This window comes from Tenrec ecaudatus, chromosome 5, assembly GCF_050624435.1.
Source record: "Tenrec ecaudatus isolate mTenEca1 chromosome 5, mTenEca1.hap1, whole genome shotgun sequence".
In the NCBI taxonomy this organism is placed as follows: Eukaryota; Metazoa; Chordata; class Mammalia; order Afrosoricida; family Tenrecidae; genus Tenrec; species Tenrec ecaudatus.
The window spans coordinates 184,031,324-185,168,792 of NC_134534.1; the positions used below are offsets into that span (position 1 = coordinate 184,031,324).

General features: G+C 49.4%; 2 protein-coding genes, 3 non-coding genes and 3 pseudogenes across 10 annotated transcripts; 6 read left to right on the plus strand and 2 right to left on the minus strand.

Moving 5' to 3' along the window:
* The first annotated feature begins 16,305 nt into the window (after positions 1-16,305).
* On the plus strand, positions 16,306-36,568 carry LOC142448464 (uncharacterized). Of its 6 annotated transcripts, none has more exons than XM_075550482.1 (6): positions 16,306-16,414; positions 23,217-23,510; positions 23,627-23,671; positions 24,467-24,533; positions 29,833-29,959; positions 31,960-36,568. In XM_075550482.1, the coding sequence occupies exons 4-6, from the start codon at positions 24,480-24,482 to the stop codon at positions 33,204-33,206; spliced, it is 1,428 nt and encodes a 475-aa protein (XP_075406597.1). In that variant the 5' UTR covers positions 16,306-16,414; positions 23,217-23,510; positions 23,627-23,671; positions 24,467-24,479; the 3' UTR covers positions 33,207-36,568. The 6 variants fall into 6 exon arrangements, with proteins under 6 accessions (XP_075406597.1, XP_075406600.1, XP_075406596.1 ...); XM_075550485.1 differs by having other exon boundaries at positions 24,467-24,482; XM_075550481.1 differs by having other exon boundaries at positions 23,217-23,455.
* Positions 36,569-152,132: 115,564 nt separating this feature from the next.
* On the plus strand, positions 152,133-915,214 carry ERC2 (ELKS/RAB6-interacting/CAST family member 2). The gene is made up of 17 exons (XM_075550919.1): positions 152,133-152,873; positions 290,481-290,897; positions 404,568-404,642; positions 439,714-439,869; positions 458,572-458,739; positions 542,834-543,001; positions 585,404-585,541; positions 595,316-595,456; positions 598,136-598,276; positions 602,377-602,412; positions 615,381-615,574; positions 621,638-621,649; positions 659,403-659,538; positions 727,367-727,527; positions 872,546-872,693; positions 914,648-914,782; positions 915,095-915,214. Exons 1-17 carry the CDS (start codon positions 152,220-152,222, stop codon positions 915,212-915,214), a joined length of 3,000 nt encoding a protein of 999 aa, XP_075407034.1. The 5' UTR covers positions 152,133-152,219.
* Positions 237,760-239,873, plus strand: LOC142448542 (sodium channel modifier 1-like; annotated as a pseudogene).
* Positions 313,592-314,090, plus strand: LOC142448543 (large ribosomal subunit protein uL23-like; annotated as a pseudogene).
* LOC142449586 (small nucleolar RNA SNORA72) lies at positions 781,133-781,264 on the minus strand. Its single transcript, XR_012784725.1, has one exon. It is a non-coding gene; the product is annotated as a small nucleolar RNA SNORA72 (small nucleolar RNA).
* On the plus strand, positions 896,971-897,109 carry LOC142449441 (U4 spliceosomal RNA). Its single transcript, XR_012784611.1, has one exon. It is a non-coding gene; the product is annotated as a U4 spliceosomal RNA (small nuclear RNA).
* Positions 897,266-897,529, plus strand: LOC142448544 (FXYD domain-containing ion transport regulator 4 pseudogene; annotated as a pseudogene).
* A 19,362-nt stretch (positions 915,215-934,576) lies between the features above and the next one.
* On the minus strand, positions 934,577-934,696 carry LOC142449674 (small nucleolar RNA SNORA61). The gene has a single exon (XR_012784797.1). It is a non-coding gene; the product is annotated as a small nucleolar RNA SNORA61 (small nucleolar RNA).
* Positions 934,697-1,137,469: the final 202,773 nt, after the last annotated feature.

Below are 1,137,469 nucleotides of genomic sequence, written 5' to 3' on the forward strand. Positions count from 1 at the left end.
CCCTGCTGTGACCAGGAAACTGCAGCCCCCCCACCCAATCCATGTCATCTGGTGCCTGGTCCTTTCTCCTTCCTCTCAAGCCTCAGTTTTCCCCACTCCCCTGCCAGCATGTGCCTCCCACCGCATGCTCTCCCATAGCAGCGTGGGGCCGTGCCTGCCATGCCTAGACGGGAACACTCTCCCTACTCCCCCTCCCTCAACCCTCACCAGAGCTACTGTTCCCCGTCTTCTGCTGTGGGTTCCTCCAGCCTGCACACTGCATTGTTCCCTTAAGCAGCGGTTCTCACCCTTCCTGATGCTGCCACCCTTTCATACAGTTCCTCATGTGGTGGTGACCCCCAACCATAACATTATTTTTGTTGCTACTTCATAACTGTCATTTTGTTACTGTTCTTAATCGGGCGACCCCTGTGAAAGGGTCGTTTGACCCCCAAAGGGGTCGAGACCCACAGGTTGAGAACCACTGCCCTTAAGGACACGCCACCCTACACTACCCTGCTTCACAACGGAGTTTGCAAATGTTGACCACGTCTCCCAAACTGTCCTCCTCTGAGCACGCCGACACTGCTGCTCACCGACGGGCAGTCTGGGGGCCCATGTCCTGCAGAACAAAGCGCCACCTGGTCTCATGCCATCTTCGTGGAGGGTGGGTGGGTGGACTTCCCTGTATGGCCATGGCCACGGGACACATGCTCTTGCTATTGTCCAGGAGTGGACAAGGCAAACCCCACTCCTGAGGAGAGAGGCCAGGCTGGCCGCCTGGGAAGGGGACCATCACCTGGCACCACGTGGGCCGGCGAGACACAGCGTCAACACCCTTGTCTACTAATGGAAAGGCTCGAGGGTGGAGTTCAGCCAGCCACTCCTCAGGAGAAACACCTGCTTTCAAACCCCCAGCCCCTGAACGCCGTGGGGCACGGCTCTGCTTGGACTCGTGCGGTCATGGCAGGTCGGGGCCGTGGGAGGAGGGGTGGCTGTCTGGACAGAAGGAATAAGAAAGGAAGGACACGTGTCCTCGTGAATACAAGGGTGAGTGGGCAGGGAAATGGACCGAGGGACAAGCAGGTCATGGACAACGGGAGTGAGATATGGGCAGGGTGGGGGGAGGCGAAGAGGAAGACAGGAAGCAAACTTCCCCGAACAGAACAACTTGCTTCCATGGAGTTCCTCGTACAGCGACCCGAGAGTCAGGACCGGGTAGAACTGGCCCACAGGGTCTCCAAGGCTGTCACCCTGATGCGACCCTTGAGGAGCAGCTGGTGAGTTTGAACTGCTCAGCTATTGGTGCAGTGCCCGAACCTCCGTGCCCCCAGCCTCACAACGACGAGGAGGGTAGGTCGGCTAATAAACAAACACACGGACGGACGGGGGCCGGTAGATTTAGAAGAACAGAAACCGGGACAGACAGATGGGAGGGAGCTGGCCCTTTCTCCGTCCTTAGGGGAGAAATCCTTGGATCCGAGGCTTGGAAATCCGCTGAGCCTGCCCTTCACCCTCCTTGCTAATGTTCCCAACAGTTGGGAACAAGTGCGTGGGGTCGGGAATAATGGGAATCCAAAGATACCTCCCCTGGAGCACCCGCTTGGAGTGCAAATAAGCTCATAGACATAGCAGGTGGGAGGAGAGTTCCCCCAGCGACAGACTGACATCTGAGGGCTTGGTGCTCACAGACACCCTTGGGGTTTACCAAGCACCTGGTTCAGTGTCTGCGTGCAGTGGGACGTCTGACTCAGTGTCTGCCTGCAATGGGGGGTCTGGTTCAGTGTCTGCCTGTAGTGGGGGGTCTGGTTCAGTGTCTACGTGCAGTGGGGGGTCTGGTTCAGTGTCTGCGTGCAGTAGGGCATCTGGTTCAGTGTCTGCCTGCAGGTGGGGGTCTGGTTCAGTGTCTGCGTGCAGTGGGGGGTCTGGTTCAGTGTCTGCGTGCAGTGGGGAGTCTGGCTCAGTGTCTGCCTGCAGTGGGGGGGGGTCTGGTTCAGTGTCTGCCTGCAGTGGGGGGTCTAGTTCAGTGTCTGCCTACAGTGGGGGGCCTGGTTCAGTGTCTGCGTGCAGTGGAGGGCCTGGTTCAGTGTCTGCCTGCAGTGAAGAGTCCATCTGGACTCCTAGCAATCGGATAGGGCAGAGTAGAACTGCCCTGTGTGTTTCCACCACGATCACTGTCTACAGGAGTAAAAGGGAAACCTCGTTCTCCTGTGAAGCAGTGAATGAGTGGTTTTGAACGGCTGACCTTGTAGTTAGCAGCCCAATGCATACCCACTATGCTGCCAGGAAAGTAGAGCCAGACCTATGAAGTCTGGAATGAGGAGGGGGTCGCTCCCCTGTCGTCAGGGGTCCCTGCTGGTCTCTCCTCCAGGGCCATACACGGCAGATGTTGACATTGGAGGACTTTCTCCAGAACAGAAGCCTCAGCACCCTCCCCATTTCCCCAACAAGCCTGTGCAGTGGGGTTGGGCTCCATTGGGTAGGGTTGGCACCCACATGTATCCAAGTGTTCTTAATACTGACCAGCCCTGTCTCCATCACCTCCCCTTCCTCCTCCTTGGTGGGGGCCTTCCATATGCTTCAAACTCTGCAGGACATGGTCCCTGGCATCTGATTACCTCCAGGAGACCCCGGCCCCTTTCTGCTGCCCCTCAGGCTTCAGTGAGCATCTCTCCCAGCATGAAGGCTCCCTGCCACAGGCAGCCATACTACCGTGGTGCTTGGCTGCCATCTGGTGTCTATGCAGGGTTCAGCGGCCAGGGAGGAAAGAGCAGGGTGAGGGGGTCTCAGCACCTCCCCTCACAGTCTCCTCCCCAGCCAGGAGCAGGAGACAGGAGATCATTCTGCCTGAGCTCGCCTCTGCGACTGAGAGGCTTGTTCCAGGGGCGCTGATGCAGTCAGTTCTCACGTTACAAAACAAAAACACATCTCTGTGAGTGGGTACCCACTCATAGTAGCCCTTAAAAACAACCACAAAAACCCCAAATCCCGTAAAACCAATTGGACTCACAGTGACCTAGTGGCCCTGCGGGACAGAGTAGAACTGCCCCTGCCCCCCATGGGTGTCCCAGGCTGTGAGTGTCTATATGAGAGCAGGCTTTCCTTGTGGTCCTTATGCCACTGAGCCACCAGGCACTGAGGATGGCGTGGAATGTCCCTGCAGGGATCCCAAGGCAGTAAATTGGCCCATTGTCTCCCACAGAGGCGGGTTTGAACTGCTGGCCTCTGGTTAGCAGCTGGGTGCTTCATCCCCTGTGCCACCACAGCTCCTATCCTCACGTCAGTCCCACAAAATCGACCCCACTCTGCCATACCGTGGACACTCGCATGCGGCTGGGAGGCTGGTGGCTCAGGCCATATGGCAGCTGGACCACCCATGGGGGGCAGGTCTCAGTGGGGCTTCCAGACTCAGACTAGGAAGAGAAGGCAAAGAAGATGAAAAGATCAGACGGTGGTCTGTGTTAGCAAGGAGGAAGGGGGGAGAGAGAGAGAGAGAGAGAGAGAGAGAGAGAGAGAGAGAGAGAGAGAGAGAGAGAGAGAGAGAGGATGGAGCTCTCTGGGGTGGGCTAATCTGTGGGGCCTCTCGGGGGAGGTGCTAGTCCGTGCTCTTCCCAGCATCCCTGCGACGTTTGTGCAGCCACTGCCCCTGCTTCACAAATGGGGGCTCGGCTCAGGTGCTCAGAACTGTGTTTGGGGCTGTGAGATTTCTCGGGTGGGTAATACCTCGGTTCTTGGCTTCGCAGAATAAAGTATTCACACCAAAGCCTGGTTTGTGATCCAAGTGGGTTTTCTACAAAGGACCGAAGATGTTTCAGGTGTTACAGTCCACGCTGCTTCGGAGAAACATGCCAATGGCACGTAACATGCTTCGGAGAAAGATGCCAAATGGCACGTAAACTGTGCCGGGGCTCACCACTATACTACGGGTCACCTTGTGGGACTGCACACCCACACGCAGTAGCCTGGGGCCACAAAGACCGTGGCACCGCCCAGCAGGCACAGGACAGGAACTGAAAGGCAAAGAAGAAAGGCCAGTGGTCCCTAGGTCAAGGTATTTGAGGCCGCTAGCTGGGAGGCCCGGTCGAAGGAATTGGTTGACCCCACTGGCTGAATTAAGCCCACCTGGGCCTAGTTTTGGCCGCCCAGCTGTACCATCCACCTGGCTCAGTGTTGAATTAGTCTTTATGGCTAGCTAAAGCTTGCCTGATTCTCTTCCAACCTCCTGCAGGGGGCCTTCAGGCATGTGGAGGGGCAGCCTCCGTCCCTATTTCTTCCTACATAACAGTTTCAACTGCTGCAAAGTGGCCCAGCCTGGATGTGTATCCAGGTCGGTCAATGTCCATCCTAGGGGCTCCTATGGTGCCATGCGGACATGAGGGAGTAATGCAGTCTGTCAGTCCACTCTCAGAGGATCCCCCTGAGGACCAACCGCTTCCCTCGGCCTCAGCAAGGAACCAGGTGTGCGTGGAGGTAGGATCAGCAGGTGGGGCCACTGCCTGACTCAGGCAGCCTGCAGAGAAACCAGAGTGCAGCCCAGACCCGACTGGGACAGGGGGTCTGGTTGCAGGGGAGATGAAGCAAAGGGCTTCAGACAATGAAAAGTTTGCAGGATACTGCAGTGCCCTGCCTGCTGGGCAGACAGGCTGGCTTTAGGATCCCAGAGCTGTGCCCCTGTGGACCAACGCCCTGTCCCCTTAACTCTGCTACCAATGGAGCCATGGGTTCTCACCCCACCTGTCTTGGGGGGGGGGAGTCAGGAGTGGGTGAACAAATCCACTCCGTATTCAATGATCTTTCACGAGCGCTCACTATGTGCTAGGCGTTGAGGATTCAGACAGCAGCACAGAGACCGCAGACTGCCCATTCCAGCAGGGACACAGACAGGGAGCAAGAGAAAGGAGCGTCTACTGTGTTGGGGAACATGAGAAGGAGGAAAAGGGCGCAGCCGAGAGGCCGGAGGCTAAGGGGTGGTTTCTGTTTTCGCGGCTCCACAATCAGTGCGGGCGAGCAGCAGCCGTGAGCTCAAAGGCTGCATGGTATGTGAGCCCTGTCTGCTCATCGGTAAGCGTCAGAAAGCAAAGGTCTCTCTTTGGAGGAGGGAGGCAGGACGGACGTGTTCAGTCTCCTCCAGTACGTGTGAAAACAGGGTCTTGAATAAGCACAGCCAGGGGAACCGATGCCGTCCCATGACGAACAGACCACGGACTCCCGCTCCAGTGGCAGTGGAAGCATCTCCAGGCTTCTGACCGCTGTCAACATGGCTCCCCGTGGCTTGTTAACAGGAAGGTGGAGCAGAGAGAGAGAGAGAGAGAGAGAGGCCGCCTCTTCTGACAGCAGAAGCCTCATGATTACGCTACTCCCACAAGGAGGCATCTTCAGGCTGGGACCTAATTGACAGGTTAAGCTCCACCCCTTCATTCTGTTTTTAAGTTGACATGAAATTGTGTGACTCCTACAGAGCGTAGTGAAAATGGTCCTCCGGCATCTTTACAACCAGCGCCCCCTAACCCTGCACATGTCACCAGCCCTGTCGCAGGCACTGCCCGTCGGAAACTCACGAGGCAACCGGGCAGCGGCGTCCGTGGAAACTGGGGCTGGAATCTCTTGTCAAGCTAATCGGACAGAACTGGCATGTGGACCCAGACATCCTGCTATAAAGCCTGCGCTCTTGTCCCTCCAATAGCTGCCGGCCTCGAAGAAGTCCAGGCAGGGACCCAGAGACTGCAGACCTCCCCTGCACTGGGGTCTGGGGACACATGTGCTGGCCCACTGGGCTGGTGCCTGTCTGCTCACACCACACAGACTCACACACAGGAAGGCTTCCAGAACTTGCGTAGTGCATGCATGTGCTTTCCGAGAGTGAGTACTCAAGCAGTGTGACAGTTGGGGTGTTCTGTGCCAACATGGCTTCCGTAGGAACATGTGGGCGGAGTTTCATCTGTCAGTCAGGTTGTAGATTGATTGGCGGGCCACTGAGATAAATAGCTTTCTGGGACTCCCTGTCTCTCTCGGCTTTAGCCTTCCTTCTGGCAAGCCACGTGGAACCACGCTGAGTCCTGCAAGAGTGCTGGAGATGCTGCCACCACCACTGGATCCACGAGACTTTGCACCCACCAGCCTGTGATCTTTCTGCATTTTGCATCATTGCATGTGCTGCATGAGTCTGAAGAGGGACTTATGGGCTAATAGCAGACTAACGGGTTACTATCCCATAATTACGGGTTAATATTCCATATGGACTGATCTGGCCTGGCCTGGAGTGTTTTCTTGTTATTCAATGACTTCTTGATATGAAGCTCTTTCTTTCACATCTGATTTGTTTCTCTAGTCAACCTGGCCTATTACAAGCAGGCTCACACTGATGCTCATAAACTCACTCTCCTAGTGTCACCTTAACAAAAAAATGACACAATTGGATGGCTTAAAATAGGAGACGTTCATTTTATCATCATTCAGGAGGCTAAAAGTCTAGTGATTTCTACCATTTCCTCTACTCAGTCTCTGTCTGGCTGGTATCTGCCAGCCATCCTTGACATTCCATTGCTGTAGACCAGGGGTTTTCAAACTACGGCCCTGCCAAGGACATTTATCCAGCCCGCCGGGTGGTGTTGCCCATTTTGGTTTTTTACTTCAAAATAAGGTCTGTGCAGTGTGTATAGGAATTTGTTCATAGTTTTTTTTAACCATAGTGGGCCCTCCAACAGTCTGAGGGCCAGTGAACTGGCCCCTGTTTAAAAAGTCTGAGGACCCTGCGGTAGACCATCGTCGACATCTGTCTCTGCCCTGTGGGTACCTGTGTCTATTCCACCCTTTTTGTAATACAGAAGCGATTAGGTGTGGGACCCACTCTATGCTAGCGTGGCCTCACGAACATACCCAGATAACAACCCTAGGTCCAAACAGATGCAGGGGCTAGGACTTTAATACATAATTGTAGGGGACACCATTCAATCCGTAGTATACAACTATGCCCAACACACGTATTTGTATGCTTAAACACACTTATTTTCATACACAAGTGCACCCCCCCACGCACACGATCAGACATAGAACTGATTCCTTTAATATCCCAGTTCACCAATCTCACACACACAAGTTCTGTTGCCATGTGTTCCTGCAGCATCTCAATGCTAAGAGATGGAAGTTGGTTCCCGCCCACTGAATATGGCTGAGGGGCCCTGGGGAGGTAATCGTTAAGCTTTGAGGAGGACACTCTTCCTTGGGATCTGGAGGGCCTTCCGACCTGAGGGGTTCGCCCTTCGGCAAGATTATCCAGTCACGTCCTGCTGCTGGTGACAAGGTTTCCAGTGTTGAGCTCCTCAGAAGTAGACAGCCGATTGCTTCTTCCCAGTCTGCTCTTAGTCCGAGAGCCCCACAGAAACGTGCTCGCAGGTGGCCCTGGCATCTGAAATGCCAGAGTCAGAACTTCCGGTGTCACGGAAACATCTCCAGCCACCGCAGTACGGCAGACTGACAGGTGGGTGGTCGGAGCCATCTTATGCTGTCAAAGTTTTATCTATTGCTTGGTTAGTCGGTCCTTGTCAGATTGTGGTTTCTATGATAATCTCCCAGTTGGCAGTTTGTCCTCCACTGTTTGGCAGTCTTGATGGCCACGGTTCTGAATCATATGAGGTCCCATTTATCTTGCATCTTTTGCTGTGTGTGTTTCTGTTATGATTTCAGATAATCCATTGTTCAAAGCTGGGCATTACCCTCGGCTTTGTTTCTAAGACTTTCATGGTTTCAGTTTGCACAGTTAGATCCTTCACCTGATTTGAATTGTGTGTGTGTGTGTGTGTGTGTGTGTGTGTGACGAGCGGTGTGGGTTCTCATTCATTTTCCTGCGAGCAGAAATCCATGCTTCCCAGCACCACTCACCGGAGAGATGCTTTCTTCCCAACTGAATGGACTTACCGCCCTTGCCAGCTATCAATTGGCTATTGATGGAGGTGTGTCTATTGTTGCACTCTCGGTTTGAAGCCGTCGTGGTGTGCCTCCTGCCAACCTGTGCCGCTTCGACGCTTGTAGCCATGCGCTGTCATGTGCTTCAGAGTCAGAAAGTGAGAGTCTTCCTGCTTTTCTTTTTCCGTTTCAGCATTGTTTTAGAAATGAGAATGATGCTGTGGCAGAAAGACACATAAGCATAAGAACACAGGCTCTAGAGTCAAGCCGTCCGGTCAAATCTGGTGGATCGACCTGAGCCATGCTCAGGTATCTTCTCTGGGCCTCATTTCCTGATCTGCATGGGTGCTCCTTCCTTCATTGATTAGGCTGCTGTTGGGCTTTAGTGGGGGACACACAGGGTCTAAACAGTCCAGGGCTCAATACGCATTACTACAGGGAGGGTCAGGCTCGAAGACACCGGTGGACACTGCAGGGTGGATGCTTTGACAAGGAACAAGCCTCTCCCTCCCAGAGACACATCTGAAGGAGACAAGATGGGGCTGGACACAGGTAACCCCAAACCCAACCCACTGCCATTGAGTCAAGTCTGACTCACAGTGACCTTGCCTGGGGTTTCCAAGGCTGCACATTTTTATAGAAACATGGCTTCATGCTTATCCAGTGGAGTGGCTGGTCATTCGTCACCATGGGCCGTGTAGTGAGGAGTCCCATGCTGACCTCACCATGCCCCCAGAAGCTCTCAGAGACGGATTAGAGGGAAAGGAGAGAATGCACTTCCTGAAACCTGGAGTTTTACATCCTAGGATTCTGGCCTTGACGAGCTGTTTGCATTGGGGAAACGATTCCTTGGTAGGGATGTGGGGATGGGAAGGGAAGCACGTCTCGCAGCTGGGAGACGGGACACTGGGGAGGCTTCCGACGATCGTGCTGGAGATGAACCTGGGCCGGGCCAAGGAACACGAAGCAGCAGTCAAAGCAGTCCGTTGGCTGGGTGTCTGTGAAGGTTAAACCTAGCACATTCCTGTGGGTCCCTTCTGACCCAGAGGTCATCCGTCCTGGATTTGAGAGATACTGCAGTGCATCAGTCTTTCTCTTTTAATAACTGGTACCAGCAGAACGGAAGGGTCGCATTTAATCATGGGGATCAACCCTTAGGGATGCCCACCCCAGGCCTCGCTCGGGTGGAGAATTTGTCTCCTACCAATGCCTTTGGTAGACATGCAATTCAAAGAAAAGTAAAATAGAAATTGGATAAGGGTCCGAGAGGTCAGAGCATGTAACCGCTAGGGTTCTCTAACTGTGGGCAACACAAACATGCTCTGGCTCATTTTGGTGAAAAGTCAGCCTTTTTGCCGTGGCTCACAGCTTTCAAAGGAGCATCTCAAAGAACCAGGTCCCAGTGAAGATGGACCCAGGGGCCAGTTCAGATCCTGACAGAAGGAACACTCTAGGGTCATGGCCTTACCGGTTTGCCCTCCAAAGGCACAGTCCTGAGACAGAAGGCAGATTTGATCAGCTTCTCTGGAGGCCCAAGGTCACCGCCAGGTTTCTTTCTGATGGTGGGACGTTAGTCCCGGGTATATGCTCTCAGGGCAGCCAGCCGGAGGGAGCCCTGGTGGCATCAGGGTCACGCACTTGGCCCCCGATCCAAAGATGGTGGTGGGAGCCCTCGAGCTGCTCCATGCAGGGGACAAGGCTGCAGTCTGCATCCTTCAAGATCACAGCCTCTGACAGCTGGCGGACAGCGGCTCTAATGGCAGCCATGAGCAAGAGCTGCCTCCATGCCACGTGCTGCGCTGGACTGGAGAGAGGGCGCCCAGGGGAAGAGTCCGTGGGCTGATTTCCTTCTTCAAGCACCGCATTATGCATGGTGGGAGAAGAGTTCCTCTCAGTGGTAAGCAAAACCAGACACAGTCCTTGCTTCCCAAAGTGTAAGACTGAACAAGATAACACTGACATCAATCTGACACTGAACTTCATGGCTATGCAATTACAAACCCAAGATATGTCCGAAGGAAGGAAATGCTTCCAGGAAATGGAGCGGCAAAGGAGTTGGCCTGCCCTGGGGCATGGGGGAAGACTCGGAGGCAGAGAGCTGAGGGATGAGAGAGAAGCATGGTCTGTTAGTCCGGGTTGACTAGAAAAATCACTTTTTTGACACTCATATGTGTGTAAGAGCAAACTTTATATCAAGAAGTAATTATGCACCAATGAAACATCCCAGCCCAGTCCAGATCAAGTCCATGCATCCCATACTAGCCCACTAATTACATGTCAGACTCCCATTGCTGAATGCAGGATGGTCACAGGTCAGTCCATGGGAAGTCCTGTGGATCCAGTGGTGCTGGAAGCATCTCCAGAACTCTGACTGCCATCAGCGTGGCTCCATGTGGCTCTTCAATAGGAAGGTGAAGCAGAGAGTTCCCAGAATCCTCATGAGAAGGCCACATTCACAGGGAGGGATTAGGCTGTGACAGGACTGACAGACTAGACTCCACCCCTTCCTTCTTATTTCTCAAGTTGACGTGAAATTGTGTAATTGCCACACTACAAATAGAGTAGTGTCCAGGCAAAGTGGTCCCCTGATGGCAGCCCCACCAAGCTCAGCCGGAAAATGGAGCTTCTCTCTCTTAGCAATGGCCCAGTTTGACATAGCATGGGCATATAGGTGGCTATAGCATTTGTACACAAATAAGAGGCAAATGTATGTTAACTGAGCAACAACACCCCCCCCTTGTGCACTAATGGTCCCTATGTGCGCTGGGCTGTTAATTGAAAGAATTAGCAGTTCATCATCACCAGGTGCTCCTCAGAAGAAAGGCGGGGATTTATACTCCCCTAAAGAGGTATAGTCAGCCAAGCCCAATCCCCCAGGGATATGTACGGTGGCCAACTAAATAAGAGGAGGAAAGAAAGAGAAAAAAAGAAGACATGGGGGGTGGGGTGGAGCAGGGCACTAACCCATCCAAGGGGAGGGTTTATATTTCCATAGGGGAGGGAGGGAGGGAGGGAGGGAGGGAGAGAGAGAGAGAGAGAGAGAGAGAGAGAGAGAGAGCAGGCTTCAACCCAATTCGCCAAGACATGAATACACGATACCTGCAAGCACCAGGGAACCAACAGAGAGGTCTGTGGGGCAGCCCCAATCCCAAAGATGTGGACATCCCCCACACTCTCAGAGGAATGCACTTCAGAGGACAGCACTGGGGCTACAGCTTGGGGAACAGGGTATGTCTGATTAGAGCACAGGGGAGAAATGCAAAGGGATGGACAGGGAGGGGAAGACACCCTGGCCCAACAAGCCCAGAGGACGATGTTCCTGCTCAGAGCAGACAATGCATGGGGAGGACTATAGGGCGGCCCCACCATGGGACACGGCATCCCTGACTAAACCATGGTGCTGCGGGGACAGCACAGGAGACACAGTGTGGGAATTATGCACAATCTGACACCATTACGCTTGAGCAAAACACAAGGGCATGCAACAGAGCAGCAAAGAAAGCAAAGTGATGGAATCCCCAAGGAATACCAAAAAATAGACTTTGGGGACAGAGTGTGGCACCCCATCAGACTTGACTGGAAAGCACTTGTAAAGGCCAACAAACAGACCTTGAACTTTTTATAGCCTTTTCCATTTTTGTCAGTGTCTTTCTTTTTGTTGTTTTTGTTTTATTATTTTGTTGGTCTTGACTTCCTTTGTTGTTTTATTTAGATTTGCCTGGGTTTTGCTCTTATGAATGTATCTGCATGTCTATCTAGATTAGAGAGGCAGGATAAATAATTCAGAGATGAAAAGAACAGGACCAATGGCTCCAGGGGGGATATTGGAGAAGGGGAGGTGGGAGAAAGGAAGGGGACAGTGGGGGCACCAATACAGGGACAAGGGAACAATAAGTGAACTGAAATCAGTGGAGAGAAGGGCATAGGATGGGGTTTGATCAGGGAAATGTAGCAGTGAGGAATTACTAAATCTGAATGAAGGCCAAACATGATAGTGGAACAAGAGGAAAGTAAAGGGAAACAGAGGAAAGAACCAGGAAGCAAAGGGCATTTATAGAGGTCTAAATACAGGCATGTACATATGTAAATATATATATGATGAGGGAATATAACTATGCACTCATATCTATATATTAAGAATTAAGGTTGCAGATGGACATTGGGTCTCAACTCCAGTACTCCCCCAACACAAGAACACTTTGTTTTAACAATCCGGCATTCTGCAATGCTCATCTTCCTGAAACGATCGCTAAAGACAAAATGGGTACTTAAGTAAATGTGGTGAAGAGAGCTGATGGTGCCCGACTATCAAAAGAGATAGCATCTGTGGTCTTAAAAGTTTGAAGATAAACAAGTGGCTATCTAGCTGAGATGCAACAAAGCCCACATGGAAGAATCACACCAGTCTGTGTGATCATGAGGTGTTGATGAGATCAGGTGTCAGGCATCTAAGACCCAGAACAAAATCATATCCAATGTGCATGGGGGTAGGGCATGGAGTGGACACCCAATGCCCCTCTGTAGATTATTGGGCATCTCCTCCCAGAGGGGTCATAAGGAAGAGATGAGCCAGTCAGGGTGCAGTATAGCACCAATGAAACACACAACTTTCCTCTAGTTCTTTGGTGCTTCCTTCCCCCCACTATCATGACCTCAGTTCTACCTTACAAATTGGATTAGACCAGAATATGTACACTGATACAGATAAGAGACTTGACACAGGGAATCCAGGATATATAAACCTCTCAGGGCTAACAATGAGAGATGATATACCAGGAAGATGAGGGGAAGGTGTGGGGAGAAAGGGGCAATCGATCACAAGGATCTAACTGTAACCCCCTCCCAGAGGGACAAACAGAAAAGTTGATGAGGGGTGATGGGGGGCAATGTAAGATATGGAAACAATAATCTATAACTTATCAAGGGTTCATGAAGGAGGACAGGTGGGGGAGGGAGGGGAAGATATGGGGAGCTGAAATCAGGGGCTCAAGTGGGAAGAGAAGGCTTTGAAAATGGTGGCAGCATATTGCACATGTACTTGGCACACTGGATGAATGCACGCATTGTGCTAAGAGATGTAAGAGCCCTCAATAGAAGTATTTAAAAAGCCAAAAGAACAAGAGTGACAGTCTCAGATCCTCATGGACAGTTCTACCCTGTCCTCTAGGACTGCCCTCAGTGGGCATTGGCTCAACGGCAGTGAGTGGGTTTTTAAAATGCACATTATGCATGTGATACGTGTGTGTTCTTTACATGGGTGTATTATATGCAAAGATACAGTACAGTTGCTCTTGGTTGTGACGTTCATGCACTTCAATGGACAAAGGAAAATTTTAAGGTGAGTTCATGAATTCACCTACTTTTCCTGAGAATGCAAAGGATTACATTTTCTGCATATCAGCTGATTTATAGACATCAAGTATAAATTTTGCAGTAAAATTTTATCAAGCCAGAGCTTGATAATAAGGACCATTTTATATGACTCACCATCAAGAAAATCATCATTCAAATCAAGCTTTAAATTCTTATTTTAGTTGGCTTGTTCTCTGCAGAGAATAATTATATGGAATTTGTACAAACTACAAGAGCCAAGATAGATGTTTTCATATCTGTGTATATAATTATTAATTAAATATGGTGAAAACATCTACTAAATAGAATGTCTGTTTGTCATAGACATAATCATTTCATCTGCACCTTAGAAATTCTAGCATGATATTGTTAACAGTAAGATTTAATAGTCATGAAAATGTAGATGAAAAATTTAGTTGTTCTTTCGAGGCATTTCTTTAGTATATGTGCTGCCAAAGTGAGCACCAGAAGCATCTCTTAGGCGCACATACCTAGTCCACATAAAAATTGATCCACCAAAGCATTTTTAATATCAGCACAATGCTTAAATATCACGGTGGACCTTATGCTTCAATTCATAGGATTCAGAGAAAAAATATGCAAAAGTATTTATTGCTGTCATCCAGTTTTAGAATACTTCCACTCCAAAATATGCCTTCTGAAATTTATTTTTCTTTGCAAAGAGAAAGCTGGAGAGTAATTATGTGCAAATGACTAGACTATAAAATATTTACTGTTGGATCAACAAACCAATTGACCTCAAAGATCCTATCTGAAAAATGAATGATATCTAATTCATGTTCCTACACCTGGTCCCATGTAAGCACTGATCAAGGTTCTGTTCCCAGAGAAGCTCTTGACCTAGTTAAATTCAAACTGAACAGGAGCAAAGTGTGGGAGAATTCCTAGGTCCAGTTTAACATGTAGCCATGTTTGCTAATAGTTTCTCTAAAAATAAAATCCCTGGGACATACAAGGAGGCTTCAAAAAGTCTGTAGAAAAATTGAATGAAAAGATCATGGGATTTCTCTATGAATTTTTAATAACCTTTTTTATCATGAATTAGGTGGGTGTTTACATTTCAGATCATCAACTTTGTATTCAACAGTTTCAACTACTAATCAACCCCCCAATAGTTTACCCACCCCCATCATTGATCCCTGTTCTCCATTTGTGGATCACCATCTTCCACTTCATCCAAGTCAACACCTGTCAACTGTCTAGGCCAGCGGTTCTCAGCCTGGGGGTTGCAACTCCTTTGGGGGTCGAACAACCCTTCCACAGGGGTCACCCAATTAATAACAGTAGCAAAATTACAGTGATGAAGTAGCAACAAAAATAATTTTATGGTTGGGGGTCACCACAACATGAGGAACTTTATTAAAGGGTCGGGGTATGAGGAAGGTGGAGAACCACTGCTCCAGTCTGTTGTTTTATCTCCCCTCCCCTTCTTTCCCCGCTTCGGCCAACTCCAACGTCTGTTCCCTTTGGTATGGAAGCCTTTATAGCAGAGGTCTCATATTTGTTTTTATGTGATTGGCTAAAGCTCCTCAGCATGATGCTTTCCAGGTCCATCCATGCCATGAGATACGTCATGATTTCACCATGGTTTTTAGGGATGCAGAATATTCCATTATGGGTACCAAAGTTTCTCTATACATTCTTCTTCTGATGGGCTTTCAGCTTGCTTCCATCTTCACACTATTGTGAATAGTGCTGTGTACATGTCTGTTGGTGTTATGACTTGTCTTTACGACATACATCAGCAGAGGGATTACTGGATTGCATGGACTTTCTATTCCCTGTTGTTTAAGGTAGCGCCACACCCTCTGCAAAGTGGTTGAACATATCTACAGTCCCATCAGGAAGCTTGTACTGGGACAAGGGTAAATACATATCTTAATTAAACAGAAGACCCTGAGTAAATCCACCCAGGTACAGACAACTGATCTTCAACAAAGGGTCAAATGGCATTAAATGAGAGACATAGTCTTTTCAATGCAAGGTGCTGGGAAATTTGGATCTTGACCTGTGGATGATCCCCACCATGTCTCTGTCTGTTTGTGGTACCGTGGTGGCTTCTGTGATGCTGGAAACTATGTCAGCAGGGTCACGCAAAGTGAACCGGTTTCAGTAGCGCTTCCAGACTAAGACAACAGACAATGAAGAGGGTCTGGGGTCCCCACTTCAGAGGAAGAAACTTCTGAAAACCTTATGCATAGCTTTGGAGCATGTTCAGACATTAAAAGCCTGAACAGAGGAAGCAGAACATTGTTGGAGAGTCTGCTGGAAGATGGGCCCCTCAGGTCTGACGGACTGAGAGCACTAGAGATGTGACTGAAGAAGGGCTGATTTCTTGGAGGGGAGTCGACCATCGACCATGGTGACGCGAGTCAAGTAAAGGCAGGCACTATTCCCATTGATAGCTGGCACCATCTTTTCTCTTCCCCCTCACTTTGCTGCCGCACCCACCTCGTCGGTGAGCATTTCAGGAAGGCCAGTATGGAGCAGAGCCACCATACCAGAAATTATCCATCTGCTTATCCACAGAATGAGCACGACTGAGGTGTGCTTTGGTGGTTGGCTTATGACAAAATCAAACCTCCATAGGGCCAACTACACCAGCACCAGCAAGAAACCAACCAAAAGAAAAAAACAAGCTAAAGCCAGGAAAACAAAAAAGTCACATAAACAAAAAGCAAGGTCACTCGTCCCCCTGGGGTCAGTCTTCTATTTCCTGCAAGCTCCATGATAGCTTGTTGGTGACAAAAGGGCTGGGGGGGGGGGGCGGGCGGAGAGGAACACAATCAGGAAGCACTGGAGGTGAGGGTAAAACTCGACGGAGACGGCGAGAGTCCGCTTCGCTCTTCCACCTGTTTCCTTTTAGCCAAGGGCAGGCTCTTGGCGCTTCCCCACAAGGACTCAGGGTTCCAGAACCCGGATGCAGCCACCTGGGTTCCACTTGAGCAGGAAGTTCGGTGTAAACAACACTTCCCAGCCGACCCGTAGGGGGCGCCTCGCGCCAGGCCTGACGCACGGGCGCGTCTCCGACGTCATCACGCGCCCAGGGGCGGGGCCCGGGCGCCGCGAGAAGGCGCGCTTGGAACTTCCGGCCGGTGAGGCTTTGGAGAGAGAGGCGGCCGGGAGAGTTCGCGGACAAGTCGCTGCGGCTCGTGAGCAGGTAGTTTGAGGGAGGGGCCGGCGAGCCGAGGACGCAGTCCCTGGGGGTGGCGTTGGTGGGGAAGGGCGCTCTGCGGGAGACGCGTTAGGGGCGGGGAGAGCCCGTGGGAGGCGGCCTAGGTCCTGCAGCTGCGGGGCGCTCCGTGGCCCTTCGGCCCTGGGCTGTGGCTGGGCCGGAGCGACCCCGAGCTTTGAAGTGCTTTTCTTTGCTTTTCTACGAGTTTCTGTTTGAGGCTGCGGGATGGCCCAGGACAAAGAACAGAGAGCGGGCTACTCGGGCCGTGCGTTTCCGGGTGTTTGGGCTTGGGGGATGGGCGCAGACGCACCAAGTAGACTCCCATCCCCTCGCGGTGGGGGCGCGGCGAGGGTCCCAAGCCTGGCAGTTTTGTGGTGGGGGACGCTTAACGGGGGCTGCACTTCGTGGTCGTGGTGGGATTCCGGCATTGGGCCGGTAAGTAAGGTGCGGAGACGGCCCCGATAGTGGTTGAGTTGGGACAGGGTCGGAGTGCCGCGTTTCATGCTGGCATAGCGGAGAGGTGTAGGAGGTCATGATCTGTTGGCATAACGTCCCTTGGGGGTGTGGGAGAGCCTGCCAGGTCTGCATGTAGTTCTGGAGATTTGAGAGGCGGGAGAGATTTTAAGAACGGTTAGAGCTGGCCTGACCCCTTCTTGTGACTTGGATCCAATTTTCCGTGCTATTGAATTGAAACAAAAACAAAACTGAACAAAGTCACAAAACTCATGCATGTTCTATTCGGGAGACAACGGGGATACTCTTTGTGGTTTAACATTCGGAAACCCCATTTTGTTGCTATCCAGACAGGTTAGGAGGGCTGGCCAACTCCCCTTTGAAACCAAAAACTAAACTTGTACCCACTCAATCCCTGGTGACTGGTGAGTTATTCTTGGGGCTGCTAACCACAGGGTCGGCAAGCGAAACCACCAGCCACTTCCCAAGGGCAGGATGGGGCTTTCTCCTCACATAAATACTTCCAGTCTCCGACACTCACAGGGGGACATTAAAATACGGTCAACTGTTTGAAAAATCTGTCCAGTTCCCTGTTCCAGTTTCGATGAGGAAGATCCCAGCTCCCTTCTATGCAAATGATACAGGTTTTGGCCCACAGTTTCCTGTCTAAAGCAGGTGGCCAGTGCCTAGAGAGATGGTAATTGGGTGCATGGTGATGACGGTTACCTGTTAGAATGGTTCAGAGACTCTTCCTCTATGGCTGTCAGTTACAGGTGTGTCTCTTAGACCACAGGACCTTTGGGGCCCTGTGGCTAATCTCTGGGTGGTCTGGAAGATGCCTGTCCTCCAAACCTTGTAAGGTAGTCTTCCTCTGCCCGAGGGTTGCTGTGCGTGGGAGTTGCTTGTTTACAGCTCATTTCTATTTTGATAGGTGACTGTGTCACATACAACTCACTGCTGTCCGGACAATGCTGACCCCTGGTCCCCCTCTGGGAAAGGGTAGAAATGCTTCCAGGAGTGGAAAGTCCTGTTTTTCTGCCTCCGAGCAGCTGGTCGTTCGGAACTGCTGGCTTTCTGGTTCGCAGACCAACTAGTCACCACCACCCCGCCAGGGCTCCTTTTGAGGGCTCCTTTGTCACTGAGGGGTTAAATATTTTTATTTTTCACTCCAAATTCCAACATTCTGATAGGAGTTGGATTTTTTTTAAGCGACACCTGGACTCTGTGGACTGTGTAAAACAAGGCCTTCACCCTCGTGCATGGGTAGGTGACCTTGGTGTGTGCAAGCCCAGCTTTGTACCTTCCCCCAGAGGTTTCTGTTCCGGTGGCATGGCCAGGCATTCACGGGAGACAACTCGTTTTGTCCCTAATCTTCCTACCTCTTCAGAAAATCAGCTCATGGGCAGTGGGTTTTTGGGGTGGAGATTTTAGTAGTGTTGGGCAGGGCCCATGCTGTGCTTCAAAGGATCCCTCACAGGATGGACAAGTGTCCCAGGGGTGGGGCCAGGGTGCAGTGAGAGACTGACTCAATGTTCTCACTCCAACAGCCAATTACCAATACCAAGTAGTTCCCTGGCTCTCCCCCCCCCCCCCCAAAATACTTCTGGCCTCTCCGTAGGGTGAGCACCAAGCATGAGGAGGCCCCGTGTCTCCCAGAGAACTATGCTCCATAGGCTTTTTTCTGGCTAATTATTTAAGGAGTGGGTTGCCAGACTTTTATAATGAATTCTGTAATTCTTTGTGTGAAAAAACTCCTTCAGTGGGAAAAACACCTCCAGACTGGCTTATTGGACTTGCAGTCCGCATTCAACCATGGTTTTTCTTATGCAAACAGACTTGTGCTTTCTCCAAATTGGCCAGACTGTGTTTTAATGATCGAAAGCATTCGGAAGTACTTTAAGGACCTAAACGTAGCCTCAGTTTATGTGAAGGTCCTGCACGGAGTCGGGGTTCCAAGTGCAGACCACAATACCTCACAAACCAAATGCTTTTAGATTGTAGACTCTAATGTCCGTTCCATGGAACCCCCTTCTGACTCAGCATTTACTAATCCATAGCCAATCTTGTTTCAGCAGTCGCTTCTTACCCCTGTGTGTGGAATACACACCGAGAATTGTCTCACCCCACAGGGAACATCCATTCCTGGCACTGCCATCGGCCTCACTGGCTGTCAGTGCTGCAACCCGTAGCCGGAGTTCACCTGTAGGGGCTTCAATTCAGGGTGGAGAACTCTTTTAAAAGTGTAAATAGCTTCACTGAGACAGAATCCCCTGTCATTCACTTTTGTGGTTCCGTTGTATTAAAAAGGTTGTTTAAATCCGTTCTAAACCATTTTTTCCGTCTTGTATTCATTATTCCCATTTCCCTCCAGCCTCCCCTCCTGTACCCCCAGTAAGCATTACTTCAGTTCCTGTCCTCACAGATTTACCATTCCTGATCTTCATCTATTAGAAAACATACAAATAAACAACAACAAAAAAGCTGGCAGGAAAAGATCAACAACTATATCAAAATAAACAGGAAGTGGCGCAGAAAAAAAGAAAGATACAAGAGTAATAAACGGGAAGAAGAAAAATGTCAATTGAAAAGAAAACAGGAAATATTACAAACTTAAAATGCATCAAAAGAGAAATAAAATGATCAGGTGTTAGATTTTAACCTCTTTAGTTCTGCCATAATCCAATTTCTAATACTCCGCATGATGGCGAGACCTCGCACGTGCCTCTACTGTGGTTGGAGGGGACTGGCCCAGCAGAGACTTAGAGGGGCCCTGTTCCCTGGACTCCCACTGTCATCCGCAACTTCTGCATACGGAGTCTCACAGTTTAGGCTCTGATACCGTTCCCGCCTTCCGATGTGGATTTTATTATTTGCACCCTTGCCTCACAAGCAGATAGATGTGCTTCTTCCATGTAGACGTGAGTTGATACCTCACTAGATGGCTGCTTGTTTGAAGACCACCAACCTTTAAGACCCCAGATGCTATTATTGGGTTTTTTGTTGTTTTGTTTTTGATAGCTGGACACCATCCAATGTCTTCACGACAGTTGGCTATGACAACCATACTTTCAGCCATCTCTTCCTGAGGTGAGCACCAGCCAGGGTCTTGTCATGAGAACTACTTGTTCTTACATAGGTGCTAGAATGAAGTCCAAACCCACTCACACATGTATGATTTATGAACAGCTCTGGTTCACTGTAGAGACCTCGTGATTATTTTATGACAAAATTATCAATCATCCCCTGGGCATAAAATCATCAGTTAATAGTGTAGTTAGTTTATCCAATGGAATAGAATTAAACACTATTGAGGGAAGTAAGGTATAAGAGTATAAAGTGAACCCCAATCCATGTACAGATAAAACTCTTAGATGATGGAGCATTACTTGGCAGTTGGTGATAGGACAGACTTTCTCCCTTTTAAAATTACTTTATTGGTGGTTCGTACAACTCTTACCACAATCCATACATCCATCCATTGTGTCAAGCACATTTGTTGCCATTGTCATTTTCAAAACATTTTCTTTCTACTTGAACCCTTGGTATCAGCTTCTCATTTTTCCCCTCCCTCCCCCACCCTCCTTGCCTCATGAACCCTTTATAAATTATTAATTTTTCATGTCTTATACTGACCGATGTTTCTCTTCACCCACTTTTCTGTTGTCCATCCTCCTGGGATGGGGTTATATGTAGATCATTGTGATCGGTTCCTCCTTTCATCCCCCAACTTCTCCTTCCCCTCCTGGTATTGCTCTGGTCTAGCTGGATTTGTAAGATAGAATTCGGGTCACAATAGTGGGGAGGGAGGAAGCATTAAAAAAACTATAGGAAAGTTCTATATTTCAACAGTGCTATATTGCACCCTGACTGGTTGTCTCAAGACCCTTCTGTAAGGGGTTGTCCATTTGCCTACAGATGGGCTTTGGGTCTCCACTCCTCACTCCCCCTCATGCACAGTGATAGGATTTTCTGTTCTGGGTCTTTGATGCCTGATACCTGATCCCATCAACACCTCATGATCACACAGGCTGGTGTGATTCTTCCATGTGGACTTTGTTGATTCTCAGCTAGGTGGCTGCGTGTTTATCTTCAAGCCTTTAAGACCCCAGATGCTATATTTTTTGATAGCTGGGCACCATCAACTTTTTTCACCACATTGGCTTATGCGCCGACTTTGTCTTCAGCAGTCGTGTTGGGAAGGTGAACATCATGGAATGCCAGATTATTAGAACAAAGTTCTTGCATTGAGGGTGTACTTGAATAGAGGCTCAGTGTCTTTCTGCTGCCTTAATACTAAACCTATAAATATATGTATATAGATCTATTTCCCCATCATCATATATAAATATATTTATATAAGTACATTCCTGTAGTTAGACCTATAAATTCTCTTTGCCTCTTAGTTCTTTCCTCTTGTCCCATTATCATGTTTGGCCTTCCTTTGGGTTTCAGTAGTTCCTCTCAGTTACATTGCCTTTGATCAAGCTCTACCAGGCCTCCTACACCCTCCTTTCCATCTATTTTATTTTTAGATCACTGTTGTTCCCTTGTCCCTGGGTTGGTTAACACCTACTTCCTCCCCCTCTCCCCCTCCTGTGTCCTCCGGGAACCACCATGGGTCCTGTTGTTTTCTCCTCTGGATTGTTTACAATGCCTGTCTTATCTAGAGACATGCAGAGACAATAAACACAAAAACAAGACTGAGCAAAACAAAGCAACAAAAGAAAACAAAACGAAGACCAAGAAAAGAAAAGCCTATAAATAGTTTAGGGTCTGTTTGTTGACCTTTAGGAGTGTTTTCCAGTTCAGCCTGATGTGGTGCCACGCCCTGGCCCCACAGGCTATTTTTGGTATTCCCTGGGGACTTACTGCTCTGTTCCCCTTGCTGTTCTGTTGCGTGGATAGGGCAAGCTTTCTAAGGGAAACATGCCTATCAGCGCTGCTGTCATGGTTCAGCAAGGAGGGTATTAAAGTAGTAGATGCATGTGCGCCATCGTTTCTCACACCAGGGACTGAGTCCAAGGGCTGCCGGCCAGTTTGAGGTAGAACACATTTCCATTAGTGGGGTGTCCACACTGAGCCCTGCTGTGGCCTGTGAAAGGATGTGTCCTTGAAAGGACAGAGCCTAGTTCTGAGAATGATGAGGGCAATGAATGTACAAATGTGCTTTACACAATTGATGTATGTATGGATTGTGGTCAGAGTTGTATGGAACCCCTAATAAAATGATTTAAAGAAGAAAGGACGGAGCCTAAAGTGATGGTAGTTTTTAGCGCATGGCCTGGGTCACCACAAGCTGGGTAGAAATGGGGTCCAAAGTGTCTAATTATTAACGCAACACTGGACTGTTCTCCCCTTGGGGCCTACATAAGGGTGGTTAAGCATTTCCTGGCGGGAGGTTCCTTCTCCCGCTTGCCCACCAAGGGAAGGGGAAATGTTTCCTCTGAGACACACATGCTACCCCCTTCCCCCATCTTGACCTGAGATGGTGAAAAAGAAGAAAGAATATAAAAGGAAAACCTAGGAAAAAGAAAGAGAAAGCACCGGAGAGAAGGGAGTTGGTTGGCAGGGCCAGAGTGGGACAGAATGTCCAAAAGAAGGACAGTGTGCCCGGCCAGTCACTGCCCTTTGCTGGCCTCGAAGACATGTGAGAGACATCATCTCTTGATCAAGAGAAAGTTCTTGTGTGTTCAAAGAACAGGCAGGGGCATCCCACCTGGTCCTGGAAGCAGTTCCACTTATCCATGGGTTGCCTGCAGGGGCCAGGCTGCAGATGTAGGGCTGTGGTTCTTCTGGTCTCTGCAAGCAGGGGATGCCACACCCTAGGTGATGTCCAGCCAGCACTCAGTGCAGCACAAGCCCCGTCTCGCGTCACATGGAGTAGGTGTGGCAGAGTGTGTGTTGCCACTCACCACTGAGAGGTGAGGACTTGAGCTGACCTTCCTTTGCTCCTCAGCCTTCACTGTAGGGCTTTGCTGGTCCAGGGTGACAAGGGATTTATCATCAGGTGACAGTCCCTACCAGACACTGCTTGTGACAGTTAACAGTGGTTGTACTGTGTCAGACCCGCTGACAGTTCAGCTGCTCTGTCTGTGTCCTCACCACTTCAGTCTGAGCTGTTTAGGTGAGGAGGGTGCAGTTAGGTTTTCCAGAGAACAGACGTGAGAGCTTCTAGACCAGAAGGGAACCAAGGTAGAAAATCCAGAGAACCCAAATAGACTGCCACCTCTGTTGACTGAGGACAATGTGACAAGACAGGAGCCCTGGGAAGAGGCCTGGGTTTGAGGGCACAACAAAGGATCCAGCAGCATCTAATTGCTTCTCCATCCCACAGGTCCTGGGTGCCTGAAAATAAGAGAAGCTTTCCAGAGGAGGCATGACATCACCCCCACAGGCAGCAGAGATCCATGCAGAGATGAAGTAACTTCCCACTGGCTCTGTGGCAGAATTTCCAGGCAGCCACTGCACTGACTGCATTACGTGTCCTGGTCCTTATCCTCAGCAAGAGAAGGCCTGGAAATACCCTCGCTTGAAGGAGCAGGGAAGCTCTAGACACTGAAGACGCTCGCAGAGGTGAGAGTTGTTGATCTTCTGCAGAGGTGAGAGGGGACCCAGGCTCCAGATTGAGGTGAGAACCCTTTAGAGACCACAGCTGAGGGAGTGGCTCCGGTTTCCCTGCTGCAGTTGCAGCTGCCGACACAGTGTTCCGGGTGTTCTTTCTCAGCCTCTCCTTTCCTTACTTAGGTTTCTTCTCGTGATACTGACGGCCCGGGAGAAGGACAGAAGCTGGTGAGTTTGAATTCGCTCTTTGTTCTGAACTCCGGTTTCACTTCTAGAAAAGAGGCCTAGCTCTGTCTCACAGTAAGAAAAGGTGACCACCACTTACACGGTCTATGCTATGTGCCGTAGTAGTAATTTTTTTTAAAAATCATCTTATTGGGAGCTCTTACAGATGTTACAACATTCCATAGTTCAATCACATCAAGCAGCATTGCACAATTGCTACCTCAGTCAGTTTCAAAATACTCTCTTCCATCTTGAACTCCTTGATATCAGCTCCCTTTATCCCCACCCTACCCCCCCAGGATCCCTTATCATTATTATTACCTACACACACACCAGCCCCCTACCCCACCCCCTCTCTTCTGGTACCCTCAGGGGACCATTGCTCCTGTCTCTGAGGGGTCAACCATCTTGACATCATGTACTAAGCGATCTTATATATACACATGAACATGTGCAAATCTAACATGATTAATGAGGTAAAACAAAAACCATAATTGTAAGGGGGGGAAATATTAGATAATTAGTGCTATACTACACCCTGCACCCTGGATTGATCATCCCTTCTGAGAGGGCCTGTCGCATTATCGTACAGGTGGGTTTGGGTCCCCACTATATCCACTGCTGGTACCTCTTCCCCTGGACACCTCGTGATCACACAGGCTGGTGGGCGTTGCGGCGTCCCTGCTAGATCACTGCTTGTTTAACTACAAGTCTACAAGACCCAGATGCTGTAGCGTGTAATAGCCGGGCCCAGCAGCTTTCTTCACCACATTGCTTATGCACTCATTTTGTCTTCAGCAATCCTGACGGGATGGTGAGTGTCACACAGTGCTGCATTATTAGAACAAACCGTTCATGTACTGAGGTAAGATTTAAGTAGAGGCGCAAGGTCCATCTGCTTCCTTATTGTATCTGCTTATATTTATATAATATAAACAAATGCACATATATTTACATACTATACATATATGATTTCTTCCTGCTTTCCTCTTCTTATTCCTCTTGCCTCACTGTCATCTTTACCCATCGCTCATTTGCCATTTTTGCATTTTATTTTTGTTGTTGGGAAGCATACCCAAGATGAGGAATCTGGGGAAATCTAAGAAATACTTTTTAAAAAACAGATTATTTCTATTTTTTAATGTACTAACTAAATTACTCTACCAGAAAACCCACATCACTGTCATTGAGTTGATTGCTATTCATAGGGATATTATAGGACAGGGTCGAGCTGCCCCTTTAGGTTTCTGAGACTGTGTATCTTCTTTTTCCTTTTGCATTTTTATCGGGGCATAATCCACATGTCATGCAATTCAATGTCAAGAAGAATTGTACAGTCACCACCAGTCAATTTCAGAACATTTTCTTTCTCTTCCCCCTGATTAAATCACCTTTACTATCAGTGTGTAATCACTTTCAGTTCTAGTGCTTCCTCCCTCCCCCAACTATGTTATATACTCCAGAAATCTCCTCCCCCTCCCACCCCTATCCCTCTATCCCCTACAAACACTTGCATCAGCTATTGTCTCTATGCACCCACCCCTTCTGTGCTTCACAAACTGATAAACCCAACAGAAACAATAAAGAACAAAAACAAGATGAAATGGTAAGGATAAAACTATAGTAATATGAAGATGAAGTACCAACAATGAGTGAGCAAGAAAGAAAAGAACTCCTCAATATTTTAAAAGCCAAGGAAGGACTTTTTGACATGGAACAAGCAAGAGATCCTTTCACCTAGAACAAATTCAGTTTGGGTCTAGAGAGCGGTCAGCTGACCAAGTAACAAGGTTGCTCCAGCATATTCGGGGTTACAGTGATCTGTTTGATAATAAGGCTTTTCCAGAACCTTGCCTGTGGCTAGAGGGGATCTTCTAGAAATTGAAAGTGACTAGATCCTCTGCAGATGGGGGTGGGCTCCCACTGTCCTCCAAAGCCGGCCACAAGTCGGGGTTCACAATTGTAGCTCTGATACTTGTCCCTTCCGTGTATTTGGATTTTGTTACGGTCATCTTTGATTCGTAGCAGCGATGTGCTTCTTGGCATAGACGGCTGCTTGTTTGGATGCGAGCCTTTAGTAGCCTGGGCGCTACTGCAGTCCTGTTGTCTCCACTCCACTCGCTGCAACGCCCTTCTCTTCAGTGGTCACAGAGCCACGTGTCAGAGTGAACCGTTCTCGGGATAGGCTGGAGAGAAGTGGGCTAGAATCCATCTGCTTCTCCATGGAATGTGCAGCAATGAGTGCATTTGGTGGTTGGCTTACGACAAAATCGAACCCCCATAGGACCTTCTACATCAGCACCAGCAAGAAACCAATGGGCAGACAAACAAACAAAGAGAATTTAAAAAATAAAGCTATACGCAGGAAAGCAAAAACTCATACACGAAAAAGCACAACCTTGTCCATTCTGCCCCACCCCGGCACACAGGCCATTGCACTGAGGACATTGATTTGCCCAATGACCCAGCACGCCCAGATTTACATTAAGAGGTAAATATTCCTCCCCCCAATCCAGCTTTGTAATTTTATGTATGTTACATAGACATAAAAACAAAAATTTTCTTTCTGCTTGAGCCCTTGGTATCAGCTCCTCGTTTCCTTTCCATCCCTCCCCCATGAACCCTTGATAAGTTGTAAATTATTATTTTCATATCTCACATCAGCAACAAATATGTACACATGTGCTTGACCAATGGATGTATGGATTGTGATAAAAGCTGTACAAGCCCCAATAATATGATTGCTTCTTTTAAAATGATGTCATCATCTGTACAAGTTCACTTGATATAGTTGATTTACGGCTTGTTATAATATTTATTAAAAAACCCCCAAAAATGATTGATTAAAAAATTGTTAATGTCTCCAGACGTTGATCCATTCTTTATCTCTCATAAGTAGATGGATCCTAACAGTAGTCTTTTTTAAAGATCCTTTTTTGGCGCTGTTACAACTCTTGTTACAATCCATACAGCAATTGTGTCAGACTTATGTGTACATGTATTGCCATCCTTCTTTACTTTCTATTGAACGCTTGGGATCAGCGGCTCTTTTTTCCCCTCCCCACCCCCTACCTTCGTGAGTCCTTGATAGATTGTAGATCTCACACTGACCTCTGTCTCCCTTTCCCTATGGTTTCTGTTCTTCCCCCTGGAGGGGATGTGTGTGGTTATGTGCCATTCATTGCAGTTGACAACTCCTTCCTCTTCCCCCTTCCCCCTACCCTTTGTTATCACTATTCCTGTTCCTGGATTCTGTATGTTGTGAGCTTTATCTTTTGCCTATCCCTCTGTACATGGTCCAGTTCAGAGTGGGAACAGCACTGGGGTCATGATAATGGGGAGTGAGGAAGCCTCAAGGAACCAGAGGTCTATTGTGGGAACCATCAGTGCTCTACTGCACCCCATTGACTCATCCCTTCCCTGCAAACCCTCAATGGGGCGGTGTTCCATTGTCTACAGATGAGCTTTGGGCCTCCACTGCGACTCCCCTCATTCTCACCAACATGTTTTTGTTTGTTGTTTGTTATGAATCTTCTGATGCCCGGTTCCGATGATACCTCATGGTTGCACAGGTTGGCATGCTGTTTCCATGTGGGCTTGTTGCTTCACTGTTGGATGGCTGCTTGTTTAACTTCAAGCCTTTAAGACCCCAGACACTATCTTTTAATAGCTGGGTACCATCCGCTGTCTTCACCACATCTGCTTATGCACCCATTTTTGTTAGAACACAGTATTCTTGTGTTGAGGGAGGGTATGAGCTGAGGCCCAGGACCCATCTGCAGCCTCAGTGTATTGCCTTGTAAATATATGTACATAGGCCAATATCTCTTTATGGTTTAATATATTTACATAAGTACACACCTCTGTTGATACCTCTACCTATAGCTTTACTTCCTAGGGCCTTCCTCTATTTTCTTTTGCCTCCTCCTGCTCCACCATCACGTTCCCCCTCTTAGTCCTTCCTCTCCGCTCGATTGCTGTTGCTCTAATACCCGCTGGATCTCTACAACCTCCTCGATGTTGGTTTTAATTCCCTAGTTGTTCCCCTGTCTTTAGTGTTGTTTGCTCATCACCCCCTGCCCCACCTTCTCCTCCCAAGACCCTCCAGGGCATTGGCCCCATTGCTTTCTCCCTGAGCTTTCTTCCCATGTCTATCTTATATAAGTAGACAAACCAGCAATGTCCCAGTCCAAACAATAAGAAAACAAGAGGTTGAAAAAAGCAAACCATAGATAGTTCCAGGTATGTCCGCTGGCCTTTATGAATCTCTACCCCCTGGTCCTGGAGGGGTTCTGGGGACTGCCCCTCCTAGCCTGAAGTCTATTTGGGGGGTTCTTTAGGGGCTTTGTGGATTGGCTTTGTTCCAACTGCTGCTCTGTCATGCTCCCTTGGTTTGTCCTGCTGCGGGGGATTCAGGCCACATTATCTCCACGATGTGTGTCCCTATTACTGTCCTCTGTCTCCATGTGCTCCAGTTAGGGGACATCATGTCTTGCGTTGTAGGCAGCCCTGCAGTCCTCTCTGTGCCTTAGCAGCTCTGCAGGGACCTCACCCTCCGGCTTGTCCCTTTCTCCTTTTCCTTCTTGATTTGCTTCCATGTGGGCGTGGTAGGTCGGCTCCTCTCCCCCACCTGAAGGTTTAGTGTTCGCTGCCACAGACTTCTAGAGTAGGGGTCAGATTGGTTCTGGTTGGGGCCCAATCTTTTCATGCTGCCTCCACGTGATTATGTTGCCCTCCTGGTTTGTTTCGCCGTGGTGGGGTCAGCATGCACACTCCCAATCCTGGGCGTCATCTCGACTCTTCTACCTAAGATGTAAATCTTTAATAGGATGGAGAGCCTCATCTTTCTCTCCCATTGTGGCTAGTGGTTTCGAACTATTGACTTTATGTTAGTAACTCACTGTGCCTCCAAAATGCTATGCATCTGTGGACATAATACACTATGACCTGTATACTGGGTTTCTTTTTGCTTATAATTATTGATCTTTTCAAATAGTAGAAATCGTGTCGTAACAATAGACTTTTCTCAGCTACCATCCTGCCGCTTCAGCAGGCATCTGTAATGGGCAGTCTTAGCCCCAGAGTATGAGACAGTGTCAACTCGAATGTCCGTGCTTCTACTTTCCTGTTCCTTTCTGGTCCCGCCGTAACAGCTAGCACTCCCTGTCAGGGAGCTGTTCCCACTCCCAGGCATCCTGTGGAACAGGGAAGACGTGCTCCTGGGGGCTTCCTGCTCTGTCAGTCTTTGCCAGAGTCGACGCCCTCATTATGGCCTTGCTCTGACCCTACCCACCTGGAACTAGAGTTCGGTCAGGTCTAATCAGCTCAAAGGGACTGTCTTTCACATTGCCACGGGGACAGATTCTCGGTTCAAATTTGGGAGTCCACACAACACCCTCCCTTGCCTGCTGCCTACAAATTTAGAGTGTCCCTTTACCCTTCAGGATTTCAGCCTCAAACTTGGTGTTCATCCCTGGGCTCTGTGGGAAAGCCACATGGAGGTACCTCTGACCTCCCCTGTGTGGAGAAAGAATTTCCAACTCTGAGCCCAGCTCAAGGACAATTTCCACCAGGCAACAGCCACCCATCCTCCTGCCCTCCATTGCCCTTACCCTGCTCTGAGCCCAGCCATTCCTCCCAAGGCACCCTTCTTGTCTGCTGGCTGTGATGATCTACAGCAGCGCCTCTGCTCAGCATCCCTCTCTGCTCCTCATAGACCTAGGTATTCAGTCACGACCAGAGGCCTTGTAAAAAGAATGGTGCTCTAGAAAGAATCAGAGGAACTCCATCAGATGTAGACTCCTCGGGGTGAACTCTCCGAGTGCAAACCTCCAGTGATGCACTGATGGGTCACTGTCCTTTTGTTGTTCTTAGAAGATGTGTGTGATCCGGAAGAAGTTCTTTTGAGCTCGGAGGGCAGCCCACTGGCCCCATCGGAGTTCCTGCCTGTCCAAGGGTTGGTCATCTGGTGCCGTGGATCTCGATCACTGTGTTCCCCACAGGGTTTGTCTCATCTGGGGTCCAGGCATGTCCATCAGGTGTGGAGGCCTGGCTTTGGAAGAGCTAGAAGAAACTGCTCAGATGCAGATCCTTCAGGGCCCCCAGAGAACTCTGGCTGTGAGGGTTGGTGGTGTTTTGCTGCATTGACTTCTTATTCTTTCTAGGAGCCGGTTACGATCGAGGATGTCACGGTGCTTTTCTCAGAGGCAGAATGGAAGACTCTGAGCGCAGAGCAGAAGACCCTGTACAGGGATGTGATGCTGGAGATTTACAGGAACCTGCTCTCCTTAGGTGAGGGTACACTGTTCGCCCTTTTTTAACTCAGCGCATATTTATTGGCCACCTACTGTGTGCCAAAGAAGGAGCCCTGGTGCTACTCCCCGAACCAGGGTTCAGAACATCATCTTTATGAGCCACGTTATGCCAGTTGACTCAGCTGTCCCCTTACCATGGAGACAACTTTAACCCCTTTAATTAGGCGAGCCAATCCAGTGAGTTACTTGTGTATGTCTAGGAAATCTCCACAATTGTGCTTGTGTGCTTTATTACATACATGAGTACATATGCAGCACACAAACATGTTTGTGTTTGTGCCGTCCTGTGCGTGTATATGCGCACACATACATACTTATGATTGTTTCATTTTGAGGATAAGCTATTGAACAGCATGGTTTTGATCTTCTCTGTTTGGTCATAAACCATAAAGTGCTGCCCTTTAACTGCAGTGCCGCCCGCCGGGGTTACCTGACAAACCCTGTTGGAGTAGAGTCCACAGGCTCCAGAGGAAATGGAGGGTTTGCAGAGGAGATTGGTGGTACTGGGGGCTGTACCTGTGGAGCAAGGAGCCTTAGTGGCACTGTAGTTTCAGAATTGTGTGAACCCCCAGGTCCGACAGCCCACAGACTATTTTTCCAGAGAGGAAACTGAGGCAGGAAAAGCACCAAGGGACAAGGAATCCCCCAAAGAGACTTAAAACTGGAGACAGGGAGAGACTTTGAAATGCCCAGGTCTGAGATGGGCCATGTGTAAGTTAGTGGGGACATTCGGCAGGGCCAAGCAGGGGGTTTTCTTCTGGGGGCAACAGGACACCTGCACCATGGGGAGGAGCTGCCCGAAGCAGGGAGACTGCCGACACATCTCCTAATCCTCAGCTGTAGCCTGTCCCTGAATCAATCCCCCACCTCACAGGATGGTCTGTGAGATCCCTAGACACAGCAGTGAATTATCACCCCTGGAGGAGGAGGAGAGTGTGCCTTGGGGAGGCTGACTACTCTCAGAATTCTGAAAGAGTTGTAGGTTAGAGGAACGACTGGCCACTATGTCATGTTTATCAGCATGGGGTGGTCCTCACCGTCATTCACTCAGTGGGCAGATGCACGTGCTGTACTTCTGCTTAGAAGCCCAGCAGATTAAGTGGCTGTGTATTCTATCAATCCCTCTGTATAATAAGAAAAGCCATCCCAGGAACTGTTATTTCCAAGTCATAGCTAATGGTGGGGGCAGAATGTGTCAGTGTGCGCCTTGCGGCCGAGAGGGTTCTGGCGAAGCAGCAGACCAGCTGTAGGGGAAGCTGTGGATGGAGCACGCACAGCATCTGCTCCTTCCTTGAGAGATGCTAATCTGGCCGACGGTGCAGAGGTTGCCAGTACGGAGTCTGGATGACGGTAACTAAACCCACTGTCGTCGAGTTAGACCAGCTCACAGCAGCCCTGTGAACAGAACATGGTCGAGCTGACCCGGAAGGTCTCCCAGGCTGTAAATTCCGACAGCAACCTGCCACAGCATTCCGCTTTGCAGATCCTGGTGGGTGGGCCATCGTCTGTTGGAATTGCAGCCCAGGGCTTTAACCACTGCCCCACTAGAATCCTCTGGATCACATGAGAAGGGTAACTGATGAAAATGGCACACGAGTGACCAGTTGGTAGGAGACACAGTGAGTTGGATCTATTGTGAATGACGAATGTGAGCGCAGGATTGTTGCTAGTTGCCACCGAGAGTGTCTAAATCTCAGTGAACACGTGGTCGCCATGGTGGGTTAGCACGCACCCGAGGGCTTTCAAGCCCATGGCCATCTAGGTGCAGATTGTCAAGAAACCATTGGCTTCTCTTCCGAACCATCACCCTTTCAGCTAACAGTCGGGTGTGTAACTGGGTGTGCGTGCGTGCGTGCATGTGTGGGACTGTTTCGCGGGAACTCCAGCAGTGAGATACTGTCTGTCATAAGAGAAGGCAGCATGGTCCAGGTGCTCCACACATCGCTGCTCTAACAGAACATTCTCTCCCTCCTGCAGACCCAGAGTATGAAATACTCTCCTGTTCCTCCTGCCTCCTGGATTTCCCTTGTCAACAATTCCTCCGGCAGCACGTGCTTCGGATCTTCCCCGACTTGTGTGCAGAGAATCACTTCCACCCAGGAGATGCCAACCCAGGGCAGCCCGAGCATCAGAACTTCAGGAGTGAAAACACAGAAGGGTGGGAGCGAGATGTCTCCAAACCCTTATGTGGGAGCCCAGGAGAGAGAACAACCTCAAGGGCCTTCTCCAGCCCAGCCTGGGGGGGGTCAGCAAGCCCCAGAGAAGGCAGCCCATGGGTGGGAATGGAGGCCCACTCAGACTTCACAGCCCAGGCGGCTCCTTCCTGGGAAAAGCCACCTTTGTACAGTGAGTGTTGCCAAGGCCTTTCCCAGAACTCCTATTTCCTATGTCAACAGAGCACCCACTCCAGTGAGAAACCTGACGTGTGTGAGGAGTACGAGCCCGGCTACAGCCTCAAGTCAGCTCTCATCACACACGAGGGGAAACATTCAGGGGAGAAGCCGCATGTGTGCAGTGAGTGTGGGCGCGGCTTTAGGCTAAAATTGACGCTCATTATACACCAGAGAACACATACAGGGGAGAAGCCGCATGTGTGCAAGGAGTGTGGGCAAGCCTTTAGCTGGAGGTCAGATCTCAGCAAACACCAAAGCTTACACTCAGTGGAGAAGCCTCATGTGTGCAGTGAGTGTGGACGAGGCTTTAGGCTAAAACTGACGCTTATTATACACCAGAGAACACATTCAGGGGAGAAGCCACATGTGTGCAAGGAGTGTGGGCGAGCCTTTAGCCAACTGTCACATCTCAGAAAACACCAGCGGATACACTCAGGGGAGAAACCACATGTGTGTGAGGAGTGTGGGCGAGCCTTTAGCGACAAGTCAACTCTGAGCACGCACCAGAGGACCCACACGGGGGAGAAGCCTTATGCGTGTAAGGACTGCGGGCGAGATTTCAGTGACAAGTCCAATCTCATTGCACACCAGCGGATACACTCAGGGGAGAAGCCCCACGTGTGTAAGGAGTGTGGGCGAGCCTTTACCTGGAAGTCAGGTCTCAACCAACACCAGAGGATGCACTCGGGGGAGAAGCCGCATGTCTGCCCGGAGTGCGGGCGAGGCTTCAGCCGGAAGTCACACCTCCTGAGACACCAGAGGACACACGCTGGCGAGAAGCCTTACATAAGCCATGTGGGAGACGCTCTCAAGTCCGGTCAGTTCTCGTGACACACTAGAGGACACACTCGGGAAACTTACATGCGGAAAGAATGTGGGCAAGGCTTTTCCTGCAAAGCAGACCTCTCATCACACACCAGAGGGCACACTCGGGTGAAGCCACGTGCGTGAGGATTGTGGGCCAGCTTTTCGCTGGAATCAACTCTCATCACACACCAAAGCACACGCTCAGGGGAGAAGGCGCCTGTGCGCCAGGAGCTTGGGCAAGCCTTTAACCTGAAGTCAGCTCTTGGCAAGCACCAAAGGACACATTGAGGAGAGAGTGTGGGCAAGGCAATGCCCATGGCACGTCAGTTGATACACTTGAGGAAGCCACATGAGTCTCACACACCAGAGGACATACAGCATGGGAGACCGTGTTGGTGAGGCTAAGGCCAAAAGTGGCATCTCACCAAACACCCAAGGATCCGCTCGGGTGGGAGACCACATGGACCAGGACTGGGCGAGGCTTTAGCTCCAAATTCAACTGCCCTTGCACATCCGAGGGTACACTCGGACGCCCCAGGTGTACGGAGTGTAGGTGAGGTTTGTTGGGACATAGGAACATCACTTTGGTATTGGAATGGGAGCAAGACTTCAGTTACCAGTGGAACTTTTTCCCACCAGAGGACACGCACAGAAGTCACCGGTGTGCAGTGTGGGTGGGAAATCTGTAGCTCTAAGCAGACTCACTGAACATGCGGTGCTCATTCCAGAGAAGCCCTGGGCTTGCAGTGAGGGTGTGTGCAGGCTTTAGCTGCAGTTCTCACTTCCTACAACATAGGAAACAGAACCGAAGCTTTGTGTGCCAGGGGAATGCACTGGAATTTAGGACAAGGGCACACTTCAGTGGACCTCAGAGAACAAGGAGAATATGACATGAATCATACTCCTCTTGCACCACAAGCCCTGAGGCACGGCAAGCAGTCTGCCCACAGGCATCAAGCAGCAGGGTGGGTCAGCAACAGTAGCTCCAGAGCTGAGCAAAGCAGTGCAAGGGGATAGGATCCCCCCAGCCTCAAGCTCAGTGATGTACGCACTAGCCTCATGGAGAAGCAGGTCTCAGGAACCTCAAGCTCGTAGGGCAGGAGCCTCGAGTTGCTTGGCCTGGCCCCCAGTTGGTGTAGCTCCCAGCTTGAGACAGACAACTAGCAGAGCAGCAGCGTGCTCCAGCACACTGCTCACCTGAGGGAATGTGGGGGGGGGGGGCTTGCAGAGCCATTGATCTCTGCCCTCCAATCAAACTGACCTGATTAATCCCACAGGTTCCTATTGTCCAGGTTCGCACAATAAACCTATCACGACTACCTAGGTTGTTCTTGAATTCTGTATAGTGATAGCTGAGTTGTCCAGCTCGATTTGTTCCAAAGGAGTGTTTGAACACTGAAAAGTTTGAGAACTAAACATATTTTCCCCCTAAGAAATATTGGAAAAACCAAATAATTGGTTCTGAGACCCCAAAACTGCACTTAGGAATTCACTGAGAACTTCAAGCCTTCTCATGATCACTGTCTGATACATTGTCATCATCAAGTTACTTCTGATATATCCAATGTACAGTAACTTTTCAGCCTTTTTGATTATCTGGTGGTTTTGTGGTTAATGATTTCACATGTTTGGCTACATTTGTGGCTTTAATCGCCCCCAAAAGTTTATAGTGTTGACTTAGCAATATTGTATTGAGTTCCCAAATCAGGTGTCCTGGATTCAAATTCTCAGTGATTTCTGTTAGGTAGCTCTCAGTTTCCCTCTTGGCTTTACTGCTGGTCTCACCAACTTCTTTGCATCTGTGGTAACACATTTAGCACAGAGAGCAAATAAAGACCCAAGGGCTGTATTCAAGACCCATGTTGGCTGATGCAACTCGTGACCTGCATGTTTTTCCAGATGAATTATCAGTTCAACCATAAAACAGTTATTTTTCAAACTACTGTCCCAGTAGTGGAAAGGTAAGGCTTGGAGCTGTTGACACCCCAAGTATCACGATCAGTATCTTCATGTTCTAGCAGTCTTCTGGGGCATGTTTCTGTTCTGTTACTATGTTTCAAAGGTTTGTTCATAAACCTTTGTGTTCCTTCATTGCCACATCCAAAGCTCAGCCCACTGCCACCAAGTTGATTTCCATGCATAAAGGCCCTACGGGCAAACCCAGAACTTTGCCATCGCCTTTCCAAGGTGATAATCTTTAAGGAAGCTGGCTGCCACCTTTCTCCCGGAGTGGCCCTATAGGACAGCCCATGTGTTTTCATCTTTGTTTTCCACTGTGAAGCACTGGCCTCTTGGTTATCAACCGAGTAGAATCACTGCACCCCAGGTTCGTTGCAGTGTTACAGGGCGTAATTGTATGCACAATATGCAATTAAAAATCCATTTACCACTGTACAAGCCCCCAATAAAATGATTTTTTTTAATCCATTCACCTATTGGAACATTGATTACTTACACTTGTTTTGGTCAGTATCTCTGCCATAATGCTGCTCTTAAGAAAAATACTTGTTTTCTGGGCACAGTACCTGATTTTAAAACAAAAACCACTGCCATTGAGCCAGTTGCAACTCTGACTACATGGGCTTTCTCAGACTAAATCTTTACGGGGTTATAGTGCCTCAGTTTTTCCTCACGGAGCAGCTAGTGGGTTTAAACTGCGCACCGTATGGTTAGCGCCTGAACACTTAACCTGACAGGGCCAGCAGGATTCCAGTCACGGCAGATACACAGGGTGGAATTCAGAGAATCAGAAAAACTACTGGTTCACTGCCCTAATGGATCATTTTAAGTATGAAAAAGGTATACTGAAAGGTAGTTTATTATTTCATACAGTCAATACTTAACTAACAGCAATAAGAGATATATAAAAATAGGTTATGTTATGTTAAAATATTAATAAAAATATTAAATACCTGACCCAAAAACCCAATAAGATATCTCTTGCTTCTTGATTAGCAACTTCGTTTGTAACATTCTTGGCTGTTACCCAAATATCATGGGTTGTGTGGTTTTTAACCATCTTCTCACTGTTAGAGTAGGATCGCATCCGTGAGAGATAGGCCACTTAGACAGTAGGCCTTGTGTTTGATGTATTAGAAATAGGCGACTTCTCTCAACCTAATGGGTTCATCTTTGTAAAACCCTTTTCTGCTTCTGCTGAACCTGGAGCAGTTCTGGCAATATTTAGAGCTCGTTGAACACTTTCAGGAATTGCATAATTCACTCAATATGGGAACTGGAGAGTAACAAAGCTGAAACATGACAGCATGTCACCTCCGGTTGTTTGGCACTTTTATGTTACATGTTTGCTTACTGAAGTGACAAGGGAATAAAAATGTATATCATCAAAAGTACAATGATTTTTATGAACTAAATAAATACATATTACCAGCATAGTTTCATCTAATTTTTTTTATACCTATAGACAATGAACATGACTACTGGCGTGTAGAAAATGCTGTTGAGCAGATGAACTTTTGGAAAGAGCAAGAAATGTAAATTTGAGATTGCTATATTGGGCAGCGATCTGGACAGCCCCTCCCTCCTCAGAACGCTGCTTTGCAAGCGCCATTGCCGTTGCGCTTTGCCCAACGCAGCAAAGAATTAGGCAGGGTTGTGTGGAGCTGGTGTGCTCTGGCTGAATCTGCCACTGTGTGTGTGTGTGTGTGTGTGTGTGTGTGTGTCCTCAATTTCACCACCGAGGACCACTGTTTTCACAATGTTTTTCCAGTTACACTCGCCAGCATTCCGGTTGCTGCAAGTCCTCACCAACATTTGGTTTTCAGATGCATTATTTTTGTCCCAATCTGGAGACTGTATAATGGTGTCTCTTTGGTTTTGACAGGTCCTTCCCTACGTATTAATTGCGTGCCTCGTCTTTGCATATGTTTGCACCTGTGTATCTATGAAACATAAATCCCATCTTACCCTTTTTTGTTTTGTTGGCTCTTCTCTCTTGATAGCAGGTCTGCCTTTTCCTTCTTGACATCAGCCTCACGTACCCTCTGAACCCGGATCCTCGGTGCTTGCCTGCACCCCGTTGTGACTTATTTTCACCCTCTCTGCAATGCACTTATAGCAGATGTTCTGAATATTAACACAGTAAAAGGCACATTTTCTTGTGCTAGGTGCATGTTTTGTCTCGAAGTCATCTTTCTCTACACTAGACTTTACTTTAAACATGGAAAGATCTTTATTTCACCTGTAACTGATTCTGCATGGGGCATGATTTGGGAATCCTCTCACCGGTCTGCAATGCCATTTCTGTCACATCTCAACGTTCCATCTGCTTGGGGGCCTGTTTGGGGGCTTTTCCTGTGACTACATCTGCTTATCTCTGTGCCAACACCTCGTTGTCTGATTGGCTAGACCTTTTAAATAGGTCTGGATTTCCAGTCTATCCACTTTGATTTTCTTCTTGGAATATCTTTTCCATATAAAATTTAATAGCATGTTGTTTTGAGAATTGTGTTGCAGCTTACATATCAGTGTTGGAAGAACTAAAATCTTTATAATGTAGTCCTCCTATTGACACAGGGCATATATCTTCACTCATGTTAGTCTTTAAAAGGAGCTTTCAGAGAATTTTATAATTTTCTTAATAGAAGTCTTGGGCATCTGTTGATAGATTTATTTCGACATAGCTCAGAACTTTTGTTGGCTTTACAACTATGATGTCTTGAGCTGTGTTTGCTTTTGTAAATAGCATCCTGAAAGTAATTGTAGTTACATAATCTGTTGTCAGATGCATCTTATGAACATTCTAACATCCACCTCGCTTTCATGAGGTGAATGTCAAAGGTATTTGCTGTAAGATATTTTGTAGTTATCCCTTTGCAGGTTAAAGAAGTTCACTGCCCTCCCCAAGTTGATGAAAACTTTTTGTTGTGTATGTTGAATGTGATCAAACACTTTTCCTGAATTTGTTGGGTTGACTGTGTGAATCTTCCTCCTTAAGCTAAAATGCCGGTAAATGCACTCACGTGTTTTTCTTGTGTTAAGCCAGTGTCGGATAAACTTGCGTTGGCCATGATGTACTGAGAGATAATTGAGCTTACCAATATTTTGTTGCGAATTCTCGTTTGGGTGTGCATGAATGTAATCGACCTGGAATCTTCTATTTTGGTATTCCTTTATCTTGCTTTGATATCAAGACTATATTAAGTTTAGAACATGACTTGAAAGTTGTTCCTCCTTTTTATATTCTCCAGAGAAGCTTGTGCAAGATTAGAATTGTTTGTTCATTGGAAATGTTCCTTCCTGCCTGTACCTTTATCTTACCGGTAACCATCAAAGTTAGGTGGAGAAAGAGAGACATATGGGGACTGACATTTGCAGGGCTGAATAATAAATCAGGATAGGAATCATTGGTGTCAACAACTCAGTCTTCCTACGGCATGCACAACATGCAACTGACGGAGGAGAGAGAGCAATGACGAATGGAAAGGCTCTTCTCTGATGCCTGATGCTTTCTTGGTGAGTGCGTGTGCACAGAGGAGACACAAACGAAGAGACTCCTTATTGCCAGCAGGCAAGCGAGCTGATTGCCCCTTTCTCCAGGCACACGTCTCGCTCCTCTCGCCATCAGCTGGCACGGCCAGCTGGACGCACGCCGTGCTGCTGTGGTTCCCTGACTGTCGTGTTGCCATAGACACTGCCCCATTGGCTTATCCCCGTTCTCTCGCACAGTCCCCTTCACAAGAGGAGTGCTGATTAAGTTCAAGCAGCATGTGCATGCAAGATGCACACATCGAAGGGGAAGCACAATTAGAATCCGACCCTCTTCCCTTCTTAACCCCTCCCTCCAGTTTCTTTTCTTAGGTCCTGGGAAGTCACTTGGTTAACGGCCTATACAGCTCTGTACTGTCTCTCTAAGCCCATTCAGTAGTGGGTGAAGTACAAGGTAGCTGGAAAAGTAAAAGACCCCCTATAGGACAGAGAAGAGCCGCCCTGCTGGTTTCTGTGCTGGAGCTGACAGACAGCCTCCTCGCTCTCCTGCAGAGTTCCTGGTGGGTTTGAACTGCTGACCTAGTGCATAGTGTAATCCGCCCCGCCACAGTTCCTCGGAAGAGTCAAGGCTGTGTGAAATTGAAAAGCTCTCTCACAGACGTGTTCCTTACACAGCTGCACCACTGTTTTTGTTACCCTGGACAGCATCGCGCGTCATCCCGCCTTGCATTACTGTTGTATCTCACAGACTAGAACCGCATTTCTAACGGAGTGAGCCCCAGGGCACAGTGGTTAAGAGCTCATTTAACTGAAAGGTCAGGGGTTTGAGCCCCCCGGCTCGCCTGGGGGAGAACGATGTGGCAGTGCGCTGCTGAAAGATGATGGCGTCGGGAGCCTGTGAGGTACTTCTACTCTGACCTACCGTGTGCCCCTGAGTCGCAACCGACTTGAAGGCTGTGGGTTTTATGGGTGTTATTATTAAATAGTATTCCCATGTTTGCCCAGTGCTATCCCGGGACACAGACGAGGGGTAGCTCTTCCATTTTCCAAATGGAAAATCAGGCTGAGTCGTCACATAGTTCCTACTGGTGATAAGATGCTGTCTGTCCTCTGCACCTGGCGCAGCATGCGCTGGTAGGTGCCAGGGAGCCAGTTGCACACCCAGGGACTCCGTGTGCAGCAGAAGCACAGGCTGACTCCACTGTTGCCATCCTCTTCCTCATCTCCGTGCTCCGCCCCTTGTTGCTGCCACGTATCAGTCCACTTCATTGGTGTGAACATTATCGAGAACTTGCTTAGAATTACTTCAATGACACCTAGTCTTTCTTAAAAAAAAAACCGACTTGTGAGAAGCAAAAAAAATCTCAACATCTTAACCCCTTATGGCCGCAAAAGCAAAATGCATCACGGAACTGCCTGTCTAAGGGCGAGTCTCCTTTCATTGTGCGCTACTGATGGGAACATTCAGAGGCTGTTGGGCCAGTCAAGAACTGCCCTGCAAACAATGGCTCTGACAGGGAGGGAGGCCAGGTCATTGGTGAGAGGCAGTGTTGGGCTGCTTCAGTTGCCAAAGCCACAAATTGAGGCTTTCAGAAAGGAGTCCTCTTTGCACTGAAAAAAAGCAAAGATTGGCATTTACCTATAAATACCCGGTGACTCATGAATAGCACCCTCTGTTTGGGAAATGGCCCCAAATGAGCTGCTCATTACCCAGCACTTGACTGAGCCCCACATGCAGAAGCCCGCGGGGACTCAGGCACATCTGCAAGTTAACAATGAGTTATAAACAGCTCTCCGTCCTTTTCCTGGGCCTTTCTCCAAGAGGAATTATTTAATTTGGAATGGATTTGCATATCAAAATGAATGCTTAATAAAGTGATTCTCCCCCGCCCAAGACAGTAAACCAACGAGAAAAATATTGCTCATTAATTAACCTGCATAGACCAAAACCCATAACTGGCCTCGAAGTCCAAATTGCCACCGTGTTGGGCTGTTTTCTTACCCACCACCATGGCTATCTCTGCCCTCTTCTGCCGGTGGGGCCTCCAGGTCACTTGATTTGATTTTAAAATCAGAGCAAGGATTTCACAGCAAGAAAACCAAACCAAATCCATTGCTGTTAAGTGGGTTCCAACTCCTGGTGACCTTACAGGACAGAGTCGCTCTGCCCTAGAGGGCTGCCACGACGTTGGCGTCTTTACGGAAGCAAGTCGCCAGCCATCTCATTGTTCCCCTGAGTGGCTGGTGGATTTGACCCCCTGGCGCTCTGATTTGCAGCTCAGCACTCAACACCAGGTGACTCCATTTACTGGTCAGCCAGCACCGGGTAAGTGATGCGTCTGCCTCTTCTCACTCAGTCCGGTGATCCGTCCATCCTGAGAGCACTATTGGAATCGATGTCCTGGAGGTGGTGTTCCAGGGGGTGTAAACAGTCAGTGCTCACTGTGAACCCAAAGCCTGGAAGTGTGACTCCCAGAGGACCCTCTGTCAAAAGCCACGAGGGTCTGCTTGGGAACCCCATGGAGATGCAGCTGCTCGGTGTCTGCATCGACTCTGCGGCAGCTGAAGTCCCATAGGTGAGTCAATAGGCTCGGAAGGGTCCAGGGACTCGTCCAGAGCCAGGCAGGGACAGACATGGCACTGAAAGCCAAGCCTGTCTGATGACAAAGCCTGTCCGCTAGTTAGACTCCCTCCTTGGGCAGCTGTGACCCACCGGCCTGCACATCTTCAGTCCTTTGTAAGACTTCTCACCTCGTTGTGACCCTCCTGGTTTCCAGGCCAAGGGAAGGTGCGCCCTTGAGAGGGGATGGGAACTCAGTGTCCACATGTTCCTTTAGCTTTTCATTAATCCCGCATGTCTGATTGCTTCTGATTTTTCTCTGTGCCTACACCTCGTCTTTCCTCCAATTTCTGCTAGATTGTTCACCCAGCCAAGTCAAACCTGGACCATGGTTCCGAGAGAGGCTGGGCAGCAGCTTCTGGAGAGAGTGCCTGCGTCTGCTGAGTGGGTCCTTCCCCGTGTGACAGGAAGGCCACTCCACAGGGTGTCCTGGGCTGAGTGCCAGGGCTTTCTCCCGCATGGTTGCTGGTGGTTTGAAGTAGCTATCTCTCTAACAGCAGCGCTGTGCTTATCCAGGGTGCCAGCCGGGCTCCCTAGCAGAGGTATCTACTACCGAGTGTTCTGACTTACACAAAATTCACCAATAAGACAGTTTTAACTCAAGATGATTAATTCTAATCCTTATGACCACCCATGCTCTTCGTGTTCATCCTCACACTCAGTGTATCATTTTCTGAGGTCCCAAGGCAAGTCAGCTTCCGTGAGGCAGGAGAGAAATACGATAGGATTGAAAGTGTAGATTGCTGTTTTCTTCTGAGATAGCGGAGTTGGGATGCAGGTTTCAATCATCCAATGCTCAGCTAGAGGTCACTAGACAGATGGCAGTGGCATTCCTGTTGGAGGTGTGGGAAGTATTTTAGGGTGTTTCCATTTATCACAAACGTTATCACTCACTGCGATGGAGTCGATGCTGACTCATAGTGACCCAAGAGGACAGGGCAGAATCATCACGTTGAGTTTCTGAGGCCGTGATTGTTAATGGGAGGAGCGCACCCCGCCTTTCTCCCCCATGATAAACTACAGCTGGGCTTTCACAAGACCTTAAAGAAGCAAAGTGGAACAGGAGGCAGGCTCTGATTCCATCCAACTCTGTGTAGCTTTAATCCAAGTCCTCTTTCCCAGAGCTGCCTTGTAGAAGTGTCCACCCCTTCCACAGGTCTTTATCAAGCAGGTAGCCGAGGATTCAGGGAGACTTGCTGCGTTCCCTCAAAGAACGTAATCTGCTGGGGAGGACAGCCAATTAAGCACATATGCTGTGAAGTGTAATCAGAACGTTGGCATTTGGGAAGCGGCAGCACAGACATCTTGACTATGTTAATCCTTCCAATCCCTGACACATATGCTTCTTTGCTTAGTTTGGTCTTCTTTAATTTCTTTCATTAGCATCTTGCGAATTTTAGCATACAGATCCTAGACACGTCTTCAGTGTATACCTGTCTCATTTTATTTAGAGTAATTATAAATGATACTACATTTTAAATGTTTTTTTCTCCCATGCTCATTGTTAGTGTGAAAATATCGAATTTTCTTTTCCCGGAGTTAATCTTGTGAAAAACAAAACAACAAAAACAAACACTTGCCAGTGCAAACCCATCCCCGGAGCTGGAGAAGCAGAGGACACCTTGGTTACCGTCCAGCTCCAACCCCTAATTTACAGATCTGGAAACTGAGTGCAAAGAGAAGCAACCCGCTCTTAGTAACTATGCAGGATGAAAACACGCATTTCTATTTCCCACATTGGCATTTGGGAGCGGGGAGGCATCGACTACACTTTCTTGTTGGCCTAGTTGATAACTTGGTCTCTGGTTTCAGTTTCTCTGTTAGTCACATAAAAGGCAGCTTGGTTGCCCACAAACCAGAGAGGGGTTCTGGCCATCATGCAGGCTGTTTACCATGTGGGCGTCCCAGGGAGCTTCAAGTGAAGGACAGCCAGCTGCTGGCCCAGCCTTATCTTCCAAGGGGGATCTTCCCTCTGACCTGCCCTCGGGTGGAGTCTGGCGTGGTGGAGGAAGGCACGCATGCTTCTAGCAGGTCTTTGATTGACTCCAACATCATCCCTTTCTTCCCAGACCAACCTTACACCTGATACCTTCACATTCACTGACCAATTTAGCCTCTCTGTGCCACAGCTGCCTGTGAAGACTAGTAGCATCTTACTGCCCACGGGACGATACAAAGAAAACCATAGTTTCCTTTTCAGCATGCATTGGGTCCAGACCACATAGCAATTGGCAGTTCCGTGGATTTCTTTCTCTTTTATGTGACATGAGTAAGGCAAGCAGAAGTGTGTCTGGTTTTATATGTCAACAGAGTGACCACCAGCAGCAGATCCTGGTTTGAGGGATCTGGAATGACCTGACCTGGAGGCCATCAGAAACCACACAGTAACAGGGCTTGAAGGTGCTGGAAAGAGGTTCAGGTTTCCTGCCGGTAGGCATGGGTGGGCGCTGATCCTGGATTGGCCCACCTAGGCCAGGTGAATTCAATTCAGCCAATGGGGTTGATCAGGGGTCATCTGCAACGCCTCCCCGTGGAATCCTTGAAAAGGCAGGAGCCCAGAGTCCAGACAGACCACTTTTGCGTGATACCGCCAGCTTCCGCCAGGCTGCATGGTCGGGAGGAGTCCTATGGGTGCCGTGTAAACCTGAAACTTCTTCTAACTCTCATATAACTCACTTGGATCATGAACTAGGCTTCGGGTGAATTCCTTCTTGCATGGGGCCAAGGACCGAGGTATAGCTCTAGCTCCAGAGAGCTCTAACACCACGTCTCTCCCCCTGCAGAGAGACATCTGAAGTCTTGCTTTGGTGGTAATGGCATGAGTAAGGGTATCAGCAAGGATAAGCATATGTAACCACTTAGGATCATCTTTGGGATCACACATTTCACTAGATGGTGCCAAGGCATTTCTTCCCATAGGATCAGAACTCCAGAGCAAGCAGCATCTTGGGCAGGGGCTTGAGAGTCCTCAAGTCTGTCAGGGCAATCTGAATCTCACACGCATGATGCGAGGGGGTCCAGAGCAAACCGTGGAGGTCTTGAAGCTACAGGGAAGTGAAGGGACCCCTAGACAAAGGAAAAGGAACAGGGGAGGGTTGTGAGCAAAAGGTGATCAGCGTGTTTGGGGAACTGCCGGCTTCCTTCCTATAGGATGCAGAAACAGGGCGACTTGGCAGTTGTTTGTAGACTGGATTTCAAGTGGGAAGGTAAAGCTACCAACCTGGGTGTAGGGAACAGTCAGCGCCATGCATCTAGACAGTGCTTCTTGAGAGAATGCATCGCCAAAGGAATGCCCCAGGCAAGCCTGGACTGTCCACAATTTAAGGGAAGATGAGAGGAAGGATGAAAAAGTGGGCAGAGGACATGAACAGACACTTCACCGAAGAAGACATTTAGGCAGCCAACAAACACATGAAGAAACGACCTCGTTATCCGCCATTAGCGAAAGGCAGATTAAAGTCACAATGTGATATCATCTCACCCCTGTATTAGTCGCGAAGTTCAAAAACCCAGGAAGCAACAAATACTGGTGAGTGTGGAGAGACAGGAACGCTCACACATTGCTGGTAGGATTGTAAAATAAAACAACCACTGTGGGAAACAGGATGGCACATCCTTAGAAAGTTAGCGATAGAAATACCTTAAGGTCCAGCCACCCCACTCCTTGGTAAGCATGCTAGAGAAAGAAGAGCCAAGACACGAATGGATTTATGCACCCCTGTGTTCATCGCAGCACGGCTCCCAATAAAAAACAGATGAGGGCACTCTTAAGTGCCCACCAACTGAAGAATGACTAAACACAATAAAGTACGGCGCATGCAGTGAAGCGCTCCACCACATGACAGAACAATCACAATGAAGCTGCAAGACACCTCGTGACACTGGGGAGCCTGGAGGGCATCAGGCCGGAGTGAAATCAGCCAGTCACCAAGCACAAAGATTGTGTGAGACCACATCGAGTATAGGTTTCCCACAGGGTAAGAGGAAAGGGAAGGGAAATAACCAAGGAGAGGGTGGACACCTGCTCACCTGGGGGAACGGCGAGACCACGTGTCCCAGGGGACCAAGTGCAGGGGAGACAGTGAAGGAAGGGAGACAACGAGAGGCAGCAGGGGGAGCACTGCTACAGACACAGTCTCACAACAGTCATCTCTGAGTGGCTACGCAGGAGCCCTGGCGGCCTAGTGGGTGATGCGTTGGACAGCAGTTCAAAACCACCAGCTGCTCGAAGAGAGAAAGATGAGGCTTTCTCCTCCCATAAAGATGTACCATCTCAGAAACCCACAAGAGCAGTTCTATTCTGCCCCATGAAGGACGCTATGAGTTGGAATCGATTAGATGGCGGTACGTTTTGGTTCTATGAATGTATAGATAGACACACAAACTGCATAGGTGGAAAAAGAGTGAGAGAAATAGAATGGCTAAAGGTCAAGGTCGTCCAAGGTTTAGCTCTACTGATATTGGAGGCCAGATATGAGGGAGCTTCAAAAAGTTCATGGGAAAAATCTATTGCTTTTTATTTCATTTTTCCATGAATTTTAAAGCCCTCTTTTTTCAAAAAAAAATAATTTTATTGGGGCTATTACAGCTCTTATAACAATCTATATATCAATTATATCAAACACATTTATGCATATGTTTCCATCACCATTTTCAAAACATTTTCTTCCAACTTGAGCCCTTGGTATCAGCTCATTTTTCCCTCCCTTCTCCACCCTCCTACCATCATGAACCCTGTGTAAATGATAAATTATTATTTTCATATGTATTTTAAATCACTTTATTGAGGGCTTGTCCAACTCTTATCACAGTCCATACATCCATCCATTGTGTCAAGCACATTTGTACATTTGTTGCCATCCTCACTCTCAAAACATTCGCTTTATACTTGAGCCCTTGGTATCAGCTTCTCATTTTCCCCTCCCTCCTTGCTCCCACCTCCCTCACGAATCCTTGATAATTTATAAAGTATGATTATTTTGTCATATCTTACATTGTCTGATATCTCCCTTCACCCAATTTCCTGTTGTCCATCTCCCAGGGAGGAGGTTATATATGTAGATCCTTGTCATTGTTTCCCCCTTTCCACCCCACCGTCCAGTATCGCCACTCTCTCCACTGGTCCTGAAGGGATCATCCGTCCTGGATTCCCTGTGTTCCCAGTTCCTATCTGTACCAGTGTACATCCTCTGGTCTAGCCGGATTTGTAAGGTAGAATTGGAATCGTGATAGGGAGTGGGGGAGAGAGGAAGCATGTAGGAACTAGAGGGAAGTTGTATGGCAGGTATTTTGCAGGGATTGGTCAAGAGATAATGCAGATGAAGTAAGTTTTAGCCTCATGCAAATGACGTCTGTGTGGCCTAGCAAGAGGGGTTTGGTCAGTTTGCGCTGGGAGAGGCCATGCTCTGAAATGAACAAGGAAGGGTGTGTGTGTGTGTGTGTGTGCGCGCGCGCATGTATTCGTGTATGTGTGTGCATGGGTGTGTGCGTGTGCGTGCAGGTGTGGGGTGTGTATGTGTATGCTTGTTTGCATGTGTGTGTATGTCTGGATGTGCATGTGTGTAGGTAAGGGTGTCTGCATGTGTATATGTATGTCTGGCTGTGCCTGTGTGTAAGTAAGGATGTCTGTATGTGTGTGTATGTCTATGTGCATGTGTATATGTGTGTATGTCTGGGTGTGTATGTGTGTAGGTAAGGGTGTCTGTGTGTATTTGTGTGTACGTGTCTATGTACGTGTGTGTGTCCAGCTCCACAGAGATTTTTCAGAAGGAGGAGAAAGTCTGTCAACACTGCAGGAGGTGAATGAAGGGCCCCCAGGGTCTCGAAGCAGCGCCCCTGGTGACAGACGGCAAGGCCTGGTGGAGCCTGCGCTGGGGAGAAAGGCGTGCTGAAGGCAGACAGAACACAGTGTTAGAGGTGGAGTGGGACATGCGGAGATCCGGCACGTAAGTGACCTCTGTCTGGTAGGAATTGACTTTATGCTTATTCTTTTTATAGGATAATTTGTATTGTGATCTGTGTGTGTGTGAGGGGGTACATTTCAGATACTAAGGTATGCGTCAACGCTCCCCGCCCGCCCCCCACCCCCACAGACCCTGGCCCTCCCCTGACTCCTCGATTGCTTACTCTTTCTAGTGGAATACCTTCTTCTCCCGCCCCCAGGGACACTGTCGGCCCTCTAGTCCAGTGCTCCCACTTCCACCCGCGTCTTCCTCTCTGCCCTCGGGAACCTCCCAAGTCTGCTTTTGTCGGGATGGAAACTCTCGTCTTGAGTTTGATCTCACAGCCGTGGTCTCATGGAGTGTCTGTCCGTTTGTCATCGACCGATTTCACTCGGCTGACTGTGCTTCACATCTGTCCACACCAGCAGGGGCTTCATATCTTCATCACGATTCTTCAGCGTCTTGTAGTGCTGTGTGTGTGTGTGTGTGTGTGTGTGTGTGTGTGTAGTTTCGTATCCACCCTTCTCCTGATGGGCCTGTAGGGGTGCTCCTCTCTTGCTGTGACTAAGAGGACTGCAGTGAGCAGGCGTGTGCACAGGCCTCTTCATGCCAGGGCTCTTCCTAACATGAAGGATGGCTGTGTGACATGGGATCTCTAGCCCCGGTGTTTGGGGTGGCACCATGTCACTTCCCACAGTGGATGCGTGTTTTTCAGTCCAGCAGCGGCGTGCAAGGCTCTAATATCGGCATCATCACCGGCTTTGTTTGCGTCCTGATTTTGCATCTCGCTGCCCGGGCAGGTGGAAGGTGGTCGTATCCGCTGATGGTTGTGACAAGCAGCTCTTGGATGGCCAGTGGCCAAGAGCATTAGTTCGTGTTTGTTGACCACATGGAGATTACATGTATTTGGTTTTTATGCTGATTCCTGTACTTGAAGTTATCGGCATGACTAAGGACCTTTAGTATGCAGATGACAGAAACTAGTTTGCTGAACATTGAGAGGGCTTGAAGCACTTGTTGGTGCAGAGCAAGGACCCCAGCCTTCCGTATGGGTGACAGTGCAATGTAAAGAGAGCTAGAATCCTCACCACTGGGCCAGGAGACAACATGAGGGTAAATGGAGAAAAGATGGACAGACGTTGTCCAGGATTTCACTTTGCTTGGATCCCTGGTCAGTGCTCATGGAAACAGCAGTCAAGAGATCAGTGACAAATTACACTGGGAAAATCTGTGGCATGGGACCTCTTTAGAATCCTGCAGAGCAGGGATGTCCCTGTGGATACGGTGGTGTGACTGACTCCAGCCAGGATCTTTTCAGTCACCTTACTTGCAGGTGAGAGTTGGACAGTCAGAAAGACCGACGAGTGGACACATTAAAGGATGGTGTTGTGTGAGACTATTGAAAACACCTGGGCTGTCAGAGGAACAGCACCTGTCGGAAGGACAGCCAGACTGCTCCTAGAAGCGAGGATGATGGGACTCTATCACACACAGTGTGGGCCTGTTCCCAGGAGGCAGCAGACCCCAGACAAGGAGGTCCAGCTTGGCACCAGAGGAAGACCCTAGATGAGGCAGACTGCCAGCGTGGCTGCGACAGTGGGCTGAAACAGAACCGTTGTGAGGAGAGGTGAGGTCCAGCAAGCCCTGTTTGGCTGTGCACAGGGTCACGTCGAGTCGAACCGACTTGCTGGCCCCTACCAACCCCAATGGCAGGATTTCTGGATTTAGGAAATCCCCAAGAAACACATACAGGAACCAAGCAAGCAAACGAGCAGACTTCAACCAATCTGAGCAAAACACAAAAACAAAACCAGAATTTCATGGAAAGATGTGGGATAGCCAAAGGACAGGACTCCAGCCACGGCCTGGGGTCTGACTGGTGCCAAGCGAAGCTAAAACATGTGGGGGTGGGGGGGCACTATTAGAATGCTTGCACCCCTATAAAGTCCAATGCATGGCCCTGCTTGAGACAAAAGGACATCTCTGCGGCCCGGCCGTCAAAAGATACGGCGTCTGGGGGCTGAAAGGCTTGAAGATAAACAAGTGGCCACCTAGCTGACAAGCAACAAAGCCCACAGGGAAGAAGCACATCAGACTGTCGAAGGGATCAGGGATCAGGCATCAAAGAACCAAAAATCATACTGTGAATGAGGGGGAGTGCAGAGTGGAGACCCAAAATCCATCTGTAGGCAACTGGACATCCCTACTGAAGGGTCACTGGGAGGAGATGAGCCAGTCAGGGTGCAGTAGAGCAACGATGAAATATACAACTTTCCTCTAATGCTTCTCCCCCCCCCCACCCCCACTATCATTACCCCAATTCTACCTTACAAATCCAGCTAGACCAGAGCATGGACACTGGTACAGATCAGAGCTGGAAACACAGGGAGTCCAGGACAGATAAACCCCTCAGGACCAATAATGAGAGTAGCGATACCAAGAGGGGAAGGGGAAGGTGGGGTAGAAAGGGGGAACCAGTCACAATGATCTGCATATAACCCTCTCCCTGGGGCATGGACAATAGAAAAGTGGGTGAAGGGAGACATTGGACAGTGTAAGACATGAAAAAATAATAATTTATAAATTATCAAGGGCTCATGAGGGAGGGAGAGAGGGTGGGTAGGGAGAGGGAAAATGAGCAGCTGATACCAAGGGCTCAAGTAGAAAGAAAATATTTTTAGAATGATGATGGCAACAAATGTACAAATGTGCTTGACACAATGTATGGATTGTGATAAGAGTTGTATGAACCCCCAATAAAATGATTTTTTTAAGCCATCTCTGGGTTGGCCAGGGCCATGATAGTCCACTGAGATGGCTGCCAGTGGGTTCTGATGAAAACCAGGGTGCAGTTCCCTAAAAGAACAAAGATGCTCAGCAGAAAACAGCAGCAAACGTCTCTAGGACCCCTTTCTTTCGAGGACGCTGCGCGCATTGACGGCCAGGCCAGGCAGGGAGTTCGGTTCCATTGCCCCTCTGGCCGCTGTAGCGTGATGTCCACTCCGTCAGGGAGGGGCAGCCGGACACATCTGCCTCCACAACGGAGCCCAGGGTTTATGCAAACTACTTTATCCTACCTACATGTATCTAGATGATCTTTCGTATGTGTGGTCTTTTATTTACTGTAGGCTTGAATTGTGAAAACCAATATTTTGACATTTATTTTCAGGATTATAACAGCCTTGGAAGCCGTAGACAAAGTTTGTCTTCAAGGTCAAAGCGCTGGAATATATGTCAGGAAGGCGATAAAACCCAGAGAGATTGTTATGCACCAACTGTGTAGAGCGCATTGGAGCCGTACAATTTTAATCAGATGCGAGAGCAGTCAGGAGATGATACATACAGAAAGTAGAATCTAATAAGGACAATTCCACCAGCTCCGGATCAATTGTTTGCCTATTCATTTAGCCAGTCTTTAAGTATTAACCACATGCCTATTCCTACCAGGTATCAGGCTAGGCCCTGGGGGGTGACGTAACGCTGGCCGCCTGTGTCTTTAAGGCACTACGTTTTAGGGTGACAATGCGAGAGCAGGAGCAACCGCTGACGAGTGCAGAGCCCATAAGGTCACAAGAATGCTAACGGGCCCACAGCCCGGGTAGCATGGGAGTCAGCTTTCCTTTCTTGGACAAAGAACGTGAGTGCCTGCTTTGTGCTGGACAAAGATCCTGATTTTATTCCACACAGTCACCGTTCTACATATAAGTAGCACGCACGTGGTGTTGTTTCCAGCTGCCTCCCGGGGGCTCTGCCTCACGACGACTCCTTCTGCAGTAGATCAAGACACTGCCACTGTCACCATTGTTGGTGTGTCCAAACCCGTGGCTGCACCCCTGTCAACCCAGTTCGTCGAGGGTCTTCCTCTTGCTGCTGCTCCGCTACTTCACCAACCACGACGCCCCCCTCCAGCAACTGGTCTCTCGTGCCCATCTGTCCAGAGTATATGAGATGAAGGCTCACCTTGCCTCGAAGGAGCACCGGGCTGTACTTCTCCCACCACAGATTTCTTGTTCTTTCTGCAGTCCGTGGGACTTCTAACCCTTCACCGGCACCATGATGCATGTGCATAGACTCTCTTTTGGTCTTCCTCTGTCGTGTCTGCTTTTCACGTGGCTAGGAGGCAGTTGAAAGTGCCAAGGCTTGAGCCAGACCCATGATCCTCCCAGGGACCTTCTCGCTCTCCACACATCAAAGAGGTCTTGTGCAGCAGATGTAACCAGTGCAGTCAATGCGTTGTTTGAGTTCACGACTGCTATTTCTCTGAGCATTGACTGTGGATCCAAACAGGATAGCATCCTTGACAACTTAATTCCCCCACTGGTCACACATAATCATCCACTTGTGAGGATTTTTATTTTCTTTGCATTCAGTTGTAATCCATTGGGTATACACATGTACACATTTTTCTTTAATTTTTTTCTTCCATATTTCAGAATCTGACAGGGCAAAGGATAACATTTTATTACAAACCACACCAAATTTTACATTTCCTGATCCCAAGAATAAAATAAAAATGGCTTTAAAAACCAAACTCATTGCCATCAAGTCAGTTCTGACTATAGTGACCAGATAGGACAAGGTGGAATTAAAACAAAATCAGGCCAACACAGACCACCAAGGATAACGAAGGAGACACACACAGCGGAAGACGAGGTAAAGGACTAGGGCATGTTCAATACATCACTTATGCATATCAAAATATTTCATAAAAAGAGTAAAATGAGAGCCCATAGATTGGGGAATTTTTTTTTGACAAGGACACATCAGGCAAGGGTCTAATTATCCAAATCTACAGAACTCTAGGGCAACTCAGTCAGAAACTAACCAACTGCCCAATTAAGAAGTGGGTAAAGACGTGCATATGAACAAACAATTCACCCAAAATGAAATCCCAATGGCTACCAGACACAGAACAAAATACGCAGAATCACCAGATGCAAATTAAAACCACAATGAGATAACTATCACCGTATACTCATAGTGATAGTCCAATTAAAAAACAAAAGCAGAAAAAAGCAAATGCTGGTGAGATTCTGGAGAGAATGAAACTGGAATGCACTGTGGCGGCCTTGTAGACGCGCCCCACGACGGTGGGAAATGACACGGCAGGCCTTAAAGCACCTGGGAATGGGAATCCCACAGGACCCAGCCATGCCGCTAGTAGACGTGCGCCCCGAGGAGATAAGGGACACACACAGGGCACGTGTGCTCTCCTGTGTTCATAGCAGCACAGTGCGCAATACCAAGAAACGAAGCAGCCCAGACGTCCAACAGCGGAAGAACGGGTAAAGAAATGGTGGTGCATGCACACAACGGAAAACTACGTGTCCCTAAAAAGACAGTGCTGAACGCGTGAAGCACCACATATCATGGAAAGGTCTGGAAACCATTCTGCTGAGTGAAATTAACCAGTCACAAAAGGACAAATATTGCATGAGTCCACTACTTTAAGGAGAAACACCAATTGAACAAATCTTAGAGACTAATTCCCAAAGGGGCAAAAAAATCTGCCTACCAGCCATAAACGATACATCACCCCCTTAAAAGAGCCTCCTCAAAGAAGAGACCTGGCGTCGGCTGGGGTCGCTCCTTCAAGAAGGGCAGATAACCATCAACCTGATGCCACCCCACACTGAGCCAGGCTGTGAAAGTCAACAGGCCTCCATGGGACTGAGAGGAGAGAGTTCCTGGGAAACCGAGTCAAGACCCCGGGGGGGGGTGCATTGACATTCCCAAGGAGGCCCTGGTATTTCCTTTGGTGGGTCTGGTGGTAATGGGGGAGGAGCACCCTCATATTGGGAAGGGGTGCTACATGGTAATTGTAGGACACCCAAGGAGAGGTCCCATGTTCCTGGGTAGACACGCTGAATAAGTTCCAGTCCTTGGTGAACCACACTGTAGACTAAGTATTATGGTGACCTTAGACAATGGCCTTATAAGGAACCTGGTATCCCTCCAAGGGGCACCCAGAGGGGCTCCGTGTGGAAGCCCAACAGGACACACTTGGCCCTACTTCAAAACTACCTGTAGCCCTTAACTTAGGACTGAACTTCCCTGATCAGAGAGGAAGCAAATCCTGGCCACTCCCAGACTGTGCAAATGGTGGTGGTTGGGCCTTGAGTGGGACCCCTGGCTCAGTGGGTGTCCCATGAAAGGCGTCTCCGAACCACAATAGCTTTCGTATCTCAGTGCGCTCCTTGAATTAATATGACAAGTGTTCATCTGGTAGAGAAGAACCTGGCCTTGTGAGGAATGTTCCAGGAACATCTCGCCTAGCACCAGCCCCCTGGTCAATGTCAACCGAGCTCCAACATTTAATGATTCCGTCTGTGCAAAGCAACGACTCATGGTTGGTAGTTCATAGCTGGAGTACACGCGCAGAAACTCATGTCAACAGCACCCTGGAGTCTGCCATTGGATAAATTAATGTTACTCCCATATACCCCAGGGGCTGACTGACAATTTGTGTGTGTGTGTGTGTGTGCGCGCATTTTGTTGTCTTGTCATGAAATGATAATGCCACTAAAATAAATGAGAGCCATATATCATCCATGGACAAGCAGATGGATTCTGGATTCCCACTTAATCCCAGCCCTATCCAAGAACAGTTCGTACTTATGACATGGCCCAGCTCAACACTCACCTTCACCAAGAGGTCACTGGAGAAAGGTGCTACAGAGAGTGTGGAGAAGAAAGCAGATGGTGGCCAGCTATCAGATAGCATCTGGGTCCTAAAGGCTTGCATTCAAACAGCCGTGTAAGTGAGGCATCACCTACATCCACACTGAAGAAGCACACCAACCTGTGTGGAGCCAGTGGGAGCCAAAAATCCACATGCAGAGTATCTGGTCCGATCATACCTCTGGCCTCAGGCAAGAGGCCCGGACAGCTTTGCTGTCAGACAGAGATCACTGTAAATTTGATGATGGCGGACCGAACTGTGATACAGTATGGTACTTGGACAGTTGACCTCCCTCTTGACCCAACCTCTAGGCTTAAACACTACTCACTTGGTCCATGACAGACATACCTTGACTTTTAAAAAATATCGTGCATGGTCTTCTCTTTCTGACTCTTTATTTTTATCTTTATTGTTTTTTCTGTTTAGTTTCTGTGTTTTATAATTTCTGTGAGGTTTCCCAGGTCATGAAGCACAGACGGAATGGATGAATAGAGACAATGACTGACGCAGGAGTTTATCAGTGATGGGGTGGGGAGGTGAGGAGAATTGGGGAGCAAACAATGAATGCGGGAGGGAGGAGAGAGCACCAGAATTGATTGTGACGATGTCTATACAACTCTTTTAAAAGCAATTTAACTGTAGAAGTGTATGATAACTTTATATCAATATATATATATATTTTAAAAGGAACCAGAGAGAGAGAGAGATGCTTGACAACATGGCAGAGCAAAGGTGCTCTGCACAAAACTTTGTCCTTAGCATTTGGTATCCTTAATAACCTGAATAACCACGAGTAAGGAAATAAAAAAAAAAAACACCAAGACTAGAGGGAGGTCCTTTCTTGTCTGTCCACCTCTGCTCATCCCAGGAGTTGCTTGGCTTTTAGTGAGGGCATCATTCCATTGTCACATGCCCGTGTTCCCTCTGTCTGTCCATCTGTCAGTCTGTGTGAGAGCCTGGCTAGTACATGCCACATGCCCCTATCTTTGAGCTGCTGCTGTCCTGGGCTTGCTGGGGGACGCCCGTGTGACCATATAGCTCATTTCCAAATGTCTCACTTCCCTGTTGTTGCTGTAGCACAAAATAGGAATGCCTTAAAGATCCAAGATCTGTCTCCCACAGCTCTGGAGGCTCTAAGTCTCAGCCAGGTCCCAGCACATTGTTTCCTTCCGTGGCCTCTTTCTTAGTTTCGAGTGGCTGCTAGGAGAACAAGAGGGGCTTTCTACCCCCGTAGATGGTTGCAGTCTGTGCCCTTTGGTATGAAAGTCTTCATCTTTACATGTGTGTGCGTTTCCCCTGGTAACTGAGGTGTCATCTTTGTCTTTGTGTCACTGGCCAATTTCATTCCGAGTGATTTCTGATTAAGAAGAGAGAGGCAAACGGGGGGAATGCTTTAACTTTTTGGAAGGAGGGATTCGCCTGGTTCTAGCACCTCTTCAGAAGCCAGATGGTGAAGTGGGTGCTAGGAGTCGCACACCTTGTGGCCCAGGGAGAAATGCTGACGAACTGAAGGCTGCAGACAGGAAGGATGGATCTAGCCTACGGTCCTGGTGGCCCTTTGGAACCAACGCGTACTGGGACTTCTGTGGCGCTCACAGTAGTCGCCCTCTGGTCCAAACGCTGTACGTTAGGTTGACTGTGGTCTGCTCCTGGAGGTGGTCACCCGGACTCGTGAGACTGTGTCCTGTCCTGCTCCGATGCCCTCGCCCATTTCGGCACAGCTCAATGATGTATCGTGATGATGAGTGGGAGTCCTTAAAAGATACTTCTACGTATCTTAAACCTCACCTAACGTAACGTAACCATCACTGCCTGGTTGGCCAGTGTCCTGACTTCATGACCAATTCTTGATTACAGGTTAACCTTTGACCTGCAGAAGAGATTCTGCATTCCAGCTGTGACTATTCAGGAATTGTTATTTTCAGATTTTTTTTTATTTCGCACTTTTAGTAATTAAGAAAGGTTTCCGCACCCCCATTTCTTATATCAGCAGTGGCAAATGGATTTGTCCTTACTCACCACGACTGATCGATTGGGTTGCCTGTAGTGTCACATAAAGGATTCCGAGGTCAACCTGGGACCTGAGGGAAGGCTACCATAGGTGACATCCAAATCGTGTCATCTTGACTGAACGAGTTGGGAGGACAGCCCTTGGTCTGTGTAATTTCCACTGCCCTCTGCTCCATAAGCTCTAATGTCAGGGCAGCAGTACTTTTCTGTGACTGCCGGCGGCATCTGCAAGCCAGGGGGGTTGTCAGCAGACCCACCATGGAGGGCCATTTGCTAACTAGGTGACACCATGGCCTGAAAAGAAAGCGTTGACGTCTGATTTCGTACCAGAAATAGGAAGACCGAGGGTCACTACGAGTCAGATTGACCTGATGGCAGAAGCATCGACAAATGAACACTGAGTTGTGCGGTTTGCGTGTTCGCGTCATTGGTGTCGAGACTGCAGAATGCAGGAAGAAGGCTCGTTAGCCAGTCAGGGTTGGTGCCAAATGGCCACCGTTTGCAGTTAGTCAGTAATTCATGCTCTTGCTCCAGGGCTCGGTTTTCTCACCTCTAAAGTGAGAACAGTCATGACCTGTCCTAGAGTAATAAGCAATTTTAAAATTACAAAGTAATTTTTAAATAAAATCACAAAACATCATCATTGAGTCGTTTCAACTCACGATGAGCCTGTGGCATAAGAACGGAACTGTGCTCGCTGGGCTGACCTTTTGAAAGAGATAACCAGGCCTTTCCTCTGCGGTTTCTTGGTACAGACTCAAATTTCCCACTGCCAGTGACCAGGTGAGCACACAAACCGAGGGCACCGCCCGGGAATCGCAGTCATCACCAGGAACACGCGTCTGCGGCCTGGCAGCGAGCAGCAGCTCAGGTGCTGTAGGCGCTGTTGCCACACAAGTGTACGCTGCGGTTCCCTCGAACACACCGTCTGAAGGAGTTTCTCAACACACATGCCTTTTTAAGTTTTGCTTGTTTTCCCTCTAAGCATACTTTGGTCTCGTTCCGAGTCAGGAAGGCTGAGCATGCTGGCGACTGCTGACTTTGTAAATATTTCTCCACATCCCCACAAAGCAACTTCACCTGCCAGGAGGGGGCCAGCTCAGGTAGGCGGTTGCCGTTAGTTGGAATTGCGGACAGGAAACGGGCCTTTGAAAGGATACGCATATCCCATGCAAGCTTTGGCATGTGTTGCTCCGGGCAACCCTGTGGATTAGGGGAATCTGGACTTTTGCTGAGCTGCCAGTCCATCCGAGTCCAGGCTTTATCCCCCAGACTTAAGCAGACTGCCCCTCGATGCTTCCGCTGCCCTGGGCTAGCTCTCTCACGGCCCTGGCAGCAGAACACTTGGCCCAGGAGGAGTGAGTCAGGACAGACGGACAGCGCAGCGCACAGGCAGACTCCTGGGGAAAGAGGTCTGGGCCGCGCTTTGACCTGGCTCCGGGGATTCGGCTGCTCTGAGAAAGCTCTCTCATTGGAAGTTGCTTGTTTTTTTGCCCAGTCATGTTTCGATTTACCTGCAGAGGGCTGCAGCCGAGAAGGGCTGTACAAAGGCTGCTTGTGGAGTAGGATGGTTTTCGAGCTCCGCTTGGCATCCCAGAGGTGGGAATGAGGTGTAGGACACGATCAATGGGGATGAAGATGGCTGTGTCTGCAGAGAGATCTCCCCTCGGGCCATGGCTGCGCGTCGCCCTCATGCCCAAGAACAGCCTTGAGCGGCAGCCTCGAAACAGCCACAATCCTAGATCTCAAGGGCGGGAAAGCTATGCTGCTTAGTTCGTTTTGGGAACAGGAAGATCAAAAAGACAGAGTGGGCAGTTGTGTTTTAAGATATTTCAAGAACCTCTCTACTTGCGCCCCCATTGAGTCCCTCTGGGCTCACGGGGAGCCTGTAGGGCAGGGTAGGACTGCTCCCCGGGGTTCTGAGACTGTCACTCTTTGCAGGAGCAGAAAGCCTCATCTTTCTCCCATGGAGTGGCTGGTGGTTTCAAACAATGCATAACCGCTGTGCCACCAGGGATCCTAGCTAGATGACCAGAAACAATGTACTGTGAAGAAGTCAGAGGAGTAAGCCACAGTCAGGTGATGAAAACGTACGTGTGAGAAGAGAAAGGTACCTAGAAATGCGAGATCAACGAGTTTTAAAATAATTGCTTATTTTATTTTGCTGACTCGGGAAGCAATAGAGCTGTGTGGTTGAAGAAGTGGGCCCCTCCCCCAACCCCCTGACTTCCCGGCCATTCCCAATCCATCCTATTTCCAGCTCACAGCCCACTCCTTCCTGTCAGTTGTTGGGATTGTCCTGAGTGAAGGTGGAGGACCATTGTGGAACTTTTAAGGGGCACGATGGTTAAAGCGCTCTTCTGCTATCTGGAAGGTCAGTGGTTGCCCCGGGAGTAAGATGACCCAGCGATCTGCTATGGAAAGGACTTCTGCCTGGGAAACTTCAGGCCACCTCCCTCGGACGCTGTGGGGTCAGCTCTAGGGGGCACCGGCAAGAGCAAGGGTTGCCTCCTCACCCCGCTGTCCCCTCAGCCCTCCTGCACCCCTAGGAGGCTAAGGGCCACATCCGGGCTTTGGGCTCATCCTTTCCTGCATCTCAGTGTCATATCGGTTGTGTTCTGTGTGTGCAGCCCCTGTGTGCCCTTCCAGGCCAGGCTCAAATCTCCTGTCTCCACAGGCTGTGCCTGATGACTTTGGCCTCTGGCCCAGTCCTCCGCAGTTGTCAGCAGTGGAGTCTGGCAGCTCAGCCAGCGGACCTGAGAGCTGATGGATGGATGTTCTCTCCATGGACTGTGGGGTTGGGGCCAAGCGTCTGGCCGGCCTGTCCTTGTGAGGACAACATCCCTAGTAGGTAGACTGGTTGAGAGGGGAAATTGCTGTTCTTAGGCCCACCTAGCCTTGCAGAGAGAGGCTATCATGTTCTAGTTATTTCGTGCGGGTGTGTGTGTTTTAACTGTCCAAGCAGAATTAGGCTCCTTAGAGAAGAGGTTGGTGTAGTAAACGTTCCCTCTGCCCTTGCCAGTGACAGATTGTTTGTAGATGCCCAAGAGACACTACGAATTGCATTAGGAACGACTCTGCTGCTAAGTACGCAAAGTACACACCTACTAAGTGCACACCTACTAAGTACACAAAGTGCACACCTACTAAGTATGCAAAGTACACACCTACTAAGTACACAACGTATACACTAATTCCTGCAGTGCTTATGTTAGAGTCCCTGCCTGGTGCAAGTCGTTAGCAAGCTCCATTGGAGGTTTGTCCACTCAGTTACACCTCACAGTGAAGGCCTGGCAATCTACTTCTGCAGAGTCAGCCACTGACACCCCTGGGGGCCCATGGGGGTTCCCCTGAGTCAGAGTGGGCCCTGTGCCAATGGCTAAAACCAAGCTCAATGGGCAGCCAGTCAGTTCTGACTCAGGACAACCCCAGGGGACAGGGTAGACCTGTCCTGGGTTTCCAAGATTGTCCGTCTTCACAGGAGCAGACACCTCAGCTTTCTCCTGAGGAGCGGCTAGTGAGTTTGAACCGCCGGACATTCCCATTAGCAGCCCAGCATGTAATCCACCACAGCACCAGGGCTTCTAACAATCTCCCCCAGTGCACGGGGTTGTCCCCTCCGGGAATTCCAACAATAAGTGTGCAATGGCAACAGGCTGCCCGCTGCTCTAAGGACCGGAGTGCTGGTTTCTGCCAGGGACTGGTGGGGACGTCGTCTGAGGATGTGCTTAGAAGCACAGGGGGACCTCAGAGGGCTCACGGGTCCGATGGCCCCCGTTTCTGTTTGATATCACCCTCAGCGGAGGTGCTTCATGGTGAGGGGAGCTAGGCGGCTAACCACATGGTCAGCAGTTCAAAACCACCAGTCAGTCCACGGGCGAAAGCTGAGGCTTTCTACTCCTGTGAAGAGTGACAGGCTGAAAGCCCACAGGGCAGCTCGCCCCTGTCCCTGAGAGTCAGCATGGCCTGGATGGCAGTGGATTCGGTTGGTTTGGGTGACTCTCGGTGTTGTCGGCTAGAGACGCCGTTTGGACTCAGACCATGGGTCCAGTCCCAAGTCAGTGTGTGCCACTCATTAGGCCAGGCGCCCTCAGACTATGGCCCATGGGCCACATGAGGACATTTACCCGGCCCACCGGATGTTTTTGCCCATTTGTTTTTTTATTTCAAAATAAGATGTGTGCAGTGTGCATAGGAATTTGTTCATGCTTTTTTTTAAAAACTATAGTCCGGCCCTCCAATGGTCTGAGGGACAGTGAACTGGCCCCCTGTTTAAAAAGTCTGAGGACCCCTGCCTTAGGCTTTGGTTCCACGTTGTGTCTCTGTAATGTGGATAAAATGATAGGACCTTGCCTATGGAATTGCTATGAGATTTTATACACACACACTCACATACACACATCCTTCCTGACACTGTTCCTGCACATGAGCTGTACATGTTAGGGATTCAGATTTTTTAAAAACAAACTCAAAAACAGAACCAAAACAACCCGCATCTTTTTCAGTGTTTCCTTAAATTGACTAGGAAGCAAACGTGGAGGAACACCTGAATGACAGCGAGACCACAGAGAGTGGGGAACGAAAGATCACTGTGGAACAGGGAGCAGCTCCCTGGGGTCCTGTCTCCTATCTGGGTGTCTGTCTACCCAGGGTGAAGGTGATCGGGCAACGGTCAGCCCAGAACTTCCTGGCTCCGCATTGTACTGAATTGACGCTGTGGACAATAGCATCCAGGGACAACCAAGAGCAAAAGGGCAGCATGTCCCGAGGACGCTGTTGAGAGGGTTAGAAAGGGGAGAAAGGGAACCAGACATGCCAGGAGAAAGTGGGGTGCGGGATGGGACTGGAAGGCACCCTGCGCTGAAGCAAAATGTCTATGGATTGTTGACTGGAAACCAGAAGACCTGCTCTGGAAACCATCACCAAATTCCCACGAAGAAGTAAGAAAGCCAGTCTGCAGAACACCAGCCACAGTGAGAACTCGTCCGGTCGAAAGACAGTGTCTTCACATATCCAGTAAGAAGTGGGTCCCGGGGTGGTGAGATTAGGAGTGACCCGGATTTCTAGTCTCCCTCTGTGTGCTCTTCACGAACAGCCAGTGGCTTTGCCCCTTCCTCTTCTCCAGCAGAACTCCACTTGGTATAGGCGTCCATCCTCTTCGGTGAGAAATGTCCCCAGGCCCTGTCGCCCAAGCTGTTGGTGGTAGGTCCACTGACAATTGGCTCTGGCCAATCACGAATGAACAATCCAGAGTGTGCCGGAGACTCTAAATGAGGAGGTCGCGTGAAGGCACAGGGCTGTTTGCGGTTGCTGTTTGGTGGACTATGATCATACCTGGACAGCCTAGCGGCTCAGTGGCTCAGCGCTTGGCTGCTGGTGGAAAGGCTGGTGGTGATCCCCCCTCAGCAGTCCTGTGGGGAAGGCTGGACATCCAACCTTGTGATGGGTCTCTCTTTTCCCCCCTCTCCTCCTCCGCCCCCACTATCCCCTTACATCATCATCCCTCTAGTTCCTGAATGCTTCCTCCCCGCCACTACCATGACCCAGTTCTACCTGACAAGTCTGGCTAGGTCGGAATAGACACATTGGCACAGATAAGGGTCTTGACACATGAACTTCAGGACAGATAAAGCCCTCAGGAACAGTAGTGGGAGTAGCGATATCTTGAAAGACTGTATTCTTTTTTTTATAACTGTTTTATTAGGGGCTGATACAACTCTTATCACAATCCATACATACAATTGTGTAAAGCACATTCGTACATTCATTGCCCTCATCATTCTCAAAACATTGGCTCTCCACTTAAGTCCCTGGCATCAGCTCCTCATTTACCCCCTCTCTCCCAGCTCCCCTCTCCCTCATGAACCCTTGATAATTTATAAATTATTTTGTCATATCTTGCACCTTCCAATGTCTCCCTTCACCCACTTTTCTGTTGTCTGTCCCCCAGGGAGGAGGTTATAGATAGATCCTTGTAATTGGTTCCTCATTTCCAACACACCCTCCCTCCACCCTCCCAGTTTTGCCACTCACATCACTGGTCATGAAGGAGTCATCTGTCTTGGATTCCCTGTGTTTCCAGTTCCTGTCTATACCAATGTACATCCTCTGGTCTAGCCAGATTTGTAAGGTAGAATTGGGATCATGATAGTGGGGGGGGGCGGTGGGGAGGAAGCTTTTAGAAAATAGAGAAAGTTGTATGTTTCATAGTTGCTACATTGCACCCTGACTGGCTTGTCTCTTCCCCACGACCCTTCTGTAAGGGGGTGTCCAATTGCCCACAGATGGGCTTTGAGTCTGCACCCTGCACTCCCCCTCATTCACAATGATATGATTTTTTTGTTCTGATGGTGCCTGATATCTGATCCCTTCAGCACCTTGTGATCTCACGGGCTGATGTGCTTCTTCCCTGTGGGCTTTGTTGCTTCTGAGCTAGATGGCCACTTGTTTACTTTCAAGTTTTAAGATCCCAGATGCTATATCTTTTGATAGCTGGGCACCATCAGCTTTCTTTGCCACATTTGCTTATGCACCCATTGAGACTGTAATTCTTTATAGGAGTAAAACCCTTGTTTTTCTTCTGAGGAGTGGCTGGGGCTTAGAACCATTGACCTGTGGTTTGCAGTCCAGGCTGTAACCTGTTATGCCATCAGGGTGTATAGCAACTTCAAGGATGACTTAGTTGAGCAGCTAGTGCTTCCAGGTGGACAACACTCGAGAGCCCAGGACTCTGTTCTGGGGGAAGGCAACGGTAGCTATTAAGCTGAAGATGTTATGCCCTCCCACAAAAATATTTTGATTAAGGTAAGGGGGATAAGGATTAAGCAATTAAAAATGCAGCCCATATATAGGTCAGTGTTGAGGAAGAGCCTGGGGGTGGGTACAGGACTCGCCTTTTTGAAGCTGGGAGAGAAAGTAATAGAAAATCGAGGCCTGTTCTAACACAGCTACTGTGGCTTTTTTTCTTCCTTCCTTATGATTCACTGAGGTTCGTTTCTGACTTCATTTTTAGTAATACCATCCCCACTGAGAAGCATTTGTGAACTGCCCTGTCCCGACACCCCAAGCCCAGTCCACGCTGTGTCCACACTGCGACTTGTCTCTCTCCCTGGCGTTTATGGGGACAGACATCTCTTTGGGGAAATAGCCTCCCAGTTGTCTCGCTCACAGTCAGCCAATGTTGTGGCCTCGGTGAAGCTCTGGAAGTCAGCTGAGCAGTTTCCTCCTGGGGATGGAGGGGCAAAAAGACATAGCCAATAAAGCGTTCACGAGAGCCCTGTTTCTAGTAGAGGTCAACTAGAACACCGCCAAGGGCTATGGAGCAGGGGTGATGGCGCAATACATGACGCTTTCCTACTGTGGTGGCGGAGTGGGGTATGCATCGTGTTGCAATCATAAGGGCAGCAGTTCAGAAGCACAGGCTGCTCTGGGGGAGAGCGAGGAGGCTTTCTGTGCCTCTATAGAGTGGCAGTCTCAGAAAGCCACAGGGCAGCTCTAGCCTGTCCCAGAGGGTTGCTATGAGTCAGACTTGGCGCGAGGGCAGGGAGGTTTTGAGGACACTCTGAAGAGTTATATGCTAGTAATAGTGATCGCAACACTGGCCAACACACACTTTGGTGCCTCGAGTGTTAGCCTTGTTTCTGGTCTGTTTGACCTGCTGACTCTGCAATGGCTCTGGTCTCCCGAGACACGGAGCAGGCGCCCTGCACCACGCGTTACTCTGCCCGCCCAGAGCACACGCGGATCGTTCAGTGCCACACTGGCCTGAGATAGAGGAAGTGCACTCAGGCTCTATTTAAAGTCGTTGGTGTTGCACTAACTAGTTAGGTCAAGTTATACTTTGCACGGTGTCTTTTGATACAAAGATATATTTGAACAGTGAAATTGCACGAACGTGGCTTTTTCTGCAAGTATCACTTCACCTTTATTAGGAATGGAATAGCAGGCAGCCCCACATTATTATCTTACAAAGGGGCCAGAGAGGAGGGTGTAGAATGCCTGGTGGGTTTCGATCAAGTGCAATGTATCCGAGAGGAATTGCTGAGAGCTGACTGGAAGGTGAACATGATTGTGGGACAGGAGGAAAGGAAAAGGAAAAAGAAGGCAAAAGCTCTTTATGGAGGTGTAAATATAGGCATGTAAACATATTCATTTATAAGACAGGGATATAGGTCTATGTACATATTTTACATGTTAAGTATTCAGATATGAGATAGTTAAGGTTTATTGTGCCAACTTGGCTGATAAACACATGTGGGGTTAATTGAAGTGTGGGGAGATAAATGGCTCGGTGGGCCTCACCTTTCTAGTTCTCTGGTATCTTGCTTTCTGATGGTTGGACCAGGGTGCAGCTGCCTTAGACAGTTCTCTGCTTCAGCTTGCAAGGCTCACTTCCTGCAAGACATTCCTGAGGAGAAGCCACATGGACCTACTCTGGTGCAGCCCTGGGTGCTGGAGTAGCCGTGTGGAGACCCCTGCCAGCGCTGAGATGCTTACATGCTCTCTGACTCGGCTTCTCTCCTGCAGTCGGCATGAGTGTGTTTTGTGAGATAGAGGACTTTGTGGATTGATGTCGGACATATGGGCCAATGTTGGACTTGTGGGCTTGGGCAACACTGGGTTGGGATGTTTTCTTGATGTGCACTTACCCTTTATATAAAACTCTCTCTCATACATATGAGTTTCTGTGGATTTGTTTCTCTAATGTACCCAGACTAACACAAGATAGCAGACAGACATTGGGCCTCTACTCAAGTCCTCCCTCAACACAGGAACACTTTGTTCTAATGACCCGGCATTCTGTGATACTCACCTTCCTGACACGATCACTGAAGACTAAATGGTTGCATAAGCAAGGGTAGAAAGGAAAGCAGATGATACCCAGCTTTCAAAAGATATAGCTTCTGTGGTCTTAAAGGTTTTCAGTTAAACAAATGACCATCTAGCAGGCAAGCAACAAAGCCCACATGGAAGAAGCACATCAACCTGTGTGACCCTGAGGTGTCTACGAGATCAGGTATCAAAAGATCCAAAACAAACAATTATATTGATGTGAATGAGAGGGGTTGGAGTAGAGACTCAAAGTCCATCTGTAGACAATTGGATATTCCCTCTTAGAAGGGTCACACAGCAGGGACAATTCAGCCAGGGTGCAGTACAGCACTGACGAAACACACAACATTCCTCTAGTTCTTGAATGCTTCCACCATCCCCACCCCACCCCCACTACCATGACCTCAGTTCTACCTTACAAACCCTGCTAGACCAGAGCACTTACATTGGTCCAGCTAAAAGCTCTCAACACATGGTCTCCAGGACAGATCAACCCTCAGGAACAGCAGTGGGAGTAGACATACCCTGAAGACAGGGGGAGGGTTGGAAGAGAGAGAAAGGGGGATCTGATCATAATGATGGCTATATACGCCCCACAAAGGAGGGCAAATAACAGGAATGTGGGTGAAGGAAGACAGTGGATGGTGTAAGAAATGAAAACAACAATATATAATTTATCAGGTGGGGGTAGGGAGAGGAGCTGATACCAAGGGCTCAAACAGAAAGAAAATGTTTTGAAAGTGATGATGGCAACATATGTACAAGTGTTCTTGATACAATTAATTTATGGATTGTTCCAAGATCTGTAAGAGCCCTCCCTAAAATGATTCTAAAAGGTGGAGCATAAATAGGAGTTGCTGTTGCTTACAGTAAGTAAGGAGCCCTGTTGGTGCAGTGAGCTGTGCGTTTCACTGCTCTCCACAAGGCCAGCTCTCTGAGCCCACCAGCCACTCTGCAAGGGAAAGATGAGGCTCTGCTCCCATAACGATCTACAGCCTCAGAACCCCCCAAGAGACATTTCACGCTGTCCTGTAGGAGGGATGAGTTGTCCTTGACTGGTAGTGAATTTGGTATCATTAATAGAGATTCAAATGCTCTGAAACCCCAAATGGGCCCATCAGGGTTCAAACTCCTTTATAAAAATTAAAATGTTCCTGTCTTAGCATAATGTAGCACAACTTCTTCACCTCTGCACAGAAACTCTTAAAAGTTAGAATTTTTCTTATAAGGAAGCTTGGAGAACCTCTGAAACTTCTGAACCAAGAAAACTTAGCCATCAAATTTTATATATGAAAGTGTGTTCTGAAATGTTTATTGCATAATTTAGAAGAAAAATTAAGGCCTTCAAAATATTTCTAAAAATTGTTATGAAGTCTTAGGTTTTGGCTCTAAATTGCCCTCACACCTTCCATACAGGTGCTTTTTCAGTTTTCTACTTTATTTCCTACTTTTCTCGAGCTGTGTTCTGGCTTTGCAGAATCCAACCTGTAGTCTCTGCTTACATTGTCAGCCTCCCACACCAAAAAGAAAACCTGCTTCTGTCTAATCAGTTCTAACTCACAGGGACCCTACAGGGTTGAGAAGTGCCCCATTAACTTTCAAAACCTTTCCATTTTTTAAAGGCTGCAGTGTGGTGGATTCGAACCACCGACCTTATGATTGGGAGCTCAGTGTGAAACCAACTAGCCACCATGGAGTGGTGTACAGCTTCCCTGGAAGTCCCTTAATACCTACTTCTTTAAAAACATCTCTTCCCTGGTTTTGTCTTACTCTGTAACTTGTGGGTATGAATTCTTCTTTAACAAGTCTGTTGTCGTCAGGCGCTGTCGTTAGCTCTGACCCATATAGACTCTATGCACAACAGGACTGGCCACGGCCCAATCCCGTGGCTTCCTGTGCCTGACCCACAGTTACAGCCACGGTGTCAATCCATCTCCTTGAGGGCCTTCCTCTATTTCACTGCCCCTCCACTCAACCAAGCACGATGTCCTTCTCCAGGGACTGCTGTCTCCTGACAACGTGTCCAAAGTATGTGCGACAAAGCCTTGGAATACTTTCCTCTAAGGAGTGCTCTGGTCATACCTCTTCCAACACAGATCGGTTTGTCCTTTTAAAACTGGGATGAAAAATGAATAAATTAGCATAACTTCCCGGTTCAAAATAGAGTCAGGCATCACAGCTAAGAAACTCTAAGAGCTGATGCGGTCTACCTAATGCAATATTCTGCATCAGCGGCCCAGAGAGCCCCGGGAACAGGCCTGAAAACAGACACCATGAAAAAAATATTTTTGGTCGGGCTGTGTGACAGTTCACAATTGTTGGATGCTTAGCTATAGTCTATCATTTATTTCCCCTAACACTCCCCTGAGCTAGGTACCCGCCTGCCTCATCCGTACATCACACATCAGTGAGCTGAGATTCAGCGTCTTGGGCAAGGTCAGGCAATGATCCAGACACACGTCGTGATATGCTGTCACGACGTAGCAGTTAGGACCCAGGATCCGTACGATGCTAGTGTCCATGCGTCCAATTGCTCCTCCGTGCTGCCTTTTAGGAACATGTAAGAGCTTCGTGGTGGGGTAAAACGAATCTCCAAGGAATGCTACTAACTGGTAATGAAAATAAGTCCATTGAGAATGAGACCACTCCCCAAACCAAAGGTGTCGGGAAGTAAACGTGTGTGTTGTGTATTATCGATGTTTGCCTCTGGGCGCGGAGGCGGGTGAGAATGGATGAAGCCATGAGAACGTGTAAGTTTTACTCTATATTCTTTAGATGCTTGGATATTTTACAGCAATGTGTTGAGAAATTTTAAAATGGTGTGCAACGCATGTTGCGACCACTAGAGGGCTCAAGAAGCGGTTCGCTGTGATTTCCCTGGAGCCAGTGCTGGTGGCGCTGTCCAACTGCTGAAACATGAGGCCGGAGCAGTTGCTCCTACCGCTTTGAGCGTCAGTTTGAGGTCTGTGCTGGCCTGTGTCTTGCTGGGATGCTGGAAGCTATGCCACAGGTATTTCAAGTGCCAGCAGGGTCACCCAAAGTGAGCAGGCTTTGGCGGAGCCTCCAGATGAAGAACAGCCGGTGAGGTGAGGAAGGACTTGGAGGACTACGGAGACCCCGACGGCACCATGGAGGTCTCGGTTGCAGCATCTGCATGGGAACGCTGGACACTGAGTAAGGAAGGCAGACGAAGATCAGTGTACCTGAATGGTGGTGCTGGAGAAGCATACTGAAAGTGCCATGGACTGCTAACAGGACCAAAAGCAATCTGTCTTGGAAGAAGTACAGCCCGAGTCTCCTTAGAGGCTAGGATGGTGAGACTTTGTCTCACGTACTTTGGGCATGTTGTCAGTGAGACCAGTCCCTGGAGAGGGACATCATGCTCAGTAAAGTAGAGGGGCAGCGAAGGGGAGGAAGGGCCCCAAGGGCCCCAAGGAGATGGGTGGACACAGTGGCTGCATCAGTGGGCTCAGGCAGGGGGACATTTGTGTGGATGGCACAGGGCCGACCGGCAGTGTTTTGTTCTGTGAGCATCAGACCTCTATGGGGCCAAACTGACCCGATGGCACCAACCACCACCACCAGGTGCTCATTGCCATCAGGTGGGCTCTGAGTCATGGCACCTGTGTACAACACAATGAGATGTTGCCCTTCCAGCGCCATCTTCACCACGTTGGTCAGCTCAACTCCATGGTGGTGGCCATGGTACATTTTGAAGGACACTCATCCTAGGGAGATGTATCTTCCGCATTCTTTTGGATAATATGTTATGATTCATACGCTTTTCTTAGGCTCATTGGTCATCAGAAGGAGATGAGCAGGTCTCGTTTGTCCTGGCGTTTTCATCTGGAAGCTCCGCTGACATGTACCCACCGTGAATGACCCTGCTGGTGTTTAACACTGAGGGCAAAGCTCCCAGCAGCACCATTGCACCATGCAAACCACCACCGTCTGACAACCTAGCAGATGGGTGGGCGGTAGGAGGAGGAGCTCGCGGCGAGGGCACTGGGGCACCCAGAAAGCTCCGTGGAGCTGTCATGGCCAAGTTCTGTCGCTGGAAACAGAAAACACTTGGCTGGTGTTAAGGCTGAAAGATAGGGTTTTGCCTAATTCTTTAGTCCCTCTGTCACTTCACTGTGAACCAGCTCCGGCACACCAGGGAAGGCTCCTGGACCAGTGATAGTATTTTGATATGCTCTTCACCCAAGCAGAGGGTTGATCCCGCCCTTGGGAATTCTGGGGAGATTCTCCTCGCTGAAAACCTGGGTGAATGCTGCAGCTTCAGCTGCTGCCAGCAAGTCTCAAATACTTGGGAGAAGACAGGGTCCAGGCAAAGACAGAAAGCTTACAAAAGAAAGAAGCTTTCCTGCCCCCGATTACATTGAATCATGTGAAACTTGCACTCCTTTGTCCCATACCTTTAATTGTAAACAGCAATTTGTACACTGTTTTAGAAGGCACTGTGAATGTAAACCTAAAAGATTACATAAGTAAAAACTGACTACAGGGCTCAGGGTTGGTGGGGAGTTGGAAAATGGACATGGGTGTACAAGTTTACATTGTTCCCACCTTTGGGGGAGTAATTTTTCAGACCCTATAAAAATATCAACGGGGATTCTTTGTGTCCCATCGATTCCACTGTATGAATTTAACCTAGAAATATATTTATAAGTATGCAATATCTTGACATTTCCATCATGCAAACTATTATTGTTTGCTATGGTTAAAATAAAACCACAGCCGGAGCCGGCGTACCTGTTATTGGTGGGAGACGGTTTACCAAGGACTCGTGTTAATTCTGCAGTCACATAAAAGGCTTAGAGGTGAGACAGATCAGGAAAGTTACCTGTAATGTTTTGTTAAATTAATAAAAACAGGGCACATGAGGTACGTATAGGATGGCATGACATACTCTACTAAGGTCAAGGTATTTGTATATAAGTGCTCTTATGTATATGGAGAGAAGAATCTGGAAGACCAGACAGTAAAGTGTTAACAGTAGCTTTTATTTAGAAACTGGGAGGGCTGGGGTTGGGGGTGTGCTGAGGGAATTTTCATTTTCTACTTGAGACACACTTACATTATTATTTATACCTGCACAGAGCAACGCCATTTAGACTTATAAAAGGATACAGATGATTTGTGTGCATCAAAATATTTAGGTAGGACATATTACTACTCCCTGTATCTGAATCCTTAAATATATTTTTTTTCAGTTTTATTCTTAACCCCTCTCATCTGTCAGCTTGCTTTACAGTGGTGGCCTGTGTGTTGCCGAAAGCTAGGCCACCACTGTCTTCAAACCAGCAGGATCACTCACGGTGGACAGGCTTCCGCAGATCTTCCAGCCGAAGAACAGACTGCAAAGAAGAAAGAGGGACTGGCCACCGAAAAGCTTAGGAATCGCAGCGGAACACTGTCTGATGTCGTGTTCGTTCTCCATCAGGTGAGTCATTGAGGTTGGAAGGCCTGTCCACCGTTGAGCCGACCATAATGAAGTGAGCTGAGCAAAGCTGTCAGAACCTTCGGCTCCCGATGGGGCGTGACTCCAAATGAGAGGGAACACCTGGAACCATCGTTAGTCATCAGAAGGCGGGATGTATGATGGACAAATCTAGGAGAATCATCAATATGAAATCGGATGTATATCAATATCCTAGGCATTCGTGGGCTGAAATGACTGGTACCAGTCACTTTAAATCAGACAATCGTATGGTTTTCTATGCCAGAATGACAAACTCTAGAGGAATGGCATCACAGTCAACATCAAAAGCACATGGAGATCTGTGTTGAAGTGCGATGCTGCTTGTGTTAGGGTAATATCTATATGCCTACAAGGAAGCCCAGCGAATACACTCATTGTTCCAATTTACACACCAACCACTAAAACTTATTATGAAGGAACTGAAGAATTCCAACGTGCCCTTTTCCAACAACATAAACGGAGTCTGTGTATTTAGACCTTGCCGTGCTGAATGTATGACAGTGGAGAAGCTCGATATCATCAGCCAAAACAAGGACAAGGGCTGACTGTGGAACAGACCATCGATTGCTCTTATGTAAGTTCGGTTGAAGCCGAAGAAAATTAAAGCAAGTTCATGAAAGCCAAAACTGCAACCTGGAATCTGTCCTAGCTGAGTTTAGAAGCCATCTCAACACCTGGAGCACCAATGATGGAAAACCTGGTGAGCTACGTGATGGCAGCAGGGCATCGTCCATGGACAAAGCCAGGGTCCTCAAAAAGACAGGACAGAAAGAAACCATCAAAATGATGTTAGAAGAGACTTTAAAACTTGCTCTTGAGCATAGAGCCATGAAAGAAAATGGGAAAATGGTGAAGTAAAATTGCTGAACAGAAAATTTCAAAGTGCAGCTCAAGAAGACAAGTAAATCATTCTAACACAACAAACAAAGAATTACAAAAAATTACAAGCCAAGAGAAAAGAGCATGCTCAGCTTTTCTCAGGCTGAAAAACCCAAGAAAAACACAAGCCTCCTGTTGAACAATTGAAAGATTCTATGAGCAACATATTGAACCATGCAGGAAGCAAGAAAGCAAATGGAAAGAACACACAGCAACTCCGTTCCAAAAATAATTGGTTAATATTCAACCATCTCAAAAGGTAGCTTATGGCCAAGAACCAATAATATTGAAGGGAGAAGTTCAAGGCATTGTGAAAAATAAGACTCTAGGGGTTGGTGGAATACCAATGGGAATGTTTCCCCAAGCTGATGAAGCCCTGGAAGCACTCCCTTGTCTATGCCAAGAAACACGGAAGACGGAAGACTAGAGGAGGTCCATTTGTTACCATGCTAAAGAAAGGTGACCCAATAGAACGCAGAAATCATGGAATAACGTCACATGTAAATAACATTTTGCTGAAGAGCATTCAAAATTATTGCAGCAGTACATTGAGAGGGACCTGACAGGAATTCAAGCTGGATTCATAAGAGTCTGTGGCCCAAGGAATATTCCTGCTGAGGTCAGCTAGCTGTCTGCTGAAAGCAGAGAATCCCAGAAAGATGTTTGCTTGTGTTTCATTGAGCGTGTAAAGGCATCTGTGTGGATCATAACAAACCATGGATGGTATTTTGAAGGCTAGAAGTTCCAGAACACTCCTTTGTGCTCCCTCGTGTGGAACTGGTGCAGAGGCCCAGGGACAATCATTCGGACAGAACAAGAGCATCCCACGTATCTTAAAGTCGGGAAAGGTATGCGTTGGTATCCTCTATGGTCTGTACACAATCAACAAGGCTGGTATATGAAGAAGGGGCATGCATTAGAATCAGAGGAAGACTGCCTATCAACATGCCAAAAGCAGATGGCACAACTTTGCTGGCTGGAAGTGAGGAGGACTTCAGACATTGCTGATGATTAAAAAATGGTAGCCTTTGGTATGATTGCAGTTCACTGTAAAGAAAACACTGCCCCACCTTGAACTGGACCATCAGACAACATCATGATAAATAGAGAAAAGATTGAAGTTGTCTTAAGGATTTCATTTAACTTGGAGCTACAATAAATGCTCGTTTATAATCAAATGGTGGATTGCATTATGCAAATCTGCTCTACAAGACCTCTTTAAAGTGTTAAGGGCAAAGCTGTCACTTAGCAGACGGAGGTGCACGCACCTGAACCTAGCCGTGGGATTTCCAATCGAGTGCTCTGCACGTGGGGGCTGGGCATTGGACTGTGGGGCTGATGAAGCATGTTGCATCTTCGCTGCACTGCCGGAAGAACACCAAGATCCGACTGGGAGGAAGTCCATCGAGAATGCTCTTCAGAAGCAGGGACTTTGTACGGGCACGAGGCGAGGAGAGGCCATTTCCTGGGAAAGAACGTCATACTTGCAGTGGCAGCCAGCAGAGGACCGCCGCAGTGATGGCCACATGAGCTGAGACACAGCGGCAGCAGCGAGGGTGGCGGCTGGTGCAGGGCTGGGCAGTGCATTGTGCTGCTAACAGCAGCCAAAGCGATTGTGTTCTCTGGTTTGTTGCCCTTATGGTCTCCTGCAAGGGAATTGATCTGAAGCCCTTTTCAAAGTGAGATGGGCACCTCCCTAGAAGTTCCTCACCGAGAAGTGAATCACAGGAGTCTCTTGGCAGCTCAACACTCACTGCCAAGGAGCAGATGGCGACTCCAGGACCCTAGAGTATAGGCCAGCTCTGCCCCTGTGGTGTTCTGGGACGGTGTGTTAGGCTGGGTGGACTAGAGAAACCAAGCTCACAGACTTTCATGCGAGTGTAACAAAGAGCTTTACATACAAGAGCAATTGAATAGTGAGAAAATATCCCAGCCCCATCCAGGTCAAGCTCATAAGTTCGATATTAGCCCATATGTCCAAACCAATCTATAAATTCCTCTTCAGGCTCATGAAACACATGCAACGATGCCAAACACGATCACAGGCCAGTGGGTGGGAAGTCTTGTGGACCCAGTAGCCATGTAAGCACCTCAGCATTGGCAGGGGTCTCCCCATGGCTTCTTCAACTCAGGGCACTAGCATAATTTCATGTGTCTTATCAACTGCAATGTCTCCCAAGGGGTGAGCAGAGAGACAGAGTGTCTCCTGCCTCCAAGGAAGAATACAGGAGTTCCCAGAATCCTCAGGAGAAAGTCATTCCCACACAGAGGCTCATGGGCTGCATCCTGATTGACAGGCTAGCCCCCACCCCTTCACTCTTAATCCTCAAAATGACAACAGATTACATAACTACCACAGATGGTTATTTCTTACTGTAGTAGAAAGCACCATCTCTCTTGCTAATACGTCAGCTAATACGTCCATCCTGTAAGAGTTATGGAAACATAGTTCAAGAGTGTGTACACCAGCCACCAAGATTTTTGGTGTTGATCTACTGACTCCAAGAATCTGAGAAAACATGGCTTGGGTTTGTGCCAACTTGTAAGCCATCTTTCAACAGCTGTGTGCCAAGTTCAATTGCTATTGATTAAACCCTTGATTTTGGAAGGGGCAGTGAGGTTATGGAGAGTAGAGATCCCTGTGGTATCAGAAAGATTCCTGAGCCAGCTGCAGAAGGACTGCATGGTAAAGATTGTAAATCAGAGGATGAGTGTGGAAATAGAACCTTCATAAAGATGGTCTGAGACAGCAGATTTATCAATGCTTGCAAATTGTCGAATCACGGGATAATTGTCCTGACCTATGTTGTGGTTGGGGCACCAGGAGCAGGAATCACTGAGAAAGCTGAAGACCAACCATTCCCCCATCTGTTTGTAGGTTATTAAAGGTTTTCTAATATGATGTTATTATGGACTTAATTATGTTCCCCAGAATCACTCCTAAGTGGGGAGCAGAGCTGTCACAGGGCAAGAGAGTAGCCAAGGCATCTGAAAATATCCAAGGAACCAGGAAACAGAAACGGAAGAGACAAAGATCTTTCTCCAGAGCCAGGAGAGAGAGAGAGAGAGAGAGAGAGAGAGAGAGAGAGAGAGAGAGAGAGAGAGAGAGAGAGAGAGAGAGAGAGAGAGAGCCTTCCCTTACAGCAAGGGTGGGGTGCCTTTTTCTCAGCCAAGTGCCATTTCCATACTTAGATCATCGCTCATGGTCATGCAAGTCAAACATTTAATTAACTCACCCTGATGTGATGGATGGCTGGACCTTCTTTTCCTTGGTGAGGTGTGTGATGGTAGCGCGTGTGGATGATTTATTTCAAGGCCCTATGATGGCCTGAAAGGAGTCAAGGCAGCTGAGGGTTTTCATATCGGCCAGCTAATCACAAGGTTAGCAATTCAAAACCACCAGCTGCTTCATGGGAGGACAATGAGGCTTTCTACTCCAGTAAAGAGTTACAGTCTCAGAAACCCACCGGGGCGGTTCTACCCTGTCCTGTAGGGATACTGTGATGGTTAGGGACCTGTAGGGACTTGCGGATAGAGTTTATCCTGTCAACCAGGTTGCATCCTGGTGACTTCCCTTGGAGGCATGGCCTAGATATGAGAGGTACCCCCCCAAAAAAAACTGGACAAAAGCTCCACAGGGAGGAGTTTTCACAGTATGCCTTTTTGCCCCCCTGCTAGGCAAGCATCCAGCAACTCTCTTAGTGCACCCAGTGGTATCGGCTGGGAAGGTTCTATCTTGTCAAGGTGAATTTTTTCATAAAAGCATTTTGCTCAAACCTTATTTTTTTGTGATGGCTGATTTAAGAGAACAGCGTTCAGCTGTGCAATTTTGTTTCCTGCTCAGGAAAAACGTCGCAGAAACTGTTGTGATGTTGAACACAATTTAGAGGGATAGCACTATGGGAAAAACTCGAGTGTATGAGTGGTTCTCATTTCAAAAAAGGCGAAATGCTATTTGATGACAAAACTCATTCTGTCCGTCACCTTCCCATAGGGATGAAAATGCCGACGCGTCGTGCATTTGGAGTTCCTTCCACCAGGTCACACTGTTCAGCAAGCTGTCTATTTAGAGGTTCTGAAACGCTTGCATAACAGTGTGTGACCAAAAGAGCCTGATTTGTGGCAGACGGAGGACTGGTTTTGCCACCACAGCAATGCACCTGCTCATGCAGCCATCTCAGTGCACCAGTTTTTGCCAGAAAACAACATTCTCTCTTATCCTATGCACCTTACTCACCTGATCTCGCTCCATGCCACTTTTTGTTTCCATGAATGAAGAGGGACACGAAAGGAGAGCAATTTGATAACATAGAGGAGTTGGAGAAAAACCGAGAGAGGTGCTGTCAGCCATCCAAACAGATGAGTCTGAAAAATGTTTCCAAGGATGACAAATGCATGAAGTGTCATGGAGAGTATTTTGAAGGTGATAAGGTTGTTTGTAAAAAAAAAAAAAAAAAAACTTAAATACATAGCTTTGGGGGTGGAGGGAATTCCAGTTTGGGGGTACCCCTCGTATAACGGTATTATAGAGGCTGGGCTCTCCTGCTGTCTCCCTTCTTGTGGGTCCCATGCAGATGACTTGCCCCACCAGTGTGCTGTGCACCTGTGGCTACTTCACCTGCCTCAGCATGCCATGCCACCTTACTGTGCCACACTACCTGTGGGTCACCTCACCTTGAGTCTGTGCCACGATTCGCCACGCCACTTGACCACTCACAGTGCCACGCCTCCTGTGGGCTGACTCATCTGACCTCAACACACCACCCCTCCAGCCACACCGGAGGGTCCAAGGGGCTTGCTCCGCCCCACTGGGCACTGGCATGTGGGGCACGTCACCACCTCACTGGCCATCCTACTGTCAGCTTCTTTGGCCTTGGGGCCTTGTGGCTGCGTGAGCTGAAATGACCTTTGGCATATTAACTGATGCGCAAGAGTGAGTCCGACTGAGCTCTTGCCCTGTGCTGTGGGCTGCTCTGCGGTTATAATTCCTTTTCCATAGCCACTGACCCACTCACGGATGTTCGAGGCGCCTGGTTTTGCGACCCTAGAGCACCTTGTCTCCCGCAGTCTCGGTGAGTCGGATCCCACTGGGTGGCGGTGCATAAAATACGTATACGCTTTCCCGGCATGCCCTTCCCCCGCCCCACAGCCAAGCTTCCCGCCTCCTAGCATCCCCGCCCCGCAAAAAAAAACCCAGCCCCCCAATATCATGACCATTGATTCTGACTCCGATTTTAAATCTTTGTGGGAGCAAAGACCATCCTTCCCCCACAGAGCGACGCCGGGTTCAAAACCACTGGCCTTGTGGTTAGCTGCTTGGCGTATAACTCACCAGCCACCTGCTGAGCCTCCTGAGCAGTGAGGGCGCCCCACTCTCTGTCAGTCACCCACGCAGCACTTCCTCAGCGGCAGACCACCACGGCAGCTGTTGGCACCACCATCTTTCTGAACAGTGAGCTCAGAATTGGGATGTTGGGAAGTTTGTAAAAGAAAAAAATCCAGGGCCTTCACATTCTGGGGAGCCCCGGTGGTGTTGTGGCTACGCACTGGGCTGTGATCCGCATGGTCGCCAGTTCGAAACCACTGGCAGCTCCTTGGGAGAAAGACTGGGCTCTCTACTCCCGTGAGCGGTCTCGGACATCCTCCGCCTTTCCGTACTCTTCTTGGGCACTGACTGCAGGGCAGTGAGGCTGTTCTGAGTGTCTCATCCTGGAGGTGCTAAATCCACCTTTCCCATGCTTCTGCTTAATTACGTAAACAGCACACTGGATGCTCGTGGTTTGAACACATCAAATTGCTACCTAAACATCACCACTGACAAGACTAGAAAGTGTCCCTAAGTAAGGACCCCACCCCCCCACCCCGAAGCCTGCCTCACAGAGGAGAGAAGCCTGGCTCCGCTGTTATCTCTTCTGCCCAGGGCAGTTCCGTCCCCCAAGAGGAGGGAGAGGTGGCTACTCAGTCCTCCTCCATCAGAGGGCTGAACCAGCAGCAGTTTTGTGCCTTCCGGGTCGTGTGATTTTTCATTCCCAGAGCAGAACAGCAACGTTGGCAGTTCATGCTGTGAAGGAATGCTTGCCCTGGGCCGCACCTTTGCCTCACGCAGTCCTCATCCGAGACATTCTGTGCGTATCCCCCCTCACAGATGGGAAAACGGAGGATGAATTTATCGGAGCTTATGCAGCTGACGACTGGCAGCCGTAGCTGAATGGACACTGATTAGGGCGACTTGACTATCAAATACCCACCGTCCCCACGCTTCCTTCTAGGCGTTCCCAACGAGAGGGACCTGTACAAGCTGCTCTTCATTCCCAGGAGTTAGTGATGCACTTGGGAGATAAGACATGTCTTGATCAAGCCCGTGGGATGGGTGAACGAGGGGGCATTGTACGGGATGGACTTAAATTGAATTAGAGACAGATAACAGGGCAGTGTGAACTACGAAAGATGCATGTCGGGCAGTGTGGTCAGTGAAGGCTTCCTGGCAGAGGAGGGCTATGCGAGAGGAATACAGGATGGACATGCAGAGAAGACAGGAAGATGGGGTGGTGTTGGAGGAATGGGTGCTGAGACAGAACGGTGTGTGTGTGTGTGTGTGTGTGTGTGTGTGTGTGTGTGTGTGAGGGGGGGATTTTGATTAGGGGTGAGATTGAGGTGGTGGGAAGGGAACTCCTGCTTTCTTTAGTGAGGAGAGAGGATGGTGACTGCCCCCCGATTACATATTCATAGTAGTATCTTCGTATCTCCCCTTGGGGATGAGTGGTAACCTCCATCCCACCTACTGGAGTGGGCTATTCGGGAAGGCAAGCCAGGTGACTACAACCAAGGCAATAGGGTTCCTAACCTGTCAGCAACCCGGGACACAGGACCGAATCACCAGCAACAGGTGCTCTGTGGCTTCCCTGTCCAGGGTCCCTCCTGTAGAGAGCCCGAGAGCAAAGGCGTGCGAGACATGCCCCAAAGCTCTGTTGATCTCCTCTTGTCCCTTTTTATTGACAACTCGAATTGTTTTCCACATAAGCTCAGCTGTCGCCTTTTGTTCCTATTGCTCCCACATGCTATATCAGGGCTTCTTTCTCTCTGGGGGCCTGAGACCATCAAAACACATCTCCCTCTTCATCCTGTCTCTTCCTTGGTTGGGCTGAGTCCTCATATTGGTCCAATTTTACTGACCAACAAATGCAAAAGACAACAAAAATGGTTGTAGACATCTATGTATATACAGTCATAATATAATCAGACCTTCCTGTAAACACAACTTCTCACAAACCTGATCAATAACACAATCTATCTACATTATGTTTATTAATGTATTTACATCCGTGTTATTCCAGAGCAGGAACAGAGGTGATCAAGAGCCAGGGTTTGAGGCTTTGAGGGGGCAGAAGTCCAGGGAAGTGGCCCATCTGATTGAGAGATAATGCTTGCTGACAGACAGTGCTTGCTGAGACCCTTCTCGGTGCTGGCCACAGTGGTAGGGAAAGGAGTGTGGGAGACACATGCCACCATTTGCTCCTCAGGACATGCCTCTCACAAGGGAGGAAACCGATGCATGCAGACATATACTGGTTAGGAGAAAGATGGGGGGCATAGAGAGGGAAACGGAATACAGGCTGAAGAGTCCTCACACTAGCCTTTACCCCTTTCTAGTGCTATGACCTTGAACAAGTTTTTGTGACCTTGGGCAATCTAGCTCCATCCCATCTCCTATCTGGAAACCGAGCATGATAATACCTATTCTCATCAAGGTTAACGTTAGGATGACCTGAACCCACTGACACCGAGTTCCTTCCGATTCCTAGGGTCCCCGGGTAGGGTTCTCAAGGTCGTGATCTTTGTGGGAGGAGCTAGGCTCATCTCTCCAATAGAACGGCTGATGGGTTTATGTCGCTCACCTCTAGTGCTACATACTATGAGATAACGCAGAGCTTGGTACATAGTGGTCAGCGAGGTGCAGTTGACACGACATTTGTTATGACAGCGTTTGTGGGGTTTAAAGTGTTTCAGAGAGGCAGTCTGGGGGGCAGTGAGTTCTGGCGGGGGCTCAGGGGAAGCTTGCCTGGGGGACGGTGCTGTGGCAGTGGCTACCTCTGTGGAGCATCGGTCAGAGATAACTGGAAGAAAACTCACCGGACAGCGTTTGATGACGTGACACCCAAGCCCATTGAACATCGGCTCCTGGGGATTAGTCCGGGAGCTCTCCACTGGGGAGACTATCAGGCGGAGCCCTTGATAAACACTCTTGACCGTGTGGAATGAGCTGACGTTGCTAAATTGATCCTTCCGGTGCATAAACAAATGATTGTTCTTTGCCCTTTGATGCAGAGAGTGTACTAGGTAGGCTTCTACCACTTTCTAAGATTCCTAAACCCCAGAAGGTCAAAGGTTGTGCTTTCTTGGATTATGACATTTATAACCTGTCTTGAGGGGCATTCCATTTTCAATTGGTTCTGATTTTTCAAACGTATTGAAACTTTGAGCATGAACCAAACGTCAGGTGGTTAGCAGCCTGCTGTGTGCTTAGCATACATCTCTAATAACCTGAGACAGACAGGTACCTTGGTGGTACCGTCAAGAAAGCTTTGCACGATTAATCACAAGGTCCGGGGTTCAAACCCACCAGCCTCTCTGAGGGAGAAAGATGAAGCTATCCATTCTAGTTAAGCGAGACCGCCTCAAAAGCCCTACATTGGGGTGCTGTGAGTCTGGACAGATGGCAGTGTGTGGAGACAAGCAACAACACCTTTGCTCAGAATGGTTTCTTATCACACAATGATAGCAACACAAAAGCACGCTGTGCTTCCTGGTTCCCAAGGGGAGCCCCCAGCTTTGCAAGCCAGTCAGTCAGCAAGGCTCAGGCAGTAGGAACTTGGGGGACAACACAGGGCTGTCATCCGATCTCTCCCATTTGCTCCTCAATACCAGTGCCCACAGTGGCAAACCTTGTGTTCCCCGGTGACCTTGAATTTCTATGGATGGTGTGCACGAAGGTGCAAAGTCAATATCTGTGGTTCAAGGTCAACAGACCATAAGGCGCTGAAGGAAAAAGGACTGCTGTGTTTTGCCGGCATCTCAGGCCATGGCGGTGGAGTCAGCCAGTTCTTGAGAAGACAACTCCCGGGGAGGACTCTCAGCAACTGCAGACCTCTTACTCAGCACATGCTGTGACTCATGCAGATGGGCGGGGGGAGGGCAGTATGACTCAGGCGCCAAGTCAGCAGTGCTTCCAGCCTATAGTTCACACTAATGGGGAAAATCCTGAACAGGATTAACTCCTAAAGGATGGAACACCCGTATTCTGTTGGGAGAGCACCCCCAGAGGTAAGGTTTGTTCTGGGCCACGGGACGCCATTGGTCCAAATCAAGGGCACAGCTCGAGCGGAGATGAAATGCATCCTCTCCAAATTATACTCGTCCACCAGCTGTGGAGACCTGGACACCGCTGGTGTTGGAGGTGAACGTGGATGAAGTGCTTGCCATCTCGCTGCCTCCCTCAGTTTCCCCTACCTCTAGAATGGGAATAGCAGCGCTAACAGTGCTTGCTTGGGAAGTATCCTAAAGGACTAAGTGATACAGTGTTTGGAAACGTCATTATAAAAAATGCTAAGCACTGCCATCAAACTGATTGGGACGCACAGCCACCGGTAGAGGATTTCTGAGGCTGTGGGTCTTTTCAGGAGCCAATAGCATCATCTTTCCGTTGAAGAGGGGCTGGAGGTTTGAACTGCTGCCCTTGACCTGTGGTTGGCTGTCCAGTGCTCACCACTAGTGCCACCCAAACCAACCGAACTCAATTCCACTGCATCGATGCCAACTCATAGTGGCCACATAGGACAGGGTAGAACTGTCTCTGTGAGTTTCCAAGCCTGGACCTGTTTACAGGAGTAGAACGCCTCACATTTCCTCCAGGCAGTGGCAGGTGGTTTTGAACTGCTGACCTTGTGTTTGGCAGCCCAACGCACAACTACGACCCCACCAGGACTCCTTAATCATACCACCAGGGCTCAGCAAGCATAAGTGATAATTAAGATAGTCCTTCAAGGTACCCTGTTAACATTCAGAACAACACACATTTCATTAGCAGTCCCTCTGAAGCGACTAGGCATCATTCCTCATGTTTACTTTTAGGCACTGTGTGAGTCTGGGCTGACTAGAGAAACAAATTCATAGACACTTATATGTGTGTTATAGAGAACTTTATATCAAAGAGAGATTGTATATTAAGAAAACATCCCGGCCCAGTCTAAATCAAGTCCATAAGTCTGATATTGGCCCATATGTCCAATACCAATCTATAAATTCCTCTTCAGACTCACGCAACACATGCAATGATGCTGAAGGCAGGGAGATCACAGGCCAGTGGATGGAAAGTCTTGTGGCTCCAGTGGTGGTGGAAGCATCTCAGTGCTGGCGTGGTCTCCACATGGCTCCTCCAGCTCCAGGGCTCTGCCATCAGCATGGCTCCATGTGGCTTGTCAACAGGATTTTCTGCCAGAGGCGGGGGGAAGGGGTGTCCCACCTCCAGGGATGAAACCGGGAGTTCCAAGAATTCTCAGGAGAAGGCAGTGCCCATACAGAGGCCTCGTTGACTGTGACCCGATTGATAGGCCAGATCCACTCCTTCACAAGTTGACAGGAGATTATGTATCTGCCATAGACTGTGTACGTCGAGATTACAAAACAAACAAGCAAAAAACCTAGAGAGGACTATGGAGAGAGTGTTAGAAATGGAATAGGAAGTTCCCACCAGTAGTCTGTGCAGATGATCGGCATTACCCTGGGATCTTAAGATTGGAATCTAATGCTTATGATTCCATTTGTCCCAACTAGGGTTCTTACTGAAACACAATATGACAGTCTTGATGCTGAGGGCTAGGGTGTCTGGACGCTTCATCACAGGATCCACTACATCTTTCCAACCTCTCTGTCAATGGTAGCCACTGGGATTTTGTTTCTCAAATGCAAATCTGATCCTATCACACTGCTGTTTCCAACCCTGCAGTGGTGCCCTCTGAACCTGAGATAAACCCCAAGCAACCCCACCAGGGCCCTGCATCCATGTCACGTGGCTCTCCCCACCTCCCGCCTCTTGATGCTCCACACTCCACTGTCTAGGTTTCTCCCACGGAGGACTGCCTTCCGCTCCTGCCCGTCCTGGAGCAGGGCGTTGCCACCGCTAACCTGGAATGTTCTCCCCCATCTCTCTGCCTTCCCAACTCCTCCTCACTCTTCAGCCTTCCTGACCTTTCTCAGATCTGTGACACCGCCCTGAGTGGTTTGTCCCACCGCACACCCCACACCCCACATCTTACTGAACCAACAAGTACACATTCCTGCCTGTGATCCTGAGAGTGGGCTAGCTTGTTCTGCGCATTGCACCTGGGGTCCCTTACGCGGTGCAGGTTGACTTGGGACTGGGCTCTGCTGGGATAGGCAGCTTTGTCTCTTTCCAGAATACCTTTTAACCCAGCTTCTTCGTAGTATGATGAGTCCCAAGAGGTTGAACATAGAAGCTAAAGTTCTCCTGAGGTCTCAGCTTTGGAGCATGCATTATATATACATCTGCCACTTCCTATTGGTCAGATTTCAAGAGTGGGAAGCAGACTCCACCTCGTAAATGGCCGAGCAACAAGGACTTTGTGGTTATAGCCTGGGCTTCAAAAATGTTGTGGGAAAATGGAATCCAAGGATAATAGAATTTCCTCATGAATTTGTAAAAGCAATTTGTTTTACTATTGTGGGGTGCAGACCAGGCAATTCCGATGTATAGCAACCCATGTGACAGAGTAGAACAGCCCCATAGGTTTGCTGTGTCTGTAATCTTTAAGGAAGCAAATTGCCAGCTCTTTCTTCTGTGGGGCCAACTTTTCATGTAGCAGCTGAAACTATTTCATGTAACTATTGTGCCTCCAGGGTGTCTTGTGAAGGACGCATGCTCATCTCTTCCTTGCCACATTCTACTTTCCCTTCATAGCTCTTCTGTTACATTTTGTAATGATTTGTGTCTAATTGGTATCCCATGACATGAGCTCTGAGAGGATAGATATCATGCCATTTTTGGTCAATAGACCAAGGGGATAAATAATCTTTACCCCAGACAGAGTGCAATGGAAAAGTAGATCACTACAGATAAAGTTGGGGGGCTTTGTGAATGAATGTTGGGCTTTCACTGTCATCCATATCCTTCTGCAAACTTGTTGCTCAGAATTTCAGCTCTAATACAGTCTCTTCCCTGATCTTGGATTTTACTGTTAATAATCCTCTGATCACACTGGTTAATGTGTAGCCTCTTCTGTGTAAGCTTAGCTGACACCTCACTTATCTGGCTGCTTGGTTGCAGTCTTTGAGACCCCAGATGCTATTCTTTCTGATATAATTAGGTTAAAATTTAATATCTTTCCATTGTTTCTCTCGCTTTAAAAAAATGAATATTTTATTGGGAACTCTTACAGATATTATTGCAATCCTTAGTTCCATTAGATCAGGTGTAGTTGTACAATTGTTGCCATCATCATTTACAATCCATTTTTTTTCTCTTTGGATCCTTTTTTCTTTTTTCACTATCTCTATAGATGGACCTATTATGGATATTATATACAGAAAAATATTTTTTAAAAACTAACAATGACAACAAAGTAAAACAGAGAAAAATCTCAATAAAAAGGAAAGTATAGAATATTAAAACTAGAACAAATTTAATGGGTCCAACAGGGTGTTAAATTCTGATCTAACCGCATCAGTAACAATACACTTTCAAATGCACATTTGGTGATGGCCAGGCTACTCACCAAGTTGGTCCGTGGTCAGAGGGGATTCATCAGAGGCTTAATTCATGGGCATGTCCCTTCCCCCCACCCTTTTTGAAAAGCTGGAACAACTTTAAAACTGGTCAAAGTGGAGATCAAGTGATATTACAGTTTAACCTAACTACATCTACCATGATTGACTTTAGGATGCTCTGTCTAGTAAGCAAGCTAGTCACATCCTTTCACGATGCTCAGAGGGCATTAACGCGAGGCGTAATCCATGTGTGGACCCTGCACAGGGATTTTGGGCATTTGCTTTTATCCATAACCTTGTGCAAACCGGGTGTTCATAATTTAAACTCGGATACCATTCCTTCTTTTGGATTTGGATTTAAGTACAATCCTTGGATCATACAGGCTGGTGTGCTCTTTCTATGTGGACTTAGTTCATGCCTCACTTAGATGGCTGCTTGTTTAAAGACAAGCCTTTAAGAGCCCAGACACTATTCTTTCTGACCCAGGCACCATCTAGTTTCTGTCCTCATATTTCATGAGGGTGAGCCTCGAGCAGGGCCATGTCATACGGACTAATGGTGCTTAGGCTGGGGCTAGAATTAAGCACAGCTCAAAATCCATTCATGTATCTATGGTTTTTATCTGTCATTGGTTCACTTTAGAGACATCATTGTCATTTTGTGTTGGAGAACATTATCAATCGTCCCCATGTCATAAGGCAATTCTATTGCTAGTGTCATTAACTTAGCCATTGGTATTAAATTTAAAACACTACTGAGCAAAGGACATTATACAAATATAGGCGGGCTACAAACCACGTTCCATAAATTGTTGACTTGTACATATTCAACTCCTAAGGGACTGACTCTTTTTAAACAAACAATGGATGTCGGAGAGTTAAGCACACATTTAATGAATAAGGTTTATCTGCTGCTGCAATACTTCATTTGCTCAGAACTTTAATTGGTTGATGAGTACTGGGAATCTCTAGCAGTGGTTATAGGATATAGCCCCTGTTCCAGGTGCATCTCATGATACTAACACTGGATTCTTGAGAGAAACAGTACTCTAACCATGCAGTATAAGAAGTTGCAAAAAAAAAAATCACAAAACATTACAACCTAGATAATAATTCCTTGAAAAAAAATTTTTATAAAACCAAATATAAGTTTACCATATGACCCATCAATAACGTTCTTAGCTATTTACCTAAACAAGTTAAAAGTGTATGTCTGCATAAAAAGCTGCCATGAATGTTCATAGTAGCCTTAGACTTGGGAAAACTGGGTACAAGCTAAATGCTGTTCGCCCACTGAACGGACAAACACTGTGGTAACATGATGCAACTGAGTATGATTCACCAATGACAAGAAATGGGCTGCCCAGCTACGGAGAGACATGCGGGGACCTTCAGTTTATCTTGCTAAGTGCAAGAAGCCACAGACGAGGGTTCCAGCTCTCTGGCACTCTGGAAAAGGCGCACCTGTAGCGACAGCCACAGATCAGCAGTTGCAGTTGCGGGAGGGCAGGGGGAGGAGGCGGGGCACAAGGCATTTTTCAGGCAGTGCAACTATTGTGCAGGACCGGGTCACGTGGATGTGTGATGCTTGGCACTTGTCAACACTCAGAGGACTGGGCAGCACAAAGAGAGACCCTCAGTGAGCTACGCACTTCATCCCGTAACAACCTAGCCACTTTCGTTACGCCAGCCATCATACGGGCACCACTGGAATGCAGTATGCTACTTAGAGGCGGACGGACAGTAGGCAGAGTGAAGAGGGAGGCTGTGGAACTTTATTTTCTGCATAATTTCTAAAGAAACCCAAAGTAATCCTAAGACTACTATACAAAATAAGATCTATTTAAAAACAAGTCTATTTAACCCCGCCCACCAAATCTAAATGTTAAACTCAAAAGGATAGGTGGTGGAGGGAGACTTGTAGCTGATTCAGGTCTAGAAGAAGTTTGAGGTTTCAGCAACAGTAGTGTTATCAATTAATGAGTTGATAAACCATTATTAGTGTTATTTTCAAAGTTGTCCAATTTACAGATGAGAAAACAGAGGTTCAGAGAGGGCACAGGCTGGCCAAAGTCATGAGGTGATGGAGGTGAACCTCGTGTAAGATGTGTGGCTCAGGACAAGTTGAAAAAGCAGCAGCAGCTGGGAGATGCAGGTGTGCAGGAGTTTCCTGTCAGGATTTCTGAAGGGTCTGTGTCGGTCGCTCTCCCTGGGGTCTTTTCAATGGCCTCTAGGAACCAGGTAACCGCAGCAGGGGCATTACTACATCCTTACCTGGTGTAGGGGCATGACTACGCCCTTACCCGGTGTAGGAGCACTTGCTTTTTCAGCCCTGCCTGTTACTGGTACTCCTCAACCCAGACAGAGAAGACACCCTGTGCACGCTGGGACACCATCTGTGGATGCTCCAGTCCCATTTCTTCAGTGCCGGGAAGTGGCAGCTCCCCGTGGTCCTCATCTGGCGCGCCTGCACGCCTGGGCTCGTGTGCTAAAGGAAGAGAGCTCATAAATCAGAGCTGTCCACACCGCACTGGCGGTGCTGTCTCAGCTTTCTGATGACCAAGCAGAAGCAACCGCCATTCTAGAAATGACTCCACAGTCCTCTCCAATAAACACAGTCGCAAATCTGTGGGTCTAACACGCAGGAATTGTGCCTGCCCTAAGCCCACTATGCCCAAGCCAGCCACTGGGAGCATGCAGCAGAGCAGCGGGGGAGCAGAGCTAGGAAGTCCCCAGGGTAGGCCATGGATAGATGTGGGGCCAAGGCATGGCACCCCATCAGACTTGACTGGAAAGCACTCATAAAAGACAACAAATAGACCTTGAACTATTTATAGCATTTTTTGTTGTTGTAGCTATTGTTTTATTTTCTATTGTTGCTTTGTTGTACTCAGTCTTGTGATGGTGCATATTGTTGTTGCTGTATGTCCACCTGGAAGGGATAGGTGGGAAAAGAAAGTCGGAAGAGAGAACAACCAGGTGATCACAGTTCTGGGGAGACACGGGAGAGGGGCAGAAGGGGGAAAGGAAGTGGGTGTTAACAAACCCAGGGGAAAGGGAACAACAAGTGATCCAAAATCAGTGGCAAGGAGGGTGTAGGAGGCCTGGCAGGGCTGGATCAAGGACAATGTAACCGAGAGGAATTCCTGAAACCTAAATGAAGGCTGAACATGATAGTGGGACAAGAGGAAAGTATAAAGAAATAGAGGAAAGAATTAGGAGGCAAAGGGCATTTATGGAGATCTAAATACAGGCATATACAGATGTAAATATATTTATATATGATGAGGGGGAAATAGATCTATGTACATATATTTATAGGCTTAATATTAAGGAAACAGATGGACAGTGGGCCCCTACTCAAGTACTCCCTCAACACAATCACACTTTGTTCCAGCAATTCGGCAGTGTGAGATGGTCACCTTCCTGGCACAATCACTGAAGACAATGGGTGCACAAGCAAATGTGGTGAAGAAAGCTGATGGTGCCCAGCTATCAAAAGATATAGCATCTGGGGTCTTAAAGGCCTAAAGATAAACAAGTGGGCATCTAGTTGAGAAACAACAAAACCCACATGGAAGAAGCACAACAGCCTGTCCCAATACGAATGCTGAAGACAAATGGGTGCACAAGCATATGTGGTGAAGAAAGCTGATGGTGCCCGGCTACCAAAAGATATAGAGTCTGGGGTCCTATAGGCTTGAAGATAAACAGGGAGCCATCTAACTGAGAAACAACAAAGCCCGCATGGAAGAAGTGCACCAGTCTGTGAGATCATGAGGCGTTGAAGGGATCAGGTATTAGACATTCAAGAACAACAACAAAAAAAATCATAGCATTGTGAATGAGGGGGAGTGCAGAGTGGGGACCCAAAGCCCATCTGTGGGCAACTGGACATCCCCTTGAAGAAGGGCTGTGGGGAGGAGACGAGCCAGGCGGGGTGCAGTGTAGCAATGATGAAATATACAATTTTCCTCTAGTTCTTTTTTAAAAATTGTTTTATTAGGGGCTCATACAACTCTTATCACAATCCATACACAAATCAATTGTGTAAAGCACATTTGTACATTCATTGCCCTCATTATTCTCAAAACCTTTGCTCTCCACTTAGGCCCCTGGCATCAGATCCTCATTTTTCCTCTCCCTCCCCTTTCCCCGCTCCCTCATGAACCCTTGATAATTTATAAATTATTATTTTGTCATATCTTGCCCTGTCCGACGTCTCCCTTCATCCACTTTTCTGTTGCCCATCCCCCAGGGAGGAGATCACATGTAGATCCCTACCCCCTACGTTCTCAGTATCGCTACTCACATCACTAGTCCTGAAGGGATCATCTGCCCTGCATTCCCTGTGTTTCTGCTTCCTATCTGTACCAGTGTACATCATCTGGTCTAGCCAGAATTGCAAGGTAGAATTTGGATCATGATAGTGGGGTTGGGGGTGGGGAGAGAAGCATTTAGGAACTAGAGGAAAGTTGTATTTTTCATCATTGCTACATTGCACCTTGACTGGCTCGTCTCCTCCCCGAGACCCCTCTGCAAGGGATTCTGCAGTGGCCTACAAATGGGCTTTGGGTCTCCTCATTCACTATGGTAAGATTTTTTGTTCTGATGATGCTTGATACCTGATCCTTTTAATACCTCGTGATCGCACAGGCTGGTGTGCTTCCATGTGAGCTTTGTTGCTTCTGAGCTAGATGGCTACTTGTTTACCTTCAAGCCTTTAAGACCCCAGATGCTATATCTTTTAATAGCCGGACACCATCAGCTTCCTTCACCACATTTGCTTATGCACCCATTTGTCTTCAGCAATTGTATCATGGAGGTGAGCACACGATGACATGATTTTTTTTTTCTTTGATGCCTGATAACTATTCCCTTTGGTACCTCGTGATCACACAGGCTGGTGTGCTTCTTATATATGGGCTTTGTTCTTCCCAGAGACTTTCAGACTCCAGATGCTGTATCTTTTGATAGCCGGGCACCATCAGCTTTCTTCACCACATTTGCTTATTCACCCACTTTGTCTTTAGCGGTTGTGTCGGGAAGGTGAGCATCATAGAATGCCAATTTAATAGAAGAAAGTATTCTTGCATTGAGGGAGTACTTGAGTGGAGGCCCAATGTCCGTTTGCTACCTCAATACTAAACCTCTAAATAAATATACATAGATCTCTTTCCCCATACATATATATGTATATATTTGCATATATACATGTCTTTATCTAGACCTCTATAAATGCCCTTTTCCTCCCAGCTCTTTCCTCTATTTCCCTTGACTTTCCTCCTGTCCCACTATCATGGTCAGTCCCCACCAGGGTTTCAGAAATCCCTCTTTGTTACATTACCCTTGATCATGCCCTACCAGGCCTCCCACACCCTGCTCACCACCAATTTGGATCACTTGTTGTTCCCTTGTCCCTGGGTTTATTAACACCACTTCCTTTCCCCCCACTTCCCTCTATCCCATGTCCCCCCAGAACTGTCAGTCCCATTTTTCCTCTAGTTCTGTAATGCTTCCTCTCACCCACTATCATGATCCCAATTCTACCTTACAAATCTGACTGGACTGAAGGATGTACACTGGTACAGATAGGAACTGGAAACACAGGGAATCTAGGACAGATGAACCCCTCAGGACCAGTGGTGAGAGTGGTGATGCTGGGAGTGTGGAGGGAAGGTGATGGAGAAAGGGGGAACAGATTACAGGGATCTACATATGGCCTCCTCTCTGGGGAATGGACAGCAGAGAAGTGGGTGAAGGGAGACATTGGACAGTGTAAGATATGACAAAATAATAATAATTTATAAATTATCAAGGGTTCATGGGGGCAGGGGGAGCAGGGAAGGAGGGGAAAATGAGGAGCTGATACCAAGGGCTCAAGTAGAAAGCAAATGTTTTGAGAATGCTGAGGGAAACAAATGTACAAAAGTGCTTGACACAATGGATGGATGGATGGATTGTATGAGCCACCAATAAAATGCTTTTAAAAAAATCTGTGGGTCTAGGGGAAAAAACAACATAACCAAACACCCATCAATAGGATGAGGTTATGAACGCAGATGAGCCTACAAAGTTACCATCTGAATTCAAAACCTTTTACTTATTACCACCACGCCCCTCTGGTTTATTGTTAGCAGTATCATGAGGTGAACGTGATGTACTAGCAGGCTTCTTCGTTTACAGCCCACCTTGTTGCAAGAGCTGTGCTAAGTGCTGCCCGTTTGGCTGACTTCTCACGACAGGTGGCCTGACAGTATCCCCAATGTGCGGATGAGGAGCTGAGGCTCAGAAAGGCTCTCACGCATGGACGCGGATCAACAGCCCTACCCGGCTGTCTAGGAATCAGCTGTCCTGTGGAAACACCTGCTTTTGTCCTTGGCAGAATCTGAAGACAATGTACTTCAAAATTGTATTCAAGTTGTTGCTGTGCTTGGGACAGCACACAGCGAACCATACATCAATCCAGCAGTTTCTCTATGAACCGTTTAGTGAAGCGATTACGTTCTTCGACTGGTGAAACCCTTCTCAATCTGTTTCTCAGATTTATTCCTCCTTTATTAGCATAAATTCACTGGGGCCCATGGTTCCTTTCTGATCTTTCTAGTGACTCTCGTCCATTCGATCCCCATGCTGCTTGATCCAAAAAACATAGCACTCAACACCAGCATTCCTTTTACTAGCCAAGCTCAACTGGTGTTTGGCTTCAAGAAGACTTTAGTGGCTACTTTTTTGTTTAAGGTTTAAAGATTATCTCAGGGCAATAGTTTTAGGGGTTCATTCAATCTTGATGGCTCTAGGGAATCTGAAATCCCAAATATTTTGAAATTCTATACTGCGTCCCCACCCCACCGAACCTCTTTAATTGGGATTTTTCTATAAACTCTTTGATCACAATGTTTAGTCATGATAATTGGGCACCCTCCAGTCCTTCTAGTCTTGTGGCAAAGGTGGCAACTTAGCATGGAAGCAATTAGCCACACATTGCAGCTCTTCCTCCTACTCCCGACCCTCCTTCCCTTGCTCCCGGTGAATAGAGACAAACTGACCCTTGGATGGCTGTGGCAAGCGTTTAAGACTCTGACACTACACAATAAGTTAGGAGAGTGAATAGCAGCACTCAACTAGGTCAATTAACTGGGGTTTCCCATAAAAAAACCTAAACCTATCCTATGACCGTACACCTCTCCAGCTCATGAACCCAAATCTCATGAGGTCTTTTGTTGTATGAAGCAGCCTCACCAGCTACTCTTCTTTGTCACTGTTGTAAATATGTTTCTCAGACACCTTTTACGGGTGTGCACCTTATTGGCACCAAGTATAATCACTAACTGTGCACCCCTGCCCTTAATGAATTCAATATTACCATCATCTTTGATACCTGGACTTCAGCCTTCGGTATGGATTGCAACTCAGTGTCCAGAAGACCAAAATCCTCACTACTGGATCAATAGATACCATCATAATACATGAAGAAAGGGTTGTAGTTGTCTAGGATTGTGCCTTGCTTAGATCCACACTCAGTGCTCATGGAAGCAGCAGTCAAGAGATTAAAGATGCCTTGCATTGGGTAAACCTGCTGCACAAGACTTCTTTAGAGTATTGAAAAGCAAGAATGGACTTTAAAGGCAATTTTCAATTGCCTCAGATGTATGTAAAAGTTGGATATTGAATAAAAAGGACCAAAGAAAAATGGATGCATTTGAATTGTGATGCTGGTGAGGAATATTAAACGTATCATGGACTGCCTAAGGGACAAACAAAATCTGTTTTGGAAGAAGTACAACCAATACATTCCTTAGAGGCAAGGATGGTGAGACTTTATCTTGCGTGCTTCGGAGACCAGTCCCTGGAGAAGGACATCACTCTTAGTAAAGTAGAGGGGCAGCGAACAAGAGGAAGGGCCTCTGCACGATGAACTGACACAGTGGCTGCAGCAATGGGCTGAAGCAGCGGAGCAGTTGTGAGGATGGCGCAGGACCGCACGATGTTGCCTTCTGCTGCGCTGTGCGTCAGAGCCAGCCCGATGGCCCCTAACACCAGCAGCTCACTTCGGGTAACCACTAATGAACTTTGTTCCCTAAACGTTTGTCATTTGTCATTATATATAATCAGGTCGTATGTTACTTCTTTTTGTGATTGACTTATTTCATTCAGCGGGTCTTCAAGATCCATCCACAGTGTACCCCGTATCAAGACTTTGCTCTTTCTGCCGACTGAGCAGTCATGCAATGTATGTACCTACCACGTTGGCTTCTCTCTGTATTGGTTCATGGGCATTTAGATGGTTTTCCTCTCGTGGTGATACTGTGAATAGTTCTGTAATGGATGCTGGTGTATCAGCTTCTGCTGGAGTTTCTGTGTTCAAGACTTTTAGGGGTACACGTAGGAGTGGAATTGCTGGGTCATATGATAGTTCTATTTTTAGTTATTATTAATTTTTAAAAAGAAACCACCCCACTGCTCTCCACCATGGCTATATCTTTTTGCATCTGTACCAACAACAAGTCAGAGTTCCAATTTCCCTACATGCTCGCCCACCTGTGCTCTTTCCTTCCAGCCTTCACCATCCTGGTGTGAGTGAGATGTACCTCACTGTGCTTCTGATCTTCATCTCTGTGACGGTCCCTGGCTCGGAGCATCTTTTCTTCATGTCCTCTCGACATCAGTGTCTCCTCGGGTCCTTTGCCCACTTTCTGATTGATTTGTCTTTTTGTCATTACATTGCTGAAGTTTCATCTCTCTTTTTGGCGATTCGATTCTGATCAGGTGCCTGGTGTCCTGTTCAGGGAAAGTTTTTCGGTGGACACGAGTTTCTAAAGTGTTTGAGGTCCCATTTATTTATTTTGCCTTCCGGTGATGGTTCCATTGTTATTATGTGAGCAAATCTACTACTCAAAACTAGGCTTTGCACCCCCTGCTGGTTCTTCTAAGAAGGTTGTGCTTTTAGTTTGTACCCTTAGCTCCTCCATCCATTTGAATTTGGTTTGGGCATGATATGAGGCATGGATCCTGTTTGATTTCTCTGCATGTGGACCCATAACATATGTGAAGGCTCAGACCACTGAATAATGTTTTATTTCAAGCTTTTTATTGTGATGTGGGTGAAGGTTATTTAAAGAGCAGGTCAGTTTTCCGCTTAACAATTCAGACACATTGGATTCATCTCTCTGATGGCAATCCCCATGGTGTGACATCACTTCCTCTCCGACTTTTATGTATCTAGTGTCCCCTCTCTCCTCGGAACCTTGCACTTGAGTAAATGCCACCCTTTGGATCTCAAAAGGCTGGTTATTCTAAGGTGTGTGCACCTCCCGGGTGTTCTACTGAATTACTTCCAAGAAATGCCGTTCCTTCCTCTGACCCACTAACTACAGGGCGCAGCGTGGTGTTTCAGTGTGCTGTGCTGGCTTTGCTGTGAGAAATGGTGAGATTTGGGGACAGTTACTTAAAGTGTGAGATGCGATCCCTCATCTTGCAGGTGGAGAGAACTACATCCCACCTACCAGGATGGGGATGAGTGCTAAATTAGGAGGTGGCTGCGCAGCCCTTGGCCACGTGTCTGGCACACAGCAGGTGGTGTGGCGGCTTCTATTCTGATGACGGGAGGCCTTGAAGCTCACCCGTGGATCATCTACCCCGTTCTAGGTTCCACAGCTTGGTGGGCACTTTCGTTTATGTAAGGCTCGCATCACACCATCTTCTAGGAAGTTTTCAAGACCGGGGCCCTCCATCCATCTTGGCACAAGCCTGGTTGGCTATAATTTGTTGGGAGGCCAGTGGTTCAACCCCAACCCCAACCCCATTCCTGGGAGCTAGACCAGCTCCGTGGCTCCGTTTCCTTAGGTGTCCATGAGATCAGGATCCGCGCCCTGGTCCTCAAAGGATTGGTAAAATGAAATAAAGCCAACAAATGTGAAGCGAAACATCTGCTCCCAGTGGGCACTGATGCCTGCTTCTGGCAGTCTCTGGGCAGGGTCTGCAGCAGGGGATGGCTGCACACCAACGCAGGCCTTCCTTGTGTGGCGTTGGGCCTCCATGTGTCAAGGGCCCAGGTCAGCCACCCTGCTTTCTACTTCCTCTCACAACACCTTCCACTACGAGGGCTCACCTAAGGGGAAGGCAGGTCGGGAGGGAGCGACCAGCCAGACGTCTCCTGGTCTCCCGGGTTGACTTAGGACACGGAAGTGCCTCAGCCCTGTGGCGTGAACGTCCTATAAGCCAGGAGGAAGTGTGCGAGGACTCAGGAAACACAGCAAGCGTGTCTCAATCCGTGTTCCCAACGCAGGATGTGTTTCCAGTGACTAACAGTCAAGGCCCATGTAGTGTTTTGTGTCCTAGAAGCCAGTGTCGTGGAAGAAAGATGTTCTTTTGACCCATTCTCTCTCTGGGGACCACATCTGCTCCCCAGGCCCTGCCTGCCTGCGTTCCGCAGCATTTCCTGCGGCCTTTTCTCAGAGAGCGGGTGCTGAATGGCCTGGCTTTCTTGGACGCCGCTGCAGAGGATTAAAATTGGAACACCCAGTCGCACCGCCCACTCCGAGGGGCTGGGATCCATTTATATCCTGTGGCTGTGTGGGCAGCACCTTCTGAGGTGGCAGTTGCTGTTTTTTCTTTGAAGGCTGGGACGGGCGTGCTGGAGCTTCAGATGTGTTGGATTGTGGGAGGCTCAGTTGTCTAGCGGCTGGTTAGGAGCCTGGACTTGGGAGACAGATGGCCCAGTTCGCGTCCTGCTGCACAAGCTGTGCACGGTTGGGCGAGTCCCTTTACCTTTCTGGGCTCCCCCTTTCCTTCTCTTTGTCGTGTGAAAAGCCATTTCTTGAGCTTTGTGTGAAAGTTTACACAGCAAACCAGGTTCTCATTCGGCCGTGTCCCCACGTAGCGTCCAGCGACACTGGTGACTTCCACATCATGTCAACATTCCCATGATTTTCATCCTGGTTGCTTTCCGTTCTTCCTTCCCTCCCCGCCCTGCTCTCCTCTTTTCCGCACGAGGGTGAAACTTGCCTGTCTGGTGTCCAATAGATGACAGCTTTTTAAAATAAGAGACGGCCAGTACTCGGTGCCCGCGGTGACAATGCTCACTGTACCGTTCGAGCTGTCCTTTCGTTGCCTCCTGGAGGGCTCAGGTCAGAGTTTAGAGAGCATCGCAGGGCGTCGTGGTGACACTCTGGCTGTGATCCGCAAGGACAGAAGTTGGCTCCAGCAGCCGCTCGGCTGGAGCAGTCTCAGTCTCAGGGCAGCGCCCCCTGCCCCATAGGGTTGCTATGTGTGGGCATTGATCCAGAGCTGTGAGTTTGGTTGTTTTTGATGGGGCAGTTTTCAGGGTGATAGTCTTAAGGGTCTTTGTCCAGTAAGCCTAGCCTTTTTTGTTTTTTTAAGAGTTTGAATTTGGTTTTACCATGTCTTGTCTTTCTCTTATCCTCTCTTTTCTGAGGGGGCCGGTGGATGTTCCTTGATCTGAAGCATTCTAAGCAGTTGCACTAGAGCCTGCTGGATGGCGAGCCGTGAGCATTGGTCACTGTCCTTGTGGGTGCGGTAAGTGTGTGGCTCTGCCATGTACGGGAAGAGAGGCTGCCCCAGCTGCCCTCTGCCGATGGCAAGAATCCCTGAGCCAGCCTGCCCCTGCCCCTTTGTCTCCTGGGGCCCCTACCGAGTGGGGGGGCCTCCATCACTTCCTGCTCTCAGTCCTGCCCTTTCTGCGCAGGACGCAGGACGGGACTCAAACGTGACTTGGGAGGCAGTTGGGGTGCGGGGGGAGACAGGCTCCAAGAGGCCCTACCCACTCTCAGTTGTTTGCCAAGACTAGTGTTAACCCTCTCTGTCGTCTCCTTGCCAACAACCTCCCCACCCCATCCCTGATGGAAGCTGGGAAAATTCATTCCTGCTCCTCCTGAAACATGTCATAGATGCACACCAGAACTCAAAGACACATTGCGTCACATTCTCAGCATCAGTTTGGGTCAGAACTGAGCTAGGTGTTCTCTGGCTGTGGATTAGATTCATCAGGGGGTCGGGGGATGGCCTTCAGTCAGTGCCCCACTGTCGGCAATCGTTCTGTCTATGGGGTGGTCATAGATGTCTGTCCCACAGCCCACACTCTTTGGGTGTTGACTTTGGGTCGCAGGTCATAAAGAACTTTCCATGCACTGGGTCACAGGCCCCTGGAAGCAGTCATGCCAGGAGTAGACTTACTCCAGGTTTACAGCTTGGCTAAGGATGCGGTTAGGTCAGTTGTCTCAGTAAGAGGTGGCACTTGGGTAGCACGAGGGTCTCTTGATCTCCAGAGCAACGGCCTCTTAGTCACTGAGCTGCTCCACTCCAAATGCTTCAAGAGCGTCCTAATAGCCGAGCTTCCCGGATGTGCTCACACACGGTGCTGTTGGCAAGAGGTCCCGACCGCCCACATGGGCGGATGCTTGATTTGAGCGGTGAGGTCAGAGGGGAGGTGGGTGGTGTTGAGGCGATAACCACCATATTGACGCCCCCGCCCACGCTCCATCTGCAGACATCGCAAGGTGAGGCAGGCGCTAGCTGTGTTCCCAGAGACCTGGGGTGAATCAGGCACTCACTTTACTTAGAAGCAATTAATAAATTACTGCTTATGGTGGGAGTATCTCCTTGCCCGGAGAAGAAAGGTTTTGGATGGTAGCAAAACAGAAATATTTGACTTTTCCTCATCATTCTATTAATAACGCCCCATACTCCCTCCTTCAGCCTAGAATACATTTTTGTCCCTAGAATACATTTTGGTTTTGAATGTGTCAAAGACTTGGATCATAAAATATTTGCCATTGTACACCCATGACTTTGCCCAGCATCCTGTTTTCAAGACTCATCTATGTCATAGCATGTGTTAAACTTCACTGCTCTCTACATGTAGCTTGAGGGTGCAGGACAAAGTCAATGTCATTCATGAGTGGTTACCATCTCATGGCAAGGCAGGGCACACACTGTCACGCCTGTGTGTGGTGGTTTGGCCAAGGGAAGCCCAGGGGACTTATTCCCTTCCTAATCAGCGTGGCCCACCAGCAGGCCAGGGGATCCGGTAGACCAGATGTTTCCTGAAGTGGGTCAAGCCTGTGACAGTCTCTGCAGCATCTACGTGGGCAGTCTGGTGAAATGAGAGCTGGAGAGGAGCGGGGCAGGCAGCCTGGGGGCCTTGTCGGTTCTGTTTGCCTGTGCAGAGCCCAGCACTTAGCCTGCGGCCACGTGGGCTTTGTTTGGTGCAATTAGCTGGTTCTGACCCAGAGCACCCCTGCGAACATCAAAACCAAACCCCGCCGGTCCTCACAGCCTCACTGCTGTGGTGAACTGTAGGCCGCAGTGGCTGTATCCATCTGTCTCATCAGTCTTCCTCTTTCCCGCCGACCTTCTGCTTTACGAGACACAGCATGTCTGTCTGTCTGTGTCCTCCTTCCTTCCTTCCTTCCTTTCTCTCTCTCTCTCTCTCTCTCTCTCTCTCTCTCTCTCTTTTCAGGGACCGTGCTTTCCAGTTCACACGCCCAAAGTCCGTGAGATGAAGTCTCACCAGCTGTGCCTCCCAGGAGGACTCTGACTGTGCTTCTGCGATGGACTTGGCTGTTCTTTGGGCAGCTCAGGGGAGTTTCGACGTTCCTCTCTGGTCTTCTTTATTGGTTGCCTAACTTCACACGCACAGGAGGCAATCGACAAGAGCAGGGCATGAGCCAGGTGCACCTTTTGTCTCGAAAGTGTCAGCTTGCCTCTTCAACTCTTGAAAGAGATTTGGGGCAGGAGATAGTTAAGGTTTATTGTGCCACCCTGGCCGATAACCACATGTGGGGTTAATTGAAGGGAGGAGCGATTAATGGCTCAGTGAGCCTGACCTTTCTAGTTCTCAGGTCTCTTGCTTTCTGATGGTTGGACCAGGGTGCAGCTGCCTTAGCCAGTTTCCTGCTTCAGCTGGCAAGGCTCACTTACTGTGAGACATCCCTGGGGAGAAGCCACATGGACCTACCCCAATGCAGCCCTGGGTGCTGGAGCAGCAACGTGGACACCCCTGCCTGCCAGTACTGAGATGCCTACACATTCACTGACTCAGCTTTCCTCTTGCAGTTGGCATCATGGCGTGTGTTTTGTGAGATAGAGGACGACTTTGTGGATTGGTGTTGGACAAATGGGCTAATGTTGGACTTTAGGCTAATGTTGGACTTATGGTTTTGAACAACACTGGGTTGGGATGCTTTCTTAATGTATACTTACCCTTTATATGAAACACATATGAGTTTCTGTGGATTTGTTCCTCTAATCTACCTGCCCAGTACAATACAACCTCTGGTTTCCTTAGGCTGCTTCCATGAGCATTGATGGGGACCCAAGCAGCCTGAACTCTTTGGATACCGTAGTGCTGGGCTTCTTGGTAGGCATAGAGAGATCATCCTATCTCGGACAGGGGTGAATTTCAAGATAGAGCTTGAAATGTTCTTTGTGATGACAAATGTGCCATCATTCCTCTTGAACTTGTCATTCCTGGCACGGTAACCATACAATTGTCTGATTGAAAATGATTTCAGCTCACAGATACCTTGGACATTGAACTTTATGTGTCCCATTTCCTTTGGGCTAACTTCTAATTTTCCTGGATTCATCTTCATCTATCACACACTGTAAAGGGGTTTTTGTGAGTGGGTTTTCGCAGTGGTTTCTTCTCATTTTGAGTCGTGCCTTATCAGCAAAAGAGCATCACAAACGGGCCACTTCCTCCCTTCATTATGGCCATCTCCACTTCGAGGAGGACGCCCTTAACCATCCTGGTTTGATGGCCTTCCCACTGCAGGGACTCATCGCCAGCACTCTATCTGGAAGCTTTCACTGCTGTGTAAACGTTTCAGTGGATACTCCCTGAGGGTTGGGAGGCCAAGTCCTTCTTCCTACTCTGTTTGTAGTCTGGAAACACTGCTAAGAGCTGGTCATGGTGGGTGGCCATGTTGATCTTTGAAATGCTGGTGACATACAGCTGCCAGCATCACAAGCACACACAAGTCATTCTGTGGAATAGTGGCTGGGTTTTAACTGCTCACCTTGGGGTTAGCAGCCCAACACATAGCCACTAGGTCAACAGGCCTCCTCCTAAGGAGAGACCCATCCCTGGAAAGGGACAGTGTGCTCCCTTTCCAGAGGGGAAAGAGGAAGAAGACCCTTGATAAGGGGTGGCAACTGTGGCCTTGAACCTAACAACAAGTGTGCGGCTGGCAGGAGATAAGGTTGTGTGTTGTGCATAAGGTTGCTGTGAATTGGAACTGACTTGACTGTACCTAACAGCCACAACAATGTGACACTGACCAGCAAGGGGTCATAGAGAATCTTGCTGAAAAAATGGCTTGGAGAGTAGGGGAGCCTTAGCCTAAAAAAAACCAAAACACTAACCTTGGCCATGGCCTTATGATGTCTGAGTGCTTGCGATCTGGAAGGAGGAATAAGAAGAGCCCTCGTCAGCCCGTGTCATCAGCCACGCAGTGGGCTAAGCATTTGATGTGCATTATGTTTCTTCATCTTGACCACAGAGGAAGATGAAATGTCCAGGTTATGAAACGGAGGCTTAGATGGGGAAATGCTTTGCTCCAAATCACATAGCTACTGAGGCTCCAATGTGAGTCCACCTAACCCCAATCTGTTCACCTTGGCGCACCTGTCGGGGAGTGGGGTGCCTTAGATGGGTGGAATTAGAGCCAGGCAACTGTTGGTCTTAAGATAGAAGAAACCTTTCCTAACCTTTCCAACCAGTTAGTGAGGGCTGGACTGCCTGTGTAGGTGTGTAACCTCCATCACGGGTGGAACCATGCAGCTGGTCCTTGGGACGGGGGAGGGGGCGGCTCGGGGAAGCTGTTTCACAACTTCTTCCAACTCCGTGTTGTACCGAAAGCCCACCCCTGCAGTGCTTCCAGGCAGGGCACGCACCAGCGGAGAGCCTCTGCACTTAGGCTGTGCTCAGGAGGCTCTGCTTACTGGGATGGCACACTTTTCAAGTCTCCTCTTTTCTTAGTCTCTTTCAACTACTTTTTTGTATCCAGCGAGTTACACAGTCAATTAGTGCCAATTGTTATCATGATCACTTTCTCTCCTCAAGCTGGTAAGCAATTAATTTCATAGAATGTCAATGGAATGACATCAGAGAGCTGTAGCTTTTCTTCTGGTCATTTCATGGGATAAAGGCATTCTTCGGGCCTTCACAAGGTGAGCTCCTTGCAAAATTAGCTACACTTTGAGTTTCCAAAGTTTATAGTAGAATTACATTGAATAAAACATTTTTTTTTTTTGTTACCAAATTTTCTTTACTTTTCTTTTCTCTCCCTACCTTCCGCCACTCTTCTGGTGTCGCTACTCTCATTATTGGTCCTGAGGGGTTTATCTGTTCTGGATTCCCTGCGTTTCTACCTCTTATCTGTACCCAGGTACATGCTCTGGTCTAGCTAGACTTGTGAAGTAGAATTGGGGTCATGATAGTGGTGGGGAGGAAGCATTAGAGAACTAGAGGAAAGTTGTATGTTTCATTGTTGGTACACTGCACCCTGCCTGGCTCATCTCTTCCTTGTGACCCTTCTGTGAGGGGCTGTCCAGTTGTCTACAGATGAGCTTTGTTTCTCGACATGGATATGATTTTTTTTTCTGGGTCTTTGATGCCTGATACCTGATCCCATCGACACCTCATGAGGTTAACAAATTTGCAACAGAGCTTTGCTGTCTCACTGCAAGGACCTTGACCTTGGCCTCTGTACTACAGAGGCGGCTCCCGCCCTGAGGAGCTGGAGCGCAGAGATGAGTGTGTGTGGCAGCAGCCTGGAGTCCACAGGTGAACAGCTTACTTCATGATGGTTGGGCTGGACCCCATGGAGGAGTAGTGGGCAGTAAGATGAACCCACGGTCCCCTGCCTGCTCAGGGAGGGCTTCGGGAGGAAACGTCTGAATTGAGGCTGAAGGATACATGGCAGGTATGGGGGAGGAGAAGGTGGCTAGCAGTGGAGGTGGCAAGAAGGATCCCATTTCTTGGAAGCAGTCAAGTGGGATCCCAAGCCAGACTGGGCTGTTTGCTTCAGCGAATGTTGGATGAATGATGAGTCTGAATTCCCAAGGGAGGCCTCGGAGCTATCAGGGGAAAACGGTTCTCAGATTCCATCAAAACCAAACAGAAACTGTAAGGCTCCAGGAGACTGTCATTTTTGTAGTTGTTTGCACTTTTCCCCATCCAGGATGAGCCTCGGGGCTCCGGGGACTGTCAGCAAACAGGGGACCCTCCCTCAGTGCCAGCCCCAAACACCTGTGAGACAAGCCCCCAGAACATGCGGCGTGTTCCCCACGTGCTAAGAAGGGCGCTGGCTGCCCCAGCGACATCTGACCTGCATCCTGCCCCAGTACCCTTCACTGTGGAACAAGGTCACACAAAGGACACATCCGACCTCTGTGCACAGCATAACTGCACTCTTCAAGAGAAACTCAACATTCAGAAGCTCAAGCATCCTTTGCTTATTTTTAGGACGTTTTGCTTCTAAATGTTTCCGGGCTAGCACCCAGCCTTCCATGCGCGCTCCTTGGAATTTGAGAAAGAAGAGTTTGGGAAGTCGCATGGCAGTTGGAAGCCCAGCAAGGCAGGAAGAGTATCGACCGGATATACTGGGATGAGATGGTGGTTCCAGCCTCCATCCACTGAACGTTGACCCCAGGCCTAGCGGGAGCCCAGGAATCCTGCAGGTCGTTTCTCCTTTGGATCCTCACAAGATCCTGATGAAGCAAGCAATACTAGCTGACCCCGCCCCCACCACTTTCCACACCAATGAGAACAGGCTCAGAGGGGCTGGTAAATTGCTGGTGACCTCATCGCCAAGCGCAGGGATTGGGACTTGACCGCACCTCTGTGATCCCGCAGGCCCAGGATCACCTTTGATGACGGCTGTTCTGCGTGTAGCATTGGAAACAATGGGGACCCGACTTTTAGAAGAATTTAAATGTGGTGCTAATTGGGCTTAAGGCCTTAGGTCCCCACCTAGCGCCAACAGAACCTCCACTTCATTCAGTGTGTGTCTGAGAGTGCTTTTGAGAGAGTGTGATGGAGTTCAAGGCTACAGCGCCAGGTGGGCTGGGGAGACTGGTATGCGCAAGGCAGTCTTGAGATGGTAATAAAGGCTGCACATTGCTCTCAGTAGGACGGGCATGGCGGGTGCTGCAGGGTGGCTCTCAGTAGGACGGGCATGGTGGGCGCTGCAGGGTGACTGGGGACTAAGTGCTCCTTAGATGTCATTGGCACTGGCCTCTTGTTGACATAAGCAGCACCACGACTCTGGATGTGGCTGTCACTTTTCCAGCCGAATGTAATGTTCTGTGTTTAGCGCTTATAAACCCTCCCTGGCTTCCTGGCTCTAGAAACAAGGTCACGGACATTCCTCTGTACAAGGGACTCTTATTGCTGGCCATTGGGAAGGACAAAGGGGGTGTGGCCGGCCAAGGTAGTGCTCCCTGACTGACACATCATGGAGAGGCCCTGCTGATGCAGTAGCATGTAGCAGCTAACCGAAAGGTGGGCGGTTTGAACTTGCCAGTTGCTCTGTGGGAGAAAGAAGAGGCTGACCCATGGGTGTGTCAATGTAAGAGCACATGTGTGCCAGTGGAAATGATGCTGTTTATTCTTCCCAGTGGGCATTTAAAAAAATAGGTCTCCAGACCTTTCTTCCTGTGTCCCTCTGAGAGGACTTGCATTCCAGCCCTTTGGTGTACCACGCAGGGACTCCTAATGGTATTTGGTTGGGTCCAGTCAATTTTAAAATATATCCTATGAAACACCAGGGAATGTGCGCCAGGCTCTTGAAAGTAGTCAGTCATCTCTGAGGAGAGGCTTGTGCGTTTCCTGGAACATTTGAACTTTATCTTAGCACACGATCCTAGTATTTCTGTGCATTGGTGGGAGCCGTGGGTGCGGGGACGGAATTATGATGTTTATTAAAAGGTTAAGTAAGAAATGTCCTAAACCTTTAAACACATTATTTGTTCAGCTGATAATGTGTCTCATGAATCAAACCCGGGAGCAATCAACAGAAACCTGTTGCCAGTTGGGCACATATTTCCCCCCCCCCCACCTTATTTTCAATAACTTACTTTCTCTCATTTGCCTCCTCCCTCTCATTTCATTGTGCTGTGAAGGCTTGTGTAGAGGAGAATACTGTTTCTCAGCGCGGATCCAGAGGCTGTCTCGAGAACTGGATGCGTTTTGGGCACCACTGGTTTGCAGCTTTGTCCTGGCTCTATCAGGGCTGCCCAGTGCTACAGCATTCAGTAATCCCAGTCACTCTTGTGGGAGGAGGATGTGCTCCTAGTGCTTGGAAGGAAAGCCGACACCCTCTCCCCGTTTCCTGGGCCCGTGCCCTGCTCTTCCTTTATCTAACTTTGGCCCCGTCCTGAGGCAGACTGATTAATGGGCTCATCCTTAGGATCTTTGCAGTACAACTGTAGCATCTACTCTGCAAGGAGCGTGGACCATCCTCCTACCACTGAACATTGGCACAAGTTTGCCTAGTTTATTCAAACATTCATCTCATTCCCTCTTCCAATCTGCAGACTGAAGCAGGAATGGGATAGATCTTGGGTGCTTGGTTAAATGAGGCAAACAAGAAGCATTCTGGGTGGCTTGTGGCCCTATGTCTCCCCTTTGACCAGATGTTTTTCTCCTGCCTTGAGACACGCCAAGCTGTGAACACACCAGGTGAACACACAGAGGTGCTGGAATCGGGAAGCAGGCAGCTACTTCAAAGCCCGGTATTAGAATTTCTTGAAACTGCAGATCCCCTTTGGTCTTGATTTATTTTTTTTCTCCCTTAGTTTTCACTTGATGAGTGCCAATAAAACTTTATTTACTAAAAAAAAAAAATACAAGTGGCCAGCCCATGCACCGTAGTTGGCTGATTTTTAAAAAATAAATATTGTATTCCTATGATTTATGTACTGAGTATACTATCACTTCCAGTAGAGTAGGAGTCTGGGTGTCATAGTGCTTATGCAGTTGGCTGCTAACCACAAGGTCAGCAGTTTGAAACCCATGGCCTTTCCTCGGGGGAGAATGAGGCTTTCTACCCTCTTAAAGAATGGTAGTCTCAGAAGCCCACAGGTCACCTGTCTACCCAGGCTAACCGGTTTCTGTGAGTGGCATTCATCAGTGGCAGTGAGTTTGGTTTGGTTTTTGCCAGTGGAACACACAGATCAGTCTTAGAAGAAGTGCAGCCGGAATGATTCCTAGAAGTGAGGGTGGTGAGACTTGGGCACATCTCTCTGGAACGCGGGTCCCTAGAACAAGACATCCTGGGTGGGGGGTGGGGGGGGAGTAGAGGGTCAGGCATTGAGGGGCCCTGTGTGTTAGATCTTAAACTCTGAGGACTCAGTGTCTGGAAGACTTCTGCAAGTTATAGCTGGGGAGGCCCGGTCCACTTTGAGTCATGCATGCAGCCTCCTTTGAGTCCTTTCTGACCACTGGCGGCCAGTGCACATAGCTTTGCCCCAGGCAGCGTGTTTGCCACTCCTTCCCTGGCCCGCCCAGAAAGGGCCAGTCTCACCCTCCAGGGCTTACCTGGGCATGCCTGTGGTGGCAATGAAGGCACCAGGGTCTCAGGGTCATGAGCCATGCCCCCACCAAGCTGACCGGAGGGCCTCAGACCCAACCCTGTGGACTTTTCTCATCTGCAGTATCTGCGTGTCCCAGTCATGGTCCCTTTCCTGGGTCTATCCCCCCCTGTCCCGCCTCTGACTGTGATTGGTTGGTTCGTCACCAACCCGAACTCTTTGAAGAAGGCCCTTTGCTTTCAGGTTTGCTCATTTAGCCGGGGGAGGGAGGGAGGGAGTGTGTGTGTGTGTGTGTGTGTGTGTGTGTGTGTCCTCTGAACACCATTATGGCTTGGTCTTGTCTCTGTCCTGTTTAAGACTTAATAAGGTGGTTTCTATAAAGTCCATTTGAGCGTGGGGTCCTTTTCTCCCTAGAACACCCTCAGTGGGATGGATTGGCACGCTAACCATACCACTGGGCTGAAGTATAGCCAGTGATTATCATGACGGCATAGGACCAGGCACCTGCTTTGTTCGGTTATATACGAGGTCGCCATGAGTTAGAGCCGGCTTGCAATTAACACACAGATATATTGATTATGGAGATTTTTGTGCCTCCTAAATTTTGTGCCAAAGATAAGTATCTCATTTGTCTGACTTGAGGGCTCACCATTAGGCATGGAATTTCACAGAGTAATTTAAAACTCCCAAGACTGTTATATGTCCATTCGGTGTTTCTTTTTCTTTAATAAGATCATTATTATGGGTATAGGAGCCACAGTGCCACATGCCAGGCCCTGGTCCAAGCACTTTCTCCACATAGATCTATTTTATACCCAGCATGGGCATGTTGGGATGGATGTTGAGTTATTCCCCTTGTACAGATATGGAGACTGAAATTTGAAGTGAGTAACTTGTCTGACTATTAAGGCCAAATGTTTGCCACGATGAAGGAGAAGAGAGAAAAGACGGGGTTGTGCTGTTACTATTAAAGAAGACTGCTCTGTTTTATATTATGAGCCTTGTTGGTGCTATTGGGTAAGCTCCACAAGGTTGGTGGTTCAAACCCACCAGCTATTCCAAGGAAGAGAGGGGAGGCTCTGCTCTGGTGAAGATCCACAGCCTTGGAGACCCTGAATAGGGTGGCTTTGAGTAAGACTGCACTTGATGGCAATACATTTGGTTGGATATGTTTTACATATCTCAAACACATTTCATATTTCTACAAAAATCACCTTGTTATTTCTCTCTCGTGTAATTAATCCCAAGATTAGCTTCTTAAAAAAATGTCCTGGAGCAAGCAATCATATCATTGTGAATAAGGGGGAGTGCGGAGTGGAGATCCAAAACCCATCTGTAGACAACTGGACCTCCCCTTACAGAATGGTTGAGGGGAGGAGATGAGCCAGCCAGTCAGGGTGCAGTGTAGCACCGATGAAATGTACAACTTTCCTTTAGTTTTTTAATGCTCCCCCCCTCCCCCACTACCATGATCCCAATTCTACCTTAAAAATCTGGCTAGATCAGAGGATGTACACTGGTACAGATAAAAGTAGAAACACAGGGAATCCAGGGCGGATAAACCCATCAGGAAAAATAATGAGATTAGGGATGCCAGGAGGGGAGTGGAAGGCCGGGTAGAAAGGGGGAACTGATCAGGGTGATCTACATATAATCCCCTCCCTGAGGGACAGACAATAGAAAAGTGGGTGAAGGGAGACACTGGACAGTGTAAGACATAAAAAAATAAGAATAATGTATAAATTATCAAGGGCTCGTGAGGGAGGTAGGGTAGGGAGGGGGTAATGAGGAGCTGATACCAAGGGCTCAAGTAGAAAGAAAATGTTTTGAGAATTATGATGACAACAAATGTACAAATGTGCTTGGATTTTGACAAGAGTTGTATGAGCCCCCAATAAAATGATTTTAAAAAAATGTCCTGAGTGGGGTCCCTTTCAGAGTGCAGAGGGATGGATGAAAAAGCAGACAGAAATCAGGCAAGAACACACCAAGCTTTTCTAGAACGGCTTCCTTCTTCATAAAACCACTACCTTTTAGGATAAGGTGATCAGACGCCCCGCTTTTGGCAGGACAGTCCTGATATTTAACACTTTTCCCCATGTCCCACAGCATTTAAAAAAGTCCCTATTTTTGGAAAGAATGCACGACAAGCTAGGTTATATGATTTTCGGCTGCCATGTGGCTATTTCGCCAGGATATGAGTTTTATCAATGGTGTCCCACTAGTGTCCCGCTTTACCAATGTTAAAATCTGGTCGTACCCCCCCCCAAAAAAAAAAAACTGCTTCAGAAGCAGAAAGCCTTTCTCCACGTGGTTATGTTGCCCTCAAGGTTTGGTGTGCCGTGGCGGGGACTGTATGCACACTCCCAATTCTGTGGAGACATAACCAATACTCTCCCCCTGGGTGGAGTAATGCCCTGCTCCCCGGTGCCATCATCCCCCCCGCCTTTTGTCTCTCCCCTCCCCCCTTTTTGTATTAGATTAGCATGTGCATCCTTGGGTTGGTCTGCCCTCCCCCCGACTGCCTGTACCTCCACCCATGTAGTGTGCGGTAAGTGGCTTTTCTTCTACACCTATTGGGCTGATTGTACTTACCTTCTTGCCTAACTTCCCTTAGCATGATTCCCTCCGACTCTGCTCATGAAACGATGTGCTTCATGTGATCATCCGTGCTGTTGGGTGGTGTGTGGTGCTCCATTATGTGTATGTGCCAGAGTTCACTAATCCACTTGTCTATCGATGGAAATTTAGGTTGTTTCCAATTCTTCGTGACCGTGAATTGTGTCACAATAAACATCGATGCGCAGATGACTGATTATAGTTTGCGTCTTACCTGTTCTGAAAAAATGCCTAGTAGAAGGGTCATAAGGTAGTTCAATGTCATCTTGCTTTAAATATCACCAGATTGCTTTCCACAGAGACTGTACGTATCTGCACGACCCCCAGCAGTGGAGGAGCGTTCCTGTCTCGCCACAGCCCCTCCAACATGTGTTGCTCTCTGCTCTTCTGATTTGCGCTAACCTCAAGGGTGTTAGATGGTGCCTCATAGTTGCTTTGATTCGTATTTCTCTGATCGATAATGATTGGGAGCATGTTCTCATATGTTTATTGCTTATTCACGCCTCCTCCCTTGGGAAGCTTCTGTTCAGGTCTTTTGCCCACGTCCTCTTTTTGTAGGCTAGGAGGGTACTGAAGAATTTACTAATAAGCCCTTTGTCTGTTGTGTCATTGCTAAAAATCCTCTCCCAGGCTGTGAGTTCTTTTGCTACTGTCTTGGTGAAGTCTTTCTATGTGCCAAGGTGGGGGAGTTGAGGAAGAGAGCAGTGAGCAAGCAACACCATAAGACAGGGAACAACTAGGGAATTAAAATCAACAACAACAAGGATATAGAGATTCTGGGGGTGTTGTAACAACAGCAATCTAGCTGAGAGGAATTACTAAGAGGCAGAAGAAGGGCGAGTGTGATGATGGAACAGGAGGAAGGTGAAAGGAAACAGAGGAACGATCTAGGAAGCAAAGCTATGAGCAGGGGGGCTCTGCTCATACCCTCCCTCAACGCAAGAACACTTGTCCTAACAACCTGACATTCCATGATGCTCACCCTCACAGTACAATTGCTGAAGACAAAATGGGTGCATAAGCAAATGTGAAGAAATCTGATGGTGCCCTGCTATCAAAAGATAGAGTGTCTTGGGTCCTAAAGGCTTGAAGGTAAGCAAGCATCCATCTAGCAGGGAAGCAACAAGCCCACATGGAAGAAGCACACCAGCCTGTGCAATCATGAGGTGTTGTTGGGAACGGGTAACAGGCATCAGAAGACCCAAAACAAACAAACACACACACAAACAAACAAAATATATTGTTGAGAACAAGGGGAGTCGGAGCAGAGACCCAAAGCCCATGTGTAGACAATGGGACATCCTCTCACAGAAGGGTCACAGGGAAAGGATGAGTCTATCCGGTTGTAGTATAACTACTCCTCTGGTTCCTTGAGACTTCCTCATGCCCCATTACCATGACCCCAGTCCTGCCTTTCACTGTGGGCTAGACTGGAGCATGTGCACAGATACAGATAAGACACAAGAACTCACAACACCTGGAATCCAGGAACAGGAATGGGAATATTGATACCAGGAGGGCAGGGGGAAGGTGGTGAGAGGAGGGGAGGAAGGGGGGACCGATCACCATGATTGCCACATAACCACCCCTCCACCCACATGGGGGAACCAACAACAGAAACTGTGGGGGAAGGGAGACAGCTTTTGGTATAAGATATGAAAATAATAATAATTTATAATTTATCAAGGAGCCACAAGGGAAGGGGTGGGAGGGAGACGCGGGAAAGAGGAGCTGACACCAAGGGCTCAATAGAAAATAAATCTCTAGAAAATAATGATGACAACATATGTACAAATGTGCTTGGCACAATTGATGTATGGATTGTTATAAGAGCTGTAAGAGCCCTTAATAAAATATTTAATAAAAACGAAAGAAAGAAAAGCAGAAACCACAGGTCTAAAGGACCGGGGATTTGAAGCAGGTTCCTAAGAACATGTGAGGCTACAGCTGTCTGGAGATTTTAAAACTGGCAGCAGTCACTCTTCAGCCCTGGGGACCTCCAAGAGACCTTTTCCACGTGCAAGTGGTTCTTGATGGCATTGAGGGACCCCTCAACTTCTCTGGGATTGGTTATTTTGTAGGCTTGCTCCTCCCATCAGGACCACAGGCTGACCAATCCCCTCGGTAGGCCATAGACCCAAATCATCCAATCTTTTTGCAAGATGGTGGCCTAGGAAATTATCTTGGCAGAACTGCAAACCCAGGGCCAGCGAGGCCCTGCAGAGAGAAAATCTCATTGCGCCCTAGCACCCCAAACTCAGACTTCAGTTAATGTATCAACAATACTGTGCTACAATATCTTTAACAGCGTTTTCTGTTTTAACTATGTTTCAGTGACATTTAATTACATTAAGGTGTAAAGGTCACCACTATTTCTAAAACTTCCTCACCGCTCCGTGCTGACGCTCAGTTCCTCTTCCTCACCCCTCTGCACTGACACTCAGTTCCTCTTAAGCGATGACTCCCTGTTCCCCACAGCCCCTGGTAACTGCAAGTTTTGTTTCTATGCATTTGCCTCGCATGATTTGAAGGAACATCCATACTGATCAGAAATAAATCAGAACTTGCATTCTCCGTGTGGCTGGATGATAGCCCATTGTGGGGATGTACTATTATTCATTTTTCCAGTCACTTGTCATGATCACTTGAGTTGTTTTCTCCTTTTGGCTATTGCCATGTTTTGTTTTTAAATGTAATTTAATGCCAAGTACCAGCAATGACTCTCTCTCTACGGCAGGCTCCCGTTGCTCCTTTGTTATAGAATCCCTTCGGGTGCGTCCATTGCACGGCAACTTGGCCCTCCTGCTCCTCACCAGGCAGGTTTACGAGACTTGACACTGGGGAGCAAGCTAATCAGACAGTGTGTCTGATTACATACAGTTGTGTCTTTTAATGGTAGAGATGGATATATATATACTTGAGTCAAAAACGACACATAGGGATATACCTCTTTTTTTGCCTCAGACCCAGAGGACTCAGTGGAGCCCCCGTCAGAGCTGCCTGAGCCGGCTGATGGCAGGGGTGGGTGGTAGAAGCCAAAGGAGGCATCCACAGTGCTCCCGAGAGACTGCGTGAGTGGTGACGGCAGTAACCAATTGGTAGGTGGCCTTGGGAGAGACACAGATCTAGAGCATGAAACTCTAAAATCCTGTTTAGGGCTGGTCAAGTTGGAGATGCCATTAGGAGTGGTGAGTAGGCAGTGGGACAGCAAGTCTTTGAGGTCTTTAGGAATCTCTGCTCATGTCCATCTTCCTCACTACATTGTACATGCCAGGGTTGGTGCTCGGTGATACTGGTCCAAATAAAGAATGGATAAATGTGGGAGAAGAAGTGCCTGCCATGGAAGTGGTTTGCTGGGGAAGGAAGGCCATGGGGGCCACGACAACACAGGCGCAAAAACCAAAATCACAGCAAAACAGAGAGCAAGGTAGACAGCCTTTCTTCCCAATAATATGCAAAGTATTTGTAAAACAAACTTGACATGTGCTTTGGGCTGATCATGACATCAATCCATGTCATGTTTTATAATTTTCTGTTTTGAGAGTGAGGGTCTGCAATGGCTACTAGTTAGCATTCTGAGTGGTGTGTGTGTGTGTGGGGGGTGTCTGTGTATTGTCTATACTGTAACGTTGTTAGGAGTTTTTATCTGGAGCACACAGTTCAGCTCTTGACTACTAGCGGAAAGGCTTTCTAGCTGAAAAGCTGGCAGTTCAACTTGGGCTTGCTTCTGAAGAAAGGCCCAGAGATCTGCTTCCAACGAGTCCAAGCCTTAAGGTCCCTGTGGGGTGCAGCTCTACTTTGTTACAGATGGGGTCACCGTGACTTGGAATTTCCTTGGCAACAAGTAGCATAACATTAAGTTAGAGAATGTTGGAAAGGATCTTAATATTCTTCAGTTCAGTTTTTTTTTAATTTTTAAATTTCTTAGAATGGAAAAGTAAGAAGGTATAATGACTTGTTTGAGACCCCCCATACTTCCAGTTTCCTGATCCTTGCTGCAGTCTATAAAGTCAGTGTCTATAAAGTGATGATCCTTCAACTCTTCTGGTTCAGGATCCACTTTGGAAGAGGTCTGTTGAGAAGACAGATCTCCCCCTTGGGGAGAAATGTGCAGAGCTGGACACAGGAGAATTTGTCCTCCAGAAGTCTACAGATTCACAGGAAAAGAGAAGGGGCAGCCAAGAACAGTGAACACTGTCCATAGATGTATTTTTAAATCTCTGGGTCACCTTGGATATGCTACTTGACTTTTCTGAAAGATGGGCAAGCATCTTACAGAGATTCTGTGAGAGTTTGGTGTGAGCAGATAAGTGTCTGCACCCAGGAGGTTCTCCAGCAGTGTTGGTCACATTCCAAAAGAGAGGAGATGTATGTGTGTGTGTGTGTATATATATATATATACACAATTCTCCAAAGGCCCTTCACAAGGCTTTTTATGACAAGACCATTCAGCTGAGGTTGTTAAGGATGCACAGGAGAAACGAAATATAATAGATGGAGCTTGGCTTGCTTCTAGAATATTCTGATCAGGAGAAAGCAAAAACCGAAACAGAAAAGAAAAGCCTGTGTTCATCATGCCCATTACAGCTCAAGGTGCCGGCACTGTCTGAGGAGCTGCCCTAGGCTGTCATGCGTGTGGGAGCAGGTCTCCTGTCCTTTCTCCCACGGCGCTGCTGCACGCGTTCAAACTGCCAACCCTTCCATGGCCAGCTGAGTCCCTTGGTCAGAAGGAGGGTTGATTTCTTTGGTGCTTGAGTGAAAACAAAGAATGAGGGCAGAGGCCATTGGGGCTCATGAGTCCGTGAAAAAGCTTAGCCCCAGAGGTGTCAGAGGAAGGCAAAAGGCAGGGAGCATTTCTGCAGGAGGAAGAAGGCATCCCAGTCTTTCAGCCAGGGATCCTGTGATCCTTGCATCCCCACTAGGTGGGGAAAGAGGCGCTATCTCCTAGTACGTGAGCCAATCCATCCCTGGGCTTGCCCTTAAAAGAGCCTGTGCTTGTGGTGAAGATGGTTAGCACTCAATGACTAGCCAACAGATCCTTGGGTGCAGCCCACCCTGAGGAGCTTGGACCCTAGGCTTGCCAGGGGGTGTCTGAACAAATACGGCCTGGGGAACCCTACAGAGAAGCTCGACTGCATACTTGGGGTCTCCTCCGTGAGTTTGGATGGACTAGGTGTCAATCAACAGCTGCTCAGTCACACAGCCAGACCTGAAATCGTAGGAGTGCCCCAGTGAGGAGAGGCACATAGGCGGCCACTGAGATTGCTGGAAACAAGCCGCACCAGGCCAGGGAGGCAGTCACTGTGCTGGTCCTGCTGCTCGGTGTCTCAGAGACCGAGAGAGACCCAGTCCAGAGATGCCCAGGCCGCTCCCCGCGCCTCCACTCCCTCAGTGCGGCTGGGGCGGCCAAGCCACCTGTGGAGTGGAAGCTGTTTCCACGAAAGAACGCGCCCTAGCCTCGTGTGTTACCTTGGGCGGTATGCGATCCTGAGGTGTGTGGCTGTGTGGCAGGGTTCCAGCGGCTCAGTGACCATCTTCCTCCATGAAGGGGACATCTGAAGGCAAAGAGGAGACTCCCTGAATGAATGATAGCCCCTCGCTGACCCTCTATCTTCGCACCCTCTGCTTCTACCAGGGAGGAATCACAGCGAAAGCAGTAAGGTTCTGCATTCCGTTTACCCCCTTCCTCCGGCAGGAGAAGCCAGGGGAGCACTCAGTGGTGGGGACCCACTCCCATTTCAGGCTTGACTTGAAAGACAGTTGCTCCCACCTCAGCCAGGTGCCACCCCTGTCCCTCTTACGGAAGCCATCTGCCCAGTCCCTGCGTCCCTGCGGCTTTGGGTTTGGGGAGGGGTGCACCGCGAGGGGCTGTGCTAGGAGCCCAAAATGCGGCCTTTCGGGTGTGTATGGGGTGGCGGGAGGCGGGGGTGCTGCAAAGACCCCCTGGCCCCCAGCCCGACAGCCCCGCGCTCTCTGCTGCCCCCCGCGGAGGCTCCCGCGTGTGGGGGGGCCCGCAGCCCCAGCCGCCGCCGCTCAGCTCGGGAATGCTGGGAATGTGAGTCAGGGCCGTGGCGGGCAGGCGGGTGGGCGGGTGGGGGGCCCGGAGCGCAGCGCGTCGCGAGCGCGCGCCTCGGGACTGCGGCGGGCGCCGCCCCCTCGGCCGCCGGCCCCGCCCGGCCCGGCCCTGGAGCGCCGTTCCCAGTCCTCCGCCCCCCAGCCCCTCCCGGCCCCTCCTGGTCCCTCCCCGCGGCTCCCCGCGGCCCCGGGCCGAGGCAAGCCGGGAGTCGGAGCCCGTGTGGGGCGCCGGGCAGCATCGGGAAGGTGAGCGCCGCGCCGGGCCCCCTGGCTGGTGGGGAGCTGCATTGCGCTATCAGGGCGCCGGGCGGCGGAGCGCGCGCGCCGCCGCGGGGAAGGACTGGGGCGGCCTAGGGGCGGATTTGCCGGGGGCGCCTGCGGGGATTGGAGCAAGTGCAGGGCCCTGGCGGCCCGCGCCCCCCGCCCCCCCGCAATCCCAAGCCACCTCCCGCCGCCTCGCGTTGCCCCAGCTCTCCGTCTGTCACTTGCCTGCCTCCTCTTTCTACCAGGAGTGGGGTGTCCGCCAGGGTGGGGATCGCGGGGAACCCCAAGCCCAACAAAGTGGATAAAGGTGGAGCCCCGGCCCAGGGGTGGGGGCCTGTCTTCTTGGTGGTGGTGGTGAGGGTTCAGGGTGGGGGACGGGAGGAAAAAAAATCCTGTTGGGGAAAATGAAGCTGGATTTATTGGGGAGGGGCAGGGAGGGTGGTGGTGTGTGAAGTGGAATACTAGGTGCAGTAAAACCGAAAGGCGTTCTCCCCCTTCCCACCCTTCCGCGAATTATCCAAGGGGAGCGGGCTCTGGCCATTCTCTTCCATTAATTAATTAATTAACGAGGGCCGGAGCCTTTGGGAGATGGATCGTCTTAGGACAGGGAAGATGCAAGGCTGTCTCGGTGGGAGGTACGAAGACAGCGCTCTCAGTAAACTCTCTACCGGCCCTGCCTTATTTATTTTGTACTTAAAGGGTCTCGGGTTTTCCTGGCCAGAGAGGGAGGGTCCCCTCGGAGAGGAGCTGATCGATTTTAGGCGGCTACCTGCCTTTGCTGGCTGAAAGGCAATTTACTCCCAGAGCGGTGACTTGTCAGTTCCCTCTGTGATTGACAGCCACACCTGCCACTTACGTGAGCCGTATGAGGACCGGTGGAACCCCAAGAGCCAATCACTGCCCGGGAGGGGAGGGCAGCTCCCCCTTGCTTTGGCTAGTTTCCTGGTTGGCTTTTTAAATCAGCGGTTTTCAACTTAACCATTGGTGTGCACCAGGTCTGCGGCTCCAACGAGAAGAGGCAGACACGCCGGGAGAAAAGCCTCTTCGAAAATGAGCTTGGAAGCAAGTATGCTGGACCTGTGTCCCTCGTATGCTGGACCTGTGTCCCTCTGTCCACCCTCCCACCCCCAACCCTTATTAGTCGTTGTAGTTAGGGACGCTGAGGCCGTAGGTGAATAGCTAAAACGGAATGAATGAACCGGGGTGAGCGTGTGCGTGTTGCGGCTTCGAACTGCGGACCTCTGCTTCTAGGTATGGCAGCAGGCTTTACCGGTGAGCTACGAGGAGAAGGGTGTGGTCATGTCCCTTTCAGTCCTTGTGGAGTGCCAGTGCTACTGGGCGACGGGGCTTGGCTGCCTAGGGTGGCTGTCTCGGGTATTTTTGAAGCATGTCAGCCTGCTTTGTGAGGATGACCCGAAGAGGAGGGAGCCCTCTTTGGACTGAAATTCAACTTCTGCCCAAGGAGGCTGCCTCCCTCTCTCTAGCTGCATGTCAGGTTGGAGGCGGCGTGGAGTGTAGACGGAATCCTTCTGGAGGGTGGAAGCTCTTAGGGGAGCCATCTAGTTGGGCTGTTGGGTGCTTCCATAAAGCCAAGGACAGTTGGGGAGTTAGGGGGAAGGGACTGGGTCAGGGATAGAGCTGGCTTTTCCCAGCCTGGCTTTCAGGGGTCGATGGTTAGTGGACAGCTCTGGCCTTCTCGATGCTCTTCTAGCCAAAGGGTGGTTATCCTCAACGTGTCCCTAAATTATTGGTTAATCTAGAGAGTGGTACCCTGGTAAAAGCTGCACTTGAATGTGACTGTAAAGCCGTGAATCCAGCCTTTTGTGAGTAGACTGTGAGCCGGAAGACACTGCTTGGAATGAATGTGGTACGGGCATCCGGTTCGGCACAGCGGACTAGTACTGGGAGGGTTATCACTGGGATCGCCACCCCTACACTAGGCACTGTGCTAGGTACTTTATATGCACTAGTAGTCTTAAACCTCGTAGAGGTAGGTACCATCCTCAATCTATTGATGAGGAGCCAAGAGGAATTCAGGGCAAATTTGAGCCCAGTCTTGTCTGATTCGGAGTCCACGATCTTGGCCACAGACTTGGATTCAAATTTTGATTTGGAAGCTTATTTGTGTTCATTTTGATGTCGCTGTTCCTCGCACTGTCCTGCATACCTCTTGGTTTGAAGGCTGTTGCTTCCACCAGCAGGTCAAGGTAGCCACTCTGTGCACTATGCCAATTCACTAAGCCCTGGATAGCTGCGAGAGTGTCACTCTGAGTTGGCATCGACTAGATGGCAGTGGGTCGTGCTGGTTTAGTTGGAATATTGGTAAAGAAAGTACTGGTCATACTTTGGAGCAGACTAGTTTTGATCCAATGGAACCAATGGAATCCAATGATTCCAAATCTAGAAGCATCTTTCATTGGATGCATGATGATTTAATGATGCTTATTTAAAAGAAGGAAAAACATACCCTAGTCAGTTGACCACCCACACCCTCCTTTCATTTGCTAAGGTTGGGGATATTTACTGACCCTTTGGCCAACTATTACCATTGAATTTCAGCAATGGGAAGACACAGGCTTAAATCTTGTATATTTCCAATATAATAAAGCAAGAGGACTATACTATTTAAATGGAATAATTTTAAATATGATTATGCTTCATCACTGACAAAGATACCCCTTTTCATTAGTGATTGAGTGTAATCCTATTTAAAATCATTCCACTAAACTGCGCCCTTCTTGTTTTATTACATTGGAAATTCCATGCAAGGTTTAGGTCTTCCTAGCGTCGTCTCATTGCTGGTGCTCGGCCATGACACTCGCCACAACAAGAAATGTCCGGAAAGCTCAGTTTATGACATTGGTGTCAGTGTCCACCAATTTACGTGAGTAGACTGGACTAGATTGATTGCTGGACAATTTGCATTGTTTGTTTTACTAGGACATCTTTTCATCCTTTTTATAAGCAAACATGCTAACATTCTGACCCACACGGGCAACCGACCTGCCAGCTCCAGCTCAGTGTTTATATTATTCCTTGATGCTATACTGTAGTTTTCTATATTTCAGAAAGCTAGTAGGAATAACATCCCCCTGGTGGTGCTATTGGGCGAGTGTTGGACTGGAAGTCACGAGGTCTGTAGTTCAGATCCACCAGTGCTCTTAGGTAGAAAGAGGAGGGTATCAGCTCACACAAATATTGACAAAGCCTTGGAATCCCCTAGAGGGTTGCTATGAATTTGACTTGATGGCAGTGGGGCTTTATTGCCCCCCCCCACCCCGTGGGTTTGGTGGGAATAATGGAAAAGAAGGCTTTGCTATAGCAATTGATGACCTCATCAACTTAAAAGACATGATCCAAAGGTGGAAATCAATGAGTGTTCAAAGGTCGAGATGCCTCAGCCTGTTCTTTCTTGCGCGAAGAGAAAGAACAAAATGAACAAGTGAAAGAAATGCGCAAGCTTTCAGAAGTGCAGATATTACTCACTCACTGTTGGCTGTGGAGCAAGACTGACTTGAGCCTCCAGGTTCCTGTGATCCCCTGAGCTAGGCGGGGCTGGGGGGGTGTTCTGCTGTGGATGGCAGGCTTGCTTCAGGCCTGCTCCTCCTGTGTTCTGAAGGGATAGCGACTCCTCTCAGCTTGCCCTCTCTCAGCTGATCCCTGGAGGCAGGCGCCAAGTCACACTGCCTAGGCCAGTACCGCGACCCTTCCATACGGTTCCTTATGTGGTGGTGACACCCCAACCGTAAAATTATTTTCATTGCTGCTTCATCACTGTCATTTTGCTACTGTTATGATTCGGGCGACCCCTGTGAAAGGGTCATTCAATCCCCAAAGGGATCAAAAGCCACAAGCGGGTTGAGACCCGCTGGCCTAGGCCGTGAGGAGGCCTCTTGCTCGGGTCATTGCCACGCACAGCCTTTTGGGGAAAAGCAGGTCACATGGTGAAGTCCAGTGCCTGTGGGTGAAAGTATACTCTGCTTATGGTCATGGAGAGAATATTTGCTAAACCAAAGCCCCAGCTTCCAGAACATCCAAGAGGTATGGTGTGACCAGACCACTTTGTATCCATGTGTATTTCCCCCCTTTGGCAATGAGACTTTCTCGTCCTTACCCCCACCCATTCCTTCTGACACACTAGCCCACTTTGATCTTTTGTATTATCAGAAGGTGCCACGCTCGATTCCAGAGGACTAATTGTTGAAGCAAGTGTGTCTGCTTATCGGGGCACTATTTATTAGAGCTTACTGTGTTCCGGAAGGACAGCCCTGCTTGCAAGGGCAAACCCTGAGCTGCTAACTGAAAGGCCAGCAGTTTGAACCCTCCCGCTGCCCCACGGAAGAAAGAGGTGGCAGACTGCCTCCCTAGCGATCACAGACTTGATACCTCGTGTGGCAGCTCTGCTCGGCGTGTGGGGTTGGCATGAGTCAGAACTAACCTGATGGCATTAGGTTTGGCTTTGTTCACTGTATTTGGTTTACTTTGTTCCAGGAGACCTTGCGTGGCCCAAACTGTTCACATGCTCAGCTGCTAATGGCGAGGTTCGAGGTTTGAGTCCACCCAGAGGCACCTTGGGAGAACGGGCTGGCCATCTTGACTTTGAAAGCTCAGCCATTAAGCACAGTTCTATCTTGACACCCATGCCTTGTGATGGGTTGGATTCAACTCAACAGCCACTGGCTGCACTCTGTTTCAAGGGACTGTGCAGGTCTCAAACTTCATGGTGCCTTAGCACCACGGTCCCTGCCATTAGGAGCAGCCACCCGCCAAGTCTTCACTGATGAAATGGCGTTTGCCAGGACCTTGAAGCCGGGGTAGGGCTGGTGATGCCAATAGAGCTGTGGGAGAAATGTGACATGTACAGACCCGTCTCGATCTCACGCACCGCTCCATTTAGCCACATGATAAGACAGGGGAATCATAGCAATGATAATGATTCTTCATGGAGTAATGTTCATAGCTTAGCTTTATTGAGCACTCACTGTGCACCAGGCCTAAGCACTTTTAATGCCTAAAATAATACTGGAACGCAGACGGCTGCTTGTCTGCCCAGTCTCCAATCTCGCTCTCTGTCTAACTGACTGAGTCCCACCTTTCCTTGAGGTGCTAATATGCTCATTCCCCCTTCCCAGACTCCTTTGCAGTCTAGAGTGGCTGACAATAATGCAAGTGGAAGGTGTTGGGTGGGAGATTTCCTAGGAGCTTCGTGAAGGGTAGACCCCAGCGACTCGTTGCTCCTGGGAACACGGCTCCAGGCCTGTAGGGGCAGCAGTGAACTTCAGTGAGGGTGAAACCATGTGTTAGCGTGGCAGAACTGGAGACAGGGGAATTGCCATCTTGAGGATGTATTGTTGAGTCATAGCACCAGCTCGACTCTCTTCTCCTGTGTTTCAGACTGCACACAACGATGGCTTCCTTACTTATAAAGCACCACGTGCTGCTTACAGCCTAACACCTCTCCATTGAGGCGCAGCCCGCCATGGGGCTCTTCAAGTGGCTGGGTCCCACCTGTTCTGCAGGTCAGGACACTGAGACTCAGAGAAAATAAGGAGTAAGGCTCGGATCTCCTATCTAAAAAATAAAGTGGCTGGGATTCAAAACCACATTGTCCTTGACTTCAAGACTAGATGCCAGGTTGAAACGTTTGGGCTTTGTTTCAAGGGCCAGCAAGATGGTGTGGCAAAGACAGAGACCGGAGGTTGGGAGACCTTTGAGGCTCAAGTCCTTGACACATGGTGTCTTAATGTGAACGAAGGAGGCGGGACGGGCTGGGCACAAAGCAGGGCTGGGAACATGAGATGAGAATGGAACTGGGTGAACCGCGAACCTGTAATCTTCTGAGAACAAAACGAAAGTCCCCTGAAGGTTAGTATTAACTCCTCCTGATGGCGTCACATGTGCCAGGAAGCAGGGATGAGTCATGTAGAGAATTGCTAAGGGGTGTGAACCATTACTGAGCGAGGCACAGTGGGGACTTCCCCTCGCACCATCCACTGAGCCCTGGATGACCTTGTAGGACATGATTTTTGTCCAGGTCTAGCTCTGTTGGGCCAGTCCAGGTAGCGGGCACAGAAAGGGTGGCCGGGGCCATGGGGGCAGGGCTGGGTGTGCCACACGTCCTGCCAGCGGAGGTGTGGCTGTCGCCTGTGGGATTCCAGAGCTTTCTTGGCAGAGGAGCTAACGATTGGTGCCTCTCCTTCTCCCCCCTCCCTCTTCTGTCAAGGGCTTGGCTTACATTATGCCGTTTCAGATGTTTTCCAGCTGTAGGAAAAAGTTTGTTTGTTTGTTTTCCCCTTAAAAAAAACCCAACTATATGGCGGTCAGCACACTCCTAGGGAGCATCAGCATTTCCTTGGATGCCTTCATGCTGACTCATGCACTGCGGGACCCCACCCACCCTTCAAGGTTCAGGGTTCTGGGGACCCCCTGGTTGCCCAGAGGTTTTCTGCATGCATCGATACAGGAATTCCTTGGTATTCCACAGCCTCGTGACTTTGAATCACTGGCATAATAGCCGCTGTTCCTCTCCTTCCAGGTGTATGTGGGGAGTGACTTGTCTCAGGCCCAGGCAGAGCAGTGTGAGACCTCCCAGGCTCTCCCTCCTGTGTCGGCCATGGAGGCACCTGTGCCCTGAGCTGCTCCATGAGCAGGCCCGCCAGCCAACTGATGTTGGGCATGTAGCTCGAGAGAGGAACAAACCTCTGCTGTTTTAAGCCACCGGGGTCTTGTGAGGGTTTGTTACTGCAGCTTATCTTCACTTCTCCGGGCCCAGACACCATCGTCTAGCACACCGTCTGCTATGCCGGATTCGATTCTTTGAGGGATTTCTTTAACCCGAATCGCTCAAGAGATCGGCCACCTTGTCCTTCCTTTGAATTTAGGAGCATAGTAGGCATCTGTATCAACTTTTCTTCCAGGTCTCCACATTCATAGACTTTATATATACATATACATACATACATATATTAGTTGAAATCCTTAAGCTCAGTTACATTTGTTTTCGTGTTAGAAAAGGAGAAAATCTATAGATAAATTGTGTAGTATATCTTGCCTTTCTTATGAATTAGTTTTAAAAGAGCCCTTGTAGAGAATAGGGTAGAGGAGTCCTGGTTGCCCGTACTATAAGACGGACTGCTGTTGACTAATGTCCCTTCGTTGTGGAACGTGGACGGGGCAGGTGGAGTTTCAGGTGTGGGGCACCTGCTTGCGTTGTCCGGTGATGGCCAGGATTCGTTGCACATTCACTCTGTGTCAGGCACTGTGTGTCTCTGTGCGGGTAGCAGGCTTCTTATGTTCCCTTTGTAGATGAGGCTAAGAAAGCTTGGTCAACTCCATGGAGATGGGAACTTTTGCCTCGTGCTGTGTCCCTAGTGCCTACAAGAGCGACACAGTGATTATGCACTTGACCGAATGAGTGAATGAATGGATAGAAAACACGCTCCAAGGTAGAGCTAAGGCTAGAATGAGGGCGGAGCCCACACCTGTCTCTCCCATTCTGGAGCCGTGCGTGGGCCCACCATCCTGACCCCTCCCAGTGTCCACACCAACGGCACCAGGAAGACCGGGCTGTCTCTCACAGCCAGGGCAGGATGGTTCTGCCCTTCTCTCAGCTTGGGAAGCTCAAGACCCCTGCCTCCCTGACTTAATTGGTGATGTCCTCGGTTTAGCACCCGCCCCTGCTGGATTTCCACCGCTCTTGACTGCCCGTTCCCAGCATGCTGTCTCCCTGTTCAGCTCAGAGCTTTGGGGCATGTCCTCCCCCTGGACTTCATCCGACTTATCTCTTCGAGGTTCCACTCTCTTTACTGAATGCCTATCAACACTGCCAAGCTGGGTTCATCTTGGTCAGAGCCTGGGAAGTCTCTGGTTGCTTGGCACCTACTGGCCACTCAACAAAATTAAAAAAAGAAGAAAGAAAGGCAGCCAGCCAGCACTTTCAGGAAGGGACTGTGCGATTGTGACCACTGTTTCCTGGAAGTCCACCAGGGGGACAGAGGCCCTACTGGACAAGGAGCGTGGGTTGAAGGGTGTCTGTGGGATGGACCTGTAGGCTGACGTTGTGGGCGGCATTCATAGGTACCTTTGGCTGGCAGCTTGACTTTGCCTGGTGACGGAGTGGGTTGCACAGGGGCCTCTACTCACAAGGTCAGCAGTTCAAGCCCTCCCATGGGAGCAAGATGAGGCTGTTGCTTCTGCCCAGAGTTACAGCCTTAGAATCCCTTGGTAGCAGCACTGTGGCTTGGAATCGCCCGGATGACAGCGGGGATGTATGAAATGAGATGATAGAGGAGATTGACAGCCATTTGCAAGTGGCCTGTAGGCACAGCCCAGGGAAGGAGCAGATGTCGTGCAGGGCAGGCCTGCAGGCAGAGTGGGTGAGCAGGGGCTGCAGGGAGCAGACTTGGTGGTCACTGGAGGGGCGAGGGGGTCCCTGGTTCCTGCAAGAGGACAGGCTAGGTTCGTTTACATGGTGTGTGGGCTGGCAAGAAGGTGAGACCATCAGCACAGGGACGGGGTGATGTGTAGGTGTCCTCTTGGGGAGCTCACCCCTGGGGAGAAGAGGGACCGGGGTGAGCCCTGTTGGGGCCCATGAGGTGCAGAGATGCTGAGGCAGCCTTTGAGTCTTCTGATTGGTGCTTCAAGTTCAATATTTGAGAAATTTCTTAGTTTTCAGAGTCTGCATTTCATTCATCTCTGTCTTTCTCTGTGTGTTGGGGAGGAGGGGGAAGGGGCATGTGTGGGTAGTGCCCCTGTTCTCATCCCATCTTCTGGAGGTCATGGCCACTCCGTGATGGTAGGCTCTGAATGAATCACAGACAGTGAAATGCATCCCCTGGAAATGCAGTAAGAGCAAAACCATTCATTCTAGGCGACGTCTTCATGAGTCAGAAAAGCAGAGTTGAAGGGGAATCCGGGACCAGTAGGACTGTTCTTCAGGAGTACTCTCAGGTCCAGCATGGACCCAGAGGGGCGTGGCTGCTGCAGCGGTGTGGCTCATCATAGCAAGAGCGAGCACAGTTTAGGGAGCCTGAGAGATGAAAACCGGCTCTTCAGTGAGCAATGTTTCCCAACAAGGTGAGTGTGGTCAGGCGGGGGCAGGGTGGTGGTGGTGGTGGTCCCAGGCCAAGTGCATTGAGTGTAGGGTTGGGACCTGGGAGTGCTCTGGAGGAGGGGGTGGAGTGGGGGTGAGAGGCAGCCCTGCTCTGAAGTGGAGAGGTGGAGCGGCTATGTAAGGTGTGAGACTGAGACTGGGTTGGTCTCACCAGGACCCCTGTGGCGTTTTTGGTGTATTCAGTGTATCGCAGATTGATTCTGAGCTCCAGTCAGACTCGGGTCTGGGTCAGGGACATAGAACATGGTGGGGCAGGGCCAGGGCTTTCAGTGCTCCTGCCCTTCCGGGAGCATTTTGAGGCGCTCCCCGCCCTCTGGTGGTGCATGCATGGGTGCTCTGCCCCTGAAGCCTAGAGGATTCCAGCCTGCCCCTCCTCATTTTCCTGTGTGGGCTCTTCATCCTGGCTCCTGAAGCTTCTTTATGGGGTGCAGTGGGTGGGGGGCCCGGGAGTTGGGTAGTGGCTGGAAGGGTAGCTTAGCATCCTCAGAGGGGTGTTGAAAATGGGCCCTGTTTGATGCTGGCTATTCGGTGGCAGCGGAGGATCAGGCCTGAGTGGAGGGTAGTTAGTGGTTACCAAGGGGATGTGGGTCAGGCTGAGTGGAGGGTAGTTAGTGGTTAGCAGGGGGATGTGGGTCAGGCTGAGTGGAGGCTAGTTAGTGGTTAGCAGGGGGATGTGGGTCAGGCTGAGTGGAGGCTAGTTAGTGGTTAGCAGGGGGATGTGGGTCAGGCTGTGTGGAGGGTAGTTAGTAGTTAGCAGGGGGATGTGGGTCAGGCCGAGTGGGGGGCAGTTAGTGGTGAGCATTGAGAGGCAAGGGAAGAGGTGTCCATGGGTGTCTCGGTTGAGAATGACTGTCCTCTCATGCTCACGTGCATACAGTCCGCCCTGAGTTCCCCTCCACAAAGATATGCTTGGAAGAACCTCAGAGGGAATCGGGGACCAAGAGACCTAAGCTCGGCTTCGTGCTTGGACACTCTCCTGATCTCCATGTGGACCGCTCGTGCCTCCAGGGCCATCGAAGTCCTGTAGTCTGCTTTCCCTCACAGCCCTGTTCTGGACCCGCAGGAGAACTTAGAAAGCCATTTCTCACACAAAGGACCCACTAACAGCGGTCGTTTTATGCGTGGGTGCTGCTGTCTTTTGGAGAGGAAGAATGGCCCTGGGCTGGGGGATGGGTTGTGGCCGCAAATCATTCAAACCAGCTGCGTCGTGGGCGGTGCTCTGACTCTGGTGGCACCACGTGTCTCAGAGTCCAGCTGGGCTCCCATGGGTCCGTTTCTTGGAATTTTATTTCCAGACCTTTCCTCGGAAGTCCCTGTGGGAAACTTGTATTGCCTACCTTGTAAAACCATTTGCATCATTGCGGGGCCCACATTGGGCTGCTCACTGCAAGGTCAGTGGTTCAAACCCACTGGCTGCCCCACAGGAGACAGATGAGGCTGTCTGATCCTGTGAAAACGTCTAGCCTTGGAAATCCAGTCTGTGGTTTTATAAAAAGGGAAGCTATTGTGTGAGGGGGCTCTAAAGTGTGTATGTGAATTGTTAAGTCTCCTTTAATCCCATTTCCCCCCTGAACTTTTGGAAACCCTCTGGCTCATGGTGTGTCGGCATGTGCATGTTCTTCTAGGGCTTCTGCAAGGCACAGGAGGTGCATCTGCAGACAGAGGAGCCATGCTGGGGGCTCTGGGATGGTAGCATTCGGTGAGGTAGGAGACAAGGAGGTAGGCTGTTGTAGGCCCCCAGCTGATGGGCACAGGTCGCTCTCAGGAGGGAGATGGGGCAGGCGTTACTGGACACGTTAGGGTGGAGGATGAAGAAATTAGGGAAGGGAGCATTCAAGGTGTACCTCAAGGGGTGGCGTGGGTGGTGGGGAGGGAGGAATCGACTTCTGTGTTTGTCTTTCATGGTGGCAAACTCATACCATATACAATTTAACCCTTCAATCATTTTAAGAAGAGTGCTTCAAGCATCGCCACCCTCAATTCCACCTTCTTCCCATACTCACTGTTGTTTCCCCCCCATTTCCGCCCCCCTCCGTCCTCCCCTGTCGAGCCCTGGGCAACGATCAATCCGGTTTCCATCTCTACAGACCCACCAGTCCCAGATTTCGTATATAGAAAGTCACACAAAACAAAATCAGGAAGCAAACCAACACACAGAACCAACCCACCAGTTATGACTGGAAAAAACATAGGAAAATGTCCATCAAAACCCAGAAAATATTAAAAACAACCTTAAAATGGGTCCAAAGGGACAGAGAATGATAAGGCATCATGCTTTCACCTAACGCCATCGGCCGTCATGGGTTTTGCGAGCTCCCTATCTGGGAGCGAGGACGGCGAGGGATGACGGCGAGGGAAGGTAGCCGTCGTGGCCGGGAGGGCTCTACCAGGCCCTGAACACCCTTGATTTCATCCCAGTGAAAATCCGGCTGCCACTGGCCACTTCCAGTTCATGCCGAGCCCACGTGTGGCCGAGTCGACTAGGCCCCGGCAGGTTTCGGTGGCTGATTGTTGAGAAGCAGGGCAGCGGGCTTTCCTTCGGAGGCGCGTCTGGCTCGCAGCGCAGGGGTTAATGTTGACCCCACCCGGTGGCTTTGTGCGAAGAGCACGGTGCTAGGCAGAGTCGGGCTTGACATCGGATGGAGGGCGTAGGGTTGTGAGACTGAATATGGATTTCGGGAATCTGAGTCAAACTCATGCTGACTTCATGGACCAGACACAACTTGTGCTGCTTTGATCACTTCAGACGACCATTGTCAAGGCAGGCCTGGGACTCCGACACAGCGCGCTGGTCTTTGGAATCTCTGTACAGTGAGTTCGAAGCAGAGCATGCGAGTATTGATCTTGCTTTAAACTCTCTGCAAATGTTCACAGTTGATATGTGGCGTTTGACTGACTCAACCGAATCGAGGGACCTACTTGGGGTAAGTCGTAGTGCAGGGCCTCTGAGAGGGGGTGAGAGACTTCACTAACGGACATGGTCTAATTGGTGCACATGGTTAGGGCCTATGTGCCGGAACTGCCTGCAGGGCCACATGCATAGAGAGCTGACGCTGGCGTGATTTTTGTATGACGCACGTATGGCTCCCTGTGTGGTGGAAGACACCTCAGCTCCCTCTCGTAGGTGAGTCTGGACTCTGCGTCTCAGTTCCAGAACAATGTTCGGGGCGATGGCGGCATAGTCTTTCCTGACAACACACAGTTTTCTTTCAGCCGGCACGCTGATGCAATGCTTGAATGACAAAGCTTACACCGTGTTTGAACAGCTCTTGCCGTTTGCTCTCCCTCGGGGAAGAGTAAGCAGACGATCGAGAGAAAACATGCCGACCGAAGGCCATTGAGTCCAAGGTGGAAACTCTTAGCCACGCGCCCATGATGGCTGGACTGCCACTGTGTACAGACAGCTTTGGTTTTAGGCTGGCCAACTCTACAGGACGGCTTCAGATCGTTCAGGGGCACATGGAAGGAAAGGGTACTGGGTCTTTCCACCACCTTGTTGAAGCTCCTTCATCCATCACTGGATAGATACGGACACACTCAGAGGCTGCTCATGGCCTGGTGGAACCGAGCCTGGAGCTTATGGGAATGGGCGGGATGCGACTTGGGCTTTATGATTTGTTGGGGTTAACAGCACCCCCTTTTCTCACTAAGGCTAGTCAGCGTTGGATGCGCTTTGTGTTTCAAAGAATACTTGCCCAGAACAACATTTCCCACGAAAGTGGGGTTGCAGGCTGGCGTTCCTCACCTGCCGGTTAAAAAGTTGCCCCCAGAGCCGGTTTGACCATTGGCCTGGCTGACCCCTGTACCAACCTCACATGCTGCGAGTTTGGGCATACAAGGGAGGACACAAGAGCAAACGCAATGATCCGTAGCAAGGACGCGCCGCCCGGGATTGTCACGGCCCTGCACTTCCACTGCTAGCACGGTGCCCTGCGGGGCGAGTGCCACCCAGACGCTCAAACGCACTGCCATCGAGTGGGTGCCGCCTCACAGCGACCCCATAGGACAGTGCAGACCAGAGCCCGCTTACGAATCTAGGAGGCTACCTTTAGGGCCTAGAAGAAAGGGGGCTAAAAGCAGAGGGGTGTGTGTGCACGGCATTCTAATTCCTCCAGCTCCGGGGATCTGTTTTCCCTAGAGAGTCTAACTGACTGCTGGGGAAGCTTGTGTCACCTCGGTGGTGGGTGCAAAGGCTTGCGGGAGACGCACCATCTCATGTCCCTTGACTCCCTCTGGTTGAGCAGCGGCATCAGCAAGGACAACAACACTTCCATCAGCCCGTTCTGCTGCATGGCAACCCCACAGAGGGCTCTGAGGCTGGGGGAGAAAGGGAGCAGAGAGCTTCACCAGGCTCCACAGAGCAGCTGGTGGGTTTGAACCCCCAACCTTACCTAAAAGCATCACCAGGCTTCCTGTGGTCGAAGTACCAAACTCACTGCCGTCGGGTCGGCGCTGACTGCTGGGTTTGGGTGGTAGATGGTAACTCATCCAAGGTGCTAGTCAAGTAGAGCAAATTAGCTCCAGGATTTTAAAATAAATCATTTTATTGGGGGCTAATAAAACTTATCAAATCCATACATACAGCCGTTGTATGGCAAGCACATTTGTATATTTGTTGCCTTCATCATTCTCAAACATTTGCTCTCCACTTAAGCCCTTGGTATCAGCTCCTCATCTTCCCCCTCCCTTGCTGCTCTCCTTCCCTCATCAAGCCTTGATAATTTATAAATTATTGTTATTTTGTCATATCTTACACTGTCTGATGTCTCCCTTCACCCACTTTTCTGTTGTCCATCCCCCAGGGAGGAGGTTATACATAGATCTTTATAATCGGTTCCCCCTTTCTTGCCCACCTTCTGTCTACCCTCTGGTATCGCCACTCTCACCACTGGTCATGAAGGGTTCATCTGTCCTGGATTCCCTGTGTTTCCGGTTCCTATCTGTACCAGTGTACATCCTTTGGTCTAGCTGGATTTGTAAGGTGCAGTTGGGATCATAATAGTGGGGATGGGGGGTGAGGAGAGGAAGCATTTAAGATAAGGTGACCAGATTTTAACACTGGTAAAGCGGGACACCAGCGGGACACCATTGATAAAACTTATATCCTGGCGAAATAGTCACATGGCAGCCGAAAACCATGTACCCTAGCTTGTCACGCATTCTTTCCCAAAATCGGGACTTTTAAAAATGCTTCGGGATGCAGGAAAAATTGTTAAAAATCAGGAATGTCCTGCCAAAAGCAGGACATCTGGTCACCTTAAGAGCTAGAGGAAAGGTGTATGTTTCCTCATTGCTACACTGCACCCTGACTGGCTCATCTCCTCCCAGCGACCCTTCAGTAATGGGATTGCCAGTTGCCTACAGATGGGTTTTGGGTCCCCAATCTGTATTCCCCCTCATTTACAATGATATGATTTTTTGTTCTTTAATGTCTGATACCTGATCCCTTCAATACCTTGTGGTCACACAGGCTGGTGTGCTTCTTCCACGTGGGCTTTGTTGCTTCTGAGCTAGATGGCTGCTTGTTTACCTTCAAGGCTCTAAAACCGCAGCCGCTATATCTTTTGATAGCCGGGCACCATCAGCTTTCTTCACATTTGCTTATGCACCTGCTTTGCCTTCAGAGATTTTGTCAGGAAGGTGAGCATCCTGGAATGCCAGTTTAATAGAACAAAGTGTTCTTTCATTGAGGGAGTACTTGAGTGGAGGCTCAATGTCTTTCTGCTGCCTTAATACTAAATCTATAAATATATGCATGTACATCTATTTCCTATATTTATGTAAATATAAATATATTTACATATGTACATGCCTGTATTTAGACCTCTCTAAATTCCCTTTGCCTCCTAATTCTTTCCTCTATTTCTTTTTACTTTCCTCTTGTCCCACTATCATGCTCAGCTTTCATTTGGGTTTTCAGTAATTCCTCTCGGTTATATTGCCCTTGATCATGCCCTACCAGGCCTCTCACCACCTCCATGCCACTAATTTTGGATCACTTGTTGTTCCCTTGTCCCTGGGTTGGTCAACGCCATCTCCTTTCCCCCACCTCCCCCTCCCCCATGACCACTGGAACCATTGGTCCCTTTGTTTTCTCCTCCAGACTATTCATCCAGCCTATTTTATGTAGATCGACCTGCAATGATAATAATATGCACACAAAAACAAGACATAACAAGGCAAAGTGACAAAAGAAACAAAACCATGACAACAAATGACTAATAAATAAAAGTACAAATAAAAAAAAGGAAAAACCTGTCAATAGTTCAGGTCTGTTTGTTGACCTCTAGGTGTGTCCTCCAGTCAAGTCTGATGGGGTACCATGCCCTGGCCCCAAAGTCTATCCTTTGCCTTCCCTTGGGACCTCCCTGCTCTGCTCCCCCCACTGCTCTGCTGCACACCCTTAGTGTTTTGCCTCGGTGTGGTGGGGCCAGACAGGCCAGTCCCGACGTTGTGTCTCTAGTGTTGTTCCCCATAGGGCCATGTGTCAGTGAGGGACATCGTGTCTTATAGTGGGGCTAGCCTTATGGTCCACTCTGTGCATTGACTGTTCTGAGCAGGAATATCGTCCTCCAGGCCTGGTGGCTCCACTCTCTCTTCCTCCCCTTTCATTTGCTCCCATGTGCTCTGACCCGACATGCCCCTCTCCAAGTAGCTCTGGGGTTTTTAACCTCTTCTTGAAGTGGAGAGATGTGATGCTGACTGAAGCAAGGATGGTCTCTCTTTTATCCCAAAGGAAGATCACTATTGGACCAGAAGGCCAAGAAATTCATGTCAAGCACTATGCTAATCACTTTAAGAATCGTCTGATCCATGGGGAGAACAGGGCACTAACCCACGCAGGGGGAGAGTATTGGTTGTGTCCCCACAAAATTGGAATGTGCATACAGACCCCACCGTGACGCGTCAAACAAGGAGGGCAATGTAACATGTGGAGGAATCCATAAAAAGACTGGACTATAGAGCCGGCCCCAACCAGAACCAGCCTGACTCCCTCCATGGAAGGGTGTGTCATGGAGAATGACAAAAGATCCTCTGGTGAGGGAAAGGAACCTAACTGCCAGACCCAGATGGAAGCAGAAGCAAATGAAGAGGGAGAAGGGAGTGGAGCGCACCCTGGCCCACCAAACCTTGAGGACAATAGCCCCGCTTGCTCAGAGCAGCCAATACACAGAGAGGACCATAGCCTGACTCCACTAGGAGACGTGACATCCTGCACTGACCCACAGCCCTATGGGGGACAACACTGGAGACACAGTGTGGGAGGTGTGACTGAGCTGACTCCATCACACCGAGGCAAAACACTAAGGGCGTACAACAGAGCAGCAAGGGGAGCAGAACAAGGAAGTCCTGAGGAAGTATCAAAAATAGACTTTGGGGCCAGGGTGGGCACTCCATCAGGCCCAACCAGAAAACACTTCTAAAGTCAGCAAACAGACCTTGAACTATTTACAGGCTTTTCTTTCTTTTTTAAAAATTTTATTTTTGATTTTGTGTGTCTTTGGCTTTGTGTTGTTGTTGCTGTCGTTTTGTTTTTCTGTGGCACTTTGTGTAGCACTGTCTTGTTTTTGTGTGCAGGTCTCTGCAGGTCGATCTACATAAGATAGGCTGGATGAACAGTCTGGAGGAGAAAACAATGGGACCAATGGTTCTGGTGGACGTGGGGGAGGGGGAGGTGGGGGAAAGGAGGTGGTGTTGACCAACCCAGGGGCAAGGGAACAACAAGTGATCCAAAATTAGTGGCATGGAGGCGGTGAGAGGCCTGCTAGGGAGTGATCAAGGGCAATGTAACCGAGAGGAATTACTGTAACCCAAATGGGGAAATATATATATATGTTTAGCATTAAGGGAGCAGATGGACATTGGGCCTCCACTCAAGTACTTTATCAATTCAAGAACATTTTGTTCTATTAAACTGACATTCCATGATGCACACCTTCCTGACAGGATCGCTGAAGACAAAACAGGTGCATAAACAAATATGGTGAAGAACACTGATGGTGCCCAGCTATCAAAAGATACAGCACTTGGGGGTCTTAAAGGCTTGAAGCAGCCATCTAGCTGAGAATCAACAAAGCCCACATGGAAGAAGCACACTAGCCTGTGTGATCACAAGTTGTTGAAGGGATCAGGTAGCAGACATCAAAGAACAAAAAATCACCATCGTTTGCTCACCTTCCCCGTATGAACACTGAAGACAAATGGGCGCATAAGCAAGTGTGGTGAAGAAGGGTGATGGGCCCCTCAGAGTCAGCAGCTCGAACCCAATCAGGAGAAACAATCGTTGGCCCACAGATGGGTCCTCTAGCTTCTGTTCGGCGGTGGCCTGGTTAAACTAACCATTTCATTGGCTAAATGAAAGCCTAATGTCCACGAGGAGGTGGATGGTTGCCTGCAGGAAAGGCTTGAGGGCGGAGCTGCCTGGTGAGGGGCCGCTCACCTCTTGAGCCAAGGAGCAACTGATGGCCTCCACTTACATCCACTCTGGAGCACGTGTTGCTTAGCAACCTTTCCTAAGCGGCTAATCAATGCGGACCCTTTGCAAGACGTTAACATTTCTGTTTTACTTAGAAGGGAAGGAAGACAGCACTAAAAGGTGTGATTTCCTGTCAGGGCCCTCTGAAAACCACACGCACGGCTGGAATCACGATTCCTAATACTTCCATCTACAAGAACTGCTCACCAGAGTGATTGCCTTTCTTACAGGATCAGGGGCAGTTAGTAGAGGGCAGAGAACTAATTGTTACGGCAGAAGGGCCGTCCTGATAGAAACACGTGCGGGCGTCCGTGGTGCACGGTGGCTGATGGGAGCAGGCAGTGACTGCTTTGGAAGCCCCAGGCGCTGGGGGAGCCTCTGCATGGGTTTAATTGTTGCTCACCTTAGTTTAGGTCAAGCAGCTGCTGTGCTCTTGGGGCCAACTCAACTTACTTAGGCACAGAGAGGGTGGTTCACCGGCCCAAGGTCAACCATAATACGTGCCAGATTCGGACTCAGACCCAGGGGAACTCACTCGGGCACTGCTGTCGAGTCGGTTCTGGCTCACAGCAACCCATAGGAGAGAGCTGAGCTACACCTGGGGGTTTCTGAAACGGTACATCTTTATGGGAGTAGAAGCCTCGTCTTTCTCCCAGGGAGTGGCTGGTGATTTCAAACTGCTGACCTTGTGGACCAGCCCTCATGCTTAATATTATTAATATTAGGCTTAATCACTCATCCATGGCTTCTCCAGTTTGCGCAAGATGCCCTGTAAAGGAACTGCTTTCTTGAGAACCCCAGGCTTGACTGAGATTATGGCTACTGAAACAACCTTTCTGATGGCGTAATATAAAACAGTCTCTTCTTTTGTTTTTTAGCTCTTTCAGATTTCTAAGACCTAAATCAATTTCCAAATGAAGTACACCTCATCTTACTAGTGTGAAGTCACACCGTTAATTTAGCCACATTAACTCACCCAGCGGCTCCCCAGGACTAGAACGTGGTATTGACTATTCTGGGTGGTTCTGGCTTGGTCAGATGGTCTGCCTGCTGTGTCCTGGATGATGGTTCCATTCGCCCCATTCTCAGGGTGCTCCACGTCCATTATGTTTGGGGGGCTTCTCCATCCCTAACCTTTCACCCAGTTGTGATCCCATTCCACCCCTTTTCTCATTGACCTATGGTGGGACCCTAGGCGGCGGCTTCATGCTTCAAAGCACACGGTGACTATCACGAGCAAGAGTAGCCTCCCATGATGCGTTCGCGACTGTGGATGTTCTAACGATGATTTGTCAACTCCTTTCATATTGGAGCTTTAAAAAGCTCCTGGAAAAATCCCATTATCTTTCAGTTCTATTTCCCCATGAACTTTCAGGAAGGAACCCAGTGGTTACTGGGTCCGCTGCTACCCCAAAGGTCAGCAGTTTGAACCCCCAGCTGCTCTGTGGGAGAAAGATGTAGCAGTCTGCTTCCACACAGGCTGCGCCTTGAAGGACGTCAGTGAGGGTTGTGTCACGTGAAGACTACAGTCAACGACACTAGATTTATACACGTAGAAGTTGTTGAATCGGTGAATATTTTGTTGTGCATATTTTTGCCACCACTAAAGAAATGACACCAATCACAAGGAGTTCAGGAAGACTACTTTCTAAAATGGATGTGGTCACGATTGTCCAACTCTTCTTGATATGATCGAACTATTGAGTTGTATGATAGGTGGTTGAAATGCCAATGAAACAGTTAAGAGAAAAAACAAAGCAGATTGCACCTCGAGACCCTCACGCAGCAGGTCTCCCCTGTCCTCCAAGGCTGTTAGAGTCAGAACTCAGCTCCACACCCTCCTGCCCGGCGCCTTCGCTTCCCACCCAGGTTGAAGCCCTCCTTCCGCTCCCTGGTCTGACTCTACCTTTTCCTCATGGGGGGAGGGGGCAGTGGGGTCAGTCAAAATCCCCACCCCGGCCACTCAGGGGGAGAATGCCGAGGCTTGATTCTCTTGTATAGATGTCCAGCCTTGGAGACCAACCGGGACAGCTTCACTCTGTCCTATGAGGTCATTAAGAGTTGTCATCGACTCTTCTTGCCCGTCCACTGCTCCCCCAGTGGACTCTCCGTCTGAGACCACACCCAACCGCTCCAGAGGGCCCTCACCCACCTTGTGCTCACGGCTCCTGCCAGCCTTCTACAAGGGAGTAGATCCAAGTCAAGGGGCCTGCTCTCCCCTTTTCATGGTGAATGCAAAATTCAAAATTCTTTAGACAGTCAGAAACCACTGTACAGATTTACATCCTAGAAAGTATGTCGAATTCACTTGACGCCCTCGAACCAAACCTCAACACACTTCACAACAAAACCTGTTTCTGTGGGGTCTGCTCCGACTGAATGACCCTGCACCACCGAGGGGTGGGTCCATGGCATCTCAAGGCTGTCCGTCCTCAGGGAAGCAGACTGCCCGTCTCTCTCCTGCTGACCACGGTGTGTCTAAACCTTGGTTTTCAGTCAAATGCTTACTTGGGATCATAGTAGTGAACCGTGTCCCATGCTGTTTCAATTGATTTCTTTTTGTAGTACATAGAGTAGATGGTGTGTCCACTCCCAGGTTTGACTCCGTTAGATTTCTGAGTGCCTTCCAGCCCTTGCTAAAGGCTCAGATGTGACTATTTCACAGTTATTAATCAGGTTTTTGAGAGAACTAAGAGCAAGGGGATAAAGCATTATTCTTTTATTCTTTCCAGAATACACAGATGAATGTTGGTTTTACAATTTCCACATGTAAGCCTCGCTCAGTCCCTGCTCAATGGTGGTCTTCACTGTGGTTATTTGCTGGAACGTTCTCTGTACGTGAGATTATGTGCCTATTCTTGTCTGGTAACAGCCTACTTAGATATCATTCTGACATGTTGGTTTTTTTATATAGAAACATTTTGTGTGAGTGAATTTTGGGGACAGTAGGGTAGAGTTCTTCTTTGACTGTTCTGTCATTTTCTCTGAGACATCTATTAGTGGGCAGGGTGAGAATTTTCAGTATAAGATCCAATAATTCCAGAATATTCTTTTTTGTACATGCATGGTAGCCAAAGCACTGGAAGATTAAAGAAAATGCACTGATGCTGTAAAAATGAGCCTGAAAAATCTTATTTATATCTTCAGTGAAACCAGTTTAACTGATGAATTTAATTTATGAGACTTTATGAGGCAACGGATAATGTTGCTATCATCTATATATTATATTAACCATAGCTGTTATTTTAATTTTATTTAGCATCCCATTTTCCCCCTCTTTCCATTGCTTATTACTTGGGATCTTGCTATATTTTTACCTTGCAAATCCAGGTATCGACTCGATGAGAAATCTACTACTTTATTAACGTCTTTTGTTCTTTTCCATTAGCAGTTTCGGAGCTGGAGTTACAACAAAGAGTGGCTAATGGAAAGAGCAGTTATTTAATACTGCAGTATATAAACAGTCCTTACCTTGTGGTGCAGTGGGTTAGGGGTGAGCTGTCAACCTCAAGGCCAGCAGTTTGCACACACCAGCCGGTCTCCAGGAGAAAGGCGAGGCTCTTCTGGTCCTGTGAGGGTTGAGTCTCAGAAACCCACAGGGTCCGTTCTCCTCTGCCTTATAGGATCACTGCGAGGCTGCAGCGCCTGGATGGCAGTGAGTTTGTTTTTCTGGTTTGTTTGTTTGTTTACCTTGTAGTCTGGAAGAGAGTCAGCATCCTCACTCACTCTTTGCCTCAGCAGAGAAGCCAACGGGGCTGAACCTGCCATCAGGCTAGAGGTGCCATCGAGCCCATTCGGACTCATAGTGACCCTATAAGACAGACAAGAACCCCCTGTGGAAACTCTTTATGGGAGTAGAAATCCCCATCTTCTCCCAGTGAGCGCCTGGTGCTTTCGAACGGTTTACCCTGTGGTTAGCTGCCCAATTCGTAACCACTCTGCCACCAGGGCTCCCTGTCTAAAGCAAATAATCGTTATTAGGTGATTTGGGGAGGAACTAAAGGAGAGCGTAGTGACCCGTGGAAGGAGGTGTGCAAGTTGCAAGTTGCAAGTGTGCAAGTTGATGGGAAATCTCTGCTAAGTCAAGGTGGACCTTTGGGTCTCCTGCCGTTTTCAGATTAAACGGGCTATTTCTGGAGCTCCCAACACCCACAGATCCATATGGAATTGTAACCCAAAGGCCCCTTTCCTTTCCTTTCATCCCAGGTTTAAAGCCTGGTTGGTCCTGGGGTATTGTGAGCAGAGCATCCAACAGGTGACGTTCAGTTGGCTGAGCGAGTCCTAAGAGGACCTTCAACGTTAGCTTCCTTGGAGCATTAGCTAAGCGCCGTGTTTTCTCCTAACTCACTTAATCTTTTCCAAAGTTCTGTGGAGGGCAGCCCTGCTGGTGCAGTGGTTGCCCTTGATCCGAGTCTGCATGGCCGACAGTTGGAAACCATGCCCAGTAGCTCCTGGGAGAAAGAAAGGCTTTCTACTCCTTCCCCAAACAGCAAGAGTCTCAGAAGCCCACTGGGAGCCATCCCTCTGCGTCAGCGTGGGCTTGATGGCAGTGCGCTTGGCTTTTAGAGAGAGTCTCAAGAGAAGCCCTGGATCATCCCACTGTACAGGCGAAGGCCGAGCTCGCACCCATGGGAGGGAGGCTCCCGCCAGAGCTGGTTTTGAAGCCCCTTTCTGCTGTGTCCTTCCTCTCTGTCTACAGACAGATGAGGGCAGCATGGTCACCTCACCTCTCCAGAAGCCTTTTCAGCAGTAGGATGGGAATAGCATGGCCTTGAAGAACGAGCTTTAGACTCTGGAACATGATTGTGAATGTCCCCTTACTCCCTGCCATTGGGTGGATTCTGATTCATAGCGCCCCGATGGGACTGCCCTTTTGGGCGTCTAAGACTTTTAAATCTTCACAGGATCAGAAAGTGGGATGCCACTGCTGGGTTTGAACCACTGACGGTGTGGCTGGCAGCTCACAGTGTGATCTACTTGTCTCCAGGGCCCCATAGACGTAGGCAAGAAGAGCCCTGGACAGAACCTTCCTTAGCTGGTGGGGAGCTGTTTTTGGGGGGTGGTAGAGCCTTTAGGTTCAAGTGGAGAAACCCACCTGGTGCCCATGCCAAGAATTCCAGAGTCAGTAGGCTCTGGGTAACCAAAGTTGCAGGACGTCACTGCCCGAAGGCCCGAGTCACCTTCTCGAGTTTGCCGGTGCTCCTTAGCTTGGTCCCCTCCTGAGGCATGACCAGCCTCCCCGTGTGCAGGACTCCAGACTAAGGGGCACCCCATCGAGACCATGGAGCCTAGAGTCAGCCGAACACAGCCTGCCATTTGCTTCACAAATCAAGTTGCATGGTCCGCCAGGGTGTGCATTGTCTGTGGCTGCTTCCACAGCGCATCAACCCAGTTGAAGAACTGAGACAGAGACTGAGCGGCCTACCAAGCCTGGGCTTTTGACAGGAATAATTGCCAATCCCGGGTGGATGCAGCTGGTCCAGCATGCGGGCCACAGAATCCCTGGGATGTGATGGAGCCAGGGGGAGGGAGAACAGGTGTGGAGTGGGGCAGGCCGCCCTCTCATCTCCATGGTTTGGTCGTGTCTCTGGAGAGCCCAACCTTCTTAGTTGAACCCTCACACCAAGCCTTCCACGCTTCCGTGTTTGCCACGGTAAAGAGACAGTAGTATATTTCCTCACTTTGGTGTTTGCCACGGTAAAGAGACACAGTAGTATATCTTATTTTGCCGTGTGGGTGATTGGTTCGCGGCTTCAATGTGTAGACAGACTTATGATTCTTGTGGCTCTTGCCTGGCAAGCGTTGGAGCTAATGATGAACTCTGGCTGACGGTCATGGAGGCCTGCCGGTCGCACGGAAGAGACTCCAGCTAGTAATCACACACGTGAAGGAAGCCTTCTAAAGTGTGCAGGTGCTTTGGGGTTATATATGGTTTATTCAGAAACCTTGTTTTGAGTCTCACTTGTCCAAATTTAAGTGGAAAATGCGGGAACTCACCAGTTCATGGATTTCCTCACCAGGCTCTTCCCGCCCCCAGCGTGGACTGTCCGGCCTGGAGATGGGACCAGCCAACTGCCCTTCACAGGGCTGCCCTGGATGCCACCAGGTGGTGCTGTGACAGCAGCCCCTCAGGCTGGACCATGGGTGCCCTTTGTGGTCTCCACTCTATGTATGTAGCTCAAAACTGTATGTAGCCCTGTATGTAGCTAAAAACTCAGTGCCCTCCAGTCAATTCTGACTCATAGAGACCCCACGGGACAGGGTGGAGCTGCCTCTGTGGACAATGTCTCTTTACCAGAGTAAAAAGCCTCATCTTACTCCCACGGAGCACCTGGTGTTTTCAAACTGCTGACCTTGCACTGAGCTTCTGAACACATATCCACTGTGCCCCCAGGGAGGGCCACCCCCATCTCCCAGCATCCCAGCTAGCCTTGGTGTGCTATGGGCTGGCCCCACCACCACCTCTCAGCACTCCTGCATGGTGGGAGAGTGAGTGAGAGCTTTCTCGTGCCAAGAGCAGCCTTGGCCAACGGCGGGTGGATTGCTTACCCTTCTGGAGGGGCCCCAGGCCTCTCAGAGCTTCTTCAGCAGGCCTGGGCCAGTCACGGCACACAGTAGAAACTGCCTTTTAAAAGTCTCCGTTTCTTCATGTCCTCCCCATCTCTGTGACTTTGTGCGCAAACCCTCCCTCTGTGTTTCCTGAGCGAGCCATCAGTCCCAGAGGCCTGGTCCCTGGGCCCCCTGGTGGGGAGCCTGGCCTAAGACACACGACTTCCTCTTCAGACTCAGTTATGTGCACCGGCGGTGGGCTCCACGCAGTGGGGCAGGCCCACGGGCTTCCAGCCGCAGCCACGCAGTGTGGCCGTGCCTCTGTGGCTGGTGAACCACTTGTTTTGAGTCTGGTCATGCAGGCTCCCTCTTAAAGCAATTATGCAATTACTTAATGTCTGGGGGATTCAGCCCTATGTGTAACCAGGTATCTTCATTCCTATAGATCTCACTTTCCCTGAATCCCAGGCAACCAAGACTGGGGTGTCAGTGTCTCCCCTTCCTTAGTGCTCTGGGGTCTTCATACCTGGTGATTCCTCAATTCCATTGTTTCCATTTGCAAACCAGGGAACTGAGGAGGGGCAGCTGACTGGATCACAAACGGCTTTCTTACACCCTTGCCGCCACTGACCCATGGTAGAAAAGATAACAGATTATTTTTTTTGGGGGGGGGTGGGTAGGGGGTAGTAGTATCTACTAACTAGAATTTTCTTTTTTACAGTTTTATTGGCCTGTAATCCACATACCATAAATTCAAAAGTTCAATCAAACCAAGAAGATTTGTGCAATCAATCATTAGCACAATCAGCTTTAGAACATTTTCTTCTTTTGTTAACAGTTTTATTGGTGCATCATTTACATATCCTACAATTCCATCATTCTGTCATATCAAGGAGAATTGCTCAATCCCTACCCCATCAATCCCAGAAAGATTCTTTTATTAAAAAATGAGAAGAAGAGTCAGAGTTCATGCCTACACCCTGACCAAGTGCTTTGTGGTTTTGTGGTCTGAGAGAGTGGGAGGGAGCTCCTGACCCCATAGGGCTGGACCTTGCAGTGCGTGAGCCAGACAGGGAGCAGGAGCTCACCCTGCGTAGAAGCTCGCATACGAAGACACAAGCCAGAGGGGCTTGATGCCTCCGGAGGAAAGAAATTCTGGGCAGAACTGGTGCTGATGAGAGCAGCTTCTGAAGAGACAGGCTGGTGGGCACATACCAGCTTCCCACTGAGCTCCAGACCATGAGAAGGCTCTGGTCTAAGTCCAGAAAGCACTGGGAAACTTGAAGGGCTTTTAAGTGGAGGCAAGGGAGGTGGTTTGACCGATGCAGGGAATGTGGACAAGGAAAGAGCGCAGTCCCCCAGCTGCCAGGTCAAGTCCGACTACAGCAGCCCTGTCGGACTCAGGGAGCTGGGGCTGGGGCTCGCACAGACTCGTGGGCTCACACCACTAAGCTTCGGGTTAGTGGCCAAGCACTCGGCCACAGGGCCAGCAGGGATCCTCAGGAAAACCGAATACAGGAACAAAGGGGAAGGCCTTTTAGGAGCACGTGGGCTGGGCAGGGGAAGAGCCTCACTGTGATGGAGGTGGCCGTTGGTGTGAAGCCCAAGAAACAAGACTCCAGGGAGAGCTTGTGGTAGGATGGGTGGGACTTGGTGGCAGCTTGAAGCTGGCAGCAAAGAAGACTGGGTCCCTTTGGCACTCTTTTCTACGGGGGTGGGGTGGGGGTCGGGGAAGGGTTTGGGTCGTGCAGGAGTGAAGAGACTTGCCTACTTGTCAAACTATTGGAACTCGGAGTCCAATCGGAGGCACCTGTGAAGGAAGGGCCCAGTATTGTAATTGTGGGACCGAGCATCTGACGCTGAGGAAAGCACTTTGCACACAGTCCCTAGTGGCCACACACAGGGTCTTCAGGAATCGGAGTGCAGCACAAGACCACTAACTACAAACCCAAGTGCCTTTGAGGCCATCCCTGAGGTGAGAGCCGGGCTTCCTAGAAGCTAGCAGGATGTGTGGGGGATGGCCGCCCTCAGGGGGGTTTGTACCCTCCCCTCTTGAAGGGGTAGTCATTGTCGATTCCAAGGAGCTAAGGGAAGGGAAGATGTCAGGCCAGGTGTTGCCCGGTTTCCCCAGAGAATCCAGGATCTGGATCTGGGTAGGAAAGGCCTCTATGTGTCACGTTCTGCCTGTGCGGAGACAGGATTCTAACGCTCGCCACGGCAGCCGCGGGCGGCCCCTCTGCAGGCAGCGTCGGGCCAGGGGCGCCTCTCCTGGTTTGGCTCAGTTCCCCACCAGGCCTTCTCCAGGAAGGATTTTAGAATTAAATGGAGTTGGTGACTCCGAATTTAAAAAAAAAAAAAGAGTTAGGAATGCTAATCAGAACAGAAAGAAAAAGAGGCTATTTTAAGTTTGCGAAATCTTAGGTGATAACTGATGATCTCAGCTCACACGGTCTGTCAGCAGGGCTCAGGGGTTGGGCTGAGGCTGAGACCTGTGGAAATAAACGTAACCTAATTTAGAGCAGCGAGCAGGGTGTGTTTTGTCTGAAAATAGACTGTTCCAGAACACAGTAGTCTGAGCTATTTGAGGTGGAGGGATATCAAGGGTCTTCTAGTGCCCCCTCCCGCCCGAGTGTACTATTCAAGAGTCCTTTAGCCTTTTCAGGGAGTGAGTGGATGGCGTCTGTTTTATTTATGAATCTGTATGCAGTTAGAAAAGGCAGTCGCATCAGTCAGAGAAACCATCCTTTATTGTACTTAGTCCGTGAATCTTCAGTGGAATGGACCCGGGGCCCCGGGGTCTTTATTCATGAGGTGCCTTTTCAAGTGGCAGATGTTGTACAATTAATGTCTTTGGTGCCAGGCTCAGCAGCCTTAGTCCATTTCTGCCCACAGCTGGATCTCATCAATAATTGATCCTCCTTCTGGCTGCAAATCACCAAGATGTCAGCTTGACAGGTACTTTTAAGAGTTTATAAGGGAGCCCGATGGCTGGACCTCCTGTGACTTCATCCCCATTCCTAACGACTTCCTTACTTCCTGGGATGCATTTATAGTTGGTGGGAAAGCTTAGGAAAGAGTTTCAGGAGGTCAGTCATGGGGAATCAGAGACACCCCCCCTTTTTTTTTTGCATTATTGATTACTGTCGGAGGTTGTTCTGCTCTTTCTCAGGGACTCATTTTATATATATAAAAAAATCAGGGTAGACAAGAAATCAGGAGACGATGGACGACCAAAAAAAAGCCCAAGTGTCAAAACAAGTGCCTAAAAATACAGCAGGCGGCTTACATGCAGCTGAAGGGGTGGGGCGCCACCAGTGACTCAGTAGAACACATTGCAGTCATGTGACTCAGGAGGGCAGTGGCAGCCAGGGAACCCGCCTTCACCCGCTTCACCGCACCACCGAAGCTCACGGGTAGAATTGCCCCAGGACGCCCTGCGTGCCTGCCTGCCCTCTGTGTGTGTGTGGAGGGGAATCCTTCCCCACAATGCTGGGCCTAGGGTTGCTAATTAAAACCCATTGTTCGGAGGGAGGTCAGATTGCTGGACACACAGCGACAATACCCTGTGCTGGCCCCTGATCTCTACCTGCGTTTGAGTCAGAATCTGCTCGGAACACTCTGTCCGCTGTGGACTTGGTGAGGAAGCCACATCAGGCCCTGTGGAGACTGCCACGGGCCTCCTTCTCCTTCCCTTACGGGGGCGTTTGGGAAATGAGTGCAGAATTGGGTGTCTTTCCTTGGCCAGGAGGGCCCACACTCCCAAACTCCCACCAGGTATGATTGTGGTCTTCTACAAGGTCTCCTTACTGATCGTGTCTGTGTTTCTGGCGGGTGATCATTGGGCTCAGTTGCTACCTGAAAGGTCCAAGTTCACCCGGAGGCACCTTGGAAGAAAGGCCTGGCAGTCTATTGCTGGAAAAATCAGTCATCACACACCCTGTGGAGCAGAGTTCTCTGACACACAGGGGGCCACCATGAGCCAGGCCAACCCGAGAGCAGTGGTCCTGGTGTTGGTGGCCCTTCATGTAGCACCTGGTTCTTGCATCCATCCTCCTCACAGGCTCCATTAGACCCAAGAGGAAGGCAGTTGTGTCCAAGAAAGTCCACTCCAGTGGGCAAACGCCCTGCAGACAGGGTCCTGTCTCTTTCAATGGCTGCTTCATCCACAGTGCCCGCCCATCTAACCCATAGCGGATGCTGATAACGTACACATGCACAAATGCGTCCTGTTGCTCAGTGCAATGTTTGCAGGTCTGCCTACAGGGAGAGGGTTCTCTTACCTGGTGAGGGTTGCAGTGGCTACTTTCTGTCCTTGCTGGTAGGGGCCCTGGTGGTAGCACTCAGCTCCCCACCAGAATGCCTGCGGCTGAAGACCATGGTTGCTCAGCTGGAGAAAGGTGTGACAGTCTGTTTTCCTAGAGGTGCTCAGCCTCAGAAACCCCATGGGCCGGTTATGCCCTCCCTGTGGGGCACAAGGAGCCAGCATGGGCACCATGACAAGGCGAATGCTTCAGGAGTCCACGTGACGTGGCACAGTGGTTAAGTGTTGGGCTGCTAACAGAATGAACCCACTAGCTGCTCTCTTGGAGAAATGGGGGGGGGGGTCCCTGTCCCCATAGATGGCGTCCTTGGGAAGGCTGTGTGTCCTCCATGCTGTAGGGTCTCTGAGAATGGGAATTGGCTGATGGCAGTGGGTTTGTCTTGCCCAGTATTTGATTTTGAATTAGTCACAACACACGATAGCGTCCCAATGCCTTGGAAACATCTTGGTATAAATTGAAACCCTGGTTTGGCTCTGTGCCCCAAACTCCGCAAGGAAGACAGGCTTAGAACAGGGCTGGCTTAGCACAAGAGTGGCACTTAGTACGTTTATCTTTAAGGATTTTCATGAACATTTGGCTCCAGGACAGGTTGGGACTACAGAGTAGAGGCTTTACAGCAACATAGTCAAGGATCCAGGGATCAAGATAGACTGTTGTACTTTAGTTTGGGGGCAGTTTTGATAGTGGGTAATAAGAGCCTTAAAAGTATTCATGTCTTTTAGTTTTGTAATTCTACTTCTAGAAATGGATACTAGGAAGAGAGATGCATACAAAGCCTTGGCAATGATGATTTTGTTTCCATTCAAAGCATGAAAGGCATGAATTTTCCACAGTAGGTGACTGTGTTGTTGTAGACTGCTGTGAGTGGGCCTGGAGCAGGCCACTGTGGTCCACAGGGTTTTCCTTGGGAGATTTGTGGCATTAGATGGCCGGGTCTTAGTTCCTAGTCTGTCTTCTGGAAGTCCTGGGGAAACCTGGAAGTCCTGGGGAAACCTGTCCGGAATCACAGCAGCATGACAACCTCTGGTGACTGATGTGGAGACTGTGGTGAGAGGGTTCACAGTGGAGATGGTGGTGTGAGAGAATTCTGTCACCAAATCAGAGGTGCTAGGTGATTGGTTAAATAAATTATGGATGGTTCCACAAAACATTAAATGACCATTTCAGTTCTGCGACCATGCGATAAGCCATCTCAAAGCTCAGATAACTCTACACAACCCTTTCTTAGGTTTGGTGGGTTGATTGCTGCCACCCCCCCTCCTAGTTGTACACGGGGTGGCTGACCCTTTGTGAATTGATTTTAGATGGTGGCCAGACTGGGCTTGCCTCTTGCACCTGGGGTCCTGGTGTGCCTGGCTGTGTGCTGGGATGCCTTGGTAGTCTTCCACAGGGCCTTTTTCCCCACACGTTGTCTTATTTCCCAGGGATTTTTTTTTTTGGTGTAGTTTATCCTTGTAGGGAGGAGCCCTGGTGGTGTTGTAGTGATATGTGGGGCTGAGATCTGCATGGTCAGTAGTTTGAAACCACCAGCAATTCAACAGGAGAAAGTATGGGCTTTTATTCCAGTCAGGAGCTTGTCTTAGACACCTACAGGGGACTGCTGTGAGTCAGCAGCGTGAATGGTGTCAGTCCCGCTCTAGCAGGATAGCTTGGACTCAGCCATAGATACTTAATTTCCTATCGACTTCATAAATAGAGTGCAGGGGTGGAGTCTAGTCTGTCAATCAGGTCACAGCCTAATGGCACCTCCTTGTGGGCATGGCCTTCTGTTAAGGAGGGTTCTGGGAACCTCCCCCTTCTCTCTGCCTTCAACTTCCTGTTACCAGTCACTCGGAGAGCTGCCAGATCACAGCTGCTAGATTCACGGGACTTTGTGCCCACCAGCCTGTGCTCTTCCTGAATGCTGCATCATTGCATGTGGCTTTGTGAGTGTGGAGAGGGACTTGTGGATTAGTATCAGACTTTTGGATTTGAGTTGGACTGGGCTGGGATGTTTTCTTGATATATAATTACTTCTTGATATAAAGCTCTTTCTTACACATATGAGTGTCTGTGGATTTGTTTCTCTAGTCAACTGGTCTCACGCACACTACTTTCCATCCTGGTGGCTGAGTTTTTAGAGAACAAAAGTTAGAAGCTTCCAGATGTTTATAAACATCATTGAATCTGGTTGTTGAACATCACCCGTTTCTCCCGGACAGTCAGTGACACAGTGACATTGATCACAGCCTTCGGGGTGACCTCCACTCTCAGCCTCCTTTCCTGGGTTGTTGCTTACCTGTTAGCATGCACTGCTGTCCCCCAGGCTGCTGTCTAACCTTCTGTGTTGGTGTGGCCGCCACCCACAGTGAGTTCGAGGAGGAGCACAGTATGCTTAGAGACAAGGCCAGAGCTGGGGCAGTGTGGCCTTCCTGCACCTGTGGCGGCTGTGCCTGCTTACGTGTTGGGCTGCAATCCGCAAGGTCAGCAGTCCGAAACCGTCAGCCTCTCTTCCAGAGAAAGACTGGCGTTTCTACTCCCATAAATAGTTTCAGAAACTCACAGGGGCAGTTCCACCCGTCCTATGGGGTCTCTATGCATCGACATCGACTTGATGGCAGTGAGTTTTTACAAATTCACAGAAATTTACTTTTGGATTTTGGCTTGGTCAGTCAAAGCAGGTCATAAGACCAGTCCAGACTGAGGGGGGAGGGAACTGGACTCCACATCTTCCTTGGAGACGGGGCAGGTTTGTGCAGAAAGAAGAGACGTGTCGGGGCCTTTCTTTGGAGACTCAAAGTGAGCAGTTAAAAAAAATCACACTTTTTCAAACTCAGGCACCTATATGGTATGTGGAGAGATGCAGGAACAGAAGGAAATGGAGAGCAGGAGGAGGAGGACATTGTGTATGAGGTCCCCCATCCCCAGGAGGAGCAGATACTAATAGCATTAGGAAGGAGGGGGGCGCATGCGGAGGGATGAGGACTACACAGAGCTGCGCCAGCCAGATGAACAACTCTCTGTGGAAGGACACGCCGTGCGGAGCACGACTTACACGGCATGGGCAGTGGGCCCGCACTGTGAGTAAACAGAGCGAAAACGGAAAGGTTCTGTGTTGGTCTGGGTCGTCTAGAGAAACAAATCCACGAACACATGTGTGTATAAGAAAGAGATTTATATACAAGAGCAATCGAACATTCAGAAAACACCACAGCCCAGTCCAGATCAAGTCCATAAGTCCAACACTAGCCCATATGTCCGATAGCAATTTATAATGGCTCTTCAGACTCATGAAACACACACAATGATGCCGAATGTAGACGATCACAGGCCAGTGGGTAGAAAGCCCTTGGATTCAATGGCATTGTAAGCATCTCAGCACTGGCAGGGGTCTCTCTGTGGCTTCTCCAGCTTCAGAGGTCTGGTTGCGTCCATGCGGCTTGTTGGGCTCAGGCTAATAGGGTAGTTCCATGTGTCTTGTCAGGTGCAATGTCTCCCAGGGAGTGGCAGAGAGAAAGATGTGTTTCCCTCCTCCAAGGAGGAAGTTACCGGATTTCCCAGAATTCTCAGAAGAAGGCCATGCCCACACAGAGGCCTCATTGTCTGTGATCTGATTGACAGGCTAGACTCCACCCCCACACTCTTAATCCTCAAATTGACAAATGATTATATATCTGCCACAGGAGCAGTGGGGTTCTGCCTTGCAGTGGGGTTTGCTGTGTGACTGCTACCAAACACTCAGGGACAGAGGGGCTCGTGTTACGTGTTAGCAGGGCACGCTTCCCAAATCACCCTGGGCCACCAGCGTCCACCTGCGACTAACCCTAGGCCAGAAGAGCCCACAGACCCTGTCAGCCCAGGTCAACACACATGCCTTGTAAAATAAAGAAACATTGTGTGTGTGTGTTTCTGAAAGGAGCGGATCTACTTCTCCATGTGCTGGTTATTCCAGCTCCCCCAAGCCTTGGCCCACTGGACTGTTAACCACTGGAGAGTGAGTGCAGAAGGGCGTCCATCTCACTGCGTTGGGGACGGGCACCTCTGGCTCCCAGGGCAGAGTTACCGGAGGACAGGAGTCAGTCGTGTCTGCTGAGACAGCTGTCTGTGTGAAAGCGCGATGGAGGTGTGAATCTGGAACCTAGAGCAGAGACTCTGATCCTAGGCGTGTGAAGAGATCACGTGAGTGTAAGGTTGGAGTCATGGAAGGAAAGCCCCAAGAGCGTGTCTTTCATCTGACTTGGCATCCCACTGCCGTGTCCATGTTGGCATTGCCACCCCCTTCTCTTCTCTGAGTCAGTGTTGTGTGTTTTACAAATGTGTGAGTAAATCATGAAAGTGCAGTCTGCTTCCCCTGCCCCACCAGCACTAACCATTCACGTACCAGGCACGCGGATCCCCTGTCTGGCTGTCTCTGGTCTGGCTGTCTCGCTCATCATTGATGTAAATGATCTCCAAACGGTGAGGCCTTTAGTACCCTCTTCCCCACCAAAGTGATTTACTCATGCAAACACCTCAGCAACAAGCGAGTTTTGTCTATTTCCAAGTGGAACACATTTAAACGTTGGGCACTGTAACCATTCTTTAGTAGCAAGAGCTGCTTGAATCATTTTAGGGAAAGTACAACCTTTTAAAAAAGATCATTTTATTGGGGGCTCATACAACTCTTATCACAATCCACACATCCAACCATTGTGTCAAGCACTTTTTTACATTTGTTTCCCTTGAAACATTTGCTTTATACTTGAGTCCTTCGTATCAGCTCCTCATTTCCCCCCTCCCTCCCTGCTTTCCCTCCCCCATGAACCCTTGATAATCTTACACTGTCTGACGTCTTACTTCACCCACGTCTCTGTTAGCCATCCCCCAGGGAGAAGGTCATATGTAGATCCTTTTAATCTGTTCCCCCTTTATCCCTCTCCTCCCCTCCACCCTCCTGGTATTGCCACTCTGACCACTGGTCCTGAAGGGTTCATCTATCTTGGATTTCCTGTTTTTCCAGTTCCTATCTGTACCAGTGTACATTCTCCGGTCCAGCCGGGTTTGTAAGGTGGAATTGGGATCATGATATTGGGGGGTGGATTAGGAAGCATTCAAGAACTAGAGGAAAATTGTATGTTTCATTATTGCTCCATTGCTCCCTGATTGGCTCATCTCCTCCCTGCGGCCCTTCTGCAAGGGGATGTCCAATTTCCCACAGATGGGCTTTGGGTCCCCACTCTGCACTCCCCTTTATTCACAATGCTATGATTTTTTTTGGTCTTTGATTCCTGCTACTTGATCTCTTTGATGCTTTGTGATCTCACAGGCTAGTGTGCTTCTTCCACGTGGGCTTTGTTGTTTCTCAATTAGATGGCCCCTTGTTTATCTTCCAGCCTATAGGACCCCATATTCTGTATCTTTTGATAGCTGGGAACCATCAGCTTTCTTCACCACATTTGCTTGTGGACCTGCCTTGTCTTCAGCAATCGAGTTGGGAAAGGTTGGTGTGCTTCCTCCATGTGAGTTTTGTTGTTTCTTAACTTGTTTTATCTTCAGGCCTTTAAGACCTCAGATGCTATATCTTTTGATAGTAGGGCACCATCAGCTTTCTTCACCACATTTGCGTGTGGACCCATTGTCTTCAGCGATTGTGCCAGGAAGGTGAACATCTCAGACTGCTTAATTGTTAGAATAAAGTGTTCTTGTGTTGAGAGAGTACTTGAGTAGGGACCCACTGGAAAGGACAACCTTTATTGGAAATGTTTTTCCACCGAATATGCGAGGACTCTCTTGGCCAGTTTTCCAGGGTAGACCTCTCACCCCCTTGGCGGTGCTGAAATGAGATGACAGGGGCTCAAAAGCAGGTGCTCACACTTTACCCTGGGTTTGTGGGCTGCAGCACACAATTCTTAATGGCCACTAGGGCACATAGTAGCCTTTTTCTGAACAGGGATCAGTAGACCACGTAAGTTTGGGAACCTCTACTCTAGGTCCCAGTTGGCATGGGATCAAATAAAAAGGAAAACTTATTGGCAAATATATCAGTTTGTGGTTGCCCAAGTGATGCTGTAAATGGAAACATTTACAAAATATTGGTGACGTACTGCCTGGAGCGGTTATGTTAGGATGTTTGACCCCTTAGTCTCTGGGCTCAGAGGGGCTGGCTCATGCGTTGTTGATGGTCAGCTGCTGGTTGGTTAGGCAGCTCTGCTGACCTTGGCCAGACTTGCTCACATGGCTTGTGGTTGGTTGCCTTTCAGTTGGCGCAGTATGGCTCTGTTTGATGTTTTCAAATTCCCACAGGCTAGGTTGAACATGTTCTCATTGCTAAGGCAGAGAGAGCAGGAGAGGAAGCCCCCAAACACTATTTCAGGACTCTACTTCATATTTGTTAGCGCCTTGCTAACAAAGCAGATGTGTTAGGCTGGGTTGACTAGAGAAACAAATGCAGACACACATTATGTTTAAGAAAGTTTTATACTCCCCCAATGTAAGAACACTTTGTTCTATTAAACTGGCATTCCATGATGCTCCCCTTCCCGACATGATTGCTGAAGACAAATGTGTACATAAGCAAATGTGGTAAGAAAGCTGATGGTGCTAGGCTATCAAAAGATATAACCTCTGGGGTCTTAAAGGCTTTATGGTAAACAAGCAGCCATCTAGCTCAGAAGCCCACATGGAAGAAGTACACCAGCCTGTGTCATCAGGAGGTGTCGAAGGAATCAGGTATCAGGCATCAAAAAAGCAAAAATCATATCATTGTGAATGAGGGGGAGTGTGGAGTAGGGACTCAAAGCCCACCTGTAGACAACTGGACATCCCCTTACGAAGGGTCATAGGGAGGAGAGGAGCCAGTCGGGGTGCAGTGTAGCAATGAGGAAACATGGAACTTTCCTCTAGTTCTTAAATGCTTCCTCTCCACCAATATCATGATCCCAGTTCTACCTTACAAATCCGGCTAGACCAGAGGATGTACACTGGTACAGATAGGAACTGGAAACACAGGGAATCCAGGACAGATGAACCCTTTAGGACCTCTGGTGAGAGTGGCGACACTGGAGGGTGGAGGGAAGGTGGGGCAGAAAGGGGGAACCGATTACAAGGATCTACATATAACCCTCTCCCTAGGGGATGGCCAACAGAAAAGTGGGTGAAGGGAGATGTTGGACAGTGTAAGACATGACAAAATAATAATAATTTATAAATTATCAAGGGTTCATGAGGGAGGAGGGCCGGGGCGGGACAGGATAAATGAGGAGCTGATACTAAGGGCTCAAGTATAAAGCAAATGTTTTGAGAATGATGAGGGCAACAAATATACGAATGTGCTTGACACAATGGATGGATGTATGGATTGCGATGAGTTGTACAAGCCCCTAATAAAATGATTTTTTTTAAAAGAAAGAGCTTTATGTCAAGAAGGAGTTATATATCAAGAAAACATCCCAGCCCAGTCCAACTGAAGGCTCTAAGCCGGATTCTAGTCCACAAGTCCCTCTTCAGACTCTCGAAGCCACATGCAGTGATGCAGAATGCAGGAAGATCGTGGACCAGTGGGTGCAGAGTTCCATGAATCCAATGGCGGTGGTCACAGGTCCAGAGCTCTGGCAGGTCCCAGAGTGACTCCTCCACAGAAAGGTGAAGGTGGAGAGAGTGAGGGAGGTTCTCAGGGTCTTCCTTATGAGAAGGCCACGTCCAAAAGCAGGCACCACCAGGCTGTGATCTGACTGACAGCTTAAACTCCATCCCTACACTGTGATATAGCTTCAAGGTGACATCAAATGATGGAACTGCCCCAGCAGATCACACGACTGAACTCAAAGCCCAGGTGGAAGGCCATCCTCAAGGTCGTGGATGCGGGAAGGGGTAAATAATTGGGCCCTTACTGCAGTCAGTCTGCTCTAGCAGAGGTAACTGACCTGGGTGGGATAGATGTCGCTTCAGCTCCTGATGGAGCCAGTGTGTGGACTGATGGCGCCTGGAGCGGTCTCTTCCCAGGCTGGCTGGGCTTTGCTCTGTGCTAGCTCAGGGTTCAGGAAGGCCTTTTTGCAAAATGGGATCCCAGGGCTCCAACAGGAAGGCAAGTAATTCTAGTTGAAAACACTCACTTTCTACTTGTTCCAGCTAAGCTCTTGGTAGGTCTTTTTGGATCAATGTGTGTCACCTAAGAAACCCTGGTGGAACAGCAAGCTAAGCATTGGACTGCCAATTCCAGGACTGGCTGTTCAAGCCCACCTGCCGCTCTGTGTGAGAAAGACGAGGCTGTCTGCACCACAGACCTATGGCCATCAGCTCAGTGCTGACTAGAGGGCAGTACCGGGCTCAGTTTGAGGGCAGCAAGGGCCAGGCGGGCGTTCGTTCTTTCGCTGAGTCAGAACGGGTTTGACAGTGCTAACACCAACAGCATGGAGGGGAGACAGGACGATCGTGATAATTGGATAATGTGCTCAGGACATTCCGCTAGTCAGCATGGAAGTCGAGACCTGAGCCTCGCTTCCCCTCTTACAGGCCTTTCCTTTAGGCCTCTGTTATTGCCTCAAAGCTAAAGGCAAAGAAAGAACACTGTAGACACCCAAGAAGAGCAGGAGGCCACCTGGCACCTTCATAAAGGAATTTGGGTCTTTGCCAACCCCCACACAGGGCTTATTAAGTCCAATCTGATGCATAGCCATCCTGTGTGGGGTTTTGTAGGCAGTGAAGCTTTATGGGAGAAGTCAGCCTCATTTTTCTCCCACGCAGCAACTTGGGCCTTTCCATTAAAAGGACCCGCATAACCCTGGAACCCAGCTCCCCATGAACCACTGTGCCCGAGGGACCAGGAGGGGATGCTTCCACTCCTCCTCTGTGGGGGTTATATGACCAGGGACATGCACATAGGCTACTCGAGTTAGTTTATTGTGCCAACCTGCCTGAAAAACACATGTGGGGTTAATTGAAGGGCGGTGGGATAAATGGCTCGGTGAGCCTCACCTTTCTAGTTCTCGTGTCTCTTGCTTTCTGATGGTTGGGCCAAGGTGCAGCTGCCTTAGCCAGTTCCCTGCTTCAGCTGGCAAGGCTCACTTCCTGCAAGACATCCCTGAGAAGTCACATGGACCGACCCCGATGCAGCCCTGGGTGCTGGAGCACCCATGTAGAGACCCCTGCCAGTGCTGAGATGCTTACACATTCACTGACTCGGCTTTCCTCCTGCAGTCGGCATCATTGTGTCGAAGATGAAGGACTTTGTGGATTGGTGTCGGACATATATATGGGTTAATGTTGGACTTGTGGCTTGGGCAGCACTGGGTTGGGATGTTTTCTTATTGCACCCTTACCGTTTATATAAAACTCCCTCTTATACATGTGTTTCTGTGAATTTGTTTCTCTAAAGTACCTAGACTGACACACTATGAGTCCCCCGAGCCATTGCTATACAGGTGTGAAGTTTTTCGTGTGACTGCTAAGGCCAGTTAAAGTGAAGAAGCCCCAGAAGGTTGCCTTCGTGTGGATGTGTGTGGAAGGCATCTTGGGTACCTAAGGCTGCCTTGACAGGAATGTTCCTAGTGGGTAAAGGACAGAGAGGCACTTCCCACAGTTCAGGAGGCTGTACGTCTGAGCTCACTGTGGGTGCTAGGGGAGGTTGTTCATGATCTAGTTCAGCCTTACTGTGCCAGCTTTATTCCTAGGAGGTTGCCTGCCCCAGGAGCCTGTGCAAGCCCGTCTCCCCTGAGGCCATGTGCCTCTGTGTCCAGTGTAGGAGTTGAGATGGCTGAGTTACCTGTTTTTCTATTTTTAGCTTAAACATGGCTAATAAGGATCCATCCACGTGATGGATTAGAGCTACCATGGGTGCAGGAAGGGGATGTGACAAATACATGTGTGCCAAGTTTCTGACCTCCCAGGGAACAGGGGCAATGTCTTCTCCAAGTCCCTGTCTCGTCACTTGTGTATTGGGGGTGGGGTGGGCCACGCCCCCTCAAGATGAATTAGTTGTGCAGCTAGGGTTTCCGTGACAGTGACTCCACAGTGTAGTCTCTGGAGCTCCAGATTCTTAGTTTGTGCAAACCAGAATGCTGAGCTCCGTTTTCCTAACGAGAAGGGAGCATCTCATGTCCCTGAGTATGCATGAAGGCTTAGGGGGTGTTGGGGATTTGCAGAATCTCTCCACACCATAGGTATAATGTGGGAGCTGCTTTTCTTTCTAAGGGTGATGTACCTACCTGCCTACATCTTAAAACACTAGCCATTATCGTCAGAGTTCTGAAGCAGCGTGTTCTGAATTATCGCCCTTCCTGTTTTGCAGATCTCTGATTGGAGTCCTTCCCGGGTACAAACTATGCACAGAAGGCAGTGAGCACTGTGGCCCCCAGTGGAACGATTGACTTCCTCTCCCACCGAGGACAGCGTTTCTTCTCTTCTGCGGCACCTGGTAACAGAAGGAAGATGTACGGCAGCGCCAGAGCCCTCGGTAACCTGGAAGGCAGCCCTTCCAGGTCGCCTCGCTTGCCAAGGTCCCCTCGGCTGGGCCACCGAAGAACCAGCAGTGGGGGAGGGGGAGGGACGGGCAAGACGCTGTCCATGGAAAATATCCAGTCCCTGAACGCGGCCTATGCCACGTCGGGACCTATGTATCTGAGCGACCACGAGGGCGTGGCCTCCACGGCGTATCCCAAGGGCACCATGACCCTGGGGAGGGCCACGAACCGAGCCGTGTACGGAGGCCGCGTGACCGCCATGGGGAGCAGTCCCAACATTGCGTCTGCCGGGCTGTCCCACACAGACGTCCTTTCCTACACAGACCAGCACGGGGGTCTGACCTCCTCCCACCACCACCACCACCAGGCCCCCTCCGTGCTGAGGCAGGTGCGGGACAGCAGCGTGTTGGATTTCCACGCGCAGCTCAGGGAGCTCCAGCGGGAGAACGAGCTCCTCCGCAAAGAGCTGGACATCAAGGACAGTAAGTTGGGCTCGTCCATGAACAGCATCAAGACCTTCTGGAGCCCCGAGCTCAAGAAGGAGAGGGTGCTGAGGAAGGAGGAGGCCGCCCGGATGTCGGTCCTCAAGGAGCAGATGAGAGTGTCCCATGAGGAGAATCAGGTAGGTGATGCGTCGCCTCTGGGCTTCGGCCTCCGCCCCTCCCCGAGAGGCTGGAGCGGTGCAGAGGGGAGGTCGGCAGCGAGGACGCGGTCCCGGTGTCTGACATGGGCGCTAGAGGAAGCAAGGAAGTATGAAGTGATAGCTTGTGATTTTCCCTTTTTCTAAAAGGTGCCCCCAAACCCCGTGGACCCTGCAGAGGATGGGGGAGTAGCTGCTCACTGCCTAACGGGTGTCTGCCAACCGGTTAACTTTGTTTTCTTTCTCCAGTCCTGGCAGCAGGGGTTCAGAGGTCCGTACCTCTGAATAGAAGAGGATGGTTACTTTGGGCAAGACTAGGCACTTTCACCGCACATGTGACCAGTGAATGGATTGGGTGTGGAAGCTCCAGCAGAACCACTTCCTTCTGCTGCTGGACCCCATGGAGTTTGTTTCCTTGGGAGCAAACTGAGCAGTATCAAGTTGCATTGTGTAGAACAGGTTTGTGTATTTTGCCTGGCCAATCTCAGCCTGGTCATTTCTGCCTCCGCTCACTCAATATGAACGAAACACCGGCTTGGTGCCAAGCACATTCTTGCTGTTCCTTTCTCTGCCCTCCCCACTGTAGCAGGTGTTGCTTTCTGACTGTCTAGCTGATGGTCCCATTCCCGTTTGAAAGGCCTCGGGCCATGCACATTACCTTCAGGACAAAGTGGGCATCCATGGATGAGTCTACAAGCACCTTCCATGGAAGGCCTGCGTCAGCTTTCCAGCCTCATCCTGGAGGACCTCTGCCTCTCCTGGGCTGCCAACAGCACTCCTTGTGACGGCTCCGTGCTGTGACGTGACTGTTCTGGTGCCTTCCGTCAGAGGCCTGCTTAGCAGCCGGACCCTCCTCCCCCTGGTTTCCTGCCAGTCACAGCTGGTTCCTGTTTTCAAATCCTACCTGCTCGGAGACTGTTGAGACACTGCATTGTCCAAAGGGAAGTGAGAGTCAGACATACCTTCCGTCCATCCCAGTTTCCGTCCTTCTTGCCGGTTAGGGACGTGCGAACGGAAGGGAAGTACGCAGTGCTGAGCCATCTGCCTGACACATCCCAGGTACCACTTAGTGTCTTCGAGATAGATAGGGGTCACTCTAATGTGGACTGCACTGGAGTCTCAGAAACCCACAGGGGCTCAGTATTGGCCCAAGAGCGGCGCGTTTGGGGAAGTGACTCTCTGATCCTTGGCCTTGCTCTAAGGAAGCATTCTGTCTTTCTTGGGGTCACCTGGGGACCCTCCATCTGTTTTCCTATCATCCTTTGGCTTCCAAGTGTCCACGGGAGCACTGGGATCTGTGTGTAGAATCTGCTCCTTGCTCCTCCTTGTAAGCTGGGGACGCTGCCACCGCATCCCTTTGCTCTCTGACGGAGCAGTGCTGGGTTTCCCGTGTGGACATGTGGACGGTGGTTGGAACAGAAAGTTGTCCTTCTCTCCCACAGCCAATGAACGCTCTTCCCTGTTGTCTGCTTTCTTTCTAACGTGGCTGGTTCACTAAACCCTTACAAACCTGTCACTGCAGCGTGTCATTCTCTCCTTCCGTGGAAATGTTTGGAAGACAGGTAAAGCAGTTTAGGAATGATACACACAGCATGGACATTTTGAAAGTGATTCTCTAAAACCATATTACTTCAAATTTGTGCTCTTCATCCTTATGATGTTTTGATTACAGGTCTCTAATCATAGGTGCGCTTTGTCAGAAAAGTACCTGATGAATCAAGCCAGGTGTCTTACGTGTCACAACGATCTAATGTAAATCGAGGGGAAAACACATTGTGGTGATTTCTAATGACACACAAAATCCTTTTGTTCTTTCTGAGAATATTTCAAAGGGCTTGTGCATTGCATTAGAGCCCGCTTGGTTGAGAGCTGAGTAAGACCCCAAATTGCCCTGGACCATGTTGTTCTCTTGGAAGCCTTGAAGGCTCGAGGGGCCCCGGGGCCCAGCGCTGTTCTTTTTGGGACCCTCCTGTGACCACCAGGTGTCTTGGACAGCATGGGTGATGCATAGTCAAGTGACATGTGACCCTGTGAAAGCCCCACGAATGCTAATCTGTGTGCTAAGTGGAAGCAAAGTACATTTAATTCCTCTCCAAGGTTACAACACAGTTAAGGCACAGAGAATGCAGGACAGATGAACCCCTCAGGACCAGTGGTGAGAGTGGAGGGAAGGTAGGGTAGAAAGAGGGAACCGATTATAAGGATCTACATTTAACCCCCTCCCTGGGGGGCGGACAACAGAAAAGTGGGTGAAGGGAGACATTGGACAGTGTAAGGTATGACACAATAATAATAATAATTTATAAATTATCAAGGTTTCATGAGGAAGGGGGTAGGGAGGGAGGGGGAAATGAGGAGCTGATACAAAGAGCTCAAGTAGAAAGCAAATACTTTGAGAATGATGATGGCAACAAATGTATGAATGTGCTTGAAACATGGATGGATGGATGGATTGTGATAAGAGTTGTACAAGCCCCGCAATAAAATTATTTTTAAAAAAGTAAAGTCAAAAGAAGCACTGAAAATTTGAAATGTCAGTTTGACTTGTGTTGTAATGCATCACAACGAACCAAAGTTCAGATTCACAGAAAGCAAGTCATGCTGAAATAACCGACCACTGCTTCTTCACGCCCAAGGAGCAGGAGTACCTGATGTTAGCATCTCCCTCGGGGCTATTTGAGTGTCTCTTGGTCGGGATAGTTTCTGCAGCATCCACAGCTCTTAAATATTTGTGGCTCGACAATCAGGGGGTTGTTTCTTGCTTAAGGAAGGTCTGAAGCCGGTCAGCTCGGTCTCCAGAGAAGCTTTGCTCCACGAAGCGACTCAAGCATCGAGGCTTCCTGCAGGTTGACATGTGACTTCACAGGGACAACGGCAGGGAAGAGTCTGGAGACGACATCTCGGCTCTTCAGTTCCGTGGACTGAAAGTGTCCAACGGGATGGGACATGTAGTCTTATCTTCATTCCAGGGAAAAAAAGGCAAAACAGATGATGGGCGAACACTAGAGAGTTCCACCATGAGGCTTTCTGTTTGCCAAGAAGTGGGATTAGGTCAAATAACATGAATTCGTGTTTGGGAACAGCTGTCATTCTTCCCCCTCGGCACAGCCACTGCTGCCAGCAGACGTCTCCTGAGGCTCCCTAGCAGCCTTGACATTAGAGCTTTGCACACAGCACTGCCTTCAGTCTGCATCTCAGCCGTCTGGGAAGACTAGGGATTTCTGCAGTTTAAGAGCAGGTGCAAATGTAGAGAGGATAAGCACCTTGCCAACGCTCATCACTGGCAAGACAGACCTTGGTTTAGGCCAGGGCAAAGCCTAAGATCTTCTTCCCTTGCCCCTGGAAGGGCTATTTTATCAGGGAAGCCAGTAGGCCCCCACAAGCCAAGATCAGATACGTCATTGGACCAGGGCAACTCTTCTCCTCAGCCAGCAGCCAGGTGTCTCTCCAGTCCTCCACCTCCCAGCCTCCTAGTTCCTGGGCCTCTGTCTCCATGCACCTGGAAGCCAGCCCACAGTTCTGCCTCCTGATTCCAGGGTCTCAGAGCCCCTCCTCTGTTTAGTCTCAGGGTCTCCTTGCCTTGGCCTGGGGTGCCTCTGCTCCGGGCCTCGCCACTTCAGACAGAAATATCCGATGTCCCCTGGCAGTTCTCGTGGGCTTCCTCAGAGCCTAACATCTCGTTTGTTTCAGCACTCTTGTTGGCTGTGCTTCACATGTCCTGCAATTCAATAGTCCAATCACATCAAGAAGAGCTGTACACTCATCACCATAGTCAGTTTGAGAACATGCCTTCTTTCTTGTTCTCATCCTTATTAGCCCCCCATTTTCCCCAAACTACCACACCCCCAAGGAAACATTTCATCCATTTACTGTCTCTACAGATTCGTCTGTCCTGGATGTCGCATACAGAAAGAATATTAAAAACAAAAACTAACAAGAATAGCCAAGTAAAACAGATAAAAACCTCAGTAGAAAAGAAAGCAGAAAATAATATTAAAAACTGGAACACATTTAAATGGATCATAAGGGAGATCACATGATGGGGTGCTAACTTTTAACCTATCTGCATCTGTGACAATCCACATCTCAGTGCACTCTGCAGACTAGCAGGGTGATGCACATCCCTGGCCCATGACCAGAGGGGCGTAATCCACATCCCAGTGCACTCTGCAGGCTAGCAGGGTGATGCACATCACTGGCCCATGACCAGAGGGGTGTAATCCACATGTATTTCCCCTTCACTTTTTTTAAATACATGGAAACAGCTTTAAACTGGGTCAAAAGAGAGAGCAGATGATATTACATTTTGACCTACCCACGTCTGCCGTAATCAACTTTACAATGCTCTGTGTCTTATCCCAAGGCCTCTCACACCTCTCAATGCTCGTCAGAGGGCATTCCCCAGAGGTTCAATCTACGTGGGGACCCTGTAACTGGATGTTGGGCTTCCACTGTCATCCATAACCTTCCACTGTCAATATAGCCCATCCAGGTGTTCACAGGGTAACCTCTGATGCCATTTCCTCTTTAGATTTAGGTTCCATTATTTACAATCCTTGGACCCCACGGGCTGGTGTGCTTCTTCCTTGTGGACTTGGTTGATGCTTCACTTAGATGGCTGCTTGTTTGAAAACAAGCCTTTAAGACCCCAGACACAATTCTTTCTGATAGCTGGGCCCCATCTAGTTTCTTGTTCACAGTTGACTGTAGCGCCCATATCTTCAGTGATCCCTTCATGACGGGCGAGTATCAAGCTGGACCATGTCATAAGAACTAATAGTTCTTAGATTGGGGCTAGAATTAAGTGCAACCCAAAACCTATTCTTGTATCTAGGGTTTACATGTATACCTGTTCACCTTAGGTACTTCATTGTCATTTTATGTTAGAGAGCATTATCATCCATTCCACTGGGGTATCACTTTCACTGCCATCAGCCAAATGCTGACTCATAGCAATCCTGCACGGCAGGAAGAACTGGCCCTGGGAGTCTCAGAGCCTGTAATCATCCCAAGAGTAGAAAGCTTAATCTTTCCCCTGCAGAACTGGCTGGTGGTTTCAAACTGCTGACCTTGGGTTAGCAGCCAAATGTATAACCACCACACACTGATAAAGTCATTACTTTAGCCAGTGATACAGGATTTAAAACACTGTTGAGAAAGGGAAATTCTATGAATAGAGGCCAGCTATGAGCTGCAATGCATGAGTGGTTGTGTGGCACAGATTAAACTCTTAAGCGACTGGACACTGTTGACTCAAACATTGGGGTTGGTCATAGGGCGGCTCTTCCAATAACATTCGTTCATAACAGCAGGGCCACGCCTACCAGCTTCATGCATGTCCTAACGAGGCAGGGAGGGCATTAAGATACTAAGTAGATGGTAGTTCCAGACACCACTCATCGGGCCCCTCAAGGCGAGGGATTCGAACCGAATCCAGTGTCCATCAGTTCTCTGTCCTTGAGTCATCTGCTGCGACCACAGGTCAGTGGGGGTAAAGCCAGTTCCCTTAGTGGGTTTTCCATATTAAGTCCTGCTGGTGTGGCCTGTGGAGTATGCCTTGTGCCGCAAAAGAACAAACTTTAAAGTCCCGGGAGACTATATAGAGCACAGGGACCGGGTCTCCAAGGGCTGCATAGGTCAAAAGCGTCCAAAAACTAGGTCAAAAGCGTCCAATCAGGAGCTTAGCACAAAATGCCTAAGGTCTCGCCTGTTATGCTTATTGCCTTTTGAGAGGATCACTGTGTTCTGGATAGAATCTTAGCATAAAAGGAAGTCATACTTTGTATAAAGAATGCGAACTTTTGGTCGATGATTTAGAATGTGATTGAGGTTTGGGAAATGTTGATGGCAACATAGGTACAAGTGTGCCTAATACTATTGAACGATGGATTGTTGTAAGATTTGTAAGAGCCCCCCCCCCAATAAAGTGATTAATAAAAATAAAATAAAATCCATTACCATAAAGACAGGGATTTAGTTTAAGTAGGAGTTTTCTTCTTAGTGTATTCCAGCTTAGATTCTGAGCACCCTGTTGCAGAAGGCTCTGGGTGACTGGAAGTTTCAAACCTGCTTGCAGGGTCCTCAAGCAGATGAAGCCGCCAGGGAATTCCTTCTGATCATTGAGCAAGGACTGGATTGCCCTCCGGCAGAATTCACAGGAACGGCGGATCACCTCCCACTCTCCAGCCAGCCCAGGGAGGGACAGTCTTTTGGGGGCTTACCTACGTGTCCTGGCTGGAGATCACTGTCCTGGGGACAGTACAGAAGATTGACTTGTCAGGAGTCCTGCCCACACTGCCTTGGTGAAGGGCCCTGGACAAATCTTGTAAGTTCTTCTATCTAATATAATGTAGAGGTCCCAATCATGGCCCTGGTTCTGATTCTGTAGTCCCACCTGTAAGTGTGATGTATTGATCTGCCACCAGTGATGAATTTGTGGCAGTTAATTGCCTTTGTCCCTTGCCTTATTAAACTAGTGTCCTGCCTGTATCCTCAGATGCCATTATGGCCTGTGTTAATGGCCTCCTTCATTCAGATGAGGTGTTGATGGCTCTGTGTTGTCCTGGTCCCCTTGAAGACTCAATAAATGCTCTTCTTAAACATTGAGATTGGGACCCTCTTCTACCCTAAGATATTAGGAATCTACCATTCCTAGCAATGGGTTTTGTGCTGTCAAGGGTTTACAAGTGGAGCATGACACAGGCAATCGGAGTATATGTCATCATTTATCCAACTTCGTCTTTCAGACGAAAGACTATGGGAAAAAATTTTTAAATCATTTTATTGGGGGCTCATACAACTCTTATCACAATCCATCCATCCATCCATCCATCCATCCATCCATCCATCCATCCATCCATCCATCTATCCACACATCCATCCACCCACACATCCATCCATCCATCCACCCATCCATCCACCCATCCATCCATCCATCCATCCATCCATCCATCCATCCATCCATCCATCCATCCACCCATTGTGTCAAGCACATTCGTACATTTGTTTCCCTCATCATTCTCAAATGTTTGCTTTCTACTTGAGCCCTTGGTATCAGCTCCTCATTTCTCCCTCCCTCCCAAGACCCTCCCTCATGAACCTTTGATCATTTATAAATTATTTTTATTTTGTGATATCTTACACTGTCCGACGTCTCCCTTCAACTACTTTTCTGTTGTCCTCCCCCCAGAGAGGAAGTTATGTAGATCTCTGTAACTGGCTCCCCCTTCCCACCCCTCATCCCTCCACCCTCCCTGTTTCACCACTCTCAGCACTGGTCCTGAAGGGAACATCTCTCCTGGATCCCGTGTTTCCAGTTCCTATCTGTACTAGTGTACCTCCTCTGGTCTAGCCAGATTTGTAAAGTAGAATTAGGATCATGATAGTGTGGGGGGAGGAAGCATTTAGGAACTTGAGGAAAGTTGTATGTTTCATCAGAGCTATACTGCACCCTGACTGGCTCGTCTCCTCCCCATAACCCTTCTGTAAGGGGATGTCCAGTTGCCCAATCTGCACTCCCCACCTCATTCACAATTATTTAATTTTTTTGTTCTTTGATGCCTGATATCTCATCCTTTTGACACCTCGTGATCACATAGGCGGTGTGCTTCTTCCATGTGGGCTTTGTTGCTTCTGAGCTAGATGGCTGCTTGTTTGCCTTCTAGTCTTTAAGACTAGATTATATCTTTTGATAGCTGGGCACCATCAGCTTTCTTCACCACATTTGCTTATGCACACATTTGTCTTCAGCGATCATATTGGGGAGGCGAGCACACAATGATATGATGTTTTTGTTCTTTGATGTCTGATCCCTTCAACACCTCATGATCACACAGGCTGGTGTGCTTCTTTGACTATGGGAAATTTTTAATGAAACAAATTTTAAGAAAATATTTTATGAAAAACAAATTTTTGGAATCATTTTATGGGAGCAATTACAGAAAGAATGCAAATGAGGTATGGTGCCCTTGATTGTTCTGTCTTTCCAAAAAGCAGATTGCGTCCGCACATCCAGTCCCACCAGGAGATAGTGCGGTTATGAGGGTTTGCTGACCTAAACATAAATCTTCTCGACCGGTTCAAACTATACGATGTGAAGGGAAACAGAAAGCAGATCCACCTTGGACAGAGGTGAGAAGACATCAGCCGCTGTCCAATAGGATCTCCACGGTTCCGTGCACTGGATGCTCTCTAGTGCAGGGGCCTCACCCCCAGCACACAGTGGTACAGGAGCACTTCCCCTCCGTGATTTCATGGCAGTGGAGTTTAAAGTGCACATGATCTGGTAAAGGGAACAATGCAGCTTTGGCTCATGTATATTGGTCATTTTATCAGAGGCACTTGTCCCTGGAACAGGACATCAGACCCGGTGAAGCAGAAGGTCGGTGAAAGAGAGGAAGACCCTCGAGGAGATGGATGGTCACCGTGGCTGCAGCCAGGGGCTCAGACCTGCCAATGACTGTGAAGATGGTGCAGGACTGGGCAGTGTGCACTGTGCCGTACACAGAGTCACTGTGAGGCGGAGGCAGCACCTAATGACAAAAACCCATGTCTCAGGGAAGGTGTGCAGAAACCTGCTTGTGTTAGAGCAGCGGTTCTCAACCTTCCTAAGGCCGTGACCCTTTCATACACTTCCTCATGTGGTGGTGACTCCCCAACCATGACATTATTTCATTGCTACTTCATCACTGTAATCTTGCTACTGTGATGGATCAGGCGACCCCTGTGAAAGGGTCCTTCAACCCCCAAGGGGTCACGATTCACAGGTTGAGAACCGCTGTCCTAGAGGACATACAGGGTTGTTTGGAACCTTCAAGTCCATGGTAAGCCGGCTGGAACCATACCCCGATTTCTGGGTGGGTGGGTGGGTTGTATGTTGATCATTGCGCTTAGTTCCCCTTTTCTATCCCTTCTCTCCCCTCCTTCCCCTACTCTCATGGCATCATTACTCTCATTATTAGTCCCGAGGGGTTTATCTGTCCTGTATTCTGTGTGTCGAGAGCTCTTATCTGTACCGGTGTACATGCTCTGGTCTAGTGGATTTGTAAGGTAGAACTGGGGTCATAATATTGGGGGGATAGAGGAAGCATTAAAGAACTAGAGCAGTGGCTCTTCAGCCTTCCTAATGCCACGGCCCTTTAATACAGTTCATCATGTTGTGGTGACCCCCCCAACCATAAAATTATTTTTGTTGCTACTTCATAACTGTAATTTTGCTACTGTGATGAATCAGGTGACCCCTGTGAAAGGGTCGTTCTACTCCCAAAGGGGTCGTGACCCACAGGTTGAGAACTGCTAAACTAGAGGAATGTTGTTCTTAAGATACTTACGTAACCTATAAATATATGTACCTAGACCTATATCCCTATTGTTACACATTAATATATTTACATATGTACATGCCTATGTTTATACCTTTATAAATGTCTTTTGCCCCCTAGTTCTTTTCTCTATTTCCTTTTTACTTTCCTCCTGTCCCACTATCATGTTCGGCCTTCATTTGGCTCACTGTACATCCTCTGGGCGACATTGCACTTGATTGAACCCCACCAGGCATTCTATGCCCTCCTCACCATCGATTTCAGATATCTTGTTGTTCCTTAGTCCTTGCGTTTGTTGGCTCCCCCTTTCCCCCCTACCACCTACTCCTCTCCCCGTCCACGTCGGAACTTTTGGCGCCATTGTTTTCTCCTTGGGATGGGCAGCTTATTCGTTGGCTGGCATGGCATGGTCCCATAGTCCCTGCTCTCAGTATAATAGCTGTACAGTGATGTGGGGTGTTTGGGCATATTGACCTTGCCCATCAGGTCTTTGTGAAGAGGAGAGATGATTGACAATAGAAACTCTACTGACTCTTGAGGCAGCTCTCTTATTTTTCATGGGTTATCATTTGGAGAAGGAGGCCCGGTGCTCCGGTGAGTTAAGCATTGGATGCTCACCGCAGTGTTCGCATGTCCAAATCCACCAGCCACTCTGTGGGAGCAAGGCATGGCATTCTGCTCCCACACAGACGGAAGGTCTTGGGAACCCTGGAGAGCAGCTCTGCTCTGGCCTGTTGGGTTGCTGTGAGTTGTAATCAATACAGCTGCAATGGGATTGGTTTTGGCTTGATGGGTTGAATTGAGGCTGTAGGATAAGGGACTATAACCACAGGAAGTAGAGTAACTTGATTTTTCCCCTTTCTAAATGGATATAGGTGTTTTTGTTTGCTTGTTTGCCTTCTTCTTCATAGCCTCACTCTCATATTTACCCATGAGATGGGGGCAGAGGGGAAAACAAAACAACGCGGTAGATAACACATGTTTTAAAAGCCCAGGAAGACTTATGCCTTATGTTTTGGTGCATATAGGTTACTAGCTCTTCATATGTCTGAATTTTTGTGTAATTCTCAACTGTATCTTTAATGAATCATCTTTACAGATTAGTTGTACACAGGCAGTTTTCAGATATTTTCCTCACTTGTGCATGGCTAACCAAAAATATGCATGGATATCAATAGCATCCCACGTAGGAAATTGCACTGGATCTAGCATTCGCCCATATTACCCATGTGTGCAGAAGTGGGGCAAGGTCATCGGCAAGCAGCCTAAGAAGCCTAAGTGGACCTGTTGTGAACTAAATGGCTTTTCACAAGGGTTATGTGATCATTTCTATTTCTGGCCTATCACAATGGCAGAGAATCCACTCTAAAGCCATCTGAAGATTCTTGATGAGTTTGAGACAATGTCAACATATGACTTATTGATTCTCATTTTGAGTTTTCAAGGTCAAGGTGGACCATACTTCTGTATTGTCTTTATTATTATCTTCTCCTTTCATTTGCACAACTGCCATTCCCCTCTCTCCGAAAACCCGGATTCCATTCTGAGAGCCCAGGGATGAAGATTGTTCCCTTGGGAAGCGAGTGATGAGTTGACTTTATCTCCTGCTGAGAAGGTGATGGAGCACCTGCAGGAGGAGGGGTGTCTGCTGACAGTTAAATGCAGCTGCCGCCACTTGAGGACTGACAGCTGGTGGAAGGAAGCCTGAGCCGCGGAGTGGAGGTCTTACTGCTAGTTCCTACTCAGATCTGTCTTCTCTCTAGACCTTCTTCCTGGCTCCTTGCATTTGACTCTGATGCAGCCTGAGAAGCCGTGGATCTCTCAACATCAGCCATTCCAAGGTGTGTCCAGGCTAACAATGCTCCCCAGAGGGGTTTCCAGGCAAATCAGCTTGAGACCGGACACATTAGATACTCTTGTCCTGGGGCCCACGATGCGTATCAGCAAGTGATGCTCATTATGGATTTAACTCTTACAGCAGTTAAAAAAAGTATTTTTTCATGTTGCTTAGCCCAGCAGGGTCCAAACTCAGCTGTCCGTGAAACTCGAATATAAATGGAGCGCCCATATGTTGGGCAGCTACTGCTGCATGAATTCTGTCGAAAAAACGGTCCCAGAACTCAGTACCTTAAAACTCAGTACCTTGTCTCCCTCATATATCCAGAGGCTGTCTGCAATGTTCTGGGTCTGGGCTGGGCATTGGTCAGGCTTTTGGTGGTAGGCTGTCGGCTGCAAGTGGGGGTTAGATATTTTCAGGCGGCTTCCCATCATGCTCCTCTGATCAGCGACCACCCTGACCTTGATCTGCTCCGCATGAGGGATCGGATGCCAACTGTCATGCCAAACCACACTCTTCGGCTTCATCCAGTCCAGTAATATTCCACTGGATTCAAGGCAGGTCCTATGGGCAAACCCAACATCAACGAGCTGGGAAGGAAGTCTGCTCCCTGCCAAAGCAGAGGGAGGAGCATGAATAATTTCTGCACAAGAGTCCCATCCGCCACAAGTCAAATATCCTTAGAGCCAAGAGCCTACAAGCCACACTTTGGACAAGGTTGATTGTGGAGCATCCGTACAAGTGACTCTTACAGGACCCAGTGACAGCCAGTGAGAACTTAAGGGTAGCCCAAAGGTCTTTTAGTGGTTGCACCTTCTCCAGTGCTCTGATGATGTCCCATAACGTCTTCTCTTTCTCAAGCATTTGGCTCGTGAAACCCAACGGGATGTACAGAGGATTCTGGGAAAGTGTTTGTTTCCTTAATCCAACGAGCACACATCACTAGCAGTGCCCTTTCCTTCTCCATCCGGCCTTGAATGCAGGTGTGATCTCTGCAGCTGTATCAGCCATGAAGACTCAGCCCAGACACACATGGAGGCATGGGCTCTGCCATCTCTGAGCAGCCACATCAGCACCGACAATGGCCTGTCTCTGGACAACTTGTCATGTGGAAAATAAACCCCGAAGTGTTTAAGACACCGGTGGTTTGGTGTTCTATTCTATTGCTTGCAGTTCAACTGATAAGACATACTAGGAGATCCTGACTTGGTTGCTACTTTTCATCATCATCACCAATTGTGATAACAGAACCGCAAATGCGTTTCAGTGAGGTGGTGCCATTCCCAAGGACCGACCTTATACTGGAGGATGATGAAAATGATGTAATAATTGTGTAGAGCATTGTGTTAGTCCGGGTTGACCAGAGAAACAAATCCAGGGAGACTCCTATGTGTGTAAGAAAGAGCTTTATACAAAAGAGCAATTGAATATGGCAGAAAACATCCCAGCCCAGTCCAGAGCAAGTCCATAAGTCCGGTATTAGCCCATATGTGTGACACCAATCTATAAATTCCTCTTCAGGCTCACGCAACACATCCAATGATGCCAAATGCAGGAAGATGACAGGCCAGTGGGTGGGAAGTCTTGTGGATCCAGTGGCAGTGGAAGCATCTCAACGTGGCAGGGTTTCCATGTGCCTTCTCCAGTTCCAGGGCTCTAGCGTAGCTCCATGTGTCTTGTCAGCAGGAAGAAGAAGAAGCAGAGGGTCTGTGTGTATGTGGCCTCCTGTGAGCCATTCATCTCCGCGGTGCCTCCATATGAGGTCATCAATCCGTTACCTGATTGACAGGCTAGATTCCACCCCTCCCCAAGTTGACACCAGATTATATAACTGCCACAGGGATCAAAGCCCATGTAAATAAGAAAGAGGGGTTTGGTTCCTGTAATGAAATCATAGCAAGGCTTTACTGGGGAGCTTGGACTTGACAGGATCCAGGGTCTCATGCAGTACCAGGGCTTTGCTGCTCCTGGCCACTTCAGCTCTGGTTCTTGGTGTTTGTCTCTGTCTCTGGGTAAGCCTCGCTTTCTCCTTCACATAGTAGGTACTCTCAGCTGTCAGCTAGCACCGCAAACTAGAAAGAAGAGGAAGAAAGTCCTGTGTCCACGTCTTACTCATGGAGGGGTCCTGTGGTCCTGCCTTGGTTATATCCTCTCTCTGGGACTGTGTGTGTGTGGGGGGGGGGGGGCGGGGCTTGAGGTGGGGAGAATGAGAAGGGAAAGGGCTGGCTGGGTGGGCTGTGAGAAGGAGCTACCATGGCTGGTGATGTTATTGGAATCTTGGTTTGGAGAGGAGCTATCCTTTGGACCCTCTCCGGATATTTTAAGGATGTATTGGTTGTAGTAGCTGAGTGATTAAGAAAATCAGTTGTCTTTCGTCTTAATTTCAAATTGCAGTATGAGTGAATGTGCTTTCCCCTATGTTTTATATATATTGAATTGACTGCTCTCAAGTCAATTCTGAGTCAGAGTGACATGCTAGGACAGAGTAGAACTGCCCCATAAGTGGAACGCTAGATCTTCCTCCCGCGGAGGAGCTGCTTTGGGCAAACCTTTTGGATAGTAGCTGAGTGCTTAAGCACTGTACCAGCACGGTTCGTGCATGTGATGCGGACATGGGGGTGAAGGACTGGAGAACACAACGAAGTTATCACCACCAGCTAATTGGAAATGCTGAATCGTAGGATGAGAAAACATAGACACATTTTCCTCCTCCTGGAAGTCTTCCTTAACTCCTTAGGGGGCCAAACCACTTCAGAAAGCTGCAGAGATGTGGTCCAGAGGGGGGTGGTTACCTCCTTCGATAGAGATGACAGTTTTTAAGTGCATTTCATAGACAGGTAAGAACTTCCGTTGGCTCTGAAGACAGATGAGACGGTGAGGCCCTAACAGTTGATTCCTCTGTTTGCCAGAATACGGAAGAATGGCTTGAAATGAACAATGCACCCTTGTCACAGATGTCAGCTGGCTTCTGCCTCGGCAGCCTTGCACTCAGCTCTAGGCTCAGCCGTGTGCAGCACAGCAGTAGCCTCACGGATGTCTGCTTTTGGGTTTTCCAGAGAAAGACTTTGCTAACCGGAAGAAAATCTGCATCCTTGCATGCTGGACCTTGGGGAGCTCAATGACTCCCATCTGCCCTGTTCTCTCTGACTCACCGTGTCCTGGCGATGATATGGCACCAATGCCCAATCAATCCGAGTTGACACTTGGAACATTTCAATGAGTAGATTATTCTAGCCTCACTTATGCCAAAAATACTTATTAAAACCAAGCTTAGGCAGGGAGGCAGGGGAGTGGTCCCACTTACCTCTCCTCTGGCATTCTCTGCTTAATGAGATACCCCACAGACAAGTCCGCAGAGGATGTTCAGAGTGAAGTCTATGTTGACAGAAGCAAAGGAAGAATAATTTAAAGAAATCACATTTTACTGGGGCTCGTACAACTCTTATCACAATCCATCCATCCATCCATCCATCCATCCATCCATCCATCCATCCATGTGTCAAGCACATTTGTACATTTGTTGCCATCATCATTCTCAAAACATTTCTATGTGAGCCCCTCCCTTCCCCTCCCCCTCCCTCATGAACCCTTGATAATTTATGAATTATTATTATTTTGTTCGACATCTCCCTTCACCCACTTTTCTGTTGTCCACCCCCCAGGGAGGAGGTTATATGTAGATTCTTGTCATCGGTTCCCCCTTTCTACCCCACTCTCCCTTCACCCTCCTGGTATCACCACTCTCAGCACTGGTCCTGAAGGGATCATTCGCCCTGGATTCCCTGTGTTTCCAGTTCCTATCTGTACCAGTGTATATCCTCTGGTGTAGCCGAATTTGTAAGGGAGAATTGGGATCATGATAGTCGGCGGAGGAAGCAGGAAGAATACTTTTAAGGGCCAGAGCAGATGGGGTGGGTTCGGAGCCTGAGGGGTTTAGTTGCCCGGGTGGGGCTCTGGAGTCTGCGGGCGCCTGTGTGGAAATTCCCATCACCCGCAGTTGGCATTTGGCCTCCCTGAAGGACTAGGCATGACAGGCCTGTAGGAAAGTCTGACTCTGTTTCACACACATACATGGAAGATAGCTGCTCTAAAGGTCAGGTTCTGAATGCCGGGAGCAGCGTTGGAAAAGTTTGGGAAGGAGATTTTCAGGCAGAGTGTGGGCATGTAGCCAATTGCTGGGCTGGCCTCACAAATAGCCTTCTGGTGCTGCAACCCACCCCACCCCCACTCTGCTCTGTTTCTCTGGGATTGTTTCTTGGAAGAGCTGAGTGGCCATTTTGGTTTCCAGTAGACAAGGTCTGGGGAGAATCAAGATGGAGGCAGTTAGGTCTCGTCTTCTCAGTTTGCAGACCGGCGTGGGTTTCCTGGTGGGTGTGCAGGCCGATCGCGGTTAACTCAGTGGTGAAAACCCACGGCGATCTTCTCTCCTGCTGAGCCGGTCTGGCAATGTCTAGAGACAGATTGGGTTGTCACTACTGGGGGGAGGGTTGATGAGCATCTTCATGGGCATGGGCCAGGGGTCCCACTGCACATGCCCAGGACAGCCCTCGCAAGCAGACTGCACATGCTGTTGGTTCAGACTGCGACCTTACCTTACTCTCTGCCCTCTGCCGTGAGCCTGGCCCACGCTGTGCTTTCATGTTGTGGTGAATCACCAGGAATGCTTTTCTGTTGAAATGATTTCTATGGAAAGGAGGTATAACAAGCATTTTAAAGAATCTGGTGGTGGTATAGGAGGCCTGGTAGTGTGGTGGTTATACATTCGACTGCGATCCAGATGGTTAGCAGTTTGAAACCACCAGCTGCTCCGATGGAACAAAGACTGGACTTTCTACTCTTATGATAAGTTGCAGCCTCAGACCCCCCGGCGAGTTGCTAGAAACCGGCTTGGACTCCAATTGGACTAGATGGCGGTGAGTTTGGTGGAGTTGGTTTGGCGGTGCAGTGGGTTTTGCATTGGGCTGCGAAGTGGGACATCAGAAGTTTGAAAGCCACTAGGTACTCTGCATGAGCAGGTGAGGCTTTCTCCTCCTGGAAAGAGCTACCGTCTCAGAGGCCCCAGGGGCAGTTCTAGCTCGTCCTAGGAAGTCACTCTGAGTTGGAATCGACTAGATGGCAGCGAGAGTGTCTGTTTGTGTTTGTTCCTTGCGTGCAAGCTCAGGAGCTGTGGGAGGCGTGGGACACGCTCCTTTCACAAAGCGGAAACAATGCACAGAGGGATTAAGTGTCTGTCTCACCACTAGCTCGGGCTGGGTTTGATCAGGGGCAGGCTACGCTCGCCAACTCTGCTCCTTCCACCGTCTTGAAGGTAAAAGCAACCGGTTTCTTAACAACCCAGGGCTGGCTGCTGAAACGGAAGCTCTCCTCTGGAGTGGTAGCAGCAGCTGCGCTGTCTGGCAGCATCTCAAGGGCGCTGTCCATGAAGTGCAGGGAAAGGCAGAAACGAGGAGGAGGAGGAGGAGGAGGAGGAGGAGGAGGAGGAGGAGGGCACGCAGGAGGGAGCAGATGCACTCTTGTCAAGTCAGTAAGCAAGGAGACTGTCCAAGAACACACCTACCTCAGAAACCCATCCGCTAGGAAGGGGTCAAGGAGGCCGGCTGACTGCAGAATGGAAACCACAGGCGGCAGAGGGCTGGGACAGACCCTCTTTCAGGAGGATGGTTAAAGGCCTGCAAAAGCCAGGTGGGCGGTCATGACATGGGCAGACGTACTGGATTCATCTGAGCAGAGCTTCAGGGCCAGGGAGCAGGTGAGCGGACTCCCACGAGGGTCTCTCAGTCTGGTGAGAATTCTCCATGGCCGTGCCTTCGTCTCAGGAATGTCAGTGTTATCCCCGCTGGCAGGCCCAGGAAGGAGTCCCTCCGGCGTAGCCATCTCCCTACTTCTTCCTCAGGGGAGTTCTGTCTCAGCAGGGCGATGGCACCTCTTGCATCACGGCCTCCCTGATGGCTGCCTCTGTGGTCTCTTGCCCCTACAAACCCTCTTCCCTGGCTTTTTGGAGAGTCCAGAGCATTTATTCACTAATTCATTCATCGGCACCTTGTGGAGGTCCCAGCTGTAGAAACCCACGCTAGTAGCTTGAAGGGACAAAGGGAAGGGTTGATTGGCTACACCGAAGGGTTTCTGCCAGAGTCTAAGGGTAGATGGGGCAGCCAGGCATCATGAAGGACTAGAACCGGGAGTCAAAAGGTAATTAGGAGTAAGAACAAAATCTATATCCATCTGTGGGTCTAATCTCATCTCTCTCTCTTTTTAAAAATCACTTTTTGAGGTGAAAGTCACATCACATAAACTTCGCCACGTTTCATGTCGACTGGTGCACCCATAACGTAGTAACACTGCCACGTCTATCGATCCAAAGCATTCTCCTGGCCCCAAAGTAAAGCTCTTCCGAAACCACTGAAGCAGGTTTTCTCCATTGCTTCCTCTTCCCACCCTCAGTTGACTTTCGTTGACGGCTTTATGTGCGTTGAATGTTTATATGAATGGAGGCACGGACCTCTTTTGCCTGGCTCCCTTTGCGCCACGTGATGTTTTGGAGGCCCGTCCACGTTGCAGCTTGTATCAGGCCTCCATTCATAAATGTCCATCCTTCTGTTGATGGCTATTGTGAGCAGTGTTCTCATGGACATGCATGACCCTGGACTGCTTTCTGTTCTTGGGGTGCAGACCTAGGAGGGGATCATGGAGTCAGATGGCAAACCGATGATCACCCTTTGAGGAGTTGCTTATTATTCTCTGGGGGTGCTCCTTAGGCTGCTAACTACAAGATCAGAAGTTTGACTTCACCAGCCTTCATGGGTGGGGGGGGAGCCTTCTGAGCCTATAATGATGCCCAACTTTGGAAGTGCAAAGGGGCCCTTCTGTTCTGTGCTCTGGGGTCTCACTATGAGTTGGCATTGACCCACAGTTTTTGCTTTGTGAAAAAGTGGAAGTCCTGGGTCTACTTTATTCCATTGTCATACAGGGACTCCTGCGAGTGGCTGTGTTTCAGTTTCACATGCTCAGAACTGAGAATCTGATTGGCCCTGTTTGAATCAGGAGTCTGTTCTAGATCCAATCAGCCATGGCTAAAGAAGTGAGGTCATGAGATCTAGCCCTCCCTCTCTCTGAGAAAGAGGTGTGATGGATAGATTCTTTAATGAGGGAGTGTGCAAGGTAGGTGACATCAACAAAAGAACAGCGATTGCTTGGGAAGATGTTTGTTTAACACAAAATTAGGAACTTGTCCTGTTTCAGGTACTAGGAAGACCAAGAGATAGCAATTCAGAAACTCTTGGAGTTAACCATTGTCACCTGTGTCTATAACCAGCATTTCAGCAACAACTTCAGTAGTTTCCTGGAATCTCTTGACCTTAACCCCCACCTTGTCAATCCCTACCTCTGATTGTGCCTACTGGAGAAGTTCTCGAAGAGGCATTGGGCGTGTTATCATTGATACCTTCTACCTGGAGGTCTGATGGTTACCCTGAGTTCTAAAATATATATAGGCTTCTAAATCTCACTGATTTTGTCTCTTAGAGAAGCTGTGTGCAATATCATGCACGTTTTCTGTGAATGTGGAGACCAGCCGAAATAAGTCAGTGGAAGTGATAGGACGCTGGAGAAGACACACGATGACTGAATTTGAACCCTGGTAAAATGAAGGAGTGCAGCAAACAATAATGAAAATTCTTTCTCGAATGTTTAGAACCTCTGCCTGTAGCTTTTACTTTTGTGTTGCGGCCAATATGCTTTGAGAGTCCTGTACAAACATCATCGTTTCCTCCTAGAAGAACATATATAACCTGAATTGCACACCGCGTTTTCCTGCCTCATGTGTATTCCCAACGCCCAGGGCACCCAAGGGTATCTAGGTCAAGAAGCCATCTTTACCTGGTTCCGTTTGCTATTGAATCTCCCTTGTGTATTAGCAATAGGTAGTTCCCTAGGGTAGTTGATAAAGTGATTGCATTTTTCCTAATGTGAGACATGTTTTAACCCACTCTTACTCAACTTGTGCTGTGAAGCCCGAAGTCTGTGCCAGGTTTGGGGGATAGTGGAAGTGTCTGTAGGTGTCTAGTTGGACACCTGTGGGTGGGTTGCACTACGTCCACTAAGTGTCTTCAGGTGAATACATTCATATTGGAAGTGGTAGATCTCAGTTCACATTCAGTGCTCAGTTACCATGAAAGTTGTTGAATCGTATTTGGTACTGTAGTAAAGTACATGTTTAAATATTTTCCCTACAGACTTTTAATTGATTAGGTTTGTCCTGGGGGTCTAAAATTCCCAGTTTACCTCAAATAATTCTACTTTACTTCTTGTAACTCAAAATCTGATCATGCACATTGAATTTTGCTGTAGGCATTTGTGATAGAACAAGGAACACTTTCTTTGGATGAGGTATCACGAGGGATTAGTTATGTACCAACCAGGTTCCAGGAGTCCCTGGGTGGGGCAAATGGTCCATGTGTGTGGCTGCCAACAGAAAGGTTGGAGGTTCAAGGCCAACCAGAGACATCTCAGAAGAAAAACCCGGTTATCTGCTTCCAACCCCTCAGCCACTGAAAACACTATGGAGCAAACAACCCTCTTCTGAAGTACACGGCGTCACCAGAAGTTGAAATCAGCCCAGTGGCGCTGCAGTCGGGCTGTGGCCCTGGTTGGGTGGGCTGAAGAAGACTGTCTCCTCCCCGTCTAGTAAGAACCACGGGCGATTCATTTCCTTTTCCTCTGTAGAAAATGGATGGGGAACACAGCATGGATGGAGCTTGATTTTGATGGGCATTCAAGTCTGCTTTGGAAATTTTCTTGAGCACGAAGGTTGATCTAGACAACGTTAAGAAGGAGGTCACCCAAAATGTTTACCTTCCCGGGGAGAGCTGTAACTGACCTTTCTGTCTCTTCTGTCGGAACCTGGCCGGAATTTGTAAACACGGGCATCTGGCCTCCCGAAGCCCAGCTAATGCAGGTCTAGAAGGGAGACCCGTGTCCTGCCTTTCTCAGAAAAACAAGTGAATCATTTCTCCCTTAGCACGCCTGCCTGATTTCAATGTGGGAACAGAAGCGATCAGTATAGATCATGAGGCACTTCCTCCGTGCATTCGCAAATGAAATAATGCTACACGACAGTGTGTGTCTAGTGCCCATGATGGTGCTGCTACCACACTCATGTGCAGTATCTCACTTCACACTCGTGTTGACCCTGCGGAGTAGGTGCTGTTAACACGATTCCTGTTTTCCACGAGGGAAAAACAAGACCCAGCAGGAAATCACTTGTGCCCGGTTACAGTTGACAGGGGGCAGAGCTGGAATTGAACCAGGCGGATTAGCACAAAAGGTGGTGTCCAGAGTTAAGATTGACTATAGCATAGGGTCGCTAGATCTTGAAAAGTAAGGTAATTTAAGGACAGGCATGGTACGGAACGACTTCCAGGTCCAAGAGAAAGTTGGTACTCCCAGGAGCTTCAATGGGAAAGTTTCAATTTGGTGCCAGTCTTGAACACTTTCCCATCGGTGTGTCCTGCCTTCACCGTCTCATGGACAACGTGCCGTGGCATTTTAACACAATGCTTACGTTATAGTTCTGACAGCTCTAGTTTTCATGTGCTATGTGGTCCATTAAAAGCATTTCAGGGAGCAGTCTAGCACTGTGCTATTAGTAGTTATCTTAGACTGGGTTTTCTAGAGAAGCCAAACCAGTGAAGCTTACGTATGTAAGTTCCAAGCCCATGGGTCAGGTATTAGGCTGGAGGCTTCTTCTGACTCACATAGTTGAGGGGCTGATGAACCAAATACCAACAAATCAGCTTCCAGGCTTCTGGCTGCAAGACAAACAAGTCCAAGGTCAGCGGTCTGCTGACAATCCTCAATACCAGCAGTTAATAAAACAGTCTGCTGGCCCAAGTCCAAAGAACTGGCAGCCAGATGATGATCCAGAGGCAGGCTCTAGATCCAGCAAGAAGCAAGCAAACCTTTCCATGGTGTCCACTTAGATGGGAAGCAGGCCACACTCCTGAGAAAACATCCTTTCAATTGATTGGCTATTCACAGCAGATCTCAGCATGGAGGTCATGACATTATGTTTGATCTTATTCTAAGGGAATTCACTTCAGTACACTCACTGCCAGTGAGTCAGTGCCAACTCATATAGTGACCCTGTGGGACAGGGTAGAGCTCCCCGTGAGTTTCCGAGACTGACGGTTTCTTCATCTTTCTCCTGCAGAGCTGGGGGTTTCAAGATGCTGACCACCTTGTAGCCCTGATGCCACCAAACCTCCTCAGGAGGAATGACTATGTCTCAACTGCTAACCCACTGAGCATCCTGGCGTGGCCAGGTTGACAGAAAACTTTAAGGATCACAGGTGTGCCTGCCCTCTTGGTTCTGGCTCCTTAGTTTTGAGAGTGGTCAACTGGGTCCATCCAGAGGTATGGACCTGCAGTGAGGGATGACCTGAAGAGAAAGAGTGGCCAGTGGACTGATGACCCAAAGGCAAATTTTATTTCCAAACTACAGCTTTATATGTAATGAGGCAAGGGTACATAGCATGCACATGGTAACAACAACATCGTAATAAAATTGCTCTGAGCAGAAACAGTTCCTTGGCACTAATCTTATCTTAACAAATGCAGCTGCATTCTCAGTGTACATAGGGCATTGGAATATGGGAAAAGAGATGACCATTGTCCCAGCGTTCCAGATTTCAGTGTCCCTAAAATTTGGTGACTCTCTCTAGTCAACAAGACCAGTTTTGGAGATGGGTTGCTTGTATTTCATCTCCACCTGTAGTTTTTCAGGCAACTTACTATCTCTGTGAGCTTGTTTCCAGTCATAGAAGTGTACTGAGAGTACCTGTTTTATAAGGTTAAAGTTTAAAAGATGAAATGAGAGTTTATTTAAAATAGCACCGTGCTGGCTTGAGAAGGTACCGAATCCTGAACGATGATGAGGGAAGCTGATGCAAAGACCACGTCAACAGACGGAAGAGAGTCTATCAGAAAATGGCGGTGAAATGGAGCTCAGAGCCTTGGTTGCTTTGGAGCCTGACCCCCCTGGGTTTCCTGCCCTTTTCATGTGCCAGGTTGTAAGGACGTTTTGTTTCTTGTTGTCAAAACCATGTCAATTGAAAGAGCCTCTTATATTTCTGCTTAGAAACTCTGTGGTTTCCCAAACCGAGTAGGTCTTAAAATAAAATCTAGCTGGGGAGGCAGTTTGCATGAGTTCTGTATTGGGGCTGCTGGCTCCAAAGACCTCAAGTTCACTGGCTGAAAGCAACCTATTCTCTTACAGATCAGGTGGCAACAAGTCTGAAATCGGGGTGTCAGCGGCGTGGAGTCTTTCTGGGGCCTCCGAGGGAGAATCTGCCCCATGTCTGTCTTCTAGATTCTTCCTGTAGACGCAGTCCTCTGGACTCTGCATCCGTTTTACCGGGTGTTCTTCCTGGGCTGTGCCTTCTCTTCCTCTTCTTACCAGGGCACAGGTCTTAAAGAGATCAGGGCCCTCCCTAACCCAGTGTGGCCAGCGTCATGCTTAGTAATTACATCTGCAATGGCCCATCCTATTTGCGAGCAAGGACACATTCTGGGGTTCAGGAGCCTAGAACGTGAAACTGTGTTTTCTTGTGAGGGGATACAGTAAGTTGTAACTGCTATTGTAGTTCAGGAAAGGCAGAGATGAGGGGCACTCCGTTCAGGGAAAGTACCATTGGTGATTGGTGCCAGGATAGAATAGTCTTTGTAAGCATACACCATGGGGAACAGGGATGGGTGGTGGGTGTCCAAGTTCTCATCAGAAGGGAAAGACCAAGAGAAAATGGGTCCCTGGAGACTTGGGATAGGGATGAAGAGACTACAGGATTCGTATTGTATTTCCATTTGTTTAAGTGAAAACGTTGTATTTTCTTAGAAGCCTTTGCTTGGATTGAATCAGAAGTTTGTGTGGTACGTCATGTAATGTGGAGACACACATTGGAACAAATTCTATTTTGCTCCTATGCTTTCTGTGTTCCCAGCTCTGTAAATCCCTCTGGGATTGACATGGTATGACAGAAGGAGAAGCTTGACAAATGCTCCTGTCAGCATGCTGTTGGTCAAAGGGATAGGTGTCTGCAGAATCAACAGGAGCTCCGGGTCTGTCGAATTGAACACAGTCTAATTTTTCTTTCTTAATTTATTTGTGTGTCTTTTTCTCCTCCTCCTTCGTGTGTGTGTGTGTGTGTGTGTGTGTGTGTTGTGTGCCTCAGAGGGAGAGTGCAGGAGAGAGAGAGAGAGCGAGCTGGTGAGAGACTTGCCATCATTACTACCTCCATAATGTCAATGTTGGAAGCACAGGTATTGTTTCATGACAAAGAGATGCCACAGCACAATCTTGGGCAAGATTTCCCTTGTTTCCCAATGCTTTTTCTTCCCTGCAGAGTCAGTGGAATTAGAGTTCCTCAACCTTGGTTCCAGTTTGGACGAGCTGCTCAGGGTTGGCTGGGAGAGATTCCCTGGCCCAGGTGCTGACTCCCAGAGCTGACTCCCAGTAGTTCATGTTGGTTTGCACACGGCTTTCCTGGATGATTTGGGGACACAGCCAGACCTTTTGCTTGTTAAACATTTGTTATAAAAAAATAAGGAAGACTCACCAGACAATTTCCTGCTGCATGTTGAAATAATTCCCATGGCGTGAGAGGATCACTGAAAAATTCCTCGGATTAATATTAAATGAAAATGAAAAGTAATTCCCAGTAAACACTGTGTCTGGATCCATAGGAAGAGCAGCTCTCTGCTGGCCCAAAGAGCTCACACGGTGTCCAGGCCTAGCTGACTGCACATCCCTCCATCCGGTGGGCATGCTGAGCCCTCAGAGGAGTTGTCCTGGTTGACGGGCTTTTGCTAATAGCTTGCTTTGCTCATCTGCCGACTAAACCTCCTGCTGCGTAAGCACTGGGCAGCCACAACTCTTGGAATGGCACTTTAGGGAATGGTGGCCCAAATCTCCCCCAAATCTCGCCTCCAGTCTTTAGACATAGCTGTCAACTTTTACTGGAGGGCCATGCCATTGGTACTCCCCACCCCACCCTACCCCCACCCCAAATTGTCAAATAAGGTGATCTTTGAAGGGCGAAATGGATCAAGTCGATCCACCACAGACTGTTGAGGAGAAAGAAGAGCTGAGAAACAGGGAGCGATGTCCCCAAGATTGTGATGTGGCACTCATTTGACCTGTCACAAAGCCGCCCATGCTTCCAACACTGCCCTCCCACGGTGTCCTCATGGGAAAGGTGAGGGTGACCATCTTCAATGACAATGTTGACTTTTCTACTCTCCCCTTGAGGAGCTTGACGGTGCGGGGTGGCCACTGGAGGGGTGCAGAGTTAGGGAAGCCCCCTGCGATGTATGCCACATCTGACCACATTTTCAGTGTGTAGGGAATGACTAGCAGAGGGAAGGGTCATCCAGGGAAGGGTCTATGGACGAGGAGGAGGAAGGGAAGACCCACCTAGAGAAGGAGGTGAGATCTCTATTCCTGAAACCCAGAGAGCAGGGAGTCAGAACGTTCAGAGACGCTGTGCATCAGAGAGGACTTGGAACCTAATACGATGGTTTCCTTTAGCAGCCAGACGAAGCCCCAAACTAGGGATTACCTATTTGGATTTGATGCTACATAGGATGTGATGTCGACCAAATCATCTTCTCTCGATGGCCTTCATTTCCCCGCTGCACGGAAATACTGGGTAGATTCAACCTGCCTATCATACTGTGCCTTGTGGGTGCAGTTTGATGGAAACACGGGGCTAGGGCAGGCTGTGTGGTCGAAGTGTGCAAAGACAGACAGGCTGGCAGTCCTGCTCGAAGTGCTGGGGTTTTATTCAGTTGCGATGGAAGGGGCAGTTGGCTTGCTCTGGGGTGACACAACAAGCCCATTATCTGGCTTAGTGGAGACGGGAGCCATCAGCATTTCCCCAGGAGAAATTTTACAAGTGAAGGCTAATTTTACTTTTGCTGTTGATGGCATTTCTCGGCTATCCTAATTACCGTCCTGAAAGAAACACTGCAGAAATAGACCCTCTGCTCCCAAGTGTGCAGAGGGGAAAGGAGCCTTCTCTTAAATAATCCAAGGAAAGGTCTTGGGTTCCAGCTAACGCCTGTCCTCCCTCTGGCTCGGCTTGCGGAAGCGGCAGCCTTTCATAGGGCTTCTGAGTTTGCCTTGCTTTCAGCTCTCAGCATCTGCGGTCCCTCCTCTACTTGGTGTCCAAGGCCAATAAAATCAGTGCAGGAAGGGAAGTGACAATTCCTGATCACATGTTGGGTCTTGGTTTATTTTGGAGTCATTTTGTAAACGTAAGCATTATGTTTTGCTTTGTCACTCCGTTCCAGTTTTCTACCCACTCACCTACCTACCCGCCCACTCTCCCATCCATCCCTTCATTCCCCCGCCCATCTCTCCCCTTACTAAGACAGCATGCTTGGATGCCACTTGTCTCATAAGCAGCCGTCATGGGAAATGCATGAGAGCTTATAGGGTTAGGACCTCTTATGCTCCATGCGGCCAGGAGGCCTGGATCGAGTTCTTGCTTCGCACGAGTTGACTGTGTGACATTGGAAATTAGTTGTTAACATTGAACAGTTGGGAGGCGTCATATAAGAACCTGGGTTTCTAGAGTTCCTGGATCCCTTGGGTCGTTCTTAGCCCATCGAGCGGAGTCAAGCAGTTTTTCTTTCCTTGGGTGGCCTGTTGTCCATCCAGGTGGCTAGAGCAATGTTAGTGGACAGAGGTACAGTCTCAGCTTACACATGAAGTGAAAAGGCATTTTCAATGTAAAGATGTTAGTCACATGTGAGCATCTCTTGGTCTTGCAGAGTTTGTATAAGATCCCTGCTTCTACCTGTAGGAGGGAGCGAGCAGGTCTCAGGAGGCATCGAGGAGGACTGGGAAATGGAGAAGGGCATCTCTTTGAACTTCAGGGAAAGTAGAAATAATGTGGGTTCGTGGGGCCTCAAGTCCTTCGGTGGCACCTACAGGTGAGCCCTTGGCTACGGACCAAAGAGGCACCAGTCTGAGTCCATCCAGAGGGGTCGCGTAAGACTTGACACTCTGCCCTGAAACATCAGCCACCATGGGGTCAAGTCCCAGAGTGTGACACACGGGGTGGCCATGAGTGGGCATTGACTAGTGGCAACACGCTTGTTGGCAGGCTGGTGGGTTTGAGTGTGGACATCAGTTCGTTGGCTAAAGTCAGAGACACTGGCTCGTTGGGGTGGAAACCTGGGCTTGGCTGGAGTGAAAGTGGTCTAGCTTTCCAAACGATCAGGAACAAAGCAGAGAGGGAACGTCGATGAAGGTTTGCCGTCGATGAAGGTGCACCTCGTGTGCTGAGCAGGCAGATGCCAAGGCCCTTCTAGGGGCCTTGCTTTCAAAAGGAGCTGCTTTGTTTGCTCTGCTGAGGACGACCTGTGTGTCCAGAGTTGCTCGTGGTTCTTGAACTTCCTGCGGAAAGTGGGCGCGCGCGCACACACACACACACACACACACACACACACACACACACACACACACACACACACGAGCTCAGCAGCCCAGCCTGCCTTTCCCGAGGACACCATCATCCCAACAGTATCTCGCTTTGTCCCAGCAGTCAGGCTTGATTTGGTAATGAGATGTTGGTGAGTTGGTTCTGGCTCACAGCAACCCAGTGAGCAACAGACGCACATGCTGCCCAGTCTGATGGCCGCGGCCCTTGTGTGGGTCTTCCTCGTGTCCAGTGGCCCCTATTGAACAAGCATGATGTCCCTCTCTAGGGAGCTGTCCTCCTAAGAGCGTGCTGAAAAACAGGAGAAGAAGGCTTGCTATTCTCACTTCTTAGGGGCCTTCTGTCTCTATTTCTTAAAGGAAGACGGTTCATTTTTCTGAAAGTCACAGTGTCCTTACTATTCTTCACCAACACTACAGAGTACATCGAAAGTCCCTCTTTGGTCTTCGTTGTTCATAGTTGCACTTTCAAACTCCCGTGAAACAGCGGATGTGGCAGAGCTACTGCACTTTTGCCCCCAAAGTGACATCTTTGCGTCTTCACTCTTTAAAGACATCGTTGGCAGCAGATTTACCCAGTGCAAAGCAAGCGGTGCAGCGTGTACCTGTATGTCCATGTGTGCATGCGGGAAGTGTGTGTGCATGCACGTGTGTGCGAGCTAGCCCACCAAATACTATGATTAGAGCAGGATATCAGTACAGCAGATGGATGGCTGTTTGGTTTGGGAAGAAATTGCTTTATTTTTCCCAGGTGTTTCATTTTCTCAGTATTCTTTACGTCTGCGGCGTCGTGCTGATGCCCAGTTATATCAGAGGGCACATTTTGATGAGGGACATTCTTTGAATGTTGGCAGTGCAGAGCAGTGCTGTGCACTTCCCAGCGTGAAGTAACATGGATTCCTTAGGAAGTTGATGGTGTTCTGGTGTCTGAATGTTAGCGCCCTGTCCTCTCCTGAGGATCTCACTCAGGGGCTACACACCTCAAGACCACCAACAATCAATAACCTCCGGGGAGGGGCTCAGCGTCCCTCCACACAGGGAAGGATTGATTAGACAAGAGAGCATGGAGTTCAAGCCCAGCAGTTTGACCAAGTTTGTCCTCCCTCCCCATTCCACCCCTCCCCAGCCCCAAGATGTCCAGTCAAGAGCATGTGGATGACCCTGGGCTCTGCCAAACTGGAGCAGGGGGTGAGCAAAGTCAGGGGTGGTAAGAGGAGGAGGCGCTGGTACATGGGAAAGGCTCTGCTCAGAGTGGTGCCCAAGGAAATTCTGTTTGGGGGAACTGAGCATATGGGGGTGGGAGGTTGGGGGTGGCTTCCTCCACAATTGGGAGAGAGGCTGTGGGCTCAAGCCATGGGCCATTTATATTCCACTTAGCCTGTCCACCAGCACACGGTGTCCCCATAGACATCCTGGTCACTGACCACTCCGAGGAGGCAGAGGGGAACAAGTGCGGAGGGGTAGATGTTAGCGCTGGTCATTTTGCTTTCTGTTGGTGAAAGGGAGCTGGTAGCATCCATGCCCATATACCCCACGCGATGGGATTGCAACACAGAATTGCATGAGAATGGAACTATTGGATTGTGTAAGATATGGCCAAACAAGCAAACAACTATTATAGGGTAAAAAAGGGTCTGTAGGGTGGGGGGGGGGGAGGGATAAAGGGGAGCCGATATCAAGGAGTTTGAGAAGAAAGACAATATTTTGGAACTGATGGTGGTAGCAATTGTACAATACTGCTTGATGTGATTGAACCAGGATCATCATCATATCTGTAAGAGGTCCTGATAAAATCATTAGAAATGTAAAAAATAGAAATGACAGCAAAGAAAGAAAGTACATGAAGAGACTTCAAAAAATGTGTTGAAAAATGGAAGGGAAAGACCATGAAGATTTCCCAAGAACTCTCTGAAGCAGTGTAATTCACAAGGAAATGTACAGCAGTTTCTGCGTTCACTGTCGGTTACAGCTCCAGGTGGCACCGCCTTCTCTCTTAGTCAGTTTCTACTGGCATATAATCCGTGCAATTCCGTATTCAGCCACATCAAGAACGGCCGTGCCACCAGCACTGTCCAGTTCCTCGTCTGTACTCACTGTGGCTAGCACCCTGCTTCCCTCACCTCCCCTGCCTTAACCCCCGGAGCCTGTCCATCCGTAGACTTGCCTATCGTGGATTTCATGTAAAGAAAATCATACAGCCCCCAAGCAACAATAACAAAAACTACGTAGAAAAATCTCAATGCAGGAGAAACAAGAAAGTAATGAAAACCAGAACAAGTTAAAAATGGGTCGAACTGGAAAACAAATAATAAGGTGTAAGAATCCCATCTACCGGCAGCTGCATTAATTCTCTCTCTGCTGCGCTCTGTCTTGGGCAGGGCTGGTCACACCCCTGGACTGGGTCTGGGCGAGGCCCATGGCGGCCCCACCCCCTGGGAGATTGTGCACATGGGATTGGGCTTTCGCTGGCATCCATAGGAAACAACAGCAGACACCATGAAACAAAGGAACTCACTGCCGTCGCGTCGAGGCTAACTTGTATCAGCCCGAGAGGACAGGGTAGAACTGCCCCTGTGAGTTTCCGAGACTGTGGCTCTGTAAAAGCGTACAAAGCCCTGTCATTCTCCCTTGGAGCAGATGGTGGATTTGAACTTCTGACTTCACAGTTAATAGCCCAGCTCACAACCACCACACCACCAGGGCTCCTGGCATCCATAGTTGCGTGCAACCCATTGTGCCCCATTTCTTTTTTTAAAAAAATCATTTTATTGGGGGCTCGTACATCTCTTACCACCATCCATCCATTCCATCCATTGTGTCAGGCACATTGGTACACTTGTTACCGTCATCATTGTCAAAACATTTGCTTTCTAGCTGAGCCCTTGCTATCAGCTCCTCATGTTCCTCCCTCCCTCCTCTACTCTCCATCCCTCACGAACTCTTGATAATTTATAAATTATTATTTTTCATGTCTTCTGTCTGATGTCTCCCTTCACCCACTTTTCTGTTTTCCATCCCCCCGGGAGGAAATTATATGTAGATCCCTGTAATTGGTCCCCCCTTTCTATCCTACCTTCCCCTCCCCTCCTGGTATTGCCACTCTTATTTATTGGTCCTGAGGGGTGTATCTGTCCTGGACTCCATGTGTTTCTAGCTCCAGTCTGTACCAGTGTCCATGCTCTGGTCTAGCTGGATTTGTAAGGTAGAATTGGGGTCATGATAGTGGGGGGAAAGTAGCATTAAAGAACTAGAGGAAAGTTATATGTTTCATCAATGGTATACTGCACCCTGACTGGCTCATCTCCTCCCTGAGACCCTTCTGTAAGGGGGTGTCCAGTTGCCTACAGATGGGCTTTGAGTCCCCACTCCACACTCCCCCTCATTCTCAATGATATGGTTTTTGTTCTTTGAGGCCTGATACCTGATCCTTTCTACACCTTGTGATCGCACAGGCTGGTGTGCGTCTTCCATGTCATGTGGGCTTTGTTGCTTCTCAGCTAGATGGCCACTTGTGGCACATTTCTTGCCACCACGTGATAACCAGTATGCGTACAGCACCCCCCCCCCCCACCGCCCCACGCTTCCCATGTTGCCTGTCGGGTTGCTGTTCTTCATTTGAAGGCATCACGTCTGTCTCTGTCGATCTCTTCACCTGGTGTATCTGCTGTGTTTCTCTCCGTGTCGAAACCCCCTCTGCCTCTGTGTTCTCAGGACACTTGCCCCTGGAGTGGATTCTGGTGCATAGCGACCCTGTGTAGCAGGGCTGGGGAGCCTTTATACTGGCAAGGGCCATTTGGATATTTATAAGCTCCTTCCTTGTCAAATCTTTAATTAACTCACCTCTCATGTGATGGCTGGGAGGCTTCTCATTGGTGAGGCGTGTGAGGTGAGCTGCTAGTGATGGTCTCCTGGCCCTTAGGAGGCGCGCAGATCAGGCAGCCCCCACCCTGCTCAATGGATCCCCGAGGCTGTGGCTTTATGTGAGCGGAGGGCCTCATCTTTCTTCCAAGGAGCAGCTGGTGGGCTTGAACCACTGATCTTGTGGTTAACAAAGCCCCCAGGGCTCCCTCTTGGATGTTCTCATGTTTAGGTCCTTGTCTGCGTTACACCCACAAAGGTCCTTTTCCCAATAAGAGCACAGGTGTATAGATGTGGGAGGTTAAGACTTGGACATGCCCTTTGGGTGGATGCTATTCCACCTGCTATAGGACCCTCCAGATTTTTGCCTGATTGACTACTGGTCTCAGAGAGGAAAGGGTTATATGAAGGGACTGGCTGGCGCTGCCTGGGTAACCCAGTGCCCAGGGGTGAAGATGTCAACGCTGAAGTGCAGAGCTCTGGCTTGCAGTGCTGGGTCTTCTCTCCAGCCCTGTGACTTCAGCAAAGATTTAGCCCCTGCCAGGCCTCAATTTCCTCCTCTGAGAAATTAGGCTGAGGATCATAGCAATACGTGTGTCTCCATAGATCACTGTGTTCCCTGCCAGCTGCTGCGGTTGTTTTGGCTCATGTTACTTCCATCTAGAGCAGCGGTTCTCAATCTGTGGGTCGTGACCCTTTGGGGGGCTTGGTCGAACCACCCTTTCACAGGGGTAGCCTAAGACCATCGGGAAACACGTATTTCCCATGGTCTTAGGAACTAAGACACCGCTCCTCTATCCGTCTCCAGGCGGGTCCGCCCGCATGCAGATATGCCCACCTACAAGAACCCAGCGTGAAGACCATGTTTTAAGGCAAAATTTCATTTATTTGTCATTAGAAATAAATATCTCACAATATATAATTATATATTGTTTTTGTGATTCATCACGATGCTTTAATTATATTCAATTTGTAACAATGAAAATACATCCCGCATATCAGATATTTACATGATGATTCAGAACAGTAGCAACATGACAGTTATGAAGTAGCAACGAAAGTAATTTTATGGTTGGGGGTCACGACCACCTGAGGGACTGTGTGAAAGGGGTGCAGCATGGGGAAGCTTGAGCACCGCTGGTCTAGAGGTTAGACTTGTGCCCACGATTTTAAGGAAGAAGTGGATTTTGTAGGGGATGCTTTTAAGATGAAGCAAGAGAGCAGCCCACAGGAATGCTCTTCTCCCACCATCTGGGTCAGGACTGGGAGGACTTGTGCTTTCCAGCGTGCTGAGACCAGTTGGGGCTCAGTCTTTTTGGGCATCCAGATCAGCCGCTGGCAGGGGGAGGCTGGCTCGTGCAGGGAGAGGCGGGAGAGCAGATGGACGGTGGCGGCAGAGCTGGTTGGTGTGCGTGTGGAGGAGGCGTTAATATTTCGACATCGTCCTTGTTATTTACAGATGATTTTTATGGGAGGTTTTCAGAGCTGCTCCGTTTTTTCCTATTCCTCAGAGTGGCACCAAGCTGTCACCAATCCATCTGTCCCCGAGAGTGGAAGAATGCCGCACCCTCCTCCCGCAGTTTCTGGGTGGACTACCTGTCGTCGAAGAGGTGTTCAACTAGAGCAACGTTTTAGCTTTCTGGAGCCCGGGGGGATGTGTGACAGCCGCATCGCTAGCACCGTGAACCTCCCAAGGCAACACGTGTCGTGGTTAGGTTCTGCCAAGTCTGCGCTGGTTCACCGCCGGCCACTCTGGCCACTGCTCTGAGGTGGAGCCCATTGCTGCAGCCGCTGGGTCAGCCCGTCGTGTTGAGGGTCGCGCTCCCTTTCCCTGATCTTCCGCTGTGCCCCGGGTGACGTCCTCCTCCAGGGACCAGTCTCTCCTGCTAACTCAGCAGGGCTGATTGTCGCCTGAGAGTGTGCTGCTTCGCTCACCAGCTGCTGGATCTCTGTGCTCGGTTGCCTGTCAATGGGGCTCTCGGGCTGCGAGGCAGGAACGGGATGCTGTAGTCAGAGCGCTCAGTGCGGTGCATGGGGCAGACTAGTCCAGTTGCTACTGAGCCCATGGAGTCTTCAACAGCCTAAGGTTTGGAATCTCAGCCACCAGAGCTTTCTTCCCAGGCAGCTCTGCCTGGACCCGGACCTCCATCTTTCTGGTGAGCAGCTGGCCAGGCTGATCCTCTGCACCCCCTGAGACACTGGTACATAGGAGGCGCTTAATGACCGTGAGCTGTGATTATGTCACAGACAGAGTGCCGGGGGGCCGTCTACAGAGGGATTTTTGCTCATTCACTGGGGTGCTTTCCTGCTTACGAACCACATTGCAGGGGACATGTAACGAGGGCGTGTCCATACCTGTCTTTAAAATGCTTACCCAAGTGCATTCCCTAACTAGGGGTTCTGGGTCACCGGGCCCTAGATTTTAAAGTCAGTTCACACTGTGTATTTATCCCGAAAGTTGGCATTTCGAGCACTGCTGTACATTTCATTGGCTCTAAAGGCATCTCCACAAATCCGGGCACTAGTTGTGAAGGCGCTCCTGGTACCCAGGCACCGAGCAGCTTGCAGTGAGCAGGGCCTCACTTGGACCAACTCTGGTGACGTGGGTGCTCGTCTGCGGTCGGGGAAGCAGTGTGCTCAGTGACACAGACCGTCAGGGCCCAAGGTCTGCCCACTCCAGATGTGTGACTTTGGGTAACTGTGTTACACCTGATTGACTAGAGAAACAAATTCATTGCCACTCATCTATGTGTCACAGAGAACTTTATATCAAGAGGTAATTATGTATCAATAAAACATCCCAGCCCAGTCCAGATCAAGTCCATACATGATATTAGCCCATAAGTCTGATATTAGCCCATGAGTTCCTCTTCAGACTCATGCAGCACATGCAATGAGGCTGAATGCAGGGAGATCACAGGCTGGTGGGTGGAAAGTCCCATGGATCCAATGGCGGTAGACGCATCTCCAGGGCTCTGGCTGCCATCAGTGGGGCTCCATGTGGCTTGTCAACAGGAAGGGGAAGCAGAGAGTGCGAGAGAGTGTGTCCCACCTCCAGGGAGGAAGAGAGGGAGTTTCCAGAATCCTCGCGATTAGGCCACTTCCATAAGGAGACATCTTAGGCTGTGACATGATCGACAGGCTGCATTGCACCCCTCCTTTCTTTAATTCAGTTGACATGAAATTGTGTAGCCCCCAGAGTAGCAAAGCCACCTTCTTGGGGAGACTCTTTAGTGATAGAACTGACCATGGTGATTTTGCCCAGCACTCTGTAGGGAGAGTTACAAGAGGACAGAGCACAGAGTTGAGTGGTCAACAGCCACTGGTCATCCTCGGATGGTACTACAACAGCTGGAATATTCTAGAAATCTGAGCACGGGGACCTTGCAGCGTGCAGCCAGTCCTGAGGAAGCAGGTTACATGGCCGCGCTGGGTCTGGGACGGTGGTCCTTAGCTGCTCTTGAGTCCGTTCTAAATTCGGGGTGCACACAGACCCTCTTGTATCTGGGTTGTGATCACAGGCTTTTCAGCGGCTGAGTTTCTGAAGTCGACCACCAGGCCCTTCCTCCTAGTCTGCCTTCTTCGTCGGGAGGCCCCGCAGACTACTCAGCGGTGCACAGTGGGCGTGGCTTCTTTTCTCGAACAAATTCCCCATCACACAATAGCTGGGACTCTGCAGGGCATTCCAGGTGGTGCAGACAGTCCAGACGAATGGACTGCACTTAGGTTGGCACCATGGGCTGCTCGGGAAGTCTCCCCTGAGGACATGGCACCGGAGCTGAAGTGTGACAAGGAGGGGCAGTTACTAAGGCCGGCATGAGCCTGCAATGGTGGTGGAGGCACAGAGTAGGCAAAGGCCCTCATGTGGGACCAAGCCGGGAGCAGTGTGGCTGGGACGTGACTGAGAGGCGTCTGTGAGACTCACTCTTATTTCACAGAGAGGGAAACAGGTGCCTGGGCCCCGATACCCAGGGTTCAGATTTAATTGCCAGGTACAGCCTGGGCATCCCTGGATAAAGCCAGGGTGGGACCACTGCTCAGAATATCACCTGGGACCCTCAGCCCCACTCATCCCTGCAGGGCCAGACCTGCTTTCAACAAGACCCCAGGTGGTTTGCGCGCACAGGGCAGCGGGAAGGTGCTGTTATCTATGTCTGATTGGTGCTCGAGTCACCAGATGCTGCTGCACAAAAGGATACAATCTGAGTCCTGGCCCCAAAAATGCTGATTCAGAAGGTCCAGAGAAGGGCCCTGGAATCGGTGTTTTAAAGAAGCCATCAAGGGCGTTCTGAAGCCATTGGTCTGAGACCAGACTGCAGCAGAGTCTCTTGAGAAGCTCAGGCTGGGAGTTGCTTCCAGAGGATGTGTGTAGGGTGTGGGCTTAGACGCAGAGTGCTCCTGGCTGAGCCAGGCTGCAGGCTCCCTCCTATGAGTCTGTGTGCAGAATACGAATGCTTCTGGGTCTGCTCCGCTTTGAAGAAAGCTCAGGAAAAGGGCCGTGTTCACAGTAAGAATGCTAATTAATAGTCTATTAGATTCGGGGTGGGTGGAAGTGGTTGGGGGTAGCAAGATTAGTGGTCTGGGTCCTTCTGGTATAGTCTTTATCAGCTCGTGAGACCAACTGCTTTGTGTAGCTCAGAATAATAGAAAGACACTTATCCTGTCTGTCTTAATTTCCCCGATGGCCTCCAGGAAAGGGTCCAAGCAGAAATCACATTTATTCAGCTCAAGAACCCACTGGGAAGATGACATGGTCATGGCAAAAGCCAAACTCTCATCGACTTTCAACTTGGTGTTTTTCTCTCTAGGTTTTTAAAACGTAATTTGCTCTTCCCCCCGCCCCGCCCCCCCACATACACACCCCGCTTTTCCTGGCTCTGCTCATCTCCGTGCCGTAGTTCCCTGGTCTTGGTAGGACCACTAAAGGACAGTTTGATCATGACTTTCTTTTTTTATTAGACAGTGTGCTCTTTCAGAATGCATTTATTGTGGATTTCATTTGGCGTTTCTCTACAAGGATAGAGTTACCCGCATCCCCAAGACAGCCCCCATCTCTGAAGCCATTTGTGAAGCTAGGGGGCAGATCAAAAAACTACACTCACTTCTGACCCCGCGTGCAAGTTCAGGGCTCTCTAAGACCACTGTTGTTGTTTTTAGCTGCCCTTGAGCTGATTCTGACCCATAGCGAGACCCTGTGCACAACGGAAGGAAACAGTGCTCAGGTCTGCGTGTGTGCCAGCCACGTCAGTGCTGCCAGGCCGGGTCTCTTTGTTTCAGTGACGGGTCAATCTGTCTCCTTAAGTGGCCGCTTCTTTTTCAAACCTGATGTCCTTCGCTGGGGGCTGACCACAGGTCCAAAGTCCCTGGATACAGTCTTCCTTTCTCACGTCTCAGGAGGACCCTGGCTGTACTTCCCCTAAGACGGACTGCTTTGTTCTTCTGGCGCGCCATGGTATTTCCAGTCTTCGTCAACAATACCATAATTCAAATGCATCAACTCTTCTGCGGTCGCTGCATTCACGGTCGCGCTCTCACAAGTATGTGAGGCGATGACAGCACCATGGTATGACAGCACTTCGTCCTCAAAATGACATCCTTGTTCCTCCATACTTTAATGAGGTCTCGTGTCGCAGGTTCCCCAAACCGCCATGTCATTTGGCTTCTTGATGACTGCTTGCGTGAGTGCTGATGGTGGGTCTGAGCACAATGAAGCCCGAGACCACCCCGAGGCACCACACTGCACTGCACGGATCCACCGAACTCACTGAAAGCCTCCCTACTCGTGGTTCGGCAGCTAGAGGATACGGAGTAAAACCAGCCAAGGGAAGCAGTGTGTCGGGTGGGGTCCAGAACAGTTCCCAGTGGTCCTCCCCGGGTGGAGGCATGGACACATCCCTGTACACCCAGGCGTGACTGCACACACTGAGAACTGCCAACCAGAGAAGCTAAACTTAGCTTGAATGTCCAGTGTCTCGACTGAGACTCCATTAGGTGGATGTGGTTGACTGCCCACCGGGCTGGCCCAGTCTCCAGCCCTCAGCTCTGCCCTTATTTGCCACCACTCTCCCTCTGCTACGTCCAGAGCAGAGCCATGCCTGTCTGCCCACCATGTTTCCACCCCTTTCTTGGTCTGTCAGGGCTGCCTCCAAACCTTGACCTGATCTGTGCACTGAAATCCTTCCTATACATCAAAGCAGCTCAAATACTGCCTCTGACAAGTTGGTTCTTTGACCTTCAATTTTTCTCAGCCAGAAACTGAGTGCTCCCGCTCCTGAATCCTCGGCATCATGTTGGCAGTTTTACCTGGGCAGCACGCTGGGTATGTTCGGCGTCCTATTTTATGTGTGAATCTTCTCTTCTCTGGTGGGTTATTCGTCCCTCAAGAAGGACCTATTATCTTGCCATCGTTGAATCATCTACATTGTGCCCCTTAAAGAGGCATTTGATATGTACTTTCCTAGTTTACATGTTCAATTCATATGAGGGGGTACCCCAAAAACCTGATGCTTATTTGTTGTTGTTGTTTTTATGTGAGGCGGGCAGTGCATTTGGAGTTCGTTCCACCAGGTCAGGCTGTTCATCAAGCTTTCTGTTTAGTGCTTCTGACGCGATGGGGTGACAGTGTGGGACATAAAACACAGTGCTGCTTTGTGGCAGACGGGGCACTGGTTTTGCCACCACGACAATGCACCTGCTCAGGCAGCCATCTCAGTGTGCCAGTTTGGTGTAAAAAACAGCACGTTTCTCTTGCCCCCTACACCTGACTACCCTGACCTTGCTCCATGAAGCTTCTTTTTGTTTCCATGAATGTAGAGGGACATGAAAGGACAGTGATTTGATAATGTAGAAAAGGTTAAGAAGAAAAAAATGAAGGAGGTGCTATCAGCAATCCAAGTTGAGTTTGAAAAATATTTCCAAGAGTGGAATCACTTATTTGTCAAATGCATTTAGTTTAATGGAGAGTACTTTGAAGGTGGTAGATTGTTTTGTAAAATAAAAATTAAATACGTTGCTTTGAAGAAAAATTCCGTCTTTGGGGGTTACCCCCTTGCATGCGTAATGAGAGCATCACACATAGGAAGTTTCTAGGGATAAGGCAGAAACGAAGAAACAAAATTCGAAGGGGATACAAAGGAATGTAAAAACTTTACATCTCTAGAATTAATGTAGTGGAAGGATAAAGAAACAGCTTTAACTGATTTGCAAATGAGAGGCCTCTTGTGGGTATTGTCATGGTCCCTGCTCCTCCTCGGGTTCATCATTTATTGTTGCTGTGGAATATATTTGTAAACACAAGAAGGAGAGCATTGCGAGCCTCACAGACACTCTGAGTAATGGGAGGTGGTGGTGTTGAGTGGGTTCTGACCCAGTTCGACCTTCTGTACAACAGACAATACCCTCTCTGGTCCTGGACCACCCTCAGAATTGGGCTTCTCTTTGAACCCATCGATGCAGCCACTGTGCCAATCCATCCTGTGGAAGGCCGTCCTTGTTCTCTGCTGAGCCGCTACCTTATTAAGCATGATGGCCTTTTCCAAGGACTGGGCTCCCCTGGCAATATGTCCAAAATGTGTAAGAACAGTCTCGCTGTCCTGGCCTCTAGGGAACATCCGGCAGTTCTTCTTCAAGGCAGATTTGTTTGTTGTGGCAGCAGCCGATGCTACTCTGAATATTCATCAACACCATAATCAAAGCACATAGACTCTTCTTCAGTGCCCAACTTCCACATGTGCGTGAGCTGACTGAAAATGCCATGGCTTTCATCAGGCGCCCCTTAGTCCTCAAAGTAATATTCTTGCTTTCCAACACTGAAAGTCTGGTGCAGCAGATTTCCCCACTACGATGCGTCACTCGGTCCCTTAGCTGCTGTTTCCGTGAAGACTGATGGTTGACCCAGGCAAGAGGAAATTCTCCACAGCTTCAACCTCTTCTCCATTTATCATGAGAGTCCCGATGAGTCCAGTTGTGCGGGTTTGGGTTTCCTTTGCAGGGAACTGTAATCCACAGTGGATCCCTTGTTCACCATCAACAAGGACTTCAAGTCCTCCTCACTTTGCCTGGGATAGCAGTGATACTGTTTTAAAACTTGAGCATTCAATTGAGTCACCTTTTTTAGTGTGTATGTTCAATTCATATGTTCAATTCATATGCTTAATGAGATGAGAAATATGCCCGTGTGCTTTCTTTATGCATAGGAGAATTGATTACATGACAGTCACAGACTAAGCATTGATAACACACACACACACACACACACACACTAGTTGTTGGCGAGGTCATGCCAGTTCATGGACGCTCCATGTGCAGGGAGTAGATGGTGTTCTCTGAGGCTTTCAGAGGCTGCAGCCTTTCAGAAGCATATTGTCAGATGCTTCTTTTGAGGAGCCTGTGTGAGTTCAGACTGCCAGCCTTTCTGTTTGTAGCCTCGTGCTTAACGGTTTGTGCTTCCCAGGACTCTGTCATGTAGATGTGTCCTCCTCCTTTACTTAACGTCTGTGCGGACACTTGTATGTCTCTCAGTGAGAAGGCAGTCCTCGTGGCTGACCCACTTTGGGGACTGAACATAAACGAGAGGGGTTCGGGCTTTTGTCCCCCAGGATGGGTGGTGTGAGAGGAGGTGGGAGAGCAAAGCTGGTCTTCAGTCTGCGAGACCGAATAAACCTCGAATCCCAGTTTGCGTCCTAGAAGTGTTCGCTGGGCTTCTGACCCAATACGTGGCAGAGTTGGGGGTTTTCAGGCTAGGCTAGGAGGATGAGTAAGTGGGTCAGGAACCAGAACCACACTTCTAAGTGGATTCGTGTCAGGCAGGAGGAAGTGGATGGTATTGAGTTTGGGGCTTCTCTTTTATGCTTACTGTGTTTAACACGTTTGAACTTTATTTTATCTTCCGGAAAGATAGAGGTATTAATCATTGGATTTCCAGATCAAGCTGGCATGAAAGAATCAGGATGCATTAAAGTAGCCAATTTGTAGATGAATCCAAAAGACAAAGGACAAGAAAGTTAAATTTAACCTCGAGAACATAGGTTCAGACCATCACCTACACAATTCTTTGGTTCGCGTGACTTGACTGCTGTCTCATGAAGAGGGCTAAGGACAGGCATTAGTGTAGCCGCTGCCGCCGCTGAGAAATGACACACCCAGGACTAAGCTCGTCCATGCTGAGCTCTTGTTGCCCGGAGCTTGGGGTTCAAAGAAGGGGAGGGTCACCCTTTCAGCTTCTCCTGGAGCAGGACAGAGTGGCAGACAAGAGAGAGCAGCAATACATTGGGCTAGTGAGGGTTTGGAAAGTAGCTCTTATGATGTAAGACCGAAGAGATTTAGTTTGGAGAATGAGAGATTACTTGATCTCTGACCACGGAGGTTTGAGTCCTTCTCCGATGTGTGTGCACGCGAATCACCTGAGCATCTTCTTACAGGAGGATCCAGATGTTGTAGGTCCAGGGTGGGGCCTGAGACATTGTACTGCTAGACAGCATTACTGGGCAAGTTGATACTGGGTCTGTGGTCCATACTTGCAGGGGACAAGGTTCCTGGGCCATCCTAACACGTGTAACTTTCCACAATGAAGGCATGCTCTATTCCTGTTCAGTCTGCTGCAGGAAGTGCAGGAAGAAGAGAAAGCTCTCTGCTCTGTGGTCCCAGGAGCCTGAAGGAGCAGGTCAGTTCTGTCCTTTAGGGCTGCTCGCAGTTGAAGTCAACTCGACAGCCGTGGGATGCTTTGGTTTGGGGTTTTTTTTTTGCACTTTTTGATATGGTGCTCACTAGACCAGTGTTTCTCTCCCCGGGCAGTGTCCCAGGGAGCCTGGATGATTCAGCGGCAAGAGAATACATCTGTACTCTAACCTGGGGGAGGGGCTAGAGCATAAAAGTTTCCAGTTGCCAGGCGGTACTGAGTAAATTTTTTTTTTCTGAGAAGAGGGTGATAGGCCAAATAAGTTTGGGAGTCTGTACTAGAAACATGGGGCTGTCACCCTTTTGAAATGAAATGTGACTAGTGGGACTAAGGAATCACATTTTAAATTCTATATATTTTTACTTAAAATGGACCTTCTGTATTTTAGAGCAGCCATTCTCAACCTGAGTCATGACCCCCTTGGGGGTCGAACGACCCTTTCACAGGGGTCACCTGATTCATAACAGTAGCAAAATGACAGCAATGAAGTAGCAACAAAAATAATGTGATGGTTGGGGGTGGGGTCACCAGCACATGAGGAACTGTGTGAAAGGGTTGTGGTGTGAGGAAGGTTGAGAACCACTGATTTAGAGGGTTTAACTATAAGATGCAGGGTTGGAACTTTTGCCCGCCGTGTAAGGCTTGGTGCAAACACAGCTGTTCAGCATTGGCAGGACTGCCTAGAAAATTAGCTTTAAGGTGACAACCATCTGGAACCCAGACCAGCCTCAATGTCATCATGGCATTGCTGACTCACAGTTAACTGTTTACAGGAGTAGAAAGCCCAGTCTTTCTTCCATCGAGCTGCTGGTGGTTTCGAACTGCCAACCATGCGGATTGCAGCCCAAAGGGCTACCATGACACTACCAGGGTTCCATCTGGAAGGCATATTGAAAAGGGGGTGCTTCCACTCGGACGGGAAATGGGGCCATGTCTCCAAGAGGCAGCGCATGTAATTGAAGCAGCCGGTTAACCACTTAGTATAATGGATGTCAGCGGGGACAGTTTTACCCTCCAGGGATCTTGGCCAATGTCTGGAGACCTTTCTGTTTGCCACAAGGAAGGAAATGCTGCTAGCGATCACTGGGTAGAGGCCAGGGCGACTTCTGAAAACTCTACAATCCCTTCACTAAAGCATCAGTGCTGAGTGGCTCTCCATCGATCCCCCTCTCCGGGTGCCTGGACTGAGCAATGATGTGCTTGTAAGAGACATGGGACATTGGTCACTGCCAGCCTATCTCTGACCTCATGTAGAGCTCATGGGCATGGCTGAGGGCCTTCGGGGCTGTGGTGTACAGCTGTGGGCCGACCTGGGGAGCCCACCGGCTCTTTCCATGGGCACTGTGTGCATCGTATGGCACCGGGCTTGCCTGCGTCCTCCTTGTCAGGCGACTTCGAGAGGTCCAAAACCAGCATAGAGTGGAAATAGATAAAGGGGACGCCACACTGGGCAATACTTTGTTTATTAAAAGGGTATGGATTTTCATTAAGGCTCGTAGGAATGGATCCACTGTATGGCTATTGAGGTTTCTCCCTCGTAACTTTTCTTTTAAGTTTGGAGCGTAGGTTTCTTAACTTCGGAGCCAAGACTTCTTCTCACTCCTGCCGAGTCGATTCGGACTCCTGCTGTTGCTCAGTGGGGTCAAGTCAGTGCCCACCCACAGGGCCTCTGCACCACCCAGTGGCGGCACGCCCGCTGCCCAGCCCTGTGCCCGTCTCACGGGGGATCCTACGCCTGGGCCCATTGTTGCAGCCAAGGCACCAGCCCATGTCCTTGAAGGCCTGCTTTCTGTGCTGCCCTTAGTCACTCAGACTTTACCAACCATGAGGTCCTTCCCCAGGGACTGGACTCTCCCGACAACATGTCCAAAGAATGTCAAACCAACTCTGATCCTACCTGCCTCTAAGAGCAGTCTGGTCAGACTTCTCCCCAGACAGACTTGCTTGTCCGTTTAACCGTCCATAGTGCTTTCAGTTTTCTTCGCCAGCACGTCAATCAGGGCAAGTGCATCAATTCTTCGTCAGTCTTCCTTATGCAGTGTCCAACTTTCACATGCATACGAGGCAGTGGAAAAGACCGTGGCTTGGGTCAGATGCACCTTAGTCCCTAAAGTAACATCCTTGCTTGTCAACACTCGAAAGTGTGTGTGCAGCAAATGTGCCCAATCAACATGGATTTTTATCTCTCGACTGCTGCTTCTATGAGCATTGATTGTGGATCTGAAATAGGCAGAATCCTTACAATTACAATCTCTTCTCCATTTATCATGATGACACCTGTTGGTGCAGTGGTGGGGTCCAGTTCTGCCTCGGAGTGACCCCAAAGGACTGGAGAATAGAGCTGCTCCTCAGGGTTTCTGAAGTGGGTCATCTTGGCGGCAGGAGAGTGCTTCCTCTTCCCCACTGGAGCAGCTGATGGTTAGAACTGCTGGCCTTTTGGTTAGCAAGCAACCCAACACTTAATACTCTGCACCACTAGGTCACTTAGCTTCTGTTGAAAGCAGCTTCATGACTCTTCTCTTTTAATATTTGATTGATGCCCCAATTATGTATCAGGCTAACAGTTAGACTGCAGTAAAAACAAGCATTAGCAAAGTCATTCATGTTTACAATGGATTGGTGGGAAATAGGCACTGGTTTTTAGGAGTGATGTCTTAAGGCTGGTTTACGGGCAATGTAAATGTGTTTGAAACAACCTTATAAAAGCTTGTGGATTGCCATCCAATCCCGTCTGCCCTGCAGTGACCACAGGACTCAGGAGAATCTTCTTGTAACAGGGGACCTCACCTGACCCGTGCCATTCTCCTGCCCACTAGCGTGCTGGGCCCATTGCTGCAGGGATATGGCAGCCCATCTCCACGAGGCTCTCCCTGACGTTGCTGGCCCTCTACTGTGCGGATCATGATGCCTTTTCTCGAGTGACCTGCTTTTTCCGCGTAGATGTCCAAAGGAAGCAAGAAGAGGTCTGGCGAGCTTAACTTCTAAGGCATGCTGGCCATCAGGTGTTTCTTGCCAAATTTCGGAAGGAGAGTGCCAAATTTTTCTTCTCGGACTCTCTTTGTCTGCACATCTTCCTAACACTCGCCCATGGGGGACCCTGCTGGTACTCGAAATGCCAGTGTGGTTTCCAGCTGTGGAGAAACCTACAAGCCCCCCCCCTTTGTAATCAGTTCCCCCTTTGTAATCAGTTCCCCCTTTCCAACCCACTCTCCCAGTATCGCCATTCACACCATTCAATGCCATTCACTGGTCCTGAAGGGATCATCCATCCTGGATTCCTTGTGTTTCCAGTTCCTATCTGTTCCAGTGTACATCCTCTGGTCTAGCCAGACTTACAAGATAGAATTTGGATCATGATAATGGGTGGGGGGTGGGGGGGAGGAAGCATTTAGGAACTAGAGGAAAGTTGTATTTTTCATCATTGCTACATTACATCCTGACTAGCTCATCTCCTCCTAGAGACCCCTCTGCAAGGGGATGTCCAGTGGCCTACAAATGGGCTTTGAGTCTCCACTCTGCATTCCCCACCTCATTCACTATGGTAAGATCTTTTGTTCTGATGATGCCTGATAACTGACCCCTTCAGCACCTCGTGATCACACAGGCTGGTGTGCTTCTTCCATGTGGGCTTTGTTGCTTCTGAGCTAGATGGCCACTTGTTTACCTTCAAGCTTTTAAGACCCCAGGCGCTATATCTTTTGATAGCTGGGCACCATCAGCTTTCTTCACCACATTTGCTTTTTTACCTACTTTGTCTCCAGAGGTTGTGTCAGGAAGGTGAGCATCATAGAATGCCAATTTAATAGAAGAAAGTATTCTTGCATTAAGGGAGTACTTGAGTGGAGGCCCAATGTCCTTCCTGCTACCTTAATACTAAATCTATAAATATATTCACATAGATCTATTTCCCCATCCTCATATATAAATATATTTGCTTATGTACATGTCTTTATCTAGACCTCTATAAATGCCCTTTGCCTCCCAGCCCTTTCCTCTATTTCCCTTGACTTTCCTCTTGTCCCTTTATCATGCTCAGGCCCCACCAGGGTTTCAGCAATTCTTCTTTGTTACATTACCATTTGTCATACCCTACCAGGCCTCCCACACCCACCTTACCACCAATTTGGATCAATTCTTGTTCCCTTGTCCCTGGGTTTGTTAACACCACTTCCTTTCCCCCTACCTCCCCCTCTCCCATGTCCCCCTGGAACTGTCAGTCCCATTGTTTTCTCCTCCAGATTGTTCATCCAGCCTATCTTATTTAGACAGACCTGCAGAAATAATAACATGCACAAAAACAAGACAGAGCAAAACCAAGCAACAATATATAACAAAACAACAACAAACCAATGACAAAAAAACAAAACAAAACACAACAAGAAAGAAAAGTTTGTAGTTAGTTCAAGGATCGTTTGTTGGCCTTTAGGAGTGTTTTCCAGTCCAGTCTGTTGGGGCACCACGCCCTGGCCCCAAAGTCCACCTTCAGTATTCCCTGGGACCTTGCCGCTCCATTCCCTTGCTGTTCTGTTGCACCCCCTTAGTGTTTTGCCTTGGTGTGGTGGGATCAGATTAGGTGCAATTCCCACGCTGTGTCTCTGATGGTGTCCCCTGTAGTGCTATGGGTCAGTGAGGGGCATCATGTCTCATAGTGGGGCTGGCCATGTGGTCCTCTCTGTGGACTGGCTACTCTGAGTGGGAACATCATCCTCAAGGCCTGGTGGGCCAGGATGTGCTCCATTCTCTTCTCTTCCCCCTTCATCTGCTCCCGTGTGCTCTGATCAGATATGTCCCTCTCCCGGAGCTGCAGATTCAATGCCGTCTTTTGAAATAAATTCTTCTTGGGGGAGGGGCAGGTGTCCACTTAGTATTTGGGACTGGGACCAGCCCCCAGACCTCTCCACTGGTTTCCTACTTCATGCTAGAATGTTGCATTCACACCTTGGGGCACTGGGTTGAAGTCTGGTCCCTCTTTCCCTGTGGAAATATAAACAATACCCTCCCCTGGGTGGGTTAGTACCCTGTGCCCCCGCTCCCCTTTTCTTTATTATTATTATTTTTTCCTTTCCCCACCTCCTTTTTAGTTGTCTACCATGTGTATCCCTGTATTTGATCTGGTTCCTGCCATATTACCTGGCCCTCACCCCAGGAATGTTTTTATAGAGTAGCTTTTCCCCTATGCCCCTTTTGCATTTTTTTTAAAAGCTTCCCTCAGCAGACTCATGTTGTACTTGCCCTTTTGTGCCTGACTTACCTCGCTTAGCATGATTTCCTCCAGTTCTTCCCATGCCGCTATGTGCCTCATACATTCCTCACTGCTTTTTAGTGATACGTAGTATTCCATTGTATGTATGTACCACAGTTTTTAATCCAATCGTCAGTTGATGGAAATTTGGGTTGCTTCCAACTCCTTGAAATTGTGAACTGTGCCTCAATGAACATTGGAGCACAGATGTCTGGCCTTGGTTTGTTTCTTGTCTCTTCTGGGTATATGCCCAGTAGGGGGACTGCTGGGTCTTATGGTAACTCGATTTCCATCTGTTTTAGATATCGCCAGATTGATTTCCATAGTGGCTGTACATACTTACATTCCCACCAGCAGTGGATGAGAGTTCCTGTCTCCCCACAGCCCCTACCAATTCATCCATAAATACTTCTTTCTCTATCTTTAAAGAATAGAGGCCTTTTACAAGTTTCCAAGCATAATAAAATTAATCACGTGTCCTGAAGAACGGCTGCGATGTCCTTAACAGAAGCCCATTCTTAGGCCGTGTGCACGTTTCCAATCATCTCAGAGCCACCGTTTTGTGACCGTGTGTTTGAATCACAGTTGAAGCAAAGATCACGTGTTGTGATTGGTGCATGATTTTTAAGTCTCATTCGTCCCCCCCCCCCCATTTGATATTTAGTTATAAGGGGCTAGGGGACCAGCTGTTGGTCCTGTAGCTTTCTCTACAGTCTGGGCTTTTGTTGATTGCACCCCTGCAGAGTAGTTTAGGAGACTTCACTGTTCTTTGTGTTTCCTGGAAATTGGTAGCTGGATGGAGAGACTGGGAGTACCAGTTTCTTTTTCTTTTTCCTTTCTGGGGAAGAATGTTGAAGTTTGGAAAGTTGAGCCTGCAGGTGGCTCTCTCCCAGGGGAGTAATAACCATTCACCAAAAAGCTCACAACCATTGAATTGATTTGCGGTGACATCCCCCCTCCCCCCTGTGAGCCTCTGAGATGATAAAACCTTCTGCGAGGAGAGAGCCTCATGTTTCTCCTGCAGAGATGCTGGTGGTTTCGAACTGCTTACCCTACTATGACGCCAGAGTTCTCTGATGGCAGTGAGTTTTAGGGTTTTGTTGGGGGCATACTGTGTCAAAGCTGATTCATAACAAATGTGCTTCAAAGCAACGGTTCCTGACTTCTTGGTAGATGGTGAGCCGGTGCCTGTAAAGGCTTGCTCAAGGGGAAATTCGGTAGAGTTCGTCAGCGGCTTGTGGGCGTGCTTATAGTCAGGGTGAGGGGACAGGAGGCAGTCCACATTGTGGCTGAGGCTTTAATGTTTGAAGCCATACGGAGAGCAGGTAATCAAATCTATTTTCTAGCAAACTTGAGCTTTCCAGTGCGATTCTCTATCCCCAGACATGATGACTACTTACTAAGAAGTGGCTGTGAGTTTCCAAAGGGGGCTCGGAGTGTCCAGTGCTTCTGTGTCCCGTGCTCGGACTCTTCTCTGCACGTGTAATCAGCCAGAAACTCGGACACGAGCTGCCTCCCGAGCCCGCACTGATTTCAGGCTCCTTTGTTTTCTGAATCAAGGGCACAATGGTGCTAGTGGCTTTTGGATGGAAGGCATCAGCTTTAACCTCCATGGAACTGTTGGCTTGCCGCTCCTGTTTCCACGGCGTGGAGGAATTCCGTTCGTTTTAGGCACGTGGCGTGAATAGCCTGGTGACTGGGCCCTTGGAAAAACTCACCCGCGTGGGAAGGTATTTTCTTTGTCTCGTGTTGTTGCTGCACTCGGTTGCCCTGGATCCCTTGATTAATGGGTACCGAGTGTCACCTGAGAAGGCTGTGTTGTACACTAGAAATACTAGGGGTTGGTCTGAAGTCAAGAGATCAGAATTCTTGCCAGATCAGATATCCAGGATGCCCGATAAACTTGACGTTCAGGTGAGCAGCAAATAACTTTTCAGTACAGGGAGTTTTTGGGTTACGGATGAGTTCTGTCTTTAAGTAGAATTTGTATGCAAGTGAGAAAAGTTAGGTGTGGTTTCTGTCTAATGTCAGTTAGTCAAAAGTTGTCTTAGTCTATAGCGTACCTCTTGGTGCATAAATAAAGTACTAAGAAACACTACCAGATATGCTAACACATCTTTGTCATAACAACACAGCAATAATGATACTTTTTCTCTGTGTTGCAAAGTTATAATGAACTATTGTCTATACCTCAAGTTTTCAATATAATAGAATCTTGAGGGTTAGTTTTTCTGCAGGTTGTATGCTATTGGATGTTTTTAACCTTGAATAAATATGTCAATCTATTGCATGTGACTGGCTTAGTTACTTGCTGTCTCCTTGAAGCTGAAATCTTATTGGCGTCTTGGATTTTATTTGGCCGCTCTGCTCTGCTGAGAACTTGTGATATGACTTTTGACAAGTCGCTTTACCTCTTTGGGTGATAAGCCTGCTCTGCAGAAGGAAGACATTGCAGTAGGCTTCCCAAAGCTTGTCCTGTGAATCTCTTAAAGAGCGGCCCTGCCCTAGAGTCTCCATTCTGAGCTCTAAGTTTGCAGAAGCCATGGGATTACAAGGACAGCGTGACACCCAGTTGAGAATCTCCACCTGGATAAAGCCTCTCTTGAATTCCTTCTGGACATTCCCTGGTTTTGTGGACAGCTCTGCACTCAGGCAGAGTGCATTAGAAAGTAGATTGCTACCATTCACCTAGCCAGCCCAGAGGAGTTAGGGGTTTGCCTTTGATGAAATTGGGGTACTAGGGCCAGGTAGTCTTAGTCAGACCCCAGTGCCTTTGGTGGAGGGCCCTGGGCCAATCTTGTAAACTGCTCTGCCCAGCATGATAGACCTGTCTCAACCGCGGTCTATTAGTCCTGCCTGCAAATGCGATGTACTGTGCGCTGCCAGTCTTGCTTTTGAGACAGTCTCCTTTGTCTTTCTGTGTCCTATTTAAGCCACCAGTTTTCTGTAGATCCTTGGATCCCACTATGATCTCCTGCTGATGGCTCCCTTATCTGGATGATGTCTTTGTCTTGCAGTTGTCCCCTTTAAGATTCAATAAATGTTCTTTTAATTTCTATTTGGGACTTGCGGTCTCTTTTGTCACCTGCAGCAGCTCGAAGAGCCTTATATAAGTGTATCAACGCCCCGCCCCGCAAAAAACCCACCAAGATAAACAAGCTGGTTGCCCTTCTAGTTAATGTGAAACCATGGTAACCTCCTGTGGGTCAAGAGAAGAATGGCGCCCCCTAGTGTTTTCAATGGTCATGAACTTTCAGAGGTAGAACTGGTCTTTCTGCTGAGGCGCCCACAGAGGACCCTGAACTGTGAACCTTCCGTCAGTAAGCAAGCACTCGGGATATTCTTTGCCACCTGGTTTGATTTTCAAAAGATAGGGAGCAACTGGCAGTAGAGATTGCATCAGCCCCAATATATGTCTGCCCTTCCTTAGCTTGGGTGGCGAAGCGCATCTTGAGCTGTGATGGCACTGCCCGGCCTCCTTTACAAACGAGCGCAGGCATGCGAGTAAGGCCTGGGAGCTGGTGTGACATGCTGCGTGCTTTGTGGGGAGACGCGCCTTTCGCCTCTCGTCCCTCGCGGTGGTTGCAGGGTGTGTGTTGTGACCAGAACCGGAGCAGCCACCTCGAACCATGAGGGAAAGTTACGATTTATCAGCCTGGGAGGGGACATAGGTGTCCCACACTGCAGACTACTAGATGAGCCTTGGGGCACTGACATTTTTTGATCTTGTTCAAGACTGTCTTGAGTACAGCTAGACTTGATCCTAAATAATATGTAAACTAAATATCTTTCAGGAAGAGACTGTCTGGATCAGCTATGATTCATCTATACAATGCACTGTTGAGCTGCCTTTAATAAGATTAATAAGGCATTATTAGTTAGACATGAGGAGAAGTAAGAGAATATTGCCTCAAAGTCATAGAAACCTTTATTAAACAAAAATAGGAAGCTATTACTTCTTGACATATCTCCTATTGACTTCTGAAGGGGGTGCTTCCAATCTTATAAGCTTTCCTCAAATAATTTTGCATTCTGACTTATACCACGTCAAAAAAGTAATTTGTCAGTTTTGAGAGACTAATATCACATTCCTTTAAGTATATATATATGTGTATATATATGTGTATATATATGTGTATATATATGTGTATGTGTATGTATATATATATATATATATATATATATTTGCTATGAGTCATGAATTAGTTAGTCTGTGCCAACCTGGCTGATAAACACAAGTGGGGTTAATTGAAGTGTGGAGGGATAAATGGCTCAGTGAGCCTTGCCTTTCTAGTTCTCAGGTCTCTTGCTTTGTGATGGTTGCACCAGGGTGCAGCTGCCTTAGCAATTCCCGCTTCAGCTTGCAAGGCTGACTTCCTGCAAGATATCCCTGAGGAGAAGGCACATGGACCTACCCCAATGCAGCCCTGGGTGCTGGAACACCTGTGTGGAGACCCCTGCCAGCGCTGGGATGCTTACACATCCACTGATTCAGCTTTCCTCCTGCAGTTGGCATCATTGTGTCTGTTTTGTGAGATGGAGGAGGACTTTGTGGATTGGTGTCAGACATATGGGTTAATGTTGGACTCGTGGGCTTGGGAAGCACTGGGTTGGGATGTTTTCTTGATGCACACTTAACCTTTATATAAAACTCTCTTATACATGAGTTTCTGTGGATTTGTTTCTCTAATGTCCCCAGACTAATACAAGTCAGATGGGGGTGGGGGGCAGGAATTCCTGGACTTAGTCCCACCAAGGCAGTTTTCAGTTTTCTTAAAATGTCTTCATGAAAAATCTTCCATGAGAATCTATTTCCAAGAACATCTATCAGAATCACCCTTTGGAATTCCAGAGAACGGTCCTCCTAACAATCCGTTCTGAGTTGCTCTCTCTCATCTTGAACTTGACCCAAGAGATCCCTTTGGAATCACGGTCTGGTGGAACCTGGCTTGCTGAATCCTAATGGATTCCAGACATGTCCTTAGTGATGACTCATCCCATAAAATCATCTCCGCCAGCTTTCTTCTTCCTCGAAGGACTGATGGCAAGGTCAGTCCTGTGAGCCAGCATCAGGGCTCTAGTCACCCATTGAGCTGATAGTCTGCCGAGGCAAAGATGTCCACTTGACATCAGAAAGGCTGAGCCCTGTGGTCCCGCCATCAATGGCTGGTCCTGCTATCGTGGTTTCCCCACTTGTAGAGACTGATGGTCCTCCCTCTCTTGGCTCATCGTCAGACTTTCCTTGAAAGGCTGATCAATCATGGGGGCCAGTGTTTCCCTAAACTTATTGCGAGGCTCCAGTGTGGGAAGATGCCCACTAGAGTTTTATTAAACATTTGATATTGGTCCTGCTCGCAAGATTGATGTTTTCTGTGGCACCAAACTAATGTCCATTTTTCCGGCCCCGAGCGAGATGAAGTTTAGCGTGTTGTGGAGAGCTGCAGCCATCCCCTGGCCTCCGGAGAGGCGCTGACAGGGGCCCCATTGGGAGTAAACCCTGCATGTGTGACGTAGAAGCCCTGGAAGCAGTGCTCTTTGATTTGCCCTTGCGGGAATTTAAAATGGAGGACCCGATATGGAACAGGTGCATGATGACATTAGATGAAGAAGAGGCTACTCTTTGTGCATGAAAGGGGATCTTAGGAACACGTGTGTGTCTGGACTACCTCTGCAGGAATAGACCGCACAGGGCACTCAGGGACTGAAACTCGAGAGGGGGAGGGAGCGGGAGTCCCTTTTGGCTCTATTCCTTGATACTGTTTGGATTTTTTAAAATCTGAACCATTTAGAAGATCTATCTCTAAGGTAGTGAATTGACAACATCAACCCAGATGATTAGATGTGACTCTTAGCGGGTTATAGCAATGGAAGGATAACTCAGAAAAAAGTGTAATCAGTACCACTTAATTGCACCTATAAAAACTGTTAAGCTGGCATATGTCTTACTATGATGTTCTTAAACAATTCAACAGCAACAAAGAAAAATAAATGAATGGATTTTAAAGATGAGTCTGGAAGGAGGAAGTAAGGGGGAGGTAGAACTTGTAACTGCCTCTGATCAGTCTCCTATCTTCCATTGTAAGGTCACACACACGCCACATACGTCTCCTCTCCCACAGCCCTTCCTTCCTCTACTCTCAAACTTCACTACTTTCTACCCTGGACTCCCAAGAGGCGATCAGGTCTCCTGCCCCAGCCTCCTGCTCAAGGCAGACTTTCTGCCCTAGTTAAGCTCAACGATTGTTCCGGGAGAAGAAGACTTTCGTGGAAATGTTTGGATTAAGGCTTAAGGATTCCAACCACATTTTTCAGTAAGCCAGTCAAAAGGAGAAAACAATCTTTTAAAAATATTTTTCTCTCTGTTTGCAGAAATAGTGTATATTGTTTATAAGAAAATATGAACTTGAAAGAAAGCTTAACACAGAAAATGGAAACCCAACACCCTAAGACAGCCACCATTGAAGTTGGAGTATTCCTTCACCTTGTTCTTATGCAGTTGTTGTGTTATATACACACATTGTAGTCTAGCTGGCTCTTTGTTTAATGACACATCTTGGGCAGCTTTTCATAGGATCGCACATCAAGACAGCTCATAGTTGATAATCTGTCCAGTGGCGGGATTATTTATTTTCCAACCAGTTGCTTATTGTGAACATCAGGTTTGTTTCTGGTTTTTCTGTGTTATAAAGACCCAGTCGATCAAGCTTTTCTGACCTGAATAAAGACCTAGAAAGAGAATTTATGCACATTCCTGCCCGTCCGTGTAGACGGAGCGATCTAAACGGACTGCTGAGAATCTTCCCTTTTGAACACCTCCTTCAGAAGATTGCCTCTCCAGTGGGATCCTTTCTTAAGAGCCAGAAGCTCTGCCAATTTCTGTTTCAACAATTGAAGATGGACCCCAAGTGGGCGTTGAAGGAACATGGGATGGGGATGAGGGGCTTAATCACTTGGCCACTTTGCTTTTCATAGCTCAGACTGTGATTTTAAAATCATATGACAGCTTTATTGAGCTGCAATTCACACTCCACGCAATCTGCTCATTAACCGTGTACAATTCAGTGGTCTTCAGTGTATTCACAAACTGGCACCACTATTGCTGATGTCAATTTTATTTATTTATTATTTTATCATTTATTAAAATCATTTTACTGGGGGCTCCTACAGTTCTTATAACATTCCACACATCAATTGTATCAAGCATATTGGTACATATGTTGCCATCGTTGTTTTCTAAACATTTACTTTCTTTTTGAGCCCTTGGTATCAGCTCCTCTTTTTGCCCTTTCCTCTCCCCCTGACCCTCATGGCCCCCTAAAAATTATGAATTGTTATTGTTTTCATATCTTACACCGACGGCTGTCTCCCTTCACCCAATTTCCTGCTGGTCATCCCCTGGGGGCGGGGGGGGGGATTATGCGTCAATCAAAGCACTCAGTTCCGCTTCCTCCCCTTCTCCCCCTTCCTTCCCTCTGCCTTCCTGGTATCAGTATTCCCATGCCGGTCCTGGAGGGGTTTAGCTACCTGGATGAATTTTAGAACATTTTCATTGCTTAAATTAGCGGTGCTCAACCTTCCTGATACCGCTTCCCTTTCATACAGTTCCTCATGTTGTGGTGACCCCAACCATAAAAGTATTTTTGTTGCTACTTCAGAACTGTAATTTTTATCCTGTTATGAGTCATCATGTAAATATCTGATATGCAGAATGTATTTTCATTATTACAAATTGAACATAATTAAAGCATAGTGATTAATCACAAAACAATATGTAATTATACACTGTGAAATATTTGTGTGTGTTCCGATGGTCTTGGGAAACCCCTGGGAAAGGGTCACTGGACCCCCAAAGGTTGAGGACTGCTGGCTGACATGAGCCACTCCTCACCCACTAGTGGTCATTCCCTATTTCTCTCAAACCTCCCTGCTGGAGGCACCTGGCGATATACTTCCTGTCTCTGGGAATTTGTATACTCTGGGTGTTTCCTAGAAGCATGATTTTTTTCTTATAATGGATTTATTTAACTAGCATTAAGTTTTCATTATTCATCTGTTTTCGTACTTATCAATACTTCATTCCTTTTTATTGCCAATTAATAATCCAGCTACGACTATACTATGTTTTATTTGTTCCTTAATCAGGTGGCAGATATTGGACTATTTCCACTTACTGCCCATTAGAATGCTTCTGTGAACAGGTGTGTGTTGTTCTGGGTGTGCTGATATGGACACGTGTTTTCCGTTTTGTTGGGCATGTCCCGAGTGGTGGACTGAACACTTGTGATCGTTTGCACTTTTGATTGCAGTTATCCCAAAGGTATGTTTTAGTTTGATTTGCATTTATTTGATGCTTAATAATGCTGAACTTTCTGCTGCTATTGGCAGAAGTTCCCTCCTCTTCCTCCCCTCCCCCCTCCATTTATGCCTCCACTTTTTCTTGGCGAAATATCCATTCCAATCCTTTGCCCATTTTTATTTGCCCTATTTTCGGTCTCTGTTATTCATTTTGAAGATCCTTTACATTTGGTAGATTATGTTGGTTTTTACACCTTAAAAAGTCAGACAGGTCAGAATGAATGAGCATTGATTTTCTTCTACTGTAAATTGTAGTTTTTAGGTTTATAAAATTGTATAAACAGTTACTTTATTTGAAGTATTAATAGTGTTGAGAATGTGAGTTTTCCCAAGAAAAGTGATTTTTTTTCTTCTTCTTCTTCTTCTGTTTTCTGAGGTTGTCCTTGTCAGAGTTTTAGCCTGGAGAGTTTCGAAACGAATGAACGAACAAATGCACCGCCGCCGGTCACTTCCGGCTCACAGTGAGCCTGTGGGGCTGAGAGCAGAGCTGCTCCTGTGGTTTCCGAGATGCTAACTCTTGATGGGAGTAGAAAGCTTCACCTTTCTCCCAAGGAGTGTCGGCTGGTTTAGAACTGCTGACCTTGTGCTTAGCAGCCCAGCATGCAACCACTACTCCACCAGAGCTCCTTCCTCCTTTTAGGCCTCCGGTTGTATTCTTGCCCACAACCTAGCCATTTCCACTTCTGTTTTGGCAAATATGCAGTCTTGCTGTGAACATGCTCCCTGACCTTGGACAAGCAAGCACGGCCCATGAGAATTCCTCGCTTAGACCTTGTGTTGACAAGGACACTGCTAACCCTAGGCGGTCAGTTGGAGGCCAGACCAGCCCTCCAAGGATAGAGGGAACTTGCAGGGAGGACAAGACGGCGAGAATTCCTGTCTCATTTCTCTCCACCCCAGGCCTGGAAGGAGTTGGCGAATTCCCTGTCTAAGTAGTCCGGGGCTGAGCTGTGCTGATACACCTGGTGATTTGCTGATCGTGGTTCTCAGTCAGTTTGATCGTGTTTGATTCAGGCCAAGAATTTGAGGAGAAAGGTTCTTAGTTAGAAAGCTCTCTAGTTATTAAATTTAAGTAGCTTGTTTTCTCAGTCATTCAAGATGTTTGTTACATTCTTTATTATGTGCCAGAAATGGTCTTAATCATTAGAGATGTGGAGGTAAAAAACGGAACAATTCACTGCCCGGAGTCAACGTGGCCTCGCCACACAGTACAGGACACGCTGGAACTGCCCCATGGACTTCGGAGGCCGTCACTGGGGGGAGCCGGGCAGCTGGTGGCTTTGACCTGCTGCATTGGTGGTCGCCAGCCCACTGTACCACCAAAGCTGGCCTTCATTCTTGAACTCAAGTGTGAAGAGTGGAGGCTGACACGTCGTAGCCAGACGGTTCACACACCATCAGATGGCGTTCTGTGAAGTGGTGGAAAGAGAAGTTTGGAATTTTTGAATCCTCGTGCTTGTAGGAGACAGGGAAGGCTTCTCTGAGGGGATGTCATTAGTCTGGCGGGAAGCACTAAGGTGGGCAGGGATGGGATGGGGGACAGAACACTCTGGAACGGGATGGCCGGCATGACCACCTCGAGGTAGGAAGTGGGATTTGTAAATGAGGGTGAACCAGAGAGGGGGCCCCTTCAGATGTGGTTGTGATGATTGCTGGTGGCCATTATCAAGTGGGGCCTTGTCTTGCTTTCCAAAGGCCACCATAACAAGATAAACACCGCACAAAGTGGATTTGGCTCAGCATGGAGACCCACAGATGCCAGTGAGCTATTTCCATAGTTTATGGGCCAGGAAAGCAGGGGCCTTGGCCCAGGGTAAGGCCATTGGTTCGAAACCCCTGGCCACTCCCCAGGAGAAAAATGGGCTTTTTACTCTGGTAAAGACGTACAGACTCAGAAACCCAGAGGGACAGTCCTCCTCGGTCCTGTGGAGTCGCTGTGAGGTGGAATGGGCCCGATGACAGTGCGTTGGACTGTGAAAGGCCCGAGGTGGCGTGAAGACAATGGAACTCTGGTGGGGGCCCATCAGGGCTCCACATGCATTCATGCTCACACACACATGAACACACGCTCTGGGGCACATCCACTTGTGTGTTGATAAACCAGATGCTTGACATCTTTCTTTAAAAGCCTTCCTTTGAGTGGGCTTGTCTCGTTAAGTGACTCTGCCCCTGGGAAAGAGCTCAGGCAGCATCGTGGGTTCTGCTTTGGGCTACTAACCACAAGGTCAGTGGGTTCAGACCCAGCCTCTGCACCGAGGGGGAAAGATGAGGTTTTCTGATTTCAGATCCACAGCCTTGGAGACCCACAGGGCAGTTCCCTTCTGTCCTGTAGGGGCTGACTCCAGGGCAGCGGGTGTGTGTGTGTCCAGCTGAGGGGAGCATTTTCGCTGTTGCTTGTGCTACAGGATTCTGACACATGTACTTGAATGCGTTCCACGGTGCATCATCCGCCATGCCATTGCTATTTGATTTGGCTTAAAATTCAATAGCATTCATGGAATGGAAACACCAATCTCCCATCAGGTATGATCTGGGGTGTATGATGCCCAGGGGCCAGTGAAGGTTATTTTTCATGTTTTTTTCCTTAAACCCATGGGTAGATTTTAATTTGGGGGGAAAATCTGAGTCCAGGCACGTTTTTCTTCCCCCCAGAGAGATGTTCTCCAGTCTCATTAGTAACCCATTCCTGTGCGTGTCAGGCTATGCTCCCTGTTATGAAACCATAATTCTCACTCTGTCTTTGAGCTCGTTTTCTGTGAGTCCTTCTTCAAGGAAGAGCAAGAAGGCAGGGCCATCACCATTCGACGGTCACGATTTATCTCCCAAATGGAGTTGACAGTCCTTACCTGAAAGAGGAGATATGGCATGGCAATTAGAATCAAGGCCAAACCTTTTCCCTGGCCTGCCCTCCATTCACCACGGGGGGCAGGGGGCGGGCAGGTACACCCTCATCGTCAAAGTAACATCCTTGACTTTCAACACTTTAAAGGCTTTGTGGAGCCAGTTGACCCAGGGCAGTGCGTCGCGATCTCTTGATTGCTCAGTCCATTGCTGTGGATCCAAGCAAGACAAAATCCTGATAATGTCAACCTTTTCTCCACCTACCATGATGCTACCGGCTGGTCCAGTTGTGAGGATTTGGTTCTTTTTTACATTGAATCACAATCCATCCCGAAGGCTACAATCCTTGATCTTTATTGGCAGATGCTTCGAGTCCTCCTCACTTTCAGCAGCAAGGCTGTGCCTTCTGCACGTTGCAGGTTGTGAGTAAGCCTGCCTCCAATCCTGCTGCCACTGTTTCCTTCATATCAGCGAGGTGCTCCCGGGATTTTCTCAGGATACGGACTGGACAAGGATGGCGAGAAGGTGCCCCTGGCCCCAGCGCTGGCACCCTCCATTCAATCCTATGCATGTGAAAGTTGGACAGGGAATCCGGGAAACTGTGGAAGAATCGATGCATTGGAATTGTGCTGGAGGAGAATATGGATAGGAGGATGGGCAACTGAAAGGAAAGACCGGCTGTGTTGGAAGAGGTGTGGCCAGGGTGCTCCTGAGAGGCGAGGACGGTGAGACTTCCTCTCATACTTTGCACGTGTTGTCAGGAGAGACCAGTCCCTGGGGAAGGACCCCTTGCTTGGTAAGATAATGGGGCCGTGAAGAAGGGGGAGATGGACGGACACTGGGCTGCTTCCATGGGCCCAGGCACAGGGACCGTGGTGAGGACGGCGCAGGGCGGGCAGGGCTTCCTTCTATTGTGCTCAGGGTCACCATGGATGCCGTGGAGCCACCTGGATGACACTACCCCCAGGAAGCGTTTTGTTCAGTTGGGCATGGTGTCCTCATGAGTTGAAGGCCTAATCTACGGCAGCCACCAACAGCAATGCCCCCGTGCTCCAGCAGCCAGTCACTGCCACTGCCACTGCCGCCCCTGTTGCTCTCACTGTTAAGGCAACTTCATAGTGTTCCCATCACTTCGTCACTAAGGTGGGGGAGTGACCTAGAGTTAGCTCAGCTTGAAAAGCCAGGGATGAGAAGAAAGACGTGAGCTGGTACTTTGAGTGGCAGTGTGGGAACATTATTAGTGACCCGGTGTTGAGTGGTTGTGATATCCCCCCCTCCCCCGAAACTCAGCGGGAGGATTTCCAAGAAGTTGAGTGATAGATCTTTTGTGCATGGGAAAATATACCCAATAGAGAAGCTGATGGAACAGGGAATTAACAAACGGTTACTAATGAGGGCATTTGGGCCCGGCGAGAGAAGCTTTGAAAAATAATGTTTGGTTTTTTCATGGCAAAAATACATTATTGCATTCCCAAGTTCAACACGGTCATTTATTTTGCCGGCTGCTACAAACTGCCTCAGAATGGTGAGAGGAATTATTATCTGAGGTGAGTTTCATTGTTAAAATTGAAGCTCTCTTTTAGGCTCCTTTCCGAGTCAGGTGTACTATTCCTGCCGAAATTCAGCAGCTCTTGTGAAGGTGGATGCATGTCACTACTGCTAGTGGCCATTGCTGGCTCCCTGTTCTCACCCCGCCTAGATGAGCCTGGTCTCCTAGGACAAGTCAGGGCAGGTTCCTGCAGGTGTCTTCACCAAGAGCCCCAGGAAAGTGACCATCTGCAGGAGCTCAGCCTGGGCTCCTTGGTTTCTAGGCTTTTCCTTCCCAGCAGCAGAATCATGATAATGAGCTGACGGGACTGGGCAATAGCATGATTTACCACCTCTGCTGACTCCAGCTGACGTCAGCTGGAGAAGCAGCAAGCCAGGGCCCTGGAGAACACAGGCTCGGCCTGGCCTTCCTTCCTGAGGCATGGGTCTGTATGGGCAAGACCTTCACAGGACGGCTGGGCCATGCGTGGGCCTTGCCTGGCATCCCTGTTCTTTGCATTAGCAGGTGGCTTTTCTCATTCTCATGCCACTGCCAGGAATCAGGGCACCCTTGGCAACCCAAACCCAACCCAACTCATTGCCATTGAGTTGAAACCAACTCAAAGCAACCCGATGTAGGATTACCGGAAGATACATCTTTCTAGGAACAGATAACTTCCTGTCTCTCCCAAGGGGTGGCTGGTTGGTTTGAACCACTGGCCTTGTGGTTGGCAGTCCAATACCCTGAAGGACAACTGAATTGATGTATGAAGTTCTGGAGAGGGAGTGCTTCTCAGTTCACTCCCCCCTGTGGCCTTCACTTTGGCAGTTACAGGATTGCAAGTCATTCCATCTGCTTTTTGTCCAATACCCGCTCCCCCCCAGCCCTCTCTCTGCATCAAGTGCTAGTCTTACCTCAAATTCTGGCTGACACCCAGTTTCTCCTGCATTTGATATAGTCCCCTCTTGCAGGAAATGGATTTCCATAGCGATCAATACTTCACACCTTCCAGCTATTGCTTCACTGGCTTAGAGGCTTTGCTCCTTCCCATGTATTTGCGCTGTGGCCGGACTAGGCGAGCCTTTCCCATGCTGACCAGCGGGGTGTGGACCGTGCGCACTGTTTGTACAGCCCTTGTCTCTGAAGGCATCGCATGCCCACTGCTCCGCCATCCTCATGGTCATGGACGAGCTATGTGCAGGCGTGCCAGACAAAGTAGAAAAGGATTCAGAGGAAAAGGAGAGTGTGGGTAGAGTAGATGGGTGTGCCGAATAAGCAAAGGTGTCCTGAGGGAGGGTGGCATTTAAATTAGCCACTGGGAGGCAAGATTTTAAGCCCGGGAAGTCTAGGTTTTAAGCTCCATGAAGACAAGGCGTGTGAGCTCTCGTGGATACCACTGCAGCCCCGGTGTCGAGTAGTCTTCATCTAATAATAGTCCTGGCAATGATGGTGCCCACTGCCATGGAGTGAGCTGCGACGCATGCTGCTCTGTGGACAGGGCGGATCTGCCCCTGTGGCTTTCTGAGGCTGTAACTCTTTACTGGAGTAAAAGGCCTCGTCTTTCTTCCCGGGAGCGGCTGGTGGTTTTGAACTGCTCCCCGAGAGGTGTTCCATAAGGATTATTTTACAGAAAGGTGAGCTCGAATTTGGATATGCCAAGGTGATCCCACGGAGGTCTTCACGGAAGGGCATGGAGTGATTGTAGCATGGAGGGATCAAATGGAAGATGAAAACAGGAGACCAACGTGTAATAAGGAGACATTCATCTGTCAATTCAAGCCTTCTGCATACACTGAATGGTTCTAGCCTCCAGCAGCGAACCTTTATTGGAAAGGACAGTGAGAGACAGGGACGTGGGGCGTACTCTGTCCCTCCGTATAGCTGTGTCTCTCCTGCATTGGTGGCCGGGGCTGCGCTTCTTGAGAGGGCGCTCTGCGGAAGAAGGAGGTAACAGAGGGCACTGACAGTCTTCTTTCAGATGGACTCGATTGCCCTCGCCCCTGGTAAGGGGGCAAGGAGCGTTCCAATCGGAGGTCATACAACTCCTCTTCCTTCCAAGGCCTTCCCAGGGCTTGGACGCCCGAGCAGAGGTGACTCTGTTGCCATGGCAACGGGATGTCATCCTGCACCTGCCTGACCTCCGTTCAGGCGTCACAGCCGCACAGCGCAGAGCACCTGCAGTCACCCCAGGAGGGAGGGGCGGGAGGAGGACAATCTTGGGGACGCCATTGTCCATCGGTGGGCACGCTCGTTTTAGAGGATTCCAAAAAGATCACCTTGCACAGACACCCCGGAATCCGTGATGCTTGATGTCAGCAGAATGAGGCAAAGCCCAAACTGTTACATTTTTCATAGGCAGTTTTTTAAGCATCTGAAGTTCTATAATCATGCTAACAAATAATTGAACGCTTTCACACTGATGTTTAATGATGCCAATGTAGAACGATTTTGCATTTTCAAAGTGGATCTGAGATTCCTGACTATCTATCAGCTGCATACTGTGAGTTCCATGTGAATATGTGTTGATTTTAGTATTCATACTGAGGTCTTACAACAGTGGCTTTCCTAGAGATGTTGTTTCGACACAGCGCAGTGATGTGCCTTTTATACAACGCAGATGCATACATTATGATGTGCCTCAAAGCTGGCTGTGTGTGGTCAATCCTTTCCTGAGCATGGCTCCTGGAGCTGGGGAGAGCCAGTAGGCGCTCCAACTCCAGCCCCCAGGGGGTTGGTACAGCGTGCGGCACTGCACAGTCCTCCCGAAGTGATGGGATTCAGTGAGAGTCCAGAGTGCCGTCATTCTGTTGTGGTGGCATTTATTTATCCTGGGCCAGGAGAGTTGTGGCAGACACCATCTTTATACTCAACAACTCCGGGCCACCGTCTGTCTCAATACCGGGCCTGCTTTTGTTTGGGTGCGCACTATGCCCAGGCTGGGGAGATGAATCATGATCGATGAAGACGACTCAGGGCAGTGGCCAGATGCTTCTTAGCAGCGAGGACGGAGCGATTCAAGTTCTTTGAACATGGTTTGAGGAGGAATGATTCCCTGGAAAAGGATCGCATGCTTGGTGCAGCAGAGGCTCCGCAGCGAGGTGGAGTGCACAGTGACAGGGACGGTGGGCTGGCACAGCCACACTTGTGCGGCTGGCGCAGGACCGGGCAGTGTTTCCCTCTGCTGTCCATCAGCTAGGAGTCGGAACCCACTCCGTGGCGCCTCACCACAAGGGGGCGGCCGTGTGTCCTCTGGTAGAGTTTAAATTTCCCAGTGCCCCTTGATGCCGGGTGGTCAAGTGATTGCTCCTTGACCCGGAGCATAGGGACCCCTGGGAAAGCTGCTGTCCCTCCTTTCCCTCTTCCCTTCGCCACGGTGGGTCGTGGCTGTTTTGTTGTGATGGGGACTCGGGTATGGAGATCAGGCTGCGGAAAGGTAGAGAGCACCCAGGTCATTCGCGTCACGAAGGCCAGCAAGAGCCTCCGCTTGGCAGGAAAAGAAACGGTTCTCGCTGTGGCCGCTGCAGTGGGCTGGCTGCTGCTACTGGATTGAAACAGAGACGGCATCGGGAGGGAGCGGACCTCCGGCAGATTTTCTTTTTGTCTTAGGAGTGCCTGGAATGGGTGAACACTTGAAGAACCCCCCCTGAGCCCCTCTCAGGGCTGCTTGTCTCTCTGGAAGAGTCTCAGGCTCTCCTGCACTGCCTTTCTTAGCGCTGTCTGCTCTTCTGGGAGGAAATGGCTTTACCCGGTCCCAATCTTGTGATGTGCAGTGTGATGTTGCATTGTTAGCATTGCATTGTGTATGCTCTCCCATGCTTCTACGTGGTCCAGCAATTCATTATTTTTTTAAAATATTTTTTTCAATTTTTACAAGATTTTGTTTTACTTACATTGTAGGAATGAGAATATACAAACAAAATATACACCGACCCCCGCCTCTCCATGTAGACACTCAGCGGCATGAGTCACGCTCTCATCCCCCTCCTCTGAGCTTTCTTCTCCAGCAGTGGTCTCCCTCCCATGACACGATACTGCTGCTCTCTGTCATCTGCACAACCAGGTGCCAACACTGTCTCTTGCGTGTAGGTTTTGGGCCAGCGGTTTCCAGGCTCACCTTATCAGAATTACCTGGAAAGTAAACTCGAAATGCCAACACCAGATAAAACCTGGTTGCATGGTGCAGGGCTGGTAAGAACCTCTGCTATAATGAGCAAACCAGGATGGCCTCTGATTTCAATTTATGTGCCACCTCTGATGGCGGTAGCGGCTGCCCAGACTGTTGTGTTGAAAAGAATTTTGAAGGATTCAGAATGCTCCAGCTCATGGAAAATGGTGCTGAGATGGATTGGTGATGTCTTCACAGGATATAGTTTAGGGGACTGTGGCATGTATGCTACTTCTTTGCTATCGCTGCTTTTGGGATCTGTTCATTTTTATGTTTGGGGGAATGGAAGCGGGAGAGGCCAAGAGACTTGTTCAAAGAAACAGGTGCATAATGACGGAGACGACATAGACTTTCTATCTCAGACATAATTTGGTGCTTTTATTGCTCTTCTGCCTCTGTTCATCCATCCATCATGCTTTGTTGAGTGTCTTCTATGAACCAGACACTGTTCTAGATGCTGGGGATACAGTGGTGCACGGAACAATCAAAACTCTTGTCTTCTCGGAGGTTATATGCTAGCAGCGCAAACAGGCAACAAACAACACAGGAGTACACTATCTGAGACACAAGACGGTAATACATGGTATGAGGAGAAGGAAGCAGGGCTATTGGGCCAGAGGTGTAATCATGGAAGGTGCTGTTGTTTTGCGCTACTTGAAATTACATCGGAGTTTTGTGTTTAACTGAAGAGAAATGGGATGTTTTAAAAGGATCCCTCCACAAATTATAAGAGTCTCATGGTAGAAGCAGAAGAGCAGAGGAAAGTGAGAGGTTGGTGACTTGGGTCAGTATGGCAGCAGTGGCGGTAGAGGGAAATGGCTGGATTCTGGGTGTATTTTGATGACAAAAACAGAGTGGATGATGAATTGGACGTGGGTGGGAGCTGAAGAGGAAGATAGTGATTGAGAATGAGTTCCAAGTTTGGGGTCTGAGCAAGGGGTAGGATGGAGTTGCCATTCATTGATAGGGGTGTGACAGAGTAGATTTGGAGGGTGAAATTAGGGAGGTAATGTTGGCCATCTATAGCTTGAAACGTCGCATCCACATCTAGTGGAGATGACACGTTAGTTGGCCCTCTGGTCTGGAATGGAGAGGAGAGAACCAGGCAAGATTATAGATGTGGGCAGCATCGACAGCAAGACTCAGTGGGGTCATCAAAAGGATGGATACACATAGAGACAAGGAGATGCCAAAGACTGGGCCCTGGGATATCTCACAGTAAAGAGACTGAGTAGATGAGGTGGGATGGAAAGAGAAGTGTTTCATCCAGGAGGGAATCATCAATGGATTAGGCAATATGAGGACAGATCAATGTTATGGGTTGAACTGTGTTCCCCTCCCCCCAAAATTGTGTCCAAGACTTACTTACCCCTGCTATGTACACATATGACCTCATTGGGAACTCGGAACACTGCAGGCACAGTGAGCTATCGTGATATTACTGCAGTGGGTCCGCATTTCTTTGTGACTGGGGTCCTTAAAGGAAGAGGAGAGACAGGCAGGCACAGAGGAAGGTGAGCAGGACAACAGGGAAGCAGAGGTTTGAGTTACCCTGCTACAACCCGAGGGAGGACAGAGAAAACCGTAAGCTCAGGCAGCTTCCTCAAGCTGGTTTTCTGTAAAGGGACATGGAAGAAAATGGGCCCATCCCATGGGTAGAAGAGGAAGTGAGGGTCAAGGGAGGGTGATTCTGAGATGAGGGCGACCTCACTGCTGACCAGTGGGAACATGGGCATTGCTGGAGTGGGAGGAGGGAACAGGGGCTGGGATCTAGTACACCAGAGGAGGGGTCGGTGGACAATAGGGACAGACAAGTGTCTGGGTTCATGGCGAGTCTGTGAGTTGATGAGATGGCGCAGGCCACAGTACTGCCCTTGCTGGGGGAGGTGGGGAGGAAGACCACTTGCTGAAGGAAGATTTGAGAAAGAAAGTGTGAAGTGTTTGTCCAAGAGAGCCGGAAGGTGAGCTGATGAAGGTATGGAAAGGAATCACTCTCATAACGGCAGAGGTTCTTGGTCGTGAAGGCCTAGGGCCCCGGAGGACACCCTTAAGGGAAGCTGAGAGCTGAGAAATGGAGAGAGGTGGGCCTAGCAGAGAAGGCACCAAGCTGTGGAGAGATCCGAGTCGCACAGAAAGACCAGAATGACCGTGTGGGTAAACATTTCCTTTCTTTCCTAGTTGCCCCTTTTTCACCACCACCACCCCATTTCTTTGTTTTTCATGTTCTTGGCCGCATCTTTGTGATATTAAGAACCGGCTACTTCTTTGTTACTGGCCAACACATTTTTTTGGTTAGTAAATTAGCAAATTAGCATGAATACGAAAGTAGTGTGACTGCAAAGACTCTCCTGAGACTTGGTTGGCACAGGATGAAGTCATCCACCAAATCACACCACACCATAAACACATTAAATGACAAGGTAGTCATTTTATTTTTCCTTTAAGAAAAAATGAAGAAACCCCCCCACAAACACCACTGGGATTCTGGCTGGTTTTGAGAGGAGGGAGCAGGTTTGATGGTGCAGTGGGCTACACACTGGACTGCTGACCACAGAGTCAGTGGTTCAAACCACCAGCAGCTCCTTGGGGGAAAGAGGAGGCTTTTTCTGCTCCCGTAAAGAGGTGCAGCCTCGGACACCCACAGAGGCAGCTCTACTCTGTCCTGTAGGCTCCCTCAATGTGGTCAGGATGGACTAAGGGCAGTAAGTTTGCTTTTTCTTGGTGGAGGTGGGTGGGGTGGGGGGGAGTGTGAGATTCTAGAGTTTTCCCGGTCATACGCAAAACTCTCAGTCCTCCAAAAGCATCTCCTTATTCGTCGGATGTGTGCAGTTAACCTTCCCTGGTTTTCGCCTTGGGGACTGACGGTTGAGAGTGGAGGCACAGGCCAGCCATTTTCTTCTCTTCTCTGGTTGTCCTAGTTTCCTGGCGGTTTCTCAGGGCTTGTAGGTGTAAATTGGCCTAGTTTGGTAGTCAATTACTGTTTAAAATAATTTTGAATTGTTTAACAAGGCAGATTATAAGTAATTTTCACATATTAAAATAGGACAAAATAATTAGCTTCTGTTTCCCATGCGGTTAGACTTTCAAGAACAAATCTTGTAACTTTCACAGCAGTTGAACTTCAATTTGAATTGACGTTTGCAAGGATCAGTCAGTCACACCGCATCTTCCTATCAAGGGTGGTATGCTGAAGCCGTGTCTTCTCCCAAACACGTGTCTGTGCCTGTTAATTGCCGCTGGCTGGACTTCTGTATATGAACACTTGGGAACTGAGGACTCATTTTCTGAAAGTACGTATTCCGCCTTTAAACCCTCATGTGTTCACTGATGCCATGCTTCCTTCGCGGATGGCAATGACCGGTGAGAACGCGGTCGTCAGGGAGCGGGAGGAAGAGGACGAGGCACAGAGGGGACTGTGGCACAGGGAGGAACCCCGGGGGTGCAGTGGTTAACACTCGGTCACCGCCCCAAAGGTTGGCAATGTGAACCATCAGCCAACCGGGGAAGAAAGACCAGGCTGCCATCTCCCGCCAAGCTGTGCCGGCTCCGAAGTCCTTCTGGGCAGCTCCACTCTGTCTGGCGCGAGACTCCTCCCAGAGTTGCTGGGAGTCTGAATCGTCCATTCGAGAACTTCTCCGTGAGGGCCCCATCGCTTCTGTTCCACGATTCCTTCTGGCCTCCTGGGCGTGGGGGTGGGGGTGGGGGTGGGGGAGGGGGGAACAGTACAACCTGCTTCACCATCAGACTAAACCTGGCTTTCCGTCCAAGCTCCCATCGGACGCTCGGCTGCCTCATTTGGAGTGAGGTGAACCAAGTGCTTCTCTGCTGCTTCAGCGCTGTGAGGACGCGACGGGAGGAGTAGGTGGTTGTTGTGGTTGTGGTTGTTGTGGGATGGCGTCCAGCAGTCCCAGCTCACAGCAACCCGGTGCGCTGCAGCACGAGAGGCTGCCCAGCCCCGCGCCATCCTCACAGATTGTGGTGAAGCTTGAGCCCTCGGTGCCGCCACTGGGCCAATCCCTTGCCGAGGGCCGGCCTCTGTTTCACTGCCCCTCTCTTCTACCGAGCATAATAGCCTTTTCCAGGGATGCCCCTCTTGACGATCTCACCGAAGTCCATCGGACAAAATCTTACCTTCCGTGCTTCCAAGGAGCATTCTGGATGTGTCTGTTCCCAAGAGTTGCCATCTCTTCTGGAATTCCATCATATATTCAATACGTTCTCTAACATCATAAGTCTTCTTCTTCAGTCTTTCTTACCCGGTTTCCCCATTTCACATGCCTAGGAAGTGAGTGGAAAGACTACAGCTTGGATCAGGCGCGCCTCAGTCCTCAAAAGGACACCCTGCCTCTTCAACACAACACACCGCCCAATACAAGGCGCCATCGATCCCTGGACTGCTGCTTCCCTGAGCACTAGTGGCAGACCCAAGCAAGTCTGTGACCACGTCCACCTGTCTCCGTTCATCCTGGGTTGTCTGTTGATCCAGCTGGGAGGCTTTCGGTTTTCTTTACACCGAGTTGCCATTCAGATTGAGGCCTGCAGTCCTCAATCTTCACCAGTGAGAGGTTCTCTACTGGGGATGGTTTTGTCTGCTCGCAGATGTTCAGCAGAGTCGAGAGATGTTTTGTCTTCGGTTGTCACACCTATGGGGGTGGAGGACTGTTACTGACGCATGCCACCTGAATAAACACTGCGGTCATTGTTGACACCCAAACTCATAGCTACTTGCCCGTTATCGTTTCCTCTTGGACAGGTTTCTCACCTCTTCCTTATCCCGCAGCTGACATTCTCTGTCTCCAGGATAAACTTCCAGCCTTTTCAAACAGTTTGCTGAACCTTTTCTGATCTGTACACACCTGGTGGATGCATCTTTCTTGTGTCTCCTCCCAGAAGCCCCTTAGCTTCCTGCGCTTTCTGCTGGAGAGCGAGTGCGCTGGATAGCGGTGCATGTTCTGAAGCCTCTGTTGGGAGCCCTGGAGCCAATTCTCACCCACCAGATCCTGGGTGGCATTATAAAACTGCTCCACGGGGCTCCCTGGTCTGTAGACTTCATGGGACAAGACTGTCAGTTCCCCCCCACGGAGACACCGAGTGGGCTCAAACCGCCCACCTTTGGGGGAGCAGCTCAGCACTTAATCAGTCAGACATGGCGGGAATCCACGCACCATCGCCCGTTGAAGGAATGACTTCTGACAGTTTAAGGGATGGGCCTCGACCTCCCTGTCCAGTGGGGATTCGTGGTGTGCCTTCTTGGGGACTGTCCTGCACACTGAATTAAGCCCCAGCGTGCTCTTGACTCAGTGCTGGGCCTGAGGAAGGTGCTTGGTCCTCTACCTGGGTGAGCGGATAGAAGTGACACCAGGTTGTTTGGATTTTAATCTTTATGTGCTCAGCTTTGGTCAGAATTCAGGAGCAATGAGCTCTTTGGATAAGTATGAACCACCAGGAAAAGCCACTCCTGGGTCATCAGGTGGGAGCAGCGGGGTGGGAACTTGCTCTGTCCGTATCTGTAGCAATGAGCCACGCTTGGTTACTGAGCACTTGACGTAAGGGCTGTCCCCAGCAAGATATGCTGTTTGTCAGACACACCACGTTGGAGAGAGTAAAAAAAGGGGTGAAACATTTCTCTGATCTTTCATAGTGCTTTCTTGTCAGGATGATGTTCTGCGGGGATCTAGTGGGTCGAATGAAGTAGATTATTACAATGGGTTTCACCTCTGGGCAATTTTAAAAAGAACAGCTACATTACACGTGTGACATTGCGTAGGTGGCCCTCATTTTATTCCTGCTGGACAGTGTCAGGCTCTGCTCACACAGGCAGGTCTGACAGAGGCTAAGAGCCCCGCAGTAGCCGTCCTTTCCTGGAACAGGCTCTGGCTCACGGAAATGAAATCATGACAAAGCCGGAATGGGGTCTGCCTCTGGGCTTGATGCGCCTGGCTCATTTGGTGACGTTCTAAATCTGGGGCCACAGGGATGACTTTGAGCTCTCTTTGGAATTTGAAATCACATGGAAGAACTGTTTCCTATCTATCTGCATCTAGAGGACATCTGAGGGACTGGTCTCAGGCGGCTTCCTTTGTTTCGGAACTAGAGGTTAGTGAGCTGCTGGGAGGACGTCTTCTCTCTGCTGGTCCGTGATCTGGCCCAGGGAATAGAGATAAGGATCACACACACACACACACACACACACACTCCCCTTCCACACCACATACTGCATTTGGGGGGTCTCTTATGATGACTGAATACCCCAGTGCATGTAAAAGTTGGTTAGAATCAATCTCTCGGCATGATCCCAAGATTCCCTGGTGGTTATTTTAAAATACAATATGTTTTCCCATTTGATAACCTTTTCTGGCACCTAACATGTGAGGTGATCGATTCCACTTAAAGCTAAAAATCAATGGTGACTGCATGCATGATACTGCTCTGCAGGTATCAATCTGTTCCTTCACACACATTCGAAAGTCTCCACCAGAGGCTTCAGCATTGAGGTTGTTGGTTGACCAGTCGGCCAGGGAGACGATAATTATTGCAAACAAAGCCTTGGTATTTGCAGAGTGGTGGCAGTGTGTTAGTTCAGGTAACTAGAGAAACAAATCCATAGAACTCGCATGTGACTAAGAGACAGTTTTATGTAAAGGATAATTGTACATTAAGAAAGTATCCCAACCCAGTCCAGTCCAAGCCCATAAGTCCAATATTAGCCCATATGTCTGATACCAATCTATGAAGTCCTCTTCAGACTCATGAAACACATGCAATGATGCCCAATGTATGGTTCACAGGCCAGTGGACAGGAAGTCTTCGGATCCAGTGGAGGTAGAAGAATCTCAGTGCCGGCAAGGGTCTCCATGTGGTCCCTCCAGCTCCAGAGGTTTGCATCAGGGTTGGTCCATGTGGCTTCTCCTCAGGGATGTCTCTCAGCAGAGAGAGAGACTGTTCTCGCCTCTGGGAAGGAAATCCCAGAGTTCCCAGAATTCTCAAGAGAAGGCCATGCCCACACAGAGGCCTCATTAGTTATATCCTGATTGACAGGCCAGACTCCACCCCTTCATTCCTAATCCTCTCAAATTGACACCAAATTATGTAACGACCACAGGTAGCAACCTCAGGAGTACAAGATTGTCCACATAATCTGCCCAGATTCAAGGAAAACATAGAAAATGCTGTGTTAGGGTAAGGTCCGATATTTATTTTTCTCAACAGCGTAGACCTTTTCCAGGAGCCTTGGTGTGGTGCAGTGGTGACCTGTTGGGCTATGGTCCTCTAGGTCACCAATTTGAAACCACTACCTGCTCTGCTGGAGAAAGATGAGCTTTCTTCTAGAAAGAGTTACAGTCGCAGGAACTCACAGGCACAGTTCTACCCTGTCTTATTAGGTCACTGTGAGTTGGCAGTGATTGTGTTTAGGTTTTTTAATAAACATTTTGGAAAATGCAGACATGCTGATCAAGGAAATAACCAGGCTCATCATTGGCGGCCGTCTAGTGGTCTTCATCCTTTATGTTTTGATGCATTTCACCCTGGTCCTTTTCCCTGTTTTCTGCTCCGAAGGTGGGAGTGTACTTCACTCGCTGGGAGTTACAGTTTGAATTCTTACCAAGTCGCAGGCTCTGTGTTAGACACTGAGATCGGAGTGGGGGCAGGGAAACATGGGCCTGCCATGCCTATGGGAGAAACTGACTGAGAACTATGCTAAGGGATTTTTGGTGGGGAACACGGGTGCTATAGCAATGCTGGGGAGCCCTGGCGGTATAGTGGGTGACATGTGGGGCTGCTGACAAGGTTAGCAGCTCGAAACCCCCCAGCCGCTCTGCGGGAGAATGATGAGGCTGTATACGCCTGCAGAGTTCCTGAGAAGAGTGACAGGCTTGGACACCCACGAGGCGGTTCTCAGTCCTGCAGAGCCGCTGTCAGTCAGCATTGTCCCGATGGCCGTGAGTTTCGTTTGGGGTTTTGTTGGCAGCAGTAAAGAACTGGTATTATCATGCCCACACCTTGCAATTCTCAGCCATTGAGTTGGGCCCAGTCATGGTGACCCATGCCCAATGGGATGGGACTGTTGTGACCCATCGGCTTCCCATTGGCTGATTTTCAGAGGTCTATCACCGGTCTTCATTCCTCATCTGTGAGTCTGGAAGCTCTGCGGAGTCTCTTTTGTAGCATAGCAACCTAGAAACCTCGCCTGCCGGGTGGATGTGGCTGTGCCTGCCATGTGTGGCTTAGGGTCAAATCCAGGCCGTCTCCACGGAGGACAGTGATTCTGCCACGGAACCACGGCAGGGAGGACCCAGTTGATCTGGTTCCTTTTGAATTGTACTTTAGAAGCCACCTCCTGTTCTGTTGTGATGTCTTCCTCTACTGCAATCTTCTGCCAGTTCTTACACTGGTTCTACGACACATCTCCCCTATTGGGCCCACTCCTCCACCCAGCTTGTGGCCGTGAGAGGCGACTTGGCTCTTCTGCTCATTTGGTGAAAATGGAGCTCATGTGAGGTTCCATATCACCTGGCTGGAATCCACTCAGCCTCCCCCAGGAGGATGACTTCCAGGGGTACCATCACCGTGGCGCTGCCACAGCCCCTGCATCTCGGCACGAAATACCCAGGATCTGTTTCTCTTATGAGAAACAAGAGGAATGGGAAACAGTTAGATGTGTACTTTTGGGCCACCTCGCTTGACATCGACATTAGTTATTGATTGCTGCATGATCAATCTCCCCCAACTCAGAGACTTAACACAATGACATTTTATTATCTCACAGCTTCTGTGAGGCAGGAATCTGGGAGCCTCTTATCTGAGTTTCCGGCTGGGGAGTCTAACAGGTTATGATCAACATATCATCTGCAGCTCCAGCCTTCTGAGGCTTGGTTAAGGGAAGGTCCATTTCCAAGCTCCATTCTAGATTATTGGCAGAATTCACTTCCCCAGGGGCTATTGACCTGGTGTTGCCCTCAGTTCCTTGCCACTTGGTTCTCTCTTTGGGGTGGCTAAGGAACCCTGGTGGTACACTGGCTAAAGCACTTGGCTACTAGACACAGGCTGGCAGTTAAAACTCCAGCTGGTCCATGGGAGAAAGATGTGGCATACATGCACGATCCTGAGAATGAAAGCCCAGCCAAGTTGACACAGACTTTTGGAGTATACGATTCAATCCATAACAGCTACCAACCGAATGGTTGACAGTTCAAGCCCAACAATGGTGATGCAGGTTCAAGACCATCTGGCAATCTGCCTCGGTAAGATTCCAGCCTTGGAAACTCTTGGGCAGTTCTACCTTGGCACATGGGGTGGTTATGAGTTGAAATTGTCAATAGCTATTATGCCTCGATTCAAACTGCGCTGTCTTGCTACTTACCAGTGTCATGACCTTGGGCACACGTTGCTTCAGTTCCCTGAGCTTTAGTTTCTTTATCTGTTAATGGAATAATGACGGAGCCCATTTTACAGATGGAGGGGAAGAATACTGTAAGTAAAATGGCATGCTTATCATCCTTAACCCCAAGCCTGATGGATCCCTGGGAAGTATTAGCTATGTTTATTGTTTGGAAAGAAATATGGATGGCCCCTTTGCTGTTTCCCCTTCACACCAGGTGGGAACTTGACTGAGGGTGTGATGACAGACAACACTGGGGAGCAATTCTGCTCCCCAAACTGGACAACAAACTGGGCCCCAAGGGCCAATGGTCTTTCACTGCCTGCTTTTGTCCAGCCCAAAGCTAAGATGGATTTTACATTTATTTATGAACGGTAAGAAGAGCACATTAGAATTAGTTGACACTCCGATGGTCATGTCCAGAGACTCGTAGCTGTTGGTTGAATAGGACTCCCAGTGACCGCATAGGACAGAATAATACTGTGCTGTGGGGATTCCAGGGCTGTGGATCTTCATGAAGCATCTTTCTTCTGTGGACACACTGGGCGACCCAAGCCCAGGGCCAGCTCAGCTCTCAGCCACTCTGCCACCAGGCCTCCTTCTGTGTCTGTACATAAAGCATTATCGAGACCAGCTGCACTCTCTGGTCTGGTTGACGTTCCTTTCATGCTCCAGTGGAAGAATGAGCAGTTCTGAGGGTCAGCGACCAACCCTCGAAGACTGAAATACTCACTCCGTAGACCTGTGACGGAAAGAGCGCCAAATCCTGCCTCAGACTCTGTGCTGCTCTCTGCCTCAGTCCACAAGTTGAGAGGAGATGGGTGGTGGCATGTAGAAACCACAACGTTCTTCAACTAGTCAGACATTGACTTAGAAGTATGCACTAACTGTATGGAGATGTTCTAGACTATCGGTGTCCTTTATTCAAATACAAGAAGTAACACGTCTTAAGACCTGCTAAATGATTTTCAGATTTCCCTCCCCCTCTGCTTTATAGAAATTGATGATAAAAATATCAACTTCTTGAATTGACTTCTACAGTAGCACTCAATTATTAATGTGATTTGTAGATGCCTTCTGTTAATGACATCCTAGCTTTCATATAAGTTTAGTGGATCATATGAATGAAAATGTATCAGTTCAATTCTCATTCACATTGCTGAAAAATGCTGATGAAATGCTGGGATGGCACATAAAGTAGACTCTTACCACATGTGCAGTTACTCAGTAGCTCCCATCCCAAATGATTTGGAAGACAATTGCTGACTCAAAGTTCGTTTTTAAAACATGGTAAATTGAAACATTAAAAGGAGCTTATACATCGCATCAGAATGCAGCACATGAAGCTCATCAGAAGTTGACATAATATAATAGCTGGCTGGCTGTGGATTCGAATTTAATTTTCAGTTGCATAATAGGATTGCTCTCCTTTGCTTGGCCCTTGGTACTTGTTTTTCTTCCCGTTTAGTGCCCACATCCAAGTTGCTTGTGTTCAGGGCCAGTCAAGAAGGCTTCTACCCAGCATGGTGTGTAGGACAGGTGCAGGGTCATCGACTCCAGTGGAGCTTAGCAGGCTAGCGCTGGGCTCTAGCCTCTCCTCCGCCATGTGGCCTCCTACCAGGTTTCTCAGCTTCCGTTTTCTCATCTGCACAATAGGTTCATCAATGGACTCAGCAGCATCAGGCTGTTGACGGTTCACAGAGAACACACCTGGGAAGTAACTGGAATAGTGACCGAGAAGGGTCGGGGGACTTATTTGATAGACTGTGATCATGAGGATCCTTAGCAATATCACCTCAGGTTTCAGATGTCCATCCACCAGTGGGAATGTGAGTGTACACTGGGCCCCATGACCTGGAGTCATGCCGTAGCCTGCAGCTTTTGGGGCTCAGATGTTGAGAGTGCCTCTCATCTGGGGCATCTCTCTGCATCAGAAGCCTCGTGTGTGTGTATCTGTGTCTATGCATATATGTGTGTGTATGTATGCATGTGTGTAAGTGTGTATATGTGTGTCTATATACATGTGTCTGTGTGTGTATGCGCGCGTGAGTGTGTGTGTGGTCGGGTTAGTATGGAAAGATGTGAAGGTGACCCAGAGGAGAATAAACCATTCACCTGCGAGTGTGTTGTACTGTGGTCACTTGCATATCACTTGGTACTGGGAGCAAGACCAGTATTTCGAACATCAGCAGGCTCACTCATGGTGGCCCTGTTTCAGTGGAGCTTCCAGACAAATGTACCAGGAAGAAAAGCCTGACGTTCATTTCTGAAACATAGCCAAGGACAGCCTGTGGACCACCACAGATAACAGCATGTGGGACATGGCCCTGGCTCAGAAGGTCCGCATGGCACATGAGAGGCTCAGCACAGCTGTGACATGAGAGCGTGGAGGGGAGGGAGGAAGGGCCAGGAAGCCCTTGGACCTGCTGCACTTGGGGAGGCCAGGACTGGGGCTGGCTCACGGCAACTTACAGCCACACGGGCATGGAGAGCACGCTACAGAAACAAGCCAGGAGTGCGGTGCAAAGGCTTCGCTGTGAATGAAAGGAGGCTCTGGGGTGCGCTGCTTGGGGGGGGGCTGAGGAAGGTGGGGTCTGTTAACTAGAGGAAGGAAGGCAGTGTCTTGTGGGCTGGACTTGGGGGCGTCTCTGATTGCTTCTGCATTGGAAGAGGGTATGGAGCCTGAAGGCCCGTCATTTCGACGGAGCCTAGCTGTTGAGGGCAGTGCGGAGGTGGAGATGCTGAGAGACGCGGGAAGGAGCTCCCGGCAGGCACGGCCTTGTATTCAGACACAGGCTCGAGCCCAGTTCCTTGGAGATTCCCAGCTGCTGCAGGGGGACCATCGCTTGTCTCTCCTCGACCACTTTCTCCGCTCGTGAGGGCTTGGGGGACGTTTCTTGTCGAGAGCTGATGCTACACACGTCAGTCTTTGCAGCCAATCTCTGTTTGAACTCACCACCTCAAAGTTGCAGCCTGAAAGCAGACATGTATGTTTATTTTTTCCTTTGAATAAAGTCCTGGCTTTGTAGCCTGAAAGTAGCCACGTATGCTATGCGGTGGTGTTTTGTTTCTCCTTAAATCAGGTCCTGGCTGTGCTGCAATAAAGCCTTTTTATGGACACTGAAGTTTTAATGTCCTATGTTTTCATGTACCAAAAATACTCTTTTTTTTAATTTTCCCAACTGCTTTAAAGTGTACAAGCCAGCCTTCGTTTGTGGGGCAAAGGAAAACAGGCAGTGTGGTCGCCGTGGACTGATTTCCTGTCCCAGAAGGGGATGATCCGAACACCGCGTGAGTGTCATGTGGCAACACTACGCACCCAGATGATGCCGGTGGGTGTTAGGCCGAGGCCCTGGGTGCCGGACATTGTTCTGACCCCTCCCCACATTCATCTCACAGGAGGAAGATGAGAAGCCCCACCAGCCGCCCTCAGCCCCACCCTGATTCAGAATGAGCACGTGGGTCAGTGCTGGACTGTGCTCATTGGGTTTACTTTGAACGGCTGAGCATTTTTCAGAAAAGGTCACCAGGGTTTGCTTCTGAAGTGCCTCTAGGTAGATTTGAACTGCCAACCTTTTAATTAGTGGTCGAGTGTATAACCATTTGTGCCACCCCCGTGCCTTCTAATGACATTGTTAACCTTCCTCATGACTGTTATGTGATAGGGACCATTTATTATGCCCATTGCCCAGATGAGGAAACAGAGGCTCAAGAACAGTGGTTCTCAACCTTCCTAATGCCTTGACCCTTTAATACAGTTCCTCATGTGGTAAAGAACCCCAACCATAAAATTGTTTTCGTTGCTACTTCAGAACTGTCATTTTGCAACTGTTATGAATCAGGTGACCCCCGTGAAAGGGTCGTCCGAGACCCACTGGTTCAGAACCACTGCTCTAGGTCATGGGGTTGGGGCCATCGGGCCGCCTCAGGCCTGCAAAGTCATCAATCCCGGCTCACATCACACACCTCCCCAAGGAGAGGCCAGCCCGGCCATCCTGTTAGGAGTGACTTAATTACACGTTTGACCAGCCTGGCCCTTGAATGACGTTACAAATATTCAGTGGTCCCCCCATCCCAGCTCTGGGAAGTGCTTGGTAAGATTAGGAAGCTCTGCCGTGGGGTCTGTGGCCACTGAGATGTACACAGACACCCTGCAGTGACACTGGACACAGAGCAGGCGTGCACCCTCTCCACGGGAGAGAGAGTGTCAGGTCTGTGTCTTCTGGAAGGTTCCAAAGTCTTTACGATGCCTCAGCGAGTTACAGTGGGGGTGCAGCCCAAGCTGCTGTGAGGACTTGGGGGACATGAAGGAAACCCAAATGAAAAGAAAAGCTGGCATTGCATTTGGCTACAGGCAGCCCATCCCAGCGCCCCAGGCGCACCCTGCTGTTTCTCCCACACATTCATTGATTGTCCATGTATCATGTCACTCGACTGCTTCCTTTACCAGCCTCTGGTGAGCCTGTTTCCTCATTAGGCAGGGGCTGCGCAGGACAAAGGGGGCTGAGTTTTCAACCCCCACCCTCCGGCAGCAGCCCCCAACAAGTTTGCGTTTTCTTGGCCGGGCGGGGAGGGAATCGCGCAGATCTTCCTGTTCTCTCTCTCTAAGCATGAGGGCCTCTGTTTGGCGGTCAGCACTCGCATGGACATGCGGGAGGAGGCCCAGGGCTCCGTGATGTTGGCACTCGCATCCTCAGACTGGGGGTGTGCGTGGAATGGACGCGCAGGCGCAGATTCCTGGCCCCGTGTCAGAGGCGCCCTCCAATTGGGTCTTGACGAAACCAGGGGCTCTGTGCTCTATGCCCCTGTCCCTCGGGGTGAGTCCTAGGCAGACAGCCTGCAGACTCTAGCTTGGGCTCCAGATTGGAGGGCTGATTTGCAGTCCTGACCCACTTGACTTTTTTAATCATCATCCCGAGAGATAAGGTGCCATTCTACCTGAAGTGAAGCAGAAGTCACCCTCTAGTTGCACACGTTGCAACACAGAGAACATGACTGTGGGGCGAGGGCAGGGAGGGTGTGGATTGGCTTTGACCCTAGAAAGAAAGAGACCGAGGCTCCTGGTGACGGCCTTGGGACTTGGCTCCTCCTTGCTGGAAGATGTGCACGCCTGACTTGGATTTCTTCCTTACTTTGGGTAAAGGCCTGCTTCGCTCTTCTTTCTGGTGTTCCACACCTTTGCTGCCAGGGGCGGCAGCCCCCAGCCCCGTGAGATTAATTGATTTGAAAACAAGGGTTTAAATGGCAGGTGTGCGTTTTGGGGTGCTGTGCAGAGGTGCCCTCCTGGTGGGTTGGTTACATGTTGGGCTGCAATCCTCATGGTCAGCAGTTCAAAACCATGAGCAGATCAGAGGAAGGGGTTTTCTCCTCCTGTCAGCAGTGTCCATCTCTGGAGCCCATAGGGGTCACCATGAGCCAGCTGGTCTGGACAGCAGCGAGGGCACGGGCGGCTCAAGGGGAGCTTCCACACCCCTGTGTCTACTCTCAGACAACGGCCGTTCCTGTGCACCAGCGTTCTCTTCTCCCGGAGGAAGGAGGCCAGGTTCGAGCGCATGCTGTTCCTGCTCTCTGGTCTCCTTGTCTCTTTGTCTGTTTAAGTATCAGCCCCACAAACACATGTCCTTCTTGATCTCTGTATGTAAAACTATCACGCAGCAATGATGTCCGTGCACTGCACTCTAGTCAGCGACTGTCGCTTTCCACGTGTGGCTGGCTGTTCTCAAAGTCCGCTGCGACCGTGCCATTGTCCTCTCCCCGAGGACTCTGGGCTCCCAGGAGCCAGCATCCTTCTCCCGGCCAGTCTGCCAATGGCTGGGCAGATTTCTGAGCATTCCAGAAAGCTCAGGCTCAACACCCCCAACACAGACTGCACTGCAAAACAGGAGGAGCCTCCTCCCAGCTGTCGACAGCACTTCCCAAGCAAGGCCCCCTCTGCTGAGGGAGGCGGATGGCATCTGCCAGGAAGAGCCCCCGTGTCTCTTCTGAAGAGGCCTGTGCCTAATTGTCCCTGCATCTTCATGAGAGACAAAGCAACCCGTCACCCAAGTGGACCCGCTGACCCAACGGGAGCAGCTGTGAGAGTGGATCTGAAAGGAGGGTGGGCTCTCCACCCACCCAGTGCCCACATCAGTGATTCAATGATTCCAAAACCAGGGGGCTCTCCTTCCTAGCATCTGTGCCCTTGTGAATTCCTGACTTCTAAACCCACGCGAGGAGTTTGGATCCACAAGTGGAGGGGACAGGGTAGGTGGGTGGGCTGACAGGCTCTAGGAGGGGCAGCACCTGGGAGTGGAAGATGGGAGACCTGGTTCCATCATTCTCTCTCCCTCCCGCTCCTGTCAACTCACTGGGTGAGACTAGGCTGGGGGTGCTCGTTTCTGAACGTGTGGAACGGGAGCTGGACAGGAAGGTTGCTGAGACCCCCACCTTGACTACATGTTCACTGGGCCAGTGGGTGTTTCTCCTCGGCCCCCTCTTGTCGGGTGGGCCAGGGTCTTTCCTCCCGCTCAACAGGAGGTTGTGTCGGATGCTAGCTGTGTCCCTGGGAATTCTCCTGAGCCCTGCAGATGCAGATGGAGGCTTGGCTGCTTGCTCTGCCTGTCTGACTGGAGCCGATGTGGAGCTCGCTACTGAGATGCAGCTGTCTTTGCATCCTGAGCCTGCTGTGACAAATGACCTCTGCGGTGGCCGCGGCGGCATCCTCCCGGTTCTGGAGACCAGGGCTCCAATGCCGGCTCTTGGCCAGTGTTCTGCATGCCTCTCTTGATTTCTGGTGGCTGATGACAGCCGTGGCGTCCCTTGCTTGTAGACAGATCCTTCCTTCCATGCTGCCTTCCCCCGTGTGTGCTAAAGCCCACTTTACTCTGCCGAGTCTTCTCTTTGACACAACCCCACTCAAAACGGGCCGGGATCCATGCTGTTTGTGATGGATTGAAATGTGTTGTCCTGAAAGGGGTGTGCGGATCCTCCCATGCCGGCGGTGTGGACGCCATCTGGGAATAGCATCTCTTTGTCCTGTATTGGTGTAGGGGCGCCTCAAGCCAGTCTCTTCTGAGATGTGAAACAGCAGAACTAGCAATGTGCCGAGAGGAGCACAGGACACATTCCTCCTGGTCGCCAGCCACCTGCTCCCTGCCCAGACATGGGGCTCCCAGCCCGGACCGGGGGCTCCCAGCCTCCCAAACTGTGAGGGAATGCGTTCCTATTTGTCAAAGGCACCCCCGTGGGGCCTGGCTCTGCTGGCAGCGCTGAGGAACTCAGGCTATTCCAGGATGGCTCCCTTAGCTTACTGCTCACACCTGAAGAGAGAAAACCATTTCCCCACAGGAGGTGCCACCACTAGGGCTAGGCCGTGAGTGCATCTTTTGGGGGAACACAATGCAATCCACCACTAGGACTTTCTGCAAGAAACCGTAATTCCTGAGTCATGACATGCAGCCAGCACCCTGGTACACGTCGCAGGCTCCCTCCCGTGCAAGGAAGCTACGCTGTTATTGCAGGACTGAGTTCTGTTTGGGGGCAGAACGGGTCACAGGGCGTGGCCGGACCCCATATGAGGTGTGATCTATGGAGTCACTCTCATAGGGCACCTGCTCTGTGGATAGCGGGATGCACCCATCCCTGCTGTGGTTTGCAGCGTCTCAGTCTGGTTGACCGTGGTCCACCCTTGCTGCTGGTGTTGGTTTACTTGCCGACATCTCTGCCTGCGCCCCATGGTTCTGAGACTTCCCGCGGTGGTGTCTGCCTGTCTGGGTCGGTTTCACTTTCTTATTCCAATGAGCTCAGTTCCCCTGAGCACATACTGAGATGGAGTCCTGACCTGGAGCTCTCTAGAGAAGATCATGTGCTAGGCTGCCTCACTTCCGCTCTCCCAAGTCTCTCTCCCTTTTTTCTTAACTGGCGTAGCTACCACATGCACTATTGACTCACTCTGTCTTCTCCATTCCGGGTCCTGAGTAGCGAAGATCCTAAGCAGCTCTTATTTCTCTTCTGCACTGCACTTATTTAATCGAACCCTCTCTTCCCGGGCATCCACACTCCTCCCTGGGGGTTTGCATCAGACTTGACATTGTTAGGATGACCCAACCCTTGAATGTGCCCTGGATTTATCCTGCTGTCCTTGTCCACATCTTCTCTTGTCTGTCTAGTGAGGCCCCTCTAGGCTCCCAGCAGGACCATGAAATGCTCAGAGTTGTCTCCTGGTCCTGCCTATAGCCCTTCTCCATCGCCTTCACCACTCAGCCCTATACCTTCCATCTCCCTGCCTCCAGCTCAGGCCAGCTTTCACAGCGCCGTGCCTATGTGTGCAGGACTCCCTCCAGACCCGGGGGCCCCTCTCCCACTGTCCAGGACCTCACTTTTGTGTGGCTTTCTTCACCATGCTGAGTTCCTTCAGTGCAGCTTCTGGGACTTGCTGTCCTTGAGCCTGCAAAGCAGGTTTGCTCACACAGGAACATCCTTGCTGACATCTGTCCTTTCTGCCCTGTAATAGACTGGGAATGTTCTTGAGTAGGTAGAGGCAAACTTTGTTTCCATAGACCACCCCCTGCCCCCAAGCCCTGTCACAGAACCCGGGAAGTCAAACACTACTGTCTAGTTGACTCTGACCGTAGTGACCCTACAGGACAATAGGACTCCCTTGTGAGTTCCCGAGACTGCCACTTTGTGTGGGCACAGAAAGCCTCCTTGTTTTCCCGAGGATCAGTCAGTGGTTTCATACTGTTGACCTTGAGGTTTGCAGCCCCACAGGAAGCCCACTTCTCCGGGTTTCAGTCGGAAGTGTTTACGGGACCAGAGGAACGATGTCAATTCTAACTCTACTGTATCAGCCATGGCCTTGAACATGTCCCCTGCCTGTAAGAGCCCTTGTTTTGCTGATCCATCCAAATGGGGGAATAGAAACAAGTGCCTTGCGTTTGGTTATGACAATCAGAGCTCCGGACATGGAACCGCTAGCTCAGAATCTGGTGCACAGCAGGCCACAGTGTCTATTGCGTGAATGATCGTCTAATCGGAAGATGCTGCTGCCTGATTACTTTCTCTGAAATTCTTGTTTTCCTAGGTCTTTCTCTCTCCCTTTTATTCTCCCCCTCCATTTCTCATTTCCGGGCTGTGTATTCTCGGCGTGGCGAGCAGGTTCATTTGTGGGAGGGTGACAAAAAGGAGAAGGAGAAAGGAAATGAGAGGCCGCCTTCATCTGGATAACGGGATCCAATTTTAACTCGGCAGTTGCTCCATGACAGACGCCTTGGTCTTGTCAGCCACGCGTGGCATGGTGACGACGTGGCGGGTTTCAACAGAGGTGCCAGACTCTGCTCGTGCGCACACACGGAAACAAAGTCCCGACTGGCCGAGGTCCCTCTGATTCTCCCCAGCGTTTTGCTGTCCCCACGCACTCTGCTCTCACGGACACTCGGGTCTCCTTAGTGACCACAGCTCGCCATTAATAAGTCCACGAGGAATAGAGTTAGCAGTTTGGTTCGAGCTCAGCTGCTAACTGGAAGGTGTGTGGATCAGCCCCAGGCAGTGGCTCCGAGGAAGAAAGACCTGGTGACCCTCTCCTTTAGAGATGACAGCCCAGAAATCTCTTTGTGCGCCCTCCCGCCCTGCCTCGTGCATGGGCCAGTATGAGTTGAAACCAAGCATCTGCCACACACAGCTCTGAGTCTCTGCTGTTGATTCTTTACGGTCCCCCGAGCAGGGCCTTTAAAGCTTCATGTCCATGGTTTCATGTCAGCCTTACAGCCTCTGGGGCAGACACCACCACCCCTTATCACAGAGCCGAGCACAAGGACCCAAGGGGCAAGGGGCTGTCCACGCTCACAGGGAGGGGTGAGGGGCAGGGATGGGATGGGAGCCAAGGAACCAGGCGCCCACTCCATTGCCTCAGCAACCTGGATGAGGGGTATTCACTGCCCACTTGGCACAGACTTGCCTTGGGAAAGCAGGCTTCGATGGGCCAATCCACGGGTAGCCGTCCCAGGTCACCCGCAGAGAGCACATGAGATGATTGACCTGTGCTTTGCTCCATGAGCCATATCACACACTTGACTCCGGACTCAGAAGCAGTCCAGGAAGACTGTGACTGTGGATGACTCCAAGGTACCTGCGCCACACAGGGCCTTGTTTACCGTTGGCTGATCACCTGGGACGTTTGAGAGGCTACACAAGAAACGTACGGCAGAAACAGAAGCAAAGCAAGAGCCGGCACAGCCGATACTACACTCATGTGCAGGGAGGCGGGAGGGCGGAGCCGAGTGTTGGCTCTGGTCCCTCTATAAATATGACCTGGTTCACATGGGCACAGATGGTAGATGTGGTCCCAAGGTGAACTGAGTCGCCTGTGTCTTTGGACTGTGCATGGGGATAGTGGGGAAAAGATGTAGATTTGGCCGTGCATTTTGCCGCCCAAAAGTACTTAATAAAAAATTTAAAAATGATTATTTTTCCCTATTTAATCAAGCACCTCGTAGCTCGGTCACTCTTGTTCCTTGTTCTTGATCACTGAGGTTCCAGGCTATTCCAGCAAGGAGCCAACCGCCTGCTTCTGAAGCTGGGTTTGCTCCGTCAGCCCCGTCAGTCGCAGACTGACTCACAGGGGGAAGATGGATCTGGTCCTTCCCCCCATTTCTCTGCGCAGCCACCGTGGGGATATTTGCAGAATGAAGGCAGACGTCTTCTGATTAAGGAGGCGGGGTCCTTGGGACTGTGGAGTTTGATGTGGCAGGGTGGCAGCCCTCAGGAAGGGAGTGGGTGTGACCCATGAGGCCCTTGATGTGGGCGTGGTTTACTTTTCTTTCATCACATGGCAAGGGGCGGGATCTTGGACATCCCAGACCGTCCATCTCCCTGACTGCGGTGCCTCACAACAGTGTCCCCAGGGAGTCTAAAGTCTGAAGTTAGGTCTCTGGAAATGGCCTTGGGTCTTCAGTCACCCAGCATCCACTCAGCCTGTTTCCAGATGACGGGAGGGGCTGCCTGTGCTCCTGTCTGCACGAAAGCCCTGTGGGCGGCGGTGTGATGCCTTGGGGAAACACACAGAGTGTGGCTTCTAACAAAACGTGGCCCTGCCAGCCTCCCTCGTTAACCTAGAGCTGTGCTCCCGGGGCCGTCACTGACAATGTCAGACAGGGCTCTCCAGAGAAGCAAAACCACAACACTTATGACTTTATATATATGTTTATAGATAGACAGCACAGAAATAAACAGCCAATTAGTCTAGAGAGCAGTACAAATGGCTCAGTGCAACTCACTTCCGTGAGACAGCTAATCACTGGCACTCCTTTAAGTCTTGAGAGCCGCTGGGTAGTCCTCTGTAGAGCAATTCAGGCTATCCAGCCACAGGCAGCAAACAGCACGGCAGGTCACCTACAGTCAGCCAGATGACATGGTCCCACAGTCCCCAGCTCAAGAGATGTATATTCCAGTAGCGTGATGAAGCAGGTCTTGAAGGAACCTTAAACCAGCGACATAATCCACAGGCTAGGTGTCCCACAGGTAGTGTAGCTCGCAAATTGAGGCTGAGAACCAGCTAAGGCAGCCGCACTGGTCCAATCATCAAAAAGCAAGAGACAAGAAGCCATTTATCTCTCTGCCCTTCAATTAATCCCACATGTGGTCATTGACCAGGTTGGCACAATAAACCTACCTGTCACACTGACCTTTCTTGGCCAGGACTTTCTTCTGAGGCATCTCTCTGTGGACTGTAGTCTTTACTTTTTCCCTTAGCAGCCAACTGCCTTAGCTTGTACCCTATTCACCCCCTCTCCGAGCACTCTTGGCTCCTATCAAGCCCCTCCTACAGGTTGCTGTGAATGTGGGCAGGACCTGAACTGGCTCTGCTGGAGGGGGGTAGCATTGTTAACGGGCTTGGAGGCCATGGACCCCGCCATGGGGAGATGTTTATGCAGTCCCCGAGGCTCGTGCTTTCATGTGGTTGGCTGAGCTGAGAAAGGCCATTTCTGTATTTGTGTCAGAGCGGACCTGTGGCCTAACGCGGGACCTTTCCGACTCCAGTTTACCGCTCAGGCTAATGGGGGCTTGAATCCTACCTGCTAACTAGCGGTATGAACTGAGGCAAGATGCTTTGCTTCTCTGAGCCTGCGTTTCTTCCCGTGTGAAATGAGGGTGGTGACATTTCCTGGCGGGAGAAAATTAAGTGGGTACGTTCTGCCAAGATACTTTGCTTCTCTGAACCTGGGTTTCCTCATCTGTAAAGTGGGGGTGGTAATATTCCCTGGCACAAGAGGATTAAGCCAGGTGACTTCTCTCGGGAGACCTGGGCGCAGTGCCTTGGGGAAGTGTGATCAGCGAGCAGCTGTTCTGATGCCAGGCTGCTGGCTCTTGGAGGCATTCAGGGAATTGGCGAGGCTGGGTGACTGGCATTGGTCAGGGTTGGCTCCTCGGAGGAAGGAGAGCCTGCTGTGGGCCCCGGAGTCATGGAAGTGTGTAGTGTCTGAGCTAGCTTTGTTCAGGAAGCTGACAGCAGCCCTGGGAATCTTCCAGCAAACTCAGACTCAAGGCCACGTGTGAGAGGAAACACTCAGCAGACAGAGAGAAGGCTAGTCATCCTGGGGGTGCACCAGTTAAGTGCCTAATGGCGCTCTAAATGTTTGGTGACTCTGACTCGCTAGCTGCTCCCGGGAGAAAGGTGTGCCGCTGTAAAGATGGCTGCCCTGGAGACCCACGGCCAGTTCTCTGGCCCGCAGGGTTGCGAGGGGTCAGAATTGATTTGGCAGCACGGGCTGGATTTCTAAGCTAACAGAAGCAGGTTGCCACGTCTTCATCCCACGGAGCCGCCGGCGGTGAGCATCCAGGGCACTTCCTTAAGGATGGCAGCCCAGGGAGCCCGGTCACCCGAGGTCGCTGTGAGTCAGAGTCGACTGCACAGCGCACCCCAGCGGGAAACACGTTCAAATTAGCCTGAGAAAATCTCATTTCAGAAGTTTCACTTGCCGTCTCCGACAAAACAACCTTGGTTGAATTACAATGGGACACGTAGTGGTGTGGGGGCTCCCGCTGGCTGGCTGGCTGGCTGGCCTGCCTCGCCGGGCTACAAAGACTCCTGGGCAGATTGTGCCAAGTGGCCACTGCTTTCCCCAGGAGCCTGAGTCTGCTCTGAGAGTGCTGGGACCCCGCAGGAGCTAATGGCCTTGCCTCCCTGCAGACCGAGATGGGGCTGCGGGGGAGCTGGGTGAGTCACCAGGCTGCTGTGTGCAGCCTCACTAATTGGGGCAATCAAGACTCTCCTAAGGAATGGCAGTGCTCATGTGGTCCCGTCAGTCCGATTCATCAGCCCCCCGTGGAAAGGACAGTGCTGGGACAGGCGGGGCCACATTGGGACCTTCACAGATGTGGGGGCGGGGGCCCAGAGGCTCGAGGTTATTTGGGGATTCAATGGACTTGTATTCTGTGTATCGGAGAGGGGAAGAAGAAACCGCCTGTATCCTCAGCTTGGGTCACAGGGGTGCGCACCTCCACAAGAGACGTTTCCCTGCTTGAAGATGCAACAGGAGCTCAAGGTTTAACTCAGTCTAAAATGTAACTAAATTCAAGCTCACTGCCACCAGCCCATCCTGAGCAGAAGGAAGGGTGTACCCCAAGGCCTCAGGGCTGTGACCCTTTGGAGGCGGGATGCCAGCCCTTTCTTCCTAGGTGCCTCGAGGTGGCTTTGAATGGTTTATAGCCAAGCACTTAATTCTCGTGCCGCTCCGGAGCCTGTCGCCGTTTGAGGATGGGTTTAAATTCATGTTTGCTGAAGACGAAACACTAGTACATTCTCCTTACTCTCCTTGCTGGTGCAAAAGAAAGATAGGCTACATTCATCCGTCAGCAAATAGGTCTGATGTGCTTTAGAACAAAATGATCTTCTCTCCCCGTGATCCACAATATTTTGTAAGGTTCGGTTCTGGTCATTCATCCGCTATGCACCAAACATTAAGATCAAAGGTACAGAGACTGGAGAAGTTGCTTAACTTCTGTAATCTGACACTGATCCAACATGCAAATCAAGATGCATTGGTAATTACTGGTGATCAAAATGCCAAAGGTGGAAACAGAGAAGACGTATGAATAAGTTGAAAAATATGAGCTTGATGATAGAAATGATGCTGGGAATTACATTATAGAACTTTGCAAGATAATGCCTCACTCATTGGAAATCCCGCCTTTTCAATGCCGCAACGCAATGACTACACGCGTGTCTCTTGCCGGAAGCCTTGCACTGGAATCAGGTCAATGTCATTTGTGCAAAGAGACATAGAGAAGCTCACCCTCATCAGCTAGCACATGGCCAGGGGCTGGGTTTGGAACTGACCATCCGTTGCTCATATGCAAGTTCAAGTTGAAAAAAATTAAAACAACTGAGTCAAAATATGACCCTAGTATATCTGTTCCAGATTGAGAGGTAATATCAAGAGTAGATTTGACACGTTGGCTACTAGGAAGATCCCACAGTTGTGAGGTGTCATCAAGGACATTGTCTTAGTCTGGGTACTTTGGAGAAACAAATCCACAGAAACTCATATGTATAAGAAAGAATTTTATATAAAAGCTAAGTGCGAATGTGCTCAAAGTAAGCGCCAGAGGAGAGGGTCTGGAGCAGCTTCAGCCGCCTCTGAAGATGATGAAGGAGCTGTGTGTGGTTGCTCTGAAAACAGCTCCAGGTGGTGCGGGGCGAGCGGGAGTCCGGCTACTAGAGCTCCTCCTGTGGTCCCTGGTCCCCTTTGGTCCTTAGTCCCTTTGACTCCTCGTCCCGTCGTTTCCTCTCCAGTTTTCCCTCCTGTCCCGCTAATCCCATCCAGACTTCTCCCCCTACCCCCTTCAGAAACGAATAGTCTGGGACTTGCTGGCCAGTTATATACTGGAGGATGAGGCACTGTTGCTCCGGGACGGACGGCTTGCAGCGTTTCTTTGGCAAGAAACAACCAGGCAAGGGGACGGAACAGCTTCCAAGATAGCAGAACGAACTGAGGGACAATACCAAAGCTGAGATCTGAAGCCCCTGGTCCCTCAGTCTCCACGACCCCTTTGCCACCCCCAGAGGTTGAACTCCAAAAGGAGAAGATCAGCAGGGAATCTGAGCCTGAAGAAGGTCCACAGGCCAAGAAGTCAGCAACCGCCCCAGCCCCCGCCCCCATCAGCCCCACACGGAGACGGGCCCTGGATCATTACCTCACCCTTCGAAGCTCTGGATGGCTCCCAGATGGACAAGGCTGATGGGTGAAAGATGAGAATGTTGAGTTTGACTCTGATGAGGAGGAACCCCCAGGCCTCCCCTTGGACTGATGCCATCCCTCCCCTTCAGTTCCCCAATAAACGACCACAGGCACTGGGAGCCCCCCCCCTCAAAAAAAAAGCTAAGTGCACATGAAGAAAACATCCCAACCCAGTGCTGCCCAAGCCCACAAGTCCAACATTAACCCATATGTCTGATGCAAATCCTCAAGGTCTTCCTTCCTCCATCTCACAAAACAGATGCAATGATGGCAACTGCAGGAGGAAAGCTGAGTGAGTGAATGTGTAAGCATCTCAGCACTGGCAGGGGTCTCCACACGGTGCTCCAGCACCCAGGCTGCATCGGGGTAGGTCTATGTGGCTTCTCCTTGGAGATGCACTGCAGGAAGTGAGCTTTGCCAGCTGAAGCAGGGAACTGGCTAAGGCAGCTGCACCCTGGTCTGACCATCACAAAGCAAGAGACCCCAGAGCTAGAAAGGCGAGGTCTGCCGAGCCATTTATCCCTCCTCCCTTCAATTAACTCCACATGTGTTTATTGGCCAGTGGCACAATAAACTAACTACCTCAGACATCATATAGAAGAATCTAGAAAGCAGTTAGACAGAATGTAAAAAGAGATCAAAATGGATGTCAGAAGAGACTTGGAGACTTACTCTTGAACCTAGAGTAGCTAACATGGAAGGAAGAAATGATGAAGTCACAGAGCTGGCCTGATTTCAGAGGAAGGCTCAAGAAGATTATCCTGAGATGCGCAAAGACCCACGTTGAGGAAACCGCCAGGGAAGAGCACACGTGGCACTGCTCAAGCTGAAAGACCTGGAAAACAGAGAGTCACATTGTGACATTGATGGGTTCTTCAGGCAGAAAACAACCCCGAAGGAGGCAGGAGGCATCTCGAGAAGGCAGAAGGAGCTCACAGGATCACTGTGCCCAAAGGAACTGGTGGGCATTCCATCGCTTCAGGACATTCGGCCATGAGCACGTGATCCAGAACTGTGGCCCTGAAGGAAGAGCGGTGCACAAGCTGTACTGGGTGAGGGCCCCGGCGGACAGCTGGTCCAGCACTTGATGGACGGCCAGTTGAGATATTTCAACTATGGATACAGCAGGGTTTTGATGAACGCTTGCTACGTGAACCAATGAGCGAGCGAGGGAACGGATGAATCCAATGCCAGTGGGCATCTGTACTTTCCTTCTCCAGGTGGCATGCTGCCACCTTCTCTGAAAAACCTCAAAATAGTCCCTGCCTTTCTGGGTGTGAACCTCCTTCCCCTTCACATCTGTTTCTTCCAGTGTGATTCTGCAGGATTTGGAAAGGAACATGTCATAAGGGGTCTTGTTTTCTGAGTTGTTAGTCTCTCTCTCTCTCTCTCTCTCTCTCTCTCTCTCTCTCTCTCTCTCTCTCTCTCTCTCTCTCTCTCTCTCTCTCTCTCTCTCCCCCTACCTGTCCTTTTTCTTTTGCAAAGTCATGATGTTTCATATCCTCAGCACAAATATAGTTTCCAGGGGAGGGTCTGTGGATGACGTGGTGTTGCCAAGAGTGGTCCTCACTGTGATGTTGCTGTGAACTCTGCTGCCACAGGCCCTGAGGGTGGGCAGGAGACCATCTAGGCATCCCCACCCTCCATTTCCAGCGTCGTCTAGTTAGAATGTGCAGTCTGCTTTTCTATATCTTATTCATCACCGGCAATGTGCACCACACGTAGTGTGGCAGCCTGCGCTTTGCTAACGTCCACAGGCTTATACGGCAAGTAGTGAGATATGACTACCTACGTGTGGAAAGGAAACCACCATAGTGATGGTCTAACTTGCCCTCTTAGTGATTTTCTGACTACAGACTCCATCTCCACACTCAGCAATAACCCAGGTGATGCTGACCCAGGTCCTGCAGTGTCACAGAATGCCCCACATCTCCCTGCCGGCACTGTCTGCTCACTGCAAGGTCGGAGGTTCCAACCCACAAGATGCTGCTCCACAGGAGTGAGGGGGAGGCTTCCTGGTCTCCTAAAGATGCGGCTATAAACCTCAGAAACATGAGAGACGGTCACTAGGAGTTTGACCCCAGTTCTTAGTCACCAGAGTACATGCTCAGGATCTGTGTATCTTTTCCTGGGCTTCTGCATCAAAATACTGACACACGGTGCCCATGTCCACGATCTGTCCTGGGAGAAAGATGTGACCTTGATGTTGTGTGCCAGGTGATAACGTGTGGGAGGCTCTCACTGCCACTGCCGTCGGGGCAGCTGGCGGACCAGAGGGAGGAGTGCTGACATGGGTCCTGGCTGCAGGGAGGCTGTGGTAGTTACGTAATCTGGTATCAACCTGTGAAAGGGTGGCGTCTAGCCTGTCAATTGGGTTGCAGCTTGATGACCTCATTTGGAGGTGCCAGGGAGAGAAATAGCTTGCTGGAGGCCAGATACAGACAGACTCTCTGCTTGTCTTCCTGTTGACAAGACACATGGAGCTATGCTAGAGACCTGGAGCTCAAGGAGCCACATGCAGACACCTGCCAGCTCTGAGATGCTTCTACCGCCACTGGATCCATAAGACGTTCCACTCAGTGGCCTGTGCTCTTCCTGAATTCAGCATCATTGCATGTCTTTCATGAGTCCAAAGAGGACTTTCTAGATTGGTGTCGGACATATGGGCTAACATCAGGCTTATGGACTAGGCTGGCTTATGGACTAGGCTGGCATATTTCTCAATATTCAACTGCTCTGGTATATAAAGCTCTTTCTTATACCTATATGAATCTCCCTCTATTTGTTTCTCTCATCTACCTAGACTAACACAGTGGCTTTGGAAGCAGGTGAGGAGATGTGGGTGAGGATGGAGTATACCAGGGTTTCCCTGCCTGCTGTTCCATCCACCTGAGCAGAAGACATTGCCTGGACTCCACCCCTTCTTCAGCCACCACCCACCTGCCTGCTAGACAGAGTCTGAGAGCCTCTTCCCAGGTCCATGTTCTCTGTCCAACCCACCTGGACCACCCCATAGCCCACTCCTGCGAGATTCTTGGCTTGAGGCCTTTTAAACCATTAAAAATGCACCGCCAAGGAGTTGATGCCAACTCACAGCGACCCTGTCAGAGTCCCTGAGAACCCTGTGAGGGAGGTGACTTTCCCACCGGAGAGCTGCTTCCCTGCACAGAGCAGGCCTTGTATCCACAGGAGGGTGCTGCCGGCAGATCTGAAGTGTAGGTGCCCTTCTTATAAGCCACAAAGACCAGCAAGGCTTGGATTTGTGCAGATAATGTTGAGAGAAGGCAGCAGCAGGCCAAAGATGGGGTTGGCTTCCTAACGGAGCCATGTGAGCAGAGCACCATCATGGGCTGGGGCTACCCTAAGTACAGAACTCCTGGTTTCCTCCCCCCACTAGCTCTGCCTTGTTGTCCTTCCCCGCAGGGCGGCCGTTGTTTAGAAAACAGCACTCCCTTGGCCTGTCACAATAGCTGCCGACGGTCTCTTCCATGGGGAAAGGCATGCTTTAAAACCTTGCGGTGTCTTCATCTGTGAGATGGGGCAGCGACCGCGGCTCTGTAGGCTTGTTCTAGGGAAGGAGCAGGCAGGCACATTCACCAGGGGCCCAGGAGGCACTGCCTTGAGCGCTGAGGCTGCTCGAGCGAGCATGGCCTGCGTCCTGCGAGGGCAGTGATGGGCTCGGCATGTGGGCAGCAGGGACGTAGGGCTTCTGGTATCCGTCAACTGAACCAGCCTTTTGACTGAGGCCTTCTCCCTCCCCCAGGCCGGGCGTTAGGAACACGCGGGCTTGGAATTCAATTCGGGCTCGGATCCTCTGTGAGCCTCTAGGAACTCACATGTAAAACGGACACGAGAGCCCGCCTCATGGTGTTGCTGAGAGGCAGAGGTGAGCATGCACCAGAAGCATGTGGGGCCACCCCTGGAAGACTTAAATAAACAAACAAGCAAACCTCGTTGCCTTCGGGTTGCTTCAACTCACAGTGACCCCACAGGACAGGGTGGAACTGCCCCATGGGTTTCCAGGCTGTGACTCTTTATGGGAGTAGAAAGCCTCATTTTTCTCCTGCAGAGCTGGCTGGTGGCTTTGAACTGCTGATGGCGTCGTCAGCATTGGTTCCTGTGGATCTGCGTGTGCATGTTTTCTGCCTTGTCCTCCTTTCCTTGGCACTGGTATCTTTGCAACTTTTTAAAAAATTATGATGAGCGATCGTTTCCCTGGGAGCTCTGACAGAGAGTATAACAATCCATCATTCAGTTAGACCGAGCATCGCTTTACAATTGCTACCACCATCAGTTTCAAAACATCTCTTTCTTCTTGAACTCTTTCATATCTGAGAGCATCTTTGCAACTTTGGACTCATGGCCCGGACCCTTTAAGGCCCACTCTGGCCAGGAGACCCATTCTTTCTTCTCTCCAGCATGTCTACTTTTCTCGTGAGCACAGTGGTGTTTCTGGGACCAGGAAGACGAGCCTGACAACCTAGTTCTGAATATTAGCCAGGGGAGCCTTCAGGAAGAGAGCAGACTCCTGCTGTCCTGGAGCATGCACCTCCTCAGTTGGGCGGTTCTCAGTGCCCAGTGGCTGAGCAGCGGGCTGAGCACCGCATCGTGGTGGTGGTGCGAACCTGGGCCGTGTCTTTCTGTCGTTGCTGGGGCTGCCGCCACTGGCGTCCACTCGATGGCTGCTAACACCCACAGCATGTCCGCTGGTTTTTCTGATGTTCACAATACACACATGTTCTCGTCTCTTTCATCTGCTTTTGCTTGGTCTCCGTACTGAAATGTGTGTCTACCACATCTGCTCCGTGAGCTTCGGAATCCACTAGGCTGCAGACCATTCTGTGCCAAGGACTAGTCACTGGACCGCCCAGGACAGTGGGTCTCTGAGGAGCCTTTAGGGCACGGCCTTTGTGTCAACCCCTTTTACTCCACAGAGGCCTTGGGCAGCTCCTCGCCAGCTCTGGGCGGGTGGCATCATGGGCTTGCCACCGGTCAGCCCTTCATGATCTTGATGGCTAGCACTTCCTGGAGCTGAGCAAAATGACTTGCCCCAAGACACTTTTCCTTTCTTCCTCCAGTAGGGTTGTTGGAATAAGAAACGAGAAACCAACCTCTTCCTCACTACCCCCAGCCCCTGCAGGCCTTGCGCTGCCCCCAGCATGGCTGCTCTGGGCAGTCGCAAGTCCCCTGGTGCGGATGGCACTGCTGCGGTGTGGAGCTGGCTCCCGGGCTGAGAGAGCATGGAGCGGGGATGGGGCTTAGCCTTCCAGAGGCCCGACTTCCCTCCTCTCATGGCTGGTAATTATAGGCCAGGCTGTCTTTCTCTTGCAGACTGGGGAATTGTACGTGGAAGGGATGGGGGTAAGTGGGTGTGTGGTCTTGCACATACCCAATAAAGGGTCGGCTTACTCAAAGGACGCCTGCCTTCGCCGTGTGGGGGGGTACCTAGGTGTTGGGACGCCGAGCAGACGGAGCCCTAATTTCATTGTCACCACTGTGGCATGTGTGTCCCGGCCCACTCTATTTGTGTCACACGGGACTCCAGAACAAATTGTTCTGCAAAGTTTACTTAAAGAAATGATGATGATGCAACCCTGCCACCTTCTTCTAAAATAGACCCGAGGACTTCGCTTCTTCGGAGCTATTTTCTTCTGTTGGCTTTTGTTGGCTTTCAAGGGTTGGAGCCCAGAGTTTCTGCGGGTCTAAATCAAGTCGTGTTTTGTTACTCGGTTCTCTCTTTCCCCCCCTCATCGCTGCTCTTGTCTTTCCTTTTGGTGGACTCTGGAAATCTTGACAGGAAGAGTACTGGAGGAGTAGGGGGTAGCGCTTCGGACCGCTAACCGCAAGGTCTGGTGTTCAAAACCCCATCATTCTGCACAAGGAAGATGAGGCTTCCCACTCTGGTAATGAGTACGCGCTCTGAACCCCACAGGGGTGTCCGACCCCACCTCGTAGGATTTCTGAGTCTGAATCAACGTGATGCCAGTGAAGGTGAGTTTTGGTTTGGAGAAAGTGACAGGGAAACGGATGGCAGCACTTTGGGTTTGCTGGTCTACCCCAGCGTTTCGTAGGTAACACCAGCAAACCGTGGCAGCCATCAAACCCCTGTTGATGGAGTGTTGTGCATGCAGGAGTGTTGTGTGCACTGTGGCTAGCAGAAGACAGCCTTGCAGGCTGAGCCCCCAGGTCCTGGCCTGTATCACTTAGTCTGCACCCTGTTGAATGAGCCAATGCCTTAGCACATGGAGATCGCACGGAACAATCTTGAGTTCTGCCTTTCCCCAGAGGTGGAGGCTCTGGCATCCAGCAAGGACCAGTACTGTGTGGCCACCACAGCCCCCAGCTCTCTCCACTCATCTCGGATGTCTGGCCGAGGCCAGGTGTGGGTGCACTGTTAGGTCCGCTGAGTCGGTCCCACCACAGCAACCCTGGCTTCTCCCAAGACAGACTTGTTTGTTCTTTTCAGACCTAAGTATGATGGTGTGGGGGTCCCAGATTTCTTGGGCCCCATCAGCTTTCCGTCTTCTGCTGGTGGGCATTTCAGATCGCAGCCCCAGCTTGAATTGAAGCTCTAGAGCCCTGGATGCTGTAGGCTCGGCACTGCCACTTTCTGAAGCTCCTTCTCTCTGCTGGAACACTCTTGGGCTTCCATTGCTGGAGGACAACAAGGAAAAGACAGGGGTGAGGGGAGAGATGGAGGGGCGGGAAGCAGGAGGCAGGAGGAGGAGCCAAGGCCACAGGGAAAAGTTCCAGGGGAGGATGGCTTTTGAGGGTTCTCCCCGGAGACAGCTGGAGTAGTGCAGAGGAGAGGATGGCGTTTTCAGAAATTCAGCATCGTGCGGCTTCTCCACAGAATTCAAGAACCACACTGCAGGGTTTGGCTCACTTTGAAACTGCTGGGCTGTATTTGTACGGACAAGGTCAAGTCAGGAGACAGAAACTACACCAATTACGTTAAGAGAGAGGATGTAATATGAAGAATGGTTTACAGGTACTGAGGTCAGATTTAAGTCGAGGCCCAAAGGCCATCTGCTTCCTTGTTGTATTTACATATATATACACACACCTATCTTCATATATTCATATATTTACATAGACACATATCTATATGTATACCTATACATAACTAGCATTTTCTTCTTCTCTCCTCTTTCCTCCTGCCCCACTTTCATGTCTATCTATAACCCTACTCAAGGGGAATGAAAAACAAAATTGCAGGTGAACATCTGTGAACATGGGATTGTGTAAGATATGGCAAATAATAATAATTATAATAAAAATAATAAGAGTTCCTGCGGGGGTATGTTGGGGGAGGAAGGGGATAAAGGGGACCTGGTATTACAGAGTCCAAGAAGAAAGAAAATGTACTGGAACTGATGGTGTTGGCATTTATAAAATTATGCTTGACCTAATTGAAATGGATTGTTATAATGCACATAAGAACTCCCAAGACAATGATTAATAATAAAAAAAGAATCATTTACTGGTATCGGAGAACGGAACAGGCAGCAAGAGAACACTGAGGTTCCCCAGAAGCAGCAAGTGTGTGTGGGGGGGAGCTGATTTCCCAGGGACGGGATAGAAGTCCCTGGAGGGTGAGATCAGTGAAGCGCTAGGCTGTTTGGATCCACCAGGAAACACCTCCCAGACAGGTGTGTCCATGTGGTTTTGAGGGTCACAGCCACTGGTAGCCCTGTGGCATGTGGTCCCCTCTGACATCTGTGGGGTCACCGGGAGCCACCTCCTCAGCAGCTAACCACCACGACGGGCTTTGTCTGGGTGTCCTTCCAGAGCACGTGCTTTGGCTTGCCCTGCACTCATTGAGACTGGGCATGGCTGATGCCACGCTTATCTAGCTTTATTTCTGGGCTATTCCTAGAGGCTCAGCAGGACATATACCTCGTCCCGGCCTGTGCGTCGTGAGCACAGCGATGGACACCAATTCTGGCCCCTAGAATGTGATCGTCGGAGTGTGAATCTTCGCATCCTCTCCCCTGGACATCCAGCGGTGTCCCAGATGGTAAACCTTCCTTCCAGTACCTTGGGCTCCAGAGAGGGGCTTAGTCAACTCCCGTAAAGACACAGCATGAGGGAGAACTTTGTCTTTGCTCTTTCAGTCATTGAGGTTTGGTACCATAGCATATCCCAATCTAGCCTGACCGTTACAGAGCGTCCAGCCTGAGCTTGTTATTCCTCCCCCAAACCTTGTTTGTGCCTTAACTCATAGGATGGCATTACTGAAGTTAACTTGTGAAAATATATATATATATATACCTTCTCTCTTGTTATTCCCCACATGTAGTCAATGACTGGAATCTTGAATGCCAGTTTCCTTAATGTCACCCCTTTTGTAGCTTCCATGCTAATTCCTGGTGGGGTGGTGGCTTTAGCACTGGGCAAGCTCAGCTGTTGGACCCGCTAGTTGCTCCACAGGAGAACGATGAGGTAATTTGCTGCTGTAAAGATCGGCGGTGTTGGAAGCTTGGAGGGGCCGTTTGACCCTGTCCTGCAAGGTGTCCATGGGTCGGATTAGACCTGATGGCAGAGTTTGTTTTCGGTTTGGTCTTGCTTCCCACTGCTGTAACCTGTTGGCTAGACTATGATTAGACTATTATTTTCAAACTGCTCTTTCTGTTTATCATGTGTCTACTCCGGTCATAGGTGACACGCAAATTAGATCATGCCCCTTCGTTTATCATAAGTTGTCAAGGGTTCTAAGTTGTTCCCAAATGAAAGTCCAACTACTCAGCTTGGTGGACAAACGTCTCTGTTTTTGTCACACACGTGTGTGTTGTCCATGCTGGATGGCCGTTAGCACCCTCTGTCTTCAAGGACTTTTCTGTCTCTCTTAAAACTCTCTTCCATGTCCTTCAAGGTTTCGCTTCAAACATGGAAGCCCTCACCGACTTTCCAAGATGGGCTTAGATGCCCCTTTCCCAGCATTCCTCTTGTTCTCTGTACAAACGTCTTTCCGTAGACTAACCGATGGAATATGACAATGGCTGAGCGAATGAATGCCTCCTTCCTACCAAAGACATCTTCTTGTTGACAGCAGGGTCTGCATTTTGTCGACATGATCTCCACATGACTGACACATAGAACTCAAAGAGCCAACCTCAAGCTGGCGGGCATCAAGTCGATTCAGACTCAGCGCGACCCTCTGAACAATGTAGGGCTGCCCCTTGGGGCTTTTGGAGACCATCACTCCGCCCAGCAGCAGAAAGCCCTGTCCTTTTCCCAAGCGAAGCAGCGGGTGGTCTGGAATTGCTGAGCCTGTTATTGTTGATGGAATGATGTGCTGTGACTTTTACCTACAGAACACACATGCCTAAGAAATAACAACACACCAAAGAACAAGCAAGCAAAAACTACATTCAGTAACAATAACAAAAACACCCATTCCAAGAGTTTCTCCCCCAAATTCTATTGCCTTTATAAGATAGGAAATGATTCAGACTAAAATTATTACTCTCTTCTCAGACCCCGCCGCCCCACCTGGGAGCATAGCAAGCATTTTAACAATCATCAAGAGCTGGTTCAACAAGGTAGCTAAGTTAGCCTTCTCTCAATATCCGTAAAACTTATTTTGCTCCATTTTGTGGTTTCCTAGAAAGACGAGGGACCTTATTTTAATAACCACATTGAATGGACCCATATCAGTTTTAAAATCACCTGCTGGCAGGGAGAAGATTGAAAATACTGGCACTGCCAGGAAGGCAGCATTTCAGTCATTTTAGCCTGAAAAATATGTTCACAAGTTCAGAAAGGCAGCTTTTTTAAAAAAAACATTTTATTAGGGGCTCATACAACTCTTATCACAATCCATGCATATACATACATCAATTGTATAAAGCATATCTGTACATTCTTTGCCCTAATCATTTTCTTTCTTTATTTTCTTTTCTTTTTTTTACATTTTATTAGGGCTCATACAACTCTTATTATAATCCACACATATACATACATCAATTGTATAAAGCACATCTGTACATTCTTTGCCCTAATCACTCTCAAAGCATTTGCTCTCCACTTAAGCCCTCTGCATCAGGTCCTAATCATTTTTTTCTCTTTTCTTCTTTTTCATTTTATTAGGACAACTCTTACCACAATCCATACATATACATACATCAATTGTATAAAGCACATCCATACATTCCCTGCCCCAATCATTCTCAAGGCATTTGCTCTCCACTTAAGCCCCTTGCATCAGGTCCTCTTTTTTCCCCCCCTCCCTCCCCATTCCCCCCTCCCTCATATGCCCTTGGTAATTTATACATCGTTGTTTTGTCATATCTTGCCCTATCCGGAGTCTCCCTTCCCCCCTTCTCTGCTGTCCCTCTCCCAGGGAAGAGGTCACATGTGGATCCTTGTAATCAGTTCCCCCTTTCCAACCCACTCACCCTCCACTCTCCCAGCATCGTCCCTCACACCCTTGGTCCTGAAGGTATCATCCACTCTGGATTCCCTGTACCTCCAACCCTCATATGCACCAGTGTACAGCCTCTGTCCTATCCAGCCCTGCAAGGTAGAATTCGGATCATGGTAGTTGGGGGGAGGAAGCATCCAGGATCTGGGGGAAAGCTGTGTTCTTCATCGGTACTACCTTGCACCCTGACTGACCCGTCTCCTCTCCTAAACCCCTCTGTGAGGGGATCTCCAGTGGTCGACACTTGGGCCTTGGGTCTCCACTCTGCACTTCCCCCTTCATTCACTATGGTATATATTCTTTTTTTTTTTTTGCATGATGCCTTATACCTGGTCCCTTTGACACCTCGTGATCGCACCGGCTGGTGTGCTTCTTCCATGTGGGCTTTATTGCTTCTGAGCTAGATGGCCGCTTGTTCACCTTTAAGCGAAAGGCAGCTTTTTAAATACACGTAACATGCCCTTTAAATTGAAAGTGCTGTACTGAATTCTACAGAGACCCTAAGTAACTCAAGAAGCTAAACAGAGATGAACAGAGTACACGGAAAGCCTCCAATGGATTCATAACCTAAGACACAGTGGCTTGTTTTCTAAGCACTGCACAGAAAGGGCCTCGATGTGGGAAACACCTTATCTTGAAATTACAGTATGCAGTGCTATGGAAGGAAGCTCTCTCTAACTTAGCTGCTTCAAATAAGAGTGTGCTGTCATCTCTCTCGGGCTCAGGGCCCGAGGGCTCGACTGAGCACTGCTCGCCTGGCCGGATCCCTATGGCTGCAGTCAGCTATCTGCAGGGCGCAGCCATCAGATGGGATGTGGGAGGGGCTGGGCACCCGAGAGGGCCTCTGCACCCCTGGGTGGCTGATTGTTGGCCGGGGCTGTGGCTTGGTGTGCCTGCACATGCTTCTCCACATAGCATAAGGTTTCTCATCAGAGACCCCTTAGATCATGACACTTCTGAGATGGTGGCTGGCTTCTGAGCAGGGGTCAGTGCTTCACTTGGAACTGCCACAATGCTACATCTCCCACCTGCTATTGGCCAAAGTGACCGCAGGACCTACCACGATTCAAGCTCAGGGAAAAATGTGGAGACAGCCTAGATACCCAGCAGTATGGGAATGAGGGGGCAGGATGATGATAGATAAAACCAAGCCAAACACCTCCCTGCATGGAGTCAGTGCCGACTCCTAGCGACCCCCTGCGGGTTTTGGAGACTGTAGCTTTTTTTTCAGGAGGGAGAAGAAAGCCCAGTCTTTCTCTTGTAGAGCCTCTTGTGGTTTCGAACTGCCGAACATGTGGATTGCAGTCCAATGTGTAGCCACTACACCACCAGGGCTCCTAAGGGATAGATTGCACTCTCTAATTAGTGGGATATTAGATTAAGTAATGGGGAAAGAGGGGGGGGGGTCAGAAACAACCTAAATATCTAACAGTAAGGGCATGAGGGAGTCAATGAGAGCGCTCTCTGATGAATAGGATAGCCCATGTTCATAAAAGCTACAGTAACAAAGATGTCTTGATTACATGAGAAGGAGTGGATTGCTTAACCACCTGTGCCATCCTGGCGTCGTCCTGATCTTTGGGTGGCCCCCATGATTCCCACCCTGCTGTGTCCATGCTTTGATTATTCTCCCTTTGGTTGTAGGCAGGGCAGTGGTTTGCTTCTTTCATATCAAGTGCTGCAAAGATGAAGGGCGTTTGCTGATAGCATCAAGGATCCGTGTTCATGAAAAGAATGGGCCTGACTGATCCGGGCTTCGCCGAGGTGAGAGGCTCTCCTTGCTTCCCGAAGAAGCAGCAAGCCCTCGCACTCCCCAAGAAGAGGACGTGGTAAGAGCAGAGCTGAGAGGCTCCGTCACAGAGTCACAGCAAGATTCATTTGGCTAGCAACAGGAAGGCGTCTGAAAGTACACTCTTGCCTGGTTGAAGCACTGATGCACAGACAGCCTTGACAGACACCTGACTGCAGACCTTGAGCAATGGACCCAGCCATGCCGCAAGTTCAAGGACACACGAGAAGCAATGGGCACGCGCCCTTTGCAGGTCCTGGTTCCTACACAGCAATAGAAAACAGTGTCATTGGCATTTCAGTCTCCATTTCCCCCTCGGAATGAAGCATTTTGTTCCAAAAGCATCATAGGGATAGAGGTAGTCAGAGATGTAAAGCATGGATGTCTATCTGGTAGTGTGTCCCTGGGACTTCTCTCTTGAAGGATCCTGTAGGGGAGGGGTCACGCGCACTGCTCTCCTGAGATGCGGTCTGAAACTCAAAATGTGAACCTTTCCCCGTCGTCCCGGTAGTCTCTATTTGTGCTCCCCAGAGCTATTCTCTCTCTCTCTCTCCAATTCCTTGTTTTTGTCATTTTCGTATGGTACTTGGAGTTGACCCCAAGTTGAAAAGAACGGAGAATTATTCCATGTGTTCTAGTTTTCATTTAAAGGTTAGTCTCCAAGAACATGTCCTCCTTCTTGTTTATATAAAGCTTTGTGGTGACGGCTTCTTGGGCCCCAGAGAACAAGGACACAAAGTCAGCTCACGTGGCGTGTGTAACAGCCACCACAATGACAACAGACATGTGCACTGGTCCTTAAGAAAGGGGCCATGGAGGGCCACAGTGTACAACCGTGTCATCAATGGTGTTCCGTGGCCACCTTTTCCTGACGCACTTCTTCTGCCGTAGCTGGGAGCAGCGAGCCCTTGCATGTAAGAGCTGTGGGGTCAGCCTCCTCTAGGCCTGGCCTCTGTCCTCCGGGCATCAGGGGTGCAGTGGGCAGTAGTGAGAATCTTGGGGTTTGTCTGACTCTCCTACCATGTACCAGCTGTGGGGAAGCCATTTGACTTCTTCACCTGCCTCCAGCTCTCTCTGTGAGTGATGAGGACAATGATTGTTTGGAGAAGAAAGAGGACAATGAGGCACAAAGGTTATCATGGCGGTCTGCAGGGAGGGATCAGGGACCCAGGAAACAGAGAGGCCAGTCACTGCCCCCAAGGATGCTTGTTGGTTGTTGTTGGTGGTAGTCTCCTTGCAAGAGAGGGGGTGTCCCCAAAATACTCACCAGGAAGAAGCTTGGAGAGCTGTGTGAGGTAGCTTCATTCACCTTTGGTCTGGCAGAGCCAGCAGGCAGGCATGCAGTGATGGAGGCATGCAGTGATGAAGGCATGCAGTAATGATGGATGTGTGCAGTGATGGAGGCGTGCAGGGATGCAGGCATGCAGTGATGATGCAGGTGTGCAGTGATGCCGGTGTGCAGTGATGGAGGCATGCAGTGATGATGGATGTGTGCAGTGATGGAGGCGTGCAGGGATGCAGGTGTGCAGTGATGATGCAGGTGTGCAGTGATGCAGGTGTGCAGTGAAGCAAGCATGCAGTAACACAAGTGTGCAGTGATGGAGGCATGCAGTGATGATACAGGTGTGCAGTGATGCAGGTGTGCAGTGATACAAGTGTGCAGTGATGGAGGCATGCAGTGATGATGCAGGTGTGCAGTGATGCAAGCATGCAGTGATACAAGTGTGCAGTGATGGAGGCATGCAGTGATGTAGGCGTGCAGTGCTGGAGGTATGCAGTGATACAGGCATGCAGTGATGATGCAGGTGTGAGTGATGCAGGTGTGCAGTGATGCAAGCATGCAGTGATACAAGTGTGCAGTGATGGAGGCATGCAGTGATGCAGGCGTGCAGTGATGGAGGTATCTAGTGATACAGGCATGCAGTGATGATGGAGGTGTGCAGCAATGGAGGCATGCAGTGATGATGGAGGCGTGCAGTGATGATGGAGGTGTTCAGTGATGCAGGTGTACAGTGATGCAGGTGTACAATCATAATGCAGGTGTGCAGTGATGCAGTGATGCAGGGGTGCAGTGATGGAGGTGTGTAGTGATACAGTGATGCAGGCATGCAGTGATGCAGGTGTACAGTGATGATGCAGGTGTGCAGTGATGATTCAGACATGCAGTGATGGAGGCGTGCAGTGATGGAGGTGTGCAGTGATAGAGGCGTGTAGTGATACAGTGATGCAGGCATGCAGTGATGATGGAGGTGTGCAGTGATGCAGGCGTGCAGCCCCTGTGACCCCCTGGAGAGCCTCTGCACACCATACCTTACTGGTTACTTTGCTGTGCTTGCTCAACTACCCCATCATACCTTCAAGGGATCGCGGGGGGCGGGGGTGGGAGAAGAGGGGATCTCGGCACCAGGTCACAGCTTGGAGACCTTTCCCGGGACTCTTGCACATAAACTCACCATGGAACCTTCCCGCTGTGCCCTGCGCTCTCAGCTGAGTTTCCGGACAGTTGAATTTGGTGGCATCACTTTTCCCTCCGCCCCACTCAGTCTTCCCTTTCTGTGAAACTGCCCCCATGGGTTTTAACTGGGCGGACAAGCTTGCTTCACCTCAGCAGGGCCCACTTGTTTTCTCTTTCGCCTCATGAACGGCCATCTTCATCAACAGCCCCGTCTCCCTGCCAAGGTTGTTCCTGGAACCCAGCACGGCGTGCATCTTGGCTGAGTGTTCGTCTCCCTGCTCTGGGCTCTAAGCTGCATGAAGGCAGGGCTGCGTCTTTTCCAGGGCTGCGTGCCCAGCACTGGGGACAGCATAGGCGTCCCGCACAGGCTGTTCAGTTGATGAGCATGCAAGACACACTGACCATAAACCCACGCTCAGACTTGACCCTTTTCCGACGGGCCTGTGGATTCCTGCAGCACGACTTGGTGTTACACGTGATCTGGAGGAAAAGGCACCTGCACCCGGGGCAGTGGCCCTTTGACTTCCCTTGGTTGGCTGTGCAGCTCTCCCCTGCCTGCGTGATGGGCGGGCACTGTGCTTGCAGTTGGGACACCCCATCCCTGTCCTTGAGGTACAGGTACTCTGCTAGCCCAAGTGGTCAAGTGATTGCTAGTCTAGAGGCTGGCGGTTGGCATCCAGTAGCCGCCCTCTGGGAGAGAGATGGGGCGGTCTACCTCTGTGTCCATGGAAAGCCTTGGAAACTCCATGGTGGTGGTTCCTTGAGACGCCTGGCACTGAGCTGAAGTGCCCAGCTGGCCTTGCTGAGAGAGTGGCCCCCTTTCACTGGGTTGGGTGGGAGTCCACTGATGTCCCACAAGTGGACAAGCTCCAGCCCTTCTTCGTGGGTGAGTGGTGTGATGGACACTTTTCTAAGAGAAAAAGACGTAAGGCAACGGAAGGGATGGCTGCAGTGGGCTCTGCAGTCAGTGTGCTGGGATCTGGTGTCAAGGCCGGCTTTCCTTACAGGGTGGTCATTGTCCTTTGAGAATGCTTCAGGTTGCCCTGCTGGGGGCCGGAGGACCAGCTCCCACCTCTTCATGGTGCCTGGTTGCAGTGACTGTGAACTTGACCATGTGCAGGCTCCTCACTGTCAGGCGCCCTCGGGTGCTACTGGGGACTGGGTGGGGAGGGGGACAGAGGGGGGAGGAGGGGAGGACCCTGGAGGCAGGGCAGTGGATGCCTGGTTTTGCTCCCAGCTGAAGGGCTCCCGTGAGTGTCTTCCCCACCGACATCTGGCATTTCCAGAGTCCCCGGGCCCTTTCCCTCCATTCGATTCTTTGCTTTCTGCTTCTTGCAGCGTTCTCCAGGAGATGTGAGCAACCAAATACTGTTTACTTTTATGAATGTAAGAGGATATTTTGCTTAAGGTGATATTTGGAAAACCCATCCTTGTCTCTGCCTGTTTACTCCAGTGAGACCCACTAACACAGGGACAGCTGGGTTCACCTGGAGCCCGGATCAGGCTGGGGGTCTTCCAGGGGGAAAAAGAGGATAGAATGTTGAATTTCAATGGAACACACTTTCTTTGTTGTTAGTGAGTTCTTCTGTCTGGTGTCATCTTATGGCTTCTGAATACCAAGCCGGGACATGGTGAAGTTCAGGAGGACATGATTCTGTGAGGGGGGGACTTCATGGCTAAGACCATGACAACGCCTTTACACTGAGAAGCAGCCAGCCGCCAGCCTGTCTGTGCCTCACGCGGGGGTGTTTCCTTACTCCGCGGGAGCGCTTGGGGGCTGGCTTTCAGCTGACACATGGTCCTTCCATGAGGAAGGTAAATCGGCCAAGGAGTCCAGCTCCATCCTTTGACAGTGGTTTATTGACGTCTGTCAGGGGTGCAGGCACTGGAGCCCCGGGATGAGTAGGACAGGGTGCTTATCACCCTTAGAGGTTACGTTCCAGTGGGAAAGCTCATGCAGTGAAGATTTAAGCACAGTCCAGGATATATGTGTCATGCATGTGTCACACATTCATGCATGCATATGTATGCCATGCATGTGTGTGGTGTGTATTGTGTGGCGTATATGTGTTTATGTGTGTTGTGTAGGTGTGTGACATGTATGGTGTATGTTGTGTATCATGTATGTATACGTGCATGTCATGTGTGACGTGTGTGTTGTATGATGTATGTGTGGTGTGTGTATGACTTGTGTTGTGTACCATGTATGTGTGTGTGTGAACTTGAAGGCTACACAAAGGGATGGCCCCTTAGCAAAACCATCAGAGGGAGCCCACCGGAGCCCACAGCCTGCTGGCCAGCCTCTGGGACGGCCTTTCTGGTGGGCTGTGTGGGCTCACAAAGCCCCTTTGCAAGCGTCCGGCCAGGGCCTGTGTCTCTGGAATCAAGCCTCCTGCATGCAATCTGAGCATGGGTTGGAAAGAGGGCAAGATGGAAAGAGGGAGCAAGAAGTTCCCCCGTGTTTCCTGGACTCACCCTTGGTTTGGAGAGGTTACATTGGACAGTGTTCCCTTGGTGGCCTAGTGCTCTGGAATCTACACGCATGACTCAGGAATTGGCAACGGGATTAGAGAACCTTTTAGAGGCTCCCGGTGGAATGACCTACAGCCCGTGGGCTCCGAGAGGAACTGCTGTGCCTTGCTCCATTTGGTGTCCTGCGGTCCCTTTCTCTCTAGAAGGAGGGTGAGCTGCTGACATGACCCTTGGCCAGTGCTCCCTCTCACCTGTGGTGATGGGCAGGTGTCTCATCCTAGCAGCAAGCTTTCCCTCCTCGGGTGAGCAGGAAACAGGGCCCTTGCAGGAGGCTTTTGCGCTCCATCCAACCTCTGCCGGTGCAAAGTGAGAGGCTCAGCTCCCAGGGACCGGTGCACATCGTTTTAATTGGCAGGAAGATCCCCTAACCCAACAGCGAGGCATTGTGTCTATTCCCAGAATGTCTCTTCCCAGAACACTGCTCATTATATCTCAGAGCACAGAGCCCTCGCCCGCCTGGACCCGCACACCCCAGAACATCCTTTGTGCGATGGAGAGGATGGAGCGGGTCCTAATAATAGACTTCATCCTTTTAAAAACTCATGACCTGTGACATTAAGTATTAATTGCTCATCTGTTTCCATTTTTTAAATAACTTTCAGTTCTTGAAAGATTTACACCAGCCTCATCTCAGCCTCATCAAGTCCATTTTAAAATGAAGGAATCTCTGGGTACCATGGCGTGTGTTAAATGAGGTCCAGAATTTTCCCCTCCGAGAAGTGGGGCATTTATTTTTAGGATTTGATCACTCCTCCCCACCACCATCCCCACCTTCCACTGTGGAAAACTCTGCAGAGCGAGAGCAGGGCTATCTTGAGAGGCCTGCCCACTTGGAGAGTTTGCTCACAGACCACCGCAATCCCTTGTAGCTCTTGCACCCTGCCGGGAGCTGAGGGGCTTCTCTCTGTGGACCCCGCTCCTTGTTTAGGCTGCCTCGATCCAGAGATCCAGCAGCGTCTGCTGGCCAGTTGCCCCCTGACTTTACAAGATCAGAAAGCCCCTCGCTTCCTCTGGGCATGAGTTTGGTGCCATCTTGTGGACGCTTGTCAGATTACTCTGCTTGGCATTCAAGAACAAGCAATGTCTCCCAGGCGATTAAAAAGGCTTAGGAATATGTTCTGGATGTTAATTAATTAGATTAAACCTCCACTCCCCCAAACGAACAAACAAAAGTACCTCAGCCATGTGCTGACTAGTTTCACAACCTTGCTTGAGAACCAGTATTGCCGCCATATTTCCAGGGCTGCTCGCTGTATTTCTTCAGAGGGGTTTGTGAGGCCTGCTGAGGTCACCAGTCACTGTAGGAAAGGTCATCTAGCCGTTTCCTTTGTTCCAGGCGCTACAGCAGTGGTTCTCCACCTTCCTCATGCCACGGCCCTTTACTACAGCTCCTCATGTTGAGGTGACCCCCCAACCATAAAATTATTTTTGTTGCTACTTCATAACTGTCATTTTGCTACTGTTATGAATTGGACAACCCCTGTGAAAGGGTCATTCGACCCCCAAAGGGGTCACAACCCACAGGTTGAGAACCGTGGCTCTACAGGGTCCCATACCCGAGCAGCCCTTCCATTTTCAGCTCCATGTCAGCTATCTATGAGTATCTATCGTTACAACTTGAATGATGAGGGCGGGGTTTCTTTCCATCGCCAGGTCGCATGCTGTCCTTATCAGAAAGCTGTCGGCTCCACACAGATCACCACAAACATGCTGTTGGGCGTGCATAGGGATGAGGAGCCCTTGCTCATTCATCTTGTGAAGAACAGCCAGACTGCTCCTTAGATGCAAGGGTGGCCAGGCGTACAGGCCTTGGACATATGGTCAGGAGAGGCCAATTCCCTGAAAGGACACGATGCTGGGTGTTGAACCAGCAGAAGGGCAGCCAAGAACAGGAAGGCCTTGGGCGAGACACATGGGCGGGGGGCGATCGCTGGGGCTCAAACACGCCAGGAGCTATCTCACCCACATGGTCTCACTATGAAGAGCCGGGGTGAGGCTGCGTTGCCTTGGGGGGAATCTCCGGGAGATCACTGGTGATTTGAGCTCTCAGAGCATCCTTTCGACCCTGCTGGTCTGCGTTCCTCTTGACATGAGAGTGCTCACCTCCTCTTGCTCCATCTCGCATACCCCCTGTGGCTCTCTTTGTTCCTTCTGCCCAGGGCTGCCTCCAGTGACTGGGGAAGGAGGTGCTTCTCAAAAAGCCCTAGGCAGGTTCCCACAGCCTGTCAGTGGGGGGAGGGGGGATGTGAGGGGGTATTGTCCTCTTCCTCCATAGATACACATTGATCACACATCGATCTTCTCACTGGCATCTGGTGGTGCTGACTCACAGCGACCCCCTGTGGGCTTCAGAGATGTCACCGTGGATGGGAGTTAAAAGCCCAGTCTTTCTCCCGAGGAGCTGCTGGTGGTTTCAAACTGTTGACCATGTGGGTCGCAGCCCAACGTGTATAACCACTACACCACCAGGGTTCCCTTTAGGAGGGGTCTGTCCTGCTTGGGTCATATGCCTACCCCCAGGAGAGTCATCACGCATTAGCACTGAGGGTGTGTCATCGGAACAGCCCCCACGGGGTCTCTTCCTGTCTCAACAGTGACGTGATACCAGATTGGTGCCAACCGCTGGCTGGCATAGGCACCGAGGCACAAATGAAAGGCGAGATGGTTCCCTGTGTACAGACACCGTGGGTGGGACGCTCCCCTTCCTCTGCCTCTCATACCCCAGCCCCATAAAGCGGGAGGTTTGTGGGAGCTGATTGACTCATTGCAGTACGTCACGTGACCTCTTGATTGCCCATTCCATGAGCATTGGCTGAGGATCCAAGAAAAGACACAATCCCTGACAACTTCAACCTTCTCTCCACTTAGCATGACGTTCCCTGTTGGTCCAGTTGTGAGGAGTTGGGTCTTCTGTACGCTGCGTAATAGTCCACACTGAAGGCTACAGGCCTTGATCTTCACCAGCAAGTGCTCCAAGTCCTCCGCATTTTCAGCCAGGCTGTGCATTCTGCATATCACGAGTTGTTAATAAGCCTTCCTCCCATTCTGATGCCACACTCTTCTTAAGATAAGCCAGGTTCTCGGCTGACATGCTCAGCACGCAGATTGGACATGTATGATGCGAGGATACCACCCTAAACCATGTGGTATTTCTTTGTTCTGTTCACACCACTGCCTCTTGAGCCACGCGCAAGTTCCACATGAGCACAATGGAGTATTCTGAAATTTCCATTGTTCTCAAGGTTGTATCTAGTTTATTATGGTCCACATAGTTATGGTCCGCATAATTAATGACAAGCACAACATCATCTTTCTGGTGTTGTCTGCTTTGAGCCAGGATCCACCTGACACCAGCAAGGATTTCCCCAGTTCCACATCCTATCCTGAATCCGACCTGAACCTCTGGCCATTGTTGGGTGGTCTTCAGCAAGATGCTACTTGCATGTGACGTCAGTGACATTGTCCTATAGCTTGAGTGTCTCAGGTCCCTTGGGCCTGAGGGACCCACCCTCCGGCAGGCATGCACTGTCCCTGGCAATGTTCTACTTCCATTGGTTGGGCCTTCAAATAATGATTCAAAACTCTGCCCAAGTTTTTCATCAGCTTCTTCCTCTGAAATGGACAGCAGGGTCCTTCTTCACCATCTGTCCTTAGTCTGGAAGCTCCACGGAGACCTGCTCACGTTGGCTGACCCTGCTGGCATTTCACCTACCAACGAACGAGTGCACAGCATCACAGTGACACACCAGCCACCACAGCACAGCATCCTGACAGACAAGTGGTGATCCCTTCGCATTTGCTGCGTGAAGTATTTTCTTTTGATGGCCACTGCATTTAGGTGGGATGTACTCAGTGTCTTACTTTGGCTCTCCTGGACTGCTTTTAATTATCTTCAACTTTAACTTAAAATTCACTTGCACATGTGAAATGGATAGTCTCTTCTATCGTCTACCTCTGGCTTGGCCTGACTAGTGGTACTGAACTACTTCATGGTCTCTTTCCATAGATAGTCAGTTTGATTTCTGTGTATTCTCTCTGGCAAGGTCCGTGTGCATAGTCTCTGTTTAGGTTGTTGAAAGAGTGAAGTTCTATCATATTATCATCCTTTAGTGCTTCTCTGATCCCAAAGCTCAGTGTTCCAACTGCAGGTCCTTCGCTGTCTCCAACTTTGGCCTTTCACCAACGGTTGGTAAAAATCTCCACTTTCTTAATCTTGGACATTTGTGGTTAGTATTTGAAACTTACTGATAGTCATCTCAGTAGGTCTTTCTCATAGACAGATAAGGTGTTATCCTGTTACTCACAGTGCTGAGCTTACGATGTTCTTCTTGGTGACGGGCGCAGTGCCGTGTGTCTTCAATTTGTTGTTTGCGGCATCTTAGATCATGGGATTGTCCAATGAAGCGTGACCGATACATACGTTAATTACCTTGCCATGAAACCATTTTAAAGGGTCAGTGCCAGTCCATTTCAGGCCACTTATGCCTCAGAGACTGACCATCAAGGCTCCATTTCAATGTGGACAACTTTCCAAAGGTATAGTTCTTAATGGATGTTTCCCGAGGCTTCTTCCATTTGGAGTCAGGCCACATCCGCCAATGGGAACCCTAAACGTTGCTCCCTCCGGGTCCTTAGAGTTGACTCTGCTCCGAGGGCACAGTCCTCCTACAGGCGTCTCTCTGTGGCTGCCTATCAAAGGGGCTCATCTCGGGGTGAGTTTGCAGACAATGTCCCCTAAATGCCTGAGGTATTTTCTGGCTAATGTATTGAGGAGCTTGTCTGGCCCTTCTTCCTAGCGATCTGAGTCTGCCCCGCCTCCCCAAACCCTGTTCAACAAGGGTGACCCTGCTGGTCCTGGAAATGCTGGTGCCCGAGCACCCAGCCTCACAGAAGCACGGAGCCCCCACAGTGCGCCGCACTGAATGCCTCGTTTGATGCTGCGGTACAAATCTGCCTACTGGCCCAATGCTTACCGTCCTGCCACCGCTTTGGTCTCTTCTTGCAAAACAGGACAGTGTTCTGTTCCACACCTGCCCCAGAGGCTGCAGAAAGCAAGGAGGCATACACCCAAGGACCTGGAAAACGAGGACGGATTAATGTTTGCCTCTAATAAAAATCTGCATTAACTTTAAAGCGTTTCTTTGAAAGTTAGCAGAATGGTAATATTTTTCTTGCTTTATTAGCATCAGCCTGTAGATGGGACATAGGTAGAGCTTTCGCGAGATTAGCAGCTGATGACGGAATTTATTTATAGTGATTATAATAATAGTCAGCAAATAAAGCATATTTGCCTTGTGGCTGAGTCTGGATGCTTTTAATATCAGAGTGTGATTCAAGAGGAAAAACAAATAGATGCAAAGGGCAAGGCATGTATTTCTTGCTCCTTTGCAGAGAAGCAGGTGGTAAATGGATTATATTTTCAAAGCAGAAAACTGTCAGTTGTGTCCACCTCAGAACATGGTGGACCTTTAAGATCTACCCATAGCCAAGGCTTCAGATGCATTCGAGCTGCTCAGCCATGGCCACAGGCAAAATCGTAGTAGGCCCCCAAATTGGGATGAGACCAAACAATAGCTGGGACGGGAAATCAGAGGGCAGAGCCTGGAATGGGATAACTGGGGAGCTGGAATGAGCCCCATCAGAGGCCAGCATGAAAGATTAGATCATCGGCGGAGCTGTAGAGAGGGGCACACACTCAAAGTGGCCCTTAGAGCTGGCACGTTGTTGCTGCGACACACACACACACACACACACACACACACACTTCTCATGCGTAGTGTGAGTTTTTACTAGCGCACTGATGCACGGTTGGTTCTACGTCGACCTTTGTACAGATTCAGGTTCGTCCTGATTTCATTTGCTGACCGTGCCACGAAGAAGTGGCTTGAAGACCCTGGAGAGCTAGCACCCCCTAGGAACCATCGGCTTACGTTAAGCACGAGATGAATATCGGCTTACATTAAGCACGAGATGAATATTTAAGCAGTCCTTGCTTCACAGTGTTTCCGTGGGCATTTTAAAAAGCGCCACCAAGCTGGATCATCTTAATGGTTAGGCACTGGGCATAACTGGATTTGTTTCTGATTTACATTTCACACGGAGTTAAAGAATATAAAAGGAAACTCTTAACCTCAAGCAGAATTCGTACCCCTCTTCGGACTTTGCAAAACAACATCTGCCCGGCATTGGAAGGCACTTCACACTAATTTGCCTAAAACGCTTTTGCTTTCAGTTACTTCCAGGACCCTCAACCATATTTCTGAAGGAACATGAAATGTCTCTGGAGGTGGCTGGGGTGGTGGGTGGGGCACCGTGGGTAGAAACGGGCGTGTCCCAGGTGAAATGTCCTAGCACTTGGCCCCGGCTCTGTGTCCCACTCCTTGTACTGGCATTCCGTTGAGGGCTCCAGAGGCCGTACACTTGTCTCTCACAAACACCAGCTCTAGGCTTCTTCCTCTCGTCGTCCAAGGGCCACTCGTTCTTTCTGGATTTAGTGTTGGGGGTGACGAAAGTGTCCACCTCTGACATCAGACTCCTGCCTGGCGCATGCCCTCCACAGGGTGGGACCCGGCCTGATTGGCTGCTCCACCCACACCTGGTTCCTCGCCTGTGCAATAGGAGTGACAATATGACTCCCTTTAAAGGGACTGGGCGTGGGAGAAAGAGGAGCCTTTCTCCTCCCGTAGAGAGTTACATTCTCGGGAACTGACAGGTGCCGGTCTACTCGCTCTTAGGAGGTCGCTATGCGTCATTGTTGCCTCAGTGGCCGAGGGTGGTCTGGGTTTCAGCGTGCCCCGGAGGATTAAATGAGAGAGTGCAACTGAGACTCCCAGCCTGGTGCCGCGCTCGTGGTCAAGCTTCAGTAATGTGGGTGACCCATGTCTCTATCCCCCTCGCCTCTACCACTCTCCCTCCCTCGGCTGCTTTGCACACTCGTATCCTTGCACATGAGCGATTCTGGAAAGTCCCACCGGCAGCGTGTCCTTCTCTAGGCTGGTGTGGGGTGTCCCACTCATTGGTAGTGCAGGTTCAAACACCAGGCACATGTATTTCTTTCACCGAGCACATCCCGTGGGCTAAGGACCCTGTTCGACATGGAAAACCCAGAGGAAAACCACAGGGGAGAGTGCTGGCTCTGAGGTGGTTGGTCTGTTGGGAAAACGAGGAGGCCAATGGACCAGTGAGGAGAGTGAAGAAGAAGCAGGCTCTTTTTTAGCTGTGAGGTCCTACAGCCAGGTGAGCAGCCTGACCTGGGAGGTCTCAGCCTTCTCCTGAGCCTAAGTAGGCCCTTCCAGGATAAACCAACATTCCATCCTCCCTCCAGGAAGCCCTCGGGTCTCATTAGCTCCTCTTCACCTGGAGTGCTGAGACAGGTGTTCAGTGGTCTTTGAGTCCGTTCCCATTCTTCACTGTCAGAGGGGAACTCTGCCCCAGAGGTTTCAGCGGGTGTTGCCCGTCGAGGAGCCCTTTCTTCTGCGGAGCCTCTGGGTGGACTTGAACATACAGCCTTTTGGTTTTCAGCTAGGTGTGTGAACCTTTTGTACAACCCCCCAACCCCCTCCCCCCAAGGTCTTTCCTTTACCTCTGCTCTGGGTGTAACATGTGTAAATACCTGTCATCGTATGTAAATATGTGGGTCTCTCTCCCACTGAGCTCTGGATGTCTTGAAGGTGAAGGGGGGAATGTACTCAATGTTCTATGATCACAGCTTCCCACACAACAACACTGCTCACCTGCTCACAGCTTCCTGTGTGACACCGCTCAGCTCACTGCTCATAGCTTCCTGTAGAACACTGCTCACTGCTCACAGCTTCCTATAGAACACTGCTCACCTGCTCACAGCTTCCTGTAGAACACCACTCACTGCTTCCTGTGTGACACCGCTCACTGCTCACAGCTTCCTATAGAACACTGCTCACCTGCTCACAGCTTCCTGTAGAACACCACTCACTGCTTCCTGTGTGACACCGCTCACTGCTCACAGCTTCCTGTAGGACACTGCTCACCCAGTGGGCATCTTCCTTACCTCACCCCCATTGCTCCTGCCGACCTTCCTTAGTCATTCTTGGCTGACTTTCCCCCATTTCCTCCTTGCCTTGTGATAAGCCGGCTTCATCCTGTGCCATCAAGAAGAACCAAGTGACGGTCGTTTGGTTGGGCTTGCTCTGATCCCCTCCATCTTGGGGGAGACTGGTGTCACGTGCCTGGCAGTTTGACTGAGGGCTTCCAGCCGTGCCGTGTGAACACAGAGTCATTCTCTTCCATGCTCCAACCAGGTGACATGGGATTTGGGAGTGAGCGGGAACTGGGCACAAATGGAGTTAGGCAGCAGCCCTCATGTGCTCTGGCTAGACTGGCCGCCCGGCGTTGTGGAGCTTCGGTGGGAAGAACTGGGGCCCGTAACCTTGTGGAATCCAGACAGGCGAGTCTGCAGCCTCAGTTTGATGGGCCAGGGAGGGATTCTGGTAGAAAGCTAGATTGCAGGAGATCATGGGACCCTCGAGGAAAGGATTCACGGTGAGGGAGGAGAGTTCACGGAGAGGGGAGCCAGCCGAGCCCGGCCGGCCCCAGCCTGCTGCTTCCTGGAGGCGAGGGCGCTGCTGTGAATTAAGGAATGGGAGTCACCAGAGTCTCCTGGAAGGAATCCCTGCTGAAATCGCTGTACATCTACATGGCCAGGCATGCTTCAAAAAATTCATGGAAAAACGGAGGTAAAAGATATGGAATTTTCCCCACAGACATTTTGGGAAGCTATCTTGTAATGTTTCCAACCCCCCAAAGACAAAGATCGAATTGATAAAGGCACTGATAATAAAAGGCAATAATGATGAAAATTTTTTAAAAGCAAAGGCAGTTGACTTCCATCAGGGCTAATCTATGAAGTAGCTGCTGGCACAGTGCCCTGTAGCGAGTGTGCAAGCCACTCACCAGAGGACAGCGGTGGACTGCTCCGCTGTGCCCAGGGGGCTTGCTGCTGGGGACACGACATGCCCACGGAGCCAGAACACACCACGGCTGGTCCCAGAGCAGGGAGTCCCTTAGTGAGGAAGACATGGACACTTCGTCAGCAGAATTTGGGGCTGCTTCCCAGTGGAGGTGACATCTGAACCTGGGTATTTTAGCGTGCTCGATTCTTGACAAGCTCTGCCACAGTGCTTTCCACTCTCTCCGAGCTGAGAAGGCTGGGCCTCTCGCTGCAGCTGGGCCTGCCTGGCTGCTTTTAGGAATGTGTTGGATGGGTGGACATTCACCGCTCGTCTTTGTGTACAAGACCTTGTTTGAGATATCCTGTGAATTATGCTCCTAGGACTCCCAACATGGGGAAAATGGCTAGCTCACACAGCCTGCCTGAGCCGCACAGAGGCACAGATCAACAGCACGGCGTGGTGATGGATCTACTTTGGAAAGGTCGGTCCCCAGGGAGCACAGTTCTCCTCTGACGCACCTACGGTTGCCACATGTCGGAACCAACTCGACGGCAGCTCAGGTTTACAATCAGCCTCAAACCTGGCGGGCCAGAGCAATGGTTGTTCCATTTGTTGGTGACTCTGAGCGCCACTCATTTTGTCAACTTTGTCGAGGGTCATTCGTGAGGCTGTAGTCATGGTGATTCTACAGTTGTTTGGTGTAAGATGGCTGAGGGTTTTGCCAGCTTTGGGCTGGACCTCTTGTCTCCTACTCTCCCGTCTTCTACGAAGGCAGCTTACGTTTCTTCATAGCATGGTGCTGTGTTCCAAGAAGGCAGAAGTGTCGCTTCTAAAATATTGTTTTCCTGTCCCCTTTCAGTAACCAGCTTAATCCTCAAGGAAGACTCCAGACAGCCCTCTTCCCTGTGACTCTTGCTGATGTGACCTCTCCAGACCCCCAGCTTCCTCTCTTAAAACTAGATGACCCCAGGGCTTTGCCCCAGAAATCCCATCCACGTGCAGCAGCCTGGAATCCCTTACGAGTCATGGGCTGGGACCTCATGCTTGGGGAAATGAAGGGGCCGTAGAAAAGAGGAAGGGCCTTCACGAGAGGATTGACTCCATCGCCAGGACACTGGGCTCAGGCTTGGAAACATTGTGTGGGCGGCACAGGACCGGGCAGTGTGTCCTTCTCTGTGTCTGGGGTCGTGGTGGGTCTGAACCGGCGCCATGGCACCTAACCACCACAGCACTCTCGCCCATTCTTCCCACAGCGGCTGGGCTGCTTCTCACAAGATCCCATCGTGCAGTTGACCTTGGGGGAATCCTGGCCCCGCCCAGTTGATTTATAACCTAAGTAGCACAGCCATGGTGTCCTGAGCTCCTGGAGCAGCATTGGGAGCCTGTAACAATGCACAGAGATTATTTTCTTTTTCTGTAATTTGCTTCTCAATGCAACCCATATCCCAACTCAAAAGCTCCCTGCCGTCAAGTCCCTTCTGACTCACAGAGAACACAGGCCTCTCGGGATGCATTTGGGTTGTCCATTCATCCTGCTGTTTCTCCATGGGCAGCCTCCTCCTTATCGTCCTCTTTCGTTTTTCACCTTCCCAGCAGAATTGGAATTTTCTCCCTCTCCCTCCCCCCTTTTTGTTCTTTTGCTATTGTCCTTAAAATGTGGACTCATTCAAATTTAAGTCTTAAGTTGGCGTATTTTCTTTTCTCAGAAAAACAAATATCCCCCAAATAAAATATAAGGGACTTGGAACATTTTAACGCCCGCTGCCTGACGTCTGACCTACATGTTCCCGTTGGAACACCCTTTGGGGACAGGGGAGCCCCTTTGGCTCAGTGGCTCATGCAGCGGCTCTGCTCCGACCTGCAAGGTCGGCAGCTCGCCCCCCCAGCTGTGCGTGGGAGAACGCCTTGGCAGCGGCTTCCCTAGAGAGTGCAGCCGCGGCCCCGTGATGCAGTCCATGCCGTTTGTAGGGATCAGTTCCATGGCAGCAGGCTGGGGAACACGGTAGGCTTGTGCGTTCCTGCCCGCTTTGCAATTGGCCATTCCCATGTGACGCTACACTGCGAGTAGAACGCTTAAGGGGTCAGCGTGTGTTTCACCCTGTCAATGGCCCTGATGGTTGAGCTCTGAGATTACACCTGTAACTGGCTTGGATGCTCCTGAACCACATTAAGAATAACGAGAAATGCGCATGTGTTGCTGCAAGCCATAGCGATTTGGGGCTTGTTAGTTACCACAGCCTAAGATGGTCACCCTGACTAATGACACTACTGATCCCCTCCCCAGTTAGTCATTAGTCATCATTATTGTGGTATAGAACCAATGCTTAGAATGACAACATCTGCTGAGTTTATTGTATTTATTATTATATTTGTACGATGAAAGGTGAGGGCCCTACAGAAGGAGACTTTGTGGTCCTGTGGGTTAGTTTGGGCGGACATCGGCACAGCCAGTGATTCAAGCCCACCTGCTGCTCTGCCGGAGAGAGAAGGGGCTGGCTGCTTTCAGACAGATTTACAGCCTGGGGACTCCCTTTAGGATTCCAAGGAAACCTTCATCAACATCAGTAGGAATCTACTCTCTTCGACGCTATGACAGGGACAGTTTCCATCTCTCTTCATCTTCATTCTTTCTCTTGAAGTTTCTGCTTGTCAGTGGTCCCGGGGGGGATAAAACATGATTTGAAGCCTTTGCTAATTTCCATGGTGTAAATACTCTCACTGTTCCTGGTTACGAATGGCCAACATGTTGGCAATTGGCTTGAAACATTTCTGAAAATGTGACCGTTCACGCTTATACTCCAGTGCCAACATAGCGCTGTTTCGGGTGGATCTCCATAGTCACAACACAAGGGTCCAGCGCCCCGCGGCTAACCACTAGGTTGGTGGTTCCCTGCTCCCACTGCCCACCCATCCCCTCTACTGCCTCGTCCTGCAGGGAGAGACCTGGTGACTTGTTTCTGCAGAGGCCGGACCAACGGAGACCCGGTAGGGCAGTTGTCTCTGTCACATACGTTGGGATAGAGTTGATGGCACCAGTAACGTGTTTGTGGTAAACGCTGTGTTTGCCTGGAAAATCTTTAGTTTACCCTTATTTGTAAATGGCAGACTCACTCTAGTTATTTGCTCTTAGTACCTTCAGGCTGTTGTTGAAATAACATTGAGATGTCTGGGTGAGGCAACAGGTGAAGTGCGTGCCTCCCAACAGGGGCTGGCAGTGTGAACCCATGCAGCTCTCAGCTGGGGAATGTTTTCATTTTCTTTGTTTTCCATTTTAAGGACCTTTAGACACTGTGAGCTGAGCCCCAAACTCATATGAGGATGGAATCCATGGAACATCTTTCTCATTGCCCTGAGCTCAGAGCTTAGACTCCCGTCTCTTTCGGCTGGTTTCTACCCTGGTGTTGGCCCAGTGTGTACCAAGGCCTCCGCTCTAACATGCCCAGAGCCTTCCTCCTGCCCTGCTTCCCAGGCTTCAGCCCAAGCTCCTCCCCCTGCCTCAATTCTCAACCTTGGCAGTCAAAGGCCCCTTTGTCACAAATTTGTTTTAAATCTTGTCTTAGTTTTCGGTTACCTCTTACTGTGATGCTCATATGTGTATAGCAAGATGGCACACGTGAACGTTTCTCCAGCTTTCCAGGAGTTTGTAGTTAGCATCGTGCCAGAGACAGAGGTGCAGGCAACGCTCTAGGGCCCCACCAGCCTTTCCCTGGGATCATTTCAACGCCTCCCTCTCTGGTTTCTGCGCCTGCAGGTCTCCTGACCTCTTTAGACCTTCCTCTTGTTCTGCAATAGCCTTTTCTTATTAACAAAGTATCCTGCCTAGAATGAAAAAAACAACCAAACAATTCTTACAGATCCTAACGCATGTTTGTGACAACTCTGGGGAAGGACACGCTTGCTCCGTGAAAGCGTCTTCTAAACACCTTATTTCCTTCAGCTGTTGCTCAAATGTCGTGCCAAAGGAGGTCTTCCCTGACAACGCCGTATAAGAGCAGCACCCTAGCCATTCGCCCTGCACCCTTTTCTGATGACCACTGTGGCAGCTACATCATCTCCTGTCAACTCTGAAAAGGGGTGGAGCCTAGCCTGTCAATCAGACCATAGCCAATGAGGCCTGTGTGTGGGCGTGGCCTTCTCCGGAGGTTTCTGTGAATCCCTATCTTCCTCCCTGGAGGAGGGACACACACTCTCCCTTTGAGACATTCCTGTTGACAAGCCACATGGAGCTATGTTAATGGAGTCAGAGCCCTGGAGCTGGAGGAGCCACGTGCCAGTGCTGAGATGCTTCCACCACCACTAGATCTACAAGACTTTGCACCCACTGACCTGTGGTCTTCCTGCAATTGGCATCATTGCATGTGTTGTGTGAGTCTGAAGAGGAATTTATAGATTGGTATCAGACATGTGGGCTAATATCGGACATATGGACTTGACTGGACTGGGCTGGTATGTTTTCTTAATATACAATTACTCTTTGATATAAAGATCTTTCCTATGCACATGTGAGTTTCCCTGAATTTGTTTCTCTAGTCTCCCTGGACTAACACAATCATCTTTTATTGATCTGTGCAGCATTTACTATCACCCAACATGTTGTGTTCATATTTGTTTACGGATTGCCTCCCGTTATTATTCCATAAGAAGCTTGGCGGCTCTGTGGGTTAGCCATTGGACTGATAAGCTCTGGGTTGGCAGTTCAAACCTATCAGCCTCTCTGTGGAGAAGAAAAGATCTTCTCTTAAAAATGTACAGTCTTGGAAACTATAGACAGAGTGAGTAAGAGTCAGAACAGAAGTGGTGGCAGTTGGTTGACTGCTCTGCGGTCATTCCCTTTGTCTCTTGGTCCATTGTTCTGTGCACACGGCCTGCTGGATTATCACTGCTGTGACTGGCACATAGCAGACACTGCATTAATATTTTTGTATTAATGAATGGAATACCAGTCCAAAATAACTTTTTCCCTTATAATCTGCTAGTTTTATTTTCCAGTTTATCATTGTGTTAGTCTGAGTAGACTAGAGAAACAAATTCATAGATGCTCATATGTGTATAAGAAAGAGCTTTCTATAAATGAACAACTGTATGTTGAGAAAACATCCCAGCCCAGTCCAGATCAAGTCTGTAAGTCCGATACTAGCCCATCTGTCTGATACCAGTCTATAAAGTCCTCTTCAGACTCTCACACCACATGCAATGACGCCGAGTGCAGGGAGATGACAGGCCAGTGGGTGGATAGTCTTATAGATCCAGTGGCGGGAGAAACATCTCAGTGCTGGCACAGGTCTCCATGTGGCTCCTCAGGGCTCTGGCTCCATCAGTGCAGTTCCACATGTCTTGTCAGCAGGAAGACGAAGCAGACAGAGAGTGTGTCTGGCCTCCAGTGAGCTATTTATCCCCTTAGCGCTCCCAAACGAGGTCAGCAAGCTGCAACCTGATCGGCAGGCTAGACCCCGCCCCTTCCTCAAGTTGACAGTAGATTACCTACCTGCCACAATCATGTAAACTAAAATGAAGGACTTTTGAATGTTACAGAAGCACAGACCTCTGAGAATAAACTCATCGGTCCAGTTAGCAGTGGGTGGTACTAAACACTCCATTGCCACCACTTCCTGCTCTATCGTCTGCGTTGCATTTTGGACCCACTAATGGTGAGCAATCAAACTCCCTGCTCTTTTCCTATCTTATAGGCTCCGCCCAAACCAAGAAACAAACAAACAAAACCACGTGCTTTTCCCCATGTCCTTTTCCCTACCTGGAAAACTTTATCTCTACAGAAATTCTCCTTTCTTTAGATTCTGCTAAAAATTCACTTCTATGGTCATGGGCCCTCCCTCGTGCCCACCCAGAGTAAGGCTTTCAGTCTCTGTGTTCCCTCAGCACGCTGTCCAGGCTCCCTGGTACTACTGTGACCGTTAGTCTCCACACTTGGTGGTGCCCTTGACAAAGAGCACCTCCAGGGTATGGAGGACCCTGCCCCCCGCCCCCTCCCCCACCCCTCCCCCCAGCCCCCCTCCCCCCCGCCCCCCGGCTCGCTCTCTTTGTCTTTCCATCCGGATGCCTGAGTGTAGCCTGCACTCCATGGCGTGGCACCAGGTGGAACTGAAAGTACTGTGTCACAGAGTAGAACTCTCCCACAGGGCTCCAAGGCTGCAAATCCTTATAGTCTTTCTGAAAGGAGACTGCCTCCTCTGTCTCCTGTGCAGTAGCTGGCGGGTTTGAACAGCTGACCTTTCAGCTAGCAGCTGAGTGCCTAACCACTGGGCCACCAGGATGGCACGCCCTTTATGCTGAGCACACTGAGCAAATGCTGAGGCAGAGTGAGCCGGGAGGCTGCCGCAGAGATGAATGACAACATCTGCTCCCCAAGACGCCGAGTTTCTCAGAGTAAAGGAAGGGTTCTCCCTGGAGTGATCGTGTGTAGCCATCCAGAGAGACTGGGCCACGCCTAACTTGTTTCTATCTTTAAAAAAGTACCGTTTGCCGTGTTCACTGGAGAAGTTGCTAACTGGTTTTTACCAGTGTACTAAACCACTCCCCCTTTTAATACTAATTATAACACAAATACACTAATATTTATGGAGTTCGTGTATATGTGTGCGTGTGTGTGTGTGAGAGAGTGTATAAAACTTGCTAAAGATGAAACTATATAGAACCAGGTTTTGCTTGATGCCAGGCTCAGGTTCTTAACTAGCCTCCCCATTGGAACTCAGCCATCCTCAGCATAACTGTGTTCTCTATCTATCTATCTGTATGTCTATATAAGTATGGATATATACAGAAATACCCAGCTATTGATATGTATATGCATAGATCTTTGTACCTGTATTTATATATAACACACACATATGGTTTATATATGTATGTATATATATATCTTTTAGAAAAAGATTTAAAAACTACTTGAAGGGATAGACAAGGAATTTCTTCCCAAACATTGTAAACTATAAACCCACCCTCTGTTTCTTATTTCCTTCCTTCTAAAATCACAGACCTTACGATTTCCCCTCTCTTGCTCTTACTTCCATTTGGGTTTTAAAACTAAAGAAACAAATAAACACAAACCTCGCTGTCACAGACTTGGTTCCGACGCACAGTGGCCCACACATGATCGCTGTTCATTGCTGTGGAGTTGCCCCCGGTCCTGCACCAACCTCACAGTTGTTCTGGAGTCTGAGCCCACTGTGGCTGCCCCTGTGTCCACTCACCTCTTCTCGGCCCTTCCTCTCTGCTGTGGCCCTCGGCCTTGCCGAGCAGCATGTCCTTTTCCAGGCACTGGTCTCTGCTGACACATGCCACAGAGTCTCGCCGTCCGTCCTCTCTTCTAAGGAGCTTTCTGGCTGCCCTTCTTCACACCCGCCACTTCTCCAATACACCCACCGCCGCTCCAACACACCCACCGCCGCTCCAACACACCCACCGCCGCTCCAACACACCCACCGCCGCTCCAACACACCCACCATTCCAATACACCCACTATTCTTTAGTCTTCCCTGTTCAAGGCGCGTCCTTCCCTGCATCTGGTGACTGCTGTGCCCTGTATGGAAACAGAATCAGTTTCCCGTCATCCAGTTGATGCCGACTCAGTGACCCTGTAGGACAGGGTAGAGTTTCCCTGGGAGTTTCTCGGATTTTACCTTCTACGGGAGTAGAAATCCCCATCTTTCTTCCTGAGAGCATGTGGTGGTTTTGAACTGCAGACCTTTTGGACCACACTCAAACGCAGAGCCACTCCACCACCAGAGCTCCTTATATAAAGACAGCAAAAACAAGCCGACAAATAAGCAAGCCAGCGAATCAAGCAATGCCACCAACGAAACCCGCTCATCTCCCATCTCGCGGGCCCTTGTTGCTGTGCATTGTGGACAGCCCGCTCTTCCTAGTCCCCAGTGAGGGGCTTGAAGGGCAGGTTTAATAGGGCACAGACACGTGGGTGTGAGAGGACTACAGGCCTGCCTGTCCCTTAAGGAGAGCCCGAAGGAGGCTGACATGAATGTAATTCCAGAGCCAGAGTCCATCTTATTTGGAAAGGGGCCAGCCAGACCTGGCGCTAGCACGGTCTTATGTGAGGGCTTGCTTCCATTTACATCCTTCTCCCATTCAATCATGCTTTTGTTCCAGGTCCGGGCAGGGTCTGCACGTGTCCATATTTTCCTTATATCCCTGTTGGACTTGATAGGTGAGCTCAGCTCCAGACTCAAATTTGAAGGAAGTCGTCCCCCTGCCCCCCTCCCCTTTCCCCTGACCTGCTTAAAGGTCTCAAATGAATTGTAAAGTAAAATAAATTTCCAGGGATGCAGAAAAGCACTTTTTGAGTTCTTGTTGAAAAAGGAGAAAATTCTATTCTCTTTCACTGGTTGAAAGACATGAAAAGGCTCTCAAAACATGAAATGTATCTATCGGCTAGTGAGTGAGTACTTGGATTCCTGAGTCTTTGTAAGGAAAACCTTTGTTATTAAAAATGTGTGCAAAGCCATCCAGATAAAATAAAAGGTGACCTGTGATGGACCATCTTTCAGAATTGGAATTGGGGTGCGGGGGTGGGGGGGGTGGTCTCTGCCTTCTCGGCGCTCTGCCATGGAATCTGCCAAGAAACCAGTCCCTTCTCTGGAGTGTGGCTTTGGCTCAGCCAATCAAAGCACACACGGATCCTGACTTAGCCTTGTGCTTTACTGGTTCCTAAGTTCCCGCCCCACCCTCCCCGCTGCCCCATCTTGACATTTATCCCACTTATTTCAGGGGGACTCGAGGGAAGATTCCCCCACACCCCTTTCCAAGTCCTTAAGCAACACGCGGGAAGGCTGCTGCGTCCTGAAGCCCTCCCTGAAGGTGTTCTTTCTGAATCGGTTCAGAGGGAAGCGTGGGCTCGCCCAGGTGGGGAGTGATCATCTGTTCCAGAGCCTGCAGCCTTGTGGGGCGGGGCGTGCAGTGGGCACCGCAGCCCACGTGGCCAGGACGCGTCTGGGCCACAGATGTTGGACCCAGTTTGGAAATCTGGCTCATGGGGCAGCTGTTGGGCATGCCCAATGCTAATCATGTGGGAACTGGATCCTTTGGCAGTTCGGTGACTGATTTAGGGAGAGGGCGGAGAGGAAAGATCAGGATGGAGCCCTGGACAGGGAGCTGGGTACCCGGCTGTATCACAAGGGGTGCTGACACCGGGCAAGGCGTGGCCAGCCTCCTTGGGCCTCTCATATGCTCCTGTGAAGAGAAGCCAAGGAGATTGTCCCAGTCCCTTCCCACCAGGGGCGTTCAGTCGTCCATTAACTGCCGGACGTCTCTGTAAAATGTAGGTGGCACCAGGGAGGAAAACCTCGGCTGTTCTTTCAGGGAAGTTTATTGATGATGGGAAAGGCTAGCACTTGACATGCCAGGCTAAGACGTTCTTCTGGGCTACAGGCCTATCTGCACAAACATCCCAGCCAAACTGAATGTCTGTGTGTGTGTGTGTGTGTGTGTGTGTGTGTGTGTGTGTGTGCGCGCGCACGCGTGTGTGAGAGAGACTGCTCTCCAGCTTTAGGCCTTTCCCATGTGCCCTGGGAAGAGTGACCATCCATCCAGTGTGGGGTATGAATGCTGAGGGCAGGAGGTAACGGGACACGAGCAGTGTCTGTTTATCCCCGTCACGGCTTCGTGGGGTGTTTGTGCAGCTCGACAGCCGCTCTGCAAGGCAGGAGACCGGGAGGTCTAGAGAAGCATCCCCTGCCAGTGTCCTCCAGCTGCACCCGCCAGCAGCATGACACCAGCCAAGGCTCTGCGTCACCAAAGACCCCATAAAACAAACAAAAACCTCGCTGCGATCCAGTCAATTCCAATGCTGTGCAGAGGAGACCTGTGCTCCGCAGGCTTTTTGGTGGCTGTAAGCATGAAGGCAATAGATCCCCAGACCTTTCTTCCCCGCACTACTAGGTGGATTCAGACTACCAGCCACTAACCTCGGTAGCCGAGAGAGAAACATCAGGGTCTCCAGGAAACCTCACCATGCTCCCTGCCACCAAGTCAATTCAGACTCAGCAATCCTACAGGACAGAGCAGAACTGCTCGTGAAGGTTTCCGAGACTGCACACCTTGACGGGAGCGGAAAACCTCACCCTTCTCCCGAGGAGCTGCTAGTGGTTTCGAACTGCCGACCTCAGAGTTAGCAGGCAACCCTTCACCTATGGTGCCACCTCGGCTTCGTGAGCTAACCCTGAGGCAATTACATTATTCAGATTCTCTGTTTTTAGTGTGATTCCGACAGCAAATATATAGCAGAATGAATCCTCTTGGGTCTCTGCCTGCCCTTGAATCAATCTTCTTCTCATGTTGTTCTTGATGGGTGGGGCTGGGTGCCACCGCTGACCAATCACAGGGAGGCCTGGCCTGACTGAGAATGGGGTGGGTGTCTTGGGTCCCAGTTCTCTGTCATTTGGAGCGGGGCACTGCTGCTGTGTTTGCTTGCTTCTCTTGGATCTTGTTTTCCCAGTTGTTGCTTGATTTCCGGATGTTTCCCAGCGCTCCTGCCTGTCACGGCCTCCTTTGGCTTCAGAGAGGCCGAGGCTGTTTCTGGGGCTTGCGACCAAGGACCGTTAACTAGCCGGGTGGTGGTGCACACGTGGTGGGTGTGAGGTGCCACTGAGCCAGGTGGTCTCATGCTTTAGGGCAGAGAGGGCAGTACCTGCCCCCCAGGGCTTCCTACCTTGTAATCTTGATGGGGTCAGATAGCGGGGCCCTTTTTCCCAGGAGCTGCTGGGTCAGCCGGAAGCACTCACCTTTCAGTGAGCTGCCAGGTACGTTCCTGCTAGACCACCTGCGCTCTGCACAAAGGGAGGCTTCTACATAAAATTATTCCTGGAAAAACATCTTCCTAATCCCCTATAATAATGGAGAGATGGTCATGTTTGACAGCATTACCGACATAATCCATAAACAAAAGCTTCACACTTTTTAAGCATGGAGCGCAGCAATTTAAAATGTAGTTTATTAATTTGTAAGCGTCTCACTGACATACAATTCAGGCATCTTACATTTCACTGTTGGATCACCTTCATACGAGCCATGCAGCCATCGCTGTGGGCAGTGCCAGGACATCCCTTCTTCCCGCTTCACTTGTGAGCCCCCCCCCCCCCCCGCCGCGTCCCTTTGATGCCCCTGAACCAGTTGCTGTTCACCGATCCTGGGCTTTCAACCCAGAAAACACAGGGTTGTGCACCCACCACCTAATTTTAGGACATTCTGTTCACTTCCAGAAGAACACCTTTCTCCTTCCCCTCAAAAACGATGCTTTTGTTATCTGCCTTTCTTGTGTGTGTATATTAGTAGTGCATTCTCATGGTACATGGTCCACTTTTCACTGATGGAGCATGGCCCAGTCATTCATCTTTCATTCTCTCTTTCCGTAATGTATGTATTTTAAACTTCAATATGAGAAACCATAGGTACTGTATAGATGGGGAAGTAAGTACCTTCCTTACAAGGGGCTCTGGTGGTGTTGTGGATAGGCATTGGGCTGCGAGTTTGAAACCACCAGCAGCTCCACCAGAGAAAGATTGGGCTTTCTACTCCTGTAAAGTTAGTCCTGGAAACCCACAGGGGTCGCTACAAGTCAGCATTGACTACAGGGCAGTGAGTGGCTTCCTGAGTGAGTGACCTTACTTTCACGTCAGAGAAAGAGGTGACACCACAGGCGGTGGTAGATTCAAGTTCATTAGCAAAACGGAAATCCCTACTGTGTGGGCAGGGTTAGGCTGTGTAAGAGCCAGGGTGTTCCCATTTCCACCCCAGCCCTGTGCGTTGGTGTTCACATCACCCCCTCACGCACTCCCCATTTATAATTCCCCGGGAGCACAGGTCTGCCTGCAGAGGGAAAGGAAGAAACAGTCGGACATGACATTCACCACTCACCTTTCAGATGCCCGTCTGCTGGCAGCTTCTGTTGATGGTCTGACTCACGGTGGACTCCAGACTTTATTGGTCACACAAACCAGCTTTTCAGATTCCTTCCTCTGCACCACAGGGCCGTCTCCATCAGGTGGGCCTTCAATCCCTTCTCCAAGCGAGAGTAAGGCCAGGGCAGTTGTTTCTGAGTCCAGAACAGTGCTCTTCAACCTGCACGTGCCCCAGACGGCCTCGAGATTTGATTCAAGTGCAGACTCCGAGTCCATAGGTCTGAGTGGGGCCTGCAAAGCTGACTCTGCAGAAAACTCCCCGGGAGCCCGTGGGGGCAACGGTCAGTCTTCACCTGCCGCCTGCGAGGCACCAGGCGGCTCCATCCCACCCAAGTGCTCTCCGGGAGGCAGACCTGACCATTGGCTCCCAGGAAGATTGCAAACAAGAGAACCCTCTGGGTAGTTCTGCTGCGTCACATGGGGTCTCATGGAAGTCAGAATAGGCCCTAGGCTGGGACGGGGGACCCTTTTTCCTGGCCAGGGCCGTTTATGGATATTTATAGCATTGGTCCTGGGCCTTACGAACTGATCAACTTCAAGATGAGCCTGCTGTCTTTGGTCAAACTTGTAATTAGCTCACCCTTAAGGAGGGAGCTGGGACTGCTTCTCTTTGGTGAGGTGAGTTCCTGTTGGTGATTTTGGGGGGCTGGGAGGCTTCTATAGCTCCAAGGTTCTGACATTCCCCACCCCTGCACCTGGGCACGCAACAAGCAACCAGGTGATGCTGATGTTGGCACCGGTCCAAAGGACCACCCCATGGGCAGCATGGGGGTCAGAGTCAGCCTTTCTAGGGCGGGAGGCTTTAAGAAGCAGAGAGCAGCGGGGAATCGTTAGGAAAGACTGCTTTTCATGGGTACTCTGAGAAGGAAGATGGGAATTTGGCCAAGCCGTGTGGCTAGAAGTAGGGAAGGACTTGCCTCTCTATACCTGTGATCAGCTTTTCAGGATGACATTAGTTTAGGTAGAGTCTCTTACCTGTTTTAAACATACACAGGTAGGGCCTGCCCTACTTAAGAAGTACTCAAGTTACTGTGAACTACACCTCTGACCTTCGAAAAAACCCATCTTCTCGTCAGCAGCATGGACCATGGACAAGGCCGCAGAGTACAATTTTCCTGTGGTGTTATCCTCAGATGTTCACTCATCGGTGTTCAAAGATCACGTGACAGAGATACTGAAAACAAGAACATTAATACTCCAGACAACGCCGCAGAGAGGTTTAGCTGGATGCTAGAACTGGCTTACGAGGGAGCAATGGGAATAGATCCCTGTTGTCAACCAGGGCGACCCACACTTAGATGGTGCCAGATTGAGTCGAAGGACGCGTGGGAGGGGCTGCAAAGGGGGGGCCGGGGAGACGATGGCAATAACTGGTAGAATGTCATTCACACAAAGGGTGCGGTAAGCCATTGAAGGAAAGGGCTCCCGGGAAGAGTTGTGCGTAGCTCCGCTTGCACCCTCTATTGCTCGGGTGACATGTTCTGCGCTGTCTGTCCGCGTGCCTTGGGGAAGCCCCCTTCTCTTAGACTGGCCTCTGTGGACTGTGTCCGTTGGTGAGGCGTCCGCAGTCAGGTTACCAGGGCCCTTCGTGCCTCTGGGTTGCTGGCTACTGGCAGGGATTGCAGAGCCCCGAGCCGCACAGCAGAAGCAGCATTCTCAACGCTCCGCTGTGGGCTTATTTATAGACCAGTTAATGGGAAATCAATTGTATTCATTTTGAATTGGTCTCAAAACAGTTGTTTTCCATTTTCCCTCATTTCAAGAAATACCAAAGTGCTTAGTCTTGTCCTTTCCCACTGCTGCACTTATTTGATGATCAACAATTCATAGTCCCGGTGCCCATTTCTTTCCCGGCGGGAAGAAGGTTCAACCCTAGCTTCCAGCAGTCTTTCCTGGTCCTCCAAGACAGACACATGAGCAGTTTTATTGACCCGGGATGTGCCTGCCCCGAGCTTTGCACTTTGTGAGAGCTCGTGCTCTTACTGGCCCTCTGTGCGATCTCTGTGTGGCGTGCTGGCTCTTTCCTGTCGACTGATGCCTGGGGCTCTTCAGCTCTGTCCAGGGCACTGAAGACCAAGCCAGCATCCCAAAGATAACCCAGGCCCATCTGACTCAGCACCCGGCCTCTACACTGCTACTCTTGGAAGCCCAGAGCCCTTAAGTGCTTGTCCCCAGATTAGACCAGAGTGTGAGTGGCAAAGCTAGAATTAGAATTTAAATGGAGACTTAACCCCCTGCTCAGTTCAGAGCTCCAACACCATGTGCCCCCTCCTAGTATTGGTCTGTAATGTAAACCAGATGCCTCCAAAGCCATTACGAGGGTATTGGGGGGGAGGCTTCCCCACAGAAACTATTCTTTGCATTGCGAATCTTGGCAACATGTGGATGGTGTGTCAACGAATGTAGGTGCTCAGCTGTCACTGGAAGCAGGTCTGAGCAACCACAGGGTCCCCATGCTTGGGTCCTTTGGAAAGGATTCTCTTTTTTTGTGATTTAGGCACATTCTACCCTCAAGGAGAAAGCTTAGGATCTTATGTGGAAGTACTGGTTAAAACAACAAAAACACCACCTTTCTCAGCAGGAGAACTGTTGCACAGCCCACTGGGGCCATGTGTTTCCAGCAGACAGCTGCTGCGTGTCTGTTCACAGGCATGACCCAGTCCGGGCACAGCCTGCAGCCCCGGGAGAACGGTGCCCACGCCGCATGGAGGATGGCTGGGAAAGGAAAGGGCTCGGGGACCCTGCCCTTGCAATCTGATTAGAGACCAGCTGGAAAATGATAAAGAGGAAAACAGAATCAGAGGAGGAGGAGGCCAAGTTCTTCTGAGAGAGTCTGCTTTTGTTGAAAGAGTTAGGCTAAGCCTTTGTTTGAGAAGCAGCATGGAATTTTTTTTTCTTTTATGTTTAAGACTGTTGGGGCTCAGCCAATTCATAGTGTTGTGTAGCTCAGAGACAGTTTTCATAGCTAGGAAACCCTAAACTGTTTTTATAGAGCACAACTTTGTCATTCTTTTTGTCTCGTTTTGTTTTGTTTTTCTCCGCACAGTGTGGAAAAGAGCTTAAGGTCATACGATTCTTCGAGCCTGCCAGGAACTCCTATTTTCCACATTTGGGGATAAGACACAGTAGATTCTAAACATTTGGCGAGCCCCTCTTTGAAGGATTATGTGTTCTCTGTACCTCATACACACGTACATAATTATATTTTTATTCTACTTACCTTTTTGTACCACGGCCATTTGGAGTCTGGATCCGATGCTGACTGCAGTAGCGACCGCAGCCTCTTCCCCAAATGCCAGCAGAGGCCACAGTACCTTTCCCTGCTCCTCCGTATAAACTCAAGTTGGGCTGGCTTTATTGTCTTTTCTTTCTTCCTTTCTTTTAAAGATGTCAATCCTGGAGCTCCGTGAACTGTGCAGAATGAAGTTCTGTAGCATTTTCAGAACAGGGGGACTTCGGAATTGGTTTCAGACACTGGCCTGTCCCCAGTAATGATGTGATCGCTTGTATCCCTTCAGCCAACCCAGTGCCCCCTTGCGAAATGGACATCATGCTGAAGCTTGGGAGTGGGGTGGCCAGGGAGCGAGCTGGGGACGGCGGGCTCTTGAGTTCTGGGGGAGCGAACAGGACAGAGTAATCTGAGGTTGAGCGTTCCTCTTCTTGGACCATTGCAGAAGTGATGCCCCCATTCTCTGACCTTTCTGAATCCAGCTCCACTTTTCTGGCAACTCCCAATCACAGCAGTGCTGCCGATTTTGAACGCTCTCCGGCAGGCCTTTACAGACCGGTGGGACCCATGATCTGGTTCCGTAACGTCCGCATTTTCTTGGGTCACCTTTATTCGGAACAGGTACGAATGGCTCTCTTTCATTCAGCTGGTTGGCCTGGTGGCTGGCTTCCATCTTTCTTGGCATGGATGAGAGCTTGTCCTCAGCACTGCCTCTGCTTGTGGAAACACTCAAGTGGTATTCTGTCGGTTCCTGGAGTCATGTCTGTCTCTCATGGCTTCAGAGTAGCCTGGCCTCTTTTCCTTCAGTAGCTTCATGACTTACAGACCACGAGGCTGGTGTGTGCGTTTGAATAACAAGCACCCTGTCTGGTCTTCTTGGCAGGCATATAGACTCTGCTGGGCTTCAAGGTAGATCTTGAAGGGTTCTTTTTGGTGATGATACCACACCCTTCCTGGAGGATTGGTCCTCCCCGGTGCAGTCAACCAGATGACTGTCGGCTTCAACATGGCCAGCCTGCTCCCTTTCTGCTTAGGACGCGGGGCTTTATGCAGCCCATGTTTGTGACACCTTGCAATTCCCCTTGCTTCATCCTTTGTACCCTCTTCATGCGGATGGTGCGTGGAGTCCTGGGAGGCCTCCCCTCACTGTAAGTCACGCCATATCACCGAGGGAAGGTCCTGAAAGTTTTGCTTCGTCGTACCGTGAAGATGGACTCTGCTTTGAGGACACAGTTCCTCCACAGTAGTCTGCTGAGTGCCTTGCCACCGTGGGGCTCACCTCTGGAGCCACCTGAGAAGGTGCTCCGCTGCTATTGGCAATCCCTCCGAAGTGGGGAGCCTGTTTCTTCTTTGCTGGAAGATCTGCTGAGGCCCGAGTCACCTGCTGGTATTTAAAGTACCGGTAGCACAGCCTCCAGCAACACGCAAGCCACCACAGCACAGCAAACTGACAGACGAGTGGCGTCAAGAATACAGCTGAAAAGGATTGTCAAGGATTCAGATACAGGGGTAGTAATATATCCTCCACACACCCAGTGCTTAGAATTTAAGCTCTCACACATTCTCTTCTCTGATCAGGCACCTTATGAAAAATCTTTTGTTCATGCTTAGGCTGGTGTTTGTTTGCTTGCTGGTGTGTATGGAATGGCTCTTTCAAGTGGCCACTTCATTTAGGAGATGCTCTTAGGACCCCAGGTGATATTTTTTCTGATAGCCAGGCATCGTCTATTAGTTGTTTAATGTTGCTTTAATATAAAACTCACATGGTAGTGATTGCTTCAGGAAGGTAAGTTTGCAGTGAGGCCACACTATGCTTTAAAGTAGGGCATAAACCTAGAGTGTCTTTTGTGTATATCTTTCTATCTGTATAACATTAACCATGTGTATATTTATTACCCTTTTAGGAAACTGTATCTAAGCAAGTTTCATATCGCATTCAATCATTTTAAAGATAATTGCATAATTAATCTAGCCAATAGTAAATAGTTAAATATGAATAAGAAGAATATAGAGGAAAATGTTTTGGTTAAAAACATATGAAAAGGTCTGTTTATAAGAATCAATAAAATTAAATGGTTGAATAAAACTATTTTTAAAAAGAATGAGGGTTCCGCACAAAGGAGTAATTTTAGTAACAAGTAGTGTCTAATCTAAAATTAGTAGTTTATAGACTAGAGCATACCACTCACAGGACACATATGGGCATAGACAGCAAGTTATCAATGACAAGCAACCTTAAAAGCAATAGAGATGTGAACAGTCTAATGACCTCCCCGCTCATGACTTTGCATGTTATCTTTTAAGTCTCCCTTGTTCATAGTAATTTGAGAAATTCGTCATTTGAAAGAACCAACATTTTTGCCTTTTTTATTATCTCCATAGTTTTTGCTCATTAATTTTCTCTTTCCTCTTAACACATTGGTCGGGTTTTCACTTCAAATACCGTGTTTTCGTTCCTACATATTTTTATTCTCTCTCAAACTTCCTGGTCATTTTTGAATCCCTTCTTTTGAGACTGATTCTTTAATTCCATTTTATACTTACTTTTAAATAGCTATTGAAAAAGTTCATTTCAAAGATGCTTTATGCTCTGTCGATGACTTTCATTCAGGGATGTTTTCTTATGCGTGGGCATTTTGTTTATTGCAAGCTTATATTTGATGAGGCTGAGGTGGTTTTGAATCTTGAGGGCTGTTTCTCCACCCCTGCTGCTGGCCCCTGGGGAGCACTAACCACTTGGTAAGCCGGGCTTGATGGGAGAATCTCACATTCAGCATTCTGGTTCCAGGGCTCTCTCTCTGCTTTTGACATTTCTCTTCTCTAACCCCACTGCTGGGCAGTCAGTTCTGACTCACGGTGACCTTGAAGGACAGAGTAGAGCTGCTCCGTGGGTTTCCACCCCTGTGAATCTTGAAGAAAGCTGATGGTCTCCTCTTTCTCTCACGGAGCTGGTGGCTCCAGTCGCTGTCCCTCAGGTGCACAGGTCATTGCTCAACCCACGGTGCCACCAGGTGCCTTTCCCCGTACTTCCTGCAATTCCAACAGTGCTTTGAAGGCATACGTACTTTCCTCCAGCTGTGGCTCCCTGTGACAGCACCCTTGGGTGCTGATGGTTTGAGCTCAACAACACTGGTAAAAGCTTGCTGTGTGTACCACCAACAGCGCTGCAGGGACATGCCTGCCAAGCTGCTTCCGGAAAGATGGCAGCCCACCTGACGGGACTCTCGATGTATAGAAACACACACACCAATGGGAGTCTCTCACTATGCTCAAAGGTACCCTAAGAATAAGTCAAAGTCAGACCCACAGTCCACGTGGACAAGCGAGGCTATGGGCACAATGGAAATCAGGCGGGTCCAGAAAGAAGTCATAGGCAGCTGGCTGGAAATGTCCTGTCCCGCTTGGGGTTGACGTGAGCCAGAATGGAGTCAATCAGCGGCCATGAGCATTTTGGTTAGTGTAGCGGAAGGTACCCTGGGGAGATGCCGCGATGGCCATGGTGCCGGAAACGAGGTTGTTCTGATCCCATTTAGTGTCCGTTGCTCTGGGATGGTGTCACTGGGCTACACACTCAATCCTTGGAGTAAACTGGACATGCAGAGCCATTTCGCCTCATTCCATTGAGCACACCTAAAGGACGGACCAGGTGTTTCCAACTTCTTCTTCTGAGGAATGGCAATGAACTAGACTTATCCCAGGAAAAATCCAAAGTATGGACCCATGGGCGGGGAGAAGCAAAGGTTAAAACAGCATAGGCCAGGTCTCAGAGGTCAACTGTGGACCTAAAGCGGGACTGTTGGGACCCACCCACCAGCCTTGCAGAAGAAAGACTAGCTACCTCCTCGGCAGGTGGGCCTGTGACTTAGGACACGCTCAGGTTATTCTGACTCACACGCACAGCCGCACGTGTCTGTGTTGATACCCATTGTGATACCAGGACTAGGCACTGCCCTCAGTGCTGCGGCATCTAATTTGCTGATGTCGCCTTTCCCAGATGGTCACCCGCAGAACATCAAAGATCAGATTTATAAAGGTGTGGATAACAGAAGGCAATGAAAACAAACAAGCCGTGAGAGACATTTGGCTCACGTGAGAACCCCCTCATGATAGTCTTTGGAGTGGAACCCCATCACAAACCAGATAAGGCAGGGGCCCCTGAATTGTCTCATGTAATCTGCACAGTGAACCTGTGGAGTGGGGATTGTTACTGGGCCAGTGCTTTGGCTGAGCTCGCTCCACAGGGGTCTCCATGGCCTATTGGGGGATCGGCAGAGCTTCCTTCTGAGCTAAGCTGCGACTCTTCAGGGAGCAGCAGAGGGCAGGGCTGTTCTCACCAGCCAGGCGCTCCTCAGAGCGACGCCTTTTACAGAGGAGGAAACTGAGGCAGAGAATGTTCCATTTCCGTGGGTAAGTGGGTCTGGTCTCGCTTGCCCTGGGATTCTATACGTCGTAATCTCAAGGGGTAGACGCCCATTTCTCTTCAAGGTTCAGATCAGGGGGCCTCTCTCTTTGGGAGGCTCTCCCACATGCGCTCAGCCCAGGCTAGGCCCTGGCCGCACTTCCAGCCTATGGCTTCTTGACTTCTTTCTGGACCCTCGTGACTTCCCCTGTGACAGTCGACTCACCTTCGCTTGTCCACATGGACTGCAGGTCTGACCATTGGTTCCTTCTTTGGTACTTATAAGCATGATGGAGATACTCATGTGTGTGTCTCTCTATATGTACACATATGTATAGGTATACACACATAGATATACATGTGGATATACACATATATAGATATACTTAGAGATATTCTCACATAGATATACATATAGATAGACACATAGAGACATATGCACATATAGATAGACACATTCATAGATACATATACACATAGATACATATGCACATATACATGCACATGCATATACATATAGACACACAGATATACACATGCTTACACATGTATATACACATAATACATAAATACACATGTATAGATATACATATGTGTACACAACATAGACATTTATACATATATGAATGCAGATATACATACGTGTCAATATGCATATATGCTCACATTCAGATGTACATATACACATATATAGATATACATGCACACATAGCTACACACACATACACACATTGATATACATAAATATGCACATATTGATATACATAGATACACACATACTGGTATACATAGATACATATTGATATACATATACATATGTTGATATACATAGATATACACATGTTGGTATACATAGATACATATTGACATACATATATTGATATACATAAAACACACATATTTATATACATATTGGTATACATAGGTACATATTGGTATACATAGATACACACATATTGAGGTACATAGATGCATACACATATTGGCATACTTAGATGTGATGCATTAACTGATCACTTTTCCCTCCTCCTTCCTTCTCTCCTACCCTGTCTTCTCTCTTCCATCTTCCTTATCTGCCGTCTTTCTTCATCCAAGCCGCCATCCCATGCTTAACTGACTACGTTCCTCTCTCCCTTCCTGCTCCTCGCTACCATACCTGGCCTTGATTTGTCTTATGCCATCTTCATAGGAACTTTGTAGAGTGGGCATCATGATTATCCCCGGTTTTCAAATGTGGAAACGAATGGTCCAGGTGATGGGCAACCTTCTCATCGAGAGGGGCAGCTCCTTACAAGCTGTGATCCTAGCAGTGTTGAGTCTTCTCAAAGCGGTTTGCCCTGTTCTCTTTGGAATTCTCTTCTGGCCAGTTTACAAACCACATGAAGAAAAAGCAATCTTATTTTTGTCACTCTCAGAAAAGATCATTTCCAGTCTGCTCATCCAGATTCATCTGTTTATCTCCAAATAAACTTGGATCATCTCAGAAAACCAAGTTACCTTCAAGGGACAACATTTTGTCATTGTCAAGAATGTTTAAAGGTTTGGGGACATCTGCTAAGTCACGAGCTTGAGAACTTTGCCATGGCCATGTTGCTGGACCCACAGCTGTGGCCACTCCTGTGCACTTTGCAAGGCAAGGTCTTGTGGTTGGAGGCTGCTAGAGGAGGACCCTAGTACCTTACAGGCGCACCTCTTTTTTTATAACTGCTTTATTGAAATATAGAGTAAATACTATACAATTTACTGTATTAGCATGTAAAAGTTAATTGTTTTAGTGTATTTGTAAAATTGTATAACCATCATCATTTTTTAATTCCAGAAAAATGTCATCACCCTTAAAGAAACCTAGGCTTCTTTAGCAGTCTCTCCCCAAGTCACAGCCCTAGTCCTTGGTAACTACTAAGGTACTGTGTCAGTCTGGGTTGACTAGAGAAACAAATCCAGAGACACTCATATGTGTGCAAGAGAGAACTTTATATCAAAGAGCAATTAATTGTACATTAAGAAAACATCCCAGCCCAGTCCAGATCATGTCCATAAGTCTAATATCACCCCATAAGATTGATACGAGTCCATAAATTCCTCTTTAGACTCACACAGCCGTGCAATGATGCAGAATGCAGGAAGATCACAGGCCAGTGGGGGGAAAGTCTTGTGGATCCAGTGGTGGTGGAAGCATCTCAGCGCTGGTGTGGGTCTCCACGTGGCTCTTTCAGCTCCAGGGCTCTGGCTCCATCCACATAGCTCCATGTGGCGTGTCAACAGTATCTGGTCGCCACTGAGCTATTTATCTCTGTCGTACCTCCAAATGAGGTCATCAAGCTGTGACCTGATTGACTGGCTAGATTCCACCCCTTCACAGGTTGGCAGGAGATTATGTAACTGCTACAGTTACTTTATGTTTCTACAGATTTATCTAGTCGCGGCACTTTATATAAATGGAACCATGCAATATATGGTCTTTGGTGACTGCCTGCTTCCACTTAACATGTTTTTTCAATATTCATCTATGTCATAGCATGCATCAATACTCCATTATTTTTTATGGCTGAATAATATTCCATTGGATGGCTATACCATATTTTGTTTCTCCATTCCTTAATTAGTGGACATTTGGGTTGTTTGATGAGTCACAATGTTAATTTTTTTTTCAAGTAAGATATACAACTGGCCAGTAGGCACATGAAACCATATTTCACATGGCTCATCAAAGAGGAGCCCTCCTGGGGTAGTGGGCTGCTAACTTTAAGTTCAGCAGTTCAAAATTGCCAGCTGCTCTGGAGGAGAAAGATGAGGCTTTCTACTCTCATCACGATTTACAGTTAGGGAAATCCACAGGGGTAGTTCTCCCGCAGCCTCTAGGACAGCGGTTCTCAACCTGTGGGTCGCGACCCCTTTGGGGGTTGAACGACCCTTTCACAGGGGTCGCCCGATTCATCACAGTAGTAAAATGCCAGTGATGAAGTAGCAAGAAAATCATTCTGTGGTTGGGTGGGGGGGTGGGGTGGGGGTGGGTCCACCACAACATGAGAAACTGTATGAAAGGGTCGCGGCTATAGGAAGGTTGAGAACCACTGGTCTGGGTGAGTGGAAACTGACTCAGTGATAGTGAGTGAGTCATTAAAGATACACCAAAGCCACGGTGACAGCCCTGTCACACCCTAAGCCCAAAGAACCCCATCCTAACTCAGAGCAGTCCTGTGCAGGGTGTCCCAGGCGGCAGATCTTCACAGGGACGTGTCAGTAGCCTCCAGTCTCTCCACCGAGTGGCTCGTGGGTGTGAACCACTCACCTGTGATTAGTAACCCGACATTGACCTGGCACTACCACCTGGGCTGCTGTTGACACCGTGAGGATGGCTATCACCAGAGGCACAGATGTGACCCTGGTTTGGGGTTTGGTTTTGGTGGAAATGTGAGGAAATGAAAATCCCCTGACAGACACTGCTGGGGTACCTGTGGCTTGCTCCTGTACGACCATGGACACGCTCCATCCATTCCTCACGACCCCAGCCTGCGCGTCACCATGTGACCCAACCATTCTGCTCCTAGGCAGATACTCAAACGCAATGCGAACAGACGTCCACCCAGAAGCTTGCCGTGCACGTTCACAGCAGCACGCTAAGACATGGTCAAGCAGCGCACCTGTCACGGAGGAATGAGTACACGGCGGTAGGTCCGTGCACAGGCTTCTCAGTCGGCCACAAAAGGTGTGCAGTGCTGACGTATGCTGCAAAAGAAATTGCTCTTGGAAACCTTCGGCCGAGCGAGAAGCCGGACACAACCATGTGCATGAAATGCCCAGGACAGAGCCATTGAAGCCTGCGGCCCTGCTCTCACCAGCCTCGGGGACAGCCTCGGGGTGGCGAGGGAGCACCGTAGTGAACTCAACATCTGCCTTCACACAAGGGTGCCTCTCCTGCCAACTGGTGACAGTTTTGTTTCTCTGGTGTTTTCACTCTGTTTGGGTTAAAATGGTGGGCTGCTGGGGCAATAGGCCGGCGATTCTGGAATGAAGTGCTTCCCTCCCCAGAGCTACATCTGTCCTGGTCCGGGTCCCCAGGAGGAAGGAAATCAGAAGGCGGCGTAGAGCCCACGCTCGGCTTCCCTTTTGTTCCTGTGCATCAAGCCCCAGCCGGCTGTGCGTAGCGTAGGGTCTGCGCTGTGTGAGGAGACGGCGTCCCCTTTCTGTTCTCTGTGGAGGGACTCTGTGTGGATGAGTTTGTTCTGTTGAATAGCTTTCGCTTGCAATGGATTTTTCTTTGTGTTGATTTTTTGCTTCTTTTTCTTTTTCTTTTTCCTTTTTTTTTTCATTTTCCATGCTGTTCAGTTACTGGACGCCCGAAGAACCAAGGTTTGTCCGCTGTTCGCAGTTTGTCTGTGTGACTCCACCTCGTGTTTGAGTGTGTCTGTCTGCCTGTCTGCCTCTGTCCCCTTTTGCTTGCAGCTGTAGCAATCCTGTCTACCAAACCTGCTCCTAGCTTGACTTGTGAAACCCCTCCCACACAAAACCCAAACCCCAAACACCCTTGTGTGTGTCTACTTGTGGTGGATGCTATGACTTTCATTTATACATGGACATGCTTTGATGATGAAAATTCCCGCATAGTCGAATCGAGAACTGCCCCCCCTCCAGGAAACAAGGAATGCTGGTCCGGAGTACTGTGGGCATAGGGAGAGGTGTGCTTGAGAAAGTGTCCCCCTAACCTCTTCCACGTCCTCAACTAAGACTGTAGACGTGTGATCTCCCCTGTGAGTGGTACTAACCCACTGCCCCGTGTTTGTGTCCATCTCTCTCCAGACACTGAATTAATTTCCCCTTCTCCATGCGCTGCCCCATGCTTCCGAAGTCCCCGTGGAGGACTTCACGGCTGGCCTTCCGGACCTCATGATTAACATTCCATCTTCACGGTGCGGTCGTGGCCGAGAGCTGGCGCGCAGAGGCCTGACTGTGTCTCCCTTCTCTCTCCCCTCCCGCCCCGGCTTTCTCTTGGCAGCATCTGCAGCTGACCATCCAGGCCCTTCAGGATGAGCTGCGGACGCAGCGCGACCTCAACCACCTCCTGCAGCAAGAGAGCGGCCACCGCGGGGCGGAGCACTTCACCATCGAGCTCACCGAGGAGAACTTCAGGCGTCTGCAGGCCGAGCACGACCGGCAGGCCAAGGAGCTGTTCCTGCTGAGGAAGACGCTGGAGGAGATGGAGCTGCGGATCGAGACGCAGAAGCAGACGCTCAACGCCCGGGACGAGTCCATCAAGAAGCTGCTGGAGATGCTGCAGAGCCGGGGCTTGCCGTCCAAGAGCCTGGAGGAGGACACGGAGCACACGCGGCGGGTGGCCGAGGCCGAGTCTCAGGTCAGCCACCTGGAGGTGATTTTAGACCAGAAGGAGAAGGAGAACATCCACCTGAGAGAGGTAAGCACCTTGCCTCTGTTTCTCCAAAGCCAATTAAAAAAAAAGTTATGGCTGTCATCACTGTGTGTTTCACAGGTGGGTGGATAGTGACCACCTTCAGACAGCTGCCCGCCAAGTGTTTCATAACCTCCCTGCCTGCTCCCCACGTTCACTCTGGGGTCGGGCGGCTTTGTGCCCCTCTGTTTGCGGCAGGCGTACTGCATTGCTGGTTACCGTGTGTGTTCGCGGTCCCCAGGGGGCCGTCTCGGTCAGCTCCGGGGTGGTTCCCACTGGCGCTCTTATAGTGGAGATGCCTTCAGGGTCTTTGGAGGTGCACTTTCAGTTGTAACTGTACCAGCGACCATCTCTGAAAAGCAGTGTCTGCCGAGCCGGGGGATACCAGCTGCCCAGGGCACTGGGGCATCCAGAGGGCTGGAAGAAGCAGACACCTCTGCCTTATCGTGACATAGAAACAGCAGATTTTAAAAGCCAGAGGGTGCTGGGTGATATGTGTTTTCTGAGAAGGGGCCGCAGGCCAAATGCGTGGGGAACCTATGCTCTCAAACAGCAGTTCTCAACCTGTGGTCTCAGCCCCTTTGGGGGTTGGATGATCCTTTCACAGGGGTTGCCTATATATTTCCAATGACCTTAGGAACTGAGACACTGCTCCTCTATCCGTCTCCCAGCGGGCCTGCCCACATGCACATACGCCCACATACAACAAGTACATGGCGTGAAGACCGTTACCCGTGTTACACCATGCTTCATGGCAAAATTTCATTAGAAATATTTCACAATATATAATTACATATTGTTTTGTGAATAATCACTATGCTTTCATTATGTTCAATTTGTAACAATGAAAATACATCCTGCAGATCAGATATTTGCATGATGATTCATCACAGTAGCAAAATGACAGTGATGAAGTAGCAACAAATGTGATGTTTTGGTTGGGAGTCACCAGCACACGGGGACGGTCTGAAAGGGTCATGGCGTTAGGCAGGTTGAGAACCACTGCTGTAGAAGAACAACAAAGTGAGGCACCATGTCCTCAGAGCCGAGCCAGGGCAGGGTTTGCAGCAGGTGAGGCACAGGGATGCTCTGGAAAGAAGGGGGGATGTGCAGGAGAGAAGGAGAAAATGCACAATGAAGTCAGGGCGCTTTGGTTTAAGATCACCTGCGCCTGCATTCACGTAGACCAGAGTCCCAGGTGTTCTAAGCATTGTTTTAACACGTAGTAGGTCACACCCTTTGAATTGGAGGAAAGTCTTTCTGAGACAGCCTCCAGGGAGTCTTCCCGTCCTTGAGTGTTGGAGCGTCCAGACGTTTGAGCAAAAAGAGTCGGAGAGAACGTAAGGAGAACGTGTGGGGCACAGCCAAGGCCTGATACTTCCGCAGTGTCCATGTCCCCACTGGGGTGGCGATGGGTCTCACAACCCTGCTGTGGGCCAACACGGATCTAACCGAAAACAGGAAGCAGTAAGAGGGCAGGCGATCTATTTTGACCATCTTCCGTAGCAACACATGGAAATTCTGAGGGAGGGTTGCTTCTGGAGCACCGGAGAGGTCCTGGCCATCAATGTCTGACAGAGTAGGCAGCCCTTCTTTCAGGCGTCACGAGTTCCACGTGGGGGCTTACTGCTGCCAGGCATGCCCAGGGTTTCCTGTGTCATCCCCCGTGTTGACTTTGGACAGGTGAGTAGCCTTTAGTGCCCTCGAATGAACCTTCTGACGTGTTCTTTCTCATCCTGTTTCCATGAGACAGCACGCTTGCACAGCCCGCCTTGGCTTCCTATTGAGACACTTAACGATGTCTTTTCCAGGCCCAGTTTTCCCATCTATATGCCAAGAGGGGACTATCAGGCCATCCTACTCAGAGGGTCCCTGTGATCCTCTTTCCTGATATTCACGTCCCTCTGTAAGCCCTTCCTCTTGAGTAGAGGGTGAATCGTTGACTTGCCTCTAACCAACAGAACGCAGCAGAGGTGACAGATGCTCCCTCCGTGGTTAAGTCACATGGAGTGTGACTGCCTTCTCAGGCTTGGACACGTCCATGAAAGGGGCTGCCCTGTGGGAGAGCCCGCATGGTAAGGAACTGGGGCAGTTCGCCAACCAACAGCCAGTGAGGAGCTGAATTCTTCAGCCCGAGGGTTCACAGGCAACTGGATACTTCCAGGGTCCACTTAAGGGGCTCACAGAAAGAGCCGTCTGACCCGACTGACCCCCAGGCCGCAGGCTTCTCAGAGGCAATCAGTAGAGGACCCCTGCCCATCCACCAAAAGTGTGAGATGAGACATGTCTCTTATGTGAGGTGATGTGCTTTGGGATGCTTTGGTGCAATAGACAACTCTGGAAGTGGAGCAGAGGACGGTCCTCGCCTCACCGTCCTCGGTGGCCCTCCAGTCCCCTTGACGGAAGCGGAGACGTGCGGCCTGGTGTGCGGTTGACTGCAGGGTTGGGGGTTTGTGTTGTTTCAAAATGGTGTGTGGTAGAGGGCGAGATACCCAGGCACCAGAAGCTACTACATTACATCGGGGCAGTGCCATGACGGAGCTTGTCTGACGTCACCTGGGGGAACAAGTGCCGAAGCCGGGAATCACATCCTACTGATTCCAGAATCTTCCAGAATTTCCGCTTCTTCTCTAACACACCTTTCTCAACCTGCAGAAAAGCCATTCAAGGGCCATCGAGATGGGTGTGTGCATGCGTGCTGCGTCAGCGCTGACTCAGGGCCCGATGGCTTTCAAAGCTGCTTCACGGCAGGAGCAGATATACACGGAGTGTCTGCTGCTTCCAAACCGCTGCCACTGCCGTGAGCAGCGGAAGGCTTTGCTGCAGCACCCCCAGGGCTCTTTGGGGTCTGTTAGGAAAAGGGACTTTTAAAAATACATGCATGTGCTGTGTTCATCTCAAAGACAGTGGCGTCATCCACAGGTGACGCTGAGCTGCTTGGGATCATTGATCGCACTTGTCCCTGGACGCTGTGCCGTTCCTTGTAACCCACTTTAGAAAAATGTCATCTGGGGTCATAAAAGTTGTGTTTTTAACTGGCAACCTATAAAATAAATAAAAATATGCGAGCAGTTGTTTCCCACGGCCAGAGGACTGGGTAACTTCCGTCATTAGTTATTCTGTGAGACAAAGTTTATGGTAAACCATTCTCACGTTCTTTGCTGATTTTTGTAATGTTCTTCTGGTTAGCGTATTTTGGTCGATTTTTTTATTTTAGTGGAAAAATCTGGCTTCTTGCTTTTGGTACTCAACCAGTAAGAAGAACTCAGCTAGACTAAACACGTTACCTGAAGCCTGTGGATTCAAGTAAATCAAAGCAGGATTTCACATGTACCTGAGGCTGTAGGTTCAGTGTGCCCCTGATTCCTTGTTCCTCCTGAACAGCTGGGCCAGTGTGGGGTGAGTGGGTCTGTGTTGGAAAACGGAGTGCTCCCGATTGAATGATTCCTTTTCAGGCAAAGGTGTGGGACCACACATCAACTCCCCCTCTGGGACCCGGAACTGTTTAGCCCATTCTGTTAGGAGCCTTGCAGTTGGCATGAGTTACACGCTGGCTAGTTTGCTTCAGTGTCTTGCACTCTCTAATCACTTTGGAAAAGCTGGGGGTGTTTTCCTGGCAGGAAATACAATATCAAACGGTCAGCCAGTGACCACTGCTGGCCTCTCTGAAGAAGGGCCCAAGGTCCTGACCAATGGAGGAGAAAAATGTAGATTTATGGATCTGATGGATTGGTGGAACCCTAAGACTCTGCTTCTTAGACACTCTTCAAGCATATACCTGCACGTAACCAGCTAGTTCCCAGGGTCAGCTGGCCACCAAACACCCGACGGCCTCTGAAGAAACTCTGGTGAGGAGCACATTCAGCAGGACCGCCGGCCATATGAGGCCAAGGGCAGCGCCATTTGCCAAGGACACAAGTGCAGAAGGCAGGACAGAGAGACAGCTGGGAAGGGAAGCCGGCAGGAAGCAGCGGGCGGGGGGCTGTCAGCCACATCGAGGGGACTAGAAGGCGTAGAAATTGTTGGGTGGAAAATGACTTTGCTCTGCAAACTTTTCACCCAAACCACACTAAATAAAACAGGGGATATTATGAATTCAACTTTATTTGGAAGATCTAAACCTTTGCCCGAGCACTGCCACTGACATGCTGCTAATTAATGCAAGCCCAAGAGCTGGGCTAACTCAGCGTGACTCACCAGGTGCTCCGAGCGTGTGCACACAGGTGGGTTTGATGAGGCATTGTTGGACATTGGCAGGACGCACCTTGCTCTCTTTTCCTGCAGAGCATTGTATTGTCCCAGGAAGTGGTTTTAGCAATTTGGTACCTAAATACTATGGATCTCACTAAAGAAAAATGGGTCTGCAGACCAGGATCCTCTCGCACCCAGCCCTCCTTAGCTCTTCCCTCAGTTGGTCGTGTGGAAGACAGTCAGGGGGTCTGAGGACTCCGGCTGTAAGGTATTTGAGGGGTAAGAATCTCATACTTGCTTCCTGTTGGTCTTCCCGTCTATTCCCACTGCGCAGAGCGACTGACTTTGACTGCTGGGCCGAGGGGGCACTCCCACCACAGGAACCCCAGCTGTTATTAATCCAGGCTGTGAAACCCCCCAGGAACCTGGTGACGACACCCCCTTTTTGCTGTGGACTGGCAGAGAAAGGGCAAGGGAACCCTAGTTCTGTGTCTTCTGGTACAGGGACCAGGTTGTCTCCAGGCCAGTGGAAAAGCCACCAAGGCAAAGGCTGTGATGTCATAGGGTTGAACTCATAGATCTTTTCCTGACTGCCCGACTCTTCCCCACATCATCCTTGCCCCAACCTCTAAGCTCTACTCCGGCCCCTCTCTCTTGAAAACCCACCTGGCCGCTTTCTTTTTACCACGTGCTTATTTCTGGCTTCACTGATGGAGAAGAGCCAAGTCATGATTTTGCTGGTATTGGCATGTCTAATTCTGACCCTGCAGATCCAATATATTCTGTTTCTACCAACAAAGCAGATTGCAGAAGATAATCCCAAACACAAATGACCATATAACCATAATAGCTGTTTACATGTCTCTCGCCTGGGTTGTTTTCTGCACTTAGTACTTTTGATGGAAATATAGAACATTTCTTACTTGATCACAGAGTCCCTGGCTGCTCTGGTGGGTGAGCACTAGCTAAACACAGTCTGTGGCTTGAGCCACGCGCTTCTCTACAGTAGACGGATGTAACCGCCTGATTCCATGGAGGGAACAGCTGTGGAGATCTTAGGGGACGTTCTCCTCTGTCCTACGGTGTCATTATGAATAGGGATAGATTCAGTGGTGATGGATTTCTCTGGCTTGCTAACGGGAAGATCGTGGTTTGTAGTTCTCCAGAGGCCCCTTGGAGGAAAGGCCTGGCAAGCTGCTTCTGAGGAACCAGCCACTGAGAACTCTATGGAGGGAGTGCGCATCTGCTCTTCTGTGCGGGGCCTCCAAGAGCTGGCTCTGACTCCGTGTAATTGGTGACTGGTGGTGGGCTTACCTGGCATTTCATCATTACTCCCAGGTCTCAACTCTGATTGGTAGGTGTCCAAAATACATCTCAATTGTGTTAGTCTGGGTGGACTAGAGAAAGAAATCCAGGGAGACTCATATGTACATAAGAAAGAGCTTCATATCAAAGAGTAACTGTATAATAAGAAAACACCCCAGCCCAGTCCAGATCAAGTCCACAAGTCTGATACTAGCCCATATGTCCAATACCAGTCTGTAAATCCTTCTTCAGACTCACACAACACATGCAATGATGCAGAATGCAGGACGATCACAGGTCAGAGGGTGGACAGTCATGTGGATCCAGTGGCGGTGGAAGAATTTCAGTGCTGGTGTGGGTCTCCACGTGGCTCTCCACGTGGCTCCCCCAGCTCCAGGGCTCCGGCTCCATCAGCATAGCTCCATGTGGCTTCTCAGCAAGAAGAGGAAGCAGAGAGTGTGCCCCGCCTCTAGGGAGCTACTTATGTCCTTCACGCCTCCAAATGAGGTGGCAAGCTGCAACCTGACTGACAGGCTAGACTCCACCCCGTCTCAAGTTGACAGTAGATAATGTAACTGCCACTCAGTGAATAAAAAAAATAACAACTAGCTTGAAAATGCCCGGAGAATGCTCTGTAGCTCATTTTGCCAGTTGGAAAGGCCCCTGAGGATGGAGTAAGCACCACGTAGTTTACCCCTGGCATCACTTTTTGTAGCGAGGCAGAAGCTTCCACAGTCAGCGTCACGGGAATTCCCTTGTCGAACAGAGAAAAGGTTGTTGGCCGTCCTTGGTTCCCGCACGCGGGATCTTGTGAGCATGGGAAAGCATGTGGTCTCCTCCAGGGGCTCACAGTTATCGATGCTTATCCTGTCCAGGTGCAGCCCTAGGTGATCCTCTCCCCATCATCCACATTACTCAGGTAAGCCCTTGTCCTCAGCTACACGGAGCAAGCCCTGGGCAGATACCCGAGCCCCTCTGTGCGGCTGCTGCGTCTGCACGTCTCCCGCCGCTCTGTGCTCTGCTGTTTCTCCAGGCGGGAGCAGTGGTCCTCGGGGGGAGCTGCAGCGGTGGGCAGCAGGGAGCAGAACTGACAACCACCTCCTCCAAACACACCTGCCCTTCCAAGGCAGGGTGAATCGCAGCACCAGGGGATGGGGGAAGCATGGCTGGGAGACGATGGGGCAGGACTCGAACCATAGGTGAGATGGGGTGGTTTGTTTCGCCCTAGAGGAAATGCCCACCACTTGCCACACTGTGCTGGCTGGCGTGCTGCCGTGAAGCTGGTATTCCTAATACGATCCAATGCACCACTGATGGCCAAGGAAGCACTGCGAACTTCCAAAAGGACAAACAAATCTGTCTTGGAAGAAGTGTACCCAGAGGACTCCTTAGAAGCAAAGATGGCAAGACTTTGTCTTGCATACTTTGTTCCCATGATCGGAGACTCTGTCCCTGGAAAAGTAGAGGGGCAGCGAGCCAAGAGGAAGGCTCTTACCAAGAAGACGTGACACAGTGGCTTTTGTCAGCAGAGGCTCCAGCATCATGATGGCAAGGACGGCCCGGGGCAGGCTGTGCTTTGTCCTGTTGTACAAAGGGTGACAGTGGGCCAGAACCCGCTGGAGGGGCAGGTCCTAATCCAGTATGGCAGGTGTACTAAGAGAGAAGACGTGCACACAGAGGGAGGCTTGGTGAGAAGACAGCCACGTGGAGGTGGGGACAGATGGGAGTAATGCCACCCACGTCCAGGAAGGCTGCTCTCACGCAAAGCTGGGAGATAGAGAGGCATGGGGCAGATCCTCTCTCTGTTCCTCAGCGAGCGTTACCCTGCAAACACCCTGGTATTCGACTTATAGATGCTAGAACTGTGGGGACAAACCCCAGAACTGACCGTGGAACTTCTCACCGCTAGAGGATAAAGTTCTGTGGTTTCGAGGCAGCAGCTGTGGCCCTGTGTTACCACGGCAGCCCTGGGAAGCCCCGACCAGTGGGAAGCCCAGTGGCATGGGCACAGTGAGTGTCAAGTGGCTGACACTTCACCTGCTGGGGGAGGGAGCCAGGTAAGGGGCTGAGGCGGTCAGTGCTAGGTTACCCCGGGCTCTGAGCCTTTACTGGGCTGGCTCTGGGAGCCTTGGAAGGCACTTCTCCTGCGGAGTGGGGTGAGCAGGGGCTGTGGACAATGGGCAGTGGCCGCATGGAAAGAGGGATGGGTCTGTGTGTGGGTGGTGGCTGCAGTTCCCATGGGGTTGTTCTCAAGCCGTGCGGACCCCTTTGAGTGTGAGGGTAGAACTGGGATGCGCGGGATGTTCAGGGACTGGGCTTTGCCTTTGTTGCAGGGCCCCTCTGTGTGCAGCTCACCCTGTAACCTTGGGGTAGTAGCCTGTGTGAGCTGTTTGCACCATGAAGGACATAGCTGTGGGCAGGGTCTGACCCACTGGGAACAGAAGGCAGAGAAGAACAGACAGGGGAGCCTGATGAGCTGATCACACTCAGGCAAGGTCAGGGGCTGGCCCAGGGGGCAGGCAAGAGCCACTAATAGTAGGGGCTTGGGCTGAGTCCTGGTGGGACTGTCCGGCTAGGGTTGAGAACAGGGGTGAGGGGGGTGAGGAAATTCTCACGAGGTTCATAAGTGTCTAAGACATTTCTGACTACTGATTGTGATGATTGCCAGCCTTTGCAGGATCGGAGACGGGAGAAGGCCCAAGGGACCATTGGGTACAAGGCATTTTGGAACCTGCTGAGACTAGAAGGTGGCCCCAGGCTAGGAAGTTTCCAGGGAAGGGTGAGATTAGCAGAACCTCTGAGGACTGCCCACATGTCCCCTGCCCTGTCTCTCTGTAACCCTCGGGTCTGCCTGCTCTTTGGGAAGGATTATTGTGACAGTTGACCTCCCTCTTCATCACTGGAAAATCCAACGACACCGGTGCCCCATCAATTGAAGCACAGTCGTGAGGGGTTAGGAGTCCGAGTGGCATCACCGTGAAAACACTACTTGACTGCCCACCAAAGGAGTGCTGATGTGACCGGTCCAGCTCGCAGCTCGGGAAGCTTTGGAGCTGGGATTCAGCATGCCACCTGCCGACTCTGCACACCTTGTCCTTAACAGCATCTGGAGCAGCAGTTCTCAACCTGTGGGTCGCAACCCCTTTGGGGGTCGCATGACCCTTTCACAGGGGTCGCCCAATTGATAACAGTAGCAAAATGACAGTGATGAAGTAGCAACGGAAATAATGTGATGGTTGGGGGTCACCACCACATGAGAAATGGCGTGAAAAGATCACGGCATGAGGAAGGTTGAGAACCAATGATGCTGTGAGAGATTCCAAGCCCCATCCAGGGCCGACCAGAGTTGAGAACCCTGAAGTCTCCTGAGTCCTTGTTCAGAGAGATATTTTCTCTGTGAATTTGCAAACCAAAAAGAAAAAAGATAAAGCAAAAGTGCACCGATTCTTTTCCTGCCCTATTGCTTGAGGACTGCTGTTTGTGGGGTCAGGGAGGGTTGGGGGCTGAAGAGAGGGCGTGGGAGGCTCTGGGCGGAGGAAGAATGGATACACTCTGCTCACTGCTAGTAGGAAGGTGGGAGGTCGGAGTGTACTCGGTCCTTGCTCCCGAGAAGACGTTGAAGATGCCCTGGCCGCGTGGGCTGAAGCGCAATGTGTACCATGTGGTGGATGGAGAGCTGGTGATGGGCCCCGCACCCAGGGCTCGATAAGAAGTTAGAACAGAAAGCCCTATGGACTGACTGTCCTTGGATACCCGGGCGCCGACATGAGCTGATGGAGACCAGAAGCCGCTGGTCAGCCCTAGGATTCCTTGAGCCACAAATGGGAAAGGGCTTGCTTACAGAACCAAGAATGGCAGTGTTGTGTTGGGTCTCCCTCCATGAAGCCCTTGGGAATGGAGGCCTTTTGGGGTGCAGGAAGAATAGACAGACGAATGGCACTTCTGATTGGACAATCTGCTCCCAGTTCTTAATCGCCTTGTAAAAAACACTTATTTCATCATTATCCCAATGCCTAACAGAGCTCTGCGTGCCCAAACCAATTTTACCTTTGACCTAGTGTTTGTGGGCATGGTAGGTTTCTTCCAGTCACTTGTGGGACATTACAGTTGTAGGTATACCCCTCAAACAGGATCCCCCCCCCCCTTTCTCCCATTCCACTGCTCCTATAATTGGCTAAAATCTGGGAAAGTAAGACAGAGTTCTCCACCCACTGGGGTGTGAGAGAGATCCATTTATCTGTGCTTCCTGGTGGGCTCGCGGGTGGAAGGGCATCTGCAATGCTTGGGTCTAATGTTTTGGGCAGAGTGTCCAGTAAGGCTCTGTACATGATCACTGGTGATAACCAGCTGTGGCTTTGGGTTATAATGGCTGTAACATGTAAAGCACAGACCAAGCTCTTTGCTAAAGGAAAATACACGTGAGGCATTTTTCTGGTGGAAAAAGGAAAAGTAAACAGGAGTGAGGCTTGAGAATACAAGTTAGAAAGGTTGACTGCTCACTTGGATCAGGAGTTGGTAAACAATACCCTTTTTCTTTTCTTTTCTTTTCTTTTTGTGGCCTGGGAGCTGAGTGCTTTAAAAAAAACAAAACAAACTTTTAAACTGGGTGCACTTGACTTGGTTAAACAAGTACCTGCTTCGTAGCTTTTATTTTACCTCAGAGCTGGCGAACCCTCGTATAGTTGTTAACTGTCCTTGAAGGAAAAGCTTGACCACCTCTGACCCAGAGGATAAAGACAACTCTCTGCCATCGGGTCAGGAAGGCCTTTCTGAGGCACGGTAAGACTGCACGTGTGGGTTTCCAAGACTGGGACCCTTTACAGGAGTAGAAAGCCCCATCTTTCTCCCGAGGAGTGGCTGGTGGTTTCCAACTGTTGACCTTGCCATTAGCAGCCCCACATGTAACCCGCTAGGGCTCCTGACAAGGATGGGAGGCAGTGTTCTGCATCAGGATGTTTGGGAAATACCCTCTGCATATCGTTACATTCGGGACATAGAAACTTACTCTGGGGCCATTTACTTCCTTCCTCCCTCCTTACGAGAGGAAAATATTTTCTTTCTGTTATTTCTGCCCATCTTCCGTTGACAGTGAAGATGCCCATCACTTACATCTCTAGATCTGCAGCACGTCCAGTGGCATGGCCAAGGGTCACGAGTGCCTCGCCTCTTTAGAAGTGTGTAGAAGCCAGACAGGCAGACTCCAATGGGATTCTTCTGTGAGTCCTGGCAGAATAGGGGCAGGAAGATTTCCATTCCAAGTGCCAAGGAACTAGGAAAGACTCAGCTAATTGAAGCTTGGGCTTCTGGTTCTATTTTGCTTCCCAGCTCTGTGTCTGTTGACACATCCTCACCAGGAACCAGTGGCCGTGGCGTGGACCCTGACTCCTGGGGCAGTAGCCCCTGTGTGTCCCAGTAAGACTGTGTTCAGGGGTGCTCAGGGCCTGCTTCTTCAGAAGCACCTCTCCAGGCATGCCTCTGAGGTGCCTCTGGGCGGACTGAATTTGGCGGCCTCAGTTAGCAGCCAAGCTCATTAACTGCCTGCACAAGGGACTCCTCACACAACTTCAACTTCCAACACTGCCCTTCAGTTGATTCTGAATCATAACGGCCCACTAGGACAGAGTAGAACTCCCTGGATGGGTTTCCAAGGACGTGAAAGCTTTATGGGAGTAGAAAGCTTTCTCATTCTCCCAAGGAATGGCCAGTGGTTTTGAACTGCTGACCTGTGATTAGCAGCCGAAGCGCAGCCCCTTGCATACCAGAGCTCCTCTTAGGCCTGTCGAGTTAGCGCTTTAAAAGTCTGTGGCAGCTTCGAAGGGGCTGTTCTGGAAAGGCACCGTAGCACATACGCACGTGGGGTTTAAGCATGTACACGGGATCATTAGTGTGGGAGAGTCCTTAGTCAAACCTTGTACTTGGAGAGCCATTCATGGGTTCCAGAGTTGCCGACTTCTCCCCGGGCAGTGTCCTGGTTCCAGGAGCTGGGATCCAGGCTGGATGACCCCCGAGCTCTTGCCCTCCGCCCTCCTTTGCGTCCCCACGGCAGTCAGGTCTCAGCGGCAGTCTGGACTGGGCTAACGGCCCTCTGAGGGCTTTCCTGTTGGGCGTCGGCCCAGGCGACCCTCGGGCGCTACTCCAGGGTGGGCTTGGGAGTTCTCACCAGCTCTACTGACACTTGGAGCCGGAGAAGCATGTTTGCAGGGGGCTGTCCTGTGCATTGTATGATGTTAGCATCATGTGGCACCGGTTCACAACCCTCCTTAGTTGGGACAGCACAGTGTGTGTTCAGCCTTAGCCTGCTGTCCCCTGGCCCAGGGGAAAAGTTGCCCTGGTTGGGGGGTAGAGGGATGGCAGGTCCTCCTGGTAACTGGGCTGTGGCTGTAGTCACCATGGTAATTCATAGGGAACCCTTTCCTGAAGAAGGGCAACCCTGAACTTGGGCATTTATAGAGTCCAACGCTGACCACAGGCCACTGGACTAGGACACAGATGTGCGAAGGAGGTGAGTTGTGGTGGCGTACCTGGAAAGAAAAAGGAGGAATGTGTGTGTGTGTGTGTGTGTGTGTGTGTGTGTGTGTGTGTGTGTGAGAGAGAGAGAGAGAGAGAGAGAGACAGAGAGACAGAGAGACAGAGAGACAGAGAGAGAGAGACGGCACTTAAACAAGAAATGAGGCTGGGGGCAAAGTTTGATCTAACATACCACACAGAAATGTTGGCACTTCATGAGATTAGCAGGGGTGTGTCTCAGGATTCATGATGGACACGAGAAGGCACGTAAACCCATGCTTGATGACCGACACTCACTATGAATTAGCAGATTTATTTTGCCAAAAGGTTAGTCTTCTTCACTTCCCCTCACTGGGCTTTGAATCTCCTGTTATATTTTTTAACTGAACATTTCTCTACCCCCCGCCCACTGCCCCAGCCACCAGTGCCACCAAGTTCAGAGTCATGCTGGGGCACAGTGGTTTTATCATGTGGAAACACACTGCAGATGGTCACAGTGACCCTTTCTTCCCTCTCTTTAAAATGCCATAGCCACGTGTGTTCTGCTCTAAGTACTATGAAGTATCCTTATTATTACTATTTTAAAAACCTGGCCTTGGGCTGAGTCCTGCAGAATCTCAAGTTCCAGCAAATTCTAGAATAGCAGCTAGGATTGATGCAGATGCAAATGTGAATGCACATATTCAGCTATTTTGGCGATTGCAACGTTTATTTCTGGACCCACCTGACGACGTCCTTTAGTCGGGCGCTCTGCCTAGCTCCAAACTGCTAAGCTCAGAGAGATGGTAGGGCTTGTCCCCATTGTCTTGCGATGTTTTCTCCACACCTGAGATGTTCTCCATAGCCGGCACGCATCTCTGACCTCGGCCTGACCACGTTTGGAAGTTGCATGTGAGGATGCAGACTGCCAGCGGGCTTTCGGGGAGACATGGTGGAGCAGAGTGCTTCCTGGCAGAGGCGCCCAGGGCTGTGGGGCCATTTCTGCACTGGAGCGGGAGCCATGTCCGCAGGAGCTGCTGTGTCCACCCCATTCAGGAAGACGAGCTGCCACTACGCGCGACTGCTTTTACTTTACTAATGAGACTTCCTTTTATCCCTGGGCCAGCCTGGACATTTTCTCTCAACAGAATTACTATAAGAAACCCTCCTTTTATTTAATTTCTTGCACCCATAATTCAGAGTTTGCTCAGTCTACAGTCTTGGTAGCATAGTGATTAAAGTGCTCAGCAGTTGCTGAAAGGCCCGCAGTTCAAACCCACTAGCTGCTCAGTAAGAGGTGGGGGAGACTTTCTGCTTCCATGAAGACTGTCGCCTAGGAAACCCAGTGGGGCCGCTCTGCCCCATTCTGTAAGGTCAGAATCGGCCGGTGGGTGGGGTTTACAAAGCTTGTTGGTGTTGGTGGATTTAGTGGGTGACCCGGATTTGACTTCTGGGGGCACACACCTCATGTGCGACTATCTGTCCCACTCCCAGCCCCTCTGCCAGTGGCAACACAACTCCCAGACTGCTCTGGGTGAGGAAGAAGGGCCTGGTGGTGTATTTCTGAGGATCTACAGAGATCACAGGGGCCGACCCACGGCAGAGCATCCTCGGGTGGCACAGGTCCAGGTAGCAGTTTGTTTGGTCTCGTAGGGGCTCACCACTCATTGGTGACAGCTGACAACAAGAACATCACACCTGTGCACACTTGGGACTGTGCTGGAAGTGAATCCTGGTTTGGAGCATCGATCTTCTCTGAAATGTTGCTGTGCTGTCTGCATTTGGTTATGAAAGGGTTTGTTTGTTTGTTTGTTTAAAAGGGCAGAGGTGCCTTTGCCATTCTGAGAGTTTCCAGGTAGCAGAGAAGCCACAAGATCTGATCCCGCTTCAGACAGCAGGCAGAATTCAGTGTAGGCTTTCACTGAGCCTTTGGGTGGGGGGCACCCAGAGGTGTTCCTGGCAAGGGTCTCTGTTGCAATACTTTAATGATGCATGGCAAGAATTAGGTGGCCGTACAGCAGTGGTTCTCAACCTTCCTAATACAGTTCCTCATGTTGTGATGACCCCCAACCATAAATTTATTATCATTGCTACTTCATCACTGTCATTTTGCTCCTGTTATGGATCGGGCGACAGGTTGAGAACCACTGCCTTAAGGGCTCCAGCTTTGGTTGGTTTACAAGTCAGGACACTTCACAGGGACTGGGTCCTTGCCAATCCACCCTGGAAACCGGAAGTGCCGTAAGAACCTGCGGGCAGGACGCTCAGTGGTTATTGGTAGGGTTTCTTCAAGCCAGGGCTGCCGGCAGTGCAGATGCGGGGGTTCAGGGGAGGCTTGAGAATGCATGTGCCTCTCAGAACAGGTAATGACCCAGGATGCTCTGAAGGACAGGGACACTTTTTAAAAAGCTCATCTATGGTTCAACAGTTAAGCACTTGGCTGCTCTTCAGAGGCTGGTGGTTTGGATCCACCCAGCGTCTCTGCCAGATAAAGGCTGGATGGTCTGATCCCATCAATAGCCAAAAGAAAAAAACCCCATTCAGCCAGCACCATCCAATCAATTCCGACTCAGAGCTGAAATATCCCAGAGGGTTTGCAAGGCTACGCGGTCTTCCCACAGGCTGGCTGCCACGTCGTTCACCCACGGAGACACTGGGCGAATCAAGCCACGGACCTTTAGTTGGCGGCTGAGAACTCGACAACAGGGTTCCTTGCTGTCAGTGGTGGGCATTTCTGCTGAGTGCCATGGGAGCACTAGAAATCAAACACTGATGTGACAGCGCCTACCCACCCTGGCAACCCTCTTGGCAGGCTGCCTCCTCACTTTGGTGCCTTGCTGATCGATAGAAAGGTGGCATTTCTTGCGCCTTCAAGGGAGATGGCTCAATGGGACCGTGTTGCCTGGAATCACAGCCACCAGTGGCCTTGTCTGCCTGAGGGTGGCTAGACTCCTCCCATAGGGCTGTCAAGAGTGTCCTTTGCCCTGGTCACCACCGCCACAGCCAGCAGTACCGCCATTGCGAGTGGGGAGACGGGCTGGTGCTGGGCTCCGTGGCTCCTGATAGCAGTGGTCCGAGGTGCGGGTGATGACGCTGACCCTGACCGTCAAAACCAGGTGCCCTTGAGTCGGCTCCATGTGGGTCGGCGTGGAACAGTGCTTCTGGGGTTCTCAAATGGTTGGCTTTGTGGGGGGATTTGCTGGCCCTGCCTTCCCCGACAGCTCTGGGAAGTATCAAACTGCACACCTTCCGATGACCCACCAGGGACTCCGGTTACAGAAGAGCCAACTGGAACCAGAGCTGCCAGTAGGCTCACCAAACTCTTGCCAAACTCATGGCCACTGGGTGCACTCCGACACCTAGCCACCCTGTAGGACAGGCAGAGCTGCCCCTGTGGGTTGCTGAGACTCTATACGGAGTGGTAGGAGCCCCTGCTTTCCCCTGCAGAATCGCTGCTGGTTTCCAACAGCAGGGACCTCAGAGGTGAGGTGTCCGCAATCCCAAAAGTTGGTGGGAAGACTCCACGATCCATTGTCTTCACACGATCCATTGTCCTGTAGAAAATCACAGTCACATAACGGCCTCTCTTCAGGCCTGGTGTCCTGCCCGCCCCCCGAGTTGCTTCCTTTGCATCAGTTCCTTTGCTGTGTGTTTTCTCATCTGGTTTTTCCTTAGGAAGATGTCACTGAAGCTCTTATTCTTTCCCTGAAGATGTTGATGTCTTCCCCTTTGGGTTTCACCTCCATCATTTTCTCCCCATTGCATTTTCATCTGCATCCTCCCCACTGTCTCTGTGGTCCTGTTTCCTGTAGCCGTTCCAGGCTTCTGCGGGAGACCTGATAATGCTGGTGGAATTTGCAGGAGGCTTCTGGCCTGAATCCCATGTCCAGCAGCAGTTGCCTCTGCTTCCTGCATGACCTTTCTGGCCCCTCTGCGAGTTTGCTCCCTCGTTCCCTCGAGATGACCTCTGTGGAGCGCTATGCACGGAGCTTGCCTCCGCAAATGCCAGTTGTGTTCCACGAGTCCCGGGCAGGGAGGGATGCGTGAGCCTTGCCCTCCTGCCAGGCGATCTCCTTGTGGAACCAGCCCACACTCCCAGGTTGAGCGATTGACTTTGGTCTTCTGCATCAAACCTTGCCTGGTGGCCGTTTGCAGGTCTCTTGCGGGGGCACAGGAGTTTGGGGTGAGCTGTGCAAACTCAAGGGTGATCTTCTCCCCAGCCACCCCACCCCCACCCCACCCCGTCCATCTGTTATTGCTTCTGCTCATTAGAGAGTCCATTGCTTTGTACCGTATGTGGTTAGTGCACGGGGGTTGCTTCAATTAGACGTAATACGTGTGAAGTGTGCCTGGCACAGAGTCGTCAGTGCCCACAGTGGCTGCTTTGCTATTATTATCTTCTCTGGGAGCTGCCAGCATGCCTTATGCATGGTTAATATCGCCAGCGTCTCGGGCATGGTGTGTGTTCACTGCTGGTTTATCACTGTTGACACGCGATATGGGCTTCCTCCTAGTGATCAGAGATTGTGTGTTTTGCATCTTTGCTGCCTCGTTAGTCAGGATATATTAGAGAAACAAATTCATATAGACACTCATATGTGTATAAGAAAAAGCTTTATATACAAGAGCAATTGAATATTGAGAAAACATCCCAACCTAGTTCAGATCAAGTCCATAAGTCCAATTTTATCCCATATGTCCGATACCAAACTATAAAATCCCCTTCAGACTCATGAAACACATGCCCTGATGCTGAATGCAGGATGATCACAGGGCAGTTGGGGGAAAGTCTTGTGGATCCAGTGGCGGTAGAAGCTCTCAGAAGTGGCGTGGGTCTCCATGTGGCTCCTCCAGCTCCAGGGCTCTGGCTGCAGCAGCATAGCGCCATCAGGCTCATTGTCAGTAATGTCTCTCAGGGAGTGAATGAATGTCCCGACTCCAGTGAGCTGTTTATCACCTTAGTGCCACCAGTTGAGGTCATCAATCTAAGACCTGATTGACAGGCTAACCTCCACCCCTTCACTCTTCAGTCTCAAATTGGCAACAGATTATGTAATGACCACAGTGTCATATTGTAGTCAGCAACCCAAGTCTCAGTTGCTTCTGAAAACCGACTCAGGAGAGCACTGAACAAGTGGCATTGGTTGTAACTCTTCAGGTGGCTTGTGACTGTTCCTGGGCTCATCCGAGCGCCTTTCCTGGCGTGTGGATGCACGGTGCTCACGATGTGGTTCATTGATATCGAGGCCACAGTGATTCGTCATAGAATGAGGCATCGCCACCCTGTCATCCTGTGTTCTCTTTGTGGACGCTAGCAGGGTTGCAGCCCTTGTTCTGGCTACTGGACTGATCCATCTCCTGGGGAGCATTCCTGGTTTTCTCTGGCCCTCTACTTTGCCAACCATGGTGTCCTTTCCAGAGACTGGTCTTTCCCGATGACCAAAATGTCCCACGTAAGTGATGTGGAGCCTTGCCATCTTCTGAGTGACACTGGCTCCTTTCCAGGAGCACTTCAGCTGCAGCTGGGCATTCAACAGAGTGCCAGACATTCACTATCCATTTAACCCAGGGGAGGACTCAGCTCTTTTTACAAACGAGGGAGTAGACGCTCAGAGATATTGTGACTGTCTCAGGCCAAAGTTAGGATTTTAATGTAAATTCTTTCTCCTGCCCTGTTCTGGCTGATAAAAATTATCACTCCCCACAGTGTCCTGTGTAACCATATAAGAGTGATAGAATTACTCATGAAGTTAACCTTATCTTTAAAAGAAACGAGAGACCAACAGATCAAATTAAAATGAAGAAAACCCAACAAACGAGTTGCCATCAAGTTGACCCCCAACTCGGGGCAGCCGTGTGTTTGTTACAAAGAATGGCAATGATCTAGGGGGCTCTTGAGGCTGGGGGCTCTTGAGGTTGGGGGCTCTTGAGGTTGCAGCCTTTCTTTATTTGATCCCTGTCCTGGACCTCTCTCCTGAGCATCAGCTCCATGTTCATGTTCTCTAGTACACATCTCCAAGGAGACCTCTGGGATATCAGAAGCTTGGCCTCTGTGGTAGTTAGGTTTATTGTGCCAACCTGGCCAATAGGAACGTGTGGGATTAAGCAGGTTGCAGTTTGATTGGAGGACAAAGAGATCAAAGGCTCTACAAGGGCCACCTCTCTCCCTCCTGCTTGCTGGTGATCAGAGTGTGCTGCTTTAGTTAGTTCTCTGCCTCAATCTGTGAGCTACACTACCCGTGGGCCAAGCCAACCCATGGATCATGTTCCTAGAGCCTGAGGCTCCTTCGAGACCGGCTTCACCACATTGCTGGTGCATACACTCATACATTATTTGAGTTTGAGGCTGGTGGATCCTGTCGCCTTGCATTGCTGAGTTCCATGTCCCATTTGGGCCTGCTTCACAAAGCTCCCAAGCTACTGACAGTTGGTGATCAGCCCTGCTGTTTGCTGCTCGTGGGCAGACTCTGCTTGCTTTGCTCCAGGGAGGATTCCACTGTCTGCTTCCTTGACCTTGGACCCAGCAGTCCATGTGAATTGAAGGACTTCCAGTACATTAACTGTTCCATGAAAGTGAGTTGAACTGAGCCCTCTGTACTGCTGTGTGGATTAATTAACATATATATTCCTAAGTGTCCTGCTTTTGTTTCTCTAGAGAACCCTGCCTAACACAGCCTCTGTAGAATGGAATTTCTCTACAACTCGCCCGTCCTCTTGGGTCACTGTCTCACTGATTCCTACTGCTGTGCACTTTCCAACTCAGCCAGCCAGGTACTGGGAGCCATTGTCAACATCTCCTTTACCATTATGGCCCGTGGCTTGCCTGTGCTCCCTGTGGATGCTGTAGCAAACGACTGCCCACGTGATGGCTGAGAACCAATGTAGGAGGTCACAGGTTCAAAGTCCTTTTCACTGGGCTGAGGTCCGGGTGTTAGCTGACTGCTTTTCTCCTGGAAGGTTCTAGGGAAGAATCGGTTTCCTTCCCTTTTCCAACCTCAGGAGGCTGCCCTCATGCCCTGTCTTTATCTTCCCCTCCATCCCCGGTCAGCAGCTCAGCACCTTCGGGTCTCTCTCCGTTTCTGTGGCCATGCATTCCTCCCTCTGACTCAGACCCCAGCTCTCCTCCTCTTGTTTGGGCCTGTGACCGCGCTGTGTGCACCCGGGTCACCCAGTCACATCACAAGGTCTTTAGTCACGCCCCTCAAGTCCCTTTGCCATGTTAGGTAACTGTCACAGGCTTCAGAATCGAGGACACACACATCAGCTCTCCAGGCGCCTGGTCACGTTCCTCCTCACCAGTCTTGACCAGCCTCGGTCGGCCCCTTAGCAGCTCTGGCTCGAGCACCCTCCCACTCTGGGCTGACTGTGTCCGGCTACTGTCTGATCCTCTCATGTTGTCATTGTTGTTAGGTGCTGTTGAGTCCTGGCGACCCCTGGAGACGGACAGCACTGCCCCAGGGGGCTTTCTGGGCCATGGCCTGCAGGGGACAGACCACCAGGGGCTTCTTGAACACAACTGCTGTGTGGGAGTGAGCCTACCACCTTCCCGTGAGCAGCCCAGGGCTCACCTGTCGTGCCCCAGGCTCATGGTCTAATGCGGGATTGTTGTTGGGTGCTGCGGAGTGGATTCTGAATCCCGGAAGCCCCACGTGGCAGAGCAGCCTTCCCCCCTCCCCCAGTTTCCTCCTGCAGCACTGCCTGGGGGTTCCCACCAATGCCATTTCCCTTAGCAGCCATCGTGCCCCTGGGGCGCACGTCTCTCGGAGCTGATAGTTACCCATTATTAAAATCCGCCCTGAGTTTCTTCCCCACTGGACTGACAATATGCAAAGAGCAGAGCCGTGTGGACCTCACTGTTCTGAATGCCTCTCATGCTCCCCTTACAGAACCCCCTCCTCCAATCCCACCTTGCTCCTGACTGCCATGGGCATGATCACGGACCCCCACACCCGGGCTAAAAGCCCCGCCCACTTTCTCTGTGAGATCCCCATGCTGCTCCTCCTTGGCAGTCCATTAGCCATGCAGTGTGGTTTCTCTCCCAGGGCATGCCCCGCCGCCGCCCCCTTCCCTGTCTGATCCCACACCCCCCTCTGGGCTCTGCCCCTCGTGAACAGTCTCCTAGATGTCAGCACTGGCTCCTCATGGGGCAGGGGGTGGGGAGGGAGTGCAGGATTGGTTGGGGAGACCCGGCTGGGAGCTGCTTGTCCTGAGAGGAAGGGCAACTATCTCCACCATCAAATCAGGTTCCAAGGCAAAGAAGGAGGAAGGGGTGCCGTGCAGATGCCCGAGAAGAAGTAGTCAGAGAGCAGGGAGAACTGGGAACGGCGAGCCTGCGAGGACCAGAGCGCCCATTCATCCCTTCAGTCATGTCACCGGGAACCCTCGACTCTGACTCACCTTGTGCTCAGGGAAGGGATGCGGGAGGCCCGGTTCCGTCCTGGAGTCAGGTCAAGGGGCTGCATGAGGGGGCTTTGGGGAGCCTCTGGGAAGTGCGTCGACAGACACGTGGCAGGTAGGGCAGGCACCCGACACACCCAGATCCTGAAATCTATAAAAGTAACCAAATGGTGCTCAACATTGTCATCCTTGAAAACCCCTCAGCGGAAAAATAAAGTAAAAGCCGTGCGATGAAGGCTATTCTGTCCCAACATACCTCATCCTAAAAGGTGTGCCACCATCACCTGTGCCACTGGGCATGCCTCTGCGACAAAACATGCTTCCTTCGGTCAAACCAGCCCCTGAGCAGGTTTGCTGTGCTGGAGCCTGGGCCATGCTGGGAGTGACCCCGGATGGAGCAGCCCTCCCTTAGCATTGGCCGCAATAGCGGACACTGAATTTTCAAGGAGGGTTTTCTGTGATCTTGTGTGAGCTTCCAGAGCAGGAAGTGATAGCATTGGCATGAAGAGTCACTCTGTCCTCTGCCTCGCCATTGTGACTGCCAGCCCTATGAAGCAGGCCCCAGCGGACCCCTGGGCAGTTTCCAGAACCCACCTTTGCGGTCAGCTAGTTTCGTCTTCTTCAGGACAGCGGCCTATTGGGGAGGAACTGAATCTCCATCTTCCTCTAGCCATCCATCCGTGGCATGGAATCGACCCTTTTTTATTGGGTGTTATCAGGAGCTTTTGGAATACCGTGCGTCCCTTTGGCTCCAGCACGTTTGCAAAGCTGCGGCAGCTTTGCAAGCAGTTGTGTTGCCTTGGGGCTGGCTGTCTCAAAGCTGGGTCCTCACCAGGGTCCTGCTGACAGCCCGGGCTGGGTCAGGCGTCACTGCGATGGGAGGAGGGGTGTGCCCTGAAGTGGGTTTAGCTGAATCCCTGACCGCTATCCAGTAGATGCCGGTGGTGTACTGTGCCTAGATACGGTGATCAAAGATATCTTCACGTGTCACCAGACACCCAGGGAGGGGCAAAAGCATCTTTGGCCTAGAACCACTGGTCTAAAACCCAGCTATGCAAAGCGTGGCCCTGCAGTCAACACATCACCACCTCCTTGGGGCGTGTTAGAAACACAGACACGCAGCCTCCACCCTGCACCTCCTGAGCTGGAATCTGCCTGGAACAAGTCTGCAAGGAGGCCTGTGCATGCCTAAAGGTCTCCCCAGGAGAGTGCGGGGAACCGGGAGGGCCTCAACGGGGACCCCATGTGGCTGGCCATAGTGACCTCCTGACCATGGGTGAGTGGGTGAGCCCCCCTCTGCAAAATGGGATGAAGAGTAAGATTGCCTTTGACGTGGGGAGAACAAAAGCCGGGGAAAGGCCCCAACCCAGACGCTGTGAAGCAGAGTCTGAAGCGTGATGCCCGTGTATGACAGAGAACACAGTTCCCTTGGGGTTTCGGGGGCTGTTTTTTAAAGCGTGTCTCTAGGCCATTCCTCCCAGGTGCCTCTGGGTGGCCTCAAACCACCAGCCTCTCTGTTAACAGGTGAACACATTCCGTGGGAGCAGGCCCCCTCTGAGCCCCGTGGCTCTGGCAATAGGACGCCCGGCCTCTACCTATTAGCTGCCCAGTGGGGCTGGCGTCCCCCCTCTCCTCATGCAGCTGAGCTGCTTTCCTTGGCCCTGCCACTCTGGCCATTTGACTCATGATCCCGACCCAAGAGGCTGAGGACAAGCAATGTGCCTGTCGCCGCTCTACATGTGCAGCCGGTCAAAAGACATCTGCTTGTTTAAGGACTTTTACTTTTGAATGATCTATTTTCTCTGAGCTGTGGTCTTATGGTCAGCCCTCCTTCCCTCCATCGCCTGTGGAACTGGGGTCGTGTTTCTGGTCAACTCGTTATCCTGGGCCCTGTGCACTCCTAGGGGTCTCACTTAAAGGCCAAAGTCTAAACCCAGGGAAGGGGCAGCCCACAGGCACTCCCCATAAAGCAATTGGTAGAAGCAGCAGCTCACTGGCTGGACTTGATCCCTGAGCTGCTGCAACTGGGCTTTGAGATGAGGCCAATTATTTTTATGGCCGTTAGGGAAATGTTTGGTTATGCAAGGTAAGGACATATGTTTCTTCTACCATAGGAATAAGCAGCTTTACTTTGGGGTTCCAAAATTTTCTTTTTCCCCTCTCACTCCATGGTATTGCTTCAATCTAGCATGCATTTTTTAAATTCTTGTCCTGAGACATCAAGCATGGCTATTTTCCTGGCTTCAAACTGGTAATCTACACTGACACAGACAATTCTCTTTCAGAAATATTCATTTTAAAATACACACACAGCTTTTTTCATGAAGATAGCGCGGAAGGCAAAGAAGGAAGCTCCTGCCCCTCCCCAAACGGAAGCCAAAGCAAAGGCTTTAAAAGCCAAGAAGGCCCTGCTGAAAGGTGCCCACAGCCACACAAAAGAAGATCTGCACGTCACCCACCTTCCCGCAGCCCAAGACCCTGAGACTAAGAAGGTAGCCCAAATACCCTGGGAAGAGCGCCCCCAGGAGAAATAGGCTGGACCATTATGCCATCATCAAGTTCCCCTTGACCACAGAGTCTGCCATGAAGCAGATCGAAGATAACAACACACTTGTGTTCGGTGTGGATGTCAAGGCCAACAAACACCAGATCAAACAGGCTGTGAAGAAGCTCTATGACACTGACATAGCCAAGGTCAACACCTTGATCAGGCCTGATGGGGAGAAGAAGGCATATGTTCAACTGGCTCCTGACTGTGACTCTTTAGATGTTGCCAACAAAATTGGAATCATCTAAACTGAGGCCAGCTGGTCATGCTAAATTAAACTTTTTCAATGTACATAAAACATGCACACACATGTCACTGGGTAGTACAAATGGCCAAGTGCTGTACTGCTACTGGAAGGCGGGTAGTTGGATCCTACTCCGAGGTCCCTCCGAAGAAAGGCCTGGTGGTGAGTTTCCAGTGGCTGTGGATGCCCTGCGGAACGCCATTCTATTCTGAAACACACGCGGTCACCAGGAGCTGCGGTGGACTCCACAGCAAATGGGGAAAATATACACAAACACACCCATAAATATGATATTTGGATTTGACCATTGAGTCGGCTTTTAGGCAAATCACAATATTTACTTCTTCTAAAGCTATGGAGATGAAAAGCGGCCACCCAAGACGACTGTACAGGGCTGCTCACCGCACAGCTTTGGGGTGTGCCCTGAACATCATGACACGTTGTATTTGCCTATAAACGGTCACCGTTCTCGGAAGATGGCAACATTCTCATAGAATCAGTCCATTCCAACAGTGTTCTAGCTGATAGGGGGGTCTTGAAGAAGGGGTCCTATTCAGGTTTTCCTCAAGGTGCTCCGAAGGCCAGTGGCAGCCCCGACATCTTCTCTTTCCCTCGGGGACTTCAGTCCTGGGGTGACAAATGAGAAAAGCCATTCCCACAGGAGACAGTGTGTGGCCCAGAGTCATAAGAAAGGGCCCCGTGTTGAGTGTCGACACAGAATCGTGACGACAAAGAAAGAATCCTGCGTGAGAGGAGTGTCTGAATCGCATGTGCGTCCGAGCGCCACTCCTAAGGCTCGCCTGTGTGCTGCTGTTCTTTGCGTGGAGGAGACACGATGGGTGGAAGGGCTAGAAGAGGCTGACATGCTCGCCTGAGAACGCCCTGGCTCAGATCAGTCCACGATCAGATGAGGCGGTGGAGGAAAATAGGTAACAAGGAGGCTGTGCTGGAGGGGATCGGCATGGGGCTGGGCAGCACCCCTCTTATACAGGAGACCACAGAGGCTACATTTCCCCTCAGGACTTTGCTTTGTGGAATGCAAGGCTGTCCACGTAAGCCTTGGTCATGTGAGCATTTTCAACTTGTCTGGTATGATGCTCCCACCCCTGGCTGTTACTTCGTTACATTGTGATGGCTTGCATGCATAACAGTTACATAATCTCCTGTCAACTTTCAAAGGGGTGGAGTCTAGACTGTCAATCAGGTTGCAGCTTGACAGGCCCTTATTTGGAGGCATGAAGGAGATAGAGCTCACTGGAAACCAGATACTCTCTCTGCTTGGTCTTCCTGCTGACAAGACACATGGAGCTACACTGATGGAACCAGAGCCCTGGAGCTGGAGGAGCCACATGGAGACCCACGCCAGTGCTGAGTTGCTTCCCTTGCCACTGGATCCATAAGATTTTCCATCCACTGGCCTGTGATCTTCCTGCACTCAGCATCATTGTCTGTTTTGCCTGTGTCTGAAGAGGAATTTTTAGGTTACTATCAGATATGTGGACTAATATTGGACTAATTGACTTGCTCTAGACTGGGCTGGGATGTTTCCTCAATATGCAGTTACTCTTTGATATGAAGTTCTCTTTTACACACATAAGAATGGACCTGTTTCTCTAGTCAACCTGGACTAACACGGCATGTTACTATGATGCTGGAAGTTATATCAAGGATGTTTCCAATGCCACAGGCTTATCCAAGCTGGAGAGATTTCCCTGAAACATTAGCTTCCAGGCTAAGGCAGACTGACGGACTTGTGTGACTCACTTGGTTTGGGAACGCCGTCTGCAGGAGGAAGCCTGTTTGGGGACCAGAGGTGGCATGGGAAACCCTCGGTGAGATAGTCTGGAATCACCGATGGAACCACGGACAACCATGACGGTGATGCAGAACCAGGTCACCTTTTGCTCAGTGCTGTCCGACATCCCCCTGGGTCAAAGCTGACTGGAGAGCAGCTGGCACCAGTCACAACATCATGCCTTGTCTTGCGTCATGCAGTTAATGCCAAGTCGCCGTCACCCGTGTGCACAGGTAGAACTCGGTGCTGCGCCAGCCGCGCAGTTGTTGCTGCTTCGGAGCCTGTGGCGGCGGCCACTGTGTCTTGTTCTTTTCCACGTTTTCTCTTCTTGGTGAGCATGCTGTCTGTCCTTCCTCATGAGAGGTCCAAAGTGTGGGTGATGAAGTCTTGCCACCCATGTTTGTAAGGGGCATACTGGCTGCCCGGCTTCCGTGAAAGATCAGTGGGTTCTCTGGCAATCCATGGAAGAGTCAGTATCCTCAGCACCCCCTGATTCAAATGCAGCTGATCTCCGGTCTCCCGTCTGCACTGCCCGGCTCACACATGCAGATGGGATCATGGCTCAGGTCAGCCACACCTGAGTCCTTGAGTGACCTCTTTAGTGCCTTATCCTTTAAAGAGGTTTTGTGCAGCAGGTTTACCCACATTGTTTAACGCCCCAGCTTCTGTGAGTGTGACGTCTCAATAATACGAAATCCCTGACAACGTCAAGGAGGAATTCTATTTCCAAAGGAGGATTTTGTTTTCCTGAGGTGTCATCCATTCTGAAGGCTGCCGGCTTGGATCTTCCAGCCCCCCTCACTTTCAGCAAGCGAGGCTCTGTCATCTGCACATCTGGCCAGCCTCCGATCCGGATGCCAGAGGTCGTCTTCCTCGGATCCAGCAGGCCTGGCGTACTCCCCCTCCTCTGGACAGAAAAACCCACCACCACTGAGTCGATTTCAACAGCTCCTTGGGTCAGCATAGAACTGCCCTGAAGGGTTTCTGTCGATGTAGATCTTCACGGGACCAGAATGCCTCATCTTCCACCCACAGAGCTGCCTGTGGACTTGAACTGATGGCCTTGAGGCTAACAGCCTAACACGTGACCCACAGTGCCCTGGGGTGACTTTGTCACACATCTTCTTGCTCCACTTTTCTTCCTCTTCTTTCTGGGGATCGAGTCGGCTTCCTTACAGGGAGCTGCAGCCCGCCAGGGAGGCGAGGGAGAGGACCTTCGCTCACTCTCTATGTAGCCAGTGCAGGCTGGTGGTGCCACGCGGAGGCCCCCGGTTCATTCAGGGCCGAGCAGGAAAGGAGAGTGTAATCACCAATGGGACGAGGCAGGGGGCGTCGCCCTTCTTTGGCTTCGTTGGTGAATGTCTGGGGTTGGTTTTCGTTTGCTTTTCTCACTGGTTCCCCCAAACTTATCATTCGTTCTGGATGTTGAAGAGGGATGTCAGCGGTTTCTGTGTTGGACACTTTGAAGGTGACACCGTATGTATGGTCGCCACACTAACAGGGCTCCAACCTCTGAGCACAGCTGAGAGGTGTGAGGAGAACAGCGAGCTCTCCATCACGGTCCAGGTCAACAGAAGTCTGTGGCGATAAGGTAATGACGACAATGGGGAAAACTTTGTTTCTCATGTGTTGGAATGGAGGCTTGGGGAGGTGAGGTTCATACAGTGGGGAAGTAGAAGGGATAGGCTTTGAACCCCACCCTGATGAACAGACTCACACTTGCTTCAGTCACTATGTTTCCCTGAAAAAAAGAGACACGTCTGCGTGTGCCCACCAGCGTGCAGGATGTCACCATGCTTACGCAGGGATGATCGACCGCCCCGCTCTGCCTGTGAGTGAGGATGCACCTGAGAAATGGGGCTTTCAGCTCTGAACCCTGCAAGGTCCCTGATGGGAGGCAGTGACACCCTGCGTGCCTTGACAGAGACAAGATGGGAATCCCCATCCTTGATATGTCGTGGGCGGAATCGTGGTACCCGGAAGATAGCCCTGTCCACATCCTCCAAACACATGAGGGACCTTATTTGGAAAACAGGAACTTTTTAGATATAATTAAACACCTTGTGATGAGATCATCCTGGATATCCAGGTGGGTCTTAAATTCAAACTTTAAAAAATAAGAATTCACCGCCAGCAAGTTGATGCTGGCTCATTGCCACCCTATAGGACAAAGAACTTTTCCTGTGGGTTTTCAAGGCAGTAAGTGTTTATGGGAACAGAAAACCTCATCTTTCTCTCTTGGAGCGGCTGGTAGATTTGAACTGCTAACCTTTGGATACCAGCCCAACAGATAACCCCCCAATGCCAACCAGACCCATTCAGTCGAGTGACTAGCTGTGCAGAATGGAAGGCAATGTCCCCATGGAGCCAGACACTGGAGTGAGGGGACCGCAAACTCAGGAAGCCAAGGGATATCACCGCCACCAGAAGGCAGACCAGGAGAGAGGTGATTCTTCCTAAAAGCCTCCAGAAAAAGTATGGGCTGGCCACTGCCTTGACTGTGGACATCTGGTCTCCAGGACAGTGGGAGAAGACTGCCAGCCGTTTCCAGCTCCTACTTTGGGGATGTTTGTCATGGCATCACCATCACATGTGGGCTGGGTCAGGACCGGAGGCTTCCTTGATCATTCAGCATTTTTGGGTGAACCAACAGAAGCTTCGGGAGAAGGGCTTTGGGGTGCTGGGCTGGCCCTTCAGACTGGTCTTCAGACCTCTCTGGGCTGTGTGGGAGCAGGCTCAGAGAGAAATACACAGGCGTGAGGCCCATGCGCACACAACCTTCCCTGCCCTGCTGCTGGGGAAGCACACTGCTATGGCACTAGGGGGCCGCAGTAGCCCGGTGTCTTGGTCCTGTTTTGAGCTAAGGTGCTGGATTTGAGTCCTCCTCTTGGGGTTTCAGACACTCGCATGACACCCCCTACACACACACACACACACACACACACACACACACACACCCCACCCCCTCACCGCCCGGGTATGGGCTTCTCTCCTGCGTTGTAGGCATTGAGAAGCTAGAATGTAATGTCTAACCACCAGCACACTCTTGACCAGGGCAAAATAGCAATGACTGTGATTGCTTTCCAATGGAAACTTGCCGCTCGGAAATCTGGATCCTTTGGGGATGCTCTTCAGGTGTGACCATTTCATACTGGAAATCTGCCTATGGGCCTGGTGATTGTTCTGGGGAAAATTTATTGGGTTGCCCTTTTTTTGCAAAAATAATTGAATACCTTTCCTTTTTAAAAAGGTGCTCTTGTGCCCACATTGATGACTTCGTAGTTTGTTTCCTAACTAACTGATAGGTTTGGTGTGCTTGGTCACATTAAATGTGTGTATGTGAGAGTGTGTGTGTGTGTTTGAGTGTGAGTGTGTATGTGTCTGAGTGTGTGCGAATGAGTGAGTGTGTGGGAGTGTGTGTGTGAATGGGTGTGAGGGAGTGCATGTGTGAGTGTGTCTGAGTGTGAGTATATGAATATCTGTGTGTGTGTGAACGTGAGTGTGTATGTGTGAACATGTGTGTGAGTGAGTGTGTGACTGAGTATGGGTGTGATTGAGTGTGTGTCTGAGTGTGTGCATAAGTGAGTGAGAGTATGAGTGTGAGTGAGCTTGTGTGTGAGAGTGAATGAGAGAGTGTGTATGAGAGTATGTGTGTTTGTATATGAGTGTGTGTGAAAATGTGTGTGAGTAAGTGTGTGTGAGTGTGGATGTGAGTGAGTGTGTGTGTGTGTGAACATGTGTGAGTGAGTGTGGATGTGAGTGAGTGAGTGTGTGTGTGGATGTGAGTGAGAGCGAGCATGTGTGTGTGCGTGCGTGTGGGTGGGTGTGAACCTCCTTGGGCAGTTTGGGTGGGGAAGGCGCCCTCTGTTCTCCGGGACATCTGCTGTCTGTGGCGGCAGCTGACTGGGGACTCTGCCCTTGCACTGGCTTCTGAGGACAAGTCCATGTGCGAAGCTTCATGAACTGACACCGAGGGAGAAAGGAGCTTTCCTTAAAAGAAAATCCCCCAAGTGACCCAAGCCTCGCATTTTACACGTCCACACTCTCAAAGATGATTAACCACTTGAAGGGAAAGCTGTGTAAATGGTCTGTTTGAATACTTCCTGGCTCTCTCACACCGTCTGTTGGAAGCTTTTTTTCATAGCTCAGGGTCAAGATCTTCCACATCCATCTTTCCTCCTTCCTGGGAAGGGGTGGGTGCCTTGGGATGTTTGGGGGGAGGGGCACGGGGTGATTTGCCTGCATCCTAGCTGGTCTCAGATGGTCTCTTCCCGTCCACTTCTGGTGTCCTGTTTGTTCTGGTTCCTCCTGTGCCACAGAGGCCACTGCTCCCGGTGGGGTCACCCTTTAATAAATCAAACCCAGCAGGTGAAAAGCTAGCTCCAGTTGTGCATGATGCACAGACGTGAGATGAATCTGGTCTGCTGAAGGTTGCTTTCCTTTTTGTGCTTCTGGGTGTGAGAAGGCTAAGACAAAGACGCGTGGTAGAAATCTCACATGGGCGCGAATTCGTGAGCAAATGCACAGCTCGTTGGGTGGCAGACAAAGAATTGGAGACACTTGCTATCAGAGTGGCTTTTCTTGAAGGAGCGGAGGCCAGTCTAGAATGGACAGTGTGGTAGAGTAGCCATGCGTGTCCCATGACTCCCGAGCATTTGCACTGTGGCTGGTGGGACAGAGCGGCTGACCGAGTCACACGTGGTTAAACCAGAAATCCAAAGCCAAATGCTGGCTGCTGCTGCCCGGACTCTGACTCGTGGAGACTGTCTCAGAGCTGCGGCGCTGCAGCAACAGAGACACCCACACGGGGGCGCTGTAACAGACAGGCCTGTGTTTTCTCACAGTTTCAGAAGCTGGAACTCCAGATTCAGGCTGCCCGTTCTAACCCAAGGCCCTTGGTTCTTTGAGCTTCTGCGCCTGAACAATCTTCATGAGGCCGACATCTCTCTCACCCCCATCGCCCTGCCAGCCTGCGCGCAGTGTCTGTCACATCGCAGTAAAGATGAACTCAAGATAGACCCAGTGCTGCCGTCATTCTGCTTCATGGACATCATGAAGAAGCAAGGCAGGCCCAAGTAGGGTTCTAGCCACAGGCTGAGAAGTCGGGGTTGAGGACACATCTTTGGGCCAGGGGACACAGTTCGATCCATGAAGGGGTCCTTGTGGAGCCCAGCGCTGTAGGGTTTACTACAGTGGTCGACTTTTCGGAAGTTGATTGACGGGCTTCTCTTTCGATGTGCTGCTGACCGGGCTCAGACACTAGCAGTCCTGTGAGTAGCTGAGCACATTAACTGCTGATGCCACTGGCAGTTAGTCCAGGTGGCTAGCGGAGCCCACCGGGGATGGACAGGTTTTGCGTGTCTACAGTGGGTGGGCGAGAAAGAGAGAGGTTTTCATAAGGCTGAAAGGTGTGTCCGAGCTGGATTTTTGAGATCTTGAACCTGCGGAGCAATCAAGACTTGATTCTAGAGCTTTAGGAAACCATCCAAGGGCTTTGGGCGAGGGTGGGACTTAGTCTGATGGGTATTCTGCATGTAGCCTGGCAACAGGATGCAGCCAGCAAGGAAGTGGTAGTAATAAAGTTATTTCTAGCGAAGAGTCGTCTGGGATGGGGTGGCTAGGGGCTTAAAGGGGCCAGGAGAGGGAGCCAGTTCAGGGAAGGCCCCCACTCTGCCATTTCCCGTTTGCCTGGAGCAGCGGGCTTCCCTGTGAGGGCAGTGCCCGCCTTCAGATCTGGCCTGCCTCACAGACAAAAAACAAGAAGCTACCTGAGCCTGTAGGTGAGCCCTGGAACCATGCAGGGTGGCCATTCCAGGCTGGGAAGGGGGCACGCTGTTCCGTGCTCTCATTGCTTTCCATAGCACTGGGTGCGGCCAGTAAGACCGCCTGGTGACGTCTCATTCCAATGCAGTCCAGTTGATGGACCCGTGTTCCCTCAGGGACATTCCCATGGACAGCCATCCTTTGTGTTGCTGGGATAAAGGCATTTGCGACGAAGAAGTCATTGGTCTCGCAAAATCCTGGTTTGCCACCTCCAGCTTCTCTTCCGTCCAATCACCTTGGTTTAACTGCCCTGCTTGCCAAGCTGTTTCCAACTTTTGAGTTCCAATCACCCGTCATCATCACTGTAGCTTGCTTGCATGTCTGCTCGGTTTCCGACTGAAGATGTTGGTAGAACATTCAATTTCTTCACTACTGGCTTTAATGGTAGGTGCATACATTTGAGTAAGAGTTGTGTTGATTGGATTTCCTGGTATTGGGCAGACCGTATCCTATCACACAGAGAGATCTTGGCATGTCCACTCTGGTGATGCATGCTATGCTATTCCTCTGATTGTCTCCTTCCCGGTATGGTAAATGCGATCGATTTCTGATTCAAATGGACCAAGACCAGTCCATTTCAGCCCACGGGCATCTAGAATATTGATCTGTATGTGTTACATTTCTCATCGAACAACTTCCAGTTTTTCTGATTCATACTTCTGATTGCTCACGTATGTGTGCAGCTGCTTCTTCACATTGGGGATCGTGTCCCCTCAGCCAGTGAAGGTTCCCAAGGCTTTCCTACTGGCTTTCCTCCAACCGCATCGTTACGTGGGTTCTACTCTGAGAAGGCAGCTCTTCCTCGGTCCTATTTGGAGAGCTTTCCGGCCTCTTCTGGCACCCTCTCTGACAGTGTTCCTCTTCAATTCACGGGGTTTCCCTAACTTTGAACGTGTCCATGCTGTCCACAGACTTGTCCGTGTCTAGTTTTTGTGAAGTGAACGGTTCTGCCTTCTGCGTTGTCTCTTCTTAGACTGGAAACTCCGCCGAAACCTGTTCGCTTTGGGTGAACATCCCAGCAACACACCAGCCACCGCACTGCAACCAGCTGACAGGCAAGTGGTTGACAGCCAGCCCATCAGTTTCATTCCGTGGCCAGCCCTCCATCATGGGGTCTTCCCTTTATTTCAGGTTGACTTTTAATCATCTCCTGGGAATGCACACCTAGAAGGTGCGTATTTTTGGAATCATAACCGATGTGATTTTCATTCCCGGTGTGTGCTCCTGCCTCTCCCTGGAAATCAATGCAAAGGCACTCATGTTTTCCATGGCAGAAGTGGCAACTTCCCCTCGCGCTTCCAAATCATTTCCAGGTGTTTTGATCCGGAACGGGCAGCCTTGCGGAAAGAGAGAACAGGGTTTTGTGTGTGTGGGGGGGTTGATCTTGTAGATGAAGATCCAGGCTGGAAGACCTCGGCCTACGTGGTGAGCCACTGTGTCTCACGCAGGAATGAGCTTAGTGATGTGGGAGTCTTGTCCAGGACAATTTCAGATCCCTCAAATGTGGAGTCTGCCTCGCTGTGAACATCTGAGATGATGTCAGAGTGCATGCTTGCACAAGCGAGGGTTGGCACCTCAGAGCAGAGCGTGCCTGAGAGCAGGGCAGCGGCTTTCCCTCGGGAAAGAGAGATCGCGTTTGATCAGAAACTGCAGGCAGACAGAGGCCGATCAGGGGCTTGTTACCGCAGCTGGACTGCGGCCGTTGGCGGATGCCGAGGGTGAACATCGGCTATTCTGACATATCACAGAGGACGGTGGACCCCACGCTCCTCTCTCTCGCTGTCGGAAACGTTGGGGGTAAGCATGGGATGGAAAAGAATGTTTTGAGAGACCGAGGCTTAGCTACTGGTGACGGAGTTGCTTCAAACTGTCAAGATGAACCCGCTGCCCTTCATCCTTCACTAGAGGGAAGAATCGGAAACCTCTGGGCCACAGTGAATTCACACAGAACGATAAGCACTCTACACACCCATTTGAAGTTCTGATTTTCACATTGCATGTATCTTTTTCATCTCGAACGCCAATCACAGAAAATTCCAAATACTTACAAATGTGGGGAGCATAGGATGGACCTCAGTCATCCATCACCCACCTTCAGTGATCACCACCTTACCGCTTATATTGTGTTGCCTGTCACTCCACCCACATCTCCCCCGATGTCATTTTAAGGGAAATATAAGATTTAGAAATGTAATTTTATCCAAAATTATCTCAGCATGTACTACCAAGAAAACTTAAGAAAAACAAAAAACATGCTTTGAAATACTATTGTCTCACTTAGTAAAAATAACAGTACCATCCTAACACTGTCCAAGATCCAGTTAACAGTCCAATTCCCCAATTGTCTCATAAATATTTTTTTCAATGTTTGCTTGAATTTCATCCAAATAATTTCCAATTGGCCAGTTAACCAGAATTATGCGCTCTCAAACAGCTGCGATCTACATTGTTTCTCTTCCTCTTTATAACCCTCTCCTCTTTTTCATTTCCAATTGATTTGTTGAAGAAAACAAGCGTATATTATTGTTTGATATCGTAATTTCTTCCCAGCGGAAGCGGCTGAGAGTAATTATGCATCCACTTTTTCATACATAATAGGCATTAGACACTATGTTTTTAAGGCTATTAGTTTACTTACTTGGGAGGTAGCTCTGGTGATTTGATACCGTGAAACAGGATACCCTTACTATCCAACATTTAGCAGAGGAGGGGACTGTGGCTTGGAGACATTAGCTGGCTGGTCCAAGGTCACACAAGTGGATGGTAAGTGATCCTGAAGTATAAAAGGCTCACTTGAGTGGCCCCTTTGGTTTCCCAGGACCTGACACTGAATAAAAGCCTATTACATATTTAAATGAATTACTTTTCATAAATCAGAATCAGTGTCACCTGATTCATCAATATATTGGGAATCCTCTCTGATCAAGGCAAGGCAAGAGAAAGGCATCAGAGACGGCCCCTCTCTGTGAATTCATGGTCCCTGATGCTTTGTAGCACAGTCTGGCCTAAAGCCTTGCCTTGGTAGGAGGCACTTTGGGGTCCTCTCAGGAACCCACAGAAACCCGTGGAGCAGGATTTTATACTCAACATGTTTTGGAAGTGAAGATAAACCTGTTATGTGGTTTGGAGACTTCGGAGGCAGTGGGTCCCGTCCTTTACTAAGTAGGATGGAAAGCAAGTGGGCTCACGTCTCTCCTGATGCATGCACAAAGCACCCAAGAGAAGATGCCCCATCCTTTGCACACTTTCCAAGACAGACTTGTTGGTTCTGTCCACAGTCCATAGTACTTTAAATCATCTTGGTCAGCACCGTGACTCAAATGCACCCACTCTTCTTTGGTCTCCCTTAGTCAGTGTCCACCTTCCCCAGGTGGAGGAGGCAATAGAGAACGCCGTGGTCCTCCAAGTGACAGTCTCACTTCTCGACAGTTTGAAGCGGTTGCGTGCGGCAGACTTACCCAATGCAATGTGTCCTCTGACTCCTGACTGCGGCTTCCATGGGCATTGATTATCGATCCAAGCAAGGCAAAGTCCTGGACCTCTTCAGTCCTTTCTCCGCTTGGCTCAGCTGTGAGGACGTTCCTTTTCTTTATACTGGGTTGTAATCAGGTGAAGTCCTTGCTCTTCATCAGCAAGGACTTCAAGTCCTCCTCACTTTCAGCGAGCAACCTGCGTCGTATTCATGATCCTTCCGCCAGCCTGCTCTGTGTTCCTCGCCATGTGCCCCGCTTCTCCGATGATTGGCTCAGCGTACAGATGAGCGAGTCTGGTGAGAGGACACAACCCTGCCATCACACACGGTGACTGATTTTAAACCGTGGGGTCATGCACATTGCCTCTTGATTCATGTATTTCCTTTCTTCCCACGGCTCTCCATACTCTGTCGTGATCCACAGTCAAATGCGTTTGCACTGACAGATGAACATCTTTGTGGGATGCTCTGCTTTGAGACCAGGTCCACCTGACTTCAGCAACGATACCCTTTCCTCCATGTCCCCCTCTGAATGTTTCCTGCTCCGCTGGCAGCTCCCTGTCCCTGTCCTGCTGCCACCCTTGTGCTTGATCTTCAGCAAACTTTCACGCACATGCGATAGTGATGATCCTGTTGGATCATTTTCACATTCCGCTGGGTCCATCGTTCTCTGGAATGGGTGCAAAGATGGAGCTTCTCCACTTAGACAGCCAGGTAACGCTCTTCCAGATGCCGCGACACGGACGAGTGACAGCTTCCAGTGCTTCCTCAGCTTGCGGAAACATCTCAAGTGGAATTCCGTCACTTTTTGGCCAATGCTTTCAGTGCAGCTTGAACTTCTACCTTTGGTATCGGTCCTCGGTTCTTGGCAGGATGCTACCTCCTGAAATGTATGACTATTGATCTACTAGTTCTTTCTGTTACAGAGACTGCATGTTCTTGTCATCTTTTTTAGTTTTCTGCTTCTTTGTAATCAGAAAGACATCATTGTTTCATGCTCTTCAGAATGGGAGATGGGATTAACAAAGGGGAATCATCACTGGGTAACGAGTTCCTCCCGCAATGCAGGTGGAGGGAGAACCCTGAGAGCAGGTGCTCATGTGTCTTGGAATAAGCCCAAGGCCACTTCAAAACCCCTGAACTTGAAATCCTTTAGTTTTTTTTTAAGTTTCCATGCATTACGTGTACGGTGAGAACTGAAAAACAGCTATTTTACAGGCACAAATTCTACTGACTGTCATCCTAGGAGGGTCAATCTCAGAGCTCTCTTAGGGTCACTGGCCATAGTGTCCAGAGCGTGTCCTAACGTGTACTAATCACAGCAAAGGGGCAGAAAAGACTTCCTTTGCTCTCGCAAAGCAGGCGAGAAACAGCATGGAATGCTAGCTGGAGATCGAGAATTGAATCCTATCCCCTAGTAACTAAGATGCCTTCTTTGACATTAAGACACATTTCCATTTTGTAACCTTCAACAGCCACATCTTCACTCTCTATAAGAATCAACTAAAAATGGCATACACCTCTCCAGTCTTTAATGCCGTCACTGAAAATGAAGATTAACGTCACACACACACACACACACACACACACACACACAATTCCACCCTCTCAGAACATTCCTCACTCTGAGAAAAGCACCACAGTCCACCCCAGCGGTTCTCAACCTGTGGGTCGCGACCCCTTTGGGGGTCGAACGACCCTTTCACAGAGGCTGCCTGATTCATAGCAGTAGTTATGAAGTAGCAACAAAAATAATTTTATGGTTGGGGGTCCCCGCCACATGAGGAACGGTATTGAAGGGTCGCGGCATGAGGAAGGTTGAGAATGGCTGGCCAGACTGTGAGCGCAGTCAAGGTTCTCGTGTTCCTGTAAAAGGAGTGGAAGCGACAGGCTGTTTCAGGGCTCATCCATCAGGAGAAGGCGGCTGAGCAGCTGCTGTGCAAACGCTTCTTAACCAATTGACTGCAGACTGGGGCCGTCCCTCCTCGTCCTGGCCCTACCAGCACACCCACGTCAGCTCCTGCCTCTGCACTTAGGCAGAGTGCCAGCACCTTCTCTACCATTGGCCGCTGTGCCCAAAGATGGGAACTGGGGCCTCGAGCAGTGGCCCTTTGGCATCAAGTCGCCCATGAGTGTCTGTCTTCGATCCCGTAGCTTCCATAGTCTCACCAAGGCCCTGTCGCCCCGATTGGGCCAAGGCACAAAGGACTCCCCTCGAGCCCCCGGGTGGATGGCAGCACCAACCTTCATGCTGTGCTCCTGGATGCCTACTGATGGGCCCTGTGCCAACCTTGGGCTTGCCCCACTGCTCAGGCCTGGTCACTGACCGTCATGCACATGTCCAAGAAAGGGGCCCGGCCCGGCTGCTTTTGGAGACTTTCTCCCACAGAGTGACCAGAGGTGACACTGGGAACAAAATGCCCATCCAGCACAGCCAGGGTAGATGTGTTAGTCTGGGTTGATTAGAGAATCAAATATGAGCGTAAAAGAGAACTTTATCTGAAAGAGCAATTGTACATGAAGAAGACATCCCAGCCCAGTCCAAATCAAGTCCATAAGTTCAAATATTAGCCCACATGTCTTATAGTTTCCTCTTCGGACTCACACAACCCATGAAATCACACTGAATGTAGGAAGATCACAGGCCAGTGGGTGGAAAGTCTATGGATCCAGTGGTGGTGGAAGCATCTCAGTGCTGGCAGGGGTCTCCACGTGGCTCGTCCAGCTCCAGGGCTCTAGTGTAGCTCTGAGTGTCTTCTCAACAGGCATGTCTTGCAGGAAATGTGCCTGTGTCCTACCTCCAGCGAGCTATTTATCTCCTTAGCACCTCCAGACGAGATCATCAAGCTGGGACCTGACTGACAGGCCGAGCTCCACCCCTTCACTCTTACTAGTCTCAGGTTGACACCAGATTACGTCACTACCACAGTGGATAAGCGGCCCCAGAGTCCAGCATCCGGAGGCACTCTCTCCCTCAATTGGCCGGGTCGCTGTTGAGGACGGACGGCCAGTTCTTGCATCTGGATGCCACCGTGCCGTCCCCGAAGCGCTCCTTCCACCTCCTTTGGGTGTTCCCTGCACCATGCAGTGTTTTGTCCATAGAATCCTCCATATTGCAACTCGAGGCTTGAATTCTTTTCTCGAGGCCTTTCAGTTTAAGATATGCCGAGTATGCTGTTCCTTGTTGCTTTTCTATCTCCTGGTCTTTGTCCATTTTATCATAACACTGACCTGCTCTGCTTGGGCTGCCCCTTGAAGTTTCCCGTTCAGTTCTTTTACTTCATGACACAAAGCCACTTTACAACGTCCCATCTTGCTGCCACCTCCCACAAAGCAGAGGAACTACGGACAACTGTCCAGACAGAGGTGAGGCATCCCAGCTAGCCTGCCCCGGGAGACACTGGCCCCTCCTGGATCCCTGTACCTGAATGACAGCACTTTGGTCTGCTTTTGAGTTCCTGCTCATCTGACTCAAGCACCAATCCTACATGTCAGTAGTAAATCTTCTGTTACCCCTTCGGGCTTCTTCTCTCGCCAGAAGCGCAAGTTCTATGGACGACTTGCAGGCTTTGTGCCTTGCTGTGGGAAGAGGTTCTTAGCATCCAGATGCGATTGTGTGCAGGCAGGTGAACATCCCTTTGACCTGGACTCGCCCAAGGGCGGCCTCTTCTGTGATGGGGCCCTCTCAGTCTCCCATTCCCAATCCACAGCTGAAAGCGAAGGGACCCACTTGGGAACACCATTTGAAGGGTAAAGCTTGTCAATGTAAATGAAAGTCCTTGGATTCTATAACCCCGCTCTGGGGATTCATCCTCTGGGGGAAATTCTTGGTATAGATCAAGTGTTGTGCCCAAGGGTTTAGAGAGTGACCCTCCCACTTTGTTAGCTAAGAGAAAACTTAAAATGTGCGGACGGGGAGCCAGCAGCGATGGCCTGTTCTAGAGCCGCCAAGAAGACCGAAGGCTTGTCTTCTGTGGAGCACGGCTATTAGGGATCGTTTTCTTTGTATCTTCTTAAATTTGTGATTGATTGGGAGTTAATAAAGGTATCGTATTCCATAGTCTACTCACATGAGGCAAAACTGCTCTTTGTATCTTTTTGTGCTTGATGATCTTTTTTTTGCAGTGAGATAATAATAGTTTAATCAAAGTAAATAAAAGCTAGTCATTAAAATAATTCATAAGCTTATGAAATGACATGAAAAATGTTTAGAATGCAATTTATACAAGAAAGTAGCTTGATGTTTTATAACCACTAAGAAAAACTGAACACAAGGAAAGGACAGAGAGAAGAAACCAGGGAGGATTGTGAGCGGCCCTTTGTCTCTCTCCCATGTTTCCCACTGTATTTCAGTTTATTTTATCATCATCCGCACAGGTTCGTTTCGGGATGGGGATGGCTGACGTTGTGTGCGGTGGGCAGGGCTCTGAGTGGGAGTGGAAGCCACCTCTGAATTTCTGCCGTGGTGACCTCCGTGGACAGCACTGTCGGGGCCGTGGTTAGTGGCCACTGGGCAGTTCACGAGGTCTGTCTTCTGGCGTCTCTGAGGAGACTTGAGCCACCAGCTCGGCAGCTAGGTGGCGGGTGCGTGACTATTTGTGTCTCCTGAAGACCCAGAGGAGGCGCTAGACTGAAAACACAGCGGAGAGTAGCAGCAACTTCTCAGAGGAACTCGAGGAGGACTTGGTACCTGGCCAGGTCAACAGCGCCCCTGGCTGGTGGGCTTAGCGAGGAAGAGCCAGCACCAGCTGAGCGATGGCCGACCATGGCCCAAGAGGCACTTGATTGCCTTTGTTGACTCTCGCAGCTCTGTGCTAGCTCTCGTTAGCCCACTTTTCCATCTTGAGAGAAGGGAGTGTGTTAACTCACAATTCCTTGTTAGAACGATCAGCGCTTTGCTTCCATCGGGGAAGGAGACAGAAGCAGGTGTCAGGTAGTCTTGAGCTGTGACCCCTGCGGTCCCTAGATGACCCGGGGGACTCAGCCAGTGCTACCTGAGACGTGCTGAGTGACGTGACTGACTGCACCTTCTAAAGAGCCCTTACGTCACTGAGAAGACGCAATGCCTACTTTGTTTTGAGATGTTAAATGTCCTTCCAAATGGAAACATAGGAGCTTTAGAGGGGCCCATGCAACCGTGGTCAGCTGTTGAAATTGCATTCTACCATTCGCATGATGTGGGCCACAGGCTGCGCTTCCTTGGGTTTGGGGTCCCGGGCCCAGCAGTACGTTCACACAGTCCCCTTGGCTGCGCTCTAGCAGAGACTGCATTTATAGCACTGGAGCCCCTGCCTCGAGCCAGTCTATCGCACGGTTTCCCCAGCAGCAGGCGCTTCTCTTTTGTCTCTGTGACCCACTGTGGTGATTCTCACACTACCGCAAGCCTTTCCGCACTGCGGTTGCCTGAAAGCACTGGGCGACAAACACAAACCTGTGTGGCTCGCCTTCCTGTGGAGGGCTGGAACGGAGCTCACGTGATCTGAGGCCAGCCCCCCTTGTTCTTCAGCCTTACACTGAGATGGAGCATGGATGGGAGACACAGTCTCTCACATTTGTGTTTCTGTAAGTGCGAAATGCATAAAGATGAACCACCACCCTGCTGATTGATAACAGTAAGCTGGATTTGTAGCTGTATGAGAAAAGAACACCTGTCAGAACTTGGAAGGGGTGTGGAATTTTGATTTTGAAAGTTCAATGTTCAACTGAACGGGAAGAACATGTCCTGAAGGAACGAGCAGTAAAAACACAGCGTCCAGGCGAGCACCAGTCACTAGGACTGGAAGAATGGGGATAGGTACGAGGGAGCAGACTCTGGGGCCCCTCTCTCATGGCGTCCACTCTCTTAGCTGCCTGCAGTCAGGGATGGCCCTGAGGGGCAGGCACTTGGGTCCCAGAGCAGGATGGGTGGTTGGGGACCAAGACACGGCTCTATACTTAGGTGCTGGGCTCTACATGGTAAACGTGCAGGCAGGTGCGGTTAGATAGGCACTTTCCAAACAGGGTGGGGACCCTCTAGGAGGAGTCAGAGGCATCTGCAAGTGCAGTTTCCCCTGAGCAAACGCAGGTAAAAAATGCCACCCCCTTCCAGAGATCCCGCCCATTCACAGCTACAAGAAGCCTAACCGTAAAGTCTAACTCATGCTCTAGAGTCTCAGCCAACATATCTAAATGTATGTGAGGACACAGTCCTACCAGGAAGGAACTTCCTTTTGGGAAATACTGACCTAAGTTTCTTCCATGCTCCAAGATATGGGGATTTTATGTATGATAAATTATATATATGTATAATTTTATTGGGAGCACTTACAGCTATTTTAATAATCCATACATTATATATACATTTATATATATAGCACCTTTGTACATTTGTTGCCATCATCATTTTTTAAAATCATTTTATTGGGGGCTCATACAATTCTTATCACAATCCGTACATACATGCATGTGTCAAGCACATATGTACGTGTTGCCATCATCATTCTCAAAACATTTGCCTTCTACTTGAGCCCATAATATCGGCTGCGCATTGTTCCCCCTCCCTCCCCACTGCCCCTCCCTCATGAACCCTTCATCATTCATAAATTATTATTTGGTGCCATCATCGTTTTTAAGACATTTTCTTTCTTCTTGCCTCACCTCTGGATATTGCTTAGCTGTGGTCCCGCCACCGCACTGCCCACTAGATGGCGCCCTTGCATGACATTTACTTCCCTGTCAGCCTGGCTTCTTCCTCTTCACTTGTTTTCGGCCATTGCCTTTTGCACGCACCCACATAGTGCGGGTCAGTTATTAAAACGGATTTGAAAGCCATCCTGGCAACACGTTACAAGCCATTTAGAATGAAATGCAGTTGTGTCTGTCGACTGTGGCTGGGTAAGGATCGTTCTTATTAGAGCGAACACTTACAAAATACCACCGATATGTCTGACTTTCCTGCTTTAAGACTGAGCTTTAGCCTAAGTTCAATGAGACCTTTGGGTAGTTCTTTCAGCCACCTTGAAGCATTGGGTCGTGAGGCTTTGGGCACTCCAGGGACAGCGGGGACGGTCTTCGGTGTCTCTGGTGGGTGAGCTGGGTTTTGACCCAGTGAACGCCCACTGATGAGGGGCTGGCTTCAGTTCATGGGGGTCCCTTGGGAGCCAGAGCAGAGCTGTGCTCCACAGGGCGACCCGTGGTCAGTTGCTCTTAAGGAGGCCCGGAGGGGCTGCAGACAGCACCCTTTTGCCTTCACACGTGCCTTCGGACGCCTGTCAGCCTTGACTGTGTGCAACTTTGGGATTGCCGGCCTTTTATCGAGTTTAGATGGTAGCTCATTCTCAGAACTTCCCACTTTCCAGGGCACCTGGGTTAAGTGGTCTCTCAAAGTCTCTCCTTCATGTCCCAGTAAATATTTGATTGCCCATGTATTAAAAATAAGTTGTTATTCGGCTTTAGGATCTTGTTGGTCTGCGGGTTTGCTGGCTGGTCTGTCTTTCCCTGGGTCTTGCTGTTGAAAGCAGGAGCACGCTAGCAGAAGCCCCACCCCCACCCCAGCCTAGAGTTTATGGAATTTCACACATTGGTTTGAGTGTGCCCAGGAGTTTTGGAAAATGAAGGCAGCTTTCCTAAGGAGTAGGTATGCTCCGAGTCTGTCCAACGGAAAGCTGTTTACTTACTAGAAACGTGGGCCTTTTTAATGACGGAAAGGGAGCTTTCAAAATTGTAATGAGGAGGCTCGTTGGCCGGCTTCCTGAATTACCTGAGTGTGGGGGCTGAGGAGAGGAGAAGCCAAATTCATGAGCGGAGCCTATTGTGTTTTCAATGTTCACCATCTGAATGTGAAATCTGTGTAAGGTCTCAGATCTTGTTCCAGTAAAAGATTCTCTTTGAACCCCGAGTAGCGCCCCAAGGACATTCAAAGGCTCACGTGTCCTGAATGTAAGTTGTCTGTATTGTAATTTTCTTACCTTGAAGGTCACGTCTGCTGCCACGTCTTGTTCTGTGCTTTCAGTTTTCCTCTCAGCCTCTTCCTCCAAGATATTCAGCATTGCAAAAGCCCTAGTTTGACTTTGGGAGCTTTTTTAAGGAAGTAAGGGATAAATGGAATTCCCACCGAAGCACTCACTTATCTATGCCAAGGAATTTGGAAGACAGTATTTGGGTCTTCTGAGGGGAAGAAATCCATATCTGTGCCCACTCCAAGGAAAGGGGACCCAGCAGACGAGCTGATAGCATGATCGATGTCGCACATGAGTGAGGCTGCGCTGAAGATCAGCCACCAAGCAGTTGCAGCAGGACGTTGACGGGGAACTGCCGAAGGTCCAGGCAGGATCCAGAGAGGGTGTGGAACAAGGGATACCACTGCTGGCGTGCTACGGATCTCGGCTCAGAGCCAAGAGAATACGAAAAAGATGCTTACTTGGGCTAGATTGATTCTGCCGAGGTATTCGACTCTGTGGACCGTAATAAAGCATGGATAATCTTGAGAACAACGAGATTCCAGAGCACTTTATCGAGCTCGGGGGAGCTTGAAATGGATCAAGAAGCAGTTGTGCGAGCAGAATTAGGGGATGCTGCCTGGCTTTAGGTCAGGAAAGGTGTGAGTCAGAGCTGTATGCACTCACCATCCTCGTTGAAGCTGTGTGCTGAGCAGTTCATCAGAGAAGCTGCATGATGTAAACAAGAAGGCGGCATCAGGATCATAGAAGGCTTATGAACAACCTGGGGTACGCAGGTGACACAACCTTGCTTACAGAAACCACGGAGGATTGGAAGCACCTGCTGATGAAGATCAAGGATTGTAGCTGTCAGCGGCGGGATGACAACTCAATGTAGAGAAGACTGAAACCCTCACAACTGGACCCACGGGTCACATCATGATACGTGGAGAAAAGGTTGACGTTGTCAAGGATTGTGTCCTGCTTGGATCCACAATCCACGCTCACGGAAGCAAGCAGTCAAGAAAGAGATCAAAAGACGTATCGCAATCGGTAACTCTGTTGCACAAGACCTCTTTAGAGGATTGAAGAGCAAGGATGTTACATGGATGCTGGATGACCCATGCCCTGGTATTCTCCATGGCCTCCTGGGCTTGTGGAAGGTGAATGAGGAAGACCGAAGAAGAAGGGATGGTGGAGCTGGAGAAGAAGGCTGAGAGTCCGCGAACCGCTCAGAGGACAACCCGGTCTGTCTGGGAAGAAGGACAGCCAGAGGGCCCCTTAGAGGCAAAGGTTGGGGCACGTTGTCAGGAGAGAACAGACTCTGGAGAAGGATATGGTGCTTGGTAAAGTGGGAGGTGAGCCCCTCGATGAGACGGATTGGCTCAGGGCTGCGTCAGTGTGCTCAGGCATAAAGTCAGCTCAGACCATGCGTGAGCAGGGAGGCTGTGGGCCCGCAGCACATAAGGACACGGTATACAGCTGTTTGGGTGTTTCACTCTTTGGAGAACATCAGCTGAGAGATTTGAGGTGGGTTTTGTGAGTGTGGTTTACGATGGAAATGTCAGATAAAACCGAGAGGTGCTAGGTTAGAACTGGCCACCTTGGGGTTTGCATATCCTCGCCTAGCCCACAGTGCTATCAGGGCTCTAGAGGAAGAGGAATCCTTTCTATGTACTGAGTGCTGACTGTTCCAGACCCTGGGCCGGACACATTGCATGTATTCGCTCACTTGATCCCTACAGCCACCCCAAGGGGAGAGATGTGTCGATGTTGGTATTCCCGATGCACACACAGAGTTAGGAAAGCTAAGGAGCTTGAGTCATGGCACATGGTTTGTAAGTGGCCCATCAAGGACAGAAGGCGAAGTCCCTCCCCTGCCTTGCATTTCACCCCCACCTTGAACCTGGGAAGTACCTACATCCTAAAGGTTTTCCTACAACGAGCTCAGGGGTCCTGGTCAGTTCAAATCAGGCTAGACCACGTATCCACAAAAGTATCGAGAAATCTGCCGATAATGAGACCCCAGCTGATGTTTGCTCGGCCCCAGACACCGAGATTTCTTGGCCCGATGGCTCCGTATTCAAATATGTTTGGCTGTGTTTCTGAAAACACTGACTTACTGTACTTTACATCAACAGAGCTTGGCTTTGTCTTTTATGCAGAAAGCCCCTCCGGGCCTCTGTAATGTGCTAAAAAAGAGCTCGTCTAAAAACTCATGAAAATAAATAACATAAAACTGCTCAGGATAAATTTGAGTCCCGAGAACAGAACCCTTTTCTGTGTACATATGCTCCATCTGGGGAGTGGCTCGTGCCTCGGACGAGCACCCTCTTCATTAGAGGGCATCTCAGAACTTCCATTGTGGGTTGTGGCAGTTACATCATCTCCTCTCAACTTAAGCGAAGGGGTGGGGTCTAGCCTGTCAATCAGGTCACAGCTTGAGGGCCTCATTTTGGAGGTGCGATGGAGGCCGGACCCACACTCTCTCTGTCTTCCCGTTCCTGCTATTGAGACACTTAGCTGGAGGAGACCCGCGCCAGCGCTGAGAAGCTTCCACCACCACAGCGTCAACAAGGCCTTTTACCCACTGGCCTGTGATCTTCCTGCATTCGGCATCATTGCGTGTGCTGCGTGAGTGTAAAGAGGAATTTATGGACTAGTATCGGATATATGGGCTAATATCAGACTTATGGACTTGATGTGGACTGGGCTGGGATGTTTTCTCAGTATGAAATGGCTCTATGATATAAAGCCCGCTCTTACACATAGATGAGTGTCTCTGGATTTTCTAGTCAACCTGGACTAACACATAATTTATTACAGGGCCTTATCACCAGTACAGCGAAAGCTCCCATCGGCCTGCAGCACTGTGTTGTGCTTGCAGAGCCCGTCACGGCAAGGGCATGGAGATGCGAGCGTGTACTTTGCCTTAGCCCTGGGGAGGGGTGTGCCCAGTTGTCGGCTGTCTGATGCCAGCCAGCCAAGATTCAGTGTCATCCTTGGATCCTAGACACCTGAGGAGCAAGTGAGAATCGTGGTGATGACACTGTGATGTGCATTCACAGTGGAACTCTGTGTCTGTGTCCCGGTTCTGATACATGACTGGTAGGAATGGGAAATTCATTAGACAGAGGCATCTAGACTTGGCTTGAGTATCTGGACTAAGACTCAATTCACAAAGTCACTTCTTCTGGAAAGCTTATGATCATTGCTGAAATGTACTGGGTGCTTACTATGTTTTAGGCAGGGTGCTAAATTCTTTACATGATTTTTTTCCACCCACTCCTCCCCCCACTTTACTTTTGGGGATACCTCATTTTATCAATGACGAAGCCAAAGGTCAGAGGGAGGACGAAGCTGCCTCGAGGTTAGAGAAAAGGCCTGGTAGGGAGGTTGTAGAAGTGTGGGCACTAACATGCACCCAGTGTTTCTGACATCCCCCCCTCCCGCCTTTACACTCCTGATCCTTTCACCGCCTTCCTTGTGCTGGGGCGATTGGAATCACCAACCCCAGACCCAACCTGTGGCAGTTGAGTCAATTCTGACTCACGGTGACTCCACGTGTGTCGGAGCGGAGGCTCAGAGAATGTCCAGTGACTTCCATCACAATCAAAAGGTCTTTTGCCCTTCGACTGCAGTCAGGAGCTGATGATTTTTCAGAAATTCACCGAGACATCTGACCGTAGGGCTCTTCGTGACCTCGAATGCTTGCCCGGGTAGAACTGTGCCCCACGCATCGTGCATGGCTGACTTCTGCAGGGAGATTTCCAGCCTCTTCTTCTGGGTGGACTGGAGCCTCCCAGCTGTCAGTCAGCCGCCAAGTGTGTCAGCTGCACCACGGGAGCTTAAACGAGAAGATAACAGGCGGCACTCAGACCACTTCAATCGGGACCCGTGGCAGCAAGGTCCAGGCGGTCCTACTTTGCAGAGATAATTGAGGACGTTGGCTTTGTTTGGAATCTGTTTCAGTAGTTGTGGGTGCAACTGCATCTTCAGTGAATCCACAACCCACCCATTGAAAATTTGTACCAGTTTGTAGGGTGCTGGTCAAAAGTTAATTTTTCCAATTGATTTGCTAATAATTAAACTGGGACATAAAGAAAGTGTTGATCCTGTAAAAGAGTATAAACAACTTAGAGCGTAATAGGAAAACGTAATCATTATAAACCAACAGATGCATTTCAGGCCAGGTTTGCAACCATTACATAAACTCCCCGAGCCCCTGCTAATGAGGAATGCCGTTGCTAATGTTGAATGGATCTTGGGAAAGCAGAGAAAGTAAAAAAGATGCCTACCTGTGTTTTCTTGATTATGCAAAGGCATTTGACTGCGTAGCCATATTAAATTGTGGATAACAGTGTGGAAAATGGAAATTCCAGAACACTTAATTAGTATGCTCATGTGGATCCTGTACATAGATAAAGAGGCAGTTGTTCAAGTAGGACAAGGTAGTGCTTCCTGGTTTAAGATCAGGAAGCCTGTGCATCAAGTTGTCTGTTCCCCATATGCGTTGAGGTAACCCGAGAAGCTGGACGAGAGGAAGAGCAGGCGTCAGCATTGGAGGAAGGCTTATTAACAACGCGCCAAACGCAGATACCACACCTCGCTTGCTTAAAGCTCAGAGCCCTTGAAGCACTGACTGATGAAGGTCTAAGGAGATTCCACTTTAACCTAAAGGAGACAAAACCCAAACCACCCAGCCAAACAACCTCACCTCTGGACCAATAAGCAGCAGGATGAGAGATGGAGAAAAGACTGAATGACGTTGCCCAGGATTTCACTTTACTTGGATCTATAATCAACCTCCATGGAAGCACCTGCTGGGCAAATCTGCTCCAAGAGACCTCTTTAGAATGTCCCAAAGCAAAGCCGGCACTGAGGACCGAGGCGGCCTCACCCAAGCGACGATAGGTTTATCCCTTCAGATGCCCGTCAACACTGGACGAGGAAGACGGAAGAGGAGTCGATGCATTTGATTGACGGTGTTGGCAAAGAATAGAGAAGACACCGATGGCTTCCAGAAGAACAAACATGCCTGTCTTGGGAGAAAGCGAGTCAAAGATTCCATGTAATGTTGTCCAGGCGTGTCACCAGGAGAGCCCAGTCCCCGGGAAAGGACAGCATGGTTGGGGGTGGCACAGGACCTGGGCAGAGTTTCACTCTGTGGCCGTCAGTCAGAATTGACTCGATAACATCTAATAGCAACAACGGCTCATCACATGTTACCAGCTTGATTGATGACTATCCTGCAAGCTTGCTTGATGGTAAAAGCGTACTGTAAGTCTAACTTTTTAGGCCGTCTATGTTGACTGCCCATCCTCTTGGTTGAAATCTGGGCTTTCTGTTTGAGGGCCTCTCTAAAATCCAAAGTCACTATCATTGAGTGAATTCTCACTTCCAGGGGAAGATAGAAACCCAGTAGTTTTTAAGACTTTACCTGTTTACAGGAGTAGAAAGTCACATTTTTCGCCCACAGAGTGACCAGAGAGTTGAATTGCTGACCTTGTGGTAAACAGCCCAGCTTTGCCCCAACGGGGCTGTCCTGGAATAGGCTCTAAGTCCTCTTACTTCCTTTTGTAGCTGAGTATTTTGTCTCACCCCTCCTCTGGGGGATTTTAAATGTCTTACAGGCAAGGGTCTCATCTCTCCTTTTTAAAAAAGTACCATGCCACTGCTGGTGCTGAGCCCCTCACAGGTGTTCTGTGAGCACCTGCTTTTGGCCAAGGAGGATCTGTCTGTGAAAACAGAGTGTCAGATGAGAAACATGCCAACCTCACATCAGACGCTGGGGCGCCATCTGCTAGATCACACTGGTACAGGCTGTTTCTGACCCACATCCATGGAATAAATGCCTCATGCTCAGGACAGATCAATTGAGAAGTAGTCGAATTTTACCCCTGCGGAGATGCAAGCACTCCCTCAGGGACAATGATTGGTCCTTGAATGCGTGCTGGGTCTCCTGAAAGGCTGCAGCCCACAAAGTCCGGGGGATGCAGAGAAAGACTCGCTGTTCATTGCTGCCAGCCTTGTTCATTTCCAAGAAGATCAGCGGGTAAATCTCTGAGAGCGGAGGCTCTACAATGAGGGACTTGCACTGACCAAGAGGCACTCACCTTGGGAGCAGTGCAGGCTCACCCAAGGGACTCATCTCCTCTGAGAAGTCTTTTAGCTTTGAAATGAGGGATTGTGAGAATTCAGCTGGTTAATTTCTATAACCCGATTAGGATCAGAGACTGCCAAACAAACACCTCGATACAGGCTACCTTTTACTACTGCTATTACTTCTATTAAATAACACTGGAAGATAAGGCCAGTACTTTTAGGAGGAAGCACCACTTGAGCATGACTGAAGTATTTTCGGTTATCTCAACTGGAGAGTGTGTGGGAGCAGTCCTGGCAGCTAGAGGGAGGAGGCCAAGGATATTATTGAACATCCTACAGTGCACACCACAGCCCCACACCAGCATTAGACAACCCTTGTAGCAATTGTGCTGAGCATGAGCCACTCTGGTTTAGAGCCTAGCAAGCATACGAGGCAGCCCTGGTGGCACATGGGTTATGGGTTGGGCTGCTAATCGTGAGGTCAACAGTTTGAAGCTACCAGCTGCTCCTTGGGAGGAAGACGAGGCTCTCTATTGCTGTAAAGAGGTGTAGACTGAAACCCCGCAGGGCCAGTGCCCTCTGTCCTGTCTGGGTTGGCCACACAGCCCATGGGAAGCACACTGAGTAAAGGCAGCATCCCACCCAAGTCCAAACCCAGTGCCAGATAGCTGGTTCTACCTCGTGGCCACCCACGGCGAGTTTCCGGGGTTTCATAACATTTATAGGAGCAAAAAACTTCCTCTTTCTCCTGAGAAGTGGCTGGTGGGTTTGAACGCACGCTAACCCTACAGCACCACCAGAATAACGTAGAAAACATAAAGAAATGTTGGAATCATTAATTCAGCCCTCAGGGGCTTATACTAAGGCAATTCGTGAAGATAAGTGTTTTATTTCAGAATCTGGAGAAGAGATTTACTGTGATTACTAAGGAAGACGTGTCAGTCAGGAAGCAAGGAAAGTTTTCTCTTAGGAAAAATAGCCTCCTAAGACTTTTAGAAGAATATTTTAAGTACTGCTGAAAGGATAAACCTATCTGACTTGGAAGAAGTAAGGCCAGGGTGCTCCTTAGCGGCAAAGATGGCACGACTTTGTCTTACATCCTTTGGAGCTATTATCAGGGGACATCATATTTGGGGAAGTGGAGAGGCGGAGACAAAGAGGAAGGCCCATGAGCCGGCACAGCAGCTGCATCAATGTACTCAGGCAGAGGAGACATGGGGAGGGTGGGTGCAGACAGAGGAGACATGGGGAGGGTGGGCTCAGGCAGAGGAGACATGGGGAGGGTTGACTCAGGTAGAGGAGTGATGGGGAGGGTGGGCTCAGGCAGAGGCGCGATAGAGAGGGTGGGCTCAGGCAGAGGAGCCATGGGGAAGGTGGGCTCAGGCAGAGGAGTGATGGGGAGGGTGGGCTCAAGGAGAGGAACCATGGGGAGGGTGGACTCAGGCAGAGGAGCCATGGGGAGGGTGGACTCATGGGGAGGGTGGACTCAGGCACAGGAGCCATGGGGAGGGTGGGCTCAGGCAGAGGAGCCATGGGGAGGGTGGACTCAAGCACAGGAGCCATGGGGAGGGTGGGCTCAGGCAGAGGAGCCATGGGGAGGGTAGGCTCAGGCAGAGGAGCCATGGGGAGGGTGGGCTCAGGCAGGGGAGCGATGGGGAGGGTGGGCTCAGGCAGAGGAGCCATGGGGAAGGGGGGCTCAGGCAGAGGAGTGATGGGGAGGGTGGGCTCAGGCAGAGGAGGCATGGGGAGGGTGGGTGCAGGCAGAGGAGTGATGGGGAGGGTGGGCTCAAGGAGAGGAACCATGGGGAGGGTGGACTCAGGCAGAGGAGCCATGGGGAGGGTGGACTCATGGGGAGGGTGGACTCAGGCACAGGAGCCATGGGGAGGGTGGACTCAGGCAGAGGAGCCTTAGGGAGGGTGGACTCAGGCAGAGGAGCCATGGGGAGGGTGGGCTCAGGCAGGGGAGCGATGGGGAGGGTGGGCTCAGGCAGAGGAGCCATGGGGAAGGGGGGCTCAGGCAGAGGAGTGATGGGGAGGGTGGGCTCAGGCAGAGGAGGCATGGGGAGGGTGGGTGCAGGCAGAGGAGTGATGGGGAGGGTGGGCTCAAGGAGAGGAACCATGGGGAGGGTGGACTCAGGCAGAGGAGCCATGGGGAGGGTGGACTCATGGGGAGGGTGGACTCAGGCACAGGAGCCATGGGGAGGGTGGACTCAGGCAGAGGAGCCTTAGGGAGGGTGGACTCAGGCAGAGGAGCCATGGGGAGGATGGACTCATGGGGAGGGTGGACTCAAGCACAGGAGCCATGGGGAGGGTGGGCTCAGGCAGAGGAGCCATGGGGAGGGTGGGCTCAGGCAGAGGAGCCATTGGGAGGGTGGGCTCAGGCAGGGGAGCGATGGGGAGTTTGGGCTCAGCCAGAGGAGCCATGGGGAGGGTGGGCTCAGGCAGAGGAGCCATGGGGAGGGTGGGCTCAGGCAAGGAGCCATGGGGAGGGTGGGCTCAGGCAAGGAGCCATGGGGAGGGTGGGCTTAAGCAGAGGAGCGATAGGGAGGGTAGACTCAGGCAGAGGAGCAATGTGGAGGGTGAGTGCAGGCAGAGGAGCCATGGGGAGGGTGGGCTCAGGCAGAGGAGTGATGGGGAGGGTGGACTCATGGGGAGGGTGGGCTCAGGCAGAGGAGCGATGGGGAGCATGGGCTCAGGCAGAGGAGCCATGGGGAGGGTGGGCTCAGGCAGAGGAGACATGGGGAGGGTGGGCTCAAGGAGAGGAGCCATGGGGAGGGTGGACTCAGGCAGAGGAGCCATGGGGAGGGTGGACTCATGGGCAGGGTGGACTCAGGCACAGGAGCCATGGGGAGGGTGGGCTCAGGCAGAGGAGTGATGGGGAGGGTGGACTCATGGGGAGGGTGGGCTCAGGCAGAGGAGCGATGGGGAGTGTGGGCTCAGGCAGAGGAGCGATGGGGAGGGTGGGTGCAGGCAGAGGAGTGATGGGGAGGGTGGGATCAAGGAGAGGAACCATGGGGAGTGTGGACTCAGGCAGAGGAGCCATGGGGAGGATGGACTCATGGGGAGGGTGGACTCAGGCACAGGAGCCATGGGGAGGGTGGGCTCAGGCAGAGGAGCCATGGGGAGGGTGGACTCAGGCAGAGGAGCGATAGGGAGGGTGAACTCAGGCAGAGGAGCCATGGGGAGAGTGGACTCATGGGGAGGGTGGACTCAAGCACAGGAGCCATGGGGAGGGTGGGCTCAGGCAGAGGAGCCATGGGGAGGGTAGGCTCAGGCAGAGGAGCCATGGGGAGGGTGGGCTCAGGCAGGGGAGCGATGGGGAGGGTGGGCTCAGGCAGAGGAGGCATGGGGAGGGTGGGTGCAGGCAGAGGAGTGATGGGGAGGGTGGGCTCAAGGAGAGGAACCATGAGGAGGGTGGACTCAGGCAGAGGAGCCATGGGGAGGGTGGACTCAGGCAGAGGAGCGATAGGGAGGGTGGACTCAGGCAGAGGAGCCATGGGGAGGGTGGGCTCAGGCAGGGGGAGCGATGGGGAGGGTGGGCTCAGCCAGAGGAGCCATGGGGAGGGTGGGCTCAGGCAGAGGAGTCATGGGGAGGGTGGGCTCAGGCAAGGAGCCATGGGGAGGGTGGGCTTAAGCAGAGGAGCGATAGGGAGGGTAGACTCAGGCAGAGGAGCAATGTGGAGGGTGAGTGCAGGCAGAGGAGCCATGGGGAGGGTGGGCTCAGGCAGAGGAGTGATGGGGAGGGTGGACTCATGGGGAGGGTGGGCTCAGGCAGAGGAGCGATGGGGAGCGTGGGCTCAGGCAGAGGAGCCATGGGGAGGGTGGGCTCAGGCAGAGGAGACATGGGGAGGGTGGGCTCAAGGAGAGGAGCCATGGGGAGGGTGGACTCAGGCAGAGGAGCCATGGGTAGGGTGGGCGCAGGCAGAGGAGTGATGTGGAGGGTGGGCTCAGGCAGAGGAGCGATAGGCAGGGTGGACTCAGGCAGAGGAGCGATAGGGAGGGTGGACTCAGGCAGAGGAGCCATGTGGAGGGTGGCGCAGGGCTGTGTGGTATCTTGTTCTGTTGGGCACGGGGCCGCTTAGGGGTCAGAGCTGACCCAACAAAGATACATTCAGTCCAGGGGACCCAGAGACCATGCAAACACCAACATCCATGACCCTGAGAGCAGAAGAACTAGATGGTGCTCAGTTACAATGGCCCACTGCTCTGAAAAGGATCCCATTAGAAGGTCTCACTCACTGTCATGGAGTCAGTGCTGACTCATCGCGACCCCCTCTGGGTTTCTGAGACTGTCACTGTTGACAGGATTAGAAACCCAGTCTTTCTCCCTCGGAGCTGCTGGTGGTTTAGAACTGCCAACCATGTGGATCGCAGCCCAGTGACTAACCACTACACCACCAGGGCTCCTCGTACCTTGGAAGGTCCTAGGTACCAAAATAGGGAATAAAACCCCAAATCGTAAGCGAGACCATGGTTTCTGCTCAGATTGTAGATGATAGCCCACCGTCATCCTTTCCACCAGGGAGTGAAGTTACCTCTGTGTTAGAAAAACCAACCGTTCAAGATAAAATGGCACCATGTGGCCCAGGACAATGCCCACGAGGTTCTGAAAGGTGGGATGGAGACAGGAAGCAGGGGTCAGGGTGGCAATGATGAATTTAAACACCGCGTGGGGGGGTGTTTAGCATACGGCCAGTGGTGTGCTCTGGAAACCTTCACCTGATTCACGGTTAAGATTTTAAAATGAACAAGTGACGCACATTAGAGTTCGTGGATTAAACGTGAGCAATTTAAGGGGCCGCCACTTGGGAAATGAGCCAAGGAAAGGCGTGTTCCTCCTATCGCGTCTGGACCTGCTGGGTAAGAGGAAGTGAGGTCGTGAAGGAGCTTTGGCTCTTTGTAAAATAAGACTTGAGGTGTGTCCACTGGAATACACGTGGGTGCACACCCTCACAGCTCAATCTCAGTCCGAGGGGGGTGACAGGTAGCTCCTTCGGAAATTCCCTGTGTTCTGTAGGCAGTGGCACCCTTGGTCCCAGCCATGTTTCCCAGAAGGATGCAGCTCTGAGAATGAATAGGGTGTACTCCTCGTACCTGTCGCACCTGGCTGATTCTCACTCCAAGAGAGCCTGTGGACCGCGGGGAACTCCAGGGCTGCTGTCTTCTGGAAAGCAGACGGCCACGTCTTTCTCAGCAGGGCAGCTGGTGGGCTCCGACTGCCGACCCTTAGTCACCGCGGCTCCTTATCAACACTGCCCTTGGCCTGTGTCTTGCTGTAATCGGCTCCAGACATCAGACTGACCTCCAGTGGCCCTCAATGAATGGGATTGGTATCACACGTGATTTCCAGAATAGAACCCAACCTCCTTAATGCGGCATTCAAGACAGTTCACAATTAGATTCCAACCGATTGAGTCTTTCTTCCGTCATCTTTCTTTCCCACGTGGTGTTCCACTGCCCTGCGGTGGTGGTAATACGAAGCCGCCGTGGGAGGCAGGGCCTGTATGGCTTTTGTCGGTGCCTGCTGGCACTCAAGAAGCTTTGGAGGAGTGAAGAGCCATCACCGTCGGTGGTGGTGTGGTGTTAGGTACCCGCGAGTCAGCTCCAGCCCGTGGTGGCCCTGTGTAGCCAATCTTACAGAGCAGGTATGGCTGTGGCAGCCCCTGCACCACCCCCTTTTGGACCCTTTATCCTTCCGTTACCCCGAAAGCTTCCTTATCCAATTGCACTTCTCTTGTCACGCTGATATAGTTTGTGTATTGTGACAACCTGGCTGATAAACTCATGTGGAGTTAATTGAAAGACAGAGAGATAAATGGCTCAGTGAGCCTTGCCTTTCGAGTTCTCGGGCCTCTTGCTTTCTGATGGTTGGACCAGGGTGCAGCTGTCTTAGCCAGTTCCCTGCTTTAGCTTGCAAGGCTGACTTCCTGCAAGACATCCCCAAGGAGAAGCCACATGGACCCACCCCAATGCAGCCCTGGGTGCTGGAGCTGCCACATGGAGACCCCTGCCAGCACTGAGATGCTTACACATTCAATGACTCAGCCTTCCTCCTGTAGTCGGCATCATTGCGTCTGTTTTGTAAGGTGGATGAGGACTTTGTGGACTGGTGTTGTTACATATGGGTTAATGGGTTAATGTTGGATTTGTGGGTTTGGGCAGCACTGGGTTGGGATGTTTTCTTGATACACACTTAACCTTTATATAACACTCTCTTATGCATGAGTTTCTATGAAGTTGTTTCACTAAAGTTCCCAGACTGACACACATGCCAAGAAGGGATGTTTCTTCACAAAAAACTTTTCATATTCCTTCATCAGCACCCAGTTCCATCAAAACCACATTTTTCTCTTCTCGGCCCCAAACGATGGTGGACTTTTCTCTTTTACCTTTTTCTAGACGTGGTCGTGGCTCTACGCGTGTCTTCCACTGGTTTGCCATCCGCTCAGGGTGAGGAGCTGTGGCTTCTGCTGTAGGGTCTGTGTTACTCCGGGCTGAGTAGAGAAACAAATCCAGAGACACTGTGTGTGTGTAAGAGAGAACTTTCTGTCAAAGAGCAATTGCCTATTAAGAAAACATCCCAGCCCAGTTCAGATCAAGTCCATAAATCTGATATTAGCCCATATGCCCATTATCAGTCTATAAGTTCTTCTTCAGACTCACGCAACACATGCAATGAGCCGAGTCCAGGAAGATCACAGGCTGGTGGATGGAGAGTCTTGTGGATCCAGTGGCATCTTGGCACCGGTGTGGGTCTCGATGTGGCTCTCCAGTTCCAAGGCTCTAGTGTAGCTCCATGCGTCTTGTCAGCAGGAATGACGAAGCAGAGAGGGTTTGTGTCTCACCTCCATGGAGGAAGACAGGGGTTCCCAGAATCCTCAGGAGAATGCCATGCCCACACAGAGGCCTCATTGGCAATGGCCAGACTAAACAGGCTAGACTCCCACCCCTTTGCAAGTTGACAGGAGATGATGTAGCTGCCGTAGGGTCTCTGGATGCAGGAAGTGCGGATCCTGAGGTGGAGTGAATCTTCAGCCCTTCCCTGGTCATCAGACAGGAGATACTGTTTGTTGTCATGCCACTCCTAGGTGTGTACTGTGAAATGAGTCTAAGAAGATCAAGTTTAAATAGACTCCTAACTCTGAATTCTACTTGGTAGCCCTTCTCTAGACCAGGACAGAGCACCTATTGCCCAACAGATGTTTGTAAGTGATCCATGCCTGGCCATTACTGGTGAGTGGTTTATGCCTACACACATGCACCCCCCCCCATGCACGCACGCAGGGGGAGACTTCAAAAAGTTTGAGGAAAAGTTCTGTGATCTTTTCATTGCCTTTTCCAGGAACGTCTGAAGCCCCTCCTATCTGTATTCTTCGTGTCTGGGAAAGGCGATTGATGGCTCGCCAAGCTTCTGTCTCATGAACATACGCAGGAGGGTGAGGGAGTTGCTCTCTGTATTTGAACTACGGCGTGTGTAGGAGGGACTGAGTCATGTATGACATCTTAACTTATAAAAAGGAGGACCAAGTGCTTCCTCTGGAAATGGGAATTCATCCGAATGAGGACAGATGAGAAAAAGATGTGTGTGTCAGAAGCCCTTTGGGCTGGATTCCAAGGATGGTACTCTTCTCAGATGACTAAAATGTGCCAGTAAATCTACCTTCAGGGTTTGTCCTCAAGACCACCTTCTGCTGGAAGATAGGCGGACTCGTTCACCACGTGGCCCTTGCCCTCTCGGCCCAGGCGCCCAGTGCAGGGCTCTGCCCAACCACTCCTTCGAGACCCACGCGATCCACGTATCAGACTTGGAGGGCCAGACGGGGTCCCCTCTGACCCCTCCACTCTGCCATGGCTTCAGGAAAGCAGCTGCAGGTGGCGTGTAAAGGCAAGAGCGTGGCTGTGCTCCTGGATGCCTGGGTGACATGTTCTGTACGTTAATAGTAGGCCCACGTGCCACAGTTCCTACACACCCACACACACACACACACACACACACACGCTCCTGGCGTGACTGAGTGAGCACATTCGTGTGTGGCAGGTGCTCACGTGGGAAGCCAGTGTCGCGGAAAGGGCTTTTGACCAGGAGCCGAGGGAAGCCTCAGTTAGGAGGCAGGGCGGGCCGTGGGGACGGGGAGAGGTACGATGAGGGAGGACCTGTCTCCGTGATTTCAGGTCCACAGAGGGTCTTCCCTTCACTCCACTTTCCTGTCAAGAAGGCTGTTTGTCTAGGTGTTCACTTGTGACACCAATGATGAGCTAAATTGCCCTTATGCCTAAGTATCCACTCAAGCGCTTTCTCAGTGCTCACAGCTGGCCGCGAATGTGTTCCTGCTTTTTATGGCGCTGTGGATGGGGTGCTTACACGATCCTGCTTTTATTCTGGGGCTGTCCTGGAGGCTGGGTCAGATTTGAAAGAGTGACTGCTGTCTCCCGTGTTTCTAGAATGGAGTCACTTCCTTTAGCTGGTTTAGATTTTACACGCACATCTACTCAGTGACTGACGAGACACAACGACTCTGAGAACATGTCCTTTTTAAATTGAAGATTGGAAATGCTTTTATTTTTCCTGGATATCTTCGGTCCTGACAGAGACTAGTGACCCTACATGTCCACGTTAATGTTCGGCTCACTCGCCTTTCCCGGCGGCTGCAGCTTTCCCTGTGTGCCTTGCTGAGGTTGGCTTGTCCCTGACATTGGCTAGGGACGGGCATGTCCGAAATCCTGCCCTCTGGCTAGTGAGGACCCCGGCCCCGGCCTGGGGTTCCTGCCTCTCCCTTCCCCGGTGTTGGGAGCACAGGGCTTCCAAGCAGGCGGTGGAACGTGGGTGGTTCTCTCCCTGTGCCGTTGTATCCTGTTGCTCGTGGAGCTTTTGAAACGATGAAGTCTTTTATGCAGGCCTGGCCCAAGGAGGTGAGCTCGGGAGAGTCTGTGAAAGGTTCAGCATCCCCTCTCTGTCCTGACTGTATGTCCGCTAACCTGGAATATGACACAGCTCACAGTCACACGTGTGCGAGTCTAGGTTGCACCGTGGGGTGTCTGTCTTCTGCATTTGAGCAGGAGACGCCGCTTAGCAGCACTTGTCCTGCAGGAGTCCGAGATGGAGTCCACGCAGGTCTAGGCGCTGGAACGACCGTGCCACATGGCAGCCTGGTTCAGGCCTCTGATCAGGAGGGAAAGAGCTGACATTGCACAACCCCGAGGGGTAGAGGAGCCTACGTAAGAAGTGCATCTGTCTTAATAGTTAGTGGATTAAAAAGAATCAGGAAAAATTAAAGCCCGAGTTAGTGTTTCACAGTTGACGCCGCTAAGTATTTTTCAGTTAATGCTCCAGTTTAATAACTGAAAAAAAATCCGATCTTTATAGGAAGTTACTGCCCCAATGTCATGACCGAGAAAGAAGATCCAGGCTCTATAGTTGGGGCTGAAGCTGCTGTTTGCCGGCTGAGGCTCGAAGGATCCTCACGTCGCTTGTCTGCTGGTGGGATTTAGAGGGTCTTCCGTGCAAGCCAGGGCTCAGTCCTCGCTGATGGCTAGCGAGCCATAGACTGTGATCCTTCGCCCGCATGGGGAATTGTACGGTGGCGTGTGTGCGTGTGTGTGTGTGCGTGTGTGCGTGTGTGTGTGTGTGTGTGCGTGTCCCCAAGCACTTTCACACCACAGTTCGGCTGCATGACATTCTTTTTATCAGCCATGTGAGCTGAGAGGACGCGCTGAAGACGGTGAGTCACTCCAAGGCACCCTCATGAAATGACTCTGTTATTTCCCTCGCCGACACCTTGAATTGCAGCCCGTCTCTTACTCTCTTTTACCTGAAGTCCTGTCAGTGAAAATGTTGTGACTTTTCAGAGCAGGTCCAAATTGTAGAACACCTTAATGGAGCCCCTCCTTGTGAGGCTGGGAACCTGAGGCCGGTGTGCCCCAACATTGGTGGACCGTGACAAGAACTAATGGAGGCCCAGGCCTCTAAGTAGATCAAGGTCTAGTCAAACTGAGATTCGGCCACCTTGCATCCCACCGAGGACCTCGCTGTCCTTACCTGCAGGCTGCAGGAGGAGCCTTGTCTCTGAGGCCCGGCTCAGGTGGTGAGCATGTTATAGCAGGGACTGCTGTAACAGGGCAGCCCAGGACTAGACCCCCTTCACCCAAAATAACAACGGCCCTCTCCCGCTCCCCAGGGGGCCTGGGCAGACAGGTCCTCCCCCTGCAGACCACACTCGCCTGCCTGGGCTGCACCCGGACTCCATCCCCCAGCAGGGGAAGGCACGGAGCAGAGTTCTCTGGGGAACCCAGTCTACCTGCTTGCCGACCCAGTCCTGGCCTCCAGTCACACAGCTGTGCCTGTTCCCCTGTTCTCTCGGCCCAGCACCTTCTGACCTGGGGCCCAAGGTCAGCTCAGGAGGGCCTTCCATGAGCTCAGGAAGTTGTCAACTTAAACAACAGAAATTGCTTAGGAGAGTGAAAAGGGGAAACATGTTTGGTCTGTCATCTCTGGAGTCCTCGGAATTCAATCGGTGCCCATCAGGAAGGCCACTCTGGCCCAGGCCGAAGTGAGGTGGGGCTTGGAGGGCATCACGCAGCCCACTGTTGGCACAGGCCCCGCTGTATTGTCTTCAGAAAGACTACATGCAATTCCACCTACATCAGAACTTACAGACACGCCGGCTTCTCATAACATGCCAAACGGGGCATGTCAGGAACGATTTAAATATTTCAATGTGCTGTTCATCCTGCGTTCCCTCCCATCTGAAGTTCTCTCTCCTGCCGAATATAGCACGCATGGAACTCCCAGGCACATCGTGACTCCGAAAGAAAGAAGGACTGAAACGCTATCAAAACACTCTCCTGCGAGCAACCTCCCACTTCTCGGGGGTTCAGGTGTGTGCATCAGTTCCTTCGCTCCTGTCGCAGGAAGCAAAGTAAAAGAAGGACAACAGAGATGAAAGTGCGGCTTGATGTCACCATTCTCCCAGGAGGCTGGCAGTCTCTGTGCGAGAAGATGGCTTATCTCAGGGTGGGGGTGGGGTGGGGGGGGTGAAGCTATAGTTTTAAGTGGATTTCTTCGTGGCTCCTCCAGGAACTGTGCCCAGATGTGGATGGCATTCTCAAGAGGAGAGTTTTACAGTGGCTGGCCCACAAAGCTTTCTGAGAAAGAGAAAAACATGCCTTCTCAATGTCCTGTGTCTTTTTCCCCGTCCACCATGGTGCTTCCAGAGAGACGGAGCCAGAAGAGCGCGTGTGCCAGGCCCACTGGGGATGGGGGGATGGGGGTGGCGGGCAGGATCTACCTGTTGACTCACCGATTCACTGGTGTGGAGTGCAGGAAGGGGCATCGTGCCGGCCAATGTAATGGCGGTTAATGAAGGTAACCCAGTTAATGAAGTAGGACATGTAGCCCCAGGGGGCTGGCCAGGCTCTGTGGGGTTGGGAAGAGGGGCCGTGGTGGAAGCGAAAGCCTGAGTCTTGTTCATCTCCATGGTAGTACGGGAGGAGTGAGCCGAGGGTTTAGCAGGGAACTGTTTCTCCTTCCTCCTCTACCTTGCTGCCTTGTCGGGGCTCAGGGCGGGAACTGGGAGAGCGAGGGGATCTGGGGGGTTCTCTTAGTGCCTCGTCCTGCAGTTGTTGCCTGTTTGTGTGGCATGGCACTATCAAGTCGACTCTGATCCAAATGGACCCCAAGTGACAGAGCAGCACTGCCGGAAGGCACTGATCTGGACTATGTCTTATGGAGGCAGAGGGGCCAGGTCTTTCTCCTGAGGAACCTCTGGGTGGCTTCGAGGTTCTGGTTAGCTTCCAAGCACTCACCTGTGCACCACCAGGATCTTTGCATATGCCCATGTTCACATCAGTTGGAGGCACTGGGCTTGTCTATGTGTGTGGTTTGACTGCCAGGTGGCGCCCTTGAGGACAGGACTTGGTTATAACTGAGTCAATGGAGCAAATCAGCAAGGTTAGATTGACGTCTGTAGTTAGTCTATTAAGAGACCAAATATGGCCTCAAAGAATTAAGAAACCATAGCCCCCAAGGCATGTTTACCCAACCATAGCTTCCAGCAGCATGGGATCTGAGACAACCCTTTCAGCTAACCCTTTCCTCCAGAGAAGCAAGTTTCCCCCAAAATCCAATGATGCCCTTTTCTATCCAGAAGGCCCGTCCTTCAGAAAGGGAACGAGCCTTGCCATAGAGTTCCTGCCAGTTGAGCATTTGCCGCTACCAGGGAAACCGTCTACTGTGCAGATGGCAGTCACACGGACGGGCGTGCTTGGAGACCCTCATCCTGGACTGTAGTGCAAGCAACTCGCGCTGGTGTTCTGGGCCTGTGTCCTTCAAACAATGTGGTTTCCCAAGGGACACTTGGGGGGGAAAAGGAATGGCAGTGTTATCTGAATCTTTACATTTCTGTGTCGCCTCTGCTGCTTGGATATGTCTCAACTAGGGATTCCTCCCCCTTCTCCAGCAGAGTAGTACAGGGAGCTAATATTACCAAGAAAGGGTCCTGCTGGTCTATGCCCCCTCCCCTAAACCACCCCTTAGTTTACACACTGTTCTATTTCTTCAGAGCATTAGTTTTCTCTAAACTCATTCAATCAACTAATGCTGGCAAGTCCTTCAAATGCTGGGTTAGTGTCTCTTCTACAGGGGAAGCCTTCCTTATACACGAATCCCACTGGGATCCTCCCACTTGAGCAACATCATACCATCCTAGGTCTTAGGAGATTTATGTATAAGTCTCTGGCATGTATTTTTCCCCCTACGGTTGGCACAGTCAACTTGGCCCCCAACCACAGAAATCTGGGCCTCTCTGATCTGGAGGGAAGAAGTCCAAGTTCAGGGATTCAGCAGGGCTGTGCAATGTTGGAAATTCCCAGGGGGAGACCTCTTCTTGTCGTTCCCTAACTCCCAGTGGTTTCTGGCAATTGTGGCATTTCTCCGTGTGTAGTTGCATCCCTCCTATCTCTGACTGCTGTCTCGGCGGGGGTGCTCCTCCCGACGTGTCTGTCTGCGCAGTTCTTCTCCCCTTTCCCGTGGACACCAGCCATGTGAGGGAGGAAACAGCCTGTTCGCCCACAGCCTCTGGAAAGGCCAGGCTTCTGCAAGGAAGACTCCAGCATCTACTGCTGGAAACCAGCCACTGAGAGTTCCATGGGACTCAGTTCTGCTCCAACACGTGGGATGACCCAGTGACCCAGGTTAGCAGGGCTGTGTATGACCAATGGCACTTGTTTCCACAGCAAAGATTCTGCTGCGAGGCATGGCTGAGATCGGCTCTCTCCAAACCTCACAGTACCTTCCTACAGCATCGAAGCTTCTTTTAAAATGTATGATCCCGGCCAGGGATGAGTCCCTGGTAAGCAGGGTAAGCGTGGGCTGCTTACTACTGTCGTGAACTGACTTCACTCGACTTTCACGGAAACTAGCAAGTACACATATGCCCACACCTCGTGCGCATTTGGCTGGCCATGAATTGGAATTCACCAGCAGCTTCGTTGTCGTTGTTTGTCTAATTATTTTCTTCTTCTTACATGTGCTGCAAGAGGTCAAACTCGACGGCCTGCTGCTGGGGCCTCTTATGTAATGATCATGCTCCTCTCACTTCCAAAACCTCTTCCCACTCTTCTCCCAAGAGCCTTTCTCCAGGATGCCCTGAACTCTCTCTGTCTCTAGAACCCAGCTCTCTCTGTTCTGGAGATCCGGCTCCGAGCTGATTTCCCCACAGGCAGTTGGTTTTTCCACTCTCTGCCCAGCCCTGTATTGGTTTGTCTGTGGTGATGCTCCTCATTCCGGCCGATCAGGAACTGCTGGGTCCATTGGCGCTGTGGCCCTGAGAGGGGGCAGGCTGGTTTCACCCCAGTGGTACCTGCAGCGCCTCCAAGCTGCGTCGTCATGAGCACAGTCCTGGATGGGGAGGTGGCACAGTTAGGAATGCTTGATCGTGTTGTGTTGTTTAATTGACTTTAACGGCACTTCCCTCGCTTCTCCCGTTAGCCTCAGCCACGTTGTGGTTTCTCAAAGAAGCAGCATGGGTTGGCTGGTCCGTCTTCCCTCTTTTTCCGAGTGACTTCCATGTTGCTGTGTAATCAATTCCTAGTTTATCTGACATGGCTTTTGGTTATGTCAGAGCTCGACAGGGCGCTATGAAATAATTGCTGGGTTTGTTTTTGAGCGCCTTTGCTTCATACCCTTTTAGCTTCGCTTAAGCTCCCCTTTTAGGGAAGGCTTTCCGAAGTGTGCGGTTTGGTGGGCACAAATTCCTGGAAGTTCTGGATGGTTGGAAAATGATTCACACGGTAAACATCTAGGGCTGGATTTGCAAATCCTATGGTAAAATCTGCGAGGCGACATTGGCCATCAGTCACTACCCCACTGGAAAGAAAGAAAAGGGCGCGTGGGCTTGCACAGCTCCTGGGCGAGGGCTTTGTCTTACGGGCAGTTGCGTGCCCTGGCTCCCAGAGGACCAGCCCAGCATCGGCATCACCAGAGAAATGCAGTTTCAGGACCCTGAAACGGAAGTGTTGAGATCTTCCCGGTGATTCTGACACACCCTAAAGATGGATAACTCCTGCGAACAAGACAATGGAGAGAATAAGTTGTGGAATTGCTGCCTCCGGCATGACCTTGATCTCTAAGATCTGAAATCACTTATGGTTTCCTTTTTAGCTCCCCTGCTGAGCTTGCACTAGCAACATTATCACCGAGGGATTTTATTTTATTTCTCCAGGCTGACGATTCAAGATCCAGCATTATGTCTCAGGCAGTGTGGTATTCTCTGCTATCAGGCAGGTCGTAGAGACAGGTGGATCTCACTGAATCGCTATAAGTGGTTGTTTGGGACATGCGTTCATTCTCACATGCCTCCGTCCCTCGTTGAAAGATGTTTGCTCATAGGAAGGTTTCTTCTTGTTCTGTGGTGGACAGCATTGCTGGCCAAATATTTTGAACCTGTTACTGCATTTGGGGCTTCAGTGAATTAGCAGAAAAACTCCATTTTACTCACCAGGAAGCAGAGGGAGAGAGGGCAGAAGCCACTCACTTAAACTCCTGCAGCTTCTAAGTGGCTGAGTGAGGACACACTCCCATCCAGTCCCAAAGTGTGTGGGTGTGTGAGGCCCGGTGGACTAGAGAAACAAATGCAATAGCACTCATATATGTGGAAGAAAGAGCTGTGTGTCAAGAAGTAATTATATATCAAGGAAACATCCCAACCAGTCCAATTCAAGTCCATAGGCTGATACTGGTCCACAGGTCCCTCTTCAGACTCACGCTGCCCCAGGCAATGATGCAGGATGCAGGGGGATCCTGGCTTATACAGAACATCCGTTCCTAACTGTGACTTTACGATTTTCTAGATCCATTAGACCAGGCAAATCTGGGTTTCTTAATTAGCCTTACTTTACCTTTCTTCTGTGTGAGCAAGCTGCCTGGTGGCGGAGTGGGTTGCAAGTTGGGCTGGTACTGGCAGGTCCACAGTTCAAGCCCACCGGCTTCTCTGAGGGGAAGAGATGAGGCTTTCTGCTTCCCTAAAGCTTGGAAGCCCTGTGTAGGATCACTGTGAGTCAGCATCTACTCCGTGGCAGTGTGCTTTGTGCACGACAAATGAGGAAGCCTTTTCAAAGACTGAAACGCTGCGTGGGCAGCATCGGGAGGTGACCATGAGGAAGAAGTTGCCGTGGTGGGGTGGGTTCAGCGTTGTCACAGGGAAGGGAAATTTACCCCAGATCAAAGGGCAAGTCCAAGTGGTTTGTAAGTTGGGTGAGTGCAACAGGACAAGTCGAATGTGTGTAACCAGGCACCGTCTCTCGGCATGTGTGTTCATGCGTGGATGTTCCAGGTAAAGAAAAAGTATGACTACCAAAGCTGCTCTCCACTGCCATCGAGTTGACGCTACTCAGAGTCACCCCAGAGGACTGTGGGAGGCTGAGACTGTAACTCTATGGGAGCAGAAAGCCTCACCTTTATCCTGCTGCTAGTGGGTTTGAACTGCTGGCTGTGTGATTGGCAGCCCTGCACACAGCCCATTACACCACACAGGCTCTCATAGACCCCTCGTGGGATGTGAAAAGATGTGTCACCCTTGTGATATTCACCCCCAAATTCCACAACTGTGGACAAACATGAGGAAACCACTAGAGAATTCCCACTGAGAAGGAGACTCACTGTCATGAGCCCATGCTGTCTCACCGCGACCGCCTGTGGGTTTCCGAGACTGTAACTGTTTATGGGAGTAGAAAGCCCAGTCCGTCTCCCCAGATTGAGAGGAGACACTACAAAATACCTGATTCTTCAAAACTACAAATCCTGACAAACAAGGAAGATTGGAGAATCTGTCACAGGGTGGAAAAGGCCAGGGACACGTGGTGACTAACACAGTGAGTGTGCTGTGTTGAGTTGGGTCCCTGCACCGGGACCAGAGATGGGGAAATCTGGTGACATGCAAATAAAATCGGAGTGTAATTAATAGTATGGGCTGATGTTATTTGCTCACTTTTGACTTTTGGACATTCCATCTAAATGATGATGTGATCTGTTTCATATTAGGGGAAGCTGCCGAGGGGGAGATAGCATATATGCTCAGAAGGATTTTCTTTTCTTGATGCAGGTCTATCAGAGGAATGTACCCAGGCATGTGTATGTCCGAGGAGTTGTCACATTGACGGTTTGCATAGTGTTATTCTGGGCGGCCTTGACCGGATACTCGGTGGAGACCGGGAGAAGGAAGGGCGTTTTTAATGCATGTGACCTGTCCCCACCATGATTGTTGGCGTGCTGGGGTCCACTGTAGTGGCCTCTGTGTGGTTTGATGCCTGCTCGCCTAGGACTCATCTTCCAACACCTGTCCTACAGTGTTCTCTTGAGATTCATAGGGGTCTCTGGTTGGGAAATTTAATAAAGAGATTACCAGGCCTTTCTTCTTATTGATAGTCTGAAGCTTTGCTGAACCACACTCACCACAAGTAATCTTGCCAGTATTTGAAATGCTTTCGGCATAGCTTCCAGAATCATAACAGCATACAATCCACTGCAGCACAACACACTTGACTGGTGGGTGGTGGGCATAGTGGTAACGTGTGTGTGTAAAAGCCCAACTCAAACCTGTTGCTATTGAGTGGATTCTGACGCATAGCAGCCCTATAGGACAGGGTAGACCTGCCACACCTCCTCCCGCCCCCTCCCCCCCAGGGTTTCCAAGGCTGTAATTCTTGCAGAAGCGACTGCCACTCCTATGGAGTAGCTAGTGGGTCCACACCACGGACCTTTCCGTGAATAGCTGGTGCCAGGGCTCCTTAACTCCCATATGCTAGTCCCCACTCAGCCACTGGTTCATAATGCATGCGTGCATTTGCACGTGTGGACTTGCAGGGAGTTTTGTTTCGGGATATTCAAATGCAGAATAGGGAATTAGGGTGCTCTACCGTGTGCAGAGGTGGTCGAGGGAGGGCCACAGGGCTGGTGCCTTTCGAGCCAGACCTTGAGTCATAGGCTGAGTTCTGACTGGAGCACACCCAGACAAGAGTGTGCACCCATGTGCTACACTTAGCAAATCTCTTGCCTGTTGAGGACATTTTATCTCAGTTCAATTATTGAAATATCAAAGCCAGATCTTAAAAGATAGATTTGGGGTCAGGACAGGGAGGGCCTTGGACACCCAGTGAAAGAACCTGTTCTTAATACAGTAGGTGTCATTCAAGGTATCTGAGCACAATGCTTTAGAGAACTTAATTTGGCATAAGGCACCGTGGTATATGGTGCAATGATTAAGTGCAGGTGCCTGGAATCAAACTATCCTTGGTTGAATTCCAATGAGCTGAACTGCTTAGCTCTGACTTAGAGACTTCAGTTTATACATCTGTGAAAATGGGAGTCATCGTTATTCTCCAAGGGCTGTTGTGAGGTTTGAGAAGACAATCACATCTCATGCCAAGCTGCTTGGCTCCTGGCCCCAGACACTCGGTTGGTATCTCCATTTGGCTTTGTTGCCGCCACTTGAAGGAGGCCTGTGGTGTGCTGGGCTGCACCTTGAGCTGCCGATGGAAAAGTCAGTGGTCTCTAAGGAGAAGGGCGATGCCATCGGCACCCATGACGACTCGTAGTAGGAGAAACCCAAACGGCTTGTTCTCCTCTGTTTTGTAGGGTTGCGGTGAATCAGGATGAACTCTGTGGCAGTGTTTGGTGGTTATTTTTTAGTATTATTACTTGATGGAGATTACTGAAAAACCATTGCAATCACCCCATAAGGGGTCCTATTTGTTCTGGAGATACTAGAAGTGATGATGTGTCCTGGTCCTGGAGTGTCTCCTATGCCATTTTAGTTTTATGACACAATTTTCAGTTTACCTTTTCTCCTCTATTTTAATACTAAAATGCTTTTGAGTAACACAAGCATGAATGTATTTAGTTGTATAAGGAAGTTTTTTAATCCTTAGCAGTGGCATACATAATTCATAAAGCCTTTTCTATTACTGTCTAGTAACTGTAAATTCAAAGATCCCCAAAGGAGTATCCTAATACTATTTTGTAATAATGTGAAAGCGTCTGAAACCATTTATGATAGTGATATACGGATGCTGTCTTGCCTTATTCAGTACTATTGGCTTTGAAATTGTCGTTATCACCCTTTCAGTTGTTAGACTTGATGCATTAGTTTAATTAATAACTATAAATCTGAATAGTGTGATACATGCTGTTTAAAAATGAAGAGGCTAATTTTATGGGGTAGGACATTTTTGTCTTATTACAATACTTATTAGTAACTTACACAGACGATGTGACATTGATGAGACATCTGTCGTGATTAACAGAAAGAATAAACTTGATTGTGAATAGTTAGAAATATTCTAGAAAACTTGACTGGGCCATCCACATCTGCTTCCATTGTTTTAGCTTATGAATATTATTTTATCATCTCTTCTTTGATGATTCTCTGAGCAAGACTAAAGCCTCCTTTAAAATGTACACTCAACTGTTGAGCTCAAAGAGCTGTGCTGTTTGTGTGTGCGCCGTTGAGTCAATTCCAACTCTTAGTGACCGCGTGTGATGGAGCAGATGGTTTCAGGGGGTTCGCGTGGTGCAGGTGCTCTGGGAGTCTCCCATCAAGAGAAGAGGAGGTTAACGTTATCATCACTTTGGGTTAGAAGTTGAGCACTCAATCATTGGCTCTGAGGTTCCTTTGCAAATACCCTCAGTTGTCATCGTTTGCTTTGTAATAGAAAGGATCTTGGAGGGGCATCAAGAGACGCTGACCTGCTCAGCTCTGCCATTCATTACCGGTGTGACTTTGGGGGGCGGTGACCAATATCGGAACCCTCGTCTATCTGTTAAATCTCACACTTGACCGGCAGTGCCTGCTGAGGCACTAAGAACACTGGAACCACCTTTGGTATGTAAAACGTGGGGCTGGAGATAGGCTGCACTTTGCTTCCATGAGTTTATAGTGTCATGGAGGAAATGAAAAATAAACACAATATTCCCATTTAAAATACCTATTAGCATGTAATATCTTAGAAGACGGGACATTTAAGTTTTTCTCTAATTTCTTTACTGCAATTTCCTTAATTATAGAATCACTATGAATTGGAATCATCTTCATGGTAGTTTGGCTTTAGTTTTGTGTCATTAATATCCGGAGCCAATGCTTGGCACATGGTCAGCACTCAGTAGGCTTATGTTAAATGAAAATATGTCAAATGCTATAATGAATCACGGGCCTAGGTATGGCCCACCTGAATTTCGATAACACCTCCAGAATAGACTTTTACATTGAAGAGTATGACTGCAGACCCGATGAGTTATGGGATGATACCAAGAACATCGTGTGTGAAGAATGGGAAAGGCAATTAAGAAGCTAGGAAAGAAAGAAAAGGCCAAACGGGAGCCAGAAGGGACTCTGAGGCTTGCTCTGAGAGGTACAGAAGACAGAGCCAGCGGAAGCAATGATTAGAGAGAGTCAAACTCAAGATTTCAAAAGGCAGCTTTAAAAAGACAACGTTTCATGAATTATGTGAAGACCAGGAGCCACAAAACCCAAAGGCAGGGAAATACTTGGTATTTCTCAAGATGAAAGAACTGCAAACATTTCCAGCACAAATTGCAATATTGAAGGATTTTTATGGACAAAATATTGGATGACAGAGGAAACAGAGAAGATGGAAAACAGTTGCTATACTGTAAAGGGTCGGTCACTGATCCACTGCATTAGGAGGTCGCTCGTGATTAAGAGCTGATGGTCCTGAAGCAAGTCCAAGCTGCACCGAAGGCATTGATGGAGGGAAGCAGGGGGAGTGGGGGGGGGGCGCTCCAGGAATTCATGGAACATCAATTGATAGCCTTCAACAAATGGATACAACAGGGGAAGTGCTCATTCATCTTTGCCCTGAAATGTGGAAAACTGCTGCCTGGCCAAGCGAGCAGAAGAGAACCAGCCAGTTAGTGCACAGGGACAGGGGAGCTGGTGGCCGAAGGCGGAAATCATTGTCATGGTATCAAATGCAAGTAAAATTTTGCTGACGATAGTGAAGACACGCTTGCAGGAGTACATCGATTGGGAAGAGCCAGGCATTGCAGCTGGATCCCAACAAGGGCGTGGGGTGAGGGATCTCGTTAGCATCAGATGGCCTGACTGAAGACAGAAGACATCAGCATGGTGTTGGTCTGGGAGTTACAGACTCTGCAAAGATGCACCTGCGTGGGTGCGGACAAAGGACGGAGAGCAGTGCGAAGGACGGAGGTTTTAACACACGGGGCTGTGCTCATGTGGAATCTGTCCATCAGTCAGGAGGCAGTCTGTTGCACAGAAAGGGGGGGCGTGCTGTGTAGTTGAAAATGAGGTTGTACCCTTTCCCCATACTTCTTCAATTGGTGTGCTAAACAATCGACCCCAGAAGCTGGACTGGATCAGTCAGGCAGCGTCAAGATGGACGGGAGACCCACTCACCGTGTGTGGTGTCAGGTAGCACAGCCTCGCTTGCTAGAGGTCAGGAAGACGTGAATACTTGACCTAAGAAGGTCAAACAGCCTTCATTGTGGATTAAACCTGAACATGACCAAAAAAAGCCCTCACAGCCCGAGTAATAAGCAAAAGCATGATGGTAAAAGAAGAAGCTTTTGAAGTTGTCGAGGATGACATTGTACTTGAATCTGCAATCAGTGCTTGTGACAGCAGCGTTCGAGATATGAGGCGATGGGAAACTGCTGCAGGTAAACTGTCAGTGGTCCTCAAAGGCACAGGTATGGGCCGTGCTTCATTCTGTCCTCCTCAGGGTCGCGTGAGTCACACACACAGCAGCAGTAGACGCATCGGTGTCTATTCTGCATGCTGTGCATTTGTGTGTCGTGTGTGTGTGTGTGTGTGTGTCGTGTGTGTGTGTGTGTGTGTGTGTGTGAATGGGTGACGTGTATTCTTGTCTTCATCCATCTCCTGACTTTACATGGCGACTTGATCAATAGAAAACTGCCTGGCAAGCAAGACAGTATCCAGGGGGCCAGACTGAAGTTCTCGAGATGAAGAAGGGAAACAGACACCGTGCGTGGGGTCCTTCATGAGGGGTGAAGGAGCACAAACCTCGCATGCTTGCTGGGTCTCCTGCCGCCCACCCTTCCTCCTCTGCAGGGACACACCACGGCTCCCTCTGCCCCCAGCTATAGCTCCCAGAGCATCTGTTCCTTCTCTGTCGCTCGGCTTCCTTTGATTCTGAACTAGAACCTGCTTTCCTCTGGGGTAAAATAATGCTGTAATCAATATCCTTTCACGCAAACATCATGAACTTTGTCTAAACAAGTTCTTGGAGTACATTTCTCCCAGTAAGGGTGTGGGCAATTCAGTGAATAGTTTGCCAAATGACTCCATAAGTAAATGAGTTGTACCAATTTACATCTCAATCAGTAGGGTTGGAAGTGGTTTATTGTCTAACTCTCTAGCCCAGTGGTTCTCAACCTTTCTAAAGCCGCAACCCGTTCATACAGTTCCTCATGTGGTGGCGACCCCCAACCATAACATTATTTTGATTACTACTTCATCGCGGTCATTTTACTACTGCTATGAATTGGGCGACCCCTATGAAAGGGTCGTTCAAACCCCCACAGGGGTCGTGACCCGCAGGTTGAGAACCTCTGCTCTAGCCCATAGATCCCCAAACTTATTTGGCCTACTTCCCCCTTCTCAGCAACAAACAAAGAACCAGCAACCTCTAGCAATGAGAACCTTTTGTAGAAACAGCCCAGGATCCGGGAGGAGGTGTAGGCATCTGCCCTTATGCCCCTGGGTCTTTCCTCAGTCGCCCAGCGGGCCATCCTGCCCGCGATGGGAAACACTGCTCTAGTCAGGAGCCACCGGGTCACACTTGAACACGTTTGTAGATCTGAAAGTAAAAATATGTTTATATCTAACCTTCTGAGACTGGATGGTATAAGTAGGTCATATGATTGACATGTTATTAAAATGGAAACTTTTACGTTTGTATGTTACTTTTAAAAAGCTTCATTGACATGTAATCCACATGTCATACACTTCACTAGTTCAGCGACCTGAAGAAGAGTTGTACAATCGTTACAATTATCAATTTTAGATCATTTTCCTCCTTGTTCTCATCATTATTAGCTCCCATTTCTCCCCAACCTCCCGCATTCTGACATGAATTAATCTGGTCGGCGTGGCTCCACTGTTGTACATGGGTATCAGTGGAAGTTTTGCCCTGTGACCAGCCCCCGCTGTGTGGGTCCATAGTGCCCTGTGACCGAAGAGCTCATTGTACAAGTCAACAATTCATGCATTGAAGTTCCTAGCTGGCCTGAGCTCTTCTAATTTCCATTTCTCAGCAGTGTTTTAAATTCCATTCACTAAATTAATGACACTAGCCATAGAATTACCTTCTGACCCAGGGGGATGATTGATAGTGTTCTCTAACTATAAAATGACAATGATGAGCTAGAGACATAAATAAACCAGTAGTATATGAATGGACTTTGGGCTTGCACTTAATTCTTGCCTTTCTCTAAGAACAATACGTTCTTATGACCTTGCACTGCCTGATGCTCACCTTCATGAAGAGATCACCAAAGATACGCTTGATAAAGCAAAGTGGGGTGAAGAAACATGGTGGGGTGGTCTCCAGCTAGCGGATGGAACAGCACCTGGGATCTTAATGGCGGGTCTTGAAACAAGCAGCCATCTAGTGAGCCACAAACTAAGTCCACCTGGAAGAAGCACCAGCCTGTCTGTTCAAGGGTTGGTAATATTAAACCCAAATCCAGAGTAGGGAATGGTATCAGAGCTGAATTAGGAGATAATGAAATTTACCCCAGAAGCTTTCTGAAGCTCCATTGTATATTGGGCAGCTTCTAACCTGCAAACAGAACCTTTTAAAACTATCTTTAGTTGCCTTTCTGGTGAAGGTTTACACAGAAGTTTAGGCTCTGATTCGGCACTTTGTGCACCTGCTGGCCAGTGGCACCGGCTACATCTGCAGAGCGTGTGAAGGCCCTTCCTCATGGCCTCCCTCTGATTGTTTCATGCCCTTCATCTAGTCCCCCTGCTCCTTGACAGCCGCACCGTTGTTTCCAAGCAATCGTCATGCACTAGGTCTCACAGGGACGGTATTTTGGAGGAGCGCAGTTCTCAGGAGTAACATGCATTATTATCTGAACCACTCTTTGGAGCTACCTGGGGCTTCGGGGCTTCATTTCAGTTGATAAAAACCTCTAAAACCATGTATTTGATAGAGAGGAAAACCAAAAATGAGTTTGCGCATAGAAATGGCCACTCGAGGAGGAAGAACCTGTCGGAAAGTGCTGGCCTCCTGCTGGCCTCCTGCTGACCTCCAGGCCTGGGGCATGATTAGAACTAACTGAGAGATACTGAGGAAAGCTGAGGTGCGGGTGCCAAGAAGCAGTGGATTGTGGGGAGAAAGAGAAGATTTACGTAACTCGCGGGGCTAACACCTCAGCAGAAGTGGTCTCGCTATCCTGTCCCCGCGGTTCGTGGTTGTGAGTTTTTGTCTATTTCCTTTGGTGGTCTTTGTGCTTCTCTCCCGCTGTCCATTTGTCCCTCTCCCTGGGGCAGACCTGGCTGCCAGTTTCCAAGCACTCATTCCCGTCACTCCGGGTACCTATTTGGTATCTGGCAAAATGCTTTTCCATTTAGGAGACATCATTCTGGTGGGTGTGGCGTGAGGTCGGGACAGTGGTTAGTTGTCCCTCCCACAGGACATCGATTAGCTTGGTCCCCCTGACAAAGGAGCCTCCTCAAATTCGCTCTTCCATACTGAATATTGAGTCATCCCTTTCTGTTTTCAAAAAGTTCTTCTTGGCCACCGAGATTCCTCTGGAAGAGGGAAGGTGAAGAAGTGAGACACTGCACATCCCACAGAGCTCCGTTCATCGACAGGCATGGCTGCTCGTCCTGGTCTGGGCAGGAGCTAGCAAATCCTCTCTGTGAGCTTGGTCCGTGGTGATGTAGTGTCTGTTGTCATGTCCAGCATAGGAAGTGGGTGGAAGAGGTGGAAGAGCGCTTCTCACTGGAAACGTATGAGGAAGAAGGGAAGAAGGCTGGTCTCAGTTAGAACAACCTCTTCTGAGAACTGGTTGTGCCCGAGATGAAGACAAAGTCCAAGCGTTGCTTCAAGCCCGGCCAGGTTTGCCGGCCACCTCTTGTTTGTCTGTCTGTGTGATCCATCGTGGCCAGAGGGCTTTTGTTTGGGTGTCTGGACAATGGAAACACTAAGATGATGGTGTGTTTTGCATTAACTCTAGCAGTTGTTTGCATTCATTCATATCTGTCCATTTATTCAATAATCACTGATCATCTGGTGGTGTAGTGGTTAAGTGCTGGGCTGAGATCTGCATGATCGGCAGTTCAAAACTCCCAGCAGCTCTGCAGGAGGAAGGCCGGCTCCCAGCTCCCACAAACATGAGAGTCTCAGCAACCCTCAGCGGGTCGCCATGAGTCAGCACTGACTCGATGGCAGGGAGTGTGGTTTGGTTTCTCTACTCTGGGCAGAGTGCAGAGACTTCATTGCTGGTTGATAATGACATCATGCCTGGCCTTCGTATCTGGAAGTGTAGGGGTGACTGAGAAAGGGGAAAGAAACATTAGCAAGTTACAGTGTGTTGAAATGAAGACCTGAAAGAGGAGGCGCAGTGACCAGTGGAAGATGGCGCTGCTGCCGCCAGTGATGACGATGACAATGTGTGTTGTGTTTGGGACAGGGGAGGGGAGGCTATCAGGAGATGGTGGGAAAGTGTGTGTGTGTGTGTGTGTGTGTGTGTGTGTGTTTGTGTGTGTGCGCGCGGGCATTTGTGTAGAGGGACGTCCTACGGAAGGCCCGAGAGAGACCTTTTTAAATAAGGGAATGAAGAGAGCTCAGCTCTTTGTGTTCAAACTGTACGTGGCATTTTCTCCCAGGAATACGCGTGCACAGGATGTATCTGCTGATGTCACCTACCCACCATGCCTTTGGGGTGATCGATGTGCTCAGCACAGGCAGCTTTTGTGCGGGCTCAGCTTGTCCAGTCAATTTCGGCGGCTCAAGTTCAGTGGTGGGTTGGCTGTGAGTTAAATTACCTTCGATTACGAGAAGGACTTTCACACACGCTCGAGTGCTTCACTGAGAGTCATGCATAGCTGTCTTTCAACCAGGGAGGAATTACCCGAGCTTCCTTCATGATTGTTCATAATCTTTTGCTGTTTAGTGTTGGCTTTCTTCTTAATCAGGACATGTGAGAGCTTCTCTTGCACTGTTGTGCACATGGTTCCAAGGACCTTGAAATGCTTCTTAGCCGCGCGCCTCGGAAGTGAGGGTGGCCTTGGGTTGATGCGATGACATGGATAGCTGTCAGTTCTCACCTGTGGGACATTGAAAAGCGGCTGGACAGGGTGATTTGTAGAGCTCTGTGTACAACCTCTGCCTAGGAGGCCCTTCACAAACAAGAGGTCCCTTGCTTTTGCATTGCTCTGAGAACTTACATAGATTCCAAAATATTCCTGTGACCAAAGCCAGAGAAGCCCATTGTTTTGATTCATCGCCTGGTATTGCAGGAGGGGGTGGCTGCTGTGTTTCTGACACTTGTTTGCGAACGTTTGGTTGTTGCATAATGTTAGGCTGACGATGAGCAGTGAACCAAGAGTCCTGGTTACAGCTGCCAAACTGCAGATTAATTATGGACTTTGAAGTTCCATTCTTCACTGGATGTCACTAGCCAATATTTATGTGCATGACTTCCAACCAGTCACTTCAGCTAATATAATTTTTTAAATTACACTAACTGTATATACTTGAGTATAAGCTGACCCAAATATCAGCCAAGGCAGCTAATTTTACCACAAAAACTGCATTAAAAATGTGCTGAAAAACCCAGATTATACATTCATATATATGACATTTAAGGTATACACGCACACTTATTTAGGATTCGTGCTCACTTATTTATTCTTTATTGTGATGTGAGTGAGACTGCACAGCATAGATTGGTTTTCCATTTGACAATGCCTCCACATTTTGCTTTGTGACACCGATTACAACCCTCCCCCCAATGTAACAGCTCCCTCTCCGCTTCCTCCCTAGGTTTCCCATGTCCATCCATCCTTTGTTCCTGTCCCTTCCCGCATCCACAGCTTTGCCCAGGCAGAGGTACCCTTTTGATCTCTTAGGGTAAGGGGTGTGCACCTCTGTGCGTTGCTCCATCATTTCATTAATAGGAGCACCTAATCAGAATATTTGAAATCTATAGATACTATAGAAACAAACACCAAAAACACAACACCTAATGTCTTTTACATTTTCAAAATTGCTCTCAGGCTCACAATCTCATTTGTATTTTTGGCGGAGGGGATTCCCAACCTTAGAGCAGTGGTCCTCAACCTTCCTAATGTCATGACCCTTTAATGCAGTTCCTCATGTTGTGGTGACCCACAACCATAACATTATTTTTGTTGCTACTTCATAACTGTAATTTTGCTACTGTTATGAATCATCATGTAGATATCTGATATGCAGGATGTATTTTTATTGTTACAAATTGAACATAATTAAACATGATTAAAGCAAAAAGATTAATCACAAAATAATATGTAATTATACATTGTGAAATATTTATGTGTTTCCCGATGGTCTTAGGCAACCCCTGTGAAAGGGTCATTCGACCCTCCCAAGGGGTCTCAACCCACAGGTTGAGAACCACTGCCTTTGAGGCTTGGTGGGAATCAGAACTTGATGACTACTAGTAAAAGAGGAGAATATTGAGTTCCCTGAGATCAATCATTCCCTGAGCAGAAAACCCACACCTACCGGTGGGTGTATTGCTCAGGCTACGACAGAAACAGCAGCATTTTGCTACCAACTACACCTTGGTGGATTCCCTCAGCTATAGGATATGCCACCGGGTAGTCGTTAAAGGGATGCAAAACAGTTTAGCCCTATAACAAATGATTCTCCGGCCTTAAAGCCTGACCTCGGGTCCCAAATACTAAAATGTGCCGTTTCTGCTATGCTTTTCAGTTAGAGAGGCACGCCGCATCGCTTTTCCCACGGACCCTGCCTCCTACTCCAGGCACCACCACCAGGGCACATCCCACTGCAACTGACAGGAGCCCTTTCCCTCCTCTCTGATTTGTCAGCCGCCAGGTAGCCCCGTGGAGCCCCAGGGAAATGGAGGAAGACCTCAGATCAGGGGCTTTATTTGCAGTTTAACCTAGAAGACTCTGCGTCGACACTCCTCCCACCCAATGTGTCTGCTGATTGTAAAGGTGCTCTTAACGTTCAGGCTTGGGGGTTGTTAGTGTCTGATGTGCGTGTGTGCGTGTGTTTGTGAACACGCACAGATTGCTCTCTGCCTGAAGGGACTGAATGGCACAACTTCATGAAAATGGCAGTTGTGTAGCTGGCTTATGGTCAGTTTGCCTGGCGGTTTCCCCGCCCGGAATGGTTGCTTCTCTAGTGTTCTACTGTCACTAAGTCAGCCCCAGGACAGACACGTGAGGACCTTTTGTATAACAGAAGTGCATGTTGCCATCTTCAGCATTGTTCGGTCTGAGCCCTGTGGGGTGGATGCTGTATCAATCCCTCTCACTAAGGATTCCCCTTCAGGTTTGGGGTTGACCGTCTACCCTGCGCTGCTCTTGTTCTTGATCTGTTCAAAGTCCGAGACTGAAGTCTTGCCTTCTTTACTTTTAAGGAGCACCCCCAATTGGATTTCTTCTACAACTGATTTTGATTTGTCCCATCCACCGCCATGGTGTACCTAACATCCCTTACCAGCCTCCTAGTGCCAATGTGGGCACCCTTCCTCCGTGTGCCGTTTGCGGTGGGGAGCTGCTGCACACAGAGGGGGTCAGTGAAAAGGCCTGGATTCTGGCGAGGTGTTTCTTGGTCAGCAGGGGAGCGCATTTGTGCTCTGACACTTTAAGGAGTGTGTTGGCAGCATGCACCATGTTGCTTAATTTCTTGACTGCTGTTTCTCTGGGATTTGACGGTTTTTCCAAGAAGTGTGAAATCCTGGACAACTTCTGTTTCCCCCTCCCTTGATCGTGATGTTACTTATCAGCCCAGGTGCGAGGATTTTTCTTCACATTCAGGTGTAATCCATACTGCAGACTGTTGTCTCTGACCTTCATCTGTAAGTCCTTGACGTCATCTTCGTTGTTGGCAAGCAAGATTGTGGCATCTCTTCTGCATGTTGCAGGCAGCTAGTGATTCTTCCTTCAGCAACACTTCCTAGACGTGCTCCTGATTCTGTTTCGCGACCATTTCCTCAGTCCTACAGTGGTCACTGGGGATTTACCAGAGGCTCCATCCCGCAGGGAGCCTGCACATAGCTTGTTGAGCATCCACTGCTACCTGTGATGTCCCAGTACTGGGTGTGCAGGATGTAGGCTCTGAAACCATTCCCTCCTCCAGGTTGGGGTCTCATTATTTGCAGTCCTTGGATCACAGCGGCTGTTGTGCTTTTCCGTGTGGCCTTCGGTGACTCCTCACTTCCATCACTGCTTGTTTTAGGAGCTCTGACTATCTCTCCGAATAGCCAGGCACCATCTGATTTCTTCTCCGTACTTGCTATGACACTCGTATCTTCAGTGACCTAACGAGGATGAGGACGGAGCAAGAGCTGCTGCTTCTTGTTTGTTTTATGTATTTCTATTTAGAAAGGTTTTACTACAGTGATTAGAGACACAATATACTTCGTTTCCTAGAACAGAGAGGCAGGGAGACAATTTGCATGATGAGAGATTTCAGGATGTCAGTGGAGTGGGCAGCATCACATGATACCATGTCACTAGGGATTTAGTTCTATCTCCACCAGCCGCTCTTAGTACTGCTTGCAGGACTTTCTAGGAGATTTTCCCGGAAACAGAACGCCTCCTTTGGTCCACTTTCTATGGCTCTCGTTACCACCAGCCCTCGGCAGAAGAGGGGAGAGATGTCCTACTTGCCTGCCCGGCCCTGGCACTTGGGTCCTGGGGCTTGGGCTCCTCTCTAGTGGCGCCGCTGCCAGGAGATGCTGCTGTGCCGTGCCTGCCTCTCAGCAGAGGAGTGTTGGATCTCTGGACACTGCTCGTCCTCACATCTGCAGAAAGATAGACTGCCTTGGGCTAGACAGAACAGACGGCTGTCCCAAAGCTTTGACTGCTCGAATTAAACCAAGGGGCCCTGATGGTAGAGTGGGTATACCTTTGACTGGAAATGGCAAGGTCCACAGTTCAAACCCACCAGCACCTCCCTGTGAGAAAGTTGAGGCTGTCTGCTCCTATCGAGGTTGACTTCCTCGGGAATCCACAGTAGACAACTTTACTCTGTTCTGTTTGAGCTTACTGTGACTCAGAATCACCTCAACAGCAGTGAGTTAGGTCTGGCATGGTTTCTTTTTTAGTTAAACAAAACTGGCTAGAATAACCTTTGTCCAAACTGAGGCCCAAAGCCTTATTTTAAGATATGTGTCCAGAATCTCCTCTGTGAGTGTGGAATTCCCGTGTCTTCAGCCAGAAAGGGAGAGCTCTGTGTTCTGGCAAGAACCACTGGCCCTTTGTGGCCCTTCCTGTGGCAGCTGTCTGATTTGAGGGGAATCATGGAAACTGGATCCTGCCCAAGCTTAGGTCCCCAAAGAGACTGGGCGGAGAGTCTGCTTGAGGGTGTGCCCGCCTGGGCAAACCTCGCCGGGACCCGAGACACCCTTCATGCCCTTTAGGGGTCCAAGGACCACAGTGGACTTTGCTGTGCTGCCAGCTACTTTACATGCTGCAAAACACAGGCGTGTGGGTGAAGGGAGACAACGGACAGTGCCAGACATGCAATAACAACAATAATACATCATCGCTCAAGGATTCCCCGGGCCGGGAGGGTGGGGTAGGGAGGGGAAATAGAGCAGCTGATGCCAAGGGCTCAAGTAGAAAGAAATGTTTTGGAAATGTCTATGACAACCTATGTACTAGTGTGCTCAATACAGTTGAATGATGGATTGTCATAATATTTGTAAGAGCCCCCCAATAGAATGATTTTTTTTCAAAAAAGGGAAGTAGTTTACACTTACTAAAATCGCCATCCATGAAATAGTTAAGCATCATTATGTAGGTGGGCCCTTGACTTCTTGATCTCCATTTAATCTAGCGGTAATGCATGGTGATTGGGGACCAGCGCTTTCCAAACACTGGAGTGCACCCATCTGTAAGCGTCACCTCCAAATTACAATGTCTCATCACCTGTTTTCCTGCTCCCTCTAGATAAATATTGGTTATTCCAGAGCCTCCGCTAATCTCTGACCATCTCATGGTGGATAAGACAGAAAGGATTCCTGAGGTTAGGATATATATAGCCTCTTGTTTGCCAAGTAATTTAGCACTTGAGAAAGATTTTTTTCTCCTTAAATCAATGCTCATATTTCAAAAGGATAATACCAGGAGATTGCAATTTTTCAGATCCTTTAAGCCGGGAGACTAAGTATTCTAATGTCTTTATTAAAGGAAACCCTTAATGGGAATAGCTCAGGCTATAAGGCTAGATGACAGTGGCAAGATGCAGGCTTTGGGGGAACTGATCACAAGGATCTACATAGAACCCCTCCCTGGGGGACGGACAACAGAAAAGTGGGTGAAGGGAGTCGGACAGTGTAAGATATGACAAAATAATATATAAATTATCAAGGGTTCATGAGGGAGGAAAAAACTGAGGAGCTGATTCCAAGGGCTCAAGTAGAAAGAAAATGTTTTGGGAATGATAATGGCCACAAATGTACAAATGTGCTTGGCACAATGGATGGATATTTGGATTGTGATAAGAGTTGTATGAGTCCCCAATAAAATGATTTTTTAAAAGATGCAAGCCTTATACACCATAGGATCAGTTTTATCTTGTGAATAACTACATAGATGTAAGGGAATTTTTAAGAGGTAAGAAGAGGCAATGGTTAAGTGAGTGCCAGCTGCTAACGGAGAGACTGCTGGCTTGAAATGAGTAGCCCTTCTGGTGTTCTGCTCCATGAGGGTGATGGTCTAGGTGTTCTGCTCAGCCCCGTAGGGTCGCTGTGAGTTGGAATCCACTCATTAGTAGAATGTTGAACCCCTAGGTGTGCAGCCAACTCTTTCCTACAAGTCATTCAGGTGCTGCCCACTGTCCTTGGCCTCTCCCTGGATTGAACCCCCATCACCATGTCCGAGGTGAGGATGCCAGGGGTGGCCCAGTGCCCTGGAAGTCAACGATGTAAACAGTATCCTCTTGGATTTTTAAACCTATATGTATGCCATTCATTCATAGCTAGTTCCCATTTGTCAACAAAACATGGTGACAGGATGAAACAACACAGGCCGCACCTTCTCCGGGTCTGATCCATCGTACAGGAGGCTCAGAGATGCAGGTTCCCTTGAAAGAGCAGACCCAATGGTCGTTATTGAAGGAACCACTCTCCTTCCGCCATCCTCTACCCCCCCCCTCTGATTTTTGTAGGGACGGATCCTTCAGTCAGAAGCAAGGAGGTGATGCTGTCTTTAAACTTTGCCCAAGATTAAGTTGGACATGACCTTATCCTCCAAGAAGGAACTAGAATGTGAGAGGCTAAGGTAGAGCGGTGAGGCCCAGGAGACTTCCCCACCCAGCGCTTTCCCTGGGAGCATCAGTGGGTTTGCTTCCTGAACAACCTTGACTTTGCCTTCCCTTGGTCTTGGTGTTTGAGGCATAGTAGGGCCTCAGACCTGATGGTACTCTTGTTGTCCGAGCCCAAGCAGATGGCAAAGCTGTTGGTGTTTACTGGTGCATATGGGAGCTGGAGGTACAGGGAATCCAGGGTGGATGATACCTTCAGGACCAGGGGTGTGAGGGGCGATGCTGGGAGAGTGGAGGGTGAGTGGGTTGGAAAGGGGGATCCGATTACAAGGATCCACATGTGACCTCCTCCCTGGGAGACGGACGGTAGAGAAGTGGGGGAAGGGAGACTCCGGATAGGGCAAGATATGACAAAATAACAATCTATAAATTATCAAGGGCTCCTGAGGGAGGGGGAAAAAAAGAGGACCTGATGCAAAGGGCTTAAGTGGAGAGCAAATGCTTTGAAAATGATTAGGGCAAAGAATGTGTGGATGTGCTTTATACAATTTATGTATGTATATGTATGGATTGTGATAAGAGTTGTATGAGCCCCTAATAAAATGTAAAAAAAAAAAGCTGTTGGTGTTTTCATGCCTCTGCGTGGTCTATCTGAACCACAGCGCATAGATACCAAGAATTGATATTCAAAGGATAATGATCCCTATTGATGTAGGCTGTTCAGTTGGCTAACTGGGTTACAGAGGGTCGGCCATGCAACCAGGCAAGAGTTTGGACAGATATGAATGCGCTGCTGCTGTAATTGGGGTCCTGCACAGAATGCAGAATGCAGTAGGCTCCAGTGACTCAAGTTGTGAAGGAGTCTTACTTCCCTTCTCTCAGCCAGCACCGTGGAATTGAGGACAGCAATGTGGAGATAGCTTTCATGAGGAAAATGTCCATAGTGACCATTAGTATTGTCATCCGTGGTTATGGACACAAGGTCTTGCTTGCTCTGGTTCCATATGTAGCGGTCTGTGACAGAAACACGAAATTCAAGAGCAGGGGAAGCCTAGTCACCATTCCCTGCCAGTCTCATCAGTGAAGGAGCTGTTGGCATCGGGTGGCTGAGAGTCCGCGTTGGGTGTGTTCTTTTGTTCAGAGAAGTGGGCATTCCCCATGAGGCGGGACGTTGCGTGAGCAGATCAGAGAGTTCTTTGTACTGTTCAGAGGGTTTCTATGAATATACTTCTGAAGAAGCAGAGACCAGCCTGACAACCTGAATCCAACTGTGCGCCTTCGTCGTTGAACGCACACACACACACGCACACACACACGCACACACGCACACACACACACGCACACACACACACACACACACTGCCCTTGGATAGACTGTCGTGGCTGAGCGCCAGCGAGTGCCTTTGTACGTGACATTGCCTTCTGGATGGGTGTGTGAAGATTTTCCAATGCTTTCTAAAGATGCTTCCCATTCGATGTCTCTGTCGCCTTGAAACCTGCCGGGGACTCATTACAAGTGTTTGCGCGTCTCAGTAAAACGTAGACCTTAGCCCATCAAAACAGAATTAAAATGATGATCCCAGCCCTCCCAAATTGGTTTTGAATGCCTCCTCTGTGCCAGGGGTACCTTGTCTTCCCAGAGTGCAGATCAACCTGCTCCACGCTCCTAAGGTTGTGTGGTGAGGGTCTCCCTCGGGCCTTAAAGCATACCTGCCTCCTGACAGGTGATCAGCAGCTTCCTAGTTCATTTGCTCCTTCCAAAGCCCCTTGTGAAGAAGTGTGATTGCATTTACAACATTCCAATGGGGTCGTTTCTGCTTGTCCATTGCTTCCTTTGTAGAAAGTAGTCACAAAATAACTGGGGTGACTCAAGGGCTCTCAGCTCTGGTTTGTCTAAAAAATGATGCAGATAAGATCCCCCTTTTCATCACCTCTGAAACATTTTCAGTCAGTTCCTAATTGATCAAACTTTTCAGTGTTTGATGCAAGTTTGGAAGGTAGTGCTGTAAGATGATGGGCAATGAGAGACTGTACTGCAACTTGGTAAGTGGGTTTGAGACTCCTTTTGTCCCTCATCAGGATGAGTGAGCCTTAATTCACTTGCAGCCAGTGGTCTACAACCACAGAACAGCCAGAACAATCCGACCCCTTCTTGCTTCCTCTAATAGCTCCCTAATAGCTCTCAGAGTTATTTTAAGGTCTAGACCCCCCCTGTCTCTCAAGTGCTTCGTGACAGTTTAATCAAGTCCAGAAGGAGATGCTGCTGGATTTCCCCTCCTGATGGTCTCTGATAAGCTGATAATAGGCAGGACTGTTTTCCCAAAGAGGTTTCCGTTTCAGCTGTACAACGAGGCTCCTACCCGCCTTTCAGGTAAAACAGGCGCTTGTCCGGAGCCTAGAGGCTTTCTTAGCTGGAAGGCCCACGATTCTTTGCAAAGCACGTGATAGGTGTTTTCGGTGTCAACTATTGTGGAATGCATTTTATTTTCTCTGCAGCAATTCATGCTCCAGCCCTGGGCCCCTCTTAGGAGCTCGAGGTGGGAGAGCCTCTCAGTTCTAAGTGCTCTATGCTGGTGGCCGGCTGTCCTTTGCTTGAGAAAGCAGTGTCATTACACAAAGCTCCTCCCTTAATGAGGGTGTTGTTGGAGGCTTTATACAAGCACAGGGTAATTATAATCAGATTTTGGGATTTTAATTCCCTTCACAGCTGTTTAAAAAAACAGGTGTATCCTGTTTGGGGGTGAATGAAGATAAACCCTAAACAGGAGTCATTTCTATGGCCCATTAAGATGCACCGCAACATGTGGGTGAGGCAACTTTCAGGATCCAAATGGAGTTTTCGCCCGAGGACGCTCTTGCTTACCAACAGGTGATTAGGGAGAGTGATGGCAGACATTGGGCGTTGCCTGCAGGTTAAAATCTCCACTGAGTTAGCACATGGTGTTCTGCCTGATGGTGGGAGAGGGAGACCACCACACCAAACGGTCTGATGGCTATTTGGATTCCAGGCATCCGAAGAAGTTATATTTTTGCAACTGGACTCTGAGTTAATGGTAATGTTTCCTTTCCATGTGCCCGAGTGTGGTAAGCATCCTTTCTGAAGGCTTGCCAGGGAGCAGAAGCATCAGCGGGTGCATGGTCTCTGGTGTCCCACAGGGCTGTGTTACAGGTCTGGACAGGGTAGAAGGGGCAGCAATGTCTTCCGGGGTGAGAGACTCGAAATGCTTCAGGAGAGGAGCTGAGGTGGCCGTGGGGGACGAGCATGAAAGGGGGTGGATAGGAAGGAAAAATAAATTAGGCAGAAAGACAGGACAGAGTTTAGGTGGGAAGGTGGCAGAAGAAAAGGTGCTGAGCACAGTGCCTGGCACACAGCAAACCCTCAAAACAGCCTCTGCCACGCAGTCTGTTCCAACACCAGCTGTTGCTGGGGGTGGGGGGTGTTGTTATTTGTAGCCAAGGGCTGGTTCCCACAAGGCCGGCGTGACTTGATGTCGACAGTGCCTGACCCTGCTCCATCCTCACCACCCTTGCTGCAGCCGTGGTCACTCCATCTTGTCCAGGGTCTTCCTGTCGCTGCCCTTCTATGTGACCAAGCGTGATGTCCAGGGGCTGGTCTCCCCTGACAACATGTCCAAAGTACACGAGACTAAGTCTCCTGTCTTTGCTTGGAAGGAGCATTCTGGCTGTCCTTCTCAGACGGATTGGTTTGCTCCTCTGGCAGTCCGTGATATTTTCAATAGCCTCCACCAACACCGGGATTCAAAGGCACCGGTTCGTCCATGGTCCTGCTTCTTCCCTGCCCAGCTTTCCTGCAAGGTGATTGCAAAGACCACAGCCTGGGTCAGGTGCATCCTAGTCCTCAAAGGACGTCCTTCTCTGTAACACATGACAGAGGTCTTGTGCGACGGATTTGCTGTTGGCTACAAGGTTGGCACAAGTGACTTGATAGCAGTGGATTTGGGGTGGTGTCCTCTCTCTCACTAAAGTGGATTTCCGGTTCACAATGGGATGAAAGTTGTCCATTGAACTTGGAGTTGGGAAAAGCACACAACTGAGACTTCCACGTCTTGATGAGACTGACCCCTTCCCTCTTCTGTGGTCTCTGAAATGCCTCCTTCATATTGTAGGGTCTTCTCAAATTGATTTGGCCGAAGCAGAAGAAAATTAACTCAGACACTAAAGCAAGTAGTGTAATTGTGAAGTGCATTGTTATTTTTATTTTTAATTGATGGACTTTATTGAGCTCTACTTGGCATTCCCTAACACTCCCTGGTTTCTTCGTGTGGAGAAGGGCTGTGTAGCCCTGCCCTGTCAACATTGGAACTTTCCTTCCTTCCTGTCCGGGGATGCTGTCTCCTGGTTCCTCCACCCTGCCTGTCATGCCCCCAGGCAATCATCCACCCACTGTCTGACTTCAAAATCCCCCCAGCCTGGTTTCCCGGTGCACATAAATATGCAACTCAAGGGCAGGCAACAGTAATTGCTGGAGCCCTGGTGGCCAGAGGGCTGGCTGTGCCAGGCCAGCAGGTCAGGGCTGCTCAGCAGCAGAACTCTCCAGACCCCTAGAGAGTGGCCATCTGAGAGACCCACAGGTCAGCTCTCCATGCACTCTGGGTCACTGTGAGGCGGCATCACCTCCATGGCAGTGAGTTTGGGGTGTTGGGGAGAGGAATTTTGCTTGGGGGGATTTCCAGGCTCACGTTAATGACCCAGAAGGACTTGGGGATTTATACCAAGGATAGAAAGCATCTTTTGGAGTTTTGGCTCAGGGAGGATGGCCCTGGTGGGAGGAACTGGCTCAGGCGAGGAACTTGTTCGAGCTGCAAAGAAAGTTCCCGATATTTTTGTTAGTAAAAAGAAACTAGATTTAAAGAAAGGATTGTGACAAGCTGAGTGGGTTTAATGTGTGGGAGAAAGATGTGAAGAGGACAGCCCTGGATTTGTGAAAACAAGGACAGTGTAGCCTGGAAAACTGCTCTTGATGTGTGTGTTCATGTGTGTGTCTCTGTGTATGTTCACGTGTGTCTCTGTGGGTGTTCGCATGTGTGTCTCTGTGTGTGTGTTCATGTGTATGTCTGTGTGTGTTCACGTGTGTCTCTGTGTGTGCCTGTGTGCTCACGTGTGTTCATGTGTGTGTTCATGTGTGTCTGTGTGTGTGTTCATGTGTGTGTCTCTGTGTGTGCCTGTGTGTGTCTGAGTGTCTGAGTGTGTCTCTGTGTGTCTCTGTCTGTGCCTGTGTGTCTCTGTCTGTGCCTATGTGTCCCTGTGTGTGTGCCTGTGTGTCTCTGTGTGTGTGTCCCTGTGTGTCTCTGTGTATGTGTGCCTGTGTGTCTCTGTGTGTGTGTCCCTGTGTGTCTCTGTGTGTGTGTCTGTATGTATGTGTGTGTGTGTGCGTGTGTGCACCATGCTGTGGTCTGTGAGGAGGGGAGAATGGCAGTGAGGAGGCAACCCCACAGGCACAGCCGCTCACCTGATGGGGTCCTTGTGTGGGGTGCTGTGCGGGCCGCATATTCTTGCTCTCTCATGATGACCCTGAGAGCAACTGAACTCAATCTATTCTGTTTCTCAAGCAGGAAATTCAAGCATCAACCTTGCCTGCTCCCTTTGGTCTCTCCCACGATACTGTACTGAGATCCAGGTCCTGATCATCCCTCCAGTTCTCTGTGAAACCCACTTACTCGCCTCGAGCTCTGTGGGGCCGGGGACGGACTGCTGGCTGTGCAGACAGAGGTTTAAACCACCAGTCACTACTGGGGGCAAAGATGAGCCTCTACAGTCTCCATGGCCGTGGGTGGGTCTGACTCTCCTACTACCACCACCACCCCCTTTCATTGAGATCACGCTAATCACTTGCTTCTGATCTGATGTCCTGCGTCCAAAGCTCCTTCCCACCCATTCATCACTCGGCCTCCAGAGGCCCCCAAGGGCCACGAGAATGGGTGTGTGGTAACAAACCATGTGTGGGCATATGTGTGCACAGAAGCATGTGCATGCAGTACAGATCTGTGTACTTCATAGAGGACACTGTTACTGACACTTCTCAGGTGTAACAAGGTACTTTGTAAAGTTGGATATGGGGGTTGGAGGGTTAGGACTAGGACACTCGTCTTGAGGGACACCCCGGTCAGTGGGTGCACACAGGTCGCAGGGTTCATGTTCCACGGCCCATGGAGGTGAGCAGTGTCTGAGTTCTCCCATGTTGCCAGGAGCCGTTTGAAATACAGCTATTGATCTCTACTCATCAGGAACAGAAGAGAGAGAGAGAGAACTGAACTATCAGGAAAGAACTAATCCACATGGAGAGTAGTCTGCTGCCTGGGCCGCAGGCTCACTTACCCGGAGACCAGGACTGCGAGATGGCGCCTGGATACCCTACCAACCACTCCAATCAGGGCTGCAGGGGGGACACTGGCAGGATGGGAGGGGAACGTGGAATAGAGGTAAAACTTTGATCAACTCCAGAGTGACTAGGTCAGCTGAGGCTGGAGCATACCCTGAAACTACTGCCCTGAGATGCACTTTAAGCTCGGCGGAGGCTATCCCCCAGTTAGCTCTTCAGTGAAATAGAAGACTGGAATGCAACAATAAAGCATGCTACCTGTGAATGAGGAGCTGCCTTAAACACCACTCTCTCTATATATAGGAGATAAAAGCCATATATATGGTGTGTAAGTGTAGATATATATTACACACATGTATATATAAGTATATATAAACACAATCAAAAGGCCAACAATTACTCTAAAACAAAGAGAACATAGATAAAGGGGGCAGGGAAACTAGAACACAGATAAAGAGACAACCAGAACACAGTTAACTGCTTATGAAAAAATGTAACTGATGACAATGAACAATATATACAGAAATGGTCAAAAGGGACCAAAAACACTGTGTGTGTGTTTGTGTGTGTGTTGTATTATGCTGTTCCCTTGCTTAAACATAGTCAATTACTTTTAGAGTGAAAATCAAACCACCACCATCTGACCTTGCTGTCCGGGCTCCAGGACCACTGAGCTGCTGCTTTTCAAATGTCTCTTCTGTTTCCTGCCTTTGCTTCACAAGCAACTGCCTCAGCCACCCTTAGAGCCTTCTTTTCATTCTTGGGGACAGCTGTTAAGAGAAGGCGTCTCTAATCTTGTAACCCTCAGGAGGTCCTCACCCTCCCCAGTTGCCATCTCCTGGGTAGCACCCCATAGGTGCCCGGTTTCCTCATGGGCTTCCTTGTTCCAACTGCCTTGGCTGATGCTAGTACCATGCTGTGGTACTTACACATTCTGGTGTCAATGTGAGACTTGAGAGGATAAAGAGTGTGTGTGTGTGTGTGTAGGGGGTGGAGCCTAGTCTTTCAATCAGGTCATAGCTACTGAGGCCTCTGTGTGGGCCTGGCCTTCTTCTGAGGATTCTGGGAACTCCTTGGAAGTGGAAGAGCCTCTGTCTACTCACTCCACCGGAGACTCTCTACTGACAAGACACATGGAACTACCATACTCCTCTGGAGCTGGAGAGGCCACATGAAGACCCTTGCCAGGTCTGAGATGCTTACAATGCCACTGGATCCACAGGATGTCCCACCCACTGGCCTGCTATCTTCCTGCATTCTGCAAATGTTTTGTGAGGCTGAAGAGGACTTTATAGATTGGTATCAGACATATGGGCTAATATCGGACTTATGGACTTGATCTGGACTGGGCTGGGCTGTTTTCTCAATATTCAACTGCTTTTGTATGTAAAGCTCTTTATTATACACATGTGCCTCCCTGGATTAGTATGTCCAGTCAACCCGGACTAACACAAATGCCTCTTATGTCTGCTGTGCTTTCCTCTCCCTGCCATGGTGTTTGTGGTATAGAAGGTGTTCAGTAAGCACTCATGAGTGGAACTGAGATGCTGACACCCAGGCCTACGTTATCTGGCCACTCTGCATTATGGACCTCTCATTCTAGAGAGCATCTAAGCCCATTCTCACTCTCTCACTTTGTCCCTTCTGTGGGCTGGTGACACCCCCGGGGGTGATTTGGGGTTTCCTCTGTCACCCCTGTTCATGGACTGCTGGTTTCCAAATCCGTGTCTCCCTAGCTCTCTCCCCTAGCTTCCAGTCAATGTTTCCTGTGCTACATGGGCATCTTCAGGAGACTGATAACCAAAAACATTTGAAAACAAAACATTAAAATGAATCAAACTATCTCCCTTTCTGAGTTCCCCATCTCAATCGATACTATGGTCATAGCCCTGGGGGCTGTTTGTGCTCTTGACATCTAAGCCCACCAGTTTGACCATCTGGTATCCTCTGACTCACAGCCCTTTCCTCTTCCCACCATTTCTACCTTAACTGAGCCCCCGTCTTCCCTGAGGAGCATCCCATAGCCACCTCCTCTCCATTCTCTCAACATCCGGCCAAACCAGCTCTTGTCTAACCCAAGCTTTCAATGGCCTGGCCTCCCTATTAGGAGGCGGACAAGTGTCAGATCCCTCAGCACAGGAAGAAACCCAGGCAGAGCACTGAATTAACATATGCGCAGCTAGTCTGGAACACATAGGGCAAGGACGTGAAGCACAGCCCTTTTGCTTCCCTTCTAGCTGGGACCTGGCATGGTGTATCCAGAAAGGACACATCTCTTCTCTTGCCACGGCTGCTTTTCCTTTGGGCACTATTTCCAGTGTTCCTTTGTATGTGCCTGCGTGTTTGTGGAGTGGTGTTCATTCTTACTGATTCCGACAGTGTCTGAGAGTTGTGTCATCCAAAGGCAGCAAGGGCTCTAGGGATTTGATCCGTGTTCCATGTGTGTGTTACAGACTCCTCGTGCCAATCAAATGAAGCGTGGGAAGCCCAGTGCCAGGAAGTAGCTAATGTCGAAGCATTCGGTCCTTTTGGTCACTGTTGTTGCCTCCCCCGCCCCCCCGCCCCCCATCATGACCAATGACAACAACTGGGGTTGCTGGGCAGGTGGTGAGTAGTTCAATACCAGGGATTGTGGGAGCCGGCCAATATGCTTTCGATGCAATAGACCAGAAGCCACAGAGGGTGAGTGTGTACGGGGACTAAGCGTTGCCAAAGTTCATCGTGATGGTTAAATATATTTGTAGATCGCTGGTGCTCACGAGTCTATGATTTCTCTTTTCCTGAGTACTTTGGACTACATTTCCCAGAACCCCTAGGATGAATAGCCATGTGACTGAGTTCATACCCCTGGAATATATGCCATGCCCTATTTTTTTTATGTTATTAAATGACAACTTGCCATTCAAGACTATCCTAAGTTGCATTTCAGCCAGTTGTGGGCCAAAGATTGGAAGCTTTATATGATCTCATTTAAATAGCCGAATCCTGTGAAGCACATAATATTGCCATTCAAATTTTACTGACATGGAAACCAAGAGGTTCAGTTATTGCTCAAGGTCACACAGCTAAACAGTGTGTGAGACAGGGTTTGCAAGTCCAGGTCGCAAGTCCAGGCTTCTCATCACGAGCTTTCTGCTCTTTCTTACACGGTCACCTGTTCTCAGGTGCGCAGAGTGTTTTGGGACCTCAGTTTCTAGCTAGCTCTTCTCATTGCTTTGATGCTGTTTTGTTTTCTCTCTCCCATAAGTAAAGTCTCTGTAAATTCGATGCAAATGCTAATTGTGAAACATGACTGAATGGTCCCAAGGGTGATGCTGGGTGCCATCAGTATTCTCCCCAGGGAGTCTCTTGTGAGTCTGGATGCCGACACTCCCTCTCACTGTTTGGAAAGCACACAGTGGGGCAGCCCCATTGACAGGGGTATCCAGGTGACTTCTGACATGTGCGCATCAGTGACTCCCTGGAAGAACCTTCCTCTGTGGCTCAGAAGCTAGTGCTCATCAAGCCCCAGATGATGGATGTGTTTATGAGGCATGTATTTGCCTGTGCAATTTTTATTTCTACAGGATGCCCAATAGAAAAAGTGCACTGTTATAGTTTTTAGAAACAAATCTCCAATAGTGTCTTTGTGGGTAGCTTGCAGTTTATTTAATTTTGATTATATATTTCCAATAACTCATCTCAAGACTTTTGCTCTTTCATGAGTTTTAAATTTAAAAAAATCTTTCTTGTTACCTAGCAACACGTGTAGAGGGACACTTCTTGATGGCAGACGCGGTTGTCTGGACTTGGTGTTTCTGTATGTGTTGTATGTCTCTGCCATACGTACCAGCTGCTGTGGACGGATTATGACTCACGGTAGCCTCGTGCTCCAGTTTCCAGTGGACAAATGGTTTGAGGTTGAGCTCCCGTCTTTCCTTCTGGGCGCTGCTGGGTGACTTTGAACAGCCAGCCTTTTGGTGAGCAGTCAAAGCACTGCCTGTTGGCACCACCCAGAGACTAAAAATCAAAAAACTGACTCCACTCCGGAGTTGACACTGACTCATAGTGACCGTGTAGGATGGGGTAGAACTGCCTCTGTGGGTTTCTAAGACTGTACCCTCTACCTCTTTGACAGGTGTAGGAAGCCCTGAGCTGGCTCGGTTTCAACCTGCCAACGTTGTGGGTCGCAGCCCAATGCATAACTAGTCGACCACCAGGGCTCCGAGCGCATCATCCAGAGCACATCTTACGTTATGCTCATTTAACGAACCATTTACACACACACAGACGGTAGAAAGTTCTAGAAGGCACATCTGTATCATCAGACTGTTGGCAGCGATTCTGATAGAGGTATCATAGGTACGGTTCTCCTGCTCCCTCCCGCCGCCCCCCCCGGAGGCATTTGTTGAAAAAGAAGATAAAACACCATCCTTTTTCATTTTTAAATGAATGTATGTGCCTTTTACACCCAGGATGATTTTAACCAGTTGCCTCTCCCCGTCTGAAACCCGGCGATCAACGTTTGTCTCCGTAGCCCAGCATGCAGTAAGAAGCCCAGGTCAAAGGCCGTCTCCTCTCCCAACTGAATGACCTCAGACAAGCTCCTTCCCGTTCAGATATGAAGACGAGTCTAGTCTTGGTGTCCTTGTGCATGTCGTCGGGTCCGTCTGCAGCTGGTGGTGTTTCCCCCGAGCTGTCTGAGGGCCCTCCCGTCCTCACACTCTCCTCCTCCCACCCTCGGGCTCCCTTCTGCACTCGCCCCCGCTCCTCCATTATTGAAAAGCTCCCTGGCTTCCTCGAGCTCCCCCGCCCTTGGGGTGCTGCCTGCTTGTCTTCCCTCACTGTATTTCTGATCTTGAGATTCCTGAAGTCAGGAAACGGGGCCCGGGCACTCTGTGTGGATTTCAAACTGATGCTGACTGCCCACCCCGTCCCTTTACCAGGACCACGTGTCCGCATTCCCCTGTGCCAGCCAGACTGCACTGCTGGCTTGCCCTTGTGCTGGTCTGCCAAATGGGCCCAAGGTTGCTGTGAGGGCCAGCACCATACACAGTGACGTGCAGGACGCAGGTGCGTTGCGAGCAGTGGGGCTGAGTTTTCGTTTCCTAAGGCTGGTAGAACCACTGGCACCAACCCTGGTCATTCCAGAGACAGCGACTCTGAGATCAGTGTGTCCTCAGGGCCATCCCCTGTCTGAGGGCCCTCGGGGAGTTGGTTCCTTGCTTATTTGCTCTGGAGGCTCCTGGCTCTCCTTAACTTGTGACCACATCTCTCCAGTCTCTCTCTCTCCCCATCTTGTCCTCCCCATGCTGGTCCTTATGTTGATGTGGTAAATCTTTCTCTGCCTTTCTTACCAGGACCTTTGCCAGTGGTCCAACCTGCTAACCTACCTCCGTAAACATGCTTCTTCTAAACAAGGTCACACGCACAAACACTGCAGCATGGACAGGGCAGGCTCTTGGGGAGGCTACCAATCAGCTCATGATACCCCGTTTTGTGAACTTCATTCTTCAAACAAATTCTCCCTGGGTGTTTATTCCATGCCAGGGGCTTGCTGTGTGCTGGGGATACAGCGCTGAGTCAGAGAGATGCTTTGTCTGCTCTGGGGAAGTGTGAGGAACTGAGGTGTGTCTTGCCATACCCGTGAAAAGGAGGCCCAGGGGCACTGGGCGTGGGTTTGGGGGTTACGCGTCGGCTGCTGACCACAAGGAGAGAAGTTGGAATCACCAGCAGCTATGCAGGAGCAAGACGAGGCTCCCCTTCCCCTGGAGACGGGCAGTTCTGCTCCTCCAGGTGGGCTGGGAGTCAGAGTCAGCCGCTCCATGGCAGGTGCTTGTTCGTTTTTGTTTGGGGACGTGTGATGGTGACCCTAGTGCGAAATAAAGCTTTTTTTCTCTTTTCCTATGTTAACAGGAGGTCACCCCAGATGGGTCCAAAACCTCGGGTGAGGGGGTGGTATTAAAAAGTAGAATAGGCCTGGGTACACACACACGGGGGAGCGTCAGACAGGAAGACCTTTGCACAAGGAAAGGGCCATCCAGACTTTAAAATGTTCTCAGTGTTATTGGTTCAGTGGTTCAAGTATCCTGAGGGGCTGTGTGGTCATCATCACCATCGATTTTAGAACCATTTTCTTCATTCTCCTACCCCTCATTGTTCGCTCCTCGTTTCCCCTCGACTTCCTCCGCCGTAACCCTGAGACACTCTATCTAGTGTCTGTCTCTGTAGACTTTCCTGTCGTGGAATTCGTGAAAAGAAATTAAAGGAAGAAAGACTAGGGGAAAGTAGAATGAAAGAAAGAAAAGACATTTATACCGCAAAGCAAACCCAAAAACAAAACTCACCACTACCAATAACAGAAAAGCCTTACTCCAAAAGGAAGCAGAAAGTAATAAAGACTAGAACAAACTTAAAATGCATCCAAAAGGAAAATGAATGATCGGGTGTTAGATTTTAACATCTAGCCTGCTTTCCAGTGCACTCTGCCTGAGGGCCAGGCTGGTCACCTTCCTGGTCAGGGGGCAGAGGGCATCCAGGTGGTGGCTCTGCACATGCAGTTGGGGCTTTCATTGTCCTCCATGACCCTCCGCAACCAGGTGGGTCAAACTGCAGCGCCGAGACAAGCCTGCCACCCAGCCTGAGCTTTTATTATTGAAATCCTTGGGTCCCACGAACCAGTGTGCATCTTGTCTGTGGACGGGGCCCTGGTCTCTTCACCACACTGTGCTGGAGTGGTCCCCCGGGGCTGGGATCATCTAAGATCCTACGTACAGGGCGGCTCTTGCCCTGGATGACTGGTGCTGTCCTTTACTTGACGTGTTCTTGTCAGCTGTACAATTTGGGCTCTGAGGCCCTAACCCGCGAGGCAAACTCAGACTGCACCAGTCATAGAGTTCCTGGACCTTAGCCACTGGTTTAACCGCTGGGAACCACCGCTGCCTTCGCTGTACGACGGGGATAAGGGTAGTGGCTGCCCCGTGGACTTCTTGTTGTGTTAAAGTGAGCAGATACGTTGACAGCTTAAAACAGCCACCGCCTTTAAGCGTGGCCCGTCTTCTGACAATCGTGCATATTCACCAAGGCAACGTAGACAGTAGGAAAATTACTCACCATCTTGCATAAAACCAACCCGATAGCATGCCCGTCTATAGTCTCTCAGTCATTGTTTCCCCACATAGTTTATTTTTAATTGAAACAACAGGTAAGTGCTATTAAACTAACAACAGTGCATTTGGTCTTCATTGGAAGTCCATGCAGACAGCTGTGTGACCTCTCAGGGTTGCTATGCACAGGGTTCTGTTGCTGCGGTCGTGGTTTCCACGCTGTGCCGACATCCTCCTGATTTCCATTCTGTTTGTCCCGTCTCCCTTGTTCCAGCTTATCTTCTGCTCCTTGCCCCTCTCATCTTTGCTCCCGGGGGAGGGGGTGCGCTGTTTCGTAGCCCACTCTTTTCATTGACCTGCCCGGGAGCATTCTCCTGAACTAATGAGCTCTATTCCTCCACGTCCCTTGTGCTGCTCTTGTTGGGCGCCGTCCGGGAATGCCACCTCAAAGCGACCTGTGGACAGTCGGCGGAGACACTGCCTCCCTGGGCCGTCCTTCGAGGTGTTGGTATGTGTGAGCCCATGGCTGTAGCCAGGATGTCACCCCTTCTCACAGAGGATCCTCAGCTGTGCCTCCAACCTTCTTCGTTACCAAATGTGACGGACACTACTTCCTGCCAATTCACTGCACCCCAGTTGTGCTGACCTCAACTGAATAACCATGCACAAACAGCATCCATGCGGAGTAGGGCCATTCTGTGAGTGGAGGGAGCTTGAGGTCCCCTCCGTTGCTGAGGGCCCTCTGCCCGGGAGCTGGAGACGGTGGCTGGCCTTGGAAACAGCTTCGGAGGAGGGCACGCAGGAAACCATCCAACACAAGGTCAAAAGTGTGTTTCTCGTGGTCTAGGTGTAGAGTCTGCCAGGACCGTGTCCTCCAAAGCTCTTTGATTTGCCATTCGGTTGTTGGGTGGGCCAGTGGGCCACCATCTTTGGACAAGACTCCTGCCCTTCTCATTGAAGAAAATTCACCTGGCCAGGTAATGGAACATCCGGTCAGCCTTTCCAGTGTTGCCTGGGCCTCAGGGCGGAGCCCTATGTGACAGAAACACTCAGGCTCTGCAGGAAGGCATGGTTGAATAGCCTCTGCTGCCTGCTCCCCTGATGCCTTGAGCATTGTTCTGGACTTCTGGTCCTCGGTTTCCTCATGTTATTATGACTGAGCACAAGAACATGCCCCGCCAGAGTTGATACACAAGGGTCAAACTTGGCTTCACATCTCTTCTGGAAGCAACATTGGGGAGGAATAATGGAGAGAATATAAATAAGATTAGGCACAGCACTTAGGCAGAGTTATTTAGCTTGTGTACAGAACAGTGTCAACCTCTGAACCAGACCCTGCTCTTAGCATCTTAGACATGATTAACCACCTTTTAAACACTGGTGGGGTCTATGGGAGGCCAAATAAATTTAGCAAATGGCGGAGAGTGCCCATCAAGGGCAGGGCACCCTGGATTTGGGTTTAGCCTCAGGACTTGACTTTCTCCTTGACCCTCTGGGGCTCCCATGGGGAACACAGATATACACAAGCGGTGGGTTTGGGTGGGTAGACATGGCTAAGAGCATCAGTGACAGGTGGTTCCAAACTGTGTCATCTTCTACAAGCACCCTGGACTGTAAGATGGGAGTAATTTTGAAGATTAAAAGACAGTTTAACACATTCCTTGGCACATGGGAATTACCCTAAAATGTTGGCTATTATTGCTAGTGTTCGAATGGAAATATTCATGTGCATATGTGTGTACCCTCGTACAGTAGATGGGATTGACGCCACCCCACTGAGAGCTTTCAGTAGACAGCACAGTCTGAGAAGGGGGCCCCAAAGCTGTGCTTGGTGAGTGTGGCTGCAGTAGGGGGACCGGGATGATGGTGGTGTGAGAGAAAGATGAGGAGGTTGATGGGCAGCGTCTGTCTATGGATGGATTATTGCCCTGAGTTAAGAACAAATCATCGCCTTGTCTCATCCATTTGTCGCTTTCTCTACCCATTTGCTGACCCATGTATTCAGTGACGGGGCACTTAGACAAGTCTCCTTACTTAATATTTCGGCCAGCAGGATTCCAGCCTTTATGTAGAGCAGGAAAACTGTGTAATGTGTGCGAGAGCAGGCCGGCTGCCGTGCGCAGAGGGCAGGGCTGCCTGGTGGAAGGAGAGGTTGGCTTGTCCAGCAGCGGCTGCAGAGTGCAGATGCTCCGAGCTGGGATGGTTCAGAAGAGCGATAGTTGTGAGTTCCAGGCTCAGCTGTGCTTCTCAGGGGTCTGACCCTCTACTCTTCCATCGTCCCCTCAGTCTTGAGCATCCTTCTGACAAGTGGGGACACAGTCTACGCTAACCTCCCAGGTGGTGTGAGGGTTAGGCCTTTTACGTCACCTACTCAGGATCGTGTGTAGGTCACGCCAAGGCCACGGTGGTGACCACACCTGAGTAACAGGCGCTCTTGTTGCAGTCTGTGCAATGAAGAGCAGACCTTGGGGAGGGCATTTAGAGTGAGCAGGTTTGACCTAAGAACAGAACTTTCCCACGACCAGAGCTGCTCTATGGTGGTGTGACCCCGGGATGCCAAAGTGCTACATCTTCAGTTCCCTGCCTCCATCCAGGACACGAGGGTTTCACACAGCCGGGGAGAAGCTAGACTGGGCAGTTCTTCTGCTGCTGCCCAGTTCTGTGCTGCCAGTGTTCTGCACGCTAAGTTTTTGTTTGCAGGTGGGTGCTGGGAATGGAAATTTGCAGCCAAAGAAAGACCAAGCCCTTTTCTGTGTGACTGTCCTCACTTCCACCCTGTGTTCCCTCACAGTCTGAAGTGTGACGCCTGCCCAGCTGGGAGTGCCATCCAAGTGGGCGCCATGCTCTGCTCCCGAGATCTGCCGCCATCTGGACCGTGGGGGTGTGGAGAGAACACACTGTTGATTCATATGCCAGCCCCTGCTGGCATCTCTAAAATGGGCTCTTTGGCTGGAGCTGGGAGGCAGGCATGCCCCCCTCCCACACCTTCCCCAACGACTTGAGAGAGAGGGGGCTTGAGGCGAGATGTGGGAAGTTCCAGGAACACGAGAGGATGGAGGAACAGCCTCGTGGCTTTCTTCCCCCAAGAACCTTCTTCGTCCTGCCTAACTCACTTCTAGTCAGAGACTCCAAAGCTGGATTGGGGTTCTGAGGAGCCTCCCAAGGGGTCCCTGCACCAGACCAAGCGGTGGCCTGCAGTCTCTCTCTCCTACCCCCTTAGGGATGGACCCCCCTTGCCACTTTCCTAGCCCCCCTTCCAGGAGGCTCTCCCACAGGAGCTGGCATGGTTGATCCTGCCCATCCTTCCAGAAGTCTCTCCACAAGGCTTTTCCTGATTGCTAGGTTAAAGGCAACAATTGTCACAGGTAAAATCAAGAGCCGCGATGGCTGGGACTTTGACTTCTCCTGGTCCCGTAGCTTGGTGTCCCTTTGCTTCTCGCCAGTCCCGCACCAAGGACCAGGACTCCTTCTCAGATTCTCCTCTACGTCTCTACATCCTAGGCCGGCCTTCCCTCCCACACTACACTCCATGCTGGCAGAGACCGACAGTTCCTCGTTCTTTCATTTCTCCAGGTCTGATGACATCCATGTTCTTAGTCACCACCTAACCATAGTGACTGACTGACCAACCTGCTGCCTCCACGTGTGTCAGATCGGAAGAAGACTGGGCTCCCTGAGTACATTCAATGGCCATTCAATATATCTATTTTAACAGTCTTATTGACCTATGATTCGCATACCATACAGTTCATTGGTTTAAATATATTAAAAGGAGTTGTACAATCACCACTATGATGTATTTGAAAATAGTTTCTTCATTCTTGGACTCATTATGATAAACTTCCATACTCCCCACCACCCTCCCTGTCAAAGCGCTAAGAAACTATACGTCTATTACTGTCTCGCCATCCTGACTTATCTCGGATTTCATACAGAGAAAATCATACCAAAAAAACCAACTTGACAACAACAACAAAGGGGGAAAAATGACAGGGGTTAAATTTTAACCAAACTATCTGCATTCACCCAGTTTCCAATGCGCTCTGCCCGAGGACAAGAGGGGACTCACTGGAGAGTCAATGGCATGGGAGCCATCTCTGACCACCTGTAGCTTTCCTATTGCCAATCTTGGCAAGGCTCAGACACGCTGCCATGCTCCATCCTGCTTCATCGTCTTGGATTCCAGCCATTCTGCCCTCCCGCTCCAACTCTGCACTGAGCCTGATAAATCTCCAGGAAGCCAGAGGCTGAGAGACTGTGTGGCCAAGAGGCTGAGGACCAGACAGAGGCTGGGTTGCTGGCTGGGGAGAGAGGTTGCTGAGGATCAATGACCATTTTCTTACTGTGGACTCTTCCTGAGGTCGGATAGCCCCCCGTAACAGCGAGCGTGGTCTGGGGACTCTGTGCGGCCATTACTAACGTTGGCGCTCTGGTGGTGCAGCGGTCACACAGTCACGCACTGGACTGCGAGTCGCATGGTCGGCAGTGTGATGCTGCAGGCTTCTCTGCGAGAGGAAGGCGAGGCTTTCTACTGCACAGAGTTACCGTCTCCAAAACCCACAGGGGCTGCCCTGCCCTGCCGGGTCTTTCTGAGGTGGAGTGGGCTTCCTTGTCGGTGAGTGAGGATGGACAGACTGTAGACGAATAGTTGTATTTGAACTGTGGTGCTGGAGAAGAATATTGAAAGTACCATGGACAGCTAAAAGGACAAGCTGATCTGTACTGGGAGAAGCCAGGCCAGAGTGCTCCTTAGAGGCCAGGAGGGCAAGACTTTATCTTACATCCTATGGGCATGTGGTCAGGAGAGACCCGTCCCTGGAGAAGGACATCATGCTTGGTACAGTGGAGGGGCAGGAAAAAGAGGAAGGCCCTCAGACAGATGGACGAAAACAGTGGCTGCACCAACGGGCTCAGGCACAGGCACCACAGTGAGCTTGGCGCAGGACCGTGCGGTATTTCATTCTTTTGCAATGGGTCGGAACCGACTGAATGGCACCTAACAACAACAACATGGACCTACCACTGTGCCTGGTAATCTGCTGAAACCGCTCTCTCTGTGCATCTGCCAATTAGAGAGATTTCAAGCAAGAGGGCTCAGACAGCCCTGTGCTCTCGGGTTTGGCTTATCTCGGCTTTGCCCGTGCCGTGCCGTGGCACTGGGCAGCACACAACCCCTCCTCCGGGCAGCGTGATGCTCCACAGTGTCGATGAACTGCCTTTTGTTTGCCCGCCCATCTGGTAAGGCTGGGTTGTCTAGAGAAACAAATCCGGTGGTGCTCATGTAAGAATGAGCTTTATATAAAAAAGTCATTATGGATCCAGAAGGCATCCAGCCCAGTCCAACTCAAGTCCGTAAGTCCCTCTTCAGAACCATGTAGCTGCAGGCTGGTGACAGAGAATGTGAACCAGGAGCAGGACAATCACAGGCCAGTGGGTGCACAGTGGCATGGATCTGAGGTCGTGGTTCACACGGTTCTGTGCTTGACTACGAGCTGAAAGTTTGGTGGTTCAACCTCCCTGGAGGTGCCTCCTGAGATGATAGGCCTGGTGATTTTCCATCAGGGCCTCAGCCCCGAAACCTTTGTGGGATTGGTCAGAATGGACTGCCTGGCAACAAATGACAACAGCAATTTGCCTGCGTCTCTAGATCAGCACGTACTAGATACTCAGTAAATTATGTGTGTGTGTGTGTGTGTGTGTGTGTGTGTGACAACAGCCCTGAAGAGTGATACTGCTAAAATAAGACGAAAAATGCAATGCAGAATAAGATAAATGGCATCTTACCCAGCTTTCTGCAGCGTTGGTCCAAACACGCAGCCTCTGAATTAAGGGCACAAGCAGGTGCCCTTGGGGGCCTGCTCCGTCCCACCCTCCACCCCCCCAGCCCCCGCCCTGGCAGCCCTCCACCTGGGCTGGGCACTCACGCTCCAGAGGTTCTAGGCACAGTGAGTCTCACCTGTGGCCTTTACAAGGGGTGTGCCTTTGGATCATTAGAAGTGCCTCCTGTGCTCTGCCCAGAAGTGCCTGGGAGGTCTGCCCCATCCCAGGCAGCCTGTGGGCAGGGGCAGCTGGAACGGAACTACACAGCTGGACCCGTTGGCCACCAGGTGGGACAGACTTGGCTTTGCCGTTTACTCTAGTGCTCCCCACAGGTTCAGGTTGGGTTTCCAGAACAACCTCACCCTTGCTCAGGCCCTTTCTCTGTTCTATCTGGTTTTCCTCCTTCCCTCCAGAGTTCCCTTCAGAGCCCCCCTTATTAAGCAATCACTGAGGTAGGTGACGGGGTGCTACGGAGAACACCTGGCATCGGGCCATCCAGGAAGCAGTGGGGAGCGGATCATGGTTTTACACTTTCTCCACATCCAGCACCTGCTGCTTCCTCTGTTTCCGATCATGGCCGCCAGGATGGAGGCAAAGGCATGTCCCACTCTGGTTGTGATCAGCATCTCTGTAATAACACCTGGCATGGAGTGCCTTTCCTGTGCTTGCTGGCCGTTTGTATATCTTATCTGGAAAAAATCTGTTCACTATTAAGAAAATGATTAATTGTAAAACATAGCACTTCTACTCAGAGGTGTGGACCCCAAAGAATCAAAATCAGGGACTTGATCACACTCACACCCAGTAGTCGTCCCAGCTCTATTCACAGTAACAAAGGGGGGACATAAAGGAGGTGCCCGTCGGTGGGGGATAACTCACACCGTGTGCTCCCGTGGAAAACAGTGGACTGCTCAGCCCTGAAGGGAAACGCTGTTCTGAGACTCACTATGATCTGGGTGACCTTGGAGCACAAGGACGAGTGAGCATGAGTGAGTGATCCACTTCTGTGAAAGGTCTAGGCGAGGCCAACATGCAGGGACCCACACGTGTAAGTGGTTGTCAGTGGCTGCCAGCAGGGAGGATGTGGTAGTTACATAATCTGGTGTCAAGTTGAGGATTAAGAGTATAGGGGTGGAGTCTAGCCTGTGAATCAGGATATAGCCAATGAGGCTCCTGTGTCTCTGTGTGGGCACGGCCTTCCTCTGAGGATTCTGGGAACTCCTGAATTAACCTCCTCATAGGCAGGAGACACTCTCTCTGTGCTCAGTCCCTGTGAGACATTCTTGTTGACAAGCCACATGGAGATAGGCTGCTGGCAGCCAGAGCCCTGGACCCCAAGAAGCCACATGGAGACCCCTGCCAGTACTCAAATGTTTATAATGCCACTGGATCTACAAGACTTCCTACCCACTGGCCTGTGATCTTCCTGCATTTACAAGGGCTCTTTCAACTCTTATCAGAATCCATACATCCATTGTACCAAGCACATTTGTGCATATGATGTTGCCATCATCATTTTCAAAGCATTTTCTTTCTACTTGAGCCCTTGGTATCAGCTCCTCTTTTGCCTCCCTCCCCCGTCCTCCCACTCTCGTGAACCCTTGATAAATTATAAGTTTTTCTTTCCATATCTTACCCTGTCCGCTGTCTCCCTTCACCCATGTTAATCTTAAAATGTTTAAGTGACCAGTGGTGTCTATATGCATGCATGTATGTATGTGTAAAGAGACTCTTCAGTAAGAACCACTTTGTTCAGGATTTTGCTATCGTGAGAGATGGACCTGGTTTGTTCTGAAAGCCCCTCCCCCCCTGGAGTAGAACACACATTCGTGGGGGGTGATTCAGGGAGAGACCAGTCCAACAGAGAAGACTAGGGAGGTGAAAGGTTGACCACCTCTGAGCACTCCTCCTGTGGAGTTCCCCACAGCCTTACCTTTCTTCCAGTGTGGATGCTTCCCTTTCCAGCCCCGCCCATGGCAGAGGTCCTACCAGGTGCGAGGAACAAACCAGAAGCCAGCATCCAGGGCTTGGGTGCTTGTTACAGTGGCCGCTATCTGCAGAGCCTGAAGGAACCACACACAGCAATAAGATAAAGCAAGTGTTACCCTCGCAATCATGGTATACATTTAGGTGTGGGCTATAAAATGGCATTTCCCTAGTTTGCCTCTCCCCAGATATATGTCAGACCTAGAACACTACTTGCAACTCATGGTAAATGACTGTCAAGTTCTCTCCCTGAAGGCACCAGCCATCCAGAGCAAGCAGACCCTATTGTCTGTCCCCCCCATAGGTGGGGCTCCCTCCCTGCTGGTAGGGACAGTGGATTTCTTTCCTAATGGAGAGCTCAGAACAGGTCAAACCAACTCCGTGACATCCAAGGTTGGGCTGCCATCCTGAATCTAGGATCCACCTATCTTGTCACGTGTACCCCTAGTCCCTCCTCTTCCTATTGCGTGTACACCCCTAGATTGTCCCCCTCCCATTGCTGTATTGCCTATGGTAGAACCCCTTCCTGTGACGTATGTTGTTACCTGTGATCAGGGGGGTTGCACGTCCCCCAAAGACATATAAGCCTTGGTTAGAAACAAATCGCTCTCTCCCATTACCTCTCCTCTGGCATCTCCGCATGGACCACCAGGAAGGGCTTAGGGGAGCACGCTACCATGAAATGTGTCCGACTCCTTTATTTTACTCTCTCTCCTATCTTCTATGACTTTACTAGAATCTTTATATTTTATAACTGTACAATTGCATCTACCAAACCCATGAGAGTGTTAGAGGCTGGCCTCCCCGCACATTTGGGTGTGAGAAGATTTCAGGTGCACCCTTAAATCTTACTGGCTGTGTGATTTTGGGGGGGTCTTACTTAGCTATCTAAGCTGTATCATGGGGCTGTCCCTCCTACCTGTGGGGTGCTGTGTAGATCCAATCAGGGGCAAGATGGAAAGCACAAGGCGTGGTATGTGGCAAGCATTTAGTAATTGTAGTCGTTGAATTGAACATTTTGTGGTCTTGTTATTATCGTCATGAGCGACCGCTTCCACTAGACAATCAGCTCCTTTTAGCTTTGTGGTGGGGGCCATTCGCTCACTTCCTATGGACAGGGGTGCTTTCCTAAAGAGTACAGCGCTCCCCTAGGGCAGGGGCAGTGTGCACAGGAATTTGCTCATAAGTTTTTTTTAAACTATAGTCCACCCTCCAATGGGTCTGAGGGACAGTGAACTGGCCCCCTGTTTAAAAAGTTTGAGGACCCCTGCCCTAGGGTGTCCTGGGCTGAAATCCCTATGGGCCCAGATCACAGTCTCCCCCCCCCCCCCCCGCCCAGTGCAGTGGCTGACTCCCTCCCTCCCTCACCGAGCTCCAGTCGATTCGGACTCATGGCCACCTCACAGGGAGAGCTGCCTTGGTGGGTTTCTGAGACGGGCGCTCTGTCAGGAAGAGAATGCCTGCCCTTCTCCCTCGGAGCAGCGGGGCTCCGAGAGGGTTCTAACTGCACCGTTTGGACTCCTCCCCTTTACATTTTGTAGTTTTGTCCTGCGATCTCATGGTTCTGAATGCTGGACAATGCCAATGCATTGCTATAACTAAGGTTTAAACTTTACATCCAGCCACGTGTGAAATGTCCCTGCTGTACAGTCGGTGGGTTTCAATCAATGCGCCATGCATGTGTCCACCTTTACACTAGCATGCAGAACAGTCTCACTGCCCTGGAAATTTCCCTATTCTACCCCTCCCCCGGCCTGAAATGGGAGAGAGAGAGCTTTTACAAAAAGTCAAATCGTTGGAATTATAATGTATAGATAGTTTTGTTGTTGCTTTTTGCTGATTTCTCTCTGCATTATACATTTAAGGTTCCTCTGTAACTTTTTGTAGCTTGATTTCTTTTTATTGCTGAATAGTACTTTATTTAATGGGTGTACCAGTCTGTTTATCCATCCATTTATTAAAGGGAAAAATTGGCTGTTTCCAAATTTGACCATTAGGAATAAAGCGGATCTAAACATTCATGTTCTACTAGGAGGCCAGATGGCAGCGTGGGCTGCTAATTGAAGGAGTTTGAATCCACAGCTGCTCTGCAGAAGAGAGGTGAGACTTTCTACTCCTGCACAGATAAACAGCCTCAGAAACCCGAGGAGGCAATCCTACTCTGCCCTGTGGGGGCGCTGTGCATTGGAATTCGAGGTTGGGGATTTGGGGTTAAACATTCACATGCTGCCTTTGCGCACACGCGCGTGTGTGTTTCCAATTCACTGATTAGAGGCTGAGGAGTACATTGGCTGGATCGGAAGTTAGTCTATCATTAGTTACATGAGTTTGTTTAACGCAGCGGTTCTCAACCCTCCTGATGTCGCAATCCTTTCATACAGCGCCTCATGTGTGGTGTCCCCAACCATAAAGTTATTTTAGTTGCTACTCTATCACCATCATTTTGCTACTGTGATGAATCAGGCGGCCCCTGTGAAAGGGTCATTTGGCCCCCGAAGGGCTTGCGACCCACAGGTTGAGAACCGCTGATCCAAACCTTGTCTCTGACTCTGGTCGGAGTGTTTCTTGCAAGCCGCAAAGAACCCAGGGAGGAGAAATTCAAAGCCTTGTGTCCCCTCTCGGTAGCGCTACTTGACCCCTTGTTCTCAAGCACCTCCTCAGGAGGACTGACCCCACGAGGCCAAGCTCGGTTTTGCTACGGGGCTCTCAAAAGGCTCTCCAGGGGCACTGCCGCTTTGAGCCTGGCATCCCTTAGCCCAGCGGTTCTCAACCTTCCTGATGCCCCGACCCTTTCACACAGTTCCTCATGTGGTGGTGACCCCAACCATAAAGTCATGTTCGTTGCTATTTTGTCACTGTCATTTTGCTACTGATGAATCAGGTGACCCCTGTGAAAGGGTCGTTCAACCACCGCAGGGCAGAGGCCCGCTGGTAACGGTTCAAGGACTAAAGAAGGAAGCAGGAAACAGTACAGAAGGGTGAAGCAGCTGTGCTACCCTGCAAGAAGCCAGATGCATCTAGCCTCCAAGAAGTCACCTGAATCAAGCCACGCAGGACATGCTAGCAGGGTAGACAATTGGTTAGGGGCAGCGGCGCTGAGTCAGACTACCTGGGAGTAATGCTAGGTCTGCGATTCAGCATCTCCTCCTGGACAAGACACCACTGCTCTGTGTCTCCGCTTCCTGGGGGTGAAGGAGCCCTACTGGCCTAGCGGCTCCATGACAGGCAGATAACCACGGGACCAGCAGCATAAACCACAGGCCACGCCACAGGGAAAAGATGCGGCCTTGTCTTCTGTAAGAGTTAGAGTCTTGGAAACCCACCGAGGCAGTTCTACCCTGCCCCTTGGGGTCACTCAGCAGCAGGGAGTTTTCAGGAGAAGGTGGTTGTTGCGAAGGTGACACGGGTTCATTCTTAGAAGAATGTTGAGCACACCTCGGTGTAGGTAACTATTAGCTTGTATTCATCTCACCACAGACTCCTTTTGGTCAAAAGATGAATTTGGATCAATAGATCAGTACCATCTGTCTCAATTCATATAATCAATCAATATTACTGGAGGCACTATATTCGTTATTGGGATGGGGCATACATAGTCTCTGGCTTCATGGAGTAGACCATGTAGTGGTAGACACAAGGTTGTTACCATTTAAGTTAATTTATCATTTTGTCAGTTTATCATATCCTATCATCATCTCTCCAATGCACTCTGTTTGATAACGCCTTTCCTCCTATCCCTCTATTGTGGACTGAGGGGAATCACTGGAGGTTGATTTCCAATGTAGAGCCCACAAAAGTATCCTGGGCTCCCACCGTCATCCATAGCCTTCTGCAAATCAGAGTCTCACAGTGTAGGCTCTGATACCAGTCCCTCCTTCAACTTCAGATTAAATGATTTACAATCCTTAGATCACTGTTTTAAAAGACAGACGCGTATTATCTCACAGACTGTGTGATTTGAACATTTGGGAGTCACTGCTGGGTAGTTCTGACTCAGAGTTTCTCAGAGGCCAGGGTTATGGGTAGGTTGTGCTCATCTAAAGGTGTAGAGTGGACTGTCCACTTTCACAACAGCCCACTTACATGGCCGGTGACAGGTGGCTTCAGTCCTTGTCACCGGCCCATCCCAGAAGGTACCTTGAGAGTCCTCGTGACATAGCAGCTAGATTCTTCCGGAGGATGTTACCCATGAGAGCCTGCCTTGGATATTCCATCACTTCTACTACGTTCTGTCTGTTAGCAGGGAGTGACCAAGCTCTGCCCCTGCCCGAGGGGAAGATAGCTAGGTGTTGCCTTATGAAAGACTGACAAAAGATGCTGGGCACCACGAACTGTCGTGTGAGGAAATCGTTTTTTGAAGGAATATGGAACATATTCTAGACTGGGGATGAGCAAACATTTTCTACGAAGGGCCAGGCAGTCACTATTTCTGTCTTTGTGAGTCATCGTGTCTTCGCCACAGCTACTCAGCTCTACCCTGGCGGCATGAACGCGGCCGTGGGGCTGTGGCAATGAGCGAGGGAGCCTGCATTTCCACAGAGCTTTGTTTACAAAGACGGGCAGAGCCTCCCACTTCGCAACCTCAGCATTTATCGTGTTGCTCCCATTGCCTGGGGAGATTCAGACTCCTAGGGACTTCAAGTACCAGAGACCAGGCACTGCCCAGTCCTGTGCCACCCTCGTGCTTGGTTCTAAGGCTGCACCAGTGTTTTGAGCCTGGTGCCAATCCATCTTGGTGAAGGGTTTCCTCTTCTTTGCTGAGTCTCCACTTTACCCAGCACGATGCTCTTCTCTGGTCCTCTCCTCTCCTGGCAACATGTCCCAAGTAGGAGAGATGAAGGCTTAATATCCTCATTTCAAAATAATTTTTTGAGTCAAGAAGCATATTTTTTGCCTTTTAAAAAACTTGTGAATATATACATATATATACAAATAGAGTCAGATATGTATACCAAGCCAACAGTTTTAAATTGTACGATTCAGGGATACCAGTTACATTCCCGTGCACCCCCTACAAATATCCATGATGAAATTTCCCTCACCAAACACACGAGCTCCAGGAAGCCTCCTGGGAAAAGGGAACAGCAAGGTGACGGAACTCGCACCTTGCTCTTCCTTTCCCACGCAGACTTGTTTCCTCTGCGTTTTAGCCCACTTGAAAGAATACGGCTACTGACAATGCCAAGCTACGTATTTTGGGGGAGGGAGTTACATTACGTAAGAGGGGCGGTATATCCGCGGTGTGGGACCGGTACATGCATGACTATCAGGGGGAGGAGTGCTTCCCAGGAGAGGTGAGCATGGGACCAGACAGAGAAAGGTGCTCATCTCTGTGGGAGTGGGGCAGCATGCCGTCCTTCATCAGCCCTGCTGGGTGGGTCCCCTGCTGACATGTGGTGAGCGGCTGAGTGCTTAGCTCCTGGGCCAGCAGTGTGGGAAGCCAGGGGGCCTTCATGTGACCCAGGACAGCTAGGCGAGGAAGAGCCGTGCTAAGTCATTTCACAACAGCCTCCCCGTAGGCCCTCTGCTTAGGCTGTTCCTCAGTTTATCCTGGGGTTAAAGAGTTTTTCTTCCTACTCACTTTAAAGGACCATTCTGCCTGTCCTTCTTCCAAGACAGATTTGTCCAGACTTCTGTCAAGTCATGGTATAATTCATTCCATCTGATACTTTGTCTCTTCATTCCATCTGATACTTTGAAACTTTTTGTCTCCTCTGAGCTACAACCTGTTCTGTGGTTGGTATGCAATTTTCATGTACTAGTCAGTGGACTATACAAATGAAGTATTTGTGCTCTCCTATGTAAATGAAGAATCTCTAGTCTACTATGCAAATGAAGAATCTCTAGTCCACTGTGAAAATAGAGTATCTGGACTCTTCTATTCAAATAAAGTATCTATACTCTACTATCCAAATGAAGTATCTATACTGTACTCTGAAAATGAAGTGTTTGTACTCCACTATGCCATTGCAGTATCTATGCTCTGCTATGCAAATGAAGAGTCTGCGGCTCACTGGGAGGGCACTGGTTAGTTTGCGGACCTTGCTGAGAGGAAGGGATCAGGCTTAGACATTGATAAGGTGTTCTCAGACAGAAAGAAACAAGAAGAGAAGCAGCAGAGAGAAGCAGCCGAGAAAGGGAAGAGGCAAGGACCCTCCTGGAAACACTATACACATGAGTCACAGGCTCTCACACTGGGCATCACCGCTGCTGGGCTCTCAGGCACTACCAGAAAGCCCTTCCCGAGGAGCTGCTTCAGACTCGATGCCTAAAACCGTCGGTTCTTGTTACTCCTCTGTTTGGGCCCCCGTCCTTCTCCCCCTGCCCCCACTACTCGAGGAATTATCTGTCTGAGATCAGTTAACACCAACTGAGTTATGAAATGATAGGAAAACGCTGTCACCTAGCAGTCAGTGCTATTAGAAGATAGGACATTTTTCTCCAGACCATTTATTAGGACACAGTCTAGACATGATGCCGTTCAATGCTTCAGTCATATCAAGCCGTGTTGCACAATCGACACCCCAATCATTTTCAGGACATTTTCCCTTCTTGTCCTCCTGATGGCAGTTCCCCATTACACCCCCACCACCATAACCTCCCTGTCGTCACCCACCGCCCATGTAAAAGATTCCTTATTCTAGTTACTGTCTGTAGATTCACCCAACCTATCTACCAAAAAACATGGAAAAATGCATAACACAGACAAGAACGTTACCAACAATAACAAAATACAACAGAGATAAATTCCAAATTGAAAAAGAAACAAACAGGAAATATTAAAAACCAGTTCAAACTCAAAGTGCATTAAAAGCGAGATCAAATGCTAAGGATGTAACCGTTCAAGTCAGATGTAGCATCTTACTCTACTAGAATGGTCCCTCCCATACGCTCTGTTTGACCACCAGGTGATTCCCAGCCCTCAGTTTTGGTGAGAGGGAAACCACCATAGGCTTATTCCACGTGTGGATCCTGCAAATGTCTTTTACGGTTCCTGTGCCGCCCATAGCCTTCTTTCTGCACACCAGAATATTACAATTCAAGCTCTGATACAATGCCCTCCTGCGGATTTGGGTGATTTCATTTGCAATCCTTGAGTCACACACGCTGGTGTGTGTGCTTCTTCCATGTGGCCTTAATTGACGGCTCACTGAAATGTGAAACTTTGAGATGCTGCCAATTGTCTGCCTTGGTTTTCCTTCTTTTAAAGTTGGAGATGGGTGACCAGAAATGACCATTTCACAGTCAAGCTGCTTACGAGAACCCTGCTATTCTCAGAGCTGGAAGGGCTGTGAGCAAGTGCACCCTCCAGGCTGCTGTTCTGCAGACCAGAGAGTGGAAGGTAAATGCCCAGGCCCCAGGCTGACACGGCAGGCGGTCTCCAGAGGCGCCCACTAGAGGTTCTTTCTTCCCTGTCAGGGGCTCTGCCTGGTCTCTGACTTGCAGATGGATTTCTGGGTGTGGGCCCGGCCTCCCGTGCTGCCCAACATCTTGTTGGTATTTGCTGCTTTTATGTCTGTTTCTGGAGAGAACCCACAGCCTCCGTCCATTCCGCATGGAGACCTCTGATCCAGAGCAGCTTGAGTCCCACGCAGTGATGACTTCATATGCTTTCTGCGATGTGAGTCAGAGTCCCTTCGATCTTGCCCTCGCCATCCCGACAGGAGAGGACACTAACTACTCCTGGGGAAATTCATTAGGTTTTTTTCATTAATTAAAAAAAAATGTTTTTTTTTAATTTTTTTAAAAATCAGTCCGTAATGAGAGTGTTCTCAGATCTCTGATGGTTAAGAGAAAATGGAACATCTAGCTTCTAACTCATTTTGCTGAGAGCTTCGACAAATCTGGCAGGCAATCACACACTGCAGTCACTCTTGTGATTCCAGAGTCACCAGTCATGGCAGGCTCAGGTGAGTCTGCTTTTGCTGGAAGCTATTGCAGTACCGAACGCTGAAGAGCCAGGGCTTCGCCAACAAGGCCCAAAGCCTCGGCCCAAAGCCTCAACCCCAGGCTGTTGCTGGTGGGCTGGCTGAGTTATTCCGACTCCAACAGCCCTCTGCTCAGCAGAAGGAAGCACAACCTCACAGTGGTTGTGACGTTTGAGCCTATTGTCGCAGTCAGTGTTGACCCATCTCCGAGATGGATCACTTACCCTCAACTTTACCGAGCACGAGGTCCTTTTACAAGGACCAGTCACTTTTGATAGCATGTCCAAAGTATGTGACACATGTTACAAGTCACATGAGCCCAGATCAGTTCCAGGCCTTGCCGGCGCCTCCTGGGCCCTTTGTGAGGAGCGTTCTGTAGGGGCAGCTCCTCTCCACTGCGCTACATCTCGGAGTGGGCAAACAGTCCGCGAAGGCCCTCTCAGGTGTCCCTGGAGTCTCTTGGCAAATGCCATTCCTCAACTGGCATGTTAGACTCTGACGTGATCCTCAGAAACTATGCAGCCAGGAAAAAAATTCGCACTTGATGTGAAAATTATAATTCTTGGGTAATTGCAATTTTATTCTATTCAGGGAGTGATCCATGGGAAGCTGGGTTTTGAGCTGGTTTGTATTATAATAGAATTTGTATAATTATAGCAATGAGCATTCTGGGTGCATTTTGATGAAACTTTTGTAACAAGTTTATTTATTTTTATTGCCTGTTTACCCTTAAAAATATTTTCGTGTTTAGCGGAAATTGCAAGGCGCATATCTTTTACCCACTGGTTTTTATTTTCACTCTGTTCTTTCCTTGTTCTTCAATTATTATTATTTTTTGTTTTGTACAAGCCTAAGCCATCTTCTCAGCTTGTCTTCTGGCTTTTATTCTAAACTGAGAATGACTAGGACATGAAATGGTCAAGAATCTCCTTCTCGCCTTTTCCTGTTAGGAGGTTGTTGGTTGCTCTGTGAGGTCAGAATGAGAAGGGTGTGGAAAAGGTTTCCTTCCATGGTGCATCTCTAATACTTCCTTTCCAGTTTTCTTCTGTACAGGACATGTTAAAAACTCTAAGAATCCCCACAACATGAGAACTAAGTAGCCTTGGGGGAGGCTGAAATCCTTGGTGCGTCACTCAACTAGCTAACGGTGTGCTGGCTCTGTAGTGTACTCCATCTGTGAAATGGGATGTCGGGGGTTGGCCTTAATGGCGAGTTTAACAAATAAAATAGACAAATTCATGATTAAATTACATTACAATCCAGCCCTTCTTAGTTTTGTTCACTACAATTCGCTATTATCTCTTGAGACTATTTATATGTTTTGTGTCCGGATTAGTCGTTCTCAACCTGTGAGTCGCGACCCCTTTGGGGGTCAAATGACCCTTTCACAAGGGTCCCCTAAGACCATCAAAAACACCTATTTCCAATGGTCTTAGGAACTGAGACATAGTTCCTCTATCCGGCTCCAGGCAGATCCACCCACATGCAGATATGCTGATCTGGTGAGAAGGAAGCTATCTCAACCTTCGTGGTACTGATGTTGGCTTTTTATGCAGACTGTTGCAAAACGTAGTGATGAAGTTTACTGTTGTTAGAGGAAGACTGTTACCCATGCTACGCCATGCTTCAAGACAAAATTTCAGTTGTTTGTCATTAGAAATATACATTTCACAACATATAATTACATATTGTTTTTGTGATTAATCATTATGCTTTCATTATGTTCAATTTGTAACAATGAAGATACATTAACAGTAGCAAAATTGCAGTGATGAAGTAGCAATGAAAGTAATTGATGGTTGGGGGTCCCCACCACATGAGGACTGTGTGAAAGGGTCGCGCGTGAGGAAGGTTGAGAGCTATACTCTACAGTGAGGTCTGCTGTACATTTTGAAGTTGGCCATGGTGGGTACCCCTATTAGAGGACTCACCCCACAGGCGAGTGATGTGGTGTGAAAGATACAGTGTCAATTAGAAGCCCCAAAAGTGACAGCCACTGGCAAGGCCCCTCTGTCAGATGAACAACTGACCAGATCTGTTTAGAACATTGCAGCCATGTCTAGAGAGCCCTATCTAGGATGACCGCTGCGGCCAGGGCTTAGAAAAGGACAGGGATTCTCTCATTCCCCTCCCCTCCAACCGTTTATTGGCACAAAATTCACATATCAACAATTGAACAGTTCAGTCATTCAATCACACCAAGGTGAGTTGTGTAATCACTGCCTCATCTATCTTAGAGCCTCCCACCCTACCTCACCAAGGTCACACCACCTTCCAACTGAGCTGTACAATCACTATCAGTTCTAATGCTCCCTCCTGTCGCCCTCAGTGTTCACTCCGAAATCCCCCTTCCCTCCCCATTGCCCACCCCCACCCCTGCATTCCCTACCACACCTTGTATCGGTTATTCCATCATACATCCAGGCCTCCTGTGCCTCACAGCTGGGAAACCCAAGAAAGTAGTGCAAAGTAAATCTTGCTGAGGTTGCGTGAGTATAAAGTCAAAGATACAAATGATATGTAAGAGTTAGAAGACCCCACTAACATTCAAAAGGCCAGGGAAGAAATGTCTGTCATGTGACATCTAAGAAAGACTTGCACCTACTAGTACTAACACAGGTCCTGTCTATAGGGAGGACAACTAACTGCCTGGTATCAAGTTCAGAGATAAAGTGGGCCCTTCTCCTGAATTCCCAAGACTGTAGCTCTCCCCTGTCCTATGGAGTCACCTGGAGTCAGCATAGACTCAATGAAAGTGACATTTTGGTTTGAGAACGCATAACTCAGACACAATAATATTGGACTCCTTCCCTCACAAGGGTCTATTCCTGGGGAAATGGCCCACGTCCTAAGGGAGAATTCTCATATACAAAAAGAAGCACATTGCTAGAATCAGGGGTTGCGAAGCTTTTTCTCATCGCTTGAAGACTCTTAAGAAGAAAAGATGCTTCTTGGACGCTGTCCACCTCCCCTCACCCCCCTGTCCAGGTGGTGATGCCCTGGGTTGGCCCTTGGACATTGGCATTAGGATCCATGACCAGGACTTTTTGGATGATTGGCAAACTAAAGGAAAAACATAATAATGGGCTGTGGGCAAAAGCTTACCTACTTTGTTTTCCTAAGAAGTTCTGTCCTTTATTGTGGGATTCCATCCTCCCCATATGTCAACATATCCCTTTATTTGTGAATGGGAATGAGAATCCATGGTCACGATGGAGATAGAGTTGCTTTAAAATGTCCTTACTTGGAAAAAAGATTGGAAATGACGTTGGTCCTTTTCTCGACCTCTGATTAAATGTATTATTTGTTTTTCACACAAAAATGACCAGAATGGTGGCCTGCCCTGTTGGCAGTCACCTGTCCAGGGATGAACGTAAAGTGGGTTTTCTAGGTCTGAAGGGAATGACTGTGGGTGAGGTGCATCCACAGCGTGGAGGGTGTGGGAGCCATTTCCTTCCCTGCCGTCATTGGCGCCCTCCTTAATCTCCTTAATCGGAGCACTGAGTCAAACACCACTGTGTGACTTGAATAGCAGTTGTCCCCTTCCCTTCTATTCTGCCAAGACAACTTTTCAAAGTCTCGCTAGAGCCAAGGGAACCCTTCAAGTTCCAAAAGGTCATTGTGAACATATCACACGCAGATGCGATTTTGAGCAAGGACCGAAATGGTGAATTAGGAAGGCAGAGGCTCTTCCTCAGGGTTCTGTCACATCATTGTACTCCCCGAAGTGACACCGTTTATCCTGAAAAGATTTTGAATCGCTCATTGCAAACCTGCCTGGGAAGCCTGCAGCGGAACTGCTACCACGCTAGTTAGTCACTGCCCCTCCCCTCCCCTCCCCTCCCCTCCCCTGCTCTGCTTGCGTTGGGAGTGCCGAGTAATGTCATTTAGTAAATTATGATTAGAGGCTGGGCATCAGCCCCGGTGCTGAACAGTATTTGGACCACGATGACTTGCCGGCTTTGTCACAGTTGACATTAATTATTGATGGACGTTTCAGAAATAGCGCATGTGCCGGGCACTTTCCTCCTGCAGCAGGCTCGGGCAGGGCAGGAGGCGCGCTGAGGAGGAGCCAGGCCCCAGGCACCTGTGGCTCTGTCCTTCCTGCCAGTGCACCGCAGCCCTGCGCCTGTGCGCTGCCGCATGGTGCCTACCTGGGTGAGGGGCATGGTGTAACAGAAGCATGAACCGGCAGGCTTACTTCTGTCGTGTTCCTCCGCAGGAACTGCATCGAAGGAGCCAACTGCAGCCGGAGCCCGCGAAGACGAAGGCTCTCCAGACGGTGATAGAGATGAAGGTAGGGGCCGTGCACGTGGGCGTCCCTGCTGAGGGTGCCTGACTGGGACTGCGAGAGTAAACTCACTCGCAAAGGGGACCTAGTTTCTCTCTAGGCTCCCCGTGGGTGCTTTTGTTCTCGGATTGTTTTCCCTGCCTGCCTCTGTGGGTGCATGCCATTCAGGAAAGAGTCATTTAAACAGGGGTGGTGGGATAGGGGTGGGGGCTGGGGGGATCTTTTCTGGATAAAAGAGTAACGGCTGGAGGATCCATTGACTGAGGAGCTGTGTCCATCTGGAGGCTGGCCAATGCTTTCAAGCCCAAGGCTGGTTCAGCTTGTGTTTTAAAAGTACATTTCTAATGCTGGATTTATCTTTCTTTCTTTCTTCCTTCCCCATTCACATTGCACCGAAAAGACACCTTTGAGAAGGGAGGCTTTGGTAAAGGGGAGTCTCCTTTACTTATGGCGGAGCGGGTGAATAGTTAAGGCTATGCGACTCGCCCAATTAACTTCTCAAAGAGCAGACTTCCTTAGAACACCCGATTGTTCCCTTCTAACGAAGTCGAAGTCTGGAGGTGTCAGTAATCGATGGGGCCCTCACCGGGTCTCCTGTTTGTCTCTGGAGGCAGGAGGATGGAGGCAGCATTTGGAAAGTGCACGGAACTACATCTTGGCAGATTTAGGTAGGGCATTTAAAGAATCATGAAGCAAATGATGATGGCCAAGCCATCATCTCCGACTCAAATGCAGGCCCACGTAGTCTCCTTTCCCTCGCCCATCTCTAGAAATCAGAAGGCTGCTTTTTGTTGTTTGTTCATTTTCCACTGTCAGCTTTTACCAGAGGACACAAGTATAGAGTGTAGGGTTTAAGAATAAATCATCACAGGTTTAAATTGCTACATCAAAGGAAAGAATTTCTTAATGAAGGCATTTACACACTTGCAGGTTTGCTGAGAGAGCTCACTGGCCATCCCTCAGTGGCCCACGAGAGGATCCTGAAGCTGTCAGATAGGATAAGGGTTTTTCTTGTCCTTCTTGTAGCCCATGATTTCAAAGGATCTGCTACAAAAGATCCCTAAGTCTTAGCAAAAGAGAAACTAGAACATGCGATCGAGTTCTTGGCCTGCACAACCCTGTCCCCCACAGCCAATGAGGCCCACATCCGAGTGGACTTCATTTGTGTGGAAATAATATATAGAAACTGATTTAAACTGTATATCCCCCTCCCCTCCAAGAAAGGTTGCATGAAGTATTCATAATATTTTTATAGGATATGAGTTTGAACAAAATGTCATCAAGGAACCAAGTGTCTATAGGATTATAAATATTCAAAATTTCTACTTTATCAATAGTCTTGAATGTGCAAAGATTTTACTTTTTGATAAAAAGCAAAAACAACTTCCAAGCCGACACTTGGAGAGAGTGTGACGCCTAACAGATTTCATCCTCTTGTCTCATTGAGACCAAATCCAAACCAAACCCAACCAAGAAAACTAACAACCCATCTCTGCACCTTGTTCCCCGCCCCTCCCCCACCCCCAAGATACTGAGATGGAAGAAAAAGAATTGATTTCTTTTTTTTTGGTAAATGGTCATTCCATTTTTCTTCTACCTACTCCAATGCAAACAATAATAGAAAACCAAAGGTCAAGAAAAAAAACATTTTAAAATTGCCATTTTATTGATCTATTTTTAAAGATTACACTTTAAAAATCTGTGTAGCAACCAGGATAGCCATTCTTTCTGGTTCTGTGGGTGGGTTTTTTTTGTTGGCGGGAGTGAGGTGGGGGTAAAGGTCTCCATACAACTCATTGGAAATATTTTGTGACTTTTTAAAGATAGACAACCTTGTGGGTCTGGTTTACTGGTTCTAGGATTGTATATTTTATTTCGCAAACAAGGAATAAATATCAGTATTCATTTAGTCCATATCCTTAGGAAGGCATAAAAACCTATTTAGGGGGCGATTTAACCTCATGTACTCTCAGTAGGCTGAGTTTAGACATCTTGTGTTATGAATTCCTACTAGCAGCACGATGGTGCCGGCTTAGGATGGATGCAGCTCAGCCAGTTGATCGGGAGCAGTCTCTTGCATGGGATGCCTATTGATTGACGGAAGCCCTGCCTTCTGTTTCATCTGTACTCAGCTTCTCTCGACTGAGCCATGCGTGTTGTGTGTGACGGAGACCAGCCGTGTGTGCATCACACGCCCATGAACATGGAAGGGCGTAGCAGGAGCCTTAGGGTTGACTGAGGAATCCCGGTGGCACTATGGTTACATGCCTGGCTGCTTACCTCAGCGTTGGTGGTTGGATCCCCTTGGTGGCTCCTGAGGAGGAGCACCGGGTCGGGTCCTGTGAAGTCCTCAGGAGCAGGTCTTCTCTGTCACCAGGGGCTGCTTGGAGTCAGAATCAGCTCAGTTGCAGCAAACTACCACAGCCAGGGTTGACTGCAGATCAAAGGGACTCCTAACCCTGTAGGTGGAATGTGAGATCCCGCTGGGTCTTCAGGAAACACCTGTGGTGAAGCATCAGTTCATCTGGTGTCTTGGAAAAGCCAACATGAAAAGGAGCCTCCCTAGAGCCGCTGGCTCTGTCGTTTCATGGAGTGAAGGTGACTCTTACAGGCTTAGACACGGACTCTTTCTTTTTAGAGAAACGGAGGGTGCACGTCTTAGACCGTCATCCCTCCAGGCACAGTGTGCTTCAGTGCCAACAAGCGCATGTTGAACTCTTGCCAACGCGTGAGCCCCATGACCTGCTCGTCCCCACAGGTGTCTGCCACTGCCTGGACCTCGGGAGTTGGACACAGGTCTCTGAGGGGGACAGGTGGGCAAGGTCTGCCTCCATCAAGGTCAGGGACAATTCTCTTGTGAAAAAGCATATGTATTGCCGGCCAGGCGGCAAACATCTGAATAAACGCCAGGGAAGCAAAATGAGTACGATTACTTGTGGTTTATCTCCTTTTAGGAAACTTCAAACTTTTGTTTTGAGCCTGAGTTGGCCCGGCAGGTACGTTGCAGGCTTGCACGGAGAGTACAGTGTGTGTTTCTGTGTGGAGTGGTGTGAGGCTCTTCTTGCTTTGATGGCTTACGTTCCATTACAAGATTCCCCTGTTCTGTCTGTCAAAATTAAAGACTTATTTTCTTTTGAAATAATTTACATTTGCAACCCACTTTTACTATATCCTTGATGGATTTAAACACGATGCTCAAATTTCTACTTGATTTAGTTCATTCATAGAGCTGTGCCTCAATTTTTTCCCTTTTTAAAATAAATGAATGACAGACGTGATGGTGCTTGTCAGATTATGCTGATTAAAAAAATTTCTTAGAACTTTTAAATGAATGACAATTTAATAAGAATAACTAAAGCCAACAGGGAATCTACTGGCTTCCATAATCAGGAGGAAAAAGGAGAATTGCTTCAAGCATAGCTTGATCCAGCAATTCCAATATATAAACAGATTTGATTTCCTCTCCCACGTTTCTCTTGACTTCCTTCCGGTGAGCTCTGTATTTGATGCCCTCTGCCTGTCCATGTGACTGAAACAGCTCTGATAGTCACAGGTAGAAAAGAACAGGTCGAGCATTGTGTTTTGCAACAATGAAAACACCAGCTCTTCCTAGAGTGATGCTAATTACCGAGGCTGATCATTAAACTTCACTCCAAATTCAACAGTTTAGGACACATGTAGCTTCTTAGTTCTAAATTGTCTGGTTTGCTGATACGTATTCATCAAGAAAGCAAACTTTCTGCCAGGACTAAAGTTAGCAGAATTGAGTGGGGAAGGGAAGGGAAAAAAGAGGAGCTGATACCAAAGGCTGAAGTAGAAAATGGTTTGGAAATGATGATGGCAACATATGTACAAATATGTTTGATACAATAGATGTATGGAATGTTGTAAGAGCCCCCAATAAAATTATTTTTTTTAATTCTCTAGCATTGCCTCTAAAAAATAAATAAATAAAGTTAGCAGAATTATCCAATTGTCCAATAGGACATTTGTAGAAAATATACCGGATCTGATACATTGCTAAACAATGCTGAAGCAGATCAGGGGATCCCAGGTGGCGTTGTGGGTTAAGAGTTGGTCAGCAGCTTGAATCCCCCAGCTGCTCCGTGGAGAAAAGATTAGACGCTCTACTCCCACAAAGATGTGCTTATCTGTGCTGTGGGAGCTGTAGAAATATGCTAGTACTCTGTGGGTGATATGCTGCTTATGGATCGTGTTAAAGGGCTGGCATAGACTAGCTGTTCAATAAATAGATTCGAGTTTTCCCTTTTGCTTTTTCACATTAGCTTCAACATTCAGCAGCTCCTAGGAGCACCCCAACAGCAGGAGAGGGTGCAGTGTAAGCACAGACGAGAGAGCAGGCACCAGCCAGGCACTTGATGAGGACACAGGCCTACGGGTAGGCATAGTTCCCCTCATTTCCCAAATGAGAACTGGGTTTGGAAGGACCCAAGGCATCTGGGAGTCTGAACACAGATTGTTCCTCCACAGGTCCTGCATCCCCTCTCCCCTCCTATTCTGTGTAACAGAAGATAGCCCACAGTTTCAGTTGTTTTCTCTGACAATGCTCCTGCTTTGAAGATTTGGGGCCCGGAGGCTGGCATCCTAGAGGAAGTCCCAGGTAGCTCCGGAGAGCTGGGAGGCCTGGGAGATACTCTTGACAAGGTGTAGGGTTCTAAGACAAGACTCTCCCTTTTGTGGCGACAGCTCTACAGAAAAACCTCCAAATAGGTTCCTTTCAGCCAATAGACAAGTATCCTTGTCATTTCCCTGAGTTGTCTTTATAAGAACATGGGCCAATAGCTCATTTAAACTTGAAGAGCAGGCAGTCGGCACCTGGGATTCCAATGGGTTTCCAGTTCAGTTGTAAAACCAGAATGGACTCACTTCCTCAAATGCAGGTGTCTCAGAAAGATCACCAAGATAAGAATGGATGTCTTGCTAAGAATCGTCCTCTCTGTAACACAAGGGCAGTGTGGGCTTGTATAGCAGCCAGTGCTCTCCACTGAGAGACTGGCACCATCTGAGCATGACTGGATGCGTCACACTCCAAGGGCACCACATGCTCCCAGAAGGGCTCGGTGCACATCCCCCTCCCCACTGAGTCTTCAGTTCCAGGGCCCCAACCCATTGCTTTTGTCCACATTGACACACGTGTGCCCGTAAAGAGTCTGTCTGCTGCCTCAGTATGGTTCAGACCAGTTCAAAGCCCTCTCTGCTCCTATAAAGAACACAGTCCACAACGTCACACGGGCAGTTCTGCCCTTATCGCTCGAGCTGCTATGGGGCGAAACCAGGTTGACAGCCCCAAGCAACGCCGCCCTTCCAGTTGCTATTCCAGCATCATCGTTTAGCTTAGCTGGTTTCTAGGAAATTTGTTTGTTCATTCTCCAGTTTAAGAAAGCAAAACCTTTATCCCATCTCACTCTTTTCCTTAAAGAAATAGAAGCGTGTGTTTTCCAAGTGACAGCAGAAATAAATACCAAGTCAAATGTTAGCGCTGGATGGCATATGATTATTGCTTAGGAAAAAAGTAAGGTATAAAAAAAAGAGAGAGAGACTGTTTTTAAAGCAGAAAAATGCTTTTTGCATGAGCTTTTCTTGTGGTGCCTTTGACTCAAAATGGTTTGATTGAGCTGCTAGTTAGTAATTCTTGTTATTAATCAGTTTACTTTGTGGGAATTTAGGTCCTGAGGTAGAATTATAAACATTAGTGTTTACTGAGCCACTGTTTTGTACTCACCACCCTGGAGGGACTCTGAATCAAAAGCACTCCAGTTGTTTTTTTTATTGTGGTAAACTCCATATAACAACAAAAAAATAATAATTTTACTATTCAGTGGCAATTATTTCCCTCACAATGTTACATAGCCGTCACCGCCATGGAAAACTCTTTTCAACCCATGACCCTTACACAGTTCCTCATGTGGTGGTGACCCCCCAACCATAAAATTATTTTCGTTGCTACTTCATCACTGTTATTTTGTTGCAGTTATGAATCGGGTAACCCCTGAGAAAGGGTTTGAGACCCACAGATTCAAAACGGCTGGCAGAAGCCCCCTGCGTGCTCCATGGAGAGAGATGAGACTCTGCTCCTGCAGAGACTCACAGTCTCAGAAACCCCATAAGGGTTCATGGTGAATTAATATTGGCTTGATGGCAGTGGGTTTGGTTTGGTTTGTAAACAAATTCCATCCCAGGAATCAGGAACTCTCCTTTGTACCCCACCCTGAGTTCCCATTAACTGCTCATTTGCTTCCTGTCTCCCTGGATGTGCCAGGCATTTCTATAACCGGATGCTGACAACACGTGGCCCTTTGTGTTTGACTGATCTCAGGGGGCATCATGTCCTCAAGGGTTATTCATGTGTGAGCGCCAATCAGAGTTTCATCTTTACGGCGGCATCACTTTCCGTTGTGTGGCTATGCCACGTTTGGGCCCCCATTCATCTTCCCTGGGTCCTGGGGTCTCTCTCCCTGTGGGCCCTTGTGTGTCGTGCTGTACATTGATGTACAAGGATCTGCTGATTCCCTGCTAAGGACTCCGTCTGTGTGGAACTAACCATGTGAGGGAGCTTCTGAAGACTCCTGGACAGTAGACACGAAAGATGATGGTGCCCATGAATGTCTGCAAGTCCCCTCGGAGAATCCAGCAAAAAACACAGTGGCATAAGGAAGGGCAAGGGAACCACAGAGACTCGGAGGCTACGAGAGGGAATCAAGACATGCTTCTTAGAGCAGTTAGCATTGGAGGCCAATTTGAAAAGAGGGTCATGCCCTTGATGAACGGAAGCAGAAAGGGCTGGGTTGCACATAGTTGGCACCAATCCGGAGGCCATGAGGTGGGAAGAAAACTCTGAGGCTTCCCGTTGGCAAAGAATCCTGCGTACGGGCATCAGACAGTGAGCCGGGCTGTATTCTGCGGGGTTTCAAACGCCAGACGAAGCCATGTCTAACTTGACTGGTAGGCAGTACCTCCGTGACCGTTTCCATGTTGCCGCATAGACACGAGGTAGAAGGGAATCTTAGTTCAGCTCTCAGGGTGTTCAGCTTTAGAAGGTGGCGGTAGAGGAGAGCCATCAGCCAGCAGTCCTGGGCGCTGTGGCTGGGCATGGCTGACATGGCAGGAGCTGGGCAGCGGGAAAGCTCCGAGGAGGGAAATCCAGGAGGAGGAGCTGATTTTCAGGGAGCCTCTGCAGTGCATCTGGGGTAGGGGAGGTGCACTCAGGAATTTTTATCTAAAGACCATGCATACGGAGGATGTTTCACATGTCAAAACTACCGCTGGATCCTTGTGAAACAAGTCATAAAGCTGTCCTGCCCCCGCATGAGTCCTATACGGACCATTTTTCTCCACTAGTTTATACAAATAATTTTTTTGAGGTGGAAAATACACCTAGAAGAACATACACCAGTTTAGCAATATTTAGATGTACACTTCCTTGGCATTGGCCTTCTTCAATCTGTGTAGCCATTCTTACCCTCTGTTGTGACTTGTTAGGCTACGCTTATGGGAACCCAGTGCTCATCACTTCACATCTAACATTCTGAGTTGTGAATTTGATGCAAAAAGGCAGGAGTCTGACAAACCACAGTGCTGAAGGCAGATGCTATTTTCTCATTAAGCTAAATTATTCTCTGGCTTAAAAGAAGACTTAATTATCTTCCCTCTTGAAGGGGGTTTCCATCAGTTGAAGGGTCTCAGGTTGAACCCCACACAAGGGAATTTTGTTAAGATCTATTTTTACTGTTGAAAAGCTACTTTGTGAGGGGCTGGCCCCAAGCCCAACTATGTGGATACCTGCCCAGTCTCTCAGAAGAATTTATTTCAGAAGAAAACACTGAATCTGGAGCTCTAGGAGAGGGATATGTCTGACCAGAGCACACGGAAGCAGATGAAGGGGGAGGAAGAGAGAGTGGAGCACATCCTGGTCCACCAGGTCTTGAGGACAATGCTTCTGCTCAGAGCAACCAGTCCACAGAGAGGATCACATGGCCAGCCCTACTATGAAACACGACGTCCCTCACTGGCCCATAGCCCTACAGGGGACAACACTGGAGACACAGTGTGGGAATTGCGCCAAATCTGATCCCACCACACCAAGGCAAAACACTAAAGGGGTGCAACAGAACAGCAAGGGAATGGAGCAGCGAGGTCCCCAGGGAATGCTAGAGGTGGACTTTGGGGTCAGGGCTTGGTGCCCCAACAGACTGGACTGGAAAACATCCCTAAAGGCCAACAAACAGTCCTTGAACTAACTACAAGCATTTCTTTCTTGTTGCATTTTGTTTTTTCCCATTGGTTTGTTGTTGTTTTGTTGTATATTGTTACTTGGTTTTGCTCTGTCTTGTTTTTGTGCATGTTATTATCTCCATATGTCTGTCTAAATAGGACAGGCTTGATGAACAATCTGGAGGAGAAAACAATGGGACCGACAGTTCCAGGGGGACATGGGAGAGGGGGAGGTGGGGGAAAGTAAGTGGTGTTAATAAACCCAGGGACAAGGGAATCACAAGTGATCCAAATTGGTGGTGAGGAGGGTGTAGGAGGCTTGGTAGGGCATGATCAAGGGTACTGCAACCAAGAGGAATTACTGAAACCCAAATCAAGGCTGAGCATGATAGTGGGACAAGAGGAAAGTCAAAGAAAATAGAGGAAAGAGCCAAGAGGTAAAGGGCATTTACAGAGGTCTAAATAAAGGCATGTACATATGTAAATATATTTATATACTAGGATGGGGAAATAGATCTATGTGCATATATTTATAGGTTTAGTATTAAGGTAGCAGATAGACATTGGGCCTCCACTCAAGTACTCCCTCAATGCAAGAATACTTTGTTCTATAAAACTGGCATTTTATGATGCTCACCGTCCCAACACAATCGCTGAAGGCAAAGAGAGTGAATAAACAAATGTGATGAAGAAAGCTGATGGTGCCTGGCTATCAAAAGATATAGCATCTGGGGTCTTAAAGGCTTGAAGGTAAACAAGCAGCCATCTAGCTCAGAAGCAACAAAGCCCACATGGAAGAAGCACACCAGCCTGTGTGATCACGAGGTGTTGAAGGGATCAGGTATCAGGCATCATCAGAACAAAAATCATATCATTGTGAATGAAGGGCGAGTGTGGAGTGGAGACCCAAAGCCCATTTGTAGGCCACTGGACATTCCCTTACAGAAAGGTCTTGGGGAGGAGAGGAACCAGTCAGGGTGCAATGTAACAACGATGAAACATACAACTTTCCTCTAATTCCTAAATGCTTCCTTAATCCCCTCCCACTATCATGATCCCAATTCTACCTTGCAAGTCTGGCTAGACCAGAGAACGTACACTGGTACACATAGGAATTGGAAACACAGGGAATCCAGGGCGAATGATCCCCTTAGGACCAGTGGTGTGAGTGGCGATACTGGGAACATAGAGGGAGGGTGGGTTGGAAAGGGGGATCCTATTACAAGGATCTACATGTGACCTCCTCGCTGGGGGAGGACAACAGAAAAGTGGGTGAAGGGAGACATCGAACAGTGCAAGATATGACAAAATCATAGTTTATAAATTATCAAGGGTTCATGTGGGAGGGGGAGTGGGGAGGGAGGGGGAAATGAGCAGCTGATGTCAGGGGCTTAGGTTGAGAGCAAATGTTTTGAAAATGATGAGGGCAATGAATGCACAAATGTGCTTTACACAATTGATGTATGTATAGATTGTGATAAGAGTTGTATGAGCCCCTAATAAAGTGATTTTTAAAAAAGAAAAGGTTTTTGTAAAACATGCATAAAGCTTAAAAATGTTTCACGGAAAACTGCATTGTCCTTTACTTTCATTTTCCACGAGCATTTTTAAGACTCTCGTCTACGGATTCATGAATTTCCATGTGTGCGATTGGGGGGCAGGGGTCTCATGCTTCAGGTGTGTCACCATTATCACACAGAGGAGTTGTTTTGTGCTAAAGGACTCCGTGATCAGAGGCTTGCCTTAACCCTCCAGAGCAGCACTGAGCACAGTGGGAGAGACACACACATTGTGAGAATCAAGATGATGCTGAGACTTCCCCCACGGAGACACAGGTTCATTCCTCTGCTCAATGCCCAACAGAGAGAATAAGCTCCTTCAGTGGGGTGGGGGGCAAAGCCAACATCTCTACCCCACTACCTTTTCTCCACACAGAATATAGAGTTAAATTTATATAATTCAATCGATTGATAATGAGATTCTTGTAGAAAGAGTTGGTTTTAGAAAGTGTTGGGTGGAATCTTTCAGTCGCCCAGATAGAGCTCTGTCCAGTGGAACCACTAGCAGGGCAAATTTGGAGGGGCGGGTTTAAGAACCTTCTCTAGAGGGGTAATTGCAAAATCGGTAGGTGCACAGCAATTGATGAAATCACAGTGGTTGGACTCTGAGAAGCATGGCACATCCATGGCCATTGAGCTGATTCTGACTGGTAGTGACCCTATAGGACCAAGTGGAACTTTCTCCCAAGGAATGGCTGATGGGTTTGATCTGCTGGCCTTGTGGCCAGCAGCCTAAGGCACAGTCCACTCTATCGCCAGGGCGCTATGGGGTTCATGACAGGAAAGGGGAACACAGAACTTGTCAGGACAGCCACAGCATGGTGTTGTGTGCTGCTCTCCTATTCTTGAATTATCTCACCCAACACATCCTGCAGCGCCCCTAAGAGGCCAGTCGTTGTGCTGCATGCTGAAGATGCCAGAGCAAACCAGACAGATGCATCCGAATCTAGGCGTTCATACGTGTGCATCTGGGCCCCCACATGTATGCCTTACATGTTGAACAACTGGCGATTCCCTACCTTGCTAGGAAACCTGTGTTAATTATGCCAATCTATATATGGTAAGAAAGTGATTTCTTTTACAGGACAGAAACATTCTTCCCTGTCGCTTTTGCTTGGTCCAGATTTTCCTCTTTAGGACCATGCACGTCTATGTTTTTGCTTCCTGTCTACTGTATATCTTCCCTGCTTTAGGCCATGACATCACAGCATCTTAGGGGGAAATATAAGAAGTTTTTGATACAAATTTCATAAAGACGGGGATTGTTAAAGTAATTAAATCATCACAATTAACTCTTTTTTTTTTGATGGGCACATTTGTTAAGAGCCTTCTCTGTGTTACAGAACATTTTGACTCTCCAGGAGGGATGTGTGCAAAAGAGGGATGTGCAAGAAAGAAAGACAGGATCGATAGAGAGGTACCCTGTGCATTGTGTTCACTCAACTTAGTACCTTTCTTAGTTATTTGGGGCCATAGAAACTCACCTGAACTTTAATTCTAAACATTTCCCATGAAAGAATCACATGTAAAATAAAGAAGGAAATATACCTCCATTTATCAAGTCTATGGTTGAAAGAAGGCTTTTTTATGTAAAAATAATGGAACAGAAGTGTCTGATTTTTTAAAGGTGCCGGCTATCTAGTAGGTCTTCTGCTCTTGGCATTTACAGTTCTGTTTGATAGTGTATTTAGGCCATGTGATGTTCACTTTAGAAGGTGCTCTAGTGATACAGTGGGTTATGCACTGAGCTGCAAACCAGATGATCAGCAGTTCAAATGTGCCAGCTGTTCTGTGGGAGAACGATGAGGCTTTCTACCCTCATAAAGAATTACCCATAGGGGGCCTTCAGTCTCTCCTGGAAGTTCACTCTGGGTCAGAATTAATTCCGTGGACGTCTGTTTGTTCGGTTTTAATGCTCTTTAGCTCTTGGTCAAAGATCAGCCATTCATAGATGGATGGATTTACTTGTGGGTTCTCAGTTCTGTTCCTCGGGTCGATATACTTACCATTGTGCCAGTGCCAGGATGTTTTGAATACACTGGGTGTGTTGGAAGCTTTGAGATTGAGAAATACTCTTCTTTAGTGGCGCTATATTTACCCAGCGTCTCTTTCCTTTCCGCATAAGGTTGGTGATTGTTTTTTTCTTTTTCTTTAAAGAATGATGTTGAAATTTAGATTGAGCTTGCATTATATCTGTGGATCACTTTGGGTGATGTTGACATTTTTCCAATGTTATGTTTTCCTATCCATGGTCACAGTTGATTCTTCTATTTATGTAGGTCTCTCCTGGTGGTGTAGTGGTTATGTGTTGGGCTGATAACTGCAAAGTCAGCAGTTCAAAGCCACCAACCACACTTCAGGAGAAAGAAGGGGCATTCCCTTGACTCTTGTAAAGAGTTACAGTCTCAGAATCCTATAGGGGCCGCTCTACTCTGTTTTACAGGGTTGCTATGAGTCAGAAGAAATCCAATAGCAGTGAGCTTGTTTGTTTTGTTTTGAGTTATTTTGGTTTCATGTACTAGTGCTTTAGTTTCCTTCTTATATATCTTCTGTTTCTTTGATTATATTTATTTCATTTGGGGGTTAGCTAGTGCCAATAATATTACTGTTTTCTTGATATCCTTTTCAGGGAACTGTTTGTTAATATCAAGGAATCTGACTAATTTTTGTATGTTATACTTGTACCTGCCAGATTGCTAAAGTTTTCAATTGTATCCTAGTAATAGTGTTGCCAACTATTTGGATTTTGCTGTGTATAGGATTACATCATATGCAAACAGAACATTTTACTTCTTTGCCAGTCTGGGTGCCTTGGACCTGGCTAAGACTTCCAGCATCATTTTGAATAGGACTGGTCCTTGCCCAGTTTCTACTCATAAGATGCATATTTTCAGTCGATCTCCATTAAGAATAATGTTGGTGGATAATTTTGTAAATATGCCCTTAGCTATGTTGAGAAATTTCCCTACAATTCCTATTTTTTGAGTGTTTTTATTAAGAATATGAATTTTGTCAAATGCCTTTCTTCCAAAATGAATATGATTATGTGTTTGTTCTCTTGGTTTTATTTATGAGATGAGTATATTGATTATGTATCTAATATTGAGCCATCCTTGCTTATCTGATATGAATTCCATTTGAGTAGGAAGTATGATTTTTTTATGTGTTGTTGGATTCTATCGGCTAAGAATCTGTCGAGAAAGTTCATGTCCATGTTCAGAAAGGACACTGGTAGATTTTTGTGTTGTGTCTACCTGGTTTTTGTGTCACAGTTATGCTCGCTTCATGAAATGGATTTTGAAGGATGTCATCCTTTGCGATGCTTTGGAATAGTTTGAGTAGACGGTGTCAGGTCTTTTCTCGGGGCTTGGTAGAATTCTCCAGGGAAGCTGTCTGGACCAGGGCTTTTCAAAATTGTTGCGGGGACTTTTTTTAATGACAATCAATTTCTTATTTTGTTATGGGTCTGTTCGCATTTTCTACTTCAGTTTGCATTACTTTAGGTAGGGAGCATGTTTCTAGAATTTTGGAGCACAGTTCATAATAGTCACTTGATAATTCCTGCATCTTCAGCTCTCTCGCCCATCCAGCTCTTCAACATTGCGTCTTACGATCTGGATTATTTCCTTCCCTTCCTTTTGGTGTGAGGACTTGTGACTGTTCTTTCTTTCCGACTCCTGACTCCAGGCATTTGCACGTTTCTTCTTTATAATACTCGGCTTTGTCTTCTCAGTCACCCCTTGAAATCTTCTGTTCTAGCCTTTGGCTTCATCTTCCCTTCCATTCGCTGTCGCTACACTGTGTTTACGAGCATGATCAAGTCCCTTTACATACCTACTTTGGTCTTTTCTTTTTTTAATGGCCCTTTGCTTTCTTCGTGTATGACGTTCTTCATGCCATCCCCAGCTCATCAGGTGTAGGCGTGAGTGTTCACTGTGTCAAACCTATCCCAGAGACGGTCTCTCAGTTCAATTTGGATATACCCAAGGTCATCATTTGACACCTATGAGCTTGTTCTGTCTTTTTAATCATTTTACTGGGGGCTCTTACAGTGATTTTCACAATCTACACATCCATCCATTGTGTCGAGCACAATTGTACAGTTGTTGCCATCATCGTTTTCCAAACGTTTTCTTTCTACTTGAGCCCTTGGTATCAGCTCATCCCTCCCCTTCCCCCAATCTCTCTTTCTCATGAACCTTTGATAATTTATCTTTTTTATTCCATGTCTTACACCGACCACTCTCTCCCTTCATCTACTTTTCTGTTGTCCATGCCCCTGGGAAGGGGTAATATTTAGATCATTGAGATTGGTTCCCTCTTTCTACCCCTACCTTCCCCTTCCCTTCCTAGTATTGCTACTCTCATTATTGGTTCTTAGAGGTTTATCTGTCCTGGATTCCCTGTACTTTCAGCGTTTATCTGAACCAATGTATGTGCTCTGGTTTAGCTGGATTTGTAAGGTAGAATTGGGGTCATGATAGTAGTGAGCAGAGAAAGCATTAAAGAACTAGAGGAAAGTTGTATGTTTCATTGGTGCTATATTGCACCCTGACTGGCTCTTTCTCGTCCTTGTTACCCTTCTGTGGAGGATGTCCAATTGTCTACTCTGCCCCTCCCACCCCTATCCCCCACCCCCTGCCCCAGCTCTCTCTTTCACATAGATAAGATTTTTTGTTCTGGATCTTTGATGCCTGACACCTGATCCCATCGACACCGCATGGTCACACAGGCTGGGGTGGTTGTTCCATGTGGGTTTTGTTGCTTCTCAGCTAGATGGCTGCTTGTTTATCTTCAGGCCTTTAAGATCACAAAACATGTTTTAATTTTCTTTAATTTCAACTTGAACTTTCTTTCTTATGAGCAACTGATGGTCGGTTCCACTCGTCCACAGTTAGCCCTTGGCTGAATTTTGGCCAATGATATTGAGCATCTCCATCTTTGTATTCATCTGGTGAAATCTATGTGTATTGTCATCACATGTGCTGTTAAAAATGAAGAATTCATTTGTTTTGCAAAATTACACAGTTTTGTTTCTATCACTACCATCGTATTTTCTAATTACTGATTTTTCCTCTTTGTCCCTAACTTTTGCAATCTAATAGCCAGTAATTATCAATGTATCTTGATTACATGTTTGATAAATTTCAGACTGAAGAAACTGGTAGAATTCTTCAGTGTCTTCATTACTAGCCATAGGTGGTGTGTAAATTTGAATAATAATTGTATTGACTGAAATGCCTTGTAAAATTCCTTCTTGGACTATGTGAAGCTGAGCATAGCTTCAAGATTGGAGGAAGAATTATTAGCAATCTGCAGTATTCAGATGACACAATCTTGCTTGCTTAAAGCCAGAAAGACTTGAAGTATTTGCTGATAAAGATCTTTGACTACATTTTTCAGTGTGGATTATCATTCATTGTAACAAAAACAAAATACTTACAAATATTTGAGCTAGGAGATAATATCCTAATAAATAGAAAGAAAGAAAAAGGTTGGAATCGTGGAGGATTTCGTTTTACCTGACCCCACAATGAAAGCTCATGGCAGCAGCAGCCAAGAAGTCAAAAGGTGTATTCATTAGGCAACACTGCCTCACAAGACCTCTTTAAAATGTTCAAGAGCAAAGGGATCACGTGAAGGGTTAAGGTGAGTCTGAAGCAAGCGATGATATTCCCAGCTGCCTCGTATGCGTGTGGAAGCAGGACAATGAGGAAGGGAGACTTAAGAAGAGCTGATGTGTTTGAATCACTGTGTCAGTGAGGAAGATTGAAGGTGCTACAGATTAGGTCATACCAATCACATGTGACGTGGAGGGGTGCCAGAATACTCCTTGTAAATGCAGGTGGTGAGACGCAGCCTCCTTTGCTTTGGCTGTGTTCACAGGAGAGACCCATCCTGTAAAAGTGGGCGGTTAATGAAGGAGAAAACTACCCTCCGTGAATTGGATTGACAAGGTGGATTCAAAATTGAAATAAAACATGAGAACAATTGTGAGGATGGCCCAGGATCAGGCAGTGTTTCATTCTGTTGTCAGTTTGTCTGCTATGAATTGGAATTAAAATGATGGCACTTAATGCCAGGCTCTTAATGCCCCTAAATCGCTATAGTCTCAGAAACCCACTGAAGCAGTTCTACCCTGTTCTATGGGGTTGCTATGAATCGTAATCGACTCAATGGCTGTGGGCTTGGTTTGTTCCTTTGTTTAAGTAACATCTCATCTCTGGATCTCTGACGGCATCGTAGCTTAAGCATGGACCTGCTTCCTAACCATAATGTCAATGGGAGGAAGACGTGGGCGTGTGCTCCTGTGAGTATCTGAAGTCTTGGAAACCCCAAAGGGCAGTTCTTGTCTGTCCTTCAGGGTCACTGTGAGTATGAGTTGACTCAATAACCATGAGTTTGGTTTGGGTTTCTGTGGCTATGGAATGTCTCTAGAAGGCTTTGGTCCTCTGTTGCCTCTGGGAGATGGTCCCGTGTCTCTCAACTGTTGATTTTTGACTCTTTGGAGATGTTATGTAGCATGGAGCCTATCTTCCCCCGTTTATACTTGCTTGGTTGCTTGCTCAATCTCCTCTCTTAAATCTGGAAAAAGATTGTTTAAGGAAAATTCAACATGAATACTGCCTTATGAACCAAGCAATGATAACCCAACCCAACAGGCATAGCGGTTAGGATTAAAAGCACATACTATTTGGCGTGTGAAGCACAATTCATCCATCACATATCAATCAATGTAATTCATCACCTAAATAGGCTCAAGGAAGGATTTAGTATCATTTCAATGGATGCAGAAAAAGAGTTTGATAAACTGCAACATACACCATCTACAGGAGTCTTGTAAAGTCTCATGGAAAAATTGAATGGAAAGATAATGGAATTTTTCGATGAGTTCTTGCCACCCCTTTGGATATACAACTTGAATGTTTTAGGCATTAGAAGGAAATATATAAACTATTTTTATTCAGAGGAACCATAGTTTTAAGTGTAGAGAATAATATCTTTGACCAGCTATATTATTAAACACTCAGCAAGGGGACTGGTAGTAAAGTAAAAGAATCCTACTTCCACAGCACAGTGGCAAAGCATTACAAAGACATGGTGCAAATGACCAATAAGCACATGGGAAGATGTGATTTTTCACCAGAGAAGAGCAGATTCTCCTAAGATGTGAAGTTTTACACACAGTGGTGGTGGGTATGTTGTTCTGACGCTGGGACACAGGCCCCTGGAGTTGCAAATCTCAGCAGGGTTACCAGTGGCCACAGGCAGGCTTCAGAGTCGATGTTAACAATGTGGGTGGAGCAAAGCTTCATGGCTTGACTCAACATGAGAAAAAGCACCTGCAAACATCAGTCAGAATTGACATGGGAAATGTGCAAAGTATGGATCTGGGGAAATTAGATGTTCTCAAAATGGAAGTTGAATTCGTGGAGGTTAGAAACCTAAGCATTGGTGAACCGAAACAGATTGGTATTGGCCATTGTGAACGGTCATCTGAAGTGGAAGATGGACAAACCAGCATTTCAAGAGCTCTCCTGAAGTACAATACTGCCCATGGTAGAAATAGCTATACGCCTACAAAGAAGAAGAGTTAATGCAGCCATTATTAAATGTATATCCCAATCCTCAATGCCAAGGATGGTGAAATTAAGGATATTTACCAACTTGTGCAATCAGAATGTGATCAAGCATGCAATCAAGAAACACTGATAAGAATCGCTGTTTGGAATTTAACAATTAGAAACAAAGCAGGATCAAAGTATGATCTTGGTAACAGAAGCACTAGGGATTGCATGCTACAAGTTTTGGAAGACCAACTTGCTCCCTTGAAATACTCTTTCAACAACATAAACACAAAACTCAGACATGGGCCTTGCCCAATGGAATGCACAAGAAGCCAATCACTTTGTTTCTGGAAAGAAACAAATGTACAAGAATCCAGTCAGCTTTTGCTCTGGATGGAGTTCAATACCATCCGTCAGCATGTGGATCAGGCTGATGACGGGACATACCAGCAACTGTTCAACTTGTTCAAGTTAAAGCTGAAAAAATGAAAACAAGTTCATGAAAGCCAAAGCCTGACCTTGAGTTTATCCCACTTGCATGTAGTCCACCTTAACATGCATTGGATGCCTTGAAGACTAAAGACCAAAGGAGCCATGGAGAAGCATCCCGTCCCTCACAATGAAGAAAGCAACGAGTGCTTCAGAGAGGCTGAAAAGGAAGGACCACGGTGAATATCTGAAGAGACACCGAGTCTTTCTACTGAACAAAATGCCCACAGTGAATGGAAGAAATGATGACGTGAAAAGGCTGAACAGCAGATTTCCCAGGTTGACGCGATGATGATACTTGCAAAGACCCAGAGCTAAACGACCCAAAGGTATGAACATACTCAGCCTGTCAAGTGGACGACTGAAGAATTTAACCTTGAGTTGTAATATGGAGGGGTTCTGAGAGTAACACTGAAAAATGGAGGAGGCATTCAAGTGAGACGGCAGGAGAAATGTACAGTCATTGGCCCTCAAAAAAATAAAAGGGCTGATGCTCAGTCATTCAAGGAAATAGAAAAATCTCGGTCACTGCAGTGGTTGTCCAGGCAGCCCAGGACCTGGCCTTGTTTCGCTCGTGGTACGCAGGCTCACTGTGAGCTGCAGTGCACAGGCTCACTGTGAACTGTGGTGCATGGGCTCACTATGAACTGCGGTGCACGGGCTCACTATGAATGGGGCGTGATTAATTGCTGTCTCAGAACATCAATAACAAAGGGGGACCATCATAAAAAGATGAGAAATAGCAAGTGTTGACAAGTATGTAGACAAATTACAACCCTCCTACAATGGAGAGTAGAATTATAAAATGATGCCACAACATGGAAAACTGTTTAGAAATGCCTTGAAATGATCAAGATAGACTTACTTAAGGAGACAGCAATATACTTCCAAGGCATATATGCCTCAGATAATTGGGGGGGGGGGGAGGTCCACATAAAACTTGGACATGAATGTTTATAGTTGTAGTATCCGTAACAGTTTAAAAAGGAAACAATGTTCATTAGCTACTGAGTGAATAAACACAATGGAATATGATTCATTGATAAAAAAAAGAATGATATAGTAATACAGGCTATAAGGTTGATGAACTTGAAAACATTATGCTTTGTGAAAGAAATCAGTTATAGAAGACGTCATGTTGTATGAATCCCTGCATAGGAAATAGTTAGAATAGGCAAATCCATAGAGATGAAAGTAGATTAGTGGTTGACAGGGGCTTGGGAGTTGGGGAAATGCAAGCCAAAGTGCAGAGAGTTTCTCCTGCTGGAGCTCTAAAACTCCCCTGGCCGTGCGTCATTGTGTTGTTGGATACTTGTGTGACTGTGCAAGAGCCTCAGTTATCTACTTTGAAAGGGCGAATATTTGGTATGTTAATTATTTATCAATCACGCTGATCTCTTTTACTTTTTTTCCTGTTGTTGAACTGAGAAGGGTGTTCAGGAGAGGAAGCTAGATTATTTGTGGAAACTCAGACTTAGGTTTCTAAGCCCCAGGGTCTCCATCCGTGAAATGGAAGGAGGGTCCAGCCTCCTGACGTCTGTGGAGAGGATGGACATGGATGAAGACACGCGATCATCCTGCAACAGAACTGCTGTTCAAGGAATCGCCCACCTCGCCGTTTCTTCCCCTTTCATCTGAAGATTGAGTTTCTCGCTTCAATTCAGAACCAACAGTGAAAAGGAACATGCAGCCTTTTGGAAAAGATTTTTTCAAGTGTCTTTGAAAAGAGGAACAGTGGTCAGGCGGCCTGTGGTCCACTAAGTGGCCTAGAGACAGAGCTCACTGGCTGTGGGGACTTTGGGGGGTTGCTGGTTCCTGCTGGCCCTCTCTCTTAACATTGTGCACACGAAGGATTGGGTTTAGTGCCTTATTTAAACAATTCTACCAAGTCTGGAAGCTTGGTGAATGTCCATTAGAATTCACAAATGGCCTGCCTGGGGAGTCCTAATTGACATCATGTTCTTGCAAGGTCTGAGTGTCAGCTTTCTTTGCTCTAGCTTTGCCAGCCCTGGCCAGGCCGGGAGCCCTGTCCTCTCCCTTGCTGTTACTCAGGTTTGCAGCCTATTGTTTACTTAGGGATTATAATTTCTTACTGGTTTGCACCCCCGCCAGCCAGCGGGGTTGAGGAGCCAACCACCGGCCTCATGTGAACTTCCCCTTTCAAGTTTCAGTAATGACAGTGTACCGACCATCACATGCCTCATCCCAAAGGCATGGTCCATTTTCCACATTCATCAGGCCACCCTGGTGACTTGGGGTGGCCTGAATTCCTTCACCACCCATTGCTTTTTCCATGAGACAAATGGGTTGGGCATACGATTTGTGGTTCATTTTGGAGAGCCCTAAACTAGGGCCGTTGGCGGGGGTGAATGGGAGAAGCGGGTGTTGAAAAGGAGTGGAAAAAGCTGATGTTTAGGTTGGGCTGCTCGAAGCTTGGGGAAGCTCTTTTGCCCCATTTTCCCTCAAGACCACTGGAAAAGAACTAGAGGAGTCCTTCGTCGTCTGGAAACACGTGCCCTTTTTTGCAGCTATTTTGTTGGGTCGCTGGTGTGCTCCGAGCACGGGCAGCTGGAATTCAAGCCCTTGGTCTCTTCTGATGGACAGGGACAAGGACGATGAGGTCCAAGCTATCTCGGGAGGGTGGGGCTGTACACACTGAGGAAGCATCTTCTCTTCTGGAAGCAATTTCTGGACTTCCCTCCTCCTGCCCTCCCTCCTTGACTACTTCCCTGTTTTTCTTTTGCCCTTGCTCTATGATCTTTAGAGGCTAGGAGCATTTTCTGGCAGAAAGGACAAATATACTCCAGTTTCCAGGGGGCAAGCCTCTTCTGAACCAGTACCTCCTGAGGCTTGGGGATAGCAAGGTGCCAGTGGGTAGCCTCTCTGCTCTATTCAAGGGAAGGCTATCTATTGTGGGAACTAACCTCGTTTACTAAATCAAAAACCTTGAGCAGCTTTTTACCTTCTTGTAAGTCTCAGTTTCTACATCGTTAAAATGGGTAACAAAAACAATCACCCCAAATTCCATTGTCTTAAACTTGAATTCAACCCATGGAAATACCATGCATTGCAGAGTGTCATTGCTTAATAGGATTTCCATGAACATCATCTTCACAGAAGTGAGTCATCAGCTCTTTTTTCCCAGGCACACACCACAGGGAGAGTGTGAACCAGCTACGTTTTGTGGTCACGTGCAAACCGTTCGCACGACCCAGAGACCTCTCAAAAAGACACAAGCTCCCATTGAGTGAATTCCGAGTCAGAACCACCCAGTGGGTTGCTGACACTGTAACTTTTTTTCTCTTAAAAAAATCATTTTATTAGGGACTCATACAACTCTTATCATAAACCATACATACATCAATTGTGTAAAGCACATTTGTACATTCAGTGCCCTCATCATTCTCAAAACATTTGCTCCCCACTTAAGCCCCTGGCATCAGCTCATTTTTTCTCCTCCCTCCCCATTCCCACCTCCCTCATGAGCCCTTGATAATTTATAAATTATTATTTTGTCATATCTTGCACTGTCTGACGTCTCCCTTCATCCACTTTTCTGTTGTCTGTCTCCCAGGGAGGAGGTCACATGTAGATCCTTGTAATTGGTTCCCCCTTTCCACCCCACCCTCCCTCTACCCTCCCAGTATCACCACTCACAGCACTGGTCCTGAAGGGATCATCCGCCCTGGATTCCCTGTGTTTCCAGTTCCTATCTGTACCAGTATACATACATCCTCTGGTCTAGCCAGACTTGCAAGGTAGAATTGGGATCATGATAGTAAGGGGGGGAGGAAGCATTTAGGAACTAGAGGAAAGCTGTATTTTTCATCGTTGCTACATCACACTCTGACTGGCTCGTCTCCTCCCAGAGACCCTTCTATAAGAGGATGTCCAGTGGCCTACAAATGGGCTTTGGGTCTCCACTCTGCACTCCCCCTTCATTCATTATGGTAAGATTTTTTTGTTCTGATGATGCCTGATATCTGATCCCTTTGACACCTCATGATCACACAGGCTGGTGTGCTTCTTCCATGTGGGCTTTGTTACTTCTGAGCTAGATGGCTGCTTGTTTACCTTCAAGCCTTTAAGACCCTAGATGCTATATCTTTTGATAGCCGGGCACCATCAGCTTTCTTTACCACATTTGTTTATTCACCCGCGTTGTCTTCAGTGATTGTGTCGGGAGGTGAGCATCATGGAATGCCAGGTTAATAGAACAAAGAATTTTTGCATTGAGGGAATTTCCCTTTTTTCAAACCCTCTTTCCCCCTGTTTTTATTGGGAGCTCTTACAGATGTTATAATGACCCATAGTTCAATTAGATCAAGTGTGATTGTGCAGATGTTGCCACCATCATTTTCAAAACATTGTTTTCTTCTTGCACTCTTTGATATCAGCTCCCCTTTATCCCTGGCCCCCACCCTATCCCCAAAAACCTTTTTATTAAGTTAAACATTATTATTATTATTCCTCTTCTCCCCACACCCATTTCTTATGCCATCCAATGTGTGCATTTCCCTGCCATTCTGTCATCTGTTCCCCCCAGTGTGCTTAGAGAGTCATCAGTGCACACACACACCCTCTTTCTGTACCTTCAGGGAATCATTACTCCCGTTACTATTTCTGAAGGGTTTCTGTATTTTAGATTTCATGCATGGAACAGACTTGATTATACAGATGAATATATGCAGGTCTAATGGGATAAATGAGGTAAAACTAAGACCATAATAATAGGGAGAGGAAATATTAAAGACCTAGAGGATAAGTATGTGTTTCAACCGTGATATAAAACGCTCTTTCTTTTGGAGACCCCTCTACTATCTTCTTTGTCCTTGATGCTCCACCACACCAGAGGAATTACCTGGAAGCTCCCATTATCTCTACTGTTTCAAGGTCTGTTTTCACTTGTGTTTTTATTATTTACTGCCTCCTTGTTCACCAGCTTCTCAGTGATTCTCAGTCTCCCGCCCAGACTCTTAGCTTGACTCTGAAGACTGCACATCCTTGGGCTACACTTTTTTTCCTCAATTCCAACTCTTATACATGGCTCAACCATGGAGGCGATTGTGGGGATGGTACAGGACTGGGAAGTATTGTGTTCTTTTTCACATGGAGTTGGGACTCATGTGACGGCACCTGACCACCGACAGTATTCTTTAATAGGTTCAGTCTTCTTATTTCCCTTTGTTACACACTCCACGCTCATTCTCATCCTCTTTCAGCTTACATTTATTAGATACTAGGAGCTGGGCTGGTGTTTGCATGTGCGGAGGATCCATGAGTTTACATGAGTGGTGACTTCTGGGCGGAAATAATTTATTTGTTGCTAGTAATTTTATTCTTATCCATCTCCACAGTCCACATCTGGCTCCTGTGCTTCTGGAGATCTCATTGACTCAGCTCTGGTGGTCCTGGCCAATTGTTTGCATTACATACATGTCTAGCCTGACAGAATCTTTATCGCTAAGTCTATTTTTTCACACTCTCACTTGGGTGCTAGCCCCTTTTGGTGACAGGCCACAGGAACCGTGTGCTTGTCCTTTGTTCTGGGGAGTGAGTCATTCAGATGTAGAGTATCTGGGTATTGAGCCACATAAATGCTCAGCCAACCATGAAGGGTCTCAATACGTGGGTTCAGATACAGCCCACATTTTCCTTATTATTCGTAATCTCAGTAAAGGAGAGACCGTCTCTTCTCCTATATTGATGCCTGTCTCTTCTATCCCCAAGAAAACGCTGATTGGTCCTTTGGGGGTATTCATCTGTTCACACCTAGAGCAATCACTGCGTCCCATGTCTCATGGTACTGACCCATGGCAGATCTACACAATTATAACCCCGACCAAACCACAGGGAGCTGGGTAGATGTGATTCTCTAAAGGAAAATTGATTAGAAAGACACACACACACACACACAGAGCACATCTATAATAGCTAGGAAACAAGAGAGAAGGTAAGATTTATTGGGCACCTGCTTGTTGATGGTTATTAGTCCAGAAAGTTTACGTGTATTAAAATTTTCATGTATTTCACTCTCATGACAGGCTTAGGTAAATTAAGAACATTTTCAAGATCACAAGTTAAACAGGGTAGAATAATGACAATTTTAAAAATAGAAGCTACGGTGTGTTTCTTGTATATTATTTTTCATTCCATTTTACCATGAATATTTTGAAGCCCCCGCTCATTATTGACTTAGGGCAACACTCGCAGTCTTTTGCCATTCTGGGGGAAGATTGCAGGTAAATGCCTCCTGGATATACATTATGCAACGCTCGTCATTTTCATACCATCCTCTCGAATATGAGCTTCTTTCAGAAAACTCCAGATGCAAACTCACTGCCCTCCAGTCCGCTCTGACTCTCAGAGGCCCGCGTTGAGGCTGAGGATTGTGTCCAGAGACGGGGTCCAGGCTGAGCCCTCAGCTTCCAGGCAGTTGGCCGGGGTTGTTTTGGCTCCAGCTCCTCTAATGGGCTCCAGTCCATGAACAGCAACAACAGCAGCAGCAGGACATGTGTGCATGCATGGATACCAAAGCCTGCAAGGTCTCAGTGTGCAACAGGACAATGAGAGCCACCTGGGGCGCCCATGGGCAGTGGTCCCCTGCCCAAGCAGGATGACAGGAAGTAGGCATCCCAGGCCTGGGTGCTTGAAGAATGAGTCAGAAAAAGGAGCGGAAGACCGTGAGAAGAAACATAAGCGCATCCTCATTCCTTGGGGCTTGACTTAATCCAATCCAGTTCTGTGTTTATCCACTTGCCATGAAGAATTAGGTGCCCACAGCCAGCCCCCACACACAGCAGCAGCATCACCAGGGCATGTGTGTCTTCTTGTCTTCCAATCTGGGCCACATCATTTGACGGGTTGATAAGGCCCAAGAAGATGAGCTTTCAGAGTTTTCGGGTTTTGTTTTTCTCCCAAACATGCTCGTGGCCCAAGCCAACTTCTCTCTAGAGTAATTTCCTTGGGCTCCTACCACGGTGGTTAATCCCACACAGTGAGTCCTTCCAACAGCAGCCATGACTCAGAGTCTGATACCAGGAGTGCTTGGCTGTGTCTGTAGCCCCAACTAGTGTGCTTTTAAAAGTTGAGCTTCCTAGAGCCCTGTGGTATCCAGTAATAATAGTTTAGAATGTTAGTCTAAATCATGTGTAATATAATTATACAGGGACGTTTCCTGGACATTAGATCACATCGTCGTCCAGAAACCAAATTGGCCGCTCGTTTGTTGATCGATGTCTGTAGACAGATATGTGATCACGGCGCGTTCTATGCTGGTATTTTCCTTCCTTGGCCTGATTTTTCAAATGAAGCCAGTAACTCTTGCTCTATCCGAAAGGAAAGCACGTTGTGACATGCGGCAGTTTCACGTGAATATTTTGAAGCCTCCTCTGATAATACTTGCCTAATTGCTACTTTTTGTGACTAAACGATCCTGCTGTTCTGATGTCCCACCCACTCGCCACCTCACGGTGCTCACGGTTCCTAGACGGGAAGTCAAATCTGCCTCTTGCTGTCTCCAGGAACATCATGTTTGACAAACACAAGGGGGAGAAGGATGGCATCCTCACTGGGAAAGATGTTTCAGCACCTTACTCTGAGGGCCGCTAAACCCGTCGCCATGTGATCCCTTGAGAGAGTGGGTCCCTGGTTGAAAGGATGTCCCTGGGCTGCAAAGTTGCCCTGGTCACTTGCACCGGTCAGTGCCCTGAGCTTGTGCAGTCACTGGGAACACCCAACTCGCCTGGGGACCTGGTGAAAATGAAGATTCCTTTCCAGATGTCCTGGAGCCTGGGCTGAGGGCCTGCTCTTCTACAAAGCTCCCATGTGATGCCAGGGCTCCTGGTATGTGGACCCCACTCTGAGCTGCAGGCATGTAGCCTGGGAAGGATGCCACCTACTCTTGTGAAGCCGTAGCTTGTCTCTCCCAGGCCAGGCAAAGTGACTGGTACCCAACAGGTGCCCATTCTACCCTGAGGGGGTTCAAAAAGTTCATGGAAGAATGGAATCAGAAGATAATGGATATTTGTCTCCCCCCCCCCTCCCATGAACTTTCTGAAGCCTTGTTGAGTGTGTATGGCAAATGGGAGGATGCTCAGTGTCTAGTTGACTCTCCATCCATAGCAGACCGGTCCTGGGCCAAGTCAGCCAAAGGGCAGAAATCATGTCAGCTTAGTGTAGACTCTGCCCCGGGCCTTCCTCTTCCTCTCTGTAACCACTGCACTGTCTCTACCAAGGACTGTTGTCAGAGCCGCAGGCTGGCCAGACCAGGTACTGTGGGCGATGAGGACTCAGGACGACCGCGTGTGTGCTGGGCTCCTCGGGGCTGTTGCTGGCTGGGTTTCAGAAGCGGATTGCCAGGCCTTTCCTCCGAAGCACCATCCACACTGTGGCCAGGTGGTTTGTCACCACCCAGGTACCGGTTCTGAAGGAGCTGCCCACCAACACCAAGGCTGTACCTTTTGGGTGATTGAGAGGACATTGTCTTGGGTGTGAATCTGTCAGAGGGCATTTACCATCTGATGCTGACATGTGACATACGAATTATTTTGTGAATAGGTGGGAAGAAATCATTCGAAAGACAAAGTCAATTCATATCCCCCTCCCCCGTACAAGCCAAGTCTGAAACAAACCTATTTTAGCAAGTTATGTTTCCCTCTTTTTCCTCAGAAGCCTTTCCCCGCAAATTCTTTCTTTTTAATCAACTGACATAAAGCATATGCTCATTTTATTTTATGTTTTCTGCTTCCAAGGAGCTCACAGTTAAGTTGGTGAAAACAGGTTTTTTATATTTAAATAAACCATTTTATTGGGATAAAATCCAAATACTATTCAATATTTCAAGTCTATCAAGAGCAGTTATACAGTCATGACTATTATCAGCTTTAGAATCTTTTAAAAATGTATTCTGTGTTCTTAGTTCCCTGTTGCCCCCCAACCTCTCCTGTCCTTCCTCCAAGGAACCACTAATCCAATGACTGCCTATAAATTTAGTCTTCCTGTATTTCATGTACCGAAAAAGATACAAAAGCATACACATCACAGTCAGCAAGCGGACTATAATAACAACAAAATAAAATAGAGAAATCGCTTAGTGACTGCAGAACATATTTAAAATGAGAACAACTTTAAAATGAGTCAAAAAGGAGATTAAATGTGAAGGTGTTCGATTTTAAGGTAGGTATATGTGTCATCCTCTACTTTCCAGCACATTCTGCAGGATAGCAAGACTATTCACATCCCTGGTCAGTGTGCAGGGGATGCACCAGAGGCTTTATCTACATACACTGCTCTTTCGCTGGTTTGTTTTTGAGTGGCTCGAACTTTTACATGATTCAAAACAGAGATAAAATCCACTGTTACATTTAACATTCAAATGGCGTTCTATGTTTAATCTGCTAAAATGAGCTCTACAAGACTATCTGTCTGATAACCAGGCAATTCACCTCCCTTGACTATGATCAGAGGGAGACCTGTGTAGATCCTGCAAGTGAATTTTGGGTTTCCACTGTCATCCAAAGCCTTCTGTAAACCAGGTGTTCACAATTTTAGCTCTGATACCATTCCATCCTTCAAATTTGGCTTGTATTATTTACAATCCTTAGATCACACAGGCTGGTCTGCTCCTTCCATGTGGACTTAGTTAGATGACTCCTTGTTTGAAGACGAGACCCCAGATGTTATTCTTTGATAGCCAGGCCCCATCTGGTTTCTTCACTACACTTCACTATAGCATCCCTATCTTCAGTATTCTCCTCACGAGGACACGTGTCAAGCAATGCTACACCAACCACAAGAACTACCGTATATACTCGAGTATAGGTCAGCTCGAATATCAGCCGAGGCACCTAACTTTGCCACAAAAACAAGCTCAGTTTATACACGAGTATATACAGTAATTGTTCTTAGATCGGGGCTACAATTAAGCCAAAATCCATTCACACATCTATGATGTATCTATGTCTCTGGTTCACCTTACAGACATCATTGTCCTTTTATGATAGTGAACAGTATCAATCATCTTCCAGAGCCTAACACATTCTATTGATAGTGTCATTAATTTAGCCAGTGGAAAAGAATTTGAAACGCAGTTGAGAAAGGGAGATTGTACAAGTAGGCTGGCTTCAAACCGAGATACATGAATTATTGATTTGTGCAGATTAAATCCTGACGTGGCAGGACAATATTTACACAGACAATGGGGGGGGGGAACGGTAAGGCAAAGCTTTCAATAATATTCATGGTCAGCGGCAGAACCAGGCCTACCAGAGTGAGATCATACCCGCCTTACTAAAGCAAGAAGGGCACTGAAGAGCAAGTAACTGCCAGTTCTCTACCCAAGGTACAGCTATCTCCTGCTTGTTCTCACACCACATAGTTTCGGCCGTAAGTCCAAGGGCTACAGCGAGCTTGAGGGAGAGCAAGTTCACTAGGTGGGCTCTCCACATTGAGTCCTTCTGGGGTGGCCTGTGAAGGACGCTGTGTGCCTTGGAAACGCAGGTCTAAAGCCCCGTAGTCTATAGCACAAGGCCAGGGTCACGAGAGACTCAATAGAATCTCGGTCCAGTGTGCCCAACTAGGAGCACAGTACCAGCCATGGTCTCCCCTCGGGTTCCATGTAATGTCGGGAGGTGGATCCTTCCCATTTTTCTACCAGCAGAAATATACTTGCTTTCTCTGGGACATGCAAGCTCCCCTCCCATCCCCAAATCTTACTGGAATTTCCAGTCGGGATCCCTTATCACTCTGTCCGGACGGAGTATCTGTTGGCTTGGGGTGACCTTAGCTCAATCTTGTATGGCAACAACTAGATGGTCGTCTCCCTCTCTTGCTGTCTTGGAAATACGACCCCAGCTGAAGTGAGGTCGCCTCTGTCAGAGTGGCTTTTAAGATGTCCAGATGGAGAGGGTTCCGCGTGCCTCCTGGGCACTAGTCAGGCCCCTTACAGCCATGGGCCACAACAATGTTGTCCTTTGGCGGCTGACTGACTTCACTCAGCGGAAAGGCTTCCCAATCCCTTAAGAACATGGGGTTTTTCAGGGTTCAGCGCTGATGTTTTAGGGACACATCATATTCCATTGTGTGAATGTACTGATGTCTTTTTTTGTCTGTTCCTCTCCTGATGGGCATTTGGGCTTTGTCCAGCTTCTTGCTACTGTGGACTGTGGCTCAGTGAACATGGAGCCGCAAAAGCCTGTTGTGATCTGTCTCTTATTTCTTTGGGGTGTTTCCCCCACGTGCTCACAGCCCTTAACCAAATTATAGTGCAAAAGCAACAGCTCGGCGCCCAGGCCTGAGCGAGCATGTGCAGAGATGACAGGGACTGCACGTGTCTGCTCCCTGGGGCAGAGTTGGGGACCAGGCTCTGGGAAGGCTCTCAGTCCCCTGGGCTTGGGAGACAGGGTGATCGGTATAGTGAGACCTTAGTTGTTCTTGTGTAGACCTTAGTGACCCTACATTTCAATACTCCCAGCCAGTTTCCCCAGAAAGATGCAAATCCTTGTTTAGACTCTTTAGTAATGTAACCAACCCTGAGCTTAACAGGATCATTCAGGTCCTTCAAGAGGAGGACTTTGTTTTCCTTCTTCAGGAGTTGGACTTCTGGAGGAATAGCCCTGCCTACATGAAATTAGTTAGACTTACCAAAATATCCTAGATATACGAATGCTAGTGTGCTCTTGGGTCCCCGTCAGCCTTTCTCAAACTTCTCTGACTCCAGAACACCCTGCCGTTGGGATGTGCGGCCTTTGGGAAAGGCGGCTCCATGCTCTCTCAATCTCTAAGGAAGGGTCTCAGTTACCTGCTTCTAGAGCTTCTTATTTGTGAATTACAGTGGAGGGGTGTTTGAAAAGCTCTACATGAATTAGTTCGAAAGAGAACTTAAAGGCAAACCTGCCAGGTTATTCAGACCAAAGAAACGCGTTGGCAATTGAGGGGAGGGGTGCAGAAGGGGAGGACTTCAAAAAGCTCATGGAAAGATGGAAAGAAATGATGGTAGAATTTTCCAAAAAAAAAAAAAGCCCCAAGATCCATGCACTTCATTGAGCCCTATCAGGACTGTGAGATGGTTTCTTTCCATGATCTTTCTTAACTAGATAACTTCTAAGTTATATATCTCAACTTCAGAGAACTTTTTAAAGGAAAGAGAAAAATTCTCCTTCCTCAAGTCCTTAATCTGGGGCTGAGTATGTACAAGGAAGTCGTTTTGTTTGCATTTACTTTTCATACTTCTATGTCCTCACTTCTTTCCCCAGCTCAGTATTTCGCATGCCTTTGAGGTCTGTATCTGTTTTCCTTTCTGGATCCCAGTGACGCGGTCTCATCTGCTTATCTCTGCACTGATGGTTCTAGGCCCGAGTTCTGTTGGGCTTGATATTGTTCTTCTCTTAAAATAAATATTAATAAGTTCAGAAAAAGCAGCGTTTTAAAACAAGACTTCTTACAAGACCTATGTCCCCCCACCCCCCCAGGCCCTGACGGGATAGCACTTTATGCACTGAGCTGAAAACCTCCAGGTCAGCGGTTCAAAGTCACCAACGCCGTGGGGTCCTGCCCCACCCTCACGATGGGTCCTATGCCCCTCGTGACAGCCGCAGTGTCACTCCGTCTCCTTAAGGGCTTCTCTCTTTCGGCTGCCCCTCAGTTCGACCAAGCATGATGTCTTTCTCCTAGTCTCTCCTTGCACGCTTGAAGTGTGTAAGAGCCTGTCTCCCCATCCTTGCCCCTAAGGAGCCCTCTGCCAGAGCTTCCTCTTGACGACTTGTGTGTCCTCTGGGAAGTCCGTGGTGCTTTCGACATTCTTTGGCAGTTCCACGCTTCAAACGCACCGATTCTTCCTCTGCCGCCCATATTCAGTGCCCAACTTTTGAACGCCTATGAGGTGTTGAAAATATCACGGCTTGGGTCAGGGGCACCTTAGTCCTCAAAGCAACTGCACCGTTTTCCAACACTCCAAAGATGTCTCGGGCTACCCATAAGCCTAATGCAAGGTGTCCTTTGATCTTTTGACTGCTGGTTCTATTGGCATTGATTGTGGATCCAAACAGGACAAAATCCTAGAAAGCGTCAAGCTTTCTCCGTTTATAATGGTGTGATTTGTTGGTCCACTCACGAGGATTGTGGTCTCCTTCCTGAAGGCTGCAACCCTTCGTCCCCATCAGCAAGTGCTTCAAGCCCTCCTTTCTATCAGCAGCAAGAGGGTCTCATCTGCAAACCAGAGGTTTCAGTTAATAAGCCCTCTTCCAGTCCTCATGCCACGTTCTTCTCCATATCACCCATCCTCCCTAATTAGTTGCTGCGTGTAGCTACTGAACAAGGACGGTGAGAGGATGCAACCCTGACATACAACCTTCCCTGACTGTGAGCCATGCAGTAGTCTCCCATTCTGTTGGTCTCTCTGCATCTTGATCCATGCAATCACTCCACCTGAGCACAGAGAAGCTTCTCTGGCCTCCCTGTGGTTCTCAAAGTTGTCTGTGGTTTGTTCTGATCCACGCAGCTGCATGCGTTTGCAAAGTCAGTGAAGCACAGGTCAGCATCTTTCTTGTTGTTTGCCTTCATTCCAGAGCCATCGGACATCAGCAATGATGGTGCCTTTTCCCACGGGCTCTTCTGACTCCGGCCTGAACCTCTGGCAGCCCCCTGTCCATGTACTGCTACAACTGTGGTGGAAGGATCTTCAGCAACATTTTACTTTCAATTTCCACGATATTGTTCTATGATATGAGCATTCTGTTGGGTCACCTTTCTTTGGAATGAGTATAAATATGGATCTCTTCCAGTTAGTTGGCCAAGTAGCTGTGGCTCAAATTTCTTGGCATAGATAAGTTTAAGTGTTTCCAGGGCTTCACCGGCTTGTTGAGACATCTCAGTGGGGATCCATCGAGTCCTGGAGCCTTGTCTTTGGCTACTCCTTGCAGTGCAGCTTTATTTCCTCCTTCAGCACCAGTAGTCCTTGCTCACATGCTGCCTCCGGAAACGATGGACCGTCACTGACTTCTTTTTGGTACAATGAGTCTGCGTATTCTTTCCATCTACTCTTGATTCTTGAATCATTCAATATTTTGTTGATAGAATCTTTCCATTTTGCAGCTTAAGACTTGAATTTTTCCTGAGTACTTTCAGTTTAAGATATGGTGAGAGTTCTTCCTTTTTGGTTTCTTGGCCCATTGCACTATAATATGCATAATATTTAACAACTGTAGCTGAAGTAAAAAACAAGTGTGAATAAGGGAGGGTGATGTTGGTTAATTTAGGTAACACTAGTAAAAGCAAAATTCTATTCTTCTCAAACTGTGTTTCAGCATTTGATAACCTTTAAACTCATGTCTATATCTTTATAGCTATATCTATCTGTCTATCTACATATTCCTATAAAGAGACTCTGCTATGTTAAAGACCGTTTTCTCTTAACCCAGTCTCATCTTCCTTGACCAGTGTGTGGCTCTGTAATTGCTAACAGAAACTTCCGGAGTTGACTTCAAGGAATGCCGAAGGCTGTGACAGAATAGTTACCTCGTCCCTTGCCTAAATGACTGAGACTTGAAATTCTGCCCAGAGTTATGAAAAAACATTAAGTATGAGACGTGGTTACTAAAAAGGATAGTGCAGTCCATTGTGTTGGCTCTGACTCAGCAGTACCACGGGCCCTACTGGGACGGCTCCCTAAGGTTTCTGAGACCATAAACATTTGGGGGGCAGACAGCCTCATCTTTCTTCCGCAGAGCAATGGGTGGTTTTGAGCCTCTGACCTTGTGATTATCAGTCCGGTGCTTAACTCACTGTGCCACCAAGGACCCTTAACACGCACGTATGTGTATGTGTGTACACATGTATGCCTGCATGCACACACATACACATAAATATACACACTTTCAACTTGAGCCTGAAATCCCAGTTGATTTTTACAGAGAACAAATGGGGGTGGCCTTCCTGACCCATTCTACTTGCAGTTAAACTGGAAATGGTTGCTTTCAGATATATTTCCATCTCATTGGTGGCCAAGTTATAACTCAGTGATGTGGAAAAAGTCTACATCTCCTTCACCAGAGTTTAAACAGATATCAGTCTTATTACGCTTTGAGGTGAAGAATACATTGTTGTTTTTTTAAAATTTATTTATAAACCATTTTACTGGGTGCTGTCAAAGTTCTTATAACAATCCATATATCAATTGTATCAAGCACATTTATACATATGTTGCCATCATCAATTTAAAAGTATTTTCTTTCTGTTTAAGCTCTTGGTATCAGCTCTTCTTTCTACCCCCTCATGGACCCCTGATAAGTTGTAAATTATTATTATTTTCATATCTTACACTGCCCACTGTCTCTTTTCGTCCATGTTACTGTAGGATTGTGGGTAATCATGATTACCTATATAGGCTTTTAAATTTTCTAAAATGAACATGTCTCAATTTTATAAGCAGAAAAAAAACTGATTTAAAATGACTCATTCATTGGAGAAATCTTTCAGGAACATCTATGCATTCTTCCACCACGGCCTTTGTGTCGATACTTGTTTCCTTGGCGAACAGCTCGGATGACTGGCCTCCCCCAGCACCCAAGCCTGCGTGTAGGAGAGCCAGCCCGTGATGGTGTGCAGAACATGGAGAACGGGTCTCCTCTGCACCCCAGGGGAGAGGTCGTCTCCTCCATTGCCAATGCCCTTGAAGTGTGCTGGTGTATAACTGAGGGACGACAGTAGGTCTGAGTTTTAAAAGTTAAAGGACAAGCGACAAAATGTAAAATTTTCATACTCTTGTCAATTTCAGAATCTTCTCAATTTGTCTTCTCAGGGCTTGTGTCTGATAATTGGTACAAGCACACATAGGACTTAGTGCCCGTGGGTCTCGGCATGGAGTTGAGTTTAATCCCTAATTGCCGCTTCACCCCCTGATGACGGTGACTGTGTGCGTGCTGATAGCAATGCGTGCTTTAATGGTAATTTTCTTTGAAATAGAAGTTCTTACACTACCATGTGCTATTCTGTTAGGGTTGTTATTATTACATCACACAAACAAGATGTGCCAGTAGTCATATGATGTAGAATATTAAGATACGGAATAGCCAGAGTCAGAATAGGTCTATTTGCTTCGACTTTTGTACGAGTCTTGATATAAATAGAATAGCCCATTTGTAGTTTCTGCTTGTGTCATCATAGTCTTTTAAGGCTAAACTGCAAGTTGATTTAAATAGAGAGAGAGAAACACACACACACTCAGTGGCATGGGTTTTCCTTGGCATTCAACTCTCAATGCCGCACAGCCTCCTGGAAGCTGCTCGATGTTACGGTGAGCGAATGGTGAGGGTGAGAGAGCTCCAGTCAAAGGCTGATTTTGAAGACTGACTTGAGTCTAATACTCAGTACCTGGAGTGGGAGACACTTTTTCTTTTAGCTTTGTAAGAGCTCTCCCTTCTACTTTCTGATTCGTGTACACCATTTCTTATGACATTTGATTCCGTATTCAGTCTCTTATTTCCTAAATTTTATTCTTTTATCTTTCAATGACCTTTGTTTTCTCAGTTAATCCTATTTTTCTGTGTAGTATTTCTAATTGTCCCCCCAGTAGAGCAATAGCTTTGGAACGTCCTACAGGGTAGGGAGGGCGAGTTCCTGTAAGGATCTGACTGACTGTGGTTAGATTATTTCCAGGGGCCAGATTGTTTTTCAATGTTTATTGCATCGGTAAAACTGACTGAGGGTTCAGTTATGTAATTTCACTGATTTCTATATTTTAGATGAGAATTCTTTTCCACTCTAGTAGACTTGAGTTTCCTTCTGCCCCCGAGTTGTGTTCCAAGCATAGTTTAGAAAACCAGCCACAACATACTCACTACAGACATCACCTGCTTGTGTTTACAAGTGGACCTGAGCAAACAAACTGGTAAACTATATGTCCAAATGCAAATTTACAAATGTAAAGGGCATTTTTCCCTTCGACCAGTTTAAATCAACATTAGAAATGGTGGTTTGGTATTTCGATTTCCAGGTATTAGACAAACATGCTCAGTAATTCTCTGTGTTCTCTTGGTAAGTGACTTCTCATAAGAGCTGGAAAATAAAGCAATCTTATAAATGATGCTCATCATGAGGGGGAAAAGATTCTGTACCAAGGGCGATGTCTACCTCTGAGTGTCTTATCACAAAAAAAGACCGTCTTAAGTCCTATTGGGATGATAGTAAAAACAACTTTCTTTCGTTTTGTTTTGTTTTATTTTTTTTATAAAGGACACCAAAATCGCGTCCTTGGAGAGAAACATACGTGACCTGGAGGACGAGATCCAGATGTTAAAAGCCAACGGTGTGCTGAACACGGAGGACCGGGAAGAGGAGATCAAGCAAATCGAGGTGTACAAGAGCCACTCCAAGTTCATGAAAACCAAGGTAGGGTCCAGCTCCTCACCTTTACTCACTTGTTGCGACGGGAAAGTGATGGGTTCCCTACGCTCCTCTCCGATGTTCACACATCCACTTCATAGGATCTCACGGGACACGGAGAGCACGAAGAGGACAGTGCCGTGGTTTGAGTTCCAAAGCGTCGATTCCAAATGCAGCTAGGGGACCGTCTTTGTAATGCTCATTTACAAAGAGGTTTGGGTTCTTCTAAGAACGTCCTTTGGTGGCCTGCCGTCTTGGGCATTAACATTGTGTCTTTAATAATCCGCTCTCTTCCCAGGGTGCCGCAGCTACCACGGGTTTGCGGCAGTGGGCCGAGCGCTGGGCTGTGAGCCACACAGCCAGCACTTTACACTACCGTCTCCTTCATGGAGATGATGGGGTGGTTTGCTTCCTTAAAGATTTACCGCCTTGGAAATCTGACGGAGCACTTCCACCCTGTCCTCTGGAGTCACCATGAGTCAGAATCAGCTCAGGGGCAGTGAATTGGTGTTTCTTTTTTCTTTTCTTATTATTTCCTTTAAAAAATCATTTTATTGGGGACTCGTACCACTCTTTCCACAATCCATACATACATCCATTGTGCCAAACACATTTGTACATTCATTACATCATCATTCTCAAAACATTTTCTTTGTACTTGAGCCCTTAGTATCAGCTCCTAATTTTCCCCTCCCTCATGGACCCTTGATAATTTATAATCTTTTTTCATGTCTTACACTGACCGATGTCTCCCTTCACTCACTTTTCTGTTGTCCGTCCCCATGGGAGGGGTGTCATAGGTTGATCATTGTGATCAGTTCCCCCTTCTGTCCCCCACCTTCCCCTTCCCCTCCTGTTATCACTTCTCTCATTATTGGTCCTGAGGGGCTCATCTGTCCTGGATTCCCTGTGTTTCCAGTTCCTATCTGTACCAGTGTACATTCTCTGGTCTAGCCAGATTTTTTAGGTAGAATTGGGGTCATGATAGTGGGGAGGGGGGGATGCATTAAAGAACTAGAGGAAAGTTGTATGTTTCATCAATGCTATATTGCACCCTGACTGGCTTGTCTACTCCCTGTGACCCTTCTGTAAGGGGATGTCCAGTTGCCTACAGATGGGTTTTGGGTCTCTACTCTGCACTCCCCCTCATTCACATGATTTGATTTTTTTGTTCTGCGTCTTTGATACCTGATACCTGATCTTATTGAAACCTCGTGATCACAAGGCTGGTGTGCTTCTTCCATGTGGGCTTTGTTGCTTCTCAACTATATGGCCATTTGTTTATCTTCAAGCCTTTAAGACCTGAGATACTATGTCTTTTGATAGCCAGGCACCATCAGCTTTCTTCACCAAGTTTGCTTATGTACCCGCTTTGTCTTCAGTGATTGTGTCAGGAAGGTGAGCATCATGGAATACTAGTTTAATAGAAGAAAGTGTTCTTGCATTGAGGGAGTACGTGAGTGGAGGCCTAATGTCCTTCTGTTACTTTAATACTAAGCCTATAAATATGTGCACATAGATCTATTTCTCCATTGTAACATATAAATATATTTACATGTGTACATACCTATATTTAGACCTCTATAAATGCCCTTTGCCTCCTACTTCTTTCCTCTATTTCCCTTTACTTTCCTCTTGTTCCACTATCATGATCAGCCTTCACTTGGGTTTCAGTAATTCCTTTCAGTTACATTGCCCTTGATCAAGCCCTACCAGACCTCCTACACCCTCCTTGCCATCAATTTTTGATCACTTGTTGTTCCCTTGTCCCTGGGTGTGTTAACACCCACTTCCTTTCCCCTGCCCTCCTCTCCCATGTATCCCCACCCCCAACCATCAGCCCCATTGCTTTCTCCTCCAGATATTTCATCCTGCTTGTCTTATCTAGATAGACCTGCAGAGATAATAATTTGCACAAAAAAACAAGACAGAGTAAAACAAAGCAACAAAAGAATAACAACAAAAAGCAATGACAAAAAAGAGAAAAGAAAAGCCTGTAAATAGTTGAAGGTCTGTTCGTTGGCCTTTGGGAGTGTTTTCTGGTCGAGTCTGATGGGGTGCCACACTCTGGCCTCAGAGTCTATTTTTGGTATTCCCAGGAGGCTTTGTTGCTCTGCTCCCCTTGCTGTTCAAATTGCTGTTTTTATTCTTTAGATAGTGATTAATGCAGAGCTGGTTATAAGTCCCAATGTTGCCTCATGTTCAAATTATTCAACCTCAGGAAGCCTTGTTCCGTCTACCGTGAGAGAGGGTCCAGGCAATCCCTACGCCATGGAGTAGCCCGGCCATTCCCAGAGAGGATACATTTAGAACACTTTATCCTCTTCCCAGACTCTGGAAACCTCAAAAACTCGCCGCCATTGAGTCACTGCGGACTCATAGCAAGAGTTAGGAGGATAGGGTAGAACTGCTCCGGTGAGAGTACAGCTCTTTATGGGTGTAGAAAGCCCTCCCTGTCTTTCAGCCTCAGTGCTGCTGGTGGTTTCGAACCACTAACCTTGCAGTCAAGGCATAACCACTACTCTTCCAGAACTCCTCAAGAATCCAGTCAATGGCAGGCATTGATGTTTGTGCTGCTACTGCGGTTACTATTATCTGTTACTGGAAGATTTAGAAAATAGGAAAATATCAATCATATCACTTAGGTCAGTTTATCCTGTGTACTCAAGTATAAGCCAAGTTTTTCAGCACATTTTTTACGCAGTGTTCATGGTAAAATTAGGTGCCTCAGCTAATATTCGGGTCAGCGTCAGCTTATACTTGAGTATACACAGTAAAAAATTTTGGCTGTGTTTATTAACATTAAATTTTGGTACACAGATAGACCAAGCAACACCACTAGAATATCTACTAATTTTACACATCGATAGTCATTAAATTTATGAATAGCTCAGAATAGGACTTTTGAGACTTTGAATGGGTTTCATCTCTTTAACCCATTTTGCTTCTGAGAGTAACCACACATTAAAAAAAAAAAAAAACCAAAACCAAAACTCATCTTTTACCACATTCTCTTAAATACCCTTGTCTCGGTTTTAATCTCAGTTTCTGCCTGGTAAAATGCAGTGAGATAAGAGTAATGCAGCCTTTCATGAGAAAGTAGTGAAAATGGGGAGAAAATAAATTTAGATGACAGGTAGTATTTTTTTATCAGCTGTGAAATACATGTGTACTCCTTGCAGAGAATTTTCAAATTACAAAGAGGAAATAATAGTATCTAGCTTTTGCTTCACGGAGGCACGGTCGTGCGATGGGCTACACACTTGGCTGCTAACCACAATATCTGCAGTTCAAACCCACCAGCTGCCCTGTGGGGGAAAGATGAGGCCGTTTGCTGTGGTCAAGGTTTGCAATCTCAGGAGTGCCAAGGAGCCAGTTCTGCTTTGTCCAATGGGGCTGCTATGAATCAGAGTCCAGTCCATGACAAGGGGGTGCCCATTGCTCGGGGGTTGCTAATGGCAGCGTGGTTACGGGCTCACTTGTTACGAAATACCAGCTCCGTGGGAGAAGCATGTGGCAGTCTGTTTGTCTGAGGACGGCAGCTTTGGAAGCCCTCTGGGCAGTTGCTAGGAGATGGAATTGACTGGAAGCTAATGGATTGGTTAAGAACAGATGACCGCTGGCTTCACTGCATATGCACGTGTGTGCGCCGGTGAGCATTTCTCCAGGGAAACAAAGAAAGACAAACACACAAAAATCCACACTTGCCCCTGCAGTGTGAGCTCAGGAAGGATGTGTACACTGGCATGTGAGCTCACCCCTTCCTTCCCGGGACGGCCACCAGGGAGGAGTGGGTTTTCTGGGCCCAGTCCTCCCTCTGTCCCTTCCTTTTGGGGACTGAGCTGAGATCTCATATATTGTGGTAGGGGGCCTGCACCCCCAGGTCAAGTCACTGTGAGGATGCAGACCAGAGGCACGCACATGTGTGAATGCAGGACATCTGCACACTGGGTTTCACCGTCTCACGCTCTCTCTCCAGCCTGTTACTCTCAGCGAGAGATAGCTCCAGCCGCTGGGAAGGCTGGAAAGGCCAGGAGATTTATCAGCTCCGCCCTTATCGTGGACTCCATCCAGGAAAATAAAACACTTCGATGGTTTTCACCAAGCACGTCGTGCCCTTTCTTAGCCCGGGGTTGTCTGCTAGCCCATCAATCCTCGAGTCAGAGTGGACTTTTAATGGTTAGTTACTGTAAGCGTTCCAAAAGTGGTCAGGGCAGAAGAATGCTTCAGGAGTGCAGCAGAGTGTGGTGAGTTAGAAAAAGAGAAAAAAGCAAAGCAGCCTGAGAATGAAATCCGGCCTGCGTGCCTCTGGCCTGCTCCTGCTTCGGGGACATGGCTGATGTGATAAAACCAACACCTTTAAAGTGTGTTCAAATGAAGAAATGAAATAATGTAGACAAGATGCTTATTTTCTAAAGTAGGTTAATGATTACACTCATCAATATTGACGATTAATAAAACATCGTGTCTGATATTGGTGGCGTAGTGGCTGTGTCTTGGGTTAAACTACCAGCAGCTCTTCTGAAGAGAAGTGAGGCTTTCTACAACCACGAACACTTCGGTCTTGGAAACCCAGGGGCAGCTCTACTCTGCCCTAGAGGGTCACTATGAGTCAGAGTCTACTTGATGGAAATAAATTTAATTTTGAGGTTTTAATGGGAAAAGATAGATTTCTCAGAAATACAAATTACAGTGAATTAATTTATATCATCATATAGCTTATAGACTAACAAAATTAATGAAAATGTACTAGCAAGGGGCGGTTTTAATGCTTTCTCCTTTGAAACAATGTTACTGTACTGAGCCATGATACCAGGTGTGTGAATCCTCAATGCATCATTTCCATTACTTCTTTTTCTCAGCTCTTCTACTTTGAGGGGGTGGGGTTGGTCCCATCATTAACTCTGAGAGTGGTGGAGCCTAGTGGGACTGTTAACGACACAGCTGTTTCTAAGTATTTGGTTGCTCGAGTGCTTGCTTACTATATATATAGCTTTTGGGGGATCTTTGAGGCAGAATGAATTGATTTAAGTTGGGTGAATTGTTTATCATAGGACCTCTTGTTTTTTTAATCCCTTTATTGGGGGCTCACACAGTTCTTATCACAATCCACACATCCATCCGTTGTGCATAGGACCTCTTGCCTCTCCAAGGCATCACACTAGAAAAACAGAAAATCTGGTGAAGAAGGCGAGATCAGATTGAGGTTGAAGCAAGCAGGGAAAGAGAAGCCAGCACACACCCCTGTCCCTGCTCCCCACAGAGAAGGAAGCAGGAGGGGCCACAGCGCTGTGGGCAATGGCAAGTTTTCAAAGAAAGGCAAGGAAGGTTAAGTTTGGAAATGCAAACATGGAGAAATGCCCGGATACTGACTTGGGCAATGGAAAAGCCACTGCTCACGGCCTCGGTTGACCGAGGCTGTGAGAGAAACGGGAATCCGAAAACGGCTCTGGACCCCGTTAGCAGAAGCAGGCAGAGCGACAGACAGTTGACTTCCGTGAGTGTTCGCAGAATTAGACCGAGGCCGTGGGTCCCAGGAGAAGACGGCTTGAGCCGTTTCGGTGGTGTGCTGCTTCAGGGTAGAGCTCTTTGGGAGGCACACCTGAAATCGCAGCTGAATACCGTTTGCTTTCCTCTCGCGCTGCTTGCTGTTTATAATGACTGGGGAGGTGCAACATGCCCCAAGAGGCTTCCCGGGCCCTGCGGACAGGCGTCCCGCGAGGCCAGGCTTGGAGGTACCCATGGCCTCCAGCAGTTCTAATAGAAGGCTTAAAACTGTGCTTTATCAGGATGTTTGCAACTTAAACAAATAATTTTAAAAAAGTAACTTTAAAAAATGCAACCTAATCATTAAAAAAAACCAACTAAAACTGATCCTACATCCACACCCTGGTTTGCTTATGTTTTCTGGAATATGATTTCGATACCAATGACTTGAATCAGCCTTTGGTGAGTGGAGACTTTGACTCAGCCTCTGACTAGTCCTGGTCGGCAGGACATCAGCTAAGCCTCCACGCGTAACCCTGTGCCCCGAGAGGGGAAGCAGGGCAGCTAGTTAGAAGCCGCCCACATTCTGTTTCTTATGTCTAAGGCGCGTCTTCGACGGCAGTCTCTCTGGAGCTTGGAAGTTGAAGCCGTTTCTGGCTTTGAGAGGCGGTGCGGCTGGCGTTGGTTACCACGCATCAAGGGAGCGTTGCGTGGGGGGGCGGAGCCGTTTAAATCACCTTACGGCAGTGCGTCCAACGTCCGCTTTGGCCCTGAGATGGGGCCTGGGGCTGGCCGTGTCTCGGGCACACTCTGCAGTTAGAGACGTGCCCTGCTGGTACCAATGGGACTTCAGAGCGCCATCACGGCGGCACGTTTTCAGGAGGCGCGCTGTGAAATGCGAAAGCAGCGCTGAGAATGCCGGCTGGCGCGAAGGGGAAGGTGAGCACGCTGGATGCGGCCTTCCCTTATTGGCCACTGTTGCTGTCTGTCCGTCCCTAGCTCATGGCAGCCCCATCCGTGTAAAACTGAGGAGTCACAGCCAGCTGGGGCTGCGTGGAAAGCGCATGGGCAGGGACTCAACCCCGGGTCTCCGCATGGAAGGCAGTCATGGACATGAATTGCCCTGTCCCTAAGCCCGGGGCCGCCTAGGTGATTCTCTGAATGTGGCAACTCTGCTTCTCCAGAGCCAAGCTGTGCTGCCCAGAGTGCTCTGTGGCTGGTTTTCACCAGCAGTTCAGCAAGCTTGGTTCCCGAGGCTGCGTGCCTATGGGTGGAACCGACCCTCCCACGAAATGAAGCACAGCACCCTCCAGGGACAGAGCTGGTCTGTTCCTAGGGCTCTTGCTGTCAGTTTCCAGGTGTGGCAGCCCGGGAGACTGGACAGCTGTTCCAGGCAGTTTTCTGGGCTGTCTACACACACAGAGCCTGGTCTGTCTCTTGTGCAGCCTCTTGGTGGCTTTGAACTTCCCACCTTGGATTGGTGGCCAGCTGTTTAATTGTACCATCTGGTTTTCTTGGTCTGCTGGGGTGGAAACACATGCCCCTCAGAGAATCCCATGCTCCACAGAAGCCTGTTGACACGTGCATGTTCTCCCAGAGAAGGGAGACTCGGGGCACCTTCTAAGCTAAGCCCCATGGCTAGGCAGGTCAGAAACTCCAATTCCTATGCTGACGGCAAAGGCCCACAGCAACGCCACTGTGAGCGGCCCCGGGGAGCCTGGAGCGGCTTCCAGGAGCACGGATGGGCCTTGGGGAGCAGAATGCACCATGTCGGTAGAAGCGTCACTGTCTCACCAGGAGAGGGTGATGGCATCCCTGTCCATGCAGAGCCCTGTTCCTCCTCTTAACACACCTCCCACCCTGAGCCCAGTGCTTCCCCGTTCGCCCTTCTCTCTGCCGTCGCTGTGGGCCAGAGTTGCCACTCCATTGTCTCAGACCTCCCCGTCCTGCTGGGTGTTGTGAACCTCTCCGGGCGGCAAGCCTCCGAGGAGTGGTCTTTCTTTGTGGGGCAGGTCGTGTCACAGGCCTCCGCAGGGGAGCACGTTCAGGTGAGACGAGGTGTGCCTGACGGCCACATGACCTCATAGAAACTGCGCGCTGTGATGTCATTCCACTTGGCTTCTCCTCTCGCCGTTACAGACAGGCCTTCCCGGGCCCAGGTCCCACACCGTGTCAATTGCATGTCTCTCCATCTTTATTGAGTTTGTGGTTGTACAAGAAGCAAAAGGTGTATTTTTAGGGAGGAATGTCATATTTTCACCCTGCAACTATGCCCCCCTTAGAAAACAGCCATTTGCTGTTACTGCCTGCACACAATATGTATTTAAAATTTACCTCCTGGCCATAGTAGTCCGAAGGCTCTTTAAAGACATGGCCTATGGAGTATTTATGGACTGAAATAATTTTTATTGTTATTAATCTATTTTTTAATCAATCTATTTCTATGGAATAAAGTAGGTGTTTGTGGAACCTGCTGCAGCTCTCCTTCCTATTAAACATCAAGTTAATTTTGTTTACTTTAGGCTTCCCCCCCCCCCTTAAAGTCTCCGCTCTCTTCTTCAACTTTCTACTCAGGTATTTGTGAAAGTTGGAATGAATCCCCCCCCCTTTTTTTCCGATCATAAATATCATCTTTGGTTATATCGGTTGACTCGGAAGTTTTTGTAGCTTTAATTTCTGATGAATCAGTTGCATATGTGGAATCGACTATAAACGTGCTGTCAGCTACAACTGGATAGGATTTGGAGGCCATAGCCCCTGGAGAAGAGATCTGATCCCAGCAGATTTTAGTTTATTTTGTCATCGTGGCTAATCCTACTCCTCTTCTTGTTTATTCACACCCTCTTCTTGTGGTGTAGGAGACAGGAGATTTCTTACTTCAGGGGGCATAGAATGGCGACAGTCTAGCATAATCTCTGAGCTTCTGAAGAGAGCGTTTAGTCCGTGATTGCACGTACAGGGTGGTGCCTCCGCTCATCCCACATTTTCATGACAGACGAGGCAGTGAATCACGGTGCTTTCCAAGTCAGCCCTGACACATTCTTGGAATGCTCCTCAACACCGGTTTCGGTTCAGCTATCGCCAGTCCTTTAACTTTTGAAAGCAAGACACAACTTTTGTGTCCTCCCGTCTGACTTATCCCTGCAAATTGGAGCAAATGGGATTTCCCTCCACGTCAACTTTTCCGGAAAGTTGTATAATGTGAACACTCCAAAAGATGGGGCTGTGAGCGTGTGATGCTCACAGTGCTAGGGACATGGACGAGGAGTCTTAACAGGAACCCCTGCTGCCAAACTAGATAGACGCTCACCATTTCACCCACCCACCCATCTAAATTCCCCCATTTAGAATGTTTGAGCCATGTGAAATAGTAAAAACAAAACAAAAACCATCTGATGTTGAGTGGGGTGCCCCCACGTTGGCTCTCACGCAGATGTGTAGTATGAGGTGATCCAAAAGATGTTAAGTAGAGAGGGTAGCCGAAAGTGCCCTTCGCTGGTAATGCCCCAGGTATTGCCAAGGACAACATGCTCCACGTAGGCCTCAGAATATTCCTTCAGATACAGTTCCCAAACCACGAAACCACAGTGCAAAAGAACATTAGAAGACTTGCCAGGAGACAAACCACCGTGAGTGACAGGCAGCAGAGACAACACCCACACAAGACAGCTATTTTAGCAGTGGAAATTACAAGGCCCAGAGCATAAGCCCCGGGAGTCCTTGAGGCAGTGAAGAAATGGATTGAATATGTGAGTGGGTGACAATAGACTACAAAATCCTAAACCAGGAGTGCGGGACTCACTGTCATTGAGTCACTTCCGACTCACGGTGAGCCCTGTGGCATGGTGGTCACGAGCTGGGCTGTTTACTTTGAGGCCAGCAGTTCAAAACCAATAGCTGAGGGAGAAAGACGGGCTTTCTACTCCTGTCCAGAGTGACAGTCTCAGAAACTCACAGAGGCAGTTCTGCTCTGGCGTACAGGGTCGCTATGATGATAAAATTACTAAGCACATCTTAAAAGAGAACAGAATAAAACGTCTAGAAACAGAGCGGCCTAAAAATGGAAGTTTAAAAATTCATCGCAGCAGAGGACCGAGAGCTGTGGGGAGAGTCGGTGAACGGGAAAACAGCAAAACAAGTTTAATGATAGGTACAACAGTTGTAAAACAAAATTAAAGATAAGCTCCCCAGAGGCTCAACCCCGAAGGCCCAGCATCGCTATCGCCAGTGTTCTGGATGAACACGAGATGGAGTGCGTCAGGGGCATGATTCTGAAATGTTCTTGAAGGAAGGGAAGTTGGGGATTTTCAGGCGGATGGCAGGCACCAACCCACACATACATGAAGCCTAAAATACTCCAAGTAAGAACAAACTATCCCGCTACCCTCAGTTCCAACCCCAGAATCTGAGCGGGAGACAGATCATCTATAGCCTTTCTTGGAAGAAACATATGAACGTTGACTAAGTTTGTGCAAAGATGCTCAGTCTCAGTAGTCGTTCCTAAGACTATTGCTGCTCCTCACTGCCCTCGAGCGGATTCTGACTCACAGAAACCCTCCAGGCCAGGGTGGAACTGCCCCTGGGGCTGCCTGGACCTTTTCATTCTTCCCGCTCTTTCTCCTGCTGAGAGGCTGGTGGTTTCAAACTGCTGACCGTGGGCAGTGAGCCCCTGGCACAGAGCGCCATCTGACACCAGCACTCCAGCAAAGGGGAACCCCGATGAGATACTGCTTCACCCCACTAGAACGGATCGAATTTTAAAAGTCAGAAAACTGTACCCAAGAGTGCGGAGAGATTGGTACCCTCACATTTTGCTGCTGGGAATTGGGAAGCCATTGATAAGTTCCACAAAAAGCCAGACCTCGGATTGCCATGCAATTCAGCCATGCCACCCTGAGATACCCAAGGCAAATGGGAGCATAAGCTCACAAGTGTCCTTCACAGTTTTTGTGTAAGATCCAAAGCATGTAAGCAATGTGCTTAACCATCAACCAGAGAGCGGATGGACAAAGTATGGTATGTTCATATCAAAGCCATTGCCACAGAGCTGAGCCGCTAGTTCCCGAGGATGTGGACCGTGATGGCAACAGTCGACCGCCTCTACCTCCCACAGAGAACGGTTAGTGGGTTCAAGTGCTTCTGTTGGAAGCTGATTGCTTTAACCCCTCTGCCACCAGGGCTCCTGATAAAAGTATTACACAGCCAACGCAACTGAGTGAAGCACTGGTGAGCTCTTCCACACGGGTGAGCTTTTGAAAGCTTGATACTGAAGGAAAGAAGTCAGTCCACAATGGACAAACCCAGAGAAACTGAAAGCAGGCGCCTGGAATCGGAGGTCAGGGTGGGATAGGATGGAGTGACTGGTGGGTAGCTAATGATTACTGTGTGTGTTTTGGGTAAGATAAAAATGTTCCGATATTAAAGTATAATAAGGGCTAAACAACTCTGAGACTATTGAATGCCCCTGGAATTAACTGGTAAACGCCACTGCTTGCTTGCAAGTTATAGACGAATAAAGCTCTTAAAACAAAAGAATACAAACACCCAGACAAACCCACTGTTTTTAAAGGAGTCAACATAGGGTGCTACCTGCCTTTTCAATGGCAACCGTGGTAGCCAGAAAACAGTGCGATGATATCCTCAACGTACCGAGAGAAATATCTCCTAACTTAGAAAATGACTTCTGAGACTTAGAAATAATATTTAAGGAAAAACATACCATCAAGATCTTTTTAGGCAAAAGCTGAGATTGCCCCCGTGGAACCTCCCTAAGGGAAATCTACAAGATGCATTTAGGCAAGAGGGGGTGCTTGATGGATTATCTGAAATACACGAATAAATAATGAACAAGGAAAATGATAAATGGCAACAAACATGGATTGTGAAACTTAACGAAGATGTCCAAGGGAGTTAGACACAAAACAAGACAGAGGAGAAAGACATTCCAGCCACACTGTGCATGTCAGGAGAGTGGTGACTGGACTTAGGGTGTCCCAAATCCTTACTTTATTTGGAAACAAGAGAAACGTATGGACTAGCTTTAGGCTTAGATATGTTAAAAATGTAAATATGTTTTATTTTAGAGTGGAATAACCTCAATATTTTAAAAATAAAGAGCAAATACAAATGAAAGTATAACTTTTAGATGACTAGATAAGGAAATATAGAATTGAAAATGGCCAAAACAAATTGATAGATAAAATAATAGAAACAAAAACCACAGTATAAATGGCACCAGGTTTAGATGGTTGAACTGCTGGCGTGGAGCAGGGAACCAGTCAAGAGGTCTGAGGGGCAGGCCCCAATCCCAATTAAGGGGCCAGCTGCCCTTCCCCCCAGAATTTATTTCAGAGGACAGCACTGAAGCTGCAGCTCAGAGAGAGGGACATGTCTGATCAGAGCACACGGGAGCAAATGAAGGAGAAGGAAGAGAGAGCAAAGCACATCCTGGGCCACCAAGCCTTGAGGATGATATTCCCACTCAGAGCAGCCAATCCACAGAGAAGAAGACCGCATGGCCAGGCCCACTATGAGACAGGACATTCCTCACTGACCCATACCCCTGCGGGGGACAACACTGGAGACACAATGTGGGAATTCCATCTGATCTGATCCCACCACGAGGCAAAACACTAAGGGAAAAGAACAGAACAGCAAGAGGAACAGAGCAACAAAGTCCCCAAGGAATACCAAAATAGACTTTGGGGTGAGGGCTTGGCGCCGCATCAGACTAGACGAGAAAACACTCCTAAAGGCCAACCAATAGTCCTTGAACTATCTACAAGCTTTTCTTTATTGTTATTGTGGGGATTTTTGGTCATTGGCTTTTTGATGTTGTTTTCTTTTCTTTTGTTGCTTGGTTTTGCTCTTTCTTGTTTTTGTGCATGTTATCTCCGCAGGTCTGTCTAAATAAGATAGGCTGGATGAACAATCTGGAGGAGAAAACAATGGGACTGACAGTTCCACAGGGACATGGGAGAGGGGGAGGTAGGGGAAAGGAAGTGGTGTTAACAAACCCAGGGACAAGGGAACAACAAGTGATCCAAATTAGTGGTGAGGAGGGTGTAGGAGGCTTTGTAGGGTGTGATCAAGGGTAATGTAACCCAGAAGAATTACTGAAAACCAAATGAAGGCTGAGCACAATAGTGGGACAAGAGGAAAGTGAAAGGAAATAAAGGAAAGAACTAGGAGGCAAAGGGCATTTATAGAGGTCTAAATTCAGGCAGATACATATGTAAATATATTTATATGGGGAAAAAGATCTATGTGCATATATTTATAGGTTTAGTATTAAGGTAGCAGATGGACATTGGGCCTCCACTCATGTACACCCTCAATGCAAGAACACTTTGTTCTATTAAACTGGCATTCCATGATGCTCACCTTCCTCACACAATTGCTGAAAACAAAGTGGGTCCAGAAGCAAATGTGGTGAAGAAAGCTGATGGAGCCTGGCTATCAAAAGATATAGGGTCTAAGGTCTTAAAAACTTGAAGATAAACAAGTGGCCATCTAGCTGAGAAGCCACAAAGCCCACATGGAAGAAGCACACCAGCCTGTGTGATCACAAGGTATCAAAGAACAAAAAATCATATCGTTGTGAATGAGGAGGAGTGTGGAGCAGGGACCCTAAGCCCATCTGTAGGCAACTGGACATTCCCTTACAGAAGGATCACAGGGAGTAGACAAGCCACTCAGGGTGCAGTATAGCACTGATGAAACATACAACTTTCCTCTAGTTCCTAAATGCTTCCTCCTCCACCGCCCCCCCCCCACTATCATGACCCCAATTCTACCTAAAAAATCTGGCTAGACCAGAGGGTGTACACTGGTACAGATAGGAACTGGAAACATGGGGAATCCAGGACAGGTGATCCCTTCAGTAGCAGTGGTGAGAGTGGTGATATAGAGTGGAAGGTAGAGGGAGGATCGGGTGGAAGGGGGGAACTGATTACAAGGATCTACAAATAAGCTCCTTCCTGCAGGATGGACAACAGAAAAGTGGGTGAAGGGAGATGTCAGTGTAATATATGACAAAATAATAATTTATAAATTATCAAGTGTTCATGAGGGAGGGGGAAACAAGGAGGGAGGGGGAAAATGAGGAGCTGATGCCAGGGGCTTATGTGGAGAGCAAATGTTTTGAGAATGTTGAGGGCAAGGAATGTATAAATATGCTTTACACAATTGATGTATGTATGGATTGTGAAAGAGTTGTATGAGCCCCCAATAAAATGATTTTAAAGGGATTGAACTAAAATCCGATATCTTTGTAATGATAGTAAATGCTCCACTTAATCTTGGTGTGGAATCTGACTGTCAGTCACACAGACATCTAGAACATAACACGAGGTACATTGAGAGGGCAAGGAAGCACTAGGCTAATACTAGTCATGTGAAAGCTGTTATGGACGTTCAACCATGAAAACATTTCCAGAGCTACACAATGGCCATTCCCAAAAGGGCGATTGGAGCCCCGGTGGCGAAGTCAGAACTGCAAGGTCAGAAAGGTCGAAACCAGCAGCTGCTGCTCGAGAAAACGATGAGGCGCTCTACTCCCGTGAAGAGTTACAATCTCAGAAACCCACAGGGTCAGTTCTACCCTGCCCCGTAGGGTCATCATGAGTCAGAATTGACCTAATGGCAGTGGACTTGAGAGTCTGACAAGAGCGATTCAGGTGATGGTTTCCCCATCAGAGTAGATGGTTTTAACCAATCTGCTAAATCACCAACAATGAAAAAATTCAAAAAATCAGAAGATAGATGACTTAACCCAAATAAGAGTGCTATTGCATGTACATATTTAGAATATTGCTGCCGGCAATCGTTGGATACACAATCTTTCCAAGCATCCAATATGCCAAATGCCTAAGTGATGAACAGAAAGCATGTCTTCTGTTTCAAGGTAAATTAAAATATAAAGCATTTTTTAACCCTAGAAAATATCCATATACTTGTAATTTAAGAAACAGACTTCTAAGTGATTCATGGGTGGAAGACAAAAGTCATAATGGGGCTATAAAAAGTGTCGTGCTGGCCAGTCATGTGGAGATTGATGTTCTTGGGATTATGTTTATAACACAAGAAGAAAGACTAAGAAATGAGAAAAACAAATAGAAGAACATAATGTAACACATAAGAGCCGAAATTGATGAAGTGGAAAATAAAATTTCAATAGGATGACCAACACACCAAAAAGCCAAAAAGAGGCTCATGGAACAGATCATTCAACTTGACCTGCCCACTGCTGAAATTTACCCGAGAACAGATAGGTAAAAAGTATTAGGTGTGTAAGCAGAGACATAATCAAAGTCATCATAAATATCCAAAGATCAAAAGAGTCTTATGAGCAACTATCTGGCAATAAGAGAACATTTGGATCCAAAGGGAATTCTTAGGAGCATAAAACTAGTTAGTACGGACTCAGAAAGTTTAGAAACATGAATGATATGATGGCCATGAAGGATGGAGTCGATAAGTCACCATCTTCTGGAAAAAGACAAGTAGCAAGCAGATCCAAACGGTTCTCCTAATGACTTCTAATGCACATCACGCGCGCCATCTCGTTCACTCTGACTAACCATGACCCTGTTTAGCAGTACATCTTTTCAGGAACAAACAAACTCATTGTTCTTCTGAAGAGTGGCTGGTGGGTTTGAACCACTGGCCTTTCGGTTACCAGCCCAGCACCTATCCTAGAGAACAAATTCACTTTAGAATGCAGACAGAGGGGAAATATTCTGTGTCATGCATTGAATTGTGTGCCGCCACCAAAAAGAAAAAAAGAAAAGGTGCGAACTTGTGTGGCTCATGCTTCTCTGTGATGTGACAGTTAAGTAGCAATGTCATTTGGCAGCGATGGAATGATTTCACTATCTCCCGTGATGTCATCTGATGTAATTAGCCAGTCACTTGTAAGGGGATGATTACAGTGGGCTACAACACCCTTACTCAGGTCACAATCAAGTCAGGGCAATATCCCCGGGAATCGCTTGCATCCCCTTTATCTTACTGAAACGAAAGGAGAAAGAAGCAGGGAGAGGTCGGAGGGACCTGCTGCCAGGAAGGAAGAAGAACTGGAGGTGAAGCATGTTGCTTGACCGTGAACTGACAACCTCTTAGACTCGGTGGAAGATGTATCAAGGCCCATGGAGATTCCCATGGTCACTGGTATAGAAGCAGACAAGGACCTCCCCAGGACCAACGGAGCTGGTTCTAGAGCTGGAGCCTTGAACTTGGACTTCTGGACCCTCACAGTTAGAGAGTGAATTCCTGTTTGCTTCCTTTGGCAATATTTCTGTCATAGCAGCACTAGTTACTAACGGACTCTCAGGTCCATCGGGGAGGTCAGAGTATGACCAAACTCTGACAAGGACAGATCAGAACATCTTACTCATAAGTCTCTGTTCTGATCTGACAAAATAATAACAAGCTAGATCCAGCAAAATATGAAAATATGTGAGGATTAAGTTAGAATTTTTCAATTAATACAAGGGTGGATTCATAGTTATATAATTGACTACAAAAACACATACCGCATATATTCAAATATAAGCCAACTTGAGCATAAGCTGAGGTACCTAATTATTACCTGGGAAACCAGAAAAACTGATTGACTTGAGTATAAGCCTAGGGTGGGAAATGCAGGATGTGAATTAACACAGAGACCAGAGGGGAGAGACGGAGCACAGCCACAGACACATCCTTACCAGTTCAGCTGCCGGTGTAAATCAATCACTATGGGTGCTTCTGCGAATTGGAGCCGTCCACGTCATAGTGTGGGGCACGGGTGTGCAACTGCTAGAATCAGCAGAGTGAAAGTTAAAGCAGGCTGTATGAAAGCCGCGGTTTGAGGTAGGCCGGGTTTCAGTTTCGGTTTCGATTTCAAGTTCCGGGTCACTGATGCAACACATCGCCTGAACCACCTAACCAATGGGACATCGCCTGCCATCGCCTGATCCAACCGAACCAATGGGACACATTGCCTGACATCTCCTGATCCAATCGAACCAATGGGACACATCGCCTGATGACGCCTTAGCCAATAGAGTTTGAGTGACAGCCCACCAGTGACCGACCAATCAGGAAAGCACACACGAACCTACTCACCAATCATCGCTGGACAATCCTGGTGCCAGAAGTTTTCTCCAATAAGTTTAAATAACCGCAACCCTGGACTGCCCCTTGTCCCGCCCCTTGCCCCATGCCCTATAAAAACCCGGAGAACAAAGAATTCCGGACTGATTCCCTTTTGGACGCTGGATCCCCAGCTGCGCCAGCAGTGAGGGAGGAAGCCCTAGCTCAAGCTAGCAAACTCCTTTTGCCGCTTTTGCATCTCAACTGGTGGTATTCTTCCGTGTGTCCAAGGTAAGCTCGCCTTCCTTCCCCAATCTAACAATAGGATGGCTCTGATTGGTTAGATGTGAGTAAACAAACATTCTAAGCCTTGCAGTGTCAGCGGGGCTTTGAATGAACAGCGGAGGAACAGCAATCACCCGCGAGATGTCACACCTCGCTGGGGTACCACTGACCTGAGTATAAGCCAAACCCCAGTTTTTCAGCACAGTTTTTGTGCTGAAAAACTCGGCTTCTACATTGAGTATATATGGTAGGTAGAAAAAGATGAACTATGAGGCACAGAAAAATGTTTAATAGTAAGATTCATAAATGCAAAACCCCAATATTCAGCAAAGTTGGAATACAAGACAACTTTCTTCTGCCAAGATGCTATACAAAGGGCTAAAGCAGACATCACATGGATTGATGAAACAAAAAGATTGTCAACCCGGCAGACCAGATAGTGCCATCATCACTTACTCTTAGCCATCCTTGTTTCTATATGACCTCTGCATGTGACTGATACGTCTCTTAGCATGGACTTGGGTTGGTTAGACTTTGCATATGGTGACGAGGTTCCCAAGCAGAGGACGCAGAAGCTTTTGGTCCTTCTAAAGGCTGGGATGGAGAAGGTATGGGGATAGCTTTGCTGTATTACCCTTCTCAAAAGCAGGTCACATGCCAGCCCAGGCTCAAAAGGAATCTACCTTTCAGTGTGAGAAATGGCCTGTGTGTAGACGCAGGAAAGACTCAGCAGTGACTACCTTTAGAGAAGCTCTCACAAGGACAATCAAATGGTCAAAAACGTAAAAATCTAACAGATATAAGTTGTTGGAAAAGTTGTGATGTGATTGGAAAACTTCCAGACTGCTTGTGATTATGCAAATCGGTGTGTTGTAAATACAACTCGGGACGTTGAGGGTGTGTGTAATGTGTGGTCCTAGATTTAAGCTCCTTGATAGAGACTCAGGGAATTTATCCTGCATACCAGGTAATATGAGTGGTAAATGCAGTGCTCTTTGTAATGGGAAAAACACTAAAAATTAACCTTAATGTCTGTCAGCAGAGGGTTGGATAGATGTTGGTGCCTCTTTCAACAGAGTACTCATGTACAATGCAAAGGGATGAACTGCATGTACAAGAACATGGTTTACTCTCCAGGATATAAAGTTATGCAGGAAAAAACACAAGTCAACAACAACTAATACACAACATATACTAAATTTCAAAAGAGTAAGCGAAATAGTACATTGTGAGAGGTGTTAAATCCATGGAAAACCTAAAATAGAAAGATGACAGGAAACAATAAACAAATTCAGGACAGTCGTTTGTTTTCAAGGATACATGGAAGAATGAAATGGGAGGGAGCATAGAGAATCCACATCCTTTCTGGTACGTTGAACAAAGAGCACATCATTAGCCTTATAATTTACTTGTATTTTATCTTGTGTCAAAATGTAAGTAAAAGGGAGGAGAGTCTCCATTGTCAAGTGTGCCCCAGGTGACGGACCGCATCCACTGCGGAGGAGCAGCAGGTGCCTGGGCATGCCTGGGAGAACGCACTGACTTCCTGTTCGTTGTTAGCTTCCTGTTCATTGTTAACTTCTTGTTCATTGCTAACTTCTTGAGAAAATTGGGACAGGAAATCGTCATTCTCCTGTGGACCTACTTCTTCAGTGAAGTGGAAGACAGTCTTTGACCTTACCTTTCCAATGGTCTGCAATTCGAGCCACCTTTCAAAAGCCTCCCCAGCCCCTTAACTCTGGGTGACTCATAGATCCATCCTGTTGGCTCCACACTCGTTGGCTACTGAAAAGCCAGAGAAATCTAGTTCCAAAAGGTCAGCAGTGATTTCTAATTTCTTGCAATTTTCTTGTTTCACAGATCGATCAGCTGAAGCAGGAACTGTCGAAGAAGGAGTCCGAACTTCTTGCCTTACAAACAAAGCTTGAAACTCTTAGCAATCAAAATTCAGATTGCAAGCAACACATTGAAGTGCTTAAAGAGTCACTTACTGCCAAAGAGCAGAGGGCCGCCATCCTTCAGACGGAGGTAAGGTCCCTTCTCAGGATTGCAGGCCCCTGGGCACACTTGTCCTATCTGGGGTTCCTTCAAAATCCCTTGTCCAAACTCTTGAAGTTGGGTGTATTTGGGGATTTGAGAAAGGTAAGATACACGGAATGTATCAGGGATTCTGTAATGCCCCTGGTGAAGCTGCAGCAACACTCTCTAAGCAAACATAGAGGTCTTCCTGAGAAGAGCCCTCCCATGAAGTAGGATGAGGACTTTACAAGTAGCCTCCTCATGACAGGTTGAATCACCAACGATATTGGTTTCTCGCTTGGAAGAGGTTATTTTTTTTCATGTTCATTTTTTATATTTTCAAAGCCTTTTGAATTTGGGAACCACAGAGAGAGGATTGGATTTGGAACGATTTAATTGTGTCAAAAAAGCCAAACTGTCATATGCCTTATTTTGTTGACATCCATATGACTCCCCTTCTGGTACTCCTGGTCCTACAGGTCCTTTGTTCCTAAGGAGTGTTCACGTACCTGTTGAAGGGAAGTAGGTCTTTAGAAAATTGTGTTTCCTAAAGGAAACGCCTGCTTGTTGTTTCTTACTCAGTTAGAAGAACAGCACATGCAGGTTGCTATCCTATCTTCTTGCTTCTTCCGAGTGAATCCTACCTTGGCTCTGCGAAGAGATGCTGCAAGGTAGTTATCAGGTGACTACAGCTGAGGACCACCTTTGGGCAGTAGCCAAGAATGTGATGGCTGCCCCTGGGTTTTGTTCTGAAGACTCTACCCCATGCAGAGTCATTTGGGAGAAGGCGTTGTCATGGAGATACACAGCCTCCCTCGGGCTCTGTTCGCCATGTCTGTGCACATTTTGGGAAGGGAAAGGCATCTAGGGAAGGGGCTGTTTAGCCTCAGGAGACTGTCAGTGGGCTGGTGAGTAGGGTTGTAGCTTGGGTTAGGCTGCAGTGCAGGGTCCAGAGAAGAAAGGAGGCAGGTTCTGGATCGGATAGGTTTTGATGCAGACCCGGCTCAACCCCTCTGCGCTTGATTCTTGCCTGATTTGTGGTTGTGGATGACGTTGGGTGCCATCCAATTCAACCCATAGTGACCCGGATTATGTACAACAGAGAGAGATAACTGCCAGGTCCTGTCCGAGCCTCCAACGTATTGCCTGGGGGCCCCTTTGTTGCAACTACTGCGTGGACACGTCTCACGGAGCTCCTCCTCTTTTATGCTGACCATTGTTGCCTGACGACTAGGCAGTTATTTCATTCAAGCCAACTTGATAACTTCGTTTCAATGTGGGGTAGTAGGGAGATCCAGGTATACAAAAATACTCGGGTCCGGTAAGCCTTCAAAAAGGAGCAAGGGCGTGACAAACACTATATCCAGTTACAGAGTGTTCCTTTGTGAAGCTGGAGGGGCCTTTTTAATGCAAAATGTTTCATCTGGACCATGAATTGGAAGGTGGCTCCTGCTTCCTGGGGAAAGGAACAGAGAACACGGCCTAAGGCTTGCCTGTCAAGCACGGTTGCCAGTAGGCTCATGTGGGCTTTAAAATTAAAAGGCACTGAGGTTTACGTTGTCTTTATCCCCTGGCTACATGTAGAGTGTTGGCTCTCAGATAGCTAGTGCCACCTGCATTAGGCAGCATGACCATAGACCTTTCCACCTGCTGCCGTTGGTCTGCAGTAACTATTAACAAGCTGTGCCCTGCGGCAAGTCTGAACCTCCAGCTGTTTCTGTAAATTGTTTTATTGGAATACAGCCATACCCGCTCATCTCTGTATTATCTAAGTCTACTTTAGATGGCATAGTGGACTAGGCATTGGGCTGCGAACTACACGTTCAGCAGTTCAAGCCTACCAGTTGCTCGAGGGGAGAAAGATGAGGCTGTCTGCTCCTGTAAAGATTTCGTGAAGTCTTCCTGCTCTGTCTCCTAGGGTGGCCCTGCGTGGAAATCAGCTCCATAGCAGGGAGTTCGATTCTGGTTGTTTTCATCAGTGAGAAAGACAGAGTTGAAGAGTTGCAAAGGAAAGCGCATGATCCACAAAGCTGAACCTATTTGCGTCTAAATATCGCCACAGCTTGGGATTGGGGTTCCCTGGGAAGAGGACATGGTGCATTTAGAATGCCAGATTTCTTCCTCTGAACAAGGCCAGATGCTTTCTAACCTCTCTTCTAGGACACAGAATTGTGTGGGGTTTTGTCTTCTTTTACCCCCCCCCCCCGGGATTATTCACACAGCATTGGATTGCACCTATAGTTGGTCACGTGAGCGTATACATTCAGTGTAGCAGTGTGGCTGCATGTGTGTAGGATGGAATTTGAGAAGCAAAACTGTTTGCGGACCGTGAGCCAGGCAGGTCGTCAGGTCTCCCGACTGTTGCTGGCATAGGGAAGGATGAGAGACGCCCTCTCAGGGGCCTCTTCCTCCCACTGGTTTGCCCTGGGGCGCCAAGTTCTACAGCCTCTTTCCCTTTTCTTAACCCCTCCCATTTCAGCTCCCTGAAGCTAACCCTGGTCCCAACCAGACCAATACATATTTCATGAAAAGGATCGTGGTGACATGATATGGACGGCTTCCAATTCCTGGTCAATAATTAAAATGACCCAGTAAAGAGGAGAGCACTTGGAAGTAGGAAACCCCATGCAGACACGGGGAGATGACTCTATTGTCTTTGCCGTGGAGGCAGGGGAGTGAGATTAGTGAGTTTGGCCGTTGGAAGTACCCATGGACTTTTCTTTGGCCATTATCACTCCTCTTAAGATCTCCTTCAGATGGACAGTTTTACATAGCAATGTGCATTTCTCAGAGGAAGCTGTTTAGCCTGAAACGCACTCTAATGGTTCGATCCCAGACAAAGCATTTGGGCAATAGGGTAAACTACATGAAAGTCACCCCTCGGTCCCTCTTCAGAGAAGCAGAAGGAAGCAGAGACTTCCACACCGCCGGCAGCTCTGGGGGAGAGAGAGTGGGCTTTCTACTTGTCAACTGAGCCTCGGGAGCCCGCAGGAGGGGGCCGTGAGTCGGCTTCGCCTCCCTGGCAAGGGCTCGGGTCAAGCCTTGCAGCAGAGAGATGTGCTGCTTTCATGGTGCCCGGCCACAAAAGGCCTGCAGCGCAATGAGCAGGGGAGCTTCCGTGCCATTCTCAGAGAGGTCTCCCGTGACAGCGCCTTGCAAGTTGATTCCTGAGTCATTCCTGGAAATTCCTGCCAACACGGAGAGGGTGCTCTCCAGGGTGGGAGGAGCCCGGTTGGTTTCTCTGGGATATCTCTGGCATAAGTTGCCTTTGATGATGCTATTGGAACAAGGTATGAGTGGAAAATGCCACTGGTGGAGTGGCTCATCTCTTCCAGGGAGGCATCTGCTCTACAGCGGTTCTCAGCCTTCCTCATGCCGCGATCCTTTCACACAGGGCCTCATGTGGTGGTGACCCCCTAACATAAAATTATTTTCATTGCTACCTCATAACTGTTGTTTTGCTACTGTTGTTAATCAGGTGACCCCTGTGAAATGGTCATTTGACCCCCAAAGGGGTCGCGACCCACGGGTTGAGAACCCCTGTGCTACAGGAATTTCCTTTTGGGGGGTGGGAAGGGGCAAAGGGTGGGAAGCAAGTTGTCTGGGTTTGTGGCCATGAGGTTTGGCTCATGGGTTGGTTTGTTTGAACTTGTACAGATGCCCACACGCTCTTTGGCATGGGCTCAATAAATCAGTGAAATAATCATTCTACACAGAAACACAGGTACACCACATTGCTCTTAACATAACATTTTACTTTTTAAAAATAGCTTCTGAGGACCCTAAAGCCAAGTTTCTTATTTTCTACTTTGCTGGATGTTCTCACCGACTTACCCGTACTGCCGACATCCCGACTCTGCTGCGGTCTGCATGGGAATGAACGGCCTTTCTTTCGTCCCTTGGCTGTCCTGGATTTCCACGAATAACTCCCAGTCTATCAAGAAATCGGGGAAGAAAGGCTTACGGATCCCCCTGGGGTGCCGTGTGAAGAGCACAGTATTTAGAAGGGGAAAGGGAGGGGACCGGCCTCACACTCACTACTTGTGGTTAGCCACCGGCCAGGGTTGCCAAAAAACAGCACAGTTTTATCCACATGGTAGCAGAACAGCCTGGCTCCCACATACAGAAGAGATGTGGCACAGCACGCACGGGCTGCTTGTGGCCCATGCCCTGCACCTGGTGCAGGGCTGGGATTCTGAAGCCACCTCTTTTCTTTTGGTTGGGGGTTAAGTAGAGTCTTTTAAAAAAAATCATTTTATTGGGGGCTCATTCCACGTGTCAAGCACATTTGTACGTTTGTTGCCATCATCATTCTCAAAACACTTGCTTTCTACTTGAGTCCTTGATATCAACTCCTCATTTTCTCCCCTCCCCACTCCCTCATGAACCCTTAATAATTTATAAATTATTATTATTTTGTCATGTCTTACACTGTGCAATGTCTCCCTTCACCCACTTTTCTCTTGTCTGTCCTCCAGAGAGGGGGTTATATGTAGATCCCTGTGATCAGTTCCCACTTTCTACCTCACCTTCCCCTTACCCTCCTGGTAGCATTGTTATTGGTTTATTGGTCTTGAGGGGTTTATGAGTCCTGGTTTATTATTGGTCTTGAGGGGTTTATGAGTCCTGGTTTATTATTGGTCTTGAGGGGTTTATCAGTCCTGGATTCCCTGTGTTTCCAGTTCTTATCTGTACCAGTGTGCATGCTCTGATCTAGCCAGATTTGTAAGGCAGAATTGGGATCATGATAGTGGGGGGGGGAGGCGAGGAAGCATTAAAGAACTAGAGGAAAGTTGTATGTTTCATCTTTGCTATACTGCACCCTGACTGGCTCATCTCCCTGTGACCCTTCTGTAAGGGGATGTCCAGTTGCATATAGATGGGCTTTGATCTCCCCTCCACACTGCCCCTTATTCACAGTGATATGATTTTTTTGTTCTTTGATGCCTCATACCGGATCCTATCAATACCTCATGATCACACAGGCTGGTGTGCTTCTACCATGTGGGCTTTGTTGCTTCTGAGATAGATGGCCGCTTGCTTACCTTCAAGCCTTTAAGACCCCAGATGCTATATCTTTTGATAGCCAGGCACCCTCAGCTTTCTTCACCACATTTGTTTATGCTCCCATCTGTCTCTAGCCACCTCTTGATTCTGTGGTTAGAGACCTTGTTGCGTCTCTTCTCTATGAATGAAAGTTTTATTCCACTGCCTGTGTATGCGAATTGTGTTGTTTTTCAGTCACCTGGCCATTCACCAGTTACTGTGTCACGTGGACAGTGCCTGACCATCTCTGAGCCTCTGTCTCTTCACCTGGAGGATGGTAGCCATTTTGCCCCATACATTGGTGTGAGAAGTGCATCCACAGTAAAGAGTTATATTGTCGTTGCTGTTGTTACTGCTATCTCTACTGATTTTGGTTATCGGGAATGTTTAAGAAAGCCAAACCTAGCAATTCTACTTTATCCCTCTCACTCCCTTTCCATGTGTTCTGCAATCCTTGCTCTCCTGTGCTTAGGTTGTCTGTGTTGAGACAGCTCAGACTTACAGTTTTTAGGAGAGTCACCTTTTGATGTCCTTGAACAGCGGTTTTCAACCTCTGGATCGTGACCCCTTGGGGGTGTTGAATGACCGTTTCACAGGGGCCACCCGATTCATAACAGCAGCAAAAATACAGTTACAAAGTGGCAGCAGAAATAACTTTATGGTTGGGGGTCATCACAACCTGAGGAACTGTATGGAAGGGCATGAGGAAGGTTGAGAACCACTGTCCTAGAATGATCCAGAGAAACGACACTTCTATGAAAGAGTCCCTCGGTTTCCTTCTTTCTCTAAGGACAAGCTCTGGCTGTACTCTCTGAGGGAGATGCCTGTGCTTAGCCCAGCATGCTCCCCACCCTGTCGAGTGCGGCAGAGACTCCCGTGAAGACGGGTCATAGGACCATGGTAGATGATGCTCACTGCTTCACTCATTTCTGTTCTAAAGAAATCAGAGACAGGTCTGTTTGTCTGGAGCGTCTGAATCCACAAACAACATAGACATTTCACGTTCACTTAGACAAAGCCCCCGCAGATAGGTGAGGTCTATGGCTGTACTCTAGCAAGAATCCATAAATTAAAAAATAATTGACTATAATCAATACACCTGAGATGATCGTGCAGCTGATTAGCCTTTTCCATGGAAAATTCATCTTGGTCTAGAAGGTGACTTCCAAAAGTTTGTGGGAAAATCCCCTATCTTTCAATTCCCAAGCTCTCTCATACATGAGCACACGCCCTACTCACCCCCAGTGATATGTACAGTTTTAGGTGGTTCACCTGGAACATTCCCATAGGCTTCTAGACTTTATATCTTCTTGTCTTCAATGCATACTTTTTGAGTGCCTTCCATCTGCCAAATAGCATGTCCATCTTCATTTAATAAGCATTTTATTACATGTATGGGCATATGATAGATTACTGATTTATGATGGTAAGAAAAAAATGCATTGCTACAAAATAATAAAATCCCTTTTTAACAACATTTCAAAGTGTGAAGCTATTGTTTCTTGATATAGCCTCCTTATAGATTTATATACTTCTATAGATCTGTATATACTTCTGACAAAGGTATTTCCATCTCTCTAATCTTTCCTCTGGGGAAGGGCAGATGCATTGGGCTGCTAACTGCAAGGTCATTAGTTCGAAACCACTAGCTGCTCCTTTCAAGGAAGATGGGGATTTTTACTCTCATTAAGAGTTAGAGTCTGAAACTCGTAAGATCAGTTCTGCCCTGTCCTATCGAGATGCTATGGGTTGGCATTGAGTGGATGGCAGTGCGTTTGGTTTTCTGGCGTTTTTGGTTAAGCCTTTCCCTAGTTCGAGTGGGACTGTTGAGTCATGGTTTTCCTGCTAACCACAAGATGGACAGTTCAAACCCACCAAGTACTCCATGAGAGAAAGATGAGGCTTGCCTACTCCCATTAATATTCAGTCTCTGCTACACTATACATTCTTGGATACATTCCCAATTCTCAGAAACCTGAGCAGTTGCAGTTGGCTTGGTGGCAGTGGGTTTGCTTGTGTTTTGTTTTTTAACTTTTTCCCTGAAGAATTCTGTGCTCTGCGATTTACGTCAAAGGGCAGTTTGGGTCCCTTTGAGGCACAGAAGTTTGTTTCCTTAAAATCCTTTGTTTTTTAAGTTTTGAGAACCAGAAGAAGTCTGGAGGGCAAGGCCTGGCTGTAGGTTGGTGCTGTAAGTTTTCCCAGAAGAATTCTCATAGAATGAACGGATGCGTTGTTACCATTGCAGTTTTCAGTTCTCCTCAGACTTCTTCCTAAGAAGCCCTGTGCGTGCCCTGCGTCCTTCAAGACTATCTACCCAGATTTCCCCTTGGGAATTCCCAAGGACAGTCCCCACAACATCTGAGCTGACCCCTCGGCTGAGCGGGTCACCCGGGAAGCCATTGTTGCCATTAGACTGTCCTTTTGAAGGCGTCGGAATGAGGCTGCAGCAAGGGTAGTGCTGAGAGGGCTTGTCTAGTCATTGGCCGAATAAGAGCTGTGCTGGAAGATGTTCATGTGTCGTTGTAATAACCCCAAGAGTGTCTTGGCTGGTCCCTACTAGCAGTACTTTTTGACTGACTTCCCTGAAATCACATAAACCCATGATCACCGATTACTAATAATTTTAGACAGACCTAATCTGCTTTCATCTTTCTCCTATTGTTTAAGGACAGCCACAAAAAAGGAAGGGAAATATATATATACAAAGAAATGAATGTTGAGCCCCTTTGAAGATTAACTGCCCACACATTGAACACTTGATCATCGGGATGCCATGGTGGTGGCTGTGGCAACGTTGTGTTTGTGTTTGATGAAGGCTGATTTCCTTTGGAGCCACACTAAGGTGACTCGGTTCAAATACCACAGTTAGGGAGTTACAGGCACTCTACCAACCTGATCATTCAGGAAGCGACTGCGTAATCTTGAAAATGCTTAGTCGACTCTCTCAAGACTGTCTACCTCAGCCAACCTTCTCCTGAAGTGTTTAAGGAGTTAGGTGCCTTGGAAATTTTTGTTGACCATCTGGAACACCTAAGGGACTGACCTAGGCCTTGTATGCATTCAATGTTATTATCCAATTATCTGCTTGGTGTTTGGGGCTGTCATTCTGGGTTCAGGGACAGTGTTTTTCAGGTCATAATTAATAATTTCAAACATGACTTTCAACTTGGTGTTATTGCCCTCGACTTTAAGGTAAGGAGATGGTGGCTCTGGGAGAACATATTCTTGCTCAGGGCCACACAGTCATGACCTGAGCTGCATGCCTGGGGTTTCTGGCCCCTGCTGACCTCATCAGGAATCTGTCGTCTCCCTTGAGGGTCCCAGAGGATCAAGGGCTTTCTCTGTTGTCAGGAATCTGACCATGTCATCTCCTTTTCTCTTCGCAGTCAAGTGTGTGGCAGGGCCTGTAATTCCACCGTTGAGGTGAGCAGCGCGGTGGCACAGAGGTGATGCATCAGGGAGGACAGTCTTCGAAATCCAGGCAGGCAGCTCTCCTCTGCCCCGCCCGGTGGTTTGGAGTCACTGTGGGCCCCGGGGCAGGGCTTGCTTTGGGTTTTGAGGCGTGAGCCCCCGGAGGTCTGGGGAATGCTGGCTGATACCGACCTACACTGGCTGGCAAGGGAGATCAGCATGCACAATCTGAGGCTGGAACCCCCCCGTCACGCAGTGTGTTAGGAAGAGAGTGTGATATGAGACTTAGCTTTTTGTTTTGTGGAATGCTCGGGGACACCACACACACTCACATCCTTACGTGCGCACGCACAGGTGGACAAAAGAGCCACAGCTCGGACAGCGGCCTGCGCCTGCGCTGTCTCTCTGTGGGGAACGCAGGTGGTTTGCAGCCGCCCTGCGGTGTGTGCAGCACATTGGCAATGCACGTGGAGCAGTGGTGATGGCGACGGGTAGGAGGCAGTGTGCCAGAGTCACCGGTGACTCAGGGAGGGCATGGGCACAGTCAGAATGGCAGCGCACACTGTCCGTTTTCAGGATGACTCCCCAAAGCCAAGCTTTGGCGATGGAACTGTGACCTTTCCGTGGAGTGAAGACCCCATGCACTGCTTCGTCTCTCGGCATGTGTGCTGCAGACCGGCCCTCAGCCCTCTTTCCGGTCAGCTGCGACTCTTGGGGGGACACATCACTGTGGTAGGGATTAAGTGGTGGCCTCGAGACACGTCCTAGGACCCTTTACCTGCAGCTTGCAAGCTGTTCTCGACACGCAAGGAACCTCTCTTTCTTAGGGACCCCACATTTGCACGAAGTAGTTTCCTAGGGAGCTGGAAATGGTCATCACAGCATGGAAGGTGGGGTTCACCAGGAGCAAGCCCTCATATTTGAGCAGCACAGAGTTTTCGGCCTTGCCCTCTGCCGTGGCTGACATGAAACATGAAAATCCTTCCGACTCACTCTAGCTCGGCCTTCAAGGGACCAGCGCAGGGATGTCATTTCAGAAGGAGGTTTTTGGTTACCAAGCCAAAAGGAGAAACTGTTATATCTTTTCTTCTTTTCCAAACTATTTTATTAGAAGCGGACGCAGACGTCTTATCATGCCAGTGTTCAGTTGCATCCAGCAGTGTTACACAATTGCTACGACAATCGGTTAAAAACATTTGCTTGTTTCTTGAACTCCTTGACATCAGCTCCCCTTTGTCGCCCCCCCACCCCCCAGGACCCCTTATTCCAGCTGTGTTCTCTGTATCCAGGCAGGCTTTTGTTGAATGTCCTACATCAGGGGTCCTCAAATTTTTTAAACGGTGCCAGTTCACTGTCCCTCAGACCCATTGGAGGGATGGACTATAGTTTTAAAAAAAAAACTATGAACAAATTCCTATGCACACTGCACATACCTTATTTTGAAGTGAAAAACAAAATGGGGCAAAAACACCCGGCAGGCTGGATAAATGTCCTTGCCCGTGTGCCGTAGTTTGAGGACCCCTGGTCCTACATAACACCTTGTCTAAAACCGAGGGGCTCTAGGAAGCAAAAAGCATTGCTCAGGAGAAAACCCCATCCCTGTGAAGACCGTCGGATTTGCCTGGTGCGCTTCAGGGCGCCTTGTCTCTCACGCAGGATCTGCCAGGAATGCCTCCCAAGGAAGGAATTAAGGGAGATGGTGAGGAAATATACGGAATAAAGCCCCGGTGTTGCTTGGATCCTGCCCTTGAATCCCAGCGTTGGGTTTGCATTCCCATGTCTTTTTGTTTGACAGGGAGCGGCATCCCTTGAGCATTCTATTGATGGCACTCTCGGCTGCAGCAGCCAGACATAAGCCTGCACAGCGGTGGCTGCCCCGGTGGCCGCCAGTGGGAGGTCTGCGGCAGTTTACGACCACTCGAAAAAAATGCTGGGAACGCAGCTGTTACGGGGTCACCGCCTCTGCTACGTGCGCTTTGTTTTCCCCCTTTGCATTTTGAGGGTGTGGGCAGCGGCAGTGCCAAACTACACACATCCCCCACCCTCCTACATGTCCCTCAGCTGTGTTTTGGTTCATTCTTTATTAATGATATGAAAACTTTGGGGTCACATAAAAATGGGCCGAGGTCAGACATTGTGGGCCCCAGAATGCTAAAAATGGCCCTCTATCTAGCTCTGGGAGACACGGGGCCCCGTCTACTTCCTGAGCTGTTTCCTCTCTGGGTGAACTTTGCTTGTCTTCTTGGTAAGTCGTGAAAGCCTGCCAGGATGGAGGACTTGCCACGTGTTGGAGAGAAGAGCCCTGGTATTTTTGTGGTGGACGTGGTTTATGACACTGGGCCCCAGCCTCCTGGCTGCTTAGAGGACGGGGCAGGCGGCTATAGACATCACATGGCCAGCTGAGGTCAAGAGTCTAGTACTTGCTGTTGTGTTGTCTGGGCTTCCAGAGAATGCCCGTTAGGATTTTGTTAGGGTAAATTGCTTTCCACTGCATAAACACAGGTGTTGGGGTTTGACTCTTAATGAACTGTGAAATAGGTAGATGTCTACATGGAAATCCTATAAATTGGGAACCCGGCTCTGTCAGCACACTAAATGGATTAGGAAAACGCATTGTCTGCCCTGAAACGGAACACCCATGTTATTCATGCGAAGGAATTAGTCCTGAAAAGCCAATAAAATGGAGGGAGAGCGGGGGACCTCATCGACGTGGATGGTGTGGGCGCTCCCCCCACAAACGAATTCTCGTGCTGAAGGCTGGGGTCGCAGAGCAGCCAAGAAGGAGCCCCTGTGAGCAGACAACATGGAATTTATAGGGCAAAACCACAAACACCTTATTTTCCATTGTACTGGAATAATGATATTTTACAGGACTCGTTTTGTATGTAATTCTGCTTTCAATTTTATCTCGTTACTACTGCTCAAATCTCATTACGAGGGTTCCAGAAAAAAAATCCCCTTTAATCAAAAAACTTTCCAAGCCTCAACCCATTGTCAACCGATTTTGAGCAACGGAGTTTTCTCGTCAGACAAAAGCTCCAGGCCCTCGTTGGGGCTGAGCTCCTGCAGGGGTACTTGCCCCTTGTGGCTGGAGCTTAACCCACATCTCCAAACTCAGTCGGTTTCACGTCTCCATCCTTCCCTTCGTGACTGGCACCACTGGGCCTAAGTGTTGGAGCGTGCAGTCAGTCAGGGTTCTTTATTTCCGTCCTTGGCACGAAGGAAGGAAATAGACAAACAAAACCTAGGTCGTTGGGCTCTGTTGGGTTGTCCTGGGTTAGAAGATGGCTCGCCTGTGGTCCCTGAGAACCAACTGGCTGTGGCGATTCCATCTGTGAGAAAGCAGACAGGCAGGCGTGCGTTCTTCTGTGTCCCTGGCGCATGGATTGCAGGCCAAGGAAGCACGGCTCTCTGTGGGAAGCGGAGTTGCTGCCTTAAAAAGGAGACGACAGGATTGAGGAGGAGAGAAAACCCCACGAAACTCTCACTGACCCCGACAACACATTCTTTCCTTTAAAAAATTATTTTATGAATTTTATGGAAAACAGAATTTATTAAGTACTTCCAATCCTCTCTTTCTCCCTCTCTTTCCTCCAAAAAACCCCCAAAACTTTTGGGGGATTTGGTTTGGAAATACATGTTTCAAGTGCAGACCATGTTCCTGACCCCGGAGCCACACGTGCCTGCGTTCCTTAGGAAAGAGGTGGAGAAGGTCCCGGCCGCTGGCTTTCATTCCGCGTGTCTGCGCAGCAGGCCGTCGGGGCCTCACGTTGCAGGCTTTTGCAAGGCGATTTCACTCATTTCCATGGGGACCGTTTTCTTCTTGAAGCGAAATCCAGATATGGATTCCTTCTAGGCCTGCAAGGCCCCCGCCCCCTTCCCCTTCCCATGAAGAAGACACCTGAAGGTGATATCGCTGAGGACTAGTTTGTAACCTGCGGAATGTAGCTGTTACACGCTTTTATGTATGTAGCTACGGAATATAGCTGTTACATGCATTTATGTATGTAGCTACGGAATGTAGCTCTGTTATAAGCTTTTATGTATGTAGCTACGGAATGTAGCTGTTACACGCTTTTATGTATGTAGCTACGGAATGTAACTGTTACATGCATTTATGTATGTAGCTACGGAATGTAGCTCTGTTACACACTTTTATGTATGTAGCTACGGAATGTAGCTCTGTTACACGCATTTCTATCTCCAGGCTTAGGGAATGTGCTCTCTGCATTCATTTATTTTCGTCTGATTTTCAAGTGCAGGCGAGGTCTCCAGTCCTTTTTCTAGTGGAGTGATGTGATGTCTGCATTCTTATGTGAGTCCCAGCAATGGATCGCTTGGCCCTGGGTGGGTTGCAGGCTCTGCAGCTGAGATCTGCTCAAAGGGAAGGGAAGGGGAAGTGTCAAGTGCTCACAGCATGCCAGGGGCAGGGGTTCCTTGGCAGTTTTTCTGGGAGCAGCTGAGAAAGAGTGGGAGGCCGAGCTCAGGTACAGTGCAGGCAGTGGGGACTGCTGGCAACAGAGCTGCCACCAAGGGTGGGTTTGATGACCTCAAGCTTGCATCGTCGCCAAGGTTAGAAAGCACTTTTGGGAAAAGACATGTTTTGCTCTAAAGGCTTAACTTAGACAAACGTAATACATGCCTGCTCATTGCCCTGCATACTTGTGCAGGTGGGACAGAAAAATCGAGAGCACTCTCTCCAAAGCCACAGCGACCCTGTGCCGGGCTTCCGAGGCCATAAATCTGCATGGGAACAGACAACCTCATCTTTCTCATGAGGAGCAATCGGTGGGTTTGAACCACTGACCTTTGGGTTAACGATGCAGGGCTTAGAGTGCCACTAGCCCACCTTAAAGAACAATAAGATGTGTTATTAGAGAGGGAGAGGGGACAAAAAAGAAATTAGAAATGTACGTTTTTTATGGCAACCACATCTGTTGGTTCTCTGGGAGCTTCTTTATAAAGAACTTGCGTCTGTTGGGCACGGTGCTAGATTTGAGGGCACAGAAAAAACTAGATCTGCAATGCGAGCACTCCCACTGTTCATACGATGCCTGGAAGGCGCGTAGGGAGTGTTTACAGTTCTTCTCTCCTAATTACATCCCACATGGGTCGATTTCAGGAAGATTCGATGGATTTCAGGGGGATTGGCGAAGAAGCCCCACAAAGACGCTGTCGCAGGAAATCTGAGGAAGCCCGCAGACAGCACCTCGCCAGAATGGGGACATTGTGTGACTGCAGGGGTCTTTTCTCATCTGCAACAACCTGCACATGCCAGGAGCCGTTTTCTTGGTGGAAGTCCCTCCTGTGGGCTGTGTCGGGCGTAGCGATAGAATGCCATTCCTCGGGATCTTGTGCTCTACAGGGGCTTTCATTGAGATGCTTTCCTCGGGTATTTATTTTAACTCGGGGTTTTTTGACCTATTATGTATGTTGAAACAAAACTTCACAGCATTCTAAGCTTTGTGGAGAAGGGGCTTTGTGGCTTATGCACTGGGATTTCCAGCTCTGAGAACGATATCTGGCACAATATAAAACTCTCGAACACCAACCTTACCACCATGGACTGGAAGTCCTGCAGGACAGGGTGGGGCTGCTCCTGTGGCATCCACGGCTGCAGTCTGTACAGGAGTAGAGAGCCTTGTTTCTCCCCCAGAGAGCACTGGACAGGTTCGAACCACTGACCGTGTGGTTAGCTGCTTAACACAGCCTGGTGGAGGCTGTTAGCCACAGGGCCAGCAATGCAGACCCACCCGCCACTCTGAGGCTTTCTGCTTCTGTAGAGCGGCATTGCTTTGGACCCCTGAGGAGAGGACTGCCCGGACACAAGGGCTGGTCTCAGCTGGAAGGTGTTCCATGGTAGTGGGAGATGCAACATCGGAAGTCCAGAAATATTTGTCAGATGTTTACTGAACTGTTGATCTCCCAAATTACTGGGATATTAGATGAGATAAAGTTGACATTAACCATTCTCAGGGGAAGCCGTTATAGTAATATGACAGAGGAAATGAGCTAACTGATCTGAATCTTAAGTGTGAGGGAGATTTTTTTCTAACTCTTAATCAAGATCAGGGAGCCCTGGCGGTGCAGTGGTTCCGAGTCAGACTGCGATTGTCATGGTGGGTAGTTGAAAACCACCAGCAGCTCCGCCGGGCCTCTACTCCGCTCACAGTCACAGGCTTGGAGCCCCCAGTGGGTTGCTGAGTGAGCGTGGCTCTGATAGCTGTGAGTGAGAGCTTGAGTGAATCAAGATCTGGTCACAAGAATTTATACGACTGATCAATATGACTGCATAAGAAATAAAGTTTTCTTTTTTTTACAGGGCAAAAAGTACCATAAGCAGAGTAAAAGATAAATAATAGCTGGGAGAAATGATTGCAAGTTAGGCCATTGACTAAGGGTTCACATTCCTAAAGATAAAGGTTGAACACAGAGCTCATGGCATGGAGAGTCTTCTCAGAGAAGCAGTCCCGCGCCAGATGAGGAGGGAATGGTAGGTAGGTTTTCGCCAGCTTGCAACCTCCAATGCTGTCATGGTTCTAGAAGGAGGATCAGTGTCACACAGTGTCAAACTCAAATGTGGCCCTTGCTGTCAAGAGGACAGTGAGGGTGTTGATAAACCACCTGGCAGGGAGGCCATCCATCCCCACCCTGCCGCCCCGCCCAGCATGGAAATTCAAGGACAGATGACTCTGATCTGTATGCATAGCAGGGTTAGTGATCAAACTACAGAGGAAATAGTACCAGCTTTCCAGGAAAAAGAGGAAGAGACAGAGAACTAACAGAGAGGTGTGCGGGCGGGCGGGCCGAGCCAGCCCCTATCTGAGCTACGCTGACACCAGCCCCTCCCCAGAAGGATGCACTATCGACACAGCGCTGAAGATACAGCCTAGAGAGGATGGCAGGTCTGCCCAGACCACCTGGGAGCAAATTAAGAGGGGTAGGGGGAGAGAGCGAGAGATTGAACAGCATCCAGGTCCACCAGGCTTGGAGGACAACATTCCCACTTGGAGCAGCCAGTACACAGAGAGGACCATACCATCCGCCTCACCACACAACACGAAATCCTCTTACCCAAAGCTCTATGGAGGGCAGCACTGGAGACACAGTGCAGGAATTGTGCCTGGTCTGATCCCCCCCACACACACACACACTAGGGCGTAATATGAATGGAGCACACAGCAGCAAGGGGAGCAATGCATTAAAGTCCCTGAGGAATTCTGAAAATAGACTTCAGACTTGGGGGGCAGGGCTTGGTACTGCATCAGACCCAATCGGAAAACTTTCCTAAAGGTCAGCAGATAAACCTCGAACTATTGATAGGCTAATTTTTGCTTTCCCCCCCCATGTCTATCTGTATAAGATATGCAGGGTAAACAATCCCAAAGAGAAAACAAAGGGACTGGGAGTTCCAGGGGACAGGGTTGTGGAGAGGTGGTGGAAAGGGAGGTGGGAACCCACAAACACAAGGACAAGGGAACAACAAGAAATCTAAAATTGATGGTGAGGAGGGCGTGGAATGCCTGGTGAGGTCCCATGTAGCCAAGAGGAAGTACAGAGAGCCAACTGAAGGTTGGACATGATAGCGGGACAGGAGTAAAGTAAAAGAACTAGGACCCAAAAGACATTTATAAAGGAATAAACATAGGCATGTACATATGTAAATATATTAATATATAACGATAGGGATATACATCTATGTACGTAATTTATAATTAAGTGGTAAGTTAACAGACTGACATTGGGCCTCCATGCAAGTCCTCCCTCAATGCAAGAACACTTTGTTCAAATAACTTGGCATTCTGTGATGCTCACCTTCCCTACATGGTCATGGAAGACAGAATGGGTGCATAGGCTAATGTGAAAAAAGCTGATGGGGTCCAGCTATTAGAAGATATAGCTTCTGGGGTCTTAAAAGCTTGAAGTTAAGCAGCCACCTAGCAAGGAAGCAACAAGGCCCACATGGAAGAAGCACACCAATCCCTGTGATCAGGAGGTGTCTACAGGATCAGGTATCAGGCCTTAGAAGACCCAAAACAAACAACCATGTTGACGTAAAGGATGGGGGTCGGAATGGAGACCCAAAGCCCATCTGTACACAATTGGACACCCCCTCACAGAAGGGTCACAAGGAAGAGACGAGCCAGCCAGGGTGCTCTGTAGCACCTATGAAGCATACAACTTTCCTCCAGTACTTTAATGCTTCCTCTCCACCCCCACTATCCTGGCCCCAGTTCTACCTTACAAATCTGGCTAGACCAGAGCATGTACGCTGGTACAGATAAGAGCTCTTGATGCACAGAATCCAGGACAGATGAACCCATCAGGACCAATACTGAGAGTAGCGATACCAGGAGGGTAGGGGGAAAGCAGGGGGAGGAGGAAGAAAAAGGGGGAACTGATCACAATGGTTGACATATAACTCCCACCCCAGGGGGATGAACAACAGAAATGTGGGTGAAGAGAGACAGCAGACAGTGTAAAATACGAAAATAAGAATTATAAATTACCGAGTGTTCATGAGTGGGGGTGGGGGTGGGAAGTAGGGGATAAAATAGGAGCTGATACCAAGGGCTCAAATAGATAGAAAACGTTTTGGAAATGATGGCAACCTACATACAGGTGTGCATGATACAATGGATGGATGGATTATTATAAAAGTTGTAAGAGCCCCCCAAAATGATTTATTAAAATTAAAAACACTTAAAAGGGGTTAAGCTTATGAGCCCACTGGAGAAGCTTGAAAGTTAAACTGTGATATTACACAGATCGTCTTTGCTAAATACCTTCAGGTGTGGAGATGGAATGTTCTGTGGCTTGCATATCTTTTAAAGACATGGCGTGAACCGTTTCTGGGTGACGTGATGCGTTGTTTTAGACCTGAGGCACAATTGTATGGTTCTCACGTGGGTAACACCTCAGTTCTTGGCTTCGCAGGCTGAAAGAATTCACACTGAAGCCCGTTTTGTAATCCAAGTGGGTTTTTGTGAAGGACAGAACAAGTTTCAGGATTTGCCGTCTCAAAAGGGTACATGCTATTTCAGGGAAGCATGCCAATCCGTGTGGAAGCCGAGTTGAGTTCACAACTGGGCACGAACAACTATGTGGAAGAAAGCACCCACACGTGTGGAACTGGGGAGGATCCCAGGAGGCCAGAAGCCCCAGAACCCTAGAGAGTGAGAGGCTGTGAGCCCCAAGTAGGCACAGGGCAGTGAGAGAGAGAGTGCTGGGGGAAAAGAGCTTGCTAGAGCGTGGCCCCTGCCTTTTTCCTAGCCCATCTCCTGCCTGGGGGAGGCAGGCGTGAAGGAATTGGTTGACCCCCATTGGCTGGGCTGAGCCCACCTGGTGATGTCATGAACCTGGGCCTAGTTTGGACTGCCCAAGTATGCCTCCCAGCTGACTCAGGGTTTGAATAGGAGCAGGCTCAGTTTGGGGTCTTCATAGGCATTTAGTGGTCGCCTGATTCCTTCCCAACCTCCTCTACTGGGGCCTTTGCAGGCATGGGAGGGACAACGCCCTATCCCCAAATCTAGCTACCTAACCCCACTAGTCCTTGCATGACACCAGCCTGTCACTCCCTGGGCTGCTAATTGAAAGTCCACCCTCTGGTATCTCAGTTCCTGAGCGGGGGGCCGGGGGTGGGGGGAGATAAAGGGGAGCTGATATCAAAGAGTTTAAGAAGAAAGAAAATCGTTTGTAAATGATGGTGGCAGCAATTGTACAGTGATGCTTGAATCAATTGAAATAGGGATAGTTATAATATCTGTAAGAGCTGCCTATTAAAAGCTTTTTAAAAGCCTGTAGCAAAGAGAGGAAAGAGCAAAAGGCATGTCAGATGGGACCGTGGAACTTGCTCGTCAAGGTCGAGCAGCTACGTGAGTGGAAAGCAGCGTGAGGGAGAGAAGGGAAAGACGCTGTTGGGGGAACCAATAAGGAGCTGATTCCAAGAGCTCAAGTAGAAAGAAAATGTTTTTAAGATGATGAAGGCAACAAATGTACAAAAGTTCTTGACACAATGGGTAGATGTATGGATTGTGATAAGAGCTATAGGAGCCACCAATAGAATGATTTAAAAAAAAAAAAGAAATTGCAAACTAACAAAAAAATTACAGTAAAAAGAGTAGCTGGACTTTATTCTAAACTAAACCTTGAAAACGAGGACTCAAAGGCTGACCGCTCTGCTAAGGCCAGGAGGTCCACTGGGAAGCAGTAAAAAGCAAAAACCAAAAAGCACACAGACACCCTTCACTCACAATGCCTCCTTCCCAGAGATAATCCAGAAGACCAGACCCTCTGCCAGTGCCGTCCTTATCACGGCTGAGAACACACTGATGTTGGCTCACTCTTTACCACTGTAGTGCATTTTGACAGAATCTGCACTTTTTTACGTCTGTGTGCATGTGTTAAAGTAGATCTTCAAGTTTATACACAATGTGTCAACTTCCAAAGGCACGGAAATATTGTATTTGTAAGGATATTGAGAATTACCAGCACTATTAATGAAAGCTTTAAATAAAAAGGAAAGCCATGAGGGTCTGTCTGTCCTGGAGACATACCTCTGGGGAGTGCAGGTAGAACCCGACACACCTGGGGCACCTGGGGAGCGCAGGTAGGGCCTGACATACGTGGGGGCACCTGGGGAGCACAGGTACAACCAGGCCCAGGAGGTGGGACTGGGTGTTGACATGGGAGTGGTCTTGAGTGGGTTGTGAGCTACTGAAGGTTGGGAATGAGGATGTGGAGATGCACCGTGTCTTTGATTTTGGCATGTGCTTGCTCTTTACATTAAGAAACAAAAGCAACTCCAAAGCATCAATATACAATTGTACAAACACAAGGCAGGGAATTTGCTGGCTTCCAGTCCCAGTGCTGTGGAAAAGCCGTGTCGTTTTTTTTGTCTGCATGGATTGCGCAGGCTCTGCCGCTACTTTTCTGGAGAAGTCCTCCTTGTCAGAACATTTCATCAAATCCACAAAAGCTTGCTTTTTAGAAGGGGGTGGGCGGGACCTTTGTTTTAAAGCTTTGTCATTCTTCGAAGCCATTGTGTTTATGAGGGGGTAATTTGGATGTGAAAGAAGCAGAAGGAAGCATTGGGAAACCTGATAGGCTAAAGAGCTGAGCTTTTAATGGTGAAGCTTTTGGAAATTGTTTTTTCAAGAGAGTCAATTGCTATATGGCTGTTCAGCTGGCTGCTGACAGGGGCCTGCTCCTGATCCACTCTGTGTAGGCACAGCCAGTCCTGGTGAACCTCCCAGGAAAAGGCCCAGCTGTCATGCACAGACACTGGCCACCCTGGTTTTTTGCTTGACATCATTTCTTTCAACCTTTTGGTGGGTATGTCATTGGGGATCTAATTTCTACGTGACACCCAGTGCAGAAAAGTGAGAAGACTTTATTTTGCCTGCTCAGATTCTCTCATTAATCTTAGTCTGATGGTTTCTGATGAGTAAAACGTAAGTCTGGCTCAGGGAGGCCCAGCGCTTTATCTTGCGTGTTCTGAAAAGAATGTACTCCGTGAAAGAGGAAATGCAGGCAGTAAGACTTTGTTGATTTTTCTTTCTTTTACTTCTCTCCCAGAGCTGATTCTTTCGAAGTCTCTGAAATTCCACACCAGGAGCAGCTCATTCAGTGTGGACCTGGGAGCTTAGGCCAGTGTGTGTTTGGCAAGCTGAGTTTATCTAAAACCCAGTCTAGAAGAAGTCAGCCAATTTCCCTTCATCTTTTTCTAGAAAGCGAATTTCAAAGTAATGCCTTGCATGGAAAGAAATACAAAATAGCTAAGATCATTACCAAGCTATCTTTAGGTACTGTAGATTTGTAAATCCAGTTCTGTGTTGCACAGTGTCCATGATACATTCTATGAAATTTGAATGCGTGTGAACACCATACGATAGTCTGAGCCTTCTTTTACTTTAAGCATCGCAAATCATCTCTGTGCCCATCTTAGTCTGGGTTCTCTAGAGAAGCAAATTCAGAGAAGTGTGTGTATGTGTAGAGAGAGAGATGGGGGGATATATATGGAGGGAGGATAAAGGAATGGAGGTTGGTTAGTTGGTCAGTTGGCTTATTTAGATCAAAGAAATGATTCCCACAGTTGTAGAGACAGACGAATTCCAAGTTTGGGGGTTAGGTATCAAGCTGGGGCTTCTCCTGACTAACATAGCTGCGGGAGCTAGTGACCCCAAGCTCAGCAGGTCAGGCAGCAGGCTTGTGGCTGCAGAGACGAATGAACCCACCAGGTCATAGGGCAAGCTGCTGGTGACTCCCAGGGGCAGTGGGCTAGGTGGCAGGCTATTGGCCCAATTCCAAAGAACGGGTTTGGAAATTGAGCCAGGTGCAGGATCCAGATGCAGCCGAAAGCAAGCCAGCTTTTCAAGAGTGTCCATGGATAATGGAAGCAGGCCACCCCTCCAAGGGTGCTTGCTTCTAGTTGATGACATCAGTGCTGTGAGCTGCGTAAGGGCGTTGCTTCCTTCCCTAATCTGCTCCCAGCAGATCCCATTACGTGACTGCCCTGCGTTAGATCTCAGAAGAGGGATTACTAGGCCTTAGGGGCCAGGCCCCTGAAAATCCTGGTCCAGTGAGGTTGATATCAAACCTTGCTCGGAGGGTGTCTTAGCAGCGAATGTCAAGGTGCTGAGAGGGTTTTGCACCTGTGTGTGTCTGAGCCTCAGTCCAAACCATTGGCAATTTCTCTGTATCTGATGGACTCGTAGATCCCTTGCACTTTCAGTCTTTGGATTTCGGTGGAGTTGGTCCTTTAACAGTTGGGACAATTTTTTCATTGTTCTTGAGGTTGTTGAGTTTTGTTTGCCTACGTTGTGAGCAGCGACATTCACTGATTTCCCAGTTTTACATTATTTAATAAACTTTGGTTTAATTTTCAAACTGATACTCCTCCTTTGCAATCATTTTGTAGGAAAAAAATGAAACAGAGAGCTCATGTGTCAACATTTAGAAAGGTACACTTCATGGGATTGCATGCTGCTGTCTAGAGTCATTGCAGACGCTATGGCACAGTGAATGGCTATACAGTAAGTGCAATACAAATGTAAGCCAGTCATGTAGGTGCTTATTAAGGCTATCAAGATGTTGTATTATAGGGGAGGTGGGTATATGCCTGGCAGCATAATCACTATGTATGTAAGAGGCACGAGGTATACATGTTGCATGTGAGAAACTGTTTGCTTTTGTTACTATTCTCTGATCAGGATTCCTGACCTCTGTTACAATCTTATGAGACCTGGATTTATATGCAGTTAGATGTGACTCAAATTGACATTATACAATACACGGTTGTATTAAAATAAAGGGTGTTCATTCATAAAGATTTGATAGAAAATTACAACATGAGCGATTTGACAACATTCCTTTTGTTTGGTTCTAGGACTTATTTAGATAAGTTCTTCGCAAGCTCATTTCCTATTCTTCCATTAGTTTGGGGCATATTTCTCGTCTTCATTTCTCCGCATACCTTTTGATCCTGTCAGGGATCTATCCATGCTCACAATGTCTGGTGGCACGGCCTCTTTTCATGTTCTCTGCTGTAGGGAGCACTGAATTCCCAGAGCTGATTCCCAACCCAATTGTAATCTTCTCGAGCATTGGCCATCTTGACTTCTCATTTATTTCTTCTTCCTACAATATCTAAACCCAAACCAACTAATTACTCATCAAGTTGATTCCAACTCATGGTGACCCCATAGGCTCCAGAGGAGTTTCAAGGAATGATTTCTTGAAAATAGATCCCCCCAAGCTTTCTTCCCAGGCCCCATAAGTGAAAGCCAACCCCAGCTTACTGGCTGACAGTTAAATGCATGGACCGTTTGCACTGTCTATAGATTTTAACAACTCTTTGTCATACACTTTGCTGCCATTCTCTTAGACTGGGGAGAAAGCCTGTCTCAGTTGTACCCCATCTATAAACTCACTGTCAGTCTATGCCAACTTATAGTGGCCTTGTCGGACAGGGTAGAACTGCCCTGTGATTGTCCAACACTGTATCTCTTGATGGATGTAGAAAGCCCCATCTTTCTCTCTAGGAGCAGCTGGTGGTTTTGAACTGCTGGCCTTGAGGATCTCAGCCCCCCTGGATAACCACTACAGCCCCAGGGCTCCTCCGCCACACCTATAGTTTATTTTAACAACTTTTCTTTTAGCAATTGTAGGTGTTGGTTTCTGTTACAGAATCTTTATAAGATTTGGAAAAGTTTCAGAGCTCAGAAAACACATTGCATGGAAAAACCACTGTGAAGAAGTATGTATCATTTTATATCTATTTTCATTTTTGAGTACATCCTCATAATGCTAATCCTTTCCATAAATACTATTTTGTAAAGCTTTATCCTGGACATTGTGCTAATTACAAGGTGAAGTCTATAATTCAAGTTAGGAATGTCTCTAAAATGCATTGTGCTTATTTTTATTGGCAAACTGATGCTTTATACTAATGACTGATATAATTAAAGTACTTTTTTCATAGGTACTTACAATTGGAAAAATCAGCAGAATAGAGTTACTAAAGACATTAGTGCAATTTGATATATTTTGCCACTGAAGTTCTTCAGTGAAATTAAGGCTGAAATAATAGTAGTAGATCATATTCATTAAATACTTTTTAGATGCCAAGCCTGTTCACAAAGTCAAGGAATCCTCAAACCTATCCCGTGGGACTGGGCCTGCCTGCTTCTGATGGCCCTCCTTATTTCAGAACATATTTATGACCTAGTTATAAAGCATCTTAATAACCATCTGTAATACATACTGACTGAGAAATCCCATGGTAAGTTGTACCACATGCCCTTGCCCTTAGGGATTCCCCATGTATAGATACAGAGCCAAAAAATAACACCCTCAGAGTAAGTTTAATAATAAAGCCAGAAACCAAGAAGTATTAAAAACAAGAAGATTAATACACTCATAGGAAGTGGTGAGTCAAGAAAGGGGGCGAGAAAGGTGCTACGCGGAGGGGGTGCTGGGCTTAGGATGTCGAGGGTCTTTCTCCCGGAAGAACAAGAAGTTGTCACTGTGGTGGGACAGGTGAGGAGAGGAAAGTAGTGTAAGAAAGAGGACGAGGCATGGAAGTGTGGCCGGGTCTCATTGTGGCTGCAGCCAGCTCTCTGGGAGTGGATGAGTGTGAGAATGTGGAGGAGCAGGGGTGGGAGGAGGAGATGGGTGTATAGATGAGAAAGGTTGCGTTTTTAAAGTCAGAAACAAGCTTCATGTAGCGTCCCAGGTCTGTCTTTCTAGCTCTGAATCAATTGGCAATTTGTTCACGCCTTCTCTGGGCCTCTCTGTATTGATGTCTTCCACACACCTAGCATTATGGAAAGAGCAATAAGCAAAACCAGGCAAAGCCCTACTCCCGTGGGGCTTGCATTCTAGTGTGTTGGATGGGTAGGGAACAGGAACAAAAGGACCGTTTTTTGGGCCACGTGCAATATCTCAGATCATGATGCCGGATGGAGAGCATAGCAAAAATCCTAGGCCGCGGGGCAGGAATGTGTTCCATGTGGCACAGATGCGAATGCCAGCTTGTCGAGCAGAGTGGAAGAAGCTGAGCTTGGATTGGTGAGGAGAGGCCAGGCCAAGGAGGGCTTGTTAGCCTCTGCACCTTTCCCTCTGCAATGGGAAGCCCCTGGTGCGACGTAACCAAGAGGGTAATGGTCAGATTTGTCTTCCTAAAGGACCAGTCTCACTGCTGGGTGCTGGCATAAGAGCGGGGCCACAGGTCATTTCAGACATCTGGTGGAGAGTGATGGTGGTCTGGACCTGGGGATGGTGTGGAGGAGAGGACATTGATCATGGAGGGAGGTTGTCAGACAGGGCAGAGACACTGTTTGCAGGGCGAGGGGTGGTATGAGTGGGTGGGTGCAGGAATGAAGGACAAGTTCTTGGGTTTAGGATGTAAGAACTAGGTGGGCAAGTTACTTCTCTCCGTGAATTCCAGAAGCCGTCTAGAGGATGAGATGAGATAATGGATGGATGTTTGGGGGATTGTAGTTAAGCTCCTCGCATCTGCTTAGAGTTCTCTTGAGGCTTGAAGACATGAAGCTCGTGGAATAGCAGGGGCCTTGAGAGAGGGCCAGAGAGAAGGCTGGAACCATGGCACAGCAGAACACAAGAATGAGCCCACGCCCAGAGGCGGCGGGAAAGGAGAGTGTGGGCAGGAGCAGTGGAAGTAGTGCAGGAAAGGGGGCAGGAAGTGTGGGCACAGTCCCCAAACCATTCACCTTACGACCCTTCAGGAGGGGAGGTTCCCTTCTCCCCAGGACCGGGCTGTGCATTCTTCTGGGACCCCTGGTGTCCACACAAGTCTCTTTTTATTGGTAGAACCCAAACTTGCCTCTTCACCCCAACCAGGAGGAGCCAAAATAGTAGCGCTTCCTTGTGCTTGTGGGCACATCATTCTAACGAGAAACAAATGTGCATTTGTCTCTTAAATGATAAAATAATGCAAAAATACATGTGTATTGCATCTCTTGTCCGGCTTGAGTGAATCCCTCCCCTGTAGATGTTTCTGCTGTCAATGAGCAGGGAGGTGGTACAATGGGGTCTTTCTCTTAGTTGGCCAACCAAAATGGTGTTGCCACCATGATCTGCCCCTCAGGTGGTCTGCTGAGCTGCAGGTGAAGCTGCTGGGGAAGCACCTGCAGGGATGACGGTCCTTGTTGTGTCACTGCAGAGGAAGGACAATTGCTCCTCAGAGGGAGCTGGGAGCATTGCAGTTTTCCAGAGAAACACGCAGATTAAATTGTCTCTTACATGAACAATTTGTAAACACAGGCACACACAGACATATGTATATGTATGCATGTATATGTGTATTCACTTGGCTAATATAATCTTCCAAAAAGAGATTTTTAAAATCATTTTATTAGGGGCTCATACAACTCTTATCACAATCCATACATATATCAATTGTGTAAAGCACATTTGTACATTCATTTCCCTCATCATTCCCAAAACATTTGCTCTCCACTTAAGCCTCTGGAATCGCCCTCATTTTTTTTCCCTTCTCTCCCCACTGCCACCTCCCTCATGAACCCTTGATAATTTATAAATTATTACTTTGTCATATCTTGCCCTGTCCTGTGTCTCCCTTCACCCACTTTTCTGTTGTCTGTCCCCCAGGGAGGAGGTCACATGTAGATCCTTGTAATCGGATCCCCCTTTCCAACCCACCCTCCCTCTATGTTCCCAGTATCGCCACTCATACCATTGGTCCTGAAGGGATCATCTGCCCTGGATTCCTTGTGTTTCTGGTTCCTATATGTCAATCCTCTGGTCTAGCCAGACTTGCAAGGTAGAATTGGGATAATGATAGTGGGGAGGGGAGGTGGCAAACACTTAGGAACTAGAGGAAAGTTGTATTTTCATTGTTGCTACATCTCACCCGGTCTCGCTTGTCTCCTCCCCGAGACTCCTCTGCAAGGGGATCTCCAGTGGCCTACAAATGGGCTTTGGGTCTCCACTCTGCACTCCCCCCCTCATTCACTATGGTAAGATTTTTTGTTCTGATGATGCCTGATACCTGATCCCTTAGATACCTCATGATCACACAGGCTGGTGTGCTTCTTCCATGTGGGCTTTGTTGCTTCTGAGCTAGATGGCCACTTGTTTACCTTCAAGCCTTTAAGACCCCAGACATTATATCTTTTGATAGCCGAGCACCATCAGCTTTCTTCGCCACGTTTGCTTATGCACCCATTTGTCTTCAGTGATCATATCATGGAGATTAGCACACAATGATATCATATTTTTGTTCTTTGATGCCTGATAACTGATCCCTTTGGCACCTCGCGATCACACAGGCTGGTGTGCTTCTTCCATGTGGGCTTTGTTGCTTTTGAGCTAGATGGCTGCTTGTTTACTCAAGCCTTTAAGACCCCAGATGCTATATCTTCTGATGCCTGTGCACCATCAGCTTTCTTCACCACATTTGCTTATTCACCTGCTTTGTATTCAGTGTTTTTTTCAGGAAGGTGAGCATCATAGAATACCAATTTAATAGAAGAAAATATTCTAGCATTGAGGGAGTACTTGAGTGCAGGCCCAATGTCCTTCTGCTACCTTAATACTAAACCTATAAATATATTCACATAAATCTATTTTCCCATTCTCATATATATATATATATATAATTGCATATATACATGTCTTTATCTAGACTTCTATAAATGCCCTTTGCCTCCCAGCTCTTTCCTCTATTTCCCTTGACTTTCCTCCTGTCCCACTATCATGCTCAGTCCCCATCAGGGTTTCAGCAATTCTTCTTTGTTACATTACCCTTGATCATGCCCCACCTGGCCTCTCACACCCTCCTTACCACCAATTTGGATAACTTGTTCCCTTGTCCCTAGGTTTATTAACACCACTTCCTTTCCCCCACCTCCCCCTCTCCCATGTACCTCGGAACTGTTGGTCCCATTGTTTTCTCCTCCAGATTGTTAATCCAGCCTATCTTATTTAGACAGAACTGCGGAGATGATACACACACAAAAACAAGACAGAGCAAAACCAAGCAACAGTATACAACAAAACAACAGCAACAAATGAGCATTTCTCCATTTGGTCATTGTAATTAAGCATGCATAGTGTCTGCAACATTTAGCCCTAACTAAGAAGGTACTATTTCTTGAGAGGCAGGAGTAGTGTTGCCTGTACAAAATGCTTGGGCTTTCTATCGTTGAAAGGTTAAAAAAACTTTTTTGAGCATTTATATTTTCAAATTGTAATATTTGGAGAGGGACGGCAGAGAAGGGGGGGAAGGGAGACTCCAGATAGGGCAAGATATGACAAAATAACTATGTATAGATTACCAAGGGCACATGAGGGAGGGGGGAAAAAAAAAGAGGACCTGATGCAAGGGGCTTAAGTGGAGAGCAAATGCCTTGAGAATGATTGGGGCAGGGAATGTATGGATGTGCTTTATACAATTGATGTATGTATATGTATGGATTGTGATAAGAGTTGTATGAGTCCCTAATAAAATGTAAAAAAAGAAAAGGAAAAAAAAAGGAAAGAAAAGAAAATGATTAGGGCAAAGAATGTACAGATGTACTTTATACAATTGATGTATGTATATGTATGGATTGTGATAAGAGTTGTATGAGCCCCTAATAAAACGTTTAAAAAAAAAAGACAAGCAAATTTGTTTGCTTTCTGTATATAGGTTTAGTTAAACCATAGAAGTCTTTGAAGAAAAGACTTTTGTTTCAGAGAAAGATATTGCACTTGCTGAACATCAAGGAGAACCTTGTTTTTCTCTCTAAACTCTCCTCTCAAAAGAAAGCCCCCAGACTGAATGCGCAGGGGTGGCCTTCCCATCTCTGTTTTCGGGAGCTGCGAAGGACCTTACAAGGGCTGTCGTACTGCTGAGTTTTTATCACTCCTGCACAATGGATGGTACGCCGTCCACTCTACAGGTGAGAACATGGAGATCCAGAGAAATAAAGCCAGTGTCCCAAGGACGACACATGTATATCTAGCGTGGGGTGACCCAGGATTCCCAGCTGTGCTGTGAGCAAGGCCCTGAGGCTGGACCTGGAGCTGGACTTGAGCAAGCCTGGGGCCTACAGGCTGGAATAGGGGCATAACAGGTGACTTTGAGGCTCAGGCACCCAGTGGGACCAGGAGTTGCTTCCTGTCCCCTATAGCAGCTGCCCTGCAGGCTAGGGAGTATCCCCCCCCCTATCTCCCATCCCCACAGAAATGAGTTTGTTGGTCTTGAAAGGCTTCCAATATGAAGTTCAGAGACAGGATATTAACAGTTCCTTTTAAAAAGAGTCAGCATCCCATGCCTTGGAGCGGGAAGACGCCGCTGGCTTCCGCTGCAGCCATGAGGCCCTGAATTCCACCTCCCTTCCCCACGCTGGCACCTTCCTTGTTGCAGCACTTGGCTCCTCCAGACCACTGTGGTGGTTGAGGGGGGCAGCAATAGCAACCACGCCTCCTCCTGGGTCCTTCCATCCATTCCCAGCCCCTCCTTGGAGAGGTTCCCCCAAAGCCTCCCCAAAGGTCACCTCTTCTGCACAGAGTGGCAGAGGGGCTCAAGGCAGTGGGGATTGGAACTGTACCTGAGAGGCTTTCCTGGAGGCTGCCGCCTCATCTGTGAGTCAGAAGGGGATGGGTCGCTGTGTGCGCTGGGGCAGCAGGGGAAGAAATCCCAGGCTTGTGTGTCTAGCGGTCAGAGAGCAGATTTCCCTGTTGTGGAGCATGCTCAGTGTTGGCCAAGTGCACAGTTGCTAGTGAGGAGCGGTGATGGTGCGACGGAAGCAGTGCGTGCCCCCTGGCCCTGTGCAGAGAACCTGACCCACATTTGGGGGAGGCTGCGTTTGAGACGGACGTGGCGCTGGAGCCCTAGCTGGGGCCCAGGCATCTGGTGTGCAGCTGCTGGCGACTTGAGTCTTAGGGGGTGGAAGTTTCTACGGAAGTAGGCTGCCTTATCTTTCTCCCTGGGAGCAGCTGGTGGCCTCCCTGCTCTGCCACGGGGCTCCTCACTGACCTCGGCACGATTGCTTCAATGTCTGTGCTTTAGGCACCGTGCTGGCAGCTGTACGGGCATCTCCTTGGCCCTGTGAGGCCCCTGCGGTGTAGAACTGCCCTCTTTTACAGGCCTTGGGTATTGGGCGCAGATTCCCCCATGCATTGAGCAGGGTTCCATGCCCACACCAGCGGGCAGCGCCTCTCACAATGGTCCCCATTCCTGGCTGCTGTAGAGTCCGCTCTGGCTGGGCCCTGGTGCGTCTGTGTGCAGAGCAGAGCTGCTCCCAGGCCTTCAAGGCTGGGTTTTCATGAAGCAGTGCACCAGGCCTGTTCTCTGCAGTACATGCGCGCTGCACCTGAGAGAACTACAATCAGCCTCCTGATCACTCATGATATTCCCTGGGGGAGGGGATCATCTACTAACCCAAACTTCTCAAATGATGGGCCCTGACCTCATATGGTGTTGTGGAACCAATCTTGGGGGTGCACGAGATAAGTCAATGCTTAAAGGCTTCAGAAGCCGTATGGCGACCAAAAATTAATTTGCAATCAAACGCAGCCTGAGCTGAGGTGTGTCACGCTGTGCATGCCTGGGGTGCGAATGTCTCAGTTGAAAGGGGGTCTGGAATGAAAAAGCTTAAGAAACCCACCAAGTGTCTTTGTCACCGCAGTGGCTGGATGAGCCACCACGGCAAATGGTTCTTGTCAGAGTGACCAGTGCTGCTGGAACAGAAGCACCAAGTGGGTGGCGTTGATGAACACAAATGTGTTTCCTCATCGAACTGGAGGTTCAAAGGTCAAATCAAAGCCTCCACTATTGCTCCTCCTTGCTGTTGGCCCCAACATTCCTTGGTTCCTAGACCTTAGAGGATCCCCACGTAGGTTTTCCTTCTGTCGGGGGCCTCTGGGTGTATTCCTCTGAAGTGATGAGGCTTAGGCCACAGTAACCTAATCAAAGAAAGCACCATTTCCACTCAGAGACCTACTCAAAAGTACAAGGATGGGGATTTCAGCACACATTTCTGGGGATCCACTTGAATCCTCAAGGTTCTCCTGTAAGGAAAGAATGGTGTTAAATTCATATTTACATAGGGGATCCAGGCAGTGACCCGGTACCAGATAAACGGCACATTGCGTTAGTCCGGGTAGACTAGAGAAACAAATCCAGGGAGACATTAATATGCTTATAAGAAAGAGATTTATATACAAAAGCAATTGAATAATGAGAAAAACAGTCCAGTTCAAGTCCATAAGTTCAATCTTAGCCTACATGCCTGATATCAATGTATAATTTCCTCTTCAGACTCACGAAACACATGCAATGACACTGAATGCAGGAAGATCACAGGTCAGTGGGTAGAGAGTCTTGTGGATCCAGTGGTGGTGGAAGCATCTCAGCTCTGGTATGGGTCTCCATGTGGCTCCTCCAGCTCCAGGACTTTGGCACAGCTGCATAGGTTTTGTCAAAAGGAATGTCTGGCAGGGAATGAGTGTGTGTACGGCCTTCAGTGAGCTATTTTCTCCTTAGCATCTCCAAATGAGGTCATCAAGCTGTGACCTCATTGGCAGGTTAGACTTAACCCCTCACTCTTAAGGCTCAAATTGACAACAGATTACGTAACTACCACATATATCACGACATGTGAGTAGTTGAAAATGATAGGTTTTCAACCACAGCTGGAGCTTGTTATTCAGTGTGACAGGCACTAGGGACCCATTGCCACCACTACGTGAGAGCATTGAGCTGAACACCCTCCTAGGCAGTTTGGAGCCCAAGCACGGGCAGTGCCTGAGCTTAGCTACATGTGGAGTCTCCATGTGTATCAGGCTGGTTGGCTAGATAAACCAATCCCAGGACACTCATGTAAGAGGCAGCAACCCCCTCTGCCAAATGGAAAGAAGTCCTGCTGGGTGGAGCTTTCGTAGTTCGCATTTCTCCCACCAGGCAAGCATCCAGCAATTTGCTCCGAGTCAGCGCACCCAGTGGCATTGCCTGGGAAGGTTCTCTCTGGTCACAGTGAATTTTTTTCGTAAAAGCACTTTTTGCTCGAACTTGTTTTTATGTGATGCTGATTTAAGGAAATAGTGTGCAGCTATGACATTTTGTTTCCTGCTCATGAAAAATGCCCCAGAAACTGCTGTGGTGTCAAACACAGCTCACAAGGACCGTGCTATGGGGAAACTCAAGTGTAGGAATGGCGTTCTCATTTCAAAAAGGGTGAAATGTCGATTGATAACAAATCTCCTTCTGGATGTCTATCAACTCCCCAGATAGACAAAAATGTTGACTTGAAGCGCATTGAGAGTTCATCTAGCAGGTCAGACTATAATCAAGCTTTCTATTTAGAGGTTCTGAAAAGATAGCATAGCAGTGTGCAACCAAAAAGTCCTGATTTGTGACTGACGGGACTGGTTTTGCCACCATAACAATGCACCTGCTCACTCAGCCTTCTCGGTGTGCCAGTTTTTGGCAAAAAACAGCATGCCTCTCTTGCCCCATGTGCCTGACTCACCTGACCTCCCTCCATGTAACTTCTTTTTGTTTCCACAAATGCAGAGGGACCTGAAAGGGCAGCAAGTTCATGGTGACAAGAGGCGAATTAAAAACAAGGGAGGTGTTGTCAAAATATCCAAAGAGATGAGTTTGAAAAGTGTTTCCAAGAATGGAATCAGAGATTTGACAAACATATTAAGTATAATGGAGAGTACTTTGAAGGTGACAGGTTGTTTGGTTTAAAAAAATAAATAAATTGAAAAATATTCCATTTGGGGGGGGGGCATACCCCCTCCTGTGTGTAAGAAAGAGCTTTATATCAAAGAGTAATTGTATATCAAGAAAACATCCCAGCCCAGTCCAGATCAAGTCTAGAAGTCTGATATCAGCCCACAAGTCCAATACTAGTACATAAATCCCTCTTCAGACTCAAGCAGCATTTGAAATGATGGTGAATGCAGGAAGATCATGGGACTGGTGGGTGCAATGCCTTGAGGATCCAGTGGCAGTGGAAGCATCTCCAGGGCTCTCTCAGGTGTCATCATGGCACCACATGGTTTGTCAACAGGAAGGTGAGGCAGAGAGAGAGTGTGGCCCCCCTCCAGGGAAAAAGAGAGGATGTTCCCAGAATCCTCATGAGAATGCCATGCCCACAAGGAGGCTCCATCAGGCTGTGACCTGATTGACAGGCCAGACGTCACCCCTACACTTAGTAACCACCACACCAGGAGTCCAAATTGATCCGCTGGCAACTGCCTTGTTATTGGAGCAAATTAATGTCATCTGTCGTGTAGGGATGAGCAAGGCCTCCCAAGAAGGGACAGATCACAGCACATGACAAAGCTGGGGGGGAGAAGGGAAGAGTCACTTCCTTCTGTCTAGAGTTGCGGACAGCTTAAAAGACTCCACTATGGAAGCAAAATGGAGGCTTGAAGGATAATAAGATCCTGTTGAGCATGTCTCAATATATTGCTATATATTGAATTTTATATAGAGAGAAAGGGTGGGAGTGACCATGGCAGAGGGAAGAGTATGTGGTGAGCAAGGTGTGGAGACAAGAGCGAATCTGGGAATCCCTCCCAGGGTGGTACAGCTGGTCAGGGAGGTCCAGTGAGCAGAGGTGGAGAGTCGTGTTTTGTGCATATAGACTAAAATATGCATATCCACGTTGTTCCAACAATATGCAGCTTTCCCCCTCTGTGGATGCCTGCCGTTCCTGGAGGCTGCCACGCCATGCCCTTCTGCAGGCAGGTCTGGAAGAGTGCTGTATTCTGCTCTCTCGAGATGAATGCCCTCAACACTGCACATCACCAGAGGGGCACGTTTGACCCTGCCAGCTTCCATACCAGGGCTCCGTCTGCACGTACAACTTGTATTCCATGGCAGAAAGCAGGCCTTCCATCACAAAACTTCCTGGAGCGGGGCTTCCAGGGCACAGTTACTTCACCAGGGATAGTTGAGAGAATGTAGAGAAATCTCATGTCACCTTTGAAGGCTGCTCCCTAGGGGGCATACTACTAGTCCTTGCTGCAGAGACACCTTTGGGTAGACTCAACCCTTCAACGTTTTAGTCAGCAGTCAAGTGCATTAGGACTTGTACCACCTAAGGACTCTGCATCCTTGCTTTGTACAATAGAATTCCTTCTTTGCTGGTGCAGGAAAAAACATTGTGCTCTTACCTGTTGATTCAGTACCAGTGCGAAGGCACCTGTATAATCAGAGAGGATCCCTGCTCCTCGGCACTTTTTGTGTTGTGGCACCATGATAAACCACCGCCTCATCTTCTCTGCAGGGTGAGTCTGAGTTGACGAGAGAAACAAATTCATAGACACTCACAAGTGTATAAGAAAGAACTTTTTATAAAAGAGCAATTGTAGATTGCGCATACACCCCAGCCCTGTCCAGATGAAGTCCATAAGTCCGATAATAGCCTATATGTCTGTCTGATACCAGTTTATAAATTCCTCTTCAGACTCACGCAACAAATGCAATGATGCCAAATGCAGGAAGATCACGGGCCAGTGGGTGGAAAGTCTTGTGGATCCAGTGGCAGTGGAAGCATCTCAGCACTGGTGTGGGTCTCCACGTGGCTCCTGCAGCTCCAGGGCTCTGGCTCCATCAGTGTATCTCCATGTGGCTTTTCAACAGGAATGTGTAGCAGAGTGTGTCCTGCCTCCAGGGAGGAAGACAGGAGCTCCCAGAATCCTCAGGAGAAGGCCATGTCCACACAGAGGCATCATTGGCTGTGACCTGATTGACAGGCTAGACTCCATCCCTTTGCAAGTTGACAAGGGATTATGTAACTGCCACACCTTATTACGCAAAACAAAAGGAAACAAAAACCTAAACTCACCTCCATCCATGGAGTCAATTCCTATTAATGGTGTCCCTACAGGGCAGGGTCAAACTGTCACTGTGGGTTTTCAAGGCTGTAAGTTTACCAGAATAGAAAGTCTCCTCTTCCTCCCACTCCACATCACTAGTGACAGAATTTTTCTGATTAAAGTTTTCCAAATGTCGATCTTTTTAATATCTTTTCCTTAATTTTTCTGGGTGGTACTATCAAGTAAGTATGGGACTGCTAACCCACAAAGTTGGCAGTTCAGTCCTGCGCCCAGCCACTCCACAATAAAAGATGAGGCTGGTTGCTCCCCTGTAGATCTATATCCTGGTCACTCTGAGTGGGAATCGACTTGTTTTGGGGTTTTCTGTATTCAAGGATGATCCCTGGTGGCTTAGTGGGCTACGTGCTAGGCTGCTAACCTCAAGGTTAGCAGTTCAAAATGACCATGAACTCCACAGTAGAAAGATAAGGCTTTCTATGGGTCAGAATTGACTCGAAGGCAGTAAGTGAAGTTATACTCGAGAAATTAAGCAATAAACCTGGAATTCATGCAAGGCTCTGCTACGGCTCCCTATTCCTTCTCTTTTTTATTGACCCTCTGCTAAACCAAGCTCCCTTCTCCAGGGACTGGTCCCTCCTCCTGGCTTGTCCAAAGCACCAAGAGACAAGATCACACTCTCCTTGCCTCACGGGGGCGTGCAGGCTGCACTGCCTCCAAGACAGATCTGGTGGGTCTTCTGGCCGACTGCAGTCGATGCAGTGCTCCTCACCAGGACCACGTCTCAAAGGTTTGCGGCTCTTTGTTTTGGTTTTCCCTGTCGTTGAACGCTTGTTCAAAATACCCTGGCGGGGCCAGGCACACCCTAGTCCTCACACGCCATCTGCTCGCTAACGATGTAAAGAGGTCTTCTGCAGCACGTGCGTCCAAGTGCGTCTGCCCTGTGATTTCCTGACTGCTGTTCTCCAGGCGTGGCTGTGGCTCCCAGTGAGGGGAAGCCTAGGCCCCTCGAGCTTTCCTCCTTCGATCAAGCGCTGCCAGTTGGTCCAGCCGTGAGCAGTTCGCGTTTCCCTCTTTCGAGGTACAAGCCGCACCGAAGGCTGCAGGCCCTGGTCTTCACCAGTAAGTGCTTCATGTCCCCTTTAGCTCCAGCAAGCGCGTGTGAGTCATCGGCGTATCATAGGTTAAGGCGTCTTCCTCCAGTCCTGAGGTTACAGTTTTCTTTACGTGGTCTTAGATCATTTTCTTGAATAGAGATTGAATAATTATGGTGAAATGATATAACCCCGGCACACACCTCTCTGATGTAAAGCCACACAGTAACCCCTGGTTCGGTTTGAACAATGCCACCTCCTGGGTTATGTCCAGGTCCGGCAAAGCACGAGGAAGTGTTCTGAATTTTCCACTCCTCACAACGTGATCTAAAATTTGTTATGATCCATACAGTCGAAAGTTTTGGACAGTCAATAAAATACATGTGTTTTTCTTCTATAATTCTCTCCTTTCAGCCAAGGTCCATCTGACATTAGTAATGGTATCTCTCATTTCTTATCTTCTTTGGAACCTGGCTTGAATTTCTGGCTGTTCTCTGTGGATGGACTGTAGCAACTGTTTTTGAATCATCTTCAGAAAAATGTTACTTAGATGCCATATAAATGATATTACTGATAGTATCGCATTCTGTGGGATCACCTTTCTGGGGAATGGACACCAAAGCTGTCTCCCAGATGTCCTTGCACAGACAATGAGCATGTCAATGTTCTGTCTGTCTTGTTGAAATGTCTCCATGGGCATTCCGAATCCTGAGTTCAGAGCACCAGAGACACTTGCCCGGGTTTTCATTGTACCTCTGAGAATCACTTACTTGGGAAGACCAAAGGATTTTAAAAAAGGGGTGGGGGTTAACATTTTATTGGCATGTAATTCACATGTCATACAATTTGACAGTTTGATCAAGTTAAAAGGTGTTGTATAGTCATCCCCACTATCCATTTTAGAACATTCTCTGTTTTCTTATATCCATTGTTATTAGCTCCCCACACCCCCAACCTCTCATGCCCTACCCCCAAGAAACCATTAACCCATTTCCTGTCTCTCCGTGTCATAATCATAGCCATGTATTCTATATTGTGTTAGTCTGGGTGGACTAAAGAAACAAATTCATAGACATGTGTATAAGAAAGAGCTTTATTTAAAGAGTCATTGTATATTAAGAAACCATCCATCTCAGTCCAGATCAAGTTCATAAGTCCAATATTAGCCCATATGTCTGATACTAGTCTATAAAGTCCTCTTGAGATCCATGCAACACATGCAATGACACTGAAGGCAGGGAGATCACAGGCCAGTGGGTGGAAAGTCTTGTAGATTCAGTGGTGATGGAAGCATCTCAGGTCTGATGTAGGTCTCCATGTGGCTCCTCCAGCTCCAGGGCTCTGGCTGCCATCAGCATAGATCTATGTGGCTTTTCAACAGGAATGTGTAGCAAAGTTGTGTGTCCCACCTCCAGGGAGGAAGACTGGAGCTCCCGCAATCCTCAGGAGAAGGCCATGCTCACACAGAGGCCTCCTTAGCTGTGGCCTGATTGACAGGCTAGACCCCTCCCTTTGCTCATGTTGACAGGAGATGGTGTAACTGTCTTGATTTACATGCAGAGAAACATACAACAACAACAAAGTAAAACAGAGAAAAGAAACAGGAAAAATAATCAAAGCTAGAAGAAATGAAAAATAAGTTGAAAGAGAGTTCAAACGACGCAGTGTGAAGTGTCATTTGCATAGCCTGTTTTCCAATGCACTCCTTGTGGTAGTGAGGCTGTTCCCATGCTGACCAAAGGAGTGTGAGCCGCGGCTCCCTGCCAGGTAACGCAAGCCCAAAGTCACCGCCACCAGGCTTATTCTGACCCACAGGCCACCTCTAGGACGGGGTAGAACTGCCCCCTGTGGATTTCTGAGACTATGACTCCTTATCAGGGTACAAAGTCTCACCTTTCTCCTGTGGAGTGGCTGGTGGTTTCAAACTGCTGGCCTTGCAGTTAGCACCCCAAAGCATAACCACTATGCCACCAGGGCTACTTGTCTCAGGCAACTAAAGCCTCTGAAAATGCTTTGTCAGATGCTGCACAGACTTAGTTACGTAGGTCTTGAGTGTGGACATCTAAGAACGTCGCTGTGCAGCGGTGACATGCTGGTGGAAGCAGGATGTTTAGGCTCTCTGTTCCCCTCCCCCTACCACCCCAGATCTGAAGCGTGGATTCCGCTTATCATGCTCAAGTACTTTGCAGCCATCCTTACTGGTTTTCTGGGAATGTAGGAAGTTGGCTTAAATGCATGAAGTCAGCTTTCCAGTTGATTCCCCAGCTTACATATTTCAGTCCTGTTTTTCAGACTCCAGGATCCTCTTTTAATAATGAACGAGCCAGAACAAATGTGTTTAGCATGATTCTCTCCATAGAGCCTGCTGAGAACCTCAGGGCATCTCCAGGGGTGATTGTGTACCTCCCTTGCCGGTGGTGCGTGTGTGCGTGCGTGCGTGCCTGTGTTCTCTCACTCGAAGCTGTTGTTCTGTCCTAATCCGCCGCTGCCGAGATTGCCTAATTAAACATGACTTCGAGGTTTGCGCTGTGCTTCAGACTAGTGACAGAGATTGCCCAACATGACTCTCCGTCATGTGCTGCCTCTGGAATGGCAGGAAAGCAGAGTCAAGAAAATGGAGTCACTCTCTGAAACCTTTCTTTATTTTCTAAGGAGTGAGAGAGAGCATTTTTATTCGAGTGATGAGAGCCTCCTGGAGTTGATTGACTTAAATTAACTTGCTTGCCCTTTATCAATCGCAGCTGTGCTGTTTAGCATAAAAATGCAAAACCTCTAAAAAGCATTTGCCTTGCAGCATACTAGAAAGCTGTTTTCAGTTAAGTTTTAAGATGTTTCAAATTTTTATTCTGCACAGATTCTCAGAGAATGTATCCAGAACATATCTAGTTACAGAGAATTAGTACAGATCTTGTAAACTTTGAGAAAATGAGTTAAAGGAAAGATGCTGTTTTATGAATTACATATTTAGAACTTGGGCCCTTTAGCTTTTAAACGTCTCTGGTAAGTTAAACAGCTCGGCGATATTTGTTGCAGCGCGGGAGCCAGGCCCCTGCTGCAGAACATTAAACACCCGCCTGGGGAGCTGTTCACCAAACCAGCCATTTGGCCTCTCCTGGTGGAGTGGGTGACATGATTCAGTGGAAAATGGCCGTCGTGAAGTTAGGTGAAACCCCCTGTGAGTGAATGTCAGACTGTTACCTTCCTTCCCACCAGGCTGTCCAGGGCAGAGCCAGATTGGAAGAGGTCCTGATGCGTGCAGCAGACTCCGTGCTGCTGAGAGGCGTCCAGTCCTGAAGGCTCCCGGGTTCTCTGGCTGAACCAGCGGCTCTTTTTCCCATTTCCTTTATTTGGGAGATTCTTTTGCCCTTTGATGCTCCTGGGCACTATCAACACCAAAGCCACACACTCAAGTTGGAGAGAGGGAGTTGTCTTTTGCCCTTGTGGAAGACACGCGTGCGTGCGCACACCCCCCACACCCCCACCCCCCGTGGCTGGCAGAAGAACCTGGGAGGGAAAGGCAGGGCTTGAATTCTCAGAATCAAGAGTCCCCAGCCTGCCCAGGGCCACATTCCTGCAGCTTGGGCTTTGGATCTGTTTGTGCCCAGAAAACAAATTCTCCTTCTGAACACATTTTTCAAATAGAACCGGCATTTCCTTTTGGAGAATTGTGTGTGTGTGTGTGTGTGTGTGTGTGTGTGTGTGAGAGAGAGAGAGAGAGAGAGAGAGAGAGAGAGACACCTGCCTTCCTTTGCTCAGCTGATTTTTTCCTGTACAGTGTGAAGAGTTTCTGTAGTTCCTGAGTTTACAGTGGGAAGATAGAGACCCTTTGGGAGAGAATTGGAAACCTTGAATCCTTATCAGGCTGTGGGCCTCTTACCCTGACAATCTACCCCAGGGGTTCTCAAACTTTTAAAACACGGGGCCAGTTCACTGTCCCTCAGACCCGTTGGAGGGCTGGACCATAGTTTAAAAAAACACTATGAACAAATTCCTATGCACACTGCACATCTCTTATTTTGAGGTTAAAAACCAGGGTAAAAACACCAGGCGGACCGGATAAATGTCCTCGGCGGGCCGCATGTGGCCTGCAGGCTGTAGTTTGAGGACCCCTGAATGCCCCTAATAAAAGTAACTGGCAGTTCAGCTCTCAAAAGAAGCATAGGTATCCCACATTATCAGATGGCTACAGGAGGTTCCCCTAATAGCAGCAGGTGCCGCTCCTAGAGTCCAGAAGTGACCTTGGCAAGTAACTGATGACTGAGTTAAAGGTTTTGGTCACTGTCTTTTCATTCAGGGTACATTACACATATTTGACGTGGCTCAGTGCTCTAGAGACAACTTAAAGTAAAGATGTAGCTGTTTCAATACTGCCCACCGTCTAATTTGAAAAGATAGTTCGTTTGCCCACTTTAAACGCATTATTAATATGCTCTCAATTGACTCAATGGCAGTGAGTTTGGTTTTATAATGATATTATCCATTATAGGCAAATAATAATCTTTCAACACTTGGTCAGTGTTACGTATTTTCAAAAAACCTTTCTTGTGAACCCTGGTGGCATAGAGGTCTAGGCATTGGACTTCTAACTACAACTTCAGCAGTTCAAATCCACCAGCCACTCAGCAGGATATAAACGAGACTTCGTACTCCCATAAAGAGGTACAGCCTCAGAAACACACGGGGAAGTCCTACTCTGTCCTGTTAGATTGCGATGGGTTGGAATCGCGCCGGTGGCAGTGGGTTTTGGAAGGAGAATACATTCACCATACTCTGGTGTGATGATGCCAACAGTATGTGCATTGCCACTATGCCCATCAGGAGGTTGGCAGTTAGGGCTTGCCCAGCAGCATGTTGAATGAAAGACCAGTGATCTCCTTGTGAGAAAGTCTGCAGAGACATCTCTGATAAGCACAGTGCACCTCGCTCACAAAGGTGTCGCCACCCCTCAGAATGAGCTTACACAAGCGGTGAAGCCCTATGACAGCATTGACTCTGTTTCTTAAGGGAAGGCCTGAAGGGTTTCTCTAGTAAAGCTTTCAGGGTGGTTGCCATGGTGATATATTTCCTATGTCAAGGGATCTTCTGTGTCCTCTTAAAATTTTGCAGGAAGGAAATGTGCCAGTTTCAAAGATATTTTCATATCAGTTCAAGTGCTCGTTGACGGGCTTTTGATTGTCGGCTTGGTGCTTCTAGTGACTACGATTCCCTGGGGTGGACGACCTCGGATGCCTACAGACTGTTGTGCTACAGCGTTCAGAGTGTGTTAATTCCATGGCTGGCTCCTGGTGCCGGGACTAACAGGTTATATGTGTGTGTGTGTGTGTGTGTGTGTGCGCGTGTGTGTGCAACAGTGCCAAAATGTGAGAGCGATGTCTATCTTTCTTTTAAGATCAAAATCACGTGTGTTGGTAGTCCAAATCAAAATGCTTGTTCTATGTTCTTGAATAATTTATAAAGAATTTACTTCTTCCATATTGTAAAAGTTTGGAAGAATTTACCAGTTACCATTCTGGAAGGAACACACTTGTATCTGTTTATGCTTTTTACTTTGGTAGGTTCTCATCCGAGTTTCTCTCTGATTTTACTAGAATGAGAGGATTTGGACAATTCAACAGTTATTAGATTTTCACCCATTAAAGATATTCTACTGTGTGAAAGTCTTTTGACATAGATTTAAAAATAAAGAGTGTAGCTTTGGGGATAAAGATAAGCTTCCCAGAACTTTCGAACCCTGTGTTCAGGGTCGAAGAAGAAGACAGTCTGTGAGACTCTCTTGCTTTCTAGATGAGGAGACTGAAACACAGATTGGCTACTTGGCTTGACTCTGTGTATAGCGGAGACTGGAAGCATTGCATCATGGGAAAGCTGGAAGTAGGAACCAAACTGCCCTGGTTCTTGCCCAGGGCTCCTTTCTTTCCTGACCAGTCCTTAGATGGTGCAAGCAGCGAGCATTCAGCTCCCGAGCAGAAGGTGGGATGGAGGCTGGAGTCTATTCAGAGGTGTGCTGGAAGCAGGCTTCGTGAATCACTTCTCAACAAGCAGTTCTACTCTGACACGCTGGGGGCACTATGAATTGGAATGACCTAATGGCAACACTTAAAAATTTTTTTAATGTATATCAACAGATAGCATAGGACATTGGATATAAATCAAAATTATCTGAGGGCAAATTAAAAAGTTATCATTCCAAAATTATAGGAATGTTCATGAAACAAAAATGCCCAAATGTGAAGCTATTGTTTCCCAACACATTGTCCACTTAGGTCATTACATGGCTGGAGGTGGTGTTCCCCCTCTTTCATCCTTTCCCCCCAAATTCTGTGAGTGTCAGTTTACACCAGGTCAAAATGGCAGGGTTGGCAACCTCAGGGGTCTCAAATGATGTTCCTTTAAAATGTTTATTGCATTTTTTGGAACCAAAGGTCTGAAGGGGCAAGGTCGGGGATGTCGAGTGGGGAGGGTTCATTTTCCAATGAAATCCTCGTGAGACCAGCCCTTGCTGCCCATTCCTGGCCTTTTCTCCCCAGTGCAGTTTTCAGTTTTCTTAAATTTTCCTTCTAATAAACCCTAATAACCATCCTGTGTCCTTGGAGAAACTCTACCAGAGAACCTCTCTGAGATCCAGCCGAACCAGTTGCTGTCACCATCTGAGCTCACCTGTCTGCCTCGACCCGCCCTGGCCCAGCAGGCCCTCCCCTGCCTCCCCCTCACCCAGGAAACCCCTTCTTTGATCAGACCTGACTTGTCAGGTGCTCTCCTGGGACTAAGACTCCATCGTTCCTGGGAGAATGCTGTGCAGCCAGCCATCGCCCTAGAGACAGACACGCTTCAGCATGTGCCTGGGATGATTCTGCGCACATAGGAACGGGAACCTGGTAGCCTGGAGGTAAAAGTAGAAACCGTGAGACAAAGTGGAACGAGAGCTTAGCACTTGAAGGAAAGCTTGCTGTGTTGAAACGTGGGGGTTTATACGATTTGTCTGAAACAAGAGGTGGTCTGTGTAGTGAGCTATGGTCTGTATTAGTCACCACAGGTATGCTTACAGGTTACTGAAACCCATTCCAAACTAGTTGAAGTGAAAAAGGCAATTCTATGTCTTGTGTCGTTGTGGCTTGTGAATTTCAGGGTCAAGTGGGCCTCAGAGGTAGCTGGTACCAAGCACTCCAAAGATGTTATTGGTCTGCTGTCTTTTCTCCTTTTGCTGCTATTATTGTTTATAAACTGGGCTGTGAGTCACAAGAGAATTTAAGTCCGTTTCCATTGTACTTTCCTCCTTTTATAAAATATTGGTTAGTTCTGGTGGGTAAGAAATTGGGAGGGATTTAAAAGCTGTGCCCTTCTGCTTTCCTCCCTATTCCCAGCACCAGTGGTGTCACGTCAAGTCTATCTCTGTGACTGACTCTGCCGGGCACATTGTCTTCCAGTATTGTCCATGTGATGACATGGTCGACAGCCATTCTTTTGTGTTGTTTGTGTGTGTGTTGTCCAGGCTTTAGGTTGCTGCTCCTTTTGGGGCTGTAGTCTAGAAGAAAACGGGCCCATGAGGTGACCCATCTTAAGACTCTCAACCCTGAAAAAGCATGTTTCCCTGTTGGCTGTGCTGCACCTTCCTGGGAAGGACTGTGATTGGCTAGGCTTGGCCACGTGGTCATCCCTAATCCAGTCACTATGGTGATTAGATCACAGGCAAGAACGCACAGCTTGGTAAACTCATTTAAGTGAAATCATCATCGTGACTTCCATTTCTCATAGACTATTAGGAGCCCTCTGTTTGTAGACATGGCCCCACTCCACTTTTCCTGCCCCCCCCACCCCCACCCCGGCTTCGCTGTAGGGGCCTGCTGCTCTTGCTGATTGCTCTTCCCGGATGCTGTGTGCCCTCTTCCCCTCTCTCTGCCCCACCAGCACTGTCAACCGTTATTGGTCCTGGTCTCTGGAGAGCTCATTGTCTCTCACAGAGCGTCCAGGAGAGCCTCGGAGAGAACCCAGGGGAAAAGGTCCTCTGGCCCCGGTGCTGGAGAACGGGGAAGGGAAGTGAAGAATGAATGTAGTTATCTTTTTGTCCACACGATACATTAAAAAAACCACACAACAGAAACCCGCTAAACCAGCTGCCATTGAGTCTGGCCCAGCTCACGGTGCCCGTTTGTCAGGGGAGACCTACCTGTTCCATGGGGTTCTCAGATTGCTCAGAAGGAGAGTGCCAGGCCCTTCTTGGAAGGGACCTCTGAGCGGCCTTGAATCTTCAGCCGTTCAGTTGTCAGGCGAGCAAATTAACTGGGTGCTACATTTTAACTGAACAAATTAGACACTGTCCTCATCTTCCCTGAGGGAGACTTCCCCCCAACAGCTAGCTCTGGCTGTCGGGGTAATGTCTGCTTTCCTCTCCTCTGTCTTCTGAGCCCAGTGTGAATCTAATCTCCTGGCCATCCACCCGGGTTTCCAGTCTGAGCGGGGCTGTGTCCACGTGGCTCCTCCCGGTGAACCCTGGGAGTAGAGATCCGGTTCTTCTCACCTGACCACCCAGGGGTGCCAGGTGTGACCGTCTCGGTGTAAAAATGACCTGACTTTGGTGAGAAAGTGGATGTTGGTGGACATTATAATAAAAATGAATGCACAGCTTGGGACTTCATCAAGGGATTTTCCTCACAGCTTAAAAAATATTTTAATAAAGCATTTAATTAGGGGCTCTAACAGTTCTTATTACAATCCATCCATCAAGTGTATCAAGCAAATTTTACATAGTATGTTGCCATCATCATTTCCAAAACATGTTTTTTTCTACTTAAGCCCTTGGTATCAGCTCCTCTTTTTACCCCTCCCTTCCATACCCTCACACCCTCGTGAATCCTTGATAATGTATGAATTATTTTTATTTTCACATTTTACACCATTTGCTGTTCTAGTCACCCATATTTCTGTTGTTTGTCCCTCTGGGGGGTGGGGTGGGGTGTACATCGATGATTGCAATCGGTTCCTCCTTTCTACCCCTTCTCCCTCGACCCTCCCCTACTCTCATTGCTGTTCCTGAGAGGTTCCTCTGTCCTCGATTCCCTGTGTGTGAGCTCCTATCTGCACCAGTGCACATGCTCTGGTCTAGCCAGATTTGTAAGGTAGAACTGGGACCATGACAGTTGCGGGGGGGGGGGGGGGGAGGAAGCATTAAAGAACTAGAGGAAAGTTATATGTTTCATAGGTGCTTTGTGACCCTTCTGTGAGGGGGCATCCAATTGTGAAGAGATGGGTTTTGGGTCTCCATTCCGACCTCCCTCCTTTACATCAACATGGTTGTTTACTTTAGGTCTTCTGAGGCCTGATACCTGATCCCATGGACACCTTGTGATCACACAGGCTGGTGTGCTTCTTCCATTTGGGCTTTATTGCTTCCCTGCTCTATGGTCACTTGTTTAAAACTTCAAGCCTTTAAGACCCCAGACACTGTATCTTTTGCTGGCTGGCAGCAACAGCTTTCCCACCACATTAGCTTATGTACCCATTTGTCTTCAGCTGTTTGACTTAATCACCTATAACCAGGCCTCTGAACTGCAGTCTCCTAGTCTTGCATTGCACCTCTAAAATCACTTTGAGTCCGTGTAAAGACGAGGACCCTTCCTTCCCACGACTACTCGGCTGCTTCACAGAAGGGTCTCATCATGCAGCTAGCCATGCTATGTTAGGTCATACAAGGGAGGATCTTGGCCCACCCACGTTGACATAAAACCAGAGACACATAGTCTACCAACTGAAGTACTGAAAGTGATGTCATTTTCACCAATCAATGGTCAGAAACTTTTCATCAGTCAGGCATCAGTCAGTGGTAAGGGGAGGCTGAATCCTTGTAGAGATTCAAAATGGATTTTGGGTTCACACTGGTAACTGCTATTGTTGTTGTTGTTGTCAGGTGCCATAGAGTTGACTCTGTCCAATAGGGACCTCATGAAAACCAGAACCAAGCACTGCACGGTCCTGTGCCATGCACACAGTTGTTCCTGTGCCCAAACCCATTGTTTCAGCCACTGTGTCAGCCCGTCGAGGGCCTTCACTGCCCATGCACGGTACCAGGCAAGATACCCTTCGCCAGGGACTGGTCTCTCCTGACAACACGTCCAGAGTATGTGCGAGGAAGTCTTCCCTTCCTTGTCCTTTCGGCACAATGCTTTCAATATTCCTTTCCTGAACCACAATTCAAATGCATAGATTCTTCTTCGGTCTTCCTTATTCAGTGTCCGTCTTTCACATGCATGTGAGGCAATAGAGAATCCATGGCTTGAGTCAGGCACACCTTAGTCCTCAAAATAACATCCTTCCTCTTCAATATTCTAAAGATGTCTTGTGCAGCAGATTTACCTAATGCAATATGTCTTTTGATCTCCTGACTGCCACTTCCATGAGCATTGATTGTGGATCCAAGCGCGACAAAAATCCCTGACAACTTCAACCTTTTCTCCATTTATCATGATGCTACCCCTTGGTCTAGTTGTGAGGATTTGGGTCTTCTTTCCATTGAGCTGTCATACTGTATATCCATACTGAAGGCTGCAGTCTTGGATTCTCATCAGCAAGTGCTGCATCTCCTCCTCCTCACTGTCAGCAAGCAATGTTGTGTCATCTGCAGGCCCCAGGGTGGTCCTTCCTTCATTCTTGATGCCACATTCTTCTAGATACAAGCCAGCTTTTCTGGTGACTTGCTCAGCACTACAAACTATAGCTTGTAGCAAACCCAGTACTAAGAATCCAAGATCTCATTCAGTTGGTGTACCTAAGACCCCTCTGTAGTGAGCTAAGGATCGCAACCACACGGCCTTGCCAGTGCTTTTCCTCAAGGGCCTTTCTGATACTGCCGCTTGCCATGGTCATCAGGACAGAACCAGAAGCCGTGTCATTGCTCATCTTGTTCTTTCAGTTCCCCAGTGTCCTTGCCTCTTTTGATGGATTGAACTTTGTAGGCTAGTGGATGTTTCTCATTTCCTCTAATCATTACCTTCTCGCCTGCATCCGGATCTGAATGTTTTTCCTATCTGAAATGATCTTCCTTCCTTCCCTGGCTTCTGCTCCTCCCATTTCGGCCTCGGCATCCCTTCTTTGGGGCAGTCCTTTTGGGTGGACCCCCGAGGAGCTTCGTCACTGCAGTGGCAGTCTCCATCACGGGTACCAAAGTGGTTTGGTTCGTTGTCTTGGAGTCAACTCTTAACTACTGGCAGTTTAGTGCACAGCAGACTACAATGCGGGCCCATCCTGCACTGCCTTCGCCATCTGTGATAGGTTGGAGCCTCCTGCTGTGGCTGTTGCGTGAATCCTTCCTCCTGAAAGTTTCCACGGACCTCCTCCTACGTCATTAACCAAACACAGGTTCTTTCCAGGATGTGATGATCTTTCCTGGTCATAAAAGGCAATCAGGCTTATTTGAGACCAATGATTTGGTTGCCTGCCTTCTTTCCCAGAAAGGTCATGAATAAGACTGTCTAATTTACCATGCTTCCTCATAGCACAGCAAAGACAATGCACAGAGGTTGCCAAATAGGTTATTTAACATCGTGTTTGTTAGAACAGTAAAAGGAAAGCTGACCCAGAGCTTGGGTTTTAATGAACAGATTTTATTAGCGTGAATGACCTGCCCTGGTGTTCAGATTGGACTGGGAGTAAAGGGGGCAGGGTGAGGGGAGACTGGAAGACAGAGCAAAGAGAGACTAACTGAAAATAAGAAAGGAGTAACAAGATTTGTAAGAAGTCCCAATAAATTTATCTTTAAAAAAAAAGACATGCATTGCAATGATACTTAAATTACTTGGAAAATTATAAAAACAAAAGTACATATATAGAAGATTGAATTGGAGAATACATGCTAAAAAGTGCTATTTTATGATATCTTGTGACACATATTGCTTGTGGGAATGAATTGAAGTCACATGAAAAATCATAATAATTAAATTCCATTAATAAGTTTCCAACCAATACATTTCTAGAACTGAAAGAAGAAGAAGAAGAAAGGGAGGTCTGGTGAGGAAGAGACAGAGGGACAGGCAGGTGGCCACAGGAGAGAGTGAAGAAAGTCCCAGAGAGAGCTAACAAAGGATCCTGGTCTCCCTCCAAGGAGGGGGAAGGCAGGGTGGGGGGCAGGTTTCGGTGAGACAGCTTGGGAAGGCAAGGTGTCAGGTAACACTGGGTGGGGACAGAGAAGGGGCTAAAGATGCTGCCTTTGCTGAGAACCTCAGTGTCTCTGCTGGACCGTTAGTGTCAGGGTGCCATTTTGGTGACTGATACACAACTGTGAGACACGTTTGAACAGGAAGCCAAGCAAATCACTCCTTAGCAACACTGACTGGTTCCTTGGGAAATATTCAACTCCCCAGCCCCCACCTTTTTGTCATTTTGAAGCCTGAAACTTCAATGGGAATGACATAGGTGGTAATTTTCTTCTTTTGTTGTAAATTCAAAGTAAGCCTTCTCTTTGGAAAGCAGAAAATTGCTAAAAAGCAGTTCGAGTCGATTCTAGTCTTTTAAATAGATAAACCAAATTTGCTTTTTATTTTTCCACCCTCCTTTATTTTTATTTTTCAGCAGAAATGTTACTGGCTGGGACCCTTCAGGTGGAGTCCATTCCATCGTCCAACTTTCTGGGCTGCGTGAGACCACTACAGTTTTAATGCCCCAATATTTTGTTGTTCTTGCTTTTAACTAACGAATCGTGCACTTAGTTTGTTGGAGTCATCCATTCACCATTTTTGCTCTTGTTATAATACTTTTTTTTAATCAACAAGAAAACATGTCCGTATTTTTTAAAATCGTGTTTTGCATCATGGGATTTCCAGTTTCCCTTGACAAGCGCGCGGCTCTGTGGCACTGACCTCAGTTTCTAGCTGGTTGCTTTGGGCTGGCATTGGGGCTGGTGGCTGATGCCCCTTGAGGATGGGATGTCCCCACCCAGCCAGTCCTTTGTGGCTGCTGTGTGCCCACCCTCCACCTCCGCTGGTTAGTCTGCCTTGTCAGTGAAGTAAAGGGAGGGAAAGGTCAGCCGAGAGCGTCTGAATAAAATATGAGAGTAAGAACATCCAGGGGACAGATCTGGTGACGTTTGTTATTGAAAGAGGCCTGCCTTGTGGGACTGAAAGTGTAACCCTGAAAGAAAGCCATTCAGAATCAATGCTTGCCTCTCTGCAGTGGTGACAAAGGACGAGGGGGTCTGTGGGGCTTTGCAGGAGCGTCTGATGTCTTCCGCTCTGGTGTCTGCGTTCTGAGACAGTTTCCTCCCGCTGGGTTGAGTATTTTCCACTAGGTTCATGTGCTCCCCTAACGAGTGACTTCCTGCCACGTGTGGTGGGGAGCGAACTGACCACGGTTCCTCTAAGCCCCGCCGAGGGGGCAGAGCAGAGGGGTTTGGGGGTCCTTTCTCCTGTTACTTATTTTCTGGGGTCCCTCCATCTGCAGGCTGTGCTGTTGGGCAGCTGAGGCACAATTGGGTTCTCAGTGGGCATGGCTCTCAGCTTCCATCGCCTCTTCATTGTGGGGATTTTAATAAAAGGGATACCCTCTACCCCAGCCCCAGGCATGCCTCAAACTGGCATTTAGTCGTCAATACAACCAAGAACAGTAGGTTTTGTGGTTGTAACTGTGTCCTAGCAGAGCACCAGCCTTACACACTGTTATAAGTGAAAGCGACAAGTATTTTTTAAAACCGTTTTATTGACATGTAATTCACATATCGCACATTTCAATCATTCAATCATGTTCAAAAGAGTCGCAGAATCTTCACCACAATCCACTTTAATGCCATTCATCTTCCTCGTACTCCTTCCTCGTACTCCCCATTCCCTCCAACCTCACCTGCCACGCCCCTAGGAAACCAGGACATCCAGTGGCTGTCTCTATAGATTTATCTAGCCTGGACTTTATAAAGAGAAAAACACTACCCCCCCCCAAATAAAAGGGAAAAATCTAACAAAACTGACAGAATAAAGCAGAGAATAACTTCAATGGACAAGAAAGTGGAATTTTAAAAAACTGGAACAAATATCCATCGGATCAAAAGAGAGACTTCCCAATCAGGAGGCACCCTGGCCCTTGGGGTGGGTGCTGTGCTTTAGGTGACCGAGTCGGAGCAAAGCGCTGGTGGCACCGTTGGGGGTGTGGCACAAAGTGACAAGAGGTTTGCTCAACTACTTACAGTTCGTCTTGATATTCCCATGTTCATTGTTCCCTTCTGGGAACATGGTGAGCAAGGCGTTCTTCTTGGATTAGGCTGTGGAGCACTCTCTGTAAACATCTTTTAACAAGCAGTTTCTCACACGAGCCAGAAGCTTGATCTCTGTTTCTTTGGGGTAGCAAGCAGCTACCCTTTTAGGAGAAGCTGAATTGTCTGTGGGGAGTGGCAGAACGGAGACTTTAGGCTGAGTTGCAGTTTTATTGAAAATGGAGCTGGATTTAGATATGAGGCAGCCACTTTAGTCATGCCTTTGGAACACAAATTGAAATGTTCTAACAAGCTGGTGAAGCCCTGGGAGTGCCATCGGTGCCAGGAAATGGGGACGACAGCTCCCGGGCCTACTGATTAGGAGAGAGCCACATTTGCCTGTATCCTAAACAACAGTGACCCAACAGAAGGCGCCAATCATCACTATCACGTGCAAGTAAAATTTTGCTGAAGGTCATCTGACAATGATCACAGCAGTACATTGACAAGGAGCTGCCGAAAATTCAGGACGGATTCAGAGACCCCAGAAAGAGATATACTTGTGTTTTATTGACTCCGCCAACGTACTTGACCGTGTGGATCATAACTAACTCTGGATAAGCTTAAGAAGAATGGAAATTCCAGAACACTTCATTGTGTTCATCTCGAATGTGTGCACGGATCAAGAAACAGTTGTGCACAGAACAAGGGAATACCGCTTCCTTTAACATCAGGAAAGCCGGATGTCCAGACTGTACCCTTCCATCATACATACTCAGTGTGTATGCTGAGGGACAACCAGAGAAGCTTGCTTAGATGAAGAAGACTGTGCCATCATTTATCAACAACCTGCCGTGTGCAGATGACACAACCTTACTTACTGAAAGTAAGGAGGCTTTGAGAGGCTTGCTGATGAAGTTTAATGATTGCAGCCTTCAGTACGAATTACAAATCAATGTAAAGATGACCCAAAATCCTCAGAATTGGACCAACAGGTAACGTCATGATAAAAGGAGAAAGGTTTGCAATTTGGGGGGATTTTGTCTTGCCTGCATCCACCATCAACACTCATCGAAGCAGCAGCCAAGATAGCTCGTGGTGCGTTGCATTGAATAAGTCTGCTGCACAAGACTTCTCTGGAGGGTGGAAAACCAAGGATACGTTTCTAGGACTAAGGTGCACCTGGCCCACACCCGGTATTTTAGTTGTCTCGCACGTATGTGCAAGCTGGACGTCCAGTATGAAAAATCGACGAGGAATCGGTGCATTGGAGTGACGGTGCTACACAAACAAGTACGTGTTGGAAAAGTACAGCCAGAATGCTCTTTGGAAGTGAAGATGGTGTGACTTCATCTCAACTGTGGAGATGGGATCCGTCCTGGGAATAGGACAATGGGCTTGGTAAAGCAGAGAGGCCATGGAAAAGAGGAAGAGCCTGGACCAGAGGCCCTGACGCTGTGGGTCAACAATGGGCTGACACTTCAGAACAAGTGCCAGGAGGACTGAGCAGTGTTTTGCGTGTTGTGTAGGGTTGCCAGGGGTCTGACCCAATGACAGCTAGCAGCTCAAGGAGCGCCTCGATTTGGGGGTTCGTGGATGCTGTCAGTCACTGTTACTGTCGTGAAGCCTCTTAAAATATCAGCAGGAGTGATGAGAGCTTGTCTGTGAATGGTGTGGCGTCTGTGAAGAGAAACAGCCCCTCTTTCCTTTCGTTTTGAGATTGTTCTCATTGTCCAGCTGGCAGATGCTCTTATCTCTCTCAGTGGCCTGAGCAGCCCCAGGCACTGCTTCTGAGCCTGATCAGAGAGCAGGCCAGAATAGAGCACAACTTAAGCCCCAGGATCATGGTCATAAAGTGGCTGCTTTTCAGAGAAGCCATCATTCTACTTGATGGAATGGATCTCGTTTCCCAGAGATTAGAAAGAGCAAGATTTCGTTCACGCTGGCCTGGAAAATAACTTTGCATTCCGAAGCATACCAAGAGGAGAAAAACAGAGGAGGAATGCCGATTGCTTCTTTTTCTTTCCTTCTTCCTTAATTTGATTTTCCCTCAAATTTCTGTCTGAGGACAATAGAGAGACTTAGGACGATGGGTTTTTAGCCCCCTTCTCCTGAAATTCCATCTTCCTTATCGTTTTTATTGCATGTGTAATCATGAAATAACCAAGACAGTATAACTGTAGCTTTAATTGGACCATGGTACCAGTACAAATATTCTGTAACTTAATAATGAATGACCGACCGCCTCTAAGGATGGCAAAGAATACGTAGAACAGATTGGCGTAGAAGCCTGCCCGAACCCTGATTTTATGAGGGAAGGTAGTTTGGGAAAGTCTTATTTTCAGGTTCATGGAGTCTTTCCTGTGACAAAAAGTATTCAAATAGGGTGACTTTTGTAGGATATTACATTCCTTTGTGTACGCAATATGAATTGATAGCAAGGTTTTTGTTTTTAAGTAAAACCGAAAACTTCCCATAAACCAACTAACCAACCAACTCCATTCAGTGGGATGACTTTAATACGGTCTTGTTATAATTGCCATTTTGTGACACATCGCATAGCTTAGCAATGGAAGCTTCCAGAACCTTGTGCCGTTCCGTGGTCAGTTCCTGCTCAGTGGTCATCAGAGGCCATTTGCTGAGGCTCATGCTTTCTAATAGAGGTACTTGATTCTGGGCTGGGAAGGAAGACGCTTGTCATAGTGGGCTTAGCTGTCAGCATAGATTGAAGACCCGATAAAGACCACTTAGACTGACCTTTGCAAAGGGTCGTGTTGCGCAGGTGCGGCACATGCTCAGCGGGTATCGGCAGGCATGTTACCAAGTCACAGGGCGTGGGCGCCCCGCCCCCAGCTAGAAGAGGCTTCAGGGCCCTGCTGACACACTGGTGTGACATCAGTTTGGAACATTCGGGTGAACTAAAGGTTTACTGTCTTCCCAGCTGTTGGGTAGATCCCGACAAGAACATTTCCTTGGAACCCCTTACTGAAGCACCCCGCCTTGGCTCTTTTGCCCCATCGCAGAAGTACTTGAGGAGTGGGTTTTCTCAGGAACATTCTTCAGCACATGCTGTGATCACACATTGTGAAGGGTTTGTGGGGAAGCACTTGCAGTAAACTTGGCTAGCTAAATGCAGTGGCAAAAGTCAGCATCCAACACAGAGCCGTTTTTATTGAGGGAGTTTTGGCTTTAGGGTTCTCAAGCATGATGGGGGCAGGACGAGAAGCACGCCGTCTCCTGTATTTCCTCAGGAAAGCCATCTTTGGCAGCTTCCCTCCATTCCTACATGCCCCCTCTCTGACATGACATGACATGTGTGTTGGTCAGGACCTGGCATTGCCATGCCCAGCTCCATTCTCTAGGCACCTTCTCTGTGGCCTGCTGGCCCCAGGGCCGAGGACACCCTTTGCAGCCCTTGTAGGCACTCCTCCCCCTGACCCAGGGCAGGTGTCCTCCCCTGCAGGACGCTCTCCTCACCTGTTCTAGAGGGAGACCCCCCTGTTCTAGAGGGAGTAGTACGTAACCCACAACCCATGAGCCAGAAGTAAAGAGGGTGGGTGGGTGGGCTTGTTTCTAGTCGTGTGTGCTCATAAGAAGGATCCGTAGGAGTCCTGATGGTGTGATGTGTCATGCCCTGGGTAAAGTGTGCCAAGTCAGGAGAAGGATGAGACTTTCTCCTGGTAAAGAGTTAAGAGTCTCAGAACCCACAGGGGCAGCTCTACCCTGTCCTATATGGTTGTTAAGAGTCAGACGTGACTTAATGGTGGTGCATTTGAGACAGGCTCCTTGGAGTTTGGTGAGAAAAACAGCAGGAAGGTTGAAATGCCTTCCCTGATCCGATCCTGATTACACAACAGAAATTAGGACCTCCCTGGTTAACAGTGATAGTATTTCAAAACACGCGAATCCTGCTTTCTGCACGGATATAGAGCCGTCTGGTTCTCTGTGTGTCCTGGCAGCGCTCTTGCTCTGCTTGTCTTTTTGTGAAAACCTGCCTGCAACCGACATGCACTAGCATGGCAAACCCAGCTCAGGGCATTTGGTTTACTCATCATCAGAATGCTGTCGTTTGAGACATATTCTTTCCTCTCTGACTCAGACAGTACTTCCTTTTAGATGCCTGCCCTCCTTTCTGGTAGCTTCTTATGTTTCAGTGAGAGTGTGCTGTGAATACATTGTGCCCCTTGGCGTCACATTGGTACTTGGGAAAGAGAGGGCTATGGCTTTCATCATTGTCTACCCAAGACTGTGCTCCGCTTCCATGGTAAATGCTGCACTTTCAAGTGGGTAAATGCCTAGCAACCTCCCCTGATGTCAGGCCACGCAGAACCAACCTTCCGATAATGTTGTAAGTGGTTTCACGGGTCCCCTGCTTGTTTGTGTGAGTGTAACATATTTTTCAAATCATTTTATTGGGGCTCGTACAACGCTTATCACAATCCATCCAACCATCCATTGTGTCAAGCACGTTTGTACATTGTTGCCATCATTGTTGTCAAAGCATTTTCTTTATAGTTGAGCTCTTGGTATCAGCTCCTCATTTTTTCCCCTCCTTCCTCCACTCTCCCTCCCTCCCTCATGAACCCTTGATAATTTATCAATTATTTTTATTTTGTCATGTCTTACACTTTATTTTATTTTGTCAATGTCTCCCTTCACCCACTTTTCTATTGTCCATCCCCTTGGGAGGACGTTATATGTAGATCATTGTGATTGGCTTCCCCTATCTCCCCCCACCTTCCCCTTCTCCTTTTGGTATGGCTGCTCTCAATATTGGTCCTGAGGGGTTTATCTGTCCGGGATTCCCTGTGTGTCCAGCTTTTATCTGTATCTGTGTACATGCTCTGGTCTAGCCAGATTTATAAGGCAGAATTGGGTCATGATAGTGGGGTTGGGGGGGGGAGCATTAGAGAACTAGAGGAAAGTTGTATGTTTCATCGCTGCTATACTGTATCCTGACTGGTTCATCTCCTCCCCATGACCCTCTGTAAGGGGATATCCAGTTGCCTACAGATGGGCGTTGGGTGTCTACACTCTTCCTCATTCACAATGATATGATATTTTGCTCTGGCTCTTTGATGCCTGATGCCTGAGCCTTTCGCCACCTCGAGATTACACAGATGGTGTACTTCTTCCATGTGGGCATTGTTGCTTCTGAGCTAGATGGCCGCTTGTTCATCTTCAAGCCTTTAAGACCCCAGGTGCTACATCTTTTGATAGCCGGGCATCATCAGCTTTCTTCACCACATTTGTTATGCACCCGCTTTGTCATTGGGGATCGTGTTGGGAAGCTGAGCATCATGGAATGCTAGGTTAATAAAGCAAAGTGTTCTTGCATTGAGGGAGTACTTGAGTAGAGGCCCAATGTCCATCTGCTACCTTAATACTAAACCTATAAACATATGTATGTAGATCTATTTCCCTATCATCATATATATAAATATATTTACATATTTACATGCCTGTATTTAGACCTCGATAAATTCCCTTTGCCTCCTAGTTCTTTTCTCTATTTCCTTTTACTTTCCTCTTGTCCTTGTGTCATGTTCAGCCTTCATTTGGGTTTCAGTAATTCCTCTCAGTTACGTTGCCCTTGATCAAGCCCTACCAGGCCTCCTAGACCCTCCTTGTCATTGATTTTAGATCACTTGCTGTTCCCTTGTCCCTGTGTTTGTTAACACCCACTTCCTTTCCGCTGACTCCCCCTCTCCCATGTCCACCTGGAGCCATTGGTCCTGTTGTTTTCTCCTCCAGATTGTTTATCAGCCTATCTTATCCTAGATAGACCTGCAGAGATAATACTATGCCCAAAAACAAGACAGAGCAAAACAAAGCAACAAAGGAAAACAAAGCAACAGCAACAAAAAAACAAATGATTGAAAAAAGAGAAAAACCTGTAAATAGGTCAAGATCTGTTTGTTGACCTTTAGGAGTGTTTTCTGGTTGAGTTTTATGGGGTGCCACACCCTGGCTCCAAAGTCTATTTTTGGTATTCCCCAAGGACTTTGTTGTTCTGCTCCTCTTGCTGTTCTGTTGTACACCTGTAGTGTTTTGCCTTGGTATGGTGGGGTCAGATTGGGCACAAGTCATGCATGGTGTCACTAGTGCTGTCCCCCGTTGGGATTTGGGTCAGTGAAAGATGTTGTGTCTCATAGTTGTACCGGCCTTATGGTCCTCTCTGTGCATTGGCTGCTCTGAGCAGGAATATTGTCCTAAGGGCCTGGGGAGCCAGGATGTGATCCACTCTCTCTTCCTCCTCCTTCATTTGCTCCTGTGTGCTCTGATCAGACATGCCCTCTCCCTGAGCTGTAGCTTCAGGGCTGTCCTCTGAAGTGAATTATTCTCGGGGAGAGTGGACTGTCCATGTAGTTGGACTTGGGGCTGGCCCTTCAGATCTCTCTATCGGTTCCCTGCTTCATGCTGGTGTGTTGCATCCAGGTCTTGATGCACCCGGTTGAAGTCTGGTCTCTCTTTCTCTGTGGAGATATAAGCAACGCCCTCCCCTTGGGTGGGTTAGTGCCCTTTTCCCCTGCCTTCCCATGGCTTTTTCCCCCCATCCTTTTTAGTTGGCTACCATATGGCTACCTAGATTTGGTCTTGCCTCTGCCATACTATGAGTATGACCTTTTTATTGTCGTATAATTTACGTCACATACAATTCAGTGGTTTAAATATATTAAAGAGAGTTGTGCATTCATCAGCACACTCAATTTTAGAACATCGTCTCCAATCTTGTACCCACTATTATTGGCTCCCAATTTTACCCAACCTCTTCAGCCATAACCCTAAGAAATTATTCATCTAGTTGCTGTCTCTAAAGATTTCCCTGTCCTGTGTTTCATAAAGAAGATCATTGAAAAAGAAAAAATAAAGCCCAACAATAAAAAAAAAACCACAGGAAGACCTCAATCCAAAACTTGGCAAAGTTAATAAAAACAGAAAAGTTAAAAATGGGTCAAATGTGGAAAAAAATAAAGGTAAAATGTTACATTTTACCCTAACTAATCTGCAGTAATCCCCTTTCCATTTTACTCTGGGAACCAAATAATCACATTCTTGTCAGTGGACTGAGGAAATTCAATGAGACTCAGTCCATGTGGAAAGGCTGTAAATGGCTTTGGCCTTTCATCGTCATCCACAGGCTTCTGGAAACTTGGTGTTCAGAATTTACACTCAAATACAGTCTCCCCTCTGATTTTGGATTGTGGCGTTAATAACCCATTGAGCACACTGGCTTCTTCTCTGAGTCCACAACGAACACTTCACTTAGATGGCTGCTTTTTTCAAGACAAGCTTTTAATACCCCAGATCCTCTTCTTTCTGATAACCAGGAATCATCTGATTTCTTCACTACACTTTGCTGTAGCCTCTGCATCTTCAGTGATCCTTTCATGGGAGCAAGAATCCAGCAGGGCCACGGCAGGAGAGCTCATTTTTCCTAGATTAGGGTTTATGATTAAGTACAAGCTCAAGATGCATTCATGTATCATCAGTTGGTATACATCCCTGAGAGGCCATTTCACTCTAGAGATCGCATGTGGTGGTTAGAGTTTATGTCAACATATCCTTTCGGAGGGGTGGAGGCCCCCTGTCCATCAGGCTGCAGCGGATGATGCCTCCTGGAGGTTGCAGCCTTTCCATAAGAGAAACCCAAGGACTCCTTCCCGCCCCCTGCCCCTACACCTTCCTCTTCACTGGGACTTCACTACGACTCAGTTTACCTCTGAAAGTACACGAGTGGTCCCCTATGGGCCTCTGAGCTAGAGAGCGGCCAGTGCCATGACTCCGCTGACCCTGGGTCTATGCAATTCTGTACCCACTGACCTGGGGCCTTCCTGCATCCCACTTCACCCTTCTGTGTCATCAGCTTACAGCTGTGTGAGTCTGAAGACGAATCCAGCTAGCATTGGTCCCAAGGATTTACAGTGGACTGACTGGGTTTGGCTGCTTCCTTGATATGAAGTTCTTCTTCTGTAGAGATGAGGAACCCTGGTGGCTCAGTGCTTACGTGTATGGCTGTGATCCACAAAGATTACACTTGGAACCCCAGCTGCTCAGCATGAGAAAGACTAGATGTTTGTGTTGTTGACTTGAACAGATTAAAAACTTGAGTAACTGAGCACTGTTTATGAAAACAATGGAGTTGGACACAAGGCAAACATTTCAATAATGCTCATTCACTCGGGCAAAGCTATACCTGTCTACCAGGCTGAACTGTATCATAAACAACCAAGAAGATGATGAAAATAGCAAATCTATGGTAGCCTCAGGATGCCAATTAGTGTGCAGTCTCGAAAGCAAGGAGTTTGATCCCAAGTCTAATGACGTCCACTTTCCTGACCTTGGGATCGCAAGCACCCGCTTCTTCTCACACCAGGCTGTTTTCCCCATGAGTCTACGGAAGTGTCTCAGCTCCTTCAGTCTGCTCCACATGTGTTGAAGGTAAAATCGAGTCTGCTCAATGTGGTTTCCAATTGTGGACTATGAACAATGTTGTGCACCTCAAAACAACAAAGTCTAAAGTCTGCGTCCCTAGAACACATGGCAGTGAACAGAGAGTCATTAAAAACGTGTGATTGGGACCAGCATACAGGGCAGCTCCCCCATGCGGAGATCTGTGTAAGTAATACTATGCATTTTGCCCAATGGCTGGTTCATCCATCAGCAGAAGTGAAATCTCCTTCTCTGATGCAGACACATCCCCAACCCTGGCCTTGAATTTCCGTTGGCGTTCACAAACACCATCGAAGGAGTGGCTATTGACTGGGGTGACTGTGGGTCCCAACGTTTCGATGTTCTTGATGCCATCCCATAGTGGGTCAGGTCTTCCAACATTGGTGTTTGAAGAGTCGACTCTGATCTTGAAAGCTTCTCTAAACTCAAGTGGAATATACTCGAGGTCATATTTTGGCTCTCAGGGGCTTTTAAAAATGTTCTTCACCTTCAACCCAAACTTACATATGAGTGATTGATGTGTGTTCCAAAGCTGGCCCCTGTGTTAGGGAGGGTTCTCTAGGGAAACAAAACCAGGACACTTATGATTATATAGATGATAGATAGATAGAAAATTATTTCACGCAGCAGTACAGAGAGCTCAGTCCAATTCACTTTGGCGGGACAGTTTATATACTGAAGGTCCTTCTAACTCATGCTGGCTGCTGGACCAAGGCCAAGGGAGCAGGCAGTCGGAAGATGAGAGGTCGAGGTGTAGCGGAGGCCAGTGGCTCAGCGCACGGAAAAAGGTCACGGCGGGGCCTCCTGGTGGGACCATGTGTAGTGGCTTGCAGGCGGTGTGGTGTCTGGAGTGTTGCAGGACAAGTGGTATTTCCCACACACATGGCAAGGTGGGGTGGCACCACAGTGTGGTCTACCACGCTCCACAGGTACATGTGTAGAGGCAAGGCAGCTAGTGCAGGCTGCGTGCTGGTCTGACCACCAGGGAGAAGGAAGGGACTGGCCTTGGAGAGCAGTTTATCTAAAAGAGGCCATCAAGCTGCAACCACCCACATCTTAGGGGTACCCCGTTGACACAAAAAACCCAACTGTCACAGCCCCTGGCCTTCTTTTGACTGAGATTCTCCACCGTCTCTTCCCACAGATGCAGTCAGTTTGAGTCTCATGCATTCTGTTTTTGAAAAAAAAATTGCAATAAAGAAGTTGTCAGGCTTGCCGAATTCTGCCACGCAAACTCCAGCTTCATTTCCATCAGTGGGGCCATAGTTTCCAACTACTGTCCTTTTGTTTCCCATTCCTCTTCCTCTTTGATCCCAGTTCTTGAATCTCAATCACCAATAATTATCAAAGCACCTTGATGGCACATATTATCAATATCTGACTGAAGGTGTTTGTAGAATTCTTCAAGTTCTTCATCACTAACTTGAGTGGATGGTACATAAATGTGAAAAATAATGTAATTAACTGGACTTCCTTGCAGGTGTATTGTGTAATTACCCCCAATGTACTTTAATTAACGCTTATGATGTTGGTACTGTTGCTACCCATCTTTACAAAGAAGGAAATTGAAGCTTTGAGAGGTTTTGTGTTTTTCTAAGTCACTAAGAAGAAGATTAAGATTTGCCCTTGAGGAAATCGGCATTCCATCCTTGTAGCTCTTGCTCCTTTTTGTTTAATGGTGAGGTTTTAATGTACTAGAGAAAGAATCACATTTCACTGCCATCGAGTTGATTCTGACTCACAGTAACCCTATAGCACAGGGTAGAACTGCCCCTGTGGGTTTTCAAGACTGTACATCTTAAGAGAGTGGATAACCTCGTTTTCCTCCCTCAGTGTGGCTGGTGGTTTTGAACTACCAATCTTGTAGTTAGCAGCCCAATGTGTAATCACTATGCCACTTGGACTCCTCTTAGCATACAATGTATATCACAGTTAATCCCTTCACAGACTACTGTATCCTTGCCTAATCCTCATACTACAGTGTCTCTGCTTCAAAGAGGAGAAAGATTGGAAGTGTGAGTGATCAATGGATGGTGATCAATAGATTTGCTGTGAAATCTGGGCCGGACTATATTTACCTTACTGTCAGTCCAGGGCAACATCTTGGTTTAAGGTAAATTGAATTTTGCATTCACTTCTTCTTTATTTTTATCACTCATGCCACTGAGCACATAGTAGGGTTTTACTAAGCCCCTGTTACTTATTTGCTTATGTGTCCTGAAAACACGCTCTGTGCAGACAGTCAATGTTTCCCCTCTTGGTTTCCATTGGAAACACACTGCAACTTACATTGCATTTTGCATTCATCTTTTGCAAAACTTTTCTGAAATTTGACTTTTGTGTATTCCCATGAAGATAGATTATAATTAATCCTATTTGTCTATATTTTACTTTATGGGGTCTTAACTTTTGTTCTTACTTAGAAAAGTCTTTTATAGCTCAAGAATCAAAAGAAGTGCCCATATTTTCTTCTATCTTTGGCTTATATTTCACATTTATATTCTATTAGAAATTTATTTTGCTTCTAAGGGCGTAGGTGGAGTTTCACCTGTATAACTTATCTTCCAAGTGGATGTCATTTTTCCAGCCACCATTAATGGATTAATCCATGTTTTCTACAGATTTAAATGTCATCTTTATTATACATTTAGTACCCATTTACATGTGAATCGATGTGGGGCTATTTTCTTTTGTCTTAGAGTGATCTTTCTCATCCTGCAGCAGGACAAACCTATTTTAACTGACAAAAAGTTAAATATATGTTTTGCTGCCTCAGTCACTCCCCTCTTGAGGTCATAAACGTGTAGGGTAGGCCATGACCTTGGAGGCTAGGGGGCCCATATTATTGCTGCAGAGGGGTCACTGGTCCTACAGAGGGCAGTACGTGCCTTCCTTAAGTGTTGTCCTTTGATCTGGCAGAGCCAAAATGAACCTGAGAAATAGGCGGGGGGGGGGGGGGGGTAGATTCTGATGTCGAAAAGTGGACCCGAAACCGCGGCTCTGCCATATTAAGGAGCCCTGGTCCTGCTAACTGACAGTTTGGAGGTTCAACCCACGGTGGCATAAAGACCTGGCAGTCTCTTCCTGTAAAGATGCTACACACGGACCAGAAGCCGCACCCCTGTTCCAAGGCTGTCCTTTTTGAGCAGTGGACTGTCCCTTCCTCCTCCTGCAGCGGCTGGTGGGCCCCACAGCGGCGTGTTGGGTAGTTGTTGAGCGCTTAACCATCACACCGCTGGGGCGCCTTCTGGTGAAATGACGGTCAAGAAAACCCTCAGGGACCGTCTGTCACATGGACCTGCTAGTCGTCACCATTGACTCAGCTCCTAAAATCAGTGTTAGTGCAGGTGACCAGAATCTTCACCTGTAGACACTACCCACCCCACTGCATGGCCCTGAAGAATTCACAAGTGGAAACCTGCTGCCGTCCGTTCAAGTGCATTCCATGGTCCCAGCACCCTGACACCTACCCAGGACGCTTTTCCTGCTGTCACACCAAGTAAATCATTTCTGTGTACACTGTGTTGTTGTGGTGAGTTGCCTTTAGCCTATGTTAACTCTCGGTGATCTTATGTGTGTGTCGTCGAGCTGCCACGTACAGGGCTCACACATGACAATCGTTTTGAAGATGGCACATGCCCGGGCAGCACACATGCCCGGGCAGCACTTCCTTCTGCTGTGCACGGAGTTGCTGCGACTGGGAACAGCCTCCGGGTCATCTGAGAACCACAGCGGCAGAGGTTTTGAGAGAAACAGGTTGTCACCTCTTTCTCCCAAGGAGGAACCGGTGGGTTTGAACTACAAGCCTCTCAGTTAGCAGCCAATAGTTTAACACCACACCACCAGGGCTCTTGGCCAGGCTAATGTTTACCATCAGTCACTGGAGTGAACCCCAGTCCCCAAGTATCTCTGATCATGGAGCACACCCCTGCCTAGTGCTTGCCAAGACCTTGAAAGCTTTCAGAGAACTTGTATTGTTTACCTTAAATCCATATTTCTCACATTTGGGAAGAGATTCCTTTGAAATGCAGGTAACGGGGAAACCACCTTATAGATCCAGTATTTTTAAATTAATAATTGTTATAGCTATTACTAAATTAGGTATGAAGATAAGAGCATATTAACTCTTACAACTCTGTGAAATGAAATCAAACCTAGAAGTACAAAGGGGTGGCACAGTCTAGAAATACAAATTCAAAGTCAATGCCAGTAGAATTTGAATGAACACTATACTGTGGAGAAGGGTAGCATTTGTTGGCTGCAATTTTGTATTTAATAGGCATATGATGTCCACTACTGTGGCCCAGATGCTAGTTCAGGAGCATGCACGGCAGTGTGGCTGTCACTTGTCATGCTGCTAGACCCCTTGTTTGCACCTGTCCACCCTGAAGTTCCGTGACTGGCATTTGGAGGGACAAATCAGTGGAATAAGAAGGTATTTTGTGCTTTATTTCATTTTACCCCGAAGCAGTATTCAGCACCAATTCAAAGTTAGAGGTAGAAATCCCTTATCAACCATTGGTTTTAAGACATTATTTACATGATTCAGAAAATTTTTTAGAAAACCCATGGATCCTTGAACACAAGTCCGCGTCCTCTGAAAGCACATGGTTACCAACTTAAGAGGCACAACTTTGAAATAGGGGTTTCATCTTGTAAGTCAAAGAATCATAGCTATGTGTTAGGCATTGACAGATAACTAGACATATCTGGATGGGGGTTATTTATTTGGATTTATTGAAAAAAATTGACCTTAAGATCACAAAGCTATTGCTTAATCTCAGTCATCAATTATCAGTGACTTATGTCTTTGGAGTTTCGGTGATCATTTAATTTGTTCATGGTTTTTGTCAGTAGAATTAATATATGAATATTTTCTATTAGCATATACATTCAACTTTTAATGTATGCACTTGAATTAAAAGAATAATATCAATGTTGCATGGTATTTCCTTAAACTTATTTTTTTTTGGCGTGGTAGATATTTTGAAGATGGGCTTTTCAAATATTAGGGGGCACTAAGATTGATAGCTTTGCAAATTGGTTTTAAGTATTTTGAATTTATAACGATCATCGTGTTGCAAAATAACATTGACTTTGGAATGACTTACTTCCTTTTGTAGTAATTCAAAAATATTATGACAGCTATAGTTTTATAGTGAGCATAAAAAGCAGTGAGGTAAGTTCAATGAGGTAAGGTTAGTGTTGGAAGTTTTATTAACAAAAACTTTAAGTATTAACACATGAGTTACAATTCCCTTGTGTTTTGAGAAATTTGCTGGAACCGAACTGTACATTAAATTTTGAACTTTGGACTAGTCACTTAAAACCACCTAATTTTAGTGTAAGAAGTAGCCAAAAACTTAAGTATGAAAACAGGCTTTATAAAGTTGGCTGGGTATTCGCCCACATCTGACAGGAATTCTTTCACGTAGGCGATACAGTGCTCTCTTGACCCAGCATTGGTTTTCCCAAGTAGGTGGCATGGTGGGACGTGGGTAGGATTTTTTGACAGGTAGGGAAGACAAAATGCATCTTTACAACCTGACAATCTTAACTCTTATTATTAACAAGCTGGCGACTGTAACTTAACTTTTATAAGCACAGCATGTGGTTCTGTAACACTAAACATCCCTGGGCTCTATTTTTTGTGTTGAAGTTGTTTGACAGCAGATTTACAATCTCAGAGACAGGTATGCCATAAATCACAAAGTGCTCTACAGTAGAGTCATTAGTGTTTCTCTGTTCTTTCTAAATATTTTTTAATGTGTGGTGTTGTCCTGGGTCAGGGCATACACCTTTGCTTGCTGCGTGGGAGCCACTGCTCTGGAGAGGGACGGTGGTGTCGGCCTTTTTATTTTCTTCATTCGGTGTTAACTAGCCCACTGTAGTGACCATCAGGAGGGTAGATACGCTATCGGCACTCACTGGCCATCCTGAAGAGCTGAAGGGCTTAGGTGAAACGGCCATATCTCTTGTTATTCAAGACGACGAGTGGGATGGAGATCCTATAAAAGACTGAAATGAAGAGGCCCTTGTAGGCAGGGGATTTATCTTTGCTTCCAGCTACATAGATGTCCTGGCTCTGCAATTTTTTAACAACTTGATCTTGGACAGCTGTGTTTCCGTGGGAGGAAAGTGGGATAGGCCTTGTGCGTGTCCTAGTTGGGCTTCAGGAGAAGTGTTGACGTCATTACTAGACCGGACATTAGAGCGTAGCTTAGACCCTGTGCAAGTTGGCCTGGAGGAGGAGCTTCCAAAGTAAACAGCCATTTGCCACCTGGCTGCTCCTCAGGCATCCCGTACTCTGTCTGCCTAATCTTGGACTCTGAGATTCCTACTTCCAAGGCTGGTTCTCTTTTAGTCTTCCCCAGAACAGGGAGTAATTCCTCTCTCTGCCCCAGCTCGTAACCCAGGAGTTATCCTAGATTTCTCCTTTCTCCCTCCCCAGCCCACCATGCTATACATATGAGAACACTCACCCCTGCCAGCTGCCTTTTCTTTATGTCTCCAAAATATGCCTCAAATCTGGCCAGTTTCTCCTTCTGCATGATCTTGGTTCCAGTCCTGGCAGCCACTGGTCAGCAGCAGTAGCACCATTTCTGTCCCTGGTATTGGTTCCCCAGAGAGCAGCCACAAGGAATGTTCAAGGAAAAAAAAACAAAAACAGATCATCAAACAACATGCTAACAGTTTTCAGCAAATGACAAAACTCTAGTACTTTCTATTTAAGCAAGGTATTCTTCACTTACCTTGTATATTTTCTGACTCAGACTTATTAGTAATCATTTCTGCCCTGAGACTTATTACTCTTAGTGAAAAAAAAAAAGGTATTTCAAGACCGAAGTCTAGGCATTTGGGACAGGTACTCATGGCTACTTAGATGGTTACTTTTTCTTTGTTAAGTTTTCTAATGGACAAAACTAAAAAATATTTTGAAAAGGAGAATATATATCAAGTATTAATGATGGATATTTAAATTTTGAACTTACTATCGCCAGGTGTTCACTTATAGACTTTCTGTTTGTATTATTTCTTTCTTAGGAGGTTAATGGAGTAAGTTGATGATTTTCCACCCCAAGTCTAATAACTATATGGTTCAATAGGTCATAGATCTGAATGTATTGTCAAATAGCTATATCCCTCACACCCATAATGGTACTTGACACCAAGGAGATACTTGGTACTTATTGAATGCATGATTTTGTTTGTTGGAGATAAAAAGACCCCCAATGATCCTATACATATAACATCCCCCAAACTCAGCAAGAATCCTACTGGCACTAAGTTCAAGATCCAGCAAAGTGTCAGCATGCAAGACCAACATTCAACAATCAGTTGCATTCCTTTACTAACAAAGAGGTGATGATCTTCACTCATCTGTCAGTTTGTCTTCCTGTGGCAGCTTGTGATACGGGAGGTATGCCACTGGTATTTCAAATCCAACAGGGCCCCCCATTGTGAACAGAAGACCCCAGTCCCTGGGAAATTTCATCAGCTTGGCAAAGTAGAGGTTAAGTAAAAAGAGAAAGCCCATCAATGGTGTGAATTGACCCGGTGGCAACAACAATAATAAGCTCATGTATAACAAACACTGTCAAGCTGTCGCAGGACTGGGTGGTATTTCATTTTGTTGAACACAGAGATGGTGTGCATCTTAACTGACTTAGTTCTGTCAAAAAACCACAGAGAGTTCTGAAAATAAAATCAGCGAAACAAAACCACATATAAAAGCCATCTTTTTGTAAAAGATGAAATACGTAGGAGTAAATGGAGCCAGAGAAACAAAGACTCATACAAAGGAAAGTATAGTACACTACCTCAAGAAAGCAAAGTCAGACCTACATAAATAGAAGATTATACCATGTTCATGGATAGGAAGACTTACATCGGAAACATTTGAATAGTACCCGAAGTGCTCTAAAGTGCTCTAAAGATACAATGCAGATCCCAACATCGTTCTTTGAAGGGATGGACAAACTAATCGCCAACTTTATATGGAAAGGAAAGAGATCCTGGACAAGCAACAAACTACTTAATAAGACAAAGTCAGAGGCCTGATACTTACTGAATTTAAAACCTACAACACAGTGACAGGTGTCAAGACAGCCTGGTACTTACAAAGCATCCGACACATAGATCAGTGGAACAAAGTTAAGAACCAGGTAGTACATCCATGCACCTAAGGACAGCTCATCTTTGACAAAGGGTCAAAACACATGAAACAGGGAAGTGACTGTCTATTTAACAAGTGGTACTGGCAAAACTGGACATCTCTGCAGAAATATTAAATAGGACCCCTATCTCATACCATATATAATAACAAATTCAAGATGGCTACAACACTTGAATATAAAGCCTAAAATTATAAATATTATCAGTGAAAAAATAGAGACAAATATAAGGGCCTTTATAAAGAATACACAAACAACAGAAGACAAACTAGATGACTAAAATCTCCTAAAAATTAGACACTGGTGTGCATCAAAAGATATCACCAAAAGAGTAAAAAGAGTGAACTCGCAGACTATGGAAAAAATTGGCAAGGCTATATTGGACAAGGGACCAACAGCTAAAATTTATAGAAAATTTAATCTCAACAAGAAAAAAAAATTCAATAAAAAATAGGTAGGGGACCTGGTTACCTCACCAAAGAAGATGTTCAGATGGCCAACAAACATGAAGAAACACTCGTGATTATTATCCAGAGGGACGTAAATCAAGACAAGACATCAGGTCACCCCAACATTCATAACAAAGTTACACAGCAACAGCTTAACCCAACCCCCACCACCACAACCAGCAGAAAACAACAAATGATGGTCAGGGTGTGGTGAGAGGGGGACCACATAGACTGCTAGTGAAACTAAAATGGTGAGACCATGATGCGAATGGTACCACACATCCTTAAAATTCGTGAAGCAGAAATACTGTATGGCCCAGCAAATCCTTTTACTTGGTGTGCACTTTAGAGAAGTAAGAGACACAATGCAAACAGATACATATACATAACCATCTTCATCGTAGCACTGTTCAAAATAGCAAAAAGATGGAAAAACCTAAATATTCATAAAAGGAACAATAGATAAACAAACCAAGGTGTATACACACACGATGGAGCCATGGTGGTATAGTTGGTTATGCATGTTGAATTGTGATCCACATGGCCAGCAGTTTGAAACCACTAGCAGCTCCTCAGGGGAAAGACTTTCTACTGTAGCAAGCAGGTCTAGTCTCACAACCCCTATGAGTTAGCATTGACTCAGTGGCCGTGAAGCATCTGTGAAATACTTCATAACATTGATGGACTAGGAGGATAGTTGGCTGAGAGAAATGATTCACTTATAAAAGGACATATATAAGATCCATTATAAACTAAGAGAGAAAGAAAGTGGACCTGATCCTGGCCATCCAAGCCTCAAGGGCAACAGTCCTGCTCATAACAGATGGCCATACGGCTGGCCCCTGCTCAAGACATGTCCTCCCCACACTGGTCCACTCCGGCCCACAGTGCCACTGAGGACAACACCAGCGACACAGTGCAGGGAGTGTGTCCGACCGACCCCCCCACCATGGGGCGAATCACGATGGGTCCATAATAGAGCAGCAACGGGAGGGAAGTCCTGAGGTCCCTGAGGAATCCTGGACATGAACTCCTGAGTTAGGGGCAGTACTTGGTACCTCACCTGACCTGGTTGGGACACTCACAGTGGTCAGCAGATAGACCTGGAACTATATACAGGCTTTTTCTCTTTCACATGACTTTCCCTATAGGATAGGCAGGATAAGCAATCCTGAAGAGAAAGCAACAGGACCAATGGTTCCAGGTGCCATAGGAGAGGAGGAGACAGGGGAAAGAGAATGGTGAGCCAACACATTCAGGAACAGGAGAACATCAAGGGATCGAAAATCTATGGCAAAAGGTATAGACTGGCTGGTGACGTTTGATCAATTGTAATGTAGCCGAGCCGAATGAAGGGTGAACATGATGGTGGGGCAAGAGGAATGTAAAAGGAAATAGAGGAAAGAATTGAGAGGAAAAAGCTATATGTAGAGGTATAAATATGGACATACATATATGTAAATATATAAACATAGGAGGGTTTGCCTATGTATATTTTATTTATATGGTAAAGCATTAAAGTATCAGACAGACTTTGGGCCTGTATTTAAGTCTTCTTCCCTCAACACAAGAACACTTTGTTCTAATAACGTGGCGCACTGTGTACTATTCACTTTCCCTACAGGATCGCTGAAGACAAAATGGGTGCACAAGCAAATGTTGTGAAGAAGGCTGATGGTGCCCGGCTATTAAAAGACATAGTGTCTGGGGTCTTAAAGGTTTGAAGTTAAACAAACTGCTATCTAGCAGGGAAACAACACCAGCCTGTGTGATCGTGAGGTGTCAACGGGATCAGAAGATCAAAACAAATAGTCATATTGTTGTGAAAGAGAGGGGTTAGGGTGGAGATCCAGAGCCCATCTGTTGTTAACCCAAAACTCCCCCACAGAAGGGACACATGGAAGGAAGGGGTTACTCCTCCAGGGTGCAATGCAGCACCAGTGAAACACACAACATTCCTCTAGTTCTGTAATGCTTCCTCCTCCACTATCATGCCAAGTTTGACCTCACAAATCCTGCTAGACTGGGGTATGTGCGTATGTACATTGGTACAGATAAGAACTTTCAATACATGGAATCCAGGAAAATAAACCCCTCAGAAGCAGTAATGGGAGTAATGATTCCATGTGGGTACAGGAAAGGGTGTGGGGCATTTGGGAGGAAGGAGGAACTGATAGCAATGATGAATATATCACCCCCTCAAAGGACTCTGGGTGGCAGAACTCTGGGTGAAGGGATACCTTGGATGGTAGAAGATATATATATATATATATACATATATATATGTGTGTATGCGTGTATATAATTTATGAAAGGTTCACAAGGGTGGTAGGGTGGGGGAGGGAGGGAATAAAGAAGTGCCTATATCAAGGGGCTCAAGTAGAAAGAAAATGTGTTGAAAATGATGATGGCAGCATCCATAGGAGTTCACCTGATATAAGTGATTTATAGGTTGTTATAATTTCTGTAAGAGCCCCCAGTAAAATGATCAATAAACAATTTAAGGAAAGGTTTTCAAATGAAAGGAAACATTACTTAATGGTTATCAAGGGCTGGAGAGAAAGGGCCAATAAATTCCTGACTAGAGAGTAGATGCATGCTAAACTGAGTGAAGCGGGAGGCAGGAAACAATCACAGAGAGGCCAGCAAGAAATGGTGGTTGTAAGGAAAGACACTGGGAGGAATGCCGTGGGTAAACTCCGCAGAGGTAACCCCTAGCATAACTCTGACCTGTGAATGGATGCAGACAGACACACAGGCCGACTGGGTATGAGAGGGAGAGTAGGGGTGTGTGTGTGTGTGGTGTGTGTGACACAGGGCGTTTACCTTTGCTCAAACACATACATGATAATGGTGGAGCGTGTTACTGGGTTTTAGGTGTTGTACAGTCTGTTCTCATGTTGGCTGTATGTACAGTAGAACAGAACTGGGGCGAGTCCTGCGACAACTTCATAATTACTATGCCTAAGCCCATTGTCACAGTTGCTTTGTCAGTCTGTCTCTTTGATGGTTGTCTTCTTTTTTGCGGATTCTCTATTTGGCTAAGCATGATGGCCTTTTCAACGAACTGGTCTCCCCTGATGATATGTTCAAATTATTTGAGATGAGTCAGGCCGTACTTACGAGTTATGTTTCTTAGCATTCTAGTTCTACTTCTTCAAAGACAAATTTGTTTGTTCTTTTGACAGGCGCTTTGAATATTCTTCTCTAGCACCATGATCAAAACCCATCTGTTCCTTTGTGGCGTCTTCGTTGCCCAACATTCACGTGCATATGAGGCAATTGAAAAGAAACAAGGCTCTGGTCAGGCACACCTTAGTCTTCAAAATGACATGCTGGTCTGTTATTACTTTAAAGAGGTTTTATGCAGCAGATTTACCTAATAAAATACCTTGTTTCTTTTCTTGGCTGATCCTTTTATTGTGGAGCCAGCTTTGATTGTGGAGCCAAGCAAGATGAAACCCTTGACAGCGTCTACGTTGTCTCTGTTTATCATGTTTTCTGTTGGTCCAGTTGTGAGAATTTTTCTTTTCTTTACTTCAAGTTGCAATCCATACTCAAGGCTGTTTTTGATTTTCATCAGCAAGTGCATCAATGCCTTCTAGCTTTCAACAGGCAAGGTTATGTCACCTGTGTATTGCTGGTTGATAACCAGGCTTCCTCTGTTCCCAAGGTTGCCTTCCTCACGGAGTCCAGCACCTCTGATTACGTGTTCAACATTCAGATCGAACGGGTCAATGTGATGAAAGAATACCACTGCGATGCACAGTTTCCTGCCTGCAAACCATACAACATTCTATTGTTGTATTTGGAATCCCGCCCCTTGGTCTACGGATAGGTTCTGCAGGGCTCTCCCACTCTTCTCAATATCACCCTTCGGTTGTTATGATCCACACAGTGGAATGTCTTTGCACGGTCAGTAAAACACAAGTAAACAGCTTTCTAGCATTCTCTGTTGGAGCTAAGATCCACCTAACATCAGCAATGATACCCCTCAGCCCATATTCTCTTCTGAGCCTGCCTTGAATTGCCAGCAACGCCCTGGCAGTGCCCTGCTGCAACTGCTTTTGAATCGCCATCAGCCTCATTTTACCTGCCTGAGGTGATAAGGCTACCATTTGTTAATTTCTGCATGTTGCTTTGTCACCTGTCTTTGGCATAGGCATAACTATGAATCTCTTCCTGTCTGTCAGCTAGTTAGCTGTCTCCCAAACTTCTTGGCATAGCCAGGTGTGTGGTTCCAAAGTTTAATCAGTTTATGGAAACATTTCAATTGGTAGAACATCAATTCCTGCAGTCTTTATTCTCACTAACCTTCAGTACGCCATTGGTCCTAGCTCTGTGTTAGCTGTTGGAATGGATGAATGTCGACCAATTCTTTTTACAGTGACTGTGTATTTCTTCCTTTAAAAAAAATTTGGAAAGTGGATCATTGCAGGTGCATTTTTCTTTTCTTCTCTGTTTTAATACATCATTTTATGGGGGGCTCTTACCGCTCTTACAACAATCCAGGTATCAATTGTATCAAATCTTCCTTCTTCTTCTGATGTTTCTTACATTGATCAATATTTTGTCCATGGACTCCTTCAACATTTCACCTTGGGGCTGGGATGCTTTGTTTAATTCTTTCAGCTTGCCATTTGGCAAACATGTTCTTTCTCTGATTTTATGACTCCAGGTCTTTGTACATTTCATTATAATCCTCTAAGTTGTCTTTTCAAGCTGCATTTTGAAGTTTTCTGCTCAATTCTTTACTTCATCATATGGAAGAAAAGTTATGAAAACTTCTTAGAAATAACCAAATGTTTGTTCTGCTCATTTACTTCCTCAATCAGAGGGTGAAGTTTTGAATTTTCTTAGAACCAAAAATCTTGAGGCAATGAATCATTGTGTCTCAGGGCTCCAATCACCAAACTCAGTTGACACAATATAAGACACATTGGCGATGTTCAGCACCCTAATTTGATCAGTAGGGTCTTGGGTCTTCTAAGCCCTTGAACATCCATTTAAGGTGCAACAGTTGTTAGGAGGACAAATGAGTGACAGAATCCAAGACCCGTGGAAACAGAGTTCCATGAACTGACAATGAGAATTTCAGTCTTCACAACCTTAGGACCAGAAGAACTAGACAGTGCCCACCCACCACTACTGGATGCTCAAAAAGGCAGCAGGTCAGAGGGTCCTAGAGAGGGAGAGAAACATGTGGAACAAATCTCAACATCATAAAAGAGGCTGAGATTGCTGTTTAATAGTGACTGGAAGACCCCTGACTGTGGCTCTTTGTGCACTTGAGGTCTGGAAATGAATTCACCTTACGGCTCAATTTCCACTAAATTATATGTAGACCTGTAAGGGGAGCAATAGTACTAGTGTGGCGTATACTCTGCAGAATCATCAACCATGGGAGTTCAAATGGGCAGCATCTGCCAAGGACAAAATTCACAAGCGTCAGACGGTGAGAAGGAATAGCAACAGGAAGCAGAGGTGGGGCATGGAATAAGTGAGGTTACACTGCGGGCCTTGCAACAGGTACACGAAGCAAAATATGTATACATTGTTCATTGGAAAACTGCCAGCATCTATAAACCTCCAACCCAATTTACAATAAAAAGTTTTGTCTTTTTTCAGAAAAAAAAGTACACTTTCAGAGAAGCAAACTATGAAATAGAAATGGCTGCAGAAGTCGGAGTAGACTTGACTGCCCCTTGCCATCACCCAAGCACAAGGGCAAGAGACAGACCGCTCCCTTAGATGGCTGTTGAAACATTTTATTCTCTGACAATATTTCGGCCATCATTAGCTATTATTGGTAGGAAACGGTAGTTTTAAAGAGTTGAGCATCTACACAGCAGGACATAAACACGCATCAGCTCAACAATGGCTTCAAGGACCTTGATTGCAGTCATCCTCAGCCTCCTTCCAGCCCCACTCCCATGAACCCTCTGCTCTTGACTCTTCTATTTTGGGTTTCTCTCATCCACTGGAAGTCTTATATATCATTTTTGAAAGAGTGTATTGTTCAAAGCAGACACTCTTTACTAGTTACACTATCCCATTTTATTTTATTTTTTTGCTTTTAAGATGACTTTAAAGACGAGGTGAATAAGATAGGCAGGATAAACATCTGGAGGAGAAAACAACAGGACCAATGGTTCCGGGGGAACATTGGAGAGGGGTAAGCAGGGAAAAGGAAGTGGATGTTAACAGACCCAGGGACAAGGGAACAACAAGTGATCCAAAATCAATGGCGAGGAGGGTGTAGGAGGCCTGGTAGGGCTTGATCAAGGGCAATGTAACCGACAGGAATTACTGAAACCCAAATGAAGGCTGAATATTATAGTGGGACAAGAGGAAAGTAAAAGCAAATAGAGGAAAGAACTAAGAGGCAAAGGACATTTATAGAGGTCTACATACAGGCATGTACATATGCAAATATATGTATATAAGATGATGGGGAAATAGATCTACATACATATGTTTATAGGTTTAGTATTAAAGTAGCAGATGGACATTGGGCCTCTACTCAAGTGCTCCCTCAATGCAAGAACACCGTGCTCTATCCAGGATGCTCACCTTCCTGACACTATCCCTGAAGACAAAGTGGGTGCATAGCAAATGTGGTAAAAAAAAGAAAAGAAAAGAAAAGCTGATGGTGCTCAGCTGTCAAAAGATATACCATCTGGGGTCTTAAAGGCTTGAAGATAAACTAGCAGCCATCTAGCTGAGAAGCAACAAAGCCCACATGGAGGAAGCACACCAGCCTGTGTGATCATGAGGTGCTGATAGGATCAGGTATCAGGCATCAAAGACCCATAACAAAAAAATCATATCATTGTGAATGAGGGGGAGTGCAGAGTGGAGACCCAAAGCCCATCTATAGGTAATTAGACATTCCCTTACAGAAGGGTCTTGTGGAGGAGATGAGGCAGTCAGGGTGCTGTGTAGTAGTGATGAAACATACAACTTTCCTCTGGTTCTTTAATGCCTCCCCCCACTATCATGACCCCAATTTTACCTTACAAATTTGGCTAGACCAGAGCATGTATATGGGTACAGATAAGAGCTGGAAACAAAGGGAATACAGGACAGATAAATAAACCCCTCAGGACCAATATTGAGAGTAGCCATACCAGGAGGGTAAGGGGTAGGGGGAGGAGAGAGGGGGAACCAATCATAATGATCTACTTATAACCCTTCCCAGGGGGATGGATGACAGAAAAGTGGGTGAAGGTAGACATCATTCAGTATATGACATGAAAAAAATTATAAATTATCAAGGGTTCATGAGGAAGGGAGGGTGGGAGAGGGAGGGGGAAATACTGAGAAGCTGATACCAAGGGCTCAAGTAGAAAGAAAATGTTTTGAAAATGTGATGGCAAGAAATGTACAAATGTGCTTGACACCATGGATGAATTTTGATGAGTTGTACGCACTCTCAATAAAATGATTAAAAAAACTTGTTGTGAAATTGTTCACCACATTTTAGCAAGTAAGCACATCTAAGACCATGATTACCTACCTTATTGAGTCATCTCCCTGATCCTGCAATGGTCCAAGTGGCAATTGAACACTTCAATGCGACCATTCCAAAGTGAAGTGCACTGTGAAGTGTAAAATGAACACTGGACTTGAAGGCGTAAAACAAAAAGAATGGAAAATACCACTGATACTTTTTTTCATAATGATTTCATATTAAATGAGATCTCAGGTTTAATAGGATAATTATATTTTAAAAATTAACGTCACCTTCTTTTCCTTTTTAAATGTCACCACTGGAACACAATCACAGGTGTGACTCGCCTCGTGTTTCCCTTGGGCACACTGTTTAACAGACCCATTCCTGGGTAAGTCGACATACCTGTGTCACATTTCTAGCCCATGCATACACCTCGTATATCTCCAGCCCTGGAAATGCTAGCCCCATACTACCCGGAGGCTTCCAAAAGTTCATGGAAATGGAATGGAAAGATAGCAGAGTCTTCCCACAAAAATTGTGGTGCCCCTCATGTCCTTGTTTCACCCACTGCTGCCCAGACATTACTTCAAGTTTATCAGGGACTGGCAAGCTGGCTTCGACTCAGGTTGACCTGTGTATGACAGGCCGCCATGTTGCCTGGTCTTGAGCCACCTTTCCGAGTGTGGGTGCATGGCACGAGTGGGCCAGCCCATCGCCTTGAGCATGCCCTTCATTTTCATACTCTGCTTTACCCACTTGTCAGGTTCTTTGAATTGGGTATGTTCTGCAATTCTACAAAGTGGAAATATTCCTAACCAGTCTACCCAGCACAGACATCCATGAGAAATCCCTACTACCATACATTATACTTCTGATCAATTGTTCAGGTGTTCTTCTCCTCAAAAGAAGATCCAGGCACTTTTGGCAGTTGAGTCTGGATCATCAGCTTTTCATGAATCATGCATAAGTTAATTAGCTACCACTGGAAGTGGATGCAGGAGGGGGTGGAAAAATGCACCGATCCACTCGCCTGATTAGAAATGCTTCCCATCTTCCCATTGCCACACATAACAGGCAGTGTGTGTAGAACTATTTTTAAATAATAACAGGCACTATAGCACCCTAAGTCAAATTCACTGCCATCAAGTTGATGCTGACAATAGATACCTTATAAGAGAGGGTAGAACTGCCCTTGTGAGTTTCTGAGACTGTAACACTTTATGGGAGTAGAAAGCCCCATCTTTCTCCCATGAAGCAGTTGAGAGTCTTGAACTGAGGGCCTTGTGGATAGCAACCTGACACACAACCACTAAGCCACCAGGCCCCCCATATAACACTCAGTACAGATCAAATAATGTTAATTACTAGTCCTCTATTATTGTTAGGCTTGAAGGCTTTCGATTAGCAATTGCGATTGCCTTTCCACAGCATATAAATTATTAGAGTTCATGGAACACAGACTATGAAGGTCTAACATAGCAAGTCATGTAGTGAGTGTTTGTAGGTGCCAGTGCTAGCCAATTCTCTCCTCAAATAACTTGATGAAGGCAGTACTGTTTTTATCCCTTTTGCTTGCAACACCTTATGCTCCTGACACGTGGGAGGCTTGTACCCAAGACCCTGGCCCTTGCAGAAAGTTCAGTGAGCGTGCGTATTTGCCAGTCAAGAATGTTGCAAGAAAGTGCTGTCCACCTAGCTACTTGTCTATCCAAATAGAAATTCAGAGTTGTGATACGCTTATGAGTGTCCTGCTCCTTCAGTTTCCCTCTCTGAGCTCCCAAAGTTTTCATCTTTCATCCTTACATTTGTTCCCTAGGGTGCTGCTGCTCCTTGTGTGAACTCTGCCTTGGGTCTTTGTCATGGAATCGGTGCCAACTCATAGTGACCCTGTCGGACAGGGTAGAACTCTTCCCTGTGGTTTTCTGTGATTGTAACTATGTGTAGTGTAGAAACCATATCTTTCTCCCATAGAGATGGTTGGTGGTTTTGAACTGCTGACCTTGCAGTTATCAGCCCAACATATAGCCATTATGCCACTTGGCTACTAAGTGAAAGGCTGGCAGTTAAAGGTCCCTGGGCCCTCTGCATGGAAAAGATGTAGCAGATCATTCCCATATAGATTTACATCTTCGGCAACCCTACAGGAGAGTCCTATAGTGGGCTACTAACTATGAGTCAGAACTGGTGATAGTGTATTTTCTTTCTTTGGGACATGTTGGAGTCCTCATGGCAGACTGGTTCAGCACTTGCCTTTGAACCCAAAGGTTTGGCGGGTTGAAGTTACTAGCCGCCCTGCGGCAGAAACGACCTGGTCATAGGCTCAGATACTGACTTCAGCCTAGGGGAAACCCTAAGAACCAGTTCTACCCTGTCCTACAGGTCGTGGAGAGTTGGAACCCCCAAGATGCTCGCAGCAACTTGGCATCAACACCAGATGTCGGAGATTAGGAAGGCACCTGTCGCTCTTGCTCTAGACTCGTGGTAACCTTTAAGACAAAGAAAGTAGTCCTGGCAGCAGAGAGGGTAAGCACTCTGTTATGAAGCAAGAGGTTAGCAGTTTAAACCCAGGAGCCACTCCACAGGGTAAGGGTGAGCCAGCCAGCTTTCATAAATATGTACAGCCTTGGAAACCGTATGGAACAATTCTACTCGGTCCTATAGGGTCTTGGTGAGTCAGAATCGATGAGGCAGCAAAGTTTGAAACCATTTCTTTGTACAACCAGGCATGTTCTTAGGCTTAAACGAGGTAACTGTATCTAATTCATTTTATCAAAGATTGCCTAACTTTGCATGGACCAAAATCATTTAAGACCCAAGGGAGTAAGCAAGGACCCCTCCCCAGGGAAGAATGCAAAGAAGGTCACAATGTCCTGGTGAGGAAACAGGCTTGGGAAAGAGAGTGGGAATTTGCTTAGAGCTGTGCTCTTCAAAATCCACACCAGACTCACTACCATTCGGTTGACGCCAACTCACGTGGCCCTATAGACCCTATACAATGGCCCCTGTGAATTCCTGAGATTGTAACTCTTTATGGGAGTAGAAAGCTCCGTCTTTCTCCTGTGGAATCTGGTGGTTTCGAACTGTGGACATTGTGGGTAGCAGCCCGATGTGTAACTGCTCCACCTCCAGGGTTCCTCTGTAATGCTGGTTGGCGGCAAAACTGTTTCTGAAACCCAGTCTGCCTTCCAGCAGGGCTTGCCCTCTTGATGAAGAGCTGTACAACCTGTGGGTCGCAAGGGCATCCGGCGTGTGAATCTTGAGCTAAGCATAATGTTGGTGTGATAGTTACATAATCTGGTGTCAACTTGAGACTATTTAAGAGTGAAGGGGTGGAGTTTAGCCTGTCAATCAGGTCGCAGCTGGATGACCTCATTTGGAGACACACTCTTGCTTGGCTTCGTCTTCCTGCTGGCAAGCCACATGGAACTACGCCGATGAAACCAGGGCACTGGGGCTGGAGGAGCCACATGGAGACCCACGCCAGCGCTGAGATGTTCCCACCAGCACTGGATCCACAAGACCTTCCACCCACTGGCCTGTGATCCTCCACTGCATATGCTGCATGAGTCTGTGAAGAGGTATTATAGACTGATATTGGCCACATGGGGTAATTTCAGACTTACGAACTTGATCTGGACTGGATTGAGATATTTTCTTGATATACAATTACTGTTTGATATAAAGTTCTCTATTAAACACATATGAGCATCCCGGATTTGTTTCTCTGGTCAACCCAGACGAACACAATTGGTCGCAGATGAGTTGTTGAAAAAGCATGGGCATAGCTGTCACAGCCTTAGGGTTCGATTTCCAGTGAGTAGGGAAGTGAGGCATTGAATGGGGAGCAAATACCTGAAGTTGGAAGGCGGTTCTGGGATGGAATGTTCACCCTCCTTGTGAGAGACCCATTTAAATTCCCAGCGTGTCCACCCCATGTGTAGCCACCACTGGACCCGTGTTCAGGAATGCTTGCATATTGATGATTCTAAGCACATCTCTATGGCGCTTCTGCACGAAGATGGATGTGAGAAGCAGGGAAAGAAGAGCCTGCCTGGCCCAGTGCTCTGCTCTGCCACCAGTCAGGGCCTGGGCAGCTTTGCCTTCCATAGGGCTGCAATGAGTCGGGGCCCAGCTCGACAGTGGCTGACTCGCAGCAACCTGTTTTACATAAGCAGCCTGATGCTGTTCTTATTCCGTGTGACAGGGAAATTTATTTCATCACATTACACACAGCGATTTCATTGTTCTTATTACATAGACAAGGGCCTTGGTGAAAGGAAGTCTATTTTTGTAACTGGGTAGCCCAACACCTCAGTGGTTTCACAGTACAAGGGTCCATTTCCAGTGCCATCCAAGTGGGTGGAGGAAGAAAGAGCAGATTCGATTTCACTCGAGAACCAAGTTTATGGCGTTCCACCATTTTACAGCGTGCCCATCCGGGAAATCAAGGTCTCCTAGAAAGGAGCCGAGTGGGGATGGCACTCAGCCTCTACTACACCTCTGGCAGGAAGTGGTGGACCTTGGCTCCACTTTGCTTTCATGAACCCAGCGCGGTGCCTCCTTCTTCCTGCAAAGGGGTCTGGACGGGCTGGCTGCCCACTGTCGAGTGGGGACAGGAAAGGGCATGCGAGGGAGAGATGGTTGTTCCCGTGTTTGAGTCTTTGGAGGTGGGGTGGGCGTGATGCATATGCCCAACTTTGAAAGTGCTTTTTCCTTTGAATGATTGTGGGTTGAATCTCATTCAAGTCTCACCTTGACCCGCGTGACTATTGAGACATGCAAACACAGGAAGCTCTGCGGGTGAGAGACCTCTGCCTTGAACTTTCGTGAGTGTCCCAACTGCCTTTCAAAGTTGCGCTTTGTGCTAGTACGTTCCTTCAAGTTCTGAAGCACTGTCAAGGAAGTAGTATTTAATCTGTGAAAAAATTTAAGCCGCTTCTTTTTCTCCCTCGCATTGTTTTATTCCCCCCTCGCCCTAGTGTGGCAGTAGTCATTTTAAGACTGAAACGAACCATTAGATTTCTAACAAAAAGAGAAAGATTATTTATGGCACACCAAGTAGCACTTAGTATTTAGTCACAACCCTGAAACTGCTTCTGAAGGCGCACATAAAATACGGTAGAAAGGTCGGGACACTTAGGCATTGAGCTGCCCGAAGCAGACCTCACCACTGGCACTGCTTACAATTCCTGGGTGCTGACATGAAGATTAATAACGCTTTACTCTGATTTTGGCAATTTTTGCCAAGTTCGTTGCCATGACTCTTTGCTTGAAAGTTATTACCTGGAACTGAAGTGGTAACAAATGTTTTATGTTTTATACTGCCAGATAAAAGGTGAAACTCTCATACGTTAAGTGCTCTTTCACACACACACACACACACACACACACACACACACACACACACACACATTCAGCTGCATCAGAAGGAAAGAATAATTCTCCTAGCTTTAACATTAGTTGACTTGTTCCCACATGGTTAGATTGTACATAAAAATTGGAAATTCAACCTACGTGCCTTTGTGTACTGAGCATATCGTACGCTTCTGATTGTATTTTGTTTTTCTGGGAAATGATGTTGCTCTGAGCTTTGCCAAGCTTTATTATTGGGTCAACTGCCAAAATGTGAGCGGGAGAGAGTCGGGGCTCTCAAATGATGTAGTGTTGAGTGAAGAGGCAAAGAAAGGTATTTCATATTCCCAAACATTGGAACGCTTATGTCTCTCCCTGACGTTTGCAATACGATCTGGGCATCAAGGCTTTGCGGTGTGCTCACAAGTGCTGCACATTGCACAGCGAGGCTGCAGCACAGGGAGCTCTGATCCCGCCCATGAATACCCAGTTTGGGATTAGACATCTTCATGTTTAGGGGAATATGGTCTTCCTTGTTCTTCACCCCGTGCACTCTTCTGTTCATCGGCAGGCCTGTGTATCACACCATCTGGAAGTTCAACCTTGACTGTAGAAATGATGTCATATGTGCTTACTGCAGACGGGGCTGAGGGTGGTTAAGAATTGGATGCTGTTCAGGTCAGTTTTTGTCTTAAGTTAAAAACAAAGAGAAAAACCCGTGGGCTTTGTTTCTTGACTCCAGGTGATTGTGCTCAAGGGAAAGCTCCACAATAGAGCGAACGTGGCTGACGGGCACAATTCAGATTTGGTGACGTGATGTCCATGCTCCTTGGCACAGGGACAGTGAACTCCCATTCTGAAGCCTCGGCAGACACAGACTCCTTTCTGCCATGTTGAGCTGGGGTACTGCCAGGATGGGCTGGACACAACCATTCTTGCCCTCTGCTTTCCTTCCCAGAGAACCTCCAAGCCCTGCAAGAGGTTGGATTCCGTATGGCAAGAAGGATTACAGATGTTATACATATTCTTCACTATCACAGACAGCCTCTTTCTACACTCGCCAAGATGTCTCACGCTTCCTACGCTGTAATTTACTTACATCACCATTTTGGACATTGGATCCCTTTAGACCAGCTATAGATCTTCCAGCTTCGAGAACGAGAACGTGAGGGTGATGAGCCATTACTATTTCTGATGTACCCTGAGGTCTGGTCGGTCACTGTGCTGATCTCTGATTGAACGGAATCCCTTCCGAGGCCAAAGGAAAAAAAGAAAAGGCCCCATCGCTGTCCAGTGGAGGCTGACGCATAGCAACCCTAGGGGACGGTGTAGAACTGCGTTGTGGGGTTTCCAGGGCTGGAAAACTTTCCAGACATCTCCCAGGGAGAGGCTGGCACATTCAGACTTCCACCCAACACATCAAATTCTAGGGAACCCACCAAATGCCATCCTTTATGCATAAAGCAAACCTTGTCTTTTCTCACCAATAACTGTGAAGAGCCCACTCTAAGCACGTTCCTCATTCTGGGTTGGTACAGGAAGAGAGCAAAACACAAAGATAAGGCACTCGGGAATCTGGGATGCTGAATCGGGTTTGCACCCAGCTTCATTTAGGGGAGGGGAGGGGAGGGCCCCGGGGGATGGGCTCTTCCCTTCCTTCATCCACCCTGTGTCTCTATGGCACATGTGAGATGAGGCAGTGCCATCAGACATGAAGACTCTGCCACTCCCACCCCACCCCCGGTCGTTGACACCACCCTCTCTCTACAAGCAGTCAGGGCCACCCTGCCCCGGGAGCCAGTCCTTGCCATCACCCACTTCACTGCTGGAGCCTCCTTTTGTGGCCTGTTCCCTAACTTCCCCAAATCCCAGTCACGTTTTGACCATTAGAAACACGACGTTCATCATTCTATTGGAAAGGGGGAAGGAGAGGGGATCCTACTCTGATTCTCCTCTTTCCCATGGCTCCCTCTAGCTCTAATGTCTTCCGTCTTCCTTGAGATAGTCCACCAAGAACCAGTCCCAGCCATCACCATGACAGCTACTTCAAGATTCTCCCAGTCACCTTTATACTTGGAGAAATTGAGGCTGGCTTGCGGTTGGCGGGTGTGTGTGAGAGTTACTTGACTTGGTTCTCAACCTAGATGTCCCTTTCCGTTGTTCCAATGGCCTCTGACTCTGACCCACGGAATGGACCTATGAGGTTTGCCCATTATATGCGAGTCTCGTGTCTTTCTGCAATGACGTGAGCCTTGTTAATATACAGGTGTCCCCTGCCCTTGGTATGAAGAAGCAAGAGGGTCAACAAGGTTGAGATTCAGCAGTCCCTTGCCCACTCGACCCCATCTCTAGGGTTTTCTTCTGCAGCAGAAGCGATGAACGTTTCGCTTTTTCTGCCTGGTTTATTCATACTGGCGTGAACCTGTGGGAGTCCCGGGGTCGTGTCAATGGCGACTGTGCTCAGCTGTGAACTCAACCTTTAGAGGGTCACTCACCCAGAGGCACTTCAGAAGAAGAGCCTGCAGATCTGCTCTCAGAAAAGCAGCCACGCGAACCCCTGTGGGACGTGGGTCTGTTCCCCTCGTTCCACCCACGGGTCCCGTGAGCGGGAGGTGACCAGACAGCAGCTGGCTTGCTGGTTTGCATGTGTAGCTCACGTCGTGCATCCTGACTGTCGCCGCGGCTGCTTCTGCAGGTCCCTGCCATGGACGGTAAAGGTGAAATCTACCCATCATGGTGCCCACCACCCCAGCCCAGGCTTCTCGCCTCCTTCTCCTTCTCCTCGCAGAGGTGGGTGACACTTTGGGTGCCTGGCTGTGTTCCTCTTCTGGTATCTTTCACGACAGAAGTTGCCATCGATGTGAGTTCATCTTTAGTTTTATGTGAATATAGTTTTCAATTTAGTGCTGTATAAATCCTACCGCCTGCATCACCATCCTCCTAGTCAAACGGAAGAACAACAGCAATAAGGCCCCGTGACTGTGCAGCCAGCTCTGTGCACCACCCAGCCCCGCCCACGGCAGCTCTGTTGTCACCAGCGGTCGGTGTGGCTGCTTCTAGCGCATCATCTTTCCCTCAGCCTGTTGCTGAGCTGCAGCCATGCGGCATGGCTGTGCAATTCATCCCTTTTCACGGCTTAATACTATTTCACACGAATCTGCCAGGATTCTGTCAGCCGGCATCACCTGTCACTGGTCACGTTTCCTTTGAGCTGATTAACAATGCCGGCAGAAACTTTTCTGTAAATGTGGTTAGGGACTGTAGTTTTGGATTCTCTGGATATATGAATTCAATGTTTATATGTTCCAGCACGTAATATATTCCTTCTTGACGCCAGGGGACCAACCATGGGGTTATACGTGCTCCCAGAATGATGAGAGAGATCCTTCAGGATGTAATGCTTGGGGCCCCAGGTCGATGTAACTCTGACCTTCACATTGCTTACACAGAAGTTATTTCTAATGATCCAGAGAAAACAAATCATAGTGGTATGGTGTAAAAGCATCATAATCATTCTGGAAAAGAGTACTAAGATTAAAAAAATCATTTTATTAGGGGCTCATACAACTCTTATCACAATCCATACATACATCCATGTGTCAAGCAGAGCACTAAGATTTTTGTACAACCATTAAAAAAGTGAATGTCTTAAGAATGTGTTACTGAATATTGCTGTTCAACTTATAATAATGCCTTAGAAATCTCACAGCCTGTTATTACATTTAATGACGGATGGTAATCCTTCAAACAGACTTGTCCTACAATTATTTATGTTGGTTTTTAACACTGGCTTGGTGGGCATTTAGAAATATGAGATGGAAATAGGATTCATGTAAATCAATAAAGTAGAATTCTAGAAGAAAATTTAGAAAGATTCACCTTAAAATGGTCTTTTGTCGGTTTTTATTCTTTGGATTGTCTAATTTTTATCCAATGCTAGTGTTTTTTCCCCTATGATGTAATGAGAGTAGTCTAGAAATAGAGCTTCAGTTATCTTATTGCATGTGGACAGAAAGTTTTAAAATAATGCTCACGTTTCCTTTTTATTCACTTTTGAAAGGAAGGCATGCTGTGGTCCCGTGTGGGCACTCAGGTATAAATCGCCTTATTTATTGATTTATTTTGGTGTTCTTCGGCTTTCTAATCATAAGTAGTAGTATTTAAAAAGCAGATCTTCATAAAGCTGGAGAGTAAGTGTTGTTTCCACCGTCTTTTCTCCAGGAGCATTTGCTTCCTGTTGGCACACACATTTCTCTACGTGTCAGTCTCAGTCTTCCAGATGTTCAGGGCATGTTTTATGGCCCGTATTCCCAGAGTAGGCTGTAACACCTGGGTAGCTCTGCCCGTGAGGACACACACAGTAGAGGACTTGGTTCCTGGGATGGAGTTCACGGCAAAGAAACAGACCTACTGTGCTCAAAGTAAAGAAACGATACCCAAACCAGTTGGCACAGGTTGCTCCATGTCTGAGTTTTCAGAAGTGGATCACCACGCCTGTGTTCAGAGCTTCCTCTGAGCGGACTCAAACCTCTGTTCTCTCAATAAGCAACCAAGTTTATTGACGATTTTCGCCATCCAGGCCCTCAAACGACTGTACTGGAATGTTTTATTTCACATTGACATACGTTCATTCTTTCCTTCATTATAAACAGCGTTTTTGGCATCTAGTCACAAGCTGTACAATTCAGTAGTTCAGTCATATCAAGAAGGGTTGCACCGTCATCACCAAAATCAATTCTAGGACATTTCTCCCTTCTTGTACCCCGTTACCAACACTTAAGTCAAAGCCTTTGATTCTTTTTTAACCATTTGTTTTCACTTTCCATCTTTTGAATGCATCTTAACTTAAAAAACCCAACAACATTCTTCCATCTAATCGATTCCAATGCAGAGCAACCCTGTAGGACAGTGCAGAACTCTGTCACAACCAGTTTCCAAACATTCCTTAGCTACATGAACTCCTTGACGTTATCTCCCCTCCCATCACCACTATACCCCCCCAAATCCTTATTCTACCCACTGTCTCCATAGGTTCATCAATCCTGGGTTTCATGTCTCTATAAACTTATAGCAAACTTCAAGAGGGTGACATCCAATCACATGACATTTGAATCTGTGTTAGATACTTTTAAACTCAGCCTTTGTGTAAAAGCACCCATGCCTTTCTCTGATTTCAGGTGGATGCGCTGAGACTACGTTTGGAAGAGAAAGAATCTTTTCTCAATAAGAAAACAAAGCAGCTGCAGGACCTCACGGAAGAGAAAGGGACCCTAGCTGGAGAGATCCGAGACATGAAAGACATGTTAGAAGTAAAGGAAAGAAAGATCAACGTGCTTCAGAAGAAGGTGAGTGACGCACATCAGCCCTTCGGGAATAAATAGTCACACAGGAGTCACTCAAAGCACGCCTGAAGAAGAGCCGCCTCCTTCAACCAGAGTTAGCCTTCATGGTGTGGATGGAGCAAAGCTCGCAGGATCTTCGCCTGTGTCTTGTCGTTTCACAAGACTCGTTCTGAGCATGTGGAAGATGGTACATTATTTTTAAAAGAACTTTAGACTACGAAGTACAAACTTTTAACCAACTGATATTCATATCATGTGATTTTTAACATGGCCTGATGAATTTTCCATTTGTGGACCACATGGCATATTTAATATTCTTGGCATATTTAATATTCTTCACCAGCATCTTTCTTCCAAGGCACCAATTCTTTCTCAGTCTTTCCCTCCCTATGCATTGTCCAAAACTGAAAATACCATGTTTTGATGTACCTTCATCTTTGAGATTATGCCTTTGCTTTATAGCATTTGAAAGAGATCTTTTGTGACAGATTTTCCCTCGATTTACTGACTGCTGCTCTCATGGGTGTGTGTGTGTGTGTGTGTGTGTGTGTGTGTGTGTAGCTGAGTAAAATTTAAATCCTTGACGTCAGTCTTTTCTCTGCTTATCATACTGTGTTTCTTGGTCCAGCTGTAAAGGTTTTTGTTTTCTTTATGTTTATTAGTAAATCACACTGAAGGTGATGGTGTTTAATTTTCATTGATAAGAGGTTCCAATCTCGTTAGCATCCAGCAAGCAAGGTTATATCATTTGTAGATCTCTAATTGTTAATGGGTCTTCCTCCAATCCCGTTGCCACATTGTACTGCATATAGTCCAACTTCTCAAATCTTTTGCCCAGCAGCTAATTTGAATAATTATGGTAAAAGGCTACAACCTTGAAGCATACTTGTCCTGAATTTAATCACAAAATTACTTCCCTGAAGATATCTGTTACACACTGAATGTCCACATACAATCGCCTGATCCCAAACCTATCTCTCATCTATTTGTCTATCTCTCATCTGTTTATCTATATACCCTATGCATCTACTTCTAGGTGTAAACCCACTGTCTTTCTCATGCCTATTCAGCATGTGTGTCTATTGACGTGTCTGCTCGTAGAGCTTTGTTATTGGGGGATTGTGTATGTAACAGTATTTACCTCTTTGGCTCTAACTCTGGGATTCCTCACGGTTTCTTCCCCTGCCTCCATCATTTTGGGGACAACTTCCCTTTAACTGCATGTTGCATTCCCCTTTACCCAAGTTAACGCCTGTCTACCCTCTAGCCAGTGACTTCAAGTCCCTTCTCCACCCACCTGATACCCACCAAAGAATGTTTCTTTTAGTGTGAAAACCCCTTCTTGACTTTTTTTCCAGTAGCCATCTCCTACAATGCTTGTGTGTTTGTCCTCTGCAATGGACTAATCTCACTCCACACACTGTTTTCCAGGCTCACCCACGTGAGGTGTGTTTCAGGTGTGACCCTGTCTAACCTTGCCCGTCCCACGTGTGGGTCCGTGCTTCCCTGTTTCTTCTTCCTCTGCTGGCCAATTAGGGTCTTCCTGTCACGCAGTTATTGGGGGCAGGGGGGTGTTTCCTTGTGTTATGGCTCTTATTTTTCGTGTGTGTGTGTGTGTGCATTAAGTAGTCTGATTGCTGGGTTATATGGTCTTTCCCTTCCCAACTATTTGAGGACGCGCAATACCCTCTCCCACTGTCGAGGTACCATTTTTTCCCAGTCCCATCAGGAGTGTCTGCGTCTCTCCGTACCCTTGCCATCCTTGCTGCTTTCTGTTGCGTAGCTTTGCCATTAATGTTGAGAGCTTTGCTCGCTAATGGCTAATGAGTATTAGCATTTCTTTGTCCTCCGGCCAGCTGAATGTCTTCTCTAGTGAAGTGTCCGTTCAAGTGCTCTTCCCATTAAAAAAAAAAAAAGATTATTTGATGTTTTCTTGTTGAGGTGTTGACATTTTCTATAAATTTTAGAGATTAGAACCTTTTCTCCTGTGTCATTGCCGAAAGATGCTCTCGGCCTGTGGGTGTTCTTTTCGCTCTTGTGCTGAAATCTTCAGGTGCCTGTGAGTGTGTAATATTTAGAAGGCCCGTTTCGTCTTGTCTCCTGTTTGTGTATTTTCAGTGATGTTTGATGGTGTGTTTATGCCTTGGGTTAGACTTCTAAGCCTGCTGCGATGTTTTTATTGATGATCTTCATAAGAACTCTCCTTCGTGGGGAATAAAGGGCAGCAGCGGTCTCCACAAAGCTTCTGTGATGGTCCTCCCAGTGTGCTCTGGTCCTTATTTCTCGTGTGTGTGTGTGTGTGTGTGTGTGTGTGCATTAAGGAGTCTCATTGCTGGTTTATCTGGTCTTTCTCTGCCCAGCTATTTGAGGTAGCCCCATAATCATTTCCACTGTCCATGCACCATTTTCCAATCCCATCAGCAGGGCTTGAGTACTGATCGCCACTTTTGCAGATGCGGATAGTTCGTGACATTTCAAGCTTCCCTCCACAGCCAGACCCACTAGCAATGCGATTTGGGGGTCAGTTTCAAAGTTTTAGAATGAAATTCAATGTGAGTTATGGCCCCCTTTGGCAACACAATCGCAACTTCATTTGTTGAAATCACACAGATAATAGATTTGGAAATATAGCACTCATATTTGGTAAGGTGATTTAGGTTGAAGGTTTAGGTTGAAGACCAATTCTCCTAGAGAGGAAATACCTTCTATGTGAAAAGAAAATCATCCACCCCACCCCCAAAATGATGCATCCATGCTGGAACAAGACACAGAATTAGAAATCATACAGAAACAAATGGAAGCATTCACTTTGGGCCTGGGGAAATGGAACAGCATAATCGGCTGAGTGGGAGGAGCATAACCTCTGGATTAGGCTGTGCTCGCATGGAAGAATAATAGACTCATGGCAACGTCAGAGGTGCGGTCATGAGCAATATTTCTTTCTCACAAGCTCTCTGGCAACCACTCCGTGTTTTGATGCCAGGAGAACCTGGAACGCTCTCTTCATAGCGCGTCTCACCTGGCGAAGCCGGGGTGCACCCCTCGTGTCTGTCAGCTCCCCCTTGAGAGGCCTGCATGTAGGAAGTTATATAGAAGTCACATGAACAGGTCCCTACCTAGCCAGCAGACGTGACCCAGACAGAGGGTCTGTGCGTTGGTTAACTTGAAAAAGGAGGTTCGGCCGCATGGGCGGAGGGCCTTAGCGGAAGCACAGGTCTTACTTTGTATCTGCAGAAATTCAGCCATCGGTGCGAATTGAGGTTTTCCCTTTCTGGGCATAGGAGTTTTGTTTGTTTGTTTGTCTTTGTTTTTAGAAGGAGGCAAAAAATGTGCATGCACGAACACCATTCGGTAGATCGCCTCTTTTTTTTTTTTTTACTGTGATCCCCAAATCAGAAGAGCAACCCCACTTTCATGCCACAGCTACAGCATTCTGTCCTCATACCCGAGTTCAGACTTTAGCTGATGAAGTGCTAGGTGATAGAGTTTTGTAGGAAATGTCATGAAACCCGATGGCACTGCATTTGGAAAGTGCAGCGTGCGGAGGTTTCAGGACCCAGTGCCATTACTTGAATCAGATCAGTTTCGGTCTCCGTGCAGCTCAGAGATCCCTTGCAGCATAGATTTGCTACCAAGAAAAGAAAATGAAAGTCATTAAGACTAGGCCAAAAAAACATCTCAGCATTCATTCTGGGTCTCAGTCCCAGGAGCAATGTGAATTTGTGCCACAGAGGAACTGCGTTTCTTGGGGGTAGAAAAGCAGACAGTGATCTCTCTGGAAAGCAAGTTCTCTGGCTGCTTCCTGGATCACCTTGTGGGTTAGAAAGTGTGAGTGAGTGGTGACGTCTCCTGGGAAGGGGACATCTCGACCTGCCCACCTCTCAGGACATTCTGTGAAATGTGGTGAAAGATAAGATCAGGGTGAGGATGCCATGGGGGACAGTTTTTGCCCAAGGAATTTCTTCAGGAAATGTATCGAAAAACGCAATACCTTTGATGGCAACCGTACACACAGAGTCCCTCGCTGCAGAGCTGAGGCAAACATGTGGTCCTACTAAGCTCTTCCTCAGCACGTAAACACCCATTCGAACTTTTTATTCTGGTTACTGGAAAGTCTTCTCATTTTTAAAAACATTTGTGAATCTATGCAGCAGCATTTTGCATTCACCAACTGTTTCTGACCTGCCCACTGTTGCGGCCCTGAGACTCAGTGAGACCCGAATAGGTCCCTGGAGAACAGGTCCCAGAGACTCAGTGAGACCTGAACAGGTCCCTGGAGAACATGTCCCAGAGACTCAGTGAGACCTGAACAGGTCCCTGGAGTACAGGTCCCAGAGACTCAGTGAGACCTAAACAGGTCCTTTGTGCACAAGTGTTTGAGGCCTTCTCATGCCCACCATTGTCAAGCCCTCGGGAAGCCTGCAGTCTGACTGGGGAGAGCTCACCTGCACAAGTGATCCTCCACGTTAGTGAAGACACAGTGCCACTAGAGGTAAAGCTACTTGCGGGATGCCAAGAGTAGAACTCCATTATGGTGGCCTTGAGGAAAAGGGATTACTGCAAGGCCATCCAGAGCCCTGCCACTGATGAGGAGTGGGTGTAGAGCAGTCAGTCGGGGGTGCCCAGGGGAGCAGGACAGTGTGTGCACACTGAGACAAGCCACATAGCGTCACGATCTCAGAATCAGGAGTGTCGGGGCAGGTGACTTCTCTCCGATAGTTGCCCGGCTAACGTTCCTCCCTCTGCCCTCTTGTCAGGCTGCCACACATGACTCGGAGTCCAAACTGCATACAAGTGCCCCTCCGTGGCCTTAAAACCCCAAACTGACACCTGCGTTTCCACTCCGTCCTGAGCATTTATGTCGTTGCCAACGCCGGCAGCTGGGCAAAGGTTTTAAACTCTCAGAGACTCATTCCCTTCAGATGCCCAGCCCCATTAGGGACCGCGTGTCCCTCGGGGAATTTCTGGTTTTCCTCGCCCAGCCAAGCTCTTCAGAGACCCCGGCACTGGTCACTGGGAGGCTGTCAGTCCCAGCAGAGGCTGAGGCGCGCACTAGCCTGCCTTCCGTCAGCCTTCAGCCCTGGTGCACTGGATAGAGACATGAACCCAGGTAGATGTTTCAGAATGATTAACAACCTGGGAGAAGTCAGTTGGAGAGCCCCTCCTGGCCGAGGATATGTCTGTGGAGCCCGCTCCTGTGCCACTGCAGCGTGTTCCGTGTGGGCTGAGAGATGAAGCCACCGCAGGAGGCATGCCACGCAGCTGCAGGGATGACTGCGTCTCTGCCCGCACCTCCCACCTCCCACCTCCCACCTGGGCTGCGTGGCTCTGGGAAGACAAAGGAGCAGTGGAGGATTGAAGAAGACAGTTCAGTTCATCTCCTTTATTTTTCTTCTTAATGACCAAAAGACGCACCATCGATTTAAAAAGTAATGCTTCATTCTGCAAACACGATCGTCCTTCTCCGGTACTCTCTTCTGATTTATTGGGTTGTTAGAGCCATGGTACTTTATGAGAGGGATAAAATGGAATCGCTGATTTTGCATGGTCACTTCCAATTATGCTGACGCAAATGAGCCCTTGCTGTTCTTTAAAGGCTCATCCACTGCTGCTCAAGCCCTTACTGTGTACCAGGCGCGGCGCTAGCGGGCATACATTTAGGTCATGGATTCTTACACCAAATGCCGTCTAGCCCATTCCGACTCACAGCGACTCAATCCGACAACAGAACTGCCTTTCCAAGGCTGTAAATCTTCACCGCCTCAAACTGCTACATCTATCTCCTGCAGAGAGGCTGTTCAGAGTGCCAGCTTTGGGCTAGCAGGCAAGCATTTTAGGATGATGCCGCCATGACTCTTAAAGGCATTGAAGTGCTCTCAAAAGAAAAGCACCACTGGCCCGCTGGATTATGCATTGGGCTGCGAACATCAAGGTCAGTCGTTCAAAACCACCACCAGGACCTCAGAAGCAAGATGAGGCTTCTGCTTCCACATAGAGTCACAGTCTCAGAACCCGAAGGGGCTCTGCTAGCCTGCCTGACAGGCTCTCAGTGAGCACAAACAGACTTGTTGGCAAGGAGTCTGGTTTGGTCGGATGTGGAAAGAAACTTTCCTGTCTGTCTTTTCCACGTACTCTGTGTCTGACCACTTGAATACACTGATCATTATGTTAGCCAATTTGGGGTGGGTGGGGTGGAGGGGTGCAGGTCAGCCAGGATGTTGGGAACGCACTGCAGATCTAGAGCATCTGACCTCACTAAGATCCATCCATCTTTGACAGAAGACTAGCGATTCAGTCAATCATGAGTAATGACCTTTAAGACTAAATAATATTGTTTTGACCAAAAAACCCAAATATCTATTTTGGTAGCTTTTTCTAATGGGAATCTGATTCCCATCTATACATTAAATTTATTTCATGTTATATTTTTATTTAGTCGTTTGGAATATTACAAAATCATGTGTTTCCTGTAGACTGAGCTTAGAATTGACTAAAAACACCCAACTCATTGTCAGCAAGAAGTCGGGTCCGACTCATAGCGATCCTGTATAAGGTTTTCCAGGCTGTGAATCCTGACTGGAGCACACAGCCTCATCTTTCTCCCTCGGAGAAGCTGGTGGGTTTGAACAATTGACCTTGCAGGTAGCAGCAGATCAATGTATTTATCCACAGTGCTCCAGAGCCTCAGAATCCACCAGACTTCCTCCTCTCTCCATCTTCCTAAGGCATCTGAAGCCTTGGGCGCCGCTGCGCTACTCTGGGCATTTCTCTGCCCCTGTGCCACACAGCCATCCCATAATACACATGGAGCATTTGCAGCGAGCCGGACCCTCTTCTGTGGAGAGGAGGAGATGCTTACACCATTGGAGACACGACTATTTCCACTCCCTGGGAAAAAAGCCAGTACACAGACTCTCCCGGGGATAAGACGTGATGACGCGGAGCAGGATAGGATACATGCTGTCCGACCAATGACATCATTCCTGTAGAGGGGATAGATACCTCACCTCGTTTATTTTGGTGAGGGAGGACTTGCCGGAACAGTTCATAGCTAGCCCGAGCGCTGAGAAATTAGGAGAAATTATCTGGTCAACACATCACGAATAACATTTGCAAAGGTTTGGGGCGAAGGGTTGGTGTGGTGAGCTGGTTGGAACTGGAAGGAATTTAATATGCCTGGACCACACTTCTGCACCTCTTTAGCAAAGCAGACTCCGCAGGCAGCTTGTTTCTTCTTTACGCTCCCTGACAATGAGATCTCTCTTTCCTGATAAGTTTTGGGAGTCATTTGGACTCCTCTATTATAAATGTTCCCTTCCAGTTCCCTGTGATTTGCAAGTGGCAATGGCAATTAGCTGTTTTATTTCACGAGGCACGTCAGGGCCACATCAGGCTGAGCACTGACTCTCATTTGGAGGGAGGGCTGATCCTCAGCTAAGGGAGGCACATTCTCTTTTAAATAAATATTTGCTTCCGGGTTAAGACCTTATATTCTATACTCAATTTCAACATGATCGTTTTTTGGGGTTTTATATATATATTTGTTTATAATCACCTGCAAAAGTCCTTGAGGATTTAAAATAAAAATGCCTGGAGTGTCTTGACCACGGCTGCTCTCCTGGTGGGTGCTGGCCTCTCACACATCTGTCAGTCTCAGGGCCAGCTGTTCCTTATAGTTTTGTGATATGGGATTAGAGGTGGTTGAGCCTGTACATATTTCAGTCTGGAGATGATTCCATTTTTCTTCCCACATACTCCCCAGGCCATTTGATTTAAATCAACCTTATTTATGTGGGAAGGAGCGCTTTCTGTCTGTCTCTCTTACTTCTCCTGAGCTTGGCAGTAGAGCCTGCGTTGCTGTGAAGGCTTTGCACATATCTATATTAGCATTTATCATGAGTGTACAGGGAAGCCCATCATTCAAGATGTTTGTAATCTAAGCCTGAGTTCCCATATGAATAATTGCAAAGGGTGGGGGGGTATTTTGGGGTCGTGGAACTCTGCAGTTATTGTGGATTTTTGCGGGGAGGGGTACTTTTCTACTACTGATTTTGTGGTTTTGTCACCAGTGATTAAAAAAAAATTATTATTAGCCTTACGTGATTACACCGCAATTTACACGCATCAACCACACTAACGGCTTACGTTGGGTTCTGTTTTCACAGTTCTCTAAGTAACTCGCATGGCAAACACTGTACATACTCATGTATGAGCCGAGTTTTTCAGTACATTTTTAATGCAGCTTTTGTGGTAAAATTAGGTGCCTCGGCTGATATTCGCGTTGGCTTATACTCGAGTATACGCGGTACATGGTGATTTGGGGGCTTTAGCACAGAACCCTTAGGCAATATACTTAGTTTATGAGCGCACTAACACCAGTGCTGTAGTGGGTAGAATTCAAGACTGGCCCCTCCCATTCCCCACCCCTTGGGGTAAGACAGGGGGCTGTTTCACCAACAGTAAAATAAGGTACTCTGTTCTTTAGATTGCATGAGGTATGCTGACTTATGAAGCCATGTGATGGGGAACACACACACACACACACACACACACACACACACACACAGCCTCCTTTCACACCTCACTTCTATGACGCATGGATTGTCTGATCCTAGCCTAATTGTTAGTCTTTTCTCTGCCTTGCTTTCCTGAGCTTTAAAGTGAGGATGAGTTCACACGTCACTCAGGAATCTTAAAAGTTACTCGTGTGCCTCTCTCTCTCTCTGCTCCTGCCAACCACAGAGTAGTTCTCCATCCCTAATGCATTACCTTTCACATGTCCAATAAATGGAATCATACAGGACGAGCTTTTGGGATCTGGCATCTTTCACTTAGCATAATGCAATTGCAATGGAAATCCATTCATCTTATGGCTGTTTCCAATAGCTTCTCCTACAGATAATGCGTTTACAGATAACTCTGAGTGTCATGCCTGTTATTTATGAATCTATGTCATAGCTACATGGATCTGTTATCCATGAAGCTGTCCTGATGCCAGAGCATGACTGTGTAGCAGATTAGCCCTGGAGAGAACCAGAGAAACAGCCTAGCCTCACCCAGTCCATTGAGATGTGAGAGTTGGGGGTCAAGTGCCTTACCCCAGAGGTACCTGAAAGAGTCGAGCCCTGAATCAGAGGATGTTGATTAGGAAAAGAGCATGGTGGTAGAATAGTAGAAACTTCCCTAAGAATGGACGTGCATGTGTGTGTGCGTGTGTGTAGGTCTGTGTGAGGGAGCTTCGGCATGGTGCTACTCAAGTCTTTTCAGGAGAAAGCAAAAGGCTTCTTTTTTTTAATTGTGAATGACAGTACAGAACCCTTGCCTCCCTCCTCCCCTTCTTCTGCTTCTGAGACCAGAGGTGAGTCGTTGACATAGATTCAGTCCCATCGTCTATGCTCAGAGTAAGCTGCGACTCAGTTTATAGAGCAGCCAGCAGGCACCACCGGATGCAGCTTTTGCTCCCGGCACAGACCCAAGTCAGTAATCACCATGGAAGTTGGGCTACTAAGTACCAGATCACCATGGAAAGCCCCACGCCAGATCCTGGAGAAACGCACATTAGTGTACTGTGTGGTCTTAAAGTCTGAGCTGCTTTTTATTCTTAACCTTTTGGGAAAAATCTTTCCTTTTAAAAAAAAACATTTTATTAGGGGCTCATACAACTCTTATCACAATCCATACCTATACATACATCAATTGTATAAAGCACATCCGCACATTCCCTGCCCCAATCATTCTCAAAGCATTTGCTCTCCACTTAAGCCCTTTTTTAAAGGCACTGTACTACTTTATCTATTAGGACTTTAAAAATCATCAGAATAGCTTTTTAAAGAAAGGAGGTTTTAAAGAATAGAGTTTTTTGAATCTTTGTGGACTGTTTATTTCATCGCATCACGCGATGAACCAGAATACATAAAAAACTTAAACCCAAGTGGAAAACTTCAGCCTCATCAAGGTTGTGAATTCATGGTATGAATTTCAGGGGAAAAAGTTCCATGAAACATTGAGTTGCTACTTTTGAGTTGATTGTAATAAGGTATGCTTGTGCATATCAGCTTATTTTCCTCTGCCTTATCTTGAAACCGCTCCTTAGCAGTCCATTGACTATCATAGAGACAGAAGTCGGTTTAGTACCCAAGGTAACTTACACTCTCGTAGTTGCTCAGCTTGAACGATCATCAGCCTAAATATCTGGCAAGCACGGCAGTCATCAAGAGCTCTATGTTCATTTGCCACGTTCAAATCTAAGCTCTCTGCAACTGTTCTGGAGAAGCTATAATCGTGTGTTTTGGGGCATTCCATTTCCGCTCACAGTTTAAGCCTTTGGCGCACATTTCTGTAGTTTTTTTCCCCCCATATCACTGACACAGACATTTGCTTGGACGTTGGAGCTGAAGGTGAGTCTGGTTGGGTTTGCACTGTCCGTCCGTGGAGTTGCCTGTGTCAAAGCTCAGTGAGGCCGATGTGGGAGCTGCATGGACACTGTGCTAAGTGAGTGTTATGGTTGTTGACACACTGCTTCAGTTAGATAAGTCTCCCAATTGGAGCGTCAGTTCGAATTAGCCTGGCTCGTGGAGAGAGGAAGGAGGTAGAGCAATGCCCCCAGCACTTGCACAACCAAGGCGTTGTGACGGGGAAGTGCCTCCGACAGCATCCCTGTGTTGAGTTGAAGGAAAATCCAGGAATGATGGACACCGCCTCGCTGTGCGTGGGAGGTGCTGATTTGCGTGGACATCTTTTGGCAAAGTGGCCGGGGGAATTTGGGGTCCAGCTGTTATTTGTGAGGAGTAATGCCTGCAGTCAGAGAGCTATCTTCCTGGCCTCGCCTCTTTACGACTGAGCATAAAGGCTTGAGGAATATAGGGGATGTCAGTAGCAACCAGCAACTTGAATTCCTCCTGATAAAGACTATGGCTGGGAAGAATGGAGCAGGCAAGTGAAGGTTACTGACTCCACATTCATAATAAATTTATGAGCGTACGGAACATATCATGCCAGGCCATCTCTATCGTCGTCTAGGTGGACGTGCAAGATTAAAGAAAGGGATTCAATAGTGGCAATATCTGGAATTGAGTAAATCATCTAATTCAGTGTCTCCACAAATCTTTGGGGGCAGTGCGGGCTGGGACAGGGAAGGGGGGAACCTCCATGCACACTGGCTCTGAGCACTGTCATGTGGATTCAATTTGGCTGTTGTAATAAATTACAAGGGAACAGGGTCCATTGGGATGATGTTGGGATCAATAGGAGGTCAGGCTGTAACATCTCCAGCAGTGGGTGGAGGGATGGGTAAGACACTGTATTAAGCGTGGCAGGCCAGAAGGTTTTCAGAATCCGCTGTGGTCACCAGAGCTGACGTTGGCCCTTGGGAAGCACCTGTCTGGTGTGGGGCACGTAGGGAGCGGCCAGGAGAAAGACGGCATGTGGATAATTGTCCAGATGGTCAACCAGCTTAAGAATGAGGACAAAAGGTACAATTTAGTGAATGTTTACAAGCCTGCCAGGCTCGGGGCTAAGCCTTTTTTCACAGAGGGTTTCTCTTACTGTTATTGACAAGCCTGGGAGGGTATCTTTCTCCCCGTAAGGCAGGGAGGGCCAGGGCATGGACTCACTGCAAGTCATGTGGCTAGCATGTGGGAGCAAACAACGGATCATGAGTGGAGGGGACCTGACTTGTACCGTTAATAGTTACCTCGGTGCACATCCTGGCAGGGCTTGCTTCCAGAGCTGAGCTCTGGTGTCAGAGTCTCTGTTGTGTGAAAATGGAGGACGGCCACATCTGATGAAAAAAAAAGGAAGATGACTTCATTGTTCCATACCTGCTAACTCGTGTCATCCTGTGACTGACCAATCACATCATTCGTAACTCTCCAGTTAAAGTGCTGCCTAATTCCCAAGCCACTGAGGACCAGGACCCAGCCAAGTCACTCACAAACATAATCCCCACAGCCAGAGTTCATCTGGCCTCACCCCTCAGCCCTCATGAATTAGTTTATTGTGCCACCCTGGCTGATAAACACATGGGGGGTTAATTGAAGGGTGGAGCGATAAATGGCTTGGTGACCCTTGCCTTTCCAGTTCTCGAATCTCTTGCTTTGTGATGGTTGCACCAGGCTACAGCTGCCTTGGCCAGTTCCCTGCTTCAGCTGGCAAGGCTGACTTCCTGCAAGACCTCCCTGAGGAGAAGCCACATGGACCTACCCCGATGCAACCCTGGGTGCTGGAGCAGCCATGTGGAGACCCCTGCCAGCACTGAGATGCTTACATGTTCACTGACTCAGTTTTCCTCCTGCAGTCGGCATCATTGCGTCTGTTTTGTGAGATGGAGGAGGACTTTGTGGATTGGTGTCAGACATATGGGTTAATGGCTTAATGTTGGACTTGTGGGCTTGGGAAGCACTGGGTTGGGATTTTTTTCTTGAGGAGCACTTAACCTTTATATAAAAGCCTCTTTATACCTGAACCTCTGTGGATTTGTTTCTCTAAAGTTCCCAGACTAGCACACCTCATTACTGCCGGGCAGGCTTCGCTCATGCATACCTCAGCTCATTGGCCGCTGTGGCTCAATCAAAAGGTCAGAGGACAGGGTAGTCCATGAGCAAAGAGGACGCATCAGCAGTTCAAATGAAGAAGTGCGTCTAGTTCACACAGGAGCCTCCGTTGGTCTGCCATGTCATGGTGGCTTGCATGTTGCTCCGGTGCTAGAAACTATACCAGGAGGTACCCACCCTCCAAAATGGAATTTTTCCCCAAAGCTATGTATTTAAGGTGTGTTTTTTAAAAACAAAACAACCTTATCATCTTTAAAGTACTCTCCATTACACTTACGACATTTCTCAGATCTGCATTCCATTTTTTGGACACATTTTTCAAACTCATCTGTGCTAGTCTGGGTACATTAGAGAAACAAATCCACAGAAATGCATATACATAAGAGAGAGTGTTATATACAGGATAAGTGCACATCATGAAAACATCCCAACCCAGTGCTGCCCAAGCTCACAAGTCCAACATTAACCCGTTAACCCATATGTCCGACACCATTTCACAAAATCCTCTTCCATCTCACAAAACAGATGCAATGATGCTGACTGCAGGAGGAAAGCTGAATCAGTGAACATGTAAGCATCTCAGTGCTGGCAGGGGTCACCATGCCGCTGCTCCAGCACCCAGGGCTACATCGGGGTGGGTCCATGTAGCTTCTCCTCAGGGATGTCTTGCAGGAAGTGAGCCTTGCAAGCTGAAGCAGGGAACTGGCTAAGGCAGCTGTAGCCTGGTGCAGCCATCACAAAGCAAGAGACCTGAGAATTAGAAAGGCAAGGCTCAGTGAGCTATTTATCTCTCTGCCCTTCAATTAACCCCACATGTGTTTATTGTCCAGTTTGGCACATTAAACTAACTAACCTTATCACCTTTAAAATATTCTCCATTACACTTACTACATTTGTCAGATCTGCCATTCCATTTTTGTAAATCTTTTTCACACTCATCTGTTTGGATGACTGACAGCACCTCTCTCGTTTTTTTTTCTTCTTCACCTCTTCTACGTCTCAAATTGCTGTCATTTCATATCTGTCCACATTCAAGGAAACAAAAAGAGGTCACATGGTCAGGTGAGTAAGGTGCGTGGGGAAGAGAGGCATGCTGTGTTTTACCAAAAACACTGAGATGGCCGCGTAAGCAGGGGCATTGTCTGGTAGCAAAACCAGTCTCCAGCTGCCACAAATCAGGCCTTTTTTTTTTTTTTGGTCATACACTGCTACAGTATCTTTTCAGAACCGCTAAATAGAAAGCTCGATTAACAGCCTGACCTGGTGGAACAAACTACAAATGCATTACGAATTGACATTTTTGTCAATTTGATGGATGTCCAGAACAAGGTTTGTCATCAATGGACCTTTCAACTTATTTGAAATGATAAAAACATGTGTGCATTTGAGTTTTTCTCATAGCACTGCCCTGGTAAGCTGTATTCTACATCATGACAGTTTCTGCAGCATTTTACCAAGCAAGAAAAAAAATTCACAGCTCCATGCTGCTCTCTTAAATTGGCCATCACAAAAAAACGGGGCTCCCGTGAAACTGCTTTTAAGAAAAAATTCACTATGATCAGAGAGAACCTTCCCAGATGACGCCACTGGGTGCACTAACTCAGAATGAGCTTCTCAATGCTCAACTCTCAGGGAAAATGTGTACTATGAATTTCACTCTTCCCAGTGAAATTCTGGTTTTTTGGGGGGGCGGGGGGATTGCTACCCCCTCATATTACTGGTGTTTGACGTACCAGCAGGGCTATCCATGCTGTACAGGTTTCAGCAGAGTTTCTAGACTTAGACAGACTAGTAGGAAGACATGCCCAGGGATGTTCTTCTGAAAGTGAATCTTCTTGTTAAATGCCAGCCCAAGCTAGCTGTCTGGGGAACAGCAGGACATTGTCCAATCCTGTGTGGGGAGGAGCCAGGGATTGGAGTGAGAGCATTTGAGTCTGAAGCTTCCTGGTTTTTCAGATTGGAAAACTTATTCCCGGAGAACTGATGAGAATTTTCTAAAATCACTTGGTTCCTTAAGACAAGAATTTCCCAGTCTGATTGCTGGCTATTGGGGAGTAGGAAGGCCCTGGGGTAAGTGTCTGAAGTGGGAAAGACCCAATCCGAGGAGGACTGTCCATCTGAGAGTTCGCTAGATGGGGAGATTTCACAGAGCCTTGAGTGGTCAGAAATATTACTTGATTTCAAAGAAGCTCCTCTGGGATTTTGGAGAATGGAGGTAATTCAGTAGAAACTGGGTTGTTAAAAACATTGGGATCTATTGATAGAGAGGGACTGGGGGATTATCTGCTGTAGAGACGAAGGAAGTGGAATCCGATTTGGGATCAGTAAGAACCCATAATTGCCCATGTGTATTTAAAAAAAATACGACCCTTGATTCTGCCTCCATCAGGATCTTAGGGGATAGCATGGACAGGGGCAAACAAAACTTCACCCAACAAAAGCTGGGGACACGTGGGGTGTGGAAACCAAAGGAAGGGGTTGCTGCTGACCAGGTGGCACCTTTGACTCCATCTGGGGCAGAGAATGCTGAGAGAGCACCTCCAGGCAATAGGGAGTGCCAGGAACATGCTGATGGGCTGGGTAAGGATGACTGTGGACTGTGCTGGGAGTTTGGGGCTCTAGGAAAAGTTCATGGTGCTCTCCGCCCTCATGGTCCTCTCCTTCCGCTGCCGAGGAAAATGGGGCAAAGCAACAGCAGCAAAACCCACCCGTCCCAAGTGACTAATGGATGCTTAGAAGTTGAGCATGCCACAGTGTTATTTTTGGCTAGAGCAAAAAGTTGTTTATTTGACCTGCTTAGTGTGCAAAGACAGTGCCTTTTAGTTCTAAGCTTTTACAACGGGGAAGCGCTCCCATGCTAAGTCAGCGGGATTGAGAGCTTCTCCTGGCTCAGCTGGAAAAGGACCTCCGCCTTTCAGCTGGGCCCTGTAGTTCCTGTCAGCTCCCAGCTGGCATCTTCCTGTTGCCACGCCTTTCTTTACCTGCCTGGACCTGGGAGACGTGGCAGTAGGAGGACCGGGGCCAGCCATCTCGGGCTTCTGTACACCTGTTCACATGTCCGAAGTGGCGGCATGTGGACTTGGTATCAGTGAGTGCCATTTTCTCTCCTAAAAACAGTTGGGGTGTTAGGCGTGATTAGGGGTGGTGGTGCAGTTGGGGAGGGTTCACGCTACATGGAAGACAGTGAGGACATGGGTGGAGGTATGGGGAGCCATAGGAAGGCGGTGAATCCACACCAACACCTTTCCCAATGTCACAACTTTCCCAAGACCTCGTCACGAGCACTATGGGGACACTCACAGGTCTGCACATCTGCCTGTGCCTTTCTAAACACAAAGGGAAGAAGGTGTGGGCTCATGAGGGGTGCCCACATAATCAAGACTTGGATATCAGGGGGACCTAGATGTTCTGCCATCACCCTGGGATCCACAGGGTTGATTCTGCTGATCCATTGGGGCAGCTGGGTGTCCCTGTTCTCCCTCATGTTCCCCATGCAGAGAAGGGCCTTCCCTATGAAGAAAACCACCTTGTAGTGGTACACAGTAGCTGTTCTCCCCGCTAAGCAAGCTCTTGGCTAGTCATAACAAGAGAACATTCAAATAACAAAAATTACAGCTAAGGACAACTGGGGATCATGTCCAAGATCTCAGATTACAGAATTCACCCTGAGTCGGTGGTTTGTTGTGTAAGCACGTCTCTAAAATGCACAGTGATTGAATCAGTATCGAGATCGTTACAACCCATTATTAGAAAACAATTTAATGTGGAACATGATCTTAAACAACTAATAAAACATTTTACATTCTCTGACGTGAATGTTTACATGGAGCTAATAGGAGGCCGTTCATTTGGGGCAGACTTTTGACTCTTTTGGTTTTCAGCTTCACTCCTTCCTCGTCCTTTGATTTCTGCGCAACATGCACATGCATGCTCACTCATATAGGCGCCTGCTCAGATGTGCGCAGACCCCACACCCCCTGCCCACCCGCATCTGCTCCATGCCTGGCTCCGGCTCCCAGCTCCATGCTGGCTTGCAGGATCTGTTTGTGAACAGGCCGTGCACAGAATTCCAGCCCGCGTGTTGTCTGCTCAGTGGTGTGCTTGGCACTTGGGAGGCACATCAATAAATAGATTTTTGAATGAGTCAACAAACGTTTGGTGCGATAGCTATAGCAGTCCTCCTGGAGGCACCGTGCAGAAGGCGGTTGTGATGCTCAACACCATTCTTCCTTGTAGCTGGCCCCGGTGCTCCTTAGTCACTGGGTGATCTGCACATAGGATCAGGTCAACTGCATGATCGAGGAGGCACATTGCAATCGATCACATTGTGATGTGGGGATATGTCCTGCTATGTGGAATAAGAGATGATTACATCACATTCTCCAAGTCTTCTCTGCAATGTCACCTCTTCTGCGAGGCCCACCCTGCCCCCACCCTAGAAAATGGGCAACATAGGTGCTCTCCTAGCCAGCCCGCCTCACCCTTCCCACGTTTGTTCTCCTTTTTATTGTCTTCCACAACATGTTTGCCTTTCAAGACGCTCCATCATTTGCTTATTATTTATGCTTATTATCTTTCATCTACCCAAAAATACCTTGGGGGTACGGGAATGGTCCAGTGGGTCTGCAGAAGCGGGTACCCACACGTGATCCTGGGTTATGGGCAAGAATATAAAAGTTTTTAAATGCCAGGGGTCTGCTAAGAGTTGTTTTGTTTGACTGGAAGGGGGTGGTAGGTCAAATAAGTTTGAGAACCTGTGATCTGCCCCCTCCTGAAATCTGAATTTCACAAGGATGGGAATTATGAGCTGGTTTCTATGCTGATGTGGCTGCCCTTAACAGGAGCACAGTCACTATTTGTGGTACATATGAAAAGAATAAATAGCTCAGGTAATCCTCACAATATCCTGGGAGGTAGGTATTATAGGAGGGATCTTCAAAAATTCATGAAAAAGATGTATTACAAAAAGGCAGTGCATAGATTTAAATTTGTGGGTTTTTTAAAAACCAAAATAAGTATGTTCTAACATGTCTGAGCAGAATCCAGTTGGAGGCACTAAGAAGGGTAAGATATGAATTTGAAAAGAGCCACGGTCAGAGCTGTCCTCCCGGGTCAGGTTTGCCAAGCCCCCTGTCTCCAGATGAGGGAAGGAAGGTCAGTCCCATGACAAGCGACTCTGCGTGTCTGGGGGCTTTCTGCGTATTGTTCAGTAGGCTTCTGTTTGTATTTCCCGGAGACGAGTTTGCTGGCAAGCTAGTGGATACCCATGATAATGCGCTCTTCCCTGCATGGGGCTCATGTTAATGCTCTCTCCCACGTGTGGACAGTGTGTTCTCACATTTACATGCTTTTGTAAGATTTATAAACGTGAGATGCTTCTCTGCAGAGCTCCTCCGCACAGCCCCGCTAAGCCCCAGGGAGCCTGGAGGTGCTGCTGTGCTTTTGTTGAAATGTGGGCACACAGCTGTTCTCAGCTGCCACACTGGCCGTGCCATGCGCCATGGGTAAAAAACACAACACAACACAACACTGCCTGATCCTCCACCACCCACCCTAGTATTCGGATTCAGATCGGACTGCTGTAATGCCCCTGGGCTTTTCATCATGTGCTTTCTGGAAGTACATCACCAGGCCTTTCTTCAGCTTGTCTCAGTGGTCAACTGGGTTGGAAGCTGTTTAGCACCATGTCAACGCATGAGCCTCCTCTTACCCCCGGTGACGGCTGTGTTTGAGACACATTAGCTGGATTGCGTCTGGCAATTTTGTCACGGAAGACAAGAATTCTACCACCAAGGCTCCTTGTCCCAGAGCAAGCAGTTCTCACCGCCGCATGGTAACCCCCACAGAGGGCACAGAGGGCAGGTGGAGAGAGGAGGGACTCAGGGCGGAGCTGGCCAGAAGTAAAGATGGAGTGCACGTGCTGAAACAGTCTCTGCACCTGGTTGGTACTTAGGGTGGTGGTCAGGTGGGAGACCAGCCCTCATGACCTCTATAGGCTGACTTGTAGTGAAGGGCTGCCTGAGCCCTGGGGAGCAGGCTGGGTGACTAACATTGCTAAGTCAAATTTCCTGCCAACTTTCGGAGCTAAGGTTCTATCTCAGAACCCGACATAGATATAAGTGGCCATGGAATGCAGGGAAATTGTTGCTAAAGACAATCAAACCATTTTATTCTCCTTGCGCTTTATTGTCTGAAAAATAAAAAACCATGAGATCACCCACTGGGAGGGAGGGAAGAGACTTGGTTCAGTTGCTGTTCTGTGGGGAGAGGAAAGCTCTGGGATGCTCTGGCCGCCAATGGCTGAGTCTTCTCCTGACACCTGCCCTTCCCTTTAGGGACCCCGGCCCCTCCGTCTCGAATGCACCAGCACCCCTTGTTCTCTGCCTCCCTTGACTTTAGATCTCACAGGCTGTATCCGGTTCCCTTTGTTGGCTGGTGGAAAGAGGCAAACTGTTGAGCAGATGTTGACTGAAGGGGCCCAGGACACTGACATGTGTCCCACCTTTCGATCTAAGTTCGCTGGGGCTTTGATGGTTTATGCCCAGAGGGGCCGTGTCTCGCCTAAGGTAATGCAGGCTGCAACCCAACCCTTGCATTGTCGTATAATGCAGGCTGCAACCCAACCCTCGCATTGTCGTATGGAGCCTCGGCCGCCCAGTGTGGAATTACATCTCCCCGCGTGAGGGCTGTGGGGCTCTGCAGACCAACTTTGGCCTGTATCAGATCTTAATTTCTTTCTGATGTAAAAGTACAGGAGGCTAGCTTTTGATGCCTTAATGCCAATGGAAACATCTTTAAGATGGGCTTTCAACGATATATTACTGTAGCACAGTCTTCCTAATGCCACAACCCTCTAATACAGTTCTTCATGTTGTGGTGACACCCCCCCAATCATAAAATTATGCCCATTGCTACTTCATAACTACAATTTTGCTACTATTATGAATCTACGACCTCTGTGAAAGGGCCTTTTAACGCCCCCCAAGGGGTCACAAACCACAGGTTGAGAACCCCTGTGTAGCGTGTTGTCCAGCTAGCTTCCATGGGGTGGTGTGCTTAGGGCTGTTCTCACAGAAATGACCCAGAGCGGTGTTTTGAGTTCTTGATCGACTCCCTGTGGGAATTACTGTCCTTGTTATTCTGCATTCTCGGTCAATTCTGGCGCACAGCACCCCCAAACATCACAGAATGAGACCCTGCCCAGGCCTCGCGGTCTAGCCTAGGTTTGAACCCCTTGTCCCAACCACAGTGCCATTCCACGGTGCGGGGTCTTCCTCACTTTGCTGATCCTCCCCTTTACCAAACACGATGCTCAGGCCCAGCCCTGTCTCATAGCACGTCCAGAGGATGTGAGTGGCGTCTTACAGATTCGCCGCTGAGGCACATTTCTGGCTACACTTTTCCTCAGACAGACCGATCCTTCTGGCACTTTATGGTCCAACCAGTCATCTTAGGGAACACCAGGACAGGTGTGTAGACTTCATTAAGTTGTATCACACCTTTCCTCATGGATGAAATGTAGACGCCATTTGAACCCCGTGGAAGTGTTGTGGGAATGAAATGATGGACATTGGAAGCACCTAAGGCAATCTCAGAAAAATGCACCTCCACCGAGTCCATTCGGACATACAGCGACCGCATAGGACAGAGTAGAACTGCTCCTGTGGGTCATCACAACGGCCACTCTCTGTGGGAGTACCAGCCCCTTCTCTCTCCTGGAGATGGCCCAGTGGTCTCGAAGTGCTCACCTTGCAGTTCATAGCCCAAGGTGTAGCCCACTCTCCACCAGGGCTCCTTCCGAACACAATGTAGGGACAACATAAACATTTCAGGTGCGGACCAGGGGGACCTGATCACATAAAGCCCCCTCCCTGGGGCATGGACAACAGAAAAGTGGGTGAAGGGAGACATCAGGCCATGTAAGACATGACAAGATAATAATTTATAAATTATCTTGGGGAGGAAGAAAAATGAGCTGATACAAAGGGCTCAAGTAGAAAGAGTATTTTGAGAATGATGATGGCAACAAATGTACAAATGTGCTTGATGCAATGAGTGTATGTGTGGATTGTGATAAGAGTTTTACAAGCCCCCAATAAAATGATTTTTTTAAAAAAGAAAGAAATCCCCCCCCCAATAATAAAAAGCAAACCTTTCCTGCATGATAGACAATTAGCTCTACAGATACTATTGGATATGAGGGGGCTTCAAAGTGCATGTTTCTCAGTTCGAATGGCATTTATTCAGAAGGATAATGGGTCCTCACTGCATTCCAAACCTAGACCTCGTTCTGATGTGACGCCAAGATAACCCTGACAGCAGGGTGTGAAATGGCCTTGCCCTAACATTGCTATTTGAACCCTTGAATTCAATTTCCCTTGTTCAGTTGTTTCCGCCTCCTCCTTTCCCTTCAAGCAGGCTCACGAGGGTAGACCATGTAGGGGTGGAGTCCTGCTGCTCACTCCTCTTTAAGCACTGCCTCGGGTCCTCTGAAGGAAGAACCCCGAATGGGAGTAGCGATATCAGAAGGGGGAGGGAAAGGTGGGGAGAGGACAGGAGGAAGGGGGAACCAATCTCAATGATGGACACATAACCACACACAACCCCTCCACGGGGATGAACAGCAGGGACCATGGGGGAAGGCAGACAGCAGTCAGTGTGAGATATGAAAATAATAACAATTTATAATTTATTAAGGGGTCATGAGGGTGGGGAGGGAAGGGAAAAAAGAGGAACCAATACCAAGGACTCAAGAGAAAGTAAATGTTTTGAAAATAATGAAGGCAACATATGTAAAAATATGGCTGATACAATTGATGTATGGATTGTTATAAAAACTGCCAGAGGCCCCCCCACCCCCAAAGAAAGAGTGAGAGAGCGAGTCAGACCTGGGTCAGGATAAAGATACGCACACAGCTTTATTTTAAAAAGATGACTTTATAGTGTTGCCATCTTTTTTTGTTTCCCCAAAAGAGCATAACCTTAACCCTAAAAAGGATGAAGGTGGACTTTATGGCTACCATCCAACTGATAGCTGCTCCCCAAGCTAACCATCCTGGGGACCGTGAGGAAGGGATAACCATCCTGGGGGCCGGGAGGGAGGGATAACCATCCTGGGGGCCGGGAGGGAGGGATAACCATCCTGGGGGCCAGGAGGAAGGGTCCACAGGTGGTTCCGAGGCATGCTTTTCAATAAATGGTGTCACCATCTCTTGGGGAGGAGCCAGTGAGCTGCAGCTGTCCAGTCTGCTCCCCTTCATCCCTGGATCCCCTCCCAGGGTGCTCTTCCCGCCTTGAGCCTCGCGGAGGTGTGGATATATATTGTTTTGGAGGAGGGGAGAAGGGATGCTAACATAGATGTTACACGATGTTTTCCATTTTAACCATTTTTAAGGATAGAGTTTAGCGGCAGTGACCACACTCACCATGGTACACAACTCCACCACGAGGCATTTCTAAAAGGTCCTCGTCCCCCTGCAGAATGACTCCTCCTTCTCTCTTCTCCCTGCCCCTGGCAACCACTGATGGAGCCTCATCTCATCGCTATGTGCTTTCCTCTGCTAGACATTGCATGTCAGTAGGAACCTACCACTGTTGACCCGGGGCGCCTGGCTTATTTCAATACACATAATTAATGTTTTCAAGGTTCGTGCATGTCAGAATGTGTTAGAACGTCATGTGTTCTTCATGGTGGAATGATCCTCTGTGGTTTAGATGCACCACTTTGCGATTATCCGATCTTCAATTGGTGGGCTCTTGGGTTGCTCCCCTTTGGGCTATTGTGAACTGTGGGACTGTGAGCACTGCCCCCACCTCTTTTGGGATGGGAAGCGGAGACAGGACGGCTTCTACACAAGACCAGCTGGCTCCTGCCTTTTGTGGTGACATCTAGAGCTAAGGTACAGTCACTGTGTACAATAGGACAGAGCAGCTGTACCAGGCTTTCTTGGCTGGGGTCTTTACAGGAGAAGACCCCCAGTTCTTTCTCCCGTGGGGCCCTGGGTGTTTTTGAACTGCTGACCTTCTAGTTGGCAACTGAGTGTTTCCCCATTGCAATAGCAGGCTTCCTTGACTTTTCCCCGAGCTCCCAGGTGCCATTTCAGGGTGCTCTACCCTGGAGGAGTGGAGTAGAAACCACCCCGGAAGGTATGGGCTCTGTGTGGATACAAACTGAAGATCTGTTAGCACTTCTACTAGTCCAGTCATCTTTTAAACATCAAAATATGGTTTACATATACTAAAGTGTACCCTTTGTGGTATAGAATATGTGTGTGTCCGTAGATACAGTCTTGTGCTCACCATTAGAACCAAGAGACCAGACAAGTATCACCCCAACTACAACCAAGAAACCAGACATGCATTACCCCCACTGCAACCAAGAGATGAGACACGTATTACTCCCACTATGACCAAGATACCAGACACGTGTTACCCCCACTGCAACCATGAGACCGGACACGTGTTACCCCCAAGCTCCCTTGTGCCCCTCTCCAGTCTGCCTCAACTTCTGGCAGCCACTGCTCTGTGATTTTGCGCCCAGAGCTTTCTCTTATCCAGAATGTCATAGACAAGCACATCTGCTTTGCTTTACTGCATTTTGTAGATATTGAGGTTTTGCTTTATATTTCCTAAGTTAAATTTTTGAGAGAAGGACCAGGCTTTCCACTCCCATAAAGAGTATCCTGTAGGGGCTATGAGGCCCCACTGACTCCACGGCAGTGAGTGAACGGAAAGTCTGCAGCAAGCCTACATGGCGCCACTCTGTGATGCCATTTCTCCAACAGCCTTTGTGGACTTTGACTCTCTGTCACATGGAGGTGATTCTCAGAATATTTCACACTCACTGTACACAGGTGAAGCACACACACACACACACACACACACACATGCCATTGAGTTGATTCCAGCTCATGGGGGCCCTCTGTAGGGTTTCTGAGACTGTGAATCTTGATGGGAGCAGACAGCCTCATCTTCCTCCCATGAAACGAAACAGCTAACTTTCTGGTTGCTAGTAAGCAACTGAACTGGTAACTTTCTGGTTGCTAGTAAGCAGCCCAGCGCCTAACCCATGGTGCCAACAGGTCTCCCTTAACAGACTTCAGTATCATGTAAACATGCATTATTTTCAATACTTCTATTGGCGTATAATTCACACACCACATAATCTAATAGTTAAGTCACATCAAGAAGAGTTGTACACTCGTCCCCACAATCAGTTCCAGCCCGTTTTCTCCATTCTTGTACTCATTGTTGCTAGTCCCCCATTTTCCTCCAACCTAACTCCCTCCCTACCCCCAAGGAACAAAAAACCCAGTGGCTGTCTATAGATTTGCCTATCCTGGACTTCATCTACAGAACAACAGTCAAAACAAAACCAACCAGCAATAACAAGCCAAACACACACACCTCATAGAAAATATTAAGAACTGGAACAGATTTAAATGGATCATAAGGGAAATTAAATGAAAGGATGCTAAAATTTAAACTCACCACATCTGCACCAATCCACTTTCCAATGCCCTCCGCCCAATAGCAAGGCTATTCACGTGCCTGGTCCGCCATCAGAGGGGATTCACCAGGGCTTACTGCACATGTGTTTGAGAGGCATCGGTGCAGGTTAGAGGTCCATTGTTATTTCCCAGGCATGCTCCATTGCAGGGATGGATTTATTAGCTTGACCATTAACCCATTGACTCTGTCTTGTCATTTTCAAGAAGCTAGCCTGCACAGCTGCAGGAGCTGCCTGCTGATGCCATCTCCCAGCCCCACCCTGCCCTCCCCATATGTTTGCCCACCTCAGCCGCTGGGTGACAAGTCAAGTCATGCTATCTAATCTTTAAGAGACTCTATCTCCCTCAGGAGAAGGGTCCAAACATTCTCACAATACTCTTTATAATCTGTGCACTGTGGCACTTACATAATCTCCTGTTAATTTGCGAAGGGGTGGAGTTTAGCCTGTCACTCAGGTCTCATCTTGATGACCTCATTTGGAGGCACAATGGAGATAAATAGCTCACTGGAGGTCAGATACAGTGACACAGTCTGCTTGTCTTCCTGCTGACAAGACACATGGACCCATTCTGGAGCCCTGGAGCTGGAGGAGCCACATGGAGACCCACGCCAGCACTGAGATGCTTTCACCACCACTGGGTCCACAAGACTGTCCACCCACTGGCCTGTGATCTCCCTGCATTCAGCATCATTGCATGTGCTGTGTGAGTCTGAAGAGGAATTTACAAACTGGTATGGGACATATGGGCTAATATCAGACTTATGGACTTGACCTAGACTGGGCTGGGATGTTTTCTTAACATCCCTTTACACTTTGATATAGAACTCTCTCTTACACACATATGAGTGGCTCTGGATTTGTTTCTCTAGTCAACCCGGCCTAACACAGGCACCTCCCACCTCCCTGGCCTCGTCTGTTCCACTTCCCTCTTTGCTTGAGGTCCCAACCTTTTGGAATGACTTGTGGCTGGCTCCCTGACCCATCGGATGCTCTTTGCTCTCTCAGTCTGGACCATCCTCACCACTTCCCCCTTATCTCCCATATGGACAGTACCTGCTTGGCCCTTGGATCTCAGCGTAGGTGCCTCTTCCTTGACCCTACAGAAATTGATACATCTTGCTACATGCCATCATCGCCCGGTACTTGGAACGTAACACTGTATCATAGTGACCTATTCCTTTGAGCATCTCTTCCCAATATGTGTGAAGTCCCATGAAGACCCAGGGCCAGGCCATTCCCTGTTATAGCCCAGTGCCTAGTGAAGGCCAAAGAAGAATGGACATATTTCAAGATGATTGAAAGTACCATGGACTGCCGGAAGAGCCGATGGAGCTCTCTAGAAAGAGGTTCCGCAAGAAAGTACCTTAAGAGCACAGCTCAGCCGGGAAAAAGGCTCCTGTGTTTGGTAATGCAGAAAGGGGAAGACCTGCGACAAGGTGCATCTCACAAAGGCTGCAACAGCGAGCAACAGCGTCCCATGATCGTGTACAAGACCAGCCCGCATTTCACTGGACTTGGAACCAACACGGCGGCACTGAGCAGCAAAGGGAGTGCCTGGCACTCGACTAATATTTGTGGAAAGAACCAGGAAATATTGTCACGATTCCAAGCAGAGGGCTTGCTGCGTGTCTTTGGGTGCATTGGCTGCATAGCCTGACCTATGCGGTGACTCTGCTTTGATGGGGACCGCTTCTTTTTCTCCACCACCAACTCTCTCAGGGATGCAGGTAATTCCCACCTCCCTCTTCAGCCTTGCCCGACACCTGGTGCAGCCCCTAGGGATGGAAGCCCAATGTCGTGGCCGCTCAAGAACCTGCTGTGTGTCCAACCCTAGATATGTGAAGCTGACCACCACTTGGCCAGCTTGCCCCTGGGGGGTGACACACTCCAGCCACAGTTCCTTTTCAAAGTCTCTGGATCTGGGGGGAAGGTTTCTTGTATCTCTGCAGTGTCTCCTTTGAATTAATATTCATGAAGTGACACCATGGATTAGGAATCCTGTGGAGGGAGAGACCGCGTCTCTGTAAACCCTCTAGCTAGACAGCCTTCCTGTAACAGGCGCTTCACAGCTATGAATTGAATGGACCAGGGAATGAACAACGAGGAGTGAATAGAGGCCTCCGCCTTAGCAGGGACTACTGCCACATGTGTTTGGGAGTTCAGAGCTTCTTTTGTATGATACAGTTTGGTGCTGTCCCTTGGCTAGTGTTTGGGGAGTCTTCTTGCTGTCCCGAACTCTCCTGACTCGACACCCCAGGGCCTTTGCCTGCAGCTATGCTCAGCTGGTGCTTCATACACCCCTTCTCTGCGCAGCTGCCCCCTGCTCCAAGAAGTCTTCAGCACCACCCCATCTGAATCCTCTAACTCCCATCACTCTCTCTTCCCTGACCTGAGCTTGTTGTCCCCCCGGCAGGGCACTTTGTTGTGCTTCTCACTGTCTGACACTTATGGGACACTCATTTGGACTTGGTTATTGGTTGTGCCCCTCGAGTTTCCATGGGAACTTGGACATGGGTCACTAGCTTGGACTGGTATGTTCATGAGATCCAAGAAGGTGCCTGGAGCAAAGTAGAAATTGAACAAATACCAGCTGTGGGAGGCCGGGTTGACCAGGGAAACAAATCCAGAGACGCTCATCGATGTTTCAGAAAGAACTTTCTACCCAGAAGTAATGACACATCCAGAAAACATCCCAGCCCAGTCCAACTCCAGTCCCTACGTCCGACACGCGTTCATAAGTCCCTCTTCAGACTCGTGCAGTCACATGCAGCGATGCAGACTGCAGGAAGGTCACAGGCCGGTGGTGCAGAGTGTAGAACCGATGGCAGGGGAAGCAGCACAGGGCTCGCCCAGGTCCCAGAGTGGCTTGCCGCTGTGAAGGTGAAGTCAGAGAGAGAGGGGCCAGCCTACAGAGAGCCATTGACCTCAGTCGCACCTCCAAAGGAGATCACTAATCTGTGACCTGATTGACAGGCTAAACTCCACCCATATTTTCTATCAGGTGCCCTGTTGGCACCAAAAACCTAACCATCCTATAGGCTTACTACAGACTACATTGACAAGGGTATCGGTTGTGCATGCGTTACAATTGCTCACATTGGGAAGGAAGATGCCCTGATTTTCAATGAAGAACTTCCCAGGCGCTGTCTTGCAATGATTTGATCTCTACTGAAATTGATCCTTCAGTCTGGGGTACTTCGGGGGGGCGGGGTGAGGGACCAGAGGAGAACTAGGAACAGCGCCTGGCTAGACCAGTGTCAAGTCAGCACCCAAGAGCTGCCCCGAGCATTCTGTGTCCAATCTTTGTGAGCTAGTACATCATGCACACTAACATGCAGGGATGGATAACCTTGGTGGAAGAAGTAGTAGTAGAAGAAGAAAAGTGCAGGACTTATTCGGGTCCTAATTTCCCATCTAGGATCACTGCGATAGGCGCCCTGGTGGCACAATGGTTAAGTGCTTGCCTGCGAAGCTCCCTGAGGGGGGAGGTGCAAACCCCCCAGCCACTGCCTGGGAGCGAATACCTGGTGCCAGGGTCCCCTCACAGTTTCCATCTGATCACCCGCAGGGGCAGTTCTCTCTGTCCTGTGGGGTGTGTATGTGCACACAGAACTGGTGTCCCACAGAGCTGGCCTTGTCTTTGGTTTGTGGCCTTTGCCAGCAGTCTTAGGGACGCCCCTCCAGCAGCTGAACTGCGCCAGGCGGGGCAGCGGGAGACCTCCCTCTGAACCTACGCTGCCCTCAGCTCCTCCCATCCTTAATTCAAAGAAGATTCTAGTTGAGCTGAGAGGAACTCTTGAGGGTGCCCACTGGAATGGACTAGATGGCGTGGCCAAGGCCTGCCATCCCAGGACGGTATTAAGTGTGGCGAGCAGAGTTGAGTCTCCCATCACAGCCCACCTGCAGGTCCCTAAGCCCTGGGTTGGGTGTTTTTCTGTGTTTGCTTTCTTAGCCACTGCTGTGCTGTGTTCTAAAGGAAACTCTCCAGGGCAGCCTTTTTGAGGGACCGAGGAAGGACCCGCCCAGGGCACAGCAGCATGACTTTCTTTTTGCCGAGTCCCTTTGCAGCCAGGGCTGGTGACAGAGGCATTGCTGCTTTTTCATGAGGGTACAGTGCTACGTCTGCAACTGATTGACCCTGCAGATGGGCCCATGCAGAGATCATTAGCCACTTACCCTTTATTCTGAGGGTCCGAGAGGCCCCTCCTGCCAGCAATCACCGAACCATGGAAAAGAGGAAGCCAGGAGAGATCTGTAGAAACTTAAGCAGGAGGGCAATTTGCTTTTTTTTTTTTTTTTTAAAGACGTTCGAGTTGTGTGTGTATTTCCTTTTTTTTGTTTAAACAAGAATGGAAAGTAGGGAAGCCACGCGGGATCGGCTTCCCTGCGAATCCCTGTGCCTTTTCTACAGTGGCTTCCCATACTTCCCCCGCCCTCCTCCCATCATTTCCCCCCAAGACTCACTTAGATGGGCTCGCCCCTCCGTGCTGCGTTCATTTTCACTTGGTTCCTGGTGCACATGAACTGATTACTGGTACAGGGTCTGGTTTGTGAATTCGGATTTGTTTTCCTCCGGACAGACCCCTCGCCGCCTGCAGCCGCCCTGGCACTTGAATGTGCTTCAGCAGGGGAGTGCTGCCCTGAGCAGCAGTGTGGCACCTTGGAGACATCTGGATTTGGAAAACTCACTCCAAGCGCATCCTCTGAATGCAGGGCAGCACCTGGTGGGGGTGGAGGTGGGTACTATTAGCAAGGGCTGGGAGCTGGTGATGGGCGTCTTGAAATTACACATGGGGGAAGCTGCCTGAGACAAGAAAGGAACCAAACACATGCTGGATCTTCCTAGGAAACAAGAGCCATAAATATGAGCAGACTGCTGCTTTAAATATCTGATTTCAGAGCCGGAAAGTCGCGGGACCCTGCGTTTAATTGGGGAAAGAAGCCGGTTTATGTTTTCTTCAGTGTCGGGGTAGCAGATGAGATTGCAGTTTTGACACATTGCAAAAGGCAGACGTGCCTGTCCATTAGCTGAGGGGAGCCGGGGCCTGCGTCAGGAGTGTGCTGGGTAAATTCTGGGTGCTGTGATAGCCCTCTCAAACACAGAGGAGCTTTGAAAGGAAGGAAACCAGAGACCTGCTTAACCTTTTCAGCTCCTCTGCCCGGCTCCTCCTTGCAAGTGGCAGGCCCGCTGCATAGATCTCATCCTGCTTCTAGGCGTCCTTTCTCCCCGTTAGCACCCATGGTGCCTCTGATGCCAGGAGGTCGTGGGGCGGAGCACACGGGAGTGCGCTTCATTTCTGATACATTGTTTCTCTGGTGTGTACCTGCTCTCAGAAGGATGCAGCCTGGAAAACCCCACAAGGGAGGTGCACCCAGTTTCCCAGGCCGCTGGGAGTCAGAACGCATCGGCATTATTGACTCCCGGTTGGTTGTATGTAATGTGACGTGGGCTCTGGATAGAATTGTCATCAGTCACTGGGGAAGTCTCATGGAAGCGGCCCGGTGGGGGAACCTTACAGAATGATGGGGTCTTCCGGGCTCTTTGCTCTCTCTTGGGAGGCACCCCGTCAGACGCAGACATCACTGACGTCTCTGCTATTCTCCAGGAGGATGGTGCCTCCAACAATATCCCAACTTCTGTTTCCATCTCTCTCCGGAGAGCATCGTCTCTGTGTTCTTGAGCCGGGCCATCCGAATTCTCAGCCGTGTGAAATGTCAGAGCAGCCCGGAGAGATGAAGGGAGAATATTGCCTCTCCCACCCGCACCCTCTAAGCACATAATAGTGGAGGGAGAAAGGGCTGTCACTGTTGCTTCCCAGGTCCCATGGGAGGTAGAAATGGTTCACCTGTATGTAGCACAAGGTTCAGATGACCCCATCTCCCCTGGACGACTGAAGCAGCCGCTCTGCTCCAGGGTCTCAAGAATCTGCAGCACCAGGAACCCAGAGCATTTCTGCAGACGGTCAGGTTGGAAACTGCACCCTCTGGGTAATTTTATACATTTTAATAATGGAATATAGTTGTTGCAGCTCTGTGGTTTGTCACAACGCAGCAAGTGATATAGGTGGTTCCCCGGGAGCCCTGTCCGCATTCACTGTGTCAGTCACTCCGGTGCTCGTCCCTCTTGGAGGTTGCGGATCTACATCCCCGTGGGCCTTGTGTCTATCAGCCCCTGTGTTCGCATGACCACTTTGCTCATCGGTCACAAAACCCTCTTAAGCAAGGATTTGACCGGACCTCGTACAGACTCGTCATTTCCAGAGAGCTTTCAGGCTTCGTCTCCCGAATATTTGAGAGACGTGTTAGCTCTGCTCAGAGTGACTGTCTGATCCTTGTGAAGCTCACATATGTGGACCCCAAGAGGCTTTTCTCAGAAGGCCACAGCAGAGTGGATGTCCTCAGGAAATGCCTCGGAAGGAAGGGGCCCTTGGGCACAGTTAGAATCCATCTGGAAGACCTGCCTTAGAAGTCTTGAGGTCCAAGACAGTTTGGAAAGGTTTAGGCAGGGGCTAGCCTTGCCAGGTCATCAAGCTAAGTACTTTGGTTAAAGGAATCAGAGGAGAAATCCAAGGTTTGGGGAGGGGATGCACATTACCTTAGAGAAGGGTTTTCCACCTGGTCAAGCTGGTTGTGTCTAACTGACAAATACAACTATGCTTTTACACTTCTTGCCGTTCCTCAGAGGAAAATTAAAAGTGAATATCCAAACACTGCCTTTAAGTGCCTTCTTTTAGGAATGGTCCAATTATGTCAAATGGGCTTTAATCTGTGTTTCATGAAGATTTCTTCCACCTCAAAAAAAATTCTAATATACTATTTGCTTATTTTGCAGACCAGTTGAGATTCAGACATGCCAAGCTTCAGTTCATAACGTAATGAGTATTTTCCCCCTAACCTACCACAAAATGCACTCTGTAGCGACCAGAGCTGCCCTGGTGGCTTCTATTTCTGGGCACATGTTACAATGTTTTTGACATGGAGCATTTGCTGTGGGCTCAGCACATTTAGCATGAAGGATACTAGCCAATAGTGAGGGGGGCTGCTTTGACATCATGTGTCCACTTTTCAGTTTAGTCGTGCATCTCCCTGTCCTTGCTCGGCATTTGTATTTCATTTGGGACACGAGAGTCTGCATTTGTTTACTTAGGAAGAAGACGCGAGAGTACAAGGCTGAACCCCATCCTCCCCGCCTTCCTCCCCCGCCCCCCCCCCCCAGTGGCTCTTATATCAACACGGTGGTGGGACGTTTAGAAATGCTATCTGATCTTGGGAGGAAGGTTTCTGCAATGTGGGGATTTTATCCTATTAAGTATTTTGTAAATTCAATTACATATAGCATAGATCAAGTACTTGAAGTTGGAAAATAGTTTCTTGGGCACTGAAGTGTGCTGTCACTCAGGCATCCATTCATTATTCATTCATTCATTTACTTTCTTCCAAATGCATACATACTTTCAATCTCCAACTCCGTTTTCTTTATTCTATTTTTTAATGTAGGAAAGACATCTCTCATTTGTAGTCTTTCATCTATTTAAGGGTTCCATGATGTCTTTTTAAAAAACCAAATATCGGGGGCCAAATGTAGATTTCAAAACCATGATAATAAATAAAATAATCTTTTTTAAAAAAGAGAACCATCTTCACACCCTGTGTCCCCTGTCAGAACCGTGAAGAGACATTAACTGGCCATCATTTACAAGGCCCCCTTTTATGATTGCCTTTGACCTGGAGGAATTATTTCCCCCACAGAGCTCTCCCTTAAATAACTATTTAAAGAAGGGTCTTCAGGAACAAACCCTCTTGAAGGGAACTGTCTTCTTTGATGCTGCTGTTTCCCTGCAGATTCCAGAGGATGGAATCCTTGCTTTTAAGTCCAGATAATGAAAGTGATTTTCCTTTGAGAACCAGGTTTTCTGGTAAATTGTACAAGCCTGTCTGCAGGTGAGATTTAATTTAATCCTTTGAGTACTTAAGAAGCATTCCTGAGACGGTCGCCAAAAAAGTGACAAGATTAGCACTTTGTTTATTGACGGTGTTTGGACAAGAAAAGACTTTTATCCTGAAGAGTTTAATGATTTTTTTTTTAGTGATCTTGGTGGAAACGTCTAATTACTAAGATATTCAATATTTAAATAGTCCAAGATCAGATGATACACTTGAATTTTAAAGAGAGTTGCAATTGAATTGTAGTCTAGGAATTAAATAGCAACAAAGCAAGCTTGGAAGGCAGGTCCTGTCTTGCAGACTCAACCTCACGTGTAGGGTAGAGCCCCGCTGGAGAAGCTGTACGCGTGGTCATCGGAGCAACCTGCAAAAGGTTATTTGCGTGTCTTTCAGACGCGCCTGTCCAATTTGCGGTGGTCACGGGAGTCAGAAGGATTTTGCGTTTCTGTCTGCCACACCATTTCCTTCCTGAGACTTCTTTCCTGGGAGTGCCTGTGCGTTCCAGCGACAGCCCATGATTCCGTCCGGTGTCAGATGCTCTCTGCATGAGGAAGTCCATGTAAACACAAGGCGTGCACACACTCAGTAGAAACCCGATACAGAAGCCGCAGAATGTATACAGTTATGCGTTTTGACAAAAATTAACATGGTTAAAAAATTCTTAACATAATTCCCTGCCCAAAGTCTGAGCAAATGCCGTCTTGTGTGCAGTGACCCTCTTGCGTAGGCTTGTTCTTCCAGTGAGGGAGGGGATAGGAAATAGGACAAAGCTGGAAGAGCTTGAGGGTGAAGTTTCCCCAGGTTCCACCTGGGCAGCACGTGAACGTGAAGTTGTCTTCTTTCTACCTCGCCTGACGTCAAGCAGACGGGTGGACACGCTCGTAGGGGCTTGGAGAGTTTAAGAGGCTCGCAGCCTCTTTGCCTCCCTGCCATCTTCTCTACAGGTTTAGCTGCGGTCGGTAAACTCTGCAGGTCATTTCTGCAGCAATCCCTCCTCCCTATTTTCCATCCTGAACGTTTCTCGAATTTCCCTGGGACTTGCCTATACCTTTCAGTCGCTGAGCCTTTATTTTCGAACTGTTTGGGGATGTTTTAAACGTGCTGCCTGCTCATTTCTATCTAAAGGAAAAATTACACAACATTCCTTACTATTTGGGAACATGTTTTCTTGGTTAGGGGTTTGGATCGCATTTGACAATTAGTTGTAGGCGAGAGGAAATCGTATAAATGCCCTGGAATTCAGATAAGCACAAGCAAGGGAAGCAAGGGCATGGGTTGGAGACTGCCTTCCCTGCTGGGTGGGAGAGACATGAGGCGTTCCACGCCCGCGAAGAGTTATTGTTTGTCTCTGAAACCACAGGGCCAGTGTCCCTTACGGGCTCACTGCGGCTCATAACCCACCCAAGGGTAGTGAGACAGACCTTTGGGGTGTGGTTTTTGGTGCCCACTTGAGTCAGACGGCTGAGGATAAAAGGCCCCCCTAGTCCCTGGTATGTTGACCGCATACTTTGCATGTGGGGGGACTGCGTGCTGTCCTGTTTCTGCCCTGTCCACTGGAATTTGGGCTCCGATGCGCCTGCCGAGGGGAGTGCACTGTCTCAGATGTGCCACAGGGTGTCAGTCACGCTGTGGTTGTATGTTCTCCGGAATCTCTCTGGTGGGAGGTAATTGGAGCTGAGCCACAGGCAGTTTGCATAAACCTTCTCCCTTTGCTTGCAACCCAGGAGGGGTTGCTGGGGTCTCCTGGGCCAGGCTAGGTAGATCTTAGTATTCTTCTTCACTGGGCGTTGGGGATTCTCCCCACAAAACTGTTTACCAAAACAATAGGATTGCTAGAAATCCCCCCTCCCGCCACCACCACCCGCTTCCCATCCCTGGTTAACCATCAAAGAATCTTCCTTTCCGTGCTTCCTCACTGTTTACAGCCATGGACGGAGACCATATCTGCCCTTCTGGGATGAGTCCGTTCCACCAGGCACAGTGTGCCCCAAGCTCATGGGGACTTTGTCACGTGTTACAGTGATCTGCAGCTCTTTAGTCGTGTTTTGGCAATTGCGGTGAGTGGCTACGTTTGTTTTAAAATTATTTGCCATTTGGCTTCATGCTACTTGGAAGTGAGTTTTGTAGGAAAGAATCAGGCTTTGCAAGTAGCCCCAGCTCATTCCCTTCCTCTCACCACCTGGTTGGAATGGGCCCCTGGACGTGCTGGTGCAGGGCGCTGGCTAAGCTCTGGAGTGTGAAGGCTCAGGGTGGGGCTGGAGAGGTGGAAGCAGAGACCGGTCAGTACCTCAGGAGGCCGAAAGTTTGCCGACACGTTTCTGCATCACCACTATGGCCTGGGTCACCTCAGACCAGTTTCACCCTTGTTTTCATTGTAGACTCAATGGTGGGAAGGGGAAGAATAGATGGGTCAACTTGATTTGGTCCTGGGACAAAATTGGTGTAGACTCACATTTCCGTTCCTCTCCCTTCTAAGTACAATGAAACACCCTGAAAATAATTCAATGTCCATCATAAAAAGTACCCAGAAGTTTGGGAATATGACCGGCTAGCTAGGGAGTTTAGACCTTGACGGCATGGTAAATTCAGGGGATTTGCTTCTGTCCCTGGCTGGACACCAGAGAGGACGGCAACCCTGAACTACCCACAAGAATGGAAAGTATTTACTATCTTGTAAAGCTGTCTTTCGGGAATGAAGGGGAAATTAAGGCATTCTCAGACAAAGGAAAGCCAGGAGTGTGTGTCACCAACAGACTTCTCCTAAAGGGATGGCTGAAGAAGTCGCCCAGACTGAGCGGAGGTAAGAGCAGAAGGTGGTTGGGAACTTGAGACAGGAAAGGGGGACGATGGAACTGGGAGCCGTGAGTGTAAGTAGAATAGACACTGTAAAGACCACAGGGCCCTCACTGTTCCTTTAGTCATAGTGGATGTTTGCAGCAAAATGACAGTCACACCTGTTGCAGTCCTCACTGTGGGCGAAGGAAGTAACGAGACAACCCTAGATTTTTTGAAATGTGAGGGTAAGGGGCCTAAATGGAATTATAATTTCAGCGCTCCACTTGAAGTGGTACAACACTGACATCAGTAGGCAATAACAAGTGTGAGACGCTCTCTAGAGACACCTGCTGGGGGGCACCAGGGTCCTAATGCGGATGCCTGTCTCCTCTCGTAGAGCTCTACAGTTCAGGGGTTCAGTGGCCCCGTTACCACCGTGTGTCGGGGACGACTTGTCAGCTGCTGTGGATAGGAGCCCGAGTGACGCCGTGCTTACGAGTTGGGCTGTGATCTGAGACGTCTGAAGTCCAAAACCAGCAGGTGTCAAGAGTTAGTCTTGGAAGCTCACAGGGGCAGATCTACCTTGTCCCGTAGGGTCGCCACACATTAGAACTGACTCCAGGAAGTAAGGTTTTGTTGTTGTTCTTGTTTTTAACGATGCCAAATAGATTTCAGAGGAGTGTCCAGGGTAAGACAGGTAAGGAAGGTAGACCAGGTAATCGACTTCTGAAAATCAGCCAATGAAAACCCAATGGATTCTAATGGTCGGATCCCTCACTCATCCAGGGGGTGGCACAGGACCAGGCAGGGTTTCCGTCTACTGGGCACCGAGCTGGCATCGTGGGAGCTGGTGTGAGGGCAACAGACTAGTTGAACATTGAGGCCAGAAGTTCAGTAGTGCATTGGCGGAGTTCCTGTGTTAATGGAGCTCATGTGGGAACTGCGGGTGCAGACCCCAAAAGGGTGGTTTTAATCGTGTATATAAAAGCAGAGTAGGGGATTCGACTCGGGGCTAGGGGTCCAAGAATGATTCCTGGATAAGGTGAGGAATGAAGGGCCGTCTCCAGGTTTGAGTAGGCCTTACTCTGGGAAGAACTGGGACAGGAAGAGTGTTGGAGCCAGAGGAAATGGATAGGCAGAAATCGAGAGGCTAGAGCAGAACCTGGTCCATGGCAGGTCAAGGAGAGTGATGTGGTGGTTAAAACACTAGACTGTTCACAGAAACATTGGCCATTTGAACCCACCAGCCCCTCTGTGGGAGAAAGATGTATCCATCTGGTTCTCTAAAGATGGCCAGACTTAAGTCCCCTATGGAATCTCTCTGCACTGTCCCCTATGGTCTGCATGCTGGCAGCCAAGTCCTTGGCCATGCCAGTGGGAGACATGGCATGGGGATGATAAGAAGACCAGGCAGGTCTCCCCACAGAGGGCCTTATCTGTCATATCAAGGCATTTGGATTTTATCTGTGAGACATTGAAGGACACGGAGAGCTTGTGCTGTAGGACATTATGAAGCAGTCCCGCTGGCTGCAGGGAGGCGAATTGGTGGAGGAGGGAATGAGCATGCGGTCTAGGGGGTTGTTCAGAGGCGCTGTCTAGTCGATGACCACAGTCCTAGAGGGACCTGCTCCTGTGTGCACACTCACCGCAAAGCTGCCCCTGGCCAGTGGTTGCCCTGCTCAGAGGCCTGCACATCTTTGGGCAGGCTTGAAAGCGAGGGTTTCAGAATCAGCTCCAAATGTTTCTGATGGGACTGTCCAGTTACCCCCAGGCCATGGGCACCCACTCTCCCCGCTCCACACTCACTGCCATCGAGTCAATGCCAACTCATTGTGACCCCCTGCGGGTGTCTAAGACTGGGACTGTTTGGGGAGTGGAAAGCTCCATCTTTCTCCCCCCAGAGCTGATGGTGGTTTTCAAACTGCCAACCATGTGGATCACAGCCCAACATGTAACCACAAAGCCACCGGAGCTCCTTCTGCCCTTCCCCAGCTGTCTGCAGCTGCCCCCATCAGATTCAGCTCAGGCTGAGGCTGCCCAGCCCTGACCCACGGGCAGCTCAATCCATTGCCCAGGACAGGCTGACCCTCTAGCCTCCTCAGCTTGTTATCAACATTGCACAGCGTGTGTTGCCAAGGGAGATTCCATGTTTGTCTTCATGCAACACTTCTCGAAGCATGAATTCTAACCCTGATTTTCAATTAGCTGCTTCTCCAATTCCTGCTCTCTGAACCGTGTACAACCCCCTCCTTTGAAGAAAGAGGCTTCCAGTATTTTCTTACAGATGTCATAACAATGTGTGAACATGTGAGAGCTGTGAATTCTTAGAAAGATACAGAATTTACCCCCACCCCCACCCATCCAGGTTCCTAACATTAAAAAGGAGAGAGAAGTAAGCCCCCCTTGGAATAAGGGAAGAATGTTTTCTCCGGGGATGGATGTTTTTGTAAACCAGAAGCTTACTGTTCAAAACGCACACAATCGACCCCCCACACTTTGTCACTGATTTCAAAATCTTGTCTCACTGGTTTATTATCATTAAGGAAAGAAAGTTGGAAGATGCAGGAAGCATAATCAGCAAAAGATACGAGTCTCTCTGCTGTCAAATAGCATTTCAGTTGGTTCCTCTGATCTCTCCTCCTCTTCGCAGAGCAGTTCTGGGGCACTAGAGCCAGGCACTGTGCTGCTAACCAGCCTTTCAGAGCCCCGGGCACTTCATGGAAGAAGGTGAGGCTGGTTGCTCCCACGGAGACTTGCAAAATGGGCCACGGTTTGGCTGTGCCAACGGTCCATAATGATTGGCAACCTGAACACTTTCTTTTTGGTTGACATTTGTGTTACTCATCCATGTATTCTTTCTGTGAGTGTACAATATGTATTATTTTCACATATGACTGTGAACTGAAAATGGCCCAACCAGATAACCAACCAGATAACCCTAGTCGACATTAACAACAAAACAAAACAACTTCATAGAGCCCATAGAGGAGAAAATCTAAGCAGAGGATTACAGAAATGTGCAAAAATGAAAATAGAGGAAGACGCTTCATCCCAGCTATAACTCCGAGACCGTCCCCAAAGGCAGGCACTGTTGAAATTTCTTGTAAGCACATATGTGCATCTCTTTATAGATTTGTTTTATTGACACCAAAGCTATGTCTGCCTGAGAAAATGCCGGGGGACCACATCTGACCTCCTCCAACCCCAAAGGCTGGTGGCCTCGAGGCAAGATTCTGCGCCCCCTTCCCTTTCTAGCCCTGTTCTGAAACCAACCATGCTGCCCCCAGCACTCCCCTTCTGTGGGTGGGTTCCAGAATTCATTTTTCTGGCCCAGCCCCTCCAAACTCACAGATGATGCTTACAGCCGTGGTGTTTATTAGGGAAGCTAAAAGGTTATAATTCAGGTCCAAAACACCAGGATACAGTAGGTCCCCCCGGGACCATTTCTTTTCTGCCAAGTCTGCCACTCAGGCTTCTCTCTGGTCTTCAATCTCTTGGCCTGGCCTCTGCTCTGCTCACGAAATACTACAAACCTTTTTCAGGACTGCCAATAAATGCCCAAAGGGCATGTTGCTCCATCATCAGCCTCAGCCCAAAGGTATTCTGGTCCAGCTACGTGATTTCCCACACACAGCTCTCCACATTAAAGTGCCCAGTGGCACCCCACTCCATAAGTCAGGCTCGGCCTGCAGGCTCTGTGGACGGAGAAGGTCAGCACTGTGTCTCCTGCTCTGGCTCCTGGTGCTGGTTCTGTTCCTGATCCTTGGGCCTCCCTGTGGTCACCTGGGTTAAGAACCATTCCACATGCAGGTCCCTAGTAACTTAAGACCAGGAATTGAGCCCCACTCCTGGCTCCATCTCTTTGGTTGGTAGCAAGATCCCTTTCCTGCTTCTGAGATGCCTGTTTTTATACCTAGCAGGATGACAAGCACAATGAACCCCGTTAACCGCCACGAACAGCTGAATCATACTATCCGAATCGTTTGGTGGGAATAACAAACATAGTACATAGTTGTCTGCATTGCACCCCACACTGGTCTGGGCCTTTGGCCCTTTCTGGGCACTCTCTGTGCCACGTCTCTGAAAGCAGAGTGAAGCAAGCGCTGCACCTGTGCCACCCAAACCAGGTCTGTGGTACCAACGGCTCTTCTACTGGGCTCTCAGGTGGTGAGAACTTGATATGCCCACCGAGAGACCACCCCACCCCCTGTATTTCTGCATCCCAACCCTAATCAGCATGCCCACGTGTTCCTGCAGTGCGCAGTGGCATCAATTATGAGCAACTCTTTGTGACCCTCTAACGCAGAGGACACCTTCTCCCAGAGTAGCGCTATTTCTGGGGGGTCTCCGGGGCTGAAATGTCTGTGGACGCAGAGGACTGCACCTCTCTCCGTGGCACTACGTGTGAATTCATACTGCTGACCTGGCAGCTAGCTGCTGAGCACGTCAACACGGAACTAGCAGGGCTCTTGCATGCCAAGAAGATCCCGTAATCTAAACTTCCTGGGACTTCCTAGCTATGTTGAGGGACTCTCACACTCAGCACATCTTCTAGATTAATCTATTTCCATCCCTTCAGAGAGAAGCCTCCTGGCTTATGCTTGAGAGGCAGCTGCCTCTGCCTAGCTCAGGACGGTGTCTCCAAGGTACAGCAGGCTGCAGGCTGTGTCCGTCAGGCCCCTCACTCCAGTACCCCTTTGTCTCTGGCCTTCGCCTGTCCTGGGTGAGCCCTGGGTCTCCTGCACCGTGTCTGATGGTGCCCTTGCCCCACGCTGGCCACCACATTACCTGCCTGGGTCTTTGGTGCCAAATCCCCTCCTCTCCTGTCCTCTATCCCTCAAAGAAATCATCCTTTGCAAGTAGATGCCCAGACTGAGACCGAGTGGGCCTAGCCATGTTGCATGGAACCCCACTGGATCCGCACACATAGTTATGTCTACAGATGCATCTTTGAGTGTGGGTCTACTTGAAATAATCACGTTCACGGTTCACTACTCTCAAGCTTTCTCAGCAGCTGGCTTCCTCTTCATGACTGTACACTCGGACTGCTCACTGTGCTCTTTGTCCTGACTGCAAATGGGAGCATGTGCTGCCGGGGTCTCCTTTCCACGGAGGTACAATGGATTCGGTCCCCGTTACATTTTGAGGAAGGAGAAGGTTAACTCTGTGCCCTTGAAGCTGAGTTTCTGGGATGTCTGCCTTCAGCCAGAAAGCATGTCTCATTATAAAACCGCAAAGGTAAAATAAATGCATATGAAAAAGTGCGGGGTGGTGGGGTGGGGAGGAGGTGAGGCAGGGAAAAGGAAGAAAGACAGAAAAGATAATAATAAATCCTGTGTATTTGTCTACAAAGAGCACTGGGCACGTACTGGTTAAAGCATTCGAGTGCCAACCTAGAGGAGAGCCATTCTCCCCCTCCCTCCCTTGGTCTACAAGAGAAACAGGTGACAATCCGCTTTGCTAAAGATTGTAGTCTTGCAAATCCTTGGGGGGAGGGGGACAATTCTTGGCCTACAGGGTTCCTGAGAGTTGGAATTGACTCCACAGTAGTGGGCGGTGGCTTTTCCCACATCTGTCATAACCACTGGAAAACATTCACCAAGTCCAATGTCCTGCAGGTGGAGGGACATGTGATAGGTAGGTCTATTGTGCCAACCTGCCAATAGGAACAGGTGGGATTCATCAAGTCACAGTTTGATTGGAGGGCAAAGAGATAAATCGCTCGCTAAGCCCTCCCCTCTCTCTCCTGCTTTCTGGTGATCGGACCAGCTTGCAGCTGCTGTAGGTAGTTCTCTGCCTCAACTTGTAAGCTACATTACCTGTGGAACAAGCCAACCCATGGATCATGTCCCTAGAGCTTGAGGCTCCTTCAAGACCTGCTTCACCATGCTGTTGGTGTGTAATTACATGAACCTGAGGCTAATGGATCCCGTTGTCTTGCATTGCTTGAGTTCAATATCCCATCCAGACTGGCTTCTCTAAGCTCCTGAGCTGCTGACTTTTGGTGACAAGCCCTGGTGTTTGCTGCCTGTGGGCGAACTCTGCCAGCATGGCCCGAGGGAAGACTCAGCTGTCTGCTTCCTTGACCTTGGAACTGGCAGCTCTCTTGAGTTAAAGGACTTCCAGTATATTAAGTGTTCCACAGAAGTGAGTTGAATTGAGCCCTTCGTACTGCTGTGTGGACTAATTAGCTGTTATATTCCTTCATACTGTATAAATCTATCTATCTATCATCTATCTATCTACCTATCTATCTAATATCATAAGTGTCCTGGTTTTGTTTCTCTAGAGAACCCTGCCGAACACTGGATAGTAGCGCTGTCCTCTTGGCATTCAGAACTCATGCCAGGCTGCTGTTGCTACCACCTCCGCTGTTGTTTCCACCCCACCCATGCCCCACCCAGCCTTCATGACTGTGGCAACTTCGCCACTGCTGCCTCAGCAGTCCAGGTGCTCAGTAAATGGGTCAAGCCACCCTCCCCATTTGCTAGGTCACCGATTGTGAAACCAGCAGTTTGGATGGCTCTCCTGAGAAAGCTGAGTGCAGAAAGCAAACATCATGAGTAGACTTAGTGTTTAGAATCGGCTGCTTTTTCTTTGGCCCTTATCATTTTCAAACCATTCATTTGAATAAATGGTTTGTACAGTAGCCTTTTCTTTTTCTTCCTCCTTAGATAAGAAGGCCATGGTTTGAAAGCTGGGAATAAAAACATGAGTGATCATGCTTGCAGTGCCCAGGAGAGGGCCCTGGCTCTGCCCCGCCCAGGCCTGGTGATTGGCCCGGCTGGCCTGCGCCTGTCAGGCTGCTGATAGTGGGTGAAAGGAGCTGGTGGGTTGCCAGCACAGGACTCAGTGGCCAAATGGAGTGTTTTTAGTACTTGTTACATTTGATTTATATCACAGACTCTTCCCATTAACGGTCTACTTGTGATAACCTCCTGGGCTTTTTATGTGGTGACTTTGAAACAGCCACTTGACAGCGCTTGGTGTGTCACTGCGTTTTGCACTGAGCAGAGGGAGGACTGAGCAGCTGCTTCGAGTGGGGATGTTTGCTCTGTGAGTGAACGAGTGAGTGAGTCCTAAGTAAACAGTTCTGTGGCTCATTCTGTCAAGGCTGGCTTCAGCAACTAGAGACTCAGAAGATTCTGGAAAGGGGTGCTTATGTGTCTGAGGTGGTGGCCCTGGGCAATTTTTGATGCATTCAGTTGATAGCCAGAAGTTTAGAGGTTCGAGGCACCTCTGGAGCAAGGCCTGGGGATTTGCTTTTCTAAAGCGCTGCCATTGAAAATGATGTTACACAGAGAGTAGCCATGAGTCGGAGTGGACTCCATGACAAGTGTAGTTTGATTGTGTGTGTGTGTCCTGGTTTTTAATGTGTCTCCCTAGACTTACATTTGCATGGAAGGGGTTCTGCTTCTCTTAACGTCGTGTGAATCAAATGGAAGAGAGATGCTCATCCAAAGAGTCTTGATTCTAAGTCAAACTGTGACCTTGACATACTGACAAGACCCCGAATCTCAGGTCCATGGAACAACTCTCCATGTACAACAAGGTGCACTTCAGTTATGTTGGCCCTGGCTGAGTCATAAAATATACATTTAACATGGTGATCTCTATTTTCAGATCGAAAACTTGCAAGAACAACTTAGGGATAAAGACAAGCAACTGACCAACCTGAAAGACAGAGTGAAGTCCCTGCAGACAGATTCCAGTAATACCGACACTGCACTGGCGACCCTAGAAGAGGCCTTGTCAGAAAAGGTGAGCTCGGACCAAGAAAAGGAGCTGGAGACAGAAGGGAGCACGGAGTGGAGTGGATGGCCCCAATGTCTGGCACATGCTTGTTCTCAGCAGGTCCCCGCAGGACCTGCCCTTCCTTCCCCGGCTAAGCCTCCTCAGTGAACAGTGCAGCTGGGGGGCCCCTTATCCCCTGGTATTGGGAACTGAGAGAAGGTTTACAGGGCAGATCCATTTTCCACTCGGGAATTCATAAGCCGGTTGTTATATCTCCTTGTTTGCATTCCCCTCAGTGAAACAGCTGTTCTCCCACTTCCTCCTTCATTTCCTGTTTCAATTTCCTCTTTCTTTCCTAACCCTTCCGAAACATTGTCCTTGGAAAAATGCTGCCCTCTGGGCCTCAAATGGTCGATTCTTCCGAAATGGGAGAGACTCCACGCAGTCACTGCTGCCACACAAGACCCTGTCAGGACAGGGAAGAATGGTACCTGTGCGTTGCTGAGGCTGGAATTCTTTAAGGAAGTAGAAAGCCCTGACTTTGAACTTCAGTGACGGCAGCCCAACCTGTGGCCCATATGCCAGCAGGGCTCCCTGCTTCTGGAAACCCCAATCTTTCCTTCCCCTGGGGCAATGTAGTGCCAGTCTCTGTCTCTGCCTTCCCATGGACCCAAGACCCTTCATACCTCTATCTCCCTGTGCCTCATCTCCTAAGTCTCAGGAGACCAGTCCCATGGGGGTGGAGGCTGCCCTGCTTCAATCTGATCTCATGTTAGAGTGATATATCTCATGTTAAAGCTATGTATCTCATGTTAGAGTTGTATATCTCATGTTAAAGATATATATCTGGTTTATAATAAGTTTATGTTCTCTGGAATAGGGGGTTAGGGTCTGAACATATCCTTGGGGGAAACACAAATCAACCCATAAGAGGAGGCAACAGACAGTGGATAAATGAGTAAAATATATAAAGTAAGATATCAGAGGATAAGAGGAGAGGGCTTCAAAAAATTCATGGAAAAGTTAGAATGAAAAGATAGTGGAAATTTTTCCATGAACTTTTTGAAGCCTTGGAACTTTCTGTTGGAGAGAGGAAAGGAAGTCATCGTACAGTTCTGGGTAGTGAGGTGCCATGCTGAGATAGTCTTTAAGGACTGGCCAGGTGAAATTAAAGGGGCGTGCCATCACTGTGTCCCAGTCAAATGTGAAGGACAGGGGTAGAGATGCTGTGCTTAACGATCAAAATATTGTGGTGGGAAAAGATGGTGGGAGTGGATGGGAAGTTACGAGGAAAGTTTTGTTCTGACTTGCCTTCGAAGGGAGTGATGCTATTGAGTAGAAGAATGGATAACTCCATTGGTCAAGCTGACGGATACCGACGTTCACCATGGTTTCTAGTTACTGGCCGAATTTGCTCACCTGTCCTCTGGACACCTGTGGTCAGGTTTATTACCTCTGAGTGCAGGGAGGGCTCTGCCCCACATGCACGGGACCGTGGGCTTGAGTCGGCCTGTTACATCCTTGCCTGCCACACCTCTCAGTTCTGCTAAGCTCCGGAGAGCCAGGGCCCCAGAGCGGGGCAGGTAACGTCTGAGCTTTAGGAACAACGGGAGGGAGAGTTTCATTTTTACTGGATGTAAAACATGTCAGCACAGTTTTTAGGGCCATGTTGTCAATGCAATTATTTCCAGAATCGGTTGGAAACAGATAAAGAGATCTTCGCTTTAACCAGTGGGAGCCCAGCCTTCCCCACCATGTGCATCCTACCAGTCTTGCTCCCTGGGGTGGTGGCAGGGGATGGGCGTTTCCTCTCAGATTGTCTGCTGAGCTGACAGCTTCTTCTCTGACACTGCCCGCCACCAAATGAGGGAACGGGGCCCTAGCTCTGTCACTGAAGCCTGACACTGGAAACGGACTCTCCATGTAGGACCTCTGTTTCCCAGAGTTCAATTGAGGTGATAGGGGGAGGCGGTGAAGTGAAGTGGCCCACAGCACTTCAGGCCATTGTCCCTGTAAGGCGGCGTCCTGCCCCACTCCTTCCGAATCACCAGGAAAGGCCCAGTGAACATTTAAATCATCAGGACCGTTCTGTAGCGACTGAACCCACCCCATGATTGTGCTGTGCTGCCCTCAAGTCAACCCCAGCGCAGGGACACCTTCTGCGTAGCAGGACGACACATGGCCCGGCCTGAGTCACCCTCCCAACCCCCAACATGTTTGAAGTCATTGTTACTGCCACTCGGCCAGTCCGTTTCACCGAGGGCCCTCCACACCTCCTCTGGTCCTCCCTTTCACTACACACGATGTCCTGCTAAAGCGCTTTGTCCCCCCTCATGCTGTGTCCAAAGCCAGACTCACTCTTCCCCTGCCATCCCTAAGGTTTTAGAAGTCGGTCACCAGGTATGTTGTCCTCCTATCCTTGAAGCTCTGCCGAACCCGATCTCCTGTGGCTGAACATGCTGGTAATGGAAGTGTCCCTATGGCAACTGGTAGGGGCGGTGGGGTGGGGTGAGCTGTTGCGTAGGAAGCTGTATTTGTACTGTTCTATTGTTAGGCGCCACCCAGCCGGCGCTGACTCCCGGCCACCCTATGTACAGCCAAGCACAGCACGCCTGGTCCTGGGTCCTTGCCACCGCTGTCTCTGCCCAGCTCATCGATAGGCTTCCTCCTTTTCACTGCCCTCTACTCTACCAAATGTGATGCCCTTTATCAGGGCCTGAGGGCTGGGCTCTCCTGACAACACGACCACTGTCTGTGAGATGACGTTTCCCCATCCTTGCTTTCAAGGACTGTTCTCACTGTGCTTTCTCCTAGCCAGATTCCTGTGTTCTTCTAAGTTCATGGGACACTCACATTCTTTGTCAGCACCCTACGTCCACTGCATCCATTGCCTCTGGTCTTCTTGCCTCACTGTGCAGCTTTTACCTGCATAGGAGGCATCGGGTTTAAAACAAGGAGACGGAGACATTGTTGTTTACGGAAATGGGAAATTCGGAAATGGCTATTGGTGAGTGTGCTAGTCTGGGAAGACGAGAGAAACAAATCACGCATATGTGCATAAGAAAGGGCTTTATATACAAGGGCAATTGAATATTGAGAAGACATCCCAGCCCAGTCCAGATCAAGTCCACAAATCTGATAGCGCATATGTCCGATACCTATAAAATCCTCTTCAGACTCATGAAACTCATGCAATGCTATCAAATGCAGGAAGATCACAGGGCGGTGGCTCAAAGTCTGGTGGATCCAGTGGCAGTAGAAGCATCTCCACACTGGCAGGGGTCTCTATGTGGCTTCTCCAGTTCCCAGGGCACAGGGTTCTATCAGCATAGTTCCATCTGTCTTGTCAGTAGAGAGTCTCTCAGGGAGTGATAGTGAGCGAGAATCTCTTCCACCTCCAAGAAGGAAATCCAGGAATTCTCAGAATCCTCAGGGGAAGGCCAGGCTCACACAGAGACCTCATTGGTTATGACCCGATTGACAGACTAGAGTTCACCCTTTCACTCTTAATCCTCAAATTGACACCAGGTTATGTAACTACCACAACGATCATTGCAACATGATGGATTCAATCGATCTTACCCAATTGTGTATGTAGAAAATGTTGAATTGGCAAAAGTGGTGCTACCTATATTTTTACAGTCATAAAATTATTCCACCGACCCCAGGGTAGACCAATCACAAGAAAAGGATATTCTCTTGGATAAAGTAGAAGGTCCGCAAAATGACGGAGACCCTCCAGTCTCCTTCATGCACGAGGTCTTGCTGAAGATGAAGAGAGAACGGCGACTGAACTGCCACCAGTTAGCTCCGTGTTCCACGGAGACGCCATGTGCTAGTGCTGACCAGATAGCGATAGGGGCAGTGAGGTCTGTTCTCTTTGGGAACGATCCCCACAAAGAATTACACACTGCTGTGAAATCTCATGCACGTGAAATTGGAGTGGTCCCAGAGAGGAGGCATTGGAAACAAAGATACCTAGAAAGGGCTCACGGGGGACAAGCATGAAGGAGGGGCGACTGGTGTAACACGGTCAGGACTGAAGGCTACAGTGGCGAGCTGGAAAGCATCTACCTGCCCCCAAAGGACTCAGGTTTTCAGAAAGCATAGTGCTTGGGCCAAACCAAACACCTCTGCGGGCTGGCTTTGGCCCATGACCCATTAGTTTCCTACCTATATTTGCATCTAATTTTCAGCCTTCTACAGCAATGAAGAATAAAAGCAAACACAGGGTAATTTATTTGGAAGAAATTACCCCCAAACTTCCCAGAACATGAGTCTATTGACACAGCCCATATAAAATGCTGCCTAGCAACTGGTGACGCTCCGGGCCACGGGGCAAAGATGGGTTTGGGTTTAAGGTGTCATTCCAGGGGCATCAAACTTCTGTGTGTACTGAAATCGTCTCATCCACCAGGAAGCTTCTTAGAATACAGGCTCCTGCGATTTCTCTGCTGTCAGATTCCAGGACTTGGGGATTTTCACCCCCGTAGTTAGGGGTTTTCACATGGTCAAGGTTCAGTCAGTCACAGCATCCCCCTCTTCAGCCAGTGGCCCATTTTCTCTGGCCCACGGTCTCCCAGCCACATGCTGTCTTAGCAGGAAAGCCAGCACACCTGTGCTCTGTGCTCTAGTGACGTTGCCTCAGGCCAGAGGAGGAGGAAGTGCACCTCTGAGTCTCAGCCACAGCCTCTGGTGCCTCTCATCTCCATGACCCCGGCACCCTGGACCAAGACCTTGGCGTGCTCTCCCACACGATCCTGCGACGGGAACTTGGATTTTCAATGAGTCCACCCAGGAATTCTGATGCAGAAGCGCCACGGAAGACCACACTTTGGGAATCTCCCAGAAGGGGTTCTTCTATTTCAAGATCGGAAACGATCTCCACCCGGTGAAACGACTTATGCAGGAAGGGAAACACGGGCCACATAGAGCTCCATGCCCCATGTCTTGGCTGAGGCATATTTAATGAATCCACGGTGGCACATGCCCACTTCCCACCTGGCTCTCCAGGAAGTCGCTTTCACTCTGGCCCTGCGGGCCCTGGGATGGTACTTTGTTGCCTCCACTGGACTGCCTTGCGGCCACCCAGCTTATGGATGATGGGATGGGATTAAAAGGAAACTTCCAGAACTTTTGTGTTTTGGACAATGGTACAGGCCTGTTCTTCCCAGGGTTCCATGTGGATCCGCATTTGGCTGAGCGGAGCACAAGAACGACAATAGTGCATTAGAAACAGAGAGCTCCTGGGGACATCCGTTGTCTGCTGTCTTTGGGCCGCTGAGGGGAGCCCCTCAGGCCCAGTTCACCATCGCACTTCGATGGTGGCTTCCCCAGGAGCACCCCTTCCAATTTCCAGGAACTTATTTAAACATTCGGAATGAGCCAAACAAGACTGCCGCTCAGCCAGCGAAGATTGAGTCTGACTTAGTTGTGGGGTTGACACACAGAAGCACCGTGTCGGAACCCAGGGCATTGATAAGGCTGGTCTTGACAGGCCAGCGGTAGTCAGACGGCAGATAAGCTGTTGAGAAGGCCAGATAGCAGAGCTGGGGGCGCTGCCGTGCAGCTCCCACCCGTGATGAAGCACAAATAGATTAGGCCTCTGCAGAGCCCGAGGAGGGCCCGAGGACAGTGGCCAATGCAAATAAGACTAAAACAAGAGCACATTGTTGGAATCTCTGCAAGTTAGTTGTTAATCAAGGAGATCATGGCATATCAGGGCCTTTTAACACATGTTTCTGACATCTGGCCCTGTGCGGCTGACAGCTAAATTAGTTTTGTGATTGACGGAGGGTATGCTGTAGTATTGAATCATCAATAACACTTAAACACATAATGGCGCCTGCTGATTTTTTTGTCATCAATGCCCAGTCGATAATGTAAGTGCTCAGAGCAAAAACAACCTGCTGTCCCAGTGTTCCTGACGCCACGGGGCTGTCACCCTGCACACTTGGTTATATTACCATGTGTGCTAGATGGTTCCTCATTACAGGTTATGTCTCATTCATCTACGGAGCCCGCGATGCAACGGTGAGGAACTTAGCTGGTCACCCAAAGGTGACTGGGTCGACACCACCCCGTGACTCCATGGGAGAAAGCCCCGCCAAGGGCTCCCATAGAGATCTCAGCCTGGAAATCCCTATGGATTGTTATACTCTGTGTAAGGGTCCTCAAGAAAAGGACTCTTCCATTTTAAAAAAAATTGGTAATTTTGACTATGCAGTAGAAACTTGAACCTAGTTTGAAGTAAACTGATAATAAAGAAATAAACTGATAAATTGTGTCACAAAAAAAGAAAGAAAGAAAACCCTCCTGCAGCCCCGCCCCGGCTTACCTCTAAGAATCAGATCATCGGCACCTAAAAACAGCAGCAAAGTCCCTTTGCCGTCTTTTTTAGTTAATTGTTGAAAGCCAGAGAGTTTGCCTGGTTCTGGGTAAGAAAGTGTCCTTGGATTGGGTGCTGTCTTTGGGAAGCTCTCGGCTGGGGGGATGGGCGTGCAGGAAGACCATGGAGGGGGCCCAGTGGCGAAAGTGCATAAGGCCAGGGGAGAGGCATCCCTGATGTGGTAGTTCCACCACCTGCTGTCAGTTTGAGGCTCTTGAGAGTGAAGGGGTGGAGTTTAGCCTGTCAATCAGGTAGCAGGTTGATGACCTCATTGGGAGGCACTAAGGAGATAGCTAGCTCCCTGGAGGAGGGACACACACACGCTCCACAGGAGACATTCCCAAGAGCCCAGGAGCTGAAGGAGCCACGTGGAGACCCCTGTCACCGCTGAGATGCTTCCACTACTCCAGGTTCCACAAGGCTTTCCACCCACTGGGCTGTGATCTTCCTGCATACGGCATCACTGCATGTGTTTTGCGAATCTGGAGAGGGATTTATAGATTGATATCAGACATATGGGCTGATATAGGACTTATGGATTTGATCTGGACTGAGCTGAGATGTTTTCTCAATATTCAATTGCTCTTGTATAGAAAGCTCTTTCTTATACACATACAAATGTCTATGAATTGGTTTCTCTAGTCTACCCAGACTAACACACCTGGGAAGGTTGCCTAACCAAGAGTGCAGTGACATAGTCAGTGTGGGCCTGTAGAAATGTCCTTCCAATAGTCCTGCAGCGGAAGGGATGGTATGGAGAGTCCTGGGTGGCCCTCCGACAACTGAAGACACTCACAGTCATTAGAGGCAAGACTCGGTGAGGACCACGCTGGTGAGTCCATGAGAAACCCTTGAGAGGCGTACCCACCCCGCGCCTGGAGTTATCTCCTCCCTCTGCAGATCTGGGGTTATCTGACCCCCTGCCACGCATCGAAGGTGGGGTAAGATAATACTGTAACTTGAATCAAGAAGAAACTACAGTTTAAATAGACTCCCTTTTTTCTATACCCCACCAGGGTAATGATATACTTTATTTAAAGTATCTTTAAATAATTATATAACAGTAATCGTATACTCCCCACCACCACCCCCGAAAGTATTAGATGCATAAATTATTGCCCTTGGAGGAAAACAGCTGCTTCCTCAGGGATCTTAAATCACAATTCCAGTGTTCAAACTAACCTGCCCTGCCTTGGGCTCTGTGTTATGGTTGTCTTCTCCATCCGGCACTGTCTACTGCTGTTAACCGAGGCGTATGTAAGACATAAACTCAAATCATTACCTGGAGTTGAGATATATCTATATAATATGGCATCTGAAAGGAAGGTTAGGGATGTGCTAAAACTAATTTCTGAAATCTAACTCAGGATTTATCTTAATGGGGTTTTTCTCTGGCAATGAAGAAAGAACACCTTAAACACTTGTGATTGTGAATGGACTGGAGGTTTCCTTTGTGAACATTTTCTTGTGACTGGGTGAAAAGGAGATCGGCTTTCCTTTCATCAGTTCACGAGCCACTGTCCTGCTCTCACAGACTGCCATTCCCAGGATGAAACCTCACGAACCCCGCTTCCCGCCCCATCCCCCATTCCGTTCCTTCTTCCCTAGCCCACTTTGGCCTTGAGTGGAGGCTGCCTTTTTTATCTCCAATAGTTGCTATTCGAACGCATGCATACCTCACTATTAAAATTGTACTCCTTTTACACCTGTCTAATTGAGCCAGACAAAGATTTTATTTCCAGGTCTTCGGGGTAACTAAGAGCCATAGTCTTGGGGAATCTACCAGTCTCTCTATGACAGGTCAGCCTGTTTTTGTTTTTTTAATGATTTTGAGATTTGTTCCAGCTCTTCCTTCCATGTTATCCAGCACCTTCCAATGATTAGGCTCCCTTTCAGAGCAGTTGATTGTGGTGGCCGGGCACCATCTGGTTCTTCTGGTCTCAGGGTTGTAGGCACAGAGCGCTGTGTGTGTGGTCCTGGAGTCCCACAGACTGACTCGTGGTTTACATGCATCTTCATGTTGTGTCACTCTTCTTTCTTCTGGACAGGGAGAGGCCAACATAACCTTAAAAGTTCTCACCAGCTTTCAGACCCAGTTGCTACCCACTGAGAAGTAGGATGTAGAGCATGTCTCCTGTGGGCTGCATGACTCCAGTCCACCTGGGTGACCCCCGAGACTAGGGTCCTGAAAAAGGCGCCTTTGATTCTGGTATCACTGGCTGCTGTCCAGTTGATTTCCCCACATGGTGTCCCCGGGAGCGTAAGAGCGGATCTGTACTCCACACAGTTTGCGATGGCTGAATTTTCAGAAGGGGGTTGCCAGCTATTTCTTCTGAGGTGAATGCAGAGGATTTCAGGCCACCCCTGATCTTTCAGTTAGTGGCTTGGTGTTGGCTATCAGTGCCACCTGGGGATAGCTGACATCAATACGGCCCGTGTTCTAGAGAACGTTTCCCGTGAAGTTGTGTCTTCATTTTAGTATGAGTGTCATAGTGGGTAGCTCCTTGTACCTGCTTGAATGGCTTCAAGGCACATCATGGCAGAGACGTGGATACCAGACTGAGTGTCTCTCTGGGAGCTGGCTCCTCTTAGACCATCTCAATGGTTTTTCTGGGTCTCAGATTTCTCACCCAGTTGCCATCCCAGGACACTGGCCGAAATCTCAACTAGGTGGTAGGACTAGAGGAGAGGCACCCATCACAGAGCCTCATAGGGATCCAGTAAGCTGAGGTTCAAATTTTATTTTCAGCCAGTGGTCTGGCTTATCTTCTGAATGACAAGAAACCATTGAAAAAACATGGAAGGAAACATCTCCAGACACATGGGAAATTGCATGCACAATAGGCTCATTGTTTATTTTCTCGTAAATGCCTACTGTGAGTTCTGCCCTAAGTCCTAGAGGGCCTGTGTCCTTCCTCCTATATAGCCCCTGTGTAGCCAGAGAAGTCTTCAGAAATCAAGGTACATATGTTCTTTGGAGCTCCATGAAGTGCCCAAGCACAGGGGCCCGGGCCAAGAGTTCAGCTTGCTTCTTTTTCTTGCCCTTGTTAGTCATGGGCTAGGTAGATCCTTAAATCCTGTGCCTCCCTGTTCTGGAATTTTCCAGATATCACCAGGAACCACGGAGGGTTTTAAAGCTGGGTCTCCAAGATCCCGTGCAATCCTGCCCTGCTAATTTCCACGAACAAACTCCTGCTGGTGCTGAGTCTCTTTTCCAAATGCAGTTGCAGTTCTAGGCAGCCCCTCTCCCCAAACCCAATGTTCACTATCTTGTATGTGTTAATTCCTATAGAGCACACCTTATACTGATTGCTTCTGCTTACATTTTTTGGCGCCTTGTAAACTTGTGTAGTGTGCCCTGACACGCCTAATGATGGATTCTTGTCTATTCTTCTGGGACAATTGACTCACAGGAGAGAATCATCGAACGTCTGAAAGAACAGCGGGAGAGAGATGATCGGGAAAGACTAGAAGAGATCGAGTCCTTCCGAAAAGAGAACAAAGACCTGAAAGAGAAGGTCAATGCTTTGCAAGCTGAGCTGACTGAGAAAGAGGTGAGTTCAAAGCCAGGGGAGCCTCACCAGCCCGTGTTCACTGTTGCCCTGTGAAGACTCGGGGATCATGGTACCTCTTGCTCTGTGAACCTACCCAAATTTAACAGAAAGTGTTCCTGCAACCCTCTTTCAACACGAGGCCCTCCGCGTTTGCTTTCTCTCTTGCTAACTCTGCACACGATCTACTTCTTGAAGCTTTTCTTGGTATCTTAGCACCCTTGTGTGAAGTAGAGGCTGCTTTAACTTTTCAAAGCCCCCAACCGAAGCAGAGCACTGGGAAGGAGAACCCCAACCTGACCTGGTTGAGGACGCACTAGGAGCCGATTCTCACACGAGGTGCTTTCCACCCATCCCCTTCTTCTCTAACTGATGCCCTCGAGGCTCCTAAGGCTCGGAGGTGCACCAGTGGGATGGAAAGGTACCGATTAAAGGTGGCTGCTACTCCAGGATATTACTGTTAAGTCATGGGGTTAGCCATTTAAAAAGCATGCCTTTGCTAGTGCAAACACAAGGAGCCTTGGTGACGTCATGGGCCACAAGTCGGACTGCTCCCTGCAAGGTCAATGGTTCACACCCACCTGCCCCTCCCCCAGAGGCAGGCTGGCCTGTCCCCATAAAGATGCACAGTCTCCGGAACCTTTGAGGACAGCTCTTCCCTGCCCTACCAGGTCTCTTAAGAGTCAGGATCGGCTCAATGGCAGTAGATTTCATTGTAGTTCTGTTTGGGGCAGGCATAGACAGAATTCAAATCTTGCCTCTGTTCTTAAGGTAAAACTGTGCATGTCACGGACAGTCCCCCTTAGGGATTATGGAGAGGATACCTTGGGCTGGTTTCCTCCATGCTCCATTGAATAGTGTTTCCACCCTCCTGGCAGTTGTGGGGAAGTTTGAAAACATCATTCTGTTTGACCCCCGAGAGCAGCTCTAGTGTCCACCCTTGGCCCCTGCACACTGTCGGCGGTCAGAGCTGTCCTTCTTCTGCAGACCCTCTGCCGACCAGTCTGCTCTGCTGCACAGTTGACTACTTGCCAGCGCTGCTGGGGTGATTTGGTAGGCTCTTTGGTTGTTTAATAATTCTGTACAAATCCACGTAGTAGCTAAGTGAAGAATCCGGAGGAATCTGTGAGTAAGAGGACTTTTTGAGGAAACCCAGCTGTAAAATCCATATTCCCTAAAGTTTTATAGAGAAGAAATCCTTTCTGTGCTTATGGATGAAAGAAAGTCAATCCGCTTGCTCCTCCCTCACTGCTGTGCCTCGGGTCATCTGTAAGCGCTGGAGTCTGCATAAGAAATGACGCCCCCCTTGGACCTCATTTGTAAAATGCTTCTTCTGTGCTCCAAATCAGTCATGCGCTGCCAACTGAGCAGAGGTCTTGCTGACCTTGGGGAGCAAGGGCGTTAGGTGAAAATAGTGCCATTGACAGTGCGTCAGCGGCGTGGATTTCGGATGAGTGTTTCAGCAAATTCATGGTAGAATTCTTTTATTTTTCATTGTATGATGGCACAGACTCTGTGAAGCCCCCTCAGGTGTGCACTTGCATGCTCTGCCCACTGGCGGAATGTTTTTCTTCAGTCCACTTGGGAGGCCTTTCCAGTGGCTGGATCAACCCTTCTAGGTTATGGAGGGTCAAGGCCTGTGTGGGACATAATCAATTAATGGTAGAGGTTCATCTCCCCTACAAATACTGTCTCAGCAATAACTGGACTGGTGTTTGATCGCGTAACCGGGAACCGTGGTCTCATAAAGTTAACCATCACATTAGACAATGTAAAATGTATTCAAAAACAACACAGAGTTGATAGCTACAGGGAGCTTGTAATGCAGTGGGGATGGTGAGAGATCCCCACCTGTAATTGTCCACCTGGGCAGATGGTGTTAACCATTTCAAGTTCAGTGGTAAACGCTGCCCTCCTCAGTTATAAAGCAGTGTTCAGAAATATAGACCAGGGTGTATAGCCTACCTTTTGAGAATTCAGACTCGTTAAGATAGCTCTTAGTTTGTAGGCAGGGTGGATGAGTGGAACAATTTAAGTAACTCCAGGACTGAGTAGGGGGAGACTCATATCATCTGAATGTGGGATTTCAGAAGGAATGGACCATAGGCCCTACTTTACTCTCATATTTAAGATACTTTTACCATTCCCCTCCAAAAGATGTTTGGAAGACCGCTGATCACTTACTTTTTCTGTTGAATCCAAGCAAGAGAGGGTAGTAAACCTTTGATGGGATGCCTCTTTTATGCTTAAGTGGCCCGTGGGGAGGGGAGCAGTAAAGTTGGTATTTTCCATCCTGTTCCTCTCAGAGTCTGCACGACCTGACAGCAGTAAATGTAAACGGAAGGGCCGGGGGTCTTTTTGTCCTGACGCGGAAAGACCACCTTGGGACTGACATCATTAGTGTGCCTCTGAGACGCGAAATATGCATTCACTGCCACACTGTTGGGTCACCTCAGATTCTGCTGCCATTAGATCCCACTTGGGTCTGTCAGCTGGCCAACTTTCATTTCCTGGCCGGAGTCGGCCATCGTAAGGCCTGTCACCCTGCAGTGGAATGCATACTTGCCTGCTGCCTGTGCGATCCCTGTGCTCAGACTTGAAGACGTGGGTGTCGGGGGGTGGGGGGGTGGGAGGGGGGAGATGGCCGGGCGGCTTCACTGACGAGCCTTCTCTTACTTCCAGTCTAGCTTAATTGACCTCAAGGAGCACGCGTCTTCCTTAGCCTCGGCAGGGCTGAAAAGGGACTCCAAATTAAAATCTCTAGAAATCGCCATCGAACAAAAGAAGGAGGAATGCAGCAAACTGGAGGCGCAGCTGAAAAAGGTAAGTGACGTCTGAGAACAAAAGGAACATGCTTGCTTTGACGGGCACTCATACAGTGGGCTCGGGCGGAGGAGACGTTTCTCAGAAGAAGCAAGCCCCCTTATCTGCGGTTGCCTACTGATTAAAGAATGCAGCACCCTTCACTTCACTCCTGAGAAGTCTGCATCAAGTCTGTCTGTGAACCTGACAAATTATCTTAGGTTTCCTGTCTGAAGAAAGCTTGAAACATAGATGGAAATCATGTAGTGGAAGTAAAAACATGTTATATAAGCCAGCTGCTACTCACTGGGTGAAACTCAGCTATCACAAAAAGATAAATGGAAATGTTTGCAACCAGCCCAGAGTCGAGGGGCCCATTAGACATTGATAAACTCCTTTCCGAGCGGGTCAGCTTTTTTTTGTTATTATTATTGGAACTTTGCAAAAGCTTTGCCTAGACAACTTAAAATATCTAGACCTTCCCCCCCACCCCCACCCCCAGGTCAAATCCCCAGCATCTCTGAAAGGATGGCTACTTCTACTTGACCAGAAATGGCCCTGATGCCCAGGAGGCTTGCCCAAGCATCTTTCCCGTGTTCTCTCTGACCCGGGCATTTCTGTGGGCTGCATTTCCAGTCATGCGTTGTCCCTTTGACTCTCTCCTGTGTCTTTTGGTACGTCTGCACTCATTGTCCACATACAACGCACAGCATTATGAGTGTGAGCATTCTGTTTCCTTTCAGCAGTTGACAAGCCCACTCACAAGAAATGATACGCATCTAAACTGCCCGATAAAGCACATCATAAAATTCACTATACTTTATAGCAGGGCGGGATGGGGATGTATGTGCTAGGGTTATGAAAGTGTATGACATGGATGGAGAGGGATAGGAAAGAAACGTACCTATCGAGGAATTATTCTAGGCATTTCATATTGTCATATAATATTGTGTCTGATGCCAGGACGTCACTGAGATGTGGCTGTACCATGCTCACTTCCCCAAGAAATCCTGAGAACTTGCCCTAAGCAGTTGCATACAGCTCAGGCCTAGTCATTAACCCACAAGCATAGAGACAGAGGATCAAACTCCTCTGTACACAACAGCAAGAGGGTCTTTGTGTTGAAAATCTATTTCCCCTGAGCCACTTATTCTGAGCAATAGTTCGCTCAACAGGAAACTCAAACAATGCAAGGGTGTAAATCGCCTGTGTGAGGAGCCCTGGTCGTGCTGTGGCTAACAGACTCTGCTGCAGACCCAAAGGTCTGTGGTTTGGACCCTCCCCCATCAGCTGGAGGTACAGATGTGGCAGCCTCCTTCTGGAAAGATTTACAGCCTTCCGCACCCCATAAAGCCGTCCTACTCGCCCTATCAGGTCACCGTGAGTCCGCATCCACTCTACAGCAGTGGATCAAAAATAAAACATAATTGAAGACACTTTCGATGGAGATCGGCTGGGCTGCATGATAGCCTCTTTTGGCACATACTCAGGTGTGTTGTGTGTTATACATGTAGGCGCACATCAATAAATAAACCTCGAAGTATCGCACATGAAATAAAACGCAGCTCTGTAATCATAAAGCAGGTGGTGCTAAGGTAACTCTACCAGAGAGGACTTGTTGACCTCATTCTGGTGGTCCCAGCGTGCCGAGTCTGGAAGAGAGATCCCTCAGGTAAAGCTGGGTGTGGACAGGCCCTGGCCCAACACCTTCCTCTTTAGCATCTCTCATCTCTGAAATTCGAAATCCTCTAGTCATAAGGAAAAAAAGTCCACATGTTTATCCTTAAAATGTACCTGTCTAAGACTTGACTCCTTCACTAAATCACCATCCATGCAATCACTTCGGCTTCCTCAGCGTAGCTCTGGTTTCCCTAAGGGACTCTCGAGCTGATGCCAGAGACGGAAATGCACCCACCAAGTGCTGTCCGAACTGTCACATCGTCCCTTACAGCATCTTCATATTCAAACACTTCACCGAAAGCAAACTGACGAATAATCATTGTCTTCCTGAGAAGGGCCTATTTAACTCATGCAAAGGTAACTTGTTTTCAAGTATGTCCCTAACCTGTGCTTCTACCATCACCTACATGCATACTACAGTGAGATTAAATGGGGGTAATTGTCATTTAAATATTTTTACAGGCAACCTACAGATGCCATTTTGTTGGTTTTGGCTCTCAATCATCAGCTAAATTCAAAAGTTGGAAATATTTTCTTCCCGTAGCCTTTTAATTTTTGTTAATAAATAGTCTGGTAAAAACCTCAAGTGCCCATTGCCTCAAAAAAATTGGGATCTACGTGAAATATTTGAAATTCTCCGCCACCGGCATATGAATGTGCATATAAACACATCATTTGCTGCTGGAAAAATAAGCAGTGATGAAAGTAGAAGGAGTACCTGGGCCTCCTTGTAAATAAAACACTGTGTTCTTTATCAATAAAATATAACCCTTTGCTAAAAAGAAGCTGAAAACTCAATCGTTCTAGTATGCAGCAAGCACAACATCAGGTCCCAGTGGAAAGTCGCTCAAGACTCACAAGCATCCTGTATGTGCACCATATAAAAGGAGAAGGAAATCTATGCCACATCGTGGGTGTGTTCAGCAGCACCGAGCCCTTGTCTGTCTGTGACAGTGGAGCCCAGGAGATGACGTCTGTGGAGTTTCCCGTTGTGAACAGAGGGACGTTGGTGGAGTGAGTTTTTACGAGCACGTTTGTGGAGAACATTCACGGTGACAGTCACCCTCGGCTCTGTGCTGGGCCCTCTTCAGGCATGTCCAAATACACACTTGGCCACGGGAAATAGTGTGAGGTCGTTGACAAACTCTGTCCGACACATGCCCTTCCACCACCTATAAAGGATGCAAGCCCATGGCCCTGGAGGAGGAATACCGTGACGACGAGTAAATATGAAAATGACCACAGCTGGATCGCACATGTGACCGGGGCGTGCAACAGTGACAGAGTGACGCCTGCGGCTTGGAAGACCCTGGTTAGTGGTCATTTTTGTCTCTTAGGAGCCTCTTTGGTGGCCAAGACTGAAGTAACGGTGCACTGGATGATTAGGGACCAACTGAGTGGCCAACGTCATTTGAGACATTAAGATTTGCGTTATTTGGCCATTTCCCAATTAGCGTCAGTTTCACGGAGCGGCTTTTATTTCCTTCTCCTGATAAAATCACTACCCATTTCATCAGAGCTTGGAGAAGAAGATGCCCAGGCTCTTGAGAGACTGTCTCGTCTCGGCTTACAGCAAATGTTCCTGTGAGATAGTCCCTATCTACACCTGAACCCTGAGTCCCCAATGAGTGGACCAGTCATTCCAGAAATCTAAATGGGGAGAGTATTTAACGTGATATTCAGTACTTTGAAATTCACGAATACGTAAATCCTCTGCACAAAGGGACTGGAGGGCATTCGGGAGCATCAGAACCTAATGGGAAGGTCTCTGCAAGGAATGCTTGTTATTAATTCTGCAATCACAGTCGTCCCTGGGGATGGGCCCTGGAGGAGCCTGTCCTTTGACTCCCTTTCATCTTCTGGCTGACTCAATTTGTTTCTCCTCCAATTTACCCTTAATCCTGTAATGCCTTGCTTACTGATACTTTACTATTGCTAACCTGCTGTTTGCTGCTCTATATTTCACCCCCAAGTTAGACTGAACAGAAAACTCAGGCTTGTGTGAATGTAAAAGAAGAGCTATAAATTTAGTGATAAGATTTAATTAATCTTTTATTATGACCCTCTTTGAAGTTCAGGTGATAAATCGCAGGCTTGGCCAAAAGCACTTCTTCTGATTCATTCCTAGCGGCCGGCACTTCATGCATCACCCAAAGTGGACAGCTTTCTTTACCTCGTGGGTGATTTAACTTGAGAAAGGGAAAGTAACACAAACCTTAAAATTTCTGATTCCAGCTCTTCTTTTTAGCCGCCAAAGTCAACACTGGTCTATCCCTAGAGCCCCTCCCTTCCACCGTGGAATGTGTAGGAACTGACATGTCTTCCTTTTGAACGAGCACTTTGTCTATGTGAATGCCCTGGATGTGCTGAGCTAATGCTGTTTTCTGGATTTTCCCTCTTTCTCTGTTTGTGCCTCAATGCCTCCCCACTTTGCAATGTAGCAAGCTGAGCAGTTGTTCAATCAGATGTACAACCCAGTAAGTCTTTTCCGAAAGTCCCGCTGTAACATATCCAAGCATGAGGATCCACTGACCACCTGTTGCCATGCGCCAAACTGGGAGGGGGCGGTTCCGGAAATATTTACAGAGCCTCTTCCTATTTTCATTCTGTCAAAAGAAATGACCTGTGCAGAGGCTACTGCCATTTCTTTGCAATGTAAAATCTTTTTAAAAAATGGAATTCAAGGAAATGTGATCAGCTCTGTTAGTACCTCCTTCTGAAGTTCTACTCTCAGGCTCTAGAAACAGGTCAGGGACAGATGGACGCTCATGGAATTCTGTCTTGGATCCTGTAGACCCAGGCAGACTTATCTGTGCCAAGAGGGCACCATTCGCTAAAGAGCAAAGATGTGTATGTATGTTGTAGTCAAGTGAAAGGAGTTAAAGATGAGCTTAGAGTTTAAAGTAGAGCTATGCTCCTTGAGACTGGCAGGTAGCTAACATGACTGTAGATTAATTATTCATTATTAATTGGGATGAATGCATATATCAAATCATTCCATAGTTTAATCACATCCATTTGCTACCACAGATTTCAAATGTTCTTTTTTCTATATAGAGCCTTCGATGGCAGCACCCCTTTATAAAAGTTAAAGCTTGGCTGACCATTGCCCCAAATATAGCCTCCTACTAAGAGACAGTAGCAATTTGGTTTATAGTTCATTGGAGTACTGAAACAGGAAATGAGTAAAAGTATTCGAAAAGCAGGCCAGAAGCTTCCACTCTTTTTTTTTTTAATTTACTCCTAATGAGAGGTGCACATTTAGATGAAGTATTTCACTTGTTTGTTTTCCTTTAAGAAGGCCTGGTGAGACACATAGGTGTCAAGGTCGACAGGATTGGTCATTGGCAGATCTGATCAGTGCTGTCCTCATCCCAGTGAGCTCTGCGTGATAGATCCCATCTTAGCATGAATATAGGAAACGTGGGAGCCCACAGCTTCTAGCTGGTCCTGCTGCTGCTGCTGCAGAGATGCAGGCCATGCAAGATGCCCGCTGTCCCTAATTAGACTCAGCCCCCCATGTGGTCTATTCCAACAGCTCTGTCTTGGCCAGCAGACTTTCTGAAGCCCTGTTAGAGCAGCTCCGTTCACCTCCTCCCTCAATGTGGACTGTGGAGCAGTAGACATGATGATTCTAAATGGCCTCGTGCTCCTGAAGGAAACCATGAACGATGGGCAGACTGAGGGCCACGGAGTGGTGGAGAAAGACAAGTAGGGTCGGCCCATCTTTACTTTGGAAACTCGGCTCTGGGAAGACCAGGCGTTTTCTTTACATCTTTTTAAAAAGGTGTAAATTAACCCAGGTGAAGTGAATGGAGCCTTACTAGTTAATGACAGAACGAGGCCAGGTCATGGGTGTGTCCAGCACGCCTGGAGAAAGCTCATTTTCGCAGCCCCAGAGTGTTATCAAGCTGGATAGAGGAGTCTGCCATGCCAGCCCGGACAGGTAGTTCCCAAGAAACAGCTCTGTTCATTTGCACCATTTTCAGAAAATATTGCCGGCAAGGGACACATCTTTGTGTGTGTGTGTGTGTGTGTGTGTGTGTGTGTGTGTGTGTGTGTGTGTGAGAGAGAGAGAGAGAGAGAGAGAGAGAGAGAGAGAGAGAGGTGTTCGAGGGTCTCCAGCATGCAAGGGTGAACTTTGCATCCCCTCAGGTGGCTAGTTCAAAACTCATCGACTGATTTTCTTTGTTTTTTCTTCTCAAGTTAATTATAAAGCTAGCCCATTGTTTTGGCATCCGGGAATAGAGCCAAAGTCTCATTATTTTAACTCCCCCAGTCTGCAGGCTCCGAGCCTTCTAGAACTGATAGAGATGCCGCATGAGGAATTCTCTGTCCTTAATAGTCTCCTAACAAGTGACTGTGTTTTTCCTGGTTGTAAAAATAATATAAAGTCACAGGAGAGAATTTACAGACATATGGAAGGACATGGGAGAAATAAAAATAACAGCTCTGCTCGCTGTACAGAGAGAATCACTGAGAGCCTTGGGGTCTATTTCTCCACCACCCCCCCCCCAAGCTTTCTCTTGTGCTTCCCTCCTGCTTGCCAACCCCTTCATTCTTTCTTCCCTGTTTCCTTCCCTCCCCACTCCCCCAAACCCCCTTCTCTTCCCTTCCTTCTACATTTTTCCTTTTCCCCTTACCTAATACCATTGCTTCTCAGCAGAATGTAACCAAGTCTTTACGGTGGCCAAATGTTTATATCCCATTTTTAGAGCATTTCATTTTAAAATTCTCAATTAAGTATTAAATATAAAATAACATTCCATTCATTTGATATTAAATGTTTTAGTGACTATATAGATACTCTCCTTTATTTACGTATTGCCTAAAGAAGTAGGCATTTTTCTTCTCTCTGTCTCTCACTTTTTTGACCAGTATAAATAATGCTGTGAAGAAGATCTTTCCTTATTACATATTGCCCATTTCTATTTCTTCTCGTATAACTAGTCCCTGGTCTGTAGACTTAGCCCAGCTCCCAGTGGTTGTTTTTATGTTGCACTCCCAATGCCTGAGCCGCCCAGGTGGTCCCTCTGCTTTCCCGGGACCAAAGCGGGGAGACTCAACAGTTGGCATCTGTTGAAGAAGTGCACACGTGGGCCTTTTTGTTCCCCTCTGATTTCTAGTGTGGTTGAGGGTTGGTGGTTGGTTGTTTTATTATTTTAACTGTCCATTTTAATAGTTTTATTGACATAATTCACACACCTTATGTTCAGTAGTTTAGATATTTTGAAAGGAGATGTACAGTCACCACCACCATCAATTCTAGACCAGCTCCTTCATTCTTGCATCTGTGGGGATCACCCCCGTCACCCTTCAACCTCCCCTGCCAGGACCCCAAGGAAGGGTCATTCTAGTTACTGCTTTCATAGACTCACCTATATTGGATTTCATAATAAGGAAATCATACAAAACCAAAACCAAACCAACAGCGACAGAAATAAAATACAGGAAATCTCAATGCAAGTAAAAGTAGAAGATAATAGGGACTTGAACAGTTTTTAAAATCATTTTATTGAGAGCTCTTGCAATGCTTATTACAATCCATAAATCGGTTGTATCAGGCATGTCTATACCTACGTTGCTATCATCCCTTTCTGGACAGTTGTTTTCAATTGAGTCCTTGGTACCAGCTCCCCCCTCCCACCAACCTTGTGACCCCTTCATAGATTCTACATGATTGTTTCCATGTCTCACACCCACCACTGTCTCCCTTCCCCCGTGGTTTCTGTTGTTCTTCCCCCAGGAGGGGGTGTGTGTGGTTTGGTGTTGATCAGTTTCCCCTTCTTGCCCTTACCCTCCCTTCACCCTTCCCATCTGCTATCTCTCTTCCCATTCCTGTTCCTGGATTCTGTGGGCCGTGAGCCCCCTCTCTTTTCTGTACCTGTGTACATGCTCTGGTCTAGTCTGAAGTGGGAGGCAGCACTGGGGTCATGGTGGTGGGGGTGAGCACGCCTCAAGGAACCAGAGGAATGTTGTGTGTTTCATCGGTGCTTCACTGCACCCTGGTTGACCCATCCCTTCCCTGTGACCCCTTTGTGGGGGATGTTCCGTTGTCTACAGATGGGCTTTGGATCTCGGCTCCAACCCCCTCATAGAACCAATTTTTTAAAAGGTCAAAAGAGGAAACGGGGCTCACTTTCTTTCTTTCCTCCCTCCCTCCCTCCCTCCCTCCCTCCCTCCCTCCCTTCCTTCCTTCCTTCCTTCCTTCCTTCCTTCCTTCCTTCCTTCCTTCCTTCCTTCCTTCCTTCCTTCCTATTTCTTTTGTCTCATTCTAGAACTTCTCTTTGGATTCTGCTGACTCCTCTTTCTGGTCATTTTCCACCTGGTTTCTCCCTCTCCCCTGAAGCGGCCATTTTCGGTCTCAAACTTTCCCAAGGCTCCAGTGCATGACCTCCCAGGGTTCCCAAAGATAGCGTGTACTGTCTGGGACAATACTGCCCTTTCCCTCATAAAGGTTACTGGGCTTTATGAGAGAGGGGGTAGGGAGGGGAGGGGGGAGAGAGAGAGAACAAATGATGGTGCATTAAATTTTAATGTTACTATATCTGCAGGAATCCACTTCCCATGCACTCTGTCTAAGGTCAAGACTGTTCACATCTCTGGCCGATCGTCAGTGGAGCCCCAATCCAAGTGGGCCCCCTCCAAATGGATTTGAGGCTTTCACTGTCATCCAGAGCCTTCTGCAGACCTGGTGCTCAGAATTTAAGCCTCTAATACAACTCCCTGTTCTGATCTTGGATTTTATTAGGAGCCCTAGTGGTGTAGTGGTTATACGTGGGGCTGCTAACCCCAAGGTCAGCAGTTCAAAACCACCAACCCATCAGTGGGAGAAAGGGGCTTTCTACTCCCATAAGAGTTACAGTCTCAGCAACTTACAGGGTTACTTCTACTCTGTCCTATAAGATTACTGTGGGTCAGCACTGACTTGATGACAGTGAGTCTGGCTTGGGATCTTTGATTTTATTATTTATATTATAAATTTATATTATATAATGATATGTAATGATACAAGGGGTACCCCCACAAAAGCAAAGTATGCATTTTTTTCTGGCAGGTGAGCATCAAATAGCTCACTCCGAGTTAGTGCACCCAGTGGCATCACCTGGGATGGTTCTCTCTGGTCACAGTGAATGTTTCCATAACAGCAGTTTCCCTCAAGCTGTGATTTTGTAATGGGCGATTTAAGAGAACAGCATGTGACTGTGAAATTTCGTTTCCTGCTTGGGAAAAATGCTTCAGAAATTGTTGTGATGCTGAACACAGTTCACAAGGACAGCTTTATGGGAAAACTTAAATGTAGAAGTGGTTTACTCATTTCAAAAAAGGTAAAATGTCGATTGATGACAAAACTTGTCTGGCAATCTGTGAACTTCCTGACCAGACAAAAATGTCAAATTGTAGTGTATTTGGAGTTCGTTCTACCAGGTCAGACTGTTCATCAAGCTCCTTTTTGTTTAGAGGTTCTGAAAAGATTGTGTAACAATGTGCAGCAAAAAAGGCCTGCTTTGTGGCAGACAAGGGACTGGTTTTGCCCCCACGACAATGCCCCTGCTCCCGCAGCCATCTCAGTGCGCCAGGTTTTGGCAAAAAACAGCATGCCTCTCTAGCCCCATACACCTTACTCATCTGACCTAGCTCTGTGCGACTTCTTTTTGTTTCCATGAATGAAGAGGGACATGACAGGACAGAGATTTGATAACATAGAAAAGGTGAAGAAAAAATGAGGGAAGTGCTGTCAGCCATCTAAACAGATGAGTTTGAAAAATGTTTTCAAGAATGGAATCACAAATTTGACAGATATATCAAGTGTAATGGAGAGTGCTTTGAAGGTGATAATGTTTGTTTTAATGTAAATACATAGCTTTGAAAAAAGAATTCTGGGTTGTTTTTTTTTTTGGTACCTCCTCATATACTATATACATTTATATGATATAATATAAATCTTTGTTGGTGTGTTTCTTCCATGTGGCCTTTGTTGACACCACACTTGGGTTGTTGCTTGTTTTAAGACAAGCTTTTAAGACCCCAGACATGATTCTTTCTGATAACTGTGTACCATCTGATTTATTTAGTGGTTGAGGGGTTTTATGTTTTATCTCCTATGCTGTATATTTTTAAAAGTGATTCACGCAGTTGTTTTTTAAGCCTACTGCTTTGTTTATTGCTTTCTATTAGTTATATGGAACCTTTGTCAGATTTGTGATTTAATTTTTTAAATTACACATACACATATGCATAGAAAGAACTAGTATTAGGGAGTTTCTCTATATTTTGATGTTTAGAAATTAATACACACTTATAGTCAGACTTTAAAAAATGCAACGTTTTTATCAACCTGCTGTCTATTTGGCGGTGTCTTGTAACATGTAGGTCTAACTTACATGTTTTTAAAGCTCAACTAGTTGTCTCTGCACCATATGGAAAAGAACTCTCTCGTTATCCACTGATTTGGATACTATTTTTTTAATATTCTAAGAACTCCCATGGATCAGTATTTTAATTTCTAGACTTCTGTTCAGCCCCATCTATTTCTGTTGATCTTGGTTCTGAATTTTAATTATTGTGGAGTTATGATAGTTTGAATCATCTAATGCAGTGGTTCTTAACCTTCCTAATGCCGTGACCCTTTATAACAGTTCCTCATGTTGTGGTGACCCCCAACAAAATTATTTTCATTGCTACTTCATAACTGTAATTTTGCTACTGTTACGAATTGGGTGACCCCTATGAAAGGGTCGTTCGACCCCCAAAGGGGTCGTGACCCACTGGTTGAGAACTACTGATCTAATGAAACAAAGCCCATTCCGATTCTTCTGTTTTTGCTTGTCTTATGTTGTGTAATGTTCTTCACTTCATATTTTCCCACGTTCTTAGTGAACTTCAGGATCGCTTCATTGATTAAAAGGGCATAACTGTTTTAATTAGCATTATGTTCATCCCATCAAATAATTTCCAGATGATTGATAATTATATAAATATCATGTTACCCATTTGTGGGCTTTATACTCTTTTATCTTAAGTGAGTGGCCTTTAACTGTAACAATTTAATGTTCCTCGAATCTATCCAAACCCATGGCCGTCAAATCTACTCCAACTCCTAGTGACGCTCACTAGTGTTCCTGAGCTGTAAACCTGGACCAAGGCAGTCCACGTCATTGTTCTCCCACGGAGCAGCTGGAGGTTTGATCCTGTGACCTTGTGGGTGTCAGCCCAGAGCTTACCCCACAGTGCCACCAGGCTTTCCTGTCACAGACGCCCTGATAGTTCTTCTTAAGGACAACCCTACTCATTTCTCTCCATTTAATAGTCAAGTTGTTATTTTGGAAGATAGGTTTCTCCTTTGTATTTTTGAACTAGTCATTGGTATCTAGGAAGTTCCTTTCGTTTTTGTATCTTTATTTTCAGATATGATTACTTACATACTTTGTGTTTTGTGAAATAAGTTAATTTTTTGGTCAGTGTATGTCTAGCAAAGTCTACTAAATCAGAGTAAGCAGGGGTTAGGTTTTGAAGTCTTCTTGGGGTTAGTCGTATTTTTCCCCTAGCTCTAAAATCCACTGCCCTATAGGACAGAGAACTTCCCTGTGGGTCTTCTGAGATTGTGCCTTCTTACGGAGTAGAAACCAGGCTTCCTCCTAAGGAATGGCCGGTGGTTTCTAACCACCAGCCTTGCAGATTGCCGCCCTGCAGGACCGCCACATCTCCAGAGCTCCAGTGTGCCCTGGGACACACACGGACTAGACCCTGTTCCTCCTTTTTCTCTTTTTACTTTGGTTACTGTGTGGTCCAAAGTTGGAGATCTTATAATGCCATTTCTTTGGGATTGAAAAATTTCCTTCCTGTCCTTCTTATTTCTTAAGATAATAACCTTTCTTCCTCTTAGACTGTCAGCTTCTGCTCCTAGAGGTTTTGTAAACACCCCACTGGTGGCCTCTGGTTGGGCTCTTTTTCTTCTAATTCTAGATGAATAATGCCTTTAAAATCTGTTTCAAATGCAATCCGTGGTCGCCCTTAGAGTTACTTCTCAGCATGTTCCTGGGCCTAAGTCTCTGCTTCCCTTTCTTGGCCCCTGGAATGGCGGATGAACACTTTCGTGGGAATAAGCAATGAGGAACCTCCGGAGAAAAGCTTCAGTGAACTCACGATTGGGGATTTGGAAACTGTTTGTCCCAGCGTTGGTTGTAGCTACTGATGGCTTTCTGACTGTGATTCTGCCGGAGTATTGCTAGCGGACTGTCTGCAGGAGTTCTCGGTCTCTGTGCTGAAATACTCAACAGGGCTGTGCTGCCTCCCTCCTCCCAAGTTATGGCCAGCTTCTCTGCTGGCCTTGATTGTGGCTTTCAGAAGGGACTCACATCACAATACCTGCACACGTCCACCTTAGTGAGGCTCCAAGCTGATTTGATCTTCCCCACTTGTGGGGAAATGTTCTTGCATGTGGAAATGAAAGCATTCTCAGACCCTCAAAACTTGCTGATCTCTTGCAACACAGACTTTTCTGAAATTCTGTCCTCCCCAACTCTCCTTGCCCCCCAGCCCCCCAAGGTTTCTGAGCATCTAAAAGATGCGGGAGAGTTCTCAAAACTCTAGGAAATGTTTTGAGGCAGAGCCAGATATTGCCATAAAACCTTCTGTAAGTCCCTAAGTGACAGTGCTCTCTGCTAGATGGGTGATAAAGTCAGCCACGGTTCAGAGAGCCCTCGCCTCACCACCACCCATCGGTGCTCTTGTCCTTCACTGTAAGGTCCTAGCCTGGGTTGGCAAATGGGCTCACAAGCCAAAGGCAGCCTTCAGTACTTACATGTGGCACTGAAGTAAAATTGAAAAAATTAAATCTATTCTTCAGATAATGGTGATTTCAGTTGTTTGTGAAAAGATATTTATGGCTCTGGAATAATTTTTAAGTTGTTGTGAAAGACACTTCCTTTTTGACTGACTCTGACTTTTCAACAGTTGCTGACCCCTGTTCTAGACGAATCAAAATAGAGTGGCCAACTTAAGGTGCCTTCTAGGACTGAAGCAACAAGTATGTCCCAACATTTCCGGGGGGGGTTCCTATCAAACCAACAGATCCCCAAGCAGAAATCATTCCTGAATTTCCCATTTAAATCATGAATTAGTCACAGTGTAGGGAAGGGTTGATATAAATTTCAAATAAATCCATATTTTTTCCTGCAGTGACTCATGTAAGCTAGCCTCAAATCCATCCTCAGCTTTTGATCCACCAGTAACCTGCTAGCCCACATTAAAGACCCATGTGAGCATCTCAGAAGGCCCAGGATAGTGTCTAAGCACAGATAGAGAGAGACCTTTGTCACTCTCTCTTTAGATGACCTCATCCAAAGCTTTATGAGCTCAGTTTCTGCCTTTATTTAATTTAATTTTTTAATAAAGTATCACTCCATGTCTGTGGATCAGAGTAGACCCTCCTTGCACCATACAGGTTAGCAGTTTCAGCCTGTTGTCCAAGAACAGTGATCCGGTCTGAGGTGAGCTAGGTACCTGTGACAGCTGGTGACATTGATCTAGTCTGAGGTGAGCTGGGTACCCATGACAGCTGGTGACAGTGATCCAGTTTGAGGTGAGCTAGGTACCCGTGACAGCTGGTGACAGTGATCTAGTCTGAGGTGAGCTAGGTGCCTGTGACAGCTGGTGACAGTGATCCAGTCTGAGGTGAGCTAGGTACCTGTGACAGCTGGTGTACACTCTGTGAAGTTTTTCCCTCCACGGGTCAGGCTAGGTAAGGGTGTCGCCAGTCTTCTGAAGTCAGGGAAACTCTGCATAAGCTCCAGTCTTCACGTGGACACTACTGATGGCCCACAAAGTCACTCTCCCATGACACGTCTGTAAACTCTGTTCACTTAGGAAAATTTTACATGACCATTTTTTATCTGTATTAAAAATCATTATTTCATGAAAGCTGACACCTGATTAAAGGTAGCTTAAGATGACTTCTTTTACCTGAAAATTAGTAGATGCTGATACAGGATAGATATATTAAATTCACAGATACTTTTGAAGTTGTCTATCTCTTTTATTTATTTATCATGTTATCTTATTTTTAAGTTTTATTGGGATATAAGTCACACACCATGCATTTCAGTAGTTCATGCATATTAAGAAGACTTGTACAATCATCACCACAGTCAATTTTAAAAGGAAGGATTATTAGTACCCACGTGTATTATTTAACAGATGGCAGGTCAGCTGTGCACTTGGCTATTGTCCACATTTAGCTAGGATGATGAGTTACATCATGAGGTGACTGGCAACAGTGGAATAATTCAAGTTCAGGTGTGTGTGTGTGTGTGCATGTGAGTGTGTTTATGTGTGTGCATATGTATGTGCATGTGTATATGTGATTGTGTGTGCATGTGTGTATGTGAGTGTATATGTATGTATGTGTGAGGGTCTGCATATGTGAGCGTGTGCATGAGTGAGTGTGAGTGTGCGTATATGTGAGTATATCTGTATGTATATATGAGTGTATGTATATGTGAGTGTGTGTGCATGTGAGCGTGCATATGTGAGTGTGTCTGTATGTATGTGTGTATATGTGAGTGTATGTATATGTGAGTATGTGTATGCATGTGAGTGAGTGTGTGTACATGCATGTATGTGTGTACATGTGTGAGTGTGTGTGTGTGTGTGCGTGTTTCCTGGGCTTTCTGTGCCTCTGAGCATTCCAAGAGTCCATGAGTCAACACTTACCGGTTCCGTTGAAAAGACTGCCAGCTCGTTTAGTTTCCCCGACCATGGCGTGCTGGCGCCTGGGCACTCACTTCTCTCCTGGGTGCTGAAACAAGGCTCCTGCTCACGTACATATCATCAGCAGACTCTCCTTTCTCTGTAGGTCTCACAGGGGGCGTCTTAACTAATGTACAGGATCTCATTGTGGCAACAACAGTGAAGATGGCACATGAGCAGGCAGTACTACTTAATAACAGTATCTTATCAATAACAATTAAATAAACCATTTAACTTAGCTGTGTAAGCCTCCTATCTGGATACACATCATAAAATAATCACAATAAAATAGAAGTGAATAATATTTTCCCTTGTTCGTCATTTTGTGGCTTTCACATTTCTTAGAGTGCCTAATTCATTTGCCTATAGTCATAAGAGGCAAGGTAAGAATTGAAAGTAAAGTTTCTTAACTAGTAATTCCGTATCCACTTATTAAAACATAATGTTGATGGTAACTGCTAAACTGCACCATTGAGATAAACCAGGGACATTTGTCAAGCACTTGCTACATTCAAGGGAACGCTCCACGGAGATGTGCCTCACAGCCAGGAGAGGGATTTGAACTCAACTCAGAAGCAGGCAGTCCAAATATAGCTGTTCATTTGCTTTGTGTGTTTCTAGCTGTTCGTTACTCTGCTCATAATTCATTTCTGACGATCTTGATGCTGTGGGCTGGGTAGTTTGGAAAGTTTCAGGAGAGGTTTTTAAGTGTCACAAAATAACAGTCAGAGTGTTAAAAGTGGGAGAGATGGACGTGGAGAGGGTTTTCTCTCTTCTCGTTTAAGCAATTAAAATATTTTGGATTTTCTAATTCCAAATTTAGAAAATATATATTTTTGAATGCTTTTTTCTTCAAAGAGTAATGAGGGTTGATTCTTAAAATCACAAATTGTAGTTAAGTTTGTGAAGTCATATTTTAAGATGGAATATTTAGTCTATATTTTTTAAGTTGAAATTAGAGAATTTAAATACCATTACTTAAATTTAAAATGAAATCATCAGAGGACTAAACCTTTGAAGGCATATTATTAGCTCAAAAATCCCTTTTTGATTATTTTAATTATGCTAAAAAACCCGATAATGTATTAAAATGAGACTTAGAGTAAATATTAAATAAACAGAAGTAACTGTTTTCCAAGAAATGTCGGTAAGGAGCAGTAAGCCAGTCCCTGATGTCATGTTCAATGTGTTTTGTAACAGAGGGGTGTATTTTCCGAATAAGGAAATGTTAGAACGAAGAATGTGAACTCACATTATTCCCCTGCTATCCTCATGCTTAAATAATATGTTACATGCAATTACATTATTTTGAAAAGTGATTATTTCGTGACAAAGAGGAATTTATTTTTACTAATTTTGAAATTTTTTCTACTAAATCATTGCAAAGACTGTCAAATGTTTAACAGTAGTTTTAATATTATTTTTTTCTCTAACCATGCATGATTCATTGGACTCCACAGTAGCTGTAGCTTGCTTGCCTTGTTTTTTCCCTGAAATAAAACCCCAAACCAACCAAACAAGATGGTAAAAGCCCAGTAAACATCTGCTCTACCTCGTGAGACAGAACAATCGAAGTCCTGATAGATAGTTAACATGTCCATCACTCACGCGTGGACTTGGGAGACATGTGCACAGATGACTTCTCTGAAATGTCTCTGTTGAAGGTGCACTGTTGGTAAATGACTTGCTTTCCCCCTGCCTGCTCTTTGCAGAAATCAATTAGGAATAATGGGAAACAAGGGGTAGGCGAAAGATTGCAGTGCCGTATTCTCTCCATCTGTCTGGGACTATTTCAGCCAAAAGTTTATTTTGGGAAAAAAAGAATTTAAAAAATCATTTAAAAGATCATAACACACACACACACACACACACACACACAAAACCACAACCCCTTTGGCTGCAAATTATCCTGCAGTGTTGCTGGTGTGTTGTTGCCTGTTGTGTCTGTCCTTGTGTGTAATGCTGCCCCCACGCCCACTCATGCATGTGTTTGTGGATTCTCGTCTGCGTGCTTGTTCATGAACTAGCTCATCTTCCTCCTGGCTCAGGTGAAATTGAATCAAGACAACAAGAATTTATGGGTATAACTGTTAGCTGAAAAGCTTTCCTCCCTTGCAAGTCTCCCTTTCCAGCTATGTCTTTGGCTGCAAGGTCTCAGTGACATGCAGTGTGCACTGATCTCCTGGACTGGGCCTGGCTCTCCACACACCCTTGATGGTTCTTGGAACATGGTTTAACTACATCTGGTCCTGGTCACTCTGCGTTGGCCGTGGAAGCATCTGGGACCTGGGATGACTCACCTCCTTGGCCGTGAGGAGCCGTGCTGCCTTGGCTGTGCTTGCCAGGTCACCAGGAATAAAGACATCAGAGTCTCTACTTTCCCCACTTTGTGGTAGGGAAACATAGAAAGGAACAACTGTGGCATCTATTAGAACGGCATGTAAATGACAGGAGAGACTCCTCCATCCAGTGGCACACAGTGTGCCGTCAGCACTGCTCCAGGGTAGCTGAAACGTGCCGCTCCTCCCCTCCTGCCTTTCAGCTGACAGGCTACCCATAATTCTTGATGATTGTTGTTGGTTGTATTTTATTGTCTCTCTCTCTCCAAAATGAATTGCTGGCCCACTGCTGACTGCACTCTCTGTTGTTCCAATTTGCTGACGTAACTGTATTCTCTGACAATGCAATGTTGAAGGCTCATAACATTGAAGATGACTCCAGGATGAACCCCGAGTTTGCTGACAGGATCAAGCAGCTTGATAAGGAGGCGTCCTACTACCGAGATGAATGTGGCAAAGCCCAGGCGGAAGTTGACCGGCTGCTGGACATCCTCAAGGAGGTGGAGAACGAGAAGCATGACAAGGACAAGAAGATTGCGGAACTGGAAAGGTACGCGGCCCGCGTGTGGTGAACTGTGCGGGGTGTGAGCGACGGCCACCTGGCTGCCCACCGGAGGTCACGGTGGGTTTGCAAAGCCTGACACAAGTTCAGCATGGTGCTGTGTCCCTGATGTGGGATGTGCGGGAGGCAATTGGCTTATCTTCTCGGGGCTTACCTCCCCCTGCAGTGTTTCAAGGAACCAAGCTCAGCTGTCCTGGGTGACAGCAGAGACCTAGCCTTTGTACTGTGAAGTCCGTAAGAAATGAGGCGTTGGCTACTTTGAACCTCAGCTCCCTTCCATCAAAGGGAAACCTTCGGTGGGCTAGGCTCGTCTTGCACAGAGGACAGGGAGGAATGGAGTTGGGAACTCTCCATTCAGAGAGAAGAAGGAAGCCCCTTCCTGTGGGTGTCTTTTGGCAGGCCACACCGAGTTCCTGCCTGGGGGGGTCATCGTCTAAGCAATCCTTGCAGCATTTGGGGAATAAAGGTACTTGAATAGGGGTTAAGGTGGACTTACCTGAATTAGTATGTTTGTCTTTTTTTTTTAAGGGTTTTTTTTTCAGGGTAGCAGAGTATTTAGATTTTCACCAAAATCAAGTCCACATTGTGTTTAGTAAGAGCACGACCTCTAAAAATAAGCTTTCTATCAATGCCTTTTCCTACGCTTCATCCCGGACAAGAACTTTCTGAGCAGCCTGACAGAGCTGCCAGAGCCTCTGGGGCTTCTTCCTCGTTTAGCAATAAAGGCAGAATCGGTCTTTCTTCCCTGGATTCAGACCATGTGGAAGAAATCAGCAAAGTTTGAATAAATCTGTGAAAACGTGCCAACTCCGGTCAAGACACTGACTTGTAAGGCCCTCGCAGACTTTAGGGCGTGACTCTCTGCAGCTCTAGGAAGAGATTGTGGTCATTAGCGACAGAAAGCCCCAAGTTCAAATTTTGCCTCTACTCTATGTGAGCTGTGTGGCCTTGTCTCTTCTCAGAAGTGAATCTAACAGCCTCTTAAGATCTGATTGCTTCCTGCCAATACCAGGCTCCAGCAGGATGTGGTGCTCGTCCATGGACCTCAAACAGTGCATGAAAAAATTCCATCATATTTCAATTCCATTTTTCCTCAAACCTCCTGAATCCCCATCCTAGTAGTACATATAGTTGAATGATAACACAAATGAACCTTCAATCTTAATATCCTTACTGATCAATGTCAACACCATTTTTTTCCATATTGAATGCATGTCGAATACAAATCAACTAGGTATCCCTTTAAAAAATTCATAGCATTCATTGGAAGATCATCAGCCCTTTATTCTATGTGACTCATTTAAACAGTGAAGTCAGTTCTCCCCGCCCCCGAGACAGGTGTACAATTAAACACATTAAAGGGCCTACTTTAAAATATGGAAATGTTCTGTCATGTGACCGATTCATAAAATCTGGGACTGGTGCTAGTTTTAGATACATCTGTGTAAGGCTACTTTTGAAATATGTATCAGGACTAAAATTTTCCAGCAAGGCTAGTGTGAGATCACAGGGCAGCCCATTGCTCTGTGAGGCAGTGAGCCATATAGGCTAAATATATTGATTATATTAATAATGATAATGACTATAATTGTAATAAAGCAGAAAGGCCAAACCAGTTGCTGTCGGGTTGATTGTGACCCAAGTTCTGCCCCACATGGGGTACAACAAAACTGCCTTTGGTGGGGTTTTCAATGACTGAAGGCCAGGCTTCTCTTCTGAGTGGTCACTGGGGGTTTGGCTATACCCGGACTCACACTGTGCCAGTTACAGTATTCTGCGAAGCTTCTGACCCGAGATACTGTCACCATTTAATCTCATCCCCAACTCTATTACACAGAGCCTATCACTGTTCCCGGTTGGCAAACGCCGATGTGAACAGATTAAGTCACACTGCCAAGGTCGCAAAGCTGCTCAGAGGTTTGAACCCAGGGCTGACAGCTGAGCCCCTGCGTGCCACAGTTCAGCAAACCAGTAGACAAACGCACACAACCTGTGTGCATTTACCTCTGATGTTCCCTCTGAGCCACCTGTGCAGTTCTACCTGTAACCTTACTGCATTGCCCAGATGGGCCTGGAACAGTCTTCCTTCACAGTGGTCCAGAAGGAGGAAGCTAGTCCAGCAGCACTATGATAGGAGGCCAGCAGGGAGCAGACACCACAGCTGGTCCACCAGAGAGCTGCTTCCTAGTTATTGGCTCTCAGAGGGAACTGGATATTCCCCAGATTGAGAGCGTATTTTCTTTCCCACATTCAGCCTGCTCCCTGGCACTGCTAATTGAAAATCAGCATCACCTGCTGTAGGCATTTGACTGCAAACAGCATCATTATCTAGCGGGCCCCACTGGCCTTAGCCAGCCCTATTGCCGTGAATCATCAAGAAGATTCACATTTTTATTTCTTCAATGTGGACTGCATTAAGACAACAGCGGGTTTACAGGTATTTATGTACTCACTGCACTTTTCCCCTATCTCGGCCTGGTCGCCTCGCAGGCACTGTCATTCATAAAACGTGGGGTGGGACTTGATTCAGCCCAGTCCAACAGGCAAGCAGTCTGGGTGGGTAGTGTCTGAAGCCCAAGCCCTGCCCCAGCCCAGAGAGGATGAGGCTGGAGACCCAGCAGGGAAGCCTGCTGGGAGCAGGAAGGGCTCAGCGTTGGCCCGGGCTTCAGAACCGTTCATATCTGCTGGCCTTCCCATGGGTCCCCACCAGAACACCTTCCTTAAGTTGTCAGGTGGCCTTCCGCCCACCCTGGGCAAGGTCTCCATTGGTTGCTTCTGCTACAGAATGCAACGCGCACAACGCTGGGAACCAAAGATTTCTCAGCAGTGTGACGAAGCTGTTCCGTTTTGGAGTCACGGAGGAGGGTTTGCAATTAGGTTGGTGATTTTGAAAACCCAGATTCCACTTGAAAGGGAAATGTGTGGTCCCTGGTTGGTAAGGTGACCAAACAGATGCAGAGCCCTCCTTTGGACCAGCTCATGCTCCAAAACTTTCCAGCCTGCCTGCCATCGTGACACAGAAGGTATGGGGTGAGATCTCACTCAGAGGACGTGTGGAAGGCTGCACAGGCAGGGATTGGCGGTAGCTCTCTGTTCTGTTCATCTTCTCCCTGTCTTGTCTACAAGATGTTCACTCCAAAGAGCACACGGCTGGCCTTTCCCTGGATGCGTTCGCCTCTTAAATTCTTTGCCAAAGAGGGTTCTCAGCAGCCATTAAAGAGTCTGCTTTTCAAAGCAAACACTGCCCCATGGTGGGCCACGTGTGCAGTTCTACCTGTGGACCCTTTTGCTTTTGCTGGGAGCACTTGTGCTGCCCTGAGGTTGTTGGCCACCGGGTGGGCGGGTAGTCCTTGAGCAAGGCCCTGAACGTTGTCTCAGAGCAACCAAAGCCCTAATCTCACGATAGACACTGGACATCACCTTCTGTACACAGTCACAGTCACGGGCAGGCCACAGGGCATGGCAGTGACTGCTGATAAAAATCAGCGGTGTTATCAGCTTAATCAAAACAGGCAGGATCCTAGTGGCCTTGCCCGGCCATTTGTGATTAAGCATTCGGGCTTTGAATCCGCCCTGCGCCTGTGCCTGATCCAGGGATGCACTGCAGCCGTTCAGAGTGAACATGCTAGTTGAGGTTATTGGAGCCTGGGGAGCAAGGCCTGCGGCTGGCACTGAATTTCTCTCTTCTTAGCAGAGGGAAGCCACCAGTCAGATGACCTAGTGTGAAATTAATTATCTTACAGTGGCTGTGTGAGGCTGGGTTGACTAGAGAAACAAATCCTGAGACACTCATAGAGGTATAAGACAGAGTTTTATATCAAGATGTAATTGCATATCAGGAAAACATCCCAGCCCAGTCCAACTTAAGTTCATAAGTACGATACTAGTTCATCAATCCCTCTTCAGACTCAAGCGGCCACATGCAGCAATGCAGAATGCAAGATCACAGGCTGGTGGGTGCAGATTTGTGTGGCTTCAAATGGTAGCGGCTGCATGTCAGGGCTCACACAGGTCTTCCTGTGACTTCTAAACAGGAAGGTGGAGGCAGAGAGAGGGGGTGGGGTGGGGCAGCCTCCAGCAAGCCATTTATCCCAGGGATACCTCCAAATGAGGTCAAGTTGCAACCTGATTGACAGGCTAAACTCCCCCCATATCTTCTTACAGGTGCCATGTTGGCACAAGAAAACCTAACTCTCACGGTGCCTTAGAAGTTTTGTCTGTGTTCTTCTAGGCCAAGTGAGTGCCCAAATAGAGCCTCTATCACCTTCCCTAGTAGAGATGAGGGTGGGTCCCTAGGGGCTCTGCCCATAAGATAGAGCATCAGAATGGAAAATAAGGTGCCTCTTAAATACCAAATCAGGGACTGATGCCACCCGGTATCTGGACACTGCAGAGTCCTCTTAGATGTCCCTAAGACCAAGCGATGGCCCTTTCTGTTCCCCTTCTCACAGAATTCAATAATGTGCTGGGAGAATTGCACAACTCCTTTACAAATGTAAACGTAAGCTTTATGTATCTGTTTGTGTGGTGCTGTGTGGCAGAAGCTTCATGGTACCTGGAGCAACTTGATGCCGGCTCTGTTCACTTAAGATCGCTGCTGCTTGCTAAGTGGGTCTGCCCATGTTTGTGAGACATGGGCAGATGGTGACACGCCACCCCTTGTTCCTCTGAGGAAGCCCGTGACTGCAGACACCTCTTTGAGAATAGGACAAAAGCCATCAGACGGGAGAGCTATGCTTGTCGCTGCTGCAGTGTGTCCGTTCCTCAGACTTGGCTGGGGACTGCCTTGTCACTGTTTCTGGTGCCACTGGGCCCGTTGTGCACTCACCACTGGGCAACACTCGGAATGGGACTTGCAGAGTCGAGGTTGAACTCTGTGTTAACCTAGGATTTATCTCCTGGATCATAACCACTGTAGTCAGCACTGTTGGCATTGGGAATAGTCCTTCCCATGTGAATTGCTTTAAACAACTTCCGAACTGGACGGAGTACCCGGGCCCACCGAGCAGGGCATGGATAAAGAGACGTGTCCAGCCACTTGCTCCCCAGCCGCAGAGCAATGAGAGCATTTTCTAATGCAGCTTTGAATTTGAATTAGTGTTTGATTCAATTAATGAATGTGCCCTGTGGCAGCCTCGATGATGACCTTGGCTTTCCTGCCATTATTCTCCATATTCATTTCGTCCTTCACTTCTCGGTTACTCTGTTGGTTTTATGTATTTATTTTTATTGTGTTGACTGAGGGGCAGTTCCTGCCAGATTGTGTGTGTGTGCATGCGCATGCATGTGTGCTTGCGCACATGCGTGTGTGCGTGTGTGTCTGTGTGCACGTGCATGAGTGTGCATGTAAGTCATCAAATAGCTGGGTATCTTCACAACTGAGAAAAGAAATTGCTCTCAGCTCTGGTGGTTGAGAGACAGAGGGCACCTCCCCCAAAACCCTCCAGCCCCCGCGCCCCCTGGGCCCTCAGGGGCCTTTGATCATCCCTAGGGCCAGCACACTGTGAGAATCTGAATCGGGAACTTTTGAACCAAAAGCCAAATCACTCAGCTCCTTCTGGCTTTTCAGGGACGGAGGAGAAATATCTCCCAGGAAATCACCATCCAACCTCCTGGTTCAATCATATCCTCCTGACATCCGCGCCGCCTGCCAGATCCAGTGCCTCTGCAATCCCCATGGCTGTTTATAAAGTAATATAGTTTTATGTGCACGCGCTTCTCCAGAAGTGTCCCCCAGCAAAGGTCTCCCTCTGCCACTGGCCTGCGGGGAGCGGGGAGGGCTCGCCTCTGGTTCCTATCAGCTCCCCGCTGTGTCCTCCTGTGCCAGGTCATGCCGCAGCTGGCAGTGCTTGGCGGGCTATTTTGGAGAGGTGAAGCGATAGCAGATACAACGTTTCCTTTAGGATCCTTGGTTTGGTAGTAAAGCCTGCTGATGTGACATCTGTTGGCTGTCTGTTGAAAACTAATGCGTTTCCTTCCTTTATTCTCTTCTGCTCCGTCCTTTCCTTTCCGCTTCTGCTCCGATCGCCGCTTTCACCCTGCTCCAATCAGCTTGACGCTCAGGTCAGTACTTCCAGGTGTTTTTCTGTTCTAACTGCTTTTCCCTCCTCAGCTCGATTTACTGCTTGCATTTGTTTCACAAGCACATTTCTGCAATGGTTTTCCTCTGCCATCCCCACCTCCCCCATTTCATCCCATGCAGAAGGGGGGTTTCTTCTCGGGGGGCCGGGAGGGGGAGCCGGGCAGTGGAGAAGGTGGCAATAAGTTATTGATGGACAATTTGATCAATTCTACTCTTGGGGGATAAAAATCAATAAGGAAAAAACAAACAAACAAAAGCCCTCAGGATAGCTCCCCACTACATTTGGCTGAGAAATTCCCAAAATTGACTGCAAGAGGATAGAGGGGCTGGGTGGACTGGAGTGTCAAAAGGGAGATGCAGGAGCTGCCTGCAGCCCCAGAGAACAAAAGAGCCACCATGACTGAGTGACTTGAAAGCTGAATTCAACTGACCAAACCTTTCTGACTTGTCGCTTAACAAATCACAACGTTTGAGGAGATTTAGAACCGTTTCTGTAAAGTCTGTTTTGAAAATCATCCGTGTGTTAGTCACATATTGTACACACATGTTATTTCCTGTTGTCGTTTCAGTTTGAACTTCTTAACTTCATTTTATCTGAGCCATCAGACATACTTTAATTACCTAGGGCATTATGCTGGGAGCCAAAGGTAAAACTAGATTCAGAGTTGACTGTACACACCCCGATATTGAGACAGGAAATGGACATTTTGTTTGAAGATCCATCCCCATCTTGGTTCCCTGAGCAGGGAGCCCAACTCAACTATGTAGTCTTCCTTAGGTCAAAGGGGACACCTGCCCCCCATCATGTGTGTTACACTCTAGATTAGAGCATTCTTTCCCATCCAATCCCTTGTTGCCAAAGGATGTCCACCCACTGTGCGACATGTGGTCTCTGAAAGCTCAGTGGAAGCCCTGGTGGTTCAGTGAGCCCAGCACTGAGCTGTTAAAGGCAAGGCCCATGATAAACACCCACCAGCCACTCCCCTGGAAACAGATGCAGCTTTCTGCCCCCATCAAGGTCCCCAGCTTGGGAACCCCTCAGAGCAGTTCCACTGTGTCTAACAGGGTCACGGTGAATTGGAACCAACTCAGTGGTAGTCAGTGGCTAGACTTCGCTCGAACATCTCCAATGATATCGGTGGCCAAGGCACTGGTCCTCTTGAGAGACAAGCGGTGTGATCTTTCTTGCCTTATTCAGGCTCTGCACCCCTTCATTCCACCCACCGCCCCTGCCACAAGCCAGGGGGGCAATTTGGATTCTGCATGTCAGTGCTCACCCCCCTCTCCGTGGCTCCTGGCTGGTTGTTCCTGCTGAGCCTAGACCCCCTCAAGATGACCCCAGTGCACAGCTTCCCGTGGGCTGCTCTCCAGTCCCCTCGATGGGTTCACACTGCCCACCTTTCAGCTAGTGACTGAGCACTTCAACATTTGCGCTGCCCAGGGATACCTGGGTGACTCATAGTGCTGGGAAACGAGGCTATTTCCACAGACCGCCCACCCAAGGCACTGCACACATCCTGCCTGAGCCGAATCATATGGAGGAAGGCCCTGTCCTCAATCGTCTTTCAAGCAGACATCTAATTGACCTGAAAAGCCTGGTTCTGCAGTACCGCGCTCTCAAAGCCAAATGGCTGCTAGTGCACCTTCTGGAGTAGACAGACAGAATACCCCCAGGAGCAGACACACAGACACCCTTAGGGTACGGCAGTGGGGCGGGGACAGGGGAGGGTACTCTAGCCACCAGGAATCCAAACCTTGTCTCCAAGTTTGGGGTCTGCTCAGCTGAGCAAAGCTTGATGCTTTTCACCCACCTGCCTTTGTTTCCTTTCGTTTTGTTTCTCTTTTTGCTCCCCTTCACTGCCTTGGACCCACACCCCTTCCCATGAAAGTTCTCAAGGCCTGAGCTCTCTCTCTCCCTCACACACCCAGGATTCCTTCCTGACCGCCTGGAGTCCCTTCACAGGTGATCCTGCTGAATCCTCTAGGTACTGGGCACCTTACTGGGAAATTCTTGGATTTTCTCCTGTTTCCTGGGGAATGAGGACACACTTGGGCTTCCGGGGACAGGAGAGGTGGTGTCTCTCAAGGTATTCTCAGATAAGGGGCGGGGCACGCTAACTGGTTCTAAGACTGGTTCTCAGCCTTCCTAATGTCGCAACCCTTTAATACAGTCCCTCATGTGGTGGTGACACCCCGGCCATGCAATTATTTTCGTTGATACTTCATCACTGTCATTTTGCTACTGTTATGAATTGGGCGACCCCTGTGAAAGGGTTGTTGATCCCCAGAGGGGTGGCAACCCCCAGGTTAAGAACCGCTGTTAGGGAAACATGCGTGCCCAGTCTGGTTGGGGGAGTTGTAGACATTGAATCAAGACTGGAATCCTTCCGCTATCTAGCACCTCACCTGAAACCAGTGGGGAAGAGGGGTGGTCCTGGGGAGGATCCCTTGGAGGTGTTTTTAGTGTGGGAAGCTTTGTGCAGCCCTGCTCTCCTGGAAATCAACCAACTGACCAACCCAGACTGACCTCCAACCTGCAGGGCAGGGCCGGGGAGCTTTCGAGAAGTTTCCAGAATGAACTGTGCTCCCCTCCCATGCATGACAGTAAAATGAGAGCTAAGACTAGAATACAGAATCTCTGTGACACGGACGTTCTTCGTATGGCTTACAGTTGGGGCCTGGTGTGTGTATGCGTGTGCACACGTGCATGTCTGCATGCAGGTCCTGTGTGTGTACACGCGAGCCTGTTTCCTGGCCTTACTTAGGATAGGAGTTTGTCACCTGCCAGGCTTTGCAATGACGTCCAGTCTGAGGTTTGGCAGCACAGGGGCCTTGCAGTCGTTTTCCACGTGCTGTCGATTCCAGGGCGCCGTCTCCTCTCGAAGTCCCCTTTCAGATGTCAGATGTCTGGCTTGGTTGTCTAGAGATACAGAACCCATGATTCCCATGTATGTATAAAAGAGTGTGTATATATATAGATATAGATATCTATATATATAGATATCTATAGATATCTATATAATGTATAAATATCTATATATACATATATCAAGAAACATAAGAGTTTTATATCCAGAAGGCATCTATCTCAGCCCAGTCCAGCTCAGTCCCATGGGTCCGATGCTGGCCCTTCTCAGACTCAGGTAGCGGTGGGCTCAGACAGGGGCGTTCATGACATGTAGAGGAGTGGAGAATCTAATGGACCTAAGGTCCGTGGGAACATGGCAGGTGTGGACAGCCCCCAGGTTGGCTCCCAGTGTCAAGGGTTCACTGGCAGGCACCCTTAGGAGCAATCACAGAATCCAGGATGGAGGAAGGAGAAGGGCCAGAAAGTAAGAAGCTCTCACCGGCTCTTTTCTAAAAGCCCACACCCCGAAGGAGGCATCACCAGGCCATCACCTGATTGACAGGCTGGACTCCGCCCCCACCTCCATACAGGGGCCTCAAGTTGGCATAAACTGACCACTCAGGTGGCCTTGCTTCCTTTGAAAATTTTCTATAGAAGCTTCTGCTTAGATTCAGGTGGTCGGATAGCAACTTTTGCAATTGGTTACATGCCCACACCATATTTTATATCTGTCTGATTCCCCCACTCCATTAAACTGCATTTCTGTCAAGAACCTCTTACATGGTGGCCAGTGGGGAACAGGCGGTGTCTGACAGGGAGGGTGAGGGAGACATGCTTGTTTCTAGAAGGCCGTTGGGAGATCCGTGTGCCATACATGACAGGGGAGAGTCCCTAGGTATTTCTGCACCCAGCAGGTGACCCCCACCCCACCCATAGGATCCCAGGGCCACACTCTAACTGCTCTACTGCTTTCAGAAGGTTGGTGCTTCAAGCTCCCAACTAGTGCAGCGCTAGTGCAGAGAAGGTTGGTGTTTCAAGCTCACCCAGCTAGTGCTGGGAGGAAAGGCCGGGCAATCTGATCCCATCAAGATCACAAGCCAGGAGACCCCGTGAGGAAGCCCTTGCTTTATACATGGAGTCTTTGTGCACAGAAGGTGGGCGTGGTGGTACCCGACAGCAGGACCAGCAAGGTGCCTTTTGGGAGTCGGTGGAAAACATTGCCAAAGAATGAAATCAAACCAAGCCTAAAGGGCCAATTCCCTCCTTGGCTCCCAGCTTCTGACTTGCTCTGGGTGGTGGGTCAGTAGCCTCCTTGGTTTGCCCCCAAGTCTCTCGAAGCAGGTCCTGTGGGGACCTCCCACGTGCATGATCTATCCAGTGGTTTGCCTGGTGGGACAGGAGGAGGGCATCTGCCCTCAAGCAACCTCAGGCTCTTGGCGGGCTCCTGGCAGCAGGCAGGTGCGCTTGATGTCAGCGTCATTTCAAACACTTCCACCAGACTGAACAGGACGCTTCCCCGAAGCTGAGCTGCACCCTCTCCGTCTCTGCCTCCAAGCAAAAGATGAGGTCACTTCTCCCGGAACTCCAGGCTCTGCTGCCCCTAGAAATCATGACCGACCCCTTGCCCAGAACATCCCCTGCTGCCCCCCCCCCAACTTGCTTTTTGCAAAACACATTTCTCGGCCCTCTGCCTCCTATACGGACAGAGTGAGCCCTTGTTGCCTGCGAGGTTGGGCCCAGCAAGAACCCCTGATGAAAGCATATCAGACGCTTCCATGTAGCACCCTGTGTTGCCGCGTTCTCCTTACAGTAGTGCTGTTACACGGATAAGAGTAGTAAACATGATACAAGTGTCAGCGACACTCATGCCATTGCACGGTCACTTAATACCAGCCCTGAATGAGTCCCTTTTCCAGGCAGGACAGTAGCTCCAGCCAACACGGGAGGTGTCAGGTAGAAAGCTGTCAGAGAAGGAGAACTCAACGATTTCCCGCTGAAGCAAGCCAGGACCGCACCCTGCCCAAGGTGGTGAGGCCTGGCTCTCTAGGTCCTGCCTTTGTCCTAACTAGCATCTGCATGAGGGAGGGAGGGGCTGTTGTTACTAGAGGAGGAGATGGAAGCTCACCAGAGTTGAAGTATTTTGCTTGAGGCTGTAAAGCCATTTGTGGCCTCCTTGCCCCAGGTCCATCTTTTCCAATATCAGAATTGGAACTTTACTCCGCCTTTTGCTGAGGATGGCTGCGGCCGGAGATCTGTGTGGTTGTGTGCGGTCCAACTTCTCCCAGAGATGGTTGTCTGGCCTGGATGTCTTCCTTGGGGCACCGAAGGGCCATGCTGACTTGCCCATCACTCAGGGATTGACCCCTCCCTTCCTGCTTGCTCTGGGGCCAGCTCAAATGCCCCCTTGTCCATGGAGCCTTCGCTGAGCCCCTGAGGCAGACCCCGTTTGTCCCCCTTGGATTTCCTCAGAGCCCACGCTGAGGCCCTGCCCTGCCTCAGGCTGGGACACATACACTGCGAGTGAGGTTTCTGAGCAGATGCTGGCCTCTGCTCCTCGGGGGTGCCCATGCCTTGCAAAGGCAGGATGGTCTGCTGAAGAAAGAGACATCTACTAGCTGCTTACCAAGCCGCCCTCTGCAGCCACCCCTGGTATACCAGCTCTTTCTGTGTTGAGACCATATGGCGCTCCTGGCAGGAGGCCTTCAGAAAAGATGCCATTGGCTTTCTACTAACCTGGCTTTCAAAACTGGAGGCAAGCAGAGGAGTTCTTTCTGGGAACTTTTCACCCGTTTTCCTCTGTCGTTCCCCTCCCCTCCCTCCAAGTCTGACTCTGCTCGTGCTGAGATTGTGTGGGGCCCTGGGGACAAAGTGGGGACACAGGCACAACCCCTCCCTCATCTCATTTAAAGGCCAGCACTTCCTATGAGGAAGGATTTGGGCACTTAGAAAAAAAAGTTGGTCCGATTTATACTAATAACTGGCAAGATTGGGTTTTCAGATGTTGTTTTTTTTCCCTCCTTCCTCGCTAGGGTTGAAGAGGGTTATCCACAGGTCAGAAAACCATTTCCCTCTTTCAAGCGGCTGTGCACGGATGCTGACATTTCTAGTGACGTGTCAGGAAATTTTATGCCCAAGCAGAACTGGTAGCAAGCCAGAAATTGACTGATTTTGCTTTGGGTGCAAATATTTTATTGGGGATGGAAAAAAGTTGTTTTCCCTGATTTACAGCCCCTGAAAACATAAAGTGGGTTCTATATTTGGAAAGGGTTTTGAGTGTTTGGGATGCGGCCAGGGCTTGCTGCTTGCACCTTCCCCGGTCTGGCTTGGCGGAGGTATTTGCCTCGGCTAAGGCTCTGCTGCGGCAGCTCCAGGCTGCAGAACGAGGCTTTGACTTGCCAAGTGATGCTTCATGTTGGGGCTTTTGCCTGCGTTGCGCTCTGATCCTCTTCTCTGTGCCTTGTAGAAGGGTGAAGAAGGTTGGGGGGACACTGCAGTTGAAATCCTTTCTCATGACATGTGTGTCTAGGTGACTTGGGAGGTAAGCAAAAGCAGTCTCCCCTTGCATGTGCAGGAAAGAGCCCTGGCCCCGGCTGGATCAGAGACAGTCCTCAGGCTCAGTGGGATGAACAGTTCTGCCCTGCGGTCAGTGCCATGGGACTGAGTCAACTATCCATTGACTTTCTTTTTCGCACCCCACTGCTTTTTCTTATCCCTTGGCCCCAGCTTCCTGTTGGTAGCACCTTATGGGTGGGGATCAGCAAATAGTACATCTCTCAAGAAAACATTGGCTTTCTGTAAATGCTGAGAAGGGGAAGGAATTTTTTTTTAGAAAACAGTTTCTCAGTATGATTATAAATCACTTTCCTGGAAAGTGATACCTTGTATCATTTTTCATGGCTTTTCTTATGAAATGTGAATTCTATCACTTCATTACCCACAATGCCAGCTCATACTAGGGAAAGGCAGTCGCCCAGGGGCCGGGCCTTTCTTCCGCCTGTGCAAGCGTGGTGCCTGCAATCTGTGCTGCGTTCCAGTGGCTTGGCGCCCGCTTTGGCAGCACACCATCCAAAGAGAACTGTGGCCGGCTGTCTTCTTTCTCTCTCTGAAATGAAGACAATGCATGGCTGTTTTATCCAACAAAGGTATTGTATTGGAGCATCTCTGTGGAGAATCTTGATCTTAATATTTGCTGCTCCGTGAAGACACGTCTTGGTTGGTTCGAACCACCAGTCTTCTAGTTGTTCTTAGAGTACTTAGCCATTAGTGCCACCCAAGGCCTACAGGACCAGTTGCCATCACGGCTGTTGAGGTCACAAGAACCCCTGGGCACTGGAGTATTACTCTGCTCTGTAGGGTTTTCCTGGGTAGGGCACCTTCCGGTGTAGAGCTGAGAATTAGAACAGATTTCTTCTCTGCAACATCTTTCTCTTCAGCCCAATGACAATGACACTAAAGTTTCCACCCCAGCTTGAGGGATTGACTAGGTGGCATAGTGGTTATGCACTGGGCTACAGTCTGCAAGGTCGGCAGTTTGAAACCACCAGTGGGTCTATGGGGGAAAGCTGGAGGCTTTCTACTTCTCTAGAGTGACAGGCTCGGAAACTCCCAGGGGCAGTGCTGCTCTGTCCTAAAGGTGGCCTTGAGTCAGCATTGACTTGATGGAGGCCAGGTTTATTTGTGGAGATTGACTTTCTCCTTGAGTTTTTATTTGAATTGGTTATTGTGAAGATACTCATGATTCATGTTGCTATATACAGAGCTGTGTGCACAATCATTCATTCTTCACCACAGAATTGTCGAAGAGAGTTGAATAGTATGAAGGTGAACCCCGACCGTGTTTTGAATAAAGGCCCCCTTCCCTCTGTGGCCCCACATGTAATTCCCAGGGAGGCACTGGGGCAGAGTTAAACAACTGTGGAGGTGTTTTCAAGTGGAACTGGGGAGTGGTGGGGTAGGTTTTCCGAAAGCAAATCCCTTTGGAGAACTTTATGCTGGGTCCTGGGAAAACCCCTTTTGAAAGGCTGGAGAATGTAAGTAGCCCCTTTCTCAAATGGGAGCATGAAGTCATGGAATTGTTTCTCCCTGGCCTGCTGAGCTGGTCAACTGGCATGCTAGAGCTCAAGGTGAAGTGTGACCTGAAGTGTCAGAGTGGATTTAAATTTAACTGCGGGGCCCTCTGCTCTCTAACCGTATGTCAGCTTGATGGTTCCAAGGACAGCTTGATATGTTGCTCACAGATAATTACCGTGGAGAGAACACATTGCACTTACTTATGAATAGCCCGATAACCTGCGGTGAATGGGCCTTGGTGAGAAGCACTCCCTGGGTAATTGGCAGATAGGTGTCCTATCGCTTTGCGGAGTGTAGGAGCGCTCCTGCCACCTGAGCACACAGAGCAGGGCCTTTGAGGGATTCCTGCACCCATCAACAGCACTTCTCTTGGATTCCATGAGTGGCATCTATCCCTGTCCTGCTGTGGCCTCACATTGATAGCAGGTTCTTCTCCAGGTGATTGAGACTCTTACTCATTGCCAGGACATTACCTGTAGAAAATTAAATCAAGGCCACTTGAGAGGCAACCATGTCCTTGCTGTGACACCTGGGGAAAGGTGTCTGCAGGTGTCTGTGAGTGTGTCCTGTGTGTACCATATAGAGAGTTAGGTCAGACTGCCTGGGCTGTGGTCGGATGCGCCCTGAGCACATGGGAGGGGCTTGGGAAGACATGAGGGTGTTGGCTGTGGTTCTGATCAAGGTTCCAGGCCAATCCCCACAGACAAGAGTGGGGATTCCTGTAAGAGAGAGGGGGTGGTGGGGGAGAGTTTGCCAAGCAAGAGGGCGGCAGTGAGTTTCTAGTTGTAAAGCACTCAGTTTCTGGGAGGATGACTTTAGACTCTTTCCCTCTAAGACAGCAAAAGATGTTGAGGGAAATTGAGACATAATCGGAAAGAGCAACCCCCTGCTGAATATGTTTGTCCCCTGTTGGGAAATCATTGGGCCTAGAAAAATGATCAATATTGAATTATAATTCAACTAAGTGCAATATAAAAAATAGAAAATGGAGGTGCTATTTTAACTGTACATACTACTTGTTTATTGTACCTCAGGAACTATAGGATCATTTTTCTAGGTCCAATGATTTCCCATCAGGAGAAAACAAATGCATACACCACCATATACCTGGTAGTGTATGGTTTATGCATTCAGGTACTAACTGAGAGGTCAGAAGTTCGATACCACCAACTGTTTGAGGGTTTCTGAAAAGATTTACAGTCTCAGGCACCCACAAGGGCAATTCTACTCTGTCCTGTAATGCCATTTTGAATTTGAATTGACTCAATGGCAGTACATTTGATTTGGTTTTTATGTGTAGTTTAATACAGTACATGCAAGAGTAGATAAAAATTGATTCATGCTAAGATTCCAGTTCATGCAGGCAAAAGTTTCTTCCAAGCAAAACGTCTTAGACCATGTCTCTGTGATCAATGGTTTGCTGCTGGTACGTTCTTTCCGTCTTGCACTTGCCGTCAGAATTAGTGGCCTGCCACATGCAATGCAGAGTGGTCAGTCCAAGAGGATGGGGCGAGTGTTTCCATGGATGATCACGGTGTGGTCGTGACTGGTTTTCTTGAGGCACCCAGGGCAGGCACGGGAAGAACATTGAAAACTACATTGATGAGAAAAGATCAGGAATGTTGGGAGGAAGACTTCTTTTACTCCTCTCTCTTCCATTGTTGCTTTGTTTCTTTCTTTCTCTGTTTCTCTCTCTCTCTCTCTCTCTCTCTATCTATCTATCTATCTCTCTCTCTCTCTCTCTATCTATCTATCTCTCTCTCTCTATCTATCTATCTATCTATATCTATCTATCTATCTATCTATCTCTATCTATCTATCTATCTATCTATCTATCTATCTATCTATCTATCTATATCTATCTACCTATCTATCCATATCTATCTATCTATCCATCCATCTATCTATATCTATCTATCTATATCTATCTATCTATCTATCTATCTATCTATCTATCTATCTATCACGCCACTGAGACTTTTGATGCTTTGAGGGTTGAAGCTCACTTGGGAATCTTACACTATCCACCCTGCAACCCGACAGCCCTGCTCTTGCCCTTTCGACTTCATTGATGATTGCCCTACTGAAAGAGCACAACTTGATGCCCAGAATCACATTGGACGCGGTGTCCATGAAAGAGCAGGGGCTTGTTCAGGGAGGGTCACAGAGATGGAATGGCCACCTTCAGAAGCTACGCTGAGAATCGGACGCTGTACTTCTTGAGAGAAAGGTCTCTACGCTCTCGATGCCTGGCTCTTTGGCTTGCCCTCGTACATAGCGTGACATAGCTGTTGCCCCTGGTGCTCTCAAGTATTTCTGCGTTGTGGCAGCCCGAGTCTAATGGCTTCTGAACCTGCGACCCTGTGGACGTGGATTCCCTGGTCTGCTCTCCAGTGCTTCTCTGGTGGCTTCAAACTGCCCACCTCTCAGCTGGCCATCCAGTGTTTGACTGATTGTACACACTGCTGGGACTCCGTTGTGTGTACACACACACACACACACACACACAATGTTTGTCTTGTAAGAGGACATCATTTAGAGTTTGATGGTGTTTCATAGCCAGGATTCATCTAAGACTGTGCCATATATGTGCATGAAGGAACTTGATATTAATCATATAGGAAGTCCCCGGTACACAAGTGGGTTCATTCATTTAGGGGGTGTCTGCTCTATACTAAGCCACGTGGAAGAGCTGGGACTCTAGAGACATAACCCAAAAGCAGCGCAGTGCATGACAGAGCTGCTCCAGGAGGGTGCATATTAGGTAATTTATTGAGGATCTGATATTCAATGAAAATTATTCTTCACATTGACTTTTTATTATAATAAAATCTCTTTGGGAGCTTTCCATGTCTGTCCCTAAGAGCTTTTCCATTTCCTTTTTACTACTGTACATATTTGCTTGGTCATGTGACATCGAAGTGTCATTTTCTCCATTGATCCCAGCCAAAGTTAGCGTCACCTGTCATACGTTCAAGTAACTTTCTGTGAGCTAGAACATGAAGCACATGCACCCAGTACCTGAAAAATAATAGACACTTAATAAATATTTACCGAGTGAATTTAAAACCTGAATGATAGAGAATTGAAGTTATGAAGTGGCAGATAGTGTGAGTAATTAGAAGCACTGAGGCAGTACTAGAGGTGAACTAAGCCACTGGAGCAGTGGGAGGTTAGCCAGTCCCTATTAAAGGGACAATTACACACACACACACACACACACACACACACACACACAAATCCCTAAACTGCCGAGTTTCTTGGAGCCTGACTTGGGGTTCTCTGGAGAAGCAGGACCATTGATTGGTAGCTATGGATATATGAGTAAGCTTCAAAAAGTTCCTGGAGAATCGGAAATTAAAAAGTAGTGAAACATGCCCACAAACTCTTTTAAACCCTCTCATATCTATACAGATAGAGAGGCAGGAAACACCCAGCGATCACTTTACTTCCAGTGACATTTTTGTGGAGACTGGAAAGCCCACAATTCACAGATGGCAGACTGGAGGCTTCTGCTGGCTTCACAGGGTTATGGGAGCTGACAAGTCCAAACTCCGGCACTGGGATGGGGAGTCTGCTCCTGAAAGCTTGTGTCCCTGGATCTGGAAGTCAGGCTTTGGGACGAGTGTCAAGTTAAATGGGAAAGAATGAGTTTGGCCAAAGTACATACTTTTCATCAGAGGGGATAACCCTAAAGAACTCCCCTTCAACTGACTGATTGATGACATTCGGCTATTATATGGAAGGCGATTATATTTCACTGCATTGCATTGGGCATGTGTGATGCACAGGGCTCTTGCACACGTTAAAGCAGAGAGATGTCACTTGAGGACTAAGGGGCAACTCACCCAAGACATGGCCTTTCCAATGACCTCATGTGTGCGCTAACTCTGGACAATGGCTAAGGAAGCTCAGAGAGAAATGGATGCATTTGAAGGACGGTATTGGGGAAGACGATTGTCAGAACCATGGAAGCCTTTACCTTATTCACAATAAAAGAGAAATCAAGGGATAAAAAGGTTTTTGAAAGAAAGAACAAACAGACCATAGATGGCCTGAAGAACAGCAACAAAAGGATCTGTTTGGGGGGAATTGCAACCAGAACCTTCCTTAGATCCGAGGATCACGAGACAGTCGGACATCCATTGGACATGCTGTCCTGTGAGTCCAGTCCCTGGAAAAGGCTCATGCTTGGTCAAGTAGGTCATTGAACAAGAGCAGGACCCTCAAGGAGAAGGACTGACACAGTAGCTGCAACCTTGAGCTCAGTCATAACACAAGTGGCGAGGAGGGGGCAGGGCCTGGCTGTGATTTGTCCCATTGCACACACAGGCTGTGTGAGTCTGGGCTGATTTGATGGCTCATAGCAACATCAACAACAATGGAGAAGACGTCACCGGACATAGAACCAGTTAGGTGACCGGAATGAAGGTCGCAGACATGGGAAGGTGTGTGGCATGCAGAGTAGGCAGTGTGAGGTCCTGTAGTATTGAATCTGTAGGAGAAGGAACAGTGGCCAGTCGGGAGTGCTAAGCTAAAAGATTTTGAGTCTTGTGGAGCCTGAGAAGAGCACTCAGGAGTCTCCTCTGGGGAGATGAACCCTGAAATATCTTTTTGCCAGAGAGGCAGGCAGTGCCCAAGCCAGAAAACATGCTGCTATAAGATGTGGCCGCAGAGACCAGGAAGAGGAATCCCATTTGAGAGATGCAAGTATAATGAACTGAATAAAACAACAATAGCACAAAATGTTAAAGAATAACCCAGCGGCTTGTATCATTGTCCTTCTTTTGTTCCTCAAACAGGGTCATATTTCAACATTAACAAACAAGCCTGCAAGCCCAGCTGCTCTGAGAGTAGAGAAAGAAAATGTGTCGTGAAGGATGATGGGCTTAAATCCATCCAATGTCTTCCTGTGAAGAAACGAGTAGACTTTTCTGGGTGCCTAGTCAGTGGATGCATGGCGATGAGCATTCTGCACGGGTGACCCCACACTTTATGTCTGCAAACCCCACTGAAGTAGCTGCCAGCCAATTAATTGGTCCAATTTTTGAGATGAGGAAACCAAGGGTCAGAGGAGCTAAGTGACTTTCCCACTGCCACAAGGCTATTAAGTGGTGGAGCCAGGCTCCAAACTCAGTTCTTCCCAAAGAGTCCAATATTTTAACCACCAGGTTCCGTTCTACAAGGAGACCTCAGTTGCCAGGATAAATTGCTCTGGCCCAAGACCCCCGGGGACCGTGCAAACCACTCTTTAATATGCTTCACTTTGGGTGGAAAGCTATTTCTATCACACAAAGGATTCCAAGTGTTGATGAAAACCTCTTTTAATGGAAGTTGAGAAGCTGTTTGTGTTGGCAGTTCCAGGAGCGTTCTGAAAGCTGCTGGTTGGAGTCTTCACCCTCTGTTGAGCAGGAATGTGAAATTCCTCTTTTCGAAGTGCGTCTGAGTGGGCCCCGCAAGAGCATGGGCCTCCAGGGGCTCGGCGGCCTGTAAGCTGGGGACCGTCATCACCTCTGGATGTCTTTCAGGACTCATGGTGGGCAGTGAGGGGGAAAGAACCCAGGGCCATCGATCTTCCCCGTCCTCCCGGCAGCTGAAGACGGTTCCTGGTGGGAATTCTGGGGAAACAGCCAAGAGAAAAGATGTATTTCCAGTAGGGGGTAGCTGATTCTTCCAGGAATCATATGTTGGGGTGGTTCTTCAGGGCCCCACACAGTGTGATCAGAGAATTCCCGCAGCATAAAAGCCAGGCGAGTGGTGAACCTTTTTGTTGTGATAGATGATGATTTTTCCTTTGGCTGTGGGAGACTTGGGGGGTGGGGGGGGAGTAGGGAAATCTCTGAAAGAGAAATGATCTTCCCCACAGCACAGTGTCCACCTTGCCCTTGATCATGTCTGAGACAAGTGGGAAGTGTTGACAGCACTTGACCAAGGTTGAGAATGTAAGCCCACAGACCTCTGACCCCGATCAGCTGGCAGGCATATTGTGCCATCATTGTTTCCCCACCTTGATGTTCAGTCCAAGGTCAAGGATCATGCTATCTAAAGGCAGGGTCTTCCTCCAACAAGACTTTCTAAAAGTTTGTTCATTGCTTTTTAAACTTGAAGCTCGTTTTCACTTTACTGACTTTGTCTGCAGGCTAGGAAGCATTCATGCTTGTGTCTTCCTTCTCCTGGCTGCTGGGAGATGTGGTTCTCTCCACCTTGTCTGGGTGCTTGGCTTGCCTGCTCAGCCCAGGCAGAGATTGTTTTCATTCAGTCCCCTGGATGAAGAGGGTTGGGGTTACACTGCTGGCCTCTCCCTTCCCATGCTGGGTGTAGGTTGTTTCTCTCACACCGTCAGCTCGGTTCTGTAAGATTTAAATCACCTGAGACTGTCTATGCCAAGTACCTGTCAGTCATGTTAGATTCATCTCAAGCCCATAGCACAGAGGAGAACTGTCCCCATGGCAGTGGGGCAGGCATTGGGCAGTGTGATCAGTGGGAGAAAGAGGAGGCTGTCTGTTCCCCTAAGAGACTAAGGTCTCAGAGGGTCACCGTCTGCCACACCGGCCCTGGCACCACCGTGTCATGACACTCATTCCTAGACTGGGTTCCCCATACTGTCGTCTTCTGTCAAACACTCCAAGGGGCCTGGTGCTGCCCTGACTGGGCCTGCTGCCGCAGCACCTTCATTCTTTGCTCCGTCTCAGTGCTTAGACACCACAGGGGCCTCCAGGCAGGTGTCATGGCACCGCCTCCACCCAACCCCCAGCAGAACTGCCGAGAGAGAATGCTTGGCTGTAATATGGACAGAAGCAGATCACCAGGTCTTCCCACTGCAGAGCCTTTGGGGGATTTGAACCACCTCCCCTTTGAGTTAGTGGCTCCCTGCTTACCCTGGTGTGCCATCAGGACTCCCCATCTGTGAGGCAAGCCCTGTGCCTAAGACACCCGCCGCATGTTGGGAAACACCTCCAGCTCCACTCACACTGCCCAGCTTTTGGAAACTTTCACAGACGGATCTTCTCTTACACTCCGCCCCTCCTTCTCCACGGGATGTTTGCCTCGCTGCCTTTATAACCACACCCTCCCCCCAGACTGTGTTAACCCTCCCCACTCCTCTGCTGTTGAACACAAGCCCCAATTCACACGTCACTCCCTGTGGGACACCCTCCAAAGGGCAGCACAGGGTCATGTTGTGAAAGGATAATTTGTCAACGTCTATGAAACTTGGAGCTATCTAATGATAGATGGTAAACTCTTCACCTCCATGTCATCAGTGCTGGTCCACGGGTAAGCAAACAAAGAAACAAACCAAACAACCAGGGCTACTAACCCCTTGCCACTGCATTCATTGTAACTCAGACTGGCACAGTAAGAGAGAGCAGAACTCTCCCCCCCCCCCCCATTTCCAAGGCAAACTGGTACAGGTGCAGATTGGCATTGCTTTCCCTCAAGGGACTGCCAGCTAGGTTCAACCCACTAATGCTTTGGTTAGCCCTGAGCACATTAACCAGTGCACCAGCAGGGCTCCTTGACAGAGATTGGTGCACCATAGAAAGATAGGGCTGTCTACTCCCATAAGCAGTTAGTCTCAGAAACCCAGGCAACAACTCTGTCCTGTCAGCTTGCTATGAGCTGACAGCTTGCTATGAGCTGACATCGAGTTGGCAGTGAGTTTGTTTTTTTTGTTATTGTTTTGTTTTGTTTTGAAGGACGCATAGATAGATAGCTAGACTAGCAACAGGGAAGCCAGAGATGGATTTTTCAGGGTCTGGGCAGAGAAAACAGAGGCATGAACTAATTTGGCCACAAAAAGAACAAAGCAGAGGTAGCTGTTTGGATGAGGCAAATGGGGAAGGAGCTCAGCTGTTCACCCAAAAGGTGGACCAGGTAAGTCCACTCGAAGACACCTCATAGGAAACCCACCAGAGCACAGGTCTGTTCTCACACACCTGGACTTTCACGAGCCAGAATCGACCCCATAACAAACTTTACCACATGAGGCAGACTGTTTAGAGAGACCTTTAAAATTCAGTGAAGTGACAGAACCTGTGTGTGTGTGGGGTGGGGGGCAGTGGGGTGTGCAGTGCTGGGAAGGAGGAAGGTTTGCTCAGTGCCTCCACTGGTGGCTGATTTTGATGGCGAAAGAATGTTGGATGGTATTTGGCTCTGACGAAGGGACATTTGAGAGATTCGTTTCAGGTATATGGTGGTAGCCAGGAGACATCCAGGTGTTGTCGTTCACTGGGCATTGGAAACTCATTGATCTTATAGAGAAGCTTACAGATCCTTGCTCCCCCTCCCCCCCACACACACCCAAGGGCTGGGTTTGCAGTCCTCTCCAGCCCTCTTTTCCACACTCTATGCCGTATCCCCGAGGAGGGGAATGTCCCAGGTACGTTGTAAACTGTCTAGCATTGGCCATTTTATTCCAAGGAGGCTTGGTGCTTTGTTGTTGTGTTTCTGCTTGTATCGTGCTTACAAAATGCCCAGAAATATGGACCAAAAACAAATAAACAACCAAAGCCCCTAAATGACATTGGGACTGGGCAGCGTGAAGAGAAAGGAAAATGCTACTTTCTTTTCATGAATTCTTTTGATTATTTAATTTTTCATTGATAGCAAGTATCATTTATATGGAGACATTATTCAAGTACCCCCTGTAAACTTAACCCCTTTAAAGTGTACTGTCTGGTATCTTTGTACACATAAGACTAGGCCATCAGTCATTACTGCTATTGAATATCTGGGTGCTTCTGCTCCCCCGGGAAGAAGCTGTGTTCCCAACAGCAGCCATTCATCATGCTGCCCTCCCCAAGCCCTTGGAAGCCACTCAGGCTCTCTGCCTCGTGGACTGCTGTGCTTCCATCTTGCATCATGTTTTTGCGGGCTGCCCAGCATTGTAGCGTGGATCAATCAGTACTCCTCTCACTTTTATTTTTGAAGAGTGCCCTCTCTCATGGCCCTGCCAGGCTTCTTCTTCTTTTTTTGTTTTTTTCATCAAGAAGCCCCGGTGGCATAGTTTCTAGGACACTTGGCCACTAACCAAAAGATCAGCCTTCTAAGCCCGCAGGCCTCTCTGCCATTGCTGGGCTGCTTCTGCCTTCTTCGCTCTTGTGGATAATCCTGAATGTCTAGTGCCCAATCCTGTGTGAGCAGTGGCTTCCTTATTTGCGGTATCCCCTCCCCAGGAGTAGAATTTCTGGGTCACACTGGAACTCCACATGCCACTTTCTCAGGGGCTGCCCAGTTGATTCCCATGGCAGCCGGGCCACTTCACGGCACTACCAATGGCCAGCAGACCCACTGCCAGGGTCCCACTCGGACTCAGGACAACTGCCTGTGCAGGCTTGGAAGACGAGCACTCTTTCTAGGAGAAGTAAGCCTCCTCCCAGTGCTGACCTTGCAGTGAGCTGCCCGCCTCATAAGGACTATGCTGCGAGGCCTCCCTGGAGGGCAGACTGGCCTCAGTTTCACCACATCCCTGCCCATGCTTGTCGTCTCTGTCTGTTATGTTGCCACCATAGTGGCACCTCATTGTGACCTGGGTTTGCATTCCCTCAAGAACAAACAGCGGGGTGGAGAGCTTGTCAGTCACTCATATAACTTCTTTGGAGAACTAGCTATGCAAACCCTGTGCTCTTTTAAAAGGTGGAATATTTTTCTTTTTATTGATTTTTTGATAGCCTTTTTATGTTCCGAATCCTAGCCCTTTACTGGATGGAAGATTTCTCCCTTTTGTTGAATTCTGCTCCTTTAACACTCGTTGCCTGTGATGTATATCCTATTAAGATCTTGTCCAGGATGCAAGTGTTGATACTTTTTGGTTAAGTTGGGAGCATGATAGCTTAGAAAAATTATGCTCTGAGGAAAGTGGAGTGAATTTGTACTATTCAATTTATAATTGAGATCTGTTGCTCATGAATACATCATCAGTTGACAGCTTTACATTGGTGCTGCTTTCTGAGGGTAGAATGAAGTAGGCTTGGGGACAGTTCATCAAATTGTCAGAGCTTTTCTGCAGTCTAAACTTAGCCTCAAATGCACACACTCCTACATGCGTACTCAAGGTCACTTCTTATATCAAAGAGATATAACTCTACTTCAGCGATATGTTAGCTTCCCTGGAAGGAGATCCTCGCCTTGTGTCTTCTGTTAGCGTGTGTATCTCTTGATGTGATTGAACTTCAAAATTTTAGTCACTTGCAACCAAGTAATTTACTCTTTTAAAAACTCAGGGTATGGCCTCATTTTATAGTGCCATAAAATAAATTATTAAAGTCTCTCCAGTGAGCTATGATTATCCTCCACCACCACCCCCAACTTTAGTTGTTAGCCAAACGAATAAATACCCCTGGCAGTTCTATTGCTGTAAGTCATGTGGAAATAGCTCTGATGAGCAGACGGAGCGAGGACCCCCAGCACCACAGCCCTCCGGGCAGCTTGGGAGGAGGATGTGGCCCACCTGGCGATCAGACCCTTGGGTGTTTGGAAGCAAGACCTCCCACAGGCCCCTAGAGCCCACACAGGGGCTTCATGGGGGGAGCCTGGGAATGACCAGTCTGCTGGGACTCAGAGAAGGGAAGCTTGTCATTGCGTGGCCCGTGGTGGTGTGGGATGCCAGTCTTCACTGAATGGGCACTCTGCCGTGATTAGAGAGGACCATCTGGATCTCTCCGGCGCCGTTTTTTGCTGTTCTCCCTCCCAAGGGCTTGTCAGTTCTCTAGCCTCTCTGGATATCTCAGAATATCCTTGGGGTCTCAAGCCCAGGGTCTCTCCCTGCAGAGGTCTCCATTAACGCCTGGAAGCTTTCTCAGATTCTTGACAGCCAGTAATTCATAAAGGAAAAAATGAATTAACTCCACTTTTACATAGCTGTAGGGCAAGAGAGGCACTTGGAAAGGATCGCTGCAGGCTGTTCAGACGGCTACTTTGTTTCTGAGCTAGCAAGGGACGGATGGAAAGGAAGGAGTTCACCTGCTAAGAATGTGGCCATTTTAATCATTCCAGGCTGAGTATACTTTGTGTCCATTTGAGTGGGGAAACTGTTATCTTGATAAGCAGGGCTTTATCTCACCCCTCTGCAGTGGTGGCTGCCTGGATTCTGAGGAAAATAGACCTCTATGTAGTCAGCGGAGTGGGCATGCTTTGTATAAGACAAGGGAAAATGTTTTTTAAAAAAAGGCGGGGAGCATTGGTATTTTTTAAAGTTCTTATCAGCAAAAGAACCTTGCCGAGAAATCCAGCAGGGCGCTGCTGGCGTACAGTTGTCTTTGCATCGGGAATGCACAGCGAGCAGCTCTTCGTGGTTTAGCACCCCTCTCTTGCCCTGAGTGGGGGCCACACAGACCTAGCAGAGCAGGGGCTGGAGACTCATCGTGGGCTCCGATCAAAGGGCATCGTGTTCACGCGGAGGTCACATACTCAGAATAGCTCCCCTCGCTGTAATTGTAACTTCTCACAGTTTATTCTTTCTTGCTGAATTTGTACATTGTCATGGTGGTTTTTAATGGCCTGAAGAAAAAGCATTTCAGCGGACTGCAGAGGCCCAAGACTTATAATTAGTCATTGCCACTTGTGGGATTCGTTTGTGAATAGCTCAATCCAGATATGTTTTCACATAAAAGTTCCACTTGATAAATTGCCCAGGAAACGCTTCCAGTTTGTAGAGATTTGTAAAACTCTATCATAAAATATCCCACTCCCAGCAGTACAGTCAGGGAGAAATTGTGTGTGTGTGTGTGTGTGTGTGTGTGTGTAATTTGTTAAAAACCATCATGTTTTCAGATGTTATGAGGACTTCTCCTTGAATCAGTTTCACTGATGCAGATCTAGAAGTGAAGCGCCAGCGACCTCCAGGGAGGCCACATCTCCTCTGTCGCATCTACGTGCACGTGGACACCAGTAGCCTGTGTTTCTAGCAGTCTAAGCAAAATGCATTAAAAAAGTCAGATGGGAAGAAAACTGGTTAATTAAAAGTACATGCCACTTAGCACGTGTTACAAGTACCTTATTTCCGAACCGATGACCTGTTTTCTGGTAGCATTTTACACTCCTCCTAGTTGGGGTTGGGGAAGCGTTGATTTTATAGAAGGTTTGGTTTCTTCTGTTCAGAAAGGGGGAGATCTCCCTTTCGGATAAAGAAAGTACAACAGTAAAGAATTCAGGAATGATCTGCAGATGTTCTTAAAAGTTTTCTGCACCCCTGTGCAGGGTAAGCAAAAAACATCCTGTATTTTGGTGTGTGTGGAGGCACAGCAGGGGTAAATTCACATTCTCCCCCTACTTGATCTTGAAATTTTTTGAAATATTTTTCTTGTCCACGGAACTAATACCGATGGTGTTTTCTTCATGAAAGTGGAACAAAAAGAAAATATGACTTGCCACGTGCTAGAGTAGAAATTCTAAGTGTGATTTCAACAGGTCCTCTTCTGTGAATTGTGCCCTGATGTCTGATGCGCATTCATCCATTGTCCTTTAGGAGTGTTCTAAACGTTGGTCCTTACCCCAACCTCAGCCCTTCTTGGGGAAAATCGTTTTCTTGGATGGAACATCCCAGTGCATCTCCTCCATCTGTCCCTCTGCCTTCACAGACTCGGACGGCTTCTGGTCTTTCCTGGAGGACCCAGTGGAGAGATCCCTTGCCTGAAGGAGCGAGCACCCATGGGGGTGGGGGTGGGGGGTGTCCATGTGAGAGACAGAGGGGCAGTTCTCCTCTGTCCTGTGGGGTCGCTGTGACTCAGATTCAACTCAATGCCCAGGAGTTTGGTTTGGTTTGGTTATTTTTTTAGCCATGGCTTTAGTCATTTCCACAATCATCTTTCTGTTTTATTTGTCCGATGGTTAAAAACTAGGAGGCAATGAGGTGGAGGAGATGAATGTTCATGTGCTTAATTAACTATGCTTTTGAGCCCTAGAAAAATCCATAGGGTGCAGGTCAAGCAGAGGCTCCTGTTGATTCTTGCTTAGGAAGACCCTAAGGTTATAGTGTGTGCACAGTAAAAATAGTTACGGAAAAAACAATATCTAGACACTGCAGGTGGTGATGGTGTGACCACATCATTGAGGTGAACCATTAGGGTCTGTTCTGCAGACTGGACCCTCAGAGCAGTAATTCAGGGGGTTATCCTGAGGAGAAAAGCGCTTGCTCCAAAGAAGCCCAGTAAAGAAACCCCCCATGTCCCTCCTTGGACAGTCTCCCAAAGTTCCCCAGAGCCGGCAGGGTAAGAACCTCATGGACATTGTATCTCGGCTCTCGGCCTTGCACTAAGTCCTCAGGTCCCTCTTCCTCTCCCTCCGTTTGACACGAGTGAACCTGCCTCAACTCCGCCTCCTAACAAGTCTTCATCACAGTCGTCTTCAATTGCTACACGTGCTGTGAAACCACAAGAAAGACGGTGCCCTTCCCGGCAAGTCTGGCTCACTAAGAACGGGGAGCGTCTGTTCTTCCTGACCTTCACATTCCACTTCAAGACACACTTAGGTATGGATCTTATTCCTAACCCGAGGGCTGCCTCTACGTGATCCCTACCCTCCCTCCATCTTTTCCTTTTGGCCATAGTTCCTGATGGGTAACACTTGTGAACACCCCCAAGGCTGAGCTGCCACAATGCCATTTGGGAAGAGCGGAGTTGGGAAAAACCAGATCATTCAGGGACTCTGAGTGAGTCAGGTGGCATCGCAGTGGTGGGATTCGGAAGTGGTCTTCTGTTGAGGCAAATATGGGGGTGGTTTAGCTAGCTGCCTCTCCTTGTGGTACCGGGGGGAAGTGGTTTAGGCCCTCTCTGCCAATAATTCTGCCACTTTATGATCCTTCATTGATTCTGGTTTCATCCACCACCCACCACTGTTTCTGTTTTCCTCATTCATGTCAGACCAGGGGTTAGAAGAGATTTGAGTTACGAGAAGCAAAATGGGAAGAGCAGGCATTTATTTTGGCAGCCTGTTGTCATGGGGATACATACTTGGGAAAGGAAAGGATGCAGAAATTACTGTCACCCCTTGTCGGCTGTGAGTTAGGTCTTCCAGGTGTCTGACGTTACACTGGGGGAAATGGTTCAGAAGAAGCTTGATCACAGAAAAAAATGAAGACTGTCAGGTCAACCGTCCCCAAGAACTGCCTGGGTTTCTAAGTGGCGAAGTTGTTCTTGAAGAGCAGAACCATGAGACGCAGGTTAGAGAAGTCATTCCAAAGGTACGCAAATAGCCACCTACAGGCAGCATGCTGCCCAGAGTCCCTGAGAGCACCGGGAGGCAGCCTTTGGGCACTCAGCAAAAGGCAGGTGGTTTGAACACACTGAGGCTTCTTGGGAGAAACCTGTGGCAGCCGACATCCCTGATGACCAGTGGTGATGCGCTGTCCAGTCACGTCCAGGCCTTGGAGACCCTCTGTCCAGTAGAAGGACACACTGCCTGGTCTTGTGTCATCACAGCTGGCGCTATCTGGGTCCAGGTTGGCAGCCACTGAGTCCATCGGTCTGTTGGACTGAAGTTCTTCCTCGTTTTCACTGGCTCTCTGCTTTGTCAAGCATGGTGTTTGCTCCAGGGATCGGTCCCTCTGGCAATGTTCCCTAGGAGGTGAGATGACGTCATGCCATCTTCACTTCTAAAGAGCTTTCTGGCCATTCCCCGGACCGCACAGATTTGTGAGTTGTTTGGTCACTCTGTGGCACCTTTAATAGTCTTCACCAACACCGTAGTTTCAACACACCCTCGGTTCCTCTGTCCATCATTCATGTCTATTACCAGGCCGCTGAGAAGGATTAAGGCTGGGTTCACACACCGTAGCCTCAAGGTGACATCCTTGTTTGTAACATGGTAGCCCCTGAGGGTCTGCCCTCCTCTGTCCCCCAGGTTCGTTCTGAGGCAGGTGCACAGCAGCAGGGTTGAGCATATGAGAGAGAGGAGCCGTCTTTTCATTTGGAGGTAGTTACTCTCTGCTCGTGAGTTTTCGGCTGCCTCTTCCTCTGGCACCTCCTTTGAAATGGATACAATTGGACCAGAGCCATTGAGTGGTCGGGGGTACTTTGTATTGAGCCCTTGGTTGTCCTCCCACTTTCCTCCATTTGTTCTTCGTGTCCCAGAAGCGGGGTCAGAGACGAAATTCAGTCCTTTGTCACTCGGCAGGTAGAAGGATTCCTAGCACATCAGACTTCTCTAGTCAGAATTTTCTCTGGCAGAAGTGGGGGCACCTTCAAATTCATCCACATGCTGCCACTGGCTAATGTCCAGTTATTTTGCTGCCTCGTGTGGTGAGCACTAGCCACTTGTAGCTATTTCCATTTAAATGGATTAAATTAGAGTGAAATTTTAAACATCCACCCCGTGGCCTCCGTTGCTGCATTTCAATTGTCCAGTGGATATCGGGCAGCAGAGGTGTAAGGACACTCCCACGTCATGATTTCTACTGGACAGCACCTGAGGCGGGCAGAGCTCTCAAAGGCGTCTGAGACCTCTGTCCCTGGGCGTTCACACCTTTGTAGAAATAGTGCCCCCCACATGAGTGCAGGCAACAGAATCTGAAAAGGGTGACGGGGTGCCCCCCTTGGATCGGTGACATTGTCTGGCACAGGGGACCGATGTCCTCCCTGGGTGATGCTGCCCTATATATGGCTGTGTTTCAGCTGCCTCATCTGCTAGCCCTGAGACGCAGGCAGCCCTGGGCAGACTGCTCATGAAGAGAGCCATGTGGCAAGATCTGGGGGCGCCATCCAGGGCTTGAGTCAGGCAGCAGCCAGCAAAAGGCCAGGAGCCAATCACCTCAGTGAGCTTGGGGTGTTCTTCCCCAGCAGAGCCCTAAGATGAGCATGCATGACAGCTGACACCTTGATTTTAGCCTGTGAAGCTGGGAGCAGAGGACCCCCATAAACTGCGCCCAGCTGCCTGACACACAGAGACTGGGAGATCCTAAATGCGTGTTGTTGAAAGCCGCCAAGTGTGCGATCATGTGTTATGCAGTGATACAAATGGAGCGAGTGCTGGTCCCAGTGATCTCTGGGGTGCTCTGATAAAGCATCTCCTACGTGAACCAAATCCCAAAGAAAGAATAGCGCGCTTTATTGAAGTGAGTGCTTTGCTTCTATTGGGCAAAGAAAGAGACAAAGGAAAGAAGGAAAGTTAGGCAGTCTTTAGTTTCATGACCCAATCTCATAGGAATATGCAATGAGATTTTATTATTTGACATAGGCAGTGAGAGCTTTGCATCGTGCAAGCAATGACTGAAGTTCTAGATTCCCTATGTATTAACTGTAGGCTGCTGGGGAACTTTCTCAACCTCTCTAATGTCAAGTTCTTGATAAAGTCAGGATATGATGAGGATGCTTGATGGACTGGGACTCTCTTTTTGCCATTTTTAGCACAGAGCTTGATGTAATATGACTTAATAGTATTTCCACACGGACTTCTGCGAGGACAGAGAATAAACTCTGATTTGGAAAAATCAGCACATGGGATTTTTGTCTTCTCCTGTCTCCCTCTATGCCACGTGCTCAATCTTGAGTGCACACACCAGGCGCCGGTGTAGCCTGCACGAAGGCCCCAGCCCTTGTTGCTTGGGTTCTCTGGCCTCAGCCCCTGGCCAGACTGGAAGTGTTGATTTCCTCCAATATTAGCCCCCTGGAGGTCACTTTTCACAGTTTTATATTTTTTTCTTGCCATAAAGCTGTAAATACAACAGACACCCTACCGAATCGTCCCTGATGTGCCTATTCTAATGGTAGAGTCGTCGACTCTTAGCGGAATGCAGCTCTCCATGGATTGTGGCAGCCATCGGAACGCTGTGTTTGAAACGCGTCCGATTCTACTGTTTAATTTGAAAGGAGGCAAATGATGTGCACAGAGACGTGATGCGATGGGGCTCGAGCTGGGCAGGACTTTCTGTCTCACATCAGGTCCTGTGTCAGTTCACGCCTGAGAGTCGATTTTTGTCTTTGCCGCTATCTTTCTCTACACCCTCCCTGGTTTTTTGGGCTTCTCTTTGTCTTCAGTGACTGAACCATCTCTCAACCGCGCTCGTAGGATGGCATGAAGGTGAAGGACGTGAGACCCTCCAGGCACCTCTGCTCCGGAGGGGCCCAGCTGCAGACTAGCACAGGGGGCCTTTGAGCGTTTGTTCGATGCTCCCTGACCTGATGGAAGAGCCACCTGAGAACCTCTCGTTGCTAGCTGACAGACATCTGACATCTGAAGGCTTTTGCAATGGAGGAAAAGGCTGGGCAGAGCTAGAGGAGAGCCCCGCGTCTGGCGAAGAGGCAGCACCGAGCCGGGAGCATGACACCCACAAGCCCTGCCTGGATCGACGCTCCGCGTCGCCTTGAGCCGTGTCTGTGACATGGGAGGAAGGGGCTTCCAGAAGTTTATGAGCTTTTCATCCCATTTTCCACCGATGTTTTTGAAGACCCCTCGTGTGTTAGTGTTAGTTTAGGATTTCATTTAGCTTTAAGTGTTTTTCTTTTTAGTGTTACTTGGTAATATTTGGCATTATTTGGTGAGATTTGGCCTTATTTGGTGAGATTTAGTGTTATTTGGTGAGATTTAGCATTATTTGGTGAGATTTGGCAGGCTGTTGTTGGGAGTTGGGGAATGCCCTCCAAATTGGTTCCCATATAAATTCTAACTTCTTCTGCCCTGTGTGCCTTTTCGGCTTGCCAAAGGCTTCACCCTCTACTTTTGGACAGTGGAGGAACCCTGTAATTTGTGCAGAAGCTGTCGCACTGGGGCGAATGGGTGCAGGGGACAGAGATTCACGGGGAAGTTGTGCGGTGCTCTCTCTGGTCATTTTGCTCTCCAACCTCATTTCCGTAACCATCGCCACCATCCTGACGTTTGGAGCTGTTAAGCTTCTGTCTCCCATTCCCTAGCTCCCTCGATAGAAAACTAACATTCTCAGACAGTTCACTTATCTGAATCCAATTGTCTGATAGTCAACTTGATGGCTGCTCAGGGTTCCCCTCGAAGTTTGCGTGTATGCCTCGAAGGGGCTGGACTGCAGAGCCAATTCTGTGTCCTGAGAATTTCTGGTGCTGAGTCCTAGAACGTTCTCAGGCTGCTTTGGGGAAGAGAAGGCAGATTGGTGGAGAGCGGACTCTGTGAGCTTCCCCAGAGATGGTTGGCATCATATGCCATTGAGGAACTGTGGAGGCATTCTCAGTGCTCCTACTGGTTACTTCTGTGTTAAGGGGCAGTTTCCTCGTCCATTGAAGGGGTAAGTAAGTAGGCGCTGCCCAAAAGGACTCATGGACTTCCTGGCAGTGCATGCATTTCACGTGCACTGCTGCTAACCAAAAGGCTGCAGGTTTGAGTCTGCCCAGAGGTGGCTTGACAGCAAGGTGTGGGGCTCTACTTCCAAAAAATCCAGCCACTAAGAACTTTCTGGAGCATGGTCCTTCTGACCTCTGGGCGGGGCTCACGCGGGGCCCAACTCAACAGCTCCTGGTTCTTGCTGGTGTCCGTACAAGTTCATCAACGTACAGGGCTTACCTAGAGCCTGTCCCGTGAGCGCGCAGAGCAAGAGGCCCGAGCATTTGCTCCTGTGACTGCTGTGAGCCCTGCTTGTCTGAGTCTTAGAGCACAGGTTGGCAGACTCTGGCCCACAGCCCAAACCAATCTGCCACCACGTCTTATAAACAAGTAAGGTGTCATTAGAACACAACCATGCCTATTTGTGGACATAGACTTCACGGCTGCTTTCGCGCTGTGACAAAGTTGGGTAGTCACAAAGGAGGCCATGTGGCCTGCAATATTTGCTGAGCTATTGACTGTCTGACTCTTTACAGAGTGTTTGCCGATGTTAGTTCTAGACTCCGGGATACCTTTCTTGGCAGCATAAGTGAGAACAGACTGTCAGTCTGCTGTTAACTGTTTCAATACCCTCAATGTCACCATCCTTGTGGGTGTCTGACTGACTCCACTTGAGTGGAAAGCCTCTTCTTGGCACCAGGGAGCAATGGTCTCCAGCCGTTGACCTTGTGGTTAGTAGCCCAATGGATACCCCACTCTGCTCTCAGGGGTTCTAGGTGACTGGTGGTTAGGCAGGTGCAGTGTGATTTGAGAGGCTGTAACAGAAGGGCCCAACTCTCTACACAGAAAATGTCAGGAAGCTTCCTTGTGGACAGCCCATTCACACTGTTCCAGGGGGTGTGCGTGAGCCAGCTGTGATGACGACCGGGGATACAGAGGAGATACAGAGTTTCCAAAGACAAAACCTCAGAGTGTTCAAAATACAGATGGAAAGACAGCGGGTGGAGCAGGTGCGATTGCGTAGGACTTGAGGAGGCAGGACCTGGACCTCGGAGGAGTTCCACAAGTGAGGGGATCAACTCTGGATATGCTCTAAATCACCCACCTGCTCACTGCCATCGGGTCACTGTGACCCTGTAGGACAGGGAGACTGCCCCTTTGAGTTTCTGACACTGTCACTGTTGACGGGTAGAGAGCCCTGTCGTTCTTCTGAAGAGCTGCTGGTGGCTTCGAACGGCCAACCTTGCAGATGGTAGCCCAATTCCTAAACCAGGGCAGAGATTCAGTCTGTGATTCAGAAAGGTGGTCTTTGCTGCCTTACTGAGAATGGAGTGCAGTGGCCCTCACCCTTCCTGATGCCACCACCCTTTCATACAGCTCCTCATGTTGTGGTGACCCCCCAGCCATAACATTATTTTTGTTGCTACCTCATCACTGTCATTTTGCTGCTATTGTGAATCAGGTAACCCCTGTGAAAGGGTTGTACGACCCCCAAAGGGGTCGTGACCCACAGGTTGAGAACCACTGGGGTAGCTGACCCATTAGTGTCACTCACCTGAGGGGTTTGCAGGTATGTGGGTTCTGTTCTCCGAGAAACAGTTGCATGTTTTCAACTGCTCACTATCGCTTCCCAGTGGAGCCTGGGTCACACGGGCAGCAGGAGTAGCGGCATGCAGGCTGGTGAGGAAGAAGAGCATCATGGGCCAGGCAGGAAGGGACAGTGCCTGGCACAATCGTGGCCACAAGGGCAACGGAGATAGGGATGCTACCTTCTCGTTTCCCGTTCTGCCCTACTTGACTCTTGTGGCCTGGGGCTTGTGTAGGTAGGAGCAACTGAATCATAGGATGCTGGCCGACCAGGCAGGGTGGGCAGAAACCTGCTTGGGGGCTGCCTACTGGAGAAGCAGTATCACCCTCAGCTCCATGGACTGAGAAGCCTGAGTGTATAGTCCAGTTTGTCATGAGAGGGATGCCGAAAATCACAACCCTAGCATGTAGGTCAATGATGAGAAAAGTAAGTGTCGGTGCTGCCCGCTGTGGACCTATCTCTCCAGACACAATGGGAAGCCTAGGAGAGCACTAGGTACAGCGCACGTAGGAGCCAGGCCAGCTGATGACTCCTGGGACACTGACCTGTGCATGGACCATTCACTGCACAGAACATTGTGTTATGTGATACCGCCGGCCCAAAGAGCGAGTCTCAAGGCAAGGGAGAAACAAGCCTGGCTTTTTTCCCTTTTGTGTGGATGGTGGTCACCCGCCAATCCTACTGCGTCCCTCTGTGTCACAGAGGAGCCCCTGTCCTCTCTGCTCTCCATTCCTGGAGACCTCCCCCCTCCATCTTGTCGTGCACCATGCGCAGCATAGTCCAACACGGCATGGTCCTGCACCATCCCCACAGTGGGCTGCAGATCAGACTCATTGACAGGGTTGCCATTCGCTGATTTGGGAAGGAGACTGTCAGGCTGTTTTCTGAAAGCTCAGCTTGCTCATCCAGAAGCTCTGCTGACCCACAGGCTTCTCATGGACGCAAAGGTGGTGGCCATGGAGGGGAATCCATGCTGTGGTTTCCTGAGTGAAAGGCACGGATTCTACCACTTAGCTTCCTTTGCCCTCCTCTCTGGCTTGGGGCTCAATCCTGGCTTCCATTGATGTCTAGGGGCAGGATGGTGGAGAGGGATGAAGGAGGTTCGGGACCTGCCCCATGATGAAATAGCTAGAGGAGAAGCACACCCTTCTCTTGCTGACTCACAGTGACCGGTGTGGGCTGTACTACATTAACATCTCGGGCACACCCTGTTCCAGTGGATGGTGACTTTCTTCTGGCTGAACTGAGAGGCTCCGTTGGAGGGTGGATGCTCTCGACCCACGACCCTTTCATACAGCTCCTCCTGTTGTGGTGACTCCCCCCCCCCCCAACCATAACATTGTTTGCATTGCTACTTCACCACTGGAATTTTGCTACTGTTATGAACCAGGCAACCCCTGTGAAAGGGTCGTTCGACCCCCAAAGGGGTCGGGACTCCCAGGTTGAGAACTGCTGCTCTAGACAAAGATTGAGGTGTGGAGGACCAGGCTAGATATTACTGAACTAGCCTTGTGCTGAGAGCGATGGAGCCCTGCTTGGCTCCCATGTGTCCGAGGAGAACGAACGGCCCCTGGGATTTCGTGGCTGTGATCTTCACAGCAGCTGGCCCCTCACTCTCAGAGTCACTGGGGGAGTTGAACCACCAACCTTTCGCTTAGCAGCCAATCCTTAGCCATGGAAAACCTAACCTCCAGCACGAGGATCATAACACCATTACGTCCTGTCAGTGAGATAACTTGTCCAAGGGCACAAGGGTTATAAAAGACACCACTTGGTAGAATGAAGTCTGTCTGGCAACTGAGTCCTTGTTGGTAGGCATCTGACCTACTGCTTCGTGAGCCCCTAGGTCTCAAGTGATTGAACCATTTCATGAGACTGGGTAACAGGCTGATCGGATCCTCTCCTCCAACGGGAGGTTTTGCCAGTGGAGCTGCCTACCACAAGCCTGAAGACGAACACCCTCTTGGCCTCCAGGAGGTTTTATGTTCCAAGATTTCTGATCGGAACTCCCCTCTCTTTCACCCCTTCTTTACCGCAGAGTTCTGGGTATGCCTTTCTGTCCTGGTAACTGGTACTGCTGTGAGGTGCCCTGACATCCGGGGCTGGTTTGACTGCTGAACAGAGGGTCCCCTGGGCCCTTGATCTTGGTGTTGACCTAAATGCAATTACTTGCAGTTACTGCCGAGAGGGTTGTGGAGCATCCTGGGAGACATAAGCTGGTGGGTATTCACCTCCAGAGAAAGATGATGGGTGAATGGGGAGGAGAACCAGACTGAGGAGAGAAGCTGAATGGAAAGCAAAGGAGGATGGAATTGGGTAGCTTCTGGAAGCTTTGAGCAAGGCCTTAAAAAGTGGCCCACTTAGGTAGAAGTGACATAAGATCCCATATTCATGATCAGTTTGGAGCTAAGTTAAAATAGGGAAGGGATCTATGTTAAGAGGTTTTTGCATGATAGATTTAGGCCACGCTGCATCCAGAGACTGCAGAAAGAAGTAAACACGTCTCAGAGAGAGTATTTGGTAGAGTTCAAAGACATTGGTGGTTTATTGATACAGAGGGCTAGGAAAATCGAACCAAGGATAACTTAAGGGACCTGTACCTCTTAGTGCCATCAAAAGTCAGTGCTGTTTCTCGGACAGGAAGAATTAGAAGAAAGTTTAAGGAGAAGATCATGAGTTCCGTTTTGAAAATGTTGAAGATGAAGAAGCAGCATCAAAGTATAAGTATGCCTGACCTATTGGAGAAGAACCAGGTTCGTGAGGAATATATAGTTTTGAACACATTGAAGATGACACATTCATGTGTAGATATAAATGATCTAATTAGATATATGTGTCTGGCAATCATAGGGAAATGACTGCAAAATAGAAATAAACTTGAATATCATGAGCAAAAATAAAGTGGGCCATCAACAAAACTAGCAGCCAAACTTCTCTTGAGCAGAGGCGTGGTGTGTAGTGCCAGAGAGCTGGCTTTTTCTAGAGGGACTCCTGCAGCGAGCCCAGCACGTGCTCCGTGAAGAGAGCTTGTATATGTGGGGCGGTGGGTGGGGGTCGGGGGAAGAGTCAAGGAGCCACAGCAGGAAGGAAGGACCACACTTGTGACATGGGACACATCTGTACCAGCTATAATAATATCTTGAGGCTATTTATGATACTTTCTAAAATGTATGGCTGTGCTGAAATACCGAAAGTAAAAGTGTCTGTTATTGGAAGTTCTTTCTCTGACCTACGTACGCAGCTGTGTGTGTGTGTGTGTGTGTGTGTGTGTGTGTGTGTGTGCGCGCGCATGTGCGCCATCTGCTTTGGAGTTGCTTGGGTCCCAGCTTACTCCCTGTGTTGCGTGGCACTCTCCAGCAATGCTTGCATTAGGATAGCTTTCCAGGCATGTAAATCCTGTTCTTATGAGCAAAGCAGGTGGAAGTTACATGATGGGAAAGAGGATTAAGAGGACGTTCAGCAGTGCATTGTCTGAGCCATTTGGAGCACCCACTCTTCCAGGGTGGGAACCAAAACACTAAGTATTTTACCAGACACAATGGTCACTTGTGTTCCCTAAGTCAAGAGTAAAACAGAGAGCAGACTTGATACTGGGTCTGTTCTAAGCATTTGGCACTCACTCATCACCAGGTCTTCACGACAGCCCACTGAGTTCCGTGCAATTCCTATCCCTGTTTCATGTGCGAAGAGGCTGAAGCACAGAGAGGCTGTGGGCCTTTCCCAAAGTTACACTGCTACAAGGCGCCCGACTGCTCATGTGGGCCCAGGTATTCTGGTTCTGGACTTTGTTGTTCACCACAACCCCGGGGCTGCTCCAGGGAGACTTGGGGAACCCAGAAATAACCTACGCAGGTTGTGCTGATCTCCCATCCTGTTGGCCACTCATGGGATTTCTCCAAGGGACATGCAGGTGTACGTCCACACAGCGTGTGCAAGAATGTCCAGCGCACCTTCATTCTTAACAGTTTGGCATTTTCATCTTGTTTGGCATGGTTAGTGTAGCTGCAATATAGTTATAGAGTAGAATGCTATCCACCAATGACATTAATCAGAAGATAGACAGCCAAGTGGTTGCATACCCAAAGCTCTGCTGAGCAGACGTCACACACAAAGAGCACACGCTTGTGGGATGACATGGAGATGACCTTCAGGGCCACCCAGGACCAAACCCACGTGGCTTGGGATGGTTTAGAAAAGGACATGAGAAATCTAGGTGATAGCAGTGCTCTAGATTTTGGTTAGCCTAAAACCACTGAATGATGTACAACAAAGACCTGCCTGTTTTCTTACATGTATTTATATCTCAATCACACACACATGCACACACGCAAATACATAAAATAGGAAAGCTCTCCTGTTCAGTTTCTGGGGGCTCACTTTGCTGATGGACTGCAGTTTGTGTGCGGAGAACTGAAGGCTGCTGGTGGTCCTTTCCAGTGAGCAAGGTGTCCCGAAAGGCTTTCCCAGGGATGCTGCAGTTTCCACTGCATCTTCGTAGCCATCCTACAAGCCTGGTGGCGTCGCGGTCCCGCATTGGGATCCAAGCCAAATAGTCAGCAGTTTCCACCAGCCGCACCTTGGAAGAAAGACTGGTCTTTCCAACCTCATCAATGGTCACCGCCATGGAGGCCCACAGGGGGTGCGAGGAATCAGCCTTGCCTGGATGGCGGTGAGTTTGAGGATTTTGGGAGGATTTCCTATGGTGCTGTGCCTCCTTCCCTCAGCCAGTTTCCTCCTGAGGGACAAGAAGGCAGTTTTCAAACATTCACCTCCATGTTGCAGTCACAAAAGTTTGTGCGCCTGCCTAGGGGTGCCCACGCGCCAGGGTTCTGTAGACCATTTCCCTGAAGGAGGCTCATTCAAGCAGAAGCTACACACGCCACGCGGATGCTGCCAGATGGTTTTCCACAAGTGCTTTGTCAGTTGCCCCACTCCGTGACCACATGTGGACCCTCTCCCACCACGGTGTTCTCGGCCTTTTTCCATGTCTCAGAGTAGATGGGCCAAAGCTCCCAACTGGAAATTATAAGAAGAAACGAGGTTTGAGTTTCCCTAATGGACACACATTTGCCTCCCCTGTTGAGCACATCCTGACACGAAGTCCCAGAGACTTCAAAGCCCGTGTGCGCTTCCCAGCAAGCTAGCAAACACTTTCTACTTGTTTTTAACTGAACTTTAGGATGGTGGTCGCCATCTGCGTGACAAAGCGGGTGCGAAGTCAGGACGTGTTACAGACACAGCTGTGTCACAGATGACGCTCATCCTGTGACAACCTTCACCACTCCCCTTGAGCCCTGGAGCTCACTAACTTTGACAACAGCTCTGGTGGCCTGGTGGCTCTGTGTGAGGTTGCTACCAGCAAGCTCTGTAGTTCGAAAACACCAGTCGCTCTGTGGAATGATGAGGCTTTCTAGTCCCATGAAGAGATATAGGCTCAGACCCCCAGGGGAGAGTCCTCGCGCGCCAGAATCAGATTGATTTGATGGCAGTGGTGGTCCCTAAACAGTGACTGCTCTTTGATCTCCTCCCCCTCCTGCTCCTGGTAACTAACCCCTTGTACACATGGGTCTCTCTCTTTATCTACTTGCTAGGAAGTCGTGACTTCGTTTTCTAGTGTGGCTGTAACTGAACTGCCACAAACACATGCGCTCCCTCTCGGTTTAGAAGCTGCATTTGAAACTCGGGGTGCTGACTATAGGGAAAGGCTTTCTCTCTCTCTTGCCTCTGGTCGATGGTGCCCGAATCCTTTTCACATCGGTGGACATCCTGCTCCCCCTGCCTGTGAGGTCACCAGCGCAGGGACTCTCTGTCCAGAGGGCAAACTGGTCCTGGCTCTTCCTTCCTGGTGGTTGTAGGCCCTTCCTCGGTTGGATTGCCTGGTGTCTACCCTTTTATAGCTTCAGAGCCTGACTCAAGATACAATCTAATCCTGGACATTGCACCGCAGCTGATTAAGATACTCCCTCTAAACCTAGGTCATGGACGCCACGTGGGTGTTTGTGCCATCAGGCTGCTTCCGGCTCAGAGTGACCCTAAGTGCAGTGACCCCAGGGAAGCACTGCCTAACTCGGTGCCTTCCTTGCGGCCGTGCTGTTTGAACGATGGCAGGCACCCACGGTGCCCTTCCCTCTTGTTGGGGCCTTGCTCTTGATCCCTCTTGACGTCCTCCTCCAGAGACCGTCTTTCTGGACAACATGTCCAAAACACACGAGCCAGTCTCACCATCCTGGCCTCTAAGGAGCTTTCCGGCCATACTTCTTCCAAGACAGATTGGTTTGTTCTTTGGACATCTCTTGGTACTTCCAGTGTTCTTCGGCAGCACACTAATTCAAATGCACTGATTCTTCTCTGGTCTTTCTTATCCGATGCCCAACTTGCACCTGAATATGAAGCAGTTGAAAATATCAAGGCTTGGGTCAGGCCCACCTTAGGCCTCAAAGTGACATCCATCCTTTTCAGGAATGTAGAGAGCTTTCCAGTTGATTTACCCCTGAGATGCATTCTTTGACCTCTCGGTGGATGCTACCATGAGCATTGATTGTGGACCTGAGCAAGATGACATCCTTGTCACTGCATTCTTTTCTCCATGACCTGTTGGTCCAGTTGTGAGGATTTTGGTCTTCTTGACATTGAGTCGTCATCCGTACTGAAGGCTGCAGTCCTCGATCTCCATCGGCAAGTGCTTCAGGTCCTCCTCTCTGTCGGCGAGCACGGTTGTGTCTTCTTCCTACCGCAGGTTGCTAAGAAGCCTTCCTCGAATCCAGAGGCTGCATTCTTCTTCACAGAGTCCAGCTTCTCTGTGTATTTGCTCAATCAACACCACAACGATTCCTCAATGCCACAGAGATGTGGACTTCTAACACCTGGGGTGATTGCGTCAGATGAGAAATGGAGGATAATTGCAACATGCAGAGAATCAGGGCCCAGCCAAGTTGACACAGAATGGGAGGGGGGACACATAATTTAGTTCATAATAAATGGGTCGTGAAGTCTTTGTGCATTCTGTGACTGATTCATTTGATACAGCGTAACGTCCTCCAAGTCCATGCACCTTGTAGAATGTATAAGATCCGTATCATTTCTCTGACATTGAGTCGATTCTGAAGGACAGTGACCCTAAACTAAGGTGACCAGATTTTTTTTAAGTTTTTTTTTCAATTTCTTTTATATATATATATATTTTTTTAAATTTATTTTAACAATTTATTGGGGCTTATACAATTCTTATCACAATTCATACATATACATACATCAATTGTATAAAGCACCACTGTACAGTCTTTGCCCTAATCATTTTTTTCTCCTCTTTTCTTTTTTTACATTTTATTAGGGACTCATACAACTCTTATCACCATCCATACATATACATACATCAATTGTATAAAGCACATCCATACATTCCCTGCCCCAATCATTTTCAAGGCATTTGCTCTCCACTTAAGCCCCTCACATCAGGTCCTCTTTTTTTTCCTCCCTCCATCCCCTTTCCCCCCTCCCTCATGTGCCCTTGGTAATTTATACATCATTATTTTGTCATATCTTGCCCTATCCGGAGTCTCCCTTCCCCCCTTCTCTGCTGTCCCTCTCCCAGGGAAGAGGTCACATGTGGATCCTTGTAATCAGTTCCCCCTTTCCAACCCACTCACCCTCCACTCTCCCAGCATCGTCCCTCACACCCTTGGTCCTGAAGGTATCATCCACCCTGGATTCCCTGTGCCTCCAGCCCTCATATGTTCCAGTGTACAGCCTCTGTCCTATCCAGGCCTGCAAGGTAGAATTTGGATCATGGTAGCTGGGGGGAGGAAGCATCCAGGATCTGGGGGAAAGCTGTGTTCTTCATCGGTACTACCTCGCACCCTAATTAACCCATCTCCTCTCCTAAACCCCTTTATGAGGGGATCTCCATTGGCCGACACTTGGGCCTTGGGTCTCCACTCTGCACTTCCCCCTTCATTTAATATGGTATATATATACATATACACATATATACACATACATACACACACTTATATCGTTTTTGTTTTTTTTGCATGATGCCTTATACCTGGGGTGACCAGATTTTAACATTGGTAAAGTGGGACACCATTGCTAAAACTCATCCTGGCGAAATAGCCACATGGCAGCCGTGCATTCTTACCAAAAATTGGGACTTTTTAAAAACGCCGCGGGAGAAATTGTTAAAAATCGGGACTGTCCCGCCAAAAGCAGGACGTCTGGTCACCTTACAAAACGACAGACGAGAACTGCCCCTGTGGGTCTCTGGGACTTTCTAGTTTGACGGAAGTAAGATGCCTCATTTTCTCCAGCAGAGTCACGGGTGGTTTCATACTACCCGCCTTGTGGTTTGGAGCCAACAGGTAAATCAGTACAGCACCAGCACGCCTCGTTTCTCTTTCTCGCTCAGTAATAGCCCATCATACGAACCATCCCTGAGATCCAGTCTTAAGATGGTGGTCATGGTTGACCTTGATAGCTGTTTGGAAGTTTTGGTTTCAATCAAACTCATTGCTAGACTTCAACACCCCTCCTTTGAAAAGTCAAATGCAGGAGGATGCTGGAAATGTACCCTGCCTCATATGTTGCCCCGTATAACCGCCTTGTCCGCTTCGCACCTGTGATGTATTTGTAATGAGGTGTGTGGAGAAGCACTTCACTCCTGAGAAACAGGCGGCAGATCCAGGGTCCAGCAGAGCCTGAGAAATGCCAGTGGGGTCCAGTGGGTGGGGGTTTGGCGAGTACCATCAGGGACTCTCTCCCTCCGAAGGGGACCGCCCATGACAGAGCTTCATGGTCTGCTCCCCGGGATTGCTCCCCACCCCTCCTTTCTCTGGAGTCACTGCCCTGCAGCCTCCTCCGGGTTTGATTAGATGTCTAACAGCTGCAGCGGACACAGTTGCCGAGACCTGGGGAATGTTTTGCTAACTGCTGCTGGTGAAACTGTCGACATGGAGGCCATCCCGCCTTTTGTTAACCCTTCCTTGATCCTCGCTCTTCCACCCACTGGTTCACTGTAGGACTTTGCACTTTGGCATCTGTTGAATTCATTAAGAACTTTTCCCATGCCCCAGGGACTTGACCAAACTCTCTGATTAGCCAAAGTATGATTCTGTTTGACCTACGTGATGACAATGTACTTGATTGGAGTCTCAGAATTGCTATTTTTTTCCCCTCTATTTAACTTTATTCCTGTTAGAAAATACACACAGCAAAACCTACTCCATGCTCATGGTTTCTGGCCATAAAGATCATTGACATTGATGGTAATTGTTGTAAAATCAAAGTAATAAGTTATGTTCTCAGACTAAGGATGTAATGGGAAAGAATAATAATCATTAGAACATCCACTTCTTAGAAGAAAATAAATACCTCATCACAGACCTTGGGACCCTGTGAGCTCTAGGCCTCCGGTTGCAGTCCCCCCTCCCACCACTTTCCTCTAGACCCCCCTGCCCTGACCTCACTGTGGCCTCTGGTTCCTCAAAGGGCCTGGCTCTCGCCTGCCTTGGGAATTGCTCGTGTGCTTCTCTCAATGTGGGGGGCTCCTCAGCCAGCCTTCCTCTTAGGGGGCTCGTGTACGTCGCATTCACACTCATGCCTTCTGAACAAGGTCTTCTGTGACCACTGAGTATTCAGACATCTTCCTCGACGACACCACCTGCCCACACGTCCGGTGTTCATTCCTCTCACACACTGTCGGTTTCGTTTTGTTTGTACGTTCATAAACCCGAGTTTATAATTGTGATTGTTTACATAGTTTGTGTCTGTTTGGTAAGCTGTTTCCTCGGGATGCGTCTGCCTTCTCCTCCACCCTTGAGGGTGGAGACGATCACTGTCCGGGCCCTGACCCCAAGCATGTGGTCCAGAGGTGGGCTTGAATGAATGCACAGCTGCCAGTCCCAGTGTGTCTCCCTCCCACCTCTATCAACACCAGGCACCTAGAGACTCCCGCCGGAAACCGGATTCGCTGGGGCATTGCCTGTAACCAAGTTGTGCTCCCTTTTCTCAGGCATATGAAGGATCAGAATAAGAAGGTGGCCAATCTCCGGCACAACCAGCAGCTGGAGAAGAAGAAGAATGCCCAGTTACTGGAGGAAGTCCGCCGGCGAGAGGACAGTCTGGCTGAGAACTCCCAGCACTTGCAGGTGAGTCCCACCGTCCGCTCATCATACTGATGTACCTGGAGACTGGTGCTCCCTGAAAGGGTGGGAAGGATGCACCGATCAGGCCGGCTTGCCTTTGCTGTGAGTCCAGCGCTCACCATGCTTGCCCAGGGACATCAACAGGTCTTTCTGAGAGGGGGAGCTTCATTTTCAAAATGGCGCCCTAGAAAAGCTGACTACAGTGGAGCCTTCCATCTCTGATTTCCCATACCTACTGCACAAAGGTAAGGACTGCGTCTCTTAAGTGGGCAAGAAGCTTAAGAGATAGAAATGTCTTCCTTTTAGGATATTATATAATTTGCTTTTGGTTAGTAGAAGGGAAATGCATGCCTATTATCACAGAAGGTATTTGGGAAATGATGCATTGAGTTAACCACAGGCAGTTTATAAAACGTGTTCTGTTTTGTTCAAACCTCTAAGACGGGATCATTATGCTGTCTTGTCTGTGGAACACAGTTATCTCTCAGTGGAAGGCTCCCTATCTCAGAAACTGACGAGCCGGCTGAAAGCACCAATTTTTCCTCATTAACCAGCCCTAGTTTTGGCAAAGCAGCTCTCCCCATATGCTCAATAAAACATTCAAGCTAAACTCGGGCCTCTGCTTTGAAGTTGCTGTATTTATGCCGGCGCCTTTACACAGAACAGCTGACGTTCTGCTCGGCTGGAGTTAGGGTTGCATTGTGCTTATTAATTAGTATCTTTGTCCAGTTATGCATCGGCTTTCCTCCTGCTGGAAGAGAGAAGAGCGAGATAACGGCAGTAGGTGTGCCTACTTTATGCGTTTGTCTTTTCCATTGAACAGCGACGAAGTTGAGCTCTTGGAGTAGGGAATGCGTCCCCTGGGTCCTGACACCCAGGGGACACCCAGTCAACAAGAATGTCACTCCCTCTGGGTCCTGGACGTGTCTCAGGGACGTGCATCGACCTGGTCCCTGGACGTGTCTCAGGGTGTCACCCCAGCTTCCTTTGCATTGATTGTTGCTTTGCAGTGTGGACTGAGCTAGCTCATTACGAGTCTGGTCCTCTATGAGACCAAGGACTACCTTTGGGTGAGGCAGGAACTCAGTGTCGACAGCTTGCTCATAGCTTGTGGAAAGTCACACTGTGGGGAGATGAGACTCCGGTGAGTCTCAGATTTCCCATGTGCCATAGGACATGTCGGATTGGACCCTTAAGATGAATCGACTAGTCACCTAGAATTGGCAGTTTATCCGACTCTCATAATTAGACACACCCTTTCCCTTGTCCCTCCCATCAATCAGACACATTTTACAGATGGGCAAACCAGAGTCTGCAAAGCTTTTGAGTGGTATCCTAGGAAGGAGTCGATAGAGATAGATATGGCTACAGGGCTTTTTACCTTCAGGAAACTCAGGTAGAGGAACAATAAGAGTATTGGGTGCTCTTGATGGACACCTGCCTTTAACAAACTCTTACTTTATTTAATTCCTATTATTCTTATGGACTAAGGGAATTCGTTGACTCAGTTACCTAAAAAGGCCAGAAGGGGACTTCGGTCCCAGTTGGCTTCAGGTATTCGAATAGGAGCATCAGCAGGTCAGCCCCCATCCAGCCCTCAGGTGTGTGCTCTGCCTTATTCTCAGGAGGACTCTCCACGAGTGGTGGCGATGGGCGCCACCAGCAAGCATCTTACATCCGACAAGAGCAGTCACCCCAAGGGGAGGAAAATTTTCTTTCTTAGTAAGTCTGGCCACAGTTCAAGGACTGATCAATAGCCAGGCCAGGGCCATGTGGTCACCTGGAACATATGAGGGAGAGGACAATTTCATCCAAATGACATAGGTTGGAACTGGAGACCGAGGTCCTCCCATCAGAAAGAGGTGAGTGTCGCTATGGTCACCAGATAGAGAAGCTCCTATTGGCCCATCTGCGTAGGACAAGAACGAGGCTCAGAGGCTGTGTCCGAGATCAGTTTGTAAGTGGCATAACTAGGACTCAAGCCCTTTGCTGACTGTCTTTAGATGACGAGATGTCCAGACAACTGAGAAAAGACAATGTGGTACTCTGGGTAGAGTAGAGAAACAAATCCATAGACACGTATATGTGTATGAGAGAGTTTCACATAAAGGGTATGTGTACATTAAGAAAGCATTCCAAACCCAGTCCCGTCCAAGCCCATAAGTCTGATTTTAGCCCATATGTTCAATAGCAATTTATAAAGTCCTCTTCGGACTCATAAAACATATGCAATGACTCCAAGTGCAGGACGATTACAGGCCAGTGGGTAGAAAGTCTTTGGATCCAGTGGCATTTGTGAGCATCTCAGCGCTGGCAGGGGTCTCCATGTGACTCCTCCAGTTCCCAGAGGTCTGGTCGTATCAGGGTAGATCCAGGCGGCTTCTCCAGCTCCCAGGGCGTAGCACCCTGTGTCTTGTCAGTATAGCATTGTCTCCAAGGAAGTCAGCAGAGAGAGTGGGGAGGCAGGGGGCAGGGGGAATCTCCCACCTCCAAAGAGGAAATCACAGAAGTTTCCAGAATTCTCAAGAGAAGGCCACGCCCACCCAGAGGCCTCATTGGTTATATCTTGATTGACAGGCCAGACTCCACACCTTCACGTGTAACTCTCTCAAACTGACACCCGATGATGTAACAACTGCAGACAGTGAGATGAGGAGAGTGCAGCTGAGAGCCGTTCTGGAACAGGTGGGGTTTGAGCTGTGTGCGGCTGACGTGGGAGGGGCAGGGCACACTGGGGGCACAAGCTGTAATCGACCAGTGGATTGTGGTGGCTACGCTCAGCGATGAAGAACAGAGTGCTGCCGTGTTCCTTCTTTTCAATACGTCTGGGAGCAAACATGCTTGGGTGTCCCGATTTACCAGTTGAGTCTCCTCTGGTGATTCCTGGATTTCCCTAAGCCTCCGTCGCCTTGTGTGTAAAATGGGGACAGTGATGCATGTGCTCTGTGGAGAACAAGGAGCCCGTGCATATGAAGAATTTAGAATTGGCACTTGTCAGGATGTCCGCAACAGGTGCTGATGACCGCGGAGATGGAGATGTGAGGAAAGCTGAAAGAATCATGCAGAAAGCATCTGTGGTACACACGGGCGGACCGAGCCGATGCAGTCCCATTCTGTCCTTCATGACACCAACGTTTCTGTCTCTCCTATATATAGCTTGCCCACCACCAAGGCCCTATCTGGTTATGGAAATTAACGTCTTATTGTTGTCTCGTGAACTTTATTGTAGCACTACTGTTCCAAGGGGCCTAGCTAGTGCCTGGTAGATTGCTCACGAATGCTGGCGTGCTCTGGAGCTGCTTAGATGCATTCCTCATCACCCCAAGTAAAGGATGGCATCTGAAATGCAAGAGAGAGTCATCAGGATTGGTTTTGATGAAAATCCGTCTGGTAAAGGCTAAGAGAATGAACCTTCACTTTCCTGGATTGTTAAGCAGCTATACTCAGACGCTGTAATTACTGTTTCTGAACACAGGACTTTCTGGGACACTTTGTTTTTAAATATTGCTGATAGTTTGAGCCCTTCCCATTCATCATTTAAATGGTTAAAACTTTTAGCATCAGTCAACCAGTATCTAGTTTGGTTGGTTGGTTGACAGGTGGGATGTAGGTACCTACTGAATTTGACTTGCTCTGTACTAGTATTTTAGAATGACTGGATTCCCTGACTTTGTGATTTTTTAATTAGCCAAAAACGTACTGTATCCAGAACAATTTTAGGTACAAAATTACCTGCAACATGATGAGTTGTTGGATCATGCACCAATGAAAGGATGGAAGAGATTTGATTTGTTTGTATTACGACTGGAGACAAAATTGAATATAGAATTGACATAGAATTGACTGTCAAAACCTAGAACACAATGGAAATAGGAAGGGAATAAAAACCCTGGAGTGTCTCTGGGAAGGCTAGGTTGATAGTGACTCTGGGAACCTTTTATAAACCTGGATAGTGACTCTATGGACCTTTTATAAACCCAACCTTCTAGCGGTTTTTGTGATGACAGACGCAGTGCTTCCTGGGACCAGCTATTAAATAAGAAACGAGTTTGCATAGAAGAAAGGCCTTGATGTCCGGCTCATTTCACGGCTTTTACTCTTGATAGCGATGCATCTGTTCGTGATGACACAGTGATCTTGTATCACACACCCCTAAATGCAGGGGCGTGGGCGCATCAGTGGTCCATTCTCACAGGTTTGCAGGTTGAGGGCTGGCTGTCCTGGGTGCACGTGGCTGAGTGCCTCTGCATACTGACTGCTAAGGCAGAGCTTCCACACATGTGCATCTTCAGGCCCAGGATGGGGCGCAGTAGTGGCCCAGGAGCCCTTCGGTGCCTGGCAGTATCAGGAGTACCAGGGAGCAAGGGAAAACCATTCCGGTCATGAAAGGCCAGGCTTTGACCCAGCAAGATGATTTCTACCGTGTTTGTGCCCAAACAGGACATGGGTAGAGTGCAGTCTGTTGGGGAAGCAGCCTACATAAAAGAATGGAAGGATGGCGAGTGGGGGGGAGGTGGGGAGGTGGCGAATGTTTCAGTCAGGGTTCCGTAGAGAACTGTGTGTGTGAGGGGAACTTCCAACTGCCCATGTAGGACAGAAGAGATGGACCTTCTTGGCTGGCGTCACTGCAGAAGCCAGTCAGCAGGTCCTTTTCTAGTGGAATGGATGGTGGCTTTGAACTACTCACCTTTGTGGTTTTGCGTTAGCAGCTGAGAGAGAAAAGCAGGCCTTGTGATCTAAGGAGCTCACCCGTGTGATGGGAGGGGCTGAGAAATCCAAAATCTGGATGTCGGGTTTCTGCAGACACCTACAGGCCTGTGTTCCAAAGTCCGCAGTGTAGGCGATAGGAAAAATAAGGCGAGCCGGCGTTCCTGTCCATTGTCTGTGTAGAGTGTGGAGGCAGGGGACTCACTAGGGAAGATGGCCTTGTCGTTCTGGAGGCTTCCATGGATTGCACGAGCTCCAAGCGCTCCACAAAGGGGGACCTCGTTCCCTTCAGGTCAACAGATTTAATCCCCTGTCACTCACTACTCCATGGCGGCAACTGTGGTTTGACCACACGGCTAGCCAAGATGACCCGGAAGACTCACTGCCCCAGGTAAAAAGCTGAGGCCAATCATTTTAATGTCTCAAAGGGAAGCAAGGCTCCGGAAAACATTTCTCTAGTGTACTAGTAGTCACCGTGGTCCTGTGGTGACAGATCACAGCTGCAGGTGGCCCTAGGGAGTGGGTAGAACGAGTGGGGGATGGGGTGTCATCTCTAACTGGTCAAAGGACTCTCTGCCTTTGGCGGACATTGCTTTGAAAGTGGGTGTGACATTGGTGAGATCTTCTGATTTCCCCAAATAAGTCACAACACAAGAGCTTTTATGTAAATGCTCTGGATTTTAATGCTTTGAAATTCTCGATTTGATCAGCCCAAGAGAGATGGAAGCACAGTGTCTGTCGTGGGCCTGACTTCTTTTTGTCCCCAAATACACCAAATTATCGTTCTTGAGATAAAGGCATTCACGATGTTCAGGAAAGGAGAGCGCTCTGCCCTTCCTTCCGTGACTGAGGTCCGGCGGACTGGGGGATGCGCAAAAAGCACCGCACCTCGCCCTGCTGGAGAACCTCCCCTGCACTGTGGGGTTCATCCTTTGGAGCTGCTGCTGGATTGGGGTTTGCTGGGTTTCACGGAGCGTTTGCATCATGGTTCATGAGGGTCATGAGGGACATTAGTCTCTAGTTACTTAACATGTGGTGCCTTCATCCAGCCTTGGCACGAGGACAGAGCAGTGTCGTAGAATGATCAGGCAGCGTGTCTTCTTACTCTCTTTATTTATTTAGTGTTTGGAAGAGTTTAGAAAGTGTTTGTTGTTCATTCTACATTCCCTGTCGGGTGGAATTCACCAGTCAGGCCAGAGAGTCCTGGGTTTGTGGTTGTGTGGTTTTTAGTACTTCAAGTGTTACATGTTTGGTGAGGTTTTCTATTTCTTCTAGTGACAATTTAGAGCGCACGTGTGTGTGTTTTGTTTTCTTTAGGTATTTGTTCATTTCATCGACATTTTCTAGTGTGTTGCTGAGGCAAAGTGCTGGGAACCGTAGAAGACAAGGCCGTCAGTCGTATCACACAGACTAGTGTTGGCAGCTGTTGCCCACTGCGAGCAGCACAGGCGTAGTGCAGACAGCACGGCGGGAAGGTGGGCGATCAAGAAGGGGGGGCGCTGGCAGTGTCGGAATTGTATGTAAGAGGGGTTGCAGAAGATTGTGAGATTCTTGTGTGATTCTCTAAAACCGATCCGAGAACACAGATGATGGAGCGTGGTATTTCTCTCTGGCCTGGGGGCTTTGGCCTTCTGTGTGTCCCGTTAGAATCCACAGGGAGGTTTTTCTAGGTGCCTCTCCTGAGAATGAATCCCTCTGAATGCTCATTACCAGAGTGGCATGCTCCCCCACCCCTACTGCCCAAACTTCTGCCTATCGTTGGCTGAACAAATATACTGATTTGAGATCTCAGGGGACATCTTTGTAGATTTTGGCTGCATTTTTCTTGTATAGCTTGTTGAGTTAATGAACTAACAGTAGAAGAAATGCACAAGCCGGTATTTTATGCTCCTTTTCTGCAGGATGTCTGCGGAATTCTCTTCAATTTATGGCTGAAAGCTAAAGTCTGCTCGTGTGTGCTTCCGTTTCCAAATGACAGGTTCCCAGGGAACTGTAAAGCTTCTTCGCAGCCAGTGGTTAAACCCAAGTGTGATGTGTACAAGAAGCAAGTGAACGTGCCTGTTCACTCTGGTACTTTGAGTGTAGCCCTGAAAGGAAGCTAGAAAGACACTTTGAGTGTTCAATTTGTGCAGCTCTGTAGATTCATGTACCACCCTCCCCCCACCCCCCACACACCCATCCCAGGACTTCCTTTATGTTGAGCTGAGTCCAGCTCGCAGAGGAAATGTGACAAACAGTGTCGGCCTCAAAAAGGCCCCACTTTGAACAAAACCGAGCTCATTATGATGTTCTCTGGGCAGGCAGACGTTTCTTCGTGAGGGGTGCAGATGCTTGCAGCGGCCATGTTTAAGCCCCCCACCTCAAAGTTCACCTCTCCCAGCCGTTGACTTACATTCATTTCTCTTTGAATCCCCTGAGCTTGAACTACCTCCTCTCACCGTGATCGATGTCCCTGTGTTATGGTACACTTACCTAAGCACTTCCATTAAAAGAAACCTGACCAGCAGAGCAAAGATTCATCATTGTCAAAGCACGTTTATTCTGTCCCTAGCTTTTCATAGCTCTTCGGAAGGCACGGTGTGGAGTGATTTAGGGAGGCTCCATTTCAGCCATCTTTGTTGATGTGGGAAGATGAGGAAAATTGTTGTAACACAGATTTATAGGGAAAATATGTTTGATTTTTAGGATATGACATCATGAATTTGTTTACCGCCACAAGGAGTCTTGTTTGTTTTTGTGCTTTTTCTACCTGAGTGGGTAGAGATTGAGAAGATCCATTAAGTTGGGGCTAAGTTACCTCATGTTGTGAAATGTGACTGAGCTGCAGCCAATGCTCCCAGGCTCTGTTCCCGGTCACGGACAAAGCACAGTACTCTGGCATTGGCAAGCCTTCCCAAGACAGGGAGCATCAATGAGCTGGATGGAGCATTTTCTCTCCTTAGGGATTTTAGAAAATGTTTCCCTTTCACGCTGTCATCTCCTATGAGCCAGAAATCTGACTATTACTTGCATTGCGTCCACCAAAAATCTCTATGGGATTGGCTCTGCCATGACTCTCAATGGTTTAGCAATTACGCAAGGATGTCGCCACCCTCTGTGATGTCGTCATCCTCTGTGATGTCACTACCCTCCATACTGCCATCACCCTCCGTGATGTCGCCACCCTCTGTGATGTTGTCATCCTCTGTGATGTCACTACCCTCCATGCTACCATCACCCTCCGTGATGTCTTCACCCTCCATGAGGTCGCCACCCTTCGTGATGTCGTCATCCGCTGTGATGTTACTACCCTCCGTGCTGCCATCACCCTCCGTGATGCCGTCTGGTGCGATCAGCCAATCGGTGGTGAGTTTCCCTAGGGGTGTGGCCAGCATGACCTTTAATGATAAGAGAGAAACAGAGAGAGAAACCAGCTGAGAAAGGGCCTCAGTCAGCCCAAGAGAAGACCACATGGGGAAAGGAGCACCTCCTTTGGGCCCGAGGTCCATGAGATAAGAAGCTCTGCAGGGGCAGGTTGATGCCAAGGCACGTGGACATCTCCGAGCACACTGGGCCCCCAGATGTGGAAAGGGGACTATGAACGCCCCTCCCTCTCCTCTCCCCACCACACACACTAGGACCTGCTCCAGAGCAGACACCAAGCCTCGTAACTGCCAGAGCTGCTGGACATCATGAAAACAACCACGTTTGTGGTCAGAGGTCTCCGTAGACAAATCTTATTTGCTAAAACAATTTCTGGTATCCTTGTTTAAGTTGAAATTCTTTATAGTAACTCATAAAGGGACAAGGGTGACAAAGGCCTGTGTTTGGGAAGTACCTGTTTGTTAGGTTCCAAGAAAGCAGGTCACTTCGTGTCCTTAGAACTGTGGGATGCAGACTTCTCTCCACGCCTCCCACCCAAGAAGGCAGCACTTGGTTTTCCAGTGTGCAGTGATTGCATAATTATTGAGAGACGTCTTCTGCCCCTACCACCCCCACCCATGGATTGGTGACCTAATCCTCCATGTCCTGGAGCCCCTCTGGACAAGCACAGATTATGTCTGTGGAAGAGAGGTGGATTTGATCCAGCACTGCCTCACCTACCCACTACACCGCCCTGTGCAGCAGCAGCGGGGCCCATGATTCTTTTCGGAAGAGTTGCAGTCCTCCTCCATTAGGGGGTCTTGGAGTCCCGCGAGGCCTGCGTTGTCTGCCCACAGCCAGAGGTCCTGCAGCAGGAAGCACAATCAGTCCCTGTGTTTCCTGGGGAAAGCCATGGTCGTTCTCGGACCACAGAGCTTGGGGATGGTTGGAAGGAGGGGTCTTGTGAGCAAGACGGCAAGCTTGTCTTCATTTAGTGGGGTGTGGGGAAGGAGCGTTTCAGACATCGTCCCTAAAGTCTGAGTAGGAAGGGGGAAGAAAGCGCCAGCAAGACTGGGCGGGCAGAGCCCTCTAAAGGCAAGAGGGTGCTGCCAGCCAAGAGGGGAGCTTGCCCCTCCTGTTTGCCCCTTGCTGTTGTGAAGAGAGCTTCAGAGCTAGGAACTAGATGCATGTTTGTATGTTTATTAAAATGTCTGCCAATGATCAACAAGCTTGGGGAAGAACACCCCACCCTAAGTCAAAGCCCCACATGTTTTGCAAAGTGCTTCCATAGAGCGAGCCTCCCACTGGGCCCTGCCACTGTCCATGAGGATTGGACGAGGCACATTTGCATAGCTTTGTTTCAGGGATGACTCTGAGTGGCTCTGTGGCCTCTCTAATCCGTCTCAGGTCTGTGGAAGGTAGAACTTTGTGGCTGTGCGCAGGCTCGCAAGTTCTTCGGGTCTTCCTGGGGAAGTCAGATTAAGGGTCAGCATCGGGTGCCGTGGACAGAACGCTTCCCCAAACAAAAAGTTTCCTGCCTGCAATCATGCTGTACATGCCGTGGAGAAAGGAGACCTTGAAGCTGTGTCCCCGGAACACCCTGTGTTTGTTCTGTTGTGCTCATGCCCAGAGCACGGAAAGTAAGGATTTCAAAGTGGGAAGGACAAAGGCATTATTGATGAAGTGTCACTCTGAAGGACAGAGGACAGGGGGCAAAAAAGGAAACCAAGCATGCAAGCAGGGCACCTCATTGTTTTCCAAAGGTAGCGACTATGTAAAGACTCACATGTGTGGGATTGAGGGACTCTCCCAGCAGCACTCACCTCCAGCGTGTATCAAACAAGCCCGTCCAGGTGAGCCAGCTCTTCCACGGTTAGTCAGGAGGGTCCCTGTGCATCATGGCACCGGTGTTACCCTGCCTTCACGAACCTTGTCTCCATTGAGGCCTCTGTGGATGCCCTTTGTTCAGCCAGAACAGAGACCTGGGCCTGGTGCCTGTCTTCATCACAGTAGCTCGACTCAGGGCCCCTCTGCAGTGTTACTCACACCCTCCGGATTAAGAAAATAAACATCGACGGCAAGGATAATGATATAGGTTGAAATTTTGTGAAGGGGAAACATAATTATAAAGTCTGTTCCTGTTCACGTAATCATCTATCCTGTACCGCACGTCTGGGGAATAGTAGCTTTAATTTATGACACTTTTAATTTCTGCTCAGCTCGTACATTTCCCCTCTACATCGTCCGTGTCTATGTTGACTGGAAAACCCGTGCAGGGCTAAACTAGTGTAAGTTTTTATTACTGGAAGGGGCCTTAGACTTTCCTTAGCATGAGCCTTTTGTTGTTGCTGAGAGGGAAGGGCCTGCAAGGTGTCGGAAGTGCCCTGGAGGCAGGTGGCTAAAAGTTAGGCAGGAAAAAAGATGAGTGTCAGGGACCAGCCACCCCACAACAGGAAGGGTCCAAGGGGTGGTTGTGTCATTGAGGGGTTACTAAAGGACATCGGACAAGCTAAAGCAGCAGGGCCCCCCTTCCTCCGTGATGACCAGAAGCAGAGGGAGACGCCCAGACTTAGAGCATCTCGGGCTAGCAAGCCTCGGTAAGCACATCACTGACAGGAAGGGGTTGTGCAAGAGGCACACATGTGACAGGAAGGCACATCCCTAACAAGATGGGCGGGCTCTAGGGTCAAGATGGCAGGCTAACCTTGGTCTTCTCTGAGCTGGCTTGACCTTAGGTGTCTTTCAGCCCTTCTCCAGGGGAACATTCCCTTATCCTTATCAGAAGGGAGTGGGCCCTACTTTGGGTAGGACAGACAATAGGGTCTGATTGCTCTTGGTGGCACACAGCTTTCCAGCAGTTGACCTTCAAGTGTATAGTAAGGGACCATGTGTTTGCAAGCAGCACCTTAAATTTGGCATTATTGTTATTAGGGGGGATTGCCTTTTACTTCGGAGAATGTGAGTGAATGAATCTCCAACCCTGCCTCCTAGACTCCTGAGTGTGTGGATGTTGAGAGTGTGTCCTCAACACCCTTCCTGGTTCTCTCTCCCCCCCTCAACCCTCCCCCTCCCCCCCATGAGCAGCCGGAAGTACCCATTGCTCTGCTGCCTCGGATCTGCAGCTGGGGAAACCCGGTCCGGTGGTTCTTCTCTGCCCAAAGGGTCCCGCTAGTTGGCATCAACTCATGGGTGTTTTCCTTTGTTTGGGACTTCAGTCATCCTTTCTGGTTTGTTTGTTTTGATAAAATATCCCTGGATTGGGCAAAGATTAGCTGTTCTAAGAAAAGATGGATGTTTAAGTATCTCGGAAGAAAGGCCTGCCAGTCTGTTGCCCTAGAAGTGCCAACTGTGGAAATCATAGGAAGCTCAGATGGCCTTTGACACACATGTGGTTGCCCCACTTGGAACCGACTTGCTGCCCAGGCTTTTCACAGGGCCCAGGGCCCTCCATCCAGTCCTTGGGCCTCATACTGTATCCATTTTTATAGACAGCATGGTCTATCATTTCTAATGCTTTTCTTTATTTCCCAAGATGAGTCACTAAGAATGTAAATCTAGGTGGATGACTCAGATACAGTGGTTTGAGTGGGTTTACCTCCTTGTCACCTTTTGTCATCCATAAAAGCGGTAACAGTAAGTACAAAGAGCCTCAAGGAAATGACACCTTTGTTACAGCCGACACTGCCCGGATGGCTGCTGCTTTTGCCTGGGTGCTGCCTGATTGGGCAGAGTGCTGTTGGACCATGAGCAATTGCAGCAAAGGCCAGGGAGTTTCCCACCGGAGGCTCCGGAGCTGGGGTGCCCCCTTCAGAGTTCCCGTCCGGGAAGGGCTGCCCTCTTGGCTGAGTGAGACTGCTGTCTTGGGGGACATGTTCTGGGGACTAGAGAATGAGTGCCTTGAATCTGAGGACGTTTGGGGCAGCTCCGCATGGCCTTTGCAGCAAACTTAGCTGCAGATTGGGGTGTCCTCCCCTCCAGTGCCCAAGGCAGCCGCTTCCTGGGTCCCCTCCAGAGTGAGCGGCATCCTGTGCTCAGGGGCTTCCATCCTGTGCATGCTCACAGCCCTGTGCTCTCTTCTTTTAAGAACATGGCTGTAATCAGAGATGCACCTTGTCCCTGTAAGCTGAAGAATAGAATTATGTTACACCAGTGATGTCTCCCTTCACCTACTTCTCCACTGTCTGTCCCCTAGGGAGGAGGTTATATGTAGATCTTTGTAATCTGGTCCCCCTTTCTCCCTCACCTTCCCTCCACCCTACTGGTATCGCCACTCTCACCACTGGCCCTGATGAGTCATCTGTCCTGGATTCCCTGTGTTTCTAGTTCCTATCTAAGTGGGTGAAGGGAGACGTCGGATGGTGTAAGATATGACAAAATAATAATAATTATCAAGGGTTCAGGGGAGTAGGGGGAACAAGGAGGGAGGGGGAAAATGAGGAGCTGATACCAAGGGCTCAAGTAGAAAGCAAATGTTTTGAGAATGATGATGGTAACAAATGTACAAATGTGCTTGACACAATGGATGCATATATGGATTGTGCTAAGAGTTGTTCGAGCCCCCAATAAAATGATTTCAAAGAGAGAGTAGAATTACGACAGCCTGGACACAATGCCGGGGCTTCCCAGAAGGGAGCGGCCTGGGCAGCAGACTGGTTTCTCAGGGGCAGGAGCCTGGAGGCTCCGGCATGCCGTTGCTCTTCGAGCAGCCGACTGTTATTTTAAGGAGCACTGTGTCAGCGGGGGCTATTTTTTCCTTCTCCAGCGGTGCAGGTCATCTTCAGCTGTGGGAAAACAGGAGAGGGGCCCATTTGACAAAAACCTGCGCCGGGCGTTATCTCGGTTTGCATTTCCCAAGGCGTGTTTATCGCGGTGCGAGCCGCGTGGGACACTCTGAGAACCAGAGTTTCCATTCGCCGAGTGCCTGCGGAACACAATACAGCCTCTATCCTCTCCTTGGAAGCGTCACCGCACTGCCGGCTCTGGGAGTGCTGCGGCCTAGGGAGCTGTTTAATGTTCTCGAATCCAGACTGCTCCAAATAGCATGACCCCAGATGCCCTCTGCTTTCATGTTTGTTTGTTTGTTTCTCTTTCCCCGAAACATGTATGAACATTGCACAGAATGCTCCCCTCGTGGGGCCTGCGCTGCTAACTGTGGTGGCTCTTGGCTCCCCAGTCCAGCTGGACGCCTCGCAAACCCTTCCATCAGGCTCTAGGAGCAGACCCCGTCCGGAGACTTCTTGCAGTGCCTCCCTGCCCACCACTTGCCTTGACAGCTGCTTATGTTGGATTGATTGGCCTTGGAAGTTCCAGTTCAGAGAGCCTGGAGTCAAACTACACTTCCTTGATCACAGGAAGACCAGTGCATGCTTCTCAAACGTACACAGCACCCCTCATTCCTGGGCGTGGTCATTGGCCTCAAATCCTCAGCAGACGTTCCAATCATGAGATGCCCAGAATCCACCTTCGATGGAGTGGTTTTTGGAGGAACAGGTGGGAACTCTCCTAATATGAAAAATGAAATGGCCCTTTTTAAAAGTATCCATGGTTAATTGTATCTGGAGGCAGCCCCCCTCCTTCCCCACCCCCAGCCCTTTTCCTGGAAGGCCGTTCACAGGCCATGTAGAATATCGTGCTTTAGGCTCCTGTTCTGCTGTCAGAATCAATTATCTGGGTTGCAAATGAAGCACAGAGCCGCCCTGTGCCATTACCAGCAGACCTGTTTTTATTTTGGTTGGACCTTTTTTTGGCTGTGAAAGGATCCTTATGAGAAATTAGAAAACCGCCTATTTGAAATTGTTAACAGTTCAACAATATCCTTGAATTCAGGCCTCCGGCTGCTGAGTCTGATCATAAATAGGCCTCTTAATTTCTGAATGAACTGCCCTCTCTTAACCCGGCGCAAGGATGGTGTTGCCCTTTGGCTTGGCTTGCAAGCTTCTGTCCCCTTTTGCTCCACATGGAGGATCAAGACCGTACGGCGATGGCTTGTGTCACCTGGGTAAGACTGCACTTCACAGGTATCGTTGCCTGTAGGCTAGAGGACAAGGTGGGAGACCAGGGGAAGGGTTAGAATCGCATCTTTAGGAAAGTACATCTGGGACAGGGCTCCTCATAGGAGTGAATATTCTGCAGTATTTTTTATCCTTTAAACTTATGTTTCCCATATAAAGAACTAAGACCATTCATCTACATGGTGAATACTTAATAAATGGAAGTTCTGTCCAAGTACTTGTTCATCCCATAGCTGCTCATATCTGCCTCGGTACTGACCCGGAGGTTTCTGGAACCAGGCTCTTGCTTCTACTTCACCCCTTCTCATGGACAAACAGACAACAACAGCAAGAAATATTTGATTACAAAATGGAATGCACTAGGAGGCAGACCCTGTGCCAAGTCTGGGCGGCGTTTTGTTCGATTTTCCAGAGTCACTATGAGCGAGAATCTTCATGAGCTAGAATCAACTCAAACCAATCAGAGATAGGTGCTTGTTTTAGTCTGGGTTGAATAGAGAAACACATTCAGAGATACTCATGCATGTAAGTGAGGGAGTAATTGTACATTAAGAAAACATCCCATCCCAGGCTAGATAAAGTCCAATATTACCATATATTGACACTAGTTCATAAAGTCCTCTTTAGACTCACATAACCACGCAATGACGCCAAATCCAGAAAGATCACAGACCAGTGGGTGGAAAGTCTGTGGGTCCAGTGGTGGTAGAAGAATCTTAGTGCTGGCATGGGTCTCCACGTGGGTCCTACAGCTCCAAGGCTTTGGCTCCATCAGCATAAATCCATGTGGCTTCTCAACAGGAATGTCTCCCTGGGAGTGTGTACCTGGCTTTCAGTGAGCTATTCATTTCTGTGGCGCTTCCAATGAGGTCATCAAGCTGCGACCTGATTGACAGGCTAGACTCCACCCCTTCCTAAATTGACAACAGATGATGTAACTACCACAGACCACCCCTTGTCAACTTGACACTTTCACACAACTCTTTAGCCAGATACCATTTTCATATAAAAAATAAGAAATCATATCGGTACCTAACAGGATAAAACTAAAAGGCATACAATTCAATATGTGGCAAAGCCTCATTAAAGCATACTCTATTAATGAACAGCACAACAATATCCTATGCCTAACAGTTGCAGTTAAGTAACACCTACACCTTAATCCTGTAATCCCATGAATATATTCCAGCACCTATGAAAGTTTGTAAGCCAACCACATCATGTCTTTTGTGGGAGTTATGCAATCTGTTGTCGATTTGAGATTTAAGAGTGAAGGGGTGGAGTTCAGCTTCTCAGTCATGTCTCAGCTTGATGACCTTCTTTGAAGGCAGTAAGGAGATAGCTTGCTGGAGATAGGACACAGGTTCACACGCTGCGAGACATTCCTGACAACAAGCCTGATGGAGCCATGATGACGCAGCCAGAGTCACACGGAGACCCCTGCTAGCGCTGAGATGCTTCCACTGCCACTGGATCCATGAGACTTTCCACCTACTGGCCTGTGATATTCCTGCATTTAGCATCATCGCATGTGTTGTGTGAGTCTGAAGAGGAATTTACAGATTGGTGTTGGACAGATGGACTTACACTAGACTTAGGGACTTGATCTGGACTAGGCTGGGATGTTTCCTCTGGATTCAATCGCTCTGTATAGAAAGCTCTTATACACATATGAGTGTCTATGAATTTGTGTCTCCAATCTACCAGGACTAACATGCTTTTATCCTCCCCCTTTTGGGTATCCACTTTCTATACTGCCCACTTAAATCAACCCAGTGCTCTGCGGAAACAATCATATTCGTTGACGTGAAGAATCTTCATTCCCGTTGGAACCTTGGGAAGTCCGCATCCATAAGAAAAGTCAAATCAGGACAGGCCATTCATAAAGTCAGCAGCAATATACACCAGTTCAGAGGCTGAAAAATCTTCTCTTCATCTGGTCACGTTCTTGTCAATGCAATGTGGGCTGTCTCACTTAGCCTCACCAGGGTGCCCATTGACTGCCTTGCCTTTAGACCATGGATCCATCACAGATTCTCAACAACCCCAGCCCTCTTGGCCTAGGTCGCGCACTTCAGACCAGTCAACCCACTCTTCTCCTCTAGTTCCTGTAAACCAGGTCCACCAGGCTGGACTCAACCTGTCTCTTTTTGCTGCATTTCTCCCACTTTCACTCAACAAGTAGATCCAGGTGGTCACCTCGCAAGCATTTCAGCTTGCCCACTGGCTCCCTTTAATGTTCAGTCCTAGAGAGGAGTGTTTCTTTATGGTTCTAGATATTTTTTCCAGCTGTGGGCACACACACCACTAGATTAAAATTCAAAAAGCCAAAGAGTTCCATTTTTTTTTCCAGCCTGTCAGCCACTCGTAGGCAAATTTGTTCACCTTCCACTGTCCTAAGCACTGAAAACAATGGTGGGGCTTATCTTTTGAGTGCCTTCTTTGCAGGCTTGCCCTAAGCCCATTTAAAGATCAAAATGTAATGGCTCCAGGCAAGTGGGCTTAGAAGTTCTCTATTGTCATACTTCCTAATAGTCATTTCTATCAATCATGACATCAACATTAATAAGCAGAAGAAATCAGTATAAACAAAGTAGAAAACATTCTTTAAAATCACTTCTTAAAGCAGTCAAGTCCAATCCTTATCTATCTTATTTTAATCCTTATCTAAACTAATCTATTGATACAAAATATAGGAGTATGCCTCTGATAGCATCAAGCCAGAACCAGGCTTTCATCAGCCATTTTCACTAAACAGCTCTGAGAAATTCAAGAGCGATTTTTGTCCCCTGAGCTCAAAAGATACATTGAGCACATAATTTTCACCATTACACACAGGAATAACCAAAGACTACAACCAAACAAAATAATCAAAAGTTTAATTTCCCATATTCTTTCTAGAAGACAACCCAGTATACTGCATAGGCATATCTGACCTCTGGCTAGCCAAAGAAGAAAAACTTCCATGAGTCAGAGGTCAGATAAATATCCTCTCTCCATCTTTATGATCTGTTTCCCTAGTACCCCACTCCCAAGGTACCATAATGTAGTAGTGTGGGTTGACTAGAGAAACAAATTCAGAGACACACATATGTGTGTAAGAGAGAACTTTATATCAAAGAACAGTTGTACATTAAGAAAACATCACAGCCCATATCAACTCCATAAGTCCGATATTACCCCATATGTTGATACTTGTCCATGTAGCACATGCAATGGTGCTGAATGAATAAAGATGACAGGCTGGTGGGTAGAAAGTCCTGTGCATCCAATAGTGGTGGATGCATCTCCAAGGCTCTGGCTGCGATCAGCATGGCTCCATGTGGCTTGTCAACATGAAGGTGAAGCAGAGAGAGAGTGTGCGGCCCACCTCCAGGGAGAATGGGAGGGAGTTCCCAGAATCCTCATGAGAAGGCCATGCCCACAAGGAGGCATCATCAGACTGTGGCCTGATTGACAGGCTAGATTCTACCCCATTCACTCCTAATATCCTCCAGTTGACACAAGATTATATAACTACTACACCATTCTTGACTTTTTCTACCCATGTCACCTACAGAGGCTTGGTTGGAGTTATCAGCATATGTCTCCAGATTGAGAGCTGGTGCCCTTTCCCTAAGTTCTGAGGGCCACTCACAGAACTGATTTGTCAGTAAATATCACTATAGAAGCTGTGGTGGCATAATGGTTGCATGTTGAGCTGTGATCTATAAGGTCAGCAGTTTGAAACCAATAGCCACTCCGTGGGAGAAAGATGAGGCTTTGTACTTCCATAAAAAGTTAGTCTCAGAAACTCCCGGTTGCAGGGTGGTGGTGTGTGTATGGAAGTTCTACCTGCTCCTAAAGCAGTCATTCTCTTGGGGAGGGAGGGAAAAAAATGAAGAGTTGATACCAAGGGCTCAAGTAGAAAGAAAATGTTTTGAGAATGATGAGGGCAACAAATGTGCTTGACACCATGGATGGATTGTGATAAGAGTTGTATGAGCCCCCAATAAAATGATTTAATAATAGTAATAATAAATCAGTGGTTCTCAACCTTCCTAATGCCACGACCCTTTAGTACAGCCTCATGTTGTGGTGACCGCCCCCAACCATAAGCCCCTGTGAAAGGGTCCTTTGACCCCCAAAGGGGTTGCGATCACAAATTAAGAATCATCCTCGTAAAGGGTCACCATGAGTTGGAATCCACTTATCGGCAGTGAGATCATTAATACGCCAGAATAAGGCAAATGAAGAAAAAGAAACTGACCATCACTTCTAAATGCATTAGCCAGTGAAAACCTTATGGATAGAAAGGGCACATTGTCTGGTATAGTGCCACAAAGCACTCACAGTACAACTGAAGCAGGACTGTGCCCTTAAACTAGGATTGACCGCAGTGATAGCGATGCAGTAATCTTTCAGGATCTTCACCTGCTCATATAGCATGACATGAAATGAGAAGAAATAGCTACAAACATCTATTAATAATTGGAATGTGAAATGTGCAAACTATGAATCGAGTAAATTTGTAAGCCATAAGAAATAAAATGGGATGCATAAATATAGTTAGTCTAAACATTACTGAGCTGAAACGCAGTGGCATTGACCATTTGGATCATGGAATCACATGGTCTACCCTGCTGGGAACGACACTTGGCGAGGATCGGTTTTGCATACATTGCATAACGCATTTTAAGAGCCATCCTGGATTACAAAGATGGGACCATTTCCTTGTACCTCAAGGAAGACCGTGTAGAGATATGCTCTTTTGGACAACTTGTCAGGAGAGCCCAGTGCCTGGAAAAGGGATATCACAAGTAGCAGAACATAGGGAGACCCTCACCTAGGTGGACTGATATGGTGTCTGCAGCAGGACGCAAGCACAGGCCTGGCAAAATTGGCATGGAAGTAGGCAGTGTTTCGTTCTGCTGTGGATAGATGGGGCCACTTTGAATGTGAGGCAACACAGTGGCACCTAACAGCAACAAGGAAGACCAGCAGGTATCGATATCATTCAGACTTATTTACGCACCAACCACTAATGCCAAAGATGAAGAATTAGAAGGTTATTTTTACAAACTTCCCAAATCTGGATGGGTAGATCACGCAATCAAGATGCATTGACATTAAAAAAAATAATTTTATTGGCTCATCCAGCTCTTATCACAATCCATATATCCATCTATTGTGTCAAGGACATTTTTACATTTGTTGCCCTCATCATTCTCAAAACATTTGCTTTCTATTTGAGCCCTTGGTATCAGCTCCTCATTTTTTACCCTCCCTCCCCGTCCCCCTGCCCTCGTGAACCTTTGATAATTTATAAATTATTTTGTTATGTGTTACACTGTCTGACGTCTCCCTTTACCCACTTTTCTGCTGTCTGTCCCCCAGGAAGGGGGTTAGATGTAGATCCTTGTAATTGATTCCCCCCTTCTACCCCACCTTCCCTCCACTCTCCAGGTATCGCCAGTCTCACCACTGGTCCTGAAGGGTTCACCTGTCCTGTATTCCCTGTGTTTCCAGTTCCTGTCTGCACCAGTGTACATCCTCTGGTCTAGCCAGATTTTTAAGGTAGAATTAGGATCATGATAATGGGGGGTAAGAAATATTTAGGAACTAGAGGAAAGTTGTGTGTTTCATTGGTGCTGTACTGCACCCTGACTGGCTCATCTCTCCCCGAGACCCCTTCTGTAAAGGGATGCCCAGTTACCTACAGATGAGCTTTGGGTCCTCAGTCCACACTCCCCCTCATTTACAATGATATGATTTTTTGTTCTTTGATGCCTGATACCTGATCCCTTCGACACCTCCTGATCATGATGCACTGATAATTACTGGTGATTGAAATGAACAAGTTGGAAATGAAGTAAGATCAGTAGTTGGAATATACAGACGATGATAAAAATGAAGTTGGAGATCATATGACAGGATTCCACAGGACAAACAACAAATATCTCCTTCAATCATGTGAATGGTGGCCTTCCATGTGTGTGTACCTCCCTGGGTGGAAGACAGAGAGACAAAACCACCTACTGTGGACAGAGGCAGCAGGGAAGATCAGGATCCTCGGTCAGAACAAGGTCCGCAGCTGACTGTGGGAACAGACATCAATCGCTCATTTGAGAAACCAAGCTGAACCTAAAGAAAATGCAAACAAGCCTCCAGAGCCAGCGTGTGAGCTTCAGCATGTATCCCTTGGATCTAGAGACCATCTCGATAGCAGATCTGACATGGGAAACACCGAAGCTGGGAGACAAGTGACTTCTCAGGTGACATCAAAGACATTAGGGACGAGTCAAACAAAATGTCATTAAAGAGGCGGGAAATAAAAGGATCAACGTGGATGTCAGAAGAGACCCTGTAACTTGCAGTTGAGCCTAGAGTACCTAAAAGCAGAGGCAGACATGATGGGATAAAAGCACTAAACAGAAAAGGCCCAAGGGGCAGCAGGGGAGGCGAGGGAAACTAGACTGAAACGTGAAAAGACAGGGCGGGAGGAAGCCAAAGGAATGAACATGGCCAGCATCTCTTAGTCTGGAGGAAAGTTCACGTCTCAAGTCGTAATAATTGAAGGAACCTGTGGGCAAAATATTGAATGATGCCAGAAACACCCAAAGAAATTGGAAAGAATTGATTCAACCATTTTTAAAAGGCAGGTGATCCAGAACTGATAGTATCGAAAGGAGAAGTCCAAGCTGTACTGAAGGTTGGCAAAGAAACAAGACTTCAGGAATTGAAGGGACACCATTGGAGATATTTTCCCAGTGCTTGTAACCCAGGAAGCGCTCCCTTGTCTAAGTCAAGCCACTGGAAAACAGCTCCTTGGCCTGCACCTGAGAAGGATGCATATTTGTGCCCTTTCTAAAGGAAAATGATCGGACAGTGCAGGAAGCACAGCACTGTGTCATTCATGTCACCTGCAGGGAGGAGTGTGCTGAGGATTTACTACAGCAGTACACGAGCAAGGAGGCGCTACAGATTTGGAAGAGGACATGGGCCAAGAGATGTACTTGCTGAGGCTATGTTGCTCTTGACTAAAGCAGAGAGAAAAACCTGTGATTTTTTTAAATTGACTACGGACTTGACTACGTGGATCACAACAAAATGTAGGTAACAGTGCGAAGAACGGAGAGTCCAGAGAAGTTAATTGTGCTCATGTGGAGCTGCTCACATAAAACAAGGGAATGTTGGGTGGTTTAAAATCAGGAAAAGTAAGCATCCGTTCTGTATCCTTGAGCTCTCCTTCGTCAATGCGTGTGCTGTGCAGCCATCCAAGAAACTGTGTTTGATGGAGAAGAACACAGCATGGGGATCGGGGGGAGACATCTCCGTGCCCCGTGGTAGGCATAAGACAGAATGTTGCTTGCTGAAACGCAGGAGGACTTGAAGTATTTACTGATGCCCATAGTAGAGATAACTCCACAAACAAGGAAAACAATCATCCTCCACCAGTGAGGAACCCCATGCTAATAAAGAGAAGAGGGAAATTGTCATGGATTTCACTTTACTTGCATCCACAACCATTACTCGTGGAAGCAGAAGTCCAGAAATCAACTCATACATCACATTGAACAAGGCTACTGCAAAAGACCTCTGAAAGTGTTGCAAAGCAAAGATGGCCTCCTGAGGACTGAGACACTCCAGACCCAAACCGTGATCCTTCCGATCGCCTCACAGGGATGCAAAAGCAGGTCAATGAAGAAGGAAGGGAAGAGGAGAAGGGATGCTCTTGGATTATGATGTCAGTGAAGAATATTGACGACCCATGGGCTATTGAGTATAAATAACTCTCAGCTGCCAGCCAGCACATCAGTGCTTCCAAGCCCCTAGCTGCTCTACAGGAGAGAGACAGGCAGTCCACTTCTGTAAAACTTTATGGATTTGGGAACCCTAGGGAATAGTTCTGCTCGGTTGAAAATGGTCGCTTTCCCTTATGGAATCAGAATCGCCTCAACAATGACTTCAGTGTTTTTTTCTTTACTTTTTTAAAATATATTTTTCCCCCAATTTTTTGATCATCTATCATTTCTCAAAGTAAAATTATTTTGAAACTTTTTTCAAGCTTGAAAATATACATGTATAGGGATCTAGATAAAAGAGTAAATGTCTACTTAATATTTATTTTTATATTTAAGCTTTCTTTTAGAAATTATTCTGATAATATATCTATGTGACGCAAACATTTTCCAACGCCATCTTTTTTACACGTGCCCTTCAGTGACATTGGTGGCTTCTGTCACCAGGTAGTTAAACCATCACCACTCTCCATTTCCAGGGAGTTCCCCACCTGTAATAGAAACTCAGTGCCCTTTAGCTGACACTCCCCATTTTTCTTGAATTCTCACCCTTGGGTGACCACTAGAAAGTTTGGCCTATACGGGAAATCCTAATAGTATTTGCCCTTATTTCACTCAGCGTTCTGTTTCCAGGTTCCTCCCTGTTGGTAGCTGTCTTGAGTGTTTGTTTCTCAGGAAGGCTTAGGAAAATTCCATTACATGTATAGAACACATCTTGGGTGTTCACTGGTGGACATTTATGTTGTTTCCATATTGGCTTCTGGGAAGTGTATGGCATTGACCATTGGTGTACAGGTTTCTGTTTATGTTCTCAGGACTGTCTGGTCTACACCTACCCTTTGCCATTTAGTCCATTCCAACTTAGATGAGCCAGACAGAGTCCCCAAGACCACAGTCCTTATAGAAGCAGACAGCTTCACTTTCTCCTGTGACCTTGTGATTAGTGTCCCAGTGCCCCGCCCGCTCTGTCACGGGAGCTCTGTTTGGCATGTCTCGTGGAGCAGAATCATCATCCAACACTCCTCAGTCGCTGCTGTGCCACCTTCCTCTCGACCAGGGGCGTGGGAACTTCACCTGCTCACATCGTTTCCAACGTATTTTATTGTGTTTGTTTGTTTTCCAAAATCATAGCCATCATGGAGACAGGTGGTATCTCATCTGATTTGACTTTCCTTAATGAAGCATGCTGCTGGACAGCTTTTCACGTTCTTACTTTTGGCCCATTGATATGCTTCCGTTGGTGAAGGGTCACCTCATTTCCTTTGTCTATCTTTTATCGAGCTGTTATTAAAATGTAAGAGTCCTTTATCAAGCCTGAATATTAAACCTTCCGCACATCTATGGCCCCCGAAGTTCCCTCCCAATCTTTAGATAGTTGTTTGCTAATGAAGTCCTGGGATGTGCTAAAGTGGGGTTTTGTTTGTTTGTTTTTAAAAGTTTTGATCAAGTCCAGTGAACGGATTTTGTGTTTTGCTGCCATATCGTATTTTGCTAATTTAATTTGGAATTTTCTATTGTGCTGCATATGGGCATGTCATTTCCCTCCGTACACCTCATGCAACACTTTTGCTGGGATTCTCCACACGCATCTTCTCCCCATTAGTCAATGCCCCTTGCAGGTACTTCTCCATCACTGGGTACCATCTTCCAACCCAGAGTCTCCTCACTTCTGAGTGTTTTATACCCAGTGTTCTGGGAGCCCCACGTCACATACGTGCTGGGGTCTTCCATGAAGTCACAGGCATCCATTCACACAACACTAGTGGGGCTCCTTTGATGGTCCTGGGGTAGGTGTTATTGAGTCTTATCTTTTTGCCATGCAGAGTGGTAATTATCCCCGCACCCTTCACCCCAGGAACGTTTTATATTGCAGTGTGACAGTCTTGGGTTTGAACACCAGACCTTCTGGACTGCCATTCAGGAAGTTTCTGCATGTCAGATGACAATGTTATCTATCTTCTGAGCCATGGTCACTTAGATGGCAGCCCCCTCGCCGAGGACTATGGGATGTGGCTGTGCTGCTGCTGCTGAGGATGTGGAATGTTTATTCAACGTTCATTGACTGTTCATACTTGTAACTCCCTCAAGACCTTTCCAGATCTGTGACACCCCCATGTGATCAACCCCGCTCTCTCAATCTTTCTCTTTGTGATTTAATCATTGATACACATATGACCCCCTGCCCCACGTGTGATCGACCCTGCTCCCTTTCTCGGAAGCCCTCTTCTACTGCCCCATCATCGTAGAGACCCTGCACAACTGCCAGTCTTGGGTCCTGGGATACACTATTGGCATTTCACCGACTAGAATGTATTTCCTTAAGTATGCTGTGGTTCTCCTCTTCCTTTCGACAGGTATCTGCTCCAGGACCATGTCCTTAAAGAAGCTTTCACTGAATACCCAGTTAATGCTCCTGGCAACGCTTCATGTTCCCGCCTAGAACTTTCTTCATGGTGCATATCATAGCCTAGGATAACACTGTACAATCATTGGTGAGAGGTGTGTTGGCTTTCTTTCCCATGAGCACATGGGAACGTTGCCCATCTACCTCACGGGAATGTAGAGACTCTGCCTGATATACCCAGAACAGGGCTAGCCGAACCTTGACATTCAATAATATGCTTTGGTTTTACTGAGTAAATAATTTATTACAAATAAAATTGAAAGTATAGTTTGCTCCCTTAGCAATACTTTGGACATGTAATGGCCGCTGGCCATGGCATATAGAAAGACTGAGAAGCGGTATCTGAACCAGAAGGGGTAAGGGCTAACTCTCGTGATTTAACAGCGTGCAGGAGGGTGGGAAAGGGAAAGATCAGGAGGATCTCCTTGGGGCTGAGGAATTGCGCTGTCTTCAACTCTGACTTTGCAGCACCCTGTAGGCCTCTAGGCAGAAGCCTTGGGTGGTACTGGTGTTAAGGCACACGGTTGCTAGCTAAAAGGCTTGCGATGGCGTGGGAGCAAGGCCTGGAGATCTGCTTCTGAAGCATCAGCCCCTGAAAGCCCCAAGGACATGGGCTCACACCAAGTCAGAGCCGATCCAGTGGCGACTAGTCTTTATAGGCTATGAGATAATGAGGAATTAGGACTGCATTCATGAGCAGCTTGATGGCTTTTGACGTCTCGCTAATTCTTTTTGAATAATTATTGATACGCATATGACAAACCAACAGCCGAATCTCATGCTTTGGGCACAGCGTCCACTGACGAGGCTTTTTTGGCAGGAGCATTTCCTTTGCCGGCACCTGGAAGTGCGCATCTTTCTGGAATTGCCCGAATTGCCTTCCTTTCTTGACTGAGCTTGGGGGGTGGGGGGTGGGGGGGCTCATCCCCACTGGGAGCACCTGGTTGGACTTCAGGAGTGCAGGGAGATGGTAAAGGGGGCAGAGGAAACCTCATTCATTCCCTGCCTGCCCTCCTGTGTGGCTGCTGAGAGAGGCAGGCACCCTGCTTCCACGTGTCTGGGACACAGAGTCCTCAGACTGGAAACACCTGGAGGAAGGTGGCAAAGTGAGCAGCCGTCCCTTCGAGCAGCTTTTGCTTCATGTGTTACTTCTGTCTCCATTGAAGCCCCGTTTTTCTGAGTGTTTATGTCTCTGCCTCATCGCTACTGTGTGAGCCAGGGCTTTCCTGTGAGCAGTGTCTGCCCTGTGTTCCAGGAATCCTGGAGGCTCTCAGGAAGAGGCCGTGAGCTGCCGTGTCAAGCCACCAGGTGCTCAGTCAGAAAGACCAGCCTCCCTGCTACCACGAGGATGTTTGCTCTTGGCATCCCTACATAGCGTCTCCAGGAGGTGGAGAGGAGCCACTGGCAGGGGTCTGTGGTTCCCTGTTTAACTACCGGGCGGGTGGAGGCCCTGCCCCATTTACTCACATCCTGTTAGCACCTGCATTGCACCGGGCACCGTGCAAGGCACACTGACGCACAACACCCGTGACGTTACAGCCACCTTCAACAGCCCTGCTTCAGTCAGTACCCCCTCCAAAGGAGTGTTTTCCATCCCATCCGTGGTCCAATGGGCTCACGTTCAGTTTCCAGTACAGTGGCTGCGACTCAACCGCTTTGGGGAACACTCCTGTCCTCATTAAAGGCCGCAGGAGAGGCCTGGTCACGCGCCCTCACAATGCGTGATGCTTTTGTTTACTCTCAAACTTAGCATCTCCTATTTTCATCACCAGCCTCATCCCCAGCCTTGGATCTCAAAGACATCACATTTGAAATTTGGCCTTTGTTACCCATAGATGACTCCAGAATGATGCCAACGGAGGGGTGCCTAAAATGTCTAGAAGAAACAACTACCTTTTGGGAATGATGACTGGGCTTCCAGGTGACCCTGCCACTTATCTGTCGGATTGTGGTACCGTGCTGGCCAGACCATTGTCGGCATTTGGACACAAGGGGTGCACACCAAGGAGTGTGTGAGCTTCCTTTGGTGGGTAGGATTGGCTCTGAGTTGGAAACGAGTCCTTGGCACATACCAGCCACCATGAGCAAGGTGGTCACTGAGAAGGGGGGCGGGTGCCGGACAGTGGGAACTTAGGGCATTCGGTGCCGCCTTGCCTGCTGCTGTGGCGTTTGGTGGACATCGACATCGACAGTGCTTTATTTAGAAGGGAAGCAGGCTCGCCTCTAGGCATCACATGAACAATATTCGGATTGGGTCTCCAGCTTTTGAACGGCTGCTCCCACCCTGGGAAGGATTCAGAGTCATTTATAAGTCACAGCAGCCTTGGATTGCCAGTATTTTGTCGACATCGTGGGTGACATTGGCTTCTTGGAGGTCTAAATTATCCAGAAAATTTCCTGAGTTTGTCCGGATTGTCTTTCTTTGTTTAGGTCTGGTTTTTGTTTCTTTCCCATTTCTCAATGGCCATCACGTCCCACTTTTTAATTTCAAGTTACACAGGCCTGGAATCCATTTCTTCTGCAGCTTCACAGTTCGATGGTTGGGGCTTCTCTGTCTCTTTGTGCCTCAGTTTTCTCAATTTTAAGATAGGAATAGGACTAGTGGGCCTCGTAGGTTTGTAAGAACTGATGAGATCGCATGTGAAGTCCTTACCACAGTGTGGGGGTTGGTGTGTTCGGGTTTGCACGGGGACGTATTCTGGAAGTGAGTGGGGTGGTATGTTCGGTTTGCACAGGGGACGTATTCTGGAAGTGAGTGGGGGTGGTGTGTTCGGTTTGCACAGGGGACGTATTCTGGAAGTGAGTGGGGGTGGTGTGTTCGGTTTGCACAGGGCACATATTCTGGAAGTGACAGGCACGTTTACTCTTGCCACCGCCATGCTCATCAGGGTCTTCATTGTTTCTGAAGTTCACGCTGGCCACAACTTCAGCCCCTTTTGCATACATTTTCTACCATCCTTGCTAATCTCAGGGTTCTGGGAACTCTCACATTGCTTGGTTTACACCGTCCCAAAGATGTGCTTGCCTGTTCTGGTAGCTTAACATTGATTAAGGGGGAAATCTTGAGATTTATGCCTTCATACACTTTTTCCCAGCATCGTAAATTTTTAAAACTTAGAGTTTGGCAGTAAGCCATGTCCTCATTATTTCCAGGCACATGCACATGTGATATATGTGTGTGTATAGCTGTATACACATGTACGTGCATCTATTCTGCATGGTTTGATTTTCTTGCCTGGGATGTCATGGCCCCCTGAATGGCCCTGGCTGGAGCTAGATGACCACACTTGCCTTATATTCAAAGAACCTGATGTTTAGGTACCGAGAGGTAACCTTTGAAAAGCTACTGACGCCACGCAGACATGCTGGAGACAGAAGCCCTTTCTTTCCTGCGCTCACCTCAACTCCGGCTTCTCCTGGTTGGATGAAGTGAGCCAGGGGCAGACTAAGCTAAATGTGACCTTGTATACCCCACACGGAGGTGGGCAAGGGGTTCCTGGAAGGGGAGAGGCTGGCCACCATCTCTAGGTCGTCAACCACAGGGGCGCAGGAGACTGAGAAGGGAGCCGCCCGGCTCCTGTGACCAGCTAGTTTACACGCAGCCAATGTGGGCGTCAGAGAGCCCAGCAAATGGACGTAGATGATTCCTTGGTGTATTTGATTGATGCTCCTGGGCGAGGGCAGGACGCAGGAGACCCCTGAAGAGTATTTATAATGCCCTGCACATGTAGGCTGCTGGGAAATTAAACTCAATGCAAATCTTTGCTGTGAAATAAATTTTAGCTCCGCACACTTCCTCCCTCAGTCAGTCAAAAACGCCTGTGGCTCTTCTCCCTTCTTATGATAGAAAGGCTTTGTCTGCCATCTTTCCTGTTGGTTAAAGTTTTCTGTGAAAGCTTCACCTAATTGAAGTGCACACAGGGGCAGCGGCTTTGCTCTGATTTGGATTCACGATTCTCAGCTATGGAAGGACCAGGAAAGTGACCTCATTTTCTCAGATAAGATGGACTTGGAGTGGTTACTCTGCTTATGCACCATGCTAGTAGATTGGCCACGATTAGAATCCATATCTTCACATTTTTACTCCAGTTCTTTTTTTCCCTTATACCACGCGGCCTCCTCTGGACATGCGCACGGGATGTGCATTAGCCATTTGTGCATTCACTTCTTCATTCTGTTCCTGAGGGTTTGCTGTTTTCCGGGCCTTGTGCTGGATGGGATGTGCTCTCTGTCGCCAGAGAGTGCAGAAGCACATTAAGGCACCCGTTCTCAACCTGTGGGTCACGGCCCCTTTGGTGGTTGAACAGCTCTTTCACAGGGGTCGCCCGATTCATCACAGTAGCAAAATCACAAGGAAAATAATTTTATGGTGTGTGTGGGGGGGGGGTTGTTTCAGAAAGTTCCTGAAACAATGAAATTGAAAGAGAATGGAATTCTTCCATGAACGTCTTGAAACCCAACCAATCCGTGGAAAGGATTGTGAAGGTGGGGAGCAAGGTGGGGAGAAGAGGAGAAAAACTGGCGGGGGATGGAAGCGAACCAGTTGCCCCCATCGCGGCACTCTGTGCTAGTGGCACGTGACTCTGTGTGTCTGTGAGTCCTGCTTTCACTCCAAGCCAGGAGTACGTGGCTGATCTTCCTTCACTGCTCCTGGTGCTTCGTCCTACAGGGAGGCCGTCATGACCGACGTGGACACTTGGCATGTGGCCTCAGATCCCCACCAGGCAGAGGCACCACTGTGGAATCATTAGGAAATCTACCAGCCCTTATCTGGACGACACTTGCTGGCATCTCTAAGAGACTCAGTCTCAAGCCCACAGTAACAATCACTGTCTAAAGAATAACTTTATTATTGTCTATCTCCTTAAAATTCCTCTTTGCACACAGGAATGCTTTAAAATACTTAAAAGGAGGCGGGGGGGGCACACTGTGTTTTTAGTGATGTGCTAGCCTTTTTGCCCCGTGTTGTCCATCATCCAAAAGATTTCCGGGCCCCACTCTCCTTAGACGCGCTCCCTGTCTTCAGGCAGACCTGCTGTGACTGATGGTGGGAGACGAGCAAGTGGAAACTGGAGATGAAATCTTTATTGCAGCAATGAGAACTCGCAGAAACATAGGAAGAGGCTTATACGTTTCTCTATTCACAGAACTAAACTTACAAAAATCCAATTGATCGTTATTTCACAGTTAAGTTTTAACTCAAAGGAAAAGAGAGATCTAAAAATAATCTTTGCTAAATATACCACCATTTCAGGAAACATTTAAAAACACATGTACAGCCTGAAATGCATTGATAAGGCTGGCATCCTTGAAGCCCCAGCCCATAAAAGGGGCTAGAAGTGTCTCATTACCCTAGCACCACAAGATACTTGCAGCCAGCCCATCTCCTCTCCCCCAAGAGCAGCCACTATCCCAATTCTGTACAATCCTTCTCTTCCTATTCTTTATAATTTTTATTACTCAGTTATTCATTTCTCCAGGTTGTGACTTAGCTCTGTCTGCCTTTTTGTTTGGAAGCAAGTTTTAAAACATCACACTGGAAAAACCTACAAAGAATTAAAGTGGCCATGTAGGGGAGAAGAAAAGCAACATGGGAAAAAATTTTTAAAAAGAGTCATGTGCCAACCCTTGAACTTGGCCATGGTTAGTGGCATGAAGAAGACAGGAGGAGAACGTGGCGAGGGCAGGGTGGTCCTGAGGAGAGGAGCCACGAGCTCAGAACTCCTTCCTCAGGAGTCCTTTCTGCAGCAGGCAAGCTCCCCTTGGGAATGGAAACGTGGCAACTGGGAGCAGGGCTTCTAGAGTGAGCTTTCTGTTGATCACTATTAGGGACCCCACTCTTGAAGGGAGTACATCCATTTCCTAAGGCTTAGGAACCAGGATATCAATAGGGAGCAGACAAACATAAAGGAGCCTATCCTGGCTGGGAATAAGGGATCCTCCTGTCCAAGGAGCCAGTGGCACACAGGAACAGAGATGGCGGGACTGTGGGTTAGGGAATTCTCTAGGAATCCTTCTGGGGGGGGGGGAGGGGAGAGAGAGAGAGAAAGAGAGAAGGTGGGAGGAGGCAGCCTCGTTCTGCGAAGTTACTGTGATGTTTTGTTTACCCTTTGACTTTCTGTCAGTCTATCCTGTTTTTTAAGAAATCACACTCAGCCTCGTTGTTAACCTACAACCCACGGCAACACTGCATGGGGGTGATTTTTCTGATCAGAAGCACCAGGCAGCTATGGTGATGAGTTGAGGACTGTGGGCCTCTCTTCTGGATCTGGTGGGAGAAGAACCAGCAACAGGGCAGAGTGCTGACGAATAGAGCCTGTGATGAATCAGAGCAATGGAAGAATGGACCAAAACATCCCCAGGAGCCTGGTGGTCTGCACTTCCCGATGTTCATTTTAATTCTGGTAACTACATGCAAAAAAGTTTAAAAGAAAAATCAGGAAGTTCTTGGGAGCAGTCACTCAAGATACATACTTTCGGAGCATCTCCCGGGTGGCAGCCTCTAGTACTGTGTACCAGGAATACAGGAGCCAAGATAGCACAACCTCCATCCTCTTAGTGGCAGTCCTTGAGACTAGCTTGAACAGACACTAATTGAAAGTCTGTAGAGGATTTACCTGGCAGGAAGGCACCTACCTGGAAGATCTGGCTGGAAGGAGCTCATGTTGGTGATCTAGGTTGGACAAAGTGACCGTGGAGAGGAGGATGTTTCAGTCAATGGAATGTGTTGGTAGCTTGTGACCAATTCGGGATTTAAGTGCAACCATACCTGCGTCCAATTGGTCCACACTTACTGGAACAAAGATAACTGTCACATGTTCAGGGAGCGGGGAGCTGGCCTAATTCTCAGCTCATTTTGCAGCAGAGCCTGGCTCCTGATCTCCTTATTGCCATTGAGTTGATTCTGACATGTATCAACCCTGTCGAGCAGAGTAGATCTGCCCTTGTGGGTTTCAAGACTTTTAACTCTTTCCAGGGTTGGCAGCCCAGCCTGTAACCCACTACGCCATCAGGGCACCCTCCTCTGGCCCTCGGGTCTATTAAAGCTGAAACAAGTGATGCAAAAGCCAATTGATGAGAGTTTCTCAGCCTCTGATACCAATTAAACTACCAGTTGCTTTAAAATGGATTCCAACTCACAGCATCCCCATGTGTCTAAGAACCTGCCTCTAAAAGTGTCCCCAAGCAATAAGAGGAACGTCAAAGGAACTAGAGGAAAGAACTAGGAGGCAAAGGGCATTGATAGAGGTCTAAACACAGGCATGTACATATGTAAATATATTTATATATTACGATAGAGAACTAGATCTATGTACATATATTTATAGGTTTACTATTAAGGTAGCAGATGGACATTGGGCCTCTACTCAAGTACTCCCTCAATGTAAGAACACTTTCTTACATTGTTCTAATGTTCTAATATCCTGCTACTCCATGATGCTCACCTCCCAGACACCATCGCTAAAGACAAAGTGGGTACGTAAGTAAATGTGGTGAAGAAAGCTGATGGTGTCTGGCTATCAAAAGACAGCCTCTGGGGTCATAAAGACTTAAAGATAAATAAGTGGCCACCTAGCTGAGAAGTGACAAAGCCCATGTGGGGAAGAAGCACACCAGCCTGTGTGATCATGAGGTGTCCATTAGGAAGAGGTGTCAGGCATCAAAGACCCAGAACAAAATCATATTATTGTGAATGAGGGGGAATACGGAATGGAGACTCAACGCCCATCTGTAGGCAACTAGACATTCCCTTGCAAAAGGGTTGCAGGCAGGAGAGGAGCCAGTCAGGGTGCAGAATAGCAACGATGAAACATATAACTTTCCTCTAGTTCTTTAATGCTTACCCTCCACTCCCCACTATCATGACCCCAATTTTACCTTGCAAATCTGGCTTTACCAGAGCATGTACACTGATACAGATAAGAGCTGGAAACACAGGGAATTCAGAACAGATGAACCCCTCAGGACCAATCATGATAGTAGCCATACCAGGAGGGTAAGGAGAAGGTAGGGGGAGGAAGGGGGAATCGATTACAGTGATCTACTTATAACTCCATCCGTGGGGGACAGACAACAGAAAAGTGGATGAAGGGAACCATTGGTCAGTGTAAGACATGACAAAATAATAATAATAAATTATCAAGGGTTCATGATGGATGGAGCACAAGGGAAGGAGGGGGGGGGGAATGAGGAACTGATACCAGAGGCTCAAGTAGAAAGTAGATATTTTGAGAATGACGATGGCAACAAATGTACAAATGTGCTTGACGATGGATGGATGGATGGATGGATGGATGGATGGATGGGTGGCAATAAGAGTTGTAAGAGCCCCCAATAACATGATTAAAACAAACAAAAAAAGATGTCCCCAAGTAGGTTTTGTAGACGTAGATCTAAGCCTTTCTTCTGGGGCCACCTTTGTGCCTTAGCAGTTCGACTCGACTTCCAACATTTTGGTTAGATGTAAAGCTCTGAGGCATTTGCGTTTCCCAGGGCTGCCTCCATGCCAGACACAGTGCAACAAACCCTTGTGGCCCTGCAGTGTGTAGGGCTCGGCTGTTTCCCTAACAGACCGCAGCAGCTGGGGTGCGGAGGCTAGCTTCCTGGATCCTGCTCTGAATGCAGATGACCTGGAGTTTCTCTCCCTGGGGTGCTGACGTCTTGAGCCCCTGCCGCTCCCCGTCTGTGCTCCTGTGTGCTTTCACCAGAAAGGCCTTCCTGAACTGTGTTCCCAAGGCATGTGGTGCTCCCAGGGTCCCCCGGTTCCACTTCACTGTTCCAGGGCCACCTGACACCTCTTTAATGGTGTGGGGGTTATTTAAGCCAACTTCTAAATATTTAAACTGTTCTGAGAATAATGATCATTTCTAACCCAAAACACTGGATGTGATCTACCCTATTCCCCCTGCCCTTGCCCTCCCCCAGTGGGTGCTTTGGAATGCATACTCACTGAAACTTCCTCTGTTGTTTAGAAATGTCCTGCCCAATGAAATACTGCGGACAGAAAGACTTCCTCAGAGGCATGGCGTGGGTGTAAACACACGGGCAAGCTACGCGACACACATTTTAATGCTTTGTGTATTTTGCAGGAAAAACTTTGGCACATGATAGAAATACCGCTTGGTACTGTAGTGAAACCAGCTTCCTGAGCAGAATCTACAGTCAGTCGTCTCTGCTGGCTCCTTATTGATCCAAGTCTAATTTATCTTCTAGGACTGGCAACCAGCATTTATCCAAACTGGGTTTTGTCGTTAAATATGTTCCTTCTTGGGCACTTCCCCAGATTGTCTGCCTGCCAGCGGAGTACTTGTTCCTCATTTCCTTGTGTCTTATCCTTAGTGAAAAAATACAGCCTGGCCCCTAGCCTCCATCAGGTTCAATGTTTAATGTGCAGTTCAAGTTTGGGTAAAAAAAATACTAGTTTTCCACCCAGATTACTGTGGAAAAGAGGTTTCCTTTTAACAGAGAACTGAGATTAACTGATGGCTGCTGGACTCTTAGTTGGGAAGGATTACGAAGCCCCAAGGGACTTAGCAGGAAGTAGCGCAGTGACTGAATGGCAGTGTTGCCGGGGACTTTGAATAGAGCTGGGGCTCCCCATCCATCCTTGGCGCTTTCAGTACGTGCGTGTGGCTCTGAAGCAAACTTGAAAATGTTTCAAGGATGTTATTTGGATAACGGTGACTTCATTTGTTTGTCAAAATATGTTTATAACTCTCAAACACATTTTAAAGCATTGTGAGGGACAGGGTTGGCTCTCCCATCTCAAAAGTTTGCAGACCCCTGGAATGGAGGAAAGATGGCCCATTGGTCTTCAACAAATGTTCTCTTCTAAAGCCGTTTAAAGGCAGGAATGCTTGCTTTGCTCCACCGCCACCTCCCTCTGTCCCTCTGCTCCAGGGACTCAGTCCGAGGGTCATCCGACTGATGTACCATCACGGAGCTGGAGCACAGCCAATGATTGACTTATGGATGCAGTAGTTGAGTGGACATTGTTCTGGGTGTACAGTGACGTCTTCTGATGTAATGGTGACCATTAGTTCACGCTGGTGGAATTAAAAAAAAACAACACCGGGAGACAAAGATGATTTCAGCGGGGATTTTTCCTGGGCAGGGACTGAAAGTTCTCTAAGATAGTGACGAAGAATTCCCCGCAGTGATAATTAGAAGCTAGGGAAATCCGAGAACGAAAGTCTCTCCGTGTAAAATGGGACTTCTTTGAAGCAACTCCTGAGGAAGACAGAGGAAGGACGCGGCCTCGGGTGGCGCGGGAGCCCATGGTTTGTCTGCATTCCACTTGGCTCTTTCCAGAGTGAGGGAAGGCACAGGGGCACATAAAGAACCCAAATGCGTCTTTCACTGGACTTCTTTGTGAAATCAGTCCCCCTGGAGGCTCCAAAGCCTCAAAACCCACAAGTTACATGTTTAGGAGGGTGCTTTCTGTTTTTCAGCGTGGAGGCCTTTGATGATCTCACCATAATTGCTATGTTTATGGTGCCCCCTCCCCCATTGGCTATATTTTAACGCAGCAAAGTTTGAGTTGGTTTCGATAGAAACGCCCCTCTGACAGGCGGCACTCTCTTTGCTTCTGATCAGAAAAAGAGTTTAAATTGCCCTTTTATGTCCTTAGAATCACTGAATTGAACCATTCTGGGCTAGTCGATAAAAGATTACACCTCACTTATTTAGTTTGAGGCTAAATGATTACAAGAAGAATATTCCAGAAGGCTTCTAATCCACATTCTCTGAATGAGCTGCGGAACAGGGCAAGACAGTGGCTCTGGACTGAGACTGTACAAGTATTAAGACCGAACACAGGAGCAAGGAAAAATAGAAATGTATTTGATCTTTTTAAAAAAAGTTTCATTGGGACCTAATCTATAATCCATATCATTCAATTCAATAGATCAATCATATCAAGAGGAGCTGTGCTCTCATGACCACCATCAATTTTAGAACATTTTCTTCTTTTTGGTACTCTGTTATTAGCTCTTCATGTGCTCCCAACCTCCCTGCAATATCCCTGAGAAACTATTAATTTAGTTAATATGACTGTCTGTATACCTATCCAGGATTTCATATACTGAAAAACATACAGAAACAAAAAGCAAAGAACCAAAAACCCAGTAACACTAATGAAACGAAACAGTTAAAAGCCCAATAGAAAAGAAAGCAGAAAGTATTAACAACTAGAACAACATCACATGGGTCATAAATTGTTGAATTTAGCCTGTCTGCGTCTGCCATCATCTGCTCCCTAAGGCACTCTGCGCGATAACGAGGCCACTCGCATCCCTGGTCTGGGTCAGAGGGGGTTCACCAGTCGTAATCAGTGTGCATTTCCCCTTTCACCCCCTTCCCCCCAGATTGAAACAGCTTTCAAATGGGTCAAAAGCGAGATCAGATAAGATGTTACATGTTAACCTAACTGTATCAACTGTAGTCGTTTCTGCCATCTTCTGTGTCTGACAGCAAAGCCCGTCACACCCCTTGACTGGGGTCAGAGGGGCTCACCAGAGGCTGAATCGGTGTGACTCCAAATGGGTTTGGGGCTTCCACTGTCTTCCATGTGGATTGAGTTGAAGTCTCATTTAGAAGGCTGCTTATAGGCCTTTAAGACCCCAGATGGTCTTCTTTCTAAGAATCAGACATCATCTCGATTCTGCACCCCACATTGCTACAGCACCCACAGCCTCAGTGATCTTTTTATGAAGATGAGTATCAAGCAGGGCCATGTCCTAAGAACTATTGTTTTTAGATTGGGACAAGGATTAAATGCAAGTCCAAAATCCATTCATGTAACTATGGTTCACGTATGTCTCTGATTCACGGGAGAGAAAGTGTTGTCATTTCATGTTAGAGGACCATTATCCATCATCTCCCTGGGCACAAGGTAATTTCATTTATTGATGGTGTCATTAGTTTTTCCAGTGGTACATAATTTAAACGCAGTTGAGAAGAGGAGATTACACAAGTATAAGCTAGCTACATACTGCAATATGTAAGTTATTAATTCTTACGGATTAAACTCTTAAGCGACTGGACACTATTTATATAAACAAATGGGGGTTAGAGATAAGGAAACACTTTCAGTAATGTTCATTAACCATGGCAGAATCAGGCCTACTAAATTACTACATGTCTTACTAAAGCAAAGAGGGAATTTAGATAGTAAGGGTATGGTAGCCCCGCCATTCATTGGGCCTCAAGACAGGAGATCTGAACCAAGGACAGCCAGCGGCCAGTTCAATCCACTTAGGAAAGCGGTCGCCTGGTATCTGATCTCATGTCACCACACTGTTCTGTATCAGGGGAAAAGATGAACAGCAGAAACTAAACTTATCCAAAGAAGCGATTCAGGAATAACGAATTTATTTTTCCATCTCCCACGAGATAACTGTCAGGTGGTCCCTAGTGCACATCATGGTATTGCTGAAGTATCGTCCCTTCAGTTGTGAACAGAGTGGCTCCCGTCCTGCCTCCACGCAGTTAGTTCTCATGCCCAAGCTCAAGGTCACACGAGGGCTCACCATTCCTAGAAACAGGATTTCTCAGTGATAAGGATTTGTCATCTCCAGATGGGACTGCAGACCTAGTTAATCTTGTCTTTAAACCAAAGGGAGTAGAAAAGATGTGATGTGGTAGACTCATTCTTTCTGAAATATATTTGCAGCTAAAGGTGAGATGAATGATTCACATTCTTCAAGTTTGGTTGTAGAGCGTTTTCCACACGTTTGCATAGCATGCCTTCCATTCAGTAGCTCAGGTTTTCCCTCCCTCCCTTACTGAACTCCAGAGATGGAGTTTGGTGACGGAGAATCTGGTACTGCTGTGGTGAGGATCCCAGCGCAGAGGCAATCCTGATGGGACTGATGCCTGTGGACAGACAACCTTTAGGAGACGGAGCACAGGCTTCAGTAGGAACCAAGAAGCAGTTCTCAGAGCTAACTTGGACACCCTCCCACCGCATGTGCACTTGCACGCCATTGAAGGATGGCCGTGTTTATAAGGCCATAACTATTTTGGATGTGACTTTATGTATTTTTTTTCAACCAAAGGCAGTGAGATTTTAAATTTATGTTAGCGAGCAATGAAAGTTCACATTGTTTCAATGGAAACCTGTAATCCCATTAGTTGCAGCAAATAGGAACCATGTAGTTAGCACTTTATTGCCCACTGCACAAACATCTTCACAGTTCACAGTTGGTTTTAGCTTTAGGACACAAACGGCAAGTTATGGGCGCAGCTTAGGGTGTGCTCAGCGGTTTCTGCATTCCCAGAGATCCGAGTGGTTACTGCCACCTCCGCTGTCGGGCAGCCTGCCGAGGTTCAAGGTCTGGTTCCGCTGCTCAACCGCAGTGGGACCTTGAGTGAGCCCTACTGCCTTTCTGTTCATCCGTGGATGGGTGGCATTCGTGAGAGCACTGCCCACCCTGCGTTGTTAGGAGGATGAAGTAAAGCCATGCGAGATGGGAATTTGGGGCAGGGGCTGTCAAGTACTGAGTGCTCAGAAAAGGTCAGCAGCAACCGTCACCACCCGTCCCCTTCGGCGGGGACCAGCCATCACCACGGAATGGGACCAAAGGGGCAGCTGTGTCATTGGAGGGTAAATTAAAGAAACATCAGACAAGCCATGCAAGGACTCACCCCTTCCGTGGAGATTGGAACCAGACTGGGAGTGAATGCATTCTGTACAGGCTCATGTCATCTCGGGCATGCAAGCCATGTCATGCACATGCATAACAGGACGGGGATGTGCTAGGGACATACACGTAACAGGAAGATGCAAGTGTAACAAGATGGGTGGGTTCTAGAGATAAGTTGGTGCCTGAATCATGGTTTCTGAGCTGGCTGGAGTTTAAGTTTCCCTGTGCGCTTCTCCAGGGGAAACTTTTAAGACCCTTGTCAGAAGGGAGTGGGCTGTGCTGAGGGCAGGTGGTCTGATTGCTCTGGGTGGCAGACAGCCAGCCTTCAGACAGGTAGCCTTCCAGCAGTTGACCTTCAGACGTATAGCAGCAGCCATGCCGTTGCAGACAGCGCCTTAAAATGAGTAGTATTCTGGGAGGACATCGTGGGGAATGACTTGGGTTAGGAGAAGGTGACTGGAATTCATCTCCAACCCACGGTTGTGAAGGCCACTGTCCCTGAGAGTTTCTGTGTCCCAGGCTCCTTAAAATATGAGCCTAGAGAATTTGTAGGCATACATGCTCTTCCCGGTTCTATTTTCCACGGCCTTCTTATTAAGACACCCTCCCCCCAGCCCATCTCCCTGTTCAGGTTTGTAGGAACACCTGCTCCTTATTTTTTGATGTCATTCTCCACATGGAGGCTACTTGACCATTGTATGAGAAGCAGATGAAGAGACCCTAAAGGTTCATATGGGTTTGCCATCATCAGAATAGAATCGCACTAGTCAGAGTGGGCTGGTGTTCTTCACAGAGAGAGGTGTCCCTGAAGTGCAGCAGAGACACGGTCCTTCTCGTGGGGCCAGTCCATCCCGGAGATGCCTGCAGGGTGTTGGCGCACTTAGCCAACAGGCTTCTCACTGAAGGTGTCCGTGCCTCTGGGCATCTGCCCAACTTAATCTCTTTATTTAAACAACAATTGACGATTATAATTAAATACTTATTACTTGCCTGCCTTTTGGAAAGTACCTATGAAATATTTCAGACATGCTGGTAAATACAGAGAAGAGTATCAGGAGACCCATGGCCCCAAGACCGTGCTGACGTCGGTGCACGGGCTCCCTCCCTGTGAGTCAGGATGGGCTTGGCAGCAGCAAGGAGACCAGTCAGTATATTGACATTTTTCTGCAAACGTTTTCTTCTTCTGTCCTTCCGGCTTTCCCTATGCATCTCTGATTTATACACCTTCCTCTTCCTCCCCGGAGAACTCTGAACCTTGCTGCAAGATGGGGTCACGGCGAGACTCCCTCGGCTTTTCCTTGCTGAGGGCCCATCCTCCCTCACTCTTGAAGGGGAACATACTGGGGGTGGAATGTGAGGCTACTGGGTTTGACTCTGCAGTATTTTAATGTTACAGCCCATTGGCTTAGTGCTTGCATGGTTTGGGAAGAGAAATTGATGTGATTCAATTGATGTGAAACAATTTAAGTTTTCATCTGTAGCCTTCTATAGTCTGAACAGGTGCCATGGGGGAGGTCTTTGGGGATGACATTTTGGGAAGCAGTGCGGTCATCTGAAACCCTTCACTGTGCTGATCAGGGGCCGGCCCTAAACACAGCTCACCTGAGATAGAGCTCACCTGACTCTGACTCTGGCGACATTTTTCAGCGCATCGTCCCCTCCTGTTTGGTGTTCTTGCTTCCAGGGTTTGCTTTCGTTACTTTCAGAAAATATACGTTTTTTTTTTTGAGACATGACATTATGCCTCCTTTTGATTTCATTTACTTTAATTCTCCCCACAGGACAGCCTATCCTGAAGTTAATGTGTGCCCTTCCCTACATTTTTGGGTACTTATTCAACACATGTATGTATCACTAGGCAACATAGACTGTTTTACTGAATATGTATGAATTCATAAATAAATAATGTGTAGTGTTAGTTTGTGTATCCCTAAATGTAACATAAGGATTTTGTGCTTCCCACTTTATTTCTGTAGCTCTGGGCACATTGCCCACCCCCTATTCCTTCGGGCCATGCAGAGACCTGCCAACTGTGCGGGCTCTTTGCCTGTTGGGACTTTCATCTGACTTCCACACCTTTGCTGCCCTGGGGTCTTTGTGTAAACAAGTCTGTCCTAGGACTTTGCTGTAGGAAACAAACAAACAAAAAATCCATTGGCATCAAATTCCAACTCACGGTACACCTGTAGAACCAAGTGAAACTGCCTCATGAGAGACTCAAGGTTTTCAATCCTGACAGGATCAGCTGCGGAACTACCTGTAGGTTCGAACTGCCCGCCTTTCCATGTCCTGGTGAGAGTTTCCCACAGTGCCCATCTGATACTGAAAATCCTTGTCATCGTTCCCTTCCTGCCATCCTTCATTGCGGCTGGTGGTTTTTACCACCAAGGACACTAATATTTTACTTAACTTTCTTCCTTCTTGTCTGTTTCCTGTCCTGAGATGGCAAGCTTCTTACAGATCCTTTTTTAATCACTGTTGTTCTGGGTTTTGTTTATGTTTTTCCAAAAAAAACCTAAGCAATCTTTGATAACCATTCACTGATGGAATGAATGCGTACCTTTGGGCCATTTACGTTCTTTTCAGAATAGTTACAGTTTCAGAAACTCTATACAGGTTCACTATGAATTAGAATCATTTCCAGGGCAGAGGATTTGGGCTTTTGGGGTAAATGCTACAAGAATAGGAGATGCCTTTTCTCCTGGCCCAAGGGGGGAAAAACATACCTAATAAAGCACTCATGTCAGAGAAATGCTTAGGCTTCCTACATCTTAGCTCTGCGAAGCAGAAAGGTAGAATGTGATGGCTTTCTGGAAGGGCTGAGAGGGGAATGGAGCCTGCCCCAGGAGAAGGAGTGCTCAGGCAGAGGTGGGATCCACACTGAAGAACAGCCAGATGATATTTTCAAATATCAAAGGTGACTTTTACAGTACGCAGGCGCGCGGCTGTGTGAGTTCTCTGAACTTCTATTCTTACTGAATATTGTCGAACTTGAGGATTGAAGAGACCCAGACTCTGCCTCCTACTTTAGCCAAGTTTAATGTTAGTGGGAGTGAGACTCGGAACTAGGGCAGTGCAGAAGCTCCCAGCTCTAGTTGGTTGGACGCTCTCCCAAAGAAAAGGAGGCGTGTCCCCTGTTGGCTCACCTCCACATCTGTCTCAGGGTCTCTGCACGTGACCTCTTCTCTTTATGGCAGAATGAGCAAACCTCACGTACGAAAGATCTCTTTCTTTGTCCAATGTCCCAATTTTGGAGGTTTTGCTAAAGAGAAAGCATCCCTTTTGAAGACTGCTCACAGGAAATGTTCAGTCTCCCTACTCCCTTCCCTCAAACTCAACAGCCTGTGTCATCTTTGAAGCAACAGAAAGATCATTATGTTGATTCCGAAATGGGGACAGGTTTGGGAAGTCCAGATTGACCTAATAGTAATAATAACCTCTGTTGAATATCTGCTGTGCTAGTCATAGAAGAAGGAAAGAAGAGTTGTTATGTTTTTGAAAACCCCTAATGGCCTTTCACGAATAAAGAATAGGCTCACGAACAGTTCCAGATGCCCAAGTTCATTGGGCGCTGTCTTCCGTGCCCAGCGGTGGTTGGTGGGGAAGGTGGCATGGAGGGCATGAGCTAAGCAAGGAGGAGAGTGAGTCGTTGTCAGTGAGTCCTGGGTGGTCAGAGCCTTGCATGCCTGTGTACGTTCTTGGGCAGCACCTGGCCCAGGAAGTCAGTTTCTCCCCTTGGAAAAGTTTGTCTTCTAATTGTTCTTTGCTTTTACAAGACATTTTTGACCCACACCTTCATACAAAGGGGAAAAATAGAACTTGGTAAAATGTAAGTTTCAGAAAACACAGAGAAACACAAAAGGGAAAAGTTAATCGTGTCCCCTTCATTCCAGTTTGTTACACTGTAGAGCAGGGGTTCTCAACCTTCCTAATGCTGCAACCCTTTAATGCATTTCCTCATGCTGTGGTGAACCCCAAGCATAAAATTATTTTCCTTGTTACTTCATAAACTAAATTTGCTACTGTTAGGAATCGGTGACCCCTGTGAAAGGGTTGGTGGATCCCCAAAGGGGTTGCGACCCCCAGGTTGAGGACCAGTGCTGTAGAGGGAGGCCAGTGTCTGGGTGTGGATACTAAACCTTAAAAAAGTGGTTCTCAACCTGGGGGTCGTGACCCATTTGAGGGTCCAACGATCCTTTCACAGGGGTCACCTGATTCATCACAGTAACAACATGGCAGTGATGAAGTAGCAATGAACATAATTTTATGGTTAGGGGTCACCACAACATGAGTAACTATTAAAGGGCCGTGGCAATAAGAAGGTTGAGAACCACTGTCTTAAACATTTGTCTGCTTTTCAACCAAGTGCCTTCTTGGAATTTATCTTAAGTTGTAACAGATCAGAAGCAGAGACAGGGTTAGAGATGCTTTCATTCTGTTACTTTTAGAGTTTAATAAGCATAAAATAACTTTAGTAGCTATCACAAGAAAGAACCATCAACCCCTGGTGTCAAGTCCATTCCAACTTGTGGTTTCTCAGAAGGATGGAATAGAATTGCTGCTTTGAGTTTCACCATCAATAACATTTTCTTTTCGTCATTTCATTGGCACTTCATTTAGCTATCATACTATTCAATAGTTCCTTCACTCAATCACATCAAGGAGAAGTGTAAAATCATCACCATATCAATTCTAGATGACTCCCCCTCCCACCCCTATGGTTAAAGTAACTTTGAGTAGTACAATCGTAATCCATTCTAATGCTCCCTCCCCTGCCTGCCTTCATTATTTAACCCCGAAACCCCCTCCCCTCCCTGTCCCTTCCCCACCCTTGTACAGGAGAACCCCAGACCTTTACGCCAATCCATTCTAGGAGCATCAAGATGTGATACAGTCGAGTTTCCAATCCAATTTTTCCAATATAAAATAACCGAAAACAAATTAATCCGGTCTTGATCACCAAGTTTTTACCCCAACCTTGCCTTTTTATACAAAACATTGCACAGAAATTTCAAAGTAAATAAGTTAAGAGTTAAATAATGTAATTTAAATAAGAAACACACCATTAAAAAAGAGTTTTTATCAACCACAGTTTGGCCCCTACCTTGAGACTGATGCGGATCTGGATCTGTGGACACGGATGTGGAGAAGAGGAATGGAGAGAGTCATTGTTAAGAAGGGGAATCCCCTTCCATCAAATCAACTGGTGACTGCCTTTTAGGAGTTATTTTCCCCCGTTTTTGCCTTTTTTCACCAGGACCTGGCTGGCTAACTAAAACACCACACATCTGTATAATGTGGCCTTCTGTTGACATTTCCTTAACTGTTTTCTAAAAGGGTGTACTAAATGGTCATCAGCAATATCAATAACACGATTAGCCAGTTCCTTATCATGATGATTCTTTTCAAAATACTCTTCCTTAGGACCCATGTTTTTTATCTATAACAGTACAAAAAGCCACAAAAACTATGAAAATGATAGCAAAACACTTGGAACACAGCCGCAAAAGGTTTAATCAACACGTACTAACAAGGCCAACTGACACCAAGTGACCGAAACACAAACTGCTTTTGTTTACAAAAATCACGTTTACAAAAGTCATGTGCATCAGATCAGATTCCGCTGATGTTTTGTTTGAGCTCAGATGGAACATTTTCTCGACATTTCGTGTTGAAATCCGATGATGTCGTGTCCTGAGGCAGCGGAGTACTGGGGTTCCACTGTAGTCCCTGTGTCCCCTTGTATCCGTTATTCTCATATGCCCACTCCTCCTGTGCTTTGTAGCCGGAAAACCCGACAGAACCAATACCAAACAAAATTGCCCTCGGGTGATGAGGATAAAATCATAATAGAATAAAGACAAATTTTCAAATAATGTGCAAGAAGGGAAAGACCCACAGCAACATTCAAACAGCAGGGAAGACATGTCTGTCAAGGAGCCAGTGAGAGGCACCTGTAGCCAGAACAGAGTCAGGGCATGTCCATTGGGTGGTCCAAGGTCGGCTGTGGAGTTGGGGCCACATTATCGGTCTCTGCCCGACAGTAAGGCTGTTTGAGACCCTGGCCTGTGCGAGAACGGATCTGCCCGTGGCTCAGTCTGACCAGACACTCTGCAGATGGGTTCAGGGTTCCCCCCGCCTTACAGTCCTCCACAAACTGGGTGTTCTTAATTTTTGCTCCATGCTTTTCTCCTCACCATATTCGAATTTTGTAGTCAATTTTGTCATCTTTGGATCGCACAAGCTGGTGTGCTTCTTCTGGGTCGACCTAGTTGACTCCTGGCTTAGTTGGCTGCGTGCTTGAACACAAGCCTTTCAGACCGCCAGCACTGTTCAGCTTGATAGCATGGCACCATCATCTCTAGCACTCTCACTGTCAGTATCATTTCCTGAAGGTGGGCATCGGGCAGGGCCGTGATGGAAGAACTGGTTGTTCTTCAGTTGGAGCAGCGTCTCATCAGCCTAACTCTTCTCCCCAGAGTGGCTGGTGGACTCAAACTGCTGACCTGGTGCCCCACAGCCAAATGCTTAATCCACTGTGCCACCAGGTTTTCCATACTCCATAAAACCACCTGAGTTACTTTGAGACCCACCAAAACTCCTGCCATTGAGTTACTTTCTACCCACAGTGACTACTGCCTCAGGGTTCCCCACGGAGCAGCTGGCAAGTGGGGACCCTGACCTTGTGGTTGGCAGGCCCACTGCAAACCAACAGCTCCACCAACGGGGCAATTATAGATTGTAGCCCGGCCATTAAATAGTACATTAATATTTTTGTATCAGATAAATTCATGATGTTTTATTAAATTTAAAGCAGGCCACACAACTTCAGAATTAGCATCATTAACTTTGATTAAGCAGCGGGCACAGATGGAAGAATAGCTGACGGAATATTTTAATAGTTGTCTATAGATCTGGATCCTAAGGTTTTAAGTGTTTCCCGCCTCCCCTGTCCTCAAACTTCTCTGTATTTTCAGAATTAAAAAAGTAACCTAAGCATGTGTTACTTTCATAATTGAAATATTTAACAAAGATATTTTGGGATTAGGTGTTGAGAAAGAGGGGGTAGAGCTTTACGCTATAATCAAAGAAAACCAGTGTTCATTTCTAACGTATGTCTTTCTGTATAACTGTCTACGCACAGATGCTGTATAGCAGTGTGTGTTGTGCACCTTTGCGTCTCCTTTGACCCACCGTGACCCCACGGGAAGGTACAAGTTGCCCGTGGGTTCCAAGGCTGGGAAGCCCATGGCCACATCTTTCTGCTGTGGAGCGGGGGTCCAAACTGCTTACCTTGCCCCCCCTGTCGTGACCCAGTCCTGCCTTACAAACCCGGCTAGCCCAGAGCACGTGCACAGGCACAGAGAAGAGTGCTCGGCCCATGGGGTCCAGGACATAAACCCCCAGGAGCAGTAATGGGAGTAGTGATTCCAGGAGGATGGGGGAAGGAGGGGGGAGGGAGGGGGAACGGATCACGATGGACGTATAACAACCGCCCCCCCCCCGTGATGAACAACAGAAACATGGGTGAAGGGAGATAGCGGACTGTGTAAGATATGGAAATGATAATGTGTAATTTATCATGTGTTCAGAAGGCTGGGGAGGTGTGGGGGGCAGGGAGAAATGAGGAGTTGATACCAAGGGCTCAAGTAGAATTGTTTTGAAAAGGATGATGGCAACCTGTGTACAAATGTGCTTGACACATGGATGGATGGATTGTTATAAGAGCCCCCAGTAAAATGATTTCTTACAAAGCATTTAATAAGTGTTTTTGGATCTAAATAAAATGTACAAAACTTCAGATCTCTCCGTCATTAGCCCCAGGCTTACCACCTTGCCATCAGGGTTCTCCAGGATGTGTGCTACCCAGATTCCCTGCTGGTGCGTCGGTTCCCTCCGCGCAGCCCTGAAGGGCAGTCGAACGGCCTGTGGAGGCAGCGGGCAGCCTGCTGTCTCTCCCATGAGGCAACAGGTGAGTTCACACTGCCCGCCTTGTGCCCAGCAGGTTGGTGCTTAACCCACACAGCCACCACAGTGCCTTTCCAAACATGAATACAAGGATAGAATTTTGTTTTAGAAAATCAAAACCGGCCCATATTTCGTTGGAGTGAACGATAGGATTATAGGTACCATTAGACTCTCGTTCAAGTGTGTTCTTATCGTTAGGAGTCGTGAGTAACTTCCCACTCAGTGACTCTGTGAGCATCGTCAGGAAAGCCTGCAGGGCCGGTGTCGTCCTCACAGTGTTCTCCCCGGACCCCACGAGGGCAGCCGGTCTCGATCTGCCTCCCTCAGGCCTCCTCTCGCTTGCTGCCTCTCCGCTTCACCACACGGGCTGTGCTTCCCCAGACACTGGCCCGTCCCTCCTGACAACGTGTCCACAGTATGGAAGGGGAGTCTTGCCACTTTTGCCTCGAAGGAGGCCTCTGGCTGTCCTGCCTCCAAGATAATTCACTTTGACCTTTTAGCAATCCTGGCACTTTTAACATTCTTCTCTAGCACCGCCATTCAAATGTATCGAATCTTCTTCAGACTTTATTATTCTATGTCAACTTTCATATGCTGCTGGAAAAACCATGGCTGAGGCCAGATGCACTTTAGCCCTTAAAGGGGCATCTTTGCTCTGCAAGGTCTGTGCAGCAGGTTCACCTGATGCAGCTCATCTCTAGCTCTCTTGCCTGTTGCTTCCATGACTGTTGGTCCTGGATGCAAACAAGATGAAATCCTTGACAACTTCCTGAGGTTCCTGTGGGTCCGGTTGTGAGGATTTGGGTCTTTTTCACATTGTGTGATACTGAAGGCTGCAGTCCTTGATCTTCGTCGGCAAGGGCTTCGAGTCCTCCTCACTTCCAGCAAGTAAAGTGGCATCATCTGCATAACACAGGTTGTAAGTAAGCCTTCCTCCAATCCTGATGCCACCCTCTTCATCATACAATCCAGGTTCTCTGATTGTTTAGCACACAGATTGAATCAGGATGCCAAGAGGACACAAGCCTGACACACACCTGTCCCAATTGTAAACCATGTCGTGCTCCCTTGTTCTGCTCACACAGCTGCCTCTTCATTCATATACAAGTTCGGCAGGAGGGCAGTGAAGTGTTCTGTAATTCCCATTCTCAAGGTGACCCATAGTTCATTATGATCTACACAGTTGAATGCCTTTGTCTTTGACTATGTCAATAAAGCTCAAGTAAACGTCTATTTGGTATTCTCAGTCTGAGTCAAGATCCATCTGACATCAGTGGTGCAATCCCTTCTTCTACGTCCGCTTCTGAATCTGGCTCCCAGTCCATGCATTGCTGCAACCATTGTTGCATGTTCTTTAGCAAAATTTTACTTGGATGTGAACTTAACGATATTGTTCTATAATGTGAACATTCTGTTGGGTCACTTTTCTTGGGAATGGCTACAAATATGTGTCTCTTTTACTCAGTTGACCAAGTAACCGTCTTCCAAATGTCTTGGCATGAAAGAGTGAGTTCTTCTAGGGCTGCATCAGCCTGCGGAGACATTTCAATTCCTGGATCCTTGTTTTTGGCTAATGCATTCCGAGCAACTTGGTTCTTGCTCACATGCTACCTCCTGAAATGGTGGAATATCGACTACTTCTTTTTGGTACAGTGACTGTGTATTTGTTCCATCCTTTTTTTAAAAGATCATTTTGTTGGGGGCTCTTACAGCTCTTACAATGCTTCCTGCTATATTCAATATATTGCCCATATAATATTTCAATGTTGCAATGCAAGGCTTGGATTTATTCTTAAGTTTCTTCAGTTTCAGATATGCTGAGTCTATTAGTCTGGATCGACTAGAGAAATTCATGGACACACATATGTGTATAAGAAAGAGCTTTATATACAAGAGCAATGGAATCCAGAGAAAACATCACAGCCCAGTCCAGATCAAGTCCATAACTCCGGTATTAGCAGCCCATATGTCTGATACCAATCTGTAAATTCCCCTTCACACTCACGAAACACATGCAGTGACACCAAATGCAGGAGGATCACAGGGAAGTAGGTGGAAAGTCTTGTGGAGCCAGTGGCAGTAGAAGCATGTCAGCACTGGAGCGGGTCTCCACATGGCTTCTCCAGCTCCAGGCTGTGTATGCATCAGTGTAGCTCCATCAGGCTCATCGTTGGCATTGTCTCTCCATGGAGTGTCTAGCAGAGAGCATGTGTGTGCCCCACCTCCAGCGACTATTTAGCTCCTTCATGCCTCCAAATGAGATTATCAAGCTGTGATCTGATGGATAGGCTACACTCCACCCCTTCACTCAATCCTCTCAAATTGACATCAGATGATGTAACTACCACAGACCACCCCTTGTCAATTTGACCCTTTCACACAACTCTTTAGTCATATGTAATTTTCAAACAAACAGCGAAATCATACCTGTACCCATTAGGATAAAACTAAAATGCATACAACTAAAAAATGTGCCAACTTCATTTAAACATACCATTCTAAAAGTGAACAAAACAAAAATGTTCTATACTTATGTGAACCCTACACCTTAATCCTATAATCCTTTGAACATATTCCCCCATCTATGAAAGTTGGTTTTAGGTTCTGTGTTTTTGCTTGTGTTATTCTAATATTTGGCTTTCTCAAGCTGCCCTTTGAAATTCTGAGTGCTCTCAAGCCTGTGGGTCCCATCTCCTGGCACCGTCTCTGATCATGACCTGCTTCTGTTCACCAGGTCTTATGATCTGGCAACATTCTGAGCTATGCATAAGGTTTTCAGCAGTTGCTTCCACCCAGCAGGGCAGTGGATTCCTCCTTTGTTGTCTCTTCTACGTCTGTAAGCTCAGCTGAAACTTGTTTGCTTCATCACAGCAACACACAAATTGACACAGGACAACAAACTGACTGACAAGTGGTGGCATGTGAGGCTTCTGTTTCTGCATATATCACGGTGGCATACAGAAAGCGTAGGCATAACCCGTGCAGAGCATGGTAGGAAACTAATGTTCGAAGGGAGTCATATGCCACTTCTCTAAAAGGGATGACATTTATTTAAGGAAAAATACATGAGCCAAGTTTACACAATAGGAAAATAGTAAAGAATATTTATTTTTCCCATTTGAATGCTTATCCATTTTCTTGCTTAATTGCTCTTTCCCACCCTGTTCTGCTGCCATGAGTGACTTCCTGCGTTCCCTATAAGATAACACGTCGGTTGTGTATCTGTTGCTAGTCTTCATAGGCATCCTTGTCTTCCCTGTCAACTAACGTGGTGGCACTGAAAGACTCCATTTCCAGATGGCCCCTCTGCACTTCTTCCCTTTCTTCTCACCGGGTGGTCAGCACTGTCCACTCTACGCCCGTGTCAGTCTGGGTACTTTAGAGAAACAAAGCCACAGAAACTCATGTCTAAGAGAGTTTTATATAAAGATTAAGTGCGCATCAAGAATGCATCCCAACCCAGTGCTGCCCAAACTCACAAGTCCAACATTAACGCATTAATCTGTATGTCCAACACCAATCCACAAAGTCCTCCTCCATCTCTCAAAACAGATGCAATGATACCGGCTTCAGTAGGAAAGCCGAGCCAGTGAATGTGTAATTATCTCAGCATTGGCAGGGGTCTCCACACAGTTGCACCAGCACCCAGGGCTGCATTGGGGTAGGTCCATGCGGCTTCTCCTCAGGGATGTCTTTCAGGAAGTGAGCCTAGCCAGCTAAAGCAGGGAACTGGCTAAGGCAGCTGCACTCTGGTCCAACCATCAGAAAGCAAGAGACCCAAGAACTAGAAAGGCTGGGGCTCACTGAGCCATTTATCTCTCCGTCCTTCAATTAATCCCACATGTGTTTATTGGCCAGTTTGGGACAATAAACTAACTATCTAAATGCCCCACAAAGCACTAGACCTTCCCTGACCCTGAAAAAGGGATGTATGTTCAGGCCGTGACTCTGCCCACGAAGGACCTTCAACAACCTTCTAGATTCCGGTTCCCTCCAGTCACTTGCCTAGGGTAAGAGTCCATTGGACTCTGTTGCTCTCCTGGGCGTGCGTCCGGGTGTCCCTTTGGACTTCCTGTCTGTGCTCCATCAGAGTAGCTACAGTCAAATGGCTGCCTTGACCTTCCAAGTCAGAGGAGCGAGGGACCTTGACCTTCCAAGTCAGAGGGAGCGAGGGACCTTGACCTTCCAAGTCAGAGGGAGCAAGGGAGACCGCACAAGACGTGCGTGACCTCCGGTGCCCCTCCAGGCATGCAGCCTTACAGCGAGGGTGTCTCTGCCGTCGGTCCCTCGGGGTTTACTTTGCAGAGATGTTAGCAGAACACTTTGCCCTGTTAAATCAAAGGAAGTTCAGTGTCTGGGGATTTCCTCCTCCTGCAGATGAGAGCCTGCAATCTCATTCACGCTCTGGGAAATTGGATATTTGAGAATGGAAATTGGTGGTCCTCCCAGCAATATGGGATCTAAAAGTGTTAAATCCTTTCATAAATAAACTTTGATTCAGATTGGAATGTCTTGGCTTGATCTTAAGGGTGATATTATGGGAGACATATAGCTGTGGACTGGCTTTAAAGGTGATTAACTGCACATTCCTGTCTTCGTCTGCCATCAGCCGGGCCTGACTCACGTGAAGCCAATGCTCTTTCCCTGACAAGAGCATGGAGACGGCCTCCAGGCCCAGGGGGCCTTTGAACTGCTCTCCACCTCCAGACTGGAAAGCCGAGTGACCTCGAGTTGCATGGCATCGTTTTCAGGTCTTCTATATTTCTTGCATTGTATGCCTTTCGGCGACTGTGCTTTATCTCCCGCTGACCCGTGTCCAGTTACTTTAGGGTTGTAAAATCGACATCTATGATTTGCGCCCCTATATTTGTAAATAATTTTTTTTAGCTTCTTGAAGAAGTTTGGTATCAGGCTCAGAGTAATCACCAGGCTATGTGCAAGTAGTTCTGATCACAATTCTGTTCACGGTTGTGATTTCCTTGAGCCAGAGAAGAAAGACAGAAGAGAGATTCAGACACGTTCTTGCTAGATCATGAGCACCCTTACTTCAGGAACTGAATCGCCTTCCTGGCATTGTGTTGCAGTTAGTATTATGGAATATACACGCGGTGCTTAGAGTTTAGAACATGGTAAATAATCGACCATAAATCTTACAATCTACTGAACCAAGCACGGTGTGCCGGTATTCCTTTGGAGTCAGATGGCCGGTGTTTTCATTCCAGCTCGTTCGCGGATAAGCTGTGTGGCCAAGGGCTACCTGAGCCATTGTGCTGACTGTCTGTTCTCAAGCTGCCTTCTCTCCCAGTCCGGGCTGCTGCTTGGGGTGGCATGCTGGCCGCTGCCATCTGTGAAATCCATCATTCTCCCATCCACCTCAGTCAGGAAGAATCACATCTGCCCAGGTCTAGCCAGTCTGCATTTAGTTAAAGGTGAACCCTCTCCCTCTCTGAGAATTGACTTCCCATGACCAAGGGCTCAGGTCTTCTGAAACCCAGATGTTCACTTTTCCTCTCTGCCCGGGGTAGTGCAAGTCCCCTGAGGCCCGAGCGGCAGCCTCTGGGGCAGGAGAGGAGCGACGTCTCCTCGGCTTTCTTCATGAGTATACCCCATGTCCAGGGATCTTCGCAGTGACAGGACAGAGGCTGTGTCCCTAAAACCTTATAGCTGAGGGGAGATAGAAGTGGCAGGGCCCTTCGTTGTCTGGGTTCTTGAAAGAGAATGGAAAAGTTCGACGTGAAGCAAACAATTAGGGAGATGGGTATAAGATGTGTGTAAAGAAATGACTCTGTAAGTTGCTTTAAACTGTGGGAAGTGCCACACAGGAAGCACAGTGTGGACCTGAGATGAGGAAGGCCAGTGACGGGGAGGCAGGCAGCTACTTCTGCAGGGGACCCCTTTCAGGGTGGGGACGTCGATGTGAGCTGAGGCTTGTTCTGTGCGGCTTGGGCGGGTGAGTTGGTAGAGGAGGAAGACCAGGCCCATGGAAGGCCTTCGAGCAAGGGCCAGGGAAGCCGAGAAGTGGCTAAGGGGTCACACAGACAGGCTCATGTGACCCTGGAAAGGGGTGGCATTCTATTTGCAAGGCAGTAGAGAGTGTGCGTCTATTTTCAAGTGTATTTTCGTTTGGGAAGCCAATGCCTGTAGATTTAAAAATTCCTCAGTCTGTCCAGTTCCCGGAGCGTGGCTCCCTCAGCCAGTAATATAAAAACGTGGAAGTAGTCACTCACCCTCAGAGCTGCGGTTGACGGTGAAGGGTTGTCCTGTAGGCATGTGGTAAAAGGGCGGGAGAGGTATTGTGGATGCACACACACACGCATGCACGTGCTCACACTCCAAACTGTTAGCCCCACCCACAGATGCGCAGCACAGGACAGCCAGCCAGCCTGGTGATGTGTGCCCTTTTTACACAGCTGCAGACTGGAGCCGTGGCGGCTAGACTAGAGACGCTGCATCTGCATAGAGAATGCTCTGTCCTGTTCACCACCACTCCGCAAAGCTCAGCCCTGTTGGCAAACGTTTGCGTCCAATCTGAGCAGGAAGGGCTGCAAGCATAGGCTGAGTCACGTCGAAGTGGGACCGGCCTTCTTACCTGCCAGACCTTTCTGTCCTTCTCTCTGCAAGCAGAAGGTGCCTGCCTTCCTGGCCAGACACCCCTATCTTGGTGGCCTTGGGTGCTGAGTCATGTGTCCTTAAGAGCAGGATTGCAGGTCAGTGCCCAGGCCCCCTTGTCTTCACTGAAGCGGATGTCTAGGGCTGTCCAGATGAGAGTAAGGGCGGGCTGGTTTCTGCAGCTCTGGGGTTTCCTGCTTCTCTCGGGTGGATCTGCTAGAGTTATCAAAGGGAGCTTTCTGGACAAGACTGTGAAGCACAACGAGGCCGAGTAAGGGCGGCCTGGGAAGAAGAGGTGCTCCTGTAATGAAAACTAGGACGTTCAGAGTTGAGACAAACGAGTGCTCACTGTTTGGGGTTCCGATGAAGTTAGTTGAGAAGTCACATCAGTGGATAGTAGATTTCTCCAGAACCTCCGCTGTGTTTTCAATTAGGGGGTGTTTTTATTTCACTTAACTTACACAGCACTCAGGAAAAAAACAAAACAAAAACTTTAGATGGTTTCCCCTAAAATAGAAAAACAAACAAACAACTAAAATCAACAAATACCTTGCCCCCAGCCCCAGGTCCTCTGGCCATTCAACTGTGTTCTCCTCTCTCTCTTTCGAAAGCTTGAGTAGAGGCCAGTGCCACTTACTGCACACAGGCCCCGTCTTCCCCAAGTCTGCCCACTCCAGCACTTAATTTGTTACCGTGCATTAGACCATTTCCCTGTCGCCTCTGAAGCCGTTTCAAGTGCCAGGCTTTTAGAACCTGAGTTTTCCAAGCACAGAACAGGATTATGAATTAATCTCTGGCGGGGGAAGTCCCTGTGGGCAGTGTTACCTAACAAGTCCCTGGGATAGTGCTCTTGGCAGGCCCCTTCCTGCTTTGCCCTCTGCCCCTGCGTCTGACCTGGTGGACGGAAGAATGTGTGTGTGTCGGGTTTGTGTGTGTGTGTGTGTGTGTGTGTGTGTGTGTGAGAGAGAGAGAGAGAGAGAGAGAGAGAGAGAGAGAGAGAGAGAGAGAAGGCATGGCTTCTCTAAAGATCAACATTGGTACACACTGGAGTCACCTTTTATACATGGTGCGATTGACATTAACCAGAGAAGTGGGCCTGACAGCCCCTGCCTTCAGGCCAGCCAGAGAGTGGCCCAGCTGCATGCACACGATTTATCTGAAGGGATTCAGGACAAAATCACACTGCCCGATTGTTTTTAGTCCAGAGGGAGCCAGGGCCTGGATAGAAACGCCTTTAAGGTGACCTGAGTGTGGCCCAGCAAAGCGGGTGAGCGTTTGGAAGTATGTTGCATTGTCGGCGGTTTGAATATCATGGCTGCTTCTCGCAATAGCAAGATGGCTTGGTTGTGTTCGAGCTGCTCGTAGCAGTAACGCTCCTGGAGGAAAGAGAGGCAGCAGCAGCAGTGCTTTTAAACAAAGTCACGTGGATTTTAGAGAAGCCGTAACCGATAGGAAAAGCCCCTGAGGAAACAAGCAGGAGATTGGGTGGGTCGCTAGCATTCAAGTAAGGGTCCAGTCTCTTCACTTGCATGTGTCTCATGACTTTTCAAGGCGGGGGTTGTGTTCCTTTCAGAAGTCATAGGTGGTACAAATAGTTCCCGTGCCTCGCTGCTAGCTCAAAGACTGAATTGGGGTTGAGTCCACCCTGGGGCGCCTTGGAAGAAAGGCCTGGCCACCTGTCTACTTCTGAAAAATCAGCCATTTGACGTCCTGTGGAGCCAGCTCTCCTTTCACACACAGGGGGCGCCGTGAGTCAGAGTCTGCGGTTTACCTGCTTACCTGCTCTCTCCAGTGTTCATGCCAGGGCTCCGTGTAATTGCTTTCTCCATGTGAGACCAGATCATCAGGCCAATCAAAACGGTGCATTTCACTGAGCCTGGGGGGGAAAAGCTACTTTAAAACAAGAACAATTACCGCCGCCCCTGTGGAAAATACAGTGCCAAGGCAGGACTGGTCAAACACCCCCTTGGCAGAAGCCTGGAGACCGACTGGACTCTGGAGCATCCTGCAAGGACCCGTGAAGGCCAGCCTGGTAATTGCCACTGCGCCACCTGCCGTGAAACTTTCCATCCCCCAAGGGCACCAGAGCTAGTGGTTGAATTTTGAAGAACCAGGTGCCACCCCAGAAGATTTGAGTAGTCTCTGTCTTCTCAGGCCAACAGTGAATGTTCCCTTCAGTAGAGGGGACGCGGGGAGGGCAGAGCAGAAGTACTCCTCTACAGCAGGGTCCTTTTGTAGGCATGGTCTGAAGTTGAACTTTGCCAGCCACCCACTCTGTCCAGTGCCCCTTGGGGAGCAATGCATAGCCCATAACGGGAGAGGGGAGCCAGGTAGATAGCAGGGTGAGTGGCCTGGGCACTCACTGGAGCCACCTTCTTCTCGTTAGATCAGCTGGACAGCCAGACGCAGCCAGAGAGCAGGAGGACGTGGGGCAGCCCTGGGACTGAAGAGAACAGGGCTGCGATCTCCTTGATGTCTGCTCCGTTCGGAGAAGGGCAGTGTGGGCTGCGGAGAATCCCTAGGTGAGGCTCAGAAATGCAGTGAGTTCTGTCTGGCAGCCCCGCCTCAGTGGCGCATTCTTCCCAGTCTCTGTGTACGCGAGGAGCAGCGTGCCGTTTAGATGGGTGTCTTCAGGTATGAATCTTCACTTTATGAAGCGATTGTCCCAGAGTTCCCCACTGCAGCATTGTTTCTCCCATGCAGCGGTCATCTCTGGGAGGAGAGGGAGCCGTCACTGTGGGAACGCGGTGCCCAGGGCCACGTTTGTGCAGATTTCCTTCTCCTGAAGCAGCAGGGTCAGCCTAAAGCCCCCCCCCCCAAAATGTTTGAAATGAAGACGAAATGGAATCGGAAGATTCCATGCTGGCACTTTGGTCTGGTTTCTGCTTTCCCTCCACTGAGGAGCGATCCAAGCCAGCAGTCTGCAGGATGGATCTCCTTTGAGGATCAGGAAGCTGTGGGGATTGTTTCTCTCTCTCTCTCTCTCTCTCTCTCTCTCTCTCTCGCTCTCGCTCTCGCTCTCGCTCTCGCTCTCGCTCTCGCTCTCTCGCTCTCTCTTAAAAAACAAAAACAAACAAATAAACCTCACCTGGGTTATAATGATATGGAAACCAGGGCCTGCCGGTGGCCTTTATGGGTCAGCATCTGACGCCAGGGCAGCTGTTGTTGAACATGTCACTGAAAACTGTTTTATCGAGCGTGCGTGCGTGTGTGCGTGTGCGTGCGTGTGTGTGCGCGCACGCGTGGCTTCCCTGCTCTATTATCATTATTGTTATTTTAAGGTGGCAGGAAGGAGCGGTTTGTCCCAGATTACTTTTCAGGAAGGTGCTCTCCCATCCATCCTGACTCTGTCCCTTCCAGGACTAGACCCCACCTTCCTCCAGCCCTTGATGGGAGCACAGTTCTCCTGGGTGTGAAACTGCTCCTGGGAGCCCCTGGGGAGGGAGGGTGGAGACAGAAGAGTGAGTGCTTTCCCCTTAGCCAGAAGCACCTCAGGAGAAAGACCTGAGGTCTGCTTCTGACCGGCCAGTGCCCTGAAAACCCTGTGAGGTGCTTCTGTGCCACTCGCGGGGCCACTGTGAGCCCGGGTCCATGCAGACGTGCATGACAACAACGACAAAACTAGCAACAGCCCCGGCAGCAGTGGTCCTAGGCAGTGGAAGGTGCTCATAAAATAGGAAGGCAGTTCTCTCCGGAATGCTTCCCAGGCTTCATGACACTGGGGGTGATTCTTCCCCCAGCAGCTGGCACCGACCTCAGTAACCCACATGACACGTCTCTTCTGGCCCAGCCATTACCCTCACTAATTGTTCCTGTGCCACCATGCACATAGATGCAGGCAATTCTACCATTGCAGACAGCTTTAAGAATGATAGAGAGACATCTTGGGTACCTTTTACTCAGCTTTCCCTAAGGGCAGTGGTTCTCAACCTTCCTAATACAGTTCCTCATGTTGTGATGATCCCCCAACCATAACATTATTTTCGTTGCTACTTCATCACTGTCATTTTGCTCCTGTTATGAATTGAGCGACACCTGTGAAAGGGTCATTCCACCGCCCAAATGGGGTCACGACCCACAGGCTGAGAACCATTGCCTAAGGGCAACATCTTGCAAAACTGGAGTCCGTTATGGCAAGTGGAACAGTGACGTGGATACAGACAGTCAAGAAAAAGGACAATTCCCTCATCCCGAGGCTCCCGCTGGCTTTACCAGCATCCAGCTCTCTCTCCCCCATCCCTCGCTCTAAACCTTGGCAATGACTCCTCGGTTCTGTTTCCATGACATCATGTTCCTGGATCACACAGTCTGTCATCTCTGGGGGTGTCTTTCTCAGTCAGCAGAACTTGCATAACAACCCAGTTGTGTAGCAGCACTTCTTGCTGCTCTGTGCTGTTGAGTTGGTTCCTGTTCACAGTGACCCTGTGTCCCTCCCACAAAATTAACAACGGCCCAGGGCTGCTCTATCCTCACAGTTGTTCGAAGTTAGGAGCCCATGTTTCCAGTCACGGTGTCAGTCCATTTCACCCTCTTTTCTGCTTTACTTACCAAGCGTAACAGCCTCCCCAGGGATGGGTCTCTCCAGACAACATGTACAGAGTAGGGGAGACAAAGTCTTGCCATCCTTGCCACTAAGGTGCATTCTTCCAAGGATTGATTGTTTTTTGGCTGTCAGTCCCTGGTACTTCCAATATTCTTTGCCAGTACCGCAGTCCAAATGCATCGATTCTTCTTCTTCAGTCTTCCCGATTCAATGTCCAACTCTCATGTGCATACAAGGCGATTGGATATGCCCTGGCATGGGTCAGGAGCTCCCTCGTCCTCAGACTCTCAGGAGGTCTTGTGCAGCAGATTTACCCAGTGCAGTGGGTCTTTTGATCGCTTGGCTGCTTATTCTTCTTTGGTCTTTCTTATTCAACATCCAACTTTCATAAGCATCTGAGGCAACCGAGAATACTATGGTTTGGGTCTGGTGCGGTTCAGTCCTCCAACTAACATCCTTGCTTTTTTTAAAAAAAAAACAATTTAAAGAGATCTTGTTGTCAGTACTTGCTATTTCTTTTCCTTTTTTTTTTTTGCTAAGTAGTATCCTGTAGTAGGAATGTCCCACAGTTTGCCCAATCATTGATCAATTGAAGGACATCTGAATTGTTTCTAGATTGGGGTTAAGAATAGACTTGGGTCAGCTTTGACCATTTTTGTGCGAGGTTTGGTGGGAGAGCCCACTTTCATTTTCAGGGTGCCCTAACTCAGAGCACGTTGCTATGTGCTCACCTAGCTGGAGAAATGCATCACAGCTCAGCTCCTCCCAGGGCAATTCAGTTTGGGGGGATATCCCCTTGCATGTGTCATGCTTGATGGAACAGTTAATTTTTATCCCTCTCTTTTGCCATGAAACCTATTTTATCAAAACCAAATGAATTTCACCCAAAAGACTCAATGTTCATTGTTTTGTCTGCTCGTGGGGAAACATTAGTTACTAGCAGACAGCAGACTAACGGGGAGAGTAAGGCAGGACTGCAGAGAGGCGGAGACCCTTGGTGGCAGTTATATTGACAGGTACCCCAGGGCCAGATGGGCCTCTGGGCATCACTGGTCAGTGTAGTCTCTGGGGCGGCTGTTGAGGGACTGCCGGTGAGCGACTTCAGCGCTGTCACAGTCTTTGCTGCCGTCACCATATGCTCCACAATGCACTCAAATGATACTCATGTCATCCTGTGTCCTCACAAACTTCCTCTGGGGTTCAAAGTCAGGTGTGGTCTTTCGTTTGTTTTGCTTTGCATCCGTTGACTCTGTTCTGGGTTGCTCTTGTTGCCTTTATCAGTTTGCTTTCCCTGTGCTCAAAATGTGTCCTCAGATCCTGGACAGCCCAAGGAACTGTGCATGCCACTTGGCAGTCCGTCTCAGCAGGGTCAGTGTGTTTCCGTGTAACAAATGGAGGCATGTTCTGCGTAAGACTTCAATGCACAGAAAGATGGGTGCTGACACAATTCCAAGCAGGACGAGTGGAGCCTGCTTCCTGTACTCCCTGAAGTAGCCTGTTCGAGATGGTCGTTAGCTGAAACCGAACCTGACTCCAAAGCCTTTCTCTAGCCCCTCGGCTTGCTTGCATCTCAAGACAGTCTGTCCGAGCACTGCGGAGGTGCTTCCGTGTTTGTCCCTTTGCTCTCTGGGCAAGTGGACTGCAGTGCACACTTGCCTCTTCTCCATTACAATGCAGATGCTCTCAGGCAGTAACAGGACACTGGAAGAGATGCCCATGGGAGAAGGAGGAGGAGCTATGCAGGGAATGTAGGAAAGACATGATTAGCTCAGATTTCACACAGTGGATTCCTAAACCTCACTCAAGCCTTAGATATTCCCAATGCCGGCCAGTTAGCTGGTGGGTAATTCAAGCTCAGGGAGTTCAGTCTTTACCCAAGAAGCACAGAGCTGCCTCTGCTTAGCCAGCTGTGGCGTGCACGGAGTCGGGGATGACTGTGGGAGCGGACTGTGCGAAGAGGGCCTGGGAAGAAAGCTTGGCCCGTGAGCTGCTCCAGAGCCAGGCAGGACCTTGGAGTGTCCCTGTCTGCTCCCAGGCTCCCCGTGTGAACACAAGGCCGAGCGCGCCACCAACACTCATGAGGGTGCAGATGAACAACAGTGAGTGAGTGGACAGAGCCTGTCCTTCCTGGAGGTAGAATGTTCCCTGTGTGGTTTGATCCCAGCACAGTTCCAAAGCACTCTCATTAGCCTTTGTGTCGTTCCCTAGTGCGGGGGAGCCTACTGGGCAGCGCTTAGTTCTGTTGGCCAGAGTCCAGGCAGAGCATGGCTGCTCTTGACTCAGGGGCTCACCAGACTGAAGCAAAGATCTCTACAAGCTACAATCTCATGGGGAGCTCAGACACCCCCCCCCTTTGAAAGCTCTCATGGATGTAACAGGATTCTGCTCACAGCAACTGTTGGTCTGACATCCCCATTGCCTGTTGACTGCCAACCAGGGGCCATTCAGAGCTCGGGGAGCCCCAGTGTAGCATTGTTACAAGCTGGGCTGCCAGCTCAAAGGACCATGGTTTGACTCTACCAGAGGCTCTGCAGGAGAGAAGTCTGGCAACCTGCTCCCATCCATGGCAGCCAGGGAAGCCGTATGATGTGGTTCCACTTAGTCCTCCAGGGTCCCCCAAGTCAAAATTGACCTAACAGCCCACAGCAACAGCAACAAGATGACCCCCGTTCCTTCCCATGTGGCCGCTTCCAAAATTAAAGGTAGTGTTGGGGACCCTCCCTCACATCGTCTCCCACTCATTCTCTTCTCAAACCACCAAGTCAAACCATAGTCTGCCATGGAATCAGTTCTGACTCGCAGTGGCCCTGAACCGTACTGACGCATCTTCCAGTAGACTGTAAACCAAGTGCCAGTCTTTAAATGAACTTGATCTTGCTCGCTCTGTGCCCAGCCCTTCGCCATTGCAACAAAGGATTCCTCACCAGGCCCCCAGAAGAGGCTGCTACTATCTGCATGTTACAGCAAAGGTGACTGATCTGCGTGGAGGCTAGCAGTCTTGCCCAGAGTCACAGCCAACCTGTAGCGAAGACTGGATTGGGACCGTGTGGTGTCAGAGTTTATACTCAGTAACCATTCATTAGACGGCGTCATGGGGGGAATTCACTGTTGGAATTCTTACTCCATGTGGAAGACGCAGGCTTGATTCCCAAGTAGCTCACTCCGTGTGCAGCTGCCATCAGTCTGTGGAGGCTCCTCCCAGACTCAGATGGATTAGATGGAGGTGCTGGTGATCTACTTCCCAAAATGAGCAGGGAGAATATGGATCAGGTTCCCATGGTCTGATCCATAACAGATCACAGGATGGAGGAGGACTTAACTCCACACTGCTCCACTCACTGTCCGTGGTGTCCCCCTGAGCCAGCGGCCGACTGGGCAGCAGGGAACCAGACAGCAATAGCATCCTTATCCCAACCAGGTCCACGACTCTTTGCTAAGGGACAGCCTGCTCGCTCTCTCCTTTGCTCTCAAGATCGAGCTGTGTGGAACACACCGGTCACCCGCACAGCCTTTCCCTCGTTAAGGTGCTTGTGAACTTGTTCTGATCGGGCTGGCGGAGACTCAAAGCATTCTGAAGGAACTGCTGCTCATTTGTGTTCAGCCAGCAGACGGATGTGGTTTGTGCGCTGATTCTCCATCCGACCTCTGTTACGTCTGCTACTTTGTGAATAGGGCTCAGGAGAGAAAGGGTGGAGGGAGAATCTAAAAACACCATCCTAACGCAAGAGCACCAACCAGCTCTCTGCTTGTGGCAATCTATTTCTGATTGAGGGATCAGAAGTGACAGGTTTCAGCAGAGGTCCTAGGTGCTTAAACTTCATGGAGAAGAACAGAAAGCCCAAACCGTGCTCCTGGGAGGGGACCATTCCAAACAAAAGGAATTCTTGGGATTTTTAGTTTCAATCTTTTCCAAAAGGTGTCACTCTAAGGCAGCAGTGGGGAGGTGGAAGCCAAGGTAGAGATAGAAATGCCAGATAAGAGTAATTAGAAAAATACGATTAGTAGTCCTGGCTTTTAACAGAACCTTGGGCCCCGTGTCCCTGCAGGAGGTGTTATTGCTGCTGAGCAGGGAGGACCTGAGCATGGACTTTTACCTTCTGATCTCAGAACGGCCCTCTCCGCACCCAGAGAAGAGCTGGGCCAGACCCCAGCAGTTCCCCGGGGACCAAGTCACACGCATGTTTTTACTGCAGCCTAGAGTCAGGGGATTTCATTGGCTCTGAGCAGCAGTACACGCTGAGAACTAGCCTTCCCTTGCACTCTTTCCAGAGGGATTACGCCATGGATGGAGAAAGACAGGAAGGCAGGATGAATGGTAGATATGAAGGCAGAACCACTAGTCTGCTTTAAAATATGATCTTAAACACTGTTTAAAAATTCTGGTTCATTAACACGGAATATATATCAACTCAAGGCCAACATATGACTCAAGGGGGTAAAAATTGCTTTATCAAAATATTTGAGGATCAGCACTCACCAAGCAACCTCCTGAGCCGCCCAGGGCCTCGCCACGCGGCGGAAAGACTCAGAGAACCCGGAGAGCGCTCTTGGCAGATAACCGAGAAAGACGCTGGTTTTCAAATATTTAGTGAAACAACACAAATGTATGTGTGAGTTTAAAACTGCACATGTTAATGATTTAAAGTCTTAAACAGCTCGTTTTTTATGCTATTGTTGTAAGGCTCCACTGTTCACACTAAAAGACCCAACGGTTCCTGCAGAGCGGGCTCTTTAGGGACATACATCATGGTGTCATTACTTGTAAAGTCTACAGACTGATGACTCGCTCCAGGTCACTGGAACAGTCTTGGTAACGTGCTGCTGTTATTAGGTGCCATCCAGTCAGTGCCAACTCGTCGCAACACTGGGCACAACAGATGGCAGCTCGGCCTAACCCACCCACCCCCGTGGCGTTGACGCTTAAACCCGTCTCCTTGAGGAACTGCTTCTTGGTTGCTGATCTGGTGATTTAGCCAAAATGTAAGGGCATTTTTCTGATCTGCAATGCGAGTTGACGAATAAAATCAGAAAGGTAGCATGATTCATTTGGGTCCCCCCCCCCCAATGGGCACAACCACATTAACATCTAGCTTAAGGAAACTAGATTCGTATGTGTTAGATATCTAAGACTAAGCAAATATGTTTGAAAAGGCAATCTTGGCTGTCTGAATACAAGATCATCATATTAGTCTTGCCATATTTTGAGGCCCAGGAGGAAATTATTTTAAATAGAACAACTTAAAGTATTTAAAAAATCATTTTATTGGGGGCTCATACAACACTTATCACAATCCATACAGAATCCATTGTGTCAAGCACATTTGTACATTTGTTGCCATTATCGCTCTCAAAACATTTGCTTTCTGCTTGAGCCCTTGGCTAGAACATGGTAAGTATTAGAGAAGACTTTCAAGCACGGCTTTGAAACTGTTTCAAAGGGCTTCCGTCATGGGCGGTGCCGTAAATTGAGAACCGACTCGATTATGTAACTGTGGGTGTAGCAGAATGGTTACTGAATGGGAAGAACTACAGGGGAAAGCCCTGTAAGTGGGAGACTGGACAGAGGCACAGGCACTGCCTGCCCGGAGGCTGGTGCTGGAGGCTGGGTGGTCGCCAGCGCTCCTGAGAGCTGCGTACTTTGCCAGCGTGCCGCGCCCCACCATCTCTGAGTGCAAGGACACACTGTGTTTGCTGCTGCCTGTGGAGACTTTGGGTCGCTATGACAGCAGTCCGCTGCTCTTATTCTCCAAGAGAAAGGTTGTGTTCCTCGTTTTCCCCATTCTTCTCACTGCCGTGCACCCACAGTTTCCACATTTGGATCCATTCATCAGCTGTGACTGAACCCGAAGAGCCCGTTGGAAGACCTGACTTGAGTTTGTTGTCAATCATGAGTTTTCATCAAGGAAGATGGTTCAGGAATCAAACAGCTTTTTTTAAAAAAAATCTTTTGTTTTCAGGAAAGATCCTTTTTCCCTGTTGTAAAGTTAATCGACACCCTTTAAAAATTATTAAAAGATCATTTTACTGGGGACTCTTGCAGCTCTTGTCACAGTCCATCCATCGATTGCATCAGGCATGTTTGTATATGTGCTGCCTTCCCTCTTTTCTAGACATTTGCTTTCTACTGAGCCCTCGATGCCCTTTTGAAAGAAGCCAGCACTGGGTGGAACTGAGACAGATCCGTTGTTGGGTTGCGGGCTCTAGATCTCCAAGGCCGGTTCTCCCTTTCTACACCCCCTTCCCTCCTAGTGTCTCCACTCCCACTGCTGGTGTTGAGGGGATCGTCTGTCCTAGGTTCCCTGTGTTTCCAGATCCCTACTGCACCGCTGTACATCCTCTGGTATAACCAGGTCCGCAAGGTAGAATTGGGGTCATGATGATTGGGAGGGGAGGAAGCGTTCAGGAACTAGAGGAAGGTTTTGAGTTTCCCTGTTGCTACATTGAACCCTGAGTGACTCATCTCCTCCCCACTACCCCTCTCCAAGGGATGTCCATGTGTAACGTCCTCTCTGCGAGATGGGCAATGGGAAGGTGGGTGAAGGGAGATGCCGGGCAATGTAAGATAAGATAAAATAATTATTTATAAACTACTAAGGGACCAGGGGGAAGGGGGGGAGCGTAGAGGGAGGGGGAGGGGAACAAAAGGAAACCGAGCTGATTCCAGGAACCCAAGTGGAAGGCGAATTTTGAGAATGACGAGTGCAACGAATGTATAAGGGTGCTTTGCTCAATTGAGGTATGTATGGATTGTGATGAGTTGTATGAGCCCCAATAAAAAGATTTATTAATTAAAAAAAAGAAAGAAGCTCTAATTGCTTCCTAATCTTGGTCAATCTTGGAGTAGGTAACTAACTCCCCTCCCCACAAGTCTACAGGTTGCACCCTCTGGCAAAGGCCATCCTGCCCCCCATCCCCACTCGCTGATTCCCTGCTCATCTCCACTGGGGTCCAGTCCTAGATCCTCATTCTGGAGGCCCCTGAGGCCCCTGAGGGCAAAGCTGACCCTTGTTTGACTCTTTCGACTGTGGAGGTCTTTTTTCATAGACTTTGTTGAATCCATGATAGCATCAAGTAACTGCGGCTGAGTTTCCCTGCCAAGCTGGAAGGCTCTTCAGGAGTACCCTGTTGCTCCCTTCTAGTGGACTGTCTGGCGCGTGGGAGATAGCCTGCTTGTGAGGGAGGGCGGGAGGGAGAGAGTGAGCCAGGGAGGGAGGAATGGCAAGCAGGGACATCTCCTAAACTCCAGGTCTGGTGTATAGAACGAAGACCAAGACTAAAAGCAACTACCTTCCAAACGTCAGCTTAACTTTGGGCGTTTTTACTGTGCCACCCAGAAACTCTGGTGCCGCTACCCCTGCTGGCTGCCAGTGGGGCTCCCATCCTGCTGGGAGCTGGCTCACAGGGTCACCTCTCTCCACGGCAAATGCCCAGGAAGCAGGAATGTGAGGGCCATTGGTAAAGGCAGGGAGGGAGCACTGGTCTAGGGGGTAAGAAGGCACCAAGTTCAGAGGAACCCACATGCACCACCAGGCTAAGGGGGTGCCGAGACAGGTGTCAGGACCACAGCTGGGCTTTTGCCTCCTCTTTTTATCGAGTTGTGGACTCTGGTGCTGAAACCAGGGCTGAAGGGTCTCCTAATGTCCACTGAGATGTGGCCCCTGTCCTCCTGGGGGTTACAATCTATTAGCCACCAGGTGGGCATCAGAAATTGTGGTGCAGAAGCATGAGGGGCACTTGGTAGCTTGCAGGAAGTTGGGTGCAGTGAACCCTAAAGGCGCCCTGGTGCACCAAGTGAGCAGGACCACACAGCCATAATGGAGGTGGCAGGCGCTGTCCCCCAAGGGTCACTTCCTGGTGCATTATCCGCTTTCTGCTCCTGACGACACTCTGCAGTTCATTCCCTCTTGTTGCCGTTTTATATGCTCTCCTTAAAACAAAGCCTCCCCCCCCCCCCTCCTTGGAGAGACCACACTGGCCGTCTGTCTCAAAGGCCCACCTTGCTGCCCTCTGCCGATTCTGAACCCTGAGACCCGGGAGCAGAAGGAGCTCGCTGAGAGACACTGGGTGGCCGCAGGTGCTCATTGGCAAGGCCGTGCGCTCACGGCGGACACAGACAGAGACAGAGGTGTGTCCCTATGTGTCGTATGCACTCAGTACACGTGCGTGGTCATAGACACCATGGTATGCACTTACAAAGGCATGCGCACACATACAGCTTATTTTCAACCCTCTATAGACAAGAAGGGAAGGGTCCTGGGAGGAAAAGCAGCAGTGGAAGGAGAGAGTAGACCCAAGAAATCCTTGCAGAGTAGAGCTGGGGCCACGGTGCTGGGGAGGAATAAAAAGTAAGGCAAAGAGCCAAGGTGCTTCTGTTTTAAACGTGGTGAAGGACAGAAGGTGGGAGCATTGGGCCCAAATGGTGGGTTTTCTGGGAGTCGCCCTTTGGAGGGTAGGGGGTAGGGGGCCGTCGTTGAGGCAGGGGTGTGAGGTTGCTTTGGGGCGTCCGAAGGGTGAAGTGCTGAAGCGGTTTTTCTGAGCCATCGAGTCTATGGCAATTCACAGCAACCTCCCGTGACAGAGGAGGGTCTTCTGGGCTGTAACCGTTACAGAAGGACATCCCTGTGTCTTCTCCCGCAGCCCACCCAGGAGCTGCCACTTCAGACCAGCGTTTCGGTTAGCAGCAAACTGCTGCATTCTGTGCCTTGGTGTGCACAGCACTCACCTCGCGAGCACACTGGCGGGGAGCTGCAAGGCTGCCGACCGAGGGCCTGGGAAGCTGGTTAGACTGAGCTGTCCATGAGAGCGGTTGGCAGCGTCTCCGGCAGTAAACTCACGTCGCTGGATCGTGGCACTGAGCTGCTGCTAGGTCTTGCCACGTGGTTTTTGCTGAAATGACTGGCACAGCCTGCCACGCATGATTCTCGATCATTCTTCAAGTTGGCCTCGTGTCAAACGAGGCAGTGTGCGCATCCAGGAACTAGATGGCAGGTGAAATCGGGGGGAAGGGAAACCCCGTTGAGTGTCTTGGTGTCTGTCTTTGTACCCAGAGATGTACTCCACAGATGCTCTTGGCTCAGATCAGCGTCCAGTTAAAGGAAAGGAAAGGGGGTGCTGGCAAGAGAAGGCACATGAGGACAAAGGCTGCCCCACATGGAGGGCCAGCAGGACTGAATTTGAAATGGCCCCTGAAGAGGCCAATACCTCTGATCTTTTCAAGGCCACTATTAAGCAGTTTGCACTCAGCTATAAAACTAAAGATTGGCAGTGCAAATCCACCCAGCAGCCCCAAGCCTACTGGTTGACTTCCCTAAAGATTTTAACCAATAGAGTTCTATCGCCCAGTCCTCCTCTGTAGTAGATGGGGCAGCCACAAGAGGAATACACTGGACAGGACAGCAGTGGGATTGTTTTTAGGGTTTTATTGAGTGTATTAAAACCAGAGGGACCAATGAGGAGAAAAGCAGAAACCTGCTTTATCTTCAAGTATCGCTTCTGCGAAGTCTCTGCTTTTGCTGTGATATTCCATGATGTTCTAACTAAAAAGTGGATGGCTGCTTTGAAAAACCGCTGTGAATTAGGTGTGGGAGGTTGTTCTTGAGCTATGCAGGGAGGTGTGGTGAAATTTCGTATATTTGTGAGTTTAGTTACATCACATCACGTGGCCATCCCTTTTCTTCTTTTTATCACGGCAGCAAGGTGGGTTCTCTGAGTCTGGAAAGCTTGTAATTTTCCTTGAATGGGAACTATGATGTCGTTCTCAACAAACTCCCCATAAAACTGCACAAACTGGGTTGAAAGTTCTTATAGACCAGAACCTGACATGTCAGGGATGTGTTTGGACGGGCGTTCTGTTGACTCGGTGAAGGGTGAGCCCTGTCTGCCGAGGTCAGCTGGAAAGGGCGATGTAGAGAGCTAGACACCAACTGTGGGATCCGGGAGCTTCCGGGAACCCCAGTTTTGAATGCGCAGGGTAAGGCCGCTTGAGTCTGTGTGAGGCACGGTGCGTCACCAGGCTGCTCTGCAGACGTTCTTGAAACAGAACCACCAATACCAGCCCTCATTCTTGGGCACTGGTTTTTAAAGCGCCCCCCCCCCAAAGTTTGGGGGAAGGGTTTAGACCTTGCTCTCCAACTTTTAGGGGGTGTGCGAGGGGGAACCTGGCTGAAAACCCTGGTTATTTGATAGTCTGGCATATTTCTATGGTGTATTAGCAGCCTATAAAAGTTACATGTCATTTATTCCAAGTTTAGAACTCTCTCAAACTTCAGGGGGAAACCAAACTTGAACCTTTTTGAGGCTGGAATTCTGTTTATCTTTGGCCAAACCTTGTTTCCTGCAGGGAGAGGGGGACTCCTGGGGCCCCTTAGACTTCAGGCCTTTTGATTCCCCCACAGACGGCTTTGATAGGGGGAATTGTGAACGGACATGACACAGGTAGATGAAGTTCCTGTGAGGGTGCTCGGGGTCTACCAAGAAAAGCAAATTGTGCTGAAAAGAATATATTTGGAAGGCTGCCTTCCTTCCGCCCGTCTTAAGGAAGTGTTTGAGGTTTTTGCCAAACTCAGGTTGAAATTGGGTCCAGCCACTCAAGCCCCCTGCCCCCTCCACCTCCCACCCCCTTCTGATAAGCACATGAACTACTTTCCATTAAAGTTACTGGGCGTCCAATAGAGTGAAGGCCTTGGAAATGGTGGCCATGTCTGGTGTTGAAGACATGTCTCTTTCATCAGGGACGGCCGTGGGCTCACTGCCAGAACACAGCGTAGCGGGGAACTCCTCCAGGAAGGAGAAATAACAAATGGGGTCCTCGTGCCTTTCAGACAGAGGAGCTGATGAACGCACTGGAGAAGACCAGGCAAGAATTAGATGCCACCCGAGCGCGCCTTGCCTCCACACAGCAGTCCCTGGCGGAGAAAGAGGCCCATCTGGCGAATCTACGCGTCGAGCGGAGGAAGCAGCTGGAGGAGATCCTGGAGATGAAGTGAGTACCCACTGCCGCGCCTTCCTTTCTGGACGCCCTGTCTCTAGGCGGCCAACGGAAGTCGGGGGCAGCCAGGAGGCAGAGGCCCTGTGGCGATTGGCACACGGCTCCTAGTGCCTCCCTCCTAGTGCGCTGGGAATATTTCTGGGAACCTGCTTCCAAATTGTGACTGTCACATTGCTAACGATATTCTTGATCTTCATTTCACTTTGGACGATGCCCGGCTTGTGTTGGCTTTCCTGGAGTCTCCAGGCTGGCATCTGTTGGTTGAGAATCCAGTCTCTGGCTCTGCCCCCAGGGTAGCGTGGGTAAAAGGGTAGCCTGGAACTTTCTCTGTGTGATAGGTAAGGCGTAGTTTAGTGTGCTGCGAACCTTCCTGTCTCCCTGTGAGGCACCCTCACTTCCCTGTCCAGCCCCGATTTCCCTCTGAACCTGAAATCATACAGAGGAACACAGGCAAGAACGGGGCCGAAATATTGTAGGAAAAACATTCTGGTTTCTAAGGAACGAGGCAACTTGAACCAGAAGCAGTAGTCCTCTTTATAAATTATAAAATGAAATAATCACGGAGACATTATTGAAATCCAACTTCCCTCCACAGTAAGGGGGGGGGGTATACGTGATTGTGGTATCATAAGACTGTAACAGAGACTTTGAAATTGTGACAAAGTATGGGAGAGCGACCTTATCCTGACCCAGCAAGTCTCACACATGGTTAACATTAAACCAAGAAGGCTTGGATCATGGAAAATATGGATTGAAATCTCTGAAGGATTTAATAATGAGGACAAAAGATTTTATTCCTTGCCACCTACCTCAGTTTCTCCAAGACCAAAGAACAAGTAGTTTCCCTCCCATGTAAACTTCCATTTTTCCTAATGAAAGATGATATCATAAAAACAGATAACCATCACCTCAGCTGAGAGGTGACAGGACCGAGATGTTGATCTTAGGTGATTTTCTTAAGCACATCAGCCATGATGAAAACCAGTCGACTCCACTAAGCCCAGACTCCCTTCCGGTGGGGTCCCTGCAGCGGTCACACTGCCTGAAGCAGTGACAGGTGTCCAGTGGGTGCTCCAGCACTGTTGGGCCCAACGGTGAATGGAGGGCTGTGGGTGGGTGTTATTCAGCTAAGAAGAAACATATCCCGACCACATGTGCCCATCTCACTTCCATCAGTTACCAGCCATTTAGGGGCAGTACTGCGTTCACATGCATGACACCAGGACAGGGACTCCGCTGACCGCTGTTCTCTGCTTGCCCAAACCCTCTTTTGCTCTACTGCGTGGTTGTACGTGTCAAGCAAAACCTAGTTTCTTTCATTGTGCCTCAGCTGTTCCCAAGTTAGCTCCACATCTCATGAAGTGATCTGCTACGCCATTGTAAAGGCACTTTGATTTCTCCCTGCTTATAAAGTGCAGATGCATCCATCATTTTGAGAAACAAGTCACTGTAGAACACGCTGACTTGAGAGCCAGGATATCTGTTGGACCCCCGTTGCTCCCACTGGGTGGGCATCTGAGCTGAGGGGAATCATGGTGAGCTGCAGACCCTCTATTTTCTGCTGTAGGGGCTTGTCTGGAGGTGGCAGGGCGGGAAGCCACTCAAGTGAGGGCTTGGCACAGGGAAAATGATGCGTCAGCCGATGAACGTAGGTCACTGTTGAGTATATTTTGTGAAGAGGATAGTTTATCTGTACTTCAGATTTACTTTTCTGAAGCATATTAGCCTTTGTCCTGTGTATGTTTTCCCACCCAATTTCATGATTTCAGATAGCACCCCACTGTGGCCTTTTTGGGTCAGTTGCTACCTTATTGTGGATGTGCTTAGTCTGTGGTCATTGCAAAATACATCCCAAATTCCTCTGTCAGTTCCTTGGGTAGAAAGTAAGGATGCCCTGATTCATGGAGCCCAGTCTGAACCCCCATTCACTGTTTAACTGGCTTATGAGCTCCTTCTGCTGGGCTGTTTCCCTGGGACTACGTGGGGGCACGGCTGTAGGGCAGTGCATGGATCACAATGTCACTTAGAATCAGCCTCTTGGGACAGTCAGGTCAACCCTTTGTTTGATGGATGCTGATGTTTGAGAGGAGTTGACCAACTAGTGCTTATTTGAAGTCAATGGAGACCTGGTGGTCTACTGGTTACACGTTGTGCTGAGATCTGCATGGTCAGCAGTTCAAGACCACCAGCAAGCAGCTCCAAGGGAGAACGACGGGTCTTTCTCCTCCCATCAGCAATCACAGTCTCGGGGACCCAAGGGGGCACTGTGAATCAGCACAGACTCGATGGCTGCACGTTTTTTTTTGGGGGGGTGGTAGTTACTGAGTCAGCATAATCAATGGGAACTATTCCCTGGGTGATGCCATTGTTGAAGTGTGTGTGTGTGTGCTAGTACTGCTGGTCTGTGAATACCTGGCAGGCATCAGACAAACACCTGCAGGCCAGGTTTGCTCTGTCTTCGCTCAGGCTGCTGTGACAATGACTCCACAAGGTTGGCTTCAAAGATGAGAAGTGTGTTTTCTCACAGTTCAGGAGGTGAGACAGCTTAATCCAGGGTGTCCGCCCTAAGGGGAGGCTCTCTGTCTGTCTGTCTGTAGGGCCTCCGGGAAGACCTTTATCTCTTTTTGTCCCTGTAGCTCTGGCATCCCCCGCCCCCCTGGGGGATCTTCCCATCCTGTCTGCACATCTTCTGCCTCTGCCCTTGCTCTCCTCTCTGCTGCTCCTTACAACTCAGGAGTGATGGGGTTTTCGGCAGACCTTACACTAATGTGGCCCTCATTAACCTTAGGAAGAAAGTCAAGTTCTCAGGAGGGATTGCACCTAAAGGTTTGGGGATATGTATATACCACACACACATATGTCTAAGCCTGGCTCCTGCCCCCTAATTATGAGTGGGATGGCCATCACTCCCTTCCTTGGAAGGCCATGGCCTCTAAGGTGTTGGTTCCCAGTCCACGGCTCTGGCAGGCAGCTCCTCCTTCCTTCCACAGAACTCTCCATTCTCTTTCCTGGCCATTTTTCCATCTTCATGTTGACTTCGGGCTACATAGCATTCCCTGAGCTCTTTCCACAGGATGCACGGTCTTGGAAAGATGTGTTCGGGTCACACTGTTCATCTTAGAGACTCAAAATAAGGGCGTATGGAAGAGTATCATGCAGAGACGGCCCCTCCCGGAAAAAATGAGAATGCGCCTGCAGGTTGGACAAAGCCTGTTGCGCTTGCTTCCTCAGTGCATGGCGAGTGCCCTTCGTGCCACCAGCCTGAAACTTGGACTGACGGAATGCGTGCTCACAAAGACTCCCGCATTGAGAGTACATCTTTCTCTTTGCTGAGAGGTGTTGCTAATCTACGGGTTGCTGGGGTGAGCATCGGTGCCTTCACTCCACTTTGTTTATGATTTGAGAATGACCGCAGATGCAAGAAATAGTCCAGAGCAGTCACGCGTACTCTTCCCCTGGGTCCCCCCATGGGAACATCTTGCATAATAACACTTTAAGGTCACCTTGAGAACTTGGCACAACGTGAATGGGCACAGACCAATGCCCTTACTGAGGTTCTTCCAGTTCTGCTTGCACTCCTGTGTGTGTGTGTGTGTGTGTGTGCGCTCACACACCATGTGTTTCCTGCTGTTTATAGATTGGCGTAGCCCTCCCTGCAGGTAAGAGACAGGGCCACTGCTTCTTTCACCCCAGGGACCCCTGGGACTACCCAGGTGAAGCTCTGCCCACATTCTCAGCTAGAGCTTTGCTGGGTTTTGCGGTCCCATTTCAGGACACCCTCAGCACCAACTTAGGTCTTACCGTGCATGCTCCTCAGGTGGCTGGAGGAACTGTCCATTTTTTAAAATTCAGATTAACTTTAAAGTGAAAAACAAATAAAAAACCTGCTTGTTTGTCGTAACTGATCCTCATTTTCAGGAGAAAGATGAGGCTTTCTACTCCTCTAGAGAGTGAGTCTTGGGGTCCTCCTGGCCTGAGAAGGTTGTAGGGAGTCAGGATGGACCAGATGGCATGCCACGAAGCTGTCCCCGCCTGGGAGGGTTTACTGCGTCAGGAACCCCAAGCAGCAGTTGCAGTCTGTCCTTGTGGTCCCTGGGAATAGCAACCAACTGGACGGCTGTGAGTCTGGGGTTTGGGTCCATCCAACCTTAAAGCGATCTCTGCCGCCATCATGCGTGACAGCAACTCGCCAGGCTAGGACGTTCACAACCTGCCACTCCAAGGAAAACAATCGCAGCCATTGATGCCCGCGCCGTGTGCCTACGACACACGTTTGAGGGAGATTGGCTCACATGCACAGGTCCACGCTAGCTGTCAGCTCTGTGGGTTCAGGGCCCGTTTTGGTGGCGGCCACATGGTTGGCTTTGGCTTACAGCAAGAACAATGCCCGGAGACAAATTTGCAGCTGTGTAAGAAGGGAGAGACCTCAGGACAACAGTGGGGAGGGCAGGCTGGGTGGGGCTGGGGGTGCGTGCAGCCAAGGCCACTGCTGGGCCGGTGCAGAGGAAGAATAAAGATCCTGCGAGACTTGATCAGCAATGACTGTGAGGCTTTCTCACCAGAGGATTGATGAGCTAACAAATACCTTTAGAAGCGAGAGATGAGGTTTCTCAGATGTGGGTCTATCTTATTTCAGTGGAATCCTCTTTTAATATTGGCCATCAATCCCCTGCCACAGGATTGACATCCAGTAAGCATGTGTTGAATGAAAGGATGAATTCACTTTAAAAGTTCCTAAATGTTTTTGCTTCCCCTCCCCTTCACCACCCCCCCTCCGCCCTGGCACTTAATAAGTATCACACAGTGTTCTAGATGCCGGGAATCACCCGTACTTTTAAGAAAATGAGCAAAAGTAGATTTTTCTGGTATACTGGGAGCGAGCAGGGGATCCCACTGAGAAAGCCATTTCAGAAGGCTCTTGCTTGATTGTGAAGGGGAAAGCAGGGCCTTCCATAATCTGGAAGTATTTCCAGGAGCCGAGGCCGCGGGAGCACCAAGTGAGCACCTGGGACCATCGTTTGTCCAGTGGGGAGTGCTCCATCTGCGGTTCCTCCCTCAGCCCGGCCCTTGGACCCCTGCCCGTCATAACCCCCATAGAGCAGAGAGCCAACAGTCCCGGCCACACATTTTCACAGAAGAACCTAATATTTGCCTTTCTTACATATAAGCTTATTCTTTCAAGTACAAAGTATCGGAAACCTCTTGCTAAAACATTTCATGATGGGACATCTTTGTTCCACGTGCTCTAACGGAAAAGAGATTTTAGCAATAGAATATGAATACCATCGCTCTTAATGTGTTTGATTTTATTAATGCTGGTTAATAAGCTTACATTCCAGTAACCAAAGCCCAATTATTTAATTTGTGTCAGGTGAACCTGATAGCTGTGGCGAAAAGGAATTGATGGCCGTGAGATATAGTCCTTAGCGTTTTCTATGTGTGCATTGGCTTGGATGATTTAACCAGCACAGTAATTTAATCAGCATGCAGGCAGCCGGACTGGTCTTTTCCATTTCGATGAAATGCTGTGTGCACGAGGCTCTGGAGGGCTGGTTCCTGACTTGGGGTGTAGCTTGTACACTTGCCCCAGTGCTTGTCTCCACTTATATTTTTGGTGATTCCGTTTTAACTCCTCAGCTGCTGTGCTGAGATTCATCTCGTCAGATGTCAGACACCGCCATCAGATAGGCACCCAAGTCTTGTACACACTGAGTCATTTGGGGAATCACTGTGAGGCCGGGCAGCGGGGCCTTCTAGGGCAGGATCCCTTTGGCCTCTTTGATCTGGAGTTTCTTCTGAGAGAGCCAATCACTCGGTAAGTGCCCCTCAGAGGAGAGGTAGCGGCCAGGCGCAGATAACAATCAGTGGCTTCCTTACCATGTGCCAACACGAGAAAAGATGCGCCATCCTTCTTTCGCAAGGACCCCTGAGTGCCTGGCAACTGAAGGTCAAGGGCATCTGGGAGGGGAGCTTGAAGGTGATCATTACCCACCACTGAGGAGCTCTGTGGAGAAGAGGCGCCTGCCCTTTGACTGACGCCCTAAGAGCAGTACATGTGATTACGCTTTGCTGAGAAAATGAGGATTAAGCCAGAACTCCTGATACCTGTGTATCCCTCTCTTAGGCGTGTGCGTGCGTGCGTGCGTGCGTGCGTGTGTGTGTGTGGTCCCCGGGTAGCGCACATGGTTAAAGCACTTGGCTGCGAAATGAAAGGTTCCTGGTTTGAGTCCATCCAGAGTTGCACAGAGGAAGGGCCTGATGATGCCCTGGGAGGAGGTAGCCTGAGAGCCGTACAGGGTGCGGTTACTCTGTGCCTCACTGTCTGCCTGCTCCAGCATGCTTCCCTCTGCCTCTCGGGTCTATCTGAGTTGGCGTCGACTTGGTGGCACCTGGCTTGTTAGGCACCAAGATGTTAGCAGTTCATTGCAAGTAGTGTCCTGTGTTTCTCTTTTCAAATTTTAACTGGACTGGTATTTCCAACACTTTCTTTCACCCCTAAAAGACGCTTTTACTTTAAGCAAGGCACGTTTGATTTAAAAATACTATTGGTGTTGGAGAAAAGATTAAAGTTGTCAAGGATTTCCTCTCGCTTGTGTCCACAACCAATGCTCATAGGTGCTGCAGTCAAAAGGTCAAAGGATCCATCATATTAGGTAACTCTTCTGCAGAAGGACCCCTTTAAAGTGTTGCCAAGCAAGGAAGCCACTTTGAGGACTGAGGTGCCCCTGACCCAGCCATGGTATTTTCCGTCACCTCATTTGTATGTGAAAGTTGCACAACCAATAGGGCAGACCAAGGAAGGATCGATACATTTGAATTATGATGCTGGTACCACGGCCTTCCAAAATAACCAACGGATCTGTCTGGGAAGAAGTTCAGCCAGAGTGCTCCTTAGTGGCAGGGATGGTGAGACTTCATCGTACATACTTTGGACCTGTCGTCAGGCTCTGCAGAAGGACGTCAAGCTTGGTAAAGTAGGGGGGCAGTGAAAAAGAGGAAGACACTTGTGTAAGTCGGGGTTAACTAATGAAACGAATTCATAGACACTCATGTGTTTAAGAAAGAGCTGTGTGTAAGAGCAATTAAATATTGAGAAAACATCCCAACCCAGTCTAGATCAAGCCCATAAGTCCGATATTTGCCCATTTGTCCGTTATCAGTCTATAGATTCCTCTTCAGATTCACGCAACATATGTAAGGATGCTGAGTTCAGGACGATCACAGGCTGGTGGGTAGAAAATCTTGTGGATCCAGTGGTGGTGGGAGCATCTCAGCGCTGGCAGGGTTCTGGTGGCATGGGGGTTATGCATTGGGCTGCTAACCCTAAGGCCAATAGTTTGAAGCCACTAGCTCCTCTCTGGGAGAAAGATGTGGCTTTCTACTCCTGTTCAGACATTCAGCCTGAGAGACCCCGGGGCAGTTGTCCTCTGTCCTGTGAGACTGCTGTGAGTCAGAATGGACAGGGGCAGTGAGCTTAGTGTTTGGTTTTGAGAGCAGGTAACAACATGGAGAGGGAAGTATAGCAAGAGTAGTCACCCAGCGTGGCCCTGGGTTGGAGCAGGCAGGCAGTGGCAGAGATGCCTGGTTCCTTCCCTCTGCTGACTCCTGTGCACCGACCTGAACCCAAAAGTTCACATCTGAGCACCTTCAGCAGAAAAGAAAGGACGCACTGGACATAAACGTCCAGCATACAAAACCTAACTGTAATGAAGGTAACTTTAGAACAGTGGAATGTTCCAATCTAGCTTCATGCACAAAGGACAAAATAGTCTCTATTCCCAAAGCTCATCTAAGCTGTTCTGTGATCGTACAGACCCATGCTCCTTCTGCCTGGAGGCCTCATTTCCATTCTCCACCCCAAACCCACAGCCCCAGGTTTGTCTGCATTCCGGCCCGCAGAAAGGAAGACATGCCGCCTCTCCAGGGAGCATGGGAAAGGACTCTCCCTGGCCTGAGGTTGCGTGGACCATCATGGACATCCCACTCATGTAGAGGTCCATCTGGTAGATACCTGCTCTGTGCAGGGGCTACTCTACATCCTGGGCAGGGGTTGAGGTCCTGTTCTTAACACACGGAAGAGAAAGCATCCCTGCTTGTGGTAAAGATATGTGTGTACGCTCTTGGGTGCAAAAGACTTGAGCCAAGGAGAGATGTGTTTCGCAAATCACTACAAAGAAGGAATCCAAGTGGTTTGAGTTGCCTCACAGGTAGACTTGAGCGCCCTTTGTTTTTGCCGCCCTGGGGAATCAGCTGTCCCACATTAGAGCCCCTTCAGGGAATATGAAGGACCCTAGCATTGGTGCTAGGAAGACTCAGAGAGGTGGGCTGAATTTGCCAGTGAGCACTGATCCTGTGCTGCATGCGTGTGAAGTAAGTGTTGCTTGGATCACTGCCTTTATTACTGTGGCCTCATGTGAAGTGAGGAACCTTTCCGCCCCCCGCCCTCCCCACTGTGTGGAGAGGAAACTGAGGCTCAGAAGCGTGGAATTCAGATGCATGCCTGTTTGAACACGGAGTGCACGATCTTCACTAGTGAGCGTGTTGTGACCCACTGAAGCACCTGGGGTATCCCTATGTGAATCCGACTCGTGGGGATCGGGTTAAGCAGGAGAAGGCCGTGGGCGGGGCTTCTCCCGGCTATCCTTGCAGAAGCAGGACACTGGGCTAGGCTCGTGGGAGGAGCCCTTTGAAGTCCACTTGCTTATTTTAAAACAAAATAAAGGACACATTATCTCTGGCTGAAAACACGCACATTTGTGTAGTTTTAATAGTGAAAAATGTCAGTCAAAAAGGGTCTTTGGCCCAGTGGTTTTTAATGGAAATACCAACATTTTCTGAGCTGGTGGCGTGTAGTCTTTCAGCTAAAATAATCACAATCAGCAGTTAAATAATCTAAGGGTTGGTGAGTCATAGAACTTGAATAATTCCCATACCATGCTCAGGCTCCCTCCGTCCCCCCAGCAGCCGCACGAGGACGCAAGACGGGACATTTCAGAAGCGAAACGCAAGCACGCGAGCCTTCCAGAGTCCCAAAGCAGAGGCACCTGTGGTGGTCCCTCCCTTCCATCCCAAGGCAACACTGATGGAATCCAGTGAAGTGCCTGCTCCTACTCTGGTGGGGACACTATCACACGCAGCCAGAGAAACACCGACGGCTTCTCAGTGCACTGCAGCCAGGGTCCCCTCTCAGGTTTGAAGCACCAACTCTCTGCTACGGTGAACAGGGATTGAATCTGACTGTGAATCTGACTGTGGTAGTTAGGAGCCCCTAGAGACACGTGGGACCAGTCTCCCCACCTGTGAGGTGGACTCTGGAGTCAGGGGACCCCGTGAAGGAGGTCTGCCTTCCAGGAGATATCTGGTCCCGTTTGTAGACACTTGGGGAGTCCTAGGTGGGGAGGAGGTTCTCCTGGCCCCTGATGGGGAGAGACCGGATTACCCCTGAATATCCAACAGAACACAATAACCAACAATGACCTGGTCCAGGACACCAAGAGTACAAGGTTGAGAGATCTTGCTTTAAAGAATAATCACACCGAACCCACTGCCCTGGAGTTGATTCTGACTCTAGGATCGAGTCAAACTACCCCTTTGGGTTTCGTTTGTTTGTTTGTTTCTTTCCTTCCTTCCTTCTTTCTTTTTTCCTTTTAAAAATAATTTTATTGGGGGCTCGTACAACTCTCATCACAATCCATGCCTACATCCATTGTGTCAAGCACCTTTGTACATTTGTTGCCATCATCATTCTCTAAACATTTGCCTTCTGCTTGAGCCCTTGGCATCAGCATCGCACAGCACTAAGAACCATCCATCCATCCATTGTATCACGCATATTTGTACATAGGTTGCCATCATCATTTCACTTTGAGCCCTTGGTATCAGCTCCTCATTGTTTCTTCTTTCCTTTTTAACGTTATGTTGGAAGCTTTTCCAGGTAACATAACATCCCACTCTTCCGTCCAATCAAGCAGTATGGTACGATTGCGGCTACAATCAGTTTCAAAATATTTTCTTTCTTCTTGAGCTCTCTGATATCAGCTCCCTTTTGCCCCCTCCCTCCCCGCCCTAACCCATGGAGCTCTTCTATTTTTTTCTATAATCCCTTTGGGATTCTGAGACTTTAGTGATCCCCACGATTACTGAGCAATGGCAGTTACGCTTTCCCCACTGTGTCAGCATTTCTCTTTCATTGTGTTCTGTCTGTCCCCTTAGGTACAGGTGGTTCTGGATTATGAATGCACTTGTTCCTGTACCTGTCTTTTAAGTTGAGTTTGTATCCAAACTGGGAAAGTTAGGCGTGGTTTACATCTAATGGCAGTTAATCAAAAGTCAGTCTTAGTTTGTAGACTACGGTATACCTTTAAATGCACAAAAGCATTATGGAAGCACTTCCAGATAGACAAAACCATCTTTAACAGAAAATAGTGTTATTTTGATGCATGCCAAAAGTAGTGACCGTTCGCTGGTGTGAACCACTGTTTGCGCCCTGAATTTGTCATTTAGTAGACTTCACAGGGATTGATTCTAACTGCGAGTTGTGAGTCCGGTAATCAGAATCCGGCACTGCCTGCACTCCGCTTTCCCTGCTCCCTTACTGTCTCACTGGGTTCCTGAGTAGCCCTGGCCTCCCGGTCTCAGACTGCTGGCTCTGAGTACAGCTGCGCTCCAGGCGGCACCCTTTACTGGTTGTGCCTCTGTATTTCACTTCGAGTGCTCCTCTGCGGATAGCCTCCCTTCTCGGGACCGCAGTCTCGGGGTCTTCGCTTCTCCGCTAGTCCAATTTGCCGGGAATTTCTGAAAAACAAGAATTTGAATTCTTCCCCAAACTTTTCTCCCATTCTACCTGGGAGCCCAGTCAGAATGGCTCGTGGTAGCAGCCAGGTACCACCTGGTTCTTCTGACCTCAAGGTAGGAAAGGTTGTGTGGCCGACACAGACTGATTTATTCTCTGAGCCTTTCTTGCTCATGTGTTTGACGTGGGCAGAGGCTCTAGATGCGTCTTGTCCTTTAAGACCCCAGACACTGGTCTCTTCACTAGGATGCGGGTAGTGCATTTCGACTGTGTTATACGAATCGACGAGTTATCCTGGGAGGCTGGGGTCCTGTGCCTGCAAACCTAGAAAACAAATCTTGGGTATTGTGTTAGACCGGGCAGACTGGAGAAACAACTCCAGGGACGCTCATAGATGTCTAAGCAAGAGCTTCATATCAAAGAGCAATTGTGTAACAGAAAACATCCCAGCACCGTCCAGATCAAGTCCATAAGTCTCATATTGGCCCATCAGTCCAATACTAGTCCATAAATCTCTCTTCAGACTCATGCAGCCACAGGCAATGATGCCGACTGCAGGAAGATCATAGGCCGGTGGGTGCAAAGTGGTGGTGGATCCTGGGGTGGTGGAAGCATCGCGGGACTGGTGCAGGTCTCCTCTGCATGGCGTGCTCAGGTCTCAGGGTGTCTCCACATGGCTTGTCAACAAGAAGGTGAAGTACACAGAGAGAGGCCGAGAGAGAGGGAGTTCCCAGAATCCTCATGAGAAGGCTATGCCCACAAAGAGGCATCCTCAGGCTGTGGGCACTTTTACATTGGCTGTGCCTTGTTAACCACATCCACATTCAATGTCACTTTTCCATTGATAAAAATAAAGACTCTACAACTTAATGGCTACTTTTCCCTCACTCCCCTCCTCTCTCTGTTAACCACCAATGAACATTGTCTCTTTCTATTTACTATACTTTTTTTGGTGTGAACCAGCCTTCAAGTGATGCTTGTCTTATTTGACTTAGCATTACACCCTCCAGGCCCATCTTTGTGCTTTCTGACTGCGGAACAGCAGTCCCGTTGCTTTAAGGTTTCATCCATCGATGGCTTTGTTGTTTTCACTGGCGGACCAAGCAGCCCTCAAGGTGGCCCTGGCTATGTCTGTTCATGTCACTGTGCGTATTGTGACACAGAGGCGAACACACTCGCTGTGATCGGGAAGGTGTGTGGTTTGAAACCACTAGTCGCTCCACAGGAGAAAGGCGGTTACCCAGGGACGTGAGTAGACTTGCCCTCAGACAGCACACATCAGAAAGTGAATTAGTGCATAGCTAATTAGGCTATATTTTAACATCTTATTATTTGTTTACCTTTTGACCCAGTTTTTATTACTTTTTGCTTTCTTTTGGATTGAGGTTTTTCTTGTCATTGTTGTTGGTTTTTGTTTTGATTTGCTTTTTAAAAAATGTTTTCTATATATGAAATCCGAGATAGTTAAATCAACCAAGATGATAATTAGAATAATTTCTCAGGGTTATGGCAGGGAGGTTGGGTGGAAATGGCAAGCTACTAAAAACGACTACAAAAAAAGAAGAAAATGTTCTAAAATTGATTGTGGTGGTGATTCCATAACTGTTTTTAATACATTCAAATCACTGGGAAAATGTTTTAAATTTTAATTGGTTGCTTCTGTAAGGATTTACAGCTTTTTGGGCACCCTGCAGGGCAGTTCTGGTCTCTGCTGCGGGATTGCTAGGAGGAGGGATTGACCCGATGGTGGTGGGTTTGGGGTAGATAGCTGGGGGTGGAAATGCTGGCCTTGGGGCAGTTCTTTTTCTAGTTACTTGAGAACACACCACGCCATTCTCTATAGTAGGTAACCTATTACCAACAGGGCCTAAAATTTCCATTCTCTGAAGATCCTCCCCAACATTTATTGTTTTATTTTTCTTGTCAGTGCCATTTCTGCTGGGCTACAACGGGAGTTCATTGCAGTCTATGTCTGCATCTCTCCAATGCAGTTGTTCTCAACCTGTGGGGGTCGAACGACCCTTTCACAGGGGTCTCCCAGTTCATCACAGTAGCAAAATGACAGTTATGAAGTAGCAACGAAAATAATGTTATGGTTGGGGGTCCCCCAACATGAGGAACTGCATGAAAGGGCCGTGGCATGAAGAAGGCGGAAAAGCCCTACTCTAATGGCTAATGAAGCTGACGAGGCACCAGACTCACTCACTCATCTCTGCCAGGAAATTTGGAAGATTGCTACTTGGTCAACTGACTGGAAGAGATCCATATTTGTGCCCATTCCAAAGAACGGTGGCTCAACAGAATGCTCAAATTACAGACAGGACCATTGATATCTCCTTTAAGTAAATCTTTGCTGAAGATCATCCGACAGCAGTTGCAGCAGGACACTGACAGGGGAGACCCTGGACAGGGCACATCACTGCTGATGCCACGTAGATCGTGGCTGAAAGCAGGGACGACCAGAAAGATGTTTATTTGTGTTTTATTGACTATGCCAAGGCATTCGACTGTGTGGATCATAGCAAACTGTGGATAAACTTAAAAAGAACAGGAAATCCAGAACACTTCATTTTGCGTGTGCACATGGATCGTGAAGCAATCATGTGAACAGAACAAGTGAAGACTTCACGGCTTAAAATCCAGAAAGGCGTGCACCAGGGCTGTGTCCTCTCATTGTACTAGTAGATATGTATGCTGAACAAGTCACTAGAGAGGCTGGCTTGTATGAAGGAGGAGTGGAAGAAGGTTTATTAGTAACCTGCAATGTGTAGATGACATCATTTAGCTTGCTGGAAGCGAGGAAGACTTGAAGCACCTGCTGATGACAATCAAGGACTGCAGCCTTCAGCATGGAATACAATTCGAGGTAAAGAAACCAAATCCTCAGAAATGGACCAATAGGTAGCATCATGATAAGTGGAGACAAGATGGAAGTTGTCACGGATTTCATCGTGCTGGTGTGCACAGTGAATTTCATTGAGCTTGGATACACAACTTACGGTGCTCATGGAAGCAGCAGTCGAGACATCAAAGGACTCCTTGCACTAGGTAAACCTACCTCGCAAGGCCTCTGTAAAACGTGGAAAAGCAAGGATGTTCCTTTTAAAAAATTGCTTTATTTTAACATTTCGCTGACATACAAGTCATGCATCATCCTTTCAATAGTTCAACATCATCTTTGAGAGTTGGGCAACCATCACCACCACCAATTCCAGGACATTTCTTCTTCCTGCTACTCGCGGTTTGTAGTTCCCCATTTCCCACCCACTCCTCACCCATGTCCCTTTGAGCCTATCAATCCAGTGCTGCCTCTATAGGTTCACCTAATCTGGATGTCACATATAGAAAAAACATACAAAATCATGACAGAATAGGAATAAATGGCCCAGTGATGACAGAACGGAACAGATAAAACCTTCAATCAAAAATAAAATAGAGACTATTAAACACTGGAGACATGAAACCTTGGGTCAAGAAGGAGCTCAGTTACAGGTGTGTCGCATTTACTCTGGAGATTACGGTGCACCTGACCCCAGCCGTGGTGTTTTCAGTCCCCTCATCTGCGTGTGTAGTTGGGACTTTGAATAAGGGAGACCGACGAAGAATTGATGCATATGAATTGTGATGCTGGCAAAGAATAGTGGAAGCACCAGGGTTTTGTGCCAAAAGAATCCGCACATCTGTTTAGGAGAAAGTACAACAAGAATGCTTCCAAAGCACAGACTTCATCTCACATACTGTGGCCATGTTCACAGGAGAGACCCGTCCCTGGAGAAGGACACTGTGCTTGGCAAAGTAGAGGGACCGTGAGAAGGAGGACGGCCCTTGAGCAACATGGGTTGACACGGTGGCTACAACAGTGGGCTCAAACGTGAGGACAATTGGGTGGGTGGCGCCGGACTGGGTGGTGGTCCCTTCCGTGGCAAACAGGCTCATGATGAGTGGAGATGCCTGGAAGCCACCCAGCAGCGACAACAGAGACGGACGATCAAGAACGCCTTCACGTGTTTGCTGACTGTGTAGATGCACCTTTTGGAGAAGGTTCTACTCATGTCTGTTGCCTGGGTTGTGATTGGGCCGTCTATCTTTTTGTGGATGAGTTGTTACCGTTGTCTACAGATTTCAGATATTAGACCTTGTTGGGCAAAATTATTCCTGAAGATTTCCCCCCTCAATCTTGTATATTTCCTCTTTCAACAAAGTCTTTGATGAGCATGCTTATTTTTAAAATATATCATTCATTCTGCATTCTTCCATGCATGCATTCATTGTAATATTTGTTAACTATTTTTTAATTCATTTCATTGGGGGCTCATACATCCATTGTCCACACATTTGTATATTTGTTGCCATCATCATTCTCAAAACATCTTCTTTCTACTTGAATCCTTGGTAAAGATGCCTCATTTTCCCCCTTCCTCCCTCCCCCTTTCTCCTCCCTCATGAACCCTTGATAATTTATAAATTATTATTATTTTGTCATGTCCTACACTGTCTGATGTCTCCCTTCACCCACTTTTCTGTTGTCTGCCCCCCAGGGAGGGTGTTCTATGTAGATCATTGTGATTGGCACCCCCTTTATCCCTGTTAGCTTATTTTTACAGAAGTGTAGGATCCACACTTTTGTTCTTGTTTGTTCTCCAGGAATTCTGTGGTTTGAAGCCTACTGTGTGGGTCTTGGGTTCATTTTGTGTTACTTTTTGTGCCTGGTGTGAGAGAAGGGTCCTGTTTCCTTCATCTGCAGTTGAGACTCCAGCTTTGCCAGCCTCGTTTAGTGAAGAAATGCTCCTGCCCCACTGAATGAACTTGGATCCCTTTTCAGACACCATTCTCCCGTAGACAGGTGGGTTTCATTTTGTGTAGTTTCTATTTCTCGATGGAGACTTCTTGTCCTCTGTTGGATGTGGGGCCCCATCTCTGTGGTGTCCCCTCCCCTCACTGGGCTGCTTCAGTCCTGGGGTGATAGGTAGACCCTGGTCCCCCACTGGCTCTTGTTGCTCGTGAATCCCGAGTTCCACCTCTTTCTACAGCCAGTTTATGGGGGGCCCCCATTGGAACCAGGCAGGGTGGGCTGTGGTTCCTGCAGAAACCAGACCAGCGCTGCGCAGAAGTTTAGGCAGAGATCTGTGAGGGTGACTTTCGAGAGTGTTAGCAGAGCACGTTCACGTTTCTCCTATTGAGTGATTTGGAAATAGAAGTGCATCGCCTGGTGCTGAAGTCAAAGCATCAAGCCCAAACCACCGTTGTGTGCGTGTCTGACGTCAGACTCGCAAGCGCCCTTAAACAGGAATGCCTGCTGCTGCCCTGGTGCCCCAGGAAGAGAGGGGCTGTGGTTCCTGAGTCTTCTTGGCCTGTGAAAACAGCCTTCTCTCTCCCCATGTTCCAGGAAAAGAACTTTTCCCCTTACTCTTCAGCTTAGATCATTGGTGGGATGGAGCAAAGATGGGGTTCTTAAAAAGGAAACAAGGGGAATGCTCAGGTCCCTGGCAGGAGTGCTGCATCTTTCCCCACAGCCCCTGGCTCGCATCCTCGCTGTCCAGCTCAGAGCACCTTGAAGCTTCTGGAGAGGGGGCGTGAATGCATCTCTGCAGCAGCTTCTCGAGGCTGAAGTAGGAGAAAAGCCCTCCCCAGGCGTTCCATCGTTCTTTCAGGCGCTGGCAGGCTTGTTTCTACAACAAACCCTGCAGGGTGTTCAAAGCTTACTGGGTGAATGCATGACCAAGTATTTACTGAGGACCCGGTTTGTAATCTGAAGTCAAATGAAAGGACGGGGCATCTGAATATAGAAGTGCCACCAGGATGAGCCTACAGAAAGGACCATGCAGCATCCTGAAGGCGGCAGAGTGTGTGCGCCCCGAGGATGTGGCACAGGGGGTGAACAGAGCGCCGCTGATGGCGGGTGTGGTTGGTGGGGGAGCACATTCCAAGAGAAGGGCACCGCGTGTGCAAAAACCCTGGGGCAGAAGAAAGCCATCGGCCTTCCATGGGCTCCTAAGAAACCTGTGGCTGCTCAGGGGGTTCGGGTCAGCAGGACTTTGAGATGGGCACCGCCAGACCGCTGGTGTTTATCCCAGGACGAACAGAAATGCCTTCAACACAAGAAGCATGCTTCAATCATGGTATGAAAATAATGAAAATTAACTATGGAGCACGGATCACGTGTCGGGAACCCTGGTGGCCTCCTGGGTAATGCACGGAGCTCCTTACTGCAAGGTGAGCAGTTCGAGAACCATCAGCTGCTCCGTGGAAGAAAGAGGAGGCTTTGAGCTCTTTAAAGAGTGACAGCCTTGGAACCCCCCGGGGCAGCTCTCCCCTCTCCGACAGGGTCTCTAGGGGCTGGTCTTGACGGGAAGGCAGTGAGTTTCCCTATGCAGGCACTCGGTTGTTGATTTACGCTATTTGGTGGGCTGTTACTGAGTGATGGAGTTTGCATTGTGCTGTCAGTGCAGGTCTGCAGAGCGGATGTGTCTTCCCTGTCAGTTTATATGCTGTGTTTCTGCAAGGGCACTCTGCCTCCCCTCAGCGTAACCGCCCCTCACTGCCCTCTGTGTCCCCAGGCTCATCGGGGCTTCCATCGGGGCAGATGCTGCCCTTTTATTTCCGTGTCCTTGATGCTTCTAAGGGGGATGGTCCCTCCTTCTAGGAGCTATTTATCACTCGGTCTACAGGCCTGTCTGGTGTTTGTCTGCATATGGAACTCCAGAGTGGGGCTCATTTCCAGATCTCAAGGGTGATTAAAGGACAGGCTCTCAGGCAGGGGTGTGTTTTTCTTTCTTTCTTTTAACAATTAATTGTTTCGGGGCTCTTACATCTCTGATCACCATCCACCCATCGTGCCTGGCACCTTTGGATGAGGTCTTTTTAAATGAGCTGTGAGTTTCTGTGTACAGCGCCCTCCAGTTCTGCCATCAGCAGTGGGAATGGGCACCCATTCGATCTGGTCTCGGGGTGGGGGTGCTGTGCTCTGGGAGCCTCACTCCAAACTGATCCGCATTGTCTCTGGTTTTCTCCACTCTTCTTTCTTCTGGATGAAGAGAGCCCAAGACGGAAAACTTTAGCTGTGAGAAAAGACTTGTGACACCATGTTTGCCATCAAATAAACAGTGTCTGCCTGTTCCTGGCACAGCTTGCCCTCCTTGTACAGTGCCACCTTTATTCTGTCTCTGCCCTAAATACTGTATCCCCATTGACACGAGCTCCATGCCCACCCCCAGCAAACATGCTTCCTGCATTTAAACCCTTTCACGTATACGAGCCCATCGCATTAATTACCTTCAGCGCATTGTGCTGCAGTTACTGCTGTTTCTCAGGGTTTTTCACTGCACGCCTGCCCCCTCTTTCCAACAATAATCCCCACCCTCTCCTTTTCCTAACCCTTGGCAATCACCAGTACCGTCCACTGCCCCGTGCCTTTGTCTGTTACAGATGTTTCACATGCGTAGGACCATAGAAAGTGTGTCCTTCTCTGTGCGGATACTTTGAAAGAGCTTTTTACGTGTCAGAGTATTTAATCGTCTTCACAGCAGGCACCTGATGTGAGAACAGGTAGCCCTTGGCTAACTGAGCGAGGGCAGCTGTGCTGAAGGCCGTTCCGTTTCTGGGGTGTGCTCTTGTGTCTGTGAGTCAGCATCAGGTGTGTGGCAGTGGGTTTTGGGGTCCTTTTCCGTAGTAATCGCTGAAGCGAGGGGCCGTGACAGTGAAGGAGGCCCTCGACGAGAAGGAGTGCTGCAGTGACCGCAGCCATGGGCCTCAGGCACAGGGCTGGAGCTGAGGACCGAGCGGAGCCGGCCGTGTCCTGTTCTGTTTTGCATGGGGTCACTATGGGCTGGAACTGACTTGATGCCACCTCACAATAGCCCTGGTAGTAATATGTGCTAATGGCCTACAGTGTTGTCAACACAACTGGCTGATGTTAGCACTCACCGATGTTCAAGTTATGGTTTCCTGTTGGAAACACTGCTGGATGGCAGTGACGGCTTGGCCAACAGTGATGTCTGCATTGAGGACTGTGGCCTGCAGAGCGTCCTGTGAAGTCCGGCTCTGATTGTGCTCGCACTGTGAACACACCTGCAGAAGGCCCTGCCCCAGCTTCATTGGAGGCCCAGCCTGTAGCACTGGGCCTCGTGAGAAACGTCGTTTAATCTTTTGAAGGGAGGGATTCCGCTCACCTGAGAACTGACTGGGAAGTTGGGGATCTGCACCATTACCTCTCCCATTTCCCATGTAGGGAAGCAGGCGCACAGGGAGAGAGGTGAGGTAGCTGTGTGCACAGCTCCAGATGGCGAAGGTAGGAAGTGAGCCTCTCCAGCATCCCCATGTGGGCTGGCGGCGTCCTTGGGCACTGTGCAGTACTGGCCCTGGCTACTGCGTGGAGAGCAGATCGGGGGTCACTGCAGTCTCCGGTGGAGAGGTGAGGAGGGCAGCAGTCGAGATCAGGAGATTAGAAGACTGAAGAGGCCTGCCAGAAGCAGACTTGGCAAGACCAGGGTTAGAGTGGATGCCGTGAGAGAGACCATGTCCCTCTTGCTCCCTCCTACCTGCCAACTCGACTTCCATCACTCTGTGCACAGAGACTTTGAGGGAGCTGGTGTGGCCATGTTAGCGCCGAGCGAGCCTGGGAGACACGGGGCTGGCCTGCCCTTTGGGTGAGGGGTCGTTGTGTGCTTAGCAACGTCTCTGGCCTCTAGCAGTTCTGTAGTTTCCCTGTGGGTCAGTAGCGCAGCTCCTGGGACACCGGGCCCTAAGCCAGTGCATTGCTGGCACTGCCGACTGTTCTCACTGGCCCATGCCCCGCACCTGGAGGCAGCCAGGTCCTCCCCAGGCAGGCTCAGAAAGGGTCCTTTACCACCATTCATCAACATCTTCCCTTTGGTGAGGGTGTGGGTGCTGGTGGGGTGGCCTCGACACTTGACTGTGATCCAGAGCCATCTTTTCCTTTCAGGATGAGCAACTGATTCCAACACAAACCTTGATAATCTACCCTTCTGTGTGGGCACTGCCTGAAGGTGATGCTTTGGGAGCAGTGATTGCCTAGACTGCTCCAATAGGCCTTTCCAAACGAGGAGTATGTGGGAGTTAGATGAACTTCCCATCTGGGTAGATACATTTATCAAATGGCCTGTATGTAGAAGGAAAAGGCTTTCTATCAACGTCGGGGAGAGCAATTGACAACTCCCTAGAGAGTCGTGCTGCTCTAAGAGCACATTGAAAAGTCGACTCCTTGATCTGAAAAGCCATGCAGACACACAAGCCCCCAGTGACATGGAACCCCTTGAGTCCAGGGTTGGCCAGGGTGCTTTGCTGCCTCCCACCTCAGGGCTGCTGCTGTGAAATGCAGCGAGGATTCCCGGGAGAATCGCCTTCACCACAACATGGAACTCAAGGGGGTTTGAATACATTATTTCTAAACCTTTTTATAAAAGGTCAATCATTCAACCCCTAAAAAATGAACCCCCACCTTCAGCAGTCTGTAACTCACTGCCAATCCTGTTTCTTTTCTGTTACACACTTTCCGCTCCTATCCCGGGGCTTGTTTGAAGCCAATCCCAGACATTATATCATTTCATCCATAAATATTTCTGTAGAAGCAGGATTTTTTTTCAGATAAACATTTGGACACCAAATTATAAACACTTGAAGGTGGAGAGGAATGCAAATGAAGGCATTTCCCCGGACGGTTAAAGTCCAGTGGGGTCCACACAGGAGCGCCTGTGTGTGTGTGTGTGTGTGTGTGTGTGCAATGTTCCTATAAAACAGCCCTGTGGACCACTTGATGGCATTATGAGGGGTTTCAGAAAGTTCACAGAAAAAGGGAATGGAAAGATAATGGAATCCTTCCATGAATGTCCTGAAGTTTCCTCCTAGACAGAGCAGAAGGACTGACACCTTCTGAACCATTCTTTCGTCAGTGTGTACTGCTCTCTTCTCCCGGGTTTCTCCTCAAGTCTCAGTGTGGCACAATGGCATCTCGGGTAAAGTTTATTTCATTCACATTCCTCCCATCCACCGGAAAGGAAGGCGTTTTCTCAATAGTCTCTGTAACTTCTGGCCTCAATGGTGACTCTCAAGGTTTGTGAAAAATGAAGCAACCGAAGCAGGAACGCTCCAAGATGGGCCGCATCTTCTCTCACACCCCAGGGCCGATCACGGGCAAGCACGGGCTCCTTGGGAGCACTTTCTCTGGGGCGTCAGCTCCTCGACTGGCCCAGTCATTCTCAGCCTCTTCCACAGCTTCGATCAGGAATCACTTCTCAGAAGTTCCCGTTTAAAAACTTCGTTTCTGCAGAGTTGCTCTTGAGCATTGGTGTATTTCTTAAGTTAATCATCATTTAATGAGCAGTAATTCTCACTGCCAGTGAGTCCATGCCAGCTCCTAGCACCCTCTGGGGGTTTCTGAGGCTATAACTGTTGATAGGAGTAGAAAGCCCAGTCTTCTCCCGAGGAGCTGCTACTAGCTATGAACTGCTGACCATGAGGATTGCAGCCCAGTGCGTCGCCAGTAGCTAGGAACCTATACTTGGACTCTCTCAGTGGTTCTCCAAGTGGGCAGTACTGCCTATGGAGGTGCTGGGTGACCCAGGGCGCCTGCAGACGTGCACAACCACACTTTATCTGAGAGATTATGTTTTCTTTTTCTGAAAAGCCCAGCTCTGGGAACTTTTAATGCTAGCTGTTGACTCAGTCATGAAGCTGATGTAGTCCCTGCCTGCTCAGAGCTTGTTCTGGTCTAGATTGTTCGAATGTGAGTCGTGCGTCCAATCTTTGGTGATTGGAGGAGGCAACAGGAAGAGCCATTTGCAGGTATCCCACGGACACGTCTTGTCACCATGGTGGGACCCAGTGAATTGTTTAATCTGGCTCTTGTAGCCGTAGCCTCTGTTATGCCCACCAGAGGGTCTTTGTTTTTTCAGAAGAGTCTGGGTAAGAAGGTGGGAGAAGATACAGATAGGATCTATGGTGCGTTGTGAGTGAATAACAGCGTTGTTGTGATGGCCGTCCTAACGGGGCGCACGGCAAGCCATGGCAGAAACAGGAAGGGGAAACTCGCCATTAGCAAGACAGAAACGGGAGGAGTGGGGTGTGCCCTTTGGTCCACGAGTTTGCTGTACATTGAATGTCCTTGATCCAGGAGGCAACTTAGTCACCAGAGGGGCAGCAACCGCAGACCCAGGAGCCAAAGCCTAGACACCGCTGGAGACACCCCGCCCATGGAGCAAATCACCAGCTCTGGAGCAGGGCTGGGCTGCTGCATGGGGTGCCTCTGGGCATTTAATTAGGGGAGCTGGACCTGATGCATCCACTCGAGGCATAGTGGAAGCCATGGCCTTTGGGGGCATTTGTGAGCAGCCCCCAAAGAGCTTCGTGACGTTGCCTGCGCAGAGCAGAGGCCAGGCCAGGAGCCTGAGGGGCGGGGGCGAGGGGTGGGGGACTGCTTGTGGGCGTAGCAGAGAAGAAAGAGTCCTGAGTATTTCTTACCTGAATGAGAATATGATCGCTTCCCTGAAAAGCTCACAGTCCTGGGCAGCACCTGGGAGTTCTGTGTGGAGAACGCAGTGAGCCCAGAGAATGACATCAGAGACATTGTTGGTGCCCGACTGGGTAAAAAGGGATGGCGGGTGGGTGGAGGTCAGATGTGGCCCCCACGCCATCCCTTCACATGGGGTATCGCTCATCTTGGACTTGACTCTCAAGACCGGGGGCTCTCGGGAGAATGACCAAAGAAGGTATAAAGTCGGGCCAGGCGCTTGAGCAGTCGTCTAGCCCAGCTGCCAGCGAGGATTGGGCAAGAAGGCCGCTCTACCGCGAGCACAGCTGAGTACATTGGGCTCATCGGTCTTCCGAGGGAACTTGCTTCCTTTACAGTGAACTGTGTTGCTACAATTTTTGAGGGTCGATGTGCTCCTTTTATGTTGCCTCCATGTTTGGTTCTTTTCCATACTTTTTTTTTTGAAGCCACTTACTCATGTTGTCCTTCTCGATGGCCCTGGCCTAGGCCCAGCAGCACCCATCCTCTCCCCCACCACAGCCTGTGCTCCTCTCCGCTGAGCCCCGCCTCCTCCAGCGGTGGGCGCCTGGCAAGGACCCTCAGGAGTCTCGCCCAGGCCTGTGGACCTCCTGTGCATCCATTCTCCACATACCCCATCAGTAGTCAGTGGGCACAGGCCAGGGCCGGGGACCATGCCACACCTAGGGAGGATGCCAGAGGCCGGTGGTGACCGTGCAGGGAGGTCAATGTTCTGATTGTTGTTTGGGGTCTTCTACTCCGGATGGGAAAGGGCCGAGAGAGCTTGTTGGCGCTCCGGGAAAGGACGTGGCGGTTTGCTGCCGGCGGTCCCTCTGTCTGACCCGTAGCTACTGCACGTACAGCAGAAGGACCAGTGCCCAGTCCTGCACTGTCCTCGCAAGTGATCCTTTGACTCGTAAGGTGACCAGACGTCCCGCTTTTGGAGGGACAGTCCTGATTTTTTACAAATTTTCCCACATCCCGCAACATTTTTTAAAGTCCCTATTTTTGGAAAGAATGCACAACAAGCTAAGGTACACGGTTTTCGCCTGCCGTGTGGCTATTTGGCCAGGATATGAGTTTTATCAATGGTGTCCCGCTGGTGTCCCGCTTTACCAATGTTAAAATCTGGTCACCTTACCTTGAGGGAGGGACAGCAAAACGGACACCTGCGAGGTGAAAAGTCTCAGCATTACCTTGCTCTCCTGGCAGTATTGGAAATCATCCACATGTTTATCATTAGAAAGTTTTCATGCTTTTTAAAAAGACACACAATGAAAGAACTGGTCTGGGGATTTTCTTCAGGAAAGGTTGAGCTTGTATAAAACAGTACTTGACACAATGGGTGTATGTATGGATTGTGATAAGAGTTGTACGAGCCCGCAATAAAATGATTTAAAGATTAAAAACAGCACTTAGAGTCCAGCTTGGAGCGGAGCTTTATAGTGTAACAGAAATTATGTGCACACAGACACTCGGGCAGCCGACAGAAATCACTCCCCAGTGCTCTGCCTGGTGTTGTCTCATTTTAGAAGGTGAAATTACGTGGCAGTTTTACCGAATGACCTCTGCCCCTTAGCATCTCTGGAAGGAGCCCTCGGTTTGTGAGGAGGGGTCGCCGTGACGGGCCAGTGGGATGAGAAGGTGTCTTTCTGAGCGGCAGCGTCCAGAGGAGGAGCAGGAGTCTGGGCTCCAGAGTCAAAGGTCTAAGGGAGAAGGCCACTCCGGAAGCAGCTAGAGTGGGGAGAGTGAGCTGTGTGGTCAAGGGGCACGTGGCTGGTGGATGCCCCGTTCCCTCACACTCTTCACACCCTCCCCTCCACGCTCCGCGTGGCTGGGCAGTGACAGGCTTCCATACACCTAAGTCCACTCAGAGAGCTGGACGCACATGCCACTGCAACTTGGGCCCAAGCTTCCCAAAGTTCGTGGGGAAATTCCATTGTCTTGGAACTCAGTTTTCCATAAACTCTTTGAAATCCCCTCCGATGAGGACAGGCTAGCTCCACTTCCAGAACCGAAACCTGTGTCTGGAGAGGTGGGCCTGGACTGTGGGTGTTTGTTTGTTTGTTTGTTTGTGCATTGTACATGACACCACCACATTGTACACACCATCACCACACTGTACCCGCCACCACACTGGACACACCACCATCACACTGTACACACCACCACCACACTGTATACATCACCATCACACTGTACACACCACCACACTGTATTCACCAGCACCACCACACAGTACACACCACCACCATACTGTACATTCCACCACCATCACACTGTTCACATCACCACACTGTACACACCATCACACTGTACACACCACCACCACACTATACACACCACCACATTGTACACACCACCACATTGTACACACCACCACCACACTATACACACCACCACACTATACACACCACCACATTGTACACACCACCACCACACTGTACACATCACCACCACCATACTATACACACCACCACATTGTACACACCACCACCACCACACTATACACACCACCACACTATACACACCACCACATTGTACACACCACCACCACACTGTACACATCACCACACTGTACACACCACCACATACTGTAATCACCACCACCCCACCCCAGTGCTTCCTAATGAGCCCAGATGCCTGGGGCATGGGGGTGGGGGCAGTGGGGGTGGCGAGTTGCCTTTGAGTCAGCTGTGACTCATGGGGACCCTACATGTGCAGACTGGAACCGGTCCCTGAGATTTTCGGGGCCAGTATGCACCCTTTTCAGAAGCAGATTTCCAGCCCTGTGTTTTGTGGTATCGCCAGGGGACTTTGAACTACCAGCGTTTGGGGTTGGGTTCAAGTCCTGAGCCATTTGTCCCATCCAGGGTCCCTCTGAGGGCTTAGAGCTCATGCTGCTCAGAGATGAAGGGCTGGTGTACTCATCTTCACGATGGAGAACTGTGCCCGTGTCAGGAAGGCAGCAGAGAGGGCATCGGAGGGCCAGCATCGTCTGGGAGGGCCCAGGGACGATGGGGCAGGCCTCTCAGCTAGGTGACCAGAAAGGAGGACCAGGAGGCTGGATGCTTCCGCAGCATAATAGGTTGGATAATGGTGATTCAGCGTGATACTATTACTTAGGTAAGACATTTATGTAGGATTTTGTAATGACTAAAGTGCTTTCTCGTGTATGGAATTTTCCAGTGACTAATAACTCTGCTACATCCCTTTTTATATCCAAAAATAGGAGGTATGCATTTTGAATAAAATTTCCCTGTGTGTGTGTATATATGTATGTATGTTTAATATATACATATAGTAATGTGCCTGTCTTGGGAAATGCTGACTTGCAGGGAAAGTAAGAAAGAAAGAAGGTGCTTACCCAAAGGAGAAGATGTTGACATTCTGAGTTACTTCTTCTTTTTGTCTCTTTCTAGTTGTTACGTTTTGTATAGCTGGGGATTGCTTTATTTGTTTATTTGACTTTTTCCTCTCTCAGTTTTTCCTCATTCACACAGATAATGCTTATTCCCCTGGGGTTATTATAAACCAGATGAGCTCGAAAAATAAACATGGATGTAACTGCATCTACAATCAGTTGGGGGGTGGTAAACATTACAAACTGGAATTAGAACTCACAAACAGGGTTTTAAGTGTTCCAAATGAACCCTGAAATCTTTATTGAGCACCTACCTACTGTGCCAGGCACCATGTGCAGAGAGGATTAGGGGTAGGTGTGGAAGGTGACCCAAAGGGCCATGAATTGAAGGAGACATTGCATTAGCTTTCATTGTAGTTGAGAGAAGAATTAATAAAAGGACATTAGGAAAAACTGAGATCAAGCATGAGGGAAATGTAGGAATGGGATGATGGTGACAGTGATGATGGGGGATGGGGATGGTGACAGTGATGATGGGGGGATGGTAACAGTGATGATGGGGGATGGTGACAGTGATGATGGGGGATGATGACAGTGATGATGGGGGATGGGGATGGTGGCAGTGATGATGGGGGATGGTAACAGTGATGATGGTGGATGGTGACAGTGATGATGGGGGATGGGGATGGTGACAGTGATGATGGGGGATGGGGATGGTGACAGTGATGATGGGGGATGGGGATGGTGACTGTGATGATGGGGGATGGGGATGGTGACTGTGATGATGGGGGATGGGGATGGTGACAGTGATGATGGGATGGTGACTGTGATGATTGGGGAGGGGGATGGTGACTGATGATGGGGGGATGGTAACAGTGATGATGGGGGATGGTGACAGTGATGATGGGGGCGATGACTCAGATGATGGTGTTGGTAATGATAGTGCTTTTGGTGATGATGGTAATGGTGACAATTTTATAAAACCCGGGTTTTAGAGACAGTTGAAGCACCCAAATGATGTCCTTGTAGGTCTCTGCTGTCTGTGGTAACCAGGGGTGCATGCCCTTGATTAGTACTTGATTTTCAGATCAGCCAGGTTTGTAGAAACTACCTATCAGACTCTAAAAGAGGAAATATAAACTTTTAATCATTAATGGATTACTACACTTGAAACTGAAAGACAGTGGCTTATGCCTTTGCCATCACCAATCATTCACATGAGGGGCTTTGTTTCTGTTTTGTTTTGTTTAACCCCGACTTGTGAAGCATTTGAGTTAAAATCTTAGGCCAGACCATCTGTGATCACTATGTCCTAAGTGGAGAAAGCAACAGTTCCCTCTGATTAACTGTGACATACCTACAGCTGGCTTATAGCTTCTCTCTCTCTCTCTCTCTCTCTCTCTCTCTCTCTCTCTCTCTCTCTCTCTCTCTCTCTCTCTCTCTCTCCTTTTCTCTGACTCTCACCAGCTGGGGTCAGACAGAGAGCCACCGTGTTTTCCTGGTGGGACAGGTTTTGTGCCATTGACCCGATATTGCAAGTGGACCAGTGCTGTGCATTATAGTAGTGTCCCCGCACCCCATTTAAACACTCATAGTGAGCACTTGAAATCACAGTGTATTCCACGTGTAAAACACACATTCAATTTGAAAAACAACATGGAATGAGAAAAAGGTTATAAATTATCTCTGTGATATTTATTATATTGATTACATATTCAGACCATTCTTTGGCTATATTGGGTTAAAGAGGAATATTATTAAAATCAATTTCACCTGTTTCCTTTTATTCTTTTTTTTCATGTGGCTACTAGAAAATTGAATTACGAATGTTCCATGGATTATATTTCTGCACTAGACAGAAAAGGATTTTTAAAACCCTTCTCAGTGTACTGGATTTTTTGGTTTTTTGGCAGCTTTTGAGAGGAAGACAATTCAAAGTGGTTTTCAGAAATTGGCCTTTGAATATTCTAAGGCAACATCTGCTTCAATTTCCTCAAAGTGGGGGAATGAGAAGAAGAAGAAGGAGCAGAAGAAGGGAAACCAGTCTGGCCGCTAACAGCATTATAGAAACATGTTCCTTCTTTCATATACAAAATAAATCCTAGCAGCTCATCGTTCTCCATGTACTTATGGTATTTGCTTTGCTTTTACTGCTGATTCTCCGGGTTCCCGCTGTCATCACTCTGTGAAGCGGCCGAGGCCTTGCCATCAGGCAGGAAGAGCTATTCGAAGTCTGTGAGGGCCTCAGTCAGCACCGACTGTGTCGGGAAGGCTTGGGGCTTGGCTCACTGTACACCCATTCAGCGCGCTCCCAAATTGAGACCATGCCATGCAGTGAGGATCTAGTGGGGAGGAAAGTGTGTCCATCTCCCAGTACTGACAATTTGAACTGTCAGGGTCAGGCCCCTGTGGTCTCATTTAACTCCCCTAATCCTGACTAAGAAGGCAATTTAAGTAGGATCCTGGGGTGCCAAATTAAGAAGCCTCTAATGGGAAAATGGGAAGTGGGGCTTACAGGACACCCATTAACGCACTCTTTTCAAGATGTACCCTCCTCAGTGCGTCTCGGGAAGGCACACACTCGCCAGGAATGTCTGTTCCTTTTGGAACACAACCAAGGGCAAGTACGGAGATTCGTAAGTGAGTGCTCCAGGGAAGCCAGAGCATCGCAGGCAGTGATAAAACCGCCAAGCAGAGATCACGCTGTTTTCTGCAGCTGGTGGTGGGGCTACGAAGGGGCAGATGAGCGGAGTCCAGTGGGCAGTGGACATGCTGCAGCTCCCGTTGCCATTGATCCTTTTATAAGGAGGCCAGGGAAACGCTGCAGGGTCTCTAGAAACCGTTTCTCTCCATCTCCCCATCTGCCAGGTCAGAGAACAAACAGATCTGAAATCAGAGAGTCAGCTGCCCAGCACAGAAAGCTGAACTTACAGAAAAATATGTTTTGGGGTGTTTGGGTTTGTTTGTTTGTTTCCAAGCAAGAAGTCTGGAGGTAGACATCCAGGAAGTGTTGGTAGGTCCTGGGGAGCTGGTTCTAATTCACAGCAGCCTGCAGTGCAACGGGCCCAAACACTGTGGGCTCCTGTGCCATCATCACGTCGCTGTTGCCCTGGGCCCACTGTAGAAGTCAGAGGGCAATTGATCCGCTGGAGGGCCTTCCTGTCCCCCCTCCTTCTCCTTTAGCAAGCGTGATGTCACGGGGCAGGGGCGGGATTCCTCTGATAAGAACCTGTCTGATGTGTGCGAGATGAAGCCCTGCGCCTAAGGAACATTCTGGCCGTACTCCTTTCAAACAAAATAGATTTCTTTGTCCGTCTGGCCGAACACAGCACTTTCCAGAGCGTCCACAACCCCTTAATTCAAAGGCACCCACTCCGCTGTGGCCTTCCTTGCTCATGGTCCCCAGAAAGTTTGTTGCTGGTATTTTTTGGGGCCATCAAGTCAGCTCCCCCTCGTGAGGAGCTGGTTTACAGCACCGTGAGACACCGCCGGCCCTGGCCCTCTTCACAGTCACGTCGGAGCCCGTTGCTGCAGCCCCAGGTTAAGAGCCTTCCTCGTTTTCCCTGCCCTCCACATTCCCGTGCTGATGTCCTTCTCCAGAGACTGGTCTCTGTTGATGACACCTCCAGAGTTTGTGAGACGACTTCTTGCCATCCTTCCCTCCCAGGAGAATTCCGGCTTTCCTTTTCCAAGGCAGATCTGTTCCTTCTTCAGTAGCTCTTTTTCAGTATTCTTCACCGACACCAGAGTTCAAATGTATTGATTTGTCTTCATTCTTGGTTATCAGTGTCCAGTGGCCACTTGAATATGATGACACTGAAAACACCGTGGCTAAGGTGGGCATGTCTTCATCTGCGAAGTCTTAGTCTTGCCCCTCAGTACTCCACAAGTCTTGCCCTTCAGTACTCCTCAGTACTCCACTGTCTTTGGCAGTAGATTTATGCAGTTTTACTTGTTGTTTGATCTCTTGGCTGCTGTTTCCATGAGCATTGGCTGTGGATCCAAGCAAGAGAAAAATCTTTGGCAGCTTCAATTTTCCCCCCATTGATCACGATATTACATGTTGGTGGAATTGTGGGGACTGTGGTCTTTTGTTAAATGATTATTTGGGTCTTTTTTATGTTGAGTTGCAATCCACGCTAGAGCCTGCAAGCCTTGATCTCCAGCAGCACGTGCTTCAAGGCATCCTCACTTTCAGCAAGTAAGGTTGTGTCACCTGCAGACCTCAGGTTGTTGGTAGCCTCTCCTCCAACCCTGATGCCAATGTCTTCACCATAGAATACAGCGTCTCTGGGGCTTTGCTCAGCACACAGATGGAATAAGTGTGGGCAGGATACAACCCTGACATGCACCTGTCCTGATTTTAAACCATGCAGTGCTCGTTTCACCTGTTGGCACACCTGCCTCCTGGTCCATGTACAGGCTCCCGATGAGCACTGTGTGTTCTGGAATTCCCATTTCCCTCAAAGTTTTTCATAGTTTGTGATGGTGCACACAGTCCAATGCCTGGGCCTAGTCAATGAAACAGAATAAACATCGTTCTGGGATTCTCTACTTTGAGCCTATATCCATCTGACGTCAGCAGTGATATCCCTTGTTCTGTGTCCTTTTTTGAATCCAGCCTGAACCTCTGGCAGCTCCCTGCCAATGTCCTGCTGCAACCATTGTTGGATGATCTTCAGGAAACATTTACTTAAATATGATTTCAAGGATATTGTTCTATGATTTAAGCATTCTGTTAGGTCACCTTTCTTTGGAATGGGCATAAATATGGATCTCTTCTTGTCAGTTGGCCAAGTAGCTGTCTTCCAGATTTCCTGGTATAGATGAGTGAGTGCTTCTAGTGCTTCTTAGCTTGTTAGAACATTTCAGGTGGCATTCCATCAATTCCTGGGGCTTTGTTTTTGGCTAATGCCTTCAGTGCAGTGTGAACTTCTTCCTTCAGAACCAGTGGTCCTTGCTCATATGTTACCTCCTGAAGTCCTTGAATGTTGACTAGTTCTTTTGTGACTCTGCGTCTTTCCATCTTTTGATACTTCCTTTGTCATCCAATATTTGGCCCATGGAATCTTTCTACATTGCAACTTGAGGCTTTAATTTTTGTCTTGAGTCCTTTCCATCTCAGATGTGCTGAGGGTGCCCTCCCTTCCGTCTTGCTCTCCTAATTCTGGGTCTTTGCAGATTGCATTCTAACATGTGGCTTTGTCTTCCAGAGCTGCCCTTTGAAATGTTCTGTTCAGTTCTTTTTCTTCACCAGTCCCTTCATTCCCTTAGCTACGCCATGATTAAGAGCAAGTTTCAGAGTGCCCTTTTCTTTCCTGTCTCTCTAATCACCTTCTGCTTTCTTCATGTATGGTCTTCTCAATGTCATCTCAAAGCTCATTGGGTATCCTGCCATTAGGATCTGTTCTTGAGAGCTGGATGGGATATAACCAAGGTCATTTTTTGGCTCTCTTGGTCTTATTTTCATTTTCTTCAGCGTCACGTGGAATTTACATATAAACAATTATCATCTGTTCCACAGCCTGACCTTGCCCTTGGCCTGGTTTTAGCTCCTGATAATAAGTGTTCCCAGTATCTCTTCCCACAGATGCAGTCAACTTGATTTCTGTGTATTCCGTCTAGAGACACCCATGCATGTGTATAGTTAGCTTTTGTGTTGTCGAAAACAGAAAACAGGTATTTGCAATGAACACGAACAAGTCATTGGTCTCGCAAAATTCTATCATGCGATTTCCAGCTTCGTATCTCTCACCACAATTCCATTTTCCAAATATTGTTTCCTCCTTTTAATTTCCAACTTTCTCATTGTCAGTCACCAATAATGATCAATGCATCCTGATTGCATGTTCGATCAACTTCCAACTGAAATCAATTGTAGAATTGGTCAACTTTTTCAACACTAGTTTTGGTGGTTGGTACATAAATTTGAACAATATTTGCCTTGATTGGCTTTCCAAGAAAAACATTATTCTTGAAATGTCCTTTTTGACCTTGAGTGCAGTGCCATTCCTCTTGATTGTGTTATTCGTGGCTTAGTGAATAATAAGAATTTCTGATTCAAATGGCTAATACCAGTCAATTTCAGCTCTTAATACCTAGATTATCTATCTTTATGTGTTATATTTCTCTCTTAATGACTTATAATGTTCCTACATTTATACTTAATACATTCCAAGTTGCAATTATAAATTGCTGTGTGCAGCTGCTCATTCTCATTAGGGATCGTGTCCCATCAGTAACTGAAGGTCCCACTGGCTTCACTCCAACAACGTGGACTCTCCTTTGAGAAGGCAGCTCTTCCTCGGTCATATTTTGAGTGCCTTCTGACCTGAGGGGTTCATCTTCTGGCACCGTCTCTGACAGTGTTCTGCTTCTATTCATGAGGTTTTCAGTAACTGACAGTGTTCTGATGCTGTCCAGAAGGTTTCGGTGGCTGATTCCTCCGAAGTGAACAGCCGGTTCCTTCTCTATCATCTGCCCTTACGCTGGAAACTCTGTTGAAATCTCTTCACTTGGAGTGACATTACTGGCATTTCCAATACCAGTGGCATAACCTTCAGCATCACAGCAACACACAGGCCACCACAGTAGGACAAACTGACTTAAAAGGGGTGGCCAGAACATATAAGGTAACTTCCTGTCACCACCCTCTTCCACCCTCCCTCGTGTCCAGCTTCGTGTGGCAAAAGGCCATGACAGCTCCAGCTATCAAGTGAGCATTTCCGTAGCAGGTAGGGAAAGGGCCAAATGATTTAGTTCTCTTTGGGGGTCCTGTCCTTTTATTTGGGGGAGGGATGCCCTTCCAGTTATCTTTGCCAGGGCCCCTGGTTTGTCCCAGATGCCGAGGACTCAGTTGCTAAAGAAGCAGCGTGAACCTTTGAAAGGAGGAGGTCATCTGTAGGAAGCGCTCCTGGCACAGTGCTTGGTATGTAACACACACGCAAAGCATGACTCTGTGCCACCCGACCTCATCGTCAGCAGCCCGGTGGTGGCTTTGATTAGTGGAGCGTGGAACACTTGCAGGGTTTAGTGCTTTACATCTTATTCCTGGCAACTGTGCCTTGAGGGACATGCTTCTTTCCTGATGTTTCAGAGAAGGACACTGAGGTTCAGAGGTCCCAGTCAACATGCCCGAGGCACACAGCTAATGCGAGGAAGGGTAGGGATGCTAACCTTGCCTTACACCCATTTAACCTCTAAACGCTCCTGAAACTAGGGCTCTGTGTTGTCCTCTAGTAATTTGCTAGCCTGGATCAAAGTCTAGAGTAAAAGACTTTGGATATTAAGGACCAAAAATTAAAAATATATAAAAGAATTAGGGTAAGTTTGGGAGTCACTGAAATGGGATGAGCCTGTTGTTGTCAGTTACCATTGAATTGGTTCCAAGTTACAACAAGCCACGTCCACCAAAGAGGCCCGCTCCATGTGTTCTCCAAGGCTGACCCCTTTGGTTCTGATGGCCAACCTTTCGGCTGATGATCGAGTGCTTATTCATGGGTGTCACCAGAAACTAAGCTCTGAACTCTCCTCTCCTGAGTAAAAATGACAACCACTTCTCCTGTGCTGTGTGTGGGGGGTGGGGGGGGGTGTTGCATGTGTACGCAGCAGTGGACAGCTCAGAGTTGACTGGAGGAACCGTGGCGGCGTGTAGTGGATTAAGCATTGGGTTACTAACATCAAGGCCACCCCATGGAAGAATGGCGATGCGGGTTTTACTCCATAAAGAGTTGGAAACAAGCCCACAGGAGTGGTTCTACCCTGCCCTATAGGCTCGCAAAGAATGAACTGATTCCATGGCAGCCAGGGGATTTGCTTTTTTTGGGGGGGAGGTGCTGGGGGGCATTCTCAGGTGCGGTTAGACCGCTTGTCGCTGGCAGGGTTCAGAAGCTGAAGGCACTCCCTCCCCACCCCACCCAGAACCCTGGCTGGCTCCCGCCCGGGAGCACGGAAGAAGGAGTGGATCAGAATTGCTTGCAAGGAATGGAGGTTTCCCGAGAATGATGGCTCTGCCTTTGATGTCTCGCAGCTTCCAAATAGGACAGGACTGATACAGAGATACATGCCGAAGGGGGAGAAAACAACTCTTGATCGAGTTAGAACTAATTAAACTCTCCCTGCGCATGAAAGAAACTTGAGCGCCGGCCAGTTGTTTGCTGCGGATGGATTTCGTCAAAGGGCCCCGTGGAAAATAGTGTAGCTACGGCAAACCTCACCCTGGCTTTCGACTCGGGGAGACATTCGCGTTTTTCATCTTTGCTCCTAAAATGTTAGTCCCCCACCGCGCCCCACCGCGCCTCCTCGCCGGCCCTGGCAGGAAGAAACGACCTGCGCTCACTCTTTTTCTTCCAGTGCGCAAAGGTGCTAAGAGCACTGTTTTTCTTTAATGTTTTCTCCGAAAGCTCCGCCTTCAGCCCTTCCCTGTTGTCTTGCTGTGTTTAGTCTACTGTATGAATTTTGTCGCCGTGTGGAATAACGGGAGGGGGGTCATCTAATTAGCAGTGAAGGTAAGGAACCCGCAGGATTGGGGCCACGGCGCAGACGTGGGCCCTGGTTGGTACCTGTGTCCACACACCCCGCTTGCAGTGCTTTCCCTGTTCAGGGGGGTGTTTCCCACTCCTCTGTGAGCAGCCCCCTGTGGCTCTAGCGTGTGTAGGAGGCCAGCCGGACAGCGCCCGGGCTCAGAAATGCTGCAGCCGGTATTCGGGGCAACTGGCCGGGTCCGTGTTTAGGAGAGGACCCTGGTGCCGCTGCGGGGTGATCAGACCCCGTGGATGTGAGCTTGTTCGGAGGAGAACAATTGGCGTGCCGCACAGACCAGGAACAGGAAAAGCAGAGAGCTGGGGAGGGGAGAGGAGGGGAGGGAGGAGGCGGGCAGCAGGGCCCAGCTCCGAGAGGTGGCCTCTGTGGAGCATATGAATCCACTTACATGTAAATTGCTTGTCGCTATGAATTAGGGGAGGCCTACGAAGGAGCTGCTCGGCGTGTTTACTATCGGACTTTTGACAGACTCTTTCCTCTTTCAAGTCAATTTGGCCCCAGTCCACAGTCAGCCCGGTTTTAAGTAAACTCCTCTGCCATCACTGCGCGAGTTCCCAGCTGCAGGAACCAGGCCGGAGCGTGGGGCCGAGGGGATAATTAAAACCTTCGGCTGGGAGAGCTAAACTCTCAAGTAAAATTGGATAAAAGGCTAATTGTCCGTAGCAACATAATACGTGCTTTAAATATCTGTGAAATGAAGACGAATAGTAGGAGACTTGGGGGCCGGGGAGGGGGGCAGGGAGAGATTCTTTTCTGTGACTTGAGATCTCATTTTTTCAATTTAAGACAAAGGCAACCTGCCCCCCCCCCCCCTTCAAGAATGACTTTGGCGACTCCAGGGCTGTCCCCCAGGTCGCGCAGGCTGGGTTTCTTGTGAGGCGGTGCGGGAAAGCGCTAGGTTGTCCGGTCCTGCAGGTCCAAGCCAGGGCATTGAGCATGTTGGCCATGTTTTCCGCATGGCCGTCTTTCTGGAAGGGGTGGGGGGTGAGCCCATGGGCAGAAGGTCCAGGGAAGGCCGCCCATACCTTTGGCATCCTTCTTGAAGATGACTGCCCGCCAGCACCACACTGAGAGCACGGCATGGCCTGCCGTGGTGGCCAGTCCAGAGGCAGTGACTGACAAAGGCCCGTTGTTATTCATGAGGGGAAACCTGGCCTCACTGCAAAGACACCCTCGCTGTTTGAAGGCCTGTTGGAACAAAGGTGTTCTCCACCCGTGTAGTTACACTGAGGGCTGGGCAGGGGGTGGGATAGAAGGGAAGCTTTGTTTAAAAAGGAGGGAAGAATCCAAAATGGTTCCGTGGCAGAGTGACTCTCCAGCAAGCCCGGGAGGGGAAGCGTGTCCCCTCCCTTAACAACCCCCATACCCCCAAATTAAAAATATATATAAAGAACAGCATGGCTCTGCTTCTGGAATGAGCAGCGAGGGGCTGAGGCTGCTGGACAGGGCTCAGTGGTGGAGGACTCTCTGGAGAAGGACACGGCATATCCCCCGTGGGTCAACAGGGGAAGGCTCGAGGTGAGAGACAGCTGGCCAGGCCATCTTCGGCTGCGCTGGCTGCGGTGAGAGGGAAGCAGCTGAATGGAGCAGGTGGAACGCTCCCAGGTGCAGACCTCAGAGCATGCACATGATGGGGTTAACTCCCTGGCGAGGACACAGGAGCTAGGTCCAGGGCTCTGCCAGGCAAATCCAGCCTACCTTGCCAGCGCGTGACTGCTCTAAAAGGTGCTGGTGGTGGTGAGGCTCAGTGCCAGTAAAGCAGTTTGGACTTGCTGTGCCCGCGTGGACTTCCTAGGCTGTCGCCCGGACAGAAGCCGGTCCCTGGCTCTCTCCCACAGAGCCGCTGGGGCGTGGGCAGCATTGCAGGGTCTTCAGCCTGTTGGACTGTGCAGTGCTTTTGTCTGACTGTGCAGAATGGAGGTTTGTGGTTTGGGAGAAACGGGCCTTCAAGATAACACATACTCAGCCGATCTGCATGCCGTTCAGTAGGACGGGTGTCCCCACCCCCACCAGCCTCGGCACGCCTCTGTGACAGGCGTCAGGCTGTCACAGAGCCTGATGTTTTTGCTCCAAAAGGCCACTGAGACCGTGCCTTTGCCTCGCGCAGCTTACTATCAGTGTGTTTTAAGTACGTTCCACACAAGCTTGTGTTTCAGAGTTTATAAATCTGTTTCTCCTGCCAGCATCACAAATTTAAATTCCCTTTTTAGCTCCACCAGAGACATGCAATATATAAACCGGGTTATAGCCCAGAATAAATATGACATTATGAGAAAATAAAGCTGAGAATACTGTTTAATGGGAGGCAGTGCTTATTAGTTCAAGCTAATAAAATTGTAACCATCTTTTTTTGGCTAACTAGTGTATGTTTCCTTTTTAGAATTCATTTATCGTGTGTGTGTGTGTGTGTGTGTGTGTGTGTGTTTACACAGACTCACGCATGCAGATGCATCACAGGAAGTGGAAGTCAAGAGCACTGCTCTCTGTGGAGTATTAAAGTCTTGGGGAAAACTGAGTCTGTGACATCCGTGAGACTCTGGGGTGTCAAGGACGGAGAAGGCTGGACTGGAGGTGATGGAGCTCCAGTCTGGGGAACCTGGGAATGAGATGAGGTTCCCGGGCGTCTCAGACGTCCACATACACACACCACAGAGAAACAAGTGCTTTGTTCAGGGAGGGACCATACCACCTTCAGATGAATCTTGCTGGCCTCCCTTCATCTGCCTCCACCTGCCTCACCACCGTCATCGTCGTCATTCACCCTGCGGGCTGTGAACCGAAAGGTTGGCAGTTTGAACATACCCAAAGGTTCCACGAAGCAAAGGCCAGGCTGTCTTCCCCATTAATGACTCCTGTTCTCTCAGCCAGCCCAGAGCAGAGCAGCCCCATCAGACAGAGAAGGCGTGCCCCGAGAGTTTCCGAGGCCACGCGTCTTTAAGGAAGGCCGGCACAGCTCTCTCCCAGGGAACAGCTGGCAGCCTTGAACTAACGACTGTCCGTTAGCACCCGAGCACTCAACCCTGTGCGTCAGCGCTCGTCCTCTGGTGACTGCAGCCTGGGGAACCTCCTAGGATGGTCGCCGGGAGTCAGAATAGAGTCCGCAGCAGTTGTTCTCCATTTAAGGACTGCCACGTCCTCCAAAATAAAGTTATTGACATAGGTTCACAATTACTCCGCAGCCACAATATTGTCGCGAATGCTGCAGAAGATTTGAGAAACCCAGTCTCTAGAGACACAGCAGGGGTGATGGAAACAATGGCGCATGCTTGTAGCGCACGAAGGAAGGGAGAAGCTGTGACCTGAAGCTTCACACTGCCCAGAGAGAAACGGCATCCCTAGCCCGAACACCTTACAAGCTTCCAAAAGCAAACCGGCCTCATAAGTATCATGGTTCATGCGAGCTGGTTGATCCAAACAGATTTTGTTGTTTTAGGGATTTCTGACAAACGATAAAAAATTGCTATTAAAACTCTACCCCCAAATAGATCTATGTGTCTATATTTATAGGTCAAGTATTAAGGTGGCGGAAGGACCTTGGGCCTCTACTCAAACACTCCCTCAATGCATGAATACCTTCTTTTATTAAATTGGAACTCTATGATGCTCACTCTCCCGACACAACAGCTGGAGCCAAAGTGGGTGAACAAGTAAATGTGGTGAAGAAAGCTGATGGTGCCCGGCTATCAAAAGAGATAGTGACTGGGGTCTTAAAGGCTTGAAGATAAACAAGCGGCCATCTAGCTCAGAAGCAACAAAGTCCACATGGAAGAACACACCAGCCTGTGTGATCGAGTGGTCCCAAAGGGATCAGTTACCAGGCATCAAAGAACAAAAAATCATATCATTGACTGCACACCTCCATGATAGGATCGCTGAAGACAAATGGGTGCATAAGCAAATGTGGTGAAGAAAGCTGATGGTGCCCGGCTATCAAAAGAGATAGTGTCTGGGGTCTTAAAGGCTTGAAGGTGAACAAGCGGCCATCTAGCTCAGAAGCAAATAAGCCCACATGGAAGAAGCACACCGGCCAGTGCGATCACGAGGTGCCCAAGGGACCAGGTATAAGGCATCATGCAAAAAAAAAAAAGATATAAGTGTGTGTATGCATGTGTATATATGTGTATATGTATATATGTATGTATATATATGTATATATATATATATATCATATTAAATGAAGGGGGAAGTGCAGAGTGGAGACCCAAGGCCCAAGTGTCGACCAATGGAGATCCCCTCATAGAGGGGTTTAGGAGAGGAGATGGGTTAATTAGGGTGTGAGGTAGTATCGATGAAGAACACAGCTTTCCCCCAGATCCTGGATGCTTCCTCCCCCCAACTACCATGATCCGAATTCTACCTTGCAGGGCTGCATAGGACAGAGGCTGTACACTGGTGCATATGAGGGTTGGAGGTACAGGGAATCCAGGGTGGATGATACCTTCAGGACCAAGGGTGTGAGGGACGATGCTGGGAGAGTGGAGGGTGAGTGGGTTGGAAAGGGGGAACTGATTACAAGGATCCACATGTGACCTCTTCCCTGGGAGAGGGACAGCAGAGAAGGGGGGAAGGGAGACTCCGGATAGGGCAAGATATGACAAAACAACGATGTATAAATTACCAAAGGCATATGAGGGAGGGGGGAATGGGGAGGGAGGGGGGGAAAAAAAAAGAGGACCTGATGCAAGGGGCTTAAGTGGAGAGCAAATGCCTTGAGAATGATTGGGGCAGGGAATGTATGGATGTGCTTTATACAATTGATGTATGTATATGTATGGATTGTGGTAAGAGTTGTATGAGTCCCTAATAAAATGTAAAAGAAGAAAAGAGAAAAAAATGATTAGGGCAAAATAAATAAATAAATAAATAAAAATAAAACTCTACCCCCAAATTGTATAGCGCGTCATTTGTAGGTTATGTCCTCGGACAGTGCTGCTCAGGCTGCCTGCTGCCCTGGCAGCCTCGCTGGCACACTACTGGCATCCCTCAGCCTCAGCTGGACACAGGCCCCCAGCAGCCCCAGGCAGTGCCCACACCATCTCAGTAGTCCCAGGGTAGGTGGGCGCCAGCAGACAGACATACCAGTGGCCCTGCCACTTGACCCCTGGGTACACTTCCTGGGCTTTGCTCAAGGAGAGACATGGGACGTTTGGCTCACCATTGCGGTCGTATGTAAGGCAGCCGCTCGTGGTCCGAGGACTGCCCGTGTCCCAGTAAGGGGTCTTCCAGTTGAGTCATACAACGTGTGCGCCCATCATCACGGTCCGATTCCAGAACACGTCCAGAACCTCCTCCAAAAGCAACCCACTCCATTCCCTCCGCCCTCCTTTGTGACCCACGGATCTGCCTCCGTGGGCCCGCGCATGCTCAACATCTCATCTGAATGGAAGCATTCGGGATGCGGCCTTGTGTGGGCTGCCTTTTATTTATTTATTTCATTTTGCTGAATGCTTTTGAGATTCCTCCATGCTGTAGTAGGTACATAAACCTCATTCATGTTTATTGCCAGGTAATATTCTGTGGTATAGATATACCACATTTTATGTGTGCACTCAACACTTGATCGACGTGTGGGCAATGTCCGCTTTTTTGGGTTATGAATACTGCTGGTACGAAGATGCCTGTACAGTTTTACATCGACGCATGCTTCTGATTATCTTGGGTCTAGATTTCTGTTGGCTTACCTTCACCACCACCACATGTCTATAGCTTCATGCATGTGTGTATTTGGAGATAGTTTGCCGGCTCATTTTCTGTAGTCTCATCTTTAGAACGCTAGTTCCCGTAAAGTCTAGCCTCGGTCTCATTCTCTGTTGGGTCCTCGTGTTTCACACAGTGCTGATTGGGTGACTTGATTGATGAGGGAAGCATGGTGCTTTGTGTTCCACTAGCTACAGGATTCTTCCCGAGCCAGAGTCAGCCTTCCTCTCCCTCCGACCACGCTGTGGGTGAGGGTGGCCGGGGAAGAGTGGCTGAAACCAGAGGGCCATTCCGCAGCCTTCCCGAAGCCTTGTCCCCTCAGGAAGGGCACTGACGTCGCTGACCTCCAGACACACAGGACCAGGATGTCCGAAGCATCCCCAGGCGCACGTTTCGTTTGGATGCCGATTATTAGTATCAGGAGAATCAGTTCTGCCTGCGACAGACATCCCCTTGCGTTTTCAACAAAGGCCAAAATCAGTTCTTTGTAGCCAAGCCAAGAGGAGTCTGATCTGGATCTTTCTCCCAGGCGCGATGTCCATCTCCTCTCAGGCAGGCATGCCAGCGAGGAAGGAATGCGAAGCTGCAGCCTGGGGTGCCGTTGACCAAGGAGATGGTTATTTGCCAGTTGAATTTAAGAAACCACTGACACTTTTTTATTTTAACCTAAAACCAAAGCACAATTTGAAATGAGCTCAGAACTTTCATTTAAGTCAACAAGGTCCGGCCCCAGGGCCCAAAGAAGAAGGCATGTTACCGTGTCTCTCTGCTTCTTCAAGTAATCCTGTCTGATACAGCTTGCTGTGGACTTTGTGGAGATCTTTGCTCCAGTAACCAGAGGGGAAAGGCAAAGGAAAGGGGGAAAACACACCAACAACACATCTTCATTGAGTCCGTTCTAAATAAGAGAGGCTTCCTTTTCTCCTGAATTTTTCTTCTTTTTCTTTGTTTTCCCAATGGGTTCCACAGGACTTTTCTTCTACTTGGGCCATTTTTTTTCTTTGTAGTTAATCTGCCTTTAAACATTTGGAGGAAATAGTTCAGATTTTAAAACAACTTCCCCAGGACGTGATATGTATGGTTCAAGTGATAAATCTTTCCCCCTAAAGAAATGTCACGGCACGAAAGCAGACATAGTTACCACACTGTTTATTATTGGACTTGGCTCACGGCCTAGATTAGGATTCTAATTTTAATTTATTAGAATGCACTTTGCTGGGAGATTTTCATACAAATGCTATATGTTTAGTCAGGAAGCAAGCGGCTTGGTGATATGACATCATGTTGGACTGAATTCGTTTCTCTTTGTTTATGAGTTCATGTTCTAATCCTTAGATATGGACTTTCTCATCTTGGGTGATCCGAATGAGTGCATTTTTCTCTGGGATGCTCTGGGGAAGGAGTGGGGAGAGGGTGGGAGGGCAACTCAGAACAGCAGATTTGCGGTGTCTTGGGGCTCTGGGAGAGCCCTCTCCGTCATGGAAGACCATGTGACACCTGTTGCACCTCTGTGGAGCTGGGCCTCCCATCATGCTCTTGGGTATTTTCTGAGCTGATTTGCTTGCCATCATAGTCAGCTTCTTCTTCGTCTTCTTTTTTTAATGAAAATAAAAGTTGGTACGAGAATTTTAAATCCAAGGTATTGGTCTCTCCTGAAGATGGACTCTATACCACGTGCTTTGGACCCTTGAGAAACGGTGACATATCCAGAGCAGACAGTAAATGACCAGGCTTCCCCGGCAGCTGAGTCAAGGCTGGGTGAGCCAGCCCACCGTCCCCTGCCTCTCCCCACAGCCCACCGTGCTCTGGCCTTCAGGAATGTGACTCCCACTCCGGAGCCTGCTGTGGATGTGTTTCTGAGACGTTTAACATGTTTCTCACAAACAGGACATGACATGTATGGTTTAAGTGAAAATGATGGCCTTGCTGCCGGGTGCAAGGCCAGTCTTTGTCAAGAGCATCCTGCAATCCGAAGGGCTCTGGACCGACATGCTCCACAGACCCTGGCCCTTCGGGATCTGGACTTGGATGCTTCCCACGGAGCTGGCTCTTAAATCAGGGGGCCTCCTGCAGGCCTGTAAGCCAGGGTGGGCCTGGGCTGCTCAGCAGCAGACCCCATAACCCTGTGTGCTGCTGCCGCTTCTGGTGTTCCCGGCCATGAATTACAAGGTGGGTCTTCTTAGTCTCAGATTCCTCGGCCATGTCGTTTATTTTAGAAAACATGGCCCAAGTTACAAGAGCATTGGGGTTTTAAACCACACGTAGGTGAGACCCCATAGGCAACGTGGAGTTGGGCCTCACGGTGATGTTTGATACAAGCAGCTAAGTCGAGCCAGTTTTGGTTTCTGGGGTACGTTCTACATGCATGTGTTCATTAACAGCTGGTTGACTCACCCAGTGTGTGTCTCATACATGGCACGAGTGATGGCTGTCACCATCAATAGGTGACTCTAGGTTCTCAGTGGCGCCCAGGGGACATTGAATGGTAGTAGGAGCCCATTTGGATCATCCCCACTAAAGAAGTTTCTGTCCTCAGAGAGTATTCCATTAACAAAACTTGGAGGAGGATTTCTACCTCAGCTTCTGCCACAGAGCCTACAGACACGCCGGTATGTGCATTTGCTCTGTGTGGATTCTCTTTGTCTTCTGAGACCATCCGGTAAGCGAGCAGGTGGCTGCCTGGGAGCCATTGAACTCTGAGCTGGACCCAGGCAGCGTTCCGCTTCTCCATGTTCTGCTAAAAATGGCTGTGTGCTGTGGATCGGTTCTGGTGACCTCGCTGGGCTAGAGTTTTCTCCCTTCCACTAATAACTGTCTGACTACTAGACTGCCTGTCTCTAACTTGAGCCGCAGAGAAAAGGTCATGCCTACCGAGTGAGCTTTCCTCACTGTGTGGAAATATTAGAGCGCATTTACTGGTCAGTGAAGGAAGCCCTGACAGCAGAGTGGGCTGGGCCCTGAGTTGCCGACCTCAAGGCTCATCATTCTAACTGACGAGCTGTGCCAGGGGAGATCAGGTCTGCCGGTCGGATCCCAGAAAGGCCCAGTCAAATAGATGGCAGTGCGTTTGAAATGTGAGACCAGGTCTGTTATTTCTGAAATGAGGATTCAGTGTCGCCGTCGTTAGGGAGGAGGATGTTACGCCTGAGACCGAGCGCCAGGCAGAGTGCTGTGTTCTCTGTGAAGGGCCCGACATGCCCGCCTCTTCCTGCCGCCGTGCCTTCTTCCTTAGGACTTCGTACCACAGCCCTGTTGGCTGGACAGCTACGTGACCCGTGGACCTGCCACGTTGGACTTGACTGTCCTGTGCGGCGTGGTTTAATTAGAACACTTTGATTGCCTGCACTCTTGAAAACTCGGGTGGGTGGCCAACGTTAACAGTAACACGGCTACGTTTTACTCCTCAAGATGGGAGTAATAAGGAAACACGGATGAGGCCGGAGTCTGGTTACTAGCATGCCTCCCTCAGAGGGTCCCTGTGAACCGACTGAAGGAAACCCCTGGTCATCCTCAGCTCTGTGCATTGCACCCACAACCCCAGACGAGTTTGTCATGTTCTAGAAATTGGTTCTGTGTCTTGTTGAAGTGCACTGTCTCTAGATGTGTGTGTGTGTGCATGTGTGTGTGTGCGCACGCGCGCACATGCGCGCAAACATGCAAGGACTGATGGCCTGACTGCGGTGAGTGTTAACAAATGCTGTTATCTGAAGACGCTGCCAGAGCACAGATGGAGGTACTGCCCTAGTCTCCCTGCTCCCCCATCCTAGATGTTTGACCGAGATATAGCTAGCATTGTTCCGTAGTGATTAAAGCAAGCCTGCTTCCCAAGGTACAGAGCTTTCTCCAGAATGTGCCGCCAGCCCCCTTGGTCTCTAAGTTCCAAACAAAGTCTGATCGGGCCTGCACTTCTGTTTGAGTCTCCGTGCTGTTGGGTGGGGGCGGCCTTGCGGTGTCAGACCTGGAGGGCAGGCTTGAAGGGGGGTTGGGATGGTCTTCCAGAAGGAAAGGAAAGAAAGCCCCGCCCTGCTGCTCTCCAGGCCCTCTGCTCATAGGAGATTTAGAACGCACCCCCCTGGTGAGGGTAGCTCTGTGGCAGCAAGGGAAGGTGATCCATGCCCCCAAAAGATTTGCCGTCTCAGAAACCCAGCATTAGGCAGCTACGTGATGAAATTAGCTCGGTGTTGGTGGATGGGTAGGTCTGGTTCAGTGAGGTTCCACCTTAATTGTAACCTTGACCTGTGTGCTGAACCTTGGCAGCACTGAAGGCTCTCTGCAGGCCCCATGGGGAAGGATTCGGTGACCATTTAGTCATGCCTGCTTTGGTTGGGTGGAAGCTCAAATGAGTGACATATATGTCATATATTTATCAGTATCCTCTCTTCTGGGCTCTTCATAATATGGTTCCCAGGATCGGTCCCAGCTGTTAACTAGAACTCTTCGATTCCCATCAGTGCCTCTGAGGCCGCTTACCTGATGAGAAAGGCAGAAGAAAGGGCTGAGTTGATAACTTGGGCTTGACTATTATCTCTACTTGTGAGATGATAAGAAAAGTGCTTGGCTTCTTCATCTTGTTCACCCCCTCAACTGCACAATCAGTGAGGAAGGAAGTGGTTACCTCTTCTAGTTCTTCAGAGGACAAAATGAATACTTTATTTAGATTAGTGCCAGAATTTCGTAAACTTTTCATCCGTGCTGCTCTTGATAGTATTATTGTTGTTGTCTCTGAAATGAGGCCCGAGTCCTTGGTTTTCTCACTTGGGGGTCTTGTTGTCATTAGGTGGCACCAAGTCGGTTCTGACTCACAGTGACCCTCGGGGACAGAGGGGAACTACCTGAAGGGCTTCCTGGGCTGGAATCTTTATGGGACTTGATCACGGTGCCCACGTGGAAGGACTCGTGGAGACAGACACAGAATCCCAGCAAGCAGGAAGGGTGAAGTGGCAGAGGAAAGAGGCGTTCTCAATGTCTCTCTTATTTAAAAGGCCACAGTCCAAATGAAGCATCATCAGGTTGTGACCTGATTGTTGGGTTGGACTCCACCCCTACACTTTTACATAGGTTCGGGTTGACATAAACTCTGACTGACACATGTCCAAACCCTCCTCCACTAAGCACTTGGGGAGATGAAAAGGATGCACCAGAAATGTCTCCACTGACAAGAGTTGCACACTGTGGTGACGCCGGGTGCACAATGAGCGGAAGAACATACTGACTTCAAAGGGAATTGGTTTTGTTGTTGTCATTTTTGTTTCCCGCATTAGAGGTGTGGGAAGGGATAGAGGAGATGAGGTTGTATCCGGATCTTGAAAGACAGGCAGACTTTGCAGGGATTTGGTTTTCAGGGAGGAGTGTGAAACATAACTGGTGAAGATCCGAGTTGCCCTAAGAGCGAGCCACGATTGGGAGTCAGAGAGCAGAGCAGCACCACAGGGTGGCTTCAAAGAGCAGGGATTCGCCTTCCCATCACTCGGGAGATTAAAAGTCCTATCCGCCTCTCAGCTGTGTCCATGTCGGTGGCCTCTGGCATCCCTTGGCCCTGGCCTGGCTTCCCAAGGCACCTGTCTTCTCCAGCAGTGTGGGCACTCTCTTGTATTACTTCATAATTTTGAGGTCATTGGTTTTAGGGACACACCCCGGCTACGCTGTTGTCTTTGCACCCCCATGACAAAGGGAGCCTTCTTTCCCAACCACATGACATCCATCCACCGGCACATGGCCTAGAATTCTTGCACGTCCCGTGGGGACACCCATTCCAATCCGTAACATATACACAGAGCCATGAGAGGTCCCGTAAAATCCTTTTGGGTGTTGATAGAAATTAAAACGAATGGGATCCAGAAACAGATTGACTCCTGGGAGAAGGCGGGGGAAGGAGGAGGGAATCCTTGGGGTTTTGATCTGGAGTCTGCTGTGGCTAAAATATGATACAGTTGTATCCATTCTGTGTGAAGTCCTGTCAATGGCCTTGATGGGTTAGACTCCACCCCTACACTGGCCTACAGGGTCAAGTTGACATATTGTCAAGTCCTTTCAGTTACTTTGCATCTGTGGTCCTTTTCTGTTATGCAGTTTTCATGTCAACACGGAAATATCCTTTTTAGTAATTATAACACCCATTATTATTATGCCAAATGGTAACAAAGTGATCATCACTGATTAGCAAAGTTGCCAGCATGCAGAGACAGGCATTGTTAACATTGTGGTCATTTATCCTTTTCGGCCTGCCTACCTTCCTCTTCCTCGTTTTTGTCTGCCTGCATCCTTCATCCTTCATCCTTGCTGCTATGCCGTCTCCTTTGCCCCCTGACAGCCTGTCCTCCGGCTCTGTGGTTCCAGGGCGCACAGACGTACCTCATTGTCCGTGGAGCTCTGGAGGGTTCCACTTTACTGGCGGCTGGTGTTGTGCTTTAGTTAACCCAACAGCCCCCCCCCCACACACACACACACATTAAATGAATGCTGAGCGTGTAACTACAGATTACACTTTTGAAAAATATTTTGCATATGATTTTGGGCTCATACGAAGTAGGCCATTTTAAACTACCTTGTGCACCGCTTCCTTTTTTATACAGTGTAAAGATTTTTATCTGGGAACGCCCCTCCTTCCTCAAATCAAGCCCTCATTTAATTTAATTTAATTTTTAAAAATTTGTAGTAAAGAAATGACTTTCTTATAAGTGTGTGGTTCGCTTCTGCTTATGTCTTTGAGTAACAGTCCTCGTCCCTTTTATTTTGATGGGCAACTCTTTGAGATACGTGCCCTGCGCTCTGAATGCTGAGCACATTTTCCCAGTTTGCAGGGCTTTGTTTTGTGCCTTTTAGCTATTCGTCTGTGAATCTTTTCTTCATGGTTTACGCTTCTCAGGCCATGCTTCAAAGGACTGTCACTTATCTCTGCAAAGGACTAGATCAGTGGTTCTCCACCTTCCTAATGTCATTTTGCTAGTTGAACCCTCCAAGGGGTCCCGACCCACCGGTTGAGAACCACTGGGCTAGATGTCTGACGCCCTGGGTGTGGCACACAGAGGTGGACTCTGGTAGTTTGCCGCCTGGACCTCCTGAGTTTCGCAGGAATGGGGGCCGAGGGCATCACTACATGTGTTGACATCTTGGGATCAAATAGCAAGACTAACAATCCAAACACAACTCACTGCTCTGGAATCGATTCCAACACACAACAACCCTATAGGACAGGGCAGACCTGCCCCCTTTGGGTTTCTGAGGCTGTAGATCTGTACAGAAAGACCCACTTTCTCCGATGGATCAGCTGGGTTTGAACCACTGACTTTTCTGCTAGAGGCTCAACATATAGCCCACTAAACCCCCAGGGAGCCGTAGAAAGTTTCTTGTACCTCTGAAATCCTTTGTCCTAATGAAACACATCAGACAAGCATCATTTGTAATCCAAATAACAGAGAGAGCGTGCGTGTCTGAACCCCTGAGAGAGCGAGCGAGAGCATCAGCATGAGAGTGATATAACGTCGGTTCTTGTAGAAGTCATTCCCAATTCAGACTCTGCTCCCTGAGACTTCCCTCACCCTCTCTGTCCACGATGCTGAGTCACTGATACTTCTGTCTCAGGCTCTTCTGGGTTTGAGAGCAAAGAGGCAGCCTGAACGTCATCATCGACTTGCTGTAGTTGTATAACTTTTAATGTAAGTGGCTGTCACATTGAAGAATTAATTGCACGTCTTTCCCCTGGGCTACTGTCCACCATGCGCGTCAGAAATCAATAGTCTGGGCATCTTAAGCCCTGTGTGCCCTGGTTGTCTAATGATTAGCTAGAGTAGGGGTGGGGTGGAGATAAAGTCATTTCCCTTTGATGTCCTTTGGGGAAAATAGATGTTTAAATACAAAAGCTAATGCTGTAAGATTAAAAATTGCTATTTGTAGGTAAAAGAGTCTGTGCTGTAATGTTTTATGATTCTTATTGTCAACACTAGATTCAAATGTTGTCAACAGCTTTTCTCAGCAGCAGCTCCACGGTTCAACTGTTCTCTCTGCGTCTTCTCTTGTCCTCTCGTAAGTACCAGAGTTTACAGGGCCAGTCATCGCTTTGCGTGGTGTTAATGTTTCAGGCATTAATGTGATTAATGTAACAGCAGTCTTCTCACGCTTTCTCGGCTTTTGATGTGACAGCTGTCCCGGTCTTTGGGATTTATGTATTTTAAAATGATAGGTAGCTTGCATACATACAAGCGCACACATCATATGACTCCAAGCAGCACCAAACTCTCGGCAGTGGGGTCTTTTCCGGCCCATCGTTACCCCATCGGATGGAGTGGAACGCCCCCGCAGCTTTCCAAGCACACTCTCCGTGAGCTTAGCAAGCCTCCTCTTTCCCCCAACTTGAGTCGCCAACATTTCCCAATGTGGACATACCCATGCAGCCAACATCCAGAGCCGAAAACGGAGCATCACCTCCACGCCCCGTCACCCATCCCTCTTCCCAGTGGTCCTCCTCCACGCCCCGGCACCCATCCCTCTTCCCAGTGGTCCGCCTCCACGCCCCGGCACCCATCCCTCTTCCCAGTGGTCCGCCTCCACGCCCCGGCACCCATCCCTCTTCCCAGTGATCCGCCTCCACGCCCCGGCACCCATCCCTCTTCCCAGTGATCCGCCTCCACGCCCCGGCACCCATCCCTCTTCCCAGTGGTCCGCCTCCACGCCCCGGCACCCATCCCTCTTCCCAGTGGTCCGCCTCCACGCCCCGGCACCCATCCCTCTTCCCAGTGATCCGCCTCCACGCCCTGGCACCCATCCCTCTTCCCAGTGGTCCTCCTCCACGCCCCGGCACCCATCCCTCTTCCCAGTGATCTGCCTCCACGCCCCATCACCCATCCCTCTTCCCAGTGGTCCGCGCTCCCAGAGCCTCTCCTCAGTTTGATTTCTAGCACCATGGCTACTTTTGAACAGCAGGCTGACAAAGTACAGCGTGTCGATCTTTCTTTCCTGCGTCCTCTTAGACCTCATATGACTTCTGTGAGGTGTGTCCGCGTGGTCATGTGCAGTGGCACTCGGGCTCACCTGTCAACAAGTGTTGCGTCGTTTGCATACACTATGCATGTTTTAGCGGTTCGTTTCTCCTGGACGTTTGCTTCTTTCCATTCGAAGACAGTAGGACGCATCCTGCCATAAGTGTCCCCGCCTGTGTGTCTGGGGAGCACGCGGACGTCTGCGACCGCCCACAGGAGAAGCAGCGGCAGCGGGCATGGAGAGCATGTCTGGGCTGGGCCTTTGCGAGGGGCAGGAGAGAGCGTGTGCCTCATTTTGCAGGCAAGCGGACCCTGCTGCTGTGCGTGTTTATATTTCGGAGGCGGGTGATATCAGTGTTTAGTATTTGAAAGGAATTGGAAAATGTTCATTTGCTTTGGCATGGTTTCCATTATTTGCTTTTATCTGAGAACTCCCGAGTTACTCTTTGGGTAATACAGTCTGAAGGAAATTGGGTGTAAATGCACAATCCTTGTCCCATTCCAATTTGCCAAGCCCAACGGAAAACATTTGCTACCCTATATTTTCCTAATGCTTTATTGTGATCCACGAGGCTCCCCGCTCTCAGCAAAGGAAACTGGGAGGAGAGATCTGATGTGAGCCGGGCAATTTGAGGGTAGCCACTGCAGCTCTCGCAAAGGAAGGAGCCGCTGGCCTGCATGAAGCGGCAGGGCCTCGCCCGTGCTTTTCACTGAAACTCAATGCTTCCCAGCAGCAGACAGTCCTTCCCCCACCCCTTGCTCCTTGAAGGCAAAGTATCTCAAGAGGAGGAGAAGGGAAATTCAGCTGCTCAACAAGTTGAATTTATCACTCTCTGGCTATCACGAGGCTGGGAGCAAAAAGGCACAGTTTCGATCTCGTCTTGAAAAATAGAATGCGAAGGTAACGGAACTGTCCCATGGACTTCTTGAAGTCCCTTTTCCCTCTGAATGGCCCTCTACCAATAACCATCCCATCAATTCAGTCTCTCTGGCCTCCTCAACTGTGGGAAAGAAATGGCCGCTCTGGAGCGCCTTCCTCTGTGGTTTCATAGCAGCACGAGGTACCTAGGACACTACGTATGGTTCTAGAATCCCGAATCCAAACTAAGCTAAAAATAGCCACTGCTAGCAAGTCGATTCCAGTTCACAGCAACCCAGTAAGACAGGGTAGAGCTGTTCCATTGGGTTTCCAAAGCCGTGACTGTGACGCACGCATACTCCATGTCTTTCTCCCAAGAAACAGCTGGTGGGTTCAAGTTGCTACCCGTCTTCCTCTTGGCCCAGCGCTTGAAGCATGGCGCCATCAAGGTGCCATTGATAAGAGTAGAGCAAAGCAAGAAAAGAAACGAAAAAATGTTCACCTCAATTCCTGGCAACCTATATTTAACCAGAGCATGTACTTGTAAGTATGTGTCAGACAGGGAAATAATAGTTATTGCTCTCCAGTGAATTATAAAGGAAAATAGTTAGTTAACCTTGAGATAGCAGGGGTGCTGGACAGCTGAATAGCAGACCCCTCCGCTCTTCAAAAAGGCTGAGAGCTTGGAAAGCATTGTGCTCAGAGACAAAGAGGGAGCAGGTTTTCATGGCGTGCTCCGGAACAGGACAGGACGCCCGCATTCTTTGCAAGCCTGCCTCGGCTCGTCTGCAGACCTTCCACACCTCCGGCCACTTGTGCTTGTCCTAAAAGGTGTCATCGTGGGGCCGCAGTGTCGCAGCAGGCTCTCTGAGAGACTGCAGGTGCCTCGCCCTGGAGTTAGCCGGCGTGAGTGGAACTTCAGCTTCCCCGCCACTCGCTTGACGGGTAGCTTTACTCGGTGTCTTCATCTCCTCCTGAGCCTCAGTTTCTCCACTGACAGCAGCATGAGCGAGTTTTACGAGGACCTTTGAGTGATACCTTTATGTCATCCATGCCACAGTTGTGAGTGGAGTGCACACTAGAAGAGATGAGAGTAGGGATCATGTACACCAAGGAGGGAGGCCGGAAAGCACACAGTTCATTCACACAGGCTTGGGAGGGATGTTTGCAACAGGGGATGGTTCCCAGCCCGGCTGTGACATCAGATGGATCCGGGGCGGATCTGTGATGTCAGATGGATCCAGGTGGATCTCCAGCTCCTGGTGCCCTTCTCTCAGCTTCAGCTTGCTCGCAGTGCTGCTGTTGAGCTCCCTGGCTCTAGAGTCAAAGACCAACTGGACTCCTTCCTATCCACCCTTCCCTGAACAAATATTGTAACTCTCTATGCCTCAGCCCCCCCAACTGTAGGAACAAATAATAGAATCTACCTTGTGTGCTTAAAAAAATGACGATAAAGTACACAAAACACATCTCATGTAGCCCCTTGAATAAAGCAAATGTCCTCTGAAATGCAACTGCTGCGTCGTTGTGCTTATTGGCTTTGTAATGCTTTCCTAGATTATTAATTAACCTGTGAACCACTTAATTGGTGTACAAATACATTGCACTTATTTCGAATCTACAACTTTCTAAGTTTTGACATATGGAATCAGATGGGAAGCAGTTAAAATAATAAACACACCCATCACTCCCTAAAGTTTCCCCGTGCCCCCTGCTCATCCCTGACCCTCTGTTCTCATCTCCAGGCAGGCACTGGTCTGTCTTCTCTTGTTAAAGATCCATTTTTAATTTCTAGAATTCTGTGTAACTAGAATCATGCAGTTTATACTCTTTCTACTTCCTTTCACTTATCCATGTTGCTCTATGAATTATATATAAGGTCATTATTTTAAAATCTATATTAAATTGCATGAGTACACATGTACTTGATTCACATTTAAGGTGCTTCCAATTTGGGGGTCTGATAAATAAAGCTCCTATGACTAATCCTATCTAAGTCTTTGTATGGACGAAGCTTTCCTATTTTCTTGGGTTAAATGCAAAGGGCAGAATGGCTGGGTTCTGTGGTAGGTTGTATGTTCATCCTTTTGAGATAGGGCCAAACTACTTGCCAAGGCACGCCCACCACCTAGTGCCCTCACCAGGAGTATAATTTCTGGTTCTCCGTGATCTTTCCAACGTTTGATGCTGTCACTGGTGAGGGCCACTATGTGTCAATCAACTCAGGGCGGGGAGTGTGGGGAATGGCCCTAAGCATCTTCTTAGGCACCTGTTTGTCCTGTGTGCCCCTTCTGTGATGCTCTGCACGTTGGTGTGCACGAAAGGATCATGTCTGTAAAAGAAAGTGATGTTTTAAAATTATCTTTCTTGATAAAATCTAAACCGTAGCATTCTCATTGAGTTTCATCTCTGACACACGGACACTCCCTGTGCTGATTGAGAAGATCAGAAAGCTCTCCTTAGTCTGTGTTTGTGATTCATAATTTTGATGAGCATCAATTAAACTGGGATACAAACCTCTCAAGTTTGATATATTTACCTTTCTATAGATTACTAGAGTTAATTTGCAATACTTCACAAATAATGTTTGCATCCAGAGAGATACCCGATCATATGTTTCTTTTCTTATAAAGTTTTTGTTAAATTTTGGTTGCAAAGTAATTCGAGCCCCTGAGAGCGAATCAGGGAGTATTTCTCTCTCTCTCTCTCTCTCTCTCTCTCCTATTTCCTGGAAGACTTTGTGTGGAATTGGTCTTATATCTTCCTTACGTGTTCTGTAGAATCCCCAGTCAAAATTCATCCAAGCACACTTTGCGTCAAACATTTAGCTATAAGCTTGATTTATTTTGTCCAGAGGGAACTATGTCTGTTTCTTAAAAATGAGCTTTTGCCTTTTCTTTCAAGGAATTTGTTCATTCTTTTCTGTGCTGCCCACTTTCTAGCACTATCTGTTCATGTATTTTCTCACCCCTTTGATATCTCTAGGTTCACTGTGATGTCACTTCTCCCATTGGTAATACTGATAATTTGTGTCTTTTTCTTTCATTTGATTACTCTGGCAAAAAGTTTATTACTTATAATAATCTTCTCAAATACTCAACCTTTGTCTTTCATTTTTCTATTCTTTATTTTATTGATTTCTGCCTTGGATTTCATTCATTTTTTTCTCTTTGGGATTCTGTTTGCTATGTAAACAGTTTATTAGCATGTCATCCACATAATCATACAATCCAACAGTCAAGCATATCAAGAAGAGTTGTACAATTATTATCACAATCAATTTTAGAACATTTTCTTCTTCCTTGTGATCAGTTATTAGTATATATCTTTAATTGCTGCAAAAATATACACAACATTCTCCAATTCGATAACTTCTACGTGTATAATTCATCACCATTGGTTATAGTCTTCATGTTGTGCAATCACTACTGATATCCCTTCCAAATTATCCCACCACCGTTAACAGAAACTCAATGCCCCCAAGCAGAGCTCTTCTTTAACCTTTGCTAACCCTTGGCCAACTTTGGCTTCCTTTTTTCTTTCTAAGTAGCTTTCTTGATATAATATTCAGATAGTATATACTTGCAGAGTTGTCATTTTTTTTAAAACAAGCGCTGGCCAGTTTTATTAAAGAAAAATATTGCAGGATTTATTTTTCACCAGTCTGTTCTGGCATGCTTCTAATGATATCAGAATCACCTAGAAGATAAAATAATTTTACATTAATGAATGGCGGCAAATTGTTGCAGAATCCCTACTTTAGACGTAATTCTGCAAATCAGCATTTGTTATTCCCTAACTATTTCATGGCAGTCATCTTGAACTTGAACAAAGATCTCTAGAGTACCAGCCACATACAGAAATTCAGACTTATCACCAGCATTTAAAAAACCAGGCTCAGGGAAAGAACTCAGCCTGGGGACACATGCATGGTCTTAATATAGCGAATGTTTAGCCTGCTCTGGCTACCACAAAACCAGGACAGCGAGAATATTCGCAAGAGTTGTCATTTTTAAAAAGAATTGTATATACATCATCACAGTCAGTTCCGCTCCCTCCTCCCTCTTATACTCATTGGTGCTTTCCATCTCCCCATCCCTGGTAAATCAAGGCATTAGGTATTGTCTCTGTGCCCCACCTCCTCTGTGCTTCATTAAACTAACAGAAACAGTAAAATCGAAGAACTAAACACAAATAAGAAAAAAATAATATCATAAAGGTAAAAATAAAGGATAAGAAAGAAAAGATCACTTACAATATTTAAAAAGCTAGAGAAGAAATTTCTTTCATGAAACAAGCAAGACATATTTGAGAACCTAGAACAAATTCAGGTTGGCTCTAGAGGGAGGTCAACTAACCACGCATCCTACTACCCCATGGTTTGATCCACTGTAATCAAGTTTACAGGAGTCTTTGTCTGATCGTCGGGCTGTCTGAGTCCCTAGCCTGTGGCCACAGGGGAGGGGAGCTTCCAGAGGCTCAATCGGACCAGACACTCTGCAGATGGATCTTGATCTCCCACAGCCCTCCATAGCCTTCTACAAACCGGATGTTCACACTTTAAGTTCTGAAACTTTTCCCTTCATCACATTTTGATCTCACCATTATTATGATGATTTGTATTTCCTAAGGGTAGAAGCTGAAGTCATTGATTTCAGACCTTTCTTATTTTCAATATATGTATTTTATTATTACATATTTTCTTCTAAATACTAGTTCAATTGAATCCCACCAAATTTAATTTTTATATACTTGTTTCCAAATTAAAAATGATTTCTAGTTTCTTTTTGTTTATTTGTTGATCTCTTCTTTTACATGAAAATTATTTCAAAATGTGTGATGTAAATTTTATGTACTCATTTTTTGTGTGTTTTTTAAAAATCATTTTATTGGGGGCTCGTACAACTCTTATCCCAATCCATACATACATCCATTGTGTCAAGCACATTTGTTATGTACTCATATTTGCAGGTGTGTAAGATATCTTTGTAACTGAGTTTCAATTTAATTTTGGTGCCGATAACATACTTTATACTGCTTGAGTTCTTTACATTTAATGATTTTTGTTTCGTAATTTTGAATGCAATCTATCTGGTCAGTGTTTTCTGTGCACTTGATAAAGCGAATATTGCAATGTTGATGGTGCGTTCTACAGACACCAACTAAGTCAGTCTCATTGACAGGATCAGCTTTCTGAAACCACCAATCAGCTTTGCAAGAGGAAGACAGCCTTTCTACTTTCATAAAGAGAGGCAGTCTTAGAAACTCACAGAGGCAGTTCAAGCCTGCTTATAGGGTCTCTCTGAGTCAGAATTGACTTAGTGGCAGTAAGTTTGTTTTTTTGTTGTTGTTGTTTTTTTAAACAATTTATTAGGGGCTCATACAACTCTTATCACAGTCCATACATATACATACATCAATTGTATAAAGCACATCTGTACATTCTTTTCCCTAATCATTTTTTTCTCCTCTTTTCTTTTTTTACATTTTATTAGGGACTCATACAACTCTTATCACAATCCATATATATATACATACATCAATTGTATAAAGCACATCCATACTGGTTTGGTTTTTTTGATGAATTGAAATTCTATCACTCTCAGAGACTGAGTTTAATTATGGTTATATTCTTTGCTCTGATACCTATTTTTTCTGATGATGATATAGGCTTTCTATATTTCTAATTTCTGCCCATGATATATTTTCTATTGTTTTCATTTTAGCTTATATAATTCTATTTAAAGTTCATTTCTTATGTATGATATGAAGTAGTATTTTTCAATCCAACCTAAAATATGCTGCCTTTTAGTTTTTATTTTCAAGTATGCAATGAAAAATGCTATTTCAGATAATGTACTTTTATAGTTCCTATTTTCTTCTGCTTGGAATTTCTATCTTTGCAGTTATTTCGGGGGTGGATATTTTGCCTCATGGGGCATAGTTACACTCACTGGTTCAAGGCCTTTGGCAACGCCGCTATCCAGGGCATTTCAGGGATTACTAGCCTTTTCTTTTGCGTATTGATCCTCTTTTCCTGTGTTTTGTATGTCACGTAATTGTGGCTGTATTCTAGACATTTTAAAATCATTTCGTTTTAGCTCTAGATCCTGTTAAGATTTCTTGTAAGTTACTGGGTTTTGTTTAGTAGGTGTGTTAGTCTGGGTAGACTAGAGAAACAAATTTATGAACATAAATTTCATATATATATGTATGTATGTATATATATATATATATGAAAGAAGTTTACATACAAGAGCAATTAATTATTGAGAAAACATCCCAGATCAAGTCCATAGGTCTAATATACAGGTATTATTGGTTAGAATTTACCATACATATTGAGGGCAAGTGGGGAGGGGGTGCAGTGGCTACAATTCAATCCATTGCAGCAGTGATAAAGGAATACAATAATTATTTGAGCTACTGAAAAAGAGAGGAACTAAAAATGAATGAACACGGTCTCCAATTCCATGGAGAATGCCTAAAAGTGCATCTCAACAGCCCAACCATGTTTAGGCAAATGATGCCTCGCTTTACTTATTCCGTGTCTTTTAAGATTAGAAAGAGGCCCACCAGGTGAACGAGCACGTCTTTCACCGCCCTGTGCATCCGAGGGGCCCATACCAAGACTCAAACAAAGCTGCTCGCCATGGAGTCACTGCTGGCCACGCAGAGCTGCCCCACAGAGTTCCCATGGCTGCGTCTTCCATGGAAGCAGACCACCACCTTTCTTCTGTGCAGCAGGAAGTGGGTTTGAACCATCAGCCTTTTAGTGAGTTGCCAAGTGCTTAACCGCTGTACCATCAGGGCAGCACAAACTGTGGGCCCCCAAAGTGCACTAAGATTTTGATGAGCGGGCCTGGCCTGAGGCCCAAGCATCCACAGTTAGACTGTACTTTGAGAAACACTCATGGCAGCCACGTGAACCACCTGGAGGTGACGGCGTCTGTGGGAGCCCTAACATCAAGCAGCGTTCCAGGCAGGCTGGTGTGGAACAAAAGTGTCAAAAGTACATCTTTCTGCTATAGGTCCAGGGCCCATTTGTGGTCCTCAAAACCTAAAGCTGTCCAGGCACCAGGGGGACAGTGCACTCGCACGGCCATGTTCCCCGTCACAGTCACTCAAGTCCTTTTCACCTCACAGAAAATAAATCGCAAGGTAGTTACAATGTAGCACTGTACTTGTCAGTGCACCCGCAGTTGATAGCCACTCAACACAAAGTGGCTTCAGTCAGAGGGAAGGCGCTGGCCCTGGTAACTAAGAGACACTGGGCAGAGGCAGTCATCAGGACCCTGTTCTTGCCCCTGCTCCCAGCACTCCTCTCTGCATGGTGGGCATCTTCTCTCCAGTTGAAGTGGAGCTGTTTCCACTGGCGCTCCAGCAGCCCCAAATTCCTTCACCTCTGACTGGGCCCTCCTTGGGTTACAGACACAGTTATGTCCCTTGTCCCTGGAGGGGAGGAGGGGCCTGCAGTATGAAGGCCAGCACTGTGTGGCAAGGAGGAAGAAGAGACTGTGCTTGGGATTCTGACCTGGACAACGGGGCACAAGGAAGACAATTTGCCAAAGGGAGAAGGGCACAGGGCCGACAGAAATCGCAAGATGTGTTCGCGATGAGGGTGACCCTAGTCCCTTCCAGGAGGAGATGGGCCTTTTCAAAGAGCATGACAATTCTATGTGGAATGATGAGCACTCAAGGCCTTGGGGCAGGCAGACCCTCTGGGGTCAATTCAGGCCACTCAGATGGGTGATACCCAGGACAAACTTCCTCATGACGCCAGCGTAGGTCCATGAAAGGCCCCATTCGAATAGCCCAACTTCAGTCTACTGCATGCCCTCCCTCCCCCTGAAAAGACAAACGAGCCTCCCTGTCACTGAGCTAATTCTGACTCGTAGTGACCCCGTAAGGACAGGGTAGACCTTGCCCCTGTGGGTTTTGGAGACTGTGGCTCTTTAAGGGAGTGGAGCACCTAGTCTTTCTCCCATGGAATGGATGGTGCTTTCAAACATCAGCCCAAATCATAGCACCCACCTCCCTGTGCCCCCCCTCCCCATGGCCCCCCCCCTACCAAACCACCGGGGTTCCTCGTCTACCAACTCAGCACCAAGAGGTCAGATGACTCCTTCACAACTTTTAAGATGGAAATGAAAGGCACCACCCAGTCTCTATCCTCCTCATCTGCTGAGAAAATGATACTGGAAGGCCATATTAGATCCATGAATTGAGGAGGAAGAGGGGCGTTTGCCCTGGCGCCTCTGGCCAGGCGGTGGCTATGAAAATGCCCTGTAGGTCTGTAGCCAAGAACAGGTCAGCTGAAGACCGGAGCCATGGATGGGAATGAGGATAATAGTTCCGCAAGCTCGCTGGAAGGACTTGCCAGTGTACCACACAGTTCATAAGGAGGCGGGATAATTGAACCAGTTTGACTTCACCTTGACCTTGTAGCAGCATGGATCTTTGCAGCAGGTCGCAAACACTGGGTTTTCTTAAGCCCTCTGTGGAATAAGTCAGGTGGGTTTGTTGTTGTTTTTAGATGATCACTATGCCAAGGTCAAAACGCCTCATGCAACTGGCAGCAGGTCAAGGTCAAACTCTTAGGTTACTTACTGTGCCAGACTAACTCCAAATACAAGCACCGTGTCTGAAGGACAACTCTGAAGCTGATGGAATAAACGCCCAGCTCTTTATGATCCAATAAAACAAAGAGAACTTTTACAGTGGAAATTCTCTTAACATACTTGGGGGCTGGGGGTGGGAGAAGCCTGCTAGTTGTAAGTGAAGTCCTAAGAAACCTCAAAGGAAAGATCTCTTTCAAACCAACTCCAGCTGCATGGTGTGAAAGTGCCTGACTCCACAACCCTCTCTCTGCCCTGTGTCCTCTTCAAGTCCTGTGATCCCCCATTCTAGAGTGCTCCCAAGTTCTCGCCATCTCCTCCCCCAAGCAGAAACATCCTGGTGTCTTCTCCACTGGGCTCGTGTGAGACAGCCTCCCTCGCGAGCTGTTCATCACCGAGAGTTTCTGCCGGGCAGGGCACGTGGCCCCACTCGTGTGGGTTGTCGTCACATGTTTGTGATGGGCAGTCCGTTGGCCTGTAGTGGAGTGCTTGGTGGGTAAGCAGAAGGACGGTGGTTCCAGCCCACCAACCTCTCCCTCAGAGAGAGGCATGGCTGCCTGCTTCCCTAAAGCCCTACAGCTTTGGAAACCCAATAGGAACGGCTCTTCGTTGTCCCTTTGGGTACTTAGTGAGAATCCACTTGACAGCAGTAGATCTCTGTAAATCAGATCTGTAGGTTCCTAACTGCTCACAGGAGCTCATCATGAGGAGTGGCTGGAGAACTTGGCTGCCTGTACATGCCAAGCATGTCAACTCTTGTTACAATGACTGCCCACCTAATGATGAACCACCTGAGTAGGATTGCTGGCTGGGCTCTTTGGGTTCTAGAGCTGTCTTAATCTTTGAGCACCCTTTATTGTGATTCCTAACTGCCAGTCGGGCACACTCACCTGTGCTCTCTGATGATAGGACAAAGGTGGTGGTCGAGGGGGTGGAGAAGGGGAATGGGGTTCAGCAGTTCTTGGACTAGTCCCATGTAGGGATGCCGCCAGGCCCTGGGCCATGCCCTGAATGGACTGTCCAGAACAAGGGCACTGAGGATAAGACCCTCCCAGGCCCCAGTGGCCAGAGGGACCGGGGAATTTTGCTTCCAGATTCTCCTGTGTGGAATACATTTCAGAATTCCCAGGGTCCCCAGGTCCCGTTGTCAGTGCTCCTCAGGCTGAGCCTGCTCCATGTATCCTGTGGCTTCTTACTCCATCCTGGCCAAGGGTTGGTTTTCAGAAACAACCTGATGTCTCCGGGCTCTTTTGTCCCCTTTTCTTCTCCTCTCTCCCACTCTGCCCTTTCTTCCTCCCCACTCCCTTCCAGACCCTCTTCTTGACTCATGGGATTCCCTTCCTGTTTCTCCTGCTCCCTTGGCTTGCCTCCTTTCCCACTTCCACGGTGAAGAGGCAGCCAGGGAAATGTGTCCAGTAAAAACACCCCCCTGACTTTTGTACCAGGACTGCCACCGTCCTCACCCTTAGCAGAGTAGCTAGTCCGCTGTGCACGCTAAAGGTTCTTGACTTACTGAACGGATGAATACTGATGAAGGAGTGAACGGGGGGCCTCATGTAGCTGTGAGCCACAGAGCAAGTCCCCAACTACCTGATGCCATCTTTTAAAAAGCCTTCTTTTTGAGTGGTGAGAAGCCCAAGGCCTCCTGCTTCCACCACGGACCGGCTCTGTGGCACTGGGCGTGTCATCATACCTCCCTATGCCACGACTTCTCTTCTGCAAAACGGGTCTGTCTCTCGTGATGCTGGCATGGGAGCGGTGGAGAGTATCCAGATGTTACTGACAACGTAGGTGCTTAGGGATGCCCTTCGGTGTCACCATGATGAAAATTTCGGAGATTCTCTCTCCAAGATGCTGAGAGTGCATCTGGTGACTGAGGTAAAGCATTTTGGGGACAAAGCCTCGGGACAAGGGACATGCAATCACTTGGCCATCTCCCGGCTTGCCACACAGATAGCTCCTTTCGTGGCCCTGACCCACTGACCCTTAGCGCATGTTTCCCCTGACCAACCGACTCTGTGTGCTCTGCCCAGTGCTGGCACGTAGTCCATCTGTGGCCCTCATTCCTTCGTGCACTTGGGGAGCTTCACACTCTTCTCTGGACATCCACAGCCCCGCGAGCCTTTTACCCCATGCTCCATGCAGCACTTCACTTCTGGACCCAAGACGCCCCCACCCTGCCTCACCCCCCCCATTGTTCCCCAGCACACGGTGTCCCCTTGGGTGGTGCTGGAGACTCGGTCAGCAGCAGACGGGCTGCTGGAAATCTGCACAGACCGCTACCACTTCTCGGGCGCCATCATCCACTTGCCCCTCCAGGTGAGGTGGGAGTTGCTAATGACACCTGCACAAGGCTAGCCAGGGCTCAGTCTGTGGCAGACAGCAGAAGGGTACCTGCAAATAACGAACTGCAGACGACCAGATGGTGCCATCCAGAGAGGAGAGGAAGGCCCGACTGAGAGGGATCCGCCTGTCCCAGGGTCTCTGTTGGGCCCTTTGAAAACCCAAAGGGGCCATAAAGGGGCTTGCCTGTGTGGCCGCAGAGTCGGGTACAGACTTCCGAAGCAGCACATGCCTGTGTAGTCCTGATGTCACCGTTATCCAATAGATGCCACCCCAAAGTGGGGAGACAGACAGGGGCTCCTGAGTCATGCCTCTCCCTTCTCTGCGTGTGTGGTAGAGAATTTCCATTCACCACACGCCCCCTATTCTATCTCGCTGGTACCTGCCAACATAAATACTGTGTTCCCCTCTATGTTCTATGCGTATTACATGGCTCCTCTCCGATTCAGCTGTCAGAGGTCAGGAAAGTTGAGTTGAACCATAGCTTGTAAAGCCATTGTACAGCATGGAGTTATTGACATAGAGGTTTTTCATATATAGACTTGATTAAAAGCTGGGCATATTTGCTCGGCAGAGAGGAGAAAAACCATCATTATCTGATTTAGCATGGAATTCGGTGGCTGCTAATCCAACCCGGGCCTGCATCTCGTTAAGACATACTTGGCACTGGCCTGTCACATAGAGAGGTTTCGCCATGTCAAGGGGATCTTTCACTCAAAGCGGTGACCCCTATTGTACTGAACAAACACATGAGTTTTTAATCGAGAACAATAGTTTAACAAACCACTTCCCAGGACCATGGAAAGAAAAAGTATGTGCCCACGGCATTCTGGCACCAAAGCATGTTTATTTGAATATGTTCACTTCCAACCAAAGCCCAGAATGCCCAGCAGAGGAGGACCATTAGGAGCTAATGCAGAAAACTGGGTTTCCAGGGAGCGACCCACACAAGCTGGCATCAGTGCCAACCTCTGTGTGTACACAGCTCCCCGTGTACGCTGACTCCCTTCCCACATGCCTGGGCACACAAGGCAGTGCTTGCCGACCAGCAGAGATCAAATCTGTACCTTAACTTGGAAATGCCTTTCCGTCAGGAAACAGGAAGCCCCTGTGCTTTCTCTGAATCACTGGGACCTCGGTGCTGATTGTTCTGCCCGTGAACCTGAGTAGTGCTCAGGGTGTCCAGGTGCTTTCATGAGAAGAAGCATCTTGAGTGAGGTTTGAATGCCAAGTGCTATGGCAAATGTGGACACACCAGCACCACCAGCACCACCACCATCATCACCATCAACATCACCATCATCACCATCAACATCACCATCGCCATCAGTACCATCACCACCATCACCATCAGTGCCACCACCATCACCACCATCGCCATCAGCACCACCACCACCATCAGCATCAGCATCACCACCACCACCACGACCACCGTTGCCATCAGCACCACCACCACCATTGCCATTACCACCATCACCATCAACACCATCACCACCATCACCACGACCACCATCGCCATCAGCACCACCACCAACATCACCATCACCATTGCCATCAGCATCACCACCACCAACACCACCATCACCACGACCTCCATCCAGGCCAGGTTGGAACACAGGCTCATCTGAGGCGAAGATCAGCTTCTGGGCCTCTCCTGTTTTCTCCCGCACAAGATCAAGGACTGTTGTGTGTGCTCTGGGAAAACCTTACCAGGTGAGCAGAAAGAAACAGAGGTCAACCTGACTGAGCTAGGCACACTAGCTGAGGGCACTGACTTTAAGTTCTGCGTTCTTGGGGTCTTTGCTCTTCCAGGCTCCTGCTCGAATCCCATGAGGCCGAAGGCACTTGGTTCACTGTGCTCCCCCCGGGGCAGGGCTCAGGCTGGTCTGGCTCAGCTCTCAGCCGGGAGCTCAGCACACTGTGCACGGGTGTCCTGAAGGTCACTAGAACGAAAGGAGATGTTCAGGGAGCAGACTCCCTTCAGAGAAGCCCTGCCAAAGGGAAAGAGGACCCCCCCCCCCCCCCCGTCGCATCCTGTCAACCTGTGATCACTGCATCCCCCCAGAAGGATGCTGTACTGTAAAGAGGGCCGACAGGCTCCGGGGATCAGCAAGGAAGTCCATTGTGAGGGACTTCTTGCAGTCAGAGAACTGGAAACAGCCCTTGTGATGGAGCTGCAGCTGCTGGGCCTCCTGAGGTGGAGGTGTGTTCTTAACGAAGTGAAAAAGGATGCCGATGGTGGCGGGATTCCTGTTTGGGCAGAGACGGAGGGGCTTTCCCAGCAGAGTGCCAGACTGTATGTGCATCATTTCATTGTGTGCTCACAACAGCCCCGGAAGCAGGCCCTGCGACGTGGCCCAGGACACAGACAGGAAATGGAGCTCAGAGAACTTAAGTGCTTTTCTCCCAGAAGCTCCTTGGCTAATAAGCAGGGAAATGTCACAGGCGAATTCAAGAGTTCTTTGGATGGGACAGTCCAAAGACTTCACCACTGCACCACAGTTTCTCAACCAAGTTTTTGGATTTGTAGCCTTTGGGTTTTTTTAAGTGTTTGTGTGTGTGCTCGTGCTTTCAAGGTCATTCTTATAAGAACAGCCCCACTTAATTGTAAAATGCAGTGTTTTCTAGCCGGAAAGGGGTGGGGTTGGATTTGTCAGACTGAGGAGTTGGCATTCCTGGGGTGAGCTCTCAGGAGTGTCGGGGCTGTATGGGATGGCCTGACTCAAGGCTGAGAGGAGCTGCTGCTCCCACTGCTGGGAAGGCTGCCCCACACTGCAAGTGTGTGTGCGAAACTAGGCACGAGGACCTGCTTAAAGCAGAGAGCAAAGGGACAGGTCTGTCCTGGGTTTCCATCGCAGCTGGTTGTGACTTTGGGCAAGTAACCAAACCTCTCAGAACCTCACTTTCCACATCTGTCAAATCAGAATGATAGTACTAATGTCAGACAGCAGACGTGGGCCATTACACAAATGTTGCTGTAGCACAGAGCCCGAGATCGTAAACCACACACGTGCACATTCAGCATGGCTGGAAATGCTTCCTTCATTTACTGCTCAGTGGCCTATGAGATTGAGCCACTGGGACCAATGGAACCCCTGTAGTCTTGTGAATTCGGCCTTGGACTACAAAGGGCAAGAGTGGGGCTTCAAAGCCACCAGCTGCCCTGGGACAGAACAATGAGGCTTCCTGCTCCCATGAGAAGGTCTAGTCTCAGAAGCCCACTGCTGCGAGTCAAGATCCGCTCCACAGCAGTGGATTATGAATGATGAATATTCGGAAGAATCTCACCACAGCTGCGCATGCCCAAGAACTTACTGTCAGTATGTCCATCCGGCCGCCTAGCCACCCAGAGACCAGAATGGAAGACCCTACAGGTTCCTACAGCTTCACAGAGACAGGTCCCAAGTCTTCCCTCGCCCCCCTCCCCTCGCCCCCGCCTGAAGAACCTTTGGTCTTTGGGTCAAAAGCCAAACACTTAACCCTTGTGCTCCCAAGGTTCTTTCACAGTGTGTCCTCCTGCTCAGCTCTCTCCTTGATCGGCACCAGAGCCCCATGGCTGTAAAACAGTCCACTGGACACATGGCAGAAAGGGACACTTGTGGTACCCTACAGCCACATCCCCAAGCGAGGCCCCCTTGGTGGGCTTGGAGGGCTAGAATCAGGTGCACGTGCCCCTGGGGAACAGTTCACCTCATTCTGGTTGGATAAAGCTCCCTACTTTGTCGTTTGGCCTGTCAGGCTGGGGAAAGGCGGTATTTGGTATTCCTTGGAATAATGGGAATTGTGTAAGGGATGGGCTTGGAATTGCTGAGGTACAATCCTCCCTGGGGGTCTCCCACATCCCTTCAATAGCCCCCCCCCAAGGCCCAAGGTTCACTCTTGTGCTTCGGATGGTGCTTAACCACTGTTGCCAATGGCTAAGCACTACACGCTGTATTCGTGCCATGGCATTCACTTTGGGAGCTCAGAGTGGTGCCAGTGTGCAAAACGCTATGGAGGACCCACCCAGACGATCCTGAGCAGGGCTCACACCTGCCTTCCAAAGCTTAGATCCCTGGTAGAGCTCAGCTGCCTGTTAGGGTCAGGTAAGCCATGCCAACAGTTGTTACCTTTGCCCTTGTCATAGAGACACAGGGGAACCCTCGCATCCGATCAGTCCTGCAATGCCTCCATTTAGAGCATGCCCTTGAGGAAGTGAAGCAGGACCCATTCATTTCACATGCACAGCAGCGCACACTGTAGCATTTTTCCGTAGCTAATTCTTTTTAGGAGCCTTGGTGGCACAGGAGGTTAAACATCAGGCTGCTAACCAAACGGTCAAAAGTTCAAATCTGCCAGCAACTCCACGGGAGACAGACAAGGCAGTCTGCTTCCATAATGATTGACATCCCTGGGGACCCTCGGGAACCGCTCCACCGTGGGCTGTAGGGTGGTTTTGTGAGTTGGGGTCAACTCAATAGCAGTGAGCTTCTGGGTGGTTGGTTAGTTAGCTGGTTGGTTGCATGGGTGGGTGGGTGGGTGGGTGGTTGCTTGGGTGGGTGTTGGCGCTGCTTGTGAGGAGCCCCTGGACTATAAAAACAGTGAATGAGCTCAACTTCTGACCCAAAGGTTGGAGGCTTGTGTCTGACCTCAAGGTCAGCAGTTCAGGACCACCTGCTACTCTATGGGAGAATGTTGAGGCGTTCTACTCCCCTGAAGGGTTAGAACCTCACAAACCCACAGGGGCAGTTCTACTTTGCACGCCCTCACCCCCTCACTGCCCCTCAGTTGCTATGAGTCAGAATTGACACTGCAGGGAGTGAGCTTTGAGAGGCATCTGGGATCCATGTCTGAAAAGCCACCCTGAGGAGCACAGTTGTGCTCCAACCTGCGCGGGACCAGCGCGAGTCAGCATTGACGGAGCTGGCTAGAGGCTGTCCAGGGGATGATTCTGTCAGAGAGCACGGGAGACTGACACATGTGAATGCACACATGCTGGGCATGAATGCCTGGGAGCACCCTCACTCCCTGGAGGGGAGCTGGTGGGGCAGTCCTCCACTGCATATCTTTAGGGGGAGGGCTGAAGCAGGTCCTAAAGGCTCCCCAGAATCCCCCCGGGAGACAGAGCCCTGGCTTCTCACTCCTTGGTGCATTGCTTGTTCTTCTGCCTCTTTTACTCACAAGCAGGGCAGTCAGAGAGGGTAGATTAGAAACATGAGAAGAACTCATCCTGGCTTGAGGATGGAGAGGGTTCATGGAACAGCATGGAAAGGAAACTAATTCTGCCAATAACTAAGGAGCCCTGGTGGTGTAGTGGTTATGTGTTGGCTGCAGTTTGCATGGTTGACAGTTCAAAACCACCAGCAGCTCCAAGGGAGAAAGACTTGGCTTTCTACTCCCGTAAGCAGTTAGAGACCCAGGATCCTATAGGGCGTCACTTTAAGTCAGCATGGGTTCAATGGCAGTGAGTAGAGACTGATGAACTTGGAAGAAGACCCTTAGCGCCAAGTTGATTCTAGTCCAGTGAGACAATCAGCTGAGAATCCAGGCTTGCTTGGCCAGATTTCTGTAGTCGTAGCTTTATGTATCCGATAGGATTGCCACGGGAATGGAAACCAACATCAACGTACATGAAGCGGTTCCTGAAGGTGGGATTCTGCGTCTGGAACACAATCTCCTTGAAGTCCATCTCCTTGAACTTCAGGGCCCAGAGTCACTGGGTTCCTGGAAGGGGCGTTACTCAGATGTCAGAGATTCACTTTCATTGTTTGGTTTCATCTGGGCCCATCTGCAGTCTGTTGGTGCCGGGCTCTCACGGAGCTGTCCGGGCGCAGGTTCCTTTTCCTCTCCAAACTTCTATCTTATCCTGTTCCTTGCATCTTTTCTCCTTGGCCTTGTCAATCCTGTTCCCGCCTCTCGCAGGCTTTGAAGTGGGTTTCTGTAGCATTCACAGTAGCCAGGAAGGTTACATGAGAAGAAGTGGAACAGTGTGTGCCGCCCCAGGCCAGGAGAGCGGTTAAGGAACGGAGCAAATGTGGCTTTGATGGAGGGACTCGCCTTTAGCGGGAGAAGTCATCTTGAAGGAGTGGTAAAAATGTTATGTTTCTGCGGCCGGCTCTTTGAAGGGGGGGCCTGCCAAGCATTTGCTTTCTCTTATGTAACTGGGTACGTGTGCTGGACACTTGAGGTTCTGTAGTTTTCAGTGTCTCATCTGTTACCAAAAGCAGGTAATGCCAAGCAGCAGTCGGGTATTGGTAGCAGGCCACCTGGCCAGGCAGTCCCAGGTAAGCTCAGCACCACACCGTGGCCCTCACAGTCCCCCTTTGGTGATGGCCTTGGCCTTCTCCAGGCTGCTGGCCCCTGGCACTGGATGGGCGCAGAGCATTTGAAACCTGGGTAGTGGAACTGAAGTGTTTAGTTTATCTCATTTTAATTTAAAGAGACACATGTGGTTCGTAGCTACCAGATTGGCTAACCAGATTCTCAGCATCAGCTGAGAAGGCTGTGTTGCCGTTGTCTAGACGATTGGGTCTCTGGGGTGAACAGTGTGGGGGCAGAGGCTGGCACTCACTGGCCATGGGCCGAGGCAGGGCATTTGTTTAGGTGTGCTTCCACTTCCTGGTGTGGAACCTGGAAATAATGGAAGCAGTCACCTTCATGTACGGGTGAGAGAATTCAGATCAGAACGTCTACGGCAGCGCTTGGCATTCATTCTGTTTGGTTTTTGTTTTCCCCAGAGGGCCTCAGGTTGCGGAACAGACCTCTCACAAATAACCTTCTTTGATTGTCAACATAGCATCACTGGTTCAGACCCACACGCGTACATGCACACACATTTAACCATTGACGTGCCACTTCCGCCAAGACTCAGAGAATGAATGTGTGAGTCTGGATTGACTAGAGAAACAAATTCACAGACACTCCTCTGTGTGTAAGAGAGAATTTTATATAAAAGAGCAATTGTATACTGAGAAAACATCCCAAACCAGTCCAGTTCAGGCCCATCAGTCCGATATTAGCCCATATGTCCAATACCAGTCTAAAAATTCCTTTTCAGACTCATACAACACATGCAATGATGCCAGTGAGTGGAAAGTCTTGTGGATCCAGTGGTGGTAGAAGCATCATAGCACTGACATGGGTCTCCACATGGCTCCTCCAGCGCCAGAGCTCTGGCTGCCATAAATTAGTCTCTGTGACTTGTCAACAGAAATGTGTAGCAGAGAGAGAGGGTGGTCTTCCTTCCCAGAGAAAAAGAGGACGTTCCCAGAATCCACCGGGGGGGTGTGTTACCTTGTGGCTTGATTGACAGGCAGAGCCCACCCCTCCGCTCGAGTGGACTGGAGAGGATGTACGTGCCGCCGTGGTTTACGATCTTACCTCTGTGTGCGCCTTTCTCGCCTCCTCGCACTTGCCCTGAGAGGCCCCTGTGACCCAAGGTTTTGCCGCGCTGTTACTGTTTCTGATCAGTTGATCAGATATAGATTTGACAACTTAAACTATGCATTATTGGGTTTTATTTGATTTTGAGTGTCATGCAAAAGATCTAACACTGTATGGCGCAGGTGGGATTGGATTTCTCCCACCCAATACGACATTACTAGACGCCATTTGTGTTACCGTACATGGTTCTGCTCCAAGTTATTTTTCTACTCTCTTGTCAAGATTAGAGCTTTTTCTTCAACAAAAGGCTTGAAATGAACCTTCTACTTGTTTCTTCGTGTCCATCTCTTAGGTGAGTGCTCCGGGCGGTGAGCTCCAGGCAGTAAGACAGGAATGCCCTTGTGTCTGGAGGGCTCTGTGCCAGTCTGAGCTCCCTTGACCCCCTGGGAGACTGATAGGGTTGCTGGCATTTGGTGGAGAACATGTCCCGTAACTTCGCCAGTAAGTGACATTTGAAATGGAACTCCCTGTGTCTCCATTTCCACTTTCCTGACGTGTGGCTGACCACCTCTTCCTCATGTTGTTGGCCATGCAGGTTTCTGTTTTCAAAAGCTGCTGAGAACTTTAGTCTGTTTTTATAAGAATCTTGCTAATTCCTTATTGATCTGTAGGAGGTCTTTGTATGTCCTTTGTATGAATTTTATTCCTTCATGGCTTTGCCAGTGTCTGCTGCGTCTCTGATACACGTGACACACTGTGCTGGTTGGTGCCACGTAGTCAGCACGCAGAGGTTATGGGTAATTCTTTGTCTTATATTTTTCCTACCTGTTATTATTTGACTTTCATTTAAAAAAATATTTGGTAGTCAAGGGATCCTGGTGAGGTACTTGTGACAAACAGAACCCGGCAGCAAACCAGAAGACTGGCTTTTCAGATGGCCAAGAAGAGGCTATGTGCTTCTGTAAAGACGGCATCCCTGGGGATGCTCCCTACTCTGCCCTCACGGGTACTGTGGGTCGGAATTCACTGGACAGTGGTCAGTATTTACAGCACTCTCAGAACTGATGCTTTTTGTTTTGTTTTTTTATGATCTCTGGATCATGGTTTCCTAATGCACACACACACAGATTGGAGGAAATAAGCAAGGTGTAGCTTATAAGAGTCTCTCCTTTAGAAAAGCATTTGCCTGAAACATGGGGCCGGGAGGGTGAGGTGAAAGAAGTCTAGAAAACATGGGACAGGCTCTGCGTGTGCTTGCTGGGCTCGGCCAGGACCCTCCCCTGCTGGGATCGCGCGTCGTGGGTCCAGACCACAATGGAGTCTCTGTGATGCAGCCCAGCAGCTGAGGGAAGAGGGTGGAGTGCCACCTCCTTTGTCTGTTCACAGCCTGGGTTTCACGGAGGGGTTTCATCGGGGTGTGGCGTGCTCCTGGAATAAATGGATATAGTGTGGAAGAAGATGCGGTGCTTCCGCTGGATCTGAATCCATCTTGCCTCTGTGTCATCCACCTCCTGCGGTCTTCCCTGCTGGTCCCAGCAGCTGTGGGCAGGCAACCTCCCTTCCATTCATTTGGTCCCCGTAGGACTCCATCGTCTGCTCTGGGATGCCTTTGACTTTGCATCCACCAGTCTGCTTCCTGATGGGTCAGCTCTGGCAGCTACACAGGTCAAGTGAGGCCTCCAACTTGCCCTCTGACCCACTGGACCTACACCTCTACAGCTGTGTGAGCCATTTCTTCCTAGAAATCTCTTTCTCGAGACAAGCACATTACAGCCATGCCTGGGTTTGCTTCTCCAGAGAACCGGAATGAACACTGGGCTTAAGGGCAGGGTGGGCTGAAGTTAACCATGATGGGCTCAAACTAGAGGGTGCACCTTGGCAGGGATGTGTGAAATCTCCAGCCCTGCTGGTGGATGTCTACTTGACGTGGTTATTTCTGAGGGCAATCAGAAGGCAATATTGAGTCAAATGACATTTGTGCCCATTTCAGTAGTCCTCAACTGGGAGCCATTTTACCCTGCCCCCTGAAGTCACTGGGCAATGTCTGGAGGGAATTGTAGTGGCCACGACTTGACTGGAGCGGGTGACGTGACTGACCTTTAGTTGGTAGAAGCCAGGGATGCTGCTTCACCTTCTGCACAGGACAGCTTCTGCAATAGAGGGTCATCCGGCCTCTCGTTCTGTGGTCCTTCTTTGGTGTAAGCCTCTTAGGGTCCGACTGAAGATGCTAAATGTAGTATATGTGGTATGAGACAATACGGGCCCCATTCCATTGTAAAAGACACCATGTGGTGCCTCTGATGCCTTATTGAGAAGTTACAGGCCAGATACGTTCGTTGACTCTCAACACATTTTTGTGAATGAAAAATGAGAAATCTGGGTTGAGACCTGTTAAATAATTTTATTAGCAAATTCATGCCCATGTAATAACACGACTCATTTTATAATGATGTTTATAAGCAAAATATCACAGGCCAACCAAATGAGAACATAAGTCAAATCTATGGGCAGAGTTAAGGTCTGACTCCTGAAAGTCCCAGGTAGGGCCAAGTGAGATGGAGGAATGGCGTTTCTAAACTTCTTTGGGGCTGAAGAAATGGGGTAGAATAGTCTTCAGATTTGGTCTCCAGACAGGTCTCCTTGTTTTCTAAGGATGACTGTACATAGGCAGCCTGCCGGTGTCAAAATGACATGTTTTAGGAATTATCCAGAGTGACCTGCCCTCATTCTGCAATCAGAAAGTGCCACAGGTGTGAGTGAGCTGGCAAAGTATGCAAGACCTGACTGAATCGGATTTGAGGGGGACGAGGTGACAACTTCCTCACCATGCCCCTTAGAGCCCTACAAGTCTAGTCCTGCCTACCTCTCTGTTCCCCTCGCATCCCCCCAGCCTGTTCCGCTGCTGCCCCATGTGGTCTCTTTCTGACCCTTGACTGCCCCATGCTTCTCCATAGGTGTTTGCATATGTTCTCCTGTCCCCTTGTAAGCAGGTCCTCCTTACAACCAGGTGCCTTTCCCCTCACTTTTGCCATCAGATGAAGTGTAGGGAGAGGATAAAGGGAAAGCAAGGAGACCAGGGTTCCAGATCGTGGGAGCAGCAGAGCAGCTGCCCAGACAAGCATACAAGCAAGCAAGCAAACAAACAAACAAGCACACAGCGACTGCCGTCAAGCCATGACTGACTCATAGTGACCCTGTAGGACCGAGTAGAACTGCCCTGTGAGTTTCTCAGGCTGAAACTCCTTACAGGAGTAGTAGCCAGTTAGTTTCTCCAGTGGAGAGGCTGGTGGTTTTGAACTACTGACCTTGCAGTTAGGCCAATGCATGACCACAACACCACTAAACAGCCCAGGAGGCAGGAGATCAACAGGACAGTGTTGGCACAAACGGCTCTTGGTATAAAGTCCATGTGATACAATGGAGGGAGACCAGAAGATAGGGATTCTGTTCCCAACTTCTTTCCCTTATTGTGATGAGTCAACTCACCCCTGGACTCTAGTTTCCGTCGCTGACAAAATGCACAGGGAAAAGATGCTTCCCCTTCTTTCTTCAGCTCTCTGAAGACCACCTCAGGGCGGGCGTTAGAGCTCTTTGATGGGAAAGAATGTTCTGGAATGCCAGTGTTGCAGAAGAGATTTATTGAGAGACATGATACATAGGACAAATTCCCCTGAAACATTTGAGTCATACTAAAGTGGTATGTTTAACGTGGTGGGGAATATGCATATGGCTATTTTAATCAAAAGTAGTTAAAATTAAAAATGGATTCTTAAGTCATGTCATCACAGTTCAAAGGCTCAATGGGGATATATACTAAGTGGCGTCCTGTGTATTGCATGGGGAAAATTTGAAAAACCTTCTTAACATGTTAAAAAGTGAACAGGTCACTTCAATGCCTATGGTACCCCTGGACCAAACGAATTTCCGTGCTCCATGGATGTGGAAGCTGGAGCAGGACAGAGGAAGATCAAAAGTGAATTGATAGATTGGCGTGGTGGTAGTGTGGACAAGGAGTAAAGATCCCTGAAGCAGAAGACGGGGAGGAAGCAGGGCTGACCAGACCTGACCAGCTCCTGACAAGCAATGAGGGCCGGATTACGTCTTCTTTACTTGGACACTGATCAGGAGTGGTCAGTTCCTAGGAAAGAACATGGTGTCCTTTGCCATCAAGTCCATTCTGAGGCCGAGAGAGACCCTGCAGGAAGGAGTAGAATTTGCCCAGAGGGTTTCCAAGGCTGTAAATCTTTAGGACAGCAGACTGCCACGTTTCTCCCAGAGAGCGCCTGGTGGGTTGAGTCGGCCTGCTTATGGTTGACGTCCAAGTGCTTAACAATTGAACCACGAGGGGAAGAGAATCATGTTTGGTGAAGTAGAGGTTGAGGGACATTCTCCATGAGATGGATTAACACAGTGGCGGCAACAGTGGGCTCAAACATGCCAAGCTGAGGTTGGCACAGGTTCAGGCAGTATACGATTCTGCAGGACACCAGATCATCATGAGCCCCCCACTATCATGATCCCAGTTCTACCTTACAAATTCAGCTAGACCAGAACATGTACACTGGTACAGATAAGAGCTCACAACACATGGGATCCAGCACAGCTAACCCCCTCAGGAATAGTAATGGGAGTAGTGACCATGAGGTTAGGAGGAAGGTGGGGGGAGAAAGGGGAAACGGATCACAATGATGGATGTATAACCCCCACCATCACCGCCCACTGTGAAGGACAACAGAAACATGGGTGAAGGGAGACAGCAGATGGAGTAAGATATGAAAATAATAATAATGTATCATTTATGAAGGGTTCGTGAGGGTGGGAGGGTGGGGGAGGGAGGAGAAGAATGAGGAGCTGATACCAAGGGCTCAAGTAGAAACAAAGTGTTTTGACAATGATGGTAACATATGTACAAATGTGCTTGACACAATGGATGGATGGATGGATGGATGGATGGTGATCAGAGCTGTAAGAGCCCCCAATAAAACAATTTCTAAAAAGGTCCCCATGGGTTGGTGCCTCAGTGGCAGCTGATTGCAGCAGCAGGCAGTGACCCCACGCTGGGGAAGTCACATCTTGGACACTGCCTGTCATGGAGTGCTAGTGACCAGACCTTAATGATGCCATCCTCGTGCGTGGACTGTAGAATTCTAAAGCCTCAACACATTTCTGTATTTTGGAGCGGCCTTTCTTTTAGAAATTCAGCCTGTGGAAACAGACACATATGTGGAGTGCACGCATGTCCACTCTTGAATAGTTTGTGATGGTGGGAGCCGTGGAGGAAGGGGTACACCTACCTTAGGCTGAGTTCAGGAAATGGCTCACACAGGTGTGGAGGTAGGCAAGGTCCAAGTCTATGGGTCACAGGTCAGAGTGGAGGGTTTTCCTGACTCAAATAGCTGCTGGGGTTGACAACCCCAAGATAAGGGGGTCAAATGGCAGGCTCCTGGCTGCAGAGGTGATTGGATTCAAGGTCAGCAGATAAGATGCTAGCTACTGACCGCTCCCAGGACTGACAGACAAGACAGCAAGCTACTGCTGTCGTACGTCCAAAGAACAAGCATTGAGATGACAAGGCAGACTCAGGATCCAGATTCAGAACAAAGTGATGAGCTTTTCCATGGTGTCAACTAATAGGGACAGTGGACCCCCCCCCCCCAAGGAGAACCCAGCATAGGGAATTGAGGTCTTCACTTCCAAATCACTGAGAACCCTCCCACCCCCACCCCCACCGAGTTAACACAAAGCGTGAACTCCCACACATCCCATTTCTCCAGGCACAGAGCTGAGTAAATACATAATGGTGTACTTGGGTGCATACATGTTTCACATACCCACATGGGCATGCTGTGGCAGCAAAAGGGAGAGAATTTAGATGTTCATTTATTTTCATTAAAAGATGTCACATATATCTCACTGGGTAAAGAAAAATCAGATAATATAGTGCATTTGTCTTTAGGAATGCATGGGTCTATATGCTATGTAAGAGGGGTTACCTGCCAAAACCTAGAATTTTTTCCCCAAAGCTATGTATTTAAGTTTAATTTTTTTTAACAAAGCAACCTCATCACCTTCAAAGTAGCCTCCATTACAGTTAATACATTTGTCAAATCTGCAATTCCATTCTCGGAAGTGTTTTTTCAAACTCATCTGTGTGGATGGCTGACAGCACCTCCCTTGTTTTTTTCTTCACCTCTTGTTTTCCTTCTTCCTCATCTCTTCTACATTGTCAAATTGTTGTCCTTTCATGTCCCTCTATATTTGCTGAAACAGAAAAGTCACATGGAGCGAGGTCAGGTGAGGAAGGTGCGTGGGGCAAGAGAGCCATGCTATTTTATGGCCAAAATTGGCGCACTGAGGTGGCTGCACGAGCAGGTACATTGTTGTGGTGGCAACACCAGTCCCCCATCTGCCACAAATCAGGCCTTTTTTTGTCGCACACTGATATGCAATCTTTTCAAAACCTCTCAATAAAAAGCTTGATGAGCAGTCTGACCTGATGGAATGAACTCCAAATGCACTGTGAGTCGACATTTTCATCCGTTTGGGAAGTTGACGGACGTACAGAGCGAGGTTTGTCATCAATCAACATTTCACCCTCTTTGAGCACCACTTGTGCACATGAGTGTTTCCCACAGTGCTCTCCTTGTAAGCTGTGTTCAACATCACAGCGGTTTCTGCAGCATTTTTTCTGAGCAGGAACACAATTTCACAGCCTCACACTGTTCTTTTAAATCGGCTATCGCAAAAAAATGAGGTTCAAGCAAAACTTCACTGTGACCAGAGAGAACCTTCCCAGGTGATGCCACAGGGTGCACTAACTCAGGGCGAGTTGCTGGATGCTCACCCTGGAACAACACGACTATGAAAGCTTCGCTCTGCCCAGCGCAATCCCGGATTTTTTAGGGCAACCCCTCGTATGTGGGGGAAGGATAAGAGCCCATGAGAAAGAAACACAGAAAAGATGTTTGGAACTCTAATTACCAGTGTGTGAAAAATTGTTGATTTGTTGTTGTTGATGGGACCATGGTTGCGTTTTTGTTTTGTTTTTACCTTATCTATATTTTTTCAGTGTCTTTTGTATGACATGGATGGTGTACATAACCAGAAGAGGTGTGAAAATCTCTTCACATGTCAAAACATGAAAAATGCATGCAAGAGCAGCAGACTATTAAGAGAGATTTTAAAAGCATATAGTAGTAGTTGCTTGATGATTTGCAGACATGTAAGTAAGCTACACAGAGTTGGTGAAGAAAGGGACTTATCTACTTAAGATCTTGTCATCGTGGATTGTTCTGTGTGAAATATATCTTTGCGCTGCATGTGGAAGCCGTGCGGCCCCTTTCACTGCAGGCTGAAGACCTAGCCGAGCCGCTTGGCTTTCTACCTGAGGGCACTCCTGTGTGACATATTTGGTGTATCTGAAAATGTGTTGAAAGAGTTTGATCCATGCATGCTCCCCACAGTTTGGGGGATCAAAAATGTGGCCAGCAGTTGTTCCATCTACTTTCTTACCACAAAACCTCTGTGATTTGAGGCATGGATGCCAACCGACTTGTAGGGAAGCCCGGTGGGGGATGTTAGACCCTGGTCATGCTGATAGACAAATGGTCCTGGTGTAAACTCCTGGAGACCGGGTTGCATTGCCAGACCTTCACAGCAGCTCAGTGTTCTTGAATGCTGATGGGGAGACGTCTGCGTTCATACACAGCGGGACCATGGACCAGCTCCAGTTGCTGTCAAATCAACTTCAAGTCACGGACAGCGATAGGGTTTTCACCATCAGGTGTTCCGTGGCTGAACTTCCCAAAGCAGAACACCAAGCCTTTCTTTCAAGGTGCTTCAGGGTGGACTCAAATCTCCAGCCTTGCAGTGATCAGCTGAGCTGTGCTGATCATCTGTCCCCTCGAGGGCTCCTTGCACTGTGTAAATACTGTGACAGCATGTGCGGTTTACGTGAGAGTCGGTGGCATGGCATGGCATCTGTGTTCTAAGTGTTTTCGTTCCCCGCCTTTTCCTGCTCAGAGAAGCATTATTTTATTAAAAGTAGAGGCCAGTGTCTTCCTGATCCTCTGTGTGAATTTGAGAGAGGCAGCCAGTAACTGCTGCAGGGCTCCCTGTGTGATGCTGAGTGGTGGCCTGGTCCAGGGCCCTTCCCTAGAGGGCTGTGTGGAAAGGCTTTATCTTCCTGGACTTGCAAGGTGTGTTGGAGGAGTTTTGCTCATCATGCACCTTCAGCATCTGGATCCAAACCTAACTAGCACTTTTCCCATCTCTGCCTTGTTCCTGAACAGCAGAGGATACATGTGTTCAGGGACCCAGCCACAGTTATTTGGCAGGAACAAGGATCAACATCTTTTAAAAAAAAAATCATTTTCCGCTGCATTCCCCCAGTGCATTGCCTCGGTGTGGTGGGATCAGGTCAGGTGCAATTCCCACACTGTGTCTCCGGTGCTGTCCCCTGTATCGCCCTTAGTCACTGAGGGGCATCATGTCTCATAGTAGGGCCAGCCATGTTGTTCTCTCTGTGGACTGGCTGCTCTACTCAGGAACATCATCATCACGGCCTGGTGGGCCAGGCTGTGCTCCACTCTCTCCTCCTGCCCCTTCATCTGCTCCCGTGTGCTCTGATCAAATATGTCCATCTCCCATAGCTGCAGGGTCAATGTCGTCCTTTGGAACAAGTTCTTTTCGGGGGAGGGGCAGGAATCCACTTAATTTATGGTGCTGGGGCCTGCCTCCCAGACCTCTCCACCGGTTCCGTCCTCCACGCCGGGATATTGCATTCACACCTTGCGACACTGGGTTGAAGTCTGGTCCCACAGCAAGGGAATGGAGTGGCAAGGTCCCCAGGGAATGCTGAAAGTGGACTTTGGGGCCAGGGCGTGGTGCCCCAACAGACTGGACTGGAAAACGCTCCTAAGGGCCAGCAAAGATCCCTGAACTAACTACAAGCTTTTCTCTTGTGAACTGTTTTGTTCTGTTCTTTTTCAGTGGTTTGTTTTGGTTGTTTTGTTGTCTGGTTGTATACTGTTGCTTTGTGTTCCTCTGTCTAGTTTTCGTGCATGTTAGTGACTCCACAGGTCTGTCTGAATAGGACAGGCTGGATGAACTATCTGGATGAAAAACAACGGGACCGACAGTTCCGGGGGGACTTGGGGTGGGGGGTAGGGGGGGTAAGGAAGTGGTGTTAACAAACCCAGGGACAAGGGAAAAACATGGGACCCCAAAGGGTAGAGAAGGGGGAGTGGCAGGCCTGGTGGGAAATGATCAAGGGTAAGGTTGCTTAGAGAAGAGGTATACTCTAGCCCAGGTGGCAATGAAGCATGGTAGTAGGGCAGGAGGAAGGTCAAGGGAGATGGAGGAAAGAGCTAGGAGTCAAAGGGCATTCATGGAGGTCTAGACAAAGACATGTACATGCAAATATATATAGGAGGTTGGGGAAATAGATCTTTGTGTCTATATTTATAGGTCAAGTATTAAGGTGGCGGAAGGACCTTGGGCCTCTACTCAAACACTCCCTCTATGCATGAATACCTTCTTTTATTAAATTGGAACTCTATGATGCTCACTCTCCCGACACAACAGCTGGAGCCAAAATGGGTGAACAAGTAAATGTGGTGAAGAAAGCTGATGGTGCCCGGCTATCAAAAGAGATAGTGACTGGGGTCTTAAAGGCTTGAAGATAAACAAGCGGCCATCTAGCTCAGAAGCAACAAAGTCCACATGGAAGAACACACCAGCCTGTGTGATCGAGTGGTCCCAAAGGGATCAGTTACCAGGCATCAAAGAACAAAAAATCATATCATTGACTGCACACCTCCATGATAGGATCGCTGAAGACAAATGGGTGCACAAGCAAATGTGGTGAAGAAAGCTGATGGTGCCCGGCTATCAAAAGAGATAGTGTTTGGGGTCTTAAAGGCTTGAAGGTGAACAAGCGGCCATCTCGCTCAGAAACAAATAAGCCCACATGGAAGAAGCACACCGGCCAGTGCGATCACGAGGTGCCCAAGGGACCAGATATAAGGCATCATGCAAAAAAAAAAAAAGATATAAGTGTGTGTATGTATGTGTATATATGTGTATATGTATATATGTATGCGTATATATATATTATATTAAATGAAGGGGGAAGTGCAGAGTGGAGACCCAAGGCCCAAGTGTCGGCCAATGGAGATCCCCTCATAGAGGGGCTTAGGAAAGGAGATGGGTTAATTAGGGTGTGAGGTAGTATCGATGAAGAACACAGCTTTCCCCCAGATCCTGGATGCTTCCTCCCCCCAACTACCATGATCCGAATTCTACCTTGCAGGGCTGGATAGGACAGAGGCTGTGCACTGGTACATATGAGGGTTGGAGATACAGGGAATCCAGGGTGGATGATACCTCCAGGACCAAGGGCGTGAGGGACGATGCTGGGAGAGTGGAGGGTGAGTGGGTTGGAAAGGGGGAACTGATTACAAGGAGCCACATGTGACCTCTTCCCTGGGAGAGGGACAGCAGAGAAGGGGGGAAGGGAGACCCCGAATAGGGCAAGATATGACAAAATAACGAGGTATAAATTACCAAGGGCATATGAGGAAGGGGGGAAAAGGGAGGGAGGGGGGGAAAAAAAAAAGAGGACCTGATGCAAGGGGCTTAAGTGAAGAGCAAATGCCTTGAGAATGATTGGGACAGGGAATGTATGGGTGTGCTTTATACAATTGATGTATGTATATGTATGGATTGTGGTAAGAGTTGTTGGAGTCCCTAATAAAATGTAAATGAAGAAAAGAGGAGAAAAAAATGATTAGGGCAAAGACTGTACAGATGTGCTTTATACAATTGATGTATGTATATGTATGAACTGTGAAGAGAATTGTATCAGCCCCAATAATTTGTTAAAAAATAAAAAATAATTAAAAAAAAAAAAAAAAAAAAAAAATCATTTTATTGGGGGCTCATACAACTCATCAAAATCCATACTTCCATCCATTGTGTCAAGCACATTTGTACATTTGTCGCCATCGTTTTCTGAACATCTTCTTTCTACTTGAGTCCTTGCTATCAGCTTCTCATTTTCCCCCTCCCTCTCCCACCCTCCCTCCCTCATGAACCCTTGATAATTTATAAATTATTATTATTTTTCATGTCTTATGCCAACTGATGTCTCCCTTTTACCCACTTTTCTGCTGTCCATCCCGAGAAAGGAGGTTATTTGTAGATCCTTGTAATCGGTCCCCCCTCCCCTTCCACCCCACGCTCCTTCTACCTTCCACTCTATATCGCCACTCTCACCACTGCTACTGAAGGGATCAGCTGTCCTGGATTCCCTGTGCTTCTAGTTCTCATCTGTACCAGTGTACACACTCTAGTCAAACCAGATTTGTAAGGTAGGATTGGGGTCATGATAGTGGGGGAGGTGGGAGGAAGCATTAAAGAACTAGAAGAAAGTTAAATGTTTCATTGTTGCTTTACTGCACCCTGACTGACTCGTCTCCTCCCTGAGACCCTGTAAGGGGATGTCCAGTTGCCTACAGATGGGCTTTGGGTCTCCACTCCATACTTCCCTTCATTCACATTGATATGATTTTTTATGCTGGGTCTTTGATGCCTGATAGCTGCAGGATCAATATCTTATTTATTACCATTCTTAGAAAACTGGATGAAGATAAGGAATCAATTAAAATCCTGGAGAATTTTTTTAAACTCCAAATTTCAGAAAAACTGGTTATGTGTCATAAAAATGCATTCAAAAACATGGAGATCCACATTTACCTCTGGATAATTTCAATGTAGAAAAGAAAAACAATGTAAAATATCTAAGAGATATATTCCACCCTATGAATATCAGAAATTCTAATTGCTCTTTGACAATCCCTTAAAACTATATCAGTATATTATTTTTCTACACATTATTTTTTATATCAGTATATCATTTTATTTTGTGACTCTGAACTATTAACCTCTCTGGATGCCAATTTCTGGAAAACCCGACCAGGTAGGGGTCTAGGAAGTCTCATCAAGGTCAGATACCTTGGAGTTTTGAGTCCACCGTATGCTGGGCTTTGCATATGTTTTGTCCTGGCTTAATGATTTCTGGGACCATCCCTGGCTAGCATCTGGAGGTGGTCGAGTTGCCTAAACCCCGTTGCAGGTATAAATTGATTATGAATGTAAAAAGGATGTTGAATACTTTGTCCTTCAACACTGTTGGAAAGAGGGCTAGCTAGCCACCTGGCATTCACCTGCCTTTTTCACTATCCCAGTGAAAACCCTGAGCAAGCTGGAGAACAAACTCTGTCCGGGAGCTTGGTCCAGGCGTCCAGGAAAAAAAAAATCCCTTCATCTTATGTTGAGAGTCACTGAGACCATCTGCCAGCAAGCATGGTCTTCCACTGGAAGCACCCGGAGATTTGTTTGCATGTGTCATTGATTCGTTGCTATGGTCTCTGCTGTGATTGACCACACGAGAGGTTGACTGAATGAGAAATTTCTGGAAGAATCTCAGTGTGCATCCTGAATGAGATGGTTTATTAGATTTTCAGTGAAACTTGAGTTCTTAAATGATAGTGACCCTCTTTTCTTCACTGCCAACTCATGAGTTCTCGCCAGCTTGATGGCAAACTGTTTCCAAAGGCTCGATTCACTGGATGACCTAGTTATGTATACAACATTACTTGAGTTTTCAGGAAGATGTAGGCCTAAAGAGATGAGAGAGACACTTCTGCTAGTTAGGACAGGGATACTCTGTAAAACTTAAAAGCACATTGACGGTATTTTCTCTGTCTGAAGTGGTGGGTCCAGGTCAACAGGGTAGTGGTCATGTCAGCTGACAGTCTCAAGTTCCTTCCATTGTGTTGTCTAAACATGGTGTACAGGTCAAATTCAACTCCAGGTTTGTTTTACAAATAAAGTTTTATTGGGACACAGACATGCCCACTCCCTAGAAAGTGTCCTGGCATGTGTGCCACCACAGCAGTTACGTAATGGCAGCTAAGACCATGTGACCTGCAAAGTTGGAAGCGTTTACCTTCTGATCCTTTTCAGAGAGCTATTGCTGACCCCCTCCCTCGCCTGGCCGCAGTCCTGTCTGGATCACATATGTGTGAGGTAGTCAGGAAGAGCAGCAGCAGAAGGACATTGAGCAGTTATACCCTTCTACCTGGGACCAAGATCAGAAATGGACACATCTCTTCTTGTATATTGTTGACAGGGACTTGTTTCCCAAGCCATATGCAGCTGCAAAGGAGGCTGGGCAGTGCAGTCGTACCAGATAGCCAGTGCAATTTTGCTATCATCCAACAACAGTTGTAGCAGTACATTGACAGGGGTACAGCCTCGGGTTCAGGCTGGATCCAGGAGAGGATGTGCAACAAGGGATACCATTGGCAATGTCAGATGGGTCTTGGCTCAAAGCAGGGAATACCAGAAAGATGTTTACTTGTGTTTTATTGACTACGCCAAAGCATTAGATTGGGTGGATCATAACAAACTATGAACAACCTTGAGAAGAATAGAAATTCTAGAACATTTCATTGTGCTCATGTGGAACTTGTACATGGATCAAGAAGCAATTATCCAAACAGAGCAGGGAATACTGCATGATTTAAAATCAGGAAAGGTGTGCATCAGGGTTGTATCTTTCACCATACTTATTCAATCTGTGTGCTGAGCAAATCATCAGAGATGCTGAGTTGTATGAAGAAGAATGTGGCATCAGGATTAGAAGCAGACATGAACCTGTCATATGCAGATGGCACAGCCTTGCTGGCTGAAGAGGAGGAGGGTTTAAAGCACTTGCTGATGGAGATCAACACTTGCAGCCTCCAGGACAGATTATAACTCAACATGAAGAAGACCAAAATCCTCACCCCCGCACACAGATGTAACATGCTAAGTGCAGAAAAGGCTGACTTTTCAAAGATTTTTGTCTTGCTTGGGTCCACAATTGGTGTCCATGGAAACAGCAGTTAAGAGACCAAACGATGAGGCAGAATCCTTAACAGTGGTAGCAAGTTGAGTTACACTTTAAATCTGAAGTTTGTTTATGCAGATTATACCTTAGTAAAATTTCTAAAAGGAAAGGGTGTTTATGAGAATTACCACGTGCTGCTAAAAGCAGTTCCCTAAGTAGTATTTACCTTGCGTTCCACTTCATCTGTTTGAGAAATAAATCCCGAAATAATTTTGTGACTACAAAAATGTTACTGCTTTTCTGAATTTTGTATTAAATTCTTAAATAAGAGACCTAACATTTAAACTAAAGGAAAAAGAACTTCTATTAAAACAGTACAGCACACACACACACACACACACACACAAACACACACTCACACACACTGTTTGGCACTGGGTCACTCTGCTCCACACGACCCCTTTAGAGTATTGAAAAGTAAGGATGTTACTTTGAGGATGAAGGCCCACCTGACCAAAGCCATGCTATTTTCAGTGGCCTCGCATTGCCTCTATGCATGCGAAATTTGGACATTGAATAAGGAAGCCTGAGGAAGAATTGGTGCTGAAGAACATTAAAACTACCATGAATTACTTAAAGGACAACCCCAACTGTCTTGGATGACCTATGGCCAGAGTGCTCTTTAGAGGCAAGCCTGGGGAGCCTTCATCTTCTATACTTTGGACATATTGCCGTGAGTGGCCAGACCCTGGAGGAGGACATCGGGCTAGGAAGGGTAGAGGGCAGGCCAGGAGAGGGAGGAATGCCCTCAAGGAGTTGGAGTGACAGCGTGACTTAGGTAATGGGCTCAGATGTAGCAACAATTATAGGATGGCTCAGGACCAAGCAGTGTTTCGTTCTGTACCCTCTTTCCCTTGTGTTGCCTATTTTCCTTCCTCCGTCTTTCCCCGTCCTCTGTGCTGCATCCTTGGGCCAATGCTTCCCTTTTGATTCTGAGTGACCAAATGCTGGAAGCCCAGATAGGTCCCTGTAGGATGATTACAGGCTGTAGTCCTGGGCTTCTGTCAGTCTCTGTCCGACTAATGAGCCTACTAGTGGTCTCTTTGTTAATTTTAAGTTTTGTTTCACATTTCTCTCCTACTCTACGAGGACCTTCTGGCCCTACCAAACCTGCCCATGTCTATCCACGCACCCGCCCTCATTGGTCACCATTCTGCAGGATCCTGCACGTAGCCGTATTTCCCTCTGTTGTCTTTGACTCTTATACACCTTTCATTGCCCTCCTGGCTCCTTTCTTCACTACTGACCTCACTCTCGATGCGCACGGCTGCACTCTTCACCCAAGCAAGACTTTTTTTTTGTTATTTACGAACCATTTTATTGGGAGCCCTTCCAGCCACCATACCATTCTATTACTCGGTGACATCAAGCAGTCTCGTACAATGGCTGCCAAAGTCAGTTCAAATCACCGTCCACCTTCTTGACCTCCTTGATATCAACCCCCTGCCCCTGCCCTGCATCTATGTGCCCACCTTCCCCTCCCCCCTGGAGTCCCTATTCTAGTTGTTGATACATCCCGGGTTTCGTGAACCGGACAATGTGGGAAAGCACCTGACAAAGACCCAAGAAGGCCACTCACAATGGCACAAGACAGCAAAGGTAAACCCTGATATACTATATATCTCTCTATAAAGCCCACAGAAAATGGTAAGAAGCAGATCTAGCCCAAAGTGTATCCGAGGGGAGACAAAGTGACAAGCATGTGGCCTTCCGAGTCAGATTTGTCATTTTAATCTACTACAGTCATCTCTCCAATTCTCAGTCTGATCACCAGGTTAATCCCATCCCTCAATGATGGATAGAGGGAAATCACTGGAGGATTATTCCCTGTTTAGCTTCTGTAAATATATTTTGGGTTTCTACTGTCATCTATAGACTTCTGCACAACAGGACCTCACAATTTAAGCTCCGATATTATTCCCTCCTTTGGATTATATGGTTTACAATCCTTGGGTCGCACATGTTGGTGTGCTTCTTCCATATGGACTTAGTGGACGTCTCATTTAGATGGCTGCTTAAGACCCCAGATGCTAGTCTGTCTGGAAACTGGGCATCGTCTAATTTTCTTCACCATGCTTTGCTATAGCACCCATATCTTCTGTGTCTCTTTTATGAGGGCGACTGTCCAGCAAGGCCATGTCATAAGAGCAAGTTGTTCTTAGATTGGAGTTAGGATTAAGTGGGAGCCCAAATCTATTCCTGAATCTATGTTCTTAATCCTGCCTCTAGCTCACCTTAGAGACCCCCACGTTAATTTCTGGTATAGAATCTTATGGATCAACTCCCTGGAGCATAAGGACCTTCTATTGAGAGTGTCATTGATTAACTCATGGTACTAATTTTTAAAACAATATTGAGATAGGGAGATTGAATAACTCTGGGCTAACTACGTACTGCAATACCTGGATTAATATCTTGTATAAAATAAATCCTTACCTGACTAGATGCTATTGCACAGATGATGGGAGTTGGTGGTCAGGCAAAGTTTACAATAATATTTCCTGACAATGTTAGACATAGGTCTGCCAGCATAATACATCTCCCAATTCAGTAAGCAGGACATTCAAGTAGTAAGTCAATGTTAGTCCACCTTCCGATGGTTAACCACTATCGGTAGAGCTGTCTTCTTCTTCACCTACCATGCAATTTCAGTGTCAAGTCCTCAGGTTACAGGCGTGTTGCAGGTGAAAGCTAGTTCACCTAGTGGGCTGTCCACATTGGATCCCTCTGTTGTGGCCTCCAGAGCATGTTATGTCCCTCCAAGACCCAAGAGTTCTTTGTTGCAGTGATCTGTGGCGCACGACCATGCCTGCCCTAGAAGGTGACTGGATTCTGTTATCCAGCAGAAGGAAGAGCTACATAGAGGCTAAGCTAACTAGCTTGGACGTGGACCACATCTCCCCGATGGGAAGCATGTCCTCACAGTTGGTCATGAGGCAAAGATCTAACATCTTGAGCCTCAGCTTTCTGCCGAGAGGACTGAACAAGAGGAGACTCATGAAATGTGCACCCCTAACGACTCACCCCTCCCCACAATCTGCTCTCTGCCTCTTGGGGGTCCACTCTTCTGGCTAACTGTGCTTTGGAAAAGCAAGCCTAACCTCATCACTCTATGCTCTTGGCAGGGAAGTCCTGCTCTCTTATGCAGACCAAGAGCAGCGGGCCCGAGACACATGGCATCTTGGATGGCTGCACTGCACGAGAGCTGCATTTTATGAGTTTACTTGGGAGAGGGTCCAAAGTGATAAGCCTTTCGTAACAAAGGGAGCTTGAGTGCTACAAGAACAACTGAAGGCTCTGCCCGCCCTCCAGCAGACTGGGAGGCAGGAAGTGAGATTACATTGTTGTTGAAGCATATCTTTATCATCACCTCTACTATTTTAATTCCCTTTAGCGTCATCAAGCTTTCTCATACTTAGAACTGTACTACACATGAAAACTTTGGAGAACCACCACTGGATTCACAAGCCACACAGAGAGAAAATAGTTTGAATTTCGCTTCACTTACTACCTGCTGATAGTATTCCCAGGGTGCTAATTGGACAACTGGACCATGGAGGGAGGGCCTGAGCCCTGACAATGCCCAGTCAGTTAATGATGCCCACCACTGCTGCAGCCTGGATGCAGAGTGGGGATTCCGGTGTACCCCTGTGTTTCAAAAGCTATGAGAGGGAGGGAGAGGGAGAGACTGAACCATTACTTTGCTCCTGCTGTCCACCTCATCCCAGAGATGGCCCAACATCTGCTCTGAAAATGAACCGATAGCGCATGACTGTGTTTACAGTTTGATGCACCACTACAGTTCACAGTTGTTAACTTTATACATAAACATTTATCACTGAGCTCTGTGCAGTTTCATTGTGAATTAGGAGATATTGGCAGTTAAACTGATGATAAATCAACAGGGAAGCAGACTCGACTCCACATACGCTTTCATCTTTCCTGAAGGAAACACGACGCCCTTGCGGAGAGTATTACTTGAACCTCACAGTGAGTATTTAGCTGTAGAAAGTTCTCTGGGTTTGAGGTTGTTCGTTGGAAGCTAGAGTTTCTGTCATGTGTGTTTATTTTTCAGACATCTGCCTTGTACTTTTCTGAATGTTCTTCATTGATGGCCCCACCCGCCCCAGTAAACTTATCATTTGGCATGTGCATTCCCCTCTTCTGTGTCTTAAGTGGGTGTGAGAGGGTTGCATATGGACAATAACTCCTTTTGTCTTCTTGGCATCATCTAAACATTTCACAACTGTGGTGATTTGATTTTACTAAAATTATCATAAAAATGGTTGTCAAGGCAGCTCAGAATGGTAGGCACGTAATGATGAGCAGGGCTGAGAGAGAAAGCTGGAAATTGCAGGCAGTTGTGTACTTGGCTGCTGGCCTTTCTTTGGAACCCCATGGGTGACCTGATCAGATTCGGTTAGCATTCCCAGAGTGCTGTGTGTTCCCCGGGCTTCAGAACGAAGGAGGTTGCAGGGCACCTCCATTCCACACGAGCTGATGCTCCGCCCTCTGACATCATGGTGGCCCCACTGCAGGTCCAGTCTCAGCAGCCAGATCTGTGGAGACAGTGTGTTCCTTGCAGACCGGGTGCAGGGGTGGTTTGTGGAGTCGATGCCTGCTGGCTGTGTGCGGCTTTGTGACCGTGTGGTGGTTTGACCACCTCTGTGTCTACCCTAGGGAGCAATTTTTGTGACTCCTTCAGAAACATTCCTCCCAGAATCATGGGTTTTTCTCAGAGTCGCTCATCCAAGTGGAGATGCTGAAAGCTCAGCTTCTGTCTGTGTGCTTACAGATGGAACATGTCAACGTAGAATGAAAGTTTACCAGTTGGGTTAGTCATTGGACTACTACTAACTGTAGGTTGGCCGTTCAAGCCCACCAGCCACGCAGAGGGGGAAAGAAGAGGCTGTCTCCTCCCTTACAGATGCTCCGTCCTGGGAAAACTGTCTGGGGTCACAGTGAGGTGAAAACCTAATTCCTTTACCTGAAAGCTGGCGGGCTCTCCCCCAGAACCAGCCTGCTGCCATGCTTTGCGTGTCGACTGTGTCTACACAGGATGATTTTCAGGGTCCCTCCCCCTTTGTAGAAATATTCATCTGCTTTTACCAAACGGCACGCCTTTCTCAGATTGTCAGTTTGGGCTTTGTATAAAATGGAAGGCGATGAGAAGGAATCAGGGCCTCGAGGAGGGTGGAGGGTGGGTGGATGACGCGGCACAGATGGGCACAAACACAGACCACACTGACAAGGGCGGCATGACCCAGGGACAGCAGACGCCGGCGAGCATCATGCCCAGCACCCAGCAGACAATAGACATTTGGAGCAAAGGCACTATCGTACAGGCTGCCTGTCCGTCAGAGTGGGATTATTGACAAGCTCACAGAAGAGTACATGGGCCATGACGTAAATGGTAGACTCATGTTGTGATACACAGATTAATAGGACATGCACATGGTCCAGCTGGGCCCACTCTGCCCTGCATGCTCCTTTTATTCCGAGGTGCCTCTGTTTTCAGGGTTCTGTATTCTCTCAGTTAGTGGTTCTTGGGATGTGGCCCCTCGACCAGGTGGTTGTCAGGAGACCCATGCTCACCCCTGCCCTCCCCTTGTCATCTAGTCCCTTCTAACTCACATGGACCCCAAAGGCAGAGTCCCCTGCCCAGAGGGCTCCCAGGGCGTTCATCTTATGGAAGCAGACTGCCCCATCTCTTACCTGTGGAGGGCTGCTGGGCTTGAACCTCCAACCTTCTAGTGAGTGAGCAAGGGTTTTAACCACAGAACTCTGGTGGCATAGTAGGTTATGCTTACCACAAGGTCAGAAGTTGAAATCTACCAGTCACCTCAGGGGAGACAGATGAGATGAGGCTTCTTGCTGCCATAAATATGTGCAGCCTTAGCCACCAACAGAAGCAGGTGTGGCCTGTCCTGTAGGGCCACTTTGAGCTGAAATAGACTGGACACTAGTGAGTCTGGGTTGGAAACCTCACCCGAGGCTTCTGAATTGGAAGGTGGGGATGGAGGCCAATAGTCTGCGCTTTCAGAAGTCCCCCGAGCAGGGCTGGCTGCACAGAGATGGAGCCTGGTCACTCCCACAGGGCCCTGAACTTAGGAGTGGTCACTCTAGATGTAGTGTCCTACTGCTCGGTCCTCATTGCCCTTCTCTCTGTTTAAAATGATGGTGGGACTTTACATAGGAGAACATACGGCCATTTGTTCGCAGTGGTGGTGGCGACGTCCTGGACATCACGTCATCCATTCTCAGCATCTCTACCCATGTCGCCCCTCCGCATGCTGCCCCCAGCCTTCCAGCCACGCTTAGTGGCACTGTGGGTGATTTGGTCTCATCAGCAGGCTTTTCGTTTTCCTTTTAAGAACACAGTGATCATTCAGAGCATCCTCACTTAAGTACCACGCAGCTGCCTATTTGAAGATGACTTCAGCAGACAATCATGGTTCGTGGTTGGAAGATGTTTCCCAGAGAGACTCAGTTGTTGCTCTAGACTCTATGGGTCCAGTGACTCTGGATGCTGTATGAATTTCAAGTTCTGTTCCTCTGGCGTCAAAGTCTAGGTGACCAGAGAAACAAATCCATAGAAACTCATATGTATGAGAGAGTTTTATATACAGGGTAAGTGTACATTCAGAAAGCATCCCAACACAGTGCTGCCCAAGCCCACAAGTTCAACATTAGCCCATATGTCTGACACAGATCTACAAAGTTCTCCTCCATCTCACAAAACACACACAATGATGCTGACTGCAGGAGGAGAGCCAAATCAGTGAGCGTGTAAGCATCTCAGCACTGGCAGGGGTATCCACTTGGCTACTCCATCACCCAGGGTTGCATCTCGAGGTAGGCCCATGTGGCTTTTCCTCAAGGACATCTCTTGCAGGAAATGAGCCTTGCCAGCTGAAGCAGGGAACTGACTAAAGCAGCTGCACCCTGGTCTGATCATCACAAAGCAAGAGACCCAAGAATTAGAAAGGGAGGCTCACTGAGCCATTTATCCCTCAGCCCTTCAATTAATCCCATATGTGTTTATTGGCCAGAGTGGCACAATAAATCTTAACTATCTCAACATCTGTCCACTCTTAACTCTAGCTCACTGCACGGACTCCGTTCCGACTCATGGGGACCCCCACCCCCAGGGCTTTTGTTTCAGGCAGGGCAGTGACTCCCAGACTCCCACCCGGAGCCTCCTGGCTCCCATCGCAAGGCAGTGATGGTGCCACTCCCCACCACCTCCCCGACTCTTGGCTCCATAGAATGAGGAGCCCAATGGCCAGCCAACAGCTTCTGCTTCCAAATTTTTCCATACAGGACCGCATTCTCTGGGGCTAGCTGACGTTGTTCTTTCAGGGAGAATGTGGTCATTCTCCCCCTCTACATCCCCTTGTTCCCTGACCCAGGCATTCTTATGTTGGGAGCAGCCCGCACACATGTCCTCTGACTAAAGGTGCATGCGGACTTCCTGGAGATCCGCATGCCAACATTGCCTGTGGGGCCGGCAGACGAGCCCCGCAAGTGCTTATTCCATTGAGAGACTTGCTCAGCTGTGAAATGTGTCCCCTGGCTGCAGGTGACGTGCAGGATATAATGTGATGCGTAGAGATGTTGCAAGCCGAAGAACTGTGGTCCTATCTGCTGTGTTGAAGGAAAAGGAGACAAGTCCAAGCAGAATTCCTTTTACTTCTCAGCACAGCCTGTCCCTCAGTTACGACTTGGTTGGTGTTGACTGGCAGGTGGGTCAACCTGGATGAAAAGTAGACTGTCTGACCGGGCAGTGATTTCCTCCCCTTGCTACCAGAGTGAGTTGGCTACCTTCCCGTTCCGGGAAATCTAAAGCGAATCGAGCCTGCTATGTCTGTTTATCCTTCTCCCAGTTCTATGTTCTTGGTATGCAGTGTGTCTTACTCACAGTGTTTTACCCCCATACATTAGACATTTTCTTAAAGCCTACAGGTAATTCCAAACTGCAATATAAATTAAAATTTTTTTCTTTTCACCTTTTATCCCTACATCATAAAATTTCCTCCTAAGGGTATAATTCTTCGTAAGTTTCCTTTTGAATTTTATTTATTTTGTAGTTGATGTTGAAAATGGTATGGCATTTCTGCATCCTTGGAAACTTGATGGGGTCGCTCTGCCCCTCGTATTAGCCTTCCTTCCCTCGCTTCTGCAACTTTACATGTGTCTCACGCCTCAGCCGCAGGACTTTGCCATGTGCCCTCTTGTGACTTGCCACCTCATGTTCCTCCATTCATTTAGACACTTACCAAGCTTTGTAACTGTGCACTCTTCGTCTCTTTCGTCTTTGACAGTCTGACTAGAATGATGGAAAGTGGACGCAGCATTTGGCACCAATCCAAACCAAACCTGCTGCCATCGAGTGGGTTTTGACTCCCAGTGACCCAGTGCCTGACGGAGAGTGGATGCTCAGGGTTGCTCTTAGATGCGCGAATGAAGCAGCTCTTTGAATTTGGCACTCGCATGCCCCCCCTCCCCCAGAGTCCATTTGGACTCACAGTGACCCTGAAAGACAAAGCAGAACTGTCCCACAGGCTGTCAAGGTGTCAGGGGTGGTAGATCTGGACAGAAGCAGACAGTCACGTCTTTCTCCCATGGCGTCGCTGGGCTGGGGTGGGTGGGGTAATAGTCCTGCACATTAACCTATACACCACCAGTGATGCTGGGTCTTAGTCTCTACATTTCATTCCACAGATATGGAAACGTAGTTTTCACAGAAGTGAGGATCTTGCTTGTTGCACGGCTAGTCAGTGCTAGGCCCTCTGTTGTCCCGTCCCTTTATGGGCCCTGAGCTGCTACTCCAGCTCCCCACCCCCTCCCCCACCCCCTGCGTGCCTCTGGTCTCCTGGCTTCTTGGTTCGGTGGACAGAGTTGAACAAAATCACCAAATGGTTCCTGAAGTCTGATCAGGAGGGTGAGGGGACTTGGAGTGGGGAGTTGGGTCCCCAGAAGTGTTAGTGTCAAATGGGCTTGCTCAGGCTAAGTGGGAAAGGGGCCCCTTGCCTGATAGCAAGTAGTCCCCCTGTTGAGGTATAAGACGCAGGTGTGGTTTAGGGGTCGAAACCGTTTCATGCAATTTTGACAACTCTGGCTGTATCATATGTGCTAAAGTCAGGTAAAGCAAGTCCTCCCACTGTGTCCTCCTTCTTGAGGAGTTCTCTGCTAATTCTGTGCTTCTTCCCTCTCCATATGAAGTTGGTAATCAGTTTTTCCATTTCTATGAATAAAGATGAGAGTAATTGTGTTGGGATTGCATTAAGTTTACATAGTGCCTTTGGAAGAACTGATATCTTGACTATATTGAGTCTTCCAATCCACGAGCATGGGATATCCTTCCACTTGTTGAGGTCGCTCTTGGTTTCTTGTAATAGTGTTCTGTAGTTTTCCCCATATCGATCTTTTGTTCTTTTAGTCAGGCATCTCCCTAGATATTTCAATTTGTGTTTGGCTATTGTGAAGGGTACCACCTTTTTGATCTCTTCTTCTGTGGTCTTATCTGATGTGTATAACAGTCCGATGGACTTCTGTTTGTTGATCTTGTATCCTGCCACCCTGCCAAACTCCTCTATTGCTTCCAGTACTCCCCTTGTGGAACTTTTGGGTTTTTCCATATATAAAATCATATCACCTGCAAATAACAATAGTTTCATCTCTTCCTTCCCCAGATGAATACCTTTGATGTCTTTTCTTTGCCTTATGCTGTTAGCAAAAACCTCTAGCACAATATTAAATAAGAGTGGGGATAAGGGGCATCCTTATCTGGTCCCCTTTTTCAGTGGGATTGTGTTAGTCTTTTCTCCATTGACTACATCATTGGCTGTTGGTTTTTCATATATAACTTGTATTATCTTGAGGAATTTTCCTCCCATTCCTGTCTTCTCAAGTGTCTTAAACAGGGATTGGTGTTGGATGTTGTCGATGCCTTTTCTGCACCCATCGATATTATCATGTGGTTCTTATAGTTTTTCATGTTAATGTGATGAATAATATTAATGGTCTTTGGTATGTTGAACTTTCCCTGCAGCCCTGGTATGAATCCCACTTGGTCATGGTGAATTATTTGTTTTATATACTTTTGTATTCTGTTGGCTAGTATTTTGTTAAGGATATTTGCATCGATATTCATTACTGATTTTGGCCTGTAGTTCTCAATTCTTGTGGGATCCTTGCCCGGTTTGGGTATCAGAGTTATACTAGCTTCATAGAAGGAGTTTGGGAGTTTGCCATCTTTTTCTATGTTCTGGAAGAGTTTGTGTAGGATTGGTGTTCTTCCCTAAATGCTTGATAGAATTCTCCAGTGAAGCCATCTGGTCCAGGGGATTTTTTTTTGTTGGTAATCCCTTGATAACCTTGTCTGTTTCTTCTATTGCTATGGGTCTGTTGGGATTCTTGATGTTCACCGAGGATAGTCCAGGGAGGTATTGTTTTTATAAGAATTTATCCATGTCTTCCAAATTGTTGAATTAATTGGCGTACAATCCTTCGTAGTACTGTGTAATTATCCTTCTGATTTCATTAGGGTCTGTTGTAATGTCCCGTCTTCCATCCCTTATTCTTGCTATCATGAGGTGTTGAAGGGAACAGGTGTCAGGCATCATCAGAACAAAAAGTCTTACCATAGTGAATGAGGGGGGCAGGTATGGAGTGGAAACCCAAAGCCTATTTGTAGGCGACTGGAGATTCATTCCCTTGCAGAGGGGTCTAGGGGAGGAGATGAGCCAGACAGGGTGTGATGTAGCAATGAATAAAAATACAACTTCCCTCTAGTTCCTAAATGCTTCCCCGCCCCCCACACACACCCACCCACACACTATCCTGATTCCAATTCTCCCTTGCAAGTCTGGCTAGACCAGAGGATGGACACTGGTACAGATGGGAACTACAAACACAGGGAATCCAGGGCAGATGATCCCTTTAGGACCAGTGGTGTGAGTGGCGATACTGGGAGGGTGAATTGGAAAGGGGACCCGATTACAAGGATCTACATGTGACCTCCTCCCTGGGGACGGACAACAGAAAAGTGGCTGAAGGGAGACCTCAGACAGGTCAAGATATGACAAAATAATTATTTATAAACTATCAAGGGCTCATGAGGGAGGAGGTAGAGGGGAGGGAGGGGGGAAAATGCGGACTTGATTCCAGGGCCTTAAGTGGAGAGCAAATGTTTTGAGAATGATGAGGGCAATGAATGTACAAATGTGTTTTGCATAATTGACGTAAGTATGGATTGTGATAAGAGTTGAATGAGCCTCTAATAAAACAATTTTTAAAAAACCTGTTTCATGCCAGTGGGAACCCTGTTCTGTGGCAGTGCAGGAGGACAGCAGGAAGTCACCCTTCTCAGGGGAGATGCCAGGCAGAACAGAGGGGGTCTGGCAACCGTTACAGAGAAATGGCTTCCTAAACGCTAACCAAGAGGAGGGCTGGATGCAGAGCCCCCAAGCTCAGGGCACTGAATATGGCTTAAGAACTCAGGAGATCTTTCTGGTTTGTCCCAAGCTTAGTTATTCAATGTAGAACCTTTATTTTTTATTTTTTTTAAAACAACAGTTTGAAAGGAAGTTAATATATTTTTCTTGAAATATTGGAATACTGTGTTTTGCTTATTAGCCAGTGGAAAATATAGATGACGGAGATATTTTAAAATATAAGCTGGCAAATAGAACAGGCTCAGAGTAGGAAAACTGGCCATTTGAGGCAAATCCACCATTAATTTCATATGGAGTACTTAAGGAAAAAGAAAACATTGAAGCCAAGTGAACATGACATGATGGTCCGTTTCGAACACTTGGTAAATATCACGTAAATGAATTAACGGCAATGGTTCTGTGAGTTCAGCCAAACCATACGGGCAACTGCTAAAGGCCTGACAGTAACTGTGAGCACAACCAAGTCCTGCAGAAGGATGGAGCTAATGTTCTGGAAGGCGCCAACGATCAATAAGGATATATTATGTTGTCACAGAAATGATCCCTACGCAGAATAAAATGTGTCTTGTTCTAATGCTGAACAGCGCACACAAGGACTGCCATACTTGCCTACAGACGAGCCGTTATTCCGGAAGAGAAAGACAAGATGCTTGGCCCACACACTCTCCTCAAAGCCACATCTCCAAGAAAAACACATTTGACATCTCCCTTGATCTTCCACTTTTATGGGAAACCAAATTCATTGGTTTCAGGAGGGATCTGAAGTAAGTTACACTAAAGTACACACACATACACACACACACCATGATTAATCAGAATAAAAATTGGAAATAAAAGCCACGAAAACCTAGAGGGAGTAACTCTGCTAACCACAAAGTCCATTGTGATCCCTGTGATTGATCATCAGAGTTGGCCCTGAACTACCTGGCAGCCAGGGCAAAAAGGGAAACAGGATAAATTGCACCATTCTTGTTATTGGAAAGGAGGAAGCAGACTAGTCCCTGCATGTAGCGGTTTTCCTGGCCCCAGATATTAAAAGGCACTTCTTATGTGTGATTTTCTATAGGAATATTGAACCACAGCATGGCTAATGTCCTGGAAAGACTTTGCCAATAAATGCAGATGTGGTTTTCGGAATGCTGTCTCCTGCAACCACCCCCAATAAAAGCGGGTGCCGTAACATGAAAGTGTGACTCACAAAAGGCGCATTTTATGAGAGCACTGGGTTTTGTTTCCATATTGTGGAAGGTGTGCGGTTTTGCTTCCAGCACATATTTTAGAAGTTCAGAAAGAAACTCCAAGTTGTGTTCCCAGGCATGTCCCCCGTGGGCTTCCTTTGGACACATTCTACCCTGTTCCAGAATTTCCACTCACCATCTTCTGAAGTCCTTGGGCGTTCTGAGCCGACACGCCTTTCTTTCCATCCATCATCTCATGACTCCTTAGAATATAATAAGGTTTTCAGTAACACCCGGGTCACCAAAGGTCTTCAGCTAGCGTGGCTATTCACAGAAAGGTGAATGTCAACTTTTCAATGGAGCACAAATTATTTCTGCCTAACAGATGCCTGTGAGGCGGCCTCCAATCAGCTTCGACACACATCAGGCCCCGTAAGGCGGACCAGCACGCTGCTCAGTCTTGCACGCTCCTCACAATCGTCCCTGCGTTCGCAGCATCGTTTTCTCCATCCATTGTTTGCGTCCATCCGTTTCCTCAAAGGTCCTTTGTCCGCGGACCCGCAGGTCGATCCAGCATGCTGTCTGGATCTGGTCTCTCTTGGTAACGTGTCCACATGAATTGAGACAAAACCTCACCAGCCTCACTTCTAGAAGGGTTCAGCTCCTCGCGGGTCTTCTTTATTCCGTGTCCAGCTTTTGCACGTAGAGGAGGCCATTGAAAACACCACGGTCTGGCGCAGGGACACTTTAGTCCTAGACCTTTAAGGGACAGCTTTGTTCCTTAACCCTTTAAAGAGGTCTTGTGTTGAAACAGACTTGCCCCCCCGCAATGTGTCTTTGGAAATCAAACAGTGTCCTGCCCTGGGGAAATCTACTTCATCAAGCTATTCAAACCTAGCTTTAAAACGCCATTCAAATGGCTTCTGCCCTTCAGTTAACTACATTGGCCTGTAGTATTCCTACACGTGTAGTCAATACACTGACCACATGGCTAGTAATCCTATGACTATTCGGTATGAATATGCTAATATGTGATAATGTGGCTGTTAGGTAAGGGAGCACGACACTTGGGGAAGAGGGTTCACCTCCCTTCATTAACTGACCAGCAGTCATGGAAACTTCCCCACCACACAGGGTAACAGCTTCGCAGACTGTGGACCCTTGCTCTTCACTGCGGGACGAAACGGGCTGCCTGCTCCATTGCGACCAGACAGGCTGTCACTCGAGCGCTTGCTGACTTTTTGGATCAGCAGGCTCAGTGAACCACAGACATTCAAAAGCAGATGGTATCGAATGATGGAAACCATCCGCTTGGAAAGGTGAGACTAGTCGTTCCCGCCTTTCTGCAAACGCTGTTGCAAATATTTGCAGAGTACTTTGAAGGAATTAAACTGCACCCACAGGTATCTCCGCGCCCTTTGGCTGCTCAGACAGCCCCATGGGCTGCCAAGGTTCCCAGGGCTTGGTGACATCACTGGCATGGTCCTCTCTGGACCAATGAATACATGGTCTTTTGCTGGTGGTGACTTGGTCTTTGTCATCCCCCGCTCATTCCTGCCTTACCAAAAATGACAGTGCGCGCGACATCATATTCCGCAAGCCATTCTGCTTCCAGTCCCCACAGGACACGGTGGCCTTTCACAGCAGGGAGCCTCACTGGGGCCACTGGGGAACTGCCAAGGATAGGCAAAGTCTCCCTTCGCCGTGTCGAGAGAGTCATGCACACCCATTTGTTTGGTTGTGCTACTTGGGGGCAGTTATTGGTCTGAGAAATCTCCCGGGACTCCAGTTTGCATTCGTGTTGAATCTTCCTACGCTTCCACTCCTGCTGCTGGTGGGCAGAAGCCCCAGTGGCAGCAAGATTGTCGTGCTCAGCTGGCAGCTGAGGAGAGATTAGGCCCAACCAGAGGCGCCCTTTGCAGAAAACCCTGGCAATGTGCTGCCGAGTCACCAGTAGACATCAGAAAGGGAAGGATCCGGACAGAAGCACAGCCCTCCCCTGTGCCCAGCTAGTGTCCACGGGTCGAGTCCACTGGGTGACAGCTGGTGGTGGTGATGCCAACATCGGGCATTGAATATCAACGTACACAGGCATGGCTGCATCCAGTAGACATGTGGAAGTTAAAAGGCTGCTTTTTCAACCAATGTGTATAAGATTCCTGCTGTGAACTGAGCATAAGGCCCAGTGATTGGAGAGAGTGGGGAAGAAAATATCGTTCAGTTCTCCTGTATTCCCAACACAGTTCCCTAAGGAAGACATCAAAGTTTACCAACCAGGAAAGTGTATCTTCATAAGATGGGAGTTTTCCTGATCTTGTCTTTTAAAATCCTGTCCCCTGCTTGGCTGATCCTGTCCCTTTTAATGTCCAGCTTCCTGGGAGAGAGAGCATGCTCTCCAGGCCCTGCCTTCTTGCCGTGTCCCCCTCTGGGAAAGGAGCGGGCCTCCCCTGGGAGTCTCTCGAGTTTTGCTGAGCGGGTGAGGACAGTGAAATTGACCCAGCCTGAACCTCAAAGTCTGCCAGGGGCGTCAGTGAAATAGTACACAAGCCCAGGCTCCGTCTGGCCATGAATTATACATTGTGTATTTAGAATCTTCTACCGCTAGTGTCTGTTTATCTGTTGACTTCCACCAAGATTTAGGGTTTTGTTGTACTTAATAACTTGCTTTATTTTGTTTGACATGTATTTGATGTCCTTCCTGTGCACAGGCGCGTAAGATACACAGTCGTGGGTGAGGGTCTGGAGACGAAGCCCAGCCCTGCAAGCACTAACTCTGAGATCTCTGGGAGAGAGCATGCCACATGCTTTCTGCTCGCACCGGGTCCTGATCAAGATGATGGCAGGTTAAAATTCTCCATAAGGTTGTCCTCATTTTTGAATTTTGATTTTTTTTTGGCCTCGTGCTTCAATTAAAAAATCTATCCAAAGCATGTGGAAGTTCAGTATGGGTCACCCTAAGCATTTCAGTTTTCGATCACATCCCTGCCCAGTTCTTCCTTTATTAAGTTCTTGATTCAGAATTGTGGCCTGTCAGGTAAGTACTGACTTTTGCATATCCTGTGTGCTAGTTCCATAATCGGGTGTCAATTTGAGGATTCAGAGTGTAGGGGTGGAGGCTAGCCTCTCAATCCGGAGCTAGCCAATGAGGCCTCTGTGTGGGCATGGCCTTCTGCTGAGCATTCTGGGAACTCTGGTTTTCCCCCTTGGAGGCGGGAGAGGCTCTCTGCTCACTCCCTGGGAGACATTGTAGCTTACAAGACACGTGGAACTGCGCTAGGGCCCTGAGCTGGAGGGGCCACGGAGAGACTCCTGCCAGTGCAGAAATGCTTACAGAAGTGCAGGAGACTCCCACCCACCGGCCTGTGATCGTCCAGCATTCAGCGTCATTGCATGTGCTTTGTGAGGATTGTGTAGATTGGTGTGGGACGTATGGGCTGATATCAGACTTATGGACTGGATCTGGACTGGGCTGGGATGCTTTCTTAATGTAGAATTACCCTTTCTATAAAACTCTCTCCTGTACACAGATGAGTGTTTCTATGGATTTCTTTTTCTAGTCGGCCCAGACTAACACATCCTGAAAATGGACACAGTGTTACGATACCAATGATACTAATAGGACTCCTCATGAAAGCTTGGTTGGATACTGAGAGGCTTCTCAGGATGTATAGATTGTGCTTGGAATTGGGAAGCTGTTTCAAGGAGAAAAAGAAAACACAAAGGAGATTGTTCATACTTGATAAGGTTCATTGGGTCCCTCCGTCTATTTGGCTTTGGCAACTGTTTCTAAAATTTTTAAAAATCTGCCTTACTCCCTTATTTCCATCCTAGGGTTGTTGAGTTTTATTCTGTTTTGTTTCGGTTGTGGGGTATAAATGATCTTGATCAAAAGCTAAAATGTTAGTAAAATTCTTCAAATGGAGATAACTGTTTACACATCCCTTATTTTTATCCACCTCCTCTTCCCACCACAAATGGTGTTTGAAATGAGATCTCATTCCTTATGTAATGACCAAGAGTGGCGTGAGGGTCTAAAAATCTGTGTCCTTCTCTACAGTTTAAGCAGCTCCCCCTTGAGTCCCAGGATCACCTGTACTGAACAGGAGGAGGGGCTGAGTCTTAGCCATCTTCCAGTGGACCCAGTCCCATGGCCACCCCCACCTCACCTCACTTGGCAGTGGAGAGGTCCATATTGAACGGAGATCTTTCAGCTCTAGAACCTGTGTTATTTTCTAGACCCCATGCAATTGTAGTTCGGGGCCAGCAAGCTGATATTTGACTTCTGCAGACACAAGGTAACAGAGTAGAGTTGACCTACGGGGCTTGTTTCCTAGCACTGAATCTCCCTGGAAGCAAATGACCAGGTTTTCTTCTCCCATGGGGCCGCTGGGTGGCTCCAGACCTCCAGCCTTTTTGGCTAGCAGCTGGTCCATTTGCCGGCCCTCCTCAGGCTCCATATTGCAACTCAGTGAAACAGCAGCCATGTGAGAAGTGCATGTGTTGTTTGCCCCACACTCATTCCAGAAGTATGTGGCCACCGTGTGCTGGGCGCTGCAGAGGTGAACGGGAAAGGAGCAGGCTCAGCCCCTAGGTTCACAGAACTCCCAGTCGGACGGATCCACGAGACAGTCTCCCAGTTGGGTTTCCCCAGAAGCAGCCCTTGGGGTAGGAGTTTGGTGTATCTGGAACAGGAAAATGCGGCGTGTTAGCCCTCACTGCCTCCCAGGAACGTTTGCTTCCAGTGTTCCTGGCCTCCGTACACAAGGCAGGCCAAGAAAAAGCCACACGTGCAGTCGCAGGTGTTTGCCTTAGGTACCTGTTGGCAGTTCTGGGCTCAGTGGTGTCAAGGGAAAGGAGTGGCAAGAGGTGCTGGTGGTGGGAGAGGGACTGACCAAGGAGTGCGAGTCGGCATGCTGTGATACGTGTGTCGTAGGGTTGTAGGAGGGAAGGGACAGACGTTTAGGAGAATCCAGAAGCGGCCCAGAGGAGCCTCAGGCAGAAGCATTCTGCACAGAGAACCACAGCAGCCCCTCGTGGCTGGAGTATAGCGAGAGCCAGGGCGGGCAAGACGAGAACAGTCCAGATCCCAAGAGCCTCGAAGGTCACAATGACTGATGGCAGCAGAGAATCCTGGAAGGGTTTTAAAGAGGGGCATATCTTTGTCAGGTGGGCCTTTGGGGAAGCTCCTGCAGGCTTCGGTTTATGGAATGAGTTATAGCTGGAGACTGAAAGGCCAGTTCAAATCTGTTATAATAATCCAGGCCCAGGAAGCTAGATCATGACCTTTCAACTGGCTAAGGGAACAGCCTCCTGTTCTTGTCGAGAGGCATGATGCTTAGTGCCACTGGGGTGCCTCTGGCTTTCTGCAGCATCGGCAGGCTCATTGTCCTCCTGTTTGGATTATTTTCTTAAATAAGGAGATTGTTTCCCTTCTTTGGAAAAACACGTAAGATTTTTAAAAGCCTGGTCCAGTCGACCACACGGGGACTGCAGCGACCCTGCGCCTCTTCCGTTCCGTTGTTCCGTGTGAAGTCTTCTCAGCTGAGTTGGGAAATCACAGCAGGCCGTTTGTTCCCCCTGACATGACCCCACACAGTGTGTTCATCCCTTTTCTGACACACAAGTCTGGTAACTTCATGACACGCGTTGCTACTGAGGGGTCTGACTTCAGCCCTTGGTGACAGTTTTTAAGGCTGGGAACCTTAAAGGAAGCAGATATTGTAGCTTTCTCCCAGGGAGCTACTGGTGGATTTGAACTACAGACCTTAGGCTAGTTAGAAGTTTCAATGGCAAGGGCTCCTACGTTTCTGCTTGGTTTTCTTTTTGGTTTTTACCCAGACCACATATTTTCATAATTATCTTTCCAGTCTGATGGGTTTACCCTAGTGTCTCATTACAGATTTAATTCACACTAATAAGATCGAGAATGTTTCACATTTGTTTTTTTGGCTTGCCTCTTCATGTCTTCAGTTCCGTTTTTGTTCATTAATAGTTTCTTCTTTGTGAAATGCTTCTTGATATTTCCTTTATTTTTCACCCCTGTTGTTTCCCTGAAGAGCCTAGGTAGGATACTGGCTGATACATTAACCTGCTTTTCACAAGGTTGGTGGTTGGAAGGTACCCACAGCTTCGGAGGACAAAGAGGAGGCTGTCTGCTCCTCTAAAGATTTAAGGCCTTGAAGACCCAGTCCTATAAAGTGCAAATGCATTGTCATCTTCTCAATGGCAGTGAATTTGGTGCTTTGGCCTGGTTGGTTCCAGGCACGTGGTCCTGGCCATCTCCCACCTGCACACCAAACAACAAGTTCATAATCACTTCTTTGTAACCTTATTCAAATAAAGACGCAAGAATGACTGAAAGGTGTTGTCAGGTTATCATGCAGCCACGATGTTTTGGTTGAAAGACTGCATAATATTCTGACAATGTCAGCTGAGCGTTTGCTTCGCTGTATGCCATATGGTTATGTGCCTTTTAACTTTGCACATGTTTTCTAGAAATATTTGACCAAGAGCTCTTTTTCAGAAAATATTCCATGACCCCAATTTTATATAAACCTACTGTGCTTTCTGTAAATTTAGTTACGCATTGGGTTTCTTATCTGCGTCTATCATTTATGCATCAGTGTTTTCTTTTTAGTTTGGAAATTCCTCAGGGGCCGGGGTCCTATTTGTATAAATATCATAGGATAATAGCCAGCACAAAAAGGTGCAGCGTAAGCAAGTCTGATACTTAGCTTGCAGCTTCTCTGGGCATGAGGTCCCTGAGGACTTGGGACATGATATCCACGTCCCCAGAATGCCCTCAACACAGTCTCTCTCAGGGCTGGTTCAGGGGAGTTCGTCTGTTGTCCTGCCTCTTTTTGCAGGTCAGCCACAGAGAGTTATGGTTCTGAGGGCAAATTGGGGAGATCTGGTAGCAACCAAATCATTATTAAACCCTAGGCTGGTTTTATTTTCACGGGGTGAAATACTCCAGAGCAATGAGAATGAGCCTTTGAAACCTGTCCTGACAAAGGTGGATCTCACCAGCAGGTGGGAGTGGGGGGGGGGGGGTGCTAAAGGGGAAAAAGAATGCCTGGAAACTGACTGTGGTAGCAATTGTACAATTCTGCCTGGTGCGATTGAACTACAGAATGATATGATATCTGTATGAACTGCCAATTTAAAAAGAACAAAGATAGAAAGAATATGCATGGTATGAATCCATGACAAACAAACAGTCAAAGCTCAGCTTTGGCGTTAGGGCTCAGGACAGACGTAGCTCTGTGGTGACTTTTGGGGGAGGCGGATAACTGAGAGGTGGCACAAGAAGCCGAGGAGGACGGTCATTCTCTGTTCCTCAAATGTGGTCTCTTGGCACACATTTGATCACTTCCGGGAAATCCCTGAGGCTATACACTTAAGATACGGGAACGCTTCTGTACGCATTTTGTTCCTTGATAACTTTAATGAAAGCCAAACAAATTGGAGATGTAAACTTGAGGCCATCACATTTGAACCAACCCGCCTGGAATGGCCATGCACCCCATCTCATTGATGGTCTTCTTGGGGAAATGCCCAAGGAAGAGGTAGGGTTTGCTCACTGTCCCCAGTGGCCAGCTACGGAATCAGTGTTGTGCATTGAGAGGGAAGCTTTTCTAGTGTATTGCTCCTGACTCAATTCCAGGCTGATTCCATGATGGATAAGGTGTGGCTAAGTGAGAATTAAAGAAGACTGAATTCTTATGGAAGATCACCTCTAAGATTAAGATCCACAGATCAAAAGGATCAAAGGCACTTGGGTTGCTTTTTGTGGGGAAGGTAGCTGTTGGGAATTGCAGTTTGTCTTTACATTCTTGCTGACAAATGGGAGAATGAGGTGAGGAGAAACCAGGGTGCTTTCTCAGCACACCCCTGTGTAGGACTCATGATTCTCTTTGGCCAGTGGCTATTACTGTGGCCAAGACATGTCCTGTTGGTTGTCATGCGCTGATGTCTGAGATTGTTGAAGGAGACTCTGGACCATTTTTAAAGTTCCCACTTGTAACCGGCTCTAATCCCTGCGACATTTTCCTTGGTTTTCAGATGAGAGAATCATGATGATGAGACTTGGTTTATACGGTAATTGGTTTACAAGGCATCAAGTCCATTCTGACTCTGTTGACCCCATAGGGTTTCCAAGATGGTGTAGTCTCTGCAGACCAGATGGCCCTGCGGTCAGCACGTCGGCGCTCACTTAGCAGCGCCACCCGGTCTCTTGGAGGGATGCCAAGCGTTCTCCCCCTCCCTTCGTGTGGGATGGTGGGTGATCCTGCCTGGGTCCATCATGAGACTGCATGTACAAGACTGCATGTACACTCAGATTCTCAGGCAGTAATACTGGTGACGGGCTGGGTCCATCTCAAATTTCTCTCAAATTTGGGACGAGGTGGCTTCCTGTTCATGGATTTCTTCTTGAGACGAAAAGGTTCTAGAGGTAGAAAGGCCCTGTATTTTAGAAGCTACTCTAGACCCCACATTCCTGATGATTCTGACTGAGTTGTATATGGCAATGCAGGTATCAGCCAAGCACCCCAATTATGAATTTGGGGAGACTTTGGTCACATATTTATTTTGCCTTTCTGAGCCTCAGGTTTTTTTTCATCTGTGAAATGGGGATGGTTATGGTACGTATCTGAAACAACAGGCTCGTTTAAAGGGCTGAATGTGATGTTAAATACATTCCTTGGCACAGTGCCTGGCTCATGGTCAGTATGAGAAGACTGGAGACATGGTGATTTATAATAAGCAAGATCAACAGAAGAGCCTCACACACACAGTCACACACAGTCTCGCACACACACACACGTGCACGCACACACAGCCGCACACGAATTTATTGTGTGTTCTGGCCTGCCAGCTCTCGGATCCCTCCCAAGTGAACTCGGTAGGCATGGATGATGACACCAAGAGGCCACTTGCATAGTTTCCATGGCGATGGATTTAGTGTTTGAAGGCTCTGTAATCCCTTCCAAAAGCATATGGATCTACAAGGTCTCTGACTTTTCCCAGAGTCCCCTGTCCCTCCACCTTTCTATCATGCACATATATTCTGAAGACGGACAGAACTTAGCTCACTTTCCCCATCCAATTTGGAAAGGGAAAGGTAATTGCTCTGTTGTATGTTGGCATGGTGCGCATGTGACACAATATGGGGAGTTGAACTCAAAGGATGAGGAATTAAAAAAGAAACCCCACCTCTGAGACAGATGTATAGACAGGGGCCTTAAGCGGCAGTCAGTTAACAAATTAAGGCAGTAAGTGAAAAGATAAATGCGCATTTCGAGCTCTAAGTCTTTGTTCAATACTTTAAACACATGGTTGCTTTCAAAGTCCCTGTAACCGCTGCATTGGAAGGCAACCCACTCAGAGGCAGCAAGCACCTGAGAGGAAAGGATTAGAATTCCCGTGCCCTTGACATGGCAGAGAGGGAGGGCACCAGGAGAAATTAGCCCGACCCAGCGGGGCAGGAGAGGGACAGGCTGCGTGCACAGGAGGTGGAGCAGAGCACAGGCCCCATGGGAGTCTTCGCTGAGCACCGGGGCACTTTCAGGAGGATGTGGGCTGCACAGCCCCCCGGGGCCATCTTTCACTGCTTGGCCATTGGCTAAGGCAGTGCCCCCTCCGCCTCCATGTGAGGTCCACAGAGGAAGGGGGATTGAGCCTGACGAAAACAGGGCATGGGGCTTGGGCCAGCAGGAAGGACTGTGGTGGTCAGTACTGTGGTCTTGAAGCACCACACTCGCTGCCACGGGGTCACCGCTGACCCCTAGCAGCCCAGCAGGTTTCCAAGACTGTAACAGTGACGGGAGTCTAAAGCCCAGGCTTTCTCCCTTGGAGCTGCTGGTGGTTTTGAACTGCCCACCATGCAGATCACTGCCCAGTATGTAATCACTACACCACCAGGGCTCTGAAGATCCAAGGTCAGTTGTCCTGAACCATGAGGGAGGGAAGAAGAAAGAGGCTCCAGTTAGCATGAGGGGATAGAGCTTATCTGAAAGAAGGGGCTCAGGAACGTGCTGTACACGTGCAAGAGCATCTCTTCTCCAGACGAATGTGAAGTGGAATTTAGTGGGGAGGCAGCGGACGGCACTGGCTGCTGTGTGAAGCCCTTTCTCTGATGTAAGCACTCGAGGCTCGCTGGAAGATTGAGAATGTTTGTGGCTTATCTTGCAGTTGCCAGGTGGTTTGAGTAATCCCACCTTCAGGTAGAGCCTCAGCCACGACCCTTAGGACAAGTCTCCTTTCTCTGCCCTTGGGTAACAGTCCTACCACTGGGTCAGGGCCTCCCCTCATGTTTCCTCTTGGCTCTCCTAGAGAGTTACCGTCTCAGAAACCCAAAGGAGCCGCTCTGCTCTGTCTTGCAGGGTTACCATGAGCCGCAGGAGACTTGATCGTGCGGGCTTGGCTCAGAGGCCACTGTGGGAGGCGTGAGGGGCCCATCGTTGAGGACAGCCTAAGTGTCGAAGAAACCCTCTGTCCTTACCAGTTGTTCTGTGTCTGAGGAAACCCATGTTGGAGTCACCTTGGCCGTGGCTGGTGTGTACAAGCAGGCCCCGGCTTCTCTGAAAGGCATCTCTGAGTGGACTTAAGCTCTAGTCTTAAACCTGCTTTTCTAAGCAGATTCCACGTTGTTTCCCTGTCTCTTTATATTGGGACCATGTCCTTTCCTCAGATTGTATGATGGGAGAAAAGGGGACAAGGTATTAAAATAATAATAATAAGTTAATGTGTAACACACACTTGAAAGTTCACAGGCAGTCATCCCTTGGATGAGTCCAGGAACGTTTCCTGAGCACCTCGCTTAGAGAGCCCAGGTGGAAGGGCGGGAGTTTTAGGACGTGGGGGCTCCTTCCTTCCCCAAGCCCAAGCCGAGAGTCAGAGTGCTGTGCTCGGCCCCACATGCGGGGCAAATGCTGGAGGAGTCACCAAGGGCAGGGGTGACAGTGGAAGTACAGTGACGAGGACGGGTGTCCTTTGAAAGGGTGGCATGGCCCTGGGCGCCCCTTCCTGCAGCGGCGGTGGTGCCCCTCGGAGTGTCGACAGAGGACTTAGCACGGCTCGGGCAGACTTCTGTGTCCAAATTCTCACACACTGTTTGGCAAGAGCCCAAAACAACAGCCCCGGCAGAATGTCCAAATGCATTTGGATGACATACCGCAAGTGGGGCCCTGCATGTCACCAATAGCTTTCTTCAAAGCCCTTGTCGCTACTTCACACTTAGGGTGACCTAGCAAACGGTGATGGGGAAGGATGTTGATCCCGGCCCCTCTCCTCGCCAAGCTGCGGTGGACACACAACACAGGGGCACAGCACAAGATGCTCCCATTCCGGTTTGGGGAGATAATGGCCACAGAACTGTGGTCAAGGACAGGACACATTGGACTGGAATTGAATCCAGGAATGACCACCTCCTACATTGATAACCCGGGAGTCCTGTAAGGTTGGCAGTTTGAACCCACTGGCCACGCCACGAAGATTTGCAGTCTCAGAAACCCAGGGGAGCAGTTGCACTGTCTGCATCGTCCACAATGGCAATGAGTCTAGTTCTCAGTTTTAGATTTGTGGCATTAGGGCCAAGGTATAGTTCTGAAATAGGTAGACTATTGGCGTGCGCCATGCTGAATCGTATCATGTTCACACATCTAGCTGGTGGCACAAAATACACACTCCACAAAGAGTCGTTGCTCTGCTGGGGTCACGTGCATTTCTGTAATGTATGGTTTACAGGTGGGTGCAGCGCTTTTCATATCAGAGAACTCAGACTCTTACCTGGTGTTTGTTGTGCTTGTTTATTGATGGCTTTTATGGGAATGATTTCCCCACTGTCTTTTTGAACTGGTTTGTACAAGTCTTAGGAGAAAAAGTGGGCTTATTAACCTGTTACCCTCCTGAAGGATTAGTCCAAGTAGCTTTTCCACTAGCTCATGTACTCCCTGCATATATGTGTATCATCAGGGAGCTACAGATAATTGCAACTGGGCTTCTGCTGGCAACGGCTTTTCCTTGACGCGTGGCTTTCTCTAGACTAGCTGGAATAAGGCAAACAGTGGTGGGTGTTCTTGTTGTTTTCCAGTTTCCCTGCAAATGCTGGCAGTAGCTCACCATTCAGATGAGATCATCTTTGTTAAGAAAGTGTGCTCATCGCCTCAGTTTTCTGTGATCATTGTCAGCACCTTCCGAATTTTTATCAGATGCTTCTGAAGCATTTTTCTAAATCAATGGTTCTCAAACAGACCTCTTTATAGGGTTTCCTCAAAGAACTCCTAAAACGACAGTGCAGACTTGCTCCAGATATGCACACTGATGGTGACATAGTGGGCTGCTAACTGCAAAGTCAGTGGTTCAAACCCACCAACTTCTCCGCAGGATAAAGACGAGGCTTTCGACTTTCCTCAATATTTATAATCCCAGAAACCCACAGGGGCGTTTCTACTCTTCCCTGTAGGAGTCGCTACGAGTTAGAATCAACTCAGTGGCAGAGAGTTTGATTTTTAATTAGTCAGAATCCGGCCCTTGGTTTTAGTGTGCACCCCTTGTTAAGAAGTATTGATCTGCACGATCACATATCTATTTGGCTCCCTTGACAGAAATATGTGAGCTGTACTAGGAAGTTTCTAGTAGGAAAGCATCTCTATTGAAATAGAGCTTCCCATGGCATATTTTTCTTTTAATTTGTTAATTCACTTTTCTTTGCAGTTGTCATGAGTTTTTTCATGGTCACAAGTAGAAGTGACCTGAAGGTCGTGTTTCATATTGTCCCAGCTGTGGCCACCTTGAAACTTAAATTGTGAAGCGGTCTGTGTCCTCAGCTATTTGAGAAGCCAATAAAGTGTGATCTGTTCTTCACGATGTGAAAGTGTTCTTCTGTTAAGTGGCCCAGGCACAGGGCAGTTTTCGTGGATGTGTATTTGGCAACATCTTATTTTACTTTATTTTTTAATGATGTGGTGTCTCATCGTTTTATTTCCTGATTCTGGATTGAGTGGGGGGTTTACACATTCCAGACTATCACCTCGGCCTTCAACAGACCGGATCACTCACTGCCCCCCCTGCCCCTCCTCCCCAGTGTCTCCTCTCCCTCTGGTGGTCTTCCATCTTCCCTTTCTCCCAAGTCAACACCTGTCAACGCGCCGCCATCCCTGGCTTCAGCCTCCCTCCCCCGCTTGGCAGCCTCCAAAGTCCATTCCCTTTGGTATGCAACTATGCTCCCTGGGTTTTATCCTTACAGGAGTGGCCTCAAGCAATATTGATTGTTTTGTGATGGATTAAACTTCATTCAGCCTAATGATCTCCAGGTTCACCACGTCATGAAGTGCTTCAGGATTTCTTGGTTGTCTCTGGGTGGTGCATAGTTTTCCACTGTGTGCATGGACTGAGCTTTCTGTATCCATTAGGCTCCCAATGGATAGTGGAGCCATTTCCAGTTTCTCACCATGGTACACAGCACTCCGATGAACGTGGGGCACGTTTGCCTGCTCCTGCTCTGTTTCTTCCTGCTTCAGGGTATGTATCCAGCAGAGGGATTGCTGGATCCTATGGGATTTCTATTCCCAGTTGTTTGACGTGGTGCCACATCGCTTTCCACGTGGTTGTAGTTGGCAACACTTTAAATGTATTTCGCAGATGTTGGGTCGTCTCCCCTTTCCCAATCAATTTTATTATCTCCTAGACCAGTGGTTCTCAACCTTCCTAATGCCACGACCCTTTAATACAGTTCATGTGGTGGTGACCCCATAAGATTATTTTCGTTGCTACTTCATCACTGTAATTTTGCTACTGTTATGAAATTGGGGGGCCCCTGTGAAAGAGTCGTTAGGGGTCATGACCCACAGGTTGAGAATCGCCGTCCTAGACTGTTACCCAATTCATTACATGCATGCCCTATAACGTTATTCTGTCTTTATTCTCTATGCTCCTGACTTGGCTTACCCATTACTTGTTTTTCAGTTTATTTCTGGGTAAGAAGGGGGTTAGGGATTTTCACTTTTCACTTTCCTCACTCATTTTCCAATGACGAGTTGTTCATAGAACTCCTAAGATCCAACCTGTCTTCCTCCCCTGGATGAAGCTCTCCTCGGCATCTTTTCTCTCCAGGGATTTATGTAGCTGCCTCCGTCCTCCTGGGCCGTGTTTCTGCTGGACTGTGGGGCTTCTCTTAGCCCTGCGTCCTATGACAGATGCGGATTCTTTGTCTGAAACACGACTCGGCATCTGCTCTCTAACTCTGCACGCATGGCCTCTTTGGTTGGTTCTGCTCTTTGCGGTTTGTGTGACGGTGTTTTGCTCCACACACCGTTTGTGATCACAAGTATCAACGTCTTCTCCTGGGTTTCATGTCTTCAGAGGGTTCTCTCAGTGCCAAGAATTTTGAGAGTAACATCGAGACGTAAAGTATGTGTAGCATAGAGCATGGTGCGTAGTAGAGCTCTTTTCGGCGTCTCATCGTTAGTTTCTTGAGCCTTTTCGTGTGGCGTGGCATCGGCCTCCCCACACCCGAGCTTTGATCCTTCTGTGAGCAGGCTGCTCTTTCATGTCTCCAAAGGGATTAGGTGACCACGAAATGGTCTCTACTCACAGGACTTGATCGAGAGGGCAAACATAACCCGATTCCTAAACAGGGCGGTATCCGAGGGCGGGCACTGCCGGCGGAGTCATGGGGCTGGGCTGACATCTTCACAGACTCAGACCACCAGGCTCTTCTGTGACCCGGCTGACGGTGACCTCTCAGGTGGCCACCAGCGAGGCACTTCCCCATCGCCAAGCCAGGCCTACGACACATTTCGGTCTCTGGCAGTAATTATATTCATGTACACACCTGCTTACCAGATTCACACAGTCACTTTTGCAAAACTCTACGTGCCGTTGGAATGGCTATGTGTGCTTCTTTCATGGAAACAGAGCCATATTAGGCACCGTGATCCTTCATCATCTTACCTCATGTGTGTGACACATATCTGAGAAAATGCCCTATGTGTGCCCGAAAGGTTCTCTCCCCTCTGAAAAGATGGAAACAGAAAACCCCTCACACTCGTATTTACCAGATGCCTCATTTAGGAAATAGTCCGATATATGGCGTTCCCCCGGGGTACACAGCGCACTAAATGGGTGCGGGATGCTGAGTTCACCTGTGGAGGCGAGCCACACGGGGTAAAGAGTAACATGCATTCACAGGTCAGGGGCAAACGTGTACCTCACAACATGTTTGCCCAATGGTGTATGATTGCTGACCAGTTAACGTGATCCATGAATGTCCAGAATATAAAAATTCATTGCTTGTAGGAAATTTACTATAAATCAAAGTCTAGATTGCTCGTCTGTGAGTTACTAATTACCTTGCGCAAATTTGGCCCTCTGGGTAATGGGCGCCCTTTGGCGGGAAGCAGGAGGGCTACCATAAACACATGTAGATCAGACCCAGAGCCTTGCTTCCCCTGCCTCCGGCCGTCCTGGGGGTGCCCCGGGAGCCCACTTTGGTTTCTGGCCTTCCGCAGTGGACAGGCAAGGAAGGGCACGAGGGACTGTCTTGGTGTGCGGGTGGGGAGACGCACCTGTCGCCCTTAGAGCTCCCTGGGAGAGCCTCCTTCCACTGCCCGCACAGCTGCTCTGGCTGCCGAGTTCGGCCTTCCAGCCAGGCGTGGCCCTAGAGCCTGGCGCGCTCCGTGCTCGGGCACTGTGGGGCCTCTGTGGCATCGTGAGAGGTGGAACCCAGCTGGGGTTGGCAGCGTGCAGTGTGTCTGTGCTCCCGGTTGTCTGCAGTTGTCGGGATCGGGAAGGGCGTCTTCAGATGGGGTCCCGGTCAAACTTGGGCAGGCCTTCTCCTTCCGGTTCCTTGCTCCTCCTCTCCCAGCGTGTTCATCTGGGCATGCGTTCTCGGTTGGGCTCTCCCCGCCCCTCCCTCTCTCTCCTTGCCCTCCCCCCTGCCCCTCAGAGAGGGGTTCTCAAGAAGTGCTCATTAGAAGGAGGGAGAGAAGGGAAGAGGGAGAGGAAGGAAGGACGCTGGAGGGAAGGAAGCCCTTCCCCTGAAGTTCACTAGTTTGAAAGCCGAGTGAAGCAGGTGCAGGTGGGGGGCATACTTGGAGGGGTGGGGGTAGGATCGAAACAACCCTTGCCTCTGTTGGAGCTGTGTAACGTCCCCCAACAGGCTGCTGACGCTCCCGAGATGAATCCACTCACGAATGGAGGTTTGTTTTCCAGGTAGACCTGGGTGTGCGGCAGCGTTGGTGTGAACAAGCAGCCACCGCCCACAGTTGATGATGTAACGATGCAGGAACCGAACGGGGATCATGTTTCACATCTCCCAAACATGTACAACCGCCATTCTGTGAGCCATGTTAAAGTAATTAGTAGTAATTAGTTAATATTAATGGTTTGTTATTTTGTTGAAGGGCTTGCTGCTTACGTGGAAAAGAAAGCAAATAGGCTGGAAAAGCATCTAGTGCCCCCGGCCAGCCAAGGCTGAGGAAGACTGGGAAGGCAGGCCCAGCCCTGTGATTTACCTGATGGCTGCTGCTTCTGAGCCTGGCCTTGCTAAGGCCACCCCACACACACCGGGTCCGAGGGGAACAGCTGGGGTCCCTCAGAGAGCAGGGCTGGGAGACCATTTCAGGTAGCTGCAGAGCCCAGGGGCCAAGTGCATCCTAGCACAGTCTGATAAAACCACTGCAGGACCACAGAGCCCGGGTGCCTCAGAGCACTCTGTTGTCCTGGCCCGGGCTCCATGCACACTTACTGTGGGTTGGCTGTGCAGGGCACCTTCACCTGCCGGGGAATGGACCTTGACATCGGGCCTCATGGTGTGAGCTCCCCTGGCCCTGTTCCCAGCACAGCTAGGTGGGTCTCAGACTGCTTGGGGCTTCGTGGTTCTGTGCCATTGCCTCCTCTGTCCCTGAAGTGAGGGTCCTGTTGTCCCCAGCCAGCTTGTAGATGGCGGGCATCATTTTAAAAGTGTATGTTAAATTCGGGTGCTCTATGTCTTCACAGACTTGGTGGGTGGGAGATGCAAATGACTGCTCTGAACTTGGGCAGGGCAGCCTGGAGGATGCTGTGTTTTGTTTTGTCTTCAAGTTATGATTATGGGTCTTCTGGTTAGAAGGCTTTGGGCATCGGGCAGGGGTTGCGGCCCAGGAGCAGGGGTAAGAGGGTATAAAATGACAAGAATGGGAAATTGGATAAGTATATACACACAGGCTGCCTTCCTCCCCTGTAATCCCACTCCTTCAGGATACCTCAGTGTTCAGTGAGCCAAAAACACACTTACAGTTTTTCCCTGTACACTTTCCAGAAGCCTAGGATACTTTTAACCAAAATCGCCATTTCCAGGAGTACCTGTTTGTAGTGGGATTCTTTTTTTGTTCTTTTCAGTTGAAATTCACGGAACCACAGTCATTAGACTATTGACTGGTGGTGAATCATTTTGACTAAAGACTCAGGCTCGCCTCGCACTGGCCTAGCTGGGGTGACTGCCATCGACCAAACAAATACCTCTGCCCCGCACAGAGCGGGAGTTCTCGAGGAAAAGAAAACCCATCAACATGGTACAGTGAGATCAATAGTAGATTGACCCCCATGCAATTGTTATTTTGACAGGTCAGGAAGATATTGGCAATTTCAAATAGCTTGACCTAGTATCCATCAAGGGTGGCACGTTGATCAGGGAAAGTGCTACAGAAAAATATTGAAGCCAGAAACGAGAACGTGAAATCTCAAGGTTGCAGGTTTTGTGTTGTTCTGTTGGGTGTATATATATAAGAACAAAAGTTTTATCAAATGGATACACGCACGCACGCACGCTCACTCCCCCTGCTAACCTCTGAGAAGCATGGTCAGTGCTGGAGAAGACCGTGGCCTCGGGCGTTGAGCAGCTCCTGAGTGACCTGTGATGTGCAGGTGGCATGACACAACCTCCCCGAGGAGAGGGAAGGGGCTTGAAGCATTTACTGGTGACAGTCAAAGATTTCTGTCTTCAGCATGGAGTACAATCCAATGTACAGAAAATAGAAATCCTCACAATGGGACCAGCAGGCCCCAGCAGGCTTTATCAGGATTTTCTATTTGTAAAGAAACTCGACCAGCAGTTTGCTGTTGCTTGATTCACCGCAGGGAAGCGGCAGTCCGGAGTGCAAAGGACACAGTGCACACAGGGTCTGCTGCACAAAGCATCTTTACTGGGGCTATTCATTTTTATCAATCATTTTACTGTGGGGCTCTTGCAAATCTTATAACACTCCATCGTTCAGTTGTTTTCATCACACATGTACGTATGTTGCCATCAACAGTTCCAGAACATCGTTGGAGAATTACAAAGCCAAGAGGCCACTCTGAAAACTGACATGGCCCTGGCCCAAGCCATTTCCACGTGAAAAACCACACGGTGAATAAGGATCCTTGGATCTGCAGTGCTGGTGATCAGTATTGAAAGCGCTGCGGAACTCCAGAAGAACAAACTAGTTCGTCTGGGAAGACGAACCGCAAGAATTAGAAGCCAGAATGGTGAACATTCATCCCCTGTGCTCCGGAAAGACCCGTCCACAGAAAAGGGCATCGTGGTAAAGTACAGGGAAAATGGAAAAAGAAGGCAGCCCTTCCACAAGGGATCGAACCAGTGGCTGCAATAATGGGCTCAACCTCAGCGACGACTGTGAGGTTGGTGGCCTTAGGAACATAGCCTGACGGATCAGAAACCAGGGCTGGAGGACGGGTGAGCCTGGAGTGACTTTGGCGTGATCCTGGGTCACATGGGGGATTTCTGGGAAGGCTTGGAGAAGAGGAATGACTTTCTACAGCATAACACTTTAGTAGACTCCTCGAGGATGAGTTGGGAGGCTGGGTGACCAGTTAGCCTAACCTGACATTAACTTCTGGGCAAGCCATCGTGGTGAGCTTGCTTCAGTAGGAGGGAGGGGAGTGTACAAGTGGCTCACTTTGAGGTCTATCTCCGGCACTACTCCCTCTGATGCACCTTGCTGCGTTTATATCTTGAAAGAGCAAGAACATGTGTTCAGTAAAACCTACCCTCGCCCCACCCCCTGCCCACCAGGGTATGCAGCCCACTGCCTGATGGACCCGCCCCTTCTGAGGAGCTCCTCCCTCCGCCTTGTGAAGCTCCAGTCCTGTGTGCCCACTTTCTGTAAACTCATTCCTACATCCCAGCCTTGGCAGTTGCCGCTCCCTCTGCCTGTATGCTCTTCCCTGTGATCTGCCCATGGGCAGCTCTGTCTCCTCCACCCTGTGGCGCTCGGTCCAGGTGCCTCTTCCCCAGAGGCAGAGCCTCGCTGAAGCCGCGCTGTCCCCTGTCACTCTTGATCACATTATTCCTTGAACTGTGCTTGTCACGACTTAGATGTTGTCCTTGTGCCTTTGTTTGTTTTCTCTTGGGAGCATGAGCAATGGTTGACTGAAAAGCTAAATAAATGGAGAAAACTCTGAGCCCGTGAGTGCTGTGAATGGGCTGGTGTGTGCATAAATGGTGGCGCTCTCTCACAGGGTTGGCGGTCTGATGGGTCACGCAGTCTCTCCCCATCCGTGTACACCACCTCATGGTCTACGTACACCAGGGGCATTGCTGTCGTCAGCTGGGGATGGACTCCATTCCCAGTGACCCTGGGGACCAGAGCAGAACCGCCCACAGGGCTTCCTGCTCTGAAGTGTTCATGGGAGCAGAGTGCCAGCCCTTTGCCCCGAGGAACCACCGCTGTGTTTTAATCACCGGCCTTCTGCTTTGTCACCAAGCACTTAACTACTGAGCCACCAGGGCTTGGTGCCAAGCTAGCACCCAGACACAGGGCCTCAGAAAGCTCATGGAAAACTTCCCTTGTCTGTTAGTGATGTTTTCAGTGAGCCCCGGAAGCCCTTCAGTATTTGTTCATTGGCAATCAAGGGACCTCACAGCTCCAGGGAAGATGCTTCACGCTCGCGTCTCCAGCAGGCACCACTAATCACACTCAGCAGTCCTTTCTTTCTGAGTCTCAAAGCCCATTTCCACAGATCATGCCTTGATGCCTGGAGGGCATCATCTGTAGATGGGAGCAGGTGCAGGAGGGAGGTCCTGTCTTTGCCCTGCCTGGTTGAAACTAAGTCTCTGGGCCCCTGTGTCTGTCTGATCAGGAGGCTCCATGGCAGTGATACCGGTGAGGGGCCACATAGAACCCTGCCGATTAGACCATCTTGCCAGGCTAAGAGGGGAAGACTTTGAATGGAGGCAGCTGAGCTTCTCTCAAGGAACCCTGCTGGTGCAGTGTGTTAAGCACTGGGCTGTTAGCCCCAAAGCCAGCAGTTCCAACCCACTAGCTTCTCTGTGGGAAAAAGATATGGCTGTCTGGCCCCATCCAAACCGACAGCCTTGGAAACCATTCTGGCCTGTGGGGCCACCATGAATGGGACTCGGCTTGCCAGCATCTGTCACCTGTCACCAGGGGAGTTTTCTGCTTCGCCTCCCTGGACCTTCTGCCTGCCACCAAGAAGCCTGTGGTTAGGAGAGCCAGTTACCGTGGCACAGGCTGCTCTGTGGGCTCCTGGAGCCAGCCACGTTGAAGCACACAGATGCGATGGCGAAGGTAGACGGGGTTGCTGATTGGGAAGCGGTCATCCTTGCCAAAATAAATCAAAGCCCTTGGAGGAATCCCCACTTGATAAAAATGGCATGCTAATCAAGGCATGCCTCTGGATCACCAGTTTTTGTCTGGTTTCTGTGGTTATTCCATTCACCCTCGCCGCTTGTCATGTTCTCCCCACCGCCCCACGTCACTGAGCCTCTAGACTCCTTGGAGGCAGCAAGACCATCACCTGGTTCAGCTCACCTTTTTGTTGGTGAGGGTCGGCCCAGGGACTGGCACATAGTAGGTACTCCACAAGCATCTGTTGGATGAATAAATATGAGAACAGATTATGCTTTATAAAGGAGCCCAGGCAATACAGCCGCTGAAGCACTTGGCTGCCAACCAGAAAGTTGGCAATTCGAACCCACCCCCTTCTGTAAAGACTCACACCTGTGGAGTGAGGAGACCCGACGGCAGTGCATTGCTTCTCTGTCCTGTGTGGTCACTGTGCATCGGAATTGAGCCAGTGGCAATGGATTGGATTTTGGGGATGGGAGGGGTTTTCAAAATCTCAGGGTGGGAAGCAGGAGATAACAAGAGAGACAACAAACCAAGCTATGATGTAAGAGGTCAGGCAGGTGGCTCTGTGACAGCTGGAGGGAGGGATGGATAGATACATACATGTATAGGTAAGTTCGAGAGGTTGTGGCCTTATGGATAACAGAACAAGTTTCCTGGTTCCTCATCATTCTTGTCATTGCCGGCATGTCTGAGTTTGTTGTCATGGTTACTGCGAGCCCCCTCCCCCCCCACGAAGAGCCTCTTTCCCTCATCGGCCTTCTACCTCTTCCAGCACAAAGCCTTTCTCCAGCAGTGGCACTCCCTCCTGATGATTCAACCCAAAAAAGCTAGATGCTGTCCTGTTGCGATCCCTGGGGTTGCCATGGGCTGGCTTTCAGAAGTAGATCACCAGGCCTTTCTTCCTAGTCTGTTTGAGTCTGGAAGCTCCACGGAGACCTATCCACCACGAGTGACCCTGCTGGTATTTGAAATACCAGTGACCGAGACCCCAGCATCACATCAGCACCACAGGGTGACAAAGGGACAGGTGAGTGGGAGGGCAAAGAAATGGAAGGGGAGGGAGAAAGATGACTTGCTCTCTTGGGAACCTCTTTTCCCCAGAGAAGAACTGAATTTTGGGTTATGAGCCCATAGTGCTGTACGTAACCCAATCCCAGCATTCCTGGTGTCCCGTAGGGCTGCCAACCGCATCGGCCTGTGGCCTGCGTAAGTGGCAAGGCTAGAAAGTTATCCCCTCTCCCAGAGCGCTCTCCCCTGTAAGTTCTCAGCTCCGCCTTCCAGCTCTGATGACCCCTCTAGCGACCTGCTCACTGTCTCTGGGGTGGGATTCACTCTGGGTCCCTCCACATGTCCCTGAAGGCCAGCTCTGCACTGGCCTCTTTCTAATAGAGCTCTCCTGCTATGTTCTGGTTCCATTGGAATCCTTCTCCTGAAAACACGTACTTTCCTTCCCCGTTGATTTCACTCGTTCCTTGTTTCCTTGGGGAGAAGCCAAGAGGCATGCTCTGCCCTTTGCGTGGGCAGGAGCCCATTCTGCATGGTGGCAGCTTCCCTCCTGTCCCGGCCCCCAGGGACAGCAGTGGCTCATGGGGATCGAAAGCAGCCGCTGTCGTAACAGTGTTCTTCCAGCACCGTGGGATCTTGATCGTTCTGTAGAGAAGACTTCCGTGGTGAGCTCTGAGCACTTTAGCCTCCTCTGACTTGGAATTGAGCCTTGATCCAGCTCATCGAAAGACCACTCTCTATACGATGGGGCTTCAAAAAGCCCGTGGAAAGACTCCATGGCCTTTCCATCCTACGTCTATACAAACTTCTGGAAGCCCTCTCTTTTTGAATGTTCCCTTCTGAGACAGAAAGCAGAAACCTTGATGGGTCAGTGGTAGAATCCTTGCCTTTCATGCAGGATATGGCGATTCCATCTCCACCGGGAACATCCCAAACTGCCACCACCTGCCTGAAAGTGAAGGCCTGTGTCTCGGTGATGCTGAGTGAGTAGTAAAGCTTCTGAACTCAGCCAGACTAGAACGAGACACTGGGAAATCTCCTTCCAAACATCAGCCACGAGAGCCTAATGGCTCCCAACCATGGCTCATCAGTCAGGAGGCTGGTGCAGACCCGGTACTACTGTCTTCCTGGCTGCCTTGGGTTCTCCATGAATTGGGGGGTGACTCAAAGCTAGCGAGCAACAGCCATGAAAATGAGGTCTTGGGGTCACTTCATCCTTTGCTCCCCACCACTCCCCCAAGCAAAATGCTCCAAGACCAAACTCACATGAGCAGGAAGGGAATCACAACTGCACAGATGTGAGCAGGATTCCTGTGGACGCCTCCAGCCTAGCCTCCAGCCTCTCTCTGTGTCCACAGCCCTTGCAGTGTTTCCTGTGAATATAAAACCTGCATGTTGCTGTGATAGCCCGGGTGACAGCTGCTCCCTAAACCGCCGCCGAGGGGAGAAAACAACAACAAAACAGCTCCTGTAACAATGAGCCGGTCTGGATTGTCTGAAACTGCTCGTGGGAAGTCACGGGGGCAGAGAGCCCGAACGAGTTGCTCCGGCTACGTCATTGGGTGGAAACAATGGCTCTCTTAGAGCCCGGGAGAGATTGATTGCTGCGTTTATCTCTAGATTAACTCTGTTTGGGGACCCTTTAGGGTCAGACTTAGCAGAACCATGACCAGTTTGAACAAGTACCAATGACTGGAGATGGATGGGCAACTTAATCTACCAGGAAAAGCAGATTTTAGATGGTTCTGTCTCTTTAGGGGAGCAGAGTGGTGGAGGGGGGGGGCATCTCCTTTTATTCAAGGAGGTAGTGTGGGTAATTGCATGTGTTTTGCATAATTTGATTTATGAGGATACTACAATCACATGTGTACCCCATTCTGAATGCTCTGTCTCCGAAATTTCAGCTTAATTCAGCCAAAAACAGAAAAGAACGAGGACAGACAGACATAGGTCATGTGGGCAGGTAGGAAGACTCAGTTCTGACTTATATATCTGCCTGCTGGAAGAGCCCAGAGACACTGACAATTTCTACGGGGGGGCTATCTTGAGGTCAGATTAAAAGCCATGTCCTAGAAACAGTCCTCACAGGTAAAGCTTGAACTGATCAAGCTTGGCACCGAATCGAAGGGCTCTGGAATTTGGCAGTTGTCCTGGCACTCTCTGTTTTGCCAAGAAGAGAGGCCCAGGAGACTTGGCCTTGCTGGCATGCGTTCTGATGTTCAGAGCCACCGGCAAGAGATACAGGGGAGATGTGTGTCCTCTCATTTAGGTTGCCTGGAAGAGGAGGTCCCTCCCTCTCCTCTTAGACCTCTAGGTTTCACGGGGTGTTAGTTGGTCTGTGGTTAAACCCTCAGGAGAGACGGGAGCCAATGCGAGTGGGGTCTCGTTCAACAACTGCCTGGACGCCCATGGACGCCTAAGAAATCACCCATTGACCGCACTGGTTCAATGCTGCTAATGCAGAGCTCAAGGGCATGTGGTCTAAGTTGTAGCACTTCTTCAGAAAGGGAGGTTTGAAAGGCACAAGGCTGGAGTCTTGAGACCAGTGAGGACGGGTAGTCCTTATGTTGCTGTTCCACACACGTTGAAACGCGACACTGAAGACCGTTAGGAACACAGATCCAATGTGTTCAGTCTTGGGCAGAAGCCTCGATCCCCAAGGAAACATTTTACAAGTGTTATCATGGCGTAAATGAGTCAGGTGTCTTACAACATTTGGAGACACAATTGGGACCCACTTGGTAATGAAAAATACCTGCAAGAGAATCAGGCTTCCTGGAGCTTCCGAGACACGAGGAATCCCCAAATATAGCGCCTCAGTTCCTCTCTGAGCTTGGGGCTGGAGCCATCCTCTTCAGTGGCCAATTGGCTTATCTGAAAACCAGGCTCACTGCCACCAAGTTGATTCTAACTCATACTGGCCAGCGTAGAACTGTCCCTGTGGGTTTCCGAGAATATAAATCTTATTTTTAAATTCATATTTTCGTTTTACTATTAATATTTTTGTTTGTGATATTTCTCCCAATTATTTTAAAAAGTTTTATTGGCACATAATCCCTATGTCATTCAGTTCAGTAGTTCGATCATATCTAGAAGAGTTGTACAATCATCACCATGGTCAATTTTAGAATATTTTAATCGTTCTTGTATTCACTATTATCAGCACCCCACTTCACCCCCAACCTCCCCTGCCATGCTGCCAAGAAACCATTAATTCAGTGCTGTCTCTGTAGATTTACCTATCCTGGATTTCTTACACAGAAACATACACACACAAAACCTAAACAAACAAACACAACAATAAAAAAGTAAAATGTGAAAACCTTCCTCCACAAACCAAACTCAGTACCCCCAGCTCAGTGGCCACTCACAGCACCCCTATAGGACAGGGCACAATGGTGCCTGTGGGTCCTGAGGCTGCTTCGTGACCCTGGGCAGTCAGAGGCTTATTTGTGTGCCTACAGGTTATGCATCAGGCCACTAACCACAAGGTCAGCAGTTTGAAACCACCAGCCACTCCATGGGCAAAGATGAGGCTTTCTACTCCCATGAAGATTTTCCACCTCAAAAACACACAGGGGCCATTCTGGGGTTGCTGTCAGTGGGAATGGGCGTGATGGCCATGCAGCTATAGAATCACAGGTCTTCAGCAGGCCCACATGGACATCTGTCCATCATCCCTGCTCGTCTGCATGTCTCCACCCTCCGAGGAGGACTGGACTGAAATCTATGACCTTCCTTCCCGTGATAACCTTGACGCCAGACTACTGTTTGGCAGCAGGCTTCTGTCCGGGTGGAATGCTGACGCTCCCGAGGTAAAAAGGCTAAGCCCAATAACAACGTGTGTGTTTTGAGAAGTCACGGGGTTGGGATTTGCTTACTTTCCAAGAAGCTTCGGCCAAAGCGCAGGAACCTGAAAAGTAGGAAGAGGAGCTCATGAAAGCAAAGGACAATTTAAGGGCTATTTTTCCCTCTGTGCAAAGTGGACCTCATGCAAGTTTAAGTGCACTGCTCTTCAGAATCCACCATAAAACTTGAGAGTGTCAGTCATTCAGATCATTAGAAGCAGATCAATGTAAGGAATGCACAGCTGTAAAATTAACTGGCGGCTTCGTTTAGGAGACGGATTTTTCTAAAGGTGGAAGCGGCTGTTTTCCGTGATCGTGTTGGGCAGGGAGAAGAAAACAGTCTTCGTTTTAGAGTGGGTGAACTTGGGCGTGACTCTTTATGCTGTTTAGTCTTTCATCCTCGAGTGTCGAGGACAGAAACGACCATGTTTACCATACTTACTCTGACCTTAACCTTCCCCTCTCTCTTTTCTAATGAAAGAGACTTAAAGTGTCCCAGCTGGTCCATTCCTCTGCAGGGAAGGAGGCACTAAGACCGCTTCTTCCAGTGTAAACAAGGGCAGATGGAGGCGCTCTGAGGGATGGGATTGGCTCTGGAAGTGGTCATTCTGCATTTATGGAGAATTTGGAAAGCTACTTAAAATTTAAAAAAACAGCAACCCTGTGATATGATTATAATTTTCAAAATAGCAAGAAGAAGGGGACTAACGTGTAACTCAGGGACTGATTTAGTTGCTGTCTCAGCCTACAGTTCATGCTGCCCTTTAACTCATGCTCTGTGGGCTTCCACAACGGAAGGAATTTCACAGATAGATAAATGAGGAGGGCCTAAAACAGTAGCTTTTGAAGTCCGACTTGATTGTTAGTATGTAAAAGAGTATCCCAAATGGAAAATTCCACCTCAAATTTTGAGACTTAGTCTGTAATCAAAAAAGAAAAGAAAAGAAAATTCACCGTGTGTCAGAATTTGGCTTGCCTTATCTGGGCAAGCTACGCCGTTCAGACTCACAGTGAACACATAAAGCCGCAGCAGTGGCGCCCTGTCATCCAGGGTCACTGGTGTCTCCATCAGCGGGTCGGCATTAGGAAGCCGGGTTTATAAGGCGAGACCTCATGGAGGAACACGTTCCACGCATCACCTTCACTGATAGAAACCCATCTGTTCCCATAAGCCTTCCTGGAAAATGCTTGGGCTTTTTCCATGGGAGTGGGCTTGGCTTTTAATGGGTAGTAAGAATGGTGGAAAATCCATATAGCCACAAGTCCTTAGATAAAATGACCTCATTTCTTTTAGCTGTGTACCTGACCCACCCTGCGTCAGTGTCAGTCCTCAGAGGGCAGACTAGCAATGTCCTAGGACACAGGGAGTCCAAAGACTGCAGGATAGCAAGAAGCCCTCGTCTTCCCTAAGGGGCCCCTTGCCCTTCATGGTAGGAGGCAGAGAGGACGTGGTTCGAGGGGGATGAGCTGCCAGGAGAGGTACAGCGTGGGCAGAGGCAAGGCCTCTGTGAGTCTATTGGGCTGTGGCGTGATGGCTCGGAGTCTGGCGTCACTAACACATTTGGAGATGGGCAATGCTGAGCAGTTTCACAGCCCTCGACTGGTTGTTAGGTGGTTTCTAGTCGATAGCGACCCTGTGCACAGCAGAACTAAGCTCCGCATACGCGGTCCTGCAACATGCTCACGCTGTGTCCTTGCGTGAGCCACGTTGTTGCAGTCACACTGTCAACCCTTGTGATGTCCTTCTCCAGGGACTCGTCTCTCCGGACAACATGTCCAAAGTATGTGAGACAAAGTTTGACCATCCATGCCTTTAAGGGGCCCTCTGGCTGTCCTTCTTCCCAGATAGACCGGTTGTCCTCTGAGCAGTCCGCGGTCTCTCAGTCTTCTTCTCCAGCTCCACCATTGCAGTACATCCCTTCTTCCATCTGCCTTATTCAGTGCCCACCTTTCACAAGCCTAGGAGCCAAGACTAGCTCACCCCAAACCCCTGACCCTCGACCTGTGGAAGGACACGACGCTGCTTTAAGCACGGAGATTTTGTCAGGATGCTCAAAACCTGAAGTTCTCTTTCTTCTTCATGGCCTTGAGAACAATATGCCTTGTTCTGGGGGAGACGTAGAGGATTATCAGGAGACTCTGGATGGGGCAGAGTTAAACATTCAACGACTAAAGGTAGGTTGTTTGATTCCACCCAGAGGCACTTCGGAAAGCAGGCCTGGCGATCGTTCCTGTGAAGTCCTAGCCTTGCAGACCCCATGGACCAGCTCCACTCTGCACACGTAAGGGCACCAAGACTCCGAACTGACCCAAGGGCACCCACCCGACAGCAGCCAGAGCTTCCTCGGGCTCACCTGACCCTAGGCCAAGGCCAATACTGGATGGCTGAGAAAGTGGAAAAGGAACAATATTTAACCATGCTCAAAAAACCCTCTGCCAGAGAGCCAGTGCTGACTCATAGTGCACCCCGCCCCCAACCGTGGGTTTCCAAGGATGTAATTCTTTACTGGAGTAGGCAGTCCATCTTTCCCTCTCAGAGCTGCTGGTGGTTTCGAACTGCTGACCATGCAGCCTAATGTTCACCCCTAAACTACCAGGGCTCCCCAATATAAATCTCTCCAGATGAAAAAAAACGAGGCTTATTGCTATTTGACTACATAAACTGAGAAAACAAAGGCATAAATGTGTGTAGTGACACTTAGGATAGGACATATTTATCTGATATTCAACTGGATTGGAAAAATGAGCTTCTACAAGGGAGAAACACTCTATTATTTGAGTTTAAAATAAAATCAAACTTTTAAGGACACGAGACTGAGACTCTAGTTTAATATTAATTAAGAATTATGATTACATTTTTTGAGCTCATAGTATAAACATTTGACGATTAGACACCACATGATAAATCGCTGGTGCCTGTGTAACTGGCCATAGCCTGAACTATGAGCAGTTCTAGATGGACAGTACTCTTAGACTTCTATTTCTTCTTCCTACTATGACGTCCATTTCTGAGTGTTGACCATGTGCCAGCCGCAGGGCTGGGTCCTTTGAAGGCAGTACTCCTCAGATGCCGCACAGCAGTCCGGTAAGTTAAGTACTGATGGAACCCCACTTCATCAGTGAAGAAAGGAGGGAGGGAAGGCACTTTTGCTATTGGCTTGAACTTTGTGATTTTTGCCAGCGTGTTTGCGTCTTAGGGAGGCATTCCCCAGCACGGGGAACATCATTTTGGTTTGCCTTACAGAATGTTCTGATCCTGGTCCTCCTTATCATGCAGATTTGGGCTTCACATTAGTTAGATCACATCACCAGAATAAACCTCCTCCTGATAAAGCTGGGGACAAGGTCTGCCTGGAAGGCAAGTAGTCTGCTGACTCTCATGATTACTCCCACCCCCAATAATATCGGGGTGCTCTTGTGTAGAAGCTAAGCTGTCCAGAATCACTGACCTGCTGCGGGGGTCACTAATCAGAGCTAGACAAGGGGCCCCCAAACAAAGAGACAGCCTCCACCCAGACGTATGTCATCTGCTGTGATTTTCTGTCGGCCAGGATTTCACTTTAGTTTCAAGGGGTCTGTTTTGGTTTATCATTGATCCAGACCCCAAACCGAAAGGTGTATTGATTTGGGAGTCTCCATGAGTTAACAAAATAGGGTCTAAGGTAAAGCGTGAAAAGGAAGAAGCCTGGGGCTTAAGTGGAAAGCAAATGTTTTGAGAATGACGAGGGTAACAACGTACAAATGTGCTTTACACAATTGATGTACGTATGGATTGTGATAAGAATTGTATGAGCCCCCAAAAAATTATAAAAGAAAAGGAAGAAGCCCGTCTATTAAATGGATTTGGGGGGGGTGTTTTTTTTCTTTTCCTTTGTCCTTTCTTGTTTCCTTGCAAAAATCAGAGCTAGCATCATAGGCGTTTGCTTTGGACCTTGTGAGGGGGTGACCAGGACGCTGGTTCACTTGAACTTGCAGGAAGGAGAGGGGGAATGGGTGATGGGGGTGGGGAGAGATTAAGAGGCAAAAGGGACCCACTTTTCCTGAAGAAGAAGAGAAAAGTGACTGCCCAGGTATTTCCACAGCTGGGAAATGCACAGTGGCCAGTCACTAGTGCTACTTTGTCCTCTAGCAGGTTTGTCCTCTCCCATCTCAGGCAGTGTCTGGGCACCACGCCTCAGGGAGAGACATCAGGATGAACAGGAGACACCTGATAGTCAGACAGACTTTGACATGCCATGCCTCTGTTGCGTTACGACTTGTAATCTTGAACATTTAAGAAAGATAAGCTAACAGGGAAAACGGGAATCCGGAGCCTCTAAAGTACTTACTGCCAAGTCCAATTTCCCATTCTTCTATCCCACAGGGCATGCTGGGAAGCTCAGTTCACCTTTGAAAGCCAGACTAGCCTGCAGTTGTTTGAAGTCAAAAGGTGTAAGCCAGGTTCACTCAGGCCACCCCTCACCTAGGATCACATTTGCATCTTCCTACTTCCATTCCATACTCATCCGGGCCTTCCATCCTGGGGCTGCGGGGCTCATGCACCAGCACTTGAAGACGATAAAAGTGTATTTACGAGTCTGAGGATAACGAAATCACTTGAAGGTGACTGTTTCACTCAATGATTGTGTTTCAATTTGTAAATGTTATAACTGTTCTTAAAAAAAAATTTTTCCTCTAGCAAGCTGCAAACTTTTAAAGACATTAAGCCTGCCAAATTATAGCCACTTATTTCTGCCTGACGTATTTTTCAGCTTAGAACCGCAGAGGGTCTGCCAAGCCTGCTCCTTTTCATTACCTGTTCTGTGTCTGGCCTGGAGTTTAGATTTTCGAAAATGGAAAAAAGCTGTTTGCGAAATCACAAGGCTCTTGAGCTCTTAGTTTCTTCTTAGTATCAACGTTTATTTATTTAGGTTCGGGCTGAGTTTCAAAAGATTGAAATTGGAAACAGAGAAGGTGACTCTGAACACCATTTATCTGTATATAAGCGAACGTTCAATGTACGTTTAATTTAAAAAATCGCCGTGTCCTACAAGAGGGAGCTATTTTTCACATTGTTAGGGCACTTTTAGAGGTCACTAGGTGGTCATGTCACCAGCAGGGAGCCTTTGTTTGGCAGCCCCCTTGGCAGTTAGTTACAAATGCCTCCCGTGACTCCTTGCTCAAAGGGGGCTGCTGCGCAAGGCACACATACTTACAACCTGAGAGCTGGAGGATAAGAAGTAGTGACAGGGAAAATGTTTGGAAATGTAAAACAGCATCTTTTGTGGCTAAATTGGGGTGTTGGGGAAGCGGAAGATTACAGGAGGACTTTCCACGCGCATTCAGCGTTTACACTCCCTCCCTGGCCAGTTGGGCGCTCCTCCGGGTGACTTGGGTGGGGGTTCCCTGGCTTCCTGACTGTAATCTTGATTAACCTCCCCTGCTTTTGTCATCCTGGTGGTTTTTCAACCTGTGCCTCGCGGTCATTCTTCATTGTGAATGTTGGTCATTTAAGCAAGATTAAGTGGGCAGCTAAAAGCACCAATTACGGGCACTTGGAGACTTCCATATTTATAGACAAACGGGTATTTCACATTTGGGATAAGCGAATTATAAGCCGTCTTTATGTGGAAATAAATAAATGAAGTGCAGATGGATCTTTGAGGAAATGGTTGGGGGGGGCGGGGGGGGGAAAGAAGATGAATAGCCAATCAGTGAACTATGAACATTTTATTCATTATAATAGGCTTTTAAAAGTACTGAAATAGAGGTAAATTTGTGTCTTGATATCAAGTCAGTTGCTAGCTATATCTGTCTCCTTAAAAAAACAACAACAGCCACCACCAAATGACCCTACAGAATGTACTTATACGCTTATGAATACAACGCAGCTATTTTGTTCTATTATTGCAGCTTGTGGGTTTGGGGCCCTTATTGGTTTGTTTTATGTGAGAAACGAAATAGAGTCGATCTGAGCAAAGAATTGTCACAACTCAGGTTGAATTGCTTAGGATGGCGGGGCGGAAGAATTCCAGACTTGTGCGAGAGGAGAGAGAAGGAAACTCAGCAGCTGTCTGTCCGTCCATGGCAAAGGAACTGCAGATCCATCGATGGGATTTTCTGTTTGTTTGACCATTAATAGTTCATTGGGGTTTTTTTTAGATACATGCAATTTCTCAATGTTTAAGGGGCAGGCAACTCCCACAGTCTTGCCACATTTCTGTTTTCTTTAAGCAAATTAAAAATGTATTCCCTAATGACACATTGCAGCTCCTTTAATCCTTTGCAGACAGCTCTCCGGCTCAGAAGATAAACTGAAATATTGGGTTGGGATATTCAGGAGACCCGCAAAGTGATTTCTGTTTTGTTTTGTTTAAAGGAAGCCAAAATCTACAGTGGGAATGTTGTCCTGGGGACACTGTCCATTTTGTGGTGATGCTTTTCCTTTCGCCCTTATCAGGAAAGCTCGTTCCCTCCAGTTGATATTAGTCTCTGCGTGTGGAAGTGAAACCACGATACTGTGGTAAATGCAAGGAATGTCTTATAGCTCCAGATAGACACAGAGAAAACTGCAAATACCGTTACTCAACATTCTTTTTTAATTCTTTTAAAATAGTCTTCTCATCTGGGCTCTAGCAGATGGGAATGCTCGTATTACTCTCTTGGCAGCTGGTGATGTGAATGTATTTATCTTGTAGCTGATAATAATAGTAAATTAACTAAACTAGCAACAGCTTGCATTAATAATATTAAAAATGGGCTATTACATACCTGAGTAAATGAGCTAACTGGTTTACATATTTTATCTCACACACAGTGCCCTGTGAGTGTAGATAACCCTACTCTCAGCTTACAGTTTAAGATACTGAGATGCATAAAGTTAATTAGCTTTTCCAAAATCACAGAGATGGTAAATGATACAGAGCCAGGAATTGAACCCATGTGCGTGGCGGTCCTTTTATCCATTCATTCAGCAAATGGTCATTGATTGTTCAGGTGGTTTAAAAAAAAAGAAACAGTTATTCTTACAGCCTTTTTAGAAACAGCGTCACGAACTTCATGCCCATTGATGCTGGCACGGCTCTCAGGGAGCCCTATGCTTCCCTGAGACAATGAAAGCTGCTTGGGCTGACTCCAGGCAGTCTTCCGTCTTCCTGGATTGAGAGTGGTCCCAGTGGACTCTCCCATGGGCCACTTGAGTCAGTCAGGCCATCACAGCTCTGCCTGCGGGACACTGGCGCCAGTCCTGCTCATCGTTTGGCACTTTCTGGCTTACTGAGTGCTCCCCCGGCTTCATCCGCTTTGAACTGCTCAGTGGCCACGGAAGTAGGGAATACAATGTTCATGTGACCGCTTTCCGATCCCAGATGCATCCAATCAAGTGATTTGTCTCCGAGTTGTCGTTCTCCTGGGTTCCTGCTTCCTGTGTGCCCTGGCTCCCCTTGGTGAGAGTCCGAGAAAGACCAGGTTTCAGTCTCTGTACCCTTTCTCCCCCGGGGCGATGACTCTGTGGCCTCTGCAGGAACAGCCACAAGCGGTGCTGGGTTGTAGAGGAAGGGGGCATTGGTCGTCCTTTCAGGGAAGCCAAGGGCATCTTGGTACAGAATGACAGCCACATTTCCTTTGGGGACTTATTCAGTTTGATGGCGCGTGGGTTCGGAACTCTACTCTGCCATTTACCAGCCATGAGAAATTGGAGATGTCCTTTGCCTTTCTCCACCTCTGTCCCCTTCTCTGTCAAATGGGAAAATGCTAGCACAACCTCATTAGCTTGGTGTGCAGGTGGAAGGAGCTAACACGCAGGGCTGAAAAGCGTGCAGCGATGGGCACGGAAAGCCTGCACAGGCAGAGGAAAGACTTCTCCTGTACCTGTCCTGTTGCAAGATCAGGGATGTGTGCTCTGGAGTATCAGGTATCTTGACCAGGTGGTTGAAAAATCTTAAAGTAGACCCATGGGGTAGACAGAGCTGTTTGGTAGTGTTTCTGATTTCCCATGGTGTCAAGATCCCCACCAAGGTACCAGGCGACCTTGGACTTGTGAAGAGACTTGGCTGGCTCCTACTAGACACTAGCAACCGCCTGCAAGCACCCACTGCAATAGGCCCTTCAGACAGCAGGACAATTGGAGTAAGTTCATTAGGGTGCCCCCCTGCTCATAGCTATCCTCTTCTCTCGTGGCACAGGATCCCATCATGATGGGTGGATTCCCAGGGGCAAGGCTCTCAGTCATAGCTGATGAAGCTGGATTCGACCAATTGGATTTCTCTTTAGAAAAGCCCAAGGTCATTTCCACAGCAATCAGCCTGATGGTGGTAGCAGTTATGTTAATGGTAGGCCCTTCTAAGAATTGCTTAGATTTCCCCAGCACCTCAATAACCAAGCCAGTTGCTTTCAAGTTGCCTCTTACCTCAAGGACATCTCGTGTGTGTAGGCTTAGACCTTGCTGCAGAGGGCTTTCACAAAAGGCTTTGACTTTGAGAACTAGATTGCCCTGTCTTTCTTCCAACTCACTTTTGCCATCAACCTTTCTGTTAGCAACTACCTCAGTCTTCACATGACTCAGGGATTCCTTGAGCTACCCAAGTAGTTCTCCTTTTGATAAGTTGGATGGATTCGGTGTCTTCTGCTTACACGGCAAAGAAACACCGGTAAGCATGTGTGTGCTCACACTGCGCAAGCTTTGGTTAAGAGCCTTTGTCTCAGTGGGACCCTCACGGGGTCCTCCACTGCCTGCACGCTTCCCTGCAGACACTGCAGTGAGGCAGGCCTCACCATCGTCAGTAACTCTCACAGAAACAGGTTTTCTCTGTGTTCAGGAGTGGCATTGGCCTTACCTTCCAGTGACTGCCATCCTCAGGTCCATTTCAAACCGCTGAGTCTCCCTGGACTCATGTCCAATCTGTCTTGCTCCTAGCGGATAGTCTCCTCTGACAATGATTATTCCCACATCCATACACCTATTCCACTAAAACGCCAATAAAAGTGAAAATGGAAGGAAAGGCAGTGCCTGTCATAGTTCACAGGGGCCACCTTTCGATGGGTTTTTCCTAAGGGATGGGGTTCAATGGAAGTTCTTGTGGGACAGATGGCCCACATGCTCAGATGTAAATTGAAAGATGAGAAGTTCCGGTTTACCAAGAGACCCCCTCTGATGGAAAGCCTAGTGGTTTTCTAAGGAAACATCAGCCGTTGAAAACCCTCTGGAGGAAGCACCATGCTACTTGGTGCACAGGGGTCACCGTGAGTCAGAATCGACTCCATGCCGATGGGATAAGGAGGAAGGGATGAATGGACAAACTCAACGTTTCTTCCCTTCTGTGGTCACTGAGGCCCTCCAGAGGACCCGGGGCCGTGCCCGAAGGTGTGAAACAATGACTGTCCTCTGCCTATAGCCTAAGGATACCATGCTCATCGACAAGGGAATGGTCACTTAGTAAGAGCAACTTGGGTGCACGCTGACATTTATAAGACAGCCTGTGTAGAAACCTCTGCCGTGTTTCAGGGAAAGTTAAGACAAGGCTAGTTGCCTTGACGAAGCCGCTTTGACTAAGCAAGAAATAAATATTATTATTTGACCCCTAAATACCTTTTAAATTTTCCTCAGACTCCTCTGTCCTATACCCCCCCCCCAAATTCTGTAAACTCTGCTTTCTTCTTCAGGCAGCTTCACACTCAGCTGTCACCCCCTGCCCTCAGGCTGGCCTACCTCACCCCCAACACTGGGACACTTTTTCCTTCCTCTAGGTATACATTTTGGCAAAATAATCCATAATTTAGGATCCTGAGGCACACTGGCTTGGCTTAAAATTCCAGTTTCATTGGTTTTTTAAAAGTCATGTGCCTTGGGTGGGCCTTGCATCTCTGAGCTTCTGCTGCAGAGAGTCACTGTGGGTCGGAACTGACTCTGTGGGACCTGCCAGCCATTACCACCTCCTTCACCCTAACACTGGGCTTTTGAACCAACTAGCCTTTCCTTTGCTCTAGGACAGCACGGTGTCCTGTGAGTCAATACGTGCTTGCTTTCCTTACCAGAATTGTGAGCAAACCTTGCCCCTCCCCGATGTCCCGTTCTGTCTGTAGGACAGCCTTCGCAGTCTGGTGGAGACAGTTAAATGTCCCATTTATGCCACCATCCAGGGGGCTGAGGTCATTCCTGAAGGATGCTTGCCTTATTTGGTTTGCTTTCATATTTACATCTTTCAAGAAAACATCTGACTTAATTTCTGGGGCCACATGCACACACAGACATGTGTCCGTCTGTCATTTCAATGGGAACTGCTCAGTGACTGCACTGTGCCCCCAGTCTGGGTCTGCCCATCTTGTCTCATCACCAGCAAATCAGGCTCTGCCCCGGAGCATCTCGCCCGTTCTTTAGATCAAGGGTTGTCTGTTTATAATCGTACAGAGGTCTCTTTATAGGGATACTCTGCTCAAGGCAGCTTGCGTTATTAATTGGGCGAGACTGTTGCTTAGTTTGGAGCACTAGTAGCTCAGTGGGTGGTGAGCTTGACTGCTAGCCACAAGGTCAGCAGTTTGAGACCACCAGCTGCTCCTCAGGAGAAAGATGAGGTTTTCTGCTCCCCACAAGATGTCCAGTCTTGGACCCCCACAGGGACAGTTTTCCCTTGTCCTGTAGGGTCTCTGTGAGCTGCAGTGGCTTCATGGGATAGTTTCCATTCAAGGTTTAAACATATTGATTAGGTTCATTTCTCCCAGCCTTCATAGGTTCAGTATGTCTGGTTTCATATGAGGCTGAAATTCTATTCCATACTTTGCTCCTTTTGATCACGATGCATCTTTTGGATCCTTGATCAAGGTGCTCAATAAAGGCAGCTCTGACGGCCATAGAGTCAAGGTTGACTCAGGGTGACCCTGTAGGACAGGGTAGAACATCCCCTGTGGGTTTCCCACCTCTCTCTTGAGGAGTGGCTGGAGGTTTCCACTGTCAACCTTGAGGAGCTCAGCCCAACCCATAACCAATACGCCACCAGGACCCTCAAGGTAGCTATGCACCATCGATTTCTTTCCCTCTCAGGACAGTGGAGGCAGTGGTGTATGGATGCAGTTGAATCTGCAGACCATTTCCTTCTCCAGCTCCTTGGTTTCTTTCTTCCTCCGCTGTGCCAGGTGAACAGAGACTCCCTCTTAGACCATGTGCAAGCTTGGAAAGCCCCGGAGGCTGCTCGCCATGCTCGGAGGTGAACAGAGTTCATAAAACCCACAGTAACGAGCACAACTCATTGGCTGAAAGCAGGAAGCCCAGTGTGCTTTGGAAGGAGTCTCATCAGCAGGACTGTGGGAAGCCCCCTTAGGAGTTCACCAGCCCAGTTCTTCTTCAGATCCCTTGCCTTAAGGCCTGTGACTTGAAGTTCAAATCTAAGGTGGGTGTCGGGAGGGTGTCCAGGGCCTGTTTGGTGGAGCTGGGAGGTCGCAGGCTGTCTCAGGAGCGAGATGACCTGACCTCAAAGTAATCAGTCAATAGAGCAGCGTCTCGGGAGTGGTAGGCAGCATCAGTGGAGGGCTGGCCACAGGGAGGATTCGCACTAAGTGGTTTTCCAGGTCCAGAGTCCTCATTAGGAGCCTGAGCTATCGCCTTTCTGGGCCTCTAACTGCCCCCCTTCCTCCCATACATGTAACGGAGGTCTCCGGGGGACCAGGTTAATTGCCTCCAGGGGTCAGTCTTGGAAGCATTTGGGATAATAGTTAGATACTGTGAGAGGAAATTGTCTGAGCTACAAATCTTTGAGAGTAGGAAGTGGTAAAGAATTAATAGTTTCACTCTGTGCGCATTATACATGCACAAGTAAGCAAAGTGACCAATGACACTGGTTTTGCTTTTGAAAGAAAAATCCGAGGCCGAACCACACCCAGGACCCACGATTTGACCGTTGCCAGCCGACTACTACAAGGGCTCCCATCGAACCGCTGTTGCTAGGAGGCGGTGCCCGCCTGTTTGTGTTGGAGGGCAGCCGGGGGGATGCCCGGACCTTCTGAAGGAAGCGGCCAGGGGGGAGTCTTTTGAATCAAGTATCCCCAGACTTGAAATGTCAGTAGGAAGCACCATGTGGATTCTTAGGGTGGCCTGTGGGCTGGTGAAGCAAGGTTCCCGGTATCTTCTCTTCCAGACATTGCACACCATAGTAGTTCACGCTGATAGACCCTGGGCGCTCCCAGGAAACCTCAAGAGTGGAGGAGCTCGCCTTCCCATGGTGCAGCTCCAGAGTCAGCTGTATGGTGAGGCTCTCAGAGGCAGGGATCCCGCCTGTCCTGTTTGCCTTTGCCCCCCCTTTTCCCCGGTACTGGGTCCACCCTGGGCACCTCGACAGGAAGGTGTGCTCTCTCCTGAAGGAGAGGAAGGACGGCGCTCTGACCACCTCCTTGGTTTCGTCTTGCTTGTGTGGTTGGTCAGCAGCTGCCCCCTGAGGGGACAACGTGGGTTAGGGACTGCGTTGAAGTTTACACCCCAGGGCTTCCCACTTGCAGGGCTTTCTCCTCGCACTGTGGGGACCCCCTTCCATGAGCCACCGGCCGCCACACTGTGGAGCAGCTGGTTCCTCCCGATTCTTTCCCCGGAGTTTCCCCGGTTCTTTCCTTCTGCGGCCGCTATCTGGTTTCACAGGCCCTCTCAGAGGGAGAGCTCCATCTCATGCATGCACGAATCCAGATATTCCCAGATATCTGGTCATCGATCCCATTGTTTCCGGATTCGTCATCCGACGGCCGCTCTTGGTTCTCTGCATGCCTCTTGAAACTGGGACTTAGCAAGGCGATGCTCCTGGTGGATCTGAGGACATGCCTATTTCTACCTCCCCTCACTGGGGCTCTGCCGTTGTTCACTGACCGTGGTTGACAAGCCCGGGCTCCTCTTGTCAGTGGTGGAGGACGCTACACTGGTGGGCCCTTGAGAGAAGCCACAGACATGCGCTCCCTCTCCTGTTGGCACGCCCACAAGTGGCCGGGGCATCAGACAGGCCCAGTGGGATGGCCTGCCACGGCCGGCACTGGGGCAATCTGTCGCCAAGACAAGGCTGCCAGAAATCCCGTCTCACGACCTTCCCTGGAAATGGTGAAATGTCTTCTTCTAACCCCGTTCATTGGGAATTCCAGATCACTACCGGAGGCATTTCCTCTGTTTGCAGGTAGAAAGCCACCTCAGGGTTCCAGTCCATTTTATTCTGGGTGCTGACGGAAAACACCAATGACCCTACACAAATGCCGCCTCTGTCCCTCATGGGGAATGTAGGTGTTTACTAAACTAAAATTAAACAAACAAACGCCTCCCTGCCAACAAGTGTCTGCGACCTTCTGGGACAGGGTGAGACTGCCCTGTGGGTGCCTGAGACTGTCCCTCTTTACGGTAGAGAAAGCGCCCTCCTTCCTCTTTCTCTTGAGGATCAGCTGGTGGTTTCAAACCGCTGACCTATAGTTAGCAGCCCAACGTGAGGTCACTATGCTACCAGGCCTCCACTGAGTTCGCTAAGCGACTTCTTAAAGAAAAGATGCCCCCCAGCCCTTCAAATGCCCCAAACATGTGACAGCATCTCTCTAAGAACTTCTCAGCCGGCCCAGCTGTACTGGTAATTTTGTGGGTTCGCTCTTCGTTAAGGAATGTGGAGGATCTCTGGAAAGGGCTGAGCTTGAATGGGAAATGGAGTCATGAAGTGGTCCCCATTAGCAAACATTAATTTAATGATCCAAGCATCCTCCCAGGTCCTGCTTTAGAGTATACAGCAGAGGTTCGCTGAATAAGAGGAAGACCCTCTCAGGGATGGACTCACAAAGCGGCGAGACATTGACCCAAGCACTGCAGAGATTGTGAGGATGGACTGGGCCACTGCCTGGGCTCCCTGTGAGTCAGGACAGCCGGGCTGGGCAGTCCTGCACCGTACAAAGATTCTGCACACACACCCTGGAAGAGGGCAGTACTTATAGCAGTGGCCACGAGATGGCAGACCTGAAACCCAGGCCTGTGATGGATGCTGAGATGCCGTGGCCCCAGGAACTCTGTCTTTGCTAATGGCGAGACCCTTTCATACAGTTCCTCATGCTGTGGTGACCCCCCAAACATAAGATTATTTTCGTTGCTACTTCCTCACTGTCATTTTACTATTGTTATGGATTGGGCAACCTCTGTGAAAGGGTCTTTTGACCCCCAAAGGGGTCAAGACCCACAGGTTGAGAACCACTGCTCTAAGTCATCCTGAATTGTCTCTGCTCTGGGGCAGTACTGGAAGGGAGACCAGCTTCAAGTGATGGCCTGCCATTGTATTGTCGACCCCATTTGTGAGTCAGGCTCCCCTACCCCGTAGAAGCCAGCCCTGCCTCCCACTCCTGACACACACACACACTCACTCACTCACTCACTCACTTACTCACTCACTCACTCACTCAGACCTCCCTACCCCCTAGAATAAGGTGACCAGATTTTAACACTGGTAAAGTGGGACACCAGCGGGACACTATTGATAAAACTCATATCCTGGCCAAATAGCCACATGGCAGCCAAAAACCGTAGACTCTAGCTTGTAGTGCATTCTCTCAAAAAAATCTGGACTTTTTAAAAACACCGCGGGACTTGGGAAAAATTGTTAAAAAAGCGGGATGTCTGGTCACCTTACCCTAGAAGCCAGCCCTGCTTCCCGCTCCCAGCACACACATACACACACACACACACACACCACCCACCCCCCCCCCCACCCCCCCGCAGGAGCAGAGGCTCTTTGCTTTCCTTCCCAGGAATAAGAACCCCCTCAAAGGGGCCACAGCCAACAAACTCAATTTTACATATTTCTCCCTACAAAGACCTGATCCACAGAAACTTAATTCAATTTTCTTCAAATGCTGTGCTAACAAAATTCCTGCATGTGCCCCTTGTGCACGGAGCCAGGCACCAGGAGGACAGACCCACAGGACAGTCTGTTTGGCTTTGCATTACAATTGGCCCATGGGGATATTCTATTCCAGGTAAACATAAGCAAAGGCAGACTTGCTTTCACACACAAAGTGGTGGGGGGGAGGCCAAATGAAGAAGAGGAATCTCTAGTTCAAGATACAGCAGAGCCCTTTCCGACTTTGAGTAAAGACTTGTGAGCAAGTCTTCTGTGGGCTTCATGGGAGAGAGGCCTGGAGTGGGGTGGGGTTTGGTCTGTTAAACATTATAGCCTACAAAACCCTATGAGACAGTTCTACTCTGTGATAGGTGTGGGGGGGGGGAGGTGCTGTGAGTCAAAAATAATCAGCAAAGGCCCTCCCAATAACGCAACAACACATACATACCACAGTCAGAACTCCAGACTCACCATCGAGTCAATAGGGACTCACAGGGACCCCCGAGGACCGGCTGGACCTGCCCCTGTGAGTTTTCAAGCCTGTAACTATTGGCAGGAATAGAGAGACCCATCTTTCTCTCTGGTGGTTTTGAACTGCTGACCTAGTGGGTCACAGCCCTGCTGGTCACCCGTGTGCCACCAGAGCCCCAGCACATACATACATACATCATACATACATACATACATTCACATACCTCCTCCTTCATGATAAGAAAATGATTGATCGGATAGATGTCCAGTGTATAAACCATGAGGTCATCTACTTTCTAAGAGATGTCCATTTCCAACCAGGAAGTTACTCCCATGAGACGAAAGTCTTGGTAGTAACTGATCCCCTGTGGACAAGAGGCTTGCTTAGTGACACAGGGAAAAACTCTGCTCCACAGCAACATGTAGCTACCTCCCTCTGGGTTTCTGGTTGCCACGTCTTGAGAGCTTTCTGGAGTCTGGCGGGGTCTGTTTGCCCGCAAGCCGTTCTTGTTCGAGCACAACAGTCAGGACACAAGTGTTTGGGCTCCAAAGTCCCCCTTTCACGTGCCTTCCCTACTTCACAAGCAGACCCTTCTAAAAAGATTTATTCTTATTTTTAAAATTTATTGTTGGTGTTTTCCATTTTCTGTTTTTCATATAAGAATGTTTTGCTTTGAAGTTGTTTGACTTTGGTTCGATTTTCGCACTTGACCCTGTGGGTTCAAAGGTCAGCTTGCAAAACATGTTTCCATTTCTCACAATGTCTGAAATCCAAAATTCCCCTCTTCTGTGTGGCCTTTCCTATCTGTCCCAACAAATGATAATCCACTGTGATTGGCCAAGCGGGTCGTGGCTGCTTTGGGCCAGAACCCTCCTGTGGCGAGCAGAATCGGCTGTGCACCCGGCTGGGCTTCCGCCCCAGTGTTTGCTTAGGAAGCAGAAGGCAGCTCATGAGTCACACATGCGGCTTCTGAGACAGCCACCTCGGGGGCCTCTCTTGGATCTGCTCCTCTATCTAGCATGCTTACATGGTTTGGTTTACAGCAAACAGCGCAGAGATGCGTTCGGAATCTCGGACCTTGGTGTAGTTCTCATTGCACGGAATGATGGTCCACTGCCGGACTTTACTTTTCTTCTCATGGGGTTAGGTGCCAATCTAGTCACTCCCGACTGGTCCTCCAGTCCCTAAGCCATCCCACATGACAGAGCGGATTGGCTCAGAGGGTTTCCTAGCTTAGCATCTTCACGGGAGCAGATCACTAGGCCTCTGGGTGGATTCGAACCACCAACCTGATGGCACTTGGTGAAGTGCTTGCTTGATAACCAAAAGGCGGCATGTATTGTCACAGCCGAGTCTCTCAACATTATAGAAGATGGATACTCTGGTCCTTCTTGAATAATTTATTAGAAAAACCAACGTTTCCGAGAAGCAACCTGCCTAGCGGCACAGAAGCAAAACATGTTGAGATTCCAAAGTTGGGCACTGGAACAATACCCCCACTTTTAAGATCGGGGACCCTGGTTTACTTGTGTGGACATGTTAATGTAATTACAATAGCCCATCATGCTAATGTTTTCCTTTGCTAATTATTATTATTTTCTTTTACTTTTTTATTAGGGGCTCTTACAACAATCCATACATCAATTGTATCAAGCATATTTGTATATGTGTTTTCATCTGTATTTCCTAAACATTTACTTTCTATTTGAGCCCTTGGTATCAGCTTTTCTTTTTCCCTCCATCCCCACCTTCCACCCTCATGGCCCCCTGATAAATTATAAAGTTTTATTATTTTCATACCTTACATTGACCACTGTCTCCCTTCCCCCACGTTTTTTCTGTTGTTCATCCCCCTGGAGGGGTTGTGGGGCAGGGGGTGAGGTGGGGGGGGTCAGTGTGTTGATCATTGTGATTGGTTCACTCCTCTTTCTCCCCTACTCGCCCCACCTTACCCCTTGCTAATTATTTCTGTCTTGTGCTGGATTAAAACAAATCAAAAGCCCAGAAAAAATGAGGAGCTGATACCAAGGGCTCGAGTGGAAAGAAAATATTTTGAAAATGATGATGGCAACAAATGTACAAATGCGCATGACACATGGGTGTATGGATTGTGATGAGTTGTATGCACCCCTAATAAAATGATTAAGATAAGTAAGTAAACAAAAAAAAACCCCAAATAAATAATTAAAAAAAAAAAACCCAAACCAAGCTGGTATGGTCTGGTCCATTCCAGGTCTAACACAAAGCCACCTCGTGGGACATACAAGAATTACTCTCGGGGGTCTCTAGGCTGTAACCATCACAAAAGCACATCAGAAGGCAGCTATGTCTCCCTCCTGCTGCCAGCTGTGTCCCAGTGCCGACCTTTGGGTTAACAGTCGAGTCCCAGCACCTTTGTGGTAGATGATGATCAGAGTAGCCAGCAAGACCTGACACACACCCTCTGCCAGGGCCTGGCCACCCCACACTGCCTTGCCCTCGCTTCTCCCAAGGCTGTGATGAGCGGGTGATTGCAGACAGGGCAGTAACTCTTCCTAGTACACATTGCCCTCTGACCTTTGGCCTTTCAAGCCCGATAGCCAGTTGACCTCAGACTCACCCAGAGTCCAGGGTAGAAGATACCTACTGATGTTGACTGCCTCCACCACTGTGTCCTAAAGCATGGGATACAGGCACGTGGGCTCACTGCACCTGGTCGCACTCAGAAAAACCCCAAGATGCTCCAGTGGGCTCCCCAAGTCCGTGCTAAGTAAGGGGCAGGGTAGGGGCAGATGCCCAGAGTGGAGAACTTCCGTAGGACTCTGCGGCCCTGCGTTAGGAAATTCCAGTCGTGTGCTATTAGGTTTCAAAGACAAAATTCTCCATAATTGGAGAAAACAATGTCTTGAGGTCAGTTTTAGGTGGGCGACAGGAGTGCAAACCACAGTAAGGAGTCTGGGCTGCCAGAGCCTGGCCTTTTCGGATCTGGTGTGTTCTTTGTCCTTGCTGAAGGGTGCACTTGTTCAAATAGATGTCGTTCTGGGCCCCACCTCCTGGGAGGGAGCCGGCGGGCGGGTGGGCAGGGGCAGCTGCTGGGAAGCGGTGTCGATGTGGCGTGATGTCTAAAACCTTCCTGCCTTCAGGTGCCATTTGCAAATGCAGCTTTCCGAGTGGGGCGAGCTAGCATTGCTCCCGTGGACCCCGGGGATCACAGTAAGCACCCCGCCCGCCTCCCCCCAGGGGTTACAGAGGGGCTATTTAGAACAGCATCTTTCCTCAACGTCTGACTTACGTCACCTCCTACTGCACTTACGATGGAAGATTCAGGGTCAGGGGAGAAAGAAAACAGTGATTAACTGGGAAAAGTTGATTGAGCGGATTTGGGGTTCTTCTGCCTCCCAGGGTATGATTAGGACATGACTGTGGCTGCTCACTGTACCAGAATAGGTTCTTCCTGCGGGTCACTGTGCACATCTTTCCCAAGGGAATGCGCTTCTTTGCAGCATCTGCCTTTGTACTTGAATGTGTTCCTCACGACGATGGGCCAGCGTGCTCGAACCAAAGCCCACCAGAAGGCGGCCTTCATGCCTCCCCCGCCGCCCATTCGCAGCTCCTAGAATTAATGTGAGACCCTCTCCCTCGGAGCAGCATCCGCAGTGGAAGGGCACTGACAGGGCGTGGCTAGAAGTGTGTATGACGCACCCTTTTAAATGGACTGTGATAGGTGACGTCACGGCCCGGGGGACTCTTAGGGAGGGTTCTGTCACAACCTAGATTTAGCTTGTCTCATTCTAGGGAGGGCTTTTTGGGTCCTTTTGTTTCCCCCAGGGTGGCTAAGACCATTTTGAGGGCATTTATTGGCTATCTCTTGACTACCTCCTACAAACAGAGTGACAGCTGAGTGTCGGTCCATGTGCTCTTGCCTACATTGCTATCTCTCTTTAACCCTGATGAAATGCATGCGCGTGCAGGGCCCCCACCGCCCCCCATGGTTGCCCACATTTGTTAAAGGAATGATCCTCTCTACGTTTGTTGAGGCTGCGCTTTGATGAAATGCTGAGTCTAGTTTACTTGCTTCGCTTGCCATTCAGCAGACTCCTATAGATTTATTTCTCTCTGCATTATCTTATCTCCCTTCTTAGCATATTTGGGCTTCCTTTTCATATTTTACGCTCCATTTGGGGGCATCAGCAGATCGCCTCGGTAACTGTGTGCTGAAGCATCATGGTTTCTAAAGATAATTCTGTGCGACACCTCCGTGCCCTTAACCCCACAAGCTGTCCGGGGACGAGAACAAGGGGCCATCCAAAAGTTCATGGAAACGTGGAACCCACAGATGCTGGCGTGCTTCCATCAACTTTGTGACGCCCCCTCATAGACGTCCCCTAGGTTGTCTGTGAGTAAGCAAACACACAACTCTGCGTATGTGCTTCTGATGCTCCGTGCTCACAAGAGCCCTTTCCAGGTGGGTGGAAACAATTCCAGAAGCAATGTACACCTGCTCTCGAAGCTGGCAGGCGATCTCACAAGATGACGATATCATGACGTGTCATCACGTGTCTCAGTTTCTATCTCATTGTTGGTCCTTTCCATCCTCGAGTCAATTTCTGAAGGGGGAGCGTCATATATGTGGGTGTGTCAGTTTTGAATGACGAAACCCAAATTTTCTGCTGCATAAAATAGTAATACTAATCGTCAGGAAAATTGAAGCTCCCTCATCTTTTTCAATGACTGCCATTTTCTCCAAAATAGACCGTGCTGTGAATTTAGAGAGGTGTGCATCCCTATGTGACTTCAGTCAGCGCATCAGTAATCGGCCATTGAAGGGCTTTAATGAGCCTCCAGTGTAAACCCATCGCCAGCTCCTCTGTCTCCACCCACAGTGACCTTGTGCGGGATTTCTGAGCCTGTCACCTCTCCGGGAGCAGCCAGTGCTCCGGCAAGCCCCTGCATCTGAGTAATAAAGTTCATGTTCCTCAAGCTGAAGTCCATCGCCTGCCCTCCTAACATCGCAACACAAAGCAAAAGATCGGATACAAAGCCAGTTAAATGAAGATCTACAATTGTGGGATTGGCTGACAGTGAATTAAATGATTAGTTATAGCTAATCAACTTCCTAAAGAGTTGTAAGCAACACCTTGCTCTAAAACAACCCAAAGAGCCCCGCTTTCAGGTAATGGCTGCAGAGAGCTTTTACCCACTCCAACTCCTTTGTGAGCACTCTGGTCAGGAGTTCTTTGGTGGCGCTGGGCATTTTATTATCTTCTCCTAATTACTCTTTAATTTAAATAGAATCAGTGACTGCTGCTCTTAATCAAGGTACTTTAAGGAAAATTATAAACTGAGGATTTATAAACAAACGGATAGACACATAGCTCTGCTACACTCAAGTTATTCAGAGATTTGTTAGCCTAGAGTCTAGCAAAGCAAGACATCATGGCGGACGCTGGCCAAGGGCAGCCTGGATTATCTTGCGTGAAGAGCCCTTTCCAAGAAGCGCCCTGCACGCACTTTCACGGTCGTCACTCGGAGGATGGTGAGGCTCCACAGCAGACTGAAGTGAAGTCGAGATTGTATTCAGTGATAACACCCACAGATCCTCAGGGGATGAGGTATGTTTTCCTGATTGACAGAGCATTAAGAATCAGATATTCATTTACTGGGACTTTTGATGATGTTAAAAGAAATAGATGCTAAATCTGCCAAATTAATAGCATTCCAGGTGAACACGATGTTTACAATGACCATTCTTAGTGTTGGTGGTGATGTCAATAGTTATTAAAGCTTTGTAGTTCCAAATGTTGATAAGGAAGAGAAAAATGTGGTAAAGAGAGGCCAAACATTAATAAGTAAAGGAGAGACGAGGGAGCTCATCAGCAGGTGATAGCAGCTGTCCATATGGGAGATGATGTCGACTGGACCAGGCAGTGCATGTGTGCGTGCGTGTGCACACATGTACCTGTGGGGGGGGGGAATGAGACAAAACGTAAATGCCTGGGTGTGAAAATGAACACATTTCATGTCTGCTAAGCTTGGAAGTTTGTGCCTGCAAAGCTCTAGTTACGGTTGTCAATATGTATGCATGTGTGTATCTATTACATGCACATATATAACACAAGTATGGGAGTTTATAACATGCATGTGTGTGCTTGTATTTAACATATGTATTTGTGTGTATATGTAGATATGTGTATAATATACCTATGTATGTTTGTATGTAATATGTGTGTATATGTATATATGTGTGTATAATATATGTATTTGGAGAATATTTATATGTGTGTATTATATATGTATCTGTATATAATATATGTATGTGTTCCTATATATGTATGCATATGTTTGTATACATGTGTATAATATAGGTATGTATGTGTATATATAATGTCTATGTGAATGTAACAGATGTATGCATGTGTTTGTATATATGTATGTGTGTATACTATGCATGTATGTTTTATATAATATATGTGCATGTGTGTATAATATGTATGTGTGTATAATATTTATATGTGTATTATATATGTATCTGTGTATATAATATATGTATGTGTTTCTATATATGTATGCACGTGTTTGTTTATATGTGTGTGTATAATATAGGTATGTGTGTATATAATGTATGTGTATGTAACATGTATTATGTGTTTGGATATATGTATGCATGTGTTTGTATATATATGTGTATAGTATAGGTATGTGTGTGTGTATATATTTGTGTTTATATAATATCATGTTAGAAGAAGAAAGAATGTGGCAAATTATAAACACACTAAAAACCCTGTCCTCCTACCACATGAAATTATGACTATCAGCAATTTGGTAGATTTCCATCTAGGGTTTTTTTTTCTCCTAAAAATACACCTTCCAATTGGGGGCTCTTCTTATACATCCACGTGCATGTGGACAACCACGAAGCCTCTGAGATGGTCTTTGGTGACAATTAGCCTGCCTTAATTTGGTGGGTGCTGGCAGATGACAAGAAAATCCTGGGCCGGGGACAAAGAGCTTCATTGCTCATGTCAGAGCAGCCTGGAGCCTCGCTGTCCACATCCCACCCCCAAGTCCTGTGAAGGCAACAGGAGTGGTCCAGAGCTGCAGGAGAGCATCCGGGGTTTAGGAAAGCAGAAGCTCTTCTAATTCGCACTCGGCACCCTGCCTTTTGCTCTGGGAAGAAGACACAAGTATGCAAGCACGCCTACCCGTCTGTGCCTGGGAAAGAAAGGCTGCGTGCTGTTTGCTCTGGAGAGAAATACTAATTCTCTTTCTGAGACTGTGGATGATGCCAACATCCTTGAAAGGGGAGGAGATGGTCACCGGGTCTCTGCTCATAACGTACGCAGAAACACCGAGGATCAGGGGCCTGTCTGGCAACACAGGACTGTGTGCGCATGTCACGAAGGGTTCCTCCTCGTCATTTCAAATGGCTGCGTAAAGCTCGAAAGAGTCCATTCCGAGGAGTGAAATGCGCTACCATCCCCATCTCCTTGGGCTTCTCCCAAATTGGTTTATTTAGGTCAATCCCATTAAAAAGCTTCCCTCGGGGCCTCCCCGCTCCCCGCTTGGCGCAGAGCTGGGTAAAATATTGCAGTCGCTTTGGGGGTGTTGCCGTTGAGCTTGCCTTAGATATCGAGCGTACACTCCCAGATCTGAAGTCCATGCCGCCCCTTCTTCTTGCTGTGGCGATGTGCTGCGGTGAGCACATCTATTGTCTCAAGATGTTATCCAGAAGGAGCCCGGCTCTGTGAAGCAGGATATTAATGCCGCCGCTGCTGGCCGGTCATCGGCCTGCGCTGGTTTTCTTCTGCAAAGTCGAGCGATTTCCTGACATGCTCTGCTGCTCACATGTCTGCCTGCACCACAGACAGAAGCTCCTACTGCCTGGCATTAGTGGGGCCCAGAAAAGCCCATCCAAATCCCTGCCATGAAAAGGCAGGACAATCCAAGATCCAGTGAACAACTACCTCTTACAGACATCTGGAGGGGGCCTGGTCTGGTGAGGGGGATTTTAAAAAGGCAACAGGGACTCGTGACCAACTTGTATGCAAGGAAAATATCAATTTTGGAGTGGCCTCCTTAAGGGCTATGGGTTGGTCACCTGGGTTATCTAGAATGTTGCAGAAATGGGACTTGACTCAATCCTAATGGTGGAAATACTTGGAAGAGATGTTTCCCAGCCCAAAGTCTTCCAGAAGGTTCCAGGCTAAATTCCATGGCAGATGTGTGCATGGAATTGCAAAGATGGGCGGTGGCAACTACAACATTTTCTTCGGAGTAAGAAATGATCGAAGATGAACCTAGAAGCAGAGGATGGTAACTGTTTTCAATGACAGGACGAGATATGCAGTGTTACCTTCAACAACTTAAGAGGAAGGACCTTATCGCTCATTCAGCAAACGTCTTTGAGGCCCTGTGCTTGACGCTCGTCAGGAACTTGATAGTCATTGATGAACAGGACACATGAGCTTCTGGTGTCGTAGAGCAGCAGTTCGCACCCTGTGGGCCATGATCTCCCGATTCATAAGAGTAGCAAAATGACAGGGATGAAGTAGCAATGAAAATACTGTTAGGGTTGGGGGTCACCACCACATGAGGACCTGTATGAAAGGGTCGCAGCTTTAGGAAGGTTGAGAACCACTGTCATCGTGTCAAGTCCAGAAAGCAAATATCTGAGATCTGTATAAATTGTGGCTCACTCTGAGTGAGGGTGGGGGTGTGGCGGGCGCACTAACACACTCGAGTTACATCAGTGACTTGGGCGTGGGAAACTTCCAAGCTAATGGATTGATTCTCGCAACAGAGTGGTGAATCCCAAAGTTGTGATGTTGCTAAAGATTACTTTGGCCCAGGGAACCAGGGAGACCAGCGGTCCACATAGGCAGCACAGGAGGCCCCCAAGGCTTTGGTAGCAAGAAATGCATTTTCCAGTAAAAGTGAGGAGGTTGTGAGGGCTTGGCCGGGGCGTTGGCAGACATGAGAAGAAGGAATGAGAAGGATGGAGGATAATAACCTCGAGGCTTGGGGTTTGCGCTGTGTGGCGGGTGATATTCATACTGAACACTTGGGAAGGAATAGTGTTTGGTGGGGTGTCAGGGAAGTATCTCGAAATGTATCAGAAGCAGAAAGTAAATCCATCCACCTGCCTTCAAAAGCAAATCTTCATATAGCATTTCATATTGAAACTGGTGTCTTGATGGATTGTGTTATTTTGTAGTACCTATAGTTTACGTGGCAGTTGGATGGGTGGGGGAATGAATGAGTGGATAGATGAATGGAAGGGATGGAAGGTGGATGGATAGACAGATGGATGGATAACGAAAAGTACCTTAGTAATAAATGTTCAAAATGACCCCTTCTCTTTTCTGCCCTCTCTCTTGCACATGTATTGGACCAACTAAGCGCTTAAAAGCCGCTCTCTCAGAGAACACAGGGCGAGGCTCTTAGAGATTCTTGCCCACAGTGCTTTTCACACTCTGAGAGTCGATGCAGTCCTTTGTCCTCAGCAGTATCCGTCCCCCTTTCCCATCCTGACAGTACTCTGGCGCCTGCCAATTACAGGTGCAAGCCATCTTTCCCTTCGAGTCACAAGGTGACCACCCTCCCCTCTGTTTCACCAGACAGGAAGCCTTGCTAGCGGCCATCAGCGAAAAAGATGCGAACATTGCCCTGTTGGAATTGTCTGCGTCCAAGAAGAAGAAGACACAGGAGGAAGTCATGGCCCTGAAGCGGGAAAAGGACCGCCTGGTGCACCAGCTGAAGCAGCAGGTGGGGCCTCCTGACAAAGGTGGGTCTGGAGGGTGGGCCCGGGCTGATCTCCCCGTGGTGGCTGCTCGTCATCCCCATGTCCATCCTGTGGGCTCCAGCAGCTTGCGCCAGGTAAGAGTGCCAAGGCTCGCCTTGTTGCTGGCATACCGTGTCCCTGCTCTCCCGGGCTAATGTGCATGTTGCCTGGGTTCCTGTGATTTGCACCCGGTGCTGTTTTCCCTCCTTTGGGTTCACACCATCTCCCTAGAGACCGCGCTCTTCTCTCCAGCGGACTTTGTTTGACTTCCAACCGAATGCTAGATGCTCCTCATGACATCCTGGGCCCCTTCTCTCCTGGTGGACCTCCTGCCTTCCATCGGGCTTGCTTTCTGGCTCCAGAAACAACTCCCCGCATCCAATTCTTTAGGCTTCTTCCTCTCCAGACTTCCAACTTTGCTTCTTCAACTGCTTCTCCCAGGACCTCTCAGCCAAGCAACTTCTCGCAGTGCCACGTAGGGCCATCCCAGACTGGAGACCTGCCATTGCCGTGATTCGGTCAGGTGCATGTGTCAGCCGTGGGCCTCCTTTCCAGTTTTCATCCTCTCGGGGCCACTGCTTTTGCTTTCAAGGGAAAGGAAGGAGGGACAGGGCCTCTCTTGGACAGAAAGGCCTTTGCTTTCTGGAAGGTTTTGTGAGAGGGCCCTTGTGTCTGATGCACTATGGGACCTACTAAGTAGCCTTGCAGGCCGACGGTCTTACACAGTGGCTGCCGTGTTCTGAGCCAGGGCCACACACATGCAGCAAGGAAGCTCTCTACATGCCACATGGCGGCCACATGGAGGTGCCCACTAGCTGCACTAGCTGTCTTCCTGAGGACCGGGGTGTATGGGCTGAGCACAGCGTGTAGGGTGAGTAGAAGGGAGCCAGAAGGGAGACTCCTCCTTGCCCTATAACCAAGCCAATCCTTTCCCTTCTCGTGAAGGAAAGGCACCGATTGGCCCTTACACAGGGTCTGTTTCTCATGGGGCTGCCTTGCTAAGAGAGAGCAAGCCTGCTGCCAACTGCCAAATGGGTCATTGCGCCCAGAGAGTGGCATGCCTGCTGACCACCAGCCCGGGTTTCCAGACCACTGACACCTGACCTCTCTGTTACGGGGTTGTACATCTTCTACACTGCGTTCTCGACCCACTTGGCCACAGAGAATCAAGACGAGCCTCCTCTTTTGCTTCCTCTTCACGCCTGCCCTGGGCACCCTGCACCCTCCCCTCCTGCACCTAATCATTGTAGCTTTCTCCCACAGGTGTGTAGACCTAGGAAACAGCCCCCGAGCTCGGATAGTCCGTGCACTTGTGATGCTTGCTACAGTCCAGATAGGACGGCTGAGTACTACCGGGCCAGCCACAAGACACACATGAACCCAAGGTCTCAGGTCAGTCAGCTGCTGAGGAGACACTTGCCCCGCCGCGGCGGGTGGGGGTGCACAGGTGCCACAGCTTGCCCTGCCCTTTGCCTCGTGTGATGACTTCCAGAGGGTGGTGACCCTAGAGTCTCTGAGGTGTTGGAAGGTCAGATCACATAGCTCGGACTTGCCTGTGTGTTTGGATTCATGGCCACCCATTGGTCAGCTCTTCTGAAGTCACCTTGCTGCCTGGCATTCTGCAATCTTCCTTTTCTTCCGCCATCCCTTGGTTCCTTCTTGTCTTTTGCTTCCTGGGTCTCTGCCTTTTGCTCATAAGGACTTTCTTTTTTTTTAAGGCTGCAACCCCCCACCCCCGTCATCCCCTTTCTCGGTATCTGGAAAATATACCCCTAGATTCCAGAAAGGATTGAGTGTTGCCCTTCAGTGAACCCCCAAGAAAATGCACAAAGCCTCCACTATTGGCAACGGACTGTGTTTGGGGTATCATGGGGCACATCGGGCTAAGCCTGGTCATGGGCTCACACAGGGTCCCAGGGCCTATTTTGGAGAATGCGGCCGCAGAGGATGAGGGTGGGCGTCTTGGTGAGTTCAGGTTGAAACCCTTTTGCACACCTGCCCACCTTGGGTTCGTCTTCTCCTTGCTGTAAATGGGGTGATTCAAACACATGTGCACGAGTGCTTCTTATGCCAGCCACAGCTCCCCCTCTGCTGGGCCTTCACGCGGGGTCAGGCCGTGTGTCTGGTGTCATGGGCAGTTTGATACCATGGTGGTCCTCCCAGCGCCAGGGTAGGGGGTGGGTCTGACCCGTCTCCACGCTGCTCCTGGAGACCCCACTGAGACCCAGAGTGCAGACAGTGGCCTGAAGTCAGGCAGCCTTTACAAGACCTCAGACCCAATCCATCCCACACAGACCCAGCCGGTTCCAGAAGGGATTCCAGGGAACAAGCGGAACATCTTAGCGAACTTGAAGTCCAGACACCCATGCAGGGCTGTGCCCCGGCCATTCACAAAGAGGCAGCCCTGCTTGAGTCCCCAGGCAGGCAGATTTGGTCCAGTCTGTGATAGCCATGGGCATCCTGCTCCTCACAACCCGGAGACAGAGGGACCCCGAGGTCCAGCTCCTCACAACGTCGAGACAGAGGGACCCCGAGGCCCAGCAGGCCGGAGACCGGGCTGGGGCTGCCCAGCTAGGTGTGGCACGGTGGCTTGAAAGGGCCTCCTTCTCCACAAAGCACAGGCAGTGCCTGGAGGGGACAGCCCAGCTAGAGTCACTGACAGGACACTAACCTCCCACCCGACCGGCTTTCTCATCTACAGGGCGAAGCTAAAAGCCCAAAGGAAACATGGTTGGGAGGCACAGCCCACATAGAAGTGCTTCCTGTGTACCCAGCACATGCTCACTGCCGCGAAGCCAATTCTGACCCACGGGGGCCCGAGGGGGTTTCCAAGGCTGTACGTCTTTACATTAGAGAGCCTCATCTTTATCCCATGGAGCGGCTGGTGGCTTCAAACCACTGGCCTTGCCGTTGGCAGCCCTATGTGGAACCACTCCCATGACAGGGCTCCTCTGCATAAAAGGGCTGTGTGTCTGTCCGAGCTACTGTTCCCGGCAGCAGCAGCACCATCCACACTCGCCCTCCAAGGTGGCTTCACTTCTTTGATCAGCACTGTTTCACACACACCTCGGGCCGCAGCTTATTGAGGCACATTCCTCAGTGAGGACGGAAAGAACAGACAGATACAGATGCTGCCACCTAAGCCTCCCTTGGACCCGGGGGGGGAACCCGAGGGCTTGGGAAACAGTGAGCACACATGCCAGGAGCCTCATCCCAGCTCCCTGCAAGCAGGCCCATTCAGAGACACTTCCATAGACGTCAGCCACAGAGCCTCCCTAGGAGGACAGGTCTCCGACCCCAGGCCTCATCACCGGCACGGCCAACCCAGGAGAACAGAGTTTTGTCAGGGGCCCAGGGCAAAGGGAGAGAAAAGCATGGCCCAGACGTTACCTGCCCGGTCTGCTCTGCAGTGGTTGGGGCATTTTGACTCCTGAGAGAAGCCACTCTCTTTAGGTCACCTGGGGAGCGGGTCCCCTCTCATGTGGAGGTCTCGCCCTTCACTGCCCACCCACCTCTGGCAGCTCATTTCCCAACCTCCACGGGGGAGGACGAAGCCAGGGACATGATGGCTTCAGTAAGTAGTTGTGGGTAATTGATTGATTAGCACACCACAGGCTCGGTGCCGAGGGTTTTAGATAGACACATACATTTATACGCATTCTCGTTTTCCCCCTTCATCACTGGTCAGCCGACCTCCTGAGTCCTGACGGGATCCAGTCTTCCTGTGAGGGCTTCAGCTACAGCAGATATCACTTCTCCCCCACCAGTGAGGAGAGCATCCCCATTTCTCAGAAGATCAAAACTCCAAAAGGCTGATGACTTCGCCCCTCCAACCACTCCCAGTGGCAGTGCTGGGGGTGGACCCAGGGCAGTAAGGTGCTGAGCTTTTGCACCCAGCCTGGCAAAGCACTGCCTTCGTGAAGCAGCCCTGAGGGCTGTGGACTAGTCCTGGCATAGTGCCTTTCCCAGGCCTCCGGCTGTGGTGTACAAGTCGCCCAGGAGCGTAGTGGCAGGAAAGGAAAGGTCGCTTGGGGAGAATCCTACTTTGGGATTCAATTCAACAAGTCTTTACAAATGCCTGCTTTGTGCTGCCAGTTCTCCTAGGCCAGTGGTTCTCGACCTTCCTCATGCCACAACCCTTTCACACAGCTCCTCATGTGGTGGTGACCACCAACCATCACAAGATTTTCGTTGCTACTTCATCACTGCATTTTGCTACTGTTATGAACCAGGCAACCCCTGCAAAGGGTCATTTGACCCCCAAAAGGTCGAGACCCACAGGTTGAGAACTGCTGTCCTAGGTGCTTAGAATACAGGAGTGATGGAAATAGACAGAAATCCCATCCTTGGGGAGTGTATTGTTCGATGGGAGAAGGCAGGACATAAATAAGTAAAAGTAGATACATTCTAGGGTGAAAGGAAGGCAACTGGACTAGTTTAGAGAGGGACAAGTGTAAGGAGGAGTCAGCATGAGAGTGAGTGCCGTGGAAGGAGCCATGTTGGGCGGGAGACACTTGGGCAGAGACGGGAAGGAGCCACAGGGAGCTTGATCCAGCAGGAGGGCAGGGCAGGTGCAGAAGCCTGGAGGCAGGAGGATGCGGGTGTGTCCTGGGCCTGCAGCGAAGCCAATGCATCGGGTGTGAGCAAGGAGCCTGGTGGTCGGAGCAGTCATGGGGTGGGGGAAATGGCACAAGATACTTGGGCAAAGTCTGCTAAGAGCTATGTTCTGAAGACCAGATGGTCTCTGCCCCTAGGGAGCAGAATCCACCAGCCCCTTAGCCTTGGCCCACACTCTGGACTGCCCTGCCTCAGTTGCCCAGGTGAACTCAATCTCAAACCCCCTGGCTTCAGGCTTCAAGGAGTCTGGGGTGCCCTGTAGTCTGAGCCCCAAAGGAGAATGGATGCCGGGGTTCACCTCAGATCTGGGGACAGCCACCCGTGGCCTCGCCTAACCGCACCCGCATCCTCCTGGCCATCAGGAGGCAGACGGGTGGGGCGTGGCTGCCATCACTCCATGCCCCTTCCACCAGTGCTGGCTGTACCCTTGGACAAGGGCTGCCAGGTCAGGCCCGGCCAGCTGCTCTCAAACTCCAGTGGACAGCGATCTTTCCTACAGATACATTTTTGTGTACCCTCATCACCCTCTAGATCCCCCTGCTGGAAACCCTAGCGTGGTCTCCTTGGTTGAGAGAAAGACACACTCAGACCCCTGCACTTCCCGCCTTGTGCGTGCTGTTCATCTGCGTAGGACCCTCGTCCGCAGCCCTTCACTCCGGCAGTGCCCACGCGCGTGTCCAATCTCAGCCTGCCAGCATCTCTTTCTCAGGAGAGCTTCCTGGGATTCTCCATTGAGCCAGATCCAAATTTGACACTCTGGAAGTATGTGTGCATCAGGATGCTTGCAGCGGATGCTGTTCTCTCGCTGTTCCTGCCATTATCTGGACAACAGCTCTCTGAGCTGCTGGAGTTGGGAGAATAAGGCTTCATGTCTCTCGTTTGCTCGCTGACCCTCTCCAGTCCCAGCGCCATTGGTAGTGCAGACTCGACAGTCAGTTCATGTGTTGCATGTACATATGAATTTATAAGCCAGTTAATTATGGAGGGGACCATGGGGGCAGCTTATAAACAATGGAGACATCACAGATCAATCATGATTCCTAATCTCTTTAGACAAGATTGGCCTCCTATCTTCCCTCATGCTAATATTCCAGGCAGCCAGGACCAGCGGGCATCAAAGATGAGGCCTACTCCCAAGTGCGACAGCCGCAGAGTAGCACACTAATCTTCCCTCCCGTGTTCCAGGACACTGCATGTACAAAAGGTGGCTCTGGTGCTTCAAAGCCCCCAGCAGCACTGGCAAGGCTTTCCACTCCGATGAGGACTGACACGCTCCGAAACCCACAGGGGCAGCTCCACCCTGTCCTACAGGCTCCCTGGGGTGGGGGTAGGGGTGGGGGTGGGGGGGGTCAGAAGTGGCTCCATGGCCATGAGTTTGGTTGGGGTTTTGCCCATATGTAGGTTCTTGCCAATGATGCCACTTTGAACGAGCCCTCCCGGGCTCTTCACCTCCTTCGAATCCACAGCCTCTGTGGCTTCTTGGGTTCTTCTTGGTTAAAATGCCGCAGAGCCCCCAAATGTAGCAGAGATTTCTTGCAGTTATCAAGGGGTCTCGCCTCCTTCCCTTGCTCCCCAATGTGACACTGAGACTCCAGAGTGTCTCATCCATCACTGTGCTCAGAGAGACCTCAACGCCGGCTGCTCATCCATCACGTTCTCAGGAATGTGATATGAAATGCGCTCAGAAATTCCAGCAATGATTTGCCACAAAAGAATCTTTATGACACTCTTCTGGTGTGCGCACTTGTTTGCTTGGAGGCTGAGCATGGAATCAAGGGGAAAGGGTGAAAAACAGCCTCTGTTACTTGATGCGCACACAGATACACGCAAATAGTGGACTCATTACACACACCCACTCAACGATAGCGGAATAATTCACACATGCACACCGAATGTGGAATAGTTGCATTCGGCAGTAAATATATAAATCTAAAAGTGCCCCCACGTCTGTCCCTCACCGGCACACACCTGTGATACAGTGACCCCCCTGCCCCCGCAAGACAAGAAGGGTCTGCCTTCCAGATATGTGAGACGGTGGGGGGAGGTCTCGGCTGGGAAGGAGTTCAGTTTATTGCAGATGTTAAGAATGACCAGCTCCCCTTTTGTGCCTTGGATCCAGTCCCCTGAACTCTACTTCCCCCTAAAGGAAGGGCCGACATGAGAACCATGAACGCTGCTATCACTGGATTTCCTGCTGTGAGAGGGTTCTAGAAGAAAGCCTCCAGCTACAGCTTGGCCCCTGAGCCTTATTCCCAAACGTCCCCTCTGTGCAGAAACAGCGGTGGGCACATCCTGATGGAAATGTCATTGTTTGGTTAACATTAGAAGCAGCCTCTGCTCAGAACCAGGTGGCGTGCCTTTGCGATCAGAGACTAATGTACTTGGTCGGTCCTGCCCCGTCCTCACCAGTTCCCTACGGTCTTGAGTATGGCTGCGGCCACCAGCAGGCAGGTTGATTTCTGGGATTCTTGTGGGCCACAGTGACCAGCCAGTGGTTTCACCAGAGGGCAGAGAAGGAAAGCCCTATGCTTCGGTCCTCGTGAAGGCCATGCCAGGCTGACATGGTGCGTCTGTCTGGGTAGCGTGTCCCCACCCTGGTGGTGGCCTGGTCCTCAGCTGACTCTCCCCAAGGATTAGGCAAACTCGGGTGTAGAGGAAACTGGGAGAAGTGGAAGGCCCCTCTGGAGTGCGGGCAGCAGAGCCACTTAAAGGGCGCCATGCTGGTCCTGGCCAGACTGGCATAGAAGCAGAGGTAGAGCCATCATCGCCAAGCGGCGTTTCCGTCCAGAACCTCCCCGCCCAGCCCCCACTCTGTGCCACAGGCTGTGTCCCCACTCACACTGCCCTGCACGGCATGCAGATCCCAACTTTTAATTATCCTGTGTGGTTCAAGAGGTCAGCCCGATTAGCCAGCAGTGGAGACACCCGGCAGTGGAGTGGGGTTCCCAGAGTCTCCTGTTGTGGTTGGACGAGGTCCAGGGGAGCTTGATTTGATCCCACTATCCTAATGCATCGCAGACGGGCCCGCATCAAATGGCTGAGATGCAAAAGCACCGGTCTGTGCTGCAGACTCACTGAGGCTAAACGGCCCCCGCTCGTTGAATCTAGCCACATCTCTGTTGATTGCTGACTTGTATGCATGGTCTCTGTGCTGTGCGTTCCAGGGAGGAGCGCTGGAATCCCTCCCTGGCAACGGAAGGCAGGCATGCTCGTGGAAAGTAACACCTGAACTGCTCGGTTTGACTGTCATCTGTCTCCTCCCGGGGCCATGTGACCGAGTCTGCTCTCACTGCCTGCAAACATTCCTCAGTCTAGGCAGCTGGTGTCCCAATCCTGATACTCAGGGGGATCTTTGGGCTTGCCCGTTACCTTTCACAACCACATTCAAAGAGTGTGGGCAGTCGGTTTTCTCGGTGATGCCAAACCAGCCTCACATCTGCACTGCAGGAGCACCTGTCCAGTGCGCCCAGCTGCCTCTAACGGACCATTCTCTGACTCTCTGGTAAAGAGTCGCTTTGCTGAAGCAGGCTGCATTTTGCAAACCACTTCAGTTCCCTTCCCAAGCCTTGCTGGACCTCCGCTGCAGGGGGCGGGGTGGGGTGCCAGGGACCTCTTGGACTGTCAAAGGAGATGTTGACATTGCCCTCCAGGCTTGAGTTTTTAATCAGCTTTCTCACCAGAAAGACCAGCTATTGGCTCACAAAAGAGGTAAGGGGACATTGCTGAAGTGTCAGACTGAGAGAGGTGTTGCCGGAGGTTCCAAAGGCTCTGTTTGCTGGGAGACGAGGGGAAAACTCACTGTGACTGAGAAATCAGACTCTATGGGACAGGGTAGGACTGGCCCTGTGGGTTTCTGAGACTGCAGAGCCTCCTCTTTCTCCCTCAGAGAGGCTGGTGGTTTTGAACTGCTGACCATGCGGTTATCAGCCCACCTCATGACCCCACAGCACCATGGAGCACTTCCTGCAGCAGCACACATCCCTGGGACCAGACCTGGCCCTCCGCTGGCGGGGTGTGGGGACCTCCTGCACAGGGACTACAGTCTGTCATGGCTGCGGTTGACAGCCAACTGGCCCCGCAATGAGGCTCCTCTCATGGTTGTCAGGGACCTGGCATCAGCCATGCCCGTTTTGGCAGAAGCTCTGCCTTTGCTTTTTGGCTTAAACTTTTCAGGTTATCATTTGAAAACAAAAGCATTACCATTACAGCCCCCCTGCTTTCAGGCATATGTAGAGGGAAGTGGGGGAGCTGGGTCTGACTTTTAAGTCTCCCCCATAGTGTCCAGCGGTTGGCAGAACCCAGCAGAATCATGGACTCAGCTGACAGTGAGCAAACCAGCGAGGAACATACAAATGCCAAGAACATTTCTCTCTTTCTCTCTCTCTATTATTATTATTCAAATTTCACATCTGTGCTCTATTTTTAAACATTTATTCTTTAAGTGATAACGCATGTTTTGCCAAGCCCCTTATTGGATTAGACATGTTTGAAATCCCCTTGACTTTAACCTGTTCATGCCTGCCTCCAAGAGCACTCAGCTCCCTGAGCAGAGTGGAGCGTAGGGCTAAGAGCCCTCACTAGGGAGAGTTCATATTAGGCGATGGGGCGAGAGAGACCAGCTGCTGCCCTGTAAAAAGATGAGGGCTCGTGCATGGACACCAGCCACTGTAGGAGAGAGAGGAGGCTTTCTAGTCCTCTGGAGAGTTCTGGTCTCAGAAACCCACCAGGCAGTTAGCCCCTGTCTCACGGGGTCTCTCTGAGTTGGCTCTTGACTTGATGGCACCAGTGAGTGTGGAGTGAGTTTTGGGTAGACACTGCTTCAGGAGGACGGATGGGGGGTGTTGTGGGGTGGGTGTCGTGAGTGCAGGGTTCTCACTCGTCGGTCCTGATGGTTCTTCCACGCACATCTTAGAGTGGGAGCAACGACTGTTTGCTTGTTGACGTTGCTTGAGTTCTCGCTGGCATCTTGGCACCCTGAGCTTGCACAAAGGGTTAACCCAATTCAGCCCGCTCTCCAGAAGAACAGCAGTTCAATTCCACCCACAGGTGCCCTGGAGGAAAGGCCTGGAAACCCACCCCTGACAAGCCAGCCCTGAAGACCTGGGGAGCGCCATCTCCCCTCCTGCGCACGGGCACACAGTGGGGCCACACAACCAGATGGCCCAGCTCTGATGGATTCCTTCCACCTGAGAGGCCCGAGGCGGCGGCACAGTCAGTCTGCGTTCATCGGGCACACACACAGGGCACCTTGGGGAAAAGTCCCGCCATTCTGTGCCATCAGTTCTGACTCATGGCGACCCCATGTACCATGTGCCACGGAACAAACCCTGCCCTGCGCCGTCCCCACCCGTGTCGTCATGTTTGAGCCCGTTGATGTAGCCTCTGTGTCTGTCCCTCTCATTGAGGGCCTTCCTCTTATGAGCAGACCCTCCTTCACCAAGCACCAGGGACTGATCCCTCCGGATCTCATGTCCATGGTATGGAAGTTTCTTTACGCCAAGAAACATCCTGCCTCTCCGTCTTTCAAGGCAGATTTGCTCATTTTTCTGGCAGTCTGTGGGATACACAGTATGCATCATCAACGCCATCGTTCAAAGGCATCGATGGCTCTTCTGTGTTCCTTGTTGGTCGCTCTGCTTTCCCACGGACTGAGCCAGACACACTCAGTCCTCCCTCCAGGGGACAGCCAAGGAGGCCCGTGGAGAGCAGGGTCCCCGGTACCGCGTGGGGCCCACGTGGTGTGGACAGACAGCGGCTGGTGTGATTTGGGTTTTCTGCACACCTGGTGCAGGATGAGGGGCCCGAGTGCGATGAGCTCAAGTGAGTCTTCACAAGGACTCCGACGCGTAGTCCTGTGGAGCCCATTTCAGAGAGGAGGAAACTGAGGCCCAGGAGGTGCCCGCTGGTGAAGGCTGGTGCCAGAGCTTTACAGTCTCTCCCCAGCAGATGCCCGTCCCCAGGTTGGTGTGTGCTGCCTCGTGTCAGTCACTGTCATCTCCCTTAAAGGGGGCTAAAGAGGACCGTAAGAAGGGGGCTGTGCTCTGTGACGCCCCCCACCTGTCCCAGTCAGACTCCTCCGGGACCTCACATCGCCGTGTGCAGGCCTGTAGGGCCCACCCCTCTCCCTGTACCACCAGGCATCGCACACAGCTGCCACTGCGGACCCAGGGATGGGTCTGCTTTGTCAGGTGGGGTACAGTTTATGTTTTCCTGCAAGAAATGTGGGCACTTGCCTCTTGGATCCTTGGCGTTTCCTTCTCGAGGTATCTGCTTAGAGGACTCCCCCACCCCCACCCCATTCACCTGTTCACTTTCATCTTCATTAGTTAGCGGCTGGAAACAGGCTTCGTCTTCTCCTGGTGTAATCCTCCAGGCTGTCTTCACCTTATCATTTCAGGTGACCTGCAAACAGAGCCGACTTCCTGCCTCCCGGGTGTCCTCCTGATTCAGAAATCCAACATGAAAGAAAAGCCCATTTTCTCCCCGCCACCAACTCCCACCCCTCCCACTCACCCCCCACCCCCGCGCACACATAAGCACAGGGAACCAAACCCACTGTGGTCTGGATGCTGTAGCACAGAGCACACTGCCCCACGGGGGCTCACTTCAGACGGTCCCTCCTTACCTTACCTTCGTGCCCCAGCGGGGACCTTCGTCCAGCGTTCTGGCTCCACAAGGAGGGTGTGTGTTTCTTTGTTCCCTTCTCAATTGGGTGCCTCCAGGGCAGGGAGTTCGGTTCTGTGATCCTGGGTAAGGAGCCCTGATGGCACTGAGGATTAAGCACCAGGCAGGGAATGTACAGGTCGGCTGTGCAAGCCCACCAGTGGCTTCAGGGAAGAGGAATGAGGCTGCCTACTCCCAGGAAGAGCTACAGCCTAGGACACCCGAAGGGCAGTTTTGCTCTGTCCATTGAGGTCACCTCAGTCCAAGCCGACTCCAGGGTAGTGGGCATTGTGCGCCACAAGGACAGCAAAGCCAATCTCCAACACTTCACCTTATTTTCACTAGAGGCTTTGGGAAGAAGGTGGGCTGTGGTTTGCTTGTTTGTTTCTTCAGTCTCTGCTGTAGGTAAAGGCAGCGTTCAAGTTTCAGACTCCCTCAGGGTCATCGTTCTTCAAAGCTTTTACCCCACAATCGTGCATCATGCAGTGAGCTACAGAAGTGGCCGAGATTTCAGTTTATAACTGTTCTTAGTATATAAATAATAACTTTTCCACAGTTGAAAGCATATGCATAAATGTTTTATCATAAAATAATTCATGTTCATTATGGAAACTTATAAAAATGTAAATAAACCCCTTGAATTCACCCATAACCCTGCCCCTCAGAAGTAACTGTCATTAAAATGCATGGCTTCCTACATTCTGTCTACATACATGTTTGAGCACAGACGTAAGCCACGGCACAAGGAAGTCGGCTCCAAGCCTTTCAGCCATGAACTCTGGGTGCTTTTTTCCCGGCCCTTAGAAGTCTTCCAAAGACTTCATGGTGTGATTTCCATCTGGCCTCCCTTCGTCTTATCATCCTCCTGTCCTTGGGCTTTAAGTCCTCCCAGGATTTCACTGTTAGAATCGCACGATATGAACACCGTGATTTGTAAATCTCACCACCCCGCCCCGTTGCTTTTCTTAGGACTGATGTCCAAAAGTTGAACGATTAGACTTGCAGGTGCTTGTATACATTCTGCATGATCCAGAAATGCCCTGCTCCTCCCAAGAGTTTGTAAATGTGCAAATGTGTCTATGGCTGTCAATGGCTACTGTTCTGTTTCTCAGGTGACACTTTGGTAACATGCCTGCTACAGATGCTGCCAGCCGCAACTAGGGGCAGTGCCAGCAGGCGGTCAGTAAGCTGAGAAGGGTCAGTAAGCTGAGAGGTCAGGGAGATTTTAAGGACTTTTTGGCAGGTAGGCCTGGAACGTAGTGGTCAGCTTATCCATCCATCCCTTCATTCAGTCTCTCATCCATGCATGCAGCACCTATTTACTGAGCAGGTCCTATGTGCTGGATGCTCTCTGGGCACTGTGGCTTTTGCAGTGAAGGAAGCAGACCAGATTCCCTGCCCTGGGGGAGTTTACATTCCAGGGAGGGGACAGCAGGGACAGACGAGCAAGAAAAGAAAGACATAAAACAGACAGCCAGCATGCTAAGTGACCAACACTATGGCGGGAATCAGGCAGACCGGGGTAGAGGGCATGCTTAGAGAGGTACGAGGGCAGTTTTGAGTGGGATAGCTTGAAGATTCCTTCTTGAGAAGAGGACACTTATGCCAAGACGTGCAGGTGGGGTTCAGACGTGCAGGTGGAGGACAGAGCAAGTAGGGAGGCCTGCTTGGGACAAACCTCCACCAAGAGGTGGCCTCTGTTCTTTGCAGGTCAGTTTGCCAAGTGCAGTTGCTGAGTTGACAAGGTGGGGGAGCCAGAACCCCACAACACCAGTGTTTAGATGCGGTTGTTTTAAAAAACTACATACACAACAACCCAAAAAACAAACGCCCCACTCTCCTCTCTGCCCTGCTCTGGCCATTGCGACATGCCTAGGGGACCCAGCCAGCTCGTTGTCAGCTAGAGGATCTCTGATGGAGTCTGGGATGGGATTGTGCACAGAGGTTACAAGATGGGAGGCAGACACCCCAGGAAAGAGGGAAACTGCTCAAAGCAAGTAGGGCAACTCAGAGTCTCAATCCATGCCTGTGCATGTACCCCAGATCTCTGGTCGAAGAAGCATCCTTGACTGCCGGCTCCCTTCTCTCTTGTGACTCAGCACTCCCAGAACTGTGAACTCTGCTTAGAAATCAGCCAGAGGCCCTGCTGGTCTGAGCTACCTGGTATCTGCCAACTTCCTTGGGGTGCTCTGGGAGGAAGGGGATGCGAGTGGTAGTTTCTGTTCTCAGTTTTTGGGATTTGGGGACACCTTGGCAGGTTAGCAGGAGGTTCAGGGTTGCAGCGTTTCCATAGGAATCAGAAGTGTAGTTCTGCCCTGGCCCTAGCTCTCTGAGAAATGGCGAGCCCTTCGCTCACTGGTCAATGGAAGCCAACAGATCCCACAGCTCGTCTCACTCATGATCATCTGAGAGTTTCACTGTGTGCTCGAGCTCTTCCAAGGGCGCGCACACACACACGCACACACACACATGCACCCACACACATTCGTGCACGGCAGGATTTACTTCCATGGATTCTTGGTGGCATAGTGGTTATGCACTGAACTGCTAACCACAAGGTCAGCAGTTTTAAACCACCAGCAGCTCCACCAGAGAAAGACGAGGCTGTCTTCTCCCGTAAAGAGTGACCAGCTCAGAAATCCTCAGAGCCAGTTCTGCTCTGCCCTCCAGGGTCGCTGTGAGTCGGAACAGACTCGATGGCCGTAGGTCAAGTGAGAGGGTTCCTTTCAGGGGCTGGCGTTTGGGGGCAGCTGGCCTCCCCTTTTCTCTTAGCCTGACTTCTTCTGGTAGCTCCCCTGCAACTGGTCGTAGCAGCATACACCCACCCTTCCACTGACAGACGGGCGGTGCCTGTGCCTCAGGTGTCTCCCACAGGGTGGGCAAGGTCTCCACCCGGTAGCACTGTGCTTGAGTAGGGGTGCGTGGCTGAGTCGAAGATTAACTGTGCGTCGGTGAAGACGTCGTGTGGCAGATGCAGCCTCTGCTCTTCTCCTTGCTCACAGTCCTCACTCACCGTCCCCCGGCCGCGTGGGGCTGATAGGTGCCATCAAGCCACTCCGACTCACAGGACCCTGTGCCGGCACAGCAGGGGCGGCCGCTGGGCCCCCGCCAGCCTCACAGCTGTGGCTAAGCTTGAGCCGTCGTTGCAGCCACTGGTCAGTCCGTCTTACCAAGGGTCTTTCTCTCTTTCCCTGACCCTCTCTCAAGCAGGATGTCTTTCTCCAGGGATGGAGCCTTCTAAGAGCAGGTCCAAAGTCCAGGAGACGGATCTTCATGTTTAAGGAACTCTATGACTGTACTTCTTCTAAGACAAGACAGATGTGTTTGTTCTTCGGGGGATTCCTGTGGAAGAAAACATTGAACATTCTCCACCGATGCTGTGCTTCAAATGCCCCACTTCCTCTTTGGCCTTTCTGATTAGTTATGCAGCTTGCACATGCATATGAGGTCGTTGAAAATGCTTGAGCCTGGGGCTGACACGCCTTCGTACTCCGGGACTGTCTTTGCTCTTGAAGGCTTCGAGTAGACCGTGTGCCGCAGATCTGCCCGGTGGGCTGTGTCCTCTGATTCCTGGGCTGCTGCTTCCATGCACCTTAACGAGAACGTCGACTGGTCCAGTTGTAAGGGTTTTGGCATTCTTCACATGGAATTGCAATCTACACTGAAAGCTAGCAGTCTGGTCTTCATGAATCATAGGATCAAGTTTTCTTCCCATTCCGCAAATGACAATGTATCATCTGCATATCACAGATAGTTAATGCACCTTTGGGGATCAGGATGTCACAATCATATCCATATAGCCCAGTTTCTGGATAATGTTCTGCATCCAGATTAAATAAGTACGGTGAAAGGATACCACTTTGATGCACACCTTTCCTATTTAAAATCACGAAGTACCTCTTGATTTTTTTGAACTGCTGCCCCTTGATCTATGCACAAGCTCCACGGGAGCCCCATTGGGCATTCTGAAATCCCCAATCTGACAATGACGTGGATAATGTATTCTGATCCACACAGGCTAAATACATTTGAATAGTCGATAAAACACAAGCAACACACTCTTCTTTGATTTCAACCAACATTCATCTGACAAAACCCATCTGCTCCACCCATCAGCAATGGCATTCCTCAATTCTATGCCTACTTTTGAGTCTGGCTTGAATGTCTGGAAATTCTCCATCATCCTACACCTGTGAACATCGTCTAACGATCCTGAACAATATTTTACTTTGTGATGTCAATGATCTTGTTGGATAATTTCTTCCTTCTTGCAGAGGAAGTACTATCACTATCCCTTCTTTGCTGATGGGGAAACCGAGTCACTCTACTGGCCAATAGATTGGATGTAAGCTCAGCTAATCTGCCTGCAGCCAGGGTGGTCGGCAACCCCAGCCCTTTATCCCGCGCACGGCCCTCCAATTGCTATCTTTCCCAACTGGGCGTGTTTGTGGGGTTTTAGATCCAGAGCCTCCCAGGGACAAGGGAGGCTCCTGAGGTGGCGCGGCTGGCAGGTGTAAGCCCCAATTCCTGCTCACTAGTGATGCGGTGATGGGCAGGCCACTTTCCCTTTAACATGGGTCACTGGTTTTCTGCCCAACTCACTGAGCAGGATGGTTAAGAAACATTGCCCTGGCCTGGGACTTTAAGAACTCCATGTTCTCCACCAAGGGGCAAGACTCTGGGCTCATTGCTGAGGTGCTGAAACAGAGCCATCTTGTACTCTCCTGGAAGTAGGCCTGTGCCTCCGGGGATGATGGTCCCAGAGCTTCTCTGGTTGCAGTCCTTCGACACCAACCTTCTGTGCATGCCTCCTTCCTTCAGACCGGGGAGAGCACACGTGTGTGCATGCTCTTAGATAGGCCTCCCCCTGGGCCTTTCTTGGAGCGGAACTCTGAGTTATCACTGAAAAACAGAAGAAAGCTCTCCTTCAGATGGAGGCAAGCTTGGCCTGCGATGATGGGTCTCAGTCAGACATTTTCCGTCCAGGGGAGGGACGTCCAGACCTCCCCGCCCTGGTCTCACTCCTGGGTCATTGCTGGGCCCGGGTCGCCGCGGCTTCCTGGGATGAGTTTGGACTTTGAGAGGACGCCTGTGTGCTCTGAGATTTCCACGGGATGCAGGCCTTCGTGAGGCAGGAAAACCAACAGCTGATATTTTAGAGGGAAGAGCATCTCCTTGGGAGTATTTTTTATGAACTAGAGACACTTACGTGTTGCTGATTTATCTTAATAGCCTGTGCTGTGAGCAAATGTCCCTGTGGCCTCTCTGTGCTTTTGGCAAATGTGTGTGACAAGTGGGGGAAGCAGACCCACCCAGACCTGACTAGCCCCAAGTCGAGGAGCCTCAATCTTCCTCATGCCAAATACATAGCTCAGAATCATTTCCAAAGTTGTTCCAGGCTGCAGGTGGACCTGCAGCATGAGCCAGAGGCAGAGCAGGTTCCATTACTGGCCTTCCTGCTTCCAGAACAATCATCTGGAGTTTGGGGTGAGGGTGGGGAGGTCAGGCCTGCATCTCTCCTACGTGAAAAGGGGGGTGGTGGTGACTATGGAGTCAGCTGTGTCCACGGAGACCCCAGGTGTGTCCCCCCGTCCTCCCCGCCCTCTGCCCCCTCCCCAGAGCATTTCGAGGTTGATTGACGTTCCCAGAGCGCACCAGTTGTCCCTCCCACACCCTGTGTGTGTTGTGTTGCGTGACATCAGTTGCAGCAGCACCCTTCCCGAGTTTTCCCTCAGTCCTTCTGTCCGTCTACCCTGCCCGTTTCTCTGCTCCAGTCCTGGTTTCTGGTCCAATGCTGCCCTTTGGGTCATTGCTGGTTCTTTCTCCTGAAGGAACATCCAGTTTTTAGGCCTGTCTATTGTTCTGCTAACTCACTATCCCTAAGGGCGTGGGAGGGTGCACTTCCTTCCAGATTTGAGGCTGTCCGAAGGACAGAGTCTTGGAGGCTCCACCTGTCTCTGTCAGACCAGAAAAGGCCGTCTTTTTTTAATGTTTGTTTGTTTGTGTTCTATGGTGTTCGCCCACTATGTCTAGGGCAGTGATTCTCAACCTGTGGGTCTTGCAACCCCTATGGAAGTCCAATGGCCCTTTCACAGGGGTCACTCAATTCATAACAGTAGCAAAACGACAGTTTTGAAGTAGCAATGAAAATCACCACCACTTGAGGAGCTGTATGAAAGGGCCGCGGCATGAGGAAGGTTGAGAACCACTGCTCTAGGACATTCTGACATCCCCCTGTCTGAACAGCTCTTAGCGGTCACAGAGCCCCCGTCGGGTCCTCCTGGCCCAAAGCTAGCGAACACTATGGTTCACGATGTGTTTAGTCGGTTGAACTCATTATTGAGTTGAGTCTTTGATTTTCTCAATCCTATGCCCAAGCCTGAAGAGAGCAAGACTCCTCTCTTAGCTGGCTGCTCGCCGACTTTTAACTCTTAGTCACTACTCACCAGAGTAAGAGGAAGAATGTTGACTTCATAGACGCTGTCATGCCAGGTGATGGAGATGTCCCCCCAGACAATGGTCCTGAACCTCCAGGCCCACAGACTCAGTCAGTCCCACACGCTGTTTGCTGATGGCTGAGAAATGGCTGACGTTTCCCCTGCGTGCTCCCCTGTATACATAAGCATGGGAAAGTCAGTAGGTAGAAATACCCTTTGCCGAATGTGTGTCTCCTCTTGGATCTGCCTCATGTGTCATCCGACCCCGTTCAGCTTTGTTGAACATGAAATTATCGTTGTGACGTGAATGCAGGGTTATGGCCGCAATGCGTCCGTGCTCGTTCAAGACGGGCGTCACTCCCCGTTGCTGCCTCTCACTCCGTGCCTCAGGCCGTCCCTTGCTCTGTCCATGTTGGGTTGCCCTGCCTTACCATACGCTGCCAGGTGAGGGATCTATAGTCTCTAGTTGGTGATGTCCCCGCCACCCCACCTTCGTCTCGCATCCTTGGTAATTAAATCCTGTCTACTTTGGGGTGTGAGCCTCTTTCTGTCTTTTTATAGCAGGGGTCTCACACCAAATTTGTCTTACCCAGATTGACTCCTTTCAGCATATTCTCCTCCTGGGATAACAGATCTCTGTTCTGGGATGGTTCGTGCAGTCATGTCCCATGGGATTCTGTCGCAGGTGTGTCCCACCGCACTGCAGCTGGTTCTTCCCCGTGTCCTCTGGGGGATGTCTTGCTTGTTTATATGTGTTTCTACTGCAGTAGTGCTGCCCTGAAGATGGGTGTGCGTGTATCGACATGTGTCATGGCCCTTATATCTCTAGGATATCTCCCTAGTGGCGGGCTTGTTTCTGACGTTTTAAGCAAACACCACACATTCTTCCACCGTGGGTGTGTCATTGCTCAGCCTCTCCAGCAGTGTGCGAGGGCTCTGATCGCTCCCCACCCTGGCCGACAAGCGTTCTCTCTGCTTTCCTTTTTCTGTCTGGGGAGATGACATCAAGTGTTGTTTGATTTACATCTCTCTGAATGGCCAACGAGCTCTGTTCAAATCACAGCATCAATATGAATGAATGATTTCTCCATCTAGTGATGGCTGGGTCACCTAAATGTCTCGTGTCCCCGTTGTTGTTGTTGTTGTTCGTTAATTGGATTATTTGTCTTCCTGTTGTTGAGGGCCTGGGGTTGTATGTATGTTTTGGAGACGGGGCCCTTGTGGAACAGATCTTTGTCCCAAGTGTGTGCTGGCTGTGGGCTCCCTAGTCACGCTCCTGGAGAAGTCTTGGGAGACGCACACATGTAGCATGTTGAGCAGGCCCCCTGTAGCTCTGCCATATTCTTCCACAGGGTTTTTGAGGGCTGATTCATGGGGCCTTTCTTCTGAGGCACCCCTTGAGGGGCTGCAGGAGACTGCAGTTAGTTCTTAGAACTAGGTCTCCGTGTGGTGAGGACAGGGCTCCCGTAGAGTAACCCCTCCCAAGCCAAGGGCCTCCTCCGTGTCGTTCCTGGGCGAAGGAGCAGCTTAAATCCCCTCGGCTTTGAGCAGGCAAGACTGAGTCTCAGGAGGAAACGGCACGGCCACTCTCTCCATCCCCTGTCTTGTGCTGGAATGAAGACTTTAGAGGCGGTAATGTAAATTATGTCTTAGCCGTGTACAGCATTTTAATATTCGCTAGTCTTTGCTAGAGGTGGATGGATTCTCATGGCTTAATTTGGCATGTTGAAGCTCGTTCTTCTGATTGTCTTTGGGGACTCGAAAGGAAATGCACAACTTTGCTATAATTTTTCTTTTTGTTTCTTGAGAACGGGACGTCATTTTTTATTGTTAGCTGGTGGAAACTTTGGTGAATCGTGGCCAACTCTGGCTCACCCACACAGGAGGAAAGCATCAGACTTTAGCTGAGAACACAGTCTTTGAGACAAACCAGAATATTTGATTTTGGAAATATCTTTTCACTTAGAAAACATGCTGTTGAACAAATATTAATGCTCTGATCAAGACCAGGAGAGCTGAGGAAGTTGGAAACTCAGATTTCTCCCGGAGGAAATATTGAGAGTGATGTCTGATGCTTTGGTTTAATAGCAGATCTACTGAGCAAAGGGACCGTGAGGGTGCAGATACAACCCCAAGACTGCACCGAGCCCCCTCCTGGCCTTCGGTGCTCACTTCCTCCAAAGGGGAACAAGCCAGGTGTGGGGAGCAGACAGACGTCCCACATTCTTCAGCTTAGTCACTCAAAGACACAGGACCTTGGGCATGGCCTGTCATTTTACTTCCGTTTCTGGAATTTGCTCCCCCGCAAAGAGTTAATACTAGGGTCTCGCTTCTTCCCGCCTAATTGTTTCGTATTTGAAGAGCATTGTCAGGTCTTTTAAGTCCCTGAGGTTGAAAGGGTTTTCCCTGTTATTTTTTCTCTTTTCCTCACATCCTGCCCAGTGTGGCTCTCCGTCTTGTTCCTCCAATAGCCACCTCGACTGTGGGTGTCAGGTACCATCGAGCGGTTCCGACGCACAGGGACCCTGTGCCAACAGAACGCGGCCCCTTTAGCCCATGCACATCTCGTCAGCTCCGGTGCTTCTAATCAGGTCTGGGCTCATGGAGGAGTTGGCACGACCCATTCAAAATGACTTAAACGTAAGTGGGGTTCTCATGCTACTCCTGACTACAAGTTTGATTTAATATCTTTGCTTTTTGGCTTTTTGTTTTGTTGTTGTTTTTAATGAAAAGGCACCCCTTTGAGGAAACCCACCCCATATTCTCAGTGGTGGGCAAGGCAAGGGAGGCTCTCTGGCCTCGAGTGCCTTGTTAGAAGAGTTATCGCAAGATATGACAAAATAATAATTTATGAATTACCAAGGGTTCACAAGGGAGGGGAGATCATGGAGGGAGGGGGAAATGAGGACCTGATGCCAGGGGCATAGGTGGAGAGCAAATGTTCTGAGAATGGTGAGGGCAGTGGATGTACAAATGTGCTTTACACAATTGATGTGTGTATGGATTGTGATAAGAGTTGTATGAGCCCCTAATAAAACTATAAAAAAAAGAAGTAACTTCTGACAATCCGAAAAAAAAGAAGAAGAAGCATTAGCACAGTACAAAGAGACAAACAAACAGCTCTGTTCTCTTCAGCATACCCAGTGCTCTGCTTCCTGTGAGAAGAGGACCTCGCATTATCTCGTCCCCCATCTCCTAATGAAATTCCGTCGAACGTTTTAGCCCCTGTGCTCTGTGCAAAAAAAGCCAAATTCCTTTTGGAATGTTCACTGGGACTCTGGGAATCCAGATAGGGATCAAGCAAATGGCTCGCCATCTTCTCCCTCCACCTCCCTCCACCCTCAGCCCCACCTCGGACAACCCCTGACTGATGGATAGATGGTTCTCCTGACTCTCTTAATGAAATTGTCTTGGGGGAGCAGGGCTTGCCTGTTGATTTCTTGATCTGTTTGTTTATTCGGTGTGACACTTTGTTCTCAGTCAACTCCGATTAGATACTATTGTAAAAAGAGAGAACAGGACGGCACCTTTCAATGCCAGGAAAGGCAGTTGGGGGCCTGGGTGAGTACAGACTTCGCTCTCCCATCAAACATCCCACTCAAATGTTTCTCGGGCCTGTCCTACTGGAGCCATGCCAAGCAAACAAGGAAGAGGAGGCTTTAGTCAGAGAGGAGCCACACCTGCTCACACTGGGCTCACCCCCAAAGACGCCAAAGCTACCCAGGACCTGGGAAAGTTAGAAGCAAGAGGTTTTCCATTTCCCCTTGGAAGACATGAGCGAGCCTTGGAAAGGGAGGCAGGATCCTCAGCAGAAGCACAGAGAGAGACAGAGAGAGAGAGACGGACAGACAGACAGTGAGTAACCTGACCACACACTAGTTTCCAGCATAGAACCTTCCCAGAGGGCCAGTGTGCCGCCCCATAGACCAGCGTCTATCATCAGATGGAGCGGGAAGACTTAGCAGAGAATCAATAGAAAGAATGGCAGAGCCACACAGATGATTATTTCAGCTTTTGATCCTCTAGCGTATTTCACAAGATCCTCTGTGAGAGTTTGCATGTGTCTCGCTGCTTAGGATGGCTGTGGTATCGCCACCAAGCAATTCCTATGCCTGGCTCTGCCTTGGCATTGCCCAGTGAGCTTACCCTCCCCTTTTGCCAGGTCTGACTCATGTGCCAGCCTGCTCCTAGGGAGACAATGATATGAGGAGAGGAGCCACCGACCTCTGAATGCGGCCTTATAAATCCAGATCGTCAGTGCCGAGTGCTATCAAGTCCAGCTGGAGTCAGAGTGACCCTGCACACACAGTAGGGCTGCCCCATCGAGGCCCCAGGCCTTACCACAGCAGCTGCCTCATCTTCTCCTTTGGAGCAGCTGCTGGGTTCAAAATGCTGAGCTTGAAGTGAGCAGCCCAGTGCTCCAGTCACTGCACCACACGGGCACCTAGAAACATCCAATGACTGCCAAGAGCTGAAGTGACTATCAGCTGCATTGGGGACCAGGAAAGGTGTAAGTAGGCGTGGAATGGGATCATGCAGGAGTCCCAGAAGACAGGAGCAGCGACAAGCCTTCCCGCAGAGCGCCTCTCTCGGGGGTCAGCTCCACAGTGACCGTGGGCAAGTGTAGGGACAACAGGGGCACTCTAGGTGACCTTACCTTCTCAGGATACTGCTCTCCATGGAAACTTTCTTAGCAGGGTCGACTCTCAACACAGCTGGGGTAAAGGGCTTGTCCTCAGCCAGGGAGCCACCAGGGGAGACAGGAGCCTGTGTGGTGGAGGTTAGACAGAGGCCCTCTTGGGGGAGGATGTCTATGTTTGTGGAAGAAGTGAGGAAGGATCTAGTGGTAAAGAGGAAATGAGAAGTTGGCATCATCCAGAGGCTGAAGTGTTTCTATGTGATGTATGGGGCAGTCTTAAACAAGAGTGCGATATGAAAACTAACGACACAAAACAGTCTTGGAACGATCACCATCATCACCATCGTCACCATCAGCATCACCAGCACATCATCACCATCACATCATCATCACCACCATCACCATCATCATCATCACCATCACCACCATCACCACCATCACCACCATCACCACCATCACCACCATCACCATCATCATCATCACCATCACCATCACCATCATCACCATCATCATCACCATCATCACCATCATCATCACCATCATCATCACCATCATCATCATCACCATTACCATCATCATCATCACCATAACATCATCATCACCATCACATTATCATCACCATCAATGTTCAACCGGCTCCTGAGATCAGATTGCTTGGCAATGTCACCGTGAGAACTTGTCTCGACTCTGCGAGGGTCAGGCACTTCGACAGCACGTTCTTATCCCCTGCACCCGTACTCTTTCACTAAGTGCCCTCCAGCTGCCACCACTACTGACCCAGCCCCTCCAGCAAGGGCAGGATGCCAGGTTCCTTCACTTAGGTAGCTTGGAGGACACAAGAATTCCAAGTCTTTCCTCTGCAGCATAACTTTTAAATAAAGTATCCTATGAAGCGTCCAGCTCTAAGCCGTCCTTGGCGATTGGTCTTACAGTTCCAGAACTAAAGACCTGCTTTAACTCTCAGTTTCCAGTGCCTACCTGTTCCTACATAATCACTATGGTACATTATGTTTTTAATGGGTTGTTTCACCAAATAGTAGACAGCAAAAGAAAAACGGCCTGCCATTTGAGTTCGGGCAGTCCTTTTGGTCCTGTAGAACCTGGCTTGACATGTCCTTAGGCACAGGCTGTTTCTGAGCCATGATTAAGCTTTTAGCCCACTCCTCCATGCCTGTGTCCGTAATGTCCAAGCTCCTATATAATTACCAAAGCAGTGTGTGGGAATGAGACAACTATTTTTGCATGACTTTAGCCTATACATTATTGCAATGCCATGTCATTACAAGGCATTTCCTGAATGTGCAGCCGTACTATTAACTCTCCTGACTTGAGAAGACCCAGCCAAGAGATACTCCCAATCTCTGGCCCGTGATGCAGAGCTCAGATGGACAGTGACTTGAGCCAGCTGAGCTCCCCAAGTGCTTGGGGGAGGATTTGAATTTGGCACCAGTGCGTCCCTGCCGAGCCTGACAGGGACTTGGGAACCCTTCCTTGTCCTTCCAGCTGTTTGTGCACAGCTCCCGCCATGTCGTTTATCATGGTTGTGAAAGAGGAGCACTCTGCAGTGTTGGAAAGGGTCCAGGTGGGTTTGCCGGGCTCTGCTAGTAGAAGGCGTTGTGTTGGTTTGCTGAGCTGCAGAGCATTGGGGATGCTGGTTGCTAAGAATGACAAGGGGATGGCAGTTGCTAAGACTACTAGAGCTTCAGCTGATCCGGCTGCACGTTCTCATTGTACCTATTCATATACTGTCACAAAGAGAGACAGACCTGCCAAGATGATATGCATGGATAGTTATGTATTATTTTAGATGAACGTATTTTATCATCCCATGCACTTAGATGCTATGTCACTCTTTCCTTCTGATAAATATAGGTGTGCATTACTGTTTTTAAAAGGTTCTGAATCAGCTTTGCGCAGTGGCAATATCGTAGCCAGTGAGGTTTATCCGAGGTGCGATTATTGCTAATTGAAAAAATAAGTAAATAAAAGATTCTGAATCCATCGATATAAGAAGACCTTAAAACACTGTCACTGAAGCTCAAGGAGTCAGACCAGTTCCTCAGCTACAGGTACTGTTGCCCAGGCAGAATTGCTGTCATAACGAGCCTGGACCCAGACCCAGCAGCCTCCCCAGACCTTCTCTTTTGCCCTGGACTCTGGAGTGAAGGGCGCTCAGCCCCTGCCCTGCCAGTGTTGTGACATGGAAGAAGTGACATGGCGTCTTCTTGTCCTGCTGACTTGCCTGCCTGCCTTGAAAGCCAACAGTATTGATAAAAACAGTCCCTTCTATTATGACTGGGAAACCCTCCAGCTTGGCGGGCTGCTCTGTGCAGGAATGATGTGCATCGCTGGAATCGTCTTTGCTTTGAGTAACAAATGCAAATGCAAGTCAGATCCCAATGACAACCCATTACCTGAGAAAGCTATTCCACTTATCAATTCAGGCTGTGACAGTAACTGCTAAGCCCAGGACCAGCTTCATGGAGCTCCAAGACCTGTCCTTCTCTCCCAAGGGTCCCTCCACAGCACCCTTCCTAGCTGGGGATCTTAACCTCCAAAATGTTCTTCTCTCATTATGACTTTTAAGCTCCTTTTTAATTGGAGGGGTTTGGTGGGGAAGGGAGCTATCCAAATCCTATTTGTAAATTAAAATTTTCTTGCACTTCCTTAAAAAAAAAAATACTGTCACTGAGTCAATTCTGACTTATACTAACCCCGCAGTTCCAAGGCCAGAAATCCTTATGGAAATAGAAAGCCTCTTCTTTCTCCCACACTGTGGCTGGTGGGTTTGAACCATGGACATTCAGGTTAGGAGCACAACACATAACCTACTACGCCACTCCATGAGAACCATAACTGTGTGCACGTGTATGTGTGCATGACAGGTAAACTGGCAAACAGGAACTGAGTGGAATCCACTGTGCAGCAATTGTCACTGCACAGAAGCTGCTAAAACCGTCGGAGCAGCCCACGAGTGCATGGAGCATTCTTTAGGAATGTTTTGCACAGCTGAGAACACAGTGAATACTTGGATTCTGCCTTTATTCGGGATAGTATTGTCTGAAGTGCCTTTCTGCCCACATGATAGATGTATGGTGGGGAGCAGTGAAGGGCTGTTGTGGTGAGGGGACAGCTCTGACTCACAGTGACCCCAGGCACCCCAGAGGGACACACTGCCTGGCCCTGCACCGTCCTCACACTGTTCTCAGGCTCGAGCTCCGGGTCTCAGCCACAGTGTCCGTTCATCTCCTTGAGTGTCCTCCCCTTGCTCCCTGGCATTCTCCTTACCAACCATGATGTCCTTCTCCTGGGGCCGGTCTCTCCTGACCACATGTCCCCAGCGAAGGAGGAGGAGGAGGAGGAGGAGGAGGAGGGGCACGACTTAGTCAAGAGTAACAAAAAGGACGATTTTTCTAGAGAAAATAGACGTGTGAGAGCTTGACCGTATTTACAATCTGAAGATCGGATCCTTCCTTGAAGAAAAGGGCAGAAATAAGACAAGGGAACCAAACGATCGTTTTAAAAAGCTCATCGTGTGTGGGCAAGGAAGGAAAGTATACCCCCGTCTAAGCGAGTGAACGCCTAGCCTTTGAGCCCCTTCCCACTCACGGCCACGCTGTAGGGCTGAGTACACCAGCCCTGTGGCTCCCTGAGACCCTAACTCTTCGTAGGAGTAGAAGGCCTCCTCTTTCTCCCATGGAGAAGTTGTGGTTTCGAACTCCTGACTAATACATAGCCCACTGCATCAGGGAAGACTGAAGCATTGATGCATTTGAATCGTGGTGCTGGTGAAGAACATTGAAAGGGCCAGACCTGTCAGCAGAACCGATAATTCTGCCCTGGAAGAAGCACAGCCGGAAGGTTCTTCAGAAGCAAAGATGGTGAGACTTGACCAGGAGAGACGAGGGACGGAAGGGACATCATGCTCGTAGAGGAGCGGAGAGAACACAGAAAGACCCTTGGCAAGATGGACGGACACAGCGGCTGCCACAAAGGACTCGGCCGCGAGAACACTTGTGAGGGCGGCCCAGCACCGGCGGGGTTTTGCTCTGCTGCGCAGAGGGTCGCGGTGAGCTGGAACTGACACGGCAGCACCAAACAGTGGCAACAGTCAGGGATCAAACGTGCTGTTTAATCAAGGATTGAATTTCCTATCGCTGCTGGTGGTGGAGTGGGTTACAGATTGAGCTGCAAACCCCAAGGTCAGCAGTTCAAAACCACCAGCTGCTCTGCGGGCGAGAGATGAGACTTTCTACCCCAGGAAAGACTTACAGCCTCAGAAACCAAGAGGGGCTGTTCTCTTCTGTCCTGTGAGGTCGCTGAGTCAGAATTGACCGGATGCCAGTGAGCTGGCTTTTTTCTCAGGGTTTTTTTGGTGGTAAAGAAAAGCAATCTGGTGACACAGAGGTCAAACACTTGTCTGCTAGCCAAAAGGTGGGCAGTTCTAACCCACCAGCTGCTTCACAGGCGTGGCAGAAATGTGGCCATCTGCTCCCATCAAGTTTTATAGGCTTGGAAGCATGTGGGGCCATGAATGCAGCAGGGTGTCAGTCAGCAACTCGGGGTGAGAAAGGCTACACCACCTTTGGAATGACCAGAGCCGAAAGAGCCAACACCCTCTGTCAAGGGAGCCCGGGCTCACGGGAGGAGGCTCTCCGCTCATGAGACGGAGGAGTCAGCGCACAGACGGAGAAGAGCCCAGGCTTGATGCGTAGTCAGCTCGTGGTCAGCGTGAACGCCCTCCCGCCGCACCGTGCAGGGGGGCAGAGAAGGACCCGCAGACTGACAGGCATTTTCAAACCCTTTTATGGCATGGAAACCATCTTCCACCCCACCCACTGCTTTCAGCGCATCCGAAAGGGTTGTGTGGTCGCCATCGCACAGGCTGCTAGAACCCTTTCTCATGTTTGTTTCCATAGCTCCCCTTTCCCTGCAACCTCCCTGTCAGAGCCCTAAGAAAGTATTGGGCTAGTTACTGCCTCTACAGATGGACCTATTATTAAAAACAAACAAACAAAACCAGGAGCAAGAACAAAATATAACAGAAAACACCAATCCAAAAAGCAAACAGAAAATAATAAAAGAACTAGAACAAATTGAAAATTAATCAAAAGGGAAAAAATGACAAGATGTTGAATTTCAGCCCTACTGTGCCTGCATCCCTTCACTTTCTGATGCGTTCTATCTCTCTGAGAGCAGGGCCGGCCGCCTCTCTGGTCACGGGCCAAGGGAGGTCAATGGACTCGTCATCTGCTTGGGGACTTTGCAAATGGATTTTGGGCTTTCACTGTCATCCAGAGCCTTCTGCAAACTGGGTGCTCAGAATTTAAGGTCTAATACAATTCCATCCCCTAATCTTGGATTTTATTGTTTCTAATCCCTGGGTCACCCAGCGTGATGTGCTTCTTCCACGTGGACTAAGTGGACACTGCACTTAAGTGGCTGCTTGCTTTAAGACCAGCTTTCAAGCCCTAGTCACTATTCTTTCTGATAGCTGGGCACCATGGGTTTTAAAGGACACTGCGATGTCTTTCCAAGTTTAAAATGTGTGTGTGCTGCGTTCTCCAGGCTTCTCCCGAGCCTCTCTTTCTGTAGACCGTTACTGAAACCGCTATTTAACATTGACCATCAGCACTTAAAAGTAAGCAACGCTGGGTCCTTAGCAAAGAATTCATCGAAGCAGTGTTGGTACAATGAAAAGCCAGAGATGATTCACGTGTGCATCATAGCTTCCTCTCTCCCGCCCCTTTGCGTCCTTCAACAAACACTTATCTCACACCAGCCCAGTGGTGTCTGTAGTGCAGGGTGTGCGGCCTGTACGGTGACACCGTCAGAGGAAGACTAACTGTAAACATTGTTTGCAGGGTTTCAACAGAAACTTGTTTTATATAAAATATCCCTATAGTTACAACAACAAACATATTTTTGGTAAGCTCAGCTAGTCAGAACTAGTTGGTATTACCCAATTACGATCATTCTTCGAATCACGTGGCTTCATCTGCAGTTGCTTAAAGTTCTATCATCACCGATTTTGTCCAGACTTTCAGGTGCGTTAGTTGCAGTGGCGAGGTGTATTTGCGAAACCACATGAGTAAAGCTTAAGAATTAAATCAGAAGAAAAGGAGAAAATATTCAAAAAGGCTGCTGCTCAGTGAACAATCATATGGTAGCAAATAATGCCATCATTCCATCTTAAGAGATTTTACCAGCGTTGTTAGGATTCACATGATCTAACAAGTTTTGCGTGTGAGCCACTTACTATATGAATGGACGTGATTCTGATTAGAACTGATCGAGGACATTGAGGATTCTGTGTGAGTCCTGGTGGCATAATGGTTATGCACTGAGGTGCTCACGACAGGCCAGCATTTCCAACCACCAGCCGTCCCGCAGGAGAAAGACGAGGAGGCCCTATGCTCTTGTCGAGGGTTAGTCTCTGAAACCCGCAGGGGCTGTTCCATCCTGTCCTAGAAGGTGGCGATGAGTCGGCATGGTCTGTATGAAAATGAGTGTGGGTTTGGGGGGAGGAGGGGTGACATCATGAGTTACTGTACTGGGTGACACCAGTCCTAGAGATGGCCCTGTGCCCACGTTCAGGTGCTTGGCGTACATCTAGTACATCTATAGAGCCTCAGAGGGCTGCTTGATAACAATACATGGGGTCCTGGTGACACCGTAGTCAAGCAGTTGGCTCTTAACAGAACGATCAGTTTTTCAAACCTACCAGTGGCTTCGTGGCCGAAAGATGTGGCACCCCGCTCCTGTGGAGGTGCCGGCCTTGGAAACCCACGGGGCAGTTCTACCTTTTCCTGTAGGGCCGTTGTGACAGAATCGAACAGATGGCAGGAGGTATGGTGGGGGCGGGGGGTTGCTCTTTATGTAACAATACATGCATACCACAGAATGTCGCCGTCGAACATGAGCTGGTGTGACATGTTCCTGATTGGAGGGATAGCCCGACATGCCCCACATGCGATTGTTAGGGAGTGGGTGCGCATGGTGTCTGAGTCTGCATTATGCAGACAGCTTGACCAAAATCCCCCAACAAGGGGAGTCGGAATTTGGGATAGGACAGGCAGAATACTAAGTCTGGTTTTCTTAAAACCCTTTTTCACTATTTAATTTTTCACAACTAGCATGTGTGACTTTCAGAAAAGAGGAGACATAAAACTTGTTCCTACAACATCGAAGAAAAGAAAGATCATAAAGCAGACTCCGTAGTTCTGGTGGAGACTGAGGCTCATAGCTCCAAGAACATGGGGATTCTGTGATCTTGTTGTTCATGATGGGGAGTCAGCCCTCCCACTCACGGCAACCCCGTCATGGGACAAGGTGTCGCCTGGCCTGCACCACCCCCATGGTCACTGGTGTGTCAGACCGTGCGACCCACAGGATTTTCACTGGCTGCTTTTTCAGAAGTTGATGGCCAGACCTCTCTTTCTTCTTCATCTTATTCTGAGACCAAAACCAACCCAAACCTACTAAACTAAGTCAATTCTGACTCGCAGTAACCCTCTAGAATAGAGCCGATCTGCCCTTTGTGATTTATGAGCCTGTAAATCCTTACAGGCACAGACAGCCTCGTCTTTCTCCCATGAAACGGCTGGTGGGTTTGAACTGCTGACCTTGTGATTAGCAGCCCACTTGTAACCTACCACACCGGCACAGCATGCAACTTTCCATCGACAGGGAGGGTGAAAGTGGCTGCCTACAAGCTGCTTTGGCCAGGAACCTGAACCCTGATCTCCTACAGGAAAGGGGAGAATTCCGCCACAGAACTTCCAGTGACTTCTCACCTATCTTGAGAAACCTCTGATGACTGAGTAGTTAATGAGATTCAGACTGTCATAAGCAGAAACTAGTACAATGCTATTTTGGAATTCGAAGCAGGTGACATGGGGGCCAGTGGAGTTTTGGGCCATGGTCATCATGAGTGTGTACAGTCAGGCCACCAGAACGGGGAGGTGGCTAAGGATGGGGAAGGTCTCTGGGGCCAGGAGTGGAGAGAACTAGAGCTTTCCACCAGATCTTCAGGAACTGGCCTTCATCCTGCCAGACTCGCCCTTGGTGTAAAAAAGATGGGATTCATTGATGGGCGATGTGGCCCAGCACTAGCATTTTATCACTCTGATTGTTCTTGAAATTATTTACAAAGGAAAGATTTGAGATACCTCTTGAAGTATTCTAGAGTGTGGGATTATGTCCATTTTCCAGTTTTTCTGCCGCCCTGTGGAAGTGCTCGTTATGGAGTCTAATGATTTACTCTGCGTTACTTTAAGCTGTTTGATCCAACACGTGCCCATGTGATGGATAGACCTTCTGTGCTGCAAAGGCTGAGAGGAAAGCAGCACACACGGGCATTCCGTCTGGAATGAGACTCCAATTTTCATCCCTTCTGGAAGCTGGATTTCTCGCAGCGCCTGCCTCAGAACCAGAGGTTCTACTTTCTGTGTCTTTGGCGGCCAAGTACGGAGGAGAAGAGGTGGCGTGGGGAGGTTTTCCTGTTTGTGTTCTGGGAACGTGTACGTGGAGGGGCGCCAGCAGAGGTCGGCGACTGTGGCCCCGTCTTGTTCGCTTGTCTTGGGTGTGGGCATGATGGGAGGTTGAGGCGGTGCTCATGGGTAGGGTGGGTTCTGGAGGTCTCTCCTCTGGACAGAATGGGGGCTCAGGCCCCCCTCCCACGTAGAACTGAACTGGTCTCGGTGAGTGTACTTTCCAAGTATTCCGCACGGTTACTGCTAGGTGTCCAGTGTCTCTGACTCATGGCGACTCCCTGTGACAGAGGAGCCTCACAGGGCCTCCGAGGCTGCTGTGGGGATGGTGGGGGGTGTAGATAAATCACCAGGCCTTTTCTCTTGAGGACCTGCTGGGTGGGTTCAAACCACTGCCCTTCTGCTTAACTGAGCAGCCAGCATGTAATCAATATGACACCAGGGTGCCTTATGAGTCTGTTGACATCCAGATATGGGGGGGGGGGCACGGAGCAGCGGGGCATGTCACCAAAGGAGAGGCTGCACTCTTGGGGAATGTCTCATGGATTCGGTATTTGGGCCACTCCACGGCCATTCCTCTCTCCCTCTTGGCTTCTCAACTGATTGGAAAACTGCTAATGAGGGTGTTTACATTTTCTCCAGTTGTTTTACTCCAATGTGAGACCAGCTGGGGAGAGGGATTTGCTCTCCCGCCAAGGCCCTGCTGTCTCTTCCTCTCCAGCTCCCAGCTGCCAAGCCCCTTCCCCTGCCAAACCTCTCCCCATCCTCTCACCTCCCCCCTCCCAGGGGTCCACTTGTGCACAGCACCAGCCAGCAGATCACCACATGGTTCGCATGGCCAGCCGACACCCTGCCCCACCCCCTCGGCTTGTTTGGCAGGAGATGAAGGACAGAGGAGGTCTTGGGCTGATGCCCTCCCACCATGCGTCAGAGCTGGGCGCAGCCCCAGACTGTGTTCGATCCATTCCCGCGCTGAGCTGCAGAGCCCTCATGCCGCAGCCAGTTCCCAGTTCCCGAGGTCCTAAAGCTCCCTCAGAGCTTCTCAGGGATCACTGGCCTTTGCCCTCTGTCACCCATGTCCAATCTCACCAGCTCTGCTCTGTCCTTCTGGCACCGGGGATGAGGCCTCAAGGGTCAGTCCCTTCAAGGCCTGGCTCCATGATGTTCTCCCTGTGCGTCCGTCCGCAGACCCACCCTGGAATTTACACCCACTTGCTTTAGCCTCACCTCAGACATACCTTTCCCGAGTCAAGGCAGGTGGTATGTAGACGGTGTCTCTGAGACGATCTGTCATGTTATAGCCCTTAAGGAACTGGAGAAAGGCCGAGCAGATTCATGTTGAGTCCATTCTGGTTCACAGCAGCCCTGTAGGACCTGCCCAGGGTGACCAGGACTACAAGGCCGGTGGAAGTAGACTGCCTGGCTTCCTCCCTCACATCTGTGAACAGCCCATCTTTCGGCATCAGCCGCTGTGCCTCCAGGCACCCGGACTATGCAGGAGGAGCAGTGGACCCGTGGCTCCCTGTGACGCATTTTGCTAGCTCCTAGAAGTGATCACACTCTTCCCAGTCCTTCCTAAGGGTGGGCAAGCCTGTTACTCAGTCTCTTCCCGTGCTCTCCCGAATCGGAACTCATGCGGGCTGTTTCAAGTCTTCTGGCGATTCCACAGAGGCCATACCGGAGGCTTTTTGCCCCTCGCTAGCGGGGGACACAGTTTGATGGGGCAAGTGCCCTAGGTGCATTCCGATCCGTGGCCGACACCTTGTGCAGCGTGGGGCATTGTCAGCCAGTGGTGTCCGCGGCCGGGCTGACTGGAGAAACGGATCCAGGGAGACTTCTATTCTGCATGGAGAGAGCTGCTGGCTGCGAAGTATGCACATATCAGGAAATCGTTCCCGGCCCCACCCAGCTCAAGTTCCTCTTCAGACGCACACAGCCACACGCAGCAATGCAGAATGCCAGAAGAACACAGGCTGGGGGGCACAGGGTCCTGTGGATCCCAGGTTGGTGGAAACAGCAGCTCTCAGGGTGGCCAGGAAGCAGGCAGTTGCAGGGGGAGAGAAGGTGTGGGGGCGGGGATTCTTCCCTCTCCCTGGGGTCCTCCTTTTGAGAAAGCCTGGGGTCCTTCTTTCAAGAAGGCCAACCCCCCAAGGGAGCAGCATCAGGCTGGGACTCAAGAGGCAGGTCTGACCCCACCCCTTAGCTCAGAGTGTCCAGTTGACATGAACTCTCCAGCGACCACCCCTGTTTTTGCAGGAGCACGGTGGTCACCGGATCTTTCTCCTGGGGCGTCGCTGGGGAGCTCAAACGGCAGGTCTTCTCATTAGCCATGTCCCCGCCCTTGGACTCCAACAGTTCTGCCCAGGCTCGTGACCATCCACAGCTCTGGGCTGTATGAACTCAAGGAAGACCTCCTCTCCGTCAGGGCAGTTTCCACAACCAAGTCCAAACATCTCCCCATAGAATCATCTCTCCTCTCCCTCCCTCCATCTCGTCTTCCCTGCTCCATGTCAACTCCCCCCCCGTGCCTTCTCCTCTGCCTGCATCCTGACTTCCTGCCTTTTCCCCAACCTCGCCACCTCCCTGCTCCTTCCTTTTGCTTCTTCCCGGGTGACAACCTTGGGATCTGGGTTTGAAGATCACTTTGTAAAGGATTTCCGAAAGAGCCACTCACAGCCTGCCTCCGTGGCTGGGCGGGAGCACCTGCGTCACCTCCCACCCCAGCCCGAGACCCCCTGTTGACTGCGAGTCGGAGCCGTTTAGGTTGGACATGAAGTATGTGTTCTTTACCCGGCTCTTCATGCTCTGCATACTGTGCCGTCCTTGAAGGGCCTTGTGGGTGACAAGTAAGATAAATGAATGTAGAGGAGGACTTCACAGTGTTTATAAGCTAAGCATAGCACGGGCTGCCCACTACTTCATCAAACAGACCTGCAGTGTGCCGAGGACCACTGCGGCGTTGGAAACTTCTGGACCTCCCCCTCCGAGGCCCCACCACCTCCCGCGGTGCTCAGGAGGCTGGCATTCCTTGGTCGTCCACACTTGCTCAGGTCTGCGCCGAGGGTCACAATCTCCTGCTCCCCCAAGAACTGGACACAAGCGACTTTAGGGTTTACAGTGGGGTGGGTCCTTGGGGGCTTTATAGGGATCTTGTGACTGAGTCGCATTCTGGTCACAGACAGCTTTATTGACTGCCTTTAGAGGCTTTGTTGTGAATCAGGTGAAGATCTGCAGAGCGGACCCTCAATGTGCCCCCACCGTGCCCGCAGCCTTTGTTTCACATCCATATCGCAGTCCCCGTCACGTGAGGTCCTTCCGCCCACCCCCGCCCTCCACATCCTGGTTTCTTGTCCCCGTTCCTTTGCTGGGTGCTGCTCTGCTTTCTGCCACCCTGGAAACTCTGGGCAAATTCTGGGTAAACACTGTGCTTATGATCTAAATCAACGCTTCTCAACCTGGGGTTGTGACCCCTTTGGGGGTTGAGCAACCCTTTCACAGGGGTCGCCTAAGACCATCGGAAACATGTATTTCTGATGGTCTTAGGAACCTAGACACTGCTCCTCTATCCGTCTCCAGGCAGGTCCGTCCACATGCAGATACGCCCACATGCAAGTACCCGGCATGAAGACCGTTACCCATGCTATACCATGCTTCAAGACAAAATTTCATTGATTTGTCATTAGAAATAAATATTTCACAATATAATAATTACATATTGTTTTGTAGGAATCACTGTTTTCATTATGTTCCATTTGTAACCATGAAAATCCATTCTTCATAGCAGATATTTGCATGATAATTCATAACAGTAGCATAATTACAGTTTTGAATTAACAATGAAAATAATGTTATGGTGGGGGGTCACCACACCGTGAGGAACTGTATGAAAGGGTCATGGCGCTGCTGAAATGGCTGTGTCTCTCAGGTGTCCACACCTCCGCCCCAGGCTGCCCTCCTCGGAGATGCTCCTATCCTTCAGCTGGAAATGGGGCGTGGGGACGAGGCCAGACCCAGACCAGGCGGGTGACTGAGGGTCGTAGTCTTAGGGTTCCAGTGGTCTCTGTCAGCCCTGTAAGCCTCGTCACTTTTATGATTTTGTGTTTAGTCTCTCGTTGGCGTTTTCACACTTGCACTCTATCAAGGACCTTCTAATGTAGTCCTTTTCAGAGATGTGGGCCATGCTGGCCGGGCACCATCTAGTTCTTCTAGACCCCGGTCCCAGAGGCCATGTTCCTGTGCCTCTCTAATGCGCTGGGCTCACTGAGTCCATGACCTCTGGGCTTCCTTTTTTTTTCCCTTTCCTTTTGATAAATCATTGTATCAAGGGCTCGGACAGCTCTTATCACAACCCATCCATCCATCATCCTTTCCAAGACATGTTCCTTCTGCTTGAACTCCTCTTTTTTCCTTCCCCTTGACCCCTCCCACCTTCACAGATCCTTAATAAATTATAAACTATTATTATTTTCATATCGTACACCATCTGCTGTCTCCCTTCACCATTTCTGTTTGTCGTTCCCAGAGTTGGGAGGGGGGCAGGGAGTTACAGAGTGATCATTACAATTGGTTCCCCTTTCTCCCCCTTCTCCTCCCACCTTTCCCCTAACCTCATGGTTTTGCTACTCCCATTGCTGTTCCTGAGGGGTTTATCTGTCCTGGATTCCATGTGTCCAGAGCTCTTATCTGTACCCATGTACATGCTCTGGTCTAGCCAGACTTGGAGGGTAGAAGTGGGTCATGATAGTGGGTGGAGAGTAGCATTAAAGAACTAGAGGAACGTTGTGTGTTTTGTTGGTGCTATACTGCACCCCGACTTTCCTGTCCCTTCCTTGTGACCCTTCTGTGAGGGAATGTCCAATTGTCTACAGATGGGCTTTGGGTCTCCACTATGACCCCCTCGTTCGCATCAATATGGTTGTCTGTTTTGGGTCTTCTGATGCCTGACACCAGATCGTGTCGACACCTCATGATCACACGGGCTGGTGTGCTTCTTCCCTGTGGGTTTTGTGGCTTCCGTGCTGCATGGCTGCATCTTAACGTCGGCCTGAAGACCCCGACTCTGTGTCTTCTGAGAGTGGATGCCTTTTGATTTTCATAACCCGTCTTCCCTCACGGGGGCTACCTGCTGGGCTGCTAACCATAAGGTCGACCGTTCAAACCACCAGCCTCTCTGAGGGAGAGGCGAGGCTTTCTACTCCTGTAAAGAGGGACAGTCCCGGAGACCCACGGGGTGCGGGCCCACCCTGTCCTGTAGGCTTGCTTTGAGTTGGCGTCCCATGATGGCACCAAGGGTTTCTCACCTCCAGACAGGGGAGACCAGCAGCCCCACGCTAGGCGGCTGCTCAAAAAAAGCTCTTAAGATCCCAGTGGCTACTTCCCAAAGTAGGATGTAGAACAGGTCTTCCTGGACCAGGTCGCCCTGGGCCCCTAACCCCCAGGCCCAGCGTCTAGCTCTCCCCAGGTGTTTGGGTATGTCTGCGAAGTCCTCATCCACTCGCTACCTCTCAAGGAACTTGAAGGTCGATGGTGAGCACTGCTTCTCTTTCCCAGCGCTGATTAGAGTCCGTGTCAAACCAGTGACGTTTCCGGTCCCATCTGCTGTTTTATAAAGCCGCCAGCCCTAGCGGGTCAGAGGCTGAAACCTACCAGTGTGCGATCTTGGGTATGTGCCTTCGTCTGTCTCTCTCAGCCTCGCTTTCTTGGCTAATCTTCCCCTCTACTCCAGCTGATACTCAGGGTCTAGGCCTGAGCCGCTCTTGGTTCTTGCAGGTCTCTGCTTCTGTCAGGACAGCTGTTCAGATTGTAATTCTCCCTCCAGCAGGGCTCTGTCACAGGCAGGGCAGGAGTGCAGAGCCTGGCGCAGAGGGCTGTGCCTGTCGGTCAGTGGTCAGCGAGGGCTGTCAGCAGAGGTGTGGGCGGGGCCTCCATGTCCAGGTGCCAGCCTCATTGCTGGCACCGATGAAGACCCTGACCTTGGTGTCATCAGGAAGGTGTGCACAAGTAGACCTCTGGTCAGGTGCCCGCTCCGTGAGGGAGGGGAGGACGCGAGGCCTCCCCGCAGATGGTGTTCTTCACGGATTTTGATGACGGGCTAAGGTTGCCATATCCGAGGGTGGACTTTGGGGACTGAAAGGAGAGCGGGACTAGTGAGGGTGACTGCCCTGGGCTAAACCCTGCTCTCCGCAGAGCTGTGAGATAGAGATAGGGCGCCGAACCCCATCGCACCTGTGACCCTGTGTGCTGTTGTGTCCCTTTTTGGAGGCAAGCCTGTTTGTCACTGAAGACTCGAGTCCACTTCCATTTCACGTTTCCTCCTTTTAAAAAAATGTTCCCACTCAGACCAAGATTGAGGTTTGGGAGAGAAGGAATCTGGAGAGTTTTTTGTTTTCGTATTTTTAAAGAAACATACAGTATCTATTCACACAGCCCACCTCGAGAAATGAAACCACAACAAATCCTGTGCTATCCCCATGTATGTGGTACTTCCCCTGCCCCCACCAATCACTCTGTGTTGGAAAGTCGTTGGAAAGGCGGTAGGAGATTCCGCACACTGTCACAAATCACTGAAAACACTCCGAGGCCATGGAGTGGAAGTGTCCCCAGGAGTGTCTGAGTCTGTAATTCTTAGCGGGAGCAGAGAGCCTCCTCTTTCCCTAATGGAGCAGCTGATGGTTTGGAACTGCTGGCTTTTCCGTCAGCAGCTCACAAGGGAACCCTGCCCAATGGGCACCTTTCTGGAAGAAGGCCAATGTGCTTTTCCAATAGCTCCCGCCCTCGGTAGTACTCCTGCCCTCCCCGCCCCTAGGAATAAGGATGGCAATCCAGCAGAACTAGATGGTGAGCAGGGAGACTTCAGCCATCATATGGAAACTTACGTATTCAACTGCCTCACCACCTACCCTCAGGAGCTTGCAAGTTGTCTGTGTGCTCTCGTGCATCATTCACTCACATTCATTGACTCGCTGTTTACTTGTGGTGAATCATCCGCTAAGATCTACTTGTCTCTCAGACTCTGCAGCAGGCGGAGAGCACAGGGGTAACTCCGGCCGTGCTTTCTTCAAGGGGTTTGCACCCTCCTGGAGGAGAAAGCCAAGTGTGCAAGTGATCATACTTGTGACTCATATCATGGCTCGATGTCAGTGCTGTCTCGCAGGGGCTGGGGTGGAAGGGAGGAATTGGGTCCTGTAGAAAACCGTCGAGCACTTAATCTGTTCTATAGTAGATCAGAGTCCTGGTGGATGTGATGGTTATGCATTGGGCTGCTAACCACAAAGTCTGTAGTTCAAAACCACCAGCCACTCCACGGGAGAAAGATGAGACTTTCTTAGCCTCTGAAAAGTTATCATCTTAGAAATTCTACCCTGTCCTGTCGGGTCAGTGTGAGTCAGGGTCCACTTGAAGGCGGTGAGTTTGGTGTTTGGGGGGAAGCTCAAAGAGGGTTTTTGGGTTGCAGCCAGAGGAGCTAATGGGTCCCCCTCGGGTGACTGTGAGCAGCCTGCCCCAAGGTGAAATGCCACAAGGCGGTGTTGGGGAGGTGAGTCTGGTAAGCCCCATCAAGGAGCTGGAGGTGGAAAACAGCTCTGTTCTGAGATCCATGAGGAGCCTCAGAAGGACTTGCAGCCGGTGAGTGGCAAGGAGTCTGAAGTCCGTCCCCGGATTACTTTCCGTGGGAAGCAAAAGTGAGGCAGGGGAACCCTGAGAAGGCAGTTGTCCCAGAGCAGTGTTTCTCAACAAGAGCTATAGCGCCCCACCTCCCCCAGGAGGGGGGCTACCACCACCCACGGCAGCTGCAAAGGTTGATTGCTATACTTTGTCCCAGATTGGACTACAGGACAAGCGGTTTTCACTGCTGGGCAGTACTAGTTTGTTTTCTTGGGTTTGTTTCTGAAAGAGGGAACAGTAAGCCACATAAGTTCAGCCACGCATGCCCTAGAGGAAAGCGGACGTAGAGAATGAGGTCTGCATAGTTTTGTTTCATCAAGGATGACAAAGTATCAGAGAAAAGAACATCACACCATTAGCCCAGGGAGAAAGCGTCAGATCAGCAGATCATGGACACGGTCAAAGCCATTACAATGGCCTTCGGGGATTCACTAAGTGAGTTCATGAGCTCCCAAGTGCTGTGTTGTGGAAAGCTGTCACCTGCTCAATGCAAGATTACTTTTCCCCAGAAGACTGGCTGTTTGCTGCTCTGTGGTGGGGCATCGTACGTGTCTGATGGCTAGAGGGGCTGGGCCAACTGCACGTGGATGGGACCGGCCCCCTGGCCAATGGTGAGGGGTTGTTGGGATAACTGAGCTCCTGTGGTTGCCCCTATGGTCTTTCCTCCGCCGACTCCAGGAGTGTGTTTCCTGGCTTCCCGTCCGTCCCCATCCTTCCCTCTGTGTCGGCAGACCATTAAGGCTGAGTCGGGATGGGACCAGGTGGTGGGGGTTTCATTGTTTGCTTGTATGTTTTCTACATTTGAAAGAGACCCATTTTGAACTTGACGATTCAGGGCTCAGGACTGGTGGAAACCTAGCCACCAGCGTGTAAGAAATCGGCCACAGTTTAGGGGCTATGTTACAGGAAGATAAATACAAATAGTCTTGGGTATCAGATCACACTCTCATTTTTCATCTGCATTTCACACTCTCCTCTTCGAGCCCAGACTAATCAAAAGAAGCCTCTTCCGCTCGCAGTGGCTCTGTGTGCACCCCCACCGCCCCAGCTGGTCTTCCCGTGAACAACGAGGTTTATTTATGTTTCAGCACCAAATTGGAAAGATGACATCATTCATTTACAGTCTTTGCCCTGTGACATGCCCGCTCTCCGTCACCTCATTGCAGCAGACACACTGAGGACGGAGTACGGCGTCGTGTTTAGCTTGTGCGTTCCTTAGGAGGATACAGTTCAAAGGGAGGGGACTTTGGGCTTGTCCCTGCTGGAAAAACAATCACAGAGACTCACAGGAGCTTCCCCGGGCATCGGGGCTGATGATGCGTACAAGAGCAGCGCTGGCACGCATTCATTGCGGCCCTGTCATCCTACTGGGGCGGGTCCCAGCCTTGTGGACCAGCACACGACTCCCCTTGGGCTCTTCAAGGTCGACCAGAAGGAACGACTCCCAGTTTATTGTCTGTTCACAAGTTAGACAATCAATCTGGAACTTGAGGGGCGATGCCTGCCTTTTAGAATCTCGGTTCCGAAGGCCAGCAACCAAGGGAGACTTCAGGTGTGTCTACAGAGGCTCCGTGGACCTGCCCTTTCTCACAGGACATAACCTGCCATGGGGTCGTCTGCCACTTGCAGTGGGCACGGAACCATGGAAATGCTATCAGCTGCCAAAGGTTGCCTGAGATTTCCAAAAAATAATCATAAAAAGTTCAGTGACTCTTTCCCTTGGTTTTATGGTTTTTATCCAGATTCATGCTTCTTTTTTTCTTTTTTACATCCACTCTGGGGCCTGTCACAGATTGCACACTGTGGGGTTTTGAATGTGGTGAGGAGATCCCGGGGCCTCCTGTGGCAGGTGGGGCTGGGGTGTGAGGTGTTTCCATGATGTAGCAGCAGAACCTGCTCAGTAAAACTCCCAGCGGGTTTGAGGCCCTGCCAGCCCTGGTTTCTGGCTCTCTGAAAGTACCCTTGTCGTCCCCAGCCACCAGTGGGACTGTTAGGGCAACTCCCGGGCTGTCCTCAATGCTCGATGACCTTCCCGGGCCGCAAGCAAACATGCAGCACCCCTCATACCACAACCCTGTGATGTCCCCGTCACTTATCCTGACTCCGTGGGGTGCTATTTGACAGCAAGCCCAGGGCAGGTGGCATTGAGGGGGCAGCGTGAGGCATCAAACAGTGAGCTCTGCCAGGGGTGGATCAGGGCCTTCAATCCCACACCCGCATGTGTTGCCTCTGTATCATTGGCTTTCTGAGCGGGATCTTTGGAATCTGCCTGTTTCCACCATCTTCAGGTGTTTTTCTAGATTCTGTGGCCTGTGACCATCCCTTCCTCATTTCCTGCTCTGTGTAATAAAATAAGACAACTTTTTAGCCCAGATGTTGACCATGATGCCCAGTTTCCTCATGGGACAAGCATTAGGCTTGGAAGAAAGAGAGACACTACCCACCGAGTTGGTTCTCATGCTTAGCAACCCTGCAGGACAGAGTAGAACTGCCCCTTTCGGTTTCCAAGATTTTAAATCGTTATCGGAGTAGACGACAGCCTCACCTTACTCCCACAGAGCAGCTGGTGGGGTTGAACTATTGACCTAGGGACTGGTAGCTCAATGCATAACTCACAATGCCACCAGAGCTCCTTGGGATAAGGAGGATGGTCGGTTCTGCTCTGTCTGCTCAGTTTGACCAAAGAACAAGATGGAAACGGTCCACAGAGAAGTCAGCATAAGTAGCCAGCCATCTCTCTTAGTGTCTGTGCATTCCACGCCTCCTGGGGATTCTGCCACCTTGTCTCTTGAGGCTGCAGTGTGTCCTTAGCTCTGTGTCTCTACCCAGCTCTTGACCAACCTTCCATCAGAGCATCCATCTCTTGCTTGTTCTGGAGCAGCGGTTCTCAACCTCCTAATGCCTCAACCCTTTCATACAGTTCCTCATGTGGTGGTGACCCCCCACAACCATAAAATGATTTTTATTTTCATAAAATGATTTTTGTTGCTGCTTCATCGCTGTCATTGTGCTACTTTTCTGAATCAGGTGACCCCTGTGAAAGGGTCGTTCAACCCCCAAAGGGGTCTTGACCCACAGGTTGAGAACCGCTGCTCTAGAGGGTCAGATGTGTTCGTGGGTAGCCTGTGATTACAAGCTTCCTCTGGAGCTCTGATGACTGGAGAAGGGAGAGCAGAGGCCTTGACAAGCTGCCCGTTCCCCGACCACCGCATCTACAAGGCCCACTGTGGCTTCAAGGGGTGACAAAGCCCCTTTCACCAAAGCTGTAAGGGCACGGGCTCTCCTTAGGTGTCAGTCTGACTAGAAATAAAAGCGTCTGGATCAGGAACAAAGGGGGGTCCCCTATGTGCAGTGACATGCCCTGAGCCACTCTGGCTGGTCGCTTAGCTCCTCCTGATGGCATCTTCCCTGGTGTTCCTCTTGCGCAGACCCAGAACCGGATGAAGCTGATGGCGGACAACTATGATGAGGACCATCACCACCACCACCACCACCACCACCACCACCACCACCGATCTCCCGGGAGGTCGCAGCATTCCAACCACAGGCCCTCTCCTGACCAGGTCAGTCTCCCTGCCACTCCCTCCAGCACCCCTTTTACCCCTTTGGATATTTCAAGATAAAATAAATAGTCCTCAAGAAATAATAAACAGCATAAAGTGATACGCTCTTTGAACTGAAACTAATAGCTTTGGTATTTATTTCCATCACTCAAGGAATCTAAATGTTTTCCTTTCTCCTTCCTCTTCAACGTTTTGTCTTTTCTTGTTTATGTTCTGCATTTTCTTCCCTGCCCTCCTTTCCTCGTTCAGCGGTGGCCAGTCGAGCGCTGGCTCGGTATCTCATGGCCACTTCCTTTGGAATGTCTGGCTCAGGGTTTGAAGAGAAGGCACTTTGTCACCATGAGCCTGGCAACCGGCGATGCCTGGAGCTTGCTGAGTTCTTTCCTAGAGAATTCCTTCTGGAGGCAAATTAACAGAGGGGTAGAGAAATAGGACCAGGAATCTGTTAGTTGTGAAGTCAAGGCGTCTGGTCTATTTGACTTGGACACCATCTGCCCCTTGAGCAACGGAGTCACTGGCAAGATGGGTTGACAAGGACACAAACCCTCCTGCCAGGCACGGGATGTCCACGGTCAATCTACCCAGTACCAAGCTGGACTGGTTAGTGTGTAGCAGGAGAATGCTTGAAGGTGAATGTCATGGAAACGGTCAGTTATGAAATTAAATGTACACTCACCTAACTCTGCCCTTGGTGTCCACGGCATTTCTTCCCTTGTTAGATGATGTCCCCATTTCCGTGTTCCGAGTGTCCTTTTAGAATCCGTCTCAGAAGGTCGCGGGCATTCATAAAGGAATAGAACCATTGGGAAGATGCGAAGGCCTTTGCTATGTATTTTGGGATATGGGAAGGGGTGGCCTTGTTAGAATAACCCGGATGGATGGAGGTGGGTTATTTGCTGATTGAATGCAAGGTGGTGATCATGTTCCTAATCCTTCCATCCGGGGGCCCTGTTTCTTTGTTACCTCCTCTCCCTGGCATTCGCTGTGTGAGTTAAGACTCCAAGTCTCCAAGCGCTTTCACCAGGAGGACAGCCCAAGAGAGGTGCTATGCACTGGAACCAGCATCGCAGGTTGAGGCAGCCCTGCCCAGCGAGGTGCCTCAGCCCCTGACCATGAGCTTGCTCTTCCACTTGGAAGCATTTGACCCCAGAGACCTCAACACGGCAGAGGGTGTTCACGGGCACATCTAGATTCTGACACCAAGGACAGGAAGGTCCAGCTTGTGTGTTTCTCTCTGAGATGGTTCTTGGTTTGGAGAGCTGAAAAGTGGAGACATTTTAATTATATGTCATCATCTTGTAAGTCTGTGTCTCTGTTTTGGTTTGGTTTTTCCTTCCCTTCTTATCCCTCATCAACACCATCGTCTCTCTGTACACACCCGCCCCAGCCCCGGGCAGCTCCCAGACAAGATCTCCCCACTCTTGTTCGGGGTCCCGACCCTGTCCTCTGTATGTTCTTGCATGAGCAACAGGTATGCGGTTTCATTGGTCTGCAGACCCCACTGTAGCTCCAATTGGGAGCCACACCTTCCAGAGGGCTGCCCTGGCTGCATTCTCCCACAGAGAGGAACAGAGTGGCAGGGTGGACAGAAAGAAAGGATCAGATCGGGAGTGTGGTTCCTCCTGGAACCTGCTGAGACAGCCCGGGGCATCTATGCCCCTTCCCAGAGGTTCCTCTGCCCTGACCTCTGTGATCCTCAGAGTTGACCTGCAGGAAGAGGTGCTGCAAGAGGTCGGTGCTGCCATAGGAATGTTCTGAAGCTAAAAGCCCAAGGAACATGAAGAAGAAGCAGAAGCAGGAGGAGGAGTAGGAGGAGGGGGAGGAGGTGGTAGAGGAGGAGATGGAGGAGGAGGAGGAGGTGGTGGAGGAGGAGGAGATAGAGGAGGAGGAGGAGGTGGTGAAGGAGGAGGTGGTGGAGGGGGAGGAAGAGGAGGAGGTGGTGGAGGAGGAGGAGGTGGAGGAGGAGGAGGTGGAGGAGGAGGAGGTGGAGGAGGAAGAGGAGGTAGTGGAGGAGGAGGAGGAGGAGGAAACCATTTATGTTACTAATTTTCCAGAGTAGCTCTCTTTTCCTTAGGAAATTCAGTGGACCCCCTGCCAGGTCCTTGCAGAATTGGGTTCTTTTTCCATTTCTCCCTGTCCTGGGGTGATGCCAGGCCTTCTCTCCTGTACTGTGATTCTGGCTTCTACTTGAGAGAAACCAAATCCACGGGTTATAAATCTAGACAAGTGTTTCCGAAAGTGACCTTTGAAACATGCACCCCAGGAGGGAGGCCTGGCAACAAAGATGTGATGGGCAAAGATGGATTGAGCTGGGCCTGGGCAATTAGCTGATCAAGGATCTCAAAAGGCATCTCTCCGGGTTAAGCTAGTGTTTCCCAGACTTAGATGATCATGGATCCTTTTTCACTTCTGCTACTATGACTGCAACTTCTGCTGCTCCTGCTTCTGCTCCTTCGTCTTTTCTAGCAGCATCTGAGCTCGGAGAAGCATTGTTCTTAAGCATTTCAGGCGAGTAAAGAGGCTTCCCATTAGAAAACACATTGGTCCCGTTGTTAGCAGTGTTGATTCTGAAGGTGGAGTTGCAGGCAGTCCCTCCAGGCTTTGCAGAACAGAAAAAGTGTGCTTCCGCTTCAATTCATGGGATACCTGCTCGAAGGCTGTGGCACCTGACAGGGAGGTATTCCACTGGGAGCCAAAGGCTCTGAGCCCAGGAAGCCAGTGTAAGGATGAGGGTCTAGAAAGTCGGGCTGCTCTCCAACGCACAGCCCCTCAGAGACTGAGGGTGAGTGCAGTAGGGGCAGACAGAGTTTGGAAAACAGCAGAGAAACCAGTGGGGGTGGCATTCCAACAGCTTGGATCCTCACCTACGAAAGGAGCAGTCAATGGCTGTTGACCGCTTCCCACCAGGGTGGCCACAGCCAGGGAGCACGTCTGCGTGGAAGACCCAGTCAAATCCCAGGAGTGATGTAAGCAGTCACAGGTAAAAACCAGACACCTCGCAGGGCTCAAGCTGCTGGTGTGTTTCGAGAAACCAGCGAGGCCAGAGGAGGTACCTTTGTTATGGTTCTTTAGTGAAACTGCAGGACGGATTCCATCACGCCTCAAGGACACATGCCACTACATGCCTTCCGGACCTCTCATCCTTGAACCACTTGGGAGAGGCTCCCCAAGCACATCATTTTTCTACTTCCCCTTTCTCAGCATCCTCTGGTGTTTACTGCCCCAGGAAAAGTCCTGTTTGATTAAGCTCCTCCCGGTGGCTCCTAGTTCTGGATTCCCCCCTGCCGTGGATGAGCAGAGCCCAGCCTCAGAGTGACGCCAGACCATTTCCACCTGCCTGTGGGCACCCACGACACACTCTGTGTCTCGAGTTGAGTGTCAGGTCCTTAGAGGGCCTGGTCCCAAGGCAGGTCATGTGTGCGTGGAATGCGGCTCCGTTTATTCTCCCTGCCCTTCATTTGGATCCTAGTTTGTGAAATCCCTATTCAGGGCCCTCCGGGAACAGTCTCCTCCCCCCTCTCTTCTCACTTCTTCCAGTAGAGACCGGCACAAACTCCAGGGATGATTGTCCACCTCTCAACCTTTCGATCCTATCTGAAGCCCAGGTTTTACCTCTTCTTTGTGGACATCCTGTGTCTAACGGAGCCTGGGACCATGGAGACGTGAGAAGACTGAGTGCCGAAACAGACTGCTGAAAACAATCAGGTCCCAGCCAGGGTGTCTGGGGTAGGTTTGCAAAGCACACTCCACCTGGCTGGCCTTCAGTGGGCACGAGGAAGGTCAGAGAGAAGCATCCTCACTGTGCGAGGGAGGAAGCAGTCTCGCGGGGTTTGGCATCTATCTGGGCTCACAACCTGATAACCAGCAGGCCCAGGAAGAAGGCGCCAGCCCTCTTTGGATGCATACCTGGTCTGTTAAACACGGTTGGGCGGCCACAGCACACCAGCTCATCCCCAGACACAAACGTGGCGCCTGGGAAGCCCAGGTGAGGACTGCAGCAACTGACCGGGTCATCCCACCAGGAGCCAAAGGGATCTGTCCGTCGGGAGCCATGAGGAGGAGGAGGAGGAGGCTTACTAAGGGTGGAACTAAGTTTTATCCTATTTTGATCTATGCTCTAAAGTTGAATTCATTGTCACTCCACCTGCCCTCATTCCGTGAGCACCCTCCCCTTCTGTCTTTGTTTCTGTGTGTGTGTGTGTGTGTGTGTGTGTGTGTATGTGACTTCATTGTTTTAAACCTCACCCCAGCCCTTCTGCCTATTCCCTGTCAGTCGTCTCTGTTCTGATATCCCACTGCCACCAAAAGGAGTCTTTCTACAACTGGCCCAGGGCTAGCCGTGGAATGCCCAGAGGAGGATTCAGAGAGAGTAGGACTCCCACCTCCTGCTCGTGGAACCGGGACCTTTGGCACTCAGATGAAGCAGACGTCGCTGCCTCTCACCAGCTGCGGTTGCAGGAGCCTCCACGCAGTAGAAGCTGGTTTTCCCTAGATCTGTATGTTTAGGATGTTCCTCCTGCTAGTCCATCCCTAGGGAAAGGATCACCCTCATCCTGGACATCTCCTGCTCCACTTGGCAATTTCCAGAATCTGTCCGCAGATACAGGTGGTCATCTTCCGCTGTTGTTTCTCGGCTCTTCCCGCTGACGCCGTGGTCACCACACACGTGGACCCATAGCCAGGACGTGAGCTTCTACCACAGCACACTCGTGGGAGCACTGACCACCCACTCACGTGTTCTGCTGAAAAGTCCCGTGGAATTCTGCCTGGGACACAGGGCATTTGCTAGTCTGTGTGTTCTGCCACGGCTGGAATGCCTTCTTGCCCTGGGGTCCATTGTCTTCCAGCTACCGTGAGACCTTTCCACGGATGCAGTCAAGTGGTCCTGGCAATCAAACCCACAAGAGGTGACAGGTGGACTCTCCCCCACACCCACACCCCCAACTGAATGCGGATTCCAAGCTCTTCCACATAAACGGATGCTCAGAGGGCCAAACCCATGCCCTGCTTCAGGGAGCCGGCGGTGCTCATGACACTCAGTTTTGAGATTTTTAGTCTCAAATTGCCTTCCTCTCCTTTGGGCTGAAGAACCATAAAGTGGAGTTCGCTCAGAAAATAACAACAACAGGGTTTTTGTCGTCTTAATGGTTTAGAGCTCGGTGTACCTGTTCCCAAATAGGACGGGGGGTTCGTCCCGGCCATGCTTGCAACCAAGTCCTCATTTGAACTCGTGGCCAGAGGCAGGTGACAGCCTCTCTGAGCCCCAGTCTAGACCCTAGATTATGTCTGGACAGGCCCACACCTGCTTTTTTCCCTCCTCTTCTCGGGGGAATCAAATGCATGTTGGCATTTTCCTTTGGTCAACCAGGGGCTGGTGGGGGGCCTTGTCCCCCAGGGAGTTGGTGCCATCACCCCCTCCTCATGCTCTGTTACGTCTCAGAAAGCCACCTTTCTGTAAGGCCTTTGGGCTTCCCAGTCCCCCGCGGCCCCCCTGGAGCGCTTGGCAAACGTGCATGATTCATGCTTTGCTTTGATTGCATCTCCACCAACCTGCGAGCCAAAGAGCAGCCCTCTGAAATCCACTGAACAGACCTGGGCTTCACAGGCTCCACTGTCCCCTGAAATCTGTCTGCAGAGTTATGATTCTACAGGAGACCAGACAAAGAGAAGAATCTACTTTATGCTGTGAGCTTGCACGACTGGGAAAAGTGTACACAGAGTGGCCTGCCTGTATACATAGCTGTGTGTCAGACGGATTGAGGACTGTCCCTCCCAGGGAGGAATTTCTCAGGATCGTGTTTAACTAGAAATTTCTCTCCCTTGCGTCCCCCGGGTGGGTGCTTGAATACACACTCTAAATGCCTAGTTGCGGTGGCGGTGGTTTGTGTGCGTGTGTGTGTGAGTACATTTTCATGGCTCCTACTTAGAAGAGACGTTAACCACCCTTGGATTGGAGTTCATGGAAGTGGGGTCACAGACCAGCCAGAGTGGGTGGGGGACACGACATTTGGTTTCTGTGACAGTAGCCTGATATAAGAAAAGTTACATATCTCACGCTTGTAACATCCATTTCCCATCCAGGCTAGTATGGCTAGGGCATGCCTGAGAATGAGACCATAGATTTTCAGATTTTTTTCCCTTGTGAATCTAATTTCATGGCCCGCTTCTCAGAAGAGGTCAACTTGGGTTTTGGATTCACGTGGTGATGAAATCTTCAAATTCTAAACCTTATGGGGGAAATGACACTGGGTGGTGGTAATATGGATCTGTAAGAGGAGGGTCCAAAAGCCCTGTCTATCCCCAGTTCTGGGCCTCTTGTCCCTGAACAGGGGCGCATGCGATCCTGGGGTGCATTTCAAAATACGTGTTGATGGTCACTTGCCTTTGGCTAATAATTCAATGGAAGATATCCCTTCAAGAACTGGGCAGACAAAAGAGTGTATTGGACAGAAAGAACCCGAGAATAGACTCTGACTCACAGAGCCCCTACCTGACCCAGTAGAATTGTCTCTGGGGATTTCAGGGATACTGTCTCTAAGCTCCGCATTGTCCTCCCAAGGAGCAGCTAGTGGGTCCCAACCACCAGCCTTCCCTGTGGGTAGCCAGTGAGCGCTTTAACTGTAGTGCCACCAGGTTAAACTCGCTGCTGTTGAGTCGGTGCTGACTCAGAGCAACCCCACAGAACAGGGTAGAACCGCCCCATGAGTTACCGATACTGGAACTATGGACAGGAGTAGAAAGCCCCATCTTTCTCCTAAGGAGCAGCCGGTGGTTTGAACTGCAGACCTTGTAGACCAGCAGCCACAGCCCAATGCCTAATCACAAGATAGCACTTCATCTTCCAAAGACCCTGAAAAAGGCTCCAAGCTACTAACCTAACCAGAGGGCATATGCTACAAAAATATCACTTGGCGGGGTTGGGGGCGTGGGGTGGGGTGGTGCAGGTGCAGTGTCCTTAGTTGCTCGGATTTTCTGTTCTTGTCATTTCGGTTTGTCTTGTTTAGCAGCAGAAGTGCTGGAGGCAACTTGTCCCAGCTCTGTGTAAGGCCACAAGTAGAGAAGGAAATGGGAGGTACGTGTGTGAGCTGAGGTTACCTAACTGTCCCCTACTCTACCAGCAGTCACAAGCTCCGAATGACTGCATAGTCCAGTAGAGGCCCACAGGCAGGGCTCCCCAGTCACCAGGAAGCAGCCTTTTCAGGTGGGCAGGTCCCTGCCAAAGCTCTTTAATCTGCGCATGGTGTGCCCACAGACAGGAGGGCATGCTTTGATTTAAAAAAACCTTCCAGGGAGGGGGTGGGGGGCTGCAGGGGTCCCAGAGCTACTTAAGGTCTCCAGGCCCTCTGCTGAGGATAGGATTTTTCCTTAGGGGAGGCTGGGGCCCAACTGAAGATTCCAGTCTTACTCTGTGTGGGGTGGCGCGTCTCTCCACCCTCCTCTCTCCTTTTCCCTTTGCTGGTTGATGTGAACCTAGCTTGCACTGTCCAGGTTTCATGAAGAGATCTGGTGCCGGATCTGAGTCCACAGGGCTGTTCAGCTTGTAGTCAGGACCCATCTGGACAAGGGCGGCCAGTTACTCCTTTTCAGAAGGTTGCTTTAATCCAGTCACACTGTCTAAGACGCTGCATTTCAGCCCCCTCTTGGGAAGGCAGTGGCCAACCCTGGAACACCAGGAAGCGAGGTATTGCTGAACACCACTGTGCCTCTTCCCCCTCCAGCGGGTGCAGGGAGGGTCATGGACAGCACCCCAGAGATGAGGAAACAGCCAGGGAAGGAGGACAGGAAATAATAGCCTCTCGACATTCCCCAAAAACCCTCACAATCCTGATGGATGGAACAAAAACGTTCTGGTTTTAATTGGTTTTCTGCATCCATGCATGCATGAGCGGAATGAACTTGAGCTCCAGATAGCCCGAGATGCTACAGTGTCTAAGGATGGTTTTAGGCATCCTTAGAAGGCCCCTGTCAGAGGCCCTGTTTGCCTCTGGCATTGGGCAGCATCAAATCGTTTACTGTGGTAGCAACACGCTCTGAAACTGTCAGTGCAGGGGGTGCTTTCCATTACAAGAGTGGAATTCTGGGACACCCGCAGGGTACTTCCAATCTGTGATTTCCCAATCTCATTCTTGCTGCAGCCAATGGAATGCCAGGGCTCCAGCAACAGCACCTTTTCTTTCTTTCTTATGTTTTTTTAAGCAACAGCAGAAAGGAAGGGTGGAGGGACGAGGAGGTGGGGTGGAGGGACGAAGCGGTGGGGTTGCCCACCCTCCAGGAAATGACAGGACCTGGATGATGTGAAAAACTCAGCCTTCACCATGTGAATGATGGGCGGATGATGACCAGGGAGCAAAGTCTAAGGATGGTCTCCTGCCCCACCCCCGTTTCAGGGTCACCTGGCTATCGTGCAGCTCTTAGCAGATGTTGACTTTGGGCTCAGAAGCAGGGCTGTTGGCCAACCCAGAGCCCTCCGGCATTTTCATCTTCAGCTGGGCATCTTGTGTACTTAAGCTGACAGGATTGACGCCAGGCACCAGCAATTAGCTTGTCGGAATTACTTCTGCTTGAGGGAAACAGCAAACAAGTTCCAAATCACTCTGCAGTGAGGGCCTCCCCCCAAATCGAGAAAACACCTTCTTGGTGTGGTATATCCAGTGAGGGGATTAAATTCGCTAGCACCCCGCAAGCCCCTGTAATGTCACCAACTTAGCAAAGACGCTGATGGCGCCCTCCCATAGGATGTCCTCGAGGCGCACTTGCGGGGAAGAACCATCTGGGCGCCCGCTCTCTGCCCCTTCCTGAAGACGCTCAGGGATCTTGGAAAGCACAGTCTTCTCTGCAGAGATCAGGGCAATGGATGAGGGCTGCTGTCCACCCGGGACCTGGTGAAGGGAGGAGTCACTCTGAGAGGAACCGAGTCAATACCACCTACAAGCCAGAGGAGCTCTGCCAGGCAGACAGCCTTCTCCCAGTGGAGCCGCGCCTTTCCGAAAGGAAGAAGCAAGCTGTCCATGTGTAGTCACTGGGCAGTAGCTGTCCCCCCAGTGGAGATAACCTCTGGGAAGTGGGGTGGGGGGTGGGGGGTAGGGGGAGAGTGCAGACCCCGCTTTTTCCCAGGGGACCTTCAACATGCTGTGGGTGCTACACTGCTTCTCAAGGGCTATTGCACACATGTGCTGTCCCCTTTCAGAAGCAGAGGGCTCCACTTTAACTGATGTCCATCCACTGCCATCCATCATCTCCAGCAGCTTTGAATGAGACTTGACAAGCACCTCAGCCAGGCCAAGGGCAAACAGACTGCTCTCAGGCTCCTGCTGTCGCTTTACCTCCTGTGTCGAATTGGAAGGCTGAACCTCTACTGCCCCACAGAACAGAATTAGATGCTGGCTCCTTAGCCACTGGCCAGGTGCCCTTTGGTGAGCTACCTTGGCTTCCTCCTGGAGTCTGACTTCCAACATCTTCACCCGGTCACAGTGCGTGCTGAGACTCAGTGAAGAAAAACAGAGAGCTGTAGGCACTCTCTCCGACCTAGACCCCAACCCAAACTCACTGCCATCGAGTCAGGGCTGACTCCTAGTGACCCCTGTGGGTTTCTGAGACCATAACTGTTGACAGGAGTAGAAAGCCCAGTCTTTCTCCCGAGGAGCTACTGGTGGTTTCAAACTGCCCACCATGGGGATCACAGCCCAAAGTGTAACCACTTTGCCACTGGCTCCCTAGAGGAGGTGCTGATAGATGCTGGCTCACATCTTTAAGGAGCAGGGAGGGGGTGACCATCTGAACCGGGACAACCCTAGTACTTTGCGGGGAGGGAGGGTTGTAACAAATACAAGCCAAGGACTCTTCATCTGCGGAAACAGCTGCCCCTGGGCTGAGCATCACGGGAGATGAGAGAGATGGAACGCTGTGTTAGGCTGGGTACTTTAGAGAAACAAATCCACAGAAACTCATGTATAAGAGAGTTTTATATAAAGGTTAAGCGTACATCAAGAAAACATCCCAACCCAGTGCTGCCCAAGCCCACGAGTCCAACATTAACCCATATGTCTGATACCAATCCACAAAGTCTTCCTTCATCTCACAAAACAGACACTATGACGCTGACTACGGGAAGAAAGCTGAATCAGTGAACCTGTAAGCATCTCAGTGCTGGCAGGGGTCTCTACAAGGCTACTCTCGCACCCAGAACTATCGGGGTAGGTCCATGGGTTTCTCCTTGGGGATGTCTTGCAGGAAGTGAGCCTTGCCAGCGAAAGCAGGGAACTGGCTAAGGCAGCTGCACCCTGGTCCGACCATCACAGAGCAAGAAACCTAAGAACTTGAAAGACGAGGCTCACCGAGCCTTTATCGCTCTGCCCTACCTACATGTGTTTATCGGCCAGGTTGGCACAATAAACTTTATATCAAATGCCCTAGAAGCAAAGTGTGGGCTTGTACCGGAGAAAAATGTATCAGGACCCTGACCAGACTCAAGAGCTCAAAACCGAGCTCGCTGGCATGCAGTCAGCTCTGGCTCGTGAAGACCACGAGGAGAGACGAGACCTGCCCTGTGGTTTCCGATGCTGTCAGGCTTCACGGGATCAGGAAGCCTCATTGGTCTCTTGCTGGGGCAACTGGTGGTTTCAAACTGCTGAGCTTGCAGTTAGGAGCCCCATGCACAGCCCAGTAGCCACCAGGGCTGCTTTGGCCAGGCTAGCGAGAAATGTTCTTGTTTATACACACTCCACTCTTTGCCAGTTCTGCCCACGCGTGCATCTGGAGATGCCAGGAGAGCCACGGCCGTGACTCTCTGCCTCAGTCTGCAGTCCTGGAGGCTGACATTTTCAGAAGTTTCAGAGTGGGGTGGTGATGGTGTGAATGGCTGCCCTTCCCACCAGGAAACCAGGTGCCTGCGAAACCCCCTTTTCCAGCCAGGAAGGGTGGAACTAGTAGGGCCCTGCTAGGATTTTTTGCCCCTGCTTGCTGTGAGAAAAAAGCCAGCTGTGGGCTCAAAGACAACGGCAGGTGGGTTTTAGACTATCCAGTGAAGGGCTAGCACTTGCCTGCTCACTACAACTAAGACTTCAAAATAGAGACCCACACAGGATGACATCTGGGCGTTTATCACGTCAGATGACAGAGTCCCTTCCCAGGCTGCTTAGCTGTGGCTAATACCCAACACACATGCACACACACACACACTCGCACACGTCTCTTGTGTGGTCAGCTATGACTCTATTCCTTTGCCTTCAGATCTTGTCATCACCATCATCTGTGGGTGGCCCATCGGGTGAGGAATTTTGTTTGTCTGAATATTTCAAGCATCCCATTAGGAGCGGCATCTGGGACTGCAGAATTTCCAACAAGGCCTCTTGCCCTTCACATCACCCCTCAATCTGTGGGTGCAACCTGAGGTGGTCTGACGGTTAAGACTTGTCCCTGCAAAACGTCCAACTCCTCCAGGTACCGTGCTCTGGGCTGCCCTCGGCCCTTGAATGTGGTATCCCCAGAGGCACGGGCTGAAGCACACAGATGATCAGTGGGTGGAGACCTGCCTCCCATCTGCTATTTTGGTGACTTCTGGCCTAGAAGTCCATCAGGAAGGATTCATGAGGAAAGAAGGATGTTCCTAAGCAGACTGGGAGCAGAGAAAGAGCAAGTGTTCCCAGGTCTGAGAGATGCATTTTAAAACACACACCACCACCACCACTATCACCACCTCCACCACCACCTCCTCCACCACCACCATCATCACCACCTCCACCATCACCACCACCACCACCATCACCACCACCTCTACCTCCACCATCACTACCATCATCACCACCACCTCCACCATCACCTCCTCCACCGCTACCACCACCATCACCATTACCACCACCACCACCATCACCTCCTCCACCACCACCACCTCCACCACCACCACCATCACCATCACCACCACCAACACCACCACCATCACCACCTCTACCACCACCACCATCACCTCCTCCACCACCACCACCATCACCACCACCACCACCACCACCACCACCACCACCACCACCACCACCACCAAGTACTTCTAAATAACTTGGCATAATTATAGAAGGGAGGGATCAAGTGCTGTTTCTGATTTGGGGGGCCCAAATTAGCATTTCTGTGTGGGGAAGGTCACTGAGCAAATTAATATTTGCGTCCAGAGCTGCAGTCGGCGCTAGTCCCAGCTGGAAAGACGTGGACTCCTCGTCTGCTTTGCTCTTGCCCTGCCCCCTTCCACCCCCCGCCCCCTCTTGTTCTGTCCCAAGCAGATGCCCACTTGGACCCAGGTCACTTGGTGCGTGGGGTCACATCAAGGCTGAGCCTTGAAGAGTTAGGAAACCAGAATTGGCCACGGGCTTTGCCCTCTTTCCTCTGAAGGGATCTCAGAATTGATGGAAGAAACCTGCCGTCCACAAAAAAAGAAAAAGCACAGCATTCCAAGTTCTCTCAAGGAATTTGTCCACATTTCTGCTATGCTAAATGTTAGCAGAGTTTATATTGGACTGTCGTATTCCTTTACTCTGTTCACCAGCCTACAAGACATCGATCTCAACATCTGGTTTTTAATAGCCCCCGACAGGGGGAGCCCCCTCTATTCCTGCACTGGACGTGGCCCGCTGGTGGTATTGGCAGTGTGTATTTGCAAGCTGCAGCTCCTGTCTGCTTCAGTCATAATTAATTACCCGCTTTCTAATGTATTTCGTTTGCTAAAAGTGATTTGCTTTAGACTGCGTTGCGCTAAGCCCATCTTGGAGGATTCAGGAGGCAGCAGATTTTCTGGCTTTTGTTTTCTTTCTTTATTACTTGAAAACAAAAACCAAAACCCCCCAAAACGTTAAGACCCTCTATGGATGGATTTTAGTGGAGGCTGAATGTATACCTAGTGTTGGGTTTTAAATACAAAATGAAATAAGCTGCAAGCAAAGTGATATTACAGCCATTTAGGAAACCATGCACAAGGACCTATGACTGCTTTTTAGGGAAAGCTCCCCCTTGTGCTATGTTGGGATGTCCTAGCATCTCTCTGAGCCTGAAGTTTCCCGGCCACAGCTGCGTTGGGGGTCATAAACCTTACGAAGAAAGGGAGAGCCCCTATCCAGTGGAACCTGCTTAACATACATCCGCACAACAGTGCCCTTTGAGTTTCGAGGGGTCGCTAGAATTCCGGGGCCCCAATGGTGGATGTCCTAGGATCCCTGCTCTGCTCTTTCCAAACACAAACGGGGCATCAGCCCTGTCTGTCTCCAGGGATGGAGAGGAAGGGCCACAAACGCAAACATACCCATTTCCAGAGTCACATAGGCAAAAGGGACATTTACTGCCCAAAGCAATGGTTAGTCTGTTTACAAGACCATAAATACAAGAAACTAAGACCAGAAACAGCCCAGCTAAGACCATCCATTGCACCTTATCTTTTGTCAGAATATTGCTGCTGAAACTTTCATGTGCAAAATCTGTAGTTTTCCGATCCCGACTCTGCACAAACATTTGATGGACTAAACTAATTGAGCATTTCCTAATCCTTGTGGGTGCTGGGCCCTCCAGCCGCCTAGCGAGCCCCGGACCTCTCCTCAGAGGAGATTGAAACATGCCCGGTAACTTACCTGCATGTACGGAGGGAACCAAGCACACCCACGCTTCAGGACCCACCATTTCGCAAGTAAGACGACAGTGGGAGACAATCGGCTGTCCCACCACCCTGTGCATTAGCGAGTCTGGCGTGGCAGTCCATGACTACAGTGTCCCTTCCCTCTGGAAGGCCTTGGGCCAGGCTGCAGGAAGCTGGGCCAGGTGGTCCTGATGCCCAGGGACACCCACAGGGTGACAGTTGTGAAGTGTGGTGCAACAAGGTCCAATTCAGCTATTTCCTCATGATTCAACGGAGTATGATGACTCTTAACAGGATCCCAGGAGTGGGAAACTATGGCAAGGTTGTGTCTGTGTGAGTCTTGGGGGCAGGGGGGGTGTTGCTGGCTTTGTTCTCTTTCGGGTTTTGTGTTTCCTGCTCCTGGTTTTCAAAGCAGAAATGAATCGTGACACAAATGTGACTTCTGTAGAGACGGGTGAACTCACACGGCTGCTCACCACGGGGAGAGCAGGCTACGGGCCACTGTACTCCATCTCCTGTGCTGTGTTTCAGCCTTTGCCACAAACAGGGAGAATTCATGCTCCAAACCGGGAGCTTGCATGTTGGAAGCAAGTCCATCTTGTTAGAAAGACACGGTTTCCTCACCTACAAGCTGGTCCCACAGCAGGGACGGTCGCCAGAGACCTGGGGACATGTTTCCAAGAGCAGGCCCGTGGACCACGCCAGGCCCCGTGTATTCACAGTGGGACTCGCTTTAGAGTAAACAGAGTGGGGCTGCGAGCGTTCTCCTGAACGGAATGTCTGCTCCTCATGTGCGGAAACATCCTGATGGTGATGGTGGACGTGCCCCCAGGAGCGGAGCCCTGGTCCGTGAGGAGAACCTGTCAAAGCCGGGCGTCTCCGTGTGCTTGGTCCTTTGCACCATAGCCTGTGTGAACGTTCGGCTGCGTGCTCAGGAGCTTGTCCCGTGCGAGGGGATGAGGGCTTCTTAGGGGGTGCTGGGGTTTGCTTTTAATTCCTCTTCAGCCCTTATTGATATATTAAGCTTAAGAGAAATTAAGGGTATTTGATTACTATAATTACTTCTCTGCTGACTTAAAAAGTTTAATCTACTCCTTAGGCATATGCGATTCAGATCGCAGGCTTTCCAAAAAAATAATCGTCTGTTAATGTAGACTAATTGAAATCTTCTAATCCAATCTTGACACAGGCAGAGTCAGCGGGGCGGAGTGTTTTTGTGTGGGGTTACCATGGCTGCAGGGCTCAGTTATGTATTTGACAAGCCGGCAATGGGGAACTGAAGTTGTATGGATTTCTTTTTGTCCTTGCGTTTAAAGATCAAAAAGCAGAGTGGAGCTCAGAGTGCCTCTCCAGGCATCATGGTGTAACTAACCTTCTCTTCTTTCATTCCGCTGCGCCCTCCTCTCCGGGCACCTCCTACCTCGGGCCTCCGCAGGATGACGAGGAGGGCATATGGGCATAGCGGGGCCTGCAAACCAAAGTTCCAGTGTTGTTTTCAGGGTGAGAAACCATCTTTTCTATCATATGTATGTTTTGAATGCTCTGTCGTGTTCTGTCGTATGCGTGCTCCTGTGTGCTTGCTGATGCTTGTGGCCATGCTGTGTCTGCTACTGTGTTTTGTGGGTGTCCCAGCCCTCCCCCGCTCTTCCCCTCTCTCCCCCAGCCCCCCATTCCTGCCCCGCCCTGCCCCAGTCATGGTCCATTCTACCTTGTTGGGGTTGGGCACGATTCAAATGTCTCTGTGCTACTGATTATGCTACCGCTGCCCTTGACTGGGAGGTACCCACACCTCTGGAGGCACGGCTGTGGACCTGTAGACTCTTACCGTTGGCTGGCCATGGCCTTCAGCCGGCTGCTTGCCTTTGACTGGACTGGATACGCACACGCAGTGTGAGTCCCACACGCTTCTGGTTGTGTATCGTTTCGCAAGGATTTCCGGCGATATAGCAGCGTGCCTTCAAGGAGCAGAAATGACCCACTCCAAGATGCCTGCTGACGGGATTGCGCCGGCTTCCTCTGGTAGCTCTGGCCAAAACACAAGCATGGCGGCGTAACCATGGGGAATGGGCCGCTGAGATGCCTACACATGGGTGTAGAAATACTAATCTTCTCAGGTCTCGTGAAGGACAACTCTGCTATTTTTATTTTCACTAATTATCCTTCTACAGAGGTTTGCATGATAAGTTACACATGTTGCATTTTTATGAGATTTGGGCTTTTTTGCCTCTTTTTTTCCTTTAAACATTTTTTTAAGTCTGATCGCTTGAATTGTTATGACCTCACCCCTCTTTTCTGTCTTATCTGCATCATAATTGAGTCGTGAAATGGGCCGTTTCCGAAGTGCTCACACATGGAAAACCACCCTCCACTGACTTTGCCTGCTGGGAAGCTCACAGCTCTAGGACACTGACGGTGGTTCTTGCCTTTAAGTCCATATCCCACGTTCGCCGAGACACTGTACATGTGGCTCGGTGGGTGCTGCTGTTGACTGCACCCATCCCAGGTGGCTCAGAACCAGTAGGGTGGTGGCTGTGTTCCACGGAGATTTGTGACAGCTAGAAGGGACTCACCGTGCAGTGAACGTTTGCAGGAGGATCATGGCATGTCACCGGGCTGGAAAATCCCCATGCCTGGGATTGGCAAGGCAGTTCTTGGGATCAGGTAGCCTGTGTGCCTGTGCCTGGTTCTGCCTGCCTTGACCATCAGCGACATTGCTTTGGTGAACGTTAAACAGGTCCCCGGTGCATGTTTCCGTGGGTGGCAGTCCCTCCGTTGTGTTTCACGGCTGGGCTGTACCTGTGGCTGGTGCCCCTGGTGGGATGGGCTGGGTTACTTTCTTTGGTCCTGTGGGGAATGCACAGGGAGTCAATTTTCAGCTGCTCCATCTTTCCAGGTCAGAATGTAATGCTTCCTGCATCCACTTGCTACTGGTAGGACATGCCTCACACTTACAGTGGGGTGTCTAATCTGCTCTCCCTTCCTGGTGCAGATGGAGAGCCACTCTGGAATGAACGCTGTTAGTGCAAAGTGGTTCCAGATGCACACCTGTCAAAAGGTGAGGCAGGGTGGCAGCCAGCAGGAAGTCCCAGACAAACAGGAAGACATGCTGTCACGATGTGTCCAGTTCACCGCAACCCCCGGTCTTTCAGGGTTTTCTGGGTGGTGTGTGTTTTCTCCAAGCTGCTCGTCTGTGGTGCCACTGCCAGCCCTTAGGGTAGGAGCCATGGGTGCCACACAGGGACCTGTCCTCAGTGCGAAGAGATGGGGGGACCTGAGAGGGCCCTGAGACTCCTTGAGAGAGATGCCCTCCCTCTCTACGGAGCACTTTTAGAGAAGCGTGGCATTTACTCGCCCAGAGAAGCAAACACCTGCATAAATTGAGCTGTGTGTCCGTAACTCCTATAGGACTGTGTATGTCGCCATGGAGACCACTGTTGTCTCTAACTCTTGCATCCCTCGCAGTGTCTCCCTTCAGCCAGGAAGCTTCTCAGGGCTGGCAGTGGTGCTGAAGGTGTATTGTGCCTCACGAGGGGCGCTTCTGTCCCTTGTTCTGCCCTCACCGGTGTCGTGATGCAGTGATATGCTGTGTTCCTCCTAAGTGACAAAGATGTGAATCTTGGTCACAGGTGGATGATGTCCACTGTGCCAGCCCCTGAGCTAGGAGCCTTGCCGTCATTGTCAGATGGAACGTGGGCCCAGAGGCCATAGATGTCCTGCTTTACTCAAGACAAATGGAAGCATTTCTCTTGGACCCTGTCCCCTTTATCCCTTCACGAATTCCCCAGATGCTGCGAGACCTAGAAATCGAGCATCCTCTGAACATTGTCTTTCTTAGGTCCCGTCATGTTGGTTCCAAACCATCACAACCGTGTGTACCCCAGAACAAAACACTGTAGCATCCCCACAGCTGTGCTCTGCTTCCACCCACCAAGGTAGCCACTGGGTCAGTCCAGAGTGCAGGCAATGGACATTTCACCTTTCCTGCTTCTAAGGAGCATCCCGACTTTACATCTTCCAACTCAGACTTGTTTGGTGTGGCATTCCAAGATAGTACTCCCATTTCTTGGCCAACACCATCATTCAAAAGCATCCAGTCTTCTTCAGCCGTCGGTGTTTTTGTTCATGTTCCAAGGGTACGACTTGGCTGGCAGACCATGGCCTCTTCCAGGTCTTCCTTAGTCTTCCCAGTGACATCCTTGCTTTGAGCCCTTTGGGGACGTCTCTTGCTGTAGAGTTTCCCAGAGCAACGTATCACTTGCTTCTTTCACTCCTGAGACGTTTCACGGACATTGGCTATGGAGCCAAATAAAACAGAATCCTTGGCAGTTTTAATCTTGTTTATCATGATGTTATTTATTGATCTAGTTGTGAGGATTTTTGTTTTCTTTTTGTTGAGTCATAACCCGTCCTGAAGCCTGTAGCCTTTGATCTTCCTCAGTGAGTGCTTCAAGTCTTCCTCCCTTTCAGCGAGCAGATCTCTGCTTGTAACCAGTGTCCCTCCCAACCTGCTGCACGGATCTATTCAGATCGTCCACCTTCCTGGGTTATTTGCTCAGTGTACAGATTGGATACACATGTTAAGAGGACAGACATACACTTTTCTTGATTTTAAGCCATCAGAATCCCTTGTTCTAGCCAAATGACTGCCTTGTGGTCTATGTACAGGTGGAACAAAAGTCAATCTGCAATCCAACATTCTGATATGTTATAATAAACTTTGTAGACTTCTGAGGAAAATTACTTGTCTAGCATTCTGAAACCTTCAGATGAGTTTGCGTAAATATCCACAGGCTTTTAAAATCTTATCTTTGAAGATTTAAATGATAAGGCCCTAGGGGGCTTTCCTTTTTGCCTTGGTTGCTATTTTCCGTTTGATATGTGTCTCAGATGAAAGTTCACAGAGCGCGTCAGTTATCGTGGAGACTTTGTTTGTGTGTTGCGTGTTCTGTAGCATCGGCTGTATTCCAGACAACCTCTCAGTGCTCTCCCTCCTTCTGCCCTGGGTCCCCTCATCTCCGTGCATGTGAATTTTTCACCCCTTCCTGCATTCTCAGAAACCCAATGGTCTTGTTTCTCTGATTTTCTGTCCACAGCGCTCTTCCTTAGTATAGGGGAATTCAAGTGATTTCTATATGTTAACATTGTATCCTGTTGCCCTTCTGGATTCATCTATTAGTCCTAGAACCTTTTGGGGGATTTCCTTGGAATTGTCTAAGTATAGGGTTATGTAATGTGTGAATAGAGGGGTTTACTTTTACCTTACTAATTCAAATGTCCTTTATTTATTTTTCTTGCCTTATTGTGCTAGCTAGGACTCCCAAGCAAGTGTGGAATAAGAATGCTGATAAACGTTGATTTCCATCCTCATTTACTGATTGGCGCCTCTGGTTCCCTGGTTTTCAGTCTTTTCCTTTGTTTGTTTGTTTGTTTTTAATTCTCTATCTGAGTTGGTAGCTGGTTAATGTTGTCTTTTGTCCTAGTCTTGGCTGTTGTCTGCTATTGTTCTTTTTTTTTTAAATCCTCCTTTAAATATAAGTTTGGTTTTAACAAATTCTGCCCCCCCCCACCCACCTTTTTTAACCTGAAAACTCCTAATGTCATCATCACCATTGAGAGTTTGGGGCTGGCGAAGCGTATTGAACATAGCCTTGATGGCTAAAAGGACAAACCAGTCTGTATGAGAAGAAGTACGGCCGGAGAGCTCCTTACAGGAAGGATGGTGGGACTTCATCTACACACTTCGTACATGCTGTCCAGGAGAGACCAGGCCCTGGTCCAGTGGGAAAGAAGAAGGTCGCTGAGGCGATGGATTCACAGTGGCTGCATCAGTGGACCCAGACATGGGAACACTGGGGAGGAAGGCTCAGGACCGTGCAGTGCTTTCGTCTATTGTTCATACGGTTGCTATGGGTCGGGGCCAACTTGATGGTGCCTAACAACAGGAACTGAGAGGTTTTCTGGATGTAGAATTATTGGTTGATATTCTTTTTATCTTTTCAGAATATATATTAAATGGGATATATATTAAATGGGATATATGTGTGTGTGTGTATATATATATATATATATATATATATATATATATATATCCCATTGCCTTCTTCCCTATATGACTTCTGCTGAGAAGCCAGCAGCGCTTCATATTACTGGATCTCCTTCGAAGGTGACAATTTTTTTTGTTGCTTTTGCCCTGTCTGAAACTAGCCCGAGCGCCAAGAGCACTGACGGGCAGCTTCAGTGTTTCTTCTCCTCCTTTTATGCCCACCCAGACCAGTGTTTTCATCAGATGGGAAAGGGAACTGGAGGGTGAAGGTGACTTTTTTGTTTTTCCTTAGTTGCTCTCAGATTCTTTTATTGTCATTGGCAAGCCTAATATGATAGGTCTTGGTGAGTTTTTTGGGGGGAGGGGGGGGCCTATCTGTACAGAATTCATTACCAGCAAATCTTTGACAAATCTCTTTGGATATATCTGGAATTTATGTTTTCTTTGATTTTTATCTCTGTCTTCCCTTGTTTTGCCTATTTTTTGTGCTCTCTCTCTTGATCTCTTTGAGAATCCTATAATTGATCTTTAGAATTCCTTGTCTGGTGGTTCAATTGCCACATCCTTTTCTGAAAGGTTTCCTGGTTTTTCACTTGTTCTGCTTCTTCATGTGATTTGACGTTGTCTGCTAGCTCCAAGAGAAAGAGGAGGCTGTCTGCTCTCTTAAAGGTTTGCAGCTCAGGAATCTCAGAAACCCGATTAGTTATTATGAGTTGAACTTGACCGAATAGTACTGGGGTTACTTTGGGCTTGATTGTCTCTAAGGCACTAAAGTGTTAGCTATACATTTTAAATTTTACTGTGCGCTTGTTTGCTGTGTCCTGAGTTTCTGTTTGGTTTTGATATATCCAAGGAGGTGTGCATGCTGCCATAGTAATTAGTCCAGGTCCCCGGGAGCTCTCACCACTTGTGTCAAGGAGGGTAGGGCGAGGCTGTGAGTATGATAGCAAGTCTGTGTGCTCCGGTCTTGTGTTGTAGCTGAGCGTATACTTGACCTGGCTGGTGAGATGATGGCTCTCTGGGCTTGGGTTGTATGTTGTGTGTGCACACTGCCAGTTGCTGCCTAGTTGGGGTGAGGGTGCACAGGCGTAGAAATGATTAAGAGTGTTCTCAGGTCAGCATGATTGCCCAGTGGTGGTTGGAGCAGGCACAAGCTTCCAGGTGTGGGAGTCAGGGGACAGTATGGGAGTGCAGGCAGGGGTATGCCACCAATCCAGGGGTGCCCAATAGGAGGGAATTGACCCTGTGTACTAGAATGTAACATGGGGGAGAGGCTGCTCTGGGTCTTTGTGCCCATAGTACAGGTGTGTAGGCAGAGCAGTGGGCACTTCCTGTCTTTGGGCTCCTGAGGCCAGGAGCTGGGCAGAGCAGTGTGTACCAGGAGTCCAGGGGCCATCCGCACAGTGGCTGAAGCAGTAGAAGAGGCACCACGGTTCCATCACTCCCTGATACCAGTGGCTAGGTGGGCCTTGGCTCTCAGGGGAGGTGGTGGTGGTGCTGCTGGACTGTGGCAGTCTGGGGATGGGGGATGGTGCAGGAGTAGAGCACCAGAGGTCCACTGCCTGTAGCACAAGAGGTTAGGTGGGGTGGGAGCTGCTAGATGGGGTGAGGGCACTTGACTTTCACAGGCTGTGGATCAGTCCTTCTGCGGGTGACAGCACTTTTCTTTAGAAAAACGGCTTGCTTTCTCTCAGAATGGCCACATGGTGCAGATTTAGCTGTCAGTGAATCGGTGATCCCAAATTCTCCAAGTCTGCTGGTTTTTGTAGTTTCTCCTTCCACTTAGCACTCAGTCCAGCTCTTCAGCGATGCCTTTGGCTGCCTTGGATTCCAAAGTGGCCATCACTATCCAATTCACATAGCCGCATCTCTGTCCAACCTGTTGTTGTGTCTCCATGCTGCATCCTCCCTTTGAACTTTGTGTTTCTAAACAGCTGCAGCATATCTCGAATTGCATTTCATTCTGCGAGGCCTGAGCAGATACAAAATGTATAGCTAAAAATAGAAAGTAGTGACACATTAAAATGAACTGCTTTTAATGTTTGGGTTTCCGGCCCTTATAAAAGGACATTTACAAGAGATTGTTTGACTGGGCATCAGTAATATACTTGCTTAAAATTATATCAGAATGTCCTGACATAGATCTGGAGTTTGGGGGCTGAGATGAATCACGAGTCACGGCAAAGTCATTGGAGAATTGCCGCAGATTGGAATGAACATCATGACTGACCGTTCTTCCCTCTTGCGTCACTTGTATATCCGGGGTGGGTCAGGCTTGATCTGTCTCTGCTAGCATTCCCACATGGTGGTTCCTGAGAGCAAGGGGGACTGGGACATTTTGCTTGACTAGAGTTTGACAGTCTGCTCCCCGGCTGCCCGTGCGTAGAGTCTGTGCCTGTCAGAACAGAGCTGCACAGGGTTTTCCGTGGCTGATTTCTCAAGGAGGTATCCAAGCATTTCTTCTGGGTGGCCTCGAGCCTCCAACCTTGCCCTTAGCAGCCAAGCATGTTGACCATCTGCACCACACAGGTATCCTGTCTGCCTCAGGAGATATCCTTTTCTCCCTTAGACCTAGACCCATGTCCGCTCTGTGGGCCTGAGACTCATCAGCCCCCAGGGCCTGGTGCTTCCCTCTTGGCTTACTGCTCTCCTGTCGCTTTCTTGGGATTATGAATATTTTTTATCGGCACAGGTCCTACATTTTCATCTTGCACTGGTCTCTGCCAGTCTGTAGTTGGTCTTGGATACAACCACCATACCTTCTTATACTCTGCTTCCACCTTCTCTTTGTCCCCTCTCCCAGGTCCCTTACTGTCACAGGACTGACCTGTGGCCTGCTTTGTGCTGCGAAACCTAGGTGGCACCATGGACAAGCAGGGCCTCGCTGCTAACCCAATGGTTGGTCGTTTGAACACACCCACGGGCTACTCTGCTAGAGGAAGATGGGGCAGACTCCCATAAAGATCACATCCTTGGGAACTCCGTAGGGCAGCTCAGCTCCAGCCGGTAGGGTCATTATCTGTTGGAATTGACTTGATGGCCATAGAGTTGGAGGGGAGGGGTTGGTTTTGCCTTATTCCGGATACCTCCCACAACCTCCGGAGTGCACTCTTTGCAGCAAGTCATTTCCCTTGTGCAAGTTGAAATCTCTGGGACACCCTCTCTTCCCCCGCAGAGGTGTTTAGCTTGTGTATATTGGAGGAGTAAAGATGAGGCCAAATCAAATCCACATAGTGTTACATCAGTGACACGTTTGCCTCGACATCTGAATGGCTGGGCACTGGCCGAGAACTCTTGTAATTAATTGATCAGGCATAGACTCGAACATTCTGATTTCCTGCGCTGCTGGAAAGGGATCGACCATTCTGCATTAAAAACTATACCAATTGTAGGGCCTGGTTAATGACAATACAGCCCTGGCGTGGGTGTGTTCTGCCCGTGAAGTGGGGGATGTGCTCTGTTCAGCGTGAAGAGCTGGTGCCGCATCCCCCGCCGTGGGCAGCGCAGTGGGAGCAGACGCCAAATCAGCGCTCCGAAGGGCAGACGGCCGGAGCATGCATCCTTCAGGATGAACGGGGAAGGAGGTGGTTTTGCTGGGGGTGGGAAGGTGTACATTCCTTGCCTTCTCTTAGCATACGACTCTGAGCACGAGGCCTGAGCTCACCCTAGAGCAAGAGGACTGGTTTGGGGGAAGCAGTCACGGAAGGACCCTGGGCTCCAATTCCTGAACTGAGGTCCTGCGTTCTTTGCAGAGTGGCTATCCCCTCTCATGACCCCGATGTGAGCGCGTGAGTGTTTTGATTCAACCTAAATCCCACCCGGGAAGAGATGGCACATCTTTCCTTTGTGTGACTGGCCACCAACACAGTTCTCGCTCCATCCCGCACTCCTTTCAGTGCTGTTTTCCTCCATACTTATTCCGGCCATTCATTCTCCAATCTTCCATCCGATGTTACATTCTGAATAAGGTGCCAGGGAAACACTGCTGACTGTGACAGGCTTGCTGCTTCCGGTGGCTCTGACAGCCTCTTCGAGAGAAACAGACCATCCCTGAGCAAACGAATACAAGCATGACACCGTTTTGGTTGTTTATTGCTTTGATGGAAGTAAAGAAAATATTGAGATTAGCAAAAGGAAACCTACTGAGTCAAGGATGTGCAGCGAGCACCGTTCTAAGCAAGTCAGCTTCGGTCAAACCCCAAAGAGAAAGGGCCTGGCGGTGTCTGTGTCAGGCACGTTTCCAGAAACCGTGCCAGGAGGGCTGCCTATGACTAGCGGTCGGAAATTGCTTTGAGAAGTGAAGGAGCTCAGCAGCCCTAGCTCCCAGCCTAGCACACAGCAGTCAGGAGGCAACAGCGAAGTGGGCCCAGGCCAACTCACACGGGGTGCTCCAGGGCAGTGCAGAGAGCCGGGGTTCCGCGGAGGATCTTAAACAGATATGACATAATTTGATCCATGTCATAGGTCAACCGTGGCTGCTAGGTACAGGACAGACTGGCATAGCGGGAAGAACACAAGTAGAAGCTGCCCCATCAGTTGGGAGAGAATTGGTGGCAGCCTGACGCAGGGCTGTGGTGGCGGGATGCAGACAAGAGGACGAACTCGAGTCGTACTTAGGAGATGAAGCCAGTGGGATTTGGACGAAGAGGTAAGAAAAGAAGAAATGGGGAATGCCCCGCCTTTTACTTGGATCAACTGGGCATTGAAGTCGGGTCAGTCCATCATCGGCGGTGGCTGTGGGTAGGTAGAAACTGTGGTGTTTTCTTTTCCCCAAATGCTTGGTCAGTTCTAGCCATGACAAAGGAAAGGCAGGCCTGCCATCTGACCTGCTCTGCTTCACATGTCTGTGTATGAGCAGGAGAATCCCAGACTCCTACCGCAGTGATGGCCAGGCTGTTGAGCATGGCTGAAGTCCAGCTTCAAGAGTGTGAGGCTGCTCTGACCGACAAGGGAAAGGAGAGAAGTTGAACATCAGTGATCACAAAGAAAAATCAGCAGTCGTAGAATGGAAAGCAGTGTGGGGTTAGTGGTTTACAGGAAAACAGAGCCCTCTTGTAGAAGGTTGGAAGGACCGAGAGAGAAGAGGAAAGTCTCTATCACCTCGTACTGTCCCCCAGGCATCAAGGATTTTGTCCACTGAGGGGCCTCATGAGACGGTGGCTGCGTGTGATGACTGGCTTCTCATTGTGAGAAGCGGAGACTAATTTTTGGCAAAAAGAAACTTTGAATTAACTTTTCTTCAGGGTCAGGATGAGCAACAGCCAGAAGTAGCTCTGAGGCCCTTCAGAATTTCTGACTGCACAAATGGTTCCTAGACAAAGGGCATTGGTTTTTGCTGTGTGTCCTTAGCTTGATCTCTGGCCCCGCTGCTGCCTTTTCTCTGTGTCTTTGCTCATCGGACAGTTATCTCTATACATCCGTATACATCCGTCTTCTTTTCAGGCTTATAAAACCGCCATTCAGAGTTACAGCTTGAACGTCCTACCCGGAGTCCTTTCGATCAGGAATTCATTTCAGTGCTGGAGCCACAGCAGCGAACAATACTGTTCCTAATGTGGAGGGAAGTAGAGCTGTTCCCGGGATCTTAGTGTGGTGTCCGTGAACCCGGCAAGGGTCTGCAAGTTCCCTGACGTGCCTAACAGACGTCTGTGGGTATCTGCACACACCCTGCCCCCCTTTCGAGACTGTCTGTGACGCTTCAAGGATATTCAGAGAGGCCAGCGACTCTGCACCACTAATCCATTGGGTACGTAGGGACTCAACAGCAGGGTAGCTAAGTGGTCTCTGAATTCCGACAGTCCTGCGATGGGACCCCCTGGCTCTAGCACTCCTTGGCTGAGTGACCTTGGTTGGATTGACAAACCCCTGCGGACACATTATAATGCCATCCTCACCAGCAGAGACAAGGGGACGCTACTCCCAGATGAGCTCACAAAGCTCACTTTCACAAGAGAACCTGACCTGCTTCCTGCCCCTGCTTCATGCACTTCCTCCACACACTCACCTCTCATTCCAGTGGTGGAAAACTTGGAAAGATCAGTGAGAGATACCAAACCAGGATTCCCTAAAATCCTCCCCCCAGGGAGTATCTTTGTTCATCTTTCCACAAGGCTCCTGCCAGGGTCCCCTTCACAGAGAGGACTAGGCACTCAGAGATGTGACAGGGACAGCGTCCGACATGGCTCCCCTTTGGCACCAGGTCACTGGTGCGCACCCAGGCTGTCTGGCTGCACACACTAGCCCGCGTCCAAAGTCTGGTGCCACCACTTTAAAGTGCTGCTTTCAGACTTTGCAGGTGTTTTGCTATTTACATCATGTCACGTGATTGTGTGTGACGCTGTGCTGCTATATTGGCCTACGTTGACGCTTTTGGTTTCAACGTCAAATAGTTGGGGAGCAAGACAGGCCGGGGGCAGCACACTGGAGCGCTGGCGCCTGGGATGGAGGTGGGGCGGGGCGGGGCGGCTCAGTACGTTCTTTTCTTGGCAGTGCTTTGAGGCCTCCTGGTTCTGTGCTCAGGTTCAGGTGTGGGCAGCTGTCGGCTCCTGGAAACCGATGTGATGGAGTTGTTCCCTGTGCATCCTTGGAGAGCCTTCTTCTCTGATGCCAGTGAATTCTTTGAGAGGAGTTTCTGTACACATCCCTGTGCCAAACACACACACACAGATAGGCAGACACAAGACAAGGAGCTTCAGGATGAAAAGTGGCTGTCTGTGCCCCTCCCCCCATGGCATTGGGCACCAGCGGCTGTGAGCGGGTCTCTTTGCCAGACTTGCTGCTGCTGCAGCTGTCAGGGTACGACTTATATTTTTGTGCTTGCATCCCCTGGTGCCGGGGCCCGGGCTCGGGAGACGGTGAAAATCGTGTTAGAGAAAATCCTTTTCGTTCCCCTTTATCTGCAGACAGGTGACAAGGTAGGAAATTGGAGCCTGGCCTGTTTTCTTCCGAGAGAGGTGTTCCGGGGCTTCCCCCAGCCGTTCTGAAACACTTCAGCCCCAAGAGCCGCTTAGCACAATTGGCGGTGGAAAAGACGTGTCCTTCCCTCCCCGGAATGTGGAAAGGAGAAAGGGAGGAGAATGAGGAAGTATCCCCAGCTACAGAGCCAGCCTGGTCCCTGCTTATACAACAGGTTTGGGAAATCCCATCTGCCAGTGGAGGCGGTGAGGGCGTGCGCCTGCAGGCCCGGACGCACCCCCCTGAGTTTTCTCCATGTGATTGTGACATTTTAAATTGTGAATGCAGGGCACGCTGCTTCTCAGGTGCACGTGAGGATCCTGTTTCTGTGTGAGGACATTAAAGAATGTTGTCCTAAAGCAGTCTAGGGGCACACAAGCAGAGTGAATCAGGTCTCTTGGTCTCCGGCCTCCTTAAAGCCTTTGATCATCCATTGTGTTAGTCCGCTTGACTAGAGAAACAAACTCATAGACACTCACATGTGTATAAGAAAGAACTTTACATACAAGAACAATTAAATATTGAAAAAACATCCCAGTCCTGTCCAGATCAAGCCCATAAGTTTGATATTAACCCATATGTCCAAGACCAGTCTGTAAATTCCTCTTCAGACTCACACAACACATGCAATGACATTGAGTGCAGGGAGATCACAGGCCAGTGGGTGGAAAGTCTTGTGGACCCAGTGGTGGTGGAAGCATCTCAGCACTGGCGTGGGTCTCCACTTTGCTCCCCCAGCTCCAGGGCTCTGGCTGCCATCAACATAGCTCCATGTGGCTTGTCAGCAGGAAAGTCTCCTAGGGAGTGAGCGTGTGTCCCGCCTCCAGTGAGCTATTTAGCGCCTTAGTACCTCCAAATGGGGTCATCAAGCTGTGTCCTGATTGACAGGCTAAACCCCACCCTTCACTCTTAATAGTCTCAAGTTGACAACAGATGAAATAACTACTCCAGCTGCCATCCTCGGCAAGGTACCCTCCTCCAGGACCTGTTAGGCATGGCTTCCCAGGCTCATTGCTCATCCATTCTTCTTCCCTCCGCATCTTCAGGCAGAGTTGGGCCCATGGAGCATATTAGGGGACTGCTCTGTGCAGCCGGCCTTCTCCTTGGTCTTTGGGGTGGCACATTTACTGAGCAACTGAAGCTGCCATGCTCACTTGAGGTTGTCCACTAAAAGTGATACCAGGTGCCCCACAGGCCAGTGGGCCTTCACAGGAGAAAGCCAGCCGGTCGTGAGGCATTAACGTTGCTTACTGTGCTGGCAGCCTGTTGTTTGATGGTGATCTGTGTTCCATGTCTAACAGCAAGGAGCCCGAACACGAGTGTGCGGGAGGAGCGCGGAGAGGAATGTGGGGTCTTCTGCTACGTTGTCTTCGGTGGGAAAGGGGCAGCGATGTCGGCAGAGATGGGGCCAGTTTCAGGCTAGGCTGTTCAAGATGCCAATGGCAGTATAAAGTGCAGGAAGGCCACCCAGGCGGTCCGTCACGACACCCTGACTCTGCCGTGTCCACCCACCATAGCCAAGTAGTTCAGCGCTGATGTGTGTGGATTTCTGATCATCGTCCTCAGTCACAAAACCCTCTCTTGCCTTGCATGTGTCTCAGCAATTCAGAAGACCCCAGGACCCTTCTAAGCTATGACACCAGAGGACACAGACCATGGGGGCAGTACCTGGCCACCATTGACCTAAGGGCTTACATACAGTCAGGTAATCCCTTTCCATCCTCAGACCTCTGCTCTGCGGCTAATCCTGCGATCACCCCCACCTTCCATAAGAGGAAACTGAGGCACGGGAGGAGGCAGGGAGTGTTCCTTGCCCAAAGTCCTGTGAATCTGACATGTCAGCATTGGAATTCTGACCAAAGCCACTGACTGTCTCCGAAGCTGCTCTGTAGGGCCTAGTTCACAGGAGTATCTGGGTGGGAACAGGCTACCCAGTGGGTGAACCACAGGGTTGGAGTTCAAGGCCACGGAAGGATCTGGTGAAGACAGGTCAGGTGATCCGATTCCCAAAACATCAGCCACTAAAAACCCCATAGAGCACAGACTCTTAGGTGTCCCCATGAGTCAGAATCCACTGGACTATAACTGATAGGCCACACGGTGACCCGTCTGGTTACTTCCTCTGCCTCCATGGCCCCTGCCCCTCTCATGGCAGAGGGAGGGTGTTTCCTGTGACTCACCGAGACAGCCCAAAGGGTCTGCTTCCCTCCTCTGCACCTCTGGTGTGGTGTGTCTCCCTGGGTCCCTTCCCTCCTCCTCCCCAACTTTCCACCACTTCTTTCTCCCCCTCTTCATCCCTCTAGGAGGGGAAGCTGTGCCTCTGGTCTGTCGGAGCTCTCGGGGGGTGCTCTGCACCTCTGACCTGGTCCTCGTGAGCTGTGTCTCCTTGGGTAGCACTGAATCTCCCTGAGCCCTGGGTTGATGACTCCAACCCCCCAGCCCCCTCCCCTGGTCTTACAGGCTCAGTATTGCGCCCATTCTGTATCAGCACCAACTGCATTGTAGAACCGTCTAAGGGTAGATTCCATCGATGTATCCTGAGCCCGTTTGGATACTGACGACCAGTGTCCCAAGGTGATGCTGACCCACGGGGCCCCTGGAGCGCAAGGTAGACCTGTGCCCATGGGTTTCTGAGACTGTCACTCTCAACGGGAGTAGAAAGCCTCGTCTTTCTCCCAAGGATCGGCCAGTGGTTCTGAACTGCCACCTTTCAGGTGAGCAACTCAGTGTGTTGCCGGATCCTTCCCACTATCCCAGGATCAAGGGGACAAGAAAAGCATTGCCCGCAGACTCAAAAACCCCTCAACACACGACCCCAGCACAGTCAAGAGCCAGTTGAAATTAGGTCACGAAGAAGCTTAAAATCTTTTCAGCCCTTACCAAAAATATTACCATGTGTTGGAGTTCGGAGGGACTCCAGCATAGGCCATGAAGCAAGTGGAAATGACAGAGAGACTAAAGCAGCCTTCTCCAGAGAAGTCTGTCCTCTCTTATCTGGGCTGATCCCGGAGAGATAAAGGGGAGCATTGGAAGCAGCTTGCGAGAAAGGCGAGGTCACATCTCCGTGGAGGACCGGCGTGTACGCGCTTGCAGGCCTCGGCCTTGCACAAGCCAGGGTGCGTTCCGGAAGATTACTGGTCCTTTGTGCTGCTTGTTTCACGGTTGGCAGCAGCTGGCATCGCTCAGAAAGCACATGAAACATGTGCGGAGCTCCTTGTGCAAACTTCCAAGCGGAGGGCGAAGGAGACTTTATGTGGAACTCTTAATCTTGTTGGGAAATTTCAGGGTGAAAAATGTAATTACATCTGAAACGCTAACAGCCAAAGGAATGTCTCCTCTTTGCAAGGTTCTTTGTTGATGAGATTAAGAACTAAGCTCTCCTGCTCCTGCCTACAAATTATCCAGGTGATTTGAAAAGAAATGAAGGCAGGCTGGGAGAGGGGCTACCTGCTGAGCACCGTATCTCATATCACCTCAGCCGCCCTCACCTGCGGAGCAATTCCTTCAACCACTGTGTGTTGAGCACCTACTATGTGCAGATTCACAAAAATTAGACAGAGCAGGCCCTTACTGTTACATTCTCCTCTGTCAGTGGGAAGTGCTATGGAATCCCAGCCCTGCCTTGAAGGGACGGTGCGGTCTAGCCCAGCCCAGGGAAGAGCTATGGTCTGCAATCTATGATTGCCATTGGTGCAATTCAGTTGGCTGATGTAGAAGCAGAGGCTCATGGGGCATGTCTGAAACACCTGGGCCGGGGGCACAGAGAAGGGAATCCCTAGGGGAACCAGTGGGCAGATTGGAAAGTGATAGAGCCACTCAGAAGTGGAGCCCCTACCTGCTCAAGGTCATGCAGCTCAGTCACATACCGGGTGTGTGAACTGCACGGGCAGCTGGGTTCTGAGAGCCTCAGCACCCTGGTCTCCACTGCCACCTGGCAGACTTGATGTGAGGAAGCAGGGAGGCGATGCCCAGGAAATCCTCCACCCGGTGCCTGCACCCAGCAAGTCCTGACTCAGCATTAGTGCCAAGGAGATGACACAGGTTAACCTAGGCCCCTTTGAGGCTATTTCTCACCTGGAAATTCCATGTATTGGTGTGTGGCGGTACCTACCCAGGCAACCAAGCATTGGCCATGTACACAATCCCCACATGTTCGTGGTCTTACTTCTGCTCTCTGTTGTTCAACCCAGCCCTGGGGCCGCAGTGGGAAAAGCACTTGGCTGTGCGCTGCAAGGCAGGGAAGATGTGGCATTCTGCTTCAGGAGGGATCACAGGTTCAGAGACCCTCCCGGTGACTCGCTGTGGCCTGAGAGCCAAGGGACAGCTTCTCGTCCCCATCACTGTTACTCAGGCACCGCCATGAGCTGCTCTCAGGTGGCCTCATCTCCCCAGCCACCCTGGAGCTGTGAGTCCCCGTGGATGAGTGCTCCGCTGTGTCCAGCGCCGAGCTTCTCCAAGGGTTTCTGGAGGCCCGCAGGCTTCGGACGGTCGACAGAATGGGGACATGTCAGCAGTGGGGAGACCTCTGTTGTAGGGGTCCCTTGAGAGAAATGTCTTGAGCATGTTGTTTACTGACCATGCCCCCCCCAAAAGAAATGTTCACTACTACTTTGCCCCTTCTCTGCCATGAGGTGGGAGTCGTGAGTAGAGCCTTGTATCCTTTACCCCACCCCTCACATGTGATGGAGAAGCATGCAGCTGCTGGAGCACCTGAAGCCTGCGCTCGGCTTTGTCCAGATAGAGGCTTTGTTCTTTTGCCACCTCTTTATTTCTAAGGAAGAAAGCAGAGCGCTGAGTCCCACGGGCAACCCTGCCTGTTAGCTGGGCCTCCTTTCTCTGTGGCCGCCAGCCTCACCTCAGGGACCCGCTGCTGAAGTGTTCGGGAGCTTTCTGTGTTGCAAGATTTAAGCAAACTTGATCTTCCAGGTTTAACTTAAATATTGTTTCCATTTTGAAGCCTGTCATGTGGGTGCACCACAAAGAGCGTTCGGTTTCCCCCTCCCCGCAACCGGGGCTTCAGTCTGGGCAGTAACCGAATCCTAGGCACAAAGAGCCAGCCTGGAAAGGATCCCCGGCCTTGGCCTGTGTGGGGAGGAAGCAGGATGTAAGTAAAACCATTACTTCTCCCTTCTGATCAAAGGTGAGAGGGGAACCCACCCCACCTCCCCACCACCCAGCAAGCAGTTCACACAGGCCTGCGCTCCATCCTGCGGGCCCCGGTGAAACACTGCAGCCACCTGGGAGTGGAAGTGCCGGTGCAATGCTCTGGTGATAGAAGGACATGCATAGGGCCTTCGGGTGGGTTGCTTGCTCACCCGTGTTTGACATGGATGCCAGATCCGAACTTGTCGTCTGAGGCTAGAAGGAACAGGTCAAATCCTCAGGAGCCATGTCGACTAGAGCCTGCTGGATTTGACCGGCACTGGGAACCTTGTTCAATGCTGGCTCTGGTTCCGATTTCGGCCTATCGAATAGGCTTCCGGGTAGATTCTCCCGATTGTGGAGGCAGGTGCGTTGCTGGATGCTCAGTTGAGGTTGCATGTTCTCTGGGCGTCCTCGTGGGTCATCTCCTCTCTGGCGGTCAGGAGCCTGTGGGTGTGTGGACCCCGAGGCCTGGTGGCAAGGAGACATCCTAAGAAGCTGGGGTCTGTTGAAGCGAGGAGGCGGAGTTCATGGTGAGCTTGTGTGTGTAGGCTCAAACCTCTCGAGGTGTCACGCTGCAGAACTCAGCCCAGCCAGTAGCAGAAGGGGACCTGAGGCCACACAGTGTCCTGCACCCCCAGGCTTATGAGTCCCGGGGCCCAGTGCAGTGCCCATGCTTGCTGAAGCCTCCCTTCTCCCTTCGCCACGTGTGTCACACTGCTCGTGCAGAGTGGCATTACAACTGGGAACAGAAACGAAGACAGAATCAAGATGCAGGCTTTGAAGGGGCAAAGATGACGCCAAGTTGCCCATTGAGGGCCTCAGCAGGGGTGTGTCAATACCAGCCTCCACTGTCAACCTGCCCTCTGAAATGAAGGGGCCACCATGACCCCGCTCCAGCCGCTCAGCCCTGGCAGGTGACCCGCCCAGGAGGTGGGGACCGGGGCTCAGGTGCATACTGACATCTGACATGCAGACCTCAGACACTTGTTCCTTTAAAGCTAAGGAACTGACTCTGACACCTTTGCGGTTCCCGGGGGCCCCTGGAGCTGCCACTTAGAGAGGGACAGGAATGGGCTCTGGATGAGAGCTCAGCCACCATCTGTCCCAGCCCCCCGACTGCACAGGTGACAAGTGGGGTGCAGACACGTTTCTCCCCTCCGCCCCTTCCCCTTCCCTGGCAGCTTGGATGTGCATGCTACAGGGACTTTATCCTGGCGGCTGCAGGGTGTTAGGATCTGGTCCTTCTGGGCCTCCTTTGTTGGTCTCATCTGATTTTCGAGGGCAACCAGCTGGCCTCCCTGCCAAAGCTCCTTGCTTGGTGTCTGCATGGAAAGCCATCCCCATGGTCTCTCCATTCCTTACGTGAGGGTGAGTCTCACATGCACCCTGCTTTGCAGAATCGGGTCTGCAGTCAACACAAGGTGCCGTGCTTTCCGAGTTGAGCGGAACCATTTCTTTTGTTCTCTGTTCATGGAGGGCCTACGGTGTGCCAGGTCTGTGAACGGTCACCACCACCCAGGAGATAGAGAACAAACCCTCCCACCCCCTGCTGAGGCCGCGTTCGCCTGCAGCAAGCATCGGGTCCCACTCAACGAGGACATAGTTTGCTCCTGCACTTGGGCAAGCTCAGCTTCAGAAACACTGTCAGCTGAGGTGGTTTCTCACCTCTGAGTGCCAGAGGCCCTGCAGGCTCTTCTTTGGGAAGCGCAGCGTGGATTTTACCCTTTGGTTGCTTTTTCAGTTACCAGATTTTGAGTTTCTATTGTTTTTTTTTAATTGTCCTCCGTCCTCATTATAAAAGACGTAAGCTGCAGTGAAACTGAGGTAGATCACCTTCAAACCTGAATACTCTCCCTTTTTACTCTTTATCCCCAGTTCTCCCTCCTCACGCTACTCTTCTCTCCGGGGAGTATTTTTAAAAATATTTCTCACAATACCCGTGCAAATAAGTGGTAGACATGCCCTTTGTGTGCATTTGTAAAACTAGGCAAAGGGCTTAATTTGGAGCACCAATCAGACCGTGATGTAGAGATTCGTGTGTGATGTACACATTTAACATAAAAGTATTCTGGATACGCCTCCCACTGTTCACCTATCAGTGGTTCTCAACCTGTGGGTCGTGACCCCTTTGGGAGAGGTCAAACAACCCTTTCACAGGGGTCGTCCAATTCATAACAGTAGCAAAATGACACCGATGAAGTAGCAACAAGAATCGTTTTATGGTTGGGGGGTCACCACCACATGAGGAACTGTATGAAAGAGTCGTGGCTTTAGTAAGTTGGGGAACCACTGAGTAGGGACAGGTCTCACTCTTATCCACTAGCCGTAGTATCCTAGGACTTGCCTGAGCCAATGTGATATACCATCGGTTGCTTTCTCTTCTTCTTTTATATTTTTGACCCAGAAAACAAACCAAACTCACTGCCATTGAGTCAATTAATTCCATCTAGACTCATAATGACCCCAATGGGCAGAGTAGAGCTGCCTCTGTCAGTTTTCAAGGCTGTAACTCTGTACATCTTTCTCCTTCAGAGAGGTTGGTGGTTTTGAACTGCCGACCTCGGGGTTAGCAGTCCAGTGCCTAATCCACTATGCCACCAAGGCTCTTTCCATTTTTGCTACAGGAAACAATGTTATGTATATGTGTGTGGACCCCAGCATGTCTCTCCATAGAACGAGACTCTAAATTATAATGAAATGGATCTGATAAGCCAGTGAGAACAGAACTGGTTGCCAGTTGCTGAATCCACTCTAGCCCGAGCCCCGGATGTCCCTGCCGTGCTGATGCTGTGAGTTCATTCGGGATTGCCCGAGAGCCTTCCCTGTTTACCCCCTGCCCTCGGGCACTTCCAAAGCTGGAATGAGGCTCCGTCTATGACAGCGTTAGGTTGCCATATGTGAATACTTGAAAACGATGTGGACGTCTCTGAGCAGAAAAATGGAAAAGAGAATGCTGAAGCTAGTTTCCTGGTAGATGGGGATTTCAGACTCCATACTGAATACGGGCCAGTCTGTCAGGAAAGGGGATGGGTCATTCTTTTTTGAAAAGAAGGTTTTCATGGTTTTTCTTCCCACTTTAACCAGCCCTTAAGAAATAGCCCAAACTGCACACCATGCAGGGAAGAGGTGGAGAAGGGTTTTACTGCAGATTTCAAAGTGCACCTCGCAGCTCTGCCAGGAAATCTACAGAGTCCCTTTCCTGCTTGATTCATCAGGCACTTGATCCAGGTTCTGTCAGGCAGGGCTTAATGTGGCTCATCGACTGACCTGAAAATAGGGAGATTATCATGGATTATTCTCGTGGGCCTGACTTGTCAACAGTGACAAGCAAACCCACAGGCACCAACCCCTTCCTCCTGGCAGCATCCCCGGGGCACAGGGCAGAACTGCCAGTCACACAGGGTTTCCAAGGCTGGAAAGCAAATGGCCACACCCCTCTCTCCGGCGGTGCATTTCTTTTGGTTAATAGCTGGACGCTATAACAACGGTGTCACGAGGGCTCCGTGAACTTGTATTTGGGGTTTTGTTGTTTCTAGGTGCCCTTAGATTGGACAGCCCCCTGCCACAGGGTGTCCTAGGCAGGGCCGGGTCACCAGGATGCGCTCCCACACAGTTGCTGGGCCGCTGTGGACCCTTAGCTTACCAGCCGCATGCTTAACCCTGTGCTTCTCGGGCGCTTTCAAAGTGATCTCGGGGGGAGCCAGCGAGGGGCGTCGGGGAGATGTGGTAGGATAAGAAAGGAGTGAGAGGAGGCAGAAAAGAAACTCAAAGAGAAGAACCTGACCCGCGTTGTTGAGTTTGAAGGTGAAGGAATGGAGCCTGAACCAGGGACTGGCCCACCGCTTCTACAGTGGCCTCTGGCCGATATCCAACAGGGAAGGTTCGACAACCACATGAACGAACTCTGCGGATGATCCTACTGAGCCTGGGGGCAGATTTGTCCACACGGCCCCTTGATTTTGGCCGTGAGTGCTCTGGGGCAGAGAACCACACTGTGCCCACACCTCGAACTGCAGAACTGCGAATAGCAGGGGTGTTGTTTCCAACCAAGTTGTTGCAGCAGCAGTAGAAAACTCATACTCCGAGACATCTGGGTATTGGACACAGCTCAAATGGACCCATTGGGCAATCTGGTGCCTTTTTAAGTTCTGAGAATCTGAAGAACGCGGTAGGGTCCCAGGTTAGAGTAAGCCGAGCAGCCTGCATTCGGAAAGTGCTTACCAGTGCTGGATGCTGTGGCAGGCGCTTTATACATGACCCCATGTAATGTCCACAAGAGCTCTTCAAGGACTGCAGCTTTTAGCATTGCCCCACTTTGCAGATGAGGGAAATGAAAGTCAGAAAGGTTACTTACGGGGGCCCTGGACACATGATGCATAAAGAGTAGATCTGGGACTCAGGCCAAGCCTGTGGGACATCACAGCTAAGTCTGTACACATAGACACTGAATTTCACAGTGTGTGCACTGCATTCAATGGCAGGGTAATGCGCTGAAATATACACACTCCCTGATATTGGCCCTCTTGCTAAGCCCAGCCCAAAATGCCTTTCACCACATAAAGCCCATTGGCCTTACTTGGATGCCCAGGGGAATACGCCGCCGCCAAATGCTGAGCAACAGCGGGAAACAAGTTAGCTGGTCAAGGGAGCAGGAGCCTCTCCGTCCACCCCCGCCCCCCCCAGCTCTCCCAGCCAAAGTCTAGAGCACGCGCTTCTGCTTCTCTCCAAGCCCTTGGAGGTCACCTTGTTCTGGATTCCAGTGAAGACCGCGCTCTCTCCCCCTCCAGGCTCTCCATTCCAGTGGTCTGCGCCCTCATGGGGGGTCCTTTCCACCTGGGACAGGAGCATCCAGAGCCCAAAGGAATACTTCCTGGAACTCATGTGGTGCTTGATAGACATTTTATCTGGGAGGTGGGGGTGCTTGTTTGATCTCTGTGACATGTTCACAGAGTATAACTTCAAATCCAGCCAATGAAAAGTCTGGGCAAGTTTGTTCACGCATTCATTCATTCGGACACACTTTCAAACACCAGCCGAGCTTCCACATCGTGCGAGGGGTTGTAGTGGAAGGTGGGAAGAGACTGTAGTGAATATGATGATAATCGCCATGTCTCTGGATCACTCAGGCTGAGGAGGGAAACACGGATACGCCCTTGCCAGGTAGAATAGTGGCTGCTGTGGTGATAGAGGCACCTCCAAAAGCCACGAGGAGGCAGGGAAGAGATGTGGAGCCCAGATTAGATCAGGAGAAAGTATGGATTCGGAACAGAGACGGAGAGCAAACTAGGAGCTGTCCTGGCACATATGGGATTTGGGGAACTATCCCAGCCAACCAAGTGCCCAGAGGCAAGTTTGCTCTGCTTTGCTGTTAGGCAGCATCGAGTTGGTGCCGACTCATAGCCAGACCCAAATGCTGCCTGGTCCTGCGCCGTCCTCACCAATGTTACTGCACCTGAGCCCAGTGCTGCAGCCGCTGTCCATCCATCTCACCGAGGACCTTCCTCCTTTTCACCGCCCCTCCACTTTACCAAGCTTGATGTCCTTCTCCAGGGCCTGCTCTCTCCGAAGCCCGCGTCCAGAGTACGTGAGGCAAGTACCAAGAGGTAGCCGTGCCTCTAAGGCGCGATCTGGCTGTACGTCTTCCAAGATAAACGTGCTTGTTCTTTTGGCGGTCCAGGTGCTTTCAGTGCTCTCTGCCGGCAATGTATTTCAAACACACGGATTCTCCTTTGGTCTTCCTTGGACAGTGTCCCACTTTCGCCTGCATACAAGGGACTGAAAACCCCATGGCTTGGATCAGGCACCCTTTAGTCCTCAAAGTAACATCCTTGCCGTTAAACACTCTGCAGTGGTCTTGTATAGCTGATTGACCCGGTGAAACACATCTTCCCATCTCTTCCCTGCTGCTTCCATGAGCATTGATAGGGGATCCTCCACCATTTCAGTTCTTGTCCTCCATTTATCAGTGTTGCCTGTTGGTCCCTTTGTGAGGCTTTTGGTCTTTACGTTGAGTTGTGATCCATGCTGAAGGTTGTAATCCCTGATCTCTACCAGTGACTGCTTCACACCTTCCTCAGGTTGCACCTCTCAGCTTGTTGTCAGGCCTTCATAGGAACCTGTGATGTCTGTCATTTGACCTGGAGTCAGCAGAGTGAGAAGAGCACACCATCACCCCCGGAGGGGCAGGTTGGAAAGGGTTTGTGCTGTTTTAGGGACACTGAGCTTTACGGTAAAGGCACTTTGACAGATTCGGAAGAGCAGTGGCATGGCCAGGTGCAGGCACTTTCCAGGGTCCTTGGGTGGAGCGTCAAGAAGGGGCAGAAGAAGGCCAAGGGAGCAGTGGCTGTTGGGAAAACAGCCTGTGTGGAGGAAGGTGGGAGTGGGACTGGAGAAAGGCAGTGTTTTCCAAGACATCTGAGGAGGAGGATGCCAGGGGTCAGCCAGCGGGGGGGAGTCCAGGATGACAGCCAGGCCTGCCTTGGCAAATCACCATCCAAACATCCTTGTGGGCTGGCTGGCTAGAGCTGGGGTTGGCAGAGCCAGGACGGAATCACGGAGTACCATCTGTGCAAGTCCTGAGCAGCGGCAGCTCAGCCAGAAAGCACGCTCCCTCTGTACTCCGGGCAGCTGGGGCGCCCTGGTGGATGGGCGGCCTGGGGAGCTCAGAGAGAGCACCTCCCCTTGTTGTTTTGGACACCCCAATGCTCTTGAGACAGCAAAAATCGCAACTGCTTCATGACATGGACGACAGTTTCCAACGCTTGCTTTCTGCCTGGGGCCCATTTTTCGCGGGGGAGAAGAATGCGTCTCCTGTTGAAGGTGGTGGGTGCAGCTCGCGCTGCAGCTCTGGCGAAGGGTCATCGCAACTGTCACTCCCCACTCCCTGTGCTCTGAGGCCTCCTGTGTCTGACTCGGCCTTGGGGTGTCTGTCTGCCCACTGACAGTCAGCTGGGAGTGGGCTGAGTGGAACCTGAGGGCCTGACTCTTGGGTGCACTTGCTCAGTTTTGCACCAAGGGCGGTTGACACCCTGTGTGTAAGCCCCGTTGTTGGCTGCCGGTTTCCCAGATCTGCCGTGCAGAGTTAGCTATTCAGCCTTCTTCCCCCGGCAGCTCTGCAGCACCAGGACAGAAGGAGGCTTTGACAAGGATGTGACTTGTACCCCATGTCTGAGAGTGGGTACAGTGACCTGCTGCTTTGTTCTGCCCACTATCCGTCTCGCCCTCTTGGGATACCAACAACTAAGTAAATTGTCTTTGGGGAATGTCCTTTCCGTCCCTGTGGTTGTGAAAGATTTCCTGTTCCCTGGGGCTGTGCCAGGCATGCGCACCAGCCTATCAGAGCTCTGGATCCCAGACCTGCTAACTCAGAGGCCCCTGTCGTGTCGGCCACCGTGGTTGGTTCTGAGGTAGACACATGACCAATGAGGCTTAGTTCTGAGACTGCGTTGAGACTGTGTAGAAAGAGAAGTACAAAGGCTTCGTCATTGGAAGCTGGGACGATGAAGCGGGCAGGAGGAGGAAGGCAGAGAGGCGTGATGGAGCCAGAGGGGCAGCGAGACAGGGCTGAGAACATTGTGTGAGCCCCCGAACCCAGCGCCCCACAGCCAGCCTGCTGCTGCTCTGGGGTGACTTGGGGCTGCCCTGTGTGGCTAGCAGAGCAGCCTCCTTGGGTTCTCTGCTCTGTAATCTTTGTGAGACCAATCAGCAGGCCGTACTCTCACCTTCCCTTTGCTGGTTTTAAACCGCCAACCTTGAGGTTAGCAGCCAGTGCTGTCATAGGACCACACTCCTTCATGGCCAGCCCCTCCCTGACACTGAGTCACAATTGCCGATCAATACCTCGTCCTGCCTTAGTCCATTTGAGTCCTGGTGCCCACACACTGGCCCCACCCTGCCCACATTATAGAGCCTGGGTTCAGATCAATTCCGCACGTCTTCCTTGCTCTCTGTGGTGGGAGCTGTCAACTCAGCCCTGTTGGGAGTCCCTGAGGCAAGACATCATCGCGACCATTGTCTTACGTGGTTGTGATTAGTACAGTTGTTGATCACCTGGTATCAGAACCTCATCACTTTATACGCGGTATTTCATTTGCTCTATCATTACAAATGACGGCCGGTGCTTTGGAACGAGGAAAGGGAGGCTCACGGAGGGTCAGAAACAGACCCAAGGTCCCTCAGCTAGCAAGTGGCCAAGTCAGGATATGGGTCAGCCACTCATGTGCTCCCAAGCCCAGGCCTCCCTTCTCTGGCTTCTCCACCAGCTCCTTGCTGTGGCAGCTCACAGGCTGGAGAGAGCAGCCACACCCAGCGCCCCTGAGGCCACGCCCGGCCACGCCGAGGTCTTGGAACTAAGGTGGAACAGCCAGGAAAACCTCAGGGACACGTTGTCCAAGTGGCCAGGGGAAGTTCCCTCAAGGGGCCCGGATGGCCCCTTGGCCAGGCAGGTGAAACTCCCAGAAAATGGGCAGCGTCCTAGCAGGCCTGGCTGTGGTGAGAGGCCCTGCTTGCCACATGTGGGCATGTCGGGTTCTAAGGCAATGCTTTCTTGTCACTGTAAATTAATTAGTGGACTGCATTTGAAGTCTAGCATCCCGTGTGGACTGTCCTGCAATGGCAGACTAGGTGGGTGAGAAGCTGGCAAGTCATTGGGCCAGTGTCTCTATGAGTGATCTCGGCGTGCAAGGCACCCGGGGTTTTCATGGCCACTGCCCAGAGCTGGCTACCTGGGAAGCTGCCCTGTTGGAGAGTGACGGCCTCTGTGTGCTGACCCCCTTTTGGGGGTCACCTGATTCATAACAGTAGCAAAATGACACTCATGAAGTAGCAACAAAAATCATTTGATGGTTGGGGGGGTCACCACCACCTGAGGAACAGTTTGAAAGGATCACGGCATTGGGAAGGTTGAGAAACACTGTTTCAGATGCTCTCAGATTCAAGAGCAGGCCTGGACAACAGTGTGGTCACCACATAAAGCCCTGTGTTCCGCATACACAGCCAGGCCCCTTGTGGGAAGGGCAGAGCAGCACACAGGTGGGAGTTCAATGGACTTGAACTTGAATCCCGGATTCCCCATAACAAGTGACATGGACCAGTTTCCCAACTCTCGAAGGCTCGCTCACCTCCCAGCAAACACCAACAGGAGCTACCTCAGAGGACGGCTACAGAACGTACAAGGAAGGGGACCCAAATCATGCCAAGTCTCTATCAGGCCCGGCCGTTGCTGGGCCCCTGAGCCGTTGGTTCCGGCTTGATCAAGATGGGACCTGCTCAGGGCACGCCATGCCCACTGGGCTGAGATAGTCCTGCTTAACCCTGTGATCACTCGCAGACCAGACCATTGAGATTCATAGTTTTCATTGTCCCGTTCTCAGAACTGGACCATCAGGGCTTTCCTTCCTGTCCACCTTGGTCTCGAAACTTCAGACACCGGGCCTGCATTGTAGCAGCATGCGCACCTCCAGTGGCATGAGGTGCCTTCCCTGGGTCTCACAGCCGGGCCTCCTGTGTGGGACACAGAATGCCACCAACAGGTGGGTGGCAACTCTTTGTTAGCATCAGGGCAGGACACATCCTTGCACCTGCACGTATTTCCCAGGTACATGGCCAGGTTCAGTACACAGTGATACAGGCCCTCAGCAAGACGGGGGCTTGGAGCAGAGAGCTCATGACTGCGCAGCTAAGCCAGGTGACTCAGCTGTCCACAGGCCCAGGAATGGACATGCCCAAGAGGGAAAGCAGCGGGTCAGGGTGGATTGGACTGGATAGGCAGGCCCCGCCAGAGGCACTTTGAGTCAGCTCCAACCCCAGGTGCCAGAAAGGATGACCTCTCAGTATTGCCAGAGATGCTGGTCCCACCTGCCCTGCTAAGAAACTGGGACTCTAGGTTTCTGTATGAAATCTCCCAGTTTTTAAATGAATTCAATTAATTAAAAAAAAATTTTAAGTACCATAGGCCAAGCAACTGGTTTATGTGCTAGAAATAGCCTGACGGTTTCATTTGTGATCTTGAACTTTGAGGGTTGACAGAATTAGGGTTAAGGAGTGTCTGAAACAGGCCCTGCCCCGGGATTCAGCGGAAACAGTGTACCTGGGAGGTGATCCCAGGAAACAGGAGGAGGCGGTTGGGGAAGTGAGGAAAACAAAGGAAGATAACACCCAATATAGGGACGCTATTGGGACACCAGAATTCCCGGGTGCTGCAACAGGCAGCACACTCAGCGGCTACCTGGAAGTTCAGAAGCTCAAGTCTACCCACAGGTGCACAGAAGAACAGCCTGGAACTCTGACAGCCAGCCATTGGGAGTCTCATGCAGCATCGTTTTAATCTGACATCCTTGGAGTCACCATAAATCAGGATCAACTGCACAGCATCACATTTGGGGTACATTGGTATCAAGTCACCAACGTGGGCAACTGGAGCTTCACCCCACAGGGAACCCCGGGAGTCAGTGTGGAACGCATGACTCAGAATCATCTTGTCTAAGGGTCGAGGGAGCTGGGGCATTTACAGACTGACTCCTGCCACTCGTCTGTCTGTCAATCAGTCATACTGGGACAGCTGTGTGTTGCTGTTATGTGGGCACAATGCTACAAGTACCAGCAGGTCACCCATGTGAACAGGTTTCAGCAGCACCTCCAGACCAGGAAGAAGTAAATACCTGGCAAACTACTTCTGACAGAATTGGCCAGTGAAAATGTTTTGATGAACAGCAAAACATGGCCTGAAGATGAGCTGTTCCGATCTGAAGAGCTGCCTCATAAAGGTAGAGTGGAATTTTTCCCTCCAATGGTTTTATTGGCACATCATTTACATAGCATACAATTCAGTAGTTGAATCACTCAAGCTTATCAAGGAGAATTGCCCGATCATTACCACATCAATTTTAGAGCACCCCACCTCCACCCCCACCCCAAGGTTAAATCTCCTTTAAGATGAGTTATGTAATCACAGTCCATTCTGGTGCTCCCTCCCCCTCCTGCAATCTTTATTTACTCCCCAAATCCCCTTTCCCTCCTTGTCACCCACCACAGTTGGGGGGGGGAATAGTGATAATAACTGATACAAGGAGGGGGTAGGGGCATACAGGGTGAGGGTAGAGTGCATCTTAATGAGGTAAATAAGTGGCATGAAGCCTTGGGGATCACCATTGGCTGATGGGGCATGAGCTATACACACACATTAGTCAGACTGTGGATGTACTTAGTGCAGATGTAGGGAAATGGCAGGAAACGGAATGCGCAAAGACCACTACCCTCGGCCTGGATGGTCAGCCCGGTGACTGGCCCCGGCTGTTGTGAGTCAGACTCACACACGTGGCAGATTCCCCTGGGAATGACAAGCTGAAGGGGAATGGGATCAAATCCATCAGCAAAAGAAGTGTTTCTCAAGATCTGTCTTGAAGTTGAAATACAATGCTGTCAGTGATAAGATTTTATCCATAAGCAACCTATAAGGAAAACCAGTTACTTTGACTAGTATTCACACCAACTAATCGTGGCAAAGGTGAACCAGCTGAAGGGGTTTACCAGCTTTTGAAGTCTGGATTTGATCAGACATGCAAACAAGATGCAGGGATCACTAGGACTGGGAGGTGGAAGTTGCAATCAAAGAAAGACTGATAGCTGGCCTTGGTGGTAGCAATGACAGGAGATCATGTGGTAGTGTTTGGCAAGACGAATGGCTTGCTCATTGCAAATACCTTCCTTCAACAACACAAACTGAAACTCCGTGGTCACACGTGGATCTCACTGGTTGAAATAAAAACGAATCGAGTTGACTGCCTTTGTGGAAATAAGTGACAATGATGAACAGTATCATCCTTCAGAATAAGGCCAGGCGCTGAAAACAGGCCAGGTCAGCAAGTGCTACTATGTGCAAGTTCATGTTGAAGCTGGAGATCATTTAAAAATGTCTATTATTGCTGAATATAGCCTTGTAGATATCTCACCTAAATTTAGGGACCATCTCAATCACAGATTTGATGCAATAAACACTATGGCAGTTAGATTTCATGTCAGCTTAAAGATGTATGCAGTGTAAGCTTAGAGTCCAACCTATCTCTCAGGCCACGGCCTGGCCACACCTCCTTTGGGGTGTGGCCTTTCGTATCAGCGGGACATTGAGAAAGTCTCCCTCCTCTTTCCCTTCACCTTCCTCCTCGCTGGCACTGTGTCTGCCTCCAGGGACGACCCCATGTGCGCCGCCTGCCCGGAGAGCTGTCAGCACCCTGCCACAGGTCCACTGACCTTGGACTCACATGACCCCAGCCACCAGCCTGAGATCCCGCAGCATCTTGCTTCAACTTTCTGCGCCCTTGGTCTGCAGCTATGTGAGTCTACAGAGGGATCTGGCTAGCGTCGGACTCGTGCACTTTTGTTGAACTGAGCTTCTGGATCTAAAATTACTTGTTGACATAGAGCTCTTTTTATACTTGCATGAGTGTCACTGATTTTGTTTGTCTCAACAACTCCATTTAACACAAACAGTAATGACCAAAGACCAACTGAGTTGTGGGTGACATCAGGACACGATGCATGGAAAATGCAAAAAGCCATTAGAAAGACAGGACAGAAAGCAAAGACCAGGATGGATGAAAGAAGAGACTTCCTTGAACAGAGAGTGGCTAAAGTGAATGAAAATGATGATGGAGAGAACAGGCTGAACAGATTTCAAAGAGTGGCTCAAGATCAAGGTAAAATGTTACAGGAAGTATGTGAAGCCCTGGAGTTAGAAAACCAAAAGGGAAGGGAGCACTTAACTCGTCTCCAGCGGAAAGAGGGGAGGAAAACATGCCAACCTGGAGCTGGAGGAGGGAAGGGTTCGACGGGTACAGTCCTGAACGACACAGGAGACATCAAAGACCATGGAAAGAATGCCGGTCGTGGTAGCAAAATAATTCATTGGTGTTGAACCACTTCATTCGGTAGCATATGATCGAACCCCAACTGCCTTGAAGTAAGTGGTCCCAGCTGCTCAGAAGGCATTGGACAAAAACAAGGGTGCATGTGGGGGAAAGGAGGGCCCCCCACAAATCATCATGGGTCCGGGAGGCGCAATTGTACAGCGATAATAAGTCAAGATTGTAGTGAAGACAGAGAGCATGAGAGACAGAAGAGAGAGCGAAATAAATACTGGAGTCAGACACATTTCACAATAGCGTGCTCACCTCGGCCCCACTTGGCGGTCCTTGTGGGGAGAGCCCGAGAGCAGGAGAGGCAAACTTTATTGCTAACCAAGAGCTGTATCTACCTAGGGGGTCGTGATTACAGGTAGCCACACATCACAGGAAGGGGCAGTACAATAGGCACACACATCATAGGAAGGGGATGTACGACAGGCATAAGTGTGACAGGAAGGGGATGAGCTAGGGGTGTGCCCATAGGAAGGGGGGAATAGAGGTATACATGTGACAAGATAGGTGGACTCTAGATTCATGATGGCGGCCTAACCTTGGTCACCCTTGGGTGGGCTTGACCTCTCAGGGGTCTCCTACAAGGAAACAATCAACTACTATCCTTATCAGAAGGGAGTGGGTCCTGCTTGTTGTGGGATACACATTGGTGACTGCTTGCTCTGGATGGCTGATAGCCCTTAGGGAGAATAACCCCTGACCTCCTTCTGTTGACCTCCAAGTGGATAGTCCTTCACCATGTGTAGCAAGCAGCTAAGGTTGGCGTGTATTTGGGGGAGAGAACTTGGGACAAATCTTTGTGTTTCCCATGGATGCAGGCATTCACAGAAAGCCAATTGATATGTTTTGACAAATGGATACAATAATGGAAGCACTCGGTGGCCTGTGTCAAGAAATTCGGAAGACACGGAGCCAGGCAGCCAACTAGAAGAGCACACCTGAGTGTTCATCCCAGCATCAGGTGGTCCAGCAGGAGGTGGCTGCTCTTACACCGTGGCATTAGTGTCACTGCAGGTAAACCTTTGCTGACGTTTCAGTAGGACATTGCTTCCAAGTGAACTGCCAGAAACGCAAGCGCAGTTCCAAAGGGGGACGTGGAATAGGGCGTATCATGGGTGATATCAGATGGATCTTACCGGAAAGGAAAGAATGCCAGAAGTAAGTTTACCTGTGTATTAGTGACTGTGGAAAAGCACCGGACTGTGTGGCTCATACGGAATCATAGACGGCATTGTAAAGATGAGACCTTCGGATCACGTACCTGTCCTCATGAGAAATGGGTATTCTGACAGAGAAGAACAAATGGGGGCTGGTGGGTTTAAAATGCTAAAGGAGTCTGCCAGTGTTGCCTCCTTAGATCACACATATTCGAACTGTATGCTGAGCCAGTACTCCAGAGGGTTGACTCTGTACGGAAATGGAGTGACAGCACACTTGGAAGACCACTCATTAACAACCTGCGTATGCAGATAACACAATCCTGCTTGCTGAAAGCCAAACCAACTAACTGAAGCACTTTCTAATTGGGATCAAAGCCTTCAGTATGGGTTACACCTCAGCACAAAGGAAACAAATTCTCCACCCTGGATCAATAAGCAATCTAGTGGTAAACAGAGACGAGAGTGAAGTTGAAAAAGAATGAAGGATTTCACGTTATTTGGATCCACACTCGGTGTTATGGAAGTAGTTGTCAAGAAAGCAAATGGTGTATTTTATCGGGTGACCTCTCTAGAGGGCTAGAAAGCACAGATGCCGCCAGAACACTAAGGTGCCCCTGGCCCCTGCCAGGGTGTTCTCAGGAGTCTCATAGGCATATTTGACAATGAACGAGGAAGATCAGAGAGGAACCCATGCCTTTGAATGATGGTGCTGGCAAAGAACATTGGCTCTGCCACGAACTGCCAGAGGAGTGGACAACTCTGTCTTGGAAGAAGTACAGTCAGAATGCTCCTTTGAAGATGATAAGACTTTGCTCCGTGTGCTTTGGCTATGTCATCAGGGGGACCACTTCCTGGAAAAGGACATCATACTTGGTAAAGCGGTGTTTACCAAAATGAGGAAGATCTTCAACGAGATGGGGTGGCACCGTGTCGGCAACAGTGGGCTCAGACACAGCAGCAGTTGTGAGGCTGGTGCAGGGTCGTGCTGACGTGTTGTACAGAGTGCCTTCCTGAATGGAAACCGGCTCCGTCTGAGCCCACCAGCACTTCCTGCTACTCCTTGTCCCAGGGCTGTTCCAAAGGCGTTCCCACAGTGCTATGAAGAGCCCCAGGTAAAAGCCACGCCAGGATTAGGATCTAGATATTGGGCCACATGCCATGAAATACTAAGCCTGGCAGGACCCGTGTGGGAAAATCGCCAGATCTACAAGAGAGGGGTGGCAGAGCCCCCATCAGCCACTGCATCAATGAGTGGCCAGAGACCTTCAAAGCACCCCCCTGCTGCGGTGCTCAGGGCTGGGTGTGAGGGCCCTAACCCTGGCTGCGCTTGTCTCAGCAGTGAACTGTCTAGCGGATCCCTCTGCTCGCCTGCTTGTGTGTAAGAGTTCAGCCCTTGGCCCTCCTTGCCTCTCAGGGTTCTGCCTGTCAGTTCCAGGTCTTGGTGATCCCTCAACAGGGCCCCGTTACCCTCCATGATCTCCCACCGGAGCCTCCAGAGGCGACCTGGCAACCGTTTTCTGCAGAATGGTCGAAATTGGTTTATCTCCTGAGCTGCCAAGTACCATGTCATAAGCAATGCATAAATAAACCATTGGCCTATCCAGAAAGCATATTTTGTCCAGATGTGTCCTTGAAACGTCAGCCCTGAGACATGAAAGTCAGATTGGAGACCACATTCCCAAGGGTCCCAGATAGGAGACTCACAGGGCAAGCCTTCACATAGGCAGGTGCAGCCACCCCACAGCCATGTCCCCTGCATACCGCTCAGGCAACCAGCCTTCTGGAACCCCGGGTGTGCGGGGTGCTACAGCTCACCAGGCCGGTCTGCATACTTAGCTTGCATGGCCCGGCTGGACGTGCTAGTGGCAGGGGGAGGGCTGAGCTCGGAGGACTGCTCGGCTGAGAAGCACCAAACCAGGAGTTCCTTTGGATCTCTGTGGACCGGCTGGCTCCAGCCAGTCGGTCTTCACCAGGAGGACCAGCTCAGCACGCTTGACTGCGGTGCCAGCTCTTCCTTTGGCCTTGCTGCATGCAGAAGGCAGGACAGAGAGAGGGGAAACCGGGATGAGGCTGAAAGAGAAGGGAGGCCTGAATGGTGTGAACCCACCAAGGAGGATGTTGGGTGTGTGTGAACCAGTTTCACCAGCTCTGAAATGCAGTCAACAGTGCGAGCCAGCCTCAGGCCAGTTGGGAGATGATCCAGGAGGGCAGACAGGGCCATGGTGGCAGAAAGCACCATATGGAGCTTGCAAGTGGTCACTTCAGCTGCCCATGAACTTTTAAATGTCATCTGCATTGCTTCCTTCCAGTGCAAGTACGTGCTCATAAAGGGAGAGCCAGGCCTGCGATGCATGAGTGGAAAGTGAACGTCCCTACTGAAACAGCCCCACACTCACCCGCTCTGCGCCCTTGCAAGCAACATCCGCACCTGCACACGGGTGCACGTTGGAAGGGTGCGTTTGTACTACACAGGTGCTTACTTGCTCGGGTTGTACTTTCTGTCTACTAGACAACTGCCCACACCACTCTCGTCTTCGCCATGACTGCATTACTTCGCTGTGCTGTGGATGGTCCGATATCTGGTTAACGCTTATTCATTCCCTAAGTCCTGGCCTGTGGGAAACCACCACAGATGTTAGGTCATAGCAAGGCGGCCTGGAGCGGCCTCTTATCACTCGATAGAATGACACTGAACACCGGCCACGTTGGTGCAAGAAGACAGTGCTGGGTGTGAAAGACACGCATGTGCATAGAAGGGTGATCAAACTCCAGGGAGAGCATGGGTTTTCCAGGTAAGCCGAAAGATCCCGCAGCTACTGTTTTGAAGGAATTGCTCCAGCCAGCTGCCATGGTTTAATTTTAGACTTGTGTGTACCCTTGGGCTGGCAGCCCGCTCAGTAGCCAAGTGCGAGGCCGCCGCAGGAGCCGATAGAGTAGATGGCTACAGACCAGACCTCAGAGTGCTGATGCCACTTCCACTGTGTGGCAGGCCACACTCTTGTTCAGTGCACGCAGCCCTCTCTGTGCCTCCGGTTCCTCATTTCCAAAACTAGAAAGAGAACCACCCCCAGGGACAGGTTACCCAACCAGAGTGAGTATCACCCGTGCATTGCAAACTCAGTCCGTACAAACGCAGGTGTGGATGTGCCCGTGTTCGGGAGCCTGTGGGAGGCACTTCTCACGTGGTTCGTTCACTACAGATTCATGAGTCAGCACAGTATCTGCCTTGCTTACTGGGTATCCTGTCCCTGTCAGGGGTTGTGCATTTGAGAAAGAGACTTTGGTTCTGGAGAAGAGGCCTTCCAGTTGGGAAAAAGACAGACAGATGCTGCCAGCCATCCCTGGAAGCAGAACCTTTGATGTGATTCCCCAACAACCAGACATGAGCTCATCACGGCAGATGAGTGAGTAAGCACAAGGCAGCCCCTGCTTACTCTGCTTATTGCATGACGCAGCACTGGTGCTTGAACGGTGAGAGGAAAGAGCGCAGTGACCTTTCCTGGCACTAAGTGGGTGGCCCATCTAGTGACTGGGGCGGGGGGATCACGCCAGGCGTGTGAGTCTTGGGGACCTGGTGTGGATGAATCCACTTTTGTAGTGACCCCCCCCCCCTACACACACACATACACATTTCTCTCAGCCAGGTAGTTTAAAAATAATTAAGGACAATGAAATGGGTGTAAAATAAAACATAATGTTTGAAAGCTAATGGTTCAGAGCAGAGACCTCACAGAGGTCCATGTTTCCACACCAGGCCCCGAAAACTATCCCCCAAAGCCTCAGAGAGGCAGCCCCGACACGAAACCTGAGTGCTGGCTGCCGATGGTAAATAGTCAGCCACTGCCCTTCGCGAGCAGTGGCCGGCCTGACCCGTGCATGTGTGTCTTATTGGCACTGCCTTGCAGAGCCGCCGGCCTCTGAAAGAAGGCAGGTGTCAGGCCCGGGACTGTGCGAGGGGACGGAGCCTGGCTTGGTCCAGCCCTGCAGCGCGGCCTCCCAGTCCTGGGAGGGAGGGAGAAGAACTGACAGATGCTCAGAATGTAGAGCTGCTGCTGCTAATCCACACACGCTCCACGTCGTGAGCAGACGGGAGCCCCCTCCACGTGGTGGGCGTCCACGCGTGGCAGACTGAGTCGGCATTAGGCATCCACTTGCGCCCTGGCTGAACCCTTCCTCCCGTGTTTTCTTGACAAAATGCTTGTTTGGCTACACTTGGTAGAAATAGATCTCCAGATCCCCACTGTGGGGCACCTCTGCGTGGATTCAAACCTCTCTCTTCTGGTTAACCGCCAGGAGCATTCATCAGTTGGACTACCTGGGGACTCCATAATGCCAGGCTGTTGTTCTTGTTGACCCATGGGTCAGCTCAGGGCCGCCTTGTAGGACAGAGTCGGGCTGCTCCCAGTGGTGTCTGTCCTAGGCTGTAAATCTCCATTCTCTTGAAGAGCGGCTCATGGGGTTGAACCACTGACCTTCAGTGAGCAGCCCAGTGCTGAACTGTAGTGGCCCTGGGCTCCTTCACCTGCCAGGCAGCAGTCCTGAATGCTCAGTCTTTCCCACTTAGCATCCTATCGATCCCAACAAAACCTGCTGCCACTGAGTCTATTCCAACTTTCTAGGGGGTTTCTGAGACTGGAAATCTTTTTCTCCCAGGCCTGTCTGGCACGGTGGATTTGAAATCTGTTCCCCATCAAACGTTTCAGAGAAGCCTTGCACGGTTTGTTTCCAGTGGAGTGTCAAAAGGCAGTCACCTTGAATGACTTCTGCTTGACAGATGGGTCAGCACTGTCACCTCCCAGTCCCAGGAGCACTGGCACGTGACGGGGGAGACGGGGAGGGCGGCAGCAATGGTCCCGCGAGCAGGGTCCAGGCTCGGCTCTGCTCTGGACCTGGAGCCAGCCCCTGCTTCACTCTGGACCTCTTGGCCTCTGTGTCTCCTGCACTGCTCAAAAATGATGATCCTGAGCTAAACTAAACTAAGTGCAATGTGGTGGGACTTGGTGGGCCTTCAATATGCCGAGGAGAATTTCCCAACTCTCAGAGGGAAGCCCAATACAAAGGAGCGAAGACGCTTCCCACGATCGAGTCTCTCCTGACTCGTGATGAGGCTGTGGGTCAGGCTAGGACTGTGCCGGGCCTTCTGAGACTGTATGTCTTTGGGGGAAAGGAAAGTCCTCTCTCCCATAGAGCAGCTGGTAGTTTCAAACTGCTGACCTTGCAGGTGCATCCCAGTAGGGAACCCACTAGGCCACCAAGACAGCCTAGCGTAAAGCCTATCTTGAATAGACTGGCATCCTATTGGGAAGGTCAACTCCTCAGAACACTCCCAGAGGAGAGCCGGTGAGAGAGGCCCAGCTTCCAAGGGTCAGAGGTCAAAGGGAGGAGCCTGCATTCCGTCCTTGCTGGGCCTTGATGCCCACGGACGGACATAGTGACCCAGTGCCCAGTGTCTCTATGGTGTGTCCCTCTCCCTCATCCCACCTTCACCCTCAACAAGAGTATACTTCCCAAGGTGCAGGCAGCAGAACTAGCCTCTCCCCCAGCAGCCTCCTCTCAGGAACCTGGGAAGAAGAGCTAGACCACCCCCCAACCCCCCAGTCCTGCCCAGGAGACTTGTGGGGTTCATCCGGAAAGCGACATCACTCTCTTCTGCGGAGTGTGAGATGACTGGTACTCATATCGCCCAGAACTGCATGTGATCAAGTCCCTGGAGCTGTGCTCCAGCCACGGCGGCTATGGCGCTAGCCTGGGCCAGGCTGAGAAAGTGAGTCTGGAGGGAAAGGGCTCCAAGTGCAGCTCCCAGGAGGCCTTTTCTGGGGACTTTGAACATCTTGGATTCTAATCTTGTTTTTGTACTCCTGTCTTTGATGCTCAGCAACAGTCAGCATGTTCCCTTGGGCCCCTGGAGGCCACTGTCCCCGTGGAGCCACCCAGTGGCTTCGCCTGACTGTGCCTGCACCTGCCATCACTGCTGCACCTGCAGCATGTCCCACACATGGCAGACCCAGCTCCTCACCCTTCAATAGCAGTGACCCAGTGAGGTGGGACACCGTGCATGTGCCCCTGCACGGACACGGGCCTGGATGCTTTTCCACAGTCACCCCAAAAGTCTCACCACCAGGGCATGGGTGGGGGGTGATCTGGAAATGCCAGTCAGGCCTGTCTGTGTCTGAGGGCAGTGTTACTATTGGAATGAATAAATGAATGAATGAATGAGGACAAGATTTCCCCATTCCATCCCAGCTTCAGGAAGTTTGCCTGGCTGTGGGGACAAGTAGCCACTGCCTACCCCACCCCCCATTTGTATGAGGACTTCCCCCCCCCCCCCCGGTCTCTCACAATTCCTCCACCTCCCAAGTTCCCTTCGGAGGCTCCTGGGGACCAGTAGGCAGAGCCCTGTTGTGGGGGCCGGGGTGGCCTGGTAGAGTCCCTCCGCAGCCCTAGTCTGATTTACCGGCCAGCGTGGCCAAAACACAGCCCAGCGGCAGCTGCAGCTGGATCCCGGGCTTTGGGGCGCTCAGCCCATGTTTTGTGCTGTTCTGAGAGGGGCAGCTGTTCTGGGGCTGAAACATGAAGAGAGATGGGCTGAGATCAGATAAGCATCCCTTCCCCGGCAGACGTACCTCCCAATGTGCAGGCCTTTGTAATATTACTAGCAGTTAAGGAATGTTGAAATGGGGCTCTACCCTTGATCTGAGTGATAATCTCTGAAGCTATATTTACATCTACCTAAAGATATTTCAATTTGCTATCTCCCCCCTGCCCCACCAGCATGCGTGCGCACGCGCGCGCACACACACCTTCCTTGACTCAGAACAGAGCTAGGGCCCTGCAGAGCCAGGGCATATTTCTTAATGTTTTACATTACAGTTGTAAGTCCTTCTTATCCTTCGATAATCACGTTTTAACTCTTACGCAGCGTGGTGTGTGTGTGTGTGTGTGTGTGTGTGTGTGTGTGTGTGCGCGCGCTGCGTATAAGTTCACATTTTCACCAACAGTGTTTGATCCTTTCATCTTGCTCTCCCCAAAGCCATGCTTGCAAGACTCCATTCAGCACTGGATTAATCCCCAAATCACTTAGCTCAGCTTTCTCAGCTGCTGCCAAACAGCCTCTCTCCCTGCTGGTGCAGGCTTTGTGGTGGTTATCATTATGGGAAGGGAGGATTGGAGCTCAGCACAGGAATGAGAACTGGGCAGGGGAGGGGGACCAACAAATCTTTGTGGATGTTGTCCACAGAACCTTCCCTCGGGAGGGGGTTGGTTGGGAGGAGAACAGGTCGAGGAAGGGAGGCCCAGGTGAGCTAAGGGGGTTCGAATCTCGAACTTCCTACCTCTGTGTCCTAAGGTATATTGCATATAATTAGCCTCTTGGTGCCTTGGTTGTTCCCACAGTTCCCGCTCTAGTTCAAGCACAAGACCCCACCCCCCCGGGAGGTGAACAGAACAGGAAAACAGAAATCTCAAAACAAGACCGACTGCGCTGCTCAGTTTTTAGAAGCGCCAAAATTGGTTGTGAACATGAAAAGATGCCTGGCACAGTGTCTAGCACTCAGTGAGATTTGGGTAAAATGGAGTGAATATTAATATTTCTCAGATAATTCTACAAAGTTACAAAACCACTAGTAACTGCCACCACCACCACCAGTCTCAAAAACAAAAAGTCATGCGGTTAAATTCCATGATTTTGTTTTATGAAGTGATTTTCCTGTAGGAGGGCACAGAAGGGAATTCGGAGAGAAGAAAGCTTGATCAGTGCTTTGCTCGCTGACTGAAAACAGCCTCTCTCTCTCTCTGCACGGACGTCTTGAAGGCTGAATGGACCTTAGCAAAGGCAGGGCAGCCCAGACTTGGCACAGGAGAACAATGCAGGGAGGGGCAGGTGAAGGGGCTGGCTTCAGAATCACAGGGCAATTAACTGTCCACAGGCTGATTGGCCAGAAGGAACACAGGCGCAGCACATTATCCAGGAGCACAAGGCCCGAAAAGAAAAGCCAGAGCCGATGGAGCGGATTCCAACCCACAGAGACCTTGCCAGACAGCAGAACCACATCTTGAAGGCAGCAGACTGCGCTTCTTCCTCCTGTGGGGAGCAGCGTGAAGCGAAAGGCCACCCCTTCCTCCAGTAGAGGAGTCTTAGCCACCGCTCCCTCCACCAGAGCTCTTTCTAGAAATTAGCCCAGGCTGCCTCTGAGTGAGCCTTTAGGACAAGGTAGGGGTGCTCCTGTGAGTTTCTGCAGGAGTGGAGAGGCTGTCTTCCTCTGCAGCGTGCCTGGGCATCCAATGGCTGGTCTCCAGGCTAGCAGTGCAGGGTGCCTCCACCATTGCCACACACACAAAAACTCCAGACAAAAAATCCATCTTACTGAATTTCGTAAGCGATGACCACTGACTTATTTTCTTTCTGTTTTTTTGTGTTTTTGTTTTAAGGCAGTGGGCAGGGACTAGTGAAAGTAGACCTAATTTTCTACTGAAATTACAGACGGATCCTCAAGGGTGTATTCAATCTATAGTCAGTCTTCCTCCCTCACCAGCCACCAACTGGCTTTCTGGCAGAATGTAGGGAAGAGGTCTCCTGACCCTGCACCACCTGGGACCAGCTTTGTACCGGCTATCCAGGCGTCCCAACCCTCCTTCCCGCCAAATAGTCAAGATCTTAGGTCTGGAGGTTAAAAGATTGCAAGAAAGCATAAGTTGTCCTAACATTAAACCACTCACAAATGAATTGACCACTTATCAAATTAGCCCCACGCACACATCCTTCCTCATTGAATCTGGGATCTCCCCAGGCTCTGAGAGTCAGCTCTCTGTCCCTCTCTCTCGCATGTTTTACATTTGTTAATTCTCTGGATGTTTCCAAAATCCTAAAATACCATGAACTAGATGGCACATCCACACTGGTAAGTGAAACAGCAAATTTCACGGACGGTGCAAGGGTTTCATGTTGCTGATGGGCGTGATCCTGGAGGCTGGGTTCGCATCAGCCAGACACCAAACATTTCAGTCTTGCTAGTCCCAAATCTCGTCCCCACCAGATACTGTAAAATGTTGGCTCTTGCCAAAAGATGTGCCCAGTCTTCCTCCAATGGGAAAAGCCTTGTGTATTTGCTTTGGGCAAATCTCTCTCAAGATGGCCCACAATTTAACCATTTCAATCAGGAGCAGGAGCAAACATGGGAACAAAGTACTCATCCGTCAAACCATCTGTCTGTCTACACTGCCAGGACTTAGTCTTTGAAGGTCATGGACCCCTTGAGTGGAGAGGGCAAAAATAAATAAAACCCTCTTCCTAAGGGGGAAAAAAACGGCACATTCACAAAATTAGTTTCCAAAGGGTCACACCCCTTCTTGATGTCTGCCAAGATCCCTAACCGCATGGAACGTACCTGGTCTGCAGGTTTCCAGTCTCCGGTGCTGCCTAAACAGAAGCACCACTGGCGGGTGGTTTCAACACAGAAATGCATGTGTCCAGTGTAGGTGGCTCAGAGTCCAAACCCAGCATGCCAGCCACAGGCCGTGAATCCCGGATAAGGCACAATTCTCCGCATTCTGTGTTCGTCCTCAATTTTGTCACCAAAGCCTGGCCAAGTTGAAACATATCGGGGGCGAGGGGGTGCACCAATGTAACCACTCTCCCGCCATGGCGCCTCCATAAGAAGAGGCAGGGACTGATAGCTCTTGTACGTGAAAAGTCAAGTCCCAATGACTTTCCCGGGCCTAGAGGCTTACAAAACGAGCCCCTCAGGACCTGGGCTCTGTCAGGCCCCTGTCTTGGCTCCACTCTCCTCAAAGGGGACTTCAGTATCTAGGGGACTCCCACCAGAAAAGCCACTGTGAGAAAGAAAGGCACTGCTGACAGCTCCGATATTTACATAAGCACGTGGAAACCCCAGTAGGGTGGAAACCTGTGTCTCCTAGAATTTACAGATGGATTCTCGTCCCACCAACTCCAGCCTGTTTCCATCTGTGAACAAATCGCTGTGCAGCTCAGAAGAAGGATTTGTTATCTGTCAGGGCCCCTATAGCGCTCTGTTCCCAGGGCCTGAGGCTGGGCAGAGTGCTCTGACAGGAAGAAGGTCTACTGGGTGGGGGACTGGGGTGGAGGTGGGGGATGGGGCAGCATGGAGAGCAGGGTAGAGACGCTTCCAGCCGGACTTCCCTCCCGCTGGATGGGAGCGCTGGGGGCAGAGGCTAGCAGAACGGCACGGAGGGATGGGCGCAGTGGAACCAGGAAAGCTTGTCTTCAGTTTCTGGTCTTCAACGCCCTCTCCACTGGCTTCAGCATGTCCATTTCCAGGGCCTGCTCATCTTTACATCTTCAGATGGCTTGACTCAGTCTCTTGGCATCTTTCTTAGCCCCTAAGGGAGGAAGTGCATTGATCTGTCTCAGAAGCGGGCCATTGGCCAGGCTTGTAAGTGTGTTTGCCACAGGCAGGTGTCCACCTTTGATACAGGCATTTCTAGCAAGTGAAGACAGGCCAGGTTGTACATGGGTTTCCCATCTCAGGGCTGACAATGAGGCAGGCTCTCTAGAAAAGTACACTGAGAAAGCAAGAGTATATTGTCAAGACAGGCAGAAACTTGGGTGGGAACCAGGCTGGAAGGCCATTCCTAGAACATGAGCCTGTGGAACACTCTGTGATCTTAGTCCTTGGCAGAGACAACAGAGAAGAAATGGGCTGTTGGAGAGCAGGAAGCTAGAGTTAATGACCGCAGAGGCGGAAGAGGAATCAAGGCAGAGGCTCGAGTGCTCCCCACACAGTCAGCACCCCTTCTCCTGGCGAGGTCAAAAGCAGGCCAAGGACCTGTGTCCACTGGGCGCATCTTCCATTATGAGACAGCACAGAATGGCCCAGACAGCCTTCTAAAGATGTCCCCTTATAGCTTGGCATGATGGGCCATGAGGTTCCAGCTCTCTGTGGTCTTGTCTCCTTATCAGAGGCAACAGATGCCACCTCTGCCTTCTTAATCTTTAGCCCAAGCAAGGACACATCTACTTCCTTTCCTCAATAAACTCAGAGTGCCATCACTTCCTGAAAGTTGGCCGAGTGGGTTTTGGGTTGAGTGCAGCCAGCGTTCCATAAATAGGGATGTGCTTGGGCTGGTGCGGATTTTAGTAGATCGTTCAAGCCTATGGGCTCCTCCTTCTTCCCCAGTCACCTGTCGTTGGTTCCTTCACGAAGCACATGTTTCCACGTGTCCACTAGCTACCAGATTCCCCAGCCCAGCATCTTCTTCCTCTCGGCTGGGGCCAAAGCTTGCTTTTTTCTGTAAGCAATGTGGCTTCTCTGCTTCGTTGTTTGCTCCCTAGCCCTCCTGGATGTGAACACACTGTCTCTCGTAGACTCAGAAGTCCCTCCCCTGAACCTCTGTACCTGTGTCCCTGGGACTCGTCCCTGCGACCTAATTGTAGGTCTTGTCTCTGTGTGGTCTGAGAAGGTGTTAACATTTGTCCCTTTGGATGAAACGGATCTTCCTGTGCAGGCACCTGGCGTAGTCACTCTGGGAGGCGGGTGCCGTAGCCCCATGGTGTCTGGGCAACTGATTCTGGGCAGCAACTAAAGTCCTCTTTTGGCACACCCTCCCTCTGCCTTCCTACTTTCTGTCCACCTCCCACGTGACACCCATGGACCCTGAATCCAGCGAGCAATTCACCTAGCCTGGGAGGCGTTTCTGCAGAGTGTTTTCCGCTCTCCAGCATCGTCAAGGGAGACTTAGTCGCCAGCGATTGTATCAAGGACTGTTCATTTGGCTCTCCTCACACAGCATAGGGTCTCCAGCCAAAGGGGCACCAGCGGCATTTCGTGAAGGCGGCAGCTGCCCTGCTCGCAGTCTCACTGTTGTAATGGGATTCAGTGGGCATCAATGCTCCCGCTTCCCTTTGAATTTTTAGAACAAGGTGGCAGTGCTTATCCGGCCCTCTCTACCCTTAAGAAAGTCAATTTAAAACCTGGTCGCCAGCCAACAACATGAAAGTATTTGAATGCTGTGCATTTATTAATTTATTAATGAATGCATGTCCTTGGGGGATGGGCCCTGACTGGCTGCTGTATCTGTGCTGCCCTTAGACAGGAAGACAGCAGACCAACACGACCCTTTGGGGAATCTCTCCTGAAGCAGTAAGTCATTCACGACCAACCTTTTAATTGAAGGTAATAATAATTCCAATAATATTGTTAAGAACCACCATTAGCACAGAAAGAACTGAATTCACTGACATCATGCCCAAACTATGCCCAGTGAGAACTGCCTAACCAAACCCCCTGGGGGAAGGACTTTCATAAGCCATTGGAAAGTTATGAGCTCCTCGTACCTGCGTCAAGAACAAGATCAACTGTAACCATTTGGGAAGCCATGTAAAATGGAGAAAAGGCTCCTTGTCTTTTAACAACTGAACAAAAGGCTGCAAATGGAGTTAATTCTAAAAAAAAAGCCTGTGGAGGACGTGGGGCACTGTGTTGCCAGTGGAAAATGTCCTGACTTTATAGGTGAGGGCAATTTCCAGACATGAGGAACACGCGTGACTGGGGAGAGAGCGCAAAGGTGGCCTTTTGTTGTGGGGATGCGGGGTCAAAGGCCCTCGTGTCTGGGTTGAGACAAGGAGGATCATTGTGAAGGGGGCAACTGGATGGAGTGAGAAGAATCTGAGTCAAGAACAGAACGGAACCGGGGTCTGTTCTTAACACTAATAGGTGTTAGCTTTCTGACCGGGGCCTTGCCAAGCTTTGGTTTTACCGTCAATGAAATGGGTATAGGAACCATTAACAAGTGCCGTGAGGTAATGCGGCAAAACTTGAAAAGAGGCAGAACCTTTCTAAGGTGGAAATCTGTCTGCGGAGGAAATCTCAGATATTGTCCATGGATGGAGAGACAAGGCGGAGCTGGAGGCACGGGGATGTGGCAGCACCTGGCTATTGCTGAAAGGCCACGGCCACTCCGCGGGGGAGGACATGGCAGTCGGGGAGTCGGGTGATAGAGAGCCAAGAGAACAAGACAGCGCGCTGTCAGCGGGGAAAACTGTCAAGCACAAGTCAAGAAGGCCCTCCTGGCCCCCTGGTCCTCATGCCCTCTTTACAGAGGGGGCAGGGCAGGGAGTGTTTTCATAGCTTGACTCTAAGCCAACCAAACCTGGGTCAGACCCCTTAGAGGCCAGTTCCCACCACCACGTTTTCAACCAGCTCTCTGCTTTCTAAGCCAAGTCTCCCCGGACATGGATGCTGAGATGCCATGGCCCCAGGAACTCTGTCTTTGAGGATGCTTTAAAAGCCATCTGCCTCCCAAAGGAAGTTCTTCGAAGTCAGTGGTTCTCAACCTTCCTAATGCCGAGACCCTTTCATACAGTTCCTCATGTTGTGGTGACCCCCCAACCATACAATTATCTTCATTGCTACTTCCTAACTGTAATTTTGCTACTGTTATGAATCATAATGTAAATATCTGATATGCAGGATATATTTTCATTGTTACAAATTGATCATAATTAAAGCAGAGTGATTCATCACAGAAACAATACGTAATTCTATATTGTGAAATCTTTATTTCTAATGACAAATCAATGAAATGTTATCTTAAAGCATGGGGTAGCGTGGGTAACAGTCTTCACACTGGGTACTCGTTCGTATGAGGGCATATCTGCATGTGGGCAGACCCACCTGGAGACGGATAGAGGAGGGTGTCTCGGTTCCTAAGACCATTGGGAATATGTGTTTTCCGATAGTCTTAGGTAACCCCTGTGAAAGGGTCGTTTGAGAATTGCTGATGTAGGCCTTTTCAGTTAGGTGTTGGACTGCCAACAGCAAGGTCAGTGGTTCAAACCCACTGCTTGCTGCAGGGGAGGAGCAGGAAGCCATCTGCTCCCTGGAAGATGTATAGTCTGAGAAACGCTATGTGAGGCCAATGTGGTCGGAATCAACCATTGCTGTGGCTGGTCCTTTATAGAGAGAGTGGACGGCCCCCAGTGGGGTCCAGCACAGTGGAGGAAGAGTTATCCTTCCGGGCATGCGTCTGTCGTTCATGGAACCAGGAACTCTCCCTCATCTGTGGTTGCTAGTAGGTGCCATCAGCTCAGTGCCGCCTCGTAGCGAGCCAGCGTACAAGAGAAGGAAGCCATGCCTGGCTGGCATCATGCCCATAGTTACCGTGTTTGAGCCCATTACTGTAGTCACCGTGGCCATCCCGCCTGCTGATACTCTGTCTCCTTTTCCCTGTCCTTGTCCCTCACACAATTTTAAAATGATTTGCAAACCATAAATACATATTTACAAACAAGCGAAATCTCCATTAGCTGAATCATGCATGTCCTTTACATGAAACTACGATAGCTTTCGTCTCATTTCCAAGTTTGCTTCAGAGCCGTGTGTGCGTACCAAAAGACCCAAAGACGCTGGAGAGCCGCATTTTGCCGCCCCTCCTGATGCAGGATGTTCCACGCACCGTGTCTCAGAAGCTCTTCGCAGTCTGTGACAAAGTTTGCAGAGAATGGTGTATTTTGGAGTTGGGGACATGGAGGCCAAGGGAGGGCTTTATGCCTTGCCCAGGTTCATGCAGCTAGCAGGAGGCAGCCCCGGCGTGCTGCTGCCCGGCTCTCTTGTGGTGGGCACTGGGTACCATGGCACTGATTCTAACTAACAGACCCGCCCCCACCGGGTTCTCTGGGCTGAAATCCTCCCAGAGCGGGTTGCCAGGTCTTGCCGCCGAGCACTGTACCCTGTGCCACCAAGTTGTCTTTCACCCAGGGAGCAGCTTGTCTGGTTCGTGCTGACGTCCATGCGAAGGAAGAAGGAGAGGGAAATGGGTCAGAACTAAATTTTATACAGAAAATCCCCGGAGGAAACCCCTGCTCTTCGAAGTCGCCAGTGACTGAAGTTGCTGCTGCTTGGTCAGAGCATGCTGGGGGTGGAGCCTCTTCCTCAAGGTGCGTGGTCCCATCCTCCGTCACAGTCATCACTGTGAACCGGACCCCAGACTCCCCCGAAAGTGCTTTCCCTGGCAGTGGCATGGTTTCCCCAGCAACGCTGACAAACATGAAAATGACATGAGGCGTTTCCTGTCCCAACCTGAACAAGATCAGGGAGGATTTGTGAAATATTAGCATGTCTACAGAATAATCAGTGGGTGATTATTTGGATAAGAGGCGTCCCCCCCACACACAAAAAAAGATGTTAAAAATGTTATTTTTATTGTTGTTTTTTAAGTGAAGCAGGTTTAACTTTTCAGGGAGCGAGAAAAGCTGTCTGTCTTTCACCGAGTTCGAAATGAACCACCGTCCGTGGGCAAACGCGAGCTTTCCTTACCCGTCTGGGATTCCTTCTAGACATGGTGGTCGCCAGCACGTCCCATGTCAGTGCCAGCCTGAGCCTCACTGGAAATCGGACGAGCGCATCTCGGCCGCCGGGACCTGCTGACCGTTTGTGGAGATGGCTTAATCTTTCAGTCCAAGCGGAGCTTCCCCTGAGAAGTTCTCACAGGAACTGAAGAGGCTTCCGCACAGACATTGTTATCACACTGATTCATTCCTTTGGAAGAAGGCTGGCTTTGACGTTTTATAAGAAGAGATGCCAAATGGCTTGTCAAGATTAGATCTTGCGTGTGCATCTGGGTGAGGGTTAGGTTTCAGCCAGCACTGACCACATTGACTGGGCAGGCAACCTGAGCAGCAGCATTGGGCACGAACAAGCTGCTCCCAATCACTGGCGGGACCAGGGCAGTCCACCATACACGCAGCCCCAGGAGCTCCGAGGCCGTCCGTGGGTGGGAAACCCTGGGAGAACGCACTGTGACACAAAATGCAATATTCAGAGAAAATAAATTACTTCAGCGGCTGTCTTTGACTTGTGGAAGCAGCAGATTCTTATGAACTGCCTTCATGTCTGAGGCTGCCGTGGGCTGAATTCCTAAGCGCCCCTCAGACCATCACCAGGAGGAGGAGAGAACCGGGCCCCTGGGGCTCCTCTGGCCTTAGGGAGAGGTCTCAGCTGCTGAGCGTACATGCTGGTTTTCCAACTACAAACGGGCTCTTTGGGAGTAGCAGGTGCCCTGGTCTTGGAACACAAATGGAACCCCTGGCAGGCACGTGGTGGGCCGAGGGAGCTCGTGGCCTTGGCCATGGGGAGCCTTGACTTGCAGGTGTGGTACCCTCGTGATAGGCGGGCTCTGGCCAGGCCTGTACTCGAGGGATGTGCCTCTGTGTTGCCTTTGCATTGAGTCTCGAGGGCAAACCCCTAAGTGCACATCCATCGTTCCTGGACTGCGTGCCATGGAGGCTCCATAAGGGCTGTCACGGCGCTTATTTGCCGCGCGGCTGCTGGCCCAGGCTCTGTGCATCACAGGTGCTCATAAACACTGCGGAAGGCCTGAAAGGCCACTGAGCACGTGTCATCTCGCAGCTGCATCAACACACACGGGGCGCCCATTCTACAACCGTGAGTCCCACAGTACTGCTCCTGGGGTTTCTGGTCGCATGTGCTCTGGTGGATTTCCAAGAAAACGTGTTTAAAGGTGTCTGTGTGGTCAGTGGATGGCTGCAGACAGGTTGCCTCATTTCGTCTCACTGGGGAGCTTTCCAAAATTAAAAGTCTAGTCAAAACAGACTTCCCAAAGGGTCCACTGGGTCAATTAAATTCAAGGCAGAAAGGTCCGCTCAGGTTAGGGTAACTGGCTTGGGGGTGATGGTGGGGGGATCCCAAGGTTGTGTCCTTGATTGTTTCTCCAGGAACACAGCGGCATTGGTGAGGTCAAGGCAATGGACATTGCGCTAAGGGTGTTTGTCTGTGTATCCCTTTAGCAAAGCACCGGCTTCTTCGTCCATGCTAGCAAGGGTGCTGCCGGGAAGGTTTTGTTAGGAAGCCTTAGCCCATCCACCCTACAGTCTGCTCTTGTCTCAGCCTTAGCCCATCCACCCTACAGCCTGCTCTTGTCTCCGCCTTAGCCCATCCACCCTACAGCCTGCTCTTGTCTCCGCCTTAGCCTATCCACCCTACAGCCTGCTATTGCTTCAGCCTTAGCCCATCCACCCTACAGCCTGCTCTTGTCTCAGCCTTAGCCCATCCACCCTACAGCCTGCTATTGCTTCAGCCTTAGCCCATCCACCCTACAGCCTGCTCTTGTCTCAGCCTTAGCCCATCCACCCTACAGCCTGCTCTTGTCTCAGCCTTAGCCCATCCACCCTACAGCCTGCTCTTGTCTCTTCAGACTTCTTTTTGTTTCTTCAACTGAAAGAACATTTCAAAGACATGTGACTTCAGTCCCATGAAGATGTCAGGCCTGCCAAAGCAGAGTGTTCAGAACCCCTCAGAGAACCCACCAGAATGGTGGCGACGTGGCCCGAGGGTGTGTGTGTGCACCTAGACAGAAGCTGTGATGAGAAACAGCTACTTTGCAGGCTGATGTCTTTGCGCAGTAAAGGCTCCTAGGATTTCTAAAGCAATGCTTTCTGCCTTCCCCTCAGGCCCCTGAAGTAGCAGGCAGCCCAAGGGCCTCACTCCCCAGGAGGGGAAAGCAGGGATGCCCGCCTTGTTCCCCACCTGTCCGGAGCTCTTTTAAGCACGGGCCTTGCGGTTAGGTTGTAACCTTCCCGAGTGTGTGCTCTCGGCATGCCCCTGGATCCAAGCGGGCAAAGCGACTAATGAGCTCTATGTCCTCCTCTCACCCGTCGGACCTCTCACTATGCCTACATCCCATCAGTGTGCCTCACCACCTCTTGACCAGCCCCGCTTCTCCTTGCATGGTATCACTGTCGGGCACTTAGCTCACGAAGCTCCTTGAGAACAGAGAAGTGTTGCTTTCACCCATCTTCATGCCCCAGGGCCTGGCTTAGCCCGGCCTGTCATACCACTGGGCAAGGAGCCTAGGGACAAGTGCATGAAACCCAAGCCACCCCATTGGGGGGGGGGGGAGGGTGTAATCTGTACACTGCCAGCCAAGCCCTGAAACCAAACCCAGGCTGCTGCATCGACTCTGGCTCGCAGCAACCCCGCAGGATGGAGCACCTCCCCATCCCACTTCCAGAGCCACCAGGTTTCCAGCGTGGACTCGCATCTCTCGCCTGCCAAGCAGTCGGTGGGTTTCAACCTTCAGCCTGTGTTCAGCCGCTGAGTGCTCCAGCACCGTGCCACGAGGACTCTGTAAGCTGCAGACAGCAGCACCTACCTCAGGGAGGTGTCACGGGTCCGTGAGACAGCACGTGAAGCTTGTAGTCCTGTCAAAGAGATTCTGCTTGTCATACTGTAAACGTCACACCGAGCCGGGGCTCGTGTTCCAGCGTAGACGTGCCACCATGGTTGCCTGGACATCTTGAGCTTTGCTTGGGACCAAATTGAGTCAAGGCCACCACTGCCTCTCGATGGTGCCACAGGAGTTGTGGGTGGTGAGAGTCCGGTAACCGGCACCCTGGAGCCACTTGCTCCGAGGACCATGTCCTACCTCTGGTCCTCAGCGTCCTCCACTGCTAAGTGGGCTGAGAGTGTTGCTGACCATGCTGTCATCACCTTCTGACAGTCACGTTTTCTTAATGCACGATGCCAGTCTGACAGACATCACTGTGCTTGGGATTTGAGCAGAAACCGTGGTAAGGAGTTCACTTGTGTATTTGGGAGCAGAAAGTGTCCCCGTCCTTACTCAGCGTAGCACGGAGGCGACCTGTGCTTACCGTGGGTCAGGCTGCCTGTGCAGGCATCCCCGCCTGTCCATCTTGACTCCTGGGACTTTGGCACATGAGTCCGTCTCGTTGCCTCCCATCTTTCTTGGCTGCAAAGCAGAAACTACTAGCACTATCTCCTAGGGTGGTTGTGTGGCGTTGGTTTGAATATTTATGAACAAACACAACAACGAAACCTGAAATGTACCTTCCTCTACTCGATTCCAAGTCGTAGCAGCCCACTGGGGCCATGCTAGCCCCTTTGGTTGTTCCTCGATGATACCATCTGGGCGTTGTCCTGCGCCCGCTGCGACATGTTCTGTGGGTCAGGCACCGTCCTAGACACTGTGGGCTGTTTTCGAACCCAAAAGAAAAGTAGGGAATGTGTTCCTGTTTTTGCTTCACAGTTCCTGCCAGCCTGCGGACACTCGACGTGCTCTGTGGGTGAGATCATGAATGGGCAGGTGAGCAACCAGTGGACACACAGAAAACAATGGTGGAAAGATCATATAACGGGGAGACCATGTACCAGGAAGTTAAATACTGTGTTCTTACCTTAGTTCTGTCACTAGCCTGGTAACTCTTAAGCCATGTAACCACATGGAAATTTAACAAATTCACTTCCTTCCTTCCCTTCCTCCCATCATACCTTCCTGCCTTCCCTCCACAGAGTTTACAGAGCATCTTAGCTGTCAGATGCCGGCAATTGGTCTAAATTATCCCCGGGAGGTCAAAGCTGTAAGACACAGGGAAGCTTCGGCGGGTTGCACCTTCTCTGGAGCAGTCAGTAAGTTCCAGACTAGGACTATCATCATCTCAGCGTCCTCGGGCTCCTACAGGTGGAGTGAGGCAGCGTAGGCGATGGTTCACACCTGGCCAAGCCGACTCCTTTTAGACGAACCCTGGCCTTTCACCGGAACCAAGCTGAAGGGAAGGTGTGAGTTTGGGCGGGTACACTCTCCTTTGCCCCTCTTGGCTACTCCCCTGGCTCTCGCTTCCAGAGCGTGGCAGCTTTCTCGCCGTAGGTTCAGATGCCAGCACAATGACTGGGTCCTCCTCACTTCTTTTCTCCAGCCAAGTAATGAGTTCTCAGGTCTGACTTGACGAGGATAGGAAGCTGTTCCCACCTGCCAGCGCCGCTGCACGTGGGCTTGCAAAGGGCATGGGGCACCAACCATTTTTCATCCCTGACTGAAGGATCGGTGGTTCTCTGCTAGAGGACAGCGAGAGAGCTTGTTGTTGGACAGTCCGTCTTGCTCTTCCAGCCGATGAGAGTCCTCTTAAACCATACTTCCGGACAGCATCAGGCATGAGCAAGAGTGCGGGTTCCAGAGGCAAGCACCGTCTCCTCCCTCCTCCCCTTCTTCACCTGACTCGTATGCGTCCTTGGGCAAAGGGCCTCATGTCTCAAAGCGTTGACTTCGGCATCTGTCGTGTTGGGGTTGCTGACAGCCCAGTGTGGTTGGAAAGTGGAACGAGACAATGTCCGTAGACGCATTACACCACAGCGGGTCACGCGCAGTGAAGATGCTGACAACAGAAACACGTTGGATAGTTGTTACCATGGGTTTTTGCAGAAATCTCTTGGGAGCCAGTAGTGTGGATGGCCTAGTACGAAAAATCCCCACACCGTGGTCCAACTGCAGGTCATAAGCCACCCGCTCGGTCATAGCACTTTGGAAGGAACGGTAACTGCTCTTGCTACCTTTCCTGAAGCCTTCATTTCACTGCCAAGAGCTCTTGCGTTGAACATAGGAAGATGCTAAGTGAGAGATGCGTTGAGCAGGCGCCCCAAAGATGGTCTATTTATTTGGCAGAGCGGGAGCCTTGGAAGGGAGGTTTGAAAGACCGGTCTGTGACTCCTGGTGCCAACATGGAGGCGTGAGGCAATAGCTGTCCGTTCCTCTGGGAAGGCCCACCGCTGCCTGGCAGGGCCATCACTTGCGGGGGCTCCCTGCATTGGCTGTTCCATTTGGAGACCTATCTGTGCATCTGGGCTTTGGGGAGGAAGCGATTGACTAACCCTTGCACTTTTCCAGCCTGTCTCCCTTCCCCAATATCTCGGCGCCTTGGCCCCAAACAAAGAGCTCATTGTGTCCCTGGTACAAGCACCAGAACTAAATTAAACATTCATTGAGTCTTAATTAATTGTATTAAGGTTGGGCAATTCCCAGTGCTTGGAGGGAAAGAAAAAAAAACCCTTAATTTACTCTCGATGTGGTGTGTGTCCTCCAGTATTGAAACCACCGCAAGACAATCACTCACTTAACGGGGACTGGGGCCTCGGCCCAGGAACTAATTAGCCCCTCTTTCTCTATATATAGCTATCTTCACCACCAGGACCATCTGGAAGTTGTTACCTTCCAAATTCTTTCCATCTATTTTTTTTTTTCCAAACCGATCATTACTGCCTTGATTCTTTCTTTCTTCTTTTGAGGTTACGTGACTTCCCACTCCCGGCCTCTCCCAAGTTATCTAGATCACAGCCCCGCTGCCCGGGATGTCGGCTCTCTGCGTCATTTTCAAGTGGCCCGCCTCTTCTGCTGTACTTTTCCCAGGGTCAGAGAGCGAGAGAGAAATAAATAAAAGGTTTGTATCTCTGTGTACAATCTAGAGGCAGGAGCCGGGATGATTGCCAAGGGGCTCGGGCCTACCCCCGCTGACTGAGTGCCCCTCCGGGAGCCTCCTGGGCCCTGCAGAGCCCCAGCACCAGGAGGGTCGATGGCGGGACGCACGACGTTCCTGGAAGAGGTTGCTTTCTTGCCCCACGCATTGAACCAAACATGGAGCTCTCCCTCCCTTTGAGGAAAAGTTGCCCGGATCAGGGTCTTGAAGCCTCTGAGCGTCAATAAAGAAGCTGAAAGACTAGCCTGAGCTGACGGTCTGTTTAGAAGAGTGTTGTCAGCATTCCAGGCACCTTGGGATGACAAGAAGCTGTTGATCTTCGTGAAGTTGCCTCTGGTCTGACCCCAGCACCCCTCTTCCACCTGGTCTCCAGCCACCAGGCTCAGGTTCATGTCTTTTCCAGAATCACAGTGTCTGCCCATCACCCCCAGCATTCCGTGCTTATTCCCAGTTCGCCCAGCCCCCGCCCGCGACGCTCCACCTCTGATCCCTGGCAAGCCCGCGTGTGACAAAGGAATATTGGCTTTCAGAAGCAGATGGTCAGGGTCAGGGGTTTGAACATGTACATTTTCTGTTAGTAGCTGAACACGTTCGATATTTCCACCATTCAAGGACATCAGCTGCTCAGGACCGAGCTGAAGATCCACTCAGCTTGCTGTTCCTGGAGCCTGGAATCCATTCACCCTCGCTCTAGGTAGCTCTCGACTTAGTGGCGACCTCCCAGAAGGAAAAGACATCCCCTCCCCTGCCAGCTGCGCCTTCTCTACCACTTCTGGTTGGCAGTCGGATGGCACCACTCACCACGCACATGATGTGATGTGTTTGTAACGCGCCCACCTGTCTTCGATGGATGGCACATCCATGAGAGGGACCCACTCTAGTTGGTTTCCACTGTGAGCCCGGCCCCTGCCACTGAACCGGCTCTGTAACTGTCTGTGGAATGAAGCAAGTGATCAGGGAGCAGCTAAATCTGAGTCTCACGATCCCAAAGTAGCCAGAGGTAGAGTATATTACAAAAGATGTAAACCAAGCCCACTCCCATCCAGCCCATTCTGATCCACGTGACCCAGTGGACCCAGGAGACACCCTTCCCTCGGGCCAGCAGCTTCATCTTTCTCCCAGGGAGTGAGCGATGGCTTTGAACGGTGGATCTTGCGGCTGGCATCCCAGTGGTAGGCATCCCAGTGGTTGGCATCCCAGTGGTTGGCACCCCAGTGGTCGGCATCCCAGTGGTTGGCATCCCAGTGGTTGGCGTCCCAGTGGTAGGCGTCCCAGTGGTTGGCGTCCCAGTGGTTGGCATCCCAGCGTTTAGCTGCTGCCCCACCAGGACTCCGACTGTGGAAGTCACCGGGAAAGCTCGACATCACAAGCTGACTTGACTCAGTGCGTTCGAACCTAGCACCCCTCTCGATGTGTGTCCGGTGCTTTCTCTGCATTTCTGGCATTTTGGGCATCCCTTTGGGATCACCCTCTCCCTTCCCTCCCCACGAAGGAACAGCAGAGCTTTGCAGAGCTCATTGTCCAGTGGCTTCTGGTCCGTCTCTGGGAGCCCCAGCCTCCCAGTCACCCCCGGTGCTGGCATCCCTTCTGGTTCTGAACGGCACACTATACATTACACCTTGGCTGCACGCAGAATGAATTCTTGTTTTATGGAGGCAGGGCGGTTCTCATCTTCCGCCTGGAGACCAAGGCTCCCTCTGGGTGGAGAGAGTTCTTTCTGTTTTCTTTCATGGCCGGTCTTCTGTCTCTCCTTCCTGTTGCTTCCACCCCCGCTGCTCAGTCCCCAGAGGTGGCAAATCCTCGAATAGCTCAAACTCCTGTCTCAGCTGCATGTGTATTAAAAATTCCCGGTAGGAAACAGGCCCCTGGCGGCTGGACTTCACTAGCAGAGCCCCCTTGACGGTGTATCGTGTGTCAGGGTCTCAAGCCCCAAGGAGGAATCTGGTTACCTGAGAGTTCAAGTCCACGACCTGCTCTTCCAGCGTCCGATCTCCCTTTCACTGTCACTTTGAATTCAACAAACGCTTTTTCCTGCTGGGGAAAATATCCCCAACAGGCGGGTCTCTGGCTTGGCTTTCATCCGGCTGACCTTTGCCTTTTCATCTCTCTTTAGTCACCTTTTCATGAGCTACCTGCTGCTGAGTCTCTGAGATTTGAGCCCAAAGAGGAAGAGATGTGGAACTTAGGGGACCCTACTCCAGGCCTTCGTTGCCAGGATCAGTCTTCCTAAAATCCCTTAGACAGCAAGATGTAAAAAAGCAGAAGGAGGGATTGTAAAAGAAAGGTTAAAAGGGCAAAGGCTACCATCGTAAAACAGAATCATTCAGCCACAAGAGCACGCCATCGCCACACAGTGTCAGCTGCGTGACCGCAATGATGCGTCAGTCTGTGCTCTCAGAACACAAGGCTATATCCACCTAAAGTCGCCAGCTTGAAATAAAACCTGGGTGCATCGGTCCTAGCTCATGGTGTCCTCAGACACTCACTGCCCCCTGTGGCTACTATCTTGAGCAGCGCCGGTCTATCCTTCAGTGCAGCCAGACGGTACCAAGTCCTGTGGTCCAGAGAGGTCTGTTGGACACGGATCCAGCATGGGAGAATACGTGCAGAAGGTACCAAAGATTTCTGCAGGAAGGAAAACAGGCAGTTCACTATGGACACCACTGGGAGATTTTATTATAAGCGGTCTTGTGGGTAATTTTGCACCAATGTATTTAAAATTTTAGATCACCAAGCAATTTCCAGAATAAACGTTTCCCAGACTGAATCAAGATAAAGTCGGCAGCTAACCTGCATAAATCGATAAACACTGGCCTAGTGGGACTAGTAGCCAACATTGGCCCACACCTGTTTCTGTACCACTGGAAAGTGGCCCTGAGGTTCAGGTGCGTGGCAGCCACGTTCCACTGGCCTTTAGGACTAGCTGGTCCCTTGAACTAAAAGGACAGTGGCCAGAAAGAAATATGCTAAGAGAGTCACAGATGGCGGGTCCAGAAAGTCCCAGGATCAAGGCCAGTAAATCCTGCTCTTCCCTGGAGTATGGCCGAGGGCAGGGGCACTTTGTCTCCTGATGTCTCTGCCCTGGAACAGCTGGACTAAAAGTCTTAAGAGAAGTTTCACGGTCCCCTGGCTGCAAGTCACTTGTCCTCTCACTACATTCTGCAGCTTCTACGTCTCGAAATGACAACCATGCACCACTCATATGGCCGTCCCATTTGCTGAGCTGAAGATGCTTGTTAGAGGCACCCAGAGAAAAGGGGAACTTCTACAGAGACCGTTGACTCAACCGTGTGATGGAACTGCAGCCAAGTCTCTATTTGTTCTCTTCTCAGAGCGATTTCCTCGCTGAAAAGACACTCGTGTACTCATCGGTAACTCTCAACACGATCCAGTGGGGTAGAGGGCGATGTGCTTTCTTTCTTTATTGGCCATTAACAGCAATGGGACAGAAACTTCAGGCACAGAGATGTTGCTTTCCCAAGATCTCCTGGTTGTTCTGTGTCGTCAGACAGAATCCACGAGAATCAGCAGCCTGTGCTTGTGTGGCGGGCGAGCAGAGGCACCAGTGTTGGTGGCGTTTCTGCGACGGGCAATGGCATTTCTCTGGGCTTTGTTTCTTGGGTGAGATCCAGCTGTTCTTCATCACACATCTGTTCCTGGTTGCTCTTCGGATGCGACCTCAGCTGACTGACTCTGAGGAGACATTTGTTTTATTTATTGAACCGACACAGTCGCTGGATGTGGCTTCATTTGAGGAGGAAGCAGGGCTGGCTGCTGAGAGCCCATTCCTGTTGGGCGATTCGACAATGGCTAGAAACAGTCATTGCCGGCCATCCCATGTCCCAGTGGACAGCAGGGTCTCTTCCTCAGTGACTGGGCTTTGCTCCACCCTTCCTCTCTTGCTGGTTTCTGGAAGGGCCCAGAGTCCTGATCTCGGTGACCGTGTGTGGTGGTTGCTAGCAGCGTTCAGTGGCAGGACTTTCTGCCCCGGTCTCCATGCTTGGTCTCCATATGCCTCAAGCTTGATGAGGAGGCAGCGGCTCATGGGCTCAGGGCCCCCTGGGATAGGCTAGCAAGGCTGCCAAGCCGTGCACAGGAGGAATCCCCGTGTTCTCCACTCCCTTCACTTTTTACTGGTGCCTGACGAGGTCAAGTGAGGCTTCCCTCTGCAGTGGCATTGGGCAAGACAGGCTGCGGAAGTGTGCTGGAGAGGCAGCTTTTTTCATGGACGGAGTCAGAAGTACGCTCAGCTTAGCTTCCTGGGAACACACCTACCTGAGATAATAGGGCATTTCTTTCAAAGTGTTTGAGCCCATCAGGAACCTCCTGTCGAAATTCAGACAGGCCTTCTGGTCCCCTTGAGTTAACACAGGGGCTTAAAGGGATAAGGCGTCCTGGATTTAGCTTCGATTTAAGTCTTTGTGTTGCTGACAAGGCTTAAAACGGGCAGGTAATCACTGGTACAATGTGTCATCTCACCCCCCCCCTCCCTCTTCCTATGAAATAAAGTGAAAATTACTTCTCCTGCACTGCAGTTCCTCCCCCACCCCCAAGCTTAAGCTACTTCTTTGAAATAAGCAAAGTTGCCACCATTTGGTGGTTGTGGGGTGGTGGGGGAGCCAGTCAATTTGGAAAGACTTGTTCTTACGGTGAGATGGCTATAGATTAGTGTGGAACAAAGGGGACACAGTAAACAAATGTTCGCAGAGATGCCTAGGTTTCTCCACAAGGCATGATACAGCTGACGGCACATGTGAGTGGCGCTCCCTGAAGGAGGAGCCCGGGCCTGGCCCGGCCTGCGTCTGAGAGAGCAGCTTAGGGACCAGGTACAGAGCTTTGACTTTCTTACCGTTGACTTCCTCTTTCTGCTTGACCAAGCCAGCTCCACAGAAGTGGCTGCCGTACTTGCTGATTTTGAGCTGCTTCGGCACAAGCTGCGCCATGCGTAAGAGTGGCGCCCACCTGAGTCACCAGCTGCCATCGGGTCGGTTCCGACTCGTGGTGAGCGCCGCGCATGCCTAGAACCAGCTGTATTCCGTAGGGTTTTCAAAGGCAGAGTGCTCAGAAGTCAGCCGCCAGGCCTCACCTCCGAGGCACCTGCTCTCCTGCCAGACTGGGCTTCAAGGCTGTCGTCCGCGAGCCCCCAACCATTTCCATTTTGTGAAGGAGAATGCCAAGAGGACACCAGGTCAGTGCCCTGAGCAGAGCTGCATCTCACATACGTGTCATGTGACGCCAGACCTGAGACATTGAGACCTCAAGCCACCAGCTCCTCCTGGAAAACTTTCAGCACCTTGCTGGTCTGGGCACAGCACTTCATCGCCCTGATGGCCCCTGGTGGTTCCTCTGGCTCCGACCTTTCCAGCCCTTCCAACCTGGGTGCTTGAGCCAGGTCCACCTGCCTGGGACACCTCTTTCTCGTCATCGTCCCCTGATGGCAGCTTGCCGGTTCCTGCCTGTCCCCAACCACAGGACGTCCAGCCACCACTGCCTGATCCTCAGATTCCTCCCAGATGGGGCTTCCTCCCCGTTTCTGTTCGTTCCCCACCACTCCCACGTAGCACGGCGGTCTTGTCTTTCTTCTTCTGCAAATAGGAGGTGTCTACTTCTAGTCCGCGTCTTTGTGAACATGCCCTCCGCCTGTCTAAGCCCCGCCCACGTTCGCTTCTGGCAGAACCGGCGCTGACATTCAGAATGGCACTCCCACTCTTGCCTACCTTTGAAGGCACTTAAGAGCAGGAACCACGGTTTACCCATAATCCTCTTCTCTCTCTCACCAATGCCGTGGGTTCTCCTGTAAATTCCTCATGAGGAAACAATGGTATTATTTCTGTTGTTGTTGCTGAATTTCACCAAGGATTAGAAGGTAGCATGTGGAGCTAACGTTTATTGAGCATTGAATATGTGCCAGGTACTATTCGCTGTCATCTTCCTGACGTCATCCTCTGAGGCCAAGATCACCAGCTACATTTTCAGCCACGAGATGGAGGGACTGAGAGTTGAGGTGATGTGGCCATGTGGTGAATGCGAACCAATGGATGCTGAGCACGCCGTCCCCGCCCCCAACTGTAGTTTGTGGTGTTGTGGCCTCCTTGGGTCAACCACATGTAGATACACACCTGAGCATTGAGAACAAGCAAGGGACCTTCACTTCTTTCTCTGGAATTTTGTTCAGCTGATAAAACTCGTCCCCGAGAAATAGGTTCTCTACTGACCCCACCCCTGTGTCCCAGCACCTGGAGAACTATGAGAATCTTCTCATTGAGAATATTCTGTTTCAGAAAAGTTTTTCCCAGTGCCAGTGCCCACGTTCCAGAGCCAGTGCCCATGTCTCAGCACCAGTGCCCACAACCCAACACCAGTGCCCACGTCCAACTTGGAACCTGCTCTGGCATTTTCCTGGTGGGTGTAACTCAACACCTCTCTCTTCTTGGCTCCAGCGAGATGCATGGCTCCTATTTGGTGTTAAGATGCTCTTATTCTTCTTGGACTAAGATAGAATATCAACAAGCAAACCAAGTTCAATATTTCTAAATGCAACAAAACATTCCTCAAGATTCTTTTGACATTTTTTTATTTAGGAAGGGTTCATTATGGTGTAAATATACAACACAGCCTTAAGAATCTTGCAAATGAGCCACAATTTGGTCACTCTGAAAGACTTGTGACCATGACCTGACCACTAGCATTGAGACAGTTGCCTTTCTGACCTGGGATCAATAACCCATCACAGCAGTTAGTTGATCTGGGGAAATCACTGCAGACTAGCACATGCTTAGCCTTTTCTTTACACTAGTGTCCCCTTGCAATCTTCCTGGTCAAATCCATTTGACCTCATTGTCATGAATGCAAGGGGAAAAGTCCAGCTGATCAAAAGGCCTTTCAAGGCTAAATCCAGGGTGTGTCCTGAGCCTTCCCCTGCCTGCTGGAGCACACCTCCACAGCATCTGACTCACCCCAGGACAATGCTTTGTCAGGTGTCAGCATTTAACGCATATTTGCCATCTGGAAATTTGGTGTTCACCTGGCTTCTACCAAGACTCTTGTTCTGATGATTCCAAGTGAAGTGTTTGCCATCACAGAAGGGGACTGGTGTTTCAGACTGTGCTCAGTCAAGTGATTGCTCTTCTGAAGGGCCCTGTAGTTCATTGATCCAGCAGACTCATAGCAAGCAGCCCAGGGACAGAGGTGGACTCCCCCCCCCCCCACTCCAGGCATTTTCCAGGCTCTGTCCTGTACGGCAGCACTTCCACAGGGCCTCCTCCTATAGAACCCCAAGGTAGGCCTGAACGGCTAACTTAGACCTGGGGGTTCACAATGCCAGTTGTTGATGGAGCAAAAAGACTTGGGCGAAAATATCAGTTCCACTCCTCCGGCTGACTTTGTAAATAGGGAGAATAGAGTGCCTTTATTCCAGGTCTCCTTTGAACTAGAGAGGGAAGCGTGTAAGTCACATGAAGACCCCTCCCTGCAGGGTCTTGCCTGACTTTCCTCTCCAGCCGCGATGCTCACCAGGGAAGAGAGGCATTCTCCGCACAGCACACTCTCCTCAAATCCCTCTTTGTTCTCCTTCTCCTTGCTGGAAGCACTCTGCCCCCTCAGTTGGCCCCGCTATTGCTCCACACAACGTAAGCCTCAGATTAGGGGCACTTTTGGCCCCCCAAAATGGTCCTTGGCCACTTTCCTCCCTGCTTCTCAGGCTGCTGGGTCTTCTGTGCCCGGCTCCCTCGTGGCCCTTGAAAACAGATTTAACTCCTAGCCTGGCGGCTCCAGCCCCTCTAAGAATGCCTGGGTCCCTGGGTCCCCATATTGCACATTCCACAGGGGTACCCAGGGTGCCACGCGGCATTATTGAAGGAAGAGACAGCCAGAGGGAGACAGCTCCTTTGGTGCCGAGTGGTAGGTGAGTAGCATCCCACAAGGGGAAAGGAAAAGCTGTAACCTGTCTGTACGGACTCTCCAAATCCACCTACCTACCTACCTGCCTGCCTGCCTACCTACCTATCTACCTACCTACCTACCTACCTCCTACCCTCCTACCTATCTGCCTGCCTGCCTGCCTGCCTGCCTACCTACCTACCTCCTCCCTACCTGCCCCCCCCTCTCTCCCTATCTATCTATCTATCCATCCATCCATCCATCTATCTATCTATCTATCTATCTATCTATCTATCTATCTATCTATCTATCTATCTATCTATCTATATCCACTCTCCTTAGTCTTCCAGGAGGAAGCAAGCAGTCGGCCTCCTGTGGAGAGTCAAGCCCAGTTGTCTCCTGGGCCATTTTAAGCCTGCGCGGTGGGGCATTTGGCTGGCTCACCACCCCACCGGGGTGTCTGGCCTCAGCCTCGGCCTCCGAGGAGAGAGGTGCTCAAATAAAGCGGCCTGGGGAGGGTTTCCAGTCAAATGGTGGCTTTTGTGGATAAGCAGGTCTCTGAGCTTGCAGGGCAGGCAGTGGGGGGTGGGGGGGTGACCCCGCTGGGGAGGAACTGCTTCAAGAGGCCTGTGGCTGCGTTGGTAAGCAGCCATCTTTCATAACCCTGCGAGATAACATCACCGTACAGGGTCATAAACCACTGTCGGGAGTATTTGACAAGCCCATAGGTGGTGGTTCTGAGCCAGTAAAAGCATCTTAATTGACCTAAATGACAACAGTTATGTTATAAATATCTAGAATTTATGACCTGAGAAGGTACGTTTGCATTGGAGAAGTTTGAGGATTTAAGATAGGGCTGCTCTTGGGGGGAAATCTGATTAGCCTGAACTTTATGACAAACCCAGAGCTAAGAGCTTTCAAGTTCCTGATCCCTGGAGTCACAGCCAGCGGTGCTGCAGAGAGGGTAAAAGCCACCCTGTCCCCTCTGCCGCAGCTGTCGTTTTATTGGCCTTGTAAAGTCTCACATTCACCGTGACAAATCCAAGAGCCTGTACCTGCGAAGAGGAGATGGTTTAGATTACGGGGTGCAGGGGAAGCAGACAGCGGGGCTAGAGACAGCGAGCAGGCAGCCCTCAGTGGAATGTGCAGTGTCATTGTGAACCGGGAGTGCAGGTCGCCCATGCTGCGCCAAGGGGCTGACGGTCTGCGGAGGTGCAGCCTTCTCTCCACTGGGGCCTCCCCGTGGGGGAACACCAGGCAGAGTTTCGTGCATCTGAAAATGCCACATGTTTTTCAAATGGGAATTGCGTTCTAAAATTCATTATATGCCACCCCTCCTCCACCGCAGCCGCTGCTGCAGCCCCAGTCATCCCCATGGAGCATCGGTTCCTGTAAATGGAAACCAAAGAAACACAGTGGACCACGATGGGGACAACACTTCAAACAGAGGCATCAAGTAAACCCCTTTGATCCCAGGAAGAACCCTGGCACCCTCTGGGGGCTGTGCTCTAGAGATAAGCCTGCTGTCTCCTCCTCATCATTGAAGCAAAAGGCAAACAGCTCAACAGCTCACCTCATCCCAATTCGCTTCAAAGGGATGCGGGCCATTTCGGCAGGGTGGTGGAGAGCACAGGTTATCTACCTGATGCCAGTCTGTCCAGTCAGTAATTCAGCGAGATCTCTCCAAGGCAGAGAGCCTCCCTACAGTGATCATCCAGAGAGGCCAGCTGCCTTTGAACTGCAAGGATCAAGTCCATCCAGATTCAAACCCATCTTTCGGTTGCCTCTGTGTGGCCATCTGGGGCCAGTCTTGTGTTTTGAGAGTAGCGTTCGAGTGCATGGGCAGACACACTTCACACTGATGTCTTAGGGGTACTTGGGGACTCGGGTTTTTTTTAATTCCACAAACCAAAAATATCTTCCAGCCAAACAGCCAGTTGTTTGTCCCTGTACCCTAACGATTTCTGAGGTTCAGGTGGGGCCTGAGCCACACACTCAATTTTCTCCCTCTCCGGGGGTTAGTAACAAAACTTTAATTGGGTTTTTTTATCACCCTTACCCCTCTACTTCCGTGCCCTTCCACCTTGGCCTTTCAAATCTAGACGTGTGTGTATGTGTGTCTTACCATGTGGAAGAGAGGGTGAAATCTGCAACTGTGAATGCAGTTACAAACAGGAAGGTGCAGACACGTGGGGATAAGCACACGCACACATTGTTCCCAAGGCACCCAGAGCCCAGGCTGATGCGCTCAGTTAGTTTATTGTGCCAACCTGGCCGACAAACACGTGGGATTAATTGAAGGGTGGAGGGATAAATGGCTCAGTGAGCCTTGCCTTTTTAGTTTTCGGGTCTCTTGCTTTGTGATGGTTGGACCAGGGTGCAGCTGCCTTAGCAATTCCCTGCTTCAGCTGGCAAGGCTGACTTTCTGAAAGACATCCCTGAGGAGAAGCCTCATGAACCTACTCCGATGCAGCCCTGGGTGCTGGAGCAGCCATGTGGAGACCCCTGCCAGTGCTGAGATGCTTACACGTTCACTGACTCGGCTTTCCTCCTGCAGTCAGCGTCACTGCGTCTGTTTTGTGAGATGGAAGAGGACTTTATGGATTCTGTGTGGGACATATGGGTTAATGTTGGACTTCTGGGCTTGGGCAGCACTGGGTTGGGATGTTTTCTTGATGCGCACTTAACCTTTACATAAAACTCTCTCTTACACCTGAGTTTCTGTGGCTTTGTTGCTCGAATGTGCCCAGACTAGGTCAGGCGCCATCAATTGACATCTGAACCTCTGCTTTTCCATGTCAGCAGAATGTAGCCTGGCACTCCCTCTGTGTCATGTCTGGAGAGCTTTGGGTATTAACAGAATCCCACCCCCACACCAAAAAAATTCCTTGGGATTCCTTCAGAAGTTTGTCTGGTTTCCAGCATGGATGATACGTTAATGGAAAAGTAGCACGTAGAGCTGAGCTCTTCTGATGAAATGGAACAGGGCAGCTGAATGCGGCAACACCTGGCTCTTCTGAGAGAGGAACACGCCACCTTGTCGGGCCAGCCGCTGGGCTGTTGAGCGCTCGCCCAAGCCTACCTTTCCGTTCCCGTCAGTCTCCTTCACTTAAGCTTATCTGTGGAAAGTTCTCATGCACCTTTGATGCCCTCTCGCCTGTGCTGAGGAATCAAAACCAAGTCCCTAAATGTCCCTGACCTATGTCCCTGAGCAAGGCACAGGGAGGCTGGCTCCGTCCTCGACGGTGTGACGTCAGATGTGATTTCCCTCCTGTTGCTTGGGAAGAGGAATCGTGATTTTGGGATCTTTTCCTTCCTGCTTTCTTTAGACTCAGTGTTTCAGCTTGTTTCTGCAGACAGCCTGCATTTATTACGTGAAGAAAGGTTCAAAGAATTCACAAGTCTATGCAAAAGAAAATAATGACTTTTTAATTCCACCATCTAGAAATAGGAACATTTTGGTGAACTCTAGCTTTCAGGCCTTTTAACAGGTGATCTGCAGCCCCTTAGAAAAGGAGAGCAAGGAAGAAGTTACTGAAAACACTGCCTTTGAACCTGCTTTTGAAATCAACAGGTTTTGGATGTTTCCCCATATATAAGAATATATTCGCAGAATCATTCTTATCATAGCTCTTATTTTATTCTATAGATTTTTACATTATGCAACCAATCCTTAAATTATAAATATCTTGTCCTTAAATGCTTCCTATTCCACTATTGCCGTTCCTGTGCTTAACCTGTATGCACCTACCCCACCATTTCTTTAGAATAAACTTATGAAAAGCAAAGTTGCACATTTATATTACTGATAAATGTTCTCAGATGGCCTTCCAGAGAGGCGGTGCCTAAGTCTTGAAATGGCACGACTTTCTGACAATGCTACCCCACTCTCTATCCCCAAATCCTCTTGTTTTGTTTTCCAGTTTAAGTCCAATAGTCAGCTCAGGTTGAGACAGAAAGTGACCACAAATGGGAAGAACTGGATGGTTCCCAGCCTCCACTGCTCAGCATTTTGATCACAGATTTTACAGAAGAATCCTGATCAAAGTGGGAGAAGTATAGAACAGAATGTTAAATTCTCCTAGAATCCAGACATTCTGGAACCATTGAAGATGGATGACAGACACCCCCCCCCCCACACACACACACACAAACACCACTCCAGACTATTGCTCTGAGGTCATCTTCAAACTTAAAACTGACGATATCTCTTGGAGCCTTCTTTAAAGCAAACAGTAGTTTAAATCAACCAATCATAGGCTTCTGCTTTGCGCATCATCCTTTTTTTTTTTTTGAAGTATGAGCGAAGTATTTTATTTTTTATTTTGTGAAAGCTTGCAGTCAAGGCTGACCATACGTGTCAGATGGTCTGTGGTTTGTTTCTTTTAATCACTTTATTGGGGGCTCGTACAACTCATCACAATCCATCCATCCATCCATGGTGCCAAACACATTTGTACGTTTGTTGCCCTCATCATTCTCACATTTGCTTTCGCCTCGAGCCCTTGGTATGGGCTCCTCGTTCTTTTGCATCATCCTTTTTTAAGAACTCTCGCTCTAGGTGGGCTAAAAGTACCAGAAACACCAGAGACAGGATAGGAAATGGGACCAGTGCGCTCATGGTTCGGGAAGGAGGCCGGGTCTGGGAAAGGCTGAGAGCGGTGGCACGGCGGCGGGAGGGATGCCGTCAAGGCCCTTGAACTGTGCATGGGGGATGATTGCATCGCTGTTATTTTCTCCACGAGCCCGTTTTTCTTACTGAACTTGGGAGGGCAGGCATGGTGACGCCCAGGCCCACCGAGTACAGGTGGGGGCTTTGGCTTCGGACATCAGTTTAGAACCTTCTGAGAGGAGTTTCCGCTCCCAGTTTTCTTGTGAGGATAGTTTTCTTTCTTGTGAGTGAAGATCCATAGGTTTTAGCACAAGGTGGGAGCTAACAAATGGGGCAAGTGGCCCCACCTTCCCTAGCCCCGACCTTACCAACACATAAAACAAAACCCAACAGGAGAGCGGCTGTGCTAATGGATTGGTTTTTTTGGGGGGTTTTTTTTGCTGTGCATACGTTTTGAATCTAGGACTTCTTGGCCATTGAGGGGTCGGGAGGCTCGGCCCCTTTTATCCTTTTATTGGCGAATTCACTGAAGTGTAGGCAGACAGAAAATGTTCAAGTGGCAGGCAGATAAACTTGTTAAATCTCTGGGAGCCTTTCCTTCCCGGCTCTGGGGGTTTATCATCTTGGTGGAGTTAAAAGGCAATTAGGCCTGCAGGTCTTTGCTGGCTGGTTTATGGGCGTTTTACACATGGGTGTTGAAGAGACAGGGCCATATTAAACATTCCAATCCTGCTGGCCTGAGGGGAAGGAGACCTCCCCAGCCCAGTTCATGGAGTCTCCTTGGGAGAGCGCCTGGGCCAAGAGCTGGGGGGAGAGTGTTTAAATCTGGTACCCGCGGCCTGGATGCTCATTGCTGGTGGAAAATTGCAGCCTGGAGCTCCATGCTGTGCTACATTTCCTGGGAAATGGTTTTATGGGAGGCCATTTGATGAAAACGTTCATTCCTGCTGTAATTGTGAGCTGCCCCCATGGAGGTTGAGAAGGCAGAGGCAGAATGGAAATGTTTCTTGCCCAAACCTTAGGGGCAAGCCCACTCTTGGGAAAGGGAGGCTGTCAGTCTGAAATTGAACAGGGGACAGATTTCCACAGAGCCAGCTCCTCGTCCTGGTTGTGAGTGTCCCCAGTCAAGCCAGTCCTAGGCAGAAAGCAAGAAGAACGAGACTTTGGGCCCCTGCCACGGTTTCTCCGTTTTCTCTTCTCTTGCGCCCCACACTTTGCCGGCTGAGAGCTGCGATGGAGAGACCCTTTGACTTGAGGCCGGACTCCTTCACGTTCATGTGTGAGTGCATCAGTAGGTCTCTCCGCCCGGCATCCCCCAACCCCTTCCCCCCACCCTCCCTCCCTCAATAAATGGCCACGCCTGCAGGGGAAGCTGGGGAACCCTTAAGCATCCCCATGGAAAATTTCCAGTGAATCTCCCTGTCCTACAGTGGCACCAAACAGGGACTCAGGAGTCAGTCGGCCCAGGGCGGGCTGGACTTTGCTCTATGACCCCCTTTATGGCTCAGATGCCCTCTCTAATCTCTGCTGTGGTTTCTTTATGTGTGTAACAGCCAGTCCTGACCATGCTAGTTTGTTGAGAGAAAAGAAATAAAACAAAGAAAATGCTGCTTTTAACCAAAACCAAACTTGGTATGGGTAGAGGTGCCCCTGAGCTTCTGAGACTGGCTGTTTACAGGAGCCGTCAGCCCCGGCTTTCTTCCCTCCCAGCAGCTGGTGGTTTCAAACTGCTGACCTTCCTGGTCACAGCCCAACTCAGAACCAGTGTGCCACCAGTCTCCCTGGCGCACAGTAATTCCACCACGCGGTAGCTTTTATTCTTCTGCTGCGGTTAAAGTGAGGTCTCACTTGTCTGACACATATGCATGCGTAGACCCGAGGAGGCCACAAAACGTTGGTGGGTCGATGTAAAGGAGAGAAGGGATTGTCCGCCAGTCTTGAAGCCTGCCCTTGTGTGGATGTCCATAGACACAGTGGCGTGCGGCCGACAGCTTTATTTTCAGACAGAGTTTGTGGTGATGTACCGATTTCGGCTTTTACCCACCTTGGGTGCTGAAACAGCCAAACATCCCATCGGGATGCGATGAGAAAGTCCCGGGAGTGTCAGAGCCCCTGGAATGGCAGGGTGGACTTTTCCACCACGGGCCACCTGGGCACAGCAGCCAGGGCCCCCCTTGCCCACGTGGCCTCCACGCAACCAAACCACGGTCTCTGAAGAACTACCGCCCTGCCTGAGCTCTCCCCGCTAGGAAAACACAGCAGATAGCGGCAGCTCTTATTCCCAATCTGACCTTCCGTGTTCTGAAACTAATTTGCCATCGTGTCCTGCTAGCATCTGCCCAGGGACTTCCTCTCGCTGAGTAATGTGGTTCTGATTAAGGACATCCTCTGAGGCCCAGGAGCATGGGAAGGCACACAGGAGTGCACACAAGCAAGTGGGGGATCCCCCACCCCCCGTCAGAGAGAAGCTATAGAGGACCAGAAGGTATATGGGGTTTATCAGGAGGAAGACTCAGAAAGCGCACTGAGGCAAATGGCCAACAAATTGGCTGTTTTTTATGCAGAGTTGACAGGCAGGCTGGCTTCTGAAGCAAAGAGCAGCCCTGGGGCCAAATGCATCCACAGCCAGCCTGCTTTTTGAAGTCCCTTTTGCCAGAGACTCTTTGAACAAGGAGAGCTCTGCGGAATTGCCTCCTCATAGACACAAAAAACTTAGTTTTTACATAAAAAAACGTAACAGTTCCACCCACCGGGATAATTCTTCCCTCTCCCTGTATGGAATTTTAGGGTGCCCTTCTTGTGTTAACAAACAAGGTGTTGTTTTTCCTCCCTGCTGGTTTACAATGTGGGTCATAAATGCTAGCCTTTTCATCCCTCTGCAGGGTGCTAGACCTTCCCCTGGGGCCCCCTGGCCCAGCTCACCCTGGGAGACTGTGGGGGAGGGGCTGTAGAAACCAAAGGGTCCCCCTGGCTGGACCTGCACACATTATAACCCTGAAGCCATGGAAGGGGAGGGAGGGCAGAGTGAGCGGTGGGCAGTGGGGTTTGGGGAGCTTGGAGTTTCTTTACCAAATATCTAAGAATCGACTAATAGTTGTAACTCTAATATGATTTTCTTGTTAATCTCTGTCAAACCATGAAATCTGATATGTTAACCATGACTAAGCCATGAAATTTGTCAACTTCATCCATGATTTACATAAGCTCTGTTTGAAAAAAAAAAAGTTTTAACACAGTGTAGAACATGACTTCCCAGCATGCCGCTGGTATCTTATGACACAGGTATGGACAACGTGTGAGTCTTGCTCTTTCTCACGCTGTTTCAGGGCTCAAGCACGGAGAAGACGAAACCTCAGAACCAAATAATATGCTTTCCTTTCTGAGGATAAATAAACCTAGGTCCTAAAACCCCTGGTGTCCTGAGGGATGATACGTAGATGCTAAGCTGCCTTATGTGTTTTGCGGTGAGGTGCGACCCTGGATGGAGTAGATTTTCTGAGTGGAGAACAGGGGTGAGAAGGGCAGGGAGCCGAGTTTTGAGGGGTGCGGACCTGGGTAGGATCATAACCCAGGTCCATTCCTACTTGGAGAGGCACGATCATTAGTTTGCTCAAAGGGCTAGACTACTCACTTGATACATTTTTTTTAGGTTGCAGTTTGTATAACAAATCTTTTCAACCTAAAAAGGAAAATAAGTGAAAAGAAACAAAAACAAACTCATGGCCATGGAGTCAGTTCTGACCCCAGTGACCTCAAGGACAGGGTAGAACGGCCCCTGTGGGGTGCTCCTGGCAACTGTTTATGGGAGTGGAAAGCCCAGGCCTTCTACTGCGGCATAGTGGGGGGGAGGTGTTGAACCCCTGACCTTGAGTGCTGACCAGTCCCCACTGTCCCCAGAGCCCCCTCCTCTGCAGCGCAGTGGAGTGGCTGTGAAGGAGTTCCAGGCACAGTGGCCCAGCATGCAGTAGCTGGAAGGGAGAGGCTGCCAGTTGTGCCCATGGGGACGGAGGCCAGGGAGGCCCTCTGGAGCAGATGCAGCCTGTCAACCCCCAAGGTCGCCATGAGTTAGAACCGACCTGGGGCACGGAGCGAACCAGCACTGCAGTTCCGAGGACAGGCTCTGAGACTTGAATTCCCGCCTTGCCGTTGGGTCCTTGGTGACTCTGTAAAATCCCTTAACTCCCTCCCTGCTACCCTCACCACCCCACCCCACCCCGGTTTTGTGGAGGTGCCCGGGGCTCAGGGCACTCACGCCCTGAATGCACAGACAGCACGAGTCATTAGCATGCTTCAAAAAGGCTGGGCACCCACGAAGGGCGTTCAGAGAGCGAGGGTAGAGCGGGTTGTTGGATGTTCTTGTCATCCAGAGACAAATGGTTACACTCAGGAAGTTGTGGAAGATATGCTATTTCAGTGACAAGAACCTGGGAAGCTTTGTCACAGCTGTTGGGAGGGGCCATAGTGCAAAGGAGGAGAAATGCCCCCAACTAGAGACTGGCGGGCCTGGATGTCTTCCTCTCTTATCTCTGCCAAATGCCTTTTTCCCCTGCTCTCAACGAAGAGGAATGCCCTATCTTTTCCAACTGTTTCCTGAATGCTACTCTGTAGAATCTTCAATCAGATAACCAGGTGACCTCAATGACCATGTAAGCCAGAGGCTTTTAGACTTTCTCAGGTGGCCACATTTTGTGCCATGCTCTGGGATCGTCTCTGCTGCGCCCATGGGGCACGCTTTTGAAAACACTGTGGGACGGCTGTGTCCATTTATTTCATAAACATCTAAACCCGGACCCGTGGAGTTCCGGTGGGTCTCACCCCTGAGGCGCAGGGTCCAGCCTGGTCCATCTGGCAATGTCTCCAACTTCCCTTTCTGTACAAATGACAGGGTAAAGGAGGCTGCATGTGGGAATTCAGGAGGCATTTAGACAACCTTACAAGGAGCTTGACCTTGTGTCGTGGGGCCTTTGAAGAGTATAAACCATCCTGAAACCTGAAGTTGATGAACTTTTCTCTCTCTCTCTCTCTCTCTCTCTCTCTCTCTCTCACACACACACACACACACACACACACACACACACACACACACACGCCATGTAAGATGCTGTGATTTTCAGATGTGCATTTCTCTATGGAGAAGTCCCATGCCTGACATCAGGTTCTCTCAAAGAGGTTTGTGAGAAGTCCCATGCCTGCCATCAGGTTCTCACAAAGGGGTTAAGCATGAATTCCTTGAAAACCAATGTCCATAAAATTCACATTCCCAGTTAAGATAGTGAGTTTCACGGTTAACACATCCATGTTCGTAGCCATTCCTGACAAATGCCGTGCACAATCTTCCTGAGGTCCCAGGCTTACTTGTAAAACAGCAGTTGAGTCTTACCTGGTCCAGGTTGGCCTCCTACACCGTTAGCTCTCCAGCCAGTTGATGGGGGAGCTAAGTCCTAACGTCATGCAGAATGAGAATACATCTGTGGAGGTAGTTGGCTGGTGGGGTTCTCTCTCAACTCATGGCCACCCCACATGTTCAGAAAGGCACTGCTCCCTGCGGGTCTCAGGGTTGTGACCTTTCCAGGGCAGATCACCGCGCCGGTCTCCTGGGGGCCAATGGATGGATGGGTTCCCAGTACGTGTCATCAAGCCCCCGACTGCACAATCTAGGGCCTTGCAGAAGGTTTTTCAATTGATAGAATAATGTATGTTTATTGACATTGTAGAATTATATTTAGATATGAACATTTATTTACTTATTAATTCTGCTTTGATCCCACACCAGAATTGCTATCTTTAACATATGAAAATATAGGCCACCAGTTAGATCCGAGTTTCAGATAAGCAACAAAGAATTATTGAGTAGAACTCTTGAGGAAGGGGAATTGGATCAGCACTGCGTGTTTGCAGAGAAAGAGCTGTCTTTCATCCCTCTAAGTTTTGATGCAAAATTAAAGGGAGGTTCCCTGTCAACAGGCATAAGGGAGCCCTGTGTATGCTGTAGCTTGGGTATTGAGCTACTAACCAAAAAGGGTCGCAGTTCAAAACCGCTAGTCCCTTCTCAGGAGAAAGATGAGGCTGGCTGTTCTTCTAAAGCAGTGATTCTCAACCTGTGGGTTGTAGCCCCTTTGGGGATCCAATGACCCTTCAAAGGGGTCACTTGAGATCATATTTCCGATGGTCTGAGGAACGGAGCCCCTGCTCCTCTATCCGTCTCCAGGCGGGTCTGCCCACATGCAGATTCGCCCACATACAGCATCACCACCACATGAGGCACTGCAGTAGAGGGTTGCCATGTTAGGAAGGTGGAGGGCCACTGCGCTAAAGGCTGACAGTCCCAGAAGCCCTGGGGAGGAGCCCTGTGAGTTAGAATTGGCTCACTGGCAGTTAAGGGTAGGGTAAGGGATTTGGGGGGAAATGCACATGTTCGTAAACTGGGTGGCAGTGACGGTGGTATAACTAGAAATGTATAAAAGTTATCCAACTTAAAATAGATTAATTTTGTGGTATGTAACGTATACCTCAGAAGCGCTGTTTTTATTTTGGGGAAAAAAATAGTCAAGGGGTAGTTTTATCCTGTTGGCTCATTCACTTTTTACTCTGTGTCTCAGATCACTTTGAACATGTGATAAAAATAAAAAACCCACATGAAATTTCTGAACCTACTGAAGCTCACATCTGGAGGATGCTGATGCCTGCCTTAACCTGGGGTCCACATACTGTTAAAATCCTCTTTTAACTATGGAAACAAGCCCTGTACCTGACAAAATCAGGGAGTTATTGCTTTTGAAAGTCCTCTTCAGCTCTGAGAAGAGTCCTGGTGGAGGAGTGGGTTATGAATTGCGCTGCTAACTGCCAGGTCAGCGGTTCAAACCTACCAGCAGAAGAGAGACAAAGCTGTCTACTCCAGAAGCGATTCACGGTCTCTGAAATTCAAAGGGCCAGTTCTATAATCAACTTTATAGCAGTTGGTTTGGCTTCAGTTGTTGACTCCGAGTCTCCCCAGTGAGTACAACGTGGAGAGGGGGACTAGCCTGATGGGATCAGTAGAACCTTCCTTTCGGGCTTTTTAAGAAACGGTGTCACACAAGGTTCCAGCAGACGGGTTTCCACCTGGACTAAGATATGTGGTGGTGACAAAATGTTCACAAGTCCTTGTGTAGACTCAATTGTGCAACACTTCCACGAAAACACAACACCAAGCCTGCCCTCTGAACCATGCCTGGTGCGGGTGCACTAAGCCACCAGCTGACCATGTCAGAGGTATGTCTTGGACCACCTGCCTGAGGATGTCCAGGGTCAGCCTTCTGCCTATCCACGGGTACTCCTAGCCCGACAGTGTCGGGTGTTTTCGCCAAAGCCTACAGAACTCAAAATGGAGCGTTGGGCACCAAGGAAGAACACAAATCTCAAGTTTCTGAGCGATAGAAACCTAACACAAGCGTATCAAGGATTCTGTGATTAATATTATAAATCCTAAACACACATTTTTTAATTTCTTGAAAGTCAAAGTACTTACCCTTATGTGCTTAATACAACGTTAATTAGGAGAGGAGGTATTCAATAATTAAGAACTTACTCATTGAGAATTAATGACTTTCATTGATGAATGTACCTTGACAAGTCCAGCCGCGTCGTGAATGTGGTTTGAAAGATGTTTACTTTTGTTCCTAGTGTTGACTTTCCAAGTCTTCCGTCATTGTAATTCTGGCTTATTTCTCGACATAAACTTTGATTGCAATGGTGGAGCTCATAAATTAACTCTGCCCCCCCCCTCTGCGACAATGAAACTTGAACACAGCACTCTGCTGTTTCAATGGCAGACAGAATTGGGTGTGGTCTGCGCCTCCTTCGCACCTGTCGGCCTCTCCCACCCTCCTGTGAAACACTGAGGCCACGCTGGGTCTTTTCAAGACCAGGGAGGGGAGTGGTGATGCTTATCCACCAGAAGAGAGGGCCCTGAGAAACTTGTCTTTCATTCAAGATTGAGGGGTCACTCCTGATTGAACACTAAATTCTAGGATGGACAGGTCCTTATATAGCCCATCCGAGTTGAGTCAGGGCGGACCCCTGCTAAAACCTCCAAAGCGTTCTATTTTTATATGATTGCATTTTCTAAACGTTACCACTTGGCAAAACAGACAACAACACACCTGAAAGAGAGAACAGGAGGGTGAGTGACCCTCAGAGACGTGTTGATTCATACCTGTGATATCCAGGCAGGATCACACCCTAGCAATCAGATATAAACTGTGGCAGAGAAGAAGGCAGGTCAACTCTAGGACTGGAGGTCAAGACAAAGAGGATTGCTCCAGGGACTTGCCCCCTGGAGCTGGAGGAAGGGAAGCATTGGGCTCTGAGCTCTGCTAATCTGAACATCTTCTGTACACCTGTCCAATTGTAATGCCATTCCAACTTCTAGTGAGAGAAACTGTTCCAATCAGAACATTTCCAGGCAATGAAGCAGTCACAACAAAGCCCACCCTTGCAATGTCACTCTTGGGAGTGCCTTGATCAGAAGTCAGTGCCTGGAAGCAAAGAGCCCTTTCTCAGTATCTTGAAGGAAAGCCTCCTGGGAACGTGGGCTGGCCTCGGCTCCCAGATTACGTGAAGGTTGAACCAAATGGCTTGAGCTGCTGGTGTTTTTGAACTGCCAACCCAGTGGATTCCTGCCCTATACGTAACCCCACGCCACCCAGCACCCCTGCGCCTCCTGACCCCAGGCCTTTAGCAATGTCTAGAGGCCTGTTGGGTTTCCTTCCCCTCTTGGGGAGGAGGGGCGGTTACTGCCTCTAGACCGGGAAATGCCAAACTCCCTGCAATGCACAGGCAGGACCACCCCACAGCAGAGAATGTTCTAGAGCCCAGACCCCAAATTCATGTGTCTGTGGCGGAGAGACCGTGCATCGCATGGGCGGCCAGAAAGGGCTCCTCTTGATGATGAGGCACCCGTCCCACATAGACCAGGAACTGGAGAGCGCAGGGCACCCCGGAGCAGGGCAAAGGGTCCTGACGCCAACAGCTGTCTCAGCTCCAAGAAGAGACGGCTTTGACAAAAGCAGAGGACCGGAGAGTTACAAGGATGTTTAGTTTGTGATAAAAATCATTTTGCAGATTAAAGTGCTTCCTTCTGCCCATAAAACGGTATGTTCTTTAAATAACTCAAAAAATCGGAGGCATTTAACTGCATCGCTAGCACAAGGCACGACTGCCCCTCGGAGCCTAGCCAATTAAACCCTTCCTTGTAATCAGCTGCGCTGTAGGCAGTGCTGCCCATCAGACTTTCTCCAGGGGGCTTGGAATTCCTCCGGCTCCGAGGGCCCCTGCTCTGGCCCGCCTGCATGAAGGGATTCAGGGATGGAGGTGCAGGGGTCCAGGGGCCAGACTTTCTCTCCAAATAGCTCGAGTCCCCTCCCTCGCCGTCACTTTTTCACGGGAAGCATGACGGCCCACGCACCTAACCGAAGCCCCCTCACCGGACAGCCCACATGGGGAGAGGGAGGCTGTCTCCCAGAATCCTCAGCACCGTCCCAGTGTGTCGAATTAGCTGCGATTGGATCATTTGCTTTTCCCTGAGCCAGTGTCATGGCTGGGAGTGTGCTGGAAGCTGGTTGGCTGAAGTCTAAGTTACATGCGGCTTAAGCTTCAGCTCATAGGCCGAAAGTGGGGCAAATGGATTCCTTAAAGAGAAACTGAGATACGGCATTCGAAGGGGAATGATGCCCACGGGAACCTACGTACACACGCTCGCCTCCGTTCCAACACTCGGAGGTGAGGCCCTCCCTCGGGTCTTGGCCATGAACTTGCCATTACCTCACCGCGGAACCTGAGGTAGAGCCCTTGCAGGGTACAAATGGGAAACACACTTGGCTGTGAACCAAGAGACTTGGGGCTTGGAGCTCTCCCGGGGGCACTTGAGAAGAAAGGCCTGGTGGTCCACTTCTGAAAGCATCCTGTCACTGAAACCCACCCTGCCTGTGCAGCCTACGTCCCTTTCGTCCCCAGTGGGGGTCGAGCGGACACCAAAGGGCTTCACCTGCTCTCCTTACCCCAACACGGAAGGAAGCCGTCATCCTACCGGGACGGTGGCGGAAGACCAAGCAAGTCCCTCGGGATAGCGCGGCAGGGCGGTGTCCGGTGAGAGCGGGATCACTGCAGTTTCTCCAGTGGAGAAGCATCGAGGGCAGCTACAGAACCCACCCAGCGAGTCCCACCAGCCTTCGGAAACCAGTGGCTAAGGTTATCCCACTCCTCATTGGCTCGGTCACTGTGGGAAACGTCCTGAGGTCAATGATGGAGGTAATTGGCTTGCCTTGTATCTTGGAAAGGTCTCTGTTAAATGACATAATTAGTTTTAATTACATAATGATGGCTCTTAACATGTGTGTGGGGGGGTGTAAAGGTTACTATTGTATTTAGAAGTGAGAGCCCCCCCAAAACTGCAAGGGCTGTCAGCCAGAGGTTATTTGGATTCCTCTCTTTTTGCAGCGGGGAAACGGAGTGCCCGGCCTTGGCCCCGTGGTCGGCTGGTTTGGGGGTGATTAGCCTGTGTGCGCAGTGCGGGGCTGCTCAGGCGGGACCCTAGGGACCTGTGTAAAGGGACAGAAATGGCTTCCGTACCCAGCTCGCTGCGATCCGCCCTTAATGAGCAGTGGGGACTCAGCTGTCAGCAATTGGATCTGATTGGGCAGGGTAATTGCACGATTGCCCGGTGTGCATGTGCGTGCACACACACACACACACACACGCACACGGGAGATTTTTATTGGGGGGAAAACGCTAATTGCGTACTTACTGAGTGGGTGAAGACGGAAACACGCTGTGTTGTCCTAGGTAAAAAGAGGTCCTTCCTTTGTCTGAAGGAGCTGCCCACTCTTCTCAGAACTGGGCTCTGATTCTCTGGGTGCTCAGTCAGGGACATTTGTGGGACTGGGTTCCCCCCATAATATCAAAATGCATCGCAGAGCTCTTCTGGGCTGTGTGTTTGCTTACTGCAGAGTCCCCCACCATCCCCCACAATGGGCTCTTTCAAAATGCAAGGCCAACCAGAAGCCCGGGCACCCCCACCCCCAGGACTTTCACAGATTTTTGTGTCTGTCTGCCCCTCCCCTCGCCCACATCTGCATGGTGAGATTGGCTTTGGGAGCTCTCTGGCTTTCCTGAGTGCTTAAGGCTGGGGAGGAATGTGGAGGCAGGGGGGACTAGCCTGGCCCAGGGTAGCCTTTGTAGATGTAATGCCAAGGGCCAGAGGGGCAAAGAGCCACCTCTGTAATTCCCTACAGCCTTTGCAGCAGCTTGACCTAGGAGGACAGACACCAGCTACCCCCACATTGTGGGGTGAGGTAGCGTGGGAGCAGGTAAAGAAAGGCTCCCAGCCTGTCTGTTTCAGCAGCCTGCGGCTGGGGCTTTGAGGAGAGGGCCGCTGAGGGTCCTCTGTTCTACCGCCATGAGACAGCATTCTTCTCTCCCCGCCTTCCATCTGGGAAGGAGCCATCCTTGTCCAAGGCCCTTCCTTTCTGCAGTGCAGTAGGAACACGTGCAGCACAGTTGGGTTGGAGGACTTGAAGAGGCACCTTGTGGTAAGGGCTCCATGCTCCATGAAGCCCGTGCTCGGTGGCTGGTCGTGGGGTTGTTGGATGACTGGGAACAAAAGGATTCAGCTCAGAATATTGCAGGTGCCCCCACCCCATCCAGCCTGGTCTGGCTAACTCCCACGGATCCTCAGGGGTCAGAGCAAATGTCCTTTCTTCCAGGAAGCTTTCCCTGATGCCCCCACCCCACCCCTCCCTCCAGCCTGCATTGGCCGCCTTTGCGGTGTGCTCCACAGGGCCGCTAGCACGCCTTCCCCCACGTGCCTGTAACGACTTGTGATCTGTGTCCCAAGCAGCCCACTAGCTTGCCATGCCCCTGTGCCCGGCCCTGTGCGCTGTGTAAGTGGGCTCGGAGCGTCTGAATGAGGAAAGGAATGGTGGCCGAGTGCCGCGTCGCCAGCGCGGAGGCGTGTGCTGCCCGGGCCCCACCCCACGCTGCTTCTCACACCGTTCTCTGTTGCTTGTGGTTTTCATCCCGTAGATGACCCATCTGTGTCGGAGGCACGGAGGCACAGCCAGCTCTCACACTGTACATTGATCACCTGTCCAACCTTTGCCTAGAGTGGGAGCCCCCCGGCCCTTCAAGAGAGCCACCTTTACCTGTCTGTAAAGAAGAGGAGGAGGAGGGAGACAGCGGGCACATCCGCAGGTGCACCAGAGCAGGTTCCATGCATACTTGCACCCTGTTGGAGGTGGGTAACCGCAGATGCCGCCGGTGGGGGAGGGAGGGTGTCCCAGAGGCTGCCGACTGGCCTCAGAGGAGGGGTCTGCCACAGACTCCCTGAAGTGCAGGGCTGGATGTTTCCGGCCGAGGGGAGGGTGCTGTAAATGACAGCTGTTACTCGCTTCTCCAGGTTTAGGATTTCTAAGGCTCTCTTGTTTGGGTTTGGGAGCCTTGGTTTGGGGTGGTTGACTGCACTTTCATCCCACCATCCCCTCTGTCAGCCTCTCAGACCCTGCGATACAGAAGACCAGTGGAGGAGAGGGTATTTCGCTGATGGTAGTTGGTGTAACTTATAATTGATGGCCCTTCCATTGTGCATAGTCAGTCCTATTCTGTCTACACAAAAAAGGTGTCTAGACAGCGTGTTCCCTAAGCAGAACTGCAACCTCTGACCTTGTAAGTACGGGCAGAAGGGCTTCCTCTTGCGATTCCAAGCCCCCACCCCTCACTGGGTGTTGCCTGCCCTTTGTGGGTCAAGCTGCAGTCTCACGTCCTGCAGAGATGGGCCTTTGCAAGTGAAGCCTGCAGTCTCACACGTGTGTGGCGGAGGGAGCCTACAGAGACTGAGGCCCGGTGGCTTTTCCGCGTGTGTCTTGCATAGTTGTCTGCACCCAGCGCCCTGCTGGGATCTGGAGTGGATTCTGTCTCCAGCCTCCCTTCGAAGCTCTGGGCTCCGCAGGCCTGAGCTTCCTTTCTGCTTTGGCACCACCGCCACATACATTGGAAGCTCTGGAAGTGTGATCCAGGAAGAGAGTTGGAATCAACGTTTTCTGTTGTGGGTGTGTTCACCAACACCCTGCTCTTTGAAATACGGAGTGGCTGATGTAAGCTTGCTCCCTGAGTTCTAAGGGAGAAAAAAATTGTTTTGAAAAAAGTTCACTAAGTTTTAAACAACTATGAATAAGGAACATTTCTGTTTTGGAATGTCTCCATCATCTGACATATTTTCTGGTGTGGGGCAGGCGATCGGTATCTGCACAAAGAAATCACATTCTTTTGCAAAACAAAGCTAAAGTCAAACCCAAGGCTACTACCACGGCCACAAACAAAATCCTCGAGTGATGTTGACTTTGTAGTGGACCTTAGCAGATGTAGATGGCGAAAGGACTCGCCTCATCTCATCAGTGCTCTCTGCTGTCAGAGTGCCCGGGTGCCTCGGCTCGGTTTTTGGTTAGTGCCGTGTGATAAAAGAGAAGCCCTTAAAGAAAGATGAAAATAAATGGTTGGCTCTTGAGGTTGCACTGAAACCACGGATGGGCTCTAGGGATGTAAGAGACGCATCCCTGTCCCTTCACCCATGGATGTGCCCCACAAAGGGCAGGGAGTGCTGACCCTCAAGGAGGGGTGTCTGGACCATCAGCAGCCCTGGGGGTGCCCAGAGCCTAGATGCAGATTTTCCAGGCCGAGCCGGCCCACTGAATTCGAGACAGCTGCGAGTGGGCTTCCCCAAGCAGTGCTGGAAGCAGCCCGCAGGTCACCAACACCTGGTTGGTAGCATCTGTGGGGATGCTGGTGCAGGGCATGCTGTTGTGCTGCCCTGCTGCCTGGGAGCTCCTGACGGAATCAGGGTAGTGATGCACGGGCCCACGTTGGAAGCTCCCTGCCTACCTGGAATCAGTCTGGATACTTGCCTGTGGTCTAAATGTCCTTTGTCTCCTGCCTGCCGAGCGGTGGCCTTTCCTCCTGTCCCAGTGCCCTGCCACCCAGCCTTCTCTCTGCCCCTCAGACACCTGGGAGTGTGCCTGCAGAATGCAGCAAAAAGGGAGGTGGGACAGAGAACAATAAAGCTTCCATAACAGTTTGGGGCGCTAACATCGAATGCCGCGCCATAAACTGTCTAAGCGAATGCCCCCGTGGGCAATGAAGCATAGTTTCATATATTGGAAGTTATATGCATTGCTGTGGTGGTATATTGATGTGAGAATACCAGCTGCCTGAATGGAGTTGATGTTTCGTTAAGAACAGAGCTTAGATTACTCTCACTGTGGTGTGGTTTCATTGATGTCCTGCTGAAAGCCAGCCTCCACAGGGCTGGGCCACAGTGGGGCCTCCGATGCTGGGTGTGAATTGGTGTGCGTGGCACCAGCATGCGGGTGAGACCAATGTATGCATTCATCGTTGTCACTCTCCTTGCAAGCAAGACAGCCGCCATGTCCATTGGGCTGTCCTTTCTAAACAAAAAACAAACTAACAAATGCTAAATCAACTCCTTTGGAAATGACACATATCGTGTGTTTTTTAATAAAGAAGCTGCTTGCGTTTCTTATGGTGAGGCCAGAATGTGAGACCTGTGTGTGTGTGCTTTTTATAATGAGCAGGGGGCGGGGACCAAAAGTTTCGAGCCTGACAAGTGGAAGAGGGGTGGGAGTCAAGGCAGAGAGGGGTCCTTAAAGACTGAGAGTCCCAGGGCCGAGGACATGGGCAATAGCTGTTATGATCCACCAGTCAAGCCCCTATTGAATTATAATTATGCCATTTGGGGGTTGGGCATGATTTGCTCATCTGAGATCCCCAGCAACAGAGGAGCTGAAGGTAGATTTGGAGGTGCCATCCAGGACAGGGCACCCAGGGTTGGCATGGGGTGCCATCGACGGGGGGGACAGGACACTAGGGAATCTTGTAGTGTCCGCTAACCGTGCAAGGATGTCGCAGGGAAGAGGAGGAAGCTCTGGCCACCCCAAGCTCCGTACTGGTGAGGTCGGTTACCGTGGGTGGATTCAGACTCCGAGCTGACCCCACAGGTGGGGAGTCGAGCTGCCCTACTAGGCTGTGATATTTATAAAAGCAGACAGCTACATCTTTCTCCCACAAAGCGGCTGGAGAATTCAAACCTAGGACTTTACGGATAGCAGCCCACACATCCCCATGGTGCCAGGAGGACGCCTCTATTGGTGAGGGAGCACTTCCTGTTTGATGGCAGTGAGGGTAGTTGGTTGAAGTGGCTCAAGAGCACCTGGGAACACAAGCCGCGGCTAACCAGAGCCCCGCAAGTGCAGACATTTCAAGCAGTTGGAGAACAGGGCTGGCTGGAGTGACTCCTACAGGGACACAGGCTGAGGCAGGAAATGGTCTGGAGGAGGGTATGGGGACAGTCAGGGTCCTGGGGGAACAGCACCCCTTCCCACACTCATTGTCCCTCTGCCCAAAGCAGGTCCCACAGCAGAGAACTTCCGTGGCAGCAAACCTGTAGGTGCCCCTCCAGGTCCCTGCCAGATGGAGCCCGGGGCAGGATGTGTCTCTGATCGAGAAGGAGGCTCTCACTGTCCAGTTGCAGCACATTTGGGAGTTCCCAGGAGAAAATTGAGGCATTCCACTTCAAAACCTTTCACTTCCAGAAAAAGCCACCGTCTCCGACACCCACAGGGGCAGTCCCAGCCTGCCCTGTAGGGTCGCTGCAGTCAGCATGGGCTGGGTGGCGGTGACTGAGGCTCTGGCAGAGGAGGGCTGACAGGGTGGGCTGCTCACTGCAGGGTCAGCAGTTCAAACCACTAGCTGCTTCGGGGAGAAAGGGGAAGTTTTGTGCTCCCATCAGAGCCCCCAGTCTGGGAAGCCCCGCAGCGCAGCGGTCCTCTCTCCCGCAAGGATACAGAGTCCCCAGTTCAGTGGGCAGGAGCCGGTTTCCCTGTTTTGTTTTGGGGGTGGGGGCTACAGGAGGGACCCATCAGAGCACCATTGGGCTGCCAATAGCGAGGTCTTCGGTCAAACCCCCCGCCCCTCGGGGTGGAGAGAGGAGGCCGGGCTGTCTATTCCCATGCAGATGGCAGCATCGGAGACCTGCACAGGGTCATTGTGGCAGAGTGGACTCCATCGCAGTGGGGTTGGTATTTGGGTGGCGAGGGCAGTGATGTGCTGGGCTGCTAACAGAAGGTGGGCACTTTGAGTGTGCCAGGAGGCACGTCAAGAGGATGGAGGCCTGCCCGTCACATCTGGGACAGTTGCTCCCCATCCATCCACCTCTGGAGGCCTCTCCTCTCCCTGAACCCATCCTGGGCGTTGAAAACTTCTGCCCCAAATCTGGGTCCAAAGCGGAGCATGCAGAACAGAAGGGGTCTGAAACACCAGAGGACACAGGGGAAAACCAAAAACCATGTCTCTGCTTAGACTCCCAGGTGTCTCAGCAAGCTCGGGCCTGGGCTGAGGAGGTGGAAGGTAGAAATGACTGCTTGGTGTTGTGCACTGGAGCACCGTAGAGACAGCCGACTTTCTTATGAGATGCTGGTGGGTTTGCTTTCTTTGTGTGGACAAGTAGATCTTGTTGCCAGACAACAGACAATGTCTCTGCAGTCTCCTGGTGTTCAGGAAGCCTTGCTAACCCGCTACATAGGTTTCCATTGGCGTAAATGTATTGCCTCTTTGTGTAGTTTGGACCTTCTCTTCAGGAGCATGTGCTGTATGCAGGTTCTTTCTGCACCATCTGCTGCCCTCCTCTGTGAGCAGGTTGCATCTCTGCACACTTCGATTTTTCCTCCTTCCCGTGGTCACATTTTATTTCCAGGGGAGTATTTTCTGCAGTGTTTACCTCTTAGATGCTTCGACACTGATCTCAGATCTATTGTGTGGGTAACATGGTAGCAGCAGAAGTCTTCTGACTTTGGGGGCACGGCCGAGTACTATCAGACCATCTGCCAAAGGTTGATTCCAACCAGTCTCCCCTCTCCAGCTTTAATCCCTGATAGGGACACCAACCATCCCTCCCCAGGCACTCTCCACTGCTCTGCTGAGCACAGAGTGTACACACAGTACTCGGGATTCGGGAGTTCGTCAGGGAAGGAACAGACAGCTCTGCCTCAGGAGCCCTTGGATGGAATAGGAACGACTCAGGAGATGGGATGCAATCTCTCCAAACAAGACAGCTCTGAGCTCCGTATTAGCCATGCCTGCAGGTAGGTCCTTGGGTTGGCCAGTGCCCCGCCCATGCAAGTGTGAAGGCTCTTTAGTTCCACTGAGAGGTGTCCAAAGGCACCCTACTCCACTAGTAACACTCTTGCCCAAAGGGGCTCCACTCTGGCTCCATGGATCTGCAAGCCCCCCGTAGCAGCCTCACTCTGTGGGCCAGGACGCCCACTGTAGACGTAGAACACTGGTCTCTCGGGCTGCCTTGTGCTGTCTCCAGGGTCACAGCTCTGTGTAGCCTAGGTCTAGGAGGTTCTCAGCACAGGGACCTTTTGCTCCAGAATCCTCATCTTGCTAGTAGTGAGTTACCCCTCCGTCTCTGTGAAACTGACTCTTTGAACCTGTTGGCGGTGGTGCTGGGTTGTGCGGTTGGCCCCGGCTCACAGTGATCCGATGTGCAGTAGAATGAGACACTACCCAGGCGGGGGCCTTCCTCGGCTGGAGCTTTGTTCGAGCCACTGACTGCAGCCACTGTGGGACTCCGTCCTGTTGAGGGTCTTCTCGGTTTTGCCGCCCTTCCAGTTTACCAAGCTCAGTGTCCTTTCCCAGGGACTGGGCCTCCTGACAGCATGTCCAAGGAGCATGAGATGGAGGCTGGCCGCCCTTGCTTTTAAGGAGCGTCCTGCCTGTACGTCTTTGGAAACCGCCTGGTCTTTGTTCTTTGGTAGTCCATGGGAAATCCAGCCAAGCCTTTTGGAAGGCCACAGACTGCGAGAGTGCACAGTATTCGACCAATGGCTGCAGGGCAGGTGCACACTTCATTAGCACAGTAAACAAAGCGTTTCCTTTGCTAGATTGTGGCCTAGCAAGTCATTTGAGTAGAACTACAATTCTGGGGGGTCAGAAAGAAAGAACAGCGCTTTTTCTTGCAGTGAGGGGCAATAGACGTCCCATGCTGATGGACTTCTCTGACTCAGCTTCCACCCAAGCTTTGTCACTAACAGGAAACCCCTGCTGATCGGTTGTGGTGTTTTAAAGGTCACATGGTTAGCTGAACGAGGATTTGAACTGTGCTAAGTCTCAAACCAATCCAGGGTCTTTTCATCCCCACCACTCTGATTAATGATCTTAGGGGCAGAATAATTAATCAGATATATAAAATCATCATCAATCTACTTAAAAATCTCACACCGATTGAATATGGACTTTCCAACACACGGTTTCTTACTCTGTCTTCGCCTCTCGTCTCTTACAGAATGGGGTGCTGTGCACGGGAAGGTTTAGAGCACTTGGGCAGCTGGAAGGTTTAGAGCACTCGGGCAGCTTTGCCCCAGGAGGCACTTTGTGTAGATGATAGATACACACACAGATATCTTTAAGGGGCGTAACTTGGATGAGGAAAGCCAGGCGACTGCCCTCAGTTGGTAGAGGCCAAGGATCCATGCGACATCTCACAATGGGTGTGACAGAGCCCCTCCCTCACAAAGGATGTCAACAGTGCCGACTCTCATAAACCCTGGTTTAAAGGCGACCCACCCCACATGCTACATCAGGGGCTTCTTAGCTGTGGACTGAACACTCATGGGAGGCTACAAATCATTGCTTTCTGTTGCCCTCAAGTAGGCTCATTTCACTTTGGGGTTTACTACAGAATAATCAGTGATGCTGCTGCTGCTGCTGCTGCTGCTGCTGCTGCTGCTGGTGTGTGTGTGTGTGTGTGTGTGTGTGTGTGTGTGTGTGTGTCTGTGTCTGTGTGTGTGTGTGTTTACATCACCCAGTTGTAGACACAGACAAGGCTAAACCTAGGCAGGTGTCAATCCCCTGGGTCAGATGTGAGGCTGGCAGCTTCTGGCTTGCATGGCTGTCGGACCTAATGAACTCATGTTCAGCAGGAAGACCACCAGCTGGTGACAGCAGAGGTGGATGGAGCCAAGGTCAGCAGGCCTGGAATCTTAGAGAAGTAGATTGCTCAGTCTTCCTTCCATTATGCCTCTGGGTGGATTCAAACCACCAGCCTTCTAGTTGGTAGCTCAGCGCAAACTATTGGCTCTACTCGGGGACCGCAGCATATGGAAGTACCCGGACAGAACAGATGGCCTCAAATACACATGTGGCAATTTCTCTGATATTGTGTACATGCCATTGTAACTTCTAAACTGGAAATCCACTGAAACGATTATTGGCTTCCAATTGCTCGTGGTCACTTGGTATAAGACGGGGAAATAAGAGAACTTTCTGACAGCAGAGTACAGGGGGAAATTCATGTGCGCAAGGTTTCCTCCTCACAAATTGTGCTGCTCCTGTCTTTGTGAGAAAGGTGGGGTTCTGTTGCACTTTTTGCAAGTAGCTCCCCATCCAACAGCTGACCCTGCGTGCCTGGTGGCAAGCACCAGTGGCTGCAATGTTCCTGCAGATCTGGCGAGCAGATGCTTGTGGTGGAAACTTTCCATTCCAGAATGGTTCCTTCAGAGGAAGGAGGGGGGAGAAGTCAAAGAAGGATGTCCCCAGACAATCTGCCCCTTTGTTAATCAAGGCTGTCATCTTGGCTGCCCTTCCAGCAGCCCCATCTTCCTGAAATTGTCAGTAAAAAGGCCATTGAACAAATACATCTGGCATTGGCCAGGATCTTTCTAGCTCAGCTTTCACAACAAGGATGGATTTAATCAGATTCAAAGGAGCCCTAAGACTCATTCCTTAACAGTGTTACATCTCCGGAGGAGCTCCTCAGGAAAGCAGATTATCAAAAAACCAAAGTTTCTTGAGCCAAACTTACCAACAGCTAATGCACAGGAACCAAGTTGACTGAGCAAGGGCCTGAAGTGGCTGTGACATTCATCAAGCTCATGGGGACACATTTTCGGGGACACATTTTCGAATGTATCCTCACGGCAGCCCATGAAGCAAGCACTGATACCAGGACCATTTTATGGGCCGGGAAACAGGCTTTGGCCACCAAGCAACTTGCCCGGCTCACACCAAGCAACTTGCCCAGGTTCACACCAAGCCACTTGCCCCGGCTCACACCAAGCAACTTGCCCAGGTTCCCACCAAGCCACTTGCCCAGGCTCACACCAAGCAACTTGCCCAGGTTCACACCAAGCAACTTGCCCCGGCTCACACCAAGCAACTTGCCCAGGTTCCCACCAAGCCACTTGCCCAGGCTCACACCAAGCAACTTGCCCAGGTTCCCACCAAGCCACTTGCCCAGGCTCACACCAAGCAACTTGCCCAGGTTCACACCAAGCAACTTGCCCCGGCTCACACCAAGCAACTTGCCCAGGTTCCCACCAAGCCACTTGCCCAGGCTCACACCAAGCAACTTGCCCAGGTTCCCACCAAGCCACTTGCCCAGGCTCACACCAAGCAACTTGCCCCGGCTCACACCAAGCAACTTGCCCCGGCTCACACCAAGCAACTTGCCCAGGTTCACACCAAGCAACTTGCCCAGGTTCACACAGAAATCCTGTTTTCTTTAACTGTCGGTCAGTTTTGATTCAGGAGGCCACGATTTTAAGCTGCGCCCTCTTTATAGCCCTGATGCAAGCAGCTCTTCCATGACACGGTCTCCTGTAGCCATGCGACAGCACTTGAAACGGCTAGCACCCCTGGGTGGCACAAATGGCGAATGCGCTTGGCTGCTGCAGGCTGGCCGTTGCAGGCTGTCAGAAGCACCTCGGAAGGAAACGAGTGACGATCTGTTTCTAAAATCTCAGCCATCGGAAACCCTTTGGAGCCCAGTTCTCTTCTGATGCACATACAGTTGCTCTGAGGTAAAATAACGTCTACAGCAACGTTCGTTGGCGGCAGCGGCGGTGGCCGTAGTTACGCAATCTGGTGTTAATTTTGTCCTGGAGAGGATTAAGAGGAAAGGGATGGAGTCTAGCCTGTCCATCAGGTCATAGCCAATGAGGCCTCTGTGTGGGCCTGGCCTTCTCCTGAGAGATGCTATATTTGCTTCATCCTGAGGATGCTATATTTCCTCCTTGGAGGCAGGAGACACTTCTCTCTCTGCTCGCTCCCTGAGAGACACTCCACTGACCAGACACAGGGCACTAGGCCCTGGGAGCTGGAGAAGCCACATGAACCTGTCCTGATGCAGCCAGACCTCTGGAGCCAGAGAAGCCACAGCCACGTGGAGACCCCTGCCAGCGCTGAGATGCTTACAACTTCACTGGATCCACAAGACTTCCAACCCACTGGCCTGTGATCCTCCTGTATTCAGCATCATTGCATGTATTTTGTAAGTCTGTAGTGGACTTTGCAGATTGGTATCAGATATATATGGGCTAACATTGGAATGATGGACTCGATCTGGACTGGGCTGGGACATTTTTTCAATATTCAACTGTTCTCGTATGTAAATCTCTTTCTTATGCACATATATGAGTGCCCGTGGATTTGTTTCTCTAGTCTACCCAGACTCACACAGTGGTGGTGGCGATATTAGCTGCCCCGGAGTCCACTCAGGCTCACAGTGGCCCACGCACAGCAGCAGGAAGTGCCGCCTGACCCTGCCACCTGCACCACCCTCACCATCTTTGTCTGGGTGCGGCCCGTTGTTGCAGCTGCTGCATCAATCTAGCCCTGGATGGTCTGTCTCTCTTTCGTTGACATTCCACTTGACCAGGCCTTGGTGTCCTTGTCTGGGGACTGGTCTCTTCCAAGCACAGGAGACAAAGGTCAGATGGCCAGCTCCCTCTCTCTCACTGAGACTGTCATGCAGACGCCCCGAGGAAATGTGCTGAGCCACGGGGTTGGGGGTGGGTGGGTGGGCTCAGGCTGGGGCTGTTAGCAGCTCTATACACTGCCACGTCAGCTGATGTCAGTAGATGTTTATGCAGGGCCTCCTTGTGCCAGGTCCCGTGCCAGGAGTTCCAGGTTGCATAGGCATTGCCTTTTAGTGAGGCAAGAGTATGAACCCATAGCCCAATAGACAGAGAAGGGGATTTCAGAGCCTGCTAAGTGGCGTGAAGGACATTTAGTCGAGCGGGGAGGAGCTAGGCATGGGAGCACTGACTTGACTGAAGGAATCATGGGAGGGTTCTCTGAGGAGGCAGTGCTGAGATAAAGCTTGGGAAATGGCAGCGATTTCCTAGGCAGAGGATGGGGCGGACGGCCTTCCTGTATGAGGTTCTGAGGTTCCACCCCTTTTTTCACAGAGAAGTTCAGATGTCGAGGCCCACTTTATGGGCACACACAGGTTGAGATTGAGGTACCCCGACCCCCAAGGGATGTGGGTTCTTTTGTACCCAAAGAGAAGGTACACCTCTCTCTGAATGCATGCTCTTTGCCTGTTTGTGAGTGAAGTGGGTTAATTAGTAACTGAAGTGTTCTAAACATCTATTAATGTTTTATTACCACATATACTCGAGTATAAGCTGACCTAAATATCAGCTGAGGCCCCTCATTTTACCACAAAAACTGCATAAAAAGTGTGCTGGAAAAACTTGGCTTATACTCAAGTATATACGGCATTTAATTATTTCTGAGCCAGAAGAATGAAGATGCCCATGGTGGTTGTGGTTCCGTCAGTTCTCCAAGTACATTTGTTGCCATCATCATTTTCAAAACATTTGCTTTCTACTTGAGCCCTGGTATCAGTTCATTTTCCCCCTCACCATCCCTCCCTCATGAACCCTTGGTAATTTTTTTTCATGTCTTATACCAACCATTGTCTCCCTTCACCCACTTTTCTCTTGTCCCCTTGGGAGGATCATTGTGATTGGTTCCCCTTTCCTTCCCACACCTTCTCCTTACCCTCCTGGTATCCCCACTCTCATTATTGACCCTGAGGGATTTCTTTCTCCTGGATTCCTCATTTCCAGATCTTATCTGTACCAGTATACATGCTCTGGTCTGGTTGGATTTCTAGGGTAGAATTGGGGTCATGATAGTGAGGTGGGGAGGAAGATTACATAACTAGAGGAATGTTGTATGTTTCAACGGTGCTGTGCTGCACCCTGGCTGGCTTGTCTCTTCCTGTGACCCTTTTGTGAGGAGAAGTCAGGTTGTCTACTGCTAGGCTTTGGAGCATGTTTTCTTAGTGGTGTGAAGTTTCATTAGGTAACGTATAAATTCCTGGTTATTGTTCTTCTGATCATTAATTATTATTCTCCATTGGTGGAGTGGGTCACTCATTAGACAGTTACCGCAAGGTCAGTGGTTCAGACCCATCCACTGCTCCTTGGGAGGAGGATGAGACTGTCTGCTCCCATGCGGAGTCAGGGCCTTGGAAACCCTGCTGGAACCACGCTGTGTCTGAGTCAACCTGACGGCAGTGCATTGGGATTTTTTTTTCCCTTTGGATCATTTTGTTGTCCCTGCCCCACCTCACCCCCACCTTCACTTTCTCTGCATTTCTGCCCTGTTTGAATGGGCTGTGTTTTATTTATTTTCTCCTTTAATGATTTGAAAGGGGCATGTCCTATTTTTCTTCATTTAGTGATTCCAGTATTATTGAAAACAGGATTTGGCATATACCCGGCGCCTCCAGGCTTCACCAGGGGTTGGCTCAAAGGACTTCTCTCTAGCATCTCGGCTCCGCATTGGTTGATTCTCTAATGGGATGGGCGTCAGTGGAGGTGTAGAGCATGGCCGCTGGGGTGAGTGCGTTTTATGCAGTTGTATATTCTGCTTCATGCTCAACTGGACGCCAGCCACCACTTCACGTAAAGTCTGTTTTTAAGGAGAAGCGTATTAGGGTTTGGACTCAGTGGAGGTTTGCTGTGCCATCTGTCAGAGCATGCTGGGAGAAAGGAATGAGCAGGTTGGGAAGAAACTGGAGGCTATGAAGGTTCTTAGACGTAGAGCTGCAGTCCAGCAAGGTAGAGCGAGCAGGAAGAGGCTGGCAACCCCTTGCCAAAACCTCTCTGAAGGCAAGCCAGCAACGTAACCCAGATGTATGTAGCCTTCTATGTCCAGGGGGAGAGCCGGGTCCACGTCGATAGTCAAGGTCAGCACTAGGTCAGTGATATCGGAGAGGATGAACTTGCAGCTTGCCTTTGCAAATCCTGCATCTGAGGGCCTGCACATACCTAGTCATGGTCAAGACACAAGTCCCTCCTGGGCTCCAGGAAGCCTGGAGACCTGGTTTCTCTGCCCCTTGGTTTCTTCTGTGGGTCTGCAGATAAATGTTAACTAGCTCTCGTAAAACTGTTGGATTGTCAGTTTATAAACTGGATAAAAACACTGACGTTTTCATTGGATCCTAACCCTGAGGAATGTCCGACTTTTATCATAACAGCTTTGTTTACTTCTGCAGAATGTCTTCATGTGCTGCCTGTGGGAGACCTCTTAATGTCACCTGCTCTTAAGTGGAAAGTCTTTGTTCAGCCAAAGATTTTTGGAAAAGGGTTTCCAAGATGGGCTTTTCACCTCCCACTTACTGTCCTGCCACCTCCCCGAGGAGGCAGAGGTTTGAAGAGCTTTGCTGTGGGGCAGGGAAAAATGCGACCTAACACTATCCCACCAAGTCCACTAGGAGACAAGATGTTGGAGAGATGCTATTAAACCACCATTTAGTTTCACTGCATCCTGTTGGAGATAAGCAAACCGTATCTATGTCTTTTCCACCTCAAGCCTTTGGTCTCTGTTTCAACAGATTGCTTGATTTTAGATTAATAAAGTCTCATGTATATATAAGTAGAGAAAACACTTTAAATAATTGAGTCCTTCTAGGCAAATACGAAAAGAGAGGGCTCTTATCTCTGATCCTCACATCAGATTCTCAGCAGCACTGCAGGCGAGGCTCGATCCTGTGGGAGCACATGGAGGCATCTCAAATCAATCAGCTGGGAAATGTGGGGTGACTTATCGTGACCTTGGCTTGAGATACTCGCTCTCTGAACGTCGACACCTTGGCAGTTTGTGACGGTTTCTCAGTGAGGTTGTTAAAAGGGTCTTCCTCTGCTTCGTGAGCTTGTTGAATATACCATTGGCAGTCTGTCTGTCTGTCTTCACATTTCAGGAGAGGCCGCCAGGCATGGAGGAGCAGTCTGTGAGTCTGGCAGATCAGCATTTGTCTTCTTTCCTCCTCCTCCTCCTCCTCCTCACTCCTCCTCCTCCTCACTCCTCTTCCTCCTCCTCACTCCTCCTCCTCCTCCTCCTCACACCTCCTCCTCACTCCTCCTCCTCCTCCTCACTCCTCTTCCTCCTCCTCACTCCTCCTCCTCCTCCTCACTCCTCTTCCTCCTCCTCACTCCTCTTCCTCCTCCTCCTCACTCCTCTTCCACCTCCTCACTCTTCTTCCTCCTCCTCACTCCTCTTCCTCCTCCTCTTCCTCACTCCTCTTCCTCCTCCTCACTCCTCTTCCACCTCCTCACTCCTCTTCCTCCTCCTCACTCCTCTTCCACCTCCTCCTCCTCACTCCTCTTCCTTCTCCTCCTCCTCCTTCATGCTGAGAAACCAGCGACAGGGTAACAAACCTCCCAGAACATAACTTTCTCAGCTATGAAACAGAAATTATAAGCTGGTTTTTCCGGGTTGCTCTGAGCATTCAGTGAGATGACATGTATGCAGCGCTCAGTACAGAGCCTGAGACCAAGCAGGGGATCATTCAATGGCTTGTGACGATGGTGAAGAAGGGGATAAATGTGGTGAGGAAGATTACAAGTGGTGGAGAGAGTATTGGTGATGGTTGAGGTGCTTGTGGTGAGGATGGTAGAAAAAATGAGGGTGGTGGCATGGTGAAGGAGGGACTGATGGTGGTGGAAGTGATGGTGACAGTTGGATGTACAGGTTCTTCAGGAAAAAACATGAGAGATGATCACATAGAGCCTTGGAGAACTGGTAGAGTTTTTTTATTATTATCTGAACACCAGCCCTTCCAACTGCTTCTTGGGGAGTCCTGGTCACTAGGAGATCCATGTGTATAGACAACCAACATCAAAAATGTTTGTCCATCCCTGCTTTGTTGTTTACAAGCCTGGACATGTCATCCCAAGGCTAAGGAGTATTACTCGGAGTCACCCATTCAGTTGACATCAATCTTACTCATGAAACCGCCCACCCCCTTGGCTTCGGGAGGCAGGGTCTCCTCTCCCCTAGGAGTTCTGTCGTTTCATTGCTGGCTTTCTTTTCTGTGGGCTTTTAGATAGTTGGATACAGGACTGTTACACTCAGAGAGCTTTGTGCAAGAGGGGAAAAAGTCACAGAGAACGCGAGCAGTTCTAAGCAGACAAGCAACGCCAGCAGATTTCTGAAAGTCAGCGGGAGGCCAGGCGGAGGCAGACTGGGCATGCCATTCACTTTGAGTACCTGGCTTCTGAGACAGAAACCATCGGGCTGGAGAAAAGACTTGGGGAGCACCTTGGCAGTGAGACCACAGAGATCTAGCCCTTCTCTTTACCCTTCCTCCCATCCGTCCCCGCTTCCTTCCATCCTGGAAGAAAGAGGAAAGAAAGGCATTTGCAGAGTATAAAGACTTCTCTTTTAGATGAAGGCAGGTGGGGGGGGAATACACACCTGAGCCTATACCAAGGGGAAGCAGCCCAGTAAAGCTGAGGGTCCAGAGAGTTGGCGCTGAAGGAAGGGCATGGAAGTGGCCGGACAGGGGCTCTCAACCTTCCTCATACCTCAAGGGGTCATGGCCCAGATGGTTCAGAACCACTGTGGTGGAAGAAGTCACACTTTAACCTCTCAAAGCACTGGCTAGGGAAATGAGGAGCTGGAAAAGGTGTCATTAGCTCTCCCGAGAAGGTGAGGTCTCTGCCAAGAATGAGAGATACAGGGAGACCTGGGAAGTTCAAGACCAAGTGTAACAAGAACCACCATCTGATGGGGGTGGGGGGGTGGGGAGGAGCCAAGGAGCACCAGTCCATGAGTGGAGAAGAGAAATCCTTGCCAGGGTTGAGGACACTTCAGCACTCCTGCTCCCTGCACGGCGCCCCCCTTCTCCGTCCCCACCCCTGCTCAGCCCTGCTTTCAGGTGGGTACTGCATAGAAATGAGCCCGTGGGCCTCTGTGCACCAAGGCCCAAGCAATTGCTGTGGCAGAAACCTCCCCTGCCCTCCTGGGGTTCGAGTCACGGGGAGTCAACCAGAGGAGCAAAGCTCATGAATGGAGTCCTTGGAGGACAGTCCCAGGTCTGGTCAGGTCACCTGGTAACCTGCCTCCCCACAGGGCAGCCGGCCAGACTCCCTGACCTGCCATTGTACATCCTTACCTTTTTCCCACGTGGCCCTGGCAGGGGCTCAGAGTGGTTGTGTATGAGTGAAGGGAGAGAGACGGCAGCTCTTCAGACACCATCCTCCATGTCCATGCCGGCCGCCATGCCGGCGCACAGTGTCGCTTCCCTGCCAGCAGCCTCAGGGCTGGCTTTCCGGCAGCAGGACGCCAGCTCTCTGTGGAGGAGACGTGCAGGGATGTTCTTGCCGGCGACTTCGCTGGGCACCCTCCAGAGCTGACCTTTTTGCCGGTGACTTCGGTGGGCACCCTCGAGAGCTGCTCGGGTATCACCACCTTGGTGTCCACGCCTCTTGACCCGGCTTACAGATCGATGATTACCTCTCCTTCCAGTCACCTGGCCCGGTGGTAGTTCCTCATTCCCATTCCTACAGTTGGGAAAGCAATACTCTGCCTCTGTCGATGACGAGCTGAAATCGCAACGAGACCCAAGATGGACACGGTTCCCAAAGAAGAAAGCAGGACCGCCCATGCACTCAAACTTCGCCTCCCCTTTCCCCGGCAAGGAGATCTTTCTACCTTTCCGATACGCCTCCAGCGGGGGCAAATCCCGAAGGAATCAAAAGAAAGCACCCCTCCGAAAGAAAGGGCAGAGGGGACGGTGGGGCATCAGTAATGGCCGGGGGAATTGGCCTCACAAGTGTGGAATCCAAGAGGGTGTTTACTTTCCAAACAAAGGCTCACCAATCGGGTGCTTTTCAACAGACGTGAAAAATGGCCTCAGCAAGGCGTGGGCCTGGGGCTGGGCTGGGCTGTGCCCACCATGGCTGGAGCCTCGGAGTCCGCTGCAGTCGTTTTGGTTCTTCCGGGGTCAACAGGGTTTATCAACCAGCTACCCCTAAGCCCAGAGAAGTTTGTTCCTGACCTGGCCTCCTGTCCCGTGTGGCCGGGTCACCTACAATCCCACCCTCTTTGGAACCCCCCCAGGAAGCCTCAGGAGCCATTGCATTGGCTGGCAGCCAGCACGATTGAAGAAACACTGCTCACAGTGCCCGCCTCTGGAAGACGCCTTCCAGGGTACTGCTTGTTCCCACAAGTGCTTCTTATCCACGGGCCTTGGAGACAGGGGAGTTGTTTGTGTCTCTAGAGGCTACACACCAGAGCCTTAGACAGCTGTGGCTGGATTCAAAACCAGCCCTAGACTCTCGGGTGCTGGGTGGCCTTTCCCATCTGCGGTGTCACCGTCTCTGAACGTCTGTTTCCTCACTGGCAGAGTGGGCTGCGTAGAACCTGCCTCATGGACTAGGGTGAGGGCAAGGATCGTGCAGCTGAGGTACCTGGCAGAGCTTGGCAAAGAGAAGGCGGTCAGTGAGTGGGTCTGAACTGGCTGCAGGAAGAGGCCCCGGAGTCCTTCTCTGGATTTGAACTTGTGTGCCCTGGTGGCATGAGGGGGCTGGGAGATGACCTGGTTGCGGCTGTGCAGGGCAGGCCGCTTGTTGCGTAAGCGGCCCTTCCTGTAGTAACTAGCCGCTGGCCTGCGCGTCAACGCTTCGCAGAGTCTGCATCTGGAAAAGGTGGGCATGAACTCGTCTGCGTCCGGCTGGGCCAGATGAGCAGGTTCCTTGCAGCCCTGTCCAGGAGCTTCCTGCCCCAGCCCTCACTTCTGATCACGTTGCTGGGGTCCCCCCCCCCCCCCGGAGAACGTGATGGGGTCGTGAGTGACGCAGTGCAGTCTCCAAGTCAGAGATTGCAGAGGCCGAAGAGGAAAAGCCGCTGCCGTTTCCCAAGGGCCTGTGGCAAGCATGTCCCTTTGAAAAGCTGTTGGGAAAAGCACAGGACCCACTAGTGAGAACCCGTGTCTGGGCTCTGGCACCAGACATGAGCGTGCTTCCTTGGCATCTTGATTGCACCTTCTGATGTGGGCAGTTCTGGGGACGTGCTTCCCAAGGTGCCCCCTGAGCAGATTATACAAATGCATGTGCATGTGGACACCCTCACGTGCGGGCTGTGTGCAGAATCAGCTTGCATCTTGGGGTTCTTGGGGTCCATCTTTCTGGGCTAGCACATTTAGTTTCTCCCTCTCACAATGCAGAAACTCCCCAAACCGAGCACACAGCCACTGTGTGGATTCCGACTCTCGCTGGTAGGACAGGGTAGAAGTGCCCCTGTGGGCTTCCAAAATTGTAAATCTTTGCAGGAGAAAGGCAGCTGGTAGTGTCAAACCACTGGCCTTGCCATTTGACCCCCACGCATGATTTAGGGCACCACGGGGCCCTTGCCCCTGAACAGGGAAGACGAGAATGTATTTCGTTTCATTGGAACCAGCACGGCTGCTGTGCGCATCCGATTATACTTCACTGTCCCCTGGGCTATTCTGCCGATGAGTTGAGTGCGATGTATGAACTAGGGAGACAGCATGCTTTTTGAAGTTAAGAGACTGAGACTTCTGACACCCGTGACAAAAGCACCATATGCGGTCGTCATTAGGGCAGAAGAACGTCTGCTACCCCGTAACCGACCACCTTGGATAGCCTCGCCTGCCCGCCCTCCGCGTAGTCTGTCGGATGGTCTGCTCGAAGCCGTCTGTTGGAGGCCTTATTTTCCTGTGTTCTTTGGCCGTTTTTATCCTCTGAATTGTTCCCTTGGCCCATTTTTTTTAATGGGATTGTTGTCTTCGAAGGAAAAAGAAAGTTGGGGGTGGGTGGAAGAGAGGGTTTCACTTTACTTTAGAAAAACATTGTTAAAAACAACACAAAAACGTGGTTTTGTTGAGGGGCCTGTTGGGAGGACGAGAGTGTCCTGGAACAGAGAAGGGCGAGCCAAGGCAGTCATCACCGCTCCAAGTGTGCTGTGCGGGCCATGGGGCTCCCCCGCACCCCTATATTACTGCCCCATCTGCTCCTCAGCCCGGTCCTGGGAGGTCGGTTGAGCTCTGAGTGACCTCTAGGCTGTCAGACTTTCAACTTGCCCCTGACTGATGAGGCCTGCTGCTCTCTTGGGCTTGACCTGACTGCCGGCATCCTGTGGAATCCTGAACCCTGGACTGCCTGCCTCCTGCTGGGACTAGAGCCTGACAACTTTCCCTTTCCCTCCCAGCTCCTGTCTACTCCCCACCCCAGCCCCAGCCCCAGCCCCCTCCTGGGAACTCTGCACACTTTGTGGGGGCACGGAGCACACTGACAAGCTCCTCCCAGCATGGAGCACATCTGAAGGACTCCTTGTAAAGCCGGGGGTGGGGGGGTAGGGAGAAGAGTGGGGGTTTCTTAGTCTTACTACTAATAAAACATTCATTGCCATCTCTCGAGCGCTCCCTTGGGCTGGCCTGGCTTTTGCCGCTGTGCAGGTTGGCCATTGCACACCTCCAGAGGCACCCTCACTGTGTCAGCATGCAGATGTTCAGGACTGTTTGAGGTTGATGTTGGAGGAGAATCTTGAGGGAGACGACTGTGTTAGTCCCGGTAGACTAGAGAAACAAACCCATAGAAACTCACAGGTGTATAAGACAGAGTTTATACAAAGGTTAATTGTACATTAAGAAAGCATCCCAACACAGTCCAGAACAAGCCCATAAGTCTGATATTAGCCCATGTGTCTGATACCAATCGATGAAGTCCTCTTCAGACTCACGAAATACATGCAATGACACTGAATGCAGGATGAATGCAGGACAATCACAGGCCAGTGGGTCAGAAGTCTTTGGATCCAGTGACGTAAGCGTCTCCATGCTGGCAGGGGTCTCCATGTGGCTTCTCCAGCTTCCAGGGCTGCAGCAGGTTAGGTCTCCTCAGGGATGTCTCACAGGGAGTCGGCAAAGAGAGGTCTCTGCTGTCTCCAAGGAGGAAAAATACAGGAGTTCCCAGAATCCTCAGGAGAAGACCATGCCCACACAGAGGCCTCATTGGCTATGATCCGATTGACAGAGTCTGCCCCTTTGCTCTTAATCCTCTCAAGTCCCAAATTGACACCAGATTATGTAACCACCCAATAACCTTCCCCCCGCCCAACTCATGCAGTTCCCATGGGAGCAATCGGCAGGGCCAACTGGGCTGGGCGCTGAGCAATGCACTACGTCCTCGAGACGAATTCCTTCTTTTCATAATGATGGTAGAGGTACAGACACTACCTCGCTCTCTTCCACTGACGACACCGAGGCCCAGGGGGTCACTCAGCCAAGAAGTGAATTCAGATTCGTCGTCTAGCTGACCCCAGAGCCAGTAGTCCTTCCATGTTGGGAAGGAGTACCTCCCACCCAAAGACTCATCGGTCACACCCCAAGCCTTGGCTAGGGTGTCACCCCAGCCATCCGCCAGTTGATGCTGACCCATCGTCGCCCCGCAGGACCGAGGAGAATTGCTTCCTTGGATGTCCGAAGCAGTAACTGCATAGCAACAGAAAGCATCGTCTCTTTCCCCAAGGAGCACTGGGTACCTTCAAACTGCTGACCTGGCCGTCAGCGGCACAGCTATGCCACGAGGGCTCAATAGGCCTACCTGCCCGAAAGTCTGGAGAGCAAGTGTGGTCTGTGAGGAGGCATGCTGCCCTTAGGGGGAGTGTGAACCCACTGAAGGGCCACCTGCCCTCCCCTGACCCAAGGCTGGCAGCACAGTCCCTGCCCCGCAATCATCTATCTCATCCTGTTCTCGGGAAGTTGGGGAGCCCGCTTCCTTCTCGTCTGTTCTCCTGAAGGGTCAGGCAGGGTCTCTGTCCCTGGGCCCATCATCCACGGACGTATGGATGACCACAAGGCCAAGGTGCAAAGAGTGAGAGCCAGCCTGTCCCCTCCTAAGCCTCTGGTGCTGCTGGATGGGGACCTGAGGAGAGGGTGGTTCTAGGACAGACTCATACAGGCCAAGGGGACTTCCCACTCGAGATCTACTTCCCTCTCTGAAGTCCCCGTGTCTCTTTAAAGTGCCCCCTGCTCACTGGGGCCCAGGCTGAAAGTCACTGCAGTATATTTGTCCCGATTCACTTGCAAGGCTCCCGGATGTTGCTCCTCACTGGGAAAAAATGCTCCAATGGTTTTCAAGGCGATGCCCCTGGGGCTTCCCGATGGACAGACGGACGGACGGATGGAGCGACAACTACGGAGCTCTGGCTGGAGGACTGCTCACGGACAGAGGGGCCAGTGTCCAGGGAGCCAGAGCATAGGCTTGCAGTGCCAGCCAGCCTTTTCCGGGCCTTCTGCTGGCGCCGTGGAGGAGGGACCGTCAGTAAGGAAACCAGCTTGATGTTCCTGCTGGCAAGATTGGGAAGAAAGGAAGTAGGAACCCTGGGCTTGGCCGAGGGCCCTGCAGCCGTGTTTTCCTCATGTGGGTAGCTTTGTGGTTCCCTGTGGCTTCACATCCATCTGGTGAGTGGACACGGGTGTGTGTGCTGTTTCAGAGGCAGCGGTGATGCTGACTGTTTTGGAGCGTGGCCGAGTGGCTAGTCGTGCCATCCCTCCCGTGACCCCAGGGCCTCTGTGACACAGGATGGGTCAGGCCTGGCTAATGCAGCACAGAAACCACGGAGTCATCTGCTCACAGCAGGCAAGGTGAATGGTGCGCTACCCCACCGTGCAGGAAGTGCGTATTCCCCTGGCTGCTGGGTGGGTCTGACGCTACCTTGGAGAGCAACTTGGCAAGCTGCCTAGGTCCCTGTCCTAGGGAAGAGCTTGAACCTGTGAACAGGTGCACCGAAGGTCGCCGGAGCTTTATACTCCCCAAATGCTGGCACTCCTCCAAACGTGCAGGGATGGGCATTCTGGTGCATTATGCACGAGGATACTTTATGCCATCAATATGAACTCAGACCCACCAACTGCATCCGCGTGGCGACACTGAGAAAACAACACGCAGGGAGGGAAACAAGCGGCGGTACACACAGGGCGGCGTGTTTGTTTGAGGTTTAGGAGCTCGCAGGCTTATGCTGCATGGTGTTCGTGAGTGCATACGTGGACGACAGTGCCATTGAGTGTCCGCAGCAGTGGAGCGTTCACTGCAGGATGAGGGGAAGAGAGGCCTTGACAGGGATGGGGCGCTGTTGCGGGCTCTAAACTGCACCCATCTTTTGGTTGTTAGCACAGAAAGACCTGCAGGAGGAGATGTGGCCCCATGCGGACTTCCCCACTAGCTGGGTGTTTGACGTCATTTCCAACGGCACGTGAGAGGTATTTCACCATAAAAAATGTGATGGATGAAACTCACTGGCCTTACAGCAGAGAAGGCAGGAGAAAAGTATAAAAACGCTTTCTCCAAAAGAGTTTTCCTGGCAGAAAAAAGGAGCGAGAGTTTAGAAGCTTCGTGTGGACAAGATTGGATCATTTAAAGTTTTTTTAAGTATTTGGTTAAAACAACTGTACAAACTTTGTTGCTATTGTAAAGCACAGACAATGTGGCTGATTTAAAGGCACCGACTGAAGAAAGGTGCCCGGTGGCGTAGTGGTCACACACGGGTGCCTACCTCGAGGCCCGCCGTTGGAAGCCACCCTTTGCTCCTCACGAGAAGGATGTGCACTCTCTGCCCGCTCAGAGTTACCGTTTCGGACGTTCACAGGGACGTGTCTGCCCCGTGTTCCAGCCTTGCTGTGGGCCAGCCTCCATTCGAAGGCCGTGGGAGGCAAGGAACCAAGATGATGTGGCAGGTGGGGCACTGGGCTTTGGATCAAAAGGTCGGGAGGGACCTCTGGAGGAAGGCGAGGTTGCCCGCTCCTGTCCAGATCTGCAGTCTCAGGTCCCCATGCAGGGTCACTGGGAGTCAGCGTCCCCTCGAAGGCAGCGGGCTTGGGCTGGGGTTTATTTGATGACATGAATCATGGTGAAGTAGGTTATGGGGCTGTGTTTCTGAGGTGCTTTCAGACGGGGGATCCCTCCCGTCGGGGCTTCCAGTTGTGTCGCGTGCTCACCGTGAGGGCCAGGGGCAGTAATAGAAAGCTTGGCTTTAACGATCGAAGGCAGAGAACAGTGCCTCCAAGAACAGAGCTGCTTGGAGCTGAGCATCATAGCAGGAATCTGTCCTGTCTCTGGACCCAACGGGTTTGTTTGGAATTGGCACTGAACTGTGGGTTGAAAGCGACCCACAGCCCAAGGGATGTGGTGTAGTGGTTTACACTTTGGGCTGCTAACCTCAAGGTCAGCAGTTCGAAACCACCAGCTGCTTCTCAGGAGAAAGATGAGGCTCTCTGCTTCTGTAAAGAGCTTCAGTTTCAGAAACCCACAAGGGCAGTTCTAATCTGCCCTAGACGGGTGCTCTGAGTCAGAAGCAGCTTCGTGGCAGGGAGAAGCCTCTTTGGAAGATTTAAATGTGAGGACCCTCGGCGTCGGAGGGTGTTGGCAGTCCCGAGTTCTCTGCTTTGCTGCCACTGCTGTAGCTGTTGGCTGCCACTGAGTTGGTCCCTCGACTCCTGGCCTCCCCGTGCACTTTGGAACAGAATGCTGTCGTTCCTCTTGCAGCTCAGGCTACTGTAATCCATCACTGACTAATCACACATTTCTTCCTCGTCCACCTCAGTCAGGAAGCTCTGCCGAGACCGGTTCTGCATCCGGGCGGCACACAGGCACCCACTGACACGGGTGGTATCTCCGCAGGAAAGCCTTGTTCAAGAATCAAGCCCAGGGCTCCCTCTCTCCCGCCACTGCCTCTAGTTTCCCCTCAGCTAAGCACACGTGGCTCCTTGGGGGACCTGTCAGTACATCCTCCCTGAATTTCCTCCTCATCTCTCCCCACCCTGTGCTGTCCACCCCCACCTTGCTCTGAGGTCACCAGGGGTGCATCAGTATGCTGAGCAGCAGGCTCACAGCGGAGGCCTCAGTGAACCAGGCCTGAACCCCAGGTTCCCGGCTTCCCCCTGGGAAGCCCTGCTCTCCAATGCAGCAAATGACTGCCCTCAGCTTGCCCTTCTTTGGCTGCGGGCAGAGGGGTTGGGGAGAGTTGAAGGAGGCGGGGGACGGGTGAGGGTTTTCTTTCTTTCTTTTTCTCCCTTCAGTCTGGTTTTCTGATTTTCCTTCTGTGGTTCTGCTCTGTCTGCTTGTTTATCAGTGTCAAAGCTAGACCAGCTGTGTGTGTTTGTGCACCGGCCCTTTCTGTGAAACCTGCCCATTTTTCTAGGTCACTCTGGGTTCTTCATAATCAAGGAGGTGGTTCCCAGAGCTGTTTAGGAAGGACTGGGATGAAAAAAAAAGAAACAACTCAAACCCACAGAGTGTCCCCCCCACCCACCCCCACCCCCGATAGTGCTGTGTTTGGCCCCGGGGCCTGGGGACACAGCTCAGCAGCCTGCTGTGATTCTGAGCTCTTCCAGGATGAGGTCACCAGGCTCCTCATGACTGGGGAACTCATACAGAAACCGGCTCACGTGTACCCCAGTGCCCTGTGACAAACACGTGATGTTGAAAGGCCTAGAATGCCAGCCACTGTGGAGGGCAAGAACTAGAATCGTGTGTGTGAGTGGGGGGGTTCCCTCTTCCTCTCCTTCCCTCACATCTGAATGACTGGATCCCGCGTGGAATTACAAATGCCCTAAGCAGTCACCCTCTGCCAGTCACAGGCTCCTTGTTGAGAGAGCATTGGGCTGAAGGCACCCCGGGTCACTTTGGCAAGCCTAGCCCTACTCATGGCCAATTGATGCCCAGGGACAATTATTGGCAAAACAAAACAAAACTCTGGAATCCCTAAAACAGGAGAAGCAGGAGACCGGATGGGGGCCCCTTTAGGAAATGTCTTTCTAGAGCTGTTACCCATCATGCTGTGTGCTGCTCGGCTGACAGCAGGGACAGCTGTGGGGACCCTGCTGGGTGCTGTGTCTTAGGAATGAGTCAGAGAATGGGAGGCTGGGTGGTGCAGAGCCAAGCTGCGACAGGGGCCCCTAGAGGCCCGGCCCTCTCTGAAGGCAGATGGCCAGGCCTATCTTGTGAGGTACCTCCGGCTGGCCTCAATCGGGGGCATTCTTCACCATCCGCCTCTCCCAGGCCACTTCTAAACACCGGCAGCACCACGAGAACGTCACCTGAGACAGGGGACCCCAAAGCTGAGCAAGCAGAGCAGAGCTGCAGAGAACCCAGATCCCACCTGGAACGGACTGACATGCATCAGGCACCTGAGGCAGCGAAGACGAGACCGTATTTGGATGTGTGGCTCCCTGCGTATTTCGCAGGCAGGTCTGGTTTTCGTAGTCCTTGATAATATCAGGGTCTCTGCTCAGCTTAAGACAAACTTTTCGTTTGGACATCCTCCCACTTAGGACAGGAATGCCCAAGAGCTACAGGGGCGGTTCCAGTTGGCCAGCATGGTGCTGCCTTCCACCTTCCCTGGTCAGTAAGGGTCTGCTGCTCTCTGTCTTACACCATCCTCCAAACCAGTCCTGCTGTCCTCACCCTGCTTCCAGTGGCTCCGGAGACAGGCAGCCTGGCAGGGAGAAGAGGTTCTTGGCCGTTTTTCCCCAAACAGTGTTGCTGAAAAGAACAAGGTCTGACCCAGCAGAGCCCTTCCCCCTCCTGATGTAAGAACATGTCAGCAGAAGAGGGGGCAGGCTCTGGCCTCTCTTTACCAAGCAAAGTAGCCCCGTGCCCAAGTGCTCACGGGAAAGTCGGAGAGCTGTGTCCACAGAGCCTCATCTTCCTGCTGGCTGAGGCACAGAGAGGGGCATTGCCCAGCAAGGCAGCACTCAAGTCAACGCTGTCCAGCCAGCTCAGAGTGACCAAGCACTGCCTGGTCCAGGTGCACCACCATCTCATCGGTGCTCTGATGGAGCCCAACATCGCTCGTCCCTGACCCCGCACTCCGCAAGCATGATGTCCTCCGCAGCAGCTGGTCCCCCTGAGGACAGGTCCACAGCACAGGAGAGAAGCTATCACTATTTGCTCACCTAAGGCACAGTATGACTGTACTTCTTCCAAGACAGATGGCTGTTTGGGTCGCAGCATCCTGAATATTCCTTACCAGAGTCATGATTCAGGGGCATCGGTTCTGCAGCCCTCCTCAGCTCTCATCTGGCTTCCGCCGGCATGTGAGGTGATTGAAAGGACCACGATAGCTTCACAGTGACCTCTTCGCTTTCTAATGCTTCTTAAAGAGACCGCTTGCAATAGATTTGCCCAGTGAATTTTAACGTTTGAGTTCTTGACTGCTGCTTTCCTGGTGTCCTCACAGGTAATTTGGTCCCCATTCATTAGTGCTCCATGTCTCAGAGGCAGTCTCCAGATGGTCCCTGGATTGGTTGTTGGTGGTAGTTATTACATTTTCTTTCTTGAACTTAAAGCTCAAGAAGTTTGAGCAAATTTTGCATTAGCAAGTGGCTTGGTGGGCATGAAGTAAGAAGGCCATTGACCAGGAGCAAAGATGAACTTTCATACATCTTAAGCATTGCTGAGAGATTAATACAAGCAAATATAAAATGATGAAGTCACTTCCAAATTCATCTAATGGGTACCCTACTTCTCATCAGTATTCATTTGGAAACCAATAGCTGCTTTAGAAAATTAAAAAGTATCACTCATTTAAAAGTAAGATAATGGAATTTTTTTTTAATTTGAAGCTCACAGATCCCTATTTTTTAACGACTTCCTTCAGAATGGATGATAGGCTCACCTTTCTATGCAAACTCAAATGACAATTTGTGCCAACCCTCCCTAGCCTAGAAAAACACCACGCATTCTCTCCAGTTTACACTTAGACCAGTTCTTCCTTTTTCTTAATCATTTTACTGGGGGCTCGTACAACTCTTATCGCAATCCATACATCTCTCCATTGTGTCAAGCACATTTGTACATTTGTTGCCATCCTCATTTTAAAAACATTGTCTTTCTACTTGAGCCCTTGGTATCAGCTCATTTTCCCCCTCCTTCCCTCACCCTCCCTCCTTCATGAAGCCTTGATGATTTATAAGTTAGTATTAGTTTTAATGTCTTACACTGACTGATGTCTCCCGTCACCCACTTTTCTGTTGTTCATCCCCCTGGGATGGGGTTATAGTGGATCATTTTGATTGGTTCCCCCTTTCTTCCCTCACCTTCCACTTCCCCTCCTCATATGGCTACTCTCATTATTGGTCCTGAGGGTTCATCTGTCCTGGATTCCCTGTATTTCCAGGTCTTATCTGTACCAATGTACATGCTCTGGTCTAGCCAGATTTGTAAGGTAGAATTGGGGTCATGATAGTGTGGGGGAGGAAGCATTAAAGAACTAGAGGAAAGTTGTATGTTTCATCATTGCTACACTGCACGCTGACTGGCTCATCTCCTCCCCAAGACCCTTCTGTAAAGTGATGTCCAGTTGCCTACAGATGGGCTTTAGGTCTCCACTCTGTACTGCCTCCCTCATTCACAATGATATGTTTTTTTGTTCTGGTTCTTTGATGCCTGATACCTGATTCTGTTGATACCTCGCATTCACACGGGCTGGTGTGCTTCTTCCATGTGGGCTTTCTTGCTTCTTAGCTAGATGGCTGCTTGTTTATCTTCAAGCCTTTAAGACCCCAGATGCTATATCTTCTGATAGCTGGGCACCATCAGCTTTCTTCACCACATTTGCTTATGCACCTGATTTGTCTTCAGTGATCATGTTGGGAAGGTGAGCATCATGAAATGCCAGTTTAATAGGACAAAGTGTTCTTGCATTGAGGGAGCACTTGAGTGGAGGCCCAATGTCCATCTGATACCTTAATACTAAAGCTATAAATATATGCACATAGATCTATTTCCCCATCCTCATAAATATATTTAAAGCAGTCCTTAAAGAGTGATAGGCAAAGGAGATGCAGGCCCGAATAGACGGCAGGCATTCCGACTCATCCCGAATATGTTGCCTCCACTGTCACTTGTCATAACACTTTGTGCCACTTGTTGAGGATGGAGAGGAAGCAGGCATGGCTCTGAGGGCTTCCTGCCTGTCAACTCACTGATTTCTCATTTAAGCCCCAGGAGGTAAGCTTTGCCACTGCTCCCATGTTGCAGACGGGGAAACAGTCCTTGAGAGGTTCGGTACTTCAGTGTCACACAGCTAGGAAGTGGCGAGCCGAGGATTCAAACCCAGGTCATCTGACCTCGAAGCCCGAGTGCTTGCTTTTGGTCCCGTCGATTGCATGGAATTCATCACGAGGCCACATTGTGGGTTCTCTGACGGGACTGTTCTTGTTCACAGTGATAATACTGTCCACCTGCCAAGGTCTTTCCCTGTGTTGGCGCTCTGAGAAAAGGCATCCCTGAATCGTGTCCCCTGACCTTTGCCTGTCTCTCTCAGGCTGGCACCTGCCATTCCCATGAGAAAGCAAAGGCTCGTGGGCGTGGATGGACTTCTCCAAAGTCACCCGATCAATGTGTGGAGGAGCCAAACTCAAGCTCCAGAATTCATGGGAGCTTAGATGCCTCATCCCGGTGCCAGCGTCAGGCAGGGCAGGAGGGAAATGAGGTGGCTTGGCGGGTTGAATGCACTGGAGAAGGGCCCCTTCCAGAACCGATGCAGCCTCTCCGCCAGCCCAGGATGGCCCACATGTGCTCAACACAGCCTCGTGCTGCCCCACAAACGTTTAGGGATGCTGATACAGCCCGGTGCATTTGTACCCTTCATTTTCCAACATGAATAAATGACTGCTTCCCCAGAGGAAATGAGTCAGTAACTAACAGATGCCCGAGTGTACGCTGTAATGTGTCTAGAGTCCTGTTCCCTGGGGTCCGACATGGTTAAGCTCTCAACCTCTAGTGGAAATGTTAGCAGCACAGCCCCCCCACCCCCACCCCTACCAAAGGGCTTTGGAAGAGAGGCCAGGTGCCTGCTTCTGCAGGTCACCCACAGCCAGGGAAACACTACGGGGCAGTTCCGCTCTGTGCGCGTGGGGTCCCATGAGTCAGAATCGGCAGGAGGGTGCTAGCAGTAAGGACAGTAACAGTACGGGGAGCCCGAAGGTGACATCTTACTTCTGAGGCCTCACACCCACCGAGTGAACGCCCCTCGCCCTCCCTGCCCGCCTTCACAGCATGACTGCCTAGCTCATGGGTTATCCCAGCCACACAACCTCACAGTAGCAACCAGGAGGATGCTGCAGTGAGGACGCTGGTGCTCTAGCTATCGAGTTCTTTCCGGGTGTGGTCTCTGTGCTAAGATGTCAATGTTCTCCAAGCCCACCTGGACTAGCTCCAGAAAACGAGCCCACAGAATCAACAGTTGCTGTGGTTCCTGGGTCCGTGACCGTCGGAGGTTGCAGACTGTACTGAATTACGTCTGCTCTGCCTGCCGTGTGTTGAAGGGAGAACACACGGGCACAGAGGGACTGAGCCCGCCGAGAAGAGTCCTTCGGATAGCCACCCTGCAGGTTACCGGTCCAGACGCATACAGACCGATGTCTCCTCTGAGCAGGGCCCTGTGCCAACGGGGAAGCCGCCTTCTGCCCTCACAGAGGTACCCTTAGAGCAGGAAGAGCTTTGAGAAGCCGAACTCAGAAAAATGACTGGTGCAGTGTGGTGGGCGAAGCATGGAGCATTGTGGGCGCCGAAACCTCATCTAGCCACCAGAAACAGCCTTCCCGGGAGATGCCATTTTAGCAGAGACCTGAGCAGTGTGTGAAAGCTCTCCACATGCAAAGTGGGGAAGAGTATTCCAGACCGAGGGACCGGCATATGAAGAGGCCAGGAATGTGTGAGAGCTCATATGCAGTGGTTGGTGCTCAGCCTGGCTGAGGGATAAGGAGAAGTCTCTCTCTCTCTCTCTCTTTCTCGTTCTCGCTCTCTCTCTCTCTCTTCCCAGGTAGTGGGTTAATGGTCCTCTTCATGAGTCTGAATGAAGACTGGTGTTCTATAAAGGTATTGGTTATGACCTCCCTCTTAGGAGATGACATCTGTTGACGTAATTGTCTTGAAAGCCAAGTGAAAACCCAAGCTTGCTCCATGGGAGGTCAGGATTCATCCTTTGGAGGCAGCTCATGACCATTTTCCCAGGAGAAGAGCTCACACTCCTATGAGATGTGGCATCCTGGTCATCTCCTGACCCTCCTGAGGTGGGGCCTCACCTGTAACCAGCACGGAATTCCCTTGTGCAAATCCCGATGCTCTTCCTTGTAAACGTTTCATAGTGAATTAGGGGAAGGTTAACAGAGCACATCATCAGTTTTACACGCAGCAATTCACACGCATTTCGCTTGAGCTTACCTATTGCCATCCGCTTGAGGTCCCTGCACGGACTGCTGCTGTCTCGCCCCGTTTCTGGTTTCCACTCCCCTGGATGGCGACCTCGGCTGAGTGCTGCTCCGTTGACAGTAGATGGTTGATTCTTTTACTGCAGGAGTGGGTTCAGTCCCAGCCCTGAGAGTGACCAACGGCCATTATCCTTAAGCCTGACCAATAAACCTGGTCTCCTTTGGCATTTCTAGTTTCCTTGTACATTTTCCTCCCAGTCTATTCAGGACCTTCTATTGCGACCCCAGTAGCCAGGCGCCATCTCTGTCTTCTGGCCCCAGGGTTGTGGAGACTGAAGTTTGCGGGGTCCTGTGGTCCGCTGGAATCATGGCTTCTGTATGTCGTTGGATTTCCATCACTCTTCTTTCCCCCAGATGGGAAGAGCCCAGCGGCTGCACTTCCGGTGGCTGTTATGCGCCTGTAAGATCATGGTCTCTATGTACCCAAGAAGGGTAGGGAAGGTTGTCTTTGTGAACTCTGCTATGCCAATCAACTTTGGTATCTGCCAAGATGAAAGACCCAGTGACTGTGGCCCGGAGTTTGGCTCTGTCTAGGAAGCTTCCATGACTCTGCCTCCTATGTCAAACCCAACCCAACCCACTGTCCGTGGGTCCCGTTCTACTCAGAGAGACCCTAGAGGGGTTGGCCAAGGCTTTGTAAATCTTTCTTGCTCAGAGTGGCTGGTGGCTTTGAACTGTGAACTTTCTCTACAGGAACCCAACACAACCCAGAGTGCTATCAGGACTCTCTATTCCTACATTCCCCACCAGATTTATGTATAGATGTGCCCGCCGCTCTTTCCTGCGCACGCAGATTTCCATTACAGGGGAAGAGTCCCTGCCCTGTGGGTGACTCCCTGCCTGAAACAGCCATTGATGTGAACATGCAAAGAGTTCACAGTCTACACATTCACTCTGATGGAGGACATCCAGAGTTCTCACTTTTCTCCCCGTGGTGAAACAAAATTATTTTTTGCACGTCTATTTTTAGACACTGGCTTCATTCCATTTACTTTACTCATTAAGGGAAGTGGGCGGGGGGAGGGGGAAGAACTGGACCTTAAGTCTCTGTAAAGGGGAAGATTGAGAGTTCTGTTCCTTCCCCTCTACGGTGTTTATCCCCAAATTGACTCTCTGTTGGACCATGCGCATTGTTCACCGCTGTGGCAGACAGCACATCCTTAACAGCGGTGTTACAGAAGCATCCGACACAACGTGTCCCGTCTCTGACACTGCTCACCCCCCATCCCCCCCAGTGGCCTCATGCAACACCTCAGATGGGCCCACATCTCCTGCCCCACGTGGCCCTGGCTCTTCCCTCTGCGGGCATTGTCTTCCCTTGATGACTACATGGCCTGTTCCTGACCTCATGCAAGACCTTGCTCCCATGTCGCTTCATCTTCCCACCCTGTTTAAGCATAGGCCCATCCTTTTTGCTGGATGATGGAGCACCGACTGCCATTGGACATAAGATGTCTTTCACTGTTGATTTTGTTTATAGACCCCACGTGGACTAGAATGTTGGCTGCTTTGGTCATTGAGCCTAGAGGGTGCGTGACACATACAGGAGCATTCGGGATGCAGTTTTCAGATGGTCAGGCGGACAGATGGGCCCGGGGGCTCTGAGGAACGCAGACATCTCAGAGACAGACCATAACATGTACATAAAAACTCAAAGCCTGACGGTCATCAAGTCAATACCCACTCATAACAGTCCTGTGGGATAGAGCAGAACTGCCCCCTTGGTTTCCAAGGCCATGGATCCTGGAAGCACTGGTGGTTGAAGCAGCTCCCAAGGCCAGCAGCCCTACCCATCACCCAGGGCTGCCATGAGATGTACGCGTCACTCACTCCTGCCGTCGAGGCGTCATAGCGACCTTTCAGCTCCGGGCAGAACCAGCCCTGTGGGTTGCCGGCTTTAGTTCCCTCCGCGAGTAGAAAGCCCGTCTCTCCCGACACTGGCTGTGTGGTTAACAGCCCAACGCGTCCCCAGGATGTCACCAGGGCTCCTTGTGTTCACACCTACCCAGTCCTTCAAAAAGTGGCCCTTGTCGAAGCCCACTCCGTGCTCAGGCCTAGACAAAGGAGACCACCACCTGCCCAGGTCTCGGGTTCTGCTCCAGCCTTATGACAGCAATTGGCACCTTTGCTTTGGAGAATGGAATTTGAGAGTCTGGTGGGTGTTTGTAATAGTCTGAAGACCCCTGGTCCATTTCCAAAGGAAATGTGCTCAGGCGGGCTCTCTTGGTCTCCATTCCCTGTCGTTCTTCCAGGTTTCCAACACTGAAAACCGTTGCATGTTTTGGGGTGGCTACCATAGCTGTCTTGCCCTCAGATGTTTAGTGAAGTTAGAACCTTTTATTCTTTGATAGTTCTTCCCCCTCTGACGATGGGAGCCTGTGGGACTTAAGCTCGCCCATGAGGAAAGGTACCCTTGGGCCTGCTCCTGTGAGACTTTCATACTCCCTTTGACCATGGGGACAGACAGACAGACAGACACACACACACACACACACACACCACCCCCCTGTTAGCCCACCTTCTGAGTTATTCCGTGTCCTGGAGCCCATGGGCTCTGTTGGAAACCTTGGCCACTGGCTGTGGAGATGGGAAATTAAGCATTGCCTCATAGCAAGGAATGTGTCCATACTTGACGAGGGAGTCAACGGGTGTTCTGACTTCCTGGAAACGTAACAGTGCGTGGTCCTGGAGCCGAGAGCCACGCAGGCCTGGAGCCCTCCATGCAGGCTACACCTGCCATGCCCCAGCACCGTGGAGGTTCAGTCATGAAGCGCGTGCAGAGCGCTCTGTTTAGGAGACCCGTAAGCAGACACGTTTTGCTGGGGGGGGGGGGGATGAATCATTGCGGCCCGGCACACCAGCTGCAGCCTGTGGAAGTGAACTCGGGGCTTTCCCACGGCGTGCGCGGTATATTTCATTGTCAGAGCTTTGCGTTCTGACAGGTAGTCCTTATCCTTCTGGAAAGAGCAGCCTGGAGCCAGCAGCTGGAGGAAGACCTGGCAGGGTCTGCTGTCTAAATTGAGAGCAAGCATGTGCAGCAAAACCTCATTATAACATGACCTGCCATTCTGTGGATTTTGATATCCCATGGGGCAAATGTGTCTCCCAGCATAGAACAACTCCATGTTGAAACGTGTCTGCCCTGTAGCACAGCCTTGTCCCTGAAGTCTGTGGTGAGGGGCTTTCCGTCATTTTTCTCATTGATAAACACAAGAAAACCAAACCCTGATTGGGCATGAGACACGCAGCAGTCCATGATACGTGTGGTGTTTTCCTTCCCTGAACCTACAAGGTGGGAGGGACGTCATCCGGCTGGTGCCCTGTGCCAGGTGATTTTTGCAGGATCTTCCACACTCTGGTGGAATTCTGTTTCCTGCCTGCTGGCATCTGAGCTAGTCCTGAAACTTTATTTGGCTACCAGACGTAGTGGGGATTCTGGTATGCGGTTCTGAGCCTAAGCTTCACGAGTCGGAGCCTTGGAAACTCCTGCCCTTTTTTTTTCTTTCTTTCTGTTTTCTCTCTCTCTCTCTCTCTCTCTCTCTCTCTCTCTCTCTCTCTCTCTCTCTCTCTCTCTCTCTCTCTCTCCTCTCTCTCTCTCTCTCCCCCCCCCTCTGGTTATCCCCATGAAAATAAGTCCAGGCTAACCTGCAGGCCAATGAGAAGCCATGCCGTCCCAGCTAGACCACCTCACAGTCCACCGAAACCTGGACATTTGAGAAAACCCAGCCAAGAGGATCAGATTCAACAACCAAGCCCAGGTAAACACATACGAAGGAGTCCAGCCAAGAGGCAGCAGAAACTCTGCCCAACATACAACGAACTCTAAACACATGAAGGACCCACCCAGGGTCAGCAGAGCCACCTACCCAACACAAGTTCGGCCACAGACACAGGGATGCGCCTAGCCAGCATCATCACTAGGGCCGCCTACCTAGCCACGATGGACCCTGCTGAGCCCAAAGGAGTCTGGATTTTGGTTCATGTGCTGAAAGAATCCCTTGGGACTTTGATCCGGAGGGGTGGCATTTGCATAGCAAAGTCTCTCTGGCTGTTGTGTGGTGGCGAGGGTAGATGCATACAGGGAGTCCCTTCAGTGTAGACCACTGAGGAGTCAGGAGTGGACACAGGCAGACCCTCAGTGTAGACCACTGAAGTCTCAGACCAGGCTGGCAAGAAGGCTGCCTCTCACGGCGCGCACACAGCTTACTCCCCAGTGGGTGAGCCGTGCCTGCTTTCCCTCTCGGACTCCAGTACCTTGCATGTGCTAAACCCTTAGTAGATGCTTGAACTAAATTGTCAAGCCCCAACACATGCGTTGGGGTACTTCCCATACTAGCCTCTGGTCTTTCCCTGAGTGTCCGACCTGCCAGTAGATCCACGGCTGCTCCCATCCCAGGCCCATGGGGGCTGCACAGAGCTCTTTGCCTGTGCAGGACGTGGGCTTCTTACTGCCTATCATGAGCATCCGCAACTGGCTGTGGCCCCTCCCCATGGTTCCTCGCCATACCAGGAGTGCGTGCCTGGGCTCCATTGGGGTTCAGCCTGACTCATCTGTTGGCCGTGGGGAAGTCTTTAGTTTTTTGGCGCCTCTTGCTCCTGCTATAAAATTCCTCGGTTTGCGCATCGCCTCCCCGCACCCCCAGTCCCTCCTCCCCTCCCCGCACCCCGTCGAAGAAGAGTGCTGGGATGGGTGTTTCTGGAGCACCCAGTGCAGTGCAGGGCACCGCTGGGAGCCTGCCCTGGCAAGCTCGCGTTCCCCCGCGTGCCTGGGGAATCACAAACGAAGGCATTCATGAGGAGGCAACCTTATTGTTTTCCTCCGTCTCTTGCTGCCCTTTCATTAGTTGAGTTATCTGGGGTTGGCCTTCTCCTTTCAACTGGCATACATTTTCCTGGACTCAGCTGGGCTTTTCCTGTTCTTCTTTTTCCTCTTCCAGGGGCGAGGGCAGGGGTGTGGGGTGGAATTTAGAATTAAAAGGTAGCAGTACAGTGAGAAGGCAGACCTGTCTTAAATTTCACAGCAGTTCATGAACTTGAGGAAATCTGAACACACGGCATGCAATTAGGAGCAGGAGGGGCCTTTCTTAAAATACAGTTGTGAGAGAGAAGGTGGCGGTGGAGAGGGGCTGCAATTGATGGAGGTGCGTCTGCGGCTGGACCACAGCTCTGGAACCAGGGACACAGTGGGGGATCGGCATGCCTCAGCCCGTCTTGGAGAATGCCTGGCAAGTCCTTCCTCTGGTCAGAGAGACCAGAGCAGTGTTCCAGGAACTGATGCCCAGCCGATAGCCACCTCCCCAAAGACAGCCCCGGAGCTGTCACTGCAGCCGACTACCGCAGTGCTCAGCCAGTGCAGTAGGGTAGGACGTTGAGGACTGAGAACCGGGAAGGGTCTATCCGATTGACCCAAAGGAGCCAGGAGGCGGCAGGACGACCTGCAAGGCAGGTGAAGACACTGCGGGGGGATTTCTAGCACTGAGCTTGGCTCAAAGCTCAAGGTGGAAACCCTGCTCCCACATCGGCCCTGGGAGGCCTCCGTAGACAAAGCAGCCTAGAGCAAAGGTTCAGACACCCAGTGAGCCTGGGTCATGTCTGACTGCCTCGTGCCTGTCTCATTTCACCTCTCTGACCTCACCTCTGTTTCCTCATCTGAAAGTGCATCACCATGACCAGCGGTCATGACGCCGACTCTGACTCACACCCTGGGTGCTCCATGGGGGGGTTACGGCAGTTCATCACCAGGATGTTCTTCAGAGGAGGACTTGAGCCTGACACATCTTGGCTGCCAGCGGACAGCCCCTCCAGGGACTCCCATGCCAGCATGTGTGTGCTGCCAGCAGGGCGTGGGTGCTAGGGACTCCTTAGCGGCGGCGTCCTGTTCTGAGGGTTCTCCAGAGGTCATGGGGATGCGGTGCTCAAGCCTCCCAGACCTCCATGACAGTCCCAGTTTGGTCATAAACTAGCCATGGGACCTTGAAAGCAAATAACCCAGCCTCCTTAAGACTCAGTCTAGTCCAGTGTTGGATGGGACCATTCAAGCCCCACTTGGCCCTGTGAACCCAGGGTGAGCTGTAGTCTGCTCTGATGCCCAGCCTGAGGCTGAGCACAGCGGCCCCATCAGAATGGACCATTCTGGCCTGTTGTTGCTTTCCCTTTTCTTTGTTCTCCTCATTTTTTCTAATCTAGCTTGACCTTCTCTGGCCCCTCTTTTGATTATATAACAACACCAACAAAGACCATTTCTAAAAGCATTGTCAGTGTGCAGTTCAGGGCATCAGTTACATCCGTCACATTCTAGAACCATCCCTACTGTTTCCAGAGACCCAGCCCTGTTCTGATGCTCACATATAGCTGGGTTGTCTCAGCCAGAGGCCTGGAGGTCAGGCTGTGGGCTGGGCACGTGCTGGCCGTTCCCATGATCCTTGCTCTCGCCTACGTTGGTGCCCTGGACTAGTCCACCGGGCAGAGTAGCTGGTTTGGAGAGGCACGGGGCTGGGGAACATCTGAAAATAACCGTTCCTGTTTGGGTGCCACCCAGTTTGCACCCATCCTCTCTGAAGAAATTCCATAAAGTGTTGCTCCGTGGTGTGTGCGCAAGAGGACTTGGACGAGCGGGCAGACCATTGTTGTGTCCAGGTCATTCCACTGTAGAGTTGGGAAGCCCTGGGCCAGTCCCTTCACCTCCCCGGACCACATGCATGTAATTGGCCAGGGGGAACACTAGAACCCACTCTTCAAGGCATGAATATGGACTAGAATCAGCACCTGCAAACTCCTGGACCTTGATAAGAACTCAACACAGAGTAGCTACCAATAATACTCATACTAATTATTCTTATTACTGTTCCTAGCAGCACCGTGTTATATTTCCACACACATGCAAGCTACATTCTTGTTAAGCTTTAAAGTGAGGCAAATCTTACATTCTAGAAATTTTGAGATCCATACCTTCTAACCTTTAAAAGAAAGCTCTGTAGAAAGAATTGTTCTGACGTAGTTCAATGGGGAGCACAGTGAGCTCCCTTGTCCTGCATGCAAGGTCCTGGGTGGTCCAAATGGCTTGTAGTGGACTTCTAACCCAAGGGCTGGCAGTTCGAGCCCACCCCATGGTGGGTAGTTTGGAAGAAAGACCTGACAGTCTGCTTCTGTGAAAACAAAGCCAAGAAAGCCCAGTGGGAACATTCCACTCTAACTACGGAGTCACCACAATCCACTGAGCAGCTACTGCCAGCCACAAAAGGTGTGCCCCAGGTGGGAGATGAGGCCCGTGTTGCAGGCTCAGGAAGGTCCCAGGCAGGCTTTGCAGGGGTCCAGGCCTGAGAGAGCTCTGGACACAGGAAGAAAAGGAGGAAGACAGGCTTTAGATGTGCAGATATACAAGCTGTGTGGGCACACACATAGGTACCTAAGGATGTGGTCCAGCTCTGTTTCCTGGTGGGCCTTCAACACACCTGACACTGCCGCCTGGCCCTACCTTCCAGCTCAGCTGGCTACCAGCTCTGAGCTAACAGCTGGGGAGCCACTCTGGATTCTGCCGGCCTGACTCCAGTGCATCTGTGGCTCTTCGCCGTGCCCTTCCACATACGGGAGGTCTGCAGAGAACAGTGCATCATAAAGCTCAGCCGTCCAATGAATGGCCAACATTTGTTGAGTGCCTGCTGTTGGCCCTGCTCTGTGTTAAATGTGTCATCTCGGGCCATTCTCAACCTATTTCAGAGATGGGGGCTCTGTGGCACCAAGCAAGCTACATTATTTTGCGAGTAGCACATTCATCTGAAACCCACTAGCAGAGACTCTAGCAGTGGTTCTCAACCTTCCTCGTGCTGTCACCCTTGGATACAGCTCCTCATGTTGTGACCACACCCCCCAACGATAAAATTATTTTCTTTTAAAAATCATTTTACTGGGAGTTCACACAACTCTTATCACAATCTGTCCATCCATCGACTGTGTCAAGCACATTTGTACATTTGTTGCCATCATCATTCTCAAAACATTTGCTTTCTACTTGAGCCCTAGGTGTTAGCTTCTCTATTTTCCTCTCCTTCACGAACCCTTGATACATAAAATTATTCCGGTTGCTACTTTATTACTGTAATTTTGCAACTCTTATGAATTGGATGACCCTGTGAAAGGGTCGTTTGACACTCCCCCCAAAGGGGTCGTGACCCACAGGTTGAGAACCACTGCCCTGTGGCTGGAGCAGAACTGCCCCAGGGGATTTCCAAGGCTGTAAATCTTTCTCTCAATCTTTTGCTCAGCAGCTGAGCACTGTACACACTATTCCACCAGGGATCGTTTCCGGTCATTAACTTTAAAAATTAAGAAGAAAAAGACCCGACTTCCAAAGAGTCAATCCTGACTCATAGCCACTCTCTAGGACAGAGTAGACCTGCCCCTTCCGGGGGGGGGGGGCGGTGGTAGGAAAGGGCAGAGCTACAAAGCCTCTCCTTTGTTTAGTGGCTGGTGGGTTTGAACTGCTGTCCTTGTAACCTGACACGGCCCCACAGGACCGCCTTCCAAATAGTTCACCATGGAGGTGAAATCCAGGCTGTCTCACAGGACAGCCCATTGCTCACCCAAGGTGCATACACAGTCTCCAAAGCACGCCAGGGGAGTGCTGGAGGAGAAGGTGATGTTGGTGTGGAGAAGACTTTCCACCAGCCTGAAGCGTAAGAATTGTGAGGGCTTGGGGGCAGGTGGGGCTCCTTTGCTGAGGCTCAGAGTTAGGCGACTTGCTCAGGGTCACCCAGCATGTGGAAGGGCCGAGAGTCCCTGTGATTTCCTCCGCTGCCAGAGAAGCTCTGCAGTGGTCAGACAGCAGAGCAGACACGGGCCTCTTCTGGGGTCGTCTGGGACATCTGCCTCAAGGCACAGAGACCTTGGGGTTCTTCTCAGAAGGCATGGTTGTGCACAGACGTAAAGCTTGAAGGGTGAGTTGGAACTAGCTAGCTTCGTGACCTGGGGCAGGGCCCTTCCTCCCGCATCATTCCTTATTCTCCCAACGCCAGGTCCCGAAGCCCAACGGGAAGGGCTGTGGTCAGACTTCCCTTTCCCACACACACAGAGCCGTCAGCACGATACACTCATGGAGTCATTACACCGTGGACCCCATGGCTGTAATGGTTTAGCATTGGCTGCTGGCTTTCTACTGCTGTACGAGTTACGGCTTCAGGGGCAGTTCTCCCCTGTCCTCCGGGGTCACTGTGGGTTGGCGTCGGCTTCACGACGCTGCGTTTGGTTTTGTTTTTATGTGTATGCATACAGTGTATGCATGTGTATAGTGTGTATGTGTAGATGTGTGGATGTGGATGGATGTGTATATATCATTGCATGTCCCCCAGGGGTTAAAAACATGACTGCTGACGTCAGTGGAGCAAGACCTTGCTTCCCCTCCTCCTTTCTGATGCCCACGTGAGTGTGTCCAAGGGAACGTCACACAGTTCAGGGAACAACTGCATTACTTTTCCCATTCCATTTCCCCACAAACTCCTTGCAGGGTTGAGTCGGGATGGAGAAAGCTCAGGGCCTGAAATGGTTCCCCTGCAGCAATCACATTCTCCATCCTGGGTTCCCAGGTGTCCCTCCGGCCCCACACTGTGTCTGTCTGCAGCTAAGGGACTGGTGGCTGAGGGGTACCTAAGTGGTGGCCACGCCTGCACCCCTGTCCATCTGCCGGGCTGTGTCTGAAGGGCTACCCAGGGAAGGCAAGCCTTCCTGGATGCTGCGTTTCCTCCCTTGTGCACCGGGAGTCTCATCATGACAGGCAGCTAGGAGAGGCCCCAGCAGTGTCCCCCAGACCATCTCTCCCCAGCAGATCCATCAGGCTCACCTGAGGGAGTGCAGAGACCTGGGGGTGCAGGGGTGCCAGAAGAGGCGATCTGGAGGATGACCCTGGTGACGGGCTGGTGCCAAGGAGGACTTATGAGGAAGGGCACTGCCCGGGCAACAGTAGTCAGGGAGTTTTAGCGGATGTATTTGAGTCTGGAGAAAGGGCTGAAGCCTTTCCCTCATTGAGTCAGTCCATCACCTGTGTCTATTAAGTGAGCACCTACTATGCACAAGTGCTGTGCTAGGCTTGAGTGGGGGCTGGGGGTGAGGAGACTGTGGGGGTACAACAGACCCCATTCCTATGCACAAGCGGAATAAGGTAGCAGATAAAAAATTATGTATCGCGAGGGAGCCCCGGGAGGAGAGGGCAGCTTCTCTGGGCCGTTTTTATCAGAAAGTATCATTGACAGCCTGTAAGAACCCCCTACCCAGAGGAGGGAGTGTCGATGCTCATGAACAACGATCAAAATGGCATCGACTGATTGAGAGTAAATAGAGCAGAACGGGACAAACATAAGGGGGCAGGCACACAGGGGCAGCTCAGATGGGGGGTTGGTAGGACTGGAGGGAGTGGCTTGCCGGGCGGGTGATGGAGACGTTGGAGAACTTCAGGGAGGCAATGGGCGCATCATGGAAGATACACTGAGCACCACCCAGGTGTCTGCTTCAGAATGGTTCGCGTGGGACACGTTTTACCTCGACTCTTCAAGAGGAGAGATTCTTTGAGGGGGAACTCAGCAAACAGACACGCCCGCCAGGCTTGTGGAGGAGAAGCTCTGGGAAGGAAGGCGTGCTGGGAAGAGAGGGATCACCTGGGAGCTGTCCGCTATTGCCGGACTCCGTCCTCACCTCCCTGCCTCTCAGCCTTGGGGGCCTGCAACTTGTCTTCTTCGGGCCTGTCAGAGGAGGTGAACAGGAGAAACTCCCGGGAGTGAAGTCCTCCATTCATTGTAACCTGTGTGTCATCTGGCTGCTGCAGCCCCTCCTGGTCCTCCGTCAACACTCACCTTCCAAGCCCAGACCGGGTGGAACCGACCTGGAAAGCATTATCCCGTCAAGTTACAGGGTCACATCAGCAAGTAGGAAACTATAGCCCTAGAGATAAGGGCTGGAATTCGCTTATCCCAGGGCAGAGGTTCCTTCTCTGCCCACGCACTGTCATGGTCCCGGCCAAGGTCAGGCAGAGCCTTCTCCTGCCTGGTCCTGCTCTGCGCTGGAGCTGAGACCAGAGCACCAGGGCAGGGACCAGCACAGCAGAGGGTGCCAGGCTGCACAGGTCCTGGGAGGGGAGGGGAGGGGAGTCAGGGAGCTCAGGCGGGAAGCCGTCTTGGAAGTGCATTTTCTAAATACAGGAATGTGTTGGCCTTGTTTCTTGCGATCCCTCAACTTCGGGCACCGTGAAATGGTAATCAAGCCCAATTAATGACCTGTCATGTCCTTAGAAAAGATGGATTGTGAAATGTTTTTCAGCTCTTGACTTAATTGAAATCAGTGTTTGTACAACTTGCCAGAGTTTTTTTTTTTAAAGAAAGAAAATATGTGTGACGCTCTGAAAATGTTAGTGTAAGAAGAGTATCAGCCACCTCAGATGCAAAAACATGGAAAACCATTTGTCTAATTTAATTGTCAAGTGGTGCCAAAAATGCAAATGTGATATCTTTGAAGAGTAATGGCAACGAATATGCTCAAAGAGCACGATTTCCACACGTCTGGCTCTTATCTTGCCCTCCTCAATCCCCTCCCCAAGCGCCTCACTGGCAGCTTCAGTGTCTGCTCCCGGGACTGCCTGGACCTGTGGGCTTTCAGCCGCCGAATGAGTGCGATCCCACCTTCAGATTTGGCCTGATGATGGTGGAGCAACTTCTAATCCTTTGTTTCCACCAAGTGTGGTTCGTGCACGTAGTTGTCGACTCAGATATGTTGGGACACTGTTTGCCTCCTGGAAGACCTGGGGACCCGTTCGCTGAGGTGGGAGGGACTCTGGGGTTTGTATGGCATTTCCTGAAAGTGGGTCCAGAGGCAGCTCAGAGTCCCGCCCCTCAATCGCTTTATCCAGAAGTTCTGGAAAGGTCCCAAGGAATTCTGGGTAAGGAAAATGGAGCGTCCACTCTGTTTTCATCACTGGGCAGAGAAGAGGGGAAGAGACATGGTCCTTCAGTGTGGGGATGGCGAACAGGAGCTGGCGATGGGCACAGTGTCACTCCAGTGTGACGTTTTCCTGTGGTACGCTGAGAGTAGGTGGGAGCGGGCAAGAAGGCTGCTACAAGAATCCAGAAAGGAGAGCTGGGTCATGGAGACCAGGTGGCAGTGGTGCGAAGCAGCATGGGTGTTGGAGAGAGGCCAGTATGTTCCAGTCTGTGGCGCATGTATGTGGTGGGTAAGTGACGGAGAAGTCCTAGGCAGAGCTTGGAGCAGAGTAAGTGGAAGAGGGGAAGTGCCACCATCTGAAATGGAAAAGAACACAAACACACGGTCATGGCCATGAGGTTGATTCCCACTCAGAGGAACCTGGAAGGACGAGTGGCGCTGCTCCCGGGGTTCCCGAGACACTGAATCTTTTAAGGAGCAGGCTGCCCCGTCTTTCTCTCCGGGAGCAGCTGTTGGGTTTGAATGGGTGTTCTGCGGTTAGCTGCCAATGAGGCGCTCACTGCCCAATGGGATAGCAAGGTGTTCAGGCTTGGACTTGTGTTGCAAGGGTGTCCCTGAGAGGGGCAAGCAGGTAACCTCTTGGCTGCTAACCCAAAGGTTGGAAGTTCAAGTTTACTCAGAGGCACTTTGGAGGAAAATTCTGGTAATCTACTGCATAAAAAATCATCCTTTGAAAGTCCTATAGAGCCGGCTTCCATTCTGACACATAGTAGGTCAGCACCATGAGTCAGCGTCAGTAATAGCAATGATTTCATTGTTGTGTTTTGGTTTTGTTTCTCAACTTCCATTTGCCTTCCGAAGGTTGGCAGCCTCTTCACCAGTGGAAAGTCAGCTGATGTGGGTGCCTGCTCCCTGAAGCATTGCTAAGTCAAGCCAGGGCAGCTGCTGAGCAGCAGCGACCCAGTCTGTGGGCCTCTTGTACCCACGAGTGAATTGCCATGATTCAGGAGGCAGTATTCTGTGATCCCAAGGAAACATGAGATTTCTCTCTCAAGAAGAGCTCACTGTTCAGAAATATGCTAGGCTGGTGGTGACTGCATTGGCCATGTGCTGAATATAAATGCAACTGAGCTATGAAATGAAATAATAGCTATGTTAGGAAGCTTCTCAAGGGAAGCCTAGGAGTAATAAAATTAGTCTAGAGGAAGGAATGACAAACAGAAACACCTGAAAGCACCCACCTTCTAAAAGGAGACAGGCTTGAGGGGAGCCTTCCAGGCTGCTGTCTGTTGTTCGATAAATTGGGTGCCCTCACCATCCCCATGGTCCCCACTTCCATCCGCAGGTGATGACTCCACAGCCCAGAGCATCCCGGGCCTGCCCTCCAGACCCCTGCTCCCACTGGCCTCTGGGAAGTAGCTTTCTCTGTGTCTTCAACCCTCCCTTCAGACCTAGAAAAGTCGAGACTCGGCCTCACCATTTCCCTCTCTCACCTGCCTTCACCTAGCATGTCAGCCCGACTGCTGCCTGTTTCTTCCCATCTGACCGGTTCTCTCACAGGCTGGCCTCTACTTCCCGCCTGGACCCCTCGTGCTTGCACTCCCATCTCCCTCTGTTCAGAAGGGCCATCTTTTAAATGAAAATCAGATCAAGGTCTTCCTCAAAACCACACAAAAAGCTCGATGGACTTCCAAAGCTGCACGTAATAGCAGGCCTGCTCACCTCCCCAGCCTCACCTTGTGCCTCCTTCCCCATCTGGCTCCCACCCACAGAGTCCTCTCTGGCTATTAAGCCGACCTGTGGCCTGGAGTGCTGCCCTACCCCAGATCTGCTCGTGGTAGCTTAAGGTGGTGCAGTCTTCCCTGGCTCAGCACCCCGCCTCCTCAGGCCCTGCTTGCTCTCCATTACATAACCCTGGCCCGTGGCTTTCCAGCTATCTCTAAAGGAAAGGGTCTTGCTTCTGGCTTCTGTGGCCTGCCTTCCTGTCCACTCCGATTCAAGGGCTGTGAAGATAAGGACTGATCTTGTTTCCTTCTGTGTTTCCAGTGAGGGAAACATGGAACCACGTTTCTGTGTGTGTGTGTGTGACACACATCTATCTACACCTGCGTGCACTCGTCTCTGTTAAGGCATCTGTAAACATATATGTTCTTGAGTAGACATCTGACTCCTGATAACCTCGGATGCAGTACAGTCACACCGTGGTGCTGGGTGGGGCTCCCATTAGCTGGCGTGTGGAGACGGCTTGCCAGGCCTTCTCTTGCTGGTCCGTGTTCCTCTGAAAGCTGCAGTACCCTGTTGGGCATCGCAGCAGCATGGAAGCCTCCGCGGACAGGTGAGTGTGGGTGCATTTGGTACAGACACATCCAACCAAATGGAATCAGTGGTCATCAAGTCGACTCTGATGCCAACCAGCCATACTGTGCAGAACAGAAGTGCTCTGTAGGGTATGCTTAGCTATGATTTTAAGGAAACTGTGCTAGGCAGAGAAATGAAACCAGGACATTTGATAGATAGATAGATAGATAGATAGATAGATAGATAGATAGATAGATAGATAGAATGGATAATTAGTCCACACAGCAGTACAGAAGGCTCTATTCAACTCACTTTTGTGGAACAGTTAATATTGACTGCTGGTACAAAGTCGAGGAAGCAGAGAGCAGAGTCGGCCCACAAGCGGGGGCAGCAGTAGTCCTTAGCTGGGGGAGCTTGTGAAGCAAGCCCTGATGCGATCTCCACCTCTTGCAATGTACACAGGTTGACAAGGTGCACTAGCAATATGTGGAAGCAGTCTTAAAGGAGCCTCAAGCTCTAGTGATGTATGGCCAGGATCCATGGGTTGGCCCGGCCCACAAATAGTGCGGCACACAGATGAGGCAAAGAACTAGCTCAAACAGCAGCATGCTGGTCTGAGCACCACGGAGGAAGAGAGACAGGATGATGGTGGGCAGAGAGAATTTTTGTCTCTGCAACCTGATTAAACTCTGCCCACATGTCCCGGCAGAGTAAACCTAACCATGCCTGTGAGTCTTTCTCTAACCCTGATGGGTACATTCTTCTTCACATCGTCTAGTTTCTCAGGTCATTTTCTCACTCGCAGATTAAACAAGTAGGGTGGAAGGTCTCAATCCTGACGTATTCATGATCTGGTTTTAAACCACCTGATTTCTTTTCAAGCTACAGCTTCTTGACCTGTGCTCAGGTTCTATGTGACCACACTGAGGTGCTCTGGAGCCTCCCACCCTTTGCAGTCTTGTCTGTAACGTGCTGAGATCCACACAGTGAATCCCTCAGCGCGGTTAATAAGACACGGGTGATGGCAACACACACACACACACACAGACTTGATACAATTGATGTATGGGATGTTATAAGAGCTATAAGAGCCCCCAATAAATTTTTTAAAAAATTTTAAAACACAGGTAAAACATCTTTCTGGGGCTCTCCGTGTTCACTCGAGATCCATCTGACATAAACAATAGTTTTCTTCATTCCACATCCTCTTCTGAATCCAGCTTAAGCTGCTGGCAGTTCCTTGTCAAGGTCCCACTGCAACCATTTTTAAATTATCTTCAACAAAATTGTACTTGCACGTATGTACATATGCATGTGTGTCTGCTCAAGTGAATTAATGAATACAAAACATATTAATCATTGGACAGTATTCCCCATTTCCCCTGCACATCACACAGCACCTGCCACATAGTAGGCACTTCAGAAATTGTTTGTTCATGATGTATAATGTATCGGGTTTCCACTGCAATCCATTTTGCAAATTAAAGGTTATGTTGTTGCCCAAAGTCCCAATGGGGGCAAGTGGTGAAGGCAGGATTTGAACCCATTCAGTCAGATTAGACTAGATGGCCTTGATACGTAGTTATGTAATTCAACAAAGGGGTACACTGAGCTAGAGTCCCATCTACTTAAAGTCAGCCAGACAGCTCAGTAGCGAGTTTTTTCTCTAGGCTTAGGGATCCCGGCCTCCTCAATGGATGTAATCCTTTCATCTGCGGCCTAACGATGAAGAAATACGGACTTTGTGAGAAGCGCCACTTGGGATTTGAAACTGGATGGCAAGAGGTTTCTGACTGCTTCTGACTTCGGGTGCGATTAGTGTGCCTAAGCAGACAGTATTTACACCAGCCTGGTTCAGCCCAAAGTTCAGAGTCTGAAATCAAATGATTATTTCTGAAAGTATTTTATTTTAAAAAGCCCTTGTGTGACAAATGCTCTCGCAAGGTTTCAACACAGTGCTTCATGTGGTTTCGGTTGCCAATGGTGACTTACGGCCAAGCCTGAGAGCACTGAGCCCAGTGTGCTTATGAGGATTCGGGCAGCTGCATCTTAGTGGGCTGAGAAGCAATCCTGCCTTAACATCAGGCAGGGCCGTGCAGCCTGGTGGGGGGGATGCACAGCACCCCCACCCCAGGACAGGGTACATGCAAAGGACAGAGAAGTCTCTCTATATACGCTCCCTGTGGCCTGTACTCCTTCCCAAGTTTCCTGGACAAGCTTCATGAAGTTCACAACTTAAAGGTCAAAGTTTTTTCTTTTTATTAAATACAGGTATCTTTATGATTATGAAATGCTTCATTTTACTCAGTATCTACCCATCTCTAATATTTATGCTGGGTGCTTGCTTACCAGGCAACAACGATTTCAGTTAAAATTATATTTGGTTGAGAATGGCAGAATTGTCCTTTTGTCTCTTCCACACACAAGGTGAGGCGAGAAGCAGTCAGTCTTCCTTCAGTTGGCTGCTTCCCCAGCCTCGAAAAGGGACCGCCAGCAGCCCTCCGGCTAGCTTTGTCGCTCAGCCTTGCTCACTGCTTCCTGCTCTGTCTGCGGCTCTCCATATACACAAGTTAAGTAGCTGCCACAAAGGCCAGATGGCCTGCAACGCTGGAAATACCCTCTAGCTCTGTACAGAAACCATTTGCTGACCCGCTCTTAAGTTGGAACTCATAGCATAGTGGTTACTCATAGGTTGGCAGTTTGAAACCACCAGGTGCTCTGTGGACGAAAGAAGAGACTTTCTGCTCTGGTAGAGTTCATTCTTGGGAATTCACAGGGGCAGTTCTACCCTGTCACATAGAGTTGCTGGCAGTGAGCCTGGTTTTGATTTTTCAGGTCTTAAGGCCTCATTTCTGCCTTCTGATCTTACATGGCCACTTAATCCCTGTGCCTGCCTTCTAGGGGGCAGGAATGAAGAGGACCAGGACGCCCCCCCTTCCTCCCTTTGGGACACCCCCTGGAAGTGGCACACAACCATCTATGTATGTAGCCTTAGTGAACACTGGGAGCCTGGTGGCAAAATGGTTAAGCACCGGGCTGCTAACTTCAAGGCCAGCAGTTCAAAACCACCAGCAGCTCCCCAGGTCTGGACTCAAGATGAGGTTTGGACTCGAAGAGTGACAGTGTCAGAAACTCACAGGGGCAGTTCCACCCTGTCCTATCGGGTCACTGTGAATCAGCATCAACCCAATGGCACTGAATTTAGTTTGTTGGGTTTTAGGGTGTTTTGAGTCAGCATGTTGACCATGGTCTCGCAGTAGCTGCCAGGGAGGCGGGGCAGTAGCCACCATTCTAGAAGCAGTGTGGCGTGGGTCAGCTTGAGAAGAAAACAACCCACAGGTCTTGCGCCTTAATTAGGGAGCAGGGCAAACTGATCGCAGGTATGGCGGAGTCGCTTGCAGTTGTTGTTGCCGGACTCCTGCCTGATGGCGGGGGTGGGGGGGTAGTTGGCTGTCCCTGCACCGTCCCTCCTACACTGCACTCTCGTGAGCCTGGACAGTGTATTAGGCACCCCCCCCGAATCAGAAAGGGTTAAAATATGAGTAAGACCGTGTAGAAATGGGGGAGCCGGGAATGCGCCAAGTAATCATTTTGTAATCTCTGTAATAATGTTCTGCTCCACTTAGATACTATAACTGGACCTTCTAGTTCATCTCTCCGAAGCTCACTTTCATTCACCTGGGCCTCGCTCCTGTTTTTCCAGACAGAAGGGTACCTCTCCTCCTTTCCTCACTCCCAATAGCCACAAATCTCACTCACCAAGAAGGAAGCCTTCTCCCGGGTCAGCTGGAGGCCCCTTGGGCTGGTGTCATGTTCCTCTTGGAAGCCTCGGGATGGACTAGATGCTTAGCCAACCGTTGCTGAACCGAGCACAATTAGAGCATGCGTCCCTTTGAAGTCAACTATGTCATCCTTTTCCAACTTCTTGTATGGTCTTGGTCGTGCTGCAGACCGTGGGTGACCGAGCTCAGTTCCAAGGCTCAGAAGCCCAGCTCAAACTGGCCCAGGCTGAACGGAACCTTTGTTGGCTAATGTTACAGATAAGTCCGGGCAGGGTGGTTCTGTTTGCTGGCACGGCTGGATCTCAGACCCCTCTGCCCCACCCCACCCCTGACTCTCCATCATCTTGATCACCTGCACGCCTTTCTTCACTAGAAGCATCCGCCTCTCCCCCTTTCTGCAGAAGACTCCCTGTGGGTAGCTGGGGAAAGAGCAGCAATATCTTCACCAGACAAGGTTCTGGTAAAGCAGGATCCTGGAGGAAAGGGCATCTGTCTGGGGTGTCTGTTGGTCTCCTGGTCTGTCTCTCTCCTTCTTTCTCTCTGTCTCTCAGGGTTCGAGGATCAGCTCTAACAGAAGACTCAGATGGGGCACCTGTCTGTCCCTGAGCCCATCTACTCTGCCTGGGGGTTGAGTAATACTATTGGTCTGAGCACAGTCAGGGGCCCCTCATAGCCGAGAAGGGGTGGATTACCCACCCCAGGTGGCGAGGAATGGACCCCAGATTCACAAGAGCAACCTGGGTATTCATTTTGTATCTTTTGTAGCAATGAGCCTCAAGAGTCTAAAGTTGCTCGACCAATCCGGGGGCAGGCCTCCCCCCACCTCTTTCCTTTTACACAGGCATGATGGCGTTGGACTCTCAGCCCTGCACCCAGGCTGCACCACATCTTCCCCACACGTCTACATCCCCTCTGGTGTGTACACACACACACACACACACACACACACACTATTTATTTGGGATTCGTGGGTTTCTTTGACCTTCGTGCAAGGTTGATGGATGGGTTTTTAAGCATCTTTAAATGAATTACAATACTTGCCAGACTTGTATTTTTGTAATATTTCTGCCAAACGGGGCTACAGTGGATGGCTTATTTCCACATTCCTCTGGAACGTGCATGTTCATAAAATTTTACGCCTGTCCGTGGGTCATTTGCCAGCATTCATTTGCTATCACATCATGACCTTTATTACTACATATTTTCTAAAAACAAGGACACAAGATTCTAGATGCAGGTATTAACATGGCTAGAAAGGCCTTCCAAGAGGGTGTCATGCAGTGCCTTGGTTGGAGAAGGGCAAGCTCTGTAAGAGGCCGCAGCTGCAGAGAACTGGAGGAAGGACTGAGGGCAGGCTGGCTGGGTGAGCTTAGCATTCCTTGGCGTTGCACAAACCCTCGGGCCACCAGCCTGAGGGGCCGCTCCCTCTGCCTGCAGGACACGCCAGAAACACTTGGACTGTCCTCCGGGGACAGTCCCAGGCGGAATACGGCTGTATTTACTTCTTCTATTAGGCGAGACTCTTTTGGTTTCCGGTGAGAAATGCACAGCTCAGATTTGCTTGATTAAAAAAGAAGGCGGTGGTGGGAAGGCTTTTCAGCTGAACTAACTAGACAGTCCAGTCAACCTGGGGTACGGCTGGATCTAGAGTTGAAACGATGCTCTAACAGTCTTGCCATCTCTTAGTGCTGCTCTGCCCTGAGTTAGATCGTGTCTCGGGCTGGCTTTTAGCATCGATGCAATGGCAGGAGTCAGGACTTCACCGTGCGTCTAGAGGAGACGCGGCCCCGTCCCTCACAGCTGGCTGAGGCTGTGCCGGTCTGGTTGAGCAGGACATCACGGACAGGGATGCTGTGCCTCGATTGTCCCCTCCTGGGCCTGTGCTCCCACTCAGATGCAAGGAGGCCAGACTGAGAGTAGAAGGGTACGGTTTTCCTAAGAAAGGTTGGGATGTCATTATTACAGGGAGGGATGGATCCTGCCCCTGACCTTTCCGAAAGGTGCATTGAAGGAAAGAGAGACACAGCATGACCTGCCCCCACCCTCCGTCAGTAGGAAGGAACACCAGGTCGCGCTGCGGAGTTGGAGCGCTGACCACCAGGTCTGCGGTTCTTCTAGTCCAGCAGCTGTCCCCAGGAGACAGATGAGGCAGTACCTCCAAGAAAGGTATACAGCCTCTGAAGCCTTAAGGACTGTTTTCACCTTGCTCTTCAGGGGCTCCGTGATGGCAGAAGGTGGGTCCCCTACGCATGAGGAGCAATGACCTTTAGGGATGAAGATTCTGGAAGAACTTGTATAAGTCATAAAGACGGGTGGGGTACAGGCATATTTCTGGCTTCCACTTTCAAAATAAACGCTCTGCCAAACGCTACTAAGTTGCTTGGATGAAGAGACGTTGGAAGGCCCAGAGCCTAATTGGCAGAGTCCTCCCCACCCCCCCACGCCCCCGAAACACACACGCTGCCTCGCAGGCACTTCTGCCGACTTCAGGAGTGATGTATTAAAACACTGAGCTCATATAAAACCGTAATGGACAGACTGATGGGGTGGGGTGAGGGGTGGGGAGACACAGGGAAACTCTCCCAGTGTCACAGGGCTTGTCACCATGCTGGGGTGAAGTCCCAGTGCACTCCACAACCACCTTCTTCCTCGTCCTCCGCCTTGTGTCTCTTTCCTGGGGAAAACAGCCACAGCTGGGTGGATATTCTGCGCAGGTGGCGCCTGCCGACTGTCTCTAGGGTCTGTTTTGCCCAAACTAATGAAGTCAAAGTAGCCTTTAGCATTGACAGCTGGATGAACCAGTTTCCCACGTTTGCCTCGTCCACGAGGCGGCTTTCTGTGGCTGTGCAGTCACAGGAGCACCCAGGGTCCTGTAGGGTCGCCGCTCTGCTCTGAGTGGACGTCAACTAGATGGCCATGTGTTTGACTTGGCTTGGCTTGGTTTACTTTGCTTTGGTTTGATTTGCTTGGGCTCAGCTCGTCCGGTTTGGCTAGATTGGTTTGGTTCGAAGCCCTCAAGGGGAGCTGATGTGCCCCCTCCAGTTCCGCCAGGAGACGAGGTTCTGTGGACTCGGCAAAGGGGACCAGCAATCTGCTAAGGCAGTAGCGTGAGTGCTGGGTGCCCAGAGTAGGAGCTGAAGATTTCAATCCCCTTTGACCATATTTCTAAGCTGGTTTGGTAAGGTGTTTGACCAAACGACACATCTTCCTCATTCTTTTCTGTAATTATTCTGAGTATCTCTTGTTGCATAACACCCTCCCCCCCACCTCCCTACAGCGGCTCCGGGGACCTCTGCCATTGTCACCATCTCTGGCGGCAGGCATTCCATCCAGTGCAGCTGGCCTATTCTGTGCCCTGTGATGCAACATGAACTGAGGTCATGCCGTGTGATACTCAGCTGGTGGCTGCGCCGAGCTGGTGAACCACGAGGGCTTTGCTCACATGCTGGGTTTCTTGATGGGGACGGCTGGCTGTGGGGAGCAGCTGTCCCTTCTTTCCCAGGCACTTGCAGGGTGTGTCCCCCATGGCCTCTCCATCTGCAGCCAGGCTCCATGCAGCTGCTCTGGGCTCCGAGTGTCCCAGGATGCTCATCCTGAAGGCTGGACCGTGGGAATCACACCTGCCACACCTCAGTTGGTCAAAGCAGCCACTGGGCCCAGATGAATGGTTGGGAAATGGACACTGCTTCTCATGACCATGATTCACCCCACCATCATGACAAACTGTGTGTAGACAAGGGATCCTAGTTCATTTCATCAAAACATCACCGGCCTGCAGCACCGGAAGTCTGGGTGCCGGGATGCGACTGTGCCTCCCAGGAGCCCTCCAGCAGAGTTGCTCCCATTGTCCTGACAGGTCATTCCCTGGGGCTCCCGTCAAGCACACCCCTAAGGTCACCGAGGAGCCCTGGGGCAGGGATTAGGCTGTGCAATTGACTTGATGGCAGTGAATTTGAGATTTTGAGAGGGGGTTGGTTTTTCAATCCATAGGTCTGAGGTGAGCCCTGGGGGTTTGCCTACCTGCCTATCTCCCCGGTCCCGTCCCTGGCCTCCCCAAGGCTCATGCTCAGAAAAGGGCCTTTGAGCTCTGGCTGTGAGCTTGGTCTTGGTGGCTTGGCATCTCAGAGCAGCGCCAAGAGTTAATGTTCTTGACTGCTAACCAAAAGGCTGCAGGTTCCAGTTCACCCAAAGGCACTTCAGGAAAAATAAATAATTTTTTTTTAAACCCACACAAGCCTCTGCCGAGCAACCTCTGAAATCTCAGCCAACAAAATCCCCGGGTAGCTCAGTTCGGTCGACACACTTGGACTGGAAGCAGCGTGACGGCCACCGGTTTTCCATTTCTAGTGACTGAAACCGTTTCCACATGGTGGCTCAAGTTGAGACCTAGTACACACGAACAATTAGAAGTAGAGATGCTCCGGTTGAAGAAGGTCCTGAAGGGGCCAGCTCATGACCCTTACTCCAAAGGGAAGCTCAGGGAAGCATCCAGTCTTGGAGAGAGGCCAGCGAGGGAGCCAGTTCAAAGACAGCTCTCACCTTCTAGACCGGGCTCACCGCCCCAATCTCAGCCACAATACTGCCATTGCTCGGCAAGCCGAAGACTCGCCAAGACTTCGCATCGACCATCTTTTCTGTTTTCTGGTTTTGTTTTGTTTTTAGCAACCACTGTGAGAATTAAAGTTAGCGGCCCATCCAATGACAAGGAGACTGAGGCTGAAGGGGGCAAGTCCCTGGTGCTGCGTCAGGTAGCCACATGTAGAGCTAGCGAAATCTAGCCCTGGCCTCCACGCAGGCCCTGCCTGCCTGCCTTCTGAGAGAATAGGCGGGCTTCCACCAAGGAATGGCCGCTGGTTCCAGACCTGGTGGGACACACTCAGGCTGAGTGAGGAGCAAGGACAGAGGTCAGAGAAGCTGCTGTCAGCATTGAAGGACTCGGTGACAGTGTTGGTTTTCTAGGGTTCTGGCAACAAAAGGCCACAAATCGGTGACACTGACGACAGAAGCCCTTGCTTCTCCGAAGCCCCACCTCGAAGCTCAGGATGTCAGCAGAGCCATTCTCTGTCCGTGGCCCCTGGAATGGATCCTTTCTTTGGTCCAGTTTCTGGTGGCTGCAGGTCCCTCGGCCAGCCAAGGCCTCCTTTCGGTGCCTGTGGCTGTGTTCCCGTGTTCTGGTTCAGCGTCTCCCTCTGCCTCTGGGCCTCTCCCCCTCCTCGAGGACAGCGAGCACACAGAGCGGATGGAGGAGAGCCCACGAGCGAGCGTTCCGTGGGGTGCAGTCACGCCCACCAATTGCTTCTGGCTGCTCTCACGGGGGTGGGGGGGCGGGGGCTAAAGAGTCCAAATCTGCCGAGCCCTGGACACGAGGCTGCCATCCGGTTCAAGAAGAAGATCTGGGCTGTTGGGGGTCTCCTGGGACTAAGGGGGTGCCAGGTGTCAGCACCCCCATAGGCCGTAGGCTCTGAGAGAAAGAAACGCCCCACCGCCTAGGGCTGAAGTTCCTTCAACTGCAAAACCAAGATGAATGTCCTTGCTCCCCCCCCCCTGCTTCTAGGGTGGGGGTGGATGAGATAATGTCTGAGAAGCCCCTGCAGCTCTGGTGAGATAGGACAGCTACCCACACCCTGTGGGGTGGTGCCCAGTTCTCCTGGAAACTAGGGATTTCCATGAAATATGGACATGCTCAGGGCGGGCTGAAATGGGCCAAAGCCCAGGGTCAGGCCTTTGCTCCAAAGGAAGGATTATAAAGAAATTAATCTCTCTTGTTCTCTCTTTGTTCCCTGATTGTAGTGAAGAGGGGGGATGGTAAGGAGGACATTGATGGATGGACTATGGGCATGTCCCCAGGTCTCTCTGGGCGGAGTTTTGCAGTAGCTCCCCCCTGAAAACCCAGCCCACCCAGTGCTCTGGTCCCACTGATCAGAAATCCCTTCCAATTGCACCCATGGGCCACCCCTCTCAGGATACAGGAGTACAGATATGTTAGATATGTGATGCCACTAATTTGATTTCTAACCAATTGACTATTGAAGGGGCCCTGGGGGCACAGTGGTTGGTCAACATGACTGCTAACCGAGAGGTCAAAAGTTCTAATCCACCAGCCGCTCTGAGGGAGAAAGATGAGTCTTTCTACTCCCACAAACAATGAAAGTCTCAGAAACCCACAGGGCAGTCTTCCCGTGCCCTATATGGTCACCATGAGTCAGAATTGGCTCAGTGGCAGTAAGTTTGGGCTACTGAGACCTGCCTTCAGCTAAGTTTCAGAGAAGCAAAATGAATGAAGCACGTAGAGGCTTGTTATAGAATCAATGACAATGGATGCACGCGCACACACACACACACACACACACACACACACACACACACACACACCAAGGGTTTTCTAAAAGTTTGAGGAACGTCCATGATCGTGACCATGAACTTTCTGAAGCCCCTTCTCTGTGTGCCCATTGCCATCGATTCTATCAGGACCGCAGGTTTCCAGACTGTAGACCTTTGTGGGAACAGACTGCCACGTCTTCCTCCTGTAGAGTTCTCAGTGGGTTTGACCCACCAACATTGTGGTTAGCAGCCCAACATGACCTATTGCACTCCAGGGCTCCTTCATCTACACATATATTTCTATATTTATATTTCTATAGAGAGAATGATGGGGCAGGGGAGAGAGAAAGGGAGGGGGTGGAATTGAGGTGGATTGATGGATTGATCTCAAGGAAGTGGCCCACATGCTTGGGGGGACGAGTCAGGCATCAGACTGGAGGCTTCTCCTGGTCCCTGTGGTTGCAGGAGTTAGTGAACCCACTGTTGGCAGGTCCGACAACACGCTGCTGGATCGAGTTCCGAGAACCAGGGTTCTATTAGGACAAGTCAGAGGCAGAGTCCTGAGCAAGTGAGATCTTTGACAGGGCATCCTTATAGACTGATTCCGGTCACACCTCCAGAGAAACTCCTGCCTGAATGAGCGCGTGACTTCAATAAAGGTAGGACTTCAGCCATGTCCCTTTATAAGGGCATGACTCAAGATATAACTCATACTCATTGGGCCTCATCACATAAAAAGGTTGAGAGTTTTAACACAAAAAATAAAGGATAGTTACAACAGATTTAAAAACAAAACGGGACACCCAATATGATGTCATGGCCCAGCCAGGTCGACACAGAGCCTTAACCATCAGAATCCACCCTTTTTCCACTTGCACCTGTACACAACTCCTTAACCATACATACGGCCTAAATAAAGACAGTGACACAGTCCTGTGTGCACCTCACAAGGTACAATCAGCATGCATACGATTAGCAATGCCTTGTCTCATTTGTATCTTGTGTTTTATACGAAAGCAGATATAGAGATATGGATAGAGGTATGCACACACAGTGAGGCTTTAGAAAGTTCATGAAATTAAAAGATAATGAAACATTTACACAGACTTTTAGGAGACCCGTTGTAAGGGAGTGTGTGTGTGCATGTGAGCACACGGGCACATGCATGAGTGTATGGACATAAACGTTTCCATGAAAAAAATGTTATCTTTTAATCCATCCCCATCTGTTTCTGAAAGCTTCCTCCTATGTACATAAATACACACGTGTGTCATGCACACACCATCTTACACATACACTGACATTTATCCTAGAACAAGGAAGAAATACCCATGACAATTGCGCTTTATTTCTGTAACTGGGCATGTGGTCTTAACTGGTATGTAAGCCATCTTTTCCTACCTCGCCTTCCAGGTCGCCCTTGGGTGTGTAAGCCCTCGAGCTGGTCCTGCTTCTTTCCCAATAGGACTCAAACCTTCTGTGGGGCCTCAGCCATTAGCAGGCATGTCACGGTGGGTGGCTGTAACTTTCCATTGACTTGAATCACGGGGCATGCTAGTACTAAAAGGAGCTCTAAGGCAGCAGTTCTCAACCTCTGGGTCGTGACCCCTTTGGGGTCAAACAACCCTTTAACAGGGGTAGCCTGATTCATAACAGCATCAAAATTATAGTTATGAAGTAGCAACAAAGATAATTTTTGCTTGTGGGTCACCACCATGAGGAACTGGATTAAAGGGTCGTGGCATGAGGAAGGTTGAGAACCACTGCTCTGAGGGGTGTTAATGTATTCCAGATATGGTCAATACATGTCACCTTGGTAATCAAGGTCACTCGCCCGATATGGTCATCCCCCTCTTGGTAATCAAGGTCACATCACCTGATATGATCACCCCCCTCTTGGTAATCAAGGTCACATCACCCAATATGGCCATTCCAGAAGCAGAAGGGGCACCAAGTGGTCAGGTAACATACTGAACTTCCAGTTCAGTGGTATCAGTGAGGTGCCCACGGGTGGGAGCGCTCCCCCCTTGGAATCAGCTAGTGGCTGGCTGAGCACCTGGCGGGATTGTGCCCAGTGGGGACTCTGTGTCACTCTCTGCTGCTGACACATGGAACCCCAGCGTGGCCTCAGTTGGTGCAGGAAGTCCCTGGTTTTGAGCCCATGTGTCACCTCCCTTCCTGCACCAGGGGCATTTTGAGCAGGGACCCGTTGAGCAGGGATGGGGAGAGGATGAGTGGTCTCCCCAGAACACTGGATGAGTCATCCTATTGACTGACTTGTGACAACTCTTCTCTGCTGGGCTCAGCCTGGGGAAGCTTTCTCCATGGGACATGACTTTCTTCCTTGGCCCATTCTGTCCACATACCTCTGCCCCGTTGGGGCTGGTCACCAGGTCTCTAATCCTGTTCCTCTTAGGTTCCTGGTCATGCAGGCAAACCATTGGCCATTGCCCACGAACCCTCGAAAACTGCACAGGTGGTTGCTTGTCCTTCCAAGCGAACCCAAGGTCTGCCCAACGGCAGTGCTGTCCTCCTCATTGTCCTTCCGAGAGCCCCACCCCCAGGGCTCAGGGCCGCCACCCTCCAGGCTCAGAAGTGCCGGAGGACCACGGCGCTCTCGAGCCACCATGGCTCAGCAGTCAGCTGCTTACTACTAGGCTGTCCGTCCAGACCCACCCTTCACTCAGTGGCTGTGGGTTTGGTTCAGTTTAGAACTGGGGCAGGGCCCTAGGAGTGCAGGCTCCCGACTAAAGGTTGGTGGGCCCTACCCGCCAGCCACTCTGGAGAAAGATTACCATCTTGGAAGTTCTCTGCACTCGCTCTGCTGGGTGCTGCATTGTCCCTACGCTTGGAATAAGCCTGGCGGCAATGGGAGAGCCGTGGCAGGTGTGAAGCAGATGGGGCGCTGGTAGAATGTTGGCCTTCCATGTGGAGATTGGACCCCGCCACCACTCACCTCTCAGTGGGGTCGTATGTTGCTCTGATACCAAACAGTTTCCAGGGGAAGTTCTGGATTGAGATGGACCAGGAAAAAAGGTCTAGCAAAGTGCTTTTGTAACTTGCCTACTTCCAACTAAGCCAGAGAAGACCCTTTGGATCACAGCGGTCCAGTCTCGATGATGGAGTGGCCATGCGTCAGGGGACCTCAGGGTACCTAGCAAGGCAAGAATTGTGGTGCAGGGATGTATGAGTGTATACTTGTCCCAGCAGCCACTTTCTTGGTAGGAAGCCACTGGGAGGGGGCTTCACGGCTCAGAGCAATGAGTGCTCACAATCCATACATACATCCATTGGGTCAAACACATTTGTACATTCGTTGCCCTCATCATTCCCAAAACATTTTCTTTCTACTTGAGCCCTTGGTATCAGCTCCTCATTTTCCCCTCCCTCCCCCACCTTCCTTCCCTTCCTCATGAACTCTTGATAATTTATTAAAATTCTCATGTGTTGTATTGACTGCTGTGACCCTTCACCCAGTGTCTGTTGCCTGCCCCCCTGGGAGGGAGTTACATGTAGATCATTGTGATCAGTTCCCCTTTCCCCCCCCCCCACACCTTTCCCTTACCCTCATGGTACCACTGCTCCCATTATTGGTCCTGAGGGGTTTATCTGTCCTGGATTCCCTGTGTTTTTCCAGCTCTTATATGTTCCAGTGTACATGCGCTGGTCTAGCCAGATTTTTAAGGTAGAATCGGTCATGATAGTGGGGGGGAGGCGTTAAATAACTAGAGGAAAGTTGTATGTTTTGTCAGTGCTATACTGCACCCTGAATGGCTTGTCTCTGCCTCTGACCCGTCTGTAAGGGATGTTCAGTTGTCTAAAGATGGGCTTTGGATCTCCATCCCATGCTTCCCCTCATTCACATTGATAAGATTTTTTGTTCTGAGTCTTTGATGCCTGATACTTGATCCCATTGAAACCTCTTGATCACACAGGCTGGAGTGGGCTTTGTTCCTACTCGCTAGATGGCCACTTGTTTATCTTCAAGACTTTAAGACCCCAGATGCTATCTCTTTTGATAGCCAGGCACCATCAGCTTTCTTCACCACATTTACTTATGCACCTGCTTTGCCTTCAGTGATCGTGGCACAAGGTGAGCATCTCAGAATCCTCTGTAATTAGAGCAAAATGGAACTCCTTTTCTTCATCATTAAGGCCACAGATATGTTCACAGCTTCCAGATGTTACGCCTGAGTTACTTGGAAAGGGGCATCCTGAGGTCATAGTTGCCACACCGTATAAAAATACTTGGGGCCTCCCTTTCTTCCCACCTGGATTCATTTATTCTTGTATCCCTCCCTGAAATATTTATTAAGCACCTTCTACACACTAGGGCCTCAGGAGTCCTGGTGCACAGTGGGTAAGCATTCGGCTGTCATTCACAAGGCCAGCGAATCAAAACCACCAGCCTCTCGATGGGATAAAAACAGGGCTTTCTACTCCCATAAATAGTTACAGTCTCAGCCACTCACAGGGCCCATTCCACCCTATCCTAGGGGCCACTGTGAGTTGGCATCCACTTGATGGCAGTTGAGAGAGAGACACCGATACAAGTTACAGGTAAAAGTTGGAACACGGATAAGGAAGCCCCAAAGAAGAGCTGCATTTACATTGTGCTGGTGAAGAAGCCTGACCGTGCCTTCGGCCGCAGAAGAACAAGCAGATCTGTCTGGGAAGAAGTACAGACAGGACGCTCCTTGGAAGCAAGGATGGTGAGACTTCGTCTCCTGTATTGTGGAATGTTATCGGGAAAGGTCGGTCCCTGGAAAAGGACAGCGTTCTTGGAGAGGAGAGGGTTGAGGACACTCTCCGTGAGCTGGGTGGGCATGGCGGCCGTCATGAGGGGCTCAGCCAGAACAACAATGCGAGGCTGGCACAGGACTTCCTTCTATTGTACTTGGGGTCTCGGTGAGTTGGAACTGGCTTGATGTGGTCGAGCAATGGCAGACATCCACCGGCAAGCCACCGAGTGCCGAGGACCTCATGGTGGGAAACCAGGCCTGTCCTCTGCCTCATGCTACTTCCAATCCATTGCCAAGGGCAGACATTAATCAGAGGATCTCATAAGTGCATTCATTTGCCACCGCGAAGAAGCAGAGATGCAAAGGCCATGGCGCTCTGGGATCCTGTGAGAATGACCCACTGGTGCCAGCACTGTTGCCGTCACCGAGCCTTTCCAGTGCTGGGTTGGGTTTGCAGATGGGGCACAGGAGCAGCCGTGCACCTAGGAAGCATCAGGGCCAAGATGAACAGGCAGGCATCCTGGCTCTATGAGCCTTGCCCTTACTCCTGCACCAGGAGGACTTGAGCCCTGAAGGGGCAGGAGAGCGACCGTAGGGGTAGTGGCAGCTGAGCTGGGATCTGAAGGATGTGTCGGGGCAGATCTCCATAGAGAGCTGGTGATGCAAATAGAAGGGAAAGCACATGCAAAGGCCCTGTGGCTGGAGATTACAGGGGCACAGAGAGCAAAGGGACCATGGGGCAAGAAGAGATTGGCAGGAGCCACACCATGTGAGGTGTTCAAAACCTGAAGTCCTTTGCATACTGCCACCTGTCAGAGCACCCTTGGCCTCCCACACCCGAAGGCAGTGGGACTTTGACCAGAAGGACTAAAGAATGGACAGGAGCCTCTGAGGGCGCTCTGAAAAGGAAGTCCGAGTCCTACAGAAATCCCTCTGTCTGCCAGTGGTGTGCCCCCGGTGTGTGGGGTGGATGCCTGCCACTCGGGAACACGGCCCCCTTCCTCCACTGCAGCAGGGGAACCGGCCGCCACTGTGCCCACAGCAAGTTCTGCTTGCCGAGCCCCAGCTGTGGGCAAAGGGGTGCTCAAGTGAACCCTCCCCACTGGGCTCTTCGTCCTCATGTTCCCGGCATCGTGACCCCGTCCTCCCAGCAGTTGTGGTGCTTTTTGTGATGAGAGGCACTCCTGTCTTTCATCTATCTCTTCAGGGAGCCCTGGCGGTGAGGGGGTTTCCGAGCAGGGCGGCTCTATGCTGGGTCAGCAGTTTGAAACCACCAGCCGCTCTGTGGGGGAAATCAGAATCTCCTCAGTGGCCATGAGTGTGTTGTGTCTGTGTGTTTCTGGTCACTCTAGTCACTCTTAAAGAACTCGGAAAGGATTGCAATCTGTGTGTGTGTCGGGGGGCGGGAGGGGGGAGGGTTGTCTTACTGTGATAGAGGATTCTGAGCTCAGTGCCCGGCACTGTGGGCACTCTCAGAAAACAGGGTTGAATGTTGCTCAATGGGCGTAGTCTCTTGCTCACCTCCCATTCGATTGTCCTCTGTGCCAGCCCTCTAACGTATATATGCGACTGTGCTTGTGCAATGAGAAAGTTGTGATCTTTAGTCATGGGGAATCCAGGGGATTCAGGCATGGTGGGATCCAGGGCCTCAGAGGATGTCATCAGAACCTTGATTTCTCCCCCAGCATGCCTGTGCTTTCCTCATGTTGGCTTGTCTCGTCTGGCACCTTGCAGAGCCACTGGTGAAAAGAAAAGCGAGGTCTCTTCTAGTGGCCCGGTCCATCTCCGGGGGGTCTGATGGACTCCGCTCCTCGCGGGCTCAGGAGTGTGCTACTGTGATTGACTAGGAGGCATCACAGGCTCTCCATCCAGAGGTGGGAGTGGCGCTTGTAGACAGCAAGTGGAGGTGGGAGGAGCCTGGGCTACTTCCTGTGGGTAGTTCAGGGAATCGCCATGGCAATGCACAAACCCAGGCCGCTCATTCTGCCTTGTGCCCAGTTACTAGTAACATGACTCCATTCGGGGAGTTTGGGTGGTAGACCTTCCTGGCAATGAAAGGCCACTGCTGATGCTGGGGAAATTCAGGGAATTTCAGGAGGGAATTTCAGGGGACATTCAGGAGAAAAGGGAAGACTCAGCTCCCAGATTTAACCCAGCACCCCCCTCCCTCAGAGTCCTGCGAAGGAAACCCTGCGGTGTGCAAGGCTGCCTGAGAAGCTGGGCACTGCAGTCAGGGTGAGGCGCACTGTGCCCTCCCTGCTCCGTCCTTCCCAGCAAGACACGCTGTCTGTCTCCAGAGGAGGACGGTTGCCCTCTCTGACTAACATGGGGAGAGACCCTCCTGTCCGGGATTCCTGCAGCATGGGTCACCTCACCAGTCTCGGCATGCGGTGGGCTCCAGTGGGGGGCTCCGCAGGAGAGACATGGAAGATGTCCGTAAGCCCTCCCATACAGGGTGACTCTTTAAGACCCGTCCCCTCTGATCCCTGCCCGAGTGAGCAGCAGCCAATTTCAGCAGGGGTGTTTCCGGGGTGCAACTGGGGATGGAGTTCTTGCCTTCCATGTGGGAGAACCAGCCTCCTTGCTTCCTGACACCAGGACCATGCCAGATCAGCCTAGTGGCTGCCAAGCTGCCTCTCACTGGTCAGTCACAGCGCTGCTTGAAGAAGCAACTGCTCCGGACATTGGACTGCTGGACCAGGAGGGGGCCTGGTTCTGGCACCTGGACTCTTCCCCACATTGTTGGCCAGCAGGTCCACTTCTGAAGCATCTCTGACCCTCTCCTCTGACGCCATGATCTCACTGAAAGAGTCCCTGGCCTTGGAGTAGTACAAGGGTCACTGGAAAGACCGCTGGGGCAGAGTCTGGGGCTCCCTGGTGCAGAGGTGCCCTTTGCTGAGGCAGGTGGGCCCATAGTGGAGCTTTGCCAGCAGGCCTGGGTCTGCCCTCCATGCACCCCCACCCCTCAATGTGCTCGCGTTGGAGCTGATAGGGAACCAACACTGGCTAAGGACAGTGACAGCGCATTTCGGGCATGGTTTGAATTAAAGGAGAATTTCCCATTTTTCATGAACATTTACAGTAGTTGTAGATGTTGAGAGGTTTAGGGTCCTGGTGTTTAATTAGAAACAAATGCCCTTTGTGGTCCCCTTAGCAAGGGCAGCAGGTCTGAGATTCTCATTAGCATTTGTCCTCTAACTTCTGCCAGCATTTGCTTTTATTCTTCCATGATTCCTGGCTCCCCAGAGTGGCTGGCTAGCTTGTAGGACGTGGGAGCCCCAGAGTGGCTGGCTAGCTTGTAGGACGTGGGAGCCCCAGAGTGGCTGGCTAGCTTGTAGGACGTGGGAGCCCCAGAGTGGCTGGGGCGTTCTGTCGTGGAGTCAGGGCTGTGGCCCCACCCTGTAGGCAGCCTAGGCCCTCTCACCGCCCCCCCAAACCCAGGGGTGAACTGACTGTACCCCCAGCCCAGCAGAGTGCCTGCAGCCTCTCCAGGGTCTGTGAGGAAAGAAGTCTGCCAGCCTGGAGACCCTCACTCTGGGATGTCTGGGGTCTCGGCCCGAACTTTTGGTTGTGAACAAGGCATGGAAGGATGTCCAGCCGCCTGGGAAGCAGCAGAGGAGACATAGCCATGCCATTTCTCAGTGGCTTCACTGACCTGCAGGGAGTGTCTGGTTCTCAGTGGCCTTGCTGTCCTGGAGGGAGTTTCTGGTACTGTTTGCGCTGTGCAGGGGGCTGCTTTTTGCCTGCCTTCTGAAGTGCTTGCTCTCTGGTTGGGGTGGGGCGGGGGGGCACAAGTCATGTTCCTAGGACCCTTTATTCCCTAGGAAAGGTGTTGTCGTCATCATTGTCTGTCTCTTGAAAACAGACCTGTGCTGCCTCTCTTGGGTCCTAAAAAGGTTGCTCCTGAGACTAAGTCCCTGGGGGAGCCGTGGGCACCCATCTCGAAAGGTCTAGCAGGAGGAGGAGTTGCTGGTTGCTGTTAGCTGTTGTCAGGCAGTTTCAGCTCATAGTGACTGAGTACAACTGTCCCCTCAGTCCCTCCGCTTCCCCCCCAGCCCCACCTAGGTGGCAGTCTTAGCAGCAGCCAGCTGCCATATCTTTCTTCCTCAGCTACGAGTGTGTTTGAGTAGGCTGCCTATCCTTAACAATGCCTGCAGCTCCTTTCGACCGTCAAAGCATGCAGCGAATTCTTCTGAAGGGGCCAAAGCCTTCGGATGTTCAGTGACACAGAAGCCATCGAGGTGGTTAACATATGCCTTTCCAAGGCTGGCACAACCTACTGAGGAGCCAGTGGTGCAGAGGTTATGCACACCTGCTACCCAGAACCCATCCACGGAGCGACTGCGGAAGGGCCGGGTGGATGTCTGCTCTCATCTGATGGAAGCCTTGGAATCGCGTAGTACTGGGCAGTTCCTCTCTGTCCTTACCGAAACCTGCAGAGGCCCGGGGCTCAACGAACCATTTGCAGCCAGAAAGGTCCTCCAAAGCCCTTCCAATGGCACGTCCCCTTGTGCAGATGGGAAAGCAAAGGCCTGGGTGGGGAAGAAGCTTCCTGTGAGCGCCTGGGAGACAGGTGGGTGAGCTGCAGCCATCAGTCTCAGGCTCCAGCCTCAGTCCCAGAGCACCACCTGGCCCTGCCCGTGCTGGCACGGCTCTGTCCTGGCGGAGGCAGCTGCACGCTCCAGGGAAGACACTCACTCGCTCTTAGAGGCAACACGTTTTACCTTCCCCACAATGCGGGTCACCTTGCAGGAGTCTGTACTTTTAAAAAATATGTCTAAAATAAATATTGAAGATTTTAATAATATGAAGAGAAGAAATACAAAGAGAAATCACTCATCTGCCTACTCCAGAAACTCCTGGCATAGCCCATGGTCTCCCACCCTGTCACAGCTCACGCACTGCCATCACTCACATGACCGTCGAAGAAACCCCTGTGTACTCCCAAGGCTGTGAGCCTTCATAGGAGCAGACAGCCTCATCTCCCTCTCTCAGAGCTGCTGCTGGGTTTGAACCGCTAGCCTGGAGATTAGCAGCCCAATATGCAACCCGATACACCGCCTACCTCCTCCACCTGTCTCATCCTTTCCCGTGATGGTGGGCGGCCCCCCTGCATCAGCTCAGGCTCACGGTGAGCTCCCGTGTGTCAGAGGAGAACTCCAGCAGCTGCTTGGTCAGAAGCAGACAAGCAGGTCTTGCTGTCCGGGGATCCCTGGGCAGACTTCCACCTGCATCCTGTGTGTCAGCAACTGTACATTAACCTGTGTGTACCCCCATGGACTCCTTCTGTTCCGTTCCTCCCCGGAAAATAGAATTCTAGTGATGCAGACCTTGGCGGCAGAGAGGCTTACATCCTAGCCCAGCCAGGTCCTGGCTCTGCAGTCTGGGGTTCCTTACTCACTTCACAAAGCCCCGCCCCCCGCCATCTCCAGGGGGCTGCCCTGTGGATGAAACACAGGATCATGGATGTGCAGGGTGTGCTCTACAGTGCTTGCTGCATTTGAATAACTTACCATTATCAGCAGAGGGAAATCTGGAAATCCCAAAGAGATAACAACACAAAATTATTAAGCTCCAAAAGCCAAACAAAATTATGCTCAAGCAGAAGGACTACAAATTCATCCACCACTCAGTGAGCAAGGAAGGAATTCATTGGTCAGGTTTTTTCCATGCTAGTTCCTACAGCCTTTTGGACAGTGGAAACTTAGTGTTTTATTTTTTTTTTTCTAAATGTGGTTATGAGAAAGTAACACAAAGTGTGCCCGGGTAGGTTTTCCTTGGGGGGGGGTGGGGGGGTTGGGGAACCTCCACTCAAATGTATGGCCACATAGACCTAATGAGGATGTTGGGGTGGAACTGGGGGATTTACATTCAAATAAGGGCATGTGCCCCGTCCCTCCATTTCCTGTTCACTGGCTCTCTTTTCTCCCCACAGTCTCTGGGTCAGCTTCCTTACACCAGGCAGTGTTAACAGAACAAAGCACATAATGAATGTCTGCACATAAAGTGCATTTTTCCATGATTCCCTCACTGTGGCGTGTTGATGCAGCTTGTAAATACAGCACATTAAATGAGTCCTTTTCTCTGGTATTTGAGAGTCCAGATCCCTCAAAGAAGAAGGAGAAGGGGGAGGGGGCATGAGGGGTCAGGAGAGACAGCTGTCGTCAGTGTGCTGGAGCAGGAAAGGGCACCTTGAAAACACTCCGTGACCTTGAGAGACCATGGTTTTCTAGCAGAGAAGGTACTAGTCTTGATTCTTGGCCCTATTCCTGCCCCTGGCCAAGGTTGGTGGACTTGCAGACTTTCCACAAGGGAGAAGATCAGATCTCTGTGATACAAATCAACACATCAGACCTCCGTCCCCTCCCCGAGCCTGCCTGAGGAAGCCTCCTCTCTGCCCTGGGAGGAGGTAGGAACATGGGGCAGCTCGTGGAGGTGCGGGGAGCCTGTGGACCAGCCTTGCAGTTGGGCAGGAGGCTTGGGTTCCGGGGGTCAGGATAAAACCTGGTGGGGTGTGGAGTCGCTTTCAATGCACTTTAAACTCAAACGCACAAAGCAGCCAGTAAAAGCAAGCATCATGGTTTCGATGTGCTGAATATTAGTGATGGATATATTATTAAATGTTGGAAGCCAGGCTAACCCACATGGGTCAATCCCGCCTCAGTTTCTGACTCGCCATGACCTTCGCATCACAGTCCCTGACCTTTCTCCCCCCGCAATGGGAGACCCTTTGGAATTCCATAGGGCCACAGGGGAAAGAGAATGTTCACTCCCAAAGGTTCAAAGTCTCGGGAACCCGGACAGGGCTGGGTGGCACTGATGGGTGGAAGCTCATGAAGGGGCCCTGCTAGCATGGTGGTCGATAAGCGAAAGGTCAAGCCGTCAGATGTCACCAGCCACTCCATAGAGCAGTGGTTCTCAACCTGTGGGTTGCGACCCCTGTGAGGGTCAAACAACCCTTTCACAGAGGTCACCTAACATAGCCTGCATATCAGATATTTACATTATGATTCATAACATAGCACAATTAGGGTTATGAAGTAGCAACGAAAATAATGTGATGGTTGGGGAGTCACCACCACATGAGGAACTGTATGAAAGGGTCGCGGCATGAGGAAGATATGGCGGTCTGCTCTGTCTGTGGAAAGCCTCTGGGGGCAGTTCTACTGGGTCCTCTAGGACCCCTGTGAGTCAGAATCAACTGGATCCCAATTTGCTTGTATCATTGTCTTCTCTCCTGAGGTTCAGAGGGTTATAGGAGGTGGTGGGTTTAACCTGACCTGCAGATTTATTCATGAGTGGAGTTTGCAGTCAATGACTGTACATCATTCAAAGTGCTGGGATGAAGACATTGAACATAAAATATAGAAGATTGAACTCAACAAAATAATCACAAACTAGGAGCCCTGGTGGCATTGTGGGTTCTCATTGGGCTGCCAACCAGGTCAGCAGTTCAAAACCACGAGTCCCTCTGAGGGAGAATGATGAGGCTTTCTACTCCCATCAAGAGCTAGAGCTACAGTTTTGGATGCCCACAGGGGCAGCTCTGCCCTGTCTTTACAAGGTCCTTGTGTGTCAGGATCAACCCAGTGGCAGCGAGTCTGTTTAACTTTGGGGTCACGGCTGTGGGGACAACCAGAATGCTATGGCATGCTCTACAAAGGAGTGCCCCTAAGTGGGGGCTTCCGGGAGGGGCGCCCAGAGGCACGGGTGCTCAGGCTGAGGGAGGACAGATGTACAAAGACCCCAAGAAAGGAGAGGAGGAGGCATTGCTAGCAAAAGCCTGTGTGGAGAAGCAGGGACACGAGGTCAAGGAAAGCTGCCAGTGTGTGTGCGCGCGCGCAAGACAGGGAATTTGAGTTGCCCTTTGGAAAGATGAGTGGAATTTTAAGGTTTAGTGGGTGGACAGTTGTGAAGCTGGTGTAGGACGGGGGAGTGCTTTGTGCAGTTGTGCAGAAGGTCTCTCTGGGTCGGAACCAACTCCAGGTCACTTCTCGGCAGCAGCTGCGGCGGGTGGTCTGAGTCCACTCCGAGGTACCCTGGAAGAAAGGTGAGGTGAGCTCTTTCCTGGGGTGTCTCTTGAAGACTCTGGGGAGCATTGCCATGCTCGACACCCCTGGGCTTGACCAAAGTCAGGGTCAAGTCCACAGGTTAACTGGGCACAGGATCGCTTTGAGGGGCAATTACGGCAGTTCTCCAGTGGCGAGGCGAGGCGAGGCTGGCCTAGAGTGGCTGCTGCCTTCACTGCTATGACTATGCGCCCCAAAATAGCGCTGGCCGAGCTGTGTCGGCTGTCTGGGCGCTGTCTGAGGGCTGGCCCCTGGCATTAGGCCTGTATTTAGAAAGGTATCTCTCTTCCAAGCTGCTGGCCACCCAGGAAAGATTACCAGTGGGCAGCAGTCTAGGCCGCAGAGACTCCATCTGGAGCTAATTACTTTCCCCCTGGGCTGTGGCCCAGTCGCTCGGACCTGGGCGCCTCAGTTTCCCCATCTGGCCTGCAATCATACCTGACGTGCCAGCTCTGCAGGACAGCTGTGTGATCAGTGATGTCAGAAGTCATGAATGCGGAGCTGCTTTGAACAGTTTCGAAAGCACTGTTGGGGGGTGGGGCGGTACAAGGTCCAGCAGTGTTTGCTTGGCATCTGGTTTCCATATTGTCTCCGGCATCTTGGTTTGGCAAAAAGCCTTGGAGGTGGCTGCTGGGTTCCTGGTCTCGGCCTCTAGGTTTCCAGTTGAGAAGGGAAGAATTGTTAGATACTGAGATGCCCCTTCGCAAAAGGGGGCCTTGTGCAATCCTTGGTGGAGGGGCAACGGGGCAGGTGACCACGGTCCAAAGAATGCAAATGCTGGAGATGAGGTGTTCTCTGCACTTGCTCACGGTGGAGCCGGGGCTGCAGCTCCTGTCCAGAGCAGCCGAATTCAGCTCTGGGCCAAGCACACACACCCCTCCGCATATGTGGGAGTAGATAAATGTGGGTCATGGTATTTTAAAGCCAGGGATCCTTGGGAGATCAGCAAATGGATTTTGTCTCGAGCTGCATGCACAGTGTCCCAGACATCGGATTCTGTTGTCAAGATCTAAGGATCCAGTCGTCGCATAAACAAGCTGACTTGCCGGTGTCTTTTGGTATGTGGTGGGGCTAGGCCCTGTCATCTCTACTTCTCCGAAAGGAACAGAGGCAGTTGACTGGAACAGAGGGGTGGCTGTCCCCTGTGACTGGGGAACGGATGAGCTCGCTTCAGTTTTCAGCAGGGCTGTCCAGTTTGCAGACTGGCCCCTTGTCTCAAGGAAGGGAGACCTGGCCCAGCTCCACTAGCAAAAGAAATAGCAGTCTCCTTCCATAAAGGTTCTAGACCCAACCAAACCCACCCACCACCACTGAGTTGACCCCTCCTCGTGGCAACCCCATAGCATACACCAGAATTGCCCCTGTGGATTTCCAGGGCTAGGGTCTTTGTGGAACTAGACGGCCACATCTTTTTCTCTCTCTTTCAGAGCTGGTGGGCTTGAACTTCTTGCCTTTCCAGCTAGTCAGTGAGCACTTTAACCACTGCCCCACCAGGATCCCTTTCTGGTCAGGATCACAACCTGGACAGCCCCATGGGTCAGTGGGACAGCTGCATGGGTCCAAACCAGCACCAGAGTTCCCAACACCGACAGCTTCCTGAGGCTACCTCCTGGGGAGATCCAGAGAGGCAGAGTGCCCCCCCCACACCTTTTCCAAAGAGGACATCATGGTAGAAGGTGCTCTTGCTACCTGGACCCCTACTGTTACATGCTAACTTTGGAAGGGGGGAGTCTGCCTTCCCTCCCAGCTCAGCCCTGGCCTCACGCCAGCCCACATCACCACCTTACTGACCGGGGCGTCCTCGTGCCCACAGAAGGGCTTCATTGTGGGTCATTCTTCCCCACCCCTGTCTTCTAGGCAGGAGAGAAGAGCTTACGGTGAGATCAAACCCAGTAGATGGCTTGGCGAGCAAACGGGGAGCCACAGTGCAGGTGCATCGCAAAGTCCCCATGGCTTCTGTTCATAGCAAAACAAACCCCAAACCCACACCCTTACACTGTGTCCTTGGCACCCTAGTCTTTCCTGTGACCGTGGGCAGGGCAGCCACAGGATGGTGCAGTCCTGGAGTGGTGACATCAGCCGCAAATGTCACAGTCTGGGGGCAGAAGACAAGTGTGTCTCCCAGAGAGGAACCCCGGGTGTGGCTCAGCCACACTCTGGTACGCATTTCCCATGGGGATGTCACCCATGGGTGTCCACATCATGATGCCGGAGCACTGGGTCCCCAGGCATTCCAGCACATGCAATTGCAGCTCCGTGGGGCTTTTATTCAGAAGAGGCCCCTCCTATCTAGGAACCTGGCCACTGACCACATCCCCCATGCAGGCTGGCAGACCTTACCTGGAGGCCCAGCAGCATGGGGAAGGCCCTGGGCCCGCCTCCAGGGTTGAGCAGAAGCTCCTCCTGGCTTCCATGCATTGCCCTGCCCTGGTGATTGAGCCCTGATGTGCATTTTCAGGGCTATGTGTGTCACTTCTCAGGGCCTCATGTCTGTCTGAGAGGCTCCCCTAGCATTCCTCCAGCAGCAAAACCCCTCTGATTGGACAGGGATTCCTGTGAGAGGAGACAAGGGGCCCAGCTCCATCTCCCTGGGCCTGTGCTTCTCAGCCCCCCGCCCCCTCGGGTGGGGGCTGCAGGGGCTTTGTCTGCTCTCTAAAGCCTCCTGGGCCCGAGGAAGGCTCTCCCGGCAGCCGGGGGTTGTGTGCGACCCCACGGAGGGGGTTCGTCGTCATTACCCCACAGAGGCGCTGCCGGGGCAACAATGAGACTTTTTACGAGAAAGAAGACCTTCCACTGGTTTTCATTAAATGCGGCTTGATGGAGGCGAACCGGAAACTTCCATTGGAGCAATGGCAGCCTTTCAAAGCCCCCCTGCAGAAACGATAAGCTATAAAAACAAATGGCCCAGCAGCAGAACAAAACACGAGGCTCCAGGAACATTTGCCGGCTGCAACCACGGCCTGCTGGGCCGCACCCCGCCTCTTGGGGGCCAACTGTCATGGACCAGGAGGGTCCAGAGGCCTAAGGGAACCAGGGGTGCATCCTCTGGTCCACCCCACCTCCACCCGACCCCCACTCCCACACCACCTCACCTCTACCCCCACACCACCTCCACCTCCACCCCCACCCCCCACATTCACCCAGCTCCACCCCGAGAACCAGGCATGGGGAATTGGGCAGGCATGGGCGTGAAGCATGGGGAGGAACTGCCCTGGGTGGCGGTGGCCCTGGGAATGCTCCCCTGTGGAGCCCTGGCCTTGAGTGCAGTATCCCCAGCTCAGAGCCCAGGGAGCCTCCTGCTCAGCCCCGCCCATCGGTCACTGGAGGCTTGCAAGTTCCTGGATGTCACAGCCAGGCCTACACCTGCCCACCCCTGTGTGGTGGCAAGGTCACAGTCATGGGACTGAGTGAGCAAAGTGGGCCTCTGGCACCTCTTCCAAAGGAAATGCCCCAACTACCACCTGAGGAAATGAACAGGGACTTCAGCTGAGGTGCACACCTCTGGATAGAGACCCTGGAGAATCACCCAGCCCAAGCTCCTGAAGGGCCTCACCCACTGACAGGGACAGCTCTGCAGGGGAGGGGCAGCGAGGGTGTTCTCGGCTATCAGAGACCTGGGCAAGGGGGCAGGAGTGTGCCTGGACAGCTCCTGTGCCCTCCCTGAGCCCCAGTTTTCTCATCTGGTAAACGGGGGCTGGCCCTGTGGGTTGCAGTGGTCCAAGCACTGGGGTGAATCCAGAAGTCTAGCTCTGAAGCCAAAGAGATGCTTATTCAGCAAAACTCCCCACAGGTGAGGCTATGGTTTCCCAACGTGTCCTCCATCCCAGCCTGTCCACTTTGGAAGATGGTGGTGCTTCCAGCTCCCCGACCCTTTTCTGAAGAGTTCTGCGCTCTGTGAGGCACACCGCCTCAGGACAGCTCCCTGGAGGGACCCACGTCGCACTCTTTTGAAATGACCCTTGAGTTTGGAGAACAAAAAGTGGTGCGAAGGAGCAGGGATAGGGCTGGAGGGTTGGTTTCCCAATGAGAGAGCTTCTCGTAACAGGGCCTTTGCCTCTCTCTGGAATAAGCCAGGATGCTGTCATGACAGGAAACAAAATAATCCCTGCAAACATCTTTCCTGGCCTTTGTCGACCGGATGTCGGTTTCAGTGTCTTTAAAATATTCCCCTTCTAAGTCCCCGTAATGGTCCTGTCTCCTGAGCTGGCCCTTCTCCCTTGAGGGCACTGACCAGCAGGTCCCCTCAGAAGGCACTGTTTGGCTTGGGCCCTTTCTCTGAGGGCACTACGCCCTGTGTATTCCCAGGAGGGCGTGTCTACACCCCACCCACGATCACAGAGGCATGCTGAGAAAGATGTCTGGGGTGTAACGATGTGTGCAGGATCGACTAGTACCAAGGTCATGGTACTTTGAACTTAGCCTTGTGTTCAAAGACCCCTGCCCTCATGGGGCCTGCATTCCAGAATCCAGAGAGAGACAGGGGAGATGACCTCACCTGCAGAGAGGCCTTCTGGGAGAAAATGAGACAGAGAACAAAGTCACGGAGTGGAGTGGGGGTTGAGGCTGACCCCATTGTCCCAGGGGGTCTCACTGGGAGGCTCTGAGGGAGGACACCGGCCCCGTGGGAGTAGCCCGTCCTGCCTGTGAATGAGTAGTCTTTCTGCAAGCAGATAACAGGCCTTTCCTCAGAAGAGCTGCCAGGTGGCGTTCAAACTTCCCGCCTCTCGGTTAGCAGCTGACATTGAAGTATTGCTCCACTGGATCCCTTCCGGCTGCAGTGGAGACGGATGCAAGCAGGGTCGCCCTGTACCCAGCTTCAGGCTGCTGGGTCTGTCCTTCCTGCTCTGCCTGGGTGCTGCCGAGTCCAGTGTGTCTATACAGCATGTCCACAGGGCTCTCTCGGCTGTGACCATTAGAGGCAGATGCCAGGTTTTTCACCTGCGGGACAGGAGGGAGATGACAAGGACCTCCCACAGGCATTGGTAAAAGTCTGCCCCCACTGAGTGCCATGGGGGCTGGGGAGGCGGGTGGTGGCAGAACATCCTAGGTGGTGAAGGATGGGTCTGTTCACAGCTAGGGTAGACGTGGCAGAAGCAGGGAAGGCAGGACAAACGGCAGATCAGTCACAAAGGCAAGGCTGTTGGTGAGAGACTCCGTAAACTCAGAGCAATGTCTGTGCAGGCGGGTGGCCAGTGGTTTTCCGTGCACAGTGCACTCGCCCATCCCAAGAGCCTAAGCTGGTCGGGAGTGCCACTCAATGTGGAGTGGCGTGTGTGTGTGTGGGTGTGGCGGGGGGCAGGGGGTACAGCAAAGGTTCTAGAAGGAAACCTGAGCAATGGCACGTAGAGAACGGGAGCCCTAGACAGGGCCGTGGTGCATCCGGCCTCCCTGTCCCTGTGGCCCTGGCTGCCACATGTACCCCGGCTGTCCTGCCCTGCCCTGCGGGCCCCTGGCACCATGGCCTGTATCAGGAGCAGGCATTCGGACCAATAGCAGCCAACCTTATCACACAAACGAGGGTAGCCTGAGAATGGCCTGCTGTGGCCTGAAGCAATGGGCCAGTCTGGTTCTTCTGTAGAATTTGAATTAAGGAACAGGAAGAGGCGGGGCTCAGTGGCTCTGAGGGGTGAGGCTGCAGGCCATCCTAGTGACAGCTGGGTGTCCAAGGCACACCAGGGGAGGCAGAAGCAGGGCGTACTCCCCAGGCAGTCCACGCAGGTTCCTGACACTCCACTCCTCCAGGTCCCCTGTGCTGGCCGACCGGTCCCCAAATGCCTGTTGGCCACCTTGATTCTTAAACTGACCGGGACCTCAGGTTGGCTGCAGGCAGCAGCATCTGCGTGGCCCACCTCTGTGGTCTTCTCTTCGGGAAAGAAGCTGGAGGCAGGCCAGCCTCCAGGCCACCCGAGACCATGTCCAGTTTACAGCCTTGGCACTGGAGCCAAGCTTGGGGGAAGCCCCGCTGGGGCCTGGCCCCTCACTCATCTTTATGAGAACGACCCCCACGTGGGAACCTGCCCTTCTCATCAGGATGTTTTTCTTTATGTCCAGCTGAAATACGCCCATTTTTTATTTCTTCCTATCAGTCTCAGCTGCTCTATGTAAGCCAGCCCTGCTTCCCTGCAGCCCTCCCCTCTGACTTCAGATAGCCGACTGCTTATGCGTGGACTGCCCTTTACTGTGGCTCCTTTCCCGAGCACTGCCTCAACACCTCAACACCCCGGTGGTGTTTGTAGCCTGGCTCCCCCATCCACCCCCACAACCCCAGAGATGAGGTCTGGTGGAGGTCAGGGTCGGCTGGCGGATTCAATGCAGTGGGCACAGGAAGACAGGCAGGGGTGGGGTGTGCTACTAGAGATGCCTGAGAACTCTGAAGGGACCAGGAATCTTGGGATGATGCCTGGTCAGAGCCCAGGGAGGATCCCCAGAGAGATTCCCTTCCCTAAGGAGCCAAAGGCAAGGCTGTAGGAAGGGCTTTGAAGCATTCATGGAAAAAGGAAATGAAAAGATGAGATTTTCCCCCAAAACCTCTTTGGAGCCCTTGTTACGTGATTTTGAAAGAGGGTGGAAACCGTGGTGGATGGGTAGAGGAGGCAGTCCACTCCCCAGCAATGGACTTGGTTCTTAGTTGCAAAAAGCTCCCAAAGAAGCCCAAACTCACTGCTATTGAGTGGACTCTGCCCCAGAGTGGCCCTATGGGACAGGGTGGAACTACCCCGTGGGCTTCTGAGACTGTGACTCTGCGCGGGATCAGAAAGCCCTGCCTATCTCCCTCCGGGCGGCTGGTGGTCAACAGGCCAAGACGTGGCCCACCAGGCTTCTAGGGCTTTGGTTTAGAGGAGGAAAAGGGAAGTGCAGCATTGGCCATGGAATCCACTAGAAGACTTGAGCAATACTTTGAACACCGACACATGACGGAGGGCACCAGTCCTCTAGACAAGGCCTGCGCATGGTCACATTGGGGTGAAAAGCACAAAGTGACTCAGAGATGCTGTCCGTGTTGTCAGTGGCAAAGGGGACCAGGCCGCGAGGTTCACGGGAATGTTCATCGTTTTGCATGGAAAGAGATTCACGCCTTCTTGTTGACATTTGTTTTCAGATCTTTCGTGCTAGTGAATCATGAGACTCAACGCTCAACTTCACTGTTCCCACATATAAACCCTGTCTCTGGTTGAAGTGCTGGGTTTCCTGAGCCGTGGGCCTTGGTTTCCCCAACTCGTAAATGTCTTTAAATATTGACAACGATGCAGGACTTCTGTGAGGGTTGCAGATGGTAAAGCTCAGGGCCTTGTACAGCTCCGGGGACGTGTCTGGTAGACACTCAGTATGAGGCAGTCAGACATACATGACAGAGCGCCTCAAGCTCGTTCCCAGTCTGATCATTCCATTTCCGTGTTCAGGAAGGACTGGGTTTATTTCAGCAGCGTTGACTGGGCACTCCAGCGCATCGGTGGTCCAGTTTCAATGTCTGTGAAACTCACCAGCGAGAAATCCTCTCCGCTTGCACTACTCACTGGGATCTTGTGGGGCGCCACCCAGCGTGGCAGGTAGCCTGTCTGGTGTAGGCCCAGTGTGGCAGGGCTTTTGATTCAGTGGCTGGTGTGCACTGAGGAATGGCTGTTCCCGGGGTGCAGAAGGCAGCAGGAGGACCGCCAAAGCTGCTTTGGATAAATAATTAAATTGTCCCATGTGAGATCATCTGATGCACAAGGCAGATAAGGGCAGGGTCCGAATAGCCTTGCTTAGCCTTTGTTTACAGGGAGACTTGTGCCTTTTATTCTCAAACCCCCTCCACTAGGGCTCAAGCCCCAGGGAGCAGGAGGATGTGACTGAACAGTCTTTGGGGCTCTCTGGTCAAAGTCGCTGTTTGGCTGGGATTTAAGGGGAATCTGGACTGGTTCTGGCTGGCTCCAGGTCTTTGGAAACGTAAGTTGTTTGTCCTCTTCTGAAAGCATGGAATTTAAAGTTCTGGCCAAAAAAATTAGCAACCTTGTACACTGCAGGTCACTAGCATAACAGATGGCAGTGGGAGAGGTTGATGTGTTTTCAAAAACTTGGTGACTTCTCGGCTGGATGTCTTGAATGAAATTGTTTTCTCTCAGATAGGATTTCAGGAATGGAGGCTTTTGTTCAGGAAGAAGACCTGAGCTGAACCCAAACTTTGGATCGAGCTCTCTTGAGATTCTGAAATACTCGTCCAAAGAAAACGTTGGCTTATACATGTCTATATGTTTGTTTGCTCCTGCACATCTGCACCTCTTGCTGTCCTGATGGGGCGGGAGCCAGACTGTAACAAGGGAAGCTGTTATCTGTGGGGCTGGTGGGCCTGGGGGATTAAGGAATCGCCAGTCTTCCCGGCCTGCCCTGGGTGCCTCCCAGAAGGGGCAGATGCTTTGCATAAGCATTTGATCTGTGGGGTTCTGGTCTGAAGTGACCTGATGCTGAGGAGGAACAAAGACAGTTTCTCTCCCAGGGAGGAGGATTTTGACTTCAAAAGCAGCTATTCGTGGTGCAGTTATTGTGGGAACGTGGCTTTAAGTGTCACTCTCGGGAGAGGAGGGCAAGAATGCTAGAACTAGGCAGGACCGTCCAGAAAGTGGGATCCACCTCTCTTCCTTCACTGATGGGGAGAACCGGCTCTGGGATAAAAGGGAGGGCACTGCACACACAGAGAAAGTAGTAGCCACGTCTCCCTTAAGCCTATCTCTTCTTTCTCCTCCCACATGAACACTGGCTGTCCCTTTCTTACTCCCCCACCCCAGTACCTCACACACACCTCAACATCGACACTTTTAGCAAGAAGTCGCACTGAAGAGCGCTGACCAACTCCCCAACCTACCGAGATGTCCTACTGTGCCCACTGACCACTGGCAGCCAGAATAGAAGAGCAGGTGTGGACTTGTTCACAGAGATGCTTGGGGGTCCCTCCTCGGATGAACAGGCACCCCGGCTTTCAGTTGACCACTGCCCAGTTCCCCGAGTACGATCCGCTTCTCCACTGAAGTTCTGAGAAAAGCTCGTTGAAGGGTGCCTATCACTGACTTGAAGCCCTTCCGGTGTGGCCCCCTGACACACACAACCCTGCCCCGACCCCCTCTCCCCCTGCCATGCTCTGTAGCTTCATTTCTCAGGTAGGATCGTCTTTCTCCTTCCAGGATCCTACAAGACACTCTGAGGATCCTAGAGTTTCTGTCTCTGGGTCAGAACATCTTTGCTTATAAAGTATGGGATTTCATCGCCTCTTTGCCAAGCATGTTGTGAGTGACACGGGTCCCACAGGACTCAGCCACTGCCAGCAAGTCACTGCCAACCGCGGCGGCCACAGCTTTGTCACAGGGCAGGTGTGTCACAGGGCAGCTATGTCACAGGGCAGTGTGTGGCAGGGCAGGTGTGTAACAGGGCAGTGTGTTGCAGGGCAGATGTCTCAGGGAGTGTGTCACAGGGCAGGTGTGTCACAGGGAAGTGTGTTGCAGGGCAGGTATGCCTCGGGGTAAGTGTGTCGTAGGGCGGGTGTGTAACAGGGCAGGGTGTTGCAGGGCAGGTGTGTCTCGGGGTAAGTGTGTCACAGGGCAGGTGTGTCTCAGGGCAGGTGTGTCACAGGGCAGTGTGTTGCAGGGCAGGTGTGTCTCGGGGTAAGTGTGTCTCAGGGCAGGTGTGTCACAGGGAAGTGTGTTTCAGGGCAGTGTGTTGCAGGGCAGGTGTGTCTCGGGGTAAGTGTGTCGCAGGGCAGGTGTGTCACAGGGCAGTGTGTCGCAGGGCAGGTGTGTCTTGGCAGATGTGTCACAGGGCAGTGTGTCGCAGGGCAGGTGTCGCAGAGCAGGTGTGCTCCATTGAGTTCCGATGGCAGTGTTTCAGAGGCTGATCGCCAGGCTTTTCTGAGAGGTCTCACTGAGTGGGCTTGAACTTCAACCTTGGGGTTCATGATCAGGCATGTGAACCCTTTAAAACCACCTGGAAACTCTCACCCCCCCTTCTGAAAAAAACAATTGTCTTCCTACAGGATCTAGTGAATGCTTAGTATTTAAGTACTCAAAATAGCTTTGATCTACCAAGCCAATAATCATTACTTAAATCATCCTCTCTTTTTAAAGAAAAAGATCAAGATCATGGACATGGGGCCCGGTCTGGCCTTAAGAATGCAGCCTGGTTTTTCACGGCAGAGCTCATCAAAGCTGACCACGTGCAACAAAACCTCTTCGGACCGTCAGAACGGCCAGTTTCTGCAGCGTAGGTGGCCACAATGGCCTTGTTGAACCAAGCACCCTGATTCAGCCCGGCAGGCATGGGCCGGGTCCCCCTCTGACCGGGCGGTGCACTGACACGATGCTTCTGCATGTCCTGGCCCCCGGAATGCCGTCCGGCTCTGTTTCCTAAAATAATAGATGAACCCACTTCCAGGTTTTCCTCTCTGATTATCAGTATGATTCTGTTTGCGTTTTCTCAGCTTATGTTTTTTCAGATGCAGAAAATTATGTAATTAGCTGTGAGGTCTCAGGCCATAATTTGGGAGACATTTCCCACCTAAATTAAAGGCTCTGCACGCCCACCCAATCCGTAATTGTGTGGATTTTTCCAAACTCGCTGTTGGCTTCATTTAATTGTTAAACATTAATTTGGTGGAGGGAAATCTTCAAAGAAGGAATAGGAGGATAGAGGAAGCGTGGCTGGCAGGACAAAATATTAATAGGCAGCTGAGAGCAAAACAGTAATTCTCCCCGTCTACGCTTGCAGCGTTCGGTGGAGCGGGGCATGAATACTCGGCTACTCAGGGAGCAGCGTATAAGTCTCATTGACTTAACATGACCTGCAAGCAGCCAAAGGGGGATTTAGTTTGTCGTTATATTTTGGCCTCAGGAGACAGAAAGTAAAACAAGGGTTTGTTTTACGGGATCTGAAAATGCCCGTTTCCACAATGGTTTCCAAAGGTATTCATTAAAGACCACGATGCTGTCTGACAAAGACCGAAAATTAAAACGGAAAATCCCCAATCTGCCAGCAGTGTTGCCCACCCGCCCATTCAGCCCAGTGAACCCCAGCCCGTCCCGAGGCCCCACATAGGGGCAGGGGCTTCGGAGGGAAGACTGGAGCTGTGCGGGTTGTCATGGAGATGGCAGTCAACAAAGGTTGCCCCTGGTGGAACCGCTTTGGCCCCCTGACCCACACACAGAGGTGGAATAATAGACTTTGCAAGTGGCTTCTGCTCTACAAATAGAGGCCGGGCTGGAAATCAATTATTAATGAGCTGGATGACATTGACATTCATCCACACTTCATAAGCACAGCCCGGCAACTGGGGGAGTGCTGGGTTTTGCCCAGCAGAGTCCCACGAGCTGGTGGTGGGATTCAGAGAAAGAGAGAAAAGCAAAGAGAAACTCTGAGCAGAAGAGAGGACAGCCCATGGCCCTTGAAGAGAGGCTGCTTCCTCCAGGGCTCTGTCCAGCAGCACTGTTGCTGCCCTGTCAGTGCTGAGTGGGCGCATCATTCCGGCATCTTCTCCTGCAAGTTCTGCCGCAAGTGCCAGAGAGACAACTCGGGACAGGCTTCTCAGAGGCCCAGCCTTGACCTCAACCCCGGGTCCATATGCATCAGGCCGACTCTTGGACTTCTTTGCAGAAGGGCAAGATGCTAATGGAATTTGAAAAATGAAGCGGTGTTGAAACGTGTCCTCGTGCCGTGTTCTTCATGCAGGATAAGCAGGACGTTGGCCTCTGGGGCTGCTTCAGGAATTACCCCGGCGGCCGTGTTAATCTCCTTCCGAGGCAGGCTGCGATCTCATCCTATCTGAAACCAGGGAAAGCTGCGCTGCGTCTGGCTGGACGGGCCCTGCCTTGCTGACAAGACGCCCTCGTTTTGTTGATGAACAGGCCTCTGTTCTAAAGGGGGCCGATTCACCTCTGGGCTTTGGCGCCAGCTCACAGGTTGGTTAACTCGGACCTAAAGAAATGAGCCGACCTTTGGATTTAAAAGGCCAGCCAGACTACCTTTGGCCCAGACTTTCTTGAGACTCAGATCTGGAATCTCACCCTTTGATAGTCTAGATGTCTTTCTGGACCCTGACACATCAAGAGGACAGAGGCCAAGGGTGCAGGGGTGGGTGGTAGGGGGGCTGTACTGCCCTCCCCTCCTTTGTTCGGAACCACAGCCCAGTTCCTAAGACTTCTTTCCATGGGCTTGTCATCTGCAGACACTCACTGCTTGTGATGCCCAGCCTGGCAGCGAGGGCAGAGCTCTCTGGGAGACGTGGCCCTGGCCTCCCGATCTCTCGGGCATCTGAGGAGGCCCGACCACCTCCCACCTCCCACACGCCAACAAAGGAGGCCGAGGCACTGGGCAGAGACTGGAGTCAATTAAAGGCAGCGACTTGGGGAAGCTCTCCTGGCAGTTCCCATCTTGCTCTGGGCCCTTGACCGTTTGATATTCTAGATGCTTCTCTCTGGCCCTCTGTCAGCACAGCATGTCTGATGGTGACTGATGTCTCGGGTCGGTGATTACATGTGGCAAACATTCTGAAGAGACAGTTTTTGCTGCCTCTCATTTCAAGGCAAGCGCCCGGCTTCGCAGTCCCTTCCTGTGGGGCAGGCTTGGGGCACTGGGCAGAGCGCACTGGGGGGCCTGTGGCAGTCACCAGGAGCCATCGGGCTGGCTGGCTCCATTTCTAGCCGGCTCTCTTGATATTTGAGCATGGTGCAAGAGGCTCTGGGCCTGCAGGTCATGTTCCACATGCCTGTGTTCACTTGTGTTCACTGCCGCGTGCTTAGGGGTGAGCAGCACAAATCCATGGTGCCATGGATCTGGCCTGGCGATCAGTTTCTGCAAAGACTGCATCCCAGAAACCCCTGCAGAGCAGTTCCAGGCCATGGCCACGAGGCCACCACGAACCAAGGTCGACTCCATGGCTGTGGGATTGCTTTGTGATTGTGTTCAGGGTGACATCTTAGGGGAGGCAGGGAGCGGAGATTCATGAGGACCCAAACCCTCTTCTTCTTCTTTCAATCTCTTTTTCTTCTGTGCCATTTCTCAATATAGGAGTTCACCTCCTTAGGCACAGATAGGAGACTTTGAATTCTCTAAGACTTGGCTCCAGGCCCGCAAGCAAGGCAGATGAAAGAGACAGAAACAAACCCACGTGGCATTGCGTTCACTCCCGCTCACCGTGAGCCTGGAGGACAGGAAAGCAACCCCGGTGTGGTTTCCCAAGATCAAAATTCCTGGCGGGAGCAGAAAGCCTCGATTTCTCCTGCCAGCTGTGGTTGGCGGCCCCACGTATAACCACTCTATCCCTGGGCTCCCCTGTGGATGATCACTTGTTAGGAACACATCTTGTGCACTGGAAACATTGCTAGGAACACACTAAGAGGCAGAATCCCTTCCCGTCTTGGAGCTCAACCTAGTTGGGAAGACCAGGATGAGGGGCCCGCAGTGACCTTGGGAGCAGTGAAAGAAGCGGCATGTTCTTGCCAGCCTTGACCTGAGAGCAGCCGGGAGCCACTGAGAGTCCTGCACCAGAGAGGCCATCACTGCTCTGGTGTTCATAAAGTTTTCTCTGGGCACACCGAGGACAAGGGATGAGAAAAGTTCCACGCAGGGCGGGGGAGGTGCTGCTGTTACCCATTTCTCAGGTGCGAGGCAGGAAGGGGCATACGGGCAGTCAGATCCCAGAGCATGGGCATATCACGCCCTGTACCCCCTCTTCTCCTCTGCAATACAAACTGGGCCGAGGTGCGCACGGTCGCCGATTAAAACCGGCAGCAGCTCCGCAGGAGAAAGCTTGGGCTTCCTGCACCTGTCAGCAGTTGCAGTCTGGGCCCCCCACGGGTAGCCACGAGTCAGCCGACTCAGTGGCAATGAGTTTGGTTTGGGTTCTTGGATCTGCAGGCACCCTGGCAGCGTCGTGGTTGTATATTGGGCTGTCAGCAAGGTCTGCAGTTCAAGACCATGGATGGCTTTAACTGAGAAAGACAGGCTTTCTAGCCCGGCAGAGTTACTGTGTCAGAAACTCACAGGGGCGGTTTGCCCACGTCCTCAGCGTGAGGGTGGCAGCGAGTTTGGTGTGTTTAGGGTTGTGTTTCTCTCCTCTGCTGCCTCTAGCTCACACTCACCACCAGGCCTCAGTTTCCCCAAATGCATGTATATTCTGGGTGTAACCCTTCTGCTAGGGTGATACCCCTCACGTGACATCCCCCACCACCTTTCTAAAACTAACCTTCCCAGGCCTGCAGGAGGTGCTCACAGGGCTCTTGGCTGCGATTTAATTTGGAAGGCAATCCATAGTCAGATTGCAGCAGGTTAGCCTGAGGTACCCATTTATTTGTCTAACGTACGCTCCTGCTTTCCAGTCTTCCAGAAGGTATTTCTTCTCCTGTCATGTACCAGAAGCACCTGGTGCAATACCAGGCCAGGTGAGGGGCCTCCGTGTGCGCCTGCCTGCTGAATTGCAAACCCTGGTCCGCAAACAGAGCTCCAGGACAGAGATAGCACCTGGACTCGTGCACGACGTGACGAGATATGACGGGAGATGAGGCACAGCCACCCAGGAGCTCAGAACCGAGCTTGCTGCTGGCGAACATTTCACCTGGTGGAAGCCTCTGGGGTGCCCGGTGTTCGAGTGGCGGCTGCCCCCAGACTTTTTGGTTGCTAGACTTTACCCACTGGGTTCTTGGGAGAGACCCCCCCCCCCGACACACACACACACACACACCTCACTATGCCTTCCTTGGCAATGGTGTCCCACCACTCCTCCAAAGCCAAGCAAACAGTTCCCTGTCTGTTTGGATCCCGTTTGGAGTCTTCATGATATCTGCTCCTTGGGTTTGTAACGTGACTCCCCAGTCTGGACCACTGTCACCGCAGGTCATCGCAGCCCTGGTGGCCGCCTGGGTTTTCAGTTAGCTGCTGTCCGCAAGGTCAGCAGTTCGAACCTTCCAGCCACTCTTGAGGGAGAAAGATGAGACTTCTACCCCTGTGCAGTGGTGCCCTCTCAGAAACCCACAGGGCAGTTCTACTCTGACCCACAGGGTCCTTACGAGTTGGGAAAGGGTCGATGGCAGTGGGTTTGGGCTCCTGGTTTTATTTTGTGAGTTTCGTTGAGTCTGACTTCCTGGTTGTATTTTGTGAATTTGGTTGTTTCCAGCCTGATTTCTTGGTTGTATGTTGTGGGCTTGGTTATTTCGAGTCTGGGTCCTGGCTATATTTTGTGAGTTTGATTGTTTGCAGTCTGGTGCCCTGCTTTTACTGTGTGCCGGGCTCTGCAGTGTCCCACGAGCTCTCCCACAGCCCAGGGTGGCATCCCTCCAGCCTTTCAGAGGAAGAAACTGGCTCTTGGAGATGATGTGGCTTGTTCCGAGCACACGGTGGTATGGAAACTGAAACCCATCTGGATGCAGTCATACTCCCTGGCTCCCTACACTGCTCTCACCCGCTGGGCTTCCCTTAGCACTGAAGGACCCTGTTGATACTGCGCATGATACGGCATGTGACGGAGTCAGCCCCACCTGATAGCAGCCCTCGAGGGCTGAGTACCCAGCAAGGTTTCCTGGGCTGTAATCTGCACGTGAGCAGGTCTTTCCTCGTGCAGAGCAGCTGTGGTCCAACGCACTGGCTTTGGGCCAGGAGCCAAGTGCTGAACCATGGTGCCCCGGCCACCTTCTGAATGGCAGATTGAGAGGGAGGAACAAGCAGGAGAGCAGGGTTCTGTGGTTGGCATGGTCATGAGGAATGTAGGGGTAAGCAGCGAGGCTCCCCCAGGAAAGAGCCGAGGGGGTGAGCCCTTGGCAAGCTGGAACCACACCCTCAGCTCCACAGAGGGAACGGAACGCCAGGCAGGCTGCTTCAGTGATGTCAGCAGAACCTGGGCCGGCAGCGCTCCTCAGCTCCCTGGGGAGCCGGGAGCTGGAGTCAGCTGGAACATACCTCATGGCAGCAAAAAGATCAATGTTCTTAGTGTTGCTTTGAGCCACTGAGTCAGCTCCCACACAGTGAACCTGCAAAACCCGGAATCTCCTCCCCTACCCCGCCTAAGCTCTGTGTTTAAAAATGTTAACAAAACAACCTTATCACCTTCAAAGTACTCTCCATTACACTTATACATTAGTCAAATCTCCAATATCATTTTTGGAAACATTTTTCAAACTCATTTGTTTGGATAGCTGACAGCACCTTCCTCATTTATTTTGTCACCTCTTCTAAGTCGTCAAATGGCTGCCCTTTCATGTCCCTCTGCATTCAGACAAACAAAAAGAAGTTGCACGGAGAGAGGTCAGGTGAGTCAGGTGCGTGTGGCAAGAGAGGCATGCTGTTTTTGCCAAAAACTGTCACACTGAGATGGCTGCATGAGAAGGTGCATTGTTGTAGCAAAATCCGTCCCCCGTCTGCCACAAATCAGGCCTTTTTTTGGTCACACTGTAACGCTGTCCTTTCAGAGCCTCTGAATAGAGAGCTTGGTAAACAGTCTGACCCAGTGGAATGAACACCAAATGCACTACGGATCGACATTTTCATCCGCGTGGGAAGCTGATGGATGGACGGAATGAGCTTTGTCATCACTCGACATTTCACCTTTTGAAGCAAGGAAACCACGCATACACTTGAGTCCCCATAGCACTGTCCTTGGAAACTGTGTTCAACATCACAACCAGTTCGGTGGCATTTTTCCCAAGCAGGAGAGAAAATTTCACATCTGTATGCTGCTCTCTTAAATCGGCCATCACAAACAAACAAGGTTCCATCGAAACCTGCTTTCTTGGAAAAATTCACGGTGAGCAGAGAGAACGTTCCCAGGTGATGCTGCGGGTACGCTAACTCAGGCGAGTTGCTCCACCGTGCCTCGCGGGGAAATTCACACCACGAAAGCTCCGCTGCACCAGTGCAATCTCGTTTGTTGCTTTTCCAATTATGCCCCTTGTATGTACCACAGAATGAAACATCACCTGGTGCTGCGCCATCCGTACAACCTTTATGTCTGAGCCCATTGTTGCAGCCACTGTGTCTGTCCATGTGGTCCAGGGCCTTCCTCTTTCGCTGCCCTCCCCTTTACTGAGCATGACATCCTTCCCCAGGCACTGTTCTCTCCTGACAACATGCCCTCACTTCTAAGGAGATGGGCTTGCCCTTTCGACAGTCCCTAATATGCTCAATATTGTTCACCAGCATCATGATTCAACTGCGTCTAGCCTTCTTCAGTCTTCCTCATTCAACATCCAACTTTTGCTTGCATGTGAAGCGATTGGAAACACCATGGCTTGGGCCAGGCGCCTTGACAGTCTTGCTCTTGACACTCAAAGATGTCGTGCGGGAGATTTACGCAGTGCACACACGCAGGGTGGTGTTCCAGTCAAGAGGCGTCTAAACCCCACATCCCATTCTGACCATTCTGACCAGCTGGCCGAGCCACCTCTCACAGCGGACGGCAAGCATTACCAAGGATAGCAATCGCGCCGGGAGGTATCGAGGTCACTGGAAGTTCTCAGTGCCTCCGAGTGTGAAGCAATAGGGGTGCACTGTGACCACTGTTTGTTTCTCCTGAACGGGAGACCCTCACCTGGCACGGGCTCATCAGCGTTCATCGTGGTCGCCACGCACCAGACGGGAACATGGAAGCGGCGTCTCCCCCACCCCGCCAACCTCTTGTCTTTCTGTCTTTGGTTTTCTCCCTGTCCTTCTCTTCTCTTGGGGTCCTTAGCCTCCTCTCGTTGGAGATGAGCAGACACCCAGGGAGTCAGATAGTGTGACAGACACTCGTGTAGTGGAGGTCTCCAGCGTGATCGGGTTAGTGCTGCTGGCCGCTGCCCTCAGGGCACGGAGGGGAGCCGTGGGCCTTTGAAGAGTCAAAGTCTCTGGTTAACTTCTCTGTCGTAGACTTCTCCACTGTTCTATACCTGTGTCTTGCACCCCCACCCCCCAAGGACCACGATTCCTTCTCAGAGTCCCCGCCTTGCTCAGAGGCCTGACACGGCTGTCCACCGAGGAGGCAGTTGTCAGGTGGGAAACCGGGCTCTTCCCTGTGGCCCCAGAGTGGGGCCCTCCTGGCCGGAAAGGCTTCGTCCAACTCATACCCAAGGGTTCCAGGGACAAGGGCCTGTGCCATTCAGAGGAATCTGGAGGGGGTGGGGCACATGGCCCCCTCTCTCTGGGGGAGCAACTGTCGCCTCTCTTGGACCTGGGGACCAGTGTGGTGAGGTGGATGCTTGAGATGGTCAGTGCCCTGCATCTTGCTGGCCAGCGTCCATGGCTTGCTGGCCAGCCATGAGGAATGACTGAACTTTCCAAGTCTTTCCTTCCAACAAGTGGGAGGGGGCCTCCAGGTCTGCTCTGCACCTTGAAACTCTTCAAATAGGATGGCACTGGGAAGTGAGCATGAAAAGGGGACCCCCAGCCTTTCCTCCAGAGGCCACCTGCTCAGGGAATCAGCTTCCCCCACTGAGCTAGAACTCGGGGCCCGGCTGAGCGTTCCCTGTCGGCGGGTTAAAATGAGGGGTTGAATTACCTCCTCCACCGGCTAGATCATGAGCATCCATGATTTGTGTATGGGCTTGTATTCCAAATCACCATTTGTCTTTTTTTACAAAGGAAACCAAGAATCTCTGGGGACCTCTCTGTGCTCAGGCATTCTGTTAGCAGGAAGCTGGGGCCATTGAAAGCATGAATGCCAATGCCCGTGGGGGCAGACAGGCAAACGCACGAAGGTGCCAGTGGGGGGGTACTTGTCATGGGGAGGGCAGCTTCCTTTCCTCGTGGCCGCTTTACGAGATGGGGACTGTGTTGCCTTTGGTAAGGCTCCTGCCTGCGACTCAGGGGCGGCATCCACTCATTCCAAATGGTGTGGGTGTCCCATGGGAGTCCTGCTGACTGGAGAAACTGTTCTTTAAGGACATCCTATCCATGGGCCCAGTCCAAGGAGGGGCTGCCAAAGCCCCCAGGGCAGATTATTCACTTAATCATTAGGTCTTTCCTCCAGACTCCCTCCTCGGGTCTCCTCCTGTCTGCCAGGCCTCTCTCTCAAGGCAAACATCTAGCCATCAAAGAGACACCGGGGCACAGGGACTGGAGAGCGGGGGCGCTCAGAGGAGGGACTGCACTGACTCCGTAATGCTGCCCAAGGAGGGCCCGGAGCAAACTCCAAAAGGTCAGTTGGGCTCAGGAGCCCCGTGTGATGACCTCAGAATCGAACAATTCCCTCGTCGTTCTGCAAGACTGCACAGTGTGCTCCTGGGGGGATGGGTCAGGGGAGGGGGGTCGGAAAGGGATTCTGCTGGGAGAAAAGCCGGCCCCGCCTCCAACCGCTGTGCGCACTAACTGGGTACCACAGTTCTTGAGACACTGGGCTAGATTTCCCAGGGAAGAGGGGCCAAGCTGCCATACCGGGGTGCTCTGCTTTCTCCCAAGCGAGGGTCCTACCCAGAGCTCCAGGGGCCAATCAATGGCATGCAGGGCAGAGTCTGCAGGCCAAGTCAGGGGTCTCCAGACGGCAGCTCACAGCCATGTCCAGCACACCACCGCAGGGTTTTGTTGTAGTGGAAGCAAAGCCACTCCCATTCGTTGTCCTGTTTCCCGGGGCAGTGGCAGACCTGTGAGACCTCCAGCGGTCACTGTCCGGCCACCCTGGGCCTGTAGTTCTGATGAAGCTGCACAGGTTGAGTAGGGCTTGGTCTGAGCAGTGCTGCGCTGCCAGGCTCAGGTGGTCTCTGTATCGGACCAGGTGAGATGGCGGAGCCAGGCAAGCGCTTGAACTGCAGGCGAGGGCTACTCTGTGTGTGCGCCCCACCCATCCCGTCCTCCAGTCCTTCGGTCAGGACTGTGGTATCATCAACATCCTGGTCTCCCCAGGAAACTCCAGGGCCATAGGCCACACTGACTGCAGAGGGTTTTCTCCCAAGAGGTCATGGACCATCGAAACAGTAGGAGTTCTTCCTTCCTGTCTCATCCATGAGTCGTAGCTGAGGAAACCCAGGTGCCATAAAGGAAAAGTCGTATCAAAGCCTCAGACTGAGTCCGTCAATCTTAGTACTAGACTGTAGGTCTCCCAGGTGCCAGCCATTGGATCATAACACAAAATCCAAACAGAACCAACCAACCAAACCTATTGCTGTTGAATAGGGTTTTCTAGGCCAGAGTTCTACTGGTGTGATGGATTATGCATCAGGACATCACCACAGGGTCCCCAGTGCAAACCCACTGAGTTTTCTGCTCCTGTACAGACGGATAGCCTCAGAAACCCACAGGGGCAGTTCCTCACTGTGGGGAGACTCGACCGGAGGGCAATGCGTGTATTTTTTTGGTTTAGGGATCTTTATGGAATCAGTCGGCCTTCTCTTTCTCCCAGGGAGCTGTTGGCAGGTTCCAAACGCTAATCTCTGGGGCAATAGTTTCACCTCTGGTCACATTTGGCCACCATGCTACTTCTCACATGTCCCCGGCCTTCCATCAGTAGTGACTGGTAGGCTTAGCACTCTTTGGGGAGCAGCATTTGACTGGCAGTGTGACTCGGCAGCGCCTCCTTCTGAGGGGCATGTCCCTGCTTGGTTTGTAGGTGCGGTTGACTGTGGTGATCGCTCATGTAAACGACACCTGTCACTTCTTTGTACAATGCCAGACCAGAGGTAACGTGAGCCCCTTGAAAGGGGACCCATCTTTTCAGGGCGATTATAAATTAGATACAAATGCAGGCCGGGGCTCCGGACAGCCATCCCCTCTGAGAATTCCTTATCTCGCACACATTTGCAGAGTAACCTTTCCACAGGTTAGACTGCTCTTGGAGCTGCAGCACAAGCTTTGAAGTTGGAAGATCCTGAGACCTTTTAGGAATATAGTAAGTCCATTTCCCTGTCCTCTCAGGCTTTCTGCATCCCCGCAAAACATGAGCTGCTCCCCAAAGAGTGACCCAGGGGCCCACTGGACAATTGATTTTTGTTCGCAGAAAGATGCCAGGGTGGCCTGGGGTCCAGGATAATGGCTAAGTAGGGCTTCTGCCAACTTTCAGTAATTAGATGTTTGTGATGTCTGTGATTTGGCGGATAGGGAGAGAAAGCACAAAGGGATCCAAGCGTGGAATCGAAACACGCATTGATAGTCAAGTCAACCAGAGTGTACCCCAAGGTTCTGGCCTGGAACCCTACCTCCTAGACATCACTGGGCCGAAAGGAAGCCGAGTCAGCCCAGCCTCAGAGGCTATCCCTGCCTTCTGCTTCCTGCTACTCACTCTCCAGAAGCCTCCTTGGACGTTGTCTCTCTGAGATTAATTTCCCTCATCTCACTAAGACAGTAGTTCTCAACTGGGAGCAGAGCGCCCCTCCCCACCCTCCCTTCTCAGGCAATGTCTAGACATTTCTGGTTGTCACAGGAGGGCTGAAGTGCTACCAGCACCCAGTGGGCCAGGGTTGTCGTTTCAATGCACAGCATCCTATAGTGCTCCCACCCAGCCAGAGAGTCAACTGCAACTCTAGTGGCCCGACATCGGGTTTACCGGCCTTTGGGCAGGGTAGACCTAACTCCCCTGTGAGTTTGTGAGACTGTAATTCTTTCAGGAACAGAAAGCCTCATCCTTATCCATCAACATGGTCGGTGGGCTCGAACTGCCGACCTTGCAGTTAGTAGCCTAACTTGAAACCGACGAGGCCGCTGGGGCCTCCTGTGGCACAAAGTAAGAGGGGCCGTTTTGGGAGTGTCAGGTTACAGGTTGAAGGAGTAGAGGCCATGATGTTCCCAGCTATTTCCAAGCAGGATCCCAACAGACTGGTGACTTCCAACCGCTGGCCTTGCGGTCAGCAGCCCAGTGCATGACCACTAACACCACCAGGACCCATGCACCTGGATTAGGCAGCCCGGAAACAAAGGCCAGCCTGCTAAGGCTGAGAAGCTTTAGCGACTGAAGGAAGTAGCCCTTGTTCATCCTGTAGCTGTCCCTGGCACGGGGTGGACACTCGGGGAAGATCTGCTGAACAGATGGCCAGCTAGGTGGACTGAGGTTGCTGGTAGTCAAAGGTCAGTGGTTTGAACCCCCAGCTACTTGACTTCTGCTTCCTTAACGATCCTAGCCGGGGAAACTCTTGGGGACAGTGCTCCTCTGTCCAAGTCAGAATCGACTTGGCACAACGGGGCTCATGAGAACCAGTGGACATAGCCCTTGCCTTGTCTGACTGTTAGGAAACATTACTAACTGCTGTCCCTTAGGCACAGTCCTTGCCACAGTGCCTAGCACTTAGTAGGTCCTCAGTCAATGGCAGTGCATGGTCACGCCAATAACCTTCACCTGAATTTGCTTCACGCTTGTTTTACGTCTGAATCCACTTGTTTTCATCCTTTGCCAGGAGACTAGGCAGTGTGTGTAGGCAGAAAGCCCAGTGGGACTTTCACAAATGCCGGCTTACTGAGTCTCCTTTCATCTTCTCTCTTCCAGATAGGGAAGCCAAGGGCCACTTGTTGGGCCTTCGTTGACGCCGCCTCTGGCAGACTCCTGGGGGCAGGGCTTTCTTTCTCCACGGCCTTCCTTCACAGCTTTGTTGAATGAAGGGACCTGGCCGTTCCCATCACACGCTGTGGTCCTGGGCCAGTTTCTTCCGTCTGTTTCACAGTCCGCCGCCGTGCTGGTCTGCGGTTCCCCTTCATCTGCATGACCGACTACCACCGAGCCGCCGAACATGCCTGTGGGGACTGGTGGGGCTGTCATCCTTTGTCTGGCAGATAAGGAAACCGAGGCTCAGGGAGTCCAATACCTGTTAAAAAGAGATGTGGCTCAGGGGTTGGATGGGACCCCCAAGACCATGGCCCTTGGTCACCCTTGAGGGCTGGCACTGAACTCAGCCCTGTGTTAAAATCATCAAGCGCACTGAACGCGCTGTCATTGTCGATGCTTTGTATACGAATCCCTTCTTTCAAAATAAATTGTGTACACACCTGTACATTAGGGAGGGCTTCAGAAAGTTCACGCCAAAATGGAATAGAAAGATAATGGACGTTTGTTTGTTTGCTTGTTTCATCAACTGTTTGAACCCACCTCCTTTGTACTGAGAGAGGGGGGGGGAGAGAGAGAGAGAGAGAGAGACCTGCTGCTCAGTAACCCCTGGCTCATCACTGTTACCCCTTCCCAGGATTTGAGCAAGCTCCATAGTCGTACAGTGGTTAAGCATGCATCCACCAGGCCTCTGAGTGAACTCACCTGTGGATACACGGGGAAAGAACTGCAGAGCAACACCATGAAGATCACAGCCCAGGGAAGCTGTGCTCCACAGGTAGTTGTACTCTGACCTACAAGGTCACTTGGACATGTTCAGGGGGGACAGCCCCAAAAGACGAACGTCGTGTTGGGTAAAGCAGATGGGGCAGTGGGAAAGAGGAAGGCCCTTGGCAAGATGGGTGGACGCAGTGTCTACAGCCACGGACAGCTGTGAAGATGGTGCAGGGCAGAGAGGCATCTCACTGTGTTGTGCTAGGGGCACCGGGAGTTGGAGCCAGCTGGAGGGCAGCCGTCAAAAACGACAGCAGTGTGGAGTTGCTGTACACTGGTGTCCACTCCTTGGCATCCAATAAGAGCCGTCCCCGACTTTGAGAAGTGAGCAAACATGCCCAGAGTCACACTGGAACTACCTCTGGCTTAGATCGCGTCTCATGTGCTCACTTATCCTGAGCCTCATGGGGCAGGTGCACCTCTCATGTCCTCGTCACTGAGAAATCACGGAGGTCTCTCGGGACTGTGTTGTGACGTCCCAGACCTCGACTTGGATCTTCTTCTGCAACTCAGTCTTTGAAGCCTGAGTGGCATGGTGCCCTGGGCCTCAGACTCTGTCACTGTGGCAGAGATGGCAGCCTGAGCCCTGTGACTTGCACAGGTCCTAACCAAAGCCACCGGCGCTCAAGGGGTCCAAGAACAGGGTTCCTGGGAGGACATGCCTCCCTCCTACCCTCCTCAAGCCTAGAACCGAGAGCTAGTAGCACGTGTGTTACATTGGCTCAGAGTTCTGTGGTTAAAATATTACAGTGATGCCTACAACTGACACAGGGTCAGGCAGCGTCCTTGTGCCTGGCGTTGAGCCTGAGGCCGACTCTGGCAGTTGACAACAAGGAAGACTTACGGAGCCCTTTGGACTGCGAGGCCCTCCACAAAGCACTTACGCAGGTGACCTCCCATAACCCTGTCTGCACCTCTGTGAAGGAGACCTGGTGTGCCTGTCAGACACCAAGGTCTGTCTGTGGTTCAACCCACCAGCCACTCCCTGGGCGAAGGAGGCGGCTGCCCGCCTCCATCAAGATTTACACGCCTTGGGGCTCCGCAGTAGGGTCTCTGTGAGGCAAGAGACTCGAGGGCAGTGTCTCTGGTGTTGGTAGTGGCTTACCTCTATCCGCAGCTCATAGAGGAAGTGATTATAGAGGCTCAGATGAATGAAGTTCCCTTGTTCAAGGTTGTTTGTCAGCATGGCCCCAGGCCAGGCCTGAAGTCAACTCCGTTCATGGCTCTGGCCTCACATATAAAGACCCCTCTCGTGCCAGACACCACACTGGCTCCTAGATTGCCCTGCTGCTGCCGCCCGTCTCCACCAACCAGGCTGGATCCAGGTGGCCTGGGCACCTCTTCCTCCCCCAGGAGGTATGGGGCCATGCAAGCTCCTGCCAGCCTGCAATCCCAGCAGCTGTGTCAGCTGGTGTCCCTGGGAAGCAGAGGCCATGACTGCTTCCAGCTGGGAACAGCTGACTTGCACCGAGGGGGCGCCTGCCGGGCCCATGCTGTGCAGTGAGCAAGTCCAGCCCCGCTGCCCGCAGTACAAGCGCCGCAATTGTGCATGGACCCCCCACAAGACTCCGACCTGGGGACTGGGCCGCTTGTGCTTCCTGCGCCTGCCGGGAGCCTACTGTTTGGGAGTTAGGACTGCCATCCCTCCTAGCTCCTCTTCAGGGGTTTCCTGGGGACAAGGTTACTTCATGGTCTAAAGACCACACGGATTGGAATCTCTGGGAAGAAAAGAAAAAGAAAGCAGCCTGTCGGGGCTTTCATAGTGCAAACACAACTGCTCCTTGTGGACAAATATTGACTCTGAGAGCCAGTCCTCTCACGGAGGGCCACTGTGGGGAGAACCCCGGACAAGGACTTGGCCCGGGGGCTGCTCCACCAGGTCATAGGGCGCCGGAAGCAAGAGAAGATGCTCTTAGCTGGCCCTTCCCCCCGCCGTGAGAGCAGGCAGGTCCCAGCACCCAGGCAGCGCAGGGTTTCTGGGCTGCTGGAGAGGCACACTGAGACTGTGCCGTGGCTGTGTGAGATGTCCGTCCCCTGAGAGCATGGCGTGTCCCCACAGCCTCAACCACCTTCCACAAGGACCCTCGCAATCACGTGGCTGGCCAGGCCGCTTCCCTCCTAGGGCTCCTCCCTGCCGATTTCACATAGCCACCGAGTCCTGCCTGCCTGGGCCATGGTTTCCGACCTCATGCCCCAGGCCCTCCTCCCAGTCTATACTCTGGTTCTCCTTGGGCTCCAGGCGGCCTAGGTCTGCCTCTGTTCTGGGGATGTGCACACGCTGCCCTTTCCCCTCTCTGGCCTGGCTAAGTCCTGTGTCCTTCCCCTCAGGCCTCAACAAGGCAGGTACCTCTAAGGCGTCACCCTCACTGCCCCTCCCAGACACTAGACGGTGGCTCCTGGGCTCCCGGATGCCATCCCTGCTGCCCACGGGCACACACGCCTCCCGCATGTGCAGTGGGCTCCTCCTCATCTGTCTCTGCCCCTGAGGTGGTTGCAAGGCCCACCGGATCTGGACCCACGCTACACTCGCCACCGTCATTATCATCGTCGGAGCTGGCTGAAATGCAGAATCAGCAAGCAGAGTGATCACGGCCCAGCTGTCTTCCGGATTCGTGAAAAGGGATGTCATTTCTGAAAGACCCTTTCGCCCACCACCCACCACCAACTCAGGCAGGGACAGACAGACGGATGGCAGGAGTGGGACGTTTCAAACATGGTGTTTCCTGGTGGCCGCTGTTGGTCAAGACCCGAGAGAAGCCAGGCGGGCAGTTCTTGCAGACAGCTTGATGTGTGGGGGTGCCCGGTCCTGGGCCAAGTCAACGGTGATGATGATGCCCACCGCCTGCTGTTGGTTTTGGGACCCCATCTCCTGGCTCAGTAAAGACAGGAACTATGGGGACGTCCCGCTGGCTGCTTCTGCTCTGGCACCTGTTGGCGGAGAACTCCTTTTGCAGGACAGAACATTCTGGCCCACTGAAGAATAAAAACGATAATCCCTCTCTCTCTCCCTCTCTTTTTTTCATTGTGTTTAGCCAAAACAAGCTGTGAAAGAATGTGAAATATATCATTTTGTTGGCACTCGTTCACAAGTGAGTCAGTGCATTCACCCGCTTTTACAACTAAAATTGAATTCTAACCTTCCAAAAATTTATGACAACTGCTCCTTCTTGTGGCTTAAATGTTGACATATAATTAATTTAGGATTTCTTCCCGGAGCTTCCTGTCCAGGTTTGTACCTGCCACAGAAATAACCCTGAAAGTTTATCTAACAGCTGGAGCTGTGGGGAGAAAAAAATAAAATAAAACCCATAGAGCTCTGTAAAGCAGGCTAGGCTGTGCCAACAGGAAGGGCTGCCAATGCGGAGGCTGTGGGAGGGGCCCCAGGTCTCCCTCAGAGCTTTGGAATTGGCTGTGTGTGTGTGTGTGTGTGTGTGTGCACGCGTGTGTGTGCAGGAGCTTCCGGTTCTTTCCCCCTTGGAGCTTCCAGATGTCTCTGATGTGCGCTCTCTGGGTCTGCACTGGCTCCTTTGTGAAGGTGACCAGGCGCTGGTCCAGCTCCTGAAGAATGGAGGTGTGGACACCTGGGGTGATGTGCTGAGTCTAGGAGGCTCTGATCCAGAGGCCCAGCTGGGTGGCTGGGGAGGCGGGAGAGCAAGCGAACATGAGCTACCTACCATACACGGTCCCTGCTGCCTGTCGGGGGCGAGCGCAGGATGTCCTAGGTGGGCTTATTTCAGGTGGGTTTCAGTGCGCTCTGACTCACGGCAACCTGCTGTGGGCGGAACGTCTAGAGTGCCGCCCTGTCCTGCACCACCTTCTTGATTCCTGCCATGCTGGGTCTGTCCTTGCGGCTGCCTGCTGTCTCCGTCTGTCTCACTAGGACTTCCCCTTATTTTGTCGACCCTGCCCCCACCACGCCCCTTTTCTGGTGGAGAGTCTTCTCTGCTGTTGTGTCCAAAGTGAGCTGAAGTCTCCCCAGGCTCTCTCCTCATGACCATTTCACTGCTCTGCTTCTGAGAATGGCTCGTCCATTCTTTGGGCAGTCCGCTTGATGCCGGGTGTTCCTGGCCAGCAGCAAAATGCAGATGCGCCGGTCCTTCTTCCATCCCCACTGTTTACAAGCACACGAGGCCACTGGAAAGGCCACGGCCTGAGTTAGGGCCACCTTCTTCCCCAGGGTGGCTTCTCTGCGTCGTAACAGTTTATGGAGGTTTCCTGTAGGCGATGTGCTCAGAGCTGTGACGTTCGTTGTTCGGCAGCTTGACTACTGCTTCCAGGGACTGTGGGCATGGAGCCATGGGTTCCGAGGTCTGCTTGGGAGGCCAGCAAGCTGAGGCTCATGGAGGGGCAGTGATTTATTCACCTGGTGGCCCAGATTCGCAAGAAGAGCAAGCCTCCACGAGTGGACCACGTGCATGGAGGAGCTGCTGACAGGTCCTCTCACACTGTCACAGCGACGCTCCTGGCAGGTCTTGCAGGTGGGCAATGCCACCCAAGGGCAGGAGGGGAAGGTGGCCTGATGCCCGAGCCTAGATGATCACCCTGGCCCAGGCTGCATTCCCACCATGACACAAGAGCCCTGGGGAGGCATCAGTCTGTGTCCTCTTCCCCCCCACCTCATCCCCGCCAGGGTTTTGTATCCCCCAGGTGAGTTCCTGTGACCTCCCGCACAGGTTCCACACAATCCTCCCCGCTTTAGAACTTGGGCTGCATATTGGGTCTGACCCAGGCTGAGAAGCAGCTCACAAGTAGAAGAAAGACTACTCACCCAGGAGGGCTTCAGCCAGGAACCCAGTCCAGCCCCTAACAAAAGGTCGGCGATAGGCACAACTAGACAGCACACATCAGGGCCACAGCCAGGAGACCCCCTGCGTAAAGGCACCACAGGCAAGTCCCGGTCCCACACCCACGACCTCTTTGTTCTGGTTTCCAGCCTTCTTCCAAGGGACAGGCTGGGCTGCCTGACTCTGCTCAGCTCCCCACTGGTCATGTGACTTTGGGCAGAGTGACTTAGGACCCCAGGCTGCAGTCTTCTCTGCTGGAACACCAGGGACAAGGAGAGTGCTGGCTTGGTGGGATAGTCAGGGAGGTGAACATGGTTACCATGTTCACGTCAGTAGTTCTCCACCAGGGCTTCTGGTCCCTAGGAGGCATTTTGAATTTCTGAGTGCCATGACTTGATGGGGGAGCCTAGGATGGGAGCGGGGTGTGTGCTAATGCATCTAGTAGGTACACCACCACCCAAAAAAAAACAACCCAAACACCTCAAAGTGCCATCGAGTTCCTTCTGACTGACAGTAGGCCTGCTGGAAAGGGTGGACCTGCCCCTGTAGGTTTCTGAGATGGTAACCCTTTACAGGGGTAGAGAGCCTCGTCTTTCCCCTGTGGAGCAGCTGGTGGCTTCAAACTGCTCGCCTTGCAGTTTGCAACCCAACACGTACCCCACTAGGCCAGCAGGTCTCCTTACATGTCTGTTAAAAGGGTGCTATTGGAATTCATGTCACAGCTCCCCACACAGGCACGCAGAGACAGACTTGCATGCATGGAGGGCAGTGGGAGTGGTTTCAAACCCCTAGAGGAAGTGGAGTGAAAAGATAATGGTGTTTTCCTGTGGAATTGTTGAAGCCTCTCAAATACATACCAGAAGAACTAACTGAAACCCCGCTGCCTCGGGGGATCCTGGCTCGAGGCCCTGGAGGCTGCAGGATGGTTGCACGGGACGGCTCACAGAGCAGAGAAGGGCGCAGCCAGCACTAGACGCTGGTAGTGGGCCTGGGGGAGGAGCCTTGCTGTAGGGTGTCCATGAGAATGCCTGTCACACACGACGAATGTGAGAAAGTCTGCCTCCGTGGTGGGGTCCCGCCCTCGCCCAGGTCCCCATCAGGATGCCCTGAGCACCAGCCGTGCGGCACACACTTGACACCACAGTGACTGCGGCACACACCGCCCGCCCACGTGAAGGGCCACCACGGGTGGGGTGAGGCACTAATTGGGCACTGGCACAGACGCTAGCACCCAGTTGAAGAAGCAGAGCATGAGGGTAGGGGGGTGGGCTCACGGAGGATTGGACAGGCGGTCGATGGGGAAAGTGCTCCCAGCAGATGAAGCCATGAGCACACACCAGCCGGTGTCCCATCCTGTGGGAGGAACCCACCTTCAGGACTCACCAAGCAGGAACTGCCTCTGCCCACCAGGCCTTTGCCACACCGCGTGCTGGACTGGGTCCCTAGGAACTTGTTCACGAGAAGCCAAGGCCTGTGGGTGTCAAACAAGACTTCCAGAAGACTGTGGGGGCCTGCTGCATGTGGGGGCTGGTGGTGACCGCCCAGAACCAGTGACAACCCCCCCTTGTTGCCCCCATAGCCATTCCCCCAGCCCCATGGTATCAAGACCAGGTATCTGTCCTTAAGGTATTTCCAGGCCCTGAGCTGGATGCTAGGCCTGTCTTGGAGGAGTTAAACCCAGCCATCCCCACCCCCAAGACCTTGGGATTTAATAGGGAAACTTCCAGCTAGGTCGTGGATTATGAAAATGCATTTTTCCCTCTTTAATCTTCAAAGCGACTGACCAGCAACAAAGGCAGAGCAGGAATTCCCTCTCAGGTTCCTCTGCCTTCGGGTTGGAAGCAGTGTGATGGCCAGCAGCCCCCTAACCCACAGGGGAGAGGGGCACCCTACTGACCCTGACCCTCCCTCGGTGGCTCCCAGAGTCCTACGCTGACTGATGATTGCAGGTCCCCTTAACACCTTGTGTGGGCGCTGGGGTAGAGGGTCAGCGGGCTGCAGCCTGGGGCCCTCATGCCTCATGCGGGCCTACAAGGGCGGGCTTTGGCATAGGGTTTCCACATAAATTCAAACCAGAGACCATGTCTGCTTTTCTGGCACTGTGCATGAGACTGGCCTGAGGTTCCCTCCGAAACACCCGTGCTTTTCTCAAACCCCTCATTGTTTGGAAAGGGACGTCGCTGCTTCCCTTCCAAGTGGTCCTTCCAGCGGTGAGCAAGCTGTGTGTGCGCGTGTGCAGGCACACGCACTTTGGAGGCTCCCTGTCCTGTGTGCATTTTAGAACCAGCACCGTGGAAAGTACATTGTGGTTCTTATATTGATCTCGAGTGAGCTGCTGTCAAGTGGGTTCTGACCCGTCGCGGGCCCAGGTGTTAGACGTACCGTAGGGAATGCACCCAGGCACGGGACTGGGGTGTTCCCTGCTCACGTGGCCCAGCAATCCCTGCAAGGCTGGGTAAGCTCCGTGCCAGTCTAAGCTGTTGTTGGCTACTATTGACGGGCCCAACAAGGGGTCTATGTGCAAGAGATAGGGCCTGTGTCATCCTCCAGTTGTTGCCGTGTGTGTGAGCCCATCGCTGCAGTCACTGTGTCAATCCGTCTCCCCACATTTCTCTGCCTCTGCTTTACCACGTATGTCCTTTCCCTGGGCCGGTCTCTCCCGACAATGTGTCCAAAGCACATGAGATGGAGTCTCCCCATCCTGACCTGTAAGGGGCACCTGGCTATCCCTCTTCCCAGACAGATCTGTTTGTTCCTTTGGAGTCCATGGCTCCTTGATAATCTCACCAGCACCACCATTCGAATGCCTGGGCTCTTCCTCCTTCTCCTCTGTTCCCTGTCCGGCCTCCACATGCGTAAGAGGTGACTGAAAGTACCAGGGCATGGGCCAGGGACACCTTAGTCCTCAGAGCGACAACCTTACCTTCAACACCTTAAGGAGGTCCTGTACTGCAGACCTTTACCCAGTGCAGTCATCTGATCTCTGGGTGGCTGCTTCCAGGAGACTGTAGGTACTACGGCCACCCTGAAAATTAGAGTCCGCTGGCCAATTCTGCTGCTGTCCAGCAACCCTGAGAGCTCATACTCCTGTCTTGGGTGGGAACCAATCTGGCAGCTACTTCAGCGCCCTGGGCCAGATGGGCCTAGAAGGTGGCATTCTGTTGAAAGAGGTGTCAGTTCGAGGTTAAATGGAAAGCCCTGGTCGAGAAGTCACTCCCTGGCGGTGTCAATGGACTGCGTGCCGAGGCTTCCCAGAATAAAGGTTAAGGGCAGGCGGACAAGACTGCACGTATGGGGACAGAGAGGCAGGGGAGGGACTCCGCAGCAGACCCCTGGGCACTGCAGGGGGAGTTCTCATTTTGAGCAAGGCGAGCCTCAGGGTTATACTTTGCCTGAACAGGGAGACCTCTCTCAATAATCTCTTTAGCATCCTGCTCCTTCAAAGACGCCTGGGACCCAAAGACCTCATGCAGCCAGAGACATGTGAATATCCCATCAGCGGTGCAGGAGCATAGATTGGAACCCACCAGAGAGTTCTCCCAACCTCAGAATGATAAACGACCCATCGTGGCATTCCTGCTAAATGAAATTAAGATGTTCCGATGTATGGCTCAGGGCTCCTGGATGGGATTCTGCAGTTGACTTTTCAACAGAAAAATGCGCAGCTTTGGAACCGCCGGGAAAGACGAAGTCCTGGGTCTCTGTTAAGGCGAAGGTCCTGACGGCAGGAAGATGCGTCAGCCCTACACTTTTTCAGTTTAAAAGTGATTAATCATCCCTGATACCACGGAGCCGGAAGGCCATGGTGCAGACCCCTTGAAGGGACGGGATGCACGTGATCTGAGGTGGCCCCGCAGCCCAGGCTTTTGAAGGAGACCGTGGAGTCCCGCAGACGTGGGCGAGCTGAACAGCTTGGTGAGCTCCTGGGGGGACGAGAAAGGGCAGCGAGGAACCATTCATTTGAACGGACAAAGCCCTCAGAAGGCATGGAAAGCCCCAGACTTACTTTCCATTAGCTCCTCCCTTCCTCAAAGTAGAGCGGGGGGGGGAGGGGGTTGTGTTATAAAGCCATTCTCTTCCAGCGTGTACACAAGGGAGCAAAAAAAAAAAAAAAGACTCCATGGAAAAACTCCCTGATCTTTTCGTTCCATTTTTGCATGGGCTTTTTGAAGCCCCCACTAGATGCACTGCTGGTGCGCCTGTTTCTGGAGCTGGAAAACGAGCTCATGATGGCAGCCTCTGCAGAGACGTAGGAGCCCTGGTGTCACACGGGTTACGCATGGGACTGCTAACAACAAGGTCAGCAGTTCAAAACCCCCAGCCTCTCCGCAGGAGAAAGATGAGTCGTTCTGCTCCTGTAGAGAGTTCGTCTCAGAAACCCATGGGGCTACCCTACCTTGTTGGCCCAGGGGTGCTGGGGTCGGAGCAAGTCGATGGCAGTGAGCTTAAAGACAGCTGTCACTCTGTCCTTGCTCAGTCGGTGGTGGTGGGGAACTCTCCCGGGGGCAGGAGGAGAGCAGCGGGAAGGATGAGTTTTTGGGAGAAAATGCACGCTCCAGACCACGTGTGCTGCCTGTGTTTTACTTAAGAAGCCAGTTCACAGTCAGCTCGAGAGCCCCAATGGTGCCTTTGGTCGTGCATCGTCATTTGCAGGTGGATGCAGCTGTAGCTTCAGAGGCCAGAATCCTGTGACAGGGCCGGCCTGCACCCGCTGCTTGCCGGCTCGTGTTTATGTAGATCCCTTTCAACCCTCCCACAAAAGGCTGTGTGGTGGCATGTGGTGTGATGTTGTGGGGATGCGCTGGGTTGTGTACTCGTGCTGTGCTGTGATGTAAGTGTGTTGTGGCGTGGTATTGTGTAGTCTTGTGGTGTGGTGTGTTGCGGCACTGTGTGTTGTAGTGCCATGTTGTGTTGTTTTCTCTTGTGGTGTGGTGTGTAGTTAGGTTGTGTTTTTGAGAAGGCTATTGCCTTTTGTTGCTGGGACTTCTGGCTCGGTGGCCACTTAGAAAGCATAAAGAAGTCTGCGGCACGTTGAAATCTCAGTACAGTTAATCCAACACAAAACTCCACGCCGCCCCTATCTGCCAAAAAGAAATAGTTTTTAAAATGGATTTCAGATCGTTGACAATGACGACTGTGTTTATGGCGTGTGGGGTTGCCTGCCTTCCGCGCCGGCCATCGCTGCCACGTGCACCCAGCATTTAGAAATTAAACAAAAACACATTGAACTTGCTGCATTCGCTGTTGCCACATCGGAACGCTAATGGGTTTAGTGCCCACAACCCACCCAGGCCAGTGTGTCAACAGCCAAAGGACCGACCTCAGTCACTGTTTCTGCTTTGCCCAGTGGTTACAAGTTTAATTCTCTGCAGCTTGCTTCTCCTGCTGTTTGGGCCTTGCCCACCGTGCCTTCAAGAGGGCAGCGGCCGGCGGGGCCTCTCCCAGCAAGGTCACGGAAGCCCCGAGAGAGTGCTGCAGATGCCAACAGCGTGGCTTCTTGGGTCTGGAGACGTGGTAGCTTTGGGACCCCAGAAAGAGTAGTCGGCTCCCTCTTCCTGCCCCTTTCCATCTTCCCCTAGCCACCCCCAGATGTGCTGTGGAAATGGCCAACCTGAAGCAAATGCAGACTGCCTCTTGACTTGCCACTCCTCCGGAAAAGGAGTCTTCCTGCTGCTCCACCTGGCAAGACAGCGTGCCGCCTACTGCTCGCATCTGAGAGCCCTTGTCTTTGCACCACGCTGGGCGCCAGCCCCACAGAAGCAGCAAGGGCCCGTGTCCCGACTCCCGGACAGCCAGTGTCAAGCCCTGGGTTTCAAATCCTCGGAGTGGAAGAGGTTAAATGGCTCCAAAGGCAAGCCCTTGGTTTCCAGCCCACACTTGCTCTGGCCTGAGGCCATGCCTGCTGTTTGGAGAGGGAGGCTTCCCTGGACCCAGGTGGCCGACAGGCCAACCATGTTATTAAGAAGCAGGGATCGCAAAACCTTGATCTTCAAAAGAGACCCCTAATTAGTCGCCAGCCCATGAGTAAATGGCATTCCACCTCTGCAGGCGGGAAGGGCGCCTTCAAATCCCGGGATTAATTGCCATTATTGGCTCTATGAAGATCCTGTTGTAAACACTTGTCATCTGAGCCACTTCTGTTCAGTAAACTTGAGATCTCCAATTGTCCCTTCATGGTTCACATTCTCGAGGATGCCGCGCTGGGCCCTTCTCCACGGCAGCTCCTTCGCTCGTCCCTTCCACAGGAGAAAGGGTGGCTCCCTGGCTGTGTAATCTGATAAGCACATCGACAACCGGAGCCCTTGCCTTTTTCCAGTAAGAGACTTCAACTAGGGTTCACTCTATTCTCATTTGCATTTGAAAATCTCAAAAATAAACTTTGATTGCTGCCAGAAGGAAGTCGCCCTGAAGCGAGTGGGGCATTGAGGTTCAGGTCTCTCATGGACACAGGTCCTTCCGTGCAGCGTGTCCATAGGACCATGCCCGTTTGTTTTGATAAACCTTGGAGTGATGCGTTATTTTCACATCCTGTTCTGTAGACGATATTGTGCCCAGCTGCTCACAGGAAGGTCGGCAATCCAAGCCCACGCGCAAGTGCCCTTGAAGACCCAAAGCACTCACTGCCATTGCATTGACTCTCCGAGAGACCCACAGGACAGGGCACAACTCCCCGTTTCAGTGTCAGACACTGTAACTCCTCAGGGAAGTCGAATGCCTCTCCTCCCGTGGAGCAAATGGGGGTTTCAAACCCCTGACCTTGAGGTTAGCAGCCCACCCTTTAAACACTACACCGTCAAGAAGATGATCTCCTGGACAATCGGCCTCGGGACCCACTGAGCACAGCTCTGTCATGAGTGGGAACTGGCTGTCCCCCGAGACAGTCCAGCAAGTGGTGTCCAGCCCTGTGATATCAGGGGTGGGTGTCTCTCCACGTGCATCTCGCGTTCTCAGTGCTTCCGGAGAGAAGGGTCTCCTCCCAGTTCTTAGACACCTTGGTCCTGTGTAGCGTCGCAAAGGGACGACAAGCTTCCGCAGCCCATGTTGCACGGGGAGCTGTTTTCTCTTGAAGGAGGACCCTCCTGAGAGCGAGAGTGGCAGGGGCCCTGGGTCTGTGTCCTTGTAAAACTCACCAAGGATGTCCTGGGCCATTCCCAACTCAGAGGGCAAAGGAGGCCTGCACAACAGATTTGGAATTCATGGGGCTGAGCACTCCGGGACTCCTGGGACCCCGTGACGTGGCCCTCATGGCACTGAGTGTGCCGAGGTGAGAGGGGGGATCAGACAAAAGAAGTTCTGAATCATCTTGTGCATGTGCGATTTTCAGTTCCCCTTTAACACCGGCTTCTAGCGAGCATACAGGGGTGCTGAAACGACAACAGTCTGCTTGACATTCCCACCAAATGTCCCCAGTGTCAGGAAGCCCCCTGCCCAACACACACCACACACACACTTATCTGAGCTCCCAAACTCTCTCTGCATCTGGCTCAGGAGTCACCATGACTCAGCAGTATGCCTTTGTGTGCACAGTTTAGGGTGCATGGGGGGGCGGGGGTGCTAGACATGGGCTTAGAGTGTTTGCTCACGGGATTCCAGGGCCTCGTGATGAAAGCTGGTGGATCCGGATCACCTAACAAATCTGAGGGCACGAGGCGACTGGTCTCCTGGAGCGGGATTCCGTAGAATGCCCAGCTATTGGGCCCCTCTCCTTGAGACCTGGGTGCTCTGGTTGTTGGTTCTGCCCTCACCCCAAAGGCCGTGCGGTGACTCCCACAGCATGATTTTCACCTGCATGTTCAGCTGATTTGAGACGTTAGAAACCATAATGCCCAACGACTGGTTATGTTCACCAGTTCAGAACGGAAAGACTAGCGTAAGTTTTGACAACAAACAACCCCAGTTTTCGTCCATCCATTATGTTTGATAGGTCCCCATTTCAATCCAAGCACATGTGTGGTTATTCTGTCAGCGCAGCCGCTGGACACTGCTATGGCACACCGTGTACATCACTGTAGCTTTAACATGCACGTAATGATCCGCCCCTTCCTAGGAACCACTTCATTGCCTTAAATGAATGCATTCCAACAGAATTTGTAACAAATGACCACTTTGTGTTTGCATTAATGCCAAACACATTTAACAAATTTTTAACAAGGAACCCTGGCAAGATCCCAAACTCCTAGAGGGACCTTGAAGGAATGCTATAAATTTAAATGCGATTTTACCTTTTCACTTGGCTCAGCAAGTGTCTTAGGTGTCTTGCTATCTCAGGATTGTGGCATTTCCATTTATGTCACCTCGGTAGTACGTTTTCATTAGTTTTATTACTCTGGCTGTACCTATCTCCACAAGACCTCGACGTCTACGAAGCCACATCAGCACCAGCACGGTGGGAGCTCGGAAGCAGAGCGGCCCCGTTGTTTGCATCTGGAGCAGGCCGGTGGCTGCGCGTGTGCCCACACAGACGGGCATCTAGCTGCGCAAATATCACCGTTTTTAAAATAGCATAACTACTCATGTGCGAAAGCAATACTTTAGACCACTGTTTTTCAGTCAGGGTAAACCCCCAGGGAACATTTGGAAATGTCTAGAGATATTTATGGGTTTTGAAATGTGAATACGTGTACATTGGTTGTTCTCAACCAGGGCTGGGTGTGGTGGTTAAGATCCACATGGTCAGCAGTTCGAAACCACTGAGTTTTCTACTCCCATCAGCCGTCACAGTCTCAGAAATCCACAGGGGTCAGCATCAGTCAGCACTGACTCAGTGGCAGCCAGTTTGATTTTTGGCTTTTGGAGACATCTTTACGTGCTTGGACTCGGGTGGGGTCGTCATGGAAGCAGGCAGGGGAAGGACTATTACATCCAGTGGGCAGAGGCCAGGGATGTTGGAAGACATTCGACAACGTACATGACAGCCCATAAGCACGGATTATCCTGCTCCCAATGCCTGGAGTCCAGCAGGAGATGGCCTGAAGTAGCGGGGCAAAGGGAATGCCGGACGGGCATTCTCCCTGGTGAGAGGAGGCTGTACCTTAGGAAGGACAAAAATCACGGTGACCACATTTCTAAGCAACCCATGTTTTAAAACCACCTTGAGTTCCTGACGGGTGCTGAGTGGCAGGTTTTCTCCCTGCTGAGGTCTGCTCCTGGGAAGGAGAGGAAAGCCCAACCCCCTAACACCCCCCCCCCCCAATCGCCTGGCTGGGCTGCACATGCAGACGGACGTGTACTGGTGGTGTGTGTGCCTGGTGCTGCCCACGGGAAGACCAGCGCTGGGCATGGGGCACGGCTGCTGAGCCAAGGCTAGGCAGAGACACGGTGCTCAGGCCCAGGAGGTCAGTGTGTGTGTGTTTCAGGGATCTGCAGTTTTTCTTGAATTGCCAGGCAATGACGGCTGGTCCTGCAGTTTCCGTCAAGTTGACTGTGATGCACGGTCACTGCGCATGTGCCGGTGTAGAAGTGGGCCCCACAGGGCTCTGGGTGGCTTTACGGCTTGGGGTGGGGTGGGGTAATGTCCTTGTCAGGGGCCATGGAGTGGTTCTGACCCATAGCTCAGCAGAAGGAAGCACCACCCGGTCCTGCACCGTCCTCACAATTGTTCGTGAGCTCACGGTTGCAGCCACTCTCCTTGTCCTTCACTGCCCCCATGCCCCCCCACTTTACCAGTGCCCCCCCTGTTACCTCCTGCCCCACTTTACCAACCATGATGTTCTTCTCCAGGGACTGGTGTCTCCGGACACCGTGTCCACAGTACGTGAGACAGTCTCTCCGTCTTCCTGTTTATGGAGCATTCTGGCTATACTTCTTGCACAACAGATGTGCTTGTTCTGTTGTCAGCCACGGCACGGTCAGTAGTCTTCTTCAGCACCGTGATTCAGACTCGGTGACTGTCCTTCAGTCTTCCGTATTCAGTGTCCAACTTTCACATGCACGTGCAGGGCTGCAAAGACCATGGCTGGGATCAAGTGCACCTTCGTCCTCAAAGTAGCCATCTTGTGCAGTAGGTTGACGTCTTTGGATGTCTTCACGCTGCTCTCGTTAGCAGTGATAGTGGATCCAAGCAAGATGAATTCCTGGACAACTTCAGTCTTCCCCGACGGACTGACCATGTTGTTACCCATTGGGCAGCCGTTCTTCTGGAGCTTCCTAGTGGGCCTGCTCCAGCCTTGCTGTCAGCAGCCCAGCGTGTTCACAATTGACACCACCCAGGAAGCCCCGAAACTATATGTATAGTAAACAAATGTTGCAACTATTGTGGCATTAAGATCAGTCTTTTCTAAAACGGAAATGGAGTGATGCTTTTGAAGGGTTTTAAATGAGAAAGTGAGGGCGTAGTGTAGATGTTCTGGGGAGAGAGAAAATTGCAGAGGTTGAGTATGCATGCCTAGAATGGAATAATCTGGGCCTATGGCGGAGTGGATTGGCTCTGACGGCAAGAAGATGTGGGTTCAAATGGGTCCCCCGTGGTCGGGGCTTTCGCTACAGGTGCTCAGTTCCTTTAAGTCTTGGTTTCCCAGGCGGGGCAGGAGATAGTCTCTAGAACCACCCTGAAGGCAATCATGGGAGTGAAAATAAGCCCTCATGAGACACTGCCGGCCACTGGACGTGTGCATCATGTATGAATTCCTCCACGGCAAACAGTGGCGAGGGCCAGCACCTCCCAGCACAGGGAAGAGGGGTGACATACGGGGTCCTTCAGTTGCCTGGTCCCTCACAACAGTGAACCACCCTGAGCCCCGGCCTGGCTATAGCCCGCCCGCCCACACTGCTCTGGGCTCAGAAATGTTACATTTTATTGCCCTGTGGAGCTGTCGGAGGCCATGCAGAAAGGTAAAATGTAGCTCTCCACTCATGTTTTTCAATGATGGCTTCAAGGTGATTGCTCCTATCAGGAAAATTACACGATTTAACATAATTTGTTGCCACTTTGATCACAGCAATAATAAATAAATCTTCACGAGCAAAACGGGGAACCCATTCCGCCTTCTCTTAAGAGATGCTGAGTAATAGAGCAGATGTAGTTACAGTTTGGGGTTTTCTTGTGTTTCCTTTTGGGCAGAAACGACTCTATTGGACTTTCCCGAGCGCAGAGTTGCTGTGCGGGATGCCCTGCTGCCCAGCCTCCGCCACCAGCTGCTCCCTGTGGGTCCCTGTTCACCAGCCCATCGGGGGCCTGCCTGCCCTGCCTGGTCCCATGGCAATGTGTTAGAGTGGGCACCCAAAGCCGTCGTTGAATTGGGTGTCTGCTTTTGTACCTGTGAGCATGCTGCACACATTTGGAAAGCACATGGACCGTAATGGACACGATCCCAGATGTCAAAAACTGCCTGCATTTTACTACTGTGATTAAAGAGTTTCCCCTTTAACCCCCTTCTTGTTTACCAAGACCTCTCTCTCTCTCTCTCCCCTGGCCCATTTCTGCAAATCACTACACAAAGGGCAGGAAAAGAAAGCTGTCACAGGCAGGTGTCTTTATTCCAAAGAAAACCCATTTAAAGGAATAGTTGTGAGACACCACACATGTATAGCTGCCTCTCCTAGGGCCGCCGGGCCCACTGCCAGGCTCTGCTCCTCCTTCCTACTCCCACACTGTAGAGCCCCCAGCCACTTCTTCCGAGCACGTGCCCAGCATCCGTCCACACCCCAATGGCTGTGCGTCCCCAAAGCAGAGATCGTTTGATATTTTAGTGTCCTGCTTCTGGTCCTCTGCAGCCCTCAGGCCAGCCCCAACAACTCAGCTACAAAAGAAGAAAATGGTGCCCGCTTCTCCGCCATCTTCACTATCTTGTCTGAGGCCCAGGACCATGGTTGTAGACAAGGTTCTGATGTGCACCGTGGGGTTTTCAGCAGCTAATCCTTATAAGACTTCGCCAGACCTTTCTTCCTAGTCTGTCTTTGTCTGGGAGCACTGCAGAAACCCGTTCACCATGGTTGGCCCTGCTGGCATTTGAAGCGCCATTGCCATAGGCTTGTTGTCATAGTAGCACAGGCTACCGCAGTGCAACAAGTCAGCAGTTAAGAGGTGGGGGGTTATGCTATGCACCGCATAGTCTATAGTCTTTGGTTTAGGAAATCTGAACAATCTAAAACAAGTTCTAAAAAAGTTCTAAAACAGGAAATTTTAAAAACAATGGTACTAAATTCAGATGTATTTGTAAATGTTTATGTGTACGTGGGGGCAAAAATGATATCAAAATACACACACAGAATGATCTTTACTTTGTTCATCAAAATATCAGTGGTCATCTTGCCACATGCCAAAATTGAGATCTGTGTGTTCATCGCCATATCTTCACTCCTTGAACCGTGAGCAGCTGCAGCGTGCAGCGTACATCATCACGGTGAGGGGTTGAATGCCCTCGCGCATTGGTGGCCGTGTGTAATCTTTCTTCCTCTTGAGAAAACACACTCCACGAGGGCAGGCACCTGGCCTGTCTTTTGCACCAACGTATCCCTGACCCCAAGGACACTGGCTGGCACAGAGAGAAGCTTTTTTCGTTCCTCGTGCTGCTTTCCGAAAGACCACAAAGGTAGTGACTTAAAACAACCCCTCTTATTAGCTCATATCTCTGTACAAGGTCTCAGAAGCCCATCCAGGAGGTTGACAGAATTCTGTTCCTGGCCATTGTGAGACCAAGGTTCCAGTTTCCTTCCTGGCTGTCAGCCGTGGGTGGGTGTCTCTCAGGGTATCCCTGTCCTGTTGCCCACTCCACCGCAGCCAAGTTTCTCCCCTCGTGCTTACATTCCCCGAGGAGACGGTGCTCTGCTTTTAAAGCGCTCCTGTGATTAAATTAGACCCGCAAGGTAATCTCCCTGAAAGATAGCTGGACCGAAATCCCTTTCTTTGCCAGGTAATGCCATAGAATCATGGGCATGAGATTGCCCCGGGAAGTTTTGGGTGTGATTTTAGAATTCTGCCCGTCTGAAGTACTCTGTAATATTTGTGGAATGGTTGATGGAGTCAGTCTTTCCGGTAAGGCACTGAGAATGCTGTTAACAAGACTGCTGTCCTCTGTCTGCAAATAGCATATAGTCTAAACCCAGGCCTGTCCAAGAGTCTAGACCCAGGCCTGTCCAAGAGTCTAGACCCAGATCTGTCCAATAGCCTGGACCCAGGCCTAAGAGTCTAGACCCAGGCCTGTCCAAGAGTCTAGACCCAGGCCTGTCCAATAGCCTAGACCCAGGCCTAAGAGTCTAGACCCAGGCCTGTCCAAGAGTCTAGACCCAGATCTGTCCAATAGCATAGACCCAGGCCTAAGAGTCTAGACCCAGGCCTGTCTAGTAGTATAGACTCATGCCTAAGAATATAGACTCAGGCCTAAGAGTATAGACCCAGGCCTAAGAGTATAGACCCAGGCCTGTCTAATAGAAATATCAAACAAATGACAACAAAAACTCACTTCTATCCAGTAAATTCCAAATCATAGGGACCCTATGGCATCCCTTTCAGTTTTTGAGACTTTAATCCTTAATAAGAAGCCAACGATATCTATAATTTTGCATTTTTCCTAGCAACATAGAAGTAGTAATACATGGATTATATTAATTATAGTGATAGATTCTATTTGATCCAAAATGTTAAAAAAAACATCATTTCAACATGAAATTGATATAACAATTATTCTTGAGATAGTTTACAATCTATCTCAATTAATTTTGTACTAAATCTTCAAAAGCCAGTGTGTATTTCACCCCTGGTTAACACCTCTGTGTGGACCGGCCACATTTCAAGTGCTCAGTAGTGACCTGTGGTCAGGGGCTACTGAGTCCGCAAGAGAGGACCATGCATGTATGTGACCTTTCCCACTTGGCAGCCCAGTCCTGGAAAATGCAGGAAAGCCTCCCTGGGAGGCAGTGCCATCCTCTCAGCGGAGGCCGAGTTACAAGTACGAATCAATTATGTCAAGGGTTGGTGTGAATCTGTTGGAGAGAGGTAGACACGTCTGTGAAGAGGAAGCTGCAGAACAGCCAAGCAAGCTCAGCCCAGGTGGAACATGAAACAACGGAGGTCAGAGCAGAGCTGGGCTGGAGAGAGGAGCCAGATGAGACCTTGTGGGTCATGGCCCAAGGTCCGTGCTCTGTCCTGGGGAGCACTCACTCGGGACAGGGTGCCAACAGAAAGGAGATGTCCTTGTGCAGAGATCAGCCTCCTGGCTGCCCAGCGAGAGCAGAACTGGGTACTGTTAGTGAGGATGCACAGAGCCAGGTCCCGGATGCATGGGACCAGCAGTGACCAGGTCTGGGATGGGTGACTCTCAGGGGAAGGCAGGGCCAGTGACCAGGGGCGATGGCACCTCAGGTGGCTGTTGTCCCTTTGTTTTGTTTGTAAATGCGCTTATTTGCTCTTGGACAAGGGGTCGTCTGCTTTTCTAACTGCTGGCGATGTGTCATTTGAGGTGTGTGTTGCTTTTTTCTTTTCCTCCATTCCACTGGAGCTTCCTGGGAAAGGAATTATTCCATGCAAAGAAAGACCACCTTTCTGGAAAATTCCACGGTGTGTGGCAGGGACTCTGTCTTGTGAGCTTTTACCCAGCTGGTGGGGGGGGGGGGGTCTTCTCGCCACAGAAGACACAATTGTCCTTTATGACTTGATCCCCAGGGGAACGTTGGTTGGGGAGTCGGGACCTTCATGGCAGTCCTCTGTCACTCGCTTCCCCATCTGCGGAAATGGCCGGTGCATTTCAATGCCATTTCTGGCGTCTTTTGGCCTTGTCTGATCTTGGGCTTTTCAAATAACCGGCCAGCCCTTGGTTAGGATGATGGAGAACAGCTCGACACACAAGGATGAGCGCTGTGCCTGGCGCACGCACGGCTCAGAGAGCAGCCCTTGCAGAGCTTCCTGTGCCAGACGGGTAACCTGATCTGCGCGCTGGCTCTGCAAAAGCCATCCCCCTGCCCGCAACCACGTTCCCAGTAGAAGGCTGCACGGAACTCCTCGGGTAGGCACTAGCAGCGTTCACCCAGGCCACTGTCCAGGGCGTGACTTGCCTGTGCAGACTCGGGGTCCTCGAGCTCTCAGAAAAGGTGTCAACCCACCCCGCAGCCGGCTCGCTTAGGGCGGACGGACGCTCGTGTACGCATGCGCTTGCTCAACCTGCACGCTTGCCATGTGCCGGAAATTCCCGAAGCCTGGATAGGAAACGCGCCGGAAACTCCCGAAGCCCGGAGAGGGAGAGGGCGCACGCAGGAAACCCCCACGAGCTTGGCTAGGCCCCGCGCGGGAAACTCCCGAGCGGGCAGAGGTACTGCCAGAGGCACACAGGCTGAGCATTAGAGTGGAAGAAGGGGCCTCTCCCGCTGTCCCCGGTTTGTCTGTCTGCACAACCGCACAGGGACACGTAGGGCCCTGTGCTCTACGCCCTGGCGGGGACCGAGCTTCCTTGGAGGGACTTGTGGTGTGAGCGAGCCGGGCTGCAGTTCCTGCAGTTGAAGGAGAAACCGGCCTGCGTTCCCAAGGCCGCTCGTGGATGGTGTTTCAGTGCCTGCTCCGTGTCCTTGACCATCGTCCTCTGTCAGCTCTGTCATTAACTCTCGATGAAAGATTTTAATGAGAGATTCCGTGTCCTTTAGGCATTTGCGTAAGAGATTATGGAGGTGCAGTCTCTGGAAAGCCCACTGAAAAGTGATCTTTCAAACCCAGTGACTAGAAACTCCAATGGGAAGGCATGGGGCGGGGTGTGGAGGTGCGGCAGCAGGGGAGGGGTGGTGGGGGACGATGAGCCTTGAATGGCGGTGCGTCACGGGGGCGCACACGCACTCTGCACATTAGTGGTGTGTTCTGCAGGACACCACACCCCGCTGGGCTCAGGGCAGAGTGTGACTGTGCCCTTCCTGCCCGCTGCCTACACCGATGCACCAGTGCCCACTGAGCACAGCGATTTGTGGGTTGTCCATCCGCTGGGTTGGCTTAGGTGCCAGTGTGCACAGCGCCAGCTGATTTCTCTGCTAAGCAATGTGCTTTGGTGCGGGAGAAGGGAGAAGTGATGGTAATAATCAACGTATAGCCTGTCCTTCCCCTCCCCCCCCCATGAACAACCAGGGTGAAAGGAGACAACAGAGGACGGTGTAAGATATGAAAATAACAATAGCTTGTAATTTATCAAGGGGCCATGAGGGTGGGCGAGGAGGGAGGGAACAAAAGGGAGGGAATACCAGGGCTGAAATAGAAAATGCTTTGGAGATGATGATGGCAACATAAGCACAAATGCGATTGATACGTGGGTTGTTAGAATGGTACCTAAGCAAATGATGTGCTTTCTTGTTGCAGCTTCAGAAGGGCTAAGAGAGCAATCTTGCGATCATCGATCACAGGCCGGCTCCCTTCACTGCCCCCACCCCAGCACCTGGAGCGTGTCTGCAGGTCCGCCCTTGCTTGGCAGCTCTGGCATCTTCCTCGTCGCTGTCGCCTCTCACGGAGTCTGTCCGACAAGCCGGGTAGGAAGGACACAGAGCCGGAGAATCAGGACGGACGCTGCCCTTTCCGTCGGCCTGTGGGCATCTTCCCTCCAAGTGTGGTCAGGGGCCGGCGTTCTGTCGGAATACCCATCTACTGTCGGATAGGTTGAGCTGCTCCGTGGAATACAAACTGCAGGCTCAGCTTCTGTGGAACAGCAGGGTCCTCACCAGGGACTGTGCTGGGCCAGGCAGTGGGGTTCATTATCCCTGAAGCACTGGCCGCTCAGACAGTACCGGTTTGCCGTATGTGGGTAGCGCCGGCAGTGCCTGGGCACCAGTGTGCAGGGCGTGCTGGACTAGGAAGGAAAACACCAGAGACTGTGAGCCTTTAGCCTCCTCTGTTTCTTTAACTTGCTGTTCCAAGAACCGCATTTTGATGGTGTATCGGTGGTTACCTCTGGGCCAGGTTGGAAATGAAATCAATTTTTTAAACCACTACTACTTGCCAAGAAATCGCCTTATAAGAACATGGTGTGTGTCTCTGACAATACATGGCGCATCTCAGTGGGTCATCCGTAATTTTTATCTCCCCTGATCACGCACTAAAGAGTGGCAAAAGCCTGAGGCCTGTCCCCCAACATTGCCACGGCTGGACGTGGCCGCGCCTCAGACTCTTTCCATTCCCATGCGTGCAGGTCTCCATGAGGAAGCTGGGTCTCATCCACATTTCAAGATCCAAGTGCTGTGCGAACAGTGCCAGCTTAGGTCTTTCTGTAAATGAACGGTACTTTCTCTCTCTCGTTCTTTTTTTTAAAATACATGTCTGCAACATGGATTCCAAAGCATTGTCAGCATCCAACATGCAAACATGGATGAATGAGGAGCAGTCACAAAAGCTGTGTGTCTGTATAGGCCTCCGCGCACCATCTGGGCGCAGAGTCATTTAAGCTCACGCCAGGGACAGAGACCGCCATTCTGAGGTCCTTAGCATGCAGTGATGCAGCCCTGAGGAGGAGCCAACTCCTGCTGCTTCCTCTGAAAATTCCCAACAACGGCAACAAGTTGTTGGAACTTCGTGAAACTCATGAGGAAGTGTGGCTGATGTGTGCCGCTGTCTAATGGATCCATTTTCTTGTCAGTGGAAGAAACCCTTCCAGGTGTACGCACGTGGGAAGTAAAAAAATCTGCATTTCTAAAGAACAAACAGTGAATTTAAGCATGAGTGGCCTTAATCAATCTAGTTTGTCTTTCTTGGCTGCTGTGTGAAGGAGCCTAAACAGATAACACTGAAGTCCATGGCATTTGGATTTAGTCATTGTTATTACTTAAAAAAACAAAACAAACATGTTGGTGCAATTAACTCTGGACCTTTCTCATGAGCCATAGAGATGTTCCTGGGACAGACCCCTTACTGACGGAGGAAGTGACACTGTGTCTGACCTGCACTGTCCCTTCTTGGTGGGTTTGGAGTCCTGTATTCAAGGAGGTCTCTTGCTTCTGGCTTTGTTCTTGTCGTCAGCGAGTATAACAAACCGTGTCAAAGCTTATGTTGCGTGACAGTCCCAACGCATTCATGTTTAGAAACTCTGTCCTTTAGCTGTCAATGGGATGGAGGCTTTGGCCGGGGAAGCAGGGGAGCGGCATTCTTCACAAACGTGTGTCCCACCTTTCTCTCAACACAACGCACGTGGAGAACCCGGTCCCACAGGTACCCCCATGCAGCGTCCAGTGTGCGCCAGCAGGCGGGCCTCACTGCCTCCCCAAGCCAGGGCTTGGCCTGAGCTTGGCAGCTGATTACTTGAAGTAGCAATCCGAAAGGGAACACAGACAGCCCCTCCACACGGGAAAGGGGAAAAAATGAAAGCAAGCAACACAACAGATCACCGTGAATAGGGAGCTGTTTCTACATATGTGCCAATTTTGTCACAGGTCTTGCTTTAGGGATTATTTTTTTGGCCCCCGCTTAGGTTGGTTCAAAGTATTACTAATCCGACTTTTATGAGGTCATACTGTTTGGGCCCCTAGAAAATCAAACTCCCGTCTCTTACGCAGCATCTTTTCCCCAGGCCGCGTCACATTCTCCGGTGTTTGGGGGTTACCACAAAATAAAAATAAAAAACCCTTTTCATATGTTAAGAATCATCTCTGGGTTTACAACAAACACTGTGATGAAACTCAAGCAGGTCCCCCACTTCGCTTCGTGAGGAAGCTGAAGAATCACCCAGTGCAAACAGAGAGGACTGACAGGTGGGAGACGTCAGTCTTCTTTGAGCAGAAGCAGGCTCTTGTGTACACCCCGTTTAATTTCGATGGGTAGTCTCGATTTTGTACCTAATGATTTCTGTGTATCCGGTATGCCCGTTCGCCGCCATCAACTTCCCTTTGAAAGTGGGTCTCCATTTACTTTTTTAAACCGTGTGTATGACATAGCTGGCATAAGCTCTCTGCGATGCTTCTGTGTAGAGCGGTGTTTGAATGCTGCCAGGGGTCGGTGTAGCTAGTTCCCCCCAGACCCTCGTTTGATAGTGCTTCTTGTAGTATTTCTTCAAGTGAGTGGCATGTGGGTTGTGATATTGACCATGTGATTATGGACATTGATATGAAATAAATACATACATACATACATAACAAACCTAAGGAACTCTTTGGAAACTCCCAGTGGGCATGTATTCTCCCGTCACTGTAGCCTGTGTCCAGTAGAATACAACGTACATGACATGTACGGTTCATACATGTGTTACCAGTGTGTGAGAAGTTCTTTGTGCTGACCACCTTATTTATATCCATCAAATAAACTTTGTTCCTTTCTGAAGTGAGCTCGTTCCATGCTCAATCGGTGCCTCAGGTGTAGTGGGTTCTCGCCTCTCTCGGGGTCATGCGTCCTAGTTTGAAGATCTACTCGGAGCCCTGTCAACTTGGAGAAAAGCAGGTTGTTTATCCGCTTGCTTGCCTAGAAAAACCATGGCACAAATCTCGTGTCGTGATTGGATTCGTGGTTGAAATGCGGACATGAATTCATGGAAGCCATTGCTTCCCACCCCCCACCCCCATTCCCTTACTCTCTTGCTTGGTGCTGACCCTCAGCTCCTCCCTCCTTTTCTACCTCCTCCTTTTCCCTCTCTCCCTCTTTGCTTTTCCCTCCAGTTCCTTTTCTTCCTCTTCCCCCCACTCCACACCTCCAGATGTGCCCCATCCTTGTTTCTCCGCACTTCCCACAGGATTGCCTTCAGGGTCTGCTGAGTTCTCTCCACTAGGTGGCAAAGATGGCTCCCAGCTCAGAGCCTCCCTGGATTTTGAGAGGAGAAACTCTCTAGAGATCCACAGGAAACCTCTAAAGAACGAACGCCTGTTATTTGGTCCTGTGGAGGATCACTAGTCCAATCTCCTTTTCCGAGGATATCGGGAAGGTGAGCCCATGTGGTTGGTAGCTTTGCTGGATGTCAGAGGGATGGTTTCCAGAGGGGAGGAAGGGGGTTCTATTGTAGAAGATAGCTGCATCCAGCCAAGGGACTGGAATTGCTGCTGCTTTACCCACAAACCAGCCCTGCGGGGAAAGTGGTCCCGGTCACTGCTGGACACGAGCAGCGCGTCTTGAGCTGACAGTCTTATTTATACCCACACAGACTGGGTGCTGCTGACACTGGCACTGGCGCCTAAGCATCTGGATCTGCGCGGCGATCACCGACAATTGGATGAACATTCTAATTCCTGGAATTTTCCATCCAAAATTGTTGCTCTTGTTGGCTGCCTTTGGGTCACGGTCGCCCAGGTGACAGGTAAGAACAGCCCCCATTGAGTGTCCTGGGCTGTGTCGTGATGGGTGCCGAGCACCAGGTCTTCCTCCAGGTGGTGGGGGTGGGGGCCTCTTGAACCACCAACCTTTCCATCAGCAGCTGAGCACTTGACTCAGGGCTCCCTCCACAAACAACAGTCACACTCCCGACAAGTAAACGCAGGGACTCAGCCACACGCGATCCAGTTTTGACTAGGAACTGGACCGCGTGCTGAAGACTTGGCGGGCAGTGACTCGTTTGTTCTCGACCACAGTCCCCCAAGGTAGGTACTGCTGGGATCTGCACTGAGCACCCAGGGACGCAGAGCCTCACCAGCAGGTGCACTGCACAGTTACGGAGGCCGAGTGTCCTGCTAAATGCCGGGCTCACATGAGCACCTGTATCCTCATCATAGTCTCCAGTCCCATGAGAAAGAGGACCGAGGACCTGCCTAGCCTCACCCAGGTCCCCTAAACAGGCTGTGTTGGAGCCAGCCTTTGCACCCAGAGCTGGGAAGCCCATCAGCTTGGGACCTGCACTGGGCTCTGAGTCAGCAGGCAGCATGTGGAGCTGGGGCAACGATCCCTCCCATCATGCCCCAGAAGAACTGTCCTGTTGCACGTCTCTGGCATGGACCGGAAGGTCATGGGTCCCGAAGGAATTGTCATCAGAGCCACCCATTCGACCAGCTGCAGTGCTTTGTGACCTCCTGTGTCCAGGGAGACCTGGGCTCCTCAGGATCTCAGGGACATTGTGTCATAAGCAAGTCCACAGGCTTGGCTTCCGAAGTACCTCTGAGTGGATCCAGCCCTCTTAGCCTGTTGGTAGCAGCTGGGCAGGTTAAACATTTATACCATCCGGAGACTTCCATTGACCAATATTCTGAGGACCCAGGCTTACCCCATGGCATCAAGCCCAGGTCCTGGAAGAAATGATGTGAAAGGAAGGCTGAGCAAAGCTGGGTGTGCTGGCCGGACCTGCTGTCTGAACAGAACTCTTACTTCTTCTAAACTTCTGCTCTCCAGCTGTGAGGGCCTGTCAGTGACAGGGGACTAGACAGGTGTCCCCTTGTTGGAAAGGGGCCTTCAGTGCCACGCCGAGGGAGGCAGATCGAGTGCTCTTGGTCATTGGCTCCCAACTGAGTCATTTGATTCCCACTTTCCAGATGGAGGCCAGCGGGCTCCTTGGTCAAGCCAGTATTTTGACCCAGGAGAGTCGCCGCAAATTGGAAGAGCCACGCTGAAGCCTCCTCTGTCTGTGAGACCAACGGGTAGAGGCCCTTGGGAGAGCTGGGTTCTGCAGGTAAGCAGTGTCTGTCTTCCCGCTGGTTACTGTCAGTGAGACTGAGGAGCCATTCACGAGGGAAGAATTCACCGCGGCGGGGCTCTGGGTTGTTTCAGGCTTTCCAAAAACCTTCCCCCAGCAACAGAAGCCAGGAGGGACCCCCTTTAGGAAGAAGCTGTTAACAAGCCTATTTGGAGACTAGTTTGAGATGTTCAGGAAAGTTGAGCAGGTGATACCAGAACCCGCAAGTTGGTGTCATTGCCAGGTGCCATCCGACTGAGCTGACTTGTAGCCGCCCCGAGGCTCAGAGCCTTCTGCTTCTGAGTCACAGCGGCTCAGGAGTGGCAGAGTATGCTCGCTCCGCACTGTGTTCTGGGCGGTGATTTTTACAGGACCGGATGTCAGGGCTTGTCTCCCGCAGAGCGCTGGGTGAGCTGGAATAACCACATCTTCAGTTACACCCCCCCATCCCACCCCACAATACACACATACACACATACATACATACATACATACACCCCCAAACACACACTTCTCCTTACATTAGTCTGGTGCCTTTGACATGGTTAGAGAACCTTCGTGAATGTTTTGCTGCTTACTGGCAGGTTCCATTTCTCCATGCTCACCCCACCCCAGAGTCCCTTCCGTGCTGTTACAAAAAACCTCACTACATGGAATCCTCCTGTTCCCTGAGGCACCACTCTCCGTGCCCATTTCTTAGACTCCCCTTGTTTGGGGAGACCTTGACAGTGTTCTGAAATGCTCGTCAAGCTGAGTCCAAGTGCTGGTGGAATCCGTCCACTGTGCTTCCCAGCATGCAGCTGGGACCCCGGCGCCCAGCGGGGAGGAGCGCACAGGAGAGGTGCCCATCTCATCTCGTTGCCAGGGTACCTGCTGTCCACATGATGCATGGTGGTGGGTCCCTTGATCATCTGCCCGAGGGGGTGTTTGTTAGCTTTCTGCCTGGTAGTGACTCTTTCTCCTGCTTTGTGATAGATTTCTCAAGTGCCAAGACCCGTGATCAGACACTCTGTCTTTGAAAGAGTACACTGGTGACAGGTCGCAGGGGAAAAAAGAGTCCCCAAGTGGTTTGAGCCAGTAGCTCCTTTGTTTGGGTGTTTCCTTCCCTCCTACTCAAATGTACCTGTGATGAGTAATGTTAGGTGTCAACTCGGTAGACTCTGAGCCGCAGTGGCTTGGGGGACATCTCCCATTTTGAGACCTAAAATGAGTGGAGAGAGGAATTTCTTTGTGGGTGTGGCCTCAGGGAATCTATACATAAGCTGCTATTTCTTTTTTTTTAATCATTTTATTAGGGGCTCATACAACTCCTATCACAATCCATATACACATCAATTGTGCAAAGCACACTTGCACATTCAATGCCCTCATCATTCTCAAAACATTTGCTCTCCAACTAAGCCCCTGGTATCAGCTCCTCTATTTTCCCTCCCTCCCCGCTCCTCCTCCCATATGATTCCTTGATAATTTATAAATTATTATTTTGTCATATCTTGCCCTGTCCAATGTCACCCTTCACCCACTTTTCTGTTGCCCATCCTCCGGGGAGGAGATCACAGGTAGATCATTGTAATAGGTTCCCCCTTTCTAACCCACCCTCCCTCTACCCTCCAAGTATGGCCACTCACACTACTGGTCCTGAAAGGATCATCCGTCCTGGATTCCCTGCATTTCTAGTTCCTATCTGTACCAGTGTACATCCTCTGGTCTAGCCAGATTTGTAAGGTAGAATTGGCATCATGATAGTGGGGGAAGAGGAAGCATTTAGGAACTAGAGGAAATTTATGTTTCATCGTTGCTATATTGACCCTGACTGGCTCGTCTCCTCCCCGAGACCCTCTGTAAGGGGATGTCCAGTGGCCGACAAATGGGCTTTGGGTCTCCACTATGCACTCCCCACCTCACTCACTATGATAAGATTTTTTGTTCTGATGATATCTGATACCTGATCCCTTGGACACCTTGTGATCGCACAGGCTGGTATGCTTTGTCCATGTGGGCTTTGTTGCTTCTGAGCTAGATGGTCACTTGTTTACCTTCAAACCTTTAAGACCCCAGATGCTATATCTTTTGATAGCAGGGCACCATCAGCTTTCTTCACCACATTTGCTTTTTCACCTGCTTTGTCTTCAGTGGTTGTGTCTGGAAGATGAGCATCATAGAATGCCAATTTAATAGAAGAAAGTATTCTTGCATTGAGGGAGTACTTGAGTGGAGGCCCAATGTTCTTCTGCTACCTTAATGCTAAACCTATAAATATATGCACATAGATCTATTTTCCCATCCTTATATATAAATATATTTGTATATGTACATGCCTTTATTTAAACCTCTATAAATGCCGTTTGCCTCCTAGCTCTTTCCTCTTTCCTTTGACTTTCCTCCTGTCCCACTATCAAGCTCAGTCTTATTTTGGGTTTCAGTAATTCCTCTTGGTTACATTACCCTTGATCATGCCCTACCAGGCCTTCTACACCCTCCTTACCACCACTGATTTTGATCACTTGTTGTTCCCTTGTCCCTGGATTTGTTAACACCACTACCTTTCCCCCCACCTTCCTCTCTCTCCTGTCCCCCCTGAACTATCAGTCCTGTTGTTTTCTCCTCCAGATTGTTCATCCAGCCTATCTTATTTAGACAGACCTGTGGAGATAATAACATACACAAAACAAGACAGAGCAAAACCAAACAACAATATACAACCCACCAATGACAAAAAAACAACAACAAAAGAAAGCGCAACAAGAAAGAGAAGCTTGTAGTTAGTTCAAGGACTCTTTATTGGCCTTTAGGAGTGTTTTCCAGTCCAGTCTGTTGGGGTACTACGCCCTGGCCCCAAAGTCCACGTCCAGCATTCCCTGTGGACCTTGCCTCTCTGTTCCCTGGCTATTCTGTTGCACCCCATTAGTGTTTTGCGTTGGTGTGGCAAGATCAGATTGGGTGGAATTCCCACACTGTGTCTCTGGTGTTGTCCCCTGTAGGGCTATGGGTCAGTGAGAGATGTCATGTTTCACAGTGGGGCCGGCCATGTGGTCCTCTCTGTGGACTGGCTGCTCCAAACAGGAACATTTCCACAGGAATAGAGGGACCAGACTTCAACCCAGTGCTCCAAGATGTGAATGCAACATGCCAGCATGGAGTAGGAAACCAGTGGAGAGGTCTGAGGGGCCAGCCCCAACCCCAAGTACTACATGGACACCTGCCCCTTCCCCCAGAAGAATTTATTTCAAAGGACGGCATTGAATCTGCAGCCCTGGGAGAGGGACCCACGGGAGCAGATGAAGGGAGAGGAGAGAATGAAGCTGCTCTTTCTTAGCTGAAGCATGCTCATCTGTGTCTGGCCTCACGTTTGGAGACCAGGAGCCCTGGAGGCGGTGCAGTGGGTTTCAGGTTGAGCTGCTCTCTGCAAGGCCAGCAGTTCAAAACCACCAGGGGCTCCACGGGAGAAAGATGAGGCTGCCGATTCCAAGAAGGAGTTGCCATCTGGGAAACCTGGAGCAGCCCTGTCCTGTCCTGGAGGGTCACTGTGCCTTGGTACTGGCCTGATGGCCGTGGGTGAGAGGCCCGCAAAAGTCTCAGGTCTGCTCTCTGGCCGTCGCCGTCTGGACTCTCCAATTTCCACAACTTTGTGAACCAGCAGAAGCCTCCAGCTTGCTATCCAACCTGCAGTCCTGGCTGTGTCAGCCCAGGAAGCACAGGCGTCAGCAAGGTGTCCAATATGGGCCTCCAGTCTGTAGCCCATTCCCTCACAATTGCTTGGTCTGTTTCTTTTTCTTTCTTTTCTTTCTTTCTTAAGTACTGTGAAAAATTTTAATAAATCATCTTATTGGGGGCTCTTACAGCTCTTGTAACAGTCCATACATCCACTGTTTCAAGCACATTTGTACATATGTTGCCACCATCATTTCCAAAATATTTTCTTTCTATATGTGAGCCCTTGGTATCAGCTCCTCTTTCCCCCCTCCCTCCACCCTTCCACCCTCATGAACCCTTGATAGTTTACAAATTAGTTTTATTTTCATGCTTTACACCATAAATTTCTACATAGAGGTACCTTCGACACCCCCCTGCTTGTGTGCTCCTCTGGAGCACTCCCGTTAAGCACGTACCTTTGCCATCTTAAGCCTTGTCAGCCCCAGGTGGACTATGACACATCCGTGCTTAACTGAGCTGCTCACTGTGGGTGAGTGGACCCTTTCCCAAGCACAAGACAAAGCCAACCTCGCTGCAGTTTAAAAAGAGATGCTGTCACTTGACTGACTTCACGTATAGAAGACCCAGAAAAGAAACCTCAGTTCAAGATCTCTCACGCTCATGTCTGCATCACTGCAACCTTCTGGATACGGGGCCTGTGGTTCGCTAATCTGGCAGGGGGCGGGGGGATATATGGATACATGTTTGGCCAAGTTTATCTTTACTCCCTCTTCCAAAATAGGAGAGAAAAAACAAAACCAAGCCACACGAGATTCCCTAAAGCAAACAAACAAACAAATAAAACCAGATGCACAATGACTACACTCAAAGTTAGGGGGTGTGGGCTGCAGGCATGGCTTCTCCCACAGACACAACTGACTTCCTCCCCTCCTCTCCTTTGTTTTACTGTCACGGTGTTTTGTGCACTCTTTGATCCTCTCCAGGGTACAGGTGAGGCTCAGACCCTAGCTCTCTGTCCCCAAGGGGAAGAAGACATCACTCCATCCCTCGCATCCCTTGTATGCTCTGAATGGAGCTCAATCCAGACAGTGTGGACTGGGAGAGGGAAAAGGGTGGATGCCCAGATAAGAAAGGGAAATGGAGGCTGATAGGTAAGCATCACGTGATCTTCGCCGTCTGAACGGTCACAGCAGAGCGACATCAGAGACTGCCCTTTCTGCTCTGAAGGGAGTGGCAACCCAGACAAGAACAGCAGGGAGCCTGCTAGAGCCACAGGTCACCAGGGTGGTCAAGAGTCACCTGCAACCCAACTGCGCTGGTGTGACTTTTCTGCCACACCAGCTCTTGGTGCAAGCAATGATAGAGCCGCCTGCCTGCAGCCTCCATTGCTGAATCCAACCGGAGGGAAACTACAGCTCCGCACGACCTGACATGGGATGTGAGAGGTTAAAATGTGAGAGACAAACAAGGGGGCTATGTTTAGAAAAAATATTTCAATGACAAACCTCTCCCTACAGCTCCAACAGATCATAGCTTTTGCCTTGTTTGTGGTTTTCAAACCTGCACTCAGAGGACAGGAGGCTGGTGGTGAAGTGGCTGGGTGCTGTGTGGCAAAGGTCGGTCGTTCGAAGCCCACCCGCTGCTGGTGGGGAAAGTTCTGACAGTCTGCTTCGGTAAAAATGATCACCTCCAAGACCCGGTTCTCCTCGCTCCTGTCGGGTCTCCATCAGTCAGAAGCCGCTGGATGGTGACAAGTTCACCTTGTTTTGGTTTGGTCCACAGAGAAAGTACCTCTTCCTCCTTAATTTCTGAGGTGCAAAGTTCTCTGGTGAATACTTCCAGCCATCGCTTTGAGAATACAAACTCTGCAGAAGGAACGATGGCGCTGGGCCACAACTTGAGTGAACCGCACGTGACATTGAGTGAAACGACCAGGCACCGAGCATGCTGCAGGTTTGCCTTGATAGAAAGTTTAGCCCCACATTATAGGACTAACATCGGGGTCCTGGCTGCACTCTGGGTAATGGTCATTGCTGAGGCACAGAAAAGGCTTCAGGGGTCCTGGTAATCTGATCCTTGATCCAGGGATCCTGGTAATCTGATCCTTGATCCAGGAGTTGTTGACACAGAGTATCTCACGTATGGAAATTCTTCAAGTGATACAACTGTGATTTGTGTATCTTTAAGTCTGTATTTATAATCTTTGAGAAAATTTCACCCTAAAAACATGAATACTGATAAGAAGCCATAATGTAGTTTCTGGACACCACACCAGGCCACCTTCCTGCTCGGGCCCATCCTCACCATTGCTCTGTTTGAGCCGGCTAGTGCAGCCCTTGTGCCAGTCCATCTCACTGGGAGTCTTTCTCTTCTTCATGGATGGTTTACCAAGCATGCTGTCCTCTCCCAGGGACGGGCCTCTCTGATAACACGGCCATAGGCCGTGAGGCACAGCCTCACCATCCTTACTTCCAAGGAGCATTCCTGGCTGGACCAATTCTACTCCCATTGGTCTTCACCAACATCGCAATTCACCTGGGAAGAATTTCAGCCTCTGGTTTCTTGTTCGGCCAGCTCCATTGTTCTTACCGCTTTCGAATCCAGGGCTGGGGAATGTGCTTGTTTTTATGCCAAGGGCCATTTGGATATTCACGCCATCCTTTGTGGCCATATTGGTCAAACATTTCAGTAATTCACCCTGGATGTGATAGCCGGAACTGCTTCTCTTGGGCGACATGCGTGATGTTAACGGTACTGATGACTCTGTGAGTCTCACAGGGCCCATGGGCTAGATGTCCACTCCCCCGCCCTCTCTCAGCCCCCAGCGAATTTGAATATACTGGACCTGACCAGCTTCGCTCCTGTGTGTCATCTGCCTGGGCCATGAAGGCGTCTGAACTTGCAGCCCCTGGGGCCTGATAAGATACCTCTCTACCCACCCCAGTCGAAGGTCCCTGTGCCAGCTCCTACGTCTCCCAGGGGTTGGGGCCTCATCCTAGATTAATACATTCCCGGAAGTATTTTGTTTCTCTTTTCGCAGGGATAAAATGGGCCCTTACCACAATGTCACCGCGTAAGGGATCCTGAATAAATGGACAGGATAGCTAGCCGTGATCATAATACTATCAGAGATAACAAAAATGTGCAACCAAGTGAAATCGACAGTCCCTTGGTGACTCCCAGTCGTTCTATCTGGAGAGTGGCTGCCGCCGAGCTGGTGCTCACTCAGATCCCATCTGCCACGTCAGGCTTTTCCTCGGCCATGTTTAATAACCAGTTTCCAGATCTGGATATTGGGGGCTGTAAATTTCCCTGGTCACTGTTGCCAATGACAGGGAAGGAACGAGCTGGGTAATTACCACTTGTCCGTCCACAAAACACATGAACTCAAGGCAAGAGCAAGGGCCTGGGATAATAAAATGCCAAGTTTTTAAAATGCAGCAAAGACCTGCTGGATGTGTAAGATAAGAAACGTGTGTCCGACTTGGCGGGGGGGGGGCGGTATACAAAAACTAGTATGGAAGAGGGTCATTGGAGCCCTTTGACTGGACAAGACCATTTCCTCTGTCCACCCTGACAGTGGCAGACCCACACATCTCGAAGTAGAAGCAAGGCCTTGACCTTAGTCATGAGCTTGTTAGGAATCAGGCTATTTAGCCCTGTTCTCGCACAAGCCAGGAGCCCTGGTGTAGGGCGACAAGGTGCTCAGCTATGAATGAAATGGTCAGTGGTCCAAGCCTACCAACCTGGGTTTTAGAAGTCCCTTTTGAAAAATCGTTCTTGGCTATTTTACAGTTTGGTTATTTGCAAATGATCCCAGGATATTCAAAATCCTTCCAGCAAGGTTTTCTAAGGAGTCCCATGGGCACATCACAAGACAACTTTAGATGAAGGCTTTGGGAAGCATTCTAATGCCTCAGCTCCCACTGGGATTGCATAATAGTTATTTGCAAGACACTGGCCTTGGGTACCAAACCCTCCTTGACAATGCTTTAATGTCTGAGCATCCTGTTTGTAGTTTATGAGAAAGGAGGGGGAGGTGGAAAGACATGGCTTTGCCTTTGGATTTGTTTGGTTTTCCGAAGAAGGCAATGGATCAGCTGAATCTTTGTTTCTGTCTAGTCTGTCTGTGTGTTCGCAAGATAGCATTTCTGCAATAGGCTTAGGGTGGTTTGGTGCTTCTAGAAGGAACTGTCCATATCTGTAGGGTTGAAAATAGGCTGAGCAGATGAAACCAGGTGTGGGGGCAAAACTGGATTTTCTAGGATGAGCCATCTCAAGTCTCCTTTATGTTCCCAAAGTTAACAAAGTCATGGGAGAAGAATGTCTCTGGGAGCCTGGCTTGACCTGTTACAGAAACTCACGACGGCCATGGATTCCCAAAAAACAAGCCCAGCGCATGTCACACAGCTACTCCCAGAAGCCTGCAGGTGGATGTCCCAGCCCCAGCCCCAGCCCCACCCCCATGCCTGCCCCCATCTAGTTACTGAGATGAGGCCTTATTTCCATTGGGACAACCCTTTCATTGAAATCTCACTTGGCCCCCAAAGAGTCAAAATGGGTAACAGAGGAGCTGGTATTAAATTGCCGAAGACTCAAGGCGGGGCAGAAACCAGCGGGTATGTGTGTGTGTGTGTGGGGGGGGGGGTGTTGTTAATCCAGGTATTTGGAGGGAGAGGGCCTCTTGCAAAATTCGATGAAAGGTCACTAGCCACAGTCTCTCTAGTAGGTCAATTTCTGTGCACATGGCCTGGGATTCCTCAGCTCACAGCACTGATTCTTCTTAGGCCACCCGGAAGTCTTCCTTGTCCCACCCAAGAGGATGCACCTGTGTCCGAGAGTGTGCGGCTGAGTAGAGGGAGGAGAGCGGTAGTAAACTCAAAGGTGAGTCCTCGGGCTCCAGATTTGGTACAAACCTAATGTGTGTGCCCCTTTCCTGTGCCATCGCCAGAGCTCATGGCAAGACCCGCCTTCCACTTTCCCTGTGAGGCTGGCACCCGCTGAGGACAAGGAGGCACAAGCAGAATGACTTTCTTTAGGACAATTCCCCCTCTCTCCTAAACAAGGCAACTTGTAGGCACCATGTGGCAGTGACATAATCTTCTGTCAACTTGTGCGAAGGGTGGAGTTTAACCTATCAAACAGGTTGCAGTCTGATGACCTCATTTGAAAGCACGATGGATATAAATAGCTCACTGGAGGCCAGGCCCACTCCCTCTGCCTTCCCTTTCCTGCTGTTGAGACACTCGGAGAGCTGGAGGAGATACAAGGAGACCCCATGCTGAGATGCTTCTACTGCCACTGGATCCACAAGACCTTCTACCCACTGGCCTGTGGTCTCCCTGCATTCAGTATCATTGCATGCGCTGCGTGGGTCTAAAGAGGAACGTATGGACTAGTATCAGACATATGGATTAATATTGGTGATAGGGATTTGATCTAGACTGGGTTTTCTCAATCTATAACTGATCTTTCATTTAAAGGTCTTTCTTAGGTGCATATGGGTGTCTATGAATTTGTTTCTCTAGTCCACCCACTGACACACAATGAAAGGTTACAGAGCCAGGTAAAGTGGATACCATGTTTGGGACCAGGAACGATATTTTTCTTTCTTCCAGCAATCTTTGGGAAATCTTGGATGTCAGGTTTAGACATTGGACAGAGGCCATCCACACGCGTTTGTTCAGATGCAGCTACAGAAATCTCATTTAAAGCTCCTTTGAGCCGAGAGCATATAGCTGGGTCTTACGCACAATCTGGGTGACTGGCAAGCTGGTTATACATCTGACTGGAATTTCAGTAGATAATTGTTTCATTCCCAGGTCTACCTTTGGCTCAGCATTTGACCTCAGACTAATTGCTTAATCTCTCTTGGCTTTAGATTTTCTATCTGGAAAACGAGAATAATAATAACATCCAACCGCCTATCTCATCCGGGTATTGAGTGGATTAATGGGGTCATGTTTGTAAAGTCTTGGGAAATTCTCACGAGAGAGAAAGTTGTACCTCGTGTGCATTTCTGGTTGGTAATGTTTCAGAGCCCTGGGTGGGTAGGACTGACTTAATGGGGTCATTATCAAGACCAGTGTTCTCTGCTTCCTGGTGGCCAAGGAAAGGTCGCCTTTTGAAAGCAGAACTTTTCACTGCTGGAAAACTCTCTGATTCTTTTTTGTTGGCTTAGCAGTCTGGGATCCCTGCGGTAAACCAAGTTTCCCTTCTCTCTATACAGTGCGTGGAACTCCGAGGAAAGCCTGGTGATTTCATGGCCCCGGGAACCACGCAGGGCCTTTCTGAAGTCTGAACACAGACCAGGCGTGGGGCCTGGAGCGGCCAGTTCTTAGCTGGACAGCCTTGAGCACATTTCCCCAGCCTCCTGTGCCTGGGTGCCCCTGAGCACTGCATGGGCCACCTTCATGTAAGCACTCAGCCCAGTGTCCGACAAACAGCCAGCTCCCTCTCGGGAAGAGTCCTCAGTTCCCGGTCGGCTTTTCTGACTCCTGGTAACCTGAGTGTCACACTGAGAACTGCCCCCTGTGGAAGCCAGACCCCAGAGCCTGTCTTCTGAGTACCCCTAGGTGCGTGTGAACCATCAACCTTTAGGTGGATGGACAAGTGCATAAGTGCTTGTGCCCCTCAGGAAACATGTTGCAGGCAATCCCTGGGGCACAGAATCCATCTCTACGTATGCCTTGAAGAATGTATGGGCACGTCAAAAGGGAGCATAAGGCTTCTATTTAGCCCTGTTCTCGCACAAGCCAGGAGCCCTGGTGTAGGGTGACAAGGTGCTCAGCTATGAATGGAATGGTCAGTGGTCCAAGCCTACCAACCTCTACACAGATGTGACAGGCTGGTCCCTTACATCTTTACAGCCTTGGAAACCCTGTGGGGCAGTTTTCCTTTATGGGTTGGGGTCAAGTCCACAGCAGCAGGCTTGTCCTGGCACTTGCCGTGCAAACAAAGATTGGAAACCTTTCCAGAGGAGTAAAAGCTGCTTGTGCCGCCAGTGGAGCGGATCAGTTTCATCACTCACTGCTATCAAGAGGCATCACTTCTGATTCCTAGACACCGTCTAGGACAGGGTAGAATTTCCCCCTAGGGGTTTCGGAGGCTGTCAACCTTGACAGGGGCAGAAAGCCTCATCTTTCTTCCCCAGGGTGGCTGGTGGGTTCGAACTGCAGACCTTGCAGTTAGTTAGCAGTGCAACTCCTAACCCACTAGACCACCAGGGCTCCTAACCTGTTTCATGTCATTGTCAGGTGCCACCCAGTCACAACCCACGCACAAAAGAACAACATACAGGCCCAGTCCTGCGCCATCCTTGCAATGGGGCTAGCGGTCAAGCCCATTGCCGCAGCCACTGTGCCCATCCATCTCGTCTAGGGCCTTCCTCTTGTTCCCAGACACTCTACCAAGCAGGGTGGCCTCACCCTGGCCACGCAGTAACAATATGCACATTTTGTGATCACTTTGAATTTAGGAAAATGGTAGCTCAAAAGAAAACAATAGGTCCTCGCCTGAATCAGGTCTCCAGTGAATCCGCATCTCCCCCCCCCCCCCACCCCCTGCCCGCCCGCCCCCGGCCACAGCCAGAGCTGTGAAGAGATTTGCCGACAGACAGGGAGCACTGTGGAGTCACTCACAGCAGATGCCATTCTCTCCCTTGCTCTTGGCCCTCTGGTCCGTACTGACTCACAGAGGCCCCTGTGGGCTTTGGAGACTGACTGTTGGCGGGAGCAGAAAGCCAGTGTTTCTCCTGAGGAGCTGCTGGTGGTTTAGAACTGCTGACCATGTGTGTTACAGCCCGACACGGAAGCCACCACTGCTCCCGCCAGGCTCCCCCTCACAGCATTTGTAGCGAAGTTAAAATGCCATATAGCCTCTCATCTGAGCTCCCTGTGGCTCATTTTAAAATCGTTTCCATTTTCAATGTTTCTGCTTTGATTGGGGTCGTCTATGTTTTGTCAAGTCATCAGGAGGTTTTGTTGGTTTGCTTGCTTGCCTTGCCTGACTGTTCTGCGTGGTCCTCTGTATGTGCCATCCAGGACAAGTAGATCTACCAGACAGTCGCTGGACTAGTCACTGTCCAGGCCACGCAGGGAGGGTCGGGGAAGCGGGGCGCTCACAGCCATGAGCGCAAGAAGAAACTTCTGAAATTGATTGTGATGAAGATGGCACAGATTGTTTTATATGACTGAACAATTAAACTGTATGATATGTGAAGTACATGCCAATGAAACTGTTTGTTTTTAAAGAAACAATTGGGTCTCAGGGATTTATGCAAATTCCCCAATACATTTTTTAATCATTACTGTTTTATTCTGCCAGAAGTTCGGACTGCCCAGGTTCAATGCTGCGGTGTCACTCTGAATATCAAACCCAACTCGCTGCCATCAAGTTGACTCCAGCTCACAGCGACCCTGTAGGACAGGGTGGAATGGCCCCTGTGGGTGTCCAGGACTGTGACTCTCCACGGTAGCAGAAAGCCTCGCCCTTCTGCTGGTGGTTTTGAACTGCTGACCTTGTGGTTAGCAGCTCAACTTGGAATCACTGTGCCATCAGGGCTACTGCCACCCGAGTCGCTGACTTTTACTCAGAACTAAGTCACTGCCAACGACCATGCCAACACGGTGAATGTAATTTTCCATTTCATCACCATCACAGCCCAACGAGGTAGGTACTGGAAGCTTACTCTCCAGAGGGAGAAATCAAGGTTCAGTGATGTGACCTCTCAATGCACACATGACTAACTAGGGCGCCAGGTTCCAAACCTCACTGGGCCTCCCAGGGTAACCCAAAGGTGAAGGATGCATGCCACAGACGCACATTCTAATTTCTTAGTAGCCATGTTTAAAAATAAAAACTAAACTAAAAAGCATTGCTTATCAACCACCAAGCTTATTTAATGTAATCTATTTGAAATACCATTTAAACATCTAATCAATATGGAAATCATTCGTGAGAGAGTTAACATTGTTTTTCTCAAATTAGTCTTTGAGATGTGTTGTGCGTTTTATACTAAAACCATGTTGTAATGCAAACCCCAACCCACCACCCACTGGTATCAAGTCATTTCCGACTTGGGGACCCCACGCGGGGCTTCCAAGGCTGTGGATCTTGACAGGAGCACAGAGCCTCATGTATCTTCCAAGGAGCAGCTGGTGGTTTTGAACCCCCGACCAGCTGGGTAGCAGTCCCGCACCAGTGAAACCAAAGCAAACTCACTGTCATCGAACCTGTGCTGACTCCCGAGGCTGCAAGTGCCTATGGGAGCAGCAAGCCCAGCACTCTCCTGTGCAGCTGGTGGTGGTTCAGCAGCACCAGCAGACCCCTCCATCTGACCAGACACGTAAGCACAGGTGGCCCGTGCGCATGCTGCCACACTGGCCAATGCAACTCCAACCCTGTGTGTTCCTAGGTGAGTCGTGGAAGCATCTGTCAGGTAGGCTCACCACACAGCATTTACTGAGGAATAAATTGATAGAGTTTCCATTTTCAGCAGCAGTAACAAAAAGAAGAATTGTAGACATGGAAGAGGACTCTACTGTGTACTTTTTACAGCCTCAATTTACCAAGCAAGGGATTTACCTGCAGGAGCTGTGCATTATTTAATGTGGCTCTTCCTGCCCAAGTCTGTAATGCCCACCAAATGACCTTTTCCTGCAGGGCTCTGGTAACCAGGTGAGAGAAGATGCTGGTAGGATTCACCTGTGGGTAATTGAGAATTGACTTCCCTGGAAGGCCATTCAGCTGCCTATAAAGTGAGCCCTCTGAGAAGCAAGCGGAGGGATTTCATTATCGGCAAGAGCTACAGGTGGAACATGCATGTCCTCTGGACCTGAGATGTCTATGCAGAGAACTTCCTGGATCCGGAAGACAGCGACACCATCTGAGGAGCACCCGCACTGCCAGGACTGAGAATGTGGCACGGACGGTGGACCTCCCAGCCCACAGAATAAGAAGCTGGGTGTTTCAGTGAAGGAGGCTGGCTTGTGAGAGGGTGCCTCTGTGAACTGAATTGGGGGAGTGTGGAGCTCAAACTGACTGGTTTTGGGTTGAGGCTTCCAGCCAAGTGCTCACCCCTTTGGCCCTTTTAAGCGCACCTGAATGAACTGTGTAATAGTCCTGATAAACAACTATCCTGGTCATTTTTCTTGGACATTACAACCTGTTAACGTCCTTAATGAACTCACAGGATTTGGGCTGTAGGTTCTGTGTAACCATGTCAATGGATATTATTAGGTCCTAGAGAGGTAAAGTCAAACTCCCTGCCATCGAGTCAGCGCTGACCCACAGCGACCATACAGGACAGGGTAGAACTGCCCCCTAGGGATTGCCAGCACTGTAACTCTTCATGGGAGTAGAAAGCTTCATCTTTCTCCTTCTGAGTGCCTGGTGGTTTTGAACTGGTGACCGTGTGGTTAGCACCCCAACATATCCACTCCACTGCCAGGGCTCCTAGAGAGGTGATGGAAAGGACAATTCCCTAATTGCCCTCAAAGAGTAGCAACTCTGCCAGCACATGACACATTCTGGCTTTGTACTCTGCCAGGTAGAGCATGTATGTTTATAAAGGGATGGCAGAGAGGGACCTTTGGAGGAAGAGGACGGGAGGAATGCAGGAACTGCCCTGTTGGCAGCAGATCTCAGGCAGAGAATGTGTGAGCCCTGGGAGGCCCAGCTTCGCTGACTGTGTGCCTGCCTCTAGCTCCTTGCACAGCAGAGTGACAGTCTGTGGCAGCAATCTGACGAGACAATGTCTCCACGTGGAGGAACCAGTTGTTTGCAATGTTGCTCCTATTGGGCACATGAATTCCACGGCCCTTCTTTCTCTTTCTGAGTTTAAGACCCAAGGTCAAACACAAGTAGATCTAGTTTACCGAATCTAGTTACTTTCCTAAATCTGTTCCCAAAGGAATCGCATCAGATGGCTCCCTCTAGCCTCCAAGACAGGCAGATGCTGGTTTCCCCACAAGTCTCCAAATCCCTAGACTTCATTCTTTTGAATATGACCATTTCTTCCTGGTGGTCCCAAATACGTTGAAGCCAGATGGCCTATAATTTAGGTGTGGGTGTCCAATGACAAACAAAAGAGATGCAATCTCATCTTGCCCTCATGAACCCCGCCCCAGGAGGCAGGGTGGACACCAGGATGACAGTTGGCTGTGGGTGCTCCACACCCAGCGGCCCATCTCTGTGGACCGAGACTGGTGAGAGCGGCTCTTCTGGAGCACTGTCGGGTCGTCCTCCTCTCTCTGAATCGCCATCTCCATCCTCACACCTCCCTGTTTCTCCACTGCCCCTCTCCTTTCTTCCAGTGTCTCTCCCTTTGCCCTGCGGAATCCAGATTCTGAAGAACCAGGTTGGAATTCTGACTGTGGGATCTTGGGCAGGATGCTTCACCTTTCTGAGCTTACCAGTACTTTCCCATCTGGAAAATTAGAAT

Coding starts and splice junctions, on each gene's coding strand:
- LOC142448464 (XM_075550482.1), top strand. CDS start 24,480: ATGGTGAGTGTCACACAGTGCTGCATTATTAGAACAAACCGTTCATGT. Junction 24,534..29,832: donor CAAACCGTTCATGTACTGAG/GTAAGATTTAAG, acceptor TATTCTTTCTAG/GAGCCGGTTACGATCGAGGA. Junction 29,960..31,959: donor CAGGAACCTGCTCTCCTTAG/GTGAGGGTACAC, acceptor TCCCTCCTGCAG/ACCCAGAGTATGAAATACTC.
- ERC2 (XM_075550919.1), top strand. CDS start 152,220: ATGTACGGCAGCGCCAGAGCCCTCGGTAACCTGGAAGGCAGCCCTTCC. Junction 439,870..458,571: donor CCAAGTTCATGAAAACCAAG/GTAGGGTCCAGC, acceptor CTTGTTTCACAG/ATCGATCAGCTGAAGCAGGA. Junction 727,528..872,545: donor GAGGAGATCCTGGAGATGAA/GTGAGTACCCAC, acceptor CTGTTTCACCAG/ACAGGAAGCCTTGCTAGCGG.